This window comes from Pelophylax lessonae, assembly GCF_965119305.1.
Source record: "Pelophylax lessonae genome assembly, chromosome: 9".
Classification (NCBI taxonomy): domain Eukaryota; kingdom Metazoa; phylum Chordata; class Amphibia; order Anura; family Ranidae; genus Pelophylax; species Pelophylax lessonae.
In genome coordinates, this window is record NC_138776.1 from 145849841 (window position 1) to 146723959 (window position 874119).

At 43.9% G+C, this 874119-nt stretch overlaps 3 protein-coding genes across 3 annotated transcripts; 1 reads left to right on the forward strand and 2 right to left on the reverse strand.

Moving 5' to 3' along the window:
- Positions 1-10357: 10357 nt before the first annotated feature.
- Positions 10358-617443, reverse strand: LRRC20 (leucine rich repeat containing 20). The gene is made up of 5 exons (XM_082269228.1): positions 617292-617443; positions 553478-553587; positions 359911-360060; positions 215172-215339; positions 10358-10684 (listed from the first exon to the last, which is right to left on the reverse strand). Exons 2-5 carry the CDS (start codon positions 553545-553547, stop codon positions 10566-10568), a joined length of 507 nt encoding a protein of 168 aa, XP_082125354.1. The 5' UTR covers positions 553548-553587; positions 617292-617443; the 3' UTR covers positions 10358-10565.
- A 59164-nt stretch (positions 617444-676607) lies between these two features.
- Positions 676608-751074, forward strand: EIF4EBP2 (eukaryotic translation initiation factor 4E binding protein 2). Its single transcript, XM_082266855.1, has 3 exons — positions 676608-676862; positions 732747-732923; positions 750658-751074. The coding sequence occupies exons 1-3, from the start codon at positions 676730-676732 to the stop codon at positions 750687-750689; spliced, it is 342 nt and encodes a 113-aa protein (XP_082122981.1). The 5' UTR covers positions 676608-676729; the 3' UTR covers positions 750690-751074.
- A 42948-nt stretch (positions 751075-794022) lies between these two features.
- On the reverse strand, positions 794023-820191 carry NODAL (nodal growth differentiation factor; the record flags this gene model as incomplete). The annotated part of the gene is made up of 4 exons (XM_082268908.1): positions 794023-794175; positions 804047-804780; positions 811453-811716; positions 820128-820191. The coding sequence occupies 4 exons, from the start codon at positions 820189-820191 to the stop codon at positions 794023-794025; spliced, it is 1215 nt and encodes a 404-aa protein (XP_082125034.1).
- Between the last annotated feature and the right edge of the window lie 53928 nt (positions 820192-874119).

The window sequence follows — 874119 nt, forward strand, 5'->3', positions numbered from 1 at the left end:
ACCTCCGTTGCGAAAATCGTTGACGTCATCATCGTCCAGGAAGCACTCTTCAGTATCCCCAGCGAGGAGGCAAGCGGGGAGTTTGAAGAATGAATGCTGTCAGCTGGTAATTGTTTGGAGCAGGAGCGGAGTTCGCTGACTCGACTGCACTGACTTGGCTCTCATCACAGCCATGTGGACAAATTCCATGGATTGCGCTCTGGATTGTGAGTAACGTCATCATTGAGTCTGTTGGCTCAGGACAGCATTTCAATCCTACCAAGGACAAATTTTGCCTGAAAGGGTAAAGTACTTGATCCTGGGGCGGTCGCTATGTATCGGCTAAAGGTAGCAGTACAATGTAACTGATTTGCTTCTCCTGGTGAGTCACAGAGCTATTTAACTTTTCTCTGCAAAGCACCACTATATCCAGCACCATTGGAACTAATCCACACATTGCTAAGACTGCATTCACAAGGAATCTTGTGCCCATCCATGCATGCATTCAGTACCTTATCAAGACTTTAACGGATTTTTACATTGGAAGCATTTAGTTGTAAACCAAGTGTGACTACTCACTACATTGTTGACATTTCAGTACAAGCTTATATTGAGGACTGAATTCTGTTAGCTCTACTGGAAGACATTTATTTGCCATCTTGGTCGGACCAGGTTTTATCCTCTCAATTGCTCCCTGCAGCTTTCCTTCCCTTCCTCCTTGCCCCCCAGCTCCTGCTTGCTAGGGGTCCACACAGGGCTACTCCATTTTGGCACAATTTTGTCTCGATATGGCATCTGCCCCTGTGTGGAAGTATATTGGCGTCTGGACATCATGGTTGTATGTTTTATGCTTTGTGTTTTCTTTTATTTTTTTGTCGTGTTTCATTTCCTTGGTAGCAGTGGCGGCTGGTGAAGTTTTAAGATGGTGGGGTGCAAGACCCCACCCTTCCATTTTGACCCCTCCAATTTCTCAGAAGCCCCACCCCTTATAGACTCCACCCATTTTGTCCCCTGTATTTTGCTTGCGTGAACAAATTCTCCCAATATATCACATATTAAGGGGTTCATCGGTAATAGTATATCCCATAATAGGGAGCAGGGGCCTTATTATGGGATATACTGTGAGAGACACCCTATTATGGAATACACTGACTGAGGTCCGGGTCACACTTATGTGATGCGGGAAGGCTGCGAATTCGCAGCCTGTTCCCGCATCGCAAACACACCCCTGGCAGTTCACACTGCCATATGCGATACGCTGGGGGTGTCAATGAGATGTTAACGACACCCCCAGTTTGATCGCATATCACAGTGCGATCTTTACAGTTCGCACAGGATCGGATCGCACAAGTGTGAACCACTGTGCGATCCGATCCTGATGCGGCTGAAAAAAAGGGTCCTGTGCGTCTTTGCTGCGGGTGCAGTGCAAATTTAGCCATACAAAGTGTATGGCTGAATTCGCACCGCACAGCCGATTGCATGTAATGAAGGAGCAGTGCGCTCCGATATTACATGCGATCGCCGCAGCTGCAAGAATGTGAACCGGCACTGAGAGTGGCACAAACCCAACAGTACAGACCCCCTAGCACAAACCCCACAGTACAGACCCCCTAGCACAAACCCCACAGTACAGGCCCCCTAGCACAAACCCCATAGTACAGGCCCCCCTCAAGCACAAACCCCACAGTACAGGCCCCCTAGCACAAACCCCACGCAGTACAGACCTCCTAGCACAAACCCCACAGTACAGGCCCCCTAGCACAAACCCCACAGTACAGGCCCCCTAGCACAAACCCCACAGTACAGGCCCCCTAGCACAAACCCCACAGTACAGGCCCCCTAGCACAAACCCCACAGTACAGGCCCCTTAGCACTAATCCCACAGTACAGACCCCCTAGCACAAACCCCACAGTACAGGCCCCCTAGCACAAACCCCACAGTACAGGCCCCCTAGCACAAACCCCACAGTACAAGCCCCCTAGCACAAACCCCACAGTACAAGCCCCCTAGCACAAACCCCACAGTACAGGTCCCCTAGCACTAATCCCACAGTACAGGCCCCCTAGCACAAACCCCACAGTACAGGCCCCCTAGCACAAACCCCACAGTACAGACCCCCTAGCACTAATCCCACAGTACAGGCCCCCTGGCACTAATCCCACAGTACAGACCCCCTAGCACAAACCCCACAGTACAGGCCCCCTTTCAATGCAGTGACCAGCGTACATGCCCCCTTTCAATGTAGTGACCAGTATACATGCCCCCTTTCAATGCAGTGACCAGTGTACATGTCCCCAATGCAGAGATCAGCGTGCGTGCCTCCAATGCAGTGACCAGTATACATGTCCCCAATGCAGAGTTTAGCGTGCGTGCCTTCAATCAATGCAGTGACCAGTGTACATGTCCCCAATGCAGAGTTTAGCGTGCGTGCCTCCAATCAATGCAGTGACCAGCATACATGTACCCAATGCAGAGTTTAGCGTGCTTGCCTCCAATCAATGTAGTGACCAGCATACATGTCCCCAATGCAGAGTTTAGCGTGCGTGCCTCCAATCAATGCAGTGACCAGTATACATGTCCCCAATGCAGAGTTTAGTGTGCGTGCCTCCAATCAATGCAGTGACCAGCATACATGTCCCCAATGCAGAGTTTAGCGTGCGTGCCTCCAATCAATGCAGTGACCAGCATACATGTCCCCAATGCAGAGTTTAGCGTGCGTGCCCCCTTCAAAGCAGACAGTGTCAGAACACTTGAACACTGCCTGTCACTTACCTGCGTGGCGTGCTCCTCTGAGTCGGCCGGAGCGGCGGCAGGACTACACTTTGCGGATTGTCGGAGCCTCATCTCCTCCTCCTGCTGCTCCTCAGCCTGGACGGGGGCGGCTGCATGTCCAGGGGTCGGGGTGGAAGAAGGTGTCCGGTGTAGGCAGCCCTCTCCTCTCCTCGTGCGGTGTACAGCACTGCTCCCGGCCAGGACTCAGCGACACTTACACAGCCGAGCGAGCCGCCGAGCAGCCGTTACTGGTCACGCGGCTCTCCCTCGTCGCTCCTCTCCCTCTCTTTTTGCCGGGCCGCGGGCGGGAACAGAAGGTGATTGTGACGCTGAGGCGGTGCACCGCCCCCAGGCGTCACGTCACCAGGTCCGATGTACTCCTGTGATTGGTCCAGGCTGGACTCTGGCCCAATCACAGCCTGGACATTGTTAAAGTGGGGTGTGTCGGGGCGCATTGCTCTGCGCCCTGACACACTCCCAGAAGAGCGCCAATTGGCACCTCTGCCGGGCGAGGGTGGGGTCAAAAACCCCACCCCCCCATACCCAGCACACAGTCCGGCGCCCCTAGTGGGCGAAAACTTGACTTTTTTTTATTTTTTTTTTAATCTTTTTTTTTCTGCTTCGATTGGGGGGGCGGCGCCCCTGCGCCCTCTATGGGCGGGCCGCCACTGTTTGGTAGGGTTATCCTTCCATCTGTTGCTTTTTTAGTAAGGTCACATACTATCCGGTCCATTTTGGATCCAATTATTAACAAGCTCATTTTGGTGTGAATTATTTTGCTATTTTGATTAATGAATTTCATTATTAATTAGTAAATGCAAATATTAATTCACCCACCTGTCATTCATCTGTCAACATTATAGCCATCTTTGATTCCTGGGCTTTCACAGGAACACTTTATTGCTGCAGTTTTCAGGTTATGTTGACAGACAGCCAAATGGTGATATACAGGTTTTAATATGACTATTATTCTATGCCACCCTTAAATTTTATTTAGGGGAAGGAAGAAGCAGCACAGACAGCCAATCAGGTTTGCTGCAGTGCAAGAAGCCTGCCAGATTGAGAAGGAGATGAGCTTATCAGTTTACCACTTCTAATTCACTGTTCAGTCATAGAGTGGGGAGAAGAACTGCAATTGAAATTGCAGCAGAGGGAGATCAGGGAGACAGGGTTTTGTGGTGTAAATTTCAGAAATAGAAATCTTGTGGCATTTTATTTAGCTGCTTGCCTGGAGTTTAGCATTAAATGTATTATTTTTTAATTAAGCTGGGTACCTGATTTTGACATGGTATCACTCGGTTGCAATCCTCTGTATAGCAGAGTTTAGAGAGACTGAGAGAGAAGAGCTGCACAAAGACTCAATCAGGTGTGCTGCCGTATTCATTTGCTAACAAGGGAAATGCTGATAGGAGGAGAGAACATATGTATAACAAGATGAGTTTTCATCATTTAGACAGAGCCTGGGACAAGACCTACTTATCTTACCACTTGCCAACACCTAACTGTAAGTATACATCATTAGTTTGACATTAAATACATCGGTTATGGCTGCAGCTAGATGATATAACCTCGGTATCTATTTTTTACATAGGCGGCCGGCGTTCCCACAAAAGTGATCCCAGTGGCGGATACGCCTCAAGATCACTTTTAGGGAGCAGTGGGAGATGTGCCCCCCTCCCGCTGCTTCCTTGTGGTTCCGAGGCTAACGTTACCAATCAGTAGCTCCAGGAACCATCCGGAGTCAGCAGGGTGCTCATCTCTATGCCCTTGGAGGACCAGAGCGATGTCCACGTCACTTCCAGTTCTCAAGCCATATAAGCATTTTTTTTTTTCCTAAAGCAAAAGATAATTTTTTGCTTTTAAGGTTAGAGGAGAGATTTGGTGTCTTTTAGACCCCAGATCTCTCCATAAAGAAGACCTGCATGCTGTATTGTTATCGCAAGGGATGTTTACATTCCTTGCAATAGCAATAAAAATGATCAAAAAACATTTTTTAAAGGTACAGTGTAAAAAAAAAAAAATATATATAATATAATAAAATAAAATGAAAGTTTTTAAAATGCCCCCGTCCCCAGTAGTAAACGCATACGTATGTCACGCCCACATATGTAAATGGTGTTTGCACCACACATATGAGGTATCGCCATGAACGTCTGAGCAAGAATTCAAGCACTAGACCTCCTCTGTAACTCTAAACTGGTAACCTGTAGAAATTTTTAAAGCCACGCTTATGGAGATTTTAAGGTTCCACAGCTTGTCGCTATTCCACGAGCGCGCACAAGTTTAAAGCATGACATGTCTGGTATCTATGTATTTAGAATAACATTATATTTCATATTATACAAAAATACTGGAGTATATATTATGTTTTTTTTTTTTAATTCATTAAAGTGTATATTTTCCAAAAAAAATGCGTTTGAAAATTTAAAAAAACGCTGTGTAAAAACCGGGTTACATAAAAAATGTAAACGCCATTTTATTCTCTAGGGTTTCTGCCAAAAAAAAAATATAATGTTTGGTGGTTCTAAGTAATTGTCTAGCAAAAAATACTGATTTTAACTTGTAAGCAACAAATGTCAGAAAAAGGCCTGGTCAGCAAGTGGTTAGCTTTGTTCAGGGCTGGTTTCCTCAAAAACATAACCCTGTTCCCTGAATACTCACTGCTTTGGGGTTCAGTCCTCCAGGACATTAAGGACATTCCCTATGGGGTGTGTACTCAAGCCCCCCCTGAGCTCAAAGGAGATTACTGTAGAATACAGAACGCAATAGCTTACATCAGCATTGCTCTCTACATCATTTAGGACCACCCACTGCAGATGAAATAGAGGACCTGTGACAGCACAAGTCCTTGGACAATGAAGAGAAATACAAATCCTTTGGCTGGTAAAACTGCTCTCATATATGTATTTAAAAGGACAACCTTTGCTTAAATGGGTGAAACAGCAGCAGTCGATAATCAGTGGGCTTTGGGGGGGGTATTAAATTGTACAATCCTGAAGGCAACGAGATTATATGTCAGGCAAATTAGTAAAAGTAAATGGCAGAGAAAATCATAATGGTTCACTGCTGAGGTAAGTAGGACAGTAAAGGTGGAAAAAATCAGCATGTAAGACATACAAGGAAAAGGGAAAAGCTGATATAGAACAGTATAAAACAGACAAAATTTAAATCCATTAAATAGGAGCCAAAAACTTTTTTGTTCAGGTATATCAGTAATAAGAAAAAAAAGATACGATTGGACGGGAAAAATCAAAACTAGAAATACTTCTGTTGAGGAAGACCTGGATGTAACAATCCATTTTACAGTGCAAGCTGTTTTCAGAAAAAAATTAAAACAACCTACAGTCTTGAGGTAAAGTTGTGGAACGAAAAAGTTTCCCATGACTGACAGACAGTGAATATTGTACCACAAGAAGGGTAGTAAGGAACAAGCTGGCAACTACAGGCCAATGAGTTTAACATTTGTAGTAGTAAAATTAATGGAATCGCTTTAAAAAAATAGGATCAACGATCATTTAAAAAGGTATCAGTACTCATTATTGGCGAGTACTTGACTGAAAATTGCGTTACTTGTACTCGCCGGTAAAAAAACGGTATCAGTAAAACCCTATCACAAATGTTTTGGACCAGGGTGGTTGCTGTGGACAGCCTACTGTCTAACACATTTATTAAGGTTCCACATAATGGTCCTGTTCAATATAATGTTTGTAAGTGATGCAACTTTGTTGGGCAAGGTATGTTTTTTTGCTGATGACACAAAAAAGAAATAATATTTCTGGAGGTGTCTGTAACGTGGAACATGATTTGACATTGCTGGAATATTGGTCAAAGCAGTGGAAACTGCAGTTCAAAATATCTAAATGTACAATTATGCTCTTAGGGAAAAATAATCCTCTGATACCATACAACAGGGGCGGGGAACCATTTTCCTGCCAAGGGCCATTTGGATATTTATAACATCATTCGGGGGCCGTACAAAATTATCAACCTAAAAATTAGCCTGTTATATTTGGTCAAGCATTTAATTAACTCACCCCTAATGTGATGGCTGAAACTGCTTCTCTTTGGTGAGGTGTTTGATGTTAGCTGGTATTGATGATGTTGCTACTCGCAACTGGTTTCCCAGGTTTGTGTTTTGATAAGAACTGCTGGTGGGTACTGCTGGCTGGTACTGCTGGTGGGTCCAGCTGGTGGGTACTGCTGGCTGGTACTGCTGGTGGGTACAGCTTGCTGGTAGGAAATGTTGGCTGGTACTGCTGTGGGTACTGCTGGCTGGTGCTGCTGTGGGTACTGCTGGCTGGTACTGGTGTGGAAACTGCTGGCTAAGGCTGGTACTGTGCTGTGGGTACTGCTGGCTGGTACTGCTGTGGGTACTGCTGGCTGGTACTGCTGTTGGGTCCAGCTGGTGGGTACTGCTGGCTGGTACTGCTGGCGGGTACAGCTTGCTGGTAGGAAATGTTGGCTGGTACTGCTGTGGGTACTGCTGGCTGGTGCTGCTGTGGGTACTGCTGGCTGGTACTGCTGTGGAAACTGCTAGCTAAGGCTGGTACTGTGCTGTGCTGTAGGTACTGCTGTGGAAACTGCTGGCTAAGGCTGGTACTGTGCTGTGGGTACTGCTGGCTGGTACCTCTGGCTCAGGCTGGTACTGCTGGCTGGTACTGCTGTGGGTATTGCTGGCTGGTACTGCTTGCTCAGGCTGGTACTGCTGGCTGGTACTGTGCTGTGGGTACTGCTAGCTGGTACTGCTGTGGGTACTGCTGGATAAGGCTGGTACTGCTGGCTGGTACTGCTGGATCTGGCTGGTACTGCTTGCTAGTACTGCTGTGGGTACTGCTGGCTTAGGCTGGTATTGCTGGATGGTACTGCTGTGGGTACTGCTGGCTCAGGCTGGCACTGCTGTGGGTACTGCTGGCTCAGGCTGGTACTGCTGACTCAGGCTGGTACTGCTGGGTGGTAATGCTCTGGGCACTGCTGGCTCAGGCTGGTACTGCTCTGGGTACTGCTGGCTCAGGCTGGTACTGCTGGGTGGTAATGCTCTGGGTCCTGCTGGCTAAGGCTGGTACTGCTGGGTGGTAATGCCCTGGGTACTGCTGGCTAAGGCTGGTACTGCTGGGTGTTAATGCCCTTGGTACTGCTGGCTCAGGCTGGTACTGCTGGGCGGTAATGCTCTGGGTACTGCTGGCTCAGGATGGGACTGCTGGGTGGTAATGCTCTGGGTACTGCTGGGCGGTAATGCTGTGGGTAATGCTGGCTCAGGATGGTACTGTTGGGTGGTAATGCTCTGGGAAATGCTGACTCAGGCTGGTACTGCTGGGTGGTAATGCTCTGGGTACTGCTGGGTGGTAATGCTCTGGGTACTGCTGGCTCAGGCTGGTACTGCTGGATGGTAATGCTCTGGGTACTGCTGGGTGGTAATGCTCTGGGTACTGCTGGCTCAGGCTGTTACTTCTGGGTGGTAATGCTCTGGGTACTGCTGTGTGTGCCGCTGTGTATGCTTCTGGGGGGAAATGCTTACCAGAGAAGATTGGCGCCGCGCTGGATGAAGCCGATGCTTCCTGTCTTCCTATCTCAGTCTGTCTCCTCACAGGCAGGCGGAGTGCATTCAATATCACTCCACCTGTGACTCAAACTGTCAGGACGGAGCCGGAACTATAAAGGAAACATCGGCTCCATTCTGACAGCTCCGCTGGCATACGGCTCAGCGGCATGGGGGTATGGCATTAGCTAAAACTACAGAGGAAAAGATTAGCAGTGTATATTTCAGATGATTGCAAAGTAATCAAACACTGTGACCTGACAGTGGGGTAAGAGAACAGTGCTTTCAGCAGTAAATGTAAATGGTTTAATGCCAGCAACAAAGAAACAACAAGAAGTCCACCTATCTTCAGCACAAAGGAAACATACCAAGGCCTCAGCTGCATAAGGGATTTACCCACCAGCAGGACAGTCCTGACTAAACAGTTTTTAGCACCTTCCAGCCAACGTGTCTCACTCGGATAGGTGTCTCCTCTCCAAACTCCAACTACTCCCCATCTGTACTAGAAGATTTTTGTCTTTTATCTGCGATTTCCTGCAGGTAAGCTTAACCCTTTCAGTACCAGAATTCCCATTCTTTCCCACCCGGGTATCTTTGAGCCTCCAAAATTCCGGGTCCAAAATAGAAAAATATTAATGCAGAGAAAACTGTAAGTCAGCCCTCTCTTTATGATTGAACTGTCCCAGAACCTCTCACCCTTATGGGTGGGGGTTGGATCCCTGACTACACCAAAATCATCCCATTTTAAAGAGACCATAACCCAAATATATATGACACCTTACTTAAATAATATTATTAATAAGATACGATGCAGAACAAGTCCAGAGACAAGCAAGAAAAATTATGAGGCTGCAGGAATCTAGTCCTGAGAAACCTTTAGACTCTGCACACATACTGGCGTATCGCATTGCGGGCACAATCGCTGTGATTCTGCCTGCGATCCCGAGTCATTGCAAATCGCAGGACGCCCGTGTGATTCCTGTGACTTGCAATGGCGCCCCAAACACGGGCCGATTTTTCCACGATTGTCGCCGGACGAATTGTGGTAAAATCTCACAAACAGAATCACGGGACGCCTGTCGCCCGAAAAAAGTACAAGAACTTATTTTGGGTGACAGGCGTACCGCGATTCTGTTTGTGCGATTTTACCGCAATTTGTTGGACGACAATCGAGGCAAAATCGCTGGAAAATCGTGGTGCGTTTGGGGTGCCATTGCAAGTGATGGGAAGTGCATGGGCGTCTTGCGATTTGCAATGATTCGGGATCGTGGGCAGAATCGTAGCAATTCTGCCCGCGATCCGATATGCCAGTATGTGAGCAGAGCCATGAATACATTAGGTGCTTGAAGCAGAATTTTTAATATAAAGCTAAGAGTAAAAACACGGGGCATAACCTCGAACTAGCAGGAGGAAATTTAAAATCTAACCTAAGAAAGTATAATTATTACCAATAGAATAGCTTCCAGTATAAATAGTAGGTCAGAACAGAAAATGGTGTGAATTTAAACATGCTTGGGACAAACATACATCTATACTTAGAAAAAGGATAAAAAAAAAAAAAATGAAAACAGATAGACAAACAAAAATAAAAACAGGGTCAGGCTTGGTAGACCACTTGGTCTTTTTCTGTTGTCACTCTTCTTTGAAATGTATCTGTGTACTTCACTATTTGCCTGGCGTTAAGCCTTAAGTTGAGAGGCATGGGCACACTTGTACAAGTCTTTTACAAGATCTGAATTTATCAGTGTTTTTGTTGAATCTGGCAAGTATGGCTATTTTTTTTTCTAATCACTCATATGTATTTAAGGAGGAAGTTGCATATCTTCTTCAAGAGTATATTCTGACTTAGGCTGGATACACACTATACAACTTTTGTCGTTAGATTTCCTTTAGATTTACCTTCAACTATGAAGTGCAAAAGCCAGCCTGATTTCATACAAATTGAAAGTGTTTAGGTTTGACCTCATATTATATGGTTTTAGTAAATCTAAAGGAAAAAATCTAAAGAAAGCTGTATAGTGTGTATCCAGCTTAAGACATAGACTGCTAAGAAACAGTAAACCTTATAAAAAGCTGATTTTAAAATGCTTTTATTAAATCATGACATATATTCCCATAACCATTAATTGTCACGCATAAAAGGCAAACCCATAATTTAAAATGATTCCTCGCACCAGCTTGAATTGATTTACCATTGTCTTCTTTAACAGAATGGTATATTCCGGTTGATTTACAGCATAGAAGGCATATTTTTTTTCCAAGTCGTTCTTCCATAGCTTACAAAGCAAAATCAAATTTGACAGCAGAATTCTTCAGACATTCTTTATTTACAGGATTCAGCTTCACATTCACACTTGATAGATTGGGCATATTATTCAGCGCATCCATAGGAATATCTGTTAAAAAGAAAAGCAATCATATTATTTATAACTGTTCTTTCTTTTTGCATTTGTGGCTTCATAAAATGCTTATACCTTGTTATTAAAGCTTAATGGTATTTTAGGAAGGGTTGGTCAGATGTGTAAAAAAATCTGAACTCAGCACCTATTCATACTTTGGCAATACAAAGTTGACATTCTAGGCACCTTGGAGTGCTCTCTTGAATAATGCCCCTGTACATTATCTGAACTTGGCTCTGTTTGCTGTTCAGTATGCCTTTGTAGATGTTTCCTTCAACTACAAGGTTATACAGAGTGGCATATACATACATGATGTGTGCTTATATACTGTATATTTTCTGTGTCGGTCTTCCTATTAAAGTGTTTTGAGCGCCCTATGGAAAGTCAGAATTATTTCTGTGATATTCAGGCTCTAAGTGTTATGGCTGGTTATAGCTCATTAGTAGTGAATATGCCTGTTTTTAGTTGTATTGCCCTGGTATCACAGAGAATCATGCAAACCAAAATTCCTTAGTAATCATGAAGACTAAGTTATACATATATAAACTTTTCTATGTGACCAATCCTTTTAAGTATAAAAACACAACACATAAATGAAGGTTTGTTTCAGCATTACCAATGTAAAGGTTTATGTTCACAAATAATGAATGCAAAATGTTATGTTCCCTGAAGTAGCTATGCTCCTTTTAGGATAACATCAATACCATTCCACAAACAGGAATTATTGTTGGTCAGATACCATATATACTCGAGTATAAGCCGACTTTTTCAGCATAAAAAGCTTATACTCGAGTCACGGTCTCACCTTTTCCCCCGGTCAGTGCGCATGCGTCGCCTCCGCTCGGGAAAGCCCATACACGTTCAGCTATTCCCAGGCAGATGGTGCATGCGCGGTGATGTGTTGGCACCGTGCGGCACCATTTTTAAATGTAAGGAGCATCCCCGTAAGGTAACGGAGATGCAGTGCTGCAGGCATTGTACAGGAGATTAATGATTCTTCTGTATCATGTCCGCAGCACTGCATCTCCTGTACCATCTGTGACATGCCTGTACCATCTTCTGTGCCATGCCTGTACCATGCCTAAACCATCTCCTGTGCCATGCCTGAACCATCTCCTGTGCCATTCCTGTACAATCTCCTGTGCCATGCCTGTACCATCGCCTGTACCATGCCTGAACCATCTCCTGTGCCATGCCTGTACCATCTCCTTTACCATGCCCACAGCCCTGCATCTCTTGTACCATGTCCACAGCCCCTGCACCATGCCCGCAGCCCCTGTTTTGGGTCTCGTGGTGGTCCATTTGGGTCCAGTAGCTGCTGCATTTCTCACCCTAGGCTTATACTTGAGTCAATACGTTTTCCCACTTTTTGTGGTAAAATTAGGTGCCTTGGCTTATATTCGGGTTGGCTTATACTCGATTATATGCGGTATTTGTTTTCAGCCACAGAATCTAATTTAAAGTGTAAACCAAAATCTATTTTAAGAGTGTTTAGCATCATATTGCCCTGCATTACAGTTTTCTCAACTGGTGTTAACACTGGCGTAACACAATGCAATATACAATGCAAATGGAAAGTATTCACAGCGCTTCACTTTTTCCACATTTTGTTATGTTACAGCCTTATATTACCCCAGGATGACAATGTGAAAGAAGTTTGTTTGAAATCTTTGCAAATTTATTAAAAATAAAAAAAATCACATGTACATAAGTATTCACAGCCTTTGCTCGAAACTTTGTTGAAGCATCTTTGGCACTAATTACCGCCTTTTTGAGTATGATTGTGCTAGATGGAAGTGGGTATTGGCGCTGCTCTTGAATCTAATTAGATATATGCAAGTGTCACCTTAAATAAATATTTATTTAAATAATGTGAATCTGTGCGTGTCATAAAGTTCAATGAAGAATTCAATACAAAATTGTGCAAAATAGTGCATGTGCAAACAGTGCTTAAAATACAATACACATACAATGTAATCATATATATACCCGTTGCATATCCAATATTAGTATTCTAAAAAGGTGCAGGTGCAATAATTAAAGTGTCTGTGTGCCAAATTGTTTATGTGCAAATAGATTATGGTCCAACCACAGTATAGTGAAAAAATAAATATGCAACAAACCACTTAATAGGGGATTATCCCCCTGCATCAAATAAAAAAAAAAAAAAATAACAGTCCATAAAAAGCAGTTCATAAAAAAGTATTAATGTCCAAATTAGGTCCACTATTCCAGGGTATTGCTGTTCATAGTGGTGCTTTAGTGAAAAAAAACATATTTTCCAATAAACACCCTTGGAGGTGGCCAACAACCCGATGGTCACTCTTGACAATATCGCATCGATATCTGGTGAGTGCAACCTCAGTGGGGGACAAGAGTGAAAGCACTGAGATTCACCGCACAACGGGGTGTTTACTGGAAAAGTCGTTTTTTTGTTTCACAGAAGTACCACTATGAACAGCAGTACTCCAGAATAGTGGACCTAATTTGGACACTTTTTTATGAACTGCTTTTTATGAACTGTTTTTTTATGGACTGTATTTTAATTTGAAGCAGGGGGATATCCCCTATTAAGTGGTTTGTTGCATATTTATTTTTTCACTATACTATGGTTGGATCATAATATATTTGCACATAAACAATTTGGCACAAAGACACTTTAATTATTGCACCTGAACCTTTTTAGAATACTAATATTGGATATGCACAGGTTTTATATATGATTACATTCTATGTGTATTACATTTTAAGGACTGTTTGCACATGCACTATTTTGCACAATTTTCTATTGAATTGTTCTCTGAACTTTATGATGCGCACAGATTCACGTTATTTAATTACATATTTATTTAAGGTGACACTTGCATATATCTAGATTCGAGAGCAGCGCCAATACCCACTTCCATCTAGCACAATCCTTCTAGACGCCACTTAGGTGGATAGTTTTAGTGGGGGCAGCAGCCAACATTTTTAATTTTGTCACAGATCCATAGCGCGGAATTATCCAAATATTTTCTATTTTTGAATATGATGCTACAAGCTTGGCACATCTATTTTTGGGCAGTTTCTCCCATTCTTCTTTGCAGGACCTCTCAAGCCCCATCGAGTTGGATGGAGAGCGTTGGTGCACAGCCATTTTCACATCTCTCCAGAGATGTTCAGTCGGGTTCAAGTCTGGGCTCTGGCTGGGCCACTCAAGGACATTCTCAGAGTTATCCCATAGCCAATCCTTTGTTATCTTGGCTGTGTGCTTAGGATCGTTGTCCTGTTGGAAGATGAACCTTCGTCCCAGTCTGAGGTCCAGAGCGCTCTGGAGCAGGTTTTCACAAATGATGTCTCTGTACATCGCTGCATTCATCTTTCCCTTGATCCGGACTAGTCTCCCAGTTCCCACAGCTGAAAAACATCCCCACAGCATGATGCTGCCACCACCATGATTCACTGTAGGGATAGCATTGGCCAGGTTATGAGCGGTGCCTGGTTTCCACCAGACATGATCCTTGCCATTTAGGTCAAAGAGTTCAATCTTTGTTTCATCATACCAGAGAACTTTGTTTCCCATAGTCTGAGTGTCCTTCAGGTGTCTTTTTGCAAACTCCAGGTGGTCTGGCATGTGCCTTTTATTGAGGAGTGGCTTCCGTCTGGCCACTCTACCATACAGGCCTGACTGGTGGAGTGCTGCAGAGATGGCTGTTTATCTGCAAGGTTCTCCACTCTCCACAGAGAAACGCTGGAGCTCTGTCAAGAGTGACCATCGGGTTGTTGGTCACCTCCCTGAGTAAGGCCCTTCTCCCTCAATCACTAGTTTGGCCGGGTGACCCGCACTTTGAACAGTCCTGGTGGTTCGAAACTTCTTCCATTTACAGGTGATGGAGGCCACTGTGCTCATTGGGATCTTCAATGCTTCAGAAATGTTTCTGTACCCTTCCCCAGATCTGTGCCTCAATACAATCCTGTCTCGGAGGTCTACAGACAATTCTTTGGACTTCATGGGTTGGTTTGTGCTCTGACATGCACTGTTAACTGTGGGCTCTTATATAGACAGGTGTGTGCCTTTTCAAAATCATGTGCAATCAACTGAATTTACCACAAGTGGACTTCAATCAAGTTGTAGAAACATCTCAGGGATGATCCATGGAAACAGGATGTAGATGAGCTCAATTTTGAGTGTCGTGGCAAAGGCTGTGAATACTTTTGTACATGTGATTTTTTTCATTTTTTATTTTTAAGAAAATTGCAAAGATTTCAAAAACGTATTTCACATTGTCATTATGGGGTATTGTTTGTAGAATTTTGAGGAAAATAATGAATTGAATCCATTTTGTAATAAGGCTGTAACGTAACACAGTATGGAAAAAGTGAAGAGCTGTAAATACTTTGTGGATGCAGTGTATAGAATGTCATGGAGGTAGGCCTCCCTCCAATATATGCGCACCAATGTTTGTGCTGGAAACTTTCTCCAAGCACAAAGACCAAGCCATCATGGACCCCTCTGGTTCTCATATTATGTCTCTAAATTACATGGTCACTGAAGTAATCACACTGAAAAACCTGCTCCTACACTCTCTCTGTCCTAAATTGGGAATATATATATATATATATATATATATATATATATATATATATATATATATATGTATGTATATATATATATATATATATATTTGTATCTTTTTTTTCCTAGTCAAAGAATAAAAATATACAAGAAAAGTAAAAAGTATGTGTACAAAAAATAATAAAGATAAAGTAGCTAGATCAGAGCTTGATCAAGGTCATTTTGCATTAGGTAGAATTAAAAAACAGCTTTTTTTAACATATACCTATAAGTATCACCTTAAACATCAAGAGTAGGAGAAGTTATTTTCTGGGGTTTTTTCAGTGGTGGGTCATGGTGTTTTTTTTTTTTTTTTTTTTTTTAACTATTTTATGGTAAAAACAGAAGATATCCATTAACATTTACCACAAATTGAAGGTCTAATTTATCTTGAAAAAAAAGAATAATTTACCTGGAAACAATAGGTTAACTTGTAAGTAGCAATGTTGCAAAACTGCATTCAGGCAATAAGATTTGTATTGCCTTTCCGGCATTACGGGTTAAGCAAAACATTTTATTTCCTACCTAAAAATTCTGCCAATAACCTCACTTTCTATTGCAGACTTACCATTTTAAAGTTGACCATAGATGGATAGAATTTTGAACAAAAATTCTTAGGAAAATTTGCACATAAATTCTCTGAACATTTGAATGTTATTTGAATGTCGTTCAAAGGATTTCATTTGCATTTAACATATGATTTTGAAATTAATGGACTTTACCAAACGAAAGCCACATACATGGCTTGAAATTTGTTAATTCGAGAAAAATTTCTACCCTGCTTTTTCAAATTTTGTCATCACTGCAGTTGAAAACAAATACTCACTCACTCAAAGCCCACTAATAATTAGAAAAATGAATGAACTTTATTAGAACCTTCTTTTCCTAAGAATTTGTGTGTGAAATTCTACCTATCTATAGCCATCTTAAACCACTGGCTCACTTATTGCCGAGGCATTGTCAGTGAACTCCTATTGTCCATTGGGTTATCAGGTTTGTCAGATAGGCAGTCCAGTGACCAAATAAAAAAGTACAAACAGCAGGCTAAAAATGCTGGTCCTAAGGCTGCTTTCAGACTGATGCAGTGTGGTTTGACTTTACCTGCAGCTTACTCGCAGTTTTAGAGTGGGTTAGCTTTGCTTTCCCAAAGAGCTATATTGTGTCCTGCAGTTGTGTTGCACTTTCTAAAAGCACACCAAAACTCCTGCTAAACAGTAGCTAAGGCTGCTTTCAGACTGAGGCGGTGGGGTCTGACTGCACCTTGGGTACAGAGCAGCTTATTCGCAGGTTTAGAGAGGGTTAGCTGTGCTTTCTCATAGAGTTATATTGTGTCCTGCGGTTTTTGGCGCTCTTTCAAAAAGGGCACCAATAACGCAGGACATAATATAACTCTTTGGGAAAGCACAGCTAACCTGCTCAAACATGCAGGTAAGCTGCGCTGCATGCAGGTAACACACAGGTAAGCTGCAGTGCAGTCAAAGTGCACTGCATTAGTCTGAAAGCAGCCTTAGTGTTGTCATCTTGCAACAGAAAGTGCTGTTACTAGCAGGTTTCAGGTATGAAACACTGCAACAGTAAAGTTTGTACGTGTTGTGCCTCCATAATAGCCTTAACCAGTTGCTGCCCGGCCACAGTACATTTACTGTGACAGGGCGGCACAGGCAGGCTGGATCACCGCTGTTGTGAATTTAACCCATTCATGATAATTCAAAACATTGTTGTTAGAGTGTTCATCCCTGTAACAGCAATCAAAATGTAAAAGAAAAAAAAATAACTTATCCTCCCTCAGAGTAGTACAGTGAACTACTCTGATGAAAATATATTTTAAAAATTAGTAAAAAATTAAAAGAAATGTTAAAAAATGATGTATTTAAACATACTGTCACCTTTTTATATGTTCACATGATGCAAGTGAATAACACTTTGTGCACAGCTGCTACAGATAATTTTTTCACTGATCTCACTTTCATTTGATATTGACCATAGCGCAAGTATTTATTGTATTATAGGTAAGTATAATATGTTTGTTACTTGAATAGAAAAAAAAAACAAGACTTTACAATCACTTTAACTTTATTGCTATCACAAGGGATGAACAATATCCCTTGTGACAGCATGGGCCGTGACAGGTCCTCTTTAACTTGTTTTGACAGGTACCCGCTTCCACTTCCGGCTGAGTTTGCCGCATTCAGACCCTCTCCTCCTTCCTTTACAGCAGGCCTAAACAGAGAGCGCAGTATGGAAACAGCTGTGATGCTTCACTGCCAGTTTCCTTTAGTGGAGATGGTGGCAGCAGCAGCAGATTGCCGATTGAAAATATCGGCTTGGGTGGAGACACCGCTGGATTCCTGGACAGGTAAGTGCCCTAATACTAAAAGTCAGCAGTTACAGTAAATGTAGCTGCAAACTTTTAATTTTTTTTCTGCAGGAGCCTGGAGATTTGCTTTAACCTCTATTAGATCTGCAGTTATCATAGCGCCACACACGTGAGCAACTATGATGTTAGCCATTTGATGACTTAACAGTTCGGTGTACAGCAGAAGCAAGTGAGACAGTTATCATTCACAGCATGCGTTACATTTTTGGGAAATGGTTAAATTGTTGCGTTTCGTTTTAATCTGGTGCTCTCTTTCATGTATTTCAGATACACATTTCCTGGAGCCTAATAGTGTCATGCCAGATAGCTACTTTTTAAAAACCATCAAAAGGCATACCTCCACATTAGGGAACCCAGTATTCTAAAGTTAAGTTTTTCCAAGTTCCTTGTTACATGGAAGCAATAAAAAAAAAAAAAATTGGGGTTTTAGGTACAAACTTTTATGCTTATAGATCTGATTTCTGAATGAAAATTATTTTATATTCTGACAAAATTGGGTAATTATGGATTCTTTTCCACCATCATTTCAATCACTTTTCAGTCATTTTAAAGGAACGAATAAGACATAAAAGACACCGGATCCACATTCATGTCCCTTACATCACATATACATACACTGCATAATCACCACCAGAAAGACTGTGGCAGTGGCATGGAAACAAAAAGACCCTCCTGATCCTAGAATTTTTCTGCACAACCTAAATTCACAAACCCAGTTTGGATTTATGTTTATCATCAAAAATGGCAAACAGGAGCCATTTTGATCCGGCTGGAAGGCATGGCCCCAAAGTAAATGCTGCACTGTTTTCTTATAGTTTGTATATATACAGTCTATTGAGATCATCCCTCCCAAGGATTCTTATACTCTTATCACTCATTATTTTCTTAGAGGATCAACATTGTATCAGAATGGAGGCAATCTCTTTACTGTTGCTTATCCTTCTTGGTCTTTTTTGTTTAAGTACTGTTGTAAAACTGTATATAACCAAGTACTACTAATGTCCAATCAGTCTCTGAACAAACTTAAATTATGCTGTTTGAGTGAAAACAAACTTCTTATCACTTAACCCCTTCTCTTCCCTCCCCTTCCATATTTCTACCCCATACCTTACTATGTGCTCTCTATTCTACTATTTGTATACTGCTCATTTGTTATAGGATATTTTCACACTTGGTATCTCTTAAACATTGATTTCATGCGATATTGCTTTTTTAAGAACAAATTCATCAGTTTAAAACATTGTTAAAAAAGGGAGAAAAAAAAGAGGGATTGGATAGTACTGTAAATTCTGATCATTGGTAAGCTATATGCTGTATGAAAAAAAAAAAAAATGATTATGAAATAGTATCTTTAATATTACCTTTCAAATTTTGCTTTTTTTCAACACACCTTTAAAACTAAAAGTGGTCAGATTAATGCAAACAAATTTACTGCTTGTTTTTATCAGTTAGATATCTGAAATAACTGATGCAGTAATCACATGAAACATTTAAGTATATATGACCAATATCAGGGAGAGAAAAGCTCATACAACTAAAGCAGAAAGCTACAAAGCCATTTTTTCCTAATACAGCTGTGATCTGCTCTTTTGAATCGCACACCCAGACCATTACCAGCCTTTCCTTATTTTTTCTGGCAACTTAATGAATGTAGGATAGTAAAGGGTTCGCTGAAATACTTTGTAGCATACACATAGGTGCTGACTTGTTCATCGGGGGGAAAAAGGTGGCAAAATGTGCAGGAAAAGAGAAGAAATAAAAGTTTATGGAAATAGTAGGGAACCTGTGAAGGTTCTCAGCCTTCGTATATTGCTTTAGTGGTTGTGAGCATCTTAAATTATTGCAAAAGAACATACACATTGCATAAATGCAAAACAGCATAGCAAGCAGGTCTATATCCACATAAAAATATGCATTTTTGCCTTAATCAATTACCAAACCAGATAATCTCCCAGTGTATAAAAAAGGACAGCATCAGCAAACACTTATAATAGAACACAATATGCCTGCACTGTGACTTGAGACAATACCCAAATAAAATATGAATTGTGTTTAAAGTGACACTAAGCTGCTGCCGAGACCCTGCATGTGTTCCCACATCAACAAAGTATAATCCTTTATTATGTGCCATGCTGCAGGGCTGTATTTTAGTGAAGCCCCCTTGTCCTAAACATGGGTTACTATGTCAGTTTACTTTCGGCTGGGATGTAGTTAGCTCAGACTGAGTGTATCGTTTTTTACCTTGTTTTTCCCTAAGCTTAAGTTGGCTGGTGGTTTCTCTCTGTCACCAGTAGATGTCACTGGTATCATTGGTCATAGTATACGACTTCGCAAACAAAACTAAGTTATAAATATTTATATTTTCTTCAGCCAAACCAGTAAGAGGTTTTTGCCACTTGTGCATGCTGGGGGAGGATATACATATTTTGGACAGGCCATGTGCTCTCTGTCTTTCCCCGAGCTGAGGCCTAGGTAGGTGCTGCCAGATGGAGCTTTGCTGTTAGGCCCAATAGCTTGGTTTGGGGCCTAACTTGTGCTAAAGTTGTCCTGAAGCTGTCTTGCCTAGTCTGGAAAAAGCTGTGCAAAGGAGAAGACCCAGAGGAGACCCTTTGCTGGAGAAAGCCAGTAAGGAGGATGGTTTCTTAGAAGGGCCTGGTGACTCATTTGGAGAATGCACTGAAATTTGGGAATGCACTTACAGTGTTGCTTGGTCAGCTTATGGTTCTAACACTTTGAACTGGACATTGATCTGGAGAGTCTGTAAGTGATCTGCTACAGTATCTGGGACCCCTAACCCTTGTCTCCTTAACCCTTCTATGATAAAACATTAAAAAGACAAAAGTGAGTGATGCCCAAAATAATTTCTCAGTCCCCCCATTTTAGCCATGGAGTCAGGCCTGGGTTGAAATGCTAGTCCTCCCCAGGCCTCTGGAGTTGCTATCCTGCCTTTGTGGTGTCAAATGGGTACAACATTACCAATATTTAAAAAGTATGCGTAAAAATAGCAAATAATATCAAAGCTGTGTAGGTAAAGGTGATCGCTGCAACAAAATACAGTGAATCAAATCCCAGAAATCCAAATATTATTGTGCATACATGACTTCACAAGAGAATCATTATGGTCTTTCTAAGTGAATGGAATCACAACAGCTCATATAAAATATGCATTCCTGATTTCAAGTAAAATCCATAAAATGTTTGCTGAATAAAGGTTTACCAAAATTGTGTTTCCGGATCTTTACATTATGTGGTTTTACCTTGAAGCCATGAAAGCACATTTCATATGAACTGTTGTGATTTCATTCACAACATAAAGAATTATAAAACATATAATGAACATAAGGATCTTATTTTAATGTTGCGTAATAAAGAAAATTATAATTAAGATAAAGAAATTAATATACACCCCAGCACTATATCATTATTATATCATCAGACACAAGATGTAATCTTGGTGCTGCAGAATGTCTAGTCATTTTGATTCCATCTCTGCAAAAAGCTGAATGTTTAAATTGATTCTAAGGGCAAAGCTTTTATTTTTAAAATACCAAGCATGTTATACTTACCTGCTCTGTGCAGTGGTTTTGCACAGAGTAGCACTAATCCTCCTCTTTTTGGGTTCCCGGCTGGCGCTCCTGGCCCATCCTCCCTACACTCGTGTGCTCGCTCCTGAGCTGCCTCTGTCTTAGTGACAATGGTGATCATGACAAATAGAGAGGATGAATCTACCAATGGCAACAATAAAAATGTGACAGAGGTTCCAAGCCTTCCCTACTGTATCTACATCTGTATCTGTATCTGTATCTGTGTTTTACAAATACTAAAGCCATATGTACACTTTAAGTGTGAGGCATTGTAAAACATTAATGAGCACTTTTTTCATTTTCAGTCATTTTCATTTGTAATGTGACAAAAGAAGCAAAATAATCTGCTGGCTCCACACAATGTTGAAAGGTTCATATTACACATAGTCTTAGCGTGCAGCAATGTCTATAACAAGCTGCGTTTTTGTGTTATTAAAGTGTTCATGAAGTGACAGGCTGTAATTTAGCCTAATACATTTTTATTATGTGAAAACAGCTGTAAAATGAAAAAGAAAACAGTTGAAATTTCTTTCGATTCGAGACTGTAAAATAAATCACCAGCTTCCGCTATGTTAAAAAATAAAAGTAAAGGTGAAGCTGATAAAATTCATCTGTAGTTATTTAACCTATGTAATCTATGGCCAAAATTACAATTGATATGGTTACCATGTATAGCTTGATAAATGAGAATGAGATGTGTTGTATTGAGAGCACAAACAATGATTTATTTTCATCTAAAGTATCCAGTTTCATGACTCCTAGATTTTATTTACAGGATTGAACAAAGACAAAGTAATTAAAGCTAAATGCCTTAAATCAACAGGGCGACATGGGTCATAAAACTGTTTCATTCCTGTCTTGCATTCAAAAAAGTATATCTTCTGTGAGGCTGGACATTATAGTTATTTATTTGGTTCTTTTAAAATAAATAAGTAAAATACAGGGCTTGTTCACACTTGACTAAATTTCTAACGCTTCACAAATGTTAGTATGGGCGTTAGACTGGCGTTAATGAGTTTTAGTATAAGTGCCGGTTCACATTTGTGCGATGCGGGAACGCATCGCATCCGCACTTCTGGCAGTTCACACTGCCATATGCGATACGCAGGGGGTGTCAATTAAAAGTTAACGACACCCCCAGTTGCGATCGCATATCGCAGTGCGATCTGCAAGTTCACACAGAATCGGATCGCACTAGTGTGAACCACTATGCGATCCGATTCTGCTGCGGATAAAAAAAAGCCTCATGTGCGAGTTTAGTGCGGATGCGGTGTAAATTCAGCCATACAAAGTGTATGGCTGAAATTCGCACCGCACATGAGATCGCATGTAATTTAGGAGCAGTGCGCTTCAAATTACATGCGATCTCCGCAATCGCACAAATGTTAACTGGGGCTAAGCATTAGACTGGCGTCAATGAGCTTTAGTATGGGCGTTAGGCTGGCGTCAATGAGTTTTAGTATAAGTGTTAGACTGGTGTCAATGAGCTTTATTGTGGACGACAGACTGGTGTCACTGAGCTTTAGTATGGTGGTTAGATTGGCGTCAATTAGCTTTATTATGGGCGTTAGACTGGTGTCAATGAGCTTTAGTATGGGCGTTAGACTGGCGTCAATGAGCTTTATTGTGGACGATAGACTGGCGTCAATGAGCTTTATTGTGGACGATAGACTGGCGTTACTGAGCTTTAGTATGGCGGTTAGATTGGTGTCAATTAACTTTAGTATGGGCGTTAGACTGGCGTCAATGAGCTTTATTGTGGATGATAGACTGGCGTTACTGAGCTTTAGTATGGCGGTTAGATTAGTGTCAATTAGCTTTAGTATGGGCGTTAGACTGGCGTCAATGAGCTTTATTGTGGACAATAGACTGCCGTTACTGAGCTTTAGTATGGCGGTTAGATTGGCATCAATTAGCTTTAGTATGGGCGTTAGACTTGTGTTAATGAGCTTTAGAATGGGTGTCAGCCTGGTATTTTACAAGCCTTAATAACAAGTTTAAAAAATCCCCAAATGCCCTATGCGCAGTTTTGAACCATTTGATTAGCGTTAAGGCGCGATAAAACTGCTCCACAATGGAAAGTGACATTACAGGAAATTAACCAATTTTAACGCCCCGCAACCGCCTGCCAGAGCGTTTAGGAAGCATTACCATAGACTTGAAGGGGAGGCATCGAAAGACTTCAAACGCCTCCTAACTGGAGTTGAGGTTTCAATGCAGAAGCTCAGTGACGCAACATTTCATGTTTTGATAAAGTGAACAGCACCGTGTGCTGTCCATTGTATCATATGCATAGGCGTATGAAAGGCGTTTTTAACGTCCCCTCAAATGCCTGCTTTTAATGCCAGTGTGAACTTAGCCTTAGGAGTATATAGAAGGCTCACATCAACCTCTTCTCAAAGAGGTAACACATATATGGGCCAGCAGAATAAGTGGGTTTTAACACCCAGCTTCCACACATATGCCTCCATGGCAGTCTGAGATTGCGTGCTGAGAGCACATTTACTGCTGTCTCTAACAGCTTTTGGTCATGGCTTCTAATCGGGAGCAAGCAGGATAGACTCCCAATAATGTGATCACTGTGGGAACCAATCACAATTTTTACATGATTGCAGTGCCTTATGTACAGTAATACCCTGTACAGCAGCATTCAGACTTGGAGAGAAAGTTGAAGAACTAGGAGCAAATCCAGTGCTGCAGTGCAAAGGAGCTGACAAGATGCATTCTGATGGGAGGAAAAGGCAGAAAGATGACTGATCATTGAGCTGTTGCAGTTCGGTTATGGTCCAATCACAGGCTGGGAGCACAGAGGTGTCCTAGCTGTATTGTTAAACTGAAGCTCTCATGTCAGGTAGGTGTGTATCTCAGGAATCGATGGGCAGAAAATTGGATATTTGTACACAAATATTTGTACATTTTAAAATCTTTGTCTCCATTAGATCACTAGAGAACACAGTTCTGCAAGGTTTGGATTTAGCTGCAATTAAAGTAGAAGTCCAACCAAACACTAAAATATCTAAAACGACAGGCATCCATGATATAAGATAAACCTATCTAATCCAGTAAAGAAGAAAACGCTATACATACCTTTATTGAAGCCGCTCTGGTCCGGTCCCATGCTAACCGATCAGTGGTGGCTTCCCTGTGGAGGTGGGTGCAGAAGAGGCAGTTGACAACAGAAGCCCCATAGTAAGTCTAGGGGTGATGTCACTTCCCATTAGTTTCTTAGCCGTTGTCAGCTGTCACATCTGCCGAGATTATGCCGCTGGAGACTGGACCAGAGAGGCTTCAAAAAAGGTATGTATACTGATTTCTTATTTACAGGGTTAGATATGTCTTAGATTGCAGATGCCTGTTGATTTAGAGGTTTTAGTGTTAGGGTGGACTTCCACTATAATAAGCCAATTTATCCAAACCTTGGTGCATTTCTTTAAAGTTTGTCATACACAAATAAATATGTGTGACTTCAACCTATAATATATATAAAAAAAAAAAAATTCCAAGTAATTACCATATAATGTACAAAGCACATTAAGGCGTTGATTTATTAAAGGCAGATAGACTGTGCACTTTGCAAGTGAAGCTGTACTTGTTTTGCCTAGAGCTTAGTAAATTTGGTAAATCTCTGCTGATTTCCATCATTCAATTATGTGTAAGAAAAAGTGTTTTTGCCTAGCTAATCCAATGGTATCAAGTTTTGTCTAAATTCTTTAACAATGAAAACTTCCTTTCTGATTCCCAATGGCAATTAGAAAAGTCCTTTGATCAAAATGTTGCTATCTTTTTCTTGTATATACGGTATAAAAAGTAAATTGTATTTTGTGGTTTTACAAATTCATTCAACCCTTATTTTGAAGCAATCAACTGAGAATGATTGAACAATTGCCCATGAAACATTTTCACAGCTGTTACAGTAATGAGCCATTTTCATAAGTGGAAGGTACACGCCTCTTATTCACTTGCAAGGATGGTCCTTGTCTTTTGTGGTGACTTTAATGAGAACATTCCTCTGAGTTTTCTATGTAGACCATTTACAGTATATATTTATAAAGCATGATTGTATCCTTCCCTTCTTCTTTGTTTCTTTTTAAAGTAGAACCATGGCTTTCCATTACAAAGCAAAATATGTACTGCAGCACTTCAGTATAAGTGCATCTGCACTTACACTTTTCTGTGAGTCACATTGAAATGGTTTACAAATAACTGTTGAGCATGCCAATGAAGTCCACCTAATACAGGTTCCTTTGATGGTGTGACACCAATGCTGCAGTTCAGAGTAGTGTAGTAGTCTGTGCCTGCTTTACCTCAGTGAGATGAAACAAGTTGAGCTGGGGGTGTGCATTTCGCCCCGCAAGCTTAATATGAACGTCTGACGTCACATCCGCCCGGTGGAACGCACGCTGTCCCAGGTTTAACCACGGGACTACATTGAGGAATTATCTCTATATCTATGTAAGTGGATATTGTTTTATTGAAAATAAAGGTCTAAACGATTTTACCCTATGGCAAGTCTGTCTATTTTTATGCACCATGATCTTCAAAGGCAGGCATCGTGACCCAGGAAATCGAGGCTAATAAAGTTACCAATACCTGTAATACCTATCATTGCTCCGTGCGGGGAACCCATCACTACATACCTGCATTACCCATCATTGCTCTGGTGAGTGGGGGCACATAGGGGAGCATGGTGTGGATCACTCATTGCACAAGAAATTAATTCACCATTGTAGTGGAGCAACAGTACTTTAAGAAGTATTATTTGGACTATCTTGGATTGATATATGGACTCTGATTTGCACATATTTGTCACTTTTTTGCACCTAGCACTTTGGCACCATTAATTTTATTATTTTTTTTAGCATATTTATAGCTATTTGCACAGTTCATTGATATTGGTTTAATATAAGAGCAGCGCTGACATCACACCCTACATATTATTTAAAGGTACATACCTTTATGCCAGCAGCAGCCCACACACAGTGATACATTTATTCATTTATTTAATATGAAGTGATATATGGATTTTTGATTTGCATATATTTGTCACTTTTCTGCATGTAGCACTTTAGCACCATTGATGGTATAATTTAGGTTTAGTATATTTAGAGCCAATATTTTTGAGCCAATATTTTTGATATTGGTTCAATATAGGAGCAGTGCTGACATTTCACCCTATATATTTAAAGGTATACACCTTTATGCCAGCAGCAGCCCGCACACAGTGATATATTATTATTATTATTCAGGATTTATATAGCGCCAGCAGTTTACACATCGCTTTACAATATAAAAGGGAGACAGTACAGTTACAATACAATAAAATACAAGAGGATTAAGAGGGCCTTGCTCAGAAGAGCTTACAATCGAATAGCTATTGATTTAAAACACTAAGAAAATATGTATTTACAATCCATAGTGCAGGGTTTCCTATCTATCCAATTATAATAAGCATTTTTACTGCTGATTCTGTGTCACTGCTGAACCTGTGTATTGACAGCACTGCCTTTCTTGTTAAAACCTTCCACTGTGAATTTCAGTCTGCCATGAAAGGATGTGAGAAAATGCAGGAGAATTTGGTTCAACTGGGGAAGGTATGTTTTTTGTTTACTCTTTGAGGTCTGTACACATGGTAACTGGATTTGGTACTTGTATGAACTGTCACACAGGAGCCTTTGGTTGTTCTGTTAAGAGGTGACATACATTACTATTCGTGGATACAGCTATGCCAGCTTAACAAGGTGTCTGTGACAGCAGAATAAGCTTTATTTAAAGATCTGACAGGTAAAAAGAAATATCTTTGTAGACTGATCTTTTCTGTGGCTAGGTCTGTGCTCAGACCAGTGTTTGCCTCTGCCTGGGTCTCAAATGTAATGACCATTTGGATATTGCATAGGTGTTCCTTTTGTGCACAGGGAGTTCCTGTAAATCCTCTAACTTATCCAGTTTGAAGACCCAAGTCAGTCCCCAGCAGCTCTGGAGTGACAAGCCCTTCATAGCATTAAGATCTGCCCCCACCTGAAGACAAACCAGGGGAGATGTATAATACGTTCTTGTATCCCACTCCAATGGGTTTTCATTTCAAAACTGATGCTGTTTATGCTGCAAGCTGCAATTCTTTCAAGCTGGAACTTTTGCCACAGTAAATGGTTATGCTTATTCCCATCAGGAATGTTTCAGAGGTTTTATTCAAATATGTTCAAGGTATCCAAGCTAGATTGATCTGTCCAATCCGTTCTGGATAGTGGTGAGCTTTCTTCACCGGGTAAAGTTCTTGGTATCAGTTCTGAAATTCCCTAACTACTAGGGATTCCTATACTTTGCCATCATCATCAGGAACATCACTACCAGTTTGGCACTTCCCTTATGGCTGGCTTGGGCCCCATGAGTGTTCACCAAAGTCTTGCCCCCCATTCTAGTGCACTGCTGAGAACTAGGGTAATCTCTGTTTCATTTATCTCAAATGACTTGAATATAAGGGAGGGTAGTGGCTAAGAATCTGCAGGCCAGCTGGTGAGAATCCAGTTTGGCAACATCATGGTGGAGGCTTACATAAACCACTAATGCTGCACAAGAAGCTTGGTCTCAACTCAACAAGTACACACAGAACTGAAAAACTTCTTGTTTCAGTAGTTAAGAATATTGTTTTTCAGAAGATCTGCCAACTGTGGGCAATGCAAGATATGGATCCAATGGCTTCCCATCACAACCACCAGGTAAAGGTTCATAGCCAAAACAAGAGACACACTGGTTGTTCCTTGGTACATGTTGTCACTGTTAAGCTTTCCCCTTGATGTTTGTCTATTATTAAATGTATTCCTTCCTTTGTGACAGTAAAGGGAATTTCCCCTTTTGGTGAAGATCAGCTTTAACTTGGTCCCTTCTGTTTTTCAGAAGCCTCCCTTTGAACTGATTATGAGACTGTTTGTGGATCTATCTTAAAAAAGTAGCCACCTTGCCGGCCTTACTTCAGTTAAGAGGGTCTCTGAGCTGGCAGCCTTATCTTGTAAGGCTTCTTTTTTCATCATTCTTGGCTAAAATCATGTCCATCGTACACCTTAATGGTACTCCCATTTTGTCCATCAGCCTCTATTCTAAAGGAGATTGCCTTACATAAGCTTGATAAGAGGTGGTTAGAGCAGTCTGGATCTAAATTATACAGCTTCCTTTAAGAAAACTGACTCCCTTCTTGTTGTCCCTGATTATCGAATGTCTAGGATTCCCAAGATTATTTCTTAGGCCTATTCTTTGAATATACAGAATTTCTACTTTCACTGTCACCACTATTTTGAGAGTGATGAGTGCTTCTTGGCATCTTGTTTCTGCAGAGCGTTTACCTGGTCCTCAGTTCATACTTTTGTCAAATCATATCAAATGGATGATATCTTAAAGCAGAGTTCCAGTCATTTTTTGTTTATTAGAAGTCAGCAGCTACAAAAAGTGCAACTTCACAGCTGGGTGCCCACTGCGCATGCATGAATCCACTGCGCTCTCTGGCTGGCCCTGAAGTCTTCTAGGACCTGTCATGTGTCCCAGAAAACTTCAGGAAGGAGAACTTCCATTTCCGATTGCCTAAGGCGACCGGAACAGAAGTGGGAGCAGGTACCTGTCAAAATCAGGTACCCGCTCCCCCCCTCCTCCCCAAAAGCTCAGTTTCACAAACAGGAGCTAGGGAGGAGGCCTTAAAGAGGAAGTTCCACTTTTAGGTGAAACTCTGCTTTAAGACGTAAGGTACTGCAGGTGGCAATGTGATCTATTACTATTTTTTGAATGGTTGCCATAATATTGTTTGGATTCTATTTCAGATAGCAGATGATTGGATTCTATTTCTGTTCCAATATGTACAGTGAGATTGTCGATGGAAAGTGCCCCCAATCTCGAGTACATTTCCTGCCTGGAAATGAGAATAGCCCTTTTGTTTTATATGTACTCTTTTGGGATTGCTTGTGAAAACCCTGTACATTGAAAAAGATCATCTCTTGTTTGCCCACAAAAACGTGGAGGAAAAAGGGATATTCCCTTCCTGGAAACAACAGCTAAATCAATAGATGAATAATATATAATCCTGTGCATTGTGGAGATTATAACTCGTATTTTTTTAACCAAATCTGTAGGGCACCAAACTGACGTTAACCTCTTATAAGGGTCATCAGTGACCATAGACAAAAATATATATAGATGGGTGCCGCACTGTGAAAAAATTCAACTAACATCTAAAACAATATGTACCGTGATTAAGGTTGTTATTATTAAAACATTTATCCAAATTTGTTTGGACACTATGGGGTTGATTTACTAAAGACTAATATACTTTGCAAGTGCCATTGAACTCTGTAAAGTGCAGTTGCACTCATTTGTCTTAGTAAATGTAATGTAGTAAAGCTTTACTTTGTAAAAAATATCAAATCAGTTGCAAAGAAATAAAAAACATAAATAAGGATTTGCTTTGTGTCTAAACTTGCTGGACTTCTAATTTTTTAGCCTTTTTAGTATGTAGCTAATATATCTTTTTTCAGAGTATGTCTTCCTCTGTGACTTCCATTACATAAGCTATCGTATCCTATTACACTGTGAAAGTTGGCACCATTTTATTTTTAAATGCTTACTTATACTTTGTATGTGTTTGTATTTTTAATAGTCATGGGAGATGAGCTGATGGAGAAACTAAAAGTACAGTTGTCAGGCTAGGACAGAATAGGCTTCTTTGAAGAGAAGGGTTTTCAGAAGGGTTTTCAGGGATCATCTAAAAGTGGTCAGAGTAGGAGACAGTCAGACAGATTGGGGTGTGGAGATCCATAGGATGGGAGAGACTTAGGAAAAGTCCTGGAGGCAAGCATGGGAGGATAAGGGACAAGGGAGACAGGGAGTTAGAGAGCAGGAGGTCTTGGGAAGAACAAAGAGAACAATTAGGTTGGTATTTTGAGACTAGTTTAGTGATGTAGCTGAGGGCTGAAATGTGGATGGCTTTGTAAGATGATGTTAGTATTTTGAAATTAATTTGTTGAAGCCAGTGGAGGGATTGATAGAGAGGAATAGCAGACATTGAACGGTTGGTAAAGTGGATGAGCCTGGTAGCAGCATTCATGATGGACTGAAGGGGGATAGCCTATGTAAAGATAAGCCAATGAGGAGGGAGTTGTAGTGGCCGAGATTACCAGGGAGTGAACTAGGAGCTTAGTAGTGTCAGTGGTTAGGAAGGGGCGTATTTTGGAGATGTTGTGTAGGTGGAGGCATCAAGAATTGGACAGTGATTGGGGGAGGGGCCAAAAGAAGAGTTCAGAGTCCAGGATTACATCTAGAACCTTAGCATGTGGGGACATGTTCATAGTTGTGCCATCAATCTTGACAGAGAAATCAGGGGATGAGGCACGTGTGAGAGGAAGTATTATGAGCTCAGTTTAAAGAGATTGAGTTTGAGGAAGTGGTGTGACATCAAGGTTTATATGTCTGTTAGTAAATTTGTGATATGTGAGGAGACTAAAGGAGTGAGCTGAGGGGTAGAGAGATCAATTTGGGTGTCGTCAGCGTACAGTTGGTATTGGAAGCCATGGGAGGCTAATACCTGACCCAGGGAGGAGGTGTAGATGGAGAATAGGAGAGGTCCAAGAAAAGATCCTTGGGGGACCCAGACAGAGAAAGGAAGAGGAGAGGAGTAAGTAGAATTGTAACTTTTGCTAAAGGTGCAGTTGGAAGAGTAGAATGAGGCTTGGAGTTTTTCTGAGGAGAAGGGGGTGGTCCACCATGTCAAAGGCAGCAGAGAGGTCCAGGAGTAGGAAGACAGAATAGTGTTCATTGGATTAAGCTGTAGTTTGTGAGCTTTAGGAGAGCAGTTTCAGTGAAGTGTTGAGGGTGAAATCCAGACAGAAGGGGATTAAGAAGGTTATTCTCAGTGAGGTGGTCACTCAATCAGTTACAGACTAGACATTCAAGGAGTTTGGATAAAAAAGGGGTTTAAGGAGATGGGGTGTAGGTTGTTAAGATTGGTGGAGTCCATTTGGGGCTTTTTAACTCTGGGGTGACTAGTGCATGTTTTAGAGAGTTGGGGAAGATGTCAGAGGAGAGGGAGAGATTTTAGATGTGAGTCAGAGAGTTTAGGATAGTCAGAGGGTGACCGTAGCATTTGCTAGGGAACAGGATCCAGGGGGCAGGTGGTTAGGTGGACGTTAGAAAAAAGTTAGCTACCTCGTCTATGGCGGTGGGGTTTAAAAAGGGAAGTAATGATTGTACCTATGGACATGGAGTGTTAAGTGGGAAAGGTATCTGTACAGTGGAGATCTCCTCACAAATTGTATCAATCTTATTTTTTAAGTGATTGGTTATACTTACGCTATTTTATTGCATTCTAATAAATATGCAGAAGCCATTTGCTATACTTAGGATAAAAATGCATATAGGAAGTCAACTTTATGTAATGTATGATTTACAATAAGGGTTGTACACTGTAATCTTGTTTAAAGTAAAATTAAAACATGGAAATACAGTTGTGCATTCAAAGAAGAAAGTAAATGTTTAACGCCCTACTTAACATCACTGTGGTGAAGAGAAATTGTCTATTCACACTCCTATAAATTCTAGGAATATCAGGAGCTGCCCTTTATTGTTCCTCCCACTGTCCCTACTTCATTACTGTGCCCTAATAATGATGTAGGGGTCCGCCGGAGGAACCATTCAGTGCTGTCAGATGGGAGATAGATATGCCTGCAAGTGAAGCTTCCTGTGGAAAATTTCTCTTACTTTTTAGTGATCTCTGGCATGGAATATTTGTTATTATGTTTGATTTTTGTGGCAGTGTTGCTTTAATAACAGGCAAGGACTCATTTAAACCATTGCAGTTATGCATATGCATTTAATGTATTGTATCACAGATTAAATGTGCATTGTATCAAGCAAGCCCATTCATTTTGAATATGATGGCAAAACACTGCACCAAAATCCTACATGTCCCATTTATTTTTAAAACCTCTTTTTTTGATCATCCACATCATGTTACTGCAGCATGATGGTGCGAATGGGCCCTTAGGGAAATTCTAAGCTCCCTAGAACAATATTAACCTCTTGTCTATCAAAGTACGTAGATAAACGTCCTGCTATTCAAAGGATTAAAACAATCTCAAAGCTTCTGCTGCTGCAAGCTTGGTATTGATTTGTTGTTTCAGGCGGTGATCACATTTTAAGTAAAAGTGCTTTTTTTAAAAAAAAAAACCTAGTTGTGTAAATAACATTCAACAGAAAAAAAAACTTCTACCAGAACATATTAGTATGCCTTTACCAAACGGGCCATTAACCCTACAGCTACAGGCTACTTCTAAAGCCTGATTGGTCATCTCAAATATTATTGCTCTAGGCAAACTGTTGATCATATAGTAACCTAGGACAGGTAACTATACTTTTTCTTACCTTTTGTTAAGCTTGCCAAAAGTGGATCAAAATTCTTTGAAAAGGCTTTTTGGAATTGTTTTCTTGATCAGTGGCTGCAGCCAATGGGCTGCACCTGCTGATCAGTGTATTCTGACAGTGGATAGTCCCTGTTGTGAGAACACAATGGGGTTGATTTAGTAAAGGCAAATAGACAGTGCACTTTGCAAAGTGCAGTTGCACTCTGAAAGTGCAGTTGCTCCAGAGCTTAGTAAATAAGCAGAAGCTCTGCTGATTTCCATTATCCAATCATGTGCAAGCAAAACTTGTTTTTTATTTTCCTTGCATGTGATTGGGTATTCTTTGCAAAGTGAAGCTTTACCTCATTTATTAAGCTCTGAAGCAACTGCACTTGATTGTATGGAGGAGAGAATGAATTCGTTTTTTTTTTTTTTTGTTTTTTTGTTTTTGCTCAGCCTGCTGGCTGCAGGAAAAAAAAAAAACATCCATCTATGACCAGCTTTAACCTGTTACTATTGTCCTTGTCCATGGTCACTTATTCTTTTAAGAATGTTGACTACCTCATCTTTTGTTTACCTATTCTTAAATAACAAAAATGTAATATTATGTTTTATTGTAATATATTATTATATTGTTAGAATAAAATATATTATAACAATATTGTAATATATAATGTCTTATCGTATTGTATACAAGGAACATTTTACAATAAAAATGACTTGAAAATTTGAACTGTCGTCATTTTATTCTACATGGCATCTGCTTTAAGAAAATATATAACTGTTGGTTTAAAGTGGTATTAAATCCATTTTTAAAAATCTGCTGACAGGCAGGGTTTCATGACAGAAGAGACCCTATCAGTCTCTTCTGTCCTAAATGTTTCCCACTGCCTGTCAGCTGTAATGTGCAGCTCAGCGTAGACTTAAAGCATCCTCTGTGTGCCATGGTAATGTGACTCCTGTGCACGTGTCGAAGTTACATCACCATGTCCTGGCCATTCAAGTGGTCAAACTGCTGAAACCAGGAAGGAAGACAAATTATAGGATCTTCTAGAAAACCCCCTTTGGTAAATAAATTAATATTGACCCAGGGCTGCCTCTCTTGTAGGCCATATGGCACTATTTGACTCCAGACTCGGTTGCGAGCTGTGGTACGTGGGTACTGTATTTTTCTCTTCTTCTCCACCTCCTTCCCTTTTTTTTTCTTTTTTTCCCCTCTTATTATTTTACCTAGGTGATTTGCTAACCCACTTGGCCATGCCCCCTTTTTTCTTTCTTCTTAAGCTATCTTCTACTATTTTCTTTTCTTCTGTACGGTGTATTGGTACTTACGTACTCAATCCCCCCTGAGTCTATAAGAACACTGTTATATCAACCATGGAGAGTTATAATTTGTTGCACTTTACTGCCCTTTCCCTGAGGAATATACTCTGCATTTGAGTTGTTTGGCAAGACTTATTTGCTAGCAAACTGTAGAATATAAGCACATGCGGCTGTATGTTATGTTACCTAACTTTATCTTAAATGAGCTGATGCTCTTGTATTGACTATGGTAATTAAAATTACTCTATAACTCTTACGTATAAACAAGATGCAGAATATTAAAAAAAAGGTATGTTGCAGTCAGGAATCAATAAAGCAATAGACATATAGATGCCATTTAAAGTGCTTTGTAAGATTTTGGTGTACATATACATAAATATAATGCAGCACCAAACTGTTTGTACTAGGTATATGTGAAAAAACGAACAAAATCTGATTCATTTATGTCCATTGAATGATTGATTTGTCATTACATGATGGCACGATCGTTTGCTCTCACGGCCGAGTGTTCGTTTTTTTTAAATTAGTTTGAACGACTTTTCGTGTAGTGTATGGCCAGCATTAAACATAATATATTTCTTAAAGTAGGGAAGGAAGGCAGAGCTGTGTGGTGGGCAGCATTCACTCCAGTTGTCAAGAGCAATCACTTCCTCCTTCAGCTTCTCTCCAATACATTATGAGAACAATGCAGGGGGACTTGGCTTATCACAGAAGGCAAGCTTGTAAATGGCATCTAATTTTATTGCCTGGATTCCCCACTTTTCAAATACTTTCAAACAAGATATAAATATAGCTGCTATATATACCATTTTGTAATTTGTTATTGCTTTATCTTTAAATTTAATGTTCTTAAAATTACCTTTCCATGTCAATCTACAGTTTCTATGATTTAAACAAATCTGCTAAGTTTCTTGTAATAGCCTGGATATGTTTTGCTTGTGTACAGAAATTTTATCTTCCATTAGTTTGATTGGCTTAGTGCAACTCTCAGAAGTCTTTCACTGAAATTTGTTTTGAGACTGGAGCTCCATGAACAATTAAATCTCACAATTTATTGCCAATCTTCTAATTAGCTGCCTTTCAGTTTGCTTCAAATGTACTTTCTGCTAAAAACTGGATCAATCTCTTTGTAGCAAAAATAAAAAATTGCAAATGTAGCCTTAAGCTGACTAGAAGCATTGCATGGCAAGTGCATGCATGACCAGCCACTGAATGATCTTTTTAACCACTTAAGCCCCGGAGGGTTTGGCTGCTAAAAGATCAGGGGGTATTTTGCGATTCGGCACTGCGTGACTTTAACGGATAATTGCGCGGTCGTGCGACGCTGTACCTAAACGAATTTGACGTCCTTTTTTTCCACAAACAGAGCTTTCTTTTGGTGGTATTTGATCACCTGTGTGATTTTTTGATCACGTGCTTTAAACAAAAAAAGAGTAAAAATCAAAATTTTTTAACATTTTCGGCCAATTTGTTTTATGCTACATATGTTTGGTAAAAAAAATCGCAAAAAGCGTATTTTGATTGGTTTGCACAAAAGTAATCACGTTTACTAACAAAGGGAAAGATTTTTGTCATTTTTGTTTTTTTTTAACGCTTAATGGCGGCGATCTGCGATTTTTTTTTGCGGTACTGCTACATTGCGGCGGACAGATCGGACCCTTGACTGACATTTTTGACACTTTTGGGGTTACCAGTGACATTTCTACAGTAATCAGTGCTATATATATGCACTGTTACTGTAAAATTACACTGGCAATGAAGGGGTTAACTTATTTGAGAGGGAGGGGCTGTGTATGTCCCTAGGGGCGTGATTCTAACTGTGATTGGCTGTGGCTTCAGCTGTAGGAACACACTGATCAACGGTCCTACATAGTAGAACCGTATGATCGGTGTTTCTACACAGGGGAGAATGACAGGCAGCTTGTTTACACAAGCTGCCTGCCTTTCTCCCTCTCCCCCGACGATCGCAGAGTGACCGGCGGACATCTGGTCCGCCGGTCACACGCGCGAGGGGTCCGTGACCGTGCGGGAGTGCGCCTCCGGCGGCGCTCGCTCCCCAGAGCCTCACAGGCTAGTGACGTTTATTTACGTCACTTTGCCTGTGAGGGGCTGACCGCCGCAGTTTATCTACTTGCGGCGGTCGGCAAGCGTTAATGAAAGTTTTTTCTTCAGATATACACATATAGATGTGTATTGGGTGACACAGCCTAATTTTTGCAGATGATGTAACATCATAAGATTTTGGATATGATGGCCCTATAGATCTGACTATATTGTAGACTATTAATTACCAATATAATCAATATACTGTTCCTGATAATAACAGCAGGTTTTCAATTGTTCTCTCTCAGATGTTGCCACTATGTGCTTTGTTAGAAAAACATAATGTATAACCTAAAGACTGCTGCACGCTTAGGCTAGTTAATAGTGGTAGAAATGTTTACAATATTCAGAGATATGCTTAATTCCCAGGGACAGCTAACAGTATAGTACAAAAAAATATTTCCCAAGACTAAGAATTACAATAAGGTAAAATCCCTCGATTAATGGAATGTATTGGCAACCTATTTTAAATTAATGGCTGCTGTACATAAAACATGTTAACTTGTGTTCTTTAACATCTTTAACAACTGCAACACTGATAAAGATCTAGAGACATGCTGGCAGGTAACGGCTATGTTCAAATTTACATACATTTTCCCATGCAGACAAAGATCCCCAGTACTTTAAATACACTGTGCTATTTTAAAAATATTGTTTAACCACTTAAGCCCCGGAAGATTTTACCCCCTTCCTGACCAGGGTTTTTTTTGCGATTTTTTACTGCGTGACTTTAACGGACAATTGCGCAGTCGTGCGACGCTGTACCTAAACGAATTTCACGTCCTTTTTTTCCCACAAACAGAGCTTTCTTTTGGTGGTATTTGATCACCTGTGCAATTTTTTGATCATGCGCTATAAACAAAAAAAGAGCGTAATTTTTGCAAAAATAACAATATTTTTCACATTTTTTTTATATGAAATTCCCCCCCAAAAAAATGTAAAAATCAGAATTTTTTAACATTTTCAGCCAAATTGTTTTATGCTACATATGTTTGATAAAAAAAACTGCAAAAAGCGTATTTTGATTGGTTTGCGCAAAAGTTATCGCGTTTACTAACAAAGGGAAAGATTTTTGTCATTTTTGGTGTTTTTTTTTTTAACGAGTAATGGCGGCGATCTGCGATTTTTTTTTGCGGTACTGCGACATTGCAGCGGACAGATCGGACCCTTGACTGACATTTTTGACACTTTTGGGGGTACCAGTGACATTACTGCAGTAATCAGTGCTATATATATGCACTGTTACTGCAAAAATTACACTGGCAGGGAAGGGGTTAAATGTATTGGACAGGGAGGGGTTAAGTGTGTCCTAGGGGCGTGCTTCTAACTGTAGTGGGACATGGCTATTGGTGTAAAAACAAAGATCAACGGTTCTACATAGTAGAACCGTCTGATCTTCATTTTTACACAGGGGAGAATGACAGGCGGCTTGTTTACATAAGCCGCTCTGCCTTTCTCCCGCTGTACCGACGATCGGCGAGTGACCGGCAGACATCGGGTCTGCCGGTCACACGCCCGCACTCCTCCCTGAACGAGCCGAGGCGGGCGCGCGCCTCAGCGGGCGCGCGCTCGCTCGCTATTGGCTCCAATACCAGTGACAGGCGAGTGACGTAGATCTACGTCACTCTGCCTGGCCGGGGCTGACTGCCGCAGTAAATATACTGTGCGCAGTCGGCAACCGGTTAATACAAGTATCATACCTGTAGACCCTTTCCGTCACCCATACAGCCTGGCTGATATGCTCCCAAAGTTCACATTCCTTACCTGGCTTTTTTCAGGACACCAAGGCTGTCATTTTAGTGGCCCTCAAAGAAGGTGGATCAGTGGCCAATGTGCCATAGCCTATGTCCTGTAAATAGGTCAGGAAGTAAGAATGTAAACATTGGGAGAATTGTGGCCAGATTTCATGGATGACTGAAAAGACCTATAGGTATGGCATTTGCATTAACCACTTGCTTACTGGGCACATATACCCCCTTCCTGCCCAGGCCAATTTTCAGCTTTCAGCGCTGTCACTCTTTGAATGAAAATTGTGCGGTCATGCTATACTGTACCCATATTTAATTTGTATCATTTTTTTCACACAAATAGAGCTTTCTGTTGATGGCATTTAATCACCACTGAGTTTTTTATTTTTTACTAAACAAACAAAAAAAACATTTTCATAGTTTGATATAAAATTTTGCAAACAGGTCATTTTTCTCCTTCATTGATGTGCACTGATGGGCACTGATAGGCTGCACTGATGGGCACTGATAGGCGGCACTGGTGGACACTGATCAGGAGGCACTGATGAGGTTGCAGTTATAAGTGTCGCTGAAGAGCACTGATAGGCGGCACTGAAGGCCACTGAAAGGTAACACAGATAGTCGGCACTGATAGGCACCGGTAGCTGGTACTGATAGGCAGGACTGATAGGTGGCACTAATGATAAGGCACTAATGGGCACTGATTGGCAGCACTGATGGGCACTGATAGGTGGCACTGGTGGGCACTAGTTAGCAGTACTAATGAGTACTGGAAAGTGACACTGGTGGGCATTGGTTAGGACCACTGGTGGGTACTGGTTAGCAGCACTGGCGTCACTGTGTGGGACCGATGTCCCTTTTACAGATGCCGGTAATTGGCATATTTTTTTCTCCTAACGCCGCTAGCCGGAGGGAGCCAAGGACTCTGTAAGCACTGGCTATGTCCATGTATGCCCTTGCTGTAGCCGTCTTTTGGCTATAGCGTGGGACCAATTGGTTAAACAATATTTTTACAAATGGCACATCGTATTTTAAACTACTGGGGCCCCTTGTCTTCATAGGCCCATTTATGTAAAAAGTGAACATATCCTTTAATTGGATCCAGTCTAAATTCGCCCTTGTATGTGTGTAGCATGAAGGTGAGGTAGGGACTTTGAAATATCGGCTCCTTGAGGGAAGGGACTAATGTGACTGTACAATGTATGCAAAGCTCCATGTAAACTGTCAGTGCTATATAACTACTTGTAATAAATAAATATCTAATAGCAAAAAGGATGCCTATTCAGCAACTTTAGATTTTACTATATTGTAGACTATTAGATATCAATATAATTAATGTGCTGTTCCTGATATTAAAATAAAGGCAGTCATTCATGCGTGTGACGCACACACCGCCCCCCACCACCCACACCACCACAGGCTGAAATTTTTAGAAATCCTCTGTGCTGCACTGTCTTCATTTACTGCCATTCTGTGGGAAAGTTTTTCCACTAAAGTACACCAATACATTACAATGCAGTGTCAAGCACACAGCGAAGATTTCCCAACAACATTTGGTATTTTATATTCTCAAATTGCAAAGGTACGGGGTAGAAAAAGGTAAATGTACTGAAAGTGCACACCCAATAATTTGTCATGTCTGAAAAATCACATGGCTATCAAAGTATTTGAATGTCCAGATATATTCTAAAAAATCACTGAAGTTTGTTTTTTTTTTAAATTACATTTGTCAGCATAGTAATTGCCTTAATACTACATTTGCCTACATTACTCCATGCAATTACCATGATTAATTCATTTCTACTTGTGTCCACTGTGTTTAATTACCTGAGAATGACTGTAGGCTGCCAACTTGTGTGTTAGTTTTAAATACACTAAATAAACTGGCAGTGATTAATCTTTTCTTTTACTACCTTGTTACAGCTACTGACTTAGGATAACATTAGGTGTTGATTGCTTTCATATAGATCCCAGTAACACAGTAAATAGGGCAGATAATAGAAGGGATTTCCAGTAAATTATGATTTGTTAAAACAAAATACATACTGGGCTCCATTCACGGAGCGGTATTTTCCGCTTTAAAATTTGCAGTAAAATAGCTAAAAGCATTTTACAAAAATGTTTTGCAATTTACAAAAAAAACGCTACTAAAATGCGGAATGCGGTATTTCATCAAAACATGCGGTAGTTATTTTGTGAAACCATGCGGTATTTTATCTCATGCAATATCATGCAATATTGGGATGGATACAGTGGAGAAGAATTAGAACCCTTGTCAGTTTTTATTGCTAATAAAGTGGTAAAATGGTTTAAATGGTAGAAATATGACAATTTACTAAGTCAATGTGGTCCCTGCAGTATATGTATAATTACAAATGAAAAAAGGTGACTGGAACACCAGTCAAAGGGAAGCAGCTTTCAGAGTACACATGCGGTGTATCAAAAACAACTAAGTAAATAAGTAGTAAATTAAGTAAATACAAAATATCTTTTAAAATGTTAAATATTGAATGAAAATAGTATAAAAATTACACACATATATTAATACCCTTTTTATTGGCGGAAGAAGAGTATTTATATATGTGTGTCATTTTTGATACTACACTGTTCAAAAGATTAAAGAAACACTTTGAAAACACGTCAGATTTCAATGGGAAAAAATCTCATGCTGGAAATCTATACTGATATGGACTGGGTAATGTGTTAGGAACAAATGGATGTCACATCCTTTGATGGAAATGAAAATTATCAACCTACAGACGGCTGAGTTCAAAGATACCCCGAAAGTCAAAGTGAAAAAATGATGCAGCAGGCTAGTCCATTTTGCTGAAATTTCATTGCAGCAACTCAAAATCGTACTCAGAATTTTGTATGGACCCACATGCTTGTATTCATGCCTGACAATGTCAGGGCATGCTCCTATTGAGACAAAGGATGGTGTCCTGGGGTATTTCCTCCCAGATTTGGACCAGGGCATCACTGAGCTCTTGAACAGACTAAGGTGCAACCTTGCGGTGTCGGATGAATCAAAACAATGTCCCAGAGGTGTTCCATTGGATTTAGGTCAGACGAACATGGGGCCATTCAATGTTATCAATTCCTTCATCCTCCTGGAACTGGCTGCATACTATTGCCACATGAGGCCTCGCATTGTCATTCACCAAGAGGAACCCAGGACCCACTGCACCAGCATAGAATAGTAATTGGTGAACTTTCTAAACCAGGTGGAAATGTATCTCCTGTCTGTGACTACATCCACAGATTTACCTGACTTCCTGTCACAATATATATATATATATATATATATATATATATATATTATATAAATATATATATATATATATATATATATATATATATATATACTGCTCAAAAAAAATTAAAGGAACACTTTGAAAACACATCAGATCTCAATGGGGAAAAATATAATGCTTGATATCTATACTGATATGAACTGGGTAATGTGTTAGGAAGGAAAGGATGCCACATTGTTTGATGGAAATGTACAGTAAATGGTCAAGCTACAGAGGGCTGAATTCAAAGACACCCTGAAAATAAAATGGAAAAATTATGCAGCAGGTTAGTCCATTTTGTTGAAATTTCATTGCAGCAACTCAAAATGGTACTCAGTAGTTTGCATGGCCCCCACATGCTTGTATGCATGCCTGACGATGTCAGGACATGCTCCTAATGCGACGACAGATGGTGTCCTGGGGTATTTCCTCCTGGATCTGGACCAAGGCATCAATAAGCTCCTGAACAGACTGAGGTGCAACCTGATAGCATCGGATGGACCGAAGCATAATGTCCCAGAAGTGTCCTGTTGGATTTAGGTCAGGTGAGCATGGGGGCCATTCATTCATATCAATTCCTTTACCCTTTCAGGAACTGGCTGCAAACTTTTGCCACATGAGGATGGGCATTGTCATGCACCAGGAGGAACCCAGGACCCACTGCACCAGTGTAGAGTCTGACAATGGGTCCAAGGATTTCATCCCAATACCTAATTGCAGTCAGGGTGCCATTGTCTAGCATGCAAAGGTCTGTGCGTCCCTCCATGGATATGCCTCCCCAGACCATCACTGACCTACCCCCAAACCGGTCATGCTGAACAATATTACAGGCGGAATAACGTTCTCCATGGCTTCTCCAGACCCTTTCACGTCTGTCACATGTGCTCAGCGTGAACCTGCTCTCATCTGTGAAAAGCACAGGGCGCCAGTGGCGGGCCTTCCAGTTCTGGTGTTGAATAGCAAATGCCAATTGAGCTCCACGGACCTGGGCAGTGAGCACAGGGCCCACTAGAGGACGTCGGATCCTCAGGCCACCCTCATGAAGTCTGTTTCTGAATGTTTGGTCAGAGACATTTACACCAGTGGCCTGCTGGAGTTCATTTTGTAGGGCTCTGGCAGTGCTCATCCTGTTCCTCCTTGCACAAAGGAGCAGATACCTGTCCTGCTGATGAGTTAAGGACCTTCTCTGGCCCTGTCCAGCTCTCCTAGAGTAACTGCCTGTCTTCTGGAATCCCCTCCATGCTCTTGAGACTGTGCTGGGAGACACAGCAAACCTTTTGGCAATGGCACGGATTGATGTGCCATACTGGAGAAGTTGGACTGCCTGTGCAACCTCTATAGGGTCCAGGTATCGCCTCATGCTACCAGTAGTGATACTGACCCTAGCCAAATGAAAAACTTGTGAAAAACAGCCGGTGATGATGTCAATCGCCTGCGCCCAGGGGGCAGGCTTCAGCAGACATTGACTGTCAGTGACCACCAAACCGGAAAGAGAACGGTCCCATCACCATGACATGTTTCGCGCCTCCTCGCCTTGTCAAAGTCAGGCAATTGACATTATCCCAGGCACCCTTATTGGTTCCATCGAGCCCCATGCTGATGTATCGTTCCATCATCCGGATTACATGCTGCTCTGCTTGTTATAACAGCTGATGTGCTGTCATCCACGGCATCTCTTGTGATCTGGCAGCTGCAGGGCAAGTAGACAGGCTCAGCCTGACATCCATTCTGTGTTGTGATCCAGTGCCTTTTTAACCCTTGATTGATTGTTTTTATTGAACAATAAACTGTGGCTTTTTAACTTTGAATCTTCCCCAAGTGGAGTGTCATACATTCAGGATATATACATACATAGACCTTGCTGGATAGCCTCAACCAGAAGCGATCCCTCTTCCCCAGTTGCTACGTTGACTTTACTCTGATCCCAGGAGTTTTTAAAGGAGCGGCTGAGGTACTAGTACAGGCATCCACTGAATTTGGAGTACACTGGGAGCCTGTGTGCCTTTTTGTTGCCTGTTTTTTCTTTATAGCCATTGTCATTCTCTGGTGATCTTGAAAGTGTTACTTTGGTATCCATCTGTCAAACCTTTGAGTTGATGACACCCCTCTACTAACAGCTCAAGTTCCACACCTTTGTAAAGAATTGTCTATTGAAAATCCCATTCTGTCAGGTTTCCTATCTGTGTCCCATTGGAAGAATTCCCCTTTTTTACTTTTCTGGGAACAACCCAAAATTTGGGATTTTCTTTTAGTTTCAATGATAATGGTAAACAGGACAAATATAGAGAGGGTGAATCTCCCTAATAGGGGCACAGACAACAATAAAAACCTGAAAGGTTTTGTAATCCACCTCCACTCTATCCAAAACTACAAAAAAGTTTTTCCTTTAGTTATACTTTAAGTAAATCAACCCCAATGATTTACATATTTCCATGTTTAGGTTTCTATGCATTACTGTTTAGAGAACAGATCCAAAAAGGCAGAGACTATTTAATATTCCTAATATATTTAACCTCCCTGGCGGTATGATTGTTTCTGATTTTAGGTGCTGAAAGCGGTACAATTATTTTGCTAGTAATTCTTAAGGATGAGCAGCCCAATATGATTTTTTTTTACTGTGCGTTTTCTTTATAACATCTCGGATATGATAAAGTTTGAAACACAAAATCATAAATTATAATAAATAACTATAAATAAGTTAAAGTATATACATATATATATATATATATATATATATATATATATATATATATATATATATATATATACGTATACATATATATATATATGTGTGTATACATATAGATATACGTGTGTATATATATATATATATCTATAAAGTACAGTAAAACTGCAGGAAAGGGCACTGGGGGGCAAACTGCCAATTTATTTTATTTTGTAATGTAATCCAATAGGATTACAATATATCAGTGTGTTTGTGTGTTTTAATTTTCAAATTTGCCGCCGGTTCCACCCCCCTGCGAGCGTCACGTCGCAGGGGACGGAAGCCGGGGCTCACAGCATCAGGTGGAAGATCCAGCCGCCGTATGCTGCAGTGACACATTGTGGGATCCCAGGGACAAGGTAAGTAACCTCTATCAGGATCCAGCAATGCTCCAGAGTGTGGCTCGGGGTTACCGCTAATGGCACTGAAATTCCACCCCGAGCCACACTCAGGAATACCGCCATGGAGGTTAATTAAATATTGGATATTCAATTATTTATTTCCTTCTGTGAATTTACTTTACTCCTTTGATTGGGTATTTGCTGACAGCTTTGAGAGTTTTGCGGTAAATACTGTAAAATGGTATAGTGAATTTTCACAAACGACCCACGAACAGCTAACACCAATGGACACTATTCTGTACTACTCCTCCTGGACCTCTCTGTTGCCTTTGACACAGTGGACCACCCCTCCTCCTCAAAAAACTCCACTCCCTTGGTCTCCATGACTGTACTCTTCACAGGTTCTCATCCTACCTATCCCAAAGTACCTTCAGTGCTACTTACAACTCTACTACCTCCTCTCCTCTACCTTTCTCTGTCGGGGTCCCCCCAAGGTTCTGTTCTTGGACCTCTCCTTTTCTCAATCTACACCTCCTCCCTGGGTCAGCTGATTGCCTCCTATGGCTTTCAATATCATCTCTACGTTGACGTCACCAAAATCTATCTCTCGACCCCTCAGCTCACTCCATCAGTCTCCTCACACTTCACCAACTTACTAACAGACATATCAGCCTGGATGTCACATCACTTTCTTAAACTCAACCTATCTAAAACGGTGCTCATGATATTTCCTCCCCCATGTTCCTCTTCCCCTGATTTCTCTGTCAAAATCAATGGCTCAACTATCCACCTGTCCCCCCATGCCAAGGTCCTAGCTGTAATCCTGAACTCTGATCTTTTCTGCCCCACATCCAGTCGCTGTCCAAAGCTTGCGGCCTTAACCTCCACAACATCTCTGATATGAGATATGCCCCTTCCTAATCAATTACACCACAAAGTATCTAATCCCCTCCCTGGTCATCTCCCGTCTCGATTACTGCAACTCCCTCCTCATTGGCTTACCTTTAAATAGGCTATTCCTACTTCAGTCCATCATAAACGCTGCTGCCAGGTTCATCCACCTTACAAACTGCTTGGTCTCTGCTATCCCTCTTTACCAATCCCTCTATTGGCTGCCACTCAACTTACCACTTAAATTCAAGATACTAACCATAACTTACAAAGCCAACCATAACCTGGCCCCCAACTACGTCACTAACCTGGTCTCAAAATACCAACCAAATTGTTCTCTTCGGTCCTCCCAGGACCTACTGCTCTCTAGCTCTTTTGTCACCTCTTCCCATGCTCGCCTCCAGGACTTCTCCTGAGCCTCTCCCATTCTCTGGAATGCTCTACCCCAATCTGTCCGACTATCTCCTACTTTGTTCACTTTCAGACGATCCCTAAATACCCATCTCTTCAGAGAAGCCTATCAGGCCCCCACCTAATAACTGTACATGTATTTTCTCCATCAGCACATCCCCCCACAATTATTACCTCATGTATCTCTTGACCCTCCATCTTAGATTGTAAGCTCTAATGAGCAGGGCCCTCTGACTCCTACTGTATAAAAGTGTATTGTAGTTGTACTGTCTACCCTCAGCTGGTAAAGCACTGCGTAAACTGTCAGCGCTATATAAATCCTGTATAATAATATTAATATAATAATTGACAGTTTCAGGTTCGCATGCAATATTTAGGGAAACATCTAAACACCTACATACCGCATGCGATCTGGCTCTGTGAATGTAGCCCAATGTCACTTCAGTAATTTCTTCTGGTTTAAACAAAAGAGCACTTTAAAGCTATCATCATGCATACCATTTAAGCTCTGAGTAACAGACTGTTTTCACGTTTTTTTAAGGTAAGAAGGTATTGCCAGTTTGGCTGGTGTTGAGTACATAAAAATCCTCCATCTGTCACAGCTTTTTGCTTATTCTTGGAAATAAAACAAATGTTGGCACAGCTCCTGTGGTGGTCATTTTAACCACTTACCGCATTCTAACGTACCCGTACGTCGGGTAAATTTGCGTGGTTATACCGGGATGATGCCTCTAGCTAGACGCATCATCCCGGTACCGTGGTTTGAAGCCGACGGTCGGCTTTCCGCCGATAACGACCAATACGGCTCAGGAGCCGCTCGATTGTTACCCAGGTGGATGGAGTCCTGATGAATGCCGGAAACGGCATCGATCGGGTCTCCGATGACGTAACCCGGAGGCGGCGTCCATGACGTCACTTCCGGGTTACTGTGCTGCAAAAGGAGGCAGATTTGAAAAACGGCTGTATGCAAAAATGCAGTTTTCGGCGTTTTGCATACAGGGAAGTGTAGTGGAGGGGGTCTAGGGTTATTTAGACCCTCGATCCCTCCATAAAGAGTACCTGTCACTACATATTGGTGTCACAAGGGATGTTTACATTGCTTGTGACAGCAATAAAAGTGATCAGATTATTTTTTTTTTAAAAACCTGCAATAAAGTTAAAAAAAAAAGAAAAAATAAATAGGAAAAAAAAAAAAAACTTTTAGCCGCCCCGTCACCGTTAGCTCGCGCACAAAAAAAAACGTATACGCAAGTCGAGCCGCGAATTAAATCGCTGTTCAAACCACACATGTGAGGTATTGCCGCGATCGCCAGAGCGTGGGCAATATTTAAAAAAAAAGAGCTACACTCTAACTCTAAATTGGTAACCGTTAAATAAATTTAAAGCGTCGCAGATTGAGATCTCTATTGACCGTAGTTTGTCGCCATCCCACGGGGGGGGGGGGGCGTAATTTTAAACCGTAACATGTTGGGTATCTATTTACTCGGCGTGACATCATCTTTCACAATATACAAAAAAAAATGGGCTAACTTTACTGTTTAGTATTTTTTAAATGCAGTGAAATGTGATTTTTCAAATTTTTTCCAAAAAAATGGCGTTTTAAAGACCGCTGCGCAAATACCGCGTGACAAAAAATTTTGCAATGACCGACATTTTATTCTCCAGAGTCTTTGCTAAAAAAAATATATATAATGTTTGGGGGTTCTAAGTAGTTTTCTAGGAAAAAATACTGGTTTTAACTTGTAAACAAAAAGTGTCTGAAATAGGGCTGGGGCTTAAGTGGTTAACTTAAGCTTTAATCATACTCTATAAGAATTTAGTGTAAAGAAGTATTCTGTGTTAGAAACTGGCAAATGCTAATCAAATATTCACTTACTTGTAATGTATGTTAGAATAAATTAGGGACTGTGTCAACAATAAAGTGATACTAAAGTCTTGATTTTTTTTTTTTTTTAATCAGGCAAAAACTTTATTAAAGATGTCAGGCAAAACATCAACACAAAAAACGAAACAAAAGTACAGAGTCCAGAACACGCACAATACACAAGTACATGAAAAAGCTTGTAGTGATAGCATACACATTTTCCAGCAGAGACCCTTGATTTTTTTTTTAATAACAAACATGTTATACTTACCTGCTCTGTGCAGTGGTTTTGCACAGAGAAGCCCATATCCTCCTCTTCTCGGGTCCTTCCCTCCTGTTGAGTGCCCCACAGCACGCAGCTTGCTATGGGGGTACCCGAGCTGAGCCGCAGCTCTGTGTGTCTATTCAGACACAGAGCCGTGGCTCGGCTCTGTCCCCCCTCTCTCCTCATTGGCTCACTGACTGATTCACTGCAGCGGGAGCCAATGGCAACCGCTGCTGTGTCTCAGCCAATCAGGAAGGAGAGTCCCGGACAGCCGAGTCTCTCATGCAACATTGCTTTACCAAGAAGGGACTCAGGTAAGTATTAGGGGGGCTGCTGCACACAGGTTTTTATCTTAATGCATAGAATGCCTTAAGATAAAAAAACCTTCTGCTTTCAAAACCACTTTTAGGTTACACCCGATCTCCATGAACAATTACGTTGGCTAGTTATTTTGTACCTCTATGGGGGCTGAGCTATGAAGCAGTGAAATATCTAAAATAACAGGGTCTTAATTATTATGATGCAGTTTCAGTGATTGCATTTGCATGTACTACACTGCACCAAAAGTGTTTGGACAACAGAAAAAATATACAGTAGATTTATATATCTAACAAAAAATACAATGTAGATGTCCATTGCATTTATACAGATGCCTGTAGAACAGTCATGTTAACCTTGTATAAACCAGCCTTTTTCAACCAGGTTGCCCAGGCACACTTGGGTGCCTTAAGGTTTCTTCAGGGATGCCTTTGCAAAATGCCTAAAATTGCCCAAAAACTGTATACAAGCCAGCCTGTGGATGAAACCTGCCTTTTAGTTACACAAAGCTACAGGTTTTCATTGTGCACCGTTACAATCTTCGTGCATCCTAACGGCCAATTACATCATCAGTGGATAAGGAGGATGTTAGTTGCCTGCATAGCATCCTTGTTTGACCTTCCACTGCCCCTCTCCATCAGTGCTAGTGTTACATTAGCTGAGTGAAGGAGAAGAGAAACATTGGAACACTAGTCAGTACCATTTTGCAAAAGTTTATTTGCTTTGGAAGAATAAATCACATCTAACGTTTGGTTTCCTGCATGTGTGGATATTGCTGCATTATTTAAAGCTATTTAGAATAGTTTTTACATTTTAGAATGGGGTGCCTAAAGACTGTCCATCATTTTTCAGGATGCCTTGACTGAAAAAAGGTTGAGAAACACTGGTATAAACAATCCTGTTATATAATGCTGATCCACAATATGACAAAAAAAAAATAGACCTAATGAATTAAACCCAATATTTCCTAAACCTGCATTGTAAATCTGTTTTGTCACCTAATAGTGATATTAAAGTTCAAACCCAATGCAGCAGGCAGTATACTGATCCAGCCGAGGCTACAGAAATCCACTGCTGGAACAATACCATTCTCATTAGCTGGCTTATATTGCTGGGCAGCGGCAGGATGCTACGCATTTATCATCATGCAGCAGGTCAATCTGCCCAAATCGTTGATCCAATGCAAAGGAAAACTATGATGGTGATGGCAAAAGCGCTGTTTATCAATATTTACTTATGATACAATATGCTTTTTATTACAGTATGTTTTTGGTAACATGCTGGTAGAACAGCACTGTCAACAAAATGTTTACATTGGCAGTATACAGTCACCAACGCCTGGCAGATCAGCTAGCTGATTGTAACTGCATAGTTATAGCTCTAGAACTACATAGTCCCCATGAACCACATGGATAAATCTACCAGTCAACTGTCACTGCAAAGTTCCTGTGCTAGATCTATACAGTCACTGGTGGACCAATCTGACTGTGATAGCATAGTTACATCATTAAAAGTTATTCAGTCACGAGTACGGCCGTTATGGTGGAAAAGCATTGACTGTTTTTGTGATGTATACATCGTTGTCTTCATAAAGCTGATGTCTTGCTGCACTTGACCGTGATGCTGGTGATCTTGCTTTCTTCAGCATTAGAAATATACAGTCACTGTTGGGCAAGAGCTGAAGCCCAGGAAGAGAATAAAAGCACCAGGTAATACCATTCAGTTACTACTAAGCTAATTTATTTGCAGGGTCAGTTTATTAACAACAATCACTGACTTTAATGGGCCTAATTTTCAAATGAATCAGTATTGTTTGATCGGGTACTGGTTGGTTGAAGTATGCTGGTTAGCATTGTTCAAAGTGGTTGTAAAGGCTGAAGGTTTTTTTACCTTTATGCACAGAGCAGGGCTCATAAGTAAAGTTGAGCGGACACCTGGATGTCCGTGTTCGGCGGGTTCGGCAGAACTTTAAAAAAAAGTCCGGGTCCGTGTCCCGGACTTTTGCCGAACTTTTCCCGGACACCGAACCCCATTGAAGTCAATGGGGACCCGAACTTTAAGGCACTAAAATGGCTCTAAAACACCAATGGAAAGGGCTAGAGTGCTGCAAATGGCAGCAAAACGTAGTTAAGAGCATGGCAAGTGTTCTGCAAACAAATGTGGATAGGGAAATAACTTAAAACAAAAAAAAAAAAACAGAAAAATAAAACAATGTTCTTCATCTCTGAAGGACTAGGCCCATATGGAGTAGGAGGGAGGTTGAGGTGGTGGTGGATGTGGCGGTGTCATAGGCGTGCGCACAGGGTGTGCCGGGTGTACCTGGGCACACCCTAATCACCTAGGGCACATAGCATTATCGCTCTGTTTGCCAGTGAGGAGATGGGAAAGATCTCCCTCGGACCTGCTCTGCTCTATTTCTCTTTGCCAGCAGGGAAAGTAATGTATCGGGGCCATATACATGTAGGCAAACACATGCATGTGTATTTAAACTTTGGGGTGAACACCCTAATGCAATAGGCTGCGCACACCTATGGGCGGTGTAGGTGGAAGCGGCGGTGGAGAAGGAGGACGAGGTAGCCAACACTGCTTCTTTTCACAAATTTTAAATGAGGGTACACCCCAAAAGAGTGAGAAAGAGCATAAATGGAACAATGGCTGGGTAAGGTCGGTATCCATCGCTATTCTGCACAAGGTACGGAAAAGTCCCGTGGGATCCATGCCTGGTTCATTTTAATGAACGTGAGCTTGTTCACATTGTCTCTGGACAGGCGGCTGCGCTTGTCTGTGATAACGCCCCCAGCCGTGCTAAATACCCGTTCAGATAATACACTGGCTGCAGGGCACGCCAGCACCTCCAAGGCGTAAAGGGCAAGCTCAGGCCATGTGCCCAACTTGGAGACCCAGAAGTTGAAGGGGGCAGACCCCTCATTCAGTACGTCTAGGCGTGTGCACACATACTGCTCCACCATGTTGGTGAAATGCTGCCTCCTGCTAAGAGGTTCCATATGAGCTGCTGGTGCTGCTGTTTGTTGTGGCGTGCTGACAAAGCTTTTCCACATTTCGGCCATGCTAACCCTGCCTTCTGAGGTGCTGGCGGTGCCCTGGTTGCGTTGGTGACCTCTTCCTCCTCCTCCTCCTCTGCCTTGTGCTTCCACTGTGGCCCCGCTGTCAGGTGGGAATGCCAGCAGCATGGCGTCTACCAGCGTGCGCTTGTACTCGCGCATCTTGCGATCGCGCTCCAGTGAGTGAATTAAGGACGGTACGTTGTCCTTGTAACGGGGATCCAGCAGCGTGGCCACCCAGTAATCAGTTAGAATGTGGGCAACTCGGCGGTCGTTGTGGAGACACTGCAGCATGTAATCGCTCATGTGTGCCAGGCTGCCCAAAGGCAACGAAAATCTGTCCTCTGTGGGAGGTGTATCGTCCGTGTCCTCTGTATCCCCCCCAGCCACGCACCAGTGATGGCCATGAGCTGGCCTGGGTGCCACCCTGCTGTGAACATGCTTCCATCTCCTCCTCCAGCTCCTCCTCCTCATCCTCCAGAACTGTGCCCCTGCTGGACAATTGTGTCCCTGGCGTTTGTGTGTGCAGGAACCCACCCTCGGAGCCCCTTGCGAATGACTGCCCTGAAAGCCTTGGAAATGTTACCTCTTCATCCTCCTCCTCCTCCTCCTCCTCATCCTGTGCCACATCCTCTTCCATCATCGCCCGAATTGTTTTTTCAAGGAGGCATAGAAGTGGGATAGTTAAGCTGAGAACGGCGTCATCGGCACTGGCCATGTTGGTGGAGTACTCAAAACAGCGCAACAAGGCACACAGGTCTCGCATGGAGGCCCAGTTATTGGTGGTGAAGTGGTGCTGTTCCACAGAGCGACTCACGCGTGCGTGCTGCAGCTGAAACTCCACTATGGCCTGCTGCTGCTCGCACAGTTTTTGCAGGATGTGCAAGGTGGAGTCCCACCTTGTGGGCACGTCACATATGAGGCGGTGAGCGGGAAGGCCGAAGTTACGCTGCAGCGCTGACAGGCGAGCAGCAGCAGGGTGAGAACCCCGAAAGTGCGCACAGATGGCCCGCACTTTCTGCAGCAGCTCTGACATATCGGGGTAGTTTTTAAGGAACCTCTGCACCACCAAATTCAGCACATGCGCCAGGCAAGGGATGTGCGTCAAACCGGCTAGGCCCAGAGCTGCTATGAGATTTCGCCCGTTATCGCACACCACCAGGCCGGGCTTGAGGCTCGCTGGCAGCAACCACTCATTTGTCTGCTGTTCCATGCTCCTCCACAACTCCTGCGCGGTGTGTGGTTTGTCCCCCAAACAGGCAAGTTTTAAAACTGCCTGCTGTCGTTTACCCCTGGCCGTGCTGAAGTTGGTGGTGAAGGTGTTACGCTGTCCGGATGAGGAGGCGGTAGAGGATGAGGAAGCGGAGTAGGAGGAGTTAGGAACAGGAGGCAAACTGAAGCGCCCTGCAATCCTCGGTGGTGGAAGGACATGCGCCAAATTGCTATCCGCCTCAGGCCCATCCGCCACTGCATTTACCCAGTGTGCCGTTAGGGAGATATAATAAAAAGGGTTTAAATACCAGCGCTATGGAGTTTCAGTACTTTTTTGGACTAAAAAATGGTGGTGTAAGCTGCCCCCAACCTACCACTGAGGTAGTAGAATGGTAAAAAGTGCAAGTGATGTTGGGACCGGCGCTACCACATAAATATTGTGTCTGTGCAATTCCATACACTGTATAATTCATATAAAACATATAAAAGTGCATATAGTGCTTAAACCAAAGTGCTGCGTGCTGTAAACCTTTTATATATTTGCATGGGCTGTGCTCAGTGTACCATATAAACACATGTGTACATATAAAGTGCTGAGTGCTATTGATAACCACGTGTGTGATTGCGTGCTAAACAAAGTTTGGCGCCAGTGGGTGTACCACCAATTGCACCGTTGCTTACCGCACTCTTAGGAAGGTGGCTCAGCACTCCCTGGTCACTAGAACAGAAAACAAGCCTCCATTGCGTAGTATATCCTTGTTAGGGTAAAACAACGTAGCATCCACTCACATTTAGGGAGTTCACTATCAGCTTTAGGTGTTCGCCGGGTCGCTTCCGCGTTCCACCAGCTCAAACCACCGTTCCCGGAAGTGACGTACTGACGTACGCAAACCACGCCCTACGCGTTTCGTCATACGACGTCATCTGGAGCGTGCCATCTATCGCTACTCCCGGTCTTTTTAAAGGCTGGGTCGGCGCCATCTTAGTGTACTGATTTGAGGCCGGACACGGCGGCCATCTTGGTGCACCCATACCGCAGCCTAAACAGCTTAATTCATCATGTGAACTCCCTATTTGTTACGTGTGCCGTATATATAAACATACATTTTATTTAAAACTTAGAATACGACTCCACATATTAAAACCCTGTAATATAATACATTATGTTTTGTACTATATTGTGCGAACCAGTGATGTGTCTGATTTGATCGGGGTGAGCCGGTAATCAGTGCTGCCGATAAAAATCATAAATTATGTGAATCAATAGTAAAAGTGATTCAGTGATGATGTTGACTTTTTGATATTTAATAGTGGGCCCAAGTGACTGTGCGATTAATAGACTATAAAAATAAAAAATTATAAAAAGTGCCCATACATGTAACAATAATATCGGTGAGATAAAAATCGTACAAAAAATTAAATTTATTACTAAAAATATATATATAAAAACTTTATAAGAAGAAGTTCTCTATACAAGTCCATCCATAGATATAAGTCCATGTTGCTTGTGACTTTGTATTTTCTGGGTTGAAACCCATATTTTATGGGTAAAAATAATGCAGTTCCAGACGAAAAAATATATTAAAAGACTGAAAGATGATACCCAATAGGATGAAAACAGGATGACGTAATAAATTGGTGAAACTGAAGGTGATAGGATACTTGCAGTTGGTTATTCCCATGAGGAAATCTTTCTTGAAATGAGGAATTTTCAGCGAGAAGTTAAAGATATAAATATTTTATTATGGTAAAAAGGCTTCACTTCATAAAAAATCTTGGAAGATGATGAAGTTAGATGCGTTAAAACATGCATTAAATGCATTAAAACCGCATCTAAAAAGTACAAAATTACAAAAAATTCAAAAAATCCGACGATGAAACAGGAGTGTGTTGATACTAAAAATATTTCTAAAACATTTCAAAGGATACTTCAAAAATGTTTATAATAAGGAGAATCTAAAAAGGTCAAAGGAGGCTCCTAAAAATTAAGGATCCCTTAAAAGCTTGTTAAAACTCTTAAAAAGGCTCTTAAAACTGTACCTTAGAAAAAGCTTCTTAAGGAAGGTGGGTCGGAGAGGTTTCCTTAAAAATCGGTGATGAAACAGTTTAAGTCAATATCGATATTCAGGCCTTTAGGCTGAAGGGTCTGCATCAGATATATCCACTTCGTTTCGTTTTTAGATACATCTATTCTCTTGTTACTTCCTCTCCAGTTATTCTTTATTTTGTCTATGGCATAAAAAACCATTCCCGTGGGGTTCTTTGAATGATGAGTCTTGAAATGTCGTGACAGGCTGTGTTTATCAAACCCCTTACGGATATTTTTAACGTGTTCCCTTATGCGGACGAAAAGGGGTCTGGTGGTTCGGCATACATATTGTAACCTACATGGACATTCCACCACGTAGGTTACATGCGTGCTTGTGCACGTTATGGTATCTTTGATCTCATAGACTTTTCCTGTACTTTGTGCCGTAAAAGATGTTGTTTTTCTTTTCTTTTCCCTTGATGTTCTACACGGTAAGCATTTTCCACATCTAAAGAAACCTTTCAGACTGGTTGGAAGATGTATTTTCTTTGGAGGGTCAATGACATTGTGCACTAACCGATTTCTCAGGTTCGGTGCTTTTCTATAGATGAAAGTGGGTTTTGTGGGGAGGATATCTCTTAAAGTAGTGTCTGCTTTCAATATAGGCCAATGTTTCCTTATAATTTTCTCTAGGGCCTTATGTTGGGTGTTATATCCTGTTAAAAAAGCAAACTCGGTGTTCTTATTTCCATTTGCTCTATTTGGCGTATCCTTTATCAGGTTTTCCCTATCCATTTTTTCCACTATCTTCTTGATATTGATGAGTTCACTGCGTTTGTATCCTTTCTCGACAAACCTGTCAATCAATATCTCAGCTTGCGTCTCAAAATCCGTTGGGTCACTGCAATTTCTCCTGATCCTCATCAGTTGCCCTTTGGGGATGTTGCCTAACCACTTGGGGTGGTGGCAGCTATTTTTAGGAATATACCCGTTCCTGTCGGTTTTCTTAAAAAATGTTTTGCTGGTGAGCCTGCCATCTTTTTTGGTTAGTTCTAAGTCCAGAAACGCAATATGTTCACGATGAAAATTTCCTGAAAAAGTGATGCCATACATGTTAGTGTTGATTTCGTCAAAGAATTCTTGCAAGGAATCCTCGTTTCCCTTCCAAACGATAATGATATCGTCAATGTATCGACGGTAGTATTTCAGCTCATTCCTGGGTATACTGAACACCTGTTCCTCCTCCCACTTCTGCATGAAAACATTTGCCACACTGGGGGCATACTTAGCCCCCATGGCTACGCCTTTCTTCTGTACAAAATAACTTCCCTTATACCAAAAATAATTGGATTCCATTGCTGTTTTTAATCCTTCCAATATGAATCCAATCTGTGCTTCCTTCATGTTCGTGTGGGTGTGAAGGGCCCAATCCACTGCCTGTAGGCCATCTTGTTGCTTGATGTTTGTATAGAGGGAGTTGACATCTATTGTCACCAAGATGTCACTCTCCTCTATTTCCAAATCTTTGATCTCGGCAAGCAATTGCTTACTGTCCCTTAGGTAGGATTTACCCACTGGGACTAGAGGCTGCAGGAATTGGTCAAGGTATTCCCCTAACCTTGAATGTACAGAATTAATTCCGCTTACAATGGGGCGGCCTGGTGGCTTCTTATCATTTTTGTGTATCTTTGGAATATAGTAGATGACTGGGGTCTTTGGTTTCTCTAGGCAAATGTACTTGGCTTCCTTATTGTTTAAAATCCCCAGCTCGTTCCCCTTCTTCACGTATTTATGTAGAATTTTCTCAAATGCTTGTTTTGGATTTCCCTTCAGCTTGATGTAGGTGTCTTTTGTATTAAGAAGATTCTCCATTTCCTCCTCATAGTCCTTTTTGTTTAGAATCACCAGTCCTCCTCCTTTATCTGCTGGCCTTATTACCACTCCTTTTCTTTTTTCCAGTTTTTTGATAGTATCCCATATGTTTTTTTCCTTTCTGTTCTGAATTTTTAATGCTCTAATATCTGCTTCCACCATCCGTTTAAAGACCTCCAGATTCTCATTGTGAGGATTTTTGGGGTTAAACGTGGAGCGATTTCTCAAAGTCGTGTGTTTATATTCACTGTGCGTAGATCTTTGTGTTTGCTTTTGTTTTAATGTAAAATGTTTTTTGATGTTTAACTTTCTAACATATTTATTGAGGTCTATGTAGGCCTCAAATTTATCTAGATTCTTCCCTGGGGCATATTTGAGCCCCAGATCTAGTATTTTCAACTCCTCCTCATCAAATTGTGTGTCACTTAGATTAAAAATACCTTTGCCTATTGATTTCTTCTCCTTTTTCTGTCGTTTCTTCCCTCCTCGGGTTCCTCGTGGTTTTCGTTTCTGTCTCTTTCTTGATACCGTATTGTATCCTCTCTGTTCCCACGGTGACCCCCTTGTGGTCGTTGTTCTGTCCAATGATCCCCCCGTGGTGGTGCCCGATGCCAATTCTGCTGCCAGTGTCCCCATGGTCTGCGTGGGCCTCCTCTTCCTCGTGGGGGTCTTCCTCTGTTGTCTTGTTGAAAAAAACCCCTCCTAGGTGGGGGTGGTGGCGGTCCTCGATTGTCGTACGAAGATTCTGTGTAATGTTCTAATGGAGCATATCTGTTGTATGTCTCATACCCATAATTGTTAATGGGTGTTCTATTGCCATATCCATTATAGTTGTTGATCGTTGTCCTGTTTTGTGCATTCTGATAGCCATTCCTGGGTGTTCTAAACCCTTGGTTGTATGTATTAGGCCTGGGGGCACCGCTTGGTGGTCTGACCTCTACGTGTCCATGGGTGTTTGCCCTTGGTGTATCATTTTGGGTCCCGACCTCCATCCAGGTATCATCCTCATCTCGATCTTCCGAATTCTCTCTTGAAGGGGTACTCACTGGGTCTACTTGTACTGTTTGTACCCCATAAACTTCATCTGCCTGCCATCTGTAAACTTCATTATTTTTATAGTCTAAAACATCTCTTTTGTATTTTTTCTGTTTTTTCCCTTGGATCATTTTATCATATTTCTTTATTCCTTCCTGTAGTGTTTCTCTTTATCCTTATATTCTCTTGTATCTGCGAATGGTGCTAGTTGTTCCTTGAGTGCTACAATAACCCCTTCCACTTTTTTAAGCTTTAATTGCCTTCTTTTTATGATCATCAGGAAGTAAATCCTTCTCACATTTATTAAAAAACGTGAACCAATCATCCATATAAAGTGGATCATTTATGTTGTCATTGGGCGCAAGGTCCCATCTTAGTCTCCTAGGGGTTATTTTTTCTTTTGTGTATTTTTCTAAGGTGGCTATGTCCCACCAAACTCTCAGCTGTTTCTCCATATTGTGTCTCAGCTGTTTAAATGAGCTATCCATATCCTGTCTACTTATGACCACTTCTTGGTCGAAAATAGCTTCTAAATTAACAGTCCTCGAATTCATGTACTTGAAAATCTCCATTGCTGCCGGGGTATGTGATGGGGTTACCATGACAGATATGAAAAGGGTTTAAATACCAGCGCTATGGAGTTTCAGTACTTTTTTGGACTAAAAAATGGTGGTGTAAGCTGCCCCCAACCTACCACTGAGGTAGTAGAATGGTAAAAAGTGCAAGTGATGTTGGGACCGGCGCTACCACATAAATATTGTGTCTGTGCAATTCCATACACTGTATAATTCATATAAAACATATAAAAGTGCATATAGTGCTTAAACCAAAGTGCTGCGTGCTGTAAACCTTTTATATATTCGCATGGGCTGTGCTCAGTGTACCATATAAACACATGTGTACATATAAAGTGCTGAGTGCTATTGATAACCACGTGTGTGATTGCGTGCTAAACAAAGTTTGGCGCCAGTGGGTGTACCACCAATTGCACCGTTGCTTACCGCACTCTTAGGAAGGTGGCTCAGCACTCCCTGGTCACTAGAACAGAAAACAAGCCTCCATTGCGTAGTATATCCTTGTTAGGGTAAAACAACGTAGCATCCACTCACATTTAGGGAGTTCACTATCAGCTTGAGGTGTTCGCCGGGTCGCTTCCGCGTTCCACCAGCTCAAACCACCGTTCCCAGAAGTGACGTACTGACGTACGCAAACCACGCCCTACGCGTTTCGTCATACGACGTCATCTGGAGCGTGCCATCTATCGCTACTCCCGGTCTTTTTATAGGCTGGGTCGGCGCCATCTTAGTGTACTGATTTGAGGCCGGACACGGCGGCCATCTTGGTACACCCATACCGCAGCCTAAACAGCTTAATTCATCATGTGAACTCCCTATTTGTTACGTGTGCCGTATATATAAACATACATTTTATTTAAAACTTAGAATACGACTCCACATATTAAAACCCTGTAATATAATACATTATGTTTTGTACTATATTGTGCGAACCAGTGATGTGTCTGATTTGATCGGGGTGAGCCGGTAATCAGTGCTGCCGATAAAAATCATAAATTATGTGAATCAATAGTAAAAGTGATTCAGTGATGATGTTGACTTTTTGATATTTAATAGTGGGCCCAAGTGACTGTGCGATTAATAGACTATAAAAATAAAAAATTATAAAAAGTGCCCATACATGTAACAATAATATCGGTGAGATAAAAATCGTACAAAAAATTAAATTTATTACTAAAAATATATATATAAAAACTTTATAAGAAGAAGTTCTGTATACAAGTCCATCCATAGATATAAGTCCATGTTGCTTGTGACTTTGTATTTTCTGGGTTGAAACCCATATTTTATGGGTAAAAATAATGCAGTTCCAGACGAAAAAATATATTAAAAGACTGAAAGATGATACCCAATAGGATGAAAACAGGATGACGTAATAAATTGGTGAAACTGAAGGTGATAGGATACTTGCAGTTGGTTATTCCCATGAGGAAATCTTTCTTGAAATGAGGAATTTTCAGCAAGAAGTTAAAGATATAAATATTTTATTATGGTAAAAAGGCTTCACTTCATAAAAAATCTTGGAAGATGATGAAGTTAGATGCGTTAAAACATGCATTAAATGCATTAAAACCGCATCTAAAAAGTACAAAATTACAAAAAATCCGACGATGAAACAGGAGTGTGTTGATACTAAAAATATTTCTAAAACATTTCAAAGGATACTTCAAAAATGTTTATAATAAGGAGAATCTAAAAGAGGATCTAAAAAGGTCAAAGGAGGCTCCTAAAAATTAAGGATCCCTTAAAAGCTTGTTAAAACTCTTAAAAAGGCTCTTAAAACTGTACCTTAGAAAAAGCTTCTTAAGGAAGGTGGGTCGGAGAGGTTTCCTTAAAAATCGGTGATGAAACAGTTTAAGTCAATATCGATATTCAGGCCTTTAGGCTGAAGGGTCTGCATCAGATATATCCACTTCGTTTTGTTTTTAGATACATCTATTCTCTTGTTACTTCCTCTCCAGTTATTCTTTATTTTGTCTATGGCATAAAAAACCATTCCCGTGGGGTTCTTTGAATGATGAGTCTTGAAATGTCGTGACAGGCTGTGTTTATCAAACCCCTTACGGATATTTTTAACGTGTTCCCTTATGCGGACGAAAAGGGGTCTGGTGGTGCGGCCTACATATTGTAACCTACATGGACATTCCACCACGTAGGTTATATCGATATATATCGATATTGACTTAAACTGTTTCATCACCGATTTTTAAGGAAACCTCTCCGACCCACCTTCCTTAAGAAGCTTTTTCTAAGGTACAGTTTTAAGAGCCTTTTTAAGAGTTTTAACAAGCTTTTAAGGGATCCTTAATTTTTAGGAGCCTCCTTTGACCTTTTTAGATCCTCTTTTAGATTCTCCTTATTATAAACATTTTTGAAGTATCCTTTGAAATGTTTTAGAAATATTTTTAGTATCAACACACTCCTGTTTCATCGTCGGATTTTTTGAATTTTTTGTAATTTTGTACTTTTTAGATGCGGTTTTAATGCATTTAATGCATGTTTTAACGCATCTAACTTCATCATCTTCCAAGATTTTTTATGAAGTGAAGCCTTTTTACCATAATAAAATATTTATATCTTTAACTTCTCGCTGAAAATTCCTCATTTCAAGAAAGATTTCCTCATGGGAATAACCAACTGCAAGTATCCTATCACCTTCAGTTTCACCAATTTATTACGTCATCCTGTTTTCATCCTATTGGGTATCATCTTTCAGTCTTTTAATATATTTTTTCGTCTGGAACTGCATTATTTTTACCCATAAAATATGGGTTTCAACCCAGAAAATACAAAGTCACAAGCAACATGGACTTATATCTATGGATGGACTTGTATAGAGAACTTCTTATTATAAAGTTTTTATATATATATTTTTAGTAATAAATTTAATTTTTTGTACGATTTTTATCTCACCGATATTATTGTTACATGTATGGGCACTTTTTATAATTTTTTATTTTTATAGTCTATTAATCGCACAGTCACTTGGGCCCACTATTAAATATCAAAAAGTCAACATCATCACTGAATCACTTTTACTATTGATTCACATAATTTATGATTTTTATCGGCAGCACTGATTACCGGCTCACCCCGATCAAATCAGACACATCACTGGTTCGCACAATATAGTACAAAACATAATGTATTATATTACAGGGTTTTAATATGTGGAGTCGTATTCTAAGTTTTAAATAAAATGTATGTTTATATATACGGCACACGTAACAAATAGGGAGTTCACATGATGAATTAAGCTGTTTAGGCTGCGGTATGGGTGTACCAAGATGGCCGCCGTGTCCGGCCTCAAATCAGTACACTAAGATGGCGCCGACCCAGCCTATAAAAAGACCGGGAGTAGCGATAGATGGCACGCTCCAGATGACGTCGTATGACGAAACGCGTAGGGCGTGGTTTGCGTACGTCAGTACGTCACTTCCGGGAACGGTGGTTTGAGCTGGTGGAATGCGGAAGCGACCCGGCGAACACCTCAAGCTGATAGTGAACTCCCTAAATGTGAGTGGATGCTACGTTGTTTTACCCTAACAAGGATATACTACGCAATGGAGGCTTGTTTTCTGTTCTAGTGACCAGGGAGTGCTGAGCCACCTTCCTAAGAGTGCGGTAAGCAACGGTGCAATTGGTGGTACACCCACTGGCGCCAAACTTTGTTTAGCACGCAATCACACACGTGGTTATCAATAGCACTCAGCACTTTATATGTACACATGTGTTTATATGGTACACTGAGCACAGCCCATGCGAATATATAAAAGGTTTACAGCACGCAGCACTTTGGTTTAAGCACTATATGCACTTTTATATGTTTTATATGAATTATACAGTGTATGGAATTGCACAGACACAATATTTATGTGGTAGCGCCGGTCCCAACATCACTTGCACTTTTTACCAGGGAGATATAATGCCCCTGACCGTGCTTACTGGTCCACGTATCGGTAGTTAGGTGTACCTTGCCAGAGATGGCGTTGCGCAGTGCACACCTGATTTTTTTCCCCCACTTGGTTGTGCAGGGAAGGGATGGCTTGCCTGGAAAAGTAGTGGCGGCTGGGCACAACGTACTGTGGGACAGCCAACGACATAATGTTTTTAAAACTGTGCGTCTCCACCAGACGGAATGACAGCATTTCAAAGGCCAAGAATTTTGAAATGCTGGCATTCAGGGCCAGGGATCGCGGGTGGGTAGGGGGGTACTTCCTCTTCCTCAAGTGCTTGGGAGATGGAAAGCTGAACGCTTCCACGGGACATTGTGGAGATGGTTGGTGACCCAGGTGGTGGTGTTGCTGACAGATCCTCTCTTTGTGGGGTGGCAGGTGCCGGTATCACTACAGATGTGGCTGGAGCGGCCGAGACTGCAGCAGAAGAGGAAGCAGGATGAGCCAGAGACGTTTCTTGGTTTTGAAGGTGTCTACTCCACTGCAGCTCGTGCTTTGCACTTAGATGCCTGATCATGCAGGTTGTGCTCAGGTTGAGAAGGTTTATGCCTCGCTTCAGGCTCTGATTGCACAGGGTGCAAACCACTCGTGTCCTGTCATCAGCACATTTTCTAAAGAACTTCCACGCTAGAGAACTCCTTTGAGCTGACTTTGGTGCGCTCGTTCCCTTGCTGCTTTGGGCAGTAGCGGGCGTAGTGTCTAGGGCACGGCCGCTCCGCTTCTGCACCCTGCTCCCTCTTCTGCTGTGCTGGTGGCTCTGTGCGACCACTGCCACTTCCTCCAAACTACTCAGGTCACCTGCATGACGTTCATTCCATGTGGGGTCGAGGACCTCATCATCCTCCACATCATCTTCCACCCAGTCTTCACCCCTGCCCTCCTTGTCGGTCTCCACAATGCTGAACGCCACAGCAGTTGGCACCTGCGTTTCGTCATCATCGGAGACGTGCTGCGATGGTCCTTGCATGTACTCATCTTGAGAAATAAGTGGTTGGGCATCGCTGCACTCAATCTCTTCAACTTCTGGGGCAGGGCTAGGTGGATGGCCCTGGGAAACCCTGCTGACAGAGTCCTCAGAAAGAAGAAGAGACTGCTGTATGGATTGGGGCTCAGACTGCTTGCCTGATTTCCAAGGGGGTGAGGTGAAAGACGGTTGGACATTGGCTGCAGGTGCCAACTCTGACCTTTCTGCAGTAGACTGGGTGGGAGACAATGTGAAGGAACTGGAGGCACTGTCAGCAACCCAATCTACTATCGCCTGTACTTCTTCAGGCCTCATCACGTCTAGAGGCGCATTATGCCCTACCAAATACTGATGCAGGTTCTGTCGCCTACTCACACTTGTGGAAGGTGTTTCACTTGTGCGTGTAGCTGGCACAGATCGACCACGTCCTCTCCTTGCAACAGGAGCTCTAACAGCAGCACCACGACCCAGGCCACGGCCCCTATTTGGCGGTCTCCTCATATTTCTGTAATTTATGATCTTGCCCTAGAAAGGTGTTTATTGAATAGCGGAACAAACAACAACAGTATCGCACGGGTGTATCTCACAGTCAAATATGCAAACTATGCCGCAATTTAATGTTTTTTACCCCAAAAGGGTGTATATTGAATAGCGGAATAGGAAAAAGGATAAAAAAACGGTGTATCTCACACGTACAAACACAGACTAGGCCCCGATTAAAATTTGTTGTACCCTAAAGGGAGGATGAGGAAGAGGAGTAGGAGGAGTTGGGAACAGGAGGCAAACTGAAGCGCCCTGCAATCCTTGGCGGTGGAAGGAGATGCGCCAAACAAATTGAAAAGGTGTATCTCACACGTACCGATACAGACTATGCCGTAATTTAATTTTCTTACACTCCAAAAGGGTGTATATTGAATAGCGGAATAGGAAAAATGTTATAATACGGTGTATCTCACACGTACAAATACAGACTAGGCCCCGATTACAATTTTTGGTACCCTAAAGGCAGGATGAGGAAGAGGAGTAGGAGGAGTTGGGAACAGGAGGCAAACTGAAGCGCCCTGCAATCCTCGGCGGTAGAAGGAGATGCGCCAAACAAATTTAAAAAGGTGTATCTCACATGTACCGACACAGACTATCCCGCAATTTAATTGATCCCCAAAGGTTTTGATTGAATAGCGGAATAGGAAATATGATCAAAAAAAGTGTATGTATCTCACACGTACGGAAGCACACTAGGCCCCAATTACTATTGTTTGTACCCCTAAAAGGCTGAATGAGGAGTAGGAGGAGTATGGAACAGGCAGCACCCTCAAATCTTCAGAAGCATGAGATGAACCCCAAAAACTTGGAAAGGTGGATCTCACACCTACCAACACAGACTATCCCGCAATTTAATTGATCCCCAAAGGTTTTGATTGAATAGCGGAATAGGAAATATGATCAAAAAAAGTGTATGTATCTCACACGTACAGAAGCACACTAGGCCCCAATTACTATTGTTTGTACCCCTAAAAGGCTGAATGAGGAGTAGGAGGAGTATGGAACAGGCAGCACCCTCAAATCTTCAGAAGTATGAGATGAACCCCAAAAACTTGGAAAGGTGGATCTCACACCTACCAACACAGACTATCCCGCAATTTAATTGATCCCCAAAGGTTTTGATTGAATAGCGGAATAGGAAATACGATCAAAAAATGTGTATGTATCTCAGACGTACGGAAGCACACTAGGCCCCAATTACTATTGTTTGTACCCCTAAAAGGCTGAATGAGGAGTAGGAGGAGTATGGAACAGGCAGCACCCTCAAATCTTCAGAAGTATGAGATGAACCCCAAAAACTTGGAAAGGTGGATCTCACACCTACCAACACAGACTATCCCGCAATTTAATTGATCCCCAAAGGTTTTGATTGAATAGCGGAATAGGAAATATGATCAAAAAATGTGTATGTATCTCAGACGTACGGAAGCACACTAGGCCCCAATTACTATTGTTTGTACCCCTAAAAGGCTGAATGAGGAGTAGGAGGAGTATGGAACAGGCAGCACCCTCAAATCTTCAGAAGTATGAGATGAACCCCAAAAACTTGGAAAGGTGGATCTCACACCTACCAACACAGACTATCCCGCAATTTAATTGATCCCCAAAGGTTTTGATTGAATAGCGGAATAGGAAATACGATCAAAAAATGTGTATGTATCTCAGACGTACGGAAGCACACTAGGCCCCAATTACTATTGTTTGTACCCCTAAAAGGCTGAATGAGGAGTAGGAGGAGTATGGAACAGGCAGCACCCTCAAATCTTCAGAAGTATGAGATGAACCCCAAAAACTTGGAAAGGTGGATCTCACACCTACCAACACAGACTATCCCGCAATTTAATTGATCCCCAAAGGTTTTGATTGAATAGCGGAATAGGAAATATGATCAAAAAATGTGTATGTATCTCAGACGTACGGAAGCACACTAGGCCCCAATTACTATTGTTTGTACCCCTAAAAGGCTGAATGAGGAGTAGGAGGAGTATGGAACAGGCAGCACCCTCAAATCTTCAGAAGTATGAGATGAACCCCAAAAACTTGGAAAGGTGGATCTCACACCTACCAACACAGACTATCCCGCAATTTAATTGATCCCCAAAGGTTTTGATTGAATAGCGAAATAAGAAATATGATCAAAAAAAGTGTATGTATCTCACACGTACAGAAGCACACTAGGCCCCAATTACTATTGTTTGTACCCCTAAAAGGCTGAATGAGGAGTAGGAGGAGTATGGAACAGGCAGCACCCTCAAATCTTCAGAAGTATGAGATGAACCCCAAAAACTTGGAAAGGTGGATCTCACACCTACCAACACAGACTATCCCGCAATTTAATTGATCCCCAGAGGTTTTGATTGAATAGCGGAATAGGAAATATGATCAAAAAATGTGTATGTATCTCAGACGTACAAAACCACACTAGGCCCCAATTACTATTGTTTGTACCCCTAAAAGGCTGAATGAGGAGTAGGAGGAGTATGGAACAGGCAGCACCCTCAAATCTTCAGAAGTATGAGATGAACCCCAAAAACTTGGAAAGGTGGATCTCACACCTACCAACACAGATTATCCCGCAATTGAATTGATCCCCAAAGGTTTTGATTGAATAGCGGAATAGGAAATATGATAAAAAAATGTGTATGTATCTCAGACGTACAAAACCACACTAGGCCCCAATTACTATTGTTTGTACCCCTAAAAGGCTGAATGAGGAGTAGGAGGAGTATGGAACAGGCAGCACCCTCAAATCTTCAGAAGTATGAGATGAACCCCAAAAAACCCAAATATCAATCAGCTCTGCTGCAGGCCACAATTTGATTTTTTTAACCCAAGGCTGTATATTGAATAGTGGAATAGAAAAAAAGTGTATGATTTCTGAAACCACTCAATATTAGCACATGTGAACTGAACACAGCAGTGTATGATCAGTCACTCAGCACAGCACAGCTGAAGGAAAAATGCTGCACACAGTGCCTGATAGAAAAATACTTTTCTCCCTCCTCCTCAGTGGGCAAAAAAGATTGTGTTCACTGCACCCCAAAAAGATTGTGTTCACTGCACCCCAAAAAGATTGTGTTCACTGCACCCCAAAAAGATTGTGTTCACTGCACCCCACACACAGCTAAATGGATGTGGACCACTGACACCTGCCTATCTCCTATCCCACCCCACACAGCAATATCGATTGTAGTTTGTAGAACACACTGACCCTAAAAATCAGCAGACTCACTCCCTAAAAGGATTGCTAAGATCGTAGATCGGTCACTGCAAACCCCACCCCACACAGCAATATCGATTGTAGTTTGTAGAACACACTGACCCTAAAAATCAGCAGACTCTCTCCCTAAAAGGATTGATAAGATCGTAGATGGGTCACTGCAAACCCCACCCCACACAGCAATATCGATTGTAGTTTGTAGAACACACTGACCCTAAAAATCAGCAGACTCTGTCCCTAAAAGGATTGATAAGATCGTAGATCGGGTGACTGCAAACCCCCCCCCCCCACACACACAGCAATATCGATTGTAGTTTGTAGAACACACTGACCCTAAAAATCAGCAGACTCTCTCCCTAAAATGCCTACAACTCACCCTGCCTAATTCACTCCGACCTGTCCCTCAATTATATCCGGACACAAATGGTTTTTTTTTCCTGTCTGTCCCTAATCAGCAGCCAGCACGTATGTGTGCTCTGTCCCTGAACTAGTACACAGCAGAATGACGCAGCGGCGCTCGGTCTCTCACTTATAAAGACAAGGTCACATGCTTCAGACGGCCAATCACAGCTACTGATACATTTGTAGGCATGGCTGGGATGGCTTAGGCACACCAGTTAAACGCTTGTTGATTGGCTGTTGAAAGCACGCCATGAAAAGCGTGCCAAAGCATGCAAAACCCGGAAATAAAACGACCGAACACGGATTTTTACCCGAACATACAGTAAAGTTTTCGGGTCCGTGTTCGGGTAACAAAAATCCAATTATTCGGTACAAAACACGAATAATACAGTCCGTGTTCGCTCAACCCTACTCATAAGCTATCACACACCAGTGCCTCCAGAGCAAGCGGCTTGCTATTGGGGGCACTGGTCATGAGGGAGGAGCCAGGAGCATCGGCTGAAGTTCCTAGAAGAAGAGGATTGGGACTACTGCAAAAAACCATTGTACAGAGTGGGTAAGTATAACATTAATTTTTTTTTTTTTTAATATCAATTTGACAGCTGTTATATTTTATATTCATAAGGGGATGTTTGACTACGGGGCTTTAGTTGATTATATATTATTATTTTTCAAATTTGTAATAAAGTTTTTTAATTTAGAGTGTTCTTTTTAACCATTTCTTTTACTTCTTTTTATTTATGCCCTTTTTTGAGCCTTCTATTTGGCTTTGGTATTACAAACTGCTCTGAATATATTCTACATATGAGATATCATTTTAGACTGCATATCTATTTAAAATATTAGTGCGAAAAGATGAAGAAAAGTAAGAATTAAAAACAAAGATCAATAAAAAGTCCATATATGTGAAATAGAGTGTAAAAAGTCCCAAAGTTGATAATATCAAACTGTGAATGAATCCGAATAATAAGTGCCCTCCAAGCGAATGACACTAGTGCTCACAAAGTCCTTACCAGATAGAAAGATCTCAATAAACAGATCAATTGCACTTTGCTGCAATCCAGCCTGAATATCCCCAATGGCAGTTCAGGTTTGATATGGCTCCAGAGAGATGGAAAGACCACAATATATAGAGATCAAATGAGCCTTGTGGTGAACCAGCTACAATATCTCCAACATCTACTCTGGTCTGCTATGGCTCCATTCATATGGCATATGAGGTAAATGCAGAAAAAAGAGCAAATTCACAGTGCAGCCAATCTCAAAATAATAAAAAATGTATTGCAGTAATCCACTCACCTGAGGTAAATGGGAAAATTGTAGAACACAGAAACCAAGATGACGTCACAAGCCTAGACTCCACCCAACGCGTTTCTACCACATGGTCATCGTCAGGGAAGAAGAATGGCTGGGGATGTCAACAGCACCATTTAAATACTAAACAGGCTAATGGAGGCATTAATGGGATTGTCCACTCCAGTCCCAGGAACGCCTCTTTGTTCAATCCACCTGGGACTTTACAAGAAAGCATTTCAGTTTTTAGGAAATTAGTCCTTTAAAGATATTGATAAGCTATGTATTAATAATAGGCCCAATAAAGAATTGCAGGATGGTGTCAAAAGGCTATATGATAGGAACAATTTAGTGATCTGCCCTGCAGATAAGGGGGGCAGTATAGTTCTCCTTAAGAGGGAGGACTATTTGAATGAGATGAGTAATATCCTTGCAGATAGAGATACTTATGAGGTCTTATTGAAGGACCCTACATTTACATATAAAAACAACTTTAAAATAAATTCATACAAACTAGATATGCTACTGATATCTTGGATAAAAACAAAAAAAAAATGTTTTTAGTTCTTTTGACTGCCACGTTTTGAATTATATACTGTTTGCCCAAGGTATACAAGAATTAAGAAAAGCCCCCAGGACACCCCATTGTGAGAGGTATTGACTCACTGACTTCCCACATAGGAAAATATATCAATATTTTTTTTAAAACCTATAGTTCAGGAGACCTCATCATCTCTGAAGGTTTCCACACAGATTATTAATGAGTTGCGTCAATTTAGCCTCCCTGGCGGTATGATTCTTTCCGATTTTAGGTGCTGAAAGCGGTACAATTATTTTGCATGTAATTCTTAAGGACGAGCAGCCCAAACCAACTATTTACATATTTTTTTACTGTGCGTTTTTCTTTATAACATCTCGGGTATGATAAAGTTTGAAACACAAAATCAAAAATTATAATATAATAAATAACTATAAATAAGTTAAAGAGTATATATATATATATATATATACGTATACATATGTTTTATATATATATATATATATATATATATATATATATATATATATATATATATGTGTGTGTATATCTATATATATATATATATGTGTGTGTGTATATATCTATATATATACTGTATATATATATATATATATATGTATATAAAAAGTACAGTAAAACTGCAGGAAAGGGCACTGGGGGGCAAACTAATATCAGTTTATTTTATTTTGCAATGAAATCAGTGTGCTTGTGTGTATAACTTTTCAAATTTGCCGCCGGTTCCACCCCCCCTGCGAGCGTCAAGTCGCAGGAGACGGAAGCCGGGGCTCTAAAGCATCGGGCGGAAGATCCGGCCGCCTTATGCCGAAGGGACACATTGCTGGATCTCGGTGACAAGGTAAGTAACCTCAACAAGGATCCGGCGATGCTCCCTGGCTGCACCCCGAGTGTGGCTCTGGGTTACCGCTTATGGCAGTGAAATCCCACCCCGAGCCACACTCGGGAATACCGCCAGGGAGGCTAAATGTGGAGATGATATTTTATTAGTGACAACTGACGTTTCGTCACTGTATATGATTATCCCTTATATAAAAGGTCTGGAGGCAGCACTACATTAGTTAGATCATAGTGATGCACTACCTCCTATTCAAAAACAATTTGTGTTACAATTGCCTCAATTTGCTATATAAAATAATTGTTTTTGGTATGTGGTATTTGCAACAAATTTGGCGTGGCAATGGCTTCTAAATTTGCTCCCAGCCAACCTCTTTATGGCTTGGTGGGAAGAAGGAATCATTTACACTAATCCCTCACCTGAGTTATGCTTTTGGAAACAATATATTGATGGTGACTTATTTAAAGAGGGGAGGCTGATCCCCTCTGAAATTTTGTCAACCAACTCAATAATAATACCTGGGGGATTAAATTCACCTATAACTTTGAATATAGTGTGTGCTACAAGAAAATCTCAATTTATCACCATTTACCTTCGTCCTATACAGTATCTCACAAAAGTGAGTACACCCCTCACATTTTTGTAAATATTTTATTATATCTTTTCATGTGACAACACTGAAGAAAGGACACTTTGCTACAATGTAAAGTAGTGAGTGTACAGCTTGTATAACAGTGTAAATTTGCTGTCCCCTCAAAATAACTCAACACACAGCCATTAATGTCTAAACCACTGGCAACAAAAGTGAGTACACCCCTAAGTGAAAATGTCCAAATTGGGCCCAAAGTGTCAATATCTTGTGTGGCCACCATTATTTTCCAGCACTGCCTTAACCTTCTTGGGCATGGAGCTTCATAGGTTTCCACTGGAGTCCTCTTCCACTCCTCAATGACAACATCACGAAGCTGGTGGATGTTAGAGACCTTGCCCTCCTCCACCTTCCATTTGAGGATGCCCCACAGACATGCTTGGCCAGTCCATCGCCTTTAATATATATGTATGCAATACATTTTTGTATGTTTTATAAACATTAACGTGTTGTTAGTTCATACTGTACCATGAAAGTCCTCAGTGCCTCTAGCCCATTTTTTTCTTGCTATGTCACTTATGACTTTAGTAACTGGAATTAACTATCTCAATTTGGTTATTTTTATGGATGGTGAGTCTCCTCATGAAAACTTTCTTAAATAAAACTGAACTAAGTGGTTATACTTTAGTGGGGAGCAGTCGCCATCCATCTTGGCTTAGAGCTATCCCTAGAGGCCAGCTTAAAAGAATCAGGAGGAATTATGCCATTATGGAGGATTTTCTATCTCAGGTTGGTATACTCAAAGATTTCTTCAGAAGGGCTACCCGTTTTTGTATGAATAAATCAGGCAGGTTTCTAATATGGAGTGAGACTCTCTTCTGGTTCCAAGGGTCAGGAATGCTGAACCTTCAGGGAAACATAGGTGGGCATTTTTGACTACTTATTCTAGTCAACACTGTGCAATCAACAAACACTGGAATATTCTGAGAAATTACAAAATACTAGGGCCTGTCCTACCTGAACATACTAGTGTTATCTTTAAAAGGGCCACAACACTTAGGGACAAGATTGCACCAATACTGTACATAGACCTCCCAAAAGAACTATGTTTGGTGACTTAAAAGGGTTCTTTCCTTGCAAAGACTGTAATGTATGTAAATGCTATAGCACAGTATGTACAAAAACTTTTCAGTCCACTAGCACCAAGAAAATGTATACTATTGAGGAATTTATTGCATATTCTACTCGGTATGTTGTGTACCTGTACCTATTCCAGTGCCCATGTAGTCTGCAGTATGTGGGCTGGACCATATGACACTGAATGTTAGGACTGGTAAACATATTGCCAATATAAAAAAAAAGGCTTCAAAGAACATAGCTTATCTAAACATAACATTGTTAGGAAGTTGCTAGCACAAGCTATTTTTCATCTGCAGCAATGAAAAAGACTAAGCAGTAGGGTGGCAAGGATCACTGCATGTAGACTCAGGTGGCCCCTATTGCAAACATAAGTTGCCTTGCATTGTCCATTTACAAATAAAATAAGGCCATATACCAGATAAGAAGCCCCCCACCATGGTCTAAGCAGTCCTAAAAAATTAACTTTAACAAGCCCTAGCAGGGGTATGGCTTCTATGACAAAGTGCAAGTGAATTAGTGCAATTCAGAGCTTGCGGCAAACAGCCTGGAGGTTGTTATCCAGTCCAGTCAGAAAGGTTAAATGTGTGAGGCAGACTCACCCTGGCATCAATGTGATGTAAAAGGAGAGTCCACTATAGGAAAAAACATAGTTAGTTATAAATATATTAAAAAGTTGGAATATGAAACACCTGGATACTGCTATTTCTGTTTGGAGTAAAATAGGGTCACCTATATACAGTAAATAGTACCCTTATACCAAGGCAAACCATGATGCATTGATCATATAGGGAAGTTGAAACTTTCCAAAGGTAGTAAATGACCTGCCTGCTCTCAGCTAGACAAACTGCTGGACTGATTATAACTCCCAGACCTCACTTCAGGCTCACAGTCTGCTCCCACAGACAACTACTGCCTCAACAGTCAACAATGGATAATCAGATCCAAGTTATAGTCTGATTCAGCCCCTTGTATGTGCTAGATGCAGACAGTTCTAGCAGACATCCCAAGTCTCCCACGAGGTGTGGGAGTCTCCTGCATGCGGCCTGCGACTCCCTGTCACCCGCAAGTGCCACGCAATATCTCGGGGGTCAGCTGAGCTGTCAGAACGGAGCCGATGCTTCCTGTATAGTTCCGGCTCCTTCCTGACACTCTGAGTCACAGGCAGAGTGATATCAAATGCACTTCGCCTGTGAGAAGACTCAGTCTCCTTACAGACGGAGTGCATTTGATATCACTCTGCCTGTAACTCAGACTGTCAGGACTAACGGAGAGAGGACGCATCAGCTCTGCAGCATGCTTCCTCCAGTGCAGCGCTGCTCCTCACACTCTCGCTCCGTTGATGATGTCATCATGTGTCTCAAGCAAGCATTTCCCACCAGCAGTACCAGCCAGCACAGCACCAGCCAGCAGTAAGTACTACCCCCAGCAGTACCCACCAGCAGTACCCGCCAGCAGTACCCACAGCAGTACCAGCCAGAAGTCTCCACCAGCAGTACCAGCCAGAAGTACCCACCAGTAGTACCAGCCAGCTGTACTCACCAGTAGTACCAGCCAGTAGTACAAGCCAGCAGTACCCGCCAGCAGTACCAGCCAGCAGTACCCGGCAACAGAACCAGCCTGCATTTCCCACCAGCAGTATCAGCCAGCAGTAACCACTAGCAGTACCAGCCAGCTGTACCCACCAGCAGTACCCACCAGCAGTAACAGTCAGCAGTACCAGCCAGCAGTACCCACCAGCAGTACCCACCAACAGTACCCACCAGCAGTACCAGCCGGCAGTACAGCATAATTGTAAGTACCCCAGCATGTGCAGTGTTTCTGACTACTACCACCATGACCACTTCAAATCACTGAAGTGGTCATGGTGGTTAGAGTGTTCCTTTAATACCTCTCAGAAGAAGTAAAACTCTGTATACTGATTCAATTTCATTTGAGCATCCTCTAGTTGTGTTAAATTAGTGTGTGTGTGTGGGGGGGGGGGGCGCGAAGTGCCACCTCCCTGAAATAAGGTTGTCACCTCTCTGAAATGGGTTTTTGCTGGTTGGGATATCTGGGTCTAGACATGCCCTGTCCAAAACAACTGCCACCACTACTGCCTCAATAGTCAATAATGGATAATCAGATCAAGTTATAGTCTGATTCAACCCCCTGTGTGTGCTAGATGCAGACAGGTCTAGATATGTCCTGTCCAAAACAACTGCCACCATAACAGATCCTCTTTATAGACAAACCTATACAAGCCTCCTAAAAGGCAGAGGTGAATTGTGGCAAAACAGAAGGTTGGCTCCCAGGGCTTTAGGTTAGCCAAGAAGGATGCAGTAGATGACAGCTTCTTCTAGCACAGAAGAAGTAGTTAATGCCGATCAACCCATATTCAGATACCATTGGAAAGCTAACACAAGTGCATCTAAGCATACCACACTTTTACTCTTTAGGATATTTCAAGAGCCAAGGCATATCAACCATAAAGTAAACAACTAAGTTTCACAGGAAACAGTAACAAGGAAAACCTTACCCTTGATGTAACAACTCAAATACAGCAGTATTTTTGAGAGTAAAATACAGGCAACCATGCCAGGATACATGATGCCAACCACCATAGGACTTCAAGTTACAGACAGGCCCCAGAGAAAGCTCTGAGAATAAAAAATGTAGTATGCATATAATACACAAACAGGCATCAAGGAGACAAGACACTGACTACAAGTTTGCCTGCATATTGCTGGTGTTACAGGTGCCTGTCCCTGCTAGGGATACTATCTGACCCCAAGTCAATTATAGAAGGGGTTACAGCAGAGGAAAGCTTCAAAAAATTTCTTCTGGCCTCTATCCCACCTCCTAAGGATATCTCAGAGACACCAGCAGGTTCTGCTTACCCCCCCCCCCCTCGTGGTTTCACAGCCTTAAAACCAGGGAGCAAAATTACCCTGCCAGGACTTTGCGATTGGCGTTGCTGGCACAGTGAATTCAGTTTGGGTGCATATCCAGCCGGGATAGTCCCAATCTAATATTGACCTGCCCCAGGAACTGAAAATGGAGTGGGCCCTTGACCTCTTTCTGCTAGTAATGAGGAAGGGACTGGTGGGGACAAGATGGATGAGAGTTCTACCATCAGGAGGGTGAGGTAAAATTAAAAAAGTGGGGTGGGTGGATAACCACAGACAAGAATCCTGAACTGAGCCTCCTACCACCAGATTCCATAGGATGAATGAAACACAATAACTGACCAGTTCAGGAGAAGGACTTCCTTTTAAATCATTTTGTTTGTTGATGCTTTTCCTGTACCTGTTGGAGGAAGTGTTTATGCCTGCAGCCTCCACATCTATGGAAAAGTAAGCTAAAATAAATGTAATATTTGCTCTTGGGTTTAGATGTACTTTAAAAAACAACTTTGCCCTTAGTGAATTTGTAATATAAATTCACCAGCGACCCCTGAGTACTGCCCATCTGGCATAGCACTTCCACTCATCCCCAATCCAGGGACCTTTCCCCAAAACCATACCGGGCATCTCCTCTTTACACTGTGCATGCATGCCTTGCCCTGATTCATTTTGGACAGTTGTCACCCAACTAGTTGCTCCCTTTTGATGATTTACCCTCATTCCCATTTTGTTATTTTTTTTGTTCTTTTATAGATTTGCATTTCAGTGAGAAACACAAGGAACAATGTGAGGGTGAATCTACCCTTCAGAGACACTGACATCAATATTAACTCTTTGTCTTAAAGGATCTGATTACTATCTAATTGCAGCAGTAAGAACCTGCAGTCCCTTCAATACTCTGCTGGAATCTTCATAGTTTGATTAAGGTTTAGTTTTGGGGTGGAGGTTTGAGGTTAATTTTAGAGAGAACATGTGTAAAAACATTTTAACATTATAGTTATCCTATGGAGGTCAGCATTTTATAGAGATAAAAAATGGGGGTTGGGGATTAAAACTTAAAAGAAATGTATGAATATCTCAAGAATACTTTAGCTCACAATTAAACAAAGGAAACTGTATAAAAAGACTACATGAAGAAGAAACAAATTCTATATATACTGCATATGTTATACACTTCCCTGTGAACACTTTCTTATTCATGGTTCATTTTCCCTCAAGCTCATCAGTAAAGGCATATTGTAAGGTAAAGCAGCAAGTAAGGAAAGTGTGGATATACAGTTGCATAATACATTTCTTAAAACTAAATTAAAATAAAACAGGGCAGAGTTTCACTCATTTCCATGCCTTTGGGATGGATGTTTACTAAAAAACTATTTTTGGTATAACCGGGAATATTTCCTACAAGTGAAGGGAGTTGCAATGGGAGGACAGTTTGCTCCCAGTGTGGCAAATTTATTTATGTCGCACTGGGAGGAAGAGGTGATCTTCTCAAACCGTCCTCCCCAACTGAGTTGTTACCGTCGGTTTATCGACGACCTACTCCTGGTCTGGAGAGGGGATATGACCAGTTTGCAGAAATTCATGAACCATCTTGATTCCAATAATAGGAACATTGAATTAACTTGGAATGTGAACACCGAGAGTATCATATTTCTGGATTTGGAGATTTTTAAAAATGAAGGGTGTTTGAAAACTCGAACCTACTTCAAACCCACGGATCGTAACTCGTATATACCAGCAGGAAGTTGCCACCATAATCTTTGGTTGTGTAACATACCTAGAGGGCAGTTTCTGAGGATGAAACGGAATTGTTCCCTGGAAGAGGACTTTCATTCTCAGTCCAAAATATTGGCCTCTAGGTTCTTAGAAAAAGGTTACGATCCTGGGCATATAGAGAAAGAATTGTCCAAAGTTAGTGGGATCGAACGAGAAACCACTCTCAGGCCATCTACAAAAACAGCTCCCAGTAACGAATTTTGCTTTGTGCTGGACTTTAATGTCCAGCACAAGAAGTTTGAAAACATTGTGGCTAAGTACTGGCCCATTTTACAACACGATAGGGTATTGGGCCCGGCCCTTCCAGCAAAACCTAAATTTGTTTATCGAAGGGCACCAACTCTTAGGGATCGGTTGGCGCCAGGGGTTTTAGATCCTCCCAACAAATCTGATAATAGGCTTTTTCCTTCTATGAAAGGTTTTTATGCCTGTGGAAGGTGTGCTGCATGCAAAACCTCAAAAGATAATATTAAAAGAAGAAAGGAGTTCCTGGCTACAGCCACACAAGAAGTACATGTTTTGAAAGATTTCATTACATGTGAAACTAAGGGTGTAGTATATATGCTCGAATGCAAATGCGGATACCAACATGTGGGTAGAACCACGAGGGCGTTGCATGTCCGAGTTGGAGAGCATATGAACAGAATCAGACAGGGTAAGGATAAGCACAATGTCCCCAAACACTTCAAAAGGTATCATCGCTGTGACCCCACCGGATTAAAATTTTGGGGGATTAAGAAAACCACTAGACATTGGAGGGGAGGAAATTTTATTAGGCAATTAAGTCGAAGGGAATCATTCTGGATTTACCAGACCAAAGTTTTAGTTCCAGGGGGATTAAATGTGGAATTCGACTTGAATTGCTTTATCTCCAATAGATAGAATGTGCTGATTTTAGGTATTTTATGTGTTTTTATGTATTTATATGTGCCTGAAAGATCCATACGGAGCATCGCGGTTACACGTCTTTTATAGCTTTTTATGAGGGGATTTTAGAAATGTATTCACTATCCCAAATTTTAGGTATTTTTATGCATTAAACTTTTGACCAAACGGAGAGCACTAGATGTCTTTTGTTCCTTCCTCCCCATGGTGGAACACAACACTATATGAACGGTTTGAGGTTGGAGGCATTGGAGGCATTGCTGTGGAGATTGGGAGCCCATTCAGTGTTTGGCAATACACTGCGCAATGACCCTAGAGGTCTGGTAATTGAGGTGAGAGGCTAGCACATATTCTGGTGATGGAGTCACATATGAAGAGGTGCAATAGTTTCATCCTTTACAGCACGGGTCTCCATTAATCCTCAAGCTTGGCTTTGTGACATCTAAAGACTCTTCCTTATATTTATGTATACACATGTATCTGTGATTGGATGGTTTTTTAAGGACTTTTTCACACCCTTACCTTTGAGTGTATATATAATATTCTATATTTTATATTGTAGCGCTGCACCCCTTTTGTATTTTTTGCTCTTGGACACTGAGCTAGATCAAGATCGTCCCCAGGTAAGTGTAAGGGGGCGAGCTACACATAGGTTTTTTTACCTTAATGTAGAGAATGCATTAAGGAATTTAACTTTCTACCTTTAGAACCACTTTAAATAGTGGTCATTTAAATATATGTCAAGATTGCATTTACTGCTGCTGCCATGGTCTGCTTACATATTAGCATTGCGGCTGACATATTAGTTACCTCAGCAGCAGCAGCAAAGGGTTTGAATCACTAACCTGGACACAGGCAGTAAATGAAGCCAGACCTATATCATATATACTGAATATAATATTTGTTCTGTCAAGAGGAATTTGGCCTAGGCTTGCCAACCTATCCTTTTAAAACTGAACACATAATAATTACACAGGTTCTGAGGCTAATTTATCAAATTCTTTAATTATATCAAAGAATAAAGAAGCCAGCGGAGCAATGTTCAACAGAATAGGAACAGTATCTCATATAAAACTCAGTCTATTCAAAGCAATATTGTAGTATACAGTGAGATACATAAAATGCTAAATATTCTGACATCAAGAATACACAAATAAATTCTTACTTCCAAAAACGAGGAGGTAACTGTGACCAATATGCCAGAATTTCCTTGGGCAGACACTTAAATGATTAGGCAAAATGGAAAGAGAACAGAGAAACTAAAGGACGCCTATAGACACAAAAAAAGAAGAGAACTCAGGAAAAAGGGAGAAGGGGGGAAAAAAAGAAAAAAAAGGGGGTAAAATGGGGGGGGGGGGGGTATCCAGGGTGATGGATGTGCATTGGCAAGAAGGACTTCATTCTCCAGAGTAATGGTGTGAATACACGATTAGAATATCGCCCGATCATTCGACCGCCGACTTTTGAAAAAGTATTTGTCGGTTGAAAACGTTGCCAACATACATGGTCCGAATATCGCCCGACCGTTGCCTGCCGACCATCGAAACAGTGTTCATCGTTCGAAAACGTTGCCAAGAACATATACAGTTTTAAACTGAACGACTTCAACACCAATGTATAGAATATCGTTCTTTCGCAAACGAGACGACATAATTTTTTGTGTTTTTCAAACGTTTTTTTTTGTTCACAATATCAATATCGCTCATTGATGGCTGGGCATTAACGAGTAGAATATTGGCCGATTGCTCGCTGAACAGAAATTTTCGGCCGATTTTCTTATCGTGTATTCCAGCCATAACTCTCCAAGCTCTTCATTTTCTGAGGCTAATTTAATGCAGATAAAGTACTAAGTGAGTTTAATTACCACCTTAATCAGCCACAGAACCTGAGTAATTAATATGTTTTTGGTTTCAATGGGATAAGGTGGCAACCCTAGTTCTGCCTAGGTATGTGACAAGCAGGGTCCTCTTCCTCTTTTTTCCAGCTCCACTGCTCCAGTGTTGGTAGGGCCCTAATTCTGCAGAGAATAGTGCTTACATTGTGATATTTGAGCACTGTTCTACGCAGCGTTATACTGGGAACTCCAGCTGAAAGATGACCGTGTGTCTGAATGATTTGAATAACCCCTTTCTGTGATGTTATTAAGCTCTAAAGAGGAGACATTTACAAATGGCACCATGTCTTTGCCCCTTCTGGGTTGATTCACTCCTCTTTTTGTCCTGTGATCATTGTCACCAACACAGAAAGGTAGGAGAAATCCAAAAATTTTGAGTTTTCATCAGTGTAAGAGGCGAGGGAAAATCCTCCAATGGGGACATGTCTTCCCATGACAACTCTTCATGATGGGAATTCCATTAATTTATTGCTGCATCTTTGGCAGTGTTAGAGTGTGAAGCCACATTGTAGACAGCTGGATTAGTAATAATACAGTTTTTTCTTTACAGGCAGAATTTCAATTTTACAGACCAATCTTATTGGTGGTCAGTGCTGCTGCATGCTTGATTAATGGTGTTTGTTAGCAAGTTCACCCTTTTAAAGTGTTGTGTGCCCCCTGTTGCTGGTCGGTGCAGAAATGCCTCCTTGTCTCTGGTCAGTAGGCAAGTGCTTCCCTGCCTCTGGTCAGTGGGCAAGTGCCTCCTTGCCACTGGTCAATCTGGTCAATGAGCAAGTGCCTCATTGCCTCTGGTTAGTGGACAAGTGCTCCTTTGCCTCTGGTAATTTGGCATTGAGTGGGAGTAAGGTTTACTTACCGGAAAAACACTGCACTCTCATGTTGCTATTTTTGCAATTTAAAAGTCCCCAAATTAGCATTGGACCAGAAATATACATGTAAAGAGCTGCATGCATAGTTCAGAGCAAGTCACTCTGACAGACAGTATTATTAGGTTGTTTAGTTAGGGTACTTGCTAGACCTGGAGCACTTGCCTCACGTGATGGGGTCTAGCAACACCATTAGGAGGTGTACAAACAAAGGGCAAAAAGAGGGATAAAACTTAGAAGACAGAGGTTAGTGCTTGTCCTTTGTGTGAGACACACTGTGCACTGAACATTCGAGCAGCTATTTTTAAAAAAAAGAGACTGGCCTATGAGCATTTTTTTGCAGATGTAAATAAAAGATGTGTTAATGCCCCACCCATGCTGCAAATTGTGCAGTGATGTGTTTCCATGCCTTAGTAAGTTTATCACATGTACACCTCACACACACACTGTCACTGGAAAAAAATGGCATTACTGTCATTCATTTTGGGCACAGTCAGCAAATTAAAAGCATGTCATCTTTACATACACATTTACAATTCACTTTCAAACAGCTAATAGTCTTGGTGCTTTTGTTTTAAGAATAAGTGGCATTTTTTAGCTAGCTTAAATATCTTACCAAGGTATAGTAAAGGAAGTAGTCAAGCTTCAAGAAAGTGTACAACCTCTAGAATGTGATGAGTATTTAGAATTAGAATGGACAACCTAAGGTGGAAAACTATGAACGTCAAACAGTGGTGCTGCCTGTGATATCTCTTGGAGTTAGGTTAAAGTGAGCAAAGAGAATAGCTTCTGCTATTTTCCCTAGTAATTATGCTTATATTGTGTTTACCTGTGGGTCAACTAACAGCTGATGATATAGTGCTGGAAGGGACATTGGGGCTGGCCCAGGGTGACGATGAGCCCCAGAGCGATGATGAGGAGGAATCTGGCAATGAAAGATGATAATGACCAACCTCGAAATTGGAAAAGTTGACACTAGGCTACTGATTTTGCCTTGCTGTGTGTGTGTGTAAGGACACGGAGTACAAGTATAGTCTTTAAAAGGTTGACTCCAGACTATTTCACATTGCACCTATGCACTGCATGGGTTAAATTGCTTGGGTGGGGTAGGAAATAATATATATTTCAACCCCCCCCCCCCTCCCAGCAGCTTCCAGATTTGTCCGCTGTCTAACACTCTGGAATGTGAGCAGGGACCGGCTAAATATGGGTTACAGGAGTGTAGAACAAAGCGCACTCCTGTGATTCCCAGGAGAAGTAGGACCAAAAGAGCTTTGGCCCTATTTATCTTTTAGCCCTGACCCTTCTGGGTCAGAGGCCCTGCCCTGGGTGGAGGCGCTACCAACTTTATTATCAAACCCACTCTTCCACTTAGCGAAGGTTCTAGTTCTCTTATTTTTCTTATTATTATGTAAACTACAGGTTTAGTACAATATCCTGTTTGGAGATGGCCATTTCTCATAAACCCCACCAAATAGATGGCTATACATCTTACTCTCTTCCTCCCATTTGTATGTTCTCCCTACCTAGTGTTATGCACCGTACAGTCCTTACGCATTGCTATATAAGAGGAGACCAATTGAATGTTTTTTAGAAACAAGAAAATAACAATTCCTTTGCAACTTTACTTTTTCAAAAACTCAATAAATATAAACAAGAATAATATTCAGTTACATCTGTGTTTTGAATTTGCTTACATATTTTCAAAATGCAATTAATTCTGACACCAACCAGTGTCTTTCAAATAAACACAAAGATGATTGCTTTTGGCATAGAAAGGTGTAATTAGCACAAAATTAATGACCATAAAAATCCATTACTGAGCTACCTGATTAGATGTATAATATGTTCCAATGGTCCTCCAGCAAAAACAAGGATTTGAACACTGGCTATTTACAGCCTGCCAAAATCATACACATTTTCAAGAACTGATCTAATTACTTTTTGTATGCAAGCTGATATATTTAGGGTTCATTTATTTTTTTGCAATGCGTTAACATGCATTATGTTGCAATGTGCATTGCGTTAAGGCAGCATAATAAAATGAATAGGCTGTAAATGCACCCATTCATTTTAATGTGCTGCCGTACATTACAACATGGTATAATGCAGGTGCATTGCCTTAGTGCATTGGGGTGTCATTCAAAATGAATAGCTTTTTATTACAATGCGCATTGCTACTCTTCACTGCAAAGCAGAAGTGTGAACAGGCCCTAAAATGGAGAAGTTAAAATATCTGGAGAAAAGAAGTTACAGTTTTTAGCATTTGCATATATTTATGTGCATGTGGAAGCATTAAAATGGGTTAAGATAAGGTTCACCTGGCTGAAGTATTACACTATATCTATATATATACATATACATATATATATATATATATATATATATATATATATATATGTGTGTTTATTTTTACATGCATAGCAAGGAGCAGTGGCGTAGCGTGGGTTGTCAGCACCCGGGGCAAGGCTAGTAATTTGCGCCCCCTAACCTGCGGGATTTTAGCACTTGAGTCTCTTCCACTAGATTAGTTAAAGAAACCCTTACCCCCTAAGCACTTTAGAGCAGGCCAGTGTCCCCACAGATCACCTTTTAGAGCAGGGTCCCCATAGATCCCCCTTTAGAGAATGGTCCCCATATAATCTATGGGGACATTTCTCTAAAGTGGTGAATCTATGGGGACCCTGATCTAAAAAGGGATCTATGGGGACCCTGGCCTGCTCTAAAGGGGATCTATGGGGACCCTGGCCTGCTCTAAGGGGGATCTATGGGGATCCTGCTCTAAAGGGGGGATCTATGACATAGATCCCCTTTAGAGCAGGGTCCCTATAGATCCCCATTTAGAGCAGGCCTGGGCAGGTCCCCCATAGATCCTCCTTTACAGCAGGCCAGGGTGAGCTGAGGTCCCCCATATAGATCCCCCCTTACAGCAGGCCAGGGTGAGGTCCCCCATATATATCCCCCCTTACAGCAGGCCAGGGTAAGGTCCCCCATATAGATCTCCCCTTACAGCAGGCCAGGGTGAGGTCCCCCATATAGATCCCCCCTTACAGCAGGCCAGGGTGAGGTGAGGTCCTGTCCCCCATATAGATCACCCCCTTAACAGTAAGCCAGGGTGAGGGGGATCTATATGGGGGACCCCGGACCTCACCTCACCCTGGCCTGCTGTAAGGGGGAGATCTATATGGGGGACGGGACCTCTCCTCACCCTGGCCTGCTGTAAGGGGGGATCTATATGGGGGACCTCACCTCACCCTGGCGGGCTGTAAGGGGGGATCTACATGGGGGACCTCATGACTCGTGACAGTAGTGAACACTGTCAATTGTATTTATATGCTCCCCAAATACTTATCACTTTTTTTGGGGGGAGGGATGGGGATTGGGTTAAGGGAGTTATGTTTCTCCTACCCCTATTAATATTGCTTGAGTTGACACTTGATGCAGCAGATTTCTTTGCGAATTGGGGTTGAATTACTAAAGGCAAATGCACTCTGCAAGAGCAGTTTCATAGTAGGTAAGGTTGAATAGAGACAATAGTCCATCCAGTTCAACCTGTGTAGGTGTATTTATGCTAATGTTGATAATCATTTCCCATATTCCTGTATGTTGTGTTCACTAAGATGTGCGTCCAAGAATCTTCTAAAAATATCAATACTCCCCGCTGACACCACCAGCGGGTGGAGTTCCACATCCTTAATGCCCTGACAGTGAAAAATCTCCTACGCAGCTTAAGCTTAAACCACTTCTCCTCCAATCTCTTTGTGTGGCCATGTGTCTTCTTGAACTCCCTGAGACTAAAAAGTTTTCTTCCTATGCTGGGATTACCATTGAGATGTTTGTATACCGCTATGATGTCTCCTCTCAAGCGTCTCTTCTCCAGGGAGAACGAATTCAGTGTCATTTCTCCTAATTGAGGTCCTCCAATCCGCCTACCAATTTAGTTGCCGTTCTCTGAAATCTCTCCAGCTCCACCCCATCCCTCCTGAGGACTGGTCACCAGAATTTTATCTTTGGAGTAAACTCGCTTTTTTAAGCAAACGAGTTGTCTGCTGGTTTTGCTTGCTGCAGCTTGGCATTGCCTGCTATTGCTCAGTCTGTCATTTACGAGGACCCCCAGATCTTTCTCTATCCTTTATTCCCCCAGAGGTTCTCCCCCTCATGACCAGTTTGCATTTATATTCCTAGTCCCCAAGTGAATCACCTTACATTAAACCTCATTTGCCATGTAGTTGCCCACCCCATTATTTTAGTCAGGTCTTTCTGAAAAATTTCTATATCCTAATGTGAGGTTATTGCTCTGCTTATTTTTGTGTTGTCGACAAAAACTGAGATTGAGCTATCTATACTGACCTCTATATAATTTATTAATAAATAAAACAGAATTGGCCCCAGGAGAGAGACTTGGGGGTACCCCACTTACGACTCCAGACTAGTCTAAGCACATGCTATGCAACACCACTCTTTGAACATGCCCCAGTTGCTCCGATGCTTAGTAAATGAGCAGAAGCTTTGCTGACTGCCATCATCAAATCATGTGCAAACAAAAATGCTGTTTGTTTTATATTCCTTGCACGTGATTAGGTATTTTTGGCAAAGCGAGTCTTTACTTTCCAGAGTGCAACTGCACTTTGCAAAGTGCACTTTCTATTTGCATTTAGTAAATCAACCCAACTGTCCAAGAAATTATTTTGTTGCTACACTGATTTTGTAAGTACAAAGGGTACTGTTGACAATGTGCTATATTGGATGGTTAATGAAATATTAAACTTGTACCAAAATGTATTGATGCACACTGTTTTGTTAAATAATACATTTATATGCAGTATGGTATTGAAAGTTCAATGAAATGCATTGAAATGAAAGGTTCAAGAATAGTCAATACTCTGTGTTTCACACCATGTGCTATAAGTATTTAGTATTAAAGATAAAACACGGGTACATAGGGTAGGGGTAGAGACTGCAGGAGGTGTTTTTCTATGTAATCTTTTATTATTTGTATGTTATTTTTTTTAATGAATTAAACAAAAAAATTTTTTTTAGTTTCTCCCTCTTTCTTTTTTTTTTTTTTTAACATGTACTGGGGATGTTGGTATGGGAATGACAGGAATGTAGGATTAATATCCCATGGCTGTCACTTTAGTCGGAGGTTAGTGTTTTGGTGGGGGTTTAACCACTTCATCCTCTTAAGACGAATCTGTATGTCCTTAGGTTGAAGTGGCTGTACCGGGATGATGGCTGCAGTTGCCATTCAGTTGCAAAAACCAGCATTTTAATCCCCAAGGTCTCTGCTTTCAAAAAATATATACCCATAATATACACATACTGTATAATGTTTAAGGGGTTCCAAGTAATTTTACATATATGTGAGAAGTGTCGGAATGCAGCCATCATCTTTGTACCAAAATTTGCAGCAAGGGATAGGCTTTCTGTAAAACTGATTTGATCAGCTCTACAGCCGTCTGATCATTTTTACAGGTGAGGAAGTGGGCCCCCCTCCTGCCACCACTCGTCGTCTTTACCAGGATCTCCCGAGATATGGGGAGGCCAGTATTGCTGTCGCTTAGATCAGTAAAGTACTGGGAGGGGAGGGGAGTACATCCATATCTACCTTCCCGTCTATGATGAAAGAAACCTTGAGGATATTGTCACTTCCTGTTTTGGTTTGTTGTTTACAAGCTGTCAGAGACTTGTGCAGCATCTGATCAAGCCAATCTAAGTTTGATCAGATGCCAGAGGAGAGATCTGGAGAACCTATAACTGCCCATACTATGACAAGGGATGTTGTTCATCCTTTGTGATAGCAAAATAGTTGATAAAAAAATGTAAAGGTACAACGTAAAACAGTCTAAAACATTTTTTTTTATAAAAAATAAAAAATGTACAGCACCCCTGCCCCCCCCCCCCCTCCACACACACACAAATGTGAATGCATACTTAGGTTCCACACACATATGTAAATGATGGGTCACACCTCAAATGTGGATGTGAACGTTAGAATAAAGGTAAGAATTAGAGTGTCAGATCTCCTGTGTAACTCCAAACTGGTAACCCGTAAAGGCTTTTAAAGCGTCGCCTATTCAGATTTTTAGGTATTGCAGTTTGTCGCCATTCCAAGATTAAGGACTATTTTAACCACTTAAGCCCCGGAAGATTTTACCCCCTTCCTGACCAGGGTTTTTTTTGCGATTTTTTACTGCATGACTTTAACGGACAATTGCGCGGTTGTGTGACGCTGTACCTAAACGAATTTGACGTCCTTTTTTTCCCACAAACAGAGCTTTCTTTTGGTGGTATTTGATCACCTGTGCGATTTTTTGATCATGCGCTATAAACAAAAAAAGAGCGTAAATTTTGCAAAAATAACAATATTTTTCAAATTTTTTTATATGAAATTCCCCAAAAAAAAATGTAAAAATCAAAATTTTTTTAACATTTTCGGCCATTTTGTTTTATGCTACATATGTTTGGGGTAAAAAAAATTGCAAAAAGCATACTTTGATTGGTTTGCGCAAAAGTTATCGCGTTTACTAACAAAGGGAAAGATTTTTGACATTTTTGGTGGGTTTTTTTTAACGAGTAATGGCGGCGATCTGCGATTTTTTTTGCGGGACTGCGACATTGCGGCGGACAGATCGGACCCTTGACTGACATTTTTGACACTTTTGGGGTTACCAGTGACATTACTGCAGTAATCAGTGCTATACATATGCACTGTTACTGTAAAAATGACACTGGCAGGGAAGGGGTTAACTGTATTGGAGAGGGAGGGGTTAAGTGTGTCCTAGGGGCGTGTTTCTAACTGTGATGGGACATGTCTACTATTGTAAAAACAGAGATCAATGGTTCTACATAGTAGAACCATCTGATCTCCATTTTTACACAGGGGAGAATGACAGGCGGCTTGTTTACATAAGACGCCTGACTTTCTCCCTCTCTACCGACGATCGCACTGTGACCGGCCGACATCGGGTCCGCCGGTCACACGCACGGACTCTTCAGTGAACGAGCCGGGGCGGGCGCGCGCCTCAGCGGGCGCGCGCTCGTCCGCTATTGGCTCACAAACCGGTGACAGGCTAGTGACGTACTGGTACGTCACTTTGCCTGGCCGGGGCTGACCGCCGCAGTATATCTACTTGCGGCGGTCGGCAAGTGGTTAAGCATGAAATGTTAGGTATCTATTTACATGGCATATTTTTCCCTGAAAATTTGCATTTTAAAAATGTTTGTGCAAATCTGTTGCAAATTTAAAAGTTGCGAAAACCAGCATTTTAATCTCCAAGGTCTCTGCTTTCAAAAAATATATACCATAATATAAATATAGTGTATAATGTTTAAGGGGTTCCAAGTAATTTTATATTTATGTGAGAAGTGTCAGAATTAGCCTAGGGGTAAGGTGGGTTATTGAAGGAGGCCTCTAGGAAAGGGCATAACCTTTTGTTCTAAAAACTACCAGTGCTGGTTTTATGGTGCTAAAACAAATGTATTGTTGTGAAAGAGTTGGTTCTTTCCATTGTTGCTCATTAATATCACTAAACTGTGGGTCTGTGGCTCTGCAATACCATTCAGCTGTCATTTTTTACCAGCAAATGAAGAATAGGCATGAGTGGACACAGAACCCTTTGCAGTTGCTGAGGGCACACATAATGCTCATTCTTATATGCCTGCCCTACTCTATTACCTTCCTGACTAAAAATAATTCTCTGTTTACAGGTTTGCCCTGACAGCTCAAAGAATTATGTGGTTGGCACAAGACATTAGCACTGCAATAACAAACACTAATCAGCCAATAATTTAAAAAAGCTGCTGTGAGAACGGACAGAAGAATGGATTACAACTAGAAATTATTAAAGCTATGTGCTTTAGATAAACTGTACTGTGAAAGCGCAGTATTTTTTTTCAGTTCCTCAGGTATCAGTGACTGGTTGTATTAATCCTAACAACTCTGGACTCTGATTTTTATGGCTTGTGATATTTTTCAGAGCAAGAGGTTCCTAAAAGGTATTTTATCGAACAATTATAAAAATAGCACTTGCAGCACTGATTTTCTAAATCAGAAAACAAAATGATATCAAACTACACAGGGTGTGTATAGCACATCTGTCCTACTCACCCACTGCTACTCCACTTTCTAAGTCATTGCTTTATAAATACAGCAGCTATTATAGCCACTACTGGCAAAACCGGGCCATCTAACACAGTAGGTTGATTTACTAAAACTGGGGAGTGCAAAATCTGGTGCACTTTTGCATGGTAGCCAATCATCTTCTAACTTTAGCTTGTTCAATCAAAGTGGTAGCAAACTCGATTAGATAAAAACAAAAAGAAAATCCTCCTGCAAGGCAATGTTATAATGTGCTAGTATACATTGCACACTAGCACATTATGTGAATCTTACCTTAAAACGAAGCCCTCCAGCTGCCTGCTGTCACCACTGACAGGGCTTCCATCTTTACAGGCGGTCCCCGGGTTACAAACATCCGACTTACAAACTACTCCTACTTACAAACTGAGGGAGACAACAGGAAGTGAGGAGAAATCAACCCCTTGGAAGGGAAATTCACTCCTGTAAGAGTTATCCTGGAAAAAAGGTGTCCCCACTTAAGCTTTTTCAACAATCCTTTTTTCCACAACAACCCAAGATTTTAAAAATCTGGTTGTCATAGGGACAGAAAGTCAGGTGAAATATTTTGAACAGGGGTACAGCCAGCAAAAAAAATGGTACAGGGGTGTTAACATATCCCTATGCTATCCAAAAAACGTAAAAATTAATTATTTGGCTGGAGTTACACTTAAAAAATATACCTGTTCCGACTTACAAACAAATTCGACTTAAGAACAAACCTACAGACCCTATCTTGTTTGTAACCCGGGGACCGCCTGTACCTGGTCTTTCTTCTGGGTTTGCGAGCTCTGGTCCTTTGAATGGAGGAGCGGCGATCACGGCATGTACGCGGGAGTCGCTGTTCACGGCACAGGGCTATGAAGGAATGGCATGGGTATGTTGTTCTTTCAGAGCGCATGCACCGGTGATGTCACTGTTGGCTTCACAAATAAATATCTCCTAAATGGTAAACCCTTATTATAGGCTTACCTAGAGGTAAAAATCATTGCATTAAAAAAGTACAATGTTAAAAAAATCCCTTCATTTGTAAATAATGTGCAATGCTTTGTACAAGATTCATGATTTTAGTCTCATTTAAAGGCTAAGTTAATCTGTAGTAACATGCTACATGTTACAACAGCGGTTCCCCCATTCCCCCGCCCCCCTCCCCTGGATCCTCTTCCAGCTAGCACATTTTTTCCACCCACACAACTGCTGTATTCCAATGTTGCAGACAGATTGCGAATGTGCTGATCATCACACCCAGAGTCCATTCATTCACTCTTCCTGCAGCTCTGAAACTGACAGCCAATATGGAGGTATTTACTCAGAGCTGCAGGAAGAGTCTGTAGGAGCCTGACACTGCACCCGCAATCCACTGATCATGGGTGCAATTCTCTACAGGCTTCTGGGAAAAAATACATGCAATACATGCACATTTTTTTACCTGCAAAAACATGTGCATTTTTTTTTTTTTTTTTAAAGGTGACGTTATCCTTTAAATAGGATAAATCATAGAATAAAATGTATACTTTTTATCTACTGTAACAGTATTTTTTTTACTACCTCAATACCAGCATTTACACTTCCCCTTACCCCTGCCTTTCCAGGATGTTTTCAAGTATTCAGTGGTGAGATAGTTTGACTGGCAATTACTCTGTCATGCAACACTGTACCCAATAGAATTTTATATCATTTTTGAGGACAAATATAATTTATTTTGTTGGTGTTTGATAACCACTGGGTTTTTTATTTTCCTATAAAATATAAGGGAAAAAAACAAAAACTGCCTTATAAAACGTATCTAATAAAAACGTCAGGACATTACAAACACCCCCAAAATGACCACTTTTTGGAAAGTTGACAACTGAAAGTGATCCTAATGTTTGCCACTATTTATTTATTTTTTTTTAAATGAAGAAATATGCTGATATTGAAGATGTTACATTGTGCTTGGCCTTTAAAAAGTCACCTACCGAAGCCAAATGCAAGTATGTTTTTAGCTAAAATAATTCCCTAGAAGAGAAAATTGACATGGCTTAATGTAATGGATAAACCCAAAACACTTTAAACCCCCAGCCCACAAACATTTGTGGTCAGTGGCACTGTAACCCCCCAACCTCCCCAAAAAACAATTTCACAATTGCTAATGGTCAGTGGCATTTTACCCCCTCCCCATCATTGCTGCTTGAGGCACTTTATATATCCCCCAAAATAAGCCCCCAACAGTCACAGGCTCTTTAAACCCCTCTTCCCACCTTGAATTGTTGTCTTACTCTGCTGAGGAAGGCTGGTGATGTTACAATCAGCTTGAACAAAGAATGCATTGTATTCATTACAAAATACAAGGCATAATGAAAATAGCAACATTTCCAAATGTATGGTGGTGGTATGGCTGCTTTAATAATAGAAAAATTCTAATAATGCAATGTATGCCCATACACAGCCTACATTTTAACAAAGGATGTTCTTCATTCCAGGAACAGCAAGGTCTCTAGACCAATATAAACACTCATCATCACATAAAGATTTCCAATTTTCTGATGCATGTGACACAATCACCAATTGGTTGAGTTTAGTTGACCGCTGTGGGGGGTCTCAGTAAAACAGCAATGTTAGGGATGGATGTATTACTCTGTTCTCCGTGACACATTTTCCTACGCTTGATGCACAATGTATTGGACATATTATTACTTGCCACAGTGTTCTTCTGTTATTTCTTATTTTACAGTGCTGTTTTGAGTGCAGCAATCTGATTAATAGTCAACAAGTTCAGGAAATATCATTACTAAATGTGAAAGTAAAGCATGTTTTGTAAAACAAGTTATACATTATATTGTATTGGGGCGCCTGCCTTCACACGCACATGAATGTTAATGGCATTCCAGTCTTAGTCCGTAGGGTTCAATATTAGGTTGGCCCACCCTTTGTAGCTATAACAGGTTCAACTCTTCTGGGAAGGCTGTGCACAAGATTTAGGAGTGTGTCTATGGGAATGTTTGACCATTCTTCCATAAATGCATTTGTGAGGTCAGGCAACTATCAGGTTGAGATCAGGACTCTGTGCAGGCCAGTCAAGTTCCTCCACCCCAAACTTGCTCATCTATGTCTTTGTGGACGTTAATATGTGCACTGGTGCACAGTCACGTTGGAACAGGAAGGGGCCATCCCCAAACTTTCCCACAAGGTTGGGAGTATGAAATTGTCCAAAATGTCTTGACATGCTGACACCTTAAGAGTTCCCTTTACTGGAACTAAGGGGCCAAGCCCAACCCCTGAAAAGCAACCCCACACCATATTCCTCCCTCCATCAAATGACTTGGACCAGTGATCAAAGCAAGGTCCATAGAGACATGGATAAGCCAGTTTGGGGTGAAGGAACTTGATTGGCCTGCACGGGGTCCTGACTTCAACCTGATAGAACACCTTTGGGATGAATTAGAACTTGGACTGCGAGCCAGGCCTTCTGTCCAACATCAGCGCCTTACCTCACAAATGTGCTTCTGGAAGAATGGCCAAACATTCCCAAAGACACACTCCTAAACCTTGTAAACAGCCTTCCCAGAAGAACTGAAGCGGTTATAGCTGCAAAGGGTGGGCCAACTCAATATTGAACGCCATGGACTAAGACTGTGATGCCATGAAAAACCAAGTGCGCAAGCGTTCCAATACTTTTGACAATATAGTGTATGTTATTTAATGGTTTGGCATGAAGTGCAGTGTAAATGTTGGAGTTTGATAAGGTTATCACAGGTCATGTCAACTAAGAGTAATTGCTACATATTGATTAAAAGCCTAGAGTACACATTAAGTGCAATGATCCATATTCCAACCACATAGAAGAACATAGATAAATGTTTGAACAGTACTTTCACTATTGCGATAAGGTTGCAATCATTAAAACTCATGTATCATGGTATTTTAAGCTCAGATTTTTTCACATAAAATGCATTGCAATAAAACAATCTGGTTATTTTTAAGGTCAAGGGTAGTACCTCTAAATCACTGTCTCTTCCACAATCCTAGCTTCACCCCAAAACTGAATGTCACTAGCCTGGCAAGTGATTTATAGGGTAGGCACAACATTATTTGTCTCAGTCTGGAAAGGGCTATCCAGTTTACGATCATATGTAGTAGCTATTATTCATGTGCCACTGCCATCTTGAAAGGGAATGACTTATTATTATATTCATGTTTCTATAACACTCTTGAAAACATTATGTGCATATTTTAAAAGATAAGTAGTGAATAAAAAATGTTTTAATCCCCATGTTTGTGTGGCTATGGCTATACATTTTTAATAAACATTTTACAAAATTGCTTTTATATTTAAGCTAATTAAAAAATACGCTGCTTAAATGAATATAACCTCTAGCATTCCCCTGATCAGTGCCAACTAAATATTATTAGGATCTTGTAGACAAAAGACTATTATAGCTCTGAGAATACAGAGCACTCGCCGTAGCGAGGAGTGACGAGGGCTAACAACCAAATGCTGGGACTTTACGGGTACCTGATAGGAATTGAAGTTTTCACCAAGATATGTAAAAAATATTAAACTTTTATTAATCATACAAAGATAAAAACATCCACTAAAAACTGAAGTGGAGTACGAACAAATACATACTCTAAACAGAAAAAGACAGAGATACAATTATATGGATATAACATCAGGTTGTTAATAACAAGATTTATCAAGACCAAAATACACTTAAATAGTTGTGGCTACTCCGGTGAGTTTTCCGGTTCTAGTCCACAGGCTGGTGCCCAACATGTTTCGCCGAAGGCTTCTCCAGGGGCATTTAGGATGTTACATAGACATGGTCATGATTGCTAGATCAGGGTATAGACAAAAACACAAAAATATAGCTATTATTTTCAAATATCAGTGAAGATAATATTAGAAAATTAGGCACTATACCATGCAGGCCCAGGATGGAGGGGCCACACCAAGTGGAACAAACAAAGCCCAAACGTCCAGAAAGAGAGGCCACCAGCGACGCACATGCAAAGAACCATAGGATACCTAAAAAGAAGCTGGGGGGGACGAGTGCGGGAGCCGATATACAGTAATGTGAGTTATAGATAAATGGGAATAGGTAAATAGAGGATATCTACATTAGATAGGTGCAAAATGCATGCCAAAGTTGATATATGGCTTCGCAATGCACCTTGATAGAAATCTGTTTTTGCTTGATGATGTCAGATGTGATATATCACATAGATGCTTAAAAACATGGTTGTTTAAGAATCATGGGGAAATAGGCAAAAGATGCACCGAAACAGAGATAGCCCTGGCAACTGGGACGTCCTATCTGACTACAAGAGAGATAAAAAAGATATACTGTATACTGTTAATCTTAAGACTATCTCCTCATTGTAGGAAAATAATAATGATAAATGCTCACGTTGATATTCTATCAGTTAGGATAATTCAGTACTCCGCCCGGACTGATCTTTAGGTCGGGACTCAGGGCTGTTCAGAGGGGCTGGTGCAGAAACCTGCAGCCAGACCTGGACCTAGCAGGAGTCGCGATAGAGTCACTGGGGAGCAAGTCCAACTCGGATAGCGAGCTACAAATGTAAAGCAGTATAACGTTAGAACCTAATGACATGTCAGAGTCCAAAGTGCCGGTTGCGAGTACTTGCCTGTAGTTGTAGATCGTGCCTCGAATCCCCACGTACTGGCGCCATGTTAAATGGCGCCGGTTTAAATATCGGCTCCAACCCAACTGCGTACTTTCGGGCGGAAGTGACAACAAGTCAGGTCCGGTCTCTAACTGGGCATGCACCGACAAACGGCGCATGCGCAGTGCTATACAAGGGAAGCAAGGGATGCTCTAGTTCCTGCAGCCATAGGGCAGTTCGGGATGCCAGATTTGGAACATCTACCGACCTATGAGGAGACCGCACACTCCTCATAGGTCAGTAGATGTTCTGAATCTGGCATCCTGAACCGCCCTATGGCTGCAGGAACTAGGGCATCCCTTGCTTCCCTTTTATAGCACTGCGCAGAATAGCAGAATATCAACGTGAGCATTTATCATTATTATTTTCCTACAATGAGGAGATATTCTTAAGATTTCCAGTATACTTATCTTTTTTATCTCTCTTGTAATCAGATAGGACGTCCCAGTTGCCAGGGCTATCTCTGTTTTGGTGCATCTTTTGCCTATTTCCCCATGATTCTTAAACAACCATGTTTTTAAGCATCTATGTGATATATCACATCTGACATCATCAAACAAAAACAGATTTCTATCAAGGTACATTGCGAAGCCATATATCAACTTTGGCATGCATTTTGCACCTATCTAATGTAGATATCCTCTATTTACCTATTCACATTTATCTATAACTCACATTACTGTATATCGGCTCCCGAACTCGTCCCCCCCAGCTTCTTTTTAGGTATCCTATGGTTCTTTGCGTGTGTGTCGCTGGTGGCCTCTCTTTCTGGACGTTTGGGCTTTGTTTGTTCCACTTGGTGTGGCCCCTCCATCCTGGGGCTGCATGGTATAGTGCCTAATTTTCTAATATTGTCTTCACTGATATTTGAAACTAATAGCTATATTTTTGTGTTTTTGTCTATACCCTGATCTAGCAATCATGACCATGTCTATGTAACATCTTAAATGGCCCTGAAGAAGCCTTCTGTGAAACATGTTGGGCACCAGTCTGTGGACTAGAACCGGAACACTCACCGGAGTAGCCACAACTATTTAAGTGTATTTTGGTCTTGATAAATCTTGTTATTAACAACCTGATGTTATATCCATATAATTGTATCTCTGTCTTTTTCTGTTTAGAGTATGTATTTGTTCGTACTCCACTTCAGTTTTTAGTGGATGTTTTTATCTTTGTATGATTAATAAAGGTTTAATATTTTTTATATGTCTTGGTGAAAACTTCAATTCCTATCAGGTACCCGTAAAGTCCCACCATTTGGTTGTTAGCCCTCGTCACTTCTCGCTATGGCGAGTGCTCTGTATTCTCAGAGCTATAATAGTCTTTTGTCTACATACATTAAAGGGACGATGGTACCTATTTGGTAAATAAACGGTATCAAGTATTATCCATTTATAGACACACCTTAAAACATTATTAGGATCTTATTGTAACATATGATTCTTTTTTTATATTAGGAAAAATATAGTGTATTTATTGTGAGCACATACGTAAAGGTATTTTAAAGCTTACCATATTTTTATTTGTTTTATAAAATATAGAGAACTGTAAATAAACCGCCAGATTGAGCGCTGCACTCTTATATTCTAATTGTCTAAAATGTGTTGAAATAAGATGAATTACACAGGTTGAGCTTTGTTTTCAATAATTTGTCAACTCAGCCCTGACCCGTCAAAGCATTGACGTCACTAGACCTCTGAAGGTATGTTGTGGTATCTGGAACCAAGGCATCACTAGCAGATCCTATAAGACCTGTAAATTGTGAGGTGGTATATTAATGGATTGCACTAGTTTTTCTAACACATCCCACAGATACTCATTGGATTGAGATTTCCAAAATTTGAATTCCAAGTCAAATTCATTGTTGTTTTCCTCAAACCATTCTTGAACCATTTTTGCAGTGTAGCAGGGAGCGTTATCCTGCTGTAAGAGGCCACTGCCATCAGGGAATACTATTTCAATGAAGGGGTGCAATTGGTCAGCAACAATGTTTAGGTAGGTAGTAGAAGTCAAGTAACATCCATATCAATGTCAGGACCCAAGGTTTCCAAGCAGAACATTGCCTAAAGCATCACACTGCCTATGCTGGCTTGCCATCTTTCAATACCGCATCCTGATGCAATCTCTTTCCCAGGTAAGTGACGCACGAGCACTTACACAAGGTAAAAGAAAATGTGATTAATCAGACCAGGCCACCTTCTTCCATTGCTCTGTGGTCCAGTTCTGATGCTCACATGACCATTGTAGGCACTTTTGGCTGTAGATCAGTGGCATCGCTATGGGGGTGCGAACTGCACCCGGGTGACACCATCAAGTAGGAAGTGATATTCAACCCCGATGCTGTCACCCCCCCCCATTAGGGCCACATTAATGTGGGGACTATTGGAGCTGCAGCTCCAGGCCCCTACCTTCATATATGCCCAATTGACCGCCGCTTCCCACCATTGCCCAGTGTCCACTGCTAGAAAAATTGTTGGTTGCTAGGATCATCTAGCATCCTAGCAACCAATCAAGTGCAAGCACAGGCCCTGGCAGAGGATGTAACTTCCTCCTCCCTGCTCCGCCTCCAAGTGCCCCGCCTCCCAGCTTCTGCCCTGCAGACAACAGAACCAACTAAGATGAGGTGGACTCGCCAAAAATCAGGACTGAGGATATGACACTGTTTGGTAAGGAGTGGGAGAGGATGGGCACAGACTCTGGCAGTGGGAGTGTATGTGCGGCACTGCAGCAGCCAGGGAGAGAGGGTGTCCTCTCCTGCAGTGTAGTCATGCTCAGTCACATTGTGTGTGAGGCACTGGGGATCAGCTGGAAAATTGGATCCCAGCCTACTATCTTGGGATTTCTAGTCCCATGGAGGGGGAGGGCAATGTTTGCACATACTGGGGGGGTGGGTGGTTGGCCAAAGACTCTGTGCTGTGAGGGAGCTGCCATGGCTGACCTGTCCCCCTTCTAGAAATACGTATTGTCTGGCACACTGGTTTAAAGGGAAACTCTCATCTAAGTAGGATCTCTGTGACTCAGAGGTAACCAGAGATCCCCTCAAATCAGAGGTCTCTGTCTGGCAGCACAGTCCGCAGATATTCCCCTTAATTATTGGGGGTGGGACACCATGTTTTACTGCACCAGGTTACACCAACCCCAGTGACGCAACTGCTGTAGACTTGGGTCAGCATGGTTAACAACAAACTGTGATGCCCATTTGTTTTACTTACAAACAAATCAACAACTTCAGGGACAACTGGCTCCATAAGCAGTCAATTATCTGCTGAACATCTAAGAAATGAGAGAACAGAGAAAGTCGCACACTGGGATCAAAGTCACTAATAAAAATGTAAAAATGTATTGCTCCATCCAATCCTATATAAGTTCACCCATACCTCCGATTACATGTTCTCATTCAGCAAAAAGCTCATTCATAGAGTTTGTTTACTGGTGACCACTGTCACTGAAATTGAAGGTGAAGGGAAATCCAAATCCCTGAACAAGAGGCAAGGGGAAATCTTCTAATGTGGACACTTGTTCTGGGAACAACTGTATTAGATGTCAAAGTACACAGGGTTCATGTAGCTAGCCCTGACCTTCCATACTGCAGCTCCCCCCCTGGCATTTGCTGGCAATTTCCAGCTGTCAAAATGGCGCTAGTGAGTTGTGTTGCCAAAGAGATACAAAGTAACAGTATTACTTTTGTAGTTACTGTGTTTCATTTATCTGCAGATCAAAGGGGTGAGCTTTGATTGGCATAAAATGTTAGTTAACACAACCAGCACACAGAATGAAACCCAATAGGGTGGATTTACAAAAGGCAAATAGACTGTGCACTTTGGAAAGTGCAGTTGCACTCTGCAAAAGCAGTTTCATAGTAGGTAAGGTTGAATATATACAATAGTGCCTCCAGTTCAACCTGTGTAGGTGTGTGTGTGTGTCAGTGCTGATAATGCAAGTGCAGTTGCATTCACTTTCCGCAGAGCTTAGTAAATGTGCTAACGTTCTTATGATTTCCACCATCCATTCATGTGCAAGCAAAACTGCTTTTTTTTTTTTTTTTCATTTTCCTTGAACCTGATTGGGTGTTCTTTACAAAGTGAAGCTTTACCACATTTACATTTATTAAGGAAAACAAGTGCAATCGCACTTGCACAGTGCACATTCTAATAGCTGTTAGTAAATCTACCCCAATGTAACATATTCAGCCTCCTTGCCGAAGATGACCTTGGGCATCCTCCGAACTCATTGATATCTGAATATCAAAGTCTTGCTCTTTTTTAGTCCAATCAGCTGCAGGTCAGGTCATGCACCGCCAAAGGTGTACTAAAGGGTCGAGGTCATGTTGGAACATGAACGGACCATCCTTAAACTGTTCCCACAAAGTTGGGAGCATGAAATTGTCCAAAATGTCTTAGTATGCTGACGCCTTAAGAGTTCCTTTCCCTGGAACTAAGGGGCAAAGCCCAACCCCTGAAAAACAACCCCCCATCAAAATGATTTGGACCAGTGCACAAAGGAAGGTCCATATAGACATGGATGAGTGGGTTTGGGGTAGAAGAATTTGAACTTGACTGACCTCAACCCGAAAGAACACCTTTGGGATGAATTAGAGAAGAGACTGCGAGCCAGGCTTTTTCGTTCAACATCAGTGCTTGACTTCACAAATGCGCTTCTGGAAGAATTGTAAAACATTCCCATAGACACCATCCTAAACCTTGTGGACAGCCTTCCCAGAAGAGTTGAACCTGTTATAGCAGGAAAGGGTGGGTCATATTGAACCCTGAGGACTAAGACTGGAAGGAATAAAGGCAGGTGTCCCAATACTTCTGACAGTATAGTGTATGTGTGTGTGTATATATATATATACAGTCAGGTCCATAAACATCGACACAATTCTTATCTTTTTTGGCTCTATACACCACCACAAAGGATTTGAAATGAAACAAACAAAATGTGCTTTAACTGTAGACTTTCAGCTTTAATTTGAGGGTATTTACATCCAAATCAGGTGAACGGTGTAGGATTTACAACAGTTTGTATATGTGCCTCACACTTTTTAAGGGACCAAAAGTAATGGGACAGATTAACAATCATAAATCAAACTTTAACTTTTAAATACTTGGTTGCAAATCCTTTGCAGTCAATTACAGCCTGAAGTCTGGAACGCATAGACATCACCAGACGCTGGGTTTCATCCCTGGTGATGCTCTGCCAGGCCTCTACTGCAAATGTCTTCAGTTCCTGTTTGTTCTTTGGGCATTTTCCCTTCAGTTTTGTCTTCAGCAAGTAAAATGCATGCTCAATTGGATTCAAGTCAGATGATTGACTTGGCCATTGCATAACATTCCACTTCTTTCCCTTAAAAAATTCTATGGTTGCTTTCACAGTATGCTTCGGGTCATTGTCCATCTTCACTGTGAAGCACCATCTAATGAGTTCTGAAGCAACATTTGGCTGAATATGAGCAAATAATATTGCCTGAAACACTTCAGACTTTTGTCAGCAGTCACATCGTCAATAAATACAAGAGAACCAGTTCCATTGACAGCAATACATGCCCACGCCATGATACTATCACCACCATGCTTCACTGATGAGGTGGTATGCTTTGGATCATGAGCAGTTCCTTTCCTTCTTCATATTCTTCTCTTCCCATCACTCTGGTACAAGTTGATCTTGGTCTCATCTGTCCATAGGATGTTGTTCCAGAACTGTGAAGGCTTTTTTAGATGTTGTTTGGCAAACTCTAGACTGGCCTTCCTGTTTGTGAGGCTCACCAATGGTTTACATCTTGTGGTGAACCCTCTGTATTCACTCTGGTGAAGTTTTCTCTTGATTTTTGACTTTGACACACATACACCTACCTCCTGGAGAGTGATCTTGATCTGGCCAACTGTTGTGAAGGGTGTTTTCTTCCCCAGGGAAAGAATTCTTCGGTCACTGTGGTAGTTGTTTTCCGTGGTCTTCTGGGTCTTTTGGTGTTGCTGAGCTCACCGGAGAGTTCTTTCTTTTTAAGGATGTTCCAAACAGTTGATTTGGCCACACCTAATGTTTTTGCCATCTCTCTGATGGGTTTGTTTTGTTTTTTCAGCCTAATGATGCCTTGCTTCACTGATAGTGACAGTTCTTTGGATCTCATATTGAGAGTTGACAGCAACAGATTGCAAATGCAAATAGCACACTTGAAATTAACTCTGGACCTTTTATCTCCTCCTTGTAAATGGGATAATGAGGGAATAACACACACATGGCCATGGAACAGCTGAGAAGCCAATTGTCCCATTACTTTTGGTCCCTTAAAACATGGGATGCACATATACAAACTGTTGTGATTCCTACACCTATCAACTGATTTGGATGTAAATACAATCAAATTAAAGCTGAAAGTCTGCAGTTAAAGCATCTTGTTTGTTTCATTTCAAATCCATTGTGGTGGTGTATAGAGCCAAAAAGATTAGAATTGTGTTGATGTTTTTCCAACATTCATGGACCTGACTATATATATATATATATATATATATATATATATACACACACACACACACACAGTGGTGAGTAGTGAAAATAATTATTTGATATCCTGCAGATTTTGTAAGCTTGCCCACTTACAAGGAAATGAAGGGTCTATAATTGTTATCATAGATGTATTTTAAATGATAGAGACAGAATATCAACTACAAATCCAGAAAGAGTACTTAACCACTTAAGCCCCGGAAGATTTTACCCCCTTCCTGACCAGGGCCTATTTTGCGATTCGGCACTGCGTGACTTTAACGGACAATTGCGCGGTCGTGCGACGCTGTACCCAAATGAAATTGATGTCCTTTTTTTCCCACAAACAGAGCTTTCTTTTGGTGGTATTTGATCACTTGTGCGGTTTTTTGATCATGCGCTATAAACAAAAAAAGAGCGACAATTTTGCAAAAATAACAATATTTTTCACATTTTTTTATATGAAATTCCCCCAAAAAAATGTAAAAATCAAAATTTTTTAACATTTTAGGCCAATTTGTTTTCTGCTACATATGTTTGGTAAACAAAAAACAGCAAAAAGCGTATTTTGATTGGTTTGCGCAAAAGTTATTGCGTTTACTAACTAAGGGAAAGATTTTTGTCATTTATATTGTTTTTTTTTAACGAGTAATGGCGGCGATCTACGTTTTTTTTTTGCGGGACTGCGACATTGCGGCGGACAGATCGGACCCTTGACTGACATTTTTTACACTTTTGGGGTTACCAGTGACATTACTACAGTAATCAGTGCTATACATATGCACTGTTACTGTAAAAATTACACTGGCAGGGAAGGGGTTAACTTTATTTGAGAGGGAGGGGTTATGTGTGTCCCTAGGGGCGTGATTCTTACTGTGATTGGATGTGGCTGTGTGTGTAACAGCACAGATCTACGGTCCTACATAGCAGAACCGTATGATCTGTGCTTTTACACAGGGGAGAATGACAGGCGGCTTTGTTTGCATTAGCCGCCTTCCTTTCTCCCTCTGTAACCGACAATCGCGAGTGACCGGCGGACAACGGGTCCGCCGGTCACTCGCGCGGGGGGGTCTGCGAGCGAGCGGGAGCGCGCCTCCAACGGCGCGCACTCGCTCCCTAGACCCTCACAGGCTAGCGACGTAGACCTACGTCGCTTTGCCTGTGAGGGGCTGACTGCCGACGTAAATCGTCGTTAGGCAGTCGGCAAGTGGTTAATACAAATGTAATAAATTGAGCTGCAGTTTAATGAGTAAAAATATTTTTTGATCCCCTACCAACCAACAATAATTTTGCTCCCACAGACTGGCTAAAGTATGTGCTCATGTGGTACACAGATTAGTCCTGTCAATTTAAGAAGGTACTCCTAATGACAACTGTCATTATACATTATGTGTATAAAAGTGTCATGGCCCTGCGTCTCAGTGCTTGCCGTCCTCAGAGACACCTCCTCCGGGTCTGCGGTGGTTCCTTCTCCTCCCCTCGCCTCTGAGGACCGCAGCGGGCACACTGTCATGGCAAGATGGCGGCCGCCATGCGGTTCCAGTGTGTTACACAGAAAGAGAGAGGAGATTTGCAGATCTGGTAAGGTCAGGGTCTATGACCTCCCCTTTATAGCTCCTGTCTGCCCCACCTACTGGTGGGAGGTGGCGGGTCACAACTTCCAGTCAGTGCTTGGTTATTTTCCTTGCTCCTGTGTCTGCTGTTACTTTACCTGTGTTCCTGGTTCCTGATCCTTTCTTCCTCAGGTTGATACCCCTTGATTGCCTGCCAGACCTGACTCCAGAGTTGTCGACTTTACTTCCTCCTCTTCATTAAAGGCCTCCGTGCCACCACAGACCCTACGGGGCCCTGTTCCCACTTCCAGGGATTCCTGAGGGTCATGATTGTAAGGGAGTGCTGTTCCACTGCAACTGGGTTCCCTCTCCACTGCAAGACCCCAGGTGGGTGTGACAAAAAGACAACTGTCAACAGAATCTCTTTCTTCCATTCAAACCTCACCATCATGGTCAAGACCAAAGAGCTGTCAAAGGATGTCAGGGACAAAATTGTAGACCTGCACAAGGCTGGAATGGGCTACAAGAACATCAGCAAGAAGCTTGGTGAGGAGACAACTGCTGGAGTGATTATTCGCAAATGGAAGAAATACAAAATAACCATCAATCGCCCTCGGTCTGGAGCTCCATGTAAGATTTTGCTTCATGGGGTAAGGATGATCATAAGAAAAGTGAGGGATCAGCTTAGAACTACATGTGAGGAGCTTGTGAATGATCTCAAGGCAGTTGGGACCAGTCACCAAACAAACCATTGGTAAAAGAATACTCCGACATGGATTGAAATCCTGCAGCGCCCACAAGGTCCCCCTTATCAAGAAGGCGTGTGTACAGGCCTGTCTAAAGTTTGCCAATGAACATCTAAATGATTTAGAGAAGGATTGGGAGAAAGTGCTGTGGTCAGATGAGATACCCATGGCAACTTGCTAACCAGAGTTAAATCCTTGCTTGGTTGGGGAGTCAGGAGTGAGCTTCCTTTCAGAAGATAAAATAGGGCTGTGAAATAGATCACATTCTACCAATACCGCTGGCTACCAATTGAGGGCAACTAAAAAAAGCTGACTGGACACATAGGCAGATACAAATCTTGCACATATATTGGCACACTAAGGGTTGTGAAGCAACTAGGTAATTGCCACACTTTTGAGATTCCCCTAGATATCCTGTGCTAGTATCCTCAGATTCAGATTACTTTATTAATACCAAAGGGAAATTCCTATTATTGACCTGGAACATGTTTTAATTTTCCCCACTGCTCACATGCAACCACATGCAAAAGACACATGACTTAGGGTAGCTTGTCACCACCTGAAGATTGTTAGCTGATGCATATGCACAGATCCCTGTTTGACAGATACAATATCCTTCACACACTGACACTAATCTGCAAGCAATCAGCAGTCATTCCACGCAATTTCATACAGATTAACAGCAAATTTACGGATACAGGGACTGGTAATATTATGCAACAGTCACTCTAGGATTATATGTTCTTAGCTTAGCACACAAATAACTCACTGATTCATTTTATTTTTAATATCAGTAGGCAGGCAGTGCAGAGTAGTAAAAAGATAAGAATGAAAATGATTCACAGAAATCTGTCTATTTTCTATGAAATAGAAGGTGAGAAAACAAAACAGAAAAAAACTTTACTGTCCAATCAATACAGTTTTTTCTGTTGGTAGGCGATCGTTGTAAATTCCCTAAGGCTGCATTTCCACTTGAGCGTAGCGTTTTCTTACTGCGATTTTTACCGCGATTTTCAGGCGTTTTTTTTCAGGCGTTTTTGTAGGCAGGCATTGACATCTATCAAAAACGCTGGTAATCAGCCCAAAAAGAAGCTCATGTACTTTTTTCAGCTACAGGCGTTTTGCAAAACGCTCAGATGTGAACAGGGGCCATTTAAATGAATGGGGTTTTACTTGTTGGGCGTTTTGGAATGTTTTTTTTAGCGTTTTTGGAGCTGAAAAATGCTCAAAAACGCCCAGGTGTGAATGGAGCCTTAATGCTGTGTGTTTGTTTGAATACTTGAATATGCAAAAATTGTTTATTTCTCATGCTACTCAACTTACAGAGGTATATATGCAGAATTGACTCTACCTCTTAGCCAAACACCTCTGGAGGTGTTACCTCACCTGGTGGCGAGTTATTGCCTCTTGAAGTGGCCATAGGTTATTTGGACCAGCTAGTTCTGATGGCTGGGTCAGAATTAAAATTTCTGAAACTAGCGCATCATCCTGATCACAGCAAGTTCTAACACCATGGGGTAGATTTACTAAAACTGGTGAACTCAGAATCTGGTGCAGCTGTGCATAGCAGCCAATCAGCTTCTAACCTCAGCTTGTTCAATTAAGCTTTGACAATGGAAGTTTTGATTGGTTTCATTGCAGAAGTGAGCTTAATTTTGCACTCTCCAGCTTTGGTAACCACAAAAAGCATCCATTTTGATGATCTCTAAGGTCTTCTAAAAGACCAGGTTATATCAATATACATCTGCATGTAGCTCATAATGTGAAGTCAGAAATAATAATTTTCACCTCTCTAGGATCAGTATTTTATTGGACATGAAACAAATTCCCTCTGATCCAAGAAAAATGAGTGAAGGTTCCCAGACAGAGTCTTGTTTGTAAATTTTGATTTCACACTGTAATGAGTTGTAGTCACATGGCTTGTGAAGGTTATTTAACCGCTTGCCGACCGCCGCACGACGATTTACGTCGGCAGTCAGCCCCTCACAGGCAAAGCGACGTAGAGCTACGTCGCTAGCCTGTGAGGGTCTAGGGAGCGAGCGCGTGCCGCCGGAGGCACGCTCCTGCGCGGTCACGGACCCCCCCGTGCATGTGCCCGGCGGACCCGATGTTCACCGGGCACTCGCGATCTTCCGTTACACCGGAAGAAAGGCAGGCGGCTAATGTAAACAAAGCCGCCTGTCATTCTTCCCTGTGTAATAATGGAGATCAAACGGTTCTGCTATGTAGGACCATTGATCTCTGTTCTTACACTAGTAGCCACATCCAATCACAGTTAGAAAAACGCCCCTAGGGACACACTTAACCCCTCCCTCTCCAATAAAGTTAACTCCTTCACTGCCAGTGTCATTTTTACAGTAACAGTGCATATGTATAGCACTGATTACTGCAGTAATGTCACTGGTAACCCCAAAAGTGTCAAAAATGTCAGTCAAGGGTCCGATCTGTCCGCCGCAATGTCGCAGTCCCGCAAAAAAAATCGCAGATCGCCGCCATTACTCCTTTAAAAAAAAAACAACAAAACTGACAAAAATCTTTCCCTTAGCTAGTAAACGCAATAACTTTTGCGCAAACCAATCAAAATACGCTTTTTGCGATTTTTTTTTTACCAAACATAGGTAGCATAAAACAAATTGGCCTAAAATGTTAAAAAATTTAGATTTTTACATTTTTTTGGGGGGAATTTCATATAAAAAAATTTGAAAAATATTGTTATTTTTGCAAAATTGACGCATTTTTTTGTTTATAGCGCATGATCAAAAAATCGCACAGGTGATCAAATACCACCAAATGAAAGCTCTGTTTGTGGGAAAAAAAAGGACGTCAAATTAGTTTAGGTACAGCGTCGCACGACCGCGCAATTGTCCATTAAAGTCACGCAGTGCCGAATCGCAAAATAGGCCAGAATGCCAAAATAGGAAGGGGGTAAAATCTTCCGGGGCTTAAGTGGTTAACCACTTCCTGGCGCTGCACTGCCTTTTACGTCAGCAGTGTGGCTCTCCCAGGCAAAATCACGTTAATAAAAGTCATTTGCTTGGGAGGAAACTAGGGGGTGGGTGCGAGCCGCCGGAGGCGTGCTCCCGCCCCTGATCGTCAGCGGGGAAGCCAGTGCGGGTGTCAGATGGCTCCGATTGCCGTCTGGCACCAGAGATCTCCCCCCGCTGACAGAGAAGGGCAAACGACTGATGTAAACACAGCCACCTGTCATTCTCCCTGAAGTGATCACAGAGGCTATGTGATCCTGTTATATAGGATGGCATGTCTCTGTGATCATCTCACAAACCCAACCCCCCCCCCCCCCATACAGTTAGAATCACTCCCCTAGGCTTACATTTAACCCCTTGATCACCAAAAGCATTACCCCTTCCCTGCCAATGGCATTATTACAGTAACAGTGCATATTTTTTAGCACTGACTACTGTAGTAATGTAACTGGTACCCCCAAAAGTGTCAAAAATGTCAGTTAGGGGTCCGATCTGTCCGCCGCAATGTCGCAGTCCTTCAAAAAATTTTAGATCGCCGCCATTACTAGTAAAAAAAAAAAAACCAATAAAAATTACATAAATCTTTCCCCTAGTTAGTAAACACAATAACTTTTGTGCAAACCAATCAAAATACGCTTATTGCAATTTTTTTTACCAAAAATATGTAGCAGAAAACAAATTGGCCTGAAATGTTAAAAAATTTTGAATTTTAAATGTTTTTTTTGGGAATGTTATATAGCAGAAAGTGAAAAAATATATATTTTTTTCAAAATTGTCGCTCTTTTTTTGTTTATAGCGCAAAAATTAAAAATCGCACAGATGATCAAATACCACCAACAGAAAGTTCTATTTGTGGGAAAAAAGGATATCAATTTTGTTTGGGTACAACGTCGCACGACTGCACACTTGTGCCGAATCGCAAAATAGGGCCTGGTCATTAACCGGTTGCCGACCGCCGCACGACTATATACTGCGGCGGTCAGCCCCGGCCAGGCAGAGTGACGTATCGGTACGTCACTCGCCTGTCACTGACTTGCGAGCCTATAGCGAGCGGGCGCGCGCCCGCCGAGGCGCGCGCCCGCCGCGGCTCGTTCACAGGCAAGTCAGTGCGTGTGACCGGCGGACTCGATGTCCGCCGGCCACACTACGATCGCTCCTGTGAAGGGAGAAAGACAGAGCAGCTTGTGTAAACAAGCTGCCTGTCAGTTCTCCCTGTGTAAAAGTAAAGATCTGACCGTTCTACTATGTAGAACGGTTGATCTTTGCTTTTACACCAATAGCAATGTCCCTACACAGTAGAAAGCACGCCCCTAGGACACACTTAACCCCTCCCTTCCCAATAAAGTTAACCCCTTCCCTGCCAGTGTCATTTTTGCAGTAACAGTGCATATGTATAGCACTGATTACTGCAGTAATGTCACTGGTAACCCCAAAAGTGTCAAAAATGTCAGTCAAGGGTCCGATCTGTCCGCCGCAATGTCGCAGTACCGAAAAAAAAATCGCAGATCGCCGCCATTACGCGTTAAAAAAAAAAACACCAAAAATGACAAAAATCTTTCTCTTTGTTAGTAAACGCGATAACTTTTGCGCAAACCAATCAAAATACGCTTTTTGCGATTTTTTTTACCAAACATAGGTAGCATAAAACAAATTGGCCGAAAAATGTTAAAAAATTTTGATTTTTACTTTTTTTTTTGGGGAATTTCATATAAAAAAATGTGAAAAATATTGTTATTTTTGCAAAATTTACGCTCTTTTTTTGTTTATAGCGCGTGATCAAAAAATCGCACAGGTGATCAAATACCACCAAAAGAAAGCTCTGTTTGTGGGAAAAAAAGGACGTCAAATTCGTTTAGGTACAGCGTCGCACGACCGCGCAATTGTCCGTTAAAGTCACGCAGTAAAAAATCGCAAAAAAACCCCTGGTCCTTTAGCAGCCAAATCCTCCGGGGCTTAAGTGGTTAAGCAGCAAAATCTTTCGGTCCAGAAGTGGTTAATGGTTTGTGCGGTGACAGATAATTTACTTTATCTATACCACAGTTCTACAGGTTCCTGTCAGAAACTAGTTGGCAGCTAGGTGTTAATTTAAGTCTGCAGGCCAAAGCTTTATTTTTAAGAAAGTGTCAGAGCTCTAGTGGGAAAATTTGTTTATTGTTACGAGTTCTTCAACATGGAAAAGGATTTGGGCGGTTATGGGAAACTCCTTCAGCAGGGCTTCAAACTTTCAAGGGGTTTTAATACAAAAAAGTAGAGAACTCAGATAAGATCATTTTAGCAGATGGTGGGAACACTCAACCACATAAGTGGCCATTATTTTTAATTTAGATAATTTTCAAACTACTTCTGACGTTCAGCAAGGCACAAATTGCTATGCTAGGCAGAATAACTAAATAAAAGCAGATGCATTTACCTTTAGACCCTGTATTCACAGTCAGAAAAATAGTTATGTGGCACATATCTATCAAGGACAGAAAAAGTTTAAACTCATACAGTGGGCAAAACATTGGCTTTACACCACACCACAGCGTAATGAATCAGACAAAATTAGGATCAATCTAAGAATACAATTTAAGCATCCTCCCAAGAAAAATGGGGGTTTTCAAAAATGTTTTGAAAGGAAAAAAAAAAATGTGGGGCTAATTTCACAACAATGGATGTAAATGTATACATAAGAGAGAGTTTGTGAAAGCAATTTTGAACTCTGTATATACAAGTAATTCCTTTTGTATACTTTGTCTACTGCAACAAACGTCCTTGGCATTTTGCTAACCCTCCTTCCACCTACTCACAATCCTTATGCTCTGATAAGAAACTAGCCCGCCTATGTACTGCTCATAATTGTGATGTTAAAGTGATACTTACGAAATCATGGTTATGGAAAAAAAAAAAACCCTCAAATTTACTGAATAAGCAGTACAGTTATTTGGAAAGATGCTGGGAGTATATTTTGTGTCTGTTCCCTACAGCAGTAGTTATCATTAATTTGGAACCACTGATCAATATTAGGATAGGCGTTGCCTATCAATAACATTTCCAAGACAGGGTTAAAGGTTTTATTAAAAATAGTATCAGTAAAAGCATTTGATCAGTACAATTTTGAGAACTCTGCAAGTGCTGTGGGTGATCATTCTTTCAACTGTAGATTATAAATAATTCATACTAAGCAACAGATAAAATATATAATGATAATTAGATGGTCTCCTGTTGCATTTTGGGATTACGCAATAGTAAGATAACTAGTAGTAATATTGGTAGTTAGTAATAGTTAGTAGTTTAAGATTTTTCTGGCTGTTCTTAAAAAAAGGTGACAAAAAAATGTAAGGGTAAAACAACAGCTGTGAAATGCTTCCATCTATGGAGAATATACTTATTTGAGAAACACTGTTTATTTCTTAATAAGTTTCCAAAACTGCAATCTTTCAAAAAAAAAAATGTAAAGTTGGCCTATACCCATATTTTAAGTTCAAACTAAGTTAACTTCTTAGCGCTGAGAGTATGCAAATATGTAAACAAAATGTAAACAAACTTGTGGCAAGAGCGCATGCCCTGTGCGCTCCTCGCACAGTTACCAGCGCCTAATGAAAAGCTATCAAATGCTACTTGACCAGCCAATCACCGTGGTCACATGATCCCTAATCCTGCCCCACCTCCCTGCATCCAAAACCTCTTAAAGCGCTGCGAGGAACCGGCAATGAGGGTCTTGCTTGAATAGATAAAGTCATGGTAATAGAACACATGGAATACCTTTCTTGGAGAAAACGCTGTTCCAGACTCCCTCCTGGAAAAGTGTAGTCATATAGCAGCATCACCTCTGCTGAAAGAAAGGATGAGCCAGTCTGACCCTCTGCTTCACAAAGGATCGTATAAATAAATGCCAAGACTATTGGTCATATGGCAGATACTGGAAGAAACCCACAGAAGCAGTTTCCTTAAGAAACGTATTCAGCCTTGCTAATAATTATTGTTTGTGAGTTAGATTGTTAACATACCTTAAAGTACATCACTGAGCCAATTAGCAATGTTTAGAAGACTAAAATACACTGCTTATTTGTGCTTTTTTGATTAATGACAACATTCAAGTCAATCATACCTTGCTTAGAGAAAAGCTAGTTTTTCAGCATAGAAGATGCCTTTAAAATGTAAAAAAGCTTTGAAGCCTATGGTTGTCAGTGCCCAGTGTGGCGCTGTTGTCCAGACTGATGCTTAAGAATCTGTACATAGCAGTAGCAGTGCTATACTTCATGATATCAAATGAAACAGTTGAGCAACTTTGTACTTTTAATTAAACTGGTCAATGCCTACCAATCTCATACATGTTATTCAGCACAGAAAAAAGCAGGTGGTTGACAAGTTTTTTAACCTCCATAGTGCACTCCCAGGATGGAGACCGAGCTGTCACTGACAGCTCCTGGTCACCTACTAACTTTTAGGAACTCCCAAAAACATGATCACATTGATACCCTGTGACTGAGCTATAACAGTGATCACTCAATAAAGCCCACCCCTGTACTCTTTTTCTCTTTCTGAATGGAGGAAAAGATACACTGAGTCTTTTTTCTAGTCAGAAGAGAATGTAAACTGTATGGAAAAAAAAACAAAAATAAATAACAATAATATTATAAAATTGCTATATCAGTACTTGATCTGGGTTGCGGGCCAGGGTCAGTATCAAATTCATAAAGCCTTTGCGGCACTTTTGGTTTTGACAGCAACTCATACACCAAATTCAGGTAGTTCTAAAACGCGCCACTTTTACATTATGTTGCATTAAATGCACCGCTTTTACAGTGTGACGCATTAGTTGCACCAAATGTAAAAGTGCATCTAATTAGGACTAACTCTCTTTTGGTGTACAGAGAGAAAAACTGCCCCAGACAGATTTTGTACAAGTGTCTTTTGTGCATTCTAAAAGTGAGGCAGCATGAGCCAAATTCAAGTACAAGTTCTAGACATGTACTGTATAATAAGACGCTTTCGCAAAATCTGAAAACCCCCACCACCCAATTTCTCTTCTCTGAATCCCACCTTTTCCTTCCTTGAGCTTTCCCAAGTAACCAATCCCTTACATACTCATAATATTGATGCCCCAATCTGTTCTCTCATATCCTATGCATTTCCAAATACTGTACCTCCTAGATTTCTTAAACTCTAACCATTTCCCCCAGGTATCTTTGTATCTCTCTATTAATTTTTCTGCTGCATATATTGTCTCTTTGATGGAGCATATCTGGTCAATTTTTAGGACCCATTCCTAATTACTTGGGATTTTTGTGTGGTTACTGGTACCTGGGGATCTCTCAGGGCTGGGCTCGCAGAAGCTCTTTTTCACTGTGTTCAGGCTGCTCAGCTGTTAATTGTCAGCACTCAATGTTTCCTCAGTGGCTCACCTGGTTATCATTATCTGCTCATCAGTCTTGCCTACAGCCAGCCCCTTCTGGCTATTTAAGCTGCCATGTTCATTCCTTTCCTACAGTCACCTTGTCAAGATCTCCTGAGTGTCTCTGCTTTGTTCCTGTTAAATACTTTGCAGAGCTGACGTCCCTTCTGGTTCCTGATCCCGACCTTCTGCTTCCGACTACGCTGATTTCAGGCTTACAGATCACTTGCCCGTCTTGATTACCCGTTTTGGTTTCTGTACCCTTGGCTTATGTTTTGACTACGTTTCTGATCTGTACTATTTTTACTATTACTTTAAAAAGTGTGATTTTTACTGCATTTTTTGTCTCAGTCTGATTCACGGTTGCTGACATTAGGCGAAGGCCATGAATTCAGAAGTTGCAGGAAATCCGCCTAGTGGTAATATTTTTTCCAGATTGAATGAGCAGGAGCACTGCATGGATCAGTTTGCCATAGCGTTACAGATGCTCCTGGTTCATACTACTCATCTAGATCCTCCCACTTTGGCTGTTCTGGTACAACCAGTGTTGCAGGCCATCCTTGCTGCTGCTCCATGGAGGACTATGTTGCCGATTCTCTTTCTCGAGGGTTGATTCGCAAGTCCTCGTCTCCTGCCGGTGCTGGCTTCTTTGTGAAAAAGAAGAGTGGTGAACTGAGACCTTGTATAAATTATAGGGGTCTCTATCGCATCACAATTAAGAACATCTATCAAATTCCATTGATTACAGAATTAGTTGACCTTCTTAAGGGAGCCACGGTTTTCACTAAGCTCGATTTAGGAGGGGCATACAATCTTGTGAGGATCAAGGAGGGCGACAAATGGAAAACTGTGTTTAATACCAGGACAGGACATTACGAATACCACGTAATGCGGTTTGGTCTCTGCAACACTACTGCAGCTTTTCAGGAATTCATCAACGATGTCCCCGAGATATATTTATAATACCTAGAGAGCCACCACACAAATGTCTCCCATGTGCTACAGAGGTTGAGAGATAATAAACTGTATGGTAAGTTGTAAAAGTGTGAGTTCCATTGTGAACAGGTTTAATTTCTGGGTTATGTCATTTCTACTGCCATTTTTCCGATGAACCTAGAGAAACTATCTGCATTTCTACAGGGGCCTCGACCCATAGGGCTACGTCCGCTACAACGTTTTCTTGGCTTTGTCAATTATTATCGGAAATGTATTTGTAACTTTTCTTCTCTGGTAAACCCCTGATATGACTAGGAAGAAGAGACAACCCACAGAATTGGTCTCTGGATTCCAATAAAGCCTTTGAGTCTCTCAAGGCTGCCTTCATTTCAGCTCCTGTGCTGGCACATTCTGATCCTACGTTACCCTTCATTCTTGAGGTTGATGCGTCTGAGACTGGAGTAGACGCCCTTCTGTCTCAACGTCCTACCTCTGGGAGCACTATGCATCCTTGTGGCTACTTTTCTAATAAATTGTTTCCTGCAGAATACAATTGCAAGATTGGGGACAGAGAATCGCTTAGCTATCATTTTAACTCTAAAAGATTGGAGGCATCTCCTCGAGGGTACCACTGTGCCTCCTCATTTTCACTGACCATAAGACTCTAACATTCTTGTCGGAGGCTAAACGCTTATCTCCCAGAAGGGCACTATGGGGTCTTTTTTGTCAAGCTTCAATTGCATAGTCTCATTCTTACCTGGTACTAAGAATGTAAGAGCTGATGCACTGTCACAAGTTTTCCTCTCCCTCCAAGATTGATTTGGTTCCTACTCCTGTGATACCTCTAGATCGCATTCTAGCCAATATTCACACTAGTCTCACTTCACCTTTGGGTGACACAATTCTTGCTGCTCAGATCCATTCTCCTCCTGAAAAACCTTGTGACCTTTGTTCCCGAAAATCTCCACACTGGTTGCTCCAGTCATTACAGTAGCTGGTCATCCTGGAAAGAATCAGCTCATCTGGTGCATTTCCTAAAAAATTCTGGTGGCTTAGTCTAGGCGCTGATGTAACCGCCTTCGTAGCTGCTTGTTCTGTGTGTGCTCAGAGTAAGACACCACGACACCTTCCAGTAGGCCTTCTACAACCCATCCCCAATGGAGTGAGGCCTTGGACCCACTTGTCTATTGATTTTATTGTGGAGTTACTTAACTCCCAGGGCAACACAGTTATTCTTATGGTGGGTGACCAGTTCTCAAAGATGTCTCATTGTATTTCACTTAAGAAGTTGCCTACATCTAAAGAACTGGCACCCATTTTCGCTCAGGAGATCTTTTGGTTACATGGGCTACCCAAGGTTATCATCTCGGACAGGGGTAGCCAGTTAGAGGAGCATCTCCATGATCCCGTTCCACTTGGGTGCAGGTCCAAAAGTCCTTGCAATGTGCCACTGATAGGTACAGACTCCATGCTGACCGCCGACACCTACCTGCACCTTCCTACCAGGCTGGGGAGAGGGTCTGGCTGCCATCTCGTAACTTCCGACTCCATGTTCCCTCACTGAAACTGGCACTGCGGTATATTGGGCCTTTCTGTATTCTCCGTAGGATCAACCCAGTGGCTTACGCATTAGACCTTCCTTCTAACAAGCATATTTCAAATGTTTTTCATGTTTCTTTATTAAAAGCTTTGGTATGCAACCGCTTCACCATCTTGGTACCACATCCCTGCCCGGTCCAGGTTGAGAACCATGAGGAGTATGAGATACAATTGATCATTGACTCCTGTAGGAGCATACAGTACCTTGTTCATTGGAGAGGGTACGGTCCAGAGGAACACTCCTGGGTCTCATCCTCAGATATCCATGCTCCTGTCCCCCTCTGTGCTTTCCATAGACATTTTCCCCTCAAACCTGGTGCCCCTCTGAGGGGGAGGGGTCATTGAGGAGGGGGTAATGTCAGGTCTGGGCTCGCAGCAGCTCTCTCATCTGTGTTCAGGCTTGCTCAGCTGTCTTTTAATTATCAGCACTCATTGTTTCCTCAGTGGCTCACCTGGTTATCATTATCTGCTTGTCAGTCCCGCCTACAGTCAGCCCCTATTGGCTATTTAGGCTGCCTTATTTGTTCCTTTCCTGCCTTTGCCTTGTCACGATATATTGTCTCTGCTGTATTCCTGTTAAAGGCTTTGCCCGGCTGACGTCCCTTCTGGTTCCTGATCCAGACCTTCTGCTTCTGACTATGCTGATATCTGGCTCCCTGATCACTGGCTCTTCTGATTACCCGTTTTAGCTTCCATACCCTGGCTTATGTTTTGACTATGTTTCTGATCTGTACTATTTTTACTATTACATTAAAGGTGTGATTTTTTTTTTTTACTGCATTTTCTGTCTCAGTCTGATTCAAACCCTTAGCTGCATTTACTAGATGTGGTACTAAAGATACACGTTATTGTCCTATAGGTTTATTTGTTTTAAGAAACAAACATCCTCAGGGTTCAGCCTGTATGTGTTCCCCTGTTATTTCCTGGGTTGTCTTAGCGATCTCCCCCCAAAAGGCCTGTATATTTATACATTCCCACCACACGTTCACAAAGGTTCCTGGCGAACCACATCTCCTCCAACACAGGGGGGATACGTCCGCCCTGAAGCTCCGCACCCTCAGCGGGGTCACATACTATCTAGAAAAAGGTTTCAAATGTATTTCCATTGTCTTAGCATCTATTAAGGTGAAGCATGCTAGTTTTAATATTCTCTTCTTCTGGTGCTCATTTAATTCTACCCCCAGGTCCTGCTCCCAGTTCCCAAGGTAAGGCGGGAACTGAGGATCTGTTTCTTTTACCAGCACCTTGTACATTTTCGAGATACTATGCTGAATACTAGAAGGAGAGCTAAGCAGTTTTTCTATTGACTTAAGGTTATCTTTTTCTCGTAATGGCTGTGGCAGTGTCTGTGCAAAGTGTTGTATTTGTGTGTGTCTCCATTTTTGCTTTAATTCAGAAAATGAACAAATTCTATCCCCTCTTATCACATCATGTAACTGTATCACCTCCTTTTTTGCCAAACAAATATTATAAAACCCTCTTTCCCTGGCATAAAATAATTTTTATGTCTATTGATAAAATCAGAGGTGAATTATGCTCCCAGTGATAATGCCTACAAAGGCTGTCCCATATTCTAAAAACATTTCTTGTTAGTGTATTTGTGCTATTTGCTAAATCTCTTCATAATCGTGGGATCTAAACCATCCTACTTAGGTCTACCTTACTAGTGCAAAATCTATCTCAACCCAACTTTTACCTTTATTACTGTGAATCCAATCCACTAATCGTGAAAAAGTGACCGCCTGATAATAAATTTTAATGTCTGGTAACACCAGCCCCCTTGCTTTCTTCTCTTTAGCCAACACAGAATAGGAAATCCAAGGGTGCCTATATGCCCATGTTTATTTTAATATAATAGTTCTAAGTTTCCTAAAATTTTCCTGGGGGAGAGTAATTGGAAGCATTTGAAATGTATATATCACCATGGGCACAATATTCATTTTAAATGCGCTTATTCTACCTAGCCATGAGAGGTGCTTATATTTGAGGGAATTTAGGCTCCTTTTAATTATATTAAGTAAGGGGATATAGTTAGCCTTATACAATGTCTTCAATCATGTTGTTAATTCAATTCCGAGGTACCCCAGTTCCTCTTACGTCACACAAAGGTAAATATAGACTCACTTGCCAGCTGCTTTCTCAGTGGCACTGTTATATTCAGAATGTCCGATTTAGCTGTATTCAATTTAAAAACTGACAATGTATTTGGTCTTTTACAGATATTCATTGGTTTAGAATATGCAATTTATTTTGTTTTGCATAACTGCACTTTATGTGAATATTTTTTTTTTTATCACTCATATTATTGGGTGAAGGTTTTGTTTTGATTTGCATATTTTTTTTTTTTTTAGTTGAGCAACGCTGAGTTTAGTTCAATAAGTACGGTTGCTGAGGTATTTACTATTATTATTACCCTATAGGGTTATTTCAACTGCTGCTTCTGTTCTCTGATCTGTGGCACGAGATTTTTTAATGTAATTTTAAATGCATTTTGCAGTGTTTCCATGGATTGAAAAGGCATCAGTTAAAACGCATACATTTGAATAGGCCCTTAAACATCTGGTTAGCTAGTTATCTGCATGCAGATCTGTCTGATCTGTGGGGAAGCACACAATTATGGAATTCAGGCAGTAGTGAATCATTAACCCCTTGTCTAAAAAAGTAGGTTTATAAATGACTTAGGATTCAGCGGGTAATTGGTATTGATATTTAGAGCTTATGAAAGGCCTTCATGTTTAACCACTTGCCGACCGCCGCACGACTATTTACTGCGGCGGTCAGCCGGTCCTGGGCAAACCGACGTAGGGCTACGTCACTCGCCCAGCAGCCTGTAGGGGGCAAGCGCGCGCCGCCGGAGGCGCGCTCCCGTCCCCCGCTCGTTCGCGGGCATCCCTGTGCGTGTGACCGGCGGCTCCGATGTCCGCCGGCCACTCGCGATCTCCCCCGTGAGAGGGAGAAAGGCAGACGGCTGATGTAAACAAAGCCGCCTGTCATTCTCCCTGATGTAACTGCAGAGACTACACGATCCTGCTATGTAGGATCGTATGTCTCTGTGGTTACATCACTAGCCACGCCCCCCACAGTTAGAAACACGCCCCTAGGGATACATTTAACTCACTGATCACCAATAAAGTTAACCCCTTCCCTGCCAGTGTCATTTTTACAGTAACAGTGCATATGTATAGCACTGATTACTGTAGTAATGTCACTGGTACCCCCAAAAGTGTCAAAAATGTTAGTCAAGGGTCTGATCTGTCCGCCACAATGTCGCAGTCCCACAAAAAAATTGCAGATCGCCGCCTTTACTAGTTAAAAAAAAAACAATAAAAATGACATAAATCTTTCCCGTAGTTAGTAAACGCAATAACTTTTGCGCAAACCAATTAAAATACGCTTATTGCGATTTTTTTTTACCAAAAATATTTAGCAGAAAACAAATTGGCCTAAAATGTTAAAATATTTTAATTTTTACATTTTTTTGGGGGGAATTTCATATAAAAAAATGTGAAAAATATTGTTATTTTTTCAAAATTGTCGCTCTTTTTCTGTTTATAGCGAAAAAAGTAAAAATCGCACAGGTGATCAAATACCACCAAAAGAAAGCTCTGTTTGTAGGAAAAAAAGAACGTCAATTTCATTTGGGTACAGCGTCGCATAACCGCGCAATTGTCCGTTAAAGTCACGCAGTGCCGAATCGCAAAATAGGCCCTGGTCTTTGAGCAGCCACATCCTCCGGGGGGCTTAAGTGGTTAAGTGATTCAGTCAGCTCAACAGCCACCTTATCACTTTTCATAGGATTCTGAAGGTACTTGTGGCCCCTCACCACACACACCCCTGCCCATTTGGGTACAGCGTCGCATGACCGCGCAATTGTCCGTTAAAGTCACGCAGTGCCGAATCGCAAAATAGGCCCTAGTCTTTGAGCAGCCAAATCCTCCGGGGCGAGAGCAACAATTCTAGGGCCATTATTCATGGCTAACTCTAAACGCATAACTTGCTTTTAAAGCATTGCCTATACAGAATTTTGGTTACCAGACTTATGCAATATTACAGGTGCATGCAAGTTTAAGGCTTGACATGTTTGGTACGCGTTTGGCATTTTTTTTTTACGAAGCCCCAACTTTTATATTTTACTAAGAAATTGGATATGAATTTGTGTTTCTTTGCACAAAAATTTATTTTAGTGTGTTTTTTTGTCATGAAAATATGCTTTTGATAAACAACTGCCATACAACATGACATAAAAAATTGCAACTGCCACCATTGTATTCTCCAGTAGCTTTCAGAAAATACATACCGTATATATCGAATATAAACCGAGTTTTTCAGCATGTTTTTTTTATGCTGAAAAAGCCCCCCCTCGGCTTATACAAGTCACTGGCTCACATACTTTTTAAAAATGGCGCTGCCCGGCGCCAACGTGACACGCCGCATGCGCCGTCTGCCCGGAAATAGCCGAACATGTACGGGCTTTCCCAAGCAACGGCAGCGCATGCGTGGTGACGTGTTGACGCCATTTTTAAATCTAAGGCACCTCACCGACAGGTAAGTGAGCCTCCTCCGCAGCCCCTGCATTTCCTCATGCAGTGCTACGGGCATGGTACAGGACAGTCTCCTGTACCATGCCCGCAGCACTGCATTTCCTGTGCCATGCCTGTACCTACTATGCCATGCCTGTACCTACTGTGCCATGCCTATACCATCTCCTGTACCATGACCTGTGCCATGCCTGTACCATCCCCCACTGTGCCATACCTGTACCTACTGTGCCATGCCTATACCATTTCCTGTGCCATGCCTATACCATCTCCTGTACCATGACCTGTGCAATGCCTGTACCATCACCTGTGCCATGCCTGTACCATCACCTGTGCCATGCCTATACCATGACCTGTGCCATGCCTATACCATCTCCTGTACCATGACCTGTGCCATGCCTGTACCCATGACCTGTGCCATGCCTATACCATCACCTGTGCCATGCCTGTACCATCATCTGTGCCATGCCTGTACAATGACCTGTGCCATGCCTGTACCATCTCCTGTACCATGACCTGTGCCATGCCTATACCATCACCTGTGCCATGCCTGTACCATGACCTGTGCAATGCCTGTACCATGACCTGTGCCATCTCCTGTATCATGCCTGAACCATCGCCTGTACCATGCCCACAGCCCTGCATCTCCTGTACCATGCCTGCAGCCCCTGTTTTGTGTCTCATGGTGGTCCAGTAGCTGCTGCATTTCCCACCCTAGGCTTATACTCGAGTAAATAAGTTTTCCCACTTTTTTGTGGTAAAATTAGGTGCCTTGGCTTATATTCGGGTTGGCTTATACTCGAGTATATATACAGTAATTGTTTGGAGGTTTAAAGTAATTTCTAACAAAAAATGCAGATTTAATGATATGTGCAAATAATTAAAACATTGTCCCTAACTTTAGCATTGTGCATCATAAACAACTGCAATTTTCTTTTTCAGTTTTGGCCTTTTTAAATTATTTTTGCATCTCCATACTGCTGATCTGCTGCAGTCCCTTTCAGTTTACCTACACTTCAGTTACACATCCCTCCTATGAACTGATAGTGACAACAGTAAACCATGCCTGTAGAATGTATGTCAACACAGCAGCTTGCAGTCTCCATCAGAGGAACAGTTGATAGGCTGCTTCTATGTAGGACAATTTGGACATAGTTTCCACCCCATAGCAGAATGTAGTTGAAAAAGGAGCTGCATGGCTGCATCACTAGATGATTCTATTAATGAAAGATTAATTGCAGATTTAAAAAATTTAAAATTACTTTTGAAATTGCACTTATATGTTACAGCTGATATTTTAGTGATTAGGTTTACATATAAGTTAATTGTATGTCCCTCTGCAGACTGTAAAAACCCACCATGCATTTATAAAGCAGAACTTTAAAAAATGCAATATGTCTTTGAAAATCAATTCACACCTTCCTGGCATTTACAGCATGCTGCAAAATTTTCACAACTTGTCAGCTCTTTACATCAGTTGTTTTGAGTGTGGGAAAAAAGAGTACCTAACACTGATTAATTAGTCTTCCTCCTAGTGTAAACTGGGCATTGCATGACCAAAGCAATTATTTTATTGAAAGAACATGATGCTTATTATGCTGAGGTGAAGCACTGTAACTGGTTATTACCCCAAGTTCAAGTTTTGAATTTAGTGCCAATTTCAAAGTATGTGAAATTTTACAAAAAGAAGATCATACAGTGGGTATAAAAAAATATCTCCCCCCCCCCCTTTTACAATAATCACATGTTGTTGCTTTGCAGCCTAAAATGAAGACCGACACGTTTTTTGTTTTATCCATCTGTATTTACTGCAACCTATATCATCCAAGTTAAAGATATAACACCAACATGTCAGAAAAAAAAATCAATAACAGAATCAGAGTTGGAAAAGGGATCACCCCCTCCTAAAAATGACTTGTAAACTCAATCAGGTTTAGCTAATCACCTTCGTAATGACACACAAAGCCATTTGACTTGCAACCGTGATCAGGGATGGTAATTTTGATTAGCGCATTAAAAGAGCTTTCCTGGAGCATTTTAGTCTCTGGTAGTGCACTTGAAGCAAACAATCAACTATGAGTGACAAGGCACTGTCAAAAGATCTTGGGGATAAAGTTGTGGACTGGCACAAGCCAGGAGATGGATACAATGAAATGTCAAAGGGTTTATCGATGCCTAGAAGAACAGTGAAGTCTATTAATAGGAAGTGGAAAGTATTTGGCACAACACAGAGCCTCCCTGGATCAGGATGTAATTTCAAACTGGATGAAAGAACCAGAAGAAAACTGGCCAGAGAGGTTACCAAGGGGCCTACTGCAACTCTGAAGCAGTTACAGGAATTTATGACAATTGTGTGCATGTGGCACAATATCACGCATTTTCCACAAAAGTGCCTTGTATAGGAGGGTTGCAAGAAAAAAGACACTCCTTAAGAAAGGCCACGTGCAGTTACGACTGAGCTTTGTCAAAATGCACCTTAAAGATTCTGAGGCCATATAGAAAAGGGTGTTTTATGGTTAGATGAGACTAAAATGTAATAATTTTGCCTCAACACCAAACGATATGTCTAGCGGAAATCGAATAAAGTTCACCCTAAAAAAAAAACTATTTCTACAGTAAAGCATGGAGGTGGTAATATCCTGTTATGGGGTGTTTCTCTGCAGCAGGGACTGGAGCACTTGGCAGGATAAAAGGAAAAATGGATGAAAAGTCAAATTATTGAGGAAAATCTGCTGACCTGTGCCATAAAGTTGTCAATGGGAAGAAGGTTTACCTTCCAACATGGAAATGACCCCAAAGCACACAGCAAAAATGACAACACAGTGGTTGAAGGAGAAAAAGGTGAATGACTTTGCATGGCCCAGACAAAGCCCAGACTTAAACCCTATTGGATGTTCGTATTAACTGAACTCTGCAAAGAAGAGCTGGCAAATATTGCAAAGTCTAGATGTGCAAAGTTAGTAGAGACATATTCCAACAAACTAAAGGCTGTATTTGAAGCATAAGGTGGTTCAACAAAATACTGACACAAGGGGATGATCCTTTTTTCAAACTTAGTGATTTTGTGCTTGAATTTGTTTTATTTTTTTCTGACATGTTGGTGTTAAATCTTTCACTTGGATGTTATGAGTTGCACTTATAAATACAGCTGGATAAAACAAAAACTGTGTCTGTCTTCATTTCAGGCTGCAAAGCAACAACATGTGATTATTTTAAAGGGGGTGATTCTTTTCTCTATCCACTGTACCTGTAATTTAAAGGTGTCAGTGTACTTTGGGTTGAGTCATTTTTCTATTATGATAAGTGTATGCTTTTTGTTGGCTCTCAAAAGTCATGCCATGCCAATTAGGACTATAATGCAGGGGTGGAATTTTGTCTCCAATTAATCTTGATTGTATTTACGGTAATTGCTCTGGCCATTATTTTCTCTTGCTTTCTTTACTTAGTAAATTAGTCCATATTGTACAGTCATCTTTGACACTTTTTGTACTAACTTTGATGTTGGACTGTTGGTTAATCTCCAAGATGCTTTTAAAATACAAGTTTTCATCAAGAAGTATTTTCTCTTTTCAATTATTCATATTTTTGTCAGTACAGGAAAGAAAAGAACAACACACAGAGCAGAACAAAATCGCATGATGGCTTAAAGTATCCAAAGAATTGGAAATTCAGTCTTAGATCTTTTAATTGCAGACACAGCTTGCAATAGCTTCCATAATAATCATAGAGTATATCTTATTGGTATACCATGTAATTACATGAGAAGAGTGTTACAATTACAAATAAAAACAAATAAGAAAAGGAATAAAAGATCATATGCATCATTATATATGAACTGTGCCCATTATTTTACCAGTCATGAGTAGCATTGGCAAGAATATAGTTGGGAGACATGAGTAATGCCAGCTTTTTTTTTCCATACGTCTGATCCATTAAAGTCAATTACCTCAGCAAGATATTTATCATTCCATAAAGTGGTATACTTATTAAACTTATGGTAGTAGGTATTATGGTACAAAGTGATACTATTTATTCAGCGATGATGAAAACTTTCTACAAGAACTAACCCAGGCAGCCTGCATCCTGGGCCAACCACTCACTGCATGAGTGATTACATGCGAGCGACTGCGATTAGGTGTGGGAGCTGGCAGCCTCCCTCTGCTTTCAATGGGGCTGCCTTCCACAGATAATTGCTGGGAACCTTGCATGTTATTAGTGTCGGGCATATTTGCAGGTATGAATGTAGCCTTAAGTGTATGTTACCCCACAAAATATAAATATAAATATAATGTAATGCATGTAGTCTTTTTTAAATCTAGCCTTAACCACTTACCCACTGGGCACTTAAACCCCCTTTCTAAACAGACCAATTTTCAGCTTTCAGTGCTCTCACATTTTGAATGACAATTACTCAGTCATGCAACACTGTAGCCATATGACATTTCTGTCCTTTTTTTTTCACACAAACAGAGATTTCTTTTGGTGGCATTTAATCATAATTAGGTTTTTAATTTTTTTTTGTAAAAAAAAATGCATTTTTCTTCGTTTCGGTTTTACAAGTTTGCAAATTTAGTAATTTTTCTTCAAAAAATTCTGACCAAAATTTATACTGCTACATATCTTTAGTAGACTGGGTTGCAGGGCAGAAGGTAATGGTGTGGCCAAGCATGTCTCCAGACCTAAACCCTATTGGGCATCTGTGGGGTATCCTCAAATGGAAGGTGGAGGAACGCAAAGTCTCTAACATCCACCAGGCTGTGACATCATGTTCCAAGCAAATAAAAGATTTAAAAGAAGGTATACATTTTTTTTTTTAAAGAAAATAAAGGTGTATTAATAGATGTAATTCTATATTCTGTATTACAGTGGTCTTTTAACCACTTCAGCCCAAGAAGGATTTACCCCCTAATGACCAGACCACTTTTTGCGATTCGGCACTGTGTTATTTTAAAGGACAATTGCGTGGATGTGCAAAGTTGTACCCTAATACAAATTATGTCCTTTTTTCCCCACAAATAGAGCTTTCTTTTGGCAATATTTGATCACCTGTGCGATTTTTATTTATTGCGCTATAAACAATAAAATGGCAACAATTCTGGGAAAAAAAACAATATTTTTCACTTTCTACTATATAACATTCCCAAAAAAAATTAAACATTTAAAAATCATTTTTTTTTATCCCTTTAGGCCAATTTGAATTCTGCTACATATTTTTGGTAAAAAAAATCCCAATAGGCATAGTTTGATTGGTTTGTACAAAAGTTATTGCGTCTACAAACAGGGGAAATATTTATGTCATTTTTATTTCTTTTATATTTTTTACTAGTAATGGTGGTGATCTGTGATTTTTTGCGGGACTGCGACATTGCGGCGGACAGATGGGACCCCTAACTGAAATTTTTGACACTTTTGGGGGGACCAGTGACATTACTACAGTAATCAGTGCTAAAAAATTACTGTAATAATGACACTGGCAGGGAAAGGGTTAACTCAGGGGCGATAAAAGGGTTAAGTGTGAGCCTAGGGGGTGTTTACTAACTGTGAGGGGGATGGGCTTGTTAATGCAGTTCGACATTAAAAAGACGTCTTCGAAGGATCGGTCCATCTTCCGAAGACATCTTGTTAATGACGAAATGCATCAGAAAGTGGCCTACCAGTGACGACATCTCGCACGCCCGATCGTTTACCAGCGGTAGTTTTTGAGGCCCACAGCCTGCTGCTCTTCTGTTATACAAAACAAATGCCTTAATGTTTTGTATGACGATAATTGTAGCCATCTTATAAAATAAATCCTTTTTATATTATGAAGGGCTTCACTTTGAAAGTTTTCCTTTTTTTTATCATTGGGAGTCTCCCCTATACGATCTGTGATCAATATGAGGGCTAGCCTTCTGGATAAATTTGCCGCTGCCTGTTTGACCATTATAATTTATGGTCCTAGACATCTGGTAAGAAGCTTGAGTGTGATCATTCCTTCATTGGATTCTTTTGCACTTATGGACTGTTTTTGATTTTTTGTGTTGCATTATTAGGATTGAGTTCTATTTTGCACATGGACACTTTTCCACTTTTTATGTACTCCTGAATGTTATATATTGTTGCACTATTTGGAGCACTGCTTTTCCTTTCATAATTTAATAACTGGTATCACGGTTTGCTAAGTGGCTGCTATTTTCCTTATTTACACCGAGCATGGATTTTACATTCTTTTACTTTTTTATATAATTTATTAATAGAGAAAACTGAAGTTGAACTGTAATATATTTTCAAGGATAATGGCATTCTTCAGACAGGAAAAACAACCTTGATAAGAAATAAATTAAAACCTAACATCTGTAAAGACTAAAGTAAAATGTGGGAAAACGATGTACTTAATTAAGTTGACAGGTCCACAGATAAGGGTCTGCCTGTGCATTAACTAATACCTTGAAATATATTTGAATATATATATATATATATATATATATATATATATATATATATATATATATATATATATATATATTAAGATTATATAACTTTGCATACATACATACATACTGTATACCTGTATAATTATTATATTGCATATTTATGTAACCAATAGATATATACATACATTGGGGAAAATATTTATATGATCCCCTGAACAGTTTGTAAGTTTGCCAACTTACAGAGAAATTAAGGGTCTATATTTTTTATCATAGGTGTATTTAAAAGATAGAGACAGAATATTAACCAAAAATCCAGAAAAGACTGGCTAGACCACTCCATGACCTTAAAGTGATTGTAAAGTCTAGTTTTTTTAAAATTAAAAATAACAAACATGTCATTCTTACCTTCTCTGTGCAGTGGATTTGCACAGAGAAGCCTGAATCCTCCTCTTCTCAGGTCCCTCTTCAGCTCTCCTGGTCCCTCCCTCCTGTTGGATGCCCTCACATCAAGCAGCTTGCTATAGGGGCACCCGAGCTGTGTCACAGCTCTCGTGTGTCCATTCAGACACAGAACTGCCACTCGGCCCCGCCCTGCCCTCTTTCTATTCTCATTAGTTGACTGACTTTGATTGACAGCAGCAGGAGCCAATGGCGCTATGCTGCTCTCTCAGCCAATGAGGAGGGGAGTTCCAGATGGCTGAGACATTTCTACAGCATTGCTGGAGCTTGAGGGACCACAGGTAAGTATTAGGGGGACTGAAGGGGGCTGCACACAGAAGGTTTGTATCTTACTGCATAGAATGCATTAAGATAAAAAAAAAAAACCTTTTGACTTTACAACCCCTTTAATGTGCTTCTTCTTGAGCCACTCCTTTGTTGCCTTGGCTGTATGTTTTGGGTCATTGTCATACTGGAAGACCCATCCACAACCATCTTCAGTGTTCTAGCTGAGGGGAAAAGGTTCTTATCCAAGATTTTACAATACATGGCCCTGCCCATTGGCCCCTCAATGTGGAAAGGTTGGCCTGTACCTTTACCAGAGAAACAGCCCCAAAGCATAAATGTTTTAACCTCTGTGCTTGACTGTAGGGATGGTGTTCTTGGGGTCATAGTCAGCATTTTTCTCCCTCCAAACACGGAAAGTCGAGTTAATGCCAAAGAGCTCAATTTTGGTCTCTTCTGACCACAGCACTTTCTCCCAATCCTTCTCTGAATCATTAAGATGTTCATTGGTAAACTTCAGATGGGCCTGTATATGTTCCTTCTTGAGGAAGGGACCTTGCAGGTGCTGCAGGATTTCAATCCATGGTGGCATATTGTTACCAAATTACTTGATTGGTGACTGTGATCACAACTGCCTTGAGAGCATTCACAAGCCCCTCCCCTGTAATAACCCATCTTTAGTGTTCTGGCTGAAAAAACAGAACAGGTAACTCTGCACTGGCTGGCTGAACTGGTATGGTGACACTGTACTGGGGTGGCTAGCGATCAGAGACACTGGCTAGCTGCATTGGTATGGTGACAATGGTGGGTTGGCTAGCGATCAAGGACACTGTAGCTGGCTGCACTGTTATGAAAACACACTACTCGTGTGGGTAATGATCAGAGATGCTGGCTGCATTGACATTCAGTGTTACCACTGCAGACAGCCAGTATCCCTGATCATTAGCAACCCCAGTACAGAATCAACATAGTGACACTGCACTTGGGGTGGCTAGAAATAAGGGACACTGGCTGGCTGCCTACCAAGTCTCCCTGATTACAGGCGGTCCCGGGGTTACAAACATCTGACTTACAAACGACTCCTACTTACAAACGGAGGGAGACAACAGGAAGTGTGGAGAAATCTAGCCCATGAGAACTCCTACTCTTGTAGGAGTTCTCATGGGAAAAAGGTGTCTCCACTGAAGCTTTATCACTAATCCTTGTTTCCACATCAACCCAACATTTTCAAAATCCAGTTGTCATAGGGACCGAAAGTGAGGTGAAATCTTCTGAATAGGGACATAGACAGCAAAACAAATGGTACAGGGGTGTTAACCCTTCCCTATGCTATCCAAAAAACGTAAAAAATATTCTTTTGGCTGGGGCTACACTTAAAAATTGTACCTGTTCTGACTTACAAACAAATTTGACTTGAGAACATACCTACAGTCCCTATCTTTTTTGTAACCCTGGGACCGCCTGTATTGTAAAAATAAAACCCTCTGATCAGTCTGGCACACTTTTATCCCTTGTACAAAGATTGTGGATTGATTTAGTGGATTGGCAATTTATACAATATCAGATATACTAGCAAATAACGCATCTTTCAGCTATCTTTACAGGCGTATGCTGACTTCTAGTATTTTAAAGCCGGCTCCCAATTCTGGGTGAGGTTTGTCTAGGCCTTCTGTAAAAAACAACTATGACTTACAGGGCATCCGGAAAGTATTCACAGCACTTTTTCCACATTTTGTTATGTTACAGCATTATTTCCACATTTTGTTACAGCATTATTCCAAAATGGATTCAATTCAATATTTTCCTCAGAATTCCACAAACAATACCCCAGAATGACAATGTGAAAAAAGTTTGTTTGAAATCTTTGCAAATGTATTAAAAATAAAAAAAATAAAAATATCCAGTGTGCATAAGTATTTACAGCTTTTGCCATGAAACTCGAAATTGAGATCCAGTGCATCCTGTTTCCACTGATTATCCTTGAGATGTTTCAACAACTTGATTGGAGTCCACTTGTGGTAAATTCAGTTGATTGGACATGATTTGGAAAGGCACACGCCTGTCTATGTAAGGTCTCACAGTTAACAGTGCATGTCAGAGCACAAACCAAGCCATGAAGTCTAAGGAATTGTCTGTAGGCCTCAGAGACAGGATTGTATTGAGGCAAAAATTTGGGGAAGGGTACAGAAACATTTCTGCAGCATTGAAGGTTCCAATGAGCACAGTGGCCTCCATTATCCATAAATAGAAGAAGTTTGGAACCACCAGAACTCTTCCTAGAGCGGGCCATTACGGCCAAACTGAGCAATCAGGGGAGAGGGGCCTTGGTCAGGGAGGAGACCAAGAACCTGATGGTCACTCTGACAGAGCTCCAGCGTTTCTCTGTGGAGAGAGGAGAACCTTCCAGAAGAACAACCATCTCTGCAGCACTCCACCAATCAGGCCTATATGGTAGCGTAGGCACAGATGGCAAACACTCCTCAGTAAAAGGCACATGACAGCCCCCCTGGAGTTTGCCAAAAGGCCCCTGAAGGACTCTCAGACTATGAGAAACAAAATTCTCTGGTTTGATGAAGCAAAGATTGAACACTTTGGCCTGAATGGCAAGAGTCATGTATGGAGGAAACCAGGCACAGCTCATCACCTAGCCAATACTATCCGTACAGTGAAGCATGGTGGTGGCAGCATTATGCTGTGGGGATGTTTTTCAGTGGCAGGAACTGGGAGACTAGTCAGGATTGAGGGAAAGATGAATGCAGCAATGTACAGAGACATCCTTGATGAAAACCTGGTCCAGAGCGCTCTGGATCTCAGACTGGGGCGTAGGTTCATTTTCCTACCGGATGCCGACCCTAAGCATACAGACAAGATAACAAAGGAGTGGCTATGGGAAAACTCTGTGAATGTTCTTGAGTTGCCCAGACTTGAACCTAATTTTACATCTCTGGAGAGATCTGAAAATGGCTGTGCACTGACACTCCCCATCCAACCTGATGGAGCTTGAGAGGTCCTGCAAAGAAGAATGGGAGAAACTGCCCAAAAATAGGCGTGCCAAGTTTGTAGCATCATACTCAAAAAGACTTGAGGCTAAAATTGGTGCCAAAGGTGCTTCAACAAAGTATTGAGAAAAGGCTGTGAATGCTTATGTACATGGGATTTTTTTTTTTTTAATACATTTGCTAAGATTTCCAACAAACTTCTGTCACATTATGATTATGGGGTATTGTTTGTAAAATTGAGGGAAATAATGAATTTCATCAATTTTGTAATAAGGCTGTAACATAACAAAATGTGGAAAAGTAAAGCGCTCTGAATACTTTCTGGATACACTTTCAACTCTGGAAGCAAACTACTGTTTTACTATCAGCAATACAAATGATTTTTAGATGATCATCAAATGCACAGCTGTGAAATACTAAGACAACATATTGACTGAATTACCTGTATCAAATCAATCAGAATGCAACATGGATTTACACATTCACACACAATCAAACATGCAATTTTAAGGAGAAATATCCATAGTACACTGAAAGTTAATAGGATAACTATATAATTCGGACACACGATCCATTGATTTTATGGGGGAAGCTCGCTATTGATTTTTTACATTAGAACAGAATGCATGGATCCACTGATTTAATAGGAATGTTGAGAAATACTTTCACTTTTACTTTTCTACAATATATATATTTTTTTTTTCTGAAACTCATACTTTTAAAATTAAACCCAAAATTCAGTACTAGAAAGATGCTTTTTCAAAAGCTCAAACAATGACGACTATTTGGCTATGCATATGTGACTTTATCGAACCTTTAAATAAACATCTTTTCAAACCTACCGTTTCCACGGAAATATAATTATATTCCCAGTGGGTTATCCATCCTTTGACACTTGTAAGCTGCTAGCCCTCTGAGATATAACTGTTTTGAGTCACGCTTTCTTGTTCAATATATTTTTATTGAAGTTTACAATACAAAGGTATAACCATTTACCATCACGTGTACATGTAAATAGTCACAGTTTCAAAAGTAATTTTTTCCTTCTATTGCATACTTATTGTACAGTATGCAAATTTTAAATAAGAGATCAGGAGCACATGTAAAACAAAGCCATAAAAACATGTATTTATGACACATATTGTTGTATCAGTAACACAAGCATACACAATTTTTACAGAATTCATATACTTCATTTTGGTATGCCATATATTGTGTTTGTGTGCCCCACAATTAACTTAATTTTTTTTTTTTACAGAAATGTTGCACTTGAAAAACCGCTGTACTAATATCGTGTGACAAAACAAATTGAAAATAGCATTAATATATTCTCCATGATATGTTTTCTGCTTTTTGATGTTTCAGTTTTTGCTGTTTTAAGTAATCTTCAGGCCTACAATTAGTTTTACAATTTTTGTACACAATAGACGAAAAAGATATGAAAATATTAACTTATTAAAGAACATTTAAATGGTAGTAAATAATTATATAGCTACTTGCTGTGTATTGTCTCTGAAATTTTACTATTAACTAACGTTACTATTTGTGTGATTGTATTTGTCTATTAACCACTTCCCGTAGTTCGTAGACGAAAAAACTTTTGCGCAAACCAATCAAAATACGCTTACTGCGATTTTTATTTACCAAAAATATGTAGCAGAAAACCAACTGGCCTAAAATGTTCAAAAAAAATAATTTTTTTTGGGAATGTTATATAGCAAAATGTGAAAAATATTGTTTTTATTTTCAGAATTGTCGCACTTTTTTTGGTTATAGCTCAAAAACTAAAAATCGCACAGGTGATCAAATACCACCAAAAGAAAGCTCTATTTGTGGGAAAAAAAGGACATCAATTTCACTTAGGTACAGCGTTGCACAACCACGCAATTGTCCGCTAAAATAACGCAGTGCCGAATCGCAAAAAATGGCCTGGTCATTAAGGGGCAAATCCTTCTGGTTCAGAAGTAAAAATCCAAAATAATACCTACACACAAAAAAGAAAAGGGAAAGTGAAGGGAACGTGTTTTTCTTACATTTTGTTTTCAGTATTTTACCTTTTTGATATATGTGCATGATAACATGAGTTTGTTTATCTACAAAGCCATTCAAAACCATGTAAGCACTAAAGTCTAGTACACATGATTAGAAAATCAGATGTAAAATACTGCTTTCGAAGCGATTGTATGATAATCGAATCTATTTAATTCTAACAGCTTTCAAGAGCCAATCATGAAAGCTCATGCAAAATTATCCAACAGGATCAACATGAACATTTTTCTCGTATGATTACCACCCCAATGTTATTTGAAAACTGCAATGTAAATTAGCACGACACATAGTATTAAGCTCCGTTCACATTAGGTCGCTCCAACTTAGGGGGCGACCTGTGCAGAGCGACTTCGGCACGACTTGCACGGACTTCATAGAATGAATGTCTATGCAAGTCGCCTCCAGGTCACCCACGAAGTAGTACAGGACCCTTTTTCTAAGTCGGAGCGACTTGTGTCGCTCCTATTAGAACGGCTCCTGTACTACACAGTGGGAGCGTGAGGACCGCGACTTGTCAGGCTGACAAGTCGCCTGACAAGTCGGATCAATGTGAATGCGGTGTTACTCCTATTCGTTAGTAAGTCATAATGTAATAATCACCATACATTAATTGCAAAAGAGCTCTGAGTGCAATACCTGTGTGTAGTGTATCAATCTGTAAAAAAGGAAATATCACCTATCCCAACTATACAATCAATCAAATATTAAAAACTCTATAACAAACGCTAATATATAAATTATATGCATTTGTGCCCAAAAAAAGTGACTAGTGAATATTACATGCAAAGTCCCAAAATAAATAGCAAGTCCACTTATGCTCAAATAAAGAGCTCAGTGCTTGAAAAATTAAATTCCAATACGTACAATCCACACAGTGCTCCCCTCCTGGCAACCTCATTAACCAGAGCAATTTGACCACTATTTGTCATACTGTAAGTAGGTCTTAATAGTGCTTTAAATAGATTATCTTCTCCACACTGGTATTCGGCATTCTTCTTTCAAGATCACTGCTTTCTTTCTATCCCTCCATGTGCATGCATGTAAGAGGAGAGAAAGAGAACGAGAGGCAGCCTATAACAGTGTAACTCTATTTTATTTAATGTTAAAACATTTAAAAAAATTACAATATGAAATAGCTTGTTATAAGGAGTGATTTTGAAGGAAGAATCCCAAACACCAGTGTAGAGGACTGGTGCAGTCTTCACACTGATGCTCTGGGATGACAGGTCAGGAACCCACAATCTGGGCTTTACGACCTGCCAACCCAGAACAGGAGGTCACATCAGGCACTCCTGATTAATATACTGGCATTTGTTAAAGAGTTTTTTAGTAATTATTTATTATTGTATATATTGTATGGGTAGAAAAGGTGATATTTCCTTTTATACAGATTTATATGCTGCACACAGTTATTGCACTCAGAGCATATGTATGGTGATTATTATATTATGACTTACTAAAAAATAGAAGTAATACTAAGCGCCGCACTAATTTATATTACAACTGTGTGTTATTATCTGAATTATAGATTCTACTTGTTTAACCAGTTCTGGACTGGAAGGATTTGCCCCCTTAATGACCAGGCCATTTTTTGCAATTCGGCACTGCGTTACTTTTACGGAAAATTGCATGGCTGTGCGACACTGTACCAAAATAAAAATTGATGCCCTTTTTTTCCCCCACAAATAGAGCTTTCTTTTGGTGGTATTTGATCACCACTGCGATTTTTATATTTTGCGCTATAAACAAAAAAATAGCGACAATTCTGAAAAAAAAAAAAAAAACAACAATATTTTTCACATTCTGCTATATACCATTCCCAAAAAAAAAAAATTTAAAAATCATTTTTTTTTCATCCTTTTAGGCCAATTTGTATTCTGCTACATATTTTTGGTAAAAAAAAAAATTATAATAAGCGTATTTATAATATAATATAATATAATAAGCGTGTTTGTGCAAAAGTTATCGCGTCTACAAACTAGGGAAAAAATTTATGTGATTTTATTTATTTATTTATTTTTACTAGTAATGGCGGCGATCTGCAATTTTTAGCGGGACTGCGACATTGTGGCGGACAGATCGGACCCCTATCTGACCTTTTTGATGCTTTTGGAGGGACCAGTGACATTACTACAATAATCAGTGCTAAAAATATGCACTGTTACTGCAATAATGACACTGGCAGAGATGGGGTTAACCTAGTGGGTGATCAAAGGGTTAAATGTGAGCCTAGGGGAGTGTTTACTAACTGTGGGGGAAGGGGCTTGTGAAATGACCATAGAGACTTGTGATCCTATATAGAAGGATCACAGGCGCTCTGTAATCATTTCAGAGAGAACGGTCAGCTGTCTTTACAGAGCGATTGCGGGTGCCCTGAGGCAATCGCGGCCACTGTCCCCGTGTATCGGCATCCCTGCTGCCTAGTGGGGGTGGGAGCACAGCGCCAGCGGCATGCACTCACCCCCCCCCCAGCAACACGCGCGCTATGTTGTACTACGTTGTTTTGCACAGCCAAGCCAGCCTGCCGCAGTAAAACTGCGGCGGGCGGTCGGCAAGTGGTTAATGTAAGTTTCCGCTCATGGTATCATAACCCCTACAGATCAGAAAATGTAATTTTTGATGTTTTGGTACAGCCTATATGACAGACTCCGCCCCTAATCCTGCTGCAGGGGAATATCAGGTATAGTCTGGTGAATGCAGATTTAATTGGGAGCAGACACATGCCAGCGTCCCTACCTTTCTTGTTGATGACCCGGATGCGAAGTGTAAAATGTCACTTCCGGGTGCCCCTGTCAGTTTCCCTGGCCACTGTGGCCAAGAAAGAGTGCAATGCACAGTAATCTGCAATGCATTACATTCAGTGGAGCACAGGGGAGACATTAAGGGTCTTTTAGACCCTGGATGTCTCATTAAAGAAAATCTGTCACCAAAAATCATCACACACAGTGCCTTGCGAAAGTATTCGGCCCTCTTGAACTTTGCGACCTTTTGCCACATTTCAGGCTTCAAACATAAAGATATAAAACTGTATTTTTTTGTGAAGAATCAACAACAAGTGGGACACAATCATGAAGTGGAACAAAATTTATTGGATATTTCAAACTTTTTTAACAAATAAAAAACGGAAAAATTGGGCGTGCAAAATTATTCAACCCCCTTAAGTTAATACTTTGTAGCGCCACCTTTTGCTGCGATTAAAGCGGTAAGTCGCTTGGGGTAAGTCTCTATCAGTTTTGCACATCGAGAGACTGAAATTTTTGCCCATTCCTACTTGCAAAACAGCCCAAGCTCAGTGAGGTTGGATGTAGAGCGTTTGTGAACAGCAGTTTTCAGTTCTTTCCACAGATTCTCCATTGGATTCAGGTCTGGACTTTGACTTGGCCATTCTAACACCTGGATATGTTTATTTGTGAACCATTCCATTGTAGATTTTGCTTAATGTTTTGGATCATTGTCTTGTTGGAAGACAAATCTCTGTCCCAGTCTCAGGTCTTTTGCAGACTCCATCAGGTTTTCTTCCAGAATGGTCCTGTATTTGGCTCTATCCATCTTCCCATCAATTTTAACCATCTACCCTGTCCCTGCTGAAGAAAAGCAGGCCCAAACCATGATGCTGCCACCACCATGTTTGACAGTGTGGATGGTGTGTTCAGGGTGATGAGCTGTGCTGCTTTTACACCAAATATAACGTTTTGCATTGTTGCCAAAAAGTTCGATTTTGGTTTCATCTGACCAGAGCACCTTCTTCCACATGTTTGGTGTGTCTCCCAGGTGGCTTGGGGCCAACTTTTAAACAACACTTTTTATGGATATCTTTAAGAAATGGCTTTCTTCTTGCCACTCTTCCATAAAGGCCAGATTTGTGCAGTATACGACTGATTGTTGTCCCATGGACAGAGTCTCCCACCTCAGCTGTAGATCTCTGCAGTTCATCCAGAGTGATCATGGGCCTCTTGGCTGCATCTCTGATCAGTCTTCTCCTTGTATGAGCTGAAAGTTTAGAGGGACGGCCAGGTCTTCGTAGAATTGCAGTGGGCTGATACTCCTTCCATTTCAATATTATCACTTGCACAGTGCTCCTTGGGATGTTTAAAGCTTGGGAAATCTTTTTGTAACCAAATCCGGCTTTAAACTTCTCCACAAAAGTATCTCAGACCTGTCTGGTGTGTTCCTTGTTCTTCATGATGCTCTCTGCGCTTTAAATGGACCTCTGAGACTATCACAGTGCAGGTGCATTTATACGGAGACTTGATTACACACAGGTGGACTCTATTTATCATCATTAGTCATTTAGGTCAACATTGGATCATTCAGAGATCCTCACTGAACTTCTGGAGAGAGTTTGCTGCACTGAAAGTAAAGGGGCTGAATAATTTTGCACGCCCAATTTTTCAGTTTTTTATTTGTTAACAAAGTTTGAAATATCCAATAAATTTCGTTCCACTTCATGATTGTGTCCCACTTGTTGTTGATTCTTCACAAAAAATTACAGTTTTATATCTTTATGTTTGAAGTCTGAAATGTGGCAAAAGGTTTCAAAGTTCAAGGGGGCCGAATACTTTCGCAAGGCACTGTACATGTTACATATCGCACATTGTAATATTTCTAGCATCAGACCTACTCTGTAATGCTAAACTGATGATCTATAGGGGGCCTGCAAGTTTAAGGTTTGACATTTTGGGTATCTGTTTGCTCTGTGCTCGGTATTTTTATATTTTACCAAAAAACTGGATAATTTATTACGTTTGTGTGCCCTAAAATCTGTTTGCTCGGTGCTCGGTATTTTTATATTTTACCAAAAAAATGGATAATTTATTACGTTTGTGTGCCCTAAAATTAACTTTAGTGTATTTTTTACTGATATTTTGTGTTTCCTAGACTTTTGCGATGATATCGTGTAACCTAAAAAATTGGAATTACCACTTTTATTTTATTCTCTAGGGTGTCTGCTTTCAGAAAATATAAAATGTTTTGGGGTTTTATGTAATGTTCAGGCCTAAAATAAAAAAAGTATCTGGCAGCAAAAGGGTTAAAAGTCCTTTCCCCCAACAATATATAAATGGGGCAAAGAGCAACTCACGAGCAGATAAGCTTATAATACTAAAAAGGCAGGAGGCCCCATGAGATTCAGATTTCAGATCAATTTAAGGCTGTGTAATAAATTATATTTTTAGAGTTTTTATAGCACTGGGTCCTACATCTAATTTTTCTAGCTACTATTTAAATATGTGTAAAAAAAACCTTGACAAGGCAGATAAGGGTGACTGCTGTGAAGCTAAAGAGGATGACTGAACTGAATGGTGGAATGGGGCAAGCCTGATTAAATTAATCTCCCAAGAATGAGTAAGACAGCAAAAGCCCTAGGCACTGGGAACACCAGACAGCAATCTGATTTGTATGTTCCAAATGTAAGCTTTTTTGGTAACAAAATTTACATATGTTGTGGGACTACCCATTTAAATCTGAACTGGTTGATTTTTAGGGGTTTTCTGATGAACTTCAAACTAGCAGAACCTTTCTGGAGACCTCTGCAGCAAAACAATATTAGACCTTTTATCTTTATGAATCTAGAGCCAGACTATCAGTAGCTGTTATGGAATAAGGCATTACTGTTTTTTTTCCACTTATACATTGCGTGGTTGCAACCACTAGTGCTTGTTAGGTTTAATCTTCTAATTTACATCTTAATAGCCAGTCTAAAAGTAAACATTTAGGAAACGCTTATTTATATCCTATTTAAATGTTCCTTTAAATTTTAAAAAGCTAGAAAATGTAAACAACTCAAGTTCTCAAAATCTGTATAATGTTATTTTCTTCAAACAAACTCAGAAATCTGTAAAATAGGATTCATCCAAATGGAAATAGAAAAAAAATGGTGGCCTGAAAAATATATCCGTGATGACAGCTTTCTAGGTTTATTAGGTTTCTGTAGAAGTTAAAATTGAGGAATATGTTAGACTCAAACGTAAAAGTAATTATTTTCTCAATGTAAGAAAAATTGTGGGACCTAAGAAAAAGTGATGCATATTTAATAACTTATAATCTTTTAGTCTGGCAGCTGCTAAGAGATTATATTCGGTGTACAAATACCCAATAAAGTTTCTTCTTTATATTATAGTTACAAAACACAAAAGTAAAACAATATTTCCTTGGTATAATATATACCTCGTTTGAGCAGGATTTGGTGAACAATACCAAAGTAATTGTTTTTCGTATTGATGGCATCCCTTTATGTTCTCGTAAATACTATTCTCAGTGGTTTCACAGTACTATGTCCACTTCAAAGGAAAGAGGTTTCTTCATCGCTATCCACAAGCGCCTACCTGTGCATTCTTTGGAACATATAGACGGCTCCAATGGCCGATATCTTTTTCTAAAATTTTCGTTGTGGAATAAACTTCTTACAATTGCTAATTTCTATATTCTGAACCATGATTAAACCATGACAATGTCCCATTAGCTTTGTCTCCTAGTGGATTTTGCAGAAGGTACTCTACTATCCATCCTCGTAGGAGGAGACCTTAATTTAGTATTAGAGCCCCAGTTGGATACTTTCTCCCAGCGATCTAATAATTATTTTTCCCATCTGAGGGCTGAGATTTACAGGTGGTCTGGTGCTAAAATTACTTAAACTGACTCCATGGTCATACCTCATGCGTGCGGAAACATGCAGGCACTCGCCTTTGCGTGCAAGCGGGGGGGGGGGCGGCATATTGACAGCAAACACAAAGATTGGTGTTTTTGAATGCTTTATTTTTTTTTTTTTTAAATGGCGCAGATGACAACTGGGTAAACCAGAAGAAGCAGTGTCAGGTTATCGCTTCCTGGTTACCATAGTGGAAACCCGATCAAAGCCAATCTCGGCTTTGTTCGGATTTCCAATCAGATGGCGGATGTGTCGGCTGGTCGCTCTGGTTTCCCTTTCCACTGCTTGTAATAGCAATTGAGCAACTAGTTAGCCGCTCCGATTGCTATTAAAAGAGAGCCGACCACCGGCTCTAAAAAAAAAAAAATGGTACGTGACTGGTCGGCAAGTGGATATTGTAGAACTAACCCACATATGGACAGTGTAGAACCAGTGTAAATGATGTCAATTATGCCAGAGATTGCTGAAAAGGTGCCCATGTCATCCATGTATCCCTGTCAATAGATCATAGCATGTCACCTTAAGTCATCTCCTGTTGGTAATTGAATCCTTATAGGAAAGTTCTTCAAGCTGTGTGAAGCATAACCTGTAGTTGCCTAATAGGGGAGACACCAGCCTGATGAATCACTGTAAGGCACCCAGGGAAAGGTGTCCATGTCATCACATGTATCCTAATGTATAGCTTATAGCATGGCACCTTGAATCATCCCCTGTTGGCAACTGAATCCTCATAGGAAAATTCTTAAAACTGTGTGAAGCATAGCTTGTAATTGCCTAATAGGGGAGCCACCAGCTTAATTATTAAAAGTTCCAAGCCATGTAACGTTTAAATAAAGCAGTACTTAGCCGTCCATTTAGGTTTTGGGAAATCCAGACTATTCTCATTGATGGTAGTGGTCTGTGGGTTTGTCTAGAAGGGACCATGGTCTCTTCTACAGATGGAGGAGATGGGGAGGGACAGGCATCCCAACAGCTGACATTATGGGATAGAGGCTGGAAACCTGACCGGTTTCGCTGGTCATGCTGGCTGCTTCAGAGGTAAATGTCAAGCAATAAACATAGGAAAGGTTTGTAAATGTGCTTAAAATGACCGCCATTGGCACCAAAACGGCATAATGTCATGACGTAAATTAACGTTGCAACTTCGTCATGCATGACATAAATAAATGTCACAAAGCAAATGACCGCCAAGTCGTCATCAAGCATGCTGTGATGTCACAGCGCTACATGTGGATAGCTTGGGTAATAACAGTTACAACCTGTCTTTTAGAAAGGAGTGCGACCCTAGGGTAACCACTTTTCTGGACGAGAGTATAGAATTAGGAGATAATGGAAACATTTCCCATGTGCATTGTTGACATTTACCTCTGAAGCAGCCAGAATGACCAGCGAAACTGGTCAGGTTTTCAGCCTTTCTCCCATAATGTCAGCTGTTGGGATGCCTGTCCCAGGATAACAGTAAAATTATTCAGCGCTACAATCATATGGAGTAAAAAGCAGCTGGACACCAGGATAGGTCAAACCTAACAACACCTTCAAACACAAGCAAAGAAATACAAAAAGTGCAGCGCTAATAATAATGTGCATTCAGGTATGATATATTAAGAGTCCATAAAGTCCACAACATTTGGGAAGTCTCCAGTGCAGAAAAGGTAAGTAATGAACACCACTACAATCGTGACTCCTTCACCATAAGGTATTACAGCCTTTCACCTCCAGCATTCGACCACTAGGGGTCACTGCGCTTTAAACAATCACTGTAGACAGCCACTGTGGACAACAATCTTCTTATGGGAAATCAGACCCAGGCAGGCTCATAGCAGATATATCATCCAAAAAAATATAAATAGAAAGGATCTAATGCTCTCTGTCATGACACTTTATTTTTAAAGAATATAAAATCTCACTTACATAAAAGGCACTGTCCCAGTGCTCAATGCAGGCATAAAACATAGTGATCCAAACATCCGAACATCGGGCTGCTGAGGGTGACCATATTGCCCCTCCTTGCTACCGGTACCCGCCCAGCTTCCTGCGGACACCGGAAGCAGACATATAAAAAGCCTACTCATATATGTTAAAGAGGATTTCTTCATGGATTAACCCCAGTAAAACATATATAGTGGAATAAAAATTACACATATTAAAACATATGCCTAAATAAGGGGATTGCTACATAGTTCATATATCTGCTTACCAGAAGCAAGATATTCTTAATTTTATAGCAAAATACCCTCATTTATTAAAAAATAATTATTACAAGGCACATATAAAAACAGAGTCTGACTTCCGAATTGAACAATAGAATAATCAATAAATCAACAAAAATTAACCAAAAAACTAAAATTATCTATTAGAAATAAAACAATTTAAATCAAAATCTACGTTCAATCCCCCAGGTGTCAATACATGTGTGCGGTAAATCCAGTAGGATTCCCTACGACTTAATTTACGCACAAAATTGCCACCCCTCCAGTGATGTTCTGTTTTTTCTAAACCCCAGAATTTTAATCCTGTAGGGTCACGCTGATGACATTTCTTGAAATGTCTAGGGACACTGTGATTAATCTTGCCCTGCCTAATCTTGCTAATATGTTCTCCAATACGCACGTGGAGTGCCCTAGTGGTTCTCCCGACGTATTGTAACCCGCACCCACACTCGAGCATATAAACTACGCCCCATGTGGTGCAGGTTATGAAATCTTTAATCGGGTGAACCTCTTGTGTGGCAGTAGCAGTGAATTCCCTTCTCTTTTTTATGTTAGTCTTGGAGTTCTTACATGCGGCACATTTGCCGCACGCATAGAACCCCTTCAAGAAAGGGAACAATCTGTTATCCACGGATACTGGTGGATCCACTACCCCTGGGGCCAGACAATCTCTTAACCACTTTACCACCGGAGGATTTTCCTGCTAAAAGACCAGGGGTTATTTTGCGATTTTTTACTGCGTGACTTTAACGGACAATCGCGCGGTCGTGCGACGCTGTACCTAAACGAATTTCACGTCCTTTTTTTCCCACAAACAGAGCTTTCTTTTGGTGGTATTTGATCACCTGTGCGATTTTTTGATCACGCGCTATAAACAAAAAAAGAGCGTAATTTTTGCAAAAACAACAATATTTTTCACTTTTTTTTATATGAAATTCCCCCAAAAAAAAATGTAAAAATCAAAATTTTTTAAAATTTTCGGCCAATTTGTTTTACGCTACCTATGTTTGGTAAAAAAAATCGCAAAAAGCGTATTTTGATTGGTTTGCGCAAAAGTTATCGCGTTTACTAACAAAGGGAAAGATTTTTGTCATTTTTGGTGTTTTTTTTTTTAACGAGTAATGGCGGCGATCTGCGATTTTTTTGCGGTACTGCGACATTGCGGCGGACAGATCGGACCCTTGACTGACATTTTTGACACTTTTGGGGGTACCAGTGACATTACTGCAGTAATCAGTGCTATATATATGCACTGTTACTGCAAAAATGACACTGGCAGGGAAGGGGTTAACAGTATTGGACAGGGAGGGGTTAAGTGTGTCCTAGGGGCGTGATTCTAACTGTGCAGGGACAGGTCTACTAGTGTAAAAACAAAGATCAACAGTTCTACATAGTAGAACTGTTTGATCTTCACTTTTACACAGGGAGAACTGACAGGTGGCTTGTTTACACAAGCCGCTCTGTCTTTCTCCCGCTGTACCGGCGATCGTAGTGTGACCGGCGGACATCGGGTCCGCCAGTCACACTCCCGCACTCCTCCGTGAACGAGCCGAGGCGGGCGCGCGCCTCAGCGGGCGCGCGCCCGCCCGCTATTGGCTCTGGAAGGAGTGACAGGCGAGCGACGTAGACCTACGTCACTCTGCCTGGCCGGGGCCGACTGCCGCAGTAAATATACTGTGCGCAGTCGGCAAGCGGTTAAGGACGGGGCCTTCCTATAGATATATTTAGGCCGTTCAGGGAGGGCAGGGCCTAAAATCCGATCATGCTTTAGTATGGGCCAATGTTTAGCAATGATGTTTTCAAATTTTCTATATTGGACATTATAGTCTAATATTAAACTGAACCAACTACTGGGAGCTACCCTACGTGTTCCTGCTAATATGGTTTCCCTTTCAGTCAAGCCAACCCTTGCTTGATTGAAAGGGATATGATCCCTCTCATATCAGCAATAAAAATCGCAAGGGTTGGCTTGATTGAAAGGGAATTTTGGTCCACTCTTTTTTACAGATCTTCTCTAAACCCCTAAGTCTTCTTGGCTGTCGTGTGGCAACTCATAGTTTCTGCTCACTCCATAAATTTTCTATAGGATTAAGCACTGGAGACCGGCTAGGCCACTTTATGACCTAAATGTGCTTCTTCCTAAGCCACTCCTTTGTTGCCTTGGCCGTATGTTTTTGGCCATTGCTGAAAGACCCATCCACGACCCATCTTCAGCGTTTTGGCTGAGGGAAGACAATTCTCATACAAGATTTTACTATACATGGACCCGTCCATTGGCCCCTCAATGTGGCAAATTCAGTCTGTACCTTTAGCAGAGAAACAGCTCCAAAGCATAATGTTTCCACAAATGTGCTTGACTGTAGGTATGGCGAGTCCCCCTTCTCAAGAATGCCTTTGTGCAGTCATGCCAATGAACTCCTTAATGATTCAGGGAAAGATTGGGAAAAAGTGCTGTGGTCAGATAAGGATGTAGTGTATCTGGACTTTGCAAAGGCATTTGACACAGTTCCCCACAAGTGCTTACTGTACAAACTAAGGTACATAGGTATGGACCATAGGGTGAGTACCTGGATAGAGAACTGGCTCCAGGGGCGAGTCCAGAGGGTGGTGATAAATGGGGAGTACTCGGATTGGACGGGTGTGGAAAGTGGGGTCCCCCAAGGTTCTGTCCTGGGACCAATCCTGTTTAATTTATTCATAAACGATCTAGGAGGGGATATCCAGCACAATCTTGGTATTTGCAGATGATACTAAACTAAGCATGCCAATATCTTCTATGCAGGATGTGGAAACCTTACAAGTGGACCTGAACAAAATAATGGGGTGGGCAACTACATGGCAGATGAGGTTTAATGTTGAAAAATGTAAAGTAATGCACTTGGGCATCAGAAACATGAAAGCAAGCTACTCACCGGGGGGGGGGGGGGGAACCTCTGGGTGTATCTAAGATGGAAAAGGACCTGGGGGTACTAGCGGACAACAGGCTTGGCAGTGGCATGCAATGCCAAGCCGCTGCAAGCAAAGCCAACAAAATACTGGCATGTATAAAAAAAGAGATTCACTCCAGAAATAAAGAGATTATTCTCCCACTCTACAAGACAATGGTCCGGCCACATCTGGAGTATTCCATCCAGTTCTGAGCACCGGTTCTCAGAAAGTATGTGCTGGAACTGGAGAGAGTCCAGAGAAGGGCAACAAAAATAATTAGGGGAATGAAGGATATCAGCTATGAGGAAAGACTACAAGCATTGAACTTATTCCCTCTGGAGAAGAGACGCTTGAGAGGGGATATGATATCAATGTACAAATACTGTACTGGTGATGACCCAAGCATAAGAAACAAACTTTTCAGAGAAAGGGAATACAATAAGACACTTGGCCACTCACTAAAACTAGAGGAAAAACGGTTTAACCTTAACCACTTCCCGCCCACCCTATAAGCGTTTGACGTCGGGAAAGTGGCTGCATTATCCTGACCGGACGTCATATGACGGCAGCAGGATAATGCACTCTGCGCACCCCCCGGGGGCGCGCAGAGCGGCGATTGGTGATGCGGCGTGTCAGTCTGACTCCCCGCATCTCCGATCTCGGTAAAGAGCCTACGTCAGTAGGCTCTTTACCATGTGACCAGCCGTGTCCAATCACAGCTGGTCACATAGTAAACAGGAAGAGCCGTTGATCGGCTTTCCTCACTAAGTGCCTGACAGGCACGAGTAAAGGAGTGCCGATCTGCGGCTCTCCTGACAGGGGGGGTCGGCACCGGTAATCAGATCATTGATTACCAGTGCAGACCCTCGGGGGGTTGCCACTAGAACCACCAGGGATGCCCACCCATGACCCCAGGGATGCCCACTATGGCCACCAGGGATGGCAATCAGGGCTCAGGGAGCCCCCCATTGCCCTCCACATCAGTGCTGCCCGCCAGTGCCCTCCCCATCAGTGCTGCCCACCAGTGCCCATCATTGCCATCTATCAGTGCCTCCCACCAGTGCCCATTATTGCCCACCAGTGCCGCCTAGCAGTGCCCATTAGTGCCCACCAGTGCCGCCCTGCAGTGCTGATCAGTGCCGCCTATCAGTGCCCAACCAGTGCCACCTATCAGTGCCCATTAGTGCCCACCAGTGCCGCCTATCAGTGCCTATCAGTGCCACCTATCAGTGCCCATCAATGCCGCCTATCAGTGCCCAGCAGTGCCGCCTATCAGTGCCCACCAATGCTGCATATCAGTGCTACCCCATCAGTGCCTCCTCATCAGTGCCTGTCAGTGCAGTCTCATCAGTGCAGGAAAAAAACATATTTATTTACAAAATTGAATAACATAAACAAAAAAACGTTTTTTTTCAAACTTTTCGGTCTTTTTTTTATTTGTTTAGCAAAAAAGAAAAAACCTTGCGGTGATCAAATACCACCAAAAGAAATCTCTATTTGTGGGGGGAAAATTACATAAATTTGGTTTAGGTACAGTGTTGCATGACTGCGCAATTGTCATTCAAAATGCAACAGCGCTAAAAGGTGAAAATTGGCCTGGGCAGGAAGGGGGTGAAATTGCCCTGTATTGAAGTGGTTAAAATACGTAAGGGGTTCTTTACTGTCAGAGCAGTAAGGATGTGGAATTCTCTTCCACAAGCAGTAGTATCAGCAGGGAGCATCTTTATTCAATCTCGCAAACTATGTAACTATGTAACCAAAATGTAACCTTCTTCCCTCAACCAGAACACTGAAGATGGGTCATGGATGGATCATGGGTGAGTCTTCCAGCAGGACAATGACCCAAAACATACTGCCAAGGCAACAAAAGATGAAGCACATTAAGGTCATAGAGTGGCCTAGTCAGGCTCCAGATCTTAACCCTGAGGCTCCGTTCACATGTCAGCGTTTGGATCGCGGGCAGAACCGCCGCGGTTCCGCCCGCGATCCGGAGATTTATTGCAAATCGCGGGACGCCTAGCGTTGCCCGTTGATTTGCAATAGCCCCCCAAACGCCGAGCGATGTTGCCGCGATTTCCGCCTGCCGAATCGCGGCAACATCGCGCAAACAAAATCGCGGGATGCAATACGCTCCAAAGAAGCTCTTGTACTTTTTTGGAGCGTATTGTGTCCCGCGATTTTGTTTGCGCGATGTTGCCGTGATTCGGCAGGTGGAAATCGCGGCAACATCGCTCGGCGTTTGGGGGGCTATTGCAAATCAACGGGCAACGCTAGGCGTCCCGCGATTTGCAATAATCTCCGGATCGCGGGCGGAACCGCGGCGGTTCTGCCCGCGATCCAAACGCTGACATGTGAATGCAGCCTAAGGAAAATGTATGGAGGCTGCTGAAATTTCGAGTTGCTAACATACAGCCAAGAAACCTTAAGGACATGGAGAAAATCTGTAAGGAAGAGTGGACCAAAATCCCTCCAGAGATGTGTGCAAAGCTGGACACCAACTACAAGAAACGCCTTACCTTTGTGCTTACTTTTGCTTTCGAATCAAATGCTTATTTTACACACTGAACTACAACTTAATTTATAGCATTTTTAATGTGTTTTTTTCTGGATTTTTGGTTGATATTCTTTCTCTATCATTTAAAATACACCTATGATGCAAATTATAGACCCTTCATTTCTTTATAAGTGGGCAAAATTACAAAATCTGCAGGGGATCAAATATATAATTCCCCCACTCTATGTGGGTTGGTTCTACAATTATATTCAATTATAAGATTTCACCATGGACTCTGAGTGGTTATCTAGCCATATGAAGTTGTCTATCTTTGGATACTAATATGGAGGTAAGGTCTTTTCTATGTGATAGTCATATAGTTTATATGGACTATGCCCCCTACTGGGGTATATACACCTGTTAGGATTCCGCCCATGCAGTTATGCTGTCTTCTTTTGGGGGGTGATGCTTAATACACAAGCAGTTTTTCCCACATCTGCTATGGTTGAGTTTTTCAATAATTGGCCAATTATGGTTTTACAAATTAGACAGTAGGTTGTTGTAGCATGTTCTAGGTTTTCAATAAAGCATTATTTTTATTTAAATCCTTAGATCCCAGATGGCTGGGTCTCTAATTTATTAAGGGATTTCGATATATTGAGATTGAGTTTTAGTCTGGTTTTTATAATTCGCATACCGACAGTTCCCTCCTTGGCATTTAACAGTTTATTTTTTTCTTTTTCTCCTTTTTTTTAGGTCACATTTTGTTTTTTGTTTTTTTAAATATTTACACTCCTGAGCAAAAGGCATACCATTTCCACTCTGATGCACTGTTTGTTTTTTTTTTTTGTTTTTCAACTTACTGGCCAGTGCAGAGTTCCGTTCATTGTTATTTTTGTATATTACTAAAATATCAACTGCTTATTTATATCATACGATAAATAACAAATATGTTTTTTCTTTAGTAAACTTTTTCTTTAGTGGACTTTAACCACTTCTGGACCGGAAGGATTTGCCCCTTAATGACCAGGCCATATTTTGCGATTCGGCACTGCGTTACTTTAACCTGCAACTGTGCGGTCGTTCGATGCTGTACCTAAATAAAATTCATGTCCTTTTTTCCCACAAATAGAGCTTTCTTTTGGACGGTATTTTATCACCTGTGCGATTTTTATTTTTTGTGCTATAAACAAAAAAAGAGCGACAATTCTGAAAAAAAAAAAACAATATTTTTTCACATTCTGCTATATAATATTCCCCCCCCAAAAAATTAAAAATCTAAATTTTTTAACATTTTAGGCTAATTTGTTTTCTGTTACATATTTTTGGTAAAACAGAAATCGCAATAAGCGTATTTTGATTGGTTTGCGCAAAAGTTATAACGTCTACTAACTACGGCAAAGATTTATGTCATTTTTATTGTTTTTTTTTACTAGTAATGGCGGCGATCTGCAATTTTTTGCGGGACTGCGACATTGCGGCAGACAGATCGGACCCCTAACTGACATTTTTGACACTTTTGGGGGGGGACCAGTGACATTACTACAGTAATCAGTGCTAAAAATATGCACTGTTACTGTAATAATGACACTGGCAGGGAAGGGGTTAACATTTGGGTGATCAAGGGGTTAAATGTGAGCCTAAGGTAGTGATTCTAACTGTGAGGGGGCGTGGCTTGTGAAATGACCATAGAGGCCTGCGATCCTATATAGAAGGATCACAGGGGCTCTATGATCATTCCAGGGAGAAGATCGGTCAGCTGTGTTTACAACAGCTGCCTGTCCTTCTCTCTCAGCGGGGAATGATCGCAGGTGTCAGGTGATAATCGGAGCCGCCTGCCCCATGCATCGGCTTCCCCGCTGACGAGCGGGGGCGGGAGCGGGCTGCCGGCGGCACGCGCTCGCCCCTAGCTCCCTGCGGGCGACCGACGTATTCCTACGGCAGTTTGCGCAGGAGTGGCTGCCTGCCGCAGTATAACTGACGGGCAGTCATAAAGTGGTTAATGCTGGCCATACACTAGCCGAAAAATTGTTCGCAAATCTGTCATTTGGTCCGTTCGTTTGTTTTTCGTCCAGTTAATGGGTTTTAACTTTTCAGAGCCGAAAAATTTAAGGAACAGTTTAGAAAATTCTGTCGAACGAACGATAAATTGAAAGGTTAATGTGTTTTTTCGCCCGAACTGTTTGTACTAGGCATATGTGACAAACTGAACGAAAAACTGATTCATTTATGTCCATTGAACGATTTATCGTTCAAAATTCGGTCATTACATGATGGCACATCGTCTTCTCTCAAGGCCAATTTTTTGCTTTTCGAAAATGAGTTAGAATGATTTTTCGGCTAGTGTATGGCCAGCTTAAGGCTCTTTCGGACGGGGCGGATCCATTTTGATGGACTTCGCTTGCTCAGCGGGGATCGCTCCACTGATCCCCATTGAGCAGGCAGATGACAGGTCTGTCCCTGCTCACTGTACAGAGACAGACCTGTCACAGTCCTGCTCTCCTCTATAGGGAGATCACATGAAAAACGTACAGCCTGTCCATTTTCATCCGATCCCATCTGATCAGACTCGCTGGACAGATGGCGAACGTATCGCCATATGTCTGTTTTCAGCGGATCTTGTTGGATTGAATGCCAGGCAGGTGTCAGCGGACACAGGTCCGCTGACTTCCGCCTCCCCATAGAGGACGATGGGTGGCCCGATCCGGTCCACCTGAAAAACGGATAGGCGGACCTGATCAATCCAATTGTGTGAAAAGGCCTATAGGATAAGTTCACCTTTCTAAAAAAAAAAAAAATTCACATAATAAAGGCCTGTAAAGCATTGCACCTGCAATCTCAGGCTCCTGCAAACTGTCAGTGTATCTGTCTTCTCGTACTTCAGGCAGTTACACAATGACAGGAAGACTCAATGAACTACCGAGAGCATTTACTAGTGCCCTGATAGTTCAGTGGGAACTACAAACCATCAGCTGCAAAGGCTGTTGGTACTTGTAGTTCATTCATTCACAGATCTCTGATTGAATGATGTGACCTCATGGGTGGAACCCTGCATGGCCGTGTTCTTGTAAATTTGTAACAGTGGGTGCAAGTTGAAATTCCCTGGTCCACTATCACAATGAGGCAGTGGGGATCGGCATGAGGCTGCAAGAGTGGGAACATGTTACATGTCCCACCCTAAAACCGGGTGGAACATGTAACAGGTTCCCAAAGGTGAACTTATCCTTTAATGATTTATTTCAGTTTTTTGCAGTATTTACCTTACATATTTACCAAATTTGTGGTATATACCTCAAATTCAATAGTCTACTTTGATGAATTTGACTTCTTTATTATCGCATGCGATAACCTTTAATGAATTGAGACCCCCTTAATGTAGATTATGAAAATACTTTCTTATTAAATCTCTTTTTTCTGAAACAGGGGTAAGCTACCGATCAACTTCTGTGAAACCAGCCTGTTCTTTTTTCCCAAACGATCAGTGCCGCCAGCTATAGACAGCAACATTGATCATTGTATTCTGATGGGGAGGGAGGCTCCCCACTGTCAGAATACAACAACTCAGCGGGAGCGATTCCCCCATCCACATCTAAAAGAGAGGTAACTAAAGTAATGTATATAATCTCTTCGCTCTCTCTTGGAGAAGAAAATACATTTTTAACAATAGTGTTATTAAGTCTTAGGCGTTATTTAGTTCAGCTATGATTTCATACCTTTGGCAACATCAGACTTCACAGGAGTCTAAACATTGATAATATATGTATGAATTTGTGGAAAACGAGTAATGACCATAAGGAGGTTTTTTTTTTTCGATATTGAAAAGAAGGCAGGCTTTAATGGATTTTTTGCCTCCTGGTGCTGGGAGACCTCCACTCACTCTAAGTTCCAGTCCATTGTCATTTTAAATATTTCAATTCTGGATTTGGCACTTGTAATCTTACATTTGCAGTTCTGTGGAAATGTTTCCAGAAGGCAGGATTATCTCCCTAGAATACTGCTTTGTTCTCAAACCAAGTTTTCTAGTTACAAGACAAATATGGCATATTTTTTAGGCATGATGTTTTATGAATTGGAGGAGTGAAGATAAGGAAGGATGGGGATAGGATTTACAAATTATATTGATTAGAATACTTTCTTAAAATCTATCAATCCTTATACAAGTAAAACAGTATATAGCAGCAACATTGTTTTAAAATACTATTGTTTTATATACAACTTTTTTTCAATATTTATACAAAGTCTTCATTATAAATTAATTATTGCCGATTACACATAATGGTGTTTGAAAAGCATGCTGGGTTTCCTAATAAAGCACGGCAACATATTTTTGCTTTAAAAAGGTAGTTCTGGCCTGTTACTTCTGACTGCAAAACAAGATCCCTCCATAGCCTCAAATAGGTTTCTTATTGTGACAGTAATAGACAGTAATAACAATAGGCACAGTGACAGGTACTCTTTATGGATGGATCGGGGGTCTAAAAGATCCCAGACCCCTCCACTGTACTTCAATGTATTCAAAATGCCGAAATCGGCATTTCTGAAGACTGACGTTTTTTTAAATTCGGTGCCTTTAGCCGCTGATTAACCCAGACGCGACGTCATCACGCCGCTTCTAGGTTACTACATCGGAGACCTGATCAAAGTCGAATTCGGCTTTGATCAGGACTCCAACCAGCCGGCGGACGTGCCGGCTGGTTGCTTGGGTCTTCCGGTGGGACAGGAGACCAAGGCAAAGCCATGGAAGGCGGCGGGAGGGGGAGTGGCGTACCCTCCCGCTCGCTGAGATAACGGCCGACAAGCTCCCGAGCTGCATCGGCCGTTATCATCTGAAAGCCGACCGCTGGTTCTAAAAAATGGTACCGGGTTGAGGCCTCTAGCTGCAGGCATCACCCCTTCTCTGAGCCGATGTAGGGCTACATTGATTTGCGGGAAGTGGTTAAAGTGTTACTAAACCCAGAATCTGCATTCACTATATCTGGTCTGTCACAGTACACAGAACATGAAAATACAATTATTTTAGTAAATATAAACTGCTAAATACCTTTCCTCATCAGCAGTTAAAGCAGTATTGTGACATTTTTCAGTGTCCAGCCAAGCACCAGTTAAAGCTTATAGGAGGAGTTTTCTGACTCTCATATGAGGATGCAGGATCCCTGACCCTCTGTCATGACAGTGCTGATTGGCCCTGTACTGATCACATGCACCTTCCTATGAAAAAAAAACCTCTCTAGCAATACACACCAAACTGAGCATGTGCAGCATGACTCCAAAGGCTCTGTGTTATCAGGAGTTGGTTAGGGGACAGTGGAAGGAGGGGAGGATCAGAGAACATAATGACCCCTTAGGTTCCACAGTGAGTATACCAAGCATGATTTACTGCATATACAGATTGATTTTACTGTTGTGGGTTTAGTAATACTTTAACCACTTAAGGACCAAGCCTATTTCTGACACATGTTGTTTACAAGTTAAAATCAGTAGTTTTTGCTAGAAAATTACTTAAAACCCCAAACATAATACATACTTTTTAGCAAAGACTCTGGAGAATAAAATGGGGGCCATAGCAATAGTTTTTGTCACCTGGTATTTGCGCAGCAATCTTTCAAACACAATTTTTTGGGAAAAAAATACACTTCACTGAATGTAAAAAAAATAAACAGTAAATTTAGCCCACTTTTTTTATATATTGTGAAAGATGATGTCACGCCGAGTAAATAGATACCTGACTTGTTACGGTTCAAAATTGCGCACACTCGTGGAATGGCAACCCACGACCGTACTTCAAAATCTCCATAGGCGATGCTTTAAAATTTTTTAACAGTTACCAGTTTAGTTACAGAGGAGGCCTTTTGCTAGATTTATTGCTCTCGCTCGAACGATCGTGGTGAAACCTCACATGTGTGATTTGAACACCGTTTACATTTGTGGGCACAACTTACGTACGCGTTTTCTTTGCTGCGCGAGCACACGGGGACAGGGGGGGCTTTAAACTTTTTTTTTCCAATTTATTTTATTTTATTTTTTTCACTGTTCCTTTTAAAAAAATGAATCCCTTGTGACAGTAATAGGCAGCGACAGTTACTCTTTATGGAGGGATGTGGGGGTCAAAAAGACCACAAACCCCTCCACTGCAGTTAAAAGTATTCAAGATGTCAAAATCTGCATTTTTGAATACTGTCACTTTTCTAAAATCGATGCCATCTGAATTCAGCTTTGTTCCGGACTCTGACCAGCCAGCAGACATCCAGCAGGTTAGTGCATTAGACAGGAGTAATGATGAGGAGTTAAGTCATAAGAGTGTGGCTACTACAAAGCAGGGTAACGGGAAGTGATTCACGATTTAGCTATAGGCTGAAGACAATATCTGTAAGGCTGGCCATAGATGACAGGTTACAGGAAAGAAAATCACTTTTCCCCCATGAAAACTAACTGTCCCTCTGATAGAGCTATTGTGTTCCTCCGGCAGGGGAGCAGTCTCTTCTGGGAGATCACACTGATTACTGCTAGCTGCTATACTTGCTGGCAATAATCGCATGCTAGAAATCCGACTTGCTTGTTGTCCCCAGGTAATCAATCAGCCTGCCCATAAACTGATCGAAGCTCGGCTGGTCCCGGCCCCTCCGTGTGGTCACCTGACCCTGCGCGCCATTTTTGGTTTACCTCAGGTGGAGCTGGAAGCGTCAGCGTTGTTGCAGTGACAGACCCTGTGTACTGATTGCTATCTGCTGGAAGCATCAGCGTTGTTGCAGTGACAGACCCTGTGGATCTCAAAGAGAAGGGGAGGCAGTGTCTTTGCAGATACAAGCGCATACTGATTGCTATCTGGTAAGAGGCCAACCCAGGTGTTTTGCACGAGGTGATTGCTTGTTCATGGAAGAGATTTGACTTTGTTCAGCACATGAGTTTATTATTTGCACCTTAATATTTTTTCGTTCGGTAAGGAGGAATTCCACTTGGTGGTGGATACACTTCGGATGTGGAATTGATTTGGACTTTTCACTCACCTGTCATCATTTATTAATGGACACTTATGTAGAATTGTGTTTTTATGCACATTGATTATTCAATTGTTTATTCAGATATCCTTTGCATATTTGAATTTGATTATTCACATAACTTTTGCTTATTTGAATTTGGTTGTATGTTATAATTTTATGCATATGCCCACTGTTGTTTAGCGCACCCCAATACATCACATTTACTTTATATATTCCCCAAGCACTGAATACCGGGAGCAGCTTCAACACACTATCAGCTCACCCATCCCCCCCTAACACATTGCTTATAAATAATTTGCTAATTCATATCCACTATATTAGCAAAAGTATTGGGATGCCTGCCTTTACAAGCACATGAGCTTTAATGGCATCTCAGTTTTAGTCTATAGGGTTCAATATTGAGTTGGCCCACCCTTTGCAGCTCTAACAGCTTCAACCCCAAACTTGCTCCTTCATGTATTTATGGACCTTACTTTGTGCACTGGTCCAAATCATTTGGTGGAGGATGAATTATGGTGTGGGTCTGTTTTTCAGGGGTTGGGCTTGGCCCCTTAGTTCCAGTGAAGGAAACTCTTAGGGTGTCAGCATACCAAGACACTTTGTACAATTTCATGCTCCCAATGCGGATGCCTTAAGACTTCCCTTCAGTGGAATAAAGGAGCCAAGCCCAACCCATGAAGAACAACCCCACACCATAATCCCCCCTCCACCAAATGATTTGGACCAGTGCACAAAGCAAGGTCCATAAAGACATAGATTTTGGGGTGGAGGAACTTGAATGGCCTGCACAGACTCCTTACCTCAACCCGATAGAACATCTTTGGGATGAATTAGAGCGCAAACTTCTCTCCAACATCAGTGCCTAACCTCACAAATGCGCTTTTGGAAGAATGGTAAAACATTCCCAGAAGAGTTGAAGTGGATATAGCTGCAAAGGATGGTCCAACTCAATAGTGAACCCTACGGACTAAGACTGGGATGCCATTAAAGTCCATGTGTGTGTAAAGGCAGGCATCTCAATACTTTTGCTAATATAGTGTACATCTAGCAGGTGGAACTCACATCTTTTTTCATGTTTTATGGGCTCTACTTAGCGCCTGTTAAAAAACTAAAAATAAACAAATGTTTACAAAGCTCATTAGCTCAAGGCTAAATTTACACAAATTAACTAGATCAGTAACTAAACTTCTCTTTCTTCCTTTGAACTTCCACATTTGATGTTTCAATCACAGAGAACATAGTTGTTTTTACTAAAGGAGTTTAGGAATCTTCACTCAATAAATTGGGTGAATATTTACTTCAATTATCTGTTCATGTGAAAAGCAAATTCCTGTTAACTATTTTCATCTGCCCATAAATGGGTATTCAAAGTGAACGGGAATTTGGATTTAACACCATTGAATAACTAAGGTGAATATGTACACAATGTATTAGTGAGGATTGTCAACTCCGTTGGTAAATCATTGTTGCATCTACAAAGGAATAGCTATACAAATCGTTTGTTTAAAGGCATAAAAACATATTAAAAAAATTGATGTCACATTTTTAAATAACAGGACTGTGGCAGTGTGCCAGAACACCATTCACTGATGTTCCAAAGTTAACTTATTATTGATACTTACTTTTGTCTACAGCTTTAAAAAAAAAAAGGTAAGTGAAAAAGTGCTTCTTGGGCATTAAATTGCACAGGACAGGTACATGATGCTCCATTCAGCTTTCCCTTTATAAATATAGTCAAGAGTTTCAGTAGAGTTCTTGCTTTACAGAATATGAGAAGAAAAAAAGCTTTTACTTTTTTGCTATATTCACTTTCATATTTTCAGCAAAAATTGGTAATTTTGCACAGTGTGCTTTAAATTGCCAGTTCTTTGGTGGAGAGGACGCTAAGCCTGTTCAGAAGTACTATCTATAAAGGCACTATTTTATGTTAATTAAACTGCATGAATGCAATCATTTATACAACTAATAAGAACAATTATGCTTGTTAATTGGCTGATTGCACCCTGGGAAAAAATACTACTAAGCACAAGCATGCAAGGCAGAATCTCATTGAAACAATTAGCATTCAAAATCTAATTGTCCTAATCATAGCTAATCATATTTAAACGGCTGTGTTTTGTAATTTAAATTTGTGACCTAAAGTGATACCTATAGGTTAGGCTCCCTGTACACTGACTTTTTGAGTCCATGCTCTATATATTCTACCACTTACTCACTGATATTGTATATATTTATTTGATTTATTATCAGACTTTTGGACAATTAAAACTCTGTTTTACAAGACAGAGAGACAGCTACCCTGGGTCCCCCTCTGAAATTAGGTTGGAGTAACAAAATATAAACCCAAAGTAATACTATCTATATATACTACCCTTTCAATTTTTGGAGTAATTGTTAAAACCCTATTTCTTGCTTCTTCATTTTATATATTTATCTCTATGATTTTGTTAGGCCCCTGGAGGTTTGCCTAGTTATCCCTTGTGCTTTTTGGACACATGAAAGAATCCAGTAAACATCCAACATATTTATAATTTGTGGCTTGTTGTTTACTAAATTTTGAAAATCTATGTATATTTGAAATATTTACTGACAATCACATTATGACTTGGCAATCCATTTGCTGTTATGTTTTTTGACATGTATATATGTTGCAGAGATCCTATAAAACTATTAGCGTATGCTGCCCCCCTGAGGAAGACTTGAATAGTCGAAATGCGTCGGGCTGTGCCTGTGATGCATCAGAGATTATCACTCATATCTATATTCTAGTCACAATTTTGTGTTGTATATAATTTTAGCTTTCATATTTTGTATTCAATCGTTTTATGTCATATATTGTCCCCACTGTCATAAGGGTCATTTTTACTGCTGCTTTAAAAAAAACATTGTATTTTTTAGATATATACAGTATTGCATGTCGTTACATACCACTTAAAATTTCTGGGTATTGTAAAGTGCCATTTCCCCTGATTTATTTCCCCTTTTTGGGGTTTCCATTTAGTACTTGAAGGATTGATAGCGCTCTACATTAGGACATAGGAACATGTTATCTATATTGATTTTATGGTGAATCTAATAGAAATACTTGTTTTTTTCTTTTTTTTCTTTTACTATTTTTCATGTTTTGTTTTTTTTCTGCTTTCAGAAAGTATTTTTCCCTCCTACCGTTTTATCCTTTGCGTTGTCCTCTGGGACTTTTGGGACTGTCTGTGGGGTACCGTTGTGAGCAAGCTATAGATACACAGTTCGTTTTTCTTTATGCATATAGGCATTTAGATGCTTGATCTGTCAACTGTAAGTACTGTTATTAGGGGTTTTGCACTCTGTTCAATTTTTTGTGCTTATATTTTACTGCTGATATGTATTTGCAGATGTTATTTCTTATATATCTGTTTTAGATATCTCTGTTGAGTGAACATTCTCACTCCCTGAAGAAGACTTTCTGTTGAAACGTGTCGGGGTCTATGCGTCCACCAACTTCAGCATCACCTTTCATGTTTTAGGGTTTACCCATTATGCACTGTTATCTTGGTACCCAATTCCCCTTCTCATTCCACTGTCGATTTTGTATTATCCTTGACGGATAGATACCCCCCTTATATTATCTAATTTTGGAATCTAGCTGTCTTTAATACTTGGATGGTTCTGATTCTTTCTATACTGGATATTGAGAGACACCACAGAAATATGTAGATGGTTCTGATTTCATCTATAATGGAGATTGAGAGACACCACAGGATTTTGTTACATAGCGTTTTGTCTAATGCCTTCATCATGAGATTACAGCTTACAAGCTAATTTGACTTTGTAATAGGGTCCATGTGTGCAGGTAAGAGTATATTTTTCACAGAGGTGACGTGCACTCAGGGATTACAGCCAGAATTGTTAACCAAATACCTCAGGCATTCTTTGAGCCGGTAACTATAGCCTGGCAGCTGGTTACCGCAGACAGGACATCAGCCAGGTACCTCAGAGAAACTCTTGACCAGGTAACATAGGTAAGTGATCATGCAGTGAACTCATGTGAAATATCAGTCACTTACCTCAGGAAAGCCCTTCTACTGAGTACCATAGACAACTTGTCAGCTTGTTGATTCAGGTGAATTAATAACTGAATACTTCAGACAAGCTCACTGCCAGCTACTATAGACAAGATATCAGTCATCCACTTCTAGAGAGACCAAATAATTCAATTGCAGTCTCATCTGACCACCTTAATCTCCTCCTGCCCGCCGTATAGTCAAATGACGGTGGGCTGGATCACCTCTTGTTCTCACTGCCTCACTCACTGCGATCGTGTGCTGATCGCGGAAGTGTCATGTTCCTAGGACATGGCATGACACCAAACACGGTAAAGAACTGATGACGTGGCTCTTCACCCATGTAACCGGCTGTGTCCAATTGCAGCCGGTTACATGTAAACACTGAAGTGCCATTTATCAGCTCTCCTTGCCTCACACTGACAGAGTGTGAGGGGAAGGACAGCTGATCACCAGCATCTCCTCACAGGGGAGACTATATAGGTATTCAGGGCACTGATCATCAGTGCCCTGATTATCAGTGCAGACCCAGCAGTGCCCATCAGCGACATCAGTCAGTTCCCATCAGTGACACCAATCAGTGCCTATCAGTGACACCAATCAGTGCCTATCAGTGACACCAATTAGTGCCTATAAGTGATGCCAGTCAGTGCTGCCTTTCAGTGCCCATCAGTGTCTGCTTATCAGTGCCGCCTATAATTGCCGATAAGTGCTGCCTATCAGTGCCCCATATCAGTGCCGCCTATCAGTGCTCCTCAGTGCCGCATATCAGTGCCACCTATCAGTTCCCATCAGTGCTGCCTCATCAGTGCTCATCAGTGCAGCCTATCAGTGCCGCCTTATTAGTGCACATCAGTGAAGGAGAAAAATTAAATTTACTGACAGAAACTAAAAAAAAAATGTTTTTTTTTTCAAAATATTCGGTCTTTTTAAATTTTTTAGCAAAAAAGAAAAAAAAAAAAAAAAAAACTACAGTGGTGATTAAATACTACCAAAAGAAAGCTCTATTTGTGTGAAAAAAATTGGCCTGGGCAGGAAGAGGGTGAAAGTGCCCTGTACTGAAGCGGTTAATTGCACCTGTATTGAAGCAGTTAAAGGCCACATTGCAAAAGGTGTTATGTTCAGATGAGACTAAAATAAATTATTTGGCCTTAACACCAAACTATATGTCTGGCAGAAATCCAATACAACTCACCATTAAATAATAAAATTCCTTCAGTAAAGCATGGAGGTGGTAATGTCCAGTTATGGGGGGGTTTTCTGTAGCAGGAACTGGAGCACTTGTCAGAATAGAAGGAAAAAAGGATGGGGCAATGACCCAAAGCACACAGCAGAAATGACCACACAGTGGTTGAAGGAGAAAACGGTATATGTCCTTGCATGGTTTAGTCAGAGCCTAGACTTAAAGGGTAACTCCACTTTTGTGGAGGGGGGGCAAATAAAGAAAAAATAATATAGCATATAAAATTGCGACACCAGGCATATTGTAATTGAATGTTAATAAGAATTGCCTTTACTTTTCAATCTGCAGCCACTGTAATTTTCTGAAAATGCAATGCTACCTGGAGGTATTCTGTACACAGAATGTGTACAGAAAAACACCCAGAAACATAATTTCTTGCTTGTGTGATTGACACACTGATTTTCCCAGAAGTCTGCACAAAGCAGCAAATCCGATTTCAGGCATCTCCTGCAATAAAAGTGTCATTTTTGATGAGATACTCCCAATAGGAACACGTCTAAAGGGATGCAGGCCCATCAGCTTTCCTTATCAGTGTCCTGCAAGTGCACAGCTGATTGACAATTATGAAACCACTTCCATTAGACTCACTTTCCCACATGAGCACAAAGAAACACATGGATTTCTGCAGAATAACAAAAGGTAGGAATCTGCAACAAAGTCTGTTAAAATCCCTGCAATGTACAGAGATAGCCCAGGTGGGGAATGTTTTTTTTTCCTCAACAAAAGTGGAGTTACGCTTTAAATCACATTGAAAATCTGTGGAATGACTTCAAGACTGCAGTCCACAAACAGTCACCATCAAATTTAACTGAACTTGAGCAGTTCTGCAAAGTGATCCCTCCCAACTCAGTTTGGTAGAATAGCAGTAGGTGTACAGAAAAAAACCCCAGAGAAAGGAATTTTACGGTAAGATTTTACAAAAATTCCGTTTTCTCTTACGTCCTCCGACAGTCGCCGCCCCTCATAAATCATCACTATTGGGATGTCCCAAAGCAGTGTAGACATGAGGGGTGGGAGACGCAACTGTAGAAAAGACAACGCAGTACCCACATCAGAGAAAGGAACCTTACACACACAGTAAGAGAACCTTCTGGGCAACGGAAAAGGCTCAACAAGAGCAACAGCCCAGGAAAGCAAATAACCCAGGGTATAAACAATCACAACAGCCAGGGACCCACAAAAAAAAAGGGTCCCCTATGGCACTGCCGCACTGAGAACTTTGCGGCCAAAGGAGGCATCAGCTGATGCCAGAACATCCACCTTATAGAATTTTGAAAAGGTGTGCATCGACGACCAAGTCGCAGCCTCGTACATCTGGGCCACCGAGGCCTGATGCCGGTAAGCCCAGGACATACTCAATGATCTGGTAGAGTGCGCCTTAACAGGGAAAGGTGGAACCCGTTCCTTCAAAGCATAGGCCTGTTCAGTGGTCTGTCTGATCCATTTGGCAATGGTCGCCGCAGACGCAGCCATGCCCTTCCGAGGTCCCTCAGGAAGAACAAAGAAGGAATCCGATTTCCGAAAAGATTCAGTGGACGACAGGTAAACCCTGATCGCCCTGACAACATCCAAGGAATGCAATGCAACCTCCTTAGGATGCTTAGGCTTCGCACAGAGCGAAGACAAAACAATGTCCTCATTAAGGTGAAAATCAGAGACCACCTTAGGGAGAAAAGATGAATGAGGTCGCAAGACCACCTTATCCTTGTGAACTACCAGATAAGGAGAGCGGCAAGACAACGCCGCCAACTCTGACACTCTGCGAGCCGAAGTGATCGCCACTAGAAAGGCAACCTTCTTAGACAGCAGAGGTAACGATATCTCCTGGATGTTTTCAAAGGGAGAACGTTGTAATACGGACAGAACCAAGTTCAAGTCCCATGGAGGCAAAGGCTCCCTCCGGAGAGGAGCCAAATGTCGCACACCTTGAATAAAGGTGCGAATTAAGGAATGAGACGCCACAGGGCGTTGAAAAAGAACCGCCAGTGCAGAAACCTGGCCTTTATCGTGGCCAGCGCAAGGCGCTGGTCCACACCAGTCTGAAGGAAAGCCAACACTCTCGTCACCGAGTATGAGCGAGGAGAAAACCCCCTGGACTCACACCAGGCAAAATAGGCTTTCCAGGTGCAGTAATAAATCTTACCGGACGAGGCTTTCCTAGCCTTGATTAAAGTAGGAATAGCCTCTGGGGAGAGACCCCTGTCTCTCAGGACCTGGCTTTCAACAGCCAGGCCGTTAAAGCCAGCGACTGTAAAGCAGGATGGAAGATCGGTCCTTGAGACAGTAGATCCTCCCGCAGTGGCAGCCGCCAAGGAGGCTCGACCGCCAGGTGAACAACGTCGGCGTAACAGGACCGGCGTGGCCAGTCCGGCGCCACCAGGATCACCAAGTGCGGTTCCGAGGCTAGCCTGCGAAGGAACCTGGACAACAACTGAATCGAAGGAAAGGCATACATCAGATGATACTGATGCCAAGGAACAACCAACGCATCCGAGGCGTCCGCCCGCGGATCGCGCGTTCTTGCCACAAACCTTTCCACGTTGTGGTTTAGCCGAGACGCGAACAGATCCACGTCCGGAGATCCCCACTTCGCACACAGCATTTGGAAGACCTCCGGGTGTAGGGACCATTCCCCCTGGTCCAGGGTCTGGCGGCTCAGATAGTCGGCCTGCCAATTGTCCACACCCGGAATATGAACTGCCGATATTGCCGGGACATGAGTCTCGGCCCAAGACAGAAGGTTGGTCACCTCCCGGGTCGCCCGGGCACTCCTGGTGCCCCCTTGGTGGTTAATATAAGCCACCGCGGTAGCATTGTCCGTCTGTACCCGAACAGGACGGCCCCGAAGTCGATCCGACCACTGGAAGAGACAGAGTTTTATCGATCCCAACTCCAATATGTTGATCGGAAAGGGAGGATTCCTCCTCCGACCAAGTGCCCTGGGCAGACAGGTTGCCCAGGACTCCACCCCAGCCCGACAGACTGGCACCCGTGGTAATTACCGTCCACAGCAACGGACGGAAGGATTTTCCTTCTGACACAGCCTGGGACTGAAGCCACCACAGAAGATCCATTCTGGTCTGGCGACTCAATGAAACCCTCAGATCCAAGGACTGAGGAAAACTGTCCCACCTGGCCAAGATCTCCGCTTGGAGAGACCGAGTGTGAAACTGAGCAAATGGGATACCTCCAAGGCTGATACCATCAACCCCAGGCACCGCATACAGGTCCTGAGCGACGAGGATTGGGTGTCCCTGAGGGACCTGACCTCGTTTTGAAGGGTCCGGAGCTTGTCCTCCAGTAGAAAAACCTTCGCTTGAGCAGAGTCCAGAACCATTCCCAGATAGGGAAGACGAACCGAAGGAGACAAAGTCGACTTCTGAACGTTGATGGTCCAACCGAACTCCTGTAGCGTCTGTACCGTAGTTGACAGATCGCACTTCAGGCTCTGACTGGCACTCGATCTTAACAGAAGATCGTCCAGATATCCCAAGACCACAATGCCCTGTGCCCTCAACAGGCCCAGAACAGGCGCCAGCACTTTGGTAAAGACCCTTGGAGCCGAAGCGAGACCGAAAGGTAACGCCACAAACTGATAATGGTCCTCCGCAATGGCGAACCGAAGGTCCCTTTGATGACCCTTGAAAATGGGGATGTGCAGGTAGGCATCCTTCATGTCGATGGAGGCCAGGAATTCCCCTGGACTCAGGGAGGCCACCACTGAGCGGAGAGATTCCATGCGGAACTTCCTAACGCGCACGAAGCTGTTCAGAGCTTTCAAGTCCAGGATTGGACGCACCTTGCCCTCCTTTCTGGGCACAGTGAACAGATTGGAGTAAAACCCCCGAAACCTGTCCCGATGAGGCACCGGGACAATCACCCCCTGAACCAAGAGGTCATGCACCGCTTGATGCAAGTTCTGCAAATGCCCTGGGGTCAAATGAAGATTTGAGGGAAAGAATCTGTCCGCCGGCCGTGAAAGGAATTCGATCTTGATTCCTGATCGAACGATTTCCTGAACCCACCTGTCCGGAATTCGGAGTAGCCAAGGTTGGAGGAAAATGCGCAAACGTCCCCCCACCCTGGAAACGGGTGAGGGCGCCCCTTCAGGCAGAGGCGGGCTGAGCCGCCGTGCCGGCATGGCTGGACTTTTGCTTACCCGCCCAGGGCCTCTTCTGGCCGCCTTGGCCCTTGAAAGGTTTGCCCTTGAATTGTGACTTAAAGGCACGAAAGGACCCCTGAGTGGGTTTAAAGGTGGGACCCCGCTTACCGCGAAAGGACTTATTCTTCGGATTCTGGGGCAGCAGAGTGCTCTTGCCCCCAGTGACACCTTTCAACAAAGTATCCAAGGCCTCGCCAAAAAGGCGAGACCCAGCATAGGGAAAATCAGCCACCGTTTTCCGTGACGTCTGGTCAGCCGACCAACTCTTCAGCCAGATCAGTCGACGGTTAAGCACCGCGACACTAGACAGGCATGCAGCCAAAGGGGCCTCATTTAAGGCCGCATCGCACAAAAAACATGACCCCCTGATGAATCTGGTCCACCATTTCCAGCGTAGCAGGCGGGGCAGAATCAGCCACTAGTGTGCGTCTAAGCACCTTAGTCCAGTCCGCCACCGCCTGAGCCACCATGACAGAAGTGAAGATAGGTTTGAGCATTGAGCCCGCCACCGTATAGGCATGGCGAGCAAGAGACTACAACCTCCTGTCCGTAGGATCCCGGAACACCGGGGTATCCTCAGCGGGAACCAGAGTAGCCTTGTTCAACACGGCCACAGCGTGATCCACCTTGGGAGCCACGCACCAGCGCGCATCCGTAGAAGGCGTAAAGGGGTACAGCAGTATAAACCGACTAGGCACCGTAAAGGGACGTTTCAAACTGCGCCATTGTTCATTCACTGTGTGATGAAACTCAGCGGGGCAGGGGAAAATCTGCGCCGATTTGCGGGTCCTATGTGTACCAAATGAGGACACAACAGCTGGAGGAGTGGGCTCATGCTCCAAATGTAGTGTTTCTTTCAAAGAAGAAATCAAATCATCCATGTGTACACGTTCTTCAGGCGACCCCGGGGAAGATTCATCAACCCACTCCGCCTCCGCCTCCCCCTCAGACCCCAGTGGGTCCAGGGATGAGTGAGACCCTGAAAAGGGCATGCCAGCTACAGCAGCCACATCACCTTCTGAATCAGAGGAGAAGGATAATCTGGGCCTTTTCTTAGCAGTACGTTCAGCCATCAGCACCTCCATTTTTGACACCAAAGACGCCACCACAGCGGCCAAATTTGGCATAACTGGGGGTTCAGCAGAACTGGGGTCCCCCACCAAGGCTGGGGGGAATTTGCTGTCCTGAGAATCCATTGCCAAAAAACAATTGTGATTGTACTGGCCCTTTAAAAGCGCTGCGGATTGCGCAGCCCACCGCTATATACCGCTATATATGCTGTGTACACAGACCCCCCCAAAAGGGACAAAACTGAGCCAGGAAAGATAAAAACAGAGAGATATTGGAAGAGACAGTCTGCAGAGCCCCACAGAGTGTTACCACACCAATCGCTGCTCCAGAGGAAAAGGAAGTGAGGTCACCAGAGGCTGAACTATAAGCTGCAAGGCCCAGGGAAAATGGCTGTCCATAGTAATGAATGGAAGGCTTCGGCAAGATGGCCGCCGACATGTGCTCGGAACGATCGTTCTGCCACACACAAGATGGCACCGGATGGCGCCAAAACACTACATAGCAAGTTATAGGAAAAGCCCACAGTGAAGCCAGACATGCTGCCCACATTCAAAATGGCGGACCGCGCGGTTTTAAGCCGCAGCGGTCGCCTCACATACAGTCTGCACCTCCTAAACACCAAAAGGTGACACAGGAGAGGGGCCCCCACACCACACAGTGCCAGCAGTGTATTAGATAAGACCCCGCAGGGATCACATCAGGGAGCCCCACAAACACACAGACATGAGGGGACACACAGCAACACAGGACTGCCACCCCAGACAGAGGCCCCACACAGAAAAGTACTTACCTGTACCGGATGGCGTGGGGTGCCTCTATAAACAGAAAGCCTCTGTCCTCAGATGACAGGGAATGCCGTCAGCCAAAAAACGCAGGACACTGCGGCACAGCACCGCAGATGTGTCCAGTGAGGTAGCCACCTCACAGGCTGCATCCCTGCTGCGAGCAGGGATGGGTCGTTCATAGCGCCAGGGCGAACCATAGCTGAACGCTCGATGGCAGGCTGGGGATCCATCTGACCCTCTGCCCTGGAAAGCCAGGGCGGCCAGTCCGATTCCCAGCTCCGCATGATCCATCTTCATCCGAAGATCCGACTAAACTAAAGCTGACAAAACAGCTAGTAAAGCAAAGAAAAAATTCAAAGAAAAGATTAGAAAGGCTGAGACTGAAGCCCCAGCACAGGGAAGCCTGACTACTCTTGACGCTAGGCAGAGACAAACTGAGTTGGGAGGGATCACTGCAGGGGGGTATTGACCAGTAGGACAGCCCCCATGGGTGTGTCTATGCTAAATGCTTTTGTTCTTTTGACTAAGTCTTATGCCTAGCTACTCCTGCGGAGCGAAAGTCAATACCCAATAGTGATGACTTATGAGGGGCGGCGACTGTCGGAGGACGTAAGAGAAACTGTGATTTCAAGATGAGACAGTTTGCACACTAGGGGGTTCTAAATAGGACACCTGCCAGGACAGAACAATTGCATTGGGCCTGTAAAGGTTACCATTGGGCAAGGTCACCTCTCGGGCGTTCATCACAAAACTGCAAAATTCACATTTTCTACATGGTTTGGTTACAGTGAACTTTGGCGGTAGGAATCGGGGTTTATTTGATTAGTGGCTCTGAACCAGTTGGTCCTTCAAGGAAGAAGATCTCCTGAAAGTAATTTGAGGTCGTATATTGACATATTTGGAAACAGTTTCATCAGACACCAAAAGGTGCCAGTATTTTTCACAAATATGTCATACTTGTTTGTGATTACCAGGGTATCTAGTATTTAGTCTTACATTTTGTTCGGAAATTAGGATCAAGTAGTGTGCAAAAACCTGTCTCTGTATTGATTATAAGCTCTATGATAAGCCTTTTTGAGACAGGATCGGCTATAACCCCTATCGCGTAGTCGACTCTGGAGGGCTCTGGCTTCAGTCTTAAAGTCTTCTTGGCGACAAAAGTTTCTTTTTAACCGTAAGTATTGGAGTTGGGAAGTTGGATGGGAATGGGATGCATGAAGGATTGTATTTCCTGCTGAAGGTTTCCTATATAAGAATGAACCCAAGGTCCCATCAGTGTTTACAAGAAACTTGAGGTTTGCTGGTGACATAGTGAATTCCAAATTGAAATCATTTGTTTCCAAAATCTTTAAAAAAAACATCCAACGCATCCCTAGAACCAGTCCAAATAGCAAATACATAATCTATAAATCTGCGCCATACTAGCTAATAGTATACTGTTGATTGCCATTACAAGAAAAAAGATCCCACTCCCCCAGGTACAGGTTCGTATAGGAAGGGGCTCAGGGAGTGTCCACTGCAACTCCCCTGTACGTGGAGGTAGTGGGAGCGACCAAGCATAAAAATATTGTTGGTTAAAATGAATCTAAATAGATCCAAAACAAACTGATTATACCGACCTGCAGATAAACTTCTCAAGAAAACTTTGAGACTGAGAGCCGGTTCACACTACCGCGACCAGAAAGTCGCCTCATAAGGGGCGACTTGTTAGCGCGACTTTCAGCGCGACTTAGCGTGACTTCAGCGCGACTTGTGAATTATTTTAAGCAACTTATATGATAGACGACTTTGTACGACTTTGTATTTGGCCAATCAGAATATGATGTGACGTAATTCCCCTTCTCTGTTTTTTTTTTTACTCATTTCCTCATTGCCCACAAAAAAAAGTTCTTAAAAATTGTCGTTTTTGATAGAGAGTCAATTATTGAAAAAAATTATTAAAAAAAAAAATAAAATGAGATTTCTTTGGATTTAGTGTCTGGAGGGTCTAAAATGTGTACCTGTGAAGTTTCAGCTCTGTAGCATGTCCAGAACCAGAAAAAAAAGATAATTTTTCTTAGAATATTTATTAGCGCAGGGATGGGATTCCGCTCCTGTCACACCTGGGCGTTTTTGTTTCAGGCATTTATTGGGCATTTTTTGGGCGTCTCTGGATGGAGGCATGACATCTGAACTTCTGTATAGGGGTATATATACACACACACACACATACATATACTATATATATATATACACACATATAGGTGTGAAAGGAGCGGAACCCTATCCCTGCGCTACTGAAATTATTTGCAAGGATGGTGTTACCCTCCTTTCACACCTATATGTGTGTATGTGTGTATATATACCCTATACAGAAGTTCAGATGTCATGCCTGCCTCCAAAGACGTCCACAAAAAAGCCCAATAAACACCTGAAACGAAAACGCCCAGGTGTAAAAGGAGCGGAGCCCCATCCCTGCTCTACTAATATTTTTAAGAAAAATTATCTTTTTCTTATGGCGGTCACCCTGACATGGTTGAATTCTGTCACCCTGGCATAGCAGTCAGAGTCAGTTCACCCTAAACTAAACTACACTACGGTCACCCTGACACTTAACACTTTCCCTACAGAAACTAGATTATTGAATCTAACTATAGTGGTATATAGTACCCTAACTACACTGCATATCCCTTTCCTCACACTAAGTGTCCACAAATCAGTGTCCACCAGTGCCACTGCCTACCAGTGCAACTGCCCACCAGTGCCACGTATCAGTGCCAGGAATTAGTGCCATGTATCAGTGCCACGAATCAGTGTCCACCAGTGCCACGTATCAGTGCCATGAATCAGTGTCCACCAGTGCCACGTATCAGTGCCACGAATCAGTGTCCACCAGTGCCACATATCAGTGCCACGAATCAGTGTCCACCAGTGCCACGTATCAGTGCCACGAATCAGTGTCCACCAGTGCCATGTATCAGTGTCCACCAGTGCCACTGTCCACCAGTGCCACTTATCTGTGTCCACCAGTGCCACTCACACAGACCAGGCAGAGATAATGGTATATAGGAACTGTAGGCATGTCTGCCATGTGGGGAATGCCTGGCTAATTTTCCTTCTTCTTCCTGGAAAGTCGGATCACAAGTCGCTACAAATAAGATAAGGATCCAACTTGGAGCGACTCCCATTGAAGTCTATTGGCACAAGTCGAAAACAAGTCGCCTCAAAGTAGTACAGGACCCTTTTCTGAAGTCGGAGCGACTTCAGTAGTGCATATTATAAGCGGAGTTCCACCCTGGGAATACTTTTTTTAATAAAAATACCCCCAGGACAGTCAGGGCTAGTACATTCCACAATGGCTAGCCTCTGATCTGTCCCGGGTTGCACTTACCTTTTAGGAGAAATACTTACCTTGAAAAAGTATTGTCCAGCGCTGCCATCTCAGGTGTGGGCAGCTTGAAGCCAGCGCGATCCTCTTCTGCGTCCTCTTCCATCTTCTTCGATCCCACGATGCACTGCACCGGCCCCGCCGTCACTTCCGGTGTGCGCGCGTCATCCCTCCACAGCTTCTGGGCATGTCCAGAAGCTGTTTAGAAGGGAATGACGCGCGCGCACCGGAACTGACGTCGGGGCCGGTGCAGGCGCATTGATTCCTGGGAGCGATGACGTTCAGCTCCCAGGAATCATTGCAAAGCCAGGAAGTGACGAATCTTCGTGGCCGCCAAGGGGAGGAAGAAGAAAGTAAGGTAAGTATATTTTCTTCTATACGAGGTAAGTAAAAAAAAAAAAAAAAAATTGCAATTATCCATTTGTTTTTCAGGTGACCCGGAGCGAGAAGATGGAGGTAAGTATAAATTTAGGGTGGAACTCCACTTTAAGACGGCTCTCATTGATTTACATTGCATTTGTTATGTCAAGCGACTTGGGGCGACTTGAGGGCACACAAGACGCCTGACAAGTCGCGGCAGTGTGAATGGAGTCTGAAGCCAGAGCCCTCCAGAGTCCACTGCTAGATAGGGGTTATAGCCAATCCTGTCTCAAAAAGGCTTTTCATAGAGCTTGTAATCAAGACAGAGACAGGTTATTGCACACTAGGATTAGTAGATACTGCCTGAACTTTGTACTGTTGTAAGCATGAAGAATGTATCTAGAGATTGTTATCTAACCCTTTAAGTGTCTGAAATTTGGGCTTGTTCACACCCAAGTTTCAGTGTTTTTGCATATGCATTAACATGCATTTTTCATGTTTTACATTTTCTCCCCTTTTCTAACTCTTATTTTCATTAAGACATTCTGAATTCTAGTGCATTTACATGCGTTTTGATGCTTTCTAGACAAAAGAAATGCAGCAGGTTGTACTTTTGTTGAAAGCACTGGGACTGACTGCACTGGTTTGAACTAGGGTCATTGAAATACATGGCAAACACTGCACGCATTCTGGAAAATATCTGGTGTACCCAAGTCCTAAATGAAGGAACAACTTGTATAAGCACAGTAAGTAAGGTTTTTTTACATCAAAAAATATATTTATTGAAAACAGTATATTGCACAGATATATCATGCATACATTTGAAAAAAGAAGTAATAATTATAACGTAACATAGTACATGACATATCAGTACCAAACAGTTTACAGGGAAAAGCATTAGTACGCTGCTAAGGAATAAATGGATCATGAGGCCAATCGGTGGAGAGAGAATAGGTGTCACTGGGGTTACAAGCATAGAATAGACATATAGCCATATTCTTTTGAAGGCGAGGGCCAGGGGATGGTCCTCAAAACATTCCATAAAGGGAAGCAAACCAATACAGATATGTATGATAAAGCATTCATGTATCAAAGGACAGTAGAACATGACCTATAAAACCCTGAAAAAATAGGCTGGGTAATAATATACAGGTCCCCGAGTGTGCCAGCCATCTGTCCTAAATTCTATTTTATTTAGATGGGACACAGATTCGTTTCTTTTATGGAAGAGTAATGTTTACATTCTGTATTCAAGACTGTAGGGTAGGAGGTGAGGCTTGCATACAATTCCGTGCCACCACTTTCAATGCTATGAATAATGTTTCACGCAAAAAAGTGAGAAGAAATTTATCGATATCAGGGTCTGGGAATAAGCAGAGCAAGCATTTCTTGGGGTTTGGAGTCAGTGTATCATCATGTAGAAAGCGGACTGGAAATCGTACCTTCTGAATACTGAACTTCTGGTGACAGGGCAACCCTAGATTAGGTGCTAAAATGTAGCAGGAGAGGTGGCACAGAGGGACATAGGGGGCTATGAGAGAGCCTGTGTCTAGCAATATGTGTGGGGGCTAATACATGCTCTATGTAGGACATAAATTTGTGTTAACCAGTCTGAGACTTTGGGGAAAACTAACTTATAGTTCTCCAGAATTTCTTCCCAATCTTTGGACTTGATAAAACACAGTGGACCAAGACCAGCAGATGACATGGCTCTGGACTGTGGAAAATTTTGCCTTTCATTTGAAAAATCAAGGTCCCAGAGTCTGGAGGAAGAGGGGAGATGCAGAGAATCCAATTTTCCATTAGGTCCAATGTGAAGTTTTCACAGCCAGTGATGATTTGGGGAGCCATGTCATCAGCTGGTGTTGGTCCACTGTGTTTTATCAAGACCAAAGTCAGAGCAGCCCTCTACCAGGAAATTCTAGAGCACTTTATGCTTCCCTCTACTGACCAGCTTTATGGAGATGCTAATTTAATTTTCCAGCAGGACTTGGCACCTGCCCACACTGTCAAAAGTACCAATATCTGGTTTAATTATCATGTATCACAGTGCTTGATTGGCCAGCAAACTCACTTGACCTAAACCCCATAGAGAATCTGTGGGGCATTGCCAAGAGGAAGATGGGAGTGACCAGACCAGACAATGCAGACCAGCTGAAGGCCGTTATCAAAAAAACCTGGGCTTTCATAATACCTCAGCAGTATGACAGGCTGATCACCTCCATGTCACGCTGCATTGATGCAGTCATTTTTGCAAAAGGAGCCCTGACCAAGTATTGAGTGCATACTATGCTGTACATGGACATAATTTTCAGTAAGCCAACATTTCTGTATTAAAAATCTTTTTTTTTTTTTTTTTATTGGTCTTATGTAATATTCTTATTTTCTAAGATAATGGAATTTGGGGTTTTGTAAGCCATAATCATCCAAATTAAAAGAAAGAAATGCCTAAAATATATCACTCTGTGTGTAACGCATCTATATAAAATATATGAGTTTCACTTTTTGAATTAATGAAATAAATTAACATTTTGATGATATTCTAATTTTATGAGAGGGTTTCTTCAAACCATTCTCTAACTTGAAACAAGAACTAGATATATCTGAGATTTAAATATCTCCAACTTAGGCATGTAGCTGAGGCCTAGTTTGGGCTGCATGATGTGGATTTTCAATTCTGCACATTGATTACTCTACTGCTCCAACCTAATTGCTCACAGCTGGTTTCCAGAATCTATGGTACCCGAATTCAAGAGAAATCCTTCAGATTGTCCCTAACTTGGGAATAGCAGATTAGGGCCATGTTTACCCACAAAGGAATGACCAAGTGTTCTGTGCATCCCTGTGCAGGCAGTCCCATTGATGTCAACTGGGCTGCAGCGGCTGTATGGACACAGCCATTGCTCCCAATCTGATATCAGTGCGGATGTGGGAGAATGGCCCCAAATGCAGACAATGTGTACTTGGTCTCGTGAACCCACACTCGCATAGATGTCAAAATGAAAGCAGGCTGTGTCCGTGCAGCCACTGAGTCCCAAATAACATCAATGGGACTGCATGGAAGAAATCTTGTCAAAGATGTACTGACAGTCTCATTAAGAAAGTAGTAAACACAATTTAGTACTCCAGACTTAGGCTCCGTTCACATGTAGGCATTTTGGGGCGTTTTTGGGGAGTTTTTCTGCTCTAGGATCAGCTCTCAAAACGCCCAACAAGACAAATCCTATTCATTTCAATGGCCCCTGTTCACATCTGAGCGTTTTGACGCTGTATACAAAACGCCCAACGCTCAAAAAAGTACATGAGCTTCTTTTTGGGCAGATTACAGGCGTTTTCCATTGATCTCTATTCAATCTAAAAACGCTTGCACAAAAATCGCTGTAAAAATCGCCGCAAAAATCGCGGTAAAAAACGCGAAACCGCTACGCTCAGGTGTGAATGTAGCCTTAAGCAATATCCCCAAAACAGTTTTCTATTCTGTGTAAGATGACACATCTCCAACACAAACGTTATGTTTGAGTACACACTGTATATACATATGCAAAGGGGCTTAGTTTAAATTAGACTTTCTATCCGTAGTTCACTACTCTGAGCAATCTATAGTTCAAGAATGGTCTAAAACCGCCAAAAATATAATTACAGAATTTGATCAAGGCTTACTGTTAGATTAGCATGGGCTAGCAAATTCCCAATACGCTAATTTAAAAACAAACTTTTCACTACTTAGGTGCATATGTTTGCATTTTTTTCTAATTCATAGACGAAATTACATGTTGAAAAAACCTTCTTCAGTAAGTTGAAGTATTTGTTTTTAATAGTTAGTGATTGCTTAAAGTGGTTGTACAGGCAGAAGTTTTTTTTTTTTTTTTATGCTTATGCGCCTTGACCCTATCCCTAAGGGAAGGGGGGGCGCAGTTTGGCATCCTTGCCCTGGGCGCTGGATGACCCTGTCCCAGCAGCTTAATGTATTCTATGTATTAAGATAAAAAGCCTTCTGTGTGCAGCAGCCTCCCTCAGCCCCCCTAATACTTACTTGAGGTCCATTTAGATCCAGTGATGTTGCACAAGAAGCTCGGCTGTCAGGGACTCCCCTCTTCATTGGCTGAGACAGCAGTGCAGAGCCATTAGCTCCCACTGCTGTCAATCAAAGCCAGTGAGCCAATGAGGAGAGAAAGGGGGTGGGGGGACCACGGCTCGTGTCTGAATGGACACAGGGAGTTGCGGCTCGGCTCAAATGCCCCCACAGTGAACTGCTTGCTGTGGGGGCACTCAACAGGGGGGAGGGCCAGGAGAGCAGAAGAAGGACCTGAGAAGAGAAGGATCTGAGCTGCTCTGTGCAAAACCACTGCACAGGGCAGGTAAGTATTGCATATATATGTTAGCTTTACAAATAAAAACGAGTCTTTAGTATCACTTTAAGACAACACTAACTGGGCTACTATTTTGACCAGTCAATATCAAGTAGTAGTGTACTAGTTTAAAAAGGCAGCCAAATGTAATTACTGCTTACCATGGGTCAGTCACTCACACCAGATACACATGAATATGCATGCAATAATGTGCAGTGCCATTAACTAACAAGAAATTAGACTGTCTAATTCCAGCAAGGGGTAGCTTAACATGATCTAGGGCCCTGCGTTAGTTTGACCAATTCCCTCTAAGAACTGTTACCCAAACTTGGGCTATAAGCTGTAAACCCCACTACTCGCTGCAATTGCATTGATTTGGTCCATATTGTATGTAGGAGATTATAGGTTGGAAAGTTTTTGTGTGGTTTTTCGAATAAACCCGCCTCTAATCCCTCCGGGACAGAATCTGCGCCAAGTACAACGCAGCATTAGGCAAGCAGCTAAAGATGTTGGGGATCGAAAAATAGTTAATTATTCTAAAGGTTTTCAGGGGAATTACCACTGGCGAATCATGCAGGAGATAGAGCAGTTGGGGCATCAAAATCATTTTATTTAAATTAGTTCTACCCGCCACTGTCAGCCGCAGTTTACTCCAGGTATTCACCTTATCCTGAAATCTAGACAATAAGTGGTATATATTAAGGACACAGCAGTCCAGCAAGTTAGAGGCAATGTGAAACCCCAGGTATTTAAACGACGATATGGTAGGAATGGGGGAAAGTTGCTGAGACTGCCTGACCCAATTTGCCATCCAGTAAAAGGAGCGCGGATTTCGTCCAATTAATGCTAGGACCGGAGAAGTATTCAAATCTGGAAATTGCATCCATGGCATCCTCCAAAGATGTACCGGTTGCATAAAAAAAAGGGTTGTTGTGGGACTTTAAATGAAGCTCACGACACAGTCATGCACCTCCATCCCTATATCTATATTAGAAAGAGAGGGTTGGGACTTTATATGAGGCATATGACGCATGACTAGACAGTTGATCAAAAACATGATAACATATTTAGTTCTACCCACTTCTGTTACAGAGACAGGTAAAATGACCTTTTACTTAGCACTGCTCCATACTTATAGCTATACTGTTCAGCTCACTGTTATGCGGTCAGGCTATGTGGGGGTGGCTGCCTGTTGTCTGAACCTAGGAGTTGCGATGCACACTGGGCACCCTTCCTCCACCTTCCGCCTAAGTGACGCGGGGACGGGGCGGGTGTTCCCTATGCATATTGGCGCCACGCCTCACGCCAAATGCATGGCGCCAATTACTTGAGCGTTATGGCGATGGTGCAGCTGTTTTTAACATCCTGTCTGCCTTGTGAGGGGGTTGTTTTGGCGCCAATCATGGGTGACAGCAGCCATGCCTCTCCTCATTGGCTATGTCAGTGTGACGCTGGGAGGGAGCCGTGGTTACACCCTGGGCTTATAACATCTTCAGTAAGTAACTAGACAGTCTTTCAGTCTTTTCTTGGATACACCACACTTTACACATATATCTTGGTCTTTAGTGACCATTTTGGTAAATACTTACTTAGTTCTTTTGTCTCTATGTTTCTTTGGTTACTTATTTCTCTTTTATCTTAATTATCTCACTCATCTGGTGGTGTTTTGATAACACCTTCATCACACACTATACAGTATTGGCACATGCTTTCCCATGATTCTATCTACCCCTTGTTTCCTGAACAGGGATATTTGCATGATGGGTTCATGTAACACCTTCCATATAATGTGATTCTATCTCTTAAGTGCACCAAAGTCTATACACCTTAGCATTCTATTAACTTTGCTCTTTTTTCTGTAGTATCCAAGGGTAACGGGCTATATATATTCATGTTAGTAGCTACACTGAACACTTAGTCATATATCTTTTATCATTGTTATTGAAATCTTGGGAGATACTATTTAGCAACAGTCTACAACATTGAGACCCTTACCCTTTTAGAGCTATACCTGTATGTGCCTGTGTATCTGTGGGTCCACAATACCACAGCTCCCAGGACAGACACTCCCAGCAGCCCCCATTGTCTAGTATTGCATGTTTGAACTTGGAACCTTTTTCTAAGTATCTAAGGAGGGATTTTCAATTTTTTTTGCCACCACCTGCTTTTTGTAACAATTATTATACCATTGGTATCTTTATACATATATTATATTTTTTGCAGATACATATTATGCATCCTCCCCTAAAGAAGTGGAGCGAATCTATGAAACGCCTGGAGCTTTTTGGATGCATTTTCTACTTTTAGATATCATTATGATATATTTTTTTTGTCATATCCACAATCATATGACAGGGAGTGCAATTCTGCTCCTATTACCATATGTTATGATAACATTTGTGGTTGTATATACATGAAATGCAATATGTTCTGGCATTGATTATGCGTATATATACAGTATCTCACAAAAGTGCATACACCCCTCACATTTTTGTAAATATTTTATTATATCTTTTCATGTGACAACACTGAAGAAATGACAGTTTGCTACAATGTAAAGTAGTGAGTTTACAGCTTGTATAACAGTGTAAATTTGTTGCCCCCTTAAAATAATTCAACACACAGACATTAATGTCTAAACTGCTGGCAACAAAAGTGAGTACACCTCTAAGTGAAAATGTTCACATTGGGCCCAAAGTGTCAATATCTTGTGTGGTCACCATTATTTTCCAGCACTGCCTAAACCTTCTTGGGCATGGAGCTTCACAGGTTTCCACTGGAGTCCTCTTCCACTCCATGATGACATCACAAAGCTGGTGGATGTTAAAGACGTTGCGCTCCTCCACCTTCCATTTGAGAATGGCCCACAGATGCTCAATAGGGTTTAGGTCTGGAGACATGCTTGGCAAATCCATCACCTTTACCCTCAGCTTCTTTAGCAAGGCAGTGGTCATCTTGGAGGTGTGTTTGGGGTCGTTATGATGTTGGAATACTGCCCTGCAGCCAAGTCTCTGAAGGGAGGGGATCATGCTCTGCTTCAGTATGTCACAGTACATGTTGGCATACATGGTTCCCTCAATAAACTGTAGCTCCCCAGTGCCAGCAGCACTTATGCAGCCCCAGACCATGACACTCCCACCACCATGCTTGACTGTAGACAAGACACACTTGTCTTTGTACTCCTTAGCTGATTTATCTTGGTCTCATCAGACCACAGGACATGGTTCCAGTAAGTCATGTCCTTAGTCTGCTTGTCTTCAGCAAACTGTTTGAGGGGCTTTCTTGTGCATCATCTTTAGAAGAGGCTTCCTTCTGGGACGACAGCCATGCAGACCAATTTGATGCAGTGTGCGGTGTTTGGTCTGAGCACTGACAGGCTGACCCCCCACCCCTTCAACCTCTGCAGCAATGCTGGCAGCACTCATACCTCTATTTCCCAAAGACAACCTCTGGATATGACGCTGAGGACGTGCACTCAACTCCTTTGGTCGACAATGGCGAGGCCTGTTCTGAGTGGAACCTGTCCTGTTAAACCACTGTATGGTCTTGGCCACGTGCTACAGCTCAGTTTCAGAGTCTTGGCAATCTTCTTATAGCCTAGGCCATCTTTCATGTTTTTGATCAACTATCTAGTCAAATGTCATATGCCTCATATAAAGTCCCAAACCCTGTCTTTCCAATATGTAATGGTCCTACATGCTGGGCTCATGAATAGCTGTGTGTGTAGCAGTCATTTTTTCAAGTTCACAAGTCTTTCATGTCATCTAGACATAAGAAGGTGTACAATGCCTTGCGAAAGTATTCGGCCCCCTTGAACTTTTCGACCTTTTGCCACATTTCAGGCTTCAAACATAAAGATATAAAACTGTATTTTTTTGTGAAGAATCAACAACAAGTGGGACACAATCATGAAGTGGAATGAAATTTATTGGATATTTCAAACTTTTTTAACAAATAAAAAACTGAAAAATTGGGCGTGCAAAATTATTCAGCCCCCTTAAGTTAATACTTTGTAGTGCCACCTTTTGCTGCGATTACAGCTGTAAGTCGCTTGGGGTATATCTCTATCAGTTTTACACATCAAGAGACTGAAATTTTTGCCCATTCCTCCTTTCAAAACAGCTCAAGCTCAGTGAGGTTGGATGGAGAGCGTTTGTGAACAGCAGTTTTCAGTTCTTTCCACAGATTCTCGATTGGATTCAGGTCTGGACTTTGACTTGGCCATTCTAACACCTGATATGTTTATTTGTGAACCATTCCATTGTAGATTTTGCTTTATGTTTTGGATCATTGTCTTGTTGGAAGACAAATCTCCGTCCCAGTCTCAGGTCTTTTGCAGACTCCATCAGGTTTTCTTCCAGAATGGTCCTGTATTTGGCTCCATCCATCTTCCCATCATTTTTAACCATCTTCCCTGTCTTTGCTGAAGAAAAGCAGGCAGTGGGGATGATGTGTTCAGGGTGATGAGCTGTGTTGCTTTTACGCCAAACATAACGTTTTGCATTGTTGCCAAAAAGTTAGATTTTGGTTTCATCTGACCAGAGCACCTACTTCCATATGTTTGGTGTGTCTCCCAGGTGGCTTGTGGCAAACTTTAAACGACACTTTTTATGGATATCTTTAAGAAATGGCTTTCTTCTTGCCACTCTTCCATAAAGGCCATATTTGTGCAGTATACGACTAATTGTTGTCCTATGGACAGCCTCCCACCTCAGCTGTAGATCTCTGCAGTTTATCCAGAGTGATCATGCGCCTCTTGGCTGCATCTCTGATCTTCTCCTTGTATGAGCTGAAAGTTTAGAGGGACAGCCAGGTCTTCGTAGATTTGCAGTGGTCTGATACTCCTTCCATTTCAATATTATCTCTTGCACAGTGCTCCTTGGGATGTTTAAAGCTTGGGAAATCTTTTTGTATCCAAATCCAGCTTTAAACTTCTCCACAACAGTATCTCGGACCTGCCTGGTGTGTTCCTTGTTCTTCATGATGCTCTCTGCGCTTTAAACGGACCTCTGAGACTATCACAGTGCAGGTGCATTTATACGGAGACTTGATTACACACAGGTGGATTCTATTTATCATCATTAGTCATTTAGGTCATCACTGAACTTCTGGAGAGAGTTTGCTGCACTGAAAGTAAAGGGGCTGAATAATTTTGCACGCCCGATTTTTCAGTTTTTTATTTGTTAACAAAGTTTGAAATATCCAATAAATTTCGTTCCACTTCATGATTGTGTCCCACTTGTTGATTCTTCACAAAAAAATACAGTTTTATATCTTTATGTTTGAAGCCTGAAATGTGGCAAAAGGTCGAAAAGTTCAAGGGGGCCGAATACTTTCACAAGGCACTGTAGCTGCAGCTACACATCATATGGGGGAACAACTGGCACCCTTATCCCTCCTAGGTAAAATAGACATTGGAAACTTGCCATATTTATATTTGTTTTGAAGCTGATTTCACGCTGGACAATAATCTGCTGGTTCGCAAACTTGTAAACAGGAGATATTCAGAAATATGAATACTTGTCACAATCTGTATTGGGGGCATAGTCATGAATGTAGTGACCTCCCAGCAATCACTCCTTAGATGCTTAATTGGTCAGATGGCCCTTGTCAATGCAAATTTGATCCCAAATAAAAAAAGGAATGCCAGGACAGTTTGACAGTTCTTATGTACCATAACACCAAGAACATCTGTCATGTTTAGGAACCTATAATACCTGGCTCATTAACTGAACTCTGATAAACCTAAGGACACTGCAAGTATTCTCCCTTCTCAACTCTATTTTATTTCTCTGTTGCTGTGTTATGTCTTTATTTTTTTTTGAAGCACCCTTTTTTTCTGTAAATATTTTATTTGCACCAACTTGATCTTTTAATTATTAAAATTTATTTTGAAGTGTTAAAACTGTCTTTAAGGCTTTTAATGCAAACTAAACTAATCCCTGTCTCCTAAAGAGCACTACTATATATAATGAACTGCTGAACATAGCTGCCTGAGGTGACAGTGTGTGTACAGACGTTTATTATAAAATCATAATTATAATGCTAACCTTGTGGAAGTTCTGTTTCTTCGGTAAAAGTCGGTGGTGGCAGTTAAAGGGTTAACTGCTTAACTAACATAGTGAAAATCACTCATAGGCTGCTGGCACCTAGATCGTGGTCCCGCAAGCTGAAAAATCTTTGTGCAGAGTGCAGCTGAGAGCGGCATTGTTAAACAAGTAACAGCGCAGTATGAGATTGGCCAGTCCTTTGTCACGAGTTAGTAAGGAGGGCAGGGATCTGTCCTCCTTACTAAAAATGATATGTTCAAAAGACTCATTATGCCTCGAAGAATATACATTGGGTGTTTTTTTTTCCAAAATGGGGTCATTTTGTGGGTAATTTTATTGTCCTGGTGCTCCAGGGCCTTCAAAAATGTGATAGGTAATCAGAAAATGAAATGTGCAATTTATGCCTTTAGAACACCTGACAGTGCTACTTGGATGTTGGGCCTCTGTATGTGGCCAGGCTGTGGAAAAGTCTCACAAAAGTCCCACACATGTTGTATTGCATACTCAGGAGGAATAGCAGAGAACATTTTGGGGTGAATTTGCAAGTTCATCAATGCCATGGGTAAGAAATAACTTGTTAATATGACAATTTTGTGGAAAAAAAATGTTTCATTACCCAAACTATTGTGAACAAAATATTGCAACTTAAAAAACTCACTATGCCTCTTACTAAATACCTTGGACTGTCATCTTTACAAAAAGGGATAATTTGGGGTGTATTTGTAATGTCCTGACATTTTAGGGCCTCAAGAAATGAGATTGATAGTCAGTATATCAGGATTTATCAATTTTCAATGATACGTAGCTTAGCTTGTAGGCTCTATTACCTTCACATAAACCTATTATCATACACTTATCAGGATTTTTTTTTACCAAAGGCATGTAGCAGAATACATTCGGGCCTAAATTTATGACAAAATTTCTTTAAAACAGAAAGTAGAAAATATTTTTTTTTGTTCAAAAGTTTTGCTCTTTTTTTGCTTATATCACAAAAAATAAAAAAACCCAGTGGTGAATAAATACCACCAAAAGAAAGCTCTATTTGTGTGAACAAAATGATTAAAATTTCAGTACAGTGTAGCATGTCTGAGTAATTGTCATTCAAAGTGCGAGAACACTGAAAGCTGAAAATTCATCTGGCAAGGAAGGGGGTGAAATTGCCCAGTATTGAGGTGGTTAAAGCAGTCCTAAACTTTAAGGGTTAGTTCAGCTTTACCAAAAACTGCCTTTGCATATAAGAGGTGTCTGTAGATAAAACAATGGGAGAAAGACAGGCGCCACTCTAAGTGTAATATGACTTTGTGTTTATTGAAAATTCACCATATTACATTCTCACAATCGTGTAAGTAGCAAACAGCAGTGGATATACATCTAGGGGGTGCGATGAATCCGGGTGCCTCTGCAGAAGAAACCGACTGGTCCACTATGAAGATCCGTTGAAGTCAGTGTAGATCGGCATATCCCGGACCCTGGGGACACTGTCAGAACTTCCGGCGGCGTACTTCCGGCTTGGGCGTGGAGCGTGATGACGTAAACAAGCGACGCGTTGTCGGAGCATGCGCTCCTTCCTCAGGCCTCTAATGGCGCCATCTTAGAGAAGGGCATTTTATAGGGCAAAGGAACTAGACTACCGCTGGGTCCTAGACTGAGTCCATTGCTATAGATTCATTACTAAAAACACCTGAGCAGTAGTCATGACTTGGGATAAGTCATGGACAATTATAGGTAAAAACATATTTGAACTGGTCATATAATACAATACACATTATGAGAAAATACATACTAATTTAAAAACAATGTGTCTGGAACCGATCTTGAGAAACATTACAAATAATTAATAAAAAATAAAATAAAAATATATAATGAATAAAAATAAAAATGAGAATGAAAATAAAAATAAATATAAATATGAATAAAAATAAAAATAAAAAAATAATAATATAAAATAATAATAATAAAAATTAAAAATAATAATATGAAAGGGAGCAGTTTCCCTATTCTTGCACAATTGTTGCAATATCAACCCGGCACAGGCTCAGTTTGTTTTGGATGCAACTTGTTTTTGCCTCAACCATAATTATTTTGAGTTTGAAGGGTCCTTTTATCTACAGACAAATGGCACAGCGATGGGGGCAAATTTTGCCCCAGCTACACTAATTTGACCATGGGTATGTGGGAATCCCACTATGTCTGTTAGAACAATCCTTTTACCCCCCATCTGATTTTTTATGGGAGGTATATTGACGACATAGTAGTCATCTGGGATGGCCCACAGTCCACTTTCTTGGAATTTGTCCAACATTGTAATTCCAATCCGTACAATTTGTCCTTCACCTCGGTATCTAGCCCAGTGGAACTGGCCTTTCTGGACCTGTTGTTGTACCACAGAGAAGGAAAACTTGAGGCCAAAAATTACACCAAGCCCACAGCTGGCAACTCGTTTCTCCATTTTCACAGCTGCCACCACCCTAGGTGGATTCAAAATATTCCTAAAAGCCAGTACTGCAGGTTGCGGAGGAATTGTACGAATGATGAGGACTATTTGGAACAGAGTGGGCTTTTGAAAAACGGAATTTTTGTAAAATCTTACCTATAAAATTGCTTTCTCTGAGTCCTCCGACAGTCGCCGCCTCTTCATATTCGTCACATATGGGGTATTAGACTTTGCTCCGAAGGAGTAGCTAGGCAACAGAATATGTTAACAATAAAGCTTTTAACATATCCCACCCTCAAGGGGTGGTCCCCTCAGTCAATACTCTCCTACTTCCTGCAACCATATCTCAGTTTTAGTGGAATAGCAGTAGAGTATACAACCAAACCCCAAAAGAGGGGCGGGGGCGGCGACTGTCGGAGGACTCAGAGAAAGGAATTTTACAGGTAAGATTTTACAAAAATTCCGTTTTCTCTTACGTCCTCCGACAGTCGCCGCCTCTTCATATTCGTCACATATGGGGACGTCCCAAAGCAGTGCAAACATGAGGGGTGGGAAACGCATCCGCGCCGAAAGGCAACGCAGTCTCCGCATCAAAGAAAGGAATCTTACCAAAGGAAGGAAACCAGCTGGGCAACAGCAAAAAACAAGTGCTCAACAGGAGCAACAACCCAGGAAAAGACAAAAAAACCAGGGGATACAAAACTTATCCCAACAGCCAGGAGTCCCCAACAAGGGACCCTAGGGAACAGCCGCACTAAGAACCTTGCGGCCAAAGGAAGCATCCGCCGATGCCTGAACATCTACTTTGTAGAATTTTGTGAAAATGTGCACGGTCGACCAAGTCGCCGCCTCACACACCTGGGCTACAGAAGCCCCATGACGACAGGCCCAAGACGTACTCAGAGATCTAGTAGAGTGCACCTTCACAGGCACAGGGGGAACCTTCCCCTGCAAAGCATAGGCCTGTTCAATGGTCTGCCTGATCCATTTGGCGATGGTAGAGGCCGAAGCCGCCATGCCCTTCCGAGGACCCTCTGGAAGAACAAACAAGGAGTCCGTCTTTCGAAAAGACTCAGTCGATTTAAGGTAAACCCTTATCGCCCGAACAACATCCAGAGAATGCAATCTCACCTCCTTTGGATGTTTAGGCTTCGCGCACAACGAAGGCAAGACAATATCCTCATTAAGATGGAATTCCGAAACTCGTTTCGGAAGAAACGAAGGATTAGGTCGCAAGGCCACCTTATCCAAATGAATAACCAGGTACGGAGACTTGCAGGACAAAGCCGCCAGCTCCGACACTCTGCGAGCCGAAGTGATCGCCACCAAAAAGGCGACCTTTTTGGACAACATAGACAACGAGATCTCCCTGATCTGTTCAAAAGGAGCACGTTGTAACACAGATAGAACGAGATTCAAGTCCCAAGGGGGCAGAGGATCCCGCCTAGGGGGGACCAGATGCCGCACACCCTGAACAAAGGTGCCAACCAAGGAGTTGGAAGCCACGGGACGTTGAAACAGAACGGCCAGTGCAGACACCTGACCCTTTATCGTAGCCAGCGCCAAACGCTGATCAACACCCGTTTGAAGGAAAGACAGCACACGGGAAACCGAGTACGTGCGGGGTGAAAACCCCCTGGACTCACACCAGGCAAAATAGGCCTTCCAAGTACGGTAATAAACCTTCCCCGAGGAAGACTTCCTCGCGTTGATTAAAGTATGAACGACCTCTGGAGAGAGACCCCTCTCCTTCAGGACCTCGGTCTCAACAGCCAGGCCGTCAAAGCCAGCGACTGTAAAGCAGGATGGTATATCGGTCCTTGAGACAGTAGATCGTCTCGAAGAGGCAGACGCCACGGGGCGTCGACCGCCAGATTCACGAGGTCTTGCGTACCAGGACCGGCGAGGCCAGTCCAGTGCCACAAAAATCACCGTGCTGCGTTCCGAGTGTAACCTGCAAAGGAACCTGGACAGCAACTGAATCGGTGGAAACGCGTACATCAGCCTGTACTGATGCCACGGGGCCACTAACGCGTCCGACGCGTCTGCCCGAGGGTCGCGCGTCCTTGCCACGAACCTCTTCACCTTGTTGTTGAGACGAGACGCGAACAGGTCCACATCTGGAAGACCCCACTTCGCGCACAACATCTGGAAGACAGCCGGGTGGAGAGACCATTCCCCCTGATCCAGGGTCTGGCGACTCAGATAGTCCGCCTGCCAGTTCTCCACCCCCGGAATGTGAACCGCCGTTATCGCCGGGACATGAGTCTCGGCCCAAGACAGAATGTCGGCCACTTCTCGAGCCGCTCGGGCACTCCTGGTGCCCCCTTGGTGGTTGATGTAGGCCACCGCCGTGGCATTGTCCGTCTGCACCCGAACCGGGCAGCCCTGCAGCCGGTCCGTCCAGCGATGAAGACAGAGACTTATCGCACGCCATTCCAGAATGTTGATCGGAAGGGAAGACTCCCCCTCCGACCAAGTCCCCTGGGCGGACAGAAACGCCCAGAACTCCACCCCAGCCCGACAGGCTGGCATCCGTAGTGATTACCGTCCACGAGATCGGGCGAAACGACTTGCCCCCGGACACCAACGGGGACTGGAGCCACCACAGAAGGTTTTCTCTGGTGCGATGACTTAACGAGATTTGAAGATCCAGAGATTGAGGTCGCCCGTCCCACCTGGACAGGATCTCCGCTTGGAGACCCCGCGTGTGAAACTGGGCGAATGGAATCGCCTCGAAGGCCGAGACCATCAATCCCAGACATCTCATACACGTCCGCAGAGACGAGTGCGGAACGTCCCTGAGGGACCTGACTTCCTCCTGGAGAGTCCTGAGTTTGTCTTCCGGCAGGAAGACCTTCGCCTGCACCGAGTCCAGAATCATTCCCAGATAGGGAAGACGAACCGACGGACTCAGTGTCGACTTTGGAAAATTTATCGTCCAACCAAACTCCTGCAGACCGAACCAGAATGTCGTCCAGATACCCCAGGACAGAAACGCCCTGGGCCCTCAATAATGCCAGAACCGGTGCAAGCACCTTGGTGAAGACCCGCGGAGCCAAGGCGAGACCAAAGGGCAACGCCACGAACTGGTAGTGATCCTCCGCAATGGCAAATCGAAGGTATCTCTGGTGACCCTCGAAAATGGGGATGTGAAGATACGCATCCTTCAAATCGATGGAGGCCATGAATTCCCCCGGAACCAGGGCAGCCACCACCGACCGCAGGGATTCCATGCGGAACTTGCGAACCCGCACAGAGCGGTTCAGAGCCTTCAAGTCCAGAATTGGACGAACCTTGCCCTCCTTTCTGGGCACGGTGAACAGATTGGAAACCCCCGAAACCTGTCCTGATGAGGCACCGGAACCACCACTCCCTGAGCCCTCAGGTCCCGCACCGCCAGGTGCAGGTCCCGCAAGCGCTCTGGAGACAGTTGAAGATTTGAGGGAAAAAATCTGCTCTCCGGCCGAGAGAGAAACTCGATCTTGTAACCAGATCGAACGATTTCCTGAACCCATCTGTCCCGCACACGGGCCAACCAGGGCTGAAGAAAACCGAGCAAGCGTCCCCCCACCCCAAAACTGGGTGAGGGCGCCCCTTCAGGCCGAACTGTTATGGGCTGCAGATCCGGATTGGCCGGACTTCTGTTTACCAGACCAGGGCTTCTTCTGAGAGCCTTGACCTTTGAACGGTTTGCCCTTGTAGTGCGGCCGAAAGGCACGAAAGGACCCCTGAGGGGGCCGAAAATTAGCATGCTTCTTCCCAGAAGCCCCCTTAGCCTTGGGGAAATGGGGCAAGAGAGTGCTCTTACCCCCGGTGATCCCCTTAATCAACACATCCAGGGACTCCCCAAAAAGGCGAGACCCATCATAAGGTAGATTGGCTAAGGTCTTACGTGAAGATTGGTCCACCGACCAACATTTTAACCAAACCAGGCGGCGAGACAACACCGCCACGCTGTGCACACGTGCAGCCAACGGAACCAGGTCCAGGTCCGCATCACACAGATACATGACACCCTGGTGGATTTGATCCACCATATCCAGGGTCGCCGGCGAGGCCGAGTCGGCCACTAGGACGCGCCTAAGCATCTGCGTCCAACTTGCGATCGCCTGGGCCGCCATGAGAGAAGCAAACAGAGCCTTAAGCATAGAACCCGTAACAGAATAAGTATGACGGGCAAGAGACTCCAGTCTCCTATCCGTGGCATCACGGAACACAGGGGAATCCTCTGCAGGAATCGCAGTGGCTTTGTTCAAAACCGCAATTGCGTGATCCACTGGGGGACACACACACCACCTTTCATCAGTGGAAGGCGAAAAAGGATAACGCAGCTTGAATCTACTTGGTACCGCAAAAGGTTTGCGCAGATTGCGCCATTGATCCTTAACAGCGCGCTGAAAATCATCATTGCAGGGAAAAACCTGCGGCGTCCTGCGTTTTCTCTGCGTCCCATAAGCCGCCAAGGCAGCGGGGGGACACACTTCGTCCTGCAAACGCAGCGTTTGCTTAATGGAAGCAATCAACTCATCCATGATTGCAAGCTCTTCAGGCGAGCCAGGGGGAGAATTATCAACCCCCTCAACTTCAGCCTCCACCTCAGACCCCACTAGATCAAGAGAGGAGCGGGACCCCGATAAGGAGGCCCCCGCCATAACAGCCCCATCACCTTCACCCTCAGAATCAGAGGAAAGAGCAACTCTGGGCCTTTTAGTAGATTGAGCAGCCACCAGCATCTGCACCTGAGCAGCAAGGCCAGCCACAATAGTGGCTAAATCCCCCCCTGGGGGGGAAACAGCGGTCCCCTGGCTTTCCACCAATGCTGTAGGAAATTTGCCCTCCTGAGAATCCATTGCCCCTGTAATGCCAGACAACAAAGGGTTAACTGCCCCTTTTAAGCAAGCGCGGCAAGCGCAGCCCACCGCACCACACTCAAGCACAATAAGACCCCCACAGGGAATATGCAAACTGAACACAGGCAATGGATAGCAAGAACAGAAGGATAAAACCTGAGGAGACCCTCGCCGCTGCTGCTGCCTCGATCGGTGTTCCTGGAAAGAGGAAGTGATGCTGCCAGGGCGCTCTATGTAAGCCTATGGAGGCTACAAGAAAATGGCCGCCATGCATGTAAAACATGCGGCCGGAGCGAGTGTAGGCAAAATGGCGTCGTTTGGCGCCGAAACCGCCGCTCCACAGTGCATTAAAACACACATTACATTCCAAAATCAGAATACATGTCAGATCGCCGCAGCGATCGCTGTATATGCCCAAACATGCCAAAAAAAAAAACATGCCCCACAGCACACAGCTTCTCACACTGACCAGTCTGACACACACAGTGTCATACAGCTCCCCCCCCCCCCTTGCAGCCCACAGCATGCAGCCGAGAGATAGGGAGACAAGCAGTGTGAATAGAGGCAGGTTACACAGTCCCAGACTGACACCCCCCCAGACAGACAGGTCCCCACATAAATACACTTACCTCACATGGCGTGGGGGACCCGCACAGGCGAACAAGCCGCTGCACATGAGGCAGGGAGAGTCGCATTCAAGACGCACACAATGGGGGTTAAGAAACCGCACAGCGTCCAGTGAGGTAGCCACCTCACCAATCATCCCTGCACCGAACAGGGATGGGTCGTTCACTGTGCCAGGAGCGTTACCTGGCTGAACGCTCGATGGCAGACTGGGAAGCCACTGACCCACGACCTGCGACCAGGGGGATCAGCCCGAGACCCAGTCCGCATGATCCTCTTCATCCGAAGAACTAACTAACGCTGACAAAATAACAGCTAAGTAAAGGTAGAGAGAAAACTCAAACAAAATCTTAAAAAGAAGAAAGAGTCTGGGACAGAAAGTCCCAGCACAGAGAGAGCCAGCCACTCCTGACAAGCTAGACATTAAAACTGAGATATGGTTGCAGGAAGTAGGAGGGTATTGACTGAGGGGACCACCCCTTGAGGGTGGGATATGTTAAAAGCTTTATTGTTAACATATTCTGTTGCCTAGCTACTCCTTCGGAGCAAAGTCTAATACCCCATATGTGACGAATATGAAGAGGCGGCGACTGTCGGAGGACGTAAGAGAAACTAAATTTATCGAAAAATCTTTCCCTGAAACCCTGGTTGATACCGCACAGAACTTGTATCTGAAAGGTACCATGGAAAAGAATACTAGAAAATCTGATATACATCCCAATGGCCCACGGTTTGTCACACAGTTCCATAATAAGTTTAGGAAGATGGAAAAACTGATAACAAAACATTGGTCCATCCTTTTGGAGGACCCACATTTGAGGGATAAACTACCCCTAGGCCCAAAATCACCTATAGGAGAGCCAGGAATATCAAGAGTATGGTGGCTCCTAGTAAATTAAAAAGTACACCTCTCACATCTCATTTGAACCTCATTCCTTTAGTGGGCATGTACCAATGTCGGAAAAAACTTTGCCTGATATGTAAACACGTGACCCACGGGCAAAAAGAATACACCATAAAAGGCCAAACTTATCCTATCAAGAAATTCTTTAATTGCTCCACAGAATTCGTTGTGTACTGCTTGACATGTCCTTGTGGCCTTTTTTATGTTGGGAGGACCATTCGTACACTCAAAAAAAGGTTCGGTGAACATCGTAGGTTTGTTGAAGCAGGTGATGATAAACATAGTGTCTCCCGTCATTTTTTGACACACCACGATCATTCTTCTCTAGGGTTAAAAGTTTGGATTTTAGAATCCATACCTGCCACCTCTTCAACAGCTCAACGCTTTAAACAGCTATGTCAAAGAGAAGCTTTTTGGATCTAAACATTGGACACCTTGGTACCTGGGGGCCTCAACGAGGAGTTAGAAACCAATTCTTTGGTATGGGTTTTTCTGTCATTTAGTGTCTTGGTTTGGCCACACGCAAGTTTATATATGTATGTCGTGGACAAACCTTTTATTCTTGTCTTGTGGGTGGTTCTTATGGTTAATTTTACACCAGCTAACATGCGCATGTGTGCATGTAGGGTCTTTTCTAGAATTTGATATATAATTCCATAATTATATTTTAAATTATATTTATACAGTATTGATACTTTTTATATATGATTTTTTATATATTTAAACATATTACGATAGTTGTGATTTTTATCTTATCTCAATTTAGTGTAATTTTAATTTGATGATTTATTATTATAGGCTGAGAGTGTACACACATGATATGCATATGTACACGTGACTCCTTCTGTTTTCATCAATTAGATAGATATCTGGCATATATTGAATTATTTATATATAATTAATTTAATTCATTATTTTTCCTTTTTATTTTTCCCTTTCATATTATTATTTTTATTTTTTATTTTTATTATTTTTTATTATTATTTTTTATTTTTATTCATATTTATATTTATTTTTATTTTTCTTATTTTTATTTTTATTCATTATATATTTTTATTTTATTTTTTATTAATTATTTGTAATGTTACTCAAGATCGGTTCCAGACACATTGTTTTTAAATTAGTATGTATTTTCTCATAATGTGTATTGTATTATATGACCAGTTCAAATATGTTTTTACCTATAATTGTCCATGACTTATCCCAAGTCATGACTACTGCTCAGGTGTTTTTAGTAATGAATCTATAGCAATGGACTCAGTCTAGGACCCAGCGGTAGTCTAGTTCCTTTGCCCTATAAAATGCCCTTCTCTAAGATGGCGCCATTAGAGGCCTGAGGAAGGAGCGCATGCTCCGACAATGCGTCGCCTGTTTACGTCATCACGCTCCACGCCCAAGCCGGAAGTACGCCGTCGGAAGCTCTGACGGTGTCCCCAGGGTCCGGGATATGACGATCTACACTGGCTTCAACGGATCTTCAAAGTGGACCAGTCGGTTTCTTCTGCAGAGGCACCCAGATTCATCGCACCCCCTAGATGTATATCCACTGCTGTTTGCTACTTACACGATTGTGAGTATGTAATATGGTGAATTTTCAATAAACACAAAGTCATATTACACTTAGAGTGGCGCCTGTCTTTCTCCCATAGCACTCTGCAAGTTCATCTTCTTCACTTGTGACAGAGCTGCTTTCAAGTGTTCACAGACCTGCTGTTTTTTATGGACTTTATGGACTCCGTATATGTGTTATGCATTTATAGTTTTTCCATTTGTCCTATATGGTTCCTATAGAAGGTTTTTATTGATCGTTATCCTTCAATTTTTTTGCGCCAGTACACCCTTGTTGTTGTAGATAAAACAAAACTGTGCACCTCTGACTAAAGTTGAATAATGCCTTTGTTTAGATGTAGGCCATTTAAGTACCCCCTGAAGCCTGACTGGAATGTTGCTAGGACATTGCTAAATTAGGCCTAGTCATTAATGCTCACCTCCTCCATCACAGGAGTGAGTTTTCCACTCAGGCAAAGAGCTCACTACTGTGATGGTGGAGGTGAGCAGTAATGAAGAAGCCTCACCACTCACTCGCTGAATGAAAATCATCTAGTGCAGGGATTCCCAAACTACGGCCCTCCAGTTGTTCATGAACTACACATCCCATCATGCCTAGTCATGTAAGTGAATGTCAGAGTTTTACAATGCCTCATGGGATGTGTAGTTGCGCAACAGCTGCAGGGCCGTAGTTTGGGAATCCCTGATCTAGTGGATAAGTCTACCATATTATACATCTATGCATACTTGTACATTATATCAAATACTTTGGGGAGCAGCTGCCGTAACCACTTCTGCTTTAAACCAAACTGGTAAAGGGTTGCTTGGATCTATTACAGTCATCATGAGCCACCTTCAATAGTGGCTTATAACTATAAATGAAAAACAAGCAGTGTTCACAATGTACAGAGCAAGCATAACCTATGCCTATCCATTTCCCTGCCGTCAGCCAGGGAATAACGGAATGGAACATTGATTTGTCTTGAATGGAGTCTTCTGTTAATCATTATTTGATAAAGTACCAACAGAAAATATTTTAACAATAATATTTCTTACAGATAACTGATTCAATAAAACTGGTCAGTGAAGCAAGGCATTTTGCCCTAAGTGAATTCATTACATGGTGTTTATTTTTTACTTTATGTTTTAATTTTACCTGGCTTCAATAAAAGAGTTGATCAGCAGTACAGCCAATGGGAGAGGTAAATATTTACTTGAACCTTTCAGTCAGGAGCCGGCATTTAGCAATGAGGGAAGGGTGGGGGAACAAAACTGCATTCCTTCTACAGTCTAACTGTTACAGAAAGTACGGACATTAAGCGGTTGCCGACCGCCGCAAGTACATATACTGCGGCGGTCAGCCCCGGCCAGGCAAAGTGACGTACCGGTACATCATTAGCCTGTCACTTCCTTGTGAGCCAATAGCGGGCGCGCGCCCGCCCCGGCTCGTTCCCTGGGAAGTCCGTGCGTGTGTCCGGCGGACCCGATGTCCGCCGGACTTTCTACAGAATATCTGCCATCCTCTAGACTTCCCTACCCCAATCTGTCTGGCTTGGAGAAAACTTTGTCCACTTTTTGGTGATCCCTGTAAACTCATCTATTCAGAAAATCCTATCCTATCTCCAACTAATCAACTGTACTTTTACTTTTTTCATCAGCTTATTTTACACAATTATTACCTTTTGTATTAATTGCCCTCTCATTTTAGATGGTAAGCTATCATCAGTAGGGCCTTCTGAAGAGCTATCATAAGCATGGGTCTTTGAACCCTCTTGTGTTGTATTGTAACTGTACTGTGTCCCCTTATTTTTTTTTTTTTTTTAAGAGCTGTGCAAGCTTTTGGCGCTATACAGTATAAATCCAATAAAATAATAATAATATGAAGATCCAAAGACTAGATCATACACTACTGAGGGACTCCAAGAGGCACTGGTGCTATCCTCTGCGCTACAATGAACCATAAATAAATAAATTAAGCCTGTAAGTTATATAAATTTATCACAGTCATGTGATGTGGCAAGAACAGCAATGGTATGACATTTCCCAGTGCACCAAACTGAAATTACAGTTAGTTACATTAATTCTCAAGGAGGAACATGTATGTCTATGGGAAAAAAGTAAAATATTAAATAAATTAGATTTTATGTTCTCCAGTATAGGTGCATATGTTAAGTGATTCAAGTCTCCATCCACCTAAATACACTTAGTACAACATAATTTTTAAAGTTTTGCTGGGTAACAAAAAAGTAAAAAAGTACTATATTCAATTCTATGAATAAATTAACATTGACTTTACTTCCACTGTTTACCGGAGATAGACCTCCAAACATCCCGCCATCCACCATGGATGCTGCCAACTGTCTCTGTCCCACACAAAAGGGAAGCCTTTTTCTTAATATTATAGGGATGCTTGGTTAAAGGGATGGAAACGGACGCGTCATTCATTCACAGTTTTCTGTGAATGTGAAAACTACAAGTATGACAGCCTTTGCGGCGTGTAGTTCTCAATGAACAACCAGGGCGTTGTTGAGCGCTCTAGGTAGTTAATTGAGTCAGAGTGTAACTGCCTGCTCGTACAAGGTATAAGCAGACAGCTTACACACCAAGTCTGCAAGAACCCTGCATTGCACTTGCGATCTGCTAATTGCGGGTGCAATGCTTTGAAGGCTCATAGTAAAAAAAATAATAAATACACATTTTTTTTACATGCAAAAAGATGTGCATTTATTAATATTATTATTTTTTTTTTTTTTTCTAAAGGAAGCTTATTCTTTAGTTACTAAAGGCTATACTCAGTAAATAATAATGAGTCCCATAGCGTTTTAGTAGTAGTACTGCTTTTGGGTATAATATAAAATGTTTTTGTGAGGGATAAAAACTAGAGATAGAGGTAAATATATATCATATGCTTACAGAATAGTAATGCCAGACATAGATCAATTGAATTTAGGAAATTACTGTGTCCATGTAATGTCACATACAGTAAACTTCCATTACAGGTTTATGCTTCTTCCAAAGTGAAGATAATAAGGAACAACTAAAGGGGGTAACAGATGCAAGGGATTAGTCTGTTAACTAAAATGGGAGCTTTGTGCACCTGAACAACAGAGATAGAAACTACCCAAGGACCCATCAGGATGCACAATCAGCGTGACATATAGAACAGATGGCATTCTCTGCATTAAGGTAAAAAACCTTCTGCATGCAACCCCCCCCCCCCCCCCCAGCTTCCCTCCCTCTTATACTTACCTGAGCCTGATCCAGTAATGTTTTATGACAGCAGAGGAGCTAAGTATGACATGTTTGTTATTTTAATGAAAAAATCTAACATTTACAATCACTTTCAGCTCTCTACATTTTTAATGATAGATTATGTGTTCATTTAAAAATCTTGTTAGTTTTTCCCACTGGATAATAAACTTGTAACTTCATCTACTACAAGTAAAACGTTTATTGTTAACTTCAGTTCAGTTACCACCATGGATGGCACTATCTAAGCCAGGCATGTCCAACCGGCGGCCTGGGGTCCGCATGCGGCCCGGAACCACAGGCAATGCGGCCCACTGCCCCCTGACAATTTTTTTTTTTTTGCTGGGGAGGAAGGAAGTCGAGCCAGGGGCACGGCCACAGAGGTTTCCAACTAAAGGAATCCTCCACTAGTTGTGTTAAATTAGTGCTGGGGGGTGTGGCAGCACGGGAAGGGCGCACAGCAGCGTTTTATTACTTATATACCTTAACTATAGTATATATTTTATATGCGGCCCGAGAAAATTTCTCTACACTCAATGTGGCCCAGAGAAGCCAAAAGGTTGGACACCCATGATCTAAGCTCTTTTGTTTTATAACTAATCACAATTAATATTAAAGTGTGTGAATGAACTTGATCAGGTGACTGAGTGATCAAGTTCCTCAGCTGAGGCTTAGGCAGGAAAATGTCAGATATTTTTGGAGTAATGTAACTAGTTGTAGGATAGGCGTATCTGGTATCTTGGTATAGAATGTCTTGGGGATCAAGAATAGACAGGATCTATGTAATAGAGGAATATACATATTCAGTGTCTTGAAAAAGTATTCATACCACTTGAAAATTTCCACATTTTTTCATGTTACAACCAAAAACGTAAATGTATTTTTGGGAGATTTTATGTGATAGACCAACAAATAATGGCACGAAATTGTGAAGTGAAAGGAAAATGATAAATGGTTTTCAATTTTTTTTTACAAATAAATATCTGAAAAGTGTGGCGTGCATTTGTATTCAGCCTCCTTTACTCTGATACCCCTAAACCAAAATCGAGTGGAACCAATTGCCTTCAGAAGTCACCTAACTAGTAAACAGAGTCCACCTGTGTGCAATTTAATCTCAGTATAAATACAGCTGTTCTGTAAAGCCCTCAGATGTTTGTTAGAGAGCCCTAGTGAACAAACAGCATCATGAAGGCCAAGGAGCACAACAGACAGGTCAGGGATAAAGTTGCGGAGAAGTTTAAAGCCGGGTTAGGATAAAAAAAAATATCCCAAGTTTTGAACATCTCACGGAGCAATGTTCAATCCATCATGCAAAAAACAAAAAGAGTATGGCACAACTGCAAACCTACCAAGACATGGCCGTCCACCTAAACTGACAGGCCGGGCAAGGAGAGCATTAATCAGGGAAGCAGCCAAAAGGCCCATGGCAACTCTGGAGGAGCTGCAGAGATCCACAGCTCAGGTAGGAGAATCTGTCTACAGAACAACTAGTAGTCGTGCACTCCACAAATCTGGCCTTTATGGAACAGTGGCAAGAAGAAAGCCATAAGAAGTCCCGTTTGCAGTTTGTGAGAAACCATGTGGGGGACACAGCAAACATGTGGGAGAAGGTGCTCTGGTCAGATGAGACCAAAATTGAAATTTTTGGCCTAAAAGCAAAACGCTATGTGTGGCGGAAAACTAATTGTACCTCACCCTGAACACACCATCCCCACCCTGAAACATGGTGGTGGCACCATCATGTTGTGGGGATGCTTTTCTTCAGCAGGGACAGGGAAGCTGATCAGAGTTGATGGGAAGATGGGTGGAGCAAATATAGGGCAATGTTAGAAGAAAATAGGAAAAGAAAAAACTGCGCTAAATATCTATAGAAAAAAAGGTAGCAGCAACTTAATATGCGACAAACATCAAAGAAACAATAAGTAGGGGAAGCTGCGCTAAATGACAAAGACCATGAGTGATATTAGGTCAAAAGAATGTCCCAAAAAAGTCCCAAAATTTTGAGTTGAGTAAATGAATAAAAACAAATAAAGTCCGAAACTTCATTCACACTCCACAGATGCAAACAGTGCGTGTAGATACTGCTTACCAGATGCAGCAGTATGATGAGCCTTAGGCATATGAAGCCAAGCCAGATGGAAATCTGCAGAGGATTCCTCACCGACGGTATCCAACCCAGAAGTACAGATTGGTGGATATTGAGGTATACGAATAATAAATTAATAACTCCCGTGTGAATCAAAAGAAAAAGTGCTGATAGACACCACCACCATCACAGGCAGCTTACCAGAGGTAAGGATATGTAGGCAAATCAATCAAACAAATCCCAGATGAATGGAAGGAATGAGAAGAGCCACCACCATAATCCCAATCAAATTACCAGATTCGTGCAGGTAAATCAGGTGTACAATAATCACTCAAATCTAATTGTGATCCCGTATGGACCGTCACCAAAATTCCCCGCTTACCGGATAAAGGTAAAAAAGTTGCATATATCAAATCCGGATGGCACTGGTAGATATCAATTCGGTAGGAATATTCACTCCCTTATCAATGAGGCTGACCCGCATAAGGACTCCGATGGTCACATATAAATAATGATAAGGGAAAATCCCATAGTGTAAAACCATTTATTAAAAAACATATATAAAGGAATGCACTTACAAGAAAGTACGTGAAAAGCGCTGAATCAAAGCTGCCGGCCGGTCAGCTTCAAACACCCGCCTGAGCATCTCGTAGAGGTGACGTCAGCACGCCGCGACCGACGTACGTTTCGTCAAAAACTGACGTTCTCAAGGTACGGGCAGCACACTGACACCACCTCTTAAATAACACCAACAACAAGGAAGAGGATCCTCCCCGCGAGACCTGAATCCCACATCGCCATCTTGGCTATGGTCTAAGAAATTAGACTAACACACTATACAGATCTAACGGCTCTAAATGAATAGAACCGAATAGTGAAATTTGTAATGGTACATTATTAATAGTATAAATAAACATAAAGAATATGTACCAAATAACAATATCAGAATATAAACAACAAGAACACTATGGGCAAAAAAAGGCTCTCAGATCCCACAGAGAAGACCCCTTACATAGTATTAAGAAACACATTATATCAAATAACAACAGATGTAAGTGTACAACCGGATATAAAACTCCATTACAAAACTAAAATTGGACACCCAACTAAATTGGGTATCCTAAGGTAACCCCCATCATCTTTAATTTAAGTATGTAAACCTAAGCTAGAGTCTGCAGACAAAGGGTCCCAAAGGTCAACCTCATCAAAGATATCTAAAAAGTCTCCAAATAATGTAAAAAGGAACCAATAAAATCATAAAAATTAAGAGTTGTTAATAAAGGCGTTTACATCGGTGTCAACATTCATACCAAAAGGCGTATAAGTCTTAACTTTATATATCCACGCCATTTCTAACCTAGAAAGACCCCTCACAAAAGGCTCACCTCGCCACTTTGGGCTAAATTTGTCAATACCCAAAAAAGTGACATTGGAAGGGTCTTTGTTGTGATTTGTTAGGAAATGTTTGGACACAGAATGTTTGTCATATCCCTTGCGTATATTGGCTATGTGTTCATTTAAACGCACAAACAATGGACGCTTGGTTCTGCCTATATATTGAAATCCACACGAGCACTGGAGGAGATAGACTACCCCAGTGCTCATGCAGGAAATAAAGGGTTTGATGTTGAAGGACTTCCCAGTACTAGTTGATCTAAAAGACTTAGTATTTTTACATTTGATATAGTTTAAACGACATACCTGGCACCTATTGCATTTATAGAAGCCATTTAAATGATTTAAAAAGGTGGGTCTGGCCACAGGGGCCTCTATAACATTCGGAGCCAGCATATCCCTCAAGTTAGAAGTACCCTTAAAGATGACCCTAGCTTTATCTGGTAATATTTGGTGTAGGACTGGATCATTATTCAAAATGTGCCAATGTCGTGTTATCAGCCTTTTAATATCCATGGCCTGTTTTGAATATGTAGTTATAAAGGAGGGACTAGATGTAGAATCATTCTGTGCTACCGCTGGACGCGTAATTAACAGTTGGAATCCTCTGCAGATTTCCATCTGGCTTGGCTTCATATGCCTAAGGCTCATCATACTGCTGCATCTGGTAAGCAGTATCTACACGCACTGTTTGCATCTGTGGAGTGTGAATGAAGTTTCGGACTTTATTTGTTTTTATTCATTTACTCAACTCAAAATTTTGGGACTTTTTTGGGACATTCTTTTGACCTAATATCACTCATGGTCTTTGTCATTTAGCGCAGCTTCCCCTACTTAATGTTAGAAGAAAACCTGTTAGAGTCTGCAAAAGACTTGGGACTGGGGTGGAGGTTTACCTTCCAGCAGGACATCAACCCTAAACATACACCCAAAGCTACAATGGAATGGTTTAGATCAAAACATACTCATGTGTTAGAATGGCCCAGTCAAAGTCCAGATCTAAATCCAATTTAGAATCTGTGGCAAGACTTGAAAACTGCTGTTCACAGACACTCTCCATCCAATCTGACAGAGCTTGAGCTATTTTGCACAGAAGAATGGGAAAACATTTTACTCTCTAGATGTGCAAAGCTGGTAGATACATCCCCAAAAAGAGTTGCAGGGGGGCTGAATACAAATGCACGCCACACTTTTCAGATATTTATTTGTAAAAAATTTTGAAACCCATTTATCATTTTCCTTTCACTTCACAATCATGTGCCATTTTGTGTTGGTCTATCACAATTAATCCCAATAAAAGACATTTCGTTTTTTGGTTGTAACATGGCAAAATGTTGAAAATTTAAAGGGGTATGAATACTTTTTCAAGGCACTGTATTTGTTTAAATACTGTTAGTTAGTATTATAGGTGATCACTGTATTAGTGTTACTATTGATGTCAGTGTCAGTTAGCCCGCTACGGTATCACAGTCCCACTATAAGTCGCCAATCACCACTGTTACCAGTATAGTGTCATAGCTGCATACATTTTAGTACACATATCATTATTTGTAAATGTTATAACTTTTACACAAACCAATTAATATACACTTAAAGCTCCATTTGTGTGAAAAAACAAAACAATATAAATGTATTTGCGTGCAGTGTTGCATGGCCAAGCAGTTGCAGGTTAAAGTAGCGCAGTGCTAAATAGCAAAAAACGCTCTGGTCATGAAGGGGGTAAAAGGAGGTTAAGTAGTTAAAGTATGCTATAAACAAGTAAGCAGTTGGCATTTTGCAAAGTAGAGTAGGGACTGGTTAGAGAGGAATCACTTTGGCACAGCTGGCCAGTTTGAACTTATATTGCTATTATATAAACTGATAATCCACCATCAAACACTAAATCCTCTTAAATCGCTGCCATACCTATTTTCTTGGAATGCATATCACACCACATCTTTTCACTCTTAAGGGAACCCAACAGTGCCAAGTCATTTAGAAGTCTTCCAAATCTCCCAAGGATTTAATGTTTATTATTAATAACACATTAATGAATGTCTTAAGTACTGTATATCCAATCCTTTAATAAGGGTTGTCTTTAATTGCAAAGAACAAAATAAAGAACAATATGAACATATTTGTGCTAATATTTTATATTCTACATGCAGACACATGATTTATCATCTGCACCAAGGATGCTAACAGCACAGACTACTGAATCCTGAAATTTTGCCCAGATTCACTTCCATCTCTAACGAGAACAAATGCACTTAACCTTTGCTTCTCTGCCCTTACTTTAAAATGTGGCTTTTAATAAAGGCAGATTATGAATACATGAAACATTTATTGGAATCTAAAGTGCAAACAAGATGTCAGAAAAAAGTTCAATTCTGAAACCTGGCACAGATAAGCAGGAAGCTAGGATCAAGACGCAGTTAACTATTCATAAAAAACTAAAATTTTCAACATCCTGAAAACTATATGAACAAAAACATAAGAACTTGCATGCTCAACAAGAACCCCTACTTTTCATTCTTCTGATATGTGTGTTACCACGTACTTGCATTAAAAAACATTCTGTTCTCTTTACGTTGCTTACTTTGTGTGAAATACCTGGGGATCCTGCCAGCCCCCGTTTTCCTGTTTCAAACTGATCACTCCAGGGCATGGAAGCACATCCATCCCAGAATGGTCAGTTTGCATCTTTGCACAGCTAATTACTGAAAGATCAATGTACTGCAGTCTCTCTGACTCCTGCTGACACACCCCCTGCCCAGCTCATCACAGTGTACTGGATTGTGTGTCTGTGCTTAGTTCATTCTTCTGCTCCCCCCCCCCCCCCCATTCTGTGTGTGTATGTATATTTATATATATATATATATATATAAACACACACAGTATCTCACAAAAGTGAGTACACTCCTAACATTTTTGTGAATATCTTATTATATCTTTACATGTGACCACATTGAAGAAATGACACTTTGCTACAATGTATAGTAGTGAGTATACGGCTTTTATAACAGTGTAAATTTGCTGTTCCCTCAAAATAACTCAACACACAGACATTAATGTCTAAACCGCTGGCAACAAAAGTGAGCACACCCCTAAGTTAAAATGTCCAAATTGGACCCAATTCGCCATTTTCCCTCCTCGGTGTCATGTGACTCATTAGTGTTATAAGGTCTCAGGTGTGAATGGGGAGCAGGTGTGTTAAATTTTGTGTCATCACTCTCATCTTCTCATACTGGTCACTGGAAGTTCAACATGGCACCTCATGGCAAAGAACTCTCTGAGGATCTGAAAAAAAGAATTGTTGCTCTACATAAAGATGGCCTAGGCTATAAAAAGATTGGCAAGACCCTAAAACTGATCTGCAGCGCGATGGTCAAGAACATACATGGTTTAACAGGACAAGTTCTATTTAGAACAGGCATCACCATAGTCGAACAAAGAGATCGAGTGCACATGCTCAGCGTCATATCCAGAGGTTGTCTTGGGGAAATAGACGTATGAGTGCTGCCAGCTTTGCTGCAGAGGTTGAAGGGGTGGGGGGGTTAGCCTGTCAGTGCTCAGACCATCCCCCACACTCTGAATCATATTGGTCTGCATGGCTATCATCTCATAAGGAAGCCTCTTCTAAAGATGATGCACAAGAACAGTTTGCTGAAGACAAGCAGACTAAAGCCATGGATAACTGGAATCATGTCCTGTGGTCTGATGAGACCAAGATAAACTTATTTGGTTCAGATGGTGTCGTCAAGCGTGTGTGGCTGCAACCAGGTGAGGAGTACAAAGACAAGTGAGTCATGCCTACAGTCAAGCAAGGTGTTGGGAGTGTCATGGTCTAGGGCTGCATGAGTGCTGCCGGCACTGGGGACTGGGAGCTACAGTTCATTACAGGAACCAAGAATACCAACATGTACTGTGACATACTGAAGCAGAACATGATCCCCTCCCTTCAGAGACTGGGCCGCAGGTCAGTATTCCAACATAATGACCCCAAACACACCTCCAAGATGACCACTGCCTTGCTAAAGAGGCTGAGGGTAAAGGCCTGGCCAAGCATGTCTCCAGAACGAAACCCTATTAGGCATCTGTGGGGCACCCTCAAACCAAAGGTGGAGAAGCGCAAGGTCTCTAACATCAACCAGCTCCGTGATGTCGTCATGGAGGAGTGGAAAAGGACTCCAGTGGCAACCTGTGAAGCTCTGATGAACTCCATGCCCAAGAGGGTTAAGGCAGTGCCAGAAAATAATGATGGCCACACAAAATATTGATACTTTGGGCCCAAATTGGACATTTGAACTTAAGGGTGTACTCACTTTTGTTGCCAGCAGTTTAGACATTAATGAATAAAATAAATAAAACAATAAAATAAATAAAACACACACCAGTTCTGGGTTTGCTTTTCACAAGAAGCATTGCCTGATGTGAATGATGCCTCGCACAAAAGAGCTCTCAGAAGACCTATGATTAAGAATTGTTAACTTGCATAAAGCTGGAAAGGGTTATAAAAGTACCTCCAGGAATACTCTCTGTAGACATCTCCTTCTTAGAAGGACGGTGAGACAATCCCTTGCAGCTGGTTATAGACCAAGGTGTCCGATGTAGTCTAACTGTTTGAGTTAACATAAGATAAATTATTATTGTGTATAAAGGGATGTCATGTGGGCATGTTGTTGAAACTAGGGGTGGTTCCTTTTCAGCAGGTGTGGTATGGATAGGGCCTGTGGCCTAGGTGTGATGCAGTAGTCGTGAGCCAGCGTGGGCCTAGTTGAATGCTTTGTTCGTCCCTGTAAAGCAGGGATGGCGTTCAAGTTATAGATGAACTTAGTACGCTGGGTGAAGACAACAAGATGAGGGGGAAGGGGGTGGGGTTTCTGTTGATTGTGTAACCAAAGTTTGTCGATTCACTCCATGTATACTAACATATTCTCGTACTCTGTACTGTGCCATGTATTGATATATTTTCTCAATAAAAAGTTTGAATATAAAAAGTATCTCCAAAAGCCTTGCTGTTCATCAGTCCATGGTAAGACAAATTGTCTATAAATGGAGAAAGTTCAGCACTGCTTCTACTCTCCCTAGGAGTGGCTGTCCTGTAAAGGTGACTGCAAGAGCACAGCGCAGACTGCTCAATGAGGTGAAGAAGAATCCTAGAGTGTCAGCTAAAGACTTACAAAAGTCACTGGCAAATGCTAACATCCCTGTTAGCGAATATACAATATGTAAAACACTAAACAAGAATAGATTTCATGGGAGGATACCACAGAGGAAGCCACTGCTGTCCAAACAAAAATTTCTGCATGTTTACAGTTTGCACAAGAGCACCTGGATGTTCCACAGCAGTACTGGCAAAATATTCTGTGGACAGATGAAACCAAAGTTGAGTTGTTTGGAAGAAACACACAACACTATGTGTGGTGAAAAAGAGGCACAGCACACCAACATCAAAACCTCATCCCAACTTTGAAGTATGGTGGTGGGGGCATCATGGTTTGGGGCTGCTTTGCTGCGTCAGGGCCTGGACGGATTGCTATCATTGAAGAAAAAATGAATTCCCAAGTTTATCAAGACATTTTGCAGGAGAACTTAAGGCCATCTGAAGCTCAACAGAAGATGGGTGTTACAACAGGACAATGACCCAAAGCATAGAAGTAAATCAATAACAGAATGGCTTAAACAGAAGAAAATACGCCTTCTGAAGTGGCCCAGTCAGAGTCCTGACCTCAACCTGATTGTGATGCTGTGGCATGACCTCAAGAAAGCGATTAACACCATACATTCCAAGAATATTGCTGAACTGAAACAGTTCTGTAAAGAGGAATGGTCAAGAATTACTCCTGACCGTTGTGCACGTCTGATGTGCAACTACAGGAAACGCTTTATTGAAGTTATTGCTGCCAAAGGAGGTTCAACCTGTTATTAAATCCAAGGGTTCACATACTTTTTCCACCTGCACTGTGAATGTTTACATGGTGTGTTTAATAAAAACATGGCAACATTTCATTCTTTGTGTTATTAGTTTAAGAAGACTGCGTTTGTCTATTGTTGTGACTTAGATGATGATCAGGTCACATTTTATGACCAATTTGTGCAGAAATCCATATTATTCCAAAGGGTTCACATACTTTTTCTTGCAGCTGTGTATATATATATATATATATATATATATATATATACACTATATATAATGTATATTGTAAAGGATGGGAGAAGTTTGAAGAGTTTTGGGTGGGATGAACCTGTTATACCTGAAGGGTTTCACATGGACTGTTTCTTTAAGGCTGGTTCCACCCAGGAGTGATGACAAGGGTCAAGGGGCAGAGTGGCCATCTTAGAGACATGTAAGAGATGCATTGATATACAGAGCTGTCCTGTAATGCATGTTGTAATTTACAGTGAGTCCTGAATAAACATCCGTTGTTCCAGACCAGAGTCCTGTGTCTCTCACAACACGGAGAATATAACAGTGGCGACGAGGATGGGATTTACAAGGTTACTATCCGTGTGAGAAAAGAAAGAAAAAAAAAACTCTGGATTGTCAGCTGGATACAAACACCCACAGAGCCCAGCAGGAAAATGTCATTGATCGGGACATTAAGTGAATTTGATGGAGAACAGACAACCTGGAGTTCCTGGATTGAGAGACTGGAACAGTATTTCTGTGCAAATGCCATCCCAGGCGGCAGGCAAGTAGCAGTATTTCTGACACTGGTTGGTGCTAGGACATATGTCACGCTTAGGGATCTCCTTTTCCCTGAAAAAACAGCAACTAAGACTTTGGCAGAGCTCCTGACACTGTTAGGTAATCACTTCCAGCCTAAACCACTAGAGATTGCAGAAAGATTCCGGTTCTATCAGCGGCAGCAGCAGCCGGGTGAAGATATTAAGGCTTATGTGCTCGCTTTTCGCAGACAAGCCTCAACCTGTTCTTTTGGGAAGTATTTACCGACTGCACTGAGGGATAAGTTTGTCATGGGACTCAATAGTGAGTCTAGCCAAAAGAGATTGTTAACAGAGAAAGATCTTACCCTTACAAAGGCAATTGAGATAGCTTCAGTGATGGAAATGGCTGTGAAAGATACAGAGGCATTGAACCCCCAGAGCAGAAGGGAAGAGGTTAAAGAGGAAGTTTTCAGCATAGCAGTCAAGCCAACTGCAGCTAACTGTAAATATAGACCCTCACCAAACCGGGAGTCAGCTTGCTACCGTTGTGGGAATACAGACCATGATCACAAAGTCTGCCGGTTTAAGGATCAGCTCTGTCATAATTGTGGTAAGGCAGGCCATCTGAAACGAGTCTGCCGTAGTAAGAAGGTGCGAAATAAACAACCTCTGAACACCAGGACAAAGGCATATATGGTAGGAAGATATACATCGTTATCTGAATCAGAGGATGAGGAAGTGCTCCACAGATTAGACATACATCATATGCATTCAGCAACCTCAGCAATGACTGTAGAGGTAACCGTGGAAGGAAGGAAACTCAAGATGGATGTAGACACAGGAGCAGCAGTTTCAGTTATCACCCAGAAACAATGGAGAAAACTTCTGATCCGAACAAATGTCCGTCCAACACCAATCAAACTGCAGACATACTCAAAGCAGATACTCCACCCACTGGGGTACGTGAAAGTACAGGTATCCTACAAGGGTCAGACGAAGAGAATGCCATTATATATCCTAGAACATGGGGGACCCACTCTCTTTGGGAGAGACTGGATTGCTCACTTTGGCATGCCAGACATCGCCATTAACCCCTGCAACACCGTGACCATCCCATCAGGGGATGAAGAGGGATGGGTGGAATCCCTGAAACAGCGATTCCCACAAGTCTTTGATAACCATTTGGGGAAAATAAAGCATGACTGTGTGAGACTCAGGCTGAAACCCAACGCCCAGCCTAGGTTCTTCAAAGCTCGGACGGTACCTTTTGCACTCCGAGCAGGTGTGGAAGCTGAACTAAGCCGGCTGGAGGAACAAGGTGTCATCTCAAAGGTAGAGCACAGCGAGTGGGCATCAGCAGTTGTACCAGTAAAGAAAGCGAATGGGGACTTATGTATTTGTGGCGATTTCCGCATGGCACTAAATTCTCAACTGGAGATAGACCAGTATCCCCTACCCAGAGTAGATGACATTTTTGCCTCTCTTGCAGGAGGTCAAAAGTTCACCAAGCTTGATCTCAGGCAAGCTTATTTACAGTTTGAGGTCCACCCTTCGTCCTGCAAGTTTCTAACCATCAACACTCACAAGGGACTGTATGAATACAATCGGATGGTGTTTGGTGTAGCCTCCGCCCCCGCCATTTGGCAACGCAAAATGAATGAGATTTTGGCGGACATTCCTTTCACACAGTGCCTGTTAGATGACATGCTCATCACAGGCCTGACGGACCAGGAACACAAGTGTAACGTGGAACTTGTGTTGGCGAGACTCCAAGAGCAGGGTCTAAAAGTGAACTTGGCGAAATGCCAATTCATGGTACCTAAATTGGAGTTTTGTGGCCACCTTGTGGATGCAGAGGGTATACACACCACGGAAACCAAAGTTGATGCTTTAGTAAAAGCTCCAGCCCCAACCAACGTCCAACAGCTGCGATCATACCTGGGCTTGCTGAACTATTACCACAAATTCCTGCCAGATCTAGCACACACTTTGTTTCCGTTGAACAAGCTTTTGGAGAATGGAACTGGTCGGCTGCATGCCAACGTGCTTTTGAAGTTTCTAAGCGAAAGCTGTTGGCGTCACGCATGCTCATGCACTATGACCTCCAAAGGCCTCTCACCTTGGTTTGTGATGCCTCACCCTATGGTCTAGGGGCTGTGCTATCTCACGTTTTACCAGATGGGTCAGAGAAACCTGTGGCATTCACCTCTAGGTCCTTGACAAAAGCAGAAAGCAATTACTCTCACATTGACAAAGAGGCTCTAGCACTCATATAGGCAATTAAGAAGTTTCATCTTTACCTGTATGGTAGGGAATTCACCATACTGACTGATCATAAACCACTCCTTCAGATCTTTAGCCCTGACAAAGGCATCTCCCAGACGACTGCGGCCCGTCTTCAACGCTATGCTATATTCTTGGGAGCATATAGCTACAAAATCCAGTATCGCAGCCATGATGCCAATGCTAATGCGGACGCCATGTCCCGTCTGACAAGGACATTAACAGACTCTTCTCTACCAGTCAAGAGTTGTCGTTACACAAGCCTGTCCTTTCTGTCTTCTGGGGAGGTAGCAGCCCATACAGCCAAGGATACCTTCCTTAAGACAATACGCTCCTGGGTACGGTACGGTTGGCCTGCAACTGTCACACAGGATTATGAACCTTACTTCCATAGGCGTCTGGAATTAACTGTGGCTGGCAACTGTGTTTTATGGGGAGACCGAGTGATCGTTCCACAGACCCTCCGGAGACACATTCTGGACTTGCTACATACTGGTCATCCCGGGGGCACACGTATGAAACAAAAGGCCCGAGGCTATGTGTGGTGGCCGAACCTAAACTCAGATATCACGACATATGTGAATGCGTGTGCTGGATGTGCACAAACTGAGGGTGCGTCCAGCCCTGGACTTGGCCCACGGTTCCCTGGTTTCGCCTACACTTGGACTTTGCAGGCTCGATCAGAGGGCACACCTTTTTGATCATTATCGATGCCCATTCAAAGTGGCCTGAGGTCATTCCTGTTACCCAGCCGACGACTAAGGCGACGATTTCCATACTGTTACATCTCGCTGCTACGTTTGGATACCCCAGAGAAATTGTCACAGACAACGGTGCACAATTTACAAGCCAGGAGTTTCAGAGTTTCCTGACTGCCCACAACATCAAACACAAGTTGACCGCACCTTACCACCCGGCTACAAATTGTCAAGCAGAAAGGTTTGTACAGACCTTCAAACGCTATTTTAAAGTGGCTACAAGTAAACAACAGTCCCTGTCACCCCAGCAGCTGGATTCCTTCCTTTCTGCTACAGAACCACACCACATGCAACCACTGGGAAAACTCCAGCTGAACTTCTTTTGGGTCGGCAGCCATGGACTGTTTTGGACATGCTCCCCCCTCAAACGGTCCAGGAACATGTACGGCAGCCCAAGACAAGAGGGTCGAACACGACGAGATTCCCCGGTTTACAGCCCAGCAAATGGTATGGGCTCAATCTTATGGCGGTTCCAACACTCGTTGGCTTCCTGCTATCGTCGCAGAGACTTTGGAACCCAAAATGTATAGGGTCTGCCTGGAAGATGGCTCCATCTGCAGACGGCATGCGGACCAATTGCGTCCTCGTTCTCAGCTGCCCGAATCCCTGACATCGGCTGCACCTCCAGTGTCTCAAGGATCTGCTCCTACCGGATCAGGAGGCATTGAGACTGATGCTTGGGGGACTCTGAACATTTGAACTCAGCTCCAACAGAGCCCTCCAGCCCTGATCCAGAGGTCTGTTCACCCTCTGAGCTAGGGGATCCCCTCTTGGCCCCGCCGGTGTCCATTCCGGCCAGCCCTGCTTCCTCCGGCCCCGAGGCCCTGGGTGCCCGTCCTCAACGACGCTGTCGCCCTCCTGACCGGTTTCAGCTGCAAGACCGGTTACGAGACTATCGACTGGCCCGCCGAAAAGTGATCTGCTGCTATTTTCTCCCCGTAGTGTCCCTGCAAGTTGTTCTCACATCCGGACGCGGAAGAAGCCATGTAAATTTCCTGAGTTGGAGGACTGCATGGGACAATTATTAGTTACTGTTTTATGCCTGTTCTCGTTTTGTTGTGTTTTTTTTTTTGTTGTTGTTTTTTTTTTTTTTTTTTAGGGATGGATGGAAGGTGTTATACCTGAAGGGTTTCACATGGACGGTTTCTTTAAGGCTGGCTCCACCCAGGAGTGATGACAAGGGTCAAGGGGCAGAGTGGCCATCTTAGAGACATGTAAGAGATGCATTGATATACAGAGCTGTCCTGTAATGCATGTTGTAGTGTACAGTGAGTCCTGAATAAACATTCGTTGTTCCAGACCAGAGTCCTGTGTCCTGTGTCTCTCACAACACGGAGAATATAACAGAACCTTCAAACCCTAACTACAGGGACTTTGGTCTGTAAGGTATTACCCTGATGCCTTAAAGCCCAGAAAAAGTAAAAGGAAACTGTGGGCACCTGAAAATTGTAGAGAGAGCTGAACACACCTGAATGGGCAGGGTGAACTAAGTCTAGGATTGAGCCATAGTTGCTGAATGTGAAAACCTCCTTTTTGGGACCTCTGAAACAAATAGGAAACACCAAAACCCCCAATGTTGGACTGCTATGTTGGAAGTGTGCCATTAGCTTGTTTTTTTGCCACTGAACCAGAGTTATGGACTGCTTTGTGCTCTTTTTGCTGAAGTAAGCAATTTTTGAGAGTGTTTGCATTAAAGACTGGCCCTTTTTTATAAGCAAATGGCAGCTATCCTGAGCTAACATATATAGACATACACACACACAAATGTTTTACCTTGTATTTCTATTCTAAACTGAATGGGTTGATTTACAAGGTAAGGAATCACATATACTTTAAAAGCACTGAATGCTGGGAAGGGGTGTAGATTTTTTAATTGTGTGGGACAAAAATTCTGGCCACTACACTATACTACACTATACTCAATGCCAAGGAAACCAGGCTTTCAGGGTTGAAAACATACATATTGAATATATATATATATTTTTAATCTTTCATTATCCCCAAGGCAATCAAACCTAAATATCAACTTTTTATATGTATTTTTATTACAGGTAGTCATTCTATATTTGTGCATTAAAAAGTGGTTGAATTATTTCTGAAAGAACAGGATATACATTTTTCGAAATCTTACAGATAAGAACTCTTTTCATATGTGAAAGTTAAACCTCTTTGCATCCAGTGGCAAAGGGGACTCTTGTGTCTTTTGTGGTGACCTTGAAATTGAGAAATTTCCGCTGAATAACTTTTATGGTGAATTTACATTTTTATGCAAGGTGATTCTATTCCTCACTTCATTGCCTCTTTGCAAGGGTGATTATTATCAGTCCTATTAATATTTCATAGATGAGGTCTCCCACTCCCCTTTTTAATTTAGTGCTCATTTTTTTCACCCATTTTTTTCACCCATTCAAATTTCACAAGTTGTACTGGTAAAGCGTATAAGGGGAAAATTATGTGTCTTGTTCTCTTTAGTCTGTAGGCTCAATTTGAAAGTATTTGTTTTCTCTCTGCCTTTTTTTTTCCTAGTTTATATTTTAAAATTCTCAATTCACAAAGGTGCATAATATACTTAACCACTTAAGCCCCGGAGGATTTTCCTGCTAAAAGACCAGGGGGTATTTTGCAATTCGGCACTGCGTGACTTTAACGGACAATTGCGCGGTCGTGCGACGCTGTACCTAAACGAATTTGACGTCCTTTTTTTCCCACAAACAGAGCTTTCTTTTGGTGGTATTTGATCACCTGTGCGATTTTTTGATCACGCGCTATAAACAAAAAAAGAGCGACAATTTTGCAAAAATAGCAATATTTTTCAAATTTTTTTATATGAAATTCCCCAAAAAAAAAATGTAAAAATCAAAATTTTTTAAAATTTTTGGCCAATTTGTTTTATGCTACATATGTTTGGTAAAAAAAATCGTAAAAAGCGTATTTTGATTGGTTTGCGCAAAAGTTATCGCGTTTACTAACAAAGGGAAAGATTTTTGTCATTTTTGATGTTTTTTTTTTAACGCGTAATGGCGGCGATCTGCGATTTTTTTTACGGTACTGCGACATTGCGGCGGACAGATCGGACCCTTGACTGACATTTTTGACACTTTTGGGGTTACCAGTGACATTTCTACAGTAATCAGTGCTATACATATGCACTGTTACTGTAAAAATACACTGGCAGTGAAGGGGTTAACTTTATTTGGGAGGGAGGGGCTGTGTGTGTCCCTTTTTTTGTTTATAGCGCGTGATCAAAAAATCGCACAGGTGATCAAATACCACCAAAAGAAAGCTCTGTTTGTGGGAAAAAAAGGACGTCAAATTCGTTTAGGTACAGCGTCGCACGACCGCGCAATTGTCCGTTAAAGTCACGCAGTAAAAAAGCGCAAAAAAACCCCTGGTCCTTTAGCAGCCAAATCCTCCGGGGCTTAAGTGGTTAAAAGTGGCTGGAAACCCTTGCATGAACCCAGTAAAGTGACTGGCCTCAGGTGATACACAGAGATTAAATATATCCTCATGCATAAGTTGTACCTGTTAATCTGCAGCCATCTCAGCTGTTCAAATTGCAGAATGTATACAGCTTGTCTAAGCAGGGGTGGGGAGCTGAAGGTTACACTCTGCAGAGCTCAATGAGGAGAGCTGATTGGAGTGAAGGGACACCCCCCTTTACACAGCACACAGAAACTGAGCTGAAGCTGTCAATCACAGGCTGTAAGCTGGAGCTCCCTCCCCCTGTTATCTTTCTTTCGCTTGTCAGGAAAATGTGACTCGTGCAGATAGCAGAAGAAGGAGGAAAGAAAAAGAAAAATGCTGGCAATGAAAAATAACTGAAAAAAATGCAGCCCAGCAGGTCTGGAAAGGGGGGGATGAGCAGCCCCCCCCCCCCTCCTGAACCATACCAGGCCACATGCCCCCCCCCCCCCCCTATGTGAAAGAGTATAAAGTACATAGTAACAAAACAAAATGTAGTGTCAAAAATGAAAGTAGGCAGTTTTTGACCATTCCTTTATTTAAAAAAATAAAAATATGTCCTCCGCTGTAGATCCATTGTCAATCACAACGCCCACCACCACAGCTGACCCGAAAAAAGAAAAAAAAAAGAAAACACCGGCCCTGATGAAGGCTCCCACCATCTGCCAGCTCTGTCATCTGACATCTTAAATAACTAAGGGGTGGGGCCACCTAGTGACATGACTGGGTGGCTATCCCCCTTAGTTATTTAGGAGCTGGCCGATGGCAGAGCTGGTAGACGATGGGAGCCTTTGTCGGAACCAGAGTTTTTTGGGATTTTGTCTTTTTTTCAGGTCAGCGATGGTGGCAGGCGCTGTGATTGATGATGGATCGACACTGGGGGACTTTTTTTTGTTTTTTTTATTTTTTAACCACTTGCTGTCCACCCCAAAGCAGTTTTACTGCTACAGGGTGGCAGCTGTGCGCCAGATCACATATAAATACCTGATTTGGCTCTTATGGGTAGGGGGCAGACATGCACGCCGGTGGCGGCTTGCTCCCACTGTGATTATGTACAGGGGGAGCTGATCAGCGCCTACCGTTGAATCTATGCCCACTGTCACGCAATGAACGTTCATTAGATAGGTAGAATAGAAGTCTGCCTATGTAAACAAGGCAGATTGCCATTCTGTCAGTATGGAAGGCATGGATCCTGTGTTCCTGCAAAGCAGGGACATGAATCCATGCCTTCCCCTAGTAAAAGCCCCTCCCATACTACACAGAAACACTAGCTAGCCATACAGTTAGCTCTTTAATTGCCCCTGATGTTAATCTCTTCCCAGCCAGTGTCATTAGTACAGCGACAGTGCATATTTTTTAGCACTGATCACTGTATTTGTGTCACTGGTCCCCAAAAAGTGTCAAAAGTGTCAACTAGTGTCAGAATGTCCGTTGCAGTACTGCAGTCATACTATAAGTCGCTGTTCACTGCCATTACTAGTAAAGAAATAAAAATTTTAAAAAATATTCCACAGTTTGTAGACAATCTATATACGCTTATTTTTTTGGTGAATGAGTAGGGGCACTATGTACCTCTACTCATTCATATAGGACGGTGAGATCTGAGGGCTCCTTTATTAAAGGGGGCTTCCAGATTCCGATAAGCTCCCCTGCCCACAGACCCACCACAACCACCTGCCAAGGTTGAGGCCCTTGTCCCAATCAACATGTTGAGGGCATGTGACATGGTATGGTTCAGGAGGCCTTTCTTAACCAGCCGGGCTGCATGCTCGGATAAGGGTCTGAGATGGATTTTGGGGGGTGCACGCCTTTTCTTTTTTAATCTTGGCATGGAGTTTCCCTTACAATCCATACCCTAAGGGTCTGGTATGCATTGGGGGGGACCCCACATAATTTTATCATTTATTTTTAATTGCTGCCATTCTTTTTTTTACATTCAGACGAGCCATTGGTTGTTAAGGACGCAGCGGCCAACTTCCTCTCCTTAAAAACCAGCTATTTTTCACACAGGATTTGAATCAGTCAATCAATGTTCAACCAATTCGAATTCAAATCATTCTGAAAATGAAATTGGTTAGAAAATAAAGAAACCAAACTAAATTAAGCAGATTTTTCCATTCTTACTAGGGACTTTGTAGAGCACAAACAAAATGATCACATTGGTCAAAGCCAAAGTTGCATCAAAATCAAACCAAAATGATTTCACAACAAAATGAAGCATGTAGACATGGATGGGTGAGTTTGCTGTGAATAGTAATAGTTTGTGGTGCTCATATAAAGTTAAAGGAGAACTTCGGGCAAAAACATTTTTACATGTCCTGTATGCTGATCTCCTACCTTCACCAAATATGCCATCCATCTTCTTGTTAGGTCAGTAGTTGCTCTGTAATAGCCTGATGATTTTCAAATAAAACAGTTAGTTCCCAGTGAATTCCTGTTTGTAAGACCAGTGGCTGCTATTCCTCTTGTTCCCCCAGCAACTGGCCTTGGCATGTCACATTTGTAGTGCTATCTACAGTAAGCAGGGATGTACTTCTGTCCATGCTTGCTGTAGTGAGCAGAGGGGTCTCACTGACCCACGGTCTGTACCGCCTATGGAAGCGTTGTCCCAACCCTGCGTACAATCCACCAAGCCACTCCTGTCAGTCTCCTCTCTCCGCACCTTTCTCACCCAACCGGATTGTTATTCTCTCTACGGCCACCTGTCAGTGCCCCCCTACACCTTTCTGCATCTTCCTCCCCCCTACCATATGTCTCCAGCTCCTTGCATTTATTGCCGCATCTTCCTCTCCTCCTCTCTGCTCCACCTGTGCTGTACTGATGCCCTGGGAACAGGCTCCTCTCCCTTATCGCCGGCTTCGAGCTGCAGGGGATTTGACTCTAAAAATAGATTCTCTCACTGCTCCACCCCCTGTACTGGCCCCTGCCCCCTCACTGATGCCCCGCACCGCCCCCCTGCAGTGCTGCTGGCTGACTTCCCTCCAGCCAGCTTCAGCTACTGCAGGGGAGCTGTGTACCGGGGCACCCCAACTACTCCTGTTCTGGGCTCCCCACCTAGCACCAACCCATGTAACCACCCTGCAGCTGCTGGCTGGCTTTTTCCTTCTCCCACTAGCTGTAGCTGCTGCTGGGGTTATAGATCGGTGCGGCTGCTGGTGTTCAGGAGTGGGGGGGGGGGTGGGCTGGAAAAACCTGTCATTACAAGCCTCTCCCCGGACACAGAGAGCCTATCAGTACCCGTCACTACCACCCCATCACTGCCACCTATCAGTGCCCATCACTGCAGCCTCATCAGTGCCACCTATCAGTACCCATCACAGCAGCATCGTTAATGCCCACCAGTTCCACCTATCAGTGTCCATCACTGCAGCCTCATCAGTGCTCATCACTGCATTCTCTTCAGTGCCCATCGGTACCGCCTATTAGTGCCCATCAGTGCAGCTTCATCAGTGCCCATCACAGTAGCTTCTTCAGTGCCCATCACTGCACCCTCATCGGTGCCCATCACTGCACCCTCATCAGTGCCACCTATCAGTACCCACCACTGCTGCTTATCAGTGCACTGAGTGCAGGGATCGGGAGAGGAGCTCAGCAGTGAGGCACATTGTCCATGGGGGGTGGCCTGGTGAGGCATGCACAACTGAAATCTGTCAATGTTTATTGATGCCACAAAAGAAAAAAGAAAAATGTGCAGCACTAACTTACTAATTAATAACTTAACAATAACGGTAGAATACTCTAATGTATGGAAAATCGCAAGTTAAATATTACCACAATACCGGTCTCTGTGATATGTAATTTCACATATAATACACATCAAACTGAAAATAGGACTGAAAAAAATTAAGCTTAGAAGGGATGGTGCAAACCCCTCCAATAGATATATTTGCCATACAGATTAACGTCAAGTGCAATAATTCCAGTGATATGTGATTTCCCATGTAATACACGTCAAAAGGAGAATAAGGCATAACAATTGTTTAAACTTAGCAGGGATGGTAGAAACCCCTCAACAAATTTTTGTGATACAAATTAACTTCAAGTGCAATAATTCACATTAAAAATAGTAACTAAAACATACACAATTCAGTGTAGAAATCTACAAAATCAAAAATTCCAAAGTGCAATAATGGTGGGAACCTCCCAACTAAAAAGTTGTTGAAGCTAATTTGTATTGCAAATATCTGGCGGGGGGTTTTGGCCAGCACTGCTAAGCTTTACATTTTTATTATGTCTTATTCTCCTTTTGATGTGTATTACATGTGAAATCACATATCACTGGAATTATTGAAGTTGAAGTTAATCTTTGTTGCAAATATCTAAAGAAGGGGTTTCCACCATCCCTGCTACATTTAATTTTTTTATGTTTTATTTTCAGTTTGATGTGTATTATAGATAACATTACATATCACAGAGATCAATATTGTTGTAATATTGAAGTTTATTAAGATTACCATACATTAGAGCAGGGGTAATGAATTAAAATTCAAGGAGGTCCGGTTGCTAAAATTTTCTTTGGGCCGAGGTCCGAATCTGAAGTCTTTGCTATGACTCAGAAAGATGGGCAAAAGAAAAACGTGTCCATCAGCGTTGCTCTTAACATAAAATATGCCCATCCGAGTGCCCCCTAACATAAAATATGCCCATCAGAGTACCCCCTAACATAAAATGTGCCCATCAGAGTACCCCCTAACATAAAATGTGCCCATCAGAGTACCCCCCAACATAAAATGTGCCCTTAGCATAAAATTTGCTCATCAGCGTGACCCTTAACATAAAATAAGGGACACGCTGATGGGCACATTTTATGTTAAGGGGCACTCTGATGTGCACATTTTATGTTAGGGGGCACTCTGATGTGCACATTTTATGTTAGGGGGCACTCTGATGTGCACATTTTATGTTAGGGGGCACTCTGATGTGCACATTTTATGTTAGGGGGCACTCAGATGGACACATTTTATGTTAGGGGGCACTCTGATGGGCACATTTTATGTTAGGTTGCACTCTGATGGGCAAAACAAAACGTGTAAATCAGCGTTGCTCTTAACATAAAATATGGCCATTAGAGTGCCCCTTAACATAAAATATGCCCCTCAGCGTGACCCTTAGCATAAAATATGCCCATCAGAGTGCCCCTTAGCATAAAATATGCCCATCAGAGTAGCATAAAATATGCCCATCAGAGTGCCCCCTAACATAAAATGTGCCCATCAGAGTGCCCCCTAACATAAAATGTGCCCATCAGAGTGCCCCCTAACATAAAATGTGCCCATCAGAGTGCCCCCTAACATAAAATGTGCCCATCAGAGTGCCCCTTAACATAAAATAGGCCCATCAGCGTGACCCATAACATAAAATAAGGGGCACTCTGATGGGCACATTTTATGTTAGGGGCACTCTGATGGGCAAAACAAAACGTGTAAATCAGCGTTGCGCTTAACATAAAATATGCCCATTAGAGTGCCCCTTAACATTAAATCTGCCCATTAGAGTGCCCCTTAACATTAAATCTGCCCATTAGAGTGCCCCTTAACATAAAATATGCCCATTAGAGTTCCCCTTAACATTAAATCTGCCCATTAGAGTGCCCCTTAACATAAAATATGCCCATTAGAGTGCCCCTTAACATTAAATCTGCCCATTAGAGTGCCCCTTAACATTAAATCTGCCCATTAGAGTGCCCCTTAACATAAAATATGCCCATTAGAGTTCCCCTTAACATTAAATCTGCCCATTAGAGTGCCCCTTAACATTAAATCTGCCCATTAGAGTGCCCCTTAACATAAAATATGCCCATTAGAGTGCCCCTTAACATTAAATCTGCCCATTAGAGTGCCCCTTAACATTAAATCTGCCCATTAGAGTGCCCCTTAACATAAAATATGCCCATTAGAGTGCCCCTTAACATTAAATATGCCCATTAGAGTGCCCCTTAACATAAAATAAGGGGCATGCTGATGGGCACATTTTATGTTGGGGGCACTCTGATGGGCACATTTTTATTTATGGGGCACTCTAATGAGCACTACAAAATATGCCCATCAATCTGCACACTTTAAAAACCTCCCATCAGCTTTAAGTGCAGCTATGACCACATTCCTTTCTCCCCTTGTGCTCCACATACCTGGAGCCAGGAGCCGAGCCGAGCCAGAAGCCACGAGCAGGGGGACGGGGCGCGCACATAATTTCACGCCCCAACTCGCTGCCTGGCTGAATGGGAGCCGCAGTCAGGAGCGGGGGGCGGGTCGTGCGCGTGACGTCACGCCCCTACTCGCGGCCCGAGAGGACACCGCCCGGGAACCGCAGCGCACACACAGTATGTCACTGGTTGCTGGGACACCCGCGGTCCCAGCAAACCATTGAATGAATAAAGGAGGCGGCCTCGCGGTCCGGGTGAAAGCATCGTGCGGGCCGCCAATGGACCGCGGGCCGCCATTTAGTGACGGCCGCATTAGAGGGTTCCATCATTATTGTTACCTTATTGATTAGTAAGGTAGCGCTGCACTTTTTTGTTTTATTCACATGCTGATCTTTACTTATGCCCATGTAAAGCAGCAAATCTCAGCTCTCTCTTCTCTGTGGTGCCGCTAGGCAAGTGCTTACATACCCCATACAAGCACTGAATGATATTAGAAGCGCTGTAGGAGGAGGAATATGTTTAATACTGAATGACAGCATGTGTACAGCATTACAGTGTGTATAATATATATTTATGGGCATGTGTCCATGGTTCAGTAATGATTAAATAATGCATGTAAGGACAATATGTTTATCTGCTGTTCTGGCTGGAGGATGGAAACCTAGAAGAGGGAGAACTCATTATTTAATGAAAATAAACTACACAGAATCAACTAAACATTTTGCCCATGCATGCTTTACCTTATAAGAATTTCACCTTATCGTCTGTGTTGTGTTGTGCTGAGTAGTGTGGCTGTAAAATAAGGTGGTGTGATTTATGTTAGAGTGGGCGGGTTCACTATTTACTAGGGATCGACCGATTATCGGCAACACCACCTTCCGCGGCTCGCCCGGGTCTCCTGTCCTACCTCCACCCCTGCCGAAGAGAAGACCCGAGTCTCCATGTAAAAAACCCGGAAGTGATGTCATGACATCACTTCCGGTTACTCAGCGCCGAATTAAAAATACTGACAGCATCCAAAACAGCCAAATTCTGCGTTTTGAATGCTTTTTAGTGCCGAGGAGAGTTTGGGGGTTATTTAGACCCCCAGATCCCTCCACAAGGAGTACCTGTAGAAAAAAAAAAATAAAAACATTTTTTTTTAACATGTCCGAAAATATCGTCCGATATCGGCCAATACCGATATCCGATGACCAAAATATCTGTATTGTATCGGCATTAAAAAAACATTAAGCACAGCAAGACACTGTTGCTTTTGGTGACAAGGAAACCTGAACTCACGGGTTTCAAAAATATTTTGACTGCTGAAGCTAAATTGAAAACTATATGCATTTATTACACAAGCATGCAGTTAGACCTGCATGCAGGGAAAGCATTCCATCTTCATTGGTTTTTATCATTATTTTCCTGATCATATTGCTGAAACACATTCTTATTATTTATTACAGACATTTATAAAGCACTGACCATTTATGCATCACTTACTGGACATTGACATCTGTCCCTGCCCTTAGGATCCTTTCACACGGGCGGTCCGTATGTCAGTTTTTCATCCCATTTTTTTGCGGATGAAAAACTGACATAATGGATGTCAATGGGATTGCGGATGTCAGCGGATGACCATCCGCTGACATCCGATTTGCGTCCTTTCCGATCAGTTCAGTTTTTTCGAACGGAAGAGAACCTTATTTTTCTTCCGTTTAAAAAAACAGTACGGACGCAAAAACGGATGTAAGTGGTGTCATCCGCTGACATCCACATTCCCATTAACATACATTATTTCTGTTTATCCTCCGCAAACGGATGGGATGATAAACGGAAATACGGACCGGATGAAACAAGTGTCATCCGTGTCCGTAAAAAAAAAAAGTGCCGGAGCGGATCAAAAAACGGTCCGCTCCGTGTGAAAGGACCCTTAAAGAGCTAAAAATCTATGATCTCTATCTCACATGCAAACAAATAAACTACCAGCATGTCTTTGGAATGTGGGTGGAAACCCATGCAAGTATAAGGTACACATGCAAACTGTATGCAGAAAGAATCATGGCATGGATTCAAACTGAGAATTCCAGTGCAAGGCAGAAGTGCTAACAATTAAGCCATGCTGCTTATTATCTTCTGTAGCATTTATGTTTTATTCATATACCTTATATTTGTAAAACTGCAAATAAGTAGAGAGGTTTTAAAAAGATTAGGAGAATTAACAAGTTCTGAAAATATACATACATATAAGATCTGTGGTTTCCACACAGTCTAATGTTTTATGCAACAGAGTTAAATTACTATGTTTAGTCTGCTTTTTTATGGAAAAAAAAAAAAAAAAGAGAAGAAATAAGTGTTTCATAAAAAGTCTTAAAGTTGTGCACAAATGAAAATGGAGACAGTTATAACAGTCTTAACTTGTCACTTACCTTTGATCTGATTACCCTCTAAGTTGATACTCTCCATGGATTGTATTTGTGTTAGCTCTTCTGGAAATACCTCAAACTTGTTTTTAGATAAATTTATGGTTTTCAGATTGGGTAGGAGACTGGCTTCAACAGGGAGTTTTTTAAGTAGATTTCCTTGTAGATCCAGTTCTACAACATCAAGAGACTGATTTTATTATGCTTGTTGATAACGAACATTATCTTATACAGATTAAAATTTGAAAAATCCATCTATGCTTCTGGGAGTATGTAGTAATAACTACAGCTGTGGAGACTTCAAGAATATTTCCAATTTGCTGTCAGATTCTGGAAAACTCCACCATATATTTGTTATGTGTTCCAATTTATACAGCATGCCAAGAAAATGTGTATATACAGTGCCTTGCGAAAGTATTCGGCCCCCTTGAACTTTGCGACCTTTTGCCACATTTCAGGCTTCAAACATAAAGATATAAAACTGTAATTTTTTGTGAAGAATCAACAAGTGGGACACAATCATGAAGTGGAACGAAATTTATTGGATATTTCAAACTTTGTTAACAAATAAAAAAATGAAAAATTGGGCGTGCAAAATTATTCAGCCACTTTACTTTCAGTGCAGCAAACTCTCTCCAGAAGTTCAGTGAGGATCTCTGAATCATCCAATGTTGACCTAAATGACTAATGATGATAAATAGAATCCACCTGTGTGTGATCAAGTCTCCGTATAAATGCACCTGCACTGTGATTGCCTCAGAGGTCAGTTTAAAGCGCAGAGAGCATCATGAAGAACAAGGAACACACCAGGCAGGTCCGAGATACTGTTGTGGAGAAGTTTAAAGCTGGATTTGGATACAAAAAGATTTCCCAAGCTTTAAACATCCCAAGGAGCACTGTGCAAGCGATAATATTGAAATGGAAGGAGTATCAGACCACTGCAAATCTACAAAGACCTGGCTGTCCCTCTAAACTTTCAGCTCATACAAGGAAAAGACTGATCAGAGATGCAGCCAAGAGGCCCATGATCACTCTGGATGAACTGCAGAGATCTACAGCGGAGGTGGGAGACTCTGTCCATAGGACAACAATCAGTCGTATACTGCACAAATCTGGCCTTTATGGAAGAGTGGCAAGAAGAAAGCCATTTCTTAAAGATATCCATAAAAAAGTGTTGTTTAAAGTTTGCCACAAGCCACCTGGGAGACACACCAAACATGTGGAAGAAGGTGCTCTGGTCAGATGAAACCAAAATCAAACTTTTTGGCAACAATGCAAAACGTTATGTTTGGCGTAAAAGCAACACAGCTCATCACCCTGAACACACCATCTCCACTGTCAAACATGGTGGTGGCAGCATCATGGATTGGGCCTGCTTTTCTTCAGCAGGGACAGGGAAGATGGTTAAAATCGATGGGAAGATGGATGGAGCCAAATACAGGACCATTCTGGAAGAAAACCTGATGGAGTCTGCAAAAGACCTGAGACTGGGACGGAGATTTGTCTTCCAACAAGACAATGATCCAAAACATAAAGCAAAATCTACAATTGAATGGTTCACAAATAAACATATCCAGGTGTTAGAATGGCCAAGTCAAAGTCCAGACCTGAATCCAATCGAGAATCTGTGGAAAGAACTGAAAACTGCTGTTCACAAACACTCTCCATCCAACCTCACTGAGCTTGAGCTGTTTTGCAAGGAGGAATGGGCAAAAATTTCAGTCTCTCGATGTGCAAAACGGATAGAGACCTACCCCAAGCAACTTACAGCTGTAATCGCAGCAAAAGGTGGCGCTACAAAGTATTAACTTAAGGGGGCTGAATAATTTTGCACGCCCAATTTTTCAGTTTTTTATTTGTTAAAAAAGTTTAAAATATCCAATAAATTTCGTTCCACTTCATGATTGTGTCACACTTGTTGTTGATTCTTCACAAAAAATTAGTTTTATATCTTTATGTTTGAAGCCTGAAATGTGGCAAAAGGTCGAAAAGTTAAAGGGGGCCGAATACTTTCGCAAGGCACTGTATATTTCTTACCTTTTAGAGGTTTCGTAGGAGGAGTTGTCATGGCTGACAAGTTTTTTTAAGCCATGTTACTGTGGGCCTGTCCCAAGTCTGTCCTCATTAACATAACATACAATGCAGGAAGTCAAACTTCTACACCTTTATCCCTTTGTTAGGACAAACAGTGCTCAAATCTAGTTACAATTAATAATGAAGATCTGCCTTAACAGTATAGACAAGGGGTTAATTATGGCAAACACAGCTGCCCACACCCCTCATAAACAAAGAAAAAGACCTAAGATTTTTTTCATGCCAGAGGGTCCAGAATCTATAAAAAAACAAAAAAAAAAAAGGTACATTGCAATTTTTAAATATTCTTTAAGTGAAGCTATGTGAATGGGGACATGTAACAAATGTGGTGGGTAGGAAAGTGCGCTGATTCAATATAGGGTGTGCTGCTACCTTAGAGTGTATGTTGTAGAATAGGTAAAGAAATCAGGTGCGCTGCCCTAGTGCATATGTGCAACATACAAAATGTTGTAAACAAATAAACCAAAAATGCAATAATAATGCAAAAAAATGAAAACGTATGCAAATCGTGTAAAACAAAAAATGTCCAGAAGGTGACTAGTGATACACCAATGTGCAATAAACGTCCATATTATAAGTCCATAAATAAAGTGCAAAAAATGGTGACAAAAACTTCCAGCTTGGGGAAAGGTGAACTGTGATTGGAAGGTGCAAAGTCCCACCACCAGCTTGGCCTCTTACCAGAAGTTAAACGTTAAGGGCATATATGAATATGACCGCTCCAAAGGTCATGCAGCCAGGTAGAAAAGTTCCCAGAAATACAGAAGGCACTCTGACACACTCGTGCTCCCTAGACTCTTACCGGACAAAAGCCAAACAAGAAGCCTGGTTCTATGGTGATGAGTGGTCCTGCCGGGGGTTACTGGACTCTAGGATGGCTGATGTAGTTGCTTGTGTCCAAGAGGAACAGACCCAGTCAGAAAGCCTGACGAAAGAAGATCCTGCCAAAGGTGGCTAGACTCTGATTGGCTGCTGTAACTCCTTAGTCTGGTCGACCTCAATAATAGGGGACACAACAGAGGGGACCGCAATGGTGCATTACCAACAGTAGATTTTTATTAAAACAAATGGTTGCACTTACAGTTGTGAAGACAATAATAGCGAGTTCCCTCACGGAGGAGCTGTATGGCGGGGTCCGCCTGCAGTGCGGACCGCTGCCTGGTCTAGATGTGATGACGCGGCGCCTCCTCTCTGACGCGTTTCTCCCGATAGGGCATCCACTTAGATAGGAGGTAGAGGTGTCCTCTTGGACACAAGCAACTACATCAGCCATCCTAGAGTCCAGTAACCCCCGGCAGGACCACTCATCACCATAGAACCAGGCTTCTTGTTTGGCTTTTGTCCGGTAAGAGTCTAGGGAGCACGAGTGTGTCAGAGTGCCTTCTGTATTTCTGGGAACTTTTCTACCTGGCTGCATGACCTTTGGAGCGGTCATATTCATATATGCCCTTAACGTTTAACTTCTGGTAAGAGGCCAAGCTGGTGGTGGGACTTTGCACCTTCCAATCACAGTTCACCTTTCCCCAAGCTGGAAGTTTTTGTCACCATTTTTTGCACTTTATTTATGGACTTATAATATGGACGTTTATTGCACATTGGTGTATCACTAGTCACCTTCTGGACATTTTTTGTTTTACACGATTTGCATACGTTTTCATTTTTTTGCATTATTATTGCATTTTTGGTTTATTTGTTTACAACATGTAACAAATGTAAAGTAGGTGTTATCCTGATTTAGCTGTAAAATTGATATACACCTTAAACTTGGTTGTAAGCACTACTCTGAACGGTCTTAGTCCTTTACAACCGAGAACTGAATGATCATATGACCGCTGATTGCTAAGTTCTTGGTCTTTAATAAACTGACTGTCAGTCACTGGCTCTCTGCTCTGCCCCTCCAGCACTCACTGGAGCGCTAGGCTGTGGAGAGGGCAAGAGCAGCTAGTTGAGGCTCTCTGAGAGCCTAACCCAGCTTTCGGTAAGGCATCTGGGCAGATCCCAAGATTATTGCTGGGATCCCTGCAGAGCCTGGACCGGCCCTCTGACATCAGCTGGCAGCAGGTTTTAGCCTGCTGTCAACTGCATCTGGGCCAAAATAGCTTTGGCCACACTTCTTTAACTAAAAAGGGAGGAACCCTGTCCATCAAAGCATAAGCTTTAGGGATGACCTGCCTAATCTCTGTAGTATGTAATAACAATTATATAAATCTCATACAATAATGTAATCACATGACATCACATAGATACACTCTCAATACTGTAGGTACTGTAGATATAAGGCTCACCAGATATTCATGACACACTAGTTACAAGCAAGTCCAAAGTGCACATATCACATAAGGTCAGCAGAATATCCAAATTCTTTTTTTCTTCACTGAGACATTCCACATACATGTGGAACCATAATAACCTTAACTCATCATCCATTCAGATCCAGCATTTAAAAAAAAGCATTACCATAGTGTAGAAAGTGTAAACATCCATAACACCTGTCCTGTTATTTTAGAAACCTAAAATTTTGGATTTTACTATCACTCTCTTTTTTTCTTTCTGGTGTATAAAAGAAATAGAGAGGGGGGGTAATCTGTCACAGAGACAGCAATAAGAATCTGCTAATAATTGCCTACTCTATTCATTTTTGGGGTTTAGAATAGATATACTTTGAGCTACAGAGACTGCCACTCAGTGAACCTCTTCCTCATCTTCCACTGATTCTGCTCTGATACCGATTTTACATTTCTGCGAAATGTGTGCATTTACGTATTGACCAGACATCTATGGTGACAGCATTTCTTTGTGAAACAATTGGATCAACCAGGAAAAAACATTTAGGAGGCTAAATTTTTTGACCCTTTGAGATCTGCAGCATCTGAAAACATGCATGTCTGCAGATGCTGTAGAATGATTAATACTGGATGGAAATCATTTAATGTCTATGTATAGCCCAAGTTTGCTTATCCCTTGAATAGTAAATTCAGAATGGTGGAGTTTTTGAAATACTTTTTGATTGGTTGAAACTGATCGTTAGCATTTGTTACTTCAGTGTGAAGAATCCCTTTATTTTTTTTAAAAAACTTCTTTCTATTCCAGCTATTTAAAAAATAGAATAACAAATTATCTCCAACTCTCACATACTGTATATAAATGGGGGAAGGGGGGGGGGGTGGCAACCTCATAAAATGTCAATGCCAGCACGGGGAGCAAATCTAATCATGGATGAAGTCAATTTAGGACCATGCATTAACAAGTGCTGGGTTAAGCAACCTTTTGAGCACAGTGTGTCAAAATTTTGTTTTAAAAAAATTGAGAGTGCCAGTTGTATAAAAATGTCAACTTCACACTCTCAATCACGAAAAGAAATTTTTATAAAGTAAATTTGGTTGCATGAAAAATCCAGAATCTTAGAGACTTTCTTCACAAATTTTTTGAGCACTATTAATATATTTTTTTCTCTATTTATTATATGTGAATATAATTTATTGGTGGAGATATTAAGCATTTTTATAATACTTCATAATTTATTGAAAAATCAAGGTCAGCATTTGCACTTTAATTAAGTTTATGCACTATATGCACTATTTAGGTATATGCACTAATAAGCACTTTTTTGTCTGTTGCACCTAAATAATAATATTATATTTATATAATTTATATACTATCAAATATTTGGGACATAAATTATTAATAAGCAACTTGATATTTAATAAGCATACTTTTAATGCACGTGTCTCACATATAATATTGCCTATATATTTTTTATATATGATTTTTATAAAACGGATAAACGGAAATACGGCCCGGATGACACAAGTGTCATCCGTGTCCGTAAAAAAAAAACTGCCGGAGCGGAACAAAAAACGGTCCGCTCCGTGTGAAAGGACCCTTAACCACTTTACCACCGGAGGATTTTGCTGTCTTCCGTCCAGGCCACTTTTTGCGATTCGGCGCTGTGCGACTTCAACTGACAATTGCGCGGTCGTGCGACGCCGTACCCAAACTAAATTTACGTCCTTTTTTTCCCACAAACAGAGCTTTCTTTTGGTGGTATTTGATCACCTGTGCGATTTTTACTTTTTGCGCTATAAACAAAAAAAGAGCGTTTATTTTGAAAAAATAACAATATTTTTAACATTTTTTTATATGAAATTCCCCCCAAAAAAGATGTAAAAACCAATTTTTTAAAAAAATTTTGGCCAATTTGTTTTCTGCTACCTATGTTTGGTAAAAAAAATCGCAATAAGCGTATTTTGATTGGTTTGCGCAAAAGCTATTGCGTTTACTAACAAAGGGAAAGATTTCTGTCATTTTTGGTGTTTTTTTTTTAACGCGTAATGGCGGCGATCTGCGATTTTTTTTGTGGGACTGCGACATTGCGGCGGACAGATCGGACCCTTGACTGACATTTTTGACACTTTTGGGGGTACCAGTGACATTACTGCAGTAATCAGTGCTATATATATGCACTGTTACTGTAAAAATGACACTGGCAGGGAAGGGGTTAATTTTATTGGAGAGGGAGGGGTTAATGTATGCCTGGTGCTTACTGACGTGTAGGTGGGGAGGTGACTGAGTGAGTCATGGACGGATCGGATGTCCAGCTATGCTGAACAGTCCGATCTGTCACTCCCTGTCACTATGGAGATCCGCCCGCTGTGTTTACACACAGCGGACGGATCTCCAGACTCGATCCCCGACGATCGGGTAAGAGCAGCGGCGATCGCCGCTGCTCCTCCCCTGGCCCGACTCCCGCTGTGAATGAAAACAGCGGGAGCGAGCCTCCGGCGGCGCGCAAGCGCCGCCCAGAAGGGGGAGTGTCTGACGACGTTAATACTACGTCGTCAGACGATAACAAACTACTTTGCCGCAGTAGTACTACCGTACTCAGACGGCAAGTGGTTAAAGAGCTAAAAATCTACGATCTCTATCTCACATGCAAACAAATAAACTACCAGCATGTCTTTGGAATGTGGGTGGAAACCCATGCAAGTATAAGGTACACATGCAAACTGCATGCAGAAAGAATCATGGCATGGATTCAAACTGAGAATTCCAGTGCAAGGCAGAAGTGCTAACAATTAAGCCATGCTGCTTATTATCTTCTGTAGCATTTATGTTTTATTCATATACCTTATATTTGTAAAACTGCAAATAAGTAGAGAGGTTTTAAAAAGATTAGGAGAATTAACAAGTTCTGAAAATATACATATAAGATCTGTGGTTTCCACACAGTCTAATGTTTTATGCAACAGAGTTAAATTACTATGTTTAGTCTGCTTTTTTATGAAAAAAAAAAAAAAAAGAAAAGAAATAAGTGTTTCATAAAAAGTCTTATTCATTTTTGGGGTTTAGAATAGATATACTTTGAGCTACAGAGACTGCCACTCAGTGAACCTCTTCCTCATCTTCCACTGATTCTGCTCTGATACCGATTTTACATTTCTGCGAAATGTGTGCATTTACGTATTGACCAGACATCTATGGTGACAGCATTTCTTTGTGAAACAATTGGATCAACCAGGAAAAAACATTTAGGAGGCTAAATTTTTTGACCCTTTGAGATCTGCAGCATCTGAAAACATGCATGTCTGCAGATGCTGTAGAATGATTAATACTGGATGGAAATCATTTAATGTCTATGTATAGCCCAAGTTTGCTTATCCCTTGAATAGTAAATTCAGAATGGTGGAGTTTTTGAAATACTTTTTGATTGGTTGAAACTGATCGTTAGCATTTGTTACTTCAGTGTGAAGAATCCCTTTATTTTTTTTAAAAAACTTCTTCCTATTCCAGCTATTTAAAAAATAGAATAACAAATTATCTCCAACTCTCACATACTGTATATAAATGGGGGAAGGGGGGGGGGGGGTGGCAACCTCATAAAATGTCAATGCCAGCACGGGGAGCAAATCTAATCATGGATGAAGTCAATTTAGGACCATGCATTAACAAGTGCTGGGTTAAGCAACCTTTTGAGCACAGTGTGTCAAAATTTTGTTTTAAAAAAATTGAGAGTGCCAGTTGTATAAAAATGTCAACTTCACACTCTCAATCACGAAAAGAAATTTTTATAAAGTAAATTTGGTTGCATGAAAAATCCAGAATCTTAGAGACTTTCTTCACAAATTTTTTGAGCACTATTAATATATTTTTTTCTCTATTTATTATATGTGAATATAATTTATTGGTGGAGATATTAAGCATTTTTATAATACTTCATAATTTATTGAAAAATCAAGGTCAGCATTTGCACTTTAATTAAGTTTATGCACTATATGCACTATTTAGGTATATGCACTAATAAGCACTTTTTTGTCTGTTGCACCTAAATAATAATATTATATTTATATAATTTATATACTATCAAATATTTGGGACATAAATTATTAATAAGCACCTTGATATTTAATAAGCATACTTTTAATGCACGTGTCTCACATATAATATTGCCTATATATTTTTTATATATGATTTTTATAAAATACGTGACCAACTATTATTTATATCCAGCCAAAAGATCACCAGCGCCTCTTTACCCATTTTTATATTCATTTCAGATGAGCCCCAATTCCTGGACCTTTACACCCCAGATCAGTCCAAATTTCTGCACCTTCACTCCTCGGTTCAGCCCAAATTCCTGCACCTTTAAACCGCCAAACACCCCAATTCCAGTACCTTCACACCTCAGATCACCCCAATTCCTACACCTTCGCACCTCAGATCACCCAATTCCTGCATCTTCACAGCTCTAGTCAGCTCCAATTCCTGCACCTTCACACCTCAGATCAGCCCAATTCCTGTACCTTCATCTCAAATCCCCCCAATTCCTACACCTTCACACCACAGAGCAACAATTACTGCACATTCACACCTCAGAGCAACATAATTACTGCACCTTCACACCTCAGATTATCGAAACATAGAAACATAGAATGTGTCGGCAGATAAGAACCATTTGGCCCATCTAGTCTGCCCAATATATCTGAATCCTATGAATAGTCCCTGGCCCTATCTTATATGAAGGATAGCCTTATGCCTATCCCATGCATGCTTAAACTCCTTCACTGTATTTGCAGCTACCACTTCTGCAGGAAGGTTATTCCATGCATCCACTACTCTCTCAGTAAAGTAATACTTCCTCATATTACTTTTAAACCTTTGCCCCTCTAATTTAAAACTGTGTCCTCTTGTGGTAGTTTTTCTTCTTTTAAATATGCTCTCCTCCTTTACCGAGTTGATTCCCTTTATGTATTTAAAAGTTTCTATCATATCCCCTCTGTCTCTTCTTTCTTCCAAGCTATACATGTTAAGGTCCTTTAACCTTTCCTGGTAAGTTTTTTCCTGCAATCCATGTACTAGTTTAGTAGCTCTTCTCTGAACTCTCTCTAGAGTATCTATATCCATTCTCCAATTCCTGCACCTTCACACCTCAGATTAACATAATTCTTGTACCTTCACTTCTCAGATCAGTTCCAATTCCTGGGCCTTCACACCTCAGATCTCCAATTCCTGCACCTTCGCACCTCTGATCAGCCCTAATTCCTGCACCTTCACACCTCAGATCAGCCCAATTTCCATCCGCATCTTCACACCTCAAATAATACCTAATTCCTGCACCTTCACACCTCGGATAAATCCTAATCCCTGCATCTTCACATCCCAGATCAGCCCCAGTTCCTGCACCATCACGCCTCATATCTGCTGCGATTTCTGCACATTAACACCTATACCCCCTTGCAAATCTATCCCACCTGTGTACCCCCATTTCATCTGTTTCCCCACTGTAACCCCCTGCTCTTCCCACCACTGTACCCCCCTGTCATCAGTCCCACCATTGCTCCCCCATCATCTGTCCCACCACTGTACCCTTGTCATCTGTCCCACCACTGTAACCCCCTTGTCATCTGTCCCATCACTGTACCCCTAGCACATCTGTTCCCTTGCTGTACCCCCCTACAAATCTGCCTCACTGCTGTACCTCCCTGCTCTTCTTTTCTACAACTGTATCCTCCTCTTCTTTTCCACCACTGTACCTCCTGCATATCTGTCCCACCACTGTACCGCTTTTCTCATCTGCCCCACTGCTGTACCCCCTTTGTCATCTGCCCCACTACTGTACCCCCTTCTCATTTTCTCTACTGCTCTACCCCCTTTCCCATCTGCCCCCCACTGTACCTCTTTTCTTATCTTTCTCACCTCTTTACCCCCCTTATCGGCCCCACCACTGTGCCCTCCCTTCTCATGTGCCCCACCACTCTACCTCTTTTCTCATCTTCCTCACCGCTGTACCCCCTTATCTTCCCCACCACTGTGCCCTCCCTTCTCATCTGCCCCACCACTGTACCCCCTTTCTCATCTGCTCCACTGCTGTACTCCCTTATTATGTGTCCCAGGCAAGGATGTGGCAGAGTTTTTCCATGTGTCCTCTCCACCCAAAATTAAAAAGACCAGTGTGGTAGAATAGCAGCAGCAACAGCAACAGCAAATAAAAATAAAAAAAAACTGGGCTCTGACTATTTTAACAAAGTTCCAAGAAGCTCAAAGTTATTTCTATAAACTTTCACTTGATTGCTATTTTTCAGCCACAGTGATATCCCTTGACTGCCTGCCATCTTTTTTCTCATATAGGATGGGGCTAGCAGGTCTGTGATTGGCCTTTTCAGTGGCTATTCACAGTCCTTGTCACCGTGGAAAAAGGGACCCGCCCCCTAGAAGAACGGCACCCAATCTTCTCCCCATCACAGAAGCTGGATGGATCATTACTGTGGTTTGGAGTAACAATCACAGCAGCAGAAAAGTGGTAGAACCTAATAGTGTTTCCCATGTTGTACAAGGTGTGTGAGTACAGTGCCCCCCCCTCCCAGTGCCACTGCGGGTCAGGGAATTGGAGATGGGCGTGCGCTTGCGTGGCAGCAGCTGTGTCTCACTGACACTTCCCTGCGCTGCTCGGCAGATAAAAATGGAGTCACATGCCAACAAAAACGTGACGTGTGTCGAAGGTTGCTAAACCCCAAACAGATGTTTGAAGCTGTAAGGGGGCTTTCCATATATAATGTCAACACTTTACTAAATTTCATAGGACAATTTCTAATGCCACATACCCTTTGTATATTTTTTTATATTAAAAATTGCCACTGCATTCTACCTATTAGCAACATGCAGGCTACAAAAAAGTGGTGACCACACCTGCCTTAAAGCATGCTGGACAGGCTACAAGAAAAAAGCCTTCACGTGCGCATTATAAAGACTTTATCAAGATGTCCTCCTTTTCTGGACAAATGTGGTCTATTTAAAAAATACAGGGACAGTTGTAAGCTTGGCTGATATGGTGCCATCATCCCCCTCCTACAAAAGCTACGATGGACACTATGATGGCCACTTCAATAGACTCTTTCTAAACAGTTAGTGAGACTCAGTTACCTGGGAGCCAGGAATTAGCAGTCAACTTCCAGTTAGCACTGCAACCTACAGAAAAGTACTGTGACAGGTATTCAAGGTCCACCATTCATATGCAATCACCTGTGAAATCACGTTAAGCATGCCTTGGCTATATTTCAAGCAGAGCTGTCTCAAAGGATTCTGATCTAGGCTATCAAAGATCTGCAGCCACTTTATTAGCTGAACTGGAGAGACTACACAGATCTAGGATATCCAGCTAGTCACAGAGTCAGACTTAAGATTCCCAAACAAAAAGAAAAGAGAAAAAAATACAGGAAAACCAAGGCAAAAAACCCTGAATCAAGAAGCTCTGTGAAAGGAATCTTTGCTTTTTGGTTGCTAGGAAAAAAAAAAACGTAGCATTCTAGGAGAGGTGGAATTTAACCAATAGGTGGTGTCAGTGCCTTAGATTGCCTGTATTGCACACCTAGCTTCCTCCTGCAGGATATAAATATAAGTAACACAATATAAACACACTATATACCCACACATTTCATTATTAAAGCAGTGTCTCTCAAAGATAAAGAGAAAAAAACGTTTACAGCTTGTATAACAGTGTAAATGTGAATGGTTAGTCTTACAAGGTCTCAGGTTTGAATGGGGAGCAGGTGTGTTAAATTTGGTGTTATCGCTCTAACTCTCTCATACCGATCACTGGAAGTTCAACATGGCACCTCATGGGAAAGAAGTCTCTGAGAATTGATGCTCTACATAAAGATGGCCTAGGCTAAAAGAACTACAGTAGTTTAACAGGACAGGTTCCACTCAGAACAGGCCAAGCCATGGTCCACCAAAGAAGTTGAGTGCACCTGCTCAGCATAATACTCAAAGGTTGTCTTTGGGAAATAGATAATTGAGTACTGCCAGCATTTATGCAGAGTTTGAAGGGGTGGGGGGTCAGCTTGTCAGTGCTCAGACCATACGCTGCACACTGTATCAAATTAGTCTGCATTGCTGTCGCCCCGCAAGGAAGCCTTTTCTAAAGATGATGCACAAGAAAGCCCGCAAACAGTTTGTTGAAGACAAGCAGATTAAGGACATGGATTACTGGAACCATGTCCTGTGGTCTGATGAGATTAAGATAAACTTATTTGGTTCAGATGGTGTCAAGCGTGTATGGCAGCAACCAAGTGAAGAGTACAAAGACAGGTGTGTCTTGCCTAAAGTCAAGCATGGTGGTGGGAGTGTCATGTTCTGGGGCTGCATGAGTGCAGTGAGTGTCACTGGGGAGCTACAGTTCATTGAGGGAACCATAAATGCCAACATGTACTGTGACGTACTGAAGCAAAGCATGACATAAGAACGACCCCAAACACACCTCCAAGATGACCACTGCCTTGTTAAAAAGCTGAGGGTAAAGGGAATGGACTGGCCAAGCATGTCTCCAGACCTAAACCCTATTGAGCATCTGTGGTGCATCCTCAAACAGAAGGTGGAGGAGCGCAAGGTCTCTAACATCCACCAGCTCCGTGGAGGAGTGGAAGAGGACTCCAGTGGCAACCTGTGAAGCTCTGGTGAACTCCATTAAGGCAGTGCTGGAAAATAATGGTGGCCACACAAAATATTGACACCTTTGGCCCAATTTGAACATTTTAATTTAGGGGTGTACTTCCATTGCCAGCAGTTTGGGCATTAATGACTGTGTGCTGAGTTATTTTGAGGGGACAGCAAATTCACACTGTTATACAAGCTGTACACCCACTACTTTACATTGTAGCAAAGTGTCATTTCTTCAGTGTTGTCACATGAAAATATATAATAAAATATTTACAAAAATGTGAGGGGTGTACTCACTTTTGTGAGATACTGTACTTTAATGGCATCCCAGTCTTAGTCCATAGGGTTTAATATTGAGTTGGCCCATCCTTTGTAGCTATAACAGCTTCAACTCTTCTGGAAAGGCTGTCCACAAGGTTTAGGAGTGTGTCTATGGGAAGGTTTGACCATTCTTTCAGAAGCGCATTTGTGAGGTCAGGCCCTGATGTGGACGAGAAGGCCTGGCTTGCAGTCTCCGCTCTAATTCATTCCATCCTATCGGGTTGAGGTCAGGACTCTGTGGAGGCCAGTCAAGTTCCTTCACCCAAAACACGCTCATCCATGTTTTTATGGACCTTGCTTTGTGCACTGGTCCGAATTGTTTGGTGGAAGGGGGATTATGGTGTGGGGTTGTATTTCAGTGGATGGGCTTGGCCCCTTAGTTCCAGTGAAGTGAAGTCATAAGGCGTCAGCATACCAAGACATTTTGGGCCATTTCCTGTTCCCAACTTTGTGGGAATAGTTTGGGAATGGCCCCTTCCTGTTCCAACATGACTGCGCACCAGTGAACAAACAAGGTCCATAAAGACGTAGATGAGCGAGTTTGGGGTGGAGGAACTTGACTGGCCTGCATAGATTCCTGACCTCAACCCGATAGAACACCTTTGTGATGAATTTGAGCAGAGACTGTGAGCCAACCCTTCTCGTCCACATCAGTGCCTGACATCACAAATGTGCTTCTGGAAGAATAGTAAAACATTTCCACAGACAAACTCCTAAACTTTGTGGACAGCCTACCCAGAAGACTTGAAGCTGTTAAAGCTGCAAAGGGTGGGCCAACTAAATATTGAACTTTGCAGACTAAGACTGGGATGCCATTAAAGTTCATTTGCGTGTAAAGGCAGGCACTCCAATACTTTTGGTAATATAGTGTATACCATACTAAGCTAGACTTCATAAACTTCATACCCATTTACAAAGAAAATTTGTTCTGTCTAAAATCTGTATTTGCTTTCACTGCGTATATTATGGCGAAGTAGTTTACTGTCTGCAATGCAGACTGAGGTAGTGATAGTCCCTCACAGAAAAGAAACTCTTACACGATATAACATTTTAAATGCTCCAGAGAGGCCTTTTTCCAAGACTTTGATCAACAGTTGCTTTGACCAAAGTTTCAGACCTCACAATATAAAAGGATGTATATACCCAATAGCCTTTTGTCAGTGTGTTGGGAGGGACAGCTGACAAGTGGTGAGCTGCTTGCTTTGAGTGCACTCTGAAAGGCTGGAGGAGCCAGAAGCGCTGGCAGGCGACCCCAGAAAAAGAGGATCAGGGCTGCTCTGTGCAAAACCATTGCACAGAGCAGGTAAGTTTTTTTTTTTTTAAAGAAATTTCAATATTTAAAGTAAAAGTTTACCAGTATTGTGCATTCTATTTAAAGGTATTGTAAAGGCAGCAGGTTTTTTTTTTTAATCTTAATGCATTCTATGCATTAGGATAAAAAACCTTCTGTGTGCAGCAGCCCCCCTCAGCCCTCCTAATACTTACCTGAGCCCATCTTTATCCAGCGATGTTGCAGGATTTTCTCAGCAGTCCGGGACTCCCCTCCTCATTGGCTGAGACAGCAGCATGGCGCGATCGGCTCCCGCTGCTGTCAATCAAAGTCAGTCAGCCAATCAGAAGAGAGAGAGAGGGGGTGGGGGCGGGTCGCAGTCCCATGTCTGAATGGACAAAGGGAGCTGTGATTCGGCTCTGGTGCCCCCACAGCAAGCTGCTTGCTGTGGGGGCACTCAACAAGAGGGAAGGGCCAGGGGAGCCAAAGTGGGACCTGAGAAGAGGAGGATCAAGGCCACTCTGTGCAAAACCAATTGCACAGAGAGGGTAAGTATACCAAGTTTGTTTTTTGTTTTTTGTCTTTAAACGAGACTTTACAATTAGTTTAAAACTAATTATATCCATGCAAAAAAAGTTGCTGCCTAAATTACTACTTTAATATAAATAGATTTTAATCCCGCCCCCAAACACTCTTTATGTAGCTTCCTGTATGACTCCCAATTAAAATAGTCAACATATCTTGCTTCTGAGTAATGAACAAATGGAGTTTTACACACAAACCGCAGAATAGAAAACATACATTTTTACATTAAAGAGTAAATAGTTATAACACTATGCCTTAAAATTATAGGTCAAAGGAATAACTAATTTCTAACATTTACAAATATATGTACACAATTAATGAGCTTTCAAGCTGCAGATACAGAGATAAAGGGCCGGATTTAAAGAAACTGCAGCTTCAAACATCTATGACGTGTTTCAGTTTCGCCGCGTTCAAATCAATTAACTGGCGCTGCGGCGAATTGGCGAGTAAAACAGCAATAATGAATTCCGCCGTCAGCGGGATTCACTTACGATCGCGGCTTCGCCAATTCGCAAACTTATGTCTTCGTGCTTATAGCAGTTTCACATAGCGATGTGGGCTAGTGGATTAGTGCACACATCACATGTCTGTAATTCATCTCCCTCTGCTGTAGGTTCGAGGCTTACCATCTCCACCTACTTTTTTTATTTTCTTTTTTTGTTTCTATTGCTAAAATGTAACGGATTACATCATATATATTGCTAAATAATGTTACACTCAGAAGCGCTTGCAAGCTTACACCATTTTAAGTGTTTTTTTGATCTTGTCTGTGTGTCGAATCGATCTTATGAAGGAAAGTACCAAAGGCAAGTGACCAAACCCCTACCCTACTTCAGGGCAAGATGAAACCTCACAATTTTACCATGGTCTTCTTCCCACATTCCATACAATGTTTAGTTCTTTAGCTATATGTGCTTTTTAGCCTTAACACACTCCTTTTTTTCCACCATACAGCTTTATTCTGCACAATAGCTAAGTGCTTTGCAACTTCACTGCAGTTCACAACGTCATGGGTTCAAATCACATCACTACACTTGGGATCTCTTTTCACCCTCATTTTTTTAAACAGTTTTTTTAAACTATCTTGAATTTGGGGGGGGGGGGGGGTGTCCTACCCAAATTTCAAGCACATCAATGGAAACAACACAATTTTGATTTTATGAGTGTGGTCCTAGTTTTATCGAGATGCAATTCTTTACATATTTACCATGGTTCTTACAATTTCTTGACCAATAAACATAGGTGTCTGATATTGGACTCTCTCCATATTTCAACAACACAGACCCTCATAGTCCAACACTACATTTGCCTCACACCTCAACACAACACTGTCACATCCCTACTCTACATTACAACCCCTCACATCACCAGTACAAGCAGCATGCAAAGTGCAAAACTCCGGCCTTGGCAGCTTAATGGGCCATACACTAACAATTTGTCTAGACTTTTTCCTATAGACTTAACCAAACCATATAATATAAGCTCAAACCTCAACACTTTCAATTTGGATGCAATCAGGCAGGCCCTTGCACTACATAGAAAATGTCAATCTGAAGGATAAAGTCTTCTCTAAATCTTACAGTGTGGATGGCCCTTTTGTCTGTAGGCACCCACACAAAACAAAAAAACACATGTTCAATTCTAATGTATTTATTTATTTGAGAATGACAGCAGAAGGAGGGATGCAGCAAAAGAATATTGTCACTCTCCAGTCCGTGTGCCTTTACAGCGCCAGACCACGATCTTTGCTCCATGGCTACGGGATTCTGATGTCTTCCACAACTTCCGGCAGAGTTCAGAATCCATTCTGCACCTCTACCAGCTCATAGGGGACAGGCATGGCAAGTTTGCTGGTCAGCTTCCAAGCCACTTTCGAAGTTCCAGGGTGTTCATGTTGGTCATTGGCCATGTGCCTTACCAAATATCCACTGACCACAAAAGAAAATGAGTGGAGTCCATCAAGGTGGGTTTCTACCACCTACACCCGCAAGCAGTACCACTCCTGGAAAAATAAAACAAAGGATAAGACATTTCATAATGAAAATCACATCTTAATGCCTGTTTGCATTCTGAACTTCATTTAATTTCGACATCACGAGTGAAATAACACATTTTATGCCAACTTACACAAACCAGAAATCATTAATGTAAACATTTGAATACACACCTGTGACGCCAGACAGCCCATCACCACAGGCTTCCCATGGTACGTGCCATGATTCCAAGATGTTGATGTTCTGGAAAATTACAACACCATAAGATACCAAGCAGCCGTTCATGTTATCAATAACTACACAGGTGGCATAGACACAAATAAACACCTGCCAGCTCTTCTCAGCCCTTTACACTATTCACAATACCAACATGTTTATGGTTAGAGGTGCATGTTTTTGCTCAAGTAACACAATTTTACCAATGTTGACTACACTTTATCTACAATGGCAAGTGTCATTGGCAGATGATAATCACCCTCTGTCTCCCTGTGAGTGGCACCTCTGCTAACTAGCTAATTAATACACATGCCCTATCTTGACCGGTTACAGTACTTACATGTAAAGTGGCTAGCAACCAGGGTATTCCGGGTGGCCATACCGGCAGCGGTGCTCCGCCGCCTGGGGGCCGCCGGCTGACGGACCTCTGGCTCCCTCTCCTCCGTCAGCTCCCAAGAATCATCCCGGGCAACGCACATGTTGTGCAACACGCAGCACGCCAGGATGATCTTGGAAGCCTTTGTAGGAGAGTACAGGAGTTCACCCCCAGGCCGGGCCAAGCAGAGAAACCGGGACTTGAGAAGACCTATGGTCAACTCAATGATACTCCGGCTTCTCCGCAAGGCCCTGTTGTAATTCCTCTCTGCTGGGCCCTGGGGGTACCTGATTGGAGCCATCAGCCACGTCAGCTGCGGGTAACCAGCATCCCCTGAAAAATAAGAAAAATATACATTAGTTCTTCCTATCATGTGACTTTAGATGACTCCTCAAAATGGGAGACAATTAGGCATTTTACTAAACAACCTGCTCGTCTGTTTGCAAAAAATCATATGAAACATCTCAACTCTGTCTAACTGCCTAAATCACTAATACAAATGGGAAAAAGGACACACAAAGTGGTGGGTTTCTCTTGCAAGTTCCAACTTGGCCCCTATTTTGTTCCTATTACATTAGCCTAGGTCTTACTTCTGGAATATATCTGCAACTAGAGTGAGGAAACCAATATTGACTCACTTATGCAAAGTACTTTGGGGATATGGCAATACCATTGGAATCATTTGTAGGTTTTCTTTGGGTGGCTAGAGGACACCATTTACACATTGGTTAACCACCTTCATTGGACTCAAAGACAACTTTGCAAATCTTTCTTTTGTGAGCTGCTAAGCTGCTGATCTGGTTGTGTGTGAACAGCCTGACAACTCCTAACACATCCATTTTAGGTAGGCTTTGCTTAAATCAGGGTGTACACCAATGTAGCTTATTCCTATGTCTATGTAATCTTACAGTTTATGTTGTTAAGACAAAATACTTTACCAATAAGCCACCCTTCGGGCATTTGTCCACTTTCAAACACCTCGTACAGAGTACTTGTTCTTAACATACTGGAATCATGGTACGACCCTGGGTGACCAGTGTTGACACTCATGATGCGCTGTTTGGCGTCACACACTAATTGGACGTTCACGGAGTGGTACTGCTTGCGGTTCCGGTATTCACTTTCGTGGCTCCTTGGGGGCCTAATGGCTATGTGGGTGCCATCGATTGCCCCTAGGATTTGCGGCATGTGTGCCCGCCGGTAGAAACCCAACTTGACTTCATTCCACTCATTTTCATTCTGTGGCCAGTGGATAAAATTGGGCACTATATCCACTATGGCATTAATGACCAACATGAACACCCTTGAAACTGTGGGCTGGCTAATGCCCATGATACTTCCCGAAGTGGCTTGGAAGCTGCCACGCCCTAAAATATACAAAGTGGCCAGCAATCTGGCCATGCCGGGCACCGCATGGCCGCGCTGTGTGTCCGGGTCAATTTTCTCTGCTATGAGCTGGTAGAGGTGTAGAATAGTTCCTCGCTCGAGCCGGAACTTCCTCCTGACATCAGAATCCCGCAGCTTGTCCAAATAGATCCTTGGAGCAAAAATGCGTGGCTGGCGAGGTAAGGGCACACGGACTGGAGGTGCTGCTGCTGGAGGTGCTGCTGCTGCTGCTGCAGCTTCCCCACCTTCTGCTGCCTCCTGTGCCAGGGCCTCCTCAAACAAGGCACCGATAAATGCCAGCATTGCACCATCTAATGCGTCTGGGATATCGTCCTCCATTTTGAACGCGCAAATTCGCGAATTCGCAGATATATATAGAAACGGCCGCTAATTATCACACCTGTGAGCCAGCTATAAAAGGAGCACATGGCCAATATGGCTGCTGGATGTTATAGATCGATGTTTCTTATGTGCTAGCAAGACCCTGTGACCCACAACCTACATTATCTGGAGGTAAGACAATTGTATCTCTCTCTCCCAAAAAAAAGGAAGGAGAGAATTTGTACTTATCTTGGGTGTGCTTAAGTTGTCTATGGTGAATCCCCTCCAACCCACAATAGCTTGGGAACCCCTCAAGTGTCTTTTAATCATTGGCAGTTGGCCCCATGTGCATGTGGTTTGGACATGTGTTTTCTCATGTTTGTTAAAGGTGTGCAGTCTAGATTTGGCATCTAAACCTGCCCCCTTACCTTCCCAGCTTCCAAAGACACCATTTTTGCTTTCCTGATAACTGTAATTTATTATGTGCACGTATGTAGGTCATGCGATTTCTCATGTATGTTTAATGTTTGCAGCCTCCTTTTGCCTATAAAGGATTACACCACCCCCCCTCCACCAAGTCTGTTTGTGCCATTAGGTAAGTGTTTGGAGGGCCTTGTGTGATTTGTACCCATATGCGTTTTCTTATGTGTTTTTTTTTTTCCATTTCTTTGCAGCCTCTTCTGCTCTTTGCCACCACCACCACCACCACCACTGTGTTTGTGCCATTAGGTAAGTGTTTGGAGGGCCTCGTGTGATTTGTACCCATATGCGTTTTCTTATGTGTTTTTTTTTTTCCATTTCTTTGCAACCTCTTCTGCTTTTTTGGCCACCACCACCACCACTGTGTTTGTGCCATTAGGTAAGTGTTTGGAGGGCCTCGTGTGATTTGTACCCATATGCGTTTTCTTATGTGTTTTTTTTTTCCATTTCTTTGCAGCCTCTTCTGCTCTTTGCCACCACCACCACCACCACCACCACCACCACTGTGTTTGTGCCATTAGGTAAGTGTTTGGAGGGCCTCGTGTGATTTGTACCCATATGCGTTTTCTTATGTGTTTTTTTTTTCCTTTTCTTTGCAGCCTCTTCTGCTCTTTGCCACCACCACCACCACCACCACCACCACCACTGTGTTTGTGCCATTAGGTAAGTGTTTGGAGGGCCTCGTGTGATTTGTACCCCTATGCGTTTTCTTATGTGTTTTTTTTTTCCATTTCTTTGCAGCCTCTTCTGCTCTTTGCCACCACCACCACCACCACCACTGTGTTTGTGCCATTAGGTAAGTGTTTGGAGGGCCTCGTGTGATTTGTACCCATATGCGTTTTCTTATGTGTTTTTTTTTTCCATTTCTTTGCAGCCTCTTCTGCTCTTTGCCACCACCACCACCACCACCACTGTGTTTGTGCCATTAGGTAAGTGTTTGGAGGGCCTCGTGTGATTTGTACCCATATGCGTTTTCTTATGTGTTTTTTTTTTTCCATTTCTTTGCAACCTCTTCTGCTTTTTTTGCCACCACCACCACCACCGTGTTTGTGCCATTAGGTAAGTGTTTGGAGGGCCTCGTGTGATTTGTACCCATATGCGTTTTCTTATGTGTTTTTTTTTTCCTTTTCTTTGCAGCCTCTTCTGCTCTTTGCCCACTACTACCACCACCACCACCACCAAGTCTGTTTGTGCCATTAGGTAAGTGTGTTCTGTAACTGTTCACTAATTATACTGTATATGAAGAGCAATCTGCAAATCCTGTTTTTTCTGTTTTCTCTTTTGTCATTTCAGATTTAGGAGTTTGGGGCTCTTTGCTGCTGCTGGACAGCCAGATTCTCTGCCCACCTCGTGCTCCCATGGCCCCACCCACTGGAAGGATGAGAAGGGGCAGGGTGGCCAGGGGGGCCAGGGGGGGCAGGGGGGGCAGGGTGGGCAGATCGTCTGGCTCTGGTGTGAGGGAGGCTCCAGCTGTATCCATGAGGGAGTCCACCATCCCCATCCCGGAGGAGGAAGCCGGGGGAGGTGTTAACACACCAAGTGGACAAGCTGGCTCTTCTGACAGTAGTCCTGGAGCGGGTCCGTCCACCAGAGTCAGCTTGTCCACATTACCCCGGCTTCCCCGTTTCACCCACAATCAGTGCTGTGCCCTGGTCCACGCCTATATGGCCAGATATCAGGCGATACATGGGACCAGGGCCGCGTCTTACTCAGTAACAGAGAAGAACAGATTGTGGGATGAAATCCGGGATGCTGTAAATGCACTGGGTGAAGCACCTCGCCACCGTGACAGTGTGCGGAAGAAGGTCAACGACATCTGTGGGTCCGTTCGGAAGAAGCTAATTGCATGGGCTGCGGAGGGTCTTTATGACCGTCAAGGTCGGCTGGATGAACGTGCACGAAGTTCTCTCTGGGATTATCAATTACCTTTCTTGAACATCATAGGACCCGATACCATCTTTCCCAGAGAGGACTTAGATTCGGATGCTTTGCACCGAGGTAGGATATTATCTTGGATGTCAATTGTGTGAGTTGTTTGGAAAAGATTAACTACTATCCTATGTGTGACATTAAGAGAATGTGATACTTGCCCTTCCAATTGTCCTTTTTTTGTTTTCCCCAACCTGGAATTTGTTCATCTGTAGCACGGATCTCAGCCCCTCCACAGCCCATGCAGCTTGGCGAACCAGACGGACTCACAGGTGTTGACATCAGTGCTGACCCTCCTCCTGGTAGGTCCAATATCATACTGTGCCAAACAATGTAGATGTTTTTTTTTTTCCAAGATAGCTCATATTGCTATGTCCTTTACAGAAGATCCGCAGCAGGGAACACACCCAGTGCAGCTAGGCCTGGAGGAAGGTGTTGGTATGTCTAGTCAAATAATGTTTTTTTGAATCTTATTAACCCCATTAACACACATGTTTTTTCTTATGAAAGAGTGTTGCCTTTTAGATGTTTACCCTGCAAAACACAGTTGACAGCATTAATGGGTGCCGTCATTAGTAGGCAGACCAAGCCTTCTTAACCTTTGGGAGGGTTTAGCAAGTGTCCTATGAGCCCAGGAAAGCACTTTTGAATGTTTGGCCTCAATGCTTCATTCATGAAGCTAGGAGGGCAATCTGGCCATAATCATTACTGACTAAGGTTATGTACTAAACATGTTTTTTTTTTTTTGTTTTTAACCACTTTACAACCGGAGGATTTTGCTGTCTTCCGTCCAGGCCACTTTTTGCGATTCGGCGCTGTGCGACTTCAACTGACAATTGCGCGGTCGTGCGACGCCGTACCCAAACTAAATTTACGTCCTTTTTCTCCCACAAACAGAGCTTTCTTTTGGTGGTATTTGATCACCTGTGCGATTTTTACTTTTTGCGCTATAAACAAAAAAAGAGCGTTTATTTTGAAAAAATAACAATATTTTTCACATTTTTTTATATGAAATTCCCCCCAAAAAAGATGTAAAAACCAATTTTTTTAAAAGTTTTTTGCCAATTTGTTTTATGCTACATATGTTTGGTAAAAAAAATCGCAATAAGCGTATTTTGATTGGTTTGCGCAAAAGTTATTGCGTTTACTAACAAAGGGAAAGATTTCTGTCATTTTTGGTGTTTTTTTTTTAACGCGTAATGGCGGCGATCTGCGATTTTTTTTGCGGGACTGCGACATTGCGGCGGACAGACCGGACCCCTGACTGACATTTTTGACACTTTTGGGGGTACCAGTGACATTACTGCAGTAATCAGTGCTATATATATGCACTGTTACTGTAAAAATGACACTGGCAGGGAAGGGGTTAATTTTATTGGAGAGGGAGGGGTTAATGTATGCCTGGTGCTTACTGACGTGTAGGGGGGGAGGTGACTGAGTGATTCATGGACAGATCGGATGTCCAGCTATGCTGAACAGTCCGATCTGTCACTCCCTGTCACTATGGAGATCCGCCCGCTGTGTTTACACACAGCGGGCGGATCTCCAGACTCGATCCCCGACGATCGGGTAAGAGCAGCGGCGATCGCCGCTGCTCCTCCCCTGGCCCGACTCCCGCTGTGAATGAAAACAGCGGGAGCGAGCCTCCGGCGGCGCGCAAGCGCCGCCCAGAAGGGGAGGAGTCCAGTCACGTTAATACTACGTGACTGGACGGGAACGAGCCACTCTGCCGCAGTAGTATTCCCGTAAGCGGTAGTAAAGTGGTTAAAAGAACATCAGGCCCCTCTTGACGTTGCAGCTGGAGTTGGATCAGGAGCTGGCGACGATTCTGCATCCAGTGCTGTGGTATGTGATATAAGGGAACAAGGTGCACATGTAACATTTCAATGGTAGCATTGATTTTGGACTAGATGTGGCTTACATTGTGTGTGTTAAATTAGTGCTATGACATTCTGACGATGCACCAGCACAACAAGAGTTCTATCTTGAACATCAGGGAATTATGTTATAATTTGGTGTGCCACTAATGTTCCCAAAACATCCAGGATCTTTAAAGTCCGGCCCGTCTTTGATTTTCCAGGTCCAAATTCATGGGTATCGTTTGGTTGGGTTGTCCTGTAGCCGATTGATGGCAAGATTTTAGACAACATACGTAGATGTATAAAGTCATTGGTGTAGTAACAGATTTACCAAAAGCATAAACAACCTACCACACCAGGGTTAATTGGGAACACCTTCATGTTGAATCTTTTTTGCCTTTGTCATATTAGTCATACCAATATAATATGTACCCATTATCAGAAGTGTTGCTAGCTTGGATAATCTTACAATGAACAAGTACTCATTAGAAGCACATCAAACTTTTCAACGTTCTGCTTGGGGTGTTAAGTTGTCAAACTAATCTGAAATATTTAGGCATGATGTTTGATAATGATTTGGTCTATTTCTTCTGCTTTCAGGTAGCCTTAGATGCAGAGGGATTGTCACCTACCCAACTTCGTCCATCTATGCTGGATGTAGCCGAGAGGCTGCTTGATGAGTATCAGGTCCAAAATGAGTTAAGGAGGCGTACTCAGCAATCTACTGAGGCAGTACGTCTGCTCGGGCTCATACAGGAATCTGTAGCAACAATGGTACAGGTTCACCAGGATATGTTACAGGTTCAACAGGATATGCGTAACAGCTTGGTAAGTTTAGCAGACCAGCATCAACGGGATCGGCAAAGTGTTGACACTCAGGTGCTGGCCACACGCCAATGCCTGTTTGGATCTGAAGATGCCCCATTGGCAGAGCCCTCCCAAACATCTCACTCACCTGCCACTGCAGGTTGTGGTAGTGGGAGGGTAATGCCAGTGTTGGCCACTTGTCAGGCAGCTGGGGATGGGACAATTCCTCCTGTAGCCACTCCTAGCACTTCACACTCCGTTCGGACTCCCACACCCCTCAATGAGCAATCCTCCTGCACAACCTCAATGCGCACTGGTTCCACAGTACCCCTTCCACCTGACTACATTCCCTCCACACCTTTATCACTTCACTCCTCCCCAGGCCGTTCTTCTTTTTTGTCACCAATGCGACATGTCGTTTGCCCCCGCACCGTGGACCACAACAAACAATCAACCACCACTCCCCACACATCTTCACAACCCTTGCACCACCAGCAGCATCAAATAGCCTTGGAGCAGCAACGATCCCATCTCATGGTAATGGCACACGTTGCCCAAATGCTTAGGCTGACCCCAGAGCAGATGACACTATTGGCAGAACATCTTCTGTCTGGGACATTTCCAACGTTCAACACCCTGCATCATCAGCAGCCTCAGACACAAGATATGATCCTAATGGGCCACTTGAGCACAACTCTACAGTTAACCCCAGACCAGATGGAACTATTGGCCCACCATTTGATGGCAGGAAACTTAACAGTGCTCACCACACTGCTTCAGGCACCACCACCAACTTGATTTTTTGTTTTTTTGTTTAATTTGGTTTAGTTTTGTTAATGATTTACATTGGCCAATTTGTTGGGCCATTTTTTTTTTAATTTGAGGGTGGCACAATATGATTTATTATAGTGCTTCTTTTGGGGATGAAATAAAATTTTATGCAAAATGATTAGTTTGTGTTTGCTCTTTGGTTTTTTAGGAGTGTTGGTGGCCAAGTAATGGCCCTGGTTAATGTAGGCATTTATACACACGTGCTTCTCTATCTCCAAACATATGATTTCATGTAAATTTAGATAACTCAATGTTCACATAACGACCCAAGAAAAGGTCTCCCTTCAAATGTAGCTTCAAAACAAGTCTCAAGGCTAACATAAACCAAAGCCAACATACTAACAATTACAGACCACACCACTCAACTAAACAAATACAACACAAAAGACATTCGATGTGTACACCAAAAAGAAAACTTGGGTAATAAAATAAATGTTTTAATAACACATGTGGGTGTCTACCAACTGTAGCGTACAAAAAATATATTACAATATATAATAGAATGAACTAAATTGCCAATGTAACATTTGTGTTGCAAAGAGCAACATACTTAAATTTAATTTAGATAAACATTTTAAACATTTTTTATGTTTTGACATCATTTTTTGGAAGGTTTTCACAAAAACAATTCTTTTTTGTAAACATTTGTGGTTTTGTCGTTTGCCCTAAAAACAACAAGGCTTTTTTGTAAACATTTGTGGTTTTGTCGTTTGCCCTAAAAACAACAAGGCTTTTTTGTAAACATTTTTGGTTTAGTTTGTTACCAAAAACAACAAGGCTTTTTTGTAAACATTTTTGGTTTAGTTTGTTACCAAAAACAACAAGGCTTTTTTGTAAACATTTTTGGTTTAGTTTGTTACCAAAAACAACAAGGCTTTTTTGTAAACATTTTTGGTTTAGTTTGTTACCAAAAACAACAAGGCTTTTTTGTAAACATTTTTGGTTTTTTCCGTTGCCAAAAACAACAAGGCTTTTTTGTAAACATTTTTGGTTTAGTTTGTTACCAAAAACAACAAGGCTTTTTTGTAAACATTTTTGGTTTAGTTTGTTACCAAAAACAACAAGGCTTTTTTGTAAACATTTTTGGTTTTTTCCGTTGCCAAAAACAACAAGGCTTTTTTGTAAACATTTTTGGTTTAGTTTGTTACCAAAAACAACAAGGCTTTTTTGTAAACATTTTTGGTTTAGTTTGTTACCAAAAACAACAAGGCTTTTTTGTAAACATTTTTGGTTTAGTTTGTTACCAAAAACAACAAGGCTTTTTTGTAAACATTTTTGGTTTAGTTTGTTACCAAAAACAACAAGGCTTTTTTGTAAACATTTTTGGTTTAGTTTGTTACCAAAAACAACAAGGCTTTTTTGTAAACATTTTTGGTTTTTTCCGTTGCCAAAAACAACAAGGCTTTTTTGTAAACATTTTTTTTTTTGGTTGCCAAAAACAAGGCTTTTTTTGTTTTTTTGGGTCCCAAAAAAAGGGTTTTTTTTTAATTTTTATATTTTTTTTGGTTGCCAAAAACAAGGCTTTTTTTGTTTTTTTTTGTTTTTTTGGGTCCCAAAAAAAGGGTTTTTTTTTAATTTTTATATTTTTTTTTGGTTGCCAAAAACAAGGCTTTTTTTGTTTTTTTTGTTTTTTTGGGTCCCAAAAAATGGGTTTTTTTTTAATTTTTATATTTTTTTTGGTTGCCAAAAACAAGGCTTTTTTTGTTTTTTTTTGTTTTTTTGGGTCCCAAAAAAAGGGTTTTTTTTTAATTTTTATATTTTTTTTGGTTGCCAAAAACAAGGCTTTTTTTGTTTTTTTTGTTTTTTTGGGTCCCAAAAAATGGGTTTTTTTTTAATTTTTATATTTTTTTTGGTTGCCAAAAACAAGGCTTTTTTTGTTTTTTTTTGTTTTTTTGGGTCCCAAAAAAAGGTTTTTTTTTTAATTTTTATATTTTTTTTGGTTGCCAAAAACAAGGCTTTTTTTGTTTTTTTGGGTCCCAAAAAATGGGTTTTTTTTTAATTTTTATATTTTTTTTGGTTGCCAAAAACAAGGCTTTTTTTGTTTTTTTTTGTTTTTTTGGGTCCCAAAAAAAGGGTTTTTTTTTAATTTTTATATTTTTTTTGGTTGCCAAAAACAAGGCTTTTTTTGTTTTTTTTGTTTTTTTGGGTCCCAAAAAATGGGTTTTTTTTTAATTTTTATATTTTTTTTGGTTGCCAAAAACAAGGCTTTTTTTGTTTTTTTTTGTTTTTTTGGGTCCCAAAAAAAAGGGTTTTTTTTTAAACTTTTTTTGATTTTTTTGTTAGATTTTTGTTTATAATGGGCAACAATTACAAATGTGACATTTCTTTGTGTTGCAACGTGCAACATAAGTAAACAAACAAAAAAAAAAAATACTAGGATCTTTTTAAAGGTGTGACATTCCTAACGAATGGCTCCTTAGGGTCTGGATCCACGCCACAAAGGTGTTCCAAATAGAGAATTCGGTCTCCGCACCACCTCATGTAATCCAGGAGGACCTCGTAGGTGAGGTGGGTGTGCCCTGGGTAGAAAAAAACATGACAATTAGTTTTAGGCAAAATGATCCAAACAAGGATTGTAATTAATGTGCCTCAACAAATATGCTTAGGAGTCTATTGGTTGGCTTTTATCAACACTCTGAAGCAAATATGCTAAATTGCTGTTGTAAACCTTAAACTCAAACTTTCACAGCAAATTGTTCAAAAGGTTACATAAGATGGCTTGGAATGTTAGTAGCAGTTCCACCAAAGCTAAGTAAAATGCTTTTCTGCATGTAAACACAAGCAATCATTTTGAAGAATGTAAGGTGTTTTGGGTTCAATTGGTCAACACGATACATGTGCACACATTTATCTCTATCACCATTGGAATCTGTGGAGCGTTCTCTCTCCCTCTTACTGTCTATAGATTGAACCTGACACATAGTAGAGACTCACCCTTAGGAATTTTGAGGGCCAGTTCTGGACGGAGCAGATGTGTCTGCTCCCCTGATCTCCTTTCCGCCATCCCAGCTGTGTTAAGAGAGAAGAAAAAGTTTATCAACAAATGGACTCACGCTAACTGTAGGTTACGCAGTCATGAAAACGCTCTAACACCCACTCATTACCCCTCCACATTTCCCTGAAAGTTTTATTTAGACATTGATATGGTGGTGATGCAGATTTGTACAGTGCAAGCGTCATTCTTCTGGGTGAAGCTTGTAGCGTTAAGGATACGTACTCCCTGCTTTTGTGCTGATTGTGTTTTTCTGATGTTTTTGGTGCCTCAGCCCTGCCTGTTCTAAGTGTTGGAAACATATCATTTTGGGAGGGCTGCGGAAAACTAATCAGGTTAGACTTACACTCTCTAGGTTTTTGGGGACAAGAGAAATAACAATCCTCCTTTTTACATGGCCCCTGTACACACCTCTAGGCACCTCCCTCCTGTTGTTTGACCCCACAGCAGGCAGCTTGCTATGGAGGCACATGAGATGAAGCCAAGCACCCTGTGCCTGTTCAGGCACTAGGCTGTGAGCCAGCCTTGCCCCCCTCCCTTCCAATGGTCTCAATGATTAGGAGTGACAGCATCAGGAGGCAATATTGGCATGCTGTCACCTCAGTTAAGGAGGAGGGGGAGTCTGTTCCAGACAAGTATTAGTGCAAAAATTTGGACCGTAAAAAATGGTCCCAGTAAGTCTTAGGGGGAATATGCACACCTATCACTTGGAATACTAATGCATAGAATGCATTCACATAAAGAACCCGCTGCCTTTAGAACAACTTGAAGCCTGAGCGGGGACATACACAGTTAGCATTTCTCCACTTACTAAGTAGACACATTACTGGAAAAGCACACAACTTACCATCATCAGGTTTTTTTGGGGCCCCTGAAGTGGATGGCGTGGCTGGCTCTGGAGAAACTGCACAAAAAGAACACAAATTGTGAACTGGAATGTGGTACATTACCGAGGAAGAGTATTTATGAAAGATTGACAAACACACATTTTCAGTGTTGACTAAATCAGGACATGATTAAATTACAATGTCCCCTAAAAATTTACAAGTACAAAGCACACCATTTCCAATGTAGAGAAACTAACACCAATTTAGAATAGGGTGGCTTGAGATAACTTACAAAAGATAACATGTCCTGTAATGCTCCCCAAAACCACCTTTCAAACATGAAGGTTAAGCAAGAGTGTTTCATGACCAACCTTCCTGTCACATATAGCAAAACTACACTTGCTTTGACTCCAACTTAGATTATCCTAGATACACATCATCCTAGCACACACAATTCATGTGAGAATCTAATTTTAGGTACTTACAGACTAGTTCAGGGGAGCCTGGAGTGGGGGAGGATGGGGGAGACCCTACATGGGGGGATGGTGTCCCTTCATGGGGGGATGGCGTTGTATCTCCTAGAAACACAAAGACACAAATACAATCCTTGAACAAAAGCTATTTGATAAAGGCACACAGAAAGTAGTCTGGAAACATTGAAGGTAGTAGTTACAGTGGACTGGGTAAGCAGTGGCCCCTCTTCCCCAGTCCTCCACAACAAACATCCTCAATGTCAGCTGCTACAAAACCCCAATGTCAAAATATATATATTACAGCCCTTATATTTACCAGGACACATTGAACACACAAACACATGTAGAATACTTACTTCCCCTTTGAGGAGAGCCCAGGTCCTCATCCGAGTCGGACCAATTGGCCTCTTCTTGGCCAACAGTTTGTTCCTGGCCCGGATCCAGGCGACTTGGCCCTGCCTGAGGCTCCTCTCTTGCTGAAGTTACATCAACCACAAAAGAAAACAAAACAAACAATCATTCCTCCAAGTTCGACCTAATACACAACACACCAGCACATCCACATTACTTACAGGGGGCCTGAGAAGGCTGAGCCGCAACATCCTGATCACTGGTTTCTAAAATAAAAGAAAAACATTATATATTATTTATGGACACAAATAGGCAGTAACCTCTCATCATGCTAGCACCATACTCAATGCCCCTACAATTCAGAACATAGAAGTGCACTTACACCAATGAGATGCATTGACCATGTTTTAAAACAGGAGGGCACCATGCAAATTAAGCGGGCGCCTAAGGCCTCGCACCTACAGGGGCCTTGCGGCCAGTGGCGGAGCACCAACATTTCGAAGGGCGCAGTCAGGGAAATCTCCCAAGTAAAAGATTACTTTCAATCCTCGGATCAAAAAGTTGCAGCAGTGTGCTGCAGTCCCTTCACTGCGTCTGCCAGGTGTCTGTTGTCCGCTGACACTTACTCCTCCTTCTCTGCCTGGGGATTGGCCGTCTGATCATGTTATCCTAAGATGTGGAGGAATCGGTAGGTGTGTACCTGCACCAGTAGGAAGTGACTGGCCGGTCAACTCACTCTGCTATCATCAGTTGTTGCTCTGGGAGGAGAGCTCCGCCCTGGACCCGGAACATACAGGTAACCAGGCCCAGACTTGATATTTTGCAGGCTGGTCATAGATTTGTTGTGTCCACTATGCAAAGTGGTTGAGTAGCCCCAGGGAAGTTGGAAGAGTCTGAAAATGGTTGGTGGAGGAGGAGGAGAAGAAGGCCCTGGGTGGCTGGGGGACAAGGAGAGGGCCCCTGGGGGTTTTCTAGAGGAGGAAAGATCCACAATGACGCCAGAGTCAATTGCCAAGGAAGAGAGTGGAGCTGAGCAAGTCCTGCCTATCTGACATGAAAGCCAAACATGGTGTAGATGGAGCCCTTTGCCCTACACAATGACAGCACCAGAGGTGGAAGGTGAGTGGTAGCGGGTCTTTGACATTATAGAGCATATGGACTCTGTCCATTATTGGTAGTTTTGTTTGGAGTTGTCCTTTAGATGTTTAACTGTGTTGTTTTTGACCCGAGCTGTGAGGGACTGAGGTATGACAGCCCACTATGCTGAGACTTATAGTGCCCTAGAATGTTGAGGACTGAGGAATCCTTAGTCCCTAACAGAGGGCACTACAAGTCTTAGCATAGCAGGCAGTATTTCCTCATTCCCCTACAGAGAGGATTACAAGTCCAAGCAGGTAGCCTTCTGCAGTGGGACTTGTTGTGCCCTTGACTGTGGTGGACTGAGGAAGGGAAGTGTAAGAGGGTCTCTGTAAGCTCAGATGTATGGGGGAGCTTTGGGGAACACAGAGTTCCCTTTTACACCAGAGTCCCCAGCTTCCCCCCTCAAATAATGGTTCCCAAACTCTCCTTATATCAGAGTCTTCACACTTCCCTCTTACAGTGTAGTAAGTCTGGAGACTCCGATGTAAAGGGGGCTCTGTAAAATGTGATTAGAGATTAGAAATTTCTATCATTTTTATTTTCTACTTACGATCCACAATTTTCAGCTGCTCAAATGGCTCGCTGCCTCTGATTGCGTATTGTAGTGTGGCCGTCCTCCTCCTCCCCTTCTTCACCAAAAGCACAAGAGGGTGCCGTCCGTCCGCTTTGGCTAGAAGCAGAAGAAAAAAAAGAAACATAAAAAATACGAATGTACATAGTAGTATTAAAGGTTGTGAAGAGACACTTGATGGAGGTAGGAAAGGTAGGAGCGAGAGGGAGGGGGGGGGGGGGTGTTGGTATTAGTGTTGTTGCATAGCTAAACACATGTCCACCTACCCAAAAAATTGTAACCTATCTGGTCACATGTAATGTATATTTTTACTTACCGGAGATTTGCTCCACAGCCTTTAGCAGGAGCTTGGGTGAGCGCCTTTTGGCATCACTCCAGGCCCGCTGCAGATCCACTATATCAGGCAGGAACTGAAATCTCCGCTGCAGCCTCATCCGGAGACGACACATCATCTTGTGCTTTTGGTGAAGATGCGTATATACATTATCATACCCCCAGAGGAGGAGGAGCTGTGGAAAGAGCAGTGTATGTTTGAGTCCAAGTATGTCCAAAATAGTACAGTCTTCAAATAACATGCTAGGTCGTCTTTGAGATATTGTAGAACAAAGAATTCCATTTCTGGTGATACATATACATCGATGTCCAAATCTACCTCCATGACATAGGTTGCCCCACACTGGTGATTTCCTCTACATGATATAGCCATTTTCTCAATCGGCCTTTCATGACACACCCAGGGCCGCCATCAGGGGGGGACAGGCAGTCACTGTATTTACAACCTTATTGCTGTCCATTTAGCAGGGTGCAAGTAACTTTACACACATGTAGCATAGGTATCAACTTTTGTCACCATGTTAAAAGGACAGCAGTATGGGTAGTATTACAGTGACTGTTATTAGTCCAGGCTCACTAAACTAGCCAATGCTTGGAAAAGCAAGCCATGCAGATTGCTTTTCAGGTCCCTTTTAACACGAGCTGTCTGATTGGGTGTGGCTGTTAATTTTTGACGCAGACCTGATAAGCCCCTCAATTCTCCTTTATGGAGTGTTATATGTAAATGGGATTGCTTCATTTGAGATGCAGATTTAAACTGTGTATGGCCAGGCTGAAGGTACCCAAGTTGATTGGTCGATCACCTGGAGGACAACGTACAACCAGTCTGTCAGATTTTACACACACTTATCGCTAGCATCTCTTGTAGCCACTAGCAATAATCACTGTGTTTTCCTGGCAGGGGCAGCACCAGGAGAACACAATGGCTCCGCAGGAGGGTTTCCCCTGTCTGTGTTGATGGTGGAATCAAGGCAAAATGTTTTTCCTGCAAGCCACGGGACAAACAAAGATAGTTTTTTAATTAATCCATGATTTTGCCAAAATGGAAAAAAAAAGATGTTTGCTTTGTATATTCTTAAGTTTGCTACATAACTAGAACATGTAACAGTGTTATATCATTGCAGGAGATTTCCCTTCACTTCCTGTCTTGGTGTCACCAGGACAGGAAGTGAGGGAATCTCCCGTGGGGATATAGCCAGCAATTCTTTCCTTTTATATATACTATGGACATTATAAGGCAACAATTGCAAGCTATTTCCCCACAGTGATATTCCCCTCACTTCCTGTCTTGGTGACACTAAGACAGGAAGTGAGGGAAAATCTCATGCAATGATATCACCCTACTAGAAATTGTAGTTCCGTCTAAAAAGTATACATAAAGTAAGCACTTGGTTTCCAAAGTGGCAAAATTATGGAGGAGTTAAAACCCCATAGTGTGATCGGGTAATCTGACGGTGTGTTCCTACACTCCTCAATGTGTCTGTTCATTAAGCTGTGCTGAATTATCCTTGATTCACAATTCCTGCAAGAGTTGCACATGGTATGTGGGAGATGCAAATTTAAGGTGGCATAATTATCCACACAATCACACATAATCCTTTTTAAAGGTCCCCAGCAGAATTTGATGGCATAGTGGTTCACAGCAGTGCCATCAGATTCCAGTTAGATCTGTAAATTAACAAAGCAATGTGATCTGGGGGTGTATTTAACTTGCAATGGACACCCCCATTCATTATCATATGGCAGTGTGAGATGGGTGTGTTGGGAATGTGATCCATTGAGACAAGTGATTATACACTCATGTGTTTCTTTTAGAGGTGATTTGTTCAAGGCAATCCTTTGAAGACATGACCATTCCAGATTTTTGTGATCACTGATTCCATCTCAGGTGAACCAATTAGCTGCTGTGTGCAGATCCAGCTTATGATGGTAAGAGTGTCAGACAAGACAAACGGTGCCGAGCTTGCAGTGTGTATGGATGTATGTAAGGCAATAATTTTTGGCATTATGCATTTAGGGAATATAATGTTTCTAATCTTGCATATATGAAAAGGGTCAATACATTTGTCTTTATCGAGACAGATTCCAAAGCGTCAGAGCAATCTGTCACAGATAATTGGGTTTCATTTTGTGTAAAAGTTGAAACGAATCAAATCTATCTATATACAGGCATAGCCCACTTTAAGTACACAATGGGACCAGGGCATGTATGGAAACTGAAAATGTACTTAAAGTGAAGCAATCCCTTTTTTCTTTTCTCGATGCATGAAAATACACCAGCTCCATTGTAAATTTTGGCCACATTGACATAGCCTTACTCCCAAACCATGTGGGAGCATGTTAAGGGGATCCAGGACTATGACATGATAGATTACCTAGGCAAGCTGGCCAGCCACAAAATGGATATGGTGTAGTCCTGGGTACCCTGTCGTTGCTCCCTAAGTTTGTTATCCCTGTCACTTATGGTTTGTGAGCAGTGTCATGGCAAGCTGAACAAGCTGTGTCCTTACTCACGATTGTATATAAAGTGAGTGTACTTAAAGCAGGGTATGCCTATCTATATCTATATAGAAAGTTCAGAGATGTGAACCTGTTCCCTATTATATACACTAATATATGGTATATAACATATTCTATAATGTATCTAATGTATATATATTGTATATAATATATACATAGTATATATATTGTCTAATATATATATTTTGTATAATATATATTTTTTATATACACATACATATATATATATATATATATATATATATACACACATACATACATATACACATACACACACACATATATATATATATATATATACACACATATACATATATATATATATATATATATATATATATAGGGAACAGGTTCACATCTAGGAAGTTTCTATAACAGGAAGCTTCTAGATCACGTCTAATAGGCAGAAAGTGCATGCGCAGATCAGCAGACCAAAAGTTTCTTGCACACCCGCTAGATAAGCGACCCACCCATCCCCCATCCCGCACCCTGCACATTCACACCCCCTCCTTACCTTACACACAAATGCCACTATTTCGGCAGTAAACAGTGCAGGAGCCATGATGCACACTTAAGACAGGGCCTGGACAATTTCCGGAAACGTGTGCACGCACCAAAAGTTTCGTTTCCGGTTTCATGTATAAATGTGAGAACGCGGTTTTGTATATTCGCGAATTCGCGAATAGTGAACATACACAACCATTAAGCAGATTTAACTTAGAAAAAGAAATACAAATACATACATTTGTGGACACCAGAAAACTTTATTTAGACACATGAAGACATTTTAAAAAAAAATTGGAAACATGCTGTTTATTACATTTGTATTTTTCAAACAAAAACAACCTTTGTACAACATTTAGACCATATACATCGACAAAGAGCCCATAATCAACAGATGCATGTGCAGATTGACAGAATTATGTTAACAGCAATAAATACTTACAGAGAGTCAACACACAACACAGCCAAATCTCACCTCCATAAATAACAAAGGGCCAAAAATGTTACCCATAAAGCATGTGACACACAAATATATTGGACCTCTTCGTAGGTCAAATCTTTCCTGATGTCTGAGTGAGCTATATATAATCCAAGCAAACACACCCAGAATGGTAACGCCCAGTCCAAAAATTAACTGTGTGTGTCCTGTGTGTTTTGGAGCATGCTCAGTTGCCAAAACAAGGGAAATAGAAATGAGGAATAGAAATGTATGTAGGTGTGTATAGTATATGTGAATTGAAAAAATTCTCTCTTGAAGTTGAATTGAAACACACCTTTTGGGATTTGGGAAGTGAGATTGTGACAATTGACCAGATATGTAAGCCAACAATCTGACTCATCACTCATGAACATCCCTAAATTTGGCGTGGCAATTATATCAGGCGTTCTTATGTGCATTTTGGCTGGCGTTTTCACAGGCGTTTTGACATGCATTTTTTGGGCAGGCATTGTTATATGAAATCACCTACAAAAGCCCCAAAAACAGACCACAAACACGTACATGTGAACGTAGCCCGTTTGGGGGCGTTTGAGGGGGATTTGTCCAGCTCAAGGATCAGCTCCCAAAACAGGCAAAAAATCCAATCCTATTCAGTTCAATGGCCCCTGTTCCCATGTGAGCATTTTGACAGCATGAGGAAAACAACCAACGCTCACTGAGAAATAGCACAATGATTAGGGAGTCTGCCTTCCTGCTGTAGGTTTGTAAGTTCGAATCCGGAAGGTGCCCTCTGTATGGGCAACACTTGGATATCTCCAATCCTCCAAATGTTGACATCATTAACTTTGTTCATGTTTGAAAAAGGCATGTGTATCAGCAAACTTTTAATCTAAAGACATGAACAAAATACAAAAGATGCCACATAAAGTCAATATGTAGCAATATTGTGAGCTAAAGCTATATTTGTTTGTTGGGCATACTTTGCTAATTAGCCAAGTATAAGGGATATATATATATATACCTTCAGTTAAATGTGTAGTAAAATGGTAACACTTGGCCATACCCATATGGAAGAAAAGGTAGTATTTGCAATATATTTCTAAAAACATTCTTTGGAAACACATAAAATATTGTCAAAATTGTGACATTTCCTTGATATGTGTGAAATGCTAATAATCTTTCTTTGAAATATGTTTTACATCTATTTTTTTTCTATCTGACGACCAATTCCCCAATGTAATATTTTGTGGGTTTTTTCAGAGAATGTGGAGGTTCTATATAAACACTGTAGATTTGACTGCTATGATTTCGGAGTTAGCAGGAAAGGTGTATGGAATGTGATGGTGTTTACTAAAGGATCCCTTGTTGGAAGTGTGCATGTTTTTCCAATTCCGCCGGTTTTTGCCATTTTCTATGGGCGAGACAGCGGATTTGCAAGCGGTATTCAAAAAAAAATTGACCCAAAATCGCGCTGGCGAAATTTTTTGAGCCAATTTGGCGTTGCGCATGCGCACATTCGCGAGTTCGCAGCTCGCGGCTGGAGGAGCTGTTTAACCTTTCCACACTTTCGCAGATATCTCTCTTTCTAAGTCAGTTTTTGAGATTTTTTAAACGCAAGTCATCTCCAAATTGACTTCCACACCTTCCACAGTGATTTGGGATTTTTGGGGGTACAGGGGAAAATTTGGCTAAACTTTAGTCGAGCTTTTAGCTGGCGTGGTTTTAAGTCGCGCTCTGACCATATTGCATCTTAATGAATCTCACACTAGGCGCTATTTTCCGCCCGCCGTTCTTTGAATGCCAATTTCAGACTTAAATAATCGCCGCTTCGCAAAATCACGCCGAAACGCCAATTCGCCGTACTATGAATCAGGCCCAAAGTCTTGGAAAAAAATATACAGTAGATATTCTAATGGTAATGTTGCTAAATGAAATTACATTGCAGGCCACCACTGATCTCTTGTTTTATTTTACTTTATTTATTGCATTTCTATAGTTCCAAAACAGAAATAAGATCAGGGCAAAACACATATTATAAGCAATAATTAACTTTATGTAATTTTGGCATGGCTATTATATTTTGTTTTATTAATGCCCAAATTCAGGATAACCCAACACCATGGATCTTTGCTCTCTTCACAAACTACAGTGCCTGTGGAATCCTACTGAGTGCTGTGGTTTCTTTTGCTGGCCCTTATGTCACTGAAGCAAACAGAGGGTCATCACAAAGAACCAAAGTGCTCAGTGGGGGACAAAGAACCTGACATAACCAAAAATGTGTGGAATTATCTGGGCAATGTAGCTGTTGAACAGAAGATAGGTGGTATTGGTAAGTAAAATTTCTCTTCTTTAGAGGAATGTACTTTTTTTGTGACAGTATTACTTTAACCACTTTAGGACCGGAGGATTTTCCTGCTTTACGTCCAGGCCACTTTTTGCGATTCGGCACTGTGCGAATTTAACTGACAATTGCGCGGTCATGCAACGCCGTACCCAAATGAAATTTACATCCTGTTTTTCCCCACAAACAGAGCTTTATTTTGGTAGTATTTGATTATTTACATTAAGGTCATCTTTTTTATGATGATATCTAAAAAAAAAACCTGAAGAAAAGACCATAAATTCCTTTTAAATAAAGCAAATGGTTACTTTTCACACATACAGTATCCAGAGAGATTTCAGATGACAAAAGAATATTATGTTCTCAGCAGATATGTATTTTTCACAGATAGGTGAGAATACTGAAATAAAGGATCTAGCACAGGTGGACAATTTTAAAGAAATTAATTACCAATAATAACCAAACTAAATTTATGTCCTTTTTTTCCCACAAACAGAGCCTTCTTTTGGTAGTATTTGATTACCTCTGCGCTTTTCATTTCTTGCGATATTAATAAAAAAACGCGACAATTTTGAAAAAATAACAATATTTTTCTACTTTGACAGTTAAAAAATATCCAATATATTCAATTATTTTTAGGCCAAAATGTATTTAGCTACATGTCTTTGACAAAAAAATTCTCAATGAGCGTATTTTTAACCGCTTTAAGACTGGAAGATTTTACCCCATTCCTGACCAGGCCATATTTTGCGATTTTGATAATTTAACGGACAATTGCGCGGTTGTGCGACGCTGTACCCAAATTACATTTATGGCCTTTTTTTCCCCACAAACAGAGCTTTCTTTTGGTGGTATTTGATCACCTGTGCGATTTTTACTTTTTGCGCTATAAACAAAAGAAGAGCGACAATTTTGAAAAAATAACAATATTTTTCAAATTTTTTTATATGAAATTCCCCCCCAAAAAAATGTAAAAATCAAAAATGTTTAACATTTTAGGCCAATTTGTTTTCTGCTACATATTTTTGGTAAAAAAAGATCGCAATAACCTTATTTTGATTGGTTTGCGCAAAATTTATCGCAGCTATTAACTACGGGAAATTTATGTAATTTTTATAGTTTTTTTTTTAACTAGTAATGGCGGTGATCTGGCGGCGATCTGCAATTTTTTTTGCAGGACTGCGACATTGCGGCGGACAGATCGGACCCTTGACTGACATTTTTGACACTTTTGGGGGTACCAGTGACATTACTACAGTAATCAGTGCTATAAATATGCACTGTTACTGTAAAAATGACACTGGCAGGGAAGGGGTTAACTTTTATTGGTGATCAAGGGGTTAATGTATGCCTGGTGCTTACTGACGTGTGTGGGGGTAGGGGACTGTGTGACACAGGCACAGATCGCAGGTTCAGCTATGCTGAATCCTGTAATCTGTTCCTGCCTGTCACTTAGGAGATCCGCCCGCTTTGTTTACACAAGCGGGCGGATCTCCACACTCGATCCCCGACGATCCGGAAAGTGATCACCGCCGCTCCTCCCCTGGACCGACTCCGGCTGTGACTGAATACAGCGAGAGCGAGCCTCCGGCGGCGTGCCGCCCACAAGGGGGGGGGAGTCCAGCGACGTACCACTTTGCCGCAGTACGCTCAATGTGAGCGGTCGGCAAGTGGTTAAATGTAGATTTTTGTGGTTTGATTGCATCTCTTGGCCTTTGCTTGACTGTTGGAAAAAGGTATCCGCATTACAGTGAGTACATCATTTTTAATCAACCAGCCACTGACATACAATTTCAGTATGAAAAAAAAACAGTACAGCTCAAGCAAAAGGGTATTACTTTAAAGCAGGAAAGCAGACCCAGCACATGTAATGAGCAAACCTGTCTGCCCCATGTACATAAATAATTAAAAACTATACACAAAAATAAGGTTTGGATAAAACTTTAGCAGACTTTGAAAAGATTATTTATATTAAGGTCATCTTTTTTATGATGATATCTAAAAAAAACCCTGAAGAAAAGACCATAAATTCCTTTTAAATAAAACAAATGGTTACTTTTCACACATACAGTATCCAGAGAGATTTCAGATGACAAAAGAATATTATGTTCTCAGCAGATATGTATTTTTCACAGATAGGTGAGATGACTGAAATAAAGGATCTAGCACAGGTGGACAATTTTAAAGAAATTATTCACCAAGGAGATGCTTAAGTGAAATCCAGCTGTGTAAAAGCAATATAAATCTCTGCTTTTTTTTCAAAGGATACGAGTAGTCCACCTACTGTACTTCCAGCTGATAGGAAAAACTGCAGGCTAAAATAAATAAAGGTCATTCCTGTGAAATGGCAATAAGGTTCATCAGCTTCAATCACTTGCCAACCTCATTGTGTTTTCTGTGTGTGCCACACACTTTCTTTAGCAATAGATAAATCCAATATCCCTCTGTGACATGATTCTAAGGCAAGCAACTTTTGCTTATTTGCTTTTTGCTTATTGCTCAATGCATCTTTACAGCTGCCGAGAGATAGGGGGGGCTTGGCCATTCCCCATCCTTGGAGCTACTTCCTGGCAGCCCAGTTACAACAAATGGGGGGTTGGGAAGTGGGTAATTATACCACCTGCTATAGCTCTCGAACATTATTTGCCTATACCCCACATAAAGCGCTCATGGAAGAGTTGGAGGCAAACTCTTGGGGGGTTGTGGGCGAATGCTTAAAGAGTGAAACTACTGGGGAAAATAATAAAATCAATATTTGGGTACTCGGGTCTTACAGAGTACACACCTATATGAGATAATGAAAATTTAATGGAACTTAGGGGGCTGGAAAATATTAGTAAATGGAAACAGAAGGGAGTGATAAGATCATCACAAATATATAAAATAGGGGTATTGAAGACATTTCAGAAATTAAAAGAGGAATTTGGGTTTTTGAATAAAGATTTTTATATGTATCTGCAACTACAGCATGCACTGGCAACACAATTTAGAGAGGGAGGATTAGAATGGAGTAAAATTTCTCTGTTAAAAAATTTGATACATGTTACATCTTTAAAGGGGTTGGTTTCAGAACTATACAGGAAGATACAGGTAAGGGTATTAGATAAGGAATTTCAGTTACCTAGCAGAATAAAATGGGAAGATGATGTGGGGCGGTTAACAGATGTACAGTGGGATGGTATAGTGGCTTCAATAGACACAATATCTCTTTCAGCAACCCAGAAACTCACACAATTGTATATACTCCATAGAGCATTTTAAACACCTAAAAGATTATTCTTGTTTGGAGGAAGATCGGATGCTTTTTGCCCTAGATGTAAAACGGCAGTTGGAGACTTGATCCACATGTTGTGGAGATGCCCCGAGTTGCACAGATACCGGAGGGAGGTAATGGATAAAAAAAACGAAGTATTTGAAATAAATCTTCAACTAGATCCGGTACTATGCATATTGGGGTATATGGAGCAGAGAGAGGGGTATGGGGCAAAGCGAATAGCAGTTTTAGGATGTTTATATCAGGCAAGGAAAGCTATAACAGAGAAATGGATAAAATCAAAACCACCATGTATAGTAGATTGGTTGAGGAAAAAATTATATTATTAGAGAAAATTGGCTTACAAAAGAAGAGGAAATACTAAAAAAAATCGAAAGAATATGGAAAGTATGGATAAAAACTCCCGGCCTAGTACCTGATTATGTTGATATTTAAAATGTTTAGTTGAATTAATGTAACTTGGAGTATGATATGGAAGGAAGGAAGGTGGTAGGTTTGCTGGGAGGGGAATAAAAGGGATGACTCATTGTATGTTAATTTTTTTGTATGTGATATTTTTGTCTATTGATGGAAAATAATAAAAATATAAAGAATTAAAAAAGAAAAACCATTGGGGTCCCTATTGTGAAATTCCCCCAAATGTTTAGATAGACTATGCCTTTTAAAATCTTTTTTCTAGTGCGCATGCGCGCGGTGCCGACGTCGGACATGATCTGACCGTGCTCCGCACATCCCGACAGATCCACAGCTAAAATCAGCAGTTAGAGAGCGGGCTGACACTCCGGAGGACTCGCAGGTTGCAGCGGAGGCGATGCTGCATCGCAGGGGATCGGGAAACCCGAAGAAAAAGCACTCGTCCGCGCTCCAGTCATCTTCTTCGGTGCGCCCCTCTCCTCCCAAGTCACAGTATCCTGGGGCCAAGATGGCGGCGACCCGCAGCTCCAAGGCCCGGAACGGCCCTCCGCCCACACAAGCGGCGCCTGACCATCGGGCACCTACAGCGGCAATCATGGAGGGGGTAAGAGACCTTTTCTCCTCACAATCCTCACAATCGCAAGGGGACCCCTCACAACACTCGCAGGCACCGGCGCCACACTTCTCCCCATATCAGGCCTCCTCTGAGGGAGCGGCGTCCCCAGCCTCCTCCCTGGATAGGCAAATGGCGGACATGGCCGACATAGCACTGAGTCAAGGAGGCTCTATGTCATCTTCAGCCCCCCCTCCACCCCAGGCACCATACTCGGGGGACTCCGTGCTGATAGCTAGATTCTCTGCTTTACTGCAGCAGGAACTTTCCAAAGCATGTGCGATTATTACAGCAGACCTAAAGGGGGACTTACAGGACATTGGCAATAGATTGGACTCCATTGAATCTAAAGTGGATGGCACAGTGAGGAGAGTCAATCAGAATCACAAACTGATAGTCTCCCTGCAAGATCGCCTCGATCAGGCCCAAGATAAAATTGAGGACTTGGAAAATCGGTCCCGTCGCTATAATTTTAGAATACGGGGCCTCCCTGAGTCCATTACGGACCTGGAACCAACCATACATGAACTTATGACTACCCTCATTCCTGATATCACGCCTAGTTATCTGGAATTGGACCGCTTCCACCGGGCCTTGGCGTCCCCGCGCCAAGATGGCCTGCCTAGAGATGTCCTTGTTAAGCCGCACTTTTATAGGATTAAGGAAAAGGTGATGGCTGCGGCCCGCTTTAAATCCGATCTCACTCTACAAGGTCACCCGATTCAAATTTTCGCAGATATCTCTCAAACCACTATACAAAGGAGGAGATCACTGAAGCCTTTATTGACCCATCTCATCAACAGGCAGATTAAATATAGATGGTCCTTTCCTTTCCGCCTGTCCTTCACTTATAAGGGGAAAACACACTCCTTTTCTACCTTTCCGGACGGAGAAGTGCTTTTGGGCCTGGGACTCATCTCCAAGGAGGGCCCCTCACCTAGATCTCGCTCAGTATCCCCGACGAGGTCAACCAGGCCTTTGTCCCCACTATGGTCCCAACGGAGCCGGAGGGGACATGCCCGCACACACACGCCACCATGAGGCCTTATAACGGCGCGAGCAAATCTTTTGGATCCTTCTCTTGCCACCTACATAGGTGCCAGTGCCATATGACAGATCGCTATCCACAGTTACTGTTGACTCTGTTCTTCTTATTCTTCCTTTTTTTGCTTTCAAGTTGAGATGCGACTGTTCCGAACTGGATGTAGCTACACCCCGGTGGACGCTTGGAGATGATGACCTAGACCGCCCTATCGGAAGCGGCCCACGTGAGACTGTTCTTACTCCCTTTTTGATGTTATATTGTTTCCTTTTCTTTTTCGGGTGTTGTATCTATTCTTCTGGGGTGCCTACAACCCCCCATATCTAGGAACTGTCGATATAATAGACCGAAGCGGTCCCTGTGGATTTGGACTGTTTTTTTCTTTTGGTCACTGTTGTCGTCCTGCAGTTTACAGTTTTTGGGACTTTTTTTTTTTTTTTGTATTGTTCAATTGTCTCTGCATATTTCCCTGGTGGGCACACTACGAGATGAAGGCTCGGCCTCCCGGGTCATGACCAGACTACAGTTGGGCCCTGATGTTTTTGTTGCTGTTGCCTGAGTATGTTTACACTGTGCATTGAGCCTCTGGGACAGCCCCTCCTCATGATACCCGGCGAGTAGCTGGGAGGGTTTGGAGCGGAACTGCTCGGGATGCTTCCACATGCCACTGACCATTTGCGATTTCGCTCATGGCTTAGGCTGTGAGCGACCTCGCATGTTTTCTGGGGGAGCTGGACCCCACAACCAGCCTTTTTTAGATGATATTCAGGTTTTGGATGGCGTATTTCCAATCTCCCCCCCCCCCTTGGAAATGGGGGGGGGGAAGGGCGGGGGGAGGGCTCCCTCTCCTTGCCCCTTCTTTCTTTCACTGCTTTCTCCTCCCCTCTTTCTCCCCTTCCTCCTCCCCCGGGTTTTCCCATGGTGTCCGGGTCTTGCAGTTTCCGTAGAAAAAGTCGTACTTCCCTCAGGTCTGCCTATACAGGGGGGGGGGATTGTCAGTGTATTTGGCCGAGTGCAGCTTGCTGAACCACAATGACGAATCTAGCCCCAATTCCCTTTAAGATCCTGACCCATAATGTTCAGGGTCTCAATGCGCCAGTGAAACGAACTAAGGCATTCCAATACTATTCCAAACAAGGTTTTGACATCCTTCTCCTACAGGAGACTCATTTTGCCCACTCTTCCTCCCCGAAATTTCTGAGTCCGAAATATCCTACCTGCTACATGTCCAACAGTTCTGATAAGAAGAAAGGGGTGGCCATCTGCATAGCAAAAAAGGTCCCTTTCACGCCTAAAAGTGTGATACGCGATAAAGAAGGTAGATATGTTATGGTGCATGGCACAATCAATGAACACGAGGTGACGTTGGTCTCCTATTACGCCCCGAATGTGGGTCAACTGGAATTCTTCCGGTCTATGCTCACAGTTATCATGCCGCATGCAGCGGGCCATGTCATCTTTGGGGGAGATAGCAACCTTCCGTTGGACCAAGTTATGGACAAGTCCTCCTCCCTCCGAACTTCCCTCCAGCATGTCCCTAGACAGGGAGTCAAATTGGCTCGCCTGCTGCATTCGCACGATTTGGTGGACGTCTGGAGGAACGACCACCCTACCACTAGAGACTTTACGCACTATTCTCATGCCCACAAGACCTACGCCCGCATTGACCACCTGTTCAGTATGTCACCGCTCCTCCCGTTTGTTTTGAAGTCTCGGATACTAGTAACCCCCTGGTCGGACCACTCACCTGTGGCTATGACAGTTTCTGACCTCTGGACGAAACCAAAACCCGCTCCCTGGAGACTTAATGCCTCCCTACTCACTGACCCGACTATTTTCAAGGAGGTGGAGGGTGCTATAACTCAATACTTCCTGGAAAATACTGCCACTGCCACTTCCTCGGCGATTCGTTGGGCGGCGCACAAGGCCACGATCAGGGGTAAGTTACTTCAGATAGCTTCCAGGAAAAAGAGGGAACGTGCTCAGGATATACACAGACAGGAGTCGGACCTCAGGGACCTTCTGAGGGAACAGAAACGTAACCCTGACATTGACTTACGACCTAAAATAGACTCCGCCAGACTGACCCTCAACATGAGTTTGACTACCCGCGCGGAAAAATCTATCCGGTGGTCGGGCAACCGATACTATACCATGGGCGACAAACCACATACCCTGCTGGCTCGCAAGCTGACCCCACGACCGTTCTCCCCTGCACTTCCAAAATTGAAACTTCGCAATGGCAATAGAACGCAAAACCCGCAGCTGATTGTTAACGAATTTTACAATTTTTATACTAAACTGTACTCCTCCCCGGGTCCTCCTCAGGGCTCTCGGTTGGATGAGTTCTTCCGGGACCTCCCCGTACCGCGATTGTCCGTAGAACACGGTGACATAATGGACGGGGAATTTACGGAGTTTGAGGTTCTATCGGCCATAAAAACCATTAACCCTTCCAAAGCCCCGGGCCCAGATGGCTTCTCGGGCCACTATTACAAGAAGTATAGCGACCTTCTAGCCCCTCACCTCTGTTCTTATTTCAATGAGATCAGACGCGGTTCCCCCATCCCTCGGTACGAAAATAATGCCTTCATACACGTCATCCCTAAGCCGGGCAAGGACCACGGTGACTGTTTGAATTATAGACCGATCTCCCTTATCAATTTAGATGTGAAAATTATGACTAAAATTTTGGCCAACCGCCTGAACTCATTTTTAGCACACTACATTCACCCTGACCAAGTGGTATTTGTCCCGACTAGACAGGCATCCGACCAAACTAGACGAGCTATCAACGTTATATCTGCTTTACAGTCTAACTGGGATGGGGAGGGGAGTCGGAAAGGTATGTTATTATCCCTCGATTTGCATAAAGCTTTTGATTCTCTGTCCTGGGACTACCTGTGGCACACATTGGAGAGATTTGGGTTCGGGCCCTCTTTCCACACGCTGATGCGGACTCTATACAGCGAACCAGTGGCAAAATTGTCGATCAAGGGTTATAGTTCAGATTACTTGGAAATCTGTAGGGGCACCCGTCAGGGCTGTCCTTTGTCCCCCCTATTGTTTATCCTGGCCCTAGAACCCTTGGCGATCAAGCTTCATCTCAACCCAAATATCCAGGGTATTCCCTGCGGACCCAGGGAGCATAAGTGTGCCCTTTTCGCGGACGATATTCTGTTGTACCTGTCTGCCCCATTGGTTTCGATTCCTAATTTGCTTCAGGACTTGGAGCTGTTCGCTGCGGTGTCAGGTCTGCGGGTGAACCGGTCCAAGTCCCAGGCCCTGAACCTCACTTTGGATGACGCCACTGTGTCGACGCTTCGGAGCGCTTTTCCTTTCCGATGGCAGGAGAAATCTCTACCGTATCTAGGCATCTATTTGACATCCTCGATCACTACGCTTTATGCAGCTAACTACCCTCCCCTATACAAAACCCTGGGGGCAGATCTCAACAGATGGGCGACCAACCCCCCGTCGTGGTTCGGCAGGTTGCACTCGGTTAAAATGAATATCTTGCCACGTTTACTCTATTTATTCCGTACTTTGACAATATCTATCAATATGCCGGACCTCAAAGCATTCCAGAACAAGGTTGTACAGTTTATATGGGGAGATAAGAGGCCTAGGGTAAATAGACGCACTCTGTATACGCCTAAATTGAGGGGGGGTTTGGGTGTCCCTGATTTTCTCAAATATTACTACGCTGCACAGCTCACTCATTTAATAAAATTTCACTCCAGAGAACCCCGCCCGATTTGGATGCAGCTGGAGGCCAGTCATGTATCTGCTCATTTCATTGAACATCTAATGTGGCTACTGCCAAAGAACCGCCCCGCAATCCTTTGTCCCACCCTGTCCCTGTCTCTGGGAATATGGGACCGACTGGCGAAACGACATAGTTTCAGATCTCCTCATGCCCCACTAGCGCCCTTATTGGGTAACCCGCGATTTCCCCCGGGCCTCTGTCCCCTAGCTTTCGCTTGGTGGACCAATGAGGGTCTACTTCGTCTAGCCGACTTATGCGATAGTAGGGGTATTCTCTCCAGATCTGTATTGAGGGACAAATACTCTCTTCCAGAGGAGGAGCTGTACTGCTACGCTCAAATCTCCCATTATGTTTCCTCCCTAAAGAGTGTCGGCGATATAGCTACCTCGACTCCAATGGAGTACCTTTGTACCAATATTGATAGACAGAAGGGATTTATCTCTTCAATATATACAGTGTTACAGGAGGATGATGTTAAACTACCATATATGGTTCGATGGGAGGCAGACCTGGGGGAGGAGATGGACAGGGCCGAATGGAATCAGCTGGCAATACTGAACTCAAAGTCACTAATTAATACCTCTTTGATAGAGGCCAATTATAAGGTACTTCTGAGGTGGTACATGGTCCCTGTCAGGCTGGCAGCGGCGATCAGAGAGGCCTCCCCTTTGTGCTTCCGGGGCTGCGGACAGCCTGGCACGGTCATGCATATATGGTGGACCTGCCCCAAGGTCCACAGATTCTGGATCCGAGTATACAACTTTATATATTCACTCACTGGCGTTAACCTGTCTAAATCCCCTACCCAGGCGTTGCTGGGTAAGCCAATAACTATGGCTCCTAAACACACGAAACGTCTGGTTGCTCTCATTTTTACGGCAGCCAAGATTGCCATAGCTCGCTCATGGCGATCCCCGATGATATTATTAGAACTGCTAAAGACAAAATTGACATGGATAATGGTAAACGAGCGAATGGTGGCGATCCTTCAGGACAAGTTGCCTCTATTCGAGAAAACCTGGGACCCCTGGATGCGATATCTAGCGGGGACTCAGTAGTAAGTGTGGTTCTCCTGGGGAGCTCCCCTGGGAGCGCCTCCCCATGGCTATTGCGTTTACATGTGGCGGACCTGGACACCACCCTCCCCTTGCCCCCGTACCCTACTCCTTCTCTACCCCCTACCCCTTCTTTTCCTTCCCAGTTCTTTATATTCCCTCTCTCTGTTTTTCCTTTTTCTTTTCTGACTTTCTGTTGACTCTTATTTTTAGAGACGCGGCCCCCTTGGGACCCTGTTAGATTTGTCACTGCCGCATAGAGCGACCTTACTAAGCACATTAGATCTCTTATCTGGTATATTACTGCGGCTACAGAGCTCCCCTGAGGCCGGGGGTTGGTGGTGGGCTGGGATCTGGACGACCGCCCCCCTCCATTCGGCGCAGTATGTTCCCCTGTGGGGCGCTGGGAGGGGGCGGATCCGGGCCTAGCCCGGACCGACCGGCCGGGGACGTGGCAAATAAGGTATCACTTGGAAATATTGTATGCTATTATGTATCCCTTCGGGGACTGTGTCACTCGTTGTACTTTAAGTTGTACCCATGTACTTTACAACAGACGTTCTCTGAACTGTTTTATTGTGTACCCTTTTCCTTTGCATTTAAAACAATAAAAACCTATTGAAATTTAAAATCTTTTTTCTAATATTATTGTGTTCACCTATTCTGATGGCTAACCTTCTGTTAACTCTATCTACATATTGAATACCACAAGGACATTAAATTATGTAGGTAACATAGGTAATATCAAATGTAATAGTCTTTAAATGTATATTCTTTCTGAGTAACGTGGGAGGAGAATTATATCTTCTTTTTATCTTTACACTAACTGGTTTTGCAGGGAATGCACCTTTTCAACCTATAGAAACTGTTTTGGTCCAGGAAAGCCTTCCTTCCACTTTGGCAGATCAATCACATTGTGTACTAATTTGTTTCAAAGGTTTGGAACTATTTTATTTATAAATTTGGGCAAGTTAGTTAATATCTTAGAAGGTTCTTTGTCTCTCTATCAGATGGCCAGTGTTTTTTTTATCATTTTTTACAGTTGCTTATATTGCCTAATAAATCCTGTCATAATGGAAATATCAAAATTATTTTAACTCCTAATCATCCTCTCTTTCTAATTGAATTGATTCTTACTCATATCCTGTCTTTTGAGAGAAACCAAACTATTTTTATTATATCCCTTTTCTTAAAATCTTTTTAACAAAACCTGTGCTTGTGCTTCATCATCAAGATCACAATTAATACGAACCTTCATTAGCTGCCCCTTGGGGATGTTACCTATCCATTTAGGATGGTGGCAGGAGGAGGTTGGTATTCATCCATTTCTAACTGTTTTTTTTTTAACGTTTCGGTGCATAACCTTCCTTTGTTTTTGAAAATCGGAACTTTATGCTATCCATTTTTCAGTAAAATACATTTTATACTGGTTATTATTAATTACTCAAAAGAGGTTTTATAAACTCTCCTCGGAGCCCTCCCAAAAAAAAATCACAACTTTGTCTATAAAATGTTCTATAAAACTTAAACTGGAGCCATGATCCATCTCTTCTCCTCCCATTTACTCACAAATAAATTGGCTATGCTGGGAGAATATTTAACTCCCATAGCTTTTCCCTTTGTATGCACATAATATTTGTTGTGATAACAGAAGTAGTTACTTTCCAATGCTATCTTTAAACCATTCAAAATATATTCTATTTGTTCCTGTTTTATTTCCAACTGTCCATGCAATGTCTATTCTACTCCTCTCAAGCCATCCTTCTTATATTATAAATGTATAAAGGGAATATACATTTATAGTAGCCAAAATACAATGTTAGACATTACTAACAACCTTCAATAATGATGTTGATTATACTATCCATTAGGTACAATTTACTTTTAAATAAAAAGTGTTAATGTGAAAGTGGGTAGTGGCGCTGCCTAGGTTAAATAAATAAGTGTGAATGATGGTATAAAAATTAATTATAAAAATTCCTTGGTATGTATACCTTAACCACTTAAGCCCCGGAAGATTTTACCCCCTTCCTGACCAGGGCCTATTTTGCGATTCGGCACTGCGTGACTTTAACGGACAATTGCGCGGTCGTGCGACGCTTTACCCAAACAAATTTGACGTCCTTTTTTTCCCACAAACAGAGCTTTCTTTTGGTGGTATTTGATCACCTGTGCGATTTTTACTTTTTGCGCTATAAACAAAAAAAGAGCGTCAATTTTGCAAAAATAACAATATTTTTCACATTTTTTTATATGAAATTCCCCCAAAAAAATGTTTTTTAACATTTTAGGCCAATATGCACTGTTACTGTAAAATGACACTGGCAGTGAAGGGGTTAACTTTTTTTGAGAGGGAGGGGTTATGTGTGTCCCTAGGGGTGTGATTCTAACTGTGATTAGCTGTGGCTTGAGGTGTATGGACAGTGATCAACGGTCCTACATGGTAGAACCGTATGATCACCATTCATACACAGGGGAGAATGACAGGCAGCTTGTTTACATTAGCCGCCTGCCTTTCTCCCGCTCTAACGGACGATCGCGAGTGACCGGCGGACATCGGGTCCGCCGGTCACACGCGCGGGGGGGGGTCCGTGACCGCGCGGGAGCGCGCCTCCGGCGGCGCGCGCTCGCTCCCTAGACCCTCGCAGGCTAGTGACGTAGCCCTATGTCGCTCTGCCTGTGAGGGGCTGACTGCTGACGTAAATAGTCGTGCGGCAGTCGGTAAGTGGTTAAGTGGTGTTCAAACCATACGCAATTGCCTATTGTGTGGCATCTTTAAAGGGGCAGTGGCATTTTTGAATAACGGACTCTGAATAGGATATTGAGCACAAGTGTACCACAGTTCACTAATATTATATGGAAAAAGTTGCCCCCTACCAAGGGGTCCTTTTGCTGCTACATCTCACTGTCAATTGGCATTTGCACTTTTTTGCACTTATTTGAATGAATTAGCATATGGCACTCACTTCTTTTTCGATGTTAAAAGAAGGAAAATTGTATTTATTTAATTTATTATATCCATTTGAATTATATGTTATAATTTATTGGCACTTATCACAGTCATTTCATTGAAAAAAAAACACAGGTTTAACAAATTTACATTTTTAATTATGTGTATGGTTTGAACACCACTTAAGGTAAACACACCAAGGAATTTTTACATTTTTATCATTTATTTTTATACCACCATTCACACTTATTTATTTAACCCAGGCAGCGCCACTACTCACTTGCACATCAGCATTTTTTATTTACCAATAGGGACACCACCATTGGGTGGCTGTTTATAGCCGGAAGCACGTATATAACATATAACATAGATCCGTAGCACGGGATAACCTTTCAACATTTACTATTTACTTTTAACCACCAGGGGTTGTAAGTACCCATCTATATATTACCCTAATCGGGTAAACAATGAATCCACTCCACTTACTATTGGTCATCGAGGGAAATTTTTTGGGTTTTTATGGACCTTGAGTACGTACTATATAACCAGTGTTTTTTGATGTTTCAGTCACTAGAACAACTTGCCACCAATTTGTGGCACTGTGGAATTGTAAGTCTTGTTAACACACATATTCACTGGCAAGTTGTACACTTGCAGAGCACTTGAAGCACAAGTACTCGTTGACATTTTTCCAGTTTGTAGCAAATTTGAGTAGCAAGTCTCCAATAACAGCAAAGTTGCAGTGGTGAGTCTACAGCAAGAGCTCTGCAACTCAAAGTGACCCCTCCAGTGGGAAACTACTGCACAGCATAACTGAACCAGAATTTTCAGCAAACTTACAGAATGTTTGCAAAGAAAGTTGATCTGGAGTCATGCAGGAGGACTTGCTGCAATTTTGCAACAAACTTGTGAAGCCTGGCAAGTCTAGCAATAGCTTAGCAAGTCATTTCCAAACATGCAGCTCAACTGCTTGCTATCTGGGTAAATATTTGGCTTCTTTTTTTATTTAGGATACCCTATCTTTATCCTTCTTCACATAGGCTTTTTTTTTTCTTTCATAAGCTGCTTTGGGGTTTAAATGTAATATTTTATATGTATTTATTATTTCCAATAAACTTTTCATCTAATTTTCATAGTCTAGCTTATTTAAAATCACTAATCCTTCTCATTTATCTGCACAGCGGATTACTAAATTTTTTTCTCTCTTCTATTTGATAGCTTTCCAAATCCCTTTTGTTCTTTTAGACTTCTTTATATCCAAATTTCTAATAAAGAAAATATAAAAACCCTTAATAATTAATTACCCACTCTTTTTTAGACTGAATGTAGAATTAGTACATAGATTGCTATGTTAGAATTGTGTTTGTCCATTATTCCATTTGTTATTTCCCTTCTTTGCATGATGCTTCTTTAAATTCAATTTTCTAATACAATTTTTTACATCAATATACACCTCAAATTTTTCCAAATCCTTGTCCTGGGCATATTTAAGTCCCACATCTAAAATGCTAATTACTTCCGGTGAAAACACTTCATTGCTAAGATTATACAGTCAGGTCCATAAATATTGGGTCATCGACACAATTCTAATCTTTTTGGCTCTATAATGGATTTGAAATGAAACAAACAAGATGTGCTTTAACTACAGACTTTCTGCTTTAATTTGAGGGTATTTACATCCAAATCAGGTGAAAGGTGTAGGAATTACAACAGTTTGTATATGTGCCTCCCACTTTTTAAGGGACCAAAAGTAATGGGACAATTGGCTGCTCAGCTGTTCCACGGCCAGGTGTGTGTTATTCCCTCATTATCCCATTTACAAGGAGCAGATAAAAGGTCCAGAGTTCATTTCAAGTGTGCTATTTGCATTTGGAATCTGTTGCTGTCAACTCTCAATATAGGATCTAAAGAGCTGTCACTATCAGTGAAGCAAGCCATCATTAGGCTCAAAAAACAAAAACAAACCCATCAGAGAGACAGCAAAAACATTAGGTGTGGCCAAATCAACTGTTTGGAACATCCTTAAAAAGAAAGAACACACCGGTGAGCTCAGCAACACCATAAGACCCGGAAGACCTGGTGAAGAAAACACCCTTCACAACAGTTGGCCAGATCAAGAACACTCTCCAGGAGGTAGGTGTATGTGTGTCAAATTCAACAATCAAGAGAATACTTCACCAGAGTGAATACAGAGGGTTCACCACAAGATGTAAACCATTGGTGAGCCTCAAAAACAGTAAGGCCAGATTAGGGTTTTCCAAACAACACCTAAAAAAGCCTTCACAGTTCAGGAACAACATCCTATGGACAAATGAGACCAAGATCAACTTGTACCAGAGTGATGGGAAGAGAAGAGTATGGAGAAGGAAAGGAACTGCTCATGATCCAAAGCATACCACCTCATCAGTGAAGCATGGTGGTGGTAGTGTCATGGCGTGGGCATGTATGGCTGCCAATGGAACTGGTTCTCTTGTATTTATTGATGATGTGACTGCTGACAAAAGCAGCAGGATGAATTCTGAAGTGTTTCGGGCAATATTATCTGCTCATATTCAGCCAAATGCTTCAGAACTCATTGGACGGCACTTCACAGTGCAGATGGACAATGACCCAAAGCATACTGCGAAAGCAACCAAAGGGTTTTTTAAGGGAAAGAAGTGGAATGTTATGCAATGACCAAGTCAATCACCTGACCTGAATCCGGTTGAGCATGCATTTCACTTGCTGATGACAAAACTGAAGGGAAAATGCCCCAAGAACAGGCAGGAACTGAAGACAGTTGCAGTAGAGGCCTGGCGGAGCATCACCAGGAATGAAACCCAGCGTCTGGTGATGTCAATGCATTCCAAACTTCAGGCTGTAATTGACTGCAAAGGATTTGGAACCAAGTATTAAAAAGTGAAAGTTTGATTTATCATTGTTAATCTGTCCCATTACTTTTGTTCCCTTAAAAAGTGGGAGGCACAGATACAAACTGTTGTAATTCCTACACCTGATTTGGATGTAAATACCCTCAAATTAAAGCTGAAAGTCTGCAGTTAAAGCACATCTTGTTTGTTTCATTTCAAATCCATTGTGGTGGTGTATAGAGCAAAAATAAAAATAGAATTGTGTTGATGTCCCAATATGTTTGGACCTGACTGTATATACTTGCCCCAGACTTTCCCTTCTCCTTTCTTCTTCTCTCCATATTCCTCGATTGATTTGTTCCTGATCCATGTCTTATGCATATCCCCCTTGTTCCTGGTTTCTGAAAGGACCAAACCATCCCTGATTCCTGTGTGGTCCTTGCCACTCTTGATTCCCATATCCTCTTGGTGGTCCCTGCCAATACTGATTCCTGGGTTGACCATAACCTCCTTGATTCATGGAGGTTCTCTCTTGCTATTCCCTGGAAAAAAAAAAACACCCTCTATTATTTTACACTCTTCACGGGCTTCAAAATGTGACTCATGTCTCAATGGGGCAAACCTATTATAAGTAGTTATGCCCCTTCTGGAGGTATTATAGGGTCTATTACCATAATTCTCATTCTGTCCTGTCCCTCTGGGTGTTTTTGGAATTCTATCCCCACCTCTATCATTTCTGTTGATATCCATCCTATGTGTATCATGGTTTCTTTCTTTTATGGTTCCATTTTTCCTGGTTTTTTTAGGTTCCTTATATTGAACTGTTCTCAACTCTTCATCAAAATCTTCCTCTCTATACACTGAAGATTCTCTTGAATCTATGATGATGGAAAATTCTTTAGAATAAATATTCCCTTCCTTTACATCTTCTTGCCTTTTGTAGACCTTTTGATTTTGGATTTCTTCTGTTTCTTATTTTTTGTATCCAAATCAAATTTCTTTATAAACTCCTGAAAGTGTTTAGATTTGTCTTCATATGCAGCTATTCTCACAAATGGCAATAATTTTCTTTTAAATTCTAATATCCTACTTTCCACCTTTTCCAATTTATTTTGTCTCCTTTTTACAATAAGTTTTAAAAGTTCCATCTTGCTTTGATTAAAAAAATGTATACCGTGTTTTATCATTCATTCCGTTGTTGGGATGGACATCCCATATTAATCTCCTTGGGGCAATGTGTTCCACTATGTACATCCCCAAGGTGGCTAGATCCCAGCACAACCTCAGTTGTTTTTCCATAGAATGTTTCAGATGTCTAAACCAATCTTCTATATAATTTTTCTTTTGCATATTATCCTGGTTAAACACCTCCTCCCCACTTACATTCAAACTGGTCATGTATTCAAAAATATCCAAAGCTGCTGGATAAAAATAACCATGTAAAGGGGTATTTCAAAAACAGTACCAAAATATTTCTGCACTGTAAAAAGACTTACAAAACAAAATAGCAGCTAATACTACAATTATATCCCAATGGATATATAGTAATAGCACAGACAATATACAGTACCTCACAAAACTGAGTACACCCCTCACATTTTTGTAAATATTTTATTATATCTTTTCATGTGACAACACTGAAGAAATGACACTTTGCTACAATGTAAAGTAGTGAGTGTACAGCTTGTATAACAGTGTAAATTTGCAGCCCCCTCAAAATAACTCAACACACAGCCATTAATGTCTAAACCGCTGGCAACAAAAGTGAGTACGCCCCTAAGTGAAAATGTCCAATTTGTGAACACCATTATTTTCCAGCACTGCCTTAACCCTCTTGGGCATGGAGTTCATCTGAGCTTCACAGGTTGCCACTGGAGTCCTTATCCACTCCTCCATGACGACATCATGGAGCTGGTGGATGTTAGAGACCACAGATGCTCAATAGGGTTTAGTTCTGGAGACATGCTTGGCCAGGCCTTTACCTTTATCCTCAGCCTCTTTAGTACGGCAGTGGTTGTCTTGGAGGTGTGTTTGAGGTCGTTATCATGTTGGAATACTGCCCTGCAGCCCAGTCTTCGAAGGGAAGCGATCATGCTCTGATTCAGTATGTCACAGTACATGTTGGCATTCATGGTTCCCTCAATGAACTGTAGCTCCCCAGTGCTAGCTGCACTCATGCAGCCTCAGACCATGACACTCCCACCACCATACTTGACTGTAGGCAAGACACACTTGTCTTTGTACTCCTCACCTGGTTGCCGCCACACACACTTGACACCATCTGAACCAAAAAACGTTTTCAGTAATCCATATCCTTAGTCTGCTTGTCTTCAGCAAACTGTATGCAGGCTTTCTTGTGCAGCATCGAGGGAAGAGGCTTCCTTCTGGGATGATAGCCATGCAGACCAATTTGATGCAGTGTGTGGCGCATGGTCTGAGACCTTGTATCACTAATCAGTCACATGACACGGGGAGGGAAAATGGCTAATTGGGCCCAATTTGGACATTTTCACTTAGGGGTGTACTCACTTTTGTTGCCAGCGGTTTAGACATTAATGGCTGTGTGTTGAGTTATTTTGAGGGGACAGCAAATTAACAGTGTTACACAAGCTGTACACTCACTACTTTACATTGTAGCAAAGTGTAATTTCTTCAGTGTTGTCACATGAAAAGATATAATAAAAAATTTACAAAAATGTGAGGGATGTACTCACTTTTGTGAGATACTGTGTATATATATATATATATATATATATATATATATATATATATTTAATTCATGTGCAATACTTAAATAATATAGTCCATCACATTAGTGATTCCATGTGCAAAGACATTCTGAATAAAGTGCATAAAGTGTTAAAATGTCTGTTGTGCTGCTTCTCTAATGAAGAGCTTGCTCTCCTTTTTTTTTTTTTACTGCAACTTAGCACATATCAACACAATGCACTAGTGTGATCTGCTCCTATGTGTTGGCATGCAGTGAAAAATATGTATGTGCCAATATATCTTGAGTGAATGGACCCTTGGTGCAGACTTTCTTCATGAAAGATCCATAGTTCTAGCATACTATAAGAATTTGGAAGCCATAACATTTTGGAAATATATGACAGAAGTCAAAACGAAACAAATAGTAGTTTTTTTTTTTTTTTTACACAATACAAAAAGTAACAAAGAACAATACGTATGTACAATATATCAAAGCAAAAAAAAAAAAAAGACAGTAATTGCTTTACTGATCTGGAAAGAATGGAAATCTAGGTTCTACTTAATTTTGTGCACCTCAACACTGCAATAGAAATGGCTAATTTTCACACAGAAAAAAATAAAAAAATGTGCAAATAAATCATAGGAAACATAAGAAGGGATCCTTTGCAAAATATATTTCAAATGAGCCCCTCATTTAAAGAACTTTGGGCCATCAGACTCTTGGGGGTGGATTTACAAAAAGAAAAAAGATGAATAGCTGTTCGTCTATCAAAACTGCATTTAAATTGGTTCTGTGCAAATGAGGCAAAATCCATGGTATGTTCTTAGCCTATATTCTCTGCAGATTGAATGTGTAAATGAGGAAAATACTGCATGAAGCCCAATGGAGGAAGCTGAGGTGCATACTTATGTTCTCTGATAGTTGGCATCTCTAATGACCAAAATGCAGTATTTTCCTCAATCACACATTTTTCATCTGCAGAGAATATAGCCTAAGAGCATTCAATTTGGCCCCATTCACACAGAAAGCATTTACAGTATCTCACAAACATGAGTACACCCCTCACAATTTTGTAAGAATTTTATTGTATCTTTTCATGTGACAACACTGAAGGAATGACACTTTGCTACAATAAAAAGTAGTGAGTGTACAGCTTGTATAACAGTGTAAATTTGCTGTGCCCTCAAAATAACTCAACACACAGCCAATGTCTAAACCACTGCCAACAAATGTGAGTACACCCCTAAGTAAAAAATGTCCAAATTGGGACCAATTAGCCATTTTCCCTCCCCGGTGTCATGTGACTTGTTAGTGTTACAAGGTCTCAGGTGTGAATGAGGAGCATGTATGTTAAGTTTGGTGTTACTGGAAGTTCAACATAACACCTCATGGCAAAGAACTCTCTAAAGGATCTGAAAAAAACAATTGTTGCTCTACATAAAGATGGCCTAGGCTATAAGAAGATTGCCAAGACTCTGAAACTGAGCTGCAGCACAGTGGCCAAGACCATACAGCAGTTTAACAGGACAGGTTCCACTCAGAACAGGCCTCACCATGGTCGACCAAAGAAGTTGAGTGCAAGTGCTCAGCATCATATCCAAAGGTTGTCTTTGGGAAATAGACGTATGAGTGCTGCCAGCATTGCTGCAGAGGTTGAAGGGGTGGGGGGTCAGCCTGTCAGTGCTCAGACCATGCGCCACACACTGCATCAAATTGGTCTGCAAGGCTGTCGTCCCAGAAGGAAGCCTCTTCCCTCGATGCTGCACAAGAAAGCCTGCAAACCGTTTGCTGAAGACAAGCAGACTAAGGACATGGATTACTGGAACCATGTCCTGTGGTCTGATGAGACCAAGATAAACGTATTTAGTTCAGATGGTGTCAAGTGTGTGTGGCGGCAACCAGGTGAGGAGTACAAAGACAAGTGTGTCTTGCCTACAGTCAAGCATTGTGGTGGGAGTGTCATGGTCTGGGGCTGCATGAGTGCTGCCGGCACTGGGGAGCTACAGTTCATTGAGGGAACCAAGAATGCCAATATGTACTGTTGCATATTGAAGCAGAGCATGATCCCCTCCCTTTGGAGACTGGGCCGCAGGGCAGTATTCCAAGATGATAATGACCCCAAACACACCTCCTAGATGACCACTGTCTTGCTTAAGAAGCTGAGGGTAAAGGTGATGGACTGGCCAAGCATGTCTCCAGACCGAAACCCTATTGAGCATCTGTGGGGCATTCTCGAACTGAAGGTGGAGGAGCGCAAAGTCTCTAAAATCCAGCATGTAATGTCGTCATGGAAGAGTGGTAGAGGACTCCAGTGGCAACCTGTGAAGCTCTGGTGAACTCCATGCCCAAGAGGGTTAAGGAATTGCTGGAAAATAGGGATGGCCACACAAACAATTGACACTATGGGCCCAGTTTGGACATTTTAACTTAGGGGTGTACTCACTTTCGTTGCCAGTGGTTTAGACATTTATGGCTGTGTGTTGAGTTATTTTGAAGGGACAGCAAATTTACACTGTTATACAAGCGGTACACTCACTGCTTTACATTATAGCAAAGTGTCATTTCTTCAGTGTTGTCACATGAAAAGATATAATAAAATATTTACAAAAATGTGAGGGGTGTACTCACTTTTGTGAGATACTGCATATGCAGTTTCACTGGACTAAGAACTATATGAATGTTTGATAAAGAGATAAATTTCTGCGCTAAATGTGACAAATAATTGAGGTGATAAAACAACAATAGTGAGCAGCTGGCACAAAATCAACTAACAGTGATTCAAAAATGCAATAAAACCAAAAAGTGCAGCGCTGAGATCATTATACAATTTGATATGCTGAAAAGCTTCAAAATGATATAAAAGAAAAAAAGAGGGGGTAGTGTCCAAATGAATAGTCCCAATAACAAGTGCAGAGATATGAATCCATGTGCAAAAATAGGATTTCTTCCAGTGACACCAAGGAAAAGTGTGAGAAGGGGACACCTTTGTGCTCAGGTATAACAAGCAGCTTACCGAAACTCCGTGGCTGCTCAACTTAATGAGACAGCCTCTCCCAGCTAGTAATAAACCAGTAGGTCGACTGATGTCAAACTCAGGTACTTCCAAATCTCCCAAAGCAGACAGCCTTTTTCGGTGGGTTGTTATACCAATCACATTAGTATATAACACGCTTGGAACTTCTCATTTACTCCATCAAGTGTAGAGTCATCGAAACTCCGTGGCTGCCCAACTTAATGAGACAGCCTCTCCCAGCTAGTAATAAACCAGTAGGTCGACTGATGTCAAACTCAGGTACTTCCAAATCTCCCAAAGCAGACAGCCAACGTTTCGTCATAAGAAAGACTTCTTCTGGGCGTCAGATGACTCCATGATGTGTCTACTGAAGCTTATCTGTGCATTTAACTTGACTTGTAGTCACAGTACTATCAATGGTGTATGGCTGAGCTCCAATCTGGCTTTGACAAATCAGAGAAATGTAGACTGGGGAAAATAATTATTTGATCCCCTGCAAATTTGTAAGTTTTCCCACTTTCAAAGAAATGAAGGGTCTATCATTTTTATTAGAGGTGTAGTTTAAATGATAGAGACAGAATATCAACCAAAAATGCAGAAAAAAACACAAAGCAAATGCTATAAATTAAGTTGCAGTTCAGAGAGTATAATACGTATTTGATCCCCAAGCAAAACATTACTTAGTACTTGGTGGAGAAATCCTTGTTGGCAAGCACAGAGCTAAGATGTTTCTTTTAGTTGGTGACCAGGTTTGCACACATCCCAGGAGGGATTTTGGTCCACTCTTCTTTACAGATCTTCTCTAAATCCTTAAAGGATTTGTAAAGGCAGAAGGTTTTTTTTCTAAATGTATTCTATGCATTAAGATAAAAAGCATTCTGTGTGTAGCAGCCTCTCCAGCAACCCCCAATACCTGAGCCCATCTCTATCCAGCGATGTCCACGATTCCCGCGGCTGTCCGGGACTCCTTCTCCTGATTGGCTGAGACACAGCAGCGGCGCCAATGGCACTCGCTGCTGTCAATTAAAATCAATTAGCCAATCGTAAGAGAGAGAGAGGGAGCGAGGCTGAACAGCAGCTTCATGTCTGAATAGACACATAGAGCTGCAGCTCAACTAAGGTGGCCAGGAGCAGCAACTCTGTGCAAAACCACTGCACAGAGGAGGTAAGTATAACCTTAGTAAAAACCTAAGTTAGACTTACCAGTGACGGTATTTCTAAGAGTCTTTCAGAACAGCACCTGGAGTGAGGGCAGCTCCACCCAATTTTCCCAGGAAATACTGCAGCCTTCAAAATCCCTCTTTTTCCACCATGCCTCCAGTTATAAAGTAGCTTCTGACATGCTGGAAAACAGAGCACAGAGCACAGAACAACAAACAACCATACCAGACCAAAAAAGTCATATTTTAGGAAGAAACAGGGAGGGCAGCAGCTGCTGTCCTGAATGGCTTTTAAAAATACTGTCACAGGTAAGTCTAACTAAGATTTTTCCCAAATCGCCTTTCAGGACAGCTCCTGAAGAGGATAAGCCAAGAAACTTACCCTAGGGTTGGACCACTGCCTGCAGTACTTTACTACCAAAGGCCTGATCTGCAGCCATCAGTAGGTCCAGCCTATAGTCCCGACGGAAAGTAGAAAAGCTGGACCAGGTAGCTGCCTTGCAAATTTGTTCAGGTGAAGCACCGGCCCCTTTAGCCCAGGAAGCCGTCATCAATCTAAATTCTTCAGAGACCCTTCTTCTAAGGGTTCAAACTGAGCTTTCATTAACCCCTGTAACACAAGAGACAAATCTTCTTTGGGAAAAATGTTAAGGACCACAGGCCTGTTCCATGCCAAGGTTCTGAAAAACCTAAAAATCAAAACTGCTTGGGATAAGGTTCTCTCCAAAAATACTGAAAGAGCTGCCACCTGGGTTTTCAGGATGCTGGCCGCCAAACCCTTCTCCATTCTTTCATTGAGGAACTCCAAACTGAAATTGTATTTTTGACTTGAAATCCCTTGGAAGAGCACCAGGAATTATATTTCTTCCACACCTTCCAGTAGATTGCTCTCGTCACCTTTTTTCTACTAGAAAGAAGGGTGGAAATAAGTATCTTTGACAAACCCCTGGCCCTTAGGAGGTCTTCCTCAGAAACCAGGCCGTTATCTTTAGACGTTTCAACTCTGGATTGTTCAGGGCTCCCTGCATTAATAAGTCCCTCCTGAGTTTCCAGGGGGGCTTCGTGGCTGGATTTAGAAGTGTTGTGAACCACAGACTCTTTAGCCAAAAGGGAGTGATCAAGACCAAATTTGTGATCTCTTCCTTGAATTTCCTGAGGACTAGAGGTATCAGCTGGAAGGGAAGGGGGACGCGTAGCACAAGAGGAAGTCCCATGGATGGGCAAAGGCGTCTAGACCCCAGGCCTTATCTTCCCATGAAGAGAAAAAAATATTGATGCTTTCACATTTTGTTAGCTTGTGAATAGGTCAACCTGAGGATGGTCCCAAACCTCCATAACCATAAAGAAGACCTCTTGGTTTAGGCTCCACTCTTCTTCTACTATCTTCCTTCTGCTTAGGAGATCCACCAGGAGATTTTGGGAACCTTTCAGGTGAATTACTGTCAGAGAAGCCACATTTTGCTCTGCCCAGGTAAGTAGCTGCATGGCCAGGCCTAAGAGACCCCTGCTCCTCGTTACCCCCTGCTTTAACACATAGGCCACTGCTGTTGTGTTGTTCGACAGGACCTGTACATGTTGCCCCTTGATTGCTTGCTGGAAGGACAGGAGACCTAGAAAAATGGCCCTCAATTCCCGCCAGTTGGATGACTTCCTGGCCTCTACCTTGGACCAGGACCCCTGCACAGTATAGCCATTTAGATGGGCTCCCCAGCACTATGCACCTGCATCTGTGGTCAACCGTTTGTTTAGAGAAAAAGACCAAGGGAGGCCTTCTGTCAGATTGGCCAAGTTTCGCCACCACCAAAGAGCCAAGTAGAATGTCCATCTGGTAAGGGCGAGAATGTAGTCTAGCCCACTGGACGGCTGGTATGGATGTGGTAAGCAGCCTAGCACTGCCAATTATCGTGTACTCTAAGAAATGAACCTCCTGTGCCAGAATCAAGTTGGATTTCTCCAGATTTAGGAGCCACCCCAGGCTTCTGAGGTGAGTCTGGGTCTCCTGTAGGTTTGCTAACATTTGACTCCTGGAGTCTGGGAAGAGCAACAGGTCATGCAGATAGGTACAATAGAGATCCCCCTCAATCATAGTGGCTCCAGTGCTTCTGCCATCACTTTGGTGAATACCCTGAGGGGAAGATGACAGCCTGAAGGGAAGAGCCCTGAGTTGAAGATGCCATACAGACTTCCCCAGGTTGACAGGGAGCCGTAGCCATTTCTGACCAGACTGGGCTATTGGGACCTTTAAATAAGTGTCCCTCAGGTCAAAGGATGCCATGAAACACCCTGGGGACAGAAGCATTGTCACTGTGTCCATCCAAAAAAGCCTGTACCGTATCGATTTGTTCAGAATTTTTAGGTTTAGGATCAGCTGATATTTCCCAGAGGGTTTCATTACCAGGAAGATTTGTGAATAGAACCCCTGGCCTTCCTGTTCCCTGGGGACTTAAATTATGACTTCCTGCTGTATCAGATCCTGTAATAGGGAAGCTTTTTCTTTGTCCCTTGAAGACGGGTGACATAACATCTGCTTGGGGGAGTTTCTGAGAACTCCAGTCTGTAAACCTGGGCGACCATGTTCTTGACGAAGGGGCTTGAGGTTGTTTGCTTCCATTGTGGGAGGAAAAAAGATAACCTTCCTCCCACTGGGAGGAGGCTGTCATTTGCTTTTGGGGGACTGATCCGGGGTCTGAAGAGTACCCAACCTCTTCCCTGCCCCTCTGGGAGGACCACCTGTTCTTTTGGTCCTGCTCCCCAACTCTCTGGGACTGTGGAACAGCATGAACATTTTTCATAAGAGGCTGTTTCTTTTTAGAAGAGAAGGCTTTCTTCCTATTGGCTGTTCTATCCAAAATGGATTCCAGATCCAGGCTGAAAAGAAAGTCACCAGAAAACGGTATCCCGCACAACTTGATCTTGGATGCCGAGTCACCTGACTACATTTTGAACCAAATTGCACATCTGGCCTATTGACTTGGTAATGATTAAGCACAAGATGTATGTGTGAAACGCGTCTACGAGACTTCATGCTGGTGTCTTTGGTGTCATCACTTGCAACTTTTTGGAAATAAAGGTATTTGAAACCTATTGGAATCCCTGGATGTGCGGCTAATTCTTTTCCTACAAGTGTTCCCATGGAGGCGGGCCGGGGCCAGCACTCTACTGGATATCCTATCTCCTGGCAATCACCACACACTATACACCTGGAGCAGTGTCTTTCCTTTCTTCAGTATCCTGGCCTATTGACCAATGCTGAGGATCTTGCAGACATTTTAATTGATTCTGCAGAAGCATCAGTCATATATTTAACTGCTTTCAAAAGCACTGGGAAGGAGTCTTTTGCCCTTTTAGCTGCTCTAACCAGCATTCCAAATTCCATGGATGCCATGGCTGGCTTGAGGCTGGATAAGGTGGAATCCCATGTTTTTTAAGAAGAGAATGTGCCCTCTTGTCCATTTCGTCTTTCAGTATGCCCATATCCTGGAACGGCAGATCTGTGCGATGAGAGACTTGAGAAAAGGCCGCATCTACCCTTGGCCTTTTATTCCAAACATGGGGCTCATTTTCCTAAAAGGGGAACCTTCTCCTAAGGTTTTTAGAGGAAGAACCTTCTCCTCCTAGATTTTGAAGGTAGTATAGGTTGCTTTAAGCAGATTGTGTACTTCCTCTAAAGATAACTAGTATTTGGATGTTCTACTGACATCCTCTTCCTCCCTCCTCATCTGAATCCTTGAGGGAAAGTAGAGTACTCGCACCCTCTTCCTCCGAGTCCCTAGCCTCTGCCGACTTTGAGGTGGACACCAGGGAGCTGAACAATGTACTTTGCTGACTGCCTGTGTTGCTGAATTTTTAACTAATAGGGAGTGGACTGAACTTAGGGTGTCCATTAGCTCTTTCACTGAAGAAAATAAATCTTTACACTGTTGAGAGGATTCTTCTTTAACATGGTCTGCAATGCAGGTTTTGCACAGATATTTGGGCCATGAATCATTGAGAGAGTTTTCACAGGAAGGACACTTCCTTTGAACTGAGGGAGGGCCTTTAGAATTAACAGTGACTTTGACCTAAAACCAAACACAAAACAAGACCACCAGTCACCTAACAGATGGGAGACTATATACCCTTATGTGAACACACTACCACTCCTAGAGAAGGAAAAGGGGGGCCCCACGTGCACTCAACCAGCAACCCCATAGACAGAGCCCTTTCCCAGACTGTAAGGCTGAGAGCAGTTACCTCAGCTCTTACATAGCAGGTTATCCCCCACGGGAAAGAAAAAACACAACAAAACAAGCCCAATGGAAAACATAGAGGCACCACTATAGCCCTCTTACCTGGGCCTGGCCGGTGCTCGCGGTGCCTGCTTTCACTGACACTGCTGACATCTCCTCCATCCCATGCAGAGTGCGCAGTGTAATGTAAAGAACCATTGTTCTTTTAAAAGGGAGCTTCCCGCCATCCCCACGCTCCTAGGATCGGAAGCAGAAGCACTGACCTTCTGAACCGCCCCTTGCATTCCAGTAGCCGGAACCACTGCGCCAACGTCCCTCACTGGAAGTCCCGCCTACCGGAACCAACATCACTAGCTGGCCAAGACCGACTACCTGCCAGCCCCCGGGCACACAGACCAGACAGTCCTGCAGGACACTGCTTCCCCTGAGCGGGAAGGGCCGGAGGCTCTGGAACACCCCCCTCCACTGTGCCGGGGGGGGGGGGGTTGCTTGGATGGTCTCACAAATATCAAGCCTAGAGGTAAGCCTACCTTTTCTCCACCTGGAGAGAGCGCAGCCCCCTTAACTGGTTCCCGCACCATGGCGGAGGAAACACAATAACTAAAGGCATGGTGGGAGAGGAGGGATTCTAAAGGCTGCTGTGTTTCCTGGCAAAATTTGGTGGAGCTGGGCTCTCTCCGGGTGCTTTCCTGAAAGGCGATTTGGGAAAAACATGAGACTTTACAATCACTTTAAGGTTTCTTGGCTGTCTCTTGGCAACTCAAAGTTTCAGTTCCCTCCATAAATTTTCTATAGGATTAAGGTCTGGAGACTGACTAGGCCAATCCATGACCTTAATTTGCTTCTTCTTGAGCCACTCCTTTGTTGCCTTGGCAGTATCTTTTGGGTCATTGTCATACTGGAAGACCCATCCACAAACCATCTTTAGTGTTCTGGCTAAGGGAAGAAGATTCTCATCCAAGATTTTACCATACATGGCCCCATCTATTGGCCCCTCAATGAGGCAAATTCGGCCTGTACCTTTATCAGAGAAAGAGCCCCAAACCATCATGTTTCCACCTCTGTGCTTGACAGTAGGGATGGCAGTCTTAGGGTCATAGTCAGCATTTTTCTTCCTCCAAACACGGCGATATTGAGTTAATGCCAAAGAGCTAGATTTTGGTCTCATCTGACCACAGCACTTTTTCCCAATCCTTCTTTGAATCATTTAGATGTTTATTGGCATGATTAAACATGTGCCTTCTTGAGAAGGGGGACTCGCCGTGTTTGGAAGAAGAAAAATTCTGACTATGACCCTAAGAGCACCATCCCTACAGTCCAGCACAGAGGTGGAAAAAAAAATGCTTTGGGGCTGTTTCTCTGCTAAAGGTACAGACCGACTTTGCTGCATTGAAAGGCCAATGGACAGGGCTATGTATTGTAAAATCTTGGATGAAACCCTTCTTCCCTCAGCCATAACAATGAAGATCAGACATGGATGGGTCTTTTGGCATGACAATAACCCAAAAAATACTGCCAAGGAAACAAAGGAGTGACTCAAGAAGAAGCATATTAACTTAATGGAGTGGCCTATCCAGTCTCCAATAGGGATCGACCAATTATTGGCAAGGCTGATATCGAGGGCCGATATGAACTTTCCCCGATATATCGGAATCGGTCCCAGAAGTCATTTATATTTCCGATATTTTCGTGACGTCATTCTGCCTTCTCAGGCCGCCTTCCTCGCCTTGGGCAGCCTCGTCTTGAGTCGGGACTAGTGTATCGCAGCCATAAACCCACCCACAGCAGCCCAGTGCCAGCCAGCAACCCACACCCACAGGCCCTGTTCAAGGCAGCCAGCCACAGGCACCGTACCAGCGAGCCAGCCAGCCACCAACAGGCCCTGTACCAGCCAGCCACCCACAGGCCATGTAAAAGCCAGCCACAGGCACTGTACCAGCCAGGTCCTCGGTTGCTTCTGGCAGTGCTTCTTCTTGCTGAGCTATCCAGCAGCTGATAGCTATGCATTCTAGATCTATGTGGTGACCTAGACCTTGTCCAGTTTCCCGTCTAGTTCCTTGCCCAGCCTCCTGTGAACTCTGAACCTTTGGCCACTCCTTTGAACTTCCTATTTAAGCCTGATCTGGAAACTTCCTGATGCCAGATTATTGTGCTTTTGCCAAGATCTAGCTTAGTGTGCTTCATCCTCCCGAATCTTCTACTTGTGTACCGACCTCCAGCTACGTTCCAGGACTAAGCCTCTGCCTGCTGCCATTTTGCTCTTCACTGCTTGTGTACGAGATTCTTGGCTAAGATTACGACTACTCTTCTGCTTGTTCCCTCACTCCGGCTGATCTCTTGTGTACCAGACCCTGCTTGTTGACCATGGTTGTGCTGCTTCCTGCGACTGGACTCTAAACCTGACCCAGTAATCCTGACACAGCCACCCAAAGCCCCTGATCCAGCCACCCATCCACCACAGGGTGCCAGCCCGCAAGCCACCCACCACAGGGTGCCAGACAGCCAGTCACCCACTACAGAGTGGCAGACAGCCAGCCACCCACAGGCCCTGTACCAGCCAGCCACCCACATGCCCTGTACCAGCCAGCCACAGGCACTGTACCAGCCAGCCGCCCACAGGCCCTGTACCAGCCAGCCACCCACAGCCCCTGTGCCAGCCAGCCACCCACCACAGGGTGCCAGCCAACCAGCCCCCCATCACAGGGTGCAAGCCAGCCACCCACTACCACAGGGTGCCAGACAGCCAGCCACCCACCACCACAGGGTGCCAGACAGCCAGCCACCCACCACAGGGTGCCAGACAGCCATCCACCACAGGGTGCCAGCAAGCAAGCCACCCACCACAGGGTGCCAGACAGCCAGCCATCCATCCACCACAGGGTGCCAGCCAGCCAGCCACCCACCCACCACAGGTTGCCAGCAAGCCAGCCACCCACCACAGGGTGCCAGCCAGCCAACCACCCACCACAGGGTGCCAGCCAGCCACTCACCACAGGGTGCCAGCAAGCCAGCCATTAAACATTAAACACAAATTTACATGTTCAGTACCAGATTTGTGTCAAAAATTGTCTTTATGGGCTTGGGCAATGGCCCTATCCTGCCGCTGGTGGCTGGGGCGGATTACGAGCCGAGACTGGTCTCTGATCACTCTCCGCTTTTGGTCCGCCTGACCCTTCCGGTGAGTCGGTACAGGCCTCTATGGAAACTCAACTCATTTTGGTTAACCCTCTTTCCCAGCCCGGACCCCGTGCCGGCCTTGTTGACTGATTTTCTAGCCCGTAACCTCCATACAGCTGAGTTGGGAGTAGTGTGGGATACTGCTAAAGCCTTCCTCAGGGGTCACTTTATTCATATTATAAATGGTATTAAGACTGCTACTAAAGCTTGGGAAAATACTGTGTTGGAGGAGGTGTCTAGAGCTGAGGAGGCTTACATCGCTGACCCGTCAGATGCTGCTCAGCGTTCATGGTTGGCTGCCCAGTCATTGGCTAAGACGGTGTCGGTTCAACGAGCCGAAAATAAACGTTTCTTTCTGCAACAGAGGTACTTTGAGGAGGGGGAGACCACGGGTCACATGCTGGCTATGCTGGTTCGGGCACAACAACCTGCCGCGTATATACCGGCGATTAGAGACTCTCGGGGGGAGCTCTGGCGGGTCGCGTCCGATGTTGGGAGAGTGATGCGAGAATTCTTCGCCGATCTCTACTCCTCCAAAATCACGGCTGGGGTCCGGGAGATTGAAAATTTTCTGGACGCCTGTGAGTTGCCCAGGCTCTTTGCCTCGGATGTGGCTGCGCTTGATGCTCCTCTCACAGAGGACGATATCTTTGCCGCTTTGAAGTCCATGCAGAATGGTAAAGCTCCGGGGGCGGACGGTTTCCCCTCTGAGATGTATGGCAGGTACGCTGAACAACTGGTTCCGCTGCGGGTTTATAATGAGGCGTTTCGCACAGGGAGCCTTCCGGCTTCTATGGCCGAAGCGATTGTGGTCCTACTGTTAAAACCCGGCAAGGAGCCCTTATTGGCAGACTCGTATCGCCCCATTTCTCTCCTTACTGCTGATGTTAAAATTTTGGCCAAAATTCTAGCCACGAGACTGTCTCAAGTTATACAGCAAATCATACATAGGGACCAATCGGGTTTTATCCCTACTCGCTCGACTGCGATGAATCTTAGAAGTCTTTATCTTAATCTTCAGGTTCCTGTAGATAATCCGGGTAATCGGGCAGTCTTTTCGTTGGATGCCGCTAAGGCATTCGACAGTGTCGAATGGACCTACCTGTGGGCGGTATTGCGCCGGTTTGGTGTAGGGGAGAATTTCCTGACCTGGGTCCAAGTACTTTACGCGAACCCGACGGCTAGACTACGCATTAATGGGGAACTGTCTGAACCCTTTTGTCTACTTAGGGGCACCAGACAGGGATGTCCGCTCTCACCATTGCTATTTGCTATGGCGTTAGATTCTTTGGCGGCGCGAATCCGCACCTCTCCTGAGATTGTGGGCTTTAGACGGGGTGCACGCATGGATGTGGTCTCGCTTTACGCGGATGACACCTTGCTTTACCTAGGCGAGACCCTGGGGTCCCTTCAAGCAGTTATGTCCCTCATTAATTTCTTTGGGTCTCTATCGGGATTTTCCATTAACTGGGACAAGTCGGTTCTGATGCCTCTGGATCCGCTGCCTGCGCCTCTCCCTGAGTGTGCCTCAGCGGTAAGGGTAGTTGAGTCATTTAAATACCTGGGGATCGTTGTGACGCCGGATACCTGTGACTATATAGCCCTGAATTTGGTGCCTCTGTTGCATAGATTTCGTTCTAAATGCGCAAGCTGGTACAGGCTGCCGCTCTCTGTTGCAGGACGCGTGAATTTGATCAAGATGGTCTGGGCTCCTCAGCTCCTGTATGTCCTTCACAATTCACCGGTGTGGATACCCAGGAGATGGTTTCGTAAGATAGACTCCCAATTCCGGGACCTTATTTGGTGTAAAAAGGTTGCTCACATTAAACTCTCTACGCTGCAGCTGGGAAAAGACTTTGGGGGTTTGGCGGTTCTGGATCCTAGGGTTTATTTCCTTGCCTCCCAGGTTCAGCACATTGGGGGCTGGGATCTACTGGACCCCCTGGACCCCATTGGTTCCATTGTTATGCCTCCGGACTCCTCCCACCCGGTACTGGTCCACCTGGAAGCAGGCTTTGCGAGTGTAAGGTCGGGGCTTCCGACGATTAATCTGCTGCGGATGGTCTGGCGCTGTGTCAAGGGGATGCTTCGGATCGGGGGATTCCTTGCTAAAACCCCGATCTGGAACAACCGCAACTATAGGGAATTGCTTAAGCTGGAGGGTACGGAACTATGGGAGGAATTTGGTGTTAGCTTCATGTCACAACTGTTTAGACATAACGTGTTGAGGTCTTTTCTGGAGCTCCAAACGGAGTTTGGTTTACCTAGGCATTTTTTTTTCAGATACCTGCAACTAAGGCATGCTATCTTAGCCCAATCTCAGCTCTCCACTCTACAATTCACTACGCATCGATTGATTGATGAGGTCTTCAGGACCTCGGACAAGAAAGGCATGATCTATCATGTTTATACTATTTTGCTGAGCTCAATGCAGGATCCGGCCTCCTTGCCTGCTCGCGCTGGGTGGGAGGGAGACCTCGGCCCCATTGATGGTGAGACCTGGGACCTGTGTCTCTCTTCAATTCCGATGGTGTCGGTGTCCGCATCTCATAAGATCTCGCACCTATTAATGTTTCATAGAGCCTATAGGACACCGGTTCAGTTGTTCCGCTGGGGCCGCAGGTCTTCCCCACTTTGTCCGAAATGTGACAGGGACCAGGGCACGCTTATTCATATGATGTGGAGATGCCCCAAATTGTTTCGGTATTAGTCCACTATAATTGATACCATATCTAGGATTTATAACTTTCAATTGCTGAGGGATCCGTTGGTCTGCCTACTTGGAGCCCTGGAGGTGGAGACCTTGTCTCCTAATGCGCATGTAGCTGTCTTGCGATTGTTATATATCGCACGCAAACTCATTGCTCGATACTGGATATCCTCCCGGGTCCTGAGTGCGGGACAATGGATCACTCAAGTCAACGCTTTTCTGGTTAGAGAAAAATTGACGTATCAACACCGAAGGGCACATAAGAAGTTTTCATCACTGTGGCAGCCGTGGCTGGATGATCCAGCCTTGGCCCCGCCTCAATTGCTTATGGACAGGCTTTTAACAGGTTAAATACTTGTAGTGCGTATAGTGTTTGCTGGCGATACTGCAGTGGACTGCTCCTTCTTGGGCGTTGACATGCCACCTTCCAGTACCTTCCTCCCTTTGTTTCCCTCCTTCCCCCCCCCCTTTTTTTTTTTTCCTTTCCTTTCTCCCCCCCTCTCACTCTCTTGTTTCTGCCACTGTTCTTCCCCTTTGATTGACACTGTCCATCTTACTTTAGGTGCTGAGCTATAGGTCTTGGTAACGACGATATTTGTATACTGTACCGATTATTGTTTTTTTTTTTTTTTTCCTTTGCCTAGCACCTATGTCATGTGATTTCTGAAATAACTTTCGCGTACCCCTCCTCCCCTACTCTCCAGTTTTGTATTTGCACCTCCTTTACAGATGTCTGGTTTGTCTGACGTTTACCTTGACATGGTATGGTATGACTGCATTCAGTGATAATGTAAGGTTTTATTTTTTATACTGCTGGCTTACTGCACTAATGTTCATGCTGAATAGTTTTTTCATGTACTGACTTATTTCTACCATGTACTGTTTATTCTTCAATAAAGAATTATATTTTTCTGAAAAAAAAAAAAAAAATTGTCTTTATTTTTCAAAAATTTTAATGTACAAAATATCGGCCCATTATCAGCCGATACCGATATGCGATGGCCAAAATATCAGTATCAGTATCGGCAACGAAAAACCAATATCAGTCGATCCCTAGTCTCTTATTCCTATAGAAAACTTACGCAGGGAGTTGCCAAGTGACAGCCAAGAGACCTTAACCACTTTACCACTAGAGCATTTTGCTGTCTTACGTCTGGGCCACTTTTTGCGATTCGGCGCTGTGCGACTTTAACTGACAATTGCGTGGTCGTGCGACGCCGTACCCAAACGAAATTGACGTCCTTTTTTTCCCACAAACAGAGCTTTCTTTTGGTGGTATTTGATCACCTGTGCAATTTTTACTTTTTGCGCTATAAACAAAAAAAGAGCGTTTATTTTGAGAAAATAACAATATTTTTCACATTTTTTTATATGAAATTCCCCCCAAAAAAGATGTAAAAACCAATTTTTTTTTTACATTTTTGGCCAATTTGTTTTCTGCTACCCATGTTTGGTAAAAAAAATCGCAATAAGCATATTTTGATTGGTTTGCGCTAAAGTTATTGCGTTTACTAACAAAGGGAAAGATTTATGTCATTTTTTGTGGTTTTTTTTTTAACGAGTAATGGCGGCGATCTGCGATTTTTTTTGCGGGACTGCGACATTGTGGCGGACAGATCGGACCCTTGACTGACATTTTTGACACTTTTGGGGGTACCAGTGACATTACTGCAGTAATCAGTGCTATAAATATGCACTGTTACTGTAAAAATGACACTGGCAGGGAAGGGGTTAACTTTATTGGAGAGGGAGGGGTTAATGTATGCCTGGTGCTTACTGACGTGTGGGGGGGGAGGTGACTGTGTGAGACAGGGACAGATCGGATGTCCAGCTATGCTGAACACTCCGATCTGTCACTCCCTGTCACTGAGGAGATCCGCCCGCTTGTGTTTACACAGGCGGGCGGATCTCCACACTAGATCCCCGACGATCGGGGCAGAGCAGCGGCGATCGCCGCTGCTCCTCCCCTGGCCCGACTCCCGCTGTGAATGAAAACAGCGGGAGAGCGCCTCCGGCGGCGCGCGAGCGCCGCCTACAGGGGAGGAGTCTGGCGACGTAGGTCTACGTCGTCAGACCTACAAGAGCCACTTTGCCGCAGTACTATTACAGTACTTAGTGGTAAAGTGGTTAAGGATTTAGAGAAGATCTGTAAAGAAGAGTTGAGCAAAACCCTCCTGAGATGTGTGCAAACCTGGTCCCTAGCTACAAGAAACATCTTACCTCCATGCTTGCCAACAAGGGTTTCTCCACCAAGTACTAAGTTATGTTTTGCTTGGGGATCAAATACATATTTTATTTACTGAACTACAACTCAGTTTATAAAATTTGTATCGTGTTTTTTTCTGGGTTTTTGATTGATAGTCTGTCTCTATCATTTAAAATACACCTATGATAAAAATTTTGGACCCTGAATTTCTTTGTAAGTGGGCAAACTTACAAAATCTGCAGGGGATCAAATAATTATTTTTCCCACTGTATATATCATAGTAAATGTATTGTGGTATATATGGTTTTAGACACAAAACATACAAGCAATAATCTAAAATGTTGTTGTCAACCATATTGCAAAAGAGAACAGGACAACCTTAAAAAAAAATCACATTAACAGAAAAAAAGGTCAGGTCTGAGCACGTAGGCACTTTACAAAATTATGTGGCAAATGAAGTTTAATATTGATAAATGTAAACTTATGCACTTGGCGGCTAAAAAATTAAATTTTGACTTACTGTAAAATCCATTTCTTTAATGTTCATTGACAGAATTCTGGTATTCTTAGCCATTGGGTAATACTGCCCCCTACAGGAGTAGGACACTTGGCAGGAAATAATTCTGGCTACACCCATGGGCAGTCCCAGGGGGTATATTCCCTCTCTCTGCTATAGCCACACAATTTTGTAACAAGCAGTGTCAGGAGAATGAAAACTCCACAGAGGGGTGGGTGCTGTGTCCATCAATGAACATCGGCAAAATTGATTTTACAGTAAGTCAAAAATCCCATTTTCTCTTTCGTTCATTGACAGACACAGCTTCTTGTATTCTTAACCATTGGGACATCCCAAAGCAGTGTTACACGAGGGGTGGGAAACTGCAAAATATTCCAAAGGCTAAACATTAGGCAACCAGGTAACAGGGGCTCAACCAAACAACTGGAGCCCACCTGAAAAAAAAAAAACAATGCACCCTCAAAGAGGATCAGGTCCTCTTAAACAGCAGCCTGCAAAACCTTGGGCCAAAGGAAGCACCCGCAGATGCCAACACATCCACTTTATAACACTTTGTAAAAAAGTGCACTGTCGACCAGTTGGCCGCCTTGCAAACCTGCATCACTGACGCCTGATGACAGAAGGCCCAGGAGGCACAAAGCACCCTAGTAGAGTGCGCCTTGTCAGGTAAGGGAGGAACCTGACCCCTGATGGAATAGGCCTGAACCACTGTCTTTTTGATGCATCTAGAAATGATCACAGAGGAAGCAGACAACCCTTTATGAGGTCCATCCGGAAGCACAAATAGAGAGTCTAAATCCCTGAAAGACTCCGTAGCTGCAAGGTACACCCTAATTGCCCGGACCACATCCAAGGCATGCAAGACAATTTCCTTCGGATGTTTAAGTCTGGGACACAGGGAAGGCAACACAATGTCTTCATTAAATTAAAAAATCAGAGACCAACTTAGGAAGGAATGACAGACAGGGACAAAGCACCACCATATCCCTGCGAATCACCAGATAAGGTGAATGACAGGATAACGCCGCCAGGTCCAACACCCTGCGTGCAGAGGTGATAGCCACCGAAAAGGCCACCTTCTGGGACAGTGTAAGTAGGGGAAACTCCCGAAGATTCTCAAAGGGAGACTGCTGGAGAATCGAAAATACCAAATTGAGGTCCCAAGGCGGCAAAGGAGACCACACTGGAGGGACTAAGTGCCAAACACCCTGAAGAGAGGTACACACCAGAGCTGTAGCCAAGGGTCGTTGGAAGAAGACCGCCAAGGCCGACACCTGGCCCTTGATAGTACTCAAGGCCAATTTCCATTAAAGGAAGGTCAAGATCCAAGCCACCAAAAAAGAGCGAGGAGGAACCCCAAGGGATTCACACAACGCAATGTATATTATCATATTTCTCGTCAATTGACTTCATTCTAAATTAAATTAACACTGCTTGTATTAAAGGAGGCATAGACACCAGAGAGTGGGAGATACATAGTTTTGCCCCTGTACAAATTATTGGTAGGACCTCCAGAATATGCAGTTCAATTTGGGACACCAGACTTTAAAAAGGAGGAAAGATTAGCTGTGTTACGGAACAGGGCACCCCTGAGCAGGTACCTCCGTTGACAGATGCTCCTAGTGCTTCCCGAGGGCTCCAAGCACTCCACCAGACACCGTAAGCACTTCAGACTCCACGAACCGCCGCAGCTTGGTTAGGGTCTTGCCATCTCCTACCCACCCTGGACCAACAACAAGGCTCCAGGTTCCTGTGGGTGAACCTCTCTTTCCCCAGAGAGTGCAGCAGAACAAGCTCTTACACAAGCTCTTACAAGAGCTTAGTGATTCTCTAAGGGAGTATGGAAGACCATAGCAATCCCTGCAGCAGATTCCCCCAATAACGAGACAAAGCTCAGAGTTGAGGGTAAAACAGGGACAACATTTATTGGAAGAACACAGCACACTTTTATACAGAAATTGGAACATCCTTCCCCCAACAACCGCTTTCCCATTGGTCAATTGTAAAGTACTTGCAGTTCCCAATAAGGTCCTCTCCAGCCCATGCAAATGAGGGCTTGAAAATGAGTCAACAGTGATTGGTCAGATAGCTTTGACCAATGCAAGGAGGGCTGCTATGCAAATGAGGACTTGAAAATGAGTCAACAGGGATTGGTCAGATAGCTTTGACCAATGCAAGGAGACAGAAGCCCCAGGGGGCAATCAATGTAAACTATAGTCAGACACAGAACAATGGTTCCCTAATGAGCCCTCAATACACATTACTCTGAGTGTCAATACCTCCCTTAGCAGACAACAGGTCAGGTCATTAGCACACCTGACAAAAGGTGAATGGGGAGCCACCTTAGACAGTCTGTCTCCTCAGAACTTCCTGGGATGACCATATTAGGAGTTGACTTCCTGTTCCTTACAGTTTACAGGAATACGTTTTAGCTTCCAGGATAGAGACAAGACTCCATTAGCCACATTGGTTAAAGAAACACAAAAAGACACAAAAATGCATAACTCCCAGTCTACTGAACAGAACCCCCACATTCAACCCATCCCCAGATAGCCTGGATTGGAGCGCTCAACATATCCAAACAGCGCTCAGATGCCACAAACACAGTCAAATTGCCATGGTGTTTATGTTTAGTATGGGCTGATGAGAGGGTCCATAGTCACATTGCAGGAGGCGAGCAACCAGGCTTCTCCAACGCCCAGTGGCGAGATTGGTCTCGTCACAAGCTGAACTGAATTTATTTTCTCTTGAGAAGAGGCGATTTAGGGGGAATGTGATCACCATGTATAAATACAAAAGGGGGTTGGGACTTTAAATGAAACCATACCATGTCATGTCCTCAATTAAAGTCCCAAATTTTTCTCCCCCCTTTTTTAACCATGTATAAATAGATAAGTGAACTTGGTGAACAATTATTCACTTTTTAAGGTCATCACAAAGAACAAGTGGGCACTCTTTAGGTCCAGAGGAAAATAGATTTAACCTCCAAATACAGAAAGGTTTCTTCACAGTATAAGCTGTGAAAATGTGGGTGAGACTCGCTAAAGAACTGGCTCAGGCCAGCTCAGTAGATTGTTTAGATTGTTTAAAAAATAAGGCCTGGATTCTTTCCTAAGAGCACAAAATATAACTGGATACCTATATTTATAGATATTAGCATCAGGGGTAGTTGAAAATCAGGAAGGCATTTTTCCCCCACTGGAACAGAAGATTGGTTCATGCTTTATTGTTTTTTTTTTTTTACCATCCTCTGGATCAACTGTAGGTATTAGGATCATGTATATGGAGGTTTTCTATGTGTATGTGTTTTTCTATTGGTTGAACTAGATGGACTTGTGTCTTTTTTCAACCAGACTTTGTAACTATGTTGTCTTGTTAGTTAGTATTATATACTGTTTTTGAATGCAGTTACAAACAGATCAGGCTTTCTGTTTAGTCACACACAAAATTCATATTCAAGTGAAAAGAGATGACAGAAAAGTGGTATTCTGGAGAAATAAAACAATTTATTTTACAGAGAAAAAGAATACAAGCATTTGCACTTTTTTCACACTCTTTTGCCACTTTAGATGCAGTGCCTACCAAAGGTTTTATGCCTGCACTTACAAAACATATAGCTCATTACATAGCAATTCAAAGCAATTCAGTCTAGTTTCTACATTTAAAGCCAGCGGCTGCATACATTTATGGAAAGCTTCTGCTTGTTGCTGGAATTGAAGGGCAATAGATCTGTGTCTGGCATTTTTTTAGCCTTCAAGCAACAAAACGCTTAACACCTTAACACTTGCTGAACTCAAAAATTAATATACTGAACATCTTGGATAGAAGTTATTCCCCAACCACCATAAGTGCAGTGCAAAAACAAGAAATATGGCATTATAAATTAATTTCTACTAACTAAATCGCCCAAGTTACTGTGACTCCAATCCAATGTAGTATTCACTGATTATTTAAATAAAGCTATATCCCATTAGAAGAATGAAACTGAGACCAGTGTTTCTAAAACCACATCTGTGAATCTTCAAATATTTCCACTCATCTGGAGCACTTCAGGGAGTTTTTTAAATCCAATATATCATCAAAGCAATGATAGAAGGAAATCTTCAAATGCAAAAATATCTCTCATCGTAGTAACATTATGAGTACAGCTTAGGTTCTGCGAAGCCTGTGTTGATCAGCTCACTCTTCAGGCAATAATGTCAGTATTTTCAGAAGATCATATAGTTTTATATGATTAGGTTGGGAAGACGTTTCTCATCAACAATTAGATGGGTTAAGGCCATTCAGTTGATTGGGTGATTAGATAAACAACAAAACTAGATAAATGCATTTATTATTAATGAAACAATCTTGTAGTGCTGATATATCTTCGATGTGCAAGATTAGTGCTAATCAAAAACATAATCAAAGTTTCAAGGTAATTGAGGCACCATTACAACTGCAGTGCAAATCAACTGGGAGAACATGAGGGAAGAAATAATTGTGTAGTAATGACAGAATATCAAAGATGCCCATTTTATGAGCACAGTATTTACAAACCAGTTCTGTTAGGAAAAAAATCTCATTATTTTTTTGTATTACTTGTATTTATGAAAGCACATCTGTCATCAGGGCAAAGTAGGTAAACTGGTTTCATTCATTCAGAGGTGCCCGGATATCCTTCTGAATTGCATTCTAATTGCCCTAGCACTGCCTAGATATAGAAAGATATACGTCCCCTGCAAAATTCAGGAGAGAGCTAGACCACCCCCTTCTATAACTCCCTTGAAAACACTGAGGCTGGCATTTACCTTAAAAATCAAAAAAAAAAAAGTGAAAAAAGAGATTGCCAGTAATTGACACTCCCCAGATATAACTTTTTTAACCAGGATTCTGCGGAACCCTAGCATTCCTCCAGTGGTTGCAAGGGTTCTGTTGACAATGAGCAATACTGCCTACTTCCTTCTTCCATCAATGTAAGGGGACTGCTTCCCACTGACCACTGATCGCAAAAATAATTCTTCTCATTGACTACCAGTGTAATAGAACCCTTCTCCCCTGATCATCAATGTAAAGGTGTCTCTTTTCCCAATAACCACCAATCTAAGGGGACACATCTTTAATGACCACAGAGCATTTCACTCACCACCAATGTAAGGAGCAACTATACTAACCACCAGTGTAAGGGGGAACTCCTATTTAGAAGAGGACTACACTGACCCACCAGTGTAAATTGTACTTTTACTAATCATCCACTGACCATCAGTGTAATACTCGGTCTGTCACATGGACTGCAGTTCAACTATTCAATCATAGGAATACTTGCAGTCCCTTTTACTTGAAGTTTAGGAGAAATTCCTCCTTAAGTGTCTCACAGCCCAGCCAGCAAGGGCAGGAAATGATGTACATAATTATACATAAAACTGTCATATTAGCAGCTATAAGTAGAGGACAGTAGATCCCTACACTAAGAAAACAGTGCTAGAGTGAAAGCACTTTGTGGTAGTTGCAGGTACCTGTTTAAGTCTTCAAATCAGTTTTTTGAATTGTTGTTCAAGGCTGTTTACCTTCTGCAAAAGCCAACTGCTGGATCCTTAATTTGTCAACTACTTGTTTCAGGTGGGTAAATGTATATTTGACTGAATTCTAGTACGCCGAATGCTTGCTATTGTAAAAAAAATGGGAAAATTGAACATTTTTCCTACCCTCAATCCGTAGTTGAAGAAAAGAAAATTGCCTAATATATGGCCTGCCTTAGACCCCATTCACACTTGCAAATGGAGTAATTTACAATTAGCTTCCAGAGACTGAGTAGGGGTTCCCTGCAATTAGCCATGGGCAGGAAGCCCCATTGACAGCAAGGGGAGGCTGACAACTACCACAGCTATTCGCATTACCTGCAAATGACCAGCCATGGACGCAGACTGTCTGCATCCAGGGCATATCACCTACAGATAATGGCTGCATGGGTAATTACATGTGATTGGCCGAGAATAGCTGCAGGAAGTGTCAGGTTCCTTTTGCTTTCAAAGGGGCCTCCTGCCTACAGCTCATTGCAGGGAGTCCCCATTCAGTCTCCAGCAGCTAATCACAAACAGCCCCATTCACAAGGGTGAAAAGATATCCAGCTAAATGCTTTATATATAGTTCTGGATCAACATGACTCAGAGGGAGACTTGGGAGCAGAGAGCTCAGGTAAGTAAACACTGCTACCACTTACCACCAATGAAAGGGGTACACAGGACTGACAAGTAGTAAGAGGGGCCTTTTCCTGACAGGCAGCAGGAGGGAACCCCTATACTAACCAGCAGTAAGGGACACGCACCATTAGCCAGCAGTAAGAAGGCATATCCCCCTGACCATGGCACACACTGCTGACCACTAGCGCTGACTACCAATAAGGGTGGTCAGTATTATTAAAGCCAAGCCTGTAAAAAGAAAAGTGTATATTTATCTGCCTGTTGCCCACACCACCAAATTCATTCTCTGGCACTGGTAAAAGCTCTTCTTTATCAGACATGCTTCTGGATGTAGGATTGCTTGTTCCCAGTTGCACTCTGTGGTCCTTTCTGCCAAGTCAAATGTCACTACTGCATCCTGTTATTATTTACAAGTCAGCATAAGGAACCACATAGCACATGGGGAGCCAGAAATCCAGCACAGCTACAAGTGTCAGGTGTAGAAAATTCACTGTTATGTTTTACAGGATCACCTTTACCTAATTTTTTTTTCAGTGACGGGCCACTTAAAGGGGGCACTCCCACCACTGACTAACAACACATATGGGGGAATACACATCAATAACCACCAACATGTCAGAAGGCACAGACACCATTGACTACCAATATTAAAAGAGGCTCTTACTCCAGACCCCCTGCATTCTTTAATCTTTGCCATGCATTACATTGTCCTGCGCCTGCTTTTTGACATACTGTGTGTTCACTCTGAGCTTTATCATTTTGCAATGTTTCATAAAAGTCACTTTAATGTGATATAACTTTAAATCAGCATACTTTGTTGATTATATTTTGGGGCAAAATATGTAAGTGTTTGTTTGGGAAAAACTTACAGAAAAATTTGAAATTTTTTCCCTATTCTTTAATATTTATTCCTGAAAATAAAAATATATGTATCCAAATCTGCTTCCAAATTAAAACCCTATCCGTCCCTCCAAAAATTATTTATAGTTCATTAGGGTTGACTACAGATGCGAAAAGTTATAATGTGTTAAACTGAGACATCACTGAATTTAAAAAAAATCCCCTGCGATTCAAAGAGATATAGGCTTAAGGAATCAAGTGGTTAGGAAAAGTTCAGAAAAGTTAGTTTTCTGCGTGCAAACAAATCATACAGCATATAACAGAAAAGCTTTTTTTATATAATATTCCTTTGTCCTGTGATAAATATTTGTTTGTAGAACTGTCAACTGTGGCACAGTAATTAAAGTGTTACTAAACCCTCAACAGTAAAAATCGGTCTGTATATGCGGTAAAGCATGCTTGTTATACTCACTGTGGAATCCAAGCGGTTAGCCCTTTGCATTGTGTAAAAAGGCTGTCTGATCCTGTCTTCTGATCCTCCCCTCCTTTTACTGTCCCCATACTCTGCACATGCTGAGTTTGATGTATATTGCTAGAGATTTCTTTTTTGAGGGTGCGTGTGATCAGCACAGGGCCAATCAGCACTGTCCAGACAGAGGGTCAGGGGCCATGCAGCCTCATAGGACAGTCAGATGAGAATGAAAACTCCTCCATCAAGCTTTAACCAGTGCTCGGCCAGACACCGATAGAAGTCATAAGACTGCTATACACTGCTGATGAGAAAAGGTATTTAGCAGTTTATATTTACTAAAATAAGAATATTTCCATGTTCTGTGTACTGTGGGAGAGCAGGTATAGTGAATGCAGGGTCCTGGGTTTAGTAACACTTAAAAGACACTGTGCCATAAGGATAGCAGTATGTGTAAACAGAATATATAGGGAATAGGCACAGATTCTGGTTAATTATCCCCCTAGTTGCAACTCCCACTATTAGGCGCAATCCGGCCATAGCCATTCTTTACTAGAACTGTTTTCTCCAATTTATCTCCAGGGTTTTCACGACCCTGATGTGTTCCACGCAATTGACAATGACACCTATGCTTACAGGAGATTAGCTGATATTGACATGTAATTTCTAGGATGCAATATCTTTGTTAATGTTTTGCCAAGGACTTCAATGATTGCAGATACGTTTTTTATGCTGGGGGTCCAACACATTTTTATTTAAACCTTTTCCCATATAAAACAGTTTATCTTCAGGCTCTAAACTTACATTAGGCTGTGTAGAACCATAGATTGCTCAACTACAGTGGTCTACCATACGGTCTATACGACTGGGCGTATAAGACGACCCCCCTACTTATTAAGTTAAAACATAGGTTTTGGGCTATATTCGCCGTATAAGACTACCCCCCTTCCGAAGCAAAGCAAAGCAACACCATATACCATATACACTGAGCATAAAAAACCCAAAGGTAATTAAGTAAGTGCAATCAATGAAAGCGCTGGCTGTCTGTGCCCTGTTCATCTGCAAGGTACCATAAATACTGTAAATGTATTCTCTTATAAATCCCCAAGGTATTGTAAGTAAGTATTACCGGTAGATGTATAATCTCTCAATGCACTGGCTGTGCGGGAATCCTGTACCGGTACACAGTATGTACCGTAGCTTCGGCTACATACAGTATACCGCGCTGAGCCAATCACAGTGAGCGATGTATTCTATTATTGAATGCAAAGCCTGCTCGGATTGGCAGACTCAGAGAGAGTAACATAATCCCGCCTCTCTGACTCTGCCAATCCGAGCAGGCTTTGCATTCAATAATAGAATACATCGCTCACCGTGATTGGCTCAGCGCGGTATACTACCAAGTCGAAGCTACAGTACAGTATACCGGTACAGGATTCCCGCACAGCCAGCGCCTTGAGAAGATTATACATCTACCGGTAATACTTTTACTTGCAATACCTTGGAGATTTAGAAGAGAATACATTTATAGTACTTACGGTACCTTGCTGATGAATAGGGCACAGACAACCAGGGCTTTCATAGATTACACTTACTTAATTACCTTTGGTATTTTTATACTCGGCGTATAAGATGATCCCCCCCATATACGCCGGAAAATATACGGTACTTGGTGGCAAAGCGACAAGGAAATTGATCTGTCATTTCAAGATTTCAGATCAATAATTTGTTGTCAAAGCATTTCCCTGTTAAATAAAATGTAATGTGGTATGGTAGGTACTAAACTGGAAAAATACAACTGTTTCTCATTTTGTTTGGAAGCAATAAGCAATCATTGAGCACAGCGATTTGTACACAATTTGTAAAGTGTGTTTAGCTTTACCAGCTTGCCTTTAAAATAGCTTTAAACAGAATACTGCATTTGAATTGAGCATGCCCATGCCAGAATGTAAAAACATTCAAATATTTTAAAAAAGGTCCCAAAGTGTTTTTACTCGCATGGTCCATAGATGCTATATGCTCACTTTTTAGGCATCTTGTGTGTTAAAACTCTGCCACAATGCTAATGCCCATCCAAAAAAGTTATTGAACATTGTGAATACCTGCTTCTGTAGCTGGATGTTGTGGCTCCTCCTGCTGGTTCAACAACCATGTAAGTTAATTTCCTTTTTCAAATATCCTTCAGTTAGCAACATGAAAACAATTAGTGTAATCTTTTTATGCAAAATAAGTATCTTTTGCAAGATATACATAAGACACTATTTTTCACAGAAACATGTGGAGCTCCAAGTTAAACATGTTAAACTCTCCACTCATGGTCAAATTGTCATATTTACAGTATATCAGTATTGCCTGGCTTGCACAATTATTCTATTCTATGCACCTATACCTTTATTCAGAACCATACATTTAGGCTAGGTTCCCACTAGTGCAGTGCCTTTTTGATCCGATTTTTGATTTTGTAGTGCAGCTGCAGTGGGCCTTGTTGCGTTTTTGATACTGTTTGAATGCATATTTTTCTTATGCGAGTCATTGGTTGTTAAGCAGATAGCATCCACTGGCATCCTAACAATGACAAGTTATCCTTGCTGTCAGTGGGGGATTCCTTGCTGACAGCAGAATGTAAACAGAAGAGCTGAAATATATCATTTTTTAAAACAAAGCGTGCGGGTCCCCCCCCCCCCCCCCACAAAACACTAAAAAAACTGTGCAGGGTCCCCTCTGGTCTGGTGTGGATTGTAAGGGAAACCCCATGCCAAAAAAGAAAAAATGGCATGCCCCCCTGCCCAAAATTTATACCAGACCCTTATCTGAGCGACTGCCCCCCCCCAAACCATACCCGCACACAGAGAGGTAGAGAGGTTTCAGTGAACACTCCCCTAGCTCTGATGAAACCAGCGCCCATTGGCTGGTGAAACGCGTCAGAACCGCGTCATCGTCATCGCACCAATCAGAGTCATCTGTCACCAGCAAGCCCATTGGCTCGGTAGAGAAGCAAACGCGGAAGTCACTGCAGTGATGGTGTGCCGCTAACCCGTCCCGCAAATGCTCGGGTAGAGTGAATGAGGCGGCTGAAAGCATCCGTGCTGGGCAAGGTTGCCAGAAGTCTGCCCACCGACACAGAGCTTCAGGATCCCCAAACACAACTCTGGAGGATATGATTTAAAGGCACTGCAAGGAGGTATTGTGCACTGCATAAGATTATGATCAATTATGAGCCTCGTGAAAAGAAAAAAATCCGACTTCTCCCAAACATATTCACCGAATGAAAGCGTGGCTTCCACTGCCACAAAAGAAACAAAGGGGTGTGATCAGCCGGTGAAAGCTCCTAACAACCAGCACGCATTGCTCACAAAAATGCATCAAAAAATGCATGTAGACACTTCCATTGAAGTCTATGGACCACAAAAATCACACTGCATCGCACCAAAGTAGCAAAGGACCCTTCCTCAAAGTCACATTGCAGCTGCACTGCATTGATGTAAACAGGAACAATTGGAAGCAATGTTATTTCCATTGCAATGCGATTCAGTGTGACCTAAGTAGTCGCATCTGAAATGGCATCAGTGTGAACCAAGCCTTATGAATAAACTGTGCATCCAAGAAGCAGACAATAAAATACCTATTTTTGTAGCATATAAAAAAATTACAAAAAGGTAGAAATGTAGAGTTTAATATACCCAAAGGGATTAATATCAAAAACATGAGGGGGTAAAAGTTCAAAGCAATTCATATATAAATATCTATGAGAAATTAAATCCATTAGGAACTTGATATGCTCATAAACTAAGATTTTCTTTTCTTTCATTAAGTACTACTAAGCCATTAGATTTTATCGCTCACATAATACATTAAAACAAAGAAATAAAATATATAGCGCTAAAACATTATGAACAAAGTCCATAAATAAAGTCCATTTCCACCAGTGATATTGCACGGCACCAATTTGAAGTAAAGTGAAAGGAATCCACCACCAAAAGGAGTGTTCAAAACACGCTTACCAGATAGTTATGTATATTGGGCCTTGAACTATCATAGAACTGCAACACACTCTGTGACGAATTGGACCGGACCTCTTCAAAAAGATGAATCCCAGAATTGATACCTTGACAGTATACCTTAAGGGAGCCACTCAAAAGAAGGAAATAAAACCCCTCATAGTGCAGTAATTTCCATAAACTTTATTGGATGTAAAGCAAAGATATATAGCACTCACATTTGAGAAGGGTATAGTGTGCGAATCACACGCCGACCTGCGTGGTTCCAAATCGGTTAGCAAGGTAGCAGCCAATGTCCTCTATTGCATGTAGGCGTCCAGCAAGGGCGGCCCGACGCGGCGTTTCGTCACATATGACTGACGTCTTCAGGGGCGTGGCCCCAATGCTGAAGTACACCTATTTATGTCCATAAAGGCGATCCAATTGGCTGGCTACAACCCGGAAGCGTAAATCACCATCATGTGTCCCGCGACCCGGAAGTCTAACTGACTAGCTACAACCCGGAAGCGGAAATCGTCATCATACGTTCTGCGACCCGAAAGTCTAACTGGAAACAGGAAGCGGAAATCGCTGTCATACGTCCCGTGACCCGGAAGGTAAATAGAGCTCTGTATACAGGAAGGGAGTCACAATTCAATGTGTTCCGCCCTCCCAGAGAAAAATATGTCACCAAGAGTTTAAAAAGGCCGAAACTGATGATGACAAATAAATAATAAAAATTATTATGCACAATACAATCTAATCTGACCCCAAAATCAACTCCTAGAGGCAGATTATCTGTCGCAATATAAAATAAAATAAAACAACGCAATATATGACAATGGCGCCACCTTGTGTTCAGATTTGGAACCTACAAGTACTACATATCGATTAAAACAACGCTAAAAACCACTAAAATCATACCCAATACATTAATAACAATACACATACATCAATTTAAAACAGCTTCATACAACCCACATATAAAAAAATATAAATAAAATGAATGGGCCATCAAGAATTTGCTATAAAAGCGTTAATATCCCACTCGATGTTCAGTCCTTATGGCGTGTAGGATTTTAATCGATAAATCCAGGCTGTCTCCAGTTGGGACACCCCACGAGTAAGATTGCTCCCCCTCCAGTTAGGAGTAAATTTATCGATCCCCAAGAATAGTGTGCCCGTAGGGTCCCTATTGTGACACTCGTCATAATGACGGGACACACTATGCTTGGGGAAACCGCTTAAGATATTAGTGATATGCTCATTAAGGCGTACCCTCAACATCCTCGTGGTGCGACCCACGTACTCCATCCCGCATGGGCACCTAATAACGTATACCACATATCTCGTGGTGCAAGTGATGAATGGTTTTATTTTATGTGTGAGTTGGGTCACGCCAGTCACAAACATTTCACTTTTCTTTCGGCCCGCAGTATTGTATTTGCAGACTCTACAGGACCTGCATGGGAAAAATCCACACATATTTTGAAAAAAGGAAACCCGTTTGGGGGGGTTCCGAATATTCGGCGCCACCTGCAATCTCAATGGGGGGACACCCCTAAAGATCACAGGTGGCTTGTCGGGCAGAACGGGGCCCAAAACACTATCAGTTTTAAGGACATGCCAATGCTTCCGCAACATATTTTTTACTGAAAAATGTTGGGTAGAATAGGTAGAGAAAAAGCGTGCTGGTAGGTATCATCCTTGGTTTTTACCCTAGGTACCAGTAGATCATCCCTATTCCGTGCACTTGCACGTGCCAGAACCACATCCAATTCTGCCTCTCCATACCCCTTCTCCAGGAATTTGGATCTCAAAGAGGATGCTTCTTTAAGGAAGTCCTCATATCTGGAGCAGTTTCGTCTCAACCTCAAGAACTGACTGACAGGAACGGATCTCAGCCAAGATGGATGATGACAGCTGGAAATATCAATAAATCCGTTCCTGTCAGTAGTCTTGAAGTAGGTCGAGGTGATTATTTGCCCTTCTACCACCTTAATGTTAAGATCTAAGAAATGGATTTCCTCCCTACTCCATTCAAAGGTGAGTATGATGCCTTTATTGTTAACATTTAGGTTGGCCATGAATGACTCCAGGGATGCTTGATCACCGTCCCAAAGGAGGAGGATGTCATCGATGTACCTGCGCCAAAGCACTAGCTCCCGCCCAGGTACATCATGAACGACATCCTCCTCCCATTTGGCCATAAATAGATTGGCCATACTTGGCGCATATTTAGCGCCCATAGCCACTCCTCGACTTTGACGATAATAAGTCTGATCAAACCAAAAATAGTTGTGACTCATCGCAAAGTCGAGGAGTGACATAAGGAAATCTCGCTGCAGGCCATACTTAATATCCTGTTTCAGATAGTATTCTACCGCCTCTCTCCCGTCATCGTGTGAAATGATCGTATATAACGATGAAACGTCGGCGGTAGCCAATATATACGAGTTCTTCCAGTTTAAACTGTTCAACTCGTTGATGACCTGCATCGAGTCCCGTAGGAAAGAAGGAGTCTTTACAACAAGAGGTTGCAAAAAGTTATCAATATATCTCCCCACCCGGGCTGTAACGGAATCAATCCCGCTGATAATAGGTCTCCCGGGTGGGTTGATCGGATCTTTATGCACCTTCGGTAAATAGTATGCCACAGGTGTTCTCGGTGCCGAAGGTACCAGAAAGAGTTTCTCCTTCTTAGTGAGCAACTTATTCTGGAATCCATACTCGACCAAGGCACCAATTCCTTTTTATATTTGATAGTAGGGTTTCCTGGTAAAACCTCATAGGTACCCCTATCAGACAGTAGTCTACACATTTCCTTGTTATAAGCAGTGGAATCTAAAATAACAATGCCTCCACCCTTATCGGCCGGCCGTACCGTTATATCCTCCCTATCCTTAACCACTTCCCGCCCGCCCTATTACAAATTGACGGCGGGAATGTGGTTGAGTTATCCTGACCGGACGTCATATGACGGCGGCAGGATAACACCGCTCTGGGCGCCCCCCGGGGGCGCGCAGAGCGGCGATTGGTGATGCGGGGTGTCAGTCTGACACCCTGCATCTCCGATCTCGGTAAAGAGCCTCTGACGGAGGCTCTTTACCATGTGATCAGCCGTGTCCAATCACGGCTGGTCACATAGTAAAACAGGAACAGCCGTTGATCGGCTTTCCTTAGTTCGTGCCTGACAGGCGCGAGTAAAGGAGCGCCGATCGGCGGCTCCCCTGACAGGGGGGGGGTCGGCACTGGTAATCAGATCATTGATTACCAGTGCAGACCCTCGGGGGGGGGGATGCCACTAGATCCACCAGGGATGCCCACTATGACCCCAGGGATGCCCACTATGACCCCAGGGATGCCCACTATGACCCCAGGGATGGCGATCAGGGCTCAGGGAGCCCCCCATTGCCCTCCCCATCAGTGATGCCCACTAGTGTCCTCCCTATCAGTGCTGCCCACAAGTGCCCATCATTGCCATCCTTTAGTGTCGCCCACCAGTGCCCATTATTGCCCACCAGTGCCGCCTATCAGTGCCTATTAGTGCCCATCAGTGCCACCCGTCAGTGCCGATCAGTGCCACCCATCAGTGCCCATCAGTGCCCACCAGTGCTGCCTATCAGTGCCCATAAGTGCCCGTCAGTGCCGCCTATCAGTGCCCGTCAGTGCCGCCTATCAGTGCCCATCAATGCCGCCTATCAGTGCCCAGCAGTGTCGCCTATCAGTGCCCACCAATGCTGCATATCAGTGCTACCTATCAGTGCCACATATCAGTGCCTATCAGTGCCGCCTATCAGTGCCGCCTATCAGTGCCACCCCATCAGTGCCACCCCATCATTGCCTCCTCATCAGTGCCTGTCAGTGCAGTCTCATCAGTGCTCATCAGTGCAGGAAAAAACTTATTTATTTACAAAATTGTATAACATAAACAAAAAAACTTTTTTTTTTTTCAAACTTTTCTGTCTTTTTTTATTTGTTTAGCAAAAAGTAAAAATCGCACAGGTGATCAAATACCACCAAAAGAAAGCTCTATTTGTGGGGGGAAAATGATATAAATTTGGTGTAAGTACAGTGTTGCATGACCGCGCAATTGTCATTCAAAATGCAACAGCGCTAAAAGGGGAAAATTGGCCTGGGCGGGAAGGGAGGGAAGTGCCCTGTATTAAAGTGGTTAAGGCGATCCAAACCCTTCTTAAACATGAGATTGGTGCCAGTACTCTTGATCTTCAGGGAATCAATATCCCTGGCCATCAAGTCTCTGAACACCATAAGCGAAGGAGCCAATGGACCAGGGGGATTGAAGGTGGAGGCATTGGAAAAAGTAGTAGACTTAACTCCCATGACATATTCTGTCCTGGGGTTCAATGGATTACTGAGCAGATGTCTCTTAATACTCATTTTTCTAACGAACTTATGCAAGTCAATGAATGTATCAAATTTGCTCAACTGTTTAGGAGGAGCATATTTCAGCCCATGGTTTAAGACAAATTTCTCTTCGTTGGATATGTATGCCGTACTTAAGTTAAAGAGACCTGCATCTTTTAGAACCGCATCTTTTTTCTGTCTGATCCTCCACCCCCTCTAGTCCCTCTTTTACATTTTTTCCTTGCTTCCCTTTGGGGGTGTCCTGACGAAAAAACTGATTAGAGTTTTGGTTGTGGGCACCACCTCGAGGGAAAAATTCACTGTTAGGGGGACCATAATTATACCCATGCTGTGTATAATCTTGATGCGGATGTCCCTGGAAGTTGGTGGTATGAGGGGGCTGCACCCAGCCACCCCCATTATTACCAAACCTCTCCAACTCAGGAAGAGGCCTTGTCATGCACCTCCCAGGTGAATCAGCATCTCTGTTTAGGGGTTCAAATCTGTTATTATGATATATCAGACTGTTATGTTGGGGTGGCGGTGGGCGATCTTTACCTCTACCTCTACCCGACCTCTCCCACGTCCAACGGACACCCATTGGGTGGTCTGGGGTTTAGGCGAGGAGGGGGCTGGAACTCTAGCAGTAACTACTTTAGGTCTCACCACCAAAGGAACGCTAGATACCTCCATGTCTTCATTGGCATCGACATCTGCGGGCTCCTGCACCACAAATGACGATTGCCACTTGAAGACCTCCCCCCTTTTATAGTCCCCTAGGTCTCTTGTATATTTCTTTTTCTTTTTTAATTTTTGCTCTATTTCCTCTTTTTCTAGATGTTTACGCAAAGCCTCTGACTTCTTTTTGTAATCATCGTTGGTCTTAAATTCCGTCAGTTTTTCTTTAATGGTCCCTATATCCTTATCCAGCTTCAGGAGTTTTTGTTTCTTTTTCGTCAGCATAAAACTCATAAGGCTAAGACCCATTTTATTAAAAAACTGAAACCATTCTTGAATGTCAAAAATGTCGCTCTGGGGAAACACTTCCCAGCGTAGACTCCTGGGGACCATATTATTCGAAATATATTTCTCGAAAAAGGCCACATCCCAGTTGGTACATTATACATGATACATTAAAAGCCTTATTCACATGCTGCCTGCCATCATGATAAAAAAAATCTATTTCTTTCAGGCCGTAAGCCATCAATGTCAGACATACATGAATGTCACTGAATTACAATGAATGAGGAATAGAGGTCAGCGAGTGCAGATTTGTTAAGGTTACACAGGTTAATAACTTATCATAGGGGTAAGAAGATGTCATTAAAATAAAGAGAGAATTGAGATCAATGCAGAGCGTGCTAGTAGTAATCAGTGTGTGAAAGGTCAGGCTTATGCTACAGATACACAAAGACATGTAAATACATTATACGGGATACAGTACAAATAATGTTACATGTTATAAATATCACTCTAAACTCACACTGGGTAGCTTCTGATCTAGAAAGACATGTGTAGAAATGCCACCTCTGGACACAGTTGTACTCTAGTATACGACCACATGCAAACTGATTAACTACAGGCAGTTTGTGTGTGGCCAGAAAGTCAGCAAAACTACCATCCCGGGATGCACACACTATGCGTTCATGGTTAGCGAGAGGCTCTATTCGCATGTAACTGTTCAGATGAACTCAGGTGGCACAAGCCATTGATTTTTACAATGTGTGCATGCAGCATTTAGATCCACCAGTCCACCAATCTACTGATTCTTGCCAGCAGCTGAACCCTTGCCACCAGTGTGTGCTCATGTGAATATAGCCTCAGTGTTACCTACAAGCAAATAATATAGCAAAAAAAAAGGACATCTAGCCCTAGCAATCAGAATCACTCTCACAGTTTCCAATAGTCACTACAGTGGTTGTGCTCGTCCTTTTCAAGACTAAGAACTCAAAATTGTCTGGACCATATGTATATGGTTATTAATAATATTAAAAAAAAAACATTAATGAGGGTCTATATTTCATATATTCAGAACTAAGGAACAAAATAAATAGTAAATAGCATACCTTTGTCAGAAATGTTGTGCTTGGCAGTGGCACATACAATAGATGATGGTCTCAAAACCGTTCACTTTATTTTTTTCACAAAATGTAAAAGAGGCTCTTTAACCCTTTTGCTGCCAGGGCCTGTGCTCCACTTTTAACCACCTCAATACTGGGCACTTTCACCCCCTTCCATCCCAGACCAATTTTCAGCTTTCAGTGCTCTCGCATTTTGAATGACAATTAGTCATGCTGCACTGTACTCAAATTGAATTTTTATCATTTTGTTCACACAAATAGAGCATTCTTTTGGTGATATTTATTCACCACTGGGTTTTTTATTTTTTACGATATAAGCAAAAAAAGAACAAAAAATTTGAAAAAAAAAAAACAATATTTTCTACTGTCTGTTTTAAAAGAAATCCAATAAAATCTAATTTCGCCATAAATGTAGGCCAGAATGTATTCTGCTACATGTCTTTGGTAAATTCTGACAAGTGTATGATATTAGGTTTGGATAGGTTAGGAAAAGTGCACTTGCAGGGACATCAGTTTCACATCATCTGATTGTGCATTAATGCATAATAACCTGCTGCAGTAGTGCACTCACTCACTGAAATAATTTTAAATCACTACTGCAGTGCAGTCAGTGCAAAACTGCTAGAAAAAAAGCTAGGCAACAGCTAGACAGTGGATTGGATTGGAGTCAGAGGACTACTGCTGCAGTAGGGCACTCACTGCAACTACTGCAGTCAGTGCAAAACTGCTAGAAAAAAAGCTAGGCAACAGCTAGACAGTGGATTGGACTGGAGTCAGTGGACTACCGCTGCAGTAGGGCACTCACTGCAACTACTGCAGTCAGTGCAAAACTATTAGAAAAAAAGCTAGGTAACAGCTAGACAGTGAATTGGACTGGAGTCAGTGGACTTCCACTGCAGTAGGGCACTCACTGCAACTACTGCAGTCAGTGCAAAACTGCTAGAAAAAAGTTAGACAAAAGCTAGACAGTGGGTTGGAGTGGACACTACTTCTACACGTTTCAACACTCCCAGTTAAGTAGAACAATATTATACTGCAGAGAGAAGAACATTTTCAGCATGTCCATGGTCACCTGTTAAACGGCTTCTGTTGTGTTCATATAATGCTGCCACTTTTTTAACATGCTCAGGAGGAGAGGAGGACAGAGGAGCAGAGAGAGAGAGGTATCTTCTAGCATGGGAAGCAAGTCTTTTGTAGCGTGCCTCATTTCCTTTCCACCACTGAAGAGGATCACTTCTTCTGTCAATTACTGGTTCCTTCAAATAGAGATGAAGTTCATCATCCAGGCTCATTATTGCAGATTCTGAAGAAATTGAAATATCTGCATGAGGCCCCAATAAAACACTGAAAATGTCCTGATGAATTCGACCACGATGAAGATGATTCTCCTCTGTTTGTTGACGTATTTTTGGACATTTTTCTGTTTATGAAGCATGCTGCTCCTTCAGATTATAAAAATAGTGTTCTGGACTTGTCTTTTCGGCAGGAACCTCCTGCACCTCCTGTTGAATATCTTCTGTCAGCCATTGTTTTGCCTTAGCCAATACATCATCAGAAGAGAAAGCATGGTTCTTGTATTGAGGATTCAAAAGACTTGCAAGCACAACATTTTTAATCTCTTCATGCTTCTCAAAACATATATCAATCAAAGCTCTTTGGCCTGACAGACCATCATTTGAAAGTTAGAGGGTGTTGTGTGACATGATACTGATGTCTGACATATCTGCAAGCCTCATTCCTTTCCACGTTTGCTCCACTGTCTCGAAGTAGCACAAGCATCACTCGGTCTTTGTTGATTCCCCAGTCTTCAAGCATGCCTAGAAACATTTCTCTACTCTACTCAGTGTGGGATCCTTGCATCACTTTTGTATTCAACACCAATTGCCTTTTTGTCCATCCGCTGTCAATAAAGTGACATGTAAGAATCATTAGTGACTCTGACTCTGTTTGTCCTGACGACCAGCAGTCAGTCGTGAATGAGAGTGAGTTGCCAGCTGGTTTACTTTCTTCTCTGGTTTACTTTCTCAACGACCTTTTGGTGAATCTTTCCCAGCATTTCGGTTTGATAATACTTCTCACTCTTCAGTGTGTAGCTTGGCTCAAGTATGGACATCAACGGCTTAAATCCTGAGTCAGACACCATTGTAAATGGCTGGTTATCAATGACAATCATCTTTGTGATTACTCCAGCAGTTGGGATCTTCCATCTGAATCTCGACAGTTACACCTGTTTTTTTTTTTTTTTTTTCAGAAACATATCTGTTATTGTTGCCTGGGATAGTGGAGGAGGTATTTCTAAATCACATTGATATTCATTTTGTTTTTTCTGTGCTGCATGATATAATTGATTATGATGAACTCTTAGATGGGCCCAAAGATTTGACGTATTTTTGTTTTTTGCAGTTACTGATCCCATGCTTATATTGTTTGTGCATGTCTTGCACACTGCTGCTTTTCCTGGAGATGGTTGAGATGAGAAATAGTCCCAGACCACACTTTTACTTTTTCTGTCCTCATCCATCTCCATTAGAATTTGAAAGAGACAAAAAAGTAAAAAAAAATGGCTGGCTGACTGCTGGCACCCTGCCCTGCTGTGGGTGGCTTGCTGGCACCCTGTTGTGGATCGTTCGGTGGCTGACGCCTGGCAGTGTGGGTGGCTTGCTGGCACCCTGTTTTGGGTCTGTGGCTGATGCCTGGCAGTGTGGCTGGCTTGCTGGCACCCTGTTGTGGGTCGGCGGCTGACCCCTGGCAGTGAGGGTGGCTTGCTGAGTTGCTGGCACCCTGTTGTGGGTCTGTGGCTGACGCCTGGCAGTGTGGGTGGCTTGCTGGCACCCTGTTGTGGGTCGATGGCTGACGCCTGGCAGTGTGGGTGGCTGGCTGGCACCCTGTTGTGTGTGTTGATAGCCAGCCACCCACACTGCCAGGCTTCAGCTGACACCCTGTTGTGGGTCGGTGGCTGACGCCTGGCAGTGTGGGTGGCTGGATGGCCTGGTACCCTGTTGTGGGTCGGTTGCTGATGCCTGGCAGTGTGGGTGGCTTGCTGAGTTGCTGGCACCTTGTTTTGGGTCAGTGGCTGATGCCTGGCAGTGTGGGTTGCTTGCTGGCACCCAGGTGTGGCTCGGTGGCTGACGCCTGGCAGTGTGGGTGGCTTGCTGAGTTGCTGGCACCCTGTTGTGGGTGAGTTGCTGACGCCTGGCAGTGTAGGTGGCTTGCTTGCTGGCACCCTGTTGTAGGGTGGCTGGCTGCTGTCACCCTGTTGTGGGTCGGTGGCTGACCCCTGGCAGTGTGGGTGGCTGGCTGGCACCCTGTTGTGGGTCCGTGGCTGATGCCTGGAAGTGTGGGTGGCTTGCTGGCACCCTGTTGTGGGTCGGTGGCTGATGTCTGGCAGTGTGCGTGGCTTGCTGAGTTGCTGGCACCCTGTTGTGGGTTGATGGCTGACGCCTGGCAGTGTGGGTGGCTTGCTGGCACCCTGTTGTGGGTCGGTGGCTGAAACCTGGCAGTGTGGGTGGCTGGCTGGCACCCTGTTGTATGTGTCGGTGGCTGAAGCCTGACAGTGTGGGTGGCTGGCTGACACCCTGTTGTGGGTCAGTGGCTGACGCCTGGGAGTGTGGGTGGCTGGATGGCCTGGCACCCTGTTGTGGGTCGGTGGCTAATGCCTGGCAGTGTGGGTGGCTTGCTGAGCTGCTGGCACCCTGTTTTGGGTCAGTGGCTGATGCCTGGCAGTGTGGGTGGCTTGCTGGCACCCAGGTGTGGCTCGGTGGCTGATGCCTGGCAGTGTGGGTAGCTTGCTTGCTGGCACCCTGTTGTAGGGTGGCTGGCTGCTGTCACCCTGTTGTTGGTCAGTGGCTGACGCCTGGCAGTGTGGGTGGCTGGCTGGCCTCCTGTTGTGGATTGGTGGCTGATGCCTGGCAGTGTGGGTGGCTGGATGGATGGCCTGGCACCCTGTTGAGGGTCGGTGGCTGACGCCTGGCAGTGTGGGTGGCTTGCTGGCACCCTGTTGTGGGTCGGTGGTGGCTGAAGCCTGGCAGTGTGGGTGGCTTGCTGGTACCCTGTTGTGGGGTGGCTGGCTGCTGTCACCCTGTTGTGGGTCGGTGGCTGAAGCCTGGCAGTATGGGTGGCTTACTGGCACCCTGTTGTGGGGTGGCTGGCTGCTGTCACCCTGCTGTGGGTCAGTGGCTGACACCTAGCAGTGTGGGTGGCTTGGTGTCACCCTGTTATGGGTGGCTGGCTTGAAGGAACACTGTGGTGACTGGCTGGCTTGGTGTCACCCTTTTGTGGGTGGCTGGCTTGCTAAAATGCTGTGGTGGGTGGCTAGCTGGCTTGCTGGAACCCTGTGGAGGGTGGCTGGCTTGGTGTCACCCTGTTGTAGGTGGCTGGCTTGCTGGAACTCTGTGGTGGGTTGCTGGCTTAATGTCACCCTGTTGTGGGTGGCTGGCTTGCTGGAACACTGTGGTGAGTGGCTGGCTTGGTGTCACCCTGTTGTGGGTGGCTGGCTTGCTGGAACACTGTGGTGGGTGGCTGGCTTGCTGGAACACTGTGGTGAGTGGCTGGCTTGCTGGAACACTGTGGTGGGTGGCTGGCTTGGTGTCACCCTGTTGTGGGTGGCTGGCTTGCTGGAACTCTGTGGTGGGTGGCTGGTATGGTGTCACCCTGTTGTGGGTCGGTGGCTGAAGCCTGGCAGTATGGGTGGCTTACTGGCACCCTGTTGTGGGGTGGCTGGCTGCTGTCACCCTGCTGTGGGTCAGTGGCTGACACCTAGCAGTGTGGGTGGCTTGGTGTCACCCTGTTATGGGTGGCTGGCTTGAAGGAACACTGTGGTGGCTGGCTGGCTTGGTGTCACCCTTTTGTGGGTGGCTGGCTTGCTGGAACGCTGTGGTGGGTGGCTAGCTGGCTTGCTGGAACCCTGTGGAGGGTGGCTGGCTTGGTGTCACCCTGTTGTAGGTGGCTGGCTTGCTGGAACTCTGTGGTGGGTTGCTGGCTTAATGTCACCCTGTTGTGGGTGGCTGGCTTGCTGGAACACTGTGGTGAGTGGCTGGCTTGGTGTCACCCTGTTGTGGGTGGCTGGCTTGCTGGAACACTGTGGTGGGTGGCTGGCTTGCTGGAACACTGTGGTGAGTGGCTGGCTTGCTGGAACACTGTGGTGGGTGGCTGGCTTGGTGTCACCCTGTTGTGGGTGGCTGGCTTGCTGGAACTCTGTGGTGGGTGGCTGGTATGGTGTCACCCTGTTGTGGGTGGCTGGCTTGCTGGAACACTGTGGTTGGTGGCTGGCTGGCTGGCTTCCTGGAACACTGTGGTGGGTGGCTGGCTTGGTGTCACCCTGCTGTGGGTGGCTGGCTTGCTGGAGCACTGCGGTGAGTGGCTAGCTTGGTGTCACCCTGTTGTGGGTGGCTTGCTTGCTGGAACACTGTGGTGGGTGGGTGGATGGCTGGCTTGGTGTCACCCTGCTGTGGGTGGCTTGCTTGCTGGAACACTGTGGTGGGTGGCTGGCATGGTATCACCCTGTTGTGGCTGGCTGGCTTGCTGGAATACTGTGGTGGGTGGCTGGCTTGGTGTCACCCTGTTGTGGGTGGCTGGCTTACTGGAACACTGTGGTGGGTGGCTGCCTTGGTGTCACCCTGTTGTGGGTGGCTGGCTTGTTGGAACACTGTGGTGGGTGGCTGGCTGGCTTGATGGAACACTGTGGTGGGTGGCTAGCTTGGTGTCACCCTGTTGTGAGTGGCTGGCTTGCTGGAACACTGCGGTGGGTGGCTGGCTTTGTGTCACCCTGTTGTGCGTGGCTTGCTTGCTGGAACACTGTGGTGGGTGGGTGGCTGGCTTGGTGTCACCCTGTTGTGCGTGGCTTGCTTGCTGGAACACTGTGGTGGGTGGCTTGATATCACCCTGTTGTGGCTGGCTTGTTTTGCTGGAACACTGTGGTGGGTGGCTGCCTTGGTGTCACCCTGTTGTGGGTGGCTGGCTTGCTGGAACACTGTGGTGGGTGGCTGGCCTGGGGTCACCCTGTTGTGGGTGGCTGGCTTGGTGTCACTCACCCTGGCCTGTTGTGGGTGGCTGGCTTGCTGGAACACTGTGTGGTGGCGGGAGGCTGGCTTGGTGTCATCTTTGTTGCTGGTTTGCTGGAACCCTGTTGTGGGGGGGGGGTGGCTGGCTGCTGGCACCCTGTTGTGGGGTGGGTGGCTGGATGCTGGCCTGGCACCCTGTTTTGTTGTGGGTCAAATGGCTGGTGGCAGGTACCCTGTGGTGGTTGGCTGAGGCCAGGGCCTGTGGGTGGCCGGCTGTGGCTGGCACCGTGAGCACCGTGACTGGACTGCAGCTGGCTGCACACGAGGCTGTCTGAGGTGTGGGAGGCGGTCTTAGAAGGCAAAACGTGTGCAGCGTGCGGTGAAATGACAACACGTATGCGCAACCTGAGTATGGAGATACCACATGTGTGAGACTTTTACACAGCATGGCCACATACAGAGACCCAACATCCAAGTAGCACCGTCAGGCATTCTAAAGGCATAAATTACACATGTAATTTCCTGATTACCTATCACATTTTTGAAGGCCCTGGATAATTTTTTTAGCCATGTGGACAGGTATGCACAGAGGATTCCTGGAACAGATGTGTGACATGTTGATCACTGGGATGTGGCAGGTGTTCACTTGGACAGATGTGGCAGCTCACAGACAGATGTGGCAGCTCACAGACAGATGTGGCAGATCACGGACAGATGTGGCAGATCACGGACAGATGTAGCAGATGATTACAGAAAGATGGGGCAGATGATTACAGACAGATGTGGCAGATGATTACAGGCAGATGTGTGCTAGATGATCACGGACAGATGTGGCAGATGTTCACTGGGACAGATTATTGTACTGGGACAGATGTGTGACAGGTGTTTAAACTGTGTAGGAGACACTGTTTTGGGGACATTAGCTGAGTGATCAGTGTGTGAAAAGCAGTAAAAGTGCTGTAAACTCACTAAACCTCGTGTTACTGCATAAATACATTGGTGTAAAATGCAGTACAATACAGGACACATGACTTGTAGTCGATGGGCAGCTCGCATAAGCCAAGGCCCGAACAGCCACCTCATAGAACTTGAAGAACAAGTGAACAGAGGATCAGGCGGTACCTTTAAAAATGTGGGAAACAGATGCCTAATGCTAAAACGCCCAAGAAATACCAATAGACCTTGTGAAATGGGCTCTGATGAGTTAAGGAGGAACTCTGTCATTAAGGGCATATGTCCTGGAAATTAGTTGCCTTATCTGAAGTGGAAAGAACCATGCTGGGTGGGAAGGAAGGGTGTGGTCTCAACACCACTTTGTCCTTGTGCAATTACAGAAAAAAGTGCCAATTAAGGGACATGCCTAACAGATGTAAGGATGACTAAGAAGGCAGCCTTGCATGCAAGGTCTTCCAACAGAAAATCATTAATTGCTTCAAGGCAAGGTCTTTGAAGTGTAGAGAGTACCAGTGTGACATCCCAAGGTCACACAGATTGAATTGGGTCATTTATATGAGCAATTCATTCCCTGAAGTTAAGTCTTAATTAGGGATTGGGAGGCAAGAAATTTCTGGAATAAAATTGATAAACTAGAAATCTGTCCTTAAAGGTTATTCAGGACCAAATGCTGGTCAAAGCAGACTGAAGAAAGGACAAACTACGAGTGACAGAGTATTCTGTGGAACTCAATTTCCTGTCCTCAAACCAGGCTAAGTAAGCCTTGTATGTGTGATGGTGAATCCTGCGGAAGATTTTCTTGCTCTTATTAGGGTGGAAAAAACAGAGCCAGAAATACCCCTATCCTATAGAATATGGGTTTCAACAGTTATGCATTTAAAGCCAGCAACTGGGAACCAGGATGGATTAGGGTGCATTGGACCAGTGGGTCTGGTCAGTTGGGAAGACGCCTAAGGCCAAAGATACAGTGCTTTGCGAAAGTATTCGCCCCCCCCTTGTACTTTTAGACCTTTTGCCACATTTCAGGCTTCAAACATAAAGATATACAACTGTAATTTTTTGTGAAGAATCAACAAGTGGGACACAATCATGAAGTGGAACGAAATTTATTGGATATTTCAAACTTTTTTAACAAATAAAAAACAGAAAATTGGGCGTGCAAAATTATTCAGCCCCCTTAAGTTAATACTTTGTAGCGCCACCTTTTGCTGCGATTACAGCTGTAAGTCGCTTGGGGTATGTCTTTATCAGTTTTGCACATCGAGAGACTGAAATTTTTGCCCATTCCTCCTTGCAAAACAGCTCGAGCTCAGTGAGGTTGGATGGAGAGCGTTTGTGAACAGCAGTTTTCAGTTCTTTCCACAGATTCTCGATTGGATTCAGGTCTGGACTGTGACTTGGGCATTCTAAAACCTGGATATGTTTATTTGTGAACCATTCCATTGTAGATTTTGCTTTAGGTTTTGGATCATTGTCTTGTTGGAAGACAAATCTCCGTCCCAGTCTCAGGTCTTTTGCAGACTCCATCAGGTTTTCTTCCAGAATGGTCCTGTATTTGGCTCCATCCATCTTCCCATCAATTTTAACCATCTTCCCTGTCCCTGCTAAAGAATAGCAGGCCCAAACCATGATGCTGCCACCACCATGTTTGACATTGGGGATGGTGTGTTCAGGGTGATGAGCTGTGTTGATTTTACGCCAAACATAACGTTTTGCATTGTTGCCAAAAAGTTAGATTTTGGTTTCATCTGACCAGAGCACCTTCTTCCACATGTTTGGTGTGTCTCCCAGGTGGCTTGTGGCAAACTTTAAACAACACTTTTTATGGATATCTTTAAGAAATGGCTTTCTTCTTGCCACTCTTTCATAAAGGCCAGATTTGTGCAGTATACAACTGATTGTTATCCTATGGACAGAGTCTCCCACCTCAGCTGTAGATCTCTGCAGTTCATCCAGAGTGATCATGGGCCTCTTGGCTGCATCTCTGATCAGTCATCTCCTTGTATGAGCTGAAAGTTTAGAGGGACGGCCAGGGCTTTGTAGATTTTCAGTGGTCTGATACTCCTTCCATTTCAATATTATCGCTTGTGCTCCTTGGGATTTTTAAAGCTTGGGAAATCTTTTTGTATCCAAATCTGGCTTTAAACTTCTCCACAACAGTATCTCGGACCTGCCTGGTGTGTTCCTTGTTCTTCATGATGCTCTCTGCGCTTTAAACGGACCTCTGAGACTATCACAGTGCAGATGCATTTATACGGAGGCTTGACTACACACAGGTGGATTCTATTTATCATCATTAGTCATTTAGGTCAGCATTGGATCATTCAGAGATACTCACTGAACTTCTGGAGAGAGTTTGCTGCACTGAAAGTAAAGGGGCTGAATAATTTTGCACGCCCAATTTTTCAGTTTTTTATTTGTTAAAAAAGTTTGAAATATCCAATAAATTTCGTTCCACTTCATGATTGTGTCCCACTTGTTGTTGATTCTTCACAAACAATTACAGTTTTATATCTTTATGTTTGAAGCCTGAAATGTGGCAAAAGGTCGAAAAGTTCAAGGGGGCCGAATACTTTCGCAAAGCACTGCAAGTGGAGATAAGCACAGTGCAACCCAACAATCAAACTAGTTTGTTCCAATTTATATGTAGATTAACCAGTTCCTATAGACAAATGATACCCAGGCAGGACATTCATCATTCCCGGTGGATGTCATATGATGTCCATCTGGAACTCGCCTTGCGTGGGCTCCACAGTCCACGCTGCAGTGCAATCTATAAACAGCTGTGTCCACAGCTCACTGTACTGGACATCTGTCGGTACCATGTGACCAATCACAGCAGATCACATGGCAATTGTAAATAATGGATGGCTTCCATTCATGCCATTCATTGTGTACAATTGCGTTGCTAGCTGTGACTGGACACAGTGATCATATGGTACAGGCAGGACCCATCACAGCCTATATGTTTAATGTGATTAGCTGTGGCCAATTTCCACTAATCACAACAATACACACTGAATTAATTCATTTTATATAGTAAAAATGGTTGCTTCTACAGTAACAGTTAAATTCACTGGTATGAGCAATCATATTGTCCAAAAAAATAAAATATAAAAAATACTGATCACTTGCCCAGAGTAGTACGATGTTACTATGGTAACACTGTATTTTTATAATAACTTTTTTTTTTACATACTGTCACCAGTCAGTTTACCTAACAACTGCCACACCAGTTATATGATGACACTGTACTGCACTGGTGACAGTAAGTAAAAAAAAAAAAAAAATTGTGAAAAAAAAACAATTTTTTACATTTCTTCATTCTCCAAAATATTGTGACAAAAAATTACAACTTCAAAAAACTCGCTATGCCTCTTACTAAATACCTTGGACTGTCTTCTTTTCAAAAAGTGGTCATTTGGGGGATATCTGTACATGTCCTGACTACGGACTAAATAATATAAACTGATGTCATAGTCTAGCCTGCAGATTGTTTGTGAAATTCTTACCTCCTTGCTGCAGGGTTCTGCTAGGTCTCTGACTCCATTTCACATGTGGCGTTTGGCTTCTCTGTTCACCTATGGGCGTTGCCTGCTCCACTGTGGGTGTATATAATTTTCCCGTCTATTACTTCCTGGGTCACCTCCCTGTTTGCTTCTCTATCAATACATATGCTCTGTGCAGTGCTCCTTGCCTGAGCAACTTCACAGTTCTCTGAGCTCCCATTTGCATACCCCTTGGCTACTGTGTCTGATTAACCATGTACCGACCCTGGCTTCCTTTACTGTCTGTGTTTGTTCGCTACCTGCTCTGACCTTGGCTTGTCTCCTGGAAATCCTTCCATCTGCTGCTTGTACTCTGCACATGCCAGTGGTCTCCCCATCCTCAGCTGGGCCTACCTAGGGTCGGCGACCTGGTTCCAGTTTGCAGCAAGTCCATCCCCACCATCAGGAGCTCTGGTGAAGAAGCAGGCTGGGGCTTAGACTCTGTGCCCTGGGGAATCCTGAGCTGGGGATCTACAAGGACTCAGTACTACAGACCCCTGACTTGGGTAAAAGAAATATAGCAGAATACATATTTTTTCATTTATTTAGCAAAAAAAGCTATATTTGTGTGAACAAAAATTATAAAAAAAATGTATATGGATACAGTGTTGCATGACCAAGCAATTGTCATTTAAAATGTGACAGCATTAAAAGAGGGGTGAAAGTGCCCAGTAATTAAGTGGTTTAGGAGGTCTGGAGTAAACCTGGACAAAGGCAACCATTGGGCCCAGAACCATCATGCTAAAGAGAACTGTGTAGTACCCTTAGAGAAGCAACCTTCACTTGGGGAAATACATTTCTGGCTTTGGCTGTGTCAATAATTAGATCCAGGTACTCCAGGTTGTGTGAGGGATAAAAAGCAGACTTTGGAAGGTTGATTATCCAACCAAAGGTTTAAAATAACGGAAGCATCTTCAGATGCTGGTAGATAAGGTTGTGAGGTTGTGGCTGGCTCATTCTGTAGGAGGTCATACAAGTAAACTGTGATGTGAATGCCATGGATTTGTAGAGAATTCAAGCACTTCTCTAAACACTCGGGGTACAGAGGAGAGCCCAAATAGTAGTGATACATGTTGGAACTGTTGGTCTTCCATAGAAAATGGATGTGGGGTGAAGATAGGGATATGTAGATAGACATCTTGTCCCTTTGAAAGAATCAATGACAGATCTCATGGATTCTATCTGAAATTTGGGCACAAAAAGAAATCTGTTTAGAGATTTATTAAGCCTAATATTGAGCAGATCCCACCATTTGGTTTTAGGACTGTGAATAGGCTTAAATAGAAAACTTGAAAGCATTCTTTTGAAGGAACTGGAACCACTACTTAAACTTGCTGCAAGGCAATCATTAAAACTGCCTTCTTTTGGCCTGAAGCTGGCAGGCAAGTGAAAAGGGGGCAGAGACAGAAACTCTATTTTGTACCAATTTGAAATTACAGACTAGACCCAGAGATCTGGGACACCTCAGACCCAGACTGACACAAATGTCAATAGATGTCCCCCAACTCTAGACAGGCTTGGTGGACCTGGTAGTCCAGGGCTTGTGACAAAAGGAGGTATTAAGCCTTGGTTTGGAAGTCAATGCCTAGGGAGAGTGAAAAGAAGTGGTAGCCATAGGAATAGGAGAATTAGTCTTCTGTTTGAGGGTTTTATCCTTCCCGCAAGTGACTTCCTTGATAAAAGTATAAAGGGATTCCCTAAATATGCTTTCGCTATGAAAAAGGAATGTGTAGAGGATGTTGGTTTACAAGTAGGTTTGGCAGATCAAGCTTTCAGTCAAACAATTCTGTGCATATGCCCAGAGATAAGGGGCATTTTAGAGAATTCGCAAATCACATTCTCTTTTCATATGTCCTGTCCAGTTAGCAATAACCTAACAGCAATATAACGGAACCTGCAAGAGCAAGCAAAAACCTTAAAAGGCCTATCACGAGAATTCTTAAAAGGAGGGAATATACTCAATAGGAATTGTAGAGAGTTTATTGAGAACTGAAATGGCTGGATCCACTAGCAGAACAGTCAATTTCTTTTAAAATGTCTTTCCCAGTTGCATAGGCAGCAAAAGGGAAAGAGAAACAGCAATAGATTGATCTTCCCAGTGAAGAGCTGTGCTAGGGGGCATGTCAGCTCAAATCTTAGCCATTTAAGGACAGGTAGACTGTGCTTCCACCACAGCCAGAAAACTGGCCATGCTGTGGATGTGCTCTCATGCCTAGCAAGGTCAGCAGGGAGACTGTCAGGATCACCAGATATTTCACACAAAGGAAGCAAAGAAAGATACTTTTTAACATAAGTGGTACAACAGGCACATATCAGAAATATGAAATGTTGGGGTAACAAACACTTTAATAACTGGGACAGTGCTCAAAATGCACAATTGATCTGTACAAGTATTGAAAATGTCTTTCTGGACTTAGCCAGTTTTCTTAGTAGCCACAGGGGCTTTTTTAGGCTATGTAGAGTCAGGCACTGCTAGGCAAAGACTAGTGTGCAATGTGTCTGTTAAGTGTACCCACAGTTGTAGGCATTTTGGGTGAAGCAGCAGTTTGTAATTTATAAAATGTTTCTGCTGTCTACGCTACAAAATCCTCAATAATTGCCCCCATAATGTCCTCAAGAAGAGGAAGTTCAGCCTCCAAACATGTAGCATTTCTAGCCTCTGAAACCCAAGTTTCAGAAGTGCCAAGAATTTTCTAAACAACTCAGGCATATTGGCAGAGAAATCTGCTTTTGTCAGACAGGTCACATGGTCCATGCCTTAGGGGCAGCAAGTGTCAGATAAGGGGAGCAATGTTATAATGGGACATTTCTCCAAGACAAAGGCACAGTTATTACCATGAGTGGCGTTTCGAGTTTCCTGTAGGCTGCCTGTGGAACACATGCTATTTGGCCCTTTTGTCTCAGCTCCCCTGCGCTTGTAACCTATCATTGCTACGTGAAGGGTTTCCCAGTAGAGTACTCTTCCAATGCAGGACAAAATGGAGGTTTTGCATGTCCAGAAATATAAGTTGCTATAACCCAGGGCTGACCATGTTTCTGTGGCCGTATCTCTATAGAAGATGGCAGCAAGAGTGCAGCAAACATGCTGTGTGTGTCTTTGGCTAAAAAAGGGGGCAGAAATGCATCACCCAGGAGGCGTGAAGCAGTTACCTCATTCTCCTGAGACTAAGTCTAGATAGGAGGAGAGAAACCACCAATTTTAAATTACTTCTGTTGAGAAATGTTAGAGACAAATTAGTAGGGGGTTACCACAATAAAGTAGTTGACAACCAACTACCTGCCTGGAGTTTGCATGTTCTTGTGCCTGCATGTGTTTGCTCTAGGACTAGGTACTCCGGTTTCCTCCCACCCCCCACAGGCATGCTGGTAGGTCAATTTGCTCCTGTCTAAATTTGCCCTAGTATATGTATGTATGAATGTGAGCTCAAAGTGCAAAGTGGTGGATCTTTGGAACTTAGTAAAAGTTGCACACTAGGGTTGCTGGATCAAATCCTAACCATGATACAACCTGCATGGAATTTGCATGCTCTTCCTGTGCTTGTTTGGTTGTTTCATCCAGGTACACTCTAGTGTGTATGTATAAATGTGTATGGGATCTTGTAAGCTACTTGAGAGCAGGAACTGATGTTAATGTAGAATATATGCAAAGCACTGCATAAATTGTTGATTATATATAAATACCTGTAATAAATAATTAATAAACTCCTGCACCTATAAAAAATAGCTAGAAACCAGTGCCAATATAAAGGGAAACCCTACGTTACCTTATCCACGATGATGGGCCTACTCAGGATTCAGAGTCTGGGAACCACAGAAATGGACCATGGCCCTGAACCTGAATAGCAGCCTGTGGCTAACTATACACACTGCACTTCATGCCAAGGTGAGCTCTTAATGCAGGATCCAGTGCCCAAAGCAAACATTACAGGGCAACCCCACTGGATACAGTCCCCAATGTACACACCAATCCAATAACTGCTAGATAGTTAAGGGCAGTATGCAGTCAGATCTTCATAGAAGCATCAGAGAAAAGTAAATGGTTAAAAAATTAAGAATACTTCTCCAGAGGGGAAAAGGTCCACCACCGAAGGAATCTAGCAACAAAATAACTATTTTGTTCTCTTTATTTGCAAACATAACAAAGGACTTAACACCAAATGTTTTCACCTTCAGGTTAGTGCAGAAAATTAAAAATGGTAATATATATTAAAACATTTTAAATTGTCTCATGCTTTTCTTAATTTCTTCAAATATCTGAAACTGCCTCGCAGCTGTAAATTAAATAATGTCATTTTGTTTTCCTACTATTTTAAAATATGTTTTGCGTTTTGTGTGATAGGGTTATATAGAGTTTTTACTCTATATTAAACTGTAAAATTCCAGCGGTCTATGTTCCAGTTGCAGGGTGCACAATCTTTGGGTCATGATCTCAAGTGGGGGCAAGGGAGAGATATTGTGCAGCACAGGACAGGTCATATTCATAAACCATGGTTTAGATGCAGCTACCTTCAGGTGATTGGACACTGGCCAAAAAAAAAAAAAAAAAAAAAAACGTATCTAGGGCTGCCCACAGAGCACACCAAATTACCCTGCCCACTCCATAAGATTTATATATTCTACTTACTAAGAACAAAGTATATAATTTGACTGCCTTGTAAGTTCTGGCATAGAATAAATACCGTAATACATTCCTAAACAGAAAGTACAGCCTTTTTCTTGATATTTGCTGATAATTTAAAATGGTTGTAAAAACCCTTACATGTAGCCAGTGAAGTGACTGGTCTCAGGTGATACACAATGGTGAAACAAATCCTCTTACATAAGTTGTACCTATCTGCAGTTTTTCCTTCTCTACATCTGTTCAAAGTACAGAATTTATAAAGCTTGTCTGAGCTGTGAGAAAAAGGGGGCAGAAAGCTGGAATTACGCACTGCAGACCTCTGTAAAGGAGAGCTCTGACAGCTGATTTTGAGACAATGGAAACACCCTCCTTCACACAGCACACAGGAACAGAGCTACGGATAGCAATTAGCTAAAGATCCCTTCCCTTTACCTTTTTACCAGCAGACAGAAATGACATTTAGTGCTCTTAATTGTGACATCTGCACGCCATAGAAGGATATGCTTTGTTCATATTTCATGCCTGAGGTTTACAACCACTTTAAAAACATTGCTTCCATATATATGCTTGCTCTGCTTCCTGCAAAACAATTGTGTACAGTAAATGCTTAGATTCTGAAAAAAAAAAAAAAAAAACTCCAGGTGGGTGTGGCCAAGGCATGGTGCTGCAAGGAAAGGATTTGTGAGAGTTCCACTCCATATGTGCCAGAGCCGAGTGTAGCCTGTTTGATGTGAGGGTTCAGCATAAAATATCAGGGGGGCAGAGGACAGGGGGGCAGCACGGCAATGTGCACAAGGTCAGCAGGGTAATGGATAGGGTTAGCAGTTTGTAGGGCAGTGTACCGAGACTATTTGTTTGTAGCACTGTGTACAGGGGTCACAAGGGCAGTGTACAGTGGGTTAGCAGGGCAAAGGATGGAAGGTCAGCAGTATAGTGGGAATAAGTAGGGCAGAGGACAGGGGTCAGCAGGGTAGAAGACAGGGGTCAGTAGGTTTGGGAATAGGGGTCAGCTGAGCTGAGGACAGGGGCCAGCAGGACAGAAGACAGGGGCCAGCACAGCAAAGGACAGGGGTCAGCACGGCAAAGGACAGGGGTCAGCAGGGGGCAGTTGGGGGAAGGACAAGGTTTAGAAGGGCGGAGAAAAAGGGTCAGCAGGGCTGAGAATAGGGGTGTTAGGAACACTCCCTGTGCACACTGAAGTGCTGTCATGAATCTGCCACTAAAGAGTTAACTTAGTGCAGACTATTTGCACTAATTGGCAAAAGGCTGGCCTATTTAAACACCTCAGGAACACTGAGCCTTTGCTGTCTTGTCTGCAGCTTTACCTGTACTTCCTGATCCTGAACCTGTTGTTTCCTGTTGACTTCCTGATCGACCTCCCGGCTTGTCCACTACTTCGTCTGCTTGCTGCCCGCCCTGACCTTGGCTCGTTCCTGTGACCACTCTCCTGCCTTATCCTTGTCGGCTTATCTGCTTCAGATTTTGGACTTGTTCACCTCCTGGTGGGGCAACCCTGAGGACCGCGACCTGGTGTTCAGCACAAAGCAAAATCCATCCTCACCATCAGAGGCCCTGGTGAAGACCTGCTGTCACTTAGACTCCGCACCTCAGAATAGCCGTGTCTAACACCAGTGTGACCCGTCCGTGTTCCTGTTGTACGAGATCCCACGAGGCTACCTCTGCACGTCAGGCTCAGCCACCAGCACCATTACAGTACAAAACAGCCATGTCGGAGCCTGCAAGAGGGGCCTCTCCTCTGGACGAGATCTGCCAGCACTTGGCAGCATTGTCGCAAACAGTCAAGTCGCTCCAGGACGGCTATGTGCACTTGGAGGAACGGTTGCGCTCTGTGACTAACCTGAGAGAGACTCTCCATCTCTCCTTCAAGTTATCCAGCATCCGCTGCCAGTGCTACTCACTTAGTGCTCCCTGTTTCGTTTCAACTCCCGGGAGGTACAATACCAGTCACCGCAATTATTGATTCTGGAGCGTACATCTGTTTTATTGATCTCACGTTAGCCATCCAACAACACATCCCTCTTCAAACCAAGACTCAAGGACTTTCCATTTTTCTTGCAGATGGGTCTCATATTAAGTCTGGACCTGTGACTCAGGAGACCCCTCCACTTCCTATGGTCACTTCTTCAGGTCACAAAGAGCTACTCAGCCTGGATGCTATTGCTTCCCCTTTATTTCCGGTTATCCTGGGATTGCCATGGCTGCAGGCCCACAACCCGCAAATCGATTGGATGACAGGAACGATCAAATTTCAGTCTGATTACTGCATAAACTCCTGTTTACCGGTCTCTCTCAACCCTGCCAGTACCCTGTTCTGTTTGGACTCTGACACAGATCTTCTTTCTGCTTTGCCTAAGCCTTATCATGGCTACCTGGACGTTTTTAGTAAACAGAGGGCCGAGACCCTTCCTCCTCATCGCACATACGACTGTCCGATTAAGTTACTTCCTGGGGCAGAGATTCCATTTGGTTGTATCTTCCCTTTGTCAGAACGGGAATTGGAGGCTCTGAAAGAATACGTGGATGAAAATCTAAAGAAGGGGTTCATTCGTCCATCGACATCCCCAGCAGGGGCAGGAATCTTCTTCGTGGAAAAAAAGGACCACTCTCTCCGCCCCTGTATGGACTACCGGGAACTAAATAAGATCACGGTCAAGAACCGTTACCCTCTTCCCCTGGTACCAGAACTTTTCCAAAGACTGAGGTCAGCCTCCATTTTCACTAAGTTAGACTTACGTGGGGCCTATAATTTGGTCTGTATTCGTGAGGGGGATGAGTGGAAAACAGCGTTTCGCACCAGGTTTGGGCATTTTGAATATCTGGTAATGCCCTTCGGCCTGTGCAACACCCCAGCAACCTTTCAACATTTTGGAAATTATATTTTCAGAGACTGGTTAGATATCTTTGTTATTGTCTACCTGGACGATATCTTGATTTTCTCTGCATCCCTGGATCAACATCGGGGACATGTCAAAAATGTCCTCGGCAGACTCCGCCAACACGGATTATATGCCAAGCCTGAGAAGTGCGAATTTGAATGCCAGAGTATTCAGTTCCTGGGTCTCATAATTTCCACTGAAGGAATTAAGATGGATCCCCAAAAGGTCTCAGCCATCTTGGACTGGCCACCCCCGTCAGACAAGAAGGGGGTCTAGCGCTTCGTAGGTTTTGCCAACTTTTACAGGAGATTTATTAAGGGATTCTCTGACATCATTTCCCCCATTACACAGCTCATGAAGCAGAATACCCGGTTCAATTGGCCTCCTGAAGCCCAGACTGCCTTTCTAACCTTGAAAAGGCTCTTTACAACTGCTCCCATGCTGAGTCACCCAAATCCTGCCCTTCCTTACCTTCTCGAAGTAGATGCATCAGAAGTGGCCTTTGGGGCAGTTACTTCACAAATGCAGGGTACTAAAGATCTCATACATCCTATAGCCTTCTTCTCTCGTAAACTTTCCCCAGCAGAAAGGAACTATGACGTTGGTGATCGAGAACTTCTGGCCATTAAGGCTGCCCTTGAGGAGTGGAGGTACTTGTTGGAAGGGGCAACGCATCCTATCCTCATCTTCACAGATCACAAGAATCTTGAGTATTTAAGAGCTGCTTAATGGCTGAGACCACGTCAGGTACGTTGGGCATTGTTTTTCTCAAGATTTTGCTTCCATATTACTTACAGGCCGGGATCTAAAAATGTCAAGCCAGATGCGCTCTCCCGCAAGTTTGATGATACAAAGGAAGTGCCAGTACCCGACACCATCCTGTCCGCAGGTAATTTCTTGTTATTACAGACCAACCTGATGGCCCAAATAAAGCAAGCTTCTGCAAAGAATCTCTGTCTCCCTGAGGTGTCCCTGGTACCTAGAGATGGGTTATTATGGCTTGAAGACAAGATCTTTGTACCTGAAGAGGTCCGAGTGACGGTTTTAGGGTTATGCTATGACCACCCTCTGGCGGGCCATTTTGGTACTCATAAGATCCTGGATCTATTACAACGAATATTTTGGTGGCCAGATCTGGAACAGAGTTGCAGGGAGTACGTGAAGTCTTGTACCGTCTGTACCCGGAGCAAGTCTGTAAGAAACAAGGCGTGGGGCCTGCTCAGGCCACTACCAGTCCCTGACAGGCCTTGGAAGATGGTCACCATGGACTTCATAGTGGAGCTTCCCCCCTCAGAGGGCTGTTCCGCCATTTTTGTGGTTGTTGATCATCTATCTAAGATGGCCCATTTCTTGCCACTCAGGAATACGCCCACGGCCAAGGAGACCGCAGACGTTTTTATTAAAGAGATCGTTAGGCTTCATGGGGTTCCTGCAAATATTGTTTCAGATAGAGGGGTCTAGTTTACCTCCCGCTTCTGGAAAGCTTTGTGCGACGCGTTGAAGATTGAGCTGTCCTTGTCTTCCGCCTACCATCCTCAGACTAATGGACAAACCGAAAGGACAAACCAGACGTTGGAACAGTATATCCGTTGTTTCACCACATTTGTCCAGGATGACTGGTTGGCCCTACTACCATTGGCAGAGTTTGCATACAACAATGCTAAACATTCTGCTACATGGCAAGCTCCGTTCTTCGCAAACTACGGTTTCCATCCGTCCTTCTTACCGGACGTTCCCGCTGAACCCACAGTTCCAGCAGTACAGGATATCATTAGTTTCCTCAACCGCAATTGTAAACTTCTGCAGGATGCTAAAATAAGGGCACAAGCAGTCTCTAAAAAGATTTTTGACAGGAAGAGGAGAGGGGAACTAATCCTTCAACCAGGGGCCTGTCCCTCAAAGAAATTGGCACCCAAGTTTATTGGACCCTTCCAGGTCTAGAGGAAACTCAACGAGGTCTCATATGAATTACACTTACCTGATTCTCTTAAAATTCATCCGGTGTTTCATGTCTCCTTGTTAAAACCTACTGTCCCTAACTCCTTCCCGGGCAGAAGCTCGGAACCACCCGAACCTGTGATTGTCGATGGGGAGGAAAAATATGAGGTGGAGGCTATTTTGGATTGCAGGAGGAGGAGAGGTCAATTACAGTTTCTCATAAAGTGGAAAGGTTACGGCCTGGAAGAAAATTCCTGGGAACCGGAACGGAATATCCATGCTAAAGAACTGATCTACGCTTTCTTTGGCAGTCACCCACAAAAGAAAGACCTATTGGGCACCCGGAGGTTGCCCTTAAGGGGGGGGGGCAATGTTAGGAACACTCCCTGTGAACACTGAAGTGCTGTCATGAATCTGCCACTAAAGAGTTAATTTAGTGCAGACTAATTGCACTAATTGGCCTATTTAAACACCTCAGGAACACTGAGCCTTTGCTGTCTTGTCTGCAGGTTTACCTGTACTTCCTGATCCTGAACCTGCTGTTTCCTTTTGACTTCCTGATCGACCTCCCGGCTTGTCCACTACTTCATCTGCTTGCTGCCCGCCCTGACCTTGGCTCGTTCCTGTGACCACTCTCCTGCCTTATGCTTGTTGGCTTATCTGCTTCAGATTCTGGACTTGTTCACCTCCTGGTGGGGCAACCCTGAGGACAGCGACCTGGTGTTCAGCACGCAGCAAAATCCATCCTCACCATCAGAGGCCCTGGTGAAGACATGCTGTCACTTAGACTCCGCACCTCAGACTAGCCCGTGTCTACCACCAGTGTGACCCGTCCGTGTTCCTGTTGTACCAGATCCCACGAGGCTACCTCTGCACGTCAGGCTCAGCCACCAGCACCATTAAAAGGTGAGCTGAAGACAAGGGTCAGCAGGACAGAAGACAGGGGTCAGCAGGGGTAAAATAGGGGTCGGTTGGGTGCAGGATAGGGGTCAGCAGGGCAGAAGACAAGGGTCAGCAGGGCTGAGGTGCACCATGTACAGGGGTCACAACTGCAGTGTACAGTGGGCTATGCAGGACAAAGGATGGGAGGTCAGAAGGAGAGTGCACAGGACCTGGTGAGGCAGTGTACTCGGGATCAGTTGGACAATAGACAGGGGTCAGCACAGCAAAGGAAAGGGGTCAGCATGGCAAAGGACAGGGGACAGCATGGCAAAGGACAGGGGTCAGCGGGCCTGAGGATAGGGGGCAGGTGGGTGGAGGACAGGAGTCAGAAGAGCAGAAGATAGGGGTTAGCTGAGCTGAGGACAAGGGTCAGCAGGACATAAGACAGGGGTCAGCCAGGCTGAGGATAGGGGGTAGCTGGGTGGAGGACAGGGATCCGCAGGGCAGAAGACAGGGGTTAGTGGGGCAGAGGACAAGAGTTAGCAGGGCTGAGGATAGGGGTCAGCTGATCCAAGGACAGGAATGAGCAGGGTGGAGGACAGGGGTCAGCAGGGTAGAAGACAGAGATCAGCGGGGCTAAGAATAAGGGTTAGTTTAGCTGAGGACAGGGGTGATCAGGACAGAAAACGGTTCAGCACAGCAAAAGACAGAGGTCAGCAGGAATAAGGATAGGAGGCAGTTGGGTGAAGGACAGGAGTCAGCAGAGCAGAAGACAGGGGTCAGCAGGGCAGGGGACAAGGGTCAGCGTGGCTGAGAATAGGGGTCAGCTGTGTTAAGCACAGGGGTCAGCAGGACAGGAGACAGAGTCAGCACCGCAAAGGAAAGGGGTCAGCAGGGCTGAGGCCAGGGGGCAGTTGGGTTTAGGACAGGGTCAGCGGGGCAGAATACAGGGGTCAGCGGGGCAGAGAACAAGGGTCAGCAGGGCTGAGAATAGGGGTCAGCTGAGCCAAGGACTGGGATCAGGAGTGTGGAGGACAGGGGTCAGCAGGGCAAAAGACAGGAGTCAGCAGGGCAGATGACAGGGGTCACCAGGGCAGATGAAAGGGGTCACCAGTGTAGAAGACAGCAGGGCTAAAGGGTGAGCAGGGTCAGCAGGGTGGGGGGCAAGGGTCACCTCTGGCAAGGCAGAGAACAGGGGTCACTGCTGGCCAGACAGAGAACAGAGGTCTCCACTGGCAGGACAGAGGACAGGGGTCACCACTGGCAGGGCATGCTTACATACCTTAGTTTGTACACTAAGCGTTTGTGGGGAACTGTATGAAATGCTTTTGTAAAGTCCAGATATACTACATCTACAAGCCTTCCTTTATCTAGATGGCACCTCCTTTCTTAATAGAAGGTTAAAAAATTTGGTCTGGCAAGAACGATTCTTCATGAATACATGCAGATTACTACTAATGATACAGTTTTTATTACTAAAATCTTGTATATAGTCCCTTATCATCCCCTCCAATAGCTTGAAGACTATTGATGTTAGGCTAACCAGCTTGTAGTTCCCAGTGATATATCCTTGCCCTTTTTTAAATATTGGTGCCACGTTGGCTTTTCTCCAATCAGCTGGTAGCATTCCCATCAGTAGATTGTCCATACAAATTAGGAACAATGGTCTGGCTATCACCTGGCTAAATTCCTTAAGGACTCTCGGGTGTGAGCTATTTGGTCCCGGTGACTTATTTATGATAAGTTTTTTGAGTCTAGTTCTGAGTCTGTTTTCAGTTAACCACAGGGGTGCTTCCTGTGACGTGTTATTAACATCACAGTCTAGGTTACAGTATCCCCCCTGTTTCCTTTGTGAAGACTGAGGAGAAGAATTTATTCAGAACTTCTGCCTCCTCTCCATCCTTTATAGCCAGATTCCCTTCATCATCCTTTATGGGGCCAACATTTTCTGGCCTCACTTTTTTACTATTTATATACTTGTTTTTTTCTTTTTTTTTTACTCTCTTCTGCTATGTGCCTTTCATGTTCTGTTTTAGCCTTCTTGGTTGTGTGAATACTGGAATGCTGCCAATGAACCCTTAACGTTGGAGTTTAGCCACCCAGGGTTTATTTTAGCTCTTTTAAACGTATTCCCTGTCGGAATGCACCGGCCAATACCTTAATTTAGTATGTTCTTAAAGCATCCCATTTTTCCTCAGTGTTCTTTGTTCCTAGGATTCTTTTTTTTTTTTTTTTTCAATAGAGAGCTTTATTGAAAATAATTAAACAAACATAAGCTTCAAAACAATGATACAAACTGAAGCATAACAGATACAGGATATATGCATGTTATGATAGAAAACGGTTTCATCAAAAGTTCAGTAGAATTAAATGAGATAACAGTGCAATGAGACCGGTTTCACAAAAAGTCTGAGAATTTAAGCATAATCCAAGTACTGAAGGCCGAAGCCCACAACTGCAACTGAGAAGCCGCCATAGAGGGGAAGAGAACAGAGAGAAAGTAAGAAGTAGGAATGTGAACAATGGTAGGGAATGAGGCTGAGGGAAGGTAAGGGAGGGATAAAGGGGGGTGAGACCAGGGTGATCCATCGATTGTTTGCCAATAGTGTTACCAATTATCGACTGTGAAAAGGTTGACAAGTCAGAAAATGTGTACTAGTCTAATGAGTAGTGAGATTCGTGTACATATCAGACAAGGTGAATTCTATCCAAGGACGCCATGTTTTGTGAAAAGCGGAATCATTTTCTTTTTTAATGGCTAAAATCTCTTCCATCTCGTAAAATTTTTTTACTCTATCCAACCACTCTTTTGTGGAGGGGTTCGATTGTGAATTCCAGTGTAGGGGTATGATCGCCTTAGCTGCGTTAAGCAAATGTCTCGAGAGAGATTGTTTATATCTCTTATATGAAAAGTTGTGTAAATGTAGAAGACAGCAAGCAGCATCCAGAGTTAAAGTGGTGTTAGTGATGAGTTTTATGAGGTGAATAACCATGTTCCAGAATTTTTGGATGATAGTGCAAGACCACCACAAATGCAAAAATGTTCCTCTTTCTTTTAAACATCTCCAGCATCTGTCAGAGACCTGTGGCGACCAAACCTTAAGTTGTACTGGGGTAATGTACCATTGCGTCAAAATTTTAAATGAAGTTTCTTGAACTTTTGTGCTCAAGGAACACTTATGTGTGAAAACGCAAGCTTTCTCCCAATTCTTGTCTGAGATGCTGCAATTGAGGTCTCTTTCCCAGTTTGATTTATATTTGTCAGACACACCTCTCATATTTTAAGACAGCCACTTATAGGTCTGTGATGTGGTTTTGGTGCAAGGTGTTTGGCTAACGCAGATCTCTTCCAGAGCCGTCGGAGGAGTGCTCAACTGAAACTTCTATTTTGAGTTTCGTAAAAAATCATGTACTTGCATATAATTCCAGAAGGAGACGTTGTATCCTTTAGGTTGCAACTTATTAAATTCGTCAAGAGAGTTTAAACTAGATTGTTTTAAGGAATCTTTAACACGTAGCTGCGTGTGTAGTTGTTGTGTGTCTGTGGTCTTTGCCCTAAAATCCAGACCCGGAATAAAGTCAGGGTTGTTAGTAATAGGGGTCATAATCCCGTGTTTAGATACTAGTTGGTATTCAGGTGCTATACGGTTGAAAATATTCAGTGTGGCGGATATCAGGGGGTGTTGTTTAATTTCTGACGGGTAGTTACTAGGATTGGACCAGATTAAATTGTGAGCAGGGAATTTTGAACAACTTTTTTCTAGCTCTACCCAATCTTTCTGTTGAGAATGGCAGTGCCAATCCACGACCCTAGTGATGTGGGTTGCTTGGTAATACTTGGAGAAGTTCGGTAGACCTATACCCCCATAAGGTTTGGATCTCTGTAGTGTCTGTAGATTAATTCTAGGTCTTTTCATTGCCCACAAAAAATGCCTTTGGATAGTGCTTAACTTGCGAAAAAAGCTATTTGGAATTTTGATTGGGAGCGCGTGGAACAGGTATAATAAGCGTGGGAGAATTACCATCTTTAAGATCGCTGCTCTTCCGAACCAAGAGAAGTTCTTAGAGTTCCAGCTATTGAGATCTCTACTTATAGTTAACAGCAACGGAGTGAAGTTGGCTTCGGAAATCGCCTCAATTTTAGGGGTTAAATTAATTCCTAAATACTTTAATGATTTGGGTTCCCATTTGTATGGGCAATTGTCACGAGTGAGCGATTTGATGTTATCTGGTAAAGAAACATCCATTGCTTCCGATTTAGAGTGATTTACCTTAAAATTGGATAGAAATCTAAATTTTTGGAACTGGAGGTTTAGGTTGGGTATAGAGATGTGGGGCTGGGTAATATAGAACAATAAATCATTCGCATAGGCAGAAACTTTAAATTCCCTTTCTTTGACCTGGAAACCATGAATCGCTGGGTTGGCGTTTATGTGTCTGATCAATGGCTCTAAAGCTAGAATGAATAGAATCGGTGATAACGGGCAGCCCTGTCTCGTCCCATTTTTAAGGTGTAGGGGTGTGGAGAACACATTGTTTACTTTAACCTTAGCAGTTGGATTTGTGTATAGGGCCCCAATCCATCCCATCATATTGTCACCTAATCCCAGGTGTCGACAGGTGGCAAGGAGGTAGTCCCAAGCCACTCTGACGAAAGCTTTTTCGGTGTCAGTAGATAAAATCAATCCCTGTAAGTTGTTAATCTTTTGCTTCATGTAGTAAATTGAGAGATTTAATGATATTATCACGAGCTTCTCGTCCAGGCATAAAGCCTACCTGTTCTGGGCCTATGATGTGATGTAAGAGAGGCCTAAGTCTGTTTGCTAAAATCTTAGCCATAAGCTTAACATCCAGGTTGAGCAGGGAGATAGGTCTATAACTGGCGCATAGCGTCGGATCTTTGTCCTTTTTCGGGATGACCTTATGTGGGCAGTTAGAAATTCAGGAGAAGGCTGGGTCTTTTTAGAGAGGGTATTCAATGCCGTTGTTAAGGGTATGGCCAGGATCGGATGTAAAGATTTGTAGTATTGGGATGTTAGACCATCTGGTCCTGGGCTTTTACCACATTTTAGAGAGTTAATTGCTTGTTGAACCTCCTCTAAAGATATATCTTCTTCCATTTTAGCAATGTCTGATTGTGAGAGGCTTGGGAGTCCACTTTCTTTTATGTATTGAGAGATTAGTAATTCTCTAGGGCCATTTAAGTTTGCAGGGCGAGTTTGTGGAGGGAGATTGTATAAGCTTTCGTAAAAAGAACGGAACGATTCCGCAATGAATCTAGGGTCATGAATCCTGTTGTTTTGCCTATCTCTCATTAAGGGAATGTGGGCAGCGGCTTGAAGATCTTTAAGGGCCCTAGCAAGGAATTTACTGCTCTTATCGCCGTGTTCATAATAGATTGCTCTATTAAAGTAAATTGATCTCTTAGTTTTATTATTGAGATGAGAATGTCCGTTAAAGCTTTTCTTGCTTCAGATAATTCCTCAATGAGAGAATGAGCCAAAGAAATCTTATGTTGTGCCTCTAACCTAGCTATTTTGGAGACCAAATCACTCACCAGCTTCTCCTTCTCTTTTTTCTTTCTGGCGCCAAATTTGATGAATTCTCCTCTTACAACACTTTTGTGCGCTTCCCAAATTGTCATCGGGGACAACTCAGGTGAGGAATTCTCTTTAAAGTAGTTCTCAATAGTCTTTACAGTTTCATCTTTAATTTTTGGGTCGAGTAGTAGCGAGGGATTCAGTCTCCAATTGAAAGTTGGTTTGCATAGTGTGTCTGTGTTGAATGTAATTGAGATAGGTGCATGGTCCGACAGAGCAATATGCCCTATTTTGGCCTCTACAAGATCTGGTAAGTCTCTTTGCGAAATCAAGAAAATGTCGATTCTTGCATATTTATTGTGTGGTGACGAATAGTGAGTGTAGTCCTTTTCCAGGGGGTGCAATGCTCGCCATGTGTCCACTAGATTCAAGGATCTCAGCAGGTCCTTGATTTTCTTAAGTTTTTTGTATGCTATACTGGTTTTGCCCGATGATGTGTCCCGTAATGGTTCCAGAGGTACATTGAAGTCCCCTCCGAGTATAATGCAACCAGAAGCAAAGCTTTTTAATTCATCTATTAATTTCGTGCAGAAGGATACCTGAGCCTTATTTGGAAAATACACATTTGCTAACGTCAGGGGGCGACCATTCATAGACCCTGCCAGGAAGAGAAATCTCCCTTCAGGATCAGCTAGCACTTTTTCAACAGAAAAAGAAGAATTCTTACTAAGTAGAATGGCCACTCCCTTAGTTTTCGCAAGTGGATTAGAGGCAGAATAAATTTTGGTGAAATGTTTGTCGGTAAGCTTGGGGATGTGATCGCCTTTAAAATGAGTCTCTTGTAAAAATGCGATATGTGTTTTGCTTTTTCTCAGTTCACCTAATAGTTTCCTCCTTTTCTCAGGAATGTTGAGACCATTAGCATTGAAGGAAACGATCAGAGGTTCTTTGCCCAAGTGAGCAAAAGCCATTTCGTAGTCTCACTGGGGATGGGAGGTAGAGAAGGGTAGGACAAGAAGGAGGGAGGAAGGAAAGAGGGGACAAAGGTAGACGAAGAAGTACAGAAAGAAAGACAAACTTATGACAAGTTGACCTGAGAACACGTCCCTATGTCAACCGATAATTAGGCTATAACAGATAAGTTGAGTGTAATAAAATAACGAAACACAAAACAATAGCCTGGTGGGAGCGCTGGAAGGAGCACAACGCTACGGTACCCAAGGTACCTTAAGTTCCTGTCAGATTCTATGACATTTAATTTCGTCTAGCATAGAGCGCAGTTCAGGGAAGTTTGCTCTTTTGAAGTTTAGTGTCTTTGTATTACCCTTTTGTTTCCTATTTCTGTGATTTATACTGAAACGAATTTACCTATGGTCACTGTTTCCTAAGTTGCCCCTTATTTCTACATCCGTAATCAGGTCTGTATTATTCATAATCAGTAGGTCTAGTAACACATTGTTTCTTGTTGGTGTGTTCACAATCTGAGCCATGAAATTTTCCTGCAAAACATTTAGAAAATGGCGAGCCTTAGACGAATGTACGGTTCCTTCTGCCCAGTCTATATCTGGATAATTAAAATCCTCCATTATAATGACATTTCCCATACTTTACGCCATTCCAAGCTGTGATAGGATGTCTGCCTTCCCCTCCTCCCCCTGGTTGGGGGGCCTAAAGCATCTGCCCAATATTTCTTTCCCCTTAGTATCTTCCCTTTGAATCTCTACCCATAGGGATTCAACCTCCTCCCTAGCTCTATTAGCGATATCGTCCCTCATAATCACTTGCACATCATTCTTGATATACAGGCATACCCCTCCTTTTTTACCCTCTCTATCGCTGTGATAAAGGGATTACCCCTGAATGGTTGCCAGCTAATCACGAGAGCCTTAAAACCAAGTCTCTAAAATTCCCACAAAATCAAAATCATCATACAAAAGCAGCTCCACTTCTCCCATCTTGTTAGCCAGACTTCTAGCATTAGTATAAAAACCTCTTAATTTTGTCCGGTCGCATACTATACCCTTGTTAGATGTTCTGAGGCTGCACTTTGCAGTTGCCAGCTTACCTACCTTGGGTTTTGGATCTCTGGTCACCCTACCACTAATGCCCCCAATATTGCCTGCTGAACCTTGCTCCCCGCTGGCTAGCTCTACATCGGGACCTTCCCCCCCCCCCCCCATCACCTAGTTTAAAAGCCCCTCTAACTTTTCAGACATAATTTACTTCAAGTTATATACCCAACTACTGCAAACAAATCTCAGATTTATTTTAGATGATACCAAACATACACAGATATAAGTAATATCTTGTACTGTAAATGCTGAAAATATATGTAACCGTAAGTAAGTAATGAAATAGGAAAACAAATACAAAAATACTTATCAAAGCTCTAAGATATTATAAAAAACAAATTCATTTTAAAAGCACTGTGATATTTTAAAAAGAGTTTGTCCCTGCCTCTCTGTCATTTGTGAAAATCGCATTTACCAGTTTTGCTGTAATTTTGTTAACATATAAAAGAATACAGACAAAAGAATTTTTCACATTCGAGAATGTCTGACAAAACAAACTTAATTACAATGCCCATAAGTATTCAGCTAAGGTCTGTGTATAAAAAATTTACCTATAATCTGTTTTGAGGAAGCTTAGGCACTGAAATAATTAGGAAAGTTTCTAATTAGTTTCAGCTCTTCAAAAGATGTACACTTTACATGTAATTCAAAGACAGCTCGAGAATTCTTATCTGCTCAGTCACTAGAGTGCGAAATATGTCACTGTCACAAAAAAAATTTAAGGTCAGTCTTCATACTCAGCTGTGTCTACTTAAGTTAGTAGTTCAGATTTGTACCAAATTTTTTTTCGGATCAACAACAATTAAATTTGACATGGTCAAATCACAACAAATTACAAATCGCTTGGAGTAGGAGGGTATGCATATTCAATCGAAAAATCCTCACACACCTGTGATTTAGTAATAACATCTGTATCACAATATGGTTTGGTTAAATAAAAGGCTGAAGGGGACACAAACACTCTGTGTTTAATGGCCCTGATATAATTCTTCTTCCGCCGATGTAAATTTGCCACCTAGCTACAAAAGGCTGTTTAGCTATGCAAAAATTATTCACTGTAAATACGAAAAGGGGTTATAAGGTACTGTATGGGATTCTTTATAACCCATAATACCTATGTCAGATGAAAGGATCGAAAAAACAAGAGTCAATAAAAAGGAACAGAAAAAAAAAATGTGAGTCTCCTAAAAAAAGTAAACTAAGCTAGCAGGTAAGGTGTGAGGGAGACCCGTGACTTTATGCCTTGCAAAATCAACTAAAGCAGGGATTACTCTGGCTATCCATACCCTTCCAACCGCTGTCCCCTTGCATTTTCAATGAAGCCTGTGACCTCTAAGATCAAGCAACATTAAACCATATTTACTTTGCTATAGGGGGGGGAGTCCAAAAGACTGGGCTTAATACAGATGACCTAGTGGTGCTATACCTAGTGGATCCTGGTTATACTTTTCAATTGGCACTTACTACCACCAATCAAGTGATTTTTACACAGTATAAAAAAAATTATATATTAATTTATATAAAATAAGGTGCATATATAAAACACTAGGTCCTATGTATACACTAGCAGCGCTAATGGGCTACTCTCCTTAAGCCCTATGATATATAATCAAATTACAGGTTATTCATACACATAAATGCGTGATGAAAACCAATAGTCCTTTCACATAAGTGCAATAAAAAGTCCCAAAAGTGTATAGTGGAATCTTCCTTAAATCTTGAAAGATAAATGATGAAAAGACACCTCCACCACAACTCCGTGAGCCCCTTAGGTATTGTACACGTACCCTTGAGACCAAAGTCTGGCGCTTTGGATAGTATAGAGGCTTCATCCACCTCAGTATGGCTGTACACACCCCGGTCCTGGAACAGGCTATGGATGGTAATCACCACTTCTCCAGACAATATCCCATATCTCCATTGACCTCCTGTGTCCTCCTCTCCTCAGGCATTGACTGGAGAATGCGCTGCGCAGCCCTCTTTTATCACCTCGCCCAAACCCCGCCCCGAGTGCCCGTTGCTTCTCGTGAACTAATCTGACCTGGCAACTAAAGCAGCTAAATCAGCCATTGGGTAGGGGAGAGGGCCGGTGGCTTCTCTTTGCTGGATTGGTCAGGAGCGCAGACCATCTCTTCTCTAGATCCTATAAGGAAAAGGTGTGAGAGAGCCCGCCCCCTCTCTACAGCTGACTAATCAGCTCCTTCACACCTTTTCCTTATAGAATCTAGAGAAGAGGAGACCCCAGGGCAACACGCTCTGTGCTCCTGACCAATCCAGCAAAGAGAAGCCACCGGCCCTCTCCCCTACCCAATGGCTACGCTGTGAAAGGACTCAAATCCTGCAGTGCCCACAAGATCCCCCTGACTGACTCTGACATAGTTCAGATGCTTCAGTGCTTCTGAAATGACCATCTACCTCATGTACTATATCTAATCCAAACTTTGCCCATCTTCATACCACAAACCTTTTTCTTATACACCCGAGTAATGCTGATATCATGAATTTGGGAACACACACCAGTCCATACCAGCTTAGCTCTCCTTACCCTATTTATAAAAATATGAGGGAATAGGTCTACCCAACCTGTACCCCCACTATAAAGCATTATATCCCACCTGCGCGGTCGACTAGTACCATCATGTAACGTAAACAAATGAAACAGGACTGCATTCCGGTCCCCCTATACTGCCTCCTGCAGTTTCGCTCCCGCCATTCAGGAGCTGATTTTTAGGTTTGTAATTTAGGCTAAACTCAGGCTTTAAATGCCTTTTGGCTGTCGACACAAATGTAGACTCAACCACTGGCTGACTAAAACACAAGGAAATATAAAATCAACTTCCCCTGCTGCTTGACGCATGATCTGCTTACCAACTCCATCCTTTCCTAATGGTGATTCTGGGACAAAATTAACTCACAAGGTCCTCCAACCCATTTGAAGACCTTGTTAGCGACCAATGTCCCACCTGCTGTCTTTCCAATATACAGTCAGGGAAAAAAGTATTTGATCCCCTGCTGATTTTGTACATTTGCCAACTGACAAAAAAATGATCAGTCTACTATGCAATTTTATAAAAAAAAAAAAAAAAAATGGGACCTTTGGTTCTCTCATAGAAATGTTTTATTAAATCTTTCAGAAATTAATTTTACATATCTAATATCCTAATGGGAATTACAATTTACAATGTATTCCAACAAGATGAAAAGGTATATAGAATGACTACTACATACTATAATTTTTTGTATTGCTTTATACTAAATAACAAATTTTCTTGTTATAAACCTAACAAAATAGTATCTATATATTCTTTGTATGTCAATTATATACAAATTTATTTTGATGTAAGATTTTTCTCAAGAATGTCTGAAATTTAGTTTTGTACCACTATTTTACACCTGATAAAAAAGTTTGTAAACAAAAAAGAAATGATCAGTCTATAATCATAATGGTAGGTTTATTTTAGGAGACAGAGACAGAACAGCAACAAAAATATCCAGAAAAAGCGCATTTTAAAAAAGTTGATTTGCATTTTATTGAGTGAAATAAATATTTGATCCCCTATCAATCAGCAAGATTTCTGGCTCCCAGGTGCCTTCTATACAGGTAACGAGCTAAGATTAGAAGACTTTTAGGCCCCTTTCACACATACGGTCCGTTTGTCCATTTTTCATCCATCCGTTGACGGATGAAAAACGGACATCAATGCATCTCTATGTAAAAACGGATGACAACAGATAATCATCCGTTAACATCCGTTTTCATCCGTCAATGTCCGTTTTTTGGAACAGATGAATGCCCTATTTTTCATCCATCAAAAAAACGGATCGGATGAAAAACGAATGTAAACGGACAAACGGTCCGTTTTTCATCCGTTTTTGCATTGGTAGTGGATGTAAAAAAAACGGATAAAAAATGGATGAAAAACGGATAAAAACGGAGGAAAAACAGACGAAAAATGGATGAAAAATGGATGGAAAACTGATACATTCTGACGTGACTGAACTGATGAACTGAACGGACCGTATGAGTGAAAGGGGCCTTAGGCCCCTTTCACACAGGCGGACCGTTCAGATCTGCCAAAAAAAAGTACAGGCGGATTTAAATGGTCCCCCCATGCATCCCTATGGGGCATCGGATGTCAGCGGAAACATGTCCGCTGACATCCGATCTGATCCGATCCGTGGGGAGTGGGGCTGGGATGCCGGCGCTGACAGCTGAATGAAAAAAAAAAAAAAAAAACCAATGCAGGATTTGCCAGCAATAGAAATCCATACCCCCCAATCCATACCAGGCCCTCTGGGTCTGGTATGGATTTAAGGGGAACTCCATGCCAAACTTAAAAAAAATGATATGGGGCCCCCCCAAAATCTATACTAGACCCTTATCCGAGCATAGAGCCAGGCCGGTCAGGAAAGGGTGGGGAACAAGTGAGTACCCTCCTGAACCATGCCAGGCCCCATGCCCCCAACATGGGGGTGTTTTTGGAGCACCCCCCATCCCAAAGCACCTTGTCCTTATGTTGATAGGGACAAGGGCCTCTTCTCCACATTCCTGGGCGGTGGTTGTGGAGGTCTGCTGACAGGGGCCCCCAGATCCCGCCCATCACCATGTGAATGAGTATGGGGTACATTGTGCAATTCCTTTATTTAAAAAAACAATGTCTCCTGATGTAGATCTATTGTCAATCACGATGCTGGACCCAAAAAAGGGAAAAAAAAACACTTCACCCTCGACGAAGGCTAACCGTCGAATGCCTGCTCTGGTGCATGCTGGGTCGGTGATGTCACAAGGGGGCGGTGCCATAAGGTGACATCATCAGGTGGCCCTGCCCCTTACCTATTTAAGACCTGTCACATGGCAGAGCAGGCATTCGGCGGTTAGCCTTCGTCGTGGGTTGGTCTTTGGTTTTTTTTTTTACTTTTTTTTGGGTTTGGCGGTGCGGCCAGCGTCTTGATTGATGATGGATCTACATTGGGGGACATTTTTTTTAATAAAGGAATTGTCAAAAAAAAGCCTCCTGTCTTTATTTATTTTTGATACTTTATTTGGTGAATGAGTAGGGATACAATGTACTCCATACTCATTCACATAGGGGGGCTTCGGCCCATCACTACAAGTGACGGTCTGCACTAAGCAGATACTCACACAGAGCAGGAGAGCACAGAGCAGGAAAACACAGCACTGGATGTACTACATACCTGGAATACATGCTGTCAGAATGAGTGTATTCTGCACATTCAGAGCTGTGTTTTCAGGCTCTGTGTGAGTATCAGCACTGCTGATTGTTGACCATCAACAGTTACAATACTGTATAATCACTCTCTGTTTTGTTGATAATTAGGGTAACAGTTGCGGACATCCCTGCACTCTGTGTCTTTCATCTGGGTGAGAGCATTGTCTGATGAGTGGCATCATTGACCAATAAAAGACATGTCTCTATTTAGTCAATGATGTTATTTGCCAGATCATGCCCCCTGCTTTTTACTACCTGTCAGTCACAGGAGCTTGCCCCCCCCCCCCCCCCCGAAGCACCTTGTCCCTGTGTTGATGGGCACAGGGCTTCTTCCCTACAACCCTTGCTGGTGGTTGTCCAGGTCTGCGGGCGGGGAGCTTATTGGAATCTGGCCATAGAGATGAACACCAGCACTAAGGATTAGAGGCTGTACCATCTTGTGCACTTTGATACCGTGGCAGATCCAACATTAGACTTATTTCTACTTAGAAATTTTGAAGGTGGCATGGGTCCCTTTTGTACCCCTTGTGGGCCAAGAACTTACCGGTCGCTGGTGTCCCATCCTGCCTTGGGTTGTCCCTTCATGGTGCAGTGTGTGGCCAAGGTTTAGCCATTTTGTTTTTAAGTATGCGGTTTCCTGCTTGGTACATCTTCTATTGACTTAATATAAACAGTAGCTTAATACCCCTGATGAAGAGATTAAACTCTAAAATTCTCGAAATGCATTAGATTTGCTCCTGTCTGTTTCAGTCACCGGGTTGCTCCTGGTAACCAGTCATATATAAAATGGTTGTACTAATAAGCCCTATACCGCAGGAGGAGGAGGCACGCTCTGAGAAACTCTTAGAAACGCTTAGGTGGTAGATGGGAAATGTGGTCCTAGGATTGGGAAGACAGCGAAGAGCAGTGACGTGGATGTTTTTGGCTATAGGGACGCACAGAAGTGCTACTTTTGAAAAGAAACATAATGACAGTTATGCACATGAGGATTCCTTCAAGAAAACAAATGTATGTTGAATCCTTGGCTCACGTATGCAACCTTGCTGCATGTTACACCCTAAACATTGCTGTAGCATGTAACATGCAAAGAAAGGTGAATTTATCCTTTAAATACTTCTTTTATTTAGCACAGGTTATAGTAAATAAGAAACCTAAAATACTCTGATTCAACACAAGTATGATGAAAAAAATTACAACCACAGACCTATGCAGATAAACAGTTTGCAAAAAAAAGGGGGAGGTGGCAACTACACTTTATTTGCTTTTGAAAAAGATGAAAACACAGGTGTCTAGAAAAACAACCCTGTATAGGAGGGACTTTAAAGGCACTATCATGAGACAGATATAACACAAATATGTAAGGTGAAATCACATTTTTTTTCATATACAGTATCTCACAAAATTGAGTACACTCACTTTTTTTGAGATACTGTAAATATTTTTGTAAATATTTTATTATATCTTTTCGTGTGACAACACTGAAGAAATGACACTTTGCTACAATATAAAGTAGTGAGCGTACAGCTTGTATAACAGTGTAAATTTGCTGTCCCCTCAAAACTCAACTCACAGCCATTAATGTCTAAACCTCTGGCAACAAAAGTGAATACACCTCTAAGTTATATGTCCAAATTGGGCCCAAAGTGTCAATATTTTGTGACAGACACCCGGACCTGTCAGATACATGGCTTTGCTCTATTTACTTTCCAAGTTGTAATATATTATTATGCCATTATTCTATATATTTGTCCTCTATATCCCCAGGCTCAGGATATCCTTCCTCCCCTACCTCCTACTTTTTCTCTCTTATTGGGGCTACTTTGATTGGACTTCTGTCCAACATCTGTGTTTTTGCTAAGCTGACATCATATTAGACAGTGGCTGGTCCGATGGGTGTTATTTCAGGACACGTGCACCCCCCTCTGTGATGAATTTAACTGTTTCTTCATTTATAAAGGTGAGCAATCTCTGGCCCTATTTAACCACTTGCCTACCGGGCACTTAAACCCCCCTTCTGCCCAGGCCAGTTTTCAGCTTTCAGCACTGTCGCACATTGAATGACAATTGCCAGGTAATGCAACACTGTACCCAAATTAAATTTTTATCATTTTTTTCAAACAAATAGAGATTTCTTTTGGTGGTATTTAATCACTACTCTGGTTTTTATTTTTTGCTGAACAACCAAAAAAAAAAGACCAAAAATTTTGAAAAAAAAAAAACAGTTTTTATAGTTTGTTATAAAATTTTGCAAACAGGTAATTTTTCTCCTTCATTGATGTGCCCTGATGAGGTGGCACTAATGGGCCCTGATAGGCACTGATAGGCTGCACTGTTGGGCACTGATAGGGTTGCACTGGTGGGCACTGATAGGCGACATTGATGGTCACTGATAAGGTGGCACGGATAAGGCAGCACAGATGGGTGGCACTGATGGGCACTACTGAAGGGCACTCGTACGTGGCGCTGAAGGGCACTAATAGGCAGCACTCATGGGCACTGACAGGCACTAATAGGTGGCACTGATGGGCAATGATAGGCACTGGTAGGTGACACTTATGATAAGGCACTGATTGGCACTGATAGGTGGCACTGGTGAGCACTGATAGGTGGCACTGGTAGGTGGCGCTGGTGGACACTAGTGGGCACTGGTAGGAGGCACTAGTGGGCACTAGCAGATGGCACTGGTTGGCACTGGTAGGTGGTGCTGGTGGGCACTGGTGAGTGGCTCTTGTGGGAACTGGTGTGTGACACTGGTGAGCACTGGCAGGTGGCACTGGTGGGCACAATTTGCCCTCTCCTCTTTTGGATCGATGTCCCTCTGTCAGCAGCCGGCGATCGTTTTTGGTTCTCCTCACACTGACAAAGTGAGGAGAAAAAAAACAGCTGATCGCCAGCTGCTGTCTACTTCACATGATCAGCTGTCATTGGCTGACAGCTGATCACGTGGTAAGGGGGCGGGATCGTCCCCTCCTCTCATCTGTGATCAGGTGAATCTCATGGACTCGCCTGATCACAGTGCGAGCCAGGCAGGGAGCCCGCAGGCTGCTCATTGCTGAGAGGACATCAATGTACGCCTTCTTGACAATTTAGGTCCGCACTGTAGCTCTGCTATAGCGCGGGCACCAGAATGTTAAATATTAAGACTGCCATTTTCTTCTTTTTGGGCAAATATGACTACTGCTTTACTCCTTATTCCCAGCATAAAGAAGAACTCTTCTTTTTGTTGTCATCCCTACTCAGGTTGCTTCTAGAAAAGGTATCAACCTGCGACTATTACACCATTGCCTATACAAGTTTAGGATTTAGGCTATATATGCCTGGATCTACTATGAGGATAAGTCTATACAATTTAAGGATCTAGACCGCACATGCCTGGACCTATTGTGAGGACAAGCCCATACAATTCAAAGATCGAGGTCGCACATGCCTGGATTTATCGTGAGGATAAGCCTACTTTAAAAGGGTGAATATGAGAATGCGCTTAGACTGTGCTGCACCCAATACTTTTATTTGTCTAATGTGTAATAGCAGACACGGTATAACTGTATCTTATCACACAGTTTGAAATTAATTAATTTACTTTACATACAGATTTTCACTTGTTCCCTGGCCCTTTGGTGTCCTTATGCCCGCCCAAAGCCGAGTTCCTTATGTATGAATGGTCTGGAGAGAAGGTATACCAGTATTGGCCATCTGTAATGATAACCTATGGTTAGAGTACATGTATTCTTGGTGTTAATTTAATACTAATATTTGCTTTGCTTATTTTAAGAACATGTATATCTATGCATCTGCAAGGTCTTGATGAAGCTCTCTGCGAAATGCGTTGACTTTGTTATAGATGTACCATCTTCTTGTTATATGAACTGGCTTGCCTCTTGCCACAATTTTAGTGACTTATGATTGTTTTTTAGTATATGTATTTTCTGTTGTAAAAGGTCGTCCTTTTACTATTTGTGGGTTAATCCCTCATTTTAATATGTAATGTTTGTATATATATGAAATAAAATGTGATTTTACCTTACATATATGTGTTATATCTGTCTCATGATAGTGCCTTTAACCGGTTGCCGACTGCCGCACGACTATATACTGCGGCGGTCAGCCCCGGCCAGGCAGAGTGACGTAGCGGTACGTCACTAGCCTTCGCCGCTCTGGTGCGCGCGCGCGCGCACCCGCGGTCCCGCCGATGACTCGATTGGGGTCAGAACCGATCAGTCATCAGGTCCAGGCCAATCATTTTTGGTCTGGACCTGTTGATCGGTCCTGCCCAATCAGATCTCCCTCTAAGCCTGTGAAATGTAAACACAGGCTTAGAGGAGATGTGCCCTCCCCTCCCAACGGTCTTTTTGGATCCAGCGTGAGAGGAGAGCACATCTAATTGTAAGTACAGCACCAAGCACGTACATACACACTTAGGTAGGCACATTTCACCCCCGATCGCCCCCCAATTAACCCCTACAGCACCTGACACAACACACACTATATACAGCATATAGCATTTACCTATATACCTGTATAAATGTGATTTGTGAACAGGTGTAGCACTTGCGACCCCCCCTTTTCCACTCAAATTACCCCCCACCCCCCCCTAATAAAGATTTAACCCACTGATCTCCCCTGACCCCCCCCTGATCACCGCCGTTAACCCCTACACCCTCTGTCACATCAGCACTAATACAAACGCAATATACGGTGTTATTGTATTTTTGTATTAGTGTCATTGTGATCAGAATTAGCGCAGGCGACTAAGTTTCTGTCCCAAGAAGGTTTAGGGTCCCCGCCACCCGCCCAATAAAGATTTAAGCCCCTGACCCCCCCTGATCACCCCTACACCCCCTGCCATAACACACACCGTATACAGTATATAGCATTTTGCTATATACCCGTATAAGTGTGATTTGTGGTCAGGTCTAGCGCTTGCGACCCCCCTTTTTCCACTTGAATTACCCGCCAACCCCCCCTAATAAAGATTTGAGCCCCTGATCTCCCCTGACCCCCCCCTGATCACCGCTAGTTAACCCCTACACCCTCTGTCACATCAGCACTAATACAAACGTGATATACTGTGTTTTTGTATTTTTGTATTAGTGTGATTGTGATCAGAATTAGCGCAGGCGACTAAGTTTGTGTCCCAAGGAGGTTTAGGGTCCCCGCCACCCGCCCAATAAAGATTTAATCCCCTGATCCCCCCCTGATCACCCCTACACCCCCTGCCACAACGCACACTGTATACAGTATATAGCATTTTCTATATACCCGTATAAGTGTGACTTGTGACCAGGTTTAGCGCTTGCCACCGTTTCTTTTATCCTTAGGATACCCGCCAGTCCCTTCCAATAAAGATTTAAACCCCTGATCCCCCCCTGATCACATCCCGTTAACCCCTACACCCTCTGTCACATTAGCACTAATACACACATAATATACTGTTTTTACTGTATTTTGTATTGGTGTCATTGTGACTTGAGGTTGCTCTAGCTAGCTAGTTTCTTTCCCAAAGGAGGTTTAGGTTTAGCACTGATTCCGGCCAGCACCTGCGTTTAACCCTTTCACCCAGGTAAGTGTAGTAATCAATAGATTACTGTCACTTACAAAAAACACAAGACACAAAACCGCTGTGTTAGCAGAGTCAGGCCTGATCCCTGCTAGCATTAGCAGTTTTTTTGGTAGCGCTTGAAATAGTCTTCGACAACCAGGTGCTTTTATTACCTGTGAGTCGCATCACTGTACGGGTAAATTTAGTTACCAAAATGTCTAAACGTTCGTACAGTGATGAAGCTATTTACAGTATAATGACCATGTCAGGTGAGAGCGATGGGGAAGCCTCACCGGCAGAATCAGGGTCAGTATACGAACCAGATGACAGCAGCGGCTCCCTGACAGACAGCTCCGACGACAGATGGGTCCCTGTTAGACCCAGGCGTACCCGACCCCATTCTGGAGTTGTTGAAATGCAGGAATCGCAGGGTGCTCGTATGGAGCAGAGTGTGGTTACTAGTGCCGCTCATTTTTCTGGCGACCTGGCAAGCGCCAGCGGCCTAGTACAACCTGGACCTAGTACAACCAGCACTGCAGTAAGACCTGGTGACGTGGCGAGTCCCCTAAGTGCAGTTAAGGCTGGTGCGGTGGCTAGCACAAGTAGTGGCCCGCAGCCACCGCGTATTCGAAGACAGGCCCGTAGAGCCCATAGTGCCCTCCCTGATGCGCTGGCATATCCCAATTGGCAACCCACTGATTCTACAGCGCCAGTACTTCCCCCATTCACTGCCCAACCTGGAATCCACGTGGAGACAGCTGGTTTTACGCCCCTGAACTTTTTTGAGCTGTTCTTCACGGAAGATCTTTTCAGATCTATTGTGGATCAATCAAATTTATATGTTCAACAATTTATCGCCGCCAACCCAAATTCGCACCTTGCCAGACGATGCGGCTGGAATCCTATAACGGTTTCCGAATTTAAGATCTTTCTGGGCCTTTCCCTCCACATGGGCATAACTAAACAAAGTGAATTGCGGCTATATTGGTCCACTAGCCCAGCTCACCATATGCGCATGTACTCTGCCTCCATGTCCAGGGGGAGATACGAGCAAATTCTGCGATTTATGCATTTCAGCGACAGTGAAATCTGTCGTCCTCGGGGAGACCCTGCATACGATCGGCTCCACAAAATTCGGCCCCTCATAGACCACTTCAATCAGCGGTTTGCAGCCTTGTTTACCCCCGAACAAGTTGTCTGCATTGACGAGTCCCTGATTAAATTTACTGGCCATCTTGCTATCAAACAGTACCTCCCCAGCAAGCGTGCCAGATACGGGGTCAAGTTGTATAAGCTCTGTGACAGGGCCACAGGCTATACAGTTAATTTCCGTGTCTATGAGGGAAAAGATAGCACTGTGGAGCCCCCGAACTGCCCAGACTACATAGGGAGCAGCGGTAAGATTGTTTGGGACTTGGTGTCACCCTTATCCGGAAAGGGGTACCATTTGTACGTGGACAATTTTTACACAAGCGTGCCACTATTTAGTCACCTGCTTGATTTACAAATTGGCGCATGTGGCACCGTGCGACCTAATCGCCGGGGCTTCCCCCAACGGCTTGTAAATTCCCGTCTTAGTCGGGGGGCGAGAGCCTGCTTGAAAACGGACAAATTGCTTGCGGTGAAGTGGAAGGATACATGGGATGTTTATGTTCTGTCCTCCCTTCACGCAGACACGACGGTCCAAATCCCTACGGCAACTGGCGTTATGGAGAAACCCCTCTGTGTCCACGAATATAACCTTAACATGGGAGGGGTGGACCTTAACGACCAGCTTTTGGCGCCGTATTTAGTTGCCCGTAAAGCCAGACGCTGGTACAAAAAAGTGTCTGTTTACCTTTTCCAATTGGCTATGCTGAACGCCTTTGTCCTATACAGGGCGTCAGGACGAACTGGACCCTTCCGGGAATTCCAGGAAGCGGTCATCCTTGCCTACCTGTACCCAGGAGGCATGCCTGCCCAACTTCCCCTTCCAGATGCAGTGAGCCGGCTGCATGAGAGGCATTTTCCTTATGCCCTCCCGAGTACCCCTACCCAAATACGACCCCAAAGACGATGTCGTGTCTGTAGCAGGCGCGGATTTAGGCGTGACACCCGTTATTATTGTCCCAAATGTCCTGACCAACCTGGTCTCTGCATCGGGGAATGTTTTGAGCGCTACCATACACTAGTGGAGTATTAGTGTAGGGTACAGCACGACACAGTGTAGGGCACACAAACACAGGGTCTCGAAGGATGTTGGATGTCCATCGACATTTTGAGAGACCCAAGCTGGAAGAGAAGATCGCAGAAGATCGCACTCCCTCCCAAATCAAGAAATAAAGGAACAGTTAGAAAGAAAAATAAAAGGATCCAAAAACTGTTGTGGTGTCAGTAATTTTATATGTCCTTCTACTCCTTCCTACTATACTTTTTTCAATGTCCTTTGTTTGTTTTTTCATTCTTTTGTGACCTGTTTCTCTTGCAAGTAATTGTCGGCTACCACGCATTGATTTTATATATTCTGACACAAACAGCGTTTGCGCTCAGCATATATGGATACCTTTGCTGATAGCAGCTGTGGTGATTTTCTGATTTCAGCACTGCAGTTAAAATCTTATTTTGGTATACGTGGATAGTGCCGTATATACCCATCATTAAATTCAGTGGGTGGTTGTTTGGGCGGTTAATGATGAGAATCCAAAAACTTTTGTTGTGTCAGTCATTTTATTTGTCCTACTCTTCCTAATGTACTTTTTTTTAATGTACTTTGTTTGTTTTTTCATTCTTTTGTGACCTGTTTCTCTTGCAGGTACTCATCGGCTACCACGCATTGATTTTATATATTCTGACACAAACAGCGTTTGCGCTCAGCATATATGGATACCTTTGCTGATAGCAGCTGTGGTGATTTTCTGATTTCAGCACTGCAGTTAAAATCCTATTTTGGTATACGTGGATAGTGTCGTGTATACCCATCATTAAATTCAGTGGGTGGTTGTTTGGGCGGTTAATGATGAGTAATACTACGCATTATTCCTGTGCTGATTTCTGATAGGTTCTCTTTTTTTCCGTTCAGCCCACAGGCTGCATGAAAAAAAAAAAACCTATATGCCAAACAAGGACCAGCAATGTACTGGTACGTTGCTGGACTTTGAGTGGTTGTACCAGGATGATGCCTGCAGATTTAGGCATCATCTTGGTATCGTTTTTTACAGCCAGCGGTCGGCTAACATGTAAAAGCAATCCTAGCAGGTAATTGGCTGCTAGACTGCTTTTACATGCAGTGGGAGGGGCCTCCCCCCCCCCACCGCCGCCTTCCGCAGCCTTCCGTGGTTTTTTACTCGGGCTCTCCTGTCCCACCGGTTAACCCGAGAGTGCAGCCGGTGGTTCAGTTATCTAACCATAGAGCTAATTGAAGATTAGAATGGCTCCAATCATCTCTATGGCCTAAGATGCCGGAGGCTACGAGCATTTCATGACTTCTTTTTCGCCAGAAATAAACAGGGCCATTGGGAAATTGAGAAAGTATTTTATCACACCAATTTTGGCGTGGTCAGATACATTAAGGTCAGAGGAGAGATCTAGAGTATAAAAGACCCCAATTTTTTTAAAAAAGAGTACCTGTCACTACCGATTGCTATCATAGGGGATATCTAAATTCACTGTGATAACAATAAAAATGATTTAAAAAAAAAAATTAAAGGAAAGGTGTCAAAATAACATAAAAAAGCAAAAAAAAAAAAAATTGAGCCCCCCCCCTTTCCCCCCGTGCTTGCGCGCAATGGCACACGCAAGCGTTGGTCTAGTGTCATATGTAAACCGCAATTTCAGCATGCATGTGAGGTATCGCCGCGATCGCCAGATCGAGTGCAGTAATTTTTGCAGTAGACCTCCTCTGTAAGTCTAAAGTGGTAACCTGTAGAGACTTTTAAAGTTTTTAAAAATGTACGTACGTTGTTGCCGCTGCGCAGGCGTGCGCAATTTTTAAAGCATGTCATGTCAGGTGTCTATGAACTCGGCATAAGATCATCTTTTAAATTTTACCAAAAGAATTGGAATTATATAGTGTATTTGTGCAATAAATTTAAAAAAAATGTATTTTTTTCGCAAAAATTGCGTTTGGAAAATCTGTGCGCAAATACCGTGTGACAAAAAAATTTGCAACATCCACCATTTTATTCTATAGGGCCTCTGCTTTAAAGAAATATATAATGTTTGGGGGTTCAAAGTAATTTTCTAGTAAAAAAAAAATATTTTTTCATGTAAACAAAAAGGCACAGAAAAGGCTTGGTTTTCAAGTGGTTAGAAGAGTGGGTGATGTGTGGATAAGATTGAGCATAAAATGCCGGGACAGTTCAAACACCCCCCAAATGACCCCTTTTTGAAAAGTAGACACCCAAAGCTATTTGCTGAGAGGCATGGGGAGTCCATGGAATATTTTATATTTTGCTACAAGTGTCGGGAAAATTATTATTTCTTTTTTTTTTGTTGTTTTTTTACAGAAAGTTGTCACTAAATGATATATTGCTCACACATGCCATGTGTATATGTGAAATGACACCCCAAAATACATTCTGCTGCTTCTCCTGAGTACAGGGATACCCCATGTGTGAGACTTTTTGGCAGCCTATCTGTGTACGCGCCCCCGAAAACCAATCCACATCTTCAGGTTTTCTAATGGCGTAAATTGCTGATTTTACCCCTGACTACCCGTCACAGTTTCAGAGGCCCTGAAATTTCAAGATAGCACAAAACCCCCCCAAATGACCCCATTTTGCAAAGTAGACACTCCAAGCTATTGGCTGAGAAGCATGGTGAGTCCATGGAATAGTTTATATTTTGCCACAAGTTTCGGGAAAATAATTTTTTTTTTTTTTTTAACACAAAGTTGTCAGTAAATGATATAATGCTCACGCGTGCCATGGGTATATGTGAAATGACACCCCAAAATACATTCTGCTGCTTCTCCTGAGTACAGGGATACCCCATGTGTGAGACTTTTTGCCAGTCTAGCCGCGTACAGGACCCGGAAAACCAATCTGCACCTTCTGGCTTTCTAAGGGCGTAAATTGTTGATCTCACTCCTTACTACCTATCACACTTTTGAAGTCCATAAAAGGCCAAGATGGCACAAAACCCCCCCAAATGACCCAATTTTGCAAAGTAGACACTCCAATCTATTTGCTGAGAGGCATGGTGAGTATTTTGCAGCTCTCATTTGTTTTGGAAAATGAAGAAAAAACAGGAAAATGCATTTTTTTTCCTCTTTTTTCAATTTCCAAAACTTTGTGACAAAAAGTGAGATCTGCAAAACACTCAACATGCCTCTCTGCAAATAGCTCAGGGTGTCTACTTTCCAAAATGGGGTCATTTGGGGGGGTTTTGTGCTATCTTGGAATTTTAGGGCCTCCGAAACTGTGATAGGTAGTCAGGAGTGAAATCAACAATTTACGCCCTTGGAAAGCCTGAAAGTGGAGGTTGGTTTTCGGGGTCCTGTACTCGGCTAGACTGCAAAAAAGTCTCACACATGGGGTATCCCTGTACTCAGGAGAAGCAGCAGAATGTATTTTGGGGTGTCATTTCACATATACCCAAGGCATGTGTGAGCAATATATCATTTACTGACAGCTTTGTGTAAAAAAAAAAAAAATATATATATATATATATATATATATATATATATTTCCCGGAACTTGTGGCAAAATATAAAATATTCCATGGACTCACCATGCCTCTCAGCAAACAGCTTGGGGTGTCTACTTTCCAAAATGGGGTCATTTGGGGGGGGGTTTTGTGCTATCTTGGAATTTTAGGGCCTCCGAAACTGTGATAGGTAGTCAGGAGTGAAATCAACAATTTACGCCTTTGGAAAGCCTGAAAGTGGAGGTTGGTTTTCGGGGTCCTGTACTCGGCTAGACTGCAAAAAAGTCTCACACATGGGGTATCCCTGTACTCAGGAGAAGCAGCAGAATGTATTTTGGGGTGTCATTTCACATATACCCATGGCATGTGTGAGCAATATATCATTTACTGACAGCTTTGTGTAAAAAAAAAAAAAATATATATATATATATATATATATTTCCCGGAACTTGTGGCAAAATATAAAATATTCCATGGACTCACCATGCCTCTCAGCAAACAGCTTGGGGTGTCTACTTTCCAAAATGGGGTCATTTGGGGGGGGGGGTTTGTGCTATCTTGGAATTTTAGGGCCTCCGAAACTGTGATAGGTAGTCAGGAGTGAAATCAACAATTTACGCCTTTGGAAAGCCTGAAAGTGGAGGTTGGTTTTCGGGGTCCTGTACTCGGCTAGACTGCAAAAAAGTCTCACACATGGGGTATCCCTGTACTCAGGAGAAGCAGCAGAATGTATTTTGGGGTGTCATTTCACATATACCCATGGCATGTGTGAGCAATATATCATTTACTGACAGCTTTGTGTAAAAAAAAAAAAAAAAAATATATATATATATATATATTTCCCGGAACTTGTGGCAAAATATAAAATATTCCATGGACTCACCATGCCTCTCAGCAAATAGCTTGGGGTGTCTACTTTCCAAAATGGGGTCATTTGGGGGGGTTTTGTGCTATCTTGGAATTTTAGGGCCTCCGAAACTGCAACAGGTAGTGCAGAGGTGACATGAACAATTTACGCCATTAGAAAACCTGAGAGTGTTGATTGGTTTTCGCGGTCCTGTACACAGCTAGGCTCCCAAAAAGTCTCACACATGGGGCATCCCCATACTCAGGAGAAGCGGCAGAATGTATTTTGGGGTGTCATTCCACATATACCCATGTCATGTGTGAGAAATTTATCTTTTAGTGACAACTTGGGGAAAAAAAAAAAAATTAAAAAAAAAAATTGTAATTTTCCCGAAACTTGTGGCAAAATATAAAATATTCTATGGACTCACCATGCCTCTCAGCAAACAGCTTGGGGTGTCTACTTTCCAAAATGGGGTCATTTGGGGGGGTTTTGTGGTATCTTGACATTTCAGGGCCTCCTAAACCGTTATAGGTAGTGAGAAAATGCAATGAAAAATGTACGCCCTTTGAAATTCTGATGGTGGTGATTTGTTTTCCGGCTCCCGTACACAGCTACGCTCCCAAAAAGTCTCACATATGTGGTATCCCTGTACTCAGGAGAAGCAGCAGAATATATTTTGGGGTGTAATTACACATATACCCATGGCATGTGTGAGCAATAAATGGATTTTTGTAAGAACTTACCGTAAAATCCTTTTCTCTTAAGCTCATTGACAGACGTAGTCTTCTTGATTCTCAAGAGCTGGGTTATGTTGTCTCCGCAGGAGTAGGACTAGGCAGAATGACAAAACGTTCTGGCTCCACCCTAGGGGGCAGTCCCTGAGGGTATATCCTCCCTCTCTCTGCTACAGGGAATCAGTTCTGTTTAAAGCAGTACAGAGAAATTAACCCAACCCAACTCAATGATAGAGGGGCGGGTACTACGTCTGTCAATGAGCTTAAGAGAAAAGGATTTTACGGTAAGTTCTTACAAAAATCCATTTTTCTCTATCGCTCATTGACAGACGTAGTCTTCTTGATTCTCAAGAGCTGGGACATCCAGAAGCAGTGCCACAAATGAGGGGTGGGATTGACAAAATCAAATCCAATCTAGTAGGCCCAACCGGTGCCAAACTAGAAGTTTTAAAGGCTCATTATAAACAAAGAATGAGACTAAAAGAAAAAATTTTCCAACGGAAAAAAACCCTCGAGGTAGACCACTGGTCTCCTCAAATTGCGGCCTGCAAAACCTTGCGGCCAAATGAGGCATCAGACGATGCCATTACATCAACTTTATAATGTTTAGAGAAGGTATGCACCGACGACCAGGTAGCCGCCTTGCACACCTGGACCACTGACGCCTGATGGCGAAAGGCCCATGACGCACTAAGTGCCCGAGTGGAGTGCGCCTTAACAGGGAACGGGGGCTCCCGACCCTTAATAGAATAAGCCTGTACTACCGTCTGTCTGATCCATTTGGAAATGGTCGCGGCAGATGCAGGCAACCCCTTTTTGGGTCCATCTGGGATCACAAAAAGTGAATCCGTCTTGCGAAACGAGTCTGTCGTTTTCAAGTATACCCTGATCGCCCGGACCACATCCAAGGAGTGCAAAGCAAATTCCCGAGGATGACTGGGCTTAGGACACAGGGAAGGCAATACAATTTCTTCATTCAGATGAAATTCTGAAACTACTTTTGGTAGGAAGGATGGATTCGGACGAAGAACCACCTTATCTCTATGAACCACCAGATATGGTGAACGACAAGATAATGCGGCCAGTTCTGACACCCTGCGTGCAGAAGTAATAGCCACCAAGAAGGCCACCTTCTGGGACAACGTGGGTAGAGGAATCTCCCTAATATCTTCAAAGGGAGGTTTCTGAAGAACCGACAACACTAAATTAAGATCCCAGGGGGGTAACGGCGCGTGCACTGGCGGAGCCAGATGTCGCACCCCCTGGATGAAATTCCGCACCAAGGAATGAGTAGCCAAAGGCTTCTGAAAGAAGATGGCTAATGCTGAGACCTGACCCTTGATAGTACTCAAGGCCAGTTTCTGCTCAACCCCTTGTTGCAGAAAAGCCAATATTCGACTAATCGAATAAGACCGAGGACGGAACCCCAAAGGTTCACACCATGCAATGTAGGACTTCCATGTGCGATGATAAATCTTTCTGGAAGTCGCTTTCCTTGCTTCAACTAGAGTAGGAATAACTGAAGCTGACAAACCTTTGTCCTTCAGCACCTGGGTCTCAATAGCCAGGCCGTTAAAGCCAGCGATCGTAAAGCAGGATGGAAGATCGGTCCCTGAGACAGTAGATCCTCCCTGAGAGGAAGTCTCCATGGGACGTCCGCCACCAGTCTGACCATGTCGGCGTACCAAGCTCGACGAGGCCAGTCCGGAGCTACCAGGATTACTGGGATTCCTTCCTCCTCTACCCTGCGAAGAAGTCTTGGCAGTAACGCGAGAGGAGGGAAGGCATATATTAGCTGGTATTGCCCCCACGGGGCGATCAGTGCGTCTGCGGTTTCTGCTAGAGGATCGCGGGAGCGAGCCACGAATCTCTGAACTTTCCTGTTGAATCGTGATGCCAACAGATCCACATCCGGTGTGCCCCACCGTAGGCACAACTGGTGGAAAACGTCTGGATGGAGGGACCATTCCCCCTGATCCAGGGTCTGACGGCTGAGATAATCTGCCTGCCAATTCTCCACCCCCGGAATGAACACCGCAGAGATTGCTGGAACAAATCGTTCCGCCCAGCGAAGAATGCAAGCCACTTCTTTGGCCGCTCGGACACTCTTGGTGACCCCCTGATGATTGACATAAGCCACGGCCGTGGCATTGTCCTACTGGATCCGAACCGGGCTGCCCTGGAGCTGCTCGGTCCAGTGAATCAGACAAAGTCTGATCGCTCTCAGTTCCAATACATTTATCGGTAATCTGGATTCTTCCGGGGACCAAAGTCCCTGGACAGATAACTGACCAAGAATTCCTCCCCATCCGGATAGACTGGCATCCGTGGTCACTATCGTCCAATATATTGGCAGAAATGACTTTCCCTGGCTGAGCATTGGAGACCGAAGCCACCAAACCAGAGACTCTCTGGTCTGTTTGCTCAATCGTATCTGATTGTCCAGGGATTCCGGATTCCGATTCCATCTGAGAAGAATCTCTTGCTGAAGAATTCGGGTATGGGACTGGGCAAATGGGATTGCTTCGAATGAAGCCACCATCAACCCCAGAACCCTCATGCACGTCCGAAGGGAAGACCAGCTGTTGGACAGTAACAACTGGACTGCTGATTGAATCTTTCGAAGTTTCCCTACCGGAAGGAAAACTCTCGTCCTGACTGTGTCTAGAATTAGACCCAGATATTCGAGCCTCTGGGTGGGAACCAGAAATGACTTTTGCTGGTTCACCAGCCACCCGAATTCCTGTAAAGAAATCATAGTAATTTCTATGTTTTGTAGCAAGGTCTGAGGAGATTCTGCATGAAGCAGAAGATCGTCTAGGTAACCTAGAATCGATATACCTCTTTGGCGCAGAAGTGCCAACATAGGGGCCAACACCTTTGTGAAGACCCGCGGAGCCGTGGCGAGACCGAAAGGTAACGCCACAAACTGATAGTGGTTCTCCTCTACGGAAAAGCGTAGAAAACGCTGATGTCCTGCGAAAATGGGAATGTGAAGATAGGCGTCCTTGATGTCTATGGACGCTAGGACATCCCCTGGATGTAGGAAGGCTGCTACCGTGCGAATGGACTCCATTCTGAATCTTCTTATGTTGACAAAAGAATTGAGCGCTCTTAAGTCCAGAATTGGACGCACTTTGCCCTCTTTCCTGGGTATTGTAAACAGGTTTGAATAAAACCCTTGAAACCGTTCTGTCCAAGGAACGTGGACTACCACTCCTTGTTGTAGTAGATCTGTGACTGCTCTCCGCAGATCTTCTAGACGATCCGGAGATAGTCGGATATTGGAAGGGAAGAATCGCGCCGGTGGGAGAGATCGAAACTCGATCTTGTACCCTGACTTTATGACTTCGCAAACCCATTTGTCCGGGATTCTGGAAAGCCATGGATCCAGGAACCGGCGAAGACGTCCCCCCACCCCAGTTATGGGTGGGGGCGCACCTTCAGGCTTTGGATGGTTTATCTTCAGGTCTGGAGGGGGCGGGCTTTTGTTTGCCCGACCAACGACCCCTGACGCCTCCTGTAGGAACCTTGGAGGACTTAGTTTTTTCACCCGCTGGACGAAAAAACCTCTTGTGAGCAGAAAAAGAAGGCCCTCGTCTTTGACGAGTTCCTCTACCTTTAAAATTTTGCGGTAAAAAGGTGCTTTTTCCACCGGTGAGATCCTTAATGATCTCATCTAAGTTGGCTCCAAATAGACGTTCTCCTGAAAAGGGGATATTAGCCAATGCTTTTTTGGAACCTTGGTCGGCTATCCAACCTTTTAGCCACAGTGTACGCCTGAGAACCACTGCTGAGACTGATGCTCGCGCCATTAATGGAGTGGCGTCTAACGCCGCATCACATACAAACTGTAACCCCTGTATCATTTGTTCCAACAAATCTGATACCGCCTGAGGGACTTCTTCTAAGTCCCGGCGTAACCACTTGGTCCATTCAGTTACAGCCTGCGAAACCAGACCAATAGCAATTATTGGCCTGAAAGCTGATCCAATCAAGGAAAACATGGTGCGAGACATAGCTTCTATCTTGCGATCCACTGGATCTTTAAAAGACGGAGCGTCTTCTAAAGGAATAACCGTGGCTTTATTCAATCTAGCAATTGGTGAATCCACCACAGGTGGTTCTGTCCATTTCTTAATAAGGGTTTCCTCAAACGGATAACGCCTGTCAATGCGTTTGGAAATATTAAAAGTGCGTTTTGGCAGACGCCATTCTTCATCGATTGGATTGCCAAAACATTTGGGCAATGGAAAAACCTTTGCCACTTTGATGCGCTTTTTAGTCCCAAAAGGGATCTCAGTTTCAGCTATTTCTGATGGAATACCCTGTAACCTTAAAGTCTCTTGAACAGATACAATGAGTGCGTTTACCAACGCTTCCTCTCGGGCTATGGCAGATGCCGAAACATCCTCCTCACTGTCTGAAGAGACAGGACCCGAGACACCAATACCAGATGAAGTACCTGCAACTGCAGAAATAGGCTCAGAGTCTGAATCCGAGGTTTCAGATAATAAGGGGTTAGGCGGGGGTCGCTTTCTTGCGCCCTGTCCCTGACAAGCCACTTCCACCCGGGACACAAAAGTTTCCATAATGGCTGACAAAGATTCAATTGTCAATGGGGTGCTGGAGGATCCCGCAGACCCCTCGAGGGGATCCGGAGGAGATACATGAGTGGCAGGGTCCATGTTAATACAGGACACTTTTGCCAGCAATAAACAAAAAAACTTTTCTTTTTTTTTTGTGTGTCTCCCCCTAGCGCAATAGCGCCCCTCAGAGTACCTGCTTCTCGATCCCAGAGAGAGAGAGAGGGACCCCCAAGGCTCACCAACCGATGCAGTGCAGTTTCCAACAAACTGCAGCCAGCGTCTGTCTTACACAGACTGGAAGGAGCTGTTTGCTTTTTCCCGGGCAGAAGGCGTGGCTCCGCCCCCTGTGTACGCCTTCCGGCGTTCCCAGCCCTCCACGAGGAAGCTGGGCTCACAAAACATGGCCGCCCCCATAGAAGAGACATAAGACTCCAAAAACATGGCGGCCGGCGTGACCTGAGGACATACATGCATTCGGTCTACGGCAAAATGGCGGCGGACCGCCGATATCGTCTTCCCAGCACATCCACCTGCACTCTGCTGAGAGGTGACATATGGATCTACAGAGATACACTGCACATAAGGTAGGATTATACCTCCTATGTTTGCTGTAATGTTACAGTCTGCTGGGTAGAGTGTTAGCTCTTGAACCAAGTCCACTTCCCACAAACACATGCTGTATTACAAGGGGGACTTGTAAGTGTCAGATATATACTGACCATATATGGAGGGGCCCATAATATATACTGCCTCATAAATGAGGAAAAAAGGGAACGTTTTACTCACCATACCGAACCGACAGGCACCCTCTCTTCATAATACCCTCTCCACCGAGGTGGGGGTTTGTGGACGCCTCGACTCTCTGGTCCTGGCGTCCAAGCGAGCTTTTAACTCGCAAAGTCAGTCCCTTTACTGGGACTCCGTCGCGGCCGACTCAGCGCACTGGTCTGCACGCGCTTTTAGGCAGAAACCGGGGTGACCACTGGATCTCACATCCAGCCCGTCACCCGGCCCCGCATACTTACTTGAATATGTCGCGGCCGACCAAGCGCAATGCCTGGTCTGCACGCGCTCGTAGGCCGGCTGGGGTGACCACAAGTGTCGCCCAGTCCGGCATTTTTGCTTGAAGATCTCACAGGAAAAAAACACTGGAGAAAACTACCTAAAAAATGTCTTTTTCTTAAAGAAAAAAAGTCTTGCCAGGACCAAAAGATCCCAGCAAGGAACTTAGGTCCTTACTCCTGACTAGACAGAAAAAAACTGATTCCCTGTAGCAGAGAGAGGGAGGATATACCCTCAGGGACTGCCCCCTAGGGTGGAGCCAGAACGTTTTGTCATTCTGCCTAGTCCTACTCCTGCGGAGACAACATAACCCAGCTCTTGAGAATCAAGAAGACTACGTCTGTCAATGAGCGATAGAGAAATATCATTTCAATGACAACTTTGTGTAAAAAAAAAAAAAATTTTTTTAGTCATTTTTCAAACACCTGTGACAAAAAAATAAAATATTCAATGAGCTCAACATGCCTCTCAGAACATTCCTTAGGATGTCTACTTTCCAAAAAGTGGTAGTTTGGGGGGGGTTTTGGACTTCCCCGCCATTTTAGCACTTCATGAAATGAGATAGGCAGTCAGAAATTAAAGCTTCGTAAATTTCAGTATTTACAACATAGTTTGTAGACGCTATAACTTTTGCGCAAACCAATAAAAATACGCTCATTGATTTTTTTTTGTCAAAGACATGTAGCTAAATATATTTTGGCCAAAAAAAATGACATAAATTGAGTATATTGGATATTTTTTAAAAGACAAAGTTGAAAATGTCATTTTTTTGCAAAATTTTCGCTCTTTTTTTATTAATATCGCAAAAAATAAAAAGCGCAGAGGTGATCAAATGCCACCAAAAGAAAGCTCTGTTTGTGGGAAAAAAAGGACGTAAATTTCGTTTAGGTACAGCATTGCATGACCGCGCAATTATCAGTTAAAGTCACGAAGTGCCAAGTTGAAAAAAGGGGTCTGGTCCTTTAGCAGCCAAATCCTCCGGGGCTTAAGTGGTTAAAGTCCATCCTATACAGGGTTGTCTTTCTAAACACCTGTTTTTAATTTTTTTTCTTCTGCTAACCAGGATTATGGCATGCTCTTGACAGCTCCAATTTTTTTCATTTGCTTTTGGTTTGTATTTTGCTTTTGTTTGAATAACATGATTTCAGATCTAAATAAAATTTTGCTTACCTTCTAAGTTTTGATAATTAGTAAAGAATTTGCCCGTTATACTCTTTAGCTCATTATTAGCAAGAGAGATGGAGGAGATCTTATCAGAAACTGAACTTGTAGCCAAGTACAGACCAGGTGGATAAGCATTCAAAGCACAGCTCGATAAATCTGCAGAAAAAGTTAAAAAAAGGCAGTTATTGTGTCATATATAAAAACTTCTACAATCCATAAAAATCAGTAAAGCATCCTGGCCTTGTACTACTTAAAGCAAACCTTTATTCTCCTAAACCGCTTAATCCCCTGCACTCCCACCGCAAGCTATAGACCTTTTTTCTTTTTGTTTACCATTTTTAAATGTTTACTCCAGGCCCACCCCTCCACCTAGTCGAGAATGGTAAGTCCCTGCTCATGCATCTTCCTGGGATATCTACACCACATGTCCCAAGAGGCTTCAGCAGCAGAAACTCACACCGGATAATGGGCAGACTGCCAAGATGGCGGCAAAGGAGCCAAGCTGTGGTGGCAGATTGGTGGATCGAATCAGAACTGCAACAAACTTGCTGGGCAGACGAGTATGTGAATCCAGGACAAGACAGCACAACAGGTAAGAGGGGTTTATTCCATTGTATACCAAGGTACATTTATAAAGGTCCTAGTAGTTAAGGGGTAAAGGAAGCTCAAAGCTGCTGCAGAGTGGAAACTCCCATGTATGCGCAGCCCATGCGAAGTATTGACACAAACATCAGAGTAAGAGCAATAATTCTAGAGCCAAAATTCATGGTTAAATTTAAAATGAAAGAGGGGGGTGGTGAGGCCAGACCGACATATGTTACATAGTTACATAGTTTGTGAGGTTGCAAAAAGACATCAGTCCATCCAGTTCAACCTATGATGTGTGTGTGTGTGTTTGCTGTTAACCTTACATTGTATACCCCTTTATGTTGTGGTCTTTAAGGTGCCCATCTAATAGTTTTTTTAAACTATCAATGCTCCCTGCTGATACCACTGCTTGTGGAAGAGAATTCCACATCCTTACTGCTCTTACAGTAAAGAACCCCTTAGGTATTTTAAGGTTAAACCATTTTTCCTCTAGTTTTAGTGAGTGGCTACGCGTCTTATTGTATTCCCTTTCTCTGAAAAGTTTGTTCCTTATGCTAGGGTCATCACCAGTACAGTATTTGTACATTGATATCATATTCCCTCTCAAGCGTCTCTTCTCCAAAGAGAATAAGTTCAATTCTTGTGGTCGTTCCTCATAGCTGATGTCCTCCATTCCCCTAATTATTTTTGTTGCCCTTCTCTGGACTCTCTCCAGTTCCAGCACATCCTTTCTGAGGACCGGTGCCCAGAACTGGACGGAATACTCCAGATGTGGCCGGACCAGAGTCTTGTAGAGTGGGAGAATAATCTCTTTATTTCTGGAGTGAATCCCCTTTTTTATACATGCCAGTATTTTGTTGGCTTTGCTTGCAGCGGCTTGGCATTGCATGCCACTGCCAAGCCTGTTGTCCACTAGTACCCCAAGGTCCTTTTCCATCTTAGATTCACCCAGAGGTTCCCCCCCTCCCCCGAGTGAGTAGCTTGCTTTCGTGTTTCTGACACCCAAGTGCATTACTTTACATTTTTCAACATTAAACCTCATCTGCCATGTAGTTGCCCAACCCCATTATTTTGTTCAGGTCTGCTTGTAAGGTTTCCACATCCTGCATAGGAGATATTGGCATGCTTAGTTTAGTATCATCCGCAAATACCGAGATTGTGCTGGATATCCCCTCCTCTAGATCGTGAATGAATAAATTAAACAGGATTGGCCCCAGGACAGAACCTTGGGGGACCCACTTTCCACACCCACCCAATCCGAGTACTCCCCATTTATTACCATGTTGACTTGGTTGGCATGGGGGGCTGCACTTTTTGCTACAGTTTGTGCTATTGCTCAACCATTTTCACTTCTATGTCTGCTGTTTTAAATGCTTCCTGTTTGTGATTTTGTTTCATGGTCATGGACTGATTGTACTTTTGTATTCTTGTGATCTTTTCTTAAAACTTAATAAAAATATTGAAATCTAAATTTAAAATGAAAATCTGTAACGGCTTTTAAAATGCCACTTATGGATAACATTGGATATAACCATGTTTTGCTATTTCACCAGCACAAACAAATTTAAAGTGGTTATAAAGGCCGGAAGTTTTTTTTTACCTTTATGCATTCTATGCATGAAAGTAACAAACCTTCTGTGTGCAGCTCCTCCCCCTAGCCCCCCTAATGCTTCCCTGAGCTTGATCTCAATCCAGTGATGTGCACGAGAGCATCTGTTCTCCCAGCTCTCTCCTTCCTCATTGGCTCAGAAACAGCAGCAGGAGCCATTGGCACCCCCTGTTGTCTATTACAGCCAGTGAAGAGGGAGTGGGGGGCGGGGCTGATCCCTGTTCTGTGTGTCAATGGGAGCAAGCAGCTTGCTATGGGGGCGCTCAGCAGGGGGGAGGAGCCAGAAATGCCAGCGAGGGACATGTGTAGTGTAAAAAAAGACATTAGACAGTTTTTGACAAGTCCTTTATTTTAAAAAAAATAAATAAAAATGTCCCCCAGTGTAGACCCATCGTCAATCACGCCACCCTTGCCCATTCGGGGGAAAAAAAGGGTCCGCTCACGTTGAAGGCTCCTGCTGTCTGACACTTCTTAAATACCTAAGGGCCCATCCAGTGACGTCATTGGCCAGGGGCATCCTGAGTCGATTACTTTTTCTGTAAGATATAGTACAGATGCCCCCTTTACAGGCAGGTTTTAGGCTTCCCTTATAAATCCCTTTTAAAAGAATTGTGCATTAGAATGTTGCCCTTTAATGTGTATTTCCACATTAGCCAAATTAGGATAACACCTACTAATAGAGCGCTTTTCATTTGTCAGAACTATTGTGAAGAAATACATTTTCATAATTTCAATATGGATGTTTAAGACTGTACGGGTCCCAGAGACAAAGGACAACTTCAGGACATGAGTAACCTAAGTTTTCAACCGGAGACATCTTGTGTTTTTCTCACTCTGATGGAGGTCTGTAAACAAGCTGTTTAAAGAATTGTGAATAGAATAAGAAGTATGTACCTTCTTGCCTATTTAAAGCCAAGGACAAATTTATTTTTATGGTCACCAAATATGGTAAAAAAAAAAAAATTGGCCTAAAATGTTAAAAAATTTTGATTTTTACATTTTTTTGGGGGAATTTCATATAAAAAAATGTGAAAAATATTGTTATTTTTGCAAAATTTACGCTTTTTTTTTGTTTATAGCGCATGATCAAAAAATCGCACAGGTGATCAAATACCACCAAAAGAAAGCTCTGTTTGTGAGAAAAAAAGGACTTCAAATTCGTTTAGGTACAGCATCGCACGACCACGCAATTGTCTGTTAAAGTCATGAAGTGCCGAATCGCAAAATAGGCCCTGGTCAGGAAGGGGGTAAAATCTTCCGGGGTTAAGTGGTTAAAAGCAGCAAATATCAACTGGCTTTACAAAGGGAAAATACACCATATTCAAACAATGTATAAAAAGGAAGCCTTGGGTGATGCTTACCAAACTGGACAACCTCTAATATACAGTGCATTCAGAAAGAATTCACAGTGCTTCACTTTTTCCACATTTTGTTATTTTACAGCCAAATGGATTAAATTTATTATTTTAATCAAAATTCTACAAACAATACCCCATAATGACAACGTGAAAGAATTTTGTTTGACATCTTTGAAAATTAATTAAAAATAAAAACCAAAAAAAATCCCATGTACTAGAGCTGTACGATTAATCGTAACAGAATCGAGACCGCGATTCACTCCCCCTGATGATCTTAACATGACACTTGCTCGATTCTTTACATAGCTGTGAGGGAGCAGCTGTCAAAAAAAAAAAAAGCCTCCCGCAAAAGCCTATCAGCATTAGTCTCCCACTGAACTGTAAACACAAATGATTACATTGTATCTTTTCTTTCCCTCTGCCGGAGGAAGGAAGTTTAACCTCTTAAAGACTAAACCTTTTTCCTACACTTGTTGCTTGCAAGTTAAATCAGTTTATTTTTCCTAGAAAAGTAGTTAGAACCCCCAAACATTTATATATTTTTTTTTCTAGCCGAGACCCTGCAGAATAAAATGGTGATTGTTGTAAATTTTTATGTCACACTGTATTTGCGCAGCAGTCTTTCAAACACAATTAATACACTTTAATGAATAAAAAAAATTTAAAAAATAAAACAAAACCGTAAAGTTATCCCAATTTTTTTTATAATGTAAAAGATGTTACACAGAGAATCGTGAGAGAATCGTGATCTTTATTCCAAGCAAAAAAAATCATGATTCTCACAGACCTCACAGGGAGAGCAAGGTGGCAGACCCCCTAAATAAAGGTTTGAACCAAGGAATTTGTGGCCAACGGGTGTTGAAAGAAAATCGCTAGGGCCAAAATCTGGCCTTTGATGGTACCCAAGGCCAAACGCTAATCTACACCACTTTGGAGAAACTCCAAGACAAGAGACACCGAAAAGGAATGGGGGCAAAAAACCCTGAGACTCACACCAAGTAATGTATGCCCTACAGACTCAATGATAAGTCTTCCTAGAAGTAGGTTTTCTAGCTTTTAACAACGTGGTAATCATCGATTCAGACACCCCTCTATCCTTCAACACCTGGCTTCCAATAGCCAGGCCATCAAAGCCAGCGACTGTAAAGAAGGAAGGAAGATCGGTCCTTGAGTTAACAGATCCTCTCTAAGAGGAAGTCTCCAAGGGAAATCTGCGACCAGCCGTACTAGGTCTGTGTACCAGGACCTGTGAGGCCAATCAGAAGTTTTAGCAGAAGAGTCAGCGGAGGAAATGCGCATATTAGAGTGTCCATGGCGTTGATCAGAGGATCCCGAGTAGAGATCGACCGATTATCTGCAACACCGATATATCAAGGGCCGATATGCACTTTCCCCGATATATCTGAATCAGCCTTTGGATTTACCGATATTGCCATGATGTCATCGCGTATGTTGCGCCACGCACTGGGCAACTCTTAGGCCGCCTCCCTCAGCCTTGTTACAGTGTGTTTTACCCGTTGCGGCCACACTGGAGTCTGCATGCTGCACAGGCGGTTGAGAAAGTGAGTTCTACATCTAGTGAGTCATAACAGTGACCAACAGTCTGACACACGTTCTGTATCTATTATCTTCTGTAACACAGCCACCGCAGCCACCCACCACCCATAGCTACCCGGTGCCAGCCAGCCACCCAGCCACACACACCCACTGTGTACCAAACAGCCAGCCACAGGACCTGCCTGAGTCCTGAGACTGCCTGAGTCCTGAGTGTACCAGCTAGCCAGCCACAGGCCCTGGGCCTGTACGTGCCAGCCACCACACAGGGTGCCAGCCAGCCAGCCACAAAAGGGTGCCAGCCAGCCACCCACCAAAGGGTGCCAGTCAACCACCAAAGGTTGACAGCCAGCCACTCACCCAACCAGTGCCAGCCAACCAGCCACAAAAGGGTGCCATCCAGCCAGCCATCAAAGCGGTGCCAGCCAGCCACCACAGGGTGCCACTGCAAGCCAGCCAGCCATCAAAGGGTGCCAGCCAGCCACCACAGGGTGCCACTGCCAGCCAGCCATGAAAGGGTGCAAGCCAGCCAGCCATGAAAGGGTGCAAGTCAGCCAGCCACCCACCCACCACAGGGTGCAAGCCAGCCACCCATCCACCACAGGGTGCCAGCCAGTCAGCCACCCACCCACCACAGGGTGCCAGCCAGCCAGCCACCCACCCACCACAGGGTGCCAGCAAGCCAGCCATCCACCTGCCACAGGGTGCCAGTCAGCCACCCACCACAGAGTGCCAGCCAGCCACCCGCCACAGGGTGCAAGCAAGCCAGCTACCCACCACAGGGTGCCAGCCAGCCAGTCACCCACCACAGGGTGCAAGCCAGCCACTCACCACAGGGTGCCAGCCAGCCAGCCACCCACCACATGGTGCCAGCCACCCACCCACACACCACATGGTGCCAGCCAGACACCCACCCACCCACCACAGGGTGCCAGCCAGCCACCCACCACAGGGTGCCAGCCAGCCACCCACTGCAGGGTGTCAGCCAGCAACCACGGGGTGACAGACAACCATTTTGTTTAAGCCTACATTAGTGTCTGACTCTTTCTTGTTTCAATGGAGATAGAAAAATTAAAAGTGTGGTCTGGGACAGTTTCTTCTTCTTCAATTCCAGGAAAATAAGCAGCACTGTGCAATACTTGCAAAAACAATGTGAGCATAGGATCAATAACTGCAAAAAACAAAAATATGTCTAATCTTTGGGCCCATCTAAGAGTTCACCATGTTGAATTGTATAATGCAGGACAGAAAAAACAATATGAATCACAAGGTGAATCATCCCTATCCCAGGCAAAACAATAACAGATATATTTCAGAAAAAAAAAACAGGTGGCTAAAATCTGATGGAAGATCCCAACTGCTGGACAGAGTAATCACAGAGATGATGGTGACTGATAACCAGCCATTTACAATAGTGTCTGACTCTGGATTTAGGCGGTTGAGGTCCATAGTTGAGCCAAGGTACACACTGAAGAGTGACAAATTTTATCGGACTGAAATGCTGCAAAAGATTCACCAAAAGGTCGTTGACAAAGTAAAGATTATACTACAACCAGAGAATGCTGGCAACTCGCTCTCATTCATGACGGACTGCTGTCCAGGACAAACAGAATCACTAATGAGTCTTACATGCCACTTCATTGACAGCGGATGGACAAGAAGGCATTTGGTGTTGAATACAAAAGTGATGCAAGGATCCCACACTGGGGAGTACATTAAAGAAATGTTTCTAGGCATGCTAGAAGAATGGGGAATCACCAAAGACCGAGTGATGCTTGTGCTGCGAGACAGTGGAGCGAACATTAGCGTTAAAGGTATAAGACTTGCTGAAGTGTCAGACCTCAGTTGCATGGCACATACCCTCCAACTGGTGGTAAATGATAGTCTGTTAAACCAGAAAACTTTGCTGGACATTATTACCATGCTGAAGAAGTGCGAAGGGTATTTCCACCATTCTGTTCTTTCCAAGTAGCGACTGAGGTGCATTCAGGAAGATCTTGACCTACCCAAAAACAACCTGATACAGGCAGTTCCAACACGATGGAACTCAACGCTACACATGTTACAAAGGATGCTGGAGCAGAAGCGAGCTCTCACAATATATTCTGGTGAATATGGACTTGGAGGACATTCTTGTCCTTGTGCAGATCAGTGGGACATAGTAGCCAACATTATAGAGACGCTCGTACCCATTGATGAAGTGACACTGGAGGTGATTCATTATGACTCATCTGTTTCCTCTGTGATCCCATGTGTGAGAATCTTGAAGATGCTGCTTCAACAGAATGAAGGACTCAACACAAGAGGCATCAAAGCATTTAGGCAGGCCATGAGGAACAGCCTCGCAAAAAGGTTTGAGAAGCATGAGGAGAATAAAACTGTTGTGCTTGCATGTCTTTGGATCCTCGATACAAGAACCATCCTTTCTCTTCTGATGATGTATTGGCCAAGGCAAGCAATGGCTGACAGAAGATATTCAACAGAAGGTGCAGGAGGGTTCTCCTGATGAAAAGAAAAGCCAAGGACAAGAAGAGAAGGTTTCTGATGTTGAAGAGCAGGATGCAAGAGAAAAAAGTCCCAAAAAACAATGAACAGAAGAGAAAATGCATTGTGGTCAAATAGATGCAATGTTCAGCGTTTTATTGGGGCCTCATGCAGAGGATTCATCAGAATCTGCAATAATGAGCCTGGATGATGAACTTAATCTCTATTTGAAGGTAATTGACAGAAGAAGTGATCCTCTTCTGTGGTGGAAAGAAAATGAGGCACGCTACAAAAGACTTGCTTCTCATGCTCCTCCTTCCTCAGTACCAAGTGAGCGTGTTTTTAGTGAAGTGCCAGCAATTTATGAAAAGAAACCGTTTAACTGATGAACATGTTGAAATGTTATGCTTTCTGCACTATAATATTGTTTTACTTAACTGGGAGTATTGATTTGAAAGTATAGTAGTAGTGTCTGTCCACCAGTCCACTGAGTCTGTCCAATCCACTGTCTAGCTTGTGTCTATCTATTTTTTCTAGCAGTTTTGCACTGACTGCGCTGTGCTGCAGTCAGTGCAAAACTGCTAGAAAAACAAATAGACATAGAAGACAGTGGATTGGAGTCAGTGCCAGTGGACTACTGCTGCAGTAGAGTGCCACTCACTGCTGCAATAAAATCACTACTGCAGTAATGCAGTATTGATTTAAAATTATTGCAGTGAGTGAGTGCCCTACTGCAGCGGTAGTCCACTGACTCCAGTCCAATCCACTGTGTAGCTGTTGCCTTGCTTTTTTTCTTGCAGTATTGCACTGACTGCAGTAGTTGCCGTGAGGGCCATACTGCAGACAGAGGTAGACCTTCACCGATTCCAGTCCAATCCACTGTGACATGTGTAGCTGTTGCCTTGCTCTTTTTCTAGCAGTTTTGCACTGACTGCAGTAGTTGCAGTGAGTGTCTTACTGCAGAGGTAGTCCTCCACTGACTCCAGTCCAATCCACTGTGACATGCGTAGCTGTTGCCTTGCTCTTTTTCTAGCAGTTTTGCACTGACTGCAGTAGTTGCAGTGAGTGCCTCACTGCAGAGGTAGTCCTCCACTGACTCCAGTCCAATCCACTGTGACATGTGTAGCTGTTGCCTTGCTCTTTTTCTAGCAGTTTTGCACTGACTGCAGTAGTTGCAGTGAGTGCCATACTGCAGACAGAGGTAGTCCTCCACTGACTCCAGTCCAGTCCACGGTGACATGTGTAGCTGTTGCGTTGCTCTTTTTCTAGCAGTTTTGCACTGACTGCAGTAGTTGCAGTGAGTGTCATACTGCAGACAGAGGTAGTCCTCCACTGACTCCAGTCCAATCCACTGTGACATGTGTAGCTGTTGCCTTGCTCTTTTTCTAGCAGTTTTGCACTGACTGCAGTAGTTGCAGTGAGTGACGTACTGCATAGGTAGTCCTCCACTAACTCCAGTCCAATCCACTGTGACATGTGTAGCTGTTGCTTCGCTCTTTTTCTAGCAGTTTTGCACTGACTGCAGTAGTTGCAGTGAGTGCCTTACTGCAGAGGTAGTCCTCCACTGACTCCAGTCCAATCCACTGTGACATGTGTAGCTGTTGCCTTGCTCTTTTTCTAGCAGTTTTGCACTGACTGCAGTAGTTGCAGTGAGTGCCTTACTGCAGAGGTAGCCCTCCACTGACTCCAGTCAAATCCACTGTGTATGTGATGTGTAGCTGTTGTTGTTGCCTAGCTTTATTTCTACCAGTTTTGCACTTAATGCAGTAGTTGCATTTGCAGTTTCAGTGAGTGCCATACTGCAGAGGTAGTCCACTGATTCCAGTCCAATCCACTGTGTAGCTGTTGCCTAGCTTTTTTTCTAGCAGTTTTGCACTAACTGCACTGCAGTAGTGAATTAAAAATATTGCAGAGTGAGTCCACTACTGCAGCACTTTATTATGCATTAATGCACAATCAGATGATGTGAAATGTAAATGTTCCTGCAAGTACACTTTTCCTGTCAGTTTTCATGCAGTTAAGGTGTGAAGAATGTTAAAAATTTTAATAAATAAAGATTAACATGTTTATTAAGAGATTTGTGTCGAAATTTGTGTTTTTTTGCAAAATTTTACATGTGTGAAATTATCGGCCAATATTGGCCATTACCGATATGCTATTGGCAAAATATCGGTATCGGCAACGAAAAACTGATATCGGTCGATCACTAATCCTGAGACCTTGCTACGAGCCTCTGCACCTTCCTGTTGAGACAAGAGGCCAACAGGTCCACATTGGGAGTCCCCCACCTGAGGCACAGTTAATGAAACATCTCTTGGTGGAGAGACCATTCTCCTTTATCCAACTTCTGCGACTGAGGAAATCCGCCTGCCAATTTTCCACCCCTGTAATTTGCATGGCAAAGATGGCTGGAACAAAGCATTCTGTCCATCTTAGAATGCCTTCTACTTCCCAGGCCGCTAAGGCACTTTTGGTGCCCCCTTGATGAGTGATATATGACACAGCCGTGGCATTGTCAGATTGAATCCTCACCGGGTGCCCCTGCAGACGATCAGTTCAATGAATTAGGCAAAGCCTAATCGCCCGAATTTCAAGGATATTGATCGGCAGTATCCGAGTCCAAACCCCCTGAGCCAGATCCTGGACCCAAGACACCTCCCCATCCTGAGAGGCTGGCATCCATTGTGATCACCGTCCAGTACAGGGGGAGAAAGGATTTTCCCTGTCGAAGCGCCGGAGGGTGGAGCCACCAGATCAGGGATCCCCTCGTACTCCGGCTCAACAGAATCAGATTGTCTAGAGCCTGTGGATTCTTGTTCCATTTGACAAGGATCTCCTTTGGTAGAGACCTGGTATGGAACTGAGGAAATGGAACCGCCTCAAAGGTGGAGACCATCAGGCCCAGCATTTTCATGAAAGTCCTGAGGGATGATGGCTGGTTGGACAACAGGAGCCCCGTCGCATATTGCAATTTTTTGAGTTTCACCTCTGGTGGAAACACATTCGGGATAAGATCGTATCCAGGGTAAAGGCCAGATAGTCCAGTTTTGTAGACGGAACCAGAACAGATTTTTGCAAACTCAGTTTTCATCTGGACTCTTGCAAAGTTTGAACCGAAATGTCCAGATTGTCTTTCAGGGCATTCAGAGACTCTGCTCAGAGAAGGAGATCGTCTAGGTACCCCAGCACCACAATCCCCTTCTGCCTCAGTAAAGCCAACACTGGGGCCAACACTTTTGTAAACACCCGAGGAGCCGAGGCTAGACCGAAGGGTAATGCCACGAATTGATAGTGCTCCTCGCCCACGGCAAATTGAAGGAAACGCTGATGCCTAAAACTAACTCTATCACCCTCAAAATACCTAACACACAGACTGATGATTTTCTAAACACACAATTAGCTACACCCACACCGAAATCGACCAAACAAAGCAATCTCAAAGCATATGTACTTCAGACTCATAACACATAATGACGATGGGGGACTCAACATCATTAATCTTATGTGTGTTTTAATCTGAGTCTCGCGCTGTCTGGGGGAATTTTAGTGTACACTTCCTAGATGCTGCATATACCAGTACTGAAAGCCAAACAATGTAAAGTTATACTTAAGAGGGGGGGGGGGTACCGCGCTTCAAGGAATTATTGTACCTGATCTTGTGAACTGTTGGTGAACAGTGTTCAACTCCTATGATGAAGCTCAAACACATCTAAATGTTGACTACAAATAAATATGTGCACTACTAAAATATTAAATATATATAAAATGTGTAATAACCAGTCTTAATATGTGTTCACAGATACCTTTCAAATAAATAGCATATAAAGTGCACCAGTGTCTATAAAGTTAATATAAAAAATAGTATTACAACTAAATAAATTAAGAAAAAAACAAGAAATTCATACAGGTGACAAATAAAGTGCTCAGTGCTTAAATATACAGGTGGGTGTATTATTTTTCAATCTTCATATACAGTCTTTATAAGGTGCTTAAAGTGTCCAAAATAGGAAAAAGTGGTGGATTTCTTCTACAAGGTGTTCACCCTCCACCTAACACCGTGTAAAACTGTGGGGTGCTTCTTCTCACTAGTTCCCCTCAGGGTGTGCTACTTGCTCACCTCAATGTATATGGTAATGCGCCTTTTGGTATACATAAACTACTCCTCTCCTCTCCTTCCTTATGCTTCAACCAGGGATGGTGCTACGTCTGTATTATATGGATCGGGGTACAGCGTTCTCCAGGTAACCAGCGGATCTCAAAATGAAAGGCGCTCTTTCCTTCTCTCCCTCCTCGGATAAGAATGACAATAGTTCCCCCAATACACGTCACTGTCTGCAGCACTGCATGCTGGGAGGGATCCCTCTATCTGTCCCTACCCCCAGATAAATTGTCATTATTGTCCCTGGTCCTTAGATCCCGAAGGATGAAAGGACCGCTTATGGGCAGAGAAGAAAAGACCACGCTTGTGACGAGACTTTTTAATCCTGGCAGACTGCATAAGCAGAGTACTCTTACTTCCTGTAAGACTGTCAGGAAGGCTCTGGCAGAGGATGAGTTAAACCCACAGGCTAATCCTGGCTCCACCCTTCTCATCAAGGAACAGCACTATTTAAGCTGGATCAGCACACAGGTTCAGTGCTGTCTCGTCTTCAGCTTCCCCTGTTTGTTCCTGCATCTGCTACCTGTCTCCTGTGAAATACCAACCCGGCTTGCTTTTGACCACCCCTGCCTCCTGCCTGCATCGACCCCGGCTTGACCTTGACCCTCCTTCTGCTCCAACGATTTAATCTGATCTGCTCTTCCTGTGTATGACCTGGCTTGTTTAACTCTGCTTACTTTCAGTTCCTGGAAGCTCCCAGTCACACCCGCTGCCTTCTCTCCACTGGAGTTCTGTGGCCACCTGACATCCTACTCTGCTATTAACCAGCACCAGCACGCCATCAGGCACTCGTGCGACTCTGTACTCCTGCGCCTCCTGTTTACACTACCAGGGGCCCCTAGTCAGAGGTGTAAGAGAGGCCTTCCTCAGCATATTCAGGCTCCACCCGCCAGGTACGTGATAGTACGAGACAGCCATGTCTGAGCCTGAGCGAGGAACCTCTCCCATGGGTGAACTTTGCCAACACCTGGCTGGCCTTACACAGGCCGTGAAGAGCTTACAGGAAGGTTATGTTCAACTGGAGGAACGGGTCCTATCCCTCTCCTCTACTACCTCCGCTCCCAGTGCTGCTTCCTCATCCTCCACCGGAAACCCTGCACCTCCATCAGTTGTGATGTTACCTCCAGAACCCAGAGTGCCTACCCCAGAAAGATTCTCTGGTGACCGCAGCAAATTTAGAGCCTTCCGCACTGCTTGTGAACTGTACTTTGCCCTACAGCCTCGCACCTTTTCATTGGAAACCTCGAAGGTTGGATTCGTGGTTTCCTTGCTACTGGGTGATCCCCAGTCATGGGCCCACTGCCTATTGGAACAGAAGGCTGCTTCCCTTAATACTCTATCCTCCTTCTTTGAGGACATGGCCCAGATTTATGAAGACCCTCAACACACCGCCACTGCAGAAACTGCGCTTTATTCTTTCCAACAAGGCCGCAGAGTGGTCGAGGACTATGTCTCTGATTTCAGACGTTGGAGTGCAGATACAAATTGGAATAACGCAGCTCTCCGTTACCAGTTTCGTATGGGACTCTCAGAATCCCTAAAGGATGAACTTGCCAGAGTTGGAGTGCCACATTCCCTGGACGATCTCATCAAGCTCTCTATTCAGATTGATCGGAGGTTAAGGGAGCGCAGGTCTGAGAGGTCTACCGGAGTTTATCGCCCTGTATGGATGCTTCCTCGGGTCCCCAGTCCTCCTGGTCCCGCTCTCGTTGAGAATTCAGGATCTGATGGTGATTTCGCTGAACCTATGCAGCTCGGCCTACTCCGTCCCTCGCTCACCCAGGAAGAACGCCAACGCAGGCGTCTGAATAATCTGTGTATGTACTGCGGGGAACCAGGTCATTACGTGAGGAACTGTCCTGCCAAACTCCGTAAGTGCCTGTCTATCTCCCCTCCCAGGCCTTTCACTCAGCTTAACAACTGTTCTCATCTTAATCTCTCTGTTCTATTACAGTTCCCAGGAAGAGTTATTCAGGTTCCAGCTATCATTGACTCAGGAGCCTGTAGTTGCTTTATTGACCAAACCTTTGCTGCCAAGCATCAGATCCCTCTGCAACCCAAGACTCGGAAGCTTTCTGTTCACCTTGCGGACGGATCCGCTATTAAATCTGGACTAGTCTCACAGGAGACCATACCAGTACCTGTCATCATTGCTTCCTGCCATAAAGAACTCTTATGTCATGATGTCATCGCGTCACCCTTGTTTCCTATCATCTTGGGGGATGCCGTGGCTGCAGGCTCATAACCCACACATCAATTGGATTACACAAGAGATCCAGTTCAACTCTTCCTATTGCTGCCAGCACTGCTTATCAGATTCCCCTGGTTCACCTTTGTTATGTATGGACTCCGACTCCGAAGTTTATAAATCTGTTCCTACTGCCTACCTGGACTTTCTGGATGTCTTTAGCAAAAAGGGGGCAGAAACTCTTCCCCCTCACCGGTCTTATGACTGTTCAATCGAGTTACTCCCCGGGGCTGAGGTACCTTTCGGTAGGATTTTTCCCTTATCTGAATCAGAACTCTTGGCCTTAAAGGACTATATTGATGAAAGCTTGAAAAAGGGGTTTATCCGCCCTTCCACCTCTCCGGCCGGAGCGGGCATTTTCTTTGTTGAGAAGAAGGATCATTCCCTGTGACCTTGTGTCGACTACCGTGAACTTAACAAAGTCACGATCAAGAACCGGTACCCCTTACCCTTGGTACCCGAACGTTTTCAAAAACTTAGATCAGCAACGATCTTTACAAAACTGGATCTTCGAGGAGCGTATAACTTGGTCCGCATACGGGCCGGGGATGAATGGAAGACGGCATTTCGTACCCGATTTGGGCACTTTGAATACCTGGTGATGCCCTTCGGTTTGTGTAATGCACCTGCTACATTTCAGCCGTTTGTCAATGATATTTTTCGAGTCTTTTTAGACCTTTTTGTTATTGTCTATCTGGACGACATTTTGATATTCTCTTCTTCTTTGGAGATTCACAGGGAACATGTAAGGAAGGTGCTAACTCGTCTTCGACAACATGGTCTATACGCCAAACCAGAGAAGTGTGAGTTTGAGCGGTTGAGCATCCAGTTCCTGGGACTGATAATTTCTACCGGAGGCATAGAGATGGACCCTCAGAACGTTGCTGCGATTCTGGACTGGCCTGCTCCCACTGATAAAAAAGGAATCCAACGTTTCATTGGTTTTGCAAACTTCTATCGAAGATTCATTAGAGGATTTTCAACCATCATTTCCCCTATTATCCAATTAACCAAACAGGGCAACGGGTTCTCCTGGACTGCTGAGGCCCAGTCTGCCTTTGAAAACCTCAAACAATTATTCACGTCAGCATCCATTCTTAACCACTTAAGCCCCGGAGGATTTGGCTGCTAAACGACCAGGGGCTATTTTGCGATTCGGCACTGCGTGACTTTAACGGACAATTGCGCGGTCGTGCGACGCTGTACCTAAACGAATTTGGCATCCTTTTTTTCCCACAAACAGAGCTTTTTTTGGCGGTATTTTTATCACCTGTGAGATTTTTTGATCACGCGCTATAAACAAAAAAAGAGCGTCAATTTTGCAAAAATAGCAATATTTTTCCCTTTTTTTTATATGAAATTCCCCCCAAAAAAAATGTAAAAATCAAAATTTTTTAACATTTTCGGCCAATTTGTTTTATGCTACATATGTTTGGTAAAAAAAAATCGCAAAAAGCGTATTTTGATTGGTTTGCGCAAAAGTTATTGCGTTTACTGACTAAGGGAAAGATTTTTGTCATTTTTGTTGTTTTTTTTTTTTAACGCGTAATGGCGGCGATCTGCGATTTTTTTTGCGGTACTGCGACATTGGGGCGGACAGATCGGACCCTTGACTGACATTTTTGACACTTTTGGGGTTACCAGTGACATTTCTACAGTAATCAGTGCTATATATATGCACTGTTACTGTAAAAATACACTGGTAGTGAAGGGGTTAACTTTATTTGAGAGGGAGGGGCTGTGTGTGTCCCTAGGGGCGTGATTCTTACTGTGATTGGCTGTGGCTTCAGCTGTATGCAGAGTGATCAACGGATCTACATAGTAGATCCATATGATCAGCTCTCATACAGAGGGGAGAATGACAGGCAGCTTGTTTACACAAGCTGCCTGACTTTCTCCCTCTCCCCCGCCGATCGCAGAGTGGCTGGCGGACATCGGGTCCGCCGGTCACACGCGCGGGGGGGTCCGTGACCACGCGGGAGCGGGAGCGCGCCTCCGGCAGCGCGCGCTCGCTCCCTAGACCCTCACAAGCTAGTGACGTAGCCCTACGTCACTTTGCCTGTGAGGGGCTGACCGCCGACGTAGATCGGCGTGCGGCGGTCGGCAAGTGGTTAAGCATCCTGACCCGGTTCTACCATATGTCCTGGAGGTTGATGCTTCAGAAACGGCAGTAGGGGCAGTACTCTCCCAGCGCCAAGGAACCAAGGGCCTTCTGCATCCAGTTGCGTTTTTTTCCCGTAAACTCTCTCCAGCCGAGAGGAATTACGATGTAGGGGATCGTGAACTCCTAGCGATTAAGGCAGCACTGGAGGAGTGGAGATATCTTCTGGAAGGGGCAGCTCATCCTATTCTTATTTTTACAGATCATAAGAACCTGGAATACTTAAGGACAGCAAAACGCCACGTCAAGCCAGGTGGGCATTGTTCTTTGCGAGATTCTGCTTTCACATAACCTACAGACCTGGGTCAAAAAATACTAAACCAGATGCCCTATCCCGAATGTTCGCAGAATCTGAAGAAGCTGATCTCCCGGACACCATTCTATCTCCCGGAAACTTCCTCCTGTTGCAGGAAGACTTAATTTCTCGAATCAAGCAGGCTTCTGTAGGAATTCCCTTGCTCCCTGAGACACCTTTACAAACCAGGGATGGTCTATTATGGCACCAGGACAAGATCTTTGTACCGGAAGGTGTACGCATTTCTGTTCTGAACCTGTGCCACGACCATGCGTTGGCAGGACATTTTAGGGCCAGCAAAACAGCCAAATTAGTACTCCGTACATTTTGGTGGCCCCATTTATAGGAAGACTGTAGGAAATATGTGGGGGCATGCACCACATGTATCCGGAACAAAAGCAGCAGGACGAAAGCATGGGGTTTGCTCAAACCACTGCCCATCCCAGACAGACCTTGGAAAATGGTGTCAATGGACTTTATAGTGGAACTTCCCCCTTCTGAGGGGTGTACAGCCATTTTTGTAGTCGTCGACCGGCTCTCTAAAATGGCACACTTCTTACCCATGAAAGGCACCCCTTCTGCGTTGGAAACAGCACAAGTGTTCATTAAAGAAATTGTGAGGCTTCATGGAGTCCCGAATAATATTGTATCTGATCGAGGGGTACAATTCACCTCAAGATTCTGGAAAGCTCTATCTGAGGCCCTGAAGATTGAGTTATCCTTTTCCTCAGCCTACCATCCTCAAACAAATGGACAGACGGAAAGGACGAACCAGACTCTGGAAAAATACTTACGGTGCTTTTCCTCCTTCTCTCAAGATGACTGGGTAAAACTGCTGCCATTAGCCGAGTTTGCATACAACAATACTAAACACTCAGCTACCCAGCAAGTTCCTTTTTTTGCTAACTATGGTTTTCATCCATCTTTTCTTCCCAATTCTATCCCTGAATGTCCCGTTCCAGCTGTGATGGAAACAGTAACCTTCCTCGAGGCTAACAATAAATTGTTACAGGAAGCAATTACCAAGGGACAGGAATACAGTAAAAGAAACTTTGACAAGAAAAGACGTGGGGAGTTAATCCTGGAACCTGGTGATCAGGTATGGTTATCCACAGTTAACCTGAAATTAGCCTGTCCTTCAAGGAAATTGGGACCTAGATTTGTAGGACCATTCCCAGTAAAAAGGAGAATTAACAACGTAGCTTATGAATTGGAACTACCAGCTTCCTTTAAAATCCACCCGGTTTTTCATGTCACCCTGCTAAAACCTGCCATCCCTGATCGTTTTCCTGAGCGAAATACAGGTCCCCCCGAGCCAGTAATTGTGGACGGTGAAGAGGAATTTGAGGTCGAAGCAATTATGGGTTGCAGGAAATGGAGGAATCAGGTACAGTACCTGATTAAATGGAAGGGGTATGGTCCTGAAGACAATTCCTGGGAACCTGAAGAAAACATCCATGCCAAAAGACTCATACAGGCTTTCAACCGGGCCAACCCAGCAAGAATGGCCCAGTTGGGCATCCGGAGGCTGCCCATTGTGGGGGGGCCATGTCAGGAAGGCTCTGGCAGAGGATGAGTTAAACCCACAGGCTAATCCTGGCTCCACCCTTCTCATCATGGAACAGCACTATTTAAGCTGGATCAGCACACAGGTTCAGTGCTGTCTCGTCTTCAGCTTTCCCTGTTTGTTCCTGCATCTGCTACCTGTCTCCTGTGAAATACCAACCCGGCTTGCTTTTGACCACCCCTGCCTCCTGCCTGCATCGACCCCGGCTTGACCTCGACCCTCCTTCTGCTCCAACGATTTAATCTGATCTGCTCTTCCTGTGTATGACCCGGCTTGTTTAACTCTGCTTACTTTCAGTTCCTGGAAGCTCCCAGTCACACCCGCTGTGTAAGAAGAGGTTTTGTCAGACAGGCTCTGGCAGAAGATGAGTTAAACTCACAGGCTAATCCTGGCTCCACCCTTCTCATCAAGGAAGAGCACTATTTAAGCTGGATCAGCACACAGGTTCAGTGCTGCTTTGTCTTCAGCCTTGTTGACTTGAACCTGCTACCTTACCTGTATCCTGTTTACCAGTACCAGACCCGGCTTGTCCTGACTATCCTCTGCTCTCCGCCTGCACCGACCTCGGCTTGTCCCTTGACCTCCGCTCCAGTCTGCTCCTTCTGGCTCCTGTATGACTGTTTGGCTTCTGACCCGGCTTGTCTCACCACGCTCCTGCCACCAGCACCAGTTGCCTGCATACCTGCTCTGGACCTACCCGACTATCCCTGTCTGTGGACATCAGCCTGCTTCCAGCTACATCAGGCACTCATGCTACTCTATACTCGGCACCTCCTGTCTGCACTATCAGGGGTCCCGAGTCAGAGGCGTAAGAGAGGCCTTCCTCACCGTTCAGGCTCACCTCCAGGTACGTGATACGCTGCCTTCTCTCCACTGGAGTTCTGTGGCCACCTGACATCCTACTCTGCTATTAACCAGCACCAGCATGCCATCAGGCACTCGTGCGACTCTGTACTCCTGCGCCTCCTGTTTACACTACCAGGGGCCCCGAGTCAGAGGTGTAAGAGAGGCCTTCCTCAGCATATTCAGGCTCCACCCGCCAGGTACGTGATAAAGACCCTTAATGATCTCCTCCATTAAAACACAGAATAAGCGATCTCCTACAAAAGGGAGATCAGCCAATACCTTCTTGGAAGCCTGGTCCGCAGACCAGTATTTCAGCCATATCATGCGGTGCAGAGTCACCGCCATCAAGGACAACCTGCAGGCTAAGGGGGCCGCATCCAGAGAGGCATCACAGATATACTGCAACCCCTGGACCAACTGGTCTGCCAGATACACCAGGTCAGAAGGAGGTTGTCCAGCTTCCAACTCCTGGCGCAGAAGCTTAGCCCATTCCGTTAATGTCTGTGAAACCAAGGTTATGGCAAACACTGTGAGGCTCCAATAAAACGCTGAACATTGCATCTATTTGACCACAATGCATTTTCTCTTCTGTCCATTGTCTTTTGGGACTTTTTACTCCTGCATCCTGCTCTTCAACATCAGAAACCTTCTCTATTATATGGATCGGGGTACAGCGTTCTCCAGGTAACCAGCGGATCTCAAAATGAAAGGCGCTCTTTCCTTCTCTCCCTCCTCGGATCAGAATGACAATAGTTCCCCCAATACACGTCACTGTCTGCAGCACTGCATGCTGGGAGGGGTCCCTCTATCTGTCCCTGCCCCCAGATAGAGGGATCCCTCCCAGCATGCAGTGCTGCAGATAGTGACGTGTATTGGGGGAACTATTGTCATTCTGATCCAAGGAGGGAGAGAAGGAAAGAGCGCCTTTCATTTTGAGATCCGATGGTTACCTGGAGAACGCTGTACCCCGATCCATATAATACAGACGGAGCACCATCCCTGATTGAAGCATAAGGAAGGAGAGGAGAGGAGTAGTTTATGTATACCAAAAGGCGCATTACCATATACATTGAGGTGAGCAAGTAGCACACCCTGAGGGGAACTAGTGAGAAGAAGCACCCAACATGTGTTTTGATGGAGGAGATCATTAAGGGTCCAAAAGAAGGTTGGGAGCTAGGTATGGGTGAATGGGGGGGTGGTCCACAGAGGGACCCCAATATTGAGGGAGAGTGTAAAGTGGGAAGGAAAGGCACTTGGGGTCAGACCAACCCAGGGAGAGGCCCACCTCGACCCAGAGGGGCCACAAGAGAGGAGAGGGGACACTACTTACTGCACCATGGTACCAGGCAAGCACCACTCCAGACAGACCACCACCATCTTGGCATGAAGGTGCTGCGGGCCAGAGGCACTCAGGTCATGACTAGGATCGTGACCAGGGCTATGCGTCCTCGTGAGACATTTAACTCGCCGGCCAGCCTCCATCCAGTGGGGCTATGTCGCGGCCAACCCAGCGCGGGGCTAAGGTCGGGTCGCACTTGCTGGCCGGACTGGAAAGACCATAAGGATCTAGGATATCCAGTCCATCGCTCAGTCCGGCAGTTGATTGTAGTTTTTTTTTACAGGAACAGAATTGATAGTAGTTCCCACAGGAACAAAAAATAATAAAAAAAAACATTTTGATTAAAAAAGGAAAAAATGTTAGTACCAGAGATCCCAGCAAGATCACTAGGCAGAAAAAACCGAAGTCCTAGAGCAGGAAGTGGGAGTATACCACCTGGTACTGCTCTATAGGCATGGTCACATTTTTTTCCACATAGTGTCCTACTTCTATGGAGAGCAGCATAAACCCCTCAGTCAAAAAGATATGGTGCTGTGTCCGTCAATGAACGGAATAGAAATAATGAATTTAATCTATTTTGGAAAAGGCTGTAACATAACACAATGTTGAAAAAGTGAAGCGCTGTGGATATTTTCCGGATGCACTGTAGCTCTGTATACAGATTCAGGATAGTTTAAAATCTGACGTTCCATCTAAAATATATCAACCACTGAAAGAAACTTATGTATACATCTCAGACTAGGGCTGAACGATAGTCGATGTGATATCGACTATCGTTGTGCGGGCGTGGGTGATATTCATATCGCCGAAGAGGCGATATTTAGCATAGGCAGGGAGAAGTCGGGACTCGGAGGAAGACTCACAGTGCTGGCAGCCGGCACATTCGTTTTGCTTTCGGCTGTGATCGGAACTCCGCCCCTCCAGCCCGATGAAATCCAGCCCTCCCAGCTCTGCCTCTAGTATCCAGCCGACCATTACTCCGCCCTGCTCCGCCCATTGTCTCTCCTGGCTGCATCGGGGGCTGGATCAGGCTGTAATGTTTTGTAAATAGATTCAATGGAGAGACAATGGGCGGAGCAGGGCCGAGTAATGGTCGGCTGGAGACTAAGAGGCAGAGCTGGATTGCATGGCAGATTGCATGGCGCAGAGAGGCTGCAGAGCGCTACAGTGCAAAGCAGCAATGACACATATTGGAATGTGAAGGTAAACGTCCTTGATGTCGATGGAGGCAAGAAAATCCCCCTGATGCAGGGAAGCCACCACCGTGCGAACGGACTTCATTCTGAACTTCTGCATCCGCACAAAGCAGTTCAGCGCCTTGAGGTCCAGAATTGGACACACCTTGCTGTCAGGAAAGGAATTACCATTCAGCAACAATAGAACGCTGGAGGTAGAGCAGGTGTGTCACCACAACCTTCTCCCCAGCCCTGGCCCTATATAAGGCGCTCTCTGGCTGTGCTTCAGTGCTGGTTTATCATCAGCTCTAGTACCTGTGATCTGTTTGTTTATCTGCGTACCTGCTTTTTGACCCGGCTTGCTCCTTGACCCATCTGCACTTCTCCTTGTTTGACCTCGGCTTGCCTGACCACTCTTTGCCTGAACCATACCTCTGCTGGATATTCTGTGTACCTACCTCGGCCTGGATTCCACGGACTCTCTCCTTGTCTTACCCCTCTGTACCTCCATTTCCTTGGACTGATTCACTGTGTATGACCCTCGGCCTGGCATTAACCTTTTGTCTCTTGTTTCAAGCATCTTTAGATCCTCTGGAAACGGTCCTGAGTCCACACCATACCATCCATTATACGGAATCCACCCGCATCCAGTGCTCCTTGGGACGTGTCATCTCCTGTTCCACCTCCAAGGGTGATCCGCACCAAGCTGCAAACGAAGCCCTCTCAGCACTTCGGCCTCCACCAAGGTAACTGACACTTGCCTTCCTTCCTTGGGACTGTAAACAGGTTTGAGTAAAACTGAAAACGTTCCGAAGTTAGAACCGGGAACAACACCGTAGAGTAAAAGGTCTTGCACCTTTTACTGTAAGCAGACCGGGAACAGTCGCACGTCGGAAGGAAGAACCTTATTGGAGGGTAAAAATGAAACTGGATCTTGTAGCGGGACCGAATGTCTTCGTGAACCCACTTGTTCTTGTACCAGGGGAGTCCATGGGTCCGGGAACCAGCGAAGACGTCCCCCCACCCCAGATACGGGTGAGGGCGAACCTTACTGCTAAAGGGGCCTTGTCCGCGGGTCTGGAGAAGCCCGTATTTGACTTGCCAGAACAAGTTCACTTTGATCCTCCCAAGGGGGCCCGAAAGGCTCCGATCCCCTGTCAGTCGACCCTGGGGGACAAAATAACTTCTTTTGAGCCGAGAAGGTGAGCACACGTCTACGACGAGGGTCCTTGCCCTTAGTAGCCTGTGGAAGAAAAGGTACTCTTCCCCTCTGTGAGACCTTTAATTATGTCATCCAGGGTAGCATCAAACAGGCAATCTCCTTGAAAGGAAAGATCAATCAAGGCCTTTTTAGAAGTCTGGTATGCAGACCAGCATTTGAGCCAAAAAACATGCCGAAGGACCATTGCCGAAACATAGAGCTGAACCACTAGGGGAGCCGCATCCAAAGAGGCATCACAGATAAACTGCACCCTAGACAAGCTGATCCGCAAGCTCAGCAAAGGCAAAGGGGAGCTATTCCCCCTCCAGGTCACGGTGTAAAAGCTTAGCCCGCTCGGTGAGTCTACGACACCAGGGCAATGGTGAAAATCGGCCTCAGTGACAAACTCGCCAGGGTGTACAAGTTGCGGGCCACAACCTCCGCCATCCTGTCAGCCGGGTCCTTAAAGGCCGGGGACTCTTCAACCAGAATCATGGTTGCCTTGTTTAATCTGGAAAGCGTAGGGTCCACCACCGGTGGAATAGTCCACTTCTTAAGTAGGGACTCCTCATAGGGCTATGGTCAAGCAACTCGCTTAGGGACCCCAAGGGGACGCTTTAGTTCTCCCACTCTTCAGTGACAAATCTGTCAAAATAGGAGGGGAAAGGGAAATCCTTTGCCACTCTGGATGGCTTGTGAGTGTCAAAGGGAACCTGCGCCTCCATCGCAGCTGCGTCCTCCAACTTTAAGTCTCAAGCACAGATATGAATCAGTGATCATCAGGGGGACCCCACAAAAAAGGGTAAAACACTGCTAAGGGACCAACCCTCACCGCTCTGGCAGCACCACACGGTTGCCAGTCACAGAGCACCAATTGATCCTCAGCAGACAGGGAGAGGACCCCACCAGACTCACCACCCTGCAGAAGCCAGCCACTAGGAAAATCTGCACTGCACGGGCAGGGATCAGGAAATTAAAAGATCCAGGAGTCAGCACCAGGGGATGAGTAGGAGCTCCCACCACCAAAATCGCAGCCCAGAGGGTTCCACTGTCAAGGCCGCCACTATTTTCAATGGCAAACTACCGCAAAATGGCCGCTGGGCTACAGAAACATGGCCACTATGCATTAAGCACACAGGTTAAAAGAAAATGGTGTCCCCGCACGGCATCACAAGGCTCCCAGGGACCCAGCAGGGATTCCTAGGCCTCAAGGACAGGCCAAGGCAGGACAGGGGGCCTTGGCAGAAGGCCCCACCAGGTACAACCCCCCCCCCGCACAGCCAATCATCTGGTCACCGACGCCGCACCCCCCCACCCCCATCGCCAGCATACTGCCCTGCCCCCACCCCAGCCCCAGCATAAATGGAGGGGGGTAGTATCAGGTGACAGATAAAGGGGGGTGGCTGATGGGAAGGAGGGGAACCCAGGGGTCTGACTATCCACTCCAAAACCCTCCAGGAGGAGAGGGGGACAGCTACTCATCATAAAAGGAACCAGGTGATCACCGCTCCAGACAGAACCCCTTGCTATCGAAATGGGGGCTATCAGCCAGGAGGAATGCTGCGACTCGGGCCGAGACCCGGTCGTATGCGACCTCGCAAGGTGTTTAAATCACAGGCCAGGCCCTCTTTGGTGGGGCTATGTTGCTGCCGACCTAGCGCGGAACTGAGGTCTGCGCGGGCTCGCTGGCCAGACTGGGGTAACCACTGGATCTAGATTATCTAGCCCGTCGCTCAGTCCCGCAGTTGATTGTAGATCTTACAGAAAAAAAAAACTAGAGAAAAAATTCTATCTAAAAAGAAAAATTTGCCAGGACCAGAGATCCCAGCAATGAACTAGGTCCTTACTCCTGGCTAGGCAGAAAAAAACTGACTACCTATAGCAGAGAGAGGGAGAATACCCACAGGTACTGCCCATAGGCGTAGCCAGACTTTTTCCTGCCTAGTGTCGTATTCCTGTAGGAGACAGTATAACCCAATGGTTAAGAAGATCAGCAGCTGTGTCCCCCAATGAACGAAAGCGAAAAAGTGAATTTTCACCACTGCACTGGTGAAAGAGCTTGGGGGTGGGAGGGTTGAGTGAAAGATGTGCACCTGCTACCAGGAATCAGAAGCAGGATAACCACACCTTACAAGTACATTGTCAGTAGGATAGAAGGATAACCTGATATGTTTCTCAAGATGTCTTAAGCAAAAAAGGTGCTGCAAAAGGAAAGGGCTTTGACCATTAAGGATGACAAGGGAAGAAAGATGCAAGCGGGGTAAGTGGAAGTCCTGGAAAGTCAGAGAGGGGACAAATGAGCCAGAGCCCTGTTTCCAGAGTTTAAAAGTTTTAATACATGGAGCATGTAAGTCTTATTCCCTACATAAGGAAGCCTGAGCTAAAGGCATTGGTGGTGCACCCTGAGCCAGCATGCTCTTATGGAAACCAGCTGAATGAATCCAGCTGGCTTCAAGATTATAGCCACACATTAAAAAATAGAAGCTACAAACTTTAGAAAATAATTCACATAAAAGTCAGAAAACAGAAATGCATACTTTAAATTAAACAAAAAAAAATACCAAAAGTATGTTATGTCAGTTTAAAAAAAAATATATATGCATAATCAATGTCAAATATATCCAGTTCTTAAATATCTGAGAACATTAATAGTAATTTTGTTCCTCTATGGAACAAAATTTGGAGGACAGTCTGCAGATAGATTTTTTCATACCAAAGCAGATCTTCAAGGCCAATTCAGCTTATTTATTACAACCCCGCTGTTTCTGCATAGGTATACACCAGATTGGAATTGTGTTTCTTAATGCCCAGGATCCCTGACGTGCTCTGCTATAAAACTTTGTCTGAAGGTATTTCATCTGTTGATTTATGCTCCTCATAAGTAAATCAAACTGATCAGAGTCTACATCATTTGAAAGTTTTAACTTCCTTGTTAACCGCCTTTATTTCCTTGTGATCCTGCTATACGAAGGGATGCTAAAGTCCAAAATAACAAAACTAAACACACAGAGAAAGGCCAAAAATATGTAAGAACTACAGTATTTCACAAAAGTGAGTAAACCTCGGGTCCCACCAGAGTCGCCAAAAAAAAAAGTGAGTAAACCCCTCACATTTTTGTTAATATTTTATTATATCTTTTCATGTGACAACACTGAAGAAATGACACTTTGCTACAATGTAAAGGGTAAATTTGCTGTCCCCTCAAAATAACTCAACACACAGCCATTATTGTCTAAACCGCTGGCAACAAAAGTGAGTACACCCCTAAGTGACAATGTCCAAATTGGGCCCAATTAGCCATTTTCCCTCCCCGGTGTCTTATGATCCATTAGGGTTACAAGGTCTTAGGTGTGAATGGGGAGTGGGTGTGTTACATTTGGTGTTATCGCTTTCATTCTCTCATACTTGTCATTGGAAGTTGAACATGGCACCTCATGGCAAAGAACTCTCTGAGGATCTGAAAAAAAGAATTGTTGCTTTACATAAAGAGGGCCTAGGCTGAAAGAAGGTTGCCAGGACCCTGAAACTGAGCTGCAGCACGATGGGCAAGAACATACAGTGGTTTAACAGCACAGGTTCCACTCAGAACAGGCCTCGCTCAGCGTCATATCCAGAGATTGTCTTTGGGAAATAGACGTATGTATGAGTGCTGCCAGCATTGCTGCCGAGGTTGAAGGGGTGGGGGGGGGGGATCAGCCTGTCAGTGCTCAGACCATATGCCGCACACTGCATCAAATTGCCATGCATGGCTGTCGTCCCAGAAGGAAGCCTCTTCTAAAGATGATGCATAAAAAAGCCTGCAGTTTGCTGAAGACAAGCAGACAAAGAACATGAATTACCGGAACCTAGTCCTGTGGTCTCATGAGACCAGGATAAACCTATTTGGTTCATATGGTGTCAAGCATGTGTGGCAGCAACCAGGTGAGGGATACAAGGACAAGTGAGTCTTGCCTACAGTCAAGCATGGTGGTGGGAGTGTCATGGTCTGGGGCTGCATGAGTGCTGCCAGCACTGGGGAGCTACAGTTCATTGAGGGAACCATGAATGCCAACATATAATGTGACAAACTGAAGCAGAGCATGATCCCCTCCCTTCGGAGACTGAGCCACAGGGCAGTATTCCAACATCATAACGACCTCAAACACACCTCTAAGACGACCACTGCCTTGCTAAAGAAGCTGAGGGTAAAGGTGATAAGTCTGGCAAAGCATGTCTCCAGACTTAAACCCTATTGAGCATCTGTGGGGCATCCTCAAATGGAAGGTGGAGGAGCGCAAGGTCTCTAACATCCACCAGCTCCGTGATGACAGCATGGAGGAGTGGATGAGGACTCCAGTGGCAACCTGTGAAGCTCTGATGAACTCCATGCCCAAGAGGGTAAGGTAGTGCTGGAAAATAATGATGACCACACAAAATATTGACACTTTGGGCCCAATTTGGACATTGTCACTTAGGGGTGTACTCACTTTTGTTGCCAGTGGTTTAGACAATAATGGCTGTGTGTTGAGTTATTTTGAGGGGACAGCAAATTTACCCTTTACATTGTAGCAAAGTGTCATTTCTTCAGTGTTGTCACATGAAAAGATATAATAAAATATTAACAAAAATGTGAGGGGTTTACTCACTTTTTTTTTTGGCGACTCTGGTGGGACCCGAGGTTTACTCACATTATTGGCTGTGTGTTGAGTTATTTTGAGGGGACAGCAAATTTATACTGTTTTACAAGCTGTACACTTACTACTTCACATTGTATCAGTGTCATTTCTTCAGTGTTGTCACATGAAAAGGTATAATAAAATATTTACAAAAAAGTGAGGGGTGTACTCACTTTTGTGAGATACTGTATAAGTTTGCTCACTATAAAATTAATTAAAATAAGAACTGAGTAGAACATTAAATTTATTTTGAATTTCTTTCATATGCCTCTATAAGCATGTGTGCATTATGCTATGAAATTAGGTAAATATTAGGCATAAATATTTTTACGAATGCTTTATACCTACTCTTGAAATACATATTAAATAAACCTCTCAAAGGACAGATACTGTTTGCAGTGAATTTTTCTTTCGATTTCTTGCTAGTACCCTTTCAGGTTTAAGATTTATCTCCAGAGTAATAATGTGTCAAAGAACCAATTTAAAATATAAGTCAAGAAAGTATTGCTGTTTATTTGACCATGGGAAGATGATCACAACTATATTATAGCAATTATGGAATCTACAGGAAGGTGCCAAGTTAGAAACAATAAGACTTTGTTCTTTATCATGACTGTTATTTCAAACTCTGACCTATTTTAATAATTTAATAGAGTTTTTTTTGCATGTTTATTTGCATTTTTTTTTATTCCAGTTCAACCAATATACAGAGCATGTAGTCACTGGGTTTTAGATTGGATTGGGCCAATACATAGCCAACTAATATCATCAAATTATTCTAGGTTTTTTAAAATGATCTCACTCTCTTACCAAATAATAATGAGCACACCAATCAAACAGGTTAGTATTACCAAGGCAAGAGAATTTTTAACATGCAGGCTCTGTTGACACTAGCTGGCATGCCCCACAGAATTATTACCGAGCCTTCAGAATAATGCCAAAAAACAAGGTTCCCTCTCTCAAAACTCCAGCCGCAGACCAATTGACACCTGGCTCTTTTGGTAAACTAATGAGAAAAAAAAAAATCACCTGCACATGTATTGGATACCAGGTCCATGTGGCTCACACAGCTAGAAATAACATATTTACCCACAAAAAAAAATCACCTGCACATGTATTGGATACCAGGTCCATGTGGCTTACACAGCTAGAAATAACATATTTACCCACAAACAACAATCATATAGAGAGAGATTCATTTAATTTCACTCCCATCATTAAAGCGGAACTTCACCCAAAATTGAAAGTTCCACTTTTCCACCTCCTTCCCCCCTACCCTTTGGACCATTTTTGTTTTTTGGGGAGCGGGCCGGGTACTTGTTTTGAAAGGTACTCACTTTCACTTCCATTTGGATCGCCTTGGCGATAGTACATTCATCCCCCTCCCTTTTGTCCGAGCCTTCAGGGACACAGCACAGGTCCCAGAAGACTGTGTAACTATTCACCATGTACAGCGCAGCTTGCACATGCGCAATGGGATGCCGGCTGTGAAGCCGCAAGGAGTCACAGTCGGCTTCCCACAAGATATATGCTGGGAAACCAAAGACTGGCAAAGAACTGGCTCGGGTGAGGAAAGCGCTGGATACCTGGACAGGTAATTGTCCTTTTAATTATAGTCAGCAGCTATATTTGTAGCTGCTGACTTTTAATGTTTTTGTTCCTAGGGTGAAGAACCGCTTTAACTTCTTTTTGCCTGCTATATGTTGATAAATATTCTTTATCAAAATTGCTTGTAAGTTTATAAATGTGCTATAGTAGAACTAGCAGCCTGAACCTGTGTCAGCAGCTAGTTCTGTTATGGTACATTATATGACAGCTGTTTTGTCAAATACAGTGATTGGGAACAGGTTACCAAATGTGATCCCTATGATGTCAGTGATCACATTACATTGTTTACAAACAAGTTGGCACCTGACAGTGGAACAGTTAGTCTCGGTTCACACTTGTGCGATGCGGGAAGGCTGCGAATTTGCAGCCTGTTCCCGCATCGCACCCGCACATCTGGCAGTTCACACTGCCATATGCGATACGCAGGGGGTGTCAATTAAATGTTAACGACACCCCCAGTTTGATCGCATATCGCAGTGCGATCTTACAGTTTGCACAGGATCGGATCGCACAAGTGTGAACCACTGTGCGATCCGATCCTGAAGCGGCTGAAAAAAAAGGGTCATGTGCGAGTTTGGTGCAGATACAGTGCGAATTCAGCCATACAAAGTGTATGGCTGAATTCGCATCCTCACATGAGATCGCATGTAATGAAGGAGCAGTGCGCTCCGAATTACATGCGATCGCTGCACTCGCAATAATGTGAACCGGCCCTTATTGTGCTTCTCAATGGCTATCAAGTCTGGGCTGGTCTGTGCAAAACCACTGCACAAAGCAGGTAAGCATGACATGTTCGTTAGTTTATGAAAAGGAAAAAAAAGAGTTTACAATCACTTTAACTGGGCATTACAATATACAGTATGTGAATCTATATTCACATATATTTACCCCTACAGCTCTACGCTCAAACAAAAAAAAAATGTTTATTTACATAAACGTACACATATAGATCTATACTATCTATGCAAAAACAAAAAACTGACCAGTGGGTCCTTTTTTTCTGCCATTACTTTTTTATGTTTCTATTCTCATCCAGAATGTACAGTACCTGCTTGCCGGGATTACTACTATTTGAGACTGAAATAGTACCAACTGTACCTATTGACAAACTTTAAAATGTAAATGTCTTACCATATTTGTCACATGCTTTTAACAAGAACTCGTTTGTGAGTATTTTTAATCTTATTTTTAAAATAAACCATCTAAATGATAATGCACTAGGCCGGTGCGCCCTTGTGTTTGTTTGTTGTTACAGTGCTTCCAGACTTCCCTGGTCGTGTAAGGGGCAGCAAGGCCGTAGCATTATTCCTGGGTTGACGTGTCCACAGCTACAGAAATACTCCTAATACCTCAATAAGGTGGACAAAAGTTTACACCACTCCGAGCGCAGGTCACGGGTGCTTTGCACCAAAAAACTGTATGTAGTCTTACCATAGCCAGCTGACATCAGCCAACATTAAAAACTAAACAGAAATGAGCAAACTATTGATCATCTATTTTTTTTTTTTTTTTCAACTAAGAATATTCAGTTTGCCTGAACACTTGCAGGTATTTGTGTGTGATTCATGAAGAATCGTGCGATTAATCCAGACAATCATGATCTACGTATTGTATAATTCTCTAAAGACTGGGCAAAATCTGCACTCAGGCAAATCAGAAATGTGCAATTTCCAAAACAAATATATTTGTTATTATTTGTCAAATTTCTGTGTACTGTATAGTGTTTGTATTCCTAGACCTCTTTCAAATCTTCTGTCACAACATTTAAACTCAAGTACAGGCGGTTACCAGGTTACAAACCTCTGACTTACAAAGGACTCCTACTTACAAATGGAGGGAGACAACAGGAAGTGAGAAGAAATCCCCCCCTAGGAAGGGAAATTCATTCCTGTAAGAGTTATCATGGGAATAAGGTGTCTCCACTGAAGATTTCTCACCAATCCTGGTTTCCACAACCCAAAATTTATTTTCAAAATACAATTGTCATAGGGACAGAAAGTGAGGTAAAATCTTCTGAACAGGGGTACAGACAGCAAAACAAATGTTACAGGGGTGTTAACCCTTCCCTATGCTATCCAAAAAAAAAAAAATATTTTTTTTTTGGCTGAAGCTATACTTAAAAAATATAAGGTTAGGGGGAGCATTTATTGATCCGCCTACACCTATGGGACAGTGGCAGACCAATCAGTTTAAAACTAATAAATAATTAATTAGGGATATTTGCACAAATAACCTAATTGGTTCAAATTTCTTTACAGTTGTTTTAACGGTTGTTTTTGATGTTCAGAGCATATAAAAAGAGATAGCTGCATCATCAGCTATCAGTCGGCGGGGACAGAGAAGAAGAATTGCCCCGCCCTCCCCTCCCTCATTTGTCACGGCTCCTTTTTGGATGTATGCAGTGTCTCCATATGGATGGAAGTTGTAATGGAAGTTGTAGTGTACATGTTTAACTCGAGCGGTTATAGCTGAGTTAACATACAAATTTTATTGGTTTTGGTTTTTAATAGCAAAATGGTTTAATAACAAAAGTGAAAATAATATATTGTATTTAAATACATCAATAAAGGGCCGTGGCCAGTTTCAAACCACAATTTATGGTGTTGTGCTATTTTATTGATATAAGGTAATGTTTTAGAGTGGTTCTGTCTACTGTCCCATGTACCTGTTCCTGTTCCTACTTACAAACAAATTCAACTTAAGAACAAACCTACTGAACCCTATCTTGTTTGTAACCCGGGGACAGCCTGTACCTCATTGTATTCCCAGTTGCTAAACTTCCTTTTCCATTTTGATGCTCTTATCCGGGAAATCCTTGATAAATTCTAAACTGTCAGTAAGACATGACAATGTATGAAAATGCTATCTGTTCCACCATATTTTACTGAACTGTTATTAAAAATGAATTCATGACTTTTATTTGAAGCAGTTGGTTCTGGCATCAGGAAGCATGCACTTCTGTAATGAGCAAGCACTTCTGTATTGAGCATGCGCTCTGAAGGAAAGGCCGCCCGTGCTGTTCCTTCAGAGCCCTGTGCCATGAACGGTGGATCCCATGCGCATTTGTTCTAAGGTAAGTATTTCATAATGAGCTAGTATGAGATGCATACTACCTCATTATGCCTTTGTCTTGCAGGTTTTTATTTTTTTTGAAGGTTTACAACCTCTTTAACAAACCCTTTAAGCATTTGCAGTTATTCTTCCTAACTGAGGTCCTCCAGTCCCTTTATCAGTTTAGTTGCCCTTCTCTGGGCTCTCTCCAGTTCTACACATTCTTCCTAAAGACCGGAGACAAGAAATTGGACAGCATACTCAAGGTGTGGCCAAATCAAAATTTTTAACAGTGGTAGAATTACAGCATAGTCCTATTTCGTGAGTTTTCTTTTTAATGCATGCTAGTAGTTCTGCTGGTTTTGCTTGCTTCAGTTTAACATGAAATGCTATTGCTAACTCTGTTGTCTACTACGACCCCAAATACTTTTCCAACCTAGATTTGATTGTTCAGCTAGGCTGTCATGTGTTCCCAGGTGTGCCTGTTGAGCTTGGGGAGTCTCCCCACCGTGTCCAATGGGGGCTCTCATTGGACAGTGGAGGAAACCTGACCAATAGCACACCAGGGCTTGTATCTATCCCAGAGGGCAGAATATGCCGCAAGGCATCCTGGGAGGGGAGATAAGTCTGAGGGGAGCACATGACAGAGCGTCTTTGGCAGGAAGCAGAGTCCCAGGAGGAGGGTGACGGATGTCTCTCCTCCTGTCAGCGTGAGTAAGGTGTCCTGAGCGGTTGGCCTAGAGGACAACAGGTTGAGCTGGGCTGCAGAAAGGGATCCAGTGTGCTGAGGACCAAGTGGAGTTGTTGAGGAGGACTTTTCCAGGAAAGCAGTGTCGTGAGTACTGTAAACTGCCCAGGGGTCTGCCTAGGACAGGGGACCACCCTAAAAGGTCAGAGGGATCCAGGAGTCAGCTAGCCAGTAGAGGGGGATTAGAAAGGGGGTGCCGGGATTTTAAGTCCTGAAGAGATTTCTGTAAAGAGGGTGCCAGTGTGGGCCCTGAAGAGTTAAGAGTTGCAGCAGTGTTTACATGTAGCTACCTCAGCCAAGAGGGCTAAATGGAGAAGTACAAAGGACTTTGTGTCACCGGGGAGTGTCAAAGTCAGTTAAGTGATAATGGACAGCAGGTCAGCGTTAACAAACGCCAACCGGCGTTGACCGGCATTTAGACGGCATCAAGTCAGCGTCAAGAGGCATTTTTTCTCAGTTGTCCCATTACTTTGTGAATAGTTGAGCCAGAGGAGTATCCCACTCATTCCCTTCTCCCATCCAAGTTCCTAAATAAATACAAAACCCGAAGATGCTGGACTCTTTCCTGTCTCAGTGCTCACACTTGGAGAACATGCTTAAATGTGCTGTTGTTGCTAGCGGTAACCCTGGCAGACCCAAATTCAGCAAAATGGCTGGGAATTCTGCTACACTTGTATTCCCAGTTTTAATCCCCAAGTGCATTACTTTACATTTATTAGTAGTAAACCTTATTTTCAATGTTGTAGCCCACTCCTTTATTTTTTCAAGGTCTTCCTACTTTAGCTTTGAAACATCCGCAAACACTGAGATTGAACTATTATTTCCGACCTCTATATTATTTATGTACAAGTTAAACAGAATTGGTCCCAGGACCGAGCCTGGTGTACCCCACAACTCCAAATCATTCAGAAGATACATTATTTATCACCACCCTTTGGATGCGCTCCTGTAATCAGTTTTATATTCAGGTACATACTGTACATTATCATCAATGATAGCAGACCTCAGTTTGTAAATTAAGAATTTAGGAGATGGGAGTATCAAATGCCTTGGCAAAGTCCAGATACACCACATCCACCTACATTGCTCTATCCAGATTACAACTTACCTCCTCATAGAATGTCAAAAGGCTGAAATGTAATATTCTTGTCCTACCCTCGTATCTAATTTTCCTATGATTTATGGTGAACGTAACTATCCTGTGATTGCTGTTACCCCAGTTATACCTTATGTGTACACCTGCAATCAGAGCTGTGCTGTTTGTAATTAGTAGGTCAAGCAAAATACCCCAGTTGTAGGGCACATAGGTGACCCCCAAAAAAACATAACCCCATATCAGACCTGAAAAAATAGCCAAAAGTTTATGCTTTTCTTTGGGTGTATTTTAGCTAAATATTGTTTTGTTTTTTAACTTATGGTATTAATAAAGTAAAAGATGGGAGTAACTCTCCCTGCTAATTTTAAACTCATGTGTTTCTGCCTGGAACTCTTTTGGGTACCTAAAAGATCCATGTAAAAAAAAAAAATTAAAAACATTTTCTGATCACTTTTTTGGTGCTGTCACATATGTCTCTACAGGACAAAGCAGTTATATTGGTGTTGGTGGGTTGAACCCATTAGGCCAGTGGAGGATATTCTATTTCATACACCAAGAAATATCAGATGGCAACAACTCCCTGAGGTCTTCAATAAAGCAAATATTTAGCACACCGCCCATGAAAAGGGAAGGTATACAATCTAATTGTACAATCTCTGTACAGTCTCTTTAGGATTTACCAAAACTATGTAATATGAGGACAAACTTAACCACTTCCCGCCCGCCCTATAGCAGATTGACGGTGGGAATGTGGTTGTATTATCCCGATCATATGACGTCGGCAGGATAATGCGCTCTGCGCGCCCCCGGGGGGTGCACAGAGCGGCGATCGGTGATGCGGCGTGTCACACTGACACACCGCATCTCCGATCTCTGTAAAGAGCCTACAGACGTAGGCTCTTTACCATGTGACCAGCTGAGTCCAATCACAGCTGGTCACATAGTAAACAGGAAGAACCGTTGATCGGCTTTCCTCAGTACGTGACTGACAGGCACGAGTAAAGGAGCGCCGATTGGCGGCTCCTCTGATGGGGGGGGGGGGTCGGCACTGGTAATCAGATCATTGATTACCAGTGCAGACCCTCGGGGGTGCCACTAGAACCACCAGGGATGCCCACCCATGACCCCAGGGATGCCCACCCATGACCCCTGGGATGTCCACTATGGCCTCCAGGGATGGCAATCAGGGCTCAGGGAGCCCCCCAGTGCCCTCCACATCAGTGCTGCCCATCAGTGCCCTCCCCATCAGTGCTGCCCACCAGTGCCCATCATTGCCATCTATCAGTGCCGCCCACCAGTGCCCATTATTGCCCACCAGTGCTGCCTATCAGTTCCCATTAGTGCCCATCAGTGCCACCTATCAGTGCCCATCAGTGCCCACCAGTGCCACCTATCAATGCCCATTAGTGCCCATCAGTGCCGCCTATCAGTGCCCATCAGAGCCACCTATCAGTGCCCATAAATGCCGCCTATCAGTACCCAGCAGTGCCGCTTATCAGTGCCCACCAATGCTGCATATCAGTGCTACCTATCAGTGGCACATATCAGTGCCCATCAGTTCCGCCTATCAGTGCCGCCTATCAGTCCCGCATATCAGTGCCACCCCATCAGTGCCTCCTCATCAGTGCCTGTCAGTGCAGCCTCATCAGTGCTCATCAGTGCAGGAAAAAACTTATTTATTTACAAAATTGTATAACATAAACAAAAAACTTTTTTTTTTTTTTTCAAACTTTTCGGTCTTTCTTTTATTTGTTTAGAAAATACCACCAAAAGAAAGCTCTATTTGTGGGAGGAAAAATACATAAATTTGGTTTTGGTACAGTGTTGCATGACCACACAATTGTCATTTAAAATGCAACAGTGCTAAAAGCTGAAAATTGGCCTGGGCAGGAAGGGGGTCTAACTGCCCTGTCTTGAAGTGGTTAAAGGATCCATGTAATCTGTATCAAATTAGGTCCATTTTGTATTCAAACAGTTATATTTATTACTAAAAGTTACTTCTGTTCAAACCCTACACAACACACCTGGCTCTCTTATCCTGGCTCTTTCCCTTTGTTAATACTTGCAGGTATTGCGATCTGAATGCACTTAAAAAAGACATTTGTATCATTTCTTACTGGTGAGAGGTTTCGGATTAATCAGTACATTATAGGTAGGTCAAATTTTGAAGTTTATTTTTTTGTACTACTTGCCATTTACAACATGTGAGCAGTAGACTCAATCATTAAGAACCCACATAGGAGAGCATAATTTGTAATTGCAGTAATTAAATAGCAAAGTACATCTCCAATGTTTCTAAACTTTTTAGAGAAAAGCATGGAGGAAATACTAATTCTGTTGGGTTTTGTGGCATTGAGAGAGTAGCAGCGAACCTCGGGAAAGGGGGTGGCAAACATCAGAGAGTTTTAGAGAGGGAGGTATGGTGGATCTATAGATTGCAGAGTCAAGCACTGCAGAGGTTAAATCTCAGGTGGAAATTTGACTTTTATCTGCACTAGCCTACCTTTCTTGTTCTCGTTAGATTTATGATCATTTGTTAGCATGTTTGTCCACCCCCGCCTAGCTATGTGCCCTCTGTCCCTGTGTTGGTATTTTGCTGTCTTTTATATACATATTTGTACATTGTTTTTGCTATTTTCTCTTCATTTAATGGACATGCTTATATGAGGCTCCAAGGAGTTAATTGTTGATTGCCCCCTCCTGGAGAATCAGAATGTGGTTATGAAGTGAAGTGTGAGTCACCGACTGCATCTCTCTCAAATTAGACAGCCCCCAGAACTACATATTAGATGTTTGATCTAATGGAGAGTGTACAATTGGGTCAATTTGTGTTTGTTGCAATTCCTAGTTTTTTTAATTGATGACTTTTTGTTTGATAGCTATGGACAATATGCACTCATTTTGGGTGATTGTTCCCTCTTTTTTTTTTTTTTTTTTTTGAATGGGAGTTATTTTTTTTTTTTTATTTGTTGCATGACTTCCACATAATGTTATGCCACAAGATATCTACCCCTATAAAGCAAGTGCTGTGTTAGTGGCAGCACAATGTGTGCAGCACAGCAAGATGTCTTCGCCATTTTGTAAGTGACAGTTTGGTTAGTATTCTCACTCATTCGCAAGGGCACAGTGGCTTTACCAGGCAAGTGCTCCCTGAATAGCGTTGACACTATACAGATTGGAGGCAACATGATTGGCACAACCTCTATATCAGTGTTTCTCAACCTTGTTTTAAGGCCCGTACACACGTACCGATCGTCGGCATACAAACGTCGGTGGACGAAGGATCTGCCGATTGTACGCGTGTTAGTATGGTGCCTCCGACAGATGTCTGCGCACAATCCGCGGACAAAAGTCTTTCTTGCAAACATGAAAATATTTGTATGCCGACACCAGAACGGACGATTGTTCGCCTGTCAGTACGCAATTCTGCCGACACACAGCTACAAATCCCAACACGCATGATCAAACCAAATGAGTTCCCGGAAGAATTTTCTCTAGTAAACTCAACATTTTATTCAGAAAGAACTTTCGGCTCGCGGAAGTCCAAGAAATAGGTGAAATGCGGAGCACATGCTCATCTTGATAAATGTGAGAAGAAGGAAGATGCTGCTCATAATGCCATACTTTTCTAATAAAAAGGCATGTGTTCTGTTATGATGAAGATAATGTTTGTCTATTCTATCTGTTCTATCAAATTTTAGAATTAAATAATTTGAACTCTTCACCATTATTTTTGTATTTTCACACCAAAGATCTAACTATTGATATGACCCTTTATTCTTTTATGAATTAATGTCTAAAACATATTTTTCAGGTTATGCACAATATTAAACATGTTAACAAATTCAGATAGGCCATTTTTTATTTTCAATTTTCTTTATTTTTTGGATCTCAGCAAAAAAAAAACAAAGCAAACATCAATACTTTCCGTATAATAAACTAAACATAAAAAAGGTCCATTTGGACAAAATTAAACTAGAAACTGGCAAACAGGGGTAAAATAAATAATAGGGGGTTACACAAATTAAAGTTGGTGATAGCTATAATCAGGTTGCCATGAGGGCAGGTTTGGATCCTGCTGGCCATATTGCCACTGGCCATGTGGCATTTGGCGAGGTGGTGGGTGTTGTGGAGGTGGAGGTGGAGGTGGAGGTGGAGGGCACGGGTGCTCCTGGCATGCATGGCTGTGCTCATTAAGTATGCCGTTTTCTGCGTTTTGCAGCACATCCAGAATAATTTTTCTGGCATACTGACACTGCCTGAGGTCCACCTTATCCAGGATTTTGGCAGTCATATTCCCGAAGGACTCATTGGCCTCCGGTTTCCGACGTAGGGCTATGGTGGCCTCCTGTATGAATTCATCTGTGATGTCGTCTATGTGTTTCCTCTTTTGCCTCCGTTTGGCAGGAGGAGGTGGTGGTGGAAAGAGTTCCGCAGGCTCCTCAGGCTCCACAGGCTCCCCAGGCTCCTGGCTGCAACCTGGCTCCTCCTCAGTGACACTTCCCTGTTGATGAAATGAACAATTGATTAGAATGTTATAGTGTATATAAAAAGTCATGTTTGTTATATTATTGTGAACAAATAGCAGACTTTACATACAGTGGCATATCTAGGGTCTCCAGTGCCCTTGTTGAGGAGCTGTATTTGGCAACAACCCCCCCCCCCCCAAGATCAATGGAAAACTGTAACCCACCCCCCCAAAAAAAAATTAAAGGGCATTAAAAGTTTCTAATTTGCCCCTTGTTTGCCCAGTGTAGAGCTCTCTAGTGGGCAATCATTGTCTCAGGTGTGAAAAAGAAAGAGAGGGTTGAGAGATAGAGAGAGGGAGAGAAAGAGGGGGTGTGAGAGAGAGAGGAGGGGGTTGCAGAGAGAGAGGGGCCTGAACTTGCAGAGGGCTTTGATGTAGGGCATTGAGGGTGAAGCAGTGCAGGGAAACAGGAATAAGGAAGCCACCTGCCTTGCTGACCCAGAGTGAGAGACCAGAGACATGGAAGCAAGGATGGATGTATCATTTGCAGGAGCTGTTAGTTTTGTATTAAAAAAGGTTGAGCCAGAGGAATGCTGAGGCTACAGCAGTGTTTCTAAGGATCAGAGGTGTGCTGGGGATGCAGCAGTGTTTGTAAGACCGGAGGGGTGCTGGGGATGCAGTGAGAGGCAGTCTCAGTCTCCTGGTCTTTTGGCTCAGCTGCTCTCAATGTTTTACACCTGCATGAAGCAGCTCTCAATGTTTTACACCTGCATGAAGCAGCTCTCAATGTTTTACACCTGCATGAAGCAGCTCTCAATGTTTTACACCTGCATGAATCCGCCTGCAAACTGGGGGTTCTGGGGTGTGCAGGCTGAGTGGATTGTTAAAATAAACAATAAAACAATGCCAATGTTTTTGTGACCCACCCCCCTTGGCCTGCGCCCCTGGCGGTTGCCTGTCATGCCAACCCCTTGCTATGCCCGTTTACCTAAAGGGTCAATTATGGTTTAGCTTATAATTTTGTTACATGATTACATTTTAGCAGACAATATATTGTGAAATGCCATACCTGAGTAAAACTCTCCTCCAGGAAATCCTCATCCTGGCTTGGATCTACCGACACTGAGCCCTCTGCCGATGTAGAAGGCAGTGTAGAAATTGACGGCCTGGATTCCAAGGTGTCTGCCAGGAACCGCATGTTATCATAGTACCACAGCCGTGGTACATGTACATTCCGTGCCCCTGCTCCAGACTGGGTGGACTCCTCTATTTTTTTTAACTCCCGCCTGTAGGCAGTACGAATACTGTTTATTTTTTTGCGTATATACTCAAAATTTGCCCCAGGATAGACAGGCTTGTAGAAGGCCACCAAATGTTCCATGGCCTGTTTTCGGAGTTTTCGATTTTTATAATCCGCGGACTTCACTTGCCACAAACACGGCAGTTGCCTGAACTCATCAATAAAACTTATTAAAAAGTTGTGGGTGGTGAAATTGTCCACCATATTGCAGGACAGTATATGCCTGCAAGACACAAAACAACACAAAACATATTAAAATAGCATGTATTTTGGCACATAATAAAGATATTCCTAATAAAAGCTGTATAGGGCCCAAAACACACACTTTCTATTAAAAGAGTCGTACCTTTGTTTGTGGGGAAAAGTCGTGATTCGCCGCTCGATCGTGCTCCAACTCTCGATATGTCCGCTAGCGAATCGTCGGCCGAACGATCTGGCGTCCTTTAAATACAGCGCAGGCGTCAACTCCTCCTCCAGTGGCGGGCTTGTGCAGGGGTGTGTACGTGCCGAAGATCAGGCCTACATGCGACACTCACACCTGAGGCAGTGGAATAATAATTGTTTAATTAGGAACCATGTCTCAACAATCTGGGAGCTCAATTAGTGGGGGCCGAAGTGATTGGGCCACCCGAAAATCAAGGGCTACACCCATGTCAAAGCCAGAAATGGTGGAGATGGTCTCCATTTTAGAAAAAATGGATTACGATGGAAAGTTGGCAAATTACGAGCGGCCCAATGCCAGGAAAGATGGCATCATGGACAAGGTGGTGGCCTGTTTGGTCAGAAAATTCGGTGTCGAGCGATCGAAAGATCAGATTAGGAAACGATGGTCTGACCTCAAACACCGTGAGCAGGATCAGCTTTCCCAAATCCATCGGATTTTGAAAAAAAGTAAGTTTTATTTTTTCTTTATTTTTTTAATCATGCAATATGTTTTTTATAATTTGGTGTATGTTGTATTAACATGTCTAGATTATAATGTCTATGTAAAAAGTTAGATTACTCATTTTAGTTGTCATGTCGTGATTTGATCGATCTATTGTTGATGTTTTAGTATATGACATTAAAAGTCAGGAAGCCATAGTGAAAAATATATGTATTGTGTTGCAACGAACGTTCTTTCCTGCACGAATCTTCTCAGCAAACATTCCTATTAATCACAGATTATTATTCAAACCTTTAAATAGGAGAAAAACGTAAACTCCGTGCCAAACAGTGGGAAAGGAGGAGGAGAGGTTTGGCAGCTCCATCTGCAGTGGAGGAAGAAGAGGAGGACATGGGCACAGAAGGTGGCACAGATTCCACTAAAGGTAATTGGTTCCTATGCACTGTCAAACATTAATGTACCATATTTTTCGTAGATAACCATGTACATGTCTTCATATTTGTTACTAAAAGAGCTATCAAGCAGGGCACCATGTCCTAACAAATGTACCTCTTGTGACTTTTATGATATGGCCAATGTTTTGTATTATGTAGATGAAGACATTATGCCGGAAATAATCCTGGTGGAGCCTACAAGTGACCAGACACCAGAGCAACAAGAAGGTTGGTAGTCACAGATTTTTGTGTAGTGGGATCATAGAAATATGTGTATTTGCAATGATTGTTTAACCTTATATTCTTGTATTCCCTTACAAATTTACATTGCAGATGTTGCATCATGCCAGGATGTGGCATCCCCAGCCAGGTCAGAAGCCCGATCTCCTGGCAACGTGCCAAGCAGCATGGAAGCCAGTTCAGAAACTGTGGAGGAACCAGGACCAAGTGTCCAAGAGCCAATTGTGTGCCCACGTAGGTTTTTTCAGAATGATTTTTATCAGTGTTATTTTTAGCCTCCAATTTACAACACTAGTTCCCTATGGGAGCCTCTTTATTTGAATGGAAGTCGCACCGTAAGTCGGATCAGGATGCTCTGACTTGCGGGGCCACTTGCGTTGTGAAGATTTTTGAGGGGGAACTACACCAAAAAATTGAAGAACCCACCGTGGGTGTCCCCCCAAGTTCACAACCAGGCCTTTTGTGTGTGGTATTGAGTTTGAGGGTATGCCCACAACAAAAAGACAGCGTGGGTTACCCCCAAAACCCCTACCAGACCCTTATACAAGCATGCAGCTTGTCAGGCCAGGAAAGAGAACGAGCAAGCGGACCAAACACCCCCTGGACCACAGCAGGACACATGCCCTCAACATGGGGGGGTTTTGTTGCTTTGGGCCAGGGGGCCTCTGCACCGCACACCCAAAAGCACCTTACTCCCATGTAGAGGAGGACAAGAGCCTCATCCCCACAACCCTGTCTGGTGGTTTTGGGGGGTCATGCGGCCAGGGGGTTCCTAGGACTTTGGAAGCAACCTTTAACAAAGGGTGGCCCCCAGATCCCAGACCCCAATCACTATGTGAATGGGTATGGGGTACATAGTACCCCTACACATTAACCACATAAATGGAAGTGTATGTGAATAACGACAGGAGACGTTTATGAAATGTTCTTAAAGATCTTCATCCGGTCTTCTCCACTCTGCTCTTTGGATCTTCTCCTCTCCAGTCTTCTGCTGTCCAATCTTCTGCTCTTATGTTGTCTGCTCTTTTGCCCTAGGCTCTTCTTCTTCCTCCTGTCCTCCTCCAATGCTGTTGCCGTGCATTCTGCCCGTCTCTGGTCTCTGCATCTTAATATATATACATTACAACCATGCCCTCACAATGACGTCATCATGCGTTCACACCCCTAATGAATATATAGTAAGCTCAGGAGACCGGCAGAATCATCAGCAACAGCATTGGAAGAGGTCAGGAGGAAGATGAAGAGCCTAGGGCAAAAGAGCATAAGAACAGGGTAGGTATTAACTCGAGAGGAATTTAAAGATTACCTGCACACCAAATGTTTCTATATTATGACCTCATGTAGGTGATTCACATTGACTCCGTTGTATTTTATTTTCCAGATCATGTATTACACACTTGCACATTGGCCAAATTGACCCGTGAGGCTCTTCAATGCTGCTCAGACCTCGAGCAAATAAAAGAGACTGCAACGGCATTGCAAGGAAAGATGCGTGATTTTGTGGACATGCTTGCCAAATTTTAAAAATAATTATTATAAAATTTTTTACAGTTTGTATTGGGATGTTCCCATTTTTATATAATATTTTAGGCCAGTTTTATGACACTCAGATGTTAAAGAGTGTACCCAAGTTTGGGAAAAGCACTTTCCAACACCCTAACCCTAACCCTAACCCTAACCCTAACCCTAACCCTAACCCTAACCCTGTGAATGTTTGATACTAAAACATTTTTACATTCAACAATGTGTGTTCAATTCTTTATTAGACTTTCGTTGGGGGGTCGAGGTCTAAAGCTGTGTAAAGAAGCACTAAATGTATGATGGCTGTCCTATTCACATATTTACATGTTAATGAAAGCATTTTGGACACTGCCATATGCAAGTTGCTGGAGGTGTCAATGAAATGTTAAAGATACCCCCAGTTTTAACGCATATCACAGTGCGATCTGACATTTCACACAGGATCGGAGCACACAAGTTTGAACGACTGTGCGATCCTATCCTGATGCGGCTGAATAAATGCATCATGTGCGACTTTTGTGCGAGTGCAGTGCGAATTGAGCCATACAAACTGTATAGCTGATTTTCGCATGAACATCTGATCGCATGTAATAAAGGAGCAGTGCGCTACGATATTACATGCCATCAGATGTGCAGTGTGAATTGAGACATACACTTTGTATGGCTACATTCGCACTGAACACGCATACAAGTCGCACATGACCCTTTATTTCTGATGTATCTGGATTGGATCGCACAGTGCTTAACACTTGTGGAATACAATCCTGTGGAAAAAGTAAGTGGCGGGTCACCCTTATGCAATGCTGGAAGGCTGCAAAGTCGCAGACTTCCCGCATCGCATAAGTGTGACTCAACACTCAAGGTACTAGCAGTCCTAGGATTCAATATGGCATTGATATTGCCAGTAGCAATCAGTGTAGGGAGATCAGTGTAATCTATAGTGTATTGCTTGTTCGTTGCTCTAGTTCACTTTCCATTACCTATATATATATAACACTTTGAGATGAACAATGATCAAGTTTCACATAACACTGACATATCCTAACATTGGTGGGCAGTGAGAAGGATGTCATAAATGAACACAACATAACAGGTGTAGGTACTTTGTTAATACCCTAATGTATTATCTGAAATATATAGTATGGGCAACTTCTGGACAATGAACACCAATATAAGGTGACATTAGATGAACCTTGGGTGTGACCTAGTTCTCAATGTGACAGGGTTTGTGTACATTTTGTGGGGTGCAGAAGGCCCTTGTATTTACACCACTGGCTAAAAAATAACACATGGCCATCATCACTTTGGATCAGCTGGTGAGAGACTACAGTCAAGAAACACACTGATGAATGTATTAACCCTTCCAAAGTCACACATATATAACACATGATTAACCCAAATAATTGTGTTTGGCATATGTGCCCAAATGATTATAATCCACAATACAGAATCATTGCAATTTTTGTTTAATGTGTTGAAAAATAATATATCTCTGACATTTATCTTGTGTGTCCAATCTTTAACAAGATTAATGTGTTTGTGACAGTGATTGCTGCCAGGACACAGCTCCTCTCCCCACGAAATAGTCCAGATATTCCTGGCGGATCTGACGGGCCCTGTGTGATGCCAATGCTGACCGTCCAACTTCCATTGACGTCATGGACTCCACTTGGTTAGAAGGTTGGGCCTCTCCACTTGTACCTGGCATAGCAGGGTCAGTATCCAGTTGCTGCAAGACATAATTTTGTGCATTCCTGCGTAGGAAGTTGTGCAAAATGCAGCAACACAAGACCACATTATCCACTTTGTACAGTGCCAGGTTTATGGACGTCAGGAATATCCGGAACCGGTTGGCCATTATCCCGAAGGCATTCTCCACAACTCTGCGAGCTCTGGACAACCGGTAGTTGTAAATCCTTTGGTCTGGGGTGAGGTTCCTCTGAGGGTAGGGCTTCATGAGATGCTCCCCAAGCGCAAAAGCCTCATCTGCGATAAACACAAAGCTCATACCCTCAACAGTTTGCTCCCTGGATGGCAGGTTCAGAGTGCCGTTCTTTAGACGACGAGCGAACTCCGTCTGATCAATAACTCCCCCATCCGAATTGCGGCCATTTTTGCCAATATCCAAAAAAATAAACTCATAGTTTGCATTAACTATGGCTAGCATGACTATACTAAAAAAACCTTTATAATTATAATAAAATGTGCCGGAATTCGGAGGGGGGACAATGCGGACGTGCTTCCCATCAATAGCACCCCCACAATTGGGAAAATTCCACTTCTCCAGAAATTGATCAGAAATCTCCAGCCATTGCTCTGCGTTTGAAGGAAACTGTGGGGAAAAAATAAAAAAAAAAAAAAAAAAAAAAATTAGTGCTTGAGCACATCACATTATTAATTACACACACAGTTGTCTGTTAAATGCTTATGCAACTTGCTAAAAAAAATATACAACAGGAAGGCAAAGGTTTGGATATGGGGATGTAACATCTACATACATTTATTTTCAACCTCCTATTGTTCTTATATTGTAAAGGGCCATACACACTAGAAGATTCTCTGAAGACTTTTTCGTGCAGATTTAACTTTTCTATGTAGTGCAAGGGCCTACCAGATTGCATAGGATTTGAAAGTGTTTGTTGGACCTCATATTATTTGGTTTTGGTAAATCGGAAGGATAAATTGTTCTGACAATCTTCTAGTGTGTATGGCCCATTATACTCACCAGCTAGAGCTGAGATTTACAAACTACGGCCCTCCAGCTGTTGCAGAACTACACATCCCATGAGGCCTTGTAATTCTCTCACATTCACAGACATGACTAGGCATGATGGAAATTGAAGTTCGTGAACAACTGGTGGGCCATAGTTTGAAGACCTCTGAACTTGAGCTTTGGTATATGCTGACTTTGAGATTTAGCATGTGGGTGGGGGGATGGGTAAGTAAAACTGGGCATTTATACATCAATTAGGGCTTGTGGTCAGTGAAGGTTTTAACATCATTACATAAACATACAGAATCATAGGTGGGAATGGATGGACTGATGTATTTTAGATAAATCATTAACTAGGTACTAAAACATTGGCCAAGGAATAATTGTTTGAGGGAAAGCAATAAAATGACCCAAATTCAAAATACTGTTAACAGGCAATGCGTTTAGGGACACATAGGAGAGAATGGTGGGGTGGTTAGTGGGTAATTTTACAAATGGTTAAAGATAATCTACATCTTTACTACTATGTGCATGCGGACAGAGGGTAGTTTACAAATAATGGCCTGTGTCAATTGCTGTACATCCAAAAACATCATAATTCAGGTGAAACTAGTAATACATGTAATGTAAAAAATAAAACATACCTTGATATAGTCCTTCTGCAAGACCTTGATGATGGCAGAGCAGGTCTCAGGGATGATGACTCCAAGTGCTTGGGGGGAGATGCCTGTGGTGAACTTCAGATCCTGCAGGCTTCTCCCTGTTGCAAGATACCTCAACGTCGCAATTAACCTTTGCTCAGGAGTAATTGCAAGCCGCATACAAGTATCCTGCTTCAGAATATAGGGGGACACCAGGGCAAGAAGACGGTAAAAGATGGGATCCGTCATCCTCAAATAATTCCTGAAGTCATCAGGATTATTTTCCTGGAGCTCCCTCAGCAAGGACATATGAGAAAATTGATCACGGTTAAGCAACCAATTTTTCGTCCAGGAGGTCCGCTTCTTCTTCCTATTGCTCGTACGTCGTCTCAGAGCCAAAACTCCAACACTAACGACAGCAACGGACGAATTCACGGTCGCCATAATAAATTCTCGAACGATGTCTCGGAAAATAGCGAAATGTCGTCAACCAAACAAATGCTACCGAAATCAGCGCGAGATGCCCAGAAGGGTCACGGCCAAACACTCACTTCCTCTTTTGTAGCGGCGAACGTGCGTGGAACGTACTGACGTCATTTTCTGTCGGAAGACAAATGTCCTGGGCAAGTTTGGAGCACTTTTCAACAGACAAACAACAAACACACCAGCCGCGAACATTTGTAGGACGTTCCGTCGGCCGACGATCGGTACGTGTGTACGGGGCTTTAGTCAAGGTACCCTGTGGCTTTGTGTAACTAAAAGGAAGGCTTCATCCATCTGCTGGCTTGTATACAGATTTGGGGCAATTTAAAGGCACCCTAGAAGAAACCTGAAAGCACCCTGCTTGAAAAAGACTGCTCTATATCATGGACAAGATAATTAGAGCACAAAAGGGATAGAAGACTTTTGAAGATTGACTTTCATGCAAGATTAGAGCATCAGCGCTATATAAAAAGGAGTGCCCAGGGTATCTTTTGCATGAACTTCAGCAAACAATTCTTTCCAACCAAAAACATGTTTTCCTCTTTATCAACGTCAAGTGACGATTTAGGAGTTTACAGCTAAGTCTGAGGTTGCTAAGCAACTGTTTGGTCATAGTGGCATGACTGTAAATCTCTTCTAACCAGCACCTGGAGATGAGGAGCTGTGAAAGAACAGTCTAATTTATTTTTTTTTTTAATCTTTTAATTATATTGAATGTAAATAGACTGAAGAGCTGCCAAACCTATACCAAAAGATACAAACTGTTACAAGATTAGAATTACCTGAAAATTATATTATATCTCAGCATTTCTGCAAAAACTGGAAAGCTGCTAAACCTATATCAAAAAGTTACAAGATTTTAATAGTTACAGAAGTTGCTTAATCTATTTCATGCTAATATATTAAGTGAAATAGAAGAAGGTTTAACTCGTAATCTTTGCAAAATGGTTTACTAAAAGCTCAAGGACTCTTTTCTACGTAGGCTATACGAAAGGAAGTTCAGGTGCAACTGGACTTTAAACAAATGCATTTGTACATCAAGATGTAAGTCTGAATTTCATTGCTCAACCAGTCAATCTTTGTTTTTTTGTTTAATTTCTTTTTATTGAAAATTTAAAGAAACAAAGGGAGAACATTGACAATACAATCCGACATGAGATAAAGGAAAAAAACATGGAACTATAGCATGAAGTGCATGAAGCACCCCCATCATGTGCCGTGTACACAATCATAAAACAGATGTCTAATGGCTAGATAATCACGGCACAAATAAATCCGAGAGGGCATATCTAGAGCACAAAACTTTGCATAACAAGACCAATGTCGGAAAGAGCACAGAGAAGGACGAGGGAATAGTGAAGATTACCAGTCAATCTTTGTAGATCATACTGGCTAGGAACAAATAACTGTATATGAGATCAAGCATGTGTCAGCTCTGGATATTTGACAGGAGGCATGGCCAGAGTGGCAAACGGTAAGAGTCCTTTGGCTCTCTTTTGATGTTACAGTATATGCATCAACACTAGCCTTTCCTTGAGCCATTATCAGACATAAATGCCATGTAAAAACATTGTAGGAGTATGCTATCCAGTTTTTGAGATCACTGGAGCTGGATACATCTGTTAGCACTGCAATACTGTTCTGAGTGTTCACCACAAGTCACAACACTACCTACTGTAGAATGTGTATAAGTGTCTTTCTCTCACTAATCCCTTACATTACAGCAGTTGTCATATTTGCATTAATTATCATTAAGTCACAATCACATTGACAGTGTATCTGCTAAATGGCAGTTCTAGCTATCACTTATTTTTCTCAGCTCTCTTAAATTGTAGCTTAGGGTCAGCTGCTGCCAAGCACAAAGACAACAGATGTTAAGAAGTAAGAAATGGTTCAAACTATGCTATCCAATGTAAAGCTGGTTTTCAGAGTGCCCTCTGTGTGGATGAAGAATATTCTCTAGCAATTTTCTTTAGCAAAAAATATTCTTACAGCTCCTCAGTCACTTGGACATATGATTACTGTTGCTATTTGGTCACAAATACTACATGTAATATTTTCCCTCAAAGTTTTTTTAAAAACAAAATTAAGACACATGATTTTGGACTGCAGGGTACTAAAAAGTATTCTTGCAGTGTCACATTTACAATATATCCCCTTACCCTACGTTCACACCTATGCGTTTTTTTTAGTGCGCTTTGCATCTTGCAGAAATCCACTAAAGTCCATTTAGCATAGATTCCTATGGAATACAGTCACATCTATGCGTTTCTCAGCCGGTGCATTTTTGGAAAGGGTCAGGGACATTTTTTCCTGGGTTTGCGTGTATTAGACTTCAATGGAGTTGCATCAGAAAGGGCGAATGTTGCGTTGGTGAGGCTTTTTTTTCTATTTAAAATTACTGTAAATAGCTGGTTGCTAAGGAGTGGACCGGGAGATGGCTGTCGCGTCCCTAACAACTGATGATTCATCAGCTGTTAGCAGGGTTCCCCACTGACAGCTGAATGTAAAAAAAAAAGAATTGCCAGAAAAAACAAAATTGTGAAAAATATGGCGCGGGGTCTCCCCCAGGTCCATACCATACTTGACACGATCCCCTGTACTCACTATACTGTTTTTCCAGGGTCTCCAATTTCTCCCCCTCAGTCAGCTCTCCTGGAACTCTGGGTTCAGCTCCACTCCACTGGCCCTAATTACGACCTCCTGAGGCCACGTGCCACTGCTACAGAGGAGGAGGCAGCCGCCACCCTCCCTCCGGGACTCTGCTCCCCAGCCAAAGACCCTGCAGCATTTGTGCTCCTAGCTTTTATACAGTATCCCAGAATGCACTGAGACAGCCTGTCTCTGCAAATCACTAGGACTGTATCAAAGCCTATGCATCCATAGGTCAGGTTTCCTCCCACTGTCCACTGTTGGACCAGTTTGAAACACTCTCTAGACAGAATGATTTACATACTGAGCACAATGAGCAGACCTCACTAACAGATCCTGCTCTCTATAAGCAGAGAGTAATATAGATTTGCCTGCTGCTCCTCTGATTGGCAGACAGAGCCAAAAACTATAATATCTCACTAACACCTACCTACACACAAATAAAGAGAGAGCACACCAGTGTAGTGCATCACCACATAAACCTATTTATTGATAATCCACATATAAATCAACTCACAAACAGTATGATAGGCAAAGGTTATCAAAGTAAGCATCAGTTTCAATGTTGCTCAATCCTCTCAGCGTACTCCAGAACTTGGAAGGACCAAGCCAATCAGGATCCAGGTTGTGTCCTTCCAAGTTCTGGAGTACACTGAGCAGATTGAGCAACCTTGAAGTAAACGCTTACTTTGAAACTTTTATACGCTTCGCCTATCACACTGTTTGAGAGCAGATTTTTTTGGATTATCAATAAATGGTTTACTAGATAATGCACTTGGCTGGTACATGCTCTCTTTTTTGAATTTTCCTCAATACAGTGCCCTCTTCACATCAGAGCCCTACTTTTTTGCTCCAGCAGCGTGGCAGAGGGAGGAAGGTCAGAGGGGGTCTGGAGCAGGCAGAGTTCAGTCTTAAATTGGGTCCCATGCTCACGGCACCCTGGTTGAGCAACACTGCATAAGGGACACAATAATGTTTAAACTGTTACTGCCACCTACATGAGAAAAAAGGAACCTGGCATTGCCTTAGTTTTTGCTAGTGTCCTCAGAAGAGTGGACATGTCTTCTTAGGCAAGCACTGGTAGAATCATGCCAGTAAGTTAAATCCTGGAAATCTTTCTAGTCAGTCACCTTGTGCAGGTGACTAAGGAGTTTTTATTTTCAAGTGACCTTTGGGCTACACAGCCACCACATGCTCCAGCACAGCTTCTCTCAAAAGCCCCAAAGCCAATGCAAACCACAGAGTAAGAGACCCAGAAGAGAAAGAAGAACATCAAACAGCCACTTGCAAAACCTTGCAGCCAAAACATGAATCTGAAGATGCCAAAACCTCAACTTTGTAAAACTTAGTAAAAGTGTGCACAGATGACCAGGTAGCCACCTTGCAAACCTGAGGAACATATGCTTAATGTCAGAAAGCCCAGAAGGTTCTACCCACCCTGGTAGTGTGTGCCATAACAGGGAAGGGAGAAACCCCACCCTTAATGGCATAAGTCTTAACAACTGTCTGCTCGATCCATCGAGAAATAGTGTAAGAAGAGGCTGCGAGGCCCTTTCATGGGCCATCCACAGTCACAAACAGAGAATCTGATCTCTGTAAGGAGGCTGTAGCAGGCAGGTACACACAAACTGCTTAGCCCACATCCAGGGAGTGCAGTGCAGACTCCTTAGGATGTGAGAAGTGCAGACACAGGGAAGGCAGGGCAATGTCTTATTGAGATGGAAGTCGGTCACCACCTTTAGAAAGAAGGAAGGGCAAGGACAGAGAATCATCTTTTCCCTGTGTAAAACCAAACAGGGATACTTACAGGACAAAGCTGCGAAGTTCAACACACAACATGCGGAAGTTATAGCAACCAAAAAGGCAACTTTCTGGGAGAGGGTATGCAAGGGCATCTCCCTAATATTCTCAAAGAGAGGCTTCTGAAGAACAGAAAGAACCAGCTTCAGGTCCCTCGACAGCAACTGAGATTGCACTGGAGGAGATTGCTACATGCCAAACCCATTGAATGAAGGTATGAACCAAGGAGTTTTTGGCCAAAGAGCATTGAAAGAAAATCACAAGGGCAGGAACCTGGCTCTTAATGGTACTCAAGACCAAGTTCACAGAGAAGGTACCTGGATGCAAATCCACAGCCTCGCACTACAAAATGTAAGCCTTCCAAATTCGATGGTAAATTCTCTGAAAAGTGGATTTCGGAGGCTTTAACATGGTGGAAATCACTGAGCGGTAAAACCCTGTGTCTCTCAGAACCTGGCTTTAAACAGCCAAACTGTCAAACCTAGTGATAGTAAAGCATGGTTGAAGATCAGTCCTTGGGACAGAAGATCTTCTCACAGGGGATGCCACCAGGGAACATCCACAATTAGCCATACCTCATTGGCGTACCAGGGTTACCAAGGCCAATCCTGAGCCATCAGAGTGACTGGAATGCCTTCTGCCTCTATCATGTGCAGCAGACGAGGGAGAGGCTTGAATTGGGGAAAGATGTAAATTAATCAATAATGGCTCCACAGAGCCCTAAATCGCACCAGGAATCAACACCTTCCTGTTGAGAGGGGAGGCAAGCAAATCAATGTCCAGTGTGCCCCATCTCAGACAGCGCTAATGAAACATGTCCGGGTGCAATGACCACCCTCCTTGATCCAGTGTCTGATGAGGGAGGTCATTTCTTAGGCAGTTTTCTACTCTCGGAGTGTAAACAGCAGAGAGAGGCTGCATGTGAAGTTTCGCCCATTGGAGAATGTGTGAGATTTCCCATGTCGCTACCAAACTCCTTTTCTGCCCCGATGGTTGACCTAGGCCACCGCTGTGATGTTGTTCAACTGGATCCTGACCAGGTGCCCTCAAAGAAGTTCTGCCTAATGAGTTAGACAAAGTGTAATTACCCGTAGATTCAGGACAGAGAAAGGTAGCCCAGACTTCTCCCTTTTCCAACAGCCCTAGGCAATCTCGGACCCAGAACTCCACCCAATATTACAGGCTGGTGTCCGTCTTGATTACAGTAAAAGAGGGGGGAATGACTTCCTGGCACAAAGAGTCTGCCAAAGCCATCAGAGCAGGGGGGGGGGGCTCTGCCCAAATATCCCATGCGGATCTGGAAGTCCAAGGACCTAGGAAACCTTTCCCATGTGGATAAGATTTCCTTCTGCAAGACCCCATATGGAAATGAGCATACCGAACTGCCTCAAATGTGGACACCATGCCCAGCACCTGCATGCAAAAATGCAGAGAGGATCACCTGCAGGACAGCAGCAACCTGACCACAGTCTGGAATTTCCAAAGCTTATCCAGTGGAAGAAACCCCTAGGCCTGTGCCAGGTCAGGAATCAGCCTCAAATATTCCAGATGCTTGGTTGGGTAGAGGAGACTTCTTGAGGTTCGACACCCAGCCAAACTCCTGCAGAGTGCACATGGTGATGGCCACTTTGTACATCAGCGCAGAAAAAGACTTCTCTCGCAAGAGGAGGTTGTCCATATAGCCTATCACTGTAAATCCTGCTGTCTCAGCAGTTCTAGGACTGGAACCAACACCTTTAAAAACACCCGGGGAGTGACCAGACCAAAGGAGAGCACCACAAACTGATAATGTGCACCTAACTGCTGCAAACTACTACTACTGTGCATCCACCTACTGCAGGAAATGCTGGTGCCTGGCAAAAATATCTTCATGTAAATATGCTTCCTTTGATGTCTATGGATTCTGGGAAATTCCCCTGATAATGGAAGACAACCACAAGATGAATGGATTCCATCTTGAACCTCTAAACTTTCAAAAAGAAATTCAGGGCCTTGAGGTCCAGAATCGGACAAACTTCTTCCTTCTTCAGAATGATAAGCAAGTTGGAGAAAAAACCCCAAAACCTCCCTGAGTCTGAAAATAGGGCTAGCATACCCTGAAGGATCAGATCCTGCACCGCCCCATAAAGAGCCTGCAGATGAGATGGGGAGAGATGAAAATTGGAAGGAAAGAACTTGTCTGGCTGAAAGGAAAGGAAGGGCAAATCAGCCAGGGCTTTTTTAGACACCTGGTCTGCAGACCAACACTTAAGCCAGAGAACTCACCAAAGCACCACAGGGGAGAGCTTGTAAAGCAATGGAGCCACATCCAAGGAAGCAACACACGTGTACTTGAGACCCTGGACAAGTTAATCTGCAAGTTATACATATAGCAGAGACACTATCTCCTTTCCCAAACCATGGAGTAACAGCTTAGCCTACTCATTGAGTATCTGGGACACAAGGGCAGTGGCTAAAACGGGGCAAAGTGATGAGCCAGAAATCGTAAACATAGACCAGGTGACTGTCTCTGCCTTCCCCATCTGCAGGATCCTTGAAGGACTGAGACTCCTCCACTGGTATCATAGTTGCTTATTTAACTTAGAGATGGGAGGATCCACAACAGGAGGAGAGGTCCATTTCTTCTGTAGGGCCTCCTCAAAGGGGTAACAGAGCACAAAACTCTTCAAAACCACAAAGGGATGCTTCGGGCATTCCCAATCTTAGTAAATACATTTATCAAAATACCAGTACACACTGCCTCTTACCGGAATTATATGACCCTCATAACAAAGGTCATACACAGCGTGTAACATTGGCAGATAGGGTCCTCCACTCTCCTGTGCTAACAGCCAATCACCACTTCATCATAATGGGGCTCAGAAAACAAAAGGAACAGAACACTCCTCATAGTGTAACCTGCTTTAAAGTTTATTAGGCCCAAAGTACTTAAGAACACTTACAAAATCACCGATATGGTAAGGCGTTGTATATTTTTCCTCCTCTGATGGTCTAATGCTGCTGCATCCCACCGACAAGATGGCCGCGGGCCAAGTACTTTGGGCCTAATAAACTTTAAAGCAGGTTACACTATGAGGAGTGTTCTGTTCCTTTTGTTTTCTGAGCCCCATTATGATGAAGTGGTGATCGGCTGTCAGCACAGGAGAGTGGAGTGGAGGACCCTATCTGCCTATGTTACACGCTGTGTATGACCTTTGTTATGAGGGTCATATAATTCCAGTAAGAGACAGTGTGTACTGGTGTTTGGTGGTGGCTCTCTTGGATAAAGGATCTTCACATCTTCCTGACTAAGGATTTTCACTTTCATTCATATCGATCACTCAGAAACTGTTGTTTCCCTCCTTGATTCTTATGGACATTCTGTACAAGCAGTTTTGAGATTAGCGCCACATTTTTTACTATACCATTTTGATCTGTTATTTCAAGATTTGTGTTGGCTGCTTTTCGCCCTGGATATCATATTGTTTGTTTTTATTTATATTTTAATTTATATTTGATATTATTCATCATAGCGCAGCAATATTGAAGTATATTTATCAAAATAGGCCAAGTAAGGAAAAACCTTAGTGGAACTAGCCAACTTGTGGGTATCAAAGAGGACAGCCACTTTCTCAGCAGCCCCAGAATGATCCTCACATTTAAAGTTTCCTGCACAAAGGTAATGAGTGTGGCTACGAACGTGTGGCGTCTTTCACGCCCGCTGATGCTGGCTGTCAGCCAGGCTCCATGAGGCTAAAATACTTTTCATTGTCCTGAATAATGTGAGTACCTTGTGATGTTTTTAACAGTAAATGTGTACTGGCAGTATTCACAGTATGTGTGGCCTATGTTCCTTTTCCTCTATGAGAGCTACTGAGTTGGATCTAAAGTTGTGATGTTGGTATTGGGGAATATCATATGTTGAAACCCAGTGGACCATACCGATCCCATTTAGAGACACCTGGAGGGGCCAATTATTTCTCCTGTGTGTTTGATCTCTGTAATTGGGGATCACAACATCTGGTAAGAGGCTTGATTACGGGGGAGGGCACATGTGTATGATGGAATTCCTTAACAATGTACATGGTTTGCCACCCAGTTGGATGTATCATTATCTTGAGAAGTATTAAATACACCTTCATCCCCCTAATTGCTTTATTTGCTATTGGCACATGGACTTGTTTCCATATTGAACCTTATGAACTATTCAATTCACTGTTTCATTGTATATTGATGCATTTTCAGTATTTCATTTCTTGCATAGTAACCATAAGCATACTATTATTTATGTATATATATGTTTTCACATCACTTTTGGTATTCTGTGTGTATATAGTTTGATAACGAATTACCCTTCAGTGCAGAAACACACTTTTGTTTAAAAAATGAGTGCAGCTACCAGCGCCTATTCTTGCGCAGCAACGATGGCAGAGGAATCATCCATGCTATCTGAGGAATCAGGGACCACTTCCTCTAAGTTCACAGAACAAGCTGGACTCACTGTGGCCCGAGCCAGATTTGGGCTTGGAATCATCTGGGGAGGAAGGTGAGGGTGTGTTTTTTACTCCTCTTGTCCAAACGCTACTTCCACCCAGGGGACAAATGACCCTTGGAACGCTACCTAAGAGAATTTAGAACCCTCAGGAGCCTGTCACTTCCATGAGGGGGTCTGGGGGAGATTGATGTTCCTGATGCTCCATGCATTGCACATCCCCCAAATCAGGCAACACCAGACCAATGTCTACTTGGAGCCAAAGAATCCCTAGGACTCAGCACCATTGTAACCAAGGTCGCCTGGGAGCTGTGCCTGAGCAGTGTCCACGCCACCAGGGAGTAATGGCCACATGGAGGAGTGCCAGCAGGTCTGTTTTAGAAAGAGACCACCTCTATACCCCAAGCCTAATGCTAGAGGGTTGCAAAGATGGTCACTGCACAGTCTTTACCCTCAGGCATTCCACTAAACCAGACTGCATGTGATAGGAACCACTCCAAGATGACCACCAGCCCAATCCTTGGTGAAATAGCCACCAAATGTGGCCCAGGAAAGATTGCCACTACATTTCTAGTAAGCTCCAGGAGAATATCCACCACGGCTACCCATAAATGGTAGCCGTCCAGACAGTGCATGGTGGATGCTGCTTTGAAAAAAGAGAACTCCACACCACCCAAACACTGCAAATGCCGAGAGAGCCTATAGCACACAGGGGGTTTACTACCAGTTAGGACTGCCCATTGGCAGTGCTGTGTTTCTTCTCTGCTGCAATCGCTCGATTTATTCTCCCTGGAGAAGAGATGCCTGAGGGGGGACATGATAGCAATTTATAAATATCTCAATGGGGATCTCAGCTTAGAAAAAAAGCTGTTCATTCGAAGGGATTGCATGAGGACAAGAGGGCATACAATGCGATTAGAGGAGAAGCATTTTAAACTCAGGCAATGTGGGGGGTTCTTTACTGTTAGGGCTACAAGATTGTGGAATTCTCTACCACAAGAGGTGGTTTCTGCGGGAAGTATGGTGGCTTTCAAAAAACTCTTAGACTTACATCTCAAGGATCAGGACATTAAGGGCTATGTGAGATGATTACAGCCACACACACCTACACAGGTTGAACTGGATGGACTATTGTCTTTATTCAACCTCACCTACTATGTAACTATGTAGTGTCCCACTCCTGAAGGTGGCGCTATATCCCTTCAGTCAAAAGTAGCTATGTCCATCAATGAACGTAATATACTTTTTTCCCCTTATTTCATTTATATATATATATATATATATATATATATATATATATATATATATCTTCTTCGTGAAATTTTATTTTTTCAAAGTTCTCTTTTATATACAGTATCTCACAAAAGTTAGTACACCCCTCACATTTGTGTAAATATTTTATTATATCTTTTCATCTGACAACACTGAAGAAATGACACTTTGCTACAATGTAAAGTAGTGAGTGTACAGCTTGTAGAACTGTAAATCTGCTGTCCCCTTAAAATAACTAAACACGCAGCCATTATTAAATAGCTGGCAACAAAAGTGAGTACACCCCTAAGTGAAAATGTCCAAATTGGGCCCAATTAGCTATTTTTCTTTCGATGTCATGTGACTCGTTAGTGTTACAAAATCTCAGGTGTTAATGGGGAAGCAGGTGTGTTAAATTTGGTGTTATAGCTTTCACCCTCTCACAATGGAAGTTCAACATGGCACCTCATGGCAAAGAACTCCCTGAGGATCTGGAAAAAAAGAATTGTTGCTCTACATAAAAATGGCCTAGGCTATAAGAAGATTGCCAAGACCCTGAAACTGAGAGCTGCAGCACAGTGGCCAAATCCATACAGCAGATTAACAGGACAGGTTCCCCTCAGAACAGGCCTCGCTATGGTCGACCAAAGAAGTTGAGTGCATGCGCTCAGCATCATATCCATTTCTTTGGGAAATAGACGTATGAGTGATGCCAGCATTGCTGCAGAGGTTGAAGTGATGGGGGGGGGGGGGGGGGGTCAGCCTGTCAGTGCTTAGACCATACGCCGCACACTGCATCAAATTGGTCTGCATGGCTGTCGTCCCACAAGAAAGCTTCTTCTAAAGATATTGCACAAGAAAGCCTGCAAACAGTTTGCTGAAGACAAGCAGACTAAGGACATGTATGAAACCATGTCCTGTGGTCTGATGAGACAAAGATAAACTTATTTAGTTCAAATGATGTCAAGCGTGTGTGGCGGCAACCACGTGAGGAGTACAAAGACAAGTGCGTCTTGCCTACAGTCAAGCATGGTGGTGGAAGTGTCATGGTCTGGGGCTGCATGAGTGCTGCCGGCACTGGGGAGCAACAGCTCATTGAGGGAACCATGAATGCCAACACATACTGTGACATACTGAAGCAAAGCATGATCCCCTCCCTTCAGAGACTGGGCCGCAGGGCAGCATTCCAACATGATAACGACCCCAAACACACCTCCAAGACGACCACTGCCTTGCTTAAGAAGCTGAGGGTAAAGGTGATGGACTGGCCAAGCATGTCTCCAGACCTAAACCTTATTGAGTATCTGTGGGGCATCCTCAAACAGAAAGGTGGAGGAGCGCAAGGTCTCTAACATCCACCAGCTCTGTGATGTCATCATGGGAGAGTGAAACAGGACTCCGGTGGCAACCTGTGAAGCTCTGGTGAACTCCATGCTCAAAAGGGTTAAGGCAGTGCTGGAAAATAATGGTAGCCACACAAAATATTGACACTTTGGGCCCAATTTGGACATTTTTACTTAAGGGTGTACTCACTTTTGTTGCCAGCAGTTCAGACATTAATGGCTGTGTGTTGAGTTATTTTGAGGGGACAGCAAATTTACACTGTTATACAAGCTGTACACTCACTACTTCACATTGTAGTAAAGTGTAATTTCTTCAGTGTTGACACATGAAAAAATATAATAAAAAATATTTACAAAAATGAGAGGGGTGTACTCACTTATGTGAGATACTGTATTTCTGTGCATATATGAACCTCCCTCAGGCTGGCCAATGCATCAAAGCTAATATTTCAACAAAACAAGCATAACCCAAAATAAACAAGCTTCCACGCTGTTTAGAGGCTTCTTCAGGGATCAAAAGTGCTCCTAGTGTGCCATGCACACCCACACAACTGAAAATAGTATCACACTCACACAAAAGAAAATAGCATAAGCCACTGTAGCTTTGATTGCCACTTATCTATAGATTTCATGACACCCCCAGTCACTGATTGTAAGCATAATAATGATAATAATCATTATTAAGCTACTTGATGTGTTTTGTGTATGTATATTGAATAATTTTAGCCTTATAATCGATCTACTTTTAATAATTCATCACAAAATACATTTACTATATCTATAATATTTTCCCTTAGACAATTTTACTCATTTTTCTTTCCTAAGCATCTCTTTTATATACAGTAAAACCTTGGTTTGCGAGTAACTTTGTTTGCAAGCGTTTTGAAAGACAAGCAACATTTTTTTTAAAAATCTGTCTTGATATGCGAGCACCGTCTTGATATACGAGCAGTTTAGTACACTATAAGCATGCCATCCCCTCTGGTAATGCCCTCTGTTGCATACCATTATGTCTCCCAGTGCTTGTACTGTATATAAAGATGCCGATTTATACTGTTTCAGAGTGTCTCCCTGCGCTTACTGTATATGACTCCTCGTCTCTCTGTCTCTCTCTTGCCTCGTCTCTCTGCTCTCCCCGGTGGGAGGGGCCGATCACTCCTGCTGACGTCATCTGAGGAGGAGGGGAGGAGAGAAGCAGAGGGCTGAGGAGTCACACAGTGCCAGACACGCTCTAATACAGTATAAATCGGCATCTGTTATATACAGTACGAACACAGGGACACATAATGTTATTTAACAGAGGAGATGGCATACTTATACTGTACAGTAATGTACTTTATATATAATAACAGAATATCTTTATTTATACCATTAAATGCTTGTGGAACGAATCATCTGAGTTTCAATGCTTTCTTATGGGAAAACTTGCTTTTATATACGAGTGTTTTGGATTACAAGCAAGCTGCTGGAACGAATTATACTCGCAAACCAAGGTATTACTGTATATCCTAATACCTTTTAATACATGTTCTCAACCTGCCAAGCAATTTATAATATCCATCTTTAGATGTGACCCATATACTAAAACTTGGAGCGCCGCTCAAACCACTGCAAAACTTCTGCAGTCTAAAGCACAGATCAGGTGCTGACATTCAAACAAGCTCATCCAGACTAGTTGAAACAATTTGGAAGACAGAAGGTGGAAATGCCAAAACCCAGCCACTATATGGAGAGAAAAAGATATTGCTTCAGCCTGAACTATTTTTGCCTCTCTATATAGCCGTTGGGTTCCAGTAGGCCTGCGGAATATAATCGGAGCATCGATGCATCGCGATGCGACCCTTCGCAATTCTGCATCGATTCGGGGTGCCGTCAACATCGATTAGGAAATGACGTCATCAGCCGCGGCCACACCCTATCGCGCCTGGGAGAAAAAAAGTGCGGGAAGTCACAAGAACACGGCTGATTGGTGGATTAGTGCGGGAGCTTAATAAAAAGGCTCCGCCCCTCCTCTTCCCTCTCTTTGACCTGGGCCGAGGCGCAGCAAGAACATCCCCCGCGTGTATCGGCATCCCACCTGCGGCCTTGCAGCCAAGAAGCCAGCCAGCCAAGCCAGTCCACACTCCAGTCCACACAGAAGCCCCGAGTGTTGCAGCCATCTAGGACCTGAAGCCCCAAGCGTCCCCATTGCAGCCAGCCAGCGCCGCCCGCCTCACCGTGGTCGTCCCAGGCCCAGCCGCCACTGAGCCCAGAGAGCAGCACCTGTGCTCCTCTGCAATGCAGTGCACAAAAACCCACACAGTAACACAGCAGGTAAGTCCGAACAAGTAATTGTAATCATGGGGGTCTCTCTGTATCTCTGGGGGGATGTCTGTGATGGGGGGGCCTGGGACAGGGGACAGTCGGTCGGGGGTAGTGTTCTGTGGTGGCAGGGGGGTCTCTGACTGTCAGTGTCAGTGGGGGTGGGGTCTCTGTCAGTGTCAGCTGTGGGGGTCTGGGGAAGGGGGGTCTCTATTAGTGCTGTGGGGGATTGGGGAAGGTGTGGGAAGGAAGGTCTCTGTCAGTGTGTCAGCTCAGCTGTGGGGGCACTGGGGGGAGGGGATGGGGGTCTCTGTTAGTGTCAGCTGTGGGGGATTGGGGAAGGTGTGGGACTGGGAAGGTCTCTGTCAGTGTGTCAGGCTGTCAGCTCAGCTGTGGGGGGAGGGGGGTCTCTGTCAGTGTCACTGTCAGGCAGCTCAGCTGAGGGGGAAGGGGGGGTCTCTCTGACTGTCAGTGTCAGCTGTGGGGGTCTGGGGAAGGGGGGGAGTCTGTCAGTGCTGTGGGGGATTGGGGAAGGTGTGGGACTGGGAAGGTCTCTGTCAGTGTGTCAGGCTGTCAGCTCAGCTGTGGGGGGAGGGGGGTCTCTGTCAGTGTCACTGTCAGGCAGCTCAGCTGTGGGGGAAGGGGGGGTCTCTCTGACTGTCAGTGTCAGTCAGGCAGCTGTGGGGTAAGGGGGGGTCACTGGCTCTGGCTCAGTGCATGCATAAGAGGGACTGACAGACAGACAGACACACAGTAATATTTTATTAAAGATGTTGCTTGCTTGTTGAGGCTTAGTTTACAAGTGCTTTTTTTTTTGGCAACTTACGTCATCCATCTCTGTCACATACGTGGTAGTATGGTAATAGCAGAAGGAGAAAAAGATCGAGAGATAAAAAATGCACCTAGTGTTTTAAGAGCAAACATATGGGCACATTTCGGATTTTACGAACACACAGGGAAGCGTGAGTTGGACAAGACACACGCTGTGTGTAAAGCCTGTCACACAAAAATCAAATACCTAGGGAATACTATGAACTTGAGAAACCATGTTAGCCGTTTTCACTCTGAGTTAGTAACACCTGTCACCACCAGCAGTGCCACCACTGCCAAGGAAAGACTGCTAGACCCAGATCAGCCAAGAATTGATGCCACACTGTCAACTTATCCGCCCAACTCTGAAAAAGGGAAGAAACTAACCAAAGCTGTGGCAGCATTCATCGCCAAGGACCTACGGCCTTACTCAGTTGTGGACAATGCCGGGTTTCGCTACCTTTTGAAGACGCTAGAGCCACGTTATAAGGTCCCATCACGCAGTCACTTTACAGAAAACTTTATACCTGCACTCTACCACGACACCAAAGCTCAGGTACTTGCGTCAATGAACCAAGCCAGTCGAGTCGCATTAACATGCGATTCATGGACTTCAGTCACAACGGAGTCCTATGTTACAATAACAGCACATTACGTTACTAAGGACTGGCAGGTCTTGTCACATGTGTTGCAAACGAGAGCCATTTATGAGTCTCACACAGGTGCTCATCTGGCAGAGCTACTGTCTCATGTCGTGGAAGAATAGCAGCTGTCTGATAAATCTGTAGTGCTTGTGACCGACAACGCGGCGAACATGATAGTTGCAGCTCAAGTTGGTAAATTTCCTCATGCAGGGTTCATACACATTTTCACCAATAAAGTTCCATGACTTTTCCATGACTTCACGTAAATATTCATGACCTAATGTTTCATGAAATGTCTATGTATACATGTTAAATAAGAAGAAAATCCATGTCACACCCAGCATATTTTTACTAAAATAAATGACAATCTTTGTAGTGTACAGTACCTCTGCAGTTAGGGTTTCGTTTCTGGATACAGCGTGACTCAAAATAGTCCCTTGTTTTACAGTGGATGAGATGGAAGCACCGCTGCCGCAGCTGGGAGCCGGTGTCACTTCAGGCGCACGGGTGAAAAAGCCAGCGATCGGATTGGAAGCTGTCAAGCACGCAGCTGCAGACTGGTGCTTTGCACCTTTAGCGTGGCTAGACAGCGCTGCCTTTCCCATGTTCGAAATGTCAAACGTTTTACGACACACACTGTACATTTAGCGGACATGATACAGGAGAAGGTCAGAGGCTGCGTACATGATACAGGACAAGGTCAGAGGCTGCGGACATGATACAGGAGGTGGTCAGAGACCGCAGACATGATACAGGAGGTGGTCAGAGGCTGCGGACATGATACAGGAGGTGGTCAGAGGCTGCAGACATGATACAAGAGAAGGTCAGAGACTGCAGACATGATACAGGAGGTGGTCAGGGGCTGCGGACATGATACAGGAGGTGGTCAGAGGCTGCGGACATGATACAAGAGAAGGTCAGAGACTGCAGACATGATACAGGAGGTGGTCAGAGGCTGCGGACATGATACAGGAGGTTGTCAGAGGCTGCGGACATGATACAGGAGGTGGTCAGAGGCTGCGGACATGATACAAGAGAAGGTCAGAGACTGCAGACATGATACAGGAGGTGGTCAGAGGCTGCGGACATGATAGAAGATAGAAGAGCACAGGGGAAGCAGAGAGCACTGGAGCAGCTGAAGGGCACAGGGGGACTGGAGAGAATTAAGGGGGGGTTGGAAAGCATTGCAGGGGGGTTGGTGTAAGATTCTGGTACCTTTGGTACCCTTATTTCCCATTTCTACCTTAATATTGCGTCCCACCTTGCTAACTAGGTGGAACGCATACACCTTTAAGAACGATGACATCATCGCCGAGCGCCGCTATGAGCGGCTATTTCAATCGCCGGTTTTCTCTCACTCATTGCTCGTTAAAACCGCATGCTTGACCAGTCTTGTCCTATGCTGCCGGAGCTTCTAGCTATTCCTTTGCCTGAACAAAACCGGAACCTCGCTACCGATCCCGTATCTCACTACCGGATCACTCTCTTGCTACTGGACCTTGCTACTACTAACCCAACTTGTGATAAGTACCCCACAGGGGATTTCTTCCTAACTAACTTACACTATCTACCTCTGCATACTAAGGACTGTTACTATGTAAGCACTATTCCTATCATCTGCATAACTTCATAGATTGCTAGCTCTTGAGCCTACCATCATCTACATCATTGCACTAGGTTACTCTCTCTTGTATACTTCATCTGCTGTCCCCTACCACCTGTTACTATACATGATTGCTAAACCTATCTGCATACTACCTATCATCACCTACCACTCTCCTGAATATTACTACTGAGTGCTCACCATTTCTAACGCCTGTCTCTCACCTCTATACTATCATATACATCCTATCACTCCAGGAACATCATATTGAGTGTATGTATATTTGCATAAAACAGGCTGTGCACGGTGATGAGTCCTGAGAGTTGGATATGTTTGTTCAACACATCTTTACATGACTACTGAGTGTAATAATTCTGCAGCTGCAAATCCATTCACTAACAAAAAACGCAAGAGCGTTACAGATTGAACGAGCCATAAAATATGGATTCAGCAGAATTACCCACTCAAGTTATGCAGTTAAAACAACAAGTAGATGCATTGATACTTGCCCTTACAGAAGTACTATTCCTAGGATACATCATATCTAAAAATGGAATCAAAATGGATATGAGCAAGATATCCTGTATTCTAGATTGGCCTGTGCCAACAACTCGTAAAGCATTACAAAGATTCCTCGGATTTTCTAACTTCTATAGGAAGTTCATCAAGAACTTCTCTGCTATTGTGAGACCTCTCACACAACTCACAAGTATAAAAAAAACATTCAAATGGTCAGAAGAAGCAAATGGAGCTTTCCGCTTGTTAAAATCAAGCTTTACTTCTGCTCCCATACTACGCCATCCAGACCCATCCCTTCAATACATCCTGGAGGTAGATGCGTCAAATATGGCAGTAGGAGCAGTTCTCTCCCAACGACCAACGAATACTTCCCCACTTCACCCAGTTGCTTTTTTCTCAAAATCACTAAGCAGCCCCGAGGTGAATTACCCAGTGGGTGAAAAAGAGTTACTTGCAATAAAATTGGCATTGGAGAATTGGCGACACCTACTTGAGGGTACTCGATTACCAGTTCTCATATACACAGATCATAAAAATCTTCAATACCTTCAGACTAACAAGACTCTTTCCCACCGGCAGGTACGATGGTCCTTATTCTTTTTAAGATTCAACTTTTTGGTGACCTACACTCCTGCAGACAAAAATAAAAAGGCGGATGCACTGTCACGATTAACCGAGGATAACTACGCCGAAATACCTTCAATTCCTATAATACCCTATGAACGTATTGTCGGTGCTGTTCGTTCCCTGAAGGAAGAGATTTTGCACAGCATAGGATTGGATTCACCTCCACCACAACTAAGTGCTGATGTAGAAGGCTTCCTCAATTACAACGACAAACTTTACATACCCCCTACTATGCGTACCAAGATTTTGGAATTGTCGCATGATGTGCCTATGGCAGGACATATGGGTATGACTAAAACATTTAATTTACTTACTAGGCAGTTTTGGTGGCCTGACATGAAGACGACCGTACAAAAATTTGTTTCTTCTTGTGACATCTGTGCAAGGTCCAAAATTGACACTACAAAACCATCTGGTCTACTTTGTAGTCTACCAATACCCCAGGTTCCATGGGAAGTTGTGTCCTTAGACTTCATAGTAGAACTACCACCTTCCAAAGGATTTAACACCATCCTAGTGTCAGTGGACCATCTGACTAAGATGGCACATTTAATTTCTATTCGAAGATTACCCTCATCCAAGCAAACAGCGGAATTACTAGTGAAACATGTCTTTAAGTTACATGGTATTCCAAAGACCCTTCTGTCTGACCGTGGTTCACAGTTCATCTCCAAGTTTTGGCAAGCTCTATGTCAGATACTACGAATAGAGCGAAAACTTACTTCTCCTTACCACCCTCAGACCAACGGACAGACAGAAAGAGTCAACCAGTGCATTGAGCAATATCTACGTTGCTATACCTCATACCTACAGGACGATTGGGTGGACCTCCTCCCGCTGGCGGAATTCGCTTATAACAACGCAACCCACAGTACTACTAAACAAAGTCCATTCTATTTGAACTATGGGTTTCATCCCACTCTTCTTCCACCACGCATCCTTCCATCAAGTAACCCAGTGGCCTCTGATTATCTCACCCAAATAAAGGACTCTCTGGGTTTACTCAACACCACCATATCACATGCCCATAGCCAACAAAAAAGGTACTACGACCTACGTAGAAAACCCTCTCCTCAATATGCTATTGGTGATCTTGTTTGGCTATCTACAAAAAATTTGAGATTAAAGATCCCTAGTAAAAATCTTGGACCTTTATTTCTGGGACCCTTCCCAATTAAGAAACTCATTGGAAAAGCTGCAGTGCAACTCACCTTACCGGCAGATCTCAAAATACATCCCATCTTTCATGTGTCGCTACTAAAACCACATGTTCCTAACCAAGGAATAAGGCCTACCATCTTGCCTCCACCTCCAGTACAAGTTGAAGGCGGAGAAAAATATGAGATCAAGGAGATTCTGGATTCTCGTATCCACAGAGGAAGACTCCAATATCTCATAAGATGGAAGAACTATGGACCCCAAGACGACACCTGGTTGGATACTGCTGATGTTCACGCACCTAGGCTTATACGAACATTTCACTCGAAATACCCGGAAAAACCAGTGCTATAGGCCTTCCGGAGCCGGCCTTAAGGGGGGGGGGGGTACTGTAAGATTCTGGTACCTTTGGTACCCTTATTTCCCATTTCTACCTTAATATTGCGTCCCACCTTGCTAACTAGGTGGAACGCATACACCTTTAAGAACGATGACATCATCGCCGAGCGCCGCTATGAGCGGCTATTTCAATCGCCGGTTTTCTCTCACTCATTGCTCGTTCAAACCGCATGCTTGACCAGTCTTGTCCTATGCTGCCGGAGCTTCTAGCTATTCCTTTGTCTGAACAAAACCGGAACCTCGCTACCGATCCCGTATCTCGCTACCGGATCACTCTCTTGCTACTGGACCTTGCTACTACTAACCCAACTTGTGATAAGTACCCCACAGGGGATTTCTTCCTAACTAACTTACACTATCTACCTCTGCATACTAAGGACTGTTACTATGTAAGCACTATTCCTATCATCTGCATAACTTCATAGATTGCTAGCTCTTGAGCCTACCATCATCTACATCATTGCACTAGGTTACTCTCTCTTGTATACTTCATCTGCTGTCCCCTACCACCTGTTACTATACATGATTGCTAAACCTATCTGCATACTACCTATCATCACCTACCACTCTCCTGAATATTACTACTGAGTGCTCACCATTTCTAACACCTGTCTCTCACCTCTATACTATCATATACATCCTATCACTCCAGGAACATCATATTGAGTGTATGTATATTTGCATAAAACAGGCTGTGCACGGTGATGAGTCCTGAGAGTTGGATATGTTTGTTCAACACATCTCTACATGACTACTGAGTGTAATAATTCTGCAGCTGCAAATCCATTCACTAACAAAAAACGCAAGAGCGTTACAGTTGGAAGGCGGGGGAGGGGGGAGCATGGAAAACCAGGGGGATGGAGAGCACAGGGGGAGAGGGGGGGACTGGAGAGCACTGTCTGGGGGAACTAGAAATCACTGAGGGGGGAGCCAGGGAGCTGGAGAGCACTGGGGGAGCCAGAAAGCATGGGGGGGAGAGATGAAAAGCAATGTGGGGAGCTGAAGAGCACCGGGAGGGGGGGCTAAGAGCACGGGGGGGGCTAAAGAACACGGGGGGGCTAAAGAACACTGGGGGGGCTAAAGAACACTGGGGGGGGCTAAAGAACACTGGGGGGGCTAAAGAACACTGAGGGGGGCTAAAGAGCACTGAGGGGGGCTAAAGAGCACTGAGGGGGGGCATTTTTACATTCAGCGTATAGCACTGGTACAGGTAGGTGTCCTTCCGGGTCCGCAGTTTGCCCTTACTGTCAGTCACTGGCCAGCAGCAGCCGAATAGATGATCGTGAACCAATCAGGCAGCGGGGAGGGCCAGCCGTGGTTTGCCTGGAGACACTGTGACTGGCCAGCAGCAGCAATAACAGCCAGGAGATAACAAACCAATCACAGGCAGGATTTAGGAGATATTATTTGTACCTACAGGTAAGCCTTATTATAGGCTTACCTGTAGGTAAAAGTGTCAAAAAGCGGGATACTACCGCTTTAAGCATCCGCTCCCCGCCACTCCCCGCTCCTCCCCAGTATATATTTCTATGACTTTTCCAAAACCTTAGTGTGTTTCCTAAGTTTCAAAGACCTTTCCAGGCCTGGAAAGTGTCATCTCCAAATTCCAAAACTTTTCCAGGTTTTCAAGGACCGTACGAACCCTGCTCATGTTAAATGTTTTGCCCATACACTCAATCTTGCATGTCAGCGGGCACTGAAAGGGGCCACGCTCTCCAGGCTTCTCGTCAGAGTGTGACGAATATCCACATTCTTTCATCGCAGCACTAGAGCAAGCCACTGTCTAAAAGAGAAACAGAAATGTCTGGGCCTGAAGAATCATAAGCTAATAACTGATGTGCCAACAAGATGGAACAGCGCATATGACATGGTCGAGAGGTTCTTAGAACAACAACCTGCAGTTTGTGCCACCTTGCTGTCTCCAGAAGTCAGAAAAGGAAAGTCTGATCTCTGCACTCTCAATGAAACAGATGTGTCAAATGCAGAGGACGCTGTGAGTGCATTAAAGCCAATGAAGGATGCAACCTTGCTGATGTCAGAAGAGCGCAACCCAACAGTGTCTCTCATTGCCCCTCTAAATGCACAACTGCTCCAGAGCATGACGGACACCATGGGAGACACACCCATGACCCATGAGATCAAGAATGCCATCAAAACAGATCTCCTGAAGAGGTACAGCGGTGAGGCAGAGAAGAAGATGCTTCATACAGCATCTGCATTGGATCCTCGCTTTAAAGGACTGCCTTTTATTCTCACAGAGGAGGAGAGATCGGAGATATATAGAGGAGTGACTGAGGAGACTGCATCTTTGGAGGCAATTAGAATTTCATCATGTTTCCTCCCAGACAGCTAGAAGCTCAGCTACATTGTGTTGTGTAAAAAGCCCTGATTCACTGATGCGGTGTGGGAAGTGGAACTGTATGGATTACCGTGCGGTTTCCCACACCTTATCAATATATCACACTCTTAGGCAGTTCAGCTCTTCTTATACTATTATCTTTTGTTCAAACACAATAATAGAAGGACAAATGTGGATGAAGTGCCTAGGGAAAAAGCAACTGTGGAAGAAGAAACACCCATTGAGGACAGCCATTCTCCTCCCAAAAAAAGGCCACAACATCGCTGCTCATGACTTTGCTGGGGCAGTCTTTCACTGATGGTGCAATAGAACCTAAGACCCCCTATGCCAAGGCAGAAGAAGAAATGGAAAAATATTGTAAAGCCCCACCTCTGCCTCTCACTGAGGACCCTTTGAAATGGTGGCATGAGCATGAGGTCATATTTCCCCTCCTCTCTCAGCTGTCAAAGCAATACTTGTGTATCCCAGGTACAAGTGTATCTGCAGAGCGGGTTTTCTCTACTGCAGGAGATGTTATAACTGCAAAAAGAAGCAGTCTGAAACCTGAGCATGTGGATCAGCTAGTGTTCTTACAGAAAAACCTACATGTTCCCAAATGCTAAGCACTGCAATAATTACTAATTCATGTTTTTAATGAATTAGTAATTACTAATTCAGTCTGCCAGTCACACCAGTGTTGTTTTATAGCTTTATAGCACTGATGGTTTGTTTTTGAAGATTGTCCTGTCCAATGTCCATTGCCAATCCAATAATCCGTTGCTTCACACTAAAAGTGTCTAGGGGTTCATTTAACCCTCAACCAAATAAATAATATTAAAGTGTATTTTCTTCTAGACAACTGACACCAAGCCAGCCACGGTGCCAGCATTATAGGAAGGAAAATCATTGAGAGAAATAACTTGTACATTGAAGCTTAACCTCAAGTAAATCTTATCTTATTGGATCACAAATAAATACACCAATTTTGGATTCTTGTGTAATATTACTATATTTGTGGGTTTGTGAAGGTGACCCCATAAGGATTTCCTCAAGGTTAAGCTTCAGTTGACAATTTTATTCTCTCAAGGATTTTCCTTCCTCTAATGGTGGCTTGTTGGCTAGCTTGGATTCAGTTACAGATGTAATCGACGTGGTAGAGTGCAGTGCAGGTAAGGTTTTCTTTCTGTGTCGTGACAACTCAAGAGCTTATAATGGAGCTCTAGCATTAACTCAACACACACACAGTGTGTGTTGAGTTGATTCTAGAGCTGCGTATAAGTATTTGAGCTGTCAAGACACACACACACACAGTCACACACACACACCCACACACACACTGTGTGTTTAGTTGACTGGCAATGGCAGGGGCAAACACAATCACAGTAAACCTGGAACATATTATATTTTTTACAGCTCTTCTGGCACTGGAGAGATGGAAAATAACGGAATTTTTGTAAAATCTTACCTGTAAAATTCCTTTCTCTGAGTCCTCCAACAGTCGCCGATTCTTCATATTCGTCACTAATGGGGTTATTGACCTTTGCTCCGTAGGAGTAGCTAGGCAACAGAATATATTAATATCAAAGCTTTTAGCATATCCCACCCCCAGGGGGTGGTCCCCTCAGTCAATACCTCCCTGCTTCCTGCATTTCCAACTCAGTTTCAGTAGCATAGCAGTAGAGTACGTAAACAAACCCCAAAAAAGGGGCGGGGGCGGCGACTGTCGGAGGACTCAGAGAAAGGAATTTTACAGGTAAGATTTTACAAAAATTCAGTTTTCTCTTACGTCCTCCGACAGTCGCCACCTCTTCATATTCGTCGCTAATGGGGACGTCCCATAGCAGTGTAGACATGAGGGGTGGGAAAAAAGCAGCCGCGCCTAAAGCAACGCAGTACCCACATCAGAGAAAGGAACCTTACCAAAAGTAAGAGAACCAACTGGGCAACAGGAAAACGTGCTCAACAGGAGCAACAACCCAGGAAAGAACAAGTAACCTAGGGGTAAAAACACCCCAACAGCCAAGGGCCCAAACAAGGGACCCTAAGGCACTGCCGCACTAAGAACTTTACAGCCAAAGGAAGCATCCGCCGATGCCTGAACATCCACTTTGTAAAATTTTGCGAAGGTGTGAACGGACGACCAAGTCGCCGCCTTACACACCTGGGCCACAGAAGCCTGATGACGATAGGCCCAAGACGTACTCAGAGACCTGGTATAGTGCGCCTTCACAGGAAAAGGAGGAACCTTCCCCTTCAAAGCATAGGCTTGCACAATCGTCTGTCTGACCTATTTGGCGATGGTCACAGCCGACGCCGCCATGCCCTTCCGAGGTCCCTCAGGAAGGACAAAGAGAGAATCCGACTTGCGAAAGGATTTAGTTGATGACAGGTAAACCCTGATCGCCCTAACAACATCCAAGGAATGCAAAGCCACCTCCTTCGGATGCTTAGGCTTCGCGCAAAGCGAAGGCAGAACAATATCCTCATTGAGATGAAATTCCGAGATCCTCTTCGGAAGAAAAGACGGGTTAGGTCGCAAGACCACCTTATCCAAGTGAATCACCAAATACGGAGATTTGCAGGACAGGGCCGCCAGCTCCGACACCCTGCGAGCCGAAGTGATCGCCACCAAGAAGGCAACCTTCTTGGACAACAGAGACAACGAGATCTCCCTGATCTTTTCAAAAGGAGCATGTTGCAACACGGACAGAACAAGGTTCAAATCCCATGGAGGCAAAGGCTCCCTCCTAGGAGGGACCAAATGTCGCACCCCTTGAACAAAGGTGCTAACCAAAGAGTTAGACGCCACAGGGCGTTGAAAGAGAACGGCCAGCGCAGAAAATCTGACCCTTAATCGTGGCCAACGCCAAACGCTGGTCCACGCCCGTTTGAAGGAAAGCCAACACCCTCGACACCGAGTACGAGCGAGGGGAATACCCCCTGGACTCACACCAGGCAAAGTAAGCCTTCCAAGTACGGTAGTAAATCTTCCCCGAAGAGGCCTTCCTAGCCTTGATCAAAGTGGGAATGACCTCAGGGGAAAGACCCCTATCCTTCAGGACCTGGCTTTCAACAGCCAGGCCGTGAAAGCCAGCGACTGTAAAGCAGGATGGAATATCGGTCCTAGAGACAGGAGATCTTCTCGAAGTGGCAGACGCCACGGAGCGTCGACCGCCAGATTCACGAGGTCTGCGTACCAAGACCGGCGAGGCCAGTCCGGTGCCACCAGAATCACCGTGTGCGGTTCCGAGGCCAACCTGCGAAGGAGCCTGGACAGCAGCTGAATCGGTGGAAAGGCATACATCAGGCGATACTGATGCCAGGGCGCCACTAACGCGTCTGAGGCATCTGCCCGAGGATCGCGCGTCCTTGCCACGAACCTTTCCACCTTGTTGTTTAGACGAGACGCGAACAGGTCCACATCTGGGGACCCCCACTTCGCGCACAACATCTGGAAGACATCCGGGTGAAGGGACCATTCTCCCTGGTCCAGGGTCTGGCGGCTCAGATAATCCGCCTGCCAGTTCTCCACCCCCAGAATGTGAACTGCAGATATCGCCGGGACGTGCGTCTCGGCCCAAGACAGAATGTCGGCTACTTCCCGAGCCGCTCGGGCACTCCTGGTGCCCCCTTGGTGGTTGATGTAGGCCACCGCTGTGGCATTGTCCGTCTGTACCCGAACTGGATGGCCCTGAAGCCTGTCCATCCAACGCAGAAGACAGAGATTTATCGCTCGCAATTCCAGAATGTTGATCGGAAGGGAGGATTCCTCCTCCGACCAAGTTCCCTGGGCGGACAGAACGCCCAGAACACCACCCCAGCCCGACAGGCTGGCATCCATGGTGATCACCGTCCACGACAAAGGACGAAAGGACTTGCCCCCCGACACCGCCGGGGACTGGAGCCATCACAAAAGACCCCTTCGGGTGAGACGGCTCAACGACAGCCGCAGATCCAGAGAATGCGGACGCCCGTCCCACTTGGCCAGGACCTCCGCCTGAAGCTCCCGAGTGTGAAACTGGGCGAAGGGAATCGCCGCGAAGGCCGAAACCATCAATCCCAAACACCTCATACACGTCCGCACTGATTGTCCCTGAGGGACCTGACTTCGTCCTGAAGTGTCCGGAGCTTGTCTTCCGGCAGGAAGACCTTCGCTTGAACAGAGTCCAGGACCATCCCCAGGTAGGGAAGACGAACCGACGGACACAGCGTCGACTTTGGAAAATTTATCGTCCAACCGAATTCCTGCAGAGTCTGCATCGTGATGGACAGGTCGTTCACCAGGCCCTGACTGGTCGCGGACCACCAAATAAAATCAAAAAGAGAAAAGAAGCTGAGACTGAGAGCCCCAGCACAGGAACAGCCAGCCTACTCCTAAGCTAGGCATTAGAAACTGAGTTGGAAATGCAGGAAGCAGGGAGGTATTGACTGAGGGGACCACCCCCTGGGGGTGGGATATGCTAAAAGCTTTGATATTAATATATTCTGTTGCCTAGCTACTCCTACGGAGCAAAGGTCAATAACCCCATTAGTGACGAATATGAAGAGGCGGCGACTGTCGGAGGACGTAAGAGAAAGCTTGTTTTCAAAAATGGTCCATTCACATAAGTGAATTGATAAGCTTAAGCTTATATTTATATAACTCCCCTCTAGCAGCCATCAACTCACTTGAGTTGACTGGCAGTTGCAGGGGGAAACAAACATCACGGTGAACATGGAAGTTATGCAGCAGTGCACTATTGCCAGGTTCACCTTGATGTTTGCTACTAGTCAGGAAGTGCTCTGTTTTGTAGAGGACAGGTTATGGCACACACCTGGAATTTATTGCAACGCATGTCTGTCTGCTGGTGTCTGTTGTACTCTGTAGCAATAGCAAGTGTAGGGGTTCCCTCAACCTCAACCAAACAAATAGTAAAGGTAAAAGTGTATCTAGACAACTGAAGGCAAGCCAGCCACGGTACAGGAAAGGACATCCTTGAAAGATTAAATCAATCATACATTGAAGCGTAAAACCTTGATTAAATCTTTACTGGATCACAAATACACACAAACCTGACCTAACCATATGCCTTGAGTTGCACCAGTGCCAATGCCAAACCTTTCTCATGATTCTGATGCAGACATTCGTGTTGTGTGTTTTTTTGTGATCCCATGAAGATTTACTCAAGGTTTAAGCTTCAGTTGATGATTTACTCTGTCAAGGGTTTTCCTTCCTCTAATGGTGGCTTGGCTTGGCTTCAGTTGGGTTTAATCGTGGTAGAGACAGAGAGTGTCTGCAGGACAGGTAACGTTTTCTGTAAAGTAAGTGACATAAAAGTGACATAAGTGAATTGATAAGCTTAAAGCTTATATGTATAACTCCCCTCTAGCAGCCATCAACTCACTTGAGTTGACTGGTAGTCGCAGGGGGAAACAAACATCACGGTGAACATGGAAGTTATGCAGCAGTGCACTAATGCCATGTTCACCTTGATGTTTGCTACTAGTCAGGAAGTGCTCTGTTTTGTAGAGGACAGGTTATATGGCACACCTGGAATTTATTGCAATGCATATATTCACATAAAAGGATTTATATATAATGTTTTGTGGGAATTTATGATGACCATTTTCACAAGAATATTAGCTTGGCTGGCTGGCTGGCTTCTATCTTGGCTTTAAAGTACAACTATAGGCAAAACTTTATCCAAAATCAAAAAAGTTTTGCCTTTAGTTGTACTTTAAAAGGTAGACCTTATATTAATATTTTCTTTTATGAAGCAGTAAACTGCACTACTACAGTTTTTACTAATTTTACTGTTACTTCTAGTAACTATTTTCATTTTCAGACCTTCCTATATGTTTGCAGTGTAGGTGCACTATGAGTATGCAGGGCTTTCAGGCCATGACAGGGTCCAGGGAAGTGTCCTTTAAAAGCAAATGAAAATAAAAATGATTCTTTAATTTGTGACTGCTTGATTGTTTGTTTGTTTTTTTATAAAGTTTTGAAAACCATTGGGCAGTTGGCTGGGCATGGGCATTGGGCAGTAATCGTGATGCATCGTGATGCATTGCGGAATCAAATCGTATCGAATTGCGACCCTAATAATCGGAATCGCATCGAATCGTGAGGTAAGTGAAGATGTGCAGCCCTAGGTTCCAGCATACAATATTTCCACCTTCTGTCTTCTGATCTGATCCATCTTTAGATGTTATTCCACTATACTTACTGTATATACACATATATATTCAGCCCACTACTTTTTATATATTATCTCTTTATTGAGACACATTTTCACTCTTTTATTTCCCTTTATCCAGGGCCCTCCAGTTGTTCAGGAACTACAATTCCCATCATGTCTAGTCATATCTATGAATGTCAGAGTTTTACAATGCCTAATGGGATGTGTAGTTCTGCAGCAGCTAGAGGGCAGTAGTTTGGAGATCCCTGCCTTTATCCATCAGAAATTGTATATTTAAAATATTTACCCAATGGGAGGATACACAAAGCCTAATTTTGACCATTTGTGATTTGTGAGTTCAAAGTGAAGATCCATAGCATCTCTGAGTTTTATATTTTGGAGTTTAAATCAACTTTGCTTGGAAAATTTTTTTTCAGCTGACAGCCCCAAATGTTTAGACCGGCCTTTCTCAACCTTTTCAACACGCGGGAACCCTTGAAATAAATTTTTGGTCTCGGGAACCCCTGCTAAAAATTAAATCTACAACTCATCACACATTAGTGTGACAGTCAGTGGGAAGAATGCTCCTTACTCTTGTCATCATTGGGAAGAATTACCCCTTATAGAAGAAGGAGCAGTTGTTCGCATGCTCCGAAACCGGTTAGTGCCCATTTACGTCATCACGCTCGTACGTCTCCCAGTAAGGTATGCGGTTCACCGCTGCCTCGTTTTGACCTAGTCCTTCGGATTGGTTCGTTTCTGGGGTCATCCCCCGGCTGCTGGCAGCTTTGAGGACAGGTACACCTGGATCCAGAAGGACGCTGAACCATGACAATAGACCTCTGCCTTCATGTAAGTTTTGAGGTGTGTCATTAAAATATATCAGGTTTGCTTCACTGAGTGGCACCTTTTCTTCTTCTCTGCTCTTATAGATAGTTAAAAGGAAGAATGGTGTCATTGGAAACTTATCTAAGGGGCAGAAATTGCCCATTGTTAATGGAACCTCTAGCAATCTCAAGAGGAACCCTGGTTGAGAAACCCTGGTTTAGACTATCTGTGCTTCCCACATATTTTTCAAACTTGGGACATGGAATTGGTTCATTCCTTTTTAAAAGAATGTCATGTACATGTTCTAAAATCCTCCATCTTAGCTGCGTGATTTTCTCCCATACAGAAAGGGGCAGGAACATTGTGCTTGCTTACAAGAGCAGATATTCTAAAACCTATTCCAACTTCTAACACGCAATATATAGCAGTAGACAAGCCTTCATATAAACAATAATCAAAATCCAACCTTATAAAGAATTTTCTAATTCATACCAAGCAAAATAAAAATGAATCTACATAAATAAAAGCATATAAATAAAAAAAATCTGCATGTGCCAACACAGTGATAAATTAGTAAATCTACTTTAAAGAGCGGAATACTTTATAAATCAACACGTTAGTTGTCAAGTGTGTATAGATTTTTTAAAAACCTGTGTCAGTCTTTATAATTCATATAGTCAACATATCCCTTTCTATAACAAAAAAGTGCAAACAAAACTGGGCAGTAGAACCCTTAAATTACAAGAGGTCTTTAGGGCTTGAGACACCCATTGGATAACTGCTCCTTCAATCTCTTTCTCCTCCAGAACAAAAAACCAAGAGATTTCCAACACTGAATACCCTGACAGGATTAACACTTCTCATCCACTCCACTACTCATATACCGTACCAGATGTAATGGAATAAAAACAGCTCACAGTGCTCTTGGTCAAATAATTTATTTAGGATAAAAACAAATTGCACTTACATGGATAAAAGATCAGTGGTACTCTTGAAGTACGCCATCCAACATAAATCCTTCCCAAAAATAGTGCCATCTGTACTCATGCAGACAGCATCACCACCGGCTCCCTTTTGCATGATGCTACATGAATCTGGAATTGAATTCAAAATGTATGCTCTCTGTCCTATTTTGCTACAAAACTGTGGCATCGTGGTTGTGAGCGGGGTTATAATGTGCTGACCAACTTTATTTTGCTGCCAGTGTCCAATTTTTCTATATGTAGCAGTATAACCACAAAGAATTCCTGTGTCACTCATTGTGTTGCAAGAAAAGGATTTTACAAAACTCTACAAAGAAACTAACAAAAATAAGAGTATTCTCTTAGCAAAACCGTCTTTCTATAATACTGCAGATACTTCAATAAAATATAAAAGCATAGAGACATACACGTAAATCATCAGCACAATTACATTTAGGAAGTTATCTATCAATCTATTTGTCCACAAATAGGAGCAAATGGGACATTACTATTTTAAACTTAATGGAAATTGCATACAACCAAGCACCCCTACCCTGAAATATGTATGCCTCCTTAGGCCTGTTTCGCACAGATAGCCAGCAGTCAAGCATTTTTGCATTTTAATTACAAACATTTATAATATACTTCTTTTTAGAGAACATTTAACAAATATCATCAGTCTTGGTTCGAGTGGAGTTTACATTCTAACCTTTATAGCCATAAAGGCAACCACTTGCCCTGACATGCCCAACAACCCCCGCACACCCATTCACTTGGAAGATCAGTGTGGTGCTGTTACTCCTCCACCAGCTCTCTGAGCTTCCTATGAAGCTGAGAACAGAGGGTATGTGATCAACTATAAAAACAGGGAAAAGGGTATTCATAATGTTATATATATATATATATATATATATATATATATATATATATAAAAAAAAATCTATATATCTATATATACACAAAGTATCTAACAAAAGTGAGTACACCCCTCAAAGTTTTATGAATATTTTATTATATCTTTTCATGTGACAACACTGAAGAAATGACACTTTGCTACAATGTAAAGTAGTTAGTGTACAGCTTGTATAACAGTGTAAATTTGCTGACCCCCCAAAATAACTCAACACACAGCCATTAATGTTTAAATCACTGCCAACAAAAGTGAGTACATCCCTAAGTAACAATGTCCAAATTGGGCCCAATTAGCCATTTTCCCTCCCCGGTGTCATGTGACTCGTTAGTATTACAAAGTCTCAGGTGTGAATGTGGAGCAGCTGTGTTACATTTGGTGTTATCGCTGTCATTCTCTCATACTGGTCACTGGAAGTTCAACATGGCACCTCATGGCTAAGAACTCTCTGAGGATCTGAAAAAAAGAATTGTTACTCTACATAAAGATAACCTAGTCTATAAGACGATTGCCAAGACCCTGAAACTGAGCTGCAGCACGGTGGCCAAGACCATACAGCGGTTTAACAGGACAGATTCCAATCGGAACAGGCCTCGCCATGGTCAACCAAAGAAGTTGAGTGCACATGCTCAGCGTCATATCCAGAGGTTGTCTTTGGGAAATAGATGTATGAGTGCTGCCAGCATTGGTGCAGAGGTTGAAGGGTTAAGGGGTCAGCCTGTCAGTGCTCAGACCATACACCACACACACTGCATTAAATTGGTTTGCATGACTGTCGTCCCAGAAGGAAGCCTCTTCTAAAGATGATGCACAAGAAAGCCTGCAAATAGTTTGCTGAAGACAAGCAGACTAAGCACATGGAATACTGGAACCATGTCCTGTGGTCTGATGCTACAATTCATTAAGGGAACCATGAATGCCAACATGTACTGTGACTTACTGAAGCAGAGCATGATCTCCTCCCTTCAGAGAATGGGCTGAAGGGCAGTATTCCAACATGATAGCGACCCCAAACACACCTCCAAGATGACCACTGCCTTGCTAAGGAAGCTGAGGGTAAAGGTAATGGACTGGCCAAGCATTTCTCCAGACCTAAACCCTATTGAGCATCTGTGGGGCATCCTCAAACGGAAGGTGGAGGAGTGCAAGGTCTCTAACATCCACCAGCTCCGTGATATCGTCATGGAGGAGCGGAAGAGGGCTCCAGTGGCAACCTGTGAAGCTCTGGTGAACTCCATGCCCAAGAGGGTTAAGGCAGTGCTAAAAAATAAGGGTGGGCACACAAAATTTTGACACTTTGGGCCCAATTTGGACATTTTAACTTAGGGGTGTACCTACTTTTGTTTCCAGCGGTTTAGACATTAATGGCTGCGTGTTGAGTTGTTTTGAGGGGACAACAAATTTACACTGCTATACAAGCTGTACACTCACTACTTTACATTGTAGGAAAGTGTAATTTCTTCAGTGTAGTCACATAAAAAGATATAATAAAATATTTAAAAAAATGTGAGGGGTGTACTCACTTTTGTGAGATATACACACTGTATTTTCTGGCGTATACGACTACTTTTGAACCTCAAAAAATGGGGGGTCGTCTTATACACTGAGTATAATATTTCCAAGGTAACCTAAGTATAAGTATTACCGGTAGATGTAATCTCTCAAGACGCTGGCTGTGTGGGAATCCTGTACCGGTATACCGTATGTAACGTAGCTTCGGTTACATACAGTGTACCGCGCTGAGCCAATCAGGGAGAGTATGTATTCTATTATTGAATGCAAAGCCTGCTCGAATTGGTGGAGTAACATCAGCCCGCCTCTCTGACTCTGCCAATCCGAGCAGGCTTTGCATTCAATAATAGAAAACACCGCTCACTGTGATTGGCTCAACGCGGTATACTGTTTGTAGCCGTACATACGGTATACCGGTACAAGATTCCCGCATAGCCAACGTCTTGAGATTACATCTACTGGTAATACTTATACTTGGGGTACCTTGGAGATATTATGAGAGATTACATGTATTACAGTACTTGGGGTACCTTGGAGATCTATGAGAAATCTGATGTTTTTCAATGGCTTTGCCTTGCTTCGGAAGGAGGGTAGTCTTATATGGCGAGTATAGCCCAAAACCTATGTTTTAACCTGAAAATTAGGGGGGTCGTCTTATACGCCCAGTCATCTTATACGCCGGAAAATACGGTATATATATACACACATATACACACACACAAAAATGTTGCCATTTATTTCTATATTAAAATGAATGGGTCATTTTACAAGGTGTGTTTTCATAAAATTTGAAGTGTATGTAAACTCTAAAGCATACTAGCACTCATTATGCCTTTGTCTTTCAGATTTTTATTTTTTAATTATTTTTTTGGAGGTTTACAACCTCTTTAACCACTTCTCCCTGGGTGGACGTCATATGACGTCCGTAAACTTTGCGGGGGTATACCGGGATGATGCCTCTAGCTAGAGGCATCATCCCGGTACCGTGGTTTAGAGCCGACGGTTGGCTTTCCGTCGGTAACGACCGATGCGGCTCGGGAGCCGCTAGATAGTTACCCGGGGGTGCGGGAGGGGGCGCCGCCTTCCATGACTTTTACCGGGGCTCCCGTCCCACCGGGAGCCCCGAGCACCCAGCCGGCGTGTCCGCCGGCTGGATGGAGTCCCAATCAATGCCGGAAACGGCTTCGATCGGGTCTCCGATGACGTAACCCGGAGGCGGCGTCCATGACGTCACTTCCGGGTTAGTGTGCTGCAAAAAGGCGGCAAATTTGAAAAACGGCTGTATGCAAAAACGCAGTTTTTGGCGTTTTGCATACAGGGAAGTGTAGTGGAGGGGTCTAGGGTCTTTTAGACCCTCGATCCCTCCATAAAGTGTACCTGTCACTGCATATTGCTGTCACAAGGGATGTTTACATTGCTTGTGACAGCAATAAAAGTGATCAGATTTTTTTTTTTTTTTTAAAAAACTGTAATAAAGTTAAAAAAATAAATAAAATAAATGGGAAAAAAAAATGTTGCCGCCCCCGTCACCGTTAGCTCGCTCACAAAAAAAAACATATACGGAAGTCGAGCCGCAAATTAAATCGCTGTTCAAACCACACATGGGAGGTATCGCCGCGATCGCCAGAGCGTGAGCAATAATTTAAAAAAAAGAGCTACACTCTAACTCTAAACTGGTAACCGTTAAATAAATTTAAAGCGTCGCCTATTGAGATCTCTATTGACCGTAGTTTGTCGCCATCCCACGGGGGGGGCGCAATTTTAAACCGTAACATGTTGGGTATCTATTTACTCGACGTGACATCATCTTTCACAATATATATAAAAAATGGGCTAACTTTACTGTTTAGTATTTTTTAAATGCAGTGAAATGTGATTTTTCTAAAAATTTCCAAAAAAATGGCGTTTTAAAGACCGCTGCGCAAATACCGCATGACAAAAAATATTGCAATGACCGCCATTTTATTCTCCAGAGTCTTTGCTAAAAAAATATATATAATGTTTGGGGGTTCTAAGTAGTTTTCTAGGGAAAAAATACTGATTTTAACTTGTAAACATAAAGTGTCCGAAATAGGGCTGGTGGGTAAGTGGTTAAAAATGACATTTACAATTACAACCCATTCACTGCAGGTGAATCAGTTACTGTTATTTAAAACACATGCAGCAGGAAGATAGTGAATGTTTGCTTAGTGTCACATTCAGTGCTAAATATACCCCAAAAGTCTAATGTTGAAAATTCGTGTGCTGAAATTTCTGCCAAAAAACCCCCAGTGCCAAAGAAAACATGCAGATTTTCAGAAGCCAAGCATTTGCCACTGTACGGAACACTGTACAGTTGTACTGAATATCTTTAGGAACAAAATGTTAATCTTCATTTCATGTTTACACCATTTTTACATCCTGCTTCAAGAAAACCAGGAAACTGTAACGCTCCTTGCGTTTCTTATAAGGTGTGGATTTTCAGCTGCAGAAGTAGTTCCACGTCAGTAGTCATGTAGGAGATATGCTGAGATACCAATCCCAACCTCAATGACTCATCATGTATGGAAGGTCTTATTTCAGCAAGTAAATACACACAGTAATTAAGCTGGTTCCTAGTGTGACTTTATATACATGTGGTAAGACAATGATAAAGGTCTTAGGGATAGGTTTGAGTGGAAGTGGTAGGTGACAGACACTTGAGGTGAGACAGTGCAGATGGATGCAGGAAGGGTTAGCGATCATGTATGATAACAGATGACAGAGTAGCAGGTGCATACAGGAGAGATCAACCCAGTGCAGGAAATAGTAGCAGTAGCCTCAAGAGCTAGCAATCTAGTTATGCAGATGTAAAAGACAGTCCTTGCTATGCAGAGCTAAATAGTGTAAGCCTAGTACAAGTCTATAGAGATTTCCCCTGTGGGGTACTTAGCACTAATAGCGATAGCCGAAGGATCGCTCAGGAGATGCGGATGATCCAGTAGCAGGATGCAGGGATCAGCGCAGCGAGGTTCGTCAGCGAGGAGAGCTTGCAAGCATGGAAGCTTCAAGCAAGATTAGTATCCAGGTACTGGTGTTTGAACGAACACATGTGAGTGAGAACCGACGCCCTAAATAGCCATCTAGTCCGGCGCTGGGTGATGACAGCTTCAGCCTTAAAGGGAAACACACCTATATGTGTTTCTTCTGTCTAGGTAGATGGAAATCACCCGGAATAAATGTGATAGGAGGCACTGAGAGTGCCAGAACCTTACAGAAACAAATACAACAGCACTGCATTTCTGGTAGATTAAATGAGTTGAAATGAAAATAAGGACAAAGAAAGTAATCGACAATTGACAAAAAATGGAAGGTAATTGGTCTGGCCTCCGCTGTGGAAGCATTAATCAGTTATGAACACTTGCGGAGATGTAGACAATAATTACATGTTCTGTCAAAAAACAATAGTGTTACTTAGAATTCCTACACTGTCAGTTCTCCTAATAAAAAGACAGCTGCAGATTTACTTTGAAAAAAAAAAAAATAAATAAATAACATGGGATTGTTGTATCAAAACCAAAAAAGCAAGAACTTTTTCTTCTAATTTCCCGGAGGTACAAAAGGAATAATATTTTTCATCCAAATATAAAAATGAAGGAACACTATCATTGTTTAATTGTTACAAAGAATATAGCAGAATATGTAAAAAGGAAATCAAAGACGCAAAAATTCAAAGTGAACGACAGATTGCAAAAGATAGTAGTACAAACCACAAAAAATTATTCAAATATATTAATAGTAAAAAGGTCAGGTCTGAGCATGTAGGCCCTTTACAAAATAATCCAGAGTGGGTGACTGGGAACAATGAGAAGGCAAATTTATTAAATACTTTCTTCAGCTCTGTGTATACAAAGGAGCATGGGGGAGCTGATGACCATAATGAGGATGGTATTGACACAGCCCCAAATGATCAACAATGGCTCAAAAGTGATATGGTCCAGAAATATTTAGACAGAATAAAGGTGGATAAAGAGCCTGGACGAGATGGTATCCACCCACGCATCCTAAAAGAATGGAGCTCTGTCATTTCAAAACCTTTGTTTCTAATTTTTAGGGACTCGCTAAGGACTGAAACAGTACCACTGGATTGACGTAGGGCCAATGTGGTGCCTATATTTAAAAAGGGATCAAATTCTTTGCCAAGTAACTATAGACCTGTTAGCTTAACTTCTATAGTCGGGAAGATACTGGAGAGTTTAATAAAAGACCACATAGATGGGTTCTTGCTGAAAAAAAATTATTTTAAGCAACAGACAGCATGGATTCTTGAAAGACAGAAGTTGTCAAACAAACCTGATTTCTTTTTATGAGGAGGAAAGTAAAACCTTGGACAGAGGGGTGGCTGTGGATGTAGCATACTTGGATTTTGCAAAAGCATTTGACACAGTTCCCCACACACGGCTAATGTGTAAGGTAAAGTCTATGGACTTGGAAAGATCAGTTTGTAAACGGATAGAAATTTGGCTAAAAAGATAGAATTCAGAGAGTAATGGTTATTTATTCTTACTCTGAATGGTCTAAGGTTATCAGTGGTGTACCCCCAACGTTCAGTGTTGGGACCCTTACTTTTTAATATCTTTATAAATTTTGTAGAGTCTGGGATTAAAAGTGCCATTTTAGTCTTTGCAGATGACCCTAAACTATGCAGTGCAATTACTTCCTTACAGGATGTCTCCAACTTAAAAGCCAATCTCAAAGCACTGTTTCATTGGGCAACTATGTGGAAAATGAGGTTTAATGTTGATAAAGTTATGCACTTGGGTGCTAAGAATATCCATGCATCATACATACTAGGGGGAGTAGAACTGGGGGAATCCATGGCAGATAAGGATCTGGGTGTTCTGGTAGATCATAAGCTTTATAACAGCATGCAATGCCAATCTAGTTTCCAAAGCAAGCAAAGTCCTTTCTTGTATTAACAGAGGCATGGACTCCAGAGAGAGAGATATCATTTTGCCCCTGTACAAATCATTAGTAAGACCTCATCTGAAATATGCAGATCAGTTTTGGGCACCAGTTCTCAAAAAGGATATCGGGGAACTGGCGAAAGAGTAGAGAAGGGCAACCAAACTGATAAGAGGCATGGAGGAGCTCAGCTATAAGGAAACTGGATTTAGAAAAGGAGATTAAGGGGGGATATGATCAACATGTATAAATACAAGAGGGGTCCATATAGTGAACTTGGTGTTAAGTTATTCAATTTAGGGTCATCACAGAGGACAAGGGGGCAGTCTTTACGTCTAAAGGAAAATCGATTATGGACCTAATTTACTATACCTCCAACACTGATCTTGTTCTACTTTACCTCCATTTTGACTATTTTAAGGTGCAAATGCAATTCACTATACCTCCATCAGAAACGTTATGAGCAATGTCAAATTCACTAAGATCAAATAACGTCAGGGCTGGAGGTAAAAACAGTTTTGTTCAAAATCACAATATATGGAAGGAAAAAAATAAAAAAAATGCTTGGGAAAGATGTGTTATATGATCGTGAGATAAACTGCTTTTAAACTGTGTGAAAAAGTTAAGTAGAAAAAAAGATTTTATAAAAGTGTAAAACGCAAAAATAGCACCGGAGTCTATTTCCCCATGTGCACATGCTCCATACCAAAAAGTAGGCTAAAAATAACGTTTTAGAAAATGTTAGCGGGAGGTATAGTGAATTGCGGCAAATACCGCCGCAAATACCGCGGTCAAATGGCGTTATTCAGGCGCTAATGAGAGAAATGCACATATCTATGTATGTCTATATACGTATATATATATATATATATATATATATATATATATATACAGTACCTGCTCTGTGAAGTGGTTTTGCACAGGGCAGCCCAGATCCTACTCTTCTCGGGTCCCTCTTCGGTGCTCCTGGCCCCTTCCTCCTGTTCAGTGCCCCCCCAGCAAGCAGCTAGCTATGGGGGCACCAGAGCTGAGTCACAGCTCCCCGTGTCCATTCAGACATAGAACCGCGACCCGGCCCCCACTCCCTCTCTTCTCTTATTGGCTCACTTAATTTGATTGACATCAGCGGGAACCAATGGCGCCACACTGCCGTCTCAGTCAATGGGGAGGGAGAGTCTTTGGCAGCAGAGACACTCCTGCAACATCGCTGAATAGAGATGGGCTCCGGTAAGTATTAGGGGGAGGGGGCAGCTGCACACAGAAGGCTTTTTATCTTAATGCATAGAATACATTAAGATAAGATAACCTTCTGACTTTACAACCACTTTAAAGAGGAATTGCATAATTTGTAAAAAAAAAAATCCAAATAATTTGTAATAAAAACATACTGTATTTTCTGGCATATAAGACTACTTTTGAACCTCAAAAAAATCCCCCAAAAATGGGAGGTCGCCTTATACGCCGAGTTTAATATCTCCAAGGTAACCTAAGTATAAGTACTACCGGTAGATCATGTAATGGGGGGGTCGTCTTATACGCCCAGTCGTCTTATACGCCGGAAAATACGGTATTTGCCATTCTGAGGCTTCCCTCCAACCACTTTGCATAGTCTTTTGTATATTCTGTGATTCTGTACTTGCCAAATATGCTGCAGAAATCTCCCTCCACTAAGTCTGGCTGCAGCCATGTTAAATGTGGGTAGCTGAAGCTGCTGTCTGTTCGCTTCCTGGATTTATACAGAGGCACACAGACACACACACACACATATATATATATATATATATATATATATATATACAGTATCTCACAAAAGTGAGTACACCCCTCACATTTTTGTAAATATTTTATTATCTTTATCTTTTCATGTGACAACACTGAAGAAATTACATTTTGCTACAATGTAAAGTAGTGAGTGTACAGCTTGTATAACAGTGTATATTTGCTGTCCCCTCAAAATAACTCAACACGCAGCCATTAATGTCTAAACTGCTGGCAACAAAATTGAGTACACCCCTAAGTGAAAATGTCCAAATTAGGCCCAAAGTGTCAATATTTTGTGTGGCCACCATTATTTTCCAGCAATGCCTTAACCCTCTTGGGCATGGAGTTCACTAGAGCTTTACAGATTGCAACTGGAGTCCTCTTCCACTCCTCCATGACAACATCACGGAGCTGGTGTATGTTAGAGACATTGCGCTCCTCCAACTTCCATTTGAGGATGCCCAACAGATGCTCAAGAGGGTTTAGGTCTGGAGACATGCTTGGCCAGTCCATCACCTTTACCCTCAGTTTCTTTAGCAAGATAGTGGTCGTCTTGGAGGTGTGTTTGGGGTCATTATCATGTTGGAATACTGCCCTGCGACCCAGACTCCCAAGGGAGGGGTCATGCTTTGCTTCAGTATGTCACAACATGTTAGCATTCGTGGTTCCCTCAATGAACTTTAGCTCCCCAGTGCCGGCAGCACTCATGCAGCCCCAGACCATGACACTCTCACCACCATGCTTGGCTGTAGGCAAGACACACTTGTTTTTGTACTCCTCACCTGGTTGCCGCCACACAGGCTTGACACCATCTAAATGAAATACGTTTATATTGGTCTCATCAGACCACAGGACATGGTTCCAGTAATCCATGTCCTTAGTCTGCTTGTCTTCAGCAAACTGTTTGTGGGCTTTCTTGTGCATCATCTTTAAGAAGAGGCTTCATTCTGAGATGACAGCCATGCAGACCAATTTGATGCAGTGTGCGGCGTAAGGTCTGAACACTGACAGGCTGCCCCCCACCCCTTCAACCTCTGCAGAAATGCTGGAAGCACTCATACGCCTATTTCCTAAAGACAACCTCTGGATATAACGCTGAGCGCGTGCACTCAACTTCTTTGGTCGATAATGGCGAGGCCTGTTGTGAGTGGAACCTGTCCTGTTAAACCGCTGTATGGTCTTGGCCACCATGCTGCAGCTCAGTTTCAGTATCTTGGCAATCTTCTTATAACCTAGGCCATCTTTATGAAGAGCAACAATTCTTTTTTTCAGATCCTCAGAGACTTCTTTGCCATGAGGTGCCATGTTGAACTTCCAGTGACCAGTATGAGAGAGTGAGAGTGAGAACATCAAATTTAACACACCTGCTCCTCATTCACACCCGAGACCTTGTAACACTAATGAGTCACATGATACCAGGGAGGAAAAATGGCTAATTGGGCCTAATTTGGACATTTTCACTTTTGTTGCCTGTGGTTTAGACAATAATGGCTGTGTGTTGAGTTATTTTGAGGGGCAGCAAATTTACAGTTATACAAGCTGTACACTCACTACTTTACATTGTAGCAAATTGTAATTTCTTCAGTGTTGTCACATGAAAAGATAAAATAAAATATTTACAAAAAGTGTGAGGGGTGTACTCACTTTTGTGAGATACTGTACATTTTGGCTTCTGGACGGGACCCCATCTTGTCTGAAGTTCCACCAAGGTACCATCATGTATTGTCGAAAGGATGTAGACGTCTCTTTTATCTCTCCAGTTTAGGGCTAGTACCTCTTCATTCCGCATACTGGCTTTTTCCCCCCAATTCAATTTCTTGGTGACCATTCTCTGCGGGAAGCCCTTGCGGTTGGACTGTGCTGTTCCAAAGGCTTCTTTAGGTAGAGATGGTGGAAAAATGGGACACTCGTGTAGAAATTGTCTACATATAGGTGGCAACCCTTCCCAAACAGCGGTTCTATCAGCTACCAGATGATTTTGCCCATATAGGTAGGGAATTCAGGGTGTGTGTGTGGGGGGGGGGTGGGGGTTAGCTGGCTGTCCTTTCCCTCATAAATTTTAAGATCATATGTGTAACCCGTGGCCCTGTCGCATGCCTTGAAAAAACTTTTACCCCATATTTGGCCTGTTTACTGGGGAGGTATTGCTTGATGCCAAGTCTTCCAGTGAAGTGGACTAGGGATTCATCTAAACAAATATTTATACCAGGGGTAAACATTTGCTTGAAGCTGGAGCAAAAAATAAAATGTATTGGGGGCCGAATTTTTGAATAACTTATCATATTCAGGATGATTTTTAGGGAGGCACTGAGCATTGTTGTTGAAATGTAAAAATCTCATAATTTCGTAGCAGGCTCAGGGCATATGAGTAGACTGGCATATGATGGACATGTTGGGTAGACCGAATTTAGTTCATTTTTTTTTGTCAGCCCAATGTTGAGGGTTAGTCCAAGGAAAATTTTAAATGGTTCCACGGTGAAGGGTTTCCAAACAAAAGGGCGGGCATAGGAAGAATCCGGATTGCTGGAAACATGTTGAACTGGATGGACTATTGTCTATTCAATCTCAACTACTATGTAACTATGTTGGCTGGCATACAGATTACACTGCTAAATGATGTAGTTCCACAGATCATACGTGAAAAATAAATGAAAAGTAATAAAGTGGGGTTACATTTTCTGATTGTATTTGAGGGCCTGGCTGTGCTGTAAAAGGGTGAATTACAGATTCTGCCGAAGTATCAGGCAGCCATGTAGGGTATAATAATACATCCAGGAGGCTAGTATGGGCCCTGCCCCGGTGTGGATGAGACGCCTCGTTACTAGCCTCTGGCCTATCATGTAGGAATGTTGCCCTGCTTGTTACTGCACAAGGACTTGCAGAACTGCTAGTTGTGCCTGCCTATAATCTTGGAGTGTTGCGCTGCTGGTGGATGCCACAGGATTTATTGTGCTGCTGGTCGAAACCCCGGATTTGTTGTGCTGCTGGTGGATGCTTGCGCCTTCTCAAATCTCCCAAGCCTCTTTGTTAGGATTCTGTCCTCCTCAGTTTCCATTTCAGAGCCAACTACTTTCTACTGGCTCATACTCGCTATCCAAGTCTGACAAAGAGAGTTCCCCACTACTCTTGTCTGACATACTCTGGAGTATATGGAAAGCCTCCTCGCTGCTAAATAATTTTTTTAGCCATGTGGACAGATGTATGTGGATGATTCCTGGGAGAGATGTGTCAGATGTGTGACAGATGTTGACCACTGGAATGTGACAGATGTTCACTGGGACAGATGTGGCAGGTCACGAACAGATGTGGCAGATGTTCACTGGGACAGATGTGGCAGATCACGGGCAGATGTTCACTGGGACAGATGTGGCAGATCACGGACAGATGTGGCAGATGATCACAGACAGATGTGGCAGATGATCACAGACAGATGTGGCAGATGATTACAGACAGGTGTGGCAGATGATTACAGACAGGTGTGGCAGATGATCATGGACACATGTGGCAGATTATCATGGACACATGTGGCAGGTTATCATGGACAGATTTGGCAGATGCTCACTGTAACAGATTATTTTACTGGGACAGATGTGTGATAGGTGTTTTCACTGTGTTGGGGACACTAGCTAGGTGATCAGTGTGTAAAAAGCAGTAAATAGCTCAAAAAACTGATCCCTGGCTAGCAACACAGATCTGCTCTCCTTCTCCTAACTGGCAGGCTCTGTATGAGGAGAAGCAGAGCCAATTGCCGTTACAACGGCTGCACTGACATTACATGACGGCTATAATTGGACAAAGCCGTCATGTGATCAGGAGGGCCAATCACAGAGCTCTCCTCCCGAGCGGTGTTGCACTGTGTCTGCGGGACACAGGCACACCGGGATCACATAGTTGCATGGCACGTGGCCACAGGATCTCCCTCCTTCTGAAGGACGTTCAGGAATGTCCACTCAGAAGGAGGAAGCTCCCACCCGGGCCGTATATGTGCAGTGGCTGGTTGGCAAGTGGTTAAATACACCATGCCCTACTGCGCACAAAAGAGGTATTGCCTTTTACCAGATGGTTCGACCTTTGCAGGTCTAACACAGCCCTTTTGCTGCTTTCTCTTTGCTTCAATGCAAGTAAAGAGCATCTTATCACTTTCTTAGCAAATCTAGGCTCTCGGTATGGATGGATAAAGCACATTTCATTAACATCAAGCTGTGCTAGTTATCCATACTCCAGCTTGTTGTGTCACACATAAAAAAGGAGTAAATCACTAATTGCGCAGACATCCATAAAAAAACAATTTATTGGTATAGACATGTATTTACAAGAAAGAAGGTTATTATAGGCAAATTGGTTACACACAGCGTCTGGAGTCCTTACAGAAGATAAGACGTCACCGCTACCACTAACGCTCGATGTACGTTTTCTTCTAATGAACGGCGTCACTGGGGCAACATGAAACATACAGTATCTCACAGAAGTGAGTAAACCCCTCACATTTTTGTAAATATTTTATTATATCTTTTCATGGGACAACACTAGGAAATGACACTTTGCTATAATGTAAAGTAGTGTGTGCACAGCTTGTATAACAGTGTAAATTTGCCGTCCCCTCAAAATAACTCAACACACAGCCATTAATGTCTAAACCGCTGGTAACAAAAGTGAGTACACCCTAAGTAAGAATGTCCAAAGTGAGCCCAATTAGACATTTTCCCTTCCCAGTGTCATGTGACTCTTTGGTGTTACAAGGGGTGGGGGAGTCAGCCTGTCAGTGCTCAGACCATACGCTGCACACTGCATCAAATTGGTCTGCATGTGTCAGGGAATCCCTGTGAGACAACTGGCGCATTGATTTGCGCATGCGCAGGGTACTTCCCAAGAACTGGCTAACAGGCACGCGCATGCACGTGGGAATTCGCGAACACGAATGCGCATGTGCACAATTGCTCTTGGCACCAAACTGGCTATTTAAAGGGATCCCATCCCTATTTCCTTTGCTGACTGATCTTTAGCTGTGCCCTAGTCGTTTCCTGCATGTTCTCCTGTTGCTGACCTGGCGTGTGCTTGACCTGACTTTGGATTCCACTTCTGCCTAGCTGTTTACCTTCTTACCTTAGACCCGGCTCCATTCCTGACTTTGGCTCTGCTCATGACTTGGTACCTTGCTGCCTGCCTGTTGATGACCCCGGCTACTCCTAAGATTCTGTTCCTGCCTTTGAGCCTGGCCCTCACTCCTTTTCGAGTGCTTGCCTGGCCGCCTGCTCCATCAGCCCTGCATTCCGCTGTTCGCTCCAGCCTCTGGAATCTTGACAAGCGGCCAATCCAGAACTATCAGTTTAAGCAGAGTTCCCCTTTAACTTGGACCAGTCTTCCAAACATAACTACTCTTCCTGCTTCTCTGTTTCCACGGTCTCCTTGGAGTTGCATTCCCCACTGCGGGTTCTGCAATCAATATCCACAGGCACTTGTGTCCCTCGGCACCCTCTGTCTCATCCTCAGTGGAGCCAGATTGGGAGATATAAGAGAGGTCGACCTTTTCAATTCAGTCTCCTATCAGGTACGTGACAGTATCAGTCAGCCAGTTATGGAGTCTGAAAGGGAGGCCTCTCCACTGGAGGATGTCTTCTGATCAATCTCTGCACTATCCTACATCGTGCAAAGCCTGCAAAGAGAACTTGATCACATGGAAAATCTGTTACCGACCTTTACTGATGATTGCTCACTTCTAAACCATCTTGCTGTCACAGATGATGTTACTCAGACAGAATCCAGCACACCCTGTGGAGTTACCTTTCCCCCGCAAACCTCGGGTTCCCATCCCTGAATGCTTTTCCAGAGATCGCAGGAAATTTCGGACTTTTTGTAATTCTTGTTAACTGTACTTTTCTCTTTTGCCCCACACCTTCTCTTCACAAAATACCAAGGTGAGGTTTATTATCTCGCTTCTTCAGGATGAGCCTTAATTCTGGGCCTTCCATCTTCGAGAGCAACACGATCCAGCCTTGACAAATATGGACTCTTTCCTCTCTGCCATGTCTCAGCTATAGGCTGAGCCTTTTTGTCATCAGACTGCTGAATCAGTACTTAGCAAGTTACAGCAAGGCCCTAGGCCTGTGAAAGACTATGTGACTGATTTCCGTTTATGGAGTACCAATACTCAATGGAACAATTTAGCCCTCCATTACCAGTTCCATCTTGGTTTATCTGAAGCTCTAAAGGATGAACTTGCCAGAGTGGGGGTACCAACAGCCTTAGAGGATCTGGTGAATCTCATTATCCTGATCGACCGACGGCTACGGGAAAAAATATCCAAGAGTACCGGCAGAAGTCCTTTGACCGCCCAGGGTCTGAGGTTAATGCTCCTTTCACTGCTGATAACATTTCTGTTGCACCTCATGTGTCATCATGAAGAATTTTTCAGAGATACCCTCTGTCCTCTGCTGAACGTCTTCGACTATATCGTTCCAACCTCTGCCTCTACTGTGGTGATGCTGGTCACTATATACAGTACAGATCTGTCCTGTGAAGCCTTGCAAGTCCTCCACTAACTGGATCTATACGATGCATCCACCCGGGACTAACAAAACGCATCTTACCTTCCTATGTCACCTGAAGCTTGCTGAAAAGTCTGTCCTGCAATAATAGACTCTGGTGCCTTCAGCTGTTTTGTGGAGTCTGCTTTTGCTGCCCAACACAATCTTCCTCTTTGTGCATTATTCACTTGGCTGGTGGCTCCGGTATCAAGTCTGGCCCAGTGACTCAAGAGACTGCTCCAATCCTCTGCCACTCCTCATTCGGGTATCAAGAATTCCTATGTCTTGACGTCATAACGTCACCTATGTTCCCAATTATTCTTGGTATGCTCTGGCTGAAGGCACATAACCCTAGCATTAATTGGCTTACGGGTGAGATTTTCTTTTCTTCCCCATACTGCCAAGCACATTGTGTTCTGAAGGAATCTTCTACAGCTACTCTTCTCCTTGGTATCCATCCTGATCCTGACGTGTTGAAACTGGTCCCCACAGTTTACCATGAGTATCTGGATGTCTTTAATAAAAAGAGCGCTGATACTTTTCCTCCCTGGACTTATGATTGCCCCATAGAACTGTTGCCGGGGGCTGGGATACCTTTTGGCCGAATCTACCGTCTCTCTGAACTCGAATTAGAAACTCTCCATAGTTATAATAATGAAAGTTTGGAAAAAGGATTTATCCGACCCTCCACTTCGCCCGCAGGAGCTGGTATTTTCTTTGTTGAAAAGAAGGATCATTCCCTTATGCTCTGCGAGGAATATCACAATCTCAACAAGATAACTGTAAAAAATCGCTACCCTCTTCCTCTAATTCCTGAACTATTCCAGAGGTTACAAGGGGCGCATATTTTCTCTAAACTCGATTTGGGGGGTGCATACAATCTAGTCAGGATTCGTGAAGGATCGTTTCCTTGGAAGACAGCGTTTCGAATGTGCTTCGGACATTTCGGAAATCTAGTCATGCCATTCGGCCTTTGTAATGCCCCAGCCACGCTCCAACATCTTGTTAATGATATATTCCGGGACTATCTTGATTTGTTTATCATCGTATACTTGGATGACTTCCTTGTATTTTCCAGTTCACTAGACCTACATAGAAGCCCTGTGAAAAAGGTTCTGGACAGACTTTGCCAACACCATCTCTATGCGAAGGCTGAAAAATGCGGATTTGAAAAACAGACTATTCAATTCCTAGGACTTATCTCTGCAGATGGCATTGCTATGGACCCGCAAAAGGTATCAACTGTATTGGAATGGCCTGCTCCAGAGAACAAAAAGCAATACAGTGCTTTGTGGGCTTTGCCAACTTCTATAGGGAGCTTATGAAGAACTTCTGCAGCATCATAGCTCCAGTTACAAAGTTGACCAAGCAGTATAATCTATTTAAATTAACTCCGGAGGCCCAAGCCGCTTTTGAACAATTAAAGACTTTGTTCACTTCTGCTCCTATTTTGAAGTAGCCAGATCCCGCTTTAGCCTATGTACTTGAAGTGGACGTTTCCAAAAATGCGGTCAGGACTATATTATCTCAATGGCAAGAGGCCAAATCTTTACTTCATCCTATTGCCTTTTTCTCTAGAAAATTAGGTTCCTCTGAAAGAAATTATGATGTAGGGGATTGAGAACTGTTGGCCATAAAGGCTGCTCTTGAGGAATGGCGCTACCTACTGGAGGGAGCTGCACACCCTATCCTTATTTTTACTGACCATAAAAATCTGGAGTATTTAAGAACTGAAAAACGATTAAGACCTCGACAGGCCGGATGGGCACTTTTCTTTTCACGTTTTGTGTTCCATTTTACTTTTCACCCAGGTTCCAAGAATTGCAAACCAGATGCCTTTTTACGCATGTTTGCTGAACCTGTTCCACCTTCTGAACCCGATACTATTTTGCCAGAAAATAATTTTCTGCTCCTGCAAGCAGACTTGATGTCAAGGAGGCAGTTGCCAATGACCCGCCTCCTCTGGATGAACTGCATTTTCATAAGGAACAAATTTTCATTTCTGAACAACTTAGGGTCATCATTCTGAAAAGGTGTCATGACCACCCCCTGGCCGGACACTTTGGTATCCACAAGACCTCTGACTTAGTCTCCTATTCTATTTGGTATCCAGATATGTTAAAAGACTGCAAAGACTATGTCAGATCCTGCTCTGTGTGCCTCAGAAATAAATCTGATCGGGCTAAGACGTGGGGCCTTTTGGAATCTCTCCCAGTACCTGAAAAACCGTGGAGTATGATCTCCATAGATTTCATTGTGGAACTTCCCCCGTCTGAAGAGTTCAGCACTATCTTTGTCATAGTTGACCATCTATCAAAGATGGCACACTTCGCACCTTTGAAAGGAACCCCCTCTGCCACCGAAACTGATTCCGCATTCATCAAAGAAGTTGTGAGACTTCATGGCATCCCAGCCAATATTGTTTCAGATTGTGGGGTTCAGTTCACCTCCAAATTCTGGAAGGCCCTGTGTGAAGCACCCTCGGTTGTTATAAGCCTACCCGCAACTTCACGCTGAAAAGCGCCCCCTAGTAGGCATTAGGAGGCTGCCCCAAAGGGGGGGGGGGCAATGTCAGGGAATCCCTGTGAGACGCCGGTCACATAGATTTGCCCATGAGCAGGGTACTTCCCAAGAACTGGCTAACAGGTGCACGCGAGAATTTGCGAATGCGCACACACACAATAGCTCTTTGCGCCAAAAAGGCTATTTAAAGGGATCCCATTCCCATTTCATTTGTTGACTAATCTTCAGCTGTGTCCTGTGTCCTGGTAGTTTCCTGCATGTTCTCCTGTTGCTGACCTGGCGTGTGCTTGACCTGACTTTGGATTCCACTTCTGCCTAGCTGTTTACCTTCAACCCGGCTCCGTTCCTGACTTTGCTCTGCTCATGACTTGGTACCTCACTGCCTGCCTGTTGATGACCCCAGCTATTCCTAAGACTCTGTTCCTGCGTCTGATCCTGGCCCTCTGTCCTATTCGAGTGCCACCTGCTGCATCAGCCCTGCATACAGTTATTCCCTCCAGCCTCTGGAATCTTGACAAGCGGCCAACAATCTAGAACTATTAGTTTAAGCGGAGTGTGCCTTTCACTTGGACCAGTCTTCCAAACATAACTACTGTTCCTGCTTCTCTGGTTCCACGGACCCCTTGGAGTCGCATCCCCGCTGCGGGTTCTGCAATCAACACCCACAGGCACTAGTGTCCCTCCTGTCCCTCGGCACCCTCTGTCTCCTCATTGGGGCCAGGGCAAGAGATATAAGAGAGGCCGACCTCGTCAATTCAGTCTCCTATCAGGTACGTGACAGCATGGCTGGCATCCCAGATGGAAGCTTCTTCTAAAGATGATGCACAAGAAATCCCCAAAACAGTTTGCTGAAGACAAGCAGACTAAGGACATGGATTACTGGAACTATGTCCTGTGGTCTGATGAGACCATGATAAACTTATTTGGTTCAGATGGTGTCAAGCATGTGTGGCGGCAACCAGGTGAGGAGTACAAAGACATGTGTGTCTTGCCTACAGTCAAGCATGGTGGTGGGAGTGTCATGGTCTGGGGCTGCATGAGTACTGCCGGCACTGAGGAGCTACAGTTCATTGAGAGAACCATGAATGCCAACATGTACTGTGACATACTGAAGCAGAGCATGATCCCCTCCCTTCGGAGACTGGGCCGCAGGGCAGTATTCCAACATGATAATGACCCCAAACACAACTCCAAGACGATTACTGTTTTGCTAAAGAAGCTGAGGGTAAAGGTGATGGACTAGCCAACCGTGTCTCCAGAACTAAACCCTATTGATTATCTGTGGGGCATTCTCAAATGGATGGTGGAGGAGCGCAAGGTCTCTAACATCCACCAGCTCTGTGATGTCGTCATGGAGGAGTGGAAGAGGACTCCAGTGGCAACCTGTGAAGCTCTGGTGAACTCCATGCCCAAGAGGGTTAAGGCAGTGCTGGAAATAATAGTGTCCACACAAAATATTGACACTTTGGGCCCAATTTGGACATTTTCACTTAGCGGTGTACTCACTTTTGTTGCCAGCGGGTAAGACAATAATGGCTGTGTGTTGAATTATTTTGAGGGGGCAGCAAATTTACACTGTTATTTAAGCTGTACACTCACTACTTTACATTGTAGCAAAGTGACATTTCTTCAGTGTTGTCACATGAAAAGATATAATAAAATATTTACAAAAATGTGAGGGTGTACTCACTTTTGTGAGATACTGTAATATCCTACATAGTAATGTACAGGCTGGCAGTTCAGCACAGGACCCAGAAACAAGTTTATCACTGATGTAGCACTGTCTACTTCAGTGGCATCCACCTTTCAGGGGCACCAGCCAGGTATGGTACATACAGTACAAGCTGGACCAATGTAACTATGTAAAAATATACCATGCCTGGAATTCATGTTTAGGAGTCACTGACCTGAAGCAAAGACTAATTTGACTTAACTTTCCCATATGTTTTTCCTGGGCCAGCGACTAAAAGTTTTAAAGCCATTGGGTCAGCATAACAGCCAGGCAACTAGTGTTTTCAGAGAGTTCAGCCTTACTTTAAACAGTGCCAGCATGTAGCCAGAAGTTTTTTTGACCATTTTTTTACCAAAATAAAATAAATGAACACCTTTCAAGAAATACAGCACTAACTCATTTTTGGATATGACAAGATTGGCCTGCTCACTCTAGCAAACAATACTGATAATACAGAAATATAGAATAAGCACATCAGTCAAAAAAAGGAAGCCTAGGCAAGGATTTCGGGCCAGCATTTGAACAATTCTCAACAGAATTCAAGCTAGCATTGACATAGACTTATGGCACCACAACACAGTGATATATTATGGTAAATTTGTTTACAGTATGGAAAGGATTTTTCAGGATTCTCTTTAATGTGAAGATAAAAGAGTCACATATGCTTTCACTTAGCGTGGTTTATCTGATTTTTTTTTTACCTTACCTTCAATCTCACAGATGAAACAAAGAAGATAAATCACTCAATTACTGCTTCCATTTCCCAGGTCTGTTCAGTAAAATCGTATCTCTTGTCAGCTAATCTAAAGCACAAGTCTTTTCACTTGTCAGAAAGGAATGGCTGTTTGTCCTTGTCAAGCCTTCTTCATGGACAAGAATACCCAGAGATATAAGATGACAGAAAAATGATGTTTGTGATTTTTCTTTATTTGGCTTACAGCTGAGCATGTATGTAAAGTTGATGTGGAAATTTAACACCTAACTCCACTGTGTAAATGTATGTCCAGTACGATCTACCCAACTAATTTCAGGTCATACCAAGAATACTAAAAACTATTAGTGAGTGTATCAAGGTTTTTCAGAGTCAAACTGTTTCCTAAAAACCTGTTATCAGTTCAGAAAATCATGCCGACCACAAGGTTAATTGTATGCCAGCTAAAGGTGGGAAATATTTGCAAAAGATTTAAGAAACGCAGCATAAAAACACCAGTCTGACCTAGGCTTTATGTTTTTTTCAGGAATAAGAGGATGTTTGACTATCCAAAAACAAAAATGCAATGCATTGCAGCTTTTTTTTTAGGCTTCTTTCCCTATTTTTTTAACCTGGCATTTCTAAGAATAACCCACATCCTGCCCCTGGGTGGCTACGAATACTCCTTTACTGTCTCCCAGGCTGGACTTCAAACATGTCTGCAATTGTTCATTTTCCTTAACCACTTAACCTCCAGAAGATTTACTCCCCTTCATGACCTTTCTTTTTGCTTTCTTTTGGTGGTATTTGATCACCACTAGGTTTTTTGCGCTATAAACAAAAAAAGACAGATTTTTAAAAAAATATATATATTTTTTACTTTCTGCTATAAAACAAATCCATAAATTAGGGCCAATATGTATTCTGCTACAAAAAAAATCCCAATAAGCTTATATTGATTGGTTTATGCAAACATTATAATGTCTCTAAACTATGGTATATATTTATGAAGTTTTTTTTTATATTAGTAATGGTTGCGATCAGCGACTTATAGCAGGACTGCGATGTTGCTGTGGATGATCGGACACTGACACTTTGCGGGAACCAGTGACACTAATACAGTGATCAATGCTAAAAATATGTACTGTCACAATATTAATGACACTGGCTGGGGTTATAGATCTAGGGCGATCAAAGGGTTAACTGTGTGCCTAGCCAGTGTTTTTTTGTGTGTACAGTGTGGTGCTTTCACTAGGGGAAGAGATGGATTTTAGTCCCTGCTTTGCCGGAACACAGACTCCATCCCTTCCCGCGTTTGAACAGAGATCTGCCTTGTTTACAGCAGCATAGGCAGCACTGGTGGGCAGCACTGATGGGCACTAGGGATGTAACGATATCAAAATCTCACGGTACGATACAATTTCGATATTGACCTCACGGTACGATATTTATTGCGATATTGTGGGAAAGCTCACGGTATTGTTAGGCAGAAACAGCATGTGACGTGAGCATGGGTTAAATAATATGGATAAACCACCTTCCTCCTGGCAATCTCGGATCCTGCAGTGCAAGGCCAAGGATTCCTCCTCTCATGGGCAATGTGTGGATGACAAAATAGAAAGCACTCCCAGTCCCATAGCGTATAACGTTTAGGTAATGTTTATTCACAATAATAATCTATTGCACTCACTTAGATTAAGTTAGTAGATCATAGAGCACAAAAAGAGCTGGTGGGTTGGGTTCAGAGTCTCAGTCTGGTACATTAATAGAGAATTCTGCTTTGGAGTACGAACACCTCCAACATCACCAGGCAGCAAATATAAAATGTGCTGAGTTCACTGAAAGAGTGCTTGAGTGTAATGGCTTCTCTCTGTCCTTCCTTTATGGGCCTTCAGTGAGACAGTGACCCCCTCAACAGTTGTGTGTCAGTGATAAAAATGCCCCTAACATTGATGGTCAGTGAGAAGAATGCCCCCCCTTAAAGTAGTAGTTACTTTGCAGACTAGAGTGGAGTCGCCCAGACAGCCCAGAGTGAGAGAACATTCAGCCTGAGGGATCATCATCATCAATGAGGCCTGCAGACCGCAGTATTAGAACAAATCTCTGTCTTTAATACTATTGAAGAAATAAGTTTGCAAATATGTGAAAGCCACATAAAAAATCACTTTGAATATTTACTCACTAAGTAAAAATATGATATGCTTGCTTTCCCCCTAAAACCAACTCTATGACCTAATGTTGCAAATCCTCCTGTTTAGTGTTTATAATGAATGACCACAGATACACTACTTGAATTCCATCAGTATGATAGTGGCACTGGCGTCAGTGTTTTTTTTTTTTCATTTAATTTATCTTTACACGTGACATTACACTCACCGGCGGTCCGGTGTCTTGCTCTTGCCTTAGTGTAGTGGTGCTGTGTGTTTCCTGGTGCCTGCCTGGAAGCTGCTCCGCCGAGTCCACCGCTCTCGTGCGCTGGCTCCGCCTCCGCCCCACAAGCCCGCCCACCCACACTGCTCCAAACTAACTGGCAGCCGCTCGCCTCGGCTCTGACAGTAAGCACTAAGCACTGTGCAGCATAGGGAGGAGACAGGTGAGTGACAGACAGGAGCCGAGACAGAGACGGCGGCCAGACAAGTGAATTTGAATAATACTCCGAGACGAGTCCCAGCCGCGGCTATTTTTTTTTTCTTCTAGCGGCCGCCCCTGATCATCTGCCGCCTGCAAAACCGTGCAACCCAACCACGACGATATCGGGACACGGTAACCATCGCGATACCGCGATAGCGGCAATATCGTTACATCCCTAATGGGCACTGATTGGAAGTACTGATGAGCAGCACTGATAAGCAGGCAAGGATGGACACTGACTGGCATCATTAATGGGCACTGATTGGTGTCGCTGATGGGCACTGCTGTGGCTTTACTGTAATCAGGGCAACATTACACGTGTGTTTTTGAGAGAAGCTTTCAAGCAGAAAAAAATGCTTGACGCACCTATATGCAGTGAAGTGATTTTAGGAGTACATTTTTCTAGTGTTTAGGGAAAGACTGCAAAGTAGCCAACACATTGCTCATCTTACCGTCCTATTTCCCTTTTACTGACGGAAAGATCTTTGATAAGGTCCTGGCTGGGAGACTTAGTACGGTTGTTTCCACTTTTGGTACGTAACGACCAAACCGGATTTATGCCTGAAAGGGCTCTGACATAAATATCCGGAGGTTGTTCACCAACATGTCTGTCGTGACTTAGTGGTGGCTTGGGAGTCATGCTATCTCTAGATGGCAAGAAGGCATTTGACTCTGTTAAATGGGAGGTTTTACACCGATTCGGATTTAGCTCAACCCGTGGATTCATGGCCTATATAGGTCACTATCAGCAGGAGTTGCTACCAATAGTAACCTGTCTTCCCTCTTTGTTCTCCATCTGGGGACACGTCAGGGCTGCCCTCTTTTACCGGGTCATTGTGTCCTGGCATTGGAGCCCTTCATCTGTCTGATCAGATCGTCTGAGTTGATCCAGGGATTGCTGGTGGGTGATTGGGAATAGAGGATATCCATGTTTGCCGATGACACCCTGCTGTACCATGGAGATTGTACCTCTTCTTTACATGTGGCACTGGATACTATAGAGGTTTTACTCCTGGATCCAGAATAATTGGGACAAATGGCTGCTGCTCTCTCTTACCCCTGGCACCCCCCCTTCTATCACGTTTGTCCCAATAAAAACAGTATCTAATTTTATATATTTAGGGGTGGAGATACAGCAGTATCTTGCCAACAACTTTCTCCCTCTCCTGAGCCGTCTCCAAAGTAAGTGCTCTTCCTGGTCTCCTCTGCCCCTTAGCACGACAGTATGGGTTAATTTACTAAAAATAATTTTTCTACCTAAATTCATTCTTTTTTTTTTTAGGCGAACTGGCATCTATCCCAAAATCATGTTTCATTAGATTGGATATCTTAGTCTCTTTGTTTCTCTGGGCTGGGAGGACTGTCAAGGTTCTCACCGTGCCATACAGATAGCCAGGCATGGCCGCCGTTAAGTACCTAACAGGGGATTCGAACCTGGGTACTTTGTTTGTTGTGGGCCTGTTATCCTGCCTCTGAGCCACACTTCAGCTCATATGGATCCAGTCAAGGTTATCTGGCTTTGCGTGCAGCACTAGGGGGCTGGACTTTACCTGAGAATACTCCTGTCTCTCATTGTTCACCTGAAGCTAATTGCTCATTTAAGCTAGGTATAAAACACTGCCTCTCCCTGAGAGCAGTGTCAGTTTATTGTTCCTGGTTGACAGATTTAGTTCTTGTTTTCTTGTCTCCTGAGCTTGTTTTCCAGACTGACCCTGGCTTCTGTCCTTGCCTCCGCTCCACATTTATCCTGACTTGTGGCATCTATTGACTACGGTTATTCCTGAACTTTCCTTCCGTTTGTATTCCTGCCGGTACTGCTAATTGGAGCACTTTTCCTGCCAAGCCCCTGTGCACAGATTCACAGCCCAGGTGGCTTCCTTACCTGGTCACCTTGGACTGTGGATATCTGCAAGGATGAGCTTACATATCTGCGCTGCGGACTCCAACCAAGGTAAGGTAATGACACCTTGAGTTTCTAAATGTACCTATAAATCAGGGTGGCCCAGTGCTTCCTGTCTTTTTGCAGTACTATTGGCCGGCCGTAGTGGTTACAGTGCTGTGGTCTGTTTCCCAGCCTAAAAATAAGGCGGCTTTAATTTTGTAGGCCACCCTCCTGGGTTTCTATGTTGAAGACAGTACGTTAGCAAATAGAGGCCTGCATTCGAACCCTGTGATAATTACTCCTATGCAGACAACACCGAGGATTTGGAATCAAGTTAGATCTCAATATAGTATGGACCACACTTACTCCATACATACCCCATGCTTTGGAGTAACCCCATACTTCCTGCCCAAATTCTCCTATGGCGTCTGGTTGGAAGGCAGTTATAAACGGGTCTCCTATAGTCTATAAACGTACATATGCTAGAAGAAATTGTCCTGCAATATTTGATAAGATTTTGAGTAGCTAGATAGACGTCTAAGGGGTTGATAGTTATAGGCTAACTATATATTGCTGCTCTTGCTTTCATTTAACGTGATTACACCTATTTTTGTATTGTCCTTCCATTTGGCCTCCCCCTTTCTTCTCCCTTCCTCCCACTTCCCCCCATCTGGATTATTAGTGAGTATATACAACATGGCTGTATGGTGCTCGATAAGACTGTTGCCTTGCCAAAAGAACTGTAATCTTCTAATATGTCCTCTGGTTTGAATTGTGCCACTGTTTCTTTGTATTTCTGTACAAAGTAATAAAAAAAACGCTATTGATAAAAAAAAAAAACAGCCAACCAAACACTAATCATTATGGCAAATATAACACCAGTCACATACAGTTTGGCTGCTTGGGCTGGTCATTGATCTCCAAAAATGGCAAGATAGGAGATGGTTCAAGGATTTGCCACTATTTCTTCTGTGACTTGCAGTAGTAATAGTAGTAATAGCAATAGTAGTAAATGTGTGGTTTGTCAGTTTCCCGTCTTCTTCTAAGAGGAAAAGATTAATCCCATCAAAGGGATATTTAAAAAACAAAATAATATTATTGTCCCTACACTTTGTCTGGCTCTCACCTTCACTAAGACTACTACATTATAAAAAAGAATTATCTATAGCTGCTGCGGGGATCATTTCAGGATGGAGAGTGGGGAAAGCGGCCGATACATATGTAATTTACTGGCCCCTTCCTTTTCTGAATGAACACAGTGAGAGTTTGGGACTGATCGCTTACTGTGTTTATTCATAACTGAAGCTTAGTAAATTATGCATTAGTTTGTGAATGAACAGGGGACTGTGCAGAGCAATTCCTGTTCATTTATACTGTGCAGCGGAGGCTGCAGAGATAGAGATTGAGGACCATGTCCTCAATCACTTTCTCTGTCTCAAAAGTGAGACATCAAGGGGATCTTGTTTAGATCCCTGATATTTCAACAAAACCCCTCTGAACAGGGCTGTTATAAATAAATAATAAAATTGTAAAAAATAATAAAACGAAAAAACTACTGACAATGTCAACTGCCCTACGGACTCCATCCACTGCTCTGACAAAATCCACTTCCCTACTGACACATTCAATTAATCTACTGATATGTCCACTGCTCTATTGACTCTGTCCATTGTCCTACTGATTGTTTGGCCATCTATTTCTAGCTTTTCCACACTATTTAGTTAGGCCTTGCTAGGTAATTTCCTAAAAAAAAAAGTGCCAAATGTGATCTTTGATGTTGTTCAGGTAGATCTCTCTCAAAAGTTCCCTACCCCTGCTCTATATAGTATTCCCCTTCCCTCAGCAGCTACATAAAAGGTTATGAAGGTAGGGGAGGCGAGGGGCAGAGTAGTGGGCTAAGTAAGATCCCCATGACTAAGCTCCGGGGGGGGAACGTGTTAGAGGCGTGGACTGGCGGGTTATCTCTCTCATACCACCATAGGATTCCGTGGATGTGTGGCACCAGGGATCTTTACTCTCTTCCTTCTAGTTGGCTAGGTATTTAGACACCCAGGTGAGGAGAGAGCTATTAAGTGCAAGGAAGGAGGGAACTGACTCATAGTGGAGTAGTCCATTTTTCTAGCATGTTCAAAGGCACATTGTTAATTAATAAAGAAAATATTTTAGGAAATTAAAAATACTTAAAGTAAGCATTTAAAATACTTTCAGGGCTATTGCCTGCAATTTTTTATGTGATATTGCAGCTTGATGAATCAAAATCAGTGTCGTGTTGTTCAGTTGCAGAAACATAAAGAAATTGCTGCCAGTCTCTTAGCTATGTAATGGCTTCAGTGAGGGATTACCACATCCCATATTACCGAATTTTTAAATCCATGCTATTAACATAAATGCCAGTCTAAAATATATAAATGTTTTCTTAGTTTCCTCTTTTTCAATAAGTAGTAGGAGTCTGTTTAATTAGAGCTAACTAGGGTGTAAAGTATGAACACATTGCCATAGTTATTTTTAAAGTGGTTCTAAAGGCTGAAGGTTTTTCCTTGCATTCTCTGCAACTATAGTATATATTTTGTTGATTTGCTTGCCTAGAGTATAAGCCAACTGCTATATTTCTTTTGATAACATATTTTCTCTCCCCCTAATACCATAACCATTCAAATCAATTTTTTATTGTTGTTCCTTTGAATTATTTTTCTGTTCTCGGCCCTTAGTGGCCTACCGTTTTGCTTAGTTTGACGCTTATTCCTTCAGCAGGGGAATAACAGTTTAATTTCCGTAAAACGCAGAATACTGCCTAATAGTCAGTTATCCTTGGTTATTTAGTTTACACACGGGTAGAAATTAATCACTGAAATTAATTGAATATATATATATATATATATATATATATATTTATATATATATATATATATACATATATATATAATTATACACGCACACACAGCAAGTAAAACAAGTATTGAGCACGTCACCATTTTTCTAGGTATAAAAAATATTCTAAAGGTGCTATTGACATAAAATTTTCATCACATGTCGGTAATAACCCATGTAATCTATACATACAAAGAAACCAAACAAATAAGTTTGGAAATAAAGAGGTTGTAAAGTCAGAAGATTTTTTATCCTAATGCATTCTATGCATTAAAATAAAAAGACATCTGTGTGTAGCAGCGTCCCCTCAGCCCCCCTAATACCTGAGGTCCCTCTCTGTCCAACGATGTCCACGAGTATCTCAATGGTCTGAGATTCTCCTTCATGAATGGGTGAGACACAGCAGTGGCGCCATTGGCTGCTGCTGCTGTCAAAGTCATCTAGCCAATCGGGAGGGGGGGGCAGGTCGGGGGGGGGCAGGTCAGGGCTCTGTGTCTGAATGGACACAAGGAGCTGTGACTCGGCTCGGGTGACAAGGGCCACAGAAGAGGGACCCAAGAAGAGGAGGATCTGGGCTGCTCTGTGCAAATCCAGTGCAACAGATTAGGTAAGTATAACATGTTATTTTTATAGGAAAAAAAACAAGACTTTACAATCAAGTTGTGTTTAATTAAATGGAATGACACAGGGAAAAAGTATATCCCAGATATTGCCTTTAAGCACCAGATTGCCCTATCCCTATCACAGTCCCACTTTTAGTAGCTAATCACCTCCACTGCAGCATCTTTAGCTGTGTAAATTCCAGTATACATACCATTGTTTGTATATTGCTATCATATCTCCTCTCAAGGATCGCTTCTCTAGGGAGAATAGCTTTAATATTTGTAGTCGTTCCTCGTAACTAAGGTCCTCCAGTCCCCTTATTATCTTTGCCACCCCTCTCTGGAATTTCTCCAGTTCCAGTACATCCTTCCTGAGGACTGGTGACCAAAACTGGATGGCATACTCAGATGTGGCCAAACCAGAGTCTTGTAAAGTGGTAGAATTATAGATGTATCCCTTCAGTAAATACCCTTTTTAATGCCTCTTGTGGAGGTCATAATGCTTGTATGGAGGTTGGGTCCTGGATGGGTGTTACATTTCATCAATATTTGGGCTGTGGTCCCTTTAATGGAAGTATGGGATCACAGGAAGGCAAGGGTTAAGCCCTCTCCCAGAGAGACCAGCTCTTTAAAAGACAGGAAGTAGTGTCAGTGGGTGTGGGAGAGTAGGAGCTGGACATACACCTGGGAGACTGAGCTGCTAAAAACAAGTGTGTTTGTGTGCTGCATGGTGGCTGGAGACAGGCGGCGGCTTGGCACTACATACCTGGGGTAAAAGCCCCTGCCAAAAGCCGATATTGTATTATAGTTTACCATTTATGCTGGAGTTAAGTGGACTTTTAAGTTATACCTGTTTTCTGAACTGTTTGCTGCTGGAAGCTTTATTTCTGTTGTGGAAGAAAATAAACCACGTCTTGTTTAACCACTTCCCGCCCGCCCTATTACAAATTGACGGCGGGAATGTGGTTGTGTTATCCTGACCGGACGTCATATGACGGCGGCAGGATAACACAGCTCTGGGCGCCCCCCGGGGGCGTGCAGAGCGGCGATCGGTCTGACACCCTGCATCTCCGATCTCGGTAAAGAGCCTCTGATGGAGGCTCTTTACCATGTGATCAGCCGTGTCCAATCACGGCTGGTCACATAGTAAATAGGAACAGCCGTTGATCGGCTTTCCTTAGTTCGTGCCTGACAGGCACGAGTAAAGGAGCCGCCGATCGGCGGCTCCCCTGACGGGGGGGGGTCGGCACTGGTAATCAGATCATTGATTACCAGTGCAGACCCTCGGGGGGGGGATGCCACTAGATCCACCAGGGATGCCCACTATGACCCCAGGGATGCCCACTATGACCCCAGGGATGCCCACTATGGCCACCAGGGATGGCAATCAGGGCTCAGGGGGCCCCCCATTGCCCTCCCCATCAGTGATGCCCACCAGTGTCCTCCCTATCAGTGCTGCCCACAAGTGCCCATCATTGCCATCCTTTAGTGTCGCCCACCAGTGCCCATTATTGCCCACCAGTGACGCCTATCAGTGCCCATTAGTGCTCATCAGTGCCGCCCGTCAGTGCCGCACATCAGTGCCCATCAGTGCCCACCAGTGCTGCCTATCAGTGCCCATTAGTGCCCGTCAGTGCCACCTATCAGTGCCCGTCAGTGCCACCTATCAGTGTCCATCAATGCCGCCTATCAGTGCCCAGCAGTGCCGCCTATCAGTGCCCACCAATGCTGCATATCTGTGCTACCTATCAGTGCCACATATCAGTGCCTATCAGTGCCGTATATCAGTGCCGCCTATCAGTGCCACCCCATCAGTGCCTCCTCATCAGTGCCTCCTCATCAGTGCCTCCTCATCAGTGCCTGTCAGTGCAGTCTCATCAGTGCTCATCAGTGCAGGAAAAAAACTATTTACAAAATTGTATAACATAAACAAAAAAACTTTTTTTTTTCAAACTTTTCGGTCTTTTTTTATTTGTTTAGCAAAAAGTAAAAATCGCACAGGTGATCAAATACCACCAAAAGAAAGCTATATTTGTGGGGGGAAAATGACATAAATTTGGTGTAGGTACAGTGTTGCATGACTGCGCAATTGTCATTCAAAATGCAACAGCGCTAAAAGGGGAAAATTGGCCTGGGCAGGAAGGGAGGGAAGTGCCCTGTATTAAAGTGGTTAAAGCGGAGTTCCGGGCAGAGAAACGGTTTTTTCCTGAACATACCCCCGGGACAGTCAGGGCTAGCACATTCCACAATGGCTAGCCTCTGATCTGTCCCGGTTCGCACTTACCTTTTAGAAGAAATACTTACTTAGAAATTTTCTTCCACAGCGTTTCCATCTCGGTTGTGGGCAGCTGAAGCCGGCGCGGTCCTCTTCTCTGTCTTCTTCCGCGTCTTCGTGTCCCAGAATGCACTGCACCGGCCCCTCTCGTCACTTCCGGTGCGGCGCCGCATTCCTAAACAGCTTCTGGGCATGCCCAGAAGCTGTTTAGCAGGGGAATGCGGCGTCACCCGGAAATGACGAGCGGGGCCGGTGCGGCGCATTGATTCCTGGGAGCTATGACGTTTAGCTCCCAGGAATCATCGCGAGACAGGAAGTGACGGGGTGAGCCTCGGCGCTGGAGGAGGAAGCTGTCATAGGTGAGTATTTACGATCTTCAATAAAAAGGTGAGTAAACAAAAAAAAAAAAAATAACTATCCAATTCCTTTTCAGGTGCGGCATACCTAGCGGAGGGGCACAAAAAAAAAATCTTTTTTGTGCCCGGAACTCCGCTTTAAGTTTACCTGGCTTGTGCACGTGATCCCTTGGAGCTATCACCCCAAATATCACAACTGGCTTTTCGGATGCGGGCAGTGCAGTTAAACCGAAAAAGCCGATTAAAAGTGACATTAAAGAGACAGTGTACCCATTTGCATGTCTTGGGTGAAGTCTTTGCATACAGCAGGAAAAGACATGGAGGAGGTTGTCAAGGCGCTAATGCAAGCCACTGTGTCCCAGCAGCAAGCCTCCATAGAAGCGAACCGTCGCCATGAGGAGGCTATAGCAGCTCAGCAGGAGGCTACACAAACGCAGGTGGCGGCCTTAAAGGAGGCAGTACAAGTGTCAGTTAACAGCCCCCGTGTCACACTATAGGAACCCCTTAGTTCCCTTGCCTATAATTGAGGTGACGTTTGAGCGGATTGCTATGGACCTGGTGGGGCCTTTAGTAAAAGCCGTGAGGGGACACCAATATATATTAGTAGTATTAGACTACGCAACCAGGTATCCGGAGGCAGTCCCATTACGGAAAACAACCTCTTAGGCTAATGCCCGAGAGTTGTTTCATATGTTTTCACGCTCTGGCCTGCCCAAAGAGATCCTGACGGATCAGGGCACCCCGTTTATGTCAAAAGTGATGGCGGACCTCTGCAAACGTTTCCAGATCAAACAGTTGCAAACGTCCGTCACTTCACTTCACCGGACTTCATGACCTAGGCATTGGCACTAAAAATATGAGGGAAACACTTATGGCTAAATTTCGGGGCCTTCTGAGCTGAAAAATGTGTCTCCTGGAGGCAGATGATTTTACACTGGAGCTTATGTGCTTCCAGCCAGAGGGAATATGGCTTGTTGGGGCTGTTAAGACCCTTTAATATTTAGAGACATTATTTTAAGGTTCATATCTCATGTGGGATGGCATAAAAGTGTACCTGTGGTTTGTGCAGTGGGTAATTTTAGACATGATATAGCGTACATGTTCATGCTTTAGACCTTGGGAAGTCGGAGATTTCAGCTGCAGAAACCGGATGGGATCTATTTTGAAAAGGAGGATGTGTAGCACATAGAGAGTGGCATGGGCACTGAGGATTGACACGACCTGGCAGATAAAGGCTAAAGGTAAAAAATCTGGAACAGTGTCACGGAACCATGAACCAGACGTACAACAGATAAGTGAAAATAAGAAGGCTTTATTGAAAATCAAGCTGTAAAGCAAAAGTCCAAACGGATGGCGAAACCGAGGCAGAGTCCTTGCGAAGCCAGAGGTCAGGAACCAGCAGGGTAGTCAGACGAAGCCAGGATCAGGAACCAGCAGGGTAGTCAGAAGAAGCCAGGATCAGGGACCAGAAGCAGCAGCAGTCTTAGAAGCATGTGAACACAGGAGGACCAAGCAAGGAACTGAAGCCACAGACCTCCTATATATATGAGCTAGGCATCCAGCTCCTCCCAGTGGGAAGGAGGAGCCGCAGGGTGGGAGGCTACAAGAAACCCAGAAACCAAGATGGCCGCCAGCACATGTCAAACGAAGGAGAACAGCAAGAAGGTAAGACCATGACAGTACCTCCCCCTCAAGGGCCCCTCCTCCGCGGAGTAAAGAACGGTTTCTGAGGGAAGCGTGCGTGGAAGGCTCGGAGCAAGGCAGGAGCATGGACATCTGCGGAGGGAACCCAGGAACGCTCCTCTGGACCATAACCACGCCAATGAACCAAAAACTGCACCCGACCGCGGACCAGGCGCGAGTCCAGGATATTGCTCACCTCATACTCCTCACGATTGCCCACTTGGACCGGACGAGGCCGAGGAACCGAGGAAGTGAAACGATTACACACCAGTGGCTTCAACAGGGAGACATGAAACACGTTGGAGATCCGCATGCCAGGAGGAAGCGCAAGGGCATAGGCTACCGGGTTTACCCTGCGAAGCACTCGGAAGGGACCAACAAAGCGAGGCGCCAGCTTGGGAGTGGGCACTCGAAGGTTGAGGTTGCGGGTGGACAACCATACACGGTCTCCGGCCTGGTAGGAAGGAGCAGGCGCTCGTCTGCGATCAGCCTGGAGTCTCTGGCGCTGCGCAGAGACCTCAAGGGACTTCTGGATCTGTACCCAAGAAGCAAGTAGGACGGAAAGGTGATCCTCCACAGCCGGAATATCCTGGGGAGAGAATACCTCCGGTAACACGGCAGGTTGGAACCCATAATTGGCCATGAAGGGAGACGTCCCAGAGGAAGAGTTCACCGCCGTGTTCCTGGCAAACTCAGCCCAAGGCAGGAGGTCAACCCAATTGTCTTGGTGATCGGAGACATAGCAACAAAGGAATTGCTCCAAGGCCTGATTGGATCGTTCTGCGGCCCCATTGGACTGAGGGTGGTAGGCCGAGGAGAAGGAGAGATGAATCCCCAACTGGGAGCAAAAGGCGCGCCAGAACCTGGACACAAACTGACTCCCCCGATCCGACACAATCTCCTTGGGCAAACCGTGCAACCGGAAGACCTCCCTGGCAAAAATCGTGGCCAACTCCTGTGCTGAGGGTAACTTCTTGAGAGGAACACAGTGGCACATTTTGGAAAATCGATCCACAATCATGAGAATGACCGTATGGCCTCGGGATGCAGGGAGGTCCACAATGAAATCCATCCCCAGGTGTGACCATGGGCGCTCCCCGGTGGCTATGGGTTGCAGAAGGCCCAACGGAAGGTGCCGAGGGGACTTACTCTGGGCACAAACGGAGCATGCCGCTACATATGCGGCGATGTCGGAACGTAGGGAAGGCCACCAGAACAGACGTGAAACAGCCCAGGACAGCTGATTCTTTCCAGGATGCCCCGCGGTCTTGGAGTTATGGTAGGTTCGCAACAACCGAGTGCGCAACTCCTCAGGCACAAAACATCTGCCGTTGGGTCTCCCAGAGGGAGCACCAGATTGAGCCGCCAAAATCTGCTCACCCAGGGGAGAGGTCAGGCTGGTGCGAATGGCGGCCAGGATCTGATTCGGAGGTATGACCGAAGTCGGAATCGACTCCTCCCTGGACAGGTCGGAGTACTGCCGTGATAAGGCATCCGCCCTGATGTTCTTGGAACCGGGTAGGTAGGAGACCACGTAATTAAAACGTGACAAGAACAGAGCCCATCTGGCCTGACGTGGTGTCAATCTCTTGGCCTCAGAAAGGTAGGTCAGATTCTTGTGGTCCGTCAGGATGAGGAGCGGAACCACCGAACCCTCGAGCAAGTGCCTCCATTCTTTAAGGGCCTGCACGATGGCCAATAACTCCCTGTCACCAATCTGATAGTTGCACTCCGCGGAAGACAGTTTCCGGGAGTAAAACCCACAAGGAAGCAGAGGACCCTCTGGTGTTCTACGCTGAGACAGAAGGGCGCCTACTCCCGTCTCAGACGCGTCCACCTCGAGGACAAAGGGCAACCCAGGGTTGGGATGCGACAGAATCGGAGCCGACACAAAGGCGGACTTTAGAGCCTCAAAAGCTCGGATGGCCTCGAGCGGCCAGACCTGGGAATTACTGCCCTTCCTGGTCAGATCCGTGAGAGGCTTGGCTAGCATGGAAAAGTCCCTGATGAACTTCCGATAATAATTGGCGAAGCCCAAAAAGCGCTGCAGGGAGCGAAGACCACTGGGCTGGGGCCACTGTAAGACAGCCGAAACCTTCTCAGGATCCATGGAGAACCCCTCAGCGGAAATGATGTAACCTAAGAAGGTTACCTGGGATCGGTGAAATTCGCATTTCTCAAGCTTACCGAACAGCTTGTTCTCTCGTAACCGTTGCAACACTCGTCTGACATCCAGAATGTGGGTCTCCATGGATTCAGAATATACCAAGATGTCATCCAAATAGACCACCACACACTGCTGCAACAGGTCACGGAAAACATCGTTAATGAATTCCTGAAAGACTGCGGGCGCATTGCACAACCCAAAGGGCATAACCAAGGATTCATAATGACCGGTCCTGGTGTTAAACGCGGTCTTCCACTCATCGCCCGCCTTGATCCTTACGAGGTTATATGCCGCCCTCAGGTCGAGTTTGGTAAAGACCGTGGCCCCTTTAAGGCGATCGAACAGCTCGGAAATCAAGGGTATCTGGTAAGCATTCTTGATCGTGATGCGATTGAGACCCCTGTAATCGATGCAAGGCCTCAACTCACCGCCCTTCTTTTTCACAAAGAAAAATCCAGCCCCTGCCGGGGACGAGGATTTGCGAATGTGTCCGCGTGAAAGCGCCTCCTTCACTTACTCCTCCATGGCCTCATTCTCCGCTACCGACAGTGGATAGACCTTGCCACGAGGAGGAACGGCACCAGGTTGTAACTCGATGGCACAATCGTATGGGCGGTGCGGAGGTAGGGCAACCGTGCGCACCTTATCGAATACATCCCGGTACTCCTCGTATTCAGGAGGCAACAGAGAGTCCGAGGAAGTACACAGCAACTTGACAGGCCCATGGATGCAACTAGCCCCACACTGCGGTGACCACGAGAGGATCTCGGCCGATCTCCAATCGAAAGTCGGATTATGCTTCTGGAGCCAGGGGTACCCCAAGACCACTGAGTAGTGTGGAGACGAAATAACCTGGAAGCAGACCGACTCTCTGTGAACGGCACCAATGGCTATCCCCACTGGAAGGGTCTCATGAGTCACGTGTGGCGGCAGAAGGGGTCTGCCGTCTATCGCCTCAAGAGCCAGTGGAGAACCTCGGGCCTGCAGAGGAATGGAATTGGCGGCAGCGAACACACTATCAATGAACAAACCACCGTCACCAGAGTCCACCAACGCCTGGGTCGTCACTGAGCCCCCGACCCAGGAGAGGACAACAGTGATCAGTGGTTTGTCAACACGGGAAACCGGGGACGAGGAGACTCCACCCAAGATCTGCCCCCGACAGGATCTCAGGTGCGAGCGTTTCCCGGACGGTTCGGACATGCCAACCGAAAATGCCCACCGAGACCACAGTACATGCATCGACCCTCGCGTCTTCGGAGTACCGTCTCCCCCTCGGACAGGCGAGCAAAGCCCAGCTGCATGGGTTCATCCCCAGCCAAGTCATCCCCAGGAGGCGAGTGAGGAGAGGGAGGCACGGGTGGGATAGCAAAGGTAGGCGCCAATCTGTTAGGAGGCCTCCGCAGACTCTCCTTAAAGGAAGGTCTCTCCCTGAGTCTGGTGTCAATCAAAATCAAGAAAGAAATAAGAGACTCAAGCTCCACTGGTAGGTCCTTAGCTGCAACCTTATCCTTCAAGGCATCCGAGAGACCATGAGAGAAAGCAGCGACCAGAGCCTCATTATTCCAGCCCACCTCTGCTGCCAGGGTACGAAACTCAATGGCGTATTCAGCTACGGATCGTGAACCCTGTCTGATGGACATAAGGAGCTTCGCAGCAGAGGCAGCACGAGCCGGCACATCGAATACCCTCCGAAGAGAAGCAACAAAACCGGAAAACTCGGCAACCACCGGATTGTTGTTCTCCCATAAAGGGCTGGCCCAGGCCAAGGCCTTGTCCGAGAGCAGCGAAATTAAGAAGCCCACCTTTGATCTCTCAGTAGGAAAGGCATGTGGCAGCAACTCGAAATAAATGCCCACCTGGTTAAGGAAACCTCGGCACTGAGTTGGCTCTCCCCCAAAGCGCTGTGGAAGGGGGGCAGAACCGGTCATACCCCAAAACACCGCAGGCGCAACAACAGGTGTCGGGGTAGACTCTGGCGCAACAACCGGAGCGGCAGTAGGAGCGGGCCCAGGAGCGACAACCGACCCATCGGCAACAGGAGCGAAATGAGCCGTGCGTTCAAGCAGGGTTTGCAACGCCACGGCGAACCGACCCAACAGGTGATCCTGCTGATCAAGTCTGGCAACCAGCGTGGGTAGCGAGGATGGCCCTGTACCGTCAGAATTCATGGCTTGGTCCTAATGTCACGGAACCATGAACCAGACGTACAACAACAGATAAGTGAAAATAAGAAGGCTTTATTGAAAATCAAGCTGTAAAGCAAAAGTCCAAACGGATGGCGAAACCGAGGCAGAGTCCTTGCGAAGCCAGAGGTCAGGAACCAGCAGGGTAGTCAGACGAAGCCAGGATCAGGAACCAGCAGGGTAGTCAGACGAAGCCAGGATCAGGGACCAGAAGCAGCAGCAGTCTTAGAAGCATGTGAACACAGGAGGACCAAGCAAGGAACTGAAGCCACAGACCTCCTATATATATGAGCTAGGCATCCAGCTCCTCCCAGTGGGAAGGAGGAGCCGCAGGGTGGGAGGCTACAAGAAACCCAGAAACCAAGATGGCCGCCAGCACATGTCAAACGAAGGAGAACAGCAAGAAGGTAAGACCATGACAAACAGTCAGTCTAGAAGAACATTCAAAAAGGTGCATTCGTGCAAAAAATGGTGTGACTAATTTCCTCCACCTGGTGTCACTTCTAGGTGCTCTAAATTCTCACCTAAAATAAGGGAATAAAACGCCTGTGCTTATGTGCCTTTCCTCTAGCGTGGTTCCTTATGGCTTCTGGGACCTTCCTAGGGGATCCTGTGTATGTCTCCGATCGTTGGTGTATCTCTGGGGCTCCTTACTTAGGGCTCCTTGTGACGCGGGTTCTTTGGTTAATACCACCACCTCTGGGGCTCATTGATTAAAAAGGGCCATCATGGTGCAGTATTATGAACACTTTTTATTTAAAATAAAGTATTGCACTTAGTTATCTTGCTTGTTTTTCAGCATAAAAACAGTCTGAACAGCGTTGTGGGGACACCGCCCCGTCCGTCACATCACTTCCGGTTTATTGGGTACCTCCTACGCGTTGCGTCACGAGATCAACTTCCTGAGGAAGTCACGTGATCTCGGGAGGGAAGAATTCTGTCATCTTCCTTGGCGGCCCTGTTCCTTTTGACTTTTTGACATATTGCCAAGTTGCTGTCTTGTATGGGGGTGAGATCGCTGGGTTAAATGCGGTCTACACCCCTGTTGGGAGCCCCAGAAAGCTGAAGATCACCAGAGCTGTCTCTCTATGTGGCCATCTGGAACGGCTGCAGGCCACGCCCCCAGGACTTCATTTTCCTTTAATAGTAACCTAATTCTGGTAAAATCTAGCTACTTTATTTTCCGGGGCCTTTTCATTGTATACCGGTGCTTGTAGCTTACCAAACTTTAGACGTGGGAGCTAAATTAGTTTTATGTTAAGCTTTTTTCCCTTTGGAAGGTTGTACAGGGCCCCCTGATTTTGAATGATTGTAACTGTAATTGTAAAGGTGGTGGTAAACCTCAGGCATGAAATATGAGCAAAGCATATTCTTCTATAGTGTATGCTCATTTAAGAGCACTAAATATAATTTCTGTCTTCTGCTTCATTCCTCTGCTATCAGCATGAATCACTTCTGACAAGTTCTCCTGACACCAAGAGAAATAAAGGTGACAGGGGAGGACAGCCTCAGCTCTGTTCCTGTGAGCTGTGTGAAGGGGGGTGTGTCCCTTCCCTTCAATCAGCTCTCATGGCTCTCCTCCCTGGGCTCTGCAGAGTGTAACTTCAGCTCTCCGCCCCTTTTTCTTTCAGCTCAGATTAGCTTTATAAATTCTGGACTTTGAACAGGTGTAGAGAAGAGGAGAAGAGAAAACGGCAGATAAACAGGAACAACTTATGTAGGATTGGTTTCATCCGTGTATCAGCCAGTCACTTCACTGGTTATATGTAAGTATTTATAATCACTTTAAAGCTGGAGTCTGGAGATTTTTTCTTTTGCTGCTGCCAGAATGTGCAAGATATAATAAAGTAACTAATAACAATAATCTGTAATATACAGCTTAGTAGAGTTGTAAATAGGAATGTCTGTAAAGTTTATCCATTTATTCATGTAACTTCTAAAAATATTTAGTCACATTTAAACCTAAAGCCCCATTTACATTATGTATTGTGTTAACATGTGTTTTATGTGTTAAGGTGTGCTGCATTTAAGCCAGACCAATCATTTAGAATGGGCTAGAAGCGCACCTTAATGCATGAAAATCAGTCAGAACCAGTGCACTCTTTCAGCCTTAGACCTTGGTTAGGAAAAAAAAAAAACATGCAACATTTTCAGAAACACAACACATACTATAGGAGATATGGTACAGGAGCATTGGCAAATAATGTGGATTGAGGTGCTATTCTACTTTGTAGCAAAGTGTGCCATACTATGAGTTTCTCCAACACATCGGTGTGAATGGGCCCTAAACCAACTCACATTGTGTTAGAGACACTCATTTGTCTTAAAAGGTAGGAACTTTGAAAAACAAAGTTAAAAACACTTCCTACAAATCCCGCCTATTTCACAGACAAGGAATTGAAGACAACTATAATTTAGGCTAGAACATCTATTCCCACTGGTGGCCAAATTACTTATTGCCTACTAAAAGGCTTCATAAATACTCAGCCAACAGTCAATAAATAAGTTACCTCCTATGCATATTGATGAATTTGGATAATATAAAGATAAAATATCACAAAGAAATGCATGAAAATTCTTCAAAACTGGGTCTCCAATTATTCCTCACACATGTGCCACTAAAGCCCCGTACACACGTACTGATCGTCGGCCGAACGATCGGCCGTCTTTTGTCCAGGGCTGTCGTGTCTGTTGAAAACTGCACACGAATTTTGTCGGCCAACAACAGCCGACTGCAGAAGTGATGTCATGTGATGGTTAACTTTCCTTGTCTTTTTTCTTTTCTGAGTATGCACAGTCTTGCTAATCTGCTGTCTGTCGGCAGAAATCTGTACTGACTGGCGAAAAATCGGCCGTTCTGGTGACGGCCAACAAATATTTTAAAGTCTGCACGACAGAATCTGTTCGGCCGAAAATGCGCTGTCGGCTGTCGGAAGCATCATACTAACAAGCCTACAATTGGCCGATCGGTCGGCGGCCGAATATTTACGGCCGACAATCGGTACGTGTGTACGGGGCTTAAGTTAACAAGACGAATGACAACTTTTGAAAGTACCTGATTGGAAGTTGACAGAAAAGCAGACATGCAACCTAAAGTGACATTAACTGAAAATCAGAAAATTAAGCTGAAATTTGAATATGAATTGTACGCAGGGCTGATAATAGGGTGGCACAGACAAGGGCTCCATGGGGTCAATAGGGGGAGCAGACATGCCAGGAGCTGCCTGTAGAGAAACTGGTTACCAGGGCAAGAGGACAGGGCATGGTGCTGCTCGGTTACTGGTTATCTGTCAGTCAACAGTGGGGACTGTGCCAGTTTGCCATACATTGTAATTGACAGCTCACTAATGGACACTCAATCTCTTGCTCCCAGGTCTAGTTTATTTGTAGCTTCTGCTTTTAAAGTTACCCTGTTACCACAGGGTCTTATGTAAAAGAAGACTTGGCTGCAAAAGCATAGCAGGTATATTTATTACCTTTCTGATAGCCTCTTCAAAAGTCATTGTGTTACTGCTTCGCAGCTGATTCCAAGTGTGTTAAATACCTGCTCTCCCCTACCCCATGCAGTTGGAGAAACTACAGTGTGCCACAGTAGGAGCAGGTATTAAACGCAGTAAAGTTTGAAGATAATATGTCACAGCTATGGTTCCCTATAGAAAATCTGATTACATTTTTGGTATTCTGGAGAATTCTTTTTTGTACTCACTGAAAAATCTTTTTCTCTGCGTTTGCTTAAGGACACAACCATCTTGATTTCTGACCACTGGGTTATGGTGCCAGCTTCAGACACAGGAAACTAGGCACACAAACAGACATGGCCTAGGGGCTTCCCCTGACATTGGCCAGACCCCCCCAACCACTAGAGGCAACCACCACTGGTCAGACACAGGAAACTAGGCACACAAACAGACATGGCCTAGGGGCTTCCCCTGACATTGGCCAGACCCCCCCAACCACTAGAGGCAACCACCACTGGTCACAAAAAAAACAACCAGAGGAGTGAGCACCAAGTTAATAAATGCAGAGAAAATTAATTTACAGTGAGTTAAAAAAAATGTGGATTTTTGTCTTACTGTAAAATTTCTCTAATATTCATTGACGGACACAGCTCCAGAATCTTCTTAAACATTTGGTTATGCTGCTCCATACAGGAGTAGGACACTAGGCAGGAAAAAGCTTTACTATGCCTATAGGGCAGTCCCAGGAGATATACCCCCACACTCTGCTATAGGCATTCAGTTTTGTTGCAAGCAGTGAGAGAAGAAAAATACACCAACGCAATAGAGGGGTAGGTTCTGTGTCCATCAATGAAAATCAGAGAAAAGGATTTTTTTCTCTTTTGTTCATTGACGGACACAGCTCCAGAATCTTTTGACCGTTGGGACATCCCAAAGCAGTGTCAAACATGAGGGGTGGGAAAAAAACAGCAGAAAAAAATCCCAAAAGGCCAAACCTAGCCAACCAGGTAACATGGAGCTCAACCAGGAATACCTGGAACTCACCTGAAAACAATACAGCCTCAAAGAGGACCAGGTCCTCTCAAACAGCAGCCTGCAAAACCTTGTGGCCAAAAGCAGCACCCGCAGATGCCTGTACACCCACTTTAAAATAATTTTGTGAAAGTGTGCACAGGCGACCAGGTGGCTGTCTTGCAAACCTGTATCACTGATGCCTGATGGCAGAAAGCCCAAGAGACACTAAGCGCCCACGTAGAAAGCGCCTTAACAGGGAACAAAGGAACCTGTCTGTCTTGTCAATCTGGAAAGGGTTTGCGGGAGACACAACCAACCCTTTGCAAGGTCCATCCGTAAGGACAAACAGTAAGGTTGATTTCCTCAGTGACTCGGTTGCCTCAAGGTACACCCTGGGTGCCCGACCCACATCCAGAGAGTGCAAGGCAATCCCCCTAGGATGTTTAGACTTCGGACACAGGGAAGGCAACTCAATGTCTTCATGAAGATGGAAACCAGAAACAACCTTAGGAAGGAAAGACTGACAGGGGCGAAGCACCACTTTATCTCTGTGAGCCACCAGGTAAAGTGAACGACAAGACAACGCCACCAGCTCTGACACCCTGCATGCAGAAGTAATAGCCACCAAGAAGGCTACCTTCTTGGACATCGTAACCAGAGGAAGCTCGCAAATATTTTGGAAAGACGGTTACTGGAGAACCGACAGCACCCAAATGAGATCCCACAGAGGCAACAGAGACCGTACTGGGGGAGCCAAGTGGCGAACCCCCTGAATAAAGGTGCGAACCAAAAAATGCCTAGCCAAAGGACAGTAAAGGAAGACCGTCAAGGCCAAAAACTTTGCCCTTGACTTTACCCAAGGCCAGACGCTGCTCAACACCTCCGTGGAGGAATGCCAAAATCTGAGTTACCGAAAAGGAACGGGGATGACCCCTAAGAGACTCACACCATGCAATGTACGTCTTCCAGGCGCGATGTTAAATCTTCCTAGAGGTAGATTTTCTAGCCTTTAACAGCGTGGGAATCGCCCATCCAAACAACCCCCTATCCTTCTGTTAAAGCTAGCGACTGAAAACCAGATGGAAGATTGGCCCTTGGGCCAATAGACCTTCTCTGAGAGAAAGACTCCAAGGGGCATCGGCGACCGCCCGTACCAGATCGGCGTACCAAGACCGGCGAAGCCAGTCTGGAGCCACTAGGATGACCGGATCCCTTCTGCCTCGATCCTTTGCAGAAGACCCGGCAGAAGTTTTAGCGGGGGAAAGGTGTATATCAGATGATGCTGGACCCAGGGAGCCACCAGTGCATCTGTGGCACCAGCCAGAGGAACCCTGAGCCCTTGCCTCAATTCTATGTACCTTCCTGTTGAAACGAGAGACCAACAGGTCCAGCTCGGAAGTTCCCCACCGGAGACACAGGTGAACCTTAGAATGTTGGCTACCTCCCGAGCCGCCAGGACACTTCTTGTGCCCCCTTGGTGATTGACATATGCCACGGCCATGGCATTGTCCCACTGAATCCTTACTGGGCACCCCTCAAGGCGATTTCCCAATGAGCCAGACAAATCTTATTGCTCAAATTTCCAGTATATTGATCGGTAGTCTTTACTCCTCCAGAGTACAGACCCCTTGAGCACAACCGTGCCCAAAACGCCTCACCATCTGGACAGGCTGGCAAACGTGGAGAGGAAGTATTTGCCCTGTCAAAGCGTTGAAGAGCGAAGCCACCATATCAGGGACCCTCTCATATCCCAGCTCAACAGGATCCGATTGTCTAGAGACTGTGGATTTTTGTCCCACTTGGCCAGAATCTCTCTTTGCAGAGGTCTCGAGTGGAACTGTACAAATGGAACCACCGCAAAGGTAGACACCATCAGGCACAGCACCCGCATGCAAGTCCTGAAAGATGACCGACTGCTGGACAACAGGAGCCAAATCACAACCTGCAGCTTTTGTAGTGTTTTCCCCTGGAAGAAACACCCTGGCTGAAGCCGAGTCCAGAGTCAAACCCAGAAAGTCCAACTTGGTGGATGGAACCAGAGCAGAATTTTGGAAGTTCAATTTCCAATCGAACTCCTTCAGAGTCTGTACAGTAATTTCCAGGTTGTCCTTTAGAGCAGTGGTCCTCAACTCCGGTCCTCAGGGCCCACTAACAGGCCAGATTTTAAGTATTACCTTGGGGAGATGCAGACTAGAGTACTGCAATCACTGAGCAGCAAATGATATCACCTGGGATGTATTTCAGTTATCTTGCAAACCTGGCCTGTTAGTGGGCCCTGAGGACCAGGGTTGAGGACCACTGCTTTAGAGCAGTCGGAGACTCTGCTCGCAGAAGAAGAGCATCCAGGTACCCAGTACCGCAATCCCCCGCTGCCGCTACAAATGCCAATACTGGGGCCAAAGTGTAATGCCATGAATTGATAAAGCTCCTCTCCCACGGTAAAGTGGAGGAAACGCTGATGACCAACATATATTGGAATATGAAGTAGGGATGCACCGAAATTTCGGCCACCGAAATTTTCGGCCGAAAATGGGCCTATCCCATTTCGACCGAAAATGGGTTAAAAATGCCGAAATTAATGGCCGCCGGGAGGAAGGAGGAGGGCGCAGCGCAGGTTTGAAAAGTCCTGCCTCTGGCCCGGTCGCCCGCCTCTCAATGATGTCCCTACTACGACTATGTGCATGAATGAACTAACACACCGGGCGGGAGGGCGGGCGAGCGGCCGCTAATAGCTATAAGTATGTGAGTGCTTCACTTTCCTGTCATGCGGGTATCTCCGCTGACAGGGAAGTGAAGTGCTCACATAGTTATAGCTATTAGCGGCCGCTCGCCCGCCCTCCCGCCCGGTGTTTTAGTTCATTCATGCACAGATCGTGGTAGTAGTGACATCACAGGGAGGTGGGCCGCCGGCCAGAGTCTTTTGAAACTGGAAGGACACCGGAGGAGCACTCAGCAGAGTGAGAGTAAGGGGATTGCATCCTTGGGATGGGGAGGGACGCTGAGGCAGGGGGGGGAGGGTGTACTGCCAAGGGGGACGCTGAGGCAGTGGGGGGGGGGAAGCTGAGGCGAGCTTACCAATGGTATTAGTATTATGCAGCATGAGGGGGTTAATATATTGCCACTGCTGGTCACTGATGCATTAGTTACCGATCAGTGGCAGTTAATTAACCCCTTTGTGCTGCATTAGTGCAACCAGTGTTAATTAACACTGATACTGGTTGCACTAATGCAGCACAAATGGGTTAATTAACTGCCACTGGTTAGTCAATAATGCATCAGTGACTAGCAGTGGCAATATATTAACCCCCTCATGCTGCATAATACAAATACCACTGGTAATTAAATTAACCTCTTGCCAACCCGTCACAGTACATATACTGTGACAGGGTGGCAGCGACAGGTGTACGCCCCTGTTCTACCTATTTTAAAATTATTTGGGGGAAAAAGTAATTTTCGGTTTCCGTTTTCGGCCAAGGGCATCCTGCATTTTCGGTTTCGGCCCAGAATATTCATTTCGGTGCATCCCTAATATGAAGGTAAGCATCCTTTGGTGTGGGGATGCCACTACCTCACGAATGGACTCCATTCGGAACTTCTGAACCTGCACAAAATGGTTCAAAAACAATGTAAAAAAGGATGGGGGCTATAGAACAGCTCCGTGGGAACGGCTGCATTAAGGGATGCTCACACCAACTATGTTAATTTGAAAAAATCTTTATTGAAGAGCAAAAAAGACACAGTGTCTAAAATGCCCCCTATGGGGGAACAGTGTACAAAATATAAAGGAATCAATGGTGAAAATTAACAACAAACATGACAATCAACATAAAACAATGACTCACACACACCAAGCCGGCCACACATACACTCCGGAGGTACTGACCAACAGAATAACATACAGGCTGCATACGTTCCTAAACGGAATCTATGGATGCTGCTCTGTTATGAGTCTGTTGGTCGGCATGCCACAATAGAAAAAATTGCACCACAAAGTGGAAACTTAGTCACTTGAACTGGATTTGTCATTACGGTGTGGTACACATACTGCATATAATATATGCCTAATAGGTCAGCAAGCTACTGATAAACCAAGTCCCTGGATAAGGTTGGAGTTTCAGAAGTTCAAAATTCAAAAAGGAATGAAAAAATAGGAAAAACCAGTAATTTTCATTCAAAAACAATATGTGTCATTCTTGAACTCATATAGATTATGATGATATTTTTTGGGACTCTGCTGCTTCAGTTGAAGTCCTCAAAAACTGGAATGCAGTTGGAGGAATGTCTGTGTGTCATTGCTGACGAGCTGGATGTAATTTCAGTGCATTTAAACTGAATAGTAATAAATGACTCCTAGTGGGTGACAAAGGAAGTTCACTTTGATTATAGGGGTAACAAGATCAGGCCAGCATGATCACCTTGCCACAATGAAAGTCTCTCCTTATTAAGAACCAAATACGGGAGCTAGGGGAGAGACGCAGTATTGTTTGTTAACTGCGCAGGCTCACACCACTTCAGGGCTGTGTCTGGTATGATAACATAGTAATAGACATTTAGTCGACCACAGAGACATGGGTATCAACTAGTTATTTAGCCCAGACCTGCCGGTGTTCACTGCCCTTTCTCTATCCCCCTTTTTGCTCCAAGACAACTGTGGCTCACCGTAAGTTCTCCAGGCTGAAAAGAGCTGCTCAAAGACGGGAGACCGCTGTGACCCCTCCGTGGGTGAAGTGAACATGAAGGCCCAAAGTTTTCGTTCCGCTATCAGCGTTCCACGAGGAGGCAGCATGTACCATACGTCGCGGACTTATTACGCCATTCACAGGAGCTGGAACGCATCAGTGGCACTTCCGGGTGTTGTGCGGCCGGCGTGTGACGTCAACGCGTTTCGCGTGCGTGACGCACGCTTCTTCAGGACTGAAGAAGCGTGCGTCACGCACGCGAAACGCGTTGACGTCACACGCCAGCCGCACAACACCCGGAAGTGCCACTGATGCGTTCCAGCTCCTGTGAATGGCGTAATAAGTCCGCGACGTATGGTACATGCTGCCTCCTCGTGGAACGCTAATAGCGGAACGAAAACTTTGGGCCTTCATGTTCACTTCACCCACGGAGGGGTCACAGCGGTCTCCCGTCTTTGAGCAGCTCTTTTCAGCCTGGAGAACTTACGGTGAGCCACAGTTGTCTTGGAGCAAAAAGGGGGATAGAGAAAGGGCAGTGAACACCGGCAGGTCTGGGCTAAATAACTAGTTGATACCCATGTCTCTGTGGTCGACTAAATGTCTATTACTATGTTATCATACCAGACACAGCCCTGAAGTGGTGTGAGCCTGCGCAGTTAACAAACAATACTGCGTCTCTCCCCTAGCTCCCGTATTTGGTTCTTAATAAGGAGAGACTTTCATTGTGGCAAGGTGATCATGCTGGCCTGATCTTGTTACCCCTATAATCAAAGTGAACTTCCTTTGTCACCCACTAGGAGTCATTTATTACTATTCAGTTTAAATGCACTGAAATTACATCCAGCTCGTCAGCAATGACACACAGACATTCCTCCAACTGCATTCCAGTTTTTGAGGACTTCAACTGAAGCAGCAGAGTCCCAAAAAATATCATCATAATCTATATGAGTTCAAGAATGACACATATTGTTTTTGAATGAAAATTACTGGTTTTTCCTATTTTTTCATTCCTTTTTGAATTTTGAACTTCTGAAACTCCAACCTTATCCAGGGACTTGGTTTATCAGTAGCTTGCTGACCTATTAGGCATATATTATATGCAGTATGTGTACCACACCGTAATGACAAATCCAGTTCAAGTGACTAAGTTTCCACTTTGTGGTGCAATTTTTTCTATTGTGGCATGCCGACCAACAGACTCATAACAGAGCAGCATCCATAGATTCCGTTTAGGAACGTATGCAGCCTGTATGTTATTCTGTTGGTCAGTACCTCCGGAGTGTATGTGTGGCCGGCTTGGTGTGTGTGAGTCATTGTTTTATGTTGATTGTCATGTTTGTTGTTAATTTTCACCATTGATTCCTTTATATTTTGTACACTGTTCCCCCATAGGGGGCATTTTAGACACTGTGTCTTTTTTGCTCTTCAATAAAGATTTTTTCAAATTAACATAGTTGGTGTGAGCATCCCTTAATGCAGCCGTTCCCACGGAGCTGTTCTATAGCCCCCATCCTTTTTTACATTGTTACTGCTATTTGGCTGCGGTGGCTCCCCATGATCAAGTAGAGGCTGTCTGATATACTGATGAGTCTCCAGACGGAGTGTGTCAAGCATACACAGACACCATAGTCTCTAGGCCCGGTGTATATTCTCTATGTATTTTCAAAATGGTTCAAAGCCCTGAGGTCCAGGATTGGACATACTTTGCTTCCCTTCCTGGGAACTGTAAACAGGTTTGACTAGAAACTTGATCTTGTAGCTGGACTGAATCAGCTCGTGGACCCCCCTGTCTTGAATCAGGGAGGTCCATGGGTCCAGAAAGAAGCGAAGATGTTCCCCCACCTCAATCACGGGTGAGGGCGCCCCTTCAAGCAAAAGAGGGCTTGTCTGCAGGTCTAAAAGAACCAGCTCTCGGCCTACCAGACCAGGTCCTCTTGGTACCTTCGGAGTAGGTCCTGGCAGAATTAGATCTTTTGTGTTGATATCCTAAGAGATGAAAAGGCCGCATATGAGCCAAGAAAAAAAGGGCCCCACGTCTGCGACGAGACTCCTTGCCCCTGGATGCCTGTGGAAGAAGAGTACTCTTCTCTCCTGTAAGACCCTTAATGATATCATCCTTATTATGCGCCGAAGGACCACCGCTGTCACGGATAGCCTAGAAACTAGGGGGGCCACATCCAGAGAGGCATCACAAACTGCAACCCCTGGAGACTCCTCCACCGGATTGGAGTATATTTATTTAGCCTGGAACCTGAGACTCCACCACAGGTGGCACTGTTCACTTTTTTAACAGGGACTCTTCAAAGAGATACTGTCTAGTGAAATGCTTAGGCACTGACCTATTGCATTTAGGTCACTGACTCGTGATAATTTTGTCAAAATAGGCGGGAAAAGGGAATACCTTTCCCGCTTTTTGGGAGCTGCGAGTACCAAAGGACCGGTGCCTCACACGCAGTAGCAGTTGTATCCTCCATTCGTAACATTGCCCACACCAATACAATCAGTGCCTCCACCAGCGCCGTTTAATGTGCGGCTGCAGTAGAAGAGGAATCATCCTCACAAACAATCGAAGTGCGTGGACACAATCCCAGTCGGGTCGCTGCATACTAGCTCATCCAGAAACATAACAATCAGGGGAGACACTTCTTGTTGGGGTTTGGCTGGTTCCCCCCCTTTTTCATGCATCCCACCTGGCGCACCAGGGGGTTCCTGTTCTGCCCAGGCCCCCCTGTTTTTTGCTGTCTTCCCTGCAATGCGAGTCCTCGTTGCTTGGCAACCGGGACGTTCTGCATCAGGGGTGCAGTCATCATTTTGCGTCTGCATCTGGAACACACAGCGCACCTCCTTCCTTTTGGGGCGGTGTCGTGCGCTCCATGGACTGGAGGCACCATTGGTCCATGTCTGCCCATGCACGGAAGCGAGCATCGCACCGTGCATGCGCCAGCGCCCCATGCAGGCATATAACAGCACCCACTGTACGGGCTATCCATAGCTGAGGAGGCCCGCACCAGTAATACTCTATCTGTAAGTATCTGAGGACCGCACCAGTAATACTCTATCTGTAAGTATCTTACTCTCTGTAAGATACTTACTATCTGTAAGATACTTACTATCTGTAAGTATCTTACTGAAACAACACTAGAGGTTTGAATCACTTATACCCTCTCCCTACTAAAGCTATTGCAGTCATCTCCTTGTAAAATCCTTACAATACAGTCAGGTCCATAAAGACATCGACACAATTCTAATCTTTTTGGCTCTATACACCACCACAATGGATTTGAAATGAAACAAACAAGATGTGATTTAACTGCAGAATTGCAGCTTTAATTTGAGGGTATTTACATCCAAATCAGGTGAACGGTGTAGGAATTACAACAGTTTGTATATGTGCCTCCCACTTTTTAACCGCTTGCCCCGGCCAGGCAAAGTGACGTATATATACATCACTAGCCTGTGACCAGTTTGTGAGCCAATAGCGGGCGAGCGCGCGCCCGCTGAGGCTCGTTCATGGAGGAGTCCGCGCGTGTGACCGGCGGACCCGATGTCCCATCACAGTTAGAAACACGCCCCTAGGACACACTTAACCCCTCCCTCTCCAATACAGTTAACCCCTTCCCTGCCAGTGTCATTTTTACAGTAACAGTGCATATTTTTAGCACTGATTACTGCAGTAATGTCACTGGTAACCCCAAAAGTGTCAAAAATGTCAGTCAAGGGTCCGATCTGTCCGCTGCAATGTCGCAGTCCGGCAAAAAAGAAAAAATCGCAGATCGCCGCCATTACTCGTTAAAAAAAAACCACCAAAAATGACAAAAATCTTTCCCTTTGTTAGTAAACACGATAACTTTTGCGCAAACCAATCAAAATACGCTTTTTACGATTTTTTTTACCAAACATACGTAGCATAAAACAAATTGGCCGAAAATTTTAAAAAATTTTGATTTTTACATTTTTTTTGGGGGAATTTCATATAAAAATGTGAAAAATATTGTTATTTTTGCAAAATTTACGCTCTTTTTTTTGTTTATAGCGCATGATCAAAAAATTGCACAGGTGATCAAATACCACCAAAAGAAAGCTCTGTTTGTGGGAAAAAAAGGACATGAAATTCGTTTAGGTACAGCGTCGCACGACCGCACAATTGTCCGTTAAAGTCACGCAGTAAAAAAATCGCAAAAAAAACCCTGGTCGGAATGGGGGTAAAATCTTCCGGGGCTTAAAGCGGAGTTCCACCCAAAAGTGGAACTTCCGCTTTAGGGAGTCCTGACCCCCCGACATGCCACATTTGGCATGTCAGTTTTTGGGGGGGGGAGCGGGTACCTAGTTTTGACAGGTACCCGCTCCCACTTCCGCTCGGAGCGCCGCGGCGCCCTGAGCGGAAGTTCTCCTCTCCCCCTCCCTCCCTGCAATCTTCTGGGACACGTCAGAGGTCCCAGAAGATTGCCGGCCAATCACGGCGCGCAGCGCGACTCGCGCATGCGCAGTGGGTACCCGGCTGTGAAGCCGCAAACTGTAACAGCCGGGTGCCCACAGCAGTGATGCCGGTGCCGAGGGAGAGGATCGAGGCTTCCAGCGGCCGCATCGCTGGACCGTTGGACAGGTGAGTAAATGGCTGGAACTCCGCTTTAAGTGGTTAAGGGACCAAAAGTAATAGGACAGATTAACAATCATAAATCAAACTTTCACTTTTTAATACTTGGTTGCAAATCCTTTGCAGTCAATTACAGCCTGAAGTCTGGAATGCATAGCCATCACCAGACGCTGGGTTTGATCCCTGGTGATGCTCTGCCAGGCCACTACTGCAACTGTCTTAAGTTCTTGCTTGTTCTTGGGGCATTTTCCCTTCAGTTTTGTCATCAGCAAGTGAAATGCATGCTCAATCGGATTCAGGTCAGGTGATTGACCTGACCATTGCATAACATTCCACTTCTTTCCCTTAAAAAACTCTTTGGTTGCTTTTGCAGTATGCTTCGGGTCATTGTCCATCTGCACTGTGAAGCGCCGCCCAATGAGTTCTGAAGCATTTGGCTAAATATGAGCAGATAATATTGCACAAAATACTTCAGAATTCATCCTGCTGCTTTTGTCAGCAGTCACATCATCAACAAATACAAGAGAACCAGTTCCATTGGCAGCCATACATGCCCACGCCATGACACTACCCCCACCATGCTTCACTGATGAGGTGGTATGCTTTGGATCATGAGCAGTTCCTTTCCTTCTCTTCCCATCACTCTGGTACAAGTTGATCTTGGTCTCATCTGTCGATAGGATGTTGTTCCAGAACTGTGAAGGCTTTTTTAGATGTTGTTTGGCAACTCTAATCTGGCCTTCCTGTTTTTGATGCTAACCAATGGTTTACATCTTGTGGTGAACCCTCTGTATTCACTCTGGTAAACTATTCTCTTGATTGTTGACTTTGACACACATACACTTACCTCCTGGAGAGTGTTCTTGATCTGGCCAACTGTTGTGAAGGGTGTTTTCTTCACCAGGGAAAGAATTCTTCGGTCATCCACCACAGTTGTTTTCTGTGGTCTTCCAGGTTATTTGGTGTTGCTGAGCTCACCGGTGCTTTCTTTCTTTTTAAGGATGTTCCAAACAGTTGTTTTTGCTATCTCTCTGATGGGTTTGTTTTGTGGTTTCTGCCAAATGATGGCTTGCTTCACTGATAGTGACATCTCTTTGGATCTAATATTGAGAGTTGACAGCAACAGATTCCATATGCAAATGGCGAACTTGAAATGAACTCTGGACCTTTTATCTGCTCCTTTTAAATGGGATAATGAGGGAATAACACACATCTGGCCATGGAACAGCTGAGCAGCCAATTGTCCCATTACTTTTGGTCCCTTAACCACTTAACGTCTAGCCAGGTAGACCTACGTCGGCTGACTTTGCGGGGTTATACCGGGATGATGCCTCTAGCTAGAGGCATCATCCCGGTACCGTGGTTTGAAGCCGACGGTCGGCTTTCCGTCGGTAACGACCGATGCGGCTCGGGAGCCGCTCGATCGTTACCCGGGGGGGCGGGAGGTGACGCCCCCCCCCCCTCCCGCCGCCTTCCGTGGCTTTGCTCGGGGCTCCCGTCCCACCGGGAGCCCCGAGCACCAAGCCGGCACATCCGCCGGCTGGATGGAGTCCCGATGAATGCCGGAAACGGCATCGATCGGGTCTCCGATGACGTAACCCGGAGGCGGCGTCCATGACGTCACTTACGGGTTACTGTGCTGCAAAAGGCGGCAGATTTGAAAAACGGCTGTATGCAAAAATGCCGTTTTCGGCGTTTTGCATACAGGGAAGAGTAGTGGAGGGGTCTAGGGTCTTTTAGACCCTCGAACCCTCCATAAAGTGTACCTGTCACTACATATTGGTGTCACAAGGGATGTTTACATTGCTTGTGACAGCAATAAAAGTGATCAGATTTTTTTTTTTTTTAAAAAACCTGTAATAAAGTTTAAATAAAAGAAAAAATAAATAGGAAAAAAAAAAAAATTTAGCCGCCCCCGTCACCGTTAGCTCGCGCACAAAAAAAAACGTATACGCAAGTCGAGCCGCGAATGAAATCTCTGTTCAAACCACACATGTGAGGTATCACCGCGATCGCCAGAGCAGGGGCAATAATTAAAAAAAAAAGAGCTACACTCTAACTCTAAACTGGTAACCGCTAAATAAATTTAAAGCGTCGCAGATTGAGATCTCTATTGACCGTAGTTTGTCGCCATCCCACGGGGGGGCGCAATTTTAAACCGTAACATGTTGGATATCTATTTACTCGGCGTGACATCATCTTTCACAATATACAAAAGAAAATGGGCTAACTTTACTGTTTAGTATTTTTTAAATGCAATGAAATGTGATTTTTCAAATTTTTTCCAAAAAAATGGCGTTTTAAAGACCGATGCGCAAATACCGCGTGAATAAAATTTTGCAATGACCGACATTTTATTCTCCAGAGTCTTTGCTAAAAAAATATATATAATGTTTGGGGGTTTTAAGTAGTTTTCTAACAAAAAATACTGATTTAAACTTGTAAACAAAAAGTGTCAAAAATAGGCTTAGTGGTAAAGTGGTTAAAAAGTGGGAGGCACATATACAAACTGTTGTAATTCCTATAACTTTCACCTGATTTGGATGTAAATACCCTCAAATTAAAGCTAAAAGTGTGCAGTCAAAGCACATCTTGTTTGTTTCATTTCAAATCCATTGTGGTGGTGTATAGAGCCAAAAAGATTAGAATTGTGTTGATGTCTCAATATTTATGGACCTGACTGTATATTCCATCTAGGAGCTTTCAAATATGGCTGAAGGGACCTGGGCAGGCTCTTTTTGCCTATAGATTCTTCTGGCAAGTGCATACCTCTAAAATGGCGATTCTGCATTAGGTATGCATCAGCTATTTTCAAGCATATTATAAAACATAGAAAAATCACTTTTTCCCTTTATATTTAACCTGCATTTACTATCTATTTTTAATCAATAGCATATGTGGTCTATGATTACATATATGTATATTATTTCTGACTAATGCTACTAGTCAAACTGTGCTGACATTATTCCCGACATTATTCCCGACACCTGTTATATAAGTCTTCTATACCACTCTGTACAGGTTTATTCTCTTTTCTGCACATCTGGGGACACCCTTTGCCCTCCTTCTTGGGACCTCTGTGTGATGTATGTCTGGGCTCTGGCCATCTTGCCCCTTCTTGAAACAGTGGTCACAACAGTGCAGTCCATTAACAGGATTGATTTGCTTTGCCTCTCCTCTTTTTTCTAGCTTGGTTTTATATTTCATCCGGATTTTTTGTACAATAGGAACTTCTAAGCAAGGGTATTTAATATTCTATATAAAAAAAACTTTACAATAATATGTTCTATATATATCTAAATATTAAAACATTGACTGAAATAGATGTTGAAAATGCAAAAATACTTATAGCCTGTTTTTTTATTATGTTAGTGTATGAAACTACATAGCGCCACAACCAATACCCCTGATAAAAGGTGTGTCTGCACCTGAAACGCGTCAGTTTTCAAATGGTTTGTTTGCAATTAAGTTCCATCACCAGCAAAGTATTGTGTACTAGCCATGACAATATTTTTATATATGTGCTGTTATATTTATTATTCATTTGCTTGTTGAGACAAATAACGGAATTTTTGTAAAATCTTACCTGTAAAATTCCTTTCTCTGAGTCCTCCGACAGTCGCCGCCTCTTCATATTCGTCACATATGGGTATTAGACTTTGCTCCGAAGGAGTAGCTAGGCAACAGAATATGTTAACATTAAAGCTTTTAACATATCCCACCCTCAAGGGGTGGTCCCCTCAGTCAATACCCTCCTACTTCCTGCAACCATATCTCAGTTTCAGTGGAATAGCAGTAGAGTATACAACCAAGCCCCAAAAGAGGGGCGGGGGCGGCGACTGTCGGAGGACTCAGAGAAAGGAATTTTACAGGTAAGATTTTACAAAAATTCAGTTTTCTCTTACGTCCTCCGACAGTCGCCGCCTCTTCATATTCGTCACATATGGGGACGTCCCAAAGCAGTGCAAACATGAGGGGTGGGAAACGCATCCGCGCCGAAAGGCAACGCAGTCTCCGCATCAAAGAAAGGAACCTTACCAAAGGAAGGAAACCAGCTGGGCTACAGGAAAAACAAGTGCTCAACAGGAGCAACAACCCAGGAAAAGACAAATAACCAGGGGATAAAAAAAAACTTATCCCAACAGCCAGAGGTCCCCAACAAGGGACCCTAGGGAATTGCCGCACTAAGAACCTTGCGGCCAAAGGAAGCATCCACCGATGCCTGAACATCTACTTTGTAGAATTTTGTGAAAGTATGCACGGTCGACCAGGTCGCCGCCTTACACACCTGGGCTACAGAAGCCCCATGACGACAGGCCCAAGACGTACTCAGAGATCTAGTAGAGTGCGCCTTCACAGGCACAGGGGGAACCTTCCCCTGCAAAGCATAGGCCTGTTCAATGGTCTGCCTGATCCATTTGGCGATGGTAGAGGCCGACGCCGCCATGCCCTTCCGAGGACCCTCTGGAAGAACAAACAAGGAGTCCGTCTTTCGAAAAGACTCAGTCGATTTAAGGTAAACCCTTATCGCCCGAACAACATCCAAAGAATGTAATCTCACCTCCTTTGGATGTTTAGGCTTCGCGCACAGCGAAGGCAAGACAATATCCTCATTAAGATGGAATTCCGAAACTCGCTTCGGAAGAAAAGAAGGATTAGGTCGCAAGACCACCTTATCCAAATGAACAACCAGATACGGAGACATGCAGGACAAAGCCGCCAGCTCCGACACTCTGCGAGCCGAAGTGATCGCAACCAAAAAGGCGACCTTTTTGGACAACATAGACAACGAGATCTCCCTGATCTGTTCAAAAGGAGCACGTTGTAACACAGATAGAACGAGATTCAAGTCCCAAGGGGGCAGAGGATCCCTCCTAGGAGGAACCAGATGCCGCACACCCTGAACAAAAGTGCCAACCAAGGAGTTGGAAGCCACGGGACGTTGAAACAGAACGGCCAGCGCAGACACCTGACCCTTTATCGTAGCCAGCGCCAAACGCTGATCGACACCCGTTTGAAGGAAGGACAGCACTCTGGAAACCGAGTACGTGCGGGGTGAAAACCCCCTGGACTCACACCAGGCAAAATAGGCCTTCCAAGTACGGTAATAAACCTTCCCCGAGGAAGACTTCCTCGCGTTGATCAAGGTATGAACGACCTCTGGGGAGAGACCCTCCTCCTTCAGGACCTCGGTCTCAACAGCCAGGCCGTCAAAGCCAGCGACTGTAAAGCAGGATGGTATATCGGTCCTTGAGACAGGAGATCGTCTCGAAGAGGCAGACGCCACGGGGCGTCGACCGCCAGATTCACGAGGTCTGCGTACCAGGACCGGCGAGGCCAGTCCGGTGCCACAAGAAACACCGTGCTGCGTTCCGAGTGTAGCCTGCGAAGGAACCTGGACAGCAACTGAATCAGTGGAAACGCGTACATCAGCCTGTACTGATGCCACGGGGCCACTAACGCGTCCGACGCGTCTGCCCGAGGGTCGCGCGTCCTTGCCACGAACCTTCTCACCTTGTTGTTGAGACGAGACGCGAACAGGTCCACATCTGGAAGACCCCACTTCGCGCACAACATCTGGAAGACAGCCGGGTGGAGAGACCATTCCCCCTGATCCAGGGTCTGGCGACTCAGATAGTCCGCCTGCCAGTTCTCCAACCCCGGAATGTGAACCGCCGTTATCGCCGGGACATGAGTCTCGGCCCAAGACAGAATGTCGGCCACTTCTCGAGCCGCTCGGGCACTCCTGGTGCCCCCTTGGTGGTTGATGTAGGCCACCGCCGTGGCATTGTCCGTCTGCACCCGAACCGGGCAGCCCTGCAGCCGGTCCGTCCAGCGATGAAGACAGAGATGTATCGCACGCAATTCCAGAATGTTGATCGGAAGGGAGGACTCCCCCTCCGACCAAGTCCCCTGGGCGGACAGAACGCCCAGAACACCACCCCAGCCCGACAGGCTGGCATCCGTGGTGATTACCGTCCACGAGACAGGACAAAACGACTTGCCCCCGGACACCATCGGGGACTGGAGCCACCACAAAAGGTCTCTTCTGGTGCGATGACTCAACGAGATTTGAAGATCCAGAGATTGAGGACGCCCGTCCCACATGGACAGGATCTCCGCTTGGAGACCCCGCGTGTGAAACTGGGCGAAGGGAATCGCCTCGAAGGCCGAGACCATCAATCCCAGACATCTCATGCACATCCGCAGAGACGAGTGCGGAACGTCCCTGAGGGACCTGACTTCCTCCTGAAGAGTTCTGAGTTTGTCTTCCGGCAGGAAGACCTTCGCCTGCACCGAGTCCAGAATCATTCCCAGGTAGGGAAGACGAACCGACGGACTCAGTGTCGACTTTGGAAAATTTATCGTCCAACCAAACTCCTGCAGAGTTTGCATCGTGACAGACAGGTCCTTCTCCAGACCCTGGCTGGTCGCAGACCGAACCAGAATGTCGTCCAGATACCCCAGGACAGAAATGCCCTGGGCCCTCAATAATGCCAGAAACGGTGCAAGCACCTTGGTGAAGACCCGCGGAGCCGAGGCGAGACCAAAAGGCAACGCCACAAACTGGTAGTGATCCTCCGCAATGGCAAATCGAAGGTACCTCTGGTGACCCTCGAAAATGGGGATGTGAAGATACGCATCCTTCAAATCGATGGAGGCCATGAATTCCCCCGGAACCAGGGCAGCCACCACCGACCGCAGGGATTCCATGCGGAACTTGCGAACCCGCACAGAGCGGTGCAGAGCCTTCAAGTCCAGAATTGGACGAACCTTGCCCTCCTTTCTGGGCACGGTGAACAGATTGGAATAAAACCCCCGAAATCTGTCCCGATGAGGCACCGGAACTACCACTCCCTGAGCCCTCAGGTCCCGCACCGCCAGGTGCAGGTCCCGGAAACGCTCTGGAGACAGTTGAAGATTTGAGGGAAAAAATCTGCTCTTCGGCCGAGAGAGAAACTCGATCTTGTAACCAGATCGAACGATCTCCTGAACCCATCTGTCCCGCACGCGGGCCAACCAGGGCTGAAGAAAACCGAGCAAGCGTCCCCCCACCCCAAAACTGGGTGAGGGCGCCCCTTCAGGCCGCACTGTTATGGGCTGCGGATCCGGATTGACCGGACTTCTGTTTCCCAGACCAGGGCTTCTTCTGAGAGCCTTGACCTTTGAACGGTTTGCCCTTGTAGTGCGACCGAAAGGCACGAAAGGACCCCTGAGGGGGCCGAAAATTAGCATGCTTCTTCCCAGAAGCCCCCTTAGCCTTGGGGAAATGGGGCAAGAGAGTGCTCTTACCTCCGGTGATCCCCTTAATCAACACATCCAAGGACTCCCCAAAAAGGCGAGACCCATCATAAGGCAGATTGGCTAAGGTCTTACGTGAAGACTGGTCCACCGACCAACATTTCAACCAAACCAGGCGGCGAGACAACACCGCCACGCTGTGCACACGTGCAGCCAACGGGACTAGGTCCAAGTCCGCATCACACAGATACATGACACCCTGGTGGATTTGATCCACCATATCCAGGGTCGCCGGCGAGGCCGAATCGGCCACTAGGACGCGCCTAAGCATCTGCGTCCAACTTGCGACCGCCTGGGCCGCCATGAGAGAGGCAAACAGAGCCTTAAGCATAGAACCCGTAACAGAATAAGTATGACGGGCAAGAGACTCCAATCTCCTATCCGTGGCATCACGGAACACAGGGGAATCCTCTGCAGGAATCGCAGTGGATTTGTTTAAAACCGCAATTGCGTGATCCACTGGGGGTGGCACACACCACCTTTCATCAGTGGAAGGCGAGAAAGGATAACGCAGCTTGAACCTACTTGGTACAGCAAAAGGTTTGCGCAGATTGCGCCATTGTTCCTTAACAGCGCGCTGAAAATCATCATTGCAGGGAAAAACCTGCGGCGTCCTGCGTTTTCTCTGCGTCCCATAAGCCGCCAAGGCAGCGGGGGGACACACTTCATCCTGCAAACGCAGCTTTTGTTTTATGGAAGCAATCAATTCATCCATGATTGCAAGCTCTTCAGGCGAGCCAGGGGGAGAATTATCAACCCCTTCAACTTCAGCCTCCACCTCGGACCCCACTAGGTCCAGGGAGGAGCGGGACCCCGACAAGGAGGCCCCCGCCATAACAGCCCCATCACCTTCACCCTCAGAATCAGAGGAAAGAGAAACTCTGGGTCTTTTAGTAGATTGAGCAGCCACCAGCATCTGCACCTGAGCAGCAAGGCCAGCCACAATAGTGGCTAAATCCCCCCCTGGGGGGGAAACAGCGGTCCCCTGGCTTTCCACCAAAGCGGTAGGAAATTTGCCCTCCTGAGAATCCATTGCCCCTATTACAAATGCCGGATAATAAAGGGTTAACTGCCCCTTTAACAAGCGTGGCGAGCGCAGTCCACCGCACCACACACAAGCACAATGAGACCCCCACAGGGACAATAAAACTGACACAGGCAATGGATAAGAAGGATATAACCTGAGGAGACCTTCGCCGCTGCTGCTGCCTCGATCGGTGTTCCTGGAGAAGAGGAAGTGATGCTGCCAGGGCGCTCTATGAAAGCCTATGGGAGGCTACAAGAAAATGGCCGCCATGCATGTAGAACATGCGGCCTGGAGCGAGTGTAGGCAAAATGGCGCCGTTTGGCGCCGAAACCGCCGCTCCACAGTACAGTAATGCACACGTCATCCATGTATCAAAAAAACATGTCAGATCGCCGCAACGATCGCTGTATAGTGCCCAAACATGCCCAAAACATGCCCCACAGCACACAGCTTCTCACACTGACAAGGCTGACACACACAGTGTCACACAGCTCCCCCCCCCCCCACCTTGCAGCCCACAGCATGCAGCCGAGAGATAGGGAGACAAACAGTGTGAACAGAGGCAGGTTACACAGTCCCAGACTGACACCCCCCCAGACAGACAGGTCCCCACATAGATACACTTACCTCACAATGGCGTGGGGGACCCGCACAGGCGAACAAGCCGCTGCACATGAGGCAGGGAGAGTCGCATACAAGATGCACAGAATGGGGGTTAAGAAACCGCACAGCGTCCAGCGAGGTAGCCACCTCACCAATCATCCCTGCACCGAACAGGGATGGGTCGTTCACTGTGCCAGGAGCGTTACCTGGCTGAACGCTCGATGGCAGGCTGGGAAGCCACTGACCCACGACCTGCGACCAGGGGGATCAGCCCGAGACCCAGCCCGCGTGATCCTCTTCATCCGAAGAACTAACTAACGCTGACAAAAAGAACAGCTAAGTAAAGGTAGAGAGAAAACTCAAACAAAAAATCAAAAAAGAAGAAAGAGTCTGGGGCACAAAGCCCCAGCACAGAGAGAGCCAGCCACTCCTGACAAGCTAGACATTGAAACTGAGATATGGTTGCAGGAAGTAGGAGGGTATTGACTCAGGGGACCACCCCTTGAGGGTGGGATATGTTAAAAGCTTTAATGTTAACATATTCTGTTGCCTAGCTACTCCTTCGGAGCAAAGTCTAATACCCATATATGACGAATATGAAGAGGCGGCGACTGTCAGAGGACGTAAGAGAAATATATTTTTTAATTATCATGATTAAATAAAAATATATATCTTTGATACTATTTCTCAATGTGTGGTTTCCTTTACAGTCCGACTCCTAGGGGGTTCTGTACATTTTAGGTACGTGATCTGGCACAGAGCAGCCATCCTGCTGCAGTAAATGTGCATAGGGCGGTTAAGGACACAGAGGCCGGCTTCCTGGCCCGCTGCTTAACAACCAGCGATTCCTCACACAGAATTCAAATTGGTCGATCGTTTTTTGACCGATCCAAATTCTACTGGTTCTGAAAATTTGATACATCCGAATCTTCAAATAACTAAAAATTTGTCCAAATTGTATTATTAAAATATATATATATATATATATAAATATATATATCTCAAACCATACTCACAAAAAAACACAAAGAGTACTTCTATTCATTTGTATTGTTTTATTATGTTCTCTTGTTTACATAAAACACACATTGCAAGATTAGGATATAACCTCAATTCAACAGTAGCTGACTCATAGCCTCCATCCCATGGACCCTGAGAATATACTCGTTTACCTTATCTTTCCAGTAATGACTATACACTTATTGCCTCTATATTGTCATTGTTCTTCTTCTATAGCTTTGCCTCTTGACTATATGCTTGTTTACACATACATGTCTGTAAGGCTCCGTTCACATGTGAACGCCCCCCAAACGCCGAGCGATGTTGCCGCGATTTCCGCCTGCCGAATCGCGGCAACATCGCGCAAACAAAATCGCGGGACGCAATACGCTCCAAAGAAGCTCTTGTACTTTTTTGGAGCGTATTGCGTCCCGCGATTTTGTTTGCGCGATGTTGCCGCGATTCGGCAGGCGGAAATCGTGGCAACATCGCTCAGCGTTTGGGGGGCCATTGCAAATCAACGGGCAACGCTAGGCGTCCCGTGATTTGCATAAATCTCCGGATCGCGGGCGGAACCGCGGCGGTTCTGCCCGCGATCCATACGCTCACATGTGAACGGAGCCTAAAGCTTCTTCAAAATTTCAACAACAAACATTTTGAAATGGAACACATGAAGTGATGTAAATGCACCTAACTGATTTAGGAAAACACAAAAACACTTTTTTGCTAATTCCTTCATCGTGCTTTTACATGCTGAGAAAACTCCCCACCTGCGAATAAAGCCAACAGAAAAATCTGAAATGCATGAGGTTGCTGCTCAATTTTCTCCTATTAAATTACTTGTAGGATCAGAATAGTACACATTCTCACAATTATGCAAAGCTACTTGAGCAGCTGTGACCTATAACTGAAATTCTATAGGTAATCCTAATCATAATGCATGGGCCACTGTCATCATAGCTTATTATCTATCTTCTAAATGAAATAGAAAAAGATGCGAGATTGAAAAAACAGTGGCTTGCTAAGTCTATTATTTATACAATAGTCTTGATAAAAGATAAGACATGTTCTACTGCATACAATTAATTCAGCTTTCTCTGCAACAATAAAGCTCTACAACAAGCACCCATGTTCAACCTCTTCATAAAAGTATCAGAAAACACTACGGCAAGAGACATCAACCACAACTACAAAATATTTTACAAAAAAAAACACGCTGAATGGAAAGATCAAATGTACCTTTTACAGGTCAGGGTCAGTGAAATGCAGTCTTTTTTTCTTTCCTTACCAACAAAATGTATTACAACACCAAAACTGCATGTTTCATTATTATTGTTTAACTAGCTTTACATTCTGCTAAAGCTCTGAAGAAAATCAATGAAATTTACAATTATGTAAATTAATTTTATGGAGCAAAAACTGAACCCTGCTTTAATATAGCTCAGTTCCAGCTGGTCACCCTTCATACTTTGAACCTTGCACATATATTTCAATTCAATAATATACACATACTTTAATTCTTTGTCTTCTGGCAGATCAAAACTCTACATAGTCTCAGAGTCCATGGGATATAGGTTAGGGAGGAGCTACTGTTGTATTGAGATTATATCTCAATAATGTACACATACTTTAATTCCTCGTCTTCTGGTGGGTCAAAACATGAGCAGGGTCCTTTTGCTACATAAAGCAACATGTTACGATGTGCAAGTGTCAGTCTATGAAGCATTCCATTGAGACCAAGATTCAAGATGATGCTCACTGGAATTGAGGTGAATAATGAGTTGAATTATGATGAGAGTCATCCTACCCGGAACCAAAAGAGGGTAAGTGCCCAAAAGCAGAGAAAATGTCAAGGACTTTGCTGGAGCATGGAAAAGGTGGGTATAGCTTTAGTTTTTTCTTTTTGAATAGGGGCTGTTGAAAGGTGTTAAAAAAAAAAAAAAACATAATAATACAAAAGTAATGGATTTTAAGCCATCAGGTACAACCAAATGCTTGCCAATATCTAGCCAGAGAGCCAATAAACAACAGTCATTTTGCTAAAGTACATAAATCCAAAACCTAACTGGATGACATTTACTTTGTTAAAGCAAACAACCCTAGGTGATAAGAGGTCATAATGAGCTATTGTAGAATAAATCCACTGCATCAGATCATCCACTAATAAATGGTTTGAATTTCAAAATAATTTTCTTTCTAAAATCTTATCTAAGAATTTCCATATGAATTTCACACCATTAATGGGCTGCAGCAACAGCTGATTTTCATGTGGTCATCGAATTTGAGTGATCGGGCATGTTGGAAATATTTTGAAAAATAGAGAATTTTCTAATCAATGATGGGAGAATTGTGCGAGAAACTAAAAAAAAAAAAAAAAAAAAAAGAAATGAGCATGAGTGAAAGAAATGAAAATTCCCAGAAAGAAAAGAAGATCTTCAGTCAAGTCAATTATTTTTGGTAGCAACATGAGGTGAAATATAAGGCTTGGTTGGTCGAATTTCATAATCAATTGTGGCACCATCGGATAACAAAAGGCACAAAAATTTAAGATTTTCTAAAAAGAAAATTTGTTTGGAATTCAACCCTTGTATGGTCTGCATAAGACTTGTGTTATATTCAAAAGCTATTTACAAACTCTCAACTTTTGGACTGCAAAATCGCATGACTAGTCGTTTTCCATTATTTTTAATGAGCCCCATTCATATCAGTGCGTTTTGAAGTTGCACCGACTTCAAAGTAGTTCCTGCACTACTTTGGCACGATTTTAATGCGTTTTGAGGTATATAGCCGTGAGCCATTGCTCAAAATCGCAGCAAAGTCGCATCAAAATCGCATCGCAAAATGAAAGGGGCCTAAGGCAAACATGTCCTCAGATGTCACAATATAAAGAATATGTGCTCCAGTGGTACAGAGCATATATGCAAAAGGGTCTTTGGAAAATAACAAGCCATTCTCAATAACATGCATGAAGACTTATATACATGTCAGACAACAGACAATAGGCAATATTTTACAAATTACAGGAGGGAGATTTTTTAATCTCCTAAATCAGGTATACATTGTCACTCTCATTACAGAAAACTCACCATTTGTATATAAGGTGAAAATGAGTGTTATATGTACAAATCTGACAGCACTGCAGCATCAGGGAGGAGACAAAAATGAAAATGATCCACTACACCCTAAAGAAATGGGAACTTAATTTTTTTGGTGACTTCTGAGAACATATTCGCCTTAAGGATATCAGGAGTTTGTGGATAGTTGCAAGTAATAAAACAAGCTTTGGTGGATGATCCTAAGTAGTTGAATTATTCCACATAACCTGATATTGACCTCCTTTTACCTGTATCAGTATGCCCTCAGAACTATATCTCCCAAGAGTTCTTCCCTACGCAAAGTGTGCAAGTAGGCTCTTGAGAGTCAAGGCAGCAGCATTATTTTGCTGCAAAATAAATAAATGTATTTGGAATGCCAACCTCTCAAAGCCTTTAGCAAACAGGTTAAAAACTAAAGACAAGTCAGTTCAGTACACTGCAATAGGAACACTGTGAGGTTGATTTTCTAAAACTGAAGAGTACAAAATCTGGTGCAGCTGTGCATGGTAGCCAATCAGCAGCTTGTTCAATTGAGCTTTGAAAAAAAATGGAAGCTGATTGGTTTCTATTCAGAGCTGCACCAGATTTTGCACTCTCCGGTTTTAGTAAACTAGCCCCTGAATCACAACAAACAGCTTCTAAAAGAATTAATAGGGAGAGTGTCAAAGACTGCTAATAGACTGATATAATCCTGACTGCCTTTCATAAGGGGCCACATGTGCCCCACCAACATCCAGTGGCAATACATAAATTAATGAGTTACACAGTTGTAACACATGCATTTTTGTTAATTTTACATATATACATATTTGGTTAATTTTTTGTGTGTATATATATATATATATATAATTATATACATACATACACATACACACACACAGTGGGTATAGAAAATAATCACCCCCTTTAAAATAATCACATTTTGTTTGCTGAAATGAAGACAGGCACTTATAACATCTAAGTGAAAGAAATAACATCAACATGTCAGAAAAAGAAGAAAAAATTAAAAAAAAAACAGTTGGAAAAAGGATCACTCCATTTTGTCAGTATTTCTTTGGACCACCTTTTGCTTAATTACAGCCTTTAGTCTGTTGGGCTATGTCTCTACTACTTTTGCACATCTAGACTTTGCAATATTTGCCCACTCTTCTTTGCAGAACTGCTCAAGTTCAGTTAAATTTGATGGTGACCATTTATGGACTGCAGTCTTCAAGTCATTCCACAGATTTTTAACGGAGTTTAAGCCTGGGCTCTGACTAAGTCATGCAAGGACATTTATCTTTTTCCCCTTCAACCACTGTGTGGTCATTTTAGCTGTGTGCTTTCGATCAGTCATGTTGGAAGGTAACCCTTCCTCCTATTGACAACTTTCTGGCAGAGGGCAGCAGATTTGGTGTTGAGGCCAAATAATTAAATTTTAGTCTCATCTGACCATAACATCTTTTTTATGTGGCCTTAGAATTTTAAAGGTGTGTTTAAGGTGGTCAAACATTCCCATATAGACTAAAAATGTAGATAGAACAGGTGCGCTGTTGAGACACCTTTGGGCTGCAAGCCAAGTCCGCTGGCGCGACAAGTGTTTGGGCTGCAGGCTGATTGCAGTGTGCTACTCGGTGATCACGTGACTAGCTGGCTCTCTCTCACCTCCTCCTGAGTGACATAAGGGGGCAGGGCCGAGATTCCTCTGCTAATGTCACTCGAGAGGAGAGAGAAAGAGACCCTGCTAGTCACGTGATCACCAAACAGCACACTGCAATCAGCCTGCCCAAACACTTGTCGCTCCAGCAGACTTGGCTTGCAGCCCAAATGTGTCTGGATTGGGGAAACTGCTGGTTTTAAGGTCAACACCAGGACTGCAGGAAGTGGTGACCTCCACGTTTCAGTGAAGGGGCCAACCTGCAGCCCACACACTTGTCCTGACAGCGAACTTGGCTTGCAGCCCAAAGGATTCTGGATTAGAGAAACTGCTGATTTTAGGGCCAACACCAGGACTGCAGGAAGTGGTGACCTCCACGTTTCAGTGAAGGGGCCAACCTGCAGCCCACACACTTGTCCTGACAGCGGACTTGGCTTGCAGCCCAAAGGATTCTGGATTAGAGAAACTGCTGATTTTAGGGCCAACACCAGTACTGCAGGAAGTGGTGACCTTCATGTTTCAGTGAAAGGGCCAACTGTTGAACCTATAGCAGGGGAGGATTACAGAGAGAGCTGAGAAGTCACATGGGTGGACAGAGTTATATTATATTGCACAAACTCTTTGTGCCTCAGGTGAGCGCGCATTGCACACAGAGGAGCACAGCAGGTGAATGGATTGGGCACATTAAACACATTTAAGCACTGCACGAAGAGTCACAAATCTCTCTTGAGATTGCAAAGAAGCACTGCATGTGTTGGAACTTTCACAAATTTTTTTTATCACATTTTTTTCACAATATTTCACTGTGTATTTTTGGATGTTTGTTACTGAGATGCATGCAGATTAGGCACTCATATATGCATAGTAGTAATATATGGTATTCCATTGATTGATTTCTGCATTACTTAATATTGTAATGAATAACGCACTACTATCATATTCACACAAACATTCCCTTAGACACAGTCCTAACTGTTGTGGACACCCTTCCCAGAAGAGTTGAAGCTGTTATAGCTGCAAAAGGTGGGAAAACTGAATATTGAACCCTATGGACTAAGACTCAGATGCCGTTAAAGTTCAAGTTAATGCTTCTCTATTGATCAGACCAGGACCTCTATAGGCCAGATAGGGCACTTAGAAAAAGTCAGTGTGTCTTTTGCTGGCAGGGTAATTTTAACTTTGGCATTAACAGACGCCTGTCATTTTCATGGTTGTGCATATCACCCTGATTCTTTAAATTTTATAACAGAAGGGTAATTCAAACCCCTCATCACTCAAGCCTGTTAGTCAAGAAAAGTAAAAAAAAATGAGGGTTAAAACAGAGGATATTTTCCTTCACTTCCTGTCCCATTTCTGAATCAGACAGCAAGAGTAAATCCCTGCAAATTAAGGTAATACATTGGCTAGTGTCCAGGTCACCAGAACTATTACTATTACTTTTCTGGGGACAACCCAAAATATTTGATTATCTTTTATTTTCACTTTCAATAATAATGGGGAACCACAAAAATGAATCTCCCAAACGGGGGGCGGAGGTAGAAAAAAAAAAAAAAATATATATATATATATATATATATATATATATATATATATATATATATATATACCATAATGTTTTTTTACTGCAAATTGCCTAATTACAGTTTCTCATATCTTTAAATTTCATAAATTTGAAAAAACACACAATTTTAAAACTGCATGTATTTATTAATTAACATTACTCTTTTTTGGCATATATATTTTATGAAAATTTTGGACATTTTTGTTGCACTAATGGGTTCTATTAACAATTTTTATTAAAAATACTGTTGTAACAAAGCCATCTGTAATTTTGTAGGTTCTGTGCTTTCAGAAAACATATGAGTTGGGGAATCTTTTACAGCTTTATTTATAGACACTTGATTATCGCACCTCCTGAAATATGCCTTACTTCCAACAATGTATAATCAAAGATTTAAAAAAATACAACAATATCTAAAAATGTAAAAAAATAAATTAAATTTAAATATGCTTTCCATGCTTTACATTTTTGCTGCTTAAACTGACTGTGTACTATATCTATTTCACAAAGTGAAACAGTACCCTCTATGCTGCTACCAGCTAATAGATTTGACACAATGGAAATACCAGTAACTGGATTGTGCTCATTCTTTAGCTGTTATTAAGTCTAGTTAGGAATTCTCATTTAAATCTGTTTTCGACTGGTTTGCCATGGCACAAAAAGCAATGTCAGGGGCATCTTGGTAGGTTAATGTTAATTGCATATACAGTCTTTTCATTCAGACAGCAAAGGGATTAAAAGCTAACTTTAATTTTTTTCTAAATGCTTCATCAATAACATTTTAATGGGAAAACCATCTAATAGAGAAGTCACTACGGTATTTAACCACTTCTGGACCGGAAGTTTTTGCCCCCTTAATGACCAGGCCATTTTTTGTGATTCGGCACAGAGTTATTTTAACGGACAATTGTGCGGTCGTGCAACCTTCTACCTAAGAAAAATTGATGTCCTTTTTTCCCCACAAATAGAGCTTTCATTTGGTGGTATTTGATCACCTGTGCGATTTTTATTTTTTGCGCTATAAACAAATAAAAATTCTAAAAAAAAAAAAACAATATTTTTCACATTCTGCTATATAATATTCCGCAAAAAAAATAAAATAAAAAAATAAAAAATTTTCCTCGCAATAAGCCTATTTTGATTGGTTTGCGCCAAAGTTATCGCGTCTACAAACTAGGGGGAAGATTTATGTATTTTTATTTTTTTACTAGTAATGGCGACAATCTGTGATTTTAAGCGGGACTGTGACATTGCGGTGAACAGATTGGACCCCTAACTGACATTTTTTTAAAATTTTGAGGGGACCAGTGACATTACTACAGTAATCAGTGCTAAAAATATGCACTGTTACTGTAATAATGACACTGGCAGGGAAGGCGTTAGGTGATCAAAGGGATAAGTGTGAGCCTAGGGGAGTGTTTTCTAACTGTATGGGGGAGGGCCTTGTGAAATGAACATAGAGACCTGTGATCACAGGCATTCTGTGATAATTTCAGAGAGCACAATGGTCTGCTGTGTTTACAACAGCTGACCGATGTTCACGGGTGCCCGGCGGCAATCGGCACCCCCGCTGCCTAGTGGGGGAAGGGTGCGCAGCCTAGCCAGCATGTGGTTAAAAGCAAATACTCACACGTGAACTTTTATACCAACCACAAATTTTAAATATTGAGGAACAAGTTTTGTGATAAAAGTATCACCGAAACACAGCTTGGCATTGCATGCTATTATTAAGCTTCAACCAAAACCCCCAGATCCTTCTCCACTATTGATTCCCCCAGTTGTACTCCACCTAGTATGTATAATACATGCATATTCTTAGCCCTCAGGTGCATAATTTTACATTTCTCAACAATAAACCTCATTTGCCACATATTTGCCCAAAAAAAATAGTGCATTGAGGTTGGCTTGTAAATTGGAGACATCCTGTAAGGAAGTAATTCCACTGCATAGCTTGGTGTCATCTGCAAAGACTGAAATTGTACTTTTAATCCCAGACCCTATATCATTTATAAAGATATTAAAAAGTAAGGGTCCCAACACTGAAGCTTGGGGTACACCACTGATAACCTTAGACCATTCAGAGTAAGAATAAATAACCACTACTCTCTGAATTCTATATTTTAGCCAATTTTCTATCCATTTACAAACTGATCTTTCCAACCCTGTAGACTTTACCTTACACATTAGCCGTGTGTGGGGAACTGTATCAAACACTTTTGCAAAATCCAAGTATACCACATCCATGCCCACCCCTCTATCCAAGGTTTTACTTACCTCTTCATACAAAGAAATCAGATTTGTTTGACAACTTCTGTCTTTCATAAATCCATGCTGTCTGTTGCTTGAAATATTTTTTTCCAGCAAGAACTCACCTATGTGGTCTTTTATTAAACTTTCCAGTATCTTCCCAACTATAGAAATTAAACTAACAGATGGATGATAACTTGATAAAAACTTTGATCCCTTTTAAAAGATATAGGCACCAGTGGTACTATTCCAGTCATTAACGAGTCTAAAAAAATTATAACAATGGCTTTCTTTGAAATGATAGAGCTCAAATCTTTTAGGATCCGAGGGGTAGATGCCATCTGGTCCTGGTGCTTTATCCATCTTTTTTCTGTCTAAATATTTCTGGACCGTATCACTTTTGAACCATTGTGGATAATTTGGGGCTGTGTCAATACTATACTCATTATGGTCATGAGCTCCCCCATGCTCCTTTGTATACAGAGAGCTGAAGAAAGCATTTAAACACTTGCTGACCAGGCCATATCCAAATGACGGCTACAGTGCGGTCGGCCTATTTTGGGAGGATGTACAATGACATCCTACCAGAATCGTGCTTTCTGCGCGACCTCTTGCGTGCGCACACGAAGTGTCCGTGCTTGTTGGGTTCATGGGACCATGCGCATCAGGGACCTAGGTAAAGGGCCAATGACAGTGTCCCTTTACCACGTGATCACTCTGTCCAATGTGAAAAAACTATATTAATTCCCGCACTAGTAGATCAAATGAATATATCAAAATTGTTGGCAAACGTGAATAAATAGTTTCCTTAAAACCAAGTGTAAATAAATAAACATGGATTGTGTATAAATAGTGAATAAAAATGAATTAAAACAGAAATATGCAGCTGCTGCAACTCTAAGTAAATCTTAGGAAAAATATTTAAAACCAAATTTAAGCAGCGCTAGCATAAAAACAAATGTGTTAAATGTGATATAATAAATATAGATAATACAATTGATTAAAAAAGTCCTTGTGAAGTGATCCAAATAAAGTGCTCAAGTGCAGAAATATTCAGAAGTGCTCCAAGGTGATAGGTGACCCCTCTTAGTTCCCCACTCACCACAATGCCAGATTGTTTGCGCCTTAAATGTATAATGCACAAAAGCCTTCTTTCAGGGATCTTTTGGTGTTTTTCATAAATCCTTGGATAAAGGTAGGTGTGATCCGCCTCCGTATCCACCATTAAAATATGAAAAGACCGTACATGGTGAAGTATGTTTGAACAGTTTTATTACTTGTTAAAAAGGTCAGAAACATGCTCACAAACATGTAGCATATATATTGCATGTATCACAAACTCGTGTAAGCCGCATTCGGCGTGCGTTCCACGGTGTGACCAGGAAGTGTTTGACCAGAAGTGACGATGAGTCTCGTCCGTAGCCGGAAGTTGCGTCAACGCGTTTCGCCCTCCTCCTGGGCGTTTTTAAAGACATCACATCCGGTTTACGGACTTTATTTATATCCAATATAGGGCTAACGTCATATCCGGGTTTGATATTATTATATTTTTCTAATGCTCAAAATCCATTAGACTTTTGGCAACCAATGTCATTCCAAATTATATAGATCAACTATTCTAATAATATCAATTAATAGAAATATATTTATTTAATTGACGAATATTACGTCCGGGCATCACTTCCTGTTTACAAAAAACTTTATTTAAATAGACATATTACGTGACAATACTGATTTCTTGATATAATATTAATAATGAATGATTATATAACTTTTTGAAACCTTTATTAATAATAGCATAAAAAATATATAAAAAAATATAAAACTTTAAATTGATTTATGTGATGATACTCATTTTTTAAATTGTATAAAAGGAGTTTTTATTATATTATATTACCATATAGCTGAGAAAGTTTTATTAGGAATTGCTGAATTTGATTTATAAGAATTATGCAAATTATCTCTAACACATAATATAGAGAGATTACCTTGAATATTATCATAAAAATATTAATATAAATTTATTATTATAAAATTAATATTATAAGACTATATTATTGTGAAACAACTATGTAAATATGTAAAAATCTTAATATTTTATATTATTAATACTAACAATAAGAAGTGTCTTCAAAAAGGGAAATTATCTAATGGATGTAATATATTTATAGATGGTAAGGCATATTGGACAAAAAATGAATCGAAATAAAAATATATAAAGATAAAAAGTTTAAAAAAGTTTAAGATTGGGGATTGTCTAATAAATATATATGATAACAGCTGGGCTTCAGAATCACTTTCTGTATCCAGATCTATTTTTAAATGATTGGGAGTGTTTTTTTATACTTGGGTCTGATCTTATTGCTTCCTGTTTGTTTTCCTCGAGCCCCCAGTTAAATTTCAGAACTCAGTTTTTCCACATTCCCATCCTGTGTTATATATTTCTTTATAGTCCCTGGACTAGCACTGATTCTAGGTGATTTTGCTGTTCCTACCCCTCTTCCTGATTCCCCCCTCATCTTAAAATCTCCTCTCCTATTACTTTGCATCCGCCGATAACCTCGGCCAGTACACTAGTTGTGTTCTACTTGCACTTTTACTTTGTCTCCTTGAAGGGAGTCTGTGCCTTCCTCAGCTATTTTCGTTACTAACACTGTATCAGGTAATGGTGCAGATGGTAACACAGTTCCACAGTTCAACAATTCCGCAGTTCGATTTTTCAAAAAAAAGAAAGGAAGGTTCAAGAATGAGAGGTAACTCACCACTCCTATTGCGATTAGGGGTAGAATTTATTTTATTTTCCTTCCATCTCCCCTTTCTTCCACCTTAGCCCTTTGACCTTTAATACTCTCTTATGTCCATGTGCTGTCCAACATTAAAGCGGAGTTCCACCCTGGATTTTTTTTTTTTTTTAATACCCCCGGGACAGTCAGGGCTAGTGCATTCCACAATGGCTAGCCTCTGATCTGTCCCGGGTTGCACTTACCTGTTAGGACAAATACTTACCTTGCAAACGTCTTGTCCAGCGCTGCCATCTCAGATGTGGGCAGCTTGAAGCCAGCGCGTCCTCTTCGGCGTCTTCTTCTGCCTTCTTAGGTCCCACGATGCTCTGCGCCGGCCCCGACGTCACTTCCGGGTCGCGCGCGTCATCCCTCCACAGCTTCTGGGCATGCCCAGAAGCTGTTTAGAAGGGGATGACGCGCGCGACCCGGAACTGACGTCGGGGCCGGTGCAGGCGCAATGATTCCTGGGAGCTATGACGTCCAGCTCCCAGGAATCATTGCAGAGCCAGGAAGTGACGACGGGCCGCGGCCGAGGAAGGAGGAAGAAGGAAGTAAGGTAAGTATATTTTCTCCGCTACGAGGTAAGTAAAAAAAAAAAAAAATATGCGATTATCCATTTCTTTTTCAGGTGACCCGGAGCGAGAAGATGGAGGTAAGTATAAAAATAGGGTGGAACTCCACTTTAATTTCCTTTCCTTTTACTCCTTTTTCTTTGTTTTGTTTTATTTTAAACACTTCTTCTTTCTTTCTTTTGGAGTTTTGGAGTTCTCCTGGGCTGCCTTAGTGCTTGTTTCTAATCAGACTGGACCTTTTCTGCTGCTACCACTTCCTCCACAGCTCCTCAGGTCCACGGGTTGCCGGAGACTGCCGAGTTCCTCCAAGCCCCTCCGTGTGCAGCCAAACTGCTCTGGGCACCTATGAACTCCTCTGAGCATGGCCGCTTTACACCTTGGGTGGCTCTTCCCGAGCCTCGCTAAGTGCGGCCGGCCTCCGCCTGATCTCCCACCTCCGTCGGTGAGGGGGTGGTAAGAGAAGCCAACGCAAGGACATTTTTTGTTTTTTCGAGAGTTGAGCTCTCCCTGCCTCCAATTGCTGCAGGCACTATAAAGCAATTGTATGTAAAACCTCATAGCCATGAAGACTTGGATTCAAAGCTGTACCCCATTCCCCAGTCTCTAATGCTGCAACTCATTCTCTTATAATCCCCTAAAATCCCCCTAGTAACTAGTGTAATTAAATTAAGGCTGTTAGAAAGGTGCACTGATCAGTTCCAGGTGCGTGGTTACAGGGATGCTATGATACAGCAAACAAAGCTCTCCCAGAAGAATCCAAAATGGCAACACTCACTTTGCTGTAAGCTGTGCTATGTGAAGTTCACAAAAGGAAAATATTTGTGGCTGTACAATGCCATTCTCAAGGTATTTGGGTACAATCTTTACCACGGGCAGTGGAGGGTGTTCAGTTGTTTTAACACAGATCTTGAAGTACAAGCAGTATCAGGAAAAAGATGAATTGATAATAAAGGCTCCTATACAGACAAAGGCATATGTAGTCCCTATGGTATTGTGAAATAGTAATCTTCATTACTCTTTTAAGCAACAGTTTTTGCAAAATAACAAATGCTCATAGATAACTTGCAGCTTGTGCCCAATTTGAACCTTCTTTCTACAACTGCTAGTCAAATGAAACATCTTTGGATCAAATATTTTCTGGTAATAGACTAGACACTTGCAACTGGAATATAAAGTCCTACAATAGTTTAGCCCTGATTGCAAGTACAGCTACAAACTGACAAAACTTTCAATGCAGTTTGAGATTCTCATTACAAAAGGCAAACACACATATACACAAGCAGTTGGTCAAACACAGGCTCTTCAACTTATGCTGGGGCAGCTCTTGGATCATTATGATCATTAGCACAATTGGAAAGTACATGTACATTACTGTAATTAAATCTGGTTTGCCTGTATCTGTGAAAAAAGGTTTCATGTTCCTGCAATATTCTGTACTTTAACGAGCGAGTGCCAAATCTGTCTGTATGAAAAATGGGAGAAGGATCTATATATTGAGCATCTAATGAATCACTATTATCTAATGAAAGCTGGTGTGAAGACATTCGCACTTGCTTAAGGCAATACTTCCAAAATAATCTGACGGACGACCTTTCGCCGGTTACGATTTGGGCTGCCCCCAAAGCAACGGTTTGTGGCGAAATTATCCAAACGGCTTCACAACTTAACAGAGTATGGCAAGAACACAAACGTCTTTTAGATCCCAAACTACACTCCTTGCTCCGACGTAATAAACAAGATGGCTCTTATACTCAGAATCCTCGCAAGGTCCTGGAAATCTTCCACGATTTCTATTCCTCATTGTACGGGGCCCCGGTTGGGGAAAACTCTCAGTCCATGACGACATACTTAAAGAGCCTACATCTTCCTAAACTCTCCACCGCTCACAGCTTGATTATGGAGGCTCCCTTCGAGGCGTAAGAAATTAAACTAGCAATCGAGACCACCAAGGTGGGCTCAGCACTGGGACCCGATGGATTCACAGATTTGTATTATCGCAAATTCCAAGAAATACTCATCCCACATCTGGTGAGTTATTTTAATGCGCTGCGGAGTGGAGCCCCCTTCCCATATGGCTTACATGTCAGTCATAACGAAGCCGTAAACCCTTTTCCCATTTACAGAAGAACCCTAGTGAGGTAGGCAATGGTCGACCTATATCCCTCATAGATAATGACCTCAAACTGTTTACCAAAGTAATTGCAAATCGTCTAGCGTCTTTTATATCTCAATACATTTATAGAGATCAGGTGGGCTTTATCCTGAGCAGGCAGTGACCATATCAAATTCAGAGGGCTATAGACTTGATTTCCCTTATGCAGGTGTCATGGGCCGGGGGTGGCCCCCAGGAAGGACTTGTGCTCTCATTAGACCTACAAAAAGCCTTTGACTCCGTATCCTGGCCATATATGTTTGAGGTCTTAAAGACCTGGGGCTTCGGTCCTCGATTCCTTCATATAATGGAAAACTTGTACTCGTCCCCACGGGCAATAATTAAGTTGGCAGGCTTTCATTCCAATCCCATAGAGATATTGTGTGGTACTCATCAGAGGTATCCTCTTTCCCTTTTACTTTTCACAATGGCGATTGAGTCATTAACGATAGCGATTAGAGATAACCCAGATATTAATAGGTGTAACTTGAGGAGAAAGGAAACATAAATGTGCGCTATTTGCGGATGACATCCTTCTGTTTGTCACTTCCCCTCTAGTCTCCTTCCCCTACCTCATGAAGAAGTTACGGGACTTTGGCAACGTTTCAGGGCTTCAATGAATTAGACTAAATCAATGGCGCTTTACATTAACTTTCCTTAGCAGGTGATGGTTTGCCTTTGGGAGGCTTTTCAGTTCCAATGGCAGGTTGGAGCTTTGCCATATCTGGGAATCTCTCTCCCAACCTCCTATGCACTGTTATATTCAGCCAACTCCCACCCCCTTTATCGTCATCTAATTGACCTTCTTTCAGGTTTGGTGCTACGTGATCTATCGTGGTTAGGGAGAATAGCTGCAATCAAAATGACTCTACTACCTAAATTACTATATTTGTTTTGCTCCCTCCCCATCACGCTTAAAAGAACTGACTTGACACAATTCAAATCTAGAGTCCTAAAATTGATCTGGGTTTCCAAGGGCCATAGGCTGCCTCGCATCACACTCTATACACCAAGAACCAAAGGGAGGATTGGGGCTCCCGGATCTCTGGGCATATTATAAGGCAGCTCAACCTACTCAGTTATATGTAGTCTACTCGTGACGAGAACGTCCAGATTGGGTTAACATTGAATGGCAAGTGATCCCCTCCTACACTGTTGACTTCCTTTTGTGGCGTCCCCACTAACTGTAACGCTCCTGCGTTTCTTATATGGTGTGGATTTTCAGCTGCAGAAATAGTTCCACGTCAGTTGTCATGTAAGAGATATGCTGAGATACCATTCCCAACCTCAATGACTCATCATGTGTGGAAGGTCTTATTTCAGCCAGTAAATACACACAATTAGCAAGCTGGTTCCTAGAGTGACTTTATATATGTGGTATCACAATGATGAAGGTTTGAGGGATAGGTTTAGTGGAGGTGGTAGGTGATAGACACTTGAAGGTGAGACAGTAGCAGATGGATGCAGGAAGGTTTAACAATGTTGTATGATAGCAGATGATAGAATAGCAGGTGGACATACAAAAGAGATCAACCCAGTGCAGAAAAGTAGCAGTAGTCTCAAGAGCTAGCAATCTAGTTTATGCAGATGTGATAAACAGTCTCTACTATGCAGAGCTAGATAGTGTAAGCTTAGTATAAGTTTATAGAGAATTCCCCTGCGGGGTACTTAGCACTATTAGCGATACAGCCGAAGGGTGGTTCAGGAGAGGCGGATGATCCAGTAGCGGGATACAGGGATCAGCGCAGCGAGGTTCCGTCAGCGAAGTAAGCTTGCAAGCATGGAAGCTTCAAGCAAGGTTAGCATCCAGATAAGGGTGTTTGAACGAACACATGTGAGTGAGAGCCGACGCCTTAAATAGCCATCTAGTCCGGCGCTGAGTGATGACAGCTCCAGTCTTAAAGGTGTATGCGCACCTTTCCAAAAGTAAATGGTAGGGCGCATACACTTGTGGAAAGTGTAATTTAGGGTACCAAAGGTACCGGAACATTACAATACCCCCCCTTTAAGGCCTGCTCCTGAAGGCCTCTGGAGCTGGTTTGTCTGGGTATCTCGCATGAAAATTGCGGATTAATCTAGGGGCATGTATGTCAGAGGTGTTTAGCCAGGTGTCGTCTTGGGGCCCATAGTTCTTCCATCTAACCAAGTACTGAAGTCTTCTTCTGTAGATACGAGAATCCAGAATCTCTTTTATCTCGTATTCTTCTCCACCTTCAACTTGTACAGGAGGGGGAGGTGGAATATTAGGCCTTATTCCTTGGTCCGGAACATGGGGTTTTAGTAGCGACACATGGAAAATGGGATGGATTTTTAGGTCCATTGGCAATGTAAGCTGCACTGCAGCTTTTCCAATAAGTTTCTTGATTGGGAAAGGTCCCAAGAACAGAGGTCCAAGCTTTTTGCTAGGGATCTTCAGTCTCAAGTTTTTTGTTGAGAGCCAAACGAGGTCCCCGATAGTATACTGTGGAGAAGGTCTTCTACGAAGATCATAGTACTTCTTTTGTTGACTGTGAGCGTGTGCAATGGTAGTATTTAGTAAACCCAGAGAATCCTTTATTTGGGAAAGATAGTCTGAGGCTACTGGGTTATTTGAAGGAAGGATGCGTGGAGGGAGAATAGAGGGATGGAACCCATAGTTCAAGTAGAACGGACTCTGCTTGGTTGTACTGTGAGTTGCGTTGTTGTAGGCAAATTCTGCCAGGGGGAGAAGATCCAACCAATCATCCTGTTGGTAAGAAGTGTAACAACGTAAATACTGCTCGATGCATTGGTTGACTCTTTCAGTCTGTCCGTTGGTCTGCGGATGGTAAGGAGAAGTGAGCTTCCGCTCAATCCGTAGTATGTGACATAGTTCTTGCCAGAATTTAGAAATAAATTGGGATCCACGGTCAGACAAAAGAGTTTTTGGGATACCATGTAATCTGAAGACATGTTTCATCAGGAGTTCTGCCGTTTGTTTGGACGAAGGTAGTCTGCGAATAGCAATGAAATGTGCCATCTTTGTCAGATGGTCCACTGACACCAAGATGGTATTAAATCCTTTGGAAGGAGGCAATTCTACGATGAAGTCCAATGACAGAACCTCCCATGGAGTTTGGGGTATTGGTAGACTGCATAGTAGGCCGGATGGTCTCGTAGTGTCAATTTTGGACCTGGCACAGACATTGCATGAAGAGACGAATTTTTGTATAGATGTTTTCATGTCAGGCCACCAGAATTGCAGAGAAATCAAATTGAAAGTCTTTGTCATACCCATATGTCCTGCCATAGGCACATCATGCGATAATTCCAAGATCTTGGTGCGTAGGGTAGGTGGTATGTAAAGTTTGTCGTTGTAGTAGAGGAAGCCTTCTGCATCGGTATTTAGTTGTGGTGGGGGTGAATCCAACCTTATACCATGCAGAACCTCTTCCTTCAAGGAACGGACAACTCCAATAATGCGTTTGTGAGGTATTATAGGAACGGAAGGAATTTCAAAGTAATTTTCTTCAGTTAGTCGTGATAGTGCATCCGCCTTTTTGTTCTTATCTGCAGGTGTGTAGGTCACTAGGAAGTTAAACCTTAGAAAGAATAGTGACCATCGTACCTGTCGATGCGAGAGAGTTTTGCTAGTCTGAAGATATTGGAGGTTTTTATGGTCCGTGTATATAATTATTGGTAATTGGGTGCCTTCGAGTAAATGTCGCCAATTCTCCAGAGCCAATTTTATAGCAAGCAGTTCCTTCTCACCCACGGGGTAATTTATCTCGGGACTGCTCAGGGATTTAGAAAAAAAGGCGACTGGATGAAGTGGTGAAGTGGGGGTAGGTCGTTGGGAGAGTATTGCTCCTACTGCCAGGTTTGACGCATCTACCTCCAGAATGTATTGGAGGGATGGGTCTGGATGGCGTAATATGGGAGCGGAAGTAAACCTTGTCTTTAACAAGTGGAAAGCCTTATTTGCTTCTTCTGACCATTTAAATGGTATTTTTATGCTAGTGAGCTGTGTGAGGGGTCTCACAATAGCAGAAAAGTTTTTTATGAACTTCCTGTAGAAATTTGAAAATCCCAGGAATCGCTGTAGCGCCTTGCGTGTAGTTGGTGTAGGCCAATCCTGAATGCAGGATATTTTACTCATGTCCATCTCGATTCCTGTTTTGGATATGATGTAGCCTAGAAAGAGTACCTCATCTTTATGGAACAAGCATTTCTTCAGCTTCACATAAAGATTATGTGCAAGCAATCTCGATAATACAAGTCTTACATGTCTTATCTGTTCAGACAGGGTCCGTGAATATATAAGTATATCGTCCAGATATACCACAACACAGACATCTAGTAAGTCTTTAAAAATATCGTTTATAAATCGTTGGAAAACTGCAGGGGCATTGCATAGGCCGAATGGCATCACAAGATACTCGAACAATCCGTATCTAGTTCTGAACGCAGTCTTCCACTCGTGTCCATCGCGGATTCGAATGAGATTGTATGCTCCTTTCAGGTCTAATTTTGAAAAATAGGTAGCTCCACGCACCTGCTCAATGAGCTCAGGGATAAGTGGTAGAGGATAGCGATCTTTTATTGTGATAGCATTCAATTTCCTGTAGTCGATGATAGGTCTGAGACTTGAATCTTTATTGCGAACAAAAAAGAGTCCTGCTGCTGTGGAAGAAGTGGAAGGTCTAATAAAACCTTTTTCCAAGTTCTCATCCAAATAGGTTTTGAGATGGGCAAGTTCATCCTGTGAAAGAGGATAAACATGACCGAACGGCAATTTGCTATTTGGGAGTAGATCAATGCTACAATCATAGTCTCGATGAGGAGGTAATGCTTGAGCATTTTTCTCAAGAAAAACCTCAGAAAGATCCTGATAACATAGTGGTGCAATCTCATCTGTCACCACAGACAGAATCTTCCCGGAAAACGGGAGGTTACACGTTTCCTCGCAATAACAAGAAGGGAAGGTCAAGGACCGTTTCTTCCAATCTATGGTTGGTTGGTGTGTGTGCAACCAGGGAAGTCCCAACACAATGGGAAAGTGGGGTGATGGTATTAAATCGAAGGTAGAAGTCTCCCTATGAGACTCGTTAATAGTGACTAGAAGTGCTTGTGTCTGATCGGTGATCGGACCAGAGGATAACGGAACACCGGTAATAAGACTTACTGAGACAGGTTTGAGTTTAGAAATAATAGGAATTTTATATAAAGCAGCAAAACATATATCCATATAATTTCCACAAGATCCTGTGTCAATCATGGCCTTAGTAGTAATCCTGTTCTGGTCCCACTGTAATGTCAAAAAAACAGAAATGTAGGGGTTAGTGAATGAAGTTGTCAATCCTCCTAGAGAGACATGTGAACACTCACCCTTCTTTTTGTTGACTAGGGGACAGACGTTTATCTTGTGATCCGGGGATGCACAGTACAAGCAGAGATTTTCATTTAGTCTTTTGGCTTTTTCCATAGTTGATAGCGGTGGGCGTATGGTTCCTATCTCCATAGGAACGGGGTCAACGGCCAGACTCCGAGAGGAAACGGATAATGGCATTCCCATCTTTTCAGCCTTTCTTTCTCGTAGTCTTCTATCTATGGTAATACTGAGTTGTATTAATGCATCCAGGGTTTTTGGCAGATCCGCTCGGGCGAGCTCGTCCTTAACGGCTTCTGATAGGCCAAGCCTAAATTGGGTTTTCAGAGATGCATCATTCCATTCTGAATCAAGGGTCCATCTCTTGAACTCTGCGACAAAGTCTTCCACAGGCCTCCTTCCTTGTTTCAAGGATCTTAACTGAAGATCAGCAGTACTCTGCCTATTGGGGTCATCATATAGGCTAGTGAGCTCTGCCAGGAACAAGGCATAGGAGTTGAGAAGCTGGTCGTTTTTCTCAAAAAGAGAATCTGCCCAGGCTCGAGGATCGCTTGATAGGTAAGAAATAATAGTACAAACCTTAATGTGATCAGTAAGGTAGGTACGAGGTTTTAGCAAAAAAAGTAACTCACATGCGTTTTTAAATTCGCGAAATTTTTTGCGATCGCCTGTAAATACCAAAGGGGGATTTATCTTGGGTTCAGGGGACTGAGCAGAGGTAAGTTGTGTCAGTCTAATTACCTGCTGCGACAGAGCCTGATTGTCTTCTTTTAATTCAGCAAGTGCGTGTATTAACGCAGATACTTGCTGTTTTAATTGTGTCACCTGAGTGGCTATTTCTGCTGAATCCATTTTTTAGGTTCGTTCAATCTGTAACGCTCCTGCGTTTCTTATATGGTGTGTATTTTCAGCTGCAGAAATAGTTCCACGTCAGTTGTCATGTAAGAGATATGCTGAGATACCATTCCCAACCTCAATGACTCATCATGTGTGGAAGGTCTTATTTCAGCCAGTAAATACACACAATTAGCAAGCTGGTTCCTAGAGTGACTTTATATATGTGGTATCACAATGATGAAGGTTTGAGGGATAGGTTTAGTGGAGGTGGTAGGTGATAGACACTTGAAGGTGAGACAGTAGCAGATGGATGCAGGAAGGTTTAACAATGTTGTATGATAGCAGATGATAGAATAGCAGGTGGACATACAAAAGAGATCAACCCAGTGCAGAAAAGTAGCAGTAGTCTCAAGAGCTAGCAATCTAGTTTATGCAGATGTGATAAACAGTCTCTACTATGCAGAGCTAGATAGTGTAAGCTTAGTATAAGTTTATAGAGAATTCCCCTGCGGGGTACTTAGCACTATTAGCGATACAGCCGAAGGGTGGTTCAGGAGAGGCGGATGATCCAGTAGCGGGATACAGGGATCAGCGCAGCGAGGTTCCGTCAGCGAAGTAAGCTTGCAAGCATGGAAGCTTCAAGCAAGGTTAGCATCCAGATAAGGGTGTTTGAACGAACACATGTGAGTGAGAGCCGACGCCTTAAATAGCCATCTAGTCCGGCGCTGAGTGATGACAGCTCCAGTCTTAAAGGTGTATGCGCACCTTTCCAAAAGTAAATGGTAGGGCGCATACACTTGTGGAAAGTGTAATTTAGGGTACCAAAGGTACCGGAACATTACACTAACCCAGCGTTAGTCTCGGCCTTTTCACAGCTGGATCACCTATTCCCCAATCCAGCTTTTCCTCCGCGCATGGTGATCAGGGCTTTCAAATGGGGGACAGATAGAGATCTTTACCATATAGGACACTTTTTACACACAAGGGACCCTTTACGCTACTCCATTCTATGAATAATCTAAAGATGCCTCATACTGAAAGGTTTCAGTTTTTACAAATCGCAGACTTTCGAGCTGGTCTTCACTCACATTCGGACCTGCCGTTATTAACACCATACGAACAATGATGTGCTAAAGATCGGGCACCAAAGGAGCCATCTTCACGGTACATGCATCCATACTGGACCCGCAATTGAAGCAACCATATATATGTTGGCATGGGAAAGAGGGACCTGGGTATTGAAATAGAATCTGAATCCTGGTGCTCCAGGCTTCATACAGCCTACAAGGGTATACTGAATGTATCGCTGATAGAAACGAATATTAAAGTGATCACAAGATGGTATCTGGTTCCCTCTCGCCTAGCCAGGATGTATCCATCTTCCTCTGAGAACTGCTTTCATGGGTGCACTCTGCGTGGAACAATGCTCCACATCTGGTGGGAATGCCCCAGGATCAGGAGTTTCTAGAACAGGGTCTGTGTCCTGATACGAAAACTAAGGAAGCTTGAACTAGAACAATCACCCTCTATCGCTCTATTAAATGATAATCCAATTTTATAATGTTGGCGGCTAAGATCACTATTGCGGGAGCTTGGAAATCTCTATATGTATCTGTGCGCTGCTTGAAACATAAGATATCCTGGATCATGCTGCATGAGAAGGTCGCTAGTATTTTGAACAATAAACAAAAAATGTTTGAGTTGACTTGGAAACTATTGGCACAGGTACGTCAAGACACCCCCGTCTCCCACATCTGTCTCACTGCCGGAGGCCATCGTTCACTGGAGGCTCTTGGTCACTTATTCCTGATCCTTTCCTACTCTTTCCCTACCTTTCATTTTAACTATCGACTTTTCCTTTCTCAATTTCACTACGTTCAACTACTCTTTCCCCGTATGGGGCAATGTTTTGTTTTTATGCACGCTAGAATAATAGGCATAGAGTGGACATCCCGGGACAAAGTCAAAAGGTTTTCTATTAACATGGGGTTTCCTTTTTTTGTTTTTTGGTTGTGGTGGGTTTTATTATCGATCTCCCCGTAATACAGTTTTTCTCCCAGCGGGGGTATTCGGGGATGAGTGATGACCCCTCAGTTATTTCAAACCTACATAGAATTTGTACCGGACTTTGTACTTGATTTAGATATATTCTACACCCTACTTATATGTTATGTAACACTGGCATTATTTGTTTATATTCTTCTTCATACATAAGAGACTATATTTCATGATTATGCACTCAGCCAATACATTGTATAACTTTGTAAATACTAAGGTATGCCAGGGATTTTTTACAATTCTATCAAGTCTACCTTATGATCAGCCAAACGCTACAATTTAAATATTACAATCTACCTTATGATTTTAGTTTATCAAAAGCAAAAATTACTACCTAGGTAATAGTGATGTACATTCATAAAAGGTAAGGAAAAGGATACATAGCACTGTTGTAAACTGTAATCTAAACAGAATCTGGGGAAAAAACATCTGTAAGTTGATTTGTTGATATGCCACCACAGCCATTTAGCACAGTATTCCAGTTGCAATATTTTTTCATCACTTCATTGTGAAATAATTTATGTGAGTCAATTTAATAGAAATTTAATTGAATTGTTACAATGATTGCCAAATAACCCTGTTTACTATGTTTGAAGCTGTGTTTATTAGTAATTCTAGTCTGCCATCTAGTGGCCAATTCCCGTATATTGTATTATAGTTGTAACAAAAGAAGCTTAGGTTTGAGTTCACAAAAGCTCTACCTTTACTTAATTCCAGCCTGCCAAGGTAAAAACTTACCCTGCTTCTTTTTAAACTTAGACAATCTTTGAACAAGTTTGTCTCTGTACCAACTTCAGGGTTTGCAGAATTGAGTACACTGGAGCTCTCATCCCTACATGTACCATTCTTTTCTGCTTCTTGTCAAAAGTGTAAATATCACTAACATGCTTAACCAACCTTCATCTAAGATCTTGTATTGTTACCCTAGCTTTCGCTATTCATGTGTAAAATATCTGTCTCAATTGAACCTTCTGTGATGTTTCTTTCATGTATAGTAGCAGTACTTTTTTTTTTGTTATTTTTCACTGTAAACACAATTTTTTGAAAAATTAAAATAATGTTTATAAAAAAAATGTATCCCAGGGTGCTCCAGGAAGCTAGACTCATGTCCTACATAACTCATGTCGCCTCTGAGAGGGGAAAAAACCTTCACTCTTCCCAAGAGATCGCCAGTTGCTTTATGGAATTTTAAAAAACCTTATACAACTCAGCATCACATGGTGGTATTCCCCCCCCAGTGAGGACAATTTAGAAGCAATCCACCAGTATTCAGAGGAATCCAAGATGCCCCTACTCACTCAAGCGGAAAGTCAGCTTCTTCATGTGGATGAATTTCTAGGAGCTATAGCACCAATAAAACCACATAAGGCTCCTGGCCCTAATGGGTTTTCCTTGCTTTAATGCACTGCACGATGGTCATCACTTTCCGAGGCATTGGACCCAATGCGCAAATTATCGCCCCATCTCATCGCTTAATGTGGACTTCAAGCTTTTCACAAAAATGTTGTCCATTAGGTTCCAATCTATTATATTCAGCGTCTGACACACCCGGACCAGTTGGGATTCATACCCAAAAGGGAAGCGAAAGATACCACTACCAAAGCTTTAAAGGTCATCCATTTGGCACATGCCACTAACACCCCAGCGCTTTTACTGTCTACAGATGCTGAAAAAGCATTTGACCGGGTAAATTGGTCTTTTTAGAAAGTGGTGTTATGGTATTTGGGGTGTGGCGCCTACATATGCGGGTGGATAGACAAACTTTATTCCTTTCCATCTGCCAGGGTCAAAATCAATGATCTCTTATCTGATAAGTTCACATTGCGTAACAGAACTAGTGCCCTCTTTCCCCTCTTATTTTTATTCTTACACTGGAACCCTTTCTTTTCAATGTCTGGGCAAACCTGAGAATTTCAGGCTAACTTATGCCTAGGGGAGATCATAATGTCGCAGGATATGCAGATGATCTGCTGTTTTTCACCACCCGGCCTCTAACGTCTCTCCCGAACCTCCTTGAAGAATTCCGCCGCTACGGTACACTAACTTTAAGATACATTTTGGCATGACAGAAGCCTTAAATATGAATGTCCCACATGTCACTATGGATGCCCTGATGCCCCATTTTGCTTTTAAATTGGCAGGCAGCATATCAGTTATCTGGGGGATCCACCTCACTGCTTCACTTACAGAGACTTTCGGCTAACTTTTCCCCACTTCTGACTACTCTACGACATGACCTCAGGAAGTGGTTCACCAAATGGTTTTCTTGGTTCGGGAGGAACAGTGTTCTAAAGTTGAATATTCTTCAGAGGCTGCTATACCTATTGCAGACTCCCCAAATAGAGTCCCCAAGTTATTTCTCAAATGTACGAGGGAGGTCTTCTCCACTTTTTTATGGGCCCATAAATCTCATAGATTATAGAGATTATCTCTGTCTTACCCTACACACTGCAGCAGTTTAGGTTTTCCAAGCCCTTTAAAAGACCATAGGGTAGTGCATCTCACGTGTGTTTTAGACTGGTGTACCAGCCATGATGCCAAATGTTAAATCCACCTGGAACAAGCATTTATAGACATTCCACACAGTGGAATCCCCTTGTTCAAAGTGAAACTTCCCTTGTCTGTTAAATCTCACCCGCTGCTGCGATACACAGCCAGACACCTTGTAGTCAAACAAATGTATACCGAATAATATATGAAGATATCATTTCGGGATAATTGCCGTTGCAAATGTCATCGGTCATAGGCCACCCTCGATTCCTTCCCAGGGATTACTGATCGCCAATTCCGACCCCTGCTTTGGCAGAATGAGTTTCATCTTGCTCTATTTCTCCCTTCTACGGGCTATGTGCTGTTCCCTGCACATTTCTCAGTATGTTCTAGAGTTGTCCGGTGTCTGAGACCCTTCTGGGTTAGGGTTCATGATCTTGTATTCAAACTTACTGGCATTAAATTGGGAGACAACCCAGCAGCCTATCTGCTTTAACTCCCATGTCATCCAAACGTTATAAAAGGTCACTTACGATTCAATTACTTAATGCTGCCAGGGCCTGCATTCCGCTTTTTTGGAAGCAACCTATTGCTCCCTGCAAAGTGTTTGCTTTCACAAAATTGAGGAGATTTACAGAGTGGAAGATATCTTTGCCTCTGCAAATCAAAGAAGAAGAAGTTTTGCGAAACATGGTTCTACTGGGCCGACTATACCTTTTCCTTTAGTTACATCGCAGACCTCGCCACCTGAACCTGGCCGGTAAACAGCCCCTGCTATTGGAGCCTTGAGATGTACTTTCTGGGTGTTTACATAACATGTCTTCTAGGAGCTTTGCCCCCGAGGGCCACTGTATGATGCCACTGGGGTTGGGCCTCTGATTGCAGGGGTTGCAGAATTGATTCCATCTCCTCCCCTCCCCTTTTTTTTCTCTCTTTTACCTGAACCGTATTTCGGAGTCCCAGATTTATAACCAGTGGTGGCCCGTCCATCGAGGGAGCAGGGGCGCCGCCCCCCCCATCCATGCGCCCGGCCCCCTAATCTATATGCAGGGCGCCGGACACATGGATTCCAATAGGGTTTTTTTTTTTTTCAGCACGTGATTAGAGCCAGAGGCTCTAATAGGCTTCAAAGAAGGGTGGGCTCGGGGCGCAGAGCACTACGCCCTGAGCCCACCCAGTTGTGTGACAAAAGCCAATGAATATTCCCTATTGTCACACGAATCCTCCTCCTGGCCAATCAGGAAGCAGGTCCTGGGACCCGTTTCCTGATTGGCCAAAAGCAGAAGCCATGCCATTGGCGGAGGAGGAGGGAGGAGACGCAGGAGACTGACGGGGAAGCCGTCGCCGCTGCTGCCTGCCTGCCCTCCACATGTCCAGGGCGAATGAGCCAGCGACCGGGGGGTATGGTGTGTGGGCTGGTGTGCTCCGGGAGGGGGGTATGGTGTGGTCCATCTGCCGCCCCCCCCCCCCCGGCCCATGGAGCACCAGCCGCCACTGGTTATAACTCTATATAAAAGTGGAAGGCAAGTCCTCAAGGTGGATGAGGGGACCCTGCTTTTTCTGTGGGAGGGAACCCTCTTGCAGTAAGAGGATTTATTCTGGTCCATTCCCCTGAACACTTCAGCTATATTCAGCTGTATTCAGATTTGTTTTGCTTTTTCTTTCAATACCATTTGGACAGGGGTACCCTTCAGATGGGCTTATATGCCCTGCTTGCATTCCTATACTGTATTTTGTATTCTACCAGAAACTTTAAATAAAGAATAAAAAAAAAAAAAAACAAGAAAAACGTAATTTTCTTCCCATTCCAGTGATCTTTACTGTGTGGCAATTAAAAGTGAAACAAAGCCTTTCCGGCACAAATTTCCCCACTGGCTCCCTTTTTAATGAGTCACAGCTCTACTATTGGTGAGCTGTAGTCCACTGGACAGTTGGGATACAGCTCACCTATGAGAATAAATGGAGCCATGGGCACACATTCAGTGCCAGGAGGGACATTTTTTACTGGAAAGGCTGTGCAAAACTTGTCCTTTAAGTACAGCACTGGTCTAATATAACAGATGACACCAACAGGCCATTACAAATGCAAAAAAAAAAAAAAGTGGTTTATTTGGACTGAAATGGATGGGCCAGTCACATACCTGAAATGTAAATTAAAACACATAATAGGTATACAGCTATGAAAAAAAAAAAAAATTAGCTACTGACCAAAACAGAAAATGACTAGAAATACTTAATGTATAGAAAGGCATTATAATGGAAAACTTGGTTTTAGAAGAAACCTTGCATATGGTAATATTCTCTTAAAAAAAAGGGGGGGAGATGCAAAAGCAGATAACTCACAGTAATTATACTGAGCGGAATCTTAGTACCTCTGATATGAAAGGATGCCATATCCCACAGCACAACTGTACAGCAGCAAAACTCTGCATACACTGGTAGCTATCAAATTATTATTTATTACAGTCAACATTTTTGGCAGGGAAATCTAAAACTTGACAGTATACGTTGTGATTTTATGTTTTAACAGCTGGGAAACTTAAGTAGAACTATAAGCAAAATGTTTTTTTTTAATTTTGCATAGAGTAGGAAGGGTTATAACTGCTGTCAGTTTTTTCCTTTTAATATCGCCATCTGAGTCCCATTGGAGAAATCTCCCTTCACTTCCTGTCCCATAACCAAAACAGGAAGTAAAAGGAAATCACTGCAAATTAAGGGAATCCTTTGGACCCCCAGGTCATCAGAACTAGTGTGGAAAATGTCCCCCTCCCCTTTTACTTTCACTTTCAATGATAATGGTAAACAGGACAAAAAGAGAGGGTGACTCTCACTAATGGGTACACAGACAGCAATAAAAACCTGGTAGGTGTTTTATTCCCTCTCCACTATTATATATATATATATATTGTAACAGGAAGTCAGCTAAATCTGGGAATGTAGTCACAGGAAGGAGATACATTTCCACCTGATTGAGAAGTCCATTAATTAATTTAGGGTGTTGGCTACAGAGCTAGCCAGCAGGAAGTTGAAAGGCCTTCACCTGTTCAGAATGAGGGAGTTAAGGCTCTATAATTTGTTCAGAGAAATTCCTGTTGTTTGCTGCCTCCAGAAGCTGTGTCCTGAAGCCATGTGGGCTGGGAGCAGGAGGACAGTCAGCGTGTGCCTCCCGACAGGATGTGTGGGCCTGGGAGAAGACCCCCCGGAGTGATGTGTGCCCGGGACGGTAACCAAGGGTGAATACGTCTCAAAGGTGAGAAGACGAACTGTTGATGTGAAAGAAACAAAAGGACTGTGTTGCCCTGTGAAGCTATTATAAAAGGACTATTGAGTGTCCGCTATGTGACAAGGAAGTCTGCCCGACGGTAGGTTGGAGACAGACACTTAGGCAGGTTCCAGTTGTGAGAAGGTAGCCGCCCACAGAGGCAAGGATTTATTTTCTGTTTTATTTTATTTTGGATGTTTTGCTGCATACAGCCTGGTGAAGAAAACACCATTTAATAAACCACACTGTTTGTTTGCAAGCACTTGTCGGCTACCTCTCTGGGAAAACGCACCCCCCAAGGGGTCATCCACACCCGCCACCGAGCTAATCCCTCACATATGGTGGAGGTATGCAGTGGGCATAAGCAGAGATCCCTGCAAGGAAGTGCAAATGTTTGATGAACTTTATCTGGTGCATGAGATTGCACAATCTATGTGTGCAGGAGAGAAGATCCTGACAGAAAAAAAAAAAAAAAAAAAGTGTTTTAAAGAGACAGCGGTCTCAAAATTATTTGATGAACTTTGTTGTGTCTGGTGCAAGTGACTGCACAAACTGTGTGCGCAGGAAAAGAGATCCTGCAAGAGAGAGAAAAACTACATGTGTTGAAGAGACAGTGGTCTGAAAATTGTTTGCTGGACTGTGAAAAATTTGTTTGTGGAGTTATTGAAGATGGGGCGGTCCAAACGCCTGAAAAATGCAAAGATAGATGAAATGAGAGACCGGATTCTATGGATGGAGGGGATGTTGCCGTCTGAACCAGCCCCATCCATGCCTAAAGAGAGTCTACTAAAGAGGAAGGTTGTTGTCCCTAGCAACACTGATGAAACTGCTATGGAGACGCAGTGTGCTCAGATGAAAAGTAAACTCAAAATGGAGGAGATGTTGAAACATCTGATTATATCAAATGCAGCTCAACAGCAAGCAAATGCAGCTCAACAGCAGGCAAATGCGGATTTTCAGCAGAGCTTTGCAGCTCAACAAAAGGCTCATCAAGAGAGCATGGCAGGCTGGAAACAGAGACGCCAGCAGCCAATGGAGGCCATCGGTTTGGAGGAAACCGAGTATGTGTGCAGGGCTGAGTTGGATGCCTTGCAACGGAAAATGGAAGAAAAGGAACAAGCCTTGGAATTGCTTAAAATGGAGCATAGAAACTTGCAGGAAATGAATGAACTACTCAAGTCTCATGTGTTACAGTGGGAAGAATCCACTGCTCTTCTTTTGGTCGAGTTGCAAAAATGTCAAGACACTATAAAGGAGAAAGATACCATCCTCATGGAAAAGGAAATTGAAATTCAGACTTTGCAGAAGCAAAGTATGTGTGAAATGTTGGAGTTGCGTAATCAGCTGGAAAAAAGTCTTCAGTGTTTGGAAGTTACAAAAATAGACCTGCAGGAGTCGCAGGAACAGAATGTCGCTCTGAAAACGACATTGTCTCTCAGCGACAACGAGAAAAGTGAAAGAGAGGCTAAATTACTGAGTACTGTGTATGAGCTCACCACTTTGAGCAATGTGGTAGATGAATTACGTGCAGACTGTGAAAGTTGGAAAGGTGAAGCCCAACGTTTCCAGCAGCAGTTAAAGGAGAAAGAAGCCTGTGTGGCAGAATTACAGTCTCATTCCCAGACACTAGCCAATGAGGTGAAGGCTCTTATGCAGGGAAAAGGAGATTGTGAACATAAGAGGGAAAAAGTAGAGGCACGGCTTCTGGAATCGCAAGTCAAGGTGTCAGAAGGTGACCGATTGTGTGCTAAGCTGTTAGAGAAGGCAAACCGACTGCAGGTTGAGTTGGACAATGTTACAAATCAGCTTTCTCAAGCAGACAGCAAATCTAGAGAAATTGCGGAAGATTTTTCTATCTTGGAATCGCAGCTGCAAGACACGCAGGAACTCTTACAGGAAGAGAGGTGTCAAAGGCTGAGTTTTAGCACAAAGCTCAAACAAATGGAAGATGAGAAAAATGGCTTCCTGGAACAATTAAAAGAGGAGGCGGAAGAAAAGAAAAACCTATCAGAGCAAGTCGCAACATTGCAAGCTCAGATAGCAGATATGAAAAAACGCATGGAAGAAAGCGTTGGTTCATTAGAGTGTGTTGAAGATGTGGAAAAGAAGCTTGATCAGATGCTTGGTGAGGAGAAGACTGTGTCTGCAAAATATGCAGAAGAACGCGACCGTGCAAAAACGGAGGTGCGTGATAACGAGAGCAAAGCCCTGTTCTTGGCTCGCTCTTTGGAGGAAGCTCTAGAGTGTAAGGCTGAACTAGAAAGTGTTAAACAGCTGCGTACAGAAATGGAAGAATTGGTCAGCTCCAAGGATGATGTTGTGAAAAGCGTTCAGGAGCTAGAAAAGTCTAAGCGAGCCTTAGAACAGCAAGTAGAAGAGATGAAGATTCCGTTGCAGGAACTGGAAGAGGAATTCCAGGCAACAGAGGATCTATCCCAAAGAGGGGATAGTGTGCCTGATGCAGTTTTTAAAAGGATCAGTGTTTTGGGGTCTGTCCTGAGTGAGCCTCAGAAATGTGATGACATGTGGCTTGAATCACCCCTTTGGAATAAACCGTTCCTTCAAAAACTTCAAGCATTGGAAAATGTATCATTAGAACTTCAGCAAACAAAGGAGCTGAGTAAGAAATGTGCTGATTTCTCAGTTCAGGCTGAAAACCTAGTGGAGAAAACTAAGGCTGTTGGTGAAAACGTGAAGCAAATGAATAAGTGCCTTTCAGGGAGTGTTTCCAAAATGGAACTGGTGAAAGACGGGTGGCAGAAGTTTGATCGTGATCTTGAGATGCATTCCATGTGGAATTCAGATAGAGAAAAAGAACTAGGTGACCTTGAGCGGTCAAATAGTTCAGCAGAAAGTGCATTGAAGAAACCTGTAAAAGAATGTGTTGCAGTTCCATGCTTCTTCACTGATGCAGAGAGGAGGTCTATAATGGATACCACCCAGATCGCTGGGTTCAACTGTGTTGTTGCCTTTGACCCCTATGTTGGTGGAAGGAAAGTTGATGATGTTCTGGTTGGCTTCTTCTGTGAAGAGTTTGGCAAGAAATATAAACTGAATATCAAATCAAATAGTAGGCCTTTACTGCGACTCGCTCAGGAGGGCGAAAAGTTTAAGAAGTTGATGAGTGCAAATGCTTCAGATCTGCCTATGAATATGAAATGTTTGGTGAATGATATTGATATCTCTGGGAAAAGGAACAGGGGTCACTTTGAAGAAATGTGTGACAGCCTGTTGTCTCAATTGGAAAATCCTCTGCACAGCATCTTAGAGCAAGCAAAGCTCAAGAAGGAAGATCATTCCCTTTTACAACAAAAAGTCAATGATTGTGTACAGATGTATGGAGAGGCAACTCAAGTCACAGAGGGATGTCAAGAGTCCCTACTTGGAACAAAGCTTAGTGAAGCAAAGGTTCTCAAAGTTTTGTGGAAAACATTTATGGATTGCAGAGAGAGGCGTCTTAAGAATGTTGAAGACATTAAGACTAGCCCAATTGAGTTGCCTATGGATCACGGTCCTCCATGGGGGATTGGACAGACGGTTATGAGGGACAAGCTGTCTGACATTTATGAGAAAGCTGTCAATGAAGATGACAGAAACGAGAAGGAGCAAAATGATGCCAAAAATGCAGTTGAAGAATGTGTATATGAGATGAGAGACAAACTGTGTGGCATTTATGAGAAATCCGTCAATGAAGATGACAAAACAGTTTCATCCGGAAGCTTGAGGATAATAGGAGGCTTATCAGTGAGTCAGCAGTGCTTGACACATGCGTGCCTGGAAATCTGTGTCCCAACCCTAGGGTTGAAACAAGAGGGGGGGGTATGTAACAGGAAGTCAGCTAAATCTGGGAATGTAGTCACAGGAAGGAGATACATTTCCACCTGATTGAGAAGTCCATTAATTAATTTAGGGTGTTGGCTACAGAGCTAGCCAGCAGGAAGTTGAAAGGCCTTCACCTGTTCAGAATGAGGGAGTTAAGGCTCTATAATTTGTTCAGAGAAATTCCTGTTGTTTGCTGCCTCCAGAAGCTGTGTCCTGAAGCCATGTGGGCTGGGAGCAGGAGGACAGTCAGCGTGTGCCTCCCGACAGGATGTGTGGGCCTGGGAGAAGACCCCCCGGAGTGATGTGTGCCCGGGACGGTAACCAAGGGTGAATACGTCTCAAAGGTGAGAAGACGAACTGTTGATGTGAAAGAAACAAAAGGACTGTGTTGCCCTGTGAAGCTATTATAAAAGGACTATTGAGTGTCCGCTATGTGACAAGGAAGTCTGCCCGACGGTAGGTTGGAGACAGACACTTAGGCAGGTTCCAGTTGTGAGAAGGTAGCCGCCCACAGAGGCAAGGATTTATTTTCTGTTTTATTTTATTTTGGATGTTTTGCTGCATACAGCCTGGTGAAGAAAACACCATTTAATAAACCACACTGTTTGTTTGCAAGCACTTGTCGGCTACCTCTCTGGGAAAACGCACCCCCCAAGGGGTCATCCACACCCGCCACCGAGCTAATCCCTCACAATATATATATATATATATATATATACAGTGGGTACGGAAAGTATTCAGACCCCCTTAAATTTTTCACTCTTTGTTATATTGCAGCCATTTGCTAAAATCATTTAGGTTCATTCTTCTTCCTCATGAATGTACACATAGCACCCCATACTGACAAAAAAACACAGAATTGTTGACATTGTTGCAGATTTATTAAAAAAGAAAAACTGAAATATCACATGGTCCTAAGTATTCAGACCCTTTGCTGTGACACTCATATATTTAACTCAGGTGCTTTCCATTTCTTCTGATCATCCTTGAGATGGTTCTACACCTTCATTTGAGTCCAGCTGTGTTTGATTATACTGATTGGACTTGATTAGGAAAGCCACACACCTGTCTATATAAGACCTTCCAGATCACAATGCATGTCAGAGCAAATGAGAATCATGAGGTCAAAGGAACTGCCTGAAGAGCTCAGAGACAGAATTGTGGCAAGGCACAGATCTGGCCAAGGTTACAAAAAGATTTCTGCTGCACTTAAGGTTCCTAAGAGCACAGTGGCCTCCATAATCCTCAAATGGAAGACGTTTGGGAAGACCAGAACCCTTCCTAGAGCTGGCCGTCCGGCCAAACTGAGCTATCGGGGGAGAAGAGCCTTGGTGAGAGAGGTAAAGAAGAACCCAAAGATCACTGTGGCTGAGCTCCAGAGATGCAGTCAGGAGATGGGAGAAAGTTGTAGAAAGTCAACCATCACTGCAGCCCTCCACCAGTCGGGGCTTTATGGCAGAGTGGCCCAATGGAAGCCTCTCCTCAGTGTAAGACACATGAAAGCCCGCATGGAGTTTGCTAAAAAACACCTGAAGGACTCCAAGATGGTGAGAAATAAGATTCTCTGGTCTGATGAGACCAAAATAGAACTTTTAGGCCTTAATTCTAAGAGGTATGTGTGGAGAAAACCAGGCACTGCTCATCACCGGTCCAATACAGTCCCAACAGTGAAGAATGGTGGTGGCAGCATCATGCTGTGGGGGTTTTTTTCAGCTGCAGGGACAGGACGACTGGTTGCAATCGAGGGAAAGATGAATGCGGCCAAATACAGGGATATCCTGGACAAAAACCTTCTCCAGAGTGCTCTGGACCTCAGACTGGGCCGAAGGTTTACCTTCCAACAAGACAATGACCCTAAGCACACAGCTAAAATAACGAAGGAGTGGCTTCACAACAACTCCGTGACTGTTCTTGAATGGCCCAGCCAGAGCCCTGACTTAAACCCAATTGAGCATCTCTGGAGAAACCTAAAAATGGCTGTCCACCAACGTTTACCATCCAACCTGACAGAACTGCAGAGGATCTGCAAGGAGGAATGGCAGAGGATATATACACTGTATACAGTGGGTACGGAAAGTATTCAGACCCCCTTAAATTTTTCACTCTTTGTTATATTGCAGCCATTTGCTAAAATCATTTAGGTTCATTCTTCTTCCTCATGAATGTACACATAGCACCCCATACTGACAGAAAAACACAGAATTGTTGACATTGTTGCAGATTTATTAAAAAAGAAAAACTGAAATATCACATGGTCCTAAGTATTCAGACCCTTTGCTCAGTATTTAGTAGAATCCCCCTTTTGATCTAATACAGCCAGGAGTCTTTTTGGGAAAGATGCAACAAGTCTTTCACACCTGGATTTGGGGATCCTCTGCCATTCCTCCTTGCAGATCCTCTCCAGTTCTGTCAGGTTGGATGGTAAACGTTGGTGGACAGCCATTTTTAGGTCTCTCCAGAGATGCTCAATTGGGTTTAAGTCAGGGCTCTGGCTGGGCCATTCAAGAACAGTCACGGAGTTGTTGTGAAGCCACTCCTTCGTTTTTTTAGCTGTGTGCTTAGGGTCATTGTCTTGTTGGAAGGTAAACCTTCGGCCCAGTCTGAGGTCCAGAGCACTCTGGAGAAGGTTTTTGTCCAGGATATCCCTGTATTTGGCCGCATTCATCTTTCCCTCGATTGCAACCAGTCGTCCTGTCCCTGCAGCTGAAAAACACCCCCACAGCATGATGCTGCCACCACCATGCTTCACTGTTGGGACTGTATTGGACAGGTGATGAGCAGTGCCTGGTTTTCTCCACACATACCGCTTAGAATTAAAGCCAAAAAGTTCTATTTTGATCTCATTAGACCAGAGAATCTTATTTCTCACCATCTTGGAGTCCTTCAGGTGTTTTTTAGCAAACTCCATGCGGGCTTTCATGTGTCTTACACTGAGGAGAGGCTTCCGTCGGGCCACTCTGCCATAAAGCCCAGACTGGTGGAGGGCTGCAGTGATGGTTGACTTTCTACAACTTTCTCCCATCTCCTGATTGCATCTCTGGAGCTCAGCCACAGTGATCTTTGGATTCTTCTTTACCTCTCTCACCAAGGCTCTTCTCCCCCGATAGCTCAGTTTGGCCCGGACGGCCAGCTCTAGGAAAGGTTCTGGTCGTCCCAAACGTCTTCCATTTGAGGATTACGGAGGCCACTGTGCTCTTAGGAACCTTAAGTGCAGCAGAAATCTTTTTATAACCTTGGCCAGATCTGTGCCTTGCCACAATTCTGACTCTGAGCTCTTCAGGCAGTTCTTTTGATTGTTCTTTGATGATTCTCATTTGCTCTGACATGCATTGTGATCTGGAAGGTCTTATATAGACAGGTCTGTGGCTTTCCTAATCAAGTCCATTCAGTATAATCAAACACAGCTGGACTCAAATGAAGGTGTAGAACCATCTCAAGGATGATCAGAAGAAATGGAAAGCACCTGAGTTAAAAATATATGAGTGTCACAGCAAAGGGTCTGAATACTTAGGACCATGTGATATTTCAGTTTTTCTTTTTTAATAAATCTGCCACAATGTCAACAATTCTGTGTTTTTCTGTCAGTATGGGGTGCTATGTGTACATTCATGAGGAAGAAGAATGAACCTAAATGATTTTAGCAAATGGCTGCAATACAACAAAGAGTGAAAAATTTAAGGGGGTCTGAATACTTTCCGTACCCACTGTATATATATATATACATATACACAGTATCTCACAAAAGTGAGTACACCCCTCACATTTTTGTAAATATATTATTATATCTTTCCATGTGACAACAATGAAGAAATTACACTTTGCTACAATGTAAAGTAGTGAGTGTACAGCTTGTATAACAGCGTACATTTGCTGTCCCTTCAAAATAACTCAACACATCCATTATTGTCTAAACTGCTGATAGCAAAAGTGAGTACACCCCTAAGTGAACATGTCCAAATTGGGCCCAAAGTGTCAACATTTTGTGTGGCCACTATTATTTTCCAGCACTGCTTTAACCCCCTTGGGCATAGAGTTCACCAGAGCTTCACAGGTTGCCATTCGAGTCCTCTTCTACTCCTCCATGACGACATCACAGAGCTGGTGGATGTTAGAGACACACTGCTCCTCCACCTTCCATTTGAGGATGCCCCACAGATGGTCAATAGGGTTTAGGTCTGGAGAGGTGCTTGGCCAGTCCATCACCTTTACCCTCAGCTTCTTTAGCAAGGCAGTGGTTGTCTTGGAGGTGTGTTTGGGGTGGTTATCATTAGGGATGATCGAACTTTTCAAAAGTTTGGTTCGACCAGAACACCCGAACTTCCCGAAAGTTCGACCCGGATTTCAGAACCCCATTGAAATCAAGGGGACCCGAACTTCGGTAATCAAAAAACACCATTTTGAAGCCCTAAAACCCAATAAATGCCCCTAAAAAGTGCCTAGGGTTCTGGGTCATGCCCCAGGGACTATTAATCACACAAAAAAAGTTCTTAAAAATTGTCATTTTTGATAGAGAGCCAATTATTGAAAAAATTATTGAAAAAAAAATGAGATTTCTTTGGATTTAGTGTCTGGGGGGTCTAAAGATTGTACCTGTGAAGTTTCAGCTCTGTAGCATGTCCAGAACCAGAAAAAAAAAGTTTGTTTGTATTAGAATTAATATAGAACAGGTTAGTAGCTTCGCTACTTTTACACCCGGCTTTTTGTTGCAGGCGTTTTATTGGGCTTTTTTGAGGACATGTTTGGAGTCAGGCATGACATCAGAACTTCTGTGTAGGGGTATATACACACACACACATGTATGTATATATACACATACACATAAATAGGTGTGAAAGTAGCAGAAACCTATGCTTGCGCTAATGAACTAATTAACAGGCATATGTCTCCGCTCCTATCACACCTATATGTGTGTATGTGTATAAATACAGTGTGTGTATATATACCCCTATATAGAAGTTCAGATGTTATGCCTGCCTCCAAAGACGCCCAAAAAATGCCCAAAAAAACGCCTGCGCCAAAAAAACGCCCAGGTGTGTTGTTGCAGGCATTTTTTTTGGGCATTTTTTGGGGGTCTTTGGAGGCAGGCATAACATCTGAACTTCTGTATAGGGGTATATATACACACACACCTATATGTATTTATAAACATACACATAAATAGGTGTTATAGCAGAGAAGCCATATGCCTGTTAATTATTTCATTAGCGCAAGCATAGGTTTCTGCTACTTTCACACCTATATATGTGTATATATACATACATGTGTATGTATATATACCCCTACACAGAAGTTCTGATGTTATGCCTGCCTCCAAAGACGCCCAAAAAATGCCCAAAAAAACGGCAGCTACAAAAACGCCCAGGTGTGTTTTTGCAGCAGGCGGTTTTTTTTGGGCATTTTTTGGGGGTCTTTGGAGGCAGGCAAAACATCTGAAATTCTGTATAGGGGTATATATACACACACACTTATATGTATTTATACACATATATAGGTGTTATAGGAGCGGAGACATATGCCTGTTAATTATTTCATTAGCGCAAGCATAGTTCTCTGCTATTTTCACACCTATATATGTGTATGTGTATATATATACATACATGTGTGTGTATATATATATATATATATACCCCAACACAGAAGTTCAGATGTCATGCCTGACTTCAAACAAGTCCTCAAAAAAGCCCTATAAACGCCTACAACAAAAAGCAGGGTGACAGGGGGGAAGCCACCATCATGTTCTCTAAGTGTTCTAAGAGAAACAAACTTTTCTCTATAGCGGTCACCCTGACATGGAAGGGTTTTGTCACCCTGCCATAGCAGTCAGAGTCAGTTAACCTTAAACTACACTACGGTCACCCTGGCACTTAACACTTTCCCTCCAGAAACTAGATTATTAAATCTAACTATAGTGGAAAATAGTACCCTAACTACACTAGATATCCCTTTCCTCACACTAATAACTGCTAAATGACACTTTGAGAGCAGAAGTAACAGAACTACTTCCACTCTCTTCCACATCCCTGTATTAAAATGCTAGAGATTTGGCGGGGCTATCTTATATACTGGGGGGCGTATTCACTAATGATTGGCCTCTGGACCCCCTAGTCACTCCAATCACATTCCTAGCATTCTCCTGCCCCCTCAATTGGCTTTTACTGATGGTTCTGGTCCAATCACGGGCTTTTAAAGCCCAGTTCCTGTCCCATTGCATTTTGGTCGATTCTGGTTGCCGAATTCCGAACTTTTTCAGCAAAAAGTTCGGAATTCAGCCGAATTTCGAACAGTCAATGTTCGGGTCGAACCGATGGTCGACCTGAACCGTTTGATCATCCCTAGTTATCATGTTGGAATACTGCCCTGCGACCAGTTTTCGAAGGGAAGGGAAGGGATCATGCTCTGCATCAGTATGTCATAGTACATGTTGGCATTCATGGTTCCCTCAATGAACTTTAGCCCCCCTGTGCCCGCAGCACTCATGCAGCCCCAGACCATGACACTTCCACCACCATGCTTGACTGTAGGCATGACACACTTGTCTTTGTACTCCTCACCTGGTTGCCGCCACACACACTTGACACCATCTGAACCAAATAAGTTTATCTTGGTCTCATCAGACCACAGGACATGGTTCCAGTAATCCATGTACTTAGTTTGCTTGTCTTTAGCAAACTGTTTGCAGGCTTTCTTGTGCATCATCTTTAGAAGAGGATTCCTTCTGGGACGACATCCATGCAGACCAATTTGATGCAGTGTGTGGCGTATGGTCTGAGCACTGACAGGCTGACCCCCCACCCCTTCAACCTCTGTAGCAATACTGGCAGCACTCATACGCCTATTTCCCAAAGACAACCTTTGGATATTACACTGAGCACGTGCACTCAACTTCTTTGGTCGACCATGGCGAGGCCTGTTCTGAGTGGAACCTGTCCTGGTAAACTGCTGTATGGTCTTGGCCACCGTGCTGCAGCTCATTTTCAGGGCCTTGGCAAGCTTCTTATAGCCTAAGCCATCTTTATGTAGAACAACAATTATTTTTTTCAGATCCTCAGAGAGTTCTTTGCCATGAGGTGCCATGTTGAACTTCCAGTGACTGTATGAGAGAGTGAGAGCAATAACACCAAATTTAACACACCTGCTCCCCATTCACACCCGAGACCTTGTAACACTAATGAGTCACATGACACCGGGGAGGGAAAATGGCTAATTGGTCCCAATTTGGACATTTTCACTTAGGGCTGTACTCACTTTTGTTTCCAGCGGTTTCGACATTAATGGCTGTGTATTGAGTTATTTTGAGGGGACAGAAAACTTACACTGTTATACAAGCTGTACACTCACTACTTTACATTGTAGCAAAGTGTCACTTCTTCAGTGTTGTCATATGAAAAGATATAATAAGATATTTAAAAAAAATGTGAGGGGTGTATTCACTTTTGTGAGATACTTTATATATATATATATATATATATATATATATATTTTACATACTTTAAATAATACAGCTGATCGCGCAATCATGTTTCATTTAAATAGTTTGTTTAAGCTGGTCTAAACTGTTACTTCACTATCAGTTGCAGCGGCTGTATACACAATATAAACTGTATGTAGCCTCAGCTACCTATAGTATACAGCACTGTGTTCCAGCAGCAGGGCTAGAACTTCCTGTCCCACTCCTGAAACAAAATTGAGTTGGACTGAGCCCCGCTGACATCATCAGCCCACCTCTCTGCCTGAGTCAATTAGAGAAAGCTTTGTATTTATTTTATTCCAGTATCAAGGTGGGAAATTCTCCCCATACTGTTGGAACACAGCACTATATACTGTATTTCGCTAAGGCTACATACAGTTTATACAATGAACACAGCAACTGTTAGTGAAGTAAAATAGTTTGTTTTGACCAGCTTAGTCCTAAAGAACTATTTAGAATGAAATGAAACAAGGAGATTAGCTTTAAATGCATTTTAGCAATTTGAATTAGTAACGATCTGTGTGCTTCAAAGCAGCAATAAGAACAGAATTTTTTTTTCTAATCTAATTCAGAGGATAACTACACCTCTGTAAGCTATTTTACCAATATATTCCTGGGAATACTGTTAAAGCCTAAGCGAAGTCAAAATTTAAAAAAAACAAAGAAATCAGCACAAGAGACATTACTTACAATCAAATAGAAACAAAATATACTGTCCCTGCGCTATGGATTGAAAAAACCTAAAGTGCCGCTGTTCAAAATCTAGTGATTTCGTAAAGATCAAAAAAAGTGTTACACAGTGCAAAATAGGTATACTAAATAAAGGGCAAAGTTAATGTAAAGTGCAAAATGTGAAAATAGTGCAAAACTCATATCCACTCTAATATTGCACCAACTCAAGAAATCTCATTAAAGTGCCACAACAGTGCTAATCAAATATAAGATATAGTGAAAAATACATAATTGTATATACATAAAACAATCATAAATAAATGGAAAAGTAAAAAATAAAGAATTCTCTTGATATTAAAGTCCCAAAAGTTAAATTTTAAGCAAGTAGCCAGTGAAAGTGCAGTGTGCTTTTGTGCTCCTTATTATGCAGATCAGTGCCAATCCGTGCCAAAATAAAGTGCAATCTTGTGTGGATCCACTCCCTAAGGATACTTCCACTTACCAGACTGCTAGGACCCCGTAGCAGTACTGCATATGGGTCAAAAACGATTTAGTCTGGTGTGGAAAAAGATGCTGCTTTAAACCTCAAGTAGGTTTGGACTCTCATCCTGGAACAGACTTGCTTCTAGTACTCGGTCTCCCCCAGATGGACCAATGTTGTTAATGACCATGTGGAAGGAAGATTCTCATAGCGTAATATAGTTTACATGTATCATTTATAAATAAAAGAAGAGTAACACTCACATTTCTCCCAGATAAAATGAGCGTGAATAAACAAAAGGAACTTCCTGGTTAACGGTGCTCGCTCGGGCAGCGCTGGTCCCGGTTTTCGTTCCACCGCGACCGGAAGTGACATATAGTTGGCTGTAAACCGGAAATTGCGTTGACGCATTTTGCCCGCCTATTGGGCGTTATCACAGACGTATTTCCGGCCATGGAGAGGAAGGTGTCTTATATACCTCCTCAAACCATTACCATTGACTTTACTTCCTGTTCCTGTTGGGTGTACCTGGCCTCATCTACACCCAATAGGAAGGAGCATATTACCATCTTTATATTATACATGTGGGATAAGTTATAGATACAGATACAAACATAACATAATCGCAAACTATTTGAAATAGAAACAAGATCTGTGTGTGGCATTTGTGGTCATAATCCAAACACATATTATAACCTATAGGAAACAAAGTTGTTTACATAGGCCACCTATTTCTGTTGAGTATACCCAGCCCCATCAACACCCACAAAAGGGGAGCATGTCAGTGTATTCCCAACAAATTTAGACCACAAATACCACCAAGATGTACCAAAGTATTAAAATAAACAATCAATATAAATCAATAAAAATCTATGTATATGGTCATAATTACATATTTTAGCCCAACAATAAAGATGCTAATATAAATAGAAAACCAGATCAAGGGATATATATTTTCATATTGATTAAGCTATTGAACCAAAGGGTGTAAGGGGCTATATATCCCTATCTACTATTGAGTTATTTGAATTATGTATAATATGGGTGTTTTAAAATATTTATAATATTTAAAATATTAGAAAATTATTTTAAAATTGTATTAAATTTAAAATAAGATACCATTTTAGAATTTTAGAATTACCAATTGGATAAGAAACAATTAAGGTTGAATTCTACATTTAAAACCCTTGGGGGCAAGGTGTTCAAAAGGTATATCCACTTCCCTTCATTTTGGGATACCCCTCTAGTTAAGTTTTCCCGTCTCCAGTTAGGCATTACTCTATCTATTCCACAGCATTTGAGTCCTGTTGGATCCCTGTTATGTACTAGTCTAAAATGATTTGATAGACTATGGTTTTTGAACTCCTTTTTAATATTTGCTATGTGTTCTCGTAGGCGGACCCCTAGTTTCCTGGTGGTCCTGCCTACATACTGGAGTTTGCATGGACATTCCAGTAGATAGGTCACATGGGTTGTCTCGCAGGAAATTAATTTGTCAATTTTAAAACAAGTGTCTTTATTGGTAGATGTGAAATGCGTGGTTTTCCGGGTTTTATGATGAACAGTTCTGCATGTGACACAACGTCCACATGAGAAAAACCCCTCTTGATCCAAGAACGTGTTTGTTTTTTTGGGTAAATCTACCACATTTTTTGCCAGTCTGTTTCTCAAAGTCATAGGTTTAGTGTAAATGAATTGCGTTTTTTTTTAAGTATTTTTCCCAATATGAGGTCCTTCCTTAGAATGTGCCAATGCTTTTGGATGATTTTTTCAAGTTGTTTATACTGCCTAGAAAAGCCTGTCATAAAGGCCACACCATGTTTGTTGTTATCGTTCTTTTGTCGTGTTTCCGATCGACTTCTTTAAAGAATGTCCTGGTACAAGAATTTATGCAGGAGATAAGGGCCAACAACTACGTCATATCCTTTTCAGAATCATGGAATAAAGAAGCCATCAATTTTGAGGATCTGGTCATACACAAACAAGATGGGAAATTATGTACCAGGACATTCTTTAAAGAAGTTGATTGGAATGGCTATATTCCAATACATAGCTGCCACCATCCCAGATGGCTAAATGGAGTTCCTAAAAGCCAGCTGATACGCATCAGGAGAAATTGCGATAGTGAAGAAGATTTTGAAAACCAAGCCAATACGATTATTAAAAGATTCGAAGAAAAATGGTATGATAGAAACATACTGCTAAAAACTAAGGAAGAAGTTTTAAAATATAAGAGGGAAAACATGTTGGAAACGTGACAAAAGAACAATAACAACAAACATGGGGTAGCCTTTATGACAGGCTTTTCTAGGCAGTATAAACAACTTGAAAAAATTACCCAAAAGCATTGGCACATTCTAAGGAAGGACCTCATATTGGGAAAAATACTTCCAAAAAAAATGCAATTCATTTACACTAAACCTATGACTTTGAGAAACAGACTGGCAAAAAATGTGGTAGATTCACCCAAAAAAACGAACACGTTCTTGGATCAAGTGGGGTATTTCACACGTGGACGTTGTGTCGCATGCAGAACTGTTCATCATAAAACCCGGAAAACCACGCATTTTACATCTACTAATAAAGGCACTTGTTTTAAAATTGACAAATTAATTTCCTGCGAGACAACCCATGTGACCTATCTACTGGAATGTCCATGCAAACTCCAGTATGTAGGCAGGACCACCAGGAAACTAGGGGTCCGCCTATTAGAACACATAGCAAATATTAAAAAGGGGTTCAAAAACCATAGTCTATCATATATCCCGTGATACAGTCATGTATTTATATTAGCATCTTTATTGTTGGGCTAAAATATGTAATTATGACCATATACATAGATTTTTATTGATTTATATTGATTGTTTATTTTAATACTTTGGTACATCTTGGTGCTATTTGTGGTCTAAATTTGTTGGGTAAGGAATACGCTGACATGCTCCCCTTTGGTGGGTGTTGATGGGGCTGGGTATACTCAACAGGAATAGGTGGCCTATGTAAACAACTTTGTTTCCTATAGGTTATAATATGTGTTTGGATTATGACCACAAATGCCACACACAGATCTTGTTTCTATTTCAAATAGTTTGCAATTATGTTATGTTTGTTTCCGTATCAATAACTTATCCCACATGTATAATATATGCTCCTTCCTGTTGGGTGTAGATGAGGCCAGGTACACCCAACAGGAACAGGAAGTAAAGTCAATGGTAATGGTTTGAGGAGGTATATAACACACCTTCCTCTCCGTGGCCGGAAATACGTCTGTGATAACGCCCAATAGGCAGGCAAAACATGTCGACGCAATTTCTGGTTTACGGCCAACTATACGTCACTTTCGGGTCCTGGTGAAACGCAAGCCGGAACCAGCGCTGCCCGAGCGAGCACCGGTAACCAGGAAGTTCCTTTTGTTTATTCACGGCTCATTTTATCTGGGAGAAATGTGATTGTTACTCTTGTTTTATTAATAAATTATATATGTAAACGAGATTACACTATGAGAGTCTTCCTTCCACATGGTCATTAACAACATTGGTCCATCTGGGGGAGACCGAGTACTAGAAGCAAGTCTGTTCCAGGAAGAGAGTCTAAACCTACTTGAAGTTTAAAGCAGCATCTTTTTCCACACCGGACTAAAGCGTTTTTGACCCATATGCAGTACTGCTACGGGGTCCTAGCAGTCTGGTAAGTGGAAGTATCCTTAGGGAGTGGATCCACACAAGATTGCACTTTATTTTGGCACGGATTGGCACTGATCTGCATAATAAGGAGCACAAAAGCACACTGCACTTTCACTGGCTACTTGCTTAAAATTTAACTTTTGGGACTTTAATATCAAGAGAATTCTTTATTTTTTACTTTTCCATTTATTTATGATTGTTTTATGTATATACAATTATGTATTTTTCACTATATCTTATATTTGATTAGCACTGTTGTGACACTTTAATGAGATTTCTTGAGTTGGTGCAATATTAGAGTGGATATAAGTTTTGCACTATTTGCACATTTTGCACTTTACATTAACTTTGCGCTTTATTTAGTATACCTATTTTGCGCTGTGTATTACTTACAATCAGTGTGATGTGTCCCTTGCCCTGAGGTCTCTTCTGTTTGTGGAAATTCTACACTATCAATGTCCCCCCCACACCACTGTAATCATCTGGTTCTGTGGGGGTTAACAGGAATGTGGGAGCTGTCACAAGCTCTCATCAAAAGTGCCCACCTATGCCTGTCCTTTCCACCCCCTCTTCTATTCATAGAAGCTGGTACTACGGCTTCTAATAATTAAATGTGATCTATGAAGTTATACAGCGCTGACAGGGGGCGCATGTATTAGTGAAGGAAAGAGTTCCTTTGGACCAGCTCCAAAGTGAGTCCAAAGTGAGACATTTTGAAATGTCATGCTAAATATTGGCTCATTTTGGATTTCATGAGAGCTACACATTCCAAAAAAGTTGGAACAGGTAGCAATAAGAGGCCGGAAAAGTTAAATGTACATATAAGGAACAGCTGGAAGACCAATTTGCAACTTATTAGGTCAATTGGCAACATGATTGGGTATAAAAAGAGCCTCTAAGAGTGGCAGTGTCTCTCTCAGAAGTCAAGATGGGCAGAGGATCACCAATTCCCCCAATGCTGCGGCGAAAAATAGTGGAGCAATATCAGAAAGGAGTTTCTCAGAGAAAAATTGCAAAGAGTTTGAAGTTATTATCATCTACAGTGCATATCATCCAAAGATTCAGAGAATCTGCAACATTCTCTGCACGTAAGGGTCAAGGCCGGAAAACCATACTGAATGCCTGTGATCTTCGGGCCCTTAGACGGCATTGCATCACATACAGGAATGCTACTGTAATGGAAATAACAACATGGGCTCAGGAATACTTCCAGAAAACATTGTCGGTGAACACAATTCACCGTGCCATTCGCCGTTGCCGGTTAAAACTCTATAGGCAAAAAAAAAAAAAGCCATATCAAACATGATTCAGATGCTCAGGCGTTTTCTCTGGGCCAAGGCTCATTTGAAATGGACCGTGGCAAAGTGGAAAACTGTTCTGTGGTCAGACTAATCAAAATTTGAAGTTCTTTTTGGAAAACTGGGACGCCATGTTATCTGGACTAAAGAGGACAAGGACAACCCAAGTTGTTATCAGCGCTCAGTTCAGAAGCCTGTATCTCTGATTTTAGGGGGTTGCATAAGTGCATGTGGCATGGGCAGCTTTCACATCTGGAAAGGCACCATCAATGCTGAAAGCTATATCCAAGTTCTCGAACAACATATGCTCCCATCCAGACGTTGTCTCTTTCAGGGAAGACCTTGCATTTTCCAACATCACAATGACAGACCACATACTGCATCAATTCCAACATCATGGCTGCGTAGAAGAAGGATCCGGGTACTGAAATGGCCATCCTGCAGTCAAGATCTTTCACACATAGAAAACATTTGGCACATCATAAAGAGGAAGATGTGACAAAGAAGACCTAAGACAGTTGAGCAACTAGAAGCCTGTATTAGACAAGAATGGGACAACATTATTATTCCTAAACTTGAGCAACTTGTCTCCTCAGTCCCCAGACATTTGCAGACTGTTATAAAAAGAAGAGGGGATACCACACAGTGGTAAACATGGCCTTGTCCCAACTTTTCTGAGATGTGTTGATGGCATGAAATTTAAAATCAACTTATTTTTCCCTTAAAATTATACATTTTCTACAGTTTAAACATTTGATATGCCATCGATGTTGTATTCTGAATAATATATTAAAATTTGAAACTTCCACATCATTGCATTCTGTTTATATTCACAATTTGTACAGTGTCCCAACTTTTTTGGAATCGGGTTTGTACCTCCAAAAATTTATTATAATTCTATATTTAATTTATAAGTACTGTATATACTGTGAATTTTACATATAGACAGAATACATACAAAAAACAAAGCACAACTATTGCCATACACAATTAAGAACCGATCTCATCCCCTATGGGACACTTTATTGGTCATTAACATGTCCATATCAACTCAAATGGCCTAGTCATGGTTCAGTTAGTGTACCTGACCTTCTATCACAAACATCTATGCTAATATTAAAACCTATAACAAACAGCAGAACACAATATTTTCACAAGAAACTGAAAATATTAAAAATAATACTTAATACCAATAAACGGTGTAAATGGAGTTGCGCAAATCAAACCCTACATATTACAGGTTCCCCAGAAGAAGTCACGTGATGTGACGTAATGTGTAGGGTGTCCTGGACCGGAAGTGATGAGAGGCTGATACTGCTGAGTATTTTAAACAAATTGAATGCTTTTTACCTGCCTGGTTGATGCAAGAGTAATTTTAGTTTATCTAAAATACCACACTATGGGAGGCACTATATGTTTTGTCCTAACATGCTAAAGAGCGTATTTAATGGCGCCTTAAAGAGACCAGCACCCCATTTTTTGAACAAGTCTACTTGGGAGGATAAGGAGCATGCCTGGATCCAAGGGTGACCAGATCATTTATTGAGAATTATTACATGATGCATTTGAATATTCTTTAGGGTGAGAGTTCTGGGAGCACTGAGGTGTTTTACAGAGGTGGAAGCACATTATTTATACTTTCATCACTAATACTACTATATTTGATGTCTTGCATATACAGTTGTGCTCATAAGTTTACATACCCTGGCAGAATTTATGATTTCTTGGCCATTTTTCCGAGAATATGAGTAACACAAAAACTTTTCTTTCACTCATGGTTAATGTTATGAATATATTTTTTGGTGAACAATCTTTTTACTTAATTAGATTTGGTTTACCTTAGCGATCTAAATCGCAGTGAATATTTTCAATTACATTAAAAAAAATCCCCTTTTTTTGTGAAAACACTATTTAGGGTATAACATCAGTAATTATACACACTTTAATTATTGTCTGGGTTAGCGCTACACATTTTTTACTATTTCTGTTAGGATTTTCTATAGGTCCGTGTAGCTGCTTTCCCCCTATATCATATAGGTTTTTTAACACATGCAAATATTTTTAGCGCAGAAAATCACCCCCCTTTTTTTCACATGGTTAATGTTTGGCTGAAGCCATTTATTATCAATCAACTGGGTTTACTCTTTTTAAATCATAATGACAAAAGAAACTACCTAAATGACCCTGATCAAAAGTTTACATGCCCTGGTGATTTTGGCCTGATAACATGCACACAAGTTGACACAAAGGGGCTCGAATGGCTATTAAAGGTAACCATCCTCACCTGTGATCTGTTTGCTTGTAATTAGTGTGTGTGTATGTAGCACTGCCCCTGTAGGAGCTGCTTAAAGTGGATTCCCCTGGGTTACCCATAGCAACAGTCTGTAAAATATTCCTCACTTTACACTTGGTTTAGTCAATGAACAGTCCAGGGGATTTGTTTTTGTTTTTTTGTGTTTTTTTTTTTTAGTGGGATAGGAGAAGGGATGAGTGGGATACTCCAGCTAGCAACTTTACACAGATTGTGGACATCTAACTGCAGAGGATGCGGCAAGGCACATGCTTCACTTTGCCACTGAGGTGAAGATTTAACTGATGAACTGTACTTTAGCTTCTCTTCAGGGTCTAACTTGGCACCCACTTTCTGACCCACTGTATGTGCTGATTCTTGTCCACTGACTTTCCCTGGAGTGGTCCCCTTCCTGGGCAGACCCCTGGCAAGTTCCCTGGTACTCACGGACACTCTTTTTCCTATGCCACTGCTCCACCGTCAGTTTCTCCTGGACCTCCCAGCTCAGCTCCACACTCTGGTCCACTAGGGAAACTGTCTGTAACCACATTCCAACCTGACAGGAGGAGAGACAGCCATCACCCTCCTCCTGGGACCTGGCTTCCCACCCAAAGAAGCCCTGCCTCATGTGCTCTCCGCTTTTATTTCCAATCCCATCATGCACCTCTCCAGGTGGCAACCCACTGGGATGGTTACAAAAACTTGTGCATCATTGGCCAGGTTTCCTCTACTGTCCAATAGGCCTCCCTATTGGATGCAGTGGGGACACTCCCTTTAGGCCAGATGAATACACACAGAGAGCAGGCCTAACTAAATATCAGGCTCCCCTGATAAGCAGATGAATCAACAAATGCTTTTACCTATCACCTGTCTAGGAGGGTGCTACATGTATTAAAGGTCAATAAGTTTCTGGACTCCTGACAGACCCTTGCATCTTTCATCCAGTGCTGCACTGACGTTTCTGGATTCTGAGTCATGGGGAAAGCAAAAGAATTGTCAAGGATCTGCGGGAAAAGGTAGTTGAACTATATAAGAAAAGGGATATAAAAATATATCCAAGGAATTGAGAATGCCAATCAGCAGTGTTCAAACTCTAATCAAGAAGTGAAAAATGAGGGGATCTGTTGAAACCAAACCACAGTCAGGTAGACCAACTAAAATTTCAGCCACAACTGCAAGGAAAATTGTTCGGGATGCAAAGAAAAATTCACAAGTAACTTCAGGTGAAATACAGGACTTTCTGAAAACATGTGGTGTGGCTGTTTTCAAGATGCACACTAAGGAGGCACTTGAAGAAAGATGGGCTACATGGTCGAGTCGCCAGAAGAAAGCCATTACTACGCAAATGCCACAAAGTATCCTGCTTAAAATACACCAAACAGCACAGAGACAAGCCTCAAACCTTCTGGCACAATGTCTTTTGGAGTAAAGTGATGAGACCAAAATTTAGCTTTTTGGCCACAACCATAAACACTACATTTGGAGAGGAGTCAACAAGGCCTATGATGAAAGGTACACCATTCCTACAATGAAACACGGAGGTAGATCGCTGATGTTTTGGGCATGTGTAAGCTACAAAGGCACAGGAAATTTGGTCAGAATTGATGGCAAGATGAATGCAGTATGTTACCAAAAAATACTGGAGGAAAATTTGCATTCATCAGCCCGGAAGCTGCTTTTGATCAGGGTCATATGGGTAGTTTCTGTTGTCATTATGATTTAAAAAGAGTAAACACAGTTGATTGATAATAAATGGCTTCAACCAAACAGTAACCAAGAGTGAAAGAAAAGTTTGTGTTATCATTCATATACTGTGACAAATGGCCAAGAAATCATAAATTCTGCCAGGGTATGTAAACTTATGAGCACAACTGTATATTCCATTCTATATTGTTTTTGCTTTATGTAAATAACTGATAATAATATAATTTTTGTAAGAACTTACCGTAAAATTCTTTTCTCTGAGTCCTCTGACAGTCGCCGCCCGATGGTATTAGCCTTCACTAATGGGTAATGGCGCCCTCTGCAGGAGCAAGGCTAGGCAGATAATTGATTATTAGGTTAATACAAAAAAACTTTTATACCTCGGCATGCCACTAGGGGGGCATCCCTCAGCCATTATCCTGAACCCAATCTGATATTACCTCAGTTTGTAGCAAGCAGTACCGGAAGGCAACAACCCCCAGATCCAAAAAAACAGAGGGGCGGGGGGAGCGACTGTCAGAGGACTCAGAGAGAAGAATTTTACGGTAAGTTCTTACAAAAATTCTATTTTCTCTTACGTCCTCTGACAGTCGTCGCCCGATGGTATTAGCCTTCACTAATGGGACGTCCCAAAGCAGTGCAGGTATGAGGGGTGGGGAAAAAAAATGCAACCAACTCAGAAGGTAACTGTTATACCTGAAGGGTTTCACATGTACTGTTACTTTAAGGCTGGCTCCACCCAGGAGTGATGACAAGGGTCAAGGGGCAGAGTGGCCATCTTAGACACATGTAAGAGATGCATTGATATATACCGAGCTGTCCTGTAATGCATGTTGGAGTGTACAGTGAGTACTGAATAAACATCCGTTGTTCCAGATCAGAGTCCTGTGTCTCTCACAACACGGAGAATATAACAGTGGCGACGAGGATGGGATTTACAAGGTTACTATCTGTGTGAGAAAAGAAAATAAGAAAAAAAAACTCTGGATTGTCACCTGGATACAAACACCCACAGAGCCCAGCAGGAAAATGTCATTGATCGGGACATTAAGTGAATTTGATGGAGAACAGGCTGTCCTGTAATGCATGTTGGAGTGTACAGTGAGTACTGAATAAACATCCGTTGTTCCAGATCAGAGTCCTGTGTCTCTCACAAAACACCCTAAGAAGAAGGGACAGAAAAAAGAATGTCCCCTCCAAACAACTGCTGCACTCAAAACTTTGCAGCCAAAGAAAGCATCCGAAGATGCCAAAAACCTCAAGTTTGTAGAACTTTGTGGAAAATGTGCCCGGACGACCAATTTGCCGCCTTGCACACCTGAGCCACAGAAGCCCAATGGCAAAAAAACCGAAGAGGCGCTGACGACTCAAATAGAATACCTAAATAGAATAGGCATGAACAATCGCTGTCTGATTTACTCAGACTGCCGAACAGACTCAGGGAAACCTTGACCGCCCGGACCACATCCAGGGAATGCAAGACAAGTTCCGTGGGATGCTTGAGCCGCCCACACCGCGAAGGCAACGCGATATCTTCATTGAAGGTTGAATGAAGAAAACCACCCGTGGAAGAAAAGACTGTTCGGATCGCAGAACCCCCTTAGCTCCATTACATATCAGATAAGGAGAACGGCAGGATAAGGCCGCCAACTCAGACACTCTGCGAGCCGACGTGATGGCCACCAGAAAGGCAACTTTACTGGGGCAACACCGAAAGTAATCTCTCTGATGTTCTCGAAGGGAGGTTGTTGTAACACAGACAAAACCAAATTCAGATCCCAGGGAGGTGAGAGAGCTCTCCTCGGGGGAGCCAAATGCCGCACCCCTTGAATGAAGGTGCGGACCAAGGAATGCGACGCCACAGGAACGAGGATGAGAACCATTCGCTTCGCACCAGGCAATATACGCTTTCCAGGTGCGGTGATAAAACATCCTAGAGGCAGCTGTACAAGCCTTTAACAAGGTAAGGATGACCGCCTGTGGAAGACCTCTATCCCTCAAGACCTGGCTTTCAACAGCCATGCCGTAAAAGCCAGAGACTGGAAAGCAGGAAGGAAGATCGGTCCTTGAGACAGAAGATCGTCTCGCAGCGGAAGCCGCCAGGGAGATTCGACGACCATCTGAATGATGTCCGCGTGCGTACCAGGACTGTCGAGGGCAGTCCCGGACCACCAGAATGTCTGACATCCGTTCCGACGCCAACTTGCGGAGCAACCTGGACAACAGTTGAATCGGAAGAAAGGCATAAATCAGTCGATAGCAGTGCCAAGGTACCACCAGCGTATCCGCGGCGTCCGCCAGAGGATCGCGAGTTTTGGCCACGAACCCTTTCCACCTGTTTGTTGAGATGGGACGTGACAGATCCACGTCCAGAGTCCCCCACCAGGCGCACAGGAGGTGAAACACCTCCGGATGCAGGGACCATCCCTCCTGGTCCCAAGGCTGGCTACTCAGATAGTCCGCCTGCCAGTTTTCCACACCCAGAATGTGAACAGTCGAAATTGCTGGTACAAGCAATGGGCCCCAAGACAGGATCTCGGCCACTTCCTTGGCTGCCCGGGCACACCTGGTGCCCCCTTGGTGAGTGATATAGGCCACAGCCTTGGCATAGTCCATCTGTACCCGGAACGGACACCCCTGAAGCAGAGACGACCAACGGAATAGACAAAAACTCAATCGCTCAAAGCCCCAAGACGTTCATCGGCAATGAAGTCTCCACCGCCGACCACATCGCCTGGGCACAAAGCGTGCCCAGAACTTCTCCCCAGCTCAACAGGCTGGCATCAGTGGTGAGAATCGTCCACAACAGAGGCCGGAAGGTCAGGCCCTGCGACAAGGCCCGGTGATCGGAGCCACCACATAAGATCCGACCAACCCGGACAACTCAGAGAAATCTTCCTGACCAAGGACGGAGACGTCCTGTCCCACCTGTCCAGGATCTCCGCTAGCAGAGTCCTGTTGTGAAATTGAGCAAACGGAACTGCTTCGAAAGCTGAAACCATCAGGCCCAGAGCCTGCATGCAGGTCCGCAAGTAGGAGAGATTGTTGTCCCTGAGGGACCTGACCTCGTCCCGCAGAGACCCGAGTTCTTCCTCCGAAAGAAAAAACTCGAGCCTGAGTAGAGTCCAGGACCAACCCCAGGTGCTGAAGACGATTTGAAGGAGGCAGTGCCGACTCCTGAAGATTGATGGTCCACCCGAACTCCTGGAGTGTCTGAACCGTCATGGCCAGATCGCTCGCTAAGGTCACACATGAGCTTGACCTTAATAAAAAAGGTGTACCAGGTAACCGAGTACCGCAATGCCCCGTAAACGCAGCAAAGCTAGAACCGGAGCAAACACCTTGGTGAAAACCCTGGGAGCCGAAGCAAGACCGAAAGGTAATGCCAGGAACTGATAGTGCTCCCCAGCCACCGTGAAGTGGACATATCTCTGAGGACCCTCGAAATTAGGCATACGCAGATACGCATCCTTCAAGTCAATGGAGGCCAGGAAGTCCCCGGGCCTCAATGATGCCACCACCGACCGGAGGGACTCTGTCCTGAACTTCTGCACCCGCACAAAGTGGGGCAGAGACTGCAAATTCAGAATCAGACGCACCTTGCCACCCCTTCTGGGCACCGTGAACAGGTTGGAGTAAAACCCTCAAAACCTTTCCAGTGAAGGAACGGGTACAATGACTCCTTGGGAAAGCAGATCGTGCACTGCCCCCATGAGATCTCTGAGACGTTGGGGAGACAGCTGGAGATTGGAAGGGAGGAACCTGTCTGCGGGGCGAGATCGAAACTCGATCTGGTACCCTGAACGAATCAGCTCGTGACCCCACTTGTCCTGAATGCCGGACAACCAGGGTTCCTGAAAACAACGCAGACGTCCCCCCACCCCGACAACGGGCGAGGACGTCAATCCAGGAAGAAGTGGACTGGTTCGCTGAGCCAGACTGACCGGCTTTTGGCTTACCCGTCCATGGTTTCTTGTGGCCACCGGAAGGCCGGAGTCTTGAAAGAGGGCCCCGCCGCGAGCGGGGGGCTTACCCTTAGTGACCTGGGGAAACAGAGAACTCTTACCTCCAGTGAGCCCCTTACACAACTCATCCAGAGTATCCCCAAAAAGATGACCCCCCAAATAGGGGACCTCAGATACCGTCTTTCTGGACGCGTGGTCAGCCAACCAGCTCCTCAACCAGGTAATGCGGCGGATCGCGACCCCTACCACGGACAACCGGGCGACCAACCGGGCCTCGTCCAAGGCTGCATCGCACAAGAACATCCCAGGCTGGGTGATCCAATCCACCATGGCAAGGGCAGACGGAGAGGTCGACTCTGCCACCAGAGTGCTGCAAAGCACCTTGGAACATGTCGGGAGAACCTGAGAGGCCATCCCTGAGGCAAAACACAGGGTTTAACAGGGAAACCGCCACCAGATGAATGTGCCGGGCGAGTGCTTCCACACGCCTATCTGCCGGATCCCTGAATATCGGGGAATCCTCTACTGGCATCAAAGTGGACTTATACAGCCTAGACACAGTGTGATCCACTTTTTTGGGGACACCGTCCAACGTTTATCCCCCACCTCCAAAATTGGATAGCGGAGTGAAAAACGCTTATGCACCACCAACATGTGCTTAATGCGCCGCCACTGGTCATTCACACTCCAGTGAAATTCTTCAGGGCAGGGAAAAGCCTGACCTGACTTTTGGGCCCTTCGGTACCCAAAAGCGGACCGCTTACTTGACGGAGATGGCTCATCGTCAAGATAGAGAGTTTTTTAACGTTGCTAAGGGGAGCATCCATCGTAGCGCGTGTACCCGCGCTACCGAGGAAGATGCCTCCTCCCTCAGAAGTGGAGGACCGGGACCCCTTAGGGGGACCATCGTCCGTGGCAACCAAATGGGGCTCAGAGCCAGAGGACTGGGAGGGCACAGGCGTTTTTTGGAGGAGAGTTCCAACATCAGCAGATCCACCTGGGACGCCAAAGTCGCAGAGCAGCAGATACAGTATAGAGGTCATGGCAGAGGTTTCAATGTGGATCCGAAGCCCCCAGAAGGCCTGCAGGGGATTTGCTGTCCCAGGAGTCCATTTTTGCCACATAAATTAAAAGGGACGCCGGCCCTTTAAATCGGCGGTTCCCGCGACCCCCACCCCCCCCCCAAAAAAAAACTAAAAGTGCCCCTTCAGAAAACACACCAGCCACAAGTAAAAATCGTTTTGGTTGAAAAATGGCAGAAGGATTATCAAAAATCCCCAGCCTGTCAGTACATTTTATCACAGGAGATGTGTGAAGAAGGAGGAAATGACCTCACACCGCCAGAGGACAGACAAAAGGTGCCTATTGAAACTCTATGTAAAAAGGCACGGGAAAATGGCCGCTTGCCCTTAATAGGCATTGACCACATCCAAGATGGCGCACGATCGGGAGCCTTGTGCAGTATCCTAAAATGGCTGCTGCCCTTACACAGAGTCCAGGATCTGCCCACAATAAACATGGCGGCCGCTCCTAATGGCGCCAAGAAAAGTACATACACACGTTCTGGCTACCACAGGGGACCCCAGGGAGACCCCCAGAGCTATGGAGCACCCCCCCCCCCAAGTACTACCAGTACCCCATACAGCGCCCTCAGCGGGAACAGGGAGGGAGGGAGAAACCCAAAGCCAGCCAGAAGGGGGATCCCACAGAGACCACCAGCCCTGCTACCCCCTAAAAGTGGGCCCACAACCCCCCAAAAGTCCCCAGGGAAAAGGGGGTATCAGTACTCACCAGTCCAGGAAGCGGGCACCGCTCTGATACAGGAGACCTCCCACCTTAAGTGGGGGTGCAATCAGCCAAGGAGGGATGCTGGCAACACGCGGGCAATCCGGGTTGAGACACCCTCAGTGAAGACGCAGCTCCGCAGGCTCGTCCCCATTTGGAGGGGCACTGTCGTTGCGAGGCCTGGGCGTACCAGTAACCTGCGACGCTCGTTGGCAGGCTGGGACTCCATAAGGATCTATATTACCCAGTCCGAGGCCCAGCTCTGCAGTCACTTGTAGTCCTCCAAGAAAGGAATCCATGACTAACTAGTGATAGTGAGAATTAGAGGAAATTCTATTGTGCAAAGAAAAAACACATGATTTCAGGAAAAAACATAAAGAAAACCGAGACACAAGGTCCCGGTAAGAAAGACCTAACCAGCTCCTAAGCTAGGCAGCATAAAACTGAGGTAATATCAGATTGGGTTCAGGATAATGGCTGAGGGATGGCCCCCAAGTGGCGTGCCGAGGTATAAAAGTTTTTTTGTATTAAACTAATAATCAATGATCTACCTAGCCTTGCACCTGCAGAGGGCGGCATTACCCATTAGTGAAGGCTAATACCATTGGGCGGCGACTGTCAGAGGACGTAAGAGAAATGATTTTTACATGACACATTAGGTGTTGCAGCAAATTTATTGTGGTTGGTATAATGTATACACAAAATACTTTGCACATAGGTAGTATTTTTTGTTTACCATTAAATAATACCAGTAATCAGATCAGGATCTGTGATTGACATATTAGTAAATTTGGTTAAAAAAAACCTGGATTATATTTGTCCCTAAGCTGCTAGCTCATTAAGTGTGCTAAAATGTATTATATGAGAATGACATTATTTTTTTACGTACAGGAAACCATAACTGCAGCATGCAGTCATGATTCTGCATCAAATCAGCACTGCAATAGGAAAGGTAAAGTGGGTAATTATTTTGCATACATTCCCTTTGCAAACAAACCATGTATAATTTCATCTAGAAGTGAGATCACAATCTAATTATTTTCTGATTGGTTGCCTGGGGGGAATTCAACTTTTTGCTTTATAAGTTGATAAACATTAAAATAAGCAAATCTAAATAATGTGAAATGAGTTACTTCCATGAATATATAAAGTAGTGGAAAAAAAATAAACTTACTAAGATGATGTCCTCCACTCTCTACGAGCTCGTTCACCCTCCTTGCAACTCTAGCTACTCCTTCTCCCATCCTCTTTGCGTTCAGACGAAGCTCTTCCTCCAGTGCTTACCTGACAATAACAAAACAGACAATAACAGCTGTACAATCTTTAAAAGTCTACAACTGAAAACTCACAATTGCATGCCTGTAAACAGAAAAAAAAACTAAATACAAGTGTCAGAAATTAGTATTTACAAAAAATAAAAAAAATAAACATTTTAGTGAGCTGTTTTTTTTGTATTAAATATCGACTCCAAAACCAAGTCTATCTTTTAAGCAAATTACAACCCCTGGGATGGCAAGGAACCCTGCTCAACCCCACGCTGCGCACAAGGAAATAGCGGTCATCAGCTCGGTCAGCAGCAACTCCAACCAGCCCTCTTAGGAGCAATTGGCAACAGCCAACTCATAACCTCAACCAGGGAGGAAGGGGGGGGCGAAAGACCCAAAGTGACCGAAAACTTAAAGGGGCTTGGGGCAAGGGAGAAGAACCCGAGGGTCCAACCATCCCAGGGAGGGGCACACGTCCACCCCAAAACCCCCCAGGGGTACTGGGGGAACAGCTACTTACCATACCAGGAACAGGGTGGGAACCACCCTGGACATGACACCGCTCCATCGTAAGGTGGGTGCTGTCGGGCAGGAGGAAACGCTGTGACTCAGGCCAAAGCAAGTTCGTATGCGTCCTCGCGATACATTTAACTCACAGGACAGCCCCCGTCCAGTGGGGCTATGACGCGACCAACCTAGCGCAGGGCTGCGGTCTGCACGCGCTCGCTGGCCGGACTGGGGGCACTTGATTGTAGTTCTCACAGGAACAAAATAAAAAAAAAAGAAGAGGAAAAAAATTCCATTTAAAAAGAAAGAATTGCCAGGACCAGAGATCTCAGCAAGGAACTAGGTCCTTACCCCTGACTAGGCAGAAAAAAAACTGAGTGCCTATAGCTGAGAGTGGGTGTATACCCCCTGGGACTGCCCATAGGCGTAGTTAAGCTTTTTCCTGCCTAGGGTCCTACTCCTGTAGGGGGCAGTATAACCCAATGGTTAAGAAGAATCAGGAGCTGTGTCCATCAATGAAGGAAAGAGAAATGTGCACTTAACGTATGCAAAAAAAAAGCAAAAATTGCTCTGACAGCAAAAGGATTAAAAACGTAGTTGGATTATAGTAGTATCTTAAAAATGTTGCTATTATTTTATAAGTCATGCTGTGAAAATTAGGAATTTCTTATATTTTAATTCTACTACATATTGTGGCTTTTTTCCTCCAGCTCCTTTTTTCTTTCTTTTTTTTATAACTTTAAACATTTTTATTGAGTTATCAATAATAAAGCAAGAACAAGTATAGCTACAGGTCAAACCATAAACCAAGACAATTGGGGACAAGTATATGTATGTAACATAAAACTAAGTTAAGGCATAGCAATTAGTTAGCCTAATAACGTAATGACTAATAAAGTCTTTCAAGTATTTCAAAGATTTAGGATGTAACAACCAAACTTGTCAGAGTTTCTTAAATCTAGTAGTAGTGAAGTTTTTATGGGCTCACCGGGACCGGATGGCTTGCACCCAAGGGTTCTTAAAGAGCTCAGCCAAGTGATTGCCAGACCATTATTCTTGATCTTTAAGGATAGTTTACAGACGGGTATGGTGCCAGCTGATTGGAAAAAAGCCAACGTGGTACCAATATTTAAAAAGGGGCCGAGATATATCCCGGGTAACTATAGGCCGGTCAGCCTAACATCAGTAGTCTGCAAGATTTTTGAGGGGATGTTAAGGGACCACATACAAGACTTTAGTAATGAAAATGGTATTATTAGTAGAAATCAGCATGGATTCATGAAAAATCGTTCTTGCCAAACCAATCTATTAACCTTCTATGATGAAGTGAGCTGCCACCTAGATAAAGGTAAGCCTGTGGATGTGGTGTACCTGGACTTTTAAAAAGGCCTTTGACACCGTTCCCCACAAATGCTTACTGTTCAAACTAAGGAAGGTAGGTATGGACCATAAGGTGAGTACCTGGATAGAGAACTGGCTCCAGGGGAGGTTGCAAAGGGTGGTGATTAATGGGGAGTACTCAGATTGGGCGGGTGTGGAAAGCGGGGTCCCCCAGGGTTCTGTCCTGGGGCCAATCCTGTTTAATTTATTCATAAATGATCTAGAGGAGGGGATATCGAGTAAAATCTCAGTATTTGCGGATGATACTAAACTAAGCATGCCAATATCTTCTGGGCAGGATGTGGAAACCTTACAAGCTGACCTGAACAAAATAATGGGGTGGGCAACTACATGGCAGATGAGGTTTAATGTTGAAAAATGTAAAGTAATGCACTTGGGTACCAGAAACCAGAAAGCAAGCTACTCATTAGGGGGGAACCTCTGGGTGAGTCTAGGATGAAAAAGGACCTTGGGGTACTGGTAGACAACAGGCTTGGCAGTGGCATGCAATGCCAAGCCGCTGCAAGCAAAGCCAACAGAATACTGGGATGTATAAAAAAGGGGATTCACTCCAGAAATAAAGAGATTATTCTCCCACTCTACAAGATTCTGGTCCGGCCACATCTGGAGTATGCTGTCCAGTTCTGGGCACCGGTCCTCAGGAAGGATGTGCTGGAACTGGAGAAAGTCCAGAGAAGGGCAACAATAATAATTAGGAGAATGGAGGGCATCAGCTATGAGGAAAGACTACAAGCACTGAAACTATTCTCTCCGGAGAAGAGACGATTGAGGGGGGATATGATATCAATGTACAAATACTTTACTGGCAACCCTAGCATATGGAAAAACCTATTCAGAGAAAGGGAATACAATAAGACATGTGGCCACTCACTAAAACTAGAGGAAAGGTGGTTTAACCTTAAAATACGCAGGGGGTTCTTCACTGTAAGAGCAGTAAGGATGTGGAATTCTCTTCCGCAAACAGTCGTATCAGCAAAGAGCATTGATAGTTTCAAAAAACTATTAGATGGGCACCTTAACCACTTAAGCCCCGGAAGATTTTACCCCCTTCCTGACCAGACCCCTTTTTTCAACTTGGCACTTCGTGACTTTAACTGAGAATTGCGCGGTCATGCTATGCTGTACCCAAACGAAATTTACGTCCTTTTTTTTCCCACAAACAGAGCTTTCTTTTGGTGGTATTTGATCACCTCTGCGCTCTTTATTTTTTGCGATATTAATAAAAAAAGAGGGAAAATTTTGCGAAAAAATGACATTTTCAACTTTGTCTTTTAAAAAGTATCCAATATACTCAATTTATGTCATATTTTTGGCCAAAATATATTTAGCTACATGTCTTTGACAAAAAAAATTTCAATGAGCGTATTTTTATTGGTTTGCGCAAAAGTTATAGCGTTTACAAACTATGATGTAAATACTAAAATTTACGCAGCTTTAATTTCTGACTGCCTATCTCATTTCATGAAGTGCTAAAATGGCAGGGCAGTACAAACCCCCCCCCCCCCCAAACTACCACTTTTTGGAAAGTAGACATCCTAAGGAATGTTCTGAGAGGCATGTTGAGCTCATTGAATATTTCATTTTTTTGTCACAGGTGTTTGAAAAATGACTAAAAAAAAAAATTTTTTTTTTTTTTTTACACAAAGTTGTAATTGAAATGATATATTGCTCACACATGCCATGGGTATATGTGTAATTACACCCCAAAATATATTCTGCTGCTCTCCTGAGTACAGGGATACCACATATGTGAGACTTTTTGGGAGCCTACATGGAATATTTTCTATTTTGCCACAAGTTTTGGGAAAATTAAATTTTTTTTTTTATTTTTATTTTTTACACAACGTTGTCACTAAAAGATAAATTTCTCACACATGACATGGGTATATGTGGAATGACACCCCAAAATACATTCTGCCGCTTCTCCTGAGTATGGGGATACCCCACATGTGAGACTTTTGGGAGCCTAGCTGTGTACGGGACCCCGAAAATCAATCACCATCTTCAGGTTTTCTAATGGCGTACATTTTTGATTTTACTCCTCACTACCCATCACAGTTTCGGAGGCCCTGAAATTTCAAGATAGCACGAACCCCCCCCCCCAAAATGACCCCATTTTGGAAAGTAGACACCCCAAACTATTTGCATGGGGAGTCCATGGAATATTTTATATTTTGCCACAAGTTTCGGGAAAATTACATTTTTTTTTAACACAAAGTTATCACTAAATGATAAATTGCTCACACATGCCATGGGTATATGTGGAATGACACCCCAAAATACATTCTACTGCTTCCCCTGAGTACAGGGATACCCCATGTGTGAGACTTTTTGGGAGCCTAGCTGTGTAAAGGACCGCGAAAACCAATCAACACTCTCAGGTTTTCTAATGGCGTAAATTGTGCATGTCACCTCTGCACTACCTGTCACAGTTTCGGAGGCCCTAAAATTCCAAGATAGCACAAAACTCCCCCAAAAAAGGAAGCCGGATCCCCCGCAGGCCGCATGTCCCGACGCCATCTTGGATAGGCTCCGCGCGCTGCTGGAAACCTTAGAGATGTCTGCTGATCGGGCGGCTCCTCCATCCTCGGCTCCGGCAGCCCCGGGCAGCGACACGGCAGCGATCCTTACAGCCATTGAACACAGTAAGACTTCCCTCTTGGCGCGCATCGATCATTTGGCCGAGGAATGCAATTTCATCCGGGCCGACCTAGACAAGATAAGGGGCAGGCTGTCTGAGACGGAGACTAGGATCTCTGCCACTGAGGACACATCCACCCAGCACTCTGTCCCTGCATTCCCTCCAGCAGACTGTTGCTATGCTTCTGGCGAAAGCGGATGATGCCGAGAACCGCCAGCGGCGGAACAACGTCAGGGTGCTGGGCCTGCCTGAGGGGGCTGAGGGGGATCGCCCTGCTGAGTCCTTGTTCAAATCCCTACTCTCTCTTGCGGATGTCTCCCCTACTTATGTGGTGGAAAGGGCTCATCGGGTCCCAACGGGTCGGGGGATACCCGGCGCCCCTCCCAGACCATTCCTCGTACGGTTCCTCAACTATAGGGATCGGGACCGCATCCTGAGTGAAGCTAGGAAACATGCGACTCTTCCTTTTGAAAATGCTGAAATCCACCTGTACCCGGATTTCTCCGCCGAACTGCAGAAGAAGAGGAGGACCTTCACGGATGTCCGCCGCAGACTCAGGGAGCGGGAAATCAAGTACTCCATGCTCTACCCTAGTCGCCTCAGAGTACAATATCAGGGTGCAGTGAAGTTCTTTGATACCCCTGAGGATGCTGATGCTTGGATCCAGACCCTGCACTGAGACCCCTCTGTCCGAAAGTTCCTACATTGATGGTTGGATTTCACTCCCCCGTACCTGTGCCCGGTGCCCGGCCTCCTCCTTCTTCCTAATCCTTTTCCTTCCCCCCTCCCTCCCGGTTTCGTGGAGTCTAGACATGGCCCGTACTGTTACTTGGGGTTACCCTGCCCCCTGAACTACCTGTGTTCCCCGTGCTGATGAGGGTGGAGGTCTATGTCCTGTTTTTCATGCCCCCATGTCACCGGACACTGGCCCAGATCCCTGCTTTGTTCTCATCTCCCCCCCCCTCTTCTTCCTGAACTGCTCCGCACCTGGCTTCCCTTCCCCTCCTTTCCCCCCCCCCTTTTTTTTTTTTTTGTCTGTTTTGGATGCTTCTGCTGGAGTGCCTGCTGATTCATCTGAGCTCTTGAGGATCACTCCCCCCCTCTGGATTGGTTTTTTTTTTTGTTTTATTTTCCCCCCTTTTTTTTATGTGTTTTTGGGGTTGTTTCAACCCACGTCCGCTGCCCACGTACGGACGCACCTCGGGGCCTCCCTGAGAACTCTGTAGTTCAGTTGACTACTGTTGCAAGTTTGGGGTGTAAACTGTCTAGCAAGTTGTTGGGGTTATGCTGGTCAGTCGGGAGTTTGCAATTGGGCTTGTTTCTGTGCCCGGTTGTTTGTTCTCTTTTTATTTTTTTCCTTTTTTTGTTTTTCAGACTGCTCGGTACTACCACATTTCTAGGATCTCAATGGTTGCTCTCTCTCTCTGGGTCCCCCCGGAGCCGTTATTGTGCTCACTCGCTTGGGTAATGTTTTTATGCTGTATGTGCTCTCCTGCTACGCCAGTTGTACTTCTGTATTGTCATGGGTTCCATGGTTAAAGTTATCTCTTGGAATGTGCGAGGATTGAATGACAGAGTCAAACGGTCCCTGATGTTCAAATATTTAACGGCCCATAAACCCTCGATCCTGTTCCTGCAGGAGACGCACCTTACGGGTGCCAAGGTTCTTTCGCTAAAACGTGCTTGGGTTAAACAGGGGTTCCACGCCACGTACTCCTCATACTCTAGGGGGGTTACCATTCTGCTCCATAGGGCTCTCCCTTGTGCTGTGGAGCAGGTCATTACTGATCCTGGGGGCCGTTACATAATCCTGATAGTACAAATGTATGCTACATGCTGGGCCCTTGTCAATATTTATGCTCCTCCACCGTTTGACTCTGGTATTCTTTACACTGTGTTTGCTAAGCTAGCCCCTCTCCAGGTTCCTCATCTCCTGGTGGGCGGGGATTTCAACGCCATCTTGGACGGGGATCTGGATGCGTCCAACTCTTCGAGGGGGGCGCATCCGGACCTGGTCGCCTGGGCGGACACCTTTGGTCTCCAGGAGCTGTGGCGTTGGCGCAATCCCCGGGAGAGGGCTTTCTCTCATGTGTCCCCCGCACACAGGTCTGGGGCTCGTATCGATTTTATGTTTGGCTCCTCCGGGGTTCTCCCCTGGGTTAGGGCGGCCTCCTACCTCCCGGCCGGCCTCTCGGACCACTCTCCCTTGGAGGTTTGTGTGGCCCTGGAGGGCGGTCGCGAGCCGGGATGCTGGCGGCTGGCGTCTCACTGGGTGCATGAGCCTAAGATACAGGAGCGGATCTCTACTAAATTGTCTGAATATTGGACCATTAATGATCAGTCTGCTTCGGCTGACGTGGTGTGGGAGGCTTGCAAAGCTGTTGCCCGTGGAGAATATGTCTCCTCGATCAAGACGGTGCGGGTGGAGGCAGCTTCCCGCACGGCCCAGCTGGGGCAGGAAGAAATGGTGGCTGCGGCTCGGTTCGCCTCCCAGCCTGGCGACGCATCCTATGCTACGCTGGCATCTGTCAGGAGGGAGTTACGGTTACACTACACCTCTCTGGTACAATTGGACCATGCGCAGTTCCGGGCACGGCTGTTTGAAGCGGGGGACAAGAATGGCAAGCTACTGGCGAATTTGGTGGCCGACGCGCATTCCCAGACGGTGATTCCCGAGGTCATGACGCGGGAGGGGCACCTGGTCACTGACCAGGGGGACATTTTGTCCGAGTTCCACTCCTTCTATAGTGCTCTCTATGATGAGCCGGCCTCGGCCCTCGGGGATCCCGGTCTGGAAATGCTGGGGGACTTGGACCTCCCGGTGTTGTCTGAGGCGGCTCGGGCAGAGTTAGATCAGCCGCTCCAATTACAAGAAATCGTGGCTGCCATTCACTCTCTCCCCGGCGGCAAGTCACCGGGCCCGGATGGCCTGCCAGGAGACTGGTACAGGGTACACTCGGAGATCTTGGCCCCCAGGTTACATCAACTGTACCTCCAGTGTCTCGAAGCTGGTCGCCTCCCTGACAGTATGTACCAGGCGCATGTTGTGCTTCTGCCTAAGCCGGGCAAGGATTTGCAGTGTTGCTCGTCCTACCGGCCTATTTCCTTGCTGAACTACGACTTGAAAGTGCTCACCAAGGCACTTGCTACTAGGTTGATGAGAGTCCTGCCGACGCTGATACATACCGATCAGACGGGCTTTATGCCGGGTAAATCCACGGATATTAATCTCAGGAGAGTTCTTACCCATCTTCAGCTGCCGCCTCTGGCTGGCGCTACGAGGATATTGGTGTCGTTCGACATTGAAAAGGCCTTTGACACGGTTCGCTGGTGCTATCTTATGCAGGTCTTGGAGTCCTTTGGTTTTGGCCCAGTTTTTTGTCATTGGATAGGCCTGTTGTACAGTGCCCCCACGGCTTGTATTAAGCTCGGTGGGAAGCTCTCGCCCCCATTTTGTATCAAGCGGGGAACGAGACAGGGTTGCCCGCTGTCCCCGGCCCTCTTTGCCCTGGCCATGGAGCCGCTGGCTGCGGCCCTGCGGCGGGCATCAGGGGTGCGGGGGATCAGCGTGGGCCCTATAGTGGAAAAATTGGCTCTTTATGCGGATGACCTCATTCTCTTCCTTGCGGATCCTGGCCCTTCCCTTGCGGAGGCTCTACGTATTATGGCCTCCTTCGCTGATGTTTCTGGCCTGCGCACTAACTGGGACAAGTCTCTGGTACTGCCGATCGATGAAGGGGCAGTGGCCCTTTGGGACCCGGCGTCCCCGCTTCGTTTGACCCGTGTGGTTAAATACTTGGGTATACATATTTCTCCGGACACCAGGGACTTTCTCAAACTTAATGTGCAGCCCAAGATACTTTGGTGTAAGCAACGGTTGCGGGCGTGGTCTCAGTTGCCCCTGTCCCTGATTGGCAGGATCAACTTGTTGAAAATGAAGATTCTTCCGGTCCTCCTTTATACTCTTCGGCATTCCCCTGTCTGGATTCCGAAATCCTATTTTGCCCAATTGGACTCTGTAATCTCCACCTTTTTGTGGTCTTCCCGACCTCCTCGATTTAGTAAGCGGATCCTCCGTCGGCCCAGGACTCAGGGGGGGCTTGCCTGCCCCGACTTTTACTCCTACTTTTTGGCTGCCATGCTCACCCATGCTCATAACTGGCTATTGTCGGACGACACCAACTCCTCGGTCATCCTCGAGGCGGCTCATGTGGGTTCCTACGAGTCCCTTCGTAATGCCCTGTACCGGGGCCTGAGGGCTCCCTATCCCCCTCTGACTCCAGCTATGCGAGTGGTGGTGCGGGTGTGGACCCAGCTGGTGGTTGCCCCGGAAAGGAAGTTGGCCCGCTGGTCTCCGGACACTCCGCTCTGGTTCAACCCCCACCTGGGAGAATTCCTCTCCATCCCGGACCCGGCCCTGTGGGCTGCTAGGGGCATCAAGACCCTGGCGGACATCAGCGTCGGCGGGACCCTGGCCACATTTGATGGCCTAAAGGCTAAGTTTCAATTGCCTAACTCCTTCTTTTTCAGGTTCCTCCAACTCCGTCATGCCTACCGCGCGCAGTTCCCCACGCCTGTGGCTGGTCTAGAGCGCAGCGACTTTGAGTCTCAGTTATGGGACCCTGGTATGCGTCAGCCGCTCTCCACCATCTACAAGGCCTTGTTACCTTCGGTCCACGCTGGGCTGACGGGACTGCGGGCGGCGTGGAGTGCGGGGGAGGAGGGTCTGGATGATGAGGATTGGGAGGACATCTGGGATGGCTCGTTCCGGCCGCTCATAGCGACCAGGGACGTGCTGATCCAATTTAAAATTCTACATAGGATTTATTACACTCCTCACAAGCTACACCGTATCTATCCTAGCGTTTCGGCCTCCTGCTGGAGATGCACACACGCTCCTGCAGATTTTTCGCACATTTTCTGGGACTGCCCGCAGATTGCCTCTTACTGGCTGGAGGTGACCCGCTTTGTGTCCAGTCTGACTTCCCTCTCGGTTCCGATGACGGTGGGGGTCTGTCTTCTTGGCCTGGTTGACCAGTTGGCGACAGCCAGGGCGACGAGGACCCTTATTGGAATATTACTGTTTTATGCCAGAAAGGCTATAGTCCTAAGGTGGAAGTCTCCCCATTCTCCGACCCTAGGCTTTTGGAAAGGGTTGGTTAATGCGGTGGTTCCGCTATACAAGGCGACCTACATCTCCAGGAATTGCCCTAAAAAATATGAAAAGGTCTGGCGAGCCTGGGTGGATTCTAAATCCACTGTCGACGAGCGAGACTCTGAGTCTGACACGGCTTAATCTCTGGTGGGACCTTGGGGAGAGAGAGCAGAGACTAGGTGTTCCTGTATAAGTATCGGTTTATCTTGCCACTGTTAATTCCTGACTGAAAGTGCTGAGCAGTATGGTTGCTGGTTGTTTTGGGTGGTCTTCTTGGGTTATATTGTTGTCTGTTGGCCGGGGTATGCCCCCTTCTGGCCTTGTCTTTTTATGTGTTTCAACTCAATAAACAGAATTTTCAAAAAAAAAAAAGAAATAAGAGTGCAAAAATTGAGGAAAACAGTGAAAAAGATGAAAAAATGAATAAGGTGCCCTATGAAGGGTAAACCACTATGACTCTTCAGTAGACAAAAGCAATATTTTTTTCCTCAATAAATAATACGTGTGACCAATGTCTCCAAAGGTATACACGTAAAAAGTGAAATAATGTCCAAAAAGATCATTCAATATGATAAAAAGAAAACAAGCAATATCGTGGAAAAAACGGAAAAAAAAATGTTCATAAACGGGTGAAGTGATCAAGTGCTTCCAGTGATTCCCAGTGCCGATTATAGTGAGCTAAAAATCCAGAATCAGGTGTAATGGCCGCTCACCTCACTAACACTCATAAAGAGCGTTTCAGGTATCATATGTCAACCTGTAGACTTTAAAGGATCCTCTGCTCCTATCCTCAGGGATCGGGATGCCCTGTATGTATCACGCTCCAATTCTTGTAAGATAATCTCAGCGGGGTGATGGTTGCTGCAAACGTTCTCAGAGACACTCATTTACCAGGGAGCCGGGGGAGAGACATAAAGGGTTCTCATCTCGTTTCCACTGAGCGGATCGGTTCGGGTCGGTTCGGTACGGTACGCTATTTTGGGTGTTTCCATTATGAAAGTGGCCCATACAACCGAACCAAACCGCACCATTCCTGGTCCTGCTTCAGATGTAGGGCCATAGGAAATGGAACGGTACGGTTAGGGCGGAGCTACTGGCGTCACACAATAGATTCCACTGATTGGCGGACAGGAAAATGTCAATGCTCACGTCAAATGAAAGAGCAAAACAAACTCCTCGTTTGGTGTAAACCCCGCATGGTCCCTGGTGGCCCGACTTGCAGTGGAAACGCTCACCTGAATAGACCGGACCATTCTAACCCTCCCAAACTGTACCGACCCGAACCGTTCCGCTCAGTGGAAACGAGGCAATAGTGTAGTAAGTATTAAATGGATTTTAATTGGTAAAAGTCAAATTTACACTTACAATTAAGAAGATCAAAGCAAGCATTCAAAGCACGAATAGATGCCGCCGATGCGGTCTGTACTGTTCACTCCAGTGCTTCCTGTCTCGGCCGTAGACCCGGAAGTGACGTCACCACGGCTTTCCCGACGCGTTGTGTCACAGTAACACGTGACTTTATCAAGGGTCAAATATAAACTATTCCATGGACTTATCATGCCTCTCAGCTAATAGCTTGGAGTGTCTACTTTGCAAAATGGGGTAATTTGGGGGGGGGGGGGGGTTTGTGCTATCTTGAAATTTCAGGGCCTCTGAAACTGTAACAGGTAGCGCAGTGGTAAAATCAGCAATTTACGCCATTAGAAAACCTGAAGATGGGGATTGGTTTTCGGGGTCGCGTACACAGCTAGGCTCCCAAAAAGTCTCACACATGTGGTATCTCTGTACTCAAGAGAAGCAGCAGAATGTATTTTGGGGTGTCATTTCACATATACCCATGGCATGTGTGGGCAATATATCATTTAGTGACAACTTTGTGTAAAAAAACAACAACAAAAAAGAAATAATAATTTTCCCGACACTTGTGGCAAAATATAAAATATTCCATGGACTCACCATTCCTCTCAGCAAATAGCTTAGAGTGTCTACTTTGCAAAATTGGGTCATTTGGGGGGGTTTTGTACTATCTGGAAATTTCAGGGCCTCTGAAACTGTGACAGGTAGTGCAGTGGTAAAATCAGCAATTTACGCCATTAGAAAACCTGAAGATGGGGATTGGTTTTCGGGGTCGCGTACACAGCTAGGCTCCCAAAAAGTCTCACACATGTGGTATCCCTGTACTCAGGAGAAGCAACAGAATGTACTTTGGGGTGTCATTTCACATATTCCCATGGCATGCAAGAGAAATATATCATTTAGTGACAACTTTCTGTAAAAAAACAAAAAAAAAACAAATTGTCATCGTCCCGAAACTTAGGGCAAACTATAAAATACTCCATGGACTCAATATGCCTATCAGCAAATAGATTTGGGTGTCTACTTTTCAAAAAGGGGTAATTTTGGGGGTGTTTGAACTGTCCCGGCATTTTATGCTCAATCTTATCCACACATCACCCACTCTTCTAACCACTTAAAAACCAAGCCTTTTCTGTGACTTTTTGTTTACATGAAAAAATATTTTTTTTTTACTAGAAAATTACATTGAACCCCCAAACATTATATATTTCTTTAAAGCAGAGGCCCTATAGAATAAAATGGTAGATGTTGCAAATTTTTTTGTCACACGGTATTTGCGCACAGATTTTCCAAACGCAATTTCTGCGAAGAAAATACATTTTTTTAAATTTATTGCACAAATACACTATATAATTCCAATTTGTTTGGTAAAATTTAAAAGATGATCTTATGCCGAGTACATAGATACCAAACATGACATGCTTTAAAAATTGCGCACACCTGTGCAGCGGCAATAAACTACGTACATTTTTAAAAGCCTTTAAAAGTCTTTACAGGTTACCACTTTAGACTTACAGAGGAGGTATACTGCAATAATTACTGCACTCGACCTGGCGTTCGTGGCGATACCTCACATGCATGCTGCAATTGTGGTTTACATTAGACACTAGACCAACGCTTGCGTGCGCCATTGCGCGCAAGCACGGGGGGGCTTGATTTTTTTTTTTTTTGCTTTTTTATGTTATTTTGATACCTTTCCTTTCATTTTTTTTTTTTTAATCATTTTTATTGTTATCACAGTGAATTGAAATATCCCCTATGATAGCAATCTGTAGTGACAGGTACTCTTTTTTAAAAAAATTGGGGTCTTTTAGACTCTAGATCTCTCCTCTGACCTTAACGCATCTGACCACACCAAAATTGGTGTGATAAAATACTTTCCCAATTTCGCAATGGCCCTGTTTATTTCTGGTGAAACAGAAGTCACGAAATGCTAATACCTAAATAGGATTTTAACTGCAGTGCTGAAATCAGAAAATCACCACAGCTGCGGCCAGCAAAGGTATTCATATATGCTGAGCGCAAACACTGTTTGTGTCAGAATATATAAAATCAATGTGGCAGACGACGAGTACCTGCAAGAGAAACAGGTCACAAAAGAATGAAAAACAAACAAAGTACAGTAAAAGTACAGTAGGAAGAGTAGAAGAACATATAAAATGACTGACACAACAACTGTTTTTGGATTCTTTTATTTTTCTAACTGTTTTTTTTCAAATTGCAACTGCGATTTTCCAGCTTGCGTCTCTCAAAATGTCGATAGCCATCCAACATCTTTCGAGACCCTCTGTTTGTGTGCCCTACACTGTGTCGTGCTGTACCCTACACTAATACTCCACTAGTGTATGGTAGCGCTCGAAACATTCCCCGATGCAGAGACCAGGTTGGTCAGGACATTTGGGACAATAATAGCGCGTGTCACGCCTAAATCTACAGAGATGCTACAGACACGACATCTTCTTTGGGGTCGTCTTTGGGTAGGGGTACTCGGGAGGACATGTGAAAAATGCCTCTCATGCAGCCGGCTCACTGCATCTGGAAGGGGAAGTTGGGCAGGCATGCCTCCTGGGTACAGGTAGGCAAGGATGATCGCTTCCTGGAATTCCCGTAAGGATCCAGTTCGTCCTGACGCCCTGTATAGGACAAAGGCGTTCAGCATAGCCAATTGGTATAAATAAACAGACACTTTTTTGTACCAGCGTCTGGCTTTACGGGCAACTAAATACGGCGCCAAAAGCTGGTCGTTAAGGTCCACCCCTCCCATATTAAGGTTATATTCATGGAGATAACGCCAGTTGCCGTAGGAATTTGGATCGTCGTGTCTGCGTGAAGGGAGGACAGAACATAAACATCCCGTGTATCCCTCCACTTCACTGAAAGCAATTTGTCCGTTTTCAAGCAGGCTCTCGCCCCCCGACAAAGACGGGAATTTACAAGCCGTTGGGGGAAGCCCCGGCGATTAGGTCGCACGGTGCCACATGCGCCAATTTGTAATTCAGAAAGATGGCTAAATAGTGGCACGCTTGTGTAAAAGTTGTCCACGTACAAATGGTACCCCTTTCCGGATAAGGGTGACACCAAGTCCCAAACTATCTTGCCGCTGCTCCCTATGTAGTCTGGGCAGTTGGGGGGCTCCACTCAGCTATCTTTTCCCTCATAGACCCGGAAACTAACTGTATAACCTGTGGCCCTGTCACACAGTTTATACAGCTTGACCCCGTACTTGGCACGCTTGCTGGGGAGGTACTGTTTCATAGCAAGGCGGCCAGTAAATTTAATCAGGGACTCGTCAACGCAGACAACTTGTTCAGGGGTAAACAAGGCTGCAAACCGCTGCTTGAAGTGGTCTATGAGGGGCTGAATTTTGTGGAGCCGATCATATGCAGGGTCTCCCCGAGGACGACAGATTTCATTGTTGCTGAAATGCATAAATCACAGAATTTGCTCATATCTCGCCCTGGACATGGAGGCAGAGTACATGCGCATATGGTGAAGTGAGCTAGTGGACCAATATATCCGCAATTCACTCTGTTTAGTTATGCCCATGTGGAGGGAAAGGCCCAGAAAGATTTTAAAATCGGAAACCGTTATAGGTTTCCAGCCGAATGGTCTGGCAAGGGGCGAATTTAGGTTGGCGGCAATAAATTGTTGTGCGTATAAATTTGATTGGTCCACAATAGATCCGTAAAGATCTACCGCGAAGAACAGCTCAAAAAAGTTCAGGGGCGTAAAACCAGCTGTCTCCACGTGGATTCCAGGTTGGGCAGTGAATGGGGGAAGTACTGGCGCTGTAGAATCAGTGGGTTGCCAATTGGGATATGCCAGCGCATCAGGGAGGGCACTATGGGCTCTACGGGCCTGTCTTTGAATACGCGGTGGCTGCGGGCCAATACTCGTGCTAGCCACCGCACCAGCTTCAACTGCACTTATAGGACTCGCCACGTCACCAAGTGTTACTGCAGTGCTGGTTGTAGTAGGTCCAGGGTGTACTAAGCCGTTCACCAGAAGAATGATCGGCACTAGTAACCACACTCTGCTCCATACGAGCACCCCGCGATTCCTGCATCTCAACAACTCCAGAATGGGGTCGGGTACGCCTGGGTCTAACAGGGACCCATCCGTCGTCGGAGCTATCTGTCAGGGAGACGCTGCCGTCATCAGGTTCGTATACTGACACCAATTCTGTCAGTGTAGCTTCCCCATTGCTATCATCTGACACGGCCAGTATACTATAAGCCTCTTCACCACTGTACCAACGTTTGGTCATTTTGGTAACTAAATTTACCGGTACAGTAGTGCGACTCACAGGTAATAAAAGCACCTGGTTGTCAAGGACTATTTCAAGTGCTACCAAAAAAAAACTGCTAATGCTAGCAGGGATCAGGCCTGACTCTGCTAACACAGCGGTTTTGTGTGTTGTGTTTTTTTGTAAGTGACAGTAATCTATTGATTACTACACTTGCCTGGGTGAAAGGGTTAAACGCAGGTGCTGGCAGGAATCAGTGCTGATCGTGCAAACACCGCGTTTTGGGAACCCTAAACTATGGGGGCGCTAGTATAGTTCTGATCAGATCAGATATTGATCTGTTCAAACACTATACTAGTAATGGAAGTGTATGTGCGTGTGTGTGTGTGGTAATCAAGGGGTTATTTCTAACTATGCGCCGGGGATCTGCGCTTTTTTAGACTGACACTAACACTAGCTAAAGTCACCTGTGTCACTAATAATAGTGATCAGAAAAAAAAACTGTACACTAGAAAAGTGACACTGTGACAGGGCAATAAAGGGGTTAACTGGGGGTGATCAGGGGGGGGTGAGGGGGTTAAATCTTTATTGGGGGGGTGGCGGGGACCCTAAACGTCCTTTAGGATAGAAACTAACTCGCTAGCGCAACCTCAAGTCACAATCACACTAATACAAAATACAGTAAAAACACTATATTAAGTGTGTATTAGTGTGCAATGTGATAGGGGGGAAGGGGTTAACTGGATGTGATCATGGGGGGGGAACAGGGGGTTAAATCTTTATTGGGAGGGGGTGGCGGGTATCCTAAGGATAAAAGGAATGGCCGCAAGCGCTAAACCTGGTCACAAGTCACACTTATACGGGTATATAGAAAATGCTATATACTGTATACAGTGTGTGTTGTAACAGGGGGTGTAGGGGGATCAGGGGGGGGATCAGGGGGTTAAATCTTTATTGGGGGGTGGCGGGGACCCTAAACCTCCTTGGGACAGAAACAAACTTGCTAGCGCTAATTCAGGTCACAAACTAATACAAAATACAGAAAAACAGTATATTACGTTTGTATTAGGGTGCAATGTGACAGGGGGGAAGGGGTTAACTGGGGGTGATCAGGGGGGATCAGGGGGTTAAATCTTTATTGGGGGGTGGCGGGTATTTTAAGTGAAAAAGGGGGGGTCGCAAGCGCTACACCTGGTCACAAATCACACTTATACAGGTATATAGGAAAATGCTATATGCTGTATACAGTGTGTGTTGTGACAGGGGGTGTAGGGGTTAACTGGGGGGGGGGGGCGATCGGGGGTTAAATGTGCCTATCTAAGTGTACAAGTGTGTGCTTGTGCAGTTACTTACAGTTAGATGTGCTCGCACGCTGGATCCAAAAAGGATCATGGGAGGGGAGGACACATCTTTTCTGAGCCTGTGTTTACATTTCACAGGCTCAGCACAGGATCTGATTGGGCAGAACTGATCTACAGGTCCAGGCCAAAAATGATTGGCCTGGACCTGATGACTGATCGGTTCTGAACCCAATCAAGCCATCGGTGGCACCGCGGGAGCGCGCGCGCCAGAGCGGCGATGGCTTGTGATGTACCTATACGTCACTTTGCCTGGCCGGGGCTGACCACCGCAGTATATGTACTTGCGGCGGTCGGCAAGTGGTTAAAGACCACAACATACAGGGGTATACAATGTACGGTCAACAGCAAACACACACACACATCATAGGTTGAACTGGATGGACTGATGTCTTTTTTTAAACCTCACTAACTATGTAACTATGTAACTAACATTAGCTCGTAATGAGCTTGTGTATTCAGTCTCAAGATAACGTTAGAAAGTTTAGGGGCATTGGTAGATTTCTATAAATTAGTTATGGTAAGTCTCACAGCTAATAAAAGTTTGGCTACTATTGTTCTGTGAATTAGAGGATACAAATCCAAAATAATATCTAGAAGAGCCATTGCTGGGCTTAGAGATAATAAGTTCCCAGTAAGGGATGACACAAAGGAAGATACCGAATTCCAAAAGCTGGATAAGGATTTACAACTCCATAGCATATGGTATAATGTGCCAATTTGGTTGTTACAACTCCAGCAAGTGGGAGCTGCAGGTGGGTATGTTTTTGAGAAAAGAGTAGAGTCAGAACAATAGTCAGATACCAATGATTTCAACACATGAAGAAACAGAGCTATTTATCTATATGGCTTTTTGCCAGGAGTCCCAAATGAAGGTTTGGGATAGATCTTTCTCCCATTTGATCATAATGGCATTTTTTTCTTACAGTAAAATCCTTTTCTCTGAAGTTCATTGATAGACGCAGTCTTCTGTTCTCAATAGCAGTAGGGTTATGCTGCCCTCTACAGGAGTATAGTACAGGCCTATGGGCAGTCCCTCTCAATAGTCTTCTGTTCTCAATAGCAGTAAGGACGTCACAAAGCAGTGCCATAAAACATGAGGGGTGGGAACAGCAGAAAATAAATCCCAAAGGCTGAACCACCAGGCAACATAGGACTCATCAGAACAACAAGATGAGACCCATCTGAAAAAACATTAAACACCCTCAAGAGAGACTAAAAACACCCTTAAACGGCGGCCTGCAAAACTTTGCGGCCAAAGGAAGCATCTGCAGATGCCAGCACATCCACCTTATAAAACTTTGTGAAAGTATGAACAGACGACCCAGGTAGCCGCCTTGCAAACCTGAACCACAGATGTCTGATGGCGAAAAGCCCAGGAAGCACTAAGTGCCCGAGTAGAATGCGCCTTAACAGGAAAAGGTGGAACCTGACCCTTAATCGAATAAGCCTGCACCACCGTCTGTCCGATCCATCTGGAAATAGTCACAGCAGACGCAGGCAGCCCTTTATTTGGTCCATCCGTGAGAACAAAGAGCAAATCTGACTTTTGAAAAGACTCAGTAGTCGCCAAGTACACCCTGATTGCCCGAACCACATCCAAAGTATGCAATGCAAATTCCTTAGGATGTTTAGGCTTAGGACACAAGGATGGTAACACAATGTCCTCATTTAAATGGAAACTGGAAATCACCTTTGGAAGGAAGGACAAATCCGGACGAATTACCACCTTATCCCTGTGAACCACCAGATAGGGAGAACGACAGGACAATGCCACCAATTCCGACACCCTGCGCGCAGAAGTAATAGCCACCAAGGAGGCAACCTTCTGACATGAAGTAAGCAGGGCAATCTCCCGAATATTCACAAAAGGAGGTTTCTGGAGAACCAACAGCACCAAATTAGGATCCCAAGGTGGTAACAGAGGCCAAGAGACTCACACCACACAATATACAACTTCAAAGTACGATGATAGATCTTTCTAGAAGTCACTTTTCTCACTTTCAGCAAAGTGGGAATCACAGAAGCAGACAATCCCCTGTCCTTCAGCACCTGGCTTTCAACAGCCAAGCTGTCAAACCAGCGACTGTAAAGCAGGGTGGAAGATTGGTCCTTGAGACAGCAAATCCTCCCTAAGAGGAAGACTCCAAGGAACGTCTGCGACTAGCCTGACCAGGTCGGCGTACCAAGCCCGGTGAGGCCATTCCGGAGCCACAAGGATGACTGGAATCCCTTCCGCCTCGATCCTGCGAAGAAGTTTCGGCAGCAACTTGAGCGGAGGAAAAGCATACATCAGCTGATACTAACCCAACAGGGCCACCAGCACGTCTGCCAGAAACAGGAAACAGCTGCACTTTCCTGTTGCTCCGAGACGCCAACAGATCTATGTCTGGAGTGCCCCAACGAAGGCACAGTTGCTGAACACCTCCGGATGGAGAGACCATTCCCCTGGAGCCAAGGTGTCACGTACCTGATCCGAGGCCGAGATGCAGAGAGGGCTCCCCTTGCGGCTGAGTGCGGCACACCCCTGGGGTTGAGACAGAGGGTGTAGCGCCCACAGAAGCACTGGTTGCCGGCAGGGTCCTGATGGTAGACAGGCGGTCTCTAGCAGAGTGCTGGGCAGGAATACACCGGACAGTCCAAGGAGAAACCAGGAAAAACCAGGCAGTAGGTGTAAGACCGCCGGGGGTCAAACACAGGGCTCGGCAGGAAGCCGCAACAGGTGCAAGCCAAAGGTATAGCAGGAAAGCCAGAAGCAGACAAGTCCATGGGAAAGCCAAGATCAGGTACTGGAGGGCAGGTAGACAGGAAGCAAGTCCGAGAGCCAAGCCGAGATCAGATAACAGGAGAGCCAAACTGGAGCAGGGATGGTCAGACGAAGCCGAGGGTCAAAGGCAGGAGAGAGAGCAGACAGGTCAGGAACAAGCCGGGTCAAACTGGAATCCAGGAAGTAGCAATGCTCAGGAAACAGGAAGAGCGGAAGACAATCCAGCAATCTGATGGGCTGAGCAGAGTCCTTTTATAGGCCAGTGAATTAGTCTATGGCCTGAGTCCATTGCGGCCATGCGAAATACTGGCAAAGTTGCCAGTTGCAGCACAGCCATTTCACTGACAATGAGTCTATGGCCTGAGTCCATTGCGGCCATTGGAAGTACTGGCGGAGTTGCCAGTTGCAGCATGGCCGTTTCTCTGACACAAGGTCTGCCGACTGAGGTAATCCGCCTGCCAATTTTCCACTCCCGGAATGTGAACGGCGGAGAGACAAAGCGTTCCGCTCAACGAAGGATGCCTGCCACCTCCAAGGCTGCAAGGACACTTTTGGTGCCCCCTTGGTGATTGACAAAAGCCACAGTCGTGGCATTGTCCGATTGAATGTCTACTGGACAGCCCAGAAGGTGCTCCGTCCAGTGGATTAGGCAAAGCCTGATCGCTCTCAGCTCCAGAACATTGATCGGTAACCTGGATTCCTCCAGAGACAATACCCCTTTCGTAGAAAGCTTGTCAAGAACACCTCCCAACCCAGACAGACTGGCATCCGTGGTGATCACTGTTCAATATATGGGGGATGAAGGATTTTCCTTGTTTGAGCATCTGGGACCGAAGCCACCATAACAGGGACCTCCTGGTCACCTGGCTCAACTGGGTCTGATTGTCCAGAGAACTTGGATCTTTGTTCCATTTGAGAAGAATTTCCTTCTGAAGTATTCTTGCGAGGATGGCCAAAAAGTTAGAGGGGCTTTTAAACTAGGGAATGGGGGGGAGGGTACAGATGTAGAATTAGCCAGTGGAAAGCAAGTTTCAGAGGGCAGAAATGGGGGCATTAGCGGTAGGGTGTTCGGAGCTCCTATACCTATGGTGGGTATGGGGAAAAATCAAGAGAGCAGCCTAAAAACATCAAACGAGGATATATGTAACCAATCAAAATTAAGAGGTTTGTATACCAATGCCAGAAGCCTGGCCAACAAGATGGGAGAGCTGGAGCTACTGATGTTTGACTTAGATTTTGTGGGGATAACTGAGACTTGGTTTGACAGCTCTCATGACTGGATGGCGACCATTCAGGGGTATTCCCTTTATCGCAGAGATAGAGAGGGTAAAAAAGGGGGAGGGGTATGTCTGTATATTAAGAACAGCATACAGGTAAATAGGAGGGATGATATTAATAATGGAGCTATGGATGAGGCAGAATCCCTATGGGTAGAGCTTCAAAGGGATGGCACGGTGGGGAAGGTAATATTGGGCGTATGCTATAGGCCCCCCAACCAGAGGGAGGAGGGTGAGGCGGACCTCCTTTTACAGATAGGATTGGCAGCAAGGATGGGAAATGTCATTATAATGGGGGACTTTAATTATCCAGATATAGACCGGGCAGAAGGAACCGCGCCAAGGCTAGGCAGTTCCTAAATGTTTTGCAGGACAATTTCATGGGTCAGATGGTGAGTGCACTGACAAGAAACAATGCGGTACTTGACCTACTGATTACCAACGATACAGACCTGATCACGGATATAGAAATACAGGACAACTTAGGAAACAGTGACCATAGGTCAATAAGTTCCAGTATTAATTACAGTAATAGGAAGCAGAGGGGTAATATAAGGACGCTGAATTTCAAAAGAGCCAATTTCCAATTTCCCTAAACTGCGCTTGCTGCTAGAAAATATCAATTGGGATAGAACCCTGGGAACAAAGAACACGGAGGAAAAATGGGAGTGCTTCAAGAGCATACTAAACAGGGGGATTGACCAGTGCATTCCAAAGGGAAATAAATTTAAAAGAGCAAAAATAAACCCTGGGTGGCTAAACTCCAACATAAAAATGCATATTAGTGCTAAAGAAAAGGCCTTCAAAAAATACAAGACTGAGGGGTCATTGGCAGCATTTAAGCACTACAAAGAGTGTAATAAGAAATGTAAAGACGAAATCAGGGCGGCTAAAATAGAACACGAGAGACATATAGCGGAGGAGAGCAAAAAGAACCCCAAGAAGTTCTTTAAGTATATAAACAGTAAGAAAGCGAGGCCTGAACACATTGGCCCCATAAAAGATGATAAAGGAAATATGGCCACTGAGGACAGAGAAAAGGCGGAAGTGTTAAATAATTTCTTCTCTTCAGTCTTCACAAAAGAATCGGGGGGCTACACGAACCCAGCTTGTAAGGCCGAACTAAATAATACACCTCAGGAAGTGCCGCCATGGTTAACAGAAGATAGACTTAGAGCTAAACTAGAGAAACTTAACATAAATAAATCCCCGGGACCGGATGGCTTGCACCCGAGGGTTCTTAATGAGCTCAGCCAGGTGATTGCCAGAACATTATTCTTGATCTTTAAGGATAGTTTACAGACGGGTATGGTGCCAGCTGATTGGAAAAAAGCCAACGTGGTACCAATATTTAAGAAGGGGCCAAGATATATGCCGGGTAACTATAGGCCGGTCAGCCTAACATTTGTAGTCTGCAAAATTTTGGAGGGGATGTTAAGGGACCACATACAAGACTTTAGTAATGAAAACGGTATTATAAGTAGTAATCAGCATGGATTCATGAAAAATCGTTCGTGCCAAACCAATCTATTAACCTTCTACGATGAAGTGAGCAGCCACCTAGATAAAGGTAAGCCTGTGGATGTGGTGTATCTGGACTTTGCAAAGGCCTTTGACACCGTTCCCCACAAACGATTAATGTACAAACTAAGGAAGGTAGGTATGGATCAGAAGGTGAGTACCTGGATAGAGAACTGGCTCCAGGGGAGAGTGCAGAGGGTGGTGATTAATGGGGAGTACTCGGATTGGGCGGGTGTGGAAAGTGGGGTCCCCCAGGGTTCTGTCCTGGGACCAATCCTGTTTAATTTGTTCATAAATGATCTAGAGGAGGGGATATCGAGTACAATCTCAGTATTTGCAGATGATACTAAACTAGGCATGCCAATATCTTCTATGCAGGATGTGGAAACCTTGCAAGCAGACCTGAACAAAATAACGGGGTGGGCAACTACATGGCAGATGAGGTTTAATGTTGATAAATGTAAAGTAATGCACTTGGGGGCCAGAAACCAGAAAGCAAGCTACTCACTAGGGGGGGAACCTCTGGGTGAGTCTAGGATGGAAAAGGACTTGGGGGTACTGGTAGACAACAAGCTTGGCAGTGGCATGCAATGCCAAGCCGCCGCAAGCAAAGCCAACAGAATACTGGGTTGTATAAAAAAGGGGATTCACTCCAGAAATAAAGAGATTATTCTCCCGCTCTACAAGACTCTGGTCCGGCCACATCTGGAGTATGCTGTCCAGTTCCTGGGCACCGGTCCTCAGGAAGGATGTGCTGGAACTGGAGAAAGTCCAGAGAAGGGCAACAAAAATAATTAGGGGAATGGAGGACATCAGCTATGAGGAAAGACTACAAGCCCTGAACCTTTTCTCTCTGGAGAAAAGACGATTGAGGGGGGATATGATATCAATGTACAAATACTGTACTGGTGACCCGAGCATAAGGAACAAACTATTCAGAGAAAGGGGATACAATAAGACACGTGGCCACTCACTAAAACTAGAGGAAAGGCGGTTTAACCTTAAAGTGCGTAAGGGGTTCTTCACTGTAAGAACGGTAAGGATGTGGAATTCTCTTCCACAAGCAGTCGTATCAGCAGGGAGCATTGATAGTTTCAAAAAACTATTAGATGGACACCTTAAAGACCACAACATACAGGGGTATACAATGTATGGTTAAAAGCAAACACACACACACATCATAGGTTGAACTGGATGGACTGGTGTCTTTTTTAAACCTCACTAACTATGTAACTATGTAATTCTCGTGTGAAATTGAGCATACAGTACCACTTGGAAGGACGACACCATCAGTCCCAGAACTCTCATACAAAGTCCGCAGGAACGACCATTTGCTGGACAGCAATTGCTGAATCGCAGACTGGAGTTTTTGAAGTTTTTCCAGAGGAAGAAACACCCTGGCTGAGGACGAGTCCAAAGTCAGGCCTAGATAGTCCAGCCTCATGGAAGGAACCAGGGAAGACTTCTAGAAATTCACAATCCACCCGAACTCCTCCAGAGTTCTCATGGTGATCTCTAAGTTTGTCACCAGTCACCAGCGCCGTGGGAGACTCCGGAGAAGCAGATCGTCCAGGTAATCCAGGACCGATATCCCCTGCTGGCGTAATAAAGTCAGGACCGGAGCCAACACCTTTGTGAAGACCCTAAGATTAGAGGCAACACCAAAGGGTAACGCCACAAACTGATAGTGATCCTCTCCCACGGCAAAACGCAGAAACCATTGATGTCTTGCACATATTGGGATGTGAAGGTAGGCATCTTTGATGTCTTTGGAGGCCAGGAAATCCCCCTGGTGTAGGGAGGCCACCACCATGCGAATGGATTCCATCTTGAATTTTTTAACTCGCACAAAGCAATTCAGAGCCCTCAGGTCCAGAACTGGATACACCTTAACCTCCTTCCTGGGGACCGTAAACAGGTTGGAGTAAAAGCCCTGAAAACATACCGAGAATGGAACCGGAACGATTACTCCTTTTTGCATCAGGTCCTGTACCACCCCAAAGAGAGCCTGTAAGCGATCTGGGGACAGTCGCACAATGGAAGTGAAAAACCTTACCGGAGGGACGGATCGAAACTCGATCTTGTAGCGGGGCTGTATGACCTTATGCACTCACTTGTCTTGTACCTGGGATAGCCACAGATCTGGAAACTGGCAAAGACGTCCCCCCACCCCAGATACCGATGTGAGGTGCACCTTCAGGCCAAAGGGGCCTTATCTGCAGGTTTGGAGAAACCTGATTTCTGTTTTCCAGACCAGGGTCACTTTGAGCCACCGGAGGAGGCCTTGAAAGACATTGATCCTCTGTCACTCGTCCCGGAGGGACGAAAAAACATTTTATGTGCTGAAAAGGGGGGGCCCCGTCTACGACGAGAGTCCTTACCCTTGTTAGCCTGTGGGAGAAAGGTACTCTTACCCCCTGTAAGACCTTTAATGTCATCAAGGGTAGCCCCAAACAGGCGTTCACCCTGAAAGGGCAGATCAGTCAAAGCCTTCTTAGAAGTCTGATCTGCAGACCAGTATTTTAGCCAAAGTATACGCCGGAGGATCACTGCCGATACCGACAGTCGCTCCAATATTGGAGCCGCTTCCAGCGAGGCATCACAAAATGCAGCCCCTGGATCAACTGGTCCGTCAGCTCCTGAAAGGCAGGGGGAAGTTGTACCCCCTCCAGGTCACAGCATAGTAACTTAGCCCATTCAGTCAAAGTTTGTGACACAAGGTCACAAATAGTAAACAGCAGTTTGAGCGCAGATCCCACCAGGGAGTACATATTGCGGGCCACAGACTCCGCCTTTCTATCCACCGGATCCTTAAAGGACGGGGTATCTTCCACTGGAATCATGATAGCTTTATTCAATCTGGAGACCGGAGGGTCCACCGTAGGTGGCACAGTTCACTTCTTAACAGACTCTTCAAAGGGGTAGCGCCTAGCAATCCGCTTAGGCACCCCAGGGTTTGGGCAGGCCCACTTTTTTTGACAATGTTATCAAAATACGCGGGATGGGGGGAAACCGCTCTGGATGGATTGCGAGTGCCAAAAGTAACCTGCGCCTCAGTCGCAGTCGCAGCTGCGTCCTCCATTTTCAGGGTCTCACGCACAGATACAACCAGTACATCCAGTAGCGCCTTTTCTTGCGCGATGGCGGAGGGAGAGGTGTCATCTTAACTATCAGAGGAGACAGGGCGTGAGGTAGTAGACCCAGCAGGGAGACCCACGTCTGCGGTGGCTGAATCAGATTCAGAATCTGACACCATCAGATGAGGCAGGGGTAGGAGGAGGGCGTTTTTGGCACCCCGTCCTTTACAGGCCACCTCCACCTGGGACACAAAGGATTCCAAGACCGCCGACAGTGCATCTATGGGTAGCGTCCCACCGCAGATTGCGCCCCCAAGAGGTCAGGCAGAACACACAGAGACCCCCCAGCAGAGAGAGAGAGAGAGAGGGAGACCCCCCCAGACTCACCACCCCACCAAAGATGCACCAAGAAGGCCCAGAACGTCTGCACAGCATGTGTCGGCAGCGATCTCGATCCTCATAGTAAAACCTGAGTGTCAGCACTAGGGTATAGGGAGGGGCTCCACCACCACAAAAATTGCCTCCAGGGACTCCAAGAACATGGCCGCCATTGATTTACAATGGGATTCACCAAAAATGGGCGTGCCGGGTGTACCAAGATGGCCGCCGATCTCCGCACATGTAGGCTACAAGAATATGGTGTCCCCGTGCGGCCTACAGAGCTTCCAGGGGCCCTCGAGGGAACCCCCCAGCCTCCTGGATGGGATCGGCAGGAAGGGGCCCTGGGAGACACAGTTAAATCCCTCCCCCCGCACGAACGATCGTCCGGTCGCCGACGGCGCAACCCCCCGCCCGCCTATGCCCGGTTCCAGCCCCCAGGAGTAGCTCCAATTGGGGAACCCAGGAACGTGAGGGTCCGACCCTCCCAAGGAGGGGCCCGCGTCCACCCCAAAACCCGCCAGGGCGAGAGGGGGAAACAGTTTACTTACCATACCAGGAACAAGCAGGCGCCATCTCCTGACAGAACCCCTCTCCGCCAAATTGGGGGGGCTGTCGGCCAATAGGAACGCTGTGACTCGGGCATAGACCTGGTCATATGCAACCTGGCGAAACGTTTAACTCGCAGGGCCACTCTCCATCCAGTGGGACTGTGTCGCAGCCGACCTAGCACTGGATCTATAAATCCAGCCCGTCACCCAGATCCAGCATAGTTGCTTGTAGATCTCACAGGAAAAAAATCCAGTGAAAAACCTAACTAAAAAAAAACTTTTGCCAGGACCAGAAATGGCAGCAAGGAACTAGGTCCTTACTCCTGACTAGGCAGATTAAAACTGACATCCTATAGCAGGGAGAGAGAGTATACCCCCTGGGACTGCCCATAGGCGTAGCCAGTGTCCTATTGTCCTACTCCTGTAGGGGGCAGCATAACCCTACTGCTATTGAGAACAGAAGACTCGTCCGTCAATGAGCGATAGAGAAATTAATGTTTTTAGTGTTAGGGTATGTGGAGAGAAGTCTATAGAAAACATCAATGACATTTTCATACTATGGAACAGACCGGAAGCACTACTCTATGAGTTTGTTGACTACATCAATCAGAATAATACTTTCAATTTAAGGTTTACAATGTCCCACAGTAGGTCTACTATTACATTTTTGGATGTAACTATGTATACATGAAAACTCAGAGGGCCAACTTTATAGCGAACTATTTAGAAAACCTACGGCTGGCAATACAATCTTGGAAGATTCTAGCTTTTATTCCAAACCTCTTCTAGCATCAATTCCTTATGGACAATATATCAGAGCAAGATGCAATTGCTCAAATGATACCCTCTTTGAACAGGAAGTAGAAAGATTAATATCCAGGTTACTCGAACGAGCCTATTAAAAAAAGCTTTTGAAAAGGCTTACTAAAAAGCCAAAGATAGATCTCGTAATGATTTATTATTTTCACAAAAAATAAAATAAATAAATAAATAAAAAAAGACAACTAAAATCATTACTCAATACTCTATACAACATGAACAAATCAAGCATATTTTCAGAAAGTACTGGCATCTACTTAGTATGGATCCATCCCTGGCCCCATTTGTACTCAAACAGCCTATGATTACATATAGAAGAGCTTCCTCTTTGAGAGATAAACTGGTCCACCGTGAGTTTAAGATACAAAGAAGGGATAGATGAAGAACTGTAGTTACTTTTATTTGCGGCAGTTGTTGTTATTGTAAATACATGGACACAAGGGCCTGCATTACCCTGCCCAATGGCTATAAGTTTAGGCCTAAACATTATGTGAATTGCAAAACCCCCAGGGTGGTGTTCCTGCTCATCTGTGAGTGGGGGTGCTACCACGTCAGGAAAACTAAACTCTAATTCTGGAGAAGAATTTATCGACATTTGGTAAGCATCAACAGAAAGGACCCTGAGCTTCCCCTTGGTAGACACAGTGCTCTAGTCCTTAGGGACTCTATACCAATGGTAACATTTTTGGCTCTGGATCACATTCATGCAAACCCAAGAGGTGGTGATCTAAATAAAATCCTACTACAGAGTAAGCTCAGATGGATATTTCATCTTAAGGCCGGTTTGAATGAAGCTTTCAACTTCAAACCATATCTACCTGGTTTTCAATCAGGTTCTTGTGAATTGGACCTCTAATATGATTAGACATATTTTTCCATTCTCTATTTTTTGTTTGTTTATTCTTATAATGCAAATGAACACTATACTATAGATAAAGTGAATAACTATTCTATTGTAATGCTGCTTGCTCAATGTGGTTCATCTATTAAGTATTCAAGTAAATGTACTCTTGTCAGTATGGTCTTCATATTGTCTATGGCAACTAGTGTAAAACTGTCTTTGGCAATTTTTTGCTGTGTTTATATGTATTGTCTTTTTTTTTTTTTTGCCCGTAATGGTAAAACATGGGGGCAACCCATGGATGGATCTGGTGGCCCATAGGGGGTGGCATGATACAGCACCCGGCGCACAAAGGCCCCTTTCGCTCCAACTTGGAGCGTGGTGGGCCTTTTTAGCAGTCCATTATGGACCATATTTTTTATCTCCTATGTGCGGTCCTTTTCCTGTTTGCCTTTCAGCTTGGAGCATGCTCGGCCTACGACGTGATGGCGCGGGACGCCGCTCCACCTCATGGGGCGGGCCGGCGCTGCATGCCACCTCACCAAGGGACCCTTTGTGGATGTGGCTTGTTGCCAGGACGACAGGCACCTCCACCACACTAGCGGCCAGCTGTGCTGCATTACTGATTTGCTCAGGTAACGCCTATCTCTTGTAGGTAAGGTATATAATTCCCACTCCTCAGGGTCAGCCCAGACTGCATGGAACTAATGTGGATGTTTGTACTAACATTGATACTATACAACAGGCAGGTATGATCCAATTATGCTAATACTCAATTCCTCCCTCGGTTCTTCAATACAGTGTTTGTGAAACCTGGTTAAAGGGGGGAATTATCATTACTTTGTTACTAATAGCACATAGTTGTGTTTTGGAGAATACCAGTACTCACTGTTGCACCTCTAAAGAAGGACTCAACAGTAATAGCCCGAAACATGTTAGGTCTTTATACATAATGTATGGTGGCAAGCCAAGTGACTATTATAGACGGCCGCACAGCTTCCATACCTCTCTATTATGTAATGAGTACTAGTTCATATTTTTTATATGTATCTTCTTTCTAAATGGGTTTAATGTTTGTCTACTTTTCTATTTTTATAATTGTGTAATAAAAATACTTTTTTACTATATTGGTCTGTCTTTAAAGTCCATGAGGGATGTTGATGCAGTTTTCTGCTCACAATTGTCGTCGACAGAAAAGAGACATTCCTTTAATTTTTCATGCATTTTTAGAGACAAAATATTACCAAATCGACTGAGGAATAGCCATCTTACTTTCAGGATTGACATTCCTCAAACAATCAAGTTTACCAAGCTTGCTAATAACCAAGTTCTTGTGGTTGTCTGGTAAACTGTAATAAAAATTAGACCCTTGAGTAATCCAGGAATTCACAAATAAGTGGGCTTTACAGTATTCTAGAGCTCTTAAGGGAATAGGTAAGTATTCTGAATCGATTATTTGTTGTGGTTTAGAGAAAAAAATTTCCAGGTTCCTAGCGTAGATTTAACTGTTAGAATATTTGGAATAGTTACTTTTGGAAGAACTTAATATGCCGAGGCCAGAACAAACAAATAATTACCCTTGAATCAAGAGTGGAAAAGAATCCGCGCTTAGGATAATATCGAAGGGAGGGGGTAGAAAAAAGCGATTGGCTGCAGCCCACTTCAGAATATAACCCACTAGAGATTATATTAGATATATAGAGGAAAAAGGAGAAGTGCTTGGCGCTGCCAATATATGCGTTTAGAAGTGTGGAAGGTAGAAGCTAGTATAGACAACACAGATGTCACAAATATTATAACTATTATGCACGTTTGAAAAAATGAATATTAAATAAATAAGTGAGGTTTTAAATGAGGTAAAAACAGGAATAAAGTGTAAGAGCATAAAACCTAGAGCCCAATATTTAAATGTATAAAAGTAAATAGGTATGCAAAAAAAGAAGGTGACATATACATCCACAATATACTCTAATAAAGGATATATATATATATATAGTGCCCTTCAAGTGAGGGTGAAGTAGTGGTGTATAAGTGATAATAAAAAGGTAGAGTAGAAAAAATTAATATATATAAATAATTTTACAGTGACTTGAGTGACCATAAAGTGACATGTGCAAAAAAGGAAAAGAGACCTCAATCCCAAGCCTGGGAAGAGAGAGTGCCCAATGTGGTTCCCAAAAAATGACAATGGGGTGGGCCACAGATGGAGGAAAATAAATCCAAAAAATAAATAATAAAAAATGCTGAAAAAAATATATATAAAATGGTGGCTAAGTGATTGATACACAGAATATCTCAAAATCAATAGTGTGCTAGTGAAAAAATGCGCAAAGAAAGTGGTCAAAAATGCATAAGAAAAAACATCCACTGAGTCCTTAAGAAGCGCATAGAGGTATATCAGTCCAAAATAGTGGTGAGGTGCCAAAATCACAGGTGCGACCGGTTGGGTGATTCTTAGAGTGAAGACTAAGGTGCTCCCCTATTCAGTGGGTCCGGTGCTCCCCTTTCTAGTAAATACCGAGCTTACCAGAAAGTACTACCCCTACAGGGGTAGAGCGCAGGTCGATAATTGTAGGGATCGCTCCCAAAGCAGAGGGGTCCGGTCACCTGGTCCACTTCTAATATTCCAATTGCCCGAGTCACAACTAATTGGCGTGTTAGTAGGGGTGTTCCAACATTAATGCTCCAACCAAGCCATTCCAGGACCTGAAAACGGAAGCCGCTGTCTCCCCGCACTCGGTGAGCGTACACCGTCCTGCTAGGCGGAGCGAGAACGCACCGAGTGCGGGGAGACAGCGGCTTCCGTTTTCAGGTCCTGGAATGGCTTGGTTGGAGCATTAATGTTGGAACACCCCTACTAACACGCCAATTAGTTGTGACTCGGGCAATTGGAATATTAGAAGTGGACCAGGTGACCGGACCCCTCTGCTTTGGGAGCGATCCCTACAATTATCGACCTGCGCTCTACCCCTGTAGGGGTAGTACTTTCTGGTAAGCTCGGTATTTACTAGAAAGGGGAGCACCGGACCCACTGAATAGGGGAGCACCTTAGTCTTCACTCTAAGAATCACCCAACCGGTCGCACCTGTGATTTTGGCACCTCACCACTATTTTGGACTGATATACCTCTATGCGCTTCTTAAGGACTCAGTGGATGTTTTTTCTTATGCATTTTTGACCACTTTCTTTGCGCATTTTTTCACTAGCACACTATTGATTTTGAGATATTCTGTGTATCAATCACTTAGCCACCATTTTATATATATTTTTTTCAGCATTTTTTATTATTTATTTTTTGGATTTATTTTCCTCCATCTGTGGCCCACCCCATTGTCATTTTTTGGGAACCACATTGGGCACTCTCTCTTCCCAGGCTTGGGATTGAGGTCTCTTTTCCTTTTTTGCACATGTCACTTTATGGTCACTCAAGTCACTGTAAAATTATTTATATATATTAATTTTTTCTACTCTACCTTTTTATTATCACTTATACACCACTACTTCACCCTCACTTGAAGGGCACTATATATATATATATATCCTTTATTAGAGTATATTGTGGATGTATATGTCACCTTCTTTTTTTGCATACCTATTTACTTTTATACATTTAAATATTGGGCTCTAGGTTTTATGCTCTTACACTTTATTCCTGTTTTTACCTCATTTAAAACCTCACTTATTTATTTAATATTCATTTTTTCAAACGTGCATAATAGTTATAATATTTGTGACATCTGTGTTGTCTATACTAGCTTCTACCTTCCACACTTCTAAACGCATATATTGGCAGCGCCAAGCACTTCTCCTTTTTCCTCTAAATAATTACCCTTGACTATCTCTCTTTCTATGTTCAACCGGAGTTCAGAATTAGTTGACATGAACCGATATTTCATCTGGTCTGAAAGGGAAGCGTAGTAATACTGACAAAAATTGGGTAGATTAATACCCCCTTTGGATTTATGAGTGGTTAAAACTGAAAAAAAAAAAACCCTGTAGGTTTTTTACCCTGCCAAATAAGGTTGCTTAATTTTGAGTTTACTTGCATAACATTTTTTGAGGGGATTGGGGTGTGTAGGGATCGAAAGTAATAAAGGATTTTTGGTAATGTTATAATTTTATATGCTGCTATTCTTCCAATTTAAGAAAATTTAGTTTTTTTTAATAGTTTGAAAAGCATTAATAATTTGGGTTAGAAGTTTGGGGTAATTTGTTTCATATAATTTAGATGGAGGAAAGGAAAGTTGAATACCCAAATATGAAATAGAGGTCTCATCCCAATTATATTTGTGTTTTAAGGGGAATTTATCAATTATGTCCATGGGTATATGGATCTTGGTAGAGCATAACATTTATAGTGATTAACTTTATAATATGAAACTTTCCCAAAACATTCCAGGATTACAGGGGACAATGGACAACCTTGTCTGGTTCCATCTGAGAGATTAAAACTCTTGGAAATGATACCAGAGGTAAATACAGTATTTTCTGGCGTATAAGACTACTTTTGAACCTCAAAAAAATCCCCCAAAAATAGGGGGTCGTCTTATACGCCGAGTATAATATCTCCAAGGTAACCTAAGTATAAGTATTACCGGTAGATGTAATCTCTCAAGACGCTGGCTGTGTGGGAATCCTGTACCGGTATACCGTATGTACCGAGAGAGCGATGTATTCTATTATTGAATGCAAAGCCTGCTCGGATTGGCAGAAAAACATCAGCCCGCCTCTCTGACTCTGCCAATCCGAGCAGGCTTTGCATTCAATAATAGAATACATCGCTCACTGTGATTGGCTCAGCGCGGTATTACTGTATGTAGCCGAAGCTACGGTACATACGGTATACCGGTACAGGATTCCCGCACAGCCAGCGTCTTGAGATTACATCTACTGGTAATACTTAGGGTACCTTGGAGATATTATGAGAGATTACATGTATTACAGTACTAGGATACCTTGGAGATCTATGAGAAATCTGATGTTTTTCAATGGTGTTGCCTTGCTTCGGAAGAGGGGTAATCTTATACGGCGAGTATAGCCCAAAACCTATGTTTTAACTTGAAAATTAGGGGGGTCGTCTTATACGCCGGAAAATACGGTACTTTTGAAGGCAAAAACATGCATAAGGACATTATGGTTTCATAAACCTTGAGTCCGAACTTATGTAGAGTTTCTGAAATATAACCCCCAATGGACTCTATCAAATGCCTTCTCTACATTCAAACTTAGGAGCAGAGAAGGGATCCAGTTATGCTCAACATAAGTGATCAAATTGATCATACCTCTAATTTCGTTGTGGGCTTGTCAGCCCTTTACAAGCCCTACTTGCTCTGCTTCTATGAGATATGGTGTTACTTCTAGCGATTGATTGGCCAATATTTTTGAGTACATTTTAAGATCAGAATTTATAAATGATATGGGTCTAAAATTGGTAGGGGAAGAAGGGTCTTTTCCTTGTTTCGGGATCATGATGATAATGGCTTTTCTCATTTTAGGGGAAATTTTATTGACTGCCATATGGTTGAACAACTTGGTAAGGTAAGGTGATAATGTATTAAAAAATTCTTTATAATATTCGCTAGAGAGGCCATCGGGGGCCAGGGGCTTATTAATTGTCAGGGATTGGATGACTTTAAAAGTTTCCTCTATGGAAATTGGATTATTCTAACATAGTCTTTCTAAGATAGTCAAGTCTATAGACGGAAGGCTTACCATTTAGGAACTGGGCTGTCATTTGAGAGGGGTTGGGGAGTGGTGTTATCTTCTTTAAGGTTGTATAGGAGTTCATAATACTCTGAGAACGTATCCTCTATTCATTGTGGATTATATATGACTTTCCAAGACTTATGGTGAGTTTGTTTTTGAAAGTTATTTTTATGTTGTCTATGGTGCAGTTGTAAGGCTAGAAATTTACCAGCTTTATTCTCTGAGGGTAATAATTTAATTTGATTTTTTTTATGTATTACTCATGGCTAGAGATTAAAATAGCTCATAGTTCATTTCTAGTAGTATTAAATTGTTGAAGAAGAAATATGTTCTTAGGGGAAGACTTCTCTGATCTTTCTCAAGTTTGGATATGGAGTCTAATAAACTATTAATGTCATTTCTGTTTTTTTCTTTTAGAGGCTAATTGAATCAGTAACCCTCCTAAAGTAAGCCTTGTGGTTACACCATAGGTTAGAGCCAGATTCAGTGTCATTAAACATAAAAACCTTTTTCAATCTCTTTTCCATCACAGACAAATGTCTTTCTTGAGAAAGGATATAGGTATTATTTTCTCCAGAGGGAGGAATTAGAGGTAGGTGACAACATCGAAATAACTAGAGAGATTGGTGCATGATCGGGCCAGGAGATAATATGGATTCATGTGTCCACTATTTTCTGTAAAAGCAATTTATCTGTGATGAAAAAATCACTACTATACGATTTATGTACATTGGAAAAAAAGGTGTAGTCCTTATCAGTCGAATGGAAACATCTCCATGGATCATACAGGTCCTCACGAGAAAAGATGTTATTTAAACCCATTCTTGTAGTGTGGCTTCTCTTGGAAATGTCCATAACTGGGTCCATCGGAGCGTTAAAAGTCTCCACAAATTATGACATTCCCTTTTTGTATTTTTCTGACTATTTTAAGAATGTTTTTGATAAATTGTTGTGGTTGTTTATTGGGGGCATAAATGTTAGCAATAGTGAAGGTTATGGTGTTGATTTTGGCGACCAAAATAAAATATCTTCTCTGTATGTCTGTCCTTGAGTCCAGCAGTTGGAAGGAGACAGAGGGGTTGATTTACTAAAACTGGAGAGTGCAAAATCTGGTGCAGCTTTGCATAGCAGCCAATCAGCTTCTAACTTCAGCTTGTTTAATTAAGCTTTGGAAAAAAAAATGTTGAAGCTGATTGGCTACCAAGTACAGCTGCACCAGCTTTTGCACTCTCCAGTTTTGGTAAATGACCGCCATAGTCTTTTATTACTGTTATAACTCCTTTTTTATTTTTGAAATTGTTAAAAAAAAAAAAATATATGAGAGAATTTATGGTGTGTAAATTTAGGAGGATTATCTTTTGCGAAGTGTAATTCTTGTATACATAAGATGTTATACCAAATTTTAGTGCATCAGTCCAAAGAGCTTTTCTTTTTAAGGGCAATTGAGACCTTTCACGTTAAGTGACAGAAGTTTGATATTAGCCATATTTAAGGCGTGGACTAAGGAAATAAAGTACTTCCTTTAATGCATAAGAGTATCATTAAGGTCAAAGGATTTCCAGACATAGTGTAGCTTCCAAGGGAGAGGGTGAACATCGCTCCTTAAAGTAGGTAAAAAAAAAGTTAAACAATGAAGCAGGGCCAAAAGGAAACAAGTAAACATATAAGAGTTGCCTGGCAACTTCCGAGTGCAACTTGAGCTGCACTTTTACAGTGGGGGGGGGGGGGGGGGAATTTGCATTTAGCCAAAGAAACAAGCAAACTCCCTGTATAACATGTAACCTGAGGTAATCATTAAAAAGAAGACCTCAAAAAGCGAGGAGCATTAGTGGCAGTCACGAATAGAAAGTGGTGCATTAAATCATCCAGGACTGTTATGCAATTGTAGAGGAATCTTTTCCCGGGGGGATTTGTTCAGGGCATTGACGTTGTTGTTAAGTAGTAGTCCCCAGGATTTGAGGATTTTGAAGCCATTCTCCATTCTATAGATCGTGTAAGATTTGTTGTTGCGCTCAGTTAATTTAGTGGGGAATCCCCACTTGTAGACTATATTGTGGTTACGGTGGTTACAGAGGATTTTAGTTATTGAATTTAGGATCTTCTGTGCCAAAATGCTTGAGAGAGGTCAGAGTAGAGTATGATACCCGCATATGGATCAGGAAGCAGTGAGTGGTAACGTGTGAATTGCATCAATTGGTCCTTCATGTGAAAGAACTGAATTTTAGCAATCACATCTCTTGGTAATTTCTCAGGGATGTGTGAGGGCTTTGGTAGATTGTGAGTTCTGTCAATCACTAGCTCTTGTTGAGAAATCGTAGGGTTTAGGTTAAAAATCAATAAAGATATCAGGCTGTGACTGGTCAAGGAGCTGTGAATGCTGTTCAGCTTGCTCTCTCTTCCTGTCTCCAGAAAAAGCAGCCTGCATGCCTATGTACTTGTGAGAGGAGAGGCCAACGTTGTCTTTCTTCTGAGGAGTCCTGGCCAGGCTGAGAAATCACCCAGCTTGCAGGGACCCTCACATGGTATACGTTTCCACATTATGTGCTGCTAAGTCTCCACAGCCTCCGGGCTGTGAGTACTCAGGTATGATCATACTTAGGTATGATCTGTGTTTCCGCCATCCGCTTCGGGGAGCCTCTGTGTCTCGGAGCACAGCTAGAATGCAGCCATACAGTTCCGCAGCCGGCCACACACCCCCAATTCCTTTTTTCTTAAGCAACCCATAGGTTATTAGATTTTCTTTCCGTCCACCATGAGTGCACGGGGAGCTAGACAAAATCCAAAATCCGACAGGCTGGTTGTACCCAAGTGGATCAATGGATCAACTTGGGTAAAATCAGCCTGCCCATACATAGATCAAAATTTGGCTAGTCCCTGCTGAACCAGCCAAATTTCGATCTATGTTTGGCCGGCTTTAGTACTAGCCAGCTCAAATGCATGCCCTGTAGATGTTTAGTTTGTTGCTCCAGTTAGATACTTAGCATCATTCAAATTTGATGCAATGTACATAGAATCAGTATATTACTCCGGGTACATCTAGTGGTTTAACAGCCCCAGTAAACTTCCCATAGAGCTCCATGTAAAAAAAACTCCATGGCATGACATGTGGGTTAGTCCTGCCTCCTGCCCCAGAGACATAGGTCCTTTTTTGTCCTCCTCCTGTTGGATTATTGTCAAGTCTTACCTCATGAAGATTTCTCGGTCTAATCCTGGGGGTGTGCACGGATGATTCCAGGTGGTATTCCCTGAGGTCCAGTACGCCCTAGCTATTAGCAGGGTAGGACACAGGTGTGAAACATGATGCAAAGAAGAGCTTTTAAGTCTGGCCACTGGCAGGCAAGCGGGAACATGACCAATCGTCCTGGCTACTAGCAGGAGGCCCATTAATACACCCAGGGTGGACGCAGTGGAGGTTGCCTGTGTCCCAGGTCTGACCATGGTTGGAGGTGTGCTGGTGGTAACATATGGCAGCAGTTTATATGTTACTCTGTCTTTCCTTCCCTGGGGTCTAGTGCGGCTGGGGGTGCTTGGAACACTTGTGCGTTCCATGTCACAGCCCCTGGTTCTTCCTGTGTTCCCCGCGCGGCTTCCGGGATCACCGCAGTGAAGCTGGGGCGGCACAGACGCAGTAGAGGGATTAGCGGCAGCCGCGCACGCTCGAGTGCCAACGGTCACATGGGGGCGGTGACGTCATCACAGGCAGCAGATTTAAACTGCTGTCAGAACAGCTACTGTATGCTTTGGGCTGTACTGCGGGCGTATGCGGCGTCTTCCCTGTGCATAGCTGTTCCTTGCTGTGGGTAAGTACTACATCTCTGCATCTTTGGGTCTGTGAAGAAATGTCTGTTAGGCAGTCCCTTCCTTATGCACTGTGTCTATTACAGTTCTCGCTGAAGTAAGCAGTATGGATGTATCACCGCCCCCCAGTGGCCAACCCTTACTCTACAGGTAAGAGTGGCTTTCTTAACCTCTCCCTGTATGTTTCGGCTGTCTGGGCTGTCAGGTTAACCCTTCCCTTTCTCTTAGCCCTTCTAGGTCTGATAGGCTTCCTAAAACATGTGAAGATAAGGACTTTTCCAGGTCACAACGTAATCACACCTCTTCGGGCTCTGGTCGCCATAGATCCTCTTCTAGGCGTCACAGAGAAGACTCTAGAGCTGCGTCAGTACACCGACGCTCTGATGGAAGATCCTGCTGGGGATGTGGAGCAGGTGTTCCTGATGACAAATCACTCTGCGAACCTTGTCCAGGTAGCCTAATACTGCGATCCCCCGCTGACATAACAATGCTAGCACCAGGGCCTACACTTTTGTGGAGGCGAGACCAAAGGGTAACGCCCCAAACTGATAATGCTCCTCCCCTACAGCGAAGCAGAGGAAGTACTGGTGACCCACACATATTGGAATGTGTAGGTAAGCTTCCTTGATGTCGATAGAAGCAAGGAAATCCCCCTGATGCAAGGATGCCACAACCGAGCGAATGGACTCCATTCAGAACTTCTGTACCCGCACAAGACAATTTAGTGCCTTGAGGTCCAGGATTGGACGCACCTTGCCCTCTTTCTTGGGGAGTGTAAACAGGTTTGAATAAAACCCCTGAAAACGTTCCGAGGTGGGAACCGGGACAATCGCCCCTTGTACCCGGTCCTGCACCACCCCAAGGAGAGCCCGTCAGCGGTCCGGGGACAGGCGCACATTGGAAGGAAAGAACCTTTCTGGAGTGTAAGAATGAAACTCGATCCTGTAGCCGGACCATATGACTTTGTGGACCCACTTGTCTTGCACCAAGGAAGTCCACGGGTCCAAGAATCAGCAAAGACATCCTCCCATATGTACGGGTGAGGGTGCACCTTCATGCTGAAGGAGTCTTGCCCGCGGGTCTGGAGAATTCCACTCTCAACTTGCTAGACCAAGATCGCTTGGATCCTCCCGAGGAGGCTTTGAAAGGCTTTGATCCCTTTTCGGCCGACTCTGAGGGACAAAAAAACTTGTGAGCCAAGAAGGACAGGCCACGTCTAGGACCAGGATCCTTACCCTTACTATCCTGAAGAAGGAAGGTACTCTTCTCCCCTGTGAGACCCTTATTGATCTCATCCAGGGTAGCTCCAAACAGGCGATCACCTTTAAAAGGGAGATCACTTAAGGGCTTTTTAGGAGTATGGTCCGCAGACCAACATTTGAGCCAAAAAACACACCTAAGGACCACCGTCGAACTATACAGACAGCCTGGCAATCAGAGGAGACGCATCCAAAGAGACATCACAGATAAACTGCAGCCCCTGAAGCAACTGCTCCGCCAGTTCAGCAAAGGCAGAGGGGAGCTGTTCTCCCTCTAGGTCACAGCGTAAAAGTTTAGCCCACTCGTCAGAGTTTACAACACCTGGGCAATGGTGAATACCGGCCTGAGTGCCAAACCAGCAACCGTGAACATATTGCGGGCCACAGCTTCTGCCTTCCTGTCAGCCAGATCCTTAAAGGCCGGAGAGTCTTCCACCGGAATCATGGTTGCCTTGTTCGATCTGGAAACCGGGGGGTACACCACTGGTGGAACAGTCCACTTTTTAAGAAGGCTCTTTTTAAAGGGGTACTGCATTGCAAATCGCTTAGGGACGCCAGGGGGACATTTTAAGACGTCCCCACTCTTTTGCCACAATCCTGTCAAAATATAAGGGGAAGGGGAACGCCTTTGTCACTCTAGATGGCTTGTGAGTGCCAAAGGGAACCGGTGCCTCCACCACAGCTTCAGCTGCGTCCTTCATTTTTAAAGTCTCATGCATGGACACAATCAGTACATCCACCAGCGCCTCTTCGTGCCATGCCATAGAAGTGGAGGAATCATCCTCACTATCTGAGAATTCAGGGCACGTGGTTGCAGAGCCAGCAGGGCGAGACACATACGCGGCAGCCAAAATCAGATTCAGGATCTGAGGAGACAGATGAGGAAAGGGAAGGCGGGGGGTGCTTTTTGCAAGCCTGCCGCCCAAAAGCCACCTTCACCTGGGACACAAAGGACTTCCGGACCTTCATCAGTGCATCAATGAACGGTTGGGACCCGGAGGGCCCTTCAGCCTCTGAGAGGGGGTCAGGTGGATAAACGTGCTCCAAGGACTCCATGAGCAAACAGGAGGACCCCACAAAAAGTTCAAAACACTGCTAAGGGACACCCCTACAGCACTGGCTGCTCCACCCAGTGCTGGCCAGCACCCCTTGATTCTTGGGCAGAGAGCGAGAGGACCTCACCATATTCACCACCACGCAGAACAGGCACCGTCAGCACCAGGGTAAACAGCAATCCACGTGCGGCGTCCAGGGAAAGAAGGAACCCAGGAGTCAGCATCAGGGGATAAGGAAGGGCTCCCACAGCCAACATTGCAGCCCAGAAAGGCTCCACTATTTTCAATGCCGGACTAACGCCAAATGGCCGCCAGACTATACAAACATGGATACCGTGTATTACAGAATACAAGCCACAGCAAAATGGCAGTCCCGCGTGGCACCACAAGGCTTTTAGGAAACCAGGAGGCACCCCTAGGCCTAAAGCAAGGCACAGAAAAGAAGGGGGGCCATGGCAGGAGCCCCCACCAGCCCCCACCGATCGCCTGGTATGGGAAGGAGGGGAACCCGGGAGTCCAACCGTCCCATGGAAGGGCCCATGTCCACCCCAAAACCCTTCTGGGGAAGAGGGGGGACAGCTGCTATGCAGGCCGAGACCCGGTCATATGCGACCTCACGAGGTGTTTATCTTGCAGGTCAGTCCCTGTCTGGTGGGGCTATGTCATGGCCGACCTAGTGCGGAGCTGAGGTCTGCACGCGCTCGCTGGCTAGACTGGGGTGACCACTGGATCTAGATTATCTAGCCCGTCACCCAGTTCGGAAGTTAATTGTAGATTCCACAGGAAAAAAATAGGAAAAGAATTGAAAAATCTATCTAAAAGGGAAAAAAATTGCCAGGACCAAAGATCCCAGAAAGGAACTAGGTCCTTACTCCTGACTAGGCCAAAAAAACTGAGTACCTATAGCAGAGAGGGGGAGTATACCTCCTGGGACTGCCAATAGATGTAGTCAGTCTTTTCTTTCTGCCTAGTGTCCTACTCCTGTAGGGGGCAGTATAACCCAATACCCAACAGTAAAGACGATCAGGAGCTGTGCCTGTCAATGAACGAAAGAGAACATTTTTGGTCTTTTTTCTCATTTGTAGCACAAAAAATAAAAAACCCAGTGGCGATTAAAAACCACCAAAAGAAAGCTTTATTTGTGTGGAAAAAAAGTGATAAAAATTTACTTTGGGTACAGTGTTGCATTACTGAGTAATTCACATGCAAAGCACGAAAGCACTGAAAGCTGAAAATTGACCTGGGCAGGAAAGGGGTGAAAGTGCCTAGTAATGAGGTGGTTAAAGTGGCATCAAAGTCACCTTTTCTTCCAAAATCAGATAAAAAATAACATAACTCACAAGCAATTTATTATTCTTAACATTATTATTTATTCCTTGGACCTTTCTGTACCCTGGCTGTGCTACTATATTCCCCTTCTCTCTGCGCCCCCTGTGCCACCGGGACCTATGGAGTCCTGTCTAAGTCGCGGCCATGTACGTGCTCCCCCTCTCTGCACTTATATGTGCAGCCATTCAGAGCCCCACACACAGCCAGCACAAGAGGGACACAAAGATGCTGTCAATCACTGCTGCAGAGGAGGAAAAGATGTGTGCCGTGTACCAATTGGTTTCCCTCTTGCATGTGAGAAATGTTCATTGACGGTCCAGTATGTAGCACCACCTACAGGAGTAGGGCACTGGGCAGAAAAAGAACCCAGCACTGCCTATGGGCAGCCCTAGCTGGTATAAACCTCCCACTCTGCTCTGGGCAAGCCAGTTAGTCACAAAACAGTGTAAGAAGAACACAAAAAGAGTGGCGGGTGGTGTGTCCATCAAAGAGGGATATACTGAGAGTAACAAAAAAATCCTGTTTTCCATTATGTTTATTGACGGACACATGCGAAAGCACAAAAGAGTATGACACCTGGAGGGAAACTGCAGTGAATAAACACATCCAAGAAGTGTAGAGTAAGCTCCCTGAGATGCGAAGGTTGTGGAAACGGAAAGGCAATATACTCACTAAAATGGAAATATCCAACAACACCCTCAAATGTAGAAGGTGCACAAAAAGAAAACCACCTTATCGCTGTGCCAAAATAAATGGGAAGACTTACAGGATAACGCCGTCAGTCGTGGTGCCCACTGTACAGGAGTAATGATGACCAAGAAGGAGAATTTGAGAAAGCGTAGGTGAGGGATTAACCTCACTGCTCTCAAATGAAAGCTGCTGGCTGGAGGACCGAAAGACCCAAGTTCAAATGCCATGGTGACAATAAAGAACACACAGGGAGCGCCACATGATGAACCCCTTAGCTGAAGGTACAAGCGAGTACATGGTTAAGGGACGCTGTAAGAAGATCACCGAACAGACCCTAGCCATTATTGGTACGCAAGGCAAGCTTTTGATTAACACCCCATCAGAGAAAGAACTAAAAAACCCCACCCATCAAGAAGGAGTGTGAAAAAGCACCCAGGGCCTTGCAACAGACAATATAAACCTTCTAGGAGCGATGATAAATTGTCTGAGAGGTAGACTTGCATGTCATCAACATAGTAAGGATCACTGAATCTGAAAACCCCCTATCTTCCGGGAACCTAGATTTCAATAGCCATGGCATCAAAGCCAGAGACGGTAAAGCAGGATGGTAGAGTGTCCTTCAGAGCAAGAGGTGCTCTTGAAGTAGCAGCTACCAGGGGGTGTCCACTATCAGCCACACCACATCAACGGGGCCAGTCTGGAGCCATTAGAAGGACTGGAGTCCCTTCTGCCTCCATCCTGTGAATTAGGCAAGGGAGCAACCTGGATGGAGGAAGGCGTACATAAGGTGATATTGATCCCCCGGCACCAACAGCGCATCCATTGCATCCGCCAGGGGGTCCCTCTCTCTCACCATAAACCTCGGTACCTTCCCGTTAAAGAGAAACATCAGGAGAGCCATCTCTAGGTGTAAGGACTACTCCTTCGATCCACCATCTGACGAAGCAACACGTCTGCCAGTTTACAGCTCCTGGGATATACACAGTAGATAGTGCTAGTATGTGCAGTTTCACCTGCCGAAGAATGCATAAGGCCTCCAGGGCTGTTACCACATTTACCATAAAGTAAAACTAAGGAAAAAATCTGCGCTTACACCAAAAATAGAAAAGCAGCAACTAGAGTACAAGACAAACACAGTAACAAATCAGAATATCAAAAAAGTTGCGCTGTATAATGTAAAACATTAACTCATCAATGATAGTAAATCATAATGTGAAAAAGTTCATAAGCATGTATTGAGAAAAAAACACCAGTGATAATGTCCAAACAGGTAAAGAAGCCTCAATGCAGTTGTGCAGCTATAAAATTATTTTGTGAAAAGAGCCTTCACCACAAGTGATTCCTCCACCGAGCTAAATGGCCTCTTACCAGAAAATTTGGACCTGCAAGGTCATCAACGCTTGTGGTGTCATCCAACCGGGGCCTCTAGGATAGGAAACGTCATGTAATGTATGGATCCAGAGGGTTAGTAAACACCGCATAAACCTCCATGTCCACCTTCACTTACTACGGTTAACATCACTCCCCATGAAAGAGATAATGAACCTTCATAATGTAAAACTGTATATATTTTAATAGTAGATAAAGAAATGCACTTACAGCAGCTGTTTGTCTGGGGGGGGGCAGCTGTCACCTTTTTTTCCATTGTTTCAGGGCACACAGTAGGGCTGTCCCCTGTCCCCTACATTATTTGCCATAGCCATGGAACCAATCGCTAAAGCCCTATGTACTCAACCTGATATCCATTCTCACCCAGTTGGACGGTTGGAGGAAAGAGTCACACTATAAGCAGAGGACCTCTTACTCTACCTAATCCACAATCCTTGCAAGGAGTTCTGTGTTTTTCACAATGTTTTACAAACGTCTGGCCTTAAAATTAGTTGGCATAACTGTAACGCTCCTGCGTTTTATGTATGATGTGGATTTACAGCTGCAGAAATATTCCACTTCAGTAGTCATGTAGAGAAACGCTGAGACACCAATCCCAACCCCCAAAGACTCATCATGTGTGGATGATCTCAATTCAGCAAGTAAATACACACACTCAATAAGAAGTTCCTGGAGTGATCTATGTATATAGTAGTATAGAGGTGATAGGCTGAAGAGACAGGTTGAGTTGAGACGATAGGTGACAGACACTTGAGAGGAATGTTCTTGAGAATGAGATAGTAACAGGTGGGATGCAGATAGGTTAGCAATTATGTATGGTAGTAGATGATAGGATAGCAGATGACAAACAGGAGAGACTAACCCAGTGCAAGAGCAGATGATAGTAGGCTCAAGAGCTAGCAATCTAGATAGTGCAGATGTAGTAACAGTCCTTAGTATGCAGAGCTAGACAGTGTAAGCTTTAGTATGAAGGTTATAGAGGTTTCCCCTGTGGGGTACTTATCACTAGTAGCAATGTAGCAGAGGAGAGGTTCGGCAAGAGCGGATGATCCGGTAGCGGGATACAGGGATCAGCGCAGCGTGGTTCCGACAGCGAGGTATGCTTGCAAGCATGAGAGCTTCAAGACAGGTTAGCATCAAGGCACAAAGCAGGTTGAACGAACACATGTGAGTGAGAGCTGGTGATTTAAATAGCTGTTCAGTCCGGCGCTCAGTGATGATGTCAGCACTCTTAAAGGGAAACACACCTATATGTGCTTCATCTATCTAGGTAGATGGAAAGCACCCGGAAATGATGTGATAGGAGGCACTGAGAGTGCCAGAACCTTACAATAACTCACCTATTTTTCCTATTGGCCCTGGGGGCCCCAGCCTCAACCTCAACCCACTGAATGTGCAGCTACAATAAGTTCAGTCTTTCACATACAGTATCTTGGAGTGGTAGTATCTTCTAATGTTAAATCTTATGTGGAATTGAATTTACTTTCTGTGCTGTTAGAAGTCAAAACCAGGCTAAAGACATGGAGGAGTTATTTACCTATTTCGAAAAACTCACCTGCCTGGATCCCCCAGTAATTTTTTAAACAGATTCATCAATTGCTGCTTTCGTATGGCCTTCCCAAGCCCCACGCTATAAATTCTCAAAGCTGACCAGGCTAACCCTACAGGACAGATTGGCCATGCTGGACTTCTTCAAATACTTCATAGCCACCCAGCTGGTTACTGCCCACTGTTGGCTGGAGGCAACCCTCAGTAATTCCTTTACTGACTTAGAGGTAGCAATCCTAAACTCACTGGAAGCTCTCTGGCATTTATTATTTTGCAGCCCCTTATCCTCTCACCACCCTGATGAAAGACACACTTGTAGTCTAGTTAACAGGACTTAGATGGGAGAGGCAGACTCCCTCTATCTGTGGAATAACCCTTGCCTTCCCCATTTACACATGCTTCCTGATCCCCATTAATGGGCTTAGTTCCACATCAGAACCTTGGCGCACATTCTACTAAATGGGTGACTGATGTGTTTTGACCACCTCAGTCAGAAATATAACTAGCTGACCTTCTACCAATTTAGATATATGCAGCTCACCCACACCTTCAAAAGCCAGTTCCCACGCCAGGGTCTATTATTTGACTGTTCTTCATTGGAAAACTTGCTGCGCAAGGAGCATCTCCTCAAACCAGCATCATTCTTGTATCAACATGTCATTTACAACACTCTCTCAGATCTTTTTGGCTTACAGAGGAAATGGCAGGGTGATATCCCAGAACTGGATGAGGAGGACTGGACTGATTTTTGGGATGCACCTTTCCACGAGCTGGTTTCTATCAGAGACAGTATGATCCAATTTAAAATCCATCACAGGGCTTACTTCACTCCCTAAAGAATCTGCAAGCTATAACCGTCTCAATCACCCACCTGTTGGAGATGCAGTCACTGGATGGAGACTTCTTTCAAATTTTTTGGACCTGTCCATTTATTTCTCAGTTCTTGCTTGCCATTTTGGATGTCATCAGCAAAGTGTCCAAAATGAAACTCACTCCAAGCTCCAAGAATATGCCTGCTGGGCCTGGTTGATGACCTGGCCCCTACAGTAGCCAAAAGAACACTTTTGGACCTATCATTATTCTATGCTAGATTCCATGACCCTCTCGGTTACTGTGATCAGTCCCTGCCACAGTAAGATGCCCGTCTACATACCTCATAGCATTGTGAACTGGTAAATGAGCCCCCTTGTTATGTACAGCTTTTCTGTTATTAGTATGGGTGTTTGTGGTTTTTGTTTTGGACAAGTGACCCCCTCTGCATGGGCCGATACACTTGAAATATGTAAAAACCCTTTTCTACTTGCAATACAAATAAAATAGATTTAAAAAAAAATTGACAGAAGGCCTGACCCTTACCCACGCCATACAAAACTAAATTTTTGAACAATCTTCTAGAGTTAGGTTAAATGGTACCAAAATGAAAATGACTTAAAGGAGTTGTAAAGTCAGAAGGTTTTTATCTTAATGCATTCTATGCATTAAGGTAAAAAGCCTTCTGTGTGCATCAGCCCCCCTAACGCTTACCTGAGGTTCCTCTCTGTCCAGCAATGTCCCGAGTGTCTCAGCCATCCGAGATTCTCCCTCCTGATTGGCTAAGACACAGCAGGGGCACCAGTGGCTGCTGCTGTTGTCAAAGTCAGCTAGCCAATCAGGAGAAAGAGAGGGGCTGGGTCGGGGCTCTCTATCTGAATGGCCACAGGAAGCAGTGACTTAGTTTGGGTGCCCCCATAGCATGCTGCTTGCTGTGGGGGTACTGAACAAGAGGGAGGGGCCAGGATCACAGAAGAGGGACCTGAGAAGAGGAGGATGGGGCTGCTGTGTGTAAATCCACTGCAACACAGCAGGTAAGTATAACACCTATGCTCCTTCTTCAATGATCTGCGAGGGGGGGGGTCTTTATCGCCTAGCGATAATGAGGCTTTCATTAATGTTATCCCCAAACCAGGTAAGGATCATAGTGATTGCTCCAATTATCGTCCTATCTCCCTTATAAATGTGGACCTCAAGCTGATGACCAAAATCTTAGCTAATAGATTACACACTTTCCTGGCCCAGTATATTCACCCGGACCAGGTGGGCTTCGTACCCGGGCGACCCAACGCTTAATAGATATTATAGCGGCAGTTCACTCTGACTGGGATGGGGGTGGTGCGGGCAGGGGCATGCTGTTGTCTTTGGACCTCTGTAAAGCCTTTGATTCGCTTTCATGGGAATATATGTTTTTTATTTTACAGAAGTGGGGATTTGGGCCACATTTTTTGACGGTGCTGAGGGCCCTCTATTCGACACCCTCGGTCAGGGTGGTTGTCAAGGGACATAAGTCATCTAGGCTGGACATTAGGAGGGGCACGAGACAGGGGTGCCCCCTTTCCCTCTTGCTTTTCATACTGCCCCTTGAACCCTTGGCTATCAAACTTAGACTGCAGTCAGACATTAAGGGTATATCCTGTGGGGGAAAGGAACATAAATGTGCTTTGTTTGCTGATGACATACTATTGCTACTCTCCTCTCCCACCACTTCTTTACCATGCCTTTATCGTACACTACAACAATTAAGTCATATCTTGGGTCTCTCGGTGAATCCTAAGAAATCAGAGGCACTCAACTTGAATTTGGATGAGCCCACTTTAACTCAATTGCGGTGCAACTTCCCCTTCAAATGGTAAGATAAGGCCCTCCCTTATTTGGGCATCAATTTGATGCCCACAGTAGATACCCTATATCAGGCTAACTACCCCCCCATGTTCCACATACTGACCCAAGATCTTAAACGTTGGGAAAAAAGCCCCCCTTTATGGTTTGGCAGACTGTACAAGCTAAAAATGAATCTGTTACCGAGATTGCTTTATTTGTTTCTGACTCTTCCGATAGCGGTCCGGATACCTGACTTACGGGCGCTTCAAGCCTTAATGTTACGATTTGTGTGGGGCAGCAGGAGACCACGGGTGAATAGGGGAAAGTTGTTCATGCCTAGAAACAGGGGTGGACTGGGAGAGCCTGACCTGGTTAAATATTTTTATGCAGCGCAATTATCCCAACTGATCTGCTTTCATTCTTCCCAATGGTCTAGCTGGATGCACCTGGAATCAGCTCAACACCCGTCAAAGCCTATCAGTCATCTCATGTGGCTGAAACCCAAGGACAGGCCTCCTATGTTGTGTCCGACAATATCTTACTCCCTGCACCTCTGGGACAGACTATCTAAAACATATGGATTTCGATCTCCTCACTCCCCCCTGGCTCCGATAGCGTGCAACCCAGATTTCACCCCTGGTCTCCAGCCTCAGGCCTTTGCCTGGTGGACTAACAAGGGTTTGATTTGCATTGCTGACTGTTGTAATCATAGAGGCATTCTTTCAAAGGCCTACTTACAGGAGAAATTTCAGCTTCCTAATTCAGAATTCTACAGTTATGTGCAACTTACCCACTATCTTCGTTTGCTACACTCCGTTTCTGACCTTACTACCTCAACCCCGATGGAATATTTGTGTAGATCCTATGATAAACATACAGGTCACATCTCAAAAATATATAATATACTTACTTCATCTACTACTAAATTGTCTTATATGCAAAAATGGGAACAGGATCTTGGTTCCCCATATGAACTGGAGGACTGGTTTCGGATAGCCCAGGGCACCTCCAGGTCATATGTCAACACCTCCATCATTGAGGCTAATTTCAAGGTTTTAATGCGTTGGTATATGGTACCGACACGTGTATAGCTTCATTTGCTCAGGGGGCTCCGGCGACTTGCTTTCGTGGCTGTGGCCAGAGGGGCACAGTCCTGCACACCTGGTGGACTTGCCCCAAGGTAAAAAGGTTTTGGATCAGGGTGTATAATTTTATATATTTAACTCAGGTAAACCTTACTAAGTCCCCCGCACAAGCCCTGCTGGGCCATTCTTTGGTACCGGTGCCTGGTAGAGCCAGGAAATTGGTAGCGTTTATTTTTACAGCGGCCAGACTGGCAATTGCCAGATCATGGAGGTCTCCCACGGCTCCGTTTGATCTAGTAAAACACAAACTGACCTGGATAATGCTCAATGAGCGCCTCTCGGCCACCCTTATAGATAAGCGCCCTCAGTTTGATAGAGTTTGGGAACCCTGGATCCAATAACTGTCAGCTTCTCTGTAGCCTCGGCCTAAGGAGCCCCCTCGGCATTGACGCACACCCAACTGAAGATGTGTTTGCCCACTCTCGGGTTAACCCTCCCCCCCCTCTCTCTACCTACTTCTCTCCTTTCGTTCCTTTCTTTCTTTGTCTCTTGTGTTCGTGTCTAGTTAGGTTATCCTGCGCTCAGGCAGATGGTGCACTACCTCAACATCTATGATATGATGTGTTCCCTGTGCATTTATTGTTCCAACGCCTTCTTCCAGTTTATGTTGCACTTTGTCAGTTGTAGGCTTGTGACGGTATCAGATTTTCATGCTGCGATTAATTGATTAAGGTTTTGCCACGGTATACGGTATTATCACGGTATTCTATTATTAAATTTAAATTATTAAATTTCCACCTCACTTCAATTTCATTGCTGAATTTAGGGGCTTTGGTTCACTTATGCACATTATTATATAGTCAGTCAGTACAGACTCTGTGAACCAGGCCTAAAATAGGTCATCAAGCAGTGTCTGGCCTAACTGGTGATAACTGGTCCTGGCGCTCGGCTCCGATCCGATGGCCTGGTCATTAAGAGGGCAAATCCTTGTGGTCAAGATGTGGTTAAACCTGAAGGAGGCGTTGTTTATAAATTACTTTACTATTGCTTTAGGCCTGGTTCACATGTATGCGGGTTGGTGGTTCGCATGTATGCGGGTTGGTGGTTCGCATGTATGCGGGTTGGCGGTTCGCATGTATGCGGGTTGGCGGTTCGCATGTATGCGGGTTGGCGGTTCGCATGTATGCGGGTTGGCGGCCCACATTTGCACAGGCATAGCAGCCCATTGATTTGAACGGGCTGCTATGCCCTCATTTTCCGCAGAAAAAAGGTGCATGCAGCATTTTTTTTAAAATTCAGTGGCCTTGAAATCCATCCTGCTTTTGCACCATGCGACTAACCTGCAGTTCCTGCTCTGGCAAGCTTTCTGCATTTTTTGTATACGTGGGCACGGCATTTAAAAACAGTTTGCGTGTGCAGCAACGGCAGGTAAGTCGCATGGTGCAAAAGAAGGATGGATTTCATGGCCACTGCATTTTTTTAAATTCTGCATGCACCTTTTTTCAGCTGAAAATGCAGGCATAGCAGCTCAAGCCCATTCACATCAATGGGCTGCTATGCCTGTGCAAATGTGGGCCCCCAACCCGCATACATGTGAACCGCCAACCCGCATACATGTGAACCACCAACCCGCATACATGTGAACCAGGCCTAAAGCAATAGTAAAGTCATTAATAGATAAAAACACCGGTCCTCCTGCAGGTTTAACCACTTCTGGATCGCAAGGATTTGCCCCTTTAAAGACCAGGCCATCGGATCAGAGCGCCAGGACCAGTCATCACCAGGTAGGCCAGACACTGCTTGATGGCTATATAATAATGTAATGTGGGCTGCTATGCGTGTGTGTGTATGTGTGTATATATATATATATATAGATATATATATATATATATATTAGAGCTGCACGATTCTGGCCAAAATGAGAATCACGATTTTTTAGCTTGGAATAAAGATCACGATTCTCTCACGATTCTCTCACGATTCTCTGTGTAACAAAAAAAAAATTGGGATAACTTTACTGTCACGTTTACTGTCACGTTTTTTATTCATTAAAGTCTATTAATTACGTTTGAAAGACTGCTGCGCAAATACAGTGTGACATAAAATATTACAACAATCGCCATTTTTTTCTGTAGGGTCTCTGCTAAAAAAATATATAAAATGTTTGGGGGTTCTAAGTACTTTTCTAGCAAAAAAAAAACTGATTTTAACTGGCAAGCAACAAGTGTCAGAAAAAGATCCAGTCTTTAAGAGGTTAAACTTCCTTTCTCTAGCGCTCATCGACAGACGTAGTCCTCGGTGATACACCACCTTCGGGTTATGTTACCTCCGCAGGAGCAGGACTAGACAGGAAATTAAAAAGCTCTGGCCACACCCTAGGGGCAGTCCCAGAGGGTATATCCTCTCTCTCTCTGCCTCAGCAAATCAGTTATTTTCTGTCTAGTTAGGAGTAAGGACCTAGACACCTTGCTGGGATCTTAGGTCCTGGCAAGATTTTTTTCTTAAAAAGATTTTTTAGACAGCTTTTTTCTCCAGTGTTCCTGTGAGATCTTCAAGCAAGAAAGCTGAACTGGGCGACGGGCTGGATGTTGAGATCCGGTGGTCACCCCAGTTCAGCCTACGAGCGCGTGCAGGCCATAGCTCCGCGCTGGGTCGGCCGCGACAAAGTCCCATTAAAGGACTGCCCACGCGAGTTAAACGTCTCGCCGAAACGCCAAAGACCATGAGTCACGGCGTCCGTATCGGTCGACAGCCCTCCCGCCCCGGTGGAGAGGGGTACTGTCAGGAGTTGGTGCCCGCCTGGTTCCGGTATGGTGAGTAGTATGTTCCCCCTTTTTCCCTGACGGGTTTTGTGGTGAACGCGGGCCCCTCTCTGTATGGTAAGAAAGAGTCCTTTCTATCCTATAACATGTCACAAATCCTCCTACTTTGAGTGTGATTTATGTGTGCAAAAGCCAGGAGGCTTGGCTTGGGAGCTAACAATCTATTGTATACATGTTTTAAAGATGTAATCTGTGGCATTCTGGGAATCTTATGGGTTAAGTATAAGCTACCTACCAGTCAGAAGCCACGGACATGTAGACTGCCTTCCAAATCAGATCTCCAGCTAATAGCAGGCCTCCCGAACGGCCACGCGGTCCGCCAGGGCCGGTACCGCCAACCACGCCATATCCCCATGCAGAGAGAGTGTTGTGTGCCCTGCAGCACACCGCTATTCAGTTTAGGCCGCCGCCATTTTTTTTGCTGGATCGCACGAGCCGCCATTTTGGCGTAGCCTCGTGTCTCCAGCATGGGGGCGGCCATGTTTGAGGTGATCCTACACCTCGTGGAGCTTGGGGGAGGCGCCGGAAGGCGTGCAGAGGGGCGGAGCCGCCTCCTTTCTTCCTGGGCAGCCAGCCAAGAGACTTCCTGTTTGTCGAGACAGCGCTGTAAGCTGTTGCAGTTTAACTCTGAGCATCAAGTGGTGAGCCTGGGGGTCTATCTCTCTCTCTCTCGATCGATAGGGATCCCTAAGCAGGTAACACTAAGGGGCTTTTTGTGGCGCTGGGGGTCAGAAAAGAAAAAAAAAAAAAGTTTTTTTCTTTACTTTTGAATTATATTATCCAGGAAGTAACTGGAGTTATTATGGACCCTGCCACACATATTCCCCCACCTGTTTCCCTCGAGGGGGCCTCGGGACCCGCCGGTGCACAGAGTATAGAGTCATTTACAGCAATTTTGGAGTCTATGGTGGCTCGGGTGGAGGCGGCCTGTCAGGGACGGGGGTCTAGGAAGCGACCCCCGCCTACCCCTATACCATCTGACACCTCTGACTCAGATTCAGAGATGGTCACGGCAGTTGCAGGTTCCTCTGCAAGGGCTGTTATCCCAGGTAAAGCCCCCTCAGACAGTGAGGAGGACGCTTCTTCTCTTGCTATAATTCAGGAAGAAGCATTGGTGGACGCACTAGTTGTGGCAGTGCAAGAAACCTTAAAACTTGAGGCTTTACCGGCAGAGGCAACTGAAACAGAGAGGCCTTTTGGGACTAATAAGCCCATCAAGACGGCGAAGGCTTTTCCTGTACCTAAATGTTTTGGTAATCAGATTAAAGGAGAATGGGAGCATTCTAAACGTACCTTTACTATTTCCAAGCGTATTGCTAGACGCTATCCGTTTGAGGAATCCATCATTAAGAAATGGACGGTACCACCAGTCGTGGATCCGCCTATTTCCAGGCTGAATAAAGCCACGGTTATTCCAGTGGAGGACACTTCGTCCTTTAAGGATCCGGTGGATCGAAAGATAGAAGCAGAGTCCCGCACTATCTTTTCTCTGATAGGGTCAGCATTTAGACCAGTAATCGTTATTGGTCTAGTTTCCCAGACACTTACGGAATGGGCGAAAATGGTACGCCAAGATCTTAGGGGAAAAGATATTCCCCAGGAGACATCTGATTTGATGGAACAGATCATACAAGGGCTACGGTTTATCTGTGACGCAGCCTTGGACACTACTCCCCTATTAGGGCATGCATCTAAGTTAGCAGTGATCCTCAGACGTGTGCTGTGGTTAAAATGCTGGTCAGCTGACCTAGGTTCCAAAAAGACCTTGACCAATCTCCCCTTTCAGGGGAATCGTCTATTTGGAGCCAACCTAGATGAAATCATTAAGGATGCCACTGGGGGCAAGAGCACTTTTTTGCCACAGGCTGCAAAAGCTAAGGGACCTCGCAACAAGCGAGGACCTTTCTTTACCGCCCATAAAGGGCGCCCGGCTGGTACTAGCGGGAAAGGCAAGACTCCTCCAGGAGGGTTCAAGAAGGGGACCAACCCAGCCAAACCCGAAGCAAAGGAGTACACAGCCTGAAGGTGCGCCCCCACCCGGTTTCAGGGTGGGGGGACGTTTTCACCGGTATTCAGGACATTAGATCGAGCATCAACCACTACTACCGGTGCGATTCTTCCCTTCCAACATTTAAGTACCACAGGAAGCGGTAGTTACCGTTCCCTGAAAAGATCTTTTCCTTTACCTTTTCCTAAGATTAGTCCCGATACCTCACAGGAATCGGATCTGGTTGACCAGATAGGCCAAGTAGCCTCTAGTCGGGTGACTTCGGTCCCTGAGGTTCAACCAGAAAAGATCACCCTTCCTGATAGCAATCAGGTATCTGATAAATGTGTGGGAACAGAAAACGACCAGACTTTCTCGGATGGTCGGGGCCAGATACCTCTAGGGACGCCTGGTTCAGATCCAATCAGCGCCAGTGGTCCTAGAAATTCTAGGCTGGCCTCCTCAAGCCGGCCTGGCCGACTTGGACATGTTAGTCGCAGACGTTCCGTGGGAACTTCGTCTCAGGGAGTGTCTGTGGTCTCAAGGACCAATTTACCTTCGTGCTTTACAGTCGCTGGTTTTAATGGCCTGGCCATTGAGACCCAAGTACTGAAGGACAGAGGTTTGTCTACTTCAGTCATTCCTACCCTTATTAAAGCAAGGAAAGCGACTTCCAGCAAAGTCTATTATCACACATGGAAGACTTATATTGCGTGGTGCGAATCTTTAGGATTTCCTCCACGTACCTATTCGGTGACTCGAATATTGGCCTTTTTGCAACAAGGGGTTGAGCAGAAGCTAGCCTTGAGCACCATCAAGGGTCAAGTTTCAGCATTAGCAATCTTCTTTCAGAAGCCTTTAGCTACCAAATCCTTGGTGCGGAATTTCATCCAGGGGGTGCGGCACCTGGCTCCTCCAGTCCGCGCGCCCTTACCGCCCTGGGATCTTAATTTGGTTTTGTCGGTTCTACAGAAACCTCCCTTTGAAAACATCAGGGAGATTCCCTTGCTTACTCTATCCCAGAAGGTGGCCTTCTTGGTGGCTATTACTTCTGCTCGCAGGGTGTCAGAACTGGCTGCATTATCATGCCAGTCACCATACCTAGTGATTCATAGGGATAAGGTAGTACTTCATCCTAAGCCATCTTTTCTTCCCAAGGTGGTTTAAGATTTTCATCTGAATGAAGATATTGTACTACCTTCCTTGTGTCCTCAGCCCAAGCATCATTGGGAACATGCGTTGCATTCCTTAGATGTGGTTCGGGCAATCAGGGTATACCTGAAAGCTACGGAATCATTCCGTAAGACGGATTCACTTTTTGTGATCACGGATGGCCCCAGAAAGGGTTTGCCTGCATCTGCCGCGACCATTGCCAAATGGATTAGACAAACGGTGGTACAGGCTTATTCTATTAAGGGTCAGAGTCCTCCGTTCCCTGTTAGGGCGCACTCCACTCGAGCGCTCAGTACTTCCTGGGCCTTTCGCCATCAGGCGTCAGTGGTCCAGGTATGTAAGGCGGCCACCTGGTCGTCGGTACATACCTTTACAAAATTCTATAATATTGATGTGACGGCATCGGCGGATGCCTCATTTGGCCGCAAGGTTTTGCAGGCCGCAATTTGAGGAGACCGGTGGTCTACCTCGAGGGTTTTTTTCTGTTTGAAAAAAAAAAAAAAAAAAATTGTTTTCTCTCTTTTTGGTTGAGTCTCATCATTAAGGATGAGCATTGTAAACTTCTAGTTGGCACCGGTTGGGCCTTCTAGATTGGGATTGATTTCCATTTTCCCACCCCTCAGTTGTGATACTGCTCTGGGACGTCCCGAAGGTGGTGTATCACCGAGGACTACGTCTGTCGATGAGCGCTAGAGAAAAATGGATTTTTGTAAAATCTTACCGTAAAATCCTTTTCTCTTAGCTCATCGACAGACGTAGTCCCCGCCCCTCTGTTTTGGAGTTGGGTTGGGTTAAATTCTCTAAGCACTGCTTTTTCACATAACTGATTTGCTGAGGCAGAGAGAGAGAGGATATACCCTCTGGGACTGCCCCTAGGGTGTGGCCAGAGCTTTTTAATTTCCTGTCTAGTCCTGCTCCTGCGGAGGTAACATAACCCGAAGGTGGTGTATCACCGAGGACTACGTCTGTCGATGAGCTAAGAGAAAAGGATTTTACGGTAAGATTTTACAAAAATCCATTTTTCTCCCTGGCAGAGGGAAGGAAAAGATACAATGTAAACATTTTTGTTTATAGTTACTGGGAGAGCTGTGTGAGTGAATGAGTCATCCAGCTCACTGAAATGTATCAATTCACAAGTCCCAGGAGCAGAGAAACTCGGTATTTTAAAAATGCCACAATAACAATACCGTGGCTATGCAATACCGCGATATATCGAATTACCGAAAACCGGCATATGTCTAGTCAGTTGTTTATTTTATTCGGAACTGCACTTGTTTGATTATGCTGTTTGTTGTTCTCATTGTCTTGAAAACTTAATAAAAATTATTGAAACGAAAATACAAATCCATATTCCTGGACTAAAAAGAAAATGTAGACTGCACAAAAATAAAATCTCACCGCAAAAACTTTATTGAACTTACACTATATTGTCAAAAGAATTGGGGCGCCTGCCTTTACACACACATGATCTTTAATGGCATCCCGAAATCCGCCCTCCACCAAAGGATTTGGACCAGTGCAATAAGCAAGGTCCAAAAAGACATGGATAAGTGATGAACTGGAGTGGAGACTGCGAGTCAGTCCTTCTCTCCAATATCAGTGTCTGACCTCACAAATGCGCTTCTGGAAAAATGGTCAAACATTCCCATAGACACACTCCTAAACCTTGTGGACAGCCTTCCCAGATGAGTTGAAGCTGTTATAGCTGCAAGAGGTGGGCCAACTCAATATTGAACCCTACGGACTAAGATTGGGATGCCATTAAATTCTTGCGCAGGCAGACAATCCTACCAACTGAAGTGAATTGATGACACCCATGCATGCAATAGTACAGCCTTGACGCTTTCAGACACGTGCTGTGCAGCAATGTTGTGATTAGGTTCGCATTGTAGCCAAAGAGCCAGATTTGGAGAAGAAAAGAGAAAGGGAAACAAAAGCACACAACAAGGTTCACTTTGGGGTGAAGACAAATAGACTGTGCACTTTACAAAGTGCAGTTTCTCCAGAGCTTAGTAAATAAGCAGAAGCTCTGCTTGACTTCCCTTGTCCAATCATATACAAGCAAAAATTCTGTTTTTTTGATTATTATTATTATTATTTATTTTCCTTGCACATGACTGGGTATTCTTTGCAAAGTCAAGCTTTACCTTTTTTTTATTAAGCTCTCGAGCAACTGCACTTTGCAAAGTGCACAGTCTATTTGTCTTTAGTAAATCAACCCCATTGTCTATTGAACCTGCTCTTTAGCAGCAAGGCTCATAGACTAAACCTGCCTTTTGAAAGCTAGTAGCTCTACTGGAAGCGACTTTACTAGTAGGCTTTACTTTTCGAATGTCATTATTTAAAACCAGCTAGAAAAGCACAAAAGATCGCCTGTGACTGCATTTTTAGTTTTATTACATGGACATGCCCCTGTTAGAGACATACATAAAAGCATAGGAAGGCTGAAGAACAAAATGTTACAAAAAAGTTACACAGTACATATTTAAAAAATACCCATGTGTGCTTTTTTCCTGTAGTTACGTTACGGTATATAAGGTTGTAATTATGTAAGATTGCAAGCTTGATTATATCCTGTCACATTAATATTCGTATTACAATGAAATAATGAGTACTAAACAAGTTCTACAGGTTTTTCCTATGCTATCACACCATGCAAACAATGCTTATTAGGGCTCTGTACTGATTATAAATGAATATAAGAATAAATTTAAATATTCTTAAAAAGCTTTGGTCTCAATCAGCCCTGTTATAAACACACTGCCCCCCACACCTCCCCAATTCCCTGAATAGCAGTCACAATTTAAAAAAAACATGGCCGTGCGGGCTCCGCAGGCATCATTCATTCTAGTGATCGACCGATATCGGTTTTTCGTTGCCGATACCTATACCGATATTTTGGCCAATGCATATCGGTATCGGCCGATATTTTGTACATTTAAAATTTTGCAAAATAAACACAAATTTTAAAACAAATCTGTTACTGAACATGTTAATATCTGTTTATTAACATTTTTAACACTGCAGTCAGTGCAAATTAAACTGCTAGAAAATGAACTAGACAACAACAAACAGCAAGACAGTGGTGGATTGGAGGAGTCCGTGGACTACTGCTGCAGTAGTGCACTCACTGCAATGATTTTAAATTACTACTTCAACTGCAGTCAGTGCAAATTAAACTGCTAGAAAAAAAAGCTAGACAACAACAAACAGCTAGATTGTGGATTGGAGGAGTCAGTGGACCACTGCTGCAGTAGTGCACTCACTGCAATGATTTTAAATCACTAACTGCAGTCAGTGCAAAACTGCTAGAAAAAAAAGGTAGACATTGGGGAGTCAGTGGACTACTGCTGCAGTAGTACACTCACTCACTGCAATAATTTTAAATCACTACTGCACTACTGCAGTGACTGCACTGCAGTAGTGATTTAAAATGATTGCAGTGAGTGGCGCACTACTGCAGCACACTGACTCCAATCCACTGTCTAGCTTTTTTTCTAGCAGTTTTGCACTGACTGTGCTAAACTGCTAGAAAAAAAGCTAGACAAAAGCTAGACAGTGGAATGGATTGGAGACAGTGGAGTGGACACTAGTACTATACTACTACACTTTCAATACTCCCAGTTAAGTAGAACAATATTATAGTGCAGGAAGCATAACATTTCAGCATGTTCACCAGTTAAACGGCTTCTTTTTTTCTCATAAATTGCTGCCACTTCACTAAAAACACGCTCACTTGGTACCGAGGAAGGAGGAGCAGAAAGGTATCTTCTAGGATGGGAAGCAAGTCTTTTGTAGCCTGCTTCATTTTCTTTCCACCACTGAAGAGGATCCCCACTTTTTCTGTCAATTACTGGTTCCTTCAAATAGAGATGAAGTTCATCATCCAGGCTCATTATTGCAGATTGAGAAGAATCCTCCGCATGAGGCCCCAATATAACACTGAACATGTCATCTATTTCACCACGATAAAGTTTCTCTTCTTCTGTCCGTTGTCTTTTTGGACATTTTTCTCTTTTTTTAGAAACCTGCTCTTCTTGACTTTTCTTTTCAGCAGGAACTTCCTGCACCTCCTGTTGAATATCTTCTGTCAGCCATTGTTTTGCCTTGGCTAATACATCATCAGAAGAGAAAGGATGGTTCTTGTATCGAGGATCCAAAAGACATGCAAGCACAACATTTTTATTCTCTTCATGCTTCTCAAAACGTTTGGTGAGGCTGTCGCTCATGGCCTGCCTACCTGTTTTAGTGCCACGTGTGTTGGGTTCTTCCTGTCAGCACTCTCACACATGGGATGACACAGATGAGTCGTAATGACTCACCTCTAGTGTCACTTCCTCTATGGGGAGGAGGGTCTCAATGACATTGGCTACAATGTCCCACTGATCAGCAGTAGGACAAGAATATCCTCCAAGTCCATATTCACCATAATATATGGTAAAAGCTCGCTTCTGCTCCAGCATCCTTTGCAGCATGTGTAGCATTGAGTTCCACCGTGTTGGAACAGCCTGTATCAAGTTGTTTTTGGGTAGGCCAAGGTCTTCCTGAAAGCAAGGACTGAATGGTGGAAATGGCCTGCGCACTTCTTCGGCATGCTAATAATGTCAAGCAAAGCTCTCTGGTTTGAAAGACCATCATTTACCACAAGTTGGAGGGTGTGTGCCATGCAACTGAGGTCTGATACTTCAGCAAGTTTAATTCCTTTCACCATGTTCGCTCCGCTGTCTCGAAGCACAAGCATTACTCGGTCTTTGGTGATTCCCTATTCTTCTAGCATGCCTAGAAACATTTCTTTAACCACTTATCCCTGGGCGGACGTCATATGACGGCGGTAACTTTGCGGTAGTGTACCGGGATGATGCCTCTAGCTAGAGGCATCATCCCGGTACCGTTGTTTAGAGCCGACGGTTGGCTTTCAGTTGGTACCGACCGATGCGGCTCGGGAGCCGCTCGATCGTTATCCGGGGGGGCGGGAGGGGACATCCCCCCTCCCGCCGCCTTCCGAGGCTTTTACCGGGGCTCCCGTCCCACCGGGAGCCCCGAGCACCCAGCCGGCGGAAACGGCTTTGATCGTGTCTCCGATGACGTAACCCGGAGGCGGCGTCCATGACGTCACTTCCAGGTTACTGTGCTGCAAAAGGCGGCAAATTTAAAAAAATGGCTGTATGAAAAAATGCCGTTTTAGGCGTTTTGCATACAGGGAAGTGTAGTGGAGGGGTCTAGGGTCTTTTAGACCTTCGATCCCTCCATAAAGTGTACCTGTCACTGCATATTGCTGTCACAAGGGATGTTTACATTGCTTGTGACAGCAATAAAAGTGATCAGATTTTTTTTTTTTTTTTAAAACTGTAATAAAGTTAAAAAAATAAATAAAATAAATGGGAAAAAAAAAAAATGTAGCCGCCCCCGTCACCGTTAGCTCGCGCACAAAAAAAACGTATACGGAAGTCGAGCCGCAAATGAAATCGCTGTTCAAACCACACATGTGAGGTATCGCCGTGATCGCTAGAGCGTGAGCAATAATTTAAAAAAAAGAGCTACACTCTAACTCTAAACTGGTAACCGTTAAATAAATTTAAAGTGTCGCCTATTGAGATCTCTATTGATCGTAGTTTGTCGCCATCCCACGGGGGGGGGGGCGCAATTTTAAACCGTAACATGTTGGGTATCTATTTACTCGGTGTGACATCATCTTTCACAATATAGAAAAAAAATGGGCTAACTTTACTGTTTAGTATTTTTTAAATGCAGTGAAATGTGATTTTTCTAAATTTTTCAAAAAAAAATGGCGTTTTAAAGACCGCTGCGCAAATACCGCGTGACAAAAAATATTGCAATGACCGACATTTTATTCTCCAAAATCTTTGCTAAAAAAATATATATAATGTTTGGGGGTTCTAAGTAGTTTTCTAGGAAAAAATACTGGTTTTAACTTGTGAACAAAAAGTGTCCGAAATAGGGCTGGGGCTTAAGTGGTTAATGTACTCCCCAGTGTGGGATCCTTGCATCACTTTTGTATTCAACACCACATGCCTTCTTGTCTATCCGCTGTCAATGAAGTGGCATGTAAGACTCATTAGTGATTCTGTTTGTCCTGACCAGCAGTCAGTCATGAATGAGAGTGAGTTGCCAGCATTCTCTGGTTTCAGCATAGCCTTTACTTTCTCAAAGACCTTTTGGTGAATCTTTCCCAGCATTTCGGTTTGATAAAACTTGTCACTCTTCAGTGTGTACCTTGGCTCAAGTATGGACATCAACAGCTTAAATCACAGAGATGATGGTCACTGATAACCAACCATTTACAATGGTGTCTGACTCTGGATTACTCTGTCCATCAGTTGGGATCTTCCATCTGATTTTAGACACCTGTTTTTTTTCTGAAACTAATCGGTTATTGTTGCCTGGGGTAGTGAGGTTTCACCTTGTGATTCATTTTGTTTTTTCTGTCCTGCATGAAACAATTCAACATGATGAACTCTTAGATGGTCCAAAGATTTGACGTATTTTCGGTTTTTGCAGTTATTGATCCCATGCTTACATTGTTTGGTGGGTGGCTGGCACCCTGTGGTGGGTGGCTGGCTGGCACCCTTTGGTGGCTGGCTGGCACCCTGTGGTGGGTGGCTGGCACCCTTTTGGGTGTGTGGCTGGCCGGCACCCTGTGATGGATGGCTGGCTGGCACCCTTTGGTGGCTGGCTGGCACCTTTTGGTGGGTGGCTGGCACCCTGGCCTGTGGTGGGTGGCTGGCCGGAACCCTGTGGTGGGTGGCTGGCTGGCACCCTTTGGCAGCTGGCACCCTGTGGTCAGGTGGGTGGCTGGCTGGCACCTTGTGGTAGGTGGCTAGCTGGCACCCTGTGGTCAGGTGGGTGGCTGGCTGGTACCCTGTGGTGGGTGGCTGGCTGGCACCCTTTGATGGCTGGCTCGCTGGCACCCTTTGGTGGGTGGCTGGCTAGCACCCTGGCCTGTGGTGGGTGGCTTGCTGGCTGGCACCCTGTGGTGGGTCAGTGGGTGGCTGGCTGGCACCCTGTGGTGGGTCAGTGGGTGGCTGGCACCCTGTGTGGTGGGTGGCTGGTTGGTACAGGCCCAGGGCCTGTGGCTGGCTAGCTGGTACAGTCAGGCAGGGCCTGTGGCTGGTTGGTACAGGCCTGTATGTGACCGCGGCGGCTGTGGTAAACTGTGCACTGTGTGACTGTCACTGAATTAGCAATTGAATCACTGTCTGGCACTTACTGTCCTGACTTCAGTAGTACTAGTACAGAGACTCCACTGGCTTGTGGCCGCGGCGGCTATTAAACAAACACACTGTTGTGCATGCATGCATGCATCTGATTCCCGACTCCAGACGAGGCTGAAGGAGGCGGCCTAAGAGGCATAAGCTTTCCCAGAGTGCGCGGAGGCGCATGGCGCAACATACGCAATGATGTCACGGCATCCCAAAACATCTGATTTGGGCTTGATTTTAATTAATACTGTAAAAGGTCATACTGTATTGGATTAGTGGACTCTTTTTCTCCTTACATATACATCTGAGAGAGGAAGAGGTGACACGCAGGAGCAATCTGAGGAGGATTCCTTGATTTTGCTACATTGATTTATTATGCGCATTGGGCCCTAACCATGAAGATGGTGGGCATTAGCATGGGGTGAGTTGCCTAGCTGAAGGGTGTGGATTCTGCGGTGACCCATTACTCAGTACGGGATTTTAACGCCAAAGATCACTTTCCCCAATTCCCTGATTACACTGTGGGCTTTTTGGCACAAATTAATTGATTTATTGCAGTGCACGTTTTTGGACTTTTGTTGATTTATACATAGTTATATGTTTATGACACTGATTCATTTATATTTTAATATGTTTGTTTTAGGTTAATGCACGGCTAGTGGGAACATCATTTCATTTTAATTAATTATAATAATGGGTACATAGGTACCTATGTACATAAGTACATAGGTACTGTAAATATGTCCTAAACTTGCACCATTTAGGAGATATCTACTGTACATGCAGCCTGTGACTTCACTGGAGCATGCGCCCGGGGTGTGCCTTCAGAGTCCTGTGCCGTAAGCGGCAGCTTTCGCGTGCATGCGCAAGAGTGATGTCATTACAGCTCCAGTCACTCACACAGCCGGAGTCAGCAAACCCAGAAGGAAGACTGGGTGAAGATGTCAGCCCTCTCAGTGGTGACAACGCAGCGCTGGAGGGCTTTGTTTTCAGATAAGTTTCACATAATGTGCTAGTATGCCATGCATACTAGCACATTATGGTATTGCTTTGCAGGTTGCAAAAAAAAAAAGAAAACATACAGCGGTTTACTACCGCTTTAAACAGAGCGGCCGGCACGGACTTCATATCATTGAAGTCAATGCAGGTCGCTCCAGGTCACCCCAAAGAAGCTCCGGACCCTTTTTCTAAGTCGGAGCGACTTGTGTCGCTCCTATTAGAACGGGTCCGCAGCTTCCCTATGGAAGGCGACCTGGGTCTCCCCAGTGTGAACGGAGTCTTAGGGACATAGACAGTTTCACCAAACATTCACTGATGGTGAATTAAGCACTGTGATTTTCATGTGCATCTGGAAGATTTCATATATATATATATATATATATATATATATATATACACACACACATATGTATATATACATTCACACACAAATATACTCAGTGTGTATATACAGTATATATATATATATATATATATATATATATATATATATATATATATATATATATAATTGTATTATTTATAATATATAATATATAATATAATAATATATATTATTTATAATATATAAATATATACAATTATACAATAAAAACATATAATATATAAACATATATATAGCGCATATAATATTGCAATAATAATAAAAAATAAACTGTTTGAATTTGAACCCTTAATATGACCTTTACCGAAAACCCCCCATGTAAAATGTAGTTCAACGTGCAATAAAATTTAGCAAAACGTGTTAAAAAACATGCTTCTGCAGCCATGGGTTTTCTGCGCTTTTTTCATGTGTTGTAGTGCGAACAAGCCTGACATGTAGAAATGTACAGCACTAATGCAGCTAATAAAGTGAAGTCATTAGTCAGAGAATGATAGTTTCTCTTGTATACATGGCCAGTCATGTTTGTGTAATAAATATGAGGGATATTTATGAATGAATGTGTTATTAGTGAACTAGATAGGAAAGTTTCATTCAGTCATGTCACATGGCTCATTATGTAGACAGTGTAGAAGCAAAGCAATCCCCTCAATGAATGGAGAATTGCAGTCTCCTCCATACAGCGGGCTATTTCTACTTCTTTCCGCTCTGCCCTCCCTCTAATGTCCCATGTGTGACTCTCAGGCACTTACCGGCTCCTCTCACAGCTCGCACACCCAATGACTGAGAGCTCTCCTACACCCAACAGACAGGAACAGATGTGCAGCGCCAGGTGCCGGTGCCCTCAGCCAATCAGCGGCGGAATCTCCAGAGGCGGACCTCATTGGGAACAACAACACCGAGGCCTAGCAGCTCGTGCGTGCGGGGTGGAGCCGGGGGCTCGCCTCAGGAAGGTGCCGGGCGGTTTGCGTCCGGTCGGCGTTCTTTCTATACATGAGGATTGTTTGTTTAATGTTCCTCCTGTATAACACAGCTGCCTTCTCTATCTGACTTGTACGGTCACTCGCAGTCATATTTTGTGGAGCAGGGTTACTGACTGTTCCTCATTTGGGGGGGACTGTGCCTCATGTGGGGGTACTGTATTTCATTATGTAGGGACTGTGCCTCATTTGAGGGTACTGTTCCTCATTTTGGAGGGGCTGTGCTTCATTTGGGGGGACTGCTCCTCATATTTGGGGGTATTGTGGCTCATTTGTGGGGACTGCTCCTCATTTGGGGGTACTGTTCCTCATTTTGGAGGGACTATGCCTCATTTAGGGGGACTGTTCCTCATTTGGGAGGACTGTTACACATTTGGGGGGTACTGTTCCTCATTTGGGGGACTGTGCCTCATTTGGGGCTACTGTTCCTCATTTGTATGGACTGTTCCTCTTTTGAGGGTACCGTTCATCATTTTGGGGGTACTGTTCCCAATTTTAGGGGGACTGTTACTTATTTTGAGGGACTGTGCCTCTTTTGGATGGTCCTCATTTCTTCTTCTATTGGCCAGATGTGGTGACCTATATAAATTGTACTGTTTAATTAACCACTTTACCACCGGAGGATTTTGCTGTCTTCCGTCCAGGCCACTTTTTGCGATTCGGCGCTGTGCGACTTTAACTGACAATTGCGCGGTCGTGCGATGCCGTACCCAAACGAAATTTACGTCCTTTTTTTCCCACAAACAGAGCTTTCTTTTGGTGGTATTTGATCACCTGTGCGATTTTTACTTTTTGCGCTATAAACAAAAAAAGAGCGTTTATTTTGAAAAAATAACAATATTTTTCACATTTTTTTATAAGAAATTCCCCCCCAAAAAAAATGTAAAAATCACATTTTTTTTAAATTTTTGGCCAATTTGTTTTCTGCTACCTATGTTTAGTAAAAAAAATCGCAATAAGCGTATTTTGATTGGTTTGCGCAAAAGTTATTGCGTTTACTAACTAAGGGAAAGATTTCTGTCATTTTTGGTGTTTTTTTTTTAACGCGTAATGGCGGTGATCTGCGATTTTTTTTGCGGGACTGCGACATTGCGGCGGACAGATCGGACCCTTGACTGACATTTTTGACACTTTTGGGGGTACCAGTGACATTACTGCAGTAATCAGTGCTATATATATGCACTGTTACTGTAAAAATGACACTGGCAGGGAAGGGGTTAATTTTATTGGAGAGGGAGGGGTTAATGTATGCCTGGTGCTTACTGACGTGTGGGGGGGGAGGTGACTGTGTGACAGAAGGACAGATCGGATGTCCAGCTATGCTGAACACTCCGATCTGTCAGTCCCTGTCACTATGGAGATCTGCCCGCTGTGTTTACACACAGCGGGCAGATCTCCAGACTCGATCCCCGACGATCGGGGCAGAGCAGCGGCAATCGCCACTGCTCCTCCGCTGGCCTGACTCCCGCTGTGAATGAACACAGCGGGAGCGAGCCTCGTCGCTGGACGGGATCGCGGCACTTTGCCGCAGTAGCCTCAATGTAAGCGGGGCTAAAGTGGTTAAAGTCTAGGTTGAACGCAATGCAAACTGTGGAATCAGATCGCATGGGTCTGAACACCAATGCAATCCAATTCCAGTGCGGACAAAAAAACTTTAATGCGCGTTTTTGTTGCGGATTTTAATGTATGGCTCAATTCCCGCCGCACTGAATTTGCACATCATTTGTACAGGAATCTGGTGCAATTCCTGTAAAAATGATAGAAATCAGTAGGCCGCATCAGTATGAACACAGCCTTAGGGGCGTCTGGCAAGTTTTTTTTGTGCGTTTTTTTTTATGCATGATTTTACAGTTTTTATACAGCGTTTTTAAGCTTTGGCTTTTTTTTATTAGCCAATAGAGAAAACTATCATCTGTTGCATCATTTGTTGCTAGGTTTTTTTTTAGCTTTTCCATCAGCTTTTATTTCTTTTTTTATTAGTAGTATTATTTATCTTTATTTCAGGTAAGCGGTTAGAGTTAGAGCTGGTTCACACTACCACCACGACCAGAAAGTCGCCCCGTGACTTGGAAGAGACTTGTGCACTACTTTGAAGAGACAGGCGACTTTGTCTGTGGGGAATGCCTGGCTAATTTCTTTCTTCTTCCTGGAAAGTCTGATAACAAGTCGTGTCAATTAAGATAAGGAGGCGACTCCCTTTGAAGTATATGGGACAGTCGGATCACAGGTCGCCTCAAAGTAGTACAGGACCCTTTTCTGAAGTCGGAGCGACTTCAGTAGTGCCAATTGAGTCCCCGTTCACACTAAGGTGACCTGGTCGCCTCACAGGTCGCCGTAGGTCGCCTTCCATAGGGAAGCAGCGGACCCGTTCTAATAGGAGCGACACAAGTCGCTCCGACTTAGAAAAAGGGTCCGGAGCTTCTTTGGGGCGACCCGGAGGCGACCGCCATAGACTTCAATGTTATGAAGTCCATGGCGGCCGCTGCGAGGTCGCGGCGCGCTGCTCTTACCGCGACCTCGGAGATCGCCCCCCGAAGTCGGATCGCCCCTGTGTGAACGGGGCCTAAGACGGCACTGATTGATTAACATTGCTTTTGTTATGTCAAGTGACCTGGGGCTACAGAAGTCGCCTCACAAGTCGTGCTAGTGTGAATGGGCTCTTAAGGTTAGGGTTATTTATGAATATTTTTTTTGTTAGGTTGGTAATAATAATAAATTAATAAATAAATGTAAAATAAATACACAAATAATTAAAAATTATTATAAATGAATACCATGTAATAATAAATAACCCCTAACCCTTAAAAAATAAAATAATAATAACTAAACACCCTAACATAATAATAACCTATTTAATTTGTAATAGTAATTTATTATTAATATTAATTATTAATCATTTATTATCATTCTTATTAACCACTTGCCGACCGTCCGCCGCAGATACACTGCGGCAGGCTGGCTCGGCTGTGAAATCGCCGTACCTGTACGGTGGTTTGCAGGAATGCTCCTTGGGGCGCACACCTGCCCCCATTAGGAAGAGGGGAAGCCAATCCACTGGACCGGCAAAAGCGATTGCCGCTGGGCACCCGGGATTGCTCCCCACTGAGAGAGAACGAAGGTCTGCTGTTGTAAACACAGCACACCGTTGTTCTCTCTAGAATGAACACAGAGCACCTGTGTTCTTCCTATTTATAAATATATTTTTCTAAGGGTAGGGGTTAATTATTTATTTATGTATTGTTACATATTACTAATTTATTTTATTTATTATTTATTTATGATGATTTTTAGTTATTTGTGCATTTATTTTACATTTATTCATATATTAGTAAAAAAAAAAAAACATTCTTTCCATTTGAACATAAAATCACACAACAAACCACGTGAATGCGCACAGAAACACACAAATGGCGCATTTCTATTCAAAAACGCACAAATCTGCCCAATTTGAGCTACAAAATAAGCCCCAGAACTTTTTTGAGCTTTAGGCATTTAGCGCCAGGTGACGTGGAGTGGAGATGTGAACCATCTCCATAAATAATAATTGATTTTTTTCTTTCTCCTCCAGTGTTTTGGAGGTTCAAGCTGCAAGCTACAAAATGCTGAGCTGTAAATGGGGCCTAAATGCCCCTACATGTTAGTTTAGGTGTCCATGCACACATAGGCATTTAAGGCCCGTACACACGAGTCGAAATTCGGCAGGGAATTTTCGTCCGACGACCGATCTGCCGATTTTCGGCTTGTTGGTATGGTGCTCTCGACAACCGACTCCGACTTTTCGGCCGAAAAAATTCTGGTGTGCAGGCTATAAAATTTTTGTCCACCATCAAAACACGTCCGATTTTCGTGCAGTCAGTACAGATTTCGACAGGGAAAAATCTTATGAGCATGCTCAGAGATGAAAGAACACAAAGAAAGCAATCCAACACATGAAATCACTTCTGAAGTATAATTCTGTCGGACGACAAAATTCGTGTGCAGTCTAGAGCACATTCCAACCAACAGACACCACTCTGGACAAAAGACGAACGACCGGTCGGTGGAAATTCGTTGCGTGTGTACGAGGCTTTAGAGACAGAAAAAAACCCCACAGCCAACACGTCCAGGTGCATCGAAATGCTGGCAGAAAAAAACACTCTGCATGTGTTAATACATCTACACACCCCTTAATACTAGGCACTCTTAGTGCTTGAGTGTTAATTCATTTTAAGGGCCAAAATGAATTATTATTCTGGCCAATGAAATCAATTAACACCCAAGTGCATTACACAAATTTACAAGTGTTTTTTTTTTTTTTTTTTTTCTGTCAAAACACCACTGCCAGGAAGAAAAGACATCTAGGAGAGATAGCAAAATGTCCAGTGTGCATGAGGCCTGATCAGATGAATGATCAGACAGAGGGTAATTGTAACTTGTTTTCTAAACAGGTGCAAAGTTAGGATACATTCACATGGGTAATTACAAACAGCAGATCTCAGCAGCAGGAGTTTGTGAACAGCTGCAGCCAAGAAGCCTGTATAAACAAATGCCAAGTGTCCATGACTGCCTGTATGTAATTGGGCGTGGGGGGTTTACCTGTGGTTAGGGACAGGTGGTCAGTCCTGGACAGAGAAAGATCATTCCTGCTGCAGTAATTCATAATCACCCATGTACATATAGACTCAGTGATGTGAACTGGGTTCTGACAAGGAGTATGCATGCACTGCACAGTAATACAAAACATTATGAATGCTGCACAAACATAGACTCTTCACAGCAATATCTCTATGGCTCAGTCAGGGTAACATGCGGCTGCATAGCATAGAAAATCTATAAGACTCTATAACAACAGAGAGTCAAGCTGGGTATCACTACCTCAGTTAAACAGTCAGAACCAAATTACCTACACTTATCCTTGTAAATAGTATTCATCTCAGTGAAGTCTAGGGTAGCCCCTGTAACGCAGAAAAACAGCTGGAGGGGTCCCAGGATGGAGGAGGGCCATCCCACTGGAACTAGAGTACTCTGGTAGCAATTGGAAAGGAGCTCTCCAAAGTAGCCAGCTTTCTGGAGAAGCTACATGCTACTAGGCTCTGGCCAGGCTGCCTGAACACCGATGGAGGGCTGCTCACCTGGCAGCAGAGCACTTGTCCAGCTACCTCTGCCTCATTAAAGCGGAGTTCCGGGCACAGAAGTCATTTTTCAGTAAACATACCCCCGGGACAGTCAGGGCTAGTACATTCCACAATGGCTAGCCTCTGATCTGTCCCGGTTCGCACTTACCTGCAAGATGAGATACTTACTTATAAAATTTCTTCCACAGCGTTTCCATCTCTCTTGTGGGCAGCTGAAGCCGGCGAGGTCCTCTTCTGCGTCTTCTTCCGCGTCCTCTTCTCCCAGAATGCGCCTGCACCGGCCCCTCTCGTCACTTCCGGTGCGGCGCCGCATTCCTCCACAGCTTCTGGGCATGCCCAGAAGCTGTTTAGTAGGGGAATGCGGCGTCGCCCGGAAGTGACGAGCGGGGCCGGTGCCATCCCATTGATTCCTGGGAGCGATGACGTTCAGCTCCCAGGAATCATCGCGAGACAGGAAGTGACGGCGGAGCCGTGGCGCTGAGGGAGGAAGTACACTGAGGTGAGTATTTACGATCTTCATTTACAAGGTGAGTAAACAAAAAAAAAAACCTAACTATCCAATTCCTTTTCAGGTGATGTCAAACTAGCGGAGGGGCACAAAAAAAAAATATCGATTTTGTGCCCGGAACTCCGCTTTAAGTGCGGCCCCTCTGAGCTGATGTGGGAAGGAGGCAGAGAAACGTATCTTCCCTGGGGGTGTCCAAAACCGAGAGTGTTGTGAGAAATTAAGTTAAAGAGGTCTGTGTCTGCATATGGGCACTGGGGATAGTTGTGCTAACAGAAGGTATTGAGGGGTTTAAACTTTTTTTTTTTTTTAATAATTCTTCATGGTCTCTGTAGTGAGGTGTGGCAGGGTTTTGCCCTTTGCCTACCTACTTTATACTAAAAGGTGTCTTCTAGCCAATAGCCATGTATTGGTAAGGATCATTTTCTTCTTACAAAACTGAAGTTTCCGTTTCATCCTCCACAGCAATCTATAGCTCTACTTGAAAGGCCCTGCCCTACCGCACCCCTCATTGTCTCACACAGTGTATATCACCGTGTAAGATTATCCTTTTGAAAAGATTGCATATTTTCTGAAGGCATCATAGTGACATGCAATTTTCTTGGAGGAGTTGTCATAGAGAATGAACTGAAAGCAAAGAATTACTCTTACAATAACATGTTTTTCATGAATCTTTTTTAAGGTCATTTCTTACTAATACAAATGTTGCTGGAAAAAAATAATTATTTATTTTACATTCATTCTTTCGCTGCCTGACCTGGGTTGCCATTTTTCACCACAAGGCAAAGTGACAGTGTCTGGGAAAAGTCCCCATGACCTAGTAATACCTCTCTAGTGATCCCCCGGTGCGCCTTCCTCCATTGTAATACCCATCATCAACTGTAGTCGGTGCTCAGAGAACATGTGTATGTTGTGTGTAATTCATATCTGTATTTTTTTAATGCTAGGTTTTCATTTATCTTTTTTTACTTAATCTTTATCTTTTTTTTTTTCTTTTTTTAATGACAAGCTCGCTGGTGACAGCGTATACACCAATTGTATCAAGTCTTCTTCAGATGAATATTAACCATCTAAACACATTGATTGATTGATTGTAGGTACCTATATAGCGCTGTCAATTTACCCAGTGCTTTACATGTAAATGTTTCCCCTTTGTGACAAAGAAAAAGACTTGGGACACAGAGTTCTCAGTCTTCTTTTCCCCTGCTCTAACACTGAACATGAAAGTACTCAGTACTGAGAGAGGCATGTTTACCAATCTTCCCACTCACCATCCTGAACAGAATTGGTGAAAATTACCTTATACCAAATACAGTAAACCCCCGCTCCATAGCTGAATTAAGCCAAATTAGTTAAAATGTGCCTAAAATGTTATAGCTACGGAAAATTAATATCCCCCTATGCATCACATGCTTCCATTATTTGCAGCCCATTGTTCTCTCCAGAAAACACAATGCCCACTAGGTTTAGATGGTGAGCAAAGAGCCTAAATATTCCAATACTTGCAGATGATAAACTTTGTTGACTGTACTATTAGGCAGTTCTCTTCCTTACCCTCCTCCTCATCCTTCAGCTGCTTCTGACCATTGCTTTAGAGGATGCCAGAGGTACACTATACATATTTGGTGGAAATGCACCAAAAATTATAGGATATTGGATATACCAACTGGTTAACGCACTTCTAAGAGAGTTATCCCAAAAAGAAAAAAAAAGCTTTGCTAAATGTGAAGCCAGAAACTTGTATGAATAACCAACTTCATTTATTGACATTTGTATTCACCATATCAAACAGGTTCTCTTCTAGATCATGGTGGTCTGATTCAATTTCTAGGTTCAAAGGGATCTAGACACCCTGAATTGATAATTATCGCCCAGCTGACTTGAATCTCTCTTTGTTAGACCCCGGAAGAAGTAGTTATGGACTCCAGTCATAATAGGGCAAGGACCTAACCTTAAGTCCACACTAACACTAAAATTCTGCATCTACAGACATCCACAATCTAACACTAACCTATCTAATGCCCTGTACACACTATCAGATTATCTGAAGACTTTTGTCTGTAGACTTACCAAAACCATATAATATGAGGTCAAGCCTAAACACTTTCAATTTGTATGCAATCCGGCAGGCCCTTGCACTACATAGAAAAGGTAAATCTGAAGACAAAAGTCTTCAGATAATCTGATAGTGTGTACAGGGCATAACCCTGTAAAGAAGAAATCAGTATACTTACCTTTTTAGAAGCCAATCCAACCCGATTCCACGCTGAGCTGTCGCTGTGGAGGCGGGTGCAGAGGACACAACCGAAAACAGAAGCCCCATAGTAAGTCTATGGGTGACGTCAATCCCTATTAATTTCACAGCTGTTGTTGGCCGTGTCCTCTGCAGAGCTTCCACCGCTGGAGACTGGGTTGGATTGGCTTCAAAAAAGGCTTGTATACTGATTTCTTCTTTACGGGACTAGATAGGTTAGTGTTAGATCGTGGATGTCTATATATGCAGGGATTTTAGTTTTAGGGTGGACTTACACTTTAACCCTACCACCCCATCTCTACCTAGTGCCTGTCCCCAGAAATTTCTGAAACTTCTGTAATCGATGGTCAACTACAATTGTTTCCGTTTTTAAAGAATTCAACTTTGTAATAGTTCTCATCAAGAATGTTGTCTTATACTGCACTGCCTTGATGTATGTTTAAAATCTTCAATAAAAATGTATTCAAAAGAAAATCTTAAAGTGTTACTAAACCCACAACAGTAAAATCAGTCTTTATATGCAGTAAAGCATGCTTGTTATACTCACTTTGGAACCTAAGGGGTTAATCCCTTGCATTGAGTAAAAAGGCTGTTTGATCCTGTTTGCACAGATCCTCCTCTTCTTCCACCGACTCCAGAACATGTCTGTATAATACAGAGCCTTTGGAGTCAGGCTACACATGCTCAGTTTGGTGTGTATTACTAGACAGTTTTTTTTTCTTGGGCGAGTGCATGTGTTCAACACAGGGCCAATCAGCATTCCCCAGACAAAGGGTCAGGGGTCCTGGATACTGATAGGACAGCTCAGTGCAGTATAAAAACTCCTCCTACAAGCTTTACCAGGAACTGATAGAAGTCACAAGACTGCCATACACTGCTGATGAGAAGAGGTATTTAGCAGGTTATATTTACTAAAATAATTGCATTTTCATGATCTGTGTGGGAAATATAGTGAATTCAGGGTCCCGGGTTTAGTAACACTTTACTGCTGAAGTTTAACTAAGAGGTGTAAAGTAGTAAGTGTGAAGTTTACCAGTTATTCACTGCAGGTAAACCCCTCCTTGTTATGTACCCAAGGGGGCTCTTCTCCCCACAGCATCCTTTTATTATTTTAATTCTGGGCAGCCTTGCATAGTTCCACAATCATAGCCTCACCATCCATTCACAGTAGCTATTCATTCCCTGCAGCAGAGAAACTAGTAGTTCTCAAGGGAGCACAAGCAGGGCCGGTCCGAGGCGGGTGCTTAGGGTGCAGTGCGCCCAGGCGCCGCAAGGTGGGGGGCGCACTATCCTCTCCCGGCTGCAAGTCTCTCACTGCAGCCTCGCCTTTCACTGAAAAAATACATTGGTTATAGCTGCTCCGCCTCTCTGCTGCCTCCTCAGCCAATGGGAACACAGTGGACACGCCCCCTTCCCCAGCGCGCCTTGTTTGATATCTCAGCAGGAGATGCCGACCTGGAGAAGAGAGGAGAGGAGAGTACACTGCCTGCAGTGTGGGACGGGCTGCAGCCTTTATAGAAGAAGGTGAGCTGGGGAAAATAAACTAAATGTATTCTTGTCAGTGCTTCCCCTGCTGAGGAGGGGGAGGGCTGTGTTTTCTCTTCCTGTCTCTGAGTCTGTTGTTTTTTCTGCGTGAGTAGCAGTGCACTGCTTCTGGAGGGAGGATATGCTCTAACCTTCTCCAATCTCTACTGCACCTCCCTACTCCATACCTGACCACCTCCCTCTCTTCTGCATTACCACATGCAATGTCTGTGAACTGCTGGAGCACTACAAGTACCAGCATGCCAGGAAATGGAGGCAGCAGCAGTGTGTTCAATCAGGCAGGCTGATATTTAGATGGAAAGTGCTGGTGTGTGTGTATACTGTGTGTATACTGTGTGTATACTGTGTGTATGTGTGTGTGTGTGTATACTGTGTATGTGTATACTGTGTGTATACTGTGTGTATAGTGTGTGTGTATATACTGTGTGTGTGTATATGTATACTGTGTGTATGTATACTGTGTGTGTATATACTGTGTGTATGTATACTGTGTGTATACTGTGTGTGTGTGTATATACTGTGTGTATGTATACTGTGTGTATATATTGTGTGTATGTATACTGTGTGTATACTGTGTGTATGTGTGTGTGTGTATATATTGTGTGTATATATTGTGTGTGTGTATACTGTGTGTATGTATATACTGTATGTATACTGTGTGTATGTATACTGTGTGTATATACTGTGTGTGTGTATACTGTGTGTATACTGTGTGTGTGTGTATACTGTGTATATACAGTGTGTATACTGTGTGTATACTGTGTGTGTGTGTATACTGTGTGTGTATACTGTGTGTGTGTATACGTGTATATACTGTGTGTGTGTATACTGTGTGTGTATACTGTGTGTGTGTATACGTGTATATACTGTGTGTTTGTGTACTGTGTGTGTATACACTGTGTGTGTTTGAGCTTTGGTTTGAGGTGCACACCCTAATGCCATAGACTGCGCACGCCTATGTTTGTAGTTGTGAGCTGAGGGAAGGGGCGACAGTGGGGGAGGAAGACAGGACAGAGGGAGATGCCAGGTGAGAGTTCCAGCTTTAAAAAGGCAAGCACATGACAATGACAGATGATCAGGTGAGGTGTGAGGTGTAAACATTGATGGGATGGATGGATGGATCGCTGAGTGTAGTATAGCAGCTGCCTCTCCTTACAATCTTCCTCTCTGTTACTGCAAGCAGGCTGGGGGCTGCTCAGAGAGTTCCAGTCCAGCCCCTTTTTCCCATGCGGAGCTGTGGAGGAAGAAGTCTCATGGCATGTGTGTGAGTGTGACTCGGCCATCCCACAGCCTGAGCCTGCTGAAGTTTTAGTGTATGCTGGCAGATTGTGACACTGATTAGCAGAGCCTGGGAGGGAGGCAGACTTTACCAGGGGACATATCTCAGTCCCACACTGACAGATGAATTAAAGTGCCTGCCTGTGTATGGGCTGATCACAGTGTGATCACTGGGTTTGATAAGTTACAGTCAGACCATGTAATGTACACTACACATACACTTCCATAACATGACGGTGATGTCACATTACCTTTATGGAAGTGTATGTGTAGTGTACATTACATGCTCTGACTGCAACTTAGACTGAAGTTTAATGCATAGTAAAACGTTTTAGGCTTATGGAAGTGTATGTGTACTAATAATGCGCATTGTACCGCACATTCACGAGCATATGGGGGGGCGGCAATTTTTATTTTGCCTAGGGGCCAAAAATCCTTGCACCAGCCCTGGAGAGGAGGAGCCATACAGAGGAAGCAATGGCTTTGCTCTCTACTGCAGCCGCCTGCTTTCTCTGTACGGCTCCTCCTCTCACAGGCGGAGTGACATCAAATGCACTCCGCCTGTGAGAGGAGGAGCCGTACAGAGAAAGCAGGCGGCTGCAGTAGAGAGCAAAGCCATTGCTTCCTCTGTATGGCTCCTCCTCTGGAGGCGCCGTTCTCACAGTGACATCCGCAGCCCCGCTGAGATGTCACACAAGAGCTTTACACCACAGAGCCCGGCACCACAGAGCCCGGCACACCACAGAGGAGCCAGGAATCAGGACAGGCAGCCAAGAATCAGGACCAGCAGCCAGACCCCAGGACCAGCAGCCAAGAATCAGGACCAGACGCCAGCCCCAAGGCCCCAGCAGCCAGACCCCAGGACCAGCAGCCGGAATACAGGACCAGCAGCCTAGCCCCAAAAACCAGGACCAGCAGCCAGGAATCAGGAGGACCAGCAGCCAGACCCCAGGACCAGCAGGCCAGCCCCAGCAGCCAGACCTTAGGACCAGCAGCAAAGCCCCAGAAGCCAGGCCCCAGGACCAGCAGCCAGCCCCAGTACCCATTATTTAAGATAAGTGAAGTCTTCTAGTCTTGGGCCTGGGCATCAAAGTGCTATTAATATAATATTGTTTATTTTTCTATTGTTCGGTGACACTCTAATGTAGTCTCTCATCGGGGATGGAGGGGACTCTTTCTATCAGAGACTCTCCAATAGTCACAGAGAGGGCTTCTGTAAGATAAACCCCCCTCCAGGTCCCATTAGACTCCGTTGTAGTCTCTAATGGGGCCTGGTGGGGGGTCTTTCTAACATAGACTTTAAAATGCACACAAAGATGACCTCTGTTCGAAAGACCCCCCTCCAGGTCCCATGATACAACCCCATTGTAGTCTCTAATGGGGCCTGGTGGAGGCTCTTTCTAACAGACTCTCTAACAGAGGCCCTCTCTGTGTTCCTTGGAGAGGCTCCCTCCAGGTCCCATTAGGAAAGGGGAGGGGTTAGTAAGATGACCACGCCCACACAGGGGGCGCCATAAATATTTCTGCACCCAGGCGTCTGTTACCCTAGGATCGGCCCTGAGCACAAGCACAGTGACACCGCCTTACTTATAGCCCACTGATAATTCAGTCCCTGAATTGAAGGTCCATACCTCAATACAGCCCTGCTGCTGGAAGTATAGTCTGCAAGAACCAGAGTATTGCACCAATGATCTGCTGACTGCGGTTTCAATGCTTTGCAGGCTCCAATGCAAAACAATATTAAATGCGTATTTTGTTTAATTAATCAGTATGGGTGCATTTATTATTTTTTAAAAAGGGTGTACTATGTTTTTAGATATATTCCTATGAGTACATTATGACCTCCTATTCAGTCACATAGGGGTTTATTTACTAAAGCTGGAGAGTGCAAAATTAGTCTCACTTCTGCATCAGCTTCAAAGTTTGTTTGCCAAAGCTTAAAGGCCTGTACACACAATAAGAAAATTGGCAGTACATTTTTTTGCGCCAAGCGATCAGCGGATTATCTGATCGTTAGTATAGTGCTTTTGACACCTGATTCTGACTTTTTGGACAACATAACCTGAAGGTGCATGCTATAAAATTTTAACGTACATGAACACAACGTCTGATTATCGTTTAATTAGTACAGTTTTTGTGCTAAACTTCCGAAGTTGTATTCTGTCATACATGAATTTTCATAAACTGTGTAACCTTTTTTTTGCAATTTGAGACCAACATGCAAAAAAAAAACAGGAGGTTATTTATCCAATAATCTCATTGTGTGCAGCGGGCTTAAGGCTCCATTCACACTTGTATGACTCCAAAGTTGCGCCGATTTTGGAGTGCAACTTTGGTAAGACCATGGCTTTGACCAGTGATAATGGACAACTGTTGCATTGTATAACATTCAGGTATGACTTTCATGCAACTTTTGAAGGTTAAAATTGAAGTCTTTGGCCCTCAAGTTGCATGAAAGTTGGACCAAAGTAGTTGTGAACTACTTTGATGTTGCTGCAACTTTAAGTCGCACATACTGTATATGAATAATTATCATTGGAAAACATAGGGGATGACTTGTCATGTGACTTTTTTTTTTTTTTTTAACTGTTGCTGCTTTTGTTTACATTCTGCTATCAGGGGAAATACCCCCTGAGAGCAGGGATGAGTCATGGCTGTAGGACACTGGTGGGTTTTGGCTTATTCATAGTGATGGGCAAATGGTTCAGCCCAAGCATGAGTTTGGGCCGAAGATTGACTGTTCGGCCCATTACTTCAAAACCCCAATTTGCAGGGTGTTCGCCCCGCCGAATGCCCTGCAATGCACTGCACAGTGCATTTTGTGCCCTGGTTAGGCAAAGCTTTGCCTAATCAGGGCGCAGTATAAGCTGGTTGTTAAGAAACAAGAGCCACGGAGTCCTTACAAACGTTAAATGATCAGTTGTCAATGGGTTTCCTTGCTGACAGCTGAATTAAAAAAAAAAATTGCCAGTTAAAATAAAAAAACGGCATGCCCCCCCCCCCCCCCCCGAAATCCATACCAGACCCTTATCCGGGCATGCAGCCTGGCAGGTCAGGAAAGGGGGAGATTTAGCGAGCACCCCCCCCCCCCTCATGAACCATACCATGCAACATGAACCCAACATAGGGGGGTGGGTGCTTTGGGGCACCTTGTCCCCATTTTGATGTGGACAAGGGCCTCATCCCTACAACTGTGGCCGGTGGTTGTGGGAGTCTGCGGGCAGGGTGCTTGTCGGAATCTGGAAGCCCCCTTAAACAAGGGGGCCCCCCGGACCCTGCCCCCTCCCTATGTGAATTAGTATGGGGAAAATAGTACCCCTACCCATTCACCAAAAAAAATGTCAAAAAGTAATAAAAACACAGAGACCGTTTTTGACAATTTCCTTATTAAAATGTAAAAAAACTGTCCCCCGATGTAAATCCATTGTCAATCATATACTGTAGGTAATGGGGAGGGCCACTGTCTTGGCCGTGGGAACACACAGTGATTGTTGTAGCCACTGCCAATAATCGCATGAAAAATCAGACAGACTGGTTGAAGCCAAGTTGATCAATCAATCAACCAACTTGGGTACAATCAGCCTGCCCATACATGGTTCCAGTCTCAGGCCAGTCCCTGCTGAGTTTCAAACTGTCTATGAATGGCTTTATTGTGACAGTTCAGCTCGGGGATGCTGGTTTGGTAATAAGTGGAGATGGGCTGAACACATCCCTGTATGGTTTGCAGCAGAACTCCCGAACAGGGGAGCATAGAAGACTCCAATGAATATGTACTGAAGCAGAGATCACTGAGCGCTGGTTAGCATAAGTGTTCCCAGAAACACTTCCTTATAGCCCAGTATGAGTGTAGACCAGCCACGGGAAGTGGGCAGGGAGGACCAACGAAGCAGGCATAGTTCATTTAAAATGGACCCAGTGTGAGTGCACCCATAGAAACATAGTGGAGTGACAGCAGGAAAAAGTCCAAATGGTCCATCGAGTCTTCCCTATTTTTATATAAATATATTTTTATGTTTTTTTACCTTATTGTCCAAGTACTGATCTTTGTTTGTCCTAAGCATGTTTAAATCCACTTACTGTTAACTGACTCGCTACACCTCTGCAGGAAGTCTATTCCCAGAATCAACCTTTTTCACCTTCCTTATGTATTTAAAGGTTTCAATCGTATCTCCCCTTTCTCTTCTTTCCTCCAGACTGTACATATTAAGGCTCCATGTACATGGGACGCTGGAAATGGCCGTTTAGGAGCAGTTGGGCGTTTTTTTTAGAAGCCCCTGAACCCATCTACATTTTATCTTATCTGTCCATGTACACAGGGTCGTTTACAGTCATTTGCAGGCAGTTGAGTTCAGGGACGTTTTTTAGAACGCAATTATTTGCGTTCGAACGTGTGTTTCCCAGCGTTTGAAACGCAGAAACACGGCCAAACACAACCAAACGTGACCGAACGTGATGAACATACGTTCAGCCACGTTCTACGTTTTTTTTCTTCCATTCAAAATCAATGGTTCCCTATGATTTGAATGGAAGTCGCACCGCAAGTCGGATCAGGATGATCCGACTTGCGGCGCGACCTGCCCTGTGAGAATCTTGAGGGGGAACTTCACGCCAAAAAATGGGAAAAAGCGGCGTGGGGGTCCCCCCCAGGTTCCAAACCAGGCCCTTCGGGTCCAGTATGGAATTTGAGGGTAGCCCCACGCCGAAAAAACGGCATGGGCCCCCCCCCCAAAATCCATAGCAGACCCTTATCCGAGCATGCAGCCCGGCAGGCCAGGAAAGGGGACGAGTGAGCGGCCCCACTCCCCCCTGGACCATACCAGGCCACATGCCCTCAACATGGGGGGGTATTGGTGCTTTGGGGCAGGGGGAGCTCTGCACCCCCCACCTCAAAGCACCTTGCCCCCATGTCGATGGGGAAAAGGGCCTCATCCCCACAACCCTGGCCGGTGGTTGTGGGGGTCTGCGGGCAGGGGGCTCATCGGAATCTGGAAGCCCCCTTGAACAAGGGTGGCCCCCAGATCCCGGACCCCCTCCCTATGTGAATGGGTATGGGGTACACTGTACCCCTACCCATTCACCCCATAAAAGGCAGTGTATGTAAATAATGACAGGAGACGTTTTGGAAATTTTATTAAAAATCTTCATCTGGACTTCTCCGCTCCGGTCTTCTCCTCTCAGCTCTTCTTGTCTTCTGCTCTTTTGCTGTCCAATCTTCTGCTGTCCAATCTTCTGCTCTTTTGCTGTCCAATCTTCTGCTCTTTTGCTGTCCAATCTTCTGGTCTTCTTCTTCCTCCGGTCCTCCTCCGACTATGTCTCCGGTGATTATGACGGTCTCCGGTCTCTGCAGCTTGTTATATAGCCATTGTGGGCGTAGCCTCCTGGTGACGTCATGGCACAGATAACGTCTCTTAAATATCTCTTAAATTATGCACATTTAGGAGACATTTTCTGCACCTATAGATAAGCCTTATAATAAAAAAATCAACCAAGGGAGTTTATTCCCACTTTAAATTTAAAAACATTAAACTGCAGTTTCCACTGCTTTGACCAATTTTACAGCAATTTCAAATCATGTTCCATTCTATAGATACCTCCAGGGATATCAACCCTATTACACATCTTTGTGTCATCAGCAAAAAGACATCCCTTACCCACCAACCCTTTAGTTATAACATGTATACAACAAATACACAAATAGATTAACCTCTTCTGGACCGCCCTACGCTTATTTACTGCGGCAGGGCGCCCCTCCTGCGCAAAATCACGTACCAGTACTTAATTTCATGCAATGGGTCTTGGGGGGGTGTGCACAGCAGGAGCTAATCAGCAGGTCCGGTGGACCCCATCTTCGCCGGCCCCTTGAGATCGTTCGGGCAAGAGGCAGAGCCCCGAGCACCCAGCCGGCACGTCCGCCGGCTGGATGGAGTCCCGATGAATGCCGGAAACGGCATCGTTCGGGTCTCCGATGACGTAACCCGGAGGCGGCGTCCATGACGGCAGCAAATTTGAAAAACGGCTGTATGCAAAAATGCCGTTTTTGGCGTTTTGCATACATGGAAGTGTAGTGGAGTGGTCTAGGGTCTTTTAGACCCTCGATCCCTCCATAAAGTGTACCTGTCACTACATATTGCTGTCACAAGGGATGTTTACATTGCTTGTGACAGCAATAAAAGTGATCAGATTTTTTTTTTAAAAAAAACCTGTAATAAACCTGTAATAAAGTCTATAAAAAATAAATAGGAAAAAAAAAAAAAATAAATTTAGCTGCCCCCGTCACCGTTAGCTCGCGCACAAAAAAAAACCTATACGCAAGTCGAGCCGCGAATGAAATCGCTGTTCAAACCCCACATGTGAGGTATCGCCGCGATCACCAGAACGTGGGCAATAATTTAAAAAAAAGAGCTACACTCTACCTCTAAACTGGTAACCGTTAAATAAATTGAAAGCGTCGCAGATTGAGATCTCTATTGAACGTAGTTTGTCGCCATCCCACGGGGGGGCGCAATTTTAAACCGTAACATGTTGGGTATCTATTTACTCGGCGTGACATCATCTTTCACAATATAAAAAAAAATGGGCTAATTTTACTGTTTAGTATTTTTTAAATGCAGTGAAATGTGATTTTTCAAATTTTTTAAAAAAAAATGGCGTTTTAAAGACCGCTGCGCAAATACCGCGTGACAAAAAATTTTGCAATGACCGACATTTTATTCTCCAGAGTCTTTGCTAAAAAAATATATATAATGTTTGTGGGTTCTAAGTAGTTTTCTAGGAAAAAAATCACTGCTCCTTAAGTATCATTAAAAACCATCGCTTTTAAACGTTTTTTTGCATTGATACATGTCCCCCAGGGCAGTCTCCGGACCCTCATACCCTTTTTTATGTCCAATTACTTGAATATAAGCCATCACAATAGTGACTTTTGATTTCTCATGTTCAGCTCCCATAGACTTCAATAGAGTTTGCAGTTCGGGACTGATCTTTTCCCCTGTTTGGGAGTTCTGGTGCGAACCGAACAGGGGGTGTTCGGCCCACCTCTAGTCCTTAACAACGGATGACTCATAAGCTGTCATACCTACATTTTAGCTTTAAATATACATTTTTTATTGTTTATAGTAGCTTTTGAGTGAGATTGTGTCCACAAGAATGTAACTGGGTTAACCATTTGCCGACCGCCCGCCGCATATATACTGCGGAAGGCTGGCTCGGCTGCGCAAATCACCATACCTGTACAGGAATCCGCGGGAGCACTCGGGCAGCGGGCACTCGGGCAGCGGGCACTAGGCAGCGGGGATGCTGATCCATGGAACCGCCGGCACTGATTGCGGCTGGCCACCCGTGATCGCTCCCCGCTAAGAGAGAACACCAATCAGCTGTTGTAAACACCGCAGTCCGTTGTTCCCTCTGAAATGATCACAGAGAGCCTGTGATCCTTCTATATAGGATCACAGGTCTCTATGATCATTTCACAAGTCCCTTCTTCCACAGTTAGAAAACATTCCCCTAGGCTTACGTTTAACCCTTTGCTTACCCCTAGGTTAACCCCTTCCCTGCCAATGTCATTATTACAGCAACAGTGAATATTTTTAGCACTGATTACTGTAGTAATGTCACTGGTCCCCCCAAAAGTGTCAAAAATGTCAGGGGTCCGATCTGTCCACCGCAATGTCGCAGTCCCGCTAAAAATCGCAGATCGCCATCATTACTAGTGAAAAAAAAATTGCCCTAAAATGATGAAAAAAATTAATTTTTAGGTTTTTTTTGGCTATGTTATGTTTGGGCGTATGTTATATAGTGGAAAGTGAAAAATATTGTTGTTTTTTTTTTCAGAATTGTAGCTCTTATTTTTTTTATAGCACAAAAAATAAAAATTGCACAGGTGATCAAATAGAAAGAAAGCTCTATTTTTGGGGAAAAAAAGGACATTATTTTATTTAAGTACAGCTTTGCATGACTGCGCAATTGTCCGTTAAAGTAATTCAGTGCAGAATCGCAAAAAATGGCCTGGTCATTAACCACTTTACGACCGCTCACATTGCTGCTACTGCGGCAATTCGGCTCGTTATCGTCCAGCGACGTAGACCTACGTCGCTGGACTCCTCCCCTTGTGGGCGGCGCCGGAGGCTCGCTCCCGCTATATTCAGTTACAGCGGGAGTCGGGCCAAGGGAGGAGCGGCGGTGATCACCGCTGCTCTTCCCCGATCGTCGGGGATAGAGTGTGGAGATCCGCCCGCTTGTGTAAACAAAGCGGGCGGATCTCCTAAGTGGCAGGCAGGGTCAGATTGCAGGATTCAGCATAGCTGAACCTACGATCTGTCCCTGTGTCACATAGTCCCCTCCCCCCACACACGTCAGTAAGCACCAGGCATACATTAACCCCTTGATCACCAATAAAAATTAACCCCTTCCCTGCCAGTGTCATTTTTACAGTAACAGTGCATATTACTGTAGTAATGTCACTGGTACCCCCAAAAGTGTCAAAAATGTCAGTCAAGGGTCCGATCTGTCCTCCGCAATGTCGCAGTCCCGTAAAAAAAATCGCAGATTGCTGCCATTACTAGTTTTAAAAAAAAACAATAAAAATGACATAAATTTCCCGTAGTTAGTAGCTGCAATTACTTTTGCGCAAACCAATCAAAATACTCTTATTGCGATTTTTTTTACCAGGAATATGTAGCAGAAAACAAATTGGCAAAAAAAGTTAAAAAATTTAGATTTTTTTTGGGGGAGGGGGTGGGGTTTCATATAAAAAAATGTGAAAAATGTTGTTATTTTTTCAAAATTGTTGCTTTTTTTTTTATATAGCGCAAAAAGTAAAAATCGCACAGGTGATCAAATACCACCAAAAGAAAGCTCTATTTGTGGGGGAAAAAAGGACATGAATTTAATTTGGGTACACCATCGCACGACCGCGCAATAGTCCGTTAAAGTAACGCAGTGCCGAATCGCAAAATATGGCCTGGTCAGGAATGGGGTAAAACCTTCCGGTCATAAAGCGGTTAAAAATACGCTCATTGAGAATTTTTTTGTCAAAGACATGTAGCTAAATACATTTTGGCCTAAATATATGACAAAAATTGAATATATTGGATATTTTTTTGACTGTCAAAGTAGAAAAATATTGTTATTTTTTCAAAATTGTCAATTTTTTTTATTAATATCGCAAAAAATGAAAAGCGCAGAGGTGATCAAATACCACCAAAAGAAAGCTCTGTTTGTGGAAAAAAAAGGACATAAATTTCGTTTGGGTACGGCGTTGCATGACCGCGCAATTGTCAGTTAAAGTCGCACAGTGGCCTGGACGTAAGACAGCAAAATCCTCCGGTGGTAAAGTGGTTAAGGGGGCAAATCCTTCCGGTCCAGAACTGGTTAGCTAAGAATGAACAAAATTGAGTTTTTGTTTCAATAAATTTGACAAAAACTGGGAGATTTTGGCAAAATGTTGCTATCGTGGCTAAGTACATTTGATTTAGTGGGAAAGGTGAAATCGTTTTTTTAGAGCTTCAACTGGCTTTAAATGATTAGGAGGGTGAATGTTTTTCTTTTAGGGTTAGAGAAAGGGAGAGTTATAACCCTTGTCGGTTTTTGCCATCTGTGTACCATTGGGGACATTTCCCTTCACTTCCTGTCCCATAGCAAAAACAGGAAGTGAGAGGAAATCCCTCCAAAGTAAAGAAATCCCTGGTTGTTACCAGGGTCACCAGAACTATTGTCCCCATTGAGAGATTTTCCCTTAATTCTTGTTCCCGGGACCATTTACAATTTTGAATCTTCTGATATCTGTGACCAGGACACACAGAAGAGGTGAATCTCCCTCATGGGGACAAAGATAGCAGTAAAAACCCTACAACTATTCTAGTGCTCTATATCCTAAACAAAACTTTAAAAATATCCTAAACAAAACTTTAAAAAAAGTTTTGCCTTTAGGTAAAGTGATTGTAAATGATCACCTTGAAAACAACACATTCAGTTTAAAATAGAAATGAAAGGCAAAACATTTTTTATAGATACAGTATAATAAAATTATAAATACCTTTTTTCCCATTTTTTTTTAAATTATCACATACCCTCTGTTCTGGGGGCTGGGGAGGAGAAACAACAGAACACTGAGCTTGCCAGTGAATGGCTGTGCAGCTGGGACGTGTCAGGACAAGTCTGATCATTTGAGAGTACACTGAGTTCCCAGCATAGCTAGAGAGCTGACCACGTTGTGCTTTCCTGCTTAGTGTAATAGGAAAGCAGAGGGACTGGCAGGAGCACCAGGGTTTTCACACAAAGGAAGCAATACAAAGAAAACAGGATACTTTCTCATACAAATACATGGTACAGCAGATACATATCAGGAATAGTAAGTGTTGGGGTAACAAACAATTTAAATTTAGGTACACTAAACATTTTCTGGACACATCTTTGTTAAAGAAAAAAAAAGCCCCTCATAAGCTTCAATGATTTCCTTTTTTTAACAGAAATTAAAAGACAGACAGTGAAAATGGTAAATGAAAAGGTTAAAGCAACTGTAGGAAAACAAAGATCAAATACACAAAAAAAGGAAAAATAATAAATAGCATTCTAAAAAATAAACTAAACTGCTCTAAAAATATCCCCAAAAAAACATTACATCTTAATAAAAAAAAAGCTGTATTTTTTTTCTTAAGCAAAATCTGCCTAAGGCTAGGTTCACACTTCTGCAGGTCGGGAACACTCGCAAAATCGCGCACATTCCTGACCCATAGGTAAAACAAGCTTCTCTTCCTTAGCAGTCACGCAGGTGTGCAATTTATTTTAAATAGCATCCCTATTCATTGGCAAATGTGTGTTTTTGCACACAAAAAACCGCATTGTGCCACAGCACCATGCGATTACGTGTGGCGCAATTTCCAAAAAGGGTCTGGGACGACTTTACACGCATTTCTCGTGGGTACAGCCGCCCATTCAAATGAATGGGCGGCTGTATCAATGATGTGTATGTGCAAACATGTCGCATTAACCACTTGCCGACCGCCGCACGACTATCTACGGCGGCGGTCAGCCCCTCACAGGCAAAGTGACGTAGGTCTACGTCGCTCGCCTGTGAGGGTTTAGGGAGCGAGCGCGCGCCGCCGGAGGCGCGCTCCCGCTCCCGCGTGGTCACGGACCCCCCCGCGCGTGTGACCGGCGGACCCGATCGCCGCCGGCCACTCTGCGATCGGCGGGGGAGAGGGAGAAAGTCAGGCAGCTTGTGTAAACAAGCCGCCTGTCATTCTCCTTTCTGTATGAGAGATGATCACATGGATCTACTATGTAGATCCATTGATCACTCTGCATACAGTTGAAGCCACAGCCAATCACAGTTAGAATCACGCCCCTAGGGACACACACAGCCCCTCCCTCTCAAATAAAGTTAACCCCTTCACTACCAGTGTATTTTTACAGTAACAGTGCATATAAATAGCACTGATTACTGTAGAAATGTCACTGGTAACCCCAAAAGTGTCAAAAATGTCAGTCAAGGGTCCGATCTGTCCGCCGCAATGTCGCAGTACCGCAAAAAAAATCGCAGATCGCCGCCATTACGCGTTAAAAAAAAAACAACAAAAATCTTTCCCTTTGTTAGTAAACGCAATAACTTTTGCGCAAACCAATCAAAATACGCTTTTTACGATTTTTTTTACCAAACATAGGTAGCATAAAACAAATTGGCCGAAAATATTAAAAAATTTTGATTTTTACATTTTTTTGGGGGGGAATTTCATATAAAAAAAAGGGAAAAATATTGCTATTTTTGCAAAATTTACGCTCTTTTTTTGTTTATAGCGCGTGATCAAAAAATCGCACAGGTGATCAAATACCGCCAAAAGAAAGCTCTGTTTGTGGGGAAAAAAGGACGCCAAATTCGTTCAGGTACAGCGTCGCACGACCGCGCAATTGTCCGTTAAAGTCACGCAGTGCCGAATCGCAAAATACCCTCTGGTCGTTTAGCAGCCAAATCCTCCGGGGCTTAAGTGGTTAATGTGAACCAAGGCTTAGTAGTTCAATGAGTGAAATTGAGGGTTTCTGCTTCTGCCAAATTCTGCAAATTAGTTTAGTAAACATCAATGCGCTTATCTCTTGTAACCAGCAGATGGCGATGAAGCACCTTTTCTATCAAGGTTTGCATTTACTGGCCAATGTTCACTGTACTGTGGCAGAATTCATGTCTGTTAAAAGTAAATATCAAACGGAGGTGGGTATTCAAAATACATCTATAAATCAGCTATAAATCAAGCTATAACTTCACACCATTTCAAATTATAGGATGTGCTAGAAATATATACAATATTTGACACAGTCCTGACCTCAGTATCTGAGGAAAGGGATTTAGGAGTAATTATTTCAGAAGACTTAAAGGTGGGAAGACAATGTAATAGAGCAGCAAGAAATGCCAGCAGAATGCTTGGATGTATAGGGAGAGGTATAAGCAGTAGAAAGAGAGAAGTGCTTATGCCGCTGTACAGAACACTGGTGAGACCTCACTTGGAGTATTGTGCGCAGTACTGGAGGCCATATCTCCAGAAGGATATAGATACTCTAGAGAGAGTTCAGAGAAGAGCTACTAAACTAGTACATGGATTGCAGGAAAAAACTTACCAGGAAAGGTTAAAGGACCTTAACATGTATAGCTTGGAAGAAAGAAGAGACAGAGGGGATATGATAGCAACTTTTAACTACATAAAGGGAATCAACTCGGTAAAGGAGGAGAGCATATTTAAAAGAAGAAAAACTACCACAAGAGGACACAGTTTTAAATTAGAGGGGCAAAGGTTTAAAAGTAATATGAGGAAGTATTCCTTTACTGAGAGAGTAGTGGATGCATGGAATAACCTTCCTGCAGAAGTGGTAGCTGCAAATACAGTGAAGGAGTTTAAGCATGCATGGGATAGGCATAAGGCTATCCTTCATATAAGATAGGGCCAGGGACTATTCATAGGATTCAGATATATTGGGCAGACTAGATGGGCCAAATGGTTCTTATCTGCCGACACATTCTATGTTTCTATATATTAACTATAGTAAAAAAAAAAAAAAGAAGGGTTTCCTTTATTGTATATATGACTAAAAATTAAAGGATCAATCATTTTATTGGAATGATTTGCGTACAGCAGCTTCTCCAGTAATCAATGAAAAGGTCCTGTGGGCTGCGATGCCGCTTTCCTTAATTAACTGGAAAACCAAAAATGTATTATATTGCGTCTTAAAAATCATTAGATGTGGTGGCTGCATTCATTTTCTTTTTTCCCCTCTGTTCTTGTTCCCTAGTGATCCTTCCAGTAACACAATTTTTGTATTAAGGTGCCTACCCTTTGCGTGGAGGAGCAACAGAGACAACTTTAGATAGCAGCGGTCAGTCTGGAGCAGAGTTGCCAACCTCCCAAAGCGAAATTTACTGCCATTACGCTGTACTGACAGTGTCATTTTTTTAAGTTAGTGAAAATTACCGTTTCCACAGCGAATATAAACATTGAAGCTACAAACATGTACTAGTGCGATTAGCAATGTGCTTAAGGTAAAACAAAAGGAAAAAGCATATTTCCTGACAGACTCCATGGCAGCATACGTATCGGGTTTAGCCCCGCCTCCAAACCTACCCTATAGGACACCACTCCCATAAATCTTTGCACCTGTTCAGCACACGTGTTCCTTTTTTGTCCTCCAAAGGATTACCTGTATCCTACCTGAGAGCGGATCCCAGGAGATGGATGACTCTACCATTCAGGTATTGAATGTTCTCCAATAAGCCCCAGCTGCTGCGGGGTATGGAGTAGGGGCGAAGATTCTCCTATTTGCAGCCCTTGGCCAAAAAACCCAGTTGCTGCGGGTGGCCTGTTCCCTAATATGTGAAGTCCGGTGTGTGTGTCCGTCCATCCCTGGTGGCTAGCGGTTCGTGAGTACCTCTTATGGTTTATATCTCCATGGCAGCGATTTTTACATGTCTATATTTGTGTGGCTGTATCTTCCCTTGTTTCCCAGTGTTTCCCCGGTGGCTAGTGCTCCGGAGCCGGTCAGTGTCTCACTTCCTTACCGGCCGCCGTTTTTTATCGCTACTGCGCATGCGCGAACGCCTCCGGAACGAGGCTTGGTTCTCGCGCATGCGCAGTGGCATCACGGCACATGCACAGTGTGTTTTTTTTGCGGCGCTCGGTGATGACATCACGGGGCGCCATATTTAAACCTCCTAAACTGTCAGCAGACTGTGATTGTTATATAACCGGCTGCTGAGAGGACGTTTGTGGTATACAGATCATTTTTGTGACCTGAGAAAAGCGCTTCTCTGCTGCATCACTGCCGCTCTGCACTGAAACCCACCCGGCTTCCTGCTGAGTGGTCTGGACCCCAGGATTGTGAGTTTCCACCCCAACCATCTCCGCTTCCTCTCAGATCTCGTTGTCCGGCTCATCCCTGCAGGTCAGCACCAGAATGGAAGCCTCTCCGCCCTCCTGTGGTCAGCCCGCCCTTAACAGGTACTCAGGGCTTTTGGGTTTGGGGGGTGTGTAGGGGGGGATTGGAGCACTATTCTTGTTCCTAGCTCCCTGTCTGTGTTTTCTTTGTTTCTCTTGTTTTTCAGCCCTTCCCGTTCGGATACTAGTCACTCCTCTCAAAGGAGTGAGCATCGATCAAGCTCACACCACCGGTTGTGGCGCCCGGGTCCATGATACTAAGTCCCTATGTGACAAGTGTTTTTCCCAGGCTGCGGGAGAAAGGGATACCTCCGATCAGCGTCTTGAAGGCCTTGTGAAGAGGGTCGTGAAGGATTCCCTGGCTGAATTGGGTGTCAGACAGCCCCAGGGCCCTGAAGCGATTCTTCCAAGCCCTTCTCCTGTGAGGGTACAGCCTCAGGAGGACTTTGAATCTTCTCATCTGAGTCATCAATCAGCGCTCCTTTCGGATAGCGACTTTGAGGCAGAGGACCCTTGTCTGGGCTTTGAATTCGCCCTGGTCCCTTTCCTTGTAAAGGCGGTCAGGGAGACCTTAAACTGGGAAGTATCTCCTCCCAAACAAAAAAAGTTTTTCAAACAGCTCAATAAGGAGCGTCTTAACTTCCCCTTCCTGGGCGAATTGGGAGAGATTATCTCAGAAGAATGGAGTAAGGTGGAGAGGAAGAACTCCATGATCTCCAAGATGTCCAGACTGTATCCGTTTAAAGAGGAAGATGTCAAAAATCTAGAATCTCCTCCTTTAGTGGATGCAGCGGTCATGAGGCTGGTCAAGCATGTGACCCTTCCTCTGGAAGATATGGTCTCCTTCAAAGATCCTTTAGACCGTAGGATGGATTTGGATCTATTTGACGGCAGGTATGGCCTGTAAGCCGTCTTTAGCCTTAGCAGCCCTATCCAAGGCTATGGAGTCATGGGCTGATATGGTAGACGAATCCTTCAGAGGTGTGTCGGAGGAAGTGGCCAGAAGTTCCCCGATCCAGGAACTAAGGATGGCTTCGTTGTTTCTTAGGGAGGCTTATATAGACCTGATCCATCTCCTGGCTAGGGTTATGCTTTCCTCAGTCACAGCAAAACGGGCCTTATGGCTCCGTCCTTGGGTTGCTGACCCGGCATCCAAACAGGTTTGGTGCCGCATTCCCTTTGAGGGTTCATACCTCTTTGGGAATAAGCTTGATGAGGCCATAACCCGAGCTACAGGCGAGAAGTCTGGGTTCCTTCCCCAGGATCGGCGCCCGTTCAACGTGAAGAAAGGGCAACCTAACAGGAAATATGTCCCAGATCGGGCCAGAGAAGCTCGTACCTACAGGCCTGGCCGAGAATTTGGCCATAATTGGAGGTCAAGGCAATCTTCCAGGAAGACTTCGAAAAATGTCTCCTCGGGTGACCGCGAGCCCAAAAAGTCTTTTTGAAATTGGGCCCGCTCAGGCATGTCGGGTAGGGGCACGGCTACTTTGCTTCCGTCATGTCTGGGCGGCCTCGATTCGGGACCCCTGGACCGCCAGGACGGTGTCATAAGGTCACAAGTGGGTCTTCAAAGAAACTCCCAGGTCAAGATTCCTGCCTACAGCTCTACCATCTTCAGGAGAGAAGCAAAAAGTTCTGCTTTCCTACGTAGAGTCTCTGGTGTCTCAAGGGGCTGCCAGAGCCCGAGCGAGGCCAGGGAATTTACTCCCTGTTTTTTCTAGTCCAAAAGAAAAACGGCTCATGGAGACCGGTTATAGATCTGACTTTCTTAAACCAGTTTATAAAGAAAGAAAGATTCATACAACATATACAACAAGCGGTACAGCCGGCTGACTGGATGGTGTCCATCAACCTAAAGGACGTGTATTTTCATGTCCCTGTGGCAGAAGAGTTTCAGAGGTATCTCCGGTTCGCCGTAGGCGACTCACACCTTCAATTTACCTGTCTCCCATTCAGGCTTTCCACATCTCCATGGACCTTTTCAAAAGTCTTGTTGGCTGTGGTAGCCCTGTTGAGAACAAGAGGTATTCGGCTCCATCATTATCTGGACGACCTCCTCCTTCTATCTCAAGACAAAGACCAGTTGTTAGTTCACCTAAATCAGGTTGTGTCTACCCTCCAGAGGTTCGGTTGGCTCTTGAACGAAGAGAAAAGCCATTTGACCCCAACTCAGTCCCTTGTTTACCTCGGTGATCTATTCGACACAGCAAGGGCGACACTCTCTCTTCCAGAGGAGAAAGTTGGGATAGTCAGGGACAGAGTTCGCCACGCCCTCTCGTCTTCCCATCTTCAAGCACGCCATTGCCTGAAGGTGTTTGGGACCATGGTCCCATGGTGAAGTGGGCCTTGTGGAGGATGAGACCCTTTCAGAAGGGATTCCTGCAAAAATGGGACTCATGGCATCTAGATCAGCCTATTTTTCTGACTCCAGCCATGAGAGCGAGCCTTCCTTGGTGGGCTGTGCGGAGATCACCTGCTGAACTGCCACTCACTGAGACCAACTCCGTGGGTAGTAGTGACTTCAGACGCCAGCAATATAGGCTGGGGCGCCCACTGTCTCATGGAAATGGCTCAAGGCAAGTGGAGCTTCTCCGCTCTAGGGATAGTATCCAATGTCCTGGAACTTCGGCAGCATTTCAAGCGCTACAAGCATTCTACCATCTGACAAGGGGTCTACCAGTAATGCTCAGACTGGAAAACACCTCAGCAGTCGCTTATGTGAGGCGGCAAGGGGGAACGCGCAGCTGGTCCTTACTGAGAGAAGTGGAACCTATCATGTCCTGGACACAAAAGAATCTATCCAATTTGTCAGCAGTATACGTACCAGGAATCCTAAATGTCCAAGCCGATTTTCTGTCCCGTGTAGAGCTGGACAAAAATGAATGGTCCCTCCACGAGGAAGTATTCAGCTGGATCCTGTCTCTGGGGTTCTCCCCATAAGTCGACCTCTTTGCCTCCCCTTGCAACCACAAGTTACAGAAATATAACACGAGGTTCAGGGATCCACAAGCTCTCTGGGTGGATGCCCTCTCGGATCAATGGAGGTTCCACAGAGCGTTTGCATTCCCACCCGTGCCGATAATACTGCAATTTCTTCGGAGGCTCAGGTCGGAGGCAGTAGAGATAGTAACGGTGATTCCTTTCTGGCCCAGCAGGCCTTGGTTCTCCCTTCTGATACTTCTCAGTGTTCAAGATCCGATTCCGCTGCCCATCAGACCGGATCTGTTATCCCAGGGGTCTGTGCTCCATCCGTGCCCAGCTCGAGGATGTGGCGGTTGAGAGGAGAGGCTGCAAGCATTAGGTTGCCCTGAAGAGGCAATTTCTACACTCCTAAGTGCCAGAAGAGACTCGACAAATAAAGTTTACCAAAGGTTTTGGGCAAGATTTTTCCTCACATCTGGCTGCAAGACCTGATCCTCAGTCTTTCATTAAAATCCAGGATGTACTGAGTTTCCTACAATCCGGTTTGGACCTCCCTCTTTCAGTGAGCTCTCTCAGAGTCCAAGTGTCAGCCATTTCAGCCTTCTCGGGTATTTCTTGGGCCAGTCATACCTTGGTACGCCAGTTCTTTAAGGGAGCAGTTAGAATCAGGCCTCAGAGAAAGCAAAGATTTCCCAAATGGGACCTCCCTTTGGTGCTGGATTTCTTAGCACATCACATTCAGTATATGTCTGAGTCTCTTACCATCAAAGAGCTGACTATGGTGACAGTCTTCCTAGTAGCTGTGACTTTGGCAAAAAGAGTGTCTGAAATTGGAGCCCTAGGGGCACAAGAGCCTTTTCTGACCTTTTTCCCAGACAGAGTGGTACTTATTCCTATGTTGGATGCAAGTTACCTCTGTCTTTCATGAGAATACTGAGATTGTGTTGCCTACCTTGAGACAGGAGGAAGGCTCTCCGGTCCATCCATTGGATGTAGGTAGCTGCATTAAGAAATATCTGGATGCCATGTCTCCCTTCCGAAACTCGGAATACCTTTTCGTCGCTTTTCATGGCAAAAATAAAGGATCAAGAGCTTCTTCTAGGTCAATCTCCTCTTGGATAATTCAGGCCATTCAATGGGCTTACAGGGCAAAGGGCTTGACCCCTCCAGTGGCGGTTACGGCTCACTCGACTAGGAGTGTATCCACTTCCGGGGCAGTCTCCAGACACGTCGCTCCCGATGTAATCTGTAGAGCAGCATCGTGATCTTCCATTAATACCTTTTTGTCCCACTATTGTGTTGAGCCAGCGGCTCTTTCTTCTGTTAATATTGGTTTACAAGTCCTGTCAGCTGACAGAGTAAATTAAACTTTTTGTTCAGCACCTGCCCACCCTGTTGTGTACGGCAGGTTATTTCCCGATACGTATGCTGCCATGGAGTCTGTCAGGAAAATGGAAAATTTATATCAAATACTTACCGTAATTTTCCTTTCCTGATGGACTCCATGGCAGCAGGAGTTCCCTCCCGGATTCTGTGGAGGATAGTTACATAACACGTGTGCTGAACAGGTGCAAAGATTTATGGGAGTGGTGTCCTATAGGGTAGGTTTGGAGGCGGGGCTAAACCCGATACGTATGCTGCCATGGAGTCCATCAGGAAAGGAAAATTACGGTAAGTATTTGATATAAATTTTCCATTTTCTCTTTTTACAAAAAGGTCAGGTTAATATAACCTCGCACAGAGTTCTTCTAACATCAGAGCAGGGCCTGGTGCAAGGATTTTTGACACCCTAGGGCCTAGGCAAAACCTCATTTTGCCACTCCATTCGCCCCGCCCCTGACTCCACCTCCTTTGCCCTGCCCATGTATTCCCCTACCTTTTTATTGACAGCTACCAGGGGGGGGAGAAGGAGGAGGGGGGGCTAAGGAGGAGGGTTCCCCCCCCCCGGTTAACCAGTAGACCAGTTTTACATGTATATGTATATGAAAACCAGTATATTTAAAATAAGAAGGAAACAAGGCATGAAGAAAAGGAGGCATAGTGTGATGAAGGAAGTCAAGCATGGCATGAAGAAGTAGGCTCAGGCATCATGCCATGCCTCCTTCTTCATCATGCCTTGTCTCCTTCTTCATGCCATGCCTCCTTCTTCATACCTTGTCTCCTTCTTCATGCCATGCCTCCTTCTTCATGCCTTGTCTCCTTCCGCATGCCATGCCTCTTTCTTCATGCCGTGTATCCTTCTTCATGCCATGCCTCCTCCTTCATGCCTTGTCTCCTTCTTCATGCCATGCCTCCTTCTTCATGCCTTGTCTCCTTCTTCATGCCATGCCGCATCCCACGATTGGATCCCACGATGCGTGGATCCCACGATGACGGCCCTGCTTGAGCCGACACGTCCATCAGCTTCGGGTGCAGGCACCGGCATGGCATGTAAGGGAAACCGACAGTGAAGCCTTCTGGCTTTACAGCCAGTATTCTACTGCGCATGTGCAAGTTGCGCTGCGCTTCCTGAATGATCCAGCTGTCTTCTGAAACACATACGTAGTTACATAGTTGGATAGTTAGTTAGGTTGAAAGAAGACACAAGTCCATCTAACTCAACCAATAAAAAATAACAGGTCCACAGAAGTTCCCAGAAGGCAATGGGTGGGGGGGCGGACATGACATAGATTGCTGTGCAGCAATCTTACAAGGAAGTGGGAGAGGGTACATGTCAAATCCAGTTATCAGCTCCCCCCTTCCCCCCAAAAAGTTCCAAATGTAGCAGTGGAGGGGGGGAGGGTGTGTACAAGCGGAGCTTCCCTTTTTGGGTGGAGCTCCGCTTTAAGAGTTCCCTTCACTGGAACTAAGGGGCCAAGCCCAACCCCTGAAAAACAACTCCACACCATAATCCCCTCTCCACCAAATGATTTGGACCAGTGCACAAAGACATGGATGAGTGAGTTTGGGGTGGAGGAACTTGGCTGGCCTGCACAGAGTCCTGACCTCAACCCAATAAAACACCTTTGGAATGATTACAGTGAAGACTGCCAGCCAGGCTTTCTCGTTTAACATCAGTGCCTGACCTCACAAATGCACTTCTCGAAGAATGATCAAACATTCCCATAGACACATTCCTAAACCTTGTGGACAGCCTTCCCAGAAGAGTTAATGCTGTTATAGCTGCAAAGGGTGGGCCAACTTAATATTGAACCCTACGGACTATGACTGGGATGCCATTAAAGTTCATGTGCGTGTAAAGGCAGGTGTCCCGATACGTTTGACAATATTTTGTATATGTGACTCATTGAATCCGTATGCCTGTGCAAAGGGTCCAACTTCATTCACATGGCATGTGGAGGCAGCTTGTTGAAATCAATGAAAGGTCAATGACTGCCCTGACCTGCATGGTTCTCTATACACATTCTGCAATGTACATTCATGTGGGTCCAATGCATGAATTAGGACAGGGATAGATTGTGTTCTAATCCATGCATTAGATCTGCACAAATGTACACTCCCGGATGCGTGTGGAAATCCGTGCAGCCGGTTGCCCGTCATTGATTTCAACAGGCAGTCTGCATGGAACACCTGATGAAGATGGCCCCTTTACACAGGAGTACAGATCAATATGCCCATGTGAATGAGCTCTTATGCAAATCTTCTGCAATCTCCCTAAGGCAGTGTTGTGGAGTATACAACTGCTTTCTGTGTGTCCTGGCGTTGAGCCTGTGCTGATTTGTGCAGATCAACCCAGCTGTTGTGAACAAGTCCCTGGTTATAATTATGACCAAAAAAATAGGCACATAGCAGAAACATAAAAATGACTCTTGTCCATAGAGGTTTACAGGTGCAAGAAGTGACAAGGTTAATAAAATGTTTTATATTCACTAACAAATGTATAGGTCCTAAAATTATAAAATTAGGTTGAAAGGGCTGTGTAGCCACCTGCAAATATATGATTTTGTAGTAGCAGGTTCTAACTACAGGATCACCACCCTGGGCTACAGCTACACAGACGATTTTAATCTCTAGCTGTTAAAGCGGAGTTCCGGGCACAAAAAGAATATTTTTTTTTTTTGTGCCCCTCCGCTAGTTCGAGATCACCTGAAAAGGAATTGGATAGTTTTTTTTTTTTTTTTTTGTTTACTTACCTTTTAATTGAAGATCGTAAATACTCACCTCAGAGTACTTCCTCCCTCGGAGCCGCGGCTCACCCCGTCACTTCCTGTCTCGCTATGATTCCTGGGAGCTGAACGTCATCGCTCCCAGGAATTAATGCGACGGCACCGGCCCCGCTCGTCACTTCCGGGCGACGCCGCATTCCCCTGCTAAACAGCTTCTGGGCATGCCCAGAAGCTGTTTAGGAATGCGGCGCCGCACCGGAAGTGAGGAGAGGGGCGGTGCAGGCGCATTCTGGGACAAGAAGACACGGAAGAAGACACAGAAGAGGACCGCGCCGGCTTCAGCTGCCCACAAGAGAGATGAAAACGCTGTGGAAGAAATTTTATAAGTAAGTATTTTTTCTAAAAGGTAAGTGCGAACCGGGACAGATCAGAGGCTAGCCATTGTGGAATGTACTAGCCCTGACTGTCCCGGGGGTATGTTTATTAAAAAATGACTTCTGTGCCCGGAACTCCGCTTTAAGTAATTTACCCAGTTATTGGCACTCAACTGAAGAGGATAAAGCTATAAAGGAAATTTGGATAGTTCAATCTGCTAATAAAATTGCTAGGTGTAAAGGCCGTTTCACACCGCTAGTTGCGGAATGGCTGCAACGGGGGTATACCCGTGGTTAATCATAAAATTTCTATTATGTCCCACATTTTTGGAGTGTTTTCTGAAGATGACTAAAAGTCCTGCATGCTGCATCTGTTGCGCGCTTTCAGAAAACATGGCAAAGAGAGGGTCATAATAGAGATTCTATAGGAAACCATGGGTTACCCATACGAAAACCATTGGTACCCCCACGCTGCAACATGAAACGCCCATTACACATGATTGCTAAAAGGATGAAACAAACAGAGGAAGCTACATTTGTAGCATGTAAAAGCATCTTGTAGTGATCAATCATAAATGAATGGAGCATTGTACAATCATACACGATGGATTGCTACTACATTTGTGTAGAGATATTTGTTATATTTGTGTAGCGGTCATTTGCTACAGCAATTATGCTGGCAATATATTATACAATTTCTTATTCAATTTCCTTTAGATTTACCTTCAACTATGTAGTGCAAAGGCCTGCCTGATTGCATATAAATTGAAATTGTTTAGGATTGACCTCCTATTATATGGTTTTGGTGAATCTAAAGGTAAATTGTATAATGTATGGCCTGCATTAGTTTTAGTAGCAGGAATAAGCCACTAAAGATATCCTGCACAGCTGTAGCCTATTCAGATAACTGCCAACAAGTGGTTAAGGGTCCTTTCACACTAACGATCCGATCAGATCCGTCTGTCAGTTTTTTAGGCGGATCTGATCGGATCCTCCATGCATCCCTATAGGGCAGCGGATGTCAGCGGAGACATGTCCGTTGACACCTGCTGCCATCCGCATCCGATCCTGTCTGTGAAATCCAGACGGATGGAAACCCTATTTTCCATCCATCCAGGGGATCGGATGAGAGTGGACAGGCGGTCCGTTCTCATCCGATTCTCCATAGAGAGCTGCGGGCGATGACACCTCCCTCTCCGCACACAGTGCGGAGACGGAGCTGTCATTCTCCTGCTCAGCGGGGATCGGCGGATCGATCCCTGCTGAGCAGAGAACAGTCCGCTACGGAATGTGGACCGTGTGAAAGGAGCCTAATGCCCCGTACACACGTGCAGATTATCTGAAGACTTTTGTTTTCAGATTTACCTTTTCTATGTAGTGCAAGGGCCTGCCGGATTGCATACAAATTGAAAGTGTTTAGGTTTGACCTCATATTATATGGTTTTGGTAAGTCTGCAGACAAAAGTCTTCAGATAATCTGCACGTGTGTACGGGGCATTAGGCACAGTTCACACTAGCGTTTTGTCACACTACAAATCCCAGCGGTAATGCCCCATACACACGTGCAGATTATCTGCAGACTTTTGTCTGCAGACTTACCAAAACCATATAATATGAGGTCAAATCTAAACACTTTCAATTTGTATGCAATCCGGCAGGCCCTTGCACTACATAGAAAAGGTAAGTCTGCAGACAAAAGTCTGCAGATAATCTGCACGTGTGTACGGGGCATAAGCATCTATTCTATGGATCCTTGCTGCTAGGATTGCAAGCTGTATGTACATAGCAGCAGCTGCTGAGCCCATACACTGCAATTACAGGCCACAGCTATTTGTAACTGTTTGTACAGCCAGTAATCATCTGCAGTGTGCGCTTAGCTGCAATCACCGCAGGGGAACACTTGCTTTGCAAAGAAGCATGAATAGCTGCAGCTGCCAACAGCCTGTTACAGTGTACAAAATAGGGTTGCCACCTCATCCCTTTAAACCCAAACATTTATTAGCCCTCATTCACACTGAGGGCAGGTTTGAAATCGTGCGAGTTCAGCTGAACTTGCACTATTTCAAACCCGCATGTCATTGCGAGTTCACGGGACATGACAGACATCTGTGCAGGTTCATGCACAGATGTCTATTGAAATCGCCCCCAGTCGCCAAACGTAGTGCAGGAACTACTTTTGGGAATTGCACTAATTTGGACAGTGCCATTGCCAGCAATACGCGCCAATTTGGCATGCGATTTGACATGTCAAATCGCATGTCAAATTGACCCAATGTGAACGGGGGCTTAATTACACAGGTTCTGTGGCTGACTAGGGTAGTAATTAAACTCACTTAGTGCCTTATCTGCATTTTATAAGCCACAGAACCTGTGTAATTCATATGTGTTTAGGTTTAAAGTGATGAGGTGGCAAACCTAGTACAGAATCAGTGGCTGGTACTATCTGTATGAAACTGTCAATCCCAGGAACAGGCAAAACACCTGTATGAATGGTGCCTAAATCTTTTAGTAGCAAAAAATAAAATTGCCAGCAATGCAGAGTAATGTGCGAACCATGGTGCAATTCATTTTCAGTAGCGCTTTAACATACCCCCTCTAAAGTGTTTGTAAAGCCCCACCACCACCATTGCAACACACCCTCAATCACTTGAATAGCAGTACCACTGCCGAACATGGCAGGGGGTATATATTTTGCCGCAGAATGTGTACAACCTGTCCTGCTGCCTTTCCAGCTTAAGTGGAATGGTCTCTAGGGTGGTAAAACCAAAGCTTAATGGCCTATTTTTGCAATCCCCGCTCTGACAACAAGTGTAAACTAGGCCTTAACGTAGCAGGCAAACCTCCCACTTTGCAGAGAACTACAATGCCTGTGCCATGCATGTGGTGCGTTAAAAAACAGACCAAGTACAATTTGTTGTGTGCATTAATGTTGTGTTGTGTGCGCTACAGCTCTGTTGTACAGTTCTGGGAGGGCATCTATTGAGGTACTCCTAGGACTGTACCTGTGGCAGCGTGCACCTGGCGAGCTCTGTGATCCGAAGGACACAGCTGATTACAGCGCCAGCATGGTGGCCAAGACCATACAGCAGTTTAACAGGACAGGTTCCACTCAAAACAGGCCTCGCCATGGTCGACCAAAGCAGTTGAGTGCACATGCACATGTTGAGGTGGGGTGTCAGCCTGTCAGTGCTCAGACCATACGCTGAACAATGCATCAAATTGGTCTGCATGGCTGTCATCCCAGAAGGAAGTCTCTTTTAAAGATGGTGCACAAAAAAGCCCACAGTTTGCTGAAGACAAGCAGACTAAGCACATGGATTACTGGAACCATGTCCTGTGGTCTGAGGAGACCAAAATAATTTTATTTGGTTCACATGCTGTCAAGAACCAGGTGAGGAGTACAAAGACAAGTGTGTCTTGCCTACAGTCAAGCATGGTGGTGGGAGTGTCATGGTCTGCGGCTGCATGAGTGCTGCTGGCACTGGGAAGCTACAGTTCATTGAGGGAACCATGAATGCCAACATGTACTGTGACATAATAAAGCAGAGCATGATCCACTCCCTTCGAAGACTGGAACACAGGGCAGTATTCCAACATGATAACGACCCCAAACACACCTCCAAGACGACCCCTGCCTTGCTAAAGAAGCTGAGGGTAATGGTGATGAACTGGCCAAGCATGTCTCCAGACCTAAACCCTATTGAGCATCTGTGGGGCATCCTCAAACGGAAGGTGGAGGAGCGCAAGTTCTCTAACATCCACCAGCTCCGTTATGTCGTCATGGAGTGGAAGAGGACCCCAGTGGCAACCTGTGAAGCTCTGTTGAACTTCATGCCCGAGGGTTAAGGCAGTGCTGGAAAATAATGGTGGCCACACAAAACATTGACTTTTTGGGCCCAATTTAGACATTTTCAATTAGGGGTGTACTCACTTTTGTTGCCAGCAGTTTAGACATTTATAGCTGTGTGTTGTTATTTTGAGGGGACAGCAAATTTACACTGTTATACAAGCTGTACACTCACCACTTTACATTGTAGCAAAGTGTCATTTCTTCAGTGTTGTCACATGAAAAGATAGAATAAAATGTGAGGGTTGTACTCACTTTTGTGAGATACTGTATGTGCCTTTCTGAGAGGGGGCCATTAGAGACAGTGTGAGGGTTAATTTACAATCAGTGGAAGTTATTATTTTGCTCTTTTTTTTTTTTTTTTTTTCCAGACCGACAAAACACTTAAGAAAAAGTGTGCACATTGTAGGTCTAGGCTTCCTGATAGTTATAAAAACTATTATGTGGCAATTGTATTTCTTTAATAGCAGGTTCAGAGTCAGCTGCCTCTCTAAAGGAATTAATGTCCTCTATGAAGGAGATAGTTTCCTCTTTTCAGTCTTTTAGTGATAGGCTAGCTGGCCTAGACCCTTCTACCTCTAAGTCTGCTACGGTAGTTCAGGAGCCCTTAGCCACAGTTTCGGCTAGATCTCTGCCTCCCCTAGAATTAGAAACCGTTAGTTCTAGGGCTATGTCTGATCTAAAGGAAGGGGAGAATTCAGCTTCTACTTCCAATGGGGATTCTGTTTCAGAGGTTGAGGAAGCTGTAAGCTCACCTAAATATTGTTTTCCAGTGGAAGAAATTGATGAGCTTTTAAAAGCTATCTATACTTCTGAACAGTATGAAGTACCTCAGCCGGCTCAGTCAGTGCAAGATAAAATGTATAGGAGTCTGCAGGGTCGTAAAATCCGGGCCTTTCTAGTCCTTCAGTCCTTAAAGGACATGACCCTTTCTGAATAGAAAGAACCTGAAAGAAGATTGTTCCAATTAAATGGTCGTAAGAGGCGGTTCCCCTTTCAATTGAAGTGGAAGATGTATTTTTAAGTGCCCTAGATTAGATGCACCTCTATCCCAGGTATCTAAAAAATCTGATCTCTCTTTTGAGGAATCAGGTTTTGTAAAAGACCAGATAGACAGAAAAGCAGACGCACTGCTGCATAAAGCCAGGGATGCTTCAGCCTTCTCCTTAGATCCAGCCCTAGCTTCCACTTTTGTGGCTAGATATCTGGACGTATGGATTCAAAGATTGGATGGCTTACTCTCCTCTGATACTTCGGTGGAGATAAGGGATTCCCTCCCCCTAGTGGCTAAGTCGGTGACATTCCTAGATGATGCTGCAGCTGAATCTGTTATGTCTGTAGCCAGAAAATCGTAATATTTACAGTAGAAATCTGGCTGAAATCTTGGGAGGGGAATCTAACTTCCAGGAATAACTTGTGTGGTATTCCCTTTGTGGGGAAGCTCTTGTTTGGTTCCACTCTAGAGGAAGTATTGGCACGTTCTTCAGAAAAAAGTAAGCGGTTTCCGGCAAGGAAAAGTAAACTAAGCAGGCGGGGCAAGAAACCTTTTTGTCCCTTTGAGAAAAGCTCTGAGTTTAAATCAGAGGGTTTCCAGACCAAAAAGAAGTGGTCGTTTAATAAAGATAAATCGAAAGAGGGGCCTCTCTTTGCTCCTTCAGCCCCTGCCAAAAATTTGCAGTGACGCCAGATTAGTGGTGGGAGGAAGGTTGACAATGTTTGTTGACCAATGGGCGGAGATCACCAAGAATGCCTTCATTCTCCAAATTATAAGAAATGGCTACATGTTAGAATTCAAACGTCCCCCACCCCAGAGATTTGATCTCATCTGGCTGCCCAGGGACCTGGAGAGAAAGCAGGGCATGTTAGAACTGCTCTCTTTATGGGAGCCAGAGAGAATAATCTCTGCTGTTCCAGAGAGCCATAAATTTCAGGGGTTTCATTCCCACGTGTTTTTGGTAAAAAAGCCTTCAGGCAAGTTTTGTATGATTATCAACTTAAGTGTCCTTGACAGATTCCTAGTTTACAGGCGATTCCGAATGGAAAGCATATATTCTGTCAGAAATCTTTTGTTGCCAGAGGTGTTCATGATAACGATCAACCCGCTGGACGCTTATCTTAACGTTTCAATTTGTCAGAGTCACCAAAAATTGTTAAGGCTTGCAATTCTCACCGAAAAGGGGCTGCGTCACTGGCAGTTCAGAGTCCTACCATTTGTACTCTTAGCAGCCACAATAATTTTTATAATATTTATGGCCGAGGTTTACATTTATGGAAGATATCAATGATTCCTTATCTAGATGATTTCTTAATATTTGCAAAAGAGAAAGAAAAGCTAGCAAGAGATCTAGAGTTTACCTTACAGACCCTTCAGAATCTGAACTGGAGGATAAATATAGACAAATCGTGTCTGGTATCCTCTCAAATTCTCTCCTTCTTGGGTTACCAAATAGACACAGTTAAACAAAAGATATCTCTTCCAGCAGAAAAAATATAAAAAAACATTCTGTCAGTACAGAATTTCAAATTGCTGCCCCAGGCCTCCCCTTGTCATATAATGCAGTTGTTAGGTCTCATGACTGCAGCAATGCCAGAAGTACCATAGGCTCAACTGCACTCCAGACCCCTGCAATCTTTTCTTCTCAGATGTTGGGATTGCAGGAAGGGATCCTTGAATCCAATGATTCATCTTTCCGATGTAAATTCTCTGGTTCTTTCCTGGTGGGAACATCTGCAGAGGTGAAGGTCTTAGACACAGAGGTAACCTGTAAAAGTTACCACAGATGCCAGGCTTTGGGGTTGGGGAGCTCACTCAGAAGAATGGCTGGCTCAAGGACCGTGGTTGCCAGAGGAGGCGACTCATTTGTCCAATTTCCTAGAGCTCCTTGCAGTGGGGGCTATGTTAGCTCTCCAATAACTAAACCAACCAACCAACCAATATCAACCAATAATTCAGGCAAGTGAGCTGTTGATTTTTTCAGACAACACCACAGTGGTAGCATACCTCAACAAACAGGGGGGAACCCGCTCAAACAGTCTATTATCCTTGACCCAACAGATCCTGACCTAGGCAGAAAGTTCTATTGCTTCAATCAGAACAATCCACATCAATCAATGGCACAACAAATATTCTAGCAGATTATTTGAGCTGAGTAAAAGTTAGCAGCAGCAATTGGGAATTAAACAGGGAAGTCTTCCAGGAGATTACAGGGAGATGGGGAGTACCCTCAGTGGACCTCTTTGCGTCCAGTCAGAACACGAAGCTCCCAGCCTTCTTCTCGCTGTAAAGAGAGAAGACGGCATCTTGATTACACAAGATGTATCCCTCTTCCTCACCTCTCTGGTTCTATGTTACATGTTTGGTGGGAGTGTCCTAGAATAAGAGGCACATGGAACAGAATTTTTCATATTATATACAAAGTTACCGGACATAGGCTTCCCACCACTGCCCCTGTCGCTCTTCTGCATTCAAAACCTCCGGGCATCCCGAAATATACCCAAACACTGGTTCGCTTTATACTACTGTTAGCCAAAGTCTCCATAGCGGGATCCTGGAAATTACCCAGGGTCTCCATCAGGATGATACGGAATAAAATAACCTGGATAATGACCCAAGAAAAAATGGTCAGTGTTCTGACTAACACGGTACCCAAATTTGAACTAATCTGGGAGCCCTGGGCAACGTACATAGGTATCTCACTGGTTCCCTGAGTGACCTTAACCACTTGCCGCCCGCCCGCCGTCATATGACGGCGGAGCGGAGCGACCATTATCCTGGGCCGCCGTCATATGACGGCGGCACTTTAAGCAGGGCAGGCGCGCGATCGCGTGCGCGCCGCCCTGCACTGCCGGTGTCGGGGTGTCCCCGGGACACCCCCCGTCACCGGCAGGGGGGAAACAGCCAATGGGCGTGGCTGTTTCCCACGTGATCGGCTGTGTTCCAATGACACAGCTGATCACAATGAAGGCGCCCACAAGATGACCGCGCATGCGCGATCGGGAACGCGCAGCGCGGTCATGTCGGTGGCACTGTGTTCCGTAGGAACACAGCTGTCACCGGCGGTAGTAAACAGTCACTGACAGTGACTGTTTACTAAGTGATCGGCTGTGAATCCATTCACAGCCGATCACAAAATGTAAACAAAGAGCAGTAACTCACTGTTACTAGCTCTTCTCTCCTCATACAGCTTCCAGTATGAGGAGAGCAGAGCTAGAAACAGTGAGTTACTGCTCTGTACACCTGTAAAAAGTAAAAGCACAGAAATAAATGTCCCCACACAGTCCTCAGCCCCCCCCCAATGTCACCTGTCACCCAACAGTCACCTCATCAGTGCCCAGAAATTGACACCCATAACGTTCACATGTGAGCGCAAATCATCCGGAAATCATTGCAAATCGCGGGACGCCTGTGCGTTGCCCGTGATTTGCAATAGCACCACAAACGCTGTGCGATGTTGCCGCCATTTCCACCTACCGAATTGTGGTAACATCGCGCAAACAACGCATGACGCCCAAAAAAGGTACAAGAGTTTCTTTGGGGCGTCATGCGTTGTTTGCGCGATGTTACCGCGATTCGGCAGGCGGAAATCGCAGCAACATCGCACAGCGTTTGGGGTGCTATTGCAAATCACAGGCAACGCACAGGCGCCCCGCGATTTGCAATGATTTCTGGATCGTGGGCAGAATCGCAGTGATTCTGCCCACGATCGCTACGCTCACATGTGAACATAGCCTAAAGTTCACCGGTCACCAGAGACTGCCATCAGTACCGCCGTGCACCATCGCCCGTCACCTGTCACCCATCAGTGACCATCGCCCGTCACCTGTCACCCCATCAATCGCCGTCACCTGTCACCCCATCAGTCATCGTCACCTGTCACCCCATCAGTCATCGTCATCTGTCACCCTATCAATCATCGTCACTTGACACCCCATCAGTGATCGTCACTTGTCACCCCATCAATCATCGTCACATGTCACCCCGTCAGTGATTGTCATCTGTCACCCCATCAATCATCGTCACTTGTCATCTCATCAATCATCGTCACCTGTCACCTCATCAATCATCATCACCTGTCACCTCATCAATCATCGTCACCTGTCACCCCATCAGTCATCGTCACCTGTCACCCCATCAGTCATCGTCACCTGTCACCCCATCAGTCATTGTCACCTGTCACCCCATCAGTCATCGTCACCTGTCACCCCATCAGTCATCGTCACCTCTTTGCCATATACATGCAATCACTTACTGACCGCCTAACGACTATATGCGTCGGCCATTAAAAGCTAAATACTGGGTTATGGCAGCAGATAGCCCCCATAACCCCGGTATTTTTTGAAACTGTGTAAAAATAAAAAAATAATAAATAAAATAAATAGGAAAAAAAAAATTAAAGTGCCCTGTCCCCGTTAGCTCGCGCGCAGAAGCAAACGCATACGCAAGTCCCGCCCACATATGTAAACGGTGCTCAAACCATACATGTGAGGTATCGCCGCGATCGTTAGAGCGAGAACAATAATTTGAGCCCTAGACCTCCTCTGTAACTGCTAGTAACCTGCAGAAATTTTTAAAATGTTGCCTATGGGGATTTTTAAGTACCAATGTTTGGCGCCATTCTGTGAGCATGCGCAATTTTTAAGCATGACATGTTGGGTATCTAATTACTCGGCGTAACATTATCTTTCACATTATGGAAAAAAATTGGGCTAAATTTACTGTTTTCTTATTTTTTTGTTAAAAAAAGTGAATTTTTTTCAAAAAAGTCGCATTTGGAAGATTGCTGCGCAAATATGGTGTGATAAAAAATATTGCAACGATCTCCATTTTATTCTCTAGGGTCTCTGCTAAAAAAAAATATATAATGTTTGGGGGTTCCAAGTAGTTTTCTAGCAAAAAAAATGATTTTAGCTTGTAAACACCAAGTGTCAAAAATAGGCCCAGTCTTAAAGTGGATAAATGGACAACTTTGTGAAAAGTGCTACTTGGATGTTAGGCCTATGTATGTAGCCAGGCTGTGAAAAAGTGTTACACATGTGGTATCGCCATACTCAGGAGGAATAGCAGAATGTATTTTGGGGTGCAATTTTTGCTATGTACATGCTATGTGTTAGAAATATTGCATAAATGGACAGCTTTGTGTAAAAAAAATGTGTTTTCATTTTCTTTCCACATTTTCCAAAAACTTGTGGAAAAAAATGACATATTCAAAAGACTCATTATGCCTCAAAAATTATACGTTGGGCTGTTTGCTTTCCAAAATGGGGTCATTTTATGGGGGTTTCCATTGTCCTGGTGCTCCAGGGCCTTCAAAAGTGCGATAGGTTGTCAGGAAATTATATGTGTAATTTGTGCTCCTAGAATGCCGGACGCTGCTACTTGGATGTTAGGCCTCTGTATGTGGCCAGGCTGTGAAAAAGTCTCACACATGTGGTATCGCCATACTCAGGAGGAGTAGTAGAATGTGTTTTGGGGTGTAGTTGCAAGTATACATGTGCTGTGTGAGAGAAATAACCTGTTAATACGTCAATTTGTAAAAAAAAAAAAAAAAAAATCTTCATTTTGCAAAGCATTGTGGGAAAAAATTACAACTTCAAAAAACTCACCATGCCCCTTATTAAATACCTTGGAATGTCTACTTTCCAAAAAGGGGTCATTTGGGGGGTATTTGTACTTTCCTGACTTTTTAGTGTCTCAAGAAATGAGATAGGCCTTCAGTACATCAGGTGTGATCAAGTGTGATCAATTTTCAATGATTCGCACCATAGCTTGTGGACTCTATAACTTTCACAAAGACCAAATAATATACACTTACTTGGGTTATTTTTACCAAAGATAAGTAGCAGTATAAATTTTGGCCAAAATTTGTGAAGAAAAATGACTAATTTGCAAAATTTTATGACAGAAACAAAGAAAAATGCGTTTTTTCACGATATTTTCACTCTTTTTTTATTTATAGCACAAAAAATAAAAAACCCAGTATTGATCAAATACCATCAAAAGAAAGCTCTATTTGTGTGAAAAAAGGACACAATTTTTGTATGGGTACAAGGAGCCGTGCGCTGTGCTGAACCGGGTGCGGAGCTGTGTGTGTGCGAGGAGGAAGAGGAGCTGCAGGAGACCAAAGCGGGAGCGAGGGACCGGTATCTTGTGACCGAGCAGCGGCGGCGGTCGGCCAGGAGGGAGCGACAGCAGCAGGGACGTAGTAGGATACCGGGCGTGGGTGCAGTGGATCCCAGGGACCAGGGCAGAGAGTGGTGGTGGCGGCGGCGGACAGACACGCACGTATCATGAGGAGAGAGTTCCCGGGAGGAGGAGGAGAAGAGGAGGAGGGGACCGTCCCCAGTGTGTAAGGCAGCAGCAGCAGCTGCAAACAAGGCAGGGAAGAGAGAGCCGTGTGAACCAATAACAGCGGCGACGACAGGACGTAAGGTAACAACTGATCAGCTGGTGGGGTGACTAAAAGCACAACACTACTATCACCGCGACTGACCGCTCTGCGACCGACTGACCGCTCTGCGACCGACTGACCACTCTGCGACTGACCGCTCTGCGACCGACTGACCGCTCTGCGACCGCTCTGCGACCGACTGACCGCTCTGCGACTGACCGCTCTGCGACCGCTCTGCGACCGACTGACCGCTCTGCGACCGACTGACTCTGCAACCGACTGACCGCTCTGTGACCGACTGACCGCTCTGCGACTGTCTGACTGTGCTCTGCGACTGACTGACTGTGTTCTGTGACCGACCGACTGGTGAAGATCTTTGGACGGGTGAGTATCCTTGCGACTGGTGAGTATCTGCGACTGGTGAGTATCTCTTTGCGACTGGTGAGTATCTCTGCGACTGGTGAGTATCTCTGCGACTGGTGAGTATCTTGCGACTGGGAGTAACTTGCGATTGGTGAGTATCTTGCGTCTAGTGAGTATCTTGCGACTGGTGAGTATCTTTGCATCTGAGGTATCTTTGCGACTGGTAAGTAAATGAGTGTTGTGCAACTGAGTGTCAAGTGAGTGAAGCGGAGTACCAGAGGGTGAGAAGGTAGAGTTAGGAAGCCAGGAAATAGCCACATAGGATAGACTTAAATTACTGAATCCCCATTAGATTAGATAGTAGGTACAATGCCCGGCGGGTGTGGAGATGCGATTCGGTGTACATCTTGTAATATGTATGCGTTCCTCAGACATGTGATCGAGGGCGAATACATATGCGCAAAATGTAAGCACGTTGTTTCCCTGGAAGCTCAGGTCCTGAATCTAGGGAAGCAGCTGGCAACACTGAGACGAATGTCCATACCGGAGGAGAGCCAGGATTGTACCAGTCAGGTGCAGGCAGGGGTCTGCACAGAGGTGGGCGGAGTATTGGAGGTGCAGGCATCAGAGCAGTTTAGAAGGGTGACAGTTAGGAGGGGTAGAAGGGAACAAGGCAAGGAGGCTGATCCTGGGCTGGAGCACCCCAATAGATACGCCCCGTTGTGTGATGTTGGGGAAACCAGTCAGGGACCAGCATTGCTGGAGCAGAGTGACGCCCCCTAGCTGCCAAGGGAAGAACTCCTCCAGTGAGGCCGGGAGAAAGGGAAAGGAAAGACAGGTGCTGGTGGTAGGGGACTCAATTATTAGAAGGACAGATAGTGTAATCTGTGACAAAGACCGTGTGTGCCGAACAGTCTGTTGTTTGCCGGGCGCTCGGGTTCGGCACATCGTGGATCGGGTGGACAGATTATTGGGTGGGGCTGGGGAAGACCCAGCTGTCATGGTACACGTGGGTACCAATGACATAGGCAGAGGAAGAAGGAGAGTCCTAAACGATTTCAGGGACTTAGGCGCTAAGTTGAGGACTAGGACCTCCAAGGTAGTATTTTCCGAAATACTACCTGTACCTCGAGCCACACCAGAGAGGCAGCGGGAGATTAGGGAAGTTAACAGGTGGCTGAGGAGCTGGTGTAGTAAGGAGGGTTTCGGGTTCCTGGAGAACTGGGCTGACTTCTCAGTCGGTCACCGGCTCTTTGGTAGGGACGGATTGCACCTAAATGGGGTGGGTGCAGCCGTACTGGGTGCAAGGATGGCCAAAAAGTTAGAGGGGCTTTTAAACTAGGGAATGGGGGGGAGGGTACAGATGTAGAATTAGACAGTGGAAAGCAAGTTTCAGAGGGCAGAAATGGGGGCATTAGCGGTAGGGTGTTCGGAGCTCCTATACCCAGGGTGGGCAGTGGCGTACCAATAGGGGGGGCGGGGGGGCGGTCCGCCCCGGGTACCAATCACTGGGGGGGTGTCACTGTCTGTGTCAGGCAAACCGGGGGGTGTCAGAGACAAACTGGTGCCGGGCCGGCCGCTGCTGTGTATAGCATGAGAGAGATGTGAAGGCAGTTTCATTCCGGGACAAAACAGTGTCCCAGAATGAAACGCACGCTGCCTGCTTCCTCCACTGGTTGCTATCTGACTGCCGCTTGGCGTCTCTAGCAACCAGTGACGTCAGGCACACACAGGGAATGCCCCAGCATTCACAGCGGAGGAGGGTTTAAATTCCTCCTCCTCCGCGCCAAGAACGTGACGTTGCTCCACCCACCTCCTCCTCGCTGCAGCCTGCAGGTAAGTGTCCTCTGTCCTCTGGCTCTGTAAATCTGTAATGATGATAAGTGTGTGTGTGTAGTTATAATGTCCTCCTCGGTCCTCCTCAACTGTCCGCAAGAGTTCCTCTTCCTGTCTGTGAGACTGTGTCCCTGATAAAAATCACTGCCCTGGGGCTGGGTGTCCGACTTCTCCCTCCTCGCCAGCCCAGGTCCCGAGTCCTGACTGAGGGGATCTGAGAGAGAGAGGACACATACCAGTCTGTCTGGGCACTACCATCGAGGGGGGGGGGAGGGGGGAGATCTAATCATCTGCCTAATGGATTCTTCCAGCCTCACTTGATTCTGGGCACCATATAATATCAGTATATAAAATAAAATTACTTATACAGCTTGAATATATCTGTTCACTAACCCCCCAAAAAATATACACTTGACTCTGCACACTACATACCTCCTAAATGGCCCTATTTCTGGTAAGGTAGTCCTCCTGTTTTTTTATATTTGCAACATGGCTTGTCACAGTGCTATTTTAATCAAACCCACTTCAGTTGTTGGCCCTTCGTTGCTCCTGTATACATGCTGTATACTTAACCACTTGCCAACTGCCTACAGTATATTTACGTACGTATACGTAAGTATATATCGCTCGCCTGAATGCCGATAGGTGGCGCGGTCCCGCTCTCCCGATCGTCATTGGGGAAGCCGATGGGGGTTTCAGACGGCTCCAATTGCCGCCTGACACCATCGATCGTTCCCCACTGAGAGTCGGATGTTGTAAACACAGCCAACCGTTCTTCTCCCTGGAATGATCACAGAGCACCTGTGATCCTTCTATATAGGATCACAGGTCTCTGTGATCATTTCACAAGTTCAACCCCCATACAGTTAGAATCACTCCCCTAGGGTCACATTTACCCCCTTGATCAACAATAAAGTTCACCCCTTCCCTGCCAGTGTCATCATTACAGTAACAGTGCATATTTTTAGCACTGATTACTGTAGTAATGTCACTGGTACCCCCAAAAGTGTCAAAAATGTCAGTTAGGGGTCCGATCTGTCCGCCGCAATGTCGCAGTCCCGCTAAAAATCGCAGATCGCCGCCATTACTAGTAAAAAAAAATGACAAATCTTTTCCGTAGTTAGTAAATGCAATAACTTTTGCTCAAACCAATCAAAATACACTTATTGTGTTTTTTTTTTTTACCACAAATATGTAGCAGAAAACAAATTGGCCTAAAATGTTAAAAAATTTTGATTTATAAATTTTTTTTGGGGAATGTTATATAGCAGAATGTGAAAAATATTGTTTTTTTTTTTTTTTTTCAAAATTGTCGCTCTTTTTTTCAAAAATAAAAAATCGCACAGGTGATCAAATACCACCAAAAGAAAGCTCTATTTGTGGGGAAAAAAAGGACATCAATTTAATTTGGGTACAGCACCGCACGACCGCGCAAATTGTGTTCTTACATTTTAAAGTTGGGGGGGCGGGGGTGCCAGATATCAGATCCGCCCGGGTGCCAAATGGTCTAGGTACGCCCCTGAGGGTGGGTATGGGGAAAAATCAAGAGAGCAGCCTAAAAACATCAAATGAGGATAAATGTAACCGATCAAAATTAAGAGGTTTGTATACCAATGCCAGAAGCCTGGCCAACAAGATGGGAGAGCTGGAGCTGCTGATGTTTGAGGAGGACTTAGATTTTGTGGGGATAACTGAGACTTGGTTTGACAGCTCTCATGATTGGATGGCGACCATTCAGGGGTATTCCCTTTATCGCAGAGATAGAGAAGGTAAAAAAGGGGGAGGGGTATGTCTGTATATTAAGAACAGCATACAGGTAAATATGAGGGATGATATTAATAATGGAGCTATGGATGAGGCAGAATCCCTATGGGTAGAGCTTCAAAGGGATGGCACGGCGGGGAAGGTAATATTGGGCGTATGCTATAGGCCCCCCAACCAGAGGGAGGAGGGTGAGGCGGACCTCCTTTTACAGATAGGATTGGCAGCAAGGATGGGAAATGTCATTATAATGGGGGACTTTAATTATCCAGATATAGACTGGGCAGAAGGAACCGCGCACTCAGCCAAGGCTAGGCAGTTCCTAAATGTTTTGCAGGACAATTTTATGGGTCAGATGGTGAATGCACCGACAAGAAACAATGCGGTACATGACCTACTGATTACCAACGATACAGACCTGCTCACGGATATAGAAATACGGGACAACTTAGGAAACAGTGACCATAGGTCAATAAGTTTCAGTATTAATTACAGTAATAGGAAGCAGAGGGGTAATATAAGAACACTGAATTTCAAAAGAGCCAATTTCCCTAAACTGCGCTTGCTGCTAGAAAATATCAATTGGGATAGAACCCTGGGAACAAAGAACACGGAGGAAAAATGGGAGCGCTTCAAGAGCATACTAAACAGGGGGATTGGCCAGTGCATTCCAAAGGGAAATAAATTTAAAAGAGCAAAAATAAACCCTGGATGGCTAAACTCCAACATAAAAATGTATATTAGTGCTAAAGAAAAGGCCTTCAAAAAATACAAGACTGAGGGGTCATTGGCAGCATTTAAGCATTACAAAGAGTGTAATAAGAAATGTAAAGATGAAATCAGGGCGGCTAAAATAGAACACGAGAGACATATAGCGGAGGAGAGTAAAAAGAACCCCAAGAAGTTCTTTAAGTATATAAACAGTAAGAAAGCAAGGCCAGAACACATTGGCCCCATAAAAGATGATAAAGGAAATATGGCCACAGAGGACAGGGAAAAGGCGGAAGTGTTAAATAATTTCTTCTCTTCAGTCTTCACAAAAGAATCGGGGGGCTACACGAACCTTGCTTGTAAGGCCGAACTAAATAATACACCTCAGGAAGTGCCGCCATGGCTAACAGAGGATAGACTTAGAGCTAAACTAGAGAAACTTAACATTAATAAATCCCCGGGACCGGATGGCTTGCACCCGAGGGTTCTTAATGAGCTCAGCCAGGTGATTGCCAGACCATTATTCTTGGTCTTTAAGGATAGTTTACAGACGGGTATGGTGCCAGCTGATTGGAAAAAAGCCAACGTGGTACCAATATTTAAGAAGGGGCCGAGATATATCCCGGGTAACTATAGGCCGGTCAGCCTAACATCAGTAGTCTGCAAAATTTTGGAGGGGATGATAAGGGACCACATACAAGACTTTAGTAATGAAAACGGTATTATAAGTAGTAATCAGCATGGATTTATGAAAAATCGTTCTTGCCAAACCAATCTATTGACCTTCTACGATGAAGTGAGCAGCCACCTAGATAAAGGTAAGCCTGTGGATGTGGTGTATCTGGACTTTGCAAAGGCCTTTGACACTGTTCCCCACAAACGATTACTGTACAAACTAAGGAAGGTAGGTATAGATCAGAAGGTGAGTACCTGGATAGAGAACTGGCTCCAGGGGAGAGTACAGACGGTGGTGATTAATGGGGAGTACTCGGATTGGGCGGGTGTGGAAAGTGGGGTCCCCCAGGGTTCTGTCCTGGGACCAATCCTGTTTAATTTGTTCATAAATGATCTAGAGGAGGGGATATCTAGTACAATCTCAGTATTTGCAGATGATACTAAACTAGGCATGCCAATATCTTCTATGCAGGATGTGGAAACCTTGCAAGCAGACCTGAACAAAATAACGGGGTGGGCAACTACATGGCAGATGAGGTTTAATGTTGATAAATGTAAAGTAATGCACTTGGGGGCCAGAAACCAGAAAGCAAGCTACTCACTAGGGGGGGAACCTCTGGGTGAGTCTAGGATGGAAAAGGACTTGGGGGTACTGGTAGACAACAAGCTTGCCAGTGGCATGCAATGCCAAGCCGCAGCAAGCAAAGCCAAAAGAATACTGGGATGTATAAAAAAGGGCATTCACTCCAGAAATAAAGAGATTATTCTCCCGCTCTACAAGACTCTGGTCCGGCCACATCTGGAGTATGCTGTCCAGTTCTGGGCACCGGTCCTCAGGAAGGATGTGCTGGAATTGGAGAAAGTCCATAGAAGGGCAACAAAAATAATTAGGGGAATGGAGGACATCAGCTATGAGGAAAGACTACAAGCACTGAACCTTTTCTCTCTGGAGAAAAGACGATTGAGGGGGGATATGATATCAATGTACAAATACTGTACTGGTGACCCGAGCATAAGGAACAAACTATTCAGAGAAAGGAGATACAATAAGACACGTGGCCACTCACTAAAACTAGAGGAAAGGCGGTTTAACCTTAAAGTGCGTAAGGGGTTCTTCACTGTAAGAACGGTAAGGATGTGGAATTCTCTTCCACAAGCAGTCGTATCAGCAGGGAGCATTGATAGTTTCAAAAAACTATTAGATGGACACCTTAAAGACCACAACATACAGGGGTATACAATGTACGGTTAAAAGCAAACACACACACACGCATCATAGGTTGAACTGGATGGACTGATGTCTTTTTTCAACCTCACTAACTATGTAACTATGTAACTATGTAACTATGTGTTGCATGACTGAGTAATTCTCAGTCAAAGTGTGAGAGCGCTGAAAGCTGAAAATCGGTCTGGGCAGGAAGGGGGTGAAAGTGCACTGTAGGCAAGTGGTTAAGTTAGATTGTCTTACTATTGTATCCTGGGGACTGGCTGTACCCTCTTTTTTCTGTCCTATCCTCTCCTCTCTTCTCCTTCCCTTCCTCTCCTACCTCTGTTCCTCTGCTACCTAACTCTTCTCTGGGCCCCATGGCCCTTCTCCATGTTATTGAGAGGTGACTAGTTGCCATTACGTTAAGTTTGACATGGGAGATAGCACCCTAGGTGGATATTGAACTGTACAAGGTGTATTTAGCTATTTCCTGATCTATTTTTCTTATTTTTAACTTGCACACATATGCCTCCCTTTTGGATAGGGAACTAGTTGACAAGCTTGACAACCTTGAAACCTCAATGGTACTTTTTCATCGCACTATTTTTGTTTCCTCATTGCTAATTGAATCTCCGGTGTCTTCAGTACTGCATTGTTCTAAGGACTATCGTCATATGGCCCGGAAGCCTTCAACCTATTACCTGCCTTGTACTATTATTACTGCTATATCTCCAAAGTTATGTTGCCTTCTCAACATTTTTATTGTTTTTTTTATGTTATGTTCACTTGTTTTTCTTGAATAAAAATTATTGAAAGAAAAAAAAAAAAAAGAGAGAAGGCAGCGTTGGGAACAGATGCACTGACCTTTCCATGGAGGTTCAATCTTTCTTATGCCTTCCCGCCATTTGCCATGTTACCTCTAGTGATCCAAAAGATTGTTCAGGAACAGGCGGAGGTAATCCTGATAGTCCTTGGTGGCCCAGGAGTCTGTTTGTAATTCTGAAATGCCTCTCCATAGCTCCCCCCTGGCCCCTGCCAGATCCCAAAGGGGCTTCTCCATCAAGGGCCAGCTTGCTCCATCAAAACCCTCAGATTTACCAGCTGACGGCCTGGAGGCTGAGCGGCTCATCCTATAGTTAAAGGGGTGTTCAGAAAAGGTTATTAGTACTATTCTAGACAGCCGTAAATTGGTCACAAGAAGAATTTACTGCAAAGTCTAGAAGATGTTTGGGACCAGGCAGAATACGGCTGGGATTGATTCCTTTTCTATTCCCTGTATCCTGGATTTTTTACAGGAAAGAGTTGAAAAGGGTCTTTCTGTTAGTACCCTAAAAGTACAGATTTATGCCCCTGTCACTTTTCCTAGATGCTAGACTGACTGAGAATCCATTGGTTAAAAGTTTTCCTTTGTCTACAGGCAGACATACTCCTAGATTAGTTGTACAAATACCTCTTTGGGATCTGTCTTTAGTGCTAATTGCGGTTACCAAAGCTCCCTTGGGACCCTTGAGTGAGATTTCCTTAACAGTATAAGTCAGTATCTATGAAGATCATTTTTCTTTTAGCCATTACTAGAGGCAAAAGGATTTCAGATTTAGAGTCCCTTTCCTGTAAGGACCCATCTTTGAGAATTTTGGATGAAAGGGGGGTTATTAAACCAGACCCTCTGTATTTGCCTAAGGTTTCCTCTAGGTTTCACAGATCACAAGAGGTAATCCTTCCTAGCTTTTGTACCTCCACCTGAAATCCGGAGGAAGAAAGATTGTCTTGATGTTAAAAGATGTCTTATTCGTTATTTAGAAATGACCAGCGAATTTAGAAAATCTTCTCAGCTTCTAGTTTCGTTTAGTGGGTCCAGGAAGGGGAGTAGGGCCTCCAGGAGCTCCATTGCTCGATAGATCAAGGAAAACATTTGTGAAGCTTACAGTTCTTCAGGTCAGGCCCCTCCTAACAGGATGAGGGTGCATTCTACCAGATCTTTGGCCACATCTTGGGCAGAAGGAGCAGAAGCATCCTGGGAAGAAACTTCCAGGGCTCTGTTTTGGTCCTTTTTCTCATGCGTTCATCAGGCATTATAGAGTACAAATGCTCTCCAGCCAGGACCTATCTTTTGGAAGGATAGTGATGCAGGCTGTCATCCCTCCCTAAGGTGTAGAATCTTGCTTATCCTCTCTAAGTAGCTGTCCTGGAAGATGAAGGGGAAAAACCCCCGTTAGACTTACTGGTATTTTCATGAATCTTCCAGGACAGTGTCCAGATTTCCACCCTATCCTTTTTGGGCACAATTTCTGACATATAGCTGGGTGGTGGTGGTTACTGAGTTACTGAGTGCACATTGTTGGAGGTTTATTTGATCTTCAAAATAATTGAGGTTCAGAGTAAGCGGATGGCTTTTTGAATTGTGTCTGATTTGTGTTTCCTGTAGAAGGCGGAGCCAATCATCTCTCAAGTAGCTGTCCTGGAAGATTCATGGAAATACCATTACCGGTAAGTCTAATGGGGTTTTTTTACTTGTAAACAACAAGTGTCAGAATAAGGTCTGGTCCTAAAGTCAATTATGCCTGAAGTACTCTTTGAATTTTGCGATCTCTCAGTGGCCAGGCTGTAAAAAAGTCTCACACATGTGGTATCGCCATACTCTGGATTAGTAGCAGAATATGTTTTGGGGTGTAGTTGCAAGTATGCCTATGCTGTGTGTGAGAAATAACTTAATATGACATTTTTGTGAAAAAAATAAATAAATGTAATTTCTTCCTTTTCCAAAGAATTGTGGGAAAAAGTTACAACTTCAAAAAACTTGTCAAGCCTCTTACTAAATACCTTAGACTGTCTACTTTCCAAAAAGGGGTCATTTGGGGAGTATTTGAACTGTATTTACATATTAGCCTCAAGAAATGAGATAGGTTGTCACTACATTAGGTGTGATACATTTTTAATGATTGGTACCATAGCTTGTAGACTCTATAACTTTCACAAAGACCAAATAATATACACTGATTAGGGTTATTTTTACTAAAGAAATGTAGCAGTATACATTTTGGTCAAAATTTATGTAGAAAAGTTACCTATTTCAAATTTCGGAAGTCAGTGGGCTGCTGGTTTTCAAGCTGGCTTCTGTCGGACCGGCTGGCATACACAGTCGCCGATGTTTCCCAACATTCGGCCTGTGTGCATGGGACTTAAGTGCCCATCAGTGCTCATCAGTGCTGTCTATCAGTGCCCATCACTGCTTGATTTCAGTGCCCATCAATGCAGCCTCATCAGCACACATCATTGAAGGAGAAAGATTACCTGTTTGCAAAATTTTATAACAGAAACTAAGAAAAACTTTTTTTTTTAACATATTTGGTTTTTTATGTTTGTTTACCAAAAAGTAAAAAACCCAGTGGAGGATAAATACCACCAAAAGAAAGCTCTATTTTTGTGAAAAAAAATGATAAAAATGTCATATGATTACAATGTTGCATGACCACGCAATTGTCATTCAAATAGCGACAATGCTGAAAGCTGAAAACCGGCCTGAGAAGGAAGGGGGTGAAAGTGTCCAGTAGGCAAGTGGTTAATAAGGGTACAAAAGACAACATTTTACAGTCCAACAGGCAAAATATGACACCTCCCTACTCCTAAAAGATCAGAAGAGGGGGAAAAACGTTAACCCCAACTCTCCCAGAAAGGACAGCACCCACTAGCAGGCTTACAGGTAGCCAGTGCCACCATTGAAGATTACTAACTACAAGCCAGGCCTGAATAATTCACTCACATGGCAGAGCTACATGTCCAGAATGACCTCAGCCGATTCTAAATGAATAAGGGCAGGAAGGGCAGGGGGATTCTGCACATGTGCCACACGAATGACTTATCGTGTCGTTATCAATCGTGTGTAACCAGCGCTGGCTACACATTGTTGTTATTTACATGTCAGCTCTGAGCAGTGGCCAATACAGTCCTTGTATACAAGTAAATGTGAGCAAAAACTATGTAAAATGCAGCTGAACGCAGTATAACATTACGCTGCCAGGAGTAACTGTAAATGGACCCATAGCCTTCTACACTGCTATGTACAAAACGACACACTAGACATATTTATATGCAGTGTGTTTGATGCCCATGTGAACAGCTTCATCTGGTCCTCTCCCTCTGCATTGCTCTTGCCGTTGTTTGACTCAGGAAGGTGCTGGAATTATGAAGCGGCCGTCTCCTTCCTAGCTATGTTGTCAGATGGCAGCAGGGGAAGAGGAGAGGGGCCAATCTAAATCATCGCTAGGGTCAGGAAGGACCTAGCAACATGGCGTCCTACATGCATAGCTCCCAACTGTCCCTGATTTCCTCTGTCCTTCTTTCCTCCTCATTTGTCTCTCGTTTTGGTCTGATCTGTACTGTTGTATATAAAATGCATTACTTTAGCATTTGCCAATGCTAAACCTTTCATTCAAATTTTAAATTGCTGCATTTGTGAATTTCAAAAGCCAATATAAAGGAAATGTAGTGGTAAAAAAAAAAGCCCTTTTAACTAATCTTTTTTTGGGGTTGTTGTCCCTTTAGGGGGGCCTGGCAGGTGGCGTGTCTTATGCCTACATACTTTTGCTAGAAGGTGTCCCTCATTCTTATCTCAAAAAGTTGACATGTATGTTACATGTACTTTGTCCCACAGAGGACAGGACAGTGAAAAAAAAAATGAATGGTAGATGAAACTAAACTCTCCTCTCCTTTCCAGCCAAGGAAGCGGCCATCTTAGCCTCTGTTTGATCTGTAGTTGCCATGGTGCTGCACTTATGATCAGGATCAGTTATGACACCAGCCATTGGTTGGTTTGACAATCCAGGTGAGGTCCCAGCATGCCTTGAGTTTAACTGTTTTGGGAAACCATAAAATCAATAGGTTTAGTTCTGTTTGGCCACACACTTCTAATCAATCTCTTCTGATAGGAATAATCGATCTAGAGATGTCAACTCATTTACTCGATATGCCTCACACAGGTAAGTCGTTTTTGATCAATAGTTAAGATATAATTCTAGTTTATGATCCTAAATTATCGATTGCATTTTTGTCTTTCCCATGTCATCTCATAATCTGATTGATCAAAATATGATTGTATTCATGAACAAAGTATCCCGGTGCTGCTGATTGATGCAGAAGATCGCTATTATTCTGCCCTTGCCGACTGACTCGAGTTTAATTGAATCCGATCTTCATAGAGTCTAATGGTGTGAATACACGATTAGAATATCGCCCGATCATTCAACCACCGACTTTTGAAAAAGTATTTGTCGGTCGAAAACGTTGCCAACATACACGGTCCGAATATCGCCCGACCGTTGCCCGCCGACCATCGAAACAGTGTTCCTCGGCCCTCATGTGTGATGAGGTTATACAGATTTAAACTGAACGACCTCAACACCAACGTATAGAATATCGTTCATTCGCAAACGAGACGACAGAATTTTTCAGGTTTTTCAAACTGTATTTTTCGTTCACAATATCGATATCGCTCATTGATGGCTGGGCATTAACGAGTAGAATATCGGCCGATCGCTCGCTGAACGGAAATTTTCGGCCGATTTTCTTATCGTGTATTCCAGCCATAATGGTGGCCACATGCCTAAATGACCAATTTCTTTTCTGATTTATCTTTTCTGATAGGAATAATGGATGTATAATTGACAAGCCATTTGATCGATATGTCACACACAGGGAAGTAGATTTAAATCGTTAGTTCTCGCTTTTATCTCTGTAATCTCATTGATCAACTCACTTTGATCGAATCGAATTGAGATTGAGTCTAACAAAGGCCACACACACTTCGATACATGATGGATTTATTTTTCCAACTGTTCTCTACCGAAAGGAAATATTGATTTATAGTCAGCAACCCATCCTAATGATATGCTACACACTTTGAAGTGGATTTCAATCATCACTTAATGATCGTATCTGTTTTCATTATGTAATCTCATAATCTGATCAATTGACATATTGTATTTCTGAACAAGGTATCAAAATGCTGATAATTGATTAAAAATATTTAAAGCGGAGTTCCACCCAAAAGTGGAACTTCCACTTTAAATACTCCTGACATGCCACATTTGGCATGTCATATTTTTTTTGGGGGGGGGGGGGAGCGGGTACCTAGATTTGACAGGTACCCACTCCCACTTCCGCTCGGGCCACCTAGGCAGCTCAAGCGGAAGTTCTCCTCTCCCCCCTCCCTCCCTGCAATCTTCTGGGACATGTCATAGGTCCCAGAAGATTGCCCGGCCATTCACAACGAGCAGCGCAACTCGTGTATGCGCAGTGCGCACCTGGCTGTGAAGCCGCAAGCTGTCACAGCCGGGTGCCCACACTAGAGATGCCGACGCCCCCGAGAGGAGAGGGAGAGGATCGGGGCTCCCGCTGGCCGCATCGCTGGATCATGGGACAGGTGAGTGTGTGTTTTTTAAAAGTCAGCAGCCACGGTTTTTGTAGCTGCTGACTTTAAATAAACACAAAAATGAGTGGAACTCCGCTTTAATAATATTCCTCCATGGCCAATTGACTCAGTTTGATTGAATCTGATATAAAATGAGTCTCAGCTAAACGGAAGGGAAATTATGGCTCTTTGACTGTTTGCAGATTTTATCATTTTGATCACATTGATCGAATAATAAAATTGTGTATTTCCACCATTAGTTTTTGTTTTGATTCAGCCTGGGTTCACACTATTGCTAACACAGACATTGCGTGTGATTCGCACCGCATTGCTGTGTAGATCGCATGTGATGTTGTGTGCAACGCGAATTTGCATTGGATTTGCGCAAAAAAGGTGCAGGAACCCTTTTTTTCCAGCACTGGAATCGGATCGCATGGATGTTCACACCCATGCCATCCAATTCCTGTCTGAATTCACAGTTCGCACAGCGATCTGCAGGCTGTTCTTGGGGTTTTTATTAACTTTGTATTGGCACCTGCAGCGGTTCGCAGAGGGCACTGCCTGCGTGGGGATATGTGATGCAGGAACCCGCACTAGAATCGCGCTGGTTCCCTCATCGCAGTAGTGTGAACCCAGGCTTAATCTTTTTATTAATCGGATAATAAAATGGAAGTGTGTCTGCCCACCATTAGTCAATTGCTTTAATTGAATTGCACGTTGATCAGATCATAAAACTGAAGCTTATCTGGCCACCATTAGCCTGGGTTCACACTGGTGTGTTCCCGCATGTGATGTGGTTCTAGTGCACATTACATGCGATGTCTGTGTGGTGCGATTTGAGCTATACAATTTGTATGGATCAAATCGCATCAGATCCACACCAAAATGGTGCAGGACCCGTTTTTTCTGCACCTGAATCACATTGCATAGGTGTACACAACTTTACACCCATGCAATGCAATTCTGGCAATCGCACTGCGTTTTGCAATCTGTTTCAACATGTCGTTATTCTAACATTGAGCCTGAGTTCACACATATGTGATTTCAGACATTGCATGTGATTCTTCGCACCGCATTGCTGTGCAGATCACATGTGATGTCTGTGCAAATCCAAATTCAGCCATACAGTTGTATGGCTGAACTCACTTTGGATTCCCACAAAAAAGTGTAGGAACATTTTTTATCCTCACACTGGAATCAGATGGCATGGGTGTTCACACCCATGCCATCTGATTCCTATCCGAATTCACAGTTCGCACTGCGATCTGTGAACCGATCTGGGGGTGTCATTAACTTTGTATTGATACCCGCAGAGGTTGACAGAGGGCAGTGTGAACTGCCTGCGAGGGAGATGCGATGCGGGAACCCGCACTAGTATCTCGCTGATTCCCGTATCGCCTATGTATGAACCCAGGCTGAGACACTGTTCACACTGATGCGGTGCGTATTGATGGGATTTCACAGTGCGATTTGTGTTTTGACAGGTGCAAATTTAATGCCATTTCTGTGGGGACTGGGCATTGCGGGAGATTAAGCTTGCACCGCGCCAACACCAAACTTGCACAGAACCTTTTTTTTTAACCGGATGAAAATCGCACTGCATTGATGTGAACAGCCTTCATAGTAAACAATGTATTTTCAGATGAGGTGAATCTCTGCCTTTCGGATTGCATCAGATTCGCATGAGTGTGAACTGGGCCTGACACCTGCAACAGACTGCATGGACGTCGTGCGATTGTTATGCAGTACATTGCTGGGAAACGCAGCGAATCTTGTGCATTTCCCCAATCGCATCAGTGTGCACCAGGGCTGAGTTGATCATTTTGATTGAATTGCATATTGATCAGATGATACAATTAAAGCATTTCTGGCCTCCATTAGTTGACCTTTTTCATTGAATTTCATATTGATCGGATAATGAAATCAAAGTGTGAATGGTCACTATTAGCCAATCATTTGATTGAATCTCCTATTGATTGGATAACAGAATCGAAGCGTGTATGCTGGCCATTAGTTGATGTTTTTTGATTGACGTGTATTGATATCAATGTGGAGAGGAGGGATCGGTATGTTTGTGTATTTTATTGGTGGTCACAGTGATATGTGGAGGGTTAGGACGGACCATGTGCTGTTCGCAGTTTCCGAGCAGCGTGCCTCTCCCTCCATTGCTGACAGACGAGCAGAGGCCCCTCTCACCCCCTTATCTCGGCATGTCAGCCTAGCGGGCCCCTCCCCAGTGCAGGGCCTGTTATTGCATCAGCCTAACCCAGTCTGGCCTGTGAGGGGTTAAGAGAGCACGCGGGTCCCGTGACGTAATTTCCTGGCTGAGTGGCGAGCTTGTGAAGGGCGGAGGGGGAAAGAGAAGGAAGGGAGCTCCGTACAGCCCTCCCCTAACGTGCACTCTCTACCTCAGCCGGCTCCTCCCAGCCCCGCTCTCCGGCCCTGTCTTGCTTTCTTTCTGTCTCCCCCCACCACACACACACATCCACCAGGCCGGGAACATGTCAACCGGACACCAGCACAGCCAGAGCCGGGCCATCCCCACCAGGACCATCCATATCAGCGACTCATCTCAGCTACCTCATGACTATTGCACCACCCCCGGGGGGACCCTCTTCTCCACCACCCCTGGAGGTAAGTGCCCGCTGAGGCCTACGTGAGGGCTGAGGAGGGGCATGGCGGCCTGTGCGTGCACGTTCGGGGGAGGTGGGCTCGGTGCTGCAATACACGGGGGGTATTGGTGGGCTCTATGGGGCGCAAGTAGGCCTAGGGGGTGCAGTGTTCTGGCTGGGGGCAGACGAGGGGTGCAGACAAGGAGGGGGTGCAGTGTTCTGGCTGGGGGCAGACGAGGGGTGCAGACAAGGGAGGGGGTGCAGGGTTCTGGCTGGGGGCAGACAAGGAGGGGGGTGCAAGGTTCTGGCTGGGTGCAAACAAGTAGGGGGGTGCAGGGTTCTGGGTGGGTGCAGGCAAGGAAGGGGTGCAGGGTTCTGGTTGGGTGCAGGCAAGGAAGGGGTGCAGGGTTCTGGGTGGGTGCAGGCAAGGAAGGGGTGCAGGGTTCTGGGTGGGTGCAGGCAAGGAGGGGGTGCAAGGGTTCTGGGTGGGTGCAGGCAGGGTTCTGGGTGGGTGCAGGCAAGGAGTGGGTGCAGGCAGGGTTCTGGGTGGGTGCAGGCAAGGAGTGGGTGCAGGCAGGGTTCTGGCTGGGTGCAGACAAGGAGGGGGTGCAGGGTTCTGGCTGGGTGCAGACAAGGAGGGGGTGCAGGGTTCTGGGTGGGTGCAGACAAGGAGGGGGTGCAGGGTTCTGGGTGGGTGCAGGCAAGGAGGGGGTGCAGGGTTCTGGCTGGGTGCAGAGAGCAGAGCATGCAAATGGTTCTGAGGCCCAGGGCGGTCCCACCTAGAGCTGCTGGTGGTGAATGCAGAGATCACATGCTAGTCATGTCCGTACAGAGCCTGCATGGCCTCCCTGCATGCACACTCATAGTGATTACACAATCGGAGGGGGGTGCTGGGCCTCACCTAGCTGTCACTTGTTATCCTGACTTTCCATGTCCGGCTTGCAGTGTTCAGTGCAGGGTGGGGGTAAATCGGGGACACAGCTGGCAATACAAAACACAATGCACGTGCTCGGACACGATGGGGCGGCTCCATGCACAGGGCCCAGCTCCGATCACAAGATATCAAGCTCTGCAGAATTCCTACAATTTCTGATAATGGGGCCCATTAGCACTACATGCAGGTACGTGTTTCCACTTGGAAAACCCACTAGTAACTGCAAAGACCAGAGTGGCGTGTTTCTCGCGTTCAGGTGTGATGTTTTTGTGTAACATTTGCATATCACACAAATGTGTAAACACACAAACGCACCTCTCACCCACAACAGTTTGATCAGAAGAAACATGCCTTTGCAACAATGTGCATAAAAACGCAGCAGTTGACTGCGGGATGTTTTTATGTGAGTTGTAGTGTGAATGGGCCCTAAGGAGAAAATACACGGGTATAATTCTGATATCTACACAGGATCCTGCCTACAAAAAAACACACATGGTCTTGTGCACACAGGGACCTGGGGCTATAGATTGTAGAATCCGGGTGTATTTCTCCACCCACAAGCGACAGCTGGCACATACTGCCACCTATGGAAATCATTGGGCCTCGTGCCCATGGGTGCCTGGCATCATAGATCAGCTTTTCTCAACTTTTTTTTTTCTAGTGTTGGGGAACCCCTGAATAAACCCCTATTACTAGATCTACAGCTCACGGTACATTAGTGTCATGGTTATTAGATTGCATCGTACATTTGAGGTCATTGAGAAGAATGCCCCTTTACATATAGCTAGAAAGAGAGGCAAACATTGCTCAGGGAAACCACTATCCACTCCTGGAGGAACCCTTGTGTTCTACAGAACCCTTATTGGAGGCTGGTTTAGAACATGAAATTATGGTGTTTGTTTTCCCTATCTGGAAGCCACAGCTACCCATAAATCAATTACATGTACACAGGTATACATTATTTGGAAGTCATCTATGTTCAGATTTGTATGTCCGAATGCAGGCTTTTATATATGCCGGCATATACGTTTTTTTTACAGCTGCATCACAATTTTTTTTTTTTTTTTGGACAGTTGTGGCTCATGGGTGTGGAAATACACCTGAATTTCATTTTCTATCATGCCAGACAACCCATTCGCATGAGGCCTAATGGTTCATCAAGGACTTCAGTTTACATGCGTTTAGATTTTTAAATGTCCGTGAAACATTCACATCTGAAAATCTTTTTCCAAACCTCTAGCTCAATTTTCATTTGTAAATTTGTGTTTAAACAGAACTGACAAAGAAATAAGACCATAGATGCAGGGCTTTACTATTTGGATTTCTTCACAGTTGAACCCAACACACAATTACTGAGCACAATGCACTTTTGTGCATGGGCATACAATATACAATGATGCTGCGTTCGGATCTGAACTTTACGCGGTATCATTTGGAACACAGCAGTTTTTGCAACACTTGCACATGAAGCCAAAATCCTCATGCACATGGGCAACTGAGGGCATACAATGGAAACTGCCTGTGGCCAGAGGTGCTATATATAGCCACACATGGATGCCTGGGTATATGCAGGTATTTGCGTAAACATGCACATGTGTGAGGACATATGACCCTATATGCAAATTGTTTAACCAGGGAGATGTATGTCTGTATGCTTGTTTGTCTACATTTAGTAGCGTACAGCCATTGATTTCTGTGGCCAACTATGCATCCGCTATGGCTCCTGAGCCAATAAATGTCTGAATTTTGGGAGGACTAGTAGTGGAATTTGTGAAGGGGAAAAAATGACACATGCAATCTTCCACCTGCATTATCACAATAGGTTTATTACCTGCTGATCCAGCCAGTAGATCTTTTTGGGGGACAATGCTGATTATTCTGTTAAATTCCACAGCATCATTGTGCCCTTTGGACAGTGTAGTTTTTTTTTAAATGCAAGTTAAAAAAAAAAAAAGTTTTCAGATGCAACTCCGCTTAACACTTTTAAAGCAGTTACAGCAAGATTTGTTTCTTTTGGTAAAAAGGTTTCAAGCGCGAAAACAAGATGACTACTGCAAGCACTATAGGCAGATACTTGTCCCAACTCCTATAACAGTGATGGTGGAACTACATTTCCCATGATGCTCATGCACTCTGCAGTGTAGATGAACATCATGGGAAATGTAGTTCCAAAACCTCTGGGGTGCCAAGGTTCACCATCACTGCCATATAACTTCCAGTTTCAGCTTGGTCTGCAAGTAAGATCTTCATTTAAGGAATTTTATCAGTCCAATATTAACCACATGGTTACCAGAATTCAGTTTTTGTGCAAGAGTGGGCTCTTGGCTCATGACTTTTGTAATTATAAGGCTTCTTGCACATGGCTGTCCTGTGGCCCACTGCTGTACTGCCACCCATTGAGTTGTATTAGAGGCAGCTGTATGCAGTCCTGTTCTGGTGGTCATGTAAAGCACCTGCATAAGCATTGAGCTTTGTTTTGAATGCACACTATCTGCATTCAGATCATACATTGTTGCAAATATGGGTGCTTTTTATACATACAATGCCATTTCTAATGCTTCATGAGTTAGAATGTGGCACATCGGGTCCCGGGACTGTCGGTGTGCAGGTTCTGCATGCTGTACGGTCCTGTGTGAGGCCTAAGCTTGTTGGTGTGCTGAGGAACAGAAATGAGTGTTCACAATATTTGGCTTTTAATTTGCAGTCATGTGTTTTTGTTTTTCTATCATAACATTACTCCTTGAAAGGTATTCTCCCTCTGAACAAAGTGCACATTTCTCCATATGTGCAGACGCATGGCTTATTAGCAGACATTTTTAGCCATGCCTCCAGGAAAACTTGAAACTGTAAACAAGCTTAGGGAAGCCAGGACTACCTCATGACTATTGCACAATGGGGAGGGGAGGCTAATGGGAGGTGGCATGACTGCAGAAGTCCTTCATAAACAGCAGTTGCTTGTGTTGCTGCATAGAAAAACATAAGGAAATCTGCTTGAGAGCTCTGTTCATATGTTAAGAATTTGGTCTTGTTTCTTAGAATACATGGCAATTATAGTACAGAGTCATAACATTCTTGGCTTCATGGTTTCACTGCCCCCCTCCCTTTCAGAACTATTGGCATCAGCTCCTCACTCTAGGAATGTTTCAGGCTCCAGCCATACTGTTGATCACACTAACATAAAGTACGTTTGTAGAATGTATTATGTAAAGTTACTTGCAGGCTTTTATATACGCCAATTATCAGAAAAACACAGGGTATTCACACAAATGTAATCTTCATTTTTAGGAATTTACTTTATAAGCTCTGGGTAGCTTCAGAAACTTGAGGTTGGGGGATATTCTTTTTTAAGGCATTGTCCACCTTTTGCAAAAAATGTATTAAATGAACTCCCAGTAACTTCAAACCCAACTCCAGGATATTGGCAACCCCCCCAACTGCTGGTATAAAAAAGTGGCCACTTAGCAGAAGCCACGGTCACATAGTGATCCTCCTTCTGTTTACTTCCTGGGGTCCACCTTGGGTGTCCTGTTCACATACACGCCCCTTATTGCTGGACACTTCCACCAGCAACTCATGGGCATAGAGGGGAGCAGTGCCTAAGAAGATAACGAGTAGGGGAAAATGTTCAATCCCCTTAGCAGGATATTCGCTTTTCTCAAAGCAGAAACTTACTTTATTAAAAATTATTAAAATAGGAAAAAAATAAAATTATAGCCGTCGCCGCGAGCTCGCGCGCGAAAAAACTTATATGGAAGTCGAGCCGCAAATGAAATCGCTGTTCAAACCACACGTGAGGTATCGCCATGATTGCCAGAGCGTGAGCAATAATTTAAAAAAAGTTACACTCTAACCTGGTAACCGTTAAAATTTTAAAGCATCGCCTATGGAGATGTTTATTGACCGTAGTTTGTCACCATTCCACGGGTGTGCACAAATTTAAACTGTAACATGTTGGGTATCTATTTACTCGGCGTGACATCTTTCACAATATACAAAAAAAAAAGGGCTAACTTTACTGTTTAGTTTTTTTTTTTTTTTTTTTAAATGCAGTGAAATGTGATTTTTCGTAATTTAAAAAAAAAAACTGCCATTTTCTCCAGAGTCTTTGTATATATGTGTGTGTGTGTGTATATGTATATGTGTGTGTGTATGTATATGTATATGTATATATATATATATATATATATATATATATATATATATATATATATATATATATATATATATTAGTGTGTTTGGGGGTTCTAAGTAGTTTTCTATCAAAAAATACTGATTTTTAACTTGTAAAAAAAAAAAAAAAAAAAAAAGCCTGGTGGTTAAGGTCAATTTCACTCTATGTATAATTCCTCTCGTGACATGTTTGCTATAAGTTGTGCAGGAAAAATAGTCTCGATGTCCGCCGGCCACTCTGCGATCGGCGGGGGAGAGGGAGAAAGTCAGGCAGCTTGTGTAAACAAGCTGCCTGTCATTCTCCCCTCTGTATGAGAGCTGATCATATGGATCTACTATGTAGATCCGTTGATCACTCTGCATACAGCTGAAGCCACAGCCAATCACAGTAAGAATCACGCCCCTAGGGACACACACAGCCCCTCCCTCTCAAATAAAGTTAACCCCTTCACTACCAGTGTATTTTTACAGTAACAGTGCATATATATAGCACTGATTACTGTAGAAATGTCACTGGTAACCCCAAAAGTGTCAAATGTCAGTCAAGGGTCCGATCTGTCCGCCCCAATGTCGCAGTACCGCAAAAAAAATCGCAGATCGCCGCCATTACGCGTTAAAAAAAAAAAACAACAAAAATGACAAAAATCTTTCCCTTAGTCAGTCCCTCCTCCTGGGACTTTGCTCCCGCCAAAAGACACCGTCACGTGCTCCCTCCAGATTCATACCCAATCCCAGGATGCATTGCAGCAATGCCCACCCACTGGGATAGCCATAAACTCTAGTGCACTATTGGTTAGGCTTCCTCCACTGTCCAACAAGCTCCCTAATTGGACACAGCGGGGATATTCCCTGGCTTAGACCCAATAAATCACACCTGGAAACATGGAACAGGCTAAACTAACAGATCTGGCTCTCCTGATGAGCAGAACCGAGCCACCAAATGTGTTTTCCTAGCACATACCTAGGAGGGTGCTACTTGGGTCATAGTATAGTTGCTTGCTTTCAATGTAGCTTGTTCAGTGATGTTGAAGATGTTTCACCACTCATGCAACGGTCTTTCTTAGAGATGGAAATCTATGACTGAGCTTGTCACCTGCATATAACACTGTTCTACCTTCTGGCTGCCAATGCCTGTTTCAAGGATACCATGGTGATATCAATTAGAGCAAGGTGTTTATCAAATTTTAAGGATGAAAGCATAAAAGTGCACAAAACTTGTACAATAGAAAAGTAACCTATTTTATAAAAACAAAAACAGCCTCTAGCCCCGCCACTGGCCACAACGAGCAGACTTGCACAGAACTGCACCCTGCCAGCCTGATGTGCACCAGTACAAGCTGAGCATATGTGAGTTTTTTTTTTTTTTGTTTTATTTCGTTCATTGACAAACACAGCTTCTGGTAGTCTTAACCATTGGGCTATACTGCCACCTACAGGAGTGGGACACTAGGCAGACATTTTTTTTTTTTCTACTTAGTCAAATGTAAGGATCTAGTTCCTTGCTGGGATCTTCGGTCCTGGCAATTTTTTCCTCTTTTAACCACTTGCCGGCCGCCAGCCAGCAGTACATAATACAGTGGCAGGTCAACTCTGTCCAGCGAAACAACGTAACTGTACATCAGTGAGACCATGAGTTGGGGCGTGCGCCCATTTGCTGCAGGGGACGCTGATCTGAGAGTCCAGGGGCCGCAATTGCCTCCTGGCACCCGCGATCACTCCCTGTGGAGACATAACTGCGGTCTGCTGGTGTAAACATGCCAAACCGCTGTTCTGTCAGCAATGAACACAGGGCTACTGTTCCTATTTAGAAACTCAGGTCCCTGTGTTCATTCCATAAGTCCAGTTAGCACCCCCTAGGGACACATTTAACCCTTTGATCGCCCCTGGGGTTAACCTCTTCCCTGCCAGTGTCATTACAGTAACAGTGCATAGGTTTAGCACTGATTACTCTAGTAATGTCACTGGTCCCGTTCCTCTTCCCCACCAAAAGTGTCAAATGTCATGTATCTGATCTGTCCTGTCCGCCGCAATGTCAGTTTCGCTAAAAATCGCTGATTGCCGCTATTGCTAGTAAAATATATACACATGTCTCCGCTGACATCCGATGCCCCATAGGGATGCATGGGGGGACCGTTCAGATCCTCCAAGAAAACGGACAGGCGCATCTGAACCGCCCGCCTGTGTGAAAGGGGCCTAACAGGCCAGGTTTGCAAGAAAACTGAAATACATCACAGGTGATATAATTTGCTGCTCAGTGACTGGAGTATACTAGTCTGCATCTCCCCTACGTAATAATACTTAAAATCTGGCCTGTTAGTGTGCCCTGAGGACCGGGCTTGAGAAACACTGGTATAGACGGGTTGCTCCTGTCTTCTCTGATCCTACCCTTTTACAGTCCCAGCAGTCCCCAATTAATCTGCTGATAGCCCTAGGAGGCACTCTGCACATGCTCAATTTGGTGTGTATTGCTTTAAATTTTTATTTTTTGGGCGTGGGTGCATGTGGTTAGGACAGGGCCAGTCAGCACTGTCCGGACAGAGGGTCATGTAGCCTCAAAGGACAGTGAGAGACTTAAACTCCAACAAGGTTTATCCAGTGCTTGGTCTGACACTGGTAGAAGTCACAAAACTGCTACAGTGGCGAAAATAACTGGATCCCCTCTGGTTTTGTAAGTTTTCCCACTTAACAGAGAAATGAAGGGTCTATAGTTTTTATCATGGGTGTATTTTAAATGAGACTACCAACCAAAAATCCAGAAAAAAAAACACATGATACAAATGTTATAAATTTGTGTTGCAGTTCAGTAAGTAAAATAAGTATTTGATCCCCAAGCAAAACATGACTTCGTACTTGGTGGAGAAACCCTTGTTGGTAAGACGTTTCTTGTGGCACTTTTCCACTGCAATTACCGGCTCGGCTCCACTTGACCCTGCTTGGCTCTGTTTGGTTTTCCACTGCATGGTACCGCATGGAACGGTGTTGGAACGGTTCGGTACGGTTTGCTTTTCCACTAAAGTAAAGTGGGTGGGATAACAATGATTCTCTGACCAATCAGTGGCTAGTAGAAACAAACAGTCGAGGCGGCATGCAAAGGATTGTGTGATATGGTACCGGTACGGCCCTCTTGGAACCACAACTGAGGTAGTACTGTTTAAGCGAGCCGTACCGTTCGGTTCCATGTAGTGGAAAAGCGCCACTGTACCGAACCGTTCCAACACCATACCATGCAGTGGAAAAGCGCAAAAGCGAGCCGAACCGTTCGGTTCCATGCAGTGGCAAAGCGCCTTTGAAGTTGACCAGGTTTGCACACATCTCAGGAGGGATTTTGGAGACTGGCTAGTCCATTCTATGACCTTAAAAGAAAGAAATTGTGCTGCGTGTTGCCAAATTAATAAAATACAGTGACCCAATTTTAAATTGACATGCAAGCTGTTAACACATTTTGTTCCCACAATGATATTTTTAAGTGCTGATTGAAAAAAGGAGTATATCTGCGCTGCTTAAAACAGAATGCCTAATTATGACCCTCCTGGTAAAAAGTGAACATATTCATAGGTGCTTAAACATATATTATAGAAAATCTCTCCTTTCAAAAACATATTCATATGACATCAACACCTTCTATACCTAATGACCTAAAAAAAAAAAAAATTACAAAAACCATGAAAAACACTTCACTGCCACACAGGTGCTCCACCACCAGCTAAAATGCTCGCTCACCTTGCAAGTGGATCTGTAAATTACTACAGATCAAATGGATATTTTGCACAACAATCTTATAGGTATGATTATCTGGTCTCATCCACAAAGTATGGATCCTAGATGCATGTGCCAACCTCTGCTGGCTGTATCTCCATAAGCTGTGCCGTACATATATGGGGGAAAAAGTCCATATAGTGTTGTATGTTCTAACCATCACATATTAATTACTCACATTTTATTAGTGTAAAAAAAGCATTTAAAAATGCTATCACGGCGCTCACAAGTAAGGTTCTAGTACACTGGGCCTGGGACTGACGTCACTTGGCTTCCGCATCCACGCGTAACACCACTAACCCACATGGCATTGTCGGAAGAATAATTGCATTTTCATGTTGTGTACTGTGGGAGGCCAGATATAGTGAATGCAGGGTCCTGGATTTAGTAACACTTTAATTTCAAAGTACCTGTGTGCTAAGTAATATACTGTATAGGTGTAACTCCGATGTGTACTGCCTTTTACTGATATTACAGTACTTAAAGTGGAGTTCCGGCCTCGGAAATGTTTTTTCAGTAAAAATATCCCCGGGACAGTCAGGGCTAGTGCATTCCATAATGGATAGCCTCTGAAATGTCCCAGGTTGCACTTACCTTTTTAGAAGAAATACTTACCTTGAAAATGTTTTCTCCAGCGCTGCCATCTCAGGTGTGGATAGCTGAAGCCAGCGAGTCCTCTTCTGCATCCTCTTCGTCCCAGAATGCCCTGCACCGGCCCTGCTCATCACTTCCGGGGCAGGCGCGTCATACCTGCACAGCTTCTGGGCGTGCCCAGAAGGTGTTTAGCAGGAAATGATGCGCCTAAACCGGAACTGATGAGCGGGGCCTGTGCAGGCGCATTGACACCTGGGAGCGATGACGTTCAGCTCCCAGGAGTCATCGCAAGCAGGAAGTGACGGCGTGGGCCGCGGCCAAAGAGGGAGGGAGTAGAAGGAAGGTAAGTAGATTTTCTTCAAAAACAAGGCAAGTAAAGAAAAAAAAATCGGGAGTATCAATTTGTCAATTTATTTTTTAGGGGATTTACAGCAAGCGCATGGGCCAAGGTTGTTTTTGAGCCCGGAACTCCGCTTTAAGATACTGGCTCAGAAGTCTTGTAAATCCTGATATCTGTACAGTTCTTAGCTGCACAGATACTTGACACAGATTAGCCCTTTCATAGCATCTCCATTTTTTTTTTTTTTTTCAATGAAGTCACATTGTAGTCTAAACCAGTGTTTCTCAACTCCGGTCCTCAAGGCACACTAACGGGCCAGATTTTAAGTATTACCTTGGGAGATGCAGACTAGAATACTGCAATCACTGAGCAGCAAATGATTTTCACCTGCAATGTATTTCAGTTTTCTTGCAAACCTGGCCTGTTAGTGTGCCTTGAGGACTGGAGTTGAGAAACACTGGTCTAAACACTAGGGGAGAGGAGACTAAGGAAATGCTTTCTTCTGCCTGCAGCTGATCATCTCAGTTTAGATGGTCCCTTTACTGGAGCTCAAGGACTGCTTGTTGATCATAAAAGGTATGCTTCAAGATAGTGAAGATTTACCACCCCACGTAATGGAAAGGTAACTAAATTTCTCTTACGTCCTCCGACAGTCGCCGCCTCTTCATATTCGTCACATATGGGGTATTAGACTTTGCTCCGAAGGAGTAGCTAGGCAACAGAATATGTTAACAATAAAGCTTTAACATATCCCACCCTCAAGGGGTGGTCCCCTCAGTCAATACCCTCCTACTTCCTGCAACCATATCTCAGTTTTAATGTCTAGCTTGTCAGGAGTGGCTGGCTCTCTCTGTGCTGGGACTTTTTGTCCCAGACTCTTTCTTCTTTTTGATATTTTGTTTGAGTTTTCTCTCTACCTTTACTTAGCTGTTATTTTTGTCAGCATTAGTTAGTTCTTCGGACGAAGAGGATCATGCGGACTGGGTCTCGGGCTGATCCCCCTGGTCGCAGGTCGTGGGTCAGTGGCTTCCCAGTCTGCCATCGAGCGTTCAGCCAGGTAACGCTCCTGGCACGGTGAACGACCCATCCCTGTTCGGTGCAGGGATGATTGGTGAGGTGGCTACCTCACCGGACGCTGTGCGGTTTCTGAACCGCCATTGTGTGCGTCTTGAATTGCGACTCTCCCTGCCTCATGTGCAGCGGCTTGTTCGCCTGTGCGGGTTCCCCACGCCATGTGAGGTAAGTGTATCTATGTGGGGACCTGTCTGTCTGGGGGGGGTCTCAGTCTGGGACTGTGTAACCTGCCTTTAATCACACTGCTTGTCTCCCTATATCTCGGCTGCATGCTGTGGGCTGCAAGGGGGGGGGGAGCTGTATGACACTGAGTATGTCAGGCTGGGCAGTGTGAGGAGCTGTGTGCTGTGGGGCATGTTTTTAATGGCATGTTGGGGCATATACAGCGATCGCTGCGGCGATCTAACATGTATCCATATTATGGGATAATATTGTGTGTGATTTTATGCACTGTGGAGCGGCGATTTCGGCGCCAAACGGCGCCATTTTACCGGCGCCCGCTCCGGCCGCATGGTTTACATGCACGGCGGCCATTTTCTTGTAGCCTCCATAGGCTTACATAGAGCGCCCTGGCAGCATCACTTCCTCTCTCCTGGAAGCACCGATCGAGGCAGCAGCAGCAGCGGAGTCTCCTCAGGTTTTATCCTTCTATTCCTGTATTCCATTGCCTGTATTCAGTCTGTATATTCCCTGTGGGGGTCTCATTGTGCCTGAGTGTGGTGCGGTGGGCTGCGCTTGCCGCGCTTGCTGTAAGGGGGCAGTTAACCCTTGGTTGTCTGGCATACAGGGGCAATGGATTCTCAGGAGGGCAAGTTTCCCACAGTATTGGTGGAAAGCCAGGGGACCGCTGTTTCCCCCCCAGGGGGGGATTTGGCCACTATTGTGGCTGGCCTTGCTGCACAGGTGCAAATGCTGGTGGCTGCTCAATCTACTAAACGGCCCAGAGTTACTCTGTCCTCTGATTCTGAGGGTGAAGGTGATGGGGCTGTTCTGGCGGGGACCCCCCTATCGGGGTCCCGCTCCTCTCTTGATCTAGTGGGGTCTGAGGTAGAGGCTGAAGTTGAGGGGGTTGATAATTCTCCCCCTGGCTCGCCTGAAGAGCTTGCAATCATGGATGAGTTGATTGCTTCCATTAAGCAGACGCTACGTTTGCAGGACGAGGTGTGTCCCCCAGCTGCCTTGGCGGCTTATGGGACGCAGAGAAAACGCAGGACGCCGCAGGTTTTTCCCTGCAATGCTGATTTTCAGCGCGCTGTTAAGGACCAATGGCGCGATTTGCGCAAGCCTTTTGCGGTACCAAGTAAATTTAAGCTGCGTTATCCTTTCTCGCCTGCCACTGATGAACGGTGGTGTGTGCCTCCGCCAGTGGATCATGCTATTGCGGTTTTGAACAAAGCCACTGCGATCCCTGCAGAGGGATCCCCTGTTTTCCGTGATGCCACGGATAGGAGACTGGAGTCTCTTGCCCGTCATACTTATTCTGTTACGGGTTCTATGCTTAAGGCTCTGTTTGCTTCTCTCATGGCGGCCCAGGCGATCGCAAGTTGGACGCAGATGCTTAGGCGCGTCCTAGTGGCCGATTCGGCCTCGGCGGCGACCCTGGATATGGTGGATCAGATCCACCAGGGTGTCATGTATCTGTGTGATGCGGACCTGGACCTGATTCCGTTGGCCGCGCGTGTGCACAGCGTGGCGGTGTTGTCTCGCCGCCTGGTTTGGTTGAAATGTTGGTCGGTGGACCAATCTTCACGTAAAACCTTAGCCAATCTGCCTTATGATGGGTCTCGCCTTTTTGGGGAGTCCCTGGATGTGTTGATTAAGGGGATTACCGGGGGTAAGAGCACTCTCTTGCCCCATTTCCCCAAGGCTAAGGGGGCTTCTGGGAAGAAGCATGCTCATTTTCGGCCCCCTCAGGGGTCCTTTCGTGCCTTTCGGCCGCACTACAAGGGCAAGCCGTTCAAGGGCCAGGGCTCTCAGAAGAAACCCTGGTCTGGGAAACAGAAGTCCGGCCAATCCGGACCTGCGGCCCATAACAGTTCGGCCTGAAGGGGCGCCCTCACCCAGTTTTGGGGTGGGGGGACGCTTGCTCGGTTTTCTTCAGCCCTGGTTGGCCCGTGTGCGGGACAGAGGGGTTCTGGAAATCGTTCGATCTGGTTACAAGATCGAGTTTCTCTCTCGGCCAGAGAGCAGATTTTTTCCCTCAAATCTACAACTGTCTCCAGAGCGCCTGCGGGATCTGCACCTGGCGGTGCGGGACCTGAGGGCTCAGGGAGTGGTGGTTCCGGTGCCTCATCGGGACAGATTTCGGGGGTTTTATTCCAATCTGTTCACCGTGCCCAGAAAGGAGGGCAAGGTTCGTCCAATTCTGGACTTGAAAGCTCTGAACCGCTCTGTGCGGGTTCGCAAGTTCCGCATGGAATCCCTGCGCTCGGTGGTGGCTGCCCTGGTTCCGGGGGAATTCATGGCCTCCATCGATTTGAAGGATGCGTATCTTCACATCCCCATATTCGAGGGTCATCAGAGATACCTTCGATTTGCCATTGCGGAGGATCACTACCAGTTCGTGGCGTTGCCCTTTGGGCTCGCCTCGGCTCCGCGGGTCTTCACCAAGGTGCTTGCACCGGTTCTGGCATTATTGAGAGCCCAGGGCATTTCTGTCCTGGGGTATCTGGACGACATTCTGATTCGGTCTGCGACCAGTCAGGGTCTGGAGAAGGACCTGTCTGTCACGATGCAAACTCTGCAGGAGTTCGGTTGGACGATAAATGTTCCAAAGTCGACACTGAGTCCGTCGGTTCGTCTTCCCTATCTGGGAATGATACTGGACTCGGTGCAGGCGAAGGTCTTCCTGCCGGAAGACAAACTCGGGACTCTTCAGGAGGAAGTCAGGTCCCTCAGGGACGTTCCGAACTCGTCTCTGCGGACGTGTATGAGATGTCTGGGATTGATGGTCTCGGCTTTCGAGGCGATTCCTTTCGCGCAGTTTCACACGCGGGGTCTCCAGGCGGAGATCTTGTCCAAGTGGGACGGGCGACCTCAATCTCTGGATCTTCAGATCTCGTTGAGTCATCGCACCAGGGAAAACCTTCTGTGGTGGCTCCAGTCCCCGTTGGTGTCCGGGGGCAAGTCGTTTCGTCCGATCTCGTGGACGATAATCACCACGGATGCCAGCCTGTCGGGCTGGGGTGGTGTTCTGGGCGTTCTGTCCGCCCAGGGGACCTGGTCGGAGGGGGAGTCTTCCCTCCCGATCAACATTCTGGAATTGCGTGCGATAAGGCTCTGTCTTCATCGCTGGACGGACCGGCTGCAGGGCTGCCCGGTTCGGGTGCAGACGGACAATGCCACGGCGGTGGCCTACATCAACCACCAAGGGGGCACCAGGAGTGCCCGAGCGGCTCGAGAAGTGGCCGACATTCTGTCTTGGGCCGAGACTCATGTCCCGGCGATAACGGCGGTTCACATTCCGGGAGTGGAGAACTGGCAGGCGGACTATCTGAGTCGCCAGACCCTGGATCAGGGGGAATGGTCTCTCCACCCGGCTGTCTTCCAGATGTTGTGCGCGAAGTGGGGTCTTCCAGATGTGGACCTGTTCGCGTCTCGCCTCAACTACAAGGTGAAGAGGTTCGTGGCAAGGACGCGCGACCCTCGGGCAGACGCGTCGGACGCGTTAGTGGCCCCGTGGCATCAGTACAGGCTGATGTACGCGTTTCCACCGATTCAGTTGCTGTCCCGGTTCCTTCGCAGGTTACACTCGGAACGCAGCACGGTGATTCTTGTGGCACCGGACTGGCCTCGCCGGTCCTGGTACGCAGACCTCGTGAATCTGGCGGTCGACGCCCCCTGGCGTCTGCCTCTTCGGGACGATCTACTGTCTCAAGGACCGATTTACCATCCTGCTTTACAGTCGCTGGCTTTGACGGCCTGGCTGTTGAGACCGAGGTCCTGAAGGAGAAGGGTCTCTCTCCAGAGGTTGTTCATACCTTGATCAACGCGAGGAAGTCTTCCTCGGGAAAGGTTTATTACCGTACTTGGAAGGCCTATTTTGCCTGGTGTGAGTCCAGGGGGTTTTCACCCCGCACGTACTCGGTTTCCCGTGTGCTGTCTTTCCTTCAGACGGGTGTCGATCAGCGTTTGGCGCTGGCTACGATAAAGGGTCAGGTGTCTGCGCTGGCCGTTCTGTTTCAACGTCCCGTGGCTTCCAACTCCTTGGTTGGCACTTTTATTCAGGGTGTGCGGCATCTGGTTCCTCCTAGGAGGGATCCTTTGCCCCCTTGGGACTTGAATCTAGTCCTGTCTGTGTTACAACGTGCTCCTTTTGAACAGATCAGGGAGATATCGTTGTCTATGTTGTCCAAAAAGGTCGCCTTTTTGGTGGCGATCGCTTCGGCTCGCAGAGTGTCGGAACTGGCGGCTTTGTCCTGCAAGTCTCCGTACCTGGTTGTTCATTTGGATAAGGTGGTCTTGCGACCTAATCCTTCTTTTCTGCCGAAACGAGTTTCGGAATTCCATCTTAACGAGGATATTGTTTTGCCTTCGTTGTGCACGAAGCCTAAACATCCAAAGGAGGTGAGACTACATTCTCTGGATGTTGTTCGGGCGATTAGGGTTTACCTTTAATCGACTGAGTCTTTTCGTAAGACGGACTCCTTGTTTGTTCTTCCAGAGGGTCCTCGGAAGGGCATGGCGGCTTCCGCCTCTACCATTGCCAAATGGATCAGGCGGACCATTGAACAGGCCTATGCCTTGCAGGGGAAGGTTCCCCCTGTGCCTGTGAAGGCGCACTCTACTAGATCTCTGAGTACGTCTTGGGCCTGTCGTCATGGGGCTTCTGTAGCCCAGGTGTGTAAGGCGGCGACTTGGTCGACCGTACACACTTTCACAAAATTCTACAAAGTAGATGTTCAGGCATCGGCGGATGCTTCCTTTGGCCGCAAGGTTCTTAGTGCGGCTGTTCCCTAGGGTCCCTTGTTGGGGACTCCTGGCTGTTGGGATAAGTTTTGTATCCCCTGGTTTTTTGTCTTTTCCTGGGTTGTTGCTCCTGTTGAGCACTTATTTTTGCTGTTGCCCAGCTGGTTTCCTTCCTTTGGTAAGGTTCCTTTCTTTGATGTGGAGACTGCGTTACCTTTCGGCGCGGATGCGTTTCCCACCCCTCATGTTTGCACTGCTTTGGGACGTCCCCATATGTGACGAATATGAAGAGGCGGCGACTGTCGGAGGACGTAAGAGAAAACGGAATTTTTGTAAAATCTTACCTGTAAAATTCCTTTCTCTGAGTCCTCCGACAGTCGCCGCCCCCGCCCTTCTTTTGGGGTTTGAATGTATACTCTACTGCTATTCCACTAAAACTGAGATATGGTTGCAGGAAGTAGGAGGGTATTGACTGAGGGGACCACCCCTTGAGGGTGGGATATGTTAAAGCTTTATTGTTAACATATTCTGTTGCCTAGCTACTCCTTCGGAGCAAAGTCTAATACCCCATATGTGACGAATATGAAGAGGCGGCGACTGTCGGAGGACTCAGAGAAAGGAATTTTACAGGTAAGATTTTACAAAAATTCCGTTTTTCCTTTACGGGCCCTAATCTGTTATTTGGCCTATTCAGGTCTCTCGTTAGCCTACCCCTGACCCTCTTCCCTTCCACCCACTTCTTCTTTATTGCTCTGTTTGATCATTTCTCTACCTGGTGTTACTGTGTATGGGGAAGTTGGTGACCTCTTCCCAGCATGCAGTGCTCTGGCTTATGCACCCATTTACCAGGTCTGGACTCCATCATCCTGAGGGAGCATATGACCTCATGGGCCCTTTTTGTAAGCTCTGACATGGAATTGCACATTGGTCCTTTAAAATACGTAGGCTGTTAGCGTAGATCACATAACATGCCGAAGGTTTCTGGACTCCATTTTGTCCTAAACAGGTATATAGAGTTTGCAGTGTTGGAAATATGGTCATACTCAAAATGGCCAACAAAACCTATATCAATAAGAAAAACATTTCTTCACAAAATTTAGGCCAATATGTATTCTGCTACATTTTATATAAAAAAAAAAAAATGGAATTTGTATTTTTTTTTACTAGTAATAGCAGCGATCAGCGACTTGTAGCAGGACTGCGATATTGCGGCTGACACATCAGACACTGACACTTTTTGGTGACCAGTGACACAAAGTGATCGTTGCTAAAAAAAATATGCATGGTCACTGTACTAATGACAAAGGCTGGTCGTTCTGGCTCTGACTAATGATAGGCGGGTGCCGGTGGATATCGAATCCATGGTATCTGCAGATCGCGCTCCAGACCCGGAGGTACTGGATTACGTGCTAGGTACCCAATCCTGTGCAGCACAGCGGCCTTACTGTTGTATATGTAAGTTTTACAGCTGGCAATTGGTTAAAGTCCTCTAACCCTTTCCAAAAGCCACGGCTGAAAAAAGCATGTGTACATGTCCCATAGGAAACCATGTTTGCCCAATGGACTGTTCGGTTCGAAAAAAAGCATTAATGTATAGGTGTGAACTGAGCCTTACTAGTTACTGTCTAATCTATTCAGATTGTGTTTTTTTCCTCCTTTGTTGGATGTCATCATGTGTTTATGCATTGGTCACCCAACTGAATTCTCTTTATGCTGTTTGTGTACCTTTTTGCTGATGTCTTGATAAGATCTTGAAAACAGCAGCTGCTCTGAGTACTTTATAATCCCACAGATTTTTTTCAGGTGTCCAGTCTTTGACTGTAATATTTACACCTTTCCTAATGTAGTACTGCTTCATTGTCACACCAAGAGCTTTGTCTTTTAAACAAGATGTGCACATTTAAAACTTCAGTGTCTGAATGTTATTACATTATATTGTCATTATTAGGAAACCTTTAATGAGCGTCATGCAGGCTGCCATTGCAGTTTCCTGCCATTAAGCTGGCTCTGTTTTGTTTTGATAATTCTACTTCAGTTGGCCAAAATTTCTTAAAGTGAATGTAAACCCAGTGAAGTGAACAGCCTCAGATGACACACAGAGATGAAACAAATCTCCTTACATAGGTTTTACTTGAATATGTGCTTTCTACACTGTTAACCACTTGCCGACTGCCGCACAATTATGTACTGCGGCAGTCAGCCTCTCCTGGGCAAAGTGACGTATGGGTACGTCACTTGCCCACGAGCCTGTAGGGGGCGAGCGCGCGCCGCGCTCCCGCTCGTTCCCTGCCTTTCCCGCGCGTGTGGCCGGCGGCTCCGATGTCCGCCAGCCACTCGTGATCTCGCTCAGGAGTGGGAGAAAGACAGACGGCTGATGTAAACACAGCCGTCTGTCATTCTACCTTAGATCATCACTGAGGCTATACGAACCTGCTATGTAGGATTGTATGTCTCTGTCATAATCTAACAAGCCACGTCCCCTGACAGTTAGAATTACGCCCCTAGGGACACACTTAACCCCTTGATCACCAATAAAGTTAACCCCTTCCCTGCCAGTGTCATTTTTACAGTAACAGTGCATATTTATAGAACGGATTACTGTAGTAGTGTCACTGGTACCCCCAAAAGTGTCAAATGTCAGTCAAAGGTCCGATCTGTCCGCCGCAATGTTGCAGTCCCGCAAAAAAAATCGCAGATCCCCGCCATTACTAGTTTAAAAAAATAACAATAAAAATTACATAAATCTTTCCCGTATCCCGTAGTTAGTAAACGCAATAACTTTTGCGCAAACCAATCAAAATACGCTTATTGCGAGAGGTGATCAAATGCTACCAAAAGAAAGCTCTGTGGGGAAAAAAGGATGTCAATTTCATTTGGGTACAGCGTTGCATGACAGCGCAATTGTCCGTTAGTCACGCAGTGCCGAATCGCAAAATGGGGCCCTTGTCTTTGAGCAGCCAAATCCTCCGGGGCTTAAGTGGTTAAAGTGCACATCCTGTTTTTTTTTTTTTTTCTCTTCCTGATTCACCTGTGGGAGTGAAGTTTGACTATACACTGTGGGACAGCTGATTGGAGGAAAGACGAGGTGTCCCCCCTCCATATCGGCAGAATCATGCAGAGCTCTGCTGTGAATAGACCAGCCATCTGTTAAACTATAGCATCCACCCTGACACAATTCAGCCTGGTTTTAGCTTGGTTGATGGAGAACTTGTCAGAAGTTATCGTGCTGATGACAGAGAACAGAGCAGGCGGAAGCCAAAACACTTGGGCCTCTTTCACACGGCCGCTCCGCTGTTTTTGTCCGCTGCGGGACTTTTTTTTTTTTCACGGAGCGGATGACAGTTGTCATCCGCTCCGTAAGCCCGCATATCATCCCATCCGTTTTCGGATATGTGGACATAATGTAAATCTATGGGCATTGCGGATGTCAGCGGATGACACCGCTGACATCCGATTTTCCTTCCTTTCTGTTTTTTGAACGGAGGAAAAATAGGGTTCTGTTCCGTTACAAAAAACGGAACATAACTGAAAGGACATTGCGCTGACATCCGCAATGCCATTGACTTACATTATGTCCGCAAATCATCCGCAAAAAAATAGGATGATTTGCGGAGACATACGGAGCGCCCGTGTGAAAGGGCCCTTAGGGCTTTGAAAAGCGATAAAACATTAGATGTGCCCAGGTCCAATTTTATGAATGGGGTTTACATCCACTTTAAGGACTCCTCTCCACCTGCAAAAGGCCAATAATTTTTTAAGCTATTTTGTAAAGTTCAGTTCACATAGATGCATTGCAGGAAACCCTGCAAATCCACTGTGGGTTCCCGCATCGCACCCGACTTGCAGGCACTTCCATATTCAAACCGGTGGGAGTGTCAATAGAAAGTTAATGACCCCTACAGATCAGTTTGCATATCGGTGTGAATGGTTAATTTGGACAGGAATCGGATGGAATCGGTGTGAATACCTATGCGATCCAGTTCTGGTGTGGACCAAAAAATTGGTCCTGCACGAGTTTGGTTCAAATGCGATGCTAATTCCGCCATACAGTCTGTATGGCTGAATTCACATCGCACAGACATCGCATTCAAATTGACTCACATGCGATGTCTTCATCACACCAATGTGAACCGAGCCCAAGGCTCGACTCCTTTTCAGCGTTTCTGCTGTGCTTTTTGCATGATTTTTCTTCTCTTTTTTTTTTTTTTTTTTCTTTTTTTTTTTTTCTGAAAAATTTGTTACAGCGCACTGCTTGCTTGCCTTTCTGTGGTTTCATCCATTGAAGTCTATTGAACCAAAAAATGCAAAAAAAAAAGCAGTTTTGCGTTTGAGTCCCTGTCCTTGTTAACCACTTGCCGACTGCCTAACGCCGATCTACGTCGGCAGTCAGCCCCTCACAGGCAAAGTGACGTAGGGCTACGTCACTAGCTTGTGAGGGTCTAGGGAGCGCGCGCGCCCCCGGAGGCGCGCTCCTGCTCCCGCGTGGTCACGGACCCCCCCCCGCGCGTGTGACCGGCGGACCCGATGTCCGCCGGTCACTCGGCGATCGGCGGGGGAGAGGGAGAATGTCAGGCAGCTTGTGTAAACAAGCCACCTGTCATTCTCCTTGCTGTTAGGATACTGATCACTCGGATCTAGTATGTAGATCCGTTGATCAGTGTCCATACAGCTCAAGCCCCAGCCAATCACAGTAGAAAGCACGCCCCTAGGGATACACACAGCCCCTCCCTCCCAAATAAAGTTAACCCCTTCACTACCAGTGTATTTTTACAGTAACAGTGCATATATATAGCACTGATTACTGTAGAAATGTCACTGGTAACCCCAAAAGTGTCAAAAATGTCAGTCAAGGGTCCGATCTGTCCGCCGCAATGTCGCAGTACCGCAAAAAAAATCGCAGATCGCCGCCATTACACGTTAAACAAAAAACAACAAAAATGACAGAAATCTTTCCCTTTGTTAGTAAACGCGATAACTTTTGCGCAAACCAATCAAAATACGCTTTTTGCGATTTTTTTTTTTTTTTTTTTTTTTTTTTTTTTACCAAACATAGGTAGCATAAAACAAATTGGCCGAAAAAGTAAAAAAAATTTGATTTTTAAATTTTTTTTTTGGGGAATTTCATATAAAAAAATGTGAAAAATATTCCTATTTTTGCAAAATTGACGCTCTTTTTTTGTTTATAGCGCGTGATCAAAAAATCGCACAGGTGATCAAATACCACCAAAAGAAAGCTCTGTTTGTGGGAAAAAAAGGACGCCAAATTCGTTTAGGTACAGCGTCGCACGACCGCGCAATTGTCCGTTAAAGTCACGCAGTGCCGAATCGCAAAATACCCCCTGGTCGGAATGGGGGTAAAATCTTCCGGGGCTTAAGTGGTTAAAAAAAATAGCCACAAAAATGCATTGATGTGAACGTGATCCATAGAAACCCATGTTAAAAAGAAAAAAAAAAAATGCTGCGAGAATTCTACGAAAAGCATTTAAAAACGGGGTTCTTGCCACTGACCCCAAAATTTAAGAAGCGTTCATGGGTTCTTTAGGACAGGAGCATTCCTTTAAAGGCTCCTTTATGTTTGCAATGTCATGGCTGACTTGGTGTCACCATCGCCCATTCTATGCCGAGTCAACTAACAGTGTCTGAAAAGGGTGACCCCAAACCCCCCCCCCCCACCCCCCAAACTCTCCTTACCTGTGCTACTTTGCAGCTCCTCTTTCCTCAAAAATAACTAGCTCATTAGCTCTGTGATATTGCCTGGGCTTACCAATCGTGTGATGAACCCAAGCCTATTTACTAATACCGGTGCACAGAGAATCTGGTGCAGCTGTGTAACCAACCAATCAAGCCAGTTTTAGGTGGATTGAATTCCTAGGTTTTCTTTGAAAATCATAGCTAAGAGCTTTTTGTTTTAATATTGCTCCATTAAAGGCCGCAGCAACGGCCAATTTCTGTGCGGCCATCAAATTTGAGTAATAGGGCATGTTGGAATTTTTTTGGAAAAACTACTTTCTAATCCATGATGGGTGCAACGAGTGAGAAATATAATTGGGGAAAAATGTGCGTGAGCTGTGACCTTGAAAGAAAAAAACATTCCCGGCCACAAATTCTTTTATGTAGCAACATAAGGTAAAATTGAAGGCTTGGTTGGTCAAATCTCGAAATCCATACTGGCACCATCAGATTACAAAATGCAGAAAATTTCTGCTTTTTCAAATGAAATTTTTGTTTGGAATTCGACCCCATGTAGGGCCTGCATTATTGCCAAAGCTTAATTGGTTACTAAGCACAGCTGCACCAGTTTCTGAAAATCCACCCGTATGTATTATGTATTGTGTATTTGGCTGGCTACTACCTCATCTGTGCAATGACCTATAAACGCCTGCAAGTCCATGTTGATTTTTCACTTTAAAATGGATGTTTACCTTTCTATTTGCTTCCACTGTATTGGGTGTACTTCAAGCAATGTTCTCAGTGTCACAAGGGTTGGTACGTAATTTTACCTTCTGCCAAGTTATTGTTGGGACGCTTACACTCGTGATGCACAATAAATCACTTGGAACATCTTGTGCATCTAGAGTAAACTCATGTAAATGGTGCCAGTATTTTACTTAAGCATATGTCAAGGCAAAATTGGTGGGGCCGATTTTGCGTATCTCTGCAATACATGGACATTTCTCCATACTTTATATGCTACAAGTACAGAAAAGTATCTTGTATACAATAATGTGCTCCTACCTTTTTCTCTTTGACATGACACCAGTTTTTATAGATCTGAAATCCTAAGCAAGTGGCGCTACCCTACTTCATCTATAGTTGAAGTCTCTCTTCCTTTAAGCCTCCCCCTTTATCTCCTTGTGCACAGGAAGTTATCAGTTCAGCAGATATCAAATGTTTTTAATTATAAAACGGATATAACTACTTTGGAGCAAGGTTCATGATTTACTTTCCTTCTATTTTAGTGTGTGTGTGAGATCGTTATGACTTTTAGGGGGTGCCTAGAGACTTGCCTTTTTTGGTACAAGTTTTACATTGCATTTCTATTGGTATTTAAAAGTGAAACTTTTTTTCTCTTACGTCCTCCGACAGTCGCCGCCACTTCATATTCGTCACTATGGGGTTAATGACCTTTGCTCCGTAGGAGTAGCTAGGCAACAGAATATGTCAATATTAAAGCTTTTAACATATCTCACCCCCAGGGGGTGGTCCCCTCAGTCAATAACCTCCTACTTCCTGTATCCATACCTCAGTTTCAATATCTAGCTTGTCAGGAGTAGCTGGATGTCTCTATGCTGGGGCATTTTGTCTCAGCCTTTCTCTTCTTTTTTGCTTTTATTTGAGTTTTTTTTTTCTCTCTCTTTACTTAGCTGTTACTTTTGTCAGCGTTAGGTCTTCTGATGAAGAGGATCGTGCGGGCTGGGTCTCGGGCTGATTCCCCTGCTCGCAGGTTGTGGGTCAGTGGCTTCCCAGCCTGCCATCGAGCGTTCAGTCAGGTACTTTTCCTGGCACTCTGAACGACCCATCCCTGTTCGATGCAGGGATGCTGTGGTGAGGTGGCTACCTCACTGGACGTCATGCGGTTTCGCACCGCAATTCTCCTGCGTCCTGACTGTGACTCTCCCTGTCCCATGTACAGTGGCTTGTTCGCTTGTGCGGGTTCCCCACGCCATTTAGAAGGTAAGTGTATCTGTGTGGGGAACTGTCTGTTTGGGGGGTGTCAGTCTGGGACTGTGAAAACCTGCCTCTGTTCACACTGTTTGGTCTCCCTGTCTGCTTGGCTGCATTCTGTGGGCTGCAAGGAGGGGGGCTATGCTGCACTGTTCTGTGTCAGATTATGTGCTGTGTTTTACTGTGTGACAGGCTGTGTGCTGCGGGGCATGATTGTATTGTGTTATGCACATTTGCGGCGACCCCTGCGGCGGTCCGCCATTATTTTACTTTACTGCATGTGTTTTTGGCGGTTTCACTGTGTGGAGGAGCGGCGTTTCGGCGCCAAACGCCATTTTGGCGGCGCTCGCTCCGGCCGCATGTTAGCACTGCAGGCGGCCATTTTTTTGTAGCCTTCCATAGGCTTTAATAGAGCGCCCTACGTGACATCACTTCCTCTTCCCTGGGCGCACCGATCGAGGCAGCAGCAGCGGTCTCTCCAGGTTTTTACCTCTCTATCCCTGTATCCTTGCCTGAGTTGTACTTTTTCCCTGTGGGGGTCGGCTTGTGCTGGTGTGTGTGTGCGGTGGGCTGCGCTCGCCGCGCTTTTTAAAGGGGCAGTTAACCCTTTATTCTTCCACATACTTGGGGGCATGGATTCTCAGGAAAGCAAATTCCCTGCCACCTTGGTGGGAGGCCAAGGGACTGCGGTGTTCTCCCCAGGGGGTGATTTGGCTACGGTTGTGGCTAACCTTGCTGCTCAGGTGCAAATGCTTGTGGCTGCTCAATCCACTAAAAGGCCCAGAGTTTCAATTTCCTCTGATTCAGAGGGTGATGGGGCTGCCATGGCTGGGGTCTCCTTATCGGGGTCCCGTTCCTCCCTGGATCTTGTGGGGTCTGAAGGGGAGGCAGAGTTTGAAGGGGTTGATAATTCTCCCCCTGGCTCGTCTGAAGAGCTTGCACTCATGGATGAATTGGTTGCTTCTATCAAACAGACACTGCGCTTACAGGATGAACCATGTCCTCCTGCTGCCCTGGCCGCTTATGGGACACAGAAAAGGCGCAAGACATCGCAGGTTTTTCCCTGCACTGATTTTCAGCGCGCTGTTAAGGAACAATGGCGCAATATACGCAAGCCTTTTGCGGTGCCGAGTAGGTTCAAGCTGCGTTATCCTTTTACGCCCGCTACTGATGAGCGTTGGTGTGTGCCACCTCCGGTCGATCACGTGATAGCGGTTTTGAATAAGTCCACTGCGGTCCCTGCAGAGGATACCCCGGTGTTCCGGGATGCCACGGACAGGAGACTGGAGTCTCTTGCTCGTCATACTTATTCTTACTTATTCTATTACTGGCTCTATGCTAAAAGCTCTTTTTGCTTCACTTATGGCAGCCCAGGCTGTCGTGAATTGGACGCAGGTGCTTAGACGCGTCCTGGTGGCTGATTCTGCCCCACCGGCGACGTTGGCCATGGTGGATCAAATCCATCAGGGTGTCATGTATTTGTGTGATGCGGACTTGGATATAGTACTGGTGGCTGCACGTGTGCACAGTGTGGCGGTGTTGTCTCGCCGCCTGGTTTGGTTGAAGTGTTGGTCTGTGGACCAATCTTCGCGCAAGACCTTATCCAATCTGCCCTATGATGGATCTTGCCTTTTTGGTGAGTCCTTGGATACACTGATAAAGGGGATCACGGGTGGTAAGAGCATGCTCTTGCCCCAATCCCACAAGGCTAAGGGCGCTCAAGGTAAGAAGCATGCCTCTTTTCGGCCCTCTCAGGGGTCCTTTCGTGCCTTTCGGTCGCACTATAAGGGCAAGCCATTCAAAGGTCAAGGCTCCCAAAAGAAGCCGTGGACAGGTAAGCAGAAGTCCGGCCAGTCCGGATCCGCTGCCCATAACAATGCGGCCTGAAGGGGCGCCCTCACCCAGTTCTGGGGTGGGGGGACGCTTGCTCGGTTTTCTTCAACCTTGGCTGGCCCGTGTTCGGGACAGGTGGGTTCAGGAAATCGTTCGGTCTGGCTACAAGATCGAGTTTCTCGGCCGGAGAGCAGATTTTTTCCCTCAAATCTTCAACTGTCTCCGGAGCGTTTGCGGGATCTGCACCTGGCGGTGCGGGACCTGCGGGCTCAGGGAGTAGTGGTTCCGGTGCCTTATCGGGACAGATTTCGGGGGTTCTATTCCAATCTGTTCACCGTGCCCAGGAAGGAGGGCAAGGTACGTCCAATTCTGGACTTGAAAGCTCTGAACCGCTTTGCGCGGGTTCGCAAGTTCCGCATGGAATCCCTGCGGTCGGTGGTGGCTGCCCTGGTTCCGGGGGAGTTCATGGCCTCCATCGACTTGAAGGATGCGTACCTTCACATCCCGGTTTTCGAGGGTCACCAGAGGTACCTTCGATTCGCCATTGCGGAGGATCACTACCAATTCGTGGCGTTACCTTTTGGTCTCGCTTCGGCTCCACGGGTATTCACCAAGGTGCTTGCACCGGTTCTGGCTTTGTTGAGAGCCCAGGGCATCTCTGTCCTGGGGTATCTGGACGACATTCTGGTTTGGTCTGCGACCAGCCAGGGTCTGGTGAAGGACCTGTCAGTCACGACGCAGACTCTTCAGGAGTTTGGTTGGACGATAAATTTTCCAAAATCGACGCTGTCCGTCGGTTCGTCTTCCCTACCTGGGAATGATCCTGGACTCGGTCCAGGCGAAGGTCTTCCTACCGGACGACAAACTCAGGACTCTTCAGGAGGGAGTCAGGTCCCTCCGGGACGTTCCGTGCTCGTCCCTCCGGACATGCATGCGGAGCCTGGGATTGATGGTCTCGGCCTTCGAGGCGATTCCCTTCGCCCAGTTTCACACGCGGGGTCTCCAAGCAGAGATCCTGTCCAGGTGGGACGGGCGACCGCAATCTCTGGAACTCCAGATTTCATTGAGTCATCGCACCAGAAGGGATCTTCTGTGGTGGCTCCAGTCCCTGACGGTGTCGGGGGGCAAGTCTTTTCGTCCTCTTTCATGGACGGTGATCGCCACGGATGCCAGCCTGTCGGGCTGGGGTGGTGTTCTGGGCGTTCTGTCCGCCCAGGGAACTTGGTCGGAGGAGGAATCCTCCTTCCCGATCGACATTCTGGAATTGCGAGCGATAAATCTCTGCCTTCGACGTTGGACGGACAGGCTGCGGGGCCGTCCGGTTCGGGTGCAGACGGACAATGCCACAGCGGTGGCCTACATCAACCACCAAGGGGGCACCAGGAGTGCCCGAGCGGCTCGGGAGGTGGCCGACATTCTGTCTTGGGCCGAGACGCACGTCCCGGCAATAACAGCGGTTCACATTCCGGGGGTGGAGAACTGGCAGGCGGATTATCTGAGTCGCCAGACCCTTGACCAGGGGGAATGGTCCCTTCACCCGGATGTCTTCCAGATGTTGTGCGCGAAGTGGGGTCTTTCGGAGGTGGACCTGTTCGCGTCTCGTCTGAACAACAAGGTGGGAAGGTTCGTGGCAAGGACGCGCGATCCTCGGGTAGACGCGTCAGATGCGTTGGTAGCTCCGTGGCATCAGTACCGACTGATGTACGCATTTCCACCGATTCAACTGCTGTCCAGGTTCCTTCGCAGGTTAAACTCGGAACCGCACGCGGTGATTCTTGTGACACCAGACTGGCCTCGCCGGTCCTGGTACGCGGACCTCGTAAATCTGGCGATCGACGTGCCGTGGCGTCTTCCTCTTCGAGAGGATCTCCTGTCTCAAGGACCGATATTCCATCCTGCTTTATAGTCGCTGGCTTTGACGGCCTGGCTGTTGAAACCAAGGTCCTGAAGGATAGGGGCCTCTCCCCTGAGGTCATTCACACCTTGATCAACGCGAGGAAGTCTTCCTCGGGGAAGGTCTATTACCGTATTTGGAAGGCCTATTTTGCCTGGTGTGAGTCCAGGGGGTATTGACCTCGCACGTACTCTGTGTCTAGGGTGTTGTCCTTTCTTCAAACGGGTGTTGACCAGCGTTTGGCGCTGGCTACGATCAAGGGTCAGGTATCTGCATTGGCCGTTCTTTTTCAACGTCCTGTGGCGTCTAACTCCTTGGTTAGCACTTCTGTTCAAGGGGTGCGACATCTGGTCCCTCCTAGGAGGGAACCTCTGCCTCCTTGGGACTTGAATCTTGTTCTGTCCGTGTTACAACATGCTCCTTTTGAACAGATCAGGAGGATCTCGTTGGCTATGTTGTCCAAAAAGATCGCCTTTTTGGTGGCGAGCACTTCGGCTCGCAGGGTGTCGGAGCTGGCAGCTTTGTCCTGCAGGTCTCCGTATCTGGTCGTTCACTTGGATAAGGTGGTCTTGCGACCTAACCCTTCTTTTCTTCCGAAGAGGATTTCGGAATTTCACCTCAATGAGGACATTGTCTTGCCTTCGCTCTGCGCGAAGCCCAAACATCCGAAGGAGGTGGATTTACACTCCCTGGATGTTGTTCGGGCGATCAGGGTTTACCTGAAATCGACTGAATCTTTTCGCAAGTCAGATTCCTTTGTTCTTCCAGAGGGTCCTCGGAAGGGCATGGCGGCGTCGGCTTTTACAATCGCCAAATGGATCAGACAGACCATTGAACAGGCATATGCTTTGAAGGGAAAAGTTCCTCCTATGCCTGTGAAGGCGCACTCTACCAGATCTCTGAGTACGTCTTGGGCCTGTCACCATCGGGCTTCTGTGGCCCAGGTGTGTAAGGCGGCGACTTGGTCGTCCGTTCACACCTGCTCAAAGTTCTACAAGGTGGATGTTCAGGCATCGGGAGATGCTTCCTTTGGCCGCAAGGTTCTTAGTGCGGCAGTTCTTTAGGGTCCCTTGTGTTGGGCCCTTGGCTGTTTGGGATATATTTTTATCCCTAGGTTATTTGCTTTTTTCCTGGGTTGTTGCTCCTGTTGAGCAAGTTTTTTTTCATGCTACCCAGCTGGTTTCCTTCCTTTTTGGTAAGGTTCCTTTCTCTGATGTGGAGACGGCGTTGCCTTAGGCGCGGCTGCGTTTCCCACCCCTCATGTTTGCACTGCTTTGGGACGTCCCCATAGTGACGAATATGAAGTGGCGGCGACTGTCGGAGGACGTAAGAGAAAACTGAATTTTTGTAAAATCTTACCTGCAAAATTCCTTCCTGAGTCCTCCGACAGTCGCCGCCCCCGCCCCTCTTTTGGGGTTTGGTTGTATACTCTACTGCTATTCCACTGAAACTGAGATATGGTTGCAGGAAGTAGGAGGGTATTGACTGAGGGGACCACCCCCTGGGGGTGGGATATGTTAAAAGCTTTAATATTGACATATTCTGTTGCCTAGCTACTCCTACGGAGCAAAGGTCATTAACCCCATAGTGACGAATATGAAGTGGCGGCGACTGTCGGACTCTTACAGGTAAGATTTTACAAAAATTCCATTTTTTTTTTTTTTCCCCATCAGGTAAAAGTATGATTGCAAGAAAAAAAGGCGCACATTTGTGCACTTTTAAAGTTTAATTTTTTTGTGCCCACAGTGGAGATGAGTGTTAGAGGACTAAACCAATATTTAAAATTGCGAATTTAATTTTTAGGTACTTTATAAATGCGATATCAGCTAGTCATACACAGCACTGATGTGACTGCACTGATAAATCATAGGTGCTCATGCACGCAGGACATCTAGGATCCATGGACACTGCAACTTGTAAACGGCCGTTTAGGAGCAGTTGGGCATTTTTTTCAGAATCCCCTGAACCCACATCTGTTATCTTATCTGTCTATTTACAGGGTCGTTTACAGCCATTTGCAGGCAGTTGAGTTCAGGGACGTTTTTTGGAAAGCAATTATTTGCGTTCGAACGTGTTTCCCGGCGTTTCAAACGCAAAAACGCGACCGAACGCTATGACCCGCCTTTAGCGCTCTCCTTTTTCCATTTTTAAAGGGGAATGATTTTTTTGACCTCTAGGAACGGTTTTAAACGCAAACGCCCGCTAAACGCGGGTGCAAACGCGACACAACGGACGTTTTTTAAACGTCCTAAAACTTCCAGCATTCAAGGGACTTTAAACAACGTCCCGTGTACATGAAGCCTTACAGGTGTTTGTGAGGGGTTTTTTTTTTTTTTCTGCTCTATGCTGGCCAATGTGGCTATGCATATAAATGCTAGGCATATTATACCGTATTTATCGGCGTATAACACGCGCCGGCGTATAACACGCACCTCAATATTTGGAGAGAAATTTCAGGGAAAAAAGCTTAAATTTAAAATAAACAGCTTTGAACTCTGAACATTTTTTTTTTTTTTTTTTAAATCAAATGACATCTCACCAGTGCCCATGAATGCATCCTCATCAGCAGGGTCCATCATACATGCAGGGTCCATCATACATGCAGGGTCCATCATACATGCAGGGTCCATCATACATGCAGGGTCCATCATACATGCAGGGTCCATCATACATGCAGGGTCCATCATACATGCAGGGTCCATCATACATGCAGGGTCCATCATACATGCAGGGTCCATCATACATGCAGGGTCCATCATACATGCAGGGTCCATCATACATGCAGGGTCCATCATACATGCAGGGTCCATCATACATGCAGGGTCCATCATACATGCAGGGTCCATCATACATGCAGGGTCCATCATACATGCAGGGTCCATCATACATGCAGGGTCCATCATACATGCAGGGTCCATCATACATGCAGGGTCCATCATACATGCAGGGTCCATCATACATGCAGGGTCCATCATACATGCAGGGTCCATCATACATGCAGGGTCCATTATACATGCAGGGTCCATACATGCAGCCTTAATATATGCAGCCTCGCAAGCGCAATGTTCAAATATGCAGCCTCGCAAGCGCCATTGGAACATTCCGAATAGGTTTTAAAAATGGGTGGGAAGCTGCGCCGAGAGCAGAAGGGGCGGTCCGGGCCGAGGAGAAGGAAGGACGAGCTGTCATAAGAGCAGAAGGGGGCGGGCCTGGCGAGGAGAAGAGAGAACGAGCGAGCGCAGTCATCGGAAGTCCCGCCTCCTCTGCCGAGACGTGTGACGTCTGTCATAGGCGGGGCTTCCGATGACTGCGCGCACTCGTTCGTCCCTTCTCCTCGGCCCGGCCCTCCCCCTTCTGCTCTGACAGCTAGTCCTTCCTTCTCCTCGGCCCGCCCCGCCCCCTTCTGCTCTGACAGCTCGTCATTCCTTCTCCTCTGCCCGGCCCGCCCCTTCTGCTCTCGGTGGTTTCCTGGCACTTTTTTTTTTTAATATCGGCGTATAACACGCACTGCTGCTTTTTCCTCCATTTTTAGGAGGAAAAAGTGCGTGTTATACGCCGATTAAATACGGTAATAGTAGTATTTTAAGCCAGAAAAAAAAATTAAATCACTAGCGCAGTCAGAGGAGTTTTTCCTTACACACGCCCACCCCCACCTGAGTCATCTTTTACTATTATGATTGAACTGTGCTAACAGGGTAGTGCTGATTGTTCATTCATAAGAATTTTAGGGATGGGTTGGGACTGAGTGCTAGCGGTCTCCCCCCCCCCCCCCCCAAGAAAACTATTAGGTCTTAAAATGGGGTGCAAGCAGAAAGGGGCTTTGAATCCCCAAGTATTGCACTAGGTCCTCTTCGGGATTTCAAGTTTAAAAAAAATCGGGATTGTCCTTTTACGGTTACTATTAACTTACACTGCCAGGTCCCCCACAAATTTCAAATTTGACATGTGTATCTGTTTACTCGGTGCAACCTCCTCTTTCATATTTTACCAAAAATTTGGGAAGTTTATTGCATTTGTGTTTCTCCCCCCCCCCCCCCCCCCCTGTGGTAATATCAAGTGACCTAAAAAAATGTACTGTTTATTCTCTAGGGTGTCTGCTTTTACAAAATGTTTGAGGGCTTTATGTAATCTAAAGGCCTAAAATTGAGTAATAAACGTGCGCAGTAATGTTTTTGGCCACAAAAAGGTTAAAATTAGTTTTACTGTAAAAAGCAAGAAAGCTAAAAAAATTGACTGGATTTTTGATTAGTGTGTTTGTGTACCCACTGAAAGGGATTCTAAATAAAATAAATAAAAAAAAAAAAAAAAAACATGCATACAGGGTGTTTTTTGCAGCTGCGTCCGACGTGTGTGTTTTATTTATTTTGTGCAGCTTAAAAACGCCCCTCCATGTTGTCCTATGGCCTCATGCACAACACAGGCTTTTAGGAGCTCCAAGTGGCATAGGTGTTTTTAAGCTGCAAAAAAAAAAAACCCAGGGCCTGTGTGTTCTGATGACCAGCATCAGAGCTGTAAACCGTCTGACGCTGCTAAAGGCTGCTTAGCCTTATACAACGGTAAGCCACTTTATATGCTTGGGTTTCCATTTTTTAAGATTTTTTAATAAAGGACTTCTCAAACGTCTCGTTATTTATATACACTACTTTTTAAGGGGTGAATGGGTAGGGGTACAACGTACCCCATTCACATAGGGAGGGGGGTCCGGGATCTGGGGCATGTCCAGATTCCAAAAAGCCCCCTGCCCGCAGGCCCCCACACCACTGCCAAAGGGTTGTTGGGAGGAGGCCCTTGTCCTCATCAACATGGGGACAAGGTGCTTTGGGGTGGGGGGTGCAGAGCTCCCCCCTGCTCCAAGCACCCACCCCCCCATGTTGACGTGTGGCCTGGTATGGTCCAGGGGAGGGTGGGGCCACTCGCTCATCCCCTCCCCTTTCCTGACCTTCCGGGCTGCATGCTCAGATAAGGGATTTGGATCTGGGGGGGGGGGGGGGGCTCCGGGCTCCCCTCAAAATCCGTACCAGACCCCAAGGGCCTGGTTTGGAACCTGGGGGGGGGGGGGGGCACACCGTTGTTTTTTTTTTTTTTTTTTTCTCCATTTTACCATGGAATTTCCCCCTCGAGATCCTTAGCGCAAGTCGCACCACAAGTCGGATTATCCTGATCCGACTTGTAATGCGACTTCCATTTAACTCAGTGGGCTAAAAGCCGCATCAAAGACAACTCATAGGCAAACATTGATTTTGAATGGAGGCAGAAAAATGCTGCTAAAAGACAATGTGGTCAAATGTGCAATAACGCCAATGGAAAAAGCTACTAAAAGCATGTTTTTACAGCTGCTTTTTTCTGGCATTAGAAGTGGCTCTGCAGCTCGTCGCCCTGTGTGCATGGGACCTTAATGCTTTTTATGGCACAGGGGATGCACAGATGTTGCGTACATCCCTGGTATTGGTAGTCTCATTCGTGTCGATTGGGGGACAGCCACTGTCACAATATGACATCTGTATGGGTGAGGGTGAGTTTGGGCATGTGCACTTGAATGGATATCCCATTGGGACACAGTGGCTGTGCCCCTTTAGACACTAGTGGGACTGCCATCAAGGGAATCCATGCAACCCAGTGCCTGTTTAACACAACCCTGCATACGGTACCGTAGTGAATGAGGCCTTAATTCCCACAAAAGCAGAGAACTAGTAGAATTTTATAGTGCTGGAATTAAAAAAGGAACATCTAAAAAAAAAAAATATTGAATGAGATCATGTAACCAATTTTTAGTATGGGTTATCCTTATTCGGCTGCAAAAGTAGAAATACAGTGCATCCAGGAAGTATTTACAGCACTTCACCTTTTCCACTTTTTATGTTACAGCTTTATTCCAAATTGGATTAAATTCATTATTTTCCTCAAACTTAAACAATACCTCATAATGATAATGAAAGAAGTTTGTTTGAAATTTTTGTAAATGTATTAAAAATAAAAAAGGAAAAAATCTCATGTACATAACTCCACAAGCCTTTATGACACTCACAATTGAGCTCAGGTGCATCCTTCCACGGATCATCCTTAATATGTTTCTACAACTTAATTGGGTCCACCTGCTGTAAATTCAGTTGATTGGACATTAATTTGGAAGCCACAAAACTGTCTATATAAGGTCCCACAGTTAACAGTGCATGTCAGAGCACAAACCAAGCCATGAAGTCCGAGGAATCGTCTGTAGACCTCAGAGGATTGTATCAAGGCACAGATCTGGGGAAGGGTACTGGAATTTTTGCAGCATTTTAACCACTTTAATACAGGGCACTTCCCTCCCTTCCCGCCCAGGCCAATTTTCCCCTTTTAGCGCTGTTGCATTTTGAATGACAATTGCGCGGTCATGCAACACTGTACCTTCACCAAATTTATGTCATTTTCCCCCCACAAATAGAGCTTTCTTTTGGTGGTATTTGATCACCTCTGCGATTTTTACTTTTTGCTAAACAAATAAAAAAAGACCGAAAAGTTTAAAAAAAAAAAAAAAAAAATTTTGTTTGTTATACAATTTTGTAAATAAATAATTTTTTTCCTGCACTGATGAGCACTGATGAGACTGCACTGACAGGCACTGATGAGGAGGCACTGATGAGGAGGCACTGATGAGGAGGCACTGATGAGGAGGCACTGATGAGGAGGCACTGATGAGGAGGCACTGATGAGGAGGCACTGATGAGGAGGCACTGATGGGGTGGCACTGATGGGGTGGCACTGATGGGGTGGCACTGATAGGTGGCACTGATAGGCGGCACTGATATGCGGCACTGATAGGCACTGATATGTGGCACTGATAGGTAGCACAGATATGCAGCATTGGTGGGCACTGATAGGCGGCACTGCTGGGCACTGATAGGCGGCATTGATGGACACTGATAGGTGGCACTGACGGGCATTGATAGGTGGCACTGACGGGCATTGATAGGTGGCACTGACGGGCACTAATGGGCACTGATAGGCGGCACTGGTGGGCACTGATGGGCACTGATGGGCGGCACTGATCGGCACTGACAGGAGGCACTGATGGGCACTAATGGGCACTGATAGGCAGCACTGGTGGGCAATAATGGGCACTGGTGGGCGACACTAAAGGATGGCAGTGATGGGCACTTGTGGGCAGCACTGATAGGGAGGACACTGGTGGGCATCACTGATGGGGAGGGCAATGGGGGGCTCCCTGAGCCCTGATTGCCATCCCTGGTGGCCATAGTGGGCATCCCTGGGGTCATAGTGGGCATCCCTGGTGGATCTAGTGGCATCCCCCCCCCCCGAGGGTCTGCACTGGTAATCAATGATCTGATTACCAGTGCCGACCCCCCCCCCTGTCAGGGGAGCCGCCGATCGGCGCTCCTTTACTCGTGCCTGTCAGGCACGAACTAAGGAAAGCCGATCAACGGCTGTTCCTATTTACTATGTGACCAGCCGTGATTGGACACGGCTGATCACATGGTAAAGAGCCTCCGTCAGAGGCTCTTTACCGAGATCGGAGATGCAGGGTGTCAGACTGACACCTCGCATCACCGATCGCCGCTCTGCGCGCCCCCGGGGGGCGCCCAGAGCGGAGTTATCCTGCCGCCGTCATATGACGTCCGGTCAGGATAACTCAACCACATTCCCGCCGTCAATCTGTAATAGGGCGGGCGGGAAGTGGTTAAGGTTACAATGAGCACAGTTTAGAACCATCAGGACTCTTCTGAGCAATCAGGGAAGAAGGGCCCTTAGGGAGGGGACTAAGAACCCGATAGTCACTCTGACAGAGCTCCAGCGTTTCTCTGTGGCTATCTCTGCAGCACTTGACAAATCAGGCCTGTATGGTAGAGTGACTAGACAGAAGGCACATGGCAGCCCACCTGGAGTTTGCCAAAAGGCACCTGAAGGACTCTGACCATGAGAAACAAGATTCTTTGATCTGATGAAACAAAGATTGAACTCTTTTGGCCTGAATAGCAAGTTTCTGGAGGAAACCAGGCATCGCTCATCACCTGGCCAAAGCATCCCTACAGTGAAGCATGGTGGTGGCAGCATCATGCTATTGGGATGTTTTTCAGTGGCAGGAACTGGGAGACTAGTCAGGATTGAGGGGAAGATGAATGCAGCAATTTGAACCTGCTCGGGACTTCAGACTGGGGTGAAGGTTTCTTTCAACAGGACAATGACCCTAAGCATGCAGCCAAGATGACAAAGGAGTGGCTACAAGGACAATTCTGTGAATTTCCTTGAGTAGCCCAAACTTGAAACCGATTTTGAAAATCTCCAGAGAGGTCTGAAAATGGCTGTGCACTGACGCTCCCCATCCAAACTGATGGAGTTGAAGGTCCTGCAAAGAATGGGAGAAACTGCTCAAAAATAGGTGTGCCAAGCTTCTAGTATCGTACTCAAAAACTGAGGCTGTAATTGGTGGCAAAGGTGCTTCAATCAAGTATTGAGCAAAGTTTGTTAATTTCTTTTTTTTCAACTTGCAAAGATTTCAAACAAACGTCTTTTTTGCGTTGTCTTTGTGGGGTATTGTTTGTAGAATTTTGAGGAAAATGTAATCCGTATTGGAATAAGGTTGTAATGGAAAAAGTAAAGCACTGTGAATACTTTCCGGATGCACTGTATATACCTCCAAAAGCTTATGGCTCATAAATGCTAAATAGCTGCGCCTTTCAGATTTTTTTTTTTTTTTTTTAAGCATTTTCAGCGTTGGCGTTTTTACAGCTGAAACTCTGCTTCAAACCCATTAGTTCTTGTTTACGTTTTTTTTTTCAGCCAGAACACACCCCTCCCAAAAACTGCACATTGGATAACATGCTGGGGAGTTTAGTGGATGTAGAAAAAACACCTGAAGCCAAAATAGCAGCTGTAAAAACGTCCAGTATGCATGAGGCCTAAAAATTTTGAACTAGTCCTTTCAAGCTTACAAGTTCAAATTTTCACATTTACAGTATTCCTTTGCATAATTATGTCCTTTTCTACTGTAAATTCAATGTTTGCCCAGTGTATTTAATTTTTGTTTGGCTTTCGTGCAGCTACATGAAACTCTCCTCCTAAAAAAAGATTTTAAAAAGTTTTTATAGATCCGTCATGATGTGCTTTTAGGTATCCAGACTTCTGTTTGTTTAAAACATGATTTTGTGTGTGAAATCTGCGCCTAGTCAGAGTTGCTGACCACAATTTTGTTTTGTTTCCTTTAACAAAGCGAGACTGGATATAGTCCAGACCAGGGACAAGAGCTTTACGTAGACAAAGCCCCTTTCATATTTCAGGCTGGGTGGTATTTGAATAGCAATGGCTATCAAATGTATTCTTAAAGCTGAACTCTAAAAAACGAAAGTCCTCCCGTGCAGTGGGGTTGTGCTGGCACTGCAATAGTTAACTGCTCATTTATTCATAGGGAGACTGCTCATTTATGGCGCTTTTCCACTGCATGGAACCGTACCGGTTCGGCACGCTTTTGTGCTTTTCCACTGCATGGAACCGAACGGTACGGTACGGCTCTGAAAAAACAGTACCTACTCGATTGTGGTTCCAACAGGTACCAAACTGGTAAAATATATACCGCAGTCCTTTGCATGCAGTCACTACTAGCCACTGATTGGTCAGAGAATCCCACCCACCCCGTTGTTATCCCACCCACTTAACTTTAGTACTACTTTAGTGGAAAAGCAAACCTATACCGAACCGTTCCGACACTATACCATGCGGTACCAGCAGTGGAAAAGCAAACCGGGCCAAGCAGGGCCGAGTAGAGCTGAGCCGGTACTTGCAGTGGAAAAGTGCCATTATTCATAGGGAGACTGGGTAAAGTTTTAAGCTGGATACACACTATCCAACTTTTGTGGTTAGATTTCCTTCAGATTTACCTTTTCTATGTAGTGCAAGGGCCTGCCAGATTGCATACAAATTGAAAGTGTTTAGGTTTGACCTCATATTATATGGTTTTGGTAAGTCTAAAGGAAAAAGTCTTCATAAAATCTTAGTGTGTATGGCCCATTATTTGACTGCTCCTTCTTTTGCAGACTGGCTAGACCAATCCCTGTAACCTTTTTTTCTTCTCCACTACAGTGGTGCAAGGTCCCCTGCATTGGGACACCAAGGGACAGGAGTGGAGAATCGTATACGTAAAGGTGCTTGTCAACAATGTTTTTAGAAGTCTAGTCAGTGCAGCTCTCTACAAGGAAATTCTTCAGCACTTCATGCTTCCCTCTGCTGACCAGCTTTATGGAGATGCTGATTTCATTTTTCAGCAGGGCTTGGCATTTGCACACACTGCCAAAATACCAATACCTGGTTTATTGATCATATCACTGTGTTTGTTTGGCCAGCAAACTCACCTGACCTATACCCCATAGAGAATCTGTTTTTTTTTTTTTTTTTTTTTTTTTTTTAAAGAGGAAGATGAGACCCAACAATGCAGATGAGCTGAAAGCCACTATCAAAGAAACCTTCACTTCCATTACATCTCAGCAGTGGCACAGGCTGATCGCCTCTATGCTACACCACATTAATGCAGTAATTCATGCAAAAGTAGCCTCGACATGTATGAGTACATACTATACTATACTGTACATGGGCGTACTTTTCAGTAAGCCATCAGTTCTGTATTCAAATTTATTTATTTTTTGGTCTTATGTAGTATTCTAATTATGAGCTACTGAATTTTGGATTTTCACTATCTGTAAGCCATAATTAAACTTTGAGACAAATGCTTGTAATATTTACTGTGTAATGCATCTACTGTATATAAAATTAATTTCACTTGAATTGAATTTCTGAAATTTACTTTTTTGAGATGCACCTGTAGTGAATGCAGGGTCCTTGTTTAGTAACAGTTTTAAGATTTCAAACAGTTTAAGTTTAAAATCCCAAACATGGGTAGTGAATTTTATTGTAGGTTGCACGTTGATGCTTTCAGACCTTTTTAACCACTTTAGCCCCAGCCCTATTTCGGACACTTTTTGTTCACAAGTTAAAACCAGTATTTTTTCCTAGAAAACTACTTAGAACCCCCAAACATTATATATATTTTTTTAGCAAAGACTCTGGAGAATAAAATGTCGGTCATTGCAAAATTTTTTGTCACGCGGTATTTGCGCAGCGGTCTTTAAAACGCCATTTTTTTGGAAAAAATTTGAAAAATCACATTTCACTGCATTTAAAAAATACTAAACAGTAAAGTTAGCCCATTTTTTTTGTATATTGTGAAAGATGATGTCACGCCGAGTAAATAGATACCAAACATGTTACGGTTTAAAATTGCGCCCCCCCGTGGGATGGCGACAAACTACGGTCAATAGAGATCTCAATCTGCGACGCTTTAAATTTATTTAACGGTTACCAGTTTAGAGTTAGAGTGTAGCTCTTTTTTTTTAATTATTGCCCACGCTCTGGCGATCGCGGCGATACCTCACATGTGTGGTTTGAACAGCGATTTCATTTGCGGCTCGACTTGCGTATACGTTTTTTTTGTGCGCGAGCTAACGGTGACGGGGACGGCTAAATTTTTTTTTTTTTTTTTTTTTTTTCCTATTTATTTTTTCTTTTTTTTTAAACTTTATTACAGGTTTTTAAAAAAAAAAAAAATCTGATCACTTTTATTGCTGTCACAAGCAATGTAAACATCCCTGGTGACAGCATTATGTCGTGACAGGTACTCTTTATGGAGGGATCGAGGGTCTAAAAGACCCTAGACCCCTCCACTACACTTCCCTGTATGCAAAACGCCGAAAACGGCATTTTTGCATACAGCCGTTTTTCAAATCTGCCGCCTTTTGCAGCACAGTAACCCGGACGTGACGTCATGGACGCCGCCTCCGGGTTACGTCATCGGAGACCCGATCGATGCCGTTTCCGGCATTCATCGGGACTCCATCCAGCCGGCGGACGTGCCGGCTGGGTGCTCGGGGCTCCCGGTGGGACGGTAGCCCCGAGCAAAGCCGCGGGAGGGGGGGGGGCGTCCCCTCCCGCCCCCCCGGGTAACGATCGAGCGGCTCCCGAGCCGCATCGATCGTTACCGACGGAAAGCCGACCGTCGGCTTCAAACAACGGTACCGGGATGATGCCTCTAGCTAGAGGCATCATCCCGGTATAACCACTCAAAGTCTGATCACGTAGAGGTTACGTGACTGGTAGTAAAGTGGTTAATGGCTAATGTGATCTTTTACATTATCATGTAGCTTGTAAACTTTTAGCTTGGTTATATATTTGGCATATAACACCTTTGTGCGAAATGTATCGTCGAGCATTATGCTTTTTTTTTTTTTTTTTTTTTTTTATAATGTACGATTGTACCAGTTAGGGATATGGTTGGTTTTACTTGACCAAGTCAAACCATGCCAGATGCCATCATAGGGTTTATAGAAGACCATTTTCCAGGTATGCATACATTAACTGCTTGCGGTCTGTGCTATAGCTGAAAGACTGCTACAGTGTGGGCTTCCAATGCCGGGAGGGTGCCCATGGACGTCCTCACAGGATCGCAGCTGCACACACGCCCCCTGCGATGCACACTTTGATTGCCTAGTCCTTCAGATTTAGCTTAACACAGATCATGGTAAAGGGCCAATCACCTCAAAATTACGAGGTTTGTATACCAATGCTAGAAGCCTGGCCAACAAGATGGGAGAACTGGAGCTGCTAATGTATGAGGAGGACTTCGATTTTGTGGGGATTAGAGAGCTGTCAAACCAAGTCTCATGATTGGCTGGCGACCATTCAGGGGTATTCCCTTTTTTGCAGAGATAGAGAAGGTAAAGGGGGGGAGGGGTATGTCTGTATTCTAAGAACAGTGTACAGGTAAATGAGGGATGATGATAATGGAGTTATGGATGAGGTAGAATCCCTATGGGTAGAACTTCAAAGGGAAGGCACTATGGGGGAAAATATTAGGCGTATGCTATAGGCTCCCCAACCAAAGGGAGGAGGCGGTGGCATTCCTCCTTTCACAGATTGGATTGGCAGCAAGGATGGGAAATGTAATTATAATGGTGGACTTTAATTATCCAGATATAGACTGGGCAGAAGGAACTGTGCATTCTTCCAAGGCTCGGCAGTTCCTAAATGTTTTTTGCAGGACAATTTCATGGGTCAGATGGTGAACGCACCGACAAACAATGCGGTACCAGACCTACTGATTACCAACAATACAGACCTGATCAGAAATACGGGGCAACTTGGGAAACAGTGACCATAGGTCAATTCGTTTTAGTATTAATCATAGTAATAGGAAACACAAGGGTAATATAAGGACACTGAAGAGGGCCATCTTCCCTAAACTGCGCTCTTTGCTAAACAATATCAAATGGGATAGAACCCTGGGAACAAAGAACACGGAGGAAAAATGGGAGTGCTTCAAGAGCATACTAAACAAAGGGATTGGATAGTGAATTTCAAAGGGAAATACATTTAAAAGAACAAAACGAAACCCTGGGTGGCTAAACTCCAACATAGAAATGCATATTGATACTAAAGAAAAGGCCTTAAAAAAATACAAGGCTGAGGGGTCATTGGCAGCATTCAAGCGTTACAAAGAGTGGAATAAGAAATGTAAAGGCGAAATCAAGGCGGCTAAAAAAAGAACACGAGACATATAGCGGAAGAGAGTAAAAAAAAAAATCCCAGGAAATTCTTTAAGTATATAAACAGTAAGAAAGAGAGGCCAGAACACATTGGCCCCATAAAAGATCATGAAGGGAATTTGGCCACGGAGGACTGGTCTGGCCACATGTGGAGTATTCCATCCAATTCTGGGCACCGGTCCTCAGGAAGGATGTGCTGGAACTGGAGAGAGTCCAGAGAAGGGCAACAAAAATAATTTGGGGAATGGAGGACAGCAGCTATGAGGAAAGACTACAAGCATTGAACTTGGATGTGGAATTTCTTTTCCACAAGCAGTAGTATCAGCAGGGAGCATCGATAGTTTTAAAAAACTATTAGATGGGCACCTTAAAGACCACAACATAAAGGGGTATACAATGTACGTTTAACAGCAAACCCGCACATCATAGGTTGAACTGTGGATGGACTGATGTCTTTTTTTTTTTTCAACCTCACAAACTATGTAACAGTGGCCGTTGACAATGTGATCACAGGATGTATGTATGTGTATATATATATATATATATATATATATATATATATATATATATATAATGTGTGTATGTGTGTGTGTATGTGTGTGTGTGTGTGTATATATATATATATATATATATATATATATATATATATATATATATATATATATATATAGTGCCTTGCAAAAGTATCCCCCCCCCCCCCTTGACTTTTTACCTATTCTGTTACATTACAGCCTATGTTCAATGTTTTGTTAATCTGAGTTATATGTGATGGATCAGAACACAATAGTCTGTTGGTGAAGTGAAATGAGAAAAATGTATACATAAAACTATTTTTTAGAAATATGAAAACAGAAAATTGGCATATGTGCATGTGTTCATCACCTTTGTTATGAAGCCTGTAAAAAGCACTGGTGCAACAAATTGCCTTCAGAAGTCACATAATTGGTGAAATGATGTCCACCTGTGTGCAAACTTGTCACATCTGTCATTACATATACACACCTTTTTTGAAAGGCCTCAGAGGCTGCAACACCTAAGCAAGAGGCACTACTAACCAAACACCGCCATGAAGACCAAGGAACTCTCCAAACAAGTAGGGACAATGTTGTTGCAAAGTACAAGTCAGGGTTATATATACAAATATTACAGTAAGATGCTAAAGCAATAAAGTGCACAAAAAATATATATGTATATATATAGTATCCCAATGACGGGATAAAAATACACTCAACTGAAAAAAAGTATTTGAAGTAAAAGTATATTCAGGTACCAATTTAAAGTGTCCCAGTGCAGTAATAAGCGGTTATTTTCACACGTGCAGATATATCCGCCACCGTATAGGTAAAATACAAACTCACCAGAGCCCAATGTTGTCTAGGTTATAGGACCGCAATAAGATATGCATCCATGGAACTCATGATCTTGGAAAGCCTGGAGATCTGATTATATCAAATATCGAGGTTTTCCTCCTGACCGTGTAGATTGCTCAACATGCCATATGAGAGATTTGGAATAAAAAGAAAAGGCTCCTGGTGTAGTATGAAAATAAAAATGTAGTAAAACATTTCTGCGACACTGACAAGCCAGTACAGTGTAAATAGGATAAAAAAAACAATGATAAAAAGAAAAAACTCACATCAAAAGCCAGCACTACAGGTATGGAGTGATGGCTGGACCTTAGGCGTTGAGGTAATGGCTCACAAGTCAGGGTTAGGTTATAAAAAATATCCAAATTTTTGATGATCCCCAGGAGCACCATAAAATCTATCATGACGGAAAGAACATGGCACAACAGCAAACCTGCCAAAGAGGCTGCCTCCCACCAAAACTCCCGGACCTGGCAAGGAGGGCATTAATCAGAGGTGCACAGAGACCTAAGGTAGCCCTGGAGGAGCTGCAGAGTTCCACAGCAGAGACTGGAGTATCTGTACATGGGAGAAAAATAAGCCATACACTCCATAGAGTTGGGCTTTATGGCAGAGTGTCCAGAAGAAAGCCATTACTTTCAGCAAAAAACAAAATGGCACGTTTTGAGTTTGGGAAAAGGCATGTGGGAGAAGGTTCTCTTGTCTGATGAGACTAAAATTGAACTTTTCGGCCATCAAAGAAAACGCTATGTCTGGTGCAAACCCAACACATCACATTAACCAAAGAACACCATCCCCACAGTGAAACGTGGTGGTGGCAGCATCATGCTGTGGGGATGTTTTTCAGCAGCCAGGACTTTGAAACTGGTCAGAGTTGAAGGAAAGATGGCTGGTGCTAAATACAGGGATATGCTTGAGCAAAACCTGTACCATTGTGTGCATGATTTGAGGCTAGGACGGAGATTCACCTTCCAGCAGGACAATGACCCCAAACACTGCTAAAGCAACACTTGAGTGGTATAAGGGGAAAAATGTAAATTTACGTGTTGGAATTGCCTGGTCAAAGCCCAGACCTAACTCCAATAGAAAATCTGTGGTCAGACTTAAATATTGCTGTTCACTAGCGCAAACCATCCAACTTGAAGGAGCTGGAGCAGTTTTGCAAGGAGGAATGGGCAAAAATCCCAGTGGTAGGATGTGGCAAACTCCAAAACTTATCCAAAGCGACTTGGAGCTGTGATTGCCACAAAAGGTGGCTCTACAAAGTATTGACTTTAGGGGGGTGAATAGTTATTCACATTGACTTTTTCTGTTGTTTTTGTCCTATTTTTGTTTGCTTCACAATAAAAAAAAAATCTTCAAAGTTGTGGGCATGTTCTGTAAATTAAAATCAAAATCCTCAATCCATGTTAATTCCAGGTTGTGAGGCAACAAAACACAAAAAATACCAAGGGGGTGATGCTTTTGTAAGGCACTGTCTGTATGTGTGTATATAATGTAATGTGTTAGGAAAGAAAGGATTCCACATTGTTGGAAATGAAAATGATCAACCTACAGAGGGCTGAATTCAGACCCCCTGAAAATCAAAGTGAAAAAATGATACAGCAGGTTAGTCCATTTTGCTGAAATTTAATTGCCGCAACTCAGTGGTACTCAGTAGTTTGTATGGCCCCCATGTGCTTGTATGCATGCCTGACAAGTCGGGGCATGCTCCTAATGAGATGACAGATAGTATCCTGGGGTGTTTCCTGATCTGGACCAGGGTATCACTGAGATGCAACCTGGTGGTGTCGGACCAAAATATAATGTACCAGAGGCTTTCCATTTGACTTGGGTCCGGCAAGAATGGGGGCCATTCAATGGTATCAGTTCCTTCATCCTCCAGGAGCTGACTGCATACTCTCACCACATGAGGACGGGCATTGTCATGTACCAGCATATGGTCTCACCCATAGGTCCAAGGATTTCATCCTGATGCCTATCAGCAGTCAGGGTGCCATTGTCTAACCTGTAGAGTTCTGTGTCCCTCCATGGATATGCCTCCACAACCAGACCAGTCATGCTGAACGTTGTTGCAGGCAACAACATTCGCCACGGCTTCTCCAGACCCTTTCACGTCTCACATGCTCAGGGTGAACATGCTCTCTTCTGTGAAAAGCACAGGGCGCCAGTGGCGGACCTGCCAATCCTGGTGTTCAGTGGCAAATGCCAGTCAACTCCACGGTGCCTGGGAGTGAGCACAGGGCCCACTAGAGGAAGTCGGGCCCTCAGGCCAACCTCATGAAGTCTGTCTCTGACCAAACAATCAGAAACATTCACACCAGTGGCCTGCTGGAGGTCATTTTGTAGGGCTTTGGCAGTGCTCATCCTGTTCCTCTTTGCACAAAGGAGCAGATACCAGTCCTGTTGATGGGTTATGGACCTTCTACAGCCCTGTCCAGCTCTCCTGAAGTAACTGCCTGTCTCCTGGAATCTCCTACATGCTCTTGACTGTGCTGGGAGACACAGCAATCCACCTGGCAATGGCAGTAATTGATGGGCCATTCTGAAGGAGTTGGACTCTATGGGGTCCAGGTATTGCCTTATGTTGTCAGTAGTGACAATGACCCTAGCCAAACGAAAAACCACTGAAACAGGCAAAAGAGTAGAAAGTCGGTGGCCTCCACCTGTAAAACCATACCTGTTTTGGAAAATGTCTTTGTTGCCCATCTAGTGCATCTGTTAATCAGTTTCAGCTGCTTTGGCATTAAATTAACAATCCCCTCCACTACCTAAATGACCAGATCAATATCCCAGGAGTTTAATTGACTTGATGCTTTACTTTGATTAAAAAGTATTACTTTCATTTTTTTTAGCAGTGTATGTGTGTAAAATATAGTGTGTGATATATATTCTCATTCATTTTTAGGCCTCTACAGTGAACTGTTTGTGCAGTGCTAGGTGTTTCAAAAACTGCTGATCTTAGATTTCTTAGCTATAATTTTTATTCTCTGCCTGGGCTGGCCTCTTATCATTTGTAGAGCAAAAAAGGATTGTGAAAGCAAGCAGTGAGGTCTGATGTACTTAACCACTTAAAGACCGGAAGAATTTGCCCCATTAATGACTAGGCCCTATTTTGTGATTCGGCACTGTTACTTTAACGGACAATTGCGTGGTCGTGCGACGCTGCACCCAAATAAAATTTTGCCCTTTTTTTTCCCCCTCTTTTGGAGGCATTTGCTCACCTGTGCGATTTTTGCGCTATACACAACAAAGGAGCGACCATTTTGAAGAAGAAACTTTTTTTTCACATTCTATGACAATCTTAAAAAAAAAAAACTAAAAAAAATCTACTTTTTTTTTTTTTTTTAACATTTTAGGCCAATTTGTTTTCTGCTATATATTTTTGGTAAAAAAAAAACGCAATAAGCGTATTTTGATTGGTTTGCGCAAAAGTTATCGCATCTTCTAACTAAGGTAAAACATTTTAATTTTCAATTTTTTTTTTTACTAGTAATGGCGGCGATCTGCTATTTTTAGTGGGACTGCGACATTGCAGCGGACAGTTCGGATCCCTAACTGACATTTTTTACACTTTTGGGGGGACCAGTGACATTACTATAGTAATCAGTGCTAAAAATATGCACTGTTACTGTAATGACACTGGCAGGGAAGGGGTTAACATTATGGGTGGCCAAGGGGTTAAATGTGAGCCTAGGGGAGTGATTCTAACGGTGGGGGGGGGAGGGGGGCAGGGCTTCTGAAATGACCATAGAGACATGTGATCCTATATCGAAGGCTCACATGGGCTCTATGATCATTGCAGGAAGAAGAACGGTCAGCTGTGTTTACAACAGCTGACCGTTCTTCTCTCTCAGCGGGTGTCTGGTTGCAATCGGGAGATGCCTGGAAATGGAGTAAAGAGGACCAATGCGCTACCTGAGGAGTCTAGACTGTGGTGAAAACAAAAAAAATGGTGCCAAGTAGTGAAGAATAGAATAATAAAGATAAAGCTGCCAATTCTATTCGGTGTCACCACCGTATGAAGAAATCGGCGCTAATTCACAAAAATAGATGGATGGCACTATCAATATATGACAAAACAAATAATCCAATAAATGTGAAGTGCACACACTAACAAAAGACTTGCAGGAAAACTCAGTGCATGTACTCAAAGTAAAAAACACAAATAATGTCAGAGCAGCTGATCCCTGCTACAAAATTACACAGTGAATGATAGGCAGAAATGCAAATGTGTCCATCAAAAACCAAGGGGTAATAATGAAAAAAAGTTGGTGCACAAAATATATATCAATGTCCAAAAGAAGATGAATAGTGCACAGAAAGTGATTCCAATAATAAGTGACTAAGGTGATGATTTCACAAATGAATAGGTGATTAATGTGATTCATACAAGTGTTGTCTGTAGGGACGTGTCACTCCAGCGAGCTAAAACAAATTGCTGCTCACCTCCATGCACACTCATATGAGCGATTTTAAATAATCCTGGGGTGTAACACAGACCTCTCTTAAACTGGGGTAGATACTGGACTGGTAGAAAGGATAAAATGCCTCTTTCTCTTACGTCCTCCGAAAGTCACCGCCCACTCATAGTCTTCACCAATGGGGTATTGACTTAATCTCCACAGGATTAACTAGGCATAAGACTTGTTAAAAAACAAAGCATCTACATAGACACACCCATGGGGGCTGTCCCACTGGTCCAATACCCCCCCTGCTATCAGCCATTCCAACTCAGTTTGTCTTCTGCCTAGTTAAGGAGTAAGATAGGCTTCCCTTTGCTGGGGCTTCAGTCTCAGCCGCCGCCTTCTATTTTATGATTTTATTTACTGCAAATGTGTTTTTTTCTTTGCACTACTAGCTGTTTATTTTGTCAGCATTAGTCGGATCTTCGGATGAAGACGGCGTTTGCGGAGCTGGGAGTCGGGACTGGTCGTCCTGGTTTTCCAGGACAGAGGGCCTGATGGAATCTCAGCCTGCCATTGAGCGTTTAGCGGGCTAAGTGTTCGCCCTGGCCTCGTAAAACGACCCATCCCTGTCCTCAGGGATGCAGCCGGTGAGGTGGCTACCTCGCCTGGACGTCTCTTCCACGGTTCTCCGTGCACTGTTAGCGTCCTGCGTTTTTTTTTTTTTTTGCCTGACGGCACCCCTGCCATCTGAGGGTGGGCGGTTTCCCGTTGATGAGGCACCCCACGCTATCGGGTACAGTTAAGTACATTCTGTGTGGGGCCTCTGTCTGGGGCTGGCAGTCCTGTGTCTGTGTTATCCCCTCAAGTCTGTGCGTTTTTGGGCTCCCTGATCCCGGTCCCTGCGGGGGTTTTCTCTCACAGCCTGTGCGCTGTGTGGGTTTGTGGGGGTCCCTCTCCTGTGTCACTTTAGGGTGCTTTTTGGAGGTACAGACACGTGTGGCGACCGCTGCGGGGTTAAAAACCGCCGGTCCGCCATTTAGGTGTGGGCAGCATGTCTGGCTTCACTATGGGCGCTTATACAGCATTGTATGTGGTGTATTTTGGCTCCTTGCGGCGCCATCTTGTGTGGCAAACGTTCATTCCGAGCACGTCGGTGGCCATTTTACTGAAGCCTCCCATTACTTTCTATTGGCAACCATTTTTCCTTAGCCTGAAGCCTCAGTTCAGCCTCCTGCGGTGACATCCCTTCCTCCTTTTTACTCTGGAGCGTTCGGCTGCGGTGGTAACACTTGTGGGGGTCTGTCTGCTGTCTTTTTACTTGTGCAATCCTTCTGGCTATCAGTTATCCTGATTGAGGGCCTGTGTTTTCACAGTCATTGTAGCGGTTTGCTGCGGGGGTCCGCGGCACGCTTAAAGGGCCAGTACCATATATAAAAAAAAAATTGTTTTTAACATGGATTCTCAGAACAGCAAAAGCAAATTTCCCACAGCCCTGGTGGGGGATTCAGGTTCCTCTGAATTCTCTGCTCTGTCTACTTTGTCTGCTGCAGTGGCGACTTTGGTGTCCAAAGTGGAGATTCTGATGTCTGAACGTGCTGCCAGGAAAAGGCCTCGTTTGTTCTTGTCTGCTGATTCTGAATCTGATATGGTTGCCATAGGTGCCGTACCCCTTGAGGGGTCTCGCTCTTCTCAGTCTAAGGGGGAGGCGAAGGTTGCAGGGGTGGATGATTCCCCCCCTGGGACGGCCGAGGACCGCGCAGCTATGGATGCGCTGATTGTTGCCATTAAAGAAACACATTTAGAGGATGAGCCCAATCCTCCAGGCATTGTGTCCTCTTTTGGCATACACAGGACCCGCAAGGCGGCACATGTGTTGCCTTGCCCCGCTGAGTTTCACGCTACTGTGAATGATCAATGGCATCATTTAAAACGCACCTTTGTGGTGCCAAAAAGGTTTCAACTCCTTTATCCCTTTTGCGTCTCCTACGGATTTGCGCTGGTGTGTGGCCCCTCAGGTGGATCACACTGTGGCCAGATTGAACAAGGCCACTCTAGTACCCACCGAAGATTCTCCGGTGTTTAGGGATCCTACGGATAGGAGAATGGAATCCCTTGCCCGCCATGCCTACATGGTGGCGGGTTCCCTGCTAAAGCCCATTTCTCTGTCGCTCATTGACAGACGTAGTCCTCGTTGATTAATAACAACTCAGGTTATACTGCCCTCTACAGGAGTAGGACTAGACAGGAAAGAAAACGTTCTGGCCACACCCTAGGGGCAGTCCCAGAGGGTATATCCTCTCACTTCCTGCTACAGCAAATCAGTTTTTTTCTGTCTAGTTAGGAGTAAGGATACATCCTGGGCAAGAGGGTTTCTCCTTGCGGAGAAACTCCAAAAGGTTCAGTCAACGATTCGGATGTTGCTGTCCGTCTATTGGCTGGGACTGATGGTGGCCTTCTTAGAGGCAGTACCGTATACCCAGTCTCATACCCGAATTCTCCTGAAGGAGATTCTTTTCTATCGCATCAGAATTCCGATTCCCTGGACAATCGGATCCGGTTGAGCGAGCAGACCAAGGAGTCTCCGATGCTCAACCAGGGGAAGTCATTCCTTCCGATAGTATCCAGGTTACCAATAAGGGTATCGGAACTGAGAGCGATCAGATTTTGTCTGATTTTCTGGACCGAGCAGCCCGATTCGGATCCAATCGCACAATGCCACGGTCGTGACTTATGTCAAGAAAGGGGCACTTAGAGTGTCCTGGTGGCCATCGAAACGACTAGCATCTTTCGTTGGACGGAACGGTTTGTTCCGGATCTCCCCGCAGTGTTCACTCCGGGGGTGGGAAATCGGCAGGCAGATTATTTCAGCCGTCAGATTCTGGATCAAGGGGTAAGGCCTCTTCATCCAGAGGTATTTCACTAGCTGTCCCTTCATTGGGGCACCCCGGATGTGGATCTGTTGGCACCTTGGCTCAACAGGAAGGTGCGGAGGTTTGTAGCTCGCACCCGCGATCCTCTAGCGGACGCAGCAGAAACGCTGTTTCTGGGGGCAGTATCAGCTACGGCATGCCTTCCATCCTCTCAAGTTACTGCGGGAACTTCTTCGCAGGATAGAGGTGGAGGGAATTCCAGTTATTCTGGAAATTCCGGACTGACCTCGTCGAGCCTGGTACGCCGACTTGGTGAGGCTAGTCGCGGATGCTCCTTGGAGACTTCCCCTCAGGGAGGATTTGCGGTCTCAGGGACCGATCTTCCATCTTGCTTTACAATCGCTGGCTTAATGGCCTGGCCATTGAGACTCAGGTACTGAAGGACAAGGGAGTGTCAGCTTCAGTTATTCCTACCTCTAGTTAAAGCAAGGAAAGCAACTTCCAGCACATGGAAGTCTTATATTGCGTGGTGTGAATCTCTTGGATTTCCCCCACATACCTATTCGGTGACCCGTATCTTGGTCTTTCTGCAACAAGGGGTTGAGCAGAAACTGTCCTTGAGCACTATCAAGGGTCCGGTTTCAGCGTTAGCAATCTTCTTTCAGAAACCTTTGGCTAATCATTCCTTGGTGCGGAATTTCATCCAGGGGGTGCGACATCTGGCTCTGCCAGTGCGTGCACCCTTACCGCCTGGGATCTTAGTTTAGTGTTGTCGGTTCTTCAGAAACTTCTCTTTGAAGATATTAGGGAGATTCCCTTGCTTACATTATCCCAGAAGGTGGCCTTCTTGGTGGCCATTACTTCTGCACGCAGGGTGTCAGAACTGGCCGCATTATCTTGTCGTTCCCCATATCTGGTGGTTCATAGGGATAAGGTAGTTCTTCTTCCGAATCCATCCTTCCTTCCTAAAGTGGTTTTCAGAGTTTTCATCTGAATAAAAATATTGTTTTACCTTCCCCGTGTCCTAAGACTAGCCATCCTTGGGAGTTTGCATTACACTCCTTGGATGGGGTTCAGACAATCAGGGTACACTTGACTACTACGAACTTGTTTCGTAGGACGGACTCACTTTTTGTGATCACGGATAGCCCTAGAAGGGGGTTGCCTGTGTCTGCCGCGACCATCTCTAGATGGACCAGTCAGACGGTGGTACAGGCTTATTCTATTAAGGGTCGGAATCCTCCGTTCCCTGTTAAGGCGCACTCTACTCGGGCGCCTAGTGTTTCCTGGGTCTTCCGCCATCAGGCGTCAGCGATCCAGGTTTTCAAGGCGATGACTTGATCGTCGGTTCATACCTTTACATCATTTTATAAAGTTGATGTGATGGCATCGTCAGATGCCTCTTTTGGCCGCAAGGTTCTGCAGGCCGCAATCTGAGGAGACTGTTGGTCTACCTCAAGGGTTTGTTGGGTTTTTCACTTAGGTCTCATCTTTTTGCTCGATGAGTCCTTGATGCTTCTGGTTGGCTCCGGTTGGGCCTTCTGGATTTTGATTTCTGTTATCCCACCCCTCATTTGTGGTACTGCTTTGGGACGTCCCGAGTTGTTGTTAATCAACGAGGACTACGTTTGTCAATGAGCGACAGAGAAAAATGGATTTTTGTAAAATCTTACCGTAAAATCCTTTTCTCTTAAGCTCATTGACAGACGTAGTACCCGCCCCTCTGTTTTTGAGTTGGGTTAGGTTAAATTCTCTAAACACTGCTTGTGACATAACTGATTTGCTGTAGCAGGAAGTGAGAGGATATACCCTCTGGGACTGCCCCTAGGGTGTGGCCAGAACGTTTTCTTTCCTGTCTAGTCCTACTCCTGTAGAGGGCAGTATAACCCGAGTTGTTGTTAATCAACGAGGACTAAGTCTGTCAATGAGCTTAAGAGAAAAGGATTTTACGGTAAGATTTCACAAAAATCCATTTTTTTTCGCCTTTGTCATGGCGGACTGGACCAGGATGCTAAGACGCACCCTCGTGGCTGATTCCGCTCCTCCTACTACTGTGGCGATGGTGGACCAGATCCATCAAGGAGTCATGTATTTGTGTGATGCGGCCTTGAATGAGGCCCCATTAGCTGCACGCCTGTCCAGTGTCGCTGTGATTAACCGTCGCCTGATATGGTTAAAGAGCTGGTCGGCTGACCAGACTTCGAGAAAAACTGTGGCTGACATCCCCTATGCGGGGTCTCGCCTGTTTGGGGAATCCCTGGATGAATTGGTTAAAGGGGTCACTGGGGGCAAGAACACTCTGCTGCCCCAGAATCCTAAAGGCAAGATTTTCCGCGGTAAGCGGGGCCCTTCCTTTAAACCAAATCAGGGGTCCTTTCGTGCCTTCAAGGCACAGAACAAGGGGAAACCCTTCAAGTGCCAGGGTGGCCAGAGAAAGCCTGGGCGGGCAAGCCAAAATCCGGCCAGGCTGTTTCGGCGGCCCAGTCCGGCTCTCCCTGATGGGACGCCCTCACCTGTTTCAGGGGTGGGAAGACGTTTGCGCGGTTTCCTCCAACCTTGGCTGCTCCGAATTCCGGACAGATGGGTTCAGGAAATCATTAGATCGGGTTACAAGATCGAATTCCTTTTGCGGCCGGCGGACAGATTCTTTCCCTCAAATCTTCATTTGACCCCAGGGTGGTTACAGGACCTGCATCAGGCGGTGCAAGATCTCCTCGCCCAGGGGGTGGTCGTCCCGGTGCCTCATCGGGACAGATTTCGGGGGTTTTCCTCAAATCTGTTTACCGTGCCCAGAAAGGAGGGCAAGGTGCGTCCGATTCTAGACTTAAAAGCTCTGAACCGCTTTGTACGCATTCGGATTCGCATGGAATCGCTTTGTTCGGTGGTGGCCTCCCTGAGTCCAGGCGAGTTCCTGGCCTCTATCGACCTAAAGGATGCGTATCTACACATCCCCATTTTCGAGGGTCATCAGAGGTACCTCTGATTAACTATCGTGGAGAAACACTATCAGTTTGTGGCGTTGCCTTTCGGTCTTGCTTCGGCTCCAAGGGTGTTTACCAAAGTGCTGACTCCAGTTCTGGGCCTGTTGCGGGCTCAGGGCATTGCGGTCTTGGGCTATCTGGATGATCTCCTGTTAAGATCGAGTGCCAGCCAGAGCCTGCTGCGCGATCTTTCCACTACGGTACAGACGCTTCAGGAGTTCGGGTGGACCATCAACGTGCAGAAGTCGACCTTGTCTCCTTCGGTTCGTCTCCCATATTTGGGGATGGTTCTGGACTCTGCTCAAGCGAAGGTGTTTCTGCCGGAGGACAAGCTCCGGACCCTACAGAACGAGGTCAGAGCCCTCCGGGACAACGAATCCTCGTCACTCAGGACCTGTATGCGGGCCCTGGGGTTCATGGTGTCAGCCTTCGAGGCGATACCGTTGGCACAGTTTCACACAAGGTCTCTCCAAGCAGAGATCCTGAACAAATGGGACAGACTTCCGCAGTCCTTGGATCTGAGTGTGTCTGTGTCACCAAACCAGAGTGGATCTTCTGTGGTGGCTTCAGTCCCTGGTGGTGGCGGACGGGAAATCCTTCAGGCCGTTGCTGTGGACAGTGCTTACCACGGATGCCAGCCTGTCGGGCTGGGGTGGAGTCCTGGGCAACCTGTCTGCCCAGGGCACTTGGTCGGTGGAGGAATCCTCCCTCCCCATAAACATATTGGAATTGAGAGCGATCAGGCTGTGCCTACTCCATTGGTCAGACCGTCTTCAGGGCCGCCCTGTACGGGTGCAGACGGACTATGCCACTGCGGTGGCCTACATCAGTCACCAAGGGGGCACCAAGAGTGCCCGGGCGGCCCAAGAAGTGACCAGTATTCAGTGTTTGGCCGAGGCTCATGTCCTGGCAATATCGGCAGTTCACATTCCAGGTGTAGAGAATTGGCAGGCCGATTACCTGAGCCGCCAGACCCTAGACCAGGGGGAATGGTCCCTGCACCCGAGGTGTTTCGAATGCTGCGTGCGAAATGGGGATCCCCGGATGTGGATCTGTTCGCGTCTCGGCTAAACCACAAGGTGGAAAGGTTCATGGCAAGAACGCGCGATCCTCTGGCAGACGCCTCGGATGCGTTTGGTAGTGCCTTGGCATCAGTATCATCTGATGTATGCCTTTCCTCCGATTCAGTTGTTCAGGTTCCTTCGCAGGTTGGCCTCGGAACCAACATTGGTGATTCTGGTGGCGCCGGACTGGCCACGCCGGTCCTGGTACGCGGACATTGTTCACCTAGCCGTCGAGCCTCCATAGCAGCTGCCAATGCGAGAAGATCTACTGTCTCAGGGACCAATCTTCCATCCTGCTTTAGTCGCTGCCTTTAAGGGCATGGCTGTTGAAAGCCAGGTCCTGAGGGACAGGGGTCTCTCCTCAGAGGTCATTCCTACCTTAATTAAGGCTAGAAAAGCATAATCTGGTAAGATTTATTAGCGTACATGGAAAGTTTATTTTTCCTGGTGTGAGTCCAGGGGCTTCTCTCCTGGTTCATACTCGGTGGCGAGAGTGCTGGCTTTCCTTGAATCTGGTGTGGACCAGCGCTTTGCGCTGGCCACGATTAAGGGCCAAGTATCTGCACTGGCTGTCCTTTTCCAGCGCCCAGTGGCGTCTAATTCTTTGGTTCGCACCTTCATTCAAGGTGTGCGTCACTTGGGTCCTCCTCCGAAGGGAGCCCTTACCTCCATGGGACTTGAACTTGGTTCTGTCCGTGTTACAACGTTCCCAGTTTGAAAACATCAGGGAAATCTAGTTGCCTTCGCTGTCAAAGAAGGTTGCCTTTCTTGTGGCGATCACTTCTGCTCGCAGAGTGTCGGAGTTGGCGGCTTTGTCTTGCCACTCCCCTTACCTGGTGGTTCATAGGGATAAGGTGGTCTTGCGACCTAACCCGTCCTTTCTTCCAAAGGTGGTGTCTGATTTTCACCTTAATGAGGATTTTCACCTTAATGAGGACATCGTTTTGCCTTCGCTCTGTGCGAAGCCTAAGCATCCTAAGGAGGTTGTTTTGCATTCCTTTGATGTTGTCAGTGCGATTAGGCTTTACCTGTCGACTGAATCCTTTAGAAAATCGGATTCTCTTTGTCCTTCCTGAGGGACCTCGGAAGGGTATGGCTGCGTCTGCAGCGACCATTTCAAAATGGATCAGACAGACAATTGTTCAGGCCTATTTGTTGAAGGAACGGGTTCCGCCCTTCCCTGTCAAGGCGCACTCTACCAGAGCAGTGAGTACGTCCTGGGCTCTCCGGCATCAGGCTTCGGTGGCCCAGGTGTGTAAGGCTGCGACTTAGTCGTCGGTGCACACCTTTTCAAAATTTTACAAAATTGATGTTCTGGCATCGGCAGATGCCCTCTTTTGGCTGCAAATTTCTCTGTGCGGCAGTGCCGTAAGGGAACCCTGGTTTTATTTCGGGTCCCTGGCTGTTGGTGTGGTTCACCCCCTTGGTTATTTGCTTTCCTGGGTTGTTGCTCCTGTTGAGCCTTTTTTGTTACCCAGAGGGTTACCTTTCTGTTCATGTAAGGTTCCTTTCTCTGATGTGGGTACTGCTTTGCCTTTTCTGACGGTTGAGTTTTCCCACCCCTCATGTCTACACTGCTTTGGGACATCCCCATTGGTGAAGACTGTATGAGTGGGCGGCGACTGTCGGAGGACGTAGGAGAAAACTGAATTTTTGTAAAATCTTACCGTAAAATTCCTTTCTCTGAGTCCTCCGACAGTCGCCGCCCCTGCCCCTATATTGGGGTTCTTATACACTTAACTGCTTGCTACCAAACTGAGTTGGGATGGCTGACAGCAGGGGGGGGTATTGGACCAGTGGGACAGCCCCCATGGGTGTGTCTATGTAGATGCTTTGTTTTTTAACAAGTCTTATGCCTAGTTACTCCTGTGGAGATGAAGTCAATACCCCATTGGTGAACACTGTATGAGTGGGTGGTGACTGTCGGAGGACTCAGAGAAAGGAATTTTACGGTAAGATTTTACAAAATTCAGTTTTTCCTCTTCCCTCAGTAGGAGTCAACTCATTCACAGTAATAGTGTGTTGGTAGCGGATCGCTACTAAACTTTAAAGTGTGGGGATGTATCTCACGTGCAGGGATAATCCGAAAGAGGACATCATGGTGCAATATTTCAAAAAGGCATTTAATATAATAAAAGAACTTAGTTTAGTATATACAAGCAAGCAGACTGCCGGTGCGGTGTAAAACCCTACTTCCGGTTCCGGTTAACCGGAACTGACGTCACCTGGCTCCGGAGGAGTTGTGTAAATATTAGTCAGTTATGGACTAAATGTTTTAACATGGGTACCTAGGGATAGCTTTCACTCAAAATTGCAGAACAGGTGTGAGTTTTTTTTTTTTTTTTTTAAGGAACATTCCTTCATTTCAGAGAAATGTAAAGGCCTTCTATTGGCTACTATGATCTGTTGCACCATGACTTGTTCATTTTGTTTAATGCGCTTATTTTTATCACTCTTTTAGGCACCAGGATCATTTATGATCGCAAGTTTCTTTTGGACCGTCGCAATTCTCCCTTGGCTCAGACCCCTCCTCGTCGCTTGCCGGATATTCCTGGAGTTACCAGCCCTAATACTGCTGTAGAAGAACCCAAAGTAGAAACAAATAATTTGAACAACCATGACAGGAAGACTGCTATCGGTAAGATGTACTGAAGGGGGTGTGTGTGTGTGAGGTTTTTTGTTTTTTTTTTTCTTTTTTCCTGATTTTACAGTCCAGTGACTTTGTACTTTACTGGTTTTACGGTACAGTTGCATTCTAGAGGTATCAGGCCACTACGGTTCTGAAGTAGCTAATGGGTGATTCTTGATGTTACCATCCCTCCATAAAATCAACATTTTCCTGCTTGCATGCCTCAACTAAGAGCAGATGAATTCCAGGAAGTAAATGCTAGATAAATATGCCCTTACTCAAGATGGCCACAGCCTTAAATGCTAGGAGGTGATTTTCAAAGTGATTTCTCTGCAAAATAAAGCATGGATGGATGAAGGAGTTTGCTTTAAGTATTAAAGCATTAAATAGCCTTTTTGGTTTGTGATGTTCAGATTATAGTTCCACTGTAAGTGCTATACTCATGCTACCCTTACATAACCAGAGTGCTTGCAGTCTCAAAACTGCACCCCCATGCTCCATTCGCTCAGTATGCCTGCTATACTCACTGAGGAGCCTAAGGGGTTAATCTTTGATTCTATAATAAAAACGATAAAATCAGCACAGGCACTCTAAACTTGGTGAACCATCAATATAGAAGGTAATCACTTAATATTGTATAAAATCTTTAAAGTGCTTGAAGTGCCAAAGTGATGGTGAATAAATATATGGAAATATAAAGTGCAGAGCAACGTGTAATGATCTAAAATCCGTGAGCCCAAGATCAAGGGTGGGAAAGGGTTGAAGGTGATAATGGTGTGTATACCAAACGATGAATAATTCTTCAAATGAGTGAAAAAGTGTGAATATCCCAAAAAAGTGCTCAAATGGCTACAATAAATGGCTAAATGTACACAAAAAGTGTCTTACATAGGCATAAAAGATTGGTGTTGAGAGAGAAAAATATAAAAACATCGGTCGGAAAAATATGTTGAACAATGTGCCCTATGAAGAGTGAACTAATGTGGCTCTTCGTGATAAGGTGAAATAAATCACTAAACAGTGACACAGGTGATAGTCAAAACCAGAATATAAAACCTAGTAAAAAAAAGAGAAAAGATGAAGAAAAAAACCCTCTGAAGGGCGAACCGCTGTCAACTCTTCAGCAAGATAAAATTTCCAAATAGAAATGTGACGTAGTGAATCATTTCATAAAGTGAACAATGCACTAAGGTTGCTCTGATGCAAATAAATGGTCAATCAAGGATAAAAAGTCCCAATCACAAAAAATCAGTGCTAATAAGAAATGAAATAAAAATTCAAGTTCATAGCAGGTGAAATGACAAAGCAATTCCGGTGATTCCCAGTGCGACCTATTAGTGAGCTATAATTCCAAACAAATGGGTGTAATGGCCGCTCACCTCCATTAACACTCACGAGCGTTTCAGGTATCACTTGTCAACCTGTAGACTTTAGGTGGATGTCTCCTCTGGGTACTGTATATCTCGTAATCCAAATCCTCTATATAGACATCAGGCAGGAGATGACAGCTATAAGGGCTGGTTTGAAGCACTCACATACCAGAGGAAAATCGGAAGGAAAACTCGTAGTGTAGTAACTTCAGACATGTTTATTCAATATAATTCAAGGTTACACTTACATTTAGGTAGATAATAAAACGCCTTTCAAACAAACACCGCTGATGCGGTCACAGTAATAGCTTCCAGGAGTTTCCGGCTTCCGGTCTCGGCCATAGACACGGAAGTGACGTCCCGACGCGTTGCGTCACAAAAAACACCTGACTTTATCAAAGGTATTGATTAAACATGTCTGAAGTTACTACACTGAGTTTTCCTTCTGATTTCACTCTGGTATGTGAGTGCTTCAAACCAGCCCTTATAGCTGTCATCTCCTGCCTGATGTCTATATAGAGGATTTGGATTACGGGATATACAGTACCCAGAGGAGACATCCACCTAAAGTCTACAGGTTGACAAGTGATACCTGAAATGCTCTTGTGAGTGTTAATGGAGGTGAGCGGCCATTACACCCATTTGTTTGGAATTATAGCTCACAATTAGGTCGCACTGGGAATCACCGGAATTGCTTTGTCATTTCACCTGCTATGAACTTGAATTTTTATTCGATTTCTTATTAGCACTGATTTTTTGTGATTGGGACTTTTTATCCTTGATTGACCATTTATTTGCGTCAGAGCAACCTTAGTGCATTGTTCACTTATTGAAATTATTCACTACGTCACATTTCTATTTGGAAATTTTTTCTTGCTGAAGAGTTGACAGCGGTTCGCCCTTCAGAGGGCTTTTTTTCATCTTTTCTCTTTTTTTACTAGGTTTTATATTCTGGTTTTGACTATCACCTGTCACTGTTTAGTGATTTATTTCACCTTATCACAAAGAGCGACATTAGTTCACTCTTCATAAGGCACATTGGTCAACATATTTTTCCGACCGATTTTTTTTTTTTTTTCTCACAACCCCAATCTTTTATGCCTTTGTAAGACACTTTTTGTGTACATTTAGCCATTTATTCACTTCTTAGACCATTTTGAGCACTTTTTTGGGATATTCACACTTTTTCACTCATTATTTGAAGAATTTATTATTCGTTTGGTATACACACCATTATCACCTTCAACCCTTTCCCACCCTTGATCTTGGGTTTACGGATTTTAGATCATTACACGTTGCTCTGCACTTTATATTTCCATATATTTATTCACCATCACTTTGGCACTTCAAGCACTTTAAAGATTTTATATTTATATAATATCAAGTGATTTTTATACAATATTAAGTGATTACCTTTTATATATTGATGGTTCACCAAGTTTAGAGTGCCTGCGCTGATTTTATCGTTTTTATTATTGCATTTTACTGTATGTGGTGACACTACATTATTGGCTGCAGGTCTCTGGTGCCCCATTCTCCTATTACCTCCTCCTGGTTATCCGTTTCCTTTTCTCTCTTGGTAGTGCACAGGTTCACTCCTATCTATATTAATCTTGGATTCTGTCTTTTCTGATCCTCCCCTTCCACTGTCCTCAATACATCTCCTGATAGCACAGAGTCTAGGGAACAAGCTGCACATGCTCAGTTTGGTGCTTATTACTAGAAGTGTGTTTTTTTTTTTTTTTTTTTTTTTTTCTTGGCGAGACTGCATGTGATCAGCACCGGGCCAATTGTCACTGTCCAGACCAGCACTGTCCAGTCTATGTCAGGGGTCCTTCAGTCTCCTAGGACAGTAAAATAAAAACTTCTCCTTCATGCTTTAATCAGGTACTGATAGCAGTCAAGACTGCTATACACTGCTGATGAGAAGGTATTTAGCAGTTTCTATTTACTAAAACTATTGTATTTCCGTGAACTGTGGGAGACCATATATGGTGAATGCAGGCTCCTGGGTTTAAGAACACTAATAAAGTTTTGAAAAATTGCTCATAAGGGAAAGTTGCTAGTGTGGACAGTTGTCCCTAAATCTAGGAACCAGCTTCAATAGTTAAAAGCTCTTCCACTCACAGCTTCATCACATCAAAGTGCAACTTTCCACACTGTTGCAGGACCTGAATTTTCCTAAGCTCTGTATTTGTGACAGAAGTTGACTCAATTGAAGGGGTTATTCATTCAACTTCTTGTGTTAAGGTCCGCCATGCCTATAATAAAACTGCCCTATTAACTACAACACCCATCCACTCCACCCCCCTTCTCTCCACAGGCAATCTCCACAATACAATTTCTCATTCTAATTATAACCTTATGCTCGTCAGCAGAATAAGGGAAATGGGGTGTGTGGTTTAAAAAAAAGTCACAAATCACTTTCCAGGCTCTAATCTTTCTCTTTCATTCGTTGATGGACACAGCTTTCTATTATCCAGAATCACAGGGTTATATTGTACCCTACAGGAGTAGGACACTAGGCAGAAAAGACTTGGCTAAACCTGTGGGCAGTCCTGGGTGGTATACATCCCCCTCTGCTATAGATCTTCAGTTTTTTTTCTTCCTAGTTGGGAGTAAAGATTTAGTTTCTGCTGGAATCTCTGGAAAAATGTTTCCTTTTTTTAAAACTGCATTATTTCGCCTACTTTTTTTTTTTCCTCCCCCTGTTAGATCTACAATCAACTGCCCAACTGAGTGACGGGCTGGATATCTAGATCCAGCGGTGTGTCGTCGTTCCCACCCCAGCCCCACCCCCCAGTCTGGTAAGCGAGCCTGCGCAGACCAGAGCTCAGCGCTATGTCGGCTGTGGTAAAGCCCCACTGGATGGGTGCTGACCTGCAAGTTCAACGCCTCACAAGGTCGTGGGCCAGGGCTCAGGTACGACTGAGCCCTGGCCCAAGTTGTAGCGTTTCTCCTGGTCGACAGCCCTCCATTTTGATGGTAAGTTCATACTGGAGCGGTGCCCGCTTGGTTCCTGGTATGGTGGTTAGCTGCCCCCCCCCCCGGATGGGTTTGGGGAGGATGCGAGCCCCCTCACTGGGTTGGTTGGACCTGCGGGTTCCGTCAGCGTGGTGGGTTGAAAAGTGTCAGGGTATGGTGTATGGAACTGTACCGGTGGATGGGCTTCACGGCTGGTAATGATGGTCCTGTGCCCATATCCCCCTCTCCATGCTGGCTGGTGTCAGGCCTCTTGAGTCCCTGGGAGCCACATGCGGCGGCCATCTTTCCATAGCCGGCGCCACTACTTTGGGGCCTAGGTGTTTTTCGAATAGCCAGCGGCCATGTTTGTGTAGTCTGCCGGCCATATTTGGTTGGTCCGGCGTACTGGTAGAGTGGCAGCCATGACAGTGGAACCTCTTGGTGGCGATTGGCTGTGGGAGCTCCTTTTCCCCTGGTGTCGACTCCTGGGTTTTTTCCCCTTTCCCTTGGATGCAGCACGTGGAGCTGAGCTATCGCCTGGTGCAGACCGGTGCTACTCTGGTGGGGTGCTGAGTTTGGTGGGGGTCACTCTGCTGCAGGTTGTGGGGTGCTCTGCTTACTTGTGATCCGGTGACGCTACCAACGTAGTGGGGGGTGTCCCATAGCGGTGCTAGACACTTTGGTGGGTCACCTTTTTTTTACTTATGTAGTCACAGGCGCATGTTTTCCCCACCTGACCCCTTATCGGAAGCTGCAGGTCCCTCGGGGTCCTAACCAACCATTGATGCCCTGACAGCGGTCATGGAATCCTTTGTTTCCCCGGTGGAGGTGGCCTTTGTGCGGCAGGCTAGTAAAAAGCATACCCTGCCTTCCCCTGCCTCATTTGTCTTTTCAGATCCTGAATCTAACTTGGGTGCCTGGGACGTGGCCCACCCTGCGGGGTTTGCAGCCATACCCTGATTTATCTTGCTGGGACGTGACGACCTGAGTTGCAGTGTACCTCTTGGCTGGCAGCACCCCCACTCCGGGTGGGAGGTGGTCGTTCTGCAGCGGAGCCCACCTGGTCCATGGTATGGTGAGTAAACTGAGCCCCCCCCATGTCCCTAGTGGCCTCTGGGGGGGGGTGTGGGCCGAATCCTGGGGATACAACAGAAAGGTAAACTGTTAAAGGCCTCTGGAGGGAGCAAAAGGGCTTGGTCGGGTAAGCCCAAGACCAGTCAGTCCGGTTCGGCAGACAAATCCTCTTCTGCATGAAGGGGCGCCCTCACCCATTTTCTTGGGTGCGGCAATGTCTGTGTTTTCTTTCAGGAACCCTGGATGTCCTTGATCTGGAACAAATGGATTCACAAACCGATTTGTTCTGGGTACAAGTTCGAATTTCGGTCTCGGCCAGCACACAGATTAGTTCCCTCAAATCTTTGTCTGTCTCCAGATTGCTTGAAGGATCTCAGGGAGGCAGTGCAGGACCTCCTTGCACAAGAATAATTGTCCGTTCCCTCGCAGGACCGATTTCAAGGTTTTTATTCAAACCTGTTCACGGTGAAAGAGGGAAAGGTGCATCTCTGAAATGCTTTGTGCGAATGCAGTATTTTCGGATGGAATCCATTCCGTTGGTAGTAGCATCTTTAGATCAGGGGGATTTTCCATTGACATCAAAGATGCGTATCTGCACATCCCTATATACGGGGGACACCAGAGTATCTCCGTTTTGAGGTGGGGGAGGAGCACTTTCAGTTTGCGGCGTTACCCTTTTGGTTTCGCCTCTGCTCCCAGAGTCTTCACCAAGGTTTTGGCCCGCATGTTGATATTGCTGCGAAAGAGGGATTGCGATCCTAGGATATCTGGACGATCTCCTGTTGAGAGCAAGCACTCACCCAGCCTTGTTGGGCAATCTGTCAATCATGGTTCAGACCCTTCAAAAGTTTGAGTGGATCATCAACTTCAAATCCCTGTTGGTGCAACTGGATTACCTGGGACTAACGCTGGACTTCTCCGCGGCGAGGGTCTTTCTTCCCGGGGACAAACTTCCAAAGTTGCAGGCAGAGATCCGGTTGCTGCTGGAAAGCAATCTCTCTTCTCTACGGACATGCATGAGAGCCCTGAGTCTGATGGTTTCGACCTTCGAGGCGGTCATCTTCGCTTAGTTTCATTCCAGGCCTCTGCAAAAAGGTCAATGCTCTGTTGGTGGCTTCAGTTGCCTGCCCTAAGTTGGGGCATGTCTTTTCTACCACTGCTGTGGATGGTGGTCACCACGGATGCCTGTCTGGCTGGGACAGGGTGCTGGACAACCCCTGTGCCCACGGAGTCTGGGTGACCAAGGAGTCTTTACCGATCGATGTTCTGGTACTTGGAGCAATCAAGATTTGTCTGGTCTATTGGACAAATTGACTGCGCGGTCTCCCGGTTCAGATCTAATCGGACAATGCCACGGCTGTGGCCTACATCAATCATCAAAGGGGCACAAAGAGTGCCTAGGCGGCCCAGGAGGTGGCCGAGTTTCCAACTTGGGCAGGATAGGTTCCGGTTGTCTCCGCATTTCACATTCCTAGAGTGGAGAATTTGCAAGCGGATAACCTGAGTCGGCAGGTTTTGGATCACGGGGAATGGTCCCTTCATCCAGACATGTTTAGTCTCCGGTGTGTCCGTTGGGGGACCCCGGAGGTCGTTCGTTTGTGTCACGGCTGGACAAAGGTGCAAAGGTTCGTGGCCAGAGCTCGAGATCTTCTGGCTGACGCATTGGTAGCTCCCTGGAGCCAGTATCGGCTGATTTATGCCTTCCCTCTGATACAGCTGTTGAGTTTTCTCCGCAGGATGTCTGAGACGGTTCCGGTGATTCTGGTGGCTCCAGACTGGCCTCGTCGGTCTGTGTACGCAGACCTGGTAAAGATGGTCGTCGTGCCTCCCTGGCAGTTGCCTTTTGAGGGAGGACTTGTCTCAGGAGCCGATCTTCCATCCTGCTTTTCGGTCGCTGGCTTTAACGCCATGGCTGTTGAAGGCCAGGTGCTGAGAGATAGCGGTCTCTGAGTCTGTGCTTCCTACCCTGCTGAGGGCTAGAACAGTGACTTCCAGAAAGATTTATCATCGCATGTGGAAGATATTTATTTTGTGGTGTGAATTGCAAAACATTGCACCCTTGCCTTTTTTTCGGGGGCTAGGGTCTTGGCTTTCTTGCAGAAAGGAGTTGAGCTATGGTTGGCCTTGGGCATGATCAAGGGCCATGTATCAGCTTTGATGTACTTCCAATGCCCGTTGGCTGCTTATACCTTAAAGTGGTTGTAAACTCTCCATTTACACTTCAGCTCATTCTAATCTGCCTAAAGAAAGCAATAGATTGGTGCCTGTAAAAGATTACTTGTATAATCTTCCTGTAAATATGGCGTCATCGGGGCATGCCCAGTTTGTCATTCAATTCACTGCACGATGTGTGCTGTTTCATTAAGAAAAGAATGCCAGGTCTCCCTGTGTGTGTGAAATGGCATAGCTATGAAGTCTCTCGATTAGCTGTGCCTTTCCCCCCAGCTTCCTTATCTCACAGGGGGAGTGAACAAGAGAGGTCACACAGGGGGAGTGAAAAACGTACAGCATTACACAGATTTCAGCCAAAGAATGCAGTAAGAGCAGAAATGACGACGTCCGCAGGGGGAGCAGAAAGCAGGAGATGACATGGCGCGGCCGAGAGCAGGAAGAAGGAAAACATTTAAACATATTTTTTTAAGAAGGTTATGATTGAAATATTTTATGTGTAATGTATTAATATTGGAAGTCCTTTTTAATACATTCTAAAAGATTGATTTTTATAGCTGAGATTACTTCCTCTTTAAATCGCTCCTTTATTCAAGGGTTGTCATGACTCCTCCGGGGTGATTCCCCCCCCCCTCCCCCATTGCTTCAGTGGGATTTGACTTTTTGGTTTTGTCTATTCTTCAAAAGCCTCTTTCTCTTACGTCCTCCGACAGTCGCCTCCACCTCTAAAGTCATCACTATTGGGTATTGACTTCCTCTCCGCAGGAGTAGCTAGGCATAAGACTTAGTCAAAAGAACAAAAGCATTTAGCATAGACGCACCTATGGGGACTGTCCCACTGGTCAATACCCCCCTGCAGTGATCCCTCCCAACTCAGTTTGTTTCTGCCTAGCGTCAGGAGTAGTTAGGCTTTCCCTGTGCTGGGGCTACAGTCTCAGCCTTTCTAATCTGTTTTCTTTGATTTACTAGCTGTTTATTTTGTCAGCTTTAGTTTTTAGTCGGATCTTCGGACGAAGACGGATTCTTGCGGAGCTGGGATTCGGACTGACCGCCCTGGTTCTCCTGGGCAGAGGGCCAGCCTGCCATCGAGCGTTCAGCTATGTGTTCGTCCTGGCATTATGAACGACCCATCCCTGCTCGCAGCAGGGATGCAGCCTGTGAGGTGGCTACCTCACTGGACACATCTGCGGTGCTGCAGTGTCCTGGCTAACGGCATTCCCTGTCAGAAGAGGACAGCCTCTTTCCGTTCATAGAGGCACCCCACGCCATCCGGTACAGGTAAGTACTTTCTATGTGGGGCCTCCGTCTGGGGTGGCAGTCCTGTGTTGCTGTGTATTCCCTATGTCTGTGCCTGTGTGGAGCTCCCTGATGCGATCCCTGCGAGGGTCTCCTTGTACATGCGCTGCGGTGCTGTGTGGTTTTGGGGGACCCTTCCCCCGTGTCACTGCAGTGTTTTGGGGGTGCAGACTGTGTGTGGCGACCGCAGCGGGTAAAAACCTTTTTGGTGCCATCGGCGCCATCTTGTGTGTGGCAGAACGATCGTTCCGAGCACATGTTCGGCGGCCATCTTGCCGAAGCCTTCCATTCACTTCTATGGGCAGCCATTTTCCCTGGGTCTTGCAGCTTATAGTTCAGCCTCTGATGACCTCACTTCCTTTTCCTCTGAAGCAGCGATTGATGTGGTAACACTCTGTGGGGGCTCTGCAGACTGTCTCTTCCATAGCTCTTTGTTTTATCCTTCCTGGCTCAGTTTTGTCTCCTTTTGGGGGGGGTCTTTGTTCACTGTGCATATAGCGGTGGGCTGCGCACTCCGCAGCGATCTTAAAGTGCCAGTACCTCTTCTTGTACTTTTTTACTGTAACTTGGGCAATGGAATCTCAGGACAGCAAATTCCCTCATGCCCTGGTGGGGGACCCCAGTCCTGCTGTACCCCCTGTTATACCTGATTTGGTCGCCGTAGTGGCATCTTTAGTGTCCAAAATGAGGTGCTGATGGCTAAACGTGTTGCTAGGAAAAGGCCTAGATTATCTTTCTCCTCTGATTCAGATGGTGATGTGGCTGCTGTGGCGGGCATGCCCTTTTCAGGGTCTCGCTCATCCCTGGACCCTCCGGGGTCTGAGGGGGAGGTGGAGGGGGTTGATGATTCTCCCCCGGGGTCACCTGAACGCGCAACTATGGATGAGTTGATCTCTTCTACGAAAGAGACACTACATTTGGAGGATGAGCCCACTCCTCCGGGCATTGTCATTGTTTGGTACACATAGGACCCGCAAGTCGGCACAGGTTTTTCCCTGCCCCGCTGAATTTCGTTACACTGTGAATGAACTGTGGCGCACTTTAAAACGTCCATTTGCGGTACCTAGCCGGTTTAAACTGCTTTATCCCTTTGCGCCGGCTACGGAAACGTGCTGTGTGTGTGTGCCCCCACAGGTGGATCACACTGTGGCAGTCTTAAACAAGGCTACTCTGATTCCCACTGAGGACACCCGGTGTTCCGGGATCCCACGGACAGGAGGTTGGAGTCTCTTGCCCGCCATTCCTACACGGTGGCGTGTTCTTTGCTCAAACCGATTTTTGCGTCCGTCCTGGTGGCTCACCATGGAGTCATGTATTTGTGCGATGCGGCCTTAAATGAGGCCCCTCTGGCCACACGCCCGTCGAGTGTCGCGGTGCTTAACCGTCGACTAATCTGGCTGAAGAGCTGGTAGGCTGACCAGACATCACGGAAGACAGTTGCTGATTTTCCTTATGCAGGTTCTCGCCTTTTTGGCGAGGCGTTGGATACCTTGGTAAAAGGCGTCACGGGGGGCAAGAGCACCATGCTGCACCAGAACCCGAAAAACAAGTCCTTTCGTGGCAAGCGTGGTTCCGCCTCTCGACCCAATCAAGGGTCCTTTCGTGCCTTTAGGAATCAAACCAAAGGGCAAGCCCTTCAAGGGCCAAGGTAGCCAGAAGAAGCCCTGGGCGGGCAAGCAGAAGTCCGGCAATGCCGGTGCGGCGGGTCAATCCGCCTCTGCCTGAAGGGGCACCCTCACCCATTTCAGGGGTGGGGGGACGTTTTTGCGCGGTTTCCTCCAACCTTGGCTGCTCAGCATTCTGGACAGGTGGGTTCAGGAAATCATTCGATCAGGGTACAAGATCGAATTCCTTTCCCGGCCGGCAGACAGATTTTTTTCCCTAAATCTTCATTTAACCCCAGGGCGCCTGCAGGGCCTGCAAGCGGTGCAGGACCTCCTTGCTCAGGGGGTAATTGTCCCGGTGCCTCATCGGAACAGGTTTCGGGGGTTTTATTCCAATCTGTTCACTGTGCCCAGAAAGGAGGGCAAGGTGCGTTCAATTCTGGACCTTAAAGCGCTGAACCGCTTTGTGCGCGTTCGGAAGTTCCGTATGGAATCTCTCCGCTCGGTGGTGGCCTCCCTGAGCCCAGGGGAATTCCTGGCCTCTATAGACCTGGGGGATGCGTACCTACACATCCCCATTTTCGAGGGTCACCAGAGGTACCTTCGTTTCGCTATCGCGGAGGACCACTATCAGTTTGTGGCGTTACCTTTCGGTCTCGCTTCGGCTCCAAGGGTCTTTACCGAAGTGCTGGTGCCTGTTCTGGGCCTGCTAAGGGCACAGGGCGTTGCGGTCTTGGGGTATCTGGACTATCTCGTCTTAAGATCGAGTGTCAGCCAGAACCTACTGCGCGATCTGTCCACCACGGTACAGACGCTCCAGGAGTTCGGATGGACCATCAACATACAGAAGTCATCCTTGTCTCCTTCGGTTACAGGACGAGATCAGGTCCAACCATCCTCGTCACTCAGGACCTGCATGCGGTCCCTAGGGTTGATGGTGTCGGCCTTCGAGGCGATACCCTTCGCTCAGTTTCACACACGGTCTCTTCAAGCGGAGATTCTGGCCAGGTGGGACAGGCTACCTGTCCTTGGATCTGAGTGTCTCTTTGAGTCGCCGGACCAGAATGGATCTTCTGTGGTGGCTCCAGTCCCCGGCTGTGTCAGAAGGGAAATCCTTCCTTCCGTCCGTTACTGTGGACAGTGATTACCACGGATGCCAGCCTGTTGGGCTGGGGTAGAGTCCTGGGCAACCTGTCTGCCCAGGGCACTTGGTCGGAGGAGGAATCCTCCCTTCTGATCAACATTTTGGAACTAAGAGCGATCAAGCTCTGTCTCTTCCAGTGGTGGGACCGACTTCGGGGCCGTCCTGTTCGGGTACAGACAGACAATGCTACCGCGGTGGCTTGCATCAACCACCAAGGGGGCACCAGGAGTGCCCGGGCGGCCCGGGAGTTGAACGACATTCTGTCTTGGGCCGAGACTCATGTCCCGGTGATTTCAGCAGTTCACATTCCAGGTGTGGAGAATTGGCAGGCGACTATCTGGGCCGCCAGACCCTGGACCAGGGGGAATGGTCCCTGCACCCGGAGGTCTTCCAAATGCTGTGTGCGAAGTGGGGATCCCCGGACGTGGATCTGTTCGCGTCCCGGCTAAACCACAAGGTGGAAAGGTTCGTGGCAAGAACGTGCGATCCTCTGGCAGACGCCTTGGATGCGTTGGTGGCCCCTTGGCATCAGTATCGTCTGATGTCTTTCCTTCGATTCAGTTGTTGTCCAGGTTCCTTCGCAGGTTAGCCTCGGAACCGCACTCGGTGATTCTGGTGGCGCCGGACTGGCCACGCCGGTCCTGGTACGCGGACATCGTTCACCTGGCCGAGAATCCTTGGCGGCTGCCAATGCGGGAAGATCTACTGTCTCAGGGACCGATCTTCCATCCTGCTTTACAGTTGCTGGCTCCGATTCAGGTTCCTTCGCAGGTTGGCCTCGGAACCAACATTGGTGATTCTGGTGGCGCCGGACTGGCCACGCCGGTCCTGGTACGCGGACATTGTTCACCTAGCCGTCGAGCCTCCATAGCAGCTGCCAATGCGAGAAGATCTACTGTCTCAGGGACCGATCTTCCATCCTGCTTTACAGTTGCTGGCTTTAACGGCATGGCTGTTGAAAGCCAGGTCTTGAGAGACAGGGGTGTCTCCTCAGAGGTCATTCCTACTTTGATCAAGGCTAGAAAAGCCTCGTCCGGTAAGATTTATTACCGTACATGGAAAGCTTATTTTGCCTGGTGTGAGTCCAGGGGCTTCTCTCCTCGTTCTTACTCTGTGGTGAGGGTGTTGGCTTTCCTCCAGTCTGGTGTGGACCAGTGCCTTGCGTTGGCCACGATTAAGGGCCAGGTATCTGCACTGGCTATTCTTTTCCAACGCCCTGTGGCGTCTAATTCCTTGATTCGCACCTTCATTCAAGGTGTGTGTCACTTGGCCCCTCCTAGAAGGGAGCCCTTACCTCCATGGGACTTGAACTTGGTTCTGTCCCTGTTACAACGTCCTCCGTTTGAAAACATCAGGGAGATTTAGTTGCCTCTGCTGTCTCAGAAGGTTGCCTTTCTGGTAGCGATCACTTCGGCTCGCAGAGTGTCGGAACTGGCGGCGTTGACTTGCCACTCCCCTTACCTGGTGGTTCATAGGGACAAGGTGGTCTTGCGACCTAACCCGTCCTTTCTTCCAAAGGTGGTTTCGGATTTTCAACTTAATGAGGACATTGTTTTACCTTCGCTTTGTGCGAATCCTAAGCATCCTAAAGAGATTGCCTTGCATTCCTTGGATGTTGTCAGGGCGATAAGGGTTTATCTGTCATCGATTGAATCCTTTCATAAATCGGATTCTCTTTGTCCTTCCTGAGGGACTTCGGAAGGGTATGGCTGCGTCTGCGGCGACCATTTCAAAATGGATCAGACAGACAACTGTCCAGGCCTATTCGTTGAAGGAGCGGGATCCTGTCAAGGCGCACTCTACCAGGCTCCTGTTGAGCTTTTTTTGTTGCCCAGAAGGTTCCCTTGCTGTTCATGTAAGGTTCCTTTCTCTGATATGGGTACTACTTTGCCTTTTCTGATGGTTGTGTTTCCCACGCCTCTACACTGTCTACACTGCTTTGGGACATCCCCATTGGTGAAGACTGTATAAGTGGGCGGCGACTGTCGGGGGACGTAAGAGAAAACAGAATTTTTGTAAAATCTTACCATAAAATTCCTTTGAGTCCTCCGACAGTCGCCGCCCCCGCCCCTCTTTTGGGGTTCTTATACACTTAACGGCTTGCTACCAAACTGAGTTGGGATGGCTATTGCAGGAGGGGTATTGGACTAGTGGGACAGCCCCCATGGGTGTGTCTATGTAAATGCTTTTGTTTTAACAAGTCTTTTGCCTAGCTACTCCTAAGGAGAGGAAGTCAATACCCCATTGGTGAAGACTGTATGAGTGGGCGGCGACTGTTGGACTCAGAAAGGAATTTTACGGTAAGATTTTACAAAAATTCAGTTTTTTCCTTTTTTCATTAAGGTGCTCAAAGGAGGCAAGAGCACCTTGCTTTCGTGGGTCTCTAAGAGCAGAGAGCCCCGCCCGGAAGTGTGGTCTGTTTTTTTTTTTTTTTTTTTTCTGCTCACAAGCGGCCTTTGTCCTGCGCAGGACAAAGGGTCGAAATCTTCTCTTCCCCCTTAGGGGGTTCCAAAAGACCCAGATGTGGCAAGTCCAAGGCAGGTCCTTCCGGCCCCGCGGACAAGCAATTCTCCGCCTGAAGGGATGCCCTCATGCGTTATAGAGGTGGGGGGATGTCTATGGTTCTTTCCAGACCCAGTTATTCGGTCAGCTTACAAAATCAAATTTCAACTCTTTGCCCCAGGCAAGGTTCTTCCCCTTTAATCGGAGTCTGTCAGCCGATCGGCTTCAATGTCTTCCGGGAGCGGTGCAGCAATGGTTGCTACAAGGGGTAATAGTCCCGGTTCCACCGTCGGAACGGTTTCAGGGGTTTTATTCAAACTTCACAGTATCCACAAAGGAGGGGAAGTTTCACCCAATCCTGGATCTCTAGGCCCTGAACCACTTTTGTGCAGGTTCAGAAAATCAGAATGGTATCCATCCCGTACGGCTGTGGCCTCTCCATTAAGTAGACTTTCTGGCCTCCAACATCAAGGACGCTTGCTTTCATCTCCCAATCTACATCGGGTATCAACTTTTTTATTCTAGGTTTTGCCATGGGAGAGGAGCACTATTAATTTGTGGCGTTGCCCTTTGGTCTCGCTTCCGCTCCTCGGGTATTCACAAAGGTGCTATTCTTTCTCAGACAGCGGGGATTTCGGTACTGGGGTACCTGGACGATCTTCTTCAGAGTGTGGTATCATCTGTCCTGCAGGATGATCATAACATCAGTGAGAACTCTGCAGGTGTTCGGCTGGACTCTGAATTTTCAAAAGTCAGCCTTGATTGTTTCCACAAAGCTGACTCTGGATTGAGCCTCAGCCCGAGTGTTCCTCCCAGAAACAAAACTCTGCAAATTACAAAATGCGATTCCGCTCCTGCTGTCCAACTGTTGGTCGTCACTCTGCATGCAAGTGCTGGGCCTGATTTTTTTTTCCACCTTCGAAGCTGTTCTATTCGCACAGTTCCATACCAAACTCTTGCAAAGGGAGATTCTTAATGGGACAGGGATCCCCAGTTTTTGGACAAGTTAATCTTGTTGAGTCGGAGTGCTTTGGTGGCTCCTCTCCCCGGCGCTCCAGCAAGTGAAATCCTTCCCCCCCCCCCCCCCCCCCCCCGTTCTGGACAGTGGTTACCACAGAGGCCAGCCTGTCTGGGAAGGGGAGGGGTTCTTGTCCAGGGAGGAATCCAGTCTGTCGGTCAACATTCTGGAAATTCGAGTGATCAGGTTATGCCTGTCCCAGTGGGCAGATTGTCTGCAGGGGTGTCCGGTGAGGATTTGATCGGGCAATGCCAAGGGCATGGCATACATCGATCACAAAGGGGGCACAAGAAGTGCCCTAGCGGCCAAAGTGGCCGGTATTCTAAGGTGGGCAGAACGCTTTGTTCCAGCGTTCTCTGCTGTGTACGTTCCAGAGGTGGAAAATTGGCAGGCGGACTATCTGTTGTCAGGCTCTGTGCCTGGGCAAATGGAACACTTCCGGATGAAGGCACCAACGACTGTCTCCGGTGGAGGACCCCCGATGTGAACCTGTTGGCTTCTCGTCTGGACCGGAAGGTTCTGAGATTCTATGCAAGGTCTCGGGATCATCTGGCAGATGCTCTGGTGGCTGCCTGAGGTCGGTATCGTCTGCTTTATGCCTTAACGGCTTGGCTATTGAAAGCCATGTGTTAAAGGAGAGGGGGTTGTTGGAATCAGTGATTCCTACTCTGTTGAAAGCTAGGAAATCTACGTCTTGGAAGATTTACCATAGCATTTGGAAATCGTATATTACTTGGTGAGAGTGTAGGGAGGTTTCTCCCCTTTCCCTTTTTGGTATCACGTCTACTGGATTTTCCCCAGAGAGGTGTAGATCAGCATTTGGCTCTGGGTACCATTAACGGGCCAGATTTCAGACTTGGCCATCTTCTTCCAAAGGCCGTTGGCTGCGAATTCCTTGGTTCATACCTTTGTTCAGGGGGTTCATCATCTGGCCCCGGCGGTGCAGTCCCTGGTGCCTCCGTGGGACCTTAACCTGGGGCTGTTGGTCCTTCAAAGACCGCTCTTTGAGAATATTTGTGATATTCCTTTGCCTACCTTGTCACAAAGTGGCGCTTTTGGTAGCTATTCTGCACGCAGGGTTTCTGAACTGGCCGCGTTGTTTTTTCGGTCGCCTAACCTGGTGGTTCATGGGGACAGTGGTACTACGTTCCTGTCAGTCGTTCCTTCCTAAGGTCGTTTTGGGGTTTCACTTAACGAAGGCAACACATTGTCTTAATTTATGTTCTAAGCCAAAGCATCCGAAAGGGTACTTTGCTTTCTTTGGACATGGTTCGAGCCATCAGGGTTTACTTGATGTCGACGGAGTCTTCGGAAATCAGATTCCTTGTTTATCCTCACAGATGGCCCTCGTAAAGGGCAAGCTGCATCTGCTGTGCCGCGACCATTACCAGATAGATCAGGCAAATTGTGGTGCATGCCTATTCAATTAAGGGTCAGGTCCCTCCTTTCCCTGTTAAGGCGCATTCCACAAGGGCACTTCTGAGCCTTCCGACATCAGGCGTCTGGTCCAGGTTTGCAAAGCAGCCACTTGGGCGTCTGTACACACGTTCACCAGATTTTAAAAGGTGGATATTTTTGCATTTGCTGATGCTGCCTTTGGCCGCAACGTTTTTCAGGCTGCTGTGGCAGTCCTCTGCCTCTTGAAGGTTTTTTTCCTGGTACGTGAACTCAGTTGTTCGTGACCGAGCTCCTGATTTACCTGGTTGGCTGAGTTTAGCCCTTTTCTTTTGGGAATATGTCTGTAGTTGTGTCCGTCAATGAACATCAGAGAGAAGAATTTTACTGTAAGACGAAAATCAATTTTTTTTTTTTGTCTTACCGTGAAATACTTCTGGTTTTCTTTGACGGACACAGCACCTGCCCCTCTATTGAGTTGAGTTTTTTTATTCTTCTGACACTCTTGTTACAAAACTGAAGATCCTATAGCAGGAATTGGGGTTATACTCCCTGGGACTGCCCTATAGGCGAGGTAAAATTTTCTTTCTGCCTAGTGTCCTCCTATGGAGAGCAGCAGAACCCCATTGGTCAGGAAGATGTGGAGCTGTGTCTGTCAGTGAACATCACAGAAAAGGATTTTACGGTAATAATCCAGTTTTTTGTATTTGACGTAAAATCCATTTCCCTAAGTTCATTGACGGACACAGCACCAACCCCGCTATGGAGTTATAATAATTCTGACACTGCTTGTTACTAAACTGAAGGCCTATAGCAGAGAGGGATGTATACCACCTAAGAATGCCCATAGGGCATAGCAAAGTCTTTTTTTTTCTGCCTAGTGTCCTACTCCTGTAGGGGGCAATATAACCCTGTAGTTCTGAATAATGGAGAGCTGTGGCCATCAATGAACTCAGAAATGGATTTTACGGTAAGTAAAAAATCCAATTTTTTTGCATTGGTATGTTTTAAACCGCTGTGAGAACTGCTACAGTATTAGGTTATCAACTATTGGGGGCTTGCACCACGTCCTTTTAGACATTTTGTTGTTCTCGGGACTGTCCAAGTATTCTTATCAGACTACAAGCCTACTAATTTATGTAAATGTAAAAAGGAATTTTTCATATCCTTGCCTAATCTCCTTCCTTATCCTTGTTTTCTCCTCTAGGTGATGAAGCTCAGTTTGAAATGGACATCTAATCTCCAGGATTCCTATCAAGCACGCTCACAAGACTTGTGCGCACCTGGCTTGGCAAATAGGATCATGTAATGAGAAATCCGTCAAAAGGCGCACTTTTGCGTAGAAACCTGCCCTTCCTGGTGCCAAAGGTCAACGCAACTAGGCTCCTTCCTTTATCTTTTCCCTTTCTCTTTATTTCTCCCCCATGATTAATCCCACCCCAACCACAAAATGTGGAGGTGGTGAAAGGACTTGTAACTGATTTCAATGGCTTGATGTTGGCAAATGGGATATAACAATTTGCCAATTTGTACTGTAGCTCAGCAAATACTTGTGAATGATGGGTGGCAGAAATGGAAATTGCAACTTCTTTTTTTTTTTTTTTTTTTTTGCAGTTTTGAAAAATAGTTTGAAAACGTTTGCTAGGCCTCAACTCCGAGTTGCTATGTACCTCACCAAACATGTCTGGGTACAAAAAAAAAAAAACCTTGCCCTATCCTTCGCCACTACTTTTTGTTAGCACTTCGCTTTTTGTATTAAGCCCCATTAAAAAAAAAAACATTTTTTTTTTTATATATCTTTACTATATTAACAAGGCCCATACTTAAAATGCCATGGGCATGCTGCCTGTCTCAAAGTGCATTCGGTGGGGAATCTGAGCTTTATTTTGTGTTTTCATAGCAAAGATCTTGGCCTCCCCCCCAATATTTTGTCCTGTTTATCCTGTCAGTCACGTAATGAAGGAAGGACAAGGAAGTGGCTAAAACAGTTTTCCTTCCCAGAAACCTGGTTTAATGTATTAGTGATGTGCTGTTTATGGCAGATGTCATCATTTCATCCATGTACTTCTGGGTCATCCATGAGATTTTGGTGTGGCACCACTGTAAAGGTGTCGCTTCAGTTTGCATATTATAAAGGATATGCTGTTTTTGGGGTTTTTTTTTTTTTGTTCCTCCCTTAAATAGTGTTAAAGCTGTAACCAAAAATTGCATGACCCAGAAAGAGCATGGATTTATTTTTGACCATATTCAGTCTGTATATACATTTTTTTTTTTTTTTTTTTTTTCTTGGCATGTTTGGCTTGATCGTTAACCAGTTTGTAAACCACCAAGTGTCCACAAATTCAATTCTTTTCATATGGAGCAGCAGTAAAGAAAAAAATATTTTGGCCAAACTTGATCAAAATTTAGCGAAGGCCCGACGTGAATTGGGTGCTAATAAAGTTTGCATCATTTTTTTTTTTCTGGATTGCTGTTAAAACTTTATTATTTTTTTTTTTTTTAATTCATGTTACTTTCAGCATTATACAATCCAAAATGGTGGACAATCTTAGAATGCGATAGTGCCAACTAATTAGTGGTTCCATTTGTAGTATTTACAGCTGTTGCTGGAAAATGATTAAAATGCAGGGATAAACAAACTTTGTGGGTCTTTGCCAGCCTCTTCAGGTAACCCCCTTTGTTGTACTGCTTTCCCCATTCTATATGCTGTTCAACTATTTTCTCTCCTTAATTGTATGGAGCAAATCTTTTCATGGGACATTTTAAACAAAGGTGAACTTATGACAAAAAAGTTTAAAAACATTAAAACACAACCAAACAATGCCTGCTTTATTTAGCTTGGTTTGCTTTTTTCCAATGTACATTCAAGATATATTTCACAATGAATTTAATTACCTGTATGTGCTACAAAATGTACCTATTTAAATATGTTGGTTTTTTTTTTTTAAATGTGAATGATGAATTGTTAACTGCTGTCAGGAGATGTTATTACTTTAGCGTTTGTATACTTGAGTATGCAAACCTGCATATGCCTATAGACTGCTGAGGGAAAGGATGAGGGCAATTCACGTTTCTTCCAGTTTACTTTGTGGAGAGGGCCCTATCCATTGTTTGTTTTTTTTTTTTTTTTTTTTGTTTCCCCCTTCCTTTGACAAAGTGCTGATGTTAAGGAGAATTTATTGGGCTCAGATTGTTATTGTGCTGGTCAGCCACATCTCATTTTACGGGATTTTTGTTTTCTACTAAACTGAGACTTAGTTTCCAGCAACATGTTTAAAACCTTACCTTGTCAGAACAAACGCTAGCTGGGAAGGAAAGGTGTACATCACTGGTGCAGAAATTCCATCTTCAGCCTTGCAAGTGGAATGTTCTTGTTTGACTTTGTAAGTATCGGTAGCAGAGGTGTGAAGGGCTTCATATGGTTTGGCTCAGTGAAGATAAAACGTAATAAAGGACTAATCCGTTAACTGATCAGTGGAATGTGTAAGGTAACAAACGCCTGCTTTGTGTCCCCTTTTCCACCAAGAACTCAGTAAAATCATGGCTCCTGCAGTCCTGAGCCTCTTGGCATTTTCTGGCTCGAGTATCGGACTTCAAATGGCCTTTTATGTCTGTTGGAGCCAGTGGACTTTATTTAAAGCCCCAGTCCTGGCAGGAAAAATACATTTGCAGTGGTGCTTAAGTTTAGGAGTTCCTACATCTGTGTGCCCGATTCCATTGTAAGCAAGGATGCAGATTGCCTGTGCACAACCTGGAGCATTGGAGAGAAGAATGCTGCAACTTGGGGGGGGGGGGGGGGTGTACCTGGTTTTGAGAGGTACCCGCCTCCCACAAGACACTGCTGGATTTGTGGGCAGGTAAGTGTCCTAATAAAAGTCAGCAGCTAAAGGATTTGTAGCTGCTAACTTTTATTTATTTTTTTTCTGAAGGAGCCTGGAGCTCTGCTTTAACTACCCGCTGCAAGCATGTGGGCCCCCACCCCAGTTTAAGTAGTGCACTGTGGTGCATGTTTGCACATTACTCACCTTACCCAATTCACCTAAGTGCTTAATGGAACTTTCCTTTAGGCAGTACCTTTTTTGAATATACAATTTTAAAGAATTTATTGAACCAAAAGAATTAAAAGCTACTTTCTCAATTTTTTTAAAAAATTGGTGGCTAGATTGGTATACAGCAAAAGCCCTAAAACAAAACACACAATAGTATGCATGAACTAAGGGAAGCTGTGATGGAAGCAAACTTTTAGATTGCTTTCACGTTGTACCAAATTTCTTTAACTTGTAGGATACAAAATGTATATAGTGGGAACACCTCCCACAACAGAAAATAAAGGGATAGAGTGAAAGGTGCTAATGACAGAAGAGCGACCATGACAGTACATCATTTTTGACCATTTTTGTTTTATTTTGGGTGACGAGACAAATATAATTTCTAGACTCTGTGCCCCTGTTTGCCGTCGCAAGCCTAAGGCTGGCTGCAAATGTTTATTCTGACCTTATGCAGATTTGTTTGCAAAACTCAGGTATATCAAAAAAATAAAACCGAAAAAAACTTGCTTTGCTTTTGCCCAGGTCAGCCAGACCATTTAAAAAATTAATGTATATAGTTACTCGAATCTGTTATACAGTGTACAGAATTTTACACACTTGTGAAGGACTGTAAAACTGCATCAGTAATACTTTTTGTTGACAGACAAAATGGAATTGGTATGAAAAACATGCAAGCTGCATTACTAGGGTGATTAAATTCTCCACATTTTATTTTTTTGTGACCAATTTAATAGGGTTGTCCACCTTTTTAAAATGGTGTAGGCTGAGGCAAGGGTTCATACTTATGCGAATTGGATGTGGGTTTTCCCGCATTCCAATTCGTATGACATGAGACTATGACTGGCTCTCAATGGAGCCAGTTCACACAGCTCTGGGGCAGCTGTGGTTCACACTGGAAAAGGGTCCTGTGCATCTTTGGCTCCGCTTCAGGTCAAAATTCAGGCAAAAATTCTAACCTGATTCACACCTGAAACGGAGAACAGGGACACAGCAGACCCTCTGCTGCGAGTGGCAGCTAGTGTCAACCTGGCCTAAACCTTAGTGCTCCCTTACCCTTCTAATACCTATACTGACACACCTAATGTAATGTGTATATACTTGCCTATTTTCAGGCCGCTCCAGTCATGTGCTGTCCCAGGACATCCAGTGCTGGCTGCAGGGGAGAAGGTTCTCCACTGCTCAGACTTTACTTGCCGTTTTTCATGTCACCCATAGCCTCCTATGGGCCATCGGCCTTCTGCTCTCTGCACTCCCTCTACTGCAGCCACTGCTGGCTAACACACAGGAAATGCATGAAACAGCCTGAAAATAAGTAAGGCGTATATATCTTTTTTACATAAGTATTATGAGGGTGGAGGGAACACTTTTAAGATTGGTTATGTTAAAGTGGACTTTTGGGATAAAACTATTTTGACAGGCTCCAAAATGTTGAATTTGAACCTCCTAGATCTTTTAGGGCCCTTTCGTACTGATGTGCCTTTGTGCAGAATTAGGGCATTTGATATGCTTTTGCTGCGTTTCCATTGACTTACAAGACAAAAGGTGCCTTTTTTGGTATGCTTTTGAAAAACTACTGAAGATGCAGCATGCAGGACTTTGAAAATGCAGAGCACCTGCATTGTCAACAGTTACGTAGGATCCAACAGAATAGTTTTCATGTGCTTTTGTTGTCCTGGAAAAGTGCAGCAAAAGCACACCAGTGTGAAAGGGGCTTATTTTGTGCAATTATCAAGCCAGGCTTAAGCAGTGTTCAGTGGAACTTGAAACTATTGGTAGAGCAGCTTTCTGCAGTAAATGAGAGATGTGAAAGAATTGGCTGCTGAATAAAACAGAAACATCTGTTCTGAAAGGATTTACCATTTATTTCACTGTAGAAATGTAATGGCCAGTGGCCTTTATTTCTACACATCTCTTAACTCTGCTTGTTGTTTAATCAAAGGGCCAAGTTAAAAACTTTAAGGAGCTTTTAAAATGAACAGAGTTAGCTTTTCAACTGACTAATCTTTTGGAGGTAGACATCTCATTAAAGCCCTTGTCAAGCGGAGGAAGCCATTTTGTGTGTGCTGAACAAATATTCCTATGGATGCAGCTATCAATTCAATAGGGAACCAGTGGAATCACTGTGTTACCGTAGTAAAAGGTGTAATGTAGCCTTCTTCTGGTAATGGTGCAAGGTTGTGGATTTTTGCAGTTAGCAAAATAGCCTGCAGGGGTCAGCAAGTGTACATGATAAATGCTTTCTTTGTTTGAGAAGCCAGTGAGCACTATTTTGCCGAATTGACCTTTTACCACCAAACCTTGTAAATTAAAAAAATGAGGATTATTCTGAAACTGTCTTGTCGTGTTTCTTTTTTTTTTTTTTTTTTTTAACATCTGATATTTTTTTATATGCAATCTTTATTTGTAATACACCATTATGTAAAGGTTTAATGTGCTCCCTACCATTGAACACATATGTCTAATGGTAAAGAGGCATTTTTTCTGTTGAATTATATGACCTTCAAGAGCAAAAATGGACTCTATTGCAGCGTTGATGTGGTGGCTTCATTTTTCTGGGTAAACCTATTCGGCAGAGACAGAAAATTCCTGTTTCTCTTCCCAGAAATGAAGTGCTCTTGTTACAAACAGCACCAAAAGCAATAGCAATGTTATCCATTCTCCCCACCACCATGTAATGGAAAGGAACCAAGGTTTGTAGTCTTAACCAGGTGTGATGAGTGACCATAACTGTCTGGAGACAGGAAGTGTTTTCCCTTTTGAAGCAGCTGGAAATCTGTAAACGAAAAATCTAGGCATCTCATCTAAGACCTGGTGACCTATTGGGCTTAGATATGCTTGAAAGACAAACCGGTAAACACTTTCATTGGCTCAATCTTTACTCTGCCTACTGCTGCCACTCATATTTCTCCCCTTTTAATAAGAGGAAAATTTGTCAAAGCCACATAATCCTGTTTACAGGCCCATTGTGTAATTCTGGTGTCAGAGGATAATGCGATTCTGCAAACCTATTCAACCACTTTTTGGATATCTAGTAAGGATCTTAGTTACTATCAGCATTTTTAAATTCCTGGCTATGATTATTTGATCTTTATCTTAAAATGATAGACACAATAGCACAAGCAGGTTAGAGCATAACAAGGAAGGGTGGCTGTTCCCAAACAGATTTAAAGGCTGGGCTTTAGCTTATACTACAACCTGGGGCCATTTTATTGCACATATAGCTAAATCAACTACAACCGTGCGGCCAATTGATTAAATCAAAGTGAGACTGAAGTAAGAAATGTACAATTTGCTGTGCTTTATGAAACCTCCTAGAAATTGTATTTGGACCTTAGAGCACCCTGAAAAAAAAAAAAAAATTTCTCATTCGCTCACTGATGAACTACTAGATTCCTTTTAACCATTGAGTTATACTGCCCCCTACAGGAGTAGGACACTAGGCAGGAAAAAGCTTGACGATGCCTATGGGCGGTCCTGGGGGGGGGGGGGTATACACCCACACTCAGCTATAGGCACTCCGGTTTTTTTTTTAAATTCCTTGCTGGGATCTCTGGTCCTGACAATATTTTTATTTTTTTCTTGTCTTAGTAGATTCTCACAGGAACAAAACAAAACAATCAACTGCCGGACTGGGCGACGGATTGGATAATCTAGATCCAGAGAGTTACCCCCCCCCCCCCCCCCCCCAGTATGGCCAGCAGGCGAGTATTTTCCCACAGGCTAGCAAGGGCAAGGAGCCCTGTTGTAGATGTGGACCATTCTTCCTGGGTCATAAGCATTTTTTTTGTCCCTCAAGGGATGAGTCCTTCAGGGCCTTCCCCGGTGGTTCCAAGGGAACCTGGTCTGGTAAACCACAAGGGGCTCTTCAGACCTGCGGACAAGGTTTTCTCTGCGTGAAGGGGCACCCTCACCAGTATCTGGGGTGGGTGTGTCTTCGCTAATATGAAGATCTGTGGTCCTATCTGGAACAGGTCAAGTGGGCCCACACAGTCATTCAGTCAGGCTCCAAGATCGAGTTTTGGTCTTTTCCTCAGGAAAGGTTCTTCCCTTATAATCTCCACTTGTCCCATGATTGCTTACAGGGTCACTTTTGGGCAGTGTAAGACTTGTTACTTCATGGGCTGATTGTTCCGGCTTTGGAATGTTTTCAGGGTTTTACTCAAATCTGTTTATAGTAAAATACATCCAATTCTGGACCTCAAGGCGCTAAGCTGCTTTATGTGGGTACAGAAGTTCCGAATGGAGTTCAGTGGCACGGTAGTGGAGTCCCTGCATCTGGGGATTTTCTCGCTTCTGCCGACATCAAGGATGCCTACCTTTACAGTCCAATATTCGCCGCTCATCAGCGCTTCCTCCGCGTTGCCGTGGGGGAAGAGCATTATCAGTTTGTGCCATTAACCCTGTGGTCTTTCCTCCGCTTCTTAGGTCTTCACCAGTGCTGACCCTGGTGCTAGCATTGTTGCATCAGCAGGGGATTCGTGATATTAGGGTACCTGAAACTGCTCTGAACGCCTTGGAGATTGCTCTTCGATTTTGGAGGGAGTTTGGTTGGATTCTGAACCTTCAGAAGTCTGCTTTGGCTGAAGTCGAATCCACCTAGATATTCGTTCTGTGGACAGAACCAGAGTGTTGCTTCCTCTGGAAAAACTGCAGAAATTGCAGCAGACAATTCAGCTTCTGTTGTCCAGCAGACGCTCATCTCCCTTGGCTTGCATGTGGGTGTTGGGCCTGATGGTGTCTTTTTTTTTTTTTTTTTTTGGCAGTTCCACATGAGATCTCTACAAAACGATTCTGGTGACATGGGACAAGAATCCAGTCTCGATGTGGCTTCGTTCTCCGGCACTATGACACGGAAATCCTTCCCCGTTACTGGGTGGTTGTCACCATGGATGCCAGCCTGTGCAGGTGGGGATGCGTCCTCGGCACAGCTTGTGCTCAGGGTTTCTGGACTTGGAAAAGTCCAGACTGCCGCTCAATGTACTAGAACTCCAAGCGGTCAGACATTGTCTATATCATTGGACAATTCGTCTTCAGGTGTATCTGGTATGAATTCAATCAGACAATGCCACGGCCGTGGCCTATGTCAATCACCACGGGGGCACAAGAAGTGTTCTGGCAGATCCGGAAGTAGCCGGCATTCTAAGGTGGGTAGAATGATCGTTTCAGCCTTCTATGCTGTAGACATTCCCCGGAAGGTACAAAGGTTTGTGGCATGGTCTCGGGATCCTCTGCCAGACGCATTAGTGGCTCCTTGGTGTCCATATTGCCTGATTTATGCCTTTTCCTCCTCTTAAACTTCTCCCATGACTCCTGTGCAGGATCGAGGCAGCAAAGGATTCCCGTCTTTCTAGTGGCTCCAGACCAGCCTTGCTGGTTGTGGTATGTTGAACTGATACGGCTGATGCTCCTTGGAGACTTCCTCTCGGACAATCTTCATACAAGCTAGAAATTCTACTTCTAGGAAGATTTACCATCGTCCTTTATAAGACATTCATTTCATGGTGTGAATCCCTGCAGGTTTACCCTCGCTCTTTTCGGTGACTTGGATCTTGGCATTCATCCAGCGAGGGGTTGAGCAGCGTTTGGCCTTCATTACCATCAAAGGCCAGGTTGTGGTCTTGCCGATTTTTCTTTCAACGTCCGTTGGCCACACACTCCTTGGTGCGTACCTTTCTTCAGGGAGTGAGATATTGGTTTCTCCGGTGCGGTCTCCATTGACGCTGTGTGATCTCAATTTGGTGCTGTCCGTTCTCCAGAAACCTCCCTTTGAAAATATTTTGGCGATTCCCCTGCTTACATTGTCCCAGAGCGTGGCCTTTTTGGTGGCTATTACTTCTGCCTGCAGGGTGTCTGATCTGGTGGTGCTGTCTTGTTGTTCACCTTACCTAGTGGTTCACTAGGCCATATCCATCGTTCCTTCTAAAGGTTGTCTCAGATTTTCATCTTAATGAAGACATTGTGTTGCCCTCCCTGTGTCCCAAGCCTAAACATCCTAAGGAAGTTGCCTTGCATTCCCTGGATCGGGGTTGGGCAATTTGGGCGTATCTGACAGCTACGGAGTTGTTTCGGAAGTCAGACTCTCTATTTCTCATTATGGATGGACTTTGGAAGGGGCTGACTGCTTCTGCTGTGACCATTTCCAGATGGATCAGACAGACTGCGGTTCAGGCTTTTTCTATTAACGGTCAGGTTTCTCGTTTTCCATATCGGGGTGCACTCTACTTTGGTGCTTAGTGCCTCCTGTGCCTTCCGTCATCAGGCGTTAGTGGTGCAAGTTTGCAAGGCGGCCACCTGGTCGTCTGTACACACATTCACGTGTTATAAAGTGGATGTGTTGGCATCTGCGGATGCTTCTTTTGGCCACAAACTTTTGCAAGCTGCTATTTAGAGGACTTGTCCTCTTTTGAGGGTGTTTTTGTTTTTTCAAATGTGCTCCAAGTTCCCTGGTTGGCTGTTTAGCCTTGGGGAAGTTTTGTTTTCTGCTATTCCCACCCTTCATGTTTGACACTGCTTTAGGATGCCCCTACTGTCATGAAGATGAAGAGTTGTCTGTCAATGAGCGAAAGAAAATGGGATTTTAGACTTACCGTTAAATCAGTTTCTCTAATTTGTTTGACGGACACAGCACCTGCACCTCTTTGGAGTTGGGTTTCTTTTCTTCGGACACTGTTTGTTACAAAACGGAATAGTTATAGCAGGAAGTGGGACTATACATCGGGGGGGACTGCCCCATAGGCGTGTGCAAGCTTTTTTTTTTTCTCCCCCCCCCCTCCTCTTTCTTCTTCTCCCCCCCCCCCTCTTTCTTCTTCTCTCTCCCCCCCCCCCCCCCCCCTCTTTCTTCTTCTCTCCCCCCCCCCTCTTTCTTCTCCCTCCCCCCCCCTCTTTCTTCTTCTCCCTCCCCCCCCCCTCTTTCTTCTTCTCCCTCCCCCCCCCCCTCTTTCTTCTTCTCCCTCCCCCCCCCCCTCTTTCTTCTTCTCCCTCCCCCCCCCCCTCTTTCTTCTTCTCCCTCCCCCCCCCTCTTTCTTCTTCTCCCTCCCCCCCCCCCCTCTTTCTTCTTCTCCCTCCCCCCCCCCCTCTTTCTTCTTCTCCCTCCCCCCCCCTCTTTCTTCTTCTCTCCCCCCCCCCCTCTTTCTTCTTCTCTCCCCCCCCCCTCTTTCTTCTTCTCCCCCCCCTCTCTTTCTTCTTCTCCCTCCCCCCCCCCCTTTCTTCTTCTCTCTCCCCCCCCCTCTCTTTCTTCTTCTCCCTCCCCCCCCCCCTTTCTTCTTCTCTCTCCCCCCCCTCTCTTTCTTCTTCTCCCTCCCCCCCCCCCTTTCTTCTTCTCTCTCCCCCCCCCTCTCTTTCTTCTTCTCCCTCCCCCCCCCCCTCTTTCTTCTTCTCCCTCCCCCCCCCCTCTTTCTTCTTCTCCCTCCCCCCCCCCTCTTTCTTCTTCTCCCTCCCCCCCCCCCCTCTTTCTTCTTTCTCCCTCCCCCCCCCCCCTCTTTCTTCTTCTCCCTCCCCCCCCCCCCTCTTTCTTCTTCTCCCTCCCCCCCCCCCCCTCTTCTTCTTCTCCCTCCCCCCCCCCCCTCTTTCTTCTTCTCCCTCCCCCCCCCCCTCTTTCTTCTTCTCTCCCCCCCCCTCTTTCTTCTTCTCTCCCCCCCCCTCTTTCTTCTTCTCTCCCCCCCCCCCTCTTTCTTCTTCTCTCCCCCCCCCCCTCTTTCTTCTTCTCTCCCCCCCCCCTCTTTCTTCTTCTCTCCCCCCCCCCTCTTTCTTCTTCTCTCCCCCCCCCCCTCTTTCTTCTTCTCTCCCCCCCCCCTCTTTCTTCTTCTCCCCCCCCTCTCTTTCTTCTTCTCCCTCCCCCCCCCCCTTTCTTCTTCTCTCTCCCCCCCCCTCTCTTTCTTCTTCTCCCTCCCCCCCCCCCTTTCTTCTTCTCTCTCCCCCCCCCTCTCTTTCTTCTTCTCCCTCCCCCCCCCCCCTTTCTTCTTCTCTCTCCCCCCCCCCTCTCTTTCTTCTTCTCCCTCCCCCCCCCCCCTCTTTCTTCTTCTCCCTCCCCCCCCCCCCTCTTTCTTCTTCTCCCTCCCCCCCCCTCTTTCTTCTTCTCCCTCCCCCCCCCCTCTTTCTTCTTCTCCCTCCCCCCCCCCTCTTTCTTCTTCTCCCTCCCCCCCCCCTCTTTCTTCTTCTCCCTCCCCCCCCCCCTCTTTCTTCTTCTCCCTCCCCCCCCCCCCTCTTTCTTCTTCTCCCTCCCCCCCCCCCCTCTTTCTTCTTCTCCCTCCCCCCCCCCCTCTTTCTTCTTCTCCCTCCCCCCCCCCTCTTTCTTCTTCTCCCTCCCCCCCCCCCCTCTTTCTTCTTCTCCCTCCCCCCCCCCCCTCTTTCTTCTTCTCTCCCCCCCCCCTCTTTCTTCTTCTCTCCCCCCCCCCTCTTTCTTCTTCTCTCCCCCCCCCCTCTTTCTTCTTCTCTCTCCCTCCCCCCCCCCTCTTTCTTCTTCTCTCTCCCTCCCCCCCCCCTCTTTCTTCTTCTCTCTCCCTCCCCCCCCCCTCCTCTTTCTTCTTCTCTCTCCCTCCCCCCCCCCTCCTCTTTCTTCTTCTCTCTCCCTCCCCCCCCCCTCCTCTTTCTTCTTCTCTCTCCCTCCCCCCCCCCTCCTCTTTCTTCTTTCTCTCCCTCCCCCCCCCCTCCTCTTTCTTCTTCTCTCTCCCTCCCCCCCCCCTCCTCTTTCTTCTTCTCTCTCCCTCCCCCCCCCCTCCTCTTTCTTCTTCTCTCTCCCATCCCCCCCCCTCCTCTTTCTTGTCCCCATCCCCCCCCCTCCTCTTTCTTGTCCCCCATCCCCCCCCCCTCCTCTTTCTTGTCCCCATCCCCCCCCCCTCCTCTTTCTTGTCCCCATCCCCCCCCCCTCCTCTTTCTTGTCCCCATCCCCCCCCCCTCCTCTTTCTTGTCCCCATCCCCCCCCCCCTCCTCTTTCTTGTCCCCATCCCCCCCCCCTCCTCTTTCTTGTCCCCATCCCCCCCCCCTCCTCTTTCTTGTCCCCATCCCCCCCCCCTCCTCTTTCTTGTCCCCATCCCCCCCCCCTCCTCTTTCTTGTCCCCATCCCCCCCCCCCTCCTCTTTCTTGTCCCCATCCCCCCCCCCTCCTCCCTCTAGGGGGGCAGTGTAACCCTACTGTTATGTAAATGAAGAGCTGTGTCTGTCAATGAACATCAGAGAAATGGATTTTACAGTCAAAAATCCCATTTAATTGCAGGTTCTAAAATTGAAGTAAAACATTCACACCTTTTTCCAGCAGCTTTCACTAAGCAGATTGCTCACTTTTCACTGATGTGCATTTTTTTTTATTTAGAGCCAATACTTGTGACATGAAAGTTAGACGAAAACAGACCGGTGATGTCCATGGTTGGTAAACTCTCTAAGGATTCTTTGTCAAAAATGGTCCATAAGTTACAACTTGAGTTTAGATCATTTGCTGGAATACCTGTAAACTGAAGGCTATATATTTGTATGGGTGCTGTGGGGTTTTTTTTTTAAATAAATTATATTTCACTGTCTAACATCAATTCTGAGTTTAGCCATTGCCAAGACACAGAACAATGAAAAGGAGGAGCACGGTGGCTGGACTTGGGAGCCCTGCCCTTGTCAAAAATTTCAGGACCATTATTTATATTTATGTGGGGGAAGCAAGGGCCATGAAGTTAGTGTGTTTATAGTTTAGACCTATAGGAAGTTTGCAGAACTTCGTCAATGTAAAACCAATTATCAAACACAAACCGTATATCAGTAAAGAATTGACATGTGCAGCCTTGGATCCCCTCATAATCATAACCCAGGTTATTGCCAGTATGTAAACTGTAATATTAAAAAAAAATATATATTACAGCAGTGCTTGAAGAGAGAAGGCCCTATTTAGTATAAAAAAAAAAAAAGCAAACCTGTAGGTGGGTATACATTTCCATGACGTGAAGAAGGGCTAGTTTGTCAATTTAAGGGGAATTTACTTTCATAGCCCAAAACTTTTTCTAGTTTAACACAAATCTAAATGCCTAAGCACAATTTTGAAACTTTGACACGTGTTAGTAAAATTCTACATATCACAACTACTTTGTGCATCATCCCACATTCTTTACTGGGAGCATACTGTGCGACACACTCCCAGCACAAAGGTAGATACGCAAATATGCGGCCCCATGTCCAGTGGGACCGCCTAATTTGTGTATGGTCTTTTGTGAAGTGGTTAGAAAAAAAAGTTAAATGGTTAAGTTCTGATTCTGTTTTGCATAGGTTTTCTTGTTTGGTTTTCCCCCACAATCTGATAGTTGGCTTTCATACAGATTGTTTTGAAAGACTCAATAATAATGGAAGGGGATATCAGACTGTAATTCCACATTCACCAACTGGGAGTAATACCAATGTTCTGTGTAATCTGAATAATATCTTGGCACTATATAAATAAAAATCTGAGATCCAATATGATTCAGCTTGTGTAACTGCAGTTGCAAGAAAATTAATTACATCATGTTATTTGAAAGGAAATGACCCAACCTTTTTGCTTGGAAGTACCCAGGAAATAAGGTTCAACAATGCACCTTTTGATATGATATATGAAGTATACTCTTAGTAATGAGAACGATTTTAGATTCTGCAAATGAGTCATCTTTTTCTTTAGCCCTTAACATTTGACCTTCCCATAAAACTCAAATTGAACAATAACTGTTTTTCTGAAAGTAATTATAATGAGAGTTCTAATACTATTGCCAATAATGCCGTTGTGCTGAATTTTTAAAATAGAACTGTGGCTTCTCAGTAAAACATTGTGCTACAGCATTTGATTCTAAGGCTTCATGCACACAGCACTTCTGAAAAAAACGAGCTGCAAAGCCAGTTCTGACGTCAGGAAAAAGCAGCTGTAAAAACACGCTTTTAGAAGCGTTTTGCATTAGCTTTTAGCCACGTTGAGCAGCATTAGCGTTTGGCAGCCTTTCTCTGCCTCCTATTTTCCACCCTCCAACTACTACAGCTTAAAAATGCTTGATGTAGCTTAACACTATATACAGCGTTTAGCCACGCCAGGCGTTTTTACAGCTTAATGCTGCTGCTCCAGAATGCACTGGCCCTGTTTTTTTTTTTTTTTTTTTTTACAGCTTGAAAAGGTATATGCCACTTACAGCTCCTAAAAGCCTGTGTGTGCATGAGGCCATAGAATAACAGGGAGGGGCATTTTTAAGCTGTAAAAAAAAAAAAACGTCTGACGCTCCTAAAAGCAGCTGTAAAACACCCTGTGTGCACGAGACTTAATTATATCTGCACTTCATTTTCTTGCAGCGTCCCTACAAAGTCCCCTTCATTCTTGTTGACCCCGCTAGTGATGTCCACCCAATGCAGCTTCCTGTGATGGTGTGGCAGTGATGCTGCAATGCTTCTTAATTTAGAGCAGATTTGCCACTTTCATGTAGGCTGTCTGCTTCCATTACATTGCTATGAAAAAAATGTTATAGGGTGTGGGTGGCTATCAGCATTGTTGCTGCTGGTTCACAAACCTGCAGCTTAGTGGCAGCTGGTGCTCCATGGGACGGGGGGGGGGTGTGGCAGATGGACCACACCTGATTCCTGATTGGCCAGGAGAAGAATCCATGTGACAATAGCAAATATTCATTCGTTATTGTCACACGACTGGGTGGTCTCAGGGCGCAGCACTCTGCGCCCCGAGCCCACCCTTTTTTGAAACCTATTAGAGTCTCTGGCTCTAATCACGTCCGTCTGACGCCCTGCATGTAGATTAGGGGGCCAGACACATGGATAGGGGGCCGGCGCTGTAGCTTGTCAATTAGCACCTGGCCACCACCTTTCCTGCCTATTGCGTTCTGGATTTACAGCACTCCCTCCATTGCTGAAACCATCTTGTGAGCTGCAGTGTCTGGGAGGAAAGAGCAACACATCAAATATTGAAGGATTTAATTCACTCAGGGAAGGAAAAGGAAGTCTCTTAATGGTACAGTACAGGACATAGGCATACCTCCCAACTTTCTAAAGGTGGAATGAAGAACACCTATTAGCAAAAGTGTGTAGGCATAGGGCACACCCCGTCCCTCCCCCTCAAAGGAGAATTGTATAAAAATAAATGGTTAATTCCACAAGTGCTTTTTTCCCACTACTATACCTTTATACTGGTTTTTGGAATTTGCAAATTCAGCAACTTAGAAATTAAAAAGATTTAGCTTTTTTTTTTTTTTTGAATAGTGAAGCAGTGCATTTTAAATACAAATATATAGATCAGACCAAAAGGAGATATAAATAAGAAGGAAAAAGGGACTTTGTTCCAAATGAGGGACAGTTCCTCGAAATCAGGGACAGTTGGGAGCTATGCACAGACAGTGTATTTATAGACCATAGGTTCGTATGTATAGAAATACGATTTATTCAGAGTAAGAATGCACTCACCTAAAATAGGCTTGTGCTGGGCGAGACAAGCTAAATACCTGGACCAGGAATGCTGGCAGGATCCTCTGCCTTGGCCACCGCCAGGGGGATGAGGAGCACTTGGGAACTGGATGCCGCTCTCATAGGTGAGCAACCAAGTCAGATGTGGATAACGGAACAGGAAGCCGCCTGATATCGCAAACATTGCTTCTTCTTTAGAGGCTGAAAAACAATGCCTTACACATACACACTCGGGCCACTTTATTAGATACACCTTGCTAGTACTGGGTTGGACCCCCTTTTGCCTTCAGAACTGCCTTAAATCTTCATAGCAAAGATTGAACAAGATGTTGGAAACATTCCTCAGAGATTTTTGTCCATATTGACATGATAGCATCACACTGCAGATTTGTTGGCTGCACATCTGTGATTCGAATCTCATCCCACCACATCCAAAAGGTGCACTTTTGGATTGAGATCTGGTGACTGTGGGGGCCATTGGAGTACAGTGACCTCATTGTCATGTTCTAGAAACTAGTTTGAGATGATTTAGGCTTTGTGACCTGGTGCATTATCCTGCTGGAAGGAGTCGTCAGAAGATGGTTACACTGTAGTCCTAAAAGGATGGACATGATCAGCAACAATACTCAGGTAAGTCGTGGCATTTATACAATGCTCAATTGGTACTAAGGGGCCCAAAACATGCCAAGAATTCATCCCTTACACCATTACACCATCACCAGCCTGAACCATAGATACAAGGCAGGATGGATCCATGCTTTCATGTTGTTTACTTCAAATTCTGACCCTACCATCTGAATGTCGCAGCAGAAATCTGGACTCCACAGACCAGGCAATGTTTTCCCAATCTTCTATTGTCAAATTTTGGTGAGCCTGTGCGAATTCTAGCCTGTTTCCTGTTCTTAGCTGGCAGGAGGGGCACACAGTGTAGTCTTCTGCTGCTATAGCCAATTTGTTTCAAGGAGATGGTATTCTGCATACCTTGGTTGTAATGAATGGTTCAGTTACTGTTGCCTTTCATCTCTAGCTCATCTGCCCATTCTCCTATGACTTCAACAAGGCATTTTCATCCACACCAATGCCGCTCAATGGATATTTTCTTTTTTTGGGACCATTCTCTGTAAACCCTAGAGATGGTTTTGTGTGAAAATCCCTGTAGATCAGCAATTTTTTAATTACTCAGAGCAGTCCGTCTGGCACCAACAACCATGCCACATTCAAAGTCTCTTAAATCCCCTTTCTTCCCCATTTTGATGCTCTGTTTGATCTTCAGCAAGTTGTCTTCACCAAGTCTAGATACCTAAATTAGGTTGCTGCCATGTAATTTGTTAATTAGCAATTTGTGTTACCAAGCAATTGAACAAGAGTACCTAATAAAGTGGCCAGGAGTGTATGTATACAAGGTCATTCTTTTGCTCGCCCCCTCCTCGTGTTAGTCAAGCTGCCACTACCATTTAACACCATAGCTGTACTCCACTATTTATTATTTTATAAATCTTTTAGTTTATCAGTATGTCCACCACTGCTGTAGTAATTGTCTTTCATTGATAGGCTGATTGACCAGGCCTTCAAGATTTTTATTTACCCGGGTGGTGAAATGGTTGAACAATAAAGGACATTGCCTATTGTCCCAAGTCTCTAATTGCCTTTCATTCAGCATAATGCTGACATGACTGTTGCAATGTTCTACCAATACTAAAAGGCCGTTTTGTTTGGTACCCCTACATCATAGCAGGCTGGATGACCTTTTGCCTTTAATTCAATTTGCCTTGGCTCCCAACGATGTGCTGGAATCATTAATCCTTATGTAATATCATTACTATTACACTAAAACATGCCCTGCCATCTGCATGTTGTTACAGCAATCGAAGTTCATCAGGAAACCATGCCTGCTACAGCCTTGTTTTCCATTTCTCAGCTTGGGTCTGGCCTTTTGCTCCTGTAACCCATCCCTTTTATAGTGTGCATACTCTTGCTTTAAATTGTGCCTGTGTGAACAGTTGTGAACTTCTCAGCGTGAGCAAATTCATCCATTTTTCTTCAAGGTTTTTGCCACCCACAGAACTGTTGCTGGATGTTTTGTATTTTTCACACCATTTTCTGTAAAGTTTAGAAATTACAGTCTTTTAAAATGCCTTAAAGTGATATTAAATCCCCCTGCGTTCCGTCCCTTGTTTTGTGCATTCATTCCAATATTACCAGCCCCTGAAATGTGCAGTGTGCTGTCTCCATCTGTAGAATGCCCCTTTGTCTTCCAGGGCCTCCCGGGTGCCTCCATGGATGTATGCACGCCTCCTGCTTTGTACATTTCTGGGACACACACACAGTAGCATTGCTGGGGCTGTTGGCTGTGGCCTGCTAGTTAGAGTGCCGTGGGGGGCAGCTTTCCTATGTGAACTTTTGTGCAGTGCATGCACATAATTGGCCTGCTTGGGCTACTTTGTCCCGCGCATGCGCAGCATTGTATTGTAAATCCAAGAGTGGTACTGCAACGTCAGAGCAAAGAAGACCAGCGGCTGCACCTGGCAGGTGCATGTGCAATGCATTATGGGCCTGGTGGCACTACTATGATACTACACAGGCACTGGCCAGAGCAGCACCAGTGGGCCCATAATGCATTGCACATCTGCTGGCAAAGTGCAGAACCAACAGAGAACTAGCACTAAAGATCTTCATTCTAAAATTTGGTTGAAAAAAAAAAAAAGCTGAACTTTCTGGACAATATATTCAAAACCCATACTCACCCGCCCAGCGAATTCAGCGTAGTCCTGCAGTAACCCACAACAAGCCAACGCACATCAGATCCCATGCTCCACCCTTCCAAGTCCTACCAGCCGACCCACTGAAGATGCTCCACTGTGTATGTGCGGTGTTCTACATACCGTAAGGCTAAAGCCTCTTGTGCATGATGTAGGTATCCCAGGAGGCTTCAGGCATGTTGTCATTCCTAGAAAACAAGAAATATAATAGATGTAGCGCCAACCTAATCACTTATGCATACCAACTATCAGTAATAAAAATATTAGTGTATCCAGTGCAGCTGCCACTTTAAGTGAAAAAACACTTCTAAAGAAAATTTGAAAACAAACAAAAAGTAGGCTTGTGTTATTATAATCCCCATGGAAAACTCTTCACTGTGCAAAGAAATGTGTACTATTCATAGCTCTCTCCATATAGTGCTCTACTAACTTGTGTGTGAGAAATGCACTCTCACCAGCCATCAAATTGAAACACGCTTTTTTATATAAATCTAGCCTTTTTTGTATCCAGCAGTTCCTATGGTGGTCACACAAGGATTCACCAAGTCCAGCTTTCTCTCATATACTTTCAAAATGTGGACCCAAAAGAAGCAATATACCAGATCATAGTGCAGTATCTTTAACCACTTGCCGACCGCCTCACGCCAATCTACGTCGGCGGTCAGCCCCTCACAGGCAAAGTGACGTAGGGCTACGTCACTAGCTTGTGAGGGTCTAGGGAGCGAGCGCGCGCCGCCGGAGGCGCGCTCCCGCGTGGTCACGGAACCCCCCCCCCCCCCCCGCGCGTGTGACCGGCGGACCCGATGTCCGCCGGCCACTCTGCGATCGGCGGGGGAGAGGGAGAAAGTCAGGCAGCTTGTGTAAACAAGCTGCCTGTCATTCTCCCCTCTGTATGAGAGCTGATCATATGGATCTACTATGTAGATCCGTTGATCACTCTGCATACAGCTGAAGCCACAGCCAATCACAGTTAGAATCACGCCCCTAGGGACACACACAGCCCCTCCCTCTCAAATAAAGTTAACCCCTTCACTACCAGTGTATTTTTACAGTAACAGTGCATATATATAGCACTGATTACTGTAGAAATGTCACTGGTAACCCCAAAAGTGTCAAAAATGTCAGTCAAGGGTCCGATCTGTCCGCCGCAATGTCGCAGTACCGCAAAAAAAATCGCAGATCGCCGCCATTACGCGTTAAAAAAAAAAACAAAAATGACAAAATTCTTTCCCTTAGTCAGTAAACGCAATAACTTTTGCGCAAACCAATCAAAATACACTTTTTGCGATTTTTTTTACCAAACATAGGTAGCATAAAACAAATTGGCCGAAAATGTTAAAAAATTTTGATTTTTACATTTTTTTGGGGGGGAATTTCATATAAAAAAAAGGGAAAAATATTGCTATTTTTGCAAAATTGACGCTCTTTTTTTGTTTATAGCGCGTGATCAAAAAATCGCACAGGTGATCAAATACCGCCAAAAGAAAGCTCTGTTTGTGGGAAGAAAAGGACGCCAAATTCGTTTAGGTACAGCGTCGCACGACCGCGCAATTGTCCGTTAAAGTCACGCAGTGCCGAATCGCAAAATAACCCCTGGTCGTTTAGCAGCCAAATCCTCTGGGGCTTAAGTGGTTAATAAATCAGTAATCAGATAAAAACAGCTAAATGTGCATTCACTTAGATGGTGCTAGTGTAATCACCAACATAAACAGCCGTATAGTTTGTCTCCGGCCTGCGTGCATTCCAGGAGCCGGAAGTGACGTCAGCTAAAGCGTGAACTGGGCAGAACAGCACCAGCTGACCCATAATACACTGCACATCTGCAGGCCAGCACAGAAGAACTAGCACTAAAGATATTCTTTATTCTAAAGTTTGCTTGAAAAAAAGCTGAACTTTCTGGACAATACCTTCCAAACATACTCCCCTGCCCGGTGAATACAGTGTTGTCCTGCTGTAACCCATAGAAAGCCACCGCATACCAGATCCAATGCTCCACCCTTCCAAGTCCTACCAGTTGGCCTGCTGAAGATTCTCCACCGTGCTTCTGTGGTGTGTTCTACATACTGTAAGCCTAAAGCCTCCTGTGATGCATGATGTGGGTATCCCAGGAGGGTTCAGGCATGTTGTCATTCTTGTCTAGGCGAGAAAGGTTGAAACACAAGCTGCGCCCCCCCCCCCCCCCCCCCCACAAAAAAAGGTATTCCCACTACAAAAAAAAAGTGATTGCTAAATACATAATTGTAAATGTATTAGCTTTATCTTAAAACCTGTACAATTACTGCAGACAGAAAAAGTATTGCTTGTGCAATTAGTGTGCTCTCAAGGACTTGTTGGCTTACATCAGTCAGTGTTTTTCTTGGTTCTCAGGAAGTGTTGTTAAGGTGGGATTCCCCTAGAATTACACTATTGAATTTTTTTTTTTTATAGTTTTGCTTTATGACTGGGTAAGACAATTGTTATTCAATTACTTTATCGCAGTGCAGCAGAAGTCTGTATACTCTTCCAAGGCTTATACGTTTATACGCATTAAAGAAAATGATGGCACTAGCTTGTTCTATAAATTCATCTTATAGGGAGATGTAGAGTTAAACACTGTTACGGTGGCGTATAAGTTTAGATAAGGAATATAAAACATTGCAGTTAACATGTTCAGCAGGGTCATAGCTATGTGTAATGGGGTCCCATAGAAAAAATTATAAAGAGTTCCCATCAGCAAGTAAAAAAATGCATGTAAGCCCCCTTCACAAAGCTGACCAAGGCAGCCCAGAATCAGCATTTCTCTTTTTTGGGTGTTCACAGGTATTTGCAATTACCCTTGGCCAGGAAGCCTGTGCAAATCAGTGACTATTCAATTTTCTTGTTTAACTTTCCTTCAGCCACTTGCCGACCGGCCCATAATAATAATACAGCAGTACTTTGAAGTTTAATACCGGAATTATGGCAGCAGCTAGCTGCCATAACCCCAGTATAATTTATACTATAATAAATAATAAAAGCCGATGCATTTGCCACGGGATCACTTTTAGAGGTGGCGCCCCCCCCCCCCCCCGCTGCTTCCCGGTCATTTCCGAACTTACCAAACCCATCTGTTAAAACCCGAGATGATACGATGCAGCTGTTTGCTGGGCAGGAAGTTGAGTTAGGGCAAGATGGCCCTCCTCGGCTCTATGCCCTTTGAGGACTGGAACAACCTCTGTCATCACTTCCGGTTCTCAGGCATAGGCAAATTATTATTATTATTTTTTTTTTAGGCTGGGTTCACACATGTCCGGCTGTGGTTTGCAGCCTGGAGTCCAGTGCATTTCTGTTCATCAGTTCAGGTGCGATTCAGGGCCAAACTTTTCCCTGAATTTTGCTTCTGAACCGGACCCAAAACCGCGGCCGTCACAAAGGTGTGTGAACTGGTTCCATTGAGAGCAGATCACATTCACGTTATGCAAATTGGATGTGGTTAAACACATCCAGTTCGCATACAGAAGTTAAGTTATAAGTTAAAAGGATGGTTCACCTTTACAAAAAAAACTGCCTATGCAGGTAAGAGATGTTTATAGATAAAAACACATTGTGCTGCTCTGACTAAAGATGAATAATACCCTTGTCATAGGTGTAAGCCATTTACATACCTTATGATGCCTGACTGGAATACTCCCAGGATGTTGCTAAGTGAGGCCTAGTCATTACTGCTCACCTCCACCATAACAGGAGGGAGCGCTTTCCCTGATTCAAACCCCCTACATGCTCTAAAGCTGGATACACACTATACCATCGACTTTGGATTTTTTTCCCTTTATATTTACCAAAACCATAAAATATGAGGTCAAACCTAAACACTTTCAATTTGTATGCAAATAGGCAGGCCCTTGCACTACATAGTTGAAGGTAAATCTAAAGGAAATCAAACAAAAAAGTTGTATAGTGTATATCCAGCTTTACTATTCCCTGATGCAGTAGCTCTGAGCTCAGCATGTGCAAGCTCACTACTGTGATAATGGAGGTGAGCAGTGATGACTAGGCCTCACTTAGCAACATCCTGGGACTATTCTACTCAGGCTTCATAAGGTCTGTAAATGGCCTACATCAATAGCAAGGACTTTATTCAACTTTAGTCAGAGCTGCACAGTTTGTTCTACAGATGCCCCTTATCTGCATAGGCAGTTTTGTGGTAAAGGTAAACTATCCCTTCAAAGTCAAAATGTAAAAAAAAACATTTTTTTATTTTGCTTTTAAAGGTAAATGAGAGATCTGGGGTCTTTTTTTGACCCCAGATCTCTCAATAAAGAAGACTTTTCATGCTTATTTCCATTACAAGGAATGTTTACATTCCTTGTAATAGGAATGTAAAAAAAAAAACGGCAACTTTTCTCATAAGACTGCAGCAGATAAAGGTGTTTTAAGGCTCCCCTGAGAATAAGGTCACACAGAGGTGATGGGGTACCTTGTGACTGCTGTGTGGGGGGACCTCAAAACCCATAGTCACATAAGCTGGAATATTCTAGAAGGCTTGGGGAGCCTTACAAAAGAGGGGTGCTGACAGGGCTTATCTGCCAGTCGCCTCAGAAAGGCTTCACTGGTGAAGCTCTGCAGAAGAGCTATAATACTGGTTTCTGCCGCTAACTCCTGAGGCGACATGAAGACTTTACTCTGGCAGCTGTTTGAACAAACTGAGGCAGAAGGAGGAGAAGCCTGGATTTGAAAGTGCCTAGTCTTACCGAATGGGCTGGAGGCGGAAGGCCCGGTGGACGAAATTAGCGACAGCGGACTGGGAAGAGGCGGCGCACTTGAAGAGGAAGTCGGACCAGAAGGCATCTTTCTGGATGAAGACGGCTTCCCTTAAGTTCCAGGTTGGCGAGGTCAAGAGGCGACAGGAGGAGTTGGTGATGTCGGAAGGCGGGTGCAGGGAAGGAGAAAGTCCCAGCGGCTGTACAGTCCCCACCATGGTCGGACGAAGAGTAGCATCTGGTAGGCCGGCCTCACCGGAGGCGCGGCAGACAGGGAGCGGCGTCACCAAAGGCATGGCCCAAAAGAGGGGGGGTTAGAGCTAGGTAGATGCGAACAAAAGAGGCTGGTTCCCTAGGTATTCACAAATGCCAGGGTCAATCGCAAGCGGTGCCTGTAGTGCTTTTACAGGCTGAAAGGAGAGCCCAGCAAGGTCTGGACAGCATCTTTGGGAAATAATTTAATATATGAAGATATAAAGAAGTCCTTGGTGCCTGCAACGTTGCTAAGTTTTTCATCGGCCTGGTTTTTATGGATAGCTTTTCTTAACGGAAATCTTATTCCTTGGTCATCTTTTGATAAGAATGTAGTGCTTTCATTTCTCAATTCATTATTAGAAAGAAAGTATTCATGGTCACATTTCAACAAAATATTATGTGGAGTTTCCTTTTTCCTAAAGTTACATGGCTTCCCTTCTATATTTAGTTTCTTTTCAGTGCAACAGGCCATGAAAGGTTATAAAAAAGCTAAATTTTTAGTAGATAATAGACATCCCCTTACTCCTCAGATACTAGAAAAGCTTTGCATAGAAATGAAGAGTATATGTTTTTCTCCTTTTGAGGCTTGTTTTCTCAAAGCAGCCTTTTCCATATGTTTTTTTGCGGCCCTTTGTATTTCTGAACTAGTACCACGTAATAAAAAGTGTAAAAGTGGTATCTAATACTCATTCTGTTAAGATTGTCCTACAACATTCTAAAACTGGCCAAATAGGTAAAGGCTCCTGGATTAAAATATATACATGTAAGAATCCAGTAATTTGTCCAGTAAAGCTTTTAAATCAATACCTCATTAAAAAATAGTTTACCACTGACGAGATTTCAGTTCATTAGATTACTTAACAAAATTTTGAAAGTTTTGCAGTTAGAAATTCCAATTTCATGTCATTCATTCAAGATTGGAGCAGCGACAGAACCTGCAAAGCTGGGATTAGATAAGGATAAGATTAAGAAGATAGGTAGATGGAAATCAAATGCCTATGCTTCATATATCAGACCTAACTTGTCTTTTTGAATTTCAGGAAAAAAGAAAATTATTTGAATCATCGGACACTCCTTTGTGTTCTTGGCCCATAAGAGAGCAATGAAAAGAGTTTACGGAGAAAATTTGGATTTTGATCAGAGAAATGTTTTGGTTTGGTAGACATGAAATGGTTTGGGGAGAGTCGATGTTAGTGTTGGGTAGATTGGCTTATGGAAGGTTTTTGCTACAATTCAAAGATTTTATCCCCCAACACTGACATTATATTCCCAGAAATAATTCCTTGTTTAGTTTGGTTACAATCTGCTGTTTATTCAGTATTTGAAAAGATTAGGAAGCATATTAATAGACTTATAGAAAACTTTATGAGTTTAGGATACAGCTCATGTTTTAGGCACAGGGACTTAGAAGGTGGGATTTAAGGTCTATATAGGAGAGATGGAATCCATCTTTCAGATATAGGCTTGGATATATTAAATTTGAATTTCTCTATCGCTCATTGACAGACGTAGTCCTCGGTGATACAGCACCTTCGGGTTATGTTGCCTCCACAGGAGCAGGACTAGACAGGAAATTAAAATGCTCTGGCCACACCCTAGGGGCAGTCCCAGAGGGTATATCCTCTCTCTCTCTGCCTCAGCAAATCAGTTATTTTCTGTCTAGTTTGGAGTAAGGACCTAGATACCTTGCTGGGATCTTCGGTCCTGGCAAGATTTTTTTCTTAAAAAGATTTTTTAGACAGCTTTTTTTCTCCAGTGTTCCTGTGAGATCTTCAAGCAAGAAAGCTGAACTGGGCGACGGGCTGGATGTTGAGATCCGGTGGTCACCCCAGTTCAGCCTACGAGCGCGTGCAGGCCATAGCTCCGCGCTGGGTCGGTCGCGACAAAGTCCCATTAAGGGACTGACCCTGCGAGTTAAACGTCTCGCTGAAACGCCAAAGACCATGAGTCATGGCGTCCGTATTGGTCGACAGCCCTCCCGCCCCGGTGGAGAGGGGTACTGTCAGGAGTTGGTGCCCGCCTGGTTCCGGTATGGTGAGTAGTATGTTCCCCCTTTTCCCCCTGACGGGTCTTGTGGTGAACGCGGGCCCCTCTCTGTCCTATAACATGGCACAGATCCCCCTACTTTGAGTGTGATTTTATGTGCAAAAAGCCAGGAGGCTTGGTTTGGAAGCTAACAATCTAATTGTATACATGTTTAAAAGATTGTAATCAGTGGCAGTCTGGGAATCTTACTGTGATAAGAATAAGGTACCTACCAGTCAGAAGCCACGGACATGTAGACTGCCTTCCTAGTCAAATCTCCAGCTATAGCAGGCCTTCCGAACGGCCATGAGGTCCGCCAGGGCCGGTACCGCCAACCACGCCAAAAATCCCCATGCAGAGATAGTGTTGTGTGCCCTGCAGCACACCGCTATTCGGTACAGGCCGCCGCCATTTTTTTTGCTGGATTGCACGAGCCGCCATTTTGGCGTAGCCTCGTGTCTCCAGCATGGGGGCGGCCATGTTTGAGGTGATCCAAACACCTCGTGGAGCTAGGGGAGGCGCCGGAAGGCGTGCAGAGGGGCGGAGCCGCCTCCTTTCTTCCTGGGCAGCCAGCCAAAAGACTTCCTGTTTGTCAAGACAGCGCTGTAACCTGTTGCAGTTAAACTCTGAGCATCAAGTGGTGAGCCTGGGGGTCTATCTCTCTCTCTCTCTCGATCGATAGGGATCCCTAGCAGGTAACACTAAGGGGCTTTTGTGGCGCTGGGGGTCTGTGAAAAAAAAAAAAAAAAAAAAGTTTTTTATTTTTGAATTATATTATCCGGGAAGTTACTGGAATAATCATGGACCCTGCCACACAAATTCCCCCACCTGTTTCCCTCGAGGGGGCCACGGGACCCGCCGGTGCACAGAGTGTAGAGGCATTTACAGCAATTTTGGAGTCTATGGTGGCTCGGGTGGAGGCGCCCTGTCAGGGACGAGGGTCAAGGAAGCGACCCCCGCCTACCCCTATATTATCTGACACCTCTGACTCAGATTCAGAGATGGTCACTGCAGTGAGGAGGACGTTTCTTCTCCCGCTATAATTCAGGAAGAAGCATTGGTGGACGCACTAGTTGTGGCAGTGCAGGAAACCTTAAAACTTGGGGTTTTACCGGCAGAAGCAACTGATACAGAGATTCCTTTTGGTACTAACAAGCCCATCAAAACGGTGAAGGTTTTTCCTGTACCCAAGTGTTTTGGTAATAAGATTAAAGGAGAATGGGAGCATTCTAAACGTACCTTTACTATTTCCAAGCGTATTGCTAGACGCTATCCGTTTGAGGAATCCATCATTAAGAAATGGACGGTACCACCAGTGGTGGATCCACCTATTTCCAGGCTGAATAAAGCCACGGTTATCCCAGTGGAGGACACTTCGTCCTTTAAGGATCCGGTGGATCGAAAGATGGAAGCAGAGTCCCGCACCATCTTCTCTCTGATAGGGTCAGCATTTAGACCAGTAATTGTTATTGGTCTAGTTTCCCAGACACTTACGGAATGGGCGAGATTGGTACGCCAAGACCTTAGGGGAAAAGATATTCCCCAGGAAACATCTGATTTGATGGAACAGATTATACAAGGGCTACAGTTTATCTGTGACGCAGCCTTGGACATTACTCCCCTATTAGGGCATGCATCTATGTCAGCGGTAATCCTCAGACGTGTGCTGTGGTTAAAATGCTGGTCAGCTGACCTAGGTTCCAAAAAGACCTTGACGAATCTCCACTTTCAGGGGAATCGTCTATTTGGGGCCACCCTAGATGAAATCATTAAGGATGCCACTGGGGGCAAGAGCACTTTTTTGCCACAGGCTGCTAAAGCTAAGGGACCTCGCAACAAGCGAGGACCTTTCTTTACCGCCCATAAAGGGTTCGCACGCCCGGCTGGAACAAGCGGGAAAGGCAAGACTCCTCCAGGAGGGTTCAAGAAAGGCTGGTCGGACAAACAGAGGACCAACTCAGCCAAACCCGAAGCAAAGGAGTACACAGCCTGAAGGTGCGCCCCCACCCGGTTTGAGGGTGGGGGGATGTTTTCACCGGTATTCAGGACATTAGATCGAGCATCAACTACTACTACTGGTGCGATTCTTCCCTTCCAACATTTAAGTACTACAGGGAGCGGTAGTCACCGTTCCCTGAATAGATCTTTTCCTTTACCTTTTCCTAAGATTAGTCTCAATTTCCCACAGGAATCGGATCTGGTTGACCAGACAGGCCAAGAAGCCTCTAGCCGGGTGACTTCGGTCCCTGAGGTTCAACCAGAAAAGATCACCCTTCCTGATAGCAATCAGGTATCTGATAAATGTGTGGGAACAGAAAACGACCAGACTTTCTCGGATGGTCGGGGCCAGATAGCTCTAGGGACGCCTGGTTCAGATCCAGTCAGCACCAGTGGTCCTAGAAATTCTAGGCTGGCCTCGTCAAGCCGGCCTGGCCGACTTGGACAGGCTAGTCGCAGACGTTCCGTGGGAACTTCGTCTCAGGGAGTGTCTGTGGTCTCAAGGACCAATTTACCATCGTGCTTTACAGTCGCTGGTTTTAATGGCCTGGCCATTGAGACCCAAGTACTGAAGGACAGAGGTTTGTCAGCTTCAGTCATTCCTACCCTTATTAAAGCAAGGAAAGCGACTTCCAGCAAGGTCTATTATCACACATGGAAGACTTATATTGCGTGGTGCGAATCTTTAGGATTTCCTCCACGTACCTATTCGGTGACTCGAATATTGGCTTTTTTGCAACAAGGGGTTGAGCAGAAGCTAGCCTTGAGCACCATCAAGGGTCAAGTTTCAGCATTAGCAATCTTCTTTCAGAAACCTTTAGCTACCAAGTCCTTGGTGCGGAATTTCATCCAGGGGGTGCGGCACCTGGCTCCACCAGTCCGCGCGCCCTTACCGCCCTGGGATCTTAATTTAGTTTTGTCGGTTCTACAGAAACCTCCCTTTGAAAACATCAGGGAGATTCCCTTGTTTACTTTATCCCAGAAGGTGGCCTTCTTGGTGGCTATCACTTCTGCTCGCAGGGTGTCAGAACTGGCTGCATTATCATGCCAGTCCCCATACCTAGTGATTCATAGGGATAAGGTAGTACTTCATCCTAAGCCATCCTTTCTTCCTAAGGTGGTTTCAGATTTTCATCTGAATGAAGATATTGTACTACCTTCCTTGTGTCCTCAGCCCAAGCATCATCGGGAACATGCGTTGCATTCCTTGGATGTGGTTCGGGCAATCAGAGTATACCTGAAAGCTACGGAATCATTCCGTAAGACGGATTCACTTTTTGTGATCACGGATGGTCCCAGAAAGGGTTTGCCTGCATCTGCCGCGACCATTGCCAAATGGATTAGACAGACGGTGGTACAGGCTTATTCTATTAAGGGTCAGAGTCCTCCGTTCCCTGTTAGGGCGCACTCCACTCGAGCGCTCAGTACTTCCTGGGCCTTTCGCCATCAGGCGTCAGTGGTCCAGGTATGTAAGGCGGCCACCTGGTCGTCGGTACATACCTTTACAAAATTCTATAAAATTGATGTGACGGCATCGGCGGATGCCTCATTTGGCCGCAAGGTTTTGCAGGCCGCAATTTGAGGAGACCGGTGGTCTACCTCGAGAGTTTTTTTCTGTTTGAAAAATTTATTTTTTGTTGAGTCTCATCATTAAGGATGAGCATTGTAAACTTCTAGTTGGCACCGGTTGGGCCTTCTAGATTGGGATTTGATTTCCATTTTCCCACCCCTCATTTGTGATACTGCTCTGGGACGTCCCGAAGGTGCTGTATCACCGAGGACTACGTCTGTCAATGAGCGATAGAGAAAAATGGATTCTTGTAAAATCTTACCGTAAAATCCTTTTCTCTTAGCTCATTGACAGACGTAGTCCCCGCCCCTCTGTTTTGGAGTTGGGTTGGGTTAAAATCTCTAAAGACTGCTTTTTGACATAACTGATTTGCTGAGGCAGAGAGAGAGAGGATATACCCTCTGGGACTGCCCCTAGGGTGTGGCCAGAGCATTTTAATTTCCTGTCTAGTCCTGCTCCTGTGGAGGCAACATAACCCGAAGGTGCTGTATCACCGAGGACTACGTCTGTCAATGAGCTAAGAGAAAAGGATTTTACGGTAAGATTTTACAAAAATCCATTTTTCCAGACAGCTATTGAGCAGGCCATGGTCTGGGGGTTGTAGTCAGGTCTCCTTACTCATTGGGGACAAGTTATTAAATTTATGGCTGGTTTAATACAACTCGAGCTACAATAGCTGTGTTGTTTATTTCAATAATTGTATTAATGCTTGGAGAAAAAGTTATTGATGAATTCTGTTGGAATTGTATTATGGTGTTGTTTAATGATATTTGATATTAATATGTTTAAACCAATAAATAAAGGCCACAGCCAAATTATTATTCCAAGTTTATTGTGGTGTATTTTTATTTAATTTAGCTGTCCCATAAAAGTGATCAAAAAAAGGACAGTGTAAAAAAAAGAAAAGAAAAAAAGGTAAGTCGTGCCCGCATATGTAAACAGTGTTCAAACCACACATGTGAGGTATCACCGCGATCATTAGAGTGAGAGCAATAATTGTAAGTGCAAAATCTCCTCTGTAACTCTAAACAGGTAACCTGTAAAAAGCATTGCCTATGGAGATATTTAATTACCATAGTTTTTCGCCATTCCACAAGCATGCACAATTTTAACCACATCCCTACCGTGTATAGACAAATGACGCCGTCAGGGTGGCTTTCTAGATCCGGGCGGGCGTCATATGACGTCCGCCCAGTCTCGCCGCTGCTGCGCGCCCCCGGGGGCGCGCAGCGCGGCGATCGGGGGTGAGGCTCGTCCCTCGGACTAAGCCCAACCCTGATCAAGGTAAACAGCCAATGAAATTGGCTGTTTACCACGTGATCGGCTGTGTCAATCACAGCCGATCACATGAGCGGCTCCAGCGCGAGCCGCTCGTTCCCTCCTTAATGTGCGCCCCCCCGGGGGCGCACAGCGTGGCGATTGGGGACGAGGCTCGTCCCTCGGACAGAGCCCATCCCCGATCTAGGTAAAGAGCCAATGAAATTGGCTTTTTACCACGTGACCGGCTGTGTCCAATCACAGCCGGTCACAAATGTCAACAGAGAACACGGTAACTAGCTGTCACTGTGTTCTCCTCCTCACAGACTGATCCTGTGTGAGGAGGAGATTGTAGTAACAGCTAGTTACCAATTACAATGCACCCCAAACACACTGATTGCCCCCCCCCCCCAATAAAGAGCACCTGTCATTAACCTATCAAAGTACCTGTCACTAACCTATCAAAGTACCTGTCACTAGCCCATCAAAGTTCCTGTCACTAGCCCATCAAAGTACCTGTCACTAGCCCATCAAAAGTACCTGAGTACCTGTCACCAGCCCATCAGGTACTCTGATGACAGGTACTCAGGTACTCTGATGGGCTGGTGACAGGTACTCGGGTACTCTGATGGGCATGTGACAGGTATTCTGGTATTCTGATGATGGGTACTCGGGTACTCTGATGATGGGTACTCGGGTACTCTGATGACAGGTACACGGGTACTCTGATGACAGGTACTCAGGTACTCTGATAAAGGGTACTCGGGTACTCTGATGACAGGTACTCGGGTACTTTGAGTACATGTCACCAGAGTACCTGAGTACCCATCATCGGAGTACCCGAGTACCCGTCATCGGAGAACCTGAGTACCTGTCACCTATCCATCAGAGTACCCGAGTACCTGTCACCTACCCATCAGAGTACCCGAGTACCTGTCACCTAACCATCAGAGTACCCGAGTACCTTCCATCTGCTCATCAGAGTACCTGACGCCTGAAGTACCAGAGTACTTGCCGCCTGCTCATCAGTACCCATCTCTACTCATCAGTACCCATCATTACCCATCACCTATCAGTATCAGTACTGATCATCAGTATCCATCAGTACAGTATCAGTATCACCTATCAGTATCAGTACTACTCATCAGTACCCATCACCTGCCTGTCACCTGCCCATCAGAGTACCCGAGTACCTGTCACCTGCCTATCAGAGTACTCGAGTACCTGCCACCTGCTCATCAATACCAGAGTACCTGTCATCTGCCTGTCACCTGCCCAGCAAAGTACCCGAGTACCTGTAACCCTTCACACAGCCACCATGTCCAAGTCCAAAAAGGTTTATATACGTCCTCCATTTTAACCTAAATACCGGTGTTATGGCAGCAGATAGCTGCCATAACCCTGGTATTTTTTTAAACGGTTGGCTTTCCAATAAGGGTGGTCCCAGCGGCAGATTCGCTGCGGTATACCCTTCCGGGATGGCGGAAGAGGTGCCCCCCCGCCGCGTTCCGGTCCTTTACCCCGCTTACCGGACCCGCCGGCAGCAGGGAAAACAATCCGGTCCCGAATCCTCATAGACAGGATGTCAAGTGAGGGCAAGCTTGCCCTCACTCGAATCTATGGTCTTGGAGGACCGGAGCTACGGCAAACATCATTGCCTAGCAACTGGTTTAAAGGTCTCTCTTTTTTTTTTCATTTTATTTTATTATTATTTTTTTATTTATTTTTTTTTTTCTATCTTTTAGTGTACTTGTAAGATCTGAGGACTTTTTGACCCCAGATCTCACAAAAAAGAGGTCCTGTCGTGCCTATTTCTATTACAAGGATTGTTTAAATTCCTTGTAATAGAAATAAAAATGATCATTTTTTATTTTTTTTTTAAACGGTGTAAAAATAAAAAATAATAAATAAAATTAATAGTAAAAAAAAAAAAAAAATTAAAGCGCCCTGTCCCCGTGAGCTCGCGCGCAGAAGCGAACGCATACGTAAACCCCGCCCACATATGTAAACGTTGTTCAAACCACACATGTGAGGTATCGCCGCGATCGTTAGAGCAAGAGTAATTTGAGCCCTAGACCTCCTCTGTAACTCTAAGATGGCAACCTGTAGAAATTTTTAAAATGTCGCCTATGGGATTTTTAAGTACCAAAGTTTGTCGCCATTCCGTGAGCGTGCGCAATTTTGAAGCATGACATGTTGGGTATCTATTTACTCGGCGTAACATTATCTTTCACATTATGGAAAAAAATTGGGCTAACTTTACTGGTTTCTTATTTTTTAATTGAAAAAAGTGAATTTGTTCCAAAAAAATTGCGTTTGGAAGACCACTGCGCAAATATGGTGTGATAAAAAATATTGCAATAATCTTCATTTTATTCTCTAGGGTATCTGCTTAACAAAATATATAATGTTTGGGGGTTCTAAGTAGTTTTCTAGCAAAAACAACTGATTTTAGCTTGTAAACACCAAATGTCAAAAATAGACCTAGGCAAGTGGCTAGGATGCATGATGGTGCTCCTTGGATGTTGGGCCCCTCTATATGGCTAGGCTGTGAAAAAGTCTCACACATGTGGTATTGCCATACTCAGGAGGAGTGGCAGAATGTATTTTGAGGTGTAATTTTTGCTGTGTACATGCTATGTGTTAGGAATATCCTATAAATTGACAACTTTGTGTAAAAAAAAAAGTTTTTATTTTTTTCCCACATTTTCACAAAAATTGTGGAAAAAAATGACATGTTCAAACCACCCATAATGCCTCATAGAATATACGTTGGAGTGTTTGCTTTCCAAAATGGGGTCATTTTGTGGACTTTTCCATTGTATTGGTGCTATAGGGCCTTCAAAAGTGTGATAGGTAGTAAGAAAGTTTTATGTGTATTTATGCTCCTAGAACGCCTGAAGGTGCTACTTGGATGTGGAGTCTCTTTTTGTGGCCAGGCTGTGTAAAAGTCTCACACATGTGGTATCACCATACTCAGAAGGAGTAGCAGAATGTATTTTGGGGTGTCATTTTTTCTGTGTATGTGCTGTGTGTTAGAAAAAGCTTATAAATTGACAACTTTGTGGGGGAAAAAAGAAAAAAACATTTTTTTCTTAATTTTCCCAAGAATTGTGGGAAAAAATTATAACTTCAAAAAACTTACCATGCCTCTTGCTAAATACCTTGGACTGTCTACTTTACAAAAAGGGGTAATTTGGGGGGTATTTGTACTGTCCTGACATTTCAGGGCCTCAAGAAAGGAGATAGGCCGTCAGTACATCTGGTGTGATCAATTTTCAGTAATTGGTACCATAGCTTCTAGACTCAATAACTTTCACACAGACTAAATAATATACACTAATTTGGGTTAATTTTACCAGAGATATGTAGCAGTATAAATTTTGGCCCAAATGTATGAAGAAAAATTAATTTTTTTTGCAAAATTTTATAATAGAAACTAAAAAAAGTGTTTTTTTTTTTTCAAAATGTTTGCTCTTTCTTTGCTTATATCACGAAAAAAAAAAAAAAACTCAGTTGTGATCAAATACCACCAAAAGAAAGCTCTATTTGTGTGAAAAAAATGATAAAAATTTTGTTTGGTTACAGTGTAGCATGACTGAGCAATTGTCATTCAAAGTGTGAGAGTGCTGAAAGCTGAAAATTGGTCTGGGCAGGAAGGGGGTCTAACTGCTCTGTATGGAAGTGGTTAAAGCATGATATGTTAGGTATCGTTTTACTTGGTGTAACATCTGCTTTGGCATTATACAAAATATTGGCGTAAACAATTTTTTTTTTTTTTTCTCTAATTCAATAAAGCATATTTTTACCAAAAAATTGTATTTGAAAGAGTGTTGTGCCATAAAATATTGCAACGATTGCCATTTTATTTTCTAGGGTCTCTGCCAAAAGAAAAATGTAAAATGTTTTGGGGTTTTAGAATTATTTTTACAAAAAATACAAATTTAAATTTCTAAACAAAAAGTTCCAGAAAAGCCCTTGTCAACAATTGGTTAAATTTACCAAAACCATACAATATGAGGTCAAACCTAAACACTTTCAAATTGTATGCAATCAGGCAGGCCCTTTCACTACATAGTTAATATTAAATCTAAAGGAAATTGAACAATAATAATTGAATAATGTGTATCCAGCTTTACATGCCATTGGGAACAGATGAGCAGCCCTGGACACTGATAATTTGCATCTGTCTCTAATGGCATGTAACACCCTGGATGTCTGTTTACATGAAGACCACCTGTGGCTGATTGCAGATATCAAACATATATTTTATTTTGCTTACTTTCAGCATTTTTCTTTCCCATAAACATTTTTTATTCACTTGTAATGTGCCTCAGGATAATTTTCGTTTTCAACAGGGAGATTCATCCTCTCTATTTGTCATGTACCATCATTACCAAAAGTAAAAATGAAATAAAATCCCAAATTTTGGGTTGTCCCAAGAGCAGTACCAGAGGAGAAATATTCAAATGGGGACACTATTTCTGGTGACAACTAGGGCTTTCCTCACTGTGGAGAGTTTTCCTCTCATTTTTTTGTATGGGCTATAGGGCAGGAAGTGAAGGGAAATCTCCCTAATGGGACACAGATGGCAAAACAAAAAAAAAAAAACTTATGGGGTTATAAGGTTTCCTTACTGTATCCAAAATTAAAAAAAGTTTTAGTTCTACTTTAATGTTAACCAAATTGATACCTACATAACACACTGTGGAACCAGACAGTACTGGGTGCCCCAGCAATCGCATGGTTTGCTATAGCATTTCAGGCACTTGAGGCCATATGTGTCAACTGAAGTTATTTTTTTACAGCCACCACTGAGTTGGGTTTACATTGGTGCATGCGGAACACAGCATGTGATTCCCACAGCATTCCTGTGCACATCACATGCAATGTCTGTACGGTGCTGTTTGAGCCATACATTTTGTATGGCTCAAATCTCGTGACATCCACACCAAAATGGTGCAGGGCCTTTTTTTCCCCACACTTGAATCACATCGTATGAGTGTTCACACCCATGTGATGCGATTTGCAATCTGTTTCGAGGTGTCGTTAATCTAACATTGACACCCGCAGCAGATTGCATGTATGCCGTGCAATTGCTAGGCAGTGTGATGCGGGGAAACTCAGCGAATCTTGTGCGTTTCCCGCATCACATCATTGTTAACCAGGGTTGAGACTTTCAGGGCAGGACTGATGTCTATTAGTAGCTAAGGAATAGTATTTCCAGTTCATAATAAGAAGACGCTGATACATTAGTCACTTCATGCATTAATTTCCTGATATCAGGCACCTGTGTTTTGCCTTAATTCACAATTTGGTCTATCTTAAAGAACCAGCTGTGTCTTTGTTCAGTATTACATAAGGGGTTTAGAGAAAAAGAACCAGAGCATTTATCATTACATTTTCATTTTTGTTTTGAAAATCTGGTTCCGGGCCTGTATGAGACTCTGAGAAATGTCAGAAATAAATTATAGTTATAAGGTGATGAAATGCAGAGAATGGTGAAGTAATCATTGCTATATTTCCTATGTGTGATCGCATGGAAGAGTGTCAAAAACAATTCTAGGATTGTAATTCACACAGAAACTGTATATGCACATTTTCACCATCTATAAAAGCCATAGCTGTAAGTTTTTAAATACTAAATTATAAGATGGAGCAGAGATTACATTTCGCATATGACAAAAATCCAGTTTTTGTATATATGAATATTTACTATTTTATAGGTGTGTGATATATTATAAATTAGGATTAATTCACAAGATGTTTTTCCCTCTCGATTGGCCATTACTTTCATGAAACGGCTTCTTATATAACTCATGTCTCAACACTGATTCACAAAAAAAAAAAAAAGTTTTTATTTGGGTTGCTTTATATGTAGTGTATTACCATTAATTGTGCTATTTTATAACACTGCCAGCTTTATTTTATAGGCTATTTTGAAAAACTAGAAAATCAAGAACAAGTTCCACGCTATGAACATGGAATTTGTCAGAATGCTCTAACATATAAAGTGCTATGTATAGACATATCATAAATACATATATACAGTGCCTTGCGAAAGTATTTGGCCCCCTTGAACTTTGCGACCTTTTGCCACATTTCAGGCTTCAAACATAAAGATATAAAACTGTAATTTTTTGTGAAGAATCAACAACAAGTGGGACACAATCATGAAGTGGAACGAAATTTATTGGATATTTCAAACTTTGCTAACAAATAAAAAACTGAAAAATTGGGCGTGCAAAATTATTAACCCCTTTACTTTCAGTGCAGCAAACTCTCTCCAGAAGTTCAGTGAGGATCTCTGAATGATCTAATGTTGACCTAAATGACTAATGATGATAAATAGAATCCACCTGTGTGTAATCAAGTCTCCGTATAAATGCACCTGCACTGTGATAGTCTCAGAGGTCCGTTTAAAGTGCAGAGAGCATCATGAAGAACAAGGAACACACCAGGCAGGTCCGAGATACTGTTGTGGAGAAGTTTAAAGCCGGATTTGGATACAAAAAGATTTCCCAAGCTTTAAACATCCCAAGGAGCACTGTGCAAGCGATAATATTGAAATGGAAGGAGTATCAGACCACTGCAAATCTACGAAGACCTGGCCGTCCCTCTAAACTTTCAGCTCATACAAGGAGAAGACTGATCAGAGATGCAGCCAAGAGGCCCATGATCACTCTGGATGAACTGCAGAGATCTACAGCTGAGGTGGGAGACTCTGTCCATAGGACAACAATCAGTCATATACTGCACAAATCTGGCCTTTATGGAAGAGTGGCAAGAAGAAAGCCATTTCTTAAAGATATCCATAAAAAGTGTTGTTTAAAGTTTGCCACAAGCCACCTGGGAGACACACCAAACATGTGGAAGAAGGTGCTCTGGTCAGATGAAACCAAAATCAAACTTTTTGGCAACAATGCAAAACGTTATGTTTGGCGTAAAAGCAACACAGCTCATGACCCTGAACACACCATCCCCACTGTCAAACATGGTGGTGGCAGCATCATGGTTTGGGCCTGCTTTTCTTCAGCAGGGACAGGGAAGATGGTTAAAATTGATGGGAAGATGGATGGAGCCAAATACAGAACCATTCTGGAAGAAAACCTGATGGAGTCTGCAAAAGACCTGAGACTGGGATGGAGATTTGTCTTCAAGCAAGACAATGATCCAAAACATAAAGCAAAATCTACAATGGAATGGCTCACAAATAAACATATCCAGGTGTTAGAATGGCCAAGTCAAAGTCCAGCCCTGAATCCAATCGAGAATCTGTGGAAAGAACTGAAAACTGCTGTTCACAAACGCTCTCCATTCAACCTCACTGAGCTCGAGCTGTTTTGCAAGGAGGAATGGGCAAAAATTTCAGTCTCTCGATGTGCAAAACTGATAGAGACATACCACAAGCGACTTAAAGCTGTAATCGCAGCAAAAGGTGGCGCTACAAAGTATTAACTTAACCGCTTGCCGCCCGCCCGCCGTCATATGACGGCGGAGCGGAGCGACCATTATCCTGGGCCGCCGTCATATGACGGCGGCACTTTAAGCAGGGCAGGCGCGCGATCGCGTGCGCGCCGCCCTGCACTGCCGGTGTCGGGGTGTCCCCGGGACACCCCCCGTCACCGGCAGGGGGGAAACAGCCAATGGGCGTGGCTGTTTCCCACGTGATCGGCTGTGTTCCAATGACACAGCCGATCACAATGAAGGCGCCCACCAGATGACCGCGCATGCGCGATCGGGAGCGCGCAGCGCGGTCATGTCGGTGGCACTGTGTTCCGTAGGAACACAGCTGTCACCGGCGGTAGTAAACAGTCACTGACAGTGACTGTTTACTATGTGATCGGCTGTGAATCCATTCACAGCCGATCACAAAATGTAAACAAAGAGCAGTAACTCAGTGTTACTAACTCTTCTCTCCTCATACAGTTTCCAGTATGAGGGGAGAAGAGCTAGAAATAGTGAGTTACTGCTCTGTACACATGTCACAAAGTAAAAGTCACACTAATAAAGGTCCCCACACAGTCCTCAGCCCCCCTCAATGTCACCTGTCACCCAACAGTCACCTCATCAGTGCCCAGAAATTGACACCCATAACGTTCACATGTGAGCGCAGCGATCGCGGGCAGAATCACTGCGATTCTGCCCGCGATCCGGAAATCATTGCAAATCGCGGGACGCCTGTGCGTTGCCCCTGACTTGCAATAGCACCCCAAACGCTGTGCGATGTTGCCGCCATTTCCGCCTGCCGAATCACGGTAACATCGCGCAAACGTCGCATGACGCCCAAAAAAGGTACAAGAGTTTCTTTGGAGCGTCATGCGTTGTTTGCGCGATGTTACCGCGATTCGGCAGGCGGAAATGGCGGCAACATCGCACAGCGTTTGGGGTGCTATTGCAAATCACGGGCAACGCACAGGCGCCCCGCAATTTGCAATGATTTCTGGATCACGGGCAGAATCGCAGTGATTCTGCCCACGATCGCTACGCTCACATGTGAACGTAGCCTAAAGTTCACCGGTCACCAGAGACTGCCATCAGTACCGCCGTGCACCATCGCCCATCACCTGTCACCCATCAGTGACCATCGCCCGTCACCTGTCACCCCATCAATCACCGTCACCTGTCACCCCATCAGTCATCGTCACCTGTCACCCCATCAGTCATCGTCACTTGACACCCCATCAGTGATCGTCACTTGTCACCCCATCAATCATCGTCACATGTCACCCCGTCAGTGACTGTCATCTGTCACCCCATCAATCATCGTCATCTGTCACCCCATCAATCATCATCACCTGTCACCTCATCAATCATCGTCACCTGTCACCCCATCAATCATCGTCACCTGTCACCTCATCAATCATCATCACCTGTCACCTCATCAATCATCGTCACCTGTCACCCCATCAGTCATCGTCACCTGTCACCCCATCAGTCATCGTCACCTGTCACCCCGTCAGTCATCGTCACCTGTTTGCCATATACATGCAATCACTTACTGACCGCCTAACGACTATATGCGTCGGCCATTAAAAGCTAAATACTGGGGTTATGGCAGCAGATAACCCCCATAACCCCGGTATTTTTTGAAACGGCGGGCGGTCGGCTTTCAGATAAGGGTAGTCCCAGTAGCGGATTCGCCGCGGAATTACCCTTACGGTGCAGGGGAAGAGGTGCCCCCCCCCCTCCTGCCACGTCCCAGACGTTTTCCCAGCTTACCGGACCCGCCGGCAGCGGGGAAAACTATCCGGTCCCGGATCCTCAGAGACAGGAAGTCGAGTGAGGGCAAGATGGCCCTCACTCAACTCTATGGTCTTGGAGGACCGGAGCTACGTCAAAAGACGTTGCCTAGCAACCGGTTTAAAGGGCCGCTTTTTTTTTTTGCTTTTTTTTTTTCCTCTTTCAACAATTTTTTTTTTTTTTTTTCTTTTTTAGTGTAGTTGTGAGGTGTGAGGTCTTTTTGACCCCAGATCTCACAATAAAGAGGACCTGTCATGCCTATTTCTATTACAAGGGATGTTTACATTCCTTGTAATAGGAATAAAAATGATCAAAACATTTTTTTTTTTAAACTGTGTAAAAATAAAAAAATAATAAATAAAATAAATAGGAAAAAAAAAAAATAAAAAAAATTAAAGCGCCCTGTCCCCGTTAGCTCGCGCGCAGAAGCAAACGCATACGCAAGTCCCGCCCACATATGTAAACGGTGTTCAAACCATACATGTGAGGTATCGCCGCGATCGTTAGAGCGAGTGCAATAATTTGAGCCCTAGACCTCCTCTGTAACTCTAAGCTAGTAACCTGCAGAAATTTTTAAAATGTTGCCTATGGGGATTTTTAAGTACCAATGTTTGGCGCCATTCTGTGAGCATGCGCAATTTTGAAGCATGACATGTTGGGTATCTAATTACTCGGCGTAACATTATCTTTCACATTATGGAAAAAAATTGGGCTAAATTTACTGTTTTATTATTTTTTAGTTCAAAAAAGTGAATTTTTTTCAAAAAAATCGCATTTGGAAGACTGCTGCGCAAATATGGTGTGATAAAAAATATTGCAACGATCTCCATTTTATTCTCTAGGGTCTCTGCTAAAAAAAAATATATAATGTTTGGGGGTTCAAAGTAGTTTTCTAGCAAAAAAAATGATTTTAGCTTGTAAACACCAAGTGTCAAAAATAGGCCCAGTCTTAAAGTGGATAAATGGACAACTTTGTGTAAAGCGCTACTTGGATGTGAGGCCTATGTATGTGGCCAGGCTGTGAAAAAGTGTTACACATGTGGTATCGCCATACTCAGGAGGAATAGCAGAATGTATTTTGGGGTGCAAGTTTTGCTATGTACATGCGATGTGTTAGAAATATTGCATAAATGGACAGCTTTGTGTAAAAAAAATGTGTTTTCATTTTCTTTCCACATTTTCCAAAAACTTGTGGAAAAAAATGACATATTCAAAAGACTCATTATGCCTCAAAAATTATACGTTGGGCTGTTTGCTTTCCAAAATGGGGTCATTTTATGGGGGTTTCCATTGTCCTGGTGCTCCAGGGCCTTCAAAAGTGCGATAGGTTGTCAGGAAATGATATGTGTAATTTGTGCTCCTAGAATGCCGGACGCTGCTACTTGGATGTTAGGCCTCTGTATGTGGCCAGGCTGTGAAAAAGTCTCACACATGTGGTATCGCCATACTCAGGCGGAGTAGTAGAATGTGTTTTGGGGTGTAGTTGCAAGTATACATGTGCTGTGTGAGAGAAATAACCTGTTAATACGGCAATTTGTAAAAAAATAAAAATAAAAAAAAATAAATCTTCATTTTGCAAAGCATTGTGGGAAAAAATGACAACTTCAAAAAACTCATCATGCCCCTTATTAAATACCTTGGAATGTCTACTTTCCAAAAAGGGGTCATTTGGGGGGTATTTGTTCTTTCCTGACCTTTTAGTGTCTCAAGAAATGAGATAGGCCTTCAGTACATCAGGTGTAATCAAGTGTGATCAATTTTCAATGAATAGCACCATAACTTGTGGACTCTATAACTTTCACAAAGACCAAATAATATACACTTATTTGGGTTTTTTTACCAAAGATAAGTAGCAGTATAAATTTTGGCCAAAATTTGTGAAGAAAAATGACTAATTTGCAAAATTTTATGACAGAAACAAAGAAAAATGCGTTTTTTCACGATATTTTCAGTCTTTTTTTATTTATAGCACAAAAAATAAAAAACCCAGTATTGATCAAATACCATCAAAAGAAAGCTCTATTTGTGTGAAAAAAAGGACACAATTTTTGTATGGGTACAGTGTTGCATGACAGAGTAATTCTCAGTCAAAGTGTGAGAGCGCTGAAAGCTGAAAATCGGTCTGGGCAGGAAGGGGGTGAAAGTGCACTGTAGGCAAGTGGTTAAGGGGGTTAAATAATTTTGCACGCCCAATTTTTAAGTTTTTTATTTGTTAAAAAAGTTTGAAATATACAATAAATTTTGTTCCACTTCATGATTGTGTCCCACTTGTTCATTCTTCAAAAAAATTTACAGTTTTATATCTTTATGTTTGAAGCCTGAAATGTGGCAAAAGGTCGAAAAGTTCAAGAAATACTTTCGCAAGGCACTGTATATACCATGGATTGTGGACCCTATAACTTTCCTTCACTCTAAATAATCTACACTGATTTGGTTATTTTCATCAAGAAATGTAGCAGTATACATTTTGGCCTAAATTTATGAAAAATACAATTTTGCAAATAAATAATCTAACAGAAATGAAGAAACATTTGTTTTTTGATTTTTCAGTATTTTTTAGTTTATTTAGCAAAAACATAAAAAACCCAGTGGTAATTAAATACCACTAAAAGAAAGCTCAATTCGTGTGAAAAAAAATGATAAAAATATTGCATGAAGGGGGTGAAAGTGTCCAGTACTGAAGTGGTTAAACAGGGTTTGATACAAACCTGGCATTTTTAAACAGTTCACACCTTCAGTCATGTAACTTGAAGGACTAAAGACATTGATGGTTCAAATCCCGGCCCGGTCCCTGCTAAACCATGTATGGGCAGGCTGATTGTACCTAAGTTGATCAATCAACTTGGGTACAACTAGTGTGTTGGGATTGTATGTGCGATTATTGCTAGCAGATATTAAATCCACAAGCAGTAATCACTGTGTTCTCCTAGCAGGGATGATTTCCTCCAACCTGTGGTTGCAGGAAAGAAAATTGCTCTATCTTTGGCTGGCTTAACACTTTTTGCAGGCCCAGTGGCACCAAGAAATGGGATTATATAATTAGAACAGTGCCTCCTATCCTGTTCTTGGACAATCAACATCTGCCTTGACACATTCCATGGTGATTGGAATAAGGTGACTGAAATACCCATGTGTATATAGCCGCTAGCAATAATCACTGTGTTTTCCTGATGGGACAGCCTCCCTCAATGCTCCCCCACACCGTCCCCCAAGGCGAAAGTTAAAGACAATGACTGTGTTGATGGGGGAATTGCAGGAAAGAAAATCGCTACATTTATGGCCGGCCTTAGATGATGGCACTATTGATATTCCTATCAGTTAATAGCCATGTCTAGCTCCACCCACAGTCTATTAGATTGACGGCACATTACTACATCTGCAGGAGCTTAGGGAAATTATATAACAACCCTATTGTGTCTCTCCTACCTTTACCAGCACTGTCTTGCAGGGTGCATGGGAAATACAGCTTCCAAAGAAAGAATTGTTCTTTTTGTGAAAAATTAAACATTTTAATTTTAAATATTGTTTTGCATTAAACTACATAAAAAAATAAATTACAATAATATTTACATAACATACATATTTACAGTAATTGCTATTGGCCTGGTTGGATGTTTTTTTTTTCAGTCTATTGTTATCAAGATTTGTATTCATAATGTGGCCAGACTACCATCTGTAAAATTACTGTACCATATATAACAGTGGTTTCCAAACTGCGGCTGTTTGCCTGCTTTTATCTGGCCCTTGGGACATTATTCCCTCCACTGTCAGCAACAGTGGAGCATAGTTCCTAACACTGACAATGGGGTACTAGTCCTCTGATGAGGAACTAATACTCTCGCTGACACCAATGATGGGGCACTAGTCCTCTCACTGACCCCAATGACGGGGCACTATTCCTCCTATTGATACCAGTAATGGGGCACTATTCCTCCCACTGACACTATTGATGGGACATTATTCCTCCCATTGATACCAATGATGGGGCACTATTATTCCCCTCAATACCAATGATGGGGTATTGTTTACTCCCACTGATGCCAGGATATTTTCTTTTCCCACTGGCCACAGTGCTTCCCCACTAAAGTCTGAAGGGCAGTAAACTTAGAAAGTGTGGAGACCCCTGATAGGATGATGATATGAACAGAGTATCCACAAATTCCATCTTTGCTCACTTCAGTGTATGTGAAACATAAAAGTTGGCACTGATAGATTCTGATATCAGCATATATATGTAAAACGATAAAACTGATAACTATTGTGTATAAGGGCAGTCTTATAGCTTAAGCTAGGTGTCCTGTCACTGGCATCCACACTCTTCTACTATCATGGATTCATGGCTTTGGAAGGCAATATCCATGTGGTCATAGTAAGCCATGCTGAGAGAGCTCATCCTGGTGGGAACGCAGCACACCTCTGGAGCTTTTCCGCTATTGTAGAAGTTTACCAAGCTCTGAAATAAAAAAAAGACAAGAAACATTTAGAGACTGAATATCTTAATTTAGAAATTAAACATTTTAGATTTCATAAAAAAATATAATTTTTTGTAAATTAAATATGGAAACCTTTTAAGACCATTAGCTAGATACTTTAGATTTTTTTTCCTCAACACTATGAAGCAAAAATACATATTTTCAAAGATGCATATTTACTCTTAAAAGGGAATATAAAGTCTTACACATTTTTTTATTTTTAGCTAAAACTGTTAAGGCTTGCTATAAAAAATGTTACTAATTGTAAAAATGAGTTGTGTTAATTGTGTTTATGGGGGCATCCAGACTTGCTAATTACAGATGCAGACTCGGCTTCCTTCAGTGCAGTGCTACAAGGTCCAAAGAATTTAATAAAGCCCTAACAAACTTAAAGACATTTTAAAATGTCTGCCCCAAATTAAAAAAATCATGTCACTCATTTTGATAGATTTACCAACACATGTGGCCAATTCAGGTAGTTCTGATTTTAGAAAGTAGCACCATTACTGTCTAGGAAGCCCCAAGCTACTCCATGTGGCCGAAACCTAAAGCCAGGGTCCTACCATTTAACAAAGTTATCCAGGCCATTCTCTACAATCTGTATCTACTCATGCCCTTGCAGACCTGCCTGTCTGTCCTACATGTGGAGGAATAGCACATTGAAATATTTACACTTCATCTCCCATATCCAAGTCCATAACAACCCCCAGAACCCGGAGAACACGTCACACAGGGCTTTGCAGTTCCAGCATTATTTACATTAGGGCTCCAGAAGTCCAGCTAACATAGAACCATGGGACATAGGTACCCGGGCCAGCTGGCGCGTGTTCCATGAGTAGTGTCCTCTCTCTCATTACCATGAGAATGGCTAATTTCCCTAACCACTACCAGCTCTTAGTCCGATCAGAGTTGCACTCATTATTTTAGGTTACTCTCCCTGAGTATTGGCTGTGCTTTAAAAAATAATGCTCAGTTAGGTTTCCACATTGATTACCAGTTTAGCATATTCTGAGTTTTCCTTGCCGTTATTTGACTGCCTGCAGCCATGCAGCAATCATACCCGCTTTACAAGCTAAGACTTGAATGCCCACACTCAAAAGGCTTTTTCCATTTTCAGGAAAACCAATAGTTGCAAACACATGGCACATCACTTGAAGAGCACTTAACAGGTACAGTCCCAACAGCATAGCAGCAATATAGGCCTGCAAAGTGGTGGACATAGCCCAGTTGTAAGGGAACTAAGTGTACATGAGACTGGTAGAACTTCCTATGCATAGGGAAAGGTTTCAGGTGCATACTTATAAAAGGCTTACAATACTGATACTGTGCCTATTTTAGGTGGCACAGAATGGCTACTGCGGTACTCAAATTACTGGTGCATGGTAACCTCACAAATAGGATCTTTGTTTCCACTTTTCCAACTACATGTCTGAGGCTTTCATGCTCGCCAATCAGAGTTCATACAGAGGACAACTTAGTCCCCAGTGAGTTCCAGCCACCCTGAAGAAGTGACACAGCACCATCTTTGGTTCAGTGAAAAAACTGCAGCAGAACACCTGCGCCTCCAGTTGATAATGAAACTGGAGGTAAATCAGGCCAAATGTAAGTTGGCATTCAAAGGAGCTGTAATCCAGACGCTCATCCTGCAGAGTACATGGCCCTAAACATGGGTACCACTACATTGTCCAGCCACAGCCTGCCATACACTTTGACAGGCTGCCTGCAGTGGGGCTGGACACTGCACCTGTCCCTCCCGGGTGCACTAAAACACCTTGCAGCTCTCCTACAATGTGTGTCTTTTTGCCCCATTTTGGCAGTTTATCCACTGGAACATTTGCATTTTTTAGAGCAAAGTTAGGTTCTGGCCAGAAAGGAATCATTTTGATGCAGTTGGCCAGCTCAAACATGTATTGCAATATATGTGAACAAAAACAAAAAAATAATTGTTTTTGTTAAAGTTTGCTAGATAGGGTGCATAGCAGTGTGCAGTGGGTTCAACCAGAATATTTAGTGTTAACATGTGGTCACACTCCTTTAGCACCTAATGGGTTATATATACTGTACATAAACTATTGGTATTTTAGCACAGGTATATTTTAGTTATATTGCAGTTCAGGTCAGTGACTTGTAGCTCTCCTACAGCTTTTGTCTATTTGCCCAATATTGGCACTATATCCAATGTAGAATTTTACAAAGCAGATTAGGTACTGGCCAGAGAGGAATTATTTTTTTTTTCAAACATGTTATACTTACCTGCCCTGTGCAGTTGGTTTTGCACAGAGCAGCCTGGATCCACCTCTTCTCAGGTCCCTCTTTGGCTCTCCTGGCCCCTCCCTCCCTTTAAGTGCCCCCACAGCAAGCAGCTTGCTATGGGGGCACCCGAGCTGGGGCATAGCTCTGTGTAGCCGTTCAGACATGGAGCTCTGGTTCAGCCCCGCCCCTCTCTCTCCTTATTGGCTAACTGACTTTGATTGACAGCAGCGGGAGCCAAGGGCGAGGCTGATGTGTCTTAGCCAATGAGAAGGGGAGTCCTGGATGGATGAGACAGTCATGGACATCGCTGGATTGAAAGGGGGCTCAGCTATGTATTAGGGGGTCTGAGGGGGACTGCTGCACACAGAAGGCTTTTTATCCTTATGTATAGAATTCATTAAGATAAAAAACCTTCTGACTTTACAACCCCTTTAACGCAGTTGACCAGCTTAAACATGTATTGCAATGTATGTGAACAAAAAAATCTCAGTTTCGTCCAAAGTTTGCTAGAAAGGGAGTATAGCAGTGCATATACATGGGGCCAGAGGAAGAGAGTCTGCTGGAGCCTGACACTTGCACAATGCTTTACAGACTCATTTGCAAAAAAAAGCAATACACGCACCTTTTTTCTGTAAAACTATGAGCATTTTTTTTTTTTGCAAAAGGTGACTTGGCCTTCAACCAGGCCCACCTCCAAACATGCCTTGATTAATAATTTTATTAGATTACCTCATCAACATTATATCATACATGGCTTAATTTTTGCTAATCTTATAAAAAAATATATATATGTTAATAAAGCTTTTATTTGGAATATATAATACACATACTGTGCTTTCTAAAAGTGCAACATTTACTTCCCACCTGTATGACATCCAGTCTTATTCTCATTATTTGTCTAGTTTACTCTACTGTTTATATATGCTTTAATATGTGCTGCGATTTGTAAACTTTGCTAAAGGATGCTGTTAACCATTTTCATTTAAATATGAAGCAAGTCTTATGCTAATTGAGCAGGACTTCCTGCTGATTGTCTCCCAGAGTGTAAGAATGTGAGAATATCTCACTTTTTCTCACAGCAAGTAGCCAAGGATGCCAGAAGTTTGAAGAAGGTCAAACACTGCAGATAACAAGTTCAACATTATAGTTTATATACAGAAAACATTTGGTTTGGAAAGTACGGCATGCACTCAGAACTCAGGTTCCTCCCTTATAAAAAGCACAAAAAAATTTATTTTCCTAATAACTATGCTTTCTTTTCCAATGATAATTATTGAGGTTTTCAATAATAACATAAGAATATAATACAGTACAGTGGACATTCTTTGGTCCAGCTTAGTACATAGAACTGGATGCAGGCAAGAAGAATGAACACGTCTAAACAGCTTAATAACTCTTAAACCTATGCGTAACCAACGAGTCATTAGTCAGATAGCGAAGCCATTGGTGACATATAATCTAAACATTATACATGGGATGCATACACACCGTCACCAAAAGAAAGTGCAAACAATAAGAAAATTGAAAAAAAAAAAAAAAACACAGGATAAGATAATATGGACAGAACAATATTTGTACTTTTGCAAGTCATTCAACGTTTTATCTAGTACAAAGGTCACACTGGACCAACAATGGCTTATAAATTAAACCATCCTATGGAGAAGAAAAGGAAGAATAAAAGAGAGGAGAATAAAGGGTAAATATAAAACCCAGTGGAGAAAATGATGAGAAAAGACAAGGAAAATATATGGAAGACCCTCTTGCAGTGTGTATGTGTCTCTCCATCCAGATCAGGAGGATTTTGAAACATACTTAATCCAGAGATTTCATGTTTTCTTAAAGTAGGCCTGCTTATCCAGAAGGATAGCCAGAAGGATGATCCATGTTAATTTTGTCTTTAAGAGTTCAAAGGGAATCATAGGTGATCTCCAGCATCGGGTGTTGGATATCCTAGCTGCAGTGAATATTAATGCGATTGGGTGTCTCACATATCCCATTATCCCCTCCACCGGCCTCCCCAAGAGGGTCTGCTGTAGAGTCTTGGGTAGATTCACTTGGGTGAGGGAATAGATAAAATTATATGTACAAATCCAGAACCGCCTTACTTTGCTACACGTCCACCAAGTGTGGAGGACTGTTCCCTCCTGACCACAGCCACAAAAGCATCTGGAGGAGATCCCCAGGCAGAGGACACCAATCTGATTGGAACTAGATACCATTGCAGGAAAACTTAATAGTTAGCATCGATCAGGGAGGTATAAATGTATGATTTAGAATTGAATTGGGCCAGTTTCACCCACTCCTCTGCTTTTAACTCTTCCCCCAAGTCCTGTTCCCATCGTACCATATAAGGTAATTTAGTAGACCCTTCATATAGTATAGTGTATATCATAGAGATATGACCAGTGTGTTTGTCCACAGTACTACACGGGTATTCCATCAGGGATAACTGTGATTTCAAACCAAAAGCCATTTTCGCTGACTTTTTTAGGGTTCATGCATACAGGGAGTTTAAAGGCATTTTATATGCCTAGTGTCATTTTCTAGTGCTTTTCTGCACCTGGGAAGCCGCACATGCTATGTACAGCCAGCCATACAAGTGAATATGCTGAACACAGTCCTACTCTTGTAAATTCTGATGTTCCTTTACATCAGTGTTTACCCTCACATGCGCAATGGATGCACATGCAAGAGTTAACACTGATATTAGAAGCATCAGCAATTACAAGAGCATGGCCATGTACAGCATATTCACTTGTATGGTAGGCTATACGTGGCACTTTAAAATCCAATTAAAAATTCCAGGAAATTAGGCTAGACATATAAAATGTTGTTTGCAAAACCCCTATGTGCATAACAGAAATTATATACAGAGTAGATCTGCCAAAAAGCTGTCAGATAACCATGTTTGATGATAACCTGCAGAAAAAAATTGCAGCAGACAGGTGTCACAACATTCAGGGATATGGGTTTTCCTATTGTATTCTCTCATACAGTGCAAGCAGTTCCTATTATTTCTCATATGACTGGATCATGAAGCTCCTGTTGGTAAACTATAGCCAAAAAGTGTCAGCAACCTCTTTGTGCTGATCTTCACCTTAAAGGGTTTTTTATTTGACATTGTTAGATGGCCTATAAATCTAAATTACAACCTGGACACCATTAGGTAGTGATTATGGGGAGAAATGTTTTTATATATGTAAGAAACGCAAGTGTGGTGAAAATCCTTAGTACCTAAAATACGTGCTAATATATAATAATAGTCAGCCGTTAGGGTGGTCAAAAATGGTTTAAAGTAATACTAAAGTCTCCATTTTTTTCTTCGTTAAAAATAACAATCATTTTATACAAACCCTATTCCAAAAAAAGTTGGGACACTGTACAAATTGTGAGTAAAAAAGGAATGGACTAATTTACAAATCTCATAAACTTATATTTTTAACAATATAATATAGATAACATATCAAATGTTGAAAGTGAGACATTTTAAAATGTCAGGCCAAATATTGGCTCATTTTGGATTTCATGAGAGCTACACATTCCAAAATTGTTGGGACAGGTAGCAATAAGAGCCCGGAAAAGTTAAATGTACATATAAGGAACAGCTGGAGGACCAATTTGCAACTAATTAGGTCAATTGGCAACATGATTGGGTATAAAAAGAGCCTCTCAGAGTGGCAGTGTCTCTCAGAAGTCAAGATGGGCAAAGGATCACCAATTCCCCCCTGCGGTGAAAAATAGTGGAGCAATATCAGAAAGGAGTTTCTCAGAAAAATTGCAAAGAGTTTGAAGTTATCATCATCTACAGTGCATAATATCATCCAAAGATTCAGAGAATCTGGAACAATCTCTGTGCATAAGGGTCAAGGCCGGAAAACCATACTGGATGCCCGGCCCTTAGACAGCACTGGATCACATACAGGAATGCTACTGTAATGTAAATTACATCATGGGCTCAGGAATACTTCCAGAAAACATTGTCGGTGAACACAATCCACCGTGCCATTCGCTGTTGCCAGCTAAAACTCTATAGGCCACAAAAAGAAGCCATATCTAAACATGATCCAGAAGCACAGACATTTTCTCTGGGCCAAGGCTCATTTAAAATGGACTGTGGCAAAGTGGAAAACTGTTCCGTGGTCAGACGAATCAAAATTTGAAGTTCTTTTTCGAAAACTGGGACGCCATGTCATTCGGACTAAAGAGGACAAGGACAACCCAAGTTGTTATCAGCGCTCAGTTCAGAAGCCTGCATCTCTGATGGTACGGGGTTGCATGAGTGCGTGTGGCTTGGGTAGCTTACACATCTGGAAAGGCACCATCAATGCTGAAAGGTATATCCAAGTTCTAGAACAACATATGCTCCCATCCAGACGTCAGGGAAGAGCTTGCATTTTCCAACATGACAATGCCAGACCACATACTGCATCAATTACAACATCACGGCTGCGTAGAAGAAAGATCCAGGTACTGAAATGGCCAGCCTGCAGTCCAGATCTTTCACCCATAGAAAACATTTGGCGCATCATAAAGAGGAAGATGTGACAAAGAAGACCTAAGACAGTTGAGCAACTAGAAGCCTGTATTAGACAAGAATGGGACAACATTCCTATTCCTAAACTTGAGCAACTTGTCTCCTCAGTCCCCAGACATTTGCAGACTGTTATAAAAAGAAGAGGGAATGCCATACAGTGGTAAACATGGTCTTGTTCCAACTTTTGTTGTTGTGTTGATGCCATGAAATTTAAAATCAACTTATTTTTCTCTTAAAATGATACATTTTCTCAGTTTAAACATTTGATATGTCATCTATGTTGTATTCTGAATAAAATATTGAAATTTGAAACTTCCACATAATTGCATTCTGTTTTTATTCACAATTTGTACAGTGTCCCAACTTTTTTGGAATCGGGTTTGTACTTACATGTTATGTGCAGTGATTTTGCACAGAGTAGCCTTGATCCTCTTCTTCTTGGGTCCCTCTTTGGTGCTCCTAGCCCCTCCCTCCTGTTGAGTGCCCCCGCAGCAAGCAGCTTGCTATGGGGGCACCCGAGCCGAGCCACAGCCTCCTGTTTCCATTCAGACATGGAGGCAGGAACAGGCCCTGCCCCCTTTGATTGACAGCAGTGGGAGCCAAAGGCACCATGCTGCTGTCTCAGCCAATGAGGAGGGGAGTCTAGGACAGCCAAGTTATCGTGCAACATTACTGGATCTGGATGGACCTCAGGTAGGGGGGCTGAGGGTGGCTGCTGCACACAGAAGGCTTTTTTATCTTAGTGCATAGAATGTATTAGGATGAAAAACCTTCAGCCTTTACAACCACTTTAATCCTGCCCAAAAGCAAGCAGATTCTCAGACAAAGGGTAGAACATTTAGGCCACTCTAAAGTACCTGAAGAGGTGGTGCAGAGATCAGTAGCCACATGAGTAATGCAAGCTGGACACTGAAATTCTACTACACATCTAAGGGGCCTTGGGTTCCTGCCTGTAAAGGGTTTTCTGCTTCACCTGATTAAGTGATTATCAGGCATTTACAGTGTTCCAGTTTGGTTCTGCCAGCAAATGTGTGCTGGAGTGAATAAGAGGAGCTGTATATAGCAAGGGTTGTCCCTGAAGTTCTTGTTGAAGTCAAATGGGCATCACATAACCTCCCATCCGTATCGAAGTTATTACCCTCAATAAAACAGAAAAAAAAACAAAGTCACTGACTGTTCTCTGACTAAAGTTTTTCCTGTGAAAATGTGGTGTGCCTGCCTGTGCAGGGTGGGGGGATCCCAGTCACTTGTGGCTTCTTAGGGGGTTCACTACATTGGGATAAATGGAATTTCCTGAATGAAAACCACAGACATTGTTAGAAATTTGTTCATTCAATAAAAATTTCCCATCCTATTCCTTCAAATGTTCTTGTCACTATAAATGAAAATGATAATCAATTAGATCACATTAAAGCAGAAGTAAACCTATCCATTTAACAGTTTTAAAACACAGTTAAATTTCCGGTGTGTGCCGGAAATGTAAAACTCCCATTGGCTGTGCTCTCAACCAAACTGTCAAACCATCCAATGTCAGTGTGAGGAGGAAAAAAAAGATTGCTGGCTGCTGTCAGAGGGACACCGGTCCCGAAGAGGAAAGGAATTATTTGTGCTCCCAGTGCCACCTACCACTACCCACAAGTGCCCACCAGTGTCACCCACCAGCGCCACCTACCAGAGCCCAGCAGCACCCCCTATCAGTGCCCACCAGTGCCATCTGTCAGTGCCCACTAGTTCCACCTACTAGTGCCACCTATCAGTGCTCACCAGTGCCACCTATCAGTGCCAATCAGTGCCCCATCATAAGTGTCACCTACCAGTGCCTATCATTGCCCTATCAAGTGCCAGCTATCAGTGCCACCTATTAGTTGCCATCAGTGCCCATGAGTGCCGCCTATTAGTGCCCTTCAGCGCCATTTACCAGTGCCCTTCAGTGCCGCCCATCAGTGCCACCTTATCAGTGCCACCTTATCAGTGCCGCCTTATCAGTGCAGCCTATCAGTGCCCAACAGTGCAGCCTATAAGTGCCCAACAGTGCAGCCCATCAGTGCAGCCTCATCAGCGCACATCAATGAAGGAGAAAAATTACCTGTTTGCAAAATTTTATAACGAACTATAAAAACTGTTTTTTTTGTTTTTTTTAATTTTTGTTGTTTTTTTGTTTGTTCAGCAAAGAACAAAAACCCCAGTAGTGATTAAATACCACCGAAAGAAAGCTCTATTTGTTTGAAACAAATTATAAAAATTTCATTTGGGTACAGTTTTGTCAAAATGCTCAGAAATGTCAGAAAGCTGAAAATTGGCCTGGGCAGGAAGGGGGTTTAAGTGCCCTGTAGGCAAGTGGTTAAACAGAGGCCAAGATGGCAGCTTCCTTGGCTGAAAATGGTAGCAGGGTTTACTTCCACTCTGAAAATGAAAACTTGTCTAGTGTATAGCCAGCTGACTAGGGCTAGGGGGTGATAATGAACACATTGAAGCATATAAAGTGCTACTATGATAGAACTTGATGGAAAATCTCTAAACCATAACTGCACAACTCTTTTCTCTTGTTCCTTAAGACACAGAGCAGCCAGAATCCATGTGTTCAAGCATGGTCAGATTTCTCACTTAGGCTGGTTCCACACAGGCATTCTCTGTAGTCCCCATCTACCTGCTCAGTTGGGGATCTCCGCTCTAAGCAGGCGGATAACAGGCCCATCTCTGCTCCGCTCCGCCCCACTGTTCTCTTTAAGGCTATCAGATGGAAACGGCTGTCCATTCCGACTGTCATCCGATCCGCTGTTTTTGGCGGACAGGATCGGATGCTGGCGGACATCCGCTGCTCCATAGAGACCTGTGAAACCAGCCTTTTTTTTGTCTGTTCTTTTCTTACTGATTAAGTATAGTATAAGCAGGACATAGAGTAAAGATTGTGCACATAGATTGAGCAAGGTTGAGCAGGCAAACAGGGCTTGTATCAACCTATAAATACTTAAGGCCACACCAACCCATCTGGCAAATGCCAGAGCTTGCCTACCCAGGGCTAATGACATTAGGACCGTACCTAGAGTAAAAAAATAAGCTCTTACCTGCAAATATGAATGATTGTTTGGTTTGACGCTTTCATTCACTGGGCTTGGACAGGTTCCTTCACACCGATAGGCATTGAATTTTTTTGGGTGAATTATCCAGGCATCCCAGCCAATTGTTTTGAAGTCCACAATGAAGTCAACTCTTCTACAAAGATTTATTTTACTGTCAGCTAGTGGGGCTTGTTTAATGCCAATGACACGATCCCTGATCATGTGGCTTCTTCTCCGTCTTCTTGATGTCGATTTTTTTATCAGGAATGGAATTGTGGTTAGATATTTTGAATGTGCGGCATCTAGCAAGAGGGACGCAGTCACAGAAGATCTTTCCTTCTTGGACACATTAGAATATACAAACATCAGCACCTGCTGATCTTCAGGTTTTTGTTCTTTGTATCTCCTCTTGAGATGAACAGCTGTGTTAAAATCAGCTTTAAAGTTCCTTTGAAACCACTTATGGACCATTGTTGTAACATCCACCACTAGCCAACTTTCTGTGGCCCTGGTTTCACAGGTAGTTGAGCCCAGGTAGACATAATTTTGGCATTGCTCCTGAGAATCTTGGCATGTGTAGTATTGATGGAAAATGTCAATGTTGAGTGGCATCCCATCACTGTGCATTTTTGTTAATGTATCTTTCCCAAATCGCACCTCTGCAAACTGAAGTTGTTCATCATGGCTGAGAGATGAGAAGTCAAAAACTAGAATGCATCTCTCACCAACTTGTTCAAATTCTGAATAAAAAAAAAAAAGATATTAAAGATACACCATTAAAACAAAAGTACATTTATCATTAAGGGCTCCTTTACACTTGTGGTTGGTGAGTGGTAAAAATAGGCAGTCGAGGTGCTTTTTACTGCCCCCAAACATACCCCCAAACATACCCCCTAAGCTTTAAAGGCAGCTGGACAAGGCTGCACACAAGGCACAGCCACACTGCTTTACTTTAGGGATGTTGTAAAAATGATACCACTTTCATGTACGGTGGACAGTATTGCCACTGAACATGACCCATTCAAGTGAATGGGGCTGCTCTGCCACTGCCTTGCGATGTGAAATGCATGCAGATGTGGCGCAGTGGTGTAGGCTGTACAGGGTTAGAACAGGTGCTGAGGAGGTAACATTACATCCTCTCCGCCTGTCAAACACCTTAGAAAAGTGATTTGGTTTCTCAATGCTAAGACCAATGCTAGGAGAATCTGGGCATTCTCCCCACTAATGTAAGACCAATTATATTGTACTCAACACATTTATAGGGCGGTGGGTATGTTTTTACTTACAAATAGAAAATGGTTTTCTAAACCCATTTTTTTAAACTTGCTGCACCGCGAAACAAAGCGCAGTGGCTGTGGCAAGTATACAACCCTGTCTGTCTGCCTTTTCAGCTTAAGGGGAGAGGGGGACAATAAAAATGCAGATCAACTGCCTGTTCTTACTGCCCTGCCAACTGCAAGCCTTATGGCTCATGCACAGGATCAGAAAATCAAACAAAAAATACCGCATTCAAAGCTATCGTATGATAATCTGAACATTAGTACACAGCTTTCGAGAGCCGATCACAACAGTTTATCCAATATTATCCAATGGGACAAGCATAAAAATGGTTCTTGTATGATATCAGATAGTACAATTTTCATTTAATCAGTGCAGTTTTTGTCCGAAAATACAATACATTTCATCACTTCCAAATTTTTATTCTGTTGTACGAGAATTTTTGTAACTTTGGTAACCTATTCATTTTCGATATGAGATTAGCATGCTAAAAAAAAAAAAAAGACGATCATTCTTCTGATAATTTCATCGTGTGTACCAGGCAATAGGGTCATAAAAAAAATTGTTCCCTATGTTTTTATTAACTAGCTCTAGTAAATATTTACAAAAATTGTATGATGGAAGTTCCCATTCAGGCATGTTCCTGTTATGTCACTCTGTTCCAATCTCCTGTTGCATCTCATCTTCTCTTGTGTACCTCATTTGTATAAGTAGCCGTAAGGATTAGTTTTTGCTAATTTGATTTAGACGAGGTGTAAATTTATGCTTGTAGGGGCTGTCTTCACACTTCCCTTTTTTTTGCAACTGTAAAGAGTGACAAACGCGTTCTAAACAACCCGCACAATCGTTATCATTTAGGTAATCCTTGTAGTGGGCAAATAATGTTTGAAAAGTTTGGATATTGGCAAAAGTTACAAATACTGTGACTACTCTTTATAAAAGAAGCTCATAGGGGAGGATGTACTTAAACTGGAGAGTGCAAAATCTGGTGCAATTCTGCATAGAAACCAATTAGCTTCCAGGTTTTTTTTTTTGTCAAAGCCTAATTGAACAAGGTGAAGTTAGAAGCTGATTGGCTACCATGCACAACTGCACCAGATTTTACACTCTCCAGTTTTGTAAATCAACTCCATAGAGCTGGCTATACAAGCACACTGCACATGCGTTTTCTCCAAAACGTATTCACTTTTTTCATAGAATGCTTTACTCAAAACTGTTAATACTTTTTTGAGCTGAGAGTAATAAGGATGGCCTTAATGTTTGAAAGGTTTTTACTAGTCTTTACAGCCCAGGTGCAACATATTGGAGTTGATTTACTAAAACTGGAGAGTGCAAAATCTGGTGCAGCTCTGCATATAAACCAATCAGCTTAATTGAACAAGCTGAAGTTAGAAGCTGATTGGTCTCTATGAAGAGCTACACTAGGTTTTGCACTCTCCGGTTTTAGTAAATCAACCCAATAATCTCTTCTCTATTGACCAATTGCTCACCAATGACTACCTGTCTCTGTCTGGGAAAGGAAATCTCCTGAACAGTGACACAGACAGCAGTAAAAACCAAACCTACACCTTTTTTACTTAAAAAAAAAATAAGAAAAAGTTTATATGGAGTTCTACTTTAGCTCAAACCCAAACACAATATTCCCCACACTCCGGCTCCTGAAAATGGCTGCAGTAATGCTGGTTGCTGTAATGACCACTGGCTGGAAACTGTAGACAATCAAAGTGTAGAAATGTCATCAGCACACCAAGGATTCTTCAAAAGGGTCCAAATCTTCACATACAGCAACATTTCAGAGCCACGCAGGACCCCTTTCGTCAGGCAAGTGACCAACTTGCCTGGCGATGGGGCCCTGCTTGGCTCCGAAATGTTGCCGTATGTGTATAAGCTTTGGACCCTTTTGAGGAGTCATTGGTGTGCTGATGACATTTCTACACTTTGATTGTCTTCTTAAGCACAAGGTAAAATTAAGCAAGAAGCGAGAAAGATGAACTGACATGTTATTAAAAGATATGTTTTGTAAATATTCGTTAAAAACCTGTTTATGAATGGCTAAGGGCTAAATGACATATTGAATTGTGGCAATACCCACAGTACTGCATGCGTTACTGCAATACATGGTAATGTGTAGTACATTCACTGGTGCAATGCAGTTCTGTTCATTTTGAGTGGCACCCCAATACACCTGCTTTGTAGCACGCTGTAATGCGTAGCAACATAAGGTGCGACAGAACACGTTAATGCCCCACACATATGTTAATGGGTCTAAAGCAAGCGTACACCCAAACCACATGATTTTGATGTAAACACTTCACTGCTTAATCCACTACATTTTTTTTTTTTTTTTTAGAGCTAACTTAAACCTTGAACAATCCTACTAGATCTGATAAATTTATATACATTTTTTGCCTAATCCTGAGATTACAAAGATTGCATATTTCCAGGGAAAAAAATTCTGGATGCACATTTGCAGTGTCACGTTTTATTTCTACATTGACTCAAAGTGTGCATGATTGTTCAGGATTTCCAAAACAATGTTTTTATAAAAAAAATTTACCTTTTTTTCAGAATATACTTGAGTACAGCTTAAGTAATTCAATCATGTCTGTACTTTTGTGCAAGATGTGGATTGCAGGACTGCCTGTCTTATGGGATTTCTATAGGGCTGTCTGACCTATGTCTCTATTCAATGACCGTAAGCTTTGAAAAGGACAATACTGATGAAGACTCCTAAGGTGCTGTAGGTTGGCAAGCATTCTTCTGATAAAGAGACACTCAGGCAAGCTATGAAAAGGATGTGTATTAGTGTTCGGTGTAATGAGTGCTTGTGAAGTGTGTCTGGCATTGAGATTTAAACATTGTCTGCACAGCCCTTCTGAGACATCAAAGCAAAATTGTAATACTTATCTATATGACTTTATGGTCCAAAACTAATTCCAGACAGAATAGCTACTGATCCAAAACTAAGGCTGGCCATAGGCGGTTTGAATCCTGCTGAGATTCAAACCATGTATGGGCAGGCTGAATGTACCAAATTGATCGATCAACTTGGGTACAACCAGCCTGCCGCATTATCACTAGCAACTGGTATAGCCGTTAGCAATAATCACGGTCTTGCAGTGGTTACTGTATAATGTATGGTCAGCATAAGTAGACAGATCGACGTGAGTACAACCAGCCTGCCCATAGATGGTTTAAAACTCGGTCAGTCCCTGCTGAACCAGCTAAGATTCAATCCATCTATGGCTGGCTTTAGGACCAATTTCCATCTATATTTTGCATCATCACGTGTGTTACTGTAATGCACATTACAATCCTTCATGCATTGCAGTTCTAATATTTTTCAACAGCACCCCAGTACACTAAGGCATTGCAGATGTATTGCAACTTGCTACAATGTAGTATGTTGCGACAGAAATTTTGTGGCAAGTCCAATAGTTGGAAATTTTTGTGCCTCAGAAGCTTATTTCAAAGTTTGATTTCAACGAGCTGCCATAATGCACAACACCTTATTGGGTGACATACCGTGCATTAAAGCACCACAAGAATTTTATTCAAGTCAAGACTCTGAGCCCAAAAAGTTGTGGATGTACAGATTTTAAAGTAGAAAAGCCAAAATGGGAAGAATATTGTAACTATATGTAATATTTTGTGATTTTTTTTTTTTTAATATAACAAATGGGAAATATTGTTTCTCTTTATACCTGTCCCTATCATAGTAAAAGAAACATAGTAAAGAAACAGAGATTAACTAACTACCAATTTAGTATATTTAAAAGATTTAGTTTAACAATTAACATTTTGAAAGACTTGCAAACTGCATGAATTCTATGCATTTGGCTAGCATCTCAGCAATATTTGGTCAGTGTACACGACTTGAAGAGGAAATAAACCCAATGATTAAACAGTTTCCTAAAACAGTTGCATTAAAGGCAATCCATAAATGATAACCATCACATTTGCTTGTGCTCCAAACCAAACTGTCAAAGCATTAAATGACTGGTGTCATAATAACTTATCACATATGCAGCACTATGGTAACTGCAGATCAAGCAGAGGCTAATGCCTCGTACACACGCATCGATTATTGGCCGGGAATTTTCGGCCAACGTCCGATCGGCCGATTTTCGGCTTGTTAGCATGATGCTTCCGACAACCGACTCCGACTTTTCAGCCGAAAAAAATCTGGTGTGCAGGCTATAAAATTTTTGTTGGCCGTCAACACAACGGCAGATTTTCCGTCATTCAGTACAGATTTCGGCAGACAAAAATCTGATGAGCAAGACTGGGCATGCTCAGAGAAGAAAAAACACACGGAAAGTAAACCAGCACATGACATCACTTCTGAAATAGATTTTTGTTGGCCGAGAAAATTAGTGTGCAGTCTAGGCACATTCCAACCAACAAAACACCACTCTGGACAAAAGTCGGACGATCGGTCGGCCAATAATCATTGCGTGTGTACGAGGCATAAGAGGGCAGCTTTTTTAGCTGCAAAGGATAGGAAGGTTTAGTTTCATGGTAAAATACCTAGCTTCTAGTTCTAACAATGTTCTAGAAACCTTGGCAGCTGATTATTTAGTCAAAGACATACAGGACACCTGTATGTGACAGATTAGGACCCATTGTGGCATTTAGTGTTCTGAAGGTAGACAGGTCTTCTAGTTGCCTTTGGTAGCTGCCACTCTATTGAAGGCCTGCCTTAACAGAAATAAATTTGCTAAAAGCCCATAATATTCCCAGGTTATGCCATCTGGCAGTGACATACTATGCAAAGTAATCCATGCACATTGTACAAACACATACAGTAGCAGGGCTTACTAATGCTAAACGTAACACTATTAACAAACCCTTTCATTAACACTATTATTACTTAATGAACTTCCCACTTAAGTACTCCAAATGAATTAGTTAGTTATGCTTAACTGCTTAAATACTCATAGATATTCATTACCCAATCCAGATTATTTTTAAAAGATCCATAACAATCGTTATACCTGTGTCCTATCCAGCTCACCTCAAGAGAACAGTCACTCAGTTGGATAGGATTTTTTTGCCTAATAGAAACTGTTTTATCAATGCTAAGACCAGTGTAAGGGGCATATGTGCAATCCCCCCATTATGCTTGGAAAATACAAAACATGGATGCAACACTTGTTTGTTTGAGGCAATTATTGTTCAATAACTACTGCCATATGTGAGTTCCTTCTAATGTCTAAGTCCAGCTCCACAGTAAAAGGTTGATTAAATGCAGAACAAACTTTGCTTGTGCTTAAAAAGAGATAATTGGTGTGAAGATGGTATATGATACAACCAAAGTTAGCCAAAATATTTTCCAGAATGCCAGAAAAACACATCAGGCCAATTTTAATTGCCTAATTTTCCACATCATTAGGGAACTAGGCATTCATCATGGTCTTTGTGGGTACCAGTGCACAGTGGTTGGAATTATGTCCGTAGTAGCCAGCAATGGGGTTGATTTACTAAAGGCAAATAGGCTGTTCACTTTGCAAGGGATTTTTCATTTTGCAAGGGAATTTTTCCCTTAATTCTTCTGTTTCAATCATCCAATCATGAACAGAAAAATACTGTTTTTTTTTTTTTTTTTATTATTATTTTTTTCCTTGCACTTGATTGGGTATTATTTTTCAAAGTGAATTTTCACCACATTCACTGAGCTAAGGGAGAAAATTCCTTTGTAAAGCTAACAGCTTATTTGCCTTTAGTAAATCAACTCCAATATCTGCTTATAAAATGCCAGCATTACTTTTATGATACATGCCTTGATTTTTACAAGCTATGACTGCTTCACGTAATATATTGGCTGTCTTCTGGATTATAATGATGATTTATAATATAATATTATATTTAAAATTCTGATTTAATTGATGATTTAATTTTGCTTATGATATAGACCATTTTTGTTAAATACTGTACACTGTAGATATAACAGCAGTGTGAAATGCCATGATTAGATTTCTATACCTTAGAACTAACCCTAGTGTTAGAAGTAATAGTATCATTAGTCGTATAGCCAGAAAATAACTGGTCAGTGTAGAGCTAATACTTTGATATGACATTTTTTTTTTTTTTTTTTTAATAACTGATATTATAAGAAGAGTTGGTTATCTTACCTTTAGCAGCTAGACTTCTGATAATATCAGCCTGTGGACTAGATGGAGATCTTTGTTGTGGTGTAGATCTTAGCTCTGTACCTTCTCTGGTCTCTAAGCGATGAAAATTTTGGTAGAGGCTCATCATAAAGTTGGGTAGTTCAGGAGAGACTGCATTCTTGCTTGCTGAATCTTCTGTCCTATTGCCAAATTCCTGTGGACTGGCTGGCTCATCTCTAGGATAGCTCTTTGCAAGGTATTTAGCTGCTCCAGGTATGAGTAGCACTATCAGAATGCAATAGAAAGAGACAGACATTGTATCCCTCTGTGTGTATGCACTGGCTTTACTCACAGTGTACAATGAGGACAGCTTTTTATTGGTTTGGTCTGAATGGCTTATGCATATTCAAAAGTCTATTAGCTGGCCATTCAGCCTAAGCCTATTGGAAGCCAAGAAAAAGTAACACCTTTTCCCAGATCATTCACTTTGTTTGCCAATATGGATTAGGGAAGTTATTGACACGCCATTTACTTATTTACTTTATAAGGCTTCATCCACTAAATTAAGCATTAAAATAATAAGCACAATGATTATTTATTAGTACCTTGTTATTTAACAGCTGGAAAATAAAGTGTTTCTTTATTGCGTACGACTTTCTAATATGAAATATATATAAGTGGCATTGTTTTAATACCATTTTTATTAAGGAGTGAACTTAAAGGATAAGTTTACTTTAAAAAAATAAAAATAAATGCACACTTTTTTGCATTTATTATTTTTTGCTGCAAGAGCCTGTAAAGCATTGTACCAGTGACCAGCATATTCCTGGTGCCATGCAGCTCTCCTGCAGATCTGTCAGTGTATCGGCTTGCTCGTACCTCATAGGAGGAAGCTGATACATGCTGACAGGAAGAGAGAATGAACTACCACAGCGCTCACAGCGCCATGGTAGTTCATTGAGAACTACAAGTTGACAGCTGCAAAGTCTGCAGGACCTTGTAGTTTTCCATTCAAAGAAGACTGCCCTGCTCGGCAACTTTTTTAAAAAATTGTGACAGCTAGCGGGGAGGGAGAAGATCCTTGCTAGCTGTCAGATTGGGAATTGGGGGGGGGGGGGGGGGGGTCGGTGGCGGTCCGTTCGTAGCATGTTACATGTTACGCCCCGGGTGTAACATGGTATGGAAGGTGAGCTTATCCTTTATTAATGGGGATTCATATAGCAACCACGAAGCAGAATAATTAATTTTTCTTTGATTAATTAACAAGCCCAACTTACAGTAAATTCAGGATTCTACTCCTATTTTTGGAGCTGCTCCTATGTTGTTTCAAAATTATTAACTGTGCCTTACCACTTCCATACATGGGATGTTTAGCTCATTAAAGTACTTATAGTATATACTTAAGTGAAAAACATTCATTGATTGAGAAACATATCTGCAATGCTTTACATAGTGGGTATAGAAATATGTAACAAGATATGCTCACTGTTCAGGATGCGATTAGTAAATGGTTGGTCTTAGTGATCAGCATATCAATATCTTACCTAATTCAATTAAGTTCAAAGAGAAATAAGAATGTGCAAAATGCAGTAACCCATAAGGACTAAAATAATTCAGTTTATTGTGGTAGGATTATTTTTAAAGGTGACACATAAATATATTGCCTTTTGATTTGCTTTACTAAGCAAGTCCATGCACCCATATATTCACATCTTACAACATATCGTAACATGCTTTACTAGACAGTCTTTATACAGTGCCTTGCGAAAGTATTCGGCCCCCTTGAACTTACGACCTTTTGCCACATTTCAGGCTTCAAACATAAAGATATAAAACTGTAATTGTTTGTGAAGAGTCAACAACAAGTGGGACACAATCATGAAGTGGAACAAAATTTATTGGATATTTCAAACTTTTTTAATAAAGAAAAAACTGAAAAATTGGGCGTGCAAAATTATTCAGCTCCCTTAAGTTAATACTTTGTAACGCCACCTTTTGCTGCGATTACAGCTGTAAGTCGCTTGAGGTATATCTCTATCAGTTTTGCACATTGAGAGACTGAAATTTTTGCCCATTCCTCCTTGCAAAACAGCTCGAGCTCAGTGAGGTTGGATGGAGAGCTTTTGTGAACAGCAGTTTTCAGTTCTTTCCACAAATTCTCGATTGGATTCAGGTCTGGAGTTTGACTTGGCTATTCTAACACCTGGATATGTTTATTTGTGAACCATTCCATTGTAGATTTTGCTTTATGTTTTGGATCATTGTCTTGTTGGAATCAAATCTCCGTCCCAGTCTCAGGTCTTTTGCAGACTCCATCAGGTTTTCTTCCAGAATGGTCCTGTATTTGGCTCCATCCATCTTCCCATCAATTTTAACCATCTTCCCTGTCCCTGCTGAAGAAAAGCAGGCCCAAACCATGATGCTGCCACCACCATGTTTGACAGTGGGGATGATGTGTTCAGGGTGATGAGCTGTGTTGCTTTGACGCCAAACATAATGTTTTGCATTGTTGCCAAAAAGTTAGATTTTGGTTTCATCTGACCAGAGCACCTTCTTCCACATGTTTGGTGTGTCTCCCAGGTGGCTTGTGGCAAACTTTAAACAACACTTTTTATGGATATCTTTAAGAAATGGCTTTCTTCTTGCCACTCTTCCATAAAGGCCATATTTGTGCAGTATACGACTGATTGTTGTCCTATGGACAGAGTCTCCCACCTCAGCTGTAGATCTCTGCAGTTCATCCAGAGTGATCATGGGCCTCTTTTCTGCATCTCTGATCAGTCTTCTCCTTGTATGAGCTGAAAGTTTAGAGGGACGGCCAGGTCTTCGTAGATTTGCAGTGGTCTGATACTCCTTCCATTTCAATATTATCGCTTGCACAGTGCTCCTTGGGATGTTTAAAGCTTGGGAAATCTTTTTGTATCCAAATCCGGATTTAAACTTCTCCACAACAGTATCTCGGACCTGCCTGGTGTGTTCCTTGTTCTTCATGATGTTCTCTGCACTTTAAACGGACCTCTGAGACTATCACAGTGCAGGCGCATTTATACGGAGACTTGATTACACACAGGTGGATGTTATTTATCATCATTAGTCATTTAGGTCAACATTGGATCATTCAGAGATCCTCACTGAACTTCTGGAGAGAGTTTGCTGCACTGAAAGTGAAGGGGCTGAATAATTTTGCACGCCCAATTTTTCAGTTTTTTATTTGTTAACAAAGTTTGAAATATCCAATAAATTTTGTTCCACTTCATGATTGTTTCCCACTTCTTGTTGATTCTTCACAAAAAAATTACAGTTTTATATCTTTATGTTTGAAGCCTGAAATGTGGCAAAAGGTCGCAAAGTTCAAGGGGGCCGAATACTTTCGCAAGGCACTGTATTTGAACACCTGAAATGACTGTTTCATAAATACATCAATTATTTTATTACAGGCAACCCATCTGCATCAAAATGGATCACTCTCCTCCTTTATCTGTAAGCATACTCTACAAAAATTAAAATGTAATGACACAGCCCTGCTGCAGATGTATTTCATTTTCCAGATGTGGTAACACTTAAATTAAATTTGTTATTTGCTCATGCAGGGGAAAACAACAAGGTCATGTTAATGCAGACCTCCATGGGCACATACAGTGGGTACGGAAAGTATTCAGACCCCCTTAAATTTTTCACTCTTTTTTATATTGCAGCCATTTGCTAAAATCATTTAAGTTCATTCTTCTTCCTCATGAATGTACACATAGCACCCCATACTGACAGAAAAACACAGAATTGTTGACATTGTTGCAGATTTATTAAAAAAGAAAAATGAAATATCACATGGTCCTAAGTATTCAGACCCTTTGCTCAGTATTTAGTAGAAGCCCCCTTTTGATCTAATACAGCCAGGAGTCTTTTTGGGAAAGATGCAACAAGTCTTTCACACCTGGATTTGGGGATCCTCTGCCATTCCTCCTTGCAGATCCTCTCCAGTTCTGTCAGGTTGGATGGTAAATGTTGGTGGACAGCCATTTTTAGGTCTCTCCAGAGATGCTCAATTGGGTTTAAGTCAGGGCTCTGGCTGGGCCATTCAAGAACAGTCACGGAGTTGTTGTGAAGCCACTCCTTCGTTATTTTAGCTGTGTGCTTAGGGTCATTGTCTTGTTGGAAGGTAAACCTTCGGCCCAGTCTGAGGTCCAGAGCACTCTGGAGAAGGTTTTTGTCCAGGATATCCCTGTACTTGGCCGCATTCATCTTTCCCTCGATTGCAACCAGTCGTCCTGTCCCTGCAGCTGAAAAACACCCCCACAGCATGATACTGCCACCACCATGTTTCACTGTTGGGACTGTATTGGACAGGTGATGAGCAGTGCCTGGTTTTCTCCACACATACCGCTTAGAATTAAGACCAAAAAGCTCTATTTTGGTCTCATCAGACCAGAGAATCTTATTTCTCACCATCTTGGAGTCCTTCAGGTCTTTTTTAGCAAACTCCATGCGGGCTTTCATGTGTCTTACACTGAGGAGAGGCTTCCGTCGAGCCACTCTGCCATAAAGCCCTGACTGGTGGAGGGCTGCAGTGATGGTTGACTTTCTACAACTTTCTCCCATCTCCTGACTGCATCTCTGGAGCTCAGCCACATTGATCTTTGGGTTCTTCTTTACCTCTCTCACCAAGGCTTTTCTCCCCCGATAGCTCAGTTTGGCCGGATGGCCAGCTCTAGGAAGGGTTCTGGTCGTCCCAAACGTCTTCCATTTGAGGATTATGGAGGCCACTGTGCTCTTAGGAACCTTAAGTGCAGCAGAAATCTTTTTGTAACCTTGGCCAGATCTGTGCCTTGCCACAATTCTGTCTCTGAGCTCTTCAGGCAGTTCCTTTGACCTCATGATTCTCATTTGCTCTGACATGCATTGTGATCTGGAAGGTCTTATATAGACAGGTGTGTGGCCTTCCTAATCAAGTCCAATCAGTATAATCAAACACAGCTGGACTCAAATGAAGGTGTAGAACCATCTCAAGGATGATCAGAAGAAATGGAAAGCACCTGAGTTAAATATATGAGTGTCACAGCAAAGGGTCTGAATACTTAGGACCATGTGATATTTCAGTTTTTCTTTTTTAATAAATCTGCAACAATGTCAACAATTCTGTGTTTTTCTGTCAGTATGGGGTGCTATGTGTACATTAATGAGGAAGAAGAATGAACTTAAATGATTTTAGCAAATGGCTGCAATATAACAAAGAGTGAAAAATTTAAGGGGGTCTGAATACTTTCCGTACCCACTGTATGCTTACCTTCTTTGTTCTTACAGGAAAATATGACCAATACTTAGTCATAGGGTCTCTGCTGAAGAGGCATAGTGGAGTGATATTCAGGTAGAACACTGGCCCCTTACTTTTTGGCTGAGACCATTTGAACACTTTGGTCACATGATCAGTTGCCAATTTTCAACCTTAGTGCCCCATAAATATGAGGATATTGGGCTGTTGTTTTTTTGACTATAGGTCTACCTACTTGCTAATCAGTGGCAGTCACTTCCACCAGTCTTGCTGCTTTGAACAGAACTGTAAAATCTCTGTTCAGACTGTTACCAAGCATGAATATTAGTATTTCATTCACCCACCAGCCAGAGAAAAAAAAAATACTAAATGAGCCCCAGTGGCACAGTCAGGGCTGCTGATAAGGCAGTACAACCAGCCCTCCTGTACTGGGCCGGGGCCCCATCAGTTCAAAAAGGGGGCCCAGGAGTTCCGGTTATACTATTATATTGCAAACACTGATCCTCTTCTTCCTCCCCCTTCCTCAGTGACTTATAGCTATTGTACATCACTGATAATCATTCTTGGGCTCACATACATGTCACAATCTTATTGTATAATTTATTTTAGCTCTACCAACATGTATGTAGTTCTAAGGCCTGTTTGGTTGGATAAAGATTGATTAGATAGTTTAGGTAGTTCCTTTTATTACATAGTTTTAACTAAAATTAATTTTACGAAGTTTGTATGGCCCTATTGAAATGTGTATGGTGAGCCTTGGAAGATATCTGCCTGTCTGTGGCCAGCGTTGTTAGGGTATCCATTTACACATTCAAAGGCTGTTCCACTATGATATCTGCTCATCCTTAAACTTACTGGTATTTCAAATGTTTAGAAGCCCTTGCTATTTGCACATAGGCGAGTGTTACACAGCCTAGTCCTTTGCTGAACTTTGTTTAGACATTTAATGATGTAAGTTATTATGTGCCTAATGCAAGTCAGTCTCCAATTTTTGTGGCACAAACAGTTACAGTTTCTATACATAGCTCAGATTTGCTATATATTGGTAGCATGACTGAACCATGCACATGTTTGCCCATGTGCATGTGATAATCAGTATTTCTAATTCTTAAAAGCTTAAAAAAAGCTTAAAATCTTAAAAAAATGTAAATACATTTTTTTATTAAAGGATAAGTTCACTTTTTGGGAATAAATAATAAATGTACATTTTATTTACAGGTAAAAAAAAAAAAGTGCATTTATTTATTTATTTTGGAGCCTGAAAGCATTGCACCAGCCTGTACAGGTAAGCAGATACAATCTGACAGGAAGCATGAATTAACTACCACGACGCTCAATAGCGCCATTGTAGTTCATGGAAAACTATAACCAGACAGCCGCAAAGGATGCTAAGCCTTGCATTTTCCATGCACAGAGCCCTGTCAATCAGTGACAGCTAGCTGGGGGGGGGGGGGGGGGGGAAGAACCCAACTAGCTGTCACAGCGGGGATCTGGGAGGTGTGGGGGCAGGTCCATTCGTAACATGTTACACACTGAATATGGGATTAACATGTAACATGTTACAAAAGGTGAACTAATCCTTTAGGTTTATTCAAATGAATTCTGATCTTAAGCCAGCCATAGACGGTTTGAATGTCCCTGCTGAATTGTCTGAGATTCAAACCATGTATGGGCAGGTTGGATGTACCCAAGTTGATCGATGGATAAACTTGGGTACAATCAGCCTGTCGGATTTTCCATGCAATTATTGCTAGTGGCTATTATAGCTACTACCAGTAATTACTGTGTTCTCCTAGCGAAGATGGCTTCCCCTGCCAGGAGAACACAATGGCGGTGGTTGAAGGAAGGACAATCACTCTTTCTGTGGCTGGCTTTACCCTTTCCTAGTAGAACAGGAATGAATGATGCTAACCTCATCTGCAAGTTGATGATGCTGGGTTTTGTCAAGTTTAAGGTTGTCCAAATGTATAACCACACTTGAAGCAGACCTAAATCCTCAGAGAATCCTAACTTGTGTATCTAACACCTACTACAGGCTTGTTTGCACTAAGGGTCCCAGCTGTATTTGTGGCTGGGTGTTGTGTGTACTGACATTATCCAGGAAGTGTCTTCCTCCAATGCTACTAAATGGCTAATGATGTAATCCAGAACCATCCAATTGGTGGCTCTACCTGACTGATGACTGTACGTATAGGACTTACAGCCATCAATGGCTAATGATGTAATCCAGAACCATCCAATTGGTGGCTCCACCTTACTGATGACTGTACGTATAGGACTTACAGCCACACCAATCCTGGAATTGTTGGATCAGTATATAAAGCTTTTTATTTACAAAGAAAATCTTAGCACAATATGAATGGGATTTTGTTAAAAATTGGGTCCTTCAAAAGTGGTTGGGTCCTCTATGATCTTGATTGATGCATTTGATATATATAAACAGTTTATAATACCCATGATTTGTAAATTACCCCCACTATATATGGACAAAGAGTCCAATAAATAGAACGGAATCCATCTTATATTCTTCCATTTTTTGATTACTATCACATCAACATCAGGGTTAAGGGGGAGAGAAGGGGGAGCAGCACTTCAGGCAGAGGAAGCAACTCTGGGGGAAACTAAAGGAAAAACAGAAGTATTAAAGAGACTTTTTTCATAAAAAGTGGTTAAAAACACTTTAGTAGTAGTAGAGCAAATGAGCATAGAGTCGTTCGCCTCTAGGGGGCGTGAGTGCTGGACTACAGCTGTGACAGGAGAAGCAGAAGCGAGGAAGAAAGATGGCCGATGGACTTCCGGAACCAGGCTGGAACGCATAGACTGGATAAATAAATATTATAAATAATGAAATTCTCTTTAATACTGCACTTAGAAGTGCCTTCTGTTTTTCCTTATGACGTGAGATACACCTGTGAATCCATGCTGTTTATTTGCCTCTGGCATGTTTCTCTAAATTGCAAGCTTCTCATTATCTCTGTTGACAGGTTAGTCAGAAATATCCACAAGCAAATAGAAGTGTGCCCCGGTATTCTTTTGTAATATGTATCAGAAGCTGGTAGCACAACCACAAGCAAATAGAACGGTGTGAATTCCCTTGTATTCTTTTGTAATATGTATCAGAAGCTGGTGGCACAACCTCCTTTCTCAATCCTCCTTTCTCTAATCTTACCCACAGACATAAGAAAATGTTCCCTTGTATACGGAAAGATTATTAATTTTGGCATTTTCTTTCTGTACAGCTAATGCATCTACATGGAGCCCTTAAAGATATTTATCACATCACAAATATGTATCATATCATGTTTTTTGAAATTTAAAATCTCCTTCCTGAAAAGTTTGCACGCATGCAGTGCACACAGAAGGTTGCTCATCATCAGCTGGTATCCACATGAACATTTGACACAACATACTTGCTTATTATAGTACCTACTTTTGTGTCCTCCACTTTTAGCAGCTCCAGCTGCCACTTCATCCAATGCCACCTCCATTTTCATTGTTGCTTCTTCCAGGTACCCCAAAGCTTCTGTTTGGCAACTGGACAGCCACTAATGATGTAACTTCTGTGCATGCACACATGGTTTGGGACTGTAGTTCCACAGCATTTATTCAACTTTAACTTCAGGCTAAAAACAGAGAAATTCAAATAGTTATTCAGAAACAGACTATCATGTCAAAAATTTGAATATGTAATTTAATAAATGCCCTAATTGCAATGGATCTAACTTTTAGTGTGCTTTTCCATAACTTTCTTAGGCTTCCTGCACACTGGCCTACAAATCACCGCTACTACAGGAGTTTTGCGTTTTGCCTGTAGAAGCAGCTCAGTGTCCTAGGTGTCTATGCACATTAGGAAGATTACAGGCATGCACTATATTGTCAAAGTATTGGGACACCTGTCTTTACACACACCTGTACGTTAATGGCATCCCAGTCCTAGTATCTTAGGGTTCAATATTGAGTTGTCCCACCCTTTGCAGCTATATCAGCTTCTAGAAGTACATTTGTGAGGTCAGGCACTGATGTTTGACGAAAAGGCCTGGCTCTCATGCCTCGTACACACGTACCGATCGTCGGCCGACCGATCGGCCGTCTTTTGTCCCCGGGCTGTCGTGTCCGCTGAAAAGTGCAAAAGACTGCACACAAATTTTGTCCGCCAACTACAACCGACTGCAGAAGTGATGTCATGTGATGGTTAACTTTCCGTGTGTTTTTTCTTTTCTGAGCATGCCCAGTCTTGCAAATCTGCTGTCTGTCGGCTGAATTCTGTATTGACTGGCGAACAATCGGCCGCTCTGGTGTCGGCATACAAAAATTTTAATGCTTGCACGACAGATTCTTTTCGGCCGAAAGTGCGCTGTCGGCTGTCGGAAGCATTATACTAACAAGCCGAAAATCGGCCGATCATTCGGCGGCCGAATCTTTTCGGCCGAAAATCTGCACGTGTGTACGGGGCATTAGTCTCTGCTCTAATTCATCCCAAAGGTGTTCTATTGAGTTGAGGTCAGGACTCCTCAGGTGCAGGCTAATCATCATCTGTATAAAAATGTCAAGGTTCCAGCACCGCTAATCCACCCTTTAAAATAATTTCCTTTGTGGAGGTTCACATTTAAGTGCTGCAGTCTAGTACAGTACATATTTAAAGCCTAACGCCCCATTCACACAAAGAAATGTGCATAACCACTAATGCAGGAACCCATGTGTATACCCATGAAGGGGCCCTAAATGTTATTCTACCAACCTTTGTACTGCTCATACTATAAGTATTACATAAAAATACATACCCATAATGAATTAATTGTACAGTTAATATCACTATAATTTGGAATTTTTGGAATTATTTTCTTTTTTCTTGTTTTTTTTCTTTTTTTTTTTTAGCTAGATAATTTTTAATCTCATGTAAAAGCTTTGAAAAAATCATTAAAAAAAATCTGCAATTTCCATTGTGATCAGAAGGTTGGATACACAAATACACAAGTTGTTCTGTCTGACTCATCATGTTTGGGCATGTCTGGTCCAGTCCAGAGATAGTTTTATTGTGGGCGTTTCAAAGATTTTGCCCCTATTCACACCTGAGCATTTTTCTGCTTGTTTCCCTAAGCTTGACTACACCTTACTATGCACAATCCCATTCTTTCTAATTGTCCCTGTTCACAGTTGTACAATTTACACCCTATGCTCCACAAAGTACATTAAGTTTTTTTTTTTTAGGTACTTTTGGAGCATATAGACTTTAATAGAAATGCCTGTAAAAGCGCAATCAAGCATTTCTGAGTGTTTTTTTCAGGCATTTTTTAGCCTGTAAGAACTGGTCTCCTCCCCCTGGTGCCTTCTTTTGGCTAACACAAAAGCACACGAGGCTTAAATACACATGTAAAATGCTTGAAATACACTTCTACAATTGCTCAAATAAAAATGCCTGAAAATTGCTTGAAGTAGAATTTTTATTACTTAAAGGAGAAGTCCAGCATAACACTAAAATCACTACATCCATACACATCCACGATTATCACTACCGGTAACCTATCTAACCCAGTAAAGAAGAAATCAATATACATACCTTTTTTGAAGCAGCTCTGGTCCGATCTCCAGCGGTGGAAGCTCTGCAGAGGACACGGCTGACAACGGCTGTGAAATAAAAGAGAAGTGACGTCACCCATAGACTTACTATGGGGCTTTCAGTGTTGGCTGCCTCCTGGGCATCCACCTCCATAATGGAACCATGGCTGACAGCTCAACGTGGGATCGGGTCGGATCGGCTTCACAAAAGGTATGTATCATGATTTCTTCTTTACAGGGTTAGATAGGTTAGTGTTAGATTGTGGTTGTCTATTGATGTAGCGATTTTAGTGTTAGCCTGGACTTCTCCTTTAAAGTAGAACTATAGGAAAAACTTTTTTTTTTGATTTTGGATAGAGTAAGAGAGGGTTAACCCCTGTCAGTTTTTTTCACCATCTCAGTTTCAATAATCCTCAATAACAGTGCTGCGCCACTTTGTTCTTTTTTCCTTTATTTAAAAAAAAGAAGATATACCACTCATTATGTGATTCTATATTTTCTAGACCATCATTAGGTGGGACATCCCATCTAAGACGTCTAGGAACGAAACCATTAGCTATATAATGCTCTAGGAAAACTGCATCCCACCAAGCACAAGTTTTCTTATCCATTAAAAAAACTAGTTTAAATTATATTATTAAATTATAAAAATGTAATTATATATAATTATATAAAATAAATTATAGGCAAGGCCATCGCTTCTCCCCTAATTTTTATCCCCAGAGAAAATATCGTCCATTTTATTCTCTCTAGTTTCCAGCTCCTGGAATGCATCCATGATTGCTGCTAATTAGTGATGTGAAATAACCTAAATATCAAATTAAAAAATGTGTAAATCAGCGCAACCATAATCTATAACCAAACATTAGATCAAATAAGTGGCTGCTGACACTAAAAATGTCATAAATCCTCAATAACAGTGCTGTGCCAGATTTAATGTTGGCTTATAGATTCTGGTTGTGCTGATTTACACATTTTTAGTTTGATCTCTGTTTCATTGCAGAGATTTCCCATCACTTCCTGTCCCATAGCCAAACAGGAAGTGAGAGGAAATCTCTGCAAATTAGGGGAATTTCTTGGGGACCCCCAGGTTGCCAGAGCTAGTGTCCCCATTGGAAGATTTCTCCTCTATTACTTTTCTGGGGACAACTCAAAGTTTGGGATTTTCCTTTACTTTCATTTTAAATGAAAATGGTACGGGGGCAACAAACAGCAACAAAAACTGGCAGGTGTTCTAATCCCTCGCCACTCTATCCAGAAGTAAAAAAAGTTTTGCCTTTCGTTGTACTTTAAGCTGGCCATACATGGATCAAAATTTGTCCGGTTCAGCACGGACCAGTCAAATTTCGATCCATCCGTGGGCAGGCCGATTGTAAACAAATTATTCCATCGATTGACGTGGGTACAACCAGCCTGTCAGATGTTTCTGCATACGATTACTGCCAGTGGCTATAACTGGTAGCGGTAACCATTGTATTCTGCCAGCCAGGAAGGCTCGCCATGCCCATCGCTGGCAGAATACAATAGTGCTGCAGGAGGCATTCCCCCAACAACACTGAAAGTGTTGATGGGGGAATCAAGCGATTTTCTTTCTTTCCACCCATGGTGGAAGGAAAGAAAATCGTATCATCTATGGCCTTCTTTAATTACAGGGCAGATTTTGCTACTGTTTGAACTGCAATAAATTAGTGATGTTTGACAATTAGCAGTAGAGCTAGCTGTTGAGCAGACGCTTACCTCCTCAAGGTAATGGCTTCCTGCTGAGTAAATGTGTTTTGTAATTAAAATGTAAGGCCCAGACAAGGTGCTATAAGTAAATTCAAACCATGCCCACCCAACAACACACAGCAAGGATGTTGAAAGCTGTGTAGCTACAATTGGATTAAATTGTATACACATGTCTGGTGTGCAGTGGGAAATTATCATAGCATTTCTTTTACTACTCTAACATTTTTTTTTTTTATCCCGAATGCCTCAGGTTCTAACATGGCATCACTAAATAGAGGTTTGTTTGGGTTTTTTTAATATACTAGATAATCGTCACCTGATCCTCATGTCCTTATGTGGGCACAGAGTGCCCCAGACCCCCTCACCTGTCTGACACAGGAAAATAGTAGCGAGCTGCATTAGATATTTTTGGTCATTTATAATGTTTTTCCTGTATTATTAGAAATCTGCATGGACTGTATTATATAGCCTGTCATTGCTGACCGACCACCCATTCTAAAAATGCTATTTGCCTGGCTGTTATGCTGATCCAATCACCCCAATACATTTTAAGTCACTGTAACATGGAGCAGGTTTTGACCTCACATAACTTACTTTTTTGAGTTTAAAATGTATGTAGTTTAGGGGGAGCTGTCGATGGAGTTGCCACTGGGAGAATGGCCAATCAAGAGATCATAGTGCTTAGAAGACAACGGGACATTTTTTTCCACCAAACTTATTTTAAAGTGTTTGGTAACCCAACACTTCATATTCCTTATATGTGCCTGTTGTACCATATACTTGTATGAGGAAGTCCCTGTTCTCTTTGTATTGCTTTCTTTATGTGAAATCTCTGGTGTTCCTGCCAGTGCCTTTGCTTTCCTATTAAAAACTGATCACACTAAGCAGGAAAGCACAGCATGGTAAATTCTCTAGCTATGCCGGTAACTCAGACTGCTCTCCTCCAGACTTGTCCTGACATGCCCCTGCTGCACAGCCATTCACTGGGAAGCCTAGTGTGCTGGGGCTTCTCCCCCCCCCCCAGCTCTTATGCAGCTGAGAACAGGCGAGGGAATGTGATTACCGTATTTATCGGCGTATAACACGCACTTTTTCCTCCTAAAAATGGAGGAAAAAGTAGCTGTGCATGTTATACGCCGATATAAAAAAAATAAATGTCCAGAAAGCAGCACCGAGAGATAGAAGGGGGCAGGCGGCGCCGAGAGTTAGAAGGGGGCGGGCGGCGCCGAGGAGAAGGAAGGACGCGCTGTCATCGGAAGTCCCACCTCCTATGCCGCCCGCCCCCTTCTACCGCTCGGCGCAGTCCGCCCCCTTCTACCTCTCGGCACTGCTTTCTGGAGATTTTTAGTGATGTGTATAGTGGCGCTGGTGAGGCTACAATTATGGGCGCTGGTGAGGCTGCAATTATGGGCGCTGGCGAAGGCTGCATGTATGGACACTGGCGAAGGCTGCATGTATGGGCACTGGCAAAGGCTGCATGTATGAGCACTGGCAAAGGCTGCATGTATGGGCACTGGCAAAGGCTATATGTATGGGCACTGGCAAAGGCTGCATGTATGGGCACTGGCAAAGGCTGCATGTATGGGCACTGGCAAAGGCTGCATGTATGGGCACTGGCGATGGCGAGGTTGCATGTATGGGCACTGGCAAGGCTGCATATATGGGTACTGCAGTGACGAGGCTGCATGTATGGGCACTGCACTGGCGAGGCTGCATTTAAGGACACTGCGCTGATGAGGCTGCATTTGTGGGCACTGGTAAGACTACATTTAATTTAAAATAAAATGTTCTGAGTTTAAAGCTGTTTATTTTAAATTTCAGCTTTTTTCCTGAATTTTCTGCCCTAAAATTTAGGTGCGTGTTATACGCCGGCGCGTGTTATACGCCGATAAATACGGTATTTATAGCAAAAAAAGCAAAAAATTTTATTTATATCGTTTTTATACCTATACAAAAATGTTTGCCTTTCATTTCTATTTTAAACTGAATGGGTTGTTTCACAAGGTGATCATTTACAATCACATTAATGTCCAAGTATGCTTTTTGCAATAAATTATACCAGTTATGACATTCCCTACCTAAGTTGTATGGCGAGAGGGGGTTTACAACCTAGTGTAATGTGTTGTATAAGAGAGACTTTCTCCATCTCAGAAAGCAAAAGTTTGGCATCAATAGTTAGGGGGCCTTTCTGATGGAATATTCGTTTGTCATTGGCAAAGGGGGTTCCTTTCTGTAGGTAAGCAGTGCTGTCACAAGCAAAGCTGCTACCTGTGGCTCTTTCCTGAAGGAGAGTGGTGCTGTTACTGGCAGAACTGTAATCGGGGTTCTTTTCCACAGAATAGCAGTGCACTGGCAGTTCTGTAACCTGTTACTTGGGGATCCTTCCTGCTGGAGGGTATTGCTGTCACTGGCAGATCTTTTACTTAAGGCTCTTTCCTCTAATAAAGCAATGCTGTTACATGCAGGGCTTTTCCTTGCAAGATAGCCGTGTTGTTTATGGGATTACTCTGCTAAAAATGCTTGTGATGAGTGGAGGTTGGGTACTTGAAAAAAAAGAACCTGGATATTGGTGGCCTTTTAAGTTGCTAATGGTTTGTGGGTTGTCGTGTTCTTAGACTTAGAGTATGTGACAAGCAACACTCTTACTATTGTTAGAAAGCTACATAGACAGAGCAAATTTCTTTCCTGCAACCACAGGGGAAGCCATCCTCGCCGGGAGAAGACAGTGATTATTGCTAGTGGCTATAACAGTCACTTGAAATAATTGCATGTAAAATCCGTCAGGCTGGTTGTTCCCAAGTGGGATCGATCATTTAACTTGGGTACATTCAGCCTGCCCATTCACAGGGCCATCTTTCACACAGGGCAAAGGGGCAGCTGCCCTTGGCCCAGTCATCGTTGTTGGGCCCTAAGCAGCTGCCCCTTCTGGTCCTGCACCCCAGTGTCTAGCGTAGCAGAGAGCTGACAGCTGACTACACATCATGTTCCCGGGATCACTCCAGTCACATCACAGTACCACAGCAATGTTCCACATCCGCCAATCTGGGAGCAGCCGGTGATGTCCTAGCCCAGCCCCGCTCCTTGCCTGCTGACATCCACAGTCAGGAGCCTGGGCTCTCGGCTGACTAAGGTGGCTGGGGCTGCGCGCACACTTGTTTCAGTGCCCGGTCCTTGTCACACTGGAGAGGAAAGGCAGGGGCTGGGGGAATAGACGGTTAGTGATGGCTGCTGGCTTGGTAATAGGGATGCGCAGGGGTTGCTATGTCTGGTGTCGGTGTACACAACCTCCCCTGCTCTGTTCTGCTGAAGGGCCTGCATCTTGGCCACTGGGCTCCTCAGTGTCACCTGAAGGAATCCTAAGCAAGAACAGGAACACAGGCCCAGAGGCTGGGGTCCTTCCTGGATGGATGCACCTGTACCCCAGTCATCTTCTTATAGGGAAGTTGCACTACCTGCTGTTGGGGGCCTGGGGATACCCCACTGAGGATGACAACATATTGCTCTGATGAGCCCGGGTGGACACACTGGGAAAAGAACCTCTCGACCTTCGGAAGATTTACCCCTCTTTATGACCAGGCCATTTTATGACCATGCACTAACGGACAATTGCGCGGCCATGCGACACTGCATCCATGTAAAATGTATATCCTTTTATGCCCCACAAATAGAGCTTTCTTTTGGTGGTTGTTGATCACCTCTGTGTTTTTTATTTTTTGCATATCCACTAAAAAAAATTCAAAAATCGAATTTCTTTGTCAGGCCAATATGTATTCTGCTATATATTTTTGGTAAAAAATCCCAATAAGCTTTACAAACTTCGGGATATATACTGGAATTAAATTTTTTTTTGTTTTGTTAGTAATGGCGGTGATCAGCGACTTATAGCGGGACTGTGATATTATGGCGGACAATCCAACACTAACCTACATTTTTTGGGGACCAGTGACACTAATACAGTAATCAGTGTTAAAAATATGCACTGTCACTGTACTAATGAAACTGGCTGAGAAGGGGTTAAACATCTGAGGAGATCAAAGGGTTAACTGTGTACCTAGGTCGTGTTTTGGTGTACTGTGTGTGCATCTTTCACTAAGGCAAGTATAGGATTTTATTCCCTGCTTTGCGGGGAAAATAAATCCATTACTTTCCCGCTAACATGAGAGCTCTGCCTTGTTTGCCTAGGCAGGGCTCTGTCCTGTGTGTCTTCCCAAAGATTGGCAGGTGCTGGCAGATGATTGGCATCTGCTGTGTATAATCACAGCACAGCTAGGTTGCCGGTGCCACAATGTGCCAGATCACATACCCAGTACATAATCTGGCACAGGAGAGCCACCTTGCCACCGTATATAAATTATACAGTCAACAAGCGGTTAAAGTGATTGTATGGCTTTAATTTTTATTTTTTTTAATAACAAATGTTATACTTACCTGCTCTGTGTATTGGTTTTGCACAGAGCAGCCCCGATCCTCCTCTTCTCGGGTCCCCCACTGGCGCTCCTGGCCCCTCCTCTTTTCGGTGTGCCACCATAGGAAGCCGCTTGCTATGGGGCCACTCGTGCGGATGGCCATTGACACACAGAGCACAGCTCGACTCCGCCCCCTGCTCCCTCCTCACTGGCTGTGATTGACAGCATTGCTGTCTCTGAGCTGATGAGAAGGAGAGAGCGGAAAGAGTTGCTGCTGTCGGGATCAGGGAAGTATGGGGGGAAGTTGAACTTGGTTGGTTTTTTACCTTAATGCAGAAAATGCATTAAAGTAAAAAATACCTTCTGCTTTAAAAACGATTTTAAACTGGCTCTACGCAATATAATCTGATTGTACAATCTCTTTTAGGATTACCATCAACTATGTAGTATGAGGGCAAACCTAAATAACCCATTCACACAGTAGCAAATCAGACAGGCCCTAGAACTATATAGATGTTGGCAGATCTGAAAAAAAGATTGTACAATCAGATTGTATAGCACATATTGTATAGTTCAGTTTTAGATCTAGAAGAATGCAGTGTAAGATCATTTATGTGGGCCCTCATATTACATTTACTGTAACTCTTAAAGCATAACTTTACCTATAATACCTTGCTAAAAAAAATGATGTTCTTTACATACATTCCACATAATTCTGCTACCAAAATTAGTTTGACTAAATTGCTGCAAATTGCCTCCAGCATTGCCCTCTGTTTCTTCTTGCCTGAGGCTAAAGCCCAGAGCCTCTGAGCAGCAGGAAATATTTTATTTCAGCAGATCACTCTGTTGTAGCTCTGATTTTAGACACAAGGCCGATAATAGATAGCAAATGAGCATGATCAGAGCAGGATGAGACAGTGCATTCATGTGTTTTAAACAGTATAGGCACTTATTTTAAAGGTTTTACATGGCTATACCTGCAAAAGGGGCCAGCATGAAGTCATCTAGCTGTACCTAATTTTATAACTAAAGTTCCATTTTAAGGTGGTACTAAACTTAGGCCTCTTTCACACATAGGTCAGTTTGTCCGTTTTTCATCCATCCGTTGACGGATGAAAACCGGACATCAATGCATCTCTATGTAAAAACGGATGACAACGGATAACCATCCGTTAACATCCGTTTTCATCTGCTTCCGTCAAAATGTCCGTTTTTTGGAACGGATGAATGCCCCATTTTTCATCCGTCTAAAAAACGGATCGGACGGAAAACAGATGTTAACGGACAAACGGTCCGTTTTTCATCCATTTTTGCATTGGTAGTGGATGTAAAAGAAACGGATGAAAAAACGGATGAAAAACTGATACATTTCGACATGAGCGTATGTGTGAAAGGGGCCTTACAGAAACACACACCTCTGCATTCCATTGACGCAGCAGTTTACTCATGCAATTGGGGGGGCGCTGAAATCCCACTGCTGCTGTATCACTAGGTCTGGTAAGAAGGCCTTGTGGCCACAACTTGTTACCACCACTGTAGACTGAGCAATTGGGAACTACCAGCTATGGGGGGGGGCAAGAAAATGTTTGCCCAGGGTCCAATAAATAATAAAGACGCCCCTGCCCATACATGGTTTGGATCAAACCATATATGGTCAGCTTTACTCGTGACATAACAATAATAATAACATAGCAAAAGTAGATCATCAACCCGTCTACACAAATATTCCTAGATTAATTATTAAACAGTGTACAAATGCATGTAATGCTGTTCTTGATAAGACTGCCATCATCACTTAGCGGTTTTTCACACTGGTCAGTCTTGGTGTGTTGCATTAAGGCAGCCTTTTCAATTGAATCAGCTAACAATGCACTAATGGACCAAAAATTGGACATGCATTTTTTCTGACAGGGCATGCACAGTAGCACATTGCAGTGCATTGAAATACACTGTAATGCAAGTGCATAAGAGGTGCATTGGGGTGCCATTGTAAATGAATGGCATTACAAGGGGCTAACATGCGTTTTCAATACACCACACTTTCAAAGTACCAGCAAAGTACTAGGCACTTTGGATACAGGCTACACAAATAGTATTTGCTGCTAGAATTTAATTATCTCAGTGTTCTGCAAACGAGGTGACTGCTAAAGCCTCGTACACACGCACCGATTGTTGGCCGTGAATTTTTGGCCAACGTCCGATCGGCCGATTTTCGGCTTGTTAGTATGATGCTTCCGACAACCTACTGCGACTTTTCGGCCGAACAAAATCTGGTGTGCATGCTATAAAATTTTTGTTGACCGTCAACAGAACGGCCGATTGTTCGTCAGTCAGTACAGATTTCGGCAGACAAAAATCTGATGAGCAAGACTGGGCATGCTCAGAGAAGAAAAAACACACGAAAAATAAACCAGAACATGACATCACTTCTGAAGTTGGTTGTTGTTGGCCGAAAAAATTAGTGTGCAGTCTAGAGCACATTTCAACCAACACAACAACACTGGACAAAAGACTAGCCGATCGGTCGGCCAACAATCGGTGCATGTGTACGAGGCTTAACAAGTTGTCGGTAACCCTAACAGCAAGGGATTTAATGGCCTGTTTAACTCTGGCTTTATAAAAATAAAAATATAATCTGTAATCTCTGTGGGTCTTTGGCAAGCAGTTGTTCTTACCATTTAGTTTTCAGGCTCTAAAGGAATGCAAAGTAGGGATTTTAAATTAAACTGACATGCTCTTAAGCCCTCGTTCACACTGGAGCGACTTGTCCTGCGAATTGACGGGTTAAATCACATGATAAGTCCCACTCTGCTGCCGGCAATTGCACTGTTCAAATTGGTGCCACGCCAACTTTGCGGCGCCACAAAAAGTAGTTCCTGCACTACATTTGGCGATTTCGGGTGCTACTTGCATAGACATCTGTGAATGAGGCCATACAGATATGTTCCAAGTCGCACCCAAAGTAGCATTGAAATGCAGGCAGGGAACACTTCACGGCACCCTGTATTACCTGCAGGTCCTAACTTCTGTAAATCTACGAGATTCTTCTTTACAGTGGAAGCACATGCATTCTAATAGATAGATAGGGGCCAGGAAGGCCTGGAGGTAGCCCAACCCTTCTTAAAGGGGCACAATGGACACCCAGCACATAGCACAATGGCAGCAAAGGCATCCAGTGTGTCCCCTTACCATTATTCATCAATAACAAACAAAATGGCCCCTGTCCCCACCTATAACTGGCCTTCACAGCAAGGAGCAGGGCCGCTGATAGGGGGGGACCACCAGCCCTCTTGTAGGGGGCCCGAGCACACAGGGGGGCCCACACAGAGAGGGGGATTAATGATGGACAACAATTACAGAAATCTTCCTCCAGCACCTGAATCTGATCTGTCCCTCTCCCTGCTATCGTCCCTCACTAATCCCCCTTCCTGTGTGGCCCCCCCTCCCAGCACTTATCTCTGCTCAGGAGTTTATTTGTAAATTGTAACTTTGTTTCTCTCTCTCTGTCTCTCTGATCACTGAGCTCCAACTGCCCAGCCTGTATATTTTTCTCATCTCATCTTCTTTTTTATTTAACATAGTTTTTTTTTTAGATTTAGCAGGAATTATGCGAGTTAGGTTATATTTGTGTCTGATAATAGTGATTTTGTTGTAATTTTAGCTAAATATATCTTTCATATTTTCTTGAGGGGGCCCTGCCAGGTAGTCTGTACGGGGCACCGTGATTTCTAACAGCAGCCCTGGCAAGGAGCACATGGAAGGGCAACCAAAACCAGAAAAAAATCCCAGCTCAACTCACTAGCCTGTTTGCTTACCAACCAAATTAACCTCTCTAACAGTATGCGTTAAAACAGGGGTTTAGATAGACAGGTTAATTTGGTTGGTGAGTTGAGCTGGAAATTTTTAGGGTTTCGTCTTGCGTGCATTGCCCTTCCATGAGCTGGGAATTGCTGTGAAGGCCAGTTATAGGTAGTGGAAGAGGCCATTTTGTTTGTTATTGATGTATACTGGTGAGGGGACACACTGGATGCCTTTGTTGCCATCGTGTTATGTGTTTGTTTTGTCTAACACAGGATCCATGCCTTCCTTCCTGACAGAACAGCGATCTGCCCTGTTTACATAGGCAGATGGCTGTTCTGCCTGTGTACCAAATGATTAGCGGGTGCCGGCGGATATTGGGTACGTGGGACCCGCTGTGTAGAATCCCAGCGGGAGCGAGCCGCTGGCAGCGCGCACTTGCGCCTGATACCCGGAAGTATAAATGCGTAATCCTGCGCAGCGCGGCCGCCGTGCAGCAATAAAACTGCTATAGGGTGGACCTTAAGTGGTTAAGAGCCAGTTTACTACCGCAGTGGTTTAGTGTGCAGGCAGTGCTCCGTTCCCACTCCAGTTAGCAGAAGATAAGGGGGTGGTGTGATGTGCATTTTACCACATCCCAAAGCTCTTTTTTTTTGTACAAACTTTATTTGAAGTGCACAAAAGTAACACTGTGTTTGTGTCACTGTACAGCAGCACGGTGCATTGCTCTGCTGTACAGTGACATGCAGTGCCTTCCTGTGCGCTTCCAATGATAAAATGCAGCATTGTCTTCTTTTATTGCAGCTGACTGCTGTGAAGCTTCCGGTTGTGCTGCAATGTGAACAGGGCACATAGAAAGCAATTCTTTCAGTTGCTCTAGCGGTGACTGACATTCCTCAGTACAGAGAAACGCCGGTCACGGCTATATATGTGAGCAGGCACTAACTTACATTTGTCCTATTATGAGTGAAAATATCAGTTTTGGGTGGAATTATTCTGTCAAAGCAACTGCCAGGAGCCCAGGACACATAACTGTGTATCTTAGAAGGAAAACAGCCTTGCCTATTGTGTGAGGGAGCAGTAGAGTATAACGTTGTGGCACTAGAGGGCGCCAGAGGGATGACACAGGACTTGATGTGAGAGGGAAGGTGCCCTGTGCTGCCTGCAGGACTCTTCTCTGTTTGTACAGGTGAATTGGATGAACACTTTCCATTAACATTATTTTTTATAATTAGCAGTATGGGAAGGCTCGCTGTGGTGCTGTTATGGCAGTCATAGGGCTGAGGGTGTATGGCACAGAAATGGCCTGCTTTAGTCATAGGCACTTAGTAGGACTGCACACAGTATGATGTCATTGGGCAGAGAATATTCCAGAAAGTGAGATTATTTCACCTTGGTTGGTATGAGGGGGACATCCGCTGGGCTGCTTTCACACTGCACTACTGAAAAAAAAAAATGCATATGTGTTTTTGATGCGTTTTGGTGGAGTCTTCTGTGTGCCTGACTCCCATCATGCACCTATGAAACATGGACATGGGATTAAAAAAACACACCAAAGATGCAACACAGTGTGTTTTTTATGCGTTTTTGATGTGTTTTCCGTTCATTTCAATAGGGACCTGCGTTTTTGGGATGGTTTTGAAAAACACAACAAAGATGCTGCATGAGGAACTTTTCAAAACTCGCCACACCTGCAGCACAGTGGCGTGAAGAGTCCCATAGGATTTAAAAGGCTTGTGTTTTTGTTGCATTTTTAGCGTGGTAAAAATGCATCAGCGTAAAAAAGCAGCCTTAAAGCGGGCTCCAACCAAAAGGGGAAGCTCCACATGTCTGCTTCCCCCTAACCTTCCGCTGCCACAGTTGGCACCTTTCGGGGGGGGGGGGGGGAGACGGTAAACTTCCGCACTCCACTGTGAGGTCCCCAGGAAGTTTGACCCCCCCTTCTTCTTCTTCTTCTTCTTCCCTCGGCGCTGGTCCATTCGCAAAGCGCAGTGAGCTTCACGCATGCGCAGTAGGGAACCGGCTTCGCTGCCGTTTCCCTTACAAGGAATGGTGGTGGTAACACCCGAGTGACGATGAAAAAACGTCTGGGGTGCAGACTTTGCTGGATCCCTGGACAGGTAAGTGTCCTAATAATTAAAGTCAGCAGCTACAGTGTTTGTAACTGCTGACTTTAAATTTTGAGCTATTGGGAGGAAAAGGTGTTCAGCCTTGACTGGTTTTTGGAAGCTGAAATCAAAAATATTTTTTGTTTGTCTCATATTGTCTTTATTGTGTCTATGAAATAAGAAAAACAAACTTCCATCCCCAAAATGAAATCAGAAATGATAGTACACCGGTGGAATAAATATATACCAGCCATTTAGTTGAATACACTGGACTCCAGCAGCAAGAGTCAGTGGATATTTGCGGCTGGGATGACAGGGGCAGTCAGCTGCGGCCAGGTTCAGACCCCGTCCCTAACCGCAGGTAACTACTTGGCATTTGGCTACATGTAAATAGTGACGGCTGCTGTCAGCCTAATAATAATTTGTGCAGGCTGAACAGTCGCCGCTATTTACATGCAACTGTTATTCCAGATGCAAGAATCTGCTATTTCTTGTCGCTGGAATCTGGTGTATGCGGCCAAACAGCCGTGTGAAGGGGGACTAATGCTGGCCATACACTATAAGAAAAATCGTCCAAACTCATTTTCGAAAAAAGAACACTCGGCCTTGAGAGCAGATGATCGTGCCATCATGTAATAACCGCTAAATCGTTCAATGGATATAAATGAATCCATTTTTGTTATTTTTTTTCACATATACCTAGTGCAAACAGTTTGGTTGAGAAACACATTAACCTTTCAATTTATCGTTCATTCGGCAGAAAATTTCCAAACTTGTCCTTTGTTTTTTTGGCTCAAAAATATCACAACCGATTACCGATTTGTGCCCATTAACTGGCCGTAAAACTAACAAACTGTCCAAATGACTGAATTTTGGCTGATTTTTCGTATAGTGAATGGCCATTATAAGCCTTGGTTCACACTTGTGTTGGTAGGCAATACTCACAAAATTCTGGAGTAGGACCTAGTTCCCTGCTGTTTTTTTTTCTGGGAACCTTTTTGTAAGACTTTACTTTATATTTAGTTTTGTTCCTGAGAGAACTACAAGCAACAGCCGGCTGGGTTTCGGACTGGATATGCTAGATCCTTAAGGTCTCCCAGCCCGGCCAGTGAGCGCGCGTAGGTTATAGTCCAGCACTAGGCCTCATCACGACAGAGTGCTGATGGACAGGGGCTGGCCTGAGAGTGAAACACCTCGCCGGGACGCATCCAACCTGGGTCGCCCTGAGTCGCAGCATACCCCCTGGCTGTCAGCACCCTCAACCCGGGTGGAGAGGTAGTCTGTTCGGAGTGGTGCCCACCTGATGCTGTTGGTATGGTGAGTGAGTGTCCCATTTCTCTGGCGGTCCTGGGGTGGATGTGGGACAGGTTGTTTGGATCCTGTCTGGATGAGTTGATCAAAGGCCTTACGGGTGGGAAGAGTACTCTTCCTCCCCAATCCACCAAGGGCAAGACACCACATAATAGACGGGGGCCTTCATTTACTGCTCATAGGCAGCTCTTTCGTACCTCTGGGTTGCAGGAGAAAGGAGCTAAGCCATTCAGGTCTTCTGGGGGTTCCAAGAAGACTTAGTCGGGTAAGCCAAGAACAGGCCAATCTGGATCTGGGGACAAATCCTCTTCTGCATGAAGGGACGCCTTTACCTATTTCTGGAGTGGGGGAACGTCTTCGCTTCTTTCCGGAACCATGGACTGCCTTGATTGAGGACAAATGGGTTCACGGTCCTATCGGGTTACAAGATCGAATTCAGGTCCCGACCGTCGGACAGGTTCTTCCCGTCCAACCTCCGCCTATCTCCATATCGCTTAATGGAACTACGAGAGGCGGTGCAAGATCTGCTGTCACAAGGAGCGATTGTGCCTGTTCCCTCTCAGGAACGTTTTCAGGGGTTTTATTCAAACCTGTTCACTGTGCCCAGGAAGGGTGGCAAAATGCATCCAATCCCGGATCTCAAAGCTCTGAACTGCTTTGTGCGGGTACAGAAGTTTAGAATCTATTTGCATGGTGGTGGCGTCCCTACATCAGGGAGACCTGCTGGCCTCTATCGATATCAAGGACGCATATCTACAACAAGAAGATTCAAAGGTTTGTAGCCAGGTCACGGGATCCCCTAGCCGATGCCATAGATGCACTAGTGGCTCCTTGGGGTCATTATCGGTGAGACTTCTGAGCAGAAGGAAGGCGGAGGGGATTCCAGGGCCTTGCCGGTCTTGGTATGCAGATCTGGTAAGATTGGTCGCCGATGCTCTTTGGAGACATTCTCTCAGGGAAGATCTGCTGTCTTAAGGGCCGATCTTCCATCCCGCTTTACAGTCGCTGGCTTTAACGGTGTGGCTGTTGAAAGCCAGGTGTTGAAGGATAGAGGTCTTTATGATTCAGTGATTCCTACACTGTTGAAGGCCAGGAAGTCTACTTCCAGAAAGATCATTCACTGTATGTGGAAATTGTACATTTCATGGTGTGAATCTATGAAAGTGCATCCTCGACTTTTTTTCAGTGGCTAGGATCTGGGCTTTCCTTCAAAGAGGTGTCAAACAGAAGTTAGCCTTGGCTACTATTTAAGGCCAAGTGTCAGCCTTGGCTGTGTTTTTCAAACATCCTTTAGCCTCGCATGCGTTGATTTGCAGTTTTATCCAAGGGGTCCGTCATGTGGCCCCTCCGAGGCGATCCCCGTTACCTCCGTGGGATCTGAATTTGGTATTGTCTGTTCTTCAAAAACCTCCTTTTGAGAACATTAGGGAGATTCCTTTGCTTACATTGTCTCAGAAGGTTGCCTTTTTGGTGGCTATTACTTCTGCTCGCAGAGTATCAGAATTGGTGGCGCTTTCCTGCTGTTCGCCTTCTTTAGTGGTCCACAGAGAGAAAGTAGTTTCTTCCTAAGGTGGTTTCTGATTTCCATCTAAATGAAGACATTGTGCTGCCTTCTTTATGTCCTAAGCCCAAGCATTCTAGGTAAATTGATTTGCATTCTTTGAATGTGGTTCAGGCAATTATGGTTTACCTGACCGCTATGGAATCTTTGAGGAAATCAGATTCTCTTTTTGTCCTTATGGAAGGGCCTAGAAAGGGATCGGCTGCGTCTGCTGTGACCATTTCTAGGTGGATCAGACAGACGGTGGTTCAAGCTTATTCGCTGAAGTGTCAGGTTCCACCTTTCCCTGTGACGGTGCATTTTACTAGGGCACTGAGTGCTTCTTGGGCTTTTCGCCATCAGGCGTCAGTGAAACAAGTTCGCAAAAAGGCAACTTGGTCGTCTGTGCAAAACAAAATTTTATAAAGTAGATGTGTTGGCATCCTCAGATGCCTCTTTTTGCCGCAAGGTTTTGCAGGCTGCTGTTAGAAAGAGACTTAGTCTTTTTTGAGGGTGTTTGTCCAGGTGAGCTCCTATTCCTGGTTGAGCTCTATATTCATTGGTTGGCTAAAGTTTTAGCTTTGTTGGGAATTACATTCTTTTTCTGCGTTGTTTTCCCACCCCTCATGCAAATATTGCTTTGGGACGTCCCAATGGTCAAGAATATTATGGAGCTGCATCTGTCAATGAATGATAGAGAAAACTGGATTTTTGTCTCACCATAAAATCCTTTTCTCTGAAGTTCTCTGGGATGGGGTTTTTTCCTCTAAACACTGTTTGCAACAAAACTGAAGCCTATAGCAGAGTTTGTGGGTGTATGCCTGCATGGACGGCTCCATAGGCCTGGTAAAGATTTTCCCTGCCTAGTGTTCTACTCCTGTAGAGGGCAGCATAACCCAATGGTCAAGAATTATATGGAGCTGCGTCTGTCAATGAACTTCAGAGAAAAGGATTTTACTTTTTTTGTTTATAGCGCAAAAAATAAAAAATGCAGTGGTGATTAAATACCACCAAAAGAAATCTTGATTTGTGGCGAAAAAATTAAATACATTTTATTGGGTACAGTGTTGCATGACCTCGCAATTGTCAGTTAAAGTAATGCAGTTCTGTATCGTAAAAAATGTTCTGGTCATGAAGGGGGGTAAATTTTACGGAGGTTAAGTGGTTATAATCGGATGGGGCACAGCACAGAAAGTCAGTGCCTGTGCCCAATTCATGTCAGAGACCGGTACATGAACCTGTCCATGTCTACTCAGGAGTGTCTATATACCAGTCCCACTGACAGGTGCACGGCTAAGGAGTTATGTACTGGAGTGGGCAGAGCCTGATGGGGAACTGAGAGACTAGTGCCTCATCAGATCCTCTTTAGTTTTAATTATCAGTGGGCAGATCCATAGCTGCTAGTCAATCCAATAGCGGCATTCAAATCTGCCCAGTGCCCACTGCTATACGGTGTCAATCGATAGTACAGCAAACCTGGTGGGGAACTAATCTCTTAGTTCCCCATCAGAGTCCAGCCACACAGTGATAAATAATTTCCCCAATATGAGAATTTCTCCATTTACATTTAGCTTTTGGCCAAGAAATCTCATGACTGATAGCAGAATGGGTTCAGGCTTACAGTACAGTGCAGGAGGCTGTCACATACTTGCATGACAGCTTCCCAGAACAGGCACTGCCCGCTCTGTGTACTGACTAACCTCTGTAAGCCAGCCTGTCAGTTTCCTAATCTGTATTACGTACCTGTATGCGGAGTCTGAGATGATGGTGAATGATTGCACAGTTTTTGTCCAAGCACACTGGATGTTGAGATGGGGTTTGAAGGGGCAATGAAAAGGCATAAATGCAAGAGTGCAGACACTAGGCTAAAACCTGTGAGAGCTGTTATCTCATGAGCAGGGGTACAACTGGTAGTACGCTATGGATATGACACATTTGGTTAAAAATGCATTAGGGTCACAAGCCTGATCCAGTAACCGCTTAGCAAGAAGGCACCGAATTGTATGCAGAATCAAAATCAGAAACAAGCAGAGGTCAGCAACGTGTGGGCAGTGAGGTACAAAGAAGTCAGAAGTCCAGGCTGAGGTTGGTAACGGAGATGGACAGTAAACATAAGCATAAGAGTATTACATAAGAGTAATAAAAAAAAAAAGGCCAAGTTGAAGCCTGGTCAATACCCAGATAAAAATGAGTATCAAGATCAGGAACACAGGAGCAAGACTGAATACCATTCAGCAAGCATCTTATGCCAAATTTAGGTATATATAGCCCACTTGACAGCAGCGAATTTGCCTGCATGTTCACACATGCAAATGTTTGTTCATGCTTATGCCCACATGCATTAGCCTGATGGCTGGCTGGCATGATGTCCCTGATATGGTAGTAATACCTTAAGAATTTGTCACTGCCATAGCAACAGATTCTTTATGTGCCAGGAGTAAGAAGTACCTGAATTTGCCTCCCATATCTGTAATGTTACAAACACTGGTACAAATGCTTGCTTGTTTTAGGTGCAGGTAATTCTAAAGGAAACTACCTCCAGCAAAGTCTTGTTAGGGATGTTGTGGATCCCCCTGAATGTGTTTTGGTTTTCAGCAGTTTCATTGTAAGGGCTCTTTCACACGGCCGCTCCGCTGTTCTTATTCGCTGCGGGACTTTTTTTTTTCACGGAGCGGATGACACTTGTGTCATCCGCTCCGTGTGTCCGCATATCATCCCATCCATTTGCGGATGATATGCGGACATAATGTAAGTCTATGGGCATTGCGGATGTCAGCGGATGACACCACTGACATCCGATTTTCCTTCCTTTCCGTTTTTTACACGGAGGAAAAATAGGGTTCTGTTCCATTCCAAAAAACGGAACAGAACTGAAAGGAAGAAAATCGGATGTCAGCGGATGGTATTCCGCTGACATCCGCAATGCCATTGACTTAAATTATGTCCGCAAATCATCCGCAAAAAAATAGGATGATTTGCAGACAAGCGGAGCGGCCGTGTGAAAGAGCCCTAAGGCTGAGTTCACACTGGCATTAAAAGTAGGGGTTTGAGAGGCGTTAAAAACACCCCTCAAACGTCTATGAACAAGATACAATAGACAGCACATTGTCCTGTTCACACATAAGCGTTCGCGTTGCTTCACTTCAAAATTAAAGCCTCATGTCGAGTCAGGAGGCGTTTCAAGCCCTTCAACACCTCCCATTCAAGTCTGTGGTAACGTTTAGCAAACGCTCTGGTAGGCGTTTGCGGCACCGTTTCGGTGCAGTTGCAGCACATTAAATTTGTTTATTTCTTTTACTTTCCACTGTGGAGCAGTTTTAACGCTCATCAAATGCACCAAAACCATGCATAGGGCGTTTATTAAATGTTTTTAACGACTGTAAAATGCCCAATGCTAAAGCTCATTGACGCCTGTCTGATGCCCATACTAACGCCATGCAAACGCAATAGGATTAAAGATTGTCAAGTGTGAACAAGCCCTTACTCATGTAACTGGTGTTAGGAAAAGCTTGATCATAGCAAGTATACAGTAATTATGAATATGCACCCTCAGGGGCATATTTATAATGCCGAGAACCTGACATTCAGCAAACATTCTCTGCAGGTGAATCTTCCAGGCCCATTTACTTTAAATAAGGCTGTGATTGATTCTCGACCAGACAATGTTTGGTAAAAGTCACATTCACTGCTTTATAAATATCTCTATCTGTGTTCTTGTGGGTACATACAGTATACATGCTCCACAAGAACATACACATGGGCCCTAGTACAGAAACCTACAGAAAACCAGGGAGTTTATCTACACTCCTTTAAATACTGCCCTTTCCAAACCATGTCTGTTTTAACCACATTCACATTTACACTTCTTGTATAACTGACACTTTCACATATACAGAAGAAAATGTGACAACTGTCCAAGAGGCTTCGTAGTTATGTTACTATTTAACTTTAATATTTGACAATATGGGGCATAGAAAAAAGCACAAATCTCTTCCCATATTTTAGTTTTCTAACATATGACTAGTATGGGGTTTTTTTTTGTTCGTCTTCTTTATGTTTTTTAGTGTAAAGTGTTAAAAAATTACTTGTAAATATAGTTGAATGAACGTTTAAAAACGTAGTTAGCATCTTGGATGGAATCCATTACAATGAATTTCTTCTTCTTCTTCCCTAATGTATATATTTAGAAGACTGAACACGGCTTTTGTCACTCTTTTGTTTAGATTTTTCCATAATCTTGGCTCCAGACATATTCCATAAGTATATCAATTTCTTACCCGTGTATATTCATGTATATAACATATGGACTGACTGTAATTCACATTAGAAAAGATAGAAATGTAAAGAAATGATGTCCTGGAAAATACAGACTGTGGCCCAGGTTTGATTTGTTACTATAAAGTCTGTTACCTTTATGTAGTTTGTTTAGAAATGTTGGGGTAATGTTTACAGAAAATACATATTTCTGTCTCTGTTCCAAAAAGTCTTTGCTTTATGTCCAGAGAAGTGAGAAAATTTGTGTTGGTCAAAGGAAATGAGGCTAGAATTACAAGAGTAACAATGCAAAAAACAGATGCAAACATAGGGTATAAGCCATAAAAACTGTTGTAACATTTTATCTATTTTGTATTTTTCTGTGCCAGAAACATATCTGATTCTAACCAGGTGCTTTTGAGAACTCAACTACCATTACTATAGTTTAAATGCAAAGTTATATGAGCCTCCAAAAGTAAAAATAGATGTCAATTTATATCGTTTATATTAATAAATTGTGATAGAATTCATAATTTTAGTTATAGTTTTAATTTTAGTTATAATAGTTGGTAAAACTAAGAATACCCACAGACATGAGTTGACTTCTGACTGATCTGATTCTTTCTAATCAGACTGGGTAATGATCTCTTCTTTCTGGGTAACACCAGGCACTTCCAGGGGCAGGTCTCATTAGACAAGTTCCACTGCATAGATGACTTCAAGTAACTATTAGCCGGGTAATCAGACTGATGTCACAGCTGTGTTGGCCATGGGCCATCGATTTCTGTAAGTTCTTATCTGCCGGGGGTCACATTGATTACAGTTTTATCCCCTACTGACCGCATTTACAATACATCCCCCCCCCCCCGGAGTCACCTCTATTCCCCTCCTTTTTTCTCTCTGTTCCTTCTTTTTTTTTCTTTGTCAGTATTTATTTTGAATTGACAACTGTAAGGGCATCGTGGGGCCCTTTAGAAACCATACAACAAAGTTCCCGATAGGCACCCTGAATTACCTCTACACTCAGACCTTCTCTTTTTGAGCTACTTGAATCCACGCTAGTCATATGCTTGGCTTCCCATTTTTTTTTCACAATGTTTTTTGGACAATATTGTTGTTTTGAGGCCTCACGGCCCATTTTTGTAGACTCCAGTTGTATTATAAGGAATATTTTGCTTTCTATGAACTACCCATCCCTACTGCCTTCTGTTTTCTTGGTTTGCATCCTTATTCTTTGTTTTTACTTTGGCCTATGTACTGAAAACTATATAAAAAAGATAATGCAAAAAAAGTCATTAGACAAGATAAAGAACTTGGTATGTTGGTTTTCAGTGTTGTGGCACTCAGTAGTTTATTGCACGGGAATGTTGGTGACGATAGCAAGTCTAAAAAAAAGTGATTCTGCTTGGAACTTCACCTCCAGCCAGAGGCGTAACTAGAACCTTCAGGGCCCCAGTGCAAGAAACCATGAAGGGCCCCTCGGACCCCTGACCGGGGGCCCTTCCCTTCAAGCCTGGGGCTCTTCCCACTGATCCTGGGGTCCTTTACTCACGTTGCGGGGTCCTTTATTACAGTCCCGCAGCGGGACCCTTTCACAAATTCTGCAGTGGGCCCCTTTCCTTCCATCTTGGGGCCTGCAGCTACAGGAGAAAAAAGGAGTACAGTGATTTCTCTACAAGTTGCCCCTGCCGCCCCTCCTATCTAGGTGTACAGGGGAGCTGCACAGGCCCCCTGGAGCATGGGGCCCGGTTGCGATTGCAACCCCTGCAACCCCTGTAGTTACACCCCTGCCTCCAGCATTAACCTAATTCTTGGGCTACTAATCACACCTACATGTATCACACCTGGACCATAAAACATAGTCTAAACTACTTTATTATTTTATTTTCTGAAGCCAAAACCTAATCATTTCCTGATCATAAAGCCTAACTCTTAAAGCGGTAGTATACTCAGACTAAGAAACCACATTTAAGCAATATATAAATCCAGTCAGTTGTTTTTAATTAAAAACCCACTAATAGTATGCTCAGAGAGCATTCTTACTGTTACAAATCACTAGATTCTGATCCTAGCTGCCGACATCACAACTGTGGTCTTCCGTGTTTCTGCAGAGCTTTATTTCCGCCCTCTGTATGTTTCCCTGGCCATAATCCCACGCATGTGCATTACACGCCGTATCCGTAGCTTGTCAATGGGGAAGGAGTCTTGCAGGATCTCAGGGCTGACGCCGACAGAGGGAAATGACGCAGCCGCAGCATAGTCCCTGCATTTTTCAGGCAGCCTAAGCTTGCTGGAAAATAATGAATAACGGCGCTTGCGCAGGAAATGTCATTAAAAGAAAAAACAACAATTTCTCTAAAAGGGAGCAGGTAAAAGGAGCATGAAAAATACAATAGCCTGCTATTATTCATTTTAATGGGGATACTACCGCTTTAAGCCTGGCACACCGTTCAACCCAGCGAGTTGACCTAAAAAAAAAAACCTGTCAGCTCTGGTCAGAGCCAATGTACTAATGATCCAACATTAGTACAGCGATCTCCACTGCTGAGTTGTTGTTTTCTGCCAGGGGGAAGCCCCCCCCTCCCACCAGAACAGTCTAATCAGCGCTCTCTCCACCATTGGCTGAGAGTGCTTATTGGGAGTTGGTCGGCGGCTGATTTTCCAGCATGCTTGTTCCGACCGAAGCCGGCCAGGGTGCCATACACACCAGCCGAATGTCAGCTGGCATTTGGCCCGTGTGTACGGGGCCTTAGGGCTCCTGCCCACAGGCAGCTGAGCCCATGCAATGTAAATTCCCTGCCCGGAAGCCCGGATGCTGTGTACAGTCTCTCATAGATACGAATGGCTGTGCGTGGAAGTACTCAAGTATATGCTGCTGCTATTGTAAACACGAGTCTAATATATGGGCATATGTAAAAAAATAGAGAAATTGTGCAAGAGCGCTTCATCCCACCCTAACTCTTGACCCTTAACATCCAACCATGACCTTAAGATTTAGCCTAGAGAAATAACCACGTAAAATATATCCTTAGGCTCCATTCACACCTGGGCGTTTTTGTTTCAGGCGTTTTTTCAGGCGTTTTCTTTCAGGCGTATTTATGGGTGTTTTTGCAGGCGTTTTACAGGCGTTTTACAGGCGTTTTTTGTGCAGGCGTTTTTAGATTGACTAGAGACCAATGGAAAACGCCTGTAATCTGCCCAAAAACTTTTTTGAGCGTTGGCCGTTTTGCTTCAGGCGTTAAAACGCTCAGATGTGAGCAGGGGCCATTTAAATGAATGGGGTTTTACTTGTTGGGCGTTTTGGAAACGTTTCTTTTGAGCGTTTTTGGAGCTGAAAACGCCCAGGTGTGAATGGAGCCTAAAAGTGATTGTAAAGTCTCGTGTTTTTTTTTCCCTATAACAAACATGTTATACTTACCCCCTCTGTGCAGTGGTTTTGCAAAGAGTGGCCTGGATCCTCCTCTTCTCGGGTCCCTCTGCTGTGCTCCTGGCCCCTCCCTCCTGTTGAGTGCCCCCACAGCAAGCAGCTTGAAATGGGGGCCCCCGAGCCAAGTCGCAGCTCCCTGTATCCATTCAGACACGGAGCTGCAACCCGGCCCCCTCTCTCTCCTGATTGGCTTACTGACTTTGATTGACAGCAGTGGGAGCCAGTAGCCCCGCGCTGCTGTCTCAGCCAATGAAAAGAGGAGCCCTGGACAGTTGAGACACTCCTACAGCATCGCTGGATAAAGATGGGCTCAGGTAAGTATTAGGGGGGCTGAGGGGGCTGCTGTACACAGAAGTTTTTTTTATCTTAATGCATAGAATGCATTAAGATAAAAACCCTTCTGGCTTTACAATCCCTTTAAGGGTTTGTTCACACATGTGTCAATACCCAGTGTTTATGCAGCATGTATTCAGCATTTTAAGCCTCATAAGAGCCCTCGACGCCTACCATGAGTATTACAATGGTACCACACAGTGCTGTTCACACAGGAGCGGTGGTGTTGTGTTGTGTTAAAAAAATTGGGCAGCATGTCACTTTCATCATTGTGTGTCATCAACACTTGTCAGCCACCTTTATTGATTTCAATGGAAATGCTCTATAACCACACCTTAACAGCACCTATAGCATTTTTGGCATGTTAGCGAAGCATTTATAAAGTGTTACCTGGGCACTGAGGAAGAGACAATGTAGGCTCCTGTATCCCATAAGGCACTGGGAAATAATAGAGAACTAGGACTAGTGCAGCTCCAGTGACTTCCTGTTTATACAGAGCAGCCATATGACAACACCATTTATTTCTGTGTGCAGGCAAAAGCAGCAAGCCAGCCAACAATACCGACACTTCTAGGCAGGAGCAGAGACATTGAGCATTATTGCCAGTGGCAAAGCTTTATGTTTCAGCTAAGTTAGGACTTGTTCACACTTGCTCAAAATACTGACACTTATTAAATGCGCCTATAACGTTAATGCGCGTTAATAGGTGCAAGTGAAAAGGATTTAAAAAGCTTCCTCAAACGCCCTATGCAGTTGACATGCATTTTTGGCATGTTAAAACCGCACCACAAACTCCTATTATTAACTGTTATGTACTACTGCGCCGCAACCACATGCCGTTGCGGTTGGGGCTCATTACCATGGACTTAAATGGAAGGAGTTGAAGTGCTTAAACTCCTTTCAAACTTGACATGAGGCTTCAAGCATAACTCCACTTTTGTTGAGAAAAAAACATTCCCCTCTGGGTGATCTCTGTACATTGCAAGGATTATAACAAACTTTGTTGTAGATTCCTACCTTTTGGTATTCTGTTTGTATTGTTTGTTCCTCTGTGCTGAGTGGGTTTAATGGGGGTGGTTTCATAATTATCTATCAGCTGTGCCAGCTGCAGGGCTCTAATGAGGAAAGCTGATGGGACTGCATCCCTTTAGATTCCTATTGGGAGTATCTCAACAAAAATTAAATTTTTGTTGCAGGGGATGCAAGAAATGATGTTTCTGGGGTGTGGTCAGTATACATTCTGTGTACAGAACAGCTCCAGGTAGCCATATTGCATTGCATTTTCAGAAAATGATAGCGGCTGCAAATTGAAAAGGAAATGTATTTTTTAATAACATTCAATAACAATATGACTTGTGTCACAATTATGTACGCTATATTGTTTTTTTCTTTATTTGCTATTTTTTTTTCCCAAGAAAGTGGATTTACCCTTTCAATTTTGAAGCGAAGCGCCGCTAACGCTTCGTACTTTGATAATGTGAACAGCACTGTGTGCTGTGCGAAGTATCATTTGCATAGGCGTTTGAGGGGAGTTAAAAATGCCCTTCAAATGCCTACTTTCAATGCCAGTGTGAACTAGGCCTTAAGCTGGACCAAGCAAAGTGTAAAAGAGTTTGAAGTACAGTATATTTATCCATCTTGCAGAGAATTCACAAAAATGTCCGCTATCACTCCCCAACCTAAACACCCCTTAAAGTGAATCATTTCCTCTACATCACTTCCCTTTAAAGCACATCCCACTAGAATAGCAACACTTTCATGGGCATTTATTAAGCATTCTTGAAGCTTTTTCAATGCTTCATAAACAGAACAAAACACATCATTAGCACATCATCAATGCTATAGGCACAATAATGAACATTGCTTTCGGTCCTCATAATATACACATGTGGGAAGGAACCCTAAATCTGAAATTGAGCCAGGTGGGTAGGACAAGGTTCTTGCCATAATACCCAAGTATGCACAGCATACTTGGTCATTATACAATGCTTACCTACTAGTATGCCAAACCCCAGTGCTGGCAGGTCCAGGCTCCTGCCACTCTTACATCCCCCACTATCTTCTCCACTGCTTCTTCCAGGTCAGACAATGTTCCTTTCCCTTACTGAAGGGTGAAAGAAATTCCGCGCTTATGGACAAAAGAATGGGCTGCAGCCAACCTCAAAATATAGTCCAAAGACTATATCAATAAATGTGGAATAGTTGAGGTGAGATGGCGCTGCCTAGTTATGTGCAAGTGGTATAGAAAAAAGTTAATTTAATTGTCACTTATGGCGTTTCTCCACTGCATGGAACCGAACGGTTCGGCACGCTTTTGTGCTTTTCCACTGCTGGTACCGCATGGTATAGTGTCGGAACGGTTCGGTACGGTACGGCGGCGCTTTTCCACTGCATGGAACTGAACGGTACGGTACAGTACGGCTCTGAAAAAACAGTACCTACTCGATTGTGGTTCCAACAGGTACCATAACTGGTACCATATCCCACAATCCTTTGCATGCAGTCACTTCTAGCCACTGATTGGTCAGAGAATCCCACCCACCCCGTTGTTATCCCACCCACTTAACTTTAGTACTACTTTAGTGGAAAAGCAAACCTATACCGTACCGTACCGAACCGTTCCAACACCGTACCATGCGCTACCAGCAGTGGAAAAGCAAACAGGGCCAAGCAGGGCCGAGTAGAGCCGAGCCGGTACCTGCAGTGGAAAAGTGCCTAAAGTAAAGTGCTAAGATGACGTGCAATCCACGGTATAGGGCATAAGTGTATAAAAGGGTACAAAACAAGTTTAGAGAGCACTCTCCCCAAATATGTGCTCAAAGTGATGTGTGCAATAAATAGTTAAATAAGTTGATAAACAGAAACCTGTATACCAGTGAGAGAGTAATAATGGTGTTTCACAAATTTAAAGAATATAGTCTAATATAATCTGATTAAAAATGTGCTCAGAAAATAGGTACAATAAATAAATAAATTAATGTGCAAAAAGACTGTGTACCAATAAGAGAGATTAAAATGATAATGGTGATCACACAATTAAAGCAGTATAATAATCCAATAAAAAAGGTAGCTAGTCCATATAGTGCTATAAAATTAAAAAATGTGATAATCTGCCAAAGGGTGACAAACAGTCTTTAAAAGTGCTATGAAGTGAAGTAGATATATCAATCAATTGGTGATATTCCGAGTGATCCAAGTGCTGGGTGATGGGTGAGAAAAACCAGTGCACTCCTCCAATTTCTCCCGCACTCACCAGAAATATGTACCCCTACAGGGGTAATGGGCCTTGATATAATATCCTCTTATCCAGCATTTTCGATGTGTGGGGCTCTTGGGGGGAAGGTGTCTCCTTCACCTGGGTAGTGGAGCCTCCCTTTCCTCAAGCGGTGATGATATGCAAGAAGAAGTGCTAATATAGTGATGTACCGTTTCAAAAATACTTTATTAAACAAATTAAAGTCAGGTACTCACATAAAATAAGCAGTAAACGGGCATCCAGAGCAGTAGGGGCCACGAGTCCCTCGCACCTGATGACGTCAGCTCTGACGAAACGCGTTGTGTGCGGTTACGTCATTTCCGCCCCACTGCAACGCAGATCCAGTCGCTGACATGCATAGCGTCCCGGAAGTAGCCACCAATGAGGGACTCGCGGCCCCTACTGCTCTGGATGCCCGTTTACTGCTTATTTTATGTGAGTACCTGACTTTAATTTGTTTAATAAAGTATTTTTGAAACGGTACATCACTATATTAGCACTTCTTCTTGCATATCATCACCGTTTGAGGAAAGGGAGGCTCCACTACCCAGGTGAAGGAGACACCTTCCCCCCCAAGAGCCCCACACATCAAAATTGCTGAATAAGAGGATATTATATCAAGGCCCATTACCCCTGTAGGGGTACATATTTCTGGTGAGTGCGGGAGAAATTGGAGGGGTGCACTGGTTTTTCTCACCCATCACCCAGCACTTGGATCACTGGGAATATCACCAATTGATTGATATATCTATTTCACTTCATAGCACTTTTAAAGACTGTTTGTCACCCTTTGGCGGATTATCAAATTTTTTAATTTTATAGCACTATAGGGACTACCTACCTTTTTTATTGGATTATTATACTGCTTTAATTGTGTGATCACCATTATCATTTTAATCTCTCTTATTGGTACACAGTCTTTTTGCACATTAATTTATTTATTTATTGTACCTATTTTCTGAGCACATTTTTAATCAGATTATATTAGACTATATTCTTTAAATTTGTGAAACACCATTATTACTCTCTCACTGGTATACAGGTTTCTGTTTATCAACTTATTTAACTATTTATTGCACACATCACTTTGAGCACATATTTGGGGAGAGTGCTCTCTAAACTTGTTTTTTACCCTTTTATACATGTATGCCCTATACCGTGGATTGCACGTCATCTTAGCACTTTACTTTGTGACAATTAAATTAACTTTTTTCTATACCACTTGCACATAACTAGGCAGCGCCATTTCACCTCACCTATTCCACACTCCTTTCCCTTACTGAGTGCCCACTTACAATGTAACTCTTGCACATGGGTGCAGAGGATGCATCTTACAGATGGTGGGAATGAACGGGAGCTTTACACTGCACAATGCATACATCACAGACTTGCAATAAAACATTGCAAGGAACAGGAGGACACTTTTTGGCAGAAGAGACACTGAATGTTTCTTCTGACAAAAAACCCAACCTCCTAGCATTTTGGAATTCTTTATTTCAGTTCTACTGTAAAGAGACACCATTGCCTTGCCCAAAAAACTGACTGTGTTTTTTTGTAAAACCCACCCCTGACCACTTTATGTCCACCTCTCTAGTGCTCTAACTCTGCTCCTTCCTCTATCACAGCTGCCACAAAAACATCAGTGTTGGAGCCAAGAGGGAGAGACCCCTTTCTATAATCAAGCACACGTTCCTATTAATAACCTATGAAAAAGGTTTTGGACATACCATGCAGTACACAAAGAGGTACACTATGTCTGATTTGTATTTCCAAGCAGTCATGTTTTGGGGGTACCCAGTGTTCAGCAATAACAGTTTGGACCCACACAGTGACTCAAATAAAGTCACAGCCCTTGTAAATGCTGTCTGTGTTCACATGTAAACTGCTGTAACCCAATGCATATTCTACATAGTATATCCATGTTTCTCCAAGTGTAGAAAATGCAGTAGTTTACAAATGAATAGGAGCTTCATTCTATTCTCCACTCTTCCAAATACATTTATTAAAGCATCAACAGTATAGTTGCATCATAGCGTCTTCACCCAAAGGAAAGCACACTTCCTTAATGGGTTTCACCATGAACGGCTTGATCACAAAGATAGGTGATGGTACCTTTTGGGTGGAGACACCATGATTGCAGCTATATTTTTAATCTATGAATAAAATTATTTGGAAAGTGGAAATTGGCATGCGGCTCTTGTTCATGTGTTCTCTACAATACTGAGCCAGGGCAGGCTTCTTTAAGCTGGCACCCTGTTTATCTGTAGACAGGTGAGAGGAGCAGGTCTGGAACAGTGCTGTGGGTTTGAGATGTTTCAACTATAAAGTAGTAGTTGAGTTACTCTGAATAAAATAAATTCCCTTTCTTTCAGTTCCTGTGCTCCGAATCCACTCTCCTCCAACGTCACTCTTGGACATGCGCAAAAGGATGTGTTTATAAGGTATTACACCTCATCCTTAGCCTCAGCCCCATTTTTGGGGAGGATTTTATTTTCTCCAATAAGTCTTACAGTATTCACAGTGTACAGTAAATGTAGTTCATATATTTATTTTTTCATGACGATTTGAAGGTTTTTGCCGATTGATTGTGAACCTTGGTGAGAAGGAGGGAGTTAAATAGCTTGCAGATATGGAGAATTTGAAGTGTGATAAATACAGAAGAGTGAAGTGCCAGTTCTTTTCATACAGTTTCTGCCATCATATTATTTATTCATTCATTCACTTAACACTGCAGCCCCACCACCCAGAAACATTCAACTGAGTATTTCAGCATACAGTAAATAATGATTACTTAATGTCTTTCTATTTAAGGAACTTTGTTTTAGAAGTGAAGTAACCGGAGACATGCTTAGATTGTTATTTTTATGAACATTAGGACAGGATCAGTTATAGTCATAGGCAAAAAAACAGGAATGAATATGAATAAACATCCTTTTTTTTTTTTTTTTTGCTTTGAATTTTTACTTTTAGACTCTACTTATTTCATAGCTTATTCAGTGTGAGAATTTATATTGTATAGGGAAAATTTTCTTGTTTAGATGCAAGGATGGTTATCCTTCCAGATATGGTTTCCCAAAACAAATCTTTTTTTTTTTTTTTTTTTACAATAAAAATTTGATATAAAGCAGACCTGTAGGCAAACAGCCAAATTCACAAGTGAAATACATATGTGTGACCTATCTTTGCAGCCAAACAATTTCTAATTTTGTACAGTCTGTTTTATTATCTGGGTTGTCTTGCCAGATAGTGTAGCCAGATCCCTGACTTCAACCGGTATCAATCCCAAAAACAAAATGCAGTAAGCAGTTAGCCCACTGGGTAACAAATCAGCTTTTAGGGGAATTTTTGAGCCTGTTTGGCAACACTATTTAGAAAAGGAATAGCTGACAATGTGATTGTTCTATTTATTTTCAAGGCTTCGTATTTGGCCTTCTTAAATCAAACCTCCACTTTGAAAAAAAAATACCCCTCGACACACGTTTTTTTTTATATTTCCCATATACTTATTTTAATTCTGGCTTGTCACGTGACTTCTCAGTGTCCTTCTTTTTCTGCTCCAACATTTGCGCTGATGTGTGTAGCATGTTTCTGCAGAATTGTACTGTAAAACCAGGTTGATCTGGAGGTGCTGCCCTAGACTGTGTTCCCGTGACAATTTGGGGTCAAGGAAAGGCAGTTGATTTTGGTCCCCATTTATCCTGGAAGAGGACTGTTGGCCAACAGTTGACTTTCTGAAGGGGACAGGGACAGAGAAGGTGAGTAATCCACTGAAAGCTGGATTTTAAATTTTAAAATGTAATTTTTATTAATAGAGTTGTGTTCTAAATTAATACTTGCACATGATTGTTTTTCCTGCCTTGCATATTTTTGTCACTCTTTGTTCTTTTCATAGTTAATCTATCGGAAACATAATCTTTATCTAATAGAAGAAAATCTGGTCTCACCAAATATTTTTGTTTCAGTTAAACCGCCATGTGAAAGTTTGAACTGTGCATCTGTATATAGTTGTCAGCTTACTCTTGCTGCTGCTTGAAAGAGGTTATTATCTATCTGTACATAGCAGTAAGTAATCAGCGCGGTTGTAAAGATAGAACCATGAAGACATGTGCTTTGCAGATTTGATAAAATAACCGCTAAGCACATCCTTTTCAGTTTCATTTATTTTTTTTATTTTTTATTATTGACTTAGCAGTTATAAGCAGTGCCCAGAATATCCACATTATTTATATAAACTGGACCTATACTTAAATGTGTACTTAAAGCGTAGAAGAAGGGCTCCAATCCTTACATGTTTCTGGAAAAAATGCTGTCCCAGCCTCCCTCCAGTGCTGGTCATCTGACTGAAAGCCTAGGCTTTTGGTTACATGATCTCTGTTAGAAGGGTAGGTTTTTTTTTTTGGAACAAGAAGCTTTTGAAGACATTTGGACCTGAAAATTTTCAGGATGATCCTTTAATAATTTTACAATACTTTAAAGTCCAACTCCAGCCTTTTTAGTCTTGAACTGAGTGGGGAAGGGAACCTCTGTTCTTATTCCTCTTCCTCTCCAATGGGGACTACTCTGCTAAAAAAATGTGTTTTTCTTATTTAATAAATGAGAGGGGGAGAGGGGTAATTATCATAGCTGTAGTAGTGTGCAAACCAGGGAACTCAAATGCAGAGCTCTCTCCACATGACTCCCTGACAGATATGAGAAATCATTATGTTATTAACCTTTCAGCAATACCATATCAACAACTCCTGCTCAGCACACAACGTACTGTAACCAAGTACACAGCACACGGGATTTGACAGCACAACCCCTTCACAGCATGTTGCATACAGTACACAGAACCACCAATGATACACAGCACACCGCTTATCTTTTGAAAAGCATCAAGAGCAGTGGGTGTCGCAGTGTGACAAATTGAGAATTTATGCCAATAATGGAGCTTGTTTCAGTGTTTAAAGTGTTTAGGTTTGCCTTATTTTGTACTTGCAATATGTAGACTGCAATCTTCCATGCAAGAACGATCCTTGTATAGTATAAGAATCCCTGTTTGATATACTGTATTTTTCACCGTCCCATTAGGGAGATTTCCAAGACACAGCTGACAGTGAGAGGAAATCTTTCCCGAGTAATCACCTCTTGGATTATTGTTACTGGAATAGATAACACCACTGGAAGCTATTCCTTCTTCTTTATCAATGAGGACTGTAAAATTTGGGATTTCAGGTCATATTCTGTCCTGGTGATAAGAAAATGATTGGAAATCCATCATTTTATAGAGGAGGAGAGAATGGTATAACCTAAATGGGGTTTAAATCCTTCCTCCATTAAAAACAAAAACAATAATGTTGGCTATAAATACACTTTAAAGTGTTCCTAAACCCACAACAGTAAAATCCGTGTGTATATGCAGTAAAACATGCTTGTTATACTCACTGTGTAACCTAAGGGGTAATGCTCTGCATTGTGTAAAAAGGCTGCTTGAATCTGTCTCCTCTTAACCTCCCCTTCTTTCAGAGTCTCTAAACCGGCGGTCACTAAATGGCGGCCCGCGGTTCCATTGGCGGCCCGCGCGATCCTTCCGCCCGGACCGCGAGCCCACTACCTAGGAGTCCTTCAATCCCCTTCCTCACTGCGGCTCCCGGCCCCCTGCTCACACGCCGCCGGTGTCCTGTCCGGCCGCGAGTAGGGGGCGTAACGTCGCGTGCGTGTCCCGCCCTCTGCTCCTGACTGCGGCTCCTTCACACTCGGTCCAGCGAGCTAGGGCGTGACACTATGTGCACGCCCCGCCCCCCTGTTCGCAGCTTTTGGCTCCGACCTGGCTGCAGTTCAGGTATGTGGAGCACATTTGGGGGAGAATACGGTAGCTGCACAAGCATTAGTGTGCAGACTGGCATATTTTGCCATATGTTGCCATATTTTGCCATGCTTATTAGAGTGCCCTATAAAGTGCTCCTTAAAAAAAAAGAAAAAAAATGTGCCCAACAGAGTGCTCCCTTGACATAAAATGTGCCCATCAGCGTGCCCCTTATTTTATGCTAAGGGACATGCTGATGAGCATATTTTATGTTAAGGGGCACTCTGATGGGCATATTTTATGTTAAGGGGCACGCTAATGGGCATATTTTATGTTAAGAGCAACGCTGATTTAAATGTTTTGTTTTGCCCATCAGAGTGCCCCCTAACATAAAATGTGCCCATCAGCATGCCCCCTAACATAAAATATGCCCATCAGCGTGCCCCTTATTTTATGTTAAGGGTCATGCTGATGGGTATATTTTATGCTAAGGGGCACGCTGATGGGCATATTTTATGTTAAGGGGCACTCTGATGGGCATATTTTATGTTAAGGGGCACGCTAATGGGCATTTTTTATGTTAAGAGCAACGCTGATTTAAATATTTTGTTTTGCCCATCAGAGTGCCCCCTAACATAAAATGTGCCCATCAGCGTGCCCCCTAACATAAAATATGCCCATCAGCGTGCCCCTTATTTTATGTTAAGAGTCACGCTGATGGGTATATTTTATGCTAAGGGGCACGCTGATGGGCATATTTTATGTTAAGGGGCACTCTGATGGGCATATTTTATGTTAAGGGGCACGCTAATGGGCATTTTTATGTTAAGAGCAACGCTGATTTAAATGTTTTGTTTTGCCCATCAGCGTGCCCCCTAACATAAAATGTGCCCATCAGCGTGCCCCCTAACATAAAATGTGCCCATCAGAGTGCTCCCTAACATAAAATGTGCCCATCAGCGTGCCCCTTATTTTATGTTAAGTGTCACACTGATGGGAAAATTTTATGCTAAGGGTCACGCTGATGGACACATTTTATGTTAAGGGGCACTCAAATGGGCATATTTTATGTTAAGAGCAACGCTGATGGACACGTTTTGTTTTGCCCATCTTTCTGAGTCATAGCTCAGACTTCAGATTCGGACCTCGGGAAAAATTTTTTTAGCGACCGGACCTCCTTGAATTTTAATTCATTACCCCTGCTCTAAACCATCCCCTGATAGAACAAAGAACAAGCTACACATGCTCAGTTTGGTGTGTATTGCTAGAGAATTTTTTTTTTTCTTGGAAGAGTGCATGTGATCAGCACATGGCCAATCAGCACTGTCCAGACAGAGGGTCAGGGTCCCTGCATCCTCATAGGACAATCATGAGAGAGTGAAAACTCCTCTTGCAAGCTTTAACCAGTCACTGATAGAAGTCACAAGACTGCTCTAACTACTGGTGAGAAAAGGTATTTAGCAGTTTATATTTACTAAAACTATTGCATTTACATGTTCTGTGTACTGTGGGAGACCAGATATAGTGACTGCAGGGTTCTGGGTTTAGTAACACTTTTAGCCTCATATAAGCTTACATTTTAATTTTTGCACAGTAACTGTTTATGTTTTTGTTTTTTTGCGCATTACCATCTTTTTTTTCCTGGCTAATGCTTTAGAATAGAAAAGCCAATTCTTATTTTAAAAATTTTGGATAGAGTAAAGCCAGCCATGCATGGATTGAAATTTAGCCGGTTCAGTGGGCACCAGCCAAATTTCGATCCATGTATGGGCAGGCTGGTTGTATAACCAGCCTGTTGGGTTTTGTCCTAAATGGTCAATGCCGGCGGCAACACTGATCATTGTAGTCCGACAAAATACAAATTTTTCATTGTTAGGGATTTCCCAATCCACATCAAATGCATGGATGGGGCAATCAGATCTTTTTTTTTTTTTCTGTTCAACTCGCTGTTTTAACAGAAAAACAAACAGAAAAAAAAAGAACCTTGTATGACCAGCTTTAGAGATGTTTTTTGCCATCTGTGTCCCATTGGGGAGATTTCCCTTCACTTCTTGTCCTATAGCCACAACAGAAAATGAGAGAAAATCTCTCCAAAGTGAGGGAATCCAGGGGTGTCACCAGAACTAGTATCCCCTTTAGAGGATTTTCCCTCTGTTGCAGCTCTGGGGACAACTCAAAATTTTGGATTTTCTTTTACTTTCACTTTCAGGGATAACGGTAAACATGACATATATGGGTTGATTTACTAAAGGCAAATAGACTGTGCATTTTGCAAAGTACAGTTGCTCCAGGACTTAGTAAATGAGGTAAAGCTTCACTTTGAAAAGAATGCCCAATCACGTCCAAGGAAAATAAAAGAAAAACAGTATTTCTCTATCGTTCATTGACAGACGCAGCTTCATATCTTCTTGACCACTGGTTATGCTCCTCCCATCAGGAATAGGACACTAGGCAGGAAAAAGCTTTCACCATGCCTATGGGGCTGTCCCTGCAGGCATAATCCCAAACACTCTGCTACAGCCCTCAGTTTGTTTCTGCCTAGTTTAGAAGTAGGACCTAGTTCCCTGCTGGGACTTCAGTCTTAGCTGTTATTTTATGAGAACCTTTTTTTTCTATTTTATTCTTTACGTCGAGTTCCTGGATAACTGCAAGCAACAGCCGGCTGGGTTTTGAACTGGATTTTCTAGATCCTTAAGGTCTCCCAGCCTGGCCAGCGAGTGTGAGCAGGTTATAGTCCAGCACTAGGCCTCGCCACGACAGAGCCCTGTTGGACGGGGACAAGCCCGCGATTGGACCGTCTCGCTAGGGCGCGAATTACCTGGAACGCCCTGAATCACAGCGTGCCCCTTGGCTGGCAGCACCTCCATCCCAGGTGGGAGGTAGTCTGTTCGGAGTGGCACCCACCTAATTCTGTGGTATGGTGAGTAAGTGTCCCCCCAGTTCTCTAGTGATCTCGGGGTGGACATGGGCCCCCTCCATGGAATAGTCGGACCCCCGGGTATCCCTCGGTTTCCCTGGCCTCTCAGGTTTACCAGCCCCCCCTTAGCTGCCCCCCCATTAAAGGTTCCTACCTTTGGGGGGCAGATATATTGTGGTCACTGCGGCGGTTCTGCAGGGGGAGGGCGTTTTCTGGTGGGGTCCCCTTCTGAGGGCCATCCGATGCCTTTGTCGTGGGGGCCGCCATTTTGCTGTAGACTTGCCATGCATTAATGTCAGAATCCCTCATTGCAGGTATCAGACACTCTAGGCATGACCCAGGTGCTTCTGTGTCAGATCATTCTTTTTGCTGTACAGATCGTACCTGAAAGCCTCCTGATCGGTTTGGTAACGTTTTTTTTGGGTCTCTTGTGGGTTTCCTCACCTGCACTGCTAACAGACTGTGTTAGGCTGCGATGTACTGTACCGCCAGTGCAGCGGTGCGATTGCGTTTTTGCGACTTTTTTAAAGTGACACTACATCTTTTTAAATGGAATGTAAATGGAGTCCAAGGACACATTTTCACCTACAGACTCCCTCAGTGCCTCTGCAGGACCTTCTGGGTCGCAGTCCCTGGCAGTTTTGGAACTCCTGGTGTCAAAAGTGGATTTAGTGTTAAAAAGTAACGCTAGCCGTAAGCACCCTTTGCCTTCGCTTCCCTCTGTTGTATCTTCAGATTCAGAGGCAGATGTGGCCTGCCGCAGACACACTCCACCCTGATGTCTCTGTGTCATCACATTCTGATGGCGAGGAGGACATATCCTTGTCAGCCGCTGAGTGGGAGAGTGCATTGATGGAAGCACTTTTAGTACGAGAAACTTTAAACATGGCGGATGAGTCTACAGTGTCAGGAACACAGGTGTCTTTTGGCACCCGCAAATCCCAGAAATCGGGCAAAGTGTCCCCCTGTCTGGAACTTTTTGACAATATTGTCAATGAACAGTGGGGGCGTAACAAGCACATGTTAGTGGTGCCCAAGTGTTTTAAACGCCGTTATCCCTTCGTGGATAAGGTCTGCACTCGGTGGACCGTGCTACTAAAGGTGGATAATCCAGTTTCCAGACTGAATAAGTCTACTGTGGTCCCGGTGGAGAAATCCCTGGCCTTTACAGACCCTTTTGATAGATGGATTGAGTCTCTGTCCCGCCATTTACATGTGTTAGCAGGCTCAATTTTGAAACCAATTTTTGTGACCACCCTGGTGTCACAGACCGTCACTGAATGGGCGAAGTTACTAAAAGGTATCTTGGAAATGGAACTGCTCTCCCCGGGGCTGATTGAGCTCATGGATCAAATGGCTCAAGCCCTTCTGTATATATGTAATGCATCCCAGGATGCTGCTCCGCTGGTAGCCAGGGTGTTTGCGGTGGAAATTGCTATTAGACGCAGTGTGGCTTAAAAGCTGGTTTGTGGACCAGGCTTCCCTTTATGGGGGACAGGTTGTTTGGATCCTCCCTGGAGGAGTTGATCAAAGACCTTATGGGTGGGAAGAGTACTCTTCTCCCTCAATCCTCTAAGGACAAGGCACCGCATGCTAGATGGGGGCCTTCTTTTAATGCTCATAGGCGGCTTTTTTGTACCTCCTGGGTCGCAAGAAAAGGGAAAGCCTTTCAGGTCTTCTGGGAGTTCCAAGAAGACATGGTCAGGTAAACCGAAGACAGGCCAATCCGGAACTGCAGACAAATCCTCGTCTGCATGAAGGGGCACCCTCACCCGATTCTGGGGTTGGGGGATGTCTTCGCTTCTTTCCGGAACCATGCACCTCCTTGTTTCAGGACAAATGGGTTCACAAACTGATCCGATCAGGGTACAAGATCGAATTCAGGTCTCGACCGCCAGACATTTTCTTCCCGTCAAATTTGCGCCTATCTCCAGACCGTTTAAGGGATCTCTGAAAGGCGGTACAAGATCTGCTGTCGCAAAGGCTGATTGTGCTGGTTATCTCTCAGGAACGTTTTCAAGGGTTTTATTCAAACCTGTTTACTGTGCTCAGGAAGGAAGGCAAAGTGCGTCAAATCCTGGATCTCAAGGCTTTGAACCACTTTGTGCGGGTACAGAGGTTTTGAATGAAGTCCATTCGCACTGTAGTGGCGTCCCTACACCAGGGAGACTTTTTGGCCTCCATAGATATCAAGGATGGATATTTACACATCCCTAGCTATGCTGGACACCAGCATTTTCTCCTGTTTGCTATAGGAGAGGAGCATTATCAAATTGTGGCATTACCCTTTGGTCTCGCCTCCGGCCCCAGGGTCTTTACCAAGGTGCTGGCTCTGGTGTTGGCATTACTGCGCCAATGGGGGATTTCGGTACTGGGGTACCTGGACGATCTCTTATTAAGGGTGGACTCTCACTCAGCCCTGTTAGACGACTTGACTATCACTGTCCGAACACTGCAAGAGTTCGGTTGGAACCTCAATTTAAAAAAATCTTCCCTGATACCTTCAATGAGATTGGATTATCTGGGCCTGACTCTGGACTTCGCTTTGGCGAGGGTTTTTTTTCCCCCGGACAAATTGCAAAAATTGCAGGGGGTGATCCGGTTGTTGTTAGCAAACAATCTGTCCTCTCTGCGTACTTGCATGCAGGCCTTGGGTCTGATGGTATCCACCTTTGAGGCGGTTCCATCTGCTCAGTTCCACATGAGACCCTTACAAAAAGAGATTCTCGTAAAATGGAACAAGGATACAAAATCCTTGGATACTTTGATTTGGTTGAGTTGCAACACAAAGTCTGCTCTTCTGTGGTATCTTCACTCGTCAGCACTTCGCAAAGGCAAGTCCTTCCTGCCGTTGTATTGGACGGTGGTAACCACTGAGTGCTGGGAAAACCCTGGGCCCAGGGATCCTGGATGGTGGAAGAGTCCAAGCTGCCGATAAATATCATCATACCAAGTCATTGGATGACTCGTCTGCAATCCGGTTGCCCGGTCCGGATTCAATCGGACAATGCCACGGCCGTGGCGTACATCAATCATCAACTGGGCACCAAGAGTGTCTTGGCGGCCCGGGAGGATACAGAGGTTTTGGTTTGGCCGGAGAAGTTTGCCCCAGCTCTTTCTGCTGTGCACATCCCAGGGGTAGAGAACTGGCAGGCAGATTACCTGAGTCGTCAGGTGTTGGATCAGGGGGAGTGGTCCCTGAACCCGGAGGTGTTTCACCTTCTGTGTGTCCGGTGGGGGACACCCGATGTCGATCTGTTTGCTTCTCGACTCAACAAGAAGGTTCAGAGGTTTGTGGCCAAGTCAAGGGATCCTCTGGCCGACGCCACAGACACACTGGTAGCTCCTTGGGGTCAGTATCGGCTGATCTATGCATTCCCGCTGCTGAAACCTCTGCCAAGGCTGCTGCGCAGAATAGAGGTGGAAGGGATTCCGGTCTTTCTAGTGGTCCCAGACTGGCCTCGCCAGTCTTGGTACGCAGACCTGGTAAGGTTGGTCGCCGATGCTCCTTGGAGATTTCCTCTCAGGGAAGATCTGCTGTCTCAAGGGCCGATCTCCCATCCTGCTTTACAGTCGCTGGCTTTAATGGCGTGAAAGCCAGGTATTGAAGGGTAGAGGTCTTTCTGACTCTGTGATTCCTACACTGTTGAAGGGCAGGAATTCTACTTCCAGGAAGATGTATCATCGTACATGGAAATCATACATTTCCTGGTGTGAATCGTTGAAAGTGCACCCCGCTTGTTTTCGGTAGCTAGGGTTTTGACTTTTCTTAAAAAAGGGGTTGAACAGCAGTTAGCTTTGAGCAATATCAAAGGCCAAGTGTTGGCTTTGTTTTTTTAATACCCTTTAGCTATGCATGCCCTGATTCGCACTTTTATTCAGGGGGTGCGTCATATGGCACCTCAGAGGCGATCCGTATTACTTCCGTGGGATCTGAATTTGATGTTATCGGTTCTTCAAAAACCTCCTTTTGAGAACATTAGAGAGGTTCCCCTGCTTACATTATCTCAGAAGGTTGCCTTTTTGGTGGCTATCACTTCTGCCCGCAGGGTGGCTGAATTGGCGGCGTTGTCTTGCCGTTCACCTTATCTGGTGATCCACAGAGATAAAGTGGTACTTTGACCTAATCAGTAGTTTCTCCCTAAGGTCGTTTCTGATTTCCATTTGAATGAAGACATTTTGCTGCCTTCACTCTGTCCTAAGCCCAAGCATCCCTAGGAAATTGCTTTGCATTCTTTGGATATGGTTCCGGCAATTAGAGTTTACCTGGCAGCTACTGAATCTTTCGGGAAATCAGACTCTTTTTGTCCTTACCAAAGGAACTTGAAAAGGATTGGCTGCGTCTGCTGTGACCATATCTAGATGGATCAGACGGACAGTAGTTCAGGCTTATTCGCTGAAGGGTCAGGTTCCTCCTTTCCCTGTGAAGGCGTACTCTACTAGGATGCTGACTGCTTCCTGGGCTTTTTGCCATCAGGCGTCAGTGATGCAAGTTTGCAAAAAGGCAACTTGCTCGTCTGTGCGCACGTTCACAAAATTCTACAAAGTAGATTTGTTGGCATCCTCGGATACCTCTTTTGGCCGCAAGGTTTTGCAGGCTGCTGTCTGAAAGAGAATTTTTTTTCTCTTTGATGGTGTATGTTTTTTTTTGGTTGAGCTCCATGTTACCTGGTTGGTTGCGTTTAGCCTTGGGAAATTACACTCTTTTTTGCATTGATTTTTTCACCACCCCCTCATGCAAATACTTCTTTGGGACGTCCCAATGGTCAAGAAGATATGAAGCTGCGTCTTTTTAATGAACAATAGAGAAAACTGGATCTTTTTACTTACCATAAAATTATTTTCTCTGAAGTTCATTAACAGACGAAGCACCCACCCCTCTAATTATGAGTGGGATGGGGTTGTGGTCTTCTAAACACTACTTGCAACGAAACTGAGGGCTGTAGCAGAGTGTGTGGGGTTATGCCTGCAGGGACAGCCCCATAGGCGTGGTGAAAGATTTTTCCTACCTAGTGTCCTATGCCTGAAGGGAGGAGCATAACCAATGGTCAAGAAGATATGAAGCTGCATCTGTCAATGAAGTTCAGAGAAAAGAATTATACAGTAAGTAAAAAATCCAGTTTTTTGCTATATATATAAATATATATATATCTCACAAAAGTGAGCACACCCCTTACATTTTTGTAAATATTTTATTATATCCTTTCATCCTTTCATTATATCCTTTCCTTTCATGTGACAACACGGAAGAAATGACACTTTGCTACAATGTAAAATAGTGTGTGTACAGCTTGTATAACGGTGTAAATTAGCTGTCCCCTCAAAAAAACTCAACACACAGCCATTAATGTCTAAACCGCTGGCAACAAAAGTGAGTACATTTCTAAGTGAAAATGTCCAAATTGGGCCCAATGTGTCAACATTTTGTGTGGCCGCCATTATTTTCCAGCACTGCCCTAACCCTCTTGGGCATGGAGTTCACCTGAGCTTCATAGGTTGTCTCTGGGGTCCTCTTCCACTCCTCCATAACAATATCGCAGTATCGTCCCGATATACTAAACGGGGCGGACTGAACTGAGACCAATGTTTGGGAACCAATGAATGCGAAGGGGCGGTCCCCGGCTGCATACATAATCCCGTGATTAACGACATGCCAGCGTCCTCAGTTGAAGTCCCACGTGACGAAACGCGTCAGGATGCTCGTACGTCGTTACCTAGGAGACCGATAGTGTGACCAAGCTAGTCAGCACGAGTTCCGGAAACGGGCGCAGAGCCGGGGGTTGCTGTTCTCTCGGTGAAGGAGATACTGTCAGCTTGCGGGGGTACACACGGTCCTATTATTTACATACCTGTACAAGTTTTACCTAATGTAAGCAGATTGAGTGAAGGGGACTAAGGGGATTGGTTGTGTTTAATAAAGTCATATCAGTATTACACTATCCTCTGTTCCTTGTCTGCTTTCATTCGGATTGGTGAGCTGAGCCTTGGAACCTGATCCTGAGTAGAAGCAGGAGGATAAAGGAGGTTTGGAAGTTTGCAGACGACCATTATCCGGGGGCAAGGGCTCATGCAGCTGATGCATACAGGCAGTTATCAGTGTGAGATGTGGTGAGTGTCCACTACTAAGGGGAGCACGAAAAGGTGTGGTGAAGGCTGCTGATTTCAAGTTAATGAATGGGGGGGAGGGGCAGCAGCGCTATCCCACGGTACATAGTCTGACAAAGCACAGCAGTGCGAAACATGTCATCACGACAACTCTGATGCTTTCCAGGCCAGGTCCCGACGCTTGCTGACGCCGCTTACGAGTAGCGGCCTCCGCTGTGGATACCTCTGGTTGGCGGCTCCGCGGCACGTCTACACTGCTTCAGTGCGAGCAGCCACACTATCAGGTGGGAGGAAGGCACGCCACCTTACCGGCTGGTCCGGTCTGCTTTTGGCACATAAGATCCTTCTCCCTTATGCCTGGTTCCCTGCTGTGATCATCTACACAGTTCCGGCTCACGCAGCGGCTCGGTCATCCTGTGACCCCCAGCAACGCCACAGATCTGGTTTGGAATACATTCTATTATGTTTTAATCATCATCACTATATATAATTTTTATAAATAAACTTTTCAAGGTTTTCCATCAAGCCTGCCTGAGTTACATTGTAGACTATGTACCGTGGGATAGCGCTGCTGCCCCTCCCCCCCATTCACTGACTTATGCTGAATCAGCATTAATTAGCAGCAGCACCACACGGTAATTTGACTTTATTCATTCCTGAGAGTGAGAGATATCACAGTTAGCGCTGGAAGTCCCTTTGTTGTTTGATTTCAAGTTAAGGAACACGGGTGTTGTTTTAGCCAGGAGCATTTCAACCTTAAGTTTTTCCCTGCTTAAAGATTGGACACCATCGTTTTACCTCTTGATGTGAAAGAGACATTTTGGATTATGAACCTTCATTGTATTTGCATTAGGAGGATTAAGCGCTGCTGAATGTGTTACACATTAGACTGTTACCAGTATGGTGATCTGATTTGGACACATCTTTTTCACATTAATGACTGTGTGTTGAGTTATTTTGAGGGGACTGCAAATTTGCACTGTTATACAAGCTGTACACTCACTACTTTACATTGTAGCAAAGTGTAATTTCTTCATTGTTGTCACATGAAAAGATATAATAAAATATTTACAAAAATGTGAGGGGTGTACTCACTTTGTGAGATACTGTATATTGAACATGAATAAATGAATTAAACAGAATATATTTAGTATAACAGAAACTTTACACTCAGCCATTTTCATGGTACACACAGTACATTGTATGTATGCAAAAGACAAGGAAAGAGAAACAGCTCCACTGGTCTAATTCACTGTACCGCTATTTCGCCTTCGCCAGCCTTTTGGCGCTATTGCAAAATTAAACAATTGAAATCGGAATTCACTGTACGGCCAGCGGAAAATAATGCCTAATGTCAAATTCACTAAGATCCAATAACGTCAGGGCGATATTATTAGTCACCTTACTTTATAAATCACCCCTGAAGCACGGTACTTCCCCCCATTTATTGAGAGTTAAAAACAGGTCATCTAAAAGTTTGACTATTTCTTTCAAAAACATTGTTTAAGACCCCAAAAAAGCCCAGATGACTGTGGGAGATTTGGGATATCATTTGGAGATGAATGTCTTTTAAACTGTGTCAAAAAGTGAAATATAAAGAGAGATTTCTTCAAAAGTGTAAAAAATAAAAATAGCTCCTGAAGTCCAGAGCTGGAAGAAGGCACATGTTCGCATGCGCAACGCCAATTTTGCTTAAAATGTAACGTTTTGCAAAACGTAAGCATGCGATATAGTGAATTAGCATGTAAAACTCGCCTTTTCCATTAAAAGATGGAAAATTGCATGATGTCACTGCACACGGTTGATACTCACAGCAATTGATCCATTAGTAAACACCATCATATTCCACAGATTTTTGAGGGTTTCCTGCTCAAGCATTTTTCCCTGGAACAATGTTATATATAGCTTCCATATAGAAAAAAAAAAACATTATTTATGGTTGGCAAAAAATTATAGAGTAAATACATATGCCCAACCTTTTGCATTTTGTAACATATTTTACTGCAGCTGCACCCCCTAACTGGATATTTTGGCACATTTAGTCAAAATAGAAATATATGTATAGCTCTCGATATAGATATATCTCTATATATAGATTTTGGTTCTTTTTTTATTTTGGGGGGTTGTTTCCCTGAAGAGTTTTGGGATACAAATGTCCTAAACAATTTCAAAAGTATTGATGGTAACATTTTGAGGTTTGTAGACCTCGAATTGTTGCCCACAGAGAGAGGTGTTGAGGGATTTGAACCCACAAACGAAGGACTGGAAGGCAGACTCCCTAATCATTGTGCTTTTTGTCAGTCATTACATTTTCAAACGTATTAATGATGTGTATGAGTGATGGGCATGAGTTTTTGCTTGGTCATTGGCATTACCATCACCCAACTCTTCATTGAAACCACAACCTGAAACCAAAAAGAAATGTTGCACAAAAAGAATATATATATATATATATATATATATATATATATATATATATATATATATATATATATATTTATCTATAACTCAATATAAACTTACAAGGAAATAAAATATAAATATATATGCATCTAAATATCTATGTATCATAGATATATATAGCTTCCATTAACGCCGCTCAAAGTGAAACTCGCTGTTGGTTTAAGGCTGTTCAATTCGCCACAGCGGGAGTTAATTGATTTTAACGTGGAGAGAAAAAAAAGCCAGAGCAGAGTTAGGCTGGAGGTTTAATGAATTAGGCCCCAAGTGTCGTCGTTTTCTAGCTCTCATAAAAACAAAGATAATACATAGCGTGTGATCCAAGATGCAGCATGTAATGCAGTTCCACTAGATGGCAGTCTTTTCCCAACCAATGCACTTCTGCTGTGGACCACATGAGATCGCCAGGGCGGACAAAGGCCACCAGAATGCCATGATAACATCAGAGAAGTGGCAATATATTTTTAGGGCCTTGCTGCCCCTTCCTCCAGCCTCAGCTTGACCCTGAGGCTTGAGAAAGGAGCAGGAACACCCCGAAACATGTTGCCATGCCTTCTCTGACGTCCTCACGCCATTATGGTGTCCTGCTTCCACCCTGATGATCTCTACGTGGTTCACAACGACCCTTCTGCTTCCTGGCAAGAGGCTATCTGCATGAGGAAGTACACTGTACAAGTACACACTGAGTTAGTATGACCACATCTCCCGAAATGCCCGGAACAGTCCCCGCATATGGCATCTATGTCCCTGGCACCTTCATTCCGGGATAATACAATGTCCAGGAATGAAATAGACACAGCCACCCTAACAGCTACATTGCCCGAACTGGTTGCTAGGGCAACCTGGCATCTAGAATCCAGTGTCCTCACCTACACAGAGTGAGGCCAGCACCTAGTGCTTAGCTCCACCTCTACCTACCTCCTCCTTCTCTGGTCCAGCGGCATGCAGAGGGATGAAGTGACCAGGGACTTGGATCGTCTTCTGTGTGCAGTGTGCACTGCTGGTTCTGAAATTGGCTGCCAGACTTCTCCTCCTCCCACCCAACTGAGGTGAGGGACTTTCTGTGTGGACTGCTGGCTGAGATCGGCTGCCCTGCCCAACTCCTCCTCCTCCTGCCAGAGTCCTGACTGAGGGAACTGAGAGGTGACATTGTTCTCATCACAAGGGGTCGGGGTGTTACATACTCAACTTGGCGGTTCAGGGCTCCGGTGTGTCAGACTGGTGGCAGGCTGCAGGTGGCAAGTGGCACTGCATCTGGTGGCAGGCTATGGGTGGCAAGTGACACCCTTCATCTGGTGGCAGGCTGTGGGTGGCAAGTGCCATGCTGCATCTGGAGGCAGGCTGTGTGTGGCATGTGGCACACTGCATCTGGCGGCAGACGACGGCGGCAAGTGACACACTGCATCTGGTGGTAGGCTATGGGTGGCAAGTGACACGCTGCATCTGGTAGCAAGCCACAGTGGTAAGTGACACACTGCATCTGGAGGCAGGCGATGGTGGCAAGTGACACAGTTCATCTGGTGGCAAGTGACACACTGCATCTGGTGGTAGGCTATGGGTGGCAAGTGACACGCTGCATCTGGTAGCAAGTCGCAGTGGCAAGTGACACACTGCATCTAGAGGCAGGCGACGGTGGCAAGTGACACAGTTCATCTGGTGGAAAGCGACGGTGGCAAGTGACACGCTGCATCTGGAGGCAGGCAACAATGGCAAGTGACAAGTTGCATCTGGAGGCAGGCAACACTGGCAAGTTACACCCTGCATCTACTAGATTGTAAGCTCTAACAAGCAGGGTCCTCTAATTCCTCCTGTATTGAATTATATTGTAACTGTATTGTCTTCCCTCATATTGTAAAGCGCTGCACAAACTGTTGGCGCTATATAAATCGTGTATAATAATAATCTGGTGGCAGGGGACAATGGCAAGTGACACACTGCATCTGGTGGCAAGCGACTGTGGCAAGTGACACGCTGCATTTGGTGGGAGGCAACAGTGGCAAGCTGCATCTGGTGGCAAGCAACTGTGGCAAGTGACACACTGCATCTTGTGGCAAGTGACACGTTGCCTCTGGCGGAAGGCAATGGTGGCAAGTGACATGCTGCATCTGGTGGCTGGCAATAGTGACAAGTGATATGCTGCATCTGGAGGCAGGCGACGGTGGCAAGTGACACAGTTCATCTGGTGGCAAGTGACACACTGCATCTGGTGGTAGGCTATGGGTGGCAAGTGACACGCTGCATCTGATAGCAAGCCGCAGTGGCAAGTGACACACTGCATCTAGAGGCAGGCGACAGTGGCAAGTGACACAGTTCATCTGGAGGAAAGCGACGGTGGCAAGTGTCACGCTGCATCTGGAGGCAGGCAACAATGGCAAGTGACACGTTGCATCTGGAGGCAGGCAACACTGGCAAGTGACACCCTGCATCTACTAGATTGTAAGCTCTAACAAGCAGGGTCCTCTAATTCATCCTGTATTGAATTATATTGTAACTGTATTGTCTTCCCTCATATTGTAAAGCGCTGCACAAACTGTTGGCGCTATATAAATCGTGTATAATAATAATCTGGTGGCAGGGGACAATAGCAAGTGACACACTGCATCTGGTGGCAAGCGACTGTGGCAAGTGACATGCTGCATTTGGTGGGAGGCAACAGTGGCAAGCTGCATCTGGTGACAAGCAACTGTGGCAAGTGACACACTGCATCTTGTGGCAAGTGAAAGGTTGCCTCTGGCGGAAGGCAATGGTGGCAAGTGACATGCTGCATCTGGTGGCTGGCAATAGTGACAAGTGATATGCTGCATCTGGTGACAAGCGACGGTGGCCAGTGACACGCTGCATCTGGTGGGAGGCAACAGTGGCAAGTGGCAAGCTGCATCTGGTAGAAGGCGACGTTGGTACACTGCATCTGGTGGCAAGTGACAAGCTCAGGATTCCCACTGATTCTGCATTATAGGGAGTTGAACTGTTTCATTATATGTTACAATTTAGTAATAGAAATAATGTGATTTGATCATCCTGACACCATATCAAGCATGGTGTCGGGATGATTTAAGTGCTAACACCAGTCATTCGCCTGACAAATCACCCCTGCCACTGAATTTCCCGTCAACCCCGAGACTACATTCCCTCAAACCAATTTGAAAATGTGGTCTCCCTACTGTGAGTGCATGTTATCTCTGTTTTTATGAGGGTTAATAAACTACTACACTTATGCCTTTATACACACTACGAGATTATCGGGCGAATGAACGTCTATTTTTTTTTTTGGAAGTTACAAAAATTCTCATACGACAAAATACAAATGTGGAAATGATGTAATGTGCTGTAATGTATTTGTATAATTTTTTCAAATGACAACTATACTGATTAAATGAAAATCGTACGATCTGGTATTGCACGAGAAAAAATTTCGTGCTTGTTCCATCGGATAATTTTGCAGGAATTGTCGTGATCGGTACTTTTTGTACGATTTTTTGATCATGTGTATGGGCCATTACAAACTTTACATACTTGTGATTTTGCAAGCAGGAGTCACCCCAGTCCTGCCATCTGGAAAAAAATCTGCTGACGGTGTTCATCCTTTTTATTCATGGAGGATAATGCACTTTTGGATTAGGGACTTGTATAGGATTATGTTACACTTATAATTTCCCCTTTCTCTGGTCACATTTGTACATACTTTGGTTAAGTTTTGAGCCTTCTAGCGTTTTTGTTTATATTTGCGCGCACATGCATGTTTAAATGATCTGGTCAATTGACATTTGCACCAACATATCTATGCTAAGATATGTTCTTGACTTTAGAAGTATCTTTTTGTAAAAGGTAAACAAAGGGGGATAACTATTTTAAAATAAATATGTAGACTGCTATTACAGGTTTTTTTTTTTTTTTTCAAAATTCTAGTTGCCTGGCAACCAAGCTGATGCGATGGTTTTTATTAATTTCTGAGTCACTGGCTCAGGACAAATGTGCAGCAAGCGAAGACAGAAGGACATTTGATATGTATAATTGTTCTGGGTCAGTGACTCAAAAAGTATTGAAGCCAGAGTACTTGGATGGCAGCCAAGCAACTAGCATTTTCAGAAAGAGAGACTGGGAGTGTCAGTCTTCCTTTTTCTATTGGCACAGGGTTCTTTTAGTGCTGAACTGTAGTTATATATTAAAGATACCTTTTTAATCCAGTTATGCATGCTTTAAACCAGATATCTTCAAACTATATAAACAAAGGGTCAGTTTACTGTCCTTCAGACTTTAGGGGGGGCCGGACGGTGGCAACTGGGAGTAGAAAAGGTCCCGATGTCAGTGGGAAAAAACAATGCTCCATTGTTGGTGTCAGTGGGAGGAATTTTGCCTCATCAGTGGTGTTTTTGGGCCCTATTGTTGGTGTCACTGGGATAAATCATGCTCCATTGTTGGCGTCAGTGGGAGGCATTGTGCCCCACGTTGGTTTCATTGGGAGGAATTATGCCCCATCATTAGTCATTGGGCCCCATTGTTGGTGTCACTTAGGGTTTCACGGGGAGAAATGCCCCATCATTGGTGTCAGTGGGGGGAATTATGCCCCATTGTTGGTATCACAAATGAAATAGTGCCCCAATGGCCAGATAAAAGCAAGCAAAAGGCCGCATCTGGCCCCAGGGCTGCAATTTGAGTCCACTGCTCTAAACAAAAGGCTCCACAGCATTGCAGAGTGCTGTCATTTAAAACAGTGAGCTGTCATTTTCAACTGGGATTTTAGGTCCACATGCCCCCTACACGGCCTGCAGCCAGGAAATCATAATAATCGGTGTCAAATACTTAAAGTGGAACTTCACTTAAAAGTGCAAGTTCAACTCATCCTCCACCCCTCCCCCCCTTCCACTCCAACACAATTGGTGTATTTTTTTTTTGTGCGAATACTTTTTACTGATAGGTACTGTGACAGGAAGTCAGGTAAATCTGTGGATGTAGTCACAGACAGGAGATACACTTCCACCTGGTTTAGAAAATTCACCAATTACTATAGGGTGTCGGCTGCAAAGGTAGCCAGGACGGCTTAAGGAAGTTGAAAGGCCTTCAGCTGTTCGGAATGAGGAAGTTAAGGCCTCTATAATTTGTCCAAAGGAAGTCTAAGGATTGCTGCCTCCTGACGCCGTGTGGGCTGGGGAGAGAAGGACAGTCAGATGTGTGCCTCCCGACGCTGTGAGAGCCTGGGAGAAGAATTGCTGCCTCCTGACGCAGTGTGGGTAGCGGAGGACAATCAGATGGGCGCCCCCTGAAGCTGTGTGAGCATAGGAGGGGAAGACCTCCTGAAGCGATGTGCGCTGAGGAGGGTAACAAGTGTGAAGACTACTCAAGGATCGTTTCTATGTGAAAAGAAACCAATGGACATTTCCTGTGGGAAGGGGAAATGAATTAAGACTGAAGACTTCCCAAGGTGAGAAAATTAACTATTTCTATGTGGAAGAAATAAATGAACTGTTTGCTATGTGAAGGGACATGCAAAGGAATGGTTGCTATGTGAAGAGACAAACAAAGGAATGTGTTCTATGTGAAGAGAACAGCAAAGGGATGTTTCTATGTGAAAGGAAAGTCCAATGAACATTTGTTGTGTGAAGAGAAAAACATGGACTATTGAGTGTCTGCTGTTGGATCAGCAAAGTTTGCCCAACAGTAGGTTGGAGACAGACTCCGTAGGTAGGTTCCTGTATGTTAGAAGGTAGCCGCCCACAGTGGAAAGGATTTATTTTGTGTTTTATTTTTATTTTTATGTTTTTGAGGCTTGCACTTGTGTGAAGTAAATTGCAAGAATAAACCAAACTGTTGTTTGCAACCACTTCTCGGCTATCTCCTTGTGTAACGAACCCCCCCAAGGGGTCATCCACACTCACCACCGAGCTAATCTCTCACAGTACCCACTCCCTCATCTGCAATTCTTGCTTAAGCGAGAATTACGTTAGCTTGGCCTGCCCACAGCCTTCTGGGACATGTCATACACTATATTGTCAACATTTTTGGGACACCTGCCTATACACGCAACATGGACTTTAATGGCATCCCGGTCTTAGTCCGTAAGGTTCAATATTGAGTTTGCCAGCCCTTTATAGCTATAACTGCTTCAACTCTTCTGGGAAGGCTGTCCACAAGGTTTAGGAGTGTGTCTATGGGATAGTTTGACCAATCTTCCAGAAGTGCATTTGTGTGGTCAGGCATCGATGTTGGACAAGAAGGCCTGGCTCGCAGTCTACACTCCTAATTTATCCCAAAGGTGTTCTATCGGGTTGAGGTCAGAACTCTGTGAAGGCCAGTCAAGTTCCTTCACCCCAAACTCTCTCATCCATGTGTTTATGGACCTTGCTTTGTGCACTGGTGCGCAGTCTTGTTGGAACAGGAAAGGCTCATCCCCAAACTGTTTCCTCAAGTTGGGAGCATGAAATTGTCCAAAATGTCTTGGTATAATGATATCTTAAGAGTTCCCTTCACTGGAACTAAGGGACCAAGTCCAACCCTTGAAAAACAACCAAAATTCCTCCTCCACCAAATGATTTAGACCAGTGCACAAAGCAAGGTCCATAAAGACATGAATTTGTGACTTTGGGGTGGGGGAACTGACTGGCCTGCACAGAGTCCTGACCTCAACCCGATCAAACACCTTTGGGATGAATTAGAGTGAAGACTGCGAGCCAGGCCTTCTTGTCCAACATTAGTGCCTGACCCCACAAATGCGCTTCTGGAAGAATGGTCAAACATTTCCATAGACACACACCTAAACCTTGTGGACAGCCTTCCTAAAAGAGTTGAACCTGTTATAGCTGCAAAGGGTGGACCAACTCAATATTGAACCCTACAGACTAAGACTGGGATGCCATTAAAGTTCATATGCTTGTAAAGGCAGGTGTCCCAATACTTTTGGTAATATAGTGTATGTCTCAGGAGGCTGTATGACCAGTATGAAAGCTCTTGAGCATGCACAGTGGGTAGCTGACTGTAAAACCACAGGAAGTCACAGCCAGCTCCCACATCCAAGATGGCTGTGTTGGGGATCTGAATTTTGGCGAAGGATCAGCTCCAGTGAAGACAGTGCTGGACTCCTGGGCTGATAAGTGTCTATTTATTAAAAGTCAGCAGCTACAGTATTTGTATATAAAACAGAACAAAAGTTCCTCTTTAAATGTCCCCTGGAGCGCTCGCTCTGTGACAGGGCAGTGGTTCCCTCTTACTTTAGCACTAATGCCCCAGCTAAGGGCTTATTCACATGTGTGCAGAGAGACATACACTATGAAAAATTAGTGTAACTTGAAAAGGCGGTGAACTGACTCCATTCAGAAGTGTGCATCCATCCTGGTATGCAAGTAATTGCTTGCATGTGCAGGATACTGCGGCAGTCTGTCATTGATTTGTACAGGCAGTTGTATACAAACACCTGTCACTCCAGGGCGTGGAGATACACTAGTTTTTTCACATTTTACGGCCCTCTGCTTCCAGGTGAATGTGCCCTAAGAAGCCAGAAATGTAAGATGCAGAGGCATCAGTGTTAGTGTAGAAGTAACAGGGAGTCACTGGCCTGTCAGACCCGGAGGGAAAGCTTTCTTGGTGACATCAAGGTATTTGGCAGTAATGTTTAGGTTTTCAAGCAGCGTTGTGGGCAGATACATCCAATGTCATTTTATTACTATTAAAAGAGTAGTGCAATGAAACACCAATGCAATTGCGCACAGGATTATTTGTTGTGATAAAATGGATATATAAATAAATAGTGAGATTGTGTTAAATAAATAAATATACACACATAAATATATACGTATCAATTAAATAATACATAAAATGTGAATGACTATATTGAGCGACACGTCCCAAACCAAATTGGCTTGTTTAAACAAAGAAAGAGACCGCGCTCAAAAAAGTCCAATATAAATAAGTGAAATTCAGTGTTGAAACACAACAGTGCCAAGATTCAATAGATAGGTATGGTGGTATCCTAATTCTCCAAAACCACTCGACACTCGTGTTTGTGGGTTAGTGCTTTCCTTCACCGACACCTCATGCACAGCCCACTTACCGGATGGTGGTGACCTCTATTACAGGTGGTCAAAAACAGCTTATGACCATGGATGGTATATTTCCCATAAGAATCAACCAAAACGGACCACTCAGCAGAATAAATTCCAGGCAGGTATAGAGGAAGATAAATGGGAAGCCTTTCAGGATGACTCCTGATGAGATCAGACACTGCTGACGAAACACGTCAAGTCTGAGATACGCCATTACGTCACTTTCGGCAATTGGAACGCAGGTGGAACGTGGAATGGCATTCCCAGGCTTTAACTGCGTCCTTCTTGGCTGGGACTCGTATTTTTAAACTGTAAGTTGCTATTTTATGAAAAAACGGAATTTAAAATTTTACTATCCTATAAAGGCTTCCCATTTGTCTTCCTCTATACCTGGCTGGAATTTAT

Coding starts and splice junctions, on each gene's coding strand:
- EIF4EBP2 (XM_082266855.1), top strand. CDS start 676,730: ATGTCAACCGGACACCAGCACAGCCAGAGCCGGGCCATCCCCACCAGG. Junction 676,863..732,746: donor CTTCTCCACCACCCCTGGAG/GTAAGTGCCCGC, acceptor TCACTCTTTTAG/GCACCAGGATCATTTATGAT. Junction 732,924..750,657: donor TGACAGGAAGACTGCTATCG/GTAAGATGTACT, acceptor TTTCTCCTCTAG/GTGATGAAGCTCAGTTTGAA.
- LRRC20 (XM_082269228.1), bottom strand. CDS start 553,547: ATGGGAGAAGGAGTAGCTAGAGTTGCAAGGAGGGTGAACGAGCTCGTA. Junction 360,061..553,477: donor GAGTGGAGGACATCATCTTA/GTAAGTTTATTT, acceptor CTTTTTCTGCAG/ATTTATCGAGCTGTGCTTTG. Junction 10,685..215,171: donor AGAGGGTAATCAGATCAAAG/GTAAGTGACAAG, acceptor TCTTTTTAACAG/ATATTCCTATGGATGCGCTG.